The 814871-nt window shown below is 51.3% G+C and overlaps 266 protein-coding genes across 266 annotated transcripts; 138 read left to right on the forward strand and 128 right to left on the reverse strand.

Annotated features, from left to right (window-relative positions):
• Positions 1-623: 623 nt before the first annotated feature.
• Positions 624-1175, reverse strand: GT037_003135 (uncharacterized protein; the record flags this gene model as incomplete). The annotated part of the gene is made up of 1 exon (XM_038928182.1): positions 624-1175. One exon carries the CDS (start codon positions 1173-1175, stop codon positions 624-626), a length of 552 nt encoding a protein of 183 aa, XP_038789460.1.
• A 255-nt stretch (positions 1176-1430) lies between these two features.
• GT037_003136 (d123-domain-containing protein) lies at positions 1431-4325 on the forward strand (the record flags this gene model as incomplete). The annotated part of the gene is made up of 3 exons (XM_038928183.1): positions 1431-1561; positions 1608-2678; positions 3071-4325. 3 exons carry the CDS (start codon positions 1431-1433, stop codon positions 4323-4325), a joined length of 2457 nt encoding a protein of 818 aa, XP_038789461.1.
• A 542-nt stretch (positions 4326-4867) lies between these two features.
• On the reverse strand, positions 4868-9028 carry GT037_003137 (histidine permease; the record flags this gene model as incomplete). The annotated part of the gene is made up of 2 exons (XM_038928184.1): positions 4868-6473; positions 7593-9028. 2 exons carry the CDS (start codon positions 9026-9028, stop codon positions 4868-4870), a joined length of 3042 nt encoding a protein of 1013 aa, XP_038789462.1.
• A 785-nt stretch (positions 9029-9813) lies between these two features.
• On the reverse strand, positions 9814-10839 carry GT037_003138 (uncharacterized protein; the record flags this gene model as incomplete). Its single annotated transcript, XM_038928185.1, has 3 exons — positions 9814-10167; positions 10221-10644; positions 10697-10839. The coding sequence occupies 3 exons, from the start codon at positions 10837-10839 to the stop codon at positions 9814-9816; spliced, it is 921 nt and encodes a 306-aa protein (XP_038789463.1).
• Positions 10840-12415: 1576 nt separating this feature from the next.
• GT037_003139 (zinc finger transcription factor 1) lies at positions 12416-15649 on the reverse strand (the record flags this gene model as incomplete). The annotated part of the gene is made up of 1 exon (XM_038928186.1): positions 12416-15649. The coding sequence occupies one exon, from the start codon at positions 15647-15649 to the stop codon at positions 12416-12418; it is 3234 nt and encodes a 1077-aa protein (XP_038789464.1).
• Positions 15650-17751: 2102 nt separating this feature from the next.
• Positions 17752-18599, reverse strand: GT037_003140 (uncharacterized protein; the record flags this gene model as incomplete). Its single annotated transcript, XM_038928187.1, has 3 exons — positions 17752-17870; positions 17956-18354; positions 18410-18599. The coding sequence occupies 3 exons, from the start codon at positions 18597-18599 to the stop codon at positions 17752-17754; spliced, it is 708 nt and encodes a 235-aa protein (XP_038789465.1).
• A 1032-nt stretch (positions 18600-19631) lies between these two features.
• Positions 19632-20699, forward strand: GT037_003141 (uncharacterized protein; the record flags this gene model as incomplete). The annotated part of the gene is made up of 4 exons (XM_038928188.1): positions 19632-19920; positions 19968-20230; positions 20279-20424; positions 20486-20699. 4 exons carry the CDS (start codon positions 19632-19634, stop codon positions 20697-20699), a joined length of 912 nt encoding a protein of 303 aa, XP_038789466.1.
• Positions 20700-20778: 79 nt separating this feature from the next.
• Positions 20779-21378, reverse strand: GT037_003142 (trna-splicing endonuclease subunit sen-15 protein; the record flags this gene model as incomplete). The annotated part of the gene is made up of 1 exon (XM_038928189.1): positions 20779-21378. One exon carries the CDS (start codon positions 21376-21378, stop codon positions 20779-20781), a length of 600 nt encoding a protein of 199 aa, XP_038789467.1.
• A 291-nt stretch (positions 21379-21669) lies between these two features.
• On the forward strand, positions 21670-24440 carry GT037_003143 (alpha-l-rhamnosidase c; the record flags this gene model as incomplete). Its single annotated transcript, XM_038928190.1, has 5 exons — positions 21670-21868; positions 21922-22282; positions 22338-22402; positions 22883-23562; positions 23613-24440. 5 exons carry the CDS (start codon positions 21670-21672, stop codon positions 24438-24440), a joined length of 2133 nt encoding a protein of 710 aa, XP_038789468.1.
• Positions 24441-25041: 601 nt separating this feature from the next.
• GT037_003144 (uncharacterized protein) lies at positions 25042-25953 on the forward strand (the record flags this gene model as incomplete). Its single annotated transcript, XM_038928191.1, has 1 exon — positions 25042-25953. The coding sequence occupies one exon, from the start codon at positions 25042-25044 to the stop codon at positions 25951-25953; it is 912 nt and encodes a 303-aa protein (XP_038789469.1).
• Positions 25954-26523: 570 nt separating this feature from the next.
• GT037_003145 (erg4 erg24 ergosterol biosynthesis protein) lies at positions 26524-28119 on the reverse strand (the record flags this gene model as incomplete). Its single annotated transcript, XM_038928192.1, has 3 exons — positions 26524-27638; positions 27689-27987; positions 28046-28119. 3 exons carry the CDS (start codon positions 28117-28119, stop codon positions 26524-26526), a joined length of 1488 nt encoding a protein of 495 aa, XP_038789470.1.
• A 451-nt stretch (positions 28120-28570) lies between these two features.
• GT037_003146 (mannose 6-phosphate receptor domain-containing protein) lies at positions 28571-29810 on the forward strand (the record flags this gene model as incomplete). Its single annotated transcript, XM_038928193.1, has 3 exons — positions 28571-28926; positions 29042-29552; positions 29652-29810. 3 exons carry the CDS (start codon positions 28571-28573, stop codon positions 29808-29810), a joined length of 1026 nt encoding a protein of 341 aa, XP_038789471.1.
• Positions 29811-30361: 551 nt separating this feature from the next.
• Positions 30362-34720, reverse strand: GT037_003147 (uncharacterized protein; the record flags this gene model as incomplete). The annotated part of the gene is made up of 3 exons (XM_038928194.1): positions 30362-33073; positions 33139-34452; positions 34568-34720. The coding sequence occupies 3 exons, from the start codon at positions 34718-34720 to the stop codon at positions 30362-30364; spliced, it is 4179 nt and encodes a 1392-aa protein (XP_038789472.1).
• A 997-nt stretch (positions 34721-35717) lies between these two features.
• Positions 35718-37118, forward strand: GT037_003148 (uncharacterized protein; the record flags this gene model as incomplete). The annotated part of the gene is made up of 2 exons (XM_038928195.1): positions 35718-36276; positions 36367-37118. The coding sequence occupies 2 exons, from the start codon at positions 35718-35720 to the stop codon at positions 37116-37118; spliced, it is 1311 nt and encodes a 436-aa protein (XP_038789473.1).
• Positions 37119-38916: 1798 nt separating this feature from the next.
• Positions 38917-41232, forward strand: GT037_003149 (uncharacterized protein; the record flags this gene model as incomplete). The annotated part of the gene is made up of 3 exons (XM_038928196.1): positions 38917-39373; positions 39433-39648; positions 39767-41232. 3 exons carry the CDS (start codon positions 38917-38919, stop codon positions 41230-41232), a joined length of 2139 nt encoding a protein of 712 aa, XP_038789474.1.
• A 156-nt stretch (positions 41233-41388) lies between these two features.
• On the reverse strand, positions 41389-41693 carry GT037_003150 (uncharacterized protein; the record flags this gene model as incomplete). Its single annotated transcript, XM_038928197.1, has 2 exons — positions 41389-41546; positions 41603-41693. The coding sequence occupies 2 exons, from the start codon at positions 41691-41693 to the stop codon at positions 41389-41391; spliced, it is 249 nt and encodes an 82-aa protein (XP_038789475.1).
• A 1559-nt stretch (positions 41694-43252) lies between these two features.
• On the forward strand, positions 43253-44665 carry GT037_003151 (uncharacterized protein; the record flags this gene model as incomplete). Its single annotated transcript, XM_038928198.1, has 1 exon — positions 43253-44665. The coding sequence occupies one exon, from the start codon at positions 43253-43255 to the stop codon at positions 44663-44665; it is 1413 nt and encodes a 470-aa protein (XP_038789476.1).
• A 535-nt stretch (positions 44666-45200) lies between these two features.
• GT037_003152 (uncharacterized protein) lies at positions 45201-47093 on the forward strand (the record flags this gene model as incomplete). Its single annotated transcript, XM_038928199.1, has 3 exons — positions 45201-45355; positions 45411-45649; positions 45709-47093. 3 exons carry the CDS (start codon positions 45201-45203, stop codon positions 47091-47093), a joined length of 1779 nt encoding a protein of 592 aa, XP_038789477.1.
• A 139-nt stretch (positions 47094-47232) lies between these two features.
• GT037_003153 (uncharacterized protein) lies at positions 47233-48386 on the reverse strand (the record flags this gene model as incomplete). The annotated part of the gene is made up of 4 exons (XM_038928200.1): positions 47233-47271; positions 47317-47409; positions 47461-47675; positions 47729-48386. 4 exons carry the CDS (start codon positions 48384-48386, stop codon positions 47233-47235), a joined length of 1005 nt encoding a protein of 334 aa, XP_038789478.1.
• Positions 48387-48901: 515 nt separating this feature from the next.
• Positions 48902-50806, forward strand: GT037_003154 (uncharacterized protein; the record flags this gene model as incomplete). Its single annotated transcript, XM_038928201.1, has 6 exons — positions 48902-48928; positions 48983-49037; positions 49174-49571; positions 49618-49691; positions 49753-50585; positions 50670-50806. Coding segments are annotated over 6 exons (1524 nt in total), but the record flags the coding sequence as incomplete, so codon positions are not given.
• A 135-nt stretch (positions 50807-50941) lies between these two features.
• GT037_003155 (uncharacterized protein) lies at positions 50942-52006 on the reverse strand (the record flags this gene model as incomplete). Its single annotated transcript, XM_038928202.1, has 1 exon — positions 50942-52006. The coding sequence occupies one exon, from the start codon at positions 52004-52006 to the stop codon at positions 50942-50944; it is 1065 nt and encodes a 354-aa protein (XP_038789480.1).
• A 621-nt stretch (positions 52007-52627) lies between these two features.
• Positions 52628-53512, forward strand: GT037_003156 (uncharacterized protein; the record flags this gene model as incomplete). The annotated part of the gene is made up of 2 exons (XM_038928203.1): positions 52628-52996; positions 53048-53512. 2 exons carry the CDS (start codon positions 52628-52630, stop codon positions 53510-53512), a joined length of 834 nt encoding a protein of 277 aa, XP_038789481.1.
• A 2150-nt stretch (positions 53513-55662) lies between these two features.
• On the reverse strand, positions 55663-56481 carry GT037_003157 (uncharacterized protein; the record flags this gene model as incomplete). The annotated part of the gene is made up of 1 exon (XM_038928204.1): positions 55663-56481. One exon carries the CDS (start codon positions 56479-56481, stop codon positions 55663-55665), a length of 819 nt encoding a protein of 272 aa, XP_038789482.1.
• A 2944-nt stretch (positions 56482-59425) lies between these two features.
• GT037_003158 (uncharacterized protein) lies at positions 59426-60358 on the reverse strand (the record flags this gene model as incomplete). The annotated part of the gene is made up of 1 exon (XM_038928205.1): positions 59426-60358. One exon carries the CDS (start codon positions 60356-60358, stop codon positions 59426-59428), a length of 933 nt encoding a protein of 310 aa, XP_038789483.1.
• Positions 60359-62628: 2270 nt separating this feature from the next.
• Positions 62629-62856, reverse strand: GT037_003159 (uncharacterized protein; the record flags this gene model as incomplete). The annotated part of the gene is made up of 1 exon (XM_038928206.1): positions 62629-62856. One exon carries the CDS (start codon positions 62854-62856, stop codon positions 62629-62631), a length of 228 nt encoding a protein of 75 aa, XP_038789484.1.
• A 3097-nt stretch (positions 62857-65953) lies between these two features.
• On the forward strand, positions 65954-72945 carry GT037_003160 (plasma membrane atpase; the record flags this gene model as incomplete). The annotated part of the gene is made up of 9 exons (XM_038928207.1): positions 65954-66293; positions 66341-67744; positions 67795-68265; positions 68316-68855; positions 69652-69984; positions 70035-70194; positions 70246-70791; positions 71032-71254; positions 71314-72945. Coding segments are annotated over 9 exons (5649 nt in total), but the record flags the coding sequence as incomplete, so codon positions are not given.
• A 370-nt stretch (positions 72946-73315) lies between these two features.
• Positions 73316-79938, forward strand: GT037_003161 (beta and beta-prime subunits of dna dependent rna-polymerase; the record flags this gene model as incomplete). Its single annotated transcript, XM_038928208.1, has 6 exons — positions 73316-73527; positions 73929-74432; positions 74484-75564; positions 76267-77389; positions 77756-79723; positions 79775-79938. Coding segments are annotated over 6 exons (5052 nt in total), but the record flags the coding sequence as incomplete, so codon positions are not given.
• A 252-nt stretch (positions 79939-80190) lies between these two features.
• On the reverse strand, positions 80191-81546 carry GT037_003162 (uncharacterized protein; the record flags this gene model as incomplete). Its single annotated transcript, XM_038928209.1, has 4 exons — positions 80191-80676; positions 80811-80884; positions 80932-81184; positions 81256-81546. 4 exons carry the CDS (start codon positions 81544-81546, stop codon positions 80191-80193), a joined length of 1104 nt encoding a protein of 367 aa, XP_038789487.1.
• A 352-nt stretch (positions 81547-81898) lies between these two features.
• On the forward strand, positions 81899-83566 carry GT037_003163 (tubulin alpha chain; the record flags this gene model as incomplete). The annotated part of the gene is made up of 5 exons (XM_038928210.1): positions 81899-81923; positions 82012-82052; positions 82177-82279; positions 82331-82861; positions 82914-83566. 5 exons carry the CDS (start codon positions 81899-81901, stop codon positions 83564-83566), a joined length of 1353 nt encoding a protein of 450 aa, XP_038789488.1.
• A 386-nt stretch (positions 83567-83952) lies between these two features.
• Positions 83953-86769, reverse strand: GT037_003164 (dna polymerase alpha accessory factor mcl1; the record flags this gene model as incomplete). Its single annotated transcript, XM_038928211.1, has 4 exons — positions 83953-86269; positions 86317-86468; positions 86522-86679; positions 86733-86769. 4 exons carry the CDS (start codon positions 86767-86769, stop codon positions 83953-83955), a joined length of 2664 nt encoding a protein of 887 aa, XP_038789489.1.
• A 21-nt stretch (positions 86770-86790) lies between these two features.
• GT037_003165 (uncharacterized protein) lies at positions 86791-91460 on the reverse strand (the record flags this gene model as incomplete). The annotated part of the gene is made up of 7 exons (XM_038928212.1): positions 86791-86888; positions 87453-87782; positions 87831-88615; positions 89146-89158; positions 89451-89891; positions 89963-91142; positions 91212-91460. 7 exons carry the CDS (start codon positions 91458-91460, stop codon positions 86791-86793), a joined length of 3096 nt encoding a protein of 1031 aa, XP_038789490.1.
• A 729-nt stretch (positions 91461-92189) lies between these two features.
• Positions 92190-93016, reverse strand: GT037_003166 (uncharacterized protein; the record flags this gene model as incomplete). Its single annotated transcript, XM_038928213.1, has 3 exons — positions 92190-92374; positions 92427-92519; positions 92575-93016. 3 exons carry the CDS (start codon positions 93014-93016, stop codon positions 92190-92192), a joined length of 720 nt encoding a protein of 239 aa, XP_038789491.1.
• Positions 93017-93698: 682 nt separating this feature from the next.
• On the forward strand, positions 93699-95394 carry GT037_003167 (exopolygalacturonase; the record flags this gene model as incomplete). The annotated part of the gene is made up of 7 exons (XM_038928214.1): positions 93699-94217; positions 94290-94370; positions 94420-94482; positions 94532-94628; positions 94677-95026; positions 95086-95187; positions 95245-95394. 7 exons carry the CDS (start codon positions 93699-93701, stop codon positions 95392-95394), a joined length of 1362 nt encoding a protein of 453 aa, XP_038789492.1.
• A 309-nt stretch (positions 95395-95703) lies between these two features.
• On the reverse strand, positions 95704-96376 carry GT037_003168 (uncharacterized protein; the record flags this gene model as incomplete). The annotated part of the gene is made up of 2 exons (XM_038928215.1): positions 95704-96202; positions 96252-96376. The coding sequence occupies 2 exons, from the start codon at positions 96374-96376 to the stop codon at positions 95704-95706; spliced, it is 624 nt and encodes a 207-aa protein (XP_038789493.1).
• A 350-nt stretch (positions 96377-96726) lies between these two features.
• Positions 96727-97359, reverse strand: GT037_003169 (uncharacterized protein; the record flags this gene model as incomplete). Its single annotated transcript, XM_038928216.1, has 2 exons — positions 96727-97137; positions 97183-97359. 2 exons carry the CDS (start codon positions 97357-97359, stop codon positions 96727-96729), a joined length of 588 nt encoding a protein of 195 aa, XP_038789494.1.
• Positions 97360-97745: 386 nt separating this feature from the next.
• On the reverse strand, positions 97746-99701 carry GT037_003170 (na(+) h(+) antiporter 2; the record flags this gene model as incomplete). The annotated part of the gene is made up of 4 exons (XM_038928217.1): positions 97746-98225; positions 98278-98769; positions 98824-99497; positions 99584-99701. 4 exons carry the CDS (start codon positions 99699-99701, stop codon positions 97746-97748), a joined length of 1764 nt encoding a protein of 587 aa, XP_038789495.1.
• A 647-nt stretch (positions 99702-100348) lies between these two features.
• On the reverse strand, positions 100349-102811 carry GT037_003171 (nadh-quinone oxidoreductase; the record flags this gene model as incomplete). Its single annotated transcript, XM_038928218.1, has 5 exons — positions 100349-100478; positions 100536-102124; positions 102175-102557; positions 102618-102641; positions 102694-102811. 5 exons carry the CDS (start codon positions 102809-102811, stop codon positions 100349-100351), a joined length of 2244 nt encoding a protein of 747 aa, XP_038789496.1.
• Positions 102812-103780: 969 nt separating this feature from the next.
• GT037_003172 (delta fatty acid desaturase) lies at positions 103781-105247 on the reverse strand (the record flags this gene model as incomplete). Its single annotated transcript, XM_038928219.1, has 1 exon — positions 103781-105247. One exon carries the CDS (start codon positions 105245-105247, stop codon positions 103781-103783), a length of 1467 nt encoding a protein of 488 aa, XP_038789497.1.
• A 1967-nt stretch (positions 105248-107214) lies between these two features.
• GT037_003173 (uncharacterized protein) lies at positions 107215-108584 on the reverse strand (the record flags this gene model as incomplete). The annotated part of the gene is made up of 3 exons (XM_038928220.1): positions 107215-107800; positions 107878-108356; positions 108408-108584. The coding sequence occupies 3 exons, from the start codon at positions 108582-108584 to the stop codon at positions 107215-107217; spliced, it is 1242 nt and encodes a 413-aa protein (XP_038789498.1).
• Positions 108585-109095: 511 nt separating this feature from the next.
• Positions 109096-110988, forward strand: GT037_003174 (carboxylesteras-like protein; the record flags this gene model as incomplete). The annotated part of the gene is made up of 3 exons (XM_038928221.1): positions 109096-109398; positions 109703-109823; positions 109877-110988. Coding segments are annotated over 3 exons (1536 nt in total), but the record flags the coding sequence as incomplete, so codon positions are not given.
• Positions 110989-111317: 329 nt separating this feature from the next.
• Positions 111318-112783, reverse strand: GT037_003175 (nudix family hydrolase; the record flags this gene model as incomplete). Its single annotated transcript, XM_038928222.1, has 2 exons — positions 111318-112185; positions 112272-112783. The coding sequence occupies 2 exons, from the start codon at positions 112781-112783 to the stop codon at positions 111318-111320; spliced, it is 1380 nt and encodes a 459-aa protein (XP_038789500.1).
• A 608-nt stretch (positions 112784-113391) lies between these two features.
• Positions 113392-115283, forward strand: GT037_003176 (bifunctional purine biosynthesis protein ade16; the record flags this gene model as incomplete). Its single annotated transcript, XM_038928223.1, has 3 exons — positions 113392-113410; positions 113463-114800; positions 114850-115283. 3 exons carry the CDS (start codon positions 113392-113394, stop codon positions 115281-115283), a joined length of 1791 nt encoding a protein of 596 aa, XP_038789501.1.
• Positions 115284-115790: 507 nt separating this feature from the next.
• Positions 115791-116238, forward strand: GT037_003177 (uncharacterized protein; the record flags this gene model as incomplete). Its single annotated transcript, XM_038928224.1, has 3 exons — positions 115791-115937; positions 116001-116010; positions 116066-116238. The coding sequence occupies 3 exons, from the start codon at positions 115791-115793 to the stop codon at positions 116236-116238; spliced, it is 330 nt and encodes a 109-aa protein (XP_038789502.1).
• A 2820-nt stretch (positions 116239-119058) lies between these two features.
• GT037_003178 (glutamate synthase) lies at positions 119059-133258 on the forward strand (the record flags this gene model as incomplete). The annotated part of the gene is made up of 17 exons (XM_038928225.1): positions 119059-119207; positions 119676-119993; positions 120048-120088; positions 120143-123492; positions 123549-125055; positions 125109-125164; positions 125216-126484; positions 127116-127183; positions 127245-128150; positions 128197-129748; positions 130158-130395; positions 130454-130506; positions 130580-130734; positions 130804-131248; positions 132088-132537; positions 132595-132700; positions 133032-133258. Coding segments are annotated over 17 exons (10890 nt in total), but the record flags the coding sequence as incomplete, so codon positions are not given.
• On the reverse strand, positions 133039-134550 carry GT037_003179 (uncharacterized protein; the record flags this gene model as incomplete). The annotated part of the gene is made up of 2 exons (XM_038928226.1): positions 133039-134265; positions 134323-134550. 2 exons carry the CDS (start codon positions 134548-134550, stop codon positions 133039-133041), a joined length of 1455 nt encoding a protein of 484 aa, XP_038789504.1.
• A 1793-nt stretch (positions 134551-136343) lies between these two features.
• On the forward strand, positions 136344-137325 carry GT037_003180 (uncharacterized protein; the record flags this gene model as incomplete). The annotated part of the gene is made up of 3 exons (XM_038928227.1): positions 136344-136426; positions 136666-137009; positions 137066-137325. Coding segments are annotated over 3 exons (687 nt in total), but the record flags the coding sequence as incomplete, so codon positions are not given.
• An 860-nt stretch (positions 137326-138185) lies between these two features.
• Positions 138186-139145, forward strand: GT037_003181 (uncharacterized protein; the record flags this gene model as incomplete). The annotated part of the gene is made up of 1 exon (XM_038928228.1): positions 138186-139145. One exon carries the CDS (start codon positions 138186-138188, stop codon positions 139143-139145), a length of 960 nt encoding a protein of 319 aa, XP_038789506.1.
• Positions 139146-139603: 458 nt separating this feature from the next.
• On the forward strand, positions 139604-140446 carry GT037_003182 (ribosomal protein s7e; the record flags this gene model as incomplete). Its single annotated transcript, XM_038928229.1, has 4 exons — positions 139604-139699; positions 139743-139820; positions 139948-140030; positions 140080-140446. 4 exons carry the CDS (start codon positions 139604-139606, stop codon positions 140444-140446), a joined length of 624 nt encoding a protein of 207 aa, XP_038789507.1.
• Positions 140447-140654: 208 nt separating this feature from the next.
• Positions 140655-141502, reverse strand: GT037_003183 (glutathione s-transferase; the record flags this gene model as incomplete). The annotated part of the gene is made up of 2 exons (XM_038928230.1): positions 140655-141301; positions 141358-141502. The coding sequence occupies 2 exons, from the start codon at positions 141500-141502 to the stop codon at positions 140655-140657; spliced, it is 792 nt and encodes a 263-aa protein (XP_038789508.1).
• A 1005-nt stretch (positions 141503-142507) lies between these two features.
• On the forward strand, positions 142508-144536 carry GT037_003184 (uncharacterized protein; the record flags this gene model as incomplete). The annotated part of the gene is made up of 6 exons (XM_038928231.1): positions 142508-142594; positions 142651-142794; positions 142852-142899; positions 143049-143835; positions 143899-144405; positions 144454-144536. The coding sequence occupies 6 exons, from the start codon at positions 142508-142510 to the stop codon at positions 144534-144536; spliced, it is 1656 nt and encodes a 551-aa protein (XP_038789509.1).
• A 594-nt stretch (positions 144537-145130) lies between these two features.
• Positions 145131-146477, forward strand: GT037_003185 (fad nad-binding domain-containing protein; the record flags this gene model as incomplete). The annotated part of the gene is made up of 1 exon (XM_038928232.1): positions 145131-146477. One exon carries the CDS (start codon positions 145131-145133, stop codon positions 146475-146477), a length of 1347 nt encoding a protein of 448 aa, XP_038789510.1.
• Positions 146478-146857: 380 nt separating this feature from the next.
• GT037_003186 (glycerate kinase) lies at positions 146858-148338 on the reverse strand (the record flags this gene model as incomplete). The annotated part of the gene is made up of 3 exons (XM_038928233.1): positions 146858-147103; positions 147155-147516; positions 147564-148338. 3 exons carry the CDS (start codon positions 148336-148338, stop codon positions 146858-146860), a joined length of 1383 nt encoding a protein of 460 aa, XP_038789511.1.
• A 1124-nt stretch (positions 148339-149462) lies between these two features.
• On the forward strand, positions 149463-151264 carry GT037_003187 (mfs multidrug transporter-like protein; the record flags this gene model as incomplete). Its single annotated transcript, XM_038928234.1, has 4 exons — positions 149463-149682; positions 149794-150116; positions 150189-150752; positions 150812-151264. The coding sequence occupies 4 exons, from the start codon at positions 149463-149465 to the stop codon at positions 151262-151264; spliced, it is 1560 nt and encodes a 519-aa protein (XP_038789512.1).
• Positions 151265-151421: 157 nt separating this feature from the next.
• On the reverse strand, positions 151422-152021 carry GT037_003188 (uncharacterized protein; the record flags this gene model as incomplete). Its single annotated transcript, XM_038928235.1, has 1 exon — positions 151422-152021. One exon carries the CDS (start codon positions 152019-152021, stop codon positions 151422-151424), a length of 600 nt encoding a protein of 199 aa, XP_038789513.1.
• A 906-nt stretch (positions 152022-152927) lies between these two features.
• On the reverse strand, positions 152928-156011 carry GT037_003189 (uncharacterized protein; the record flags this gene model as incomplete). Its single annotated transcript, XM_038928236.1, has 1 exon — positions 152928-156011. One exon carries the CDS (start codon positions 156009-156011, stop codon positions 152928-152930), a length of 3084 nt encoding a protein of 1027 aa, XP_038789514.1.
• A 1676-nt stretch (positions 156012-157687) lies between these two features.
• Positions 157688-158489, forward strand: GT037_003190 (uncharacterized protein; the record flags this gene model as incomplete). The annotated part of the gene is made up of 2 exons (XM_038928237.1): positions 157688-157797; positions 157862-158489. 2 exons carry the CDS (start codon positions 157688-157690, stop codon positions 158487-158489), a joined length of 738 nt encoding a protein of 245 aa, XP_038789515.1.
• Positions 158490-161037: 2548 nt separating this feature from the next.
• GT037_003191 (uncharacterized protein) lies at positions 161038-161853 on the reverse strand (the record flags this gene model as incomplete). Its single annotated transcript, XM_038928238.1, has 1 exon — positions 161038-161853. The coding sequence occupies one exon, from the start codon at positions 161851-161853 to the stop codon at positions 161038-161040; it is 816 nt and encodes a 271-aa protein (XP_038789516.1).
• Positions 161854-165705: 3852 nt separating this feature from the next.
• GT037_003192 (uncharacterized protein) lies at positions 165706-166287 on the forward strand (the record flags this gene model as incomplete). Its single annotated transcript, XM_038928239.1, has 1 exon — positions 165706-166287. The coding sequence occupies one exon, from the start codon at positions 165706-165708 to the stop codon at positions 166285-166287; it is 582 nt and encodes a 193-aa protein (XP_038789517.1).
• Positions 166288-167401: 1114 nt separating this feature from the next.
• On the forward strand, positions 167402-169350 carry GT037_003193 (fad nad-binding domain-containing protein; the record flags this gene model as incomplete). The annotated part of the gene is made up of 2 exons (XM_038928240.1): positions 167402-167808; positions 167859-169350. The coding sequence occupies 2 exons, from the start codon at positions 167402-167404 to the stop codon at positions 169348-169350; spliced, it is 1899 nt and encodes a 632-aa protein (XP_038789518.1).
• Positions 169351-171237: 1887 nt separating this feature from the next.
• GT037_003194 (uncharacterized protein) lies at positions 171238-177584 on the reverse strand (the record flags this gene model as incomplete). The annotated part of the gene is made up of 3 exons (XM_038928241.1): positions 171238-175475; positions 175948-176780; positions 176842-177584. Coding segments are annotated over 3 exons (5814 nt in total), but the record flags the coding sequence as incomplete, so codon positions are not given.
• Positions 177585-178627: 1043 nt separating this feature from the next.
• Positions 178628-184138, reverse strand: GT037_003195 (copii coat assembly protein sec16; the record flags this gene model as incomplete). Its single annotated transcript, XM_038928242.1, has 1 exon — positions 178628-184138. One exon carries the CDS (start codon positions 184136-184138, stop codon positions 178628-178630), a length of 5511 nt encoding a protein of 1836 aa, XP_038789520.1.
• An 857-nt stretch (positions 184139-184995) lies between these two features.
• On the forward strand, positions 184996-188962 carry GT037_003196 (phospholipid-translocating p-type atpase; the record flags this gene model as incomplete). The annotated part of the gene is made up of 2 exons (XM_038928243.1): positions 184996-186904; positions 186951-188962. 2 exons carry the CDS (start codon positions 184996-184998, stop codon positions 188960-188962), a joined length of 3921 nt encoding a protein of 1306 aa, XP_038789521.1.
• A 393-nt stretch (positions 188963-189355) lies between these two features.
• Positions 189356-193214, reverse strand: GT037_003197 (lectin c-type domain-containing protein; the record flags this gene model as incomplete). The annotated part of the gene is made up of 4 exons (XM_038928244.1): positions 189356-189983; positions 190031-190409; positions 191288-193001; positions 193134-193214. 4 exons carry the CDS (start codon positions 193212-193214, stop codon positions 189356-189358), a joined length of 2802 nt encoding a protein of 933 aa, XP_038789522.1.
• A 1955-nt stretch (positions 193215-195169) lies between these two features.
• On the reverse strand, positions 195170-195532 carry GT037_003198 (uncharacterized protein; the record flags this gene model as incomplete). Its single annotated transcript, XM_038928245.1, has 1 exon — positions 195170-195532. One exon carries the CDS (start codon positions 195530-195532, stop codon positions 195170-195172), a length of 363 nt encoding a protein of 120 aa, XP_038789523.1.
• Positions 195533-197101: 1569 nt separating this feature from the next.
• Positions 197102-198304, reverse strand: GT037_003199 (trichome differentiation protein gl1; the record flags this gene model as incomplete). The annotated part of the gene is made up of 1 exon (XM_038928246.1): positions 197102-198304. One exon carries the CDS (start codon positions 198302-198304, stop codon positions 197102-197104), a length of 1203 nt encoding a protein of 400 aa, XP_038789524.1.
• A 996-nt stretch (positions 198305-199300) lies between these two features.
• Positions 199301-199570, reverse strand: GT037_003200 (uncharacterized protein; the record flags this gene model as incomplete). The annotated part of the gene is made up of 1 exon (XM_038928247.1): positions 199301-199570. One exon carries the CDS (start codon positions 199568-199570, stop codon positions 199301-199303), a length of 270 nt encoding a protein of 89 aa, XP_038789525.1.
• A 381-nt stretch (positions 199571-199951) lies between these two features.
• GT037_003201 (uncharacterized protein) lies at positions 199952-200260 on the reverse strand (the record flags this gene model as incomplete). Its single annotated transcript, XM_038928248.1, has 1 exon — positions 199952-200260. A coding segment is annotated over one exon (309 nt), but the record flags the coding sequence as incomplete, so codon positions are not given.
• Positions 200261-200432: 172 nt separating this feature from the next.
• On the forward strand, positions 200433-200825 carry GT037_003202 (uncharacterized protein; the record flags this gene model as incomplete). Its single annotated transcript, XM_038928249.1, has 1 exon — positions 200433-200825. The coding sequence occupies one exon, from the start codon at positions 200433-200435 to the stop codon at positions 200823-200825; it is 393 nt and encodes a 130-aa protein (XP_038789527.1).
• A 4532-nt stretch (positions 200826-205357) lies between these two features.
• GT037_003203 (uncharacterized protein) lies at positions 205358-206103 on the forward strand (the record flags this gene model as incomplete). The annotated part of the gene is made up of 2 exons (XM_038928250.1): positions 205358-205648; positions 205705-206103. The coding sequence occupies 2 exons, from the start codon at positions 205358-205360 to the stop codon at positions 206101-206103; spliced, it is 690 nt and encodes a 229-aa protein (XP_038789528.1).
• A 2755-nt stretch (positions 206104-208858) lies between these two features.
• On the reverse strand, positions 208859-211167 carry GT037_003204 (uncharacterized protein; the record flags this gene model as incomplete). The annotated part of the gene is made up of 5 exons (XM_038928251.1): positions 208859-208951; positions 209000-209995; positions 210048-210448; positions 210504-210632; positions 210687-211167. The coding sequence occupies 5 exons, from the start codon at positions 211165-211167 to the stop codon at positions 208859-208861; spliced, it is 2100 nt and encodes a 699-aa protein (XP_038789529.1).
• Positions 211168-211758: 591 nt separating this feature from the next.
• GT037_003205 (carbohydrate-binding module family 20 protein) lies at positions 211759-222945 on the reverse strand (the record flags this gene model as incomplete). The annotated part of the gene is made up of 14 exons (XM_038928252.1): positions 211759-211824; positions 211878-212108; positions 212168-212467; positions 213840-214145; positions 214437-214761; positions 215485-216881; positions 216934-217038; positions 217104-217391; positions 218679-219198; positions 220293-220864; positions 220919-221087; positions 221145-221210; positions 222219-222874; positions 222934-222945. 14 exons carry the CDS (start codon positions 222943-222945, stop codon positions 211759-211761), a joined length of 5013 nt encoding a protein of 1670 aa, XP_038789530.1.
• A 559-nt stretch (positions 222946-223504) lies between these two features.
• GT037_003206 (uncharacterized protein) lies at positions 223505-225010 on the reverse strand (the record flags this gene model as incomplete). Its single annotated transcript, XM_038928253.1, has 4 exons — positions 223505-224052; positions 224100-224139; positions 224205-224343; positions 224667-225010. The coding sequence occupies 4 exons, from the start codon at positions 225008-225010 to the stop codon at positions 223505-223507; spliced, it is 1071 nt and encodes a 356-aa protein (XP_038789531.1).
• A 440-nt stretch (positions 225011-225450) lies between these two features.
• GT037_003207 (membrane protein tms1) lies at positions 225451-227066 on the reverse strand (the record flags this gene model as incomplete). Its single annotated transcript, XM_038928254.1, has 4 exons — positions 225451-226194; positions 226242-226830; positions 226886-226968; positions 227016-227066. The coding sequence occupies 4 exons, from the start codon at positions 227064-227066 to the stop codon at positions 225451-225453; spliced, it is 1467 nt and encodes a 488-aa protein (XP_038789532.1).
• A 418-nt stretch (positions 227067-227484) lies between these two features.
• GT037_003208 (mfs general substrate transporter) lies at positions 227485-229349 on the forward strand (the record flags this gene model as incomplete). The annotated part of the gene is made up of 6 exons (XM_038928255.1): positions 227485-227577; positions 227624-227695; positions 227747-227879; positions 227929-228033; positions 228080-228680; positions 228728-229349. The coding sequence occupies 6 exons, from the start codon at positions 227485-227487 to the stop codon at positions 229347-229349; spliced, it is 1626 nt and encodes a 541-aa protein (XP_038789533.1).
• A 564-nt stretch (positions 229350-229913) lies between these two features.
• On the reverse strand, positions 229914-231176 carry GT037_003209 (uncharacterized protein; the record flags this gene model as incomplete). Its single annotated transcript, XM_038928256.1, has 1 exon — positions 229914-231176. One exon carries the CDS (start codon positions 231174-231176, stop codon positions 229914-229916), a length of 1263 nt encoding a protein of 420 aa, XP_038789534.1.
• Positions 231177-231490: 314 nt separating this feature from the next.
• Positions 231491-232015, forward strand: GT037_003210 (uncharacterized protein; the record flags this gene model as incomplete). Its single annotated transcript, XM_038928257.1, has 2 exons — positions 231491-231532; positions 231581-232015. The coding sequence occupies 2 exons, from the start codon at positions 231491-231493 to the stop codon at positions 232013-232015; spliced, it is 477 nt and encodes a 158-aa protein (XP_038789535.1).
• A 787-nt stretch (positions 232016-232802) lies between these two features.
• Positions 232803-235882, reverse strand: GT037_003211 (uncharacterized protein; the record flags this gene model as incomplete). Its single annotated transcript, XM_038928258.1, has 5 exons — positions 232803-233405; positions 233635-233648; positions 233744-234039; positions 234556-235738; positions 235861-235882. The coding sequence occupies 5 exons, from the start codon at positions 235880-235882 to the stop codon at positions 232803-232805; spliced, it is 2118 nt and encodes a 705-aa protein (XP_038789536.1).
• Positions 235883-236798: 916 nt separating this feature from the next.
• On the reverse strand, positions 236799-238133 carry GT037_003212 (uncharacterized protein; the record flags this gene model as incomplete). The annotated part of the gene is made up of 3 exons (XM_038928259.1): positions 236799-237565; positions 237616-237905; positions 237958-238133. The coding sequence occupies 3 exons, from the start codon at positions 238131-238133 to the stop codon at positions 236799-236801; spliced, it is 1233 nt and encodes a 410-aa protein (XP_038789537.1).
• A 457-nt stretch (positions 238134-238590) lies between these two features.
• GT037_003213 (exocyst complex component sec5) lies at positions 238591-242745 on the forward strand (the record flags this gene model as incomplete). Its single annotated transcript, XM_038928260.1, has 5 exons — positions 238591-238728; positions 238777-239121; positions 239456-239816; positions 239870-241968; positions 242017-242745. 5 exons carry the CDS (start codon positions 238591-238593, stop codon positions 242743-242745), a joined length of 3672 nt encoding a protein of 1223 aa, XP_038789538.1.
• Positions 242746-242925: 180 nt separating this feature from the next.
• Positions 242926-244254, reverse strand: GT037_003214 (mitochondrial carrier protein; the record flags this gene model as incomplete). The annotated part of the gene is made up of 3 exons (XM_038928261.1): positions 242926-243671; positions 243723-244020; positions 244072-244254. The coding sequence occupies 3 exons, from the start codon at positions 244252-244254 to the stop codon at positions 242926-242928; spliced, it is 1227 nt and encodes a 408-aa protein (XP_038789539.1).
• A 550-nt stretch (positions 244255-244804) lies between these two features.
• Positions 244805-246060, forward strand: GT037_003215 (uncharacterized protein; the record flags this gene model as incomplete). Its single annotated transcript, XM_038928262.1, has 3 exons — positions 244805-244878; positions 244934-245137; positions 245193-246060. 3 exons carry the CDS (start codon positions 244805-244807, stop codon positions 246058-246060), a joined length of 1146 nt encoding a protein of 381 aa, XP_038789540.1.
• A 474-nt stretch (positions 246061-246534) lies between these two features.
• GT037_003216 (uncharacterized protein) lies at positions 246535-249161 on the forward strand (the record flags this gene model as incomplete). The annotated part of the gene is made up of 4 exons (XM_038928263.1): positions 246535-246587; positions 246646-247306; positions 248024-248173; positions 248238-249161. The coding sequence occupies 4 exons, from the start codon at positions 246535-246537 to the stop codon at positions 249159-249161; spliced, it is 1788 nt and encodes a 595-aa protein (XP_038789541.1).
• A 2119-nt stretch (positions 249162-251280) lies between these two features.
• On the reverse strand, positions 251281-252688 carry GT037_003217 (uncharacterized protein; the record flags this gene model as incomplete). The annotated part of the gene is made up of 6 exons (XM_038928264.1): positions 251281-251701; positions 251748-251778; positions 251828-251895; positions 251945-252300; positions 252351-252455; positions 252506-252688. 6 exons carry the CDS (start codon positions 252686-252688, stop codon positions 251281-251283), a joined length of 1164 nt encoding a protein of 387 aa, XP_038789542.1.
• Positions 252689-253779: 1091 nt separating this feature from the next.
• On the forward strand, positions 253780-255566 carry GT037_003218 (amino acid transporter; the record flags this gene model as incomplete). Its single annotated transcript, XM_038928265.1, has 6 exons — positions 253780-253908; positions 253959-254143; positions 254190-254269; positions 254318-254722; positions 254773-255092; positions 255141-255566. The coding sequence occupies 6 exons, from the start codon at positions 253780-253782 to the stop codon at positions 255564-255566; spliced, it is 1545 nt and encodes a 514-aa protein (XP_038789543.1).
• A 601-nt stretch (positions 255567-256167) lies between these two features.
• Positions 256168-256855, forward strand: GT037_003219 (uncharacterized protein; the record flags this gene model as incomplete). The annotated part of the gene is made up of 2 exons (XM_038928266.1): positions 256168-256522; positions 256593-256855. The coding sequence occupies 2 exons, from the start codon at positions 256168-256170 to the stop codon at positions 256853-256855; spliced, it is 618 nt and encodes a 205-aa protein (XP_038789544.1).
• A 75-nt stretch (positions 256856-256930) lies between these two features.
• GT037_003220 (cytidine and deoxycytidylate deaminase zinc-binding region) lies at positions 256931-258698 on the reverse strand (the record flags this gene model as incomplete). The annotated part of the gene is made up of 4 exons (XM_038928267.1): positions 256931-258000; positions 258057-258128; positions 258180-258531; positions 258579-258698. 4 exons carry the CDS (start codon positions 258696-258698, stop codon positions 256931-256933), a joined length of 1614 nt encoding a protein of 537 aa, XP_038789545.1.
• A 5714-nt stretch (positions 258699-264412) lies between these two features.
• GT037_003221 (elongation factor 3) lies at positions 264413-267913 on the reverse strand (the record flags this gene model as incomplete). The annotated part of the gene is made up of 5 exons (XM_038928268.1): positions 264413-264514; positions 264574-264594; positions 264730-264741; positions 264798-267669; positions 267729-267913. The coding sequence occupies 5 exons, from the start codon at positions 267911-267913 to the stop codon at positions 264413-264415; spliced, it is 3192 nt and encodes a 1063-aa protein (XP_038789546.1).
• A 3009-nt stretch (positions 267914-270922) lies between these two features.
• GT037_003222 (uncharacterized protein) lies at positions 270923-271826 on the forward strand (the record flags this gene model as incomplete). Its single annotated transcript, XM_038928269.1, has 2 exons — positions 270923-271590; positions 271646-271826. 2 exons carry the CDS (start codon positions 270923-270925, stop codon positions 271824-271826), a joined length of 849 nt encoding a protein of 282 aa, XP_038789547.1.
• A 469-nt stretch (positions 271827-272295) lies between these two features.
• On the forward strand, positions 272296-276434 carry GT037_003223 (tpr-like protein; the record flags this gene model as incomplete). The annotated part of the gene is made up of 4 exons (XM_038928270.1): positions 272296-275005; positions 275183-275272; positions 275327-276060; positions 276147-276434. 4 exons carry the CDS (start codon positions 272296-272298, stop codon positions 276432-276434), a joined length of 3822 nt encoding a protein of 1273 aa, XP_038789548.1.
• Positions 276435-277127: 693 nt separating this feature from the next.
• Positions 277128-278114, forward strand: GT037_003224 (nad-binding protein; the record flags this gene model as incomplete). The annotated part of the gene is made up of 1 exon (XM_038928271.1): positions 277128-278114. The coding sequence occupies one exon, from the start codon at positions 277128-277130 to the stop codon at positions 278112-278114; it is 987 nt and encodes a 328-aa protein (XP_038789549.1).
• A 1988-nt stretch (positions 278115-280102) lies between these two features.
• Positions 280103-280571, forward strand: GT037_003225 (uncharacterized protein; the record flags this gene model as incomplete). The annotated part of the gene is made up of 2 exons (XM_038928272.1): positions 280103-280320; positions 280442-280571. The coding sequence occupies 2 exons, from the start codon at positions 280103-280105 to the stop codon at positions 280569-280571; spliced, it is 348 nt and encodes a 115-aa protein (XP_038789550.1).
• Positions 280572-283184: 2613 nt separating this feature from the next.
• On the forward strand, positions 283185-285668 carry GT037_003226 (uncharacterized protein; the record flags this gene model as incomplete). Its single annotated transcript, XM_038928273.1, has 4 exons — positions 283185-283213; positions 283296-283459; positions 283582-285122; positions 285171-285668. 4 exons carry the CDS (start codon positions 283185-283187, stop codon positions 285666-285668), a joined length of 2232 nt encoding a protein of 743 aa, XP_038789551.1.
• A 2161-nt stretch (positions 285669-287829) lies between these two features.
• GT037_003227 (uncharacterized protein) lies at positions 287830-288729 on the reverse strand (the record flags this gene model as incomplete). Its single annotated transcript, XM_038928274.1, has 2 exons — positions 287830-288563; positions 288648-288729. 2 exons carry the CDS (start codon positions 288727-288729, stop codon positions 287830-287832), a joined length of 816 nt encoding a protein of 271 aa, XP_038789552.1.
• Positions 288730-292442: 3713 nt separating this feature from the next.
• Positions 292443-296668, reverse strand: GT037_003228 (uncharacterized protein; the record flags this gene model as incomplete). The annotated part of the gene is made up of 3 exons (XM_038928275.1): positions 292443-295804; positions 295951-296372; positions 296637-296668. The coding sequence occupies 3 exons, from the start codon at positions 296666-296668 to the stop codon at positions 292443-292445; spliced, it is 3816 nt and encodes a 1271-aa protein (XP_038789553.1).
• A 2181-nt stretch (positions 296669-298849) lies between these two features.
• GT037_003229 (zinc finger protein 364) lies at positions 298850-300401 on the reverse strand (the record flags this gene model as incomplete). The annotated part of the gene is made up of 3 exons (XM_038928276.1): positions 298850-299591; positions 299640-300166; positions 300252-300401. The coding sequence occupies 3 exons, from the start codon at positions 300399-300401 to the stop codon at positions 298850-298852; spliced, it is 1419 nt and encodes a 472-aa protein (XP_038789554.1).
• An 849-nt stretch (positions 300402-301250) lies between these two features.
• GT037_003230 (mitochondria fission 1 protein) lies at positions 301251-301841 on the reverse strand (the record flags this gene model as incomplete). The annotated part of the gene is made up of 2 exons (XM_038928277.1): positions 301251-301583; positions 301662-301841. The coding sequence occupies 2 exons, from the start codon at positions 301839-301841 to the stop codon at positions 301251-301253; spliced, it is 513 nt and encodes a 170-aa protein (XP_038789555.1).
• Positions 301842-302246: 405 nt separating this feature from the next.
• Positions 302247-302942, forward strand: GT037_003231 (spc24-domain-containing protein; the record flags this gene model as incomplete). Its single annotated transcript, XM_038928278.1, has 3 exons — positions 302247-302273; positions 302326-302714; positions 302768-302942. 3 exons carry the CDS (start codon positions 302247-302249, stop codon positions 302940-302942), a joined length of 591 nt encoding a protein of 196 aa, XP_038789556.1.
• A 551-nt stretch (positions 302943-303493) lies between these two features.
• On the forward strand, positions 303494-305620 carry GT037_003232 (uncharacterized protein; the record flags this gene model as incomplete). The annotated part of the gene is made up of 2 exons (XM_038928279.1): positions 303494-304333; positions 304388-305620. The coding sequence occupies 2 exons, from the start codon at positions 303494-303496 to the stop codon at positions 305618-305620; spliced, it is 2073 nt and encodes a 690-aa protein (XP_038789557.1).
• Positions 305621-306466: 846 nt separating this feature from the next.
• GT037_003233 (uncharacterized protein) lies at positions 306467-306948 on the forward strand (the record flags this gene model as incomplete). Its single annotated transcript, XM_038928280.1, has 3 exons — positions 306467-306526; positions 306586-306770; positions 306819-306948. 3 exons carry the CDS (start codon positions 306467-306469, stop codon positions 306946-306948), a joined length of 375 nt encoding a protein of 124 aa, XP_038789558.1.
• Positions 306949-308806: 1858 nt separating this feature from the next.
• On the forward strand, positions 308807-309407 carry GT037_003234 (uncharacterized protein; the record flags this gene model as incomplete). Its single annotated transcript, XM_038928281.1, has 2 exons — positions 308807-308961; positions 309011-309407. The coding sequence occupies 2 exons, from the start codon at positions 308807-308809 to the stop codon at positions 309405-309407; spliced, it is 552 nt and encodes a 183-aa protein (XP_038789559.1).
• Positions 309408-309768: 361 nt separating this feature from the next.
• GT037_003235 (uncharacterized protein) lies at positions 309769-311041 on the forward strand (the record flags this gene model as incomplete). The annotated part of the gene is made up of 2 exons (XM_038928282.1): positions 309769-310650; positions 310706-311041. 2 exons carry the CDS (start codon positions 309769-309771, stop codon positions 311039-311041), a joined length of 1218 nt encoding a protein of 405 aa, XP_038789560.1.
• Positions 311042-311137: 96 nt separating this feature from the next.
• On the reverse strand, positions 311138-311968 carry GT037_003236 (peroxisomal-enoyl-isomeras-like protein; the record flags this gene model as incomplete). The annotated part of the gene is made up of 1 exon (XM_038928283.1): positions 311138-311968. One exon carries the CDS (start codon positions 311966-311968, stop codon positions 311138-311140), a length of 831 nt encoding a protein of 276 aa, XP_038789561.1.
• A 509-nt stretch (positions 311969-312477) lies between these two features.
• GT037_003237 (mitochondrial cytochrome c oxidase assembly factor) lies at positions 312478-312881 on the forward strand (the record flags this gene model as incomplete). The annotated part of the gene is made up of 2 exons (XM_038928284.1): positions 312478-312507; positions 312645-312881. 2 exons carry the CDS (start codon positions 312478-312480, stop codon positions 312879-312881), a joined length of 267 nt encoding a protein of 88 aa, XP_038789562.1.
• A 219-nt stretch (positions 312882-313100) lies between these two features.
• On the reverse strand, positions 313101-314070 carry GT037_003238 (uncharacterized protein; the record flags this gene model as incomplete). Its single annotated transcript, XM_038928285.1, has 2 exons — positions 313101-313869; positions 313916-314070. 2 exons carry the CDS (start codon positions 314068-314070, stop codon positions 313101-313103), a joined length of 924 nt encoding a protein of 307 aa, XP_038789563.1.
• A 208-nt stretch (positions 314071-314278) lies between these two features.
• Positions 314279-320483, forward strand: GT037_003239 (uncharacterized protein; the record flags this gene model as incomplete). Its single annotated transcript, XM_038928286.1, has 3 exons — positions 314279-317086; positions 317137-318945; positions 318993-320483. The coding sequence occupies 3 exons, from the start codon at positions 314279-314281 to the stop codon at positions 320481-320483; spliced, it is 6108 nt and encodes a 2035-aa protein (XP_038789564.1).
• A 946-nt stretch (positions 320484-321429) lies between these two features.
• Positions 321430-323196, forward strand: GT037_003240 (mfs general substrate transporter; the record flags this gene model as incomplete). Its single annotated transcript, XM_038928287.1, has 1 exon — positions 321430-323196. The coding sequence occupies one exon, from the start codon at positions 321430-321432 to the stop codon at positions 323194-323196; it is 1767 nt and encodes a 588-aa protein (XP_038789565.1).
• A 476-nt stretch (positions 323197-323672) lies between these two features.
• On the reverse strand, positions 323673-328143 carry GT037_003241 (aldehyde dehydrogenase-like protein; the record flags this gene model as incomplete). The annotated part of the gene is made up of 11 exons (XM_038928288.1): positions 323673-323832; positions 323884-324602; positions 324653-324907; positions 324957-325819; positions 326442-326492; positions 326557-326660; positions 326721-327397; positions 327443-327621; positions 327671-327925; positions 327976-328045; positions 328096-328143. The coding sequence occupies 11 exons, from the start codon at positions 328141-328143 to the stop codon at positions 323673-323675; spliced, it is 3381 nt and encodes a 1126-aa protein (XP_038789566.1).
• A 441-nt stretch (positions 328144-328584) lies between these two features.
• Positions 328585-329480, forward strand: GT037_003242 (uncharacterized protein; the record flags this gene model as incomplete). The annotated part of the gene is made up of 3 exons (XM_038928289.1): positions 328585-328654; positions 328712-328779; positions 328827-329480. The coding sequence occupies 3 exons, from the start codon at positions 328585-328587 to the stop codon at positions 329478-329480; spliced, it is 792 nt and encodes a 263-aa protein (XP_038789567.1).
• A 589-nt stretch (positions 329481-330069) lies between these two features.
• Positions 330070-331917, forward strand: GT037_003243 (lignostilbene--dioxygenase isozyme iii; the record flags this gene model as incomplete). The annotated part of the gene is made up of 3 exons (XM_038928290.1): positions 330070-330231; positions 330284-331034; positions 331088-331917. The coding sequence occupies 3 exons, from the start codon at positions 330070-330072 to the stop codon at positions 331915-331917; spliced, it is 1743 nt and encodes a 580-aa protein (XP_038789568.1).
• Positions 331918-332579: 662 nt separating this feature from the next.
• Positions 332580-334568, forward strand: GT037_003244 (uncharacterized protein; the record flags this gene model as incomplete). Its single annotated transcript, XM_038928291.1, has 1 exon — positions 332580-334568. The coding sequence occupies one exon, from the start codon at positions 332580-332582 to the stop codon at positions 334566-334568; it is 1989 nt and encodes a 662-aa protein (XP_038789569.1).
• A 2939-nt stretch (positions 334569-337507) lies between these two features.
• GT037_003245 (uncharacterized protein) lies at positions 337508-338439 on the forward strand (the record flags this gene model as incomplete). Its single annotated transcript, XM_038928292.1, has 2 exons — positions 337508-338039; positions 338090-338439. 2 exons carry the CDS (start codon positions 337508-337510, stop codon positions 338437-338439), a joined length of 882 nt encoding a protein of 293 aa, XP_038789570.1.
• A 717-nt stretch (positions 338440-339156) lies between these two features.
• Positions 339157-342737, forward strand: GT037_003246 (n1221-domain-containing protein; the record flags this gene model as incomplete). The annotated part of the gene is made up of 2 exons (XM_038928293.1): positions 339157-342244; positions 342346-342737. The coding sequence occupies 2 exons, from the start codon at positions 339157-339159 to the stop codon at positions 342735-342737; spliced, it is 3480 nt and encodes a 1159-aa protein (XP_038789571.1).
• A 588-nt stretch (positions 342738-343325) lies between these two features.
• Positions 343326-344966, forward strand: GT037_003247 (l-lactate dehydrogenase; the record flags this gene model as incomplete). Its single annotated transcript, XM_038928294.1, has 3 exons — positions 343326-343353; positions 343411-344754; positions 344815-344966. The coding sequence occupies 3 exons, from the start codon at positions 343326-343328 to the stop codon at positions 344964-344966; spliced, it is 1524 nt and encodes a 507-aa protein (XP_038789572.1).
• A 1626-nt stretch (positions 344967-346592) lies between these two features.
• On the forward strand, positions 346593-346850 carry GT037_003248 (uncharacterized protein; the record flags this gene model as incomplete). The annotated part of the gene is made up of 1 exon (XM_038928295.1): positions 346593-346850. The coding sequence occupies one exon, from the start codon at positions 346593-346595 to the stop codon at positions 346848-346850; it is 258 nt and encodes an 85-aa protein (XP_038789573.1).
• Positions 346851-349879: 3029 nt separating this feature from the next.
• Positions 349880-350861, reverse strand: GT037_003249 (uncharacterized protein; the record flags this gene model as incomplete). Its single annotated transcript, XM_038928296.1, has 3 exons — positions 349880-350572; positions 350625-350693; positions 350760-350861. The coding sequence occupies 3 exons, from the start codon at positions 350859-350861 to the stop codon at positions 349880-349882; spliced, it is 864 nt and encodes a 287-aa protein (XP_038789574.1).
• Positions 350862-353640: 2779 nt separating this feature from the next.
• Positions 353641-354648, forward strand: GT037_003250 (uncharacterized protein; the record flags this gene model as incomplete). Its single annotated transcript, XM_038928297.1, has 1 exon — positions 353641-354648. One exon carries the CDS (start codon positions 353641-353643, stop codon positions 354646-354648), a length of 1008 nt encoding a protein of 335 aa, XP_038789575.1.
• Positions 354649-356006: 1358 nt separating this feature from the next.
• GT037_003251 (domain-containing histone demethylation protein 3d) lies at positions 356007-360321 on the reverse strand (the record flags this gene model as incomplete). Its single annotated transcript, XM_038928298.1, has 4 exons — positions 356007-357741; positions 357790-359832; positions 359887-359984; positions 360103-360321. 4 exons carry the CDS (start codon positions 360319-360321, stop codon positions 356007-356009), a joined length of 4095 nt encoding a protein of 1364 aa, XP_038789576.1.
• A 1752-nt stretch (positions 360322-362073) lies between these two features.
• Positions 362074-363653, reverse strand: GT037_003252 (uncharacterized protein; the record flags this gene model as incomplete). Its single annotated transcript, XM_038928299.1, has 4 exons — positions 362074-362708; positions 362759-363272; positions 363334-363361; positions 363445-363653. 4 exons carry the CDS (start codon positions 363651-363653, stop codon positions 362074-362076), a joined length of 1386 nt encoding a protein of 461 aa, XP_038789577.1.
• Positions 363654-364665: 1012 nt separating this feature from the next.
• Positions 364666-368163, reverse strand: GT037_003253 (tfiih basal transcription factor complex p44 subunit; the record flags this gene model as incomplete). The annotated part of the gene is made up of 5 exons (XM_038928300.1): positions 364666-364873; positions 365169-365239; positions 365304-365852; positions 365923-366175; positions 366821-368163. 5 exons carry the CDS (start codon positions 368161-368163, stop codon positions 364666-364668), a joined length of 2424 nt encoding a protein of 807 aa, XP_038789578.1.
• Positions 368164-368767: 604 nt separating this feature from the next.
• Positions 368768-369995, reverse strand: GT037_003254 (uncharacterized protein; the record flags this gene model as incomplete). Its single annotated transcript, XM_038928301.1, has 7 exons — positions 368768-368988; positions 369037-369370; positions 369421-369514; positions 369564-369651; positions 369699-369798; positions 369870-369877; positions 369929-369995. The coding sequence occupies 7 exons, from the start codon at positions 369993-369995 to the stop codon at positions 368768-368770; spliced, it is 912 nt and encodes a 303-aa protein (XP_038789579.1).
• Positions 369996-370731: 736 nt separating this feature from the next.
• Positions 370732-371067, reverse strand: GT037_003255 (uncharacterized protein; the record flags this gene model as incomplete). The annotated part of the gene is made up of 2 exons (XM_038928302.1): positions 370732-370910; positions 370995-371067. 2 exons carry the CDS (start codon positions 371065-371067, stop codon positions 370732-370734), a joined length of 252 nt encoding a protein of 83 aa, XP_038789580.1.
• A 468-nt stretch (positions 371068-371535) lies between these two features.
• On the forward strand, positions 371536-374314 carry GT037_003256 (high affinity glucose transporter; the record flags this gene model as incomplete). Its single annotated transcript, XM_038928303.1, has 6 exons — positions 371536-371628; positions 371992-372464; positions 372518-372595; positions 372647-373129; positions 373175-373887; positions 373938-374314. The coding sequence occupies 6 exons, from the start codon at positions 371536-371538 to the stop codon at positions 374312-374314; spliced, it is 2217 nt and encodes a 738-aa protein (XP_038789581.1).
• Positions 374315-375087: 773 nt separating this feature from the next.
• On the forward strand, positions 375088-377534 carry GT037_003257 (glycosyltransferase family 39 protein; the record flags this gene model as incomplete). Its single annotated transcript, XM_038928304.1, has 5 exons — positions 375088-375222; positions 375302-375432; positions 375483-376035; positions 376081-377029; positions 377080-377534. 5 exons carry the CDS (start codon positions 375088-375090, stop codon positions 377532-377534), a joined length of 2223 nt encoding a protein of 740 aa, XP_038789582.1.
• A 502-nt stretch (positions 377535-378036) lies between these two features.
• Positions 378037-381321, reverse strand: GT037_003258 (uncharacterized protein; the record flags this gene model as incomplete). The annotated part of the gene is made up of 7 exons (XM_038928305.1): positions 378037-378153; positions 378202-378324; positions 378380-378409; positions 378462-378542; positions 378600-378860; positions 378928-379321; positions 379376-381321. 7 exons carry the CDS (start codon positions 381319-381321, stop codon positions 378037-378039), a joined length of 2952 nt encoding a protein of 983 aa, XP_038789583.1.
• Positions 381322-382292: 971 nt separating this feature from the next.
• Positions 382293-385018, reverse strand: GT037_003259 (carnitine acetyl transferas-like protein; the record flags this gene model as incomplete). Its single annotated transcript, XM_038928306.1, has 2 exons — positions 382293-384493; positions 384610-385018. The coding sequence occupies 2 exons, from the start codon at positions 385016-385018 to the stop codon at positions 382293-382295; spliced, it is 2610 nt and encodes an 869-aa protein (XP_038789584.1).
• Positions 385019-386237: 1219 nt separating this feature from the next.
• Positions 386238-387649, forward strand: GT037_003260 (dna repair protein rad57; the record flags this gene model as incomplete). The annotated part of the gene is made up of 2 exons (XM_038928307.1): positions 386238-386605; positions 386659-387649. The coding sequence occupies 2 exons, from the start codon at positions 386238-386240 to the stop codon at positions 387647-387649; spliced, it is 1359 nt and encodes a 452-aa protein (XP_038789585.1).
• Positions 387650-387993: 344 nt separating this feature from the next.
• Positions 387994-391070, reverse strand: GT037_003261 (uncharacterized protein; the record flags this gene model as incomplete). Its single annotated transcript, XM_038928308.1, has 6 exons — positions 387994-388140; positions 388193-388369; positions 388466-388549; positions 388944-389281; positions 389326-390964; positions 391026-391070. The coding sequence occupies 6 exons, from the start codon at positions 391068-391070 to the stop codon at positions 387994-387996; spliced, it is 2430 nt and encodes an 809-aa protein (XP_038789586.1).
• Positions 391071-391698: 628 nt separating this feature from the next.
• GT037_003262 (uncharacterized protein) lies at positions 391699-392068 on the reverse strand (the record flags this gene model as incomplete). Its single annotated transcript, XM_038928309.1, has 2 exons — positions 391699-391853; positions 391918-392068. 2 exons carry the CDS (start codon positions 392066-392068, stop codon positions 391699-391701), a joined length of 306 nt encoding a protein of 101 aa, XP_038789587.1.
• A 976-nt stretch (positions 392069-393044) lies between these two features.
• On the reverse strand, positions 393045-396794 carry GT037_003263 (arm repeat-containing protein; the record flags this gene model as incomplete). The annotated part of the gene is made up of 5 exons (XM_038928310.1): positions 393045-394052; positions 394104-395517; positions 395567-395985; positions 396337-396357; positions 396573-396794. The coding sequence occupies 5 exons, from the start codon at positions 396792-396794 to the stop codon at positions 393045-393047; spliced, it is 3084 nt and encodes a 1027-aa protein (XP_038789588.1).
• A 2159-nt stretch (positions 396795-398953) lies between these two features.
• GT037_003264 (ribonuclease hi large subunit) lies at positions 398954-401622 on the forward strand (the record flags this gene model as incomplete). The annotated part of the gene is made up of 5 exons (XM_038928311.1): positions 398954-399380; positions 399439-399780; positions 399830-400023; positions 400427-400763; positions 400811-401622. The coding sequence occupies 5 exons, from the start codon at positions 398954-398956 to the stop codon at positions 401620-401622; spliced, it is 2112 nt and encodes a 703-aa protein (XP_038789589.1).
• Positions 401623-402353: 731 nt separating this feature from the next.
• GT037_003265 (uncharacterized protein) lies at positions 402354-403124 on the forward strand (the record flags this gene model as incomplete). Its single annotated transcript, XM_038928312.1, has 2 exons — positions 402354-402942; positions 402988-403124. The coding sequence occupies 2 exons, from the start codon at positions 402354-402356 to the stop codon at positions 403122-403124; spliced, it is 726 nt and encodes a 241-aa protein (XP_038789590.1).
• Positions 403125-403809: 685 nt separating this feature from the next.
• GT037_003266 (uncharacterized protein) lies at positions 403810-405153 on the forward strand (the record flags this gene model as incomplete). The annotated part of the gene is made up of 2 exons (XM_038928313.1): positions 403810-404119; positions 404762-405153. Coding segments are annotated over 2 exons (702 nt in total), but the record flags the coding sequence as incomplete, so codon positions are not given.
• A 216-nt stretch (positions 405154-405369) lies between these two features.
• Positions 405370-406599, reverse strand: GT037_003267 (leucyl aminopeptidase; the record flags this gene model as incomplete). The annotated part of the gene is made up of 3 exons (XM_038928314.1): positions 405370-405609; positions 405659-406399; positions 406450-406599. The coding sequence occupies 3 exons, from the start codon at positions 406597-406599 to the stop codon at positions 405370-405372; spliced, it is 1131 nt and encodes a 376-aa protein (XP_038789592.1).
• A 4938-nt stretch (positions 406600-411537) lies between these two features.
• GT037_003268 (uncharacterized protein) lies at positions 411538-413407 on the forward strand (the record flags this gene model as incomplete). Its single annotated transcript, XM_038928315.1, has 4 exons — positions 411538-411735; positions 411789-412044; positions 412094-412237; positions 412290-413407. The coding sequence occupies 4 exons, from the start codon at positions 411538-411540 to the stop codon at positions 413405-413407; spliced, it is 1716 nt and encodes a 571-aa protein (XP_038789593.1).
• Positions 413408-413713: 306 nt separating this feature from the next.
• On the reverse strand, positions 413714-415055 carry GT037_003269 (uncharacterized protein; the record flags this gene model as incomplete). Its single annotated transcript, XM_038928316.1, has 6 exons — positions 413714-413945; positions 414010-414086; positions 414154-414255; positions 414321-414360; positions 414417-414760; positions 414816-415055. 6 exons carry the CDS (start codon positions 415053-415055, stop codon positions 413714-413716), a joined length of 1035 nt encoding a protein of 344 aa, XP_038789594.1.
• A 1175-nt stretch (positions 415056-416230) lies between these two features.
• Positions 416231-420854, forward strand: GT037_003270 (cell cycle checkpoint protein; the record flags this gene model as incomplete). Its single annotated transcript, XM_038928317.1, has 8 exons — positions 416231-416353; positions 416403-416888; positions 416936-416966; positions 417403-417508; positions 417558-417570; positions 417621-418416; positions 418465-418541; positions 418878-420854. The coding sequence occupies 8 exons, from the start codon at positions 416231-416233 to the stop codon at positions 420852-420854; spliced, it is 3609 nt and encodes a 1202-aa protein (XP_038789595.1).
• Positions 420855-421549: 695 nt separating this feature from the next.
• On the forward strand, positions 421550-422134 carry GT037_003271 (uncharacterized protein; the record flags this gene model as incomplete). The annotated part of the gene is made up of 1 exon (XM_038928318.1): positions 421550-422134. The coding sequence occupies one exon, from the start codon at positions 421550-421552 to the stop codon at positions 422132-422134; it is 585 nt and encodes a 194-aa protein (XP_038789596.1).
• Positions 422135-422272: 138 nt separating this feature from the next.
• GT037_003272 (fmn-linked oxidoreductase) lies at positions 422273-423622 on the reverse strand (the record flags this gene model as incomplete). Its single annotated transcript, XM_038928319.1, has 1 exon — positions 422273-423622. One exon carries the CDS (start codon positions 423620-423622, stop codon positions 422273-422275), a length of 1350 nt encoding a protein of 449 aa, XP_038789597.1.
• A 1174-nt stretch (positions 423623-424796) lies between these two features.
• On the reverse strand, positions 424797-425226 carry GT037_003273 (uncharacterized protein; the record flags this gene model as incomplete). The annotated part of the gene is made up of 3 exons (XM_038928320.1): positions 424797-424855; positions 424916-425075; positions 425152-425226. 3 exons carry the CDS (start codon positions 425224-425226, stop codon positions 424797-424799), a joined length of 294 nt encoding a protein of 97 aa, XP_038789598.1.
• A 3154-nt stretch (positions 425227-428380) lies between these two features.
• Positions 428381-429775, forward strand: GT037_003274 (uncharacterized protein; the record flags this gene model as incomplete). The annotated part of the gene is made up of 1 exon (XM_038928321.1): positions 428381-429775. The coding sequence occupies one exon, from the start codon at positions 428381-428383 to the stop codon at positions 429773-429775; it is 1395 nt and encodes a 464-aa protein (XP_038789599.1).
• A 5252-nt stretch (positions 429776-435027) lies between these two features.
• Positions 435028-436823, reverse strand: GT037_003275 (trna modification gtpase mss1 mitochondrial precursor; the record flags this gene model as incomplete). Its single annotated transcript, XM_038928322.1, has 2 exons — positions 435028-436521; positions 436602-436823. The coding sequence occupies 2 exons, from the start codon at positions 436821-436823 to the stop codon at positions 435028-435030; spliced, it is 1716 nt and encodes a 571-aa protein (XP_038789600.1).
• A 211-nt stretch (positions 436824-437034) lies between these two features.
• GT037_003276 (mak16 protein) lies at positions 437035-439427 on the forward strand (the record flags this gene model as incomplete). Its single annotated transcript, XM_038928323.1, has 4 exons — positions 437035-437161; positions 437217-437715; positions 437891-438310; positions 438620-439427. Coding segments are annotated over 4 exons (1854 nt in total), but the record flags the coding sequence as incomplete, so codon positions are not given.
• Positions 439428-440678: 1251 nt separating this feature from the next.
• Positions 440679-442425, forward strand: GT037_003277 (general substrate transporter; the record flags this gene model as incomplete). Its single annotated transcript, XM_038928324.1, has 3 exons — positions 440679-440766; positions 440816-441588; positions 441643-442425. The coding sequence occupies 3 exons, from the start codon at positions 440679-440681 to the stop codon at positions 442423-442425; spliced, it is 1644 nt and encodes a 547-aa protein (XP_038789602.1).
• A 270-nt stretch (positions 442426-442695) lies between these two features.
• Positions 442696-444831, reverse strand: GT037_003278 (uncharacterized protein; the record flags this gene model as incomplete). Its single annotated transcript, XM_038928325.1, has 1 exon — positions 442696-444831. One exon carries the CDS (start codon positions 444829-444831, stop codon positions 442696-442698), a length of 2136 nt encoding a protein of 711 aa, XP_038789603.1.
• Positions 444832-445620: 789 nt separating this feature from the next.
• Positions 445621-445893, reverse strand: GT037_003279 (uncharacterized protein; the record flags this gene model as incomplete). Its single annotated transcript, XM_038928326.1, has 1 exon — positions 445621-445893. The coding sequence occupies one exon, from the start codon at positions 445891-445893 to the stop codon at positions 445621-445623; it is 273 nt and encodes a 90-aa protein (XP_038789604.1).
• A 438-nt stretch (positions 445894-446331) lies between these two features.
• On the reverse strand, positions 446332-448963 carry GT037_003280 (uncharacterized protein; the record flags this gene model as incomplete). Its single annotated transcript, XM_038928327.1, has 5 exons — positions 446332-447505; positions 447867-448025; positions 448076-448506; positions 448555-448732; positions 448794-448963. 5 exons carry the CDS (start codon positions 448961-448963, stop codon positions 446332-446334), a joined length of 2112 nt encoding a protein of 703 aa, XP_038789605.1.
• A 1331-nt stretch (positions 448964-450294) lies between these two features.
• Positions 450295-451850, reverse strand: GT037_003281 (tip49-domain-containing protein; the record flags this gene model as incomplete). The annotated part of the gene is made up of 4 exons (XM_038928328.1): positions 450295-450387; positions 450437-451297; positions 451348-451794; positions 451842-451850. The coding sequence occupies 4 exons, from the start codon at positions 451848-451850 to the stop codon at positions 450295-450297; spliced, it is 1410 nt and encodes a 469-aa protein (XP_038789606.1).
• A 417-nt stretch (positions 451851-452267) lies between these two features.
• Positions 452268-456243, forward strand: GT037_003282 (uncharacterized protein; the record flags this gene model as incomplete). Its single annotated transcript, XM_038928329.1, has 3 exons — positions 452268-452350; positions 452741-452894; positions 452944-456243. The coding sequence occupies 3 exons, from the start codon at positions 452268-452270 to the stop codon at positions 456241-456243; spliced, it is 3537 nt and encodes a 1178-aa protein (XP_038789607.1).
• Positions 456244-457413: 1170 nt separating this feature from the next.
• Positions 457414-458031, forward strand: GT037_003283 (uncharacterized protein; the record flags this gene model as incomplete). Its single annotated transcript, XM_038928330.1, has 1 exon — positions 457414-458031. The coding sequence occupies one exon, from the start codon at positions 457414-457416 to the stop codon at positions 458029-458031; it is 618 nt and encodes a 205-aa protein (XP_038789608.1).
• A 590-nt stretch (positions 458032-458621) lies between these two features.
• GT037_003284 (uncharacterized protein) lies at positions 458622-463040 on the reverse strand (the record flags this gene model as incomplete). Its single annotated transcript, XM_038928331.1, has 7 exons — positions 458622-458836; positions 458892-459234; positions 459288-459596; positions 459659-459858; positions 459930-459946; positions 460760-462468; positions 462519-463040. 7 exons carry the CDS (start codon positions 463038-463040, stop codon positions 458622-458624), a joined length of 3315 nt encoding a protein of 1104 aa, XP_038789609.1.
• Positions 463041-464348: 1308 nt separating this feature from the next.
• GT037_003285 (uncharacterized protein) lies at positions 464349-466082 on the forward strand (the record flags this gene model as incomplete). The annotated part of the gene is made up of 1 exon (XM_038928332.1): positions 464349-466082. One exon carries the CDS (start codon positions 464349-464351, stop codon positions 466080-466082), a length of 1734 nt encoding a protein of 577 aa, XP_038789610.1.
• A 3401-nt stretch (positions 466083-469483) lies between these two features.
• Positions 469484-470583, reverse strand: GT037_003286 (uncharacterized protein; the record flags this gene model as incomplete). Its single annotated transcript, XM_038928333.1, has 3 exons — positions 469484-470259; positions 470353-470467; positions 470536-470583. 3 exons carry the CDS (start codon positions 470581-470583, stop codon positions 469484-469486), a joined length of 939 nt encoding a protein of 312 aa, XP_038789611.1.
• Positions 470584-473681: 3098 nt separating this feature from the next.
• On the forward strand, positions 473682-478200 carry GT037_003287 (histone-lysine n-methyltransferase; the record flags this gene model as incomplete). Its single annotated transcript, XM_038928334.1, has 3 exons — positions 473682-475796; positions 475842-476372; positions 477628-478200. 3 exons carry the CDS (start codon positions 473682-473684, stop codon positions 478198-478200), a joined length of 3219 nt encoding a protein of 1072 aa, XP_038789612.1.
• A 545-nt stretch (positions 478201-478745) lies between these two features.
• GT037_003288 (uncharacterized protein) lies at positions 478746-479532 on the forward strand (the record flags this gene model as incomplete). The annotated part of the gene is made up of 3 exons (XM_038928335.1): positions 478746-478934; positions 478988-479464; positions 479518-479532. The coding sequence occupies 3 exons, from the start codon at positions 478746-478748 to the stop codon at positions 479530-479532; spliced, it is 681 nt and encodes a 226-aa protein (XP_038789613.1).
• Positions 479533-480153: 621 nt separating this feature from the next.
• Positions 480154-481533, reverse strand: GT037_003289 (uncharacterized protein; the record flags this gene model as incomplete). Its single annotated transcript, XM_038928336.1, has 1 exon — positions 480154-481533. One exon carries the CDS (start codon positions 481531-481533, stop codon positions 480154-480156), a length of 1380 nt encoding a protein of 459 aa, XP_038789614.1.
• A 776-nt stretch (positions 481534-482309) lies between these two features.
• On the forward strand, positions 482310-483974 carry GT037_003290 (uncharacterized protein; the record flags this gene model as incomplete). The annotated part of the gene is made up of 1 exon (XM_038928337.1): positions 482310-483974. The coding sequence occupies one exon, from the start codon at positions 482310-482312 to the stop codon at positions 483972-483974; it is 1665 nt and encodes a 554-aa protein (XP_038789615.1).
• A 2534-nt stretch (positions 483975-486508) lies between these two features.
• On the forward strand, positions 486509-486871 carry GT037_003291 (uncharacterized protein; the record flags this gene model as incomplete). Its single annotated transcript, XM_038928338.1, has 1 exon — positions 486509-486871. The coding sequence occupies one exon, from the start codon at positions 486509-486511 to the stop codon at positions 486869-486871; it is 363 nt and encodes a 120-aa protein (XP_038789616.1).
• Positions 486872-488530: 1659 nt separating this feature from the next.
• On the reverse strand, positions 488531-489799 carry GT037_003292 (wd domain containing protein; the record flags this gene model as incomplete). The annotated part of the gene is made up of 3 exons (XM_038928339.1): positions 488531-489460; positions 489542-489707; positions 489759-489799. 3 exons carry the CDS (start codon positions 489797-489799, stop codon positions 488531-488533), a joined length of 1137 nt encoding a protein of 378 aa, XP_038789617.1.
• Positions 489800-490881: 1082 nt separating this feature from the next.
• Positions 490882-493574, reverse strand: GT037_003293 (uncharacterized protein; the record flags this gene model as incomplete). Its single annotated transcript, XM_038928340.1, has 2 exons — positions 490882-491624; positions 491672-493574. 2 exons carry the CDS (start codon positions 493572-493574, stop codon positions 490882-490884), a joined length of 2646 nt encoding a protein of 881 aa, XP_038789618.1.
• Positions 493575-494312: 738 nt separating this feature from the next.
• On the forward strand, positions 494313-495558 carry GT037_003294 (uncharacterized protein; the record flags this gene model as incomplete). Its single annotated transcript, XM_038928341.1, has 4 exons — positions 494313-494451; positions 494503-494702; positions 494750-495056; positions 495107-495558. The coding sequence occupies 4 exons, from the start codon at positions 494313-494315 to the stop codon at positions 495556-495558; spliced, it is 1098 nt and encodes a 365-aa protein (XP_038789619.1).
• A 1167-nt stretch (positions 495559-496725) lies between these two features.
• Positions 496726-499209, forward strand: GT037_003295 (uncharacterized protein; the record flags this gene model as incomplete). Its single annotated transcript, XM_038928342.1, has 3 exons — positions 496726-497282; positions 497329-498546; positions 498600-499209. 3 exons carry the CDS (start codon positions 496726-496728, stop codon positions 499207-499209), a joined length of 2385 nt encoding a protein of 794 aa, XP_038789620.1.
• Positions 499210-499806: 597 nt separating this feature from the next.
• Positions 499807-502365, reverse strand: GT037_003296 (4-aminobutyrate aminotransferase; the record flags this gene model as incomplete). Its single annotated transcript, XM_038928343.1, has 3 exons — positions 499807-501049; positions 501098-501529; positions 501974-502365. The coding sequence occupies 3 exons, from the start codon at positions 502363-502365 to the stop codon at positions 499807-499809; spliced, it is 2067 nt and encodes a 688-aa protein (XP_038789621.1).
• A 463-nt stretch (positions 502366-502828) lies between these two features.
• GT037_003297 (uncharacterized protein) lies at positions 502829-503919 on the reverse strand (the record flags this gene model as incomplete). The annotated part of the gene is made up of 3 exons (XM_038928344.1): positions 502829-503444; positions 503497-503623; positions 503673-503919. The coding sequence occupies 3 exons, from the start codon at positions 503917-503919 to the stop codon at positions 502829-502831; spliced, it is 990 nt and encodes a 329-aa protein (XP_038789622.1).
• A 680-nt stretch (positions 503920-504599) lies between these two features.
• GT037_003298 (uncharacterized protein) lies at positions 504600-505363 on the forward strand (the record flags this gene model as incomplete). Its single annotated transcript, XM_038928345.1, has 4 exons — positions 504600-504650; positions 504704-504802; positions 504851-504939; positions 504991-505363. The coding sequence occupies 4 exons, from the start codon at positions 504600-504602 to the stop codon at positions 505361-505363; spliced, it is 612 nt and encodes a 203-aa protein (XP_038789623.1).
• A 195-nt stretch (positions 505364-505558) lies between these two features.
• On the reverse strand, positions 505559-509498 carry GT037_003299 (uncharacterized protein; the record flags this gene model as incomplete). The annotated part of the gene is made up of 3 exons (XM_038928346.1): positions 505559-506697; positions 506783-509243; positions 509289-509498. 3 exons carry the CDS (start codon positions 509496-509498, stop codon positions 505559-505561), a joined length of 3810 nt encoding a protein of 1269 aa, XP_038789624.1.
• A 1097-nt stretch (positions 509499-510595) lies between these two features.
• On the forward strand, positions 510596-513239 carry GT037_003300 (uncharacterized protein; the record flags this gene model as incomplete). Its single annotated transcript, XM_038928347.1, has 4 exons — positions 510596-510755; positions 510810-511150; positions 511229-511998; positions 512033-513239. The coding sequence occupies 4 exons, from the start codon at positions 510596-510598 to the stop codon at positions 513237-513239; spliced, it is 2478 nt and encodes an 825-aa protein (XP_038789625.1).
• Positions 513240-514804: 1565 nt separating this feature from the next.
• On the forward strand, positions 514805-515345 carry GT037_003301 (uncharacterized protein; the record flags this gene model as incomplete). Its single annotated transcript, XM_038928348.1, has 3 exons — positions 514805-514855; positions 514918-515259; positions 515310-515345. 3 exons carry the CDS (start codon positions 514805-514807, stop codon positions 515343-515345), a joined length of 429 nt encoding a protein of 142 aa, XP_038789626.1.
• Positions 515346-515638: 293 nt separating this feature from the next.
• On the reverse strand, positions 515639-520664 carry GT037_003302 (uncharacterized protein; the record flags this gene model as incomplete). Its single annotated transcript, XM_038928349.1, has 8 exons — positions 515639-516697; positions 516748-518044; positions 518095-518524; positions 518574-519216; positions 519263-519553; positions 519601-519936; positions 519984-520387; positions 520439-520664. 8 exons carry the CDS (start codon positions 520662-520664, stop codon positions 515639-515641), a joined length of 4686 nt encoding a protein of 1561 aa, XP_038789627.1.
• Positions 520665-522875: 2211 nt separating this feature from the next.
• GT037_003303 (aminotriazole resistance protein) lies at positions 522876-524633 on the forward strand (the record flags this gene model as incomplete). Its single annotated transcript, XM_038928350.1, has 4 exons — positions 522876-522949; positions 522999-523172; positions 523221-524082; positions 524133-524633. The coding sequence occupies 4 exons, from the start codon at positions 522876-522878 to the stop codon at positions 524631-524633; spliced, it is 1611 nt and encodes a 536-aa protein (XP_038789628.1).
• A 1706-nt stretch (positions 524634-526339) lies between these two features.
• GT037_003304 (glycoside hydrolase family 31 protein) lies at positions 526340-529583 on the reverse strand (the record flags this gene model as incomplete). The annotated part of the gene is made up of 6 exons (XM_038928351.1): positions 526340-526591; positions 526642-528038; positions 528094-528436; positions 528486-528652; positions 528702-528897; positions 528951-529583. 6 exons carry the CDS (start codon positions 529581-529583, stop codon positions 526340-526342), a joined length of 2988 nt encoding a protein of 995 aa, XP_038789629.1.
• A 2535-nt stretch (positions 529584-532118) lies between these two features.
• Positions 532119-532738, reverse strand: GT037_003305 (uncharacterized protein; the record flags this gene model as incomplete). Its single annotated transcript, XM_038928352.1, has 2 exons — positions 532119-532515; positions 532575-532738. 2 exons carry the CDS (start codon positions 532736-532738, stop codon positions 532119-532121), a joined length of 561 nt encoding a protein of 186 aa, XP_038789630.1.
• Positions 532739-533756: 1018 nt separating this feature from the next.
• On the reverse strand, positions 533757-534482 carry GT037_003306 (uncharacterized protein; the record flags this gene model as incomplete). Its single annotated transcript, XM_038928353.1, has 2 exons — positions 533757-534107; positions 534303-534482. 2 exons carry the CDS (start codon positions 534480-534482, stop codon positions 533757-533759), a joined length of 531 nt encoding a protein of 176 aa, XP_038789631.1.
• Positions 534483-535192: 710 nt separating this feature from the next.
• On the reverse strand, positions 535193-543042 carry GT037_003307 (polyketide synthase; the record flags this gene model as incomplete). The annotated part of the gene is made up of 2 exons (XM_038928354.1): positions 535193-542800; positions 542857-543042. 2 exons carry the CDS (start codon positions 543040-543042, stop codon positions 535193-535195), a joined length of 7794 nt encoding a protein of 2597 aa, XP_038789632.1.
• Positions 543043-544168: 1126 nt separating this feature from the next.
• On the forward strand, positions 544169-548194 carry GT037_003308 (cytochrome p450; the record flags this gene model as incomplete). The annotated part of the gene is made up of 3 exons (XM_038928355.1): positions 544169-544577; positions 544629-545731; positions 546755-548194. The coding sequence occupies 3 exons, from the start codon at positions 544169-544171 to the stop codon at positions 548192-548194; spliced, it is 2952 nt and encodes a 983-aa protein (XP_038789633.1).
• A 165-nt stretch (positions 548195-548359) lies between these two features.
• On the reverse strand, positions 548360-549438 carry GT037_003309 (uncharacterized protein; the record flags this gene model as incomplete). Its single annotated transcript, XM_038928356.1, has 2 exons — positions 548360-548477; positions 548534-549438. 2 exons carry the CDS (start codon positions 549436-549438, stop codon positions 548360-548362), a joined length of 1023 nt encoding a protein of 340 aa, XP_038789634.1.
• Positions 549439-549887: 449 nt separating this feature from the next.
• Positions 549888-550979, forward strand: GT037_003310 (uncharacterized protein; the record flags this gene model as incomplete). Its single annotated transcript, XM_038928357.1, has 1 exon — positions 549888-550979. The coding sequence occupies one exon, from the start codon at positions 549888-549890 to the stop codon at positions 550977-550979; it is 1092 nt and encodes a 363-aa protein (XP_038789635.1).
• Positions 550980-551202: 223 nt separating this feature from the next.
• On the forward strand, positions 551203-552333 carry GT037_003311 (equisetin n-methyltransferase; the record flags this gene model as incomplete). Its single annotated transcript, XM_038928358.1, has 2 exons — positions 551203-551968; positions 552029-552333. The coding sequence occupies 2 exons, from the start codon at positions 551203-551205 to the stop codon at positions 552331-552333; spliced, it is 1071 nt and encodes a 356-aa protein (XP_038789636.1).
• Positions 552334-552677: 344 nt separating this feature from the next.
• GT037_003312 (uncharacterized protein) lies at positions 552678-554003 on the forward strand (the record flags this gene model as incomplete). Its single annotated transcript, XM_038928359.1, has 2 exons — positions 552678-552731; positions 552786-554003. 2 exons carry the CDS (start codon positions 552678-552680, stop codon positions 554001-554003), a joined length of 1272 nt encoding a protein of 423 aa, XP_038789637.1.
• A 327-nt stretch (positions 554004-554330) lies between these two features.
• Positions 554331-555414, forward strand: GT037_003313 (uncharacterized protein; the record flags this gene model as incomplete). The annotated part of the gene is made up of 2 exons (XM_038928360.1): positions 554331-554806; positions 555051-555414. 2 exons carry the CDS (start codon positions 554331-554333, stop codon positions 555412-555414), a joined length of 840 nt encoding a protein of 279 aa, XP_038789638.1.
• Positions 555415-555939: 525 nt separating this feature from the next.
• On the forward strand, positions 555940-556437 carry GT037_003314 (uncharacterized protein; the record flags this gene model as incomplete). Its single annotated transcript, XM_038928361.1, has 1 exon — positions 555940-556437. One exon carries the CDS (start codon positions 555940-555942, stop codon positions 556435-556437), a length of 498 nt encoding a protein of 165 aa, XP_038789639.1.
• A 1044-nt stretch (positions 556438-557481) lies between these two features.
• Positions 557482-559509, reverse strand: GT037_003315 (glucose-methanol-choline oxidoreductase-like protein; the record flags this gene model as incomplete). The annotated part of the gene is made up of 3 exons (XM_038928362.1): positions 557482-559232; positions 559337-559397; positions 559456-559509. 3 exons carry the CDS (start codon positions 559507-559509, stop codon positions 557482-557484), a joined length of 1866 nt encoding a protein of 621 aa, XP_038789640.1.
• A 2218-nt stretch (positions 559510-561727) lies between these two features.
• On the forward strand, positions 561728-563031 carry GT037_003316 (uncharacterized protein; the record flags this gene model as incomplete). The annotated part of the gene is made up of 3 exons (XM_038928363.1): positions 561728-561874; positions 561925-562054; positions 562112-563031. The coding sequence occupies 3 exons, from the start codon at positions 561728-561730 to the stop codon at positions 563029-563031; spliced, it is 1197 nt and encodes a 398-aa protein (XP_038789641.1).
• Positions 563032-564819: 1788 nt separating this feature from the next.
• On the reverse strand, positions 564820-566588 carry GT037_003317 (uncharacterized protein; the record flags this gene model as incomplete). Its single annotated transcript, XM_038928364.1, has 2 exons — positions 564820-566129; positions 566177-566588. 2 exons carry the CDS (start codon positions 566586-566588, stop codon positions 564820-564822), a joined length of 1722 nt encoding a protein of 573 aa, XP_038789642.1.
• A 3328-nt stretch (positions 566589-569916) lies between these two features.
• On the forward strand, positions 569917-571029 carry GT037_003318 (glycoside hydrolase family 10 protein; the record flags this gene model as incomplete). Its single annotated transcript, XM_038928365.1, has 2 exons — positions 569917-569975; positions 570027-571029. 2 exons carry the CDS (start codon positions 569917-569919, stop codon positions 571027-571029), a joined length of 1062 nt encoding a protein of 353 aa, XP_038789643.1.
• Positions 571030-572077: 1048 nt separating this feature from the next.
• On the reverse strand, positions 572078-574716 carry GT037_003319 (uncharacterized protein; the record flags this gene model as incomplete). Its single annotated transcript, XM_038928366.1, has 4 exons — positions 572078-572715; positions 572764-573234; positions 573691-574410; positions 574464-574716. The coding sequence occupies 4 exons, from the start codon at positions 574714-574716 to the stop codon at positions 572078-572080; spliced, it is 2082 nt and encodes a 693-aa protein (XP_038789644.1).
• Positions 574717-576078: 1362 nt separating this feature from the next.
• GT037_003320 (uncharacterized protein) lies at positions 576079-576702 on the forward strand (the record flags this gene model as incomplete). The annotated part of the gene is made up of 2 exons (XM_038928367.1): positions 576079-576552; positions 576604-576702. 2 exons carry the CDS (start codon positions 576079-576081, stop codon positions 576700-576702), a joined length of 573 nt encoding a protein of 190 aa, XP_038789645.1.
• A 936-nt stretch (positions 576703-577638) lies between these two features.
• GT037_003321 (uncharacterized protein) lies at positions 577639-578247 on the forward strand (the record flags this gene model as incomplete). The annotated part of the gene is made up of 3 exons (XM_038928368.1): positions 577639-577841; positions 577976-578116; positions 578181-578247. Coding segments are annotated over 3 exons (411 nt in total), but the record flags the coding sequence as incomplete, so codon positions are not given.
• A 393-nt stretch (positions 578248-578640) lies between these two features.
• Positions 578641-581443, reverse strand: GT037_003322 (uncharacterized protein; the record flags this gene model as incomplete). The annotated part of the gene is made up of 2 exons (XM_038928369.1): positions 578641-580077; positions 580136-581443. Coding segments are annotated over 2 exons (2745 nt in total), but the record flags the coding sequence as incomplete, so codon positions are not given.
• Positions 581444-584238: 2795 nt separating this feature from the next.
• On the forward strand, positions 584239-587916 carry GT037_003323 (uncharacterized protein; the record flags this gene model as incomplete). Its single annotated transcript, XM_038928370.1, has 1 exon — positions 584239-587916. One exon carries the CDS (start codon positions 584239-584241, stop codon positions 587914-587916), a length of 3678 nt encoding a protein of 1225 aa, XP_038789648.1.
• Positions 587917-588709: 793 nt separating this feature from the next.
• GT037_003324 (uncharacterized protein) lies at positions 588710-589630 on the forward strand (the record flags this gene model as incomplete). The annotated part of the gene is made up of 2 exons (XM_038928371.1): positions 588710-589059; positions 589123-589630. The coding sequence occupies 2 exons, from the start codon at positions 588710-588712 to the stop codon at positions 589628-589630; spliced, it is 858 nt and encodes a 285-aa protein (XP_038789649.1).
• Positions 589631-590301: 671 nt separating this feature from the next.
• GT037_003325 (uncharacterized protein) lies at positions 590302-591531 on the forward strand (the record flags this gene model as incomplete). The annotated part of the gene is made up of 1 exon (XM_038928372.1): positions 590302-591531. The coding sequence occupies one exon, from the start codon at positions 590302-590304 to the stop codon at positions 591529-591531; it is 1230 nt and encodes a 409-aa protein (XP_038789650.1).
• A 1789-nt stretch (positions 591532-593320) lies between these two features.
• Positions 593321-594397, forward strand: GT037_003326 (uncharacterized protein; the record flags this gene model as incomplete). The annotated part of the gene is made up of 1 exon (XM_038928373.1): positions 593321-594397. The coding sequence occupies one exon, from the start codon at positions 593321-593323 to the stop codon at positions 594395-594397; it is 1077 nt and encodes a 358-aa protein (XP_038789651.1).
• Positions 594398-594900: 503 nt separating this feature from the next.
• On the forward strand, positions 594901-596487 carry GT037_003327 (uncharacterized protein; the record flags this gene model as incomplete). Its single annotated transcript, XM_038928374.1, has 1 exon — positions 594901-596487. One exon carries the CDS (start codon positions 594901-594903, stop codon positions 596485-596487), a length of 1587 nt encoding a protein of 528 aa, XP_038789652.1.
• A 612-nt stretch (positions 596488-597099) lies between these two features.
• On the reverse strand, positions 597100-598542 carry GT037_003328 (pectin lyase-like protein; the record flags this gene model as incomplete). Its single annotated transcript, XM_038928375.1, has 1 exon — positions 597100-598542. One exon carries the CDS (start codon positions 598540-598542, stop codon positions 597100-597102), a length of 1443 nt encoding a protein of 480 aa, XP_038789653.1.
• A 1305-nt stretch (positions 598543-599847) lies between these two features.
• Positions 599848-600477, forward strand: GT037_003329 (uncharacterized protein; the record flags this gene model as incomplete). The annotated part of the gene is made up of 1 exon (XM_038928376.1): positions 599848-600477. One exon carries the CDS (start codon positions 599848-599850, stop codon positions 600475-600477), a length of 630 nt encoding a protein of 209 aa, XP_038789654.1.
• Positions 600478-600890: 413 nt separating this feature from the next.
• Positions 600891-602504, forward strand: GT037_003330 (uncharacterized protein; the record flags this gene model as incomplete). Its single annotated transcript, XM_038928377.1, has 1 exon — positions 600891-602504. One exon carries the CDS (start codon positions 600891-600893, stop codon positions 602502-602504), a length of 1614 nt encoding a protein of 537 aa, XP_038789655.1.
• Positions 602505-603170: 666 nt separating this feature from the next.
• Positions 603171-604561, forward strand: GT037_003331 (acyl-dehydrogenase nm domain-like protein; the record flags this gene model as incomplete). The annotated part of the gene is made up of 2 exons (XM_038928378.1): positions 603171-603904; positions 603955-604561. The coding sequence occupies 2 exons, from the start codon at positions 603171-603173 to the stop codon at positions 604559-604561; spliced, it is 1341 nt and encodes a 446-aa protein (XP_038789656.1).
• Positions 604562-605697: 1136 nt separating this feature from the next.
• Positions 605698-606432, reverse strand: GT037_003332 (uncharacterized protein; the record flags this gene model as incomplete). The annotated part of the gene is made up of 1 exon (XM_038928379.1): positions 605698-606432. The coding sequence occupies one exon, from the start codon at positions 606430-606432 to the stop codon at positions 605698-605700; it is 735 nt and encodes a 244-aa protein (XP_038789657.1).
• Positions 606433-606900: 468 nt separating this feature from the next.
• GT037_003333 (uncharacterized protein) lies at positions 606901-607458 on the forward strand (the record flags this gene model as incomplete). The annotated part of the gene is made up of 1 exon (XM_038928380.1): positions 606901-607458. The coding sequence occupies one exon, from the start codon at positions 606901-606903 to the stop codon at positions 607456-607458; it is 558 nt and encodes a 185-aa protein (XP_038789658.1).
• A 2018-nt stretch (positions 607459-609476) lies between these two features.
• GT037_003334 (uncharacterized protein) lies at positions 609477-609782 on the reverse strand (the record flags this gene model as incomplete). The annotated part of the gene is made up of 2 exons (XM_038928381.1): positions 609477-609611; positions 609672-609782. The coding sequence occupies 2 exons, from the start codon at positions 609780-609782 to the stop codon at positions 609477-609479; spliced, it is 246 nt and encodes an 81-aa protein (XP_038789659.1).
• Positions 609783-611334: 1552 nt separating this feature from the next.
• On the forward strand, positions 611335-611667 carry GT037_003335 (uncharacterized protein; the record flags this gene model as incomplete). Its single annotated transcript, XM_038928382.1, has 2 exons — positions 611335-611448; positions 611512-611667. The coding sequence occupies 2 exons, from the start codon at positions 611335-611337 to the stop codon at positions 611665-611667; spliced, it is 270 nt and encodes an 89-aa protein (XP_038789660.1).
• Positions 611668-612808: 1141 nt separating this feature from the next.
• On the reverse strand, positions 612809-615862 carry GT037_003336 (bifunctional p-450 nadph-p450 reductase; the record flags this gene model as incomplete). The annotated part of the gene is made up of 7 exons (XM_038928383.1): positions 612809-614235; positions 614292-614559; positions 614610-614799; positions 614855-615139; positions 615304-615401; positions 615456-615515; positions 615572-615862. The coding sequence occupies 7 exons, from the start codon at positions 615860-615862 to the stop codon at positions 612809-612811; spliced, it is 2619 nt and encodes an 872-aa protein (XP_038789661.1).
• Positions 615863-618231: 2369 nt separating this feature from the next.
• Positions 618232-619167, forward strand: GT037_003337 (catalytic domain-containingprotein; the record flags this gene model as incomplete). The annotated part of the gene is made up of 1 exon (XM_038928384.1): positions 618232-619167. The coding sequence occupies one exon, from the start codon at positions 618232-618234 to the stop codon at positions 619165-619167; it is 936 nt and encodes a 311-aa protein (XP_038789662.1).
• Positions 619168-620501: 1334 nt separating this feature from the next.
• GT037_003338 (uncharacterized protein) lies at positions 620502-621564 on the forward strand (the record flags this gene model as incomplete). Its single annotated transcript, XM_038928385.1, has 2 exons — positions 620502-620759; positions 620815-621564. The coding sequence occupies 2 exons, from the start codon at positions 620502-620504 to the stop codon at positions 621562-621564; spliced, it is 1008 nt and encodes a 335-aa protein (XP_038789663.1).
• Positions 621565-622021: 457 nt separating this feature from the next.
• On the forward strand, positions 622022-622652 carry GT037_003339 (uncharacterized protein; the record flags this gene model as incomplete). Its single annotated transcript, XM_038928386.1, has 2 exons — positions 622022-622325; positions 622375-622652. 2 exons carry the CDS (start codon positions 622022-622024, stop codon positions 622650-622652), a joined length of 582 nt encoding a protein of 193 aa, XP_038789664.1.
• Positions 622653-623817: 1165 nt separating this feature from the next.
• On the forward strand, positions 623818-625083 carry GT037_003340 (uncharacterized protein; the record flags this gene model as incomplete). Its single annotated transcript, XM_038928387.1, has 2 exons — positions 623818-624191; positions 624240-625083. 2 exons carry the CDS (start codon positions 623818-623820, stop codon positions 625081-625083), a joined length of 1218 nt encoding a protein of 405 aa, XP_038789665.1.
• Positions 625084-626500: 1417 nt separating this feature from the next.
• GT037_003341 (uncharacterized protein) lies at positions 626501-628435 on the forward strand (the record flags this gene model as incomplete). The annotated part of the gene is made up of 1 exon (XM_038928388.1): positions 626501-628435. The coding sequence occupies one exon, from the start codon at positions 626501-626503 to the stop codon at positions 628433-628435; it is 1935 nt and encodes a 644-aa protein (XP_038789666.1).
• A 1066-nt stretch (positions 628436-629501) lies between these two features.
• On the reverse strand, positions 629502-631631 carry GT037_003342 (uncharacterized protein; the record flags this gene model as incomplete). Its single annotated transcript, XM_038928389.1, has 1 exon — positions 629502-631631. The coding sequence occupies one exon, from the start codon at positions 631629-631631 to the stop codon at positions 629502-629504; it is 2130 nt and encodes a 709-aa protein (XP_038789667.1).
• A 21-nt stretch (positions 631632-631652) lies between these two features.
• On the reverse strand, positions 631653-635226 carry GT037_003343 (uncharacterized protein; the record flags this gene model as incomplete). The annotated part of the gene is made up of 6 exons (XM_038928390.1): positions 631653-631743; positions 631859-632256; positions 632323-632564; positions 632614-633206; positions 633840-635148; positions 635193-635226. The coding sequence occupies 6 exons, from the start codon at positions 635224-635226 to the stop codon at positions 631653-631655; spliced, it is 2667 nt and encodes an 888-aa protein (XP_038789668.1).
• A 979-nt stretch (positions 635227-636205) lies between these two features.
• GT037_003344 (uncharacterized protein) lies at positions 636206-638065 on the forward strand (the record flags this gene model as incomplete). The annotated part of the gene is made up of 3 exons (XM_038928391.1): positions 636206-636749; positions 636776-636916; positions 636972-638065. The coding sequence occupies 3 exons, from the start codon at positions 636206-636208 to the stop codon at positions 638063-638065; spliced, it is 1779 nt and encodes a 592-aa protein (XP_038789669.1).
• A 1272-nt stretch (positions 638066-639337) lies between these two features.
• On the forward strand, positions 639338-641134 carry GT037_003345 (uncharacterized protein; the record flags this gene model as incomplete). The annotated part of the gene is made up of 5 exons (XM_038928392.1): positions 639338-639454; positions 639504-639639; positions 639693-639982; positions 640040-640422; positions 640477-641134. 5 exons carry the CDS (start codon positions 639338-639340, stop codon positions 641132-641134), a joined length of 1584 nt encoding a protein of 527 aa, XP_038789670.1.
• A 1358-nt stretch (positions 641135-642492) lies between these two features.
• On the reverse strand, positions 642493-646793 carry GT037_003346 (3-(3-hydroxy-phenyl)propionate hydroxylase; the record flags this gene model as incomplete). The annotated part of the gene is made up of 6 exons (XM_038928393.1): positions 642493-643738; positions 644295-645645; positions 645761-645907; positions 645966-646034; positions 646699-646720; positions 646770-646793. The coding sequence occupies 6 exons, from the start codon at positions 646791-646793 to the stop codon at positions 642493-642495; spliced, it is 2859 nt and encodes a 952-aa protein (XP_038789671.1).
• Positions 646794-646818: 25 nt separating this feature from the next.
• Positions 646819-648294, reverse strand: GT037_003347 (D-hydantoinase; the record flags this gene model as incomplete). The annotated part of the gene is made up of 1 exon (XM_038928394.1): positions 646819-648294. One exon carries the CDS (start codon positions 648292-648294, stop codon positions 646819-646821), a length of 1476 nt encoding a protein of 491 aa, XP_038789672.1.
• Positions 648295-648693: 399 nt separating this feature from the next.
• Positions 648694-650039, forward strand: GT037_003348 (amidase; the record flags this gene model as incomplete). Its single annotated transcript, XM_038928395.1, has 2 exons — positions 648694-648983; positions 649037-650039. The coding sequence occupies 2 exons, from the start codon at positions 648694-648696 to the stop codon at positions 650037-650039; spliced, it is 1293 nt and encodes a 430-aa protein (XP_038789673.1).
• A 543-nt stretch (positions 650040-650582) lies between these two features.
• Positions 650583-652123, reverse strand: GT037_003349 (uncharacterized protein; the record flags this gene model as incomplete). Its single annotated transcript, XM_038928396.1, has 2 exons — positions 650583-651880; positions 651931-652123. The coding sequence occupies 2 exons, from the start codon at positions 652121-652123 to the stop codon at positions 650583-650585; spliced, it is 1491 nt and encodes a 496-aa protein (XP_038789674.1).
• Positions 652124-653708: 1585 nt separating this feature from the next.
• Positions 653709-654361, reverse strand: GT037_003350 (uncharacterized protein; the record flags this gene model as incomplete). The annotated part of the gene is made up of 3 exons (XM_038928397.1): positions 653709-653879; positions 653965-654221; positions 654283-654361. The coding sequence occupies 3 exons, from the start codon at positions 654359-654361 to the stop codon at positions 653709-653711; spliced, it is 507 nt and encodes a 168-aa protein (XP_038789675.1).
• Positions 654362-655947: 1586 nt separating this feature from the next.
• Positions 655948-660285, reverse strand: GT037_003351 (uncharacterized protein; the record flags this gene model as incomplete). The annotated part of the gene is made up of 2 exons (XM_038928398.1): positions 655948-656130; positions 656191-660285. 2 exons carry the CDS (start codon positions 660283-660285, stop codon positions 655948-655950), a joined length of 4278 nt encoding a protein of 1425 aa, XP_038789676.1.
• A 707-nt stretch (positions 660286-660992) lies between these two features.
• GT037_003352 (carbohydrate esterase family 4 protein) lies at positions 660993-663198 on the reverse strand (the record flags this gene model as incomplete). The annotated part of the gene is made up of 5 exons (XM_038928399.1): positions 660993-661612; positions 661678-661797; positions 661853-662381; positions 662436-662860; positions 662913-663198. 5 exons carry the CDS (start codon positions 663196-663198, stop codon positions 660993-660995), a joined length of 1980 nt encoding a protein of 659 aa, XP_038789677.1.
• Positions 663199-666853: 3655 nt separating this feature from the next.
• On the forward strand, positions 666854-667542 carry GT037_003353 (zinc knuckle domain-containing protein; the record flags this gene model as incomplete). Its single annotated transcript, XM_038928400.1, has 3 exons — positions 666854-666908; positions 666961-667383; positions 667433-667542. 3 exons carry the CDS (start codon positions 666854-666856, stop codon positions 667540-667542), a joined length of 588 nt encoding a protein of 195 aa, XP_038789678.1.
• Positions 667543-668435: 893 nt separating this feature from the next.
• On the forward strand, positions 668436-671392 carry GT037_003354 (cupin domain containing protein; the record flags this gene model as incomplete). The annotated part of the gene is made up of 4 exons (XM_038928401.1): positions 668436-668500; positions 668564-670266; positions 670347-670598; positions 671301-671392. 4 exons carry the CDS (start codon positions 668436-668438, stop codon positions 671390-671392), a joined length of 2112 nt encoding a protein of 703 aa, XP_038789679.1.
• A 4964-nt stretch (positions 671393-676356) lies between these two features.
• On the forward strand, positions 676357-676863 carry GT037_003355 (uncharacterized protein; the record flags this gene model as incomplete). Its single annotated transcript, XM_038928402.1, has 1 exon — positions 676357-676863. The coding sequence occupies one exon, from the start codon at positions 676357-676359 to the stop codon at positions 676861-676863; it is 507 nt and encodes a 168-aa protein (XP_038789680.1).
• A 1296-nt stretch (positions 676864-678159) lies between these two features.
• Positions 678160-681381, reverse strand: GT037_003356 (myb dna-binding domain containing protein; the record flags this gene model as incomplete). Its single annotated transcript, XM_038928403.1, has 3 exons — positions 678160-678940; positions 679116-679796; positions 681332-681381. 3 exons carry the CDS (start codon positions 681379-681381, stop codon positions 678160-678162), a joined length of 1512 nt encoding a protein of 503 aa, XP_038789681.1.
• A 669-nt stretch (positions 681382-682050) lies between these two features.
• On the forward strand, positions 682051-682209 carry GT037_003357 (uncharacterized protein; the record flags this gene model as incomplete). The annotated part of the gene is made up of 1 exon (XM_038928404.1): positions 682051-682209. One exon carries the CDS (start codon positions 682051-682053, stop codon positions 682207-682209), a length of 159 nt encoding a protein of 52 aa, XP_038789682.1.
• Positions 682210-682814: 605 nt separating this feature from the next.
• On the forward strand, positions 682815-685608 carry GT037_003358 (uncharacterized protein; the record flags this gene model as incomplete). The annotated part of the gene is made up of 3 exons (XM_038928405.1): positions 682815-683066; positions 683661-683871; positions 685328-685608. The coding sequence occupies 3 exons, from the start codon at positions 682815-682817 to the stop codon at positions 685606-685608; spliced, it is 744 nt and encodes a 247-aa protein (XP_038789683.1).
• Positions 685609-686534: 926 nt separating this feature from the next.
• On the reverse strand, positions 686535-689354 carry GT037_003359 (aminopeptidase 2; the record flags this gene model as incomplete). The annotated part of the gene is made up of 4 exons (XM_038928406.1): positions 686535-687336; positions 687402-688138; positions 688195-689275; positions 689323-689354. The coding sequence occupies 4 exons, from the start codon at positions 689352-689354 to the stop codon at positions 686535-686537; spliced, it is 2652 nt and encodes an 883-aa protein (XP_038789684.1).
• A 705-nt stretch (positions 689355-690059) lies between these two features.
• GT037_003360 (er lumen protein retaining receptor) lies at positions 690060-692016 on the reverse strand (the record flags this gene model as incomplete). The annotated part of the gene is made up of 6 exons (XM_038928407.1): positions 690060-690447; positions 690510-690597; positions 691149-691237; positions 691286-691821; positions 691876-691934; positions 691992-692016. 6 exons carry the CDS (start codon positions 692014-692016, stop codon positions 690060-690062), a joined length of 1185 nt encoding a protein of 394 aa, XP_038789685.1.
• Positions 692017-692255: 239 nt separating this feature from the next.
• On the forward strand, positions 692256-696205 carry GT037_003361 (glycoside hydrolase family 85 protein; the record flags this gene model as incomplete). Its single annotated transcript, XM_038928408.1, has 5 exons — positions 692256-692977; positions 693027-694228; positions 694299-694490; positions 694792-694981; positions 695032-696205. 5 exons carry the CDS (start codon positions 692256-692258, stop codon positions 696203-696205), a joined length of 3480 nt encoding a protein of 1159 aa, XP_038789686.1.
• A 1195-nt stretch (positions 696206-697400) lies between these two features.
• Positions 697401-698207, forward strand: GT037_003362 (glycoside hydrolase family 61 protein; the record flags this gene model as incomplete). The annotated part of the gene is made up of 2 exons (XM_038928409.1): positions 697401-697605; positions 697723-698207. The coding sequence occupies 2 exons, from the start codon at positions 697401-697403 to the stop codon at positions 698205-698207; spliced, it is 690 nt and encodes a 229-aa protein (XP_038789687.1).
• A 473-nt stretch (positions 698208-698680) lies between these two features.
• GT037_003363 (sae2-domain-containing protein) lies at positions 698681-701285 on the reverse strand (the record flags this gene model as incomplete). The annotated part of the gene is made up of 3 exons (XM_038928410.1): positions 698681-701058; positions 701106-701138; positions 701186-701285. 3 exons carry the CDS (start codon positions 701283-701285, stop codon positions 698681-698683), a joined length of 2511 nt encoding a protein of 836 aa, XP_038789688.1.
• A 223-nt stretch (positions 701286-701508) lies between these two features.
• Positions 701509-703216, forward strand: GT037_003364 (uncharacterized protein; the record flags this gene model as incomplete). Its single annotated transcript, XM_038928411.1, has 2 exons — positions 701509-701660; positions 701710-703216. 2 exons carry the CDS (start codon positions 701509-701511, stop codon positions 703214-703216), a joined length of 1659 nt encoding a protein of 552 aa, XP_038789689.1.
• A 598-nt stretch (positions 703217-703814) lies between these two features.
• On the reverse strand, positions 703815-705466 carry GT037_003365 (uncharacterized protein; the record flags this gene model as incomplete). Its single annotated transcript, XM_038928412.1, has 3 exons — positions 703815-703890; positions 703940-703974; positions 704021-705466. The coding sequence occupies 3 exons, from the start codon at positions 705464-705466 to the stop codon at positions 703815-703817; spliced, it is 1557 nt and encodes a 518-aa protein (XP_038789690.1).
• Positions 705467-706771: 1305 nt separating this feature from the next.
• On the reverse strand, positions 706772-709728 carry GT037_003366 (mfs general substrate transporter; the record flags this gene model as incomplete). Its single annotated transcript, XM_038928413.1, has 6 exons — positions 706772-706934; positions 706990-707132; positions 707187-707723; positions 708038-709097; positions 709149-709542; positions 709593-709728. 6 exons carry the CDS (start codon positions 709726-709728, stop codon positions 706772-706774), a joined length of 2433 nt encoding a protein of 810 aa, XP_038789691.1.
• A 1424-nt stretch (positions 709729-711152) lies between these two features.
• Positions 711153-713384, reverse strand: GT037_003367 (acyl-oxidase type 1; the record flags this gene model as incomplete). The annotated part of the gene is made up of 1 exon (XM_038928414.1): positions 711153-713384. One exon carries the CDS (start codon positions 713382-713384, stop codon positions 711153-711155), a length of 2232 nt encoding a protein of 743 aa, XP_038789692.1.
• A 552-nt stretch (positions 713385-713936) lies between these two features.
• GT037_003368 (uncharacterized protein) lies at positions 713937-715069 on the forward strand (the record flags this gene model as incomplete). The annotated part of the gene is made up of 3 exons (XM_038928415.1): positions 713937-714116; positions 714170-714786; positions 714835-715069. The coding sequence occupies 3 exons, from the start codon at positions 713937-713939 to the stop codon at positions 715067-715069; spliced, it is 1032 nt and encodes a 343-aa protein (XP_038789693.1).
• An 850-nt stretch (positions 715070-715919) lies between these two features.
• On the forward strand, positions 715920-717582 carry GT037_003369 (glycoside hydrolase family 43 protein; the record flags this gene model as incomplete). Its single annotated transcript, XM_038928416.1, has 2 exons — positions 715920-716970; positions 717020-717582. 2 exons carry the CDS (start codon positions 715920-715922, stop codon positions 717580-717582), a joined length of 1614 nt encoding a protein of 537 aa, XP_038789694.1.
• Positions 717583-718564: 982 nt separating this feature from the next.
• GT037_003370 (uncharacterized protein) lies at positions 718565-719036 on the forward strand (the record flags this gene model as incomplete). Its single annotated transcript, XM_038928417.1, has 2 exons — positions 718565-718847; positions 718942-719036. Coding segments are annotated over 2 exons (378 nt in total), but the record flags the coding sequence as incomplete, so codon positions are not given.
• Positions 719037-719724: 688 nt separating this feature from the next.
• Positions 719725-720530, reverse strand: GT037_003371 (uncharacterized protein; the record flags this gene model as incomplete). The annotated part of the gene is made up of 3 exons (XM_038928418.1): positions 719725-720171; positions 720220-720342; positions 720393-720530. 3 exons carry the CDS (start codon positions 720528-720530, stop codon positions 719725-719727), a joined length of 708 nt encoding a protein of 235 aa, XP_038789696.1.
• A 3070-nt stretch (positions 720531-723600) lies between these two features.
• Positions 723601-724886, reverse strand: GT037_003372 (uncharacterized protein; the record flags this gene model as incomplete). Its single annotated transcript, XM_038928419.1, has 3 exons — positions 723601-724497; positions 724544-724614; positions 724664-724886. The coding sequence occupies 3 exons, from the start codon at positions 724884-724886 to the stop codon at positions 723601-723603; spliced, it is 1191 nt and encodes a 396-aa protein (XP_038789697.1).
• Positions 724887-731807: 6921 nt separating this feature from the next.
• On the reverse strand, positions 731808-734505 carry GT037_003373 (amino-acid n-acetyltransferas-like protein subunit mak10; the record flags this gene model as incomplete). Its single annotated transcript, XM_038928420.1, has 4 exons — positions 731808-733916; positions 733996-734063; positions 734215-734361; positions 734433-734505. 4 exons carry the CDS (start codon positions 734503-734505, stop codon positions 731808-731810), a joined length of 2397 nt encoding a protein of 798 aa, XP_038789698.1.
• A 337-nt stretch (positions 734506-734842) lies between these two features.
• GT037_003374 (mitochondrial atp synthase epsilon chain domain-containing protein) lies at positions 734843-735308 on the reverse strand (the record flags this gene model as incomplete). Its single annotated transcript, XM_038928421.1, has 3 exons — positions 734843-734920; positions 735077-735191; positions 735277-735308. 3 exons carry the CDS (start codon positions 735306-735308, stop codon positions 734843-734845), a joined length of 225 nt encoding a protein of 74 aa, XP_038789699.1.
• Positions 735309-735621: 313 nt separating this feature from the next.
• Positions 735622-736437, reverse strand: GT037_003375 (proteasome subunit alpha type-1; the record flags this gene model as incomplete). The annotated part of the gene is made up of 2 exons (XM_038928422.1): positions 735622-736236; positions 736288-736437. The coding sequence occupies 2 exons, from the start codon at positions 736435-736437 to the stop codon at positions 735622-735624; spliced, it is 765 nt and encodes a 254-aa protein (XP_038789700.1).
• A 372-nt stretch (positions 736438-736809) lies between these two features.
• Positions 736810-737314, forward strand: GT037_003376 (vacuolar protein sorting 55; the record flags this gene model as incomplete). The annotated part of the gene is made up of 3 exons (XM_038928423.1): positions 736810-736845; positions 736915-737128; positions 737181-737314. 3 exons carry the CDS (start codon positions 736810-736812, stop codon positions 737312-737314), a joined length of 384 nt encoding a protein of 127 aa, XP_038789701.1.
• A 385-nt stretch (positions 737315-737699) lies between these two features.
• Positions 737700-738352, reverse strand: GT037_003377 (upf0220-domain-containing protein; the record flags this gene model as incomplete). The annotated part of the gene is made up of 3 exons (XM_038928424.1): positions 737700-737763; positions 737828-738192; positions 738257-738352. The coding sequence occupies 3 exons, from the start codon at positions 738350-738352 to the stop codon at positions 737700-737702; spliced, it is 525 nt and encodes a 174-aa protein (XP_038789702.1).
• Positions 738353-738642: 290 nt separating this feature from the next.
• GT037_003378 (uncharacterized protein) lies at positions 738643-739333 on the forward strand (the record flags this gene model as incomplete). Its single annotated transcript, XM_038928425.1, has 2 exons — positions 738643-738981; positions 739046-739333. The coding sequence occupies 2 exons, from the start codon at positions 738643-738645 to the stop codon at positions 739331-739333; spliced, it is 627 nt and encodes a 208-aa protein (XP_038789703.1).
• Positions 739334-739645: 312 nt separating this feature from the next.
• Positions 739646-740971, reverse strand: GT037_003379 (uncharacterized protein; the record flags this gene model as incomplete). Its single annotated transcript, XM_038928426.1, has 1 exon — positions 739646-740971. The coding sequence occupies one exon, from the start codon at positions 740969-740971 to the stop codon at positions 739646-739648; it is 1326 nt and encodes a 441-aa protein (XP_038789704.1).
• Positions 740972-741489: 518 nt separating this feature from the next.
• On the forward strand, positions 741490-744498 carry GT037_003380 (cohesin loading factor; the record flags this gene model as incomplete). Its single annotated transcript, XM_038928427.1, has 1 exon — positions 741490-744498. The coding sequence occupies one exon, from the start codon at positions 741490-741492 to the stop codon at positions 744496-744498; it is 3009 nt and encodes a 1002-aa protein (XP_038789705.1).
• Positions 744499-745474: 976 nt separating this feature from the next.
• GT037_003381 (uncharacterized protein) lies at positions 745475-746641 on the forward strand (the record flags this gene model as incomplete). Its single annotated transcript, XM_038928428.1, has 1 exon — positions 745475-746641. One exon carries the CDS (start codon positions 745475-745477, stop codon positions 746639-746641), a length of 1167 nt encoding a protein of 388 aa, XP_038789706.1.
• Positions 746642-746711: 70 nt separating this feature from the next.
• GT037_003382 (uncharacterized protein) lies at positions 746712-748070 on the reverse strand (the record flags this gene model as incomplete). Its single annotated transcript, XM_038928429.1, has 1 exon — positions 746712-748070. One exon carries the CDS (start codon positions 748068-748070, stop codon positions 746712-746714), a length of 1359 nt encoding a protein of 452 aa, XP_038789707.1.
• A 738-nt stretch (positions 748071-748808) lies between these two features.
• Positions 748809-751448, reverse strand: GT037_003383 (beta-glucosidase precursor; the record flags this gene model as incomplete). The annotated part of the gene is made up of 3 exons (XM_038928430.1): positions 748809-750624; positions 750680-751286; positions 751331-751448. The coding sequence occupies 3 exons, from the start codon at positions 751446-751448 to the stop codon at positions 748809-748811; spliced, it is 2541 nt and encodes an 846-aa protein (XP_038789708.1).
• A 548-nt stretch (positions 751449-751996) lies between these two features.
• GT037_003384 (sugar transporter) lies at positions 751997-753715 on the forward strand (the record flags this gene model as incomplete). Its single annotated transcript, XM_038928431.1, has 4 exons — positions 751997-752126; positions 752178-752734; positions 752783-753291; positions 753346-753715. 4 exons carry the CDS (start codon positions 751997-751999, stop codon positions 753713-753715), a joined length of 1566 nt encoding a protein of 521 aa, XP_038789709.1.
• Positions 753716-755978: 2263 nt separating this feature from the next.
• GT037_003385 (uncharacterized protein) lies at positions 755979-756426 on the reverse strand (the record flags this gene model as incomplete). The annotated part of the gene is made up of 2 exons (XM_038928432.1): positions 755979-756330; positions 756383-756426. 2 exons carry the CDS (start codon positions 756424-756426, stop codon positions 755979-755981), a joined length of 396 nt encoding a protein of 131 aa, XP_038789710.1.
• Positions 756427-758659: 2233 nt separating this feature from the next.
• GT037_003386 (amine oxidase) lies at positions 758660-764430 on the forward strand (the record flags this gene model as incomplete). Its single annotated transcript, XM_038928433.1, has 5 exons — positions 758660-759085; positions 759137-760200; positions 762869-763413; positions 763472-763877; positions 763923-764430. 5 exons carry the CDS (start codon positions 758660-758662, stop codon positions 764428-764430), a joined length of 2949 nt encoding a protein of 982 aa, XP_038789711.1.
• A 272-nt stretch (positions 764431-764702) lies between these two features.
• Positions 764703-767926, reverse strand: GT037_003387 (uncharacterized protein; the record flags this gene model as incomplete). Its single annotated transcript, XM_038928434.1, has 3 exons — positions 764703-765065; positions 765553-767261; positions 767308-767926. 3 exons carry the CDS (start codon positions 767924-767926, stop codon positions 764703-764705), a joined length of 2691 nt encoding a protein of 896 aa, XP_038789712.1.
• A 1619-nt stretch (positions 767927-769545) lies between these two features.
• Positions 769546-770082, forward strand: GT037_003388 (uncharacterized protein; the record flags this gene model as incomplete). The annotated part of the gene is made up of 1 exon (XM_038928435.1): positions 769546-770082. The coding sequence occupies one exon, from the start codon at positions 769546-769548 to the stop codon at positions 770080-770082; it is 537 nt and encodes a 178-aa protein (XP_038789713.1).
• A 1403-nt stretch (positions 770083-771485) lies between these two features.
• On the forward strand, positions 771486-775284 carry GT037_003389 (uncharacterized protein; the record flags this gene model as incomplete). Its single annotated transcript, XM_038928436.1, has 5 exons — positions 771486-772538; positions 772596-772680; positions 772854-772965; positions 773228-774543; positions 774596-775284. 5 exons carry the CDS (start codon positions 771486-771488, stop codon positions 775282-775284), a joined length of 3255 nt encoding a protein of 1084 aa, XP_038789714.1.
• A 118-nt stretch (positions 775285-775402) lies between these two features.
• GT037_003390 (uncharacterized protein) lies at positions 775403-775819 on the reverse strand (the record flags this gene model as incomplete). Its single annotated transcript, XM_038928437.1, has 1 exon — positions 775403-775819. One exon carries the CDS (start codon positions 775817-775819, stop codon positions 775403-775405), a length of 417 nt encoding a protein of 138 aa, XP_038789715.1.
• A 776-nt stretch (positions 775820-776595) lies between these two features.
• GT037_003391 (uncharacterized protein) lies at positions 776596-778207 on the forward strand (the record flags this gene model as incomplete). Its single annotated transcript, XM_038928438.1, has 2 exons — positions 776596-776617; positions 776682-778207. 2 exons carry the CDS (start codon positions 776596-776598, stop codon positions 778205-778207), a joined length of 1548 nt encoding a protein of 515 aa, XP_038789716.1.
• A 612-nt stretch (positions 778208-778819) lies between these two features.
• GT037_003392 (uncharacterized protein) lies at positions 778820-780127 on the forward strand (the record flags this gene model as incomplete). The annotated part of the gene is made up of 1 exon (XM_038928439.1): positions 778820-780127. The coding sequence occupies one exon, from the start codon at positions 778820-778822 to the stop codon at positions 780125-780127; it is 1308 nt and encodes a 435-aa protein (XP_038789717.1).
• A 666-nt stretch (positions 780128-780793) lies between these two features.
• Positions 780794-783029, reverse strand: GT037_003393 (uncharacterized protein; the record flags this gene model as incomplete). The annotated part of the gene is made up of 3 exons (XM_038928440.1): positions 780794-782755; positions 782883-782939; positions 783003-783029. The coding sequence occupies 3 exons, from the start codon at positions 783027-783029 to the stop codon at positions 780794-780796; spliced, it is 2046 nt and encodes a 681-aa protein (XP_038789718.1).
• A 292-nt stretch (positions 783030-783321) lies between these two features.
• GT037_003394 (cytochrome b-c1 complex subunit mitochondrial precursor) lies at positions 783322-785739 on the forward strand (the record flags this gene model as incomplete). Its single annotated transcript, XM_038928441.1, has 7 exons — positions 783322-783579; positions 783639-783813; positions 783862-784709; positions 784763-784854; positions 785189-785315; positions 785392-785423; positions 785631-785739. The coding sequence occupies 7 exons, from the start codon at positions 783322-783324 to the stop codon at positions 785737-785739; spliced, it is 1641 nt and encodes a 546-aa protein (XP_038789719.1).
• A 292-nt stretch (positions 785740-786031) lies between these two features.
• On the reverse strand, positions 786032-792051 carry GT037_003395 (uncharacterized protein; the record flags this gene model as incomplete). Its single annotated transcript, XM_038928442.1, has 6 exons — positions 786032-787093; positions 787162-787410; positions 787547-787834; positions 787994-788087; positions 790392-790644; positions 790695-792051. Coding segments are annotated over 6 exons (3303 nt in total), but the record flags the coding sequence as incomplete, so codon positions are not given.
• Positions 792052-793241: 1190 nt separating this feature from the next.
• Positions 793242-797765, forward strand: GT037_003396 (alpha beta-hydrolase; the record flags this gene model as incomplete). The annotated part of the gene is made up of 4 exons (XM_038928443.1): positions 793242-793460; positions 793521-794959; positions 795349-795558; positions 795848-797765. The coding sequence occupies 4 exons, from the start codon at positions 793242-793244 to the stop codon at positions 797763-797765; spliced, it is 3786 nt and encodes a 1261-aa protein (XP_038789721.1).
• Positions 797766-799111: 1346 nt separating this feature from the next.
• Positions 799112-799465, forward strand: GT037_003397 (uncharacterized protein; the record flags this gene model as incomplete). Its single annotated transcript, XM_038928444.1, has 1 exon — positions 799112-799465. The coding sequence occupies one exon, from the start codon at positions 799112-799114 to the stop codon at positions 799463-799465; it is 354 nt and encodes a 117-aa protein (XP_038789722.1).
• A 4682-nt stretch (positions 799466-804147) lies between these two features.
• GT037_003398 (uncharacterized protein) lies at positions 804148-805724 on the forward strand (the record flags this gene model as incomplete). Its single annotated transcript, XM_038928445.1, has 3 exons — positions 804148-804483; positions 804533-804569; positions 804619-805724. The coding sequence occupies 3 exons, from the start codon at positions 804148-804150 to the stop codon at positions 805722-805724; spliced, it is 1479 nt and encodes a 492-aa protein (XP_038789723.1).
• A 1182-nt stretch (positions 805725-806906) lies between these two features.
• GT037_003399 (uncharacterized protein) lies at positions 806907-808193 on the forward strand (the record flags this gene model as incomplete). Its single annotated transcript, XM_038928446.1, has 1 exon — positions 806907-808193. The coding sequence occupies one exon, from the start codon at positions 806907-806909 to the stop codon at positions 808191-808193; it is 1287 nt and encodes a 428-aa protein (XP_038789724.1).
• Positions 808194-809058: 865 nt separating this feature from the next.
• GT037_003400 (uncharacterized protein) lies at positions 809059-809745 on the reverse strand (the record flags this gene model as incomplete). Its single annotated transcript, XM_038928447.1, has 1 exon — positions 809059-809745. One exon carries the CDS (start codon positions 809743-809745, stop codon positions 809059-809061), a length of 687 nt encoding a protein of 228 aa, XP_038789725.1.
• Positions 809746-814871: the final 5126 nt, after the last annotated feature.

The raw sequence follows: 814871 nt of genomic DNA on the forward strand, positions 1-814871 counted from the left end.
CAACCTGACCAGTGCGTTGCAGATGGCAAAGCCCCTCACTCAGCTGTAGTGACTGGCGATATGCATGCATTGTATGAGATGTCGCTATACCATCATAAAACGAGCGAGGTATGATGAAGACGAAACCATAATGAGGCGCCTTGCGCATGGTGCATCACGTTTTCTTTCCCTTGACGGTCCGCCAGGTACCGGCAACTGCATCGAAGTGGAGATCTGTAGCCCGCCATTGCAGAACTAGCTCTTAGGCCGCTCATCATCCTGGGTGCGCATCAGTGGAGTAAGATGGTCACGAAGATAGTCAAGTCAAGTCAGTTGGCATGATGTAAAGGGTTCCTGCATTAGAACCAAAAGTCAGGAGGCTCGTTTAAAGAATGGTCTGTCCAAGTCAGTCTAGGGACAGACTAAGCGCTAGAAGACAAAGCTGACCTGCCTGTGCCTGAAGCTTCCGCATCAGTGATGGGCATTTTTTGTCTTTGGTACTCGAGCCTTGTCGTAGATACGCAAGAGACGAGTGTATGAGTGTTGGCCGTTACGGGCATCATCTTACGTTTCTAGAGGCGACGCACAGTGGCAGTTGTGGGTATCAGAATGTTCATCACGCCAGATAGCCAACCCGCAGGACCTCAGTCGGAGTCGCCCTCGTCGTAGCGCCTAGCTTCCTTGGCTTTGGCAGTCCTCTCCTCGTCATCGGCCTCCCTCTTGGCTAGACTATCGCGCATCCTCTCCTCTTGCTTCCTCCAGTGACTTCCTTCTTCATAGTCTGCACTAATGCCCAGTGCCTTCCGCAGCCTCTCGCTCTCCTCCGCTTTCGCTTTGGCAAGGTCGTGAACTTGGTGCGACTTCAAGCGCCTCGCGTTTGGACCAAGATCTCTGCCGTCTTTGCGCTCTTGATCTAGCTTGCGACGCAGGCCTTCGCATTGGTCATCGATTTCGTCTTCGTCGACGCCTTCATCCTCAAGCTTGTCGCGCAGCTCGAGGACCTTGACTTCAATGTCGCGCTTTGCCTCGTGTTCGAGGATCTCGGCGTCTGGTTGTCGGGGGCGGTGTTTGGCCGATTCCCAGTCCTTGGGATACGGCTGAGCTTTGTCGCGTGGCCGAAGGAGGGATCGGTTCTTCTGGACGTAACCCGAGGTACCGCTACCTCTGGGTGTAGTGAGACCTACGTTGTCGGCCATGATGCGTGGTGGGTGGAGGGTGAAGGTGAGTGTTGAGTTGGGGCGAGTGTTGCTGGCGCGAGAGTGATGATGGATCAGGGCTGGTTTGCGGAGAGTTCGGAGGTGAGGTCCAAGCGCAACCATCGAATCGCTTGCCCCACCAAAACTTTCCCTTGGTACCGCGAAGACTCACCTAGAGATGGAGTCATTATTTCTGGATATCTATCCTTGGGGCGCAAGATTTCATCTTTTCTCCTCACACAAGCCCCAACCACCATGAGCACACAAGACACGACAAGCGACGACGCCACCTCTGCACCAGTAGAGGTGGGGTATCGAGAGCTGCCCTTCCCACCAGTCACTAAGGACCACATCTTGAACTGCTCCTACCACAAATGGCATCCGAAGTTGGCATCCCCCTCTCAAGAGTTTGCACGTTTCTGACATCAACAGATACCGTGCCATAACACCAAAAGCGCGTCTGATTCCTCTCCCGTCTGCCTTCCTCGACTACCTTCGCTCAGATGGCATCATCCTACCCCCCGAGGAAACCGACGACCCTTCATGGTCGGACAACGACAGCGGCATCTTCTCAGGCGCTGACAACAACGATGCTGATGAAGACGAGAGTCCAGACCCAAGCGCGCACTGGCGCGATACACACGAGGCCATCGAGCGTACTATTGAGGAGCTGGGCGGCAAAGTTGCGCCAAAGTTGAACTGGAGTGCGCCCAAAGATGCGACCTGGATAGCCGCGACAAACAGCATGGAATGCCGTACACCCAACGATATCTATCTACTGCTGAAGAGCAGCGACTTCGTCACCCACGATTTGGCGCACGCCTTTGACGACACAGCCGACCAGTCTACGACGCCAGACCCAGAGATTCCTTACCACCTCGTCTTAAGAAAGTGGATCACACTCAACCCCAGTGTCGAGTTTCGATGTTTTGTGCGGAACCGACGGCTGATCGCCCTTTGCCAGCGGGATCTGAACCACTTTGACTTCTTGTTCAACATGCAGGACAAGCTACGCGATACCATTCAAGACTTGTTCGATGCGAAACTGCGAGACACCTTTCCCGACCCAAACTTTACCTTTGACGTTTACGTGCCGCCACCGCACGACAAGGTCTGGGTGGTCGACTTCAACCCGTGGGCTGTGCGGACTGACCCTCTCATCTTCTCGTGGATGGAACTCCTTACTATGGAGGTACCCGATGCACCTTCGTCCCAAGAGACGACTGTGCGTCTGAAGATGGCTCAACCAGGAGATGAGAGCGTGCCGATCAAGGCAAGTGATGATAACACAGAGGAAGACCAAGATACCGACGATGATGATGACGACATTGAGGAACTATGGCAGCCAGAGTTCCGGCTCATAAGGAAAGACGATCCGGAGGCTTACGGCTTCTCGACGCCACAGTACAGTGCGCACAAGCTCCCCAAGGACGTCGTGGATGCAAGCAGTGGCGGAGAAGGTCAACTGCGAGAGTTTGCGATGCAGTGGGAACAAGCGCAGAAGTTGGCTGAGCAACAAAGAGCCGAGGACAGTGAGGACGATTGAGCTAAAGGGACTACCGTAGCGTAATCGAAGAGTCATAACTGCATACATCTTGGCGTAAACAAACAGCCGTTTGCAAAAACATGATTGGGCATTCGTGACATATGGCCCTGAGCAGTGGCCAGCCTCGTCGCGTGAGGCTCTTGGCCCGCCACCGTGACTCGCTCATGCAGGGCATCTGTGTGTTTCACCGCTCTACACCCCACATCCATGATTCGTCCATATCCCATCTTCGATCTTTCTCACCCAACCTTACAACAACACGTAGCTCGAAGTATTTTGTTTATGCTCTTGGTATGCTTCTGATGCAATAAATTCTGCTGAACGACTATACTTTTGAACAACCTTGAAGATCGCAAATTTCCTGCAACCACAACATGAGTGTTTCAGACAGCAGTTATAGCGGTTTCTTATCGTTACCTACCGAGATACGATGCCAGATCTACGAGTACCTCCTCACCGAAGAACACGCGATCACAGTCAGTGCTGGCTACACTACGTGCTTTGGCAATAGAGTCCAGGATCGCGCACGCAAAACCGAAATCCCCGGTCTACCACTTGATCTCGCGCCGCTGGCACGACGCTATTACGATCCGTCTATCCTCTCGGTCGCGAAACCCCCAACGGTTCCTGTTGACAATGGGCATATGGACAATATTGAAGGCGAGAGACTGGGCTTCTCCGCTCCGGTGGCGCTGTTGTTGACTTCTCGATTGATCAATGACGAATTGACCGATTGCACGCGAAGACGAAGCCATATCGCGCAGGCGCGTTCCACAATTGATGCCGATGGTGTGATACAAGACGATGGAGAAAATCAAGAAGGATTATCACTCTACGTGTCTTATCCATACGGTGTCTTGGTGTTGAAGAAACAGTACCCATACCTCTTGAAACAAGCGCGAAGAGTCTACATCTCTGGTTATTACACCCCTCGCCCGGAAAACGGGCTTGATCCTCCAAATCCAGACATGAGCGATGATGAACGCTTGACGCCATCTACTAGTTTCGCCGTATCATCCTTCAACGCCCCGGCGTCAGGACCATCCACAAGCTTCACCCGGTCTGCTAGTAACCCTTCGACACGATCAGCTCGCCACGGCGTCTCAATCAATCCCACACGTCCGCGCCTCCGCCTTGACCCTCCACTCGCCCGCGAGTCCCGACACTCAGACAACGTGCCTCGGATATTCCCGTCCTTCTCCACGTCCACGTCGAACGAAGCTCCAGCGGCCCTCGCTCACCTCATCGCCACACTCTTCCCTAAACATACGACGCCCCTTGCAAAACTCACAACACACATTCTGTTTCCTGGGGAAAACTCCTACGGCTCCGTCTGGGGTGATGACAACAGCCCTGTCTCGCACATCCTACGTAGTATACGCGGCGGCAAGATTGCTATGAAGGTCATGCGGGGCAGTTTGGCGACAGGACTCGAGTTGACGGCTAGGCCAAAGCCCGAGACCAGAATAGTTAGCACGAGTTGGGTGAATTGGAAGAAGGGCGATATCGCTGGGAGAGGCGGAGCGATGAACATGAGGAGGGCAGGTGGCAGGCTGAGTGTAAGTGATTTGGATGCGTTCCTGATGGGCAAGGAGGAGTCGTAGGGTCATAGTTTGGTTGAGACTCAAAGGGAAGGGAAGATTCTGCTAGGCTGACACGGTTGCTGCGTGCTGGCCATTGCTTATACGATTCTATGTACAGTATATTACGCTCAAATTTGCATGTACGTCTAATCGAGCGCTTCGCCAGACTATGTAGATAGTCTGTTGGGGCTTGGCACGCTTCATCATTTCTGGGAACACTTCTTCTACCCTCTCGTGGCTACAAACAACTTTTCCGATTGTTGGCTCTCCAGCAGTGTATAGTTCATTGAAGTTGTCCCTGAAATTCTCTACTTTACATGTAACAGTAGAGCGATATCTTAGTCAGTACTCGGAGGAGCTTCAACAACGGGAGAACGTGCCGTCTGTGTGTCGCCAGTTGAGGTACCTGCTGTGGTTTCTAAGGCGAGACAAGCGTGTTCGTCGAGGTGCTGTGTTCACAGTGAAAACAAGCCCGGATATCTCGATTATATTGACGAGATGAGTTGATATGGATTCGAAGAAGGCACCATCGGTCTTGGTTTAGGCCCCAAATAGCCGTTCAACTACCAGCTCATCCACCGGACAGATCCCGGAATACCGATGGCAAGGTCTCGCGCATCCGAAAACTCGACTTTGACAGTACGGTCACTATTTTCCGGATGAGTTAGGTAGAATGCAATGATGCGTAGATGCTCCGGCACTTCTAGATCTTGATTCAGGTCGTGCTCGGGTAAACCTAGCTCAGATCGCGTTCGTTCTTGCTCCAGCCGCAAAGCCTCTTCTGCGATCTGGCCTGCAAGCATACCATCCCAAAACCCCTCTCTTCTCGGATGGCTTAGCATGAGCCGTACAGCGCGTTTCCGCAACACCTGACAAGACGAAGGTGCGCGAACTGCTATGAGCCAGAGCGCAGACGTTGGTCCCACTGGGGCTTGGAATATTGGTGTCAGAGCACCTGATAGTGGCAGAAGCTTGGCAGCGAGTTCGAAGATGCGTACAAACTGTGCGGCGACATCGAAGGGCTGTTTAAATGGCCCATGAGCTTGCTTAAAGTTACCCAAACAGGGGAATTTGACTACCAGGTCAGACCTAGGAACACGCAAGAGGTACTCCATCTGAGCTTGCGTGAGCTCCAGAGCGGTGAGAGGTTGGAGAAAGTCGTCGCCGAAAGCAGGTGTTTGTTTCCAGAGATGTTCCATAACGGCCGCGCCTCGATGGAAACGCATGATGAGTTCGGTCTGTTCGTTATATACCTCGTCGATTTCATCCTCTGGGCGCAGCTTAGTCCTCTGGTTAAATGCGTGGATGCTGTTCATCAAGCTCTGCGTATGTCCTAGCATCGCATGAAGTGAAGACATGTTCAAAGTATGAGTTGGTGAGGCGCTCAAGGTTTTTGTCTTGGGCTTTGCAACCCATGTGCGCGAAAGGTGCGTGGGCATTATCGCCCTGATTTGCGTGTCGAATCCCACAAAGATAGTGCGCAAGGACTCCAGTTCTATCGGGTGACCAAACTTCTCGTTTTCGTCTTCGTCTGCCTCGTTCAACATCCGTATGCCACTACGTACGTGCTCAATTGCGTCTCTTTGGTAGCCTTGGAGGCAGCACATGCTAGTGAACAGGATAGCACACGTCATAAGGGTGACCTTATCCGTTCGAGCTACCTTCTCGTTTGATTTCTGTTTTCTCAATAGATCCTGGATCGCTTGATTTGATTGCCGCAGAGCAAATTGCAAGTACCTGTCCAGCATGGCAGATTCCTTGAGGTGCGAGTCGCTGCCTTCGGAGAAGCGTCGATACATGGCACCCAGAGCAATGATGCAGTGCTGAATTGCAGGTTCATGGTGAGCAGCCTGAAGCAATTCTCGCTGCCAAAAAGGCGAGTCAAGAAATCCGCGCAGGTTCGATACAGCGTAGGAAGTGAAGAACTCGAAGCTCTCCCGTTCCTCTTTGCTGTTAAGCCGCATGGCTGGCGCAATGAATACTGGCGATCCAGCTCGTGTAACGCTCCAGCTTGACCCAGAGTGAGGCGAGCCTCGTGATGAGTCCGGTGGAGAGGGTGTTGATGATTGCGCAGGCCTGAAATTTGGGTCGTAGCCATCGCACGTACGGCCTGTTGAAGTGCATCGCCTGCAGTGCGGCTTCTCTTCATCACACTTGACTTTGCGTATTCTGTACAGATCAGCAAACGGCCATCGAATACGCAGCATTGCAGAAGGAACAAATGATATTGCTCCACGTGCAGAGTTCGATGACACCTACTGGTGGCACCGTTCATACTTCCATGATAAGTTGTCGCGTCGATGTTCAACTTTCGATCTGGTTGTTGCGGGATCTTGGGCTGAAAAACCGCGAGAAACGGACCCAACTCCTGATGTAGAGCCAGTCGTACCGTATTTATGAGAACTTGCGCGCCCCTTGGCGCAATCACTTACTTGCACGTCTTGCAACCTGAGCGGGCTTTAGGTTTCCAAGCCCTTTGGCGTGGTTTACCGGACACGGTTGCCGCAGTAGTCATAGCGATTGGGGCAAGTGATCTGACCAATGAAAGAAGACCCAACGAAACCGAGTGTACGAGCGAGCAAGTAGCAAGTGTCGGGTCGAAGGATCTTACGATCGCGCAAATGACATCGACGGTTTACAAGCTGTTTTTGAGGCTGCATGAAATTATGCGGCATTGCGGCGCGGTCGTCTAAATGGTTAGGCCACAGTGACATTGACTGCGGGCCTTAAGCCAACGGCTATTATTATCGAACATACCCAATCAGCATACAGTCCGACAAGGGTTATGATCCTTCCGGGCGTAACAGGACGAGAAAATTCGACGGAAAAGCATCCATCTGGACGTTAGTGAACCGTTATTATTAGATCGAAACGTTGTCTACAGTGATCGATGTGGGATCTGTCCCTCGTTCGGGTATGCTGTACAGGCCGAAGAAGTGGGAGCGACCGAATCCCAGAGTTTCGGGGTTTTGTATCGCCCGTCAAAAAAGATCTTTAACACGCATTGACATTGGCTGCCGCTATCTATATGTCGAACGAAGCCTTTTCACTGGCATGATAGTCATCAATCAGTATGTCGTCGCATGGACGACTGAGCATTCTAATAACGCTACTTAGAAATTCCGCCAAAATTTCTGTACAAAACCTTGCTTCCCCTGCAGCCCAGTATCTGAATCTCCCTGCAGGTATTCGTCCCTCATGTCCAAGTCCTTTCTCATGCCTGTGTCAAGATCTACCTCTTGACTTCTTCTAAATCTCGTCTTGAACAGAATTTTGTACCCCACAAACATAATTACGAACACTGGTAGCATAATGTAGGCGTCGACGAATGTACCCGCATCAAACGGACTCAGTGTGGTCCAGCCCTGCACAAGCGCAAGGAAGACATTAGCGCATACTCCAAAGTAGGCGTTGGCTGGATAGGCGAACGACTTGAACGGTAACATGTCGGGAGTTCGGCCTTGTGCTTTCCAAGCTTTCCGGAAACGGATGTGTGTGAAAGAGATAGAGCCCCAAACAAGGAAGGTAGAGACACCGGACAGATTGACGATATAGGAGTACGCTTGACCTCCTCCGGTGCTAACGTTCATCATGGATATCGCGCCGAACAAGTTCGTGAAGACAATCGCATAAACCGGCACTCCACGGCTATTCGTCTTCCCCAAGAACTTGGGCGCCATCTTTTCTTGTGCCATGAAGAGTATTGTTCGAGACCCAATATAGATTGAGGAGTTGGCAGCGCTCAGGACTGTAATGAAGATGAAAGCATTGATAAGATGCACACCTCCTTCCCACCCAGCGTTTTGCAGCGCTATAGTCATGGGACTCTTGAGTGCACGGCTGGCTCCGTTTGCTAGCCCGTCCGCGTTTGATGGGCAAGTGAGACCAAAGAAGAAAGCAACTCCAATGTACACGAAAAGGATTCGCCAAATTACTTGTCGGATTGCCAGCGGTACGGCTACCGAAGGGTTCCTGGTCTCTGTAGCAGCCACAGCAACTGCCTCAACACCGGCATAAAAAGTTGAAGCAAATACGAACACCGTAGCTACTCCGCGGAAACCATCGACCCACGGACCAGGATCATGCCAATACCGGAACCCGAGTGCTTCGTTCTGCCCAATGAGGCCACCAGAAGCGTAGATGATGGCAAAGATGAAGTAGGCGCAAAGACCTGCAAGCTTGACGAGGGCAAGCCAGAACTCTGCCTCGCCAAAAGATTCCACGCCCAACATCTGAAAGCCTAGGAATGCGAACCAGAAGATCAGAAAATAGCCCCAGAGAGGTACTTGTGGACCCCAGAAGACCAGAATCGAGGAGACGACATTGTACTCGTTGGCTAGCACGCACGCCCAGACCAGCCAGTACTGCCACCCCACTGCTACTCCGAAGGCCTTGTCGACGAACCGATCGGAAAGTGTAACGAAAGCACCGCCTGTTGGGTACAATGTTGTCATTTCTCCCAGGGATTGCGTGATGCTGAACGCTATGAATCCGATGACACAGAAAGCTATGAGCAGAGACGCTGGACCTCCTTCTCCTAATGCTCCACCAGTGCCGACAAGTATACCGGGTCCAATAATTCCAGCGAGCGCCATCATAGATAGATGTCGAGTTTTGAGACCTCGCTTGACTCCGCTAGGATCGATCCGGTTGAAATCATTGTCATTGAAACTTGCCGTGGGTGACGGGTGCTCAGCGTGAGCTTTCGAGTCGAAGATGGCCATGTCGAACCGGAAGATGGTGGTCAGGAAGATAGACGCTCAAAACTAGGCATGTCATCATTATAAGCGAATTCCTAGTCTTGAACTTGGCGTGGGAACGGTTGATCTCTGACGAATAGTGATAGACTACGGCTTGGTGCATGTTGCGATTTTCATAGTGGATTGCGCGATAAGATGGTCTAAGTGTCTCTACGGCGGAATCGCGAAATTCGCATCTGAAAGTATCATCTTCGAGACTCTCAATCACCGTGTCTCACCTCCGAATAACCTAGAAACTGTTGCTGTGTTTGGTGCTTGTACTGGAGCAGGATCGCAATCGGGTGGCGGGGGCGTACGGTAGAATAGCAGTTAAGATAAGCTTGGTCCACCTTGGGCTTAGCTTACTGGATTTTCGATCCTTCACGTAGGCGGCACTTCTCTCGGCAAAATACCTATCCCAAATCCACTAATCGTGACCAACGACAACGGTTACCACGAAATGGGATTTCCTTAGTCGCATAATCCTGCAATGGAAAGAATCGGTAATCCCTAGTGCGTCTCATTGCAGCATCATCAAGCAATCTATCTGTCACGACTTGCAGCAAAATGAGCTGAACAAGGCTCAGTCACGATTGTGGATTTGTTTGTCAAGGAAGCCGTTGTTACCATTCGTAATCCTCTACAGAACCCATTACCCATATGTACCCAGATTTCTTTATCTATCATCCATCGTTGACACTGAACCAGTCAGGCCTTTATTAACATTGAGGTAAAGTAGTACTCCCACCCAGCTCGTTGGAACAACCAGCTTAGTTCCTGCCACCAATCTCCATGCGCTTCTTGAGCCTGTAGGCGATGGCCCTCTTCCTGGCAGCGGCACCCTGTGTGAAAGCAACAGATCCACCAAAGGGTCCGGCAGCAGCACCGTTGCGAACGCGCATGACACAAACATTGTTGACACCAGCGACAGTCGCGTCGCATGTCATGCCTGCCGGCATCTGCACCTTCATCGCGAACTCGGTGTTGGTGGCGAGAGAGATACCTTGAACACCGAGGCCAGGAACGTCCTGAGTGACGGTAGCAGGCTGCATAGCGGCCTCGTCAGTACCTCCTGAGGTACCGTCGACATCGGCAGTGAATGGCCCAGCACCATCCTGGTTGATCTAAAACGACTTCGTTAGACAAAGCTGTACAAGAGTAGGACTCAAAAGCTTACCTGTCTAAGGGTCATCGTGACGGTGCCGTCATCAGCACATGTGGGTAGACCGCTCGATGCCCCCTGTCCTACTGCGGCCGCTACGCGTGCCTCTGGTGGGCCGTTGACCTTGTCACCACCCCCGCCAAGCAGTCCAGCGATACCAGTGGCACCAGCACCGCCACCAGCACCGCCAGCGCCTCCACCAAGAAGACCACCGAGGAACTGACGCTTCTGGCCGGGCTGTTGAATGTTGTCCTCGACACCAACACTTCCAGAGGCACCGTTGTTCGCAGGGGGTGCAGCACCCTGTCCCATGAAAGCACCAACCATAACGGCAGCATCGACTATGCCGTTACCCTGTGTACGACCAAGAGGACCTGCCTTGCCGCTCGCAATTTCTCTGTCCCTGATGATGGCAGTATCGGCTTGAGATCCGCAGCCGCTGGAAGTTTGGTTAGTTGTTTCTACTAAACATCATTGGTGTTCAAACCTACTTGCTAGAGCAGTCACGAGGGGTGCCGTCTTGGATGGTCAAGCCTGGCATAGTGACACCATTGGCGCCCTTAACCTCGGTGACCACACCATGAGCAGAAACAGCAGCCGCAAGGGCGAGCATGAGTGCTGGTGAGAAATGCATTTTGTATGTGTGTATGTGAAGTTGAGATCAACTCGGTGGATTAGAAGGTTTTGCTTGGAAAGAGAAGACGAAGAGCGAGAAGCACCAGGCTAATCAAGAAGGAAGTATTAATAGGGAAGTTGAGAAATGGAAGCTGATGATGATTGTAGACTCGACTTCCATAGGTCGTCTTATACATTTGGTTCCTCGTCCTTTGTTGACGATCTACTTCGCATCGTATTCTCCATTGGGATATTAGCCGCCCACCCCACCCCGCTCGTCATTGGCATCCCAAGGTCAGTATGGAGACATGCCAGCTCTTGTATCAAGACGCGTTTTCGAAGGTCTTCCGGCAAGGCCAACTGTGCTTGGCTGCGGTGAGGCGTTTCTCTCAGATGCTTGGCCATGGCGGAATGCCGAATTCCCAGGCGTCGAGAGGTGTCAACGTTCCAACCGCCAGTTTCGTCTGCGCCTGGGGATGAAGGCTAAAGGCGCCAAGGCGAAAACCCTCAATGCAAGAAGGGTGATTCGCGAAACGCTGTACTCGGAGCTGCGGCATTCTACTAAACAAGCAAACACACCTGCGTTTCACACAATAATACATTAGATTATTAACCTATGGGAATTCTTGCGTCACGTAAATTTGTCAACTCCCGCTGAAGGCCATGATGAGTAGTATTACATCTTTAGTGCATGAGAGCTTCACTACAGCGGCAATCGTACTTTGGTATCGTTCTTGGAACTTGTACAGAGAAGGGTTTCTCCACACGGTATGCATGACATGTCAGACCAAAAACGATTGAACCCGAACATACAAAACAACCAACTCAAATCATAAGTTTCCAATTACTCGATTCTATCCTGTTCAGCATCAGCTTAGGCGAATTTTAGTGTCCGCGATCCACCCGTGGGTGCATGATGTTGCAGGGCTTGTCGCCACTAGTGTTTCACCAAACAATACAGTAGATCTTCAAACATGTACTGCCTGTTCCTAAAACCCAAGACCTAGCAACATATGCGACGGATGCTGCAATCCGAGGCTGTGATGGTTGGTAAGTGGACGAGTCGAGGTGTCGATGGGAATGTGGAGCAACCAGAATGTGGCAGGTGGGGCGAATGTTGATCTCATAGGCTCACCTAGAGTAATAGCGGTCCATGCGAAAATCGTGAAGCTGCGGAATATGCTAACTGCGCCAAACAACTGGGCACTTTCAGTACATGCCGAACAATGGGCTCAAAGGTCGCATAAGTTTAAAAGAGCAAACCAATACCTTGATCCAAATTCGCCATCACATTTGAAGCTGGCTTACGGCTCTCTCAAAGTACTCAAAATATACAGAAGAAACCGAGGGCCAATTGAAGACCAACTTGTTCTTTAGTCAAATGTAGGCATCTAAGTGCAGTAAAAGTGAAGCAACGCATCTCGAATGCGAGTATTCGCTGCTTGGAGACATTCCAATTGTTATCGACACCGACGCCATATACACAGCCTTGTATTGACGAGAACTCCGTTCAATGGTATATACCCAATAATCATCACCACATTAGTTTTTCCGTCCCGAACGTTCCAACCCAGTCAAACAAAATAGGTACCTTTTTACTCCAAACCCGTCCCCCTTCTACCTAAAGTGGGTCGTCCTCCGCTAACGCTCCCCCTATGCATCCTTGACGCTCCACCACCATGCATCATATCCAAATCCACTGGCGTCCCAGCACCAAGCGCAAAACCATACGCCTCTGCACCCTGCCCTGCGAAAACCCCATCGTCACCTAGACCGTGTTGAGGCGGCGGTTCCACGTTGAATGGCACGAAGTAACTGCTCATCGGATCAAAGAAATTGTTATTGTTAGCGCTGGCACCCAGACCCATGGCATCGAGATTCCAGAAAGCATTATTGAAGTCGGTGGCTAGGTCGGGGAAGGGGGAGAGATTTGTAGGATCCATCTGGTGTGCGTGCGAAGGGTGTATCATTGTTGGTGAGGTATTGATGAGTGGAAGAGAAGGATGGTGAGCATGTTGTTGATGCGCGTGGTGGGAACCAGCGAAATCAGCGAGAAACTGCTGGGGAGAGGTATGTTGCTGTTGTTGGGCAAAGAGAGCAGCAGGGTCGTAGCCAGCGGCGATGGCAGCGTCTATTGCGTCTTGCGAGGCCATGTTCATTTGGTTCATTTGCTGTTGTGCTTGCAAGCGAGCAGTATGACTCTGTTGAGCTTGACTATTCTGCCGTTGTAGTCGTGGCATATCTTGGTTGTTCGACGAAGCAAGATCGGGTTTCGAGATTGATTTTGATTTGTTTTTGCGCGCCTGCTTGCGCTGTTGATCAGATTTTGATGGTGGAGATAAAGATGCGAAGAACTCTTCCACACTCTGTAGATCGCTTTTATGTCCCAGGACGGCATCAGTACCTGGCTCATTTGGGTTTGACTCAGCCGCATCTTCATAGTCGGTTTTCGAGACACCGTGTGGGTATCTATCGAACCAATCACCATACTGAAAGATGCTACCTTTCTTCTTGTCGCCGGTCGCGTTCGGCCCCTTCAGCTGCGCATCGGCATGTTGACGATACAGCTCCTTGAGGTTTTCTGCAATGTAATGGAACATGCCCCAGTACTTCTTCATCTTTGTCAGGTACTTGACATTGTATGCCAAATACTTCTTCGATTGCGCTTCCAGCTTTGGGTTCTTCGAGAACACGCCGTGAACATGGACGGTCGAAGAGAAGAAGGCCGAGTAGCCTGCAAATGGTGCGACGACGTTGTGATCCATGGCTTCGTTGATGAGCATCGAGATCTGGTTCGCAGCGTCGAGCGCAGAGCGAGCAGACTCTGTGAGGAAGTCATGTGGCATATCCTTCGGTGGTCTGCTACCTGCCGTCGAAGGCAACGCGAATCTATGCATGAACAGCATGATCTGTTGCCATAAGATATGAAGATACAAAAACGAGTTCGCTGTCTTGCCAATAGCATGACTTTTGAGGTTCTCAGGGTTGTAAACAAGCATCTCAGGTAATGCCGCCTTGAAATCCTTCGCCTCCTTCTTGATAGCATGGAAGGTCGAACCGGAAGACCACATAGGTTCTGCTTCGCGTTCTTTCCCCCCCAAGTTCATGTACTTAATAAGCTTACCCCAGATGCATACCAAACGTATGGTGTACGCTGAGACGCCCATATTGTCGCGCGGATTCGCCAATTGACCGCTGTCAGGTGGAACGGGATTCGGCACAGCGCCTTCCAGATTTTCTGTTGGTGCGTGTATTTCGTGTACGTACAGATGCTCTTTGACTGGTAGCTGTACTTCGATGTACTGCTCGTGTACAAAGAGTGGTCTATCGGTACCGGAGGAGTTGAATCGGTCCATCAGGAAGCAAGACCACATGGTCCGCCGCCGTATTTCTCGATCCGTAGCGCTCAAGGGTTTCCTGTCGGACTCGTTGACGAGCGGGTCGTATTCGTTCTCCTTGTGCAGTTGCAGTGCATATGCCATTCTTTGCGCCATACCACCAAACATCCAACTCCGTCCACCTTGACAAGTGCCAAACTCATGAAGTCCAAGTAATAAGTAGACTATCAAGATGGTAATGTTGGGTGCATCGTATCGCTTCAGCGCAATCTCGCGTGCCCGCTCAGCCCAGCTGTCGCCCCGTAAGAAACATGGCTCTGTGCGTAGCTGTGGGTGGTTTGAAAATCGTGCTGAGATGGCGCACATTGCTAGTATTAGTACTGGAGGAACCTTTGCAGTTGCGAGCCTTCGCATGAAGCTTGGCTTATGGAGGAGGGGGTAGCTTTGTCCATACACATAATCGAAATATACCTCAGCCAAATGTTCCTGTATCTCTTTTGACGGCAAGCTTTCCGCTCCTTCTGTTAAGAGTTTGCTCTCATCTGACTCCTTGCCACGAGACGTCGAACCAGCCGTATCTGGGTCTGCGACTTTTGCTTTTGACCATTCGTCCAACTCGTTACCGAAAGCTTCTTCCGCGGCACGCTTCTTCGTGGTGGGTGTCTTGGGTGGTGCGCTGGGGATAGCTGGCTTAACGACAGACCTGCCCACATTCGCAACAGAAGGTAAGCTTTCTTTCGGTATCAGCTTGATGACACGATCTTCCATGCGCTTCAGTCTCTTGTCCAACATGGCCATGTAATCGGTTCTCGGGGCTGCCTTCCTGGTAGTGACCTTGTAAACACATGGTATCCGACTCCTCAGACAGTGTTTGCAGGCTGGCTTCTCGCCTGAGCAGCGGATTTTCTTCCTGCGACATGCGATGCAAGCAAGTGGAAGCCGTTTCCTCTCCTTGCCAGCCTTTGTTTTCATCTCGCTCCAAAGCGGTGGATCTTGCGTGTCATCCTTACTCCTGCGCGATGTCGTCGAATGGTCTGTGCCGTCGTTGCCACTGAGCTTCATGGCCAAGGCCGAAGCTTCGTTCATGGGATCAATGGCGAGCATGCCCATGGCAGGCGCGCTCTCCGGACTGGTATTGTTTCCGTCGCGGCCGGGGCTCCCTCCAATGCTCATCCGATTTGGATGCGCACTCCCGCCGCCACTCATACCTTCTTCACTCATATTGCCAACACTGCCTCTGTGATCCGCATATCCAGCCTCAATTTTTGGTTGTATCCCATCGAAATTGGAACCGAATCCTTGGCCTTGCGCAAATGTCATGTCGAAGTCGGAGAATGAGCCCATGACGTTGGTAGGGCTGATTGCGGTCGCGTTTGGGGAAGCTCGAAGCTCAGGCAGGCCGTATTCGGCCAAAATCAGTGAATCGTCGTTGTCGAAGCGCGCGTGCGAGGGAGTGGCTAAAGAGGTTGCGGTCGCGCCGGAGTCGGCCATGTTCTCGACGACTGCCTGCCGTCTTTTGTGCTGTTGGGTAGCGCCGAGGCAGTCAGTCTTACATCAGGTCCCAAACTTCAAGATCAGAACAAATGGTTCACATGCGCCTGCATCTCAACCCCCCAAACAACATTTCAGGCGTATCCAGGCGTCGAGACGTCCAAACGTCGTGTGCTTGGATCGGAACGCCGGCCGAAGAAAGGGAAATGGTAAGCTCCGACTTCTCCACAGGATAGTCACGGCCCTTGCTTGGAGACCAGTGGGGGCGCTAGTCTCTATATCAAAGCGCAGGCTGTCTATGTGGGGAGGAGGACAGCACGCGAGAAGGGAGCGAAAAAGCAGCGAGCAACAGGCGGGCACAACTCGGGGCTGAAAGAGACAAGAAACGAGGTATGATGACGGTGGGTGATGTATCAACGCCTTGCACAAGGTGGCTGCTGCGGCCTATCCCTCCGCCGGTACTATGGCTGCATTCCCCATGTCGCCTGCACAAGGGACGGCACCAGAGCCATGTAATGGCGCCTTCACGATTCGCACGCTTGCAGCTTGCCTCCCGTCGAGGTCCGATTAATCCACGATCAAGCTTGTCGGCCCACTCAAGTCACTGGCCGCAGGTTGGCCGATGCAAGCCACATAATCCTGCCCCTTCCCCACATGGCAATCCTTGCAGTTCGAGACCTGTTGCTGATTATTCAGACATCACAAAGCAGTTTGCGATGCCTTCCAAGCCGCGAGCGGACAATGATCGTCGCCTGGGCTTCTGCGCTGCCTATCTTCATACAACCTTATGAGGCGTTTCATAAGCACATATATCTTGTATAACTCGATGCGGGCTTTTGCATATCATGCGGATGTCTCCGTGGAGACGGGCGCTCTGTGGCTGGCAACTTTGACGGCGGGACCCGTCGTGTGCCAGGTGGTCGCTATTTTGCGGGGCGCCCGCCCTGTTCAACGTTACGACACGTTAGACGCACGCGAGGTATATGAGTTCTTCATTGCGCCTCTATATGATCCATATGTCCTATTTTCCGATTCGATCACTTGTATCCAATCTCCGACGCCGCCTTCTCGCGCAAAACGGTGCGCCAGTCGCTTAGGCCTGATGCCACGATGCTGCCTGGACCTGTACGGTGGGTGCATCACGAGGGTTGTGCACAATGATTACTACGTAACTTGGGCGAGTGGACCGTTTGCAAAGTAGGCGACGCGACCACCACCACCACCGGAAGAATGCGTTTCAGTAATAGATGCGCTTACATATATGCTGGCGGTTGGGATCAGAGATGGGCGCCTGTCGACTTTTGGAGTAGGTGCGTCATCGATTTGGAGACACCAACCCCCTGCACCCAGTTTTGATGTTACGGACTGAACCATGACAGGCCTTCTAGCTGGCTTCGGGGAGCACAGTCCTGGAATCGCTCGATGATTTGAGATAACCGTCTTTCCTGGTTCGTAATTCCATTTGTCCTGGCTGGCCGCTCTTCTCCACTTAATCCTTGCATGCCATTCTTACAATATGAGTGGCTGATTTATCCATATTCCTTCAACATCTCGTGCTGTATACTTGACCACTCGTATATCACAGCGAACACATCAGATATAGACGCAAGGTCGTCCCCTCAATTCACGACTGATCCGCTCGCCCGCTGCCTTTCGTCCCAAGTACGAGATATGATATGCATGCAAAGCCGTGAGAGTCGCATACAACATTACCCGAGGCTATGCACACTTCAGTAGCGAAAGAATGGGGCAACCATTTGTACAATCATACGCGACGACCGATCAACTAAATCAGGTCTATGAATCTTAAAGATGGCAAGTATAGCGGTATCGTGGTACTGGGTGTTCTTCGAGTAACCACAAGTGCTAGCCTAACCACTTGTCACAACAATAACTACCCGCTCACAACCTCTCGCACAATCCTGAAACAGGAACAAAGAGTGACATGTTTTATTTCTTCCGTTGAAAAGCACCCAGAACTCTAGCACAAAGGAAGGAGCGACAGCGACTATGCAAAAGCAAGTACTGCGAATGTGCATCTTTTCCCTCTTCCTCCTCAACCACCTGTTACCTTCAATAGCCGGTTTTGCGTAAGTGTCAGTCTAGTTCGTCTTGGCGATTTCAGTCTCAGCAACGCCGTGATAGGCACCATAAGCTGAATAAGGGCTGTACGTAAGGCATGTCAGATTGTGTGCTCGCGAGCAATGGATGATGGCTGAAGCTTGACGGAGAGTGCGCATGGAAAGACGTGAGAGTGGGGAGAGAGAAGCAGCAAGCTTACTTGTACGACTTGTACCAGGAATCACCAGCAGCCTGCACTTCCTTGGGCATGTCGCGTTTTACACTGCTGCTCGCAATAATATCCATCACCTCTTTGGGCATGCTCAGCATATGGCGCTTAGCCATGTTTGCATCCATCTTCTTGGCCTCGGTTTCCACCGCAGCAGAGTAGGGAGTGTATGTTTCGTAGCAAGAATATCCACGCTTGGTCATGGACGCCTTTTCGGCTTCAGCTTCGACAGCGGCAGAGTAAGGAGTGTATGTCTCGTAGCAGGAATAACCTCGCCTTTCCATGTCATCTTTCGCTGCCACAGCCTCCACTTCTGATGGATAGGGGTCGTAGGTAGTGTAGTAGACGCCATATTGTGCGTAGCTTTCCACTACGGGTTGTGTGTCGTCTCGCTTCATGTTTGCAGCCTCTGATCCTTTTAGGTGGTTAGAAATGTCCTGATGTATAATGGGAATGAGTATGGGATGCACCTTGCTGCATCTTGGCAGCTTCTGCTTCGATTGCAGAGGAGTACGGCCCGTAAGAGTAGTATGGGTGGTATCCGGCATATTTGGTGTAGTCTTTATCCTGAGCCTGGTGCATCTCGCTATCGCTGATCTTTTCGAGTGGCGCAGCTACCGTCAGGGTGACGAGGCCCACGAGGACGATGACGAGATGCATGACGGAAGATGATCGGATGGATAAGTACTGAGTGTGTCAATGGATCTCTGAAAGCGGATCTCAAGGGAAGGTCAAAGATGACTGCCTGTCCTCAACACTGGAGTCACCCTTTTGTACATGTCATTTGCGGTTGACATTGAGCACAACCTCAATGCATGTGTCGACTGTAGCGCACATGGCGTAAGGTTCCATCTGTATGCACGTAATATTGTGTTTGTTCACATCTATCGTAAGCATAGAGAAGTCGCACACACGGAGTAGCTTGCGCAGATGCAATGAAGGTGTTGCGTCGGGTTGCGCAGAGGTGAGTTTGGCACAGAGATGTTAGCCCCGAGTTCCGTGAAGCCAGGGTTGAAATGCTCTCTGTAGTGCTAGCTGAATCGATGTCCTGCAAACGAGACAAGTGTTACCGGTGATGATAGCTATTGATTGGATAGTAGAATCCGGGAAATGAGGGTAGTTGTGTATCGTTGCTATGAAGTCAGCGTTATATGCCTAGACTCAGTCGCAGCAGCTAGTTCAGAGTACAGGCTTGCTCATTGCAAACTCAACTTATGTCTAGCGCCGAACTTCTCTGGACCATGAGAGGGTGAAGTAAGTCATTCAGTCAAAGTTTGCTAGTGTTGAGATACCTTTACGCAGATTCTTCAATAGTGCCGTACCATGGTAACGAGTGAGGTAACAGATGCTCCAATGAAATAGACTGAGTTTTGTTAACGTCAATTATGAACATATAATAGGATCAGGTACTGCGAGAAAAGTGACGAATCGCTTTTCGCATCACACGACTAACGTGTTTGACATGTCTGACGGCCATCACAGTGTTACTACTTGTCATACACGGCTAAAATTGCTGTACTAACGTCTAATTTGCACCGACTGTAGTACTTGAGAGATTATAGGGGGGACGAAATTGAAGAGCCTTGCACTCCTCGCTGCAAGTACATATCTGTCTCGTTCTTGTCTTCCAGTCTTATCGTTCTTGATCGATGCCCGGAACTAGGACGTGTGCATCTACTGTACAGTCCCGTCATGTTCGACATCCTTCGTAACCGTCCTCGGCACGAGCGTCTGTTGCAGCGCGACTCGGAGAGCCACGATGACGACACTCTTTTGCCCGGCTCATCCTCGTCAACATCATTGACTCTGAAGTCCCAAGCAAACGAACGATCGAGTCGCGATGTACAAGTCGCAGTCAGAACTCTTATAGCGTGTACTATCGTGTATGTTGGCGCAGCGATGTGGATAGCCTTCACAGTGAATGGATCAAATTTGATAACCGACCCGGATGACTTTTGCATTCACCATGTTTCACGATACTGTATGTAACAGACGAACGAAGACGAAAAAGGACACTAACAGAGACAGCTCCGGTTGTCAGAGATGTGCAACCGAATTGGCATACGCAACTGTTCAACGGGAGCTTCCTTCACCAGAACGCATTTCGGCAGCCGGCAGGCCCGGAGGTCGACGCTGCATGGGATGCGTTGGGCGTGAATTATCGAAGCGTGGTGATAGCCGAAGACGAAGCTAAACGGACGGGGCTGCGCCACGATCAAGTCAAAGTCAGCCAAGAGTATGGTGGTGGCTTCCCAGCTAACGTCGAAGGCCTTCATCACCTACACTGCCTGGTAAGCAGCAGAAGCGGTCCACTGATAACATGTCACTGAAATTTGAAGAACCTCCTCCGCAAGACACTGCATTGGAATTTTGACTACTACAAGTCTCAAAAGAAGGGCCCTTTCATCAACAGCGAGTACATTGTGCGCTTACACACGACACACTGCCTGGATATCCTGAGGCAGGTTCTGCAGTGCAATCCAGAGTAAGTATCCCTATGCGAACTACATGTGAGACATGTACTGACTTGGTACACCCACGTTCAGTGTCGGGGTGCTTGGTCAAGTGTGGTGGCAGGCTGACACTGAGCCAAACCCAACGCCGTTTGTGGACTTCAACACGAAGCATCGATGCCGAGATTTTGCGGCGGTTCGAGAGTGGGCGGAAGCGCACCAGCTTCCGCCAGAGACAGAGGTGAACATGAGCCGGTTCTACGAGATGCCGAAGCCGGGAGACTTCATCTTTCCTGAGATCCCATGAGGGAGCGCAGACGCTGGGTGTGTCAGTGGACTGGGCGAGCAGTGCTTTGTCGTCTATAATAGTATGCTCCATGTCTTGCTCAGTTCTGGCGAGGCTTGACGACGCCATCGTGCACGATGTAGTAGACAACTGTACTGTCCGTATCTACCGATGCCAATAATACGCGCTTGGTTGTCCTCCATGGATTGCTCGGGCGTTCCCCTACTGTGGTTGACGAGTCTGGAGTAGGCGGTACCATAGTGAGGGCATCGAAGGTTTGGGCCAATCCACGCAGCGTCCATTTCTCATTCAGCCTTGTGGGTAGTATCCATTCGCGCTCAGGCTCTGCCTTGACCTCCAAACCACCTGCCTCCCCCTCGGCGCGCGCCTTCCTTTCGCGGTCGGCCTTCTTCAGTAGCTCAACCTGCTCATCGGGGTGGACGTAGAGGCGCTGCGGGGGAAGCCCAGAGACCAGCGGGCGGGGAAGAGGCTCGTGGGTAGTCGGTGAGTGCGTGTGTACGTGGAGGTCGGACCAATAGTGCTGGTACTGGAGGTTGTGCAGTATCTGGCGGGCGAGCGATATCTCATTCGGAAGGTGGCTTGACCCTGCGGCTGACTCGGCACCCGTTGATACGAAAGTCTGCAGCGGGGATGGCGCGATGGCATGTTTCATATCTGGTCTTACGGAAAACGTCGTCATGATGGAGGCTGGGCGCGGAGTCGTGCTGGGGGTTTATTGGTGGTGCAAGGTTGCGCACGGCGTTGGGGGGGGAGAGGAAGCTACTCGGTTGCGGAAGGAGCGAAGATCTTGAAAGACACCCCACCAGTCATATGAGGGCAGCCGAGCAACTATGGGAAGCGGCGACGCGGCCTAGGCAACAGACAACACACATTCTTATACCTTGCCCACGGTGACTGCTTTCATGTCAAGACTCCTTCGAACTTGTTGAGGAACGTTCAACCCCGGTATCATCTTCAAGAAGCCGTCATCATGCTCGCAGCATTCTCCATCCCCACACTACTACTTCTGGCTAGCGTTGCCGTAGCTCAAGAAGAGACGCCCTCTGTCGCGACCTCGCCATTCGTCAGTCCCACGCCCGAGTCGGAGGCAATCTTTACCATTCAGACCTCTGCTGATCCGGACCCATGGTCTTGCTATATGGACTGCGTGCAGCCTCCGTGCCCGCCATGTAAGCAGATACCTTCTCTTCAACGCAGTCTGGCACAAGCCTAATCTTGGTAGGTACCGGCAGCATGATGAGCATCCCTCCCGTTACAGAAACAGAGTCTGTCGGCTCAATCAGCCCTGTCCCTATGCCTAGCGTAACAGACGTATCGATTCCACCCGTTACAGAGTCTGTCGTTACAACTCCCGTTCCTATGCCCAGTGCAACGGACGTGTCAATCCCCCCTCAAGAGTCTAGTGGTGTCATGTCGATTCCGGCGGGCGAGACACCTGAGCCTAGCCCTTCTTCGAGCGGCAGCTCGGACGCGAGTGCAACTAGCTCTGGTTTACCAGAGCAGACGACGAATGCTGCCGCGCCCTTGGCCATGGGTCACGAATTCCCAATCGCGGTCGCTATCGCTGGCGCTCTGGCTTTCCTGTAAGTATGGAGCTTGGGTTAAGGGGTAGTCTGAAGGGTATTGGAGCTTGTCCAGACTAGCATTCTGTGCCATGATCGCGTTGGGTCGCGTCGGAGCCACTCCGGTCGGCAAAACTCAGCGTATGCGAACAAATGGGTTGCTGTGGGGGTAGCATTCGAGCAAAAAGCTACTAAATACAAAATATAAACGAACAAACAGCATTGCACAAATTTCATGAGTTATCTCGCAAGTCTAACCTTGACGCGTTCACAGAGATGGCATGATGTGTGGCGAAGCACCTCTACGCGTATTCGTATACTAGAGAGCGATCTAGCGGGTGGCTTGACGCTGCACGTCAGTGGGTCTGGGGTTGGCAGGAGCCGCTTCGGCGACAATCTAGGCCACTTCCTTCCCATCACGCTGGTGTCAACAACTATAAGGAATCCCACATTCGCAACCATGTCGTTGATGATACAACTCCTGTTATTCTTCGAAGCAGGTTTCGTACCAATACGCATATACCATCCCAAGTGATATTAGACGAAAAGCAAGGATCCCGCCAAGGCACTGTATCATTGCCAACCATACCAGCGATCAACCACCTTGGCTGACACGTTGAGCCGCACACAATCTTGAACTGGGCAACTCCCCTACAAAACAGGCGCAAACACGCGACCTGCGTCTAGCAACCATGGCTTCTCAGAATAGTAGCATACCAACGCCGGTGCCGTTCCCTCAGCCCGAAGGCCTTCGCAGCCCCAACGCATCGAGCCCTACTGTAGAGTCACCCTCTACAACGACGCGCGAACGCACCTCGACCAATGCCTCGACCGTCTCGAATAGAATTCGTACTGCGACTGGAAAACTTATGGACGTGAACCCTCCGCCTGGTATGTGGGCAGCCACGGGAACTACAGCCGCTAAAGCCCCCTCGCTATCAGACATCCGAAAGGGCTCTTTTGGTTCTGATGGATGGAATGAGGATACACAACGCAAGAGAGCAAGCTCACGAGCAAGTCAGGCCGAACAGCGGTCGCGTACTTCCACCAATGTCGCGTCCCCTACCGAGCAATCTGAGCGCCCGTACTTCGGTGGTCAGCGCAAGGTCTCTTCGAGCAATGCGTTGACCACAGAGCCGTTTCCTGCCTTAACTGAAGAGGATACACGGCAAGCAGCGGGGTACGATGGACATGACGAGCATGTTGCGGCCGGCGTGCAATCGAAGCATAGTTCCGAAACTGGGACAGAACACCTCGACGATGACAGACCGCATCAGCCAAAAAGAACCTCTTCAGGCCATGTACGTCTTCTCCTGCTCTCTCATACATGTTCGTGCTAACAGTCGGACAGTACGCCAACGGCTACATACCACCTCCTAAGCTGCCATGGACCCAGTCGTTTATGATCGGTCTCAAAAGCTTCTGGAAGTGGTTCCTGACTCCCGCCGGATTTCTCATTACACTTTACAGCCTAAACGTTGTCGCTTGGGGCGGCATGCTCTTCCTCCTTCTTTGCAACGCCGCACCTGCCATGTGTACACCTACCTGTGACGACATCAACTCTCCGCGCAGGAAGTGGGTCGAGTACGACTCACAGATCTTGAACGCACTCTTCTGCGTTACAGGATTTGGTCTAGCACCTTGGCGTTTCCGTGATCTATACTATTGGGCATGTTGGAGGATTGGTGGATCGAAGCGCAAAGAGATGGGCATTCGACGCCTTGCTGGGATACATCGGGGATGGTTTCGACTTCCGGGCTCAGATCGGTTGCCTGACGGAGCAGATGCGACCGTTGTCGATCCCGAAGATCCAGCTGTACCAATACCCGTCAAGGCGATCCCAGACCCACCCCCCACGGCGATTCGCGCGCCGCCCACTAAGAGTTGGAAGATGGATTTCGTCATTTGGAATAATGTATGGAACACTTTTTTCCAGATCGTTCTGTGCTTCTACATGTGGCACTACAACCGCATTGAGAGGCCGTCATGGGCTACTGGCCTCTTCGTTGCGCTAGGCTGCATAGTGGCAGGTATTGCAGGCATCATGATGTGGCACGAAGGCAAGAACGTTAAGAAGGTCGAAGGCGTGCCTATGCGCAGGGATTATGGGCTTCAGCAAGACGATGCTGAAGCGCAGAACATCCCGCTTGTGACTACGGGCGTGGCGACGAAGTCCTGAGAAATTTGCCCAGCTGCTTGCATTGTATAGGCAGAGTCTCGTTGAAAACGCTCATTGGAGCGGGAGTTTGCTCTTTCTTGCTTGGCGTTTGGTTAGTGTGGCGTTGCGTCAAGCACAATCTGGTAAACACATTTTCATCATGATCAAGATACCCAGCCCACGGGCACTATATCTACCAATACCTTAGCGTAACCACAAATTCCTTCCGAGTCAAAGCTTTCGAATTGTTTTTGTATCACGTCAGCTGTCTATTGCGCAACCGAAACTCATGGACGTTTCTCTCCGGATTTTGCCATAGGTCTGCCTTCTGTGAGCCTCGCGCCGACAAGCTAGCCGAGCTCCCCGGACAGGCCGAGCTGCATGCTAAGCAACCCAAAGTAGATCCGTTGATCAAATGACGTATGAACAGCGTATCTTGTATGGACTGGTGACAGATGCACGCGCTCTTGGTATTTATCTAGCCAAGGCCTTGTGATCTTATCATCTCTTACGGTTTGCAACATCTCCTAAGACATACATCTAATACCATCTGTCATACCATTATTTTCGCCTCCCGACAGTGACAAACCTCTTTGGAAGAAATCTCCAAACACCACAAGAGATGGCGGCTCAAGAATATTACCTTGGAACGCAGGCTGCGCAAGAACTGCCAGGCAGTCACCCACCACACCCATATTCATCTCAGCCACAGAAGCCGCCACAATATCAACAACCACCTGCGCAACATTACCCGCAACCAAATGTTCATAATCCTTCGTATGCGAATACGCCCCCTCCGTCCTATTCAGCATACTCTCAGCAACCGCAGCAACAACCACATGGTTATCCACCTCAACAACAATACCAGCCTTACCCTGAGAAGAACGCTCAAGCCATGACAGCGCCATACCCACAAACACCACCGGCAGGCTACTTCCCTCATCAGCAGCCGATGCCACAACCACAGCAAGCACCCCCTCAAAACAACGGTTACTTGGGCGCTCCCCTCCAACACCACAGAAGCCACTCGCAACCTGCACGTGTGCGCTTCGCAGACCAAGACTCAGATCGCAGCACAAGTCTAGGCTCCATATCCGATTCCGACGAGTATTCTCCGCCCCGCCACAGCAGCAGCAGACACCATGGTCGACACCGCAGTCACTCAACCCGCGACTACGATTCCGACCGCGACCGTAGCGACCGCAGCGACCGCGATCGCGACCACCGTAGACACAAGCCTAGGAAAACCCACTCATATGACAAAGCACATGAAGAGAAGCATAAAAACAGAGATACCTTCCTCGGCGCAGGTGCAGGCACCATCATCGGAGACGCGATTTTCCCTGGGTTGGGCACTGCAGCGGGGCTAGTGCTAGGTGGATATGGTGGTCGGAAGTACGCTGACACGAGGAGCAAGAGTGATTATGACGGAAGAAGTAAGGAAAGGAGGAGCCATGGAGGTAGTAGGAGGTTGGGGGATGACGGATGGGATGAAAAGACCAGGACGTATCGCAAGGGTGCTGCAGTGCGATGATGATGACGATGACGATTATGATCCAACGTTTTTACTACGAGATTATGCCTTGCTTTCTTTTTATTTAGTTTACAGATGATAGTGTAAGGCGTTTTGTTTGGTTTGCTGGCTGCTGGTCAGCGACATCTTGACGACTAGGATAGTAATTTTCAACCTCTCTCTACACTTTGGACTATTCCTTGTGAGACGTATAATAAACATTATATAATTGGCATGTTCGTCTTCGATCGCTCGAGAGCGATAGCGCTACATGCTCCTCTACGTATCTTCAAGATTCCGGCGCACGTCTTCAATCGTCCTTGCGATAGCGTTGCAACCCTTTCTCTCCTACCCTTAAGCCTATGCGGATGTATGTCTTTGACCGACTGCGCGGTAGCATTCCATCCTCCTACCCAATACTTTACTCTTGCGTGAATGTATGTCTTCAACCGATCTCGCGGTAGCATTCCATCCCAAGTTTTCTTTTACAAATACATAACAAAAATGTAACGGATGCACGTCTTCAACCGCAGCATACGGTAGCGTCACATCCACCCTTTCCATCCCCTTAAAAGTCCGAACAAGGACCTTCTAATAGATACCGGGAACGATCCTCCACGGAACAAGCTCGACATAGCGGTCCCAGTCTTTGCCGTACTTTCTGCGGCACTTCTCCTCGTCGCGACGCTCGCGGTGAATGAGCAGGATGGCAAAGTACACCATGAAGAAATAGGTGAAGATCATACCCCAGCCCTTAGCCTCGCCAGGCACGGCGTACTTGCCGTAGCTGTCTTTGAAAAAGTACGCATCGGTTTGAGTGGCAGTGATGGGAGACTGTGCAGCGTTCTTGATGAGGTAACCAGACATCGCGGTAGGAAGGACGTAACTCCAGCTCATGAACCAATCACCGAGGTAGTTGATGTGACGCGCCATACCCCACCAGCCACTGACAAGAAGTCTCGAACCTGCAGCAGTCTCAATGTACTTGAGGTGCTTGACACGCGGGTCCTCGGGGTTGGTCCTGAAACGGTTCTTCTCGTTGTTGACCGAGCGGAAAATGTAGTAGCCAATACCCTGGACGGCCAGCACGCCAACAACTCCCATGGGGCCAAGATCAACTGGGTAGATGGATAGGTAGCGAGTCTGAATAGAGTACGTGAAAGGGACCCAAACAAGATCGCCAAAGGAAAGCATCATACCGAAGCCATCAGCGATGAGGTCGATGGTGGTAAGGATAGCGGGTTCCATGTACAGCGCATCGAAGGTGTAAACAGTGTGGGCGACGGTGACGATAATGATGCTGTCAGTGACGCGGCCAAAATTGCGGTATTGCTGCATGATGAAAGCGAGGTCGAGGATGATCCAACCAAGCATACCCGGGCGAAGCTCGCACCAAGCCTTGATATCTACCTCGCCAAAGATGGGCAGGTTGATACGGGGGTTCAGCTCACGTCCGATGAACCAGTCGTAGAGCATGTTACCGGTACGGCCACCAGCAGCAAGTTCGCGCATGTTGGGATCCTTGGGATGCTTGACACTAAAAGAAGCGACGTAGCAGTAAGTGGCCAAGAAGTAGGAGATGAGGATGTTGCTTGTCAGGATGCCGACGTAGTTGTCAGTGATGAAGGTCCAGACGGGAAACTCCGCACCGTGGGAGATGGTGCCAGCGGCAAGGAGAGTCATGATGAAGATGGCAGAGTTCCAGGCTGTGTCTTATTAGCTTTGAGGAAAGAAAATTCCTATGGGATGCACATACCGTTGAACCTGTACATGAGCCTACCACCACTCCTGAGCTCCGTTCCCTCGACTTCCTGGCCTGGAAGGAATCGATAAAGAGCCAGACTCAAGAAGTAGTAACCTAAGGTACCAAGAAAAGCTTGCGTGTTAAGCAGACCAGCGAAGCCAGGCCATCCTACCTCCTTCTTCAGCTGTTCAAGGCTGAAGCTGTGCGGGTGCAGTAGAACAGGGGCTGGGCATCCAGAGATGTCATTGCACAGGAATGTGAAGACATAGACCAAAACCGGAAGACCGAAGGAGATGATGAAAGCTCCAGGGCTGGAATGTGGTTAGCGCTGTGGTCGTCAAGGCTCGCAGCATGCGTGGACAAACTTACGGTCCTAGAAACTCGTAGCCATGAGGTTCCTCGGCGATGGACTTGGTCGCCTTGTCAGTCTTTGCTTTCGACATGTTTTTGGTTAGGCCTTGTCGCGTTCTTTGCGCGGTTAAAGTCGCAAAGCAAGCAAGGAAGGTCGACGAATAGGGGTCCGGTCGCGTCTTCACAACAAGGGTGCCTTCTCTCAATTCTTGTCTTCACCGATGGTGATTGTCGCGCCGCCTGAAGCAAAGACGACTACGGATGCAGTGTTCTATATAGCGATGAGTGAGGCTGAGCACATCAGACGATGGGAAAGATGTCGGAATGCATTGCAGCCGTAATGACGCGCACACGCTGTCTTGGCCAGCCTAACCCCTTTGGGCCTTACCGCCCGAGGTTCCTGCCGCTGCAAGGCACCCAGACATGGGGGCGCGGCGCCGGAAGCCAACGTGTTGCGAACATGAACAATCGTATCATCTCCACCTCCACCGTCACCACGCCTCGACCCTCGCATTGCGTAGTGCGCCAATCATCAACTACGCGATGATATCCCTAATCTACTCTCTCCTGCTTCTGGCAGCGTCGGGCTCATTCGCAGCGGCCGCCTCGGACAAACAGCTCAAGCCATGTACCGTCATCTCGCCCACATCCGAGCGCTTCTTCGACCTAAACCCCATGCGGCGCCTTCCACCATCGGAATCAGATGGCAAGAAGAACAGCAAGAAGGAGGGCGACGAGGGCAGCTGGCATGCCAAGGGCTACGATTACAATGCCAACTTCACAATCAACTTCTGTGGACCGGTAGTTGAGGAGTTGGACAAGGTGGAGGATCTAGACAAGGGACTGTGGAAGAACGTCAGTGCATTTTACGAGAGAGGAGACAAGCAATGGGCGATAGGGTGAGTCTGCATTCTATACGGCGGGGAAAGATGGAGGGGTCTCAGTCGAGATGCTTGATCGCGACCAGGCAGGAACATTTACTGAGGCGCAATGCTAACGACTTACAACCTTCAGTCTCGAGAACTCAGAGCCCATCTTCCGCGGTCGTAAACTTATTCTCAATTACACCGGTGGCTCGCTCTGCCCCTCTCTGTCCTCCAAGTCCAAGCGCACGCTCGAACCCACCTCTCTCGACACCCGCGAGATCATCGACGGCGACGACGACGACGACGATAAAGATGGCGGCGAAAAGAAGAAATCCAAGAAAGATGCCGAGCGTCGCAAGACCACCATCATCTCTCTGCTGTGTGACAATGACCCGCTTGCGAAAACTAGTGTATCCTTCGTCGCTGCAGTAGACGACTGCTCATACTTCTTCGAGGGCCGCTCACCCTTCGCGTGCGGTGGTGTACATCAGGACACCCAAGCTCTAGGCCCTGGTGGTGTCTTTGGTGTCATTGTATTGATCGCCGTGCTCGTATACTTTGCTGGTGGTTGCGTCTACCAGCGCACAGTCATGCACCAGCGCGGATGGAGACAGCTGCCCAACTACGCCATGTGGGCAGGTATCTGGCGCTTCTTCTCTGTAAGTCTACTCCGATGTTGTCGTAGAAGGAGTAGTAGTAGCGCCCGGTGGTGATGACACATTTACAAATGTCTTGTTGGTGTTGCTGACGTCGTGAAGGACATGTTCATCATTCTTACTTCCTCGTGTGCCCGCTTTATGCCTTCCCGCCGGGGCTACAGCCGCGTCTCGCTTGGCCAGGACAGTGGGCGAAGAGGACGCAGGAACGAAGACGAGGATAGGTTGATAGACAACCTGGATGAGGAGTGGGACGATTAGACGGGGCAGTATGTTGGTAAACGGCATAACGACGCGGCGTTTTGGGGTTTGGTAATGGACAATTAGTCGCTCAGGAGCGCATAAACGATAGACTAGTAGCATACTTGGTCTAAAAGTACAGCATGCAGCATTCACTGCTTGGGATCACATTCACAAGTGCACAAGCCGTCAAAAAGATTAGTCAAGAGATGCATCGGTAACATACTACTACAGGATGGGCATCTCTCTGGCCGGCCAACGAACGAAAGCTCGTCAGTGGCCAAAGCTGACATTGAACATACCAGAGAAGCACCGATTGAAATGGCAGGGAAGATTTCTAGTCTGCTCCCTGAACACTCATCGAAAGAGCATACTTTCCAGCACTCCTCGCATGAGACCGCAACTCGTAAAATTGAAACCCATCGGATCAACTCGCCGATATGTGAACTGATATCCATTTTGGACGCCCGCTCAAGAAATCGACACACGCCAGGGGTATGATGCAGCGGACTGAAAGCAGTAAGGTCACTGATAGCTAACATGCCGCTATGTTGCCATAGCTGCGAGACCATCTACGTCTCATCATCAATGTCCTCAACTGTGGCACGTAGATTAGCATGCTTCGTGCCCGTGTCGTCCTTCTGCTTCTTAGCAGATGGCTGGGTGTTCGTTGAATCTGCTCCATCGACAGCATCCTCAACAGATTCATCAGTAAAATCGAAGATACTCCGGGTTTCTTGCGCATTGAAGTTGCTGCGCTCTTCTCGTTGACTGCACGCGTCATTCGTCTTCATAGCCTCATCTCGTGAAGTGTCCGCATTGGCGATGGGCTCGAACTGCGCACTGACGCCCTCCAAGATCTCTCTGACCTTTGATCTGAGCTCACTATCTTCCTTCGACTGCAAATAAATGGGCTGGCTACCATTCACATCACCCAACACCCGAGTGTAGTCCCTGTTCATAAGAACAAGGATCTCATCGGCTTTGGCCTCCATGGACTCTTGCAGCGCTTTGCACAAGTCGTCGAGATGCTTGACCACAGTTTCGAGCACTTCACGAAACATCTTGTGTCGCTCTTGATCAACGTAGTTTGCCATATGCTCTTTCATGCGCTTGTATTGTCCTGAACCAGACTCATCGGCGCACGCGCTGTAGGCGGAATGCATAACTTTTGCGATACAGGGTGTGAAATCGCGGTTTGCTTCACGCTGGAGCTCCGTCATTTGGATAAGAAGGGCACCTCCAAGATCTTTGAAGAGCTGTCCAAAGTTGCTGATTTGTGTCTCTAAGATTGGGAGGTTGGCCAAAGTGACACCCTTGGTTTTCATGTACTCTTTGATAGCTTCGTGGAACCCATATAGAAGCGTGCTTGAGTTTTTGATGTACGTGTCAACGACTTTCGGGAGACGCGCCTGGAAGGCTCGTTCCCAGCCTGTTGCCAATTTTATCTTGATAGGACTCACAAGATCAGCGTTGAAATCACGATGACCGGCGGCTGCAGACTGGAAAACACCGTCGCGTCGAACAACAGCCTTGTATGATGAATACATCAGACCACCTTGGTCCTTGTGACCCCAAGCATATGCTGTTGCTGGCGCAGTATGTATAGCTTCATGGATGAGCTCTGGAAGCTTGTCAAAGATTTGAGACTGCAACTCTGATCGCATCTCTCTGACGCAAGTACGAATTGCTGCCTCCAATCCGTTTGTCAACTCGTTGAGCCTCTGTTGTAAGTGAATGACCTGCTTTTGGGTCTCTTCTCTTGTCATCTGTAGGCCTGATCCGTCATCCGAAGTCCAGAGGCTGAATGTGTTCAGCATCTGGCATACGGTCGTCAAAAACGCGCGACTAGTCTGAATGCGCCCACCTTCAGTAAGCTTTCTACAGTGAGCTTGGAGCTGCGGAACTTCCGTGTCTTGCGGATCGACGAACCCTGGCACTCCGTCATCTTTCTGCATGCGACCGCACATCTTCTGGTACGCTCTGCTACTGACACAGAAGACTGGAAGCGACCTAGCAACCTCGTCGTAATCGCGCATTTCTACTTCAGGGTCAAAATTGTCCTCGTCTTCCTCGGCTGCGTTTTCTTGGTCGATTTCCTTGATGCCTGTGGCGAAGTCTCGCTGAATAGCGGACCTGGAGTAATGGTTTCTGCCCGCAATACAGATACGAGTAATGCTTGCTTTGATCTCAGCCTTTTTTGCTTCCAGTTCACGAATTCGAGGCTCTAACTCGTCGATAGAGCGCTTGATCTGCCTCTCTTCATGTCTAGCGTTCTTCTGCGTTTCCCTTAACTCTTTGAGCTTTTCCTTGATGTCAGCCTTGGATAGACGTGTTCTCTCGGCCTGGAACATCACTTCATCGTCACTCTCAGACTCATTGTGATCGGTGTCTTGAATACCGTCGTCTGTATGGTCATCTGTATGGTCATCTGTATGGTCATCTATATCGTCATCGAGAACCCGTTTCTTCTTGCGTGGTTGCTTGCTTGAGTCAGCCCTATTGCGTTTGTGGGTCTTCGGCAGCGGTGTGAACACTGGGTTCCCCTCCTCCAATTCTTCTAGTAGTGTTTCCCAGAGCTCAATGTCCTCGCTTGCACTTGTAATTGCAAGCTTATAGACCTCTCGCGATTCAATGTAATCTGCAGTCTTGCTCTGGATCTGCTTAATCTGCTCGTTGTATTGGTCTTGTTGTTCCTCAAACTCTGTGGCTTGTTCCCCGAGTCCGAGACTGTCAATTGCCTCAGTAATAGAAATGTCGTCAGTTTTGGAACATATGAATGTAATGCTCGAAATGCCGCCATCATATTTAAGCTGTCGTTTGAATGAGTCTCCGAGAAGGGTCTTGGCAGCCTTGTCGTCGACGGCCCGATTGATAGGGGCAACAATCCATAGGCCAGTGCATTGCTTCATATATCTCTGAGCAACAGCAGCTCTTGCAGCGTTGCTGTCATGGACACCTGGTAGATCCACAATTACGGCGCCTGTTGATAGGGCACCGCTCTTCGTATAGATCTTCACGACCTTGATCAACGGCCAATACTCCATCTGAATAGCTGACTTGGATGCCTTTTCCTTGCTCTTGTCTTTCTTGGAAATCTTCTCTTTGCTGTCAACATAACCCTGGAGTTTCTGGTAGAAGTTTTGCGATCCGGCTGCGTGGATCTTCTTCGTCGTCCCGAGTACCTCGACAATAGCTCGCTCGGACATCAGCGAAGGGACATCGCACGCGCCCAAAGCATCCTTGGAAATCGAGGGATAGACAGAATGAAACTTCGCCCATGCCTAGAAGGTACGTGTACGGAGTCAGTGTATGTCTCACATGCAGTTCTCACAAGGATGTTCCTTACTATGCCAGCATCGGAATTGGGATCTTGCGCTTCACGCGAAAGTGTACCCTTCTCGGATAGAAACTCGCGCAAGAGAACCGTAAGTTCCTTCTCCCATTCCGCCCGGCTGATGAACTCGATCTCGGCTCGGTACTTGAATGATGGGTCGTTGCTGTTGTTCCACGACATTTCAGTTACCACTGCAGTGCAAGCGCGCATACAATTCGTCGGGACAAGACGCTCTTCGTCAAGCATAGCGTTGATGACACTGCTTTTTCCAGCTCCTGTATTACCTACCACACCGACCACAGTGCGCTTTCGCTCCGACTGAGGAAGAACATTCTCAATAGCTTGTACCCACGAAGTAGCCTCTGCGCTAGAGGTTGAGTATCGAGAGAAGTTCTCATTTAGTTGCGCCAGGATCTTGAGGGATATGGAGACACCAGCCTCCAGGGCGTCAGGATTCTGGAGTTCGATGACTGAGCGAAGGGAACGATCGATAGAACCTAATTCTTCTCTACTACTCGATCCTGGGGAGACCTCCCTTTTGAATAGTTTGCTAGGTTCAAAGCTATTCTCTGGCTCAACACTTCCATTTTGAAGAACTAATGTATTCCGAAAAGAAGCAGAAGATTGTCTTTCTTTCTGAATGTGAGCGTTGTCACTCATTGCCGTTGAATGCTCAATCTTGACAGTAGGTGTTCCGCTGTCCATGCCTGCAGCAATAGTTTCCAGCGAGTTTGTCTCGCGGAATGCATTTGCTGAAAGCTGCGGTGTGTTTGATATGCCGTTAAACCGCTGTGATAGCAAAGGCAGCTCTTCCTGGACAGGTTGCGGAGCAGAAATTCGTGATTGGTACCATGACGGGTGCCTGGCCAGGTCTTCCACAGGCGGGACGCTACTCAATGCACTGGCATGATTTGGTGTCAACGATGGAGAAAGGACTGATCTAGGAGGCGATGTCGAAAGACCTAATGCGCCTTGGGACGGGCTGAGGGAAGTCGTGGCAGTCTCAGGTAGTAGGTCTCTTCCCGTTGTTCCGAGACCGGCATGACCGTTTGTTGTTTCTGTGATGTGACCACTAGTCGCAGTGTCGTGTATTGCGACACCGGGTTCCGTTGGCTGTTCCTCGAGCAACGTCGGTTCGCAATTCTGATGCTGCATCGTTGCGTTCATCGGATCTATAGCAACGAAGACTACCAGGTCGTCACCCGGCAGCAAGAGAGACTTGATAGTGTCGTTTTGATCGACTGCGCGACCTTTGAAACTGAGTTGAACGTCTGCAAATCCGTGTTTCTCTTCGTATGTTTCCCGTATCTTTTGCATCGAAATTTTCTAAGATCATGTAAGTGGGTTGGTGGACACACGCGCGGGAAATGGACCTCGCCGCCTTCCAATTTTGTTTTGCGTGCATCACTACATAGAGCATACGCGCAGATCTGAAACTTACACTGTGGCCGATCATCCATATGAAATCAGCTTCCTCAAAGCTGTCGTTGTTGGACTTGCGATGATCGAGTACAGCAATCCAGCATCGGCGTGCTTTGAGCTCCTGTTCGGGAACCACTTGCCTAACCCGGCGCTGGAATTTGTCCCAGTCCATGTCTAGAAAGCGACCATGAGCGAAGTGCTGCGGATGTGTTTTGACGTACGGTAGAAGCGAAATTGACGCTTCAAGCAGTAGCTCCCTGTAGGTACATGGAGCTTGTAGAGCAGTGGTGTCGGGGCTATTGAGAGAGCAATCACAAAAATAAAAGTATGGATTACAATCAGGGAGATACAGTGTAAACAAATGGTGGCACTGGAGGACAGAGCGGGGCAATCGCGTCGAAAACACGGTAGTCGCGCTAGCACATGACGCGTCCGCCTTTCTGTCTGACTTCTCACTTTCACTATCATGTGACGTCAGAAAGTTGGCTGCTGCACGAAGCAGCTCGCAATCTATCGGCACAACCCCTCCTCTGTGACCTGTTGTATCAGTTACTGTACGGGTTTGATGCGATCTCTATCAAACCAACACGAAGTGATCTTAAGCTACTCGCAGCATCATGGCTACCTAAAATGTCATCTAGATTGGTTGCTAAGGTATCTTCATCTCTCCTGTAGTCTCTCGAAACTAGGACGGACAAGTCTACTAAGCAACTTGTCAGTTCCTTCGCACATTCTAACATCGTATATGCTAAACAGGATAGCGACTAGTTCGGCTGCTCACCTCTCAGCGTGCGTGCGGAACAATTTCCGTTCCATTCATCATCCTAGCCTTGTGACTATGCTGCGTGTTGGGGCTCTGATTGAGAAGCGCCAATCAATATCGAGACTCTGTATCTCAACATCCAAGGACTCACAACGATCAGGTTCCTTTGATGATCAGCCACTGAAGCTCTTCATGCCTCTTCTCGAACCTTTTGGCACAATGTGCTGTTTCGGCATTGTTCTAGTCTGCATCCCTCCTAGTCACTAGTTGTCTCGTTTATGTGTATCGAGGCTTTGTGACATTGTGTTTTAGTTGACTCTCCCAGGTAGGTCTGACTCTGAGACGTATACGACGCTGAACCTCCTCGGATACAGGTAGCCAGACGCTGATCCTATATTCGCAAACCATGACGGAACACGCTCCACTACAGCAGAAACGATTCGCCCCAGAGACCAGTGCCGGAATAAATGGACTCATTGCAGCATGTAACAGAAACGATCGCTTCAAGCTTCTGGATGACGATAGTGTTTTGCCTGGAAACTTAGATAATTCTGTTCATCCTGCGTTCCATTGGTTTGATGGTGAAGGGCCTATGCGGCAAATGCTGCAGCTAGCCTCGCATTTCATCAGCCACGATACTCTCCTTACGTTTTTCATACCGCTGTTGTACGGACGCGAACTAACAGTCGCTGTCGGCCACGCACACAAGAACTATCTTTCAGATCCCTTGGCGAAAGCATCCAAAGCGAAACGCGGTCAATACCTGGCCGGAGTGCGTGAAGCATTGCATTGCATCGGACACAGCGTTTCGTTCCAATTTCAACCGCCTGCGAAGCGAGTATATGCCCGCACGATGCGTGATACTGCAAAACCGAGCCATGCCACCTCATGTTGTCCGGCGTTCCAGCGGCAATATTCTTGCAGGATCGAATTGGCGGAGTGCTTTCGTGAATACTATTCCACTGGTGAGTACCAAACGGCATCGCGGTGTGCGCAATTTCGGCACGATTTTCTCTTCGCCACGACACTTGTGCACGAAATAGTCCATGCTATAGGTGTATTGCGACGAGGCAATTTGAACGAGCCGCATATCCAAATCGATTGTCCGGAGACAGAATGGGGCTATGGCTGGGAACATTTCATGTTTGGTAGCATTATGAATCCTCAGGACAAGACAAAACCAGGCACACACCTCCTAATGCGCAAAATCTGGGCAGAACAAACCTTGGCCGACAATTCTGGAGGTAAGGAGTATTGCGATGTCCCCATGTCTTACATAGCGCAATGGTTTCGCAGAAAGACTTGGAGCGTTGTTGCGGAGCAAGGGCCAACTGCCGTCGCAGTCCCACCAATACACTTTAAGATCCAATCGTCAAACCAATATGGAGCCTGGATAGTGGCAAGTTACCACCCAGAAATTAAGAAAGATCTGGAGACCCTGCACTCGCAGTGGAAGCGGCACGCTAGAAGGTTAAACTCACATTCCGTATCGGCACCACCACAGGCCGCTCGTTTGCGATGTCCGAAGATTCTTTGGAGGCCTGTAAACAAGACACAACTGCAGGTAGATAACGTGCCAGTTCCACGACGTCAACCGTCAAAATTACAGCCTAGCTCGACTTGTGTGCAGAGCCTCACTCAGACCGTGCCAGTGTGCTCCAAACCAACAAAGACACTGCTGGAAACCAAATCAGAATCGCTTAAAGCATGCCATTTAACTCTCCCTAGCAGTTTCTGTATGTCTCGAAAGCGACTCATAGATCTACGGCAGGAGTGCGGTCGTGTTAAAAAGGCCAGCAAGCGATAAGTAACGATATAATTCTAAGGACCAGGGACATGTTCCAACAGGCATGGTAAATTTTTGATATTCAGAGTGTATACCACATGTTTTGTAGGATTGTAAATGTTTCTCACACTCCGTGGGCATTCCTGCAACATTTTGACATAAGATCCTTCGCCCTGCTCCGTGCTGTATATCCCACCTAGCAACGTCCCTATCTAGAACTGGGATCGTAGACAAGTCAAATGCCCGCAAATCAACTACGTCCCCCTCGCGAGTTATGCATAAAGAAGTTGGTACGCGTCACGATATGCTCAGCAGCGTGTCATTGTCCTATATGCCTAGGAGACTATAGAGGAAGGTACCATGCGCCAGTACCACTCTGTCCCTGCGATCATTTCTTCGGCAAGCCACGTATCTCAGAGCGGTTCGAAGGAGACAAAGATATTTGTCCGTTTGATATGCGTACACTCTTCACATTAGCAACAGACTTGTACAAGGTTGAGAGATGGTCCCTCGGTCCGATCAGCGATCTATCAAATCGAACAGGTGAAGTTTTGGGCGAAAGCGGTGGACCAGGCGAGACAACGCAGCGAATACATCAGATTTTAGACCGCTTGATGTCCTTGGGTAGCGAGATTGTCAGTGCCATCGCCCGATTAAACCAGGAGAGTTGTTTCAGATCACCTGCGGTTTATGGCATCATAAGAAGCGCCTTTACCTCCAACTTTATGATTATGCTGGTGAGCTCGACGCGCTTTCAGTCAGTGATGAAACGCTTGAAAGTCCTATACATGGTGGATACCTTGTGGCAGTAACTAGAGGACAAGGCTTGGCCGCTGCTCTCCAGTGTACTAAAAACTATGCTCCTCTTGAAGCAATTCACCCAGGAACAAGGCTAGGAGGCAAAGATTTCAGAGAACCACATAGGACACAGGAGGGAAGAGCTTGGGAATACATAGATTGGTGTTCGTAACGGATATTGAATATGAATATACATATTCAGATGCTAGACGTCACGGTCATCGCAGTCTGGCAGAGTGTTTGGTACGCTTGAAAGTGAGATGCAAAGTGAGCTGCTCGGGTGTTCTTCATCTTACTTAACCTGCAGCATCGTATGAGGATATTTACTGTCACGTTACCGATCGTTCGCGTCGCAAGCTCTCAATGCTGTGTTCCAAGGTTTGACAGTGGCGGAAAATGTTCCGAGCAATCGTCAGCACCTTCTGCACACCCATCGATCTCCGGGCTTGAACACCAATGGGTTGCATTTAAGATAAACTAGAAGTAAAGAAAACGTGAACAACATTTAACATTAATTGAAGTTTCGCCGCATGGTGTGCTATTAGTGGCGAGTCTTTTATCACATGATGGGGCTGGTGGCATGCTGAAGTTTCCATCGAAGCTACGGAATTTCTGGAACACCAGCATCGGGCACGGGCTCCTTACCTTTGCCGTCACCATCTTACTCCCTACTTCTTGCATGAAACCTACCCAGCTGCCCAACTCTCCAAGAAGTCTGCTGCGAGGTACTATACAGTAGGCATTCTTGATTCATTCAAAATCTTTCACTCGTGTTGCTTGCGCTGCGCAGGCGCCACAAGTGCTATCCGACTCCGGCCACAGCCCGGTCAAAATCCTCACCGCTGGTGTTGTTTGGTTGCGCGACAATAACAAAATTTGGATGATTACACCAACTTTTTGAACAGCACCAATTCCACGTTCACTTCGGCTGTCAACGTCCGCAAAATTCTGGGCAGTGTTACGCCTTACAGTCAACGCTCTTCTGAGTATCGTCAACTCATCTCACGACAGCTTTACAACTATGGCACCCAACCCCAATATCCTGTACGATCCCTCCGATCATGGCGAGGCAAACTCATTGCTTCCTGAGGAAGTAATCGGTCATATCGATCTAGGAACATTAGCGGATATTCACCGGTACCTTTGCGAAAGCGAGTTGCAGGAAGACATTGAGCTCGCTGCATGGATGTGGGAAAACTACCTCAATGGCCCCCAGAATGGTTCCTCAACAGCAGAGATCCGTACAGCCCAAGCATTCGGCAAATTGGACAGGGCTTATCGCAGGGTTCGATCTCTTACCAACAAAGCCCAGGACAAGTGGCCATTCTTCGACAGAAATTTCAAGGAGATGTCATCAGCTACGGTTCGAAACAATGCGCGCGGCGAAGCCGCTCCTGGTATTATGTATCCAATTGACGGACTGCAGAGGAAATCACACCTGACTGGACTGTCGTCCCGCGGGTCTACCGAGTCTAATGGTGAGTTGAAGTGAAATTCGTGGATATCTGTTTACATGTGTTAATGTCCAGCACTCCAGTGTCCTCGAGACCAGAGCTACAAGCTCCTTTCGACTTTACCACGCCTGCCCACTACCAGTCACAGTTCCAGGATCATCTCCACTCGACTTCTGTTCCTATTCCATCAAATCTTTCTGCAAGGTCTTCTGATCCACCGAACTCAGAAACGCAACATGTAGCGCTGGAGCATCCTTCATCTTCAGTAGCTTCTTTCCAGAATACTCAAGAGTGCAGAGGTACGTTTACTGTTTCATTAGCGCCAGGCTTGCCGGACTTTACTTGACTACCTTGACTTACCCATCACCTCTTTGTCTCGCTTCCGCTTTCTTCCATTGTGCTTTACTGACAACAAAGCGCAAGGTTCTTTCCCCGCCTCAGACGGCCAGGCAAAGCTCCGGTCAGAATCGCTCCGGCCTGACGTACCTCAAACTGAAGAAGCGTTTGATCAGGATATGCCACAAGACGAACTTGGCGCTTCTTTTTCAGCACCTGTTGGGGGCGCCATGTTACGCCACTCCGATTCTAAGCCCACCGGAGACCTTGAACCAGAAGCACCAGTACGAGATGCGGGCGCTGGCAAGGTCCGCGGCCCAAACGGACGCTACATGCCCAGAGACGATGTTTCCCCCGGATCAAAGAAGACAAAGAAGCCAAAAAAGGGAGGGAAAATTCAACCGAGCATAAGCAATCTGAAGAAAAGGGAATCTTCGGTGCCCAAGGTTATCTCCCAAGAACCCGAAGCTGCACCAGCCGAAGGTGAAGAAACATTTGCAGATACCCAAGCATCGTCACCTGCAGTGATTAGCCAGGAAGTTGAGGGGCAGCATGAAGTTCAGGAAGAGGCCAGCGTGTCTCTAGCTAGCCATGCTCTAGTACCTCCCACAGCTGTCGATGAGCCAGAAGCCAAGGAAGAGAAAGCGGCCCCGCATCACGGACCGATCTCTGCGTATCTACTTGCTGCTGAAGCTGAAGCCGTCCCTTCAAATCTAGATAGGCTACCTCCGAATTCGAGGAGGCCCAACAAGAGAAAGAGCGAGCCAACTGTCCAATCGGGAGACCGTAAGCGGGGGAAACACGGTGGCATAGTCGGCCGCCCAAGGAAGTCTGAGCAGCGCAAAGGTCAGGAATCACAACATGATACAGCTTCACCACGGGAAGAGACCGCTATCGACGTTGGAGACCTACCTCAAATGACTACACGTCGAGCCACTCGACAAACGGCTGCCGCAAATCTGGGTACCTTGACATCCAGCAAGCAGACAGAAAAAATCCAACCCGACGTAGCAGTTGAACGGTTCACTCATTCCTCGAAAAAGTCGCAAAAGCTACCACAGAATCAAGAGAAGCTATCCATAAGTGATGGCGATACAGAGATGGGTGAAGTTCAAGAGAATGCGCCTGCTACCCAGAGAAAGATGTCAGAGATGCCTTCATTGCCTCCGAGAACCTCAGATAACCATCTAGTGAGTTTCGGCATGGGCAGGATTATCTCTTCTGTACTTCCTCAGCCGTCCTCACGCCCACAAGCATACCAGTCGCCCTATCAGCCTATACCATCGCCGCCGCCATCTGCATCGGTCGCTGATGAGACGATGAACAAGAGAGCAAAATCCGTAAACCTGCCTAGTCAAGTAGAGTATTTCGCCCGTATAACTACAGGTAACGGCGATACCATGGACTTACCTATTGAAGAAGACCGACTGGAGAGCGATGAGGTGAAGATGATTAAGAGATACGCCAAATATAACGCTGGACCTGGTGTGGGGCAAGTCTCGTACACACAGTTCCGACAGATATATGCTTTCGCGAAACAGGACTGAGTGAAAACGAGAGCACGGGAAGGTTCTCCAGGGTGGGTTGGTAGTAGTGATTGTATGGATAGACTAAACAACAAACTCTGTCCAGGAGACCAACACTGATAAATCCTCACCATTTCATCATACGTTATCCTTGTGATGTTTATATCAGCCATGTCTTCATTCCCACCATCCTCGTCTCAACCTTCGGGGTCCCCTCCTGTCGTACGGCTCAAATCTCCCATATCTTCCATTGTCAGTATAACTCCAGTTTCTCGAACTGGTCCCGAAGACATGATTATAGCGACTATCGCCTCTCAATGCGCCAGGAGTGTGCGCTGTGAGTAGAGTAGGTCAGCTTATGTCCCATTGTCTTATGCAACTCGTAACCTACAGTACATGCGATCAGGGTAAAACCCGCCGCCATTGTCAGGGTCCTGGAGGGAGTTTTGATACGGGTAGCGTGAGCGTCCACCAGGAAACATGTTGTTCTGGGAATGTTGGTAGAGTCTTTTCTTGCTTGATGCTCTGGAAAGTTCGGGCTAGGAATGCTTGCTTGATTTGGTGATCGGAAGTCAACAGATAGTGCTGGTTCTCTTTTCGAATTCGAAGCTTTGTATACAAGTATGTAGGAGAAAGCAAGCGTAGAACGTAAAGGTTTATATACGACGATTTTATATTGACGAATTCGCTATCACGATGACCACGCGTGGCCTCGGCGTGTGCTTAAGTTTGGAGATTCGGTGATTACCTAGAGAATGTAGACCTTCTTACCTAACTGTCATGTGAGGTGGCATAATAACCATGGACAGCTTTTCTAATCTTGCACGATATGTGCCAGCAGGGTGGAAAGTGCAGGCCACAATCGCTGCCCTGGTGACATTGAATTTGGCAGTGCTCGTAGTGCCACCTCTTACATGGCGCGTGGCTCATCAATAGTGCATTGTTGCGATGCAAAATCACAGTGCCGCGTTCCTCTCTCAAAAAAACTCCCACTACATCTTATTCACAATGTGTTCTTTGAAGCGGTCTATCTTTAGAGCCGCAATTGGTGAAGTTAGCATGTTTCCAAGCTTGCTACTGTGAAAAAGCTCTTTTCCCCCAGTTCCCATCCTGCTAACCACGGAATACTACAAGAGTATAAACCATTACCTTTGTACAAAAGTTGGGATGTAAAGATGTGCGTATACCTTTGGGGTAAGTTTTAATGATTAGGAAAAGAGATAAAAGAACAAGAGTTTCTTCGTAGAGACCGCCATATTTATTCAGCAATAGGTGTTGATGTGCTAAATATGACGCTGAACAGAGCGAGAGTTCATAGTTGTATAGCCATTTGATACAGAGTCATCAAGTTCCATAGTCCGACACCCGCGCAACGCCCATAGTTACTTAAGTATCTACCTAGGTAGGTGTCAAATCCATCGTCCCAATGTCGTTTCAGTCCAGACAACAGCAAGTTGATGCATGTTTTGCGTGTCTCCTTGAGGATAACTCTTATTATAGACGCAGAATTATCCAACATTCCGAATGCCCTCTCAAGCGGTTAGCAACTGTGATGCTAAATTGTCAGCTACGTCATGACTGAGAGGACTAGTCGCGTTCAACTCGACATCCCGGAGACAACCAGCCACCGCTTTTTTTTTTTCAAAACATACCAAGCACCGGGCAAAATACCACGTTGTATTCGTGCATCCCATACTTCAGATCTTTGATTGCGCCATTGAGAACACCATTGCGCTCAAGTGAGCATGCCTGGTTACTTAGGTAGGTTGCAGATGCATGGCGTTACTAGCTAATAACTATGATTTTTGATGTTCTGATCACCCGCGAGGCTAACCGAATTTAGACAAAATCTTTTGGAAAAAACCCATATTCCCTGTTAGCATTTCTTTGTGACTCTATTCGTAGGCAGCTTGCATTGCAGGACATTCTGATGGTATACCTCTCTTTCATTCCTTATTAGCACAGGCGGCAGCCTTGGAAGATTGGAGTATCTTTGTCTGTACGTTCTTGGCCACGATATATCCTCTATCACAACCTATCGATGCTAGCCCAGCAAGCAACAGCGCAGCCTCACCTGCAAGATGGATATGGACCTCAGAATGTTGAAAAGTGCATTAAACTACACAATTCCATCGTCTCGCATGCTAGTTCCAAGCTTCCACCCCACCAACAGCCAAAAGTAGAACGTAGCTGGTTCGCCGCCCACTCTTTGGATCCGGGCTCGCCGGGCCTCGACATTGAACTCGACGAAGACCTTGTAGCTTTTCTATCCGGGATTGATATCGTCATTCGAGAAAAACACCAGCACCTAGCTTTTACCCCGTTTCTCATCGGAATTTCGGCTCCCAATGAACTGCGCCCGGACGCGTGGGAAGGTATCGATGAGTATGAGGACTTTATCCTCCTGTACAAGGGTATAGGGCATGATCCCGGTGGTCTTGTTTACAGTCGAACTACCCATCAAGTCTGCTTTGTGCGCGATCCGTTTGATGAGCCCCGCGAACGCATGTGGGGTGATCTTCATGCGGTTTTGGAGCTTTATCTACGGTCGATCGAGTCGGGGAAGTTCGTTGTTGATGCAGAGCACCCTGGGTTCGGCAATAGGGATGGGCTTGTTACGCAGGGCTGGAGAGTCGCGGAGTGGACGGAAAAAGAGTTGCGGCAGGTACTTGATATTTGGGAGAGTTTGGTGGATGCGGTTACTGCGCGGTTACCGGAGTCTGTTGGAGTGTCTGGTGCTAAAGAAGATCATGGCGATGAGGAACCGCCACCAAAGAAGAAGAGGAAAATGGAAGACTTTGGGTTAATTCCTGCTGAAGTCTCGAACAAGTATCCTGCCATACCGCCGTTTGCGCGCGTCTTCCTGTCTCGGGCAAAGAAACCGCGGTTTACTTCCATTGCACCGCAGTTGGATGTACCAAATGAAGCTTTCATCCACCGTGTAGGCGCTGAACTACAGGCAAGGTATCCCGATGCTTCTCTTGATACTCACCAGCATGAACTTGCTGACTGCACACCATTTCTACTGTTCCCATGGCGCGCACCAGGTGTGCAGTTTTCCTCACAAGATGAACGGGACCGATGGCAATCTCTGCGAAAACAAAGTATACTAGACGATCGTGTCGGCCTCTATCTCGTACCTGATGTTCTCCATGCTCACGCCAGCACTCTGCTTCTACCTTTCCAACTCGGTGAGAAACGTCATGTAGTGATGGGGGATGGGTCAACGGTAGATAGACCGGCGCAGGACGCGTTGTATCGACATGGTGTGTGCAATCCTTTCATGCCTGATCACGGGACACCGCTTGCTGCGATACTGGTGAATTGGTGGGAACAGGTTGAGAATGACTCTTGGAGCGTCAACGTAAGTGGTGTGGATGGTGGGGAGGAGCTATGGAAGAAGGCAGACACAGAGGAAGACGCCGAAGATTTTCAGACTGATTGGTCGTGCTAGAAGGGGTTTGTTTTCAGAGTGTATGCGCGAAAAATTGCGCGAGGTAAATCCCATGCCGCGCTGGCTCTAGGCGGACCCTAAACGTGCCTGACGCGATAAACAAATGGCATGAAAGTACAGGAAATCGGTAACCCGTTCGGACATGAGAATCGAGTCTAAAGTGACTGCTTCGCCGCTCAGTAGCTAGTTAATCGCACCCTGGCTAGTTAGGGGGCTTTTGCAGCGGGCGGGAAACGGCAAACACACCGAAACGGAGGATGTCCGTACGAGCACACCAATCAACTCCGTCTGGCACTCACGGAGCCATGCTCAAACAGAGCTTCTTCGCTTTTCGTCAGGCTACGCGATATGCTCACAGTAAGTGCGCGTTTCTAGCGTTGGCCAACCGTTGGCTGCCTGGCACACTCTCGGGTCAGCATTTTGAGCATTCTAAGGTTAGGTACCTACCTATACATGCAACACAAGCTGCAGCAACTTCCCTGGCTTCCCAATCTCGTCCGCATCCTTCCTCAAAGCACTTGTGAAAACAGACGGAATGCGTGTCAAAGGAGTCGGATTGGTGATTGCGCTTGCCGTGGGGTCTAGCGCCGAGCCGATACAGCGGGCTGTGAAAGCCCCGAAGATCGATCTAGGCTACGCTGTCTACGAGGGGACTCACGATGCTAACACCAGCATCAATATCTTCAAAGGGTAGGTCGCTTGTCACAGAATTCTCGAGACTCCAAAAACTAATCGTTTTTTATAGGATTCGGTATGCCGCTCCTCCACTAGGCAAGCTCAGGTTTGCTGCTCCTCAGGCCCCAACGCCCAATCGAACGACAACATTAGCTCTCAGCGACCCCCCATTTTGCCCACAGACCGGTGCTTCCTCAGAAACGCCAGCTGAATATGGCTTCACTTCTGCAATTGGAGATGAAGATTGCCTGTTTCTGAACGTATATGCGCCAGCTAACGCAAAGAACCTGCCTGTGTTCCTATGGATTCGTAAGTGAACATGTTTGCGACGCGCAAACCACCATCAACACACCACTAACAGTATCAAGATGGTGGAGGCTACGGACTGTTTAGCGCCTCTGGATTAGACCCGAGCGATTTTATGACCACGAACCATAATGGCTTCATAAGCGTTATAATCCAATACCGTCTAGGCGCTTTTGGCTTCCTTTCAAGCTCCGAGGTGAAGGACAACGGTGCGCTCAACGCTGGACTCCTCGACATGAATTTCGCACTGGGCTGGGTACAAGCAAACATACGAAAGTTTGGGGGCGATCCTCGTAAGGTTACGATGGCAGGTGAGAGTGCAGGAGCAGGCGCTGTTTTGTACCAAGCCCAAGCCTACGGTGGAAAGCAGAAAGAGAGCCTCTTCCGTAACGTCATCACAGCAAGCCCATGGGTACCGTATCAGCACGATTACAATGATGAAGTACCGAGAACAGCATATACAAAGTTCGTCGAAGCTTCCGGGTGCTCGTTGGAAAAGAATACCATCGAGTGCCTTCGCACAACCGATACTATCATTCTCCAGAATGCCAGCGCGAAGGTTTCCGAGGCTGGAGCTTTCGGTACATTTGCCTTCCTGCCCGTAACGGATGGCACATTTGTTCAAGATCGCCTTTCTAAATCCCTGCTTTCCAAATCGCTAAAGGGAAAACGTGTCTTATCTGGTAACATGGCGAATGAAGGCGTGCCACTCGCGCCACCAACGACACGTACACTACAAGATTTTCGTGACTATGTGGATAAGACATTTCCCGGTTTTTCTATTTCCGAAAAGAGTCGTTTGGAGGAAACATACTCGTTCCCTGGTGATACTAGTGACGTGCAACGCAACACTACGCGCTTCGCCACTTCTGGTACGGGCGTGCCTACGGCGCTCAACATGAGTGAGTTTGGAACAGGAAATCAGCAACGCGTTTTCAACGTCTTCGCAGAGTACGCTTTTGTCTGTCCAAGTTACTGGGCTGCTGCCGCCTTTCCGGAAGGTTGGAAGTATCAGTTTAGCGCGCCCCCGAGTTACCATGGGTATGATCTGCAAGCGCTATGGAGTGGAAACCCGACGCCCGGCCAGAGTTTCAAGCACGCTTTTCGTAGGATATGGGGGAATTTTATCACTAAGAACTCGCCGGTCATAAGTGTAGAAGATGCGAAGGGTGGCGTCGCAAACTCCACAATCGCGCCCGCAGTTGGATATAGTGAGAAAGACGTTCCGTGGCCAAGGTGGAACGAGAAGGAGCCGAAATTGCTGAACCTGAATGCTACAGGCGGTGTTCCATTCTTTGTGCAAGCAACAGAAGATTTGTACTATTACACATATAGTGATCCAGGCGCCAGCAACCAGATCAGTCTGGCCGATGCGACTGCTTGGGAGGGCGGGAGAGGTAAGCGATGTGAATACTGGAAAGCCATGGCAGCCAAGGTGCCGTACTGATGGCAAAGACGTGCATGGAAGCTTTGAGATGTGCCTGCATCGTGGACGCTATAGACTACACTCATTTGCGACGCTATCTATATACGAGTCGTTTGCCTAGCTCGATCAAGCTCATGATGGATACACATGACTAACAGGTCTACACACCATCATTGAACTCATAGTCCTTATCCCACCGCTATGCTAGTCAGCACAATAAGTATGATGAGTACATTCTGCTTACCGTGTCCCAAGGCTTGCTGCCGTCGACGAACCTCAGGTCAGTACCGACTCGGATCACGTTGTCCGGGTCATAATTCAACGTGGATGCATGTATCTTGATGCTATCAGCTATTGTTCAAGTATGGTCATCCCTTGGTGAGCTTACTGTGTATGGAGTGTGCAGTACCACATCCCCCGCTTCGTAGTTTGTCACCAACCATCGCCTATCAAAGCTATCAGAATACTCCCGTGGTCCATCGGCGAGCAATCCCGTTGACAGCATATTCTGATTGAATGCGTTTTTTGTTTCCTCCTCACTCAAACCACTTTCTTCTGCCTTACGGTTGAAGTCTGCTTCCACTTCGCGACCTAATGTATGGCCTACAACAATCATCAACATTGCCTGGACTGTGATTGGAAAGTAAATGGCCTACCATTCTCCAGGTAGATGAGACCGCCTCCAGTCAAGCTCACATCTCCCATTGGCACCCAGGCAGTGACACTGGTAGGCTCACCGTGACGGAGGAATATCTGATCGTAATGTACGCCGATAGCTTTGTTTCCTGGTGTGTTGTTGCGCAGCAAACTCCTGCGAACACCTAGAGTATTATCGCCCCACCCCGTCATGCGGGCGATGAAGTCCTTCAGCACAGGATGCTTGCAGAATGTCTCTTTGTACCAATCTGCATAGTGCGCCTCGAGCGCGAGGCCGACGAATTTCTCTGCGGTTGCTTCTCCAGGCTTCCCGTTTCCTGGCGCCGCACCAGCTCCAATGCCAGGGAAGTCTGAAGCATCTTTTTCGCAATCAAAAACGCCTTGTACTGGCTGGGTACCGGGCTTTAAGACGCCACTTGGCGCGAGCATCTTGAAGTACTCTTCGCGGGCTTTCACGACATCGTCCCTTGGCAGTAGGCCCTTTAGGTACACATACCCGTCTTCATTGTAGCGACGGCGCAGCTCTTGCATGGGCAGATCTGGAGATGACTCTTTCAGCTTTCCCACTTGACTCGGTCGGAGCAAACCATCGTTCACAAAGAGCTTCTTGCCGTCGAAACTCGGCACGTCTTGCTCTAGGGTCAATGCATGAGGCATGATGGAGGGTTGTACAAGATAGCAGCACCTGAGCAACCTTTCAAGTGTCTTTAAGTATGTAGAGCGAGCGACAATAGATCCACAAGGTCTGTCGAACAACGCGTGTATTATGTAGACTCGTACTATTGCCTACTCCCGTGGGCTGTTTGGACATGACAGGTGGACAAGGAGAAACTTGCCCCTTTCGGCGCAGCTAAACTGTGGGGTAAGGAGCGGGGCCAGGCGGCGCTGAGACGCGTTTTCCGGATTTTCTGCTGCTGCGCGGAAGCGATCATCAACGTCCGCCCTTAGTAACAGCCCAGACGTGGTTGGACACCGCATTGCGCATCTCGGCGGGCATTTCTTGTCCTGGACTCTATCGTGCAGCATTATCGTGCGCGTCCCAGCTTCGTAAATCAGCCCGCACGGGAATCCCCCGCTACCCCATAACCACGTTGAGGTCTATCGCAAATGCCATGGTACGAGATTTCGCGTCCTTTGCGCGCCAGAACGACATCGCTTAACCATTTATAGCAACCGATGCCGCACGCGTCATTATCGATGTAAGCCTCAATGAGTCTACTATGGAGACTGTCGCACTGACGATCGCGCAACAGGTGATGGCAAGCAGCCGGCGTGCGGAAGATGTGAGCATGCTAAGAAAGAATGCGTGTATGAGAGCGGAAGACGATTCCGGCGTTCGTCGATCTCAGATTCCTTCAGTGTTGAACAACCTTGGGTTTCATTCCCTCCACGAAGTAGGGATATGCTGATGTTTGCTGCGGCTCTCGCTGACACCACTTGGCAGTTCAATTCTTGGACGAATCAAGCGAAATTCGCTCTCAATATGTTCAAGATGGCTACTCTCCATTTGGCAGCCCTTCGGTACACATGCCGTCTCCTAGCGGTACTCCCGGAAGTGCGCAGGGCACCGCTTTGACGCCAAGCTCAACTCTATTCACTCCAACGGAAAACCTTACAGTCCTGTCGTTACTGAATTCAGAATCTCCGGTGCAACAACAAACAACAGCGCCCCCAGTCTTGCATGATCACCGAGCAAACACGAGTGCGTATCATCCACACCATGATGAAGGTGTTAGTACTTTTGTTTATCAGCAACCTCCTGGCGAGCCTGTGCTGTGGCCGCTGGAACATGAACAGGAAGCAATGCTTCTCCAGCATTACATTGAGAATGTCGCCTTATTCGTAAGTTTTCATATCAGATTGGAAAAATTCTACTGACCATTGCCAGTTTGACATGGTCGATACCAGAGATCATTTTGGGGTTCACATCGTCCAGATGGCCAAACAAAACAGTACGCTAATGTATGTAATATACGTACCACATAAATACATTGATCTTCGGCTGACCAATGCTGTAATTCAGGAATGCCATCCTAGCGTTGTCTGCTCGTCAGCTTAGTCGAACCACCGACTTCGATCCTTATATTGCAGATGCGTACTATCAACGATGCTTCGACACACTCATCCCAGCGCTCAACGACAACGTCACTATCAAAGAAGAGCCACTCCTTGCCGCGACTGTCATACTACGGCTTCTGGAGGAGATGAACATCTCGATTATCGGATCCGATCCTCAGGGCCATCTTTTCGGTACCCAAGCTATCATCCGCGCTGCCGAACAGTCATACGCTGCAACCTCCGGGCCTGATCGACGACAGGCCATCTACTGGGCTGCCTTCCGTCAAGAGCTTTGGATATCGTTGATGACGCAACGAGCGTTTAAGCTGCATATCTTCCCCGCTGATCGTTCGCTCGAGCCGGCCAACGATTCTATCTGGGCTACACGAACCATCGCTCACCTCGGTGATGTGAGCAACTTCGTGTTTGGAGAAGGTAGAAATAGCATTGCTCGCTACAATCAACTAATGGACGAAAATAGATCTTGGACACAGTGTAGGCCTGACAGCTTTGATCCGTACTATTTTCGGCAGGATCGGGATGGCAGCGGAAGGAACTTCCCAGATATCCGGTTCCATCAAAAAACCCATGTCATGGGTACTCAGTACAACCTCTTGGCTCACATGCTCCTCATCGTGCATGATCCGACGATCCCTCAACTTGGCCCAGCACACAAGGCATCACGCGCTGTTGTCGACAGAACGGTACAAGATAACGTCCGGACACTATGCGGTGTGGCGCAATCGAATTCCAAGTGGTTTCCTTGCAAATTTGTTGCTTGTTTCGCAATTGCACTTGGTAAGTTCAGTTCGATTCACACCATAACTTGGGCTTTTACTATCAAGTATACCATTTGCTCAGCAGTACATCTAACAAGTTTAGTTGGTGATCGTTTTACGCTTCGCGAAGACCAAGAGCAGCTTCGCGATTTGTGGTACGCCTGCGAACGGTCGCATGGCTTTCCTCCGACAGCTACCATTGCCCAACTTGAAGAATCCTGGGGCTGGCATAACTCCTGACGCCTATCACGTTCTCAACCTGGATTTTTGTAGTGGTTTTAATGCTTGTCTGTGCTCCGAGAGACCCCTAGCGACGTCGAGAACGCACGCATTTGAAGTACCAAGCATTTCCGGATCAGTTCATCCTCCTCTCCCTTACCACCCGTTGCCATCGCCATGATATCCTGCTCCATAGAAGGGCATCATACCACCGGGTACACGCAACTGTGGTCCGGAATAGTTGCCTCTATACGCGGGGTTCACAGCGCCTTCCAATCCTGTGTAATGGTGTCTCGGCCGGCGATGTTCCGGTGGTGACACCGCCTTGTCGTGATCCTCAGACCTATCGAAAACCATCGCCGGCCATTTATCGACAGGGAGCTTATTCTTGATCGTTTGGTAGCAACTATTGATGGAAACCCACAATGGATATGCTTGCACACGCCGTGCATAGTTTTCCTCCAGGCACATTTTGATCACGCCACTTAGTTCAACAGAGTAACTGGCGCCTGCCGGTCGTCCTTTATTCCACATTTGACCATTAGGATTCTCTTTGCTTCGTGGTGTTTTTATACCGGTACATGCGCAGATCATACTGAGTCCTAGTTGCCAGATATCGGAAGCACCGCTGAAGAATGGAAACTCCGGAGCGAAGAATCCAGGTGTTCCTCCTGGTTGCACTATTGCTTCTTCTCGGTTAGGGCAGGCTGCTAAGCTATCTTCAGTGACTGCGTAGCCAAAGTCGGCAAGTTTTGCTACTACCTGGCCGTTCGCGATTGTTAGCAGGATATTGCCAGGCTTGATGTCTCTATGGTAGATTCTGCTCCAACCAGATTGGAAGATCTGTTCGTCATTCATATCCGGGTGTGGGCCACGGTGGCAATAAGTAAGCGCGCTAGCTAGTTCGTCGAACCAATGCCAAATCTTGCGTTCGTTAACATAAGCCCCTTTGGCAACCCCTTGTGCCACATCTGCCATGCTTCCCACGTCGCAATACTCCATGTATACAGCCCCCTCTAGAATAGATTTATCGCGGAAATGGTCTACCATCTTCGTAATATAGTCATGGTCCTGAATCTGATGAAGAATCTGGATTTCTTTAGAAGGTATACCATATTCGAATAATCTTTTGCCGAATCGCTTTTCAATGAAAACCATGCCTTTGGCGCATGGATTGTCGCATCGGACTTTGCTTATGCCGCCATTAAGACCTCCGTCCATAGTTCCGAGGCGCTGTATGACTGTCCACCTTTCCCTTGCTTGTCGACGATACTGTACGGAAAGCTTCTTGCAGATTTTTGTCATCGTATTTACAGCTACCTTCGTTAGAAAAAGTTACTAGCAGTCTTAGTGGGTGCTAGCTTCGAGAAAAACTAGAGGGTTGTGTTGCATTTAACAGCTATATAGGTCTCGAAGAAGTCGCTAGATTTGATCTATGTATTTGATAACTGGGGGGTTTTCATGATCAAGGGACAGTGAACTAACGCTGTTGCATTATATATAACGCCAACAGTGATAACAACGTTCTAGTTGTCGTTTCGGTTTCACCTCCAAGGCATAGAATGTGCGACGCAAATCATATATGATGCCATTCATGCAAAACGTTTGAATTCCCCTGGACATGCCTGTATTGTTTCAACGACATGATCTTGAGAATCTGATCAGTGAATAATTTATGTCTCTTAGCCCACGTGCGTCTACCGAGAGTCTTCATGTGACGCAGAACTGTCTAGCATAGCAAACCTTTTAGATTCAAATAGTGTAGGGGTTCACGACCTTCCAGTCGCTGAAACCACAAAGAACCCCCTACTCAGCAATCAGTTCACTATAACAAGTTATTGAATGGCGCCAGAGCTGGAATCTCGAAAGAGCGAGGATGGAAAGGAGACTATCAGTGAAGATTCAATGTTTATCGATCCATCTCCAACTGACATGGAGATGCAGGATGCGTCACGAGAGGCTGCCTCACCTCTCATTCAAGTGGCTGTACCATTGGCTGGTTTCCAGAAACATTCTCCGTCTTCCGATACGCTCAGCCATCCATCTTCGCATACCTTAAGTCATGGATCACCACCTGCTCAGATACGCATTTCACGTAGACTATCTGTACCAAGTCGCTCTTCCTCTTCCTCGTCCTCGGCAGTGGACACTACAAAGCGTCCGTCAGACTATAGCTCCGACGATGAACATGTTAGCTCACCGCCCGGCTACGTTCGTCATCCAGGTCCTACTCGACGTCAGTCCGATACTAATGATTGGCAGCATGGAGTGCTCAGTGGTGGCGTACTGATTCGTTTTTTGGAGGACTTGTCGCGTAGCTCTCGACGCGACCACTGGCAGATCTGTACCTGGCTGGAAAACTTTGCTGCGCGCTTCGGTCGCTTCAACAACCTCGATGGCCTCGTCGTGACGAACACACAGGACATGCACATGCACATGCTTATGCTAGCACACAAGTTGTGGCTCGAAACAAAAAGCATACCAGCCGATGGAGACATCTTCTGGGTGCCGGGATTAGAGCCAGCAGGAGATGTCGATCCGGACTGGGAAGCCAAGGCAAAGAATAATCTTCCCGAACTATCTAGCTCACACAGCCAAAGGCATTGGATGGCAGGAGAAGCACAATATCTGCATGGTGCCTCAACAGAGCGGCCTAGAAAGGGAAATATGGTTTGTGAGAGATGGATTGACGGCATGGGGTGGGAGAGGGAGATTTGGCAAGCATGAAGAACGTCAGATTTCGCTCTATGTTTAGGTCCTGCTCTCACACGACTGGTTCAGTGATCTGCATGCTGAGAGCCATAGCATATCAAGCGTGTTTGCAATGAGCAAGACATGTTGTCAGAATGAACGAGGTTTCGGTGCAAACGAAAAGTGATGTCGAGGAATAGTGGGCAGCATGCTAGGGAGGTGCGATAATATGACGTCATCACCACGAGCTATCAGCCATTTTTAGAAGGGTGCGAGCACAGGAGTAGACTGCATGAACAAAGACCAAGGCCATTGCGAAAGCACTACATAATGCAGACGATCTATCGGCCATCTTTGCGAAGTCAAGACTGCTGCTGATGGCTAGGTAGTATGCGACCTTGACCCAGCTGCACATGTACGCTCATTGTTCTCTAGACCCATGACCTTCCCATTCATCTTTGTTCTACAACGCATTGTAATCTTCACTGCAGATTTCATGATACTCTTCACTATCTGTTCCTTTCTTTCCTTCAATATGCACCATCTTCTATTTTCAAACTTACGACGATCGTTCCGGCCCGCATGTGCATCTCACTTGCGTTTTGCACAGCCTCACTACCGGGTTGGCGGATATGATCATCCTCCGTGAATCTTGATAACGGTAGGAGCAACCGTCCCTTTGCCCCACATACCGTTGCGCCCAGGCTGGCGCATCCTGATCACCTGAAGTCACCGCTGGGCGAAGGAGCAGGTGTGTTACCTAGGAAGGTTATTGTAGGTGAATCGTGGTGGTTCTCGCGTCAAGCCTTACATGCAGCTAGGTCTGGTGTATAGCATTGCCACTTGGGCTCTTCACATACCACACCGCATGTTTGAGAAAGTAAACTTTCATGTGATACACGTTGGGAAACCAGGTGTTCTGTTGCAATCAATACATCCGATGCATTCGAAACCCTGAAATGGTGTAGTGGACAGCCCGTTGTAGCACAACGTCCGCGAAATAAGCTTTTCCGCCCCCAAACTCCCAGCATCCAGTGTGTTCTTCGTTCGGGCCTTACGTGGATTCTAGTGCGTCTTTGGGTACTTCAATACTACCACTAGTATAGGTAGATAAAGAATGGGCTCGTCAGTTGGCAGTATGAAAAGTGGCAGTATGAAAAGTGGCAGTGGGCCGTAGGATGACAGTCACGCCGTCCTCTCTGATCTGCTCAGGTGATGAAGCAGATGTTACTGAGGTAAAGCAGACAATGGAGTATCAGAAGCTTGCCTCCAGATTCTAATCTACATGCCAGAGCTCATAGATGTGTATTGCCGATCGTGATCACTTCAAACCCTTGTCGCATGGATTAACCACTGGCCGGGTACTTAGGTACGTTGCGTCGTTTCAAATCTCCGCTCTGTACAAGGCTTTCCACAAGGCATACTTGCATCGTTTAATCTACTCACGTGGAGATGAAAACTTCTCTGGCTGACAACTTCTCCTTCGCTAGCAGCAGATTGATCAAGTGATACAAAGCTAGTCATGAGAGTTCATCTGGTGTGTGAACATCCGCTGGATGTTGGGGCGGAAAGGCTGTTCTGGGCTATTGAATGCATTACAATATCTGCTTCGGAAACAATACTTATCTACACTGAATAGGTTACTGGCTCCATCTCCTACAATGGCAACTGCAGCTGCATTGGGAAATGCATAAATGTAAACAGCCGTTTGGCACATATCATCGTATTCTATGCAGGGGCCACTTCCTCCTTTCCGGCTGTCATTCATCTTGCATGACTCGCTTGGGTATAACATCAAAGCGGCCGGTTCATACACACCTTGTCTCGGTAGCTGAATTGTGGGGGCGGTGCCGCAATGAGTCAATGCGCTTGTACTACTACAGGGCATACGCAGTACGTACCCGCTTCGCATCACTACATACATGCATGCAGACACTTGGTCCTTTATCATGATTGTGGCATTAACAGGTGGTTGGAACGGTGAGTTGGGGCCAAAAGGCCGAAGTATTGCTTCATAAACCGGTATGCTTTGGACTATCCCAATACCGTACGGGTTACAGATACGAACCCTGACCTCCAAGAGCGCAATCCGCATGCTCTGGTTTAGGCTAGTGGGAATTGTCCAGAATGGAATACAATCCTGCTTTCGTGTTTTTTCAGATGGCTCTCAATACCTGGAACCATGATCATCTGTGTGTACCTCGCCATCTTGCCTCTAGTTCCCGAGCTCTTGCTGACGCTTCTTGTCTCTTCTTCGCCGCCATCTCCGCTTGGCTCTGTTGGTAGTCTGGAAGTTCATCGTCCGAACCCTGAGGATCTTCTAGCCCCAGTAGCTCTAATTCCGCTGTGATGGCACCCATATGTGATGGTGGTTGCCATTGTTCATATGCGTGGAGAGGCGGATTTTGAACAGGCATAGGATGATTCTGTGTGGACCCTGCATGTAACGAGATATGCGGTGGTGGCTCAAAATTTTGCCAATCATCTCTCTGCTCTCTATGAGGCCGTCGTGCCGGTTGTGTTCTCGACAAATATTGAGGGTTTTGTAGAGGTATTGGAATAGTGTCATTGGCACTTCTTCGAGCGAAAAGTGAGCCCTGAAGCTGCGGTGGACCGGTTGGTGAAAAAGGCTCGGCATCGTTTGGCAGTCCGGTCATCGCTTCAGCAAATAGATGGAATTGAGAAACATCTGTAAATGGCTCTGTGTGTGATACCCATGTTGTGTGTGGCCGTGGCCGTGGCCGACTGTAAAAATTGTCGCGTGTCGTAACCCCGAGTGTAGCTTCGGGAAAGGTACGTGATCGTGGAGGCGATGTGGTCTCAAAGTAGGGGTTCATTGACACCGCGCGCTGCTGTTGAGGACGAGTGTATTGGTGTTGTGGTAGCGGTGAGTACGGCTGATACTGCACCACGTCTGAGTAGTCCGACGCAGAGGAATGTGCTCGAGGAAGGGTTGCTGGATCCTGGTGAGAAGACTGGCTGAACTCGTAGGGAGAATTTGGCATGCTTCGTGAGTAGTTGTGTCTATGATGACCATTCGTATCCACATTTAGGTTAGTGGAGTATCGGGTTTGATGGGATGATCCGGGTCGGAGATGGGTTGACTCTGTCTGATTTGAAGATTCGCGTCGGAGAAACCCGCGCAAGGAAGGTGATTTGCGGGATCGTTTGTCTTGGCCGGACGGTGATGGTGGAAGTGGTTTGTTAAGGTCCGAACTGGTTGTGATAGCAGGTATCATCGACGGGTTGATTCCACTGCTGGAGCATACACTAATACGCTGCGAGGTTGTTTGATACGCCGATCGTTCTGGCCGACAGTCGTGCTCTTGTTGTCGCCTTGTGGAAGCTGGCATGTTTAGCCACAGCTCGTTCTCGGTCTGTACTAGACTGGAACGGTGACTTTGGTGTGCCATATATTCTGTATCTCCCACGTATGTTGAGCTAGCGTTGATGTGTAGGAAGGATGGACTAGAAGCTGCGACTAGCTTGTTGGTTGACGGTAAATCCGCAAGCTTATAGTTGAAAGGTGTTGGTGGGATCGTCAGCAGCTGGGCGTCGGGTAGCATGCTAAAGAGAGCTGCTTCGTATGCAAATGTATCCAAGGCTGAAAGCAGGGGTGTGCAGGCCAGGCCTAAGAGCTTGGTGTTGAATGTGGAGGTTAAGTGCGGCTTGATGGCGTTGCGCTACTGCACGACTGTAGTATTCGAGCGAGTTTAAACGATGCTGATAGCCGATTCGCAGATCTGACAGCTCCAATTATTCTATGCTTCCGACATCCCGGGCGGGTGGTATCACCAGTAGAACAAGAGCGATGTATATGGTCGGAAAGGTTAATGCGGCGTGGTAAAGGGTGGCGGTGGTTAACGGGCGCAGGGGTAAGGCGCCCGTTGCTAGATTACCGTGTGTAGATGTCGGAAGGGAGTGTCCTTACAGAAGGATTTGCAGACTGCTTGAAGTGTGCATATTCCAATCGTCTCAACGGGGCGAAGATACAAGAGTATTCCAATTCAAGGTCAGGTCTCGACGGAAATGGATGTGAATTTGACAGTCCATATCTGGGATCATCTGAAAGGATTTTCAGACGATTGCTGGCCTAATTCTTCAGGCCAAACGCCAAAGCTTCGGAGATGCTCGTCATGCTCAGTACGGGTACGGCACATCAGGACCCCTTTCAGCGCTGTGAGCATGGGTAACATAATGTTACCGAATTGCAAGCGGTGAGGCTCAAGACGGTACGTGATCACTTGACCTCTGTACAGCCAGCCGCTCGCCTCAGCGTTCAGCGCATGGGATTTCATAGTGCCGAGGGAACGCGCCCAGCGGCAATAATCCTACTCTGGGTATGCAATGAGTTGGATGTGTGGCAATGGGAGAAGCGATCATCAAGGACCAAGTGAAGGACGGAACGCGTGCACTGCCTCCCCTAATTTTAGATGTAGGAAACGCTAAACTGTAACGTGGCAAGCAACCGAGGCTTCCACACAACCCTGTCTTCGCCCACCGTTGTCTATCCCCAACCATCAGGATCGCCTTCGACAACATTGCACCTTGTCAATGGTCATGGTGAGCATCCTCCGATTTTGAATTCTTTTCTCTAGTAGGTGTGTTCCTAGAATTAGCTTTTCGCTAGGGTCGGTGAATACTGAGCCACAGAAACGCACAGGTGCTGATGCGCATCGATTAAAACGGCCCATGACATCAGCCCGTCATTCCATCGTTTCGTGCTGTTTTCAGCTGCAGTGACAACAATGCAGCATCGATACCCCCTTTGTTGTCACTATTAAATTGTCATATGCCAGAAGCGTCAAAAGAGCCTGTCGTTGTCGATTGAGAAATGACTCTTTGGCCATGGTTCTTAGTGACATTCAGCGGTAAGGCAGACTTCTCTTATCGCTTTCTACTTTGGAACCATGGCCCTGAGATTGTCGTATGCAACGTAAAACATCTGGAAACGCCCTTCAGGGCGTCACGGTGCTCGCCTGATCGCTTCCTTCGCTTCCGTGGCGGGCCTGCATCCGCAAACACCGAGATTACGATCAATCTGACACAGGCACTGCACACTTCTACCACTCTTTATAGCATATCTCTGCCCGATCATGTATCACCGTTTCGGTTGACCACAAGAGCTGTTTATTTGAAAACATATTCACCCCATCGTGTGTGCAATCAGTATGGAGGTAGTAGCGAACACATCTTCCGTACATACCTGAGTACGTACAGTAGATCAGATGTAGGCGGTCACAGGTCGCAGCATCAAGGCGTAGTGGCTCACCACGTAGTTCAGCGACTGCGAGTCTAGCGCAACGATATCATGAATAATGTCTGAACAACAAAGCCACGGTGAGTACACACGGTCTTAGGACTGCCTTCAGCACTGTCTCGGCGATGTGCATGCGAGTAGCCGCAATGGCCGCAGGCTCAGTCGCATGCGACACATTGTCGTATTGATCGCTGTCTCACTCTCTTCCGTCAGATCAGGATTCAAGGTTGAAGAGCATAATGTGGACCGCCTAGGGGTATGTCACTCTCCATCAGCCCCTCATCATTGGGCCTTAGGCCGCCTGCTTCCACATTGGATTCCCTGTCACTCTATATCTTCTGTTTGACCTTTCATAGCTGCAGCATTGCTTTCTACGAACCAGTATTTGAAGACCTCCCTCCACATGGCATATCCTTCTAATTAGTGGAGCTACAATGCGCTACGCCAGTCGGAACATACACATCGGTACAGTCTTGAGCCGGGTGATGTTACCAATTAATTGCAAGACAGTCATTGGATGCGCCAAGCAAAGGTGTGCAATGGAACAGAAAGTAAGCTTGTGACGGCCTGGTGACATCGCATCAATGCGAATTTATTTTGGGCCGAGGACACACTATTACGCGAAACGCTATCACAAATTGACGAAACATGTTGTAAGTGTACTTGAACTCTAGTTCAACTCCCTTTTCTTAGACTTCCGAAACAATTGCCTCTGGCTTCTTTTGCACACGCATAGGCGTCGGCTTGACCACCCCGACCTTCGCCGACCAAGTATCGGACCGATCATCGAGCTGGATTCCTTTCTCACCGTACTCAATATTATCTTGATCTTGTAGTCTCTGTGCGAGCATATTCCTCGCAACCATCGCGTATCTTGCTAGCAAAAACAGTGCAATCATTCCACCGGCATATCCCAAGACATGAAGAATAATGCTAACGTTGCCGTGAGCTGGATTCATCCATTCGTACACATAGAACCCTTGCGTATATCGAGTGAGGTATGCAAGGCCGAGGTATACCGACAGAACCCCAAGGACAACGGATAGATGGTGCCACGGCAATGGTTCGGTAGCCGATAGCACGATCTCAGTCGCAGCAAAGACGCTGTTGAGGCCATGGACAGATATGTTGATCCACTGTTCAAATCGTCCAGCCGGCCATCCAGAGTTCATGGTGCCCCAGAAGACAATCGTGACCAGAAATGGAAACGAAGTCATGGTGGAGTAGTACATGCTATGCAATAGCTGCAGGTATTTAGGCCAATCGTGTAGCCATGTCCTCTGCCGGAATGCGTACATGAAGGTGTGCACGCTCGATACGAGGAAGTAAAAGCCGAGTGACCAGAAAGTAAGGTATGTGAAGAAACTGAATGATTGTCCGATGGCTGCGTCGCCTTGCTGGATGGTGTACGATCCAATATTGACATCTTTGAGCTTAATTGTGGCTGTCTCGTGCGCCAGCCAGGAATAGCATGTTATGATTGTCGTGAAGCAGTATAAGCTTAGTAGGGCGCGGATACATGCGAGAGTGATTGGCGAAATGAAGTGAGATCGAACGAATGAGTGTGATGTGTCGAAGCCGGCCCTGGGTACACCCCAGGCTTCGTAGGTGATCAGTTTCATGGTAGTGAAAGTTGGGCAGGGAGTTATCGAAAAGAGAGAGTGGAGTGCCGATGGCCTGCTATGAACGTTTGCTTCCAACTCCGTGTTAGGAGAAGGGTTTCGAGAAAAGAAATGGGTGCATGATATACCTGGGGATCAAGTGTCCCGAACGTTGCCAGCGGCACCTCTACCGCACCGATATTTTGCAGAATTGGTACAGCAAGCCACAGCAAGGCTCTCAGGTCAACAATTGCATCTTCCAGCGACGCCACAAGAGTCTTGTTGTGGACCAACATCAACGTCACGGCGCTACCATCATGCAAAGGTCAGCAGCTACCAACCAAATCGTCTTTGAACTAACATTGATTGAACCCTCACGCCAGCCCTACGCTCCACACCATGTGTGCCAGACGTTGTGATTCATCAGCCTTCTTTGGTGACGGCACGTTGTTAATCGTCCGGTGCCTGCGGGGCTTCCGATGGCGTTCACAGCAACAGACCTGTCTCCGACGCATTATTCGTTGTAATGCCGGAATTGGTTGTTGCTCAGGTGGGCTAATGGTGTTGGCGAAGGGGTAGCGCGCTTGAAAGAGTGTGGTGTGGCTGGTTTGGTGCTAGCTCGAGCCAAGCACGCAGCCTTGCTTCTCAGCCGCATACTACATGCGCCCAGATCTGTCGGGATGCGCGCAGGGCGTAATGGGATCGAACGATGTTATGCATAGAGGAATTTGTTGTTCGCTTTCAAAGAAACACTCGAAAATGCAGGTTGTGAGAATACCTAGGTATTGACGAAACCTTAAGAATACGTAGGTATCTAGGTAGTCATGCTAGCGACAGTCTCCCGAAAAAGCTCTCTGGGCCCGGTTTTGGGCCACATGCCGCAGTAACCGCCGGAATGCTACCTTCGCTCGAAGTATATTACGAATACATCTCCACGTTCACTATTGTGCGATAGTCACCGAACATCTTGCATCAACAGTGAAGAAGAGAACACGTTAATGAACAGTGATGAGATGGTGTGCTATGCGTTATCTGTGTCTTCAAACCTCCCAGCTCAACCGAGTGTCGACTTTTTTGCTCTGCACGTTGTGAAAACCCTAAAACAAAACATCAAGTTCCTAGATTCATGCCATTCCAACAAGCTTAATTTTCCCCTGAACACCAGATCAATGGCAGTTCCCGCTGTCTGTTCTCTAAGAAGTGTTGCGCGTCAAAAAAGATGTTGTTGCTCTTCATGCTGTCTGCCATTGTGTCCAGATCGCCAGGACTAAAGAACGCAGCATTCCCTGCATACCCCTTGGTTTTTGCTTTTGTATGGCCACTTGCAATGACGAGCCATGACGTCGGCGTCCGTAACTTTGTTCGTTAATGGAATTCTTGACTGGGTTTTACTTCTTCAAAGGAGACGGTTTGCCAACCTTGAAACATTGTCACAAAACACACCCAATCCATTGTATGTGACAAGTGAAAAACATGGCACTGAATAGCTTCAAGTCCATGAGATGCTGCTACATTACTACTACCTACCACAAGAATGCCCATCCCTGGCGATCTCGGTCGCGACAGTGGACATGGAGTCGCATCAACAGATAGAATTACCCAAGAATTTGCCTGATTGTCTTCAAGATTTACATCCCTCGCTTACCCAAGATACTCGTACCCTTAGTTCTCAATTCCGTGGAAAGATTGTGGCGAAGGCGACACGGCGTTCTCTCATGCCTACAGGGCAACTCTGCTAAGGGGCTTGAATCTCACCAGTTACAAGACAACTTCCTTGTAGGCCACCAACTTTAGTTCTCTTTAACATGGACGTCGCTACCCCATTCTTCATGGAAAAACTTTTTCGGCTGACCCAAATTGATATTCGGCTGACCCCAAAAAGATCAGATGAGATGAAAGGAAATCAGATAAGATAGAAGGTTACAGAGGCAGTTAAAATAACCTAAGCTATCGACGCCTTTAAATATTATTACCTGATTAGGCAAGTTCTTAGTGAAGGATAGCTTCTATCTAATCTTAGTGAAGGAAGGATAGCTTCTATCTGATCTTTTTTTTAGGGGACGTGAAGATTCTTATAGGTGGCGGTTTGCTTTTATCTTATAATCTAGGGGTGATATTCTTGGGTACCTGGTTGCTTTCATCTGATCTTTTTGGGGTCAGCCGAATATCACTTTGGGTCAGCCGAAAAAGTTTTTCCTTCTTCATTGCTCTTGACAAGTTCACTCATTTCCGAGCGAAGGCGATAGATCTTCCTCTTAGGTGGGTGGTAAGTCAATTGTAGAGTACCCATCTTAGGCCATCGTAGAAGTAAAACCATGGAGTTTCAGTGTCTTGGGAGACTTCCAGAAGTGTTCCAGCAACGCTTCGTGATCCTCGCGGTCCTGTCCGATGCCTTGAATCTTGAAAGGAAGCACAAAGCACTGCTTGGCCTCCAAGTACACAAAGTATTGGAACTCGCCCAGGTTCCTGAGGAATATGTCATCTTTTTCAGTGAAGCTTGTAAAACTAGGGAAGATCATGCGCTTCAAAGAAGCCCTTTGTTAGAGCAGTGCAGTCCGGATAGTGGGTGATCGATGAATATTGAATCTTAAGAGAAGCGCGTTGTTGACCAAGTATTCGAAAGCCCCTGAAGCGTTGCAATGGCCAAAAGAGTATAAAAAAGCCTTTGTAGAAACGTAATAGCCAACCAAGCGGATGGTTCCGACGCAGACTTGATTGGAAGGGTGAAAGTTACGGAACGTTACATTCAAAAAGGGACAGGAAGAAATCTACTGGCATCAAGATATACTATTCTTAGTATCACGACTTCTTCAGCGGAGAACAGAGTGAACGAGGCATCCTACACAGATCCATGAAGAGTGACTGGCAACTGCAGAGTAGGTCAGTGAATAATCGTGGCAGGTTTCATAACCCAGAGAAGTGTTCGGAGACTCCGCAAGCAGCATAATAGCTGGATTTGGGATGCGAGCCAGAGGATTAAAGTTGGAGGTTTCTTGGGTCGTCAGATTGGTGAGGTTTCCAATGGAAAGAAGAAACGTCGGCGCGTGGTCGCGAAGCTGTCACGCTGTCTTCGGCCCGCGCACGAGCACCGCCCCACCAGACTTCGAACATCTCTTTTGTTCTTGACAAACTTATTAAGTGCGTTCGGTCTCTTGGCTGTAAAGCTATTCGTTTCTCCAAGTGAGCACACGTACTCGGCAATCTCGTGAGGCGCGCATTGTGCATCATATATTCCCAGTACTAAGTCTCCAAGCTGTCCATCCGCGACCTCCGCTGAGTTCACTCGGACGGCCCCTTTTCTCTTTCTGTCCTCCAGCCTGCATCTGCGGCAAACAATAAGAGGCCAAGACTAATGCAGGAATCCCAATGTATCACTGCTTATCGTTCGTTTGGACGTCCTGTCCAAAGACAAGCCGAAAACCTTTGAAGTCGCCGGAATTGAACCTCAACTTGAGCAGTCGAGCTGGCGTCAAGTCACGCGGGAGCCATGTAAAGCACCTCGAGGGGTCGCAGTGTTCATGCCCTTGCATCTCGGTAACAACATCGATCCGCGAACGTTAGTTCGTGATGGAGGAGACGCGACAAAGCGCCCGGCCGTGAGCTAAGGAGCTGTTGAAGAAGCTAACGTAAGCATTGCGGCTCTTTTTGAGATATTCGTAAGTGATCTGATAGATCGGCTACGATGCGTGCGGTGAAAAACGTTATGCTCGGCAGTCTGGAGTCGCTCTGATCAAGTCGGTTCTTGTGGAGAGGCGCCTTGGCTCGCGATGACGAAGGCAGGAACTGTAAATCGACTGGCGGATCATCCAGCCACATCGGGCTTTCTTAGCGATCTTGCGCGTCGTCTGTAGACAGGAACCCTAGGTCGCTAACAGGTAAGATCAAACAATAGTGTGCTGCATACAGCGCATTGGTCATGTAGCCTTCTCTAGCGACAAGAGAGCATCACGGGCCTCTTCATTCTGTCTAGAAGGCTCAGGTAGGCTACAGTGTTGAAGGCGGATTGGGGCAACCGATTCCAGAGACCGTGCACCAGCAATTCTGGTTCGGTCCCAAGCAATAGAATCATGACAGAATCTGGGCTGACGATGAATTGACCGGTACCTGGCCATCACTTTTGAGGATTGCTACAAAAGCATGACGCTTGGTTCAGAGTCCAGGATTGACAACTCTGTTCGATACTCCCTTGGAACATTTTTCGGACTACTTGGAGCCACATAAAAGTTAATTGGAGTCCTTGGTCAAGAAAGTCTTTTGTATATTCGCAGAAGCCCATTAGAGAAGTCTCTACCCGGAGGAAGGATGATTACAGCAGAAGTCAAGGACTAGTTTCGCCTGACACGCATGCATCGCAGCGGGTAACATGTCTCCACGGCATCGGCGGAGCTGTCCCTGGGATATGACTTGGGCTACGCGTTCTCGAATGACTATATTCTCGAGACATGAACGGAACTTGACATGCATTAAGATAGCACGAAGGCTATATTGACTTTGCCTCCAAACAAACCACAGCATTCTTCAACCAGAGTCTGTTTAAACGGGACAGCAACTGGCCGAGAAGCCAATCTCCATTGCGCTGCGTCGAGAGAAGAGGGTGCTGACGCATCACTCAGCATGGTCATCGCGCGCATTGAGCTGCGCCCTTGGGTGGGGACTGTTCAAACACCCGGAGATATTAAAATCAATGATCAAGGTTTTGCAAGTTATCTGTGGGTGCGTAGTGATTTCCGCAAACGTGACGTAAAGAAGTTCATCCCCGGGAATGGTCAATTTGGTGACGCGAAGTGACCAGGCTAGCCATGAGTGAAAAACAACCGCGGGAAACCTCTCGCGAAGGATCGGAACCACTACCAAGATAGAACATCACAGATGCCGCCTACACGGTGAGGGCAGTACAGACTGAGGTTCCCAGGTGATGCAATTTTGGCCTGATGTGAAAGTTGTCTAAGCAAACGTAATGTGGATACGTGCAGATGGCAGATTGCGAAGCCAAATGCGCTAACCCAAGGGGTTGGGCTAATCTTACGGATGCTCACCTGGGCAGCTCGCCCGGCCGCAGCTCCCATCCCACAAACTTGGCCACTTTATCTTGGCAACTGGTTCTCGACGTGACCATGACCCTTAACTTCTAAATAGGCTAGACTGATCATGCGCGTCCTTGTGGCCTCATCACGACCGTGGGGTTCGCACAACACTCTGGAGTCGTCCCAACCCATATCGGCGGTTTTCACAGGCACTCTCGGCGGCAACAGTTACGTTGCGCCATCGCGACTGTGCTTCCCAGCGCGATAACGTGTCGTAGCCAGGTCCAGAGTCGTTTCTGCGCGCTTTGAAGCCCTCGCCGGCGCAACGATGCCTCGGAGTTCCTTCTACAGATGAACGCGCATTGGCCATTTACACCACTATTCAACAGTATCGTCAGATGCACTTGCAGTATAGGTTCATGCATCTTGTGCCAGGCCGGGACCTCTTGTTAGCATTTTTTGTACCACTTCATTTTAGCAAACCGCGCACAACGTATAGCATTGCTAGCGACTAGCTCGACATCCAATATGTCCGAAGTAAGTTGGCTGCCAGCCTGATGACTAGCTTGCCACGCCGCACATCCACATCAGAACTGACCAAGGACAGTCACCGACCGGTACATCTCCGGATCGCGACGGCATCTATCCATCAAATGGCCGGACGTACGACAAGTATCATTTTCAAGAAAAGAATATCCACATGCAAGGCATCGAGTTGGATGATGAAGAAGAAGACGAGGACATAGATCAACTTATCGAAGACCTAGAGTCACAAGATGGTGAAAATGCCGACTTCGAAGAGGAGGAGGCGCAACAACCAGGCGGTGCGCGTTTGATTCCGGAGGAACTCTTACAGACCGACACACGCACTGGCTTGACATCGGCTGAAGTACTGATACGGCGTAAGAAGTTCGGCGAGAACAAGATGAAAGGTACCAACTATCTTATCCCTTGATTCGCGTTTGCTCACTATGTGCAGAGGAGTCAACAAATAACTGGGTAAAGTTTCTGATGTTCTTCGTTGGTCCAATTCAATTCGTCATGGAAGCTGCTGCAATCCTTGCTGCAGGGCTCCAAGACTGGGTTGACTTTGGCGTCATCTGTGGTTTGCTCCTCCTGAACGCAAGTGTTGGCTTCATTCAAGAGTATCAAGCTGGCTCCATCGTCGAGGAGTTGAAGAAAACACTAGCTTTGAAGGCTACCGTATTGCGCGACGGTACTTTGGTTGAGATCGAAGCACCAGACGTGGTGCCCGGCGATATCCTGCAAGTGGAGGAGGGTGTAATTGTTCCAGCTGATGGTCGCATCGTTACGGAAAATGCCTTTGTGCAGGTCGACCAGTCCTCCATCACTGGAGAATCACTGGCTGTCGACAAACATCGTGGAGATACCTGTTACGCGTCTTCTGCGGTGAAACGCGGCGAGGCTTTTGTCGTGATCACAGCCACAGGCGACTCGACGTTTGTTGGGCGTGCGGCATCACTTGTTGCCAGCGCCTCCAGCGGACCCGGCCACTTCACACAAGTATTGCACGGCATTGGGACAATCCTTCTGGTTCTGGTCATCGTATCATTGCTGGTCGTTTGGATTAGCTCTTTCTATCGATCCAACGATATCGTCACTATCCTCCGGTTCACACTCGCGATCACAATAGTCGGAGTCCCGGTCGGCCTTCCTGCTGTTGTCACTACAACTATGGCAGTGGGAGCGGCGTATCTAGCGAAGAAACAAGCCATTGTGCAGAAGCTCTCCGCCATCGAATCGCTTGCGGGTGTCGAGATCCTGTGCTCTGACAAAACTGGAACATTGACTAAGAACAAGCTCTCACTGGCTGAGCCATATACCGTTCAAGGTGTCGATCCAGAGGACCTTATGCTTACTGCCTGCTTAGCAGCGTCAAGAAAGAAGAAGGGCATCGATGCTATCGACAAAGCTTTTCTCAAGTCTCTACGCCACTATCCGCGTGCCAAGTATGTGCTGAGCAAGTACAAATGCATCCGTTTCCATCCGTTCGATCCAGTGTCCAAGAAAGTTCAGGCTGTCGTTGAGTCGCCTCAAGGCGAACGCATAACATGCGTCAAAGGCGCTCCTCTTTTTGTGCTTCGGACTGTCGAAGAAGATGGTTCCGTCCCACACGAGGTCGAATTGGCCTACAAGAACAAGGTCGCAGAATTCGCTACGCGCGGCTTTCGATCACTCGGTGTTGCTCGCAAACGGGAAGATGAACGTTGGGAAATCTTGGGCATCATGCCATGCTCAGATCCTCCACGCCATGACACGTATCGTACGATTAACGAGGCGAAGTCTTTGGGCCTTTCAATCAAGATGTTGACCGGGGACGCCGTGGGTATTGCGCGAGAAACTTCACGCCAGCTTGGTCTAGGTAAGAACAAACACTCGTTAAGCGTAGCCCATTACTAACTTTGGATGCAGGTACCAACATATTCGATGCTGAAAAACTCGGATTGAGTGGAGGTGGCGAGATGCCTGGCTCGGAGTTCTACGACTTCGTCGAAGGTGCAGATGGTTTTGCAGAAGTGTTCCCACAGCACAAGTACAACGTTGTAGAAATTCTACAGCAGAGAGGATACCTTGTCGCGATGACCGGTGATGGTGTGAACGACGCGCCGTCGTTGAAAAAAGCAGATACTGGTATCGCTGTACAAGGTGCTTCCGACGCTGCTTGCTCCGCTGCCGACATCGTTTTTCTTGCCCCTGGCCTCTCTGCTATCATTGACGCCCTCAAAACGTCACGCCAGATTTTCCATCGCATGTACGCTTACGTTGTCTACCGCATCGCTCTGTCACTACACCTCGAGATATTCTTAGGTCTTTGGATCGCTATCCTCAACGAGAGTCTGAACCTACAGTTGGTGGTGTTCATTGCTATCTTCGCTGATATCGGTAAGACTTGCTTCCTGGATTCTGATATACATGTACTGACTGAATTGCAGCGACCTTGGCTATCGCTTACGATAATGCACCGTACAGCAGAACTCCGGTCAAGTGGAACCTGCCTAAACTTTGGGGAATGTCAATCCTCCTTGGCGTCATTCTGGCTGTAGGCACTTGGATCACAATGACAACCATGCTGCCTTACCTTACTGGCGAGCAGCAGCGTGTCGAAGGTGGCATTGTTCAGAACCATGGCCAGCGTGACCCAATCCTGTTCCTCGAGATTACATTGACTGAGAACTGGCTGATTTTCATCACCCGCGCCAATGGCCCGTTCTGGTCATCGATTCCTTCATGGCAACTTGCCGGGGCGATCCTGGTTGTTGACATCCTTGCTACGTGTTTTACTATTTTCGGATGGTTTGTGGGCGGAAGAACAAACATTGTTGCCGTGGTCCGTGTCTGGGCCTTTTCCTTCGGCATCTTCTGTATTATGGCAGGAGTGTATTACATTTTGCAAGGCAGTCAAGGCTTCGACAACCTCATGCACGGAAAGCTTCTCAAGAGAAAGCAAAAGCAGAGGAACCTTGAAGACTTTGGTAAGCATGATGGTTCTCTGTATCCGGGATAGGACAGTCGCTAATCACATCTAGTTGTTTCACTGCAACGGGTGTCAACACAGCACGAGAAGATCCAGCATGAGAAGATGACATAGCATCTTCACCATACTGGGCCTTCACTACCACATTAGCGATCCAACATTACGCCATCGTGAGGGTGGTTTAGTCCTTCTCTGTAACACTGTGGGGGTCAGTAGAGGGCGTTTGGCGGCACTCCTGATTCCTAGTCACTGTTCATGGTTGGTTTTTTGAAGTATATTTGTATTCACACCTGTTTAGGATAGATGCGAACATCAGGGGATTGTAGAACATCTAGGAAGTCCACCTGTATGCCAGGGGCGACGTGTTGATTATGACAAGCAACTTTATTTCAATTCAACACATCCAACACGACGTGGGCATTGCACGGTCAAGTACAACACTGATAGAGTTGCACTGCATTCCGTTTCCCTCTGAAGCATGTAGAAAACTTTCCTTAGGTTTGTTGCTGCTCTGTTGTGGCTAGTGCGATGTGGCTTGAACGCGTCTGACATGCATAAGTATCACCTAGGAAGCGATTAGGTACAAGGTTACGGAAACACTCGGCTATACGCAGTTGAACATCGTTTTACAACAACGATGCAAGTCCCGAGTTCAGAGGTGGGCTAACAACATGCACAACAAACATCGGGGTCCGGGGCACAGCGAACGCGGTGACGTCGCTTGCCAGCATCGTAACCCCACCTTCGGCATCGAAACACGCGCAGCTATCAAGGATCACGTAACACAACTTAAGTTGATCAACATCGCACTATAGTCTACTTGATGCTCAAATACTCACGAAGCATCAACTCTTACCTTCGACGTCAGCTCAGCCTCAACCACGCTTCGTTACACTGCCCCAAACTACCCCTCCTACCATTGACACAGGCATTCGCAACAATGGCCAACCTCAACATCACCATTCCTAAGTTGAAACTAAACGACGGAACCTCAATGCCAATGCTCGGCTATGGTACCGGCACCGCCTGGTTCAAGACTGGAGAAGAAAGCAAGATAGATCAGGCTATCATCGATTCAGTCAAGATCGCAACCAAGTTGGGTTACACTCATCTTGACGGCGCAGAGGGTAACTACAGCGTCGTTCTTAGATCTGAGGGCTTTACTGATGCTAGAAAGTCTACAAAACTGAGACCGAACTTGGCACAGCCATCAAAGAAAGCGGTGTCCCGCGTGAGAAGTTGTACGTCACTACCAAGGTGAACAATGACAACATCAACAACATTGCTGGAGCTATCAAGACCAGCTTGGAGAAGTTGCAACTCGACTATGTCGATCTGTAAGTTATGCAAAACCAATGGATAGGTAGACTCGATGCTGACAAGCATAGCTACCTCATTCATCAGCCCTGGTTCGCAGGATCAGACGAAGATCTTCAGAGAGCATGGGCAGACATGGAAGCCGTGCAAGCGGCTGGTCTCGCGAAATCCATCGGCGTCTCCAACTACCTTCCCAGCCATCTTGCTGCCACTCTCAAGACTGCCAAAGTCAAACCTGTGTGCAACCAGATCGAGCTCCACCCTTATTTGCAACGTCCGGAGCTTCTGGAATTCCACAAGCAGAACGGCATCGCCACGACCGCCTACGCGCCTCTAACTCCTGCTACCAAGGCCAAGCCTGGCCCACTGGACGATTACGTGGAGAAGCTGACGAAGAAATATGCTGTAAGCGAGAATGAAATCTACCTCAGGTGGTGCATGGATCAGGACATTGTGCCGATCACGACAAGTGGGAAGGAGCAGAGACTGAGTGATTATCTGAGGGCAACTACGTTCAAGTTGACGCCAAGGGAGGTCAAGGACATCAACGAGATCGGACAGAACAAGCACTTCCGTGGATTCTGGAACCATGTCTTCAAGGGTGACGATCGGTCGTAGTAGAGTCTCTATCGAGCAGCACGTAGATTTGGCCGACGCAAAGCTCTGAGCCTATATTAGTATACAAAGCAGTGGCTAATCAGAGTATCTCATATTGCTGTACATGTGCGTGTGAGCAGCATGTGATGTTATAAGCACAGGTCTTGGTGTGCGTGATTCGAGACTGCTGCCCGTTGGCTCGGTCGGGGTGAACACTTGGGGCGCCAAGACAGTCGCTCAATCTTTCCGCGCGAGCTCAGCAACTTCAACCTCCACCTCCACTCGTCGCGCATCCACTCTCGACGCCCACCGACATCGCGCGATTGGCATCTACGCATAAGACCGCGCATACCGTCACATCTAACACAAGTCCAAGCGTCGCGCTGCGCAACCACCGCCGCCATGTCAGGCGCAACCGCAAAGGGCAAGAAGCAGGTGAACAAGAACGCCTATCGCCGGGCAAAGAAGAAGCAACAGCGCTCTGTAAGTAGCACACATGCACCGCTTCGCGTCTCCCAAGCCATCGTACTGATCAGCCACAGGAGACCCCATCGGAAGCCGGTGACTCTGCGCGTGAGAGCGAATCTCCCGCACCACAAAGCGACAGCAATAACGAAGCACAGGCGGTCAAGCCCGCGAACCTTCTCACCGTTGACGACATCGCAAACCAATACGACCTTGACGACCCCGTGTTTGAGGAATACAAGAGCGTCTTCGAAAAGTTCAGGGAGCCGACAGAGGAGGAGGCGGCGACCAAGGACGAGGAGAAGCCAGAAATCTATCTCTCCGACGACGACATCCCTGACGAGGACGAGGACGATGGCAAGCCCAAGCTTTCCAAGAAGCAGAGGAAGCAGATGAACAAGTTGTCGGTCGCGCAGCTCAAGTCGTTGGTTCCCAGGCCTGAGTTGGTCGAGTGGACAGATGTGTCATCCTCCAATCCCCAGTTGCTAATCTCGATCAAGGGAGCGAAGAATGTCATACCAGTTCCGACCCACTGGTCGCTTAAACGCGAATATCTCTCGTCGAAACGGGGTATCGAGAAGCCTCCGTTCGCCCTGCCCAAGTTTATCCAGGAGACAGGCATTGCAGAGATGCGAGATGCGGTTTTGGAGAAGCAAGCAGACATGACGATGAGGCAAAAGCAGCGAGAACGCGTGCAAGGAAAGCTCGGCAAGCTCGATATCGACTACGCGAAATTATACGATGCCTTCTTCAGGCGACAAACGAAGCCAGAGTTGACGCGATATGGCGAGGTCTACTACGAGGGCAAGGAGTTCGAGACCAATCTGGTGAATCTCAAGCCCGGTGAGCTGAGTGAGGAGCTCCGAGAGGCACTCGGAATGGCCCCAGGCCATCCGCCACCTTGGCTCATCAACATGCAGCGATTCGGCCCTCCACCATCCTACCCCAACATGCGCGTCCCTGGCGTAAACGCACCTATCCCACCTGGCTCTTCTTGGGGGTTCCAGCCTGGCCAGTGGGGCAAGCCTCCCATCGACGATGCTGGTAAGCCACAGTTTGGAGGCGATCTTTACGGGACAGCCATATTGGAAGAGCAGCAGCAACCAACACACGTCGGTGAGCCTGTAGAGCGCGGTATCTGGGGAGCACTACGAGCCGAGGGCGAGAGCGAAGACGAGGAAAGTGACGAAGAAGAGGAGGATGAGGACGAGGACGAGGAGGAAGGTGACGAAGACGCGTCTGGTATTCAGACATCGATGACAACAGCATCCGCCATGCCATCAGAGATTGGAGGTGCAGAGAGTATCGGTGGAGAATTCCAGCTCCGAAAGCAGCGGAAAGGAATCGAGACGGAAGAGCCAGGCGTCCCACGCAGCGCAGGTACAGTGCTTCCCGAAAAGAATATTTCGGTGACTGGGTTCTTCGGCGGCGAGCACGCTTATGATCTTGACGCAGCTAGGCGCGATGCGCTCGGCAACGCACAGAGGAAGCGCAAGGCTGGGGACATTGACGTCTCTGTCGACGTCGACCAGTTGGCAGATAGCGATAAGCTTGACAAGGACGCGCTAAAGAAAGAGTATGAGTCAAGGCAAAGAGCCGAAGCACAAGGGCAATGGCAGAGTATCGATCAAGATGACTTGGCGGACATGATCAATCAGGAGAGTAGGAAGCGTGCGAAGAGGGAGGATGAGCGAAAGACCAAGCGCTAGGTCTGTCGATTAAGAGTCCGTAGAGGACATGTGTTTTGTACAAAAGATTACGGGTTGCATTCTCAAGAGCTCTATGAGCGAGCGGGCGTCACGGATGTCAAGGGTCAGTAGGGCTTCGGCATATTCAGCATTGGGATACGGCGTTACATGCGGCAGCCAAGGTTGACCGCAGTTGAACATAATCAAGATGAAGAGTTTTTCAATTTCAAGGACAAGACTGATGGGAGAATTGCATACTGACTGCGAAGGCGGTAGTACGCCTCGCTGTAACAAAAGCCTCGAAGGATGCGACACACAAAGCAAGGGATGTGAAAGACACGAGCTGAAAGCGTGAGTTGGGAATAGCATACCCTCAGGTTTGAAAGATAGACACGGAAAGACTACGTTCGTATTGAGGAGCTGGATATGGGCTTCCATGTCAATACCTAGGCGGCCATGGAAAAACGATGAGGCGATGGTGGAATACGCAAGGGAAAGAAGACATCAAATGTTCTTTGAAGTGCCACTCACACAACGCTGGATTTACCGCACACCCGCACTCGCTTCCCTCGTCTTCGATCTTATGTCCGGCGAGCAACTAGGGTATGCCACACTCTCGCTGTTTGCATACTGTGAATGAGCAGCGGCTGAAACGTGGACGCTTTCCGGCACGTGACAAAGGAACGCGTCCAGTCGCTGGGCTTGGCTCCGAACTTCACTTTTTGCGACCTAACACACGAGCAGCCACCACCACGCAGCAACCGCAGCTATTAGCTGTTCACCCCGACTAATCTCTACCATCGCATCTCTTGGTATTACTTAGCTGCGATCGGCCAGACATATCCCCTCGATTGCAGAGATGGACAGGGATCGTGAGCGAGACAGAGACCGAGGAGACCGAAGGTTTGTCGACTCCAAACCGGTTGTCGCCTAGGCTGCGACGAGCAAATACCCTACCAGACACGCGGGATCTGATACGAGCGCATCTACTGACACCCACATAGAGACGATAGGTACTCCAACACATACCGTCCTCGTTCCCCTGGCCCACGCCCACGCTCTCCACGCGGCGACAGCTATCGAGCACGCTCACCTCCTCCCCGTCGCAGTTCGCCTCCTCGCCGCGTCTCACCCATTCGCCGCGGTATAGCATCGGCTGATACATATGTTCCTGGTGGCCGCTCGTCGCGTCCTCGCAGTCGGTCGCCAGCTTTCCGAAGAAGATCTCGAAGCCCACGTCGCGATGACAACTGGAGGGCACGTCCTCGATCACCACCTCGCCGAGCATTCTCGCCGCGACGGGACGAACCTAGACGGGATGACTATAGGGCAAGGTCACCGCCACCGCGGCGAGATCGCGATCAGTACGACTCGTACACTCGCTCTCCACGCCCACGAGAGAGGTCCCCACCGCCCAGAGAGCGCGATGTTTCTCCGGCCAGGAGCCGTGGCGTGCGTTCGCCTGTCCGTTCGAGCCGGTACGAAGAGCCGCGCTCTCGAGTAAACAGGTTTGTCCTGAGCCCAGCGCAATGCCATGTCACTTGCTAATCTGTTTGAAGCCCCCCTCCTCGCCGCTATTCCCCTCTGCGTGACACTCGGGACACACGCGACTACCGACGCCGCTCGCCCTCTCCAAGACGCGACCGTCCCGACCCTTACACTGCAGACACCTGGAGAAGTCGTAGGTCCCCTTCGCCTGCGCGACCGACGTACGCTTCAAATGATGCATCAGGTCGGGATTCTGCGGCAACGTCTCGTCGCTCTTCCCCGCCACCTATCCATCCTAGCCGGGCTGCACTGGTAGAAGACCGACCAGTTCGGGATCCCGTCTCAGCACCGCGATCGCCGTTCCGTGAGCGCCTCCCCGACAGAGGACGAGACTATAGTCGCGAGCGAGAGCGTTCGCCTCCACGCCGTCGGGAAAGCCCTCCTACAGGACCGCGCGGAGATAGAGACTTTGCGCCGCCTACTGGACCATCTTCCTCTTCATACCGTAATGGTGACAGTAACTTTGCCAGAGCTCCACCGACAGGGCCTTCCAGCCGGAGCTATCCTTCCCCGGCGATTTCGCCTCCCGCTGGCCCGTCAAGCCTGGCATCACAACCTCCTGCCTTTCCTCGGGGCAATAACCCTGTGCTAGCAGCGCCAACACGACCGCGGGGTGGTGGTCGTGGTGGGTTTGGAGGATACGAAGGACGAGGAGACTTTTCTGGTTCATCCTCACGACGAGGGTCTTGGGGTGCAGGTCCGCGAGGAGGAGGCTACTACGGCGGTGCGCCATCTGGTCCACGCGGTTCCAGCAGCGGCCCTGGTGGAGCGGTACCTTTTGCTCCTTCGTTCCGCGGGTCTAACAACTCCACTGCTACGACCTACCCTCGTACAATGCGGTTCCGAGACCATCTTTCCGACCTCCCCAAAGAGATTCCCGGGGGTCAGAGAGCCCCTGAACTGTACGACAAGAGCAAGATCTTGAAGCTCGAGGCTGAGGCTCAAAAATTGAGGGAGATGATTGACAAGAAAGAGGACGCGAAGAGACAGAGACTGAGGGAATGGGACAGTCTTGAACGTGAGGCAGAGACGGCCCAGCTGAGGGTTGACCTTGCTGAGGGTTCATTGCGAAACATAAATGGAGAGGCGGATGTTAGTGATGCCTTCTAGGAGGGGCTGTGCCTACTAATTCATGACCTTGAGGAATATACATGGTAGTTTCGAAGCTGACTAACAGCTCAGGGCGTTTTTGATCTTGGAAAGTACGAATGGTAGTTTTCGGCTTGGAAGTAAGGTCCTGATAGCGGTTGTTGAGTGGAACACGTTGGTAGCAATCAGGTGCCGATCAATTGAACGTCTTACTGTTATTCGCAGCTTGTAATATGTTGTCCTATCATTGTGTTTGCTGAGTCGGCTTTATCTGTATTAGTGCAGTGTTGGTGAGTATCATGGAATGGTTGATAGGATACGACTCGGAGGAACGAACTTTCACACGGGAGAGGCTTGTTGTTATCTAGGGTTGGCGGTCTACCTAAATCGCACGTTTAAGGTGTGCATGGTGCATCTCGTGTTGAAATGTGTAGAGAAGGTACTAGAGTATGTCTTTGAGGCGTTTGATGGTCACTCACCCGGCGCAGAGGGCTGGATGTACTGCGGATTACCGATTGGCTAGTATTGATTCTCCACCCACCTGCAGTTCTGACTCGCCGAACGCCAAATTGTTGCAGCAGCTGTTCTAACTAACGCATCCGTCGCCTCAACTTCCGCAGACTGCCTTGCTGTTCCAGAAAAATGGTAGGCAAGAAGGTATGGAGCTCTATGCTTAACGGCGACCAAGGATTAACGTGAGTTCAGGAAGTCGCGAAGCCCAAGGCTGCCCCGCGCGGGGCCGTGAAGGCGAATGTTGCGACTGCTGCGCCTGCGGTAAAGAAAGTTGACGGCGATATGGATGTGGATACTGGGGGTGCCAACCTTCAGCCAACAGCGGGCGATGATGCGACCGACCTCAATCCCGATGCTTCAACATCGGCCGGAGCGACACGAAAGCGACGGGCGCCGCTTACTCATGCCAAAGACGAGTTCGCCGCCCTCCTCGAGCCGTTCTACTACGGAAAGAGCCTGACCGACCCGATCAATACTGCGCGCGACAAATGGAATCTACTGCCGGCGTTTTTGAAGACCAAGGGTCTCGTCAAGCAGCACGTCGATTCGTACAACCACTTTGTCGATGTGGAACTCAAGAAAATCATCAAGGCCAACCGCTTTGTCCGCAGCGATTTCGACCCCAAGTTCCTCCTCGAGTACACAGACATTCGCGTCCTTTCTCCGAACCGACAGGAAGAAGATGACCTCGAACATCACCGCAGTACCATTACACCCAACGAATGTCGATTGCGCGACATGACATATGCTGCGCCGATAGTGGTGGACATTATATACACCCGCGGAAATGCCAAGGTCAAGCGGACGGGCATCAAAATTGGGCGAATGCCCATCATGTTGAAGAGCAACAAATGTGTGCTCGCTGGAAAGAACGATCGCGAGATGGCAGTTATGGAGGAGTGCCCGCTAGACCCGGGAGGCTACTTCATTACTCGAGGGCAAGAGAAGGTCATCTTGGTTCAAGAGCAGCTGAACAAGAATCGAGTCATTGTTGAGAGCGCAAAGGGTATCATGCAAGCCAGCGTAACGAGTTCTACGCACGAGAGGCGAACCAAGACATACGTGATTCAGAAGAAGGGCCTCATGTACCTCCGACACAACACGCTCTCCGAAGAGATTCCGATCGTATTCGTAATGAAGGCACTTGGTGTACACTCTGACAAAGAAATCCTGCTGATGATAGCCGGTGAGGACAGCGCGTATCAGGACAACTTTGCTATCAACTTCGAGGCATGCGCAAGGGAACAGATCCACACCCAAGAACGAGCGCTTGAGTACATCGGCCATCGCGTACGACTAGTGAAGAAGCCGCTTGGTACGTCGCGCAGTCGGAACTATCACTTGGAGGCTATCGAGTGTTTGTCCAATGTCGTACTTCCCCACGTCCCAGTCGAAGGCACAAATTACCGACCAAAAGCCCTCTACGTCGCCCTCATGGCGCGTAGAGTTCTGATGGCCATGCAAGATCCAAAGCTAGTGGACGACCGTGATTATGTCGGAAACAAGCGTCTTGAGTTGTCTGGTCAGATGTTGTCGCTTCTCTTCGAGGACCACTTCAAGCGTTTCAACCACGACTTCAAGCTGAGTATCGACAAGGTCCTGAAGAAGCCGGTCCGAGCGCAGGAGTTTGACGCCTTTTCCCACTTCAGTGTACACAAGAATCACATCACGATGGGTGTAGAACGTGCCATTGCGACTGGAAACTGGAGTTTGAAACGTTTCAAGATGGAGAGAGCTGGTGTTACACACGTCTTGAGCAGACTGAGTTATATCGCTGCGCTAGGTATGATGACGAGAATCAGTTCACAATTCGAAAAGACGCGTAAGGTTTCCGGTCCTCGTGCGCTGCAGCCATCGCAATTTGGTATGCTTTGCACATCAGATACCCCAGAAGGAGAAGCCTGCGGTCTTGTCAAGAACTTGGCGTTGATGACACATATCACAACCGAAGATGATGACGATCCAGTGCGCAAGATTGTGTTCATGCTAGGCGCTGAAGATATCTGTTCGCAAACAGGAGAAGAGATCCATTCGGAGGGTGTGTACAGTGTGTGTCTCAACGGTACACCCATCGCTGTCACCGATACACCAAAGCGATTCCTCAACAGCTTCCGGAAACTCAGGCGGATGGGTCGCATCTCTGAGTTCACCAGCATTCACATTGACCACGACCACTGCGAAGTCCACATCGCTACGGACGAAGGGCGAATTTGCCGTCCAATGATTATTGTTGAGAATCAACGCTCTAAAGTTACGTCGAGGTACCTGAAAGCCCTTCGCAAGGGAACAATGGAGTTCGAGGATTTCTTGCACAGAGGTCTAGTGGAGTATCTCGATACAAATGAAGAGAACGACACGAATATTGCTTTGAAGGAGACCGAGATCAACCAGCATACCACACATCTCGAGATTGAACCCTTCACCATCCTGGGCGCTGTCGCTGGTCTTATCCCATACCCTCACCACAATCAATCCCCTCGTAACACTTACCAATGCGCTATGGGTAAGCAAGCTATTGGCGCCATCGCCTACAACCAGTTCAACAGAATAGATACACTGCTCTATCTCATGGTCTACCCCCAACAGCCTATGGTCAAAACACGGACTATCGAGCTCACCAAGTACGACAAACTGCCTGCTGGTCAAAACGCAACTGTCGCAGTCATGTCCTACTCTGGATACGATATTGAGGATGCGCTCATTCTGAACAAAGCCTCCTGCGACCGCGGCTTCGGTCGCTGTCAGGTGTTCAAGAAGCACGTCACGCCTCTGAAGACGTATGCCAACGGTACCTCTGATCGCATCAATGCTGGCGCTCTAGACGTAGACAACTCCAGCCACCAAGCCATCGGTCAAGACGGTATCGCTCAAGTCGGTGCCCGCATTGAAGCTGGCGATGCTTATCTCCTAAAGTCCATTCCTCAGGACACCGCAGGACCCGCAACGAACGTTTACAAAGACAAGCCCGACAAGTACAAGTTGCCCGACTGCAGCTACATCGACAAAGCATGCATCACCGAAAATGAAGCAGGAACCACACTAATCAAGCTCCTCATGCGACAAACCCGCCGCCCAGAACTCGGCGACAAGTTTTCTTCGCGCCACGGCCAAAAAGGTACGACAGGTCTCATCGTCCAACAAGAAGACATGCCCTTCAACGACCAAGGCATCTGCCCCGACATTATCATGAACCCCCACGGTTTCCCCTCGCGTATGACAGTCGGCAAGATGATGGAACTGCTCTCCGGAAAAGCTGGTGTTCTCAACGGCACCCTCGAATACGGAACTGCGTTTGGTGGATCCACCGTTGAAGACATGTCACAAATTCTTGTGGAGAAGGGCTTCTCATACACTGGTAAAGACTACCTAACGAGTGGTATCACGGGAGAAGCACATCAGTTCTACACCTTCTTTGGCCCGATCTACTACCAGAAGCTCAAGCATATGGTGCAGGATAAGATGCACTCGCGTGCTCGAGGTCCGCGGGCTATCTTGACGAGACAGCCTACCGAAGGTCGTGCGAGGGATGGTGGACTGCGTCTGGGCGAGATGGAACGTGATTGTTTGATTGCATACGGTGCTTCTCAGCTGCTGCTTGAGCGATTGATGATCAGTTCGGATGCGCATAATGTTGATGTTTGCGAGAAGTGTAAGTCTTGTCCATGTTTCAATGCTCAGTATTTTACTAACAATGCAACAGGCGGCCAAATGGGCTACAGCGGCTACTGTAAACTCTGCGAAAGCGAAAAGGCAGTTCGCAAGATCACTATGCCGTATGCTGCTAAGCTTCTGATTCAGGAACTGGGTAGCATGAATGTCAAGGTGACGATTGGATTGGAGGATGAATTCCCTCGGGATGCGTAGACGGAGAAGAGGTCGATGCATGTTTGGCGCTGGACTGGACTGGGCTTGGGTGCATAGCGTGGCGTTTGTCATGATCATCTTTATTCCAATATACATAATTATGGAAACTTGTCGTATCACAGGTATGCTGTTCGTCAGGCTATACTGTCCCGTTCCAAAGCTAGACCACCCAAGGCCATGTAGCTGGCAAAAGCGACATGTGTACCGCGGAGTCCATGTCACCATACACTATCATGTCCTAGTCAATCATAATCACGATGCATCCTTTCTCTTTGACCTACGGCACCATGATCTCATGCGCGTTGCCGTCTCTGGGGTCATCGACTCTCGCGGATATCTGCCGAGAGCCACCATCATTGATAGAATAGCGATTGGTTCTAGATCCCGAGCTACAACGAGCCAAATCTCCATGGGTATCCTATCCAAAGGTGGTGGTAGGACTAGGGATCGTCTGGTCGCCGTCGCACCCTGTGCCCCGCGTACTATGCTAAGGTACGTGCTGGCTGTAAGCTGCGGTACAATTCTGTGCTGCTCCAGGGTAGGGTAGATGGCCAGAGCGAGGTTCATGAGATTACCACTACCCACATACTCGTAGATTATAAGCAACAGTTCGGCGGGGAGAAGATCGAACAGATTGTCGCAGAGGTTGCCGTTGAAGGATGGCTTGCGCGGCGGAGGTGGAGGCGGTGGAGGCGGTCCGGCAGCCGAAGACATGTTTGCGTGCAGAAGTGTAGATGACTAAGGTGGAAATAGCCGTTGTGGTTTCAAGGGCGAACACGGTTTGCTCAATCGGTGTGCGGTTTGCTAGGCGCGTCGGCAGCGACTGACAATAGCCAACGGTAGATGTAACTAGAGAGAAACCAGGCTCCTACAGCGACTGCGGTAATGTATATGGCGACGGGAGCGAGTGACTGGGGGAAGACGTTCAGTACAAAGGGATCGAGTACTGCGACTGTTAGGTTTTATGCGACTTGTACATGCGAGGAGACGTACTGAGATCCGCATCGACTGGAGGCGGGTAGTCCATCAATGTGCGGTTGGTCGAGTAGTAAGATGCTGCAGCCTGGAGGCGCAGAAGTAACATCGACTTTGGGGCTGCAGACGATGTTTCCTTGGTGGCGATATCGTCGTCGTCGGCTAGGCAGCGTCGAAACTCCGAGTTAAATTGTAACAGCGAAGAGGTCAATTCAGGCGTGTCGAGTAGTTGGGTAACAGAATAAGTGTCGAGCCAGAAGTCGGTGGGTTGCTGGGCATGTCAGTACAAGCAAACGCGTATGTATGCACACGACATGCAACGGGAAAGCGCATTGAACTCACAGTTGCCGGCCAGCAGATGCGCAATTCGTACCTCCGCCCGTCTTCCAGGTCGCGAAGCAGATACCAGGACTCAAGACCGCGGGGCACCGACTCGGTAGGAAACCGTACGGGCACACGGATCGGGAGGATGGTAGAGTCAGGCGACAAGTAGTTCAGACCGAAGTCATGCGGGCTGGAGCGGACATTGGGGAGAGTCACAGGCTTGGGACCGAGGAATATCGTCTTCTCGACGTTGGCATTCACCGTCCAGAGCTGTGAGACGATGCAGAGCAGCGCGGCGGAGAGGCGCATCTTTGGCGGATAGCACGTGAGGATGGGGAGGAGCTGGGTGGAAGGCAGTTCATGGTCTCTCAGGTGGGCCAGAGCAGTAGCATTGGAACAGCAATGCTAGCCGTCCAGATGGCAGAGTCGTCTGGAGTCGTGTATGTCTACGCAGTGGCCAGGCAGCGGCATTGGACGTGTTGCTTAGCGCCCTTGTCCGCGCTAGGCCGCGCCTGCACAGCCTAAAAGTTCGATTCCACAGACAACACCAGCACCTCTCCCCCACTGCTCCACTCCCACCGACAGCAGCTCCTCAACCTCGCCCAGCCATCCCCGAGACCGCATTCCGATAGCCAAATTACTACTCTGCTTCTAATCCAACATGAGAGAAGTCATCAGTCTGAACGGTATGTCGTCTTATACGCTGATACGCGCCTTGACCGCCTGGGCGGGACATCCCTGACTATTTGTTGATACTGACTTTCACGCGTCTAGTCGGCCAGGCCGGTTGCCAGATTGCAAACTCTTGCTGGGAGGTGAGTACAAGACGAGGACACGCCCGGCTTCCCCTTGTTCTGTACTGCATTGCACTGCACGGCAAATCAAGGGGCTGCGGCTACCTCACCGCCGGTGCGCGATTATACTGACTTGCCCTCGCAGCTTTACTGCCTCGAGCACGGTATCCAGCCCGATGGTTTCCTCACCGAGGAGCGCAAGGCCCTGAACGACGACCACGGCTTCAGCACCTTCTTCTCCGAGACTGGTACGCACATTGCCTCCCGAGGCGCCGTTTCCCAAGACTAACTCTGCGCAGGTCAGGGCAAGTATGTCCCCCGTACCATCTACGCCGATCTTGAGCCCAACGTCGTCGACGAGGTCCGCACCGGCCCTTACCGCTCCCTCTTCCACCCCGAGCAGATGATCACAGGCAAGGAGGATGCCTCAAACAACTACGCCCGTGGTCACTACACCGTCGGAAAGGAGCTCATCGACCAGGTCCTCGACAAGGTCCGCCGCGTTGCAGACAACTGCTCCGGTCTGCAAGGTTTCCTCGTCTTCCACTCCTTCGGTGGAGGAACTGGTTCCGGTTTCGGTGCCCTGTTGATGGAGCGTCTGTCCGTCGACTACGGCAAGAAGTGCAAGCTCGAGTTCTGTGTCTACCCAGCTCCTCAGGTTGCCACATCCGTTGTTGAGCCATACAACTCCATCCTCACCACCCACACCACCCTTGAGCACTCCGACTGCTCCTTCATGGTCGACAACGAGGCCATCTACGACATCTGCCGCAGGAACCTCGGAATTGAGCGCCCCAACTACGAGAACCTCAACCGTCTCATTGCTCAGGGTAAGCTCTCAGAACTTTTTGCTTAGAAATGCAGCCTGCTAACATGACTCAGTCGTCTCATCCATCACCGCCTCGCTCCGATTCGACGGTTCCCTCAACGTCGATCTGAACGAGTTCCAGACCAACTTGGTCCCTTACCCCCGTATCCACTTCCCTCTCGTCGCCTATGCTCCCGTCATCTCCGCTGCCAAGGCCGCCCACGAGGCCAACTCGGTCATGGAGATCACCAACGCCTGCTTCGAGCCCAACAACCAGATGGTCAAGTGCGACCCTCGCAACGGAAAGTACATGGCTACCTGCCTGTTGTACCGTGGCGACGTTGTCCCCAAGGACACCCACGCTGCCATCGCCCAGGTCAAGACCAAGCGCACCGTTCAGTTCGTCGACTGGTGCCCGACTGGTTTCAAGGTTGGTATCTGCTACCAGCCTCCTCAGATGGTCCCCAACGGCGACCTCGCCGCCGTCAACCGCGCCGTCTGCATGTTGTCCAACACCACGGCCATCAGCGAGGCCTGGTCTGCTCTCTCGCACAAGTTCGACCTCATGTACAGCAAGCGCGCTTTCGTCCACTGGTACGTTGGTGAGGGTATGGAGGAGGGTGAATTCTCCGAAGCCCGTGAAGATCTCGCAGCCCTTGAGAGGGACTACGAAGAAGTGGCCGCTGACAGCCTCGGCGACGACGAGGGTGTTGAGGCAGAGTACTAAACGGCTTATTACTGTACTCTGTAGCGTTGTGAGGAGCAGTATGGCTCTGCATTGTTGATTGGAATGTCTCTTGTTCGAAGCCTCGCTTTTGAAAAGAGACAAACACCAGGTTGACAATAGCGAGCTACGGCGTTTACAAGGAGAGCTGCTAGCGTACCTTCTTCTCCATACATGAAGCGATTTGGGATCAATTGTCCTCTTTCTATGTTACTACTACCTTTAGTAATGCCAATAAATTGTCGAATGGCACCTTCACATGATTGTTTGATAGGACTTGGATATGTGTATGACTGACGTGAACTATGTGAATGGGCAATCGGCAGATAAGCCTTCGCTATGCTACTTAAAAGACATCGTCAACAAGGTGGTTCTACTATGGCACTAGCCTAAAATTCTTCTTCATCGTCTTCTCTAGCCAAGGCCTTCTTCTCAGCCAACTCCCTAATCTTCTCCCCAAGCATTTCACGCCCATACCTGCTCGCCACTTTACCCGCGAGGTCGAGCATCTTGCCGTTTGCATCCCTCATTAGACTAACAATCTCCAAGGCCTTCATGCCATGGTCCTCACCCGCCAGACATTCCAAGCCGAGCAACTGGAGCAACGCACGGTCAATCGCCACTTCCAGCGTGCTCAGCGCGGATTTCTGCGATGCTGTGGGACGGGTGTGCAGTAGTGTTGAAGAAAGTTGTGAATGCAACGTCGAGGCGAGGATAAAGGCTTGTTCATGATCTTGCTGCTTTTCCTCGTTACTCTGCGGCTCTTCGTCGTCGTCGTCGTCTTCATCTTCCATGTCACTCTCCTCGCCTCTCTTATTCTTCTTGCTCTTGGCCTTGTCGACTACACTTGTGAGTGGGATTTCGAAGCCAAATTCGGAGAGATGCGGAACGGGAGCTGAAGGGTATTGTTCTCGGCCTTTGATGATCATGCAGTGGAATTTTGCACCTGTACCATTAGAGGATGTGGGGGATGAGGCAACACCGACGGGCCAGTATGATTCTTCTTTTCCACCGCCGGCACGTCGCGAGAGGAGCTTTGTGTCGAGCATGGGTACCCATCGGGCTTGACCAGTATTTCTCCAGCCAAGGAGGGTCAGCAAGACGCCGTCAGAGTCATAGATGTACGGGTCGCCTTCCACAGAGAAGAAGACTGAGGTTAGCGTTGTGCCAGGAGGTAGAGCGAGGATGTCAGAGTCCTGGTACACGATGTCGTGCTTGATGTTCTCGATGGTGTAGAGGAGTTGTGTGCTAAGGTCGTTCTGAATGGGTCCGTTTCCAATGGTCAGGATGTAATCGCGCCACGCCGCACAGGTAACTGCTGGCGAGCTCTTTTGCCTGTAGACGCGTACCGGCAGGCCGAAGAGAGAATATATGCGCACGTAGTTCGCCGACGTAGTTACGCAGACATATGAGTCCGACAATGCAATGGCGGTGACAGACTCCCCAGTCGGAAGATTCGTCCGCCACTCGGTCCTTGTCGTCCAAGTCTCATGCGGCCGGTAGTATATGATCGCAGGGTTACCGTCCCCAGTGCTGTTGGGCTGGCAGGCAAACAGCGTACCATTCTCGTTGAGGCAGGATTTGTCATATAGGAAGATGTCGGTGAAGTGGAAGTTGCGGAACGTGTGCTCATCGTAGAACTTGACACTCACTGTATGGTGTTTCCCTTCCTGTTCCACAGTCTCGACGTAGCCAGTCAAAGAACAGCAGAGTAACCGACGATTGCCACGCCATGGTGTACTGCCTGGTTGAAAGGGCTCGTGAACTTGAGGACGGAATAGGGCAGAGCTGTATGCGCGGCGTTTGGAGGCTGGTTCTGCGCCGCTGGTAAGGTGTCCATTCGGACGTTTCTTCGCTGCCGTGACTGCGGGGGCATATCCAGCACCATCATCGTCGATAACAAAATCCTCCATCTCTTCGTCCCCATCCACTTGGGCTTCGTCATCTTGAAATTCAGGGCCCAATATATCCTCTAGAGAATCTGGTGTCCCGCTTCTTTGCCTTGGCCGTCCAGGAAGAGTCTGTACATTGCCATTTGTGAGCTTCGCTGGTTGTGGAACACCAGCTCGGCCTTCTGACGGGTCGTGGAAGAAAGGTGCGGAAACGGTAGGTTTCTGTAGTAGAGGAAGATGTTCGTCGGGCACAAGGTCAGTATGGATGAAGAGTTCGCCTTCATTGTTGGTGTATGAGAGAATATTCTCTGTTGGATGCCATGCCATAGCCAGGATAGTAGCTTTGACATCGTCAAGCTTCTTGAGTTGCTTCTGTGTCTTGGTATCCCAGAGGCATAGGCTCAGGTCGCTCGAGGTAGTCGCCAGCAAGGCTCCGTTAGGCGACCATGCCGCTGCCGTGATATCGGCTGTATGACCCGTCTTGAACACTCGCTGTCTCTCCCAATCGGCCGTTGACATGACCTGTATTTGACGCATTGCCGTGGGTGTAGCGAACGCTCGGCCATCTGGATGCCAGAGGACTTTGGAACTGGTCTCTGCATCTGCCTCCAAGCTTTTGATCATTCCCTCTATCTTGTTGACCATTTCAGGCTCATCGCCATCCAGCTTGTACATGTAGAGGTGACCGTCGGTGCAGGAAACGGCGAGTTGTGTTCCGGTCTTGTCAAAAGAAACATGCTTTACGGCTCGTGGCTGTTCACGCAGTGTTTTCATGCTCTTATCTTTGGTGTTTACGAGGTTAACGACGAGTTCACTGTTACTGTTAGTGACAGAGGCGCATAGCTGAAGCCATATACATACTCGCTCGCAACCGCGATCCAGTTCCCGTCCGGACTAAGAGCAACGTCTCGTACCGGCAGCGTAGTCCTGACCAGTATCTCTTCGAACTTTCCATTCTCTAGCGAGAACCTGCTTACTGTGCCGTCTTCTGAGCCTGTTATAAAGTAACCATTCTACGTGGAGAATCAGTGTATTGCCTCAACCCCGACCGTGCGATACTACGTACACCAGCAACCACGGCGGTGTTGTTCTCCTGACATTCATCCACAGTGATCGGTTCATCGTCAGATCCGGTGGTGAAGACGCGGCAGTAGTTGTCAACTCCGGCTGTGACGAGTTTCTTTCCGTTCGGTGTGTATGCGAGGTAGGTTGCGCCGGGGGCATCTGAGAACTTCCATCAGCGTGACGTATCTAGACTATGGACCTAGTTTGCTTACGAGCCTGTCGAGCACGTAAGCGCTGTGTTGTGGCCATTGTGGTATCGAGTGATGGTTGCTACTCGGGAAGTTCACCGCGTTTGGGTCGACGCGACCGCGTAAAGTGGGTGAGGCTAGCGCGCTTTCGAGGCGCATCCCCGCCGTGCTCCATCATCTCTACCATCACGATGCACTACCCGCGACAGGACTATTTCACGCTAGGCCAGTAACTGTGGCGTTTCGCAGCTGGAAGTCTCCAATCATCAATAGCACCGTGTGTAAGTCAGATGGTTGATCAATGCGTGTGTGTGGATATGGACGGCTCAGCACTTGATGTCGCATGTACAGCTCGAATCACCTTGAAAGCTCATTACCAAGGGTGTATATACGTCACTCATGCCGCGTTCTTGGCTGTCTCAGGTGTGCACCTTCCGATTCTTAAAAAACATAAAACTACAATACTGCTAATTTTTATAACTTTTCTTATTAGGAGACAATATAAACTGTAAGTTGGAGCTTGTTATCTTTGTATCTGTCTGTTTTTCCCTCGTATGCAATACCTGCTTATTGTTCCTCAAGAGTCTTTCGTAAACTCTGAATGTTGTCGCCACTTCTCTCCAAATTTGAAGATCGACATTGGAATGATTGCCAAAGACAGGCTCAACGCGCCCAGAATGCTGAAACCCAATCCATATCCGAGAGCATCAGACAGTGGGCCAGTGGTCAGTGGCAGGAACGTACCCATGAGACATCTGGTGACAATGACGCCAGTCATAGCCGAAGCAGAGTACATGCCACAAGCGTCAACGACGTAGGCGGATAACGGTATGACTGTAAGCAGGAGCGAGAATCCCATGAGGGCGACAGAGGCAAGAAGCAAGAGTACAGGGAGACGGTGCTCCGCAATCCAGCCATACGCTGTTACGGAGAAAGGTAGCAGGATCGCACCGATGATGGAGAGAGGAAGGCGATATTCTGGCTTTCCTTTTGCACCATCTGGACCACGAAGCTTGACATATATCCTATCGAGTGTGAAGTTGCAGACTAGGACACTGCAGAAAGATCCAACGCCTGGACGTTCATTAGCTACTGCGATGAAAAACATCCGGGTCCACTTACTGAATGAGATGAATGTAGTACCAATCATGGCAAGTTTGAAATCATACTTCTCGATCAGAATAATTGGTAGTGAGACACTGACGACATAGAAGAAGCTAAAGGCTACGGAAGCGAACAAAGAGAGAAGCATGAGTACGGTGGACCCGAACAATACCGCGAAAGGCCGGGTCATCGAGTGCCATAGCTTCGCTAGATGCTCATGCGTAGTCCTGGATTCGGAGATTTCTCCGGTTTCCTGCATCGTCTTTGCTGCTCTCCTCCTCAAGATGGTCATCTTGTAGGTCTCTCTGAAGTAGACAAGGAACAGGACCTCGCACGCAATGGCCAGCGCCGCGGCAATGGTCAACATGCGACGCCATCCTAGCGTCTGCGCGATTGCGCCCGAGATGGCAGGGCCGATGGCCCCTCCAATTAATGGTGCAAGCATAACCAGAGACATTGCGGAACCACGTTCTTCGCTCTCAAAAATGTCTCCAATGATCGCTGGGTTGAGAACATTTGAGGCGACGCACAGGCCCGTGAGCATCCTGGCAGCAATGAAAACGCCGCTGTTCTGGCTTAATACTGCTAGAATAGTTGCAGCGATGAATCCGATGTTACAAGCGTTGAAGACAGGATATCTTCCAAAGATTTCTGACATTGGTGCGATGAGCAGAGGTCCGGCAGCTTCTCCGAGTTCCCAGATAGTAACGAGTAAGGCGCTGTTCGCAGAGCTTGAATGCTTCCCATCGAGATCCTCAACAATCGTGCTAGCCACCGGCACAACGCCGATGCAAGTAAACGTGCTGCGAACATAGTCAGTCTCCATGCTTTCGTAACGACCATAGTCCTGATCGGACGTGCATACACTGTAAATGCCATCAGGGCAAGCAGAAAGACGTTTCCCCATTTAAACGTTTTCGACCAATTCCTAGGGTTTTCAGGGTCCAAAGGTTCAAAATCAAGCGCGTCATTCCCAGCTTCTTCACCATCGCGCTCCTGCTGAATACTTTCGTATTCGTGTGATATGATTCTGAGCAAAGGCTGCTCTTCGTCCGCAAATACCATTGCGTTTGCTTTCCAGAAAAGTTCAAGATGAGATTGTTGCGAGGTTTACCAGGCCCAGGAACTTTTTTACAGGACGAGGCGGCGTATTGTGACTAATGAACGCCCTAAGGCGTGTTTAGGTATGGGGTGCATTTTTAGTGTCGGTCGACTGTGACAGCGGAGAAGCTCGCATGTGTTGAGCCGTCCAAGTCCGTGCATCATGTACCTAGGTATGTATCTGGGCTCGTATGGCGTGATTGGTCGGTACATAATTATCCCGTCACCTTACAATATCATTGGACCTGTCTCATATTGAGCTACAGTCAAGACGATTGCACACGACTCTTTGATTTACCATGACCGTAACTGTATCGAGAACCTCATATTTCTTTCTTTCATGTCTCAAATAATCCCTGGCTCTACTCAACTACGATTATGACTCCATCACTCAAACCACGCCAACAACTCCCTTTTCTCCAACCTCCCTCCTTGCAATATCCTCTACATCCACAACCGTCCCCTCTCGAGCACTCTTCTCCAACTCCTCCCTTTTAATCGCACACTTCGCACTATATGTCGCCTGGTCTCTCTTACACTCCTTTTCCCAGAGGAAGTTCTCGCCCCAGCAGGACACGCCGACCAACTCCAACACCAGCACAGACACAACCAAGCCCGTAGTCGTTGCTATCAACTGCAGACTATTGAGGTGCGCAAGAGGCAGCGTTATTATGACTATAGACACACAAACGCGGTAGGCGAGACGAACAGGTTTGCGGAGGCGTTGATTGGGGATCGTGCGGTGAACATGTGTTGCAGAGATGATAGCAAGACAGAGGAGAGATATGCCCAGACCGCCGCAGTAAAACCATGCTAAGCCCTCTGAGATGTGGTTTTCGGAACGGGAGACGAAAGTTTCGGATAAGGATTCGAGAGGTGCTGAAGATATGTCGTGAGCACGAACTAGGACGCCGAGGGCCGATGCGGATAGGACGAAAGACATAACGAAGGGAAGGTGGACGGAGAACCATGTCAATGCTTGTGAGAATTAGCGGCGTCGCCAGAAAAAGTTAGGTTGGGTTGTGGGGCAAGATCAACATCTCACTTACCAGAGTATACATGCCTCCGAATCGCATGCGTGTGCAGATTGAAAGAGTCCATCTCAAAGTAGATCCAGTTAAACACAAATGCCTGTATAAGTCCCAAGACAGCTTTGCCGAAGAAAGCGTTAATACCCATCTCAACATTGCTCTGGTACAACAGACCCAACACGCAAGATCCAAAGACTAGCGTGACGAACGCGTTCGTACGCTCAATCCGATGCTCGATGTTCGTCGCTGGGAAGAATTCCAGACTCCTCTTAATCCAACCGGGAACGAACTTGAACACTGGCGATCCAGGCCGCTGAAGCAGCACCATGCCAAACTGGCCAAACAGGTCAAACACGATAGCCGTCCAGATGGCTCCCTGTCTTGCTGGCTCTTCAACATGTATACTGCCGATCCAAAGTGCCGCGGGAATGAGCATGATAATCCCATTGCCGAGCATGGTTCCTCTGACCATGGGAATGATCCACGCGTACCAAAAGAAGCTCGTTGCTACAAACAACCTGGCTGCCAGATAGAACGCTACGAGCGGCGCGTACGTCCTCTCCCATGCTTCAGCCATATTTGTCGTGAACCCCAATAGGCAAGTGAGCAGAAAAAGCACCGAGAGCCGCCTCACAACGTCGTCGCTATCGAACCACGAAACCAGGACACCGATATCTGTCCAGAACTTCCAGCCCATGATGAAGGTGATGGAAAACCGGAGCAGAGACTGGCCTGTTGGATGTTCGGCCGCAGAATCACCGATGATGGCAATAATCCCCACGTAGAAGAGGTCGATGAATAGTTCATAGGAGGCGACTTCTTGGGCTTCTTTTGCGCGCCATAGAAGACCTTTGTGGAAGTACTGGCGTACTATAGGCTTTTGGTAGAGACGAATGCTGGCGCCGTGGTGGCGGTCTGCATGCCATGTTTCTTTGTCAAATGAGAAGGAAGAGGCAGATGAGTCCGTAGAATCTGCTGTGTTGAAGTCTTCTTTGGTACGAAGATGGGCCGAGTAACCGTATTTGGAAAAGTTGGCGTCCAATTGCACGGCGTGTGAGGTTAGCATGTGGAGTTCGGTAGATAGGGCGTCAAGATCGCGTATCACACGCTCAAATTCTTGGGCTAGGTCGCCGTGATCCTGATGGAGTCGGCGGCGGTGCGCTGTGTGGTGGGCGTGTGTATGGCGGAGTGCTTCAATCTGTGACATGTGATCAGGCATCTATTGCTGTCGAAAAATGGTTTCCAGTCTCTATCCACTAAGACTTACATGTTCGGGAGATCCATGGACGACGAGATCGAAATCTTCCTTCTCCTCCGCAGCGCTGAGTTTCCTCCTCATGTGGTTTGCTTCATCGGGCGAACTCGCAATGTGTACTTTTCTTCCATCGGGTCTGAGGAAATGTCTCAATCTCTTGCCTGTGTGGTGACTGTGATGTGAATGATGCTGCTGGTGAGATTGGTACTCTGCTGTCGTGCCTGCTGGCGTGTCGGTGCCGGTATGTGGAGTATCCGCCATCTTATGAAGGGAATTCGTATCTCCTAGGTTATCCTCCCAAAATGACATCTAGTTACATGCAACCTCAAAGGCACTTCTGGTACCTTGCGCTAGATATGTATTGAGATAGTAGTAGTGTATACCTCTGTAGGGTACAACTTGATAAAACGAGCCTCTTCGCGCTTATCACGAGACGGAAGGAACCCTAGGGCAGTCAAACCAAACGACAAGAGAAAATCAACCAAGCGGGACTATATAGACACCGCGCCGAAAGTTTAATGATGCTGCCTCATTGGCACGGATGACTGATGCTTGCCTGTATCGGTACTAACAACTACCCGATTGGCTAGGATGTGTACCAAGAGCGTGAATAAGCAGTCACCACGCTTGGGTAAGCTGCGGGGCGGGAGCCAACTAAGAGTGTTCTGCTGTTTCGTAAAGCAGCTTGGACATCTAGCAAGAAGCCTCTGTAAGACAAAATGCTTTGGGTTTTGCGTAGGCTGTCCAGCTTACTAGTATAGCTCCAGGAAGATTAGTCAACGCTCATGCATTAAGGTGGCTGTTGGCTAGACAAAGGAGTAGACTTGATGTGAAACATGGTTTCCCCTATATTGTAGATTTGTCCCGTAGGCCAAGAAAACAGACCTGAGGTGATGATAGTGTGTATTGCTCGCTAGAAATGTACGAGCGTACTCCGCCTCGGGCGACCTAAGCACTTTGCTACTTTCCGAAGCCATGCGTATCCGCCATCTATCGTTTCTTGGCTTGCCCGGCAGGGCTCTGTGTACGCGCGCTCGTGCTGCCCGAATCCGTCTTGCCCGCCATCCACGAAGCAAGGTCGAAGTTCTGTAGCTGCTGTGCGGTATTGGTGGAGCCGGAGCCGAGGACGCCTTGCTTTTGCATCTCTTCGAATTCTTCCTTCATCTCGGGATCCACTACATGGTTGTCAGTAGGTGTCTGCATATAATGAACATTCCAGAGACTTACTGTTCTCCATCAACTTGGGCATGCCGAAGATAAGGCCCATGGAGACGACGGCCATAAGAATCATGGGGTTCTTCAAGAATGACAAGGGCGAGACTGGAGTATGTTAGCAAGGTCGGCGAGCAGCACGTGGTCACAAATGCCGACTTACAGCCCTGTCTCTCCTGGTAGAAGTACTTGGTTCCCACCGGGCGGGCCTCGACCACCAAGCCGTTTCCACCCTCACCGCGACTCTCTCCCTTGTTGTCCCATTCATTGCCCAAGAAGGTTTGCCATGCCCTGATCGTCTCCTTCTTCTCCCCGCTGCCCTCCACCGACTCCTCCACGGTGACATCAATCCTCAGTGGCTCGAAGGCATAGTCGCGGCAATGCACAGTAGCCAGGAAGCTGCCCGCGCTCACGTTGTTGAAGTTGAATGTGTTGGAGCGCGTGAGGTAGGCGTCGATGGGCGGGCCAGAAGACTGGAGCGTTGCATGCGTCGTCGAGGGGAGGGTGGACGGGTTGACCAGGACCGTGTTTGGAATTTGAAGGAGCAACCGTGCAGCGCTTGTGAGGGTCGCAAACGAGGTCAGTGAGGCGAGTGAAGTCTTCATCGTCGCGTGGGTTGAGCGAGTCGTTGAATTGGCCATGTTGTCCTGCTGGTGGGCGTCCACTCAATGCGCGAGAACCTCCGCGCACGGACCCTACGTACGTATGCGAAGTACTATTCTCTAGAGGGCCTGATTTGGTCACCTAGGTCCCGCGTTTAGTATGCCCGTGTAGTAATAATGCTCGTCTTCTCGACAGTAGTGCAACATTCATCGTGGTTATGGTTAACATCCTTCTTCCCACCTGACCATCCTTTCATCGAATTGATCACCATCTATGGTCATCAAGGGACAGAAAGTAATCGAGTCACCGCGTAGTTCACTGCTCCGGATTATCGGCAGGGAACAACTCTGCCAAGCTTCCCCCGCACCCACATTAAGCTTGAGAAGCATCGTTGCTGTCTTGTATGCCAACATCTAGCTCATCTCCGCGCTGATCCCATCGATATTGTATTGGAAACTGCTGATGTCGTTGTCTTATATACCGAGCGGCCGAACGGCTCCATACCATTCCACGTATGCAAGACATGCATTCACGCAGGGTCTCAGATCCTCCTAGTACACCGGATTGGAGTTGAGAGCTCGAATCCGCGGGATCGTCATACCTGCATCAAATTCATATATAGGTGTGAACGGAGCCTAAGGACAGAACTCGTGTTCCCTCTGTTCAACTCCAGTAATTGTCAACATGCAATCCAAGCTGTACCTCTTTTCAGTGTTTGCCGCATTCGCTGCGGCATCAACGACTAACAGCCACCATCTCCCCAAGCGACCAAACATTATACCTGCCCCATATGACTCTGGAAAACCAATGCCATGTTCACCGGCACGAGAACCCAAACGCTTCTGTTTTGTTCAGCCGGGAACAGCCCCAGACCGCGACGACGCAGCGCACATCCTTGACTCCTTCCATAAGTGTAATGATGGCGGTACAGTCGTGCTCGATCAATCTTACCTTATAGGTTCACCTCTTGATCTGACCTTTCTCAAACACATTGACGTTGTCATCACCGGCGAAATACACTTCGACGCCAGTGACGTATACTATTGGGCCGAGAATAGTTTCAAGTACGACTTCCAGAATCAGTCTGTATACTGGAAATGGGGTGGTGAGGATGTGAATATTTACGGCGACCTGAGCAGGCAGAAGAGCGTTATCGATGGACATGGTCAACCTTATTGGGAGGAGATTCAGACCAACAAAAGTGTGAGTAAAAACTTTTTTACAGCGGTAGAGGCATTATCTTAAGGACATGTATCTGACATTTGTTTATTGCAGTTGCGACGACCTATGTTGTTTGCCTTTGATGGGATGGAGGGAGCCACCATGTCAAATCTGCGCATGCGAAACTCACCACATGTAAGGCCAAAATCTCACCTTACATCTCCTCCTTATTGACATATCATAGTGGTTCAACATCATCGCAAATAGTAGCGACATCCTCATAAGTAACATGGACCTACGAGCAGAGGTAAAGTATCCATTAAGGCTGCTCAGCCACTGAACTCACAGCTATGCAGAGTTTGAACGATGTCGAGATCGCAAACTCCGATGGCTGGGATACTTACCGCTCAGATCGCGTCGTCATTCAAGACTCATACATCATCAACACTGATGGTAAGGATCTTTGATTTCCTCCGACACACCCATAATGACCATCACTAGACTGCGTTTCGTTCAAACCCAACAGCACCAACGTTGTCATCCAAGGCCTAGACTGCACGGGTTCCCACGGGATGAGTGTAGGCTCTCTGGGACAATACGCCAACGAGACCGATATTGTCGAGAACCTTTACATCTACAACGTCTCTCTCACAAATGCTAGCGACAGCGCCCGTATCAAAGTGTGGCCCGGTATTCAAACAAGCTTCCAGACGCTGCTGAATGGCGGTGGCGGTCTTGGACGCGTAAGGAATGTTACATACGACACGTTTCGTGTTGATAACAACGATCGCGCGATTACCATCACGCAGTGCTATGGGCAAAAGAACCAAACGCTGTGTTCAGAACATCCGGTAAGCAGGGCAACAACCAAGCTGGAGATATCCTATCGAAGCTGATAAATTCCCCACAGGCAAATTTGACCATCTCCGATATTACTATCAAGAACATGTATGGGACTACATCCGATAAAGAAGATCCCGAAGCAGGTACCTTGGTTTGCAGCGCGCCGGATGTGAGTGCAGTCGTATTCAGATCAATCGTGAAGCAGTGCTGACGTATTTCATCGTAGCGATGCAGTAACATACGTGCCGAGAACATTACCGTCCAAGTACCTAGCCAAGAGCCGCCGGTTTACGAATGCAGAAACGTCGATTTGAACCTGCTGGATATCAGTTGCATGGCGACCAACGAGACGGAAAGGGACACCACGCAGGGCTGAGACGAAACTGGTTTTGTAAGAAACGTGACAATGCCACATTGGATGGTGTCACGAAGGCCTGTTACTAATAGTAGCTTCACTTTACGCAAATGATCATCGCTTTAACGAGAGAGTCATAGTTCGGTAGAATTGATTGTGTCGTTCCAGGAATGTGAGGAAAGAAAACGAATGATAATAAGGAAAGAAAAACGCACCAGGACTGCGTAACCACTGCTAGTAAAGCACCATGAGCAGCAACCCTACTTCTCCAACCAAGATGTATGCCGTTCACGTCTGAGAAGTGTGACGTGGTCCTCGACTCCCACTTCCTCAAGCCCAAACACTCTGAACACTAACCTTTGAACAGTTCGAATCCAATGGCTCAATAGTCAGACCCATGTTCCACATCAGATATTTGGTACATATATACCAATTCGAGACCTTGGTTGCCGGTACGGAGAAGGCAGGTGTACTACCAGTGCCATTGAGACTGACGATAATGTACATCGTGCTGTAGCTGCTGTTTCTTTGTTCAAAGTACACGTTCTGATGACTCGCCTTCCCAGGTGCAAAGATCATACTCATCAGGTAGGGTGTGGCGGAATACCGGAAGGCCATGGCAGAAGACGCAATGCCCTCACCGTTATTGAATCTCAGGGGCCAATTGAGGACACCTGCCGTATCGTTTGCGTTTTTGAGGTTGTCGTGGTTGTGAGAGGTTGTGTTGTGGTAGAAGGTAGTGGCATAACGAGGTGGATCGATAATCGTGTCGTTTGTCAGACACAGGCTTTCCTCAGCTGCGCCTACATGACAAGGACCGAGTGCGTGGCTAGTATTCATTAGTTTGAACTGTATTCAAGAGAGCTGAATCTTCTTACTCGTTATAGGCGGAGTTGTTGGTTGGTGATTTCAAGACGAGACGGAAGCCGTCGGACTGGACGTTGTAGGCTTGGGCAACTGCCTGAGCCGACAAGGTCGCGAACGCTAGGATAGTGAATTTCATGATGAATATAGATCTTGACGCTGGAATACGTGCTCGTGGCTGGATAAAAACTTGCAGATGTTGATAGTGATGGTACAGAAGAAGAGTCGAGCAAGGAGGAATGCGACATTCTAGAAAGGGCAGGCAACATGTAATCTCATAGAAGCTGCTGCGCACACAAATTCTCAACAGAAAAACGCGATTCGGGAAACGACATATATGGATATGGTATGCGTGGTAGGTGCAGCCTGGAGACCCTCAAGAAATTTACAGCCTCTGGAAGATTTGTGAAAGCTAGGCCAGGAGACCCTTGGGGTTTCTGCCAGAGGTAACATCGGACTGATATCTAGGGCTGAAAGATACCAACGCATTCACTCATGGGACAACATATTGGTGCCAAAGCATTCCAGATTGAATTTGCTCTCGATGACCCTCCGGCATGTTGGGCATGACATCTGTTCCGCAGTTGGACAAGTATCCCGTGCGATATGCCTTTCGAGATTTGCCATTTGGGCAAACCCCCTCTGGCAACCACCACATGTCAACCTAGCCTTTCTAGCCGCATCTCGCTTTGGTTTGCATGCAATTTCTGAATCTTTGTGCCTCCTTGATTCCTTCTTGTTGGCAAAGTTCAGACCACAGTCGTTGCAAGGGAACTGTGCGATTTCCTTGGCTGTCTTCGCTCTTTTCCGTTGATACTCGTTAACGTGCTCTTTATTTTCTTCATTCCATTGTCGCTTCACTTCTTTCATATGCTCATTATCTTCCTCGTCCCAAATTTTCTGTGTCGCTCTGATTTCTTTCTTGTGAGTTGCTCTGTAGATGTCGTGCTTTGCTTTATTTCTTTTCGCTCGCTCTTCAAGTAGTTGAGCAATTTCTTCTGGCTTTATTTCTTCTAAGCTTCGACTCTCGTACATGCAGCTGTATGAGTTGGCGCCATCGTATTCTTGATCTTCTTTCTTCCACAATGCGAGTCCTTTGCAGTTCTTCCAGGTTCCAATCATAGTCCAGAGTCGGAAGGTGGGAGTGTGTTCAACTGCAAGCAGGAGTGTCTGAGCAAACCCTAGAAGTGACGAACATTTCAACTCTTCTCAGCGGCAGCACTAAGTGCACTCTTTCCTACCACAAAAGAACATATTAAGAGCAATATAGACATAGATAGAAGACCTAGAAGACTACAATGCTCTTGATCTTTACGAATTCTCTTATTAGGAGGTAGTGTAGGCTGTAAAGTATATCATCATCCCTGTATCTGTGCGGTTTTTCCCTTGTATGCATTCTCTCGATCTCACCATTAAGACGCCAGATATATGCTTCATGCAGCTCGACATACAAAAGCATATATGATTATATATCAGTAAAATCAAAAACCACATCTATCCGCTTGCTACTAGTCTTCCGCAATCTTGGCCTTCTGTTGCTCATCATGGAAACGAATCGTACGTCCAGGGATGACACCCTCATCTGCACCCGGCACATTACTATTGGCTCCACCATCTACTCGCGAATCATTGCCATCCCTTGCCGTGTTATTGATATTGCCCATAGGCAGCGGCATCTGGTTAGGTGTGCGCGCCGAACTAGGTGCTCTTGATGTATTCGCCGAGGTAGTCCCCGAACTGATCAAAGTCCTGCCAATGCGTACAACCCGGTTGGGCAGAGAATCACCGCCGTTGCGTGACCAGCCAGGACGGCGGCGTAAACGCACTTCAGCATCAGTTGTAGGGCCATCGGCACCTTCGACGTGGAAAGCTGGTTCGGGTTCGTCGGCAGAGGTAGATCCAGTACGAGCAAAGGAGAGCGCTGTACTGAGGGTGCGGGGAATGAAAAAGCCGAGTTTGCCTAATGGAATGGAGAGACCGTGAACAATCTAGTCGATATTAGAATGAATACTGAAGCATTGAAGAGAAAAGTGCACTTACGACTGAGCAGATTACCAGGAACCAAATAACCACGTTCATGACTTCCATAAGAAATGCTGCATCTTCTCTGACTTCACCGTCGACTTTGATCTCAGCCAGAAACTCGAGGCTGATGTATAAGTAGAAGATGGCGCTCACACCAATCGGACCGAAGAAGCCTACGAAGAGCGCTTGGCGCCTTTGCTCGATCTGGTGAATCTGTTTATGCATAGTGAAGATGATGGGTGGCCGGCGGAGGAGCAATACCAGGATGCCCAATGGGATGAGTCGGTAGATGGGGATGACTGGAGAATGCGCAAAGAGGCGCCAAGGGCAAACAGCGCCGAACCAGATGAATATAGAGACATTGAGCAGCATATCGATGGTTGGTTGGAAAGAGTCATCCATCGTCTCGAGGCGGAACCAGTCATCCCAAGTGAACGTATTGCCGGCGATGAAGCAGGCGAGCACGTCGTCGCTACCGATCATGCCGCATGTACCCACAATGAAGAGCTGCATGCAATGTTAGTGAAATTCAAGCATAACAGACCAGATCTAGGGACCTACAGCCAGAGTGATGGCAAAAACCAAGAAACTTTCGCGGTCGACGTATTTCCGCTCTTCGGCCCAATGAAGCAATTCTTTTGCGATCCATCCCACTGCAGCTCCATAGATGACACTTAGTATGATGGTATATCCCCACGTCTCGCCAAACCACAGTCCGACAGCAACTCTGGTACTGTTGTCGGAACCTTGCCCACCGTGACCAATATGCTTGATAAGGTAAAGTGGCAGAAAGAGGAACGGGTAACCAAGTCCATCATTCGCCCCGGATTCAGCTACGATGATCTTCTGTAACTCTTTCGGGATGTTCTTATCTGCAAACTTTCCTTTGACGATGGAGTTAGACAAGACAGGGTCCGTGGGTGTGACACAAGCGCCTACAGCCAGCGCATGTAGAAAGCTGATGTGTGGGACCAAAGCGAAGACGAGTAGACTGGTCACGAGCCACATAACCGTCATGCCCGGACCGAGTAGCAAAGACAGGCTCTTCCATTCTGTCTTTAGGTATTTTGACGGTAGTTGGACACCCGCAAGTACAAGTTGGACGCCCAGCACCAGACGCGTAAAGTAAAGAGTGATGGTATCAAGAGTTTCAGCATCATTCAACGCATATTCCTCTGGTTTGATCCAATTCGTGGCATGTGGTGAGAAAACGACTCCAGCGATGAGTGATATTACTGTAACAAGTTGGTTAGTACACGCTATGATTGTGAAATAGCCTACCCAATATGTCCCGACGCAGGACCGGAGGACATCGACTTACAAGCTTCACTCAGGTAATACTTTTCTTTCAGCAAATAACTAACCAGCCCGAAGAGCGTAATGAACCCTCCCAAAGATGCACAGACAATGTTGAAGTTGTTAACTGCCAAGGTAGGCATGACTGGCCACCGTCCTTGGATCGGGTCCTCAAACCCGACTAACGGCTATGTCGGCTTCCTCGCTGGCTCTGCTGAATTCTCGGCGAGGCTTGACGGCAAAGCTTAACAGATATCTCTTCTGCTTCACGAAGCTCTTGGAGCTGGCGAGAGCGACTGCAACCTTTTCTTTTTCGTTTAAGATGATAACCGTCGTTTGTGTAAAGATGATCCGCTGATCTGTGGGGTAATTCGGCGCAATGGTGTTGTGGCGGTCTGCGATACCTTCACCGCAAGACAAACGACAGCGAAAGCTTATTGATAAAGACAAGAAGCTTGAATCTCGCAAGAGGTAGATAGACAGTCATATAAGTGGGAATATGGGGAGCGTTGACATCTTGGAGACTTCACGAGGAAGGCGAACGTGGGTCGCACGCGCGTAGCGCCTTGGCTGACGGCTTGTCCAAGACCATGTTAAGGCTTGGTATTCTGAGTTTAAATGCCTCAGCGTTCATTGATTGCAACGGGATAGAAATTTGAACAATTTGGCGCGGGTAGCGCTCTGATTCTCTACGTTCCACAGGTCACGTGCCAAATTCGAGAAAAACGTTTCACAATGCTTATTTACAATCCCAATAAAGCCCAAAATTCTACCGTGACCGAATGCACATTTATACGTTCGCTGCCGCTGCTACCTGAGGTCCGTATCCGACTTGTGGGTATGGCTCGCCAGGTGCCATGAAGTTTGTCTTTGGGTTGTTCTGGGCCTTCGCCGCCGAGCAACGGGCCATGGTTGGTGAGCTGTGAAGTTATTAGCATGATGTAACAAGACGGATGAGAAATGTTGATATAACTCACTTTCTGGAGATGGCATCTGTGAAGAAGAAGTTCTCGATGGGGCTCTTCAGCGCTTGACCAGTCGCTTGTGCACCCTGGTTCTGGTCTACTAGCTGAACCTTGCTCAGGCTAGGTAGCGACGCGGGCTCAACAAGGTCGTATCTTCTGAGAGCAGGCGAGATCTCCTCCATGCGGTCTCGCAGTTGCTCAACGTCATCGTAGGGTAGCTCAGCACCGAGATATTCTGATGCTGCACGTACGATCTTCCAGTCTTCTCTTGAAGCACCAGGGAGGCCGACAGCGGCACGGGTCATCTGCACGCGGCCCTCAGTGTTGACGTATGTGACCGACTTCTCGGTGTATGCGGCACCAGGTAGGACAACGTCAGCAAACTGTGCGCCACGGTCACCGTGGTGACCTTGGTAGACAACGAAAGCATCCTTGGGGATGTCGGCCTCGTTGATCTCATCCGCACCCATAAGCCAGACGAACTTGGCCTTGGTCTGGGCAACCTCGGAAGAGGGAACAGTGAAGCCAACCTCGTAAGCACCAGTTCGGGAAGCAGTTCGCTGCAGGATGTTGTAGCCGTTCCACTCCTCAGTAAGGAACTTGTCCTTGTTCTTCTCGACGAAAGATCCGACCTGCTCGTAGATCGACTTAGCATCAGCGTGTTCTGTGACACCGCTGCCAACGATGATCATAGGCTTCTTGGCGTTGGCCAACTTCTTTCCGAACTCTCCGGAGAGAGCGCTCTTGAGGTCGTTAGCATTGTTTCCAAGCTTCTCGTACTCAAAGGTGCTCTGGAAGTCCTCGCCAACGTAGCCGATTTCAAGGTCTGTTCTCAACCATTGCTTCCTGATACGGGCATTGAGGACAGCGGCCTCCCATCGGGGGTTGGAGCCAATGAGGAGGATGTAGTCGGCATCTTCAACGCCGTAAATCCTGGAGTTGAAAGCGTAGTTCGACCTGACATCGATACCGTGCGCAATGGGTTCGCTGCCACCGGGCTGGTCAAGAGCCAGGTTGTCTGAGCCGAGCTTGTTGGCAAGATCCTTCATGGCGACCAGCGCTTCGGTCTCGACAAGGTGGCCAGCCACAACCTTGAACTCGTTACCCTTGGGCGCGATCTTCTTGTATGCGTTGCCAATCTCGACGAGCGCTTGCTCCCAGGTCGCGGGCTGGAACTGTTCGTCAACACGGACGAGTGGGTTGACCAGGCGCTGTGTGCTGAGAGCATCGCAGGCGAAACGGGTCTTGTCGTTGATCCATTCCTCGTTGATGTCGTCGTTGAGACGGGGGAGAACTCGCATAACCTGGATACCACGAGAATCGACGCGGATGTTTGAACCTAAGCCGTCGAGAACGTCAATGGACTCGGTCTTGTACAACTCCCATGGGCGGGCCTTGAAGGCGTAGGGCTTGGAGGTGAGAGCACCGACGGGGCAGAGATCGATGACGTTTCCAGACAGTTCGGTGTCGAGGGCGGTTTCGAGGTATGTGCCGATTTCTAGGTTGTTGCCACGGCCGAAAGATCCAAACTCGGGTGCACCAGCGATATCGTTGGAAAAACGGACGCAACGTGTGCAGTGAATGCACCTGTTCATGGAAGTCTACTTTTGTGAGCATGCTTCTTGCGATGAGAGAGATTGTAAAAGGCTACCTTGACCAATGGTCCAACGTTCTTGTCCTCAACCGCACGCTTTCCCTCGAGCTCGTGGAAGCGTCCGCGGTCGGCACCGTATCTCATCGACTGATCTTGGAGATCGCACTCGCCTCCCTGGTCGCAAATGGGGCAGTCCAGAGGGTGGTTGGCAAGCAGAAACTCCATGACACCCTCACGCGCCTTGTGGACGAGAGGCGAGTCGGTCTTGACAACCATGCCGGGCTGTACGGGCCATGCGCAAGAGGCGACGGGCTTGGGCGCCCGCTCCACTTCGACCAAGCACATACGACATGATCCAGCAATCATCAACTTCTCGTGGTAGCAGTATCGGGGGACGGTAACTCCGGCCTGGTCGCAGGCTTGGATGAGAGACGAGCCGGCTGTAAGAGCGCGTTAGAACTGTTTCTGCCGTGACAAGGGGATTGGATCCGGCCTCGTACCTTCGACTGACACCTTCTTTCCATCTGCAAAGACCGTTAGCATACCTCGCCGCCCGCAATGGGGAGTGGCACAAACCGATAGTGAGCTCGATGTCTGCTGGTCGGCGGGCCGAGGCACTCAAGGCCCGGCTGCCATTGAGGGCTGCGCGGAAGGCAGGCCTCTTGAGCGACCGGATCATCTGTTGCCGCAGCATTGTGAGGCTCTGAACGATGGCGATGGACTTGTGGCTACGGAGCTTCAACTGACGTTCACGATGGGAGCGCTATGGCTTGGCGTTTGAATAATCCACCCGTGATTGGCCAAAGCGCCGCCCGCGCCTTCCACAAAATTCTCGCCGGCCGCTCTCCGACTTTCTCTTCTTCACTCATTATGGGCACAATTTATTGTAGGAAAGTTTGGCACTCTACCTAGCTATCCTCTATTACGTGCCCTATAGCACGACTCACCGTGCGAGGTAGCTGGAGCAGACGAGGTTTTCTGATGATATCTTGTTCCTTACCAACGTCGCTACATTTTGATTGAAGAAGCTTGCTTGTGTCTGGAGCTTGGGGTACCTGGGTAGCGCATGACAAGCTGTCATGCTGCTATGCGATAGAGCTCTTGCTGAAGAAAACAGCATGCGCATTCTTTGGCCGTGTGATACCTCTTATGCTGTCGAATTCTCCATGCTGCGTCTAGGCGGTGTGTGCGTGCAGCAGAGCTTTCCAACGTTACTAAGCTTGCAATCTGGCAGTGATACACGAGCCATCATCCACAGCAACCTAGAGCGACGTCACTGGGACTAAAATGTGCAAACTCGCTCTGCGTGCGTCGACAGGCTGCTCAGGTCCGTTCATAGATGCGGCTCTGCCATTGTCACGATTACGCCGGGTCACCACGGACACCATGTGCGGGGAAACCCAAGCTATCCATCTCCCTCCTCGACATTCACAAACATTCACAAACAGCATGTTGATTTCTGGTTGATGATGAACTTTTGAACTTGTTCGAACCCTCAAGGGTCTGCTACAACAAATCTACAAACTACACCAGGCCCATGTTTGACTGGCCCGTCTAGTCCATGCGCCACACCGAGAAGCAAAGTGCCTAGCCTCGTCGGGCGGCTCCCGAACGCCATGGCAGAATAATCCGCTCTAATACATAAAACAGTCGTAATCGTCGCTTACTCGTTGTCGCTCTCAGGGCCGACCTCCATCTTGGAAGCCTTCTTGGCTCCTGGAGCATCGAGCTTCTGGGGTGGCGTACCGAGACCGTTGTGGTTACGGAAGAATAGAACACCCTTACCCTCACCCTCGGCACCAACGCTGGGCTCGACCCACTGGCACCAACGTGCACTCTTCCACAAAGCCTTGAGGAAACCGACGGTACCATCCTTGGTGTCAGAACGGTAGTGACGGCCCATGACGGGCTTGATGGCCTCGGTGGCCTCATCGGCGTGGTAGAAGGGGATGGTGGAGATGTAGTGGTGGAGAACGTGGGTCTCGACGATACCGTGGAGGAGATGACGTCCGATGAAGCCAAACTCACGGTCGATGGTAGCAGCGGCACCACGAGTGTAGGTCCAGGTGTCGGCGTCGTAGTGGGGGAGGGTGGGGTCGGTGTGTTGCAAGAAGGTGATCATCACAAGCCAGTGGTTGACCCAGAGGTAAGGGAGGATGTACCAGACGAGCAGGTTGTTGAAGCCGTAGGTCTTGCCGATGACAGTGAGAGCAGCAACAGTAAGACCGATACCGAGATCAGAGAGCAGGATGAGGTGCTCGTCGCGCTTCTCGTACAGCGGGCTGGAGGGGTTGAAGTGGTTGACACCGCCGAAGACGCCATTCTTCTTGCCCTTGCCCTTACCCTCGATTTGGCGGTCGTGGTTGTTGTGGCCGGTGACGTTCGCGACGAGGTACATGGGCCATCCACCGAGCTGCTGGACGATGGAGTGGAGCAGGGTGTAGATGGGGGTCTCTTCAGCCAGCTCGGAGATCTCGTGGACCGCCTTGCCGACACGGGTAGCGTACACCTCGCGTGTCTTGGGGACGAAGACCATGTCGCGCTCCATGTGGCCGGTGGCCTTGTGGTGCTTGCCGTGGGAGATCTTCCACGAGAAGTATGGGACGAGGAGGGCGGAGTGGCAGAACCAGCCGACAGTGTCATTGATCACCTTGGAGGGTGAGAATGCTTGGTGGCCGCACTCGTGGGCCATGACCCACAGACCAGTGCCGAAGAAACCCTGCAGGACAGTGTATGCAGCCCAGAGCATGGTGCGGAGGGGCATAGAGGGGACCGTCTCGGGGGTCACGTAGTTGTGGAACAGGTAGAAGGTAGTGGCGAGCGAGGCGATGTCGCGGGCAACGTAGCCCAGACCACGAAGGGCGGAGCGTTCGAAGCAGTGTTTGGGAATGGCATCGCGCAGCTCCTTGATGGTGTAATCGGGAATCTCGAATTCGTTGCCGTATGTGTCGAGAAGCTTTCCGTTAGCCTTCTTGGTCTGTGGCTGCTCGTCCAGCGAGGAAAGCGAGGTGTTGGAGGCTGAGCCGGCTGGGGAGTCAAACGGCGAGGCCGAGACTGAATTGACAGCCGAGTCGGCTGTCTGGTTCCTCCTCAGCACAGGCTGCTGGGCACGGGCGGTTGAGGTTGCCATGGTGGTGAGGAATTGAGGTGTGGTGGAGGGGGAAAAGAGGGTTTGGGGTGGGGAGCAAGCCTGAGCAGTTGCAGCACCAAAGGGCTATCAACTGTTGAGATGCAGGGCAGGCTGCAGATGTTGAGAGTGCCGGGGAGGGCAAGTGAGTGGGTGAGAGTCTCAGAGACGAGTGAGAGAGTAACCAGGTGAAGGAGGGCGAATTTTGTGCGGGATGGGTGGGAATTTAAGCCAGGGACTCCAAGGCGGTGTCAATTGGACTTTTGGGTATGCGGCCAAAGTAGGAATGGGCAGTCTACGACCAGGGGCGTTCGAGAAGCCGTTTCGCTTCGATAATCAGACAGCTCCAGCTCAGCCCACTAGCACGCTTTCTCTCTACACTTGTACATCGCACTCCACCTCGGGAAAAATTACTCTGCCTATTGCAATCGCTTGCCACCGCACTGGACACAGCCAGCACTGTCCTTGCGACGTGGAACACGCTTCCATATCCACCAGCACGCCTGTCCACAATTGCATCGATGCCGTCCAGGATCCTAATTTTCAGTAGATCCCTCTCACCCGCTGGCTTGGCGCTTCGCTAGGCACAAGTACGGCAACCAGACCGCTTGTTTGTGCCCATCATCACCCGCATTCCAGCACCTCGCCTAGAGCTGGAACCCGCAGGTACCATGTAGCCACCTGCCGGGCTTGAACGAGGGGCGATAGCGTGACATGGTGCCGAATCAAACCCGACATGGCATTTTGTACAGCGAGCACTCTCCCCCGCCACCAGCAAAAGAAACGCGCACTTCACAGAGACCCGCAATGGCTCGAAAACGTTGTGGGTGCAGCGTCGCAAAAAGTCGGAATGTCTCTCAAGGGTGGTGCACCCCTCTGCTGCAGGGTCTGGCTTAGCGTGCCAGGCACCATTCAACCAGATTGATTCGCCGAAGACGACGCCGAGGTTCCTCCCTCATCTCGTGAACCCTCTCCACACGTGAGGGGTCCTTTGGGCCACGCCACGAGCTTCGCATCCCCATTGCTATCGCTACCAAACGCCTGTCTGTGGCATGTGAAACCATGGCAGCCGTTACACGCTCGTCTGCAGCATCTGTCCAACCGTCGGCTTACATACCTTGTCCATCGCTGTCTCAACAAACTTTCCACCGTCATCGCACGTCTGGCTACTGCCATCGATAGATCGCTTGGCGCTTTTGGTAACGCTAGTCTATCTTATCGCTGCTACCACACACTCGCAAGCCATACCACAACGGTTCCAAGTGGCCGTTGGCCTGGCGGCTAGAGTGTAACTTCGACTACACTCAATCTTTACATTTGGAACCCATGGTACTGTGCATGTTTCAATGGCATTTGCTGACCTCTTTTGACTCTTACTTCTTTTCGGCCCGTGACATGAAGACGTCTCACTTCTCGAGAACCGAGAACAATTAGCATTCCAGTCTCCTCTCAAACGTTTCTGTTCTCTGGTACTTCAATTGATCGGAAGAATCTGTTGTTTTCTGTTCATTTTCTTCCGAAAAACGTGGTTACGCTACACCGACACGACCTGTGTAGTCGGTGACTTTCACATGTCAACCCCACTCCACCATTCACACACCGGGAAGTGGATCACGGAAGATAAAGAGCGGAGGATCGCCCCTAAAGCCCGTTCGTACGCAGTATCGGGCCCTTCTGATCGATCTTGGAACTCGCAACCTTAATCTTAGCGCAAACTAGCATGCCACAGGGCAGATTTGGACAATTTCTGCCTGTGGCCAAATTGCCGTTGTGGGCGGTCGTCATATCCGGTGCACTCGAGAAGATCCCGTACTGGAAACCGGTCTTCAAAACTTCGGGATTTTAAAAAAGGCTGTCACATGTAGCCGAGGTATTTGTTTCATCATGGGCATTACACCATTGGGGTGGAGCAATGCCCTCTTCACTGCCAAGAGGAAACACAGCATCACCCTCACCGAGCCCTTTACACCTCAACGCTCAGGATCAGTAGACGATAAGTAATGGGAGTCGACACGAACGTCCATCTTCTTTGTTATGCCTTGATGTAACGGCCAATTGGAAGGCCCGTCCGCGCTGGCTGCACTGCTCTGGCTGGGGCCCCTCTCTACGCCCTTCGTGGAGATGATGCGCTTCTCATCACTCTTTCGTCCATCTTCTGATGCACCCCGATATGCCAGGGAAGTCATCTTGTATGACTTTATATCCGGCCACGTATAGATATCGTTCATCTCGCGCCCACACGTGTGCTCGTCGTCCACCGCATCGTCGAGCCTAAAGTGTTTCTGTGTCTCTCGCTTAGACATTCTAATGGCAGGTCCTACAGTACCGCTGGTTCCAGGCCCATAGCCGTATTTGACTTTCGGAATCGTTCCCAACACGGACAGGAAACAGCGCTTCACCACTTGTTTTAACACGAGTAGACATGCGCAGATAATGCCCAAGTTCGCTTCGATCATGGTCCAGATGCCTCGCTCGATGAAATTCCATGTCAGATCTTGTTGATTGCGTACGCTATTGGCCACAGCCGTGACGCGTAGGATAGATGTTATTGTGACACTAACGAGGCTGTTAGCAGACGCACAGCATATGCTGTTAACGCAATCGACATATATGGCAATACGGGAAAGACTTACAAACTGCCTAATAAGAACACACTGTGCAGCATAATCTTTTCTTGAAGTTTCAGCTGGAGCTTGGAGACCTCGCGGATAGGCAGTGCCAATACGATCACATCTGTGAAGATATTCAGCACCGCATTGGCCAGCCAGAATTTCGAGCTGTCGATGCAAGTTCCCTCGACATTTTTATCCCAAGACCGCTGTAGTGGCATACACTGGAAAATTGTCGCGAAAACCGTCGCGATCCCTGAGCCAACAACAATCGCGAGCGCGCCACAGCACAGCCATCGAAAGTGAGGCGAGATGAAGATACGCATGTACAATAATATAGCGGATACTTTATTCAAACAAACCACGATCTTGTAAGGCGTCTGCGCAACCCAGAAGAACTTGAGGCATGTATGCAGTTCTTCGGTCGAAAGGTCAACCTTATGCTGTCCATAGCCATGGACTACGGACAACTGAATGGTGATGGACAATAAAATGGAGAACATCTGAGGCATGTCAACCGAAATCTCTTTTGTGAATTTGTGCGCTCGACTCACCAAGGACGCTATGATGGTATAATCGTCAGATTGTAACTTCACACCGATCCGGAGTCGTACCACGATCCTGGCAATAACGATAAGTCCAGCGGCAATGATCATGACCAGAGATGTCAAGTAAAGCTTCCATCCTTGATTGTCTTCATCTTTCGACGGAAACCCCATGGTGGAAAACATCGTTCAGAAGTCTGGTGTCGCTCAAGTTGAGTATGCTGTTCAAGAAGCATTGCTATGTCAATGTCCCCAGTGGAGAAACATCATCCGAGCGCCTACTTTCCATGCTTCCGTTTGCCACCATGCTTCTTGTCTTGCAGAGCCCAGATAACTTGTTTCATGTCGTTATTTCCGCGGTTACAATTTCACTGGCTGTTGCAGCATAGCATGCGGCTCATACATGGGGCGTTCGTGGTGGTCTTCGGGACATGCTAACCAAATGGTGTTGGTGTACCCCCATGGATACATGTAAGCGACAATCCTTCACACATTGGCCTTCCATTCGCGGAAAAGCGCCAAGGGAGCTGCCGTGCGGTATGTTATACGACCCGTTCTCAAAGACGGGTCGGAACATTGCCCCATCAAAGGAATATCTAGATAATTCCCGCATGGCTCTAATTTACAGTGAGATTGCAGCGAGCATTCCCGTCGTCTCTTAGATTGTCATAGTGTATGGACTGGGCGAATATCAGCCTCCATTCATACATTTCGGTCAAGTCTCATTCTTTCTGCACCACAGCGCCATTTCAAGATGCATAGTCTCGCGGCGCTACCGTTATGGCTCTGCGCGGCCGGATTATCCCTGGCCGTACCGAACACATCTTCCTTCGAGAACGTCGAGACAGAGAACGGACGTATCACAGGCCATCGCTCGCTTGAGGCAAACGAGGTCTGGGAATACTTGGGTATCCCGTATGCACAACCGCCGCTCGGAGCATTGCGATTCGCTGCACCCCAGAAGTACAAGGGCAATGGAACCTACATTGCAGCCAATTTCGTAAGTACCTAGCAGGAATTACCATTGTATCGAGCAAGGGCGGCTGACAATTGACACAGGGATAGTAGGTGCTTCATGTAGTAATCTTGTTTATCATTGAGCTGACGATACGCGCACAGCGACTGCCCGCAAATAGCTGCCACCCAGCCTGCATTTCCTGGTTTCACTGATCAAGCCTTGACTATACTCAGTGCCGGTACGGAACAGTATGCTCTGAACTACAGACTGAGCTAACATTCTGCAGTATGTGACCATACATCCCACGAATCTACGATAAAATACTTACTCTGTACCGCATTTTTAGTTTACCGCTGGTGCAGGGACACTTCGAAGTGAGGACTGTCTCACTTTGAACATATGGTCAAAGCCAACATTAAAATCGGTCAAGGCGAAGAAGCCTGTTTTCGTTCTATTCCATGGAGGACGTAAGTCATCTACCACCCGCTAGTATGCTCACGTTCACTTGCTCATTCTACAGGTTTTGCTGGCGGTAACACCAACACACCATTCGCTAATGGCCAATACCTCGCTAACAACGAAGATATCATTGTTGTCTCCGTCAACTATCGACTGAACGTTTTCGGTTTCCCTGGAGCACCAAACGCAGATACTAACCTTGGACTGCGTGACCAACGTCTGGCGGTGGAATGGCTCCAAAAGAACGTTGCAGCATTTGGCGGAGATGCAAAGAAGATTGTTATCGCTGGCCAATCTTCTGGCGGTGCAGCTGTCGACTGGTGGTCTTATGCTTATCAAGAGGATCCTATCGTCCATGGTCTCATGTCCACATCGGGCAACACGTTCAGCTTCCCTATGAACTCGCCAGAGCGACAAAGGTCTAATTGGGACAACATCACTTCTCTAGTAGGCTGCGGTTCCTCAAATGACACAATGGCCTGCATGCGCAGCCAACCCTGGGAGACGCTGTCAAAAGCCGTAACCAAGATTGCTCCCAGTCCAGGTGGCAGTCCAGTCCGCTCGACGCCACCGTTCTACCCTCTGGTTGACAACGAGACGGTTTTCGCTGACTACATTTCTCGCTCGGCATCTGGCGACTTCGCCAAGTTACCTTATTTCCATGGCCATAATGATCACGAGCAGGGCTACTACGTCATACCGGCTTTTGCTCAAGGTCGAAATGTTACGGAGCAGCAAGCCAGTCAATTTCTCCTAGAGTCTTTCGTTTGTCCCGTCTCCTACGAAGCTAGAGCACGTGTCGATGCTGGTGTTCCCACGTGGGTTTACCGGTACTATGGTGACTGGAACAACACACGTCTATACCCTACATCCGGTGCATACCACGGAACAGAGCTACACATGATCCTAGGGGGCTCTGCAGATGCCAGTGGTCTTCCTGAAACGCAGGTTCAGAAAGATACTGTCAGACTTGTGCAGCGCGCTGTTGCAGCGTTCACTGAGGATCCGAAGGAAGGGCTGACGAAATTGGGTTGGCCGGTTTTTGACCCAGAAAAGAAGAGCTGGGGCGAGATTGCCGTGGATAATAAAGCTAAGGTGACATTTGCGAAGCCCGAGAAGTACGACGCGCATTGTGGTAACATCACTCTTGGGGCTTTGCAAGGTATGTCGTAGACAGTAGAAAGGGCTGGTTAGTGGGTTCGACCAGGCCGAGTGGTTGCTGTATGTAATTTCTCCCAATATGTATATATCAACAATTAGCGAGCTGCTACGACATCCGAAGCCTGCTCAGGTGCCTTTCATGATGAGTGAAAGGGGGCACCCAAAGTGGCAGCATCGGTCGTGGGGGGGGGGGGGGCATGGTATTTCTTCCTTCTTCACCTAGTGACGCCTCTGTTGTATTACATATTCAGTCATGATCCCAGTGGCACAATCAGGCCTGCATGGACGGAATGACTAGATTGATGACCAGGAAATATAATATAGCATCCCACGCTCCGAGGCTACCTAGTATGCAACTTCTTCCAGGTCAGATATGCCGCCAAAGCCACAACACTTATCCGACCAACTAGTGCCGTAGCCACAGCTCTCCTGACTAACGGATAATACCCTTCTAGCATTGAATTGACCGCAGCTCCTCGAGCCATCATCTTCGCTCTCCCACTCTGTCCCCAACCTCTGCCAACGCCCAAGCCAGCTATACCGACCTCGCCTGGCTTCTCTTCTTCAAGAGAACCGACCGCCTCACTGCCAATCCCAGGGAAGTCTTGCGTAGGCAACTCGGTAGTGTCTTGAGACGTCGTTGTTATACTAGACACAGCCGTGCTCATCTCCAGAGACTTCTGCTTGCGGAAACGATAAGACATTGCCCACATCACGAATCTCACATCCCAGTTGGTGAAAGTAGGGTACGTCCATAGTTCCAGGGCATTATGCGGTGGCATGTGCTCGAGGAAGTCGCTCACAACACCTAGTGTCAATCCCCATAGCAGCAAAGGTGGCCTACGATCCTTTGATCTCCCTTCAGCGCCCGCCAATGCCTCTCTAATAGTATTAACCACACCGTGTGGCGCTGCTTCCACGGGTATAAAGTCTGGGATGGTTGCGCAGTGCGTCGAGTTTGCTGGCACGAGTTGTATGGCAGCAAACATCATCTTGCTCAACATGGCTTGTAAGAACCAGCGCTTGATGCCCAATTCAGACTTTGCCAAACGCGCCGAGACATCGGCATATTCGTGTGTACGGAGGGCTGGGCTAAGAAGCGCGCGAATGGGTACCCAGTGTGAGGAGGCTACTTCGGTAGGCTGCAGACGTTGCTGTGGATAGGCTGGGGAGGTGAGGAGGTAGATGTAGGGGCATAATACCATGAGTCTGCTTGTGGTCAGCCTGAGTCCTTGCAATGGTACTTTTCATGTCCCAGGACATGGATCTCGTATCCGTTGAATGTGAAGACGTACGGTACTTTACCCCAGCTCGTCGTGACAATCCGCTGGGGTAGATTGCCGACTGCAATAGCATTTTCGGGGCTCAAATCAATCCCGACTTCTTCTAAGGCTTCTCTCGCAGCTGCAGCCTGATCGTCCTCGTCCTCTGGGTCTCTTTTTCCACCTGGTAGCGCGACATGTCCGTTCCATTTGTCGCCCACTCGTGTAGCTCGTTTGATGAACAATAGCTCTGGGTCCCCATGCTTCACCCATTCTTGTGAAAAGAAGTTGCTTAATGAGGCCTCGAAGTCGAACTCGGCATTGGGTTGTGCGACAGAGGAGCGTCTGCGTCGAGCTGGTAAGGGACTGTCGTCACTGTCGGGCCAATGCGAATAACTTGGCTGAATGCGCAGTATGAGCGCCACCGAAGCGCGTTTCGGTAGGTTTGGCGGACACGCGACATCTGGATAGGGGTTCGCGTTGAGCTCGAGGAGAACGGATTGCAGATGACTAGCGAGGTCTTCGGTATTGGTGTGTGCCGTCATGGTTTATACAGAGGCTCAGTGCGCTGACTATGCGATGCGATGCGATGTCGGTGATGACGGACGAGAGGCCCACGGCACGTTGTGAGAGGTGAGTTGTCGCGGGTGCTGTGTTGCATACAAATGACACAAAAAAGAAACGCGTGTGTTTGCGACGACGTCTGAGCACTAGACGATGTGATTATTCAGAGGCACATGGTCAGTAATATCGCTGTCGCAACGGAGGACCGAGGCGCGAGAAGTGTCATGACTATAGCGATTGGCTACATGGCTAACCGCCACGTTGGGGAGCTGAGAATTGGTGAGACCATTTCAGAGTCGGAACAGAACACGAGTTCGAGGAGACAAGCAACCCATATCGGAAGTAACGTGTATACCAGGCGGACAATAAGTGAAGCCGCTTCCTCGCCGTCGCAATCACATAGCGGAGACAAGCTTGGGCCAATCGGGTGTTCGCCATGGAGGGGCAGGCAAATGAGGTCACCCGTGAGCCCCGCGATGCCAAAAAAATCTCCACATGTGTCGTGCGCCATTGCTTTATACCCCAGGTCACTGTCTTGATTGACTGTTTCTTCTCAATTGACTTCTGAAATTCAAAAACATTAGTCAAAATGGCAGGCCAAAAGACAGGTAAGCAAATATTTGAAGAGACTTGCAGTCTACTCCTAATCGTTTGCGACAGCGATTCTGTCAGTCTACGACAAGACCGGTCTTCTTGATCTGGCCAAGGGACTCCATGAATGTGGTGTCCGACTACTCGCCTCAGGCGGTACGGCCAAGATGATCCGCCAGGCCAACTTCCCTGTTGAAGATGTCTCTGCCATTACCAAGGCGCCTGAGATGCTCGGTGGACGCGTCAAGACTCTTCACCCCGCCGTTCACGGAGGCATTCTCGCGCGCAACCTCGACTCAGACGACTCAGACCTCTCCGCCAACAGCATCGACAAGATCGATTTCGTCGTATGCAACCTGTACCCCTTCTCCGAGACCGTCGCGCGTATCAACGTTACAATTCCCGAGGCCGTTGAGGAGATCGATATCGGAGGTGTGACTCTGCTCAGGGCCGCCGCGAAGAACCACGCGCGCGTCACCATCATTAGCGACCCAAATGACTACCATGACCTTCTCACCGAGCTCAAGAAAGATGGCGAGGTCTCTGAGAACAGCAGGCAACGTTACGCGCTGAAGGCTTTCGAGCAGACTTCATCATACGACACTGCCATCTCCGAGTTCTTCAGGAAGAAGTACGCAGGTGACGGCGATCAGTTCCTCACCCTCCGATACGGCGCCAACCCCCACCAAAAACCAGCGACAGTATCCATGCCAGAGAAATCTCTGCCCTTCAAGGTGCTCTGCGGTTCACCAGGATACATCAATCTGCTTGATGCACTCAACGCATGGCCCCTGGTTCAGGAACTGACCAAGGCGCTCAACTACCCAGCTGCGGCCAGCTTCAAGCACGTCTCGCCTGCTGGTGCGGCTATCGGTGTCCCTCTCAGCGAGGTGGAGCGCAAGGTATACATGGTCGACGACATTGAGGGCATTGAGAAGTCCGGTTTGGCACAAGCATACGCCAGGGCGCGTGGTGCCGACAGGATGTCAAGTTTCGGTGACATGATTGCTCTGTCAGCCGAGGTTGATGTCCAGACCGCAAAGATTATCAGCCGTGAAGTCTCCGACGGTGTCATCGCACCTGGCTACAGTGCTGAAGCTTTGGAGATCCTTAGCAAGAAGAAGGGCGGAAAGTACCTGGTTCTCCAGATGGACCCTGAATACGTTCCAGGCCCTGAGGAGACCAGGACTGTCTTCGGCATCACGCTCAAGCAGCACCGTAACGACGCCAAGATCGTTCCTTCCGATACCTTCAACACTGTCATTGTGCCCAAGAATTCTGGAGCTCTGCCCGAGTCGGCTCAGCGAGACTTGACTGTTGCCACCATTGCGCTCAAGTACACCCAGTCTAACAGTGTCTGCTACGCGCTCAACGGCCAGGTCATTGGCCTTGGAGCTGGTCAGCAATGTAAGTACGACCAATCTTGCTTGATGCATAATTACTGATATCTGTACAGCACGCATCCACTGCACTCGCCTGGCTGGTGACAAGGCTGACAACTGGTGGATGCGTTTCCACTCGAAGACGCTGAACCTCAAGTTCAAGAAGGGCACCAAGCGCCCCTCGAAATCCAACGCCATCGATCTCCTGTGTTCTGGCCTTGTCCCTGAGGCGGGCATCGAGCGCGATGACTTCGAGGCCAATTTCGAAGAGGTACCCCAGCCATTCACCGCGGATGAGCGCAAGGAGTGGCTCTCGAAGATGGAGAGCGTCGCTGTCAGCTCGGATGCGTTCTTCCCATTCATCGACAACGTCTTCAGGGCGCACAGGAGCGGTGTCAAGTACATTGCTGCGCCCACTGGAAGTCAGAACGACGGCGCAGTATTCGAGACAGCCGAGAAGTTGGGCATGACCTTTGTTGAGCAGCACATCCGGTTGTTCCACCACTAAGAGACTGATGACGAGGAAGTTTGGGAAATGATACCTGGCGATGACATTGACGTGCAATGAACTGGCTACATGAAAAGTCTTGATGAGACGAGACGAGATTACGATACCTTCAAAATGTGGATACTTCAACATTCCAACTTGGCGATTTTCCAGTCTTGTGCTGCAATGTCAAATGCATATCCTTCGTTTGTGTTCAGATGCCATCAACAACAGTAAAACATGACAGCGAATGGGTGTTCAAAGAGCGCAGATGTTGATGGTCGAGACCACGCGCGCTAATGTTTGCTATTTGCTGTAAGAAGCAGGGGTTGGCCAGGGGATCGCCAGACTAAACCCCTTGCAGCAAGCCGCAACGGAAGGAATAGATGGACAGCGCTTCACCTCGACTTGTTGCTCTACACCGCTGCCACAAACAACAACTTACCAATCTCTCAATCGCACCCGAACCTACTACCCCTCGCTACCGCGACTCACAAGACTCTTACACAAACAACCACCATCTCGAACATGTCAGCTCAACCAGAGAACCAACAGATGGAGGGCGTCCAGGACCCCGCTACCGACGTCAAGGGCAAAGGCAAGGCTCAAGAGGGCGAGACTGTCGAGGAGTCCATGGACGACGACTCCAGCGACGAGTCTGGTGCTGAGGATCTGGTATGTTCATCGCGCCTCACCGCTACAACTCTATGCGCAAGTAGCTAACACAATCGCATCTAGGCCGGCGAACGTAAGCTATTCCGCGAAAACCTTGCGATTGAGCTTTCGGACTGACAGTAGAATAGCCGAGGAGCCTGATGAGGATAACATGGAGGAGATTGACACGTCCAATGTCCTGCAAAGCCGCACGCGCGGTAAGAACATCGACTTTGCCAAGGCCAACCAGGAGCTCGGCGACGAGGACGAAGAGGATGATGACGAGGACTTTGTCGACCCCGATGACCAAATGAAGGACTAGAGTGGAGTTGCATCGTCAACTTCCGTCTTTCGGTACGTTTGCAGCCAAGCCAAGAAGAGCCCTTTGTCTTCGATGAACCCCGCTAAGCGAATCGCTTTGTTACAGGACTACTTCGGCGCGTTCGACCAAATCTTTGCGAGCTCCGTATTCTGGCTAGGGTTATGATATACGCACAAAAGGCATTTGGGTAGCGGGGAAAAGACTCTTACCGACGTTGGAGTCGCGGCGCGACTTTTCGCGATTGAGGTACCTGGACATGGAGCTATGTGCACGTTGATGTGTAACATGGACTGTGGACTGAATACTTCGCGCATACACAGCACTGGCATGCGTTATGAATGAAAACAAGAATACCCATACTTTTGACCTGACGTGCATGCATCTACGACGTGAACATGGCATATGTTATGCAGAAGGACAAAGAATTCCCCAGCAGACATCATGCTAATCGTATTGTTGGCCTGCATAGCTTCGTCCGCCGAAACGTAAAATCGCAAAAGAAGAATAAAAGCACCCAGACATCTCAGCACACACCTACCCCGCCTTTCCCTGAAGATCTCGTATTCCTTCCACGAGCATGCAGGGTGACCGATGCGATGACACGAAAACAACACGTCGGTACGAAGGTATCCCACCCACTTGTATCATGAATTTAGGGTCCAATCAACTAGCCAATTGCAGTGTGCATGCAATACAAGATCTGTGATACTCTCTTGCGGACATCGGAGCCTGGAAACTGTAGAACAAGAAGAGAGTATTGAGTTGATTGTTCTATGTACGAAGGAGAAATCCCTTGTTTATATAGGGACGAGAGAGTACGCTAGTGAGTGAATGTGAGTGAATCACGTGAGAGGATGCAAACCAACAGAAACTACCGAAGATTGCTAGATTGAAAGTGGTGTAGGTGACGTGCGAGGCAGATCCTCGGGAAATTTACGTGATACTGGACGGACGTGATTGTAGTGGTGCTTGCCGTTACTAAAAACAATAAGCAACGTGGTAAGATGGGTAGTGATACATAGGAACCGATCAGATATCCAGAATAGTGCCTCAATTGAGGACGAGAGGAAATGGAAAGAGAAGCGAGAGTTCAGGGATTGTAATTGATCAAGTTAGGATGTGGTGGATGTAACGTCTACAACGTCCTGCACCGAAACCATCCTATCGGCGCCGACATCCAGCGAGATGACCCCATCTCAGACGGGCAAAAATGCTGTTTCTCTAGATTGTTCGGTGGGGCGTGTCAAGCAGAAAGGCCGAGTTACAATCACGGGCGAGGTAAATGGTGAGTACGATCCCCTAGAAGAGCCAGACTACCTACAGATAGATGTAAGGTCGCTGGAACAACGTCTGGTTGCGTCACGAGACCAGCGATCTCAGGATGATCTTCCTTGTTACGGACATGCCTTGTCGCAAGGTTCCATTGCCCAGATCCCCATGGCACCGCATCGAGACCCTAAAAATTGATCCACGTAACACTTTGTATATCTTACTATAGTAATTCCGGGAAATGCTCGTTGCCTCCCACTCTTGCCATTGATGACCCAACGCGGAATGTATTAGGTACACGAATCCTACGGAAATTTTTGTTGCATGCATACCGGATTGGATCGCTAGCTCAGGGTCTTGAAGCGCACTGCCTGGAGTATCCGCCGCGGACTTTGCACAGCCAGCGAACAGCAAAAGAGGCGACATCGGCCTGACCAGTAATCCTTAGAAACGGGCTCGGCTGGACTGGCTACGCGACACGGATTTGCGTGGATTTGCCTGTTCTCGTGACTCGTCTCCCGCTACGTACTGCCGTCAGCTAAGCAGGAGCGTTCCGGTCTTCTCCGAAGCATGATGAGGACATTGATGTATTGTCGCCTGCCGTGGCGTGGCGGGTCGCTAGAATCGCCCAATGCTCGAGGGTGAGCTGTGCGGGAGGCAGATGAATTGGTTTTTGAGTTTGCGGCTAAGCAGAGGATAATCACTGCAAGTCCGGGTCCGCGATGATGTCGACGAGTGCGCACCTGGGAAGCCTCAGCGACGCTCCGCTGCGAAATGGCGGGGTTATATGATCTCCCGTCCAGTGAGCGTCAACACGTAGTATTCCGTAGCGCGACAGTCCGCCCTGGGCCGCGCTTGGAGAGAGATAAGGCCTGAGATGACCCTCTCAAATTACGACAAAGAAGTCGTGTGTTGCCGAGGCGAGGCCGCCGGGCCAATTGCAGACGTCGCTATTCAGATGATGCGGCGTGGGCTGCAGCGGCAATCTAGCCGGTGGAGCTATGGTAGAGCGGAAACACATGCAAGACCTGGTCATCAGATGTCAAACCGACCTTCGGAGCCCAGGATAGGGTGCACGGCCGGACTGCTGCAGGGCGGTCACGGCCAAACAGCCAATAATGCCCCGGCCTTTGGTCATGGAGTGGCAGAAAAACCGTGGGGTAGGCCAATTTTCCATGCGCAACACGCCGCAGAGGCAGTGATGCTTCGCATACGCATACGAGCATTGGTAGCAACACATGTAGAAAAACATCACAAGAGCAATTCAATGTAGAGCGAGCGCGGCTGTACATCGACGGACTCTCAATCGTCATGTTTCGTCCGGAGAGACGGCGCGTCAGGTGCCACTCCAACATGCCCAACTTGATATACGTGGAAATAAAGTACCAAGACCACCTCCAAGACCGGGCAGTTCCCAGTTCGCAGCGGTAGACAAGCGGAGATGGCCTAACTGACAGCACGAACGCCTCCGTCGACGCGCTTCCAGACCGGTAATTGGACAGAGGTGAAGTCAAGTTGTTAGCGTATAGGGAAAATAATCCACCCCACCAGGAGCCATCCGCTCTCTTATTCATAAGCACGCCCGCGAAACCTCCCGCGACCCTCTGTTTCTTCTTGCACTCTCGACACAATCGCTACAAGCTGCTTGCAGGAACATCGCGAGCCCAACACAAGGCCTGTTCCACCAGCCCTTCTAGCAAGTAAGTAGCCCTGCCTCCCACATGTACACCCGCTGCACCCATCCACCGCCCGTGGCCAAACATTGTGCTTCTCCACCACCCGTCCTGCGTGAGAGGCATCAGCCACTTTCCTACTGGTCTGCGCCTGCAACCCCGCGTTGTCCTATTCGTTGCTTGCCTTATCTGCCGATTTTGTGCTTCGAGTAGCTATCAGTCGCCGCTGGAGATGGGGGGAGAACGTCATAGCCATCAATCGCCTATATCCGGCCGGGTGAAGCTGGTGACGAATCCAGCCCATCTTTCTGTTGGCTTTGGGCGTGATTGACACCGGCGAATCCATCCTCCCACCAACTGCTCCCCACCCACATTCTTTGCTTTTGAGCTAGAGCCCTAGGCGCATCCGTACCAAATTATCATCGACACTCGACCCATGGCCCGCATTCAGCGACAAACTCTTTACCAGACCTGAAAACTAATATCTGCCTCCAGACTTGATCCGAATACCAGAGCAACAGCTCCCAAGTTCACGCCTCGAGCGACCCCGCCACTCCCCCATATCGATACCGCAACCCCACCACCACCACCAACGAACCCAGAACTTCGGCCTTTCGCCGATATAATGGGTCGGGTCTCGTTCGCCGAAGATACAAAGTTGCCCCAGGAACCCCAGATCGAAGAGGAGCAAAGCTCGGTATTTGCTTATCAAGATGGCCCCGAGAACAAGTCTTGGGCAGGCGCACTGCCCTTGAAGCAGGGTCTGTATGACCCGGAGCTCGAGAAGGATGCTTGCGGTGTCGGTTTCGCTGCGTGAGTCATGGCAATTGGTTTGTGTGGGAGATGCGAGGGCTGACAATGGCGTAGTCACATCAAGGGCAAGGCCAGCCACAAGATCGTCTCCGATGGTAAGAGCGAACAACTCAAGGAATGAGTAGACGAGAATGCTAACGGACATGCAGCCCGTTCGTTGCTATGCAACATGACACATCGAGGAGCCGTTGGCTCTGACGCACGCGATGGTGACGGTGCCGGTGTAATGACCTCCATCCCCCATCGCTTTTTCCTCAAGGAGTTCGAGCGCGAGCAAGGCTACAAGCTACCATCGCTTGGCCAGTATGCCACTGGTAACCTTTTCTTCAAGCCGGACGCCAACATCTTGGATGAGACCAAGACCATGTTTGAGGACGTTGCAGACCAGCTTGACTTGAGGGTGCTCGGATGGCGAACAGTGCCCCGCGATTCCACACTTCTTGGACCCGCGGCACTTTCACGAGAGCCCATCATTCTCCAGCCGTTTGTCGTTTTGAAGTCCGCCTACGGCGACGCCCGTGAGCCCAAGGCTGACTTCCAAGAGAAGTATGACAACGCATACTTTGAGCGACAACTGTATGTCATGCGAAAGCGGGCTACACACGTCATTGGCCTCCACAACTGGTTCTACATTTGCAGCTTGTCAAACAAGAACATTGTCTACAAGGGTCAACTTTCTCCTGTTCAGGTCTACGAGTACTACCACGACCTGCTCAACGTTGACTACGAGGGTCACTTTGCTCTGGTGCACTCTCGATTCTCTACCAACACATTCCCCAGCTGGGACCGTGCTCAGCCTCTGCGATGGGCTGCTCACAATGGTGAGATCAACACCCTGCGAGGAAACAAGAACTGGATGAGGGCCCGCGAGGGTGTTATGAAGTCCAGCCTTTTCGGCGAGGAGCTTGATCTCCTTTACCCCATCGTCGAGGACGGTGGTTCCGACTCTGCAGCTTTCGACAATGTCCTTGAGCTGCTCACCATCAACGGTGTTCTGTCACTCCCAGAAGCAGTCATGCTTATGGTTCCAGAGGCATGGCAGGGCAACCACACTATGGACCCCGCTAAGCAAGCCTTCTACGAGTGGGCTGCCTGCATGATGGAGCCTTGGGATGGCCCTGCTCTCTTTACTTTCTCTGACGGACGATACTGTGGTGCTAACCTCGACCGAAACGGTCTTCGTCCTTGCCGTTACTACGTTACTGATGACGACCGCATCATCTGCGCGTCTGAAGTTGGTACCATCTCTATCGAGCCAGAGCGCGTTGTACAGAAGGGTCGTCTCCAGCCCGGTAGGATGTTGCTCGTCGACACTGTCGCTGGCCGAATTGTCGATGATGCCGAACTGAAGCAGACCGTCTCAGAGCGTGTTGACTTCCGCTCCTGGATTCAGAAGAACCTGCTCACTCTTCCCAAGATTGTTGAGCAGATCAGCGCAAAGGGCGTTGATCTTTCACACTCGCTCACCGAAACCAAGCTACATGAGGACCCTCGTCTGCGAGCATTTGGCTACTCTCTTGAGCAGGTCAGTCTCCTTCTTGGTCCTATGGCTGCCGACTCAAAGGAAGCTCTTGGATCTATGGGCAACGATGCTCCTCTGGCTTGCCTGGCTACCCAGCCTCGTCTGCTGTACGAGTACTTCCGTCAGCTTTTCGCCCAGGTTACCAACCCTCCCATCGATCCTATACGTGAGGCGATTGTCATGTCTTTGGAGACATACGTTGGTCCCCAGGGTAACCTTCTAGAGATGGACGAGTCACAGTGTGGCCGTCTGCTTCTTCCATCGCCCATCCTGACCCTCGAAGAGTTCAAGGCCCTAACCAACACGCATACTCTGCACTCTGACTGGACCGTCAAGTCCATTGACATCACATTCCCCAAGAGCGAGGGACTCGATGGCTACATGAACGCTCTGGACCGAATCTGCGAGGCTGCCACCGAGGGTATCAAGGCCGGCGACAACATCCTTGTCTTGACTGACCGCGCTGCTTCTGTTGACCGTGTTGCCGTATCCGCTTGCTTGGCTACTGGTATGGTTCACCACCATCTCGTCCGCAACAAGTGGCGATCCAACGCTGCTCTTGTTGTCGAGACTGGTGAGGCCCGTGAGGTCCACCACATGTGTGTCTTGGTTGGATACGGTGCTGATGCCGTATGCCCATACCTTGCTATTGAGTGTATCCTGAAGATGCACCGCGAGGGTGTCATTCGCAAGAAGATCAGCCCCGAACAGCTCATCGACAACTACAAGCACTCTTGCGATGGTGGTATCTTGAAGGTCATGAGTAAGATGGGTATCTCTACCCTCTCATCCTACAAGGGTGCTCAGATTTTCGAGGTTCTTGGTCTCGATGACTCTGTCGTTGACCGATGCTTCACTGGAACTGCTTCCCGTATCAAGGGTATGACATTCGAGTTGATCGCTTCCGATGCTTTCGCTCTCCACGAGCGGGGTTACCCATCGCGCGCCATCGTTGAGGTTCCTGGTCTTGCTGAGACTGGTGAGTACCATTGGCGTGACGGAGGTGAGCCTCACGTCAACGACCCCACTGCCATGGCCAACATCCAGGATGCCGTCCGCACCAAGAACGACAAGTCGTACGAGGCATACTCTATTGCTGAGTATGAGCGCATCAAGGACTGCACCCTCCGTGGTCTCCTTGACTTCAACTTCGATGACCGTGCTCCCATCCCCATCGACCAGGTCGAGCCTTGGACCGACATTGTGCGCCGCTTCGTTACTGGTGCCATGTCCTACGGATCCATCTCCATGGAGTCCCACTCTACCCTTGCTGTTGCTATGAACCGCCTTGGCGGTAAGTCCAACACTGGTGAGGGTGGTGAGGACCCGGAGCGCAGCTTGCGTATGGAGAACGGTGACACCATGCGCTCTGCGATCAAGCAGATCGCTTCCGGACGTTTCGGTGTTACCTCCAACTACCTTGCCGATGCCGACGAGCTCCAGATCAAGATGGCTCAGGGTGCTAAGCCTGGTGAGGGTGGTGAGCTTCCTGGCCACAAGGTCTCTGGCTCCATTGCTAAGACCCGTCACTCCACGCCTGGTGTCGGTCTCATCAGTCCTCCTCCCCACCACGACATCTACTCCATTGAGGATCTCAAGCAATTGATCTACGATCTCAAGTGCTCCAACCCACGCGCTCGTGTATCCGTGAAGCTCGTCTCCGAGACTGGTGTTGGTATCGTCGCTTCTGGTGTGGCCAAAGCCAAGGCCGACCATATCCTCATCTCTGGTCACGACGGTGGTACTGGTGCCTCTCGATGGACTGGTATCAAGTACGCCGGTCTTCCCTGGGAGCTGGGTCTTGCCGAGACTCATCAGACTCTTGTTCTCAACGACCTCCGTGGTCGTGTCATCGTCCAGACTGACGGTCAATTGAGGACTGGACGTGATGTCGCCATCGCCTGTCTGCTTGGAGCTGAAGAGTGGGGCTTTGCTACCACGCCTCTCATCGCCATGGGTTGCATCATGATGCGCAAGGTAAATATCTTCCTCGTGATATATCTTGAAAGAAACTATTTACTAACCACCACTAGTGCCATCTTAACACTTGCCCTGTCGGTATTGCCACCCAGGACCCTGAGCTCAGGAAGAAGTTCGCTGGTACACCTGAGCACGTCATCAACTTCTTCTACTACATCGCCAATGAGCTCCGTGCAATCATGGCCAAGCTTGGTTTCCGGACCATCAACGACATGGTTGGTCACTGTGAGGTGCTACGCATCCGCGACGATCTCCGCACTGCGAAGACTGAGAACATTGACTTGTCTCTCATCCTGACTCCCGCGCACACCCTTCGCCCAGGTGTTGCCACGTTCAACGTGCGCAAGCAGGACCACCGTCTTCATGTCCGCCTCGACAACAAGCTCATTGCTGAGTCCGAACTTGCTCTGGAGAAGGGTCTTCCTGCCCGCATTGAGTGCGATGTCGTCAACACTGACCGTGCTCTTGGTGCTACTCTCTCGTACCACATCAGCAAGCGCTACGGCGAGGCTGGTCTGCCCCAAGACACCATCCACGTCAACATCCGTGGTTCTGCTGGCCAGTCTTTCGGTGCTTACTTGGCACCTGGTGTCACTCTTGAACTTGAGGGTGATGCTAATGACTACGTTGGTAAGGGTCTGTCTGGTGGACGTTTGATCATCTACCCTCCCCGCAACGCCGTATACCGTGCCGAGGAGAACGTTCTTATTGGTAACGTCTGCTTGTACGGTGCCACTCGCGGTACTTGCTTCTTCCGTGGTATCGCTGCTGAGCGGTTCTGTGTCCGTAACTCTGGTGCTACGGCTGTTGTTGAAGGTGTTGGTGACCACGGTTGCGAGTACATGACTGGCGGTCGTGTCCTTGTTCTTGGTTCCACTGGACGTAACTTTGCTGCCGGTATGTCTGGTGGTATTGCCTACGTCCTTGACATCCACAAGGACTTCGAACAGAAGGTTAACCAGGAGATGGTTGAGCTTTCCGGCATCGAGGAGCCAGAGGAGATTGCCTTTGTTCGCGGCCTCATTGAGGACCACCACCATTACACCGGCTCCGAGCTTGCCGCTCGCATCCTCCTCGACTTCACCCGCGCACTGCCCCGCTTTGTCAAGGTCATGCCTGTTGACTACAAGCGCGTGCTCCTGGAGGAGAAGGCAAAGGCTGCCGAGAAGAAGAAGTCTGAATACCCTCTTCCTCTGCTCGCTGGCAATGCTGTCCGCAACGCCCACGAGGAGTCTCGCAACAAGGAAGCTGAGACGGAGGCTAAGGAGAAGAAGAAGAGCGATCTCCTCGACATTGAAGAGAGTGTTACCGACGCAAAGGCTGAGAAGAAGAAGGCGCTCGTCCTTGACAAGACTCGCGGTTTCATGAAGTACCAGCGTCGCTCTGAGAAGTACCGCAACCCCAAGACCCGTACTCGCGATTGGGCAGAGCTCAACCAGCGTCTCAACGAGGACGAACTCAAGTACCAGACTGCTCGCTGCATGGACTGTGGTGTACCCTTCTGCCAGTCTGACACTGGTTGCCCGATCTCCAACATCATCCCGAAGTGGAACGAACTGGGTAAGCGCTCGGTGTCTTCTTTTGGAGCATACATCATGCTAATCTTTTGATAGTCTTCCAGGGTCAGTGGCGCGATGCCCTCAACCGCCTCCTCATGACCAATAACTTCGTAAGTGTTCCTGTACCAGCTACCTACGCGATGTGTACTAACCCCACATAGCCTGAGTTTACCGGTCGTGTTTGCCCGGCTCCTTGCGAGGGCGCCTGTGTTCTTGGCATTAACGAGGATCCTGTCGGCATTAAGTCGATTGAGTGCGCCATCATTGACCGCGGTTTTGAGAAGGGCTGGATGATTCCTTCGCCACCCCAGACCCGTTCTGGCAAGACTGTTGCCATCATTGGTTCCGGCCCTGCTGGTCTTGCTTGTGCTGACCAACTCAACAAGGCTGGTCACACTGTCACCGTCTATGAGCGTGCCGACCGTGTCGGTGGTCTCCTCATGTACGGTATCCCCAACATGAAGCTTGACAAGAAGGTCGTTCAGCGCCGTGTCGACTTCATGGCTGCTGAGGGCGTCAACTTCAAGACTGGTGTCACCGTTGGTGAGGAGGGTCAGACCAACCTCGAAGCTCTCCGCAAGGAGTACGACGCAGTTGTCTTCGCGACTGGAGCTACTGTCGCTCGTGACCTGCCCATACCCAACCGCAACCTGGACGGCATTCACTACGCCATGCAGTTCTTGCACAAGAACACCAAGTCTCTCTTGGACTCCGAACTGGCTGACGATGCTTACATTTCGGCCAAGGACAAGCACGTTGTTGTCATCGGAGGTGGTGATACTGGTAACGACTGCATTGGTACTTCCGTTCGCCACGGTGCCAAGTCTGTCGTCAACTTCGAGCTGCTGCCCCAGCCCCCAGCTGAGCGTGCTCGTGACAACCCATGGCCTCAGTGGCCCCGTATCTTCCGAACTGACTATGGTCACAACGAAGTCAAGACCCACATGGGCAAGGACCCCCGTGAGTACTGTGTCATGTCCAAGGACTTCGTCGACGACGGTAGCGGCAAGGTCAAGGGTATCAACACTGTCCGTGTTGAGTGGACTAAGTCTGCCTCCGGTGGCTGGGACATGAAGCACGTCGAGGGTAGCGAGCAATTCTTCCCTGCTGACCTTGTCTTGCTTTCCATGGGTTTCTTGGGCCCCGAGCAGCGTGTCATGAGCGACGTTATCGAGCTTGACGGCCGCAAGAACATCAAGACCCCTCCCGGCCACTACAACACCAACCTGGCAGGTGTCTTCGCTGCTGGTGACTGCCGTCGCGGTCAGTCCCTGATCGTCTGGGGTATCAACGAAGGCCGCCAGTGCGCTCGCGACGTCGACTCCTTCCTTACCGGCTACGGTACTTCTCTGCCCGTCACTGGTGGTATCGTAAAGCGCCCACCCTACGAGGCTATGCACAAGCACCGCGCTGCTCCTAACGAGAAGCTGGTGACTGTCGCCGCTTAGATGAGTCTATGATTATGATTGTTACTGTATGAAGTAAAGGTGCATGGAAAAGATGGTCACGGCAAAAGATGGGTTTCGGGTATATCATGATTCTTTGGCGTTTTGATTTATGTACGCGCATTTTCCCTCGTTTACCTGCACGATACCTTTTCAGTATGCGGAGTCAGCTGGGCGGCACCTGCAGTGTACAATGTCTTTTAGCTCTATTCATTTCGCACCCAATTTGTATATATAGGCGAATGTTATGTTCAAATTGACGTTTTGCAACTTGCTGTGTAATGCTCATAACGCTTTCGCCTCTTCATCGCTGTAATGGATCATCCAGCCTTATTCGCAAGATTGGAAATCGCATGATGGAGACTACAATCACTGCGATAGCATCGAGAACACGGATCCTCTTTTTTTTTCGCATGTGCTCTGGACACCGCGATTGGTGGCATTGATTACTTCGCTTCGCCAGGCGGCAGATGCACAAAGCCAAGATTCAAGATTAGTGACGTCACACACCTCCAATCTCCAGATTCGCTAGTCTTGAACGGTACTCCAGGCAGCGAACATCATTCGACTGACCTTCGTTGTATTCTGTATATCGCCATGCCCCGGTGACAATTAGGTCGTGAATATGTTACCCCGTACCGGCTGGCATCAGACGTGTCGTCGCCCTCTGCAAGGGCCGACAAGGTGCGTCTACGAAGCTGGATCCTTGTTGGCGATCATCGCAAATATACTAACAGGCCATCAGGATCGTACATCCGACACTTAGAGCGACATGTAAACCAAGCAGTCTAGGTTGTCGAAGACCGTGGACTGTCCCTGCTCGCTATGTAACTGGACTACAGGCTGGTGAAGACAAAACCGGTCACATCAGCGCAGGACCTAACGAGGGCATCCTCTTCTTCAACAATGTATTTCCTATTCAGATTCGCAAGGTACTAGGTCTCCCGTTGCCCGGGATACTAGATCGCCTCATCAGTCCGACCATATCTGGCACCGACCCTAAAGCCGTCATTGAAAGAGCGAGTGCGAAACGAAACTTGCAGATTACTGGCACGGAGGTACTTCCACGGATGCGAGAAGGAGGAGCGTTTGTCAAGTTCACTCACGACGGAAATGCTTCTGCTTCTGAGATTGAAAAAGTGCTTCAAGAGTACCTAAGAGACGAACCAGTCAAACCATGGTGGAGTCCATGGAAGAGGATGCGCGCGAAGATGGTCAAGGGAAAACCATGGGTTGAGGATCTCATGCGTCTCCCAGCTTCACGTCTGCGAGTTGAGTTTGTCTCTGCTGAGGCAGGTGTGCCAGCATCCGACGCTATAGAAATGAGCCAAGAACAGCTCTTCCAGTTCTTCAGGCCATACGGCAAGCTATCAGACATCGTTATGCAGCCTCCCGACTCGAAAGTACTCCCAAAGTTCGCATATCTGGACTATTCTAGCATTGGAAGGGCTATCATGGCCAGGAACTGTATGCATGGCTATCTTGTGTCAGAAGCTGAAGGAGGTGGCAAGAAGGGCACAATCTTAAGGCTGAAGTACGAGCAGAAGATCAAGCCTCGATATATCAGAGACTGGATCTTTGGCCATCCCCGCATCATTATCCCGATTGTAGCTGCTCTTATCGCTGGTACCGTTGCCATCATCTTTGACCCGTAGGTCCATCCTCTACGTAGATAGCCTAAGCTGACAAGAACGCAGTATCCGAACGTTCTTTGTGAAAGCCCACATCACGCGCAACTTCCACATTGAAGACAACAAGTGGTACCAGTGGATCAAGGGATATGCCACAGATATCATTCACGGTGGCAATAAGCGTGATGACGATGACAGCATGGATGCTATCTGGGATGATAGGAAAGATGACATTGAACAAATCAGAACTTGGTTGATGGAGACTGCTGACACTTTCATCATTGTCCAGGGTCCTCGAGGCTCTGGTAAGCGCGAACTTGTCGTTGACGAGGCCTTGGAGGATAAGAAGCTCAAGCTTGTGATCGACTGCAAACCTATCCAGGAGGCCCGAGGCGAGAGCGCCACCATCAATGCTGCAGCGTTATCTGTTGGCTATAGACCTGTGTTCAGTTGGATGAACAGTATATCCGGGATGATCGACATGGCTGCCCAGGGTGCTACAGGTGTCAAGACTGGCTTCTCCGAGACTCTTGACTCTCAACTCAGCAAAATCTGGAACACTACGACCTCGGCGCTACGACAAATCGCTTTAGACACGCGTCATAAGAACGACAAGGATGCGCACTTGGGAGACGACGAGTGGCTCGAAGCACACCCAGAGCGCAGGCCTATCGTTGTAGTTGACAACTTCCTGCATAAGAGCCAGGAAGGCGGTATCGTCTATGACAAGATTGCAGAATGGGCCGCCCGTCTCACAACGACAAATGTGGCCCATGTTATCTTCTTGACCAACGATGTCGCCTTCAGCAAATCGCTCTCCAAGGCCATGCCGGACCGTATGTTCCGTCAAATTTCTTTGTCCGACTGCAGCCCTGAGGTAGCGAAGCGGTTCGTTATCACGCATCTTGACGCCGATGTTGAGGATGACCCAGCGCCAAAGGACGGCTCACCCAAGAAGCTGCCTTCTGAGCACCGCAACGACCTTGATGAGCTCGACACTTGTATTGATTTGCTGGGCGGCCGCCTTACCGATCTTGAGTTCTTGTCCCGACGCATCAAGACTGGTGAGACACCCACCAAGGCTGTGCACGAGATCATCGATCAGTCAGCTTCTGAGATTCTCAAGATGTACATCTTTGGCGCAGAGGATGAAGGCGGAAACCGACACTGGAACGCTGAGCAAGCCTGGTTCCTCATCAAGGAGCTCGCCCGGAAAGAAAGTCTAAGATACAATGAAGTTCTCATCGACGACATTCTGAAGACTGGTGGCGAATCCGTCCTCCGCGCCCTCGAACAGGCTGAGCTCATTACCATTGTCTCTGGTGCGAATGGGCGTCCATCTATCATCAAGCCAGGAAAGCCTGTCTACCACCCCGCTTTCAAGCGCTTGACTGAGGACAAGGTGCTGAAGAGCCGCTTGGACCTTGCCATCCTGACGCATTTGACAAAGATTGAGAACGCGACGATTGACAAGTGCGAGAACGAGTTGTTGTTGCTGAGCAAGCTAAAGAACCAGCCTGCACAGACATCTGGGCGTATCAACTATCTGTTGACAAAGTTGATGACTAGTCAAAACAAGGTGGAGAAGTACGAGACGGAGATCAAAGGACTGAAGAAGGTGCTTGGAAATGAGTACTAGGATTTTGGAAGGCTTTGACGAGAGCAACATATACAATGATACCATGCCCCTTGAATGCATTGTGACCCCACCCGTTCACTACTAGGTAGGATGCATTGGCCCTTGCAGTGCCATGTCCCGACTCGTACGAAGCATAGCAGTGTCGGCAGGTAATAACAGCAGTGAATATTCCGAGAATATTCCGCTAATGGTGCGGCTAGCCTCGTGTGCGCAGGAACGTTTTGCTCTGACATCACCCTGCTAAGGCTAACGTGACCGAGGATCGGGCAGGAGGAAGCATTTTCCCGCGAAGCAGCCGAACGCAGAAGCAAGCTAGCGAACGACCGTGAGCTCCACCTCGTCCACAACGCGACCTGCCATTGCGCACCTGTCCCTTCTCCACTCCCAGCGGCCCGCGCATCTTCTTGTCCTTCTCATCGCCCTTTGCAATTCCCCCCAAATCTTTTCCTCACATTTCGGCGCAATGGCACCAATAGCAGATACCGTGGTCGATGACCTCAAGAGCACCGTCAACAGGCTCGAGAAGCGCATCGCTGAGCTGGAGAACAAGCTGTCTGGCCAGAGTGGGGGTGCATCAACGTCGGCGGAGAGCGTCAGGATGATCTTGATGGGACCACCCGGTGCTGGTGCGTAGTTCCGCTCCAAGAGGGTCGAAATGTGGCATTTTGCTTACACGGGGTCTAGGCAAGGGCACACAAGCGCCGCGAATTAAGGAGAAGTTCTGCGCATGCCATCTTGTACGTTTTACCCCTATCCACGACACCAAGCTGCGGCATGGGAAGCCGGGAATACGAGGCTGACAGCTTGTAGGCTACCGGAGACATGCTACGCGCTCAAGTCGCGGCCAAGACAGCCCTCGGTCGGGAAGCGAAGAAGATCATGGATGCCGGCGGTCTGGTTAGTGACGAGATCATGATCAACATGATCAAGACTGAGCTCGAGGGCAACACCGAGTGCGCCCAGGGGTGCGTACTCTGACCATTGGTCTCTCCTTGGATAGATGGGAAAGGCATGCTAACGCCGAGTCTCCCTAGATTCATCCTCGATGGCTTCCCACGAACAGTAACCCAGGCCGAGAAGCTCGACGGCATGCTTGCTGCGACCAAGAAGCCCCTTCAACACGCCATTGAACTGCAAATTGACGACGGCCTCCTCGTCTCGCGTATCACTGGCCGCCTCGTTCACCCCGCATCCGGCCGCTCCTACCACAAGATCTTCAACCCACCCAAGGCCCCCATGACCGACGACGTAACCGGTGAGCCGCTCATCCAGCGCTCCGACGACAACGAGGACACGCTCAAGAAGCGTCTCTCGACCTACCACGCTCAGACCGCGCCCGTGGTTGCATACTACCAAAAGACGGGTATCTGGAAGCCCATTGACGCAAGTCAAGAGCCAGGCCAGGTATGGAAGAGCCTGCTCAAGATCTTCGATGACAAGGCCATGGTTGCTGGACGAACAGGCAGCTTGCTCAACAAGGTCGGTCTTAAGAACTAGATTGGGCCTTTTGTGTGAGCAGGGGCGTGATCCCAGGCTGCAAAACATTGCTCAACGATACTACGAGTCACGCCTACGTGTTCATACCGCCAGGCACACGCAGAATCTCACAATGTCCAAGGGTCGCTGGTCACGTTCGGAGCCACGTATGAGAAAAGTCCACTTTCACGCTTTGGAATGAAGAATGCACATATGGTTTGGATGGGTTCCTTGTACTTGTACAGATGCATACGGTGGTGTGGGTAGTCTGTGGGGACACCTGTGTGTTTCAAATGACTCTTGCGAGCTGATTTTTGGTAGTCTACCAAGATCGGAAATGCTAGAAATGTTCATCAAGATACCCATGGTTACAAATGTGGCCTGTACTCTGACCGCGATTCTGTGACATGTTTTAACGACGTACTCATAACTACAAGTTACTCGCATACCTCGTATTGATCTTGTGAATACACATGTGCGCTCTCATACTAGGAGCTTTCTTTGCGCCACCAACACGTGCTCCTACCCGCCGCCGTTCCAACAACGTGTTCCTAGTCGCGCACTCGGCGTTAGCACTGCCCAACATCTTCTAACCTCCGGGCAACTTCTCCTTCCCGAAAAAGTGCCCGACAACCCTCCACATATTATCCACCCCCGGAGCACAAACTAGGCTCCCGTACCAGCGCATTACCCCAGATTCGCAATTCGACCACGTATCGCCAGACTGCACGCGCCGCCCTAAGCCTCAACCACGAAACGAGACACCGAATATCAAAACCCCTCGACCCTCGACCCCGAACCCAGCAAGAGGTCACTAAGAAGGGCGACAGCCAGCAACATAGCATACCACACCACGCGTGTTCGCACACATCGCAACCATGTCAAGTAGATTCAGCAGCCGCGCCGACGCGCGCGACGACCTCTTCTCCTCCTACAACCGCAGCGCCTCACCCTCGAAATCAAAAAACAAAGCTCGCGCAAGCCCTTACAATGCTGCTGGCGGCTACGGCTACACACCACCTTCCTCCGCCGACGGGCCAGGCTTTGGCGCATATCCTGGTGCTGGTGGGAGCAAGGCGAATGGAAGCTTATATCCTGGGAGCGGAGGGGGCAGTTATGGAGGTTATGGTGTAGGGGGCGGAAGGGGGAGTGATGATGGAAGGGATGGCATATATCGGGCTGCGACACCCAACTCGAGGGGACAGTACTCTGCGGCTGTGTTGGATGAGTTGGAGAGCCAGAACGATGAGCATGTTGGTGTGCTGACTAGCAAGGTCAAGATGTTGAAGGACGTATGTTGCTTTCTTGTAACCGCACTACTTGGAGAGTATTGTGCTAACATTTACTAGTTGACCCATCTCATCGGCGATGAAATCCGCGATTCCACCACTCTCGCCGAGAAAATGAACGATCAGTTTGAGAATTCAAGACATAAGATCAAGGGTACCATGAATCGTATGTTGAGGATGGCGCAAAAGACTGGCGTAGGCTGGAAGGCCTGGGTTGCGTTCTTTGCCGCGGTTATATTACTGTTTTGGTGGGTGTGGTTAGGTTGATGGGGGATGCCAGAACAAGAGGAAAGATAGACTGGCGTATACTTGACGTTGATGATCTATTGACTATAGAAAGAAACGTTTGGGAAAGAGGGTTTTGCATTGCATCGAGTCGCATCTGGCATGGTGTAAGGCGTTTGATTGGCAAAGTATCGTTTGAATGCTTCAATTACATTGCTACCACGGTTCTCTACATGCGCTTCAACTTGCCATATACCACGTCTCCGGCTGAGGTGCGTATCAGATAACTTTCACTACAGCGTTGCGCTCAACTGCATACTCTGGTGACGCTTCCTCAAAGGGCTTGCGATCAACTCGGTCCTGTGGAATGATTTCCGTGAAGAGACCTATCCTCTCGAATTCGCCGTCATACCTGTGGCCATTGAACTTCCAAGGTCGTAGGTTTCTCTTTACCAATACCATATACCATATCATTTCTTTAGACTCAACTTCCCCCTGAGCTATTTCTAGACAAAACACAGCTTCGCCACTTTTTACCACATGACCTGACTGTGTCAGATTGAAGTCGGTGCCAAAGCGATATGAATCTTCACGTTCTCTACCTAACGGCGTGAGGAGAGCTTGGTGCCAGGCCCTGTCGTCGACTCCTACATGACCAATGATTGCCTGTATCAAGGTTCCTGATAAGACAATGTATCCACCCTTCAACTGACCCGTAGGATCCTTGCCTATAGGCGAGACTTTGACTTCCATGACAGATGCTGAAACTATCGGGGTTTGCAGACCAACGTGATATATCCCCCGACCCACTCCAAGCTCGTTAAAAGTGATAGACGCCCATGAGAACGACGGTGCTCTCCAATGAAAAGGCCGATGGCCTTTCTTGAATGTGCGCCACAACAGTCCAAGTGGCATCGTTTCTCTCCATATTCCCGCGACATATGTCCAGCCAGTAGCCTCCTCAAAGCTTTTTGCGATACCTGAGATTGCTGGGAAGATGTCGTTTGGTTTTGAAAGCTGTAGACTCGCGAACTCGAAGGCGGCAATTGTCCATGGATTATCTGCTCCTGATAGTTTACCCCTGAGCAAGCGCCATTCAGCTGAATGGTAATAATTTTTGGGTGCTAGGAACAGCTCCCATACCGCTGGCTGGCATTGATGACGCCAGTCAAGAAACCCACATTCGCAGCGCTGATGTTGCATACATTCCCATATCAGCTCAGTCTCAGCGAAGTGAAGTATTCGAGGACTTAGGACGCGTTCCTGAAAGACCCAACCTCGCTTAAGGAGCGGCGATTCACTTATTCTGTGATCAACTGGCTTTCTAGCATAAATGTGACAAGAGCTGGAGAGTGATTGGCTTATGTGCGCCTCAGGAGTATCACGAAAGAGACCCTCCTCTGAGTTTGAAGCTTCTGTAGCTGCGATAGTTATAGTGGAGTTGGAGTAGATGGCGGCCATCTTTGCAGATTGGGTCTGCCAGTCCTTTTCATCGTCTTGGATAATCTATAGGCAGTTTCAGCAAGGAGACGTACAGCGATGATCGATCCGAAAACAACCTACACATAACGAATCTATCCAAATGTACTGAATCCCAATCGCCAAGATGACTGTGATCGCATCCCGGAATGTCTTCGGCAGATCTTCTTCTCGAATGTTCTCCTGATGAACCGAGAGGGTGTCTGGCTTTAGAGTCGTCCGTAAAGGCTGCTTGTCGCCCCAACAGTGGCTCAGACACGCATATCGCCCTTCCCTGTTCTTCGTATTGACGAGGCGGATCCGACGTGGCATGTTGGGGCTTATCTCAATTGCTCGATCAGGCAACGTAGCGCACCCGCTTTCGCTACGCGACGCCAAGCACAAACCTCGATGTGATTGTATGCATGTGTCAAGCCAGCCATTGATGGTATTGAAGCTTTGTCTTGAGCCAGTATTGCCTGGTATGTGTCTTGCTGTGGGAATAATGGGATCGTCTTGGACTGTGTTGTTGTTGTTAGAACGACTCCACCCTATGTAGGCTCTCAGACTTACTATCCAAAACGAAGAATTCTCTCAGCAGCACGAGTTTACTTCCATGATGTTCCCAGACATATGATGCCTTTAAAGCTGTATCGAGCAGTTCCACAGCCACTTCATCTAGATTGGCATGTTCTGGCCTGGCCTCGCATAGAACACGACAGTAGTAGCACCCGCATTTGGCCGACTCATATAGAGAAGCTTTACTGGTGGACAGGTAGGAGTATTTTTTCCGCTGAAGCCTTTGTATCGCAAGACACGCAGCCATCTTACAGTTGAGAATTCGAGAGTTTGGAAAAGAACGCATCGACCTTGCGACTTCCGTTTGAATACCCCAGCGTAATGTAATCTCCTTAAGCGCTTATAGCGCGAGGCTGAGTCTCAGATTTGTGAGCGACAATACCCAATGGCGGTCCGGCACACCTTTGTGGTCGGTCATCATCACGACACATCATGAGTTCAAGCATCAATCACTCTCATGAGTAACTTGTTTACGCGAGTTGCTACGGAGGCATCACAGGATGCAGTGCTTGACAGTGCGTATGGCGATCGAGCCCCGAGAGGTCACCGGAGCCATCGCCGGATCGGACCTAGACGTACAATTCTGAACACGATCAAAGCCCTGACAGCTAGTGGATTTCACGGTTTCACGATCGCGGTTGGTGAAAGAGCGTGGTGATGAAGACGTTGAAGAAGAAGACCACGCGTCGAAGAGCTGTCGCGTGCTCGCTTCGAGGAGGGACTGCGCGTCATCAACTAACCTTGACCCTTCTAAGGGTCACGGTACCTTTTCGGGCTCCGTTCTACAACAAATCGACATGCCTACTGATCTTAGACGGCCCAAGAACCTTTACCCAGATTTCTTTGCCTTTGCGATCGTCTTACTATAAACATGCTGACAGTCGGTCTACTGTATGTTGCAGGCTCGACAGAGAGATACTAACAGCTGTCTGCTGGTAAGTACTGGTCGCTCATTACTTTTTTGCACCCCGTACACGCGATGAGAGAACTTGGTCACTCCTCTCCAAATCGAGGCAGGTACCAGGTTTAAGACCCTAGAGTTCACTTCGGCCTTATCATGCGTAATGCAGTGGCTTGGCCCCAGCGCAGCCCTACGCAGCGCACGACTAGATGGAGCACAACGACTTTGGAAATCAGGGATCCCCTAGAGGTTCGCGACAACTGTCTTCCTTGATTCCTGCGAGTCAGAAAGTAATTGGCTCTGTCCTGTGCCTGTTCCTAAGATACCGGGTTATTACGTGGTCGCTACATGGAAGATGGAGCGTCGTCTTTGGGCTCTAAAGTTTCTTGAAGATGTACGAAAACAGAAAGTAACGGCCACAGCAAGACACCCCAGGAAACGCATGGGTACGTGGCATGTGGTTGCTTTTCATCTGGGCCGATCCTATGCTCATTTGCAATAACTTGCTGTCGCTTCAACACTTCCCAGGCCAGAGTCCAAATTATCATCGTCATCGGTCCAGGCCATCAACAGTCAAGAAAACACCAAAACTATGCGGTTATCGGCAATCACGATGCAAGGTTCTTGCACTTGATATCCCACAGCGTCAACAAATGGCAGCGCCACACTCGCATGCGCCACGCGTCCTGGCAGGGATAACCAAGACACGATGATCTCATACCAAAGCGAGTGCGCTAAAAGCCAGCAATCTGCACGGCTATGCGGCTCCACTGCACTAGCCACACTATTCAGAGACAGAAAACATGCGTGGCTGACGAGGCCGAGAAACCGCAAACCCTACAGTTGTGTGACTGTCGGCCGTTCTTGGCATCCAAGAATGCTACGCAATGGTCGTGGCTGACGTTCGTTGGTGGTTCCTCTGACGAAGCAAGGCACAGTCGTGGATGCCAGGTGTATATATACTGCAGGCCAACACATACTGTTACCACAAAGCGTCAGTTCAACCACCGAGTCTTGCCAGCATCGCAATATCAGTTCACCAAATACACCGACTATCCGTTCCGATCTACTGTTCTGATAAGGATGCTCTTCACACGTCTTCTCTCGATCATCCTGCGCACGGCGCAATGGGTCTTCGCTGCTATCGTCTTGGGTCTATCAGCATACTTTGTTTACCAACGATCGCGATACCATGTCGGGCCTCTAGGTCGTTTGATCTTCGCCATAGTTTGGTCTTCGCTTTCCATTCTCTTTGCCGTCATCTGGGCTATCCCCACCAGCTCCAGTATCACCGGCTATACATCCGACTTTAGTGAGTGCTTCGATCCTCCACGATGGTTGGAACAACTACTAACAACTATCGCGCAGTATTTACAGCCGGTTGGGCCGCTGTCTTCGGACTCCTTGTTAGCTGGTTCAACGACCGCGGCTGTGGTAGTGCGTGGGCTTGGAGCGGTGTATCCTTTAGCCGCAACAACTCATGCGGTCAATGGCGCGCTGCTCAAGCTTTCTCCTTCTTGTCCATGATCCTTTGGTTGGCGACTGCTATCCTTGGGATATTGACAGTACATCGCCTTAGGGGCCGTGCTGCTGGGCAAGTCTTTCGTCGTTATCTTGTGAAGCTCTAGCTAACAACACTGCAGTCGTGGCTCGCGAGTCTAAGCGTCTCTTCATCACCCACCACAACCAATCAATCGATATCATACCCCATTGTACGAGAAAAGCTATACACAAGGGTTTTCAGAGATACCAGCCATTCTTTTGCTATGCTTGAGGTGTGCTATCGGAAACCATGCTGGAGGACTTGTTAGCAAGTTTGATCGCATCCTTGTCCAATTATGAATTGTCATGTATATCCCAATCAGCGAGGGGTTATCCAAGGGTTTCTTTTGTCTCTTACTCGATGGTTGACATACCTCTTTCTGGAATCGTAATACAATCATCATAATATTCAAGATTGTGTACTCGACTCATTTCTAGGCTGTGTCAGTCAGCATGCTCAAACAGATTTGCCAATACACTGGGCCAGTAATTCAGCGATTGTCGTCACCTAGCTAAGTGATTGGCAGCAGAACCATGCGAGGCATTGTGAACGTAGCACCTAGAGTACAACCACGAGTCGCAAGATGCGATACTTGTGCAGTAGCACTGAGTCTACATAGTCCAATGCCACGCGGCTCTCCTATGAGTTGTAGCGAACGCTTTGCAAAGCTTGGCCACATCGTCGCAAACTGATTTGTCGTAACAGCAGAGGTCAATTCACCTACCAAACAGGAGCTTGAGATGCAGCGGACACGAACAAAAGTGAAAGTACACTGTAGCCTTTCTCCCAAGTGCACGTTCAAGCTCTTCCATAAAATAAAACCGACAATCTTTCCTCCACATTTCCCGAGCAATTCCTATTCCTTACTATCAACTCTGAATCGGATCGATCATCAAAATCTACTTGTACAGTCAATCAAGCCCTGTGTACTCCTATTTAGTCACCATGTCTCAAGACAAAACCAAGACCAGTAAGACAGACGGAGTCTTCAAGAACATCCACCGTCGCATGTCCAACTTTGGAAAACCCTCGAGGACTCTCGAATCACCTTACGAGACAATGTCCTCAGTCGCGGACCAGCTTCCTTCCTCCCATAGCTCATCGCCACTGAGCTCGGTGAAAAGCAATACTAAGCGTCGAAACGACGAACGTGATACGCGGCTCATATCTCTTGACAAACTGATGGACGGTGCTGCGATAGCTGACAAGGATAGGCGCTGGTTCGAGAAGATCAACATCGCCGTCCGCGCGAAGATGAACTCCTCAGCTTACGACCCTTCACATGACTTTGAGCACGTCCAACGCGTAGTCATGAATGCGCATCGCCTCTGGCATGCGGAGAAGGATCGTGAAGTGTTCCGGAACGTCGATCCCCTGGTTGTCTACGTTGCGGCTATGGTGCACGATATTGGAGATGGAAAATATCTCTCGGATGAGCTAGTCAAGATGGAAACCGACGAAGCTGATCAGGAGCAACAGCGAGATTGTATCGAGTCGTTCATTAGAAAGTCCGCACCCGAGTGCCCGCCGTACATTTGGGGTCCTGCTTCGCACGTTGCGGCCCTGGTATCTTTCACGCGCGAGATTCGAAATCCGGTTATGGTTGCCCAACAATGTGCCGCTTATCCTGCCCTTCAACTTGTTCAAGACGCCGATCGTCTCGATGGCTTGGGTGCAGTGGGCATCGTACGCGGGGCAGTGTACGGAGGTGTGACTGAGCCACGTGGTACTGGTACGGTCCGACGGGTTGTACACATAGCAGACGAACGTCATGCTCGATATCCGGAGATGATGAAGACCCGCGCCGGCAAGAAGGAGGCAGCGAAACGCTGGGAAGCCATGAAGGAGATCAGGAATCAGATTGTGCAGCAAGCGAATTGCGAGGACGTGCTGGAGGAGTACTGAGTCCTACCTAGGTATACCTAGTCTGCAGAAGCGATTGAGAAGGCATGAAAGAATCCTTACGCGTTCTTCTGCGAACATATAGCCTAGCGAAATGAACAACACCCCTTGGATTGGACATAGACAGTGGTTACAGCAATATCAAAATCAAGTACTGCACTGGTTCATCCTGTATGTAAGCCTGAAGGGAGAGAAAGATTACTGATCAAGCGACAGCAAAGTGATGGTGATGGTTGTCAATGGCAAAGCAAAGCAGGTGGGGCTCATTTCGGAATGTCGGTGATGAATTATTGTGTTCGTGTTCAACTGCGTCCATGGCGCCTTGCTGAATCTGGAGCTTACGCTAAGCGCCCAAACAAGGCTAGCGCCTCGCTTGACGCCCACCTGGTGTGGGTGATTTCGTCTCTCGCAGTCGACCTCGAACTTTCAGACTCCGACCAGTTCGACATCAAGCCGCCAAAATGTCCGCCAACTCTCTGAACAAGATCGCGCCCAACAGCCCGTCGAGGCAGAACCCCTCTGAGATCGAGACCAGCATCGCCAGCGCAAGTTTGCCCGTCAATTGCACATGGGCGACGCCAGCACTAACACGCACGACAGGCGTTGACTGACCTCGAGAACAATGTCCCCGACCTGAAGGCTTCTCTGCGCCCTCTCCAGTTCGTCTCTGCTCGCGAGGTATGAAAACCCGAACACCACAATGCGCTATCGAGCGTCGCCTACACACCTACCTACACCCATACCCATACATTGAAGAGGCGGTGGGCACTGGGCAGCAACATCAAGCTGACACCAGGATTCTTAGATCGAGGTTGGCCACGGACGCAAGGCTATTGTCATCTTCGTCCCTGTTCCCCTTCTGTCCGGATGGCACAAGGCCCAGCAGCGGTATGTCCTGTTTATAAAGTGACAGAATTCCCATACTAACATCCTCCAGTCTCACCCGTGAGCTCGAGAAGAAGTTCTCTGACCGCCACGTCCTGATCGTTGCTTCCCGCCGCATTCTCCCCCGCCCCAAGCGCTCCAACCGCTCGCGCACCAACCAGACCCAGAAGCGTCCCCAGTCCCGGACTCTCACCGCTGTTCACGACGCCATCCTGACCGACCTCGTCTTCCCCGTCGAGATTGTCGGCAAGCGTCTCCGTACCCGTGAGGACGGCAGCAAGATCCTCAAGGTTGTCCTTGACGAGAAGGAGCGTGGTGGTGTTGACTACAGGCTCGACACCTACAGCGAGGTCTACAAGCGCCTCACAGGCAAAGGCGTCAACTTCGAGTTCCCCCAGAGCCAGCAGACCGACTACTAGATGTAGGCGGGTTCGTTGGGTTTGATCGATCTCGTTATATCTACATGGGTCAGGAGTACGGCAGGGCTTCGGTTATGCGTCATGTACCGGCATCAAAAAGGAATGAGAATGAGATGATATGAGCCTGTATTAGGCACCCCTTCAAGATACCACTTGCAATTGATTTCTTTTACTGTGATGGTGCTTGTGCCCTGGCATGCTCATCTGTCTACTGTCGGTCCAGCTCAGGGTAATGCCTGAAGATACCCATGCTGAACTCCTTACGTCTCTCGCTAGCTAGGTACTCTTTGATTCCCTTGGTCTCCTTGACACTGTCATAGAAGGTTCCAAACAAGAGTGGGTAGTCCTTCTTCCTTGCCTCCATTTCTTTGGGAAAGGCAAACTCCAATCCGCTCAGCACATGCCAGACTGTAGGGTCGGCATAGCTGAGACTATCCCCAACCAGGAACTTGCCCTGTCCCTGCGCCTCATTGCCCTTGAGCACGCGCTCAAAGTACTTCAGGAACTTGGGAATGCGATTCTCGCGGAAGTCGGTAGCCTTCTTGAGCGATTCCTCCTTCTGGTCCTCGTAGTATAAGCCCACCGAAACGGGGTGGTGCGTGTCGTGGGCTTCGTTGTTGAGGTCCAGCGCCGTCAGAGTATGTGACAGGATCCACGACTTCTCTGCTTCGTCTGCCCCACTGAGACCAAGCTTGTCGCCAAGGTAAGAGAGGATCGATGGCGTCTGGTAGAGGACCAGCGCAGCACCGTTCTTGCCTTCGCCGGGAACGCGCAGAGCAGGTGGTGCAAAGACGGGAGGGTTGCCATCGGAGCCTGTGGAGGACTGGTCGGTGAGGGTGCCGATGATTTTCATGCCTACCAAGTTGTTAGCTAGGGCAGTACAGAGTGGGATGTGGCTTTATGCTGCATACCGTCCTCAGACTCATTGCAAACGTCTTTGTAGGAGACGCCTGCTGCTTCGAACGCTAGGCGAATGAACTCTCCACGTCCTGGAATGCCAGGCCAGTACAACAGCTCGTAAGGAGGCTGGGTGCGTGCTTTCTTGTTCGCAGACATGGTGGTGGTATGATATCGAATCGCAATTGAGCCTTGGCTGTAGTGTTTAGGTAGCTTGTGGAAGCTGTAGAGGGTGCGGAGAAGTCTAGAGGAAATGCGAACCATGCAGCTACAATTGCTGCCCTAGGGAACGGTTATAAGTAGGGCGAGAGTACCCCATGTCAGCTTTACGTGCCATTGCAGCTGGAGGCACTCGTGCAGATTGTTTGGCGTCATTGTGGGGTTAAGGTTGGTTCAAAGGTACCGTTCATGCTGACATCAGACGCGGATCAGACGCGGAATTGCACCGAGACGAGCGATGAGTCCGAGCAATGCGAAGATACGCGTCGGTTTACCTTCAGCTACGCGTTATCCACGCCCTCCAGCCCTTTGGTTCTACTTCCAATATAACACTATCAGTAAACACAATTCATACTGTGTATGCAACAAACACTCTTAAAGCTTTGGTCATTTGCTGTCAAAACCCATCGTCATCTCCGCTATTCGCTGATCCAGCGTTACCTAATCCTCTGAGGCACACCCGCAGTCACTCTGTAAGCTCTAGAACATTCTTCCCTCTACGTGCCATCGGGCTGTGTGCTGTCAATAATGTTTTGTGTCACACAAAAGGGCAGACGGCGATACGCTCGCCTGTGCCTCCCATGGCCCACCGTTGCAGCTCATGCATGAAAAGAGCTGCGCCCTGTTGAGAGAAACAACACATTTACTACAAATCCACCAACGGCATGTCTATTAAAACTGCTCAAGAATCTCGACGCTTTACGACATCCTTTCTCATGCAAGTACCAACCTGATTTCCTTGCAACAAAGCACAGTGAACCTGGGTGTTTGATTCTACACAAGGTGGATGTGATCGCCCCGCTCTGCACTCTTTCAGTCTAGGCTTCCCGCTCGGACCCTCTTCCACTCTGTACGCATTATCTCGAGTGCTGCCTTCAGCTCACCTTACCCGCACTGAACCACGGCCGAACACTTTTTATTGACGATACCAGGCTCTCCGTCATCATGTCTAATTCCAACGACTACGAGCGGTTCGTCCATCAGATGCAAACCTTCCGCGCATCTGATGAGGCCAGAGAGCATTTCGTTAGCGTACGTGTCGCGAAGTCGCGTGTTCGACCGTGCGATAAATGTTGACAGAGGAATAGGAAATTCTAGCAAAGTATCAAGCCTTGTCCGAAGAACACGGCAATTTGAAGAATGATTATTTGAGTGAAAGAGATATCAGGCGAAACTACCAGAGAACCGTTGAAGAGAAACAGGGCTTGGTGGGGGATTACGAACGTCAGCTTGTGTGTTACTCGCTGGAAACTCAGCCTTGCAGGTTTGTGTGCTGATTGAGGCTGCAGGAAGCGAGTTCGTTCGTATTGGCACTTATTGATGGTGATGGAGCTATCGTAAGTATTTCCAGGCTTCTGAGTCTAATCTTCCGTCTATCCTGGCAACAGTTTGTCGATGTGGGCCCGTGCATGGTCGATAACGTTCACATGATATCGCGGCACAGTCAACCCACCCATGATTCTAGTTGTTGACTATTCATCTGCAGTTTCAAGATGCGTTACTTCAAGCCGCTGGTGGCGACGGTGGGTCGGAAGCTGCATCACGATTGTACCATGCAATGCGCGACCATGTTGCTTCGCTCTACAACAATTCCGGTAACTGGCCGATTATGGTCCAAGTCTATCTAAGTCTCGATAAGCTCTCACAAAAGTTGGCATCGGTTGGCCTTCTTCGAAGTCCACAGGAATTGCGAGCCTTTGCACAGCGCTTCAGCGTCAATCAACCCTTATTTAGTGTTATCGACGTCGGTCACGGAAAGGAGAGGGCCGACCACAAGATTAAGGGTACTACATTTCTCCCGATTATAGTGACTAGCGTTGACATGTTGTCTGCAGAAATGCTTCGCACCTTTAGCGACAATCCTACCTGCCGTCACATCATCTTTGGTGGCTGCCATGACGCAGGATATCTCCTAAACCTCGAACACTTCAAACACAATGCCGCCAAAGCCGGCCGGATCACACTCCTGGAGACTACACCAGCTTACCGTGGATTCACGGATTTAGTCAACTTCAAACGCACTCGTTTCGACGACGTCTTCAGGAATGAGCCCCTGCCCGATTATACGCCTCCTACCAACGGCTTCGGTCAGTTGGCCGTGCAGTCGCCGGTGCAGCCTGTAGTACAGCCGCAGCCCCTCTCTCGTTCCGTCACGAACGACAACAATACGTCGCCCACGTTAATCTCGAGGGCCCCAGTGGTGTCTCCCTCGCCTAGCGTCACTCCGGTGTCAGCCGCCACACCTAGTGAATCTAACGGCGACTCTTCGTGGGGTAAGTAACATAGCACAATCATATCAAATACGAGACGACGCACGGCTGACTCAAATACTCTAGCCACTGTGGGCAAATCTGGTGCTCCTGAAAACGGCAACATTTCCGTCGTACCGACTACAACTGCTACTAAGAAAAATACTAAGAAGAAGTATGCTTATTACAACAAAGGTGGACAACGGCTTGACGAACCACTGCCACCAAAAGATCCTTCCGCTGTAGCTTCGCTTGAAGCACGCATGAAAAAAGTAGGCAAGAAGATGTGTAATCACTGGCACCTTGGCGGTCACTGCGAAAATGGAAAGTTCTGTCACTTCCAGCATGAGCCGAAGCTTACAACGGCTGAACTGAACGCTTTGCGCTACAAAACACGCAGTTTGGCTTGTAAGAACCGCTACTGTGAAAACATTGAATGCTGTAAGTACATAGTGATCAAGAGGATTTCAGAGCCCATCATCATTACGGCCACCTTGGTATACATTCACAATGCCGCTAACATTTCGACTTCAGATCTCGGCCATCAATGCGCCCTCGAGCGCGATCAAGGCTATTGCTCATTTCCTGACAACTGTAAGCATCATCGTCGTGACAAGCATCTAAGCTTTACTAATTCCCTAGGCCACCTTCGGGCTACGCATGGTATGGACAGGATTAAGTATGTCAGATACGATAAAGATGGTAATGAGGATTATGCTCCTTAGTCAGAGTCGTCTGGCTGTGGATAAGGGATGTGATGTTGGATCATTTTAAGGTTATGCTCACATGGAGAAGACGGTTTTGTTGTTTAGGATACTAAATTGTCAATTATATGTCTCTACGACGCTACAATTGTTAAGCTTTGGGCTTTTCTTCAATTGTGTTTCGGTTAGAGTTCAATATACTTTGTTCGATGTCGAAGTTTGAGATGTATTCTTTTAGTGCACTGGAGTGTTGCAAGGCTCTCGTGGGCGATCGACCGACCAACCGATTTCGGCCGTGGCATGGGCGACTAGTTTACTAGACCCTCTATCTTCCCCACACTCCACACGAAGAGTGCCCGAAATACATGCGAATCCCGGTGATGAGGCTAATATTGTTGCGGGACGAGAGGAAATACTGGGTATTGCTCTGCTGCGGCTACATTCGAGCCGCGGCAGCTAAAATCGGCAGTATGTTCAAGAGCACTTTTAACGTAATTTCTCCACAAACACGCGGGAGTAGGACCGACTAGGTATTGAGTATTGTGCATCTTGCCTCTGACTGCGAGATTCTCTCTTCTTTGACTATATATCGACTCTGCATAAGTGTTTCCCAACATGCCGTTCTTGGACACGCAGCCAAAAATCCTCATCGCAGGAGCCGGTATCGGTGGATTGACCACTGCGCTAGCGCTCCATGCCGCCGGCTTCAGCGAAATTCAAATCTTCGAGACAGCGTCGACGCTCACAACGCTCGGTGTTGGCATCAATGTGCAACCGTCCGCAGTTTTGATTCTGCGGAACCTAGGTTTGCTGGAAGCACTGGAGAAGACGGGCATCAAGACAAAAGAGCTAAACTTCTACAATCGTCATGGCGATTCCATTCTCAGCGAGCCTAGAGGCATGGATGCAGGATACGAAGTGCCTCAATTCTCGATCCATCGCGGAGAGTTTCAGATGTTGCTTCTGAGCGCCGTAAAGGAGCGCCTTGGCAATGACGTTCTACACCTAAACCACGCCTTGGCTGGATTCGATCAGAACGATGAGAGCATCACAGCACGGTTCTCGCACAGGAGGGACGGTGCGCCAGTGGATGAGTCAAGCATAACAGGTGATATCCTTATCGCTGCTGATGGAATCAACTCCACGGCCAGGAGACTTCTCTACCCGGGCGAAGGACCGCCACGCTTCTCAGGACGCATGCTTTGGCGCGGATGCATTGAGCGCGAACAGTACTTGACAGGCGCAAGCATGGTATGGGCAGGCCACGCCGACCAGAAATTTATCGCATACCCCATCAGCCAAAGATCAGCTGACAAAGGCAAAAGCCTCGTAAACTGGATCGCAGAGTTGCGCATACGTGACAAAGATGACGTGGACCTGACACCGCCAAAGACAGACTGGACTAAGGCTGTCAAGAAAGACGTTTTCGCAGGTCCGTTTGAGACATGGAGATGCGGAGGTTTGGAGATGAAGGACTTGATCAACAGCACAGAGAAGGTCTTCGAGTTTCCCATGTCTGATCGCGACCCTGTAGAAGCCTGGTCGTTCGGTCGTCTTACGCTCATGGGCGATGCAGCGCACGCTATGTACCCCATCGGTTCCAACGGCGCATCTCAAGCCATCATCGACGCTGAGACACTTGCCAAGCACCTCTCCAACAACTCCTCAGATATTGCCGGTGCGCTGAAAGCATACGAGTTGGAGAGGTTGCCGCCTACCGCAAAGATCGTCATGGCAAATCGAGCGAACGGTCCTGATCACGTCTTGCAACTTGCGGAGGAAAGGGCGCCGGATGGCTTCAAGAATGTGTACGATGTCATTCCAAAGGACGAGTTGGAGGAGATTGGAAGGGTGTACAAGAAGGTTGCTGGATTCGAGATGGAGAGCGTTAATGAAAAGGCGAGGGAGACGAAAGGAATGGAAAAGGAAAAGAACCTGAAGAGCCCAGCCGATTGGATATAGCAATGTCTTAACAGCCGTTTGTGTGAATAGCAGTAGTGATGTTTTATTTTTTGACCTCAGTAAAGTGTCTACGTTGTGCTCATATGACCAGGAATTGCTCTTGATGGAATTGTGTTAGTTGGGTCAGCAACGACGCTATCGCTAAGTTAGTGTGGAAAGCAGTCGCGGCTGAACAAACTCGTGGACACGCGACGTGACGCGTTCATACCAACCTCCTCCCTTTGCGGACTCCAACAACAGTGCTCATCATTACTTCATTATCATTGCTTGCTAAATCTAGAATTCTATTGAGAGAAAATTTCCTGTTAGGGGACCGCGCCATCGCGGCACTACCAAGGCACCAAGAACTCTTGTTCCAGGCAGTGCATGCGACACCGCTCTCAGTGATGCCGTCGTCCAAGAGCCAACCCTACCATAATCATGCGCATCACCTTCTCGGCGCCATCCTTGACCAATGCCTCTGTCTGGCCGATCGCTTGCTCCAGGGTCACTGGCTCTCGGAGGATACTTGTGAAGGCTTTGATGCCAGCACCATAGCAGCCATCTGCGCCTTCTCCGATGGTGCCGGCTAGTGCAACGACTTGCGCACCGTTCTTCTTTGCGCGCCGAGCAATTTCAGTCGTCATCTGTCGTCGTCAGCAAAGTGCAAAGGGAGCGACAATAAAGGATTGACTGACCTTTCCGTTCGGTGACTGAAAATCTAGAGAGCCCTCTGCGGTAATGACAAAATCCCATTGGTTTTCGAAAACCTGATCGAATTCAAAGTACTCGTTGATGGCTTCAGCGCGGGCGCGCAGTGTGGTGCCGAACAACATCAAACCGGTTCCAAGACCACCGCTGGCACCGCTGCCTGGGATCTGAGAGATGTCCTCTCCAAGTGTCGACTGAGCAACTTGGGCCAGCCGCTCAAGGGATGCTGCAAGCATATCGACCTGCTCAGCCGTGGCCCCCTTTTGCGGGCCGTACACTCGCGCGACGCCTTTGGGGCCACATAGTACGTTCTTGACGTTGCATACGGCCTCTATCTGGACTTTCTCAACTGGTATGGGGTCAAAACAGGTATGTAAATTGGGCTAGGCGACTTACCAGCACTCTCTCGCAACCGGGGGTGTACACCGTCCCAGCAGATGCTGGCTAAGCGTACCAACGACCGACCACCAGCAGCCTTGGGCAGCTCCTCGCCATCTGCATCAAGTAATCGGACACCAAGAGCCTGGAGCATCCCCGCCCCTCCATCTGAGGTCCCAGAATCTCCACAACCGATGACGATCTTTGTGGACCCTGCGTCAAGCGCCTCCCTAATCAACTCTCCGACCCCGTAAGTCGTGGTTGTTGTTGGGTCGCGCTCGTCTTTTGGCACTAAACGAAGGCCTGCAGCTGCTGCCATGTCCAACACAGCCGTCTTCTTGTCCTTGCCAATAAAACCAAGGTGCGATTGGACCAACGATCCGGTAGGGCCCGTGACTGGCACCTCGATAATCGATCCGCCATGAGCCGCTACTAGAGCTCGAGCGAAGCCCTCTCCGCCATCGTGCAGAGGAAGCTTGCGCAGAACAACGGAATTGCCGTCCAGTACCTTCCGGATTCCTGCTTCGATCGCATCGGCCACGTGCTCTGGGCCTAGACTCTCCTTGAACCCTGATGGTGCGACCAGAATCCTGAGTGGGTGCCCGCCCAGAATCTCTGACGCTGGTGTCGACAGCACAGCCGATGCCGGGTTCACGAGGTCGTCTACTTGCTGTTGCGGTAGGTTGAGAGTTTTCAGCGAAAGTAATCGCGGGAGTTGAGGCGTAAGTGTTGGCGACGCTTTCGGTGCACCGTGTACACCGAGCTCCATGCTTGTTGGTACGCTGGCGAGCATGCTTGCTGGTCGGAGAAAATAAAGGTGGGCAGTATGCTCACGGCTGTCGCTAATAGAGTAGGGACGTCGGTCGATTGATAATGAATTCGAAAAGCGAAAGTGAAAATGTGGTAAGGTAGAGCGAATGTCAACCGGGTATGCGTGATTGGATACCGTTTTTCTCTGGACATACGACATACTTATATCTTCGACCCAGACTCTGCTCGTCTGGAGTTGCACACTTTCACGATGAACAGCACACGACATAGCCCGTAGAGCTATTTCCGGTGCACCACTTGGAAGTGCCACCTAAGGTGTCGCTTCCAGCCTCAGGACCATGGCAACAACGTCATTCAAGATGCAAGTATCTACACCTTTACGAAACATCAAGTCCGCATTTCTAAGCTCCTAGTCTCGCAGCATAGCCGGGTATTACGACTACAACAGCACAGCCCTACTAGTATGCGTACTACCATGTGTATAGCTCTAGTTTGTGGTTGGCTTTTCTTGAAGACTCAATCAGCGATAGTTCCGCAGAGCCAAAGTTCTTGACTTTCCTTGAGGGCCTCGGTTCGGGCCAATCGCGGCGATTGCGCGTGTCTTCACCAAGCGGTTTAGCGAAAAACCAAGTTGTACCTTCTTGGCAGAAAATCCCGAGCTCAGCCAACTAGCTGACGTCTACAAAGAAGGCTGTTATCGATGATCAATCTCCACCACAAGAAAGCTTGCGATCTGGTGGCAGTACCCGCTACATTGCTATTGGTCACGATAGATCTAAGACGCAGTGGCTACCATGTGCTCACGCGACATTTTTCTATTCTTGAACACAACGTCGGCATATGTCTCACCGCAGCCTTGTTGACCTGTGACTCGGCATCTCAAGTCTATGTTTCTTGGAGCGTGGCATTCGCGCTACACGTTTGATACTGTACCTTGAGGTCATTAGGTCGTATAGTGCTTTTCGCATCCCGAACAGCCTCCGCTTGGTGAGCGCCTCTTTGGCACTGCCTCGATTTGTGGTAGTTGGCAAAGAGGTTTTGAAATTATATGCAGGCGATCTGCGCCTGTAACACGAAAAGGTATCATCAAGCTCCGTTCGCTATTATCACGTTTCATTCGTTCTGTTTCGGCACTCGTTACTCACCATGAATTTTAAAGACAGATTGCTTGGCAGACCCTCGGTAGACGACAGGAGCGCACGGGAGTCCTTGGAACTCCCAAAGTTCTCGTTCGAGGGTGATAATCATCCGCTCGTTAGCACCGAACGTCTGTTTCGACAGTGGCAGCAAGAAGAAAACTCGGGCTACGAAGCTGGCCAAGAAATCATGGAGGAGGGCCTTCCGAAAGGCGACGAGATCATTGTAGGTGTTTCAGATCTCTTATGGTACTGCCACTAACATGACGTGTGGATTACCTGGGACGGCCCGAACGACCCTCGCAACCCACTCAACTGGAGCAACAAACGCAAATGGATAGCTACAATACTCGTATCGCTCTTTACATTCATCTCACCTTTCTCGTCGACTATGGTAACACCTGCGTTACCGGATATAGGAGATGACTTTGATATACCGGAAGGATTCATGCGCCAGCTGGTCATGACCATCTTCCTCCTTGGCTACGCTCAAGGACCTTTCGTCTTGGCACCCCTAAGCGAGATTTTAGGACGCGTTACCGTATTGCAGTATGCCAATCTTGTGTATCTGCTTTTCAACACATGTTGTGGGTTTGCGCGGACTAAGGAGCAGATGCTTGCTTTTCGGTTCTTGAGTGGTCTCGGCGGAGCGGCGCCGCAAGCTGTATGTCTAATCCCTGTTCACTTTCCAAGAATTCGTTCGGAGACAAACAGGGCAAGACTGATATTACTGTAGTTGTGCAACGGTGTTCTCGCTGATACCTGGTCGAAAGAAGAACGCGGAAAAGGCCAAGCCATCTATGGTATCCTGACATGGCTGGCACCCTGCGTAGCTCCCATATGCGGTGCCTACATATCTGAGGGTGTAAGCTGGCGCTGGATCTTCTGGGCCACCTCTATCTTCACTGTCTTTGTTCAGGTCACCGCGTTCTTCTTCCTCTCCGAGACCTTCGCCCCGGCCATCCTCGCTAAGAAAGCGAAAGCGATTAGAAAGGCGATGAAAGGCATAAGGAACGATGTAGTCGTGCGGACAGAGTTTGAGACAGGTGATCGCATGAGCAAGATTTTGAGAAAGAGGCTCATCCTGCCCTTCATCATGATGTTCACACATCCTGCCACCCAGGCACCCTCGATCTATCGCGCATTCTTGTACGGCGTCATGTACCTGATGCTTTCGACCTTTCCGATGGTCTTTGAGGACGTTTATGGTATGGACACTGGGCATGCATCGCTCAACTACCTGTCGCTTTGCTTAGGCTTCATGATTGGGTTGCAGATTTCGCATCCGCTCATGGATGGGGTACGTTTCTCTTCTCCAACTTCACTGATGATGAAGATGCGACGCTAACATCGAAGTAGCTGTACGCACGTATGAAGACGTACTACAACCTTACGGAAGGCCTACCCGAGTTCCGCGTGCCACCTATGCTTATAGCGGGCGTTGTTTGTCCTATCGGTCTCTTTATCTACGGCTGGAGTGCCCAGCACGAAGTTCATTTCATCGTTCCCAACCTCGGCTCCGTCATCCTCGCCATCGGCCTGATCATCGGCTTTCAATGTTCGCAAGCTTATACCACTGACGCATACGAGGCACATTATGCAGCATCGGCAGCGAGTGTTGGAGCCTTCATGAGGACAATGTGTGGCTTTAGCTTTCCGCTTTTTGCGCCACAGATGTACGAGACATTGGGTTTGGGATGGGGAAACAGTCTATTAGCATTCTTGACGATGACATTGGGGATAGTGATGCCCATAGGGCTTTGGTTCTATGGAGCTAGACTCAGGAAGATGAGTTGGAGAGGTTTGCAGTAGACGTTGTCAACAATCATGCATTGTAAACAAAGTATGAGTACGCTAGAAGGCATTCGCGTAGCCTTGACCCAAGAACTCCAACCCAACAAGTATACCAGAAAGCCCTCGCGCCGCACCTAACCATGAAAACGATTTCCCAAACTACCCCAGGAGATACTCAGTTACTCCAGAGCTTCGAAGATGCTACGCACTGGATTTTGTCTGCTTGAGCATACTTGTCGGTCCGCTGCATATCGAGGAGCTCCTCAAGCTCAGCTGCATACGCCTCGTGTGATGCCTCGCGCCTCTTGTAGCTTTCAGCCGACTCTTTGAAGTACACTTCGACCTCGGAGCGTATGTCGTCGATTGCCAAACTCTGCTCGGCGATAGTCTTGATGAGCGACTTGTTCTCCTTCTTAGCCCTCAGAGCTTCGAGAGCGGCTTCGTTGTACTTCTTCTGCCATTTTGTCTTCTCCTCGATCGCTTCCTTCTTGAGCATTTCGAGGACGCGGATCTTTAAGAGTGCCTGCTCCAAGGCGGCAGCGTTGGCGACCATCTCAGGGAACTCGGCGGTGGCCTTGAGGTTGCTCTGGCTGTCTTGTAGTTTGGTGACGTCCTTGTTGAGCTTGGTGGTGGAGGCATCGATCTTGGGGATTTTCTTCTCGACCTTGGTGATAGAGGTGGATGCGGCCTTGAGAGAAGTGTTGGATAACGCGAGGAGGGTGGCAGACCTGACCTTGAGGACCTCAAGGTCGGTGACAGTCATAGTGGTAGACATTTCTGATGTATGTGTGTTTTGAGGCTGATGTGTGCGAGGCGTTGTGGTATTCAACAAGGACAAGCGAAACGTATGCTCAAAACGGTGTGCGTTGGTGAGTACCGAAGTTTTCTAGCGCGCGTGTGGTAATGTGTGAGACGTTTGTGGTATTTGATAAGTACTGAAGTGGTTTGAAGTACTGGAAAGTCTTGTTGCTGCGCAGTGTGTGTGTTAGAAAGTTCTGGTAGAAGTTCTTCAAGACTTTGAATTGTGAGAGAAGAGTAATGAAGATATTGGAAGGAAAGGAGGATGGGGACAGTATTTATCGTAAAACTGGACTGCTGAGGCTAGCAGTTCCCACGGTACAATAGGAAGATCCTGCTGTTGTCGAGGTGAGAGTGAACGCTGGAGATGTGGAACTGGCTGGCCACTCAGGTGAGCCGTAAATGCGGAACCAGAGTCTTCACCTACAAACAATAAGCGATAGTGGCTCCATGAATAGCTATGGGTGGACGTACCGCAATAGATTATTCTCATTCTGTAGATGTATCCTTGGATCGAGCGAAGGCGGTCCTGCCCGCTGACCAACGCGAAGGTTTGTGTAGTGAGGATTTCGCTGACTTTCCGGTCTGCGCGGAGCGATGATGTAGTGAGACGGTTTTCGACAGCACGAGGTCACGAGGCCACTACAAATGACATCGGATGCGAATCAGAGTTTTTGGTTTGGTTCGCATCTGCCTGATACTCGTTCCATGTTCCATGGAGTTTATTGTGGGGCAAACCTCTACCAGCGTTATGTCAGCCAAGTATAGCAATCGAGTTACACAGAAATAAGCAAGATATGTGTCACATGATATGAAAGCTGCAAAATTTCTCTGGCGCTGATTCAATTGCCCCCACTCGAGATAACCCTACCCGCTGCTACCTTTACTCTATTGTCTCATCCGTATTCATCTCCTCCTCCACCACCTTTTCATCGTACTTCCGCAACCTCTCCACTTCTTCCTTCAGTCTTCCTACCTCAGCTTCCAAGTCCTCGGTGAACTTTACGCATTTCTCCATCGCGGTCGAGATGTGGCTATCATTTCCCATGAAAAGGCCAGCTCTTGCCTCGGCATAGCTCACCTCGCCTTCTTTGTATGCCTTGTTCCCTTGAAGGCCCTCGAATCTTCTGTGAAAGATGTTATACAGTCTGTGCCAATGCCGGATGCGGCTATTGGCGGAACTGATTTCTGATTCTTTCTTTTGAATCTCTTGATTCTTCCTTAGGAGAAGATTCTTCCAACCCTCTTTTCCATTTTCCAAGAGATCAGTGTTCTCCATCTGATAGAATTCAACTCTCTCTTGCAGCTTCTTGATTGTTGATGATTCTTGAGAATTCTTCAGATCATCAATCTCCTGTTGTCTTTCACGTCGCACCTCATCGATTGCCTTTGCCTCCCTCTCCCTCGACAATCTAACGTCGTCCTTTCGCCCGTGTTTTTCTTTCTCAGTCTCGCGTTGCGCATGATCAACATCATTCTTGAGATCGTTTACATCAATAAGATACTTATCCTTCTCCGCCTGAAGCTCATTTTTCAATGCTCGGATAACCTCACTTTGGTTATTGTTCTCTGCCTTCAGTACCAATAGCCGCTGCTCGAGGTCGTGAATGGTTTGATTACCGGTGGCTGCGTCAGTTCGAAGCTTCTGGATCTGCCGGTCACGACTGTTGATCTCGTGGATTCCTTGTTGGCGGAGTTGACCACATTGCTCCTGGAGATCAATATTGCTCTTCTTCAGCTTGCCCATATCCTGGTTTCTCTGCGCAGTTTCGTTATTGTTTCTCGCTGCCTTGAGCTCTTGTAGCTCACCCCAAACAGCCTCGCCCTTGGACATGGCTTCCTCAAGTTGCTTCTTGACACCCGTGGTCTCTTCGACGGCGGCATCGCGCTGCTGGGTGAGAGTTGCGACCTGGCTAAACAAAACTTGCTCTTGTGCACACTTGGCTTGCAACTGTTCTCTTGACTTCGAAATCTGAATTGAGAGCTCATCTTCCCTTACTTCCTTGGTCTGTATGTCCTTGCTCAATGAAGCAATTTGGGTGCGCAAGTCCGTCTCGACGAAGACCATAGCTTCGTTAGCTTCCTGCAGATCCACTATCTGTTTCTCGAGCTGCGTCTTTGAAATTTCATGGGCTTTTGAACTGCTCTCTGGAATAGTGGATTCATGTTGGAGCTCGTCCGTAGTAGGACCAGTAACAGTTGATGATTGAGAACCGTGCATCTCTGCTACCTCGAGGGCTCTCTCAAGTTCAACAATTTGTCGACGCAGTAGGTTCTTTTCATTCTCGCAATGCTCCTTTTCGTTTGCGATTTGATTCTCTAATTTCTCCAGTTCCTCCACTTTCTCCTTGTACTGCTTTGCAAGTATCATGAAGTTCCGCTGCAGATCCCTGCACTCTTGATCTTTCTCGTCCAGGCTTCGTCGAAGGTAATCCTCGTTTTCCGTGAACGTGTTCTGCTTGGAGTTCGCACCATTGAAACGCTGTCTAGGTGCTTCGATAATCGGGCGGGCAGGCGGCTGTGACTGATGGGTTTTGTGAGATGAAGTTAGCGAACGCTTCGCTTTGTGCAACTGAGCGTTTAGGTCAGCGATCTTATTTTTCTGGATGTTGATCTCTTCGGCCCTCTCCTTCAAGCGGAACTCTAGAGCGGTGACTTTGCTGGCATGTTTGTCTTTCAAAACAGACATTTCTGCACTCCGTCCTATGAGCAGACTAGTTCGTTCTTTGTTCCAGCGACGTTGATCTGCAACACCTTTGTCCCTTGTCTCTTCTTCGACTCGTGTAATCTCTTTTTTGGCTTCGGCCAGAGCCTGTCTTAGATTCTCGACTTCTCCACGCAAAGGTCGTAGCTCATTGAGCTCGGCATCTTTCTCCTGGTGGAGTACGTGATTTGCCTTGATATCCTCGCCAAAGTTGCCTCCGCGAATCTCTTTACGCAAATTGTCGATCTCCCGTTGCTTATCGAAGAGCAACGAATCAAAGCTCCGACTGACGCATGGCACATAGTCGTTGCTCAACCGGGTTGTGATAGTTTCTTTGAGTTGATTGATCTCCACAATCTGATCACTGTTTTCCGTTTCTAGGCGACCCAGCCGCTGTTTCTCGGTGGCCAACACATTCATTCTGGCTTGCACTAGGTTAACAAGCATGTCTCTATCGAGCTCTCCGTCATCGGCTTCGTCACTCGGTATAGGGACGCCAAGTTTTTGGAGCATAATATCTCTTGCCTGGACCATCACAGCAGCCCTCTCCGCTTTCTCGCATCTTTTGATAAGATTGGCCTGATCGGTCTGATACTTGTCTTTTAGGTCCTCACGACTTCTTCTCACACTTTCAAGAGTCTCTTGCGACGCCTGCACATCTCCCAAAAGCTTGATCACCCTTGGATCCCAAATCCACATAATCATATTTGCGGTCAACGAGATGAGAAGTGGAAGGTACGGGATAAGTGCGAAGAGTCCCCAAGGAACCCACGAGGAAATTTTGGGCGTTGTCGTCGGCAGGGTTACGACGTTTCGAGGGGGCACCCGACTCTGTGTCGTAACTTCGGGAGTATAAAGCATAGTTGTGCAAGGCATCGCTCGGTCGACCGAGAGATGTGTCCATTTCGTGATATAGTATCGGTCGTAGTACGTTGAGACTGACGTTATCTGTGCTGTGACCGTATCGTAGATCGTCTTCGGAACTGTGGCTGTAGTGGTGGCTGTGTGTGTTGCAGTCCGCGTCTGCACGATAGTCTGGTAGACTTTGTCGGTCAATGTGGTAGGCTTCGGAAATATAGTGGCAGTCCGAGTGACTGTCGTAGCAATTGCAGCGCCCGAAGGAAGTTGATACTGTTCTGGAGCTGAATTAGGATGTAGGACAGGCAGCCAGTACGGGCTGATAACAGGAAGCGCAGCGAAAAGAGTGGCGCCTAATGCAACGAACAGCTCGTTTTGCAACAAAAACTGGCCGACATCCGCCATTGTGCGATATTCCGTGTCGCCGGACCAGATACGTCAATGTCGATGGTGAGTTCGTACGCGCTGAAGCGTGAAGTCACTATAATGAGGTTGAAGGTAGCACCGTTGATCGTTGCGTGATTGTCAGGACAGTGTCATGAGAGCTGGACGGGTGTATAGCGTTTGCAGACGCCGTCGAACAAAGGTGGTGTTCTTCGCTCGTCCCACAAAGCGCATTCACCAACACAAGTGAATGCAGAAATACCGAGATTACAACAGTAGACACACACACCGAAACAACGCGCAACAGGACGATTAATGAATAATGCCTGAAAGAGAAAAGGCTTACTGAACGTAGTGACTGTGAAACTGACTCAACAATGTCTTTGATCTTCACTGGCAACCTCATGGCTCCAAGAGACAGAGACGCAGCTTACAAACGCTGTAGTTGAAACCTGTACTGGATCAGTCGTCAGACTACGACGCAAGATTAGCAGAACCAGGTCAGAGTAACACATGGCTTTTCCGAGTTGGCAAGAACTTGTATAAAACCATTGACATCTTCCTCTTCTCGCGAAAAACATTCTCCCCTGTCACTGCGGATAAGACGTAGAACGAAAGATGCAGTACCGCGCCGGGGGCATCATATTGGAAAAAAGCCTGCGAAGGCATGCTCCTCAAAGAGTCCGCCGTGTACTTGGGTAGTAAACAGCGCGCATCAAGACTTGAGGATACGGAGAGCACAAGTATCGCGCCCTCTTCTAATGCTTCGCTTTAGTGCGTTGGAGTGGGGGTGAAAGTGGAAACGAGGAAGCTGCGATCGAACGCGTCAAGCAGCCGTCGGCGAGAAGTCCATCTCTCGGCGTCCCGCTTGGCCCTCATGGGTTAGCACGCATCTGCCACGCGACCGCAAGACTACCCTTGAGTATGCAACATCATCACCAAGGTCTTTTGTAACAACAACAGCACGCGACATGTCTTGCCTTGCCGCACGACCAGCAATGGACTTACCGCTGGTTTACGAGCCGTGGCAACATTTACGTAATTTGCGGCTCCACATGGAGTCTGATCATCAAACTTCCACCCAACCTCGACACCGCCTTAATAGCACTCTTTTGTGCCTCAACTTCCTGGCAGTGTAGCTCAATCGTTTCTCGAGATGCTTCTTCCACTGCAGGGTCCCGATCACCATACCTGACGCCATTTGTGCTGTCATCAGGCTTTGCTATCCAGTTCCCAGCCCAGGTCGCATATTGGTTTCCTAATCTGGGCATCTTAACCCGCCCACAAAAGATGCTCCACCACGGCACATGTGTCCGCTCCGAACAAAATTGTCAAGTCTCAGATATCACACCGGATGCACGGATCTCGGGGACCCTTAATCTGGGGTAGACGAGACCTTGTCGCCGTTTTACTCCACTTCCGTCTGGTGTATCCGCGCACACGCGACAGAATGGAATCAAGGAGACGTTGGTATCTTTGCGGCTGACAGCTTATCTTAAAGGTGACTTGTCCCCATCTCTGAAAGACCGCCTGCCTAAAGGAACGTCGGATCCGCTGTAGTGTATCCGCATACCCGAGCATTGGGATCTGCTAAGACATAGGCACAAGACTACGGCTAATTCCGCCGCCTGTATTACTACCTGTCATTGTACTCTTTCTCTTTGCTTTCCATGTTACTAGAAAACACATATTTTAATATGACGCCAACAGCATCAGCCACCGCCGCCGTGCCCACCCTGACACAAAGTGGAGCACGAGTTGCTCTACAAGCCGCGGAGCAGCATGCACTTGAGAACGGTGTACCCATGTAAGTTCCCCTCCAAATTTACGGATGTGGCTCCATCGAACCGATCGTGCTAACAACAAAATAGGAGCATTGCTGTAGTCGACGCACACACGCATCTCTTAGCCTTCACACGCATGGACTCGGCGAAGATAACGTCCATCAACACCGCCATGGATATGGCCTTCACTGCCGCCGGCAATCGTATACCCACCTCCGCATACCAAGAGACACCCTGGCCAGGCAGCGCAACCTCTGGCATCGGCAGCATGATCATGGGACGCTTCACCACGCTCGGGGGTGGTGTACCTATTCTGTCAGCAGCGGGCGACATACTAGGCGCCATAGGTTGCTCAACAGGCACCAGCATGCAGGACGAGGCAGCGGCGAAGGCTGGCAGGGACGCTGTCTTGGACGTTATCAAGAAAGAGAAAGAGGCCGAGGAGACGAGACTACACGAAGAGAGGCAAGCAGTGCTGACATTGTGGAAAGAGAAAGAAGAGGAAGTGGGAAACTTGAGAGAAGAGCTCGAAGGAATGGATAGAAGTAGCAAGAGAATGAGGCTCGATGGTGGAAGGAGTGGGAGTGTTAGTGTTTCCGGCAGTCTAATAGGACGGAGGGCGAGTACGCAAGCAGGACTAGCACCGGATACACCGCCGGAAGAAGGCGAACTACTTCCGAGCTTTGTTGGGGAGGTGTCTGTGGGACGTTATTGAGCGATTGATCTTTCTCTTCTGCATTAGCGTTCTGGTTATCAACCTCATGAACCAAGCATGGCGTTCATTGGTAGGGCTTTCGGCGAACAAAAGGCGTTTTTATGATGGAGGCTATCTGTGTTTGTAACGATGAACGAATATTATCCAGTCTGCTCAATGGTGATCACGTCTAAAAGGTGTATAGACCCTTGGGGATATATGAAGTGGAATGTGTGCGCTTTATGACGCAAGCTCCGCGCCTGTCGCCCTTGGGAGAGGGTCACCTAGGGTGGACCCATCGCTTCCAAGAGCCCAGGGAGTGAGGAAACCAACACGCGGTCAGCATTATCAGTGCTAAGGTGGGGCGAATATCACACAAAGGTGGCTACTTGCTCTCATCCTTGGGAAACGTATAAGAGACTGTTGCGTAGGGGTAGGGGCTTCCAACGTTTGTCGTGTAGATGCAGGGCTTACCTAGGTAGCTTTGATAATTACTCATATTCATATGTTCCTTCATCTTTCACGCCCAGCACATTCAATACTAGCACTTGTATTCGGTATCAATAAAGATAATCGATGCCAATACCTTCTTGTATCGCTGTCAGTTGGAAGATTGAAAAACAAGCATAGCAATCAATGTCGCAGTATCAACAAATACCTAAGTAATATCATGCACCATCGGACAGGGAAACGTGCCATCCACAAAGACTACGAGGCTACAGTGAGCCATATCCATCGTTTCCGAGCACCTTCGAGGATTTGTAACGAGCGGACAGTGAGGGAGTGACAGAATGTTACAGAGCATCCAACAAAGACTGTTGCTCGAAACCACGACGATGACTCAGCAGCATGCGTCACCCTTGATATCCAGTCACAACATGCCAAAGCATGCGATAGGGAAGACTCTTTTAAAAAGTCTATGGTAGGAGGATCATCGTCACCTCCGATGAGCAATGGCTAGGAGGCGAGATACCTACGCGCTGTTTGTAGAAAGGACTACATGCGTCTTGAGGAACTCAAACAAAGGTGCAATGCGATGCACACGTAATATTGAGTCGCATGTCACGGGTATCTTACACACGACTTATTGTATACATGTTTCGGTTCAGTCTTGGCACTAAGCTGAAGAGCCTGCAAGTTCCGCGCCACGGAGCATGCACAGCGACGACCAGCTGGCGGTAACAGTGGAAAGTCATGTGTCGTCTTTGATGTCATCGTTCGCGCTACAGTCAACCTTGGAGACTGACCGCATGCAACCCGTGTTGTCGCGTAAAATGCTGTTCAGGTAGATGCCCTTGCTTTGATGATCCCCAGCTGCAAGATCCCCCAAGGAACTCGATGGATGCGGCGGCCGATGTCTGCCGAATTACGAAATCTCTACACGAAATAAAGAAAACGGCAGAGATAGTCATTACAACCCATCTTCCATTTCGCCCTCGTCACCACACATTACGTACCCCATGTACCGCCGCCGGGAATCACTTTGATGTCTTTGGGAACAACGCCGCAGCCAGACACCCCATGAAATGAACCACCGGGAAGCCTCAAAAGTCCAGCCACCTCTAGAACTACCGGATCGCCAGCGCAAATCACCGAACACATCACCGAACCCAACAGACATGCCTTTCAAATCATAAAATGACGATGTGCAAGTGAAGACAAATTCGACCCCTGTCTGCAGTTTAACAACGCAGCGGGCCAGCGTCTAGCCTGAGAGAAGCCAAGCTGGGGGGAAGCCGACACCCGACCTGCCGTGGCGTGGCCCATGTCGCAAGTCTGACTGCTCGTGCGACACATCGAGCTGAACATGTTTGTTTCTTCGTCTCTCGATACGACATGATTTTCGGTACGCCAACCTACTTTCTTAGGAGCGAAGGAAACTCTATCGTGATGAATCGCGATAACCTTCTCACCGCCACAAGTCAATGGCGCTGGCGCGCAACACTCAATACGTAGCTGAAAGTGATTTGTTGGAAGGGGGCTATTGGAATTTAGGGCGGCTGCTCCGTGGTTGAGTGATGGAAGCGGCGCGGCAAGCCCAGGAACGCGCCCCCCTTGGCAGGTACAGAACACGAAGTGTGCCTGGTGCTTACGCTGTACGGGGTCATCTCCGCAGCCGCTCGGGTTCCTGCTTGCTCACGTCCGTGACCTTCCAACTTTGGACCCTGTGCCATCATTCAGCTCGTGTAAAGATACGAGAATTGCAAACATGGTGAAGATCGCTGGTAGCATTTTATTGTTAGTAGACGTGTTAAGGGTGATCGTCGCATGGGGCAAAAGTGATAGGGAATGGGTCGTCACACAAGACAAGCGAAGAAGCAAGGGATTCGGGGTCATGAATTCGTGGATCTGTAATTCGGCAACAGAGTAGAAAAAGTCGCTGATGCATCCCTAAAAATGAACAGGGGATAAAAAAAGAGGTTTAGTACCGTAAGATACAAATGAAGTGAATATGTTTCGAACCAGCGCGGAAGCAACGCGTCGCGAGTTTGATCTCCAAGCCGCCCTGTCATCTACAGTAGAAGAATTGAAACCCCTCAACACTCTCATAACATGTGCTGTAATTTGCTTATGCAAGATCGCAGCACCAGATACCCTCGTAGTTCTTGCATCCGATCTTGGAGTAGTTGTCGGAAGTGAGGATCTCAGCGTGGCCGGTCTGGCCCTCGTAGCTCCAGCCCTTGGACATGGTGCTGCAGACGCCGTCAAGACCGGGGAGAGTGGGGATCTCGCAGAGCCAGCCACCGACGAAGACGGAGAGGAAGGACTCCATGTCGGGCTTGCCGGGGGCGAGGACCTGGCCGTAGGTTCCAGGGTTGAGCTTGTGCTTCATGACACCGTTGCCCTCAACGACAACGTTCATGGCGTTGGACTCGAGCTTGGAGTCACACTCGAGAGGCTTCATGCCCATCTTGGCGCGCCACTCAGAGACAATGTCCATGTAGCCACCGGTGGTAGCAGTGGCAGAGGGAGCAGGGGCAGCCTCAGTGGTGGTTGGCTTGGGGGCCTCGCTGGAAGGAGCAGGAGGAGCAGCCTCGTAGCTAGTGGGCTTAGGGGCAGGGGTGTAGGCAGCCTCAGTGGTGGTGGGCTTGGGGGCCTCGCTGGTGGGCGCTGGGGGAGGAGGAGCTACGTAGACAGCAGAGCTGCTGGGCTTAGCTGGCGCGTAGACCATGGTGTTCTTGGCTGGGGCCTCGTAGACAGCGCTGACGGAGGTAGGCTTGGGGACTTCGTAGCCCTCGGTGACGTAGACAGTCTTGACGACAGTTGCGACGACATCGACAACGTGCTTGACGTGCTTGTGCTCGTGGCCGTATCCACCGTAGGATGGGGCGGCGAGCGCAGAGCCCGCGAGGGCGGCGACGGAGAGAGCGATGGTGGTGCGCATTTTGATAGATATTGGTTTGGATTTGGTGATTGAAGAGACTGGACTTGAGTTGACTGGTAAGGTTCGACTGTCGAATTGTTTTTTGTTTAGGGATGCGAAGTGAGCGTGTTAGTGCCGAAGGGCGGTAGAGAACGTGGTGTCAAAGATTGACGGTGTAGAGAGTGAATGACTGGATGTCGATACCTGGAAGTCGCAGACCTGGGGTAGAAGAGGAAGGCAGAGGGGATAAACTACATTTATACGAAGTAACGCTAAGTAGGAAACGGGCGTTGTGCAGCTGACATGGGCCAGGAAATTAAACGCGAGCGCCATTACACGTCCGCCCACGGCGCCCCGTCCTCCGCAGATTTACCTGTGCCTGGAGCTAGAGCCTCTGAAGCCAATTCTCGTCCCGACCAAGCCCTTGGTAGACCGCTCGGATCCTTTCATTTCGTTCCTTGCACATCGACCGTCACCGTAGGCCAGGGTTTTGGAGTCCGAGAGGCCTACACATATGCATTGGCTGGGGGGTGGGGAATGCGATGTCTACGTCTGCCGCTATCCTCCGTTCAAACTCTTTGTGCTTCAATCTCATCTCGCGCGGCAAACAATGTTCCTTTGTGCCTGGTTTGTTTGTCGACGTCGAGCACTCTGGCGCTTCGATGCGGATTTGGTTGGTACGGTCCAGACGTGACAAGTGTCAGGGGTAACCACAGACGATCATTGGGCTTGCGCAGGGGACAGGTCATCAAACGCCCACTTCGGAAAATTAAGCGGAGGGCTAACTTGAGAGCGGCAAAACATAGAGATATCTCAAAGTGCGCGCTTGTCCTATTGGCTGTTATCGTCGTTCGGACAGGGCACCGTTTCAGATGTTTTTCTTAGTCTGTGGGACATTTTGGGCAGACCCGGCCCTGGAGCAAACCTTTTGTGAACGTAGCTGCACAAACTTCAGCCCGCCGTAGTTTCAGCCCAGGTGCCGCACAGCACCTGCTTGATCCGTTCCTTCGTACCGCAGACGGCGATTTCGTCTTCGTGTCCGTGCGGTAATCATCGCTGTATGATTCAAGAGTCGAGACTCTGTAAGGCGGTTCGTACAAGTGGAGCCTTGGAAGGATTTCTCAACGGGAGAGCCTCATCGTGAAACGGCGAATCGAGGGATATTTGGAGATCCCGTTTGTGTCGCGCCAGCGCGATGAGTGAGGCAGAGGGGAAGCCTGCATTCTTCCCGCCATCGCGACATCCTTCCGCTGCTGCAGTCGATCGTGTAACGGTCAGAGTCAGCGCCTCGTGACACTCTCGCTCCACTTCACCTCTGGCGTCACCATCGATCTTCCGCGTGGATGCCGTGGATGCTCGCCACGTGTTAGCGCACTTGACAACGAGTGACCGAGATCTGTCGACGTGGATCCGACACCGCAAGGTACAGCGAGTCCGAAGACGGTGCCTGAGCCGCGCACCAGGTAATCACCAATGTGCCGAAATGTGATGAGATGGAAATTCAACGTCATCTCTCGACCTCAGGCATGCGACACCGCTGGGATGTCGTAAGATTAATCGTGGTAGTAATGAGGGGTCGTGGCAGGGAGTCCCAGTGCTGTTTAATCTTCGTCCCGCTGTGGCACCAGATCGTTTCTTTGAACCTCATCTCACTCAAGATGAAGCACCGAGTGCCTGCCGTGCCTCAGGCTTCCAGAAGAAGTGAAACGTGAGGGTTTGGTCTGGATGCGCTCGAGGTTTGTCATGTCGTGTCGAAATGTGCCCGGCGGCAAGTACATGTCTTGCGTGGCCACATAGCAATCTCGCGGAGTCGGCTCACTTCCTGTTTGCTGATTGCTACCGCAGACCCACACCATCTGCAGCGTCTGTTATACCCGACCCGCCCGCCATCAAGTTTTCATGACCAACGGCTGAAGTGCGGTAGGTCGTTTCTTTTCGGCTCTCAACCGCATGCTAGTTTGCGGAACTCTTCAACCACACCTCAAACTACCTCAGTAGTCTGCCGCGACGCCCTTCAACAACACTGCTGATAGGCTGAGATCTAGCGAGGTGTTCTCTCGCGCGTATGCACGATGCTGACGCATGCGTCGGTGATCATCGAACTCCTTCTTCGTACCTGAAACGTGGAGATAATGTTCCTATCGATTAGATAGCTGGCCGCGTGGCGCGAGCTTGTCGATTCGACTGAGCGGAAGCAGAGTCCGCGGCCGCAGTCTATCGGAACTTCCTCGTGGCTTCTGTCAACTGGGGCCGGCCGTTGGAGCAGGATTCTTTAGTTCGGTGCCGTTGTAACCGTCAGGTACCATCGCGCCGACTCTCACATGCAGCCCGTAGCCCCGATGGCAGACTGCATCAACCATGAAAAACCTGCAGTAGCTTAGAACAGGCACGTGAAAACTTCTTCCCACCATCTGTCTGGGCTGTCTTAGTGTTTGACAGCCACTGGTCGGCGGTTCGGTAGTTTGCAGGACAGTCACGACGTCATCTGACAGCTCCTTCACCTTGCTCATGCTTCTCTGCCAAGTGGGAAGTTGGCAAGAGGACCATATGACTGGTGAGGCAGAAGTATACGGCACAGATAACGAAGAAGAAAAGGCGATGAGTCTCCTTTGGATGAGTGATGATTTGGCACTGCAAGTCAGCCCTCGCCTCAGAAGCGTAGGCGATGCCCAATCCAGTTGGCGGCTCGGCAAGAACCATAAAGAATGTTCACTGCGTCCTTCACAGCCTGCCCGAGTGACGAATGACACTGAACCTGATGCGCCGTAGCATCGAGCTCGAAACACTGGGTGTTTATGTCGAAAATCGCAGGCGGCTTCACACGAACACCTCCGGATGGCCTCTACTTCCAAGGTTGGGTGTATCGCTTTCTGCTTCTTCCATGCAGGTAGTAACTCGATGACCGATCACTCAACCGTCATCGACCTACTTCACAATCCTACACTAACACCTAGGCACACTCTAGTCTATGTCACTACTAGCGGTCGGCTTCGAGGCCTTGCTGTCTAGTAATTAGCCGATGACCGATTGGTGCGCATATGTTGTACCTTGCAGTCACATCGACTATTCTAAGCTCTACCAAATCCGTCCATATGACTGCATGTTGGCGTAGATGCGAGATAACAGCAAAAGCCATTGATAGCAATTATGCGTGTAAGCAAAGCCACGATGCATTCTGACGGGCATTTGCGAAGGGTGAACCTTGGAGTAGGGCAGCCTTTCGCGACACCAAAAGCCTTGGAGCTTACACCAAGCACCTATCTCAAAGGAACCGCTAAGGAAAAAGCAAAGACCGAAACTGTGTTCTATTCGAGCCTAGACATCTCCTTACATCATTTCTAGGGCGCTGAGCTATGCGCCGCCCAATTAGGCAATCCGACCAACCAGAACCCATACCCCCGTCTCCACAGACAGCGTTGAAAACACACAGCAAAGCGAAAAATCTGCAGTTACCGCCGGAAGACTCGGGAGGGCTTTCGTTCTGCCCTGAATGTCTCAGTGTATGATTGGTGTACCTGTGTAGGCCTGTTGCGCTTGGGAGGCCATCCTTTGTTCGGTAACCTACGTTGCAGTCAGACTGAGCTGGACTACGCTGTGGGGCCCACTCCGTAACCCTACGCTCATAAAGTCAACGTCCACGCTCTTTTTTGTGATTCTTGAACTACACACTCTCTTTGTCACATCACAGCGAGGCTTCGACAGCTTCATCACATTCCTTCCAAAACTTCCCTCTCTTGTTCAATTGACGGTCTGGACCTACACTCTTTCTTCCTCAATCAACACACGGTCTCTTTAAAAGCAGCTTCGCCACGCTCCTGTGTCGTCATCATACATTATCACAAATCTTTGTTACAGACCCTCTCAACGAACACTATGCTTTCCAAGCTTACCTTTGCCATCGTGGCACTTCAAGCCAGCCTTGCCCTAGCTGGCAAAGCCGTCATCGCCAACCGCTGCGACTACGACATCTGGGTCTGGTCAATCTCTACTGGCCATGCCTCCTCATCCTTCATGGTCCCTGCAGGAAGCACCCACAGCGAGGCCTACACTGGAACTAGCACTTCCCTCAAAGTCAGCAAGTCCGACGCTTTGGTTGCTGGCAAGCACACACAGTTTGAGTACTCCATCGCGGCTGGCCAGCTCTGGTACGACATCTCCTTTGTCGATTGTGCCAATGGCGAGTCTGCGTCCAACTGCCCTGGACATGACGAAGGCCTGGCCATGAACGCCAACAACGACAGCTGCGGCCAGATCGACTGCCCCGCTGGAGACTACTGCCCTACGCAGGCCTACTACGTCGACACGCCTCTGCAAAAGCTGGGTATCGCCGAGCCAGTTTTCATGTGCCCCCTGTCTCTGGGCACCAGCGTTGATCTGTCCATGACAGTCTGCTCTGGAAACCCCAAGATCAAGAGGAGCATCGCTGGCCGTATCCAGATTGATGGCGAGGCTTAGAGAGTCTCGGTGCGCATTTGCGATTACTTCTCCAGCTCTCTTACCATTACTTCTTTCGTTCTTTATACATACACTAGGGTGGATTACGGTTGGGATATACCTGGGTTACGATTTGGTTACGATTTTGGATGATTCAATGAAACGTTATGCTTTTCCAACTCTTGAATTCGTGCGCTGTTACCGATTGTGACTACGTAGGCACCCTGTCGGTCCTCTGACCAAAGCCTGTCGCCATACTACTCGGCGTGATGGAAGGAATTCGGCGTTGCTGAGACGCTGTCGCAATCGTGGCAGGCTTACGTCGCACGACACGAGGTGCGGTTTTGGCCGGATTCTGCCAGGTGGTGCGTTGCCTCTAGGCCATCGCCATTTGGGTAAGCGCATCCCAAAGTCTGTTAGCGCGGAGCACACGTCATCCTGACCACGTCCTCCTGTGCAGTCACACCGATACTCCAAGCATGCGAAGGATAAAAATGCACAGAGCAGCTATACTGACGAGTGTAGCGAGGTATGAAGTTAGGGGAGAACGGAATGTCTGTCCCGCCGTGGATCTGCAGTACGCGCCGCCCGGCGACGGACCCGCATGTTTGGGTGTGGAGGAAGACTGGTACCCATGCGCTTCGCCAAACATCCCTAGACTCGGTCTGCCACTCAACTCCAGAAGATGATCTTGCAGTACAGTACCTGATACACCCGCGCAGCCCTGTGCGACTCGTCTGCGCTTAGTCGACGATCCATTCCGAGCTACCCCACACCTGTCCCGAGCGGGTAGATCTATCCGAATTCGTCTTCATCATACAATTGCTTACTATTCAGACGACAAAGGAGGCTGTACAAAATCAACGGGTGAATTCTTCCGGCACCCACCTGACATCTAGAGTCAACAGCAGGTATTGCGGGGTGTACTCTACTCAGCTGGGATCGAGTAATCATGTCGTGAATCTACTCAAGTGACTGTGGGGTGGGGAAGCCTTGTGTGAGGGGTTGCCGCGGCTAGATCAACATGGTTGTTCTTCAAGTCCTACTATACGACTGTCCATTCCTCGAATCTCCTGGGTAATCCAGAAGCTTGGTTTAGAACCACAACATCTCACTTTGACCGAATATAAGCATAATGACAACTCAAGGACCCATCGCTGCAGCTCCGATAGCTGAGGTACCTCTCCCAGACCAAGATGTTGCCAAGTCAACTGTCGACATCAAGACTGGAGAGTTAGCTCACGAGAACGACTTGACCTTTGATCCGGCAGCACTCCAAGCGAAGTATCTCCAGGAGCGTGACCGACGTTTAGCACGAAATGAAGGCGTAGAGCAATACACACTCCTTGATGGTAGCTTGGCACACTATCTAGAAGACCCATGGGTCGAGCCAGGATTCAAACGTGACCCCATCGAAGAAGAGACCGAGGTGGTGATCATCGGCGGCGGGTATGGTGCTCAGGTCTGTGCTATAAGACTAATTGAGGCTGGTATAAACGACTTCAAGATTATCGAGAAAGCAGGTGACTTTGGAGGAACATGGTGAGTCTCGCTGTTTCACATACAGGACTTGTATACTGACATCCACGCAGGTATTGGAACAGGTATCCTGGAGCGCAGTGCGATATCGAATCCTACATCTACATGCCCCTGCTCGAGGAAGTCGGATACATGCCGACAGAGAAATACGCGCGTGCCAAAGAGTTGCTTAAACATTCACGCATGATTGGCGAGAAATACGATCTCTACTCGCGTGCCTTGTTCCAGACCGAAAGCAAAGAGATGCGATGGAACGAAGAAGAGGGGAAATGGACAACTCACACGGCGCGAGGGGATAAGATAAAATCGAGATTTGTGATCCCTGCTGCTGGCCCTCTTCATCGGCCAAAATTCCCTGGCTTGAAAGGTATCGAAGATTTCAGGGGCCATTCTTTTCACTCTTCACGATGGGACTATGATTATACGGGTGGCGATTCCTCGGGTAACTTACACAAGCTAAAAGACAAGCGCGTAGCTATCATCGGTACGGGTGCGACAGCCGTTCAGATAGTGCCTCATTTGGGAGAGTGGGCAAAGAAACTTTACGTCTTCCAGCGCACCCCTTCGTCGATTGACGTTCGTGGCAATCGCCCGACTGACGAGGCATGGGTACAGTCGCTCCAGAAGGGATGGCAGAAGAAGCGCATGGACAATTTCGACAACATCGTCAATGGTGGTTACGAAGAAGTAGATATGGTATCCGATCGTTGGACAGATATCATTCGGTCCCTGTTAACCGCTGGTATCGACCCAAACAACCCGGTGGAAGCTGCAGCCAAACGCCAGATCGCTGATTTCAAGAAAATGAACGCTATCCGCGCTCGAACGGATGAGATTGTGAAGAACAAGGAGACGGCCGATGCGTTAAAGCCATGGTACAACCAATTCTGCAAGCGTCCCTGCTTCCATGACGAATACCTACCCACCTTCAATCGCCCCAACGTCGAACTCGTCGACACCAAAGGCCAAGGCGTTGGCCGCATTACTCCCAACGGCATCGTGGCAAACGGGCAAGAATACGAAATCGATTGTCTAGTGTACGCCACTGGCTTCGAACTCGCAAACGAATGGTCGCACAAGACCGGCATCGAGATCTACGGCCGCGACAACATAACCATCACTGAGAAGTGGGCCGAAGGCGCCCAAACACTTCATGCTTGGGGAACACGGAACTTCCCAAACTGCTTGTTCGTTCAGATCGTCCAAGGAGCCCTGACACCGAACTTCATGCACGTCACCAACGAACAAGCGATCCACTATGCGTACATCATATCTGAATGTAAGAAACGTGGGTTCAGGACCATAGAGCCGACAAAGGAAGCGGAGGAGGGGTGGACACAGACGATCGTTGATGGAACTGCTATTCGGGGCGATTTTCTGAAGGAGTGCACGCCAGGTTACTACAACAATGAGGGCAAGGCGAGCGAGAGTGCTAAGAGGAATGCAACCTATGGGTATGGAAGCCCGGCCTTCATCAAGATCTTGACTGAGTGGAGAGAGGAGGGAGGGATGAAGGGCGTGGATGTTACGTACGCCAAGGAGTAGGCGGTACTTGCACTCATCAGGATTTGTATACAAATCGTCCTTCTGGTTATATTCTAATACTCATCAATTCTACGCATTTATACTCAAAAATAGAAGGATCATCTCCATGAGACCACGACCATCAATATGACGACCATGATCTAGCTCTCAGAATCTGTCGCCCATTAATCGAAAGGCGAGATCACACGAGGCATGATCAGCCTGCTGGCGACGCAGGACAATTTCTGAAGTTTATCAACCTTCAAAATACAACTGATTCTCCTCATTCGACATCAAAATAGCCGTCATCCACCCCGATGGCCTGAGAGAGCGTGTGAAAAGTCAAACGGATATCGTCGTGCCGCAAGAGATACATCAAACTCTCGACGGCATGCTATTACGACTTCTTCTAAAAATCACCTCAACGGACTTGTAGTTTCGAGAGTGAGTGAGATCATTACGCATTATGGTCGCTACGCCGACCAGTATAAAGACAACCGCGATCGGTTTGGTTAAACTCTTTCATCCCCACATTCCCCAATAGTTATTCACAATAGTTCGCTCAAACAGTGCGTATGGAAGTACCCTGCTCGATACAAACTCTACCCTCGATGGAAACACCGATGTATAAGCTAGCCAGAAATGGTGTTCGGCATGCGGATGTTCTGTTACGCTTAGCTTGACTTTTTATCAACTCCCAAAATCGCTGGAGACGGACGGATTCGAGATAGCCAACCATCCAGTCCATGTGTGCCTGTTTCTCTTCTTTGGAAACGACGATGAGAACTTGCCATGTCCCGACCGCATCTTTCCCGACTTCAATCATCTTCTCCAGAAATGATAAGCAGGAAACTGACGGTGTTTTCTTCCGCACCTCTCGCCGACATAAAAGCTACCCTCCTGAGCGCTCTCATTCCTCACTTCCTCACAAACGTACTCACACTTTGCTTCAAAATCAAAACTTGGCGTACATCTTACCAAAATGGATATGGAAATGGATTATGACTGTCGCGCTCTTTTGAATCGTTGATTTGAACTGGAAGGCATCCTCTAAAATCGACGTAAAGCCCATGCTATAAGTTTTGTTTTCGAACGGTCTGGTATTGGAACCCGATGGTCGTGTATGAGCAAGTATTTCCACCAAAAAAAAAAACGATAATATCCGGCGCATGTCATTGTCTCCTCGCCCTGTCCTACTAAAAAGAGTCGACACCCTCTCTACGTCCGCCTCGGGAAAGCGGCGCGAACGGCGATGCATAAAAGAACGTCGGTTGGCTTATCAATCTTCGTCACTCTTCACACCTTTGATCGTTATATTTTCCAAAAAACATTGTCTCTATGCTCATGTGGAGAAGAATCTGCTCTCTTTCAAAAATGCAAATACTCCTGGAAGTGTCACAAGCTCTCAATCAAAATGAGCGTTTTGCAAAGAATTTTTTTGTAGTCTGAAAATACATCCACATTACCGTTTTATCTACGAAACCCGCATGGAAAGCCCAACATGAGGTGTCAATCTGTTCTACGAATAACTAGACTGTTGGCTTGATTCCCTGTGCCTCGATCAAAACTACCAACCCAGGCTTCTATGGCGATCTGTCGTTCGAGAGTGGATTAATGCGACTTGGACTGGCCACTAGCAAGATTTCTGTAGGATAATGAAAACGACGACATGCTTCATGACCGCACCATCATGACGGTGTATTAGCAAGCAACAAACGGAAAAGCTTTCGATTTGACAAGATAACATGGGGTATCATTCGTCACCAGCATCGCTTAGTACATGTGCCCGCTTCTTCCCACCATTCTCCATTTCCACAATGTAATATACACATGTCAACATCCGTCTTTTCAGAATGCTCCAACAACGGCCAACGCTCTTTTGTTTTGACACTTTTTTTTTGCCAAATTCTACAACGGTGGGCTCTCCGGTCGATCAATAGCCAGCGAAAGATAGTAGTCTGTAAGCGCATTCATCTCGTCACCGTGTGTTGTATCGAAATCGTCCTCCCTGTCCGCATGGGTTTCTTCGCCCCACGTCTCCAAAACTGGAACATCTGGCTCCATGTGATTGTTGCGCAGATGCGGCTGCGGCTGCTGAACGCACTCGTATCCGAGGACGCCAATGTCCCAGACGCCCGCACAAGCTTCGCAAACGAGGATCGTCGTAGCAGGGGCAATGGGGTTCACGGAACTGCAACGGAAGCAGGCGAAAGAGCAGCGCTCGCATAGAACGGAGTCGCTGGTATCGACGGGTGGGCGGGCTGGACGACCGCAATATACGCACTTTGACTTGCCTGGTACGATGCTTTTCGTATCGATGGCCATCCATTGTCGACGTAGCTCATCAGGAATACGGTCTGCACTTCGCCCGGAATCACCAACATCCTCGCTGGTGACTTTGTTAAGATTCTCCTTGCAGGCAGGAATATTGCACTGAGGCCCTAGCGGTGTTGTGAGACTGAGTTGGAACTGCAATGCTTGCTCACGAAGGAATGACGCGTCTACGCTTTCATCGAAGGGACCGGCGTAGTTCTGGCCCTGAACAACTTGGCGAATTGGTAAGCTTCCTACAGGTGCGGTCTGCAATTGCTGGGTTCCGAGCAAAAAATTGCCTTCCACGATACCAGATTCCGGTGCTAGGGGATTGATGTTGCCAGTCTTGTGGTCCTGGATCTCATCTTGCTCATCATCCTCGTATGGCATGTAGCATAACCTGTCTGCGTCTTTGATCGTAGTATCATCCCTGCCGATCTCGAGAATGTCGACGGAACCGTTGACTTCGCCGACTACCAGCTTGCTGTAGTCCGCACTGAATGCAGCTGACATGATACCAGAATCACACGTGATTAAGTCTTTGATAAATGTGTTCTCTTCAGCGCGTGTAACATCCCAGACCTTGACCACCCCATCCGATGAACCGGAGTAAAGCCTTGTCGCGTTGTCACCCCAAGACAAGAAACGAACGCCGGTATCTGTGATTTCATGCTTGACACCCTCCTGTAGAGGCATCAGAGACCGGCTGTGAGAGAGGATTCGGAGCGGATCATGGGGCCAACGCGCATCCCAGACGTAGGCACGTCCATCTGTACAACCAACTGCGATGAGGTCTTCGTCATGTGGGCACCAGATAAGGTCGTTCATATCTAGAGCTGCGCACTCGAATTCCAAAGGACAAGTGAACTTGTCAACTCTTACATCGTAGAGACGGACTGTCGAACGTGTGCCGCGGTTGACATTGGATCCCACTGCGACACATCCCGCTGCGAACATCGGTTTGCCAGAACGGATTGGGTTGAAGGTGACATCAAAAACATTCCTGTTAGACCCATGGATATAATAAGGAGCCTCAGTCTCGACGTCCCACAAGCATAGATCGCCGGTCATGTCAAAGCCCGTCTCCTTCATATTGGCGCCAAAACCTGCAAGCAGTTGCTCACCACATAACGGTTCGAACTGCAAAGCGGTAGGAAGAATCTTGAGATCCATGCGATCGACAGCCTTGCTTGAATGGAAACTCGATTTCTCAAACTGGCAAGGCTCTTCCTCGTTGATCCTGAGCACTCTGATTGCCTTCTGACTGGATGCCTTCGCCGCTGTTGCTATCATACCAGGCTGCGTCTGATTGACTGATAAGATATCGATCTTGTCTTTGATGTTAAGCTTAGCAGCTAGAAGAGGCTGAACAGAGTCGGCGTTGACGTCTGTTTTCCAAATACCAATATGTCCGTCGTAGCCTGACGAATACATGACGTGGCTGCTGTTCGAGAAGGCTACCGAGGTGACTGTTGTGTATAACTTCGGATCCTGTGATGCGAACATGGCGTGACTTGAGTTGGCACCGCTCTCAGTCTTCTTGCGTATCTTATAGTGCTCTGCTAGCTCGTGTATTGTACCATGCATAAGGCTTCCATAGAGTAGGTTGTTGGGTCGGTTATACTGCATAGAGTCCGGATCGTCAACAGCGACAGCACCGGCCGCAAAGTGTTCACCATCCGGTGCCCAGACTACAGTATGGATATCACTCGAGGCGCCCGTCCAACATGCTGCTGGACCCAATGTGTCCATATACTTGTTCGTCACTTGGTATGTAATAGGCTTAGACGCCGTGTGCCAGCCTCTTCTCGACTGACAACCGAGCTCTCGTTGACGTATGATAGATGTAGTCGACGATTTCTGAATCGATTGCATCTCCGTGTTCGGCCGTGCGGCTGCAAATCGTTGTACTCGCGGTATCTCTGCGATGTTGCCGGCCATGGCATCTTGCAAGAATGCTTCAATACTGCTTCGGTCTCGGCAAGGCAGGCGTGAACGAAGACTCTCAACGAGCCGGAAAATCTGTGTATCCGTGCAGTCTTTTAAGATTTCGCGAAGTCGCCTTGTTTTCGTGCTGTGCCGCGACCTTGTGTTCTTAATCAATGTCACAGTTTTCTCTACTAGCTTTATCTCAACCGGGCTGAAGTCGACATGGAGGAGGCTACCTTGCCAGTCCCGACTTGATAGCTGATCCCAATCTGAGCCGGTAGATGGGCCCTGCATCGCTAAGCGTTGCCCTGAACTCAAATATGGCACATGCGTAGCGGGAGTGCCATTCCGGCACGATTTTGTATATAGGCTCAATCCAAGTGCTGCATCATCTGTATTGAATTGTACCTCCACCGGCTTGTTGTCGACCGCGACAGCCTCATTGGGTAAAGGCGCTTCATGGTCTTGCGGTGTCTCTGAACGAGTAGGAGCAGAACCGTCCGCCATAGATCCAAGGACATCGTCGGTGTAGTCATCTACTTCATCTACGGCAACACCCCGCTGTTTCGGCCATGTGTAATTGACTCTTTGTGCACGACGCGATCGCTCTCGACGAGGCGCAGAGTCGCCTCCTGAGGAGTAATCTCGTTCTATCGTCTGTTGAACGGGTAGATGTCGGGAAGGTTTCACAGCAGGTTGACGGGGAGCAGTGAGCTGGTTGTTTCTTGGTCCTCTTGAAACACTAGTACCATGGATTTGATTCCAATCAACAGCCGCTTCTGCAGCCCACCGAGGGGGCAAGATCAAGGTAGATGGATCTTTTGACCTGTCTCTCTTGTTCAAGAAGGTGGAATAACGGGATTGCAGCGCAGAGTACTGACGTGTGGGCATATCTACGTTGTACTCGGCCGTGATTTGGGCCCACGAAAACTGCTTTACCTCCTTTAGAAAGATGAGATATTGGTCCTGTTCAGCATCGAATGGGTTGACCTGCCTCTTTCGACCAGTGGATTGTGGAGGTGTAGGTACCTCCGAACCCCTCGGAAGAGCGGATGAATGGAATGGGGCTACTGCTGGCCCAAGTCCAGGAGGGGCATTTGCAGTCTTTGCTTTCGTATCCGATGTGTGTTGCAATGCAGGTTCTTCAGGCGACGAAACATCGGACATGACACTATCTTTGTCCTCGTCAGAAGGCTGCTCGGCAGGTCCCACGGAGTAGTTCGGTCTCGCAGCTGGCGAAGGGCGATTGCGCGATGGTCCTGCAACTCTATCTGATATCACTGCACTTGTCTGCCGTGTTTCTTTGTGAGTAGCTGGGTGGCGGGGCTGTTCTCGTTGACTTGGTACATTCATGACTGGGCTCGCACTGTTACCTGCCGACTGGCGACCGATATGCAGCGTGCGTGGGGTGCTCATCCGAACGTTTTGCAGTATGGTCGCAGGCTCGGTGTTCTTCAAGGCTCGGTTGATGTCTTGTACCGACGGAGGCTTGTTGGCTGCACTGTATTCTGACATCTTGATCCTCTTGGCTGGCCTTTGGTGGTGAGTTCCGTTATGCGCATGCGCATGCCCAGGCACCGACATATAGCTATTTGGTGTCGCACCATTGCGTCGCATATTTGCTAAATTTGTCGCCGTCGACGCACTTTCGGTAGATGGCGAGTGTGGATGTGCGTATGTGAGTGGCGTTGTGGGAATAGGTGGCTGTGACGATGGAGGAGGTACGGGCAGATGTGGTGTCATGGAAGGGTCGTGCGTTCCCAAAGGCAGCGACGACAACGGGCCCTCGTCGCTTTCTTGCGTATCGTCATGGTAGGTGAGGTCGACTATGGAGGGTCGCCAGTCGCTGCCGTTGCGCTTGTTAGACATGTTACTCATGGTACGTTGTGGGAGGACATGGTAGGCTAGAAAATACGAGGGGGTCGATACCGAGAGAAGTACTCACTTCATTGCCGTCGGTCTGAGAGGCAAGCAACACGTCCATGGGATTCACCGTGATTGTCGCGTTGGGTGGTTGCGAACAACCGCGTAACCGTGGACCGCGTACCCCTGCTAGCCGTGGCTTTAGCGTCATGTGGCACCACCCCTTCACAAGAGAGCGGAAAGCTACCGTCTTTGTGACAGCAACCTCAAATAGCATAGTATGCACATCAGACAATGCAAGCTGCGATAGAATCTCTCGATTACATAGGTCATGTAACGACCCATCCTACAACATGTCGTATGTCCAGGAAATATCACACTCCCTCGCATCCACGCCCTAATAGACCTTGCTACTATCTGTACTGCCATCCACAACCTTATCTTTGTCGCCCCTGCCCTCAATATCCTGCCTGCTATCTTGCACCGCCAGCCCCGCAACAACAGTTTCCTCACCAGGCTCCGCGTCTGTCGGCACGGGCGGTCCGGAAAACTCCTTCCTGCCGCGGATGAAATACCACCCCACGCTGATTGCCGCGAAACCTGCAAACACTACACTCGCGTAGTTCATAGTAGCCGCCTCAACTGGCAGACTGACCGGCATACAGAAGAGCACAACTGCGAGGCAGATCCAGGCGATCATGGCGATGTTGATGGCGTAACCGAAACGGCCGAGCGAGTAGGACGAATGGCGTACAGCCTTACGACCGCGTAGCACGGAGATGAGAATGGGCATGCCGTAGGATGTGGAAAGACATATTGTTGCGACACCAGTGAAGGAGTTGAAAGCAGCTGAAGAGCCAAAGTAGATGAGGCCGAGGAGACAGTCGACGACTGTGGAAAGGACGAGTGCCATGAGAGGGATATCAAAGCGCTTGTCTACCTTGGCCCACAGTCGCGAACCGGGGATTGCGCCATCGCGAGCGAAGGCGTAGGTACAGCGCGAGGCTGCGGTCAATGCGCCGGTGCCAGCGAAGAAGAGAATACCGAGGATGAGGAAGAGGAGTCCGAAGCCACCGCCTGCACTGCCAGTGACAGTCTTGAAGAGCAGGCCAATAGGTTGTCCATTAGCGACATCGAGAAGCAGTTGTACGTCGGGGAGAACGAAGAGAATAGGGATCAGGTAGATGACACCCGTGACACCGGCCGCAGCGACAGAGAGAACAATGGCCTTGGGAACTTCGCGGGATGGGTTGGAAACCTCTTCACACATGGCGGCGACCATGCCGTAACCAGTCAACGTGTAAGCAGCCTGTAGGAGACCGACGAAGAAAGCCCATCCTGATGGCCTAAAACTAAAGTCAGTATAACTGGTCCAAGATTCGGTTCGAGATAGAAGGGGCAACGTACCATCCACTCTGGCTGGCATCGTAATGCGCAAACACAAACTCGGCATCCCTCTTGTTATCCGCCATACTCAACAGCACAACCATAATAACCACTACGCTGGTTGCCGTCCAGTAGATACAAATCTTGTTGATCAGATCCAGATATTTGGCTCCAAAAATGTTAACACTCATGCAAATAAGCATAACAGCCCAGAACGCAAGCACAGTCTGCCATTCATTCGGTACAAAATCCTCGTCCCAAAGCGTAATGGCGGACAGAATGAGTTGGCCACCCGAGAAATTGATCGAAAGCGTAACAGTCCAGTTTCCAACCAGAGTCAACCAACCGGTGACCCACGAGGCGATGGGCGCCCATTCGCGCGTCGAAAGCATGGCCGACCAGTAGTAAACGCCGCCAGCTGTAGGATATACTGCACAGATTTCCGCGAGCGAAGCAGCGATAGCCAGGGAGATGAGAGAAACGAGGATCCAGCCATACAGCACGGTAACGGATTGACCGTCGGTGAGCGTGATGTAAAGTGTTGTGGAAAGACCGAAAGGAACAGCCATGATGGCGAACGACATGCCGAGAATGCTCAACATGGATAGATTTCGAGGAAGCTCAGATTGGTAACCCATCTTCGCGAGGGCAGCGTCGGCGCCAGGGTCGTTGACTGATGCTCGTCTTCGAACGCCATCGTCTCCTCCTCCTTCGCTGATGGAAACACTCTTCGCCATGGTTGTCTCGCTTTCCGAACGATCAATACTGTAGTGCCAAACCCGACTCTTACTGCGCGACGAATTGCGCGGCGATAAAATGGCGAAAACAACTCCAAAGCCCGGGTGTGGCAACCGACCAGTCCAGTCCGACGTTTATAGAGGCGCAACGACCGTTGATAACAGAAGCGACGACGAACGTGTGCTATTAGGGATAAGAACACGAGAAACCCAAGATAAAAGACGACAACACGCGAGTGACCCGACAAATTCCCCGCAGCTGGCAACCGCCGGCGTCAAGCCCGTCAAAGTCTAGACTAGGGTCTTGGGAGCTGGGAAACGCGCGAAATGCGACGCTGCAATCGTTCGCTCCACACCATGAGTCGGAGCGCGCCAGAAAGATAGGCGTTTGATTCGATATAGAAATCACCAACAACATCAGACATCAAGTAAGCGCGATAAGCAACCCTTGGTGTCTGCCCACCCATCATCATTGTCCCCCATCGAACGCCTGCAGGAGTCGTGATAGCAGATTGGCGTGTACAATCGACCCTGCCAGGCGCGCATGTCACCGATCGAAGCCGCATGCGTCATCTCCGTTGTCGGGTGTGTTTGCCGGACTGGGACGGAATCGGTCGCGTGCGTTCATGTGGGGTCAAGCCTGACCAGTGCCCGACTGTCGGCAGCGCCCAGCCAGCAACAGCCCCGAGCAAAAGGCCGTTCTTCGTATCTTTTGTGGAGGGTCGAGTGGAAAGCTGGGGCCGCCCCCAGGTGGACACGTTTATCGCATCACAGTAAGTTATCACGTTTTCGAAAGATACTACGATAATGCGGCAACATGGGATAGGGTCAAGGAGAAATCTGAAATGATAATATTATAGTACAAATGTGTCCCGGAAATTGGGCTCGACTAATTGCTTAATGCTCCATCTAATGCAGGAACCAAAGTATGCCACGTCTACCTTCGTACCGAATCCTATCATGACACTATTCCAATACATGTCGTGATCTGATCCAGCTGATAACGGCAGTCATCCATCTACCTCTGCGTAACTTCCGTTCCCATGTCTTCATCATTCCTCATAACGTATCTACTTCGCCATGACATCGACATAGCGACCAGCCTTCTTCTTCTTATTTGCTGGACCCTTTCTGGCTTGAGGTGCACCCAGCAAATCATCAATACTACTGGCATTGCTCATACCAGTGCCCGGTCGTGATGGCGGTCCTGATGCAGCACCAAAGCTCGGTCTGGCTAGCACAGGTGGTTTAGGTCCAGCAGCGGAGCCTTCTTCATCAGACTCTGGGATACCGGGTGTAGAGGCACGGGAGGCAGCACCGCCCATTGGTGGTGGCATAGATGAGGAGCGAGGGTTGGATGTAGGTGGACGCAGGCCGCTGGGAGGACCCATAGGCGGGGTGGGCGCGCCGCCTGAGGCACTCCGAGCTGCGCCGCCGGGAGGGCCAGCGCGTGGAGGCGGTGGTGTTGCAGCGGGTTTACCCGTGTCTGCCGCACCGCCCTTCTTGTTTACCCACTTGCCAAGATCCGTATCGTAGTAGAAACTGCTCTCTTCTCCCAATTTAGCCTTGATAGGACCGGGAGCGGCGTTGGGATCTTTCTTAAACCACCCGGACAGCCATCCTCCCTTCTTCGCTGCCGCAGCTTCCTTGTCACGCTGAGCATCTGCTTCGGCCGCTTTGCGGAATGCCTCTTCTGCCTTCTTGTCTGCTTCTGACTTGGAGCTGCCGCCTCCGCTGATCTTCAGAGCTGAGGCGCGGGCAGCAAGATCGTCATCGTCGTCGAGATCCATGAAAGATTTCTTCTTGGTTACTTGCTTCTCTTCCTCCTTCTTGTTATCATCCTCATCATCCTCATCGGGGTTGTAAGGCTGGTATGCGGGAGGTTCGAAGGTAGTTGAGGAAGGTCCATATCGATCGTATGTTAACTCATTGTCTGTAGGCTGACTCGGCTCATCGTAGCTCGTTTGCGGCTGGTAACCACCAAACGCAGGGGCCGAGGAAGAATCTTGGACCGGGGGAGTGGGCATATAAGGACTGCCCAAGGATGGCTGGGCCGGACTGTACTCAGGACGAAGTGGAGAGTAGGATTGTGCTTTGGCTTGTGTGCGTGCACTTGGTGGACTCAGTTGGGTCTGCGTAGGGCTGTAGATATTGGATGTCGGCGTCATAGGCGTATAACTGTCGGATGCTGCTCGCATGCCATAGCTATCGTTTGACTCCATTGACGGTCGACCACCGGGCTCGTAACGAGACCGCTGCTGTTCCGAGGATGACCTTGGTGCGTATGCGTTCGGTGGTGCATACCTTGAGTTGCCTGATGCTGGCGGCTGTGCGGGCACACCATAACCAGACATTGCGCCATAAAGATCCGCATTTGAATGTGAAGGCGTAAGGGAAGGGCTATCACCGGCAATCTTAGCGAAAGGTCCAACCTCGGACCCTCCAGATTTGTTGGCCATGTTATCCTCGTCATCCCCTGCAATGAAGCTGTTGAACTTTGACAGAAGTGAGCTTCCAACCTTGTCCATACTAGGCTTTGAAATCCACGATGAAGAACCGTCCTTGGGAGACTGCGACAATCGCTTGCCCAAGTCGTCGAGACTGGCAATGAAAGCAGCGTTGTAGTAGAGAGAAGGTACTGTTGTAGCCTTCATAGCCGCTGCAATAGCGTCGCAGTATGCCTGCGCATCGGTTCTGTACCCGTTCTCGGCTAGCTGATACGCATGTGCAAGTTTATAGTTTTGCAAATGCGGCATGACGAACGAGCCGGTCGGCGATGCCAACGACATTGCGAATTCGTACACTTCAGTCAGCATTATCGGCTCCAGCTCGACACCCATCTCCAAAGGATTCAGGCGGTGATCAGCGCCGATTAGTACGAGATCAGCCTGAGGATCGTCGACTCCGCTGACCTTCAAGACCGAACGGGCAAAGATGAAGCAGACATGCGCAGCTTCAACACGACCGTATTGGACCAAAAGCCTTCCAAGCGAGAGCAGAGCTGATGCATCACCTTCACTGCGATTGTTCAGGATCAGCGCAACCGTCTCACGCCACTTGTCAAGGCCTTGCAGTGCATTCTGTGTTGCGCCAGCACCATCAGCGCTCACCATCTGGAAGCCGGCGCGAGCTGAAGCTGGGACCAGTTCGTCGATGCAGTCCTCATGGTTGCCCGCAAAGACTTCATAAAGTACAGCCAATGCTTGGTTGCTGCGTCCGGCCTTCTTGACCTCCTTTCGAACGAACTCTTGGACAACCTGCTTCCATATGTCTTTACTGAGAGTAGAGGACAACAACATGGCGTGGCCCCATAGTCGCTGGTCGACAGCGTGCCAGACAGCCTTCTCACGGTCGCCCTTGACGAGCATACTCTGCAAGTCCTCGACGGCACGGGGGTCAATAGGTTCTGCCTGGAGGTTGGAGGTGTTGGATCTTGACCGCCCGACAATATCGGCTGCTGTAGAGTATGAACCCGCTTCGTCTGATGACTCGTCACCAGCTGGTGAAAGTAGCTTCTTGACGGCAGATTCTGCTGCAGGAATACCCTCCAGTTTCCCATCATTGTCAATGAGGACCTGCATGAGTTTCCAGAGAAGGGTGCGATCTTCCACACGCTTGAGCTCGTCTTCACTCATAGTGTGTTCGAGTCCTGGCTCTTTCAACTGACTGTCTAGTGCTTCGATCTTGCGGCCTAGCCATGCTGATACGTCCTTCTTTTTGCCCTTGGCCTTAAGTGGGCCTGGGAACTTGGCGATATCTTCCGGTAGAGGGAATACCTCTTTGATGCTCTGAATACGGACCTCACCAGGGTTGCTCTTCATCATCGGCGCGGACCCGCCACCTCCATACCTAGGAATTTGCTTAGGGAAGCTCGTCACAACATTACCCCCTAGACCCCAGGTGAACACAGGATGACCCTTCCACCGTTCGAGTGGATCTGCCGAACGCTCGTCGTCAGGAACGATGAAATCGTAGGTTGTGGATGCTTGCCGGCGATGAGGAATCTTGTTGACAGCACTGGAAGCGGTAGACTGGTTACCATAGATCGCAGATGGCGTCATGCCATAAGGAGTTCCTGTGGATTCCAAGCTACCATAGCCGCGTACGGGCTGTTTCATGGTCTGTGTTGGAGATTGGGAGTGGGAGCGTTGCGGAACTGATGGCTGGGCTGGCTGATATCTCGGTGCATAGCTGTCAGTCTTACGTGGTGAGCCGACTACTGATGAAGGTGTACTTCTTAGAGGCGGAGTCTCCGATCTTCCAGATGTAGGTGGCCTTGAACTAAGCATTGGCTCTGGCTCTTGCTCTTCAATCTCACTGACCTCTCCTAGCGGGCTTCTGATAGGTGCGCGGGGCATGCCATCAGCCGATTGCGAAAGTTGATGGTTTGGAGCATATTGCGCATGATTGTCTGTAACCTGCTCCTGCTGAGGCACGCTGTGGAAGGCTAGCGGACTAGAAGTACGGGGCGCAAAAGACTGCGAGGGAGTTCGCGTTAAGTTGTTATGTGGCTCGGATTGGTAACGAGCATGCGGTGCTTGCGATGGAGCAGGCGAGTATCGCTGATTTGCCGCTGGTGCGCTGGGGGGTGCGGGAGAATATCGTGAGTTAGCGGTGGGTCCCGATGGAGGCGGCGCTGGAGAATATCTACTCGTCGAAGGGGGCGCCGGTGCCGGCTGAGGAACGGGAAGACTGTTTGTTCGTGTAGGTACCGATGGCTGACTGGGGAACATGGGTAGCTGCTCTGGTTGTCTGAACGGAGGAGGTATAGCGACTTTAGCAGCATCTGGAATGAACTCGTTCCTCAGGGACGACGTGGAAGCCGTACGCTCCTTTGATGGCAGCTGCGGGGGTGGATGGCTGATTGGAGGTGAAGGTTGGACAGGGACATTCGGCTGCGGGGTGTAGCGTCCAGACGGGCGTGGCTTGGATGTGACAGGAAGCTCAGCGAAGAAGTCACTCGAAGGTGACTTTGCTACGACGGCAGGCTTTGGTGGTGCAGCCGGTGGTGGCATGCCAGTCATCTGAGAACGCATAGAGTGGCCCGAGGATGGTGGAGACAGACTAGACACTGACATGCTCGATGCTATGGGCGGCCGTGGAGGCCCAGGAGGCGCAGTGTTGGAAGACACACTGCTGGTCCGTGGTGGTGGTGGAGTTGGCTGTACAGCTGAGACTGTCGTTCGCGGAGCAGGTCGCTTTCGGGTAGTCACAATGTCTTCTGGCAAATCATAAGGGGAAGCGTAGCCTCCTTTGGACTTGTCTACGAAACTTTGTGCTGAGCTTGCCATTGGCGGTCGAGGCGGCTGTTGCTGCTGTTGCTGTTGATATGCCATGTTTCGTCCGAAGCCATCGTAAGCTGGTGCGGCCGATGCTTGAGGAGCGTATGGGTTCGCTGCCGGGGCAAGCGCTGGTGCCACTGCCGGAGTTTGAGGAGCATATCGGCTCGCCGTTCCTGAGGAAGTGACTTGCGTTGGTTGCGCTGCGGGTGCCGGTACTTCGTCTTCGAGGAACCCCTCGTCGTCACTCAACTCGATGACAGGTGCATCCTCGGGATCAGGCAGGAAATCGTCGTCCAGATCCAGATCCAGATCCCACTCGCTTTTCTCAGGAGCCTTTGATTCGGCCTGTACCACATGGGCACCAGGTGTCTGATCTACGGCCTGCGCAGGTTCGATCTGTTGCTGTTGGCTCGCGACCACACCGAAAAAGTCCTCCGCCTCCTCTGAATTTCCCCAGTCATCATCGGCTCCCGTGTTGCCACCTACGGTGGTATTCCCAATATTGTCATCTCCGACTGTCGTCCCAACGGCTTCGGCCATTGGTGTCTCTAGGGGTGTTTCCTGTGATTTCCCACCAAGATCAAAGGCGTCGTCACCGGAACCGCCCCATTCGTCTGCTTCGGTGTCTTCTACCAGGGGCACTTTTACACTCTCGGCCATGGCATCCTCCAAAGCTGTAGTCTCGCCCTGATGCTCGTAGTTCTCCTCTGCATGTTGCTCGGGTTCCGCCTCTTCGTCCGAACTTTCCTCTTCGCTCTCCTCTTCTCCAGAATCCTCCTCGTCGCTGGACTCGGCCTTAGCTGGTGTCGCTTGTGGTTCGCCAAGATCGAGTGCCTGCGTTTCATTTACCACATCGTCCTCGGGCGCAGCATCGTTTCCAAATTCTAGAGGTTCTTTTGTCTGGGGTGGTTGCGCTCTTGGCGGCGATTGTATGGTGTCATTGCGCTCAGGAGATTCGTCGCTTGAGCTTTCTTCTTCAACCTCGGGCTTGTTCGCAGGTTCTGCTATGACTGGCGCAGCTACTGCGGGTTTGGGGGGAGCCTCGTCCTCTTCCTCGCTCTCATCTTCTGATTCTTCGTCATCGTCGTCAGCCTCTTCGTCTTGGTCGTCCTCTTCTTCTGATGAGTCTAGTTTGTGTTGCTCAGGTTGTGTTGCGGGTTTCGCGCTGGCTGGTACGCCCGCTCCATTTTCGCTGCGCAATGCCGGGTTCCAAGATGTATTTGAGGGAGTCGAGGGAGTCGAGGGGTTCGAGGGCGCGCCACCGTAGGCATAGGAAAAGTTTGGGCCGTCTTCGTCCATTATGGAATAATTAGGTAAGTCAAAGGGTATCTACAAGTACTAAAAATCCAGTCAGTGCTGAAATTAGTGTTTGGCTGCTCGGATGTTGGGCCTGGGTTTCGGCACCGGAAGCAGGTTGACATGGCACGGTAGACGCCTCGTGGGACAAAATGGCAGCCACGGCAAAATATGCAGGAGAGAGTAAAATGTGACAGTTGAACTAGAGAGAATGCAGAGTGAAAGGCATTCGCGGCGGAGAGTCGAACGCAGAGGACGAATGAGAGTGCTCGTCATCCCTTTCTACGTCAGTGATCGCGAAGACAGTTACGTACCTCTATAGAAGCAGAAGAGCATGGGCTCTGTATGTCGCGCAACAGCGAAAGACGCAGTCTCCGTCGAGCAAGGCAACAAGAATCAAACAGCAGAGGCGAGCCCCAGTCGCATTGCAATGTAGTCTGGTAGGATGAGTGAGAAAGCGATCTGGCCAGCTGTTCCTGCGCCTTGGACATTGAAACGGCCCGCCGCGGCAGCCCCCAACGCCACACTTGCCGCCTGCGCCACACCCCAGCCTGGAGAGTGACGCGACTTCAAGACACATGGGCTCTACGATTCACACAGCACCACCTGCACCCTTCACTCCCGAGCCCGCCGCCCATTTCGAGGCATACTTGCTACGTGGACATTCCCCGGATCCTCGTCGGCACTAGAAACTAAGCGTCCAGTCGCCCAGACATTGCATCCAGACACCCCCGAAACGCCGCGGACCCCCGAAGGCAGCCAATATCCCTATAACCACACCCAAGCCCGTCGCACATGAGGTGGAACTAGCCAACCACTCCTTCCTGCACCGCAGTACCATCTTCGCTCGCCCATGAGCCATGGCTGCACCCCACCAGTACCACCAGCCAAATGCGCCAGATGAGGACTCGGACCTGGAACTCGACCTAGAGGAGCTGGACCCTCTGGCCACCCACTCGCAGTCCGCCTCTACACCACCGCGCCGGCAGTCCAGGGAGCAAACAAGGCCGTACCATGAACTAGGCGCGAGGATACCGCTGAGGAATCTCAGGGTAGGCCGGTTGCGCGCGAGCAAGAAGAAGAAGGAAGAGCCGGAAGAGGATGACCTGAGAGGGCTGTTGGACGACGATGAAGGGTCCAAGAGAGACTCTGCTGGCAGTTATGGCCAGTCTGGGGACGACGACTCGCCCCTGCTGTCTGCACAACACGCAGTACGGAGAAGACGGCAACCACCGCCGAGCAAACTATCCCGCCTAGGCTCAGCCATGCGCCTGCCCAGCTTCCTCTCACGACAGAACAATGCGCCTATACAGCTGGGCGATGATGATGGAGAGTCAGATGCCGAAGAAGAACATGATCCGACCACTCAGCGCACCATCTCTGTCGGCCAGCTCCAAACCTCGAGATTCCCTGCAAACGCCGTATCCAACGCCAAATATACCCCGTGGAGTTTCCTACCCCGCACTCTGTACAATGAGTTCTCCTTCTTCATCAACATGTACTTTCTGCTCGTCGCTCTATCACAAATCATACCTGTCCTGCGAATCGGCTACCTCTCGACCTACATCTTTCCCTTGGCGTTTGTCATATCCATCACGCTAGGGAAAGAAGCTATGGACGATATTGCGCGAAGGCGGCGAGACGCAGAAGCGAATTCCGAAGGTTACACAGTTTTGAAGTTCGAAGAGAACAGCCTCGGCAACGGCGTCGCGCCGGGCAAGAACTCGCAGAAGAAGAACCGTTTGAGGAAGCAGCCCAAGGACCGAGGTCGGTCAGCCGACATTGATGAAGAGGAGCAGCGACTTTCAGGCAAGGGTCTGGCCACGTGCACCTACTGGGAAGTTGTAAAACCCTCTCGGAGCCTCAAAGTTGGAGATGTCGTAAAGCTTGGTAAGGACCAGCGAGTGCCTGCCGACATGGTGCTTCTCAAGAGCTACTCCAGCGAAAATGCACCACCCGCAGAGGACGAGTCCAAAGTGCAGAGTTCGTCGGCAGCGCTTATTGACGATCTGGATTCTGAAGACACAGCCAAGGTCGATAATGCCACAGCTACCGGGTCTTCAGGCGAAGCCTTTATCCGAACTGATCAGTTGGACGGTGAAACCGATTGGAAGCTACGCCTGACTTCACCGCTCACCCAGAACTTGGATGTTGGCGAGTACACACGGCTCCGCGTCGTCGCTGGCAAACCGGACAAGAAGGTCAACGAATTCTACGGAACCGTTGAACTGCCTCCCAAGACACGGCGCCAGTATGACCCTCATGAGAATGAAGAAGTGGCCTCTCCTGAAGAGGTACATTCAGCATCCTTGAGCATCGACAACACCATTTGGGCAAACACCGTTGTTGCCTCAAGCTGCAGTCTGTTAGCTGTCGTTGTATACACTGGTCCCCAAACCCGTCAAGCGCTCTCTACATCGCCTTCCCGGTCCAAGACTGGTTTGTTAGAGCTGGAGATCAACTCCCTGACAAAATGGCTCTGTGTCTTTACACTGTCGCTCTCATTCATACTAGTCGCCCTTGCGCGCTTCCAAGTCATCGAAGGCAGGCAGTGGTGGCAATCTATGCTTCGTTTCCTCATTCTGTTCTCTACCATCGTACCAGTAGGTCTGCGTGTAAACCTCGACATGGGCAAGTCAGTCTATGCGTGGTTCATCCAGCATGATGAGAGCATCAAAAACACCATTGTTCGGACTAGCACGATCCCAGAGGACCTGGGCCGTATTGAGTACCTGTTGAGCGACAAGACGGGTACTCTGACACAGAATGGTATGTCAAACAACAAAGGGACTCTGACATGACTAACAACATTCAGAGATGATCATGAAAAAGATACACGTCGGTACGGTCTCGTATGCAAACGAAGCAATGGACGAAGTATCGTCATATGTTCACCAATGCTTTACACCACCCACTGGAGAAGCTCCGTCACTCGTCACGCCATCTTCTGCAAATGCCGCCCCTCTGACCTCAGCTACTCGTACACGCCGAGAGATTGGATCTCGAGTTCGCGATGTTGTGCTGGCTCTAGCACTTTGCCACAATGTAACACCGACTACTGAGGAAGAAGATGGGGAAACGGTAACCACGTACCAAGCCTCTTCCCCGGATGAGATTGCCATCGTGAGATGGACCGAGGCTGTTGGCTTGAAGCTACTGTCCCGCGATCGCGAGTCTATGACCCTACTATCGTGCGACAGCGGCAATACAGTGGTCAAGGTGCGCATTTTGAACGTCTTTCCGTTTACTTCTGAAGGCAAGCGCATGGGTATTGTTGTAAAGTTCTATCATGGTCCGGCATCATCACCCACCGATGATGGTGGCGAGATCTGGTTCTACCAAAAAGGTGCCGACACGGTCATGACCTCCATTGTTGCCGCCAACGATTGGCTCGACGAGGAGACAGCAAACATGGCACGCGAAGGTCTCCGAACACTAGTCGTCGGTCGCAAGAAACTCTCCGCGCAAATCTACCAAGACTTTTCCACCAAGCATGCCCAGGCATCCCTTGCCCTCAACAACCGCGATGCCGCCGTCGCCAGTGTAGTAAAGGAATTCCTGGAGAACGACCTGGAACTTCTCGGCGTTACGGGTGTTGAAGACAAGCTTCAAAAAGACGTCAAGCCCTCTCTCGAACTCCTCCGTAACGCAGGCATCAAGATCTGGATGTTGACTGGTGACAAAGTAGAAACCGCTCGTTGCGTAGCTGTCTCATCAAAGCTCGTAGCCCGCGGCCAATACGTCCACACAATTGCCAAACTAAAACGCAAAGACCTCGCCTCCTCCTCGCTCGACTTCCTCCGCGGAAAACTAGATGCATGCCTCCTCATTGATGGAGAGTCTCTCGCACTGTTCCTCCAACACTTCCGCCAGGAATTTATCTCCGTAGCCGTCCAGCTGCCCACTGTCGTAGCCTGCCGCTGCTCTCCAACGCAGAAGGCAGACGTTGCCCGCCTGATTCGCGAATTCACCAAGAAACGCGTATGCTGCATCGGCGACGGTGGCAATGACGTCTCCATGATTCAAGCCGCAGACGTCGGCGTGGGGATCGTCGGAAAGGAAGGTCGTCAAGCCTCCCTTGCAGCCGACTTCTCCATTGAGCAATTCTGCTACCTCGTGAAACTACTGGTCTGGCACGGTCGCAACAGCTACAAGCGCTCTGCTAAGCTGAGTCAATTCGTCATCCACCGCGGTCTCATCATCAGTATTTGCCAAACCGTCTTCTCTATCTCAAGCAACTTTGAGCCCAATGCTCTGTACAAGGACTTTTTGCTCGTCGGCTATAGTACTATCTACACCATGTGGCCTGTCTTCTCGCTTGTGTTGGATCGAGACGTTGATGAGAGCGTTGCGAATCTCTATCCGGAACTCTACGCTGAGCTCAAAACGGGAAGGTCGCTATCCTACAAATCCTTCTTCATCTGGGTCGCCGTATCCATCTACCAGGGCTCAATTATCCAGGGACTATCACAACTTCTCATTGGTGTTGGTCTTTCAACTACACCCCCGGCGGAACCCGACCCCACTTTCCTCAAAATGGTCAGCGTCAGTTTCTCGGTGCTGATTGTTAATGAACTTATCATGGTGGCTATGGAGGTCACGACTTGGCATTGGATCATGATTGCTAGTATCGTGGGCACAGCCGTCATTTACTTTGGCTCCATACCATTCTTGACAGGCTACTTTGACCTTGCGTTTGTGGGTAGCGTGGCGTTTTGGTGGAAGTTTGCGGTTATCGCGGCGATCAGTCTTGTGCCGCCTTATGCGGTCAAGTTGTTGGGGAGGACGCTGAAGCCGCCGAGTTATCGTAAAGTGCAAGGTGTATAGGAAATGGATTTGCATAGCGGGAGTTCTTTTGAGTTTGGAAGCAATGAGATTTTATTTCTACTCTTCATCAGTTCCTCTGGTTTTCCAATGTGTGCGACCTTTTCGAGCAGGCCCTTTTGCTTAGCTGAGCAATTGATCTTTCATCATAGTCCTGTTCCTCGATACCATTGCTCGTTTGAACATCTCCGCGACGAAGGCAGTTCATGTCTTAGTAAAGGAAAGAGAGTGAGAGGCTTGCTGAAGATTTTGCACAGAACAATATCACGTGTATAGAACATTTGAAACAATCGATTCAACAGACACTACAATTACGATGATCTTGTACAAGTATGAGAAAGCGCGAGTGGCATATGAAGGTCGTATCTCCATATGCTTACTTTGACTAGCTTAACCCTAGAGCTTCTTCTCAAAGCGTTTGTACATCAGAACGACAGCTTGCATATCAGTACCCCCATAAACTTGGGGGTTCGCCCTCAGTTCTACTAAACTTCGCTGAAGGACAGAATGATCGTTGATGTAGAAGACATTCTGAGGGCCACGTACGCTCGCAACCCAGTGACCTGCATTGTGTGTACCGCCGTGAGCAAGTACACTGCTTAATCGATACATGAGAGGCGGTGGGTCGTCACCAACAGCTTGATATTCAGACAGATTCAGAACTTCGGGAAGATTCACGGGATTCAAGTTCGGTGTACCGTTGCTGTTGACGATACTGAGTTTGATGCGGAGATATTCTGGTGATCCTTCAATACGTGTAGACTGCCTTCTTTGCTGCGTGCTGTTACAGCTGGTACAGTGGAAGGTATTGAGTGGAACTGGTTCGAACTCTCGTCTCATAGCTTCTTCAAGGCTGTCTGGTGTGCCGTTAGAGAGGATCGCGATGTTGTTGAAACCGATACTGTCGGGGGCGGGATTGTTTAGGGGAACCTGCTGAGAACCGCATGGACAATTCCAGAAGCACTCTTGTTGCAGTATGAACAGGGCTTCGTAGCGAGCTTTCCAGGCCGTATTTTCATTGAGACTGTTTGGGTTAGCGTACGGTTATCTAATGTCGCCGAGAAGACTTACTGGTAATTAACAGACTCGAGACATGCCGTTAATAGTCGCGTTTGCATCTCCTCCGGGTCCTCTTGTGCGTTCCCTGCCCCAGTGTCTGCTCCTGGTGTAAATTGTCGCAGCATGTTGTCGACTTGATGAACTCTGTTTAGCTCTGCATTGTTGAAGGGTAGACTGATAGGTTCACCAGCATTGAGATTTTGGATACCCCAGTAGAACTGGGCTAAAGCCTTCACCGCGCAAGCGGGACAGTCTGTTAACGTACTTCCTGGGTTCTTCTTCTCTTTTTTCTCGAGTTTCTTCTTGAGCTGAGTCAACTCCTTCTCAGGCAATTCGTCTTTACTAGGAATTTTCTTGTTCGACGATATAGTAGCACCGGACATATTCAAATCTAATTGTGCGTGGATCACATGAGCGGGACGGCATGGGAAGATCCGGTTTCCATTGTGCATGCTATTATGAGAGATGATCCACTGAAGAAATCTTGGCAAGTGTAATAGTGCTTGTAGACCGCTGAGTCGGAAACAAGTGTTGCCATTTCGCCTAAGACCTCTGCTTTTTTTACTCCGGTTTCTTGGGATAGGCCAGGTATTTGGAATTTGTTTAGCAGCAATATTCTTAGCTACTTGCCTCGCATGTGGCGCAGCTATTGGGTAGAGGCTCGTGCCACGCATATTGGGACGTTGCCGCGGCGCATTGTGCGCTGTACGGTGTGCCCAAGGATTTGCGGACATGTTCTATTGTGACTGATAGGAGTAATATCGGTGATGGTATAGTCTTATTCCTTATAGATGGTGATGTATCTTTTTTGGCTAACCAGCCGTACGAATGGTTGAGAGGTAGTCATGTTATACGACTTTATTCACAAAGCGAACAATGGTCGAGATGAATGGCTTTGTCAAACTCTGCCCCTGCATTCGACAACAAAGACATTATATACCAGAGCGACTGATGAGAACAGAATCCATCGCGATACCACTGCCGCCTTCATTCTTTGTCTGAGCAACGTAGTGAGGTGTTGACGATTGATACCAAATATAGGTTTCTGGTCAATACACCTGCATTTAAATACCGTAGTCCAACATGACGTTGGGTCGCGAATTTCCGATTAACTAGGAACGCCTTCATACTCCCAGCCATCAACCAGTCTTCTCTTCCGTCCTCTCTTGTTCTCCCTCCGATTTGCAGCGCACTTGACAAAGAAGGTTAACGCAGCCAAAAGGAAGATAATCACAGCCGCTACAGTTGGCACTACAACGATGCGCGTACGATTTGTGTCTGTCGTAGGAAGGTACGGACACGTCCCATTGAGTCCAATGACCCAGCAGTCTGGCACACTTAAAGCGTTCAAGTTGATGTAAAGCGCGTCATCATTAGGAGCGGCGGCCTGGAATGCAGAAAACAAGTGCGAGTTTTCCAGCGCAGTGTGTGGGACATTAAATCGATATGGGTCTTTGCAATAGTATTCGGCGTTGCGATAGTAAGTTGAATCGTCAGAGATACGCCAGTCATAAGGTTGTCGGGGATCGTGACAGGCCACACGATGGTGTTGGTTGCAGTCTTCTACGCGCCAGCGCCCTGCGTAGGGTGGCTTCATCATCATGACGACGCAGCGGTTGTCATTAGTGTCGTCCCCCTCTTCAGAGGAATTGAGGGGCTGACCAGGCGCGAACGACCATAATGTAGACTGTACATATGCGGCATAAGGCAAGGGATTCTTGTCCGCAGTCGTGTCTCCGAGGGTTTGATTGAGGAAGGGGGTTATACCACAAGCGGTAAAGTTAGTGACCGAGGGTATAGTCGAGGAGAGGTCTGGATTTGCGTTGATATCGAGTGATGGAACTTCGGCAAGGGCCCAAGATGAGTTCGTTGTCGAAGTAACGATGTTGTCGGAAGAAGAAAACAAGCAACCGGAAGTCACACGTCCATCCGTGCCAACTGATGGTGTCTTTTCATCGGCAATGGTTCCAGGAGGGAAGACGTAGTCGAGATCTGGTCCTGTGTTATAATTCGACATCTGCGGGGCAACGGTGCCATAACTAGTGACAAGTCGATATAGCTGCTTGAATTCCATGTAAGCTTCGTTTGGCCACCCACTTTCCGTGAACAAGTGTCCGTCAGCATTCTTGGAGTTCTCGTAGTAACCCATGAGTGGACGATTATTCCAATCGACGTTATACCACGAGCTATTCAAGTTCGCACGTTGGTCGGCCAAAGTAGACGGAGTGAATGTGTCATCAGAAAGATTACCTTGCAACACATCGCTGAGCAATTGCCCAGATTGAGGAAGTTGATTCGGAGACAGGTTCGGAGCTGGAGCGTCTGGATCGGTGATAGATGAAGCAGCATGTACGTTGAAAGTGAACATAGTTGTCGCTGCACTAGTTGTAGTAGCTGTTATTTCGAGGAACTTCTCTAGTATGCCGGTAAGTAAGTCTAGCGTCATCAGAGACGTGCAATTGTAACTCCCGATTTGCAAAAGCGGCGGTCCATTGGGGTTTGGGAAATCGACTATGGTTGGTGTTGCTGCACTCGTCGAAGCTGAGGAAGTTGAGGATGCGACCGAAGACGCGACAGCTATCGAACTCGACGATAGATCTGCAGACACCGAAACCGATGTGGATGTCTGTTGACGCTTTCTTGCATTGCGTGGAGGATCGAATGTAGACAGCGGAATCTCCGCACTCATACTATCACTTGATGGCGCTATTGTCGGCCCAGTCGCCACAGGCAGATTTCCTTCAGCCGATGTATCTTCATTCGACTGAGGCAGCTCAACTGGGCACAAACTCCATACTGAACGCAGCGGATCCCAATACGTATCGACTGTGAATTTCCGGACGCCGACAGCCAACAAGTTTGAAAAGCATTTTTGGAAAGCATTATGTTCGTACTGGTTTTGCGCAAAACACGCCTGTGCCAGCGATACGGCTGAAACAGTCTGAAAGTTGATCGGTACACGAAGTCCGACATCTCGTTGTGCCTACCACCGGTCAGCAAGGCATTCTCTAACATCTGCGTACTTCCAGAATAATAGCGTATTGACCCTGTGAAACCCAACACCTAGGACACTGCTCGCCGGACACTCTACACAACACGTACAGCTGACACTTACTCTAAACGCTTCGCTCCATGGCTCTATCCAACGCGTGTTCACAGCACTTTGATCCGGGTTATACAACCCGTTAGCCGACATTCCCGCTGTTGGACCCAAACATCAGCAACCGCGAAAACGTGGCACACACCTCGCGTGCAACAGACGGGCAAAGACGGCACCAGGAAGCAGGGGAATACGATAAGATATGTTTAGAAACAATATGCAACGGGGTATATTCGTATATGCAGATGCAGGTGTTGATGGTGGATAGGATGATGTCGTTGACGATCTACAGGGCTGCAAGGCGCGACGGAGGTGCGACGTCACGTGGTACGGTGCTAGTTTTCCCACCACTCCCGTTGCGGTTAAAGCATGGCTGGCCAATGATGACGATTTGCATCACCAAACTCACCGTTCAAAACACCATGTCTGCAATTTGGAAAGCGACGATTCCAGCAAAACGTCCGATGGCTTGCATCCTGGTTAGGCAGCGGAATGCGTGTGGAACGCATGGAACGTGTGTGGTGTCATCATTTACACATGATATAATCTAGGAAGTCGCACATATTGATCCCAAGGATTCGAAGGAACGTTGTGCGTACAAGCCTCGCACATACACTTAACACAGCCGTTATTACTGGGCTTGCGCAATACCGAGCCCGCGTTGCTGGCAACTCGCTACCTACACTCCGTAAGCGAGAGCTCGTGTCTCACTGTTTCGTGCGACCTTGATCGACGTCCGAAAACTTTTCTCAGGGAGTTTGCTGGCCGGGTGAGATGCAGGTCAGCAGCGGGCGGGCGGGCTGCTGGGAAATGCATTGAGGGCGCATTGAAGTTTGCGAAAAGCTTGCGTGCGGTCTTTAGGGACGATGCAGGTATGCGGCGCACGCATGGACTTGCTGACTGCCGCTTACTGTGTACAGTGCGGATTGCCACGACTACAGTCGACGGAGAAAAATGACCGCTGCAGGAGTACTGCTTCTACGACCCGTTTTTTTTCGCGGGATGTCTCCTGGCTACGGACGCAACGTTGCTATTGAGGTAAAAGGTCCGCTAGCTACAAGCGGTCGAGTCAACGTCGCCCACGGTAGAGCCGAGAAAGCCGGAGCTGTAACCCCGACAATTTTGCATAGCTCAAAGCGAATGCGATGAAGAAAGGGCCTAGATCTGGGTAGCGATGAGAGCAGTCAAATGGAGGTTGCTGGTACTGCAGATGCACTCATCCGGAAGAGAAGGGTAACCTAATCGATCACAGGGCTACAGCGAACACGCTTATGAACTTTCTACTCAATATAGCAAAGAACCCCTTGCAGCACAGAAATGAGTCTATTTGAAGAGGTGTGCACACCACACTCAAGGCGGCAGTAACTCCGCACTGTTGATACTTTCGTCGACAGTCGCCGACGCCGTGACACGCCTCAATATCGGCAGAAGCAGAAATAACGGCTGCAGACGTTGGAGTACGTATGTCCGGCCGTCCGGGGAGATATCCACTGTTGTTTGACATGTAACGTCTTCATTGCGTACGCACAAACGAGCGAAGTTTCGCATGAAGGCACTGTCCCCACACGACTGTTGACGCAACCGCCCCATGCGCGTTTCACCGAGGGCACCAGCACGTTACCGAGCGTGCCGAGCTTCTCAAAGTCTGGGTGCGAGGGTCTTGGTCTGACACCCGTCTGACAGTCCTGCATACCCCTACATCTGTAGTGCAGTTGTGAAGACGACGTGTTTCGCGCATAACTACTACCTCGGATTTGGACATGCAATCCCAGACATGAGGAAAAAGGTTTCACCATCGAAGCTGCATGCACATGTCATGAGTTCGACCGAGTGCATGGCCTCGCCACGAGCCACAGGTTGCGGAGAAGGTCCGGCGAGATCTGCGCTAGAAGAAGACGTTGTGATGCCTGTGCCGATCGAAAGGAGCACGACATTGGCACATGGTGACGAAGGACTCGATGTGATCCTCGTTTGGCGATAATCGTGCCATATTGGAAAAAGAGACCACAGCCACAAGACCGAGATGCGCCGGATCAACGGACCCGCAACCTTCAACGTTCAACGGCAAATGGCGATGTGCACTCGTCTACTCGCCCTCCAGTTGCAAATCCGATGTTCCACAATACCGCCGTCCATGGTACCATTGAAAGTCGTATTGTGACGGGCTGAAGACTTGAAAGAGTCGCGACCCGAGAGACTGGGAACTGAAATACCTTATGCTCAGGACGGCGACCTTCGATCAACGCCTCTGCGACGGCGTTTTGCTTAGCAGCAGAGGGAAGGGCGGTAGACCATGGGAATGAACGGCGACATCCTCTTGACGGCGTGGGCCCAGTACCAAAGTCCTCGTGGGCGCTATGGTTTAGTGCGTGAATGTCCGCATTAGGGTACCAGACTTTGTTACTATGCCACATGCACAAAATGCGCGTGTCTTCCCAACGCTTCCAGCACGATTGTGGACATGGAGATATACGCTAGTCGCAAATCTCGCGAGCCGTCGCGCGCTAAGGCGTAGATCAAAGTCTAATTCCCGTAAGCGGTAAAGCCACCAGTAGCCGCATGATCGAGCCCTGGAGGACCCAGTGTCTTGTTTTCTTACTAGCAATGGCAGGTAGGAATGATGGTGGCCTTCTAGTCGCCGGCCCTTGCTGTAGTGAATTAGGCCGAGTGGGACGTTGACGTGGACGATTCGAACGATCACACGGGAGGGGTGGACGTTGAATCGTAAATTACAATGAAGCGATTTGCTCGGATGCGCGGTTGACGAAAACGAGGGCGGATGTGCCGCACCGGACGACGGTACAGAGAGCAATGATTCGTGAAGCTCGTTGGAATGAGGGGATCCTAGTGCGTGTACCTGTGCGTACAAACAGGAGGTGCGTGGATAGTTCGCAATTTCCACAGTCGCTATTCCAGTGCGGTGTAGGGGAGGTCTTGCGATACTATTGACTTCGTGACGACTTGCTCTCTGATCTTTCCAGGGACTCCCTGGAGATGGTCTATCAGAAGAAGTGCCGAAGCATACCTCGATGTCGCAGGACTCACGGTGACAGAATCTTGCTGAGCAGTCCAGAGCCCCACCTCGGCCACTATTGGTGGCAGTGTACGGAAAAGGAGTAACCAATCAATCATTTTAGAGGAAAAGTATTGTCCGTCAGCCGGGCGCGTTCAGTCCAATGAAAAAGTAGTATAGACGACACTGCAGGTGTTGCGACGGGTACGACTGCGTGGGCTGATCGGTGATTGTGGCGAGATCGCCCCATGCGTACGTTGAGGTGTGGATGGAGAAATCGTGGTAGTGGGTACCTCAGACGTTTGTGAGTATCTGTCATGCGGTGGGTTCCACAGCCGGTTGAGGTGCCATTGGAGCGGTGAGCTCACGCCGCCCTGGAGCGTTTAGAAGCCTGGAACTTAGTGTTTGTCGATCAATATTCGCGGTGGGAACTCCTTGTTCTGTTCGTCAGTCACTTGAACATGTGAACTTGGTACTCGGTATCACTAGTTGGTCTTGTGAGGAATGGAAACTGCTGTAAGGGGTGCATATGTTGTAGTATTGATTGTATTTGATTGGCATCGCTAGAGGACGCTTGCAAGTGCTGTTGCACTGCTGGGTATTATTACTGGCAACGAAATTGTCGCAGTGTATAGCAAGGCCTACTTGAGGGCCGAATAGAAAAACGCCGTGATGTGTCGAATTTCGACGTGCTTGATGCTACATGGCTAAGACGAGCCTAAATAGAACCAGACTGATGTGCCTCCCAAACCGTTGCACGTGAATAGAGATGCGACATGGGGTATCCTGAAAGTCGTATACGATGTGTCCCTTTTTAGTTCCATGCAAAACAAACGACAAGGTTGAAGAACTCTGTAACAAACAAAGTGTCGATCATTGAATATCGGCCATTAATAGAAGTAGGTGATTTGAAACGTGCGACGTATAGACAAGAAGGGGTATGTTGGACAAAGTGAAACATGATAGACAATTACATGATGTTTCGTAGGGACATCCTGTCTTTGGGTGAGACGGGTGCACTCCGGACCTCTGACGGTACCGAAGGGAGCACGTAGGGTGACGGGAGTTGTCGCGCAGCTGGGCTAGTTGTTGCACTCGAAGACTGCGGCACCGGGAGCGTTGGCTCGGCGAGAGAGTGGAAAGGGGGAAGTGCCCGTTGAGGAACACTTGTTGGCGCAGACTGAGGCATAGAGTGGTGATGTGTGAGCTGAGGAGTGGGTTGAGTGAGGAGTCTTGGTGGTTGTGGTCGCTCGTAGTTTGGCTCGCGGAAGGCAGGCGAAGGCTTGGGTGCTGAAGCATCACTGCGGTGTAGAGGAGGGAGTTGTAGTGAGCCTCGTCGCCTGTAGACATCGTAGGAAGAGTCGTCTTCGGGCGCAAAGCCAGTTGTGGGTAGATATCGTGTAGAAGAGCTCTTGCGTTCCTCCCGGCTGCCGACTAATGGAGCGAGTGTGATGTCGAGTGGTGAAGCTGCACCACGTGGTGAGCGAGACTCTGAGCCAGTGTCTGTGATGAGAGAAGGTGCGCCATCGGCTGACACGATGGAGTAGCCAGAAGGAGAAGGCATGGGTGTCTCGAATCCCCGTGCTCGGACGGTAGCGTGCGATCCATAGGCTGAGATGTCAAGAGGCTGAGGTCGTGATCCGGAGAAGGGTTCGAAACGCTGGGGCTGAGGCAGCTTCATGGCGTGGGGAGAGTTCATTGAGGTGTTGAGTGATGGTCGGTGTGATTCGTGGTATGAGGCCACGCGATGCTCTTCGTGGTGGGGCTGGCCATGGGGAGCTGGGTAGTGGTAACCAGTCTGCGGGTGGTGCATGTGCTCTCGGGGTCTCTGATCAGGGCGCTCAGGGTTGCGCTTGCGGCGGTTCTGGCCGCCATTCCACCAGTTCTTTACAGCGTTGTCGCTGCGTCCTTTTAATCTGCGTGCAATCTCTGCCCACCTCTTGCCCATCTCAGCAACCATCTTCTCAATCAGCTCCCCCTCTTCTCCAGTAATTGGATCATGGTTCAAGGATGGCTTAAGATTTTGGTGGTAACGCTCTCTGCATTGTTTTGGTGACCGGGAGCCGATCTCTTGTGAGATGCGTACCCAGTTGTGAGGTCCATTGCGAGCGACGAGGTTGACGAGCCACTGATCCTCGTGCTGCGACCATGGGCCGCGTCTGTGGGCAACCATGATGGAATCTTCACGTGGAATTGGTAATCTGTCACAGTCCGTAAAACTATCAAGACGTTCAGAAGAGTCTCTGCTTGAGTCGAGCTTGTGTGAAATGTGTTGATGTTCTGCATGGAGAGTCAGTCCTGAATGGGTCCAAACACTGTAGGAAGTAGGCAGATTGGACGGATGTGAAACCACAACCATATCGAATGTGTCGAAGTTGAGAATGTGTGAATGGTAAGAAGTGGATCAGGGAGATGGTGTATGCCAACACGCCGCGATGTTGGTAGACAAAATGCAGGAGGGGCAGTTGGTGATCAACGACGACGACAGGGGAGGAGAATTAAGCATACCGTATTGTTAGGGTTAGAAGCACAGAGTCAAGTGTCAGTGTCGATTGCAGTATGGTAGAGGCGAAGTCGAACGGTGGTTGACGTTGGTAGACGAACCAACGGTAACGTGGTAGAGGCGAGCACCGGTATATATCACGACGGGCGCGGGGAGGAGTAGTCAGGACACTTGGACGCCAAGGTGGTCGAGGAGCTATTGACTCCTTCGGGACGGGCAGATGTGTGCGAGGATTCTGCTTTTCAGACGATGCGGCTAAGGCACTGGTGAGATGGTGGACGGAGAGCGCTGGGGCGTCATGCGGCGCTCAGAGCGACTAGCTGGGCCCTGAGCAGCAAAGGGCTAAAGTAATCGTTGTCGACGACGCACACAAGCAGCGATGGACCTGGTTAGGTGCCAGATCGTCGGATTCGACAAGTACCCTGTATCACATCGTGGCATGGCGTATGGCGCTCGCCCGGCGCCGACTTGGGACGGCAGAAAAAGCAAGCGCAGCGCCTTGCTCGCATTACCACCCTGAAAACAAGCGTAGTGAATTGCTCCCCCTGCAACGCTTCCTGGCCGCCGACAGCGCGCTCGTCCCCGCCGGCGGCCCACCGCTCGCGCAGAATGGATGCACTCGCTAGGGCCCCTGGCCGTTTCGTTGTCGATTCATGATGGTGCACGCTAGCAGCAAGGCCGGTGGGATTTGGAAGACACCATGGAGACAGTCAATGATACCCCCACTCGGCGCGATACTTGCACTCCCCTGCCCACAGTAAAACCAAACATGTAGATGGCCGTAAAGTTGAGTAGCAGCCTCAGCCAGCCAGCCTCAGCGGCATCCAGGATGTTCCAGTGGACTCGGCCTCGTCCCCATCGTGACCGTGACAAGCTCTGTGTTCCGTCATCCTGGTCCAGGAAGACCAGGCATGCGTCTTGGGCTCTACGGCGCATTTATGGCCTTGCCCTGTGAAGTGATTGATATGGCCCTGTTGTAGTCTATTCTTACAGTGTCGAGAGGACGTCTTGCCCACTTGTCTCCCCTATGGCAGGCGTGTCTGAACTGGTGTTTCCAGTAGTAATGCAATCCACCCAGAGACAGCCCTCTCCAGCGCCGCACGATGCACGTTGCAGTCAGCACTTGGGCGTCGATCAAACGGGTGCTGGTGCTGATTGCGGACCGGGCGCGAGTAGTGCGATCGTCATGGCCCTCACATTGGAGGACACGAGGTCGGCGAGGTGAGCTTGGCGTCCTTCACCTCTCCTTTTCGGGCCTGTCGTTCTCCCGAGGCTAGCGCAGTGCACTCACATCGAACTGACGGTGTTTCTGCTGTTCTATTTTCTGGCGAGTGCGACACACGACCTGTTTTCTGAGGCGCGCTGTCTCGCTGTGTGTGCTGGGGAGGTGACTGTGAAGGTGTCGAGCTGGCGGCCGTTGGTGGGCTGGAGACTGATCTGCCGGCGGGCCAGTAGCGAAAAGTAGCGAGACCGCTCAACTGGAAAGTGCGCACCAGTGAGCGCCTGCCATGGCATTTGGAATATCGCTAGTGCACCAGTCGCGCCTGCCTTCCAGCCCTTTTCGGCAGGCTCGGAGAGCAGTCGCGCACCTTTTGGGAAAGACAAAACCGTTGATTGCCAAAACACATCGTCACTCACGTCTGCACGCTTTCCTCGCCGAAGTCACTCGTTAGGGCGATCGTATGCTGAAGCGGGTATCTTGGTTACCGTGACGCTATCATCTCGATCGTCCTGCATACCTGCAACGGGAGCCTCTACATGACCAAGTGAGGCTGTCTTCGCCCAACTTTCTCCATTTATGCCCCCCAGCCCGACGTCGACCTATTACGCCATTGGTGGGGACGCTGTACGTCTGTCTACTCAATCTGATACTGCCAGAGAGGCCTATATCACGAGTGACCCATGTCGGCGGTGCGCAAATATAGACGGCCTCGTCCAGACTGCTGCATACCCCACGCGACATGGTTCCAGCTCTGTTCGCTCGAGCAGAACATGGGCTTCACCCATTTGCATTCGGATTGCCCGAGGTATCGCCATTCCCTGTTGCGCAAGCTTGCGGCGCAGGCTGTGGCTGATGCATCAGATCCGGGGCTATTGGGGCTATCCCCCTCTGCTCCTAGTGCGTCCCAGTCGTCGGGCTAGCGTTACGGGACGCACAGCATCCGGCCGAGTGGGTGCTTTGTTTCGCTGAGCCTCAGCCGCTTTCTGCTGCACACGCACTCAAATGCAGCGACCTCGCCGTCCTTCCGACGTCTTCATCTGCGCGGCCTGGCCTGGTCATCCGTACCTTCGCTAGAAATCGCTTGCAGAGCTCAACGGTCGCCGTCGCCGATCCCTTCCGAGCCCGCAATCTCGACGAACGAATGACAATTCCAAGGGTTGCAAATCTGCTACATGCGCACCCAAACTCGTGGCTCGTCGTGATTCAGTACCCTGGTAATGGTCAGGGTCAAGTTGCGATCGCGGAAACAAACTCTCGGCAAACATGCACGCCTGAACGTCGCGTTCGGATTCGCGCAACGGCTGTTCGTCTGTCGGCGTGCTGGTGGAGACTTGCCTGTGCCCTTGAGTCGTCAAGTCGCCAAACCATGTACCACCGAATGTCATCCAAGACCTTCAAGCCCCTTCTGTTCCTCGGAGCACCGCGCGGGGTCTTCCGCTTGGTCGACGATTTTTGAAATCCTTGTCTGCCCTCTATCACGATTGGCTGCTTCGTACGTCAGCCGCAGCTACACTCTCGACCATCCCAAACCATGCCGCGCACACTATCCCGCCCTGTGGGACCAACGGTGGTTCCAACAATCAGGTGTGGCTCATGCTGTGCCAATTACAATGGTCGACCCAGACAATTTGCAAAGGGTGCATCGTGTTACAGCTACCACGCTCTCGTGCTACGTCTTTCATATGCCTCTGTCCGAACATGTTCGGGCCTTGACCTAAACCCATGTCGAGACTGCACTTCTTCCCGACGCCAGATTACACTCTATGTAACAACGGCATGCTTCCGCACTACATTACCCGCACCTTGCGAGTCGCGGAATATTGGCTTTCGTCGGCGAAAACTCCCCAGCAAGGTCTGCCCTCTCTCTTGGCCTACACAAAGAGAGGATATGCGCGGGGGGAAGGGGATGGGCGATCCACGGATTGGCAAAAATCTCACAGCATGTTCCCTGTAAGTGTTCCCCACGCCTCACAGCATACGCTCTCGTCATGCACATGATATGCACATCACGGCAACCATGACCGATGTTGAACAAGTTACTCTTCTGACGTCTTGCCGATAATGGTTCTGGAGTCACGCTTGTAGCCTTCTGTATCTGACTGCCCCACTGCCAATATTGTATCTATACCTACAAATCGTCATCGACGGCACGTTTCTACCAGGGTCTGCGGATACGCATACTGCCGTGAACAACTCTTCGGCGAGGAAGGGGTATGAGATGGAGGCCTGTCTGGATTTGCATTTCCTCAAATAACTCCCCATACGTAAAGACAGGGATACCCAGCCACGATCTTCTAGATCAGAGATTGACGAGTGATCTACGCTCGACCAATAGCATCGCCAGCCGCTGCCTCAATCTTTCTGAAACCCATTCTCCATCTTTGAAAGCTTTTTTTGTTATTCCTACGTGTCCTCCTCCTATGAACTAGGTTCGCTATTGGTGGTGGCGCCTCCCAATCCAATCTGCGGTTGACGAAACGTTTACCTATCGAGGTTTGGAGCTTACAGTTTTTTGACAGCGGCACACCAGCGGCCAAACTCATTCGACCTGTCCACGCAGTGGCCCGCACCAGCCTCATTATTCCAGGCATCCACGCACGCGTGGCAGCACTGTTCAGCAACTGGTCCGGATGCGATCTTCAACTCCATACCTCAACTGCACTCATGCTTCAGACATGTCCGGGGTGATACCACAGTGCAGTACACTGCATTCCTTCGCGCAGAACTTCACTTAGCAAAGCGTCGTTGCTGACTCGTCATCGACTCCATCTGCGTACGTTAGCGCGCTGCTGCGGCGCATCCTCCTCACTGGTCCAAAGCAAGATGCGGCACCAGCGAGGGAAGGCCGTTTAGCTCAGATCTGAGCGCCCGCCGAATCGGATCGACATGCCCCACTAAAACCCCTTTCCCCCCTCGCTCAGAGGGCTGCAAAAGTAACAAAAGTTATAATGCGGTCAGCAAATGCTATCCGGAATCAGCAGCCAAGATTGTTGGCATCCCATACTACTCGTTGCTCGGCCCATGCCGACCTAGCCCATGTTGTTCTTGGTCAACATTTCGATGATTCGCCGGGATTATGCGTTACCTGCATCACCCGCCCATACGGAAAATAGCACCCAACGGATGATCTTCTGTTTCGGAATTTCACCGTCCTTCGAAACGTTAATGGCGTTGATCACGATGACACTTCGCCAAGCCCTATCGTGATAGTCAATAGATCAAGTTCGGGTGACCTCGCCGAAACACTAGCAATTGGTTTTGACCGCGGAATCAGGTTCCAACATCTTGTGCGTGCTATGGAGGATAGGCCGACCATGACGCTTGATTCAATGGTTACTGAACTCATAAGTCCCCGATGCCGTGTGCGGTTACGGCCGTCGGACATCCGCATCAAGACCATCTCCCGCACTACACGTAGCGTGCCAACAATTCATCACGAAAGTCCATGCAACATGTCCCCCTTCTGCAAGCCCGGTTATCGAGGCAGTCATCGTGTCATACTCGTTTCCTTTGCTCAATGTCCATCTGTGCGTACCATGATCAACCACACCGATGATCGACCGGTTGGCCACACCCGGATGGAGATCCACGACTCATGAGCATTCTTGCGTGCTCAGGGCGATCAGGGTGCAGTCGTTGCTTCTTCGTAGCCATCAGGACTCAGATTCAAGGCATGCACTGCACCGCCTCGCCTCACGTACCCATCCATCCCTTTTCACGTCACGCCGAAGTGCCCGATTCATCCCCCTTCCAGCACAAGCTTCCCGTATCACCCTATGCCCTTTTCCCCCACACGAGCTTCATCAAACAGCATGCTCCACTCAGAAAGTTCAGGAACGTTTGCCCTGGACACGGGCCCTGTCAGAAGCATAAAACAGCATCAGGAGGGCTCTTCGAACAGGGATGATCGCTTCACTATGTTGGCAAGAGCTGGTTGAGCGTTCACCGTTTCCGGACAGACAGTAGCACGCCCACGCGTCGTTGGGGATGACAGCGCATCGTACGAGCAATAAGTACCCACTCTGAGTAGACTCATTACAGCAGTAGAGCCATTCAGCGACGCTTGTGGACCACTATCTACTCGGCTTCGCTTCCGCGCCCAAGTTTACATGCAATCATCATGAACTCAGCTGTTCAAGACTGAAAGGAAGCCCGGAAGACACCGTCGATCCACATGCACCGTAACGTTGCCAACTAGCCTACAGTTACCGCTTTCAGCACTTCTGCTTATCGTTTTGTTCTCTCAATAGCCCCGAGCACCAATCACCATCCCGAGTCGAGCACCATCTGAGGCACAGCAGAATCCTGTTTTGCAGACCTGCCATTCTTTTCGACCATTGCTGACTCGTCGCAATATGGAACGATAGTGACTGTCACAGTATTGGGCTCCAAACCTTCAGCACTGAATCGGCGCGCTTGTGGGTTCGAGAAAACCCGGTGGTTAAGCTGAGCATCAGAATGAGCTGATATCACTGCCACGTTAGCTATGACGATCGCTTTTACATGAGAGATTGTCAGAGCATTTCACTGACCTGCTGAGCGTCAGAGAGCACCTGCATGTTCCACTCGAGGCTATCACTTCCACTCGAGAATCTCATTCCAACTGCGTGACCACATGTATGCTTCTAATTCCACCATGAGCAGATCAGTAAGCCTCTGCATTTGATGCTGGTGCAACCTCTCATGAACTGCATTGTGTGTTTGTCTTTCTTTGCCTCACTTCTCGAATTCTCTTCAGTCCACTGTATTCTTTGCATCCAAATGTCGCTTCCGTCCCCGGGCAATAGGACGCCATCAGGTGGTATGACTTTCATCCCAGAGCCACTTCAGGCATTATCACCTCGGCTTCCTTGGTTCAAAGCAGTGGCACAATTCAGGCACTGTCATTAAAAGTATTGCTGAATGAAACCTCAATCTATGGCGCCTGGCCTAGACATGAGTCCACCAGTCACCTACCCCGACTCAAAATAGTTCCAGCTTCAGCTGGACAGGCTCGTTACACCGATCGAAACATAGCAGCACCTCGCTTCCATGCCCAACAACGCTGTGGACGCTGATATTTCACCCATCACATTCAGTGCATGAATGGTACCCCACGTTGTGCCCTCTACGACACGCGATGTCCGTTCCGGAAACCCGTTGAGGTACCTGAACAGCGCCGAACACGAAGACCCAAGGCCACGGTAAGAGCACGAGGCTTGTCTACATATGGTTTGTACAATTAGCCCTTGCGTCTGTGAGTGGCGGAAGAATTGGTACAGATATAGTAGGTTGATGATACACGGCAGTTTGGGGTTGGACGTGGGGTAACGCCATGAGAAGGATACGACATGCTGATTTAATTGCACAGGCAGGCGACCCATGGGCAGTACCCATCACTTATTGCGACCACCGGGTCAAAGGATACAAACAGGAATATGCAACAAAAGCGCCATGGAAAGGCGCTCAGCGAAAGGATCGTTATATACGCTCTACTATGACGCTTCATACACTGCCGAAACATGGCTGTCGCTCTCTGCGCAAGAATCGCAGATTCGCTCGCTAAGCGATTTACCACCCTGCTCTCAGCTTCCACAAGCAGCATCTGCATGCGTTTAGAGTACATGAGCACGGCAATCCCGGTTGGCGAAGACCATGGCTCAGCCAACGAGCCTCCAGACCCCTCGTGTCTCCCTCTGGTACCACTTATGGGAAGCCCGTCAAAAGCTGAACACGAACCCGAGGCCTCGCACCCGGGTCCAACGCCCGCAAGCGCCGCTTTCTGTAGGATGCTTCTAGGTAGTTCCCAAAGGGTAGCACGGCGCACACGCGAAATTCCTCACTGCATTGTCGGCTCGCCGCTGTGTAGGTCATGCCTGTTCCTTCAAACGTCGCGTTCGCTTTTGCTGAGGCGGGGTCAGGAATCTTTCAGGCATACGAAACCTCCCACCTTGCACTGTCCCTCGCAAACATTTTAATCATCTTTCTCACGTCCGACCAGGATGGTCAAGACAGGCAGAAGGATCACTTCCTCCCTGTCGCATTTCGCACAATACTCCCCAATCTGTCAGTTACGCGGGCCGTAGCCGTCCGGAACCAATCTCCATCGTCATCCACCCGCGGCTTGTCTTGTCTGACACACGACAAGGGACCTTGGACCCCATGCATCCAACCAAACGCCAGCGGGGTGCACACCGAAGGAACAAGGGAAGTCAAATATCACGTATTCAGGCATGCAAGCGAGAGAGGGGACCAATTGCCCGCCTAAACCCACGAGGCAGGAAAAGCCGTTGTGCCACGCTAAACTGATTTTATTTATAGCGCTGAGCAGGCGTGTATTCCCTCCGTTCCATCCTATCTACGCCCCGGGAGTCGGAGACGGCATGCAGCTACGTTGATGAGACGGTGTGCGTCTATATCCGCCGGCATTTGAACGCCGAAGCGCGATATGGCGTTGCAGCGTGTATTCTTCACAACATGCTTCTGCCTGCGTTTATGAGTTGCGGGTATCGCGGTGTTCGCGATAGTGGAGCCCTGGATTAGGCCCGATGCCACCCGTCATCGCGGCCATCTACGACTTTGCAGTCCATCGCCCGTTTGTAGTAGAAGGCGCGAAATTCTTTGCAACACACATGTGGATACAGGCCGGTCGGCCGATCAGATAGCGCATGTCATCTTGAACATGGCCCCTTGCTCCGTTGCTGGCGGAGCGGAATGAGAGTGCTCGGGGCTGGTAGAAATATTTCACCGCGAAATCGGCCGAGTTTCTTCATTCTCGGAGGCTCACAGTCTAGAACACTGTCTTCTTGTTGAGCGCGCCGGGTATGTGTCGCCCTTAGAAGATACCAGGATACCAGGTCGACACAAACTTCCACGAAGTATGGAAACAACGTAATTGTACAGAAGAACCCCGCGTCGTCATCCTGCACTACTACCAGCCCGTGCACAAGCCTTCTCTACATCACGATCCTGCATCTGCATCCTGCAGCCCGGTAAATCACCCGTGGGCCTACGTATCCATTTCATGACAGCCTGACTCTTATTTCTCTTAGTCAACTTATCGGCCATGGGCGTTTTTACGAGCTCGAAACCTTGAGAAAGGTACCCTGCGTCTGACCCCTCGCAATATCACATCGGTCAGATATTTCATGTGTCGATCAGACGATTGTTGGTGTTTGGGGTAAGTTTGAGTGTGAGTGAGGCGAATGAGCAAGGGTAAGTGCAAGAGGTTTCGTGTAAGACCGAGGTAGGATATTATTGGGAGAATAGACGAGAGGGAGAATCTACGGTGATGTATGCTATTGGATGTGAGTCTGATAATGCAGCGTGCCCTGTTCATTCAGCGACGGCGGTCCCAGCAATCTGGTAACGCTAGTTCAACGGGCGCGTAAAGGTGGTAGGCTGGGATTCATTATGTCGCCTTACAGAATAGTACAGTTAGTTTTGGGCTGCCGTTTGTTGCATGACGGGCTTTCATGTACTGCACGTTTTTCTTCTCGGTGATGCAGGACCTAGGCCTTTTGCGTGTCGTGCGTCCGCTTCTAGAACAACCAGTTTAAGCGAAAATGACATGTTTCTGGCATTAGCCTCGTGCTTTCGGACTCAGGTCGTACGTTTTGGGCTGTCTGATGTGTGGCGAGCAGGCAGGTCAGGAATGGCGCAAGTCTCTTGCCTGCAACGCGTGGCACTCCATATCCGTGTGTCGTCACCACACCACACTACACTCCAATGCAACTAGGCGCAAAAATCCTTCAGCCTCTTTCTGTACGTTCGCTTCCTCCGAGTCAGTCAAGTTCAGTCCCGTCCGTTCGTCCATATCCATTAGCCACCTCATGATCTTCCAGCCTTTGCGCCACAAAATCCTTCCACATTGCAAAGCGGTAAAAATTAAACATTTTTACCTGTTTTGAGCCGGATCGCCTGACTTCCGGAATCCTTTCACAAACCTACGACATCCTGAACTGCTGCTTTGGGGAGTAGCGTATTGCCTGATTTGGGATGTATGCGATGAAGGGTTAGTAATACTGATCTGTGGAGAGCTGGACTTTGTATGCATCGGTCGCACCGTATGGAACGATTCTCCTCTGATGGGACTGACTGCAGATGGCGCAAGTGAACTGTTCATGATGGATTTTGGCATGATTGGTGTTGAAGCAGCGCCGAGATGGGTGGTTCAGCTCTCTCGGTCCACACCTTCTCTCTCCATGGGGTCTTAGCATGACAACGACTCGTTCGGCAGTTGCTCGCGACGAATGACCTTGACGCTGCCCGCGTTGTTCTGGCCTTGTCGATATCGGATTCCGTCACAACGTTATCCTAAACGGTACCGCGGACTGGGCCGCCCCATTCCCATCGTGGCGACTTGATCGTCCTTACCCGTCCGAAGCAAAACCAGGAAAACCCACGGCGCAGAGCCGAGATAACGGCTATAGTCACAGTTTGATTGGGGTATATTGTTGCCGAGAAGAAACGTCGCCGAGGTAGTTTCGCTTCAGGCAGTCATTGAGGCTGGGCTATAATGGGTATGGACATGGATAAGCGATGATGATCGTTTTCCTTGAGCGTATCGCAGAGCGGAAGGCTGCGGGGGTAAGAGTCTTGGGCGGCAACGTTGAGGCTATCAGCTGTTGATTTTTGGTCACATGCGACTCGAGAATTGCGAGTAGTGGATAAAGGTCTAGTTGACATGCTACTTCTATGAAGACTATATGTGATACCACAATGTAAGGTCCGTGACACCGTCGTCTTGTTGGACAAGAAGACCTGGCAGCTCGCGATAGTTCTAGATGATTGTCTCGCAAGTACATTGCAACGAAGAAATCATGGGTGATGGAGTGAATTGTTGCTATTGTATTGTCACCAGTGCTGACGAGCCAGCAATTGATAAATATCACAATAGCAGTCCTATGGACCTCACCTCTTCCCACGACTGGAGATAAGACTAATCAGCCAAGCCAAGTATCTGATCCGAGTCGACATTTGACTCCGTGCCAGAGTCTGAAATATCTTCTTCCTGTTCATCTTCATGCCGGCTTGTCTGTGTCTTCTTCCTCTTCCTCTCCTCTGCCTTTGCCTTGTGTTTCTGCGACAAACGTCTCGCGCCTCGCGTCTTCCAACTACGAGCTGTTAGTTTGATGGCATCCAAAGCGAGAAGAGGCACTTACAATTTTTGTCAGCTTTGCAACATCCCAACTCGCAACTTCGTCCATTCTGTCCAACATGGCATCGCTCGGATCAAGGATCCCGTTGGCCTTCTTCACCTTTTGCCTCTTGGTCTTGAACAACTTCCGCTCGATACTATCGTGAGCGTACATGTGGTACTCGTACACTTGAGCTTTCTGTCCGATGCGATTTGCTCGAGCTGTAGCCTGGAATTCCTGGTGCGGATTCCAGCTAGGCGTCAAGTGCACTACACCGTTGGCCCGGGTTAGGGTGATACCAAACGCTCCGCACTTAGTTGTAATCAGTATGAATGCGTACCTGCCGCCTTGGAAGTCGTCCACTATTCGGGTTCTTTCTTGTGGATGTACGGTTCCGTCAAACCTTGCGATCCTTTGGTCCTCTCCAAAGTTCGCTCGGAGAGCATTCTCCGCAACGTCCAGTGCTGACAGGAAATCTGAAAATATGATCATAGGTCCTCCATACTTGTCTCGGTGGTCTTTGCAGCACTTGACTAGTTCTCTCATCCTAGACGACTCATTCCATCTTGTCTTGGTTGCTTCGCGGAGAGATTTGCGGTTGTCGACGGCATCCTGGGATGTGTTGGCTACATCGTCCTCGTCTTCCGATGTTCCGTATCTGTATGTGAGACAGAGATGATGGATAATTGCAAGACGGGCCTTCATTATCTCTTTGTATGATTGGGTACCCTCCAAGGAACCATCTGGCACCCCTGCCTTGAGGTTCTCCTGATGTTGCTTTCTCGCCACCTCGTCCCATATTGTGCGCGTAGTCTGTTGGTTGGACGCTTCGCCGAATTTGAGTGTGTGGTTCACCGTAATCGCTATCGCCTCCTTGAAGTCGGCGATCAGTTTTCCGTCGAACTCATCGGTGGTTTTGAGGCGAATCGTGTGTGCCTTGATGGAGAGTGCCAGAATGGCGTTGACGTGGCCAGGTAAGGTCTGAGCTGCCGTGGTGCTCTTGTTGGTGAAGAGAAAGAACTGCTAGAAGTCAGTCTTGTCATTTCTCGTGGTCGCACGGTGCGCATCTTACTCTGTTGAAGTTGGACACCTTGTCCCACGGGGGAATCTGCAGGAACCTGTATAGGGACTGGAAGTCTGAGTACTCGTTTTGGAACGGAGTACCCGTCAACGCTAAGCGGTATTGGCCTCGCAATCCGCACGCCGCGGCAGTTGTCTTGCTCTCCCCATTGACTATCCTGTGTCCCTCCTCGAGGACAATGACGTGCCATTTTACAACACTCAACGTGCTGTTACATCGGATCGGATCGTTCCAGTACGTGGTGCTGCCATGTCGGGCAACAAATTCGTCTCTGGTCTCGCGATATGCCTTCGCGTCAAGTTGCAACTTTTCATACGTTACCAAGACGATATCGTACTGAACCAGTTGGTTTGGTGTGTACGTGGCCGTGCGACCGCGCTTTTTATCCTCCTCTGCAACTTCTGTGAGCTTTTGAATACCATCTGGATGAGCCGCTGGCAGACTTACGGTATACACAATACTTGGGGACTGGTCCCAATCGGTCCTCGATCTCCTTGACCCACATTTCCAGCAGGCTCGCTGGAACCACAACGAGATGTGGTGTCCCTGGCTTTTGCTGGATCGAAAATAAAAAGGCTGCATTGGTCAGAGACAATCATCAGACTTGCGTTTCAGGATTCTGTTGCCTACCCAAGGTGATGATGGTCTTTCCCGTGCCCATCTCAAGACCTAAGATCATGCCCTTTCCATTGTCTTCATAATCCTTGCGCAACGTCGCGTAGGTGTGGATTTGGTACTCCTTGAGCACAAGTGGCTTCTTGCTGTTCTTCAGCCTTGCGGGTGTCTCCACCTTGAGACCTGGTTGGCTGTTCGTACTGGATGCCCTGTTGGCTCCTTTTTGGACCAAGTCGTGTGCGGCTCGATAAGTCTCCTCGTCGGTTGCGACTTTCTGTTCCTCTGCCTCGGCTTCAGTCTGTGGCGCTATCGTTGGGTCCATCCACCCGGTTGGATGGATTACGTCTCGCCATCCCAATAGGAGGCTATTCTTTTCGGCCAGCTCGCGTATGCGTCGTCGTTCGTCTTGCCGATCTGCAGAAGACAGCCACTCAATCAACGGTGCCCCCGAGAACCTTGTGGGTCGACTTGCTTTGTTATAATCATACGGGTTCATCGTGTCGTTGTTTTGGGGGTGGGGGTGTAGGTCGAGTCTGTAGGTGTGATGAAGGGTTCTGTGTGTTTATATTCCTCACAAATGGGATAGCCAGGGTCTGTGCGTCCAGTGAAGGCGGCGACCAGAAGAATAAGATCATAGCACTTTGAGCAAACAGTCGGTGAGGGGTATTCAGAAATGTGTGGGTCGGACGCACGTGGCCTATCACTGTTACCAGGCGATCCTGCGCCACAGTGAAGGTGGAAAGATTCATGTACGTGCACCCTGTGGATACCTATGTCTAGATATAATAACTAGCACTGACCATTGATCTTTCCTTAACCTCATCCATTACGAAGATAACTGAATACATACCTATATGCCTTGTGCAAAATAATCAGAAGCAATGAACTAGCTGAACATTCGAAACGAGCACATTGGGTGTTGCAATCTATCGTCCAGAACAGCAAGAATGTATTGAAATTAGGTACAGTGAGTCGCAACTTGCGAAATACAGTATAACAGAGATAGGAGCGATGTGAAGTTCACTTGTCGTCTCAGTAACCCTCAATATTACTTAGAAAGATGGCTCCAGGTTTCAGATAACCATCTCTACTGGCAGTAAAGGTCGGAGGTTTTGCTGTCGAAGGGGCATGAATCAGGGGCCATGACAGCAAGCTAGTTCGAGTTAGCGGATTGCTATGATCAGGAAGCTCGTAACAGTGACTCACGTTGATGTAACCACCGTCACCCTCAGAGTTGAAGTGGTTGTCAGGACCCCACATGAAGAAGCAGTCATAGTCGGTGTTGAGGACACCAGACTTCAAGCGGACAGAGGTGAGCTCGCGCATCTGGTTAGGCTTGGAGACCTTGTAGCCCATGTTGTAGCAGACAGCGGCCTCGTTGGGCTTAGCGCGCCTGGACATCTCGGCGGTGGTAGCCTTGGTGAAAGCCTCACGAGCCTGGGAAGCGACAATGTTAGCTGGGAATCTGGCTATGGTGGATAGGGAGCGCAGCTTACAGCAGTCCAATCGGCAACGTTCTTGATGGTGTTGAGAGCCTCAGTTGCGGAAACACCGACAATGGCAGAGGCAGCACCACCGATGATGGCGATGGTAAGAGGGTCAAGACGCTTGTTCAGGGACCTTTCCTCAACTGTGCCGTTGTGAGGGTGGATAGGGGCAGTAGGGACAGCAACCGCGGCGCCGGCGAGGAGAGCGGTGACGAGAGTGAACTTCATTTTGAATGAATGATGTAGCGAGTGAACCGGGTAGTAAATGAGGGAATGTTGCGGTAGTGGAAAGGACTGAAGGCTTGAATGCTGTGATGATGAATATTGGGAAGTACTTCCCCGTGTCTTATATACCCATCGTCTTGTGCCGATCGCGAACACATGTAGCAAAGATGAGTTCTTCGGTCAAACTCTCGTTGTGATGTTGGTAAAGCCTTCAACTCTGACTCCGCCATGTGGGCTGTTTCCATGAGGCTCTTGGCTCTAAGCTTAGAGTCGTGGGGCTGATCGGCTTGACCAGGGAGATTACCGATATGTCTTGCAGATGTCGCAAACATCTGGTATCCGGTAAGACGTCAGGCTTCTTAAAGTTCAGTATAATCTTTTGCTTCCAGCACTTCTCACCAGCAAATGTCAACCATATACTGCAACGCACATTCACTGTGATCAGATGCTTGCGGTAGGCGTTTGCTGCGATTTGGATCGCATCTGGTTTCAAAGTTCATCGCATAGAAACGCGACGTCATGACATCTTGGGTACCCCAGAATCCAAGATAGTGGTTATGCGGTTAACCTACTCGAGTAGGCCGTGTGTCGTGGTCTACCCTTGGCGTCAGCATACTGTACCCGGGGATGCGCCGAATACCCGCTACTAACCACAATGAGGTGTGATCGACACCGAGAATTAAGCCGTATGGCCATTTCGGTGATTCTCATATAAAAAACGTATTCTTTCTGGCGCAATCTGCTGACATACGCTAGGGTCTGTACCGATTCAAACCGATCGAACAGCCTCAAAACAGTTGCAATGGTTGCTTGGCACAGTACGCAGGTACGTACGACGTGCGTACGTACGGTTATCACAATCATAGCAAGCACACTGGCTACCCCTAATGACTACTGTGATCGTCCGTTCTACTGCTGGCTAATCATGTAAGTGCTGTCACCTCGAGACAGTTCTGTGATTCTATATTCTCAAAGACCAATGTGGTTAGCAATGTCAACGTGTATCGCCTCCATCTCGATGTTTAGTATGAGATTCTCCACCATGCCCCTGAACCTATGGTGCGTTGATATCGCTCAATCTTGGGAACGATTCGTTGTAACTCGAGTAGAGGGAAACGCATCTGAGGAAGTTTTGTCGCATTGACGCTTATAGCACCCGTGGACCGCTGTTAGAGCCTGCTCTTCGCGGAATGTTCTTTTTTTGAGGACCGCAAGGCTTTGAATAGTGTTGCATGTAGAAGCCGTATATTAGAGGGGACGTATCTACCATGAATACGGGTTGGTGGGGTGAAGCGGGCCGGGGAGAAACAACGAGCGATCGTCATGAAGTGTGGATCAGTCGATAGCTAGGAAGTTAGACCCAGAACTGAAAAACATGAAAGGTTAGTAGAGACATCACCACTACTCTCGCCCACCCCTAACAGCACTCTCTCCGCATACTCTCGAACATCTTTACCAATTTCTGTGCTTCCACTTCCTCACAAATCTCGCCTGCTTCGAGCTTCCGCGAGAACTCCATGTGCTGTGCCACTTCAACGTTAGTAGCAAGGATATCGGTACCTTCAGCGAAGTCTTGCCACTGCTTTGAAGTAACACCCCAAACATTTCTTCGACTCTGTGCAAGAAGAAGCTCCACTCGGTCGAACTGCGCAATGAAATGCTTCCCATCATTGATTGGAGCGTTATTCTTCGCTGGTTCGAATTCGTACTCGGCGTCTTCATGCCACTTTTTGAAGAGCTCAACGAGAAAGTGATCGTCATACTGTGGCTTGAGTGGTAGATTCAAAGGTGTTTCTCGTATGGATGTCAAGCGTGAAGTGTGCCGGTTCGTTGATTGTCATGGGAGTACTGCAAGCCCTGGTGTCAGTATTGTCTCCGCCGACTCTTCATCTCATTTTCTGCCATGCTCAGCAAGAGCGACGAAGTCTAGATACGGCACTCCTTCAATCCATTCTCCGCGTGGGAACCGGTTCTCGTAGAAAGCGTCTTGTGCGGGAAATCTAGCTGTCCCACGCTCTTGAGCCATTTAGCTCGCAGCCAGTGCCTTTCGTACCGCTTCGCTCGTGCATTTAGCCCCATAAACGGGATGTATTTCGGCCACTTTGCCCGTGGTCCAAGCTCTTCTTGATGATCCTTGAGCGCCGTGGAGTTCCAAGTACGGAACGGACGGCAGCCAGCGCGCTCTTGGCCAGCTTTTCTCTTGGTAGACTGCCAGAGCTGTTATGTTCAAGTAAGGCAATTCTGTTAGCCAGCTTTCCATGGTATAAGCCTTGTGGTAGATATGTCCCAGCTTTCCAGGATAGCCTTCGAAAGCCGATCCAATCTGCTGGTGTGACTGAACTCGAGTTGGCGATGTATCGGCCCATGAGAGCACAAGGCTATTTCTTGAGTCAAACAATGCCAATTATCAAAGCGCACACTTTGCGCCGCGTCCTAAGAGCCTTGAAGTCGTGTATGCGCCGTGCCTTGCGCTTTGCCATTATGATCTTCATGTAGTGAACGCGCTTCCTGTACTGTTGTAGTTTAGTAGGTCAGCGCGAGACAACGCTATTGAGCCGGTATTGAAGGCGTAGATGCTCGAAGCTGACGCGATTCCATTACGTATAGTGCTCGAACCCGCAGCCTTAGTAAAGTCAGTGTCATCGGAATTAAACAGAAGCGCCATTACCGACCATGTTTGGATGCTTGGCTATACAGATAGCGAGCCGAGATAGCCGACTAGGTGGCCGAAGATGGAACAGAGCTGAAGTGTCAGTGAAGTGACCATATTACCTTCAGGCTGCCACGCCTTTGACATTGGTATTATCTGTGTCATAATCATCGCGAACCCCTTGAACATGTCTACTTTGCTGTAAGTAGCACAGTACTGTTTCCATCTGCAATCGTCGTAGCAAAGAAGCTTCTGTATCATGTCTCATGTTAAGATCCAGGCCGGGTTCCAAAACGACATGATATGTCAAGCGTATGAGGGACACCATATGAGAAAAGAAAAGAGATAATGCTGATCGCGTGAACAAATTCAATTACCTAGTGTACTCATGTTACTAGGCTTATCAATGCTTGAGTGCTATACGGAGTAGCCATATAGGTGATGGCACAACTACTGCCATGAGCTGCTCAGACTGGCACTCGCCTGGCACTTGGGCACGGTGTAGCTCCTGTTAGGATCACTCTCCCATGTGATCGTTCCACTGCTGCTAATCTTCACAAATTTGTATTGGATCGCTGAACCTGCTGCCAATGGCACGGTGATCGTCCAGACCGGGTTGCTAGCGGTGTAGCTGCTTGCGGACAGAGTAAGACCGTTGGCTGGTGTCCAGTTACCCAACTGCGCAGTGTTACCGGTGATCTTGATGGTGTCGCCAGGAACAGTGGTGATGCGGTGGGTGAAAGAAACCGAAACAGCTGTTGGGCAAGCAGTTGATGTGCCAGTAGCAGTAGCAGTCTTGGTGGTAAGAGTGGTTCCCGTGGTGGGCGTAGCAGTGCCAGCAACAAGAACGATGGGTTCGCCATTGCTGACGGTGACACAGATCTGACCGTTACCGTCGGCAGTAACAGCAGCGCCGTTTCCGTACACGTTGTTCCATTTTCCGTTGGCCTTCTGGGTATTGAAGCAATGCTGCTGGTTGGAACTGCTTCCAGCATTCGTGGTGAGAACGATAAGGTTGCCACCTGCACGGCTCCAGGCGTAGGCGTTGTTCGCTACGTACAAGTGGGTGTGATCGTTACCGGCAAGGCCTCCTGCAGACTTCCTTGCAGCAGTCAGCTTCTTGATGGCCTGATAGAGATTCGCGTTAGTGTTGAAGCCGCTTCGCCAGAGGTCTTCTCGGTTGGCTGGGTCGTCACCACCGGCATAGCCTTGTTCGGTACCATAGTAGAGGATGGGAATACCTCGCGCAAGGATGACGTAAGCAAGGGCGTTCTTGAGCAGAGTCTGGTCGTTCTTTACGTTCAACCAACGCTTGTTGTCGTGATTGTCGAGGAAGGTACCGAGAGCGGATGGGTCGGGGAAAGTGTTGCTGACGGTGTTCATCATGTCTACAAGCGCCTGAGCTGAACCGGTCTGTTGGTAGAAGTTGTTCATAGGGTAGTAGGTTGCGTAGTTCAAAAGACCGGGCATGAGCTTGGCGTACTCAGCAAGGTAAGTCGGGTTGCCATCGAACACTTCGCCGATGTTGTACACGCCAGTTGCAGCAGAGAAGCCAGGCCAGAAGTCTTTCTCAACGTGCTTGACGGTGTCGATTCGAACGCCATCGAAGCTGTACTCCTTGACAAGCCAAGAAACCCAAGTGTTCAACAGGTTGCGGATCTCCGTGGACTGGGTGTTGATGTCCGGGAGACCGGCAATTTGGCACTGCTCGATACTGCCCTGGTTGCTGTAGTTGATATCGCAGGCGGAGTGGTATGAGGATTGCTGGTTTAGTGGCGAAGGCTTGTTGTTGGTGATCGCACCTGGGCCCATGTGGTTGGCGACAACATCGACCATGACATAGATGCCCTGTAATGGATGAGTATACTTGTAGTCTGGGTGTCATCTGGGTTTGCCATACCTTAGCATGAGCAGTGCTGACCAAGCTCTTCAAGTCGGCAGCAGAACCGTAGTTTGAGTTGATCGAGTAGAGATCCTCAGCCCAGTAGCCATGGTATCCAGCAGCCTTGTCTGGGGCGTTTGTTAGTACGGACTCTCTGTAGATGTTGACGGGGAAAACGTGCTTGCAACGACCGGAGTGATCCAGATGGCATCAAATCCTAGCCCTTTGATGTAGTCGAGTTTGGACTCAAGACCTTTGAAGGTTCCGCCGCAGTAGTTGCCAAGATTGCTGCATGCTCCGCCGCCAGTATCGCTACTGCTGCGAGCGATGCGGTCGGTGAGAACGAAGTAGATGCTGCGAGACTTCCAGGCGCTCGTGTCGGCAGCTGCGACAAGAGAGGTGAAGTAGAAGAGGGCAGTGGTGATGAGTTTGAAGAACAACATCTTGGCCGACTCGATGCTTTTGAAAGCGGAGTGCTGAAGTCGTCAGGCTGTGATGTTTTCGTTCTGGATGAGGCCGGCCACTGGATTTATAGACGTGCCACGAGTGGGTATCACAAGGCCATACGCAGTCCCTCCGCTTACCCCACAATGTTTTGTGGATTCTGAATCGCGCTTGCCGGACGTTGCGGGTGACTTCAGCGCCTGTTCGCGATGGTCGACGATACTAAGAAATCGAAGCGTAGACGAAGAACGATGGTGTCGCGTCGGTCCGTCATGAACCCACTGAAAAAGTGTAACTAGGATGATCATCTTACAGTTGGCGATCTCTCGGGCCGAGTTGGAGGCGTCAAGTGTACCTCGTGGACGTCTGAAACATATCGGTGGATACAAGAGAACGGTCAGAGACCCGGATCAGGAAGCTGCGGAGTGTTTAGCCATTGAGTTTGCCGTCTAGGCTGTAGTAGTGGCGGAAAGCACGCGTCGCGCTGTTTTCGCGTTTTGGTCTTAGGGCGAACTAGAGGCTAGGAAGCTTCAGGGGAAATGAAGGAGGTCGCAGGGTCGAAATGATGATGCCAACGTAAGCGAGGTGATGTGCCTCGGGCCCCGGGCGTTAGCGTCATCATCACGATGGCGGAGCCCCGCATTCCGGTACTTAGCAACGTGCAAGTCAATTTAAGGTGCGGGCCGGATGCGTTTTGAGGTCTGATGACCGTCCTCTATACCCGCCAGCACGACCTGAATTTGCTGACACGCATTCATGCCGACAGCGACCCAATGAACGCTGAAGATTTTTTTCGACCACGACCAAGTTGGCAAGTCGCCGAAGAACGCTAGATGCTTCCATTAGAGCATGCACAGAAGGCGGATAGTGTCCGGTATCTAGCTCATATACCTAGTCGACGAGGCCTGGGTTTGAGGATTTCCACGAATCCACGTGTTGACGGAGATTTCAAAAAACCTGGAGCCGGACTTAGCAACGGATGACAGGGCGAAAAAAACCTGGAGTGCAGGTCTTGGAGGGCGGTAGCCATGTCAAGAACACAACACGGCCCTTCCAAGGCACCGCTTGATCAACGTGCCGACACTGATCCAATCGAAGCTAAACGTGTTACACAGGCACACGGAAAATTCAAGATCGCAGGCAAAGAACAAAACTCTCTTCTTGTGTTAGTATTTCCAGCGTTGCTCTTAGGTCATTCGCATCTTCAGATCTATTGTTGTCTCAAGGTAGTCAGCACTGTACTACCGAAAAGGCTAGATCCGTTTAAACCACCATATTCACAATTTCTTTACCTTCTCCAACAATCTCTCCAACCTTACATCCAACTCCTTGACTACATCCCATGGCCTTAGTCCTCGCCCTACACCCACGCCCATGACCTGCGAATATACACTCGCCCAAGCCGGGTACTTCTCTCTCGGGTTCCTCGGCATGCATTCGTCCCTCCATTTCCGTTCTTCTCTCACCAATAGATCAATCCGCGCTAGCAACAGATGAATTTCTCGTAATGTGGGAACGCTAGCTGCGCGGCCGATAGTATGATGTTCTGAAGGGGGCAGCATGCCTTCAGCAGCTTTCCATCGCGCTTCAGCTGCGAGGGCTAACTGGTCGAGATCTGAAGCGCGTACAGTGAGTGAGTGGAGAAGGTCATCGTGTTCGGCCCAAGCGATATCGTCGTGAGGGGTAGCTGGTGGAAGGCTGAGCGGGTGATTGGTCGAGCCTTGGGGCGCGGAGGTTGAGGACCGTGGTGTTTGTGTTGTAGGGTCTCGCGATTGTGCTGATGAACGATGCGTGAAGACTGTGGAGTAGGGCGCAAAGTCGGAGGTATGAGGTGATGCGCTAGCGGTAGAGTAGGGTGACTGGTCAGAGATTCGTGTGGCTTGTGCAGATGATCGTGAATCGTAGAATAATGGTTTTGGTGTGAGGGTTGACGCGTGAGAGGTTCGGTGTGAAGAATGAGAAGTTTGAACTGGAGAGGATGATGCTTCCTGCGAAGAGCGGGAACCCTGACTATGTGAGCCAGCTGAGGGATGAGCAGATACCCTGGATGAAAATTTACGAAGCATTTCGCAAAGTCGTGTTATGTATGTGTTGAGGTGACTGTTACATCCTGGTAATTTAGTAAGAATACTGGGAGTAATGAGGTGGTGGAAGCGCGAAACACACTGTGCTCTATCACTAATCTTAGCTGTTTACATACAGAGTGGACTTGCGAAGTGAGTGAAGCGGAACTATATTGAATGTTGCCAGGAGTATCTCAGCAACAAGGGCGAAAGAGCTCGTATTATCATCCTCTACCGTAAAGGTATTCGCAATGTTTCACTCACGTAGTTTGATATGAGGTAGGATAACGTATACACCTACCTAAGATATTGAACACAAGTTTTCGATATGAAGCTTGCTTGTAGCAGCCTAACGCAGACTACCAGTCAAGATCAATGGGAAGTCAAGGTCACCTTCACTCTCTACACGTGGAAGTATATGTCACATCTGTGTGTAGGCAGCAACACTCATCGTGTTCTTATTGAATGTTCAGCTGGTATTCAAGTAGTATACGCAACACGACAGTAGCGGAGCTAAGGTAATTTGGCCTTCCCGCTGAGCTTTAGGAACACATATCACTGCCCACGCGCCTCATGTCGTCGTCAAGCCTCATCCTACATACCAGCTCCCGATTCAACGCAGCAGGACCATCGAAGCCGGCGCCACGGTGGATGCGACACGCCACGATTACGCAAGTTGAGAGAAACTAGGTGTATTGCTATCTACGCAGAGGTGTGGGATCCACTTCCACATGTACACGATAAGGTAACTTCGAGTTTTGAATTTCAGCTGCCTAGATAGTCTGTGCCACAAGCGCTGTCAAGTCGTCGATGACAGTGTTTAGATCACCCTCGTGATTCGACAGGTCGTTGAACGATGGTAACAGTGACAACAATCTGATTCGTTGCATATCATCCGTGTACGTGTCGACATGGAGGTATGCTCTATCAGTATCCATAGCTGTCGCAAAAAGATCTCTCAGTATCTCTTCCTTGTCTTCAGTGGTGCCGTGATTGTAGGCCTCTAGTGTCTCCGCTGGTACAAGTTCGTCCAACTCTTTTCGGAAATCGCAATCGCGTTCTCGTACACCTGCCCTTGTTGGAATCAATACAGTCGTGAGCTCTTGTTGAATCATGTCGCGGAGTCGTTGAATGTCTCCATAAACTGCCCCATACCGTGCCTCGGTTTCCGGCCGGATCACGTTCTCGTTGCTGTCCCCGGTGTCATTATTCTCTTTCCTTGGTGTGGGCTCCCATCTCGATAGCGGCGCTTCGGCTTGTTTGGCAAGTCTAGTCCTGCTGTGATTTATATTCACCCTTGTGTTGACGATTGGCTGCACGAAGCGGTAAATCGATTCGTAGGTACAGAGCGCCACAGCATCCTTGTGCTCCATCCATTGTAGGGCTGCAACCGTGTCGCGGAACGACTTTGGTTCTAGGAAGTCTTCGAATCGATATATTTCCTGCGTTATCATTAGTTTTATGCGTGTCTTTGGGACCGTGTAGTGTCAGATCACCTCCTTGGAGTTTTCCCTCAACCGGAACACGCCGGCGTCGGTTAGATCCTCCAGGTAGCGAGCATAATCTTTGAGATGAAGAAGCGCTTTTCTCAGGTTGGAGCACATTTCTTTGTAGAGCACCGTCAGCTCATCAGCAAGCGCGTCGAGCTTGTCTTCGTTAAGGGAACTGATACAATGCTGTTAGCAAGACGGACAGTAGCCTGATGTTTTGACGCGCACTTACTCATCAACTGGGTTCCAGTCTTCTGTTCCGTTGCCCTCGTCCATAATGCGCTTTATCTTGGTAGTTCTGGGCGTGAACAGACGAAATTAGGTGTAATAATCAAGCCTGAGAAGCCCCGAAAGGTTGTGATCTGTATAGCAGGCTAGATTAGGCAACTTCCCAGCAAAGTGGGTCTGAACGGGTGTTTGCACCTGAAAACGTGACACACCGAAGAAAAGGCCTTATTTGGAGTGCGGGGATCACTCAATGCCAGAAAGAGCGTGTTTAGGTGAGTCTAGGTCACTGTCACTGTTTGCGGTTTCTACGTGACCTGTATAGTGCTGGTGTATAGTAGGGTATTGTAGTCCCACGTACTTATATTCTGCAATGTTTTGTGTGGAGTAACAGCTTGTGCACTTAGAAAGGTCGCCTTTACTCTGTACACATGGATGTAGATATCCTATCTATGTGCAGGCGGTGTTGGCCTCGATGGGAACCATCATGTTGACGATGGCCAATTCGTGTGCGCCGCGAAATAGAGCCAGCGTTTTCATTGCGATACCTCGCAACGAGCTGTCGAATTCTTCCATGTCTGAGAAGATAGATCCGCCGAGAGAGGAGAGACCTGTTGTTCTCATATGCACGTAACATGACCCGAGCACTCGCCAAGTAGATAACAGAGTACAGCGGCAATTGTGTCTACTAGCCAGGAACTGACTGCACGTGGAGCGTATCTGGAGCAGATCGCGTCACTCCACACCTAATATATGTAGGATGAACATTCACTGACGACTTTGCCTTCGTGTTTCTCTTTGAGCGACGTAGGGATACTCACGACATAATAGTAAGTACTGAAGGTTATCCGCGGGAATTCCTGGGTGTGGCATCTGTAGGGTGCTTTCTGTCTAGCATTTACTCTGTACACGTGGAAGTAGATTTGCATTGTGCATATGCTATGCTTAGCCAAGTTACATCAGATTGAAGTCAAGACCCCATATATAGAATAGGACTATGCCGGTGCTAGTCACGCGACAATGCTGGCGCTACTTTCAGGATCTGTTTTGTTAAACCTTCCAGAAACCACCTTGTCTCAACCTCTCGCGGCCGGCCAACACCTCAGCGGCCATCTTCTGAAGCTCTGGAGTAAACAAGAGAAGAGGACGTATCTTGTGGTGTTTCGCACCTGTGAGCTTGCGTCGCTTCGACGCCTGTTCCTCCTCCTGTTCCTCCTCCTCCTTTTGCTCCTCGCATGGAATCCGTGACTCTTCCGTCAGTTGCTTGGTCTTGTAAAGAAAGTCGATGAATATAGAATCACGCTCGATGGGAAGGTTCACTTTTCTGGCTCTCTCACGCATGGTGAAGAAGAGCGCATCTGGGACGGGTATTCTAAGGCCTTGAACCTTGGAAAAGTAAGTCGCGATCTGCCTGTTCTCTTCTGCTGAGATGTCGCGACCAAAATCGTAGAACATCTCTTCTAATTCTTTGTTGGTGGGGACGGCTGCGTTGGGAGGTGGCGCGAGCGTACTTGAGTTGCTCCCGCCCGGTTGCGTTGATGTCTCAGCTTTCTTTGGACTCGGCTTCGGCTTGGCCTCAAGCTCATCCTTGCACTCCTCTTCTTTTTGCTCCAGCTCTGTCTGCAGCTCGTCGCTGTACTTGATCTTGTATATCTTGACAGGGAAGTCTTCATGCTGTTTCCCTTCCTTGTCGTGGACGGTCAACGCAATATGCATCCTTCGGTCATCGAAAGGTTCCTGGTCAAATTAGTGTTGGCTTCAGGCAGGCTGGTGGGACCAAGCGGGTTGCATCTTACCTTGTTTGCCATCTTGGTTTCTGTGATGGATCGCGTGACGTCGCGGCTGCGGAAGCGTATGACAGTACTGTTACTTGATCTGGGTATATGAGGGAATACGTGCTCAGGTATGTGATGTAAGAAGAATGGAGTGAAGGGCAGGAAGAGACGCGGTTTTATATCATCTTTCCAGGGTCCAGGGTGAGAGAGACGAAGTGTATCGCTATTCATACAGAGTTGCGGGACCCACTTCCATGTGTACAAGTGAAGGTGACTTTGAGTTTTAGGTTTTCCTAACAGCTGCCTAGACAGTCTGCACAGCATGAAAACTCAGCCACATATCTTGCACATCTCGGACCTTCTTATTGATAGTCGCTGAGCTTGCTCGTAGATGCGCGGTTTACCATCTTGCATTCAGTGAGATTCGCAAGGTCAGCGTCGTAGTCTCACGTACTCATGGTCTGCAATGTTCCATATGAAGTAAGAGCTTGTGCACTTAGAAGTATTTGATGGCATAGTAACTATCCTCCGGCTGGCCCCGTTGGGTATTGTCCTTGAGTATGCAATATTTCCAACTTGTTCCGTCCCGCTCCTACTTCTTGTGCACCAAACACAACAGCGACGCAAAGGGATCAACACCGTTACTTTCAGTATTGGCCTTCTTCGAATCTTTCTTCTTGGAGATGGTTGTAGTCAATGTTGGAGGGAGCTTCACAACAATCTTTTCCCTCGTCATCTCCATCTGCAGCATATGCTTTTGAGTGCTTTTGTCCACGGACTTCTTGATCTCTTCCTCTGCTTGCCCCAGGCCCTGGGCAAGATCCTCAGCATAACCGACTTTCTTCCCAATCCCAATGCTGTGCTGCGTTCCGACTTCTTTGCCTTGCACCAGGCCCATATTCAGTCCTTCTGCCTGCCCCTGTTCAAACCCGACTGCTAAGCCTTCCGTTATGCCGGTGCTCCTGCCCTCCTTGATGCCTTGAACGTATCCATAGTCTTTTCCAGCATGAAACCCACGATCGTAGGCTTCTTTGCGAGCCTTGGGCAGTAAATCCCAAAGGGATATTGTTGCTGCGTCGGTCTGTACCGCGCATGAAGCTGTCAAGGCGGAAGTTTGGGTAGCCTGTGAGACCGAAGTGGCTGCGCCAGGATTAATGAGGGTTTGTAAAAGAGGTTGGTGTGCATACTGGCATCGAAAACGCGCAGGAGCGTCTCGTAGATTGCAAGCTATCCAATTAGTCAAGGCAGACGACAAGCCAAGACAAACTCGCCTGGGTCTGCTTCAGCTGCACCTCATCGAGGCTTTTGTCTTCTTCGTGAAGGCCCGCGAGGAAAGTCTCAAGCGAGACACGATTGGGCTCGATCTTGTTGGCCTCGCGGGCGCTATCGAGCAGAACTTGCAAGCGGTCTGATGTGGGCATCATTGGCATGCTGTAAGTGTAGTGAGGTTGTTGACAAGGCAAGAGATCGGGTTAGGTACAAGGAGCTGTCAACAGAGCTAGGGCTTGGCGAATATCAAATGGGTAGACGGCATAGAGACGGCTTCACCCCTCATCGGGTATCATTATACCATAATCCATCCTGAATCACTCGTGGCTCGATTTACAGTTTGTTTGACTTCCACAACATCTGTCAAGGCATCCATGCTCCGATATGATTTGCGCCTATCGTGGAACATCATGATCCACGACTTCTACATTGTTCCTACACTGGTCAGATGGATACAGTAACGATGGACTGGCGACGACATTTACCCAACAGGATCCATTACAAAGGCAGCATAGTACTTGGCATGGTACTGGTGCCTCCATCCCGGCTTCCCATTATCTTTCCCACCTGCTTTCACCGCTTCTTCATGGAATTTTTCCACCGTCTTTCTATCTGTACACCGAAACGCGACATGAGTAGCAGCTGCTTCTGTATCCTCCTTGGCGGTAATAAAGAAAACGATGTTTGACCTGTCCGGACCTAGACCGACACTGCGGTTATGGAATTCCTTGTGTTTGCTGTAACCAAGCGGCGCAAGCGCGGTCAAGTACCAGGCTGTGACTTCTTCGAAACGTGATGTCGGAACGGTAATGCCAATGTGGTCAAGCATCGTAGAACATACGAAAGGAACAAAGGGGTATCTGGTGTATGAAGTACTACCAGAGGCCTACATATTTAACAGAACGATGGACGTCAAGACTGCTTACTTACCAACCGCAATTGATACGGCTTGGAAATCCGGATAGAGGCTGAGTGCGGGGCTGACTAGTCCATTTGCTCAGTAAGCACACGCGAAACCAGCTGCTTCTCAGATGTCAGACTCGCGTATGACCATAGGGCGCAACTTTCTCTCAAGACAAAAGAAAATGTGAAATCTGAATTGACATTCAATCCAAAGCGACGTAGACGGACATGCGTATGGGGAACCATACAGAAAACTAACTAATAATACAAACATAGCACATGCTATACAGTTCCACACGATTCGGCTCCGCGAGCTACTCGTCTGCGGTACAGTTCCTTCATAATCTCCATTTGGCTGCACCGCGACTAATAGTCAAACCGATCTGGCAGCACGAGAGGAGCGACCAACGTCCATGTGTAGATGCCGTAGCAGACCCATGCGCTAATGATCTTTGCCCAGCTGGCCCAGTATGTTCGTCCAACGGGGACGAAACTACCAGACACATCCTTCTCGTCGAAGTTGGTGGTGAGGAGAGTAGCGACCCATGTTGTGCTGAGGAAGAAGATGATGTGGAAGAGAGTGTAGTTGTATTGCGTCGCGTTGCGCTCGTCATCGCGCGGGTTCTTCTTGCTAGAAGGCTCATCATCCTCGTCCTCGCTGTCTGAGTCGTCGAGAGCAGAAGCAGGAAGCGAGCCGGACTCTACAGCAGCACGCAGGGCGGCCTGGCGCATGTCGCGGCGGGACTCAGGTTGCTGTGTGACGAGACCATGCTCGTAGTCTTCAGTGCCGACTTGAGCGTAGCCGTTTCCGTGAGGGTTGCCCTGGGCGCCAAGAGCGAGGCCGTACGTTGCTGCGCGGGTAGTGGTGTAGGCAACAGTGACAAAAGTGACAATGGCGCCGATGATGATAGTCGCCTTACGAGTTCCACGGGCGCGGATCAAGGGGTTGCATTGATGGTCGTCAGGTTCCATGCCCACAGCAGACAAGGTGAGATAAGTGCAGTAGACGGCTACGATGGCGGACTGTGCGAGACCTGCTCGGGGGTTGACGTCCTGTACTGCGGGGTGAATCGATGCGACGGATGAAATCAGGAGCAGGATCAAGTTGATCTGTTGAGGTCAGCCAGCTTCGGAAAACATAAGAGAGCTGTACTTACCGTGATAGCTGCCTGGTTCATGCCACATCCGCTCTTCGCAAAGAAAATGTACATGATTATGGTCATGGCGATCGAGGCGAGGTACATGGACATGGCACTACCAACAAGCATGCCTGTCCAGACGCGCGACTCGGTAGTCTCAATCTTCTCCTGGCAGTATTCGGCCCAGTTATGCGCCAGATCGACAAGCAAAATGAGTCCAATGAGAAGGAACAGACACGCGCCAATCATGGCAAAATAGTTGCCCCAGACGATGAAGAACGAGTTAGGGATGAAAAAGGTCAGAACGATCATGCCAATCCAGCCCATGATCTTGGGAAGCCAGAAACCGTTCTGTATGGTCGCGCGACCGTCCTTGGAAGACCGAACTCCGATGAGCATGAGCGCCATGATGACGTGGAAGAAACCGAGCGCGAAGTTGATGCGCTGTACTGCGACATATCCGTAACATTGTTCGCCGTGGCATTTGATGTCGACGTAGTCCAGGGTGAGGTGAGCCAGCTTCTTCATAGCCCAGTCGGTGAGCATGATCCATGAAACAATCGAGTTGACCAGAAGGATGAGCGCGTATGCGATACGGGTGGCGATGCTACGCGATAGTCAGTACACGTTCGCACATATCGCCCAACGCTCGCAAGCCGTACCTGTTACCGCATTTCCCTCCGCAAGAGCCCATGACGGCGCTGCATGTCGCGGCGCCACAGCAGGAGGCGGCAACGCTCCAAACCTGGCCATGTTAGCGGCGCGCAATCGCGGTGGAGCGTGTCAACGTACCGTGCCCATGGCGGGCATGGCCAGAAAGGGTACAGATAGTAAGGCGCCCATGATTGAGATGCGCTGAGTCGCCTATGTGGTGTTGTGGAGAAGCTGGGGGAGGCACGAGGATGAGGCCGGTGACGTTCGCGCGCTTGCATTGCGGCTCCTTCCGCCAAGTCCAGCGCCTTGGCCGCCTTATCTCCGATCAGCTGGAACGGCCATGCTTCACTTGCACTCTCCCATCCACTCTTCAGACATCGGAGTGGTGTCCCGGGGCCCGCCTGACTTTTTGTTCGTTTAGTACTATAGACTTCCTTCACGTCCCTCTTTTCCGTGCGCCTTATCTTGCATATCTTTACCTGCGGCATCTGCTTCTCGGCTTAGCAAGTGCCGATATCAGCTCCAGTCCGCTGCGATTGCGCAACTCGACGTCTCCCGCATTCGATGATCAGCACATTGCAATAACACCTCATTCACACTGACCAAGATGGTCGCCGAAGAACAGCCCTCCACACACAAGAAGACGCGCATTATTTCTGTTGTCGCCGCGACCGCAATCGCGCTTGCCTGTGGCACAAATGTACGTCTCCGTCATACACCTGAAGCGGGATGCTAATGAGCCTCAGTATGCCTACTCAGCATGGGCACCACAATTCGCCGATAAGCTTCAACTCTCCGCGACCCAGAGTAATGTCGTCGTATGTCACCCCATATGCCGCCCAAATACGAACTTCTTCTTATAATCCTAGGGCACGGCTGCCAACTTGGGCATGTATGCGTCTGGCATACCCATGGGCATCATAACGGACAGGAAGAGCCCCAGACTTGCCGCGATTATTGGCACGTTTGCGCTCTTTGCAGGCTATTATCCCATCAAGCTTGGTAGGATATCCCATACCCCGTTGTTGGATCAACGTTTGACTGTTGGCAGCGTACGATGGAGGCCCAGGCTACATGAGCGTTGCTCTGATATCCTTTTGTTCCTTCTTGAGTGGTGTGGGCAGCTGTGCTGCATTCCAGGCCGCTTTAAAGACAGGTAAAAACCTCGACAGCCTTTGGGGGACAACCGCTGACCTTGGTAGCGACGCTCAACTGGCCAACCCATCGCGGATCGGCCACCGCTTGCCCATTGGCAGCTTTTGGCTTGAGCGCCTTTTTCTACACTCTCATCGCCGGCATAGCATTCCCAGGCGATACCTCCGGACTGCTCATGATGCTTTCTCTTGCGACCTCACTAGTCGTTCTAGTATCGATACCCTTCCTAATCGTCGTCGACCACAAAGCTGGCACTGGCTATGCTGTCCTACCCACCAGCGAACGTGTGCGACGCAACTCCAACGTCCTCCATAAGACAAAGTCCAACGGGACCAGGTACAAGTCATCTGCTCTCCCACAGCAGGAAATCAGTAAGCGATCCTTTCCTTTCCCACCTCCGTTTCCCCCCGTCACCTGCCAACCGCTTCTAGCAGCCGAAGAAGAACAGGATCGACCATCAACCGAAACCTCGTCTCTCTTATCTTCTGGTCCTGGCGACATCATCGACGATGACGACGACGCAGCAAGCAAGAAGTCGACTAAGTCATGTATAGATATTACTGGGCTGGCACTCTTGAGCAAATCGGAATTCTGGCAACTGTGGGTGCTCATGGGTCTCCTGACAGGTGTTGGTTTAATGACTATCAAGTACGTATCCTCTGAATCGTAAGTGTCATCACCGCTGATCAGTACAGCAATATCGGCCACGATGTCCAGGCTCTCTGGAAACACTGGGATGACTCGATCAAGAACGATTTCGTCGCTCATCGACAACTTTGGCACGTCTCGATGATCTCGCTCTGTTCATTCCTAGGACGTCTATCTTCCGGAATCGGTTCCGATTTCATCGTCAAGAGACTGCATCACTCGCGATTTTGGTGTGCTGCCATTTCAGCCACCATTTTTGCCCTGGCTCAGGTCGCTGCCATCCGTGTTGAAGACCCGCATCATCTGTGGGCTGTATCCGGACTCTCCGGTCTCGCATATGGTGTTTTGTTTGGCGTTTTCCCGGCGCTTGTCGTCGATGCTTTCGGCCCCGATGGCTTCGCTGTCAACTGGGGTTTCATGACTTTGGCACCCGTCGTGAGCGGCAACATCTACAATCTCTTCTATGGCGCTGTATATGACTCTAACTCAGTGGTGGAACCGGATGGTCAACGCGGATGTGAGCTGGGGCTCAAGTGTTACCGAACGGCGTACTATGTTACTCTCACATCGAGCATATTGGGCATCTTCGCTTGTTTCTGGGGTATTTACGGCGAGCATGTAAGGAAGAGGCGTGAGCTGGAAGAGCATGATGGACATAGAGATGCTTGATCTTGTCTCATTATTTCAGGTCAAACTAGTATGGAAGCGATGACAGAACGTATCCTTGAGCCTGCCTACGCCTATTGGTACGCTATGGCGTATGGCCATTCGTGTCTCCTGTCACGCCGGGGTTGTTACCAGCAATTCGAGCCATGACATTCGTTTGACCATCTTCTCGTAGTGTAATTGTTGCCACTATACACAACCCCGTAATCCTTCCAACATCCACCATCGTTCTTGACAACCGGGTTGAGGTAGCTGGGTCGCGCCAGCCTCTACTCTTCCTGTAGCGAACCTAAGCCGAACATCTCATTGGACGAATACAACGAGCACTGCCCGCCTTCATGTATAGTGTTCTCGTGTCCATGAAAAGTTTCGCCTCCTTCTTCATTTACCTTGTGATTGGTGTGACAACGGCTGCTTGGCTACATGTAGGTTCGGCAGCCGTAGATGTGGCTTCCATACATGCGCTGTGCATGTAAGACACAAAAGATGATGATAATGGCTCCGCAAGTTGGTACAGTCAGTAGTTGAATACATCATATTCTCAGAGAGAAACAGAAATGTGGTTTCTCATCCGGTATCAGCAGGTGCTTTGGGCTTGGCCTTTGATCCGGTAGGTCTCCCCACTCTCGCACAGCGTACGATCGGTGGACGTAATCTGGGACGACCGACAGGGCGCTTCGAGACAGTGGGTACGAGCTCTGGCGGTGGAGGCTTAGACTTGGTCTCTTGACGCTTGGATTTGTTCCTCGATCCTGGGGGCCTTCCTGTAATGTGGCCATTGGTTGGCACCTTGATATTCTCTGGAATCCGGCCACCGCGTGGAATAGGCTCCCTTTGCGACCATGTCTTCAAGGGTCGACCTACAGGTCTAGGCTTCTTGACAACTTTCTCAGCCATTGCTTCCTTTGTAGAACCCTTTGGACGGCCTCGGGGTTTCTTCTCTACTTCGACAACAGGAAGGTCTTCGTCTTCACTGGGTGTAATCTGGCGGATAAGTTTGACGGTTTCCTGGTCAAGAGTGACTCTGTCTGGGAAGATAGGCGAGCCCATCCAGGTCAGCTGGATATCTTTCATAGTTCCTGCATTCTTGAACTTGGCCCGGATCTTCATTGATACCTTTTCGTCCTCGTCTACTTCCTCCCCAGGCTCGACCAGTAGAGCCCGCGGAGTATGCCTCAATGTGACACCCACTCCTTCTAGTCCTTTTTCGGATGCCATCCGGTTCCAAACAAATTGCTCGATCAATCCTTCCCGAGAAACGAGTACAAATCCCATAGGCCACCGACTCTGTCCTAGAGCCCTCAAGACACCCGTCGTCGCCTTCTTTGTCGTGACCAACAAGCCCATAACATCCTTGTTTCGCCAGGCTGGTGGTATCCCTTGGAAAGATCCTTCGAGTTCGCGAACGTGGCCCGGGTTGCAGCTGATTTTGCGTGACTTGCACTGTACGATGATAGGCATGGGTTCTCTTAGAGGCGTCAGCACCCAATGGCCTATCAAATCTATGCCCTCATCTCCCCCACGGCCCACGCGTATGAGGGAGAAGCCTAGACGCATGAGCGCCAGTGCAGACATGTATTCATACAGCGTACCGACAGAGACAGCCGACGCCAATGATTTGCCGGTACGTTCCGCCCATTCGAGGAAAGAAGGAAGCGAGTTGTGATGTTTCGAGCCAGGCGAAACTACCAAGCTGGGGAGATCAACGGGTGCGGCATGGCGGGCAGAAGTGGTCGCGATTCGGTGCGAGACGCGGTGCGGAGTAGTCCTGGGGAGCCATGCGAGGATGGGACTTCGTTTGGGCCATGATGGGCGGAGGAAAGGTCGCATCACGGTATCCTAAAAGAGCGCCCGGGGTGTGACATATTTGAAGCGACTTGACGCGGCCGAGGGTCAAAGCCGGTGTCTGGCGTTGGTGAGGGTGGAGTAGAGGGAAGGAGGATTCGCGTATATTTTGAGGGTTCAGTGACGCGCTAGGCTAGCTCCACCGCCATCCCTGCCTGTCGCATCCCACCACTCGTACTCTCTTTCAACAAACATACTCAGTCCAAAGTCGCCAGATCTTCCCCTCTGCCAACCTTCTCGGTATCCAATTGAAAGCGACCGTATCACTCCTCCTACAAGACCCGTACAAACCTGCTACCATGGGCGACATCCTCACCCAAATCCAAGATGAACTGGACATGGTACTGCCCATACAAATACCAGAACGTGTCTCGTGCTGATAAAGACAGCTCCTGAACCAGATGTCAGCTGCTCTACGTGAAATTCGCGAGAATGCTCCACCAAGCGTTCCCCCAGGCCAGCCCCGCCTCGACACCTTCGCGGAACTGGAAGCTCGCACCGCTGCCGAAAACGCCCAGCAGAACCCCACGACAGATGCCTCACAGCAGGCAACTGCGCCTCCCGCCAGATCTTCCCCGGAACAGTTTCAAAAGGATCTCAAGGAGCTCGCACAGGACATAACGTTGAAGGAACAGCAGATTGAGAGATTGATCGCACACCTGCCGGGTTTGAATTGGAGCGAGAAGGAGCAAGTAGAGAGGATGAAAGAACTCGAGCGACAACTGGAAGATTTAGAGGGGGAGAGGATAAAGGCAGTCAAGGATAAGGACACCTTGTTGAAGATTGTAGAAGACAAGATAGCAGGCGTGGGCAGGGTTCGATGAGCTATTGATTTGCCAAAGCACGCATCCTTGGCGACGACAACGGTTTACATTGACCCCATACGACTTGCTCCAGTTTGGGTGTCATGGATCTGGGGGATTGAGGCTTGAACCCACCGTCAACGGAGCCGCGATGATCATGCTTCAGGAATGCCAGGAACCGTCTTCTCGCCAAAACACATTACTCGTTGCCCTCGACCAACTTGACTGAAACTACAACTTCTCTTTGAAGTACGACACAGATACGGACTTGGTATCGCTACGAGGGTGTTCAGGATGTTAACGACTAAGCACGAACAACTCTACGACGTCCCTTGAGCGGTCGCGGATACGGGGAGCTTCGACAGGTTTATCGGATCTCAGAGACCAGTGAGCTAGTACATGCGTGAGCTGCCAGCTACACAAGCGGGCTCGGCCTACTTTCTTGCCAACTCCGTGTATACCGTGGCAAATTTCCAGGGCTTAAAGGACAATGAGTGGAAAAGGACGTATAGTCATTTGAGTGGCCTAGTAAGCGACAACAGCATGCTTGAATTGCTAGCTGTTGCTCGGGATGTTGCGGAGAATTTGCCAGAATAAGCGCGGGATCATTGCAATCAGGAGCCATAGACGCAGAAGAGATAAGCATGAGAGGATTGTTTGTTAACACGGAAGATGCGACGCGCCTCGATCCATCAGACCCGTTCTAGCACCGACTTGTGCCTACCACTTGTACACAGATATCATAACGTTATGTTGTAGTCCCCGCACCGACGCTCACTACAACATGTTGCTTGTTCAAGCCTCGCACTTAGTCGCTCTTCTCGACATCAGTCTTGGACACGATATGATAACCACCAACGTCGTCGCTCTTAACCTTGACCATACCACACTCGCTTAACCACAGGCTATTCACCGATGTATCGACGTCCTCAGCATGGTAAACCTTCTTTGGTGTCACTGATCTCCTTACGATCACGTATTGAGGCTTTCCATTACTCTTCTTCACCTGTCTATCCTCATCATCACTGTACACTGACTGCGCAGGCTCGTGGACACTCTCAGAACTCTTGACCCCGAAAAGCTTGCCAAACAACGATGTTATTCTCGATTTTGACTCTTTTCCCGCGGCTGCTCGTTTCGCCGCCTTCTCGTCTTTACGGTCTAGACGTCTATCGCGGCGTTTTTGCCGTCGGATCTGACCTTCAAGTCGCTGAATCTCGTGAGCTTCTTCGCGTGAAGTGGCTTGCGCGAGCTCATCTGGGTCATCGAAGAGGCCATAGGTGCCGGTGTGTGCTTGGCCGCGGGCATCTGTCGGCATCGTAAGCGTGAAAGGCGACTGATATGGTGGGATGAAGCCCTGTGTTTTGGAGAAGGCTGGTACTGGGATCGCGTGAGCTGTACGTGGGGTATGCTGGTATGAAAGTTGAGCGCTGGCCTCGCTGATGACTCTCCGCGATGACGATAATAGTACAGGTGGCGTGGGGATAGTAGGCGCATGAGACAACCAATTGTCATGGTATGTGACATGATTGCCACACCATTACTGTTCGCCAGGCAAACACAGCGTTGTAAACTATTGAATCACAGAACAGCACATCACACAAGTCGTTGTCACGCTCCTCTGACTCACATCAGCTTACCATTCTTGGACACCCTGGAGCATGGTCAGCGTCATTTTGGTAGCAAACTAGCCTCATCTATGTTCCAAAGCAAACCATACAAATGCCTCCTATTACTACACTTTCCTACCACCCACTAAAGCCTCCTGAGCCTCCCTGACCAACCCCTCCAGCGCATCCACCTCCCACTCCATTTGCCTTCCATACTCCGCTTCTGAGCGAACTCCACCACGATACACTCTTGCAATTTGTTTGAAACGCTCTGTAGCCATTAATAATTGTGGCCTATATTCTTCAATCTTGGCTAGCATCTGCATATTGAAGAGCTCAGGTACGATGCAGTAATAGGCTTCTTGCATGACGGCCAGGAGCTCGTTGGCTAGGCATGTGACTCTTTCGTAGTGGATGAAGAAGGTTTGCAGGTCACTTTGAGGACAGCGTTGGCGCGGTGGCGTGTATAGGATAGGGGGTTAAACGGAGTGTTACGGGGGATATTCGACCGTTCGGTAGGTCTGGAGTTAGTTTTGTGGATGTTGTTGTGGCGTTGGGACTTGGACTTTCGTTGGAGAGCCATGCAGGTGTGTTTGATGCTGGAAGGTTAGTAGCTACGGAGAGGGTTCAGGAACTGTTTGTAAACATCGAGTGAACGAGCTGTAGGGTATCTGACGAGGGCTTGAGTCAAAGTTCTTCTGATGTGAAGGTATATGACGTGTTCCATTGAAGTCAAGCGCTGCATTCTTGCATTTGGCATCATTTCTGTAGCAGTTTTGGTCGTTCTTGTAAGAAACTTGATAGTAATAATTGTTGTCTGGTTGTCCCTAGTCCTGTTTCCACCCAATGAACGCCGAGATGTGCCAACCCATCTTTACCCATAACACCGCGCAATTCCCCTATACTTATCATTTTGAAGCAAGTGAAAATCTCATCTTACAGCACGTCTACTGATGTATCTGGCTGACGTGGCCTGCCTGACCAGCACCACCCCACTCACTGTCATCATCACTGCCAACATCTGTCCAGGAAGTGGGTGTCATGATGCCCTGTCTGTCGTTGTCGAACTCGCTGAAGCCGCCCTCTGAAAAAGCATCTGTGAAGCCGCCTTCGGAACGCGCGTCGTGGTCCGTGTCGTTCTGTTCGCTGTTCGGCATGCTAAGGATGGCGACATCGTTGGCTTGACTGTCAGTGATTGAGGCAGCACTCATGGTCATTGAGCGCTCGGAGCGGGGCGTCAGGGTACCGGTGGAGACGTGCTCAGCGTCGTCATCGAAGAAGGGGTGAGATGGAGCAGGTTCGCCTGCTTCCGAGGTGGAGGATGTGAAGGAGTAGAATGATTGCGCGGCTTGGTCAACGTCATCCTGTGCGGGCTGTGCGGGCGAAGAGGTCTCAGGAATGGAAGTCTCAGGGTCGGGTGTGAGGTCGACGAGTGTACCAGTGGCGGGTGTTGAGACGACCTCGGGCTGAATGGTAGCAGAGCTTTCGCGAGTGGCAGGTTCTTCGTAAATGAACTCCTTGGGTGCGGGTGCGTCTTCGTCGTAGTCATGGTCGAATAGTACTTGGTCGTCAGAGAAGGGGTTGGCCATGGCAGCAGCGGCAGCCGAGCCGGCGGCAAAGCCAGCAGCACCGCGCTTCTTGAGATTGCCATTCGAGTTGTCCGTACCAGTTGCCGTTGCGTTGTCCCTGAGCATGCCATCGCTGCCAACCATGTCATCGAAGCTCCTCGTCCGATCAGCCCTCGACCTCTTTGCAGCCACCTCGGCCGTCTCAGCACCGATCCTAGCCAGTTCATCCAAGTCGACAGCAACGCCCTCTTCCCTTGCCCGCCTGATCAGTTCATTCCTGTTTCTCCTGACCAACTCTTCTCTTCTGCGCTTCCTCGCTTCAAAATCATCGGACGATTCGCTTGGGCGGCGAGGCTGGATGTCATCGCCAAGGTTGTGCAGCGCGACGGCGATCTTGCGACGGGTCTGGTCGGCCCATTGTCGGACTTGAGGCGATTCGTAGATGGCGATTCCGGCGGCGACGATAACGGACGCGGCGATTATGAGGCCTGATGTGAAGGGGTGGTTAGGACGATGCGGCGGGGTTTGAGTGATGCCTGGCGAAGACGCCAAGTGCGAGCCGGTGCCTGCAAGCAGGTTGGCATAGGAAAACAGAGATATGAACAGACTTGGGATAGGAAGGGAAGAATAGGGAAATCGCTGGGGCAGCACTACAGCGACGTGCATAAGTGGAGTTATTCGTACTCACCTTTGGCCAGTGGCGCAGGCATGACTGCGGACTTTTGTAGCAGCGGGTGCAGTCTGCTATTCGAAGAAGCCCTTAGAAAGTGTAGTGGAAAGGAGGAAAGGGACAAACCCAGAAGCTTTTGTCCTTGAGCGAGCGTGTAAGGAGAGAAGGCTCGAGAGCTGGGGAGAGCAGTCGGTGGTTAGGTCATCGCCACTTGCACAGCCGCACCATGCAGGGCCCGTGGAGCTCCGGGCGGCTTTTGGTGGGGTCGCGTGCCGCTATCTTGCTGCATGCGAAGCCTATCGCCCCGCGTCCCTTAGTCTAACTTCATAACCGTTCCCCTATCATGAGCATAACTTGGACTCAGTTGCGCACATTTCCACATGTGCACAACACATCTAACAAGCACTCTACGATTGTGAACAAGGGCGCAGTAGAACGATCTATCACATGTCATGAAACTCCAGAATTATACACGCTGAATGATATTGGACTTTTAGAGAGCTAAAACTTGACACTAAACTGTAAATAAACCCAAAAGAAAAGCATGCCGATATCTGTAAGCCAAGCTGTAGTCATGAAAGTTAGCCTGACCTTTCAGATGCCGTGGCAATCTGTTCGAGTAGCCTCCCTATTTAGCTTGGCATGGAGATGTACATCCATGATTGAGCTATCCTGACGAACGCTTGCAAGAACTTTTCTTCTGGAAGATACTAAAAATGCCGATGATTGCAAAAGACTCAATGAAGACAGAATGGATTGCAGTGGAGAAGAAAATATGAAGCCAAAGGGGAAACGGGGAAGGTGGGAACGGAGGGCAAGCAAACAAAGTGTATGAAAAATCGGAAATCGGAAGACATGGATCTCTACCTGTATCATGTTGGGTCGGCAAAGATAGAAACTTCAGACTGAAAGAGGGTGTCGATCGTTGTGTGCCTCCATTGACTTGGCTGTCCAACTCAAGCCATCGTGTCATGTACAAGAGGTTGGGGTAGAGTCTGAGTAGACATGATGGCACTGATCGACAACAGTGGGCGTTTCTTTGTGCATCCGCAAGTCTTGCAGCACTTGCGCTTGCGCTTGTCATGTTTGTCCTGGTCGTGTTGATCCTGATCGTTTTTGCGCTTGTTGCTGTTGTCTTGAGCTTCGTCCGAAGCAAGAGGCTTCCGCACCCAATCTGGGACCCACATCTTCTTGGTCTTTTCCCAAACCCAAGGCTGCCCACTGTTCTCAAAACTTCGGATAGGTCGGTGGGAACCATACATGTACAACCGCGTGCCATCCCAAGGCCAGACATCCACGGTTCTAGAGTCGGAGATTGGTCCACAGAATAACCATTCGTAGTCATGACCTTTCGCGCAGATCGAATCTCGTCTAACACTACCGAATGGCCCCTCTTCCTTTAGGTTGCAGTTGCGTATCTCCGTGATAGAAATGCACATGTCAGCACCGGATTCCTCCAACTGCTCTGGAGTAATGGTACCGCCGTACTGTTCTCTTGCTTTGCGATGGATCCAAACAGGTATATCGACGTCTCGCCAGATCATCTTCGACTTCTCAAGCTCCTTGGAGCCCGGTTCCTTTGTCAAAATGCAGATCTTGGATTCGCATTTGGCGTGCACAGTTGCCGGAATCAGTCCGGTTGTGTTGATGCAGGCGATGCTGACACGTTGGCCAATACGCTGACTCTCGTCATAATGAAAGCCTGCTCGTCTCTTTGCATGTGCTCAACAGATGTTAGTAAACAAGAGCAACCATCTGTAGGACAAGACTCACAAAGTTCGTTGAAGACAGAAACGTACCCAGAAGGGTCTTTCTTCTGGTTCCAGACAAGATGTCGCTCGATGCCTTCCCTGTGCAAGTAGTCATGAACTGTGAACCTAGCCACAGGTTGGAAAGCCATTCCATCTTGGATCACCAACGTCTTTCTCTTGCGATGCTTGACGTGCGTGTCAATGGATACGTATTTGCTCAATGTAGCCGAGGTCTCATAGAAGGTTCGGTAGAAACGCTCCGGCAACGTGTTGGCTTGGCCACGAAGAAGCTCGTCTTGTTCGCGAAACGTGCTGTGTTTTGTAAGTATGAAGTTCATATAGGGACGACGAGGGTTGCACTTACATCCGGACGGGATCCAACAGCTTCGATATGATCACTCTGCGTTGGTTCTTGGCAAGCTCGCCATGGAAGTCCGGATCCTCTTCTGTTGCCTCGGGGTCGATCTCTTGGCTGGCGTCCATAGCTTCGTTAAGTACAGAAGCAAGCGGAGAAGACGCGGTAGGCATAGAAGGTGCCATGGCTGTTTGATTAATGCGGCAAGTGGTATCTCATGGGTTGGAGGAGAGTTGGTAAAATAGTATGAGCTAGAGAGATGGTAGAATGGAATTATAAGGTGTCAGAAGGTAAAATATATGTACGAAGGGACGATGGGATAGATCAATTGGTCTCTCACATGGGAACGTGAGAGGTAAAGGTACGACTTAGCCGTCTTGCAAGTAGTGAGAGAGAATGGTGGCTGTTTCTAGCCATTTTGCTGTAAGACGGTGAGAGACATGTGCACTTGAATCGTGGTGAGAGCACTCCGCAGACTCAGCCGTAACCGCCAGATATAGTGCTGGAAAAGACTTGGTCCCCATCCAGTTGATGTACGCATTATAACAACCCATTTCCCAACTAGTGGCCTTCAAAACCATCGACAGTCCAGGAAAGAGACCGCTTGATAGTATGCCAGGTACCAGTACGTCAGCAAGGCCAATGAAGAATCTCCGGGTTGTCAAGGTCGACGATGTATTCGATGTGTTTCCGAACGCAGAGGATCTTTCCCCCAAGATCTTAAAAAGGATGGCGAAAGACCTGGGCTCATCATATGAACTGAAGCAGACGCCTTCGATTGTAAGTCTATGTCAATGGAAAGCTGGCAATGGTTGTTGATGTTTCCAGGATCTACGCAGAGAAATGCAGCGTTACAGACGCGTTGTGGAACCAGCAGTGACCTCGTTTAATTTTTACAAGTTGAACGCATTCGTCTATGACAACTCAAGCGATGAGCGGGTCGAGTGGATGTATGCGGAGTTACAGGCCCAAGGGATGAAGTTGAAAAAGAAAGAAGAGGCCGTTGCGGAAGTTCGGGTGGAGCCAGAAAAGAAGAGGAGTTTCTTGAGTTTGTGCTTGGACCAGAGGGGAGACGCAAAAGTACGAGCGGCATGCAACGAGTCACAGATGTCATCGCGGCGATGGAGTACCTGTTTCATGATCGAGGAAGCACTGCTTGACGAGAGACGGGGAGTACCAGAAGCGACATTTCTAGTCTCTGCATATCTCAAACTGAGCAGGGAAGGAAGCTCAGGAGATAGCCTGCTTGTCCGCGGCTAGGTTCCACCTAGGAGTCAAAGGATACATACACACAAAGCTGAACCCTCGGTGATCAATGTCGTTTTATCGTGTGGCGATCAAAACATCATGAATTGTGAGACGAAGTCGAACTTGCTCACACTAGCCCACCCTCCGCCAAGAGCTGCGCGTGTCTGATTGGCGGTCGCAACCGCGTCTCAGCGAGCTGCCACTTGCGACACGCAGCACTCGGACGTTCCACCACCACATTCCTGATTATCACAATCAGACGTCTCTCGCTGTAGCTACAATGAGCTCGTCTATAGAGACTGAGATTTTGAACAAGTACAATCTCACGACACTGTACCCCGCAACCTGGCCAGAGGAGAAGGACGAGGCCGACGAAGAGGATACGTTCGACGAGCCGGTGCCCAAAGCTACCCCACAAGCGATACGCCGGTCCAAGTCGCGATACTCGGTATTAGAGCCTAGCTCAAGATACTCACGGCAAGTGCCCGGTGCAGAACGATCCAAGGATGGCGTGGAGACATTGGTGCAGAAGGACGAGCAGGACCCGTTGGGCATGTACCCGAGTGTAGTGCAAGTGCTGCGGGCAAAGAACATTCAGGTCGAGGATGATATCAAGCTGCGTATGTTTCAGCCATATAGCAATACACACACGGCCTGTCTAACAGGCATACAGGCAACCGCTTCCTCTTGAGCTCCACTACCTTCTCGCCCTCTCTTTTCCTCTCGCAAGTCCACAATGAAGCCTCCACCGATTCCCTTCTCGCCGGCCTTGACTTTCTTTCCCGCTCAATCGAAAAGAAGTCAGCTTCGCTAAAAGTCCTCGTCGAATCCAACTTCGACCGCTTCGTAGGCGCCAAAGCTACCATCGACCGTGTATATAATGAGATGCGGGACCAAGGGAAGGAGCAGCCAGAGGCACCCAAGGCCTTACAGCCAGGCAGGGAGAGGAGCCGCTCGAGCTTCTCAGGCCGAAAGACCAGCGCATCTCTGCCACCCGCTATGCTGGATTCTGTGCCGACAGAGAAACGTAAGAATGCGCTTGTGAAGGAGAGCGAATACGGCGTGCATGGCATTAAGGTTCCTCTGACCGAAGTCGCCGTCAAAGCGGAAGAGGTCTGGGGCCCTGCACTGAACGGACGTGAAAGGGAAGAGACATTGAAGTCGATTATGGAGTCAGTGGAGCACCACCGCGGGCTATTCGAGGTTGGGTCAGCTATGCAAGACGCCATACGCCGGAAAGATCACGAGACAATCACCGAGGAATACAAGCGCGCACGAAAGTACGCAGAGGAAGCTCGGTATATCGTCGAACAGGCAACGTCTAACAAGACACAACTTACCGATGCCGAGATACACCAGGTCATCGTGACCGCTAGGATGTGGTCAGATGTCGAGCGACAGGTTGAGCGTTTCAAGCGCGACTCGTGGAAGCGCCTGACCACAGCTCATTTCACACACCTGCAGACCGGGACCGAAGAGACCAAGTCGGACGAATATCTGAGCATCATCTCTATCATGCTCGAGCTCGGTGTAGAAGATAACCCGATATGGGTATGGTTACTCTCACGCTACGAACACCTCAAGTTCCAGCTTACCTCCAAATGCCAACATGCGCTGGTTGAGATTGAGATTCTTCGTCGTCATCTGGCAAACGGCGAAAAGACGAGCCTGCGTATGCTACAAAAGCATCTCCGTTCGGTGCCCACTAGCAGCAACGTCAGCGCCGAACCTTCGAAGCTAGACACCCTAAAGGTGACCGAGTTCTGGGAACACGTGTATGCGTCGATGAGCACCTTGCTCTCAAATAAAAGTGGACTACTGGCTGAACTCGTTGAATACTGGGAGATTGTCCAGTCGTTCCTCTCTGGTCGCGCGCAACGGAACTTGCCCACAGGTCACCATGGCCAATCTTCTGTCCATCACCGTCTCAGCAGTGAGAATAAAGCTGAGCTTGAGAGAGGCACAACCGAACTCATCACTATTCTTCGGGACCACCTGGTCTCGTTTTTCTCGGACCCTCCTATAGAGGATGTTTCCTTGCTCATGTCGCCACTGCCTACGAGTCCGACACCAACAACACCGGGAACACCATTGAGTGCAGCGTTGAGTCCCAAGTCCGCAACTAGGTTCAGATTTGACCCTGCGAAAGCACCACCACCCTCTCCCAGTCGCGGAGAATCTTGGGAGAAGTATGCCTTCTGGCCTCCCAATGCGAATGCGCTTTCGGGATCTCACTATCTATCCAAGATGCTCGTGTTGATTAGCACTGCAGCCAACGAACTTGCTTCGTTGCAGGTTCCTGAGCCTGGAGGCAGCGGTCGCATTGATGAAGCCCTGCGAGCACTACTTGGCGGTGTACGAGAACGTTGCATCCAAGCTGTATGTGCAGCTTGGAACACTGATGCTGAGAAGTTGAAGGTGCTTGAAGACTGGACTCGTCACGTTGATCGCAAAGATACTACAAACCTGCCCCAGCGTTTCCTAGCAGTACAGAGCTTCCTGCTCAACAATCTGCAGAAGATCTTGTACGTTGAGGCATCGAGCAAAACGCGAGTGGACGTAGTTGTACCACCGAGCAACAAGTTGCTGCAGATGGTCAGAAGCCAGTTCGTCACCAGCTTATACAGGACGCTGAGTGGAATGGTCGAATGCGCTGAGAAAGGCAGGCAAGCTCTGGGTCCCGAATTCGAGATCAAGGGCGACGACCTTACTATCGACGAGCAAGATGACCAAAATGGTAACGACTTGGGTAGGGTCGACGCCAACAAGAAGGTAAGTCATCCCCGAGTCGACTATGTATCTTTTACTAACAAATCTCAGTCCATCCGCCTGCTTCTGACTCTCGCCAACATGGCTGCTTTCCAAACAGAGATAACCCCCCAGCTCCTCACCCTATTCGAGACACTCTTCAGCGTTCAACTCACAGACGAAACTAACCGCATTCGAGACGTTCTCTCTCAACTGGATGCGCAGCTCTTCCGTTCCTACACCAAACCCCACGCCACGAAGATTCACAACACAATCGAATCAGGCATCTTCAGTCCAAACTGGGCGCCGGCCCCCGACGCGCGAAAGAGTGTTGCAGATCGCGACCCCAGTCCATACGTCTTCACCGTCCTTCTCGACCTCGTGATTGTGCACACGGAATCTTCGACAACGTCCGCACCGTTGACCCCCCGCATCCTGCGTGCACTGTTCGAGTCTACAACCAGCTCCCTTATCACTACTTTCCAGTCTCCTAATCTATCTTCAATTTCGCTCCTGCAACTTATGCAAGCCACGCTCGACGTGGAATTTATGGCGCAAACGCTCGCTTCGTATACCACGGAGAAGGCATCACAGATCCAGACCGATATCTACCAAGTCCTGGACCAGAAGACAGACAACGCGGCCAGAGTGCGGCTGCAGGATGAACTGGGTAGTCTGAGAGTCAGTCTCAAGAGGCTGAGAGAGGGGACAAAGGTGCAGTTTGCCTGCTTCAGGAGGGTCAAGAGGGGTACGCTCGCTGGTGGTGCACCAGGCCAGGAAGGTGAGCAGAGGGGGAGGTAGAATCGCTTCTTGAAGGGTAGTCTAAGTATCTTGAGTGTAAATGTCTTGTTGTTCGCAAATCTATCGATTCAGAATGCGCATAAAGCGGCCATGTTTGTACAAAGAACGCCGCTGATGCATCTATGTCCTATTCTCGTTCCATACTCCGTTCCCTTTATTGTTACAAGTCGTACAATATTGTTATACATCCTCAGACCCCGCGAAGGGATGTTGCTCGAAATACCGCAACAGCGTTTGGTAAAGTACCAACATGGTTCCCGACTGTACACTTGTCCAGACCGCACGCGGTCCGACGCCTCTGAACCACCCAGCAATTCCTTCCGTTCTGTATATGATCTTCAAGCCTGTCATGACAGACGAGGTATCGAGGGTGGCGGCGCCGTGGGCTTTTAGTGTTGTGGAAGGGGAGGATGTGGAGATGGGTCGACTTTGAGTCGATGGTGGCTTGGCTGTTTGCGATGAGGTGGAGTGTTTCGAGGCCGCGGCGGGCGACAGCGAGGCTTTGGGCGCGATTGGAGACGCAGGAGGTGGGCCGTTGTGTTGCGTCTGAATGCGCGTCTTGACTACATCTAGGGGAGTTGTGATGACGCCTGCCATGCCACCCGCGGTCCCTGCGGTTATAATCTCGAGCGGCAGGCCGATGTTATTTGAGCCCATGTACCTCTTTGCCCAATCCCGCTCTTCCTCGTAAAAGGCAAATTGTAATGCTGAGAAAGGCAGATCACGCCAGAGCGTTGCCTTGTAGCCATGGAAAAGGGCGCTGTAACCTTCAGTCCTAGCTATTGTTCGGGCAGCGTCAACGGTGCCGCGGTAGTTGTAGCCTGAGTTGAAGTAGGGGTTGTTGTAGCGGCCCTGTAATTGCAGACGTGTCTTGAGGACTTCGGATGGAACGTATGCGGGTGCAGCAGCGAGGTCGGCGAGGAGACCTGGGAAATGTCAGTATGGAGATAAATCCGAGTAATTTGGGGAAGGTGTACCGGCTGAGAAGTATGCGACCGAAGGCGCAACCCCATAGTCAATCATGGTTCGCTTTGTCCACTCATAAGCCCCAAAGAAGCACACTGTGCCTGCAAAAGACCCGAGGAACGCTGGCTGAACCCCGCCATATAAGCCCTTCCGAAAGCCTTCTTGCCGCCATATGGTGTAATATGTGTTGCCCATGGATGTGTACTTTGGAGGCATGTGCGGGTCGCCCTGCTGTCGCGTCTTGACAGTGTCCAGTGAATGCATCAACATGTCACCCGTCGTTCCTCCTATTCCTCCTGCCAGCATTGCCTGTTTGTGATCAATTGGCATCCCTCATCTCTGCAGACTAGGCATCCTCACATGTAGGTATGGCGGCCGCGCTGCTTCCTCATCTATCTCGTCGTCCATTGCTCCCCGCTTGGTATCCTCCATGGGAAGTTCCACTGCGTGTGCTGTGCTTGCGACATTTCTCCGGCTACCGTCGGTCAGGTTGGTGGTAGAGTCTCCGTTTGTGAGGAAGTTGGCCACGCGGGCAAGTACCATGAGCGCTTCGATGGTAGTGGTGAATACAGAGGAATTGCAGTGTGTGGTAGTCAAAGAGGACCGAGTATGGAGAAGGATTCAATGTGCAAGGGTATACTTCAAAGAGTGACGTTGCTGCCTCTGCGGCCGTGCGATGATGTTCAATCTGGAAAATTTCGGCCAAGACCGGGACCGCGCAGCCCACATCCCTGCAAGCCCTGGCTATCTGCTATCAAAAGCACGGGGACCAGACGACGGCTTGATGCAGTTAAGACTACCTCAACTATCTCTACGCGAATGCTCCCAAGACACCGACAACACATCTGTCTTGCCCCAGAGACAACATGGTGTTGTTGTAGATCAATATATAATCTAGGCTAAGCCCTGCGACATTTAGCGCCTACTGATGACCCACGTGAGCCCCAGCCATCGTGTTTACATCTCAAGTCTCTCTGCATCCGATCAACACCACACCGCCCCCCACCTTTTTTCGCCCACGACGCATTTTCTGCTTGAATTTTTGCTCCATTCTGATCGCACGCGTTACGCGACTTGATCTATATCACTCACAATGTCCCATTCGTGGCTTCAGAGGAAGCGCAAAGCTGATTTGATTGACCTTGCGCAGAAGGCTAGACTTCCCGAGTAGGCTAGGAAATAATCTTGCGCATGCATCGGAGCACTGACGAGTGGTTTGCAGTGCCGACGGCTATCTGAAAGACGATCTCGTGCAGATTCTTGAAAACCATCTCAACTCCAACGAGGGCATTTTTGCCAAACTTCCCGAGTTTCGCGACTACTATGGCCGAAATGGATCGCCGATAAAGCGCGAACAGTCTTCGCCGGCAGAGCCGTTGACAGCTACCAAAACGACGCGTCGTCGAACTCTTAACAAGGAAGTCTCGTATGTCGAACCTGAATACGCGTCGCGTCACGCGTCGAGGCTAATATGCGCGCAGCCCAGAGTCTACTCCCATCACCACGTCTACCCCCGCCATTACGCCTGAGATTCGCAGCGTTGTGGCGCGTACGCCAAAGCCGAGAGCTGTCTCTCGTCGTGTTTCTGAGATTGTTTCTGAAGTCGAACCCCAAGCCAAAGTCGTTTCGCGCCGCGTTTCCGGAGTGCTCTCTGAAGCCACACCGAAAGCCGTCTCTCGTCGCGTTTCTGAAGTGTTCAATCAAGTCGACATTCCAGCATCACCTGCCCAATTGGCTGAGGTCGCAGACCAGTCTTTCCAAGAAATCCAGACCAAGGCTGGTGAGCTATGGGACAGGACTCGGATCGATGAGCTTAAGGAATTTATTCGCGAAAACGCAAGCTCGGTGGCTACAATCCAGACAATCATCCTGCTTGTGGAAGCTGTAGGACTGCAGTGGAACACACTCGACACAACCCCATTATTCGCCACACCCCCTGCCCTCAGCTCATACTCCAACAGCCAAGACGTCCGAGGACCAAACCTCTATGCGCTCCTCTCGGCTGAGTGGTGGTCACCAGCCACTCTCTGGTCGCTCACTAGCTGGGTGCTACCGCTCATGTTCTCATACTTCTTCAACCTGACTCTTCGCACAAACACCTCGCGCAAGTCTTCGGACCGTCAATATCCTGCTGATCCCCTCATCTTTAACATTGCGCGAGCAATCTTGTCATACAGCGCCTACCGAGAGACTGTCAACATGGCATTCGCACCTAGTGCCTGGGGTCCCTTCTCCGAGTATGCTGTTGCGCGTGTGGGGAACAATGTGCCAGGAGGATACTACGGGCTGCAAATTGGCTCGCTAGTTGGCATACTTGTCAGTCTATACGACGCTGCACTGAAGAAGTAGGCGCTGGCTGGTCTAGACAATGAATATCAACTACCTACGTGCGCAATAGTCTGGTGATACTTGTGTGCTCAACGGCGTTTGGATACACTATACCTTGGATCTTGGGGATGCAACCGCCCTGTATCTGGATGCAGAGGCCAGGACAGGCGTTGAGGGCCGGGAACGAAGAGCTCGCTGGGCATCCTGGGATAACTCGTTGCCTAATTTATTCTTTATTCAATGAACCAATACCGACTTGAATTGACCTCTGGAAAGCAGCGACCACGAGCCACTTGGACACCTCGGCTGTCGCGAGATCCAAGACCCTGAAACTTGTGTGGGGACGGTCGCGCCTGCTATCGATAGCTCCAAGCGCGAAAAGACCACGCCATCACCCCTCTTCCGCTTCTGACATTGAGCAACTCAATACTGCCTAACCTGATTGTTCCACATACACTTGCTTTGTCCACATATCCCAATCGAACTACTTACGAGATGTCGGCCAAATTCATGCAGATGTTGCAGAATATGCAGCAGCGATCGAACCGGTATCTAGCACAAGGCACCATTTGAACGCGCATTGAATTACTAACGCATAGATTTAAGGACTGTGGAAGACATGCGAAACTCTGATGACAAGCTCGCGGGTATGGACGGTATGGAGCTTCGTGGATGGACCCAACAGAATCCTACAGTGCCGAGCCGCGACCTCACAGATCCAGTCGGGCAGACCATTCTTGCTGTATTCAACAAAGAATTTGATGCGCTTCAGAATTACTGCGAAATGATGATCAAGCAACTCGGAGGAACCGAGGAAGCTCGCGAGACTGTCAGACAAGATGTATATTCGAAAAAATGGGGTCCCACCAAAACGCCCATCTACTCAGTCCTATTGCCAGCGCTACATATGCTCCCCAACAACAAGCAAGATCTTTTAGGCGTTGTCAGATATCTAGTCAACGATCTCAAAGTACCAGTCGACGGAAGAGATGTCGTGGGCAGCACAGCACTCTTCTGGGCAATCTCAACCAAACCCTACGTACAACCAGAATTCGCCCAAATTCTCTTCGATGCCGGGGGTTCTGTCAACACTAAGAACCGTTTTGATGCCACGCCGGGTGCCGAAATTGCGCAAGCCGACATCCACGGCGACACGACCAAGAACGTGCAGATGATGAAGTGGTACATTGAGCATGGCGGAGACGTCGTTGCTAAAGACACAGATGGAATGAACATCAAGACCATAGTCGAAATGATGGGTCAAAAGGTGCCGGCTATGACCGAGGTTCTGAAGAACGGACATGGCCCAAGGAAAGAGGGAGATTGCACTAATTGTGGGAGGAGCCCGAAGGAGGGCAAGCCCTTTCCGGCATGTGCAAGCTGTAAAAACGCGAGGTATTGCTCGCAGGAATGTCAAAAGGTGGATTGGAGGATGCACAAGAAGACATGCAAGGCTTCGTAGAGTGTATGGAACGACAGCAGAGGCGAGAACAGACAACGCTCGAGCATTCCGCTCCTTTGCGCGCGTGAGGCAGAGGCAATAGCTATGCGTACGAAGGAGCTTGTATATTTTGAGTTATATCTCTAGAGCAGATACTCAACAAAAATAGAGATAATTTCCTCCGTTAAAAGCTCATTAAGATAGTGGCGATATATATGCTTAGGGTACAAATCAACAACAACGAGCTTCTTCATTGCGAAGCGTTAGATCTCGACGTCTATGGCTACGGAGAAGAGGTACCCTCTCGAAGACGGTCGCGGAAAGCAGTTCAGAATGACAGTAATTCTGCCAAATACAGGCGGTTAAAGCCACAACAAGACAAGTTGTGTGGTACCAGGCTTGCAGCTTCTATCAAGCACTGCATGTAGTCGGAAAGTGGGGCATTGGGAGGCGCTAGCATGCATGCAGTATGATGACTACGTCACGCGTAATGATCTGACCGCCATCCTTAAACTCATGTATCCTTGTCCAAACATTCTTTAGCTGGTGATCACTGTTTTCTCGAAAGGTTTCTGGGTTGTAACAGAATTACTCAAGATGCGATTGAATCCGAATGGCGACGCGTCGACCTTCCCCAAACGTTCAGCCTTGCCACACATTGCTGGCACACCAAAGGACAATGCTTGGTTTTGGGTGAGACTTCTCTTTCACAAACTTCGCATAGAAGATGTGCTAACCTTATCTACCAATATCTCAGGGCGGCCACGACGAACTTGGTCGATTAAACCTCCTCACTCCACAGCGAATAGCAAAAACGACACAAGAAAGTGTTAAAACGGGAGAATCAGTATCACTGGATTTGCCATTGAACATTCCGGGCCCAGCCTTCTTTGGACGAAAAGGATTAAAACATAGCATCAAGAACATAGCCCCTGGCGCTTTCGATGATGAACTAGCATTCAACACGCAGAGCAGTAGCCAGTGGGATGGCTTCCGCCATTTCGCGCATCCAATATATAACTGCCATTACAACGGCGTTATCTCTGACGAAATCATGGCCGATTTGGACAACGATGGAGAAGACGGCGAAGCAGCACCTGAGCGCTCAAGAAAACTCGGTATCGATGCCTGGGCTAAGAAAGGCATCATAGGCCGTGGTATCCTCCTGGATGTATACTCTTGGGTCCAGAAGTCAGGCAAGGCATATGATCCTTTCACCAAACACTCCATAACAGCCGATGATCTTCGTGCATGCGCGGAGTCTCAGGGCACGTCGTTTCAAACAGGTGACATACTCCTAATACGCACAGGATGGCTCTCAACATATAATGCTCTCTCTACTGCCCAGAAATCCGATCGCAGCACCATGCCACTAGATCAACACTTTTACGCCGGTCTTGATGCCACAGATTCCATGAAGGACTTCTTATATGACAACTACTTTGCGGCTGCTGCGACGGATAACGCGAATTTTGAGGTTTGGCCACCAGAGAGCTGGGAGGGGAGTCTACATGCAAGTATGCTTAGCATGTGGGGCATGCCGATTGGAGAGCTTTGGAATCTCGAGACGCTGGCAGAAATGTGTCGGGAGAAGGGGAGGTGGGAGTTTTTGGTTGTCAGTAAGCCGGTTGACGTACCTGGGGGTGTTGGGAGCTTACCGAATGCGGTTGCGATATTCTGAGGAGGGGGGTACAGGTTACAGGAGGGATATTGATGACATGTTGTATAGATATCCCAATAGGAGATTAATGACTTTCTAATGCGTCAGTAGTGTTGGTGTGGTAGTCACAATGGTAGTGCTTCGAACGTCGTTGGATCTGTGCGGTATTCTCAACCTTGTTGGTGACACAGCTTACAATGACGGCTGAAGGCCCTCACACAATACCTTGTTGAATGACACAATGATAAACGCCTTTCGTAGACGGCACGCATGCATTAGCGATAGCCTGCCGCCCGGGATTTCATGTGCCAGAGTTTACTCCAATAACACCGGTACGCGGTTAGCGTCGTAATTGGTAGCTGCGTAGCAGTGGGCCACTCGGGCCAACAGTTCCCGCTCTTGGGGTAAACTCAAGACAGTGGCTGTTTTCTTTTACCAGACCTAAGCTTTTCCGGTCGTGATGATGGTACCGGGTGCGAGCATGTAAAGCTGAATCTTACCTGGATTTTTTTCGAGACTAGAAACTAATTCGATCACATCAGTAAGTTTGGTATACAAGTGAAGAGCACTATTTGGCATGTCCTACAAGTTTTCCATAGCCAAAAATTGACTTTGGAGCTGTATGAGCCATAGAACCATTGGCATCACCTTGGCAGTCATGATTATGTGGATACCCATTGACGATCATAGCAGGAGACTCGATGGTCAGGTAAAGGATGATCATGGAATTGAGTAAAAACCTACATGGTAAGAGGCATACTCTGAGTATGAGTGGGTAGTGAAACAGAGCGAGACAGCTTCTATATAGATTTATCCCATACTGTTGCCCTGTATGTACTCACTGGTGGGCTAGCAGCCTGTAATGCTATATGCTATGTCTGTGGGTCATACTAAACGTGTTGCTTAGCTCAAGTAACGACCATGTCTCCCGTAGCGTCACCCCACAAATTGTCATCGCTGAGGAGTTGTGTTGTGTGAATGACAGTATGGGGTTTCAATATACGGTGACTCCAAGACCAGTACAAAAGAAGCCCGTTGTCTGCTTTGAGGATGCAAAACAAGGTTAGCTGTCTACTGTCTACGAAGAGTACCTACCCCAAATTCAAAAAAACACAACGAAGCCCTGAAAAGATCAGTTCTTGCTATCAATCAAAGACCCAGCAAGTTTTCCATTGATTCATCTGAGACTCTCCGACCATGTCAGGCTCGGATAGAACCCTCCCACCTCTCCCAAATCATCCACGTACTCAGTATACGACGACCACCTATCCACTCGATAGACCAGTCAAAGAATGGAAATGCTACAACCCTGGCAAGGTCTATGCCGAGAATTGTTACATTACAGGCAAGAAAGTTCATGGGGGTGTACACATCAACACGGGCTATCGGACACATTGCCATGTGTGTGGTCATCCACGCTGCGAGAAGAAAGCAGGAGGTTGTGAGATCGTCGACGCCGTTTATCGAGATGTCTGATGTGGAATAAGGACAAGTGAAAGGCAAATGGGTGCTTCTTATAGTCGGTATTGGCGTAAATAGATGTTTGAAAATCCTGACCAGAGTCATTCTTTACTGAACGCTATCGGGTTTGAAGGTTTGTGCAGATTATGTGGACTGCCCGTGTTACACTTCCTGTACCTATATTTGAGCACAGGGTTTTGCGGGAGAAAAGTGCAATCTTGATAGGTTTACAGGACGAACGCTTGATCCGGTAACACCGCCATTAAGTCACGGATTGAGGTGATTGGACTTAGCCGAAGTGGGAATGGTGAGCATGTCGACCTGAAAGTCACTGTACAAAAGCGAAAAGTGTTAGCGAGCAGAGTCCCGGAAGAACTGCAAAGGCATATATCCAGAAGACCGATAGGTTTAGGCGATGGTGTATGGAATTGGAAACTAGCAAGAACTGGCGCTACTGAGTAGGCTAGCTGTGGGGAAATGGCCTTCGAACACGCGAACCGAACGCGACCTCGAAACCTTCTAGAGAGCACCACCGACGCGACGGCGCCCGAAAAGGCACTCTGCGTCAACCCCTTTTCACTCATGGTCACTTTCTTCGACGCGTTATCATTTCCCTCATTGCATTCTGAGTCAAAGGCTCTTGTGCGTGTCGCTGCCCCCTTCGTTCTACAGCACTACGTCATCGACTGTCGCGTTTGAACACTGAGTTCCGAGCCTTTCTATCCTCCACAGACACAATAACATCCTGCCGCATCATCACACCTTCTTGCTCATCCGGAACAAATAGGCTCGACGTGCTGGCATGTTCGTCGGTAGTTGCCCCCATTGTGAGCGACTGCCAATCGGGATGCAAATGCCTGCACGGTGTTTTCCTTCTTTTCTCTGTCCCTTTCGATGACACGGTCACTGTAAAGTCTCCCAGGTCAGAAGGCACCAGTTTCGGATTCGTACTACGCGAATCTTGCCAGGTTGAAGATTTGCGAGAGACCGAGAGTTCAGTGCCTTGGATCTCCGGATATACCAGACCGCTGCCACCAACGCCAATGATGCGCTTGATTCGTGGAACGCTTGCGAGTATTAGGGAGAGACTGGACACAGATCTGGGTACCCGTAAGCTTTGGAAACAGTCGCATGGATTAAACTTACTGAGTCAGGACGATAAGCTCGACTGCATCGCCTGCGTCTCGTCAGATTCCCAGCGCTCGGTGCCTGTCAAGATTACTTACGCGTGGGATTTTGACTAGAAGCTAACCTCAAAGTGGCCCATATTTCACCTCCAGCAACGAATGCTACACTGCAGAGTCAAAACCGCGACGTATTGGAGAGCAGCTGATCGGACGTACATTGCTCGAACACCGAAGAGCATCGCCGCTGCGAAGCTTTTCTCTTTGTCCAACGACAACTTCCAGAGGACCGGAATCATCCAAAAAGCCAGGAAAAGGTCTGTAGTCATGTTGAGTCCTATGACTGCGATCGAAAGGCCACCATTACTACATCGTAGCGAATGTGCAGTCCAACTCGGGATTCCGCATTGAAAAGAGATGGCAAAAATCGAGAATATCGCAAAGATCGTAATCATGCCGAATAGTATAATCTTGGCTCTTCGGGTTTGTGGGACGACGCGTTCGATGAGCAAAGCAGACGACAGCTTTGCGAATACCATCGCAAAGATTACGAGTATCCCGGCAATGTAGGATGCCTATAATCGCTGATTAGTATTGAAGAGCAATTGGCGACGGAGCGGTCAACCTTGAAGAACAAAGAGATGTTCTCGTCACTGAGATCTTTCACGTCCTTTCCTAAGCCACCGCGAATGGTGTATTGCCAACCAACAGTCGCGCCTAGATACACAATCTATGGCGAGGTCAGTATTGTTCGTTCTCTGGAGAATTGGACTGTCCTACAGTCGCCGCAATGATTGCTACGTCGTCAAGACCGGCTTCGACCTTTTGGCTACGACTCTGCCAGAACCGCGCGACCAGCACGCCTGCTGTTACGATCGCCCATGCATAGGTGGAGACGAGGATGAAGCCACCCCTTGTCGTTGTAGCGATGCCACGACCTTCATCCGAACCTGTGGGTACCATCGTGTAAAACTGACAAAATAGTAACGAACATGGAGCCGTGTGGGAACCGACTACGGGGAAACAGTATAGATTATGCTAATCGTTGAAGTATACGTGGAAATCGGATCCGAGGAATGCGCAGCCTATGCTGACCGTTGTAGTATACATCCCGCACGGCTCCGTCTCACTTTCATCGCACCGACTCTCAGCCACGCACTCGGACAGATTTTGGGTACGTATTTGAGACTATTAACCCAAAAGTATAACCCATGGTTGGGCTTCCAACACGAGCCGTTTGAAGGAGGAATATCATTGGTGTGTTTCCATGTTCTTTGAATCCGCCGCATGCTTACTGTCTGTGCATATGCATAGCGGCTAACCCGTTTTCTGCAATCCTCATGTCTATCCGTTGCGCATACCCAGGCCGTACCTCGCTAAAGCGCCTGCTGACGACTCCAACATCACAATCTGCGCGAGGCGTGTCCCAAAGCAGTGTATCCCTTCTCGTTGAGAGATTATAGCCTCACTGTTGGAAGACGAGATCTTGTCCCAGATGGCGTGGGTCCTTCGCCTAGGTAAGCTTGATGGCAATTAGTGAAGCGGAACAGTTCGCTCAACCCTATCTCGATTACTTGTAGATCAGCCCGAGTCGGTGGTATCGCGTACGGACCCCGCAGCACGTTACGTGCAAAAGGAGCCAAATTGCCGTTATTCGCTCCGGACACCATGCGGGCGGCCCCGGGCCCACGCGAGCCTATTTGCTGGAGCAAATATAAATCCCGCGCCCATGCGACGAACGACACGAACATGCCCTTATGAGACGCGTGCCGCGTCGGATTTAGCCTTTTGAGTGTAGCGATGCCGGAAGACTGACCCATAACAGGAACGGGTCATTAATTGAGCTTGATAACATACCCTGCATATATTATCAGGCCCATTCATAGCTGCTCTGGCTAGACAACCCAGTGGATGGGTTACCAATCATTATGACCTGTTGTGTAACGTAGCTCAGCGTCCCTGGTGGACACTTTGCAACGTCTTCTCTTTTCTCCGCAGTTCCGCACGTTGCACACTGACCACTGACCACCGATTTGGGCCCTTTGTGTGCCAGCATGGAGCTCAGCACCTACAAGCCGGATGCTGACCTCGATGTCGCAGAGCGAGGATCCGATCAGAGTGAGAAACTTGGAGTAACTCCCCCAAATGCGCCTGTAGGAGGACGGACGGCAAACCAGCTCGAAGTAAGTATCATATGATCTGCTTGGCCAAGGAGCGTCATTGACGAAAATAGAGGTACATAAATCTTTCTGCTGTGATTAATTTCGCCGTTATCATTCTCGCTTCATGGGAGTCATTTGCAGTGACCTTTCAATTCGCCCTGACCAACGGTGGCCCAGCCTCTATCTTTTACGGCAGTATCTTGGCTGGTATCGGCGCTTGTGCTGTCGGTTTCTCGCTGGCAGAGCTAGCTTCGATGTATGTCTCTACCAACAGATCCAGACTCCATTTAATTTCTCAACAGAGATCCAACCGTCGGTGCTCAGTACCGCTGGTCAGCAAATCTCGCTCCTGCTGCCCCTCGCTTTTGGGGATTATTACAAGGTAGGTCGACATACCCAACCACACCTTCCAGAACTCACACTACAATAGGATGGATCACTGTCGGCGCCTGGTGTTTCGCTTGTGCCGGACCGCCTTCCATTCTTGCGAATATGATCACCTCGTTGGCGATATTTAACAACGAGAATTATATTCCTGAGAGATGGCATACCAGTCTTATCATGATTGCGATCATGATTATTCCCTTCACATTCAATCTTTGGTTTCGAAAACTTCTTGACGCATTTGAAATCACGGGTGGCATACTCCACATATGCCTCTTCGTTGTGGTAATTGTCGTCTTTGTTGTATTTGGACCGCGCAGCGACCCTGAATTTGTCTTCAAGACACTGACATGGCAAGAGTCTGGTTGGAACAATAAGGGTGTGTCTTGGGGTCTCGGCCTTCTGAGTATGACATTTTCCGTCACTGGAGCCGACAGTGTTCTGCACATGTGTACGTCTATGTATCCTGACATATCGCTACTTGGCTGACTAGGTGTGTAGGCGACGAAGTGAAGAAAGTGCGCACGCGCGTGCCGCGCAGTATCATCATTACATGTGTCGCGAACTCAGTCATGCTGGTCATCTTTGCTACGATCCTCCTGTTCTACATGGGTCCACTCGATGATGTCGTCGCTACGCCACTTCCACTGCTATGGGTCATCTACAACATCACTGGCTCGTCAGTGGCAGCCAATGTTCTCACCGCGCTCATAGCGGTAATTTTCTTCTTCGCGCTCTTCAATATCTTTGCTTCAGTCTCGAGACTAGTATGGGTGTTTGCCCGCGATAATGGCCTGCCTTTTTCCAACTTCTTCTCATACGTATGTAGCCTGCTCGGCTTCGCGTGTTGCGCTGACTGACAATATTAGGTCCATCCTACGCTCAAACTTCCGGTAAATGCTCTTCTCCTCGTCGGAACTATCGTAACCTGTCTGTCCCTGATCTATATCGCCAGCGCAACCGCCTTCAACGCGCTCATCTCCCTCCAAGCATTCGCCCTGCATATATCTTACTTCTTTCCGATCCTGTTCATGCTGCTGCGTAAGATTCGAGGGCCATCTCCGCCATACGGACCATTTAAGATGGGTGTTATCGGTGTACCTGTCAATATGTTTGCGCTATGTTACCTAGTTTTCGTCGTCCTTTGGATGCCGTTTCCACAGGTTTTGCCGGTCACAGGAGATAACATGAACTATGCAGGGCCCATATTCGGTGCTGTAGTGCTCGGGGCCCTCGCACATTGGTTCATTAGTGGGCATAGGACGTTTAAGATGCCCGTCATCCGGTATGAGTAGGAATAGAGTTGCATCAAATCTGGTTATACTGGATATGTTGTTCGGTATGATGCAGATTTCGGAGTAAGATCAATCGACAACTGAGTGTCGTGTAGATAGAAGAAATGAAGAGCAAGGGGTGTCTCTTATACGGCGTTAGCTTTTCTCCTATTGGTTAGAGTGCCCCACGAGTAGCCGTCCGGCGCAGGGCGGGATCCTCAGCTCCACACACCCTTCGTCACACCAACTGGCTAGCATGCCCCGCCACACACCTGCATACGGCCGCACTGTAACGTGATCGGAGGAGTGGATACAAAGAAGCAGCAATGAAGGACGTCTTGGCGGTTTGCCTGTCTGTTATGTGAAATACCCGAAACCCGCATGATTGGCCTTCTGTACAGCGATCTTCGCCTTTGCGAAGGTTGTTTACTCGCGTTACACAGGGCTGACGGGACGACGTCAGATGCTGACGGCTTCAATGTATAAGGAGAGTGGGCAGAAGGAGTGTGAGCACAGTGTGTATAGAACAGACCCTGATATTTCATATTCAGTGCTTTACCAGACCCATTACCATTTGCCCAATCTTCGTACGCCTGTATTGCTATATCGATTTTGGCCTACAATGGCTCCGATCCTTCCTCCTGTGCCGTTACCCGGCCTCTTTATAGTCCCTGGTTGGACGGCTCAGCACCAAGAGACCTTTCTCATGAAGAACGAAGACACCCCTAGAGGCAAGTGTCAAAGTTTGGTCAGCTATCTCACACCCGACGGCAAAGCTGGAGCTCCATTTCTTCAAATCAAAGAAGAAGAATCGGATGTCATCCTATTCAAGACGATGGAAGGACAAGAGGCGATGCGGATCAATGTTGAGAGGCACAACATAAAGCTCAAGACTGAGTATAGGGCATTGCGGAGTGCGGATGCGAAGGCGATATGGGATGTCCATCTGAAGATCTCATGGAGAGTGCCTAAATGGGGTATGCCGTTTCCTCGATCATCTTTGCTCCTCCTGAGTCCTTTCTCCCGACTAACGTGTGTTCTTATTAGACCTCACAGTCCATGACAAGTACCTCGAAAACCAGAATATCGGGTTCGAGAAAGACGTCGCCGGTGAAGAGAAGGGTCTCGTCGCCAATGGTAATCCAGTTATGACTGTCTCTCGACATGCTAAGTGGGCACATCGGCATGCCGAATGGGAGGTTCAAGTAGCGCCGGGTATGGATCTCTTGTTAGCGCTAGGCATGGCGTGGATCCGGTCAGACCAGCAGAAGACAGCCGATGCCGCATCGGGCACGGTCATCATGTTTTAGAATGACCAGCTTGAGAAGTTATGCCTTGAAAGTGGCAGGACCTTTTTCATGTATCAGAAACATCGTGTCTCTTACTCATCCATAATTGTCGCGAGTCCACATTCTAGCCATTCCCTTGGAGCTGTTCGCGCGCTCGTGTGAGTATGATCGCTCGGGTAGGCATCCGATCGTTGGTAATGCTGTGACTTCATCCCCTAAGACGCTTTGTCTATCGTGAGACCTGGCCATAGCGTCCGGAACTTCGCGTAGTTCTACGGCATTCTTTTGTTGACCATATGGAGGTCGGGAGAGTACAACACCCGCATCACTGTAATTACTCATCGCAGAGTTCAGACGGCGGGAGCCAGTTCGCGCGTGTGAGAAGTGTGAAGTGAGGGGTGATGTTGCAACCCAAGGCCAGCGACCGCTCATGATACTCTTCCTGGGCCCGAGCTGAGGCTCACTCTGGTCGGCACCCAGCGAGATCCAACTCCAGCCCGAAGGTTTGCGCCATTCCTTCTGGGACGGTCGTGCTACCGGAAGTCCCTGCTTTGGATCCGAGTTGCTCTGCTTCGATTGCTTCGAAGGATGGGTGACATAGGAAAGAAATTCTTTGACGCTTCCAGGCAACAGTTTAACCACTAATACCCGGATGGATGGTAGCGATACGCAAACGAAGCCTGCCGCAAGCTCGAGCTCCGTCCAGATGGTGACAGGAACGTAATCCCAAGTGGGATCCATAGAGATCTTGAACTTCGTCAAGGTGTGAAGACGAATGATAGTTGCGATGCACCCGAAAGTGCCAATGGCAAACATGAAGCTTACCGCAGCCTTGCGATAACGTTTCATCTGCAGCTTTCGGATGAAGAACAATGGTAGGACCAGTAGAATAATGTCTTGCGCAATGGCACTTGCGGAGTTTGCGTATGCGATGGCCTGGAGGTCCAAGCACTTTCCTTTTATATCTCGATTCCAGAAGGACTCGACCGGGTCGCATATGAAGACCGTCAAGAAAAAGATTATAATCGAGTTGATGATGATTGCGGTCAAAACAACATAAGCCGTGATTCGAAAACTTGTCGTATGGAAGATTTCGAGGTAGAAGAGGACGAGGGAAACCTTGATGAGGCCAAGAACGATCACATAGGTCGACCAGCATATAAAGACTGGCTTCTATTAGCATACTGATGCTTCCGAAGATAGCAGGCATTATGGAACGTACAGAACCGGAGAATAGGTAGCAACGCTCCATCTTCGAGATTCCACAAATGCTCACCAAAGCCTCGTTCGGTCACTGTATTGTGTTAGCTGTGGTCTATGCTAGGTGGCGGTTGTGTCAACTTACTGGCGAGGGCACATCCTACAGGCAGTGCGCAAAATACGATGGCACAGACAACAATATAGTCGTCGAGCGCCAGCCTTTTATTTACCAGCTTTCCTGCAATTCGAAGGCATACAAAGACGACAGCTATGGAATATATGATGCCAGTCCACATGAAGATGTCGAACCGCTGCGACTCTTTGGAGAGATTGCAAAGATCAGCCTGGACCCTAGCAGTCTCCAAACTGTCCTGCATGGTGCAGTTCGCAAGCATGCATGTCGAAACTTTTGCTGCAATCTCGGTATTGCTGCAGATACATGCGGTATCATCTAGGGCACAGCCGCTTGTGGGAACGGTGGATATCATGCAGAGAAGCTACATATCGTTAGCAATAATACCAGACAACGTAGTCAACCACGTACTCCGCATGCGGGGATATCGGCAATGCCCAATTCCCTTGTATCCATGTGAGTGCCCAACGCATGTACATGGCTGAAGGTCAGAACCAAACAGATGACTGAAATCAGCGCATAAAGATGCATGTTGCGAATGGTGGCCGCACGAGATGGTAAAGCAGACAAAACATGAAGTCTGGTTAGCAGCACCAGCGAGTTTTCATCAAGACAGATGGCGAATTGGTCTAGGAGATGCGGCGCATTCCAGTGCTGTCAAACTATGTCTTCAAATCTCCTATCGGAGATGGCTTGGGAAGCGTGTTTGGGCTCAGTGTAGTGCTCCGATATTGGAGCCAATCATGTAGGATGGCCATTCTACCATAGCGCGACCGAGATGTTGTACTTCGAGTAGTCTTGCGCCGTCGAAACGGCTTGACTCAGGATTAACCACGGCACATTGTCATGCGAACCAACGCCGTCGGCAGTCGTTGAGACCATTGCGCATTAACCACAGCCACCTGGTTCTCTGCTGCAGGGACAAAGCTTGCGTGGCCAGTCTAACGGCGCTTCTCGGCTGTCCGCATCTTTGCCACGCGATATCCGCATGGCTTTACTGGTTAGTGTTATGACTGATGGCGTTCCGGAGACAAAGAAGGTTTGCGCTACATGAAGCTGTGGACGGAGTTTGCCATGCACAGTATCTTCACGCGACGAAAGGCGTACGGCTGGTTAGGGGCATAGCAGATCGAGTGCGACGCGACACGTCTATCAACATTGCGAAGACGGGTAAGTAAATCGAATTGATAATGTTGCAATGGCGGCGCAGTGGCTTTACTTCAGGACGCGCAAGGGAGGTGAACTTTGTGCGGGAAGGTTGAAACACGAGGGGTTGGGGAAAGGAGGAGGGTTTCATGTGCTTACATCATCGCCAAGGCGAATCCGGGGAAATGCTGCGTCCCCAGTTCACATGCATGCAGCTCGGCACATTGCCGTGCAGTTTCATCGAAGTTTGCGCAAAACTTAACTGACAGCCGCTAATTGTGGGCTGATCGCCACATGCATGAGTTTATGGATCTCCAGCTGTCAAAACCTTGATAGGTTAGAGACCCCGGAGCAGATGACCTCCCACTGTCCGTGCTGTGCTTGCGCCGAATCTTCATAGGTATTGGAACCGCTCGCGACACTCAATGCAATTGTGCTGATCGTCTTGCATCGAACCGAAAGTTTTGCGCCAGCTCTCAAGTTTGGTACGTTTCTCCAAGATAGCTTCACATGTGTACAATAGCGTTCGAGGGAACTGCACCATCGTCACTCTATTCGGCTCATCACCAGCCTCCTGCATGCGTCCACCAACTGTCACGTATCAACATCAGCCAACGAACAGTCCTCAAAGCATCATTCACACCGCTCAAGTGCGACGCGCACATGTGTCTTGGTTTAGGTGATACCCGGATAAAGCAACGATGCAAGACAAAGACAACAGTGCGGGGCAATGCGCTCGACGCGTTGAATAGCAGACGGTGCCGTTAACTGGAACAACCGCTACGCCCTAGCCACATCGAGGATTGCTGCTATCCTATTCCGATTCAGACATGCGGGATAGCTCACAAAAGGTTAGAGACCGTCAGCTCCTAGGGCTTTCGCGCTTTGCGAACCACAAGGCTGGACTCCTTGACACACATAGTCAATCTTCAGCTTCCAGAGACGGCCCGCAACTTTCACCATGATCGCAGCTTTGTTGCAGAAGTGCTCTGAAATCCGCCTTGGCAGAGACTCTAGATATACATCGGTGCTGGCTATTCATGCCCAAAAAGCTTCAGGAGCATGAAGAACTGGTTTGGTGCTATGCTCTCGGCACCCAGTCACAGATTCGGACATCTTATGCATTTCTTATAGCAATCTACGGCTTACAACAAACCAACGCCAGCGCCGAAGGGTGTGGGCGTGTAGATACGCTTGTTTTTACTCAGCCTTATCCTACTTACTAAGCTCGATCTTAAAGTATACGCCAGTATTTTCACAAGAGATATTCAACATGGAATGCTACGTATACCTTCAGGGTGTGGTATAGTTAGGGTACAAACTAGAAGAAACGGGCTTCTTGTGCGTAGTGTTTATAATCTCGACAACTCTATCCTCTACCCATCCTCAGATAGACTCCCTAACGAGAGACGATGGGCGCCTTGTTGCTGCCGGGAGCACGGGTGTAGAGTTTCTTGGACATAGGTAGAAAAGAATACAGTGCGAATGTGCGGTCAACCCTAAACTCAGGCCCAAGCGGAAGGTCATGATAAGGGCTTAACTCTTCATCGGAGAGGGATAGTCGAAAGTTGCGAACGATTCTTTGCTGCGAAATGTATACCTAGAGATATAGTGCAAGTCAGAGATCTTGTCTAAACGTAGAGCCTGACAGGCGTCAGCTTAGTTTCTGTCAACCCATAAATCAATATTAGGACAGGTATTAAGGGAGTCTATAAAGATTGCTTAGTCTAGGACAGTACGAGAGTCAAAGTAATAAGATAAGTTCTAATATGCGAGATTATAAGACATGAAAAGCAGGTGTTATCAAGTGCTGAAAGAATGTATCTCTTATCTTGTATGGAGTTAGTAATATTACATGCGGTGATGAGATCAGAGGGCCTGGGGAGACTCGGGGTTTGCGGTCTTTCAACGACCTCGGCACGCTATCTCTGCTAGCGTCAAAACCTACCTTGGATTCTGAGCCGAGCAAGGAGGTGGGACTGTAGCGCAAACACTCTTCTGTTTTCATCATCGCCAGACACTGCGACGCCCTTCGTCAACTGCGACCTCTTCAACGCAAAAGCCTACGTTTCCCTCAAGACTGCGATGGAGACCACCCACGTTTCCCGCTTTCGCCGTCATGCCTAGACTGGTCGAATATCGAAGCTATAGTCGAGCAGAATATCACGGTTCCCATTGGCGTCGAGGTTCCCATCGGCGTCTATATCCTAGCCGACAAATACGAGATTACTCCTCTTATCCACTCTGTGACGCCCAAGATCATATTGGCGTCTATAACCTAGCCGAAAAACACGAGATTACTCTTGTCTCATCCGTGGTTCTCAGCCTTGCTTCGCCAGTCTTTGCCACCATGTTCGACGGTCGCTTCTCCGAGGGTCAGAGTCTTTCTCCGGCTTCGCCACGTACAGTACCGCTTTCGGACGACGATCCTGAGTGTATCACCATGATCTGCAAGATCGGACAACGAGCCTGAGTGTATCACCATGATCTGCAAGATCGGACAACGAGCCTGAGTGTATTACTATGATCTGCAAGATCGGATAATAATCCTAAGTGTATTACTATAATCTGCAAGATCGGATAATAATCCTAAGTGTATTACTATAATCTGCAAGATTGGACAACAATCCTGGGTGTATCACCATGATCCGCAAGATCGGACGACGAGCCTGGGTGTATCACCATGATCCGCAAGATCGGACGACGAGCCTGAGTGTATTACTATGATCCGCAAGATCGGACAACGATCCTGAGTGTATCACCATGATCTGTAAGATCGGACACATGCAGACGTCGCAACTTCCGGCCACGCTCACCTCTCCATTCCTCTCCTCTCCTCCACCGTGCCTCCAACCTCGAGGTTGCCATACGCACTCATGGTGGGTCTCTGCACGCAAATCTCATGGCTGATCGGTCTACTTAGATGGGTCTTGCGAGTGTGTCGGTTTTTCACTTTAGCTCTGACCGACCATGCGAGGCGTCTCCAGCAGCTTCGCTTCGTACAGTTGATAGAGAGAATTTGCCCATGGAAGATGTTATGGCAGATACGATCGAAGGTCGGTGCCTCGCTCTACAAGCGGCTGGAGTAAGATGACACTCTCTTTATCTGGAAGGGGCACTTCGAGCACATATCAAGCCTCTAGTGCTGTCACGACAGCTGAAATAAGAATCTAGCGATGGTCACAGTAGTATATGCCTGGGGAGTACAAGCTGACACATGTTCTCTCTTTGCGGTCATTTGTATCTATCCAGGTGCCGTATCGTCTTCCAGAACATACTCCAAAGCAATGAAGTTGCTGCCGGCATGCATGACAGGTACCAGCTTCAAGCTTGTGAACTGTGTTGTCACAAGATGGTTCGTGGGTAATCTTGTGTATTAGGTCTGTATACGCTGGGTATGCACGTTGCTGGGTAGTTGTGCGACGCAATGTCGAAGTTAGCCTTCGGTAGGCTCCCGAGGTAGGTGTTGATTGTATTAAGCAAACCCGGCCGGGGGGGTGGTCGCTCGGAGCTACTATCCGGGAGGTCTATCGAATAGTCTCGGTACCGGTAGTAGGGGGGTGAGACGGACGATTATGAACGAGCATCAGCTACCATTCTGTCACATGTGTGATTGACTCCTACCAACGCCATTCAACCTTAGTCGTGCTGAAGGTGATGCTGAGGTTGGCGTTGATGGGCTAGATGCATACTTTGCTGATTGTTCTGATGGCCGTGACGATGAAAACAGGTTTGACGACTACATCTCTAGTGCTGATGTTACGTGAGAAGAAATTGTCACGTGAAAACCTTTAGGGTGCACTATTCGATCTGTAATGTTTGATAGACCAACACCCAGGCCTTGCTGACATACGAATACCTAGTATACTATCAAGCGGTCTCTTTCCTTGACTGTCAAAGGTTTTGAAGGCCACTAGCCATTCCGATTTGATCTACCCAGCTTCCCCAAGAATTATATTGGCGGCCAAGAATGTTGTAGAGTGTAGCCAGGGAAGAAAGAGGGGGTAGAGGGTTTGGTATAGGCGGAATCTTAAGCAGACCTAGGGGTGGCTAGGAAGCTAGAACATCATCAGGACATCCTGATTTTACCGGATTGGGGGTAGCTGTCTGTACCTGTCTTTCCACTAGACATCCTGACATCCTGCTGGAACCTGGACTTCGATGTTTGGCTTGGATCTCTACTTGGCGGAATGTTCGGGGTCAGATCTGCAAGCTTGTTCAGATCAGGCGCGACTCCCCCATATCCTCTTCAAATGTGTTCTCCTGCGCCAGCTGCGAGTGTGAGATTTGTGCAATCCAAGGACACATGCATTACACGCTGCTTCGTCCGCGACAGGTATGTAAGGTTTCAATCGGTCGGAACTTGCGAAGGATGGCGTGACGTGCGACGATACAAAGCATCAGCGTGGTGGATTTCGACGGCAAAGGCGGGCAACACGGGTGCTGTCCACCTCAGTCCAAAGAAACTTAAGCTCGTGCGTTGAAAAGGTCACAGTTGATGAAGGGCGTCGCAAGGTCTGACGACAACGGAAACTCCACCGCGATCGCCTGGTACGAGTCGTCGAGTATGATGTCGCGCTACTTGCAAGTTTCGTGGGTTAGAGTCAGATAACAGCAGCCGTATGTTCTATCATTACTGCGCTCTTTGTTAAATCTTGCAATGAACCGTATTGTAACCACTGTTTTATCCTTGGTAGTTCTGACGCGAATGCGGCGTAGGCGCAAGTATACAATCGGCTTCGACATATTAAGAGTACTGTGCAACGATGAAAATTGAGTTTGGGAATAAAGGACGTGTAAGTGATATGGGGCATAAGATTGGGCTGGACAGTACAAGAGTTGAAGTAGTAAGATGGATGTTGATATACAAAGTCACAAGGCATAAGAGGCAAATGTTCTGAAGTGTTGGGGGAATCTATTCTCTATCTTGTACGAGATGGAATCAGATGAAGGGAAACCATGCAAGTTTTGTACCGTGACGCCGACCATGAACACATTACTCGTAGGCTCATATCGAATAAGCCTGTCATGCAACCCATGAACTCTCTTGCCATAAACCAAAACCGGAAGGAAACTTTTCGAAAAGGGCGGCGATACGTTTAGTCGTCCTCATCGGAGAAGACCTCCTCGCCACGCTTGCGGCGGGCCATGCGGTCCTTCTTCTTCTTGCGCATCTCAGAGGAAGTGAGCTTGGCCTTCTTCTTTTGACTGTTAAAAAGTTAGTTGAACTTGTATCATGACTCTGGAGACGGAAAAAAACTTGCCTGGCTATTTTGTTACCCTGTTTATGAAAGTTAGCATAAGTTCAAGTAGGATAAGAGGGGAGGGAGAGAGGGGGGGGGGGAGGGGGGTGCGGATCGCCGGGGGGCGGAAAGCCGGGAGGACGGGGAGGGAATAGGTAGGAAAGTGCACGGACCATTGCATCGAACTGAAACGTTAAATTAGCATATATTAGACAGTATATTGAGTGGGTGGATGACTTACCTTCTCCTCTTCTTCACCATCGTCCTTGGCAAGACGGGGACCGGCACCCTGACCTTGCACCCAGTTGTGACCGGAAGGTGTCATGCGACCGTCCATGACGGCCCAGACTTCCTCAGTGAGGTTGGCAGTGAACTCAGCAGAGTGAGTAATGATGATAACACCACCCTCGAAGGTCTTAATGGCCTTGGAAAGGGCACCAAGGGAGTCACGGTCCAGGTAGTTAGTGGGCTCGTCAAGAACGATCAAGTGAGGACGCTGCCATGAGCAAGCAGACAGGACGACCTTGACACGCTGACCACCAGAGAGACCGCGCATACGGGAGTGAGAGACAAGCTCAGCGTCAAGACCAAAGTTGGCGCAGTGAGCCTCAATCTCCTTACGGACCAGAGGACGGAACTGACCGCTGGCAAGAGCCTCCTTCTGGTCAACCTCGGCGACCATCTTGGCGTGGGAAGCCATGATCTCGGAACGGGGAATCCAGGCGTTGTCAGCAGACATCATGGGTGTCCAGCGCTCGTTCTTCATGCCGACGTTCTCTCCGAGAGCGAACGAACACTCGTACTCGTAAGAGTTCTTGAACTTCCTGCGGGAGTTGATGCCGATGACGCGACGCTCGGTACCCTCGATCTTGTAGATCTTGTCCATGGCCTTCTCGTCCTCCTCGGTGACGATCTTGTTGGCACGGTCCATGGTCTCACGGTCCTCACCAGTCTGGAAACGCCATTGGATGTACTCGGAAGGAGTCTTGTCGAGGTGGTGGTCGATGTGGGCGAAAGCGTGCTGCTTAATGTAGGCGATACGGATGTTCTCGTGGTGGTAGATCTCACCCTTGGTGGGGACAAGCTCACCAGTCAAGACGTTGACAAGGGTGGACTTTCCGGCACCGTTGGGACCGATGACGGCAATACGGGATCCGAGCGAACATTGGAAGGTAATGTCCTCAATCTGGGGCTTGGAGGTACCCTCGTACTGGAAGCTCATGTTGGTGGCACGGAGAATGGCCTTGGCCTTGGTCTTGACACCCTCAAGGAAACCGGGCTCGGGGAACTTGAACTCCATGTCGGAGGCAGCCAACTCGTGGTAAGACTTGGCAGCAGGCACACGCTTGACGAAGTCGTCAAGGTTACCACGGTAGCGCTTAAGCTTGAAGCGCTCGTAGTGGATGACGTGCTGAATGACGTTGTTCAAGAACTTGCTGTCGTGGGAGATGACAATGGATGTGCAAGGAGAGCTGGTGAGGTAGTCCTCGAGCCACTTGACGTTCTTGACGTCCAAGTGGTTGGTGGGCTCGTCGAGCAACAGAATGTCGGGCTTCTCGAAGACGGCACGAGCGAGAGCAAGCTTCATCTTCCATCCACCAGAAAGGGCACCAATGGTACCGTTGTACATGGCGTCGGTGAAACCGAACTCGTTGAGGGTAGACTTGACCTCAGACTCGGGGGTCTCGACACCGACGGCCTTGAGCTTGTTCATGGTCCACTCAATAACGGTCATCTCAGTGTCAGCAGAGTCCAAGTCGTGCTCGACGTACACGGTCTTGACCTCGTTTTGCTTGGGGAAACCCTCGACCTGCTCGTTGTTGATAGCGCGCATGAGGGTGGTCTTTCCGGAACCGTTGGGTCCAAGGAGACCGTAACGCTGACCACGCTTGAGACGGAGATGGGTCTGGTTGAGCAGAATCTTAGCACCGTAGGCCAAGTTGAATGTGCAGTTGCAGAGGTCCTCGCCCTCCTCCTCATCGGGCTCAACGGCGCGCTCAGCAGCGGCACCGGGGAGAGATCGCTTGCGGGTGTCCTCAGTGACCTCCTTGGCCTTCTCGTCGCCGACAAGGACGGCAACGAAAGGACCGGCGTTAGCCTGCCAGTTCAGAGGCTCGTAGTCCTTCTCGTCGATCAGCTGACCACCAATGGCACCAACGTAGTTGACGACAGGGGTGAAACGGTCGTCGATCTTGATGCTGGAGGGGATGGCAGCCTTGAGGTGGTTGGCGATGGTGGAGATGTCACCAGACTTCTCGATCTCGGGAGCCTTGCCGTTCTCGACGTGACCAACACGGATGAGGGTGTCGAGACCCTGGCGGGTCTTCTCACGAGCCTCGGGGTCAGCCAAGTTGTCGTAGTTCTTCTCAAGCGCGGGCATGAGACGGGGCAAGAAAGCGGCGACAATCTGGGGGTCCTCGACAAGCTTGCACATGTTGTCGATAATGACGGCAGACTTACGCTTGATGGCAGTCTCGCGCTCGACGAGACCACGCTCAAGCAGGGGAACCATGATGGCGAGGGTGGGCTCGTGGACGTCAGTGACGAAAGTGGTGGCACCGAGCAAGTGAACGGTCTCGGGGACGTTCTCAGGCTTAGCGATACACTTGATGAGCTCGGGAATGAAGCGCTCGATATCCTTGTTGGAGATCAAGGAGCAAAGAACCTCCATGGTGGCGTAGGCAGCCTTCTTGACCTCAGGCTTGGTGTCCCACATGGCACCCGAGATGACGGGAATCAGGTCGGGGACACGGAAAGCCATCTGTGCGGGGGCGCTCTTGGTGAGGACCTCGATGCACTTGAGGTCGGTCATCTTCTCGGGCCACTTTTGTGCGTTCTCCAGCGAGTGGATGATGTGGGGGATGATGGCCTTGACGGCGTTGGGGTTGGCGGCGCTGACGATGGACTCGGCGGCGGTCTGAGCAGCGACCTTGACGCCGCTCATCTTGTCACCGACCGCGGCCAGCACGTCCGGCAGGAGAGAAACGAGGTAGGGCTCGACAGAGGCGGAGACGTGCGAGTGCTGGGCGATAGCACGGATGGCATCGAGAGCGCGCTCACGGGCGACGGCATCCTTCTTGCTGGCAAGTTGCTTCTTAAGCACCTGGACAGCCCTGGGCGAGTTGTTAGAGACTGCAACGTGGCAAGCGAGAGGCAGAAGGGGGGAACATACTTGGTGGGAGCGTCAGCCTCCTCAATGTCGCCGTTGATGAAGGTGGCGATGGCCTGAGCAGAGGCGTTGATCTCGTCCTGGGCCTTGGACACGGTCAACTTCTGCATCATCTCCTCAAGCGCCTTGAGCGACTTGGAGTTCTCGGACTTGATGTCCTTGGCATCGTGCGAAGCAGCAGGCGCCATTTTGTCGGTGATGTGTGGAGGGGGAGAGGTGTGTAGAAAGAAGGTGGGTGGAGGGGCGGTGGTCCTTATATGGACTTAGGCGGCGGGGCCTAAAAAACTTTTGGCGTGAAAAGATAGAGTGAATCTATCCGGGGGTATCAAACAACAGGCGCGAGAAACGTGACTCGCAACCTTTCTAATACCTGACGCAACGACACAAAGAAGGGAAAGTACTTTGGGTCAGCCCAGAGGGAGAGTGAGTGTGGAGAGGTGGCAGTAAAGGTTATGGAGGGGCTTTTTATGCCTTGGTGGGCTGTCTCGCTCGCTTTGAGAAATTTCTCCAGGCCAGGGCGCCGATAAGATTAGCGTGCACTCCAGGACTGGCCCGTGCGGCGAGGAACCGGACACCTCGCCTTCTCGCAATTGCCCATGATTTCATTCGAGCCCGAGCGAACGCCAGAGATTTCGCTGTTGCCGCACTTCCCCAGTTTTTCGTTACCACCTGTCAATTGTCCTCTCTATTTACTGGTGGCAGAGGGGCAGCAGCATTGCCGCCGCCGTGAGCCATGTCGCAGCCCACGTTGCAAAAGCCCTTCTATTTGTGGCGAGTTTGAGCCAGGCGCGCTGACCGCCTTCTCGAAACACCGTGACCAACGACATGCATCCAACCGTTGGGAGCCGCGGGAAATGCAGCGCTGAAGATCAGGGACTGCACTAATCCAACCCGACCGCCATTGTCAGCATTCACATAGTACTCATATCAAGCACGGCACCCGTACGTCTCATGTCTGCAAAATCTTCCATCTCGGTCGTTGAGCGCCGTAGAACTCAACTTTCTTCTAGCTCAGTCTACATACGGGTGTTCCCATACTATGCGGTAGCCTTGCCGGTTACTGTTCGTACAGCCTTGCCAAGTCGTCGCGCTACGGCCATTTTAGCGGAGGCTCCAGACTTATCCCAAACCACCTCCCCGATTCTGCCGAAGTCGAGGCGGCAAGCATTTCTGGACCCTTGCCACCTTGTCCAGACGTCCACCGAGCCATCACCGGGCAACACTCTGCCCAAAACATCAGAGAAGGCAATGCCTTCCGAGGCCGCGTCCACGCACAACACATTACGTATCAAACTTGGCCCTTCCGCTGTTGCAGTACATCGGTACAGCTTTCCCTAGCCACGGAATTAGTCATGGTATCTCTGCCCAGAGGCGATGCTGGTTATATACGCGGGAAATTCAACCAACGATGTGATTCTAGCAACACAACATTCTTCCTCTGCGTCAACCTTCCGGACGTCGTGAATTGTCGCTTCAGCCATGCTGCGCTCCGGGCAACCCCCACTTCTTATCGATACCCCGGATTTTGACATGTCAGAGTTGCTCACAGTACGCTTGTACCGATCCGTCACATCGCTAGTAGGCGTGTCTGCAGTAGATGTCGCGTCGACGCCAGGTTGTGTGAAAGATGTCGTGGACTGCGAGCTACCGCCCTATATGTGAATATAGTGATTACCTATGGTTGTGCAGATGTGTTGCAGATAAATTCCTATCTTCTCCAAGGCCGACTAGAGACATACGTCCTACTGAGTATCAGTCTTCAAACTGGAAGAAGCAACCAATACGCTAAAGTCGGAGATGCTCAGCCACGTTCATGTATGCTCTTTCGACGAACTGTCCTCGCTTGAGATCTTCGCTTTCGCTCTCAAGCCTTTCTAGTCCGCTCGATGTGGATATCTTATCGACAAAAATCGACTTGGCTGTCGTCTGCATATCTGCAGGATTGGACGACCACCACCAAGTTTGGTCTCGTGAGTTTTGGTGTTTCAAACTGGCAGTAAGCCACTGGCTCTGGTGTTTCGCGGTCCGGCGGTAAGTAAGAAAAGAGGAAGACCATCGGTATTTTGTTCGGCTGCGTACAGAGGCGTTTTTCAAATCAATTCGCTTTGAGTTATTTGATAGATCTGCATTCTTGACTGTTCAGACTGGTCGCGGACGGTTCTAGCAAACAGTTTCTTCAGAAAAAGAGCTAAAATATATAAGACATGGAGCATTAATGACGTGATTCTGGTCTGCCCAAACAGCGCTGAACATCATCGGATGCACTATTGTATTTGTTTTTTGATGAGGAAAGACTGCTAGTGGGAAGGACAGTGGATGAGAAAGCAACAAATGTAGGACTTTGTAGGGTGTTTCTAGCAGGCAAAGCATGTATGTGACGGATACTACCAGCTTTGGGGACGTTCAAATGACTATTGTTTCAAAATTAGCATACTCCTGGTTATATAACCATGAATCTGCCTGACACAGTCGCAAGCATCCAATATATGCTGTCTGTTGAGTCTTTTGGGGTCATGTTGGAATTGTTATCCCACGGATATTCGGTATCAAGGCTTCAAAGTCGAACATTTCATCGATGGTGTCCCATCTTCTGAGAAAGCTTCAGTGATAGAACGATTTAATAGTGGGGTATACCGAGCGTTTCAACGATAACCTTCTGAATACCTAGATGGAAGAGATGGAAGGAGTAACGCGAGGGAGCTGTCGTCCAAAGAAACCCCCTAAGCATTAGACAACAAGATTGCAGTAGATCCGGCTGAAGTTAATCCCGCAACATTAGCAAGTCTTATACCTATTCGAGATGCTTCCAACCGCGTTTGTTGCGGTGAAAGTAATCTCAGCTGCGCGAGTGGAGCGAAGGATGGCCAGTGGTCAGTGCTGCGCCCCTCAGCCAAATCTCCGGTCATGTCCGAAGTCCACATCACCAAATCGCTCACAGCTCAGCCGCGATGAGACCCATGTCGAACCCATTAGGCATGACGGACGTTCGTAAACATGTGGCGCGCGCAGTCAGCGCCATGCGAGGACATGTCACACTTAAAGCGCGCGTGTGATGCCGCGATCGCACTGGCCCGACCATCTGCCATCCTGCCCCTCCCCCGCTGTAGACCCGACCGGCTATCTGCCACACTGCTTCTACCTAGACTTTGTTTACCCTGTTATTATTGAGACTTCTGGAAAGAACTTTCAAGAGCAACATGTCGGGTCAGGATTACTACGGTCAGGGCCAAGGCCACGGTCAAGGCTACGGCTACAGCCACGACAACGCATACCAGCAGCAGCAACAGCATGGCTATGGACAGCAGAATCAGGGCTACCCTCTGCAGGGCCAGGCGTATGGACAACAACCGCACGACCAGTACGGTCAAGGACATCACAGCCCTTACCCCCAAGGCCAGGTCAGCACTCTTGCGCTCTATCGGCGCATTCCATCTACCATGCTACAAGTGCTAATGTCCTCGAAGAGCCAGTACCCTCCACCATCGCACGATCCCTACGCGCAGCCTCCCCAACACGGCTATGGTGCTCCTCAGCACGAGCAGTACCAGCAAGGCTACGACCCAAACCGCAGCACTTCTCCCTACCCACCGCAGCCACACCCGCAGCAAGGCTATCATGATCCCAACCAACAGTATGGAGCGCATCAGCAACAGGGCTACCACGACCCACAACAGGGCTATGGTGCGCCAGCATATGGCCAACCCGGTGCGCCCGGCGGTCCAGCTGAAGGCGACCGTGGACTTGGTTCGTCCCTCTTGGGCGGCGCGGGCGGCGCATTTGTTGGCAACAAACTTGGAGGCGGAGCGCTGGGCACCATAGGAGGTGCGCTGTTGGGAGCAGTTGGCGCCAGCCTCATACCTGACAAGTAAGCTGAATACAAACTCCCGCACTACAGCGGACACGATCTGACATGATTCTAGGAAGGACAAGAAGCACAAGAAGCACAAGAAGCATGGTAGCTCTGAGCATGGCTCCCACCATGGGTCTTCGCATCATTCGCACCATAGCTCGCATGGCCATGGTCACAAGCACAGGAGCCATAGCAGGAGCCGTAGCAGGGGCGGCAAGAGCAGCTCTAGCTCTAGCAGCGACTCAGACTAGACGGGGCGCACGTATACTGCGTTGCCGGCCTAAAGATGCCGCGCGCATGCAGGTGATGGTAAGGTTGTAGTAATACCTCTGGACAATCGTATTCCTATTCATCAAGCCAAGCATCCACTCTTCCACCTCAAAGCTACATTTGATCGTATCCAGATTTCGCATTTTCAGATTAGCTGCTGCATGATGACAGCGGCCTTGATAGTCGGATTTGCATCGGCAAAGAGAGAACTAATGTCTTGCATGCAGATGTGGACCAGACCCTGTTCGCCCAAAATAGTTAGGCGTGCCACCAGACAGCCCTTTTTCTCCACTGACTTACTCATCGCCGCAAATTCCAAAAGCAGCCCCGCAACCACGCTATGAGTATCAAAATTATTGGAATCTGTGAATGACTTATTGTGCAAGCCTCTATAGCCTTGCGCCCGATACTGTCCCACCCCCAATCTTACATTAATCGATATCACCAAACATGGCTGACGTCTTTTTGAGTTTCTTCCGCAGTTCGTTGCCGGACGAACTTGCGGCAGTGCTTGAAACCACTATCAAGGCAACCGAATCCGGGGATTTTTTGGAGGTGCTCCAACTACCGGAAGCGCAACTCCTTCTAGGCCGTGAGGACAATGAAGCCACCAAGGACGTCAGAAGAGGCGATTTCGCTGTCTGGAACGACTATATCTTTCGCCGCCTTGGACTACTCCTGTCAAAACAGAATGAAGTGGATTCGGGTTCAATACAAGAAACAGCAGCATACAAACAACATACATACCTCCTGATTGCGGTCGCTGCGTTATATGCATTTCTGCAGTCGAATGTTACTGGACCGCCACTACCTTTCAAGTCTGCCGAAACACTTTTATCGGAAGACATCACAGGCGATGTAAAAGCCCTCAGCAAAGCAAGGGCAGATCTCGTTGCATCGCTGAGCACAGATGGTGTTGCAGCATACAGACTTACACCAAACATCGAGCTACTGTGCCTCGCACAAACTATCCTCATCAGCCCGGCTATTCGAAAGAACATTCCGGCCGCGGCGTGGGCGCGCCTCAGGGCCAATTTCGTCCATCAGAGACTGCTCAGCGAGTCGGCACCCAGTCTACAAGATGCCATCTATGACGACTTGAAGGTCGTAGAAGATTTGATTCACAACTCAGATAAGAGCAGGGAGATCAAGGACTTGCATCCTAGCTTCCTACTGGAACGAGCAGCGGTCCATACGCATCATGGTCTGGATAAAAAAGCTAAGGCGGATCTTGATCAGGCAACCTCAGAACGCAAGTTCGAATTTGCATTGACTGGACTCATGGGAAAGAGAACGAAGTTCCAGCAGAAAGATACTAGCCAGCTCATCGTACTCGCCCGAAGTGCAGGGTCGGAAACCAATGACGCAGCAGACGCAAGCTCAAAACCAAAAGCCTTGGACCTGAACGACGATACCTTGCTTGAGTCTATTTCCTTCACCAACGATACTGCGTCCATGGAGATCAAGGATGAGTCTTCTCTACCATCATCTCTTACATCCATGGACCCATCAAACCAACCTCTACTCGATCCACTGGATTCTGTCATCATGCTCTCGCTGGCTGAGAGCATCAAGAACACGAACCCTGCCGATGGTCTTACAAGAGAACAAACCGAGCCGTACGCTACCAGGGTACTAGAGGGCGGCAGCTCGAACTGGCAAGTTTACACCCAAGCTCTCCTTGTACGCAGTCGCATCGAAGGCTACAAGTCGCGGACCATGGAGCGAGGATTGCTTCAACTGCAAGCACTTGTGGATCAAGTTATCGCGGAGACTTCTGGCGACGCGACCACTGATGCTGAGACGGGCGAGAAGATCACTTCTTTCCTTCCACAGGCGAAGGACAGCGAGGCGGCATCTGTTGAAGAGCGCCTTCGCTACATCTTCCCTCTCTGTTCACCATCACGTTGGGAGCTAGAGTCTGAGCTTGCTGCTCGATGGGTCGCTCTAGGTGGTTTGCGATCTGCGCTCGAGATCTACGAGAGATTGGAGATGTGGGCCGAAGCAGCCCTGTGCTATGCAGCCACCGAGAAGGAAGAGAGGGCGCGTAAGATGATCCGAAGACAACTATTCCATGCTACCAATGGCGATGATGAGAACGTGGATCTCGACGAGGAGAAGTGGGAGGGTGCTGAACGGGACCCACCGCCAGCCGAAGCACCACGTTATTACTGTATCCTGGGTGACATTGACAACGATCTCTCCATGTATGAGAAGGCTTGGGATGTCTCGGGCAAACGTTACGCGCGCGCTCAACGATCTCTTGGTCAACGCTACATCGCAGCACGCAACTACGAGAAAGCCGTAGAAGCCTACGAGCTTTCACTCAAGATCAACTCGCTCTACCATCCCGCATGGTTCGCCCTCGGATGCGCATACCTCGAAACCCTCCAATTCAAGAACGCCGTTGAGGCGTTTTCCCGCTGCGTCCAACTCGACGACCAGGACGCCGAAGCATGGAGCAACCTCGCCGCCTCTCTTCTGCACCTCAAGCCCAGGATTCAGGAAACCGAGGATGGCGAGCTGCAAGAGACAAGAGTGACAAACCATCCTCGTACCGACGCTCTCAAGGCTTTCAAACGCGCCGCCACCATCAAGCACGACAACTACCGTATTTGGAATAATGTCCTCGCCGTCAGCGCCTCCACCAACCCACCCTCTTGGTCCGACGTCGTAACTGCACAACGCCGTATCTGTGAGCTCCGCGGCTCCACCGAAGGCGAAAAGTGCGTTGATGCAGAAGTCATCGACATGCTAGTCAAGCACGTCGTTTCCAGCGAAGAAGAGTTTGATATTTCACGTCCTGGTCTCCCCCGCCTCGTAAACGACCTCATCGAGAAACACATCAAGCCTCTCATCACCGTATCGCCCAAACTATGGATCATTCTAGCAACACTGTACACGCACACCAAGCGACCGAGTTCGGCACTAGAATGTCACGAGAAGGCGTGGCGAGCAGTGACGAGTCAGCCGAAATGGGAATCTGGTACCGAAGTAGAGTGGAATGCCGTTGTTGAGATGACGATGGATCTACTGGATGCCTATGAGACTTTGGGACCGCGTGAGCGCACCGAGGGTCTGGCGGCTGGAAGTGGGGAGCTGGTGGCCAAGGACTGGAAGTTCAAGTCAAGGAGTGCGGTGAGGAGTGTCATGGGTAAGGGTAAGGACAACTGGGAAGATAGTGCTGGGTGGGAGAAGTTGGTTGAAAGGTTGGAGGAGTTGAAGGGGAGGGAATAGATAGGTCGGGATTTGAGACGAGTATGAGTTTTGTTCATAACTAGGTATCCAAGAGAAAAGCATGTCTTTCTATCGGAGTTTCTTGCTTATACAATACTAGCGGATCACTCACGGAGCGATATGAACGCTAGAGATCTCAACGGGTGTGAGCTTCAAGGTGGCACGGTTGTAGCCGGCGCTACCTATGTACGTAGGTGGCTGCGGCGCAGAGGAAAACCCAACGAACGCACTGACTACACACAAGTCATCTTCGTAGGATATCATAAACCCACGATCATGTTGTTTCTATCGAAAGTCCTTCTCTTTGCGCCATACCTATTACCCATCTTGGCGAGTGCTCATCACTCTCAACGGCAAGGGCCCTTCGCCCTGACGTTAAACCCAACGTCTATCATAGCTTCACGAGTCAACTCTTCAGGTCGTGTCGAACTACGGACATACCAGGCCACCTCCGAGTATCTCTCGTACTTTGACAACACCATAAGCCAATTCGATCCGCAAGATAGATTCAACGAGCCATGGGAATGTAGCAAGGCTGCAATATCCACGTTTCGCACTGCTATCGCTGGCATTACGAGGGACTTGACCGAATCTCTCGGACATAGACCCAAATATTCTACACTAGTTTGCCCTGCGATCTTCAGCCATTCATCTTGGTGCGCCGCCTACCGAGCAATCCGCACCTCACCCGATGATGACGACAGACCATTCAATCAACTAAAAATAGACGATCGACCGTTCAGCGAAAGATTTGGGGGAGCGGCCGCTTGCGAGGCTTATGACTTGTTTCATCGATGCGATCGGTTGGGTCGAGCGCCTGAAGACTGTGACGAGGATGGCCCTGTGAACTTGATCATTGGGGTTGAATACGAACAAAGCTATATGCATGTCAGGCTTTTCGAAATGGTATATGACCACCATGGTTATGCAAACGTTGCTGAAAAGATGTGCCTCAAGTGCGGGCTTCGTTTCAATGAGGTATGTAAACCACCATCGTAGTGATTCTAGAGTAATCGTGGGAATTGATCTAACCGTAACACACTGAAGATGCAACAAGTTATGAGGATCGTATCCGCAGCTTCCTGCATAGCTCCATCCGAGAAGTAGTAGCGAGCGATAAGTGGTATGAGATGGACGACCTTCGGGCAGTGGTTGTCGTCGGTGAAGTTCCGCGAGCAGCAATCGCAAAGCTGGAAAACTTAGTCCAGGAGACCCTGAAGTTGGACCATATCACGATGCTGAACGACAGTGATGCAGCTCTTGTCAAATCCTATGGTGCAGCTTCGTATGCTTTGCATACTGAAGTTCATCCTGAGTCTATCAAGTATTCGTATCGCCGCCGCTGGAGGTAGAGCACAATGAGTTATAAGCCAAAAACGATTGCACTGTACTTCGTCTGAGCCAGCAACTTTACCCTAGGTAGATTGTTGTGCATGATATTACATACATGGAGCTGGGACGTCAAGCAAAACACCAAGTTGGCAGCCAACATTAACGTCCGTACGAGGTATCGAAAGCGTCTCGGGGTCAAATCATGGTGGTCATTCAAAGGATTCATTTGAATCTGGAAGGATGCGGCGCACATTTCAGTCGCGCCATACTTCGACGACATGGGGGCTTTGCGTGCATTCAATCGCCGTCTTGACAAGGCCTTAGCGAACGGGAAACCTTGATCTCACTTGTTCTACCTCCACAAAGACCGTTATGTGGGGTTCCCCAGGCTAGCGAGGGGGGCTCCGGAGGCTAGCGTATTTGATTTGTGGGTCGTTGCAAGCAATTCTGCCTCGAGACGAACGTGACTCGCATCGATCCTCGAAATGCTCCACGTTACGATTGTAATCCTCTTGCACATGGAGTACCGTCATGTATATCTGTTTAGTTGCCCGCATTCTCATCGCGCACATCTTTCTCGTGCAAACAACCTTGGCCTCCCCTCCTTCCCCACATTAGCTTGCTCTCTCAACCCAAGATCGCGAGCTTCAGAGAGTTGGAATCTCAATCACCACAGACCTGATTCAAGATATTGAAGCGCAGACCACCAAGAAATGCCGAACAACATCCTCATCACCGGCGGCGCAGGCTTCCTGGGCCCCATGCTTGCCGCCAAGTTGGCACAAGATTCCTCTAACAACATCGTCCTGACCGATCTCCAAACACCCCAGAGGCCAGTCGGGATCTCATCTTCGGCATCCAACCTGGAGCTCACAGCTGCGGATCTCACCTCACAAGCAGACATCACCAAACTCCTTTCTATGCGCCCACAATGGTCGGCCATCTTCCTATTTCACGGGATAATGTCGGTCGGCTGCGAAGAGAACCCTGCACTCTCTACCAAAGTCAACCTAGGCGCCACGCTCTCTGTTCTCACGTCCATCTCACAACTCCAACAAGCCTCCAAGCCCCGCATTGTCTATGCTTCGACCCAGGCTGTTTACGGACCACCTTATACGGCATCGGGTCCGATTACAGACGATACTCCCGCAACACCAATAGGAGTCTATGGCACCCACAAAGCCATTATGGAGTGCCACATTAATGATCTTAACCGCCGTGGACTAATCGATGCCTTCGCCGTGCGTCTACCAACCGTGGTTGTGCGCCCGGGTGCGCCTTCGCGATCAGCTGCAGCATTTTTGAGCGGTATGATTCGAGAGCCCATGGCCGGGCTTGAATGTATTGTACCCATCAGCGACCGTTCGGCGCGCCAGATGATATGTTCGCCTCGCGTCATGATTGAGAATTTTGTGCGCGTAATGAAGGCTCCCGCGGATGCTATGCCGGCGCATATACGCGCAGTGTACATGCCGGGGATAAGTGTCACGCTTGGAGAGATGTACGCAGCGTTCGAGGCAGTATGCGGGAAGGATAGACTTGGGCTGTTGAGGGAGGAAATGGATGAAGAAGCAAAGAGGTTGCTGGACAGTTGGCCGCAGACGGCGAAGTTCGGAAATGCAACAAGGATGGGACTGTTGTTTGACGAAAGTTGCGAGCAAATCTATAGAGAGTATGCCGACAGCTTAAAGGCAAATTAGGCTTTATGTTGAACAGACCTTGCGACCTTCAAGGTACAGGCTGAAGAATCAATCATTCCACGAAGCACAATGTTATAATGTGAATAGTGATTGGTTCCGTTCAAAACTTGTGGATTCTCAGACAAACATTGCTGCTTGATTGACTGCTAGGAACTGTAAACAAGACCATGGTCGGGGGCACGCTTTGGTCGCATGCCGCAGAACGCGCCCGGTCTAGCCTCTAATCTTTCAAACTACGATGGCTTCAGTACGAATTCAAGAAATTCGTGCAGTGACGTGATGGCAACCAACCAGTCATATCACCAATGATCTATTGCTGTAGCAGATCAACCATTCATAAAAACGAAGCACGTCACTCGCGTTCCCCATGTAAAGGCAAAAAGATCTCATCCATCATCGATGAGATGCAAAAAACATACAACAGCGGGGATTCGCTAGTGGTCACCCACCTAACTACTAATCCGCCGGTACACTGCTTGTATATGGCTGAGCGGACGGGAAGCCTAATTTTCAGTGTCCTATGGTCGTATGTGGAAGAACTGGAAAAATATTATAATATATGCCAATGTTAAAAAGGGCCTGACCAGAGGTTTGCACCCCGGTTGTCTGTAACGTCAGCATCAAGCGGGGACAATCGGCGTGCGTGACGATCTTTTGCTGTAAGATCCCACTGGTAGCTTTCCCCAGACGCCAGAGAGATCATGCACCTCAGTCCATGGCTGGATTTCAAAACAAAGCGACGGGAGGTCTAAGACAAAGCCGTTGAAAGATATGGCACACCAGCCACTGGGGTAAAGAGATGTCTCACAATCGGGGATGCAATCATAACGCCTGTAGTGTCCGCGGCACGCTCGGCCGAAGTTGCAGGGAGACAATGCGCCCTCAAAGTGCGTCACACTTTGCGTTGTTGTCGGTGGTCTTGCGGTGACTAAACTATCGATGGTGCGATGCGAGCTACTCGTGGAGGTGCATAATCAGAGCTGAGCTTTCCCCGCATCTGGTTTTTCGATGTAGTGACCTGGTACTCGGGTCTCTGCCGCTCGGCATGGCGATACGTGTTAAGCCAGTGCAATGGATAGTAAGAAGTATCCGACAGTCAGGATGAGGACGGAGCTTGTGCTGCGAATGGATTGCGTCACGGCTATCGGGTCTCTGTCCGCGCCTGCGCACACAAAGCATACTATCGTGGGTCACTGCAGCCATGCTCATCTTGGACAGCTGCATACGTTCCATGTTGGCTCGGTACCGACCATCCGGGTATAGGTAACGATGACTGACCATTGGTTATCGGCAGGTGGGTGGAGAGACCCCTTATCCATTTGCTCGGCGAGTAGATGTGTGACAAACGGTGAGAGCATGGCAGTAAAAGTGCCTACGATATAGAAGGATTAATACGCTTGCGCAGGAGGCCGACCCAAGAGTCCACGGGGTTAGACGCACAGGGGTTGGTTAAAGCGGGTGGCATCTGTTATGGTGTAGTGTATGTAACAACGGAGGGTACTCGTGCTCGGGTCGTGGAACCAAGCCCATTGTTAACAGCCCGAGATGTGCTCGCGTACGAAGACCGTTGTAGGGTTGCACACGCTGACCTTCGTTGCGACCAAAGACCGGCAAGGCTCTACCTCGAGGACATGCGCAACCCATGCGCATGCAAGAACCAGCATGGTGTCTTGGGATTTCGCAGCGGTCTCTGTATGATTGGGTCCACTAACACGAAGCGGCTGACCGCATACCCTTATTGATGTACCACGAAGATGCGGAAGCGCGTTTCAGGTGGCCAAGGCAAAGACCCGACTCCATGGCAAATATCCTTGTGGGAAGACAGTGTTTTAGCCGTAACAGCGTGTTCAAGCCACGATACGTTTCTCACCTCCTGGAATGGTTAGAAAGATGATTCCAAATTGCCCGTACACAGCTCTAGTTGACAAATGGCGCAAAGCATGGCGTCGTAGGTTGGGAATACCAGATAGATTGGTATCCAAGCCATGATGAAGGCAAACGCGTCGCGTCGCAGTGTGCACATTGATCCATTTCGGGAGATCACGACCGTGATCGGGCAAACCACAGGAGAGCAGAATTTGAGAACTCAGCGTCCAAGGCGCGACACCCGATCCAGGGTTATTTGCGGCCGTCTTACATTCTCCTCTGATGTGCTAGTCGGCTCGCCCGAGCGAGGCCGGCAGCTCTGTATCGCTGAGCTGACATTGTAAGCAGTAGTTGTGGTGGAAGCGAAGAAATGAGCGCTTAAAGCTGTGGACCTGGGGGATTATAGAGATGAGAAACTTTCAGTAGGTGAGGATATCGTAAGACGACTAATGCGGACCAAGGCCAGAAAGGTCTCGGTACTTTGGAGGCAACGGCAGCACGAAGCAGGGTCCTGGTACCCTACGACGCGTGGTGCGAGGAGTGCGGCCCCCTGCAGAGAACACCTGGCCTTCGCATTGCGGTTCTGGATAAACGACGTGAACAAAGGATGATGTTAGAGACGGCACACCTGCTTGATGAGGGGGTATTTTGGCGGAAGCGCTGATGCTAATGCTCCCCTTCTGGCTGCTTACACACAGCCACCAGAGTTCCGCTAGGCACTCTTCCGAGGCAAGCGCGGCTGGTCACACGGCATCAGCTTTCTAAGAATACTACGAGGCCACACTGACCATGTTCTGCTAACATGGCATTGTTTGAACGAGCAAGGAAGGCTGTTGGAACTGGTCGCGTTCGTTTGTCGCGTTGGCGATGAGGGACGTGTCTGTAGCGACGATGCTCACGGCACCAGAGTGCCTGGCTGCAAGACGATCGGCTACTTTGGATCGGGATATTCTGACAATCGGGGAGGCCGTGGCATTGGAAGACGTCAGAAGCATGGGACTAGCCATGGTAAAGTCAGCCTCATCTCGCGGAAGGAGCGACGGGCGGGAGTCGTTGCTTCTCTCCCGATGCGGCGGGAAGCAAACAGAGCGAGGCAGCTGCGACGCGCCGACCGAGGCAAGAGCGATGGCGCATGAGAAGGTCAACCAGACAACGCTGCCACGGCATTGTCGACAACAACAACAACGAGCGCAGCAAAGCGCCCGCGTAGGACGAGAGCGATTCCCTTTGCCGGCGCATCGCCGTCGGGCAAGCAGCAGTTGCATCGCAATGTGAGGCATGTGCGTGGGCAGCGTTGCGGTGCGGTGCGGTGCCTGGCGGCGGCGGTTCAGAGTGGCTGCCCGGCGAGGCACAAGATGGACAGGGATGCTGGCGATTTAAGGTTCTGCAAGCCACACCAGGAATAGATGCATCTTCGCTTGACCGCTGGCAGCGAAGCGCATTGCTCACCACACTCCAACAAATGCCCTCCCTTCCTGCCACTATGCCATCACCACAAAGCTCATATGGGTCCATGCTGAGCCTTGCCATGCATTGGCCGCCATGGACAGCCATCTGCCGTCATTGCGGCCACTCGTTGTCCACTGAGCCCTACAGCCAATCTCCCGGACTTGTGAGGCTCATAGCTCGCCCTGACAGCTGTCCGCATTAAGGGCTGTAGACTTGCTGCTGATGCTCACTGGAGTGCTGGGCTGCATGTATATCATCGTTAATGTCACCGCCGCGCTGGGCACCCGCGAATCATGCTGCTACGCCCGGCTCATACGTCAACCTCACCATATTCAGCACCCCGATCTCCCTCCCATATCTCCTTTTCACTGCTCGCCTTTGCATCCCTTGTTCGAGCTTCTAGATAATCACAATTCCTCCACATTTCGACGCCTCACGGGTAGTGTTTGAGGGCTTTGACCCTGGTTCTCCGCATCCGCGCCTCCTGCTATTGCAGAGGTCTTAGAACCCCACTCCACATCTCAGGTACTGGCCAAGACCATCCATCTCTCTAGCATTCGAACATCTTCCATTTTGGGATTACATTCTGGTGCGGTGTCGGTCGACCCACTGCGCGCGACCATCACAGTCCAGAGCATATCACTCGCAGTGGAGCTCAGCTTACTGCGACTTCGCAGTGCTGCGCCATCTGAGGCCACCCGCAAGAGCCTCAGTGCACAGGCTTCAGCCGCCTGCTCTCCACTACCGCCTGAATCCCTGTATGCGAACATAGGGACTGTCAAGCTTTGCGCGACGTGGTGCTCAACGGTCATAGTGCTAGCCTCTGAGGGCGTGCCTCACCATCGACAGGCCCGTTAGTCTACCAGTTTGACGGGATCGGTCATCATCAAGAGCCGTCCCAGCCCCCAGGAGCTCGCTGTACTCACTCGCTATTCCTTGCAGCTGCGTCTATGCTCCGCCATTGACGTTGGACCAATCCCGTACCTTTTCCACAACATTGGGTTGATTCGTCGCTCGATCCGTACATCAGCTCTACTTGGTATTAACTGTTGCCTATCTCCACAGTCATAGCTCCGTGGTCCCGCAACCCTATATACTGTCCGTACGGCAAGGCTGCCGAGCCTCATGCATATTGGTCAGCCCTTGGTACATGTCTCTCTGCTCCTTTGTCCTAAATGTAAGTCAACTCGCCAGTCACATCAAAAATGCAGGTCGATTTATGCGGCTTTCCGTATCACTTCACTCACACTCATCTCAGCACCTGCCATCTGCTCCGAATCAGTCTCCAATTGCGAGAGCAACAAGTCCCATTCCCTGTTTCCCCGGTAGCGAGCTTTGATTGTCTGAGTTGCAGCGGGCGAAGACCTGAGTCTTCCGGTATTGACACAGACTCAAAACCGCCGTGCTTCCCGTATGAATCGGACTCTTGAACATCCCGATCGTTTGTCTCTAAGCAGGCTACTTTTGTTGGCTTCGCTGGTCACAAGGCCTTTCAGGACTGTTTCCAAGTCTATCTCACATTACATCTGCAGCAATTTGTCGGACCTACTTGTCGCAACATCTGCCTGCAACAAGAACCTATTGTCTCTGTATTACTGGGAAGGACGCGGACCGTTGCCCCACAGTTTCGGTTACATCTCATCATCGTTTGGCTGTCAACGAGCCCGGACAGCCATCTCGCTGACATTACCTGAACAAGCTCATCACTATCCAACTGACCTGTTCTATCTTATCAGAATAGCAGGTGCGTAGACCATGCCCTATGTGACAGTTCCTCGAGGCGTGTCAGTACACCCAGTCCTGAAACCCTCCATTGCTGCCTGCCCTCTAACCCCCACGCGAGGCTGCCTGCTAACGTCTACATAGTGTCCTCCTAGATCAACCACGCGCCTTTCGCTATCTGCGCCAGGACCCGTTTTCAGCGTTGCGCAGTTCAAGCCTTGGCAGTGGACTTCAAGCCGTCCCAGCTGCAAGAGCCATAGCAATATTGTCAATGTCTAAATACGGCAAGAACCATGAATATGTATACGGTAAGTGGTTCGCGGCTCATCTGACGAGTTTGGAAGCGCACCTGCCAAAGCTGGGTCGGCTGAACCCGGCACTGGCCCACGTGAGATCGATTAGCATGTTTGACTGACCACCTACGTCCCAGATGCCGGAGCCACCAGATCAAATCAGGTTGCGAGCTACCCAGGCATTGCGCAGCCCGCATTCGCCTCGCATTACACGGATGCGCCCGCGCTACTAGGCCATGAGTCCACGAGTGCAGAGGTGCCCTACATCCCTAGCTCGACATACGAGTCACGCGGCATAGGAGACGTTCAATCCAACCCAGCATTTATCGACGCAATAGCTCGTCATCCCGCCTCACTTGCAGATACTGAAACGGAAATCACCGAACCGATTACACCTGCGCAAGGTACAGCTGGATCTCTGGTAACGTTGCAACTCCGAACGAATTACGACCTTGATGCGAACCAGCATACCTTCATACTCATGTTTGGCCAAAAGAAGTGCGTTGGTGCACTTCAAAAAGTCGACTACGAAGACGACGAATCGTGGTACAACTACGTTCTGAACGTCGAAGTGCCCCCTTTCCCACTGACCAACACATTCGATCCAACCATGATGTTGAAACTGCAGATGGAAGATAAGATGGGTAACCTACGATCGCAAACGAACGCGGGGAAGTTCACCTATACCGACATGTCGCCAAACCTCGCATATCAATCATCGCCGGATTTCTCCAGAAAACGAAAGTACTCACCCGAGTTTGGCAATGATCGAGAATTTTCCGACGGTAATGCTGCAAAGCGAACGTTTGCGAAGCCACGCGCTATGTCTGGAGCGTATTCTGCTGCACACATGTCACCGCTGGCGACCCAGTCTGCGCTGGCCAGTTCGTACGCACAGAGTAGCAGGTACAATCTAGCAAAGCCAGCAAACTACGGTTCGCAACTGCCGCAGAAAGGCCTTTACGCAGTACCCTCAGGCATGGGCATGAGCCATGGTGAATACGAGCTTCCACAGATGTCGCCAATGCTGCATTCATATGCCCCCTATAATCCCCTCGCCAGTACTGGTCGAAACCCCACCGCCCCCGTCTTGCCTTCACCGTCCACTATTTCTACACCAGTCCTCGTCCGAGCCACACATCTTGCGCAGGCGAGTGGGAGCACGTCTTCAGTCCGGCCTTTCAACCCGTATGCTATGAGTCAGAGCAAGGCGATGCTAAAGATAGACGGAGATCTTGACAAGATGGCAGACGATTGGTCGCAGGAAGAGTTGGAGGCCAAAAGACGGCTTGTTGGGTTCGAACGATCGCAAAATGGCAGCACCATAACGACTTCCTTCGAGCCTACTCCAGGGGAAGGTCGGGATGCACGTCGTATCTGCGTCAGCTGTATCTGGTGGGAAGAAAAGGACGAGTGCTTCATCACAAGTGTAGACACGATATATCTTCTGGAGCAACTCGTGAACGTACGCTTTACCGTCGAGGAGAAAAATCGCATACGTCGCAACCTCGAGGGTTTTCGCCCCCTCACCGTATCGAAGGCAAGACCAGATAGCGAAGGATTCTTCAAGGTTATCATGGGCTTTCCCCATCCCAAACCTCGCAATATCGAGAAAGACGTCAAAGTATTTCCCTGGAAGATACTCGCGCATGCACTAAAGAAGATTATCAGCAAATATGTACGTTCTTTTGCGACTTTCTGTGCAACAAAAAGCTAACAAGACCAGTCTGCTAGCTATGCTTCAACGGCCGGTGCTGGGCATCTCCCACTTTCCACAACCTCCTCGTACGCTCCAAGCGCCACCCCGCAGGCAACGTTGGGCGCCCATCGAAACGCGTCACCACAATCAGTGCCCACGTCCACTGCTTCAACGGCCTACACACGTAACTTGGCCTCTTCTAGCCTATCGCCCCACCAGAAGGTGGCAGCAGGGCTCGAAGGATCAGCAGGACAGGGCATACCGGTTTCTCAGAGGACACCTCCAGGACAGAGCATGACTCCGTGGAGCAATTCCACTCATCAGATGTCACAATACCCCTCAACGATGTCTCATGAGGGGCGAGGGTCCTGGGACTATGGGTATCTAAGTGCTTCGGCTGCAACGGAAGTGCCGCCAATCCCCCATTCGCTGCAAATGCCACGACAGAACGCGACGCCCAACCTCAGCCACATATCCGCAACCCATACCTACCATCAATACGGCGAAGACACGACGAGGGTGTAGGAGAAGAAGGATTCGGAGAGAATGTCCACAGGGCCACAGATACGACTACGCGTTATGGGCGTTGATCAGCGTCGGGTGATCAGCCAATGTCCGCATGATCCATGACCGCCTAACCCGATCGGGTGTTGCACCAATCTTCCTCCACACCACTTATCGCTAGATCCGCCTCGCGCATCTCGCACATCTTCTCAAGTTTACAATTTTGTTCCCAATTTTCTTAATATCATATGGTATCTGATTTGGCGTTGAATACGGCGGTTTCGGCATTTGGACACAGGACGCATAATACCCCGGGGAGGCGGCGTTCACCATATTTTCGGATTCATCGTCAACAAGCATGTACAGGATAATGGCGAGCAGTCGGGCGATGCCTCACGCAAACAACTTGATCGCGAACCCTTGTCAAATTCAGCATGGTCAGCTCTGCATTACACTGGCGTTTCCTCATGTTCCTCTATACCCAATAGTCTGTTCGCTATCCACCTTTAATCGCTCGCTATCTTTCAAAGCTCCAAGACCATGTCTCTTTCGAGAAAAGGCCGCATCACTTCAGCTTCGTACGGCTACTCAACCACAGGCACTTTTACTTTCCACACCTTCAAGGTTCGGTGTCTGCCTTGTTATTTTCTCCATCTATTGTGGACTCCAAAGATTCCCCATTTTCCTTACTCTATCAACCACACTATATGTAACGCAATGCATCTGTAACACACTAAATCTCGCCTCCACATACGCGAATCCTTCTAAACATCTCTTTCCGGCTTGTTTCGTTCTAAATATGTCAAGTTATGCGAGCTCCGCCACATTACAGGGCGCAGCCACCTTTGGCCCCAGCCTTTACAACTGCCTAATTCTTGCCAAGGAGCTACACCGTCCGCGGTCGCCGATGCGATATAGGCATCAGCTAAGCTTATCTACTATGGACTATGATCTCAGCAAGTCGCGCGCATCAGTCGGAACGATGCGGAATGAGCGGTGGGTATCCTGGGGCCCTGACAGATGACCAGCAGTTGTCCCGACACTCAGGACCCGCGTCACACCAGATGTTCAGGCGATCGGTCCTGGCCACGAAGTCACATGCTCCCACAAAGACTACCCGAAGCCAACTCCATGCACCTGGAAGTGTCCTTTGAAGGCTTGCCAACAACTGTCATCGAGACGTTGCGACTGCGCCGCATATGTGCCTTGCCAACGTTTCATATGTCCGCACCACGAGAACGTGCATGTTACTTATATGTTCGGTGTTTAACAGGAATAGGCTGCGTTTACTAGGACTTAGAATTCAGGATAAAAAAGAATTCGGAGGAAGGCGATGCGCCAGGCTAGGTAGGATGTGAATCACGCCCGACTGCACGGGTTCTGCCTACATATCATCCGTTCATCAGATAACCCAGAGCTGATCGGCGCAACCGGTGGGTCTTCTCAGCAGGATGCCAAACTCAACTCAACATCCATGTTTATGAAGACGGGTCAGCCGTTCGACGCATCTGATCATTCCGACCTGACGTAGACGAACGCTTAGATCACGGGCGTAGCCAGGTTTCAGGTCGGCTGGGGTCCGGGTGCTGACCTCACGTTAGACCACGTGGGATAACGCAATGCTCACTGCAGGGTCGAAAGCAGACGCGCGCAAAGACTTTTGGCTCTGGTTCGGTGGCCATGTAGAAGTTGAAGAATTGTTTTCTTGTAGCATACGCGTGGTTTGCCTTACCATGTCGCGTTGTGGCCGAACGTCAAAATTGGAGTACCAATTGCATCAGCTGAGAGAGAAGATTCATGTGTTCAATGCTACAGCGTCACTTCTGACTGCCATGTTGGTCTGTGCAGACCGCAATGCTAACAGAGTTATTCTTCACCTAGAAAGACTTGTGTTCAATATAATGCAGCACTCGTTTGGGAATGGTGAAAGGAACAAGATCTTGTAGAGTATGCCTAAAAGCATGTGAATGAGTGCCATTTTCGATAAGTAATACTAAACTAAAAGTACAGGGACACGCGAACTGAACAGCCAGAGCGAGTGGTAAAAGTCGCTCTCATGAGCTATAGACAAACGGAAAGGTGCCGTATTGGCTGGGACTAGATACAGGCAGACAAACGCAACTGCTGTATTCGGTCTCGCATGATGCTCGCATCACACACCGGCGTAGCTGACCAGATTGATCTAGTCCTTGCGGAAGATGTCCAGGTCCAAGTCAAGGGAGTCGTACGTGTCCTCAACGGGGGCAGCCTCGTAGGTGTCCTTGATAGGAGTGGGAAGAGCGCCGTAGGTAGGTTCCTTGGTGGGGGTAGGGACGTAGACATTGCTGGGCTTGACGGGAGCGACGTTGTAGACATCGCTGGGAGTGGGAGCGGCCTCGTATACGTCGGTAGGGGTTGGGAGGGCACCGTAGGCGGCCTCGGCAGGTGTAGGCATGGCCTCGTAAGCGGCGCTGGTAACTTCAGGCACAGCCTCGTAGGCAGCGCTGGTGACCTCAGGCACGGTCTCGTAAGAGTCCTCATAAGAGTCCTCGAATTCAGGGAGAGTCTTGTCAAGGCTTAGGTCGTCGAAAATACCCTTCTTGGCCAGACTGTCAGAGAGTTCAGGGAGAACCTCTCCGTAGGAGTCGTCAGTCGCCTCGGGGACCATGTCGTATGTCTCCTGATACACGTCTGGGCCGGCATCGGCAACGTCGTCAGCAGAAGGAGTGACGGTGTCACGCTCGCTTGGGCGAGCAGGGATGGGCTCTCCCTTCTCAGGCATGTCAGACATGTCGATGCCGGAAAGAGCGTCCTCGATCTCGTCGCGCCTATTGGGGCTGCGAACTGGGGCTTTCTCAAGTGACTTGGTAGAGCCGTCAATCTGCTCAGTGACAGGATCAAGGACTTGACTAGGGACATCCTGTGCCATACAGGCAACTGTAAACGTAAGCTTTTGTCTGTGATGCGGAAAACAGACCCATATACTGAGCATAAAAGACTGGAAGAATGAGTGCTACGTACCATCAGTCGAAGCGCAGGCCTCCTTGGCTACAGGCAGCGCGGTAGCGAGCTGAGCGGCGATGACAAGAGCGAGAAACTTCATGTTGGCGTTTGATTAAGTTCGATATGAATGATCGTAAGAATATTAAAGTAAAGTAAAGTACTGTAGTAGTGACTGAGTTGTTGTTGTTGAGCTGATGAGCAAGAAGACGGCATGGAGGCTTATTCTTATATACTCAAACGTTTCGAATGTCGGTGTCTGTTCAGATGCTTCTTTCAGCGCACGGTACTGACATTGCTTTTCACCAGAGCAGTGACTGCAAGCATGAAGATCAGATCTGTGCTAATTAAATCTACCAGGTATCAGACTGCATTAACTAGCTCAAACGGCCAGTCTTCGGTGGATTTCCAGATTTCTAGAATGAAATTCATCTCATGGCCAGCACCCAGCCTTTGCCTCAGTCAGATCGGAAGGTCGCATCATGTTGAACAGTGCGCACCACATATCTAGATGCCATGCACCATATGGTTGGTATCAATTTTGGTGTTGAACAATGCGCACAGTCGGCGTGAACCGTTGATTCAGAGCCTTCGTCAGATGAAACGAGAACCAGCAGATCCTACGATGCCCAAGATAGTCTGCTCTCATTCTTTCTGGAGAATGCCATGCCGGATAGGATGGCAAGGATCTACACTTCTTGAAGTGCTAGCTTGCGGGCATCGTTAGAGACTGATGCTGTGTTCCTCAGAACAAAGCTTCGGGAAGACGTCGTAACCAGACTGGAAGCTATGCGCGCAAGAAGGCGAAGAGGCTCTTCAAAACTTCAAGGAAGACGGCATGAAGTCCAAGCAATTGATCCGTGACCAAGCATACTTCCGTGAAGGCAAAGGAAATGTTAGCTTGACGACACAATAGCATATGCGAACTCATCGCAGCAACGAAATCGAGAAGGCGAGGCTGAGAAAGGGAGACGAGAAAGAGCAAACATCGTTGGGTCCTCGGTGTCTACTTAGCGCCCGCTCGGTCCGGCCAAAGTGGGGCAGGGCGATCACATCATGCATGTCGGCGGATTTAGGACCACGATGCACTTCAACGACTTCGTCAATCGCATTGTAAAATCTACCATATATGCTATGCGCTAGATGACCATTGCACTGCATTGCATGGAGATTCCCGCATGTATCCCGGAGTATCCTCCGAGACCCTCGTGGCGACAGCACCAGAAGTCCATTTCCGTCAATCCTCCAACTCAATAGAGCATTCTTCTCCAAGCGCCCCCAGATCACCGCACAAGAACGAGCCCAGAAGGCCAAGACACGATTTTCTTCAAAGAAGGTCGCGAAGAGAATCGCCACAGTAAACTTGAGTGAACTCGGAGAGATCAGCTAAGCAGTCTCCTGGCTAATGCTAGCCGGACGCACGTGCAGTCCGGTTGATGTTGCTTTTCACGATGTCGGTTGAGCGAAAAAGGGACCCTAAACGCACCACCGAGCGCTAGACACATCACTTGTCCAGACTGGTGGAGAAGTAGTGAGGCGACCTATGTCTCGAGTGTCAAGAGAGGGAGGATGATCGTCATGGTGCGTCAAAAGGGAGATGAGCTATGTTCATTCAAAACAAAATGAGTTGGAATGGTCCTTTGTCTTTGACGACCCGCGTACTGAGACATGAAGACCAAATCTGAGATGATCTTGCCCAAGTAAGAGATTCAAGTGCCTTTGCATCCGGTCAAAAACATCCATGCCAAGGGCCCAATTCGAGAAGTCGCCACGCGCACTGTTTACGATTGTTATAAAAGCAGGCTACAAATTGTCTACCGATATCAATAGAAAGCTTAAGTAAACACAGACGTAGTTCTCTCTAGATCTCGATGTACGACGAGGACGCCATGGCTTTCACGGCATTACTCTCGGTGTGCCAGGGTCGACGATGGAAAAAGCACTTATCGACAAATTCTGCAGAGACAATTAGCATTCCTTAACACCCAATGCAAGGCTAGATTTCTCAGCTACATTCCATCAATACATATCTTGTAGGCAACTATCGAAATGGAACCAAAGGTGAACAATGTTACCAACTCTATTCACAACTCCTATTTGTGTTAGTCATTACAGCGCGGATCTGCACTGGGAGCGAGCAAAGAAAGTAGAGTGAACGGGTCGAAACAGATGAGCAACTACATCATCTTCACGCATTGTCATTGCTCACCGCTGGGGCACACGAATCTAGCCAGCCACGCACGCACAAGTCGGCGACAGGCCATAGCCGTACGACAAGTAAGCTGTCAACGTCCGGCTAATGGTCTCTCACCGTAAAATCGCCTGCGCTTGTTCCTATCCTAGCACTACCAATACGTCATCAGCATTGATATCCTCCAAATTGGACGTTGTCACAGATCTCGGGAACCCGCAAACCTTGTTGCTCAGGACTAGTCTCTATGGCATCTTTGTGCTCCCAAGATCGGTGACTTCGACCGTTGATGCTAACCAACGAAACTTGGCTGTTTTCACATTACTGCCAAAATGTCTTTCCATGGCTACGGCACCTCCTTGTAAACCTTGTAGTCTTCTGGGTGTTCGTATGGTCCAGACCACGTCTCCTGGATGCACTTCAACAACAGCTATCCTCGGGCTACTTGCCAGGATTTAGCATATAAAGCTTCGTGTAAAATTGAGCATGACCTGATAAGAAGGATGATGAGTGGATCAAGGAGGAACATATACCGACTACAAAATGCGAGATGAAGGAATGCCAGAGAATCAATCGACGGCTACTTTACAAACCTCGACAGTGCGTTGTCCGTCACCAGGGACATTTAATGATGTTGTCGCAGTTGTCAATGGTAAAAGTAGGAAGAACGGGGACTTCAATATCATAATTCGATGTAGTGATGTATATGACAAGATCTCAGACACACTGGGATGAAAGTAAATACCAAAGACTTCTAAGCGAAGGTAGGTTTTTTTGCACCTAGACGCACAACAATAGCATTAAAGTATGAAGAAACTTATAAAAGTAGTATTCTATAGAGATTCCATAGGCAGGCACTGTTGGATGAATTCTTTGTTTTGTTGTTGCATTGTGTGGCACTTTCGGACTTCTCTTGTTCCTGGGTGTGTTGGATCTTTCCCTTCATCCTGGTTGACAGTAGATGAAATGAACCTAAAAGATACGAGACAGCTAACCGCTGTTATACATGTACCCAGGAGCAGCCCCCAATTGCCCATGCGTCCAACTAGTAGATTGTGCCCTTGTGTCACAGGTCTTCGTTCTACAGCTTTCAACGTCCAGAGATCTCGAAACAGATCATGCCATGACGTTGACCCATGAACGACAAACCCTCTTACCAATACCGCGAAACAAATGACACCACCACTAATATCATAAACTGCAGATTGTGATCACAAAGCTAAGGCGAAGCCAATCAAGTGTGTGTAAACGCAAAGGTAGTTCTTTCATTATCTACATGACTCATGTTCCATTCATCCATCTCATACTCATGTGCCCAAACTTCATCAAGCTAAGCGTGAACGGTCATTAACGAGGAGGAGAGAGATAGGGAGAGATCGAAACCAGGAATCGATCAAACCAACAAGGAAACAACCAGAAAAAAAAGGGTACGACAAAACAGTCTAAAGTCCTCCCACAGCCACCAACCAAGTAAGTGGTGCCAGTGCAGCAAGGGTATAATGCAACTTCCCAACTCAATCTCCTTCTTTTCTTCATCTGTCATCCACAACAGTAACCTCCCAAATCAACTCATAGTCGACGTGGCGATGCTCGTAGGAAAAGTGGTTAAACAAGCGTTAGAGCGTTTATTTCTTGCCCTTCTTCTTGTTCTTCTTCTTGTTCTTTCCGGAACTAGGTGTCGACTCGCCGTTCGCCTCACCCTCCTCTTCCTCGGCATTATTACCAGGCGTGGTGGGTGTAGTAGGTGTCTCTGGCTCCTCGGTCTCGGCAGCGCCATCAGTAGCAGGGGCGGGGGTGTCCTCTGCTTCCTTGGCCTCAGGAACTTCCTTGGCTTCAGCGACGGGCTCAGCAGCAGGTTCAGCAACAGGTTCAGCCGCAGGCTTCTCAGCCTCCTTTGAATCAGCCTTTGCGAGGGCCTCAGCGTTGACCTTCTTAAGTTCCTCTTGCTCAGCCTGGGCCTTCTCGAGTTGCTCCTTGGCGCTGGCGAGCTCGGTCTTGATCTCGTCGCGCTCCTTGTTTGCAGTCTCGATGTCGGTTGTCAGGGCACTGGTCTTCTCCTCGTGCTCCTTGATGGTGGCCTGGAGAGACTCGAGGGACTTCTTAGCATCGGCAGCTTCGGTCTTGGAGGTCTCGAGGTCCTTGGTAGCAGTCTCAGATGCGGCGGTAGCCTCGTCCAGCTTGGTCTGGAGTGCGGTGAGTTCGGACTCCTTCGCCTTAGCGGCCTCGACGGTAGACTCGAGCTCGGCGATCTTAGCATCGTTAGCCTTGATCTTCTCCTCGAGCTCGCTCTTCTCAGTAGTCGACTTCTCAGCCGATGCCTTGAGTTCAGCGAGTTCGGATTCGACTGAGGACGCCTTAGAAGCACTCTCCTTCGCCTCAGCTTCAGCCTGTTTGGATGCCTTGAGTTCCTCCTCAACAGTGTCCTTGGCCTTCTTGGTCTCATCAAGCTCCTTCTCCAAAGCAGCGACCTTCTCATCTCCAGATGATTGGGCAGCCTTGATGGAGTCGGCGTGCTCAGCTTCCTTGGCAGCAAGCTTGCTCTCGACGTCCTTGAGAGATGCCTCGAGCTCGGCAGCCTTGCTAGCTTCAGCCTTAGCATCAGCGAGCTCCTTCTCTAAAGCAGCAACCTTGTCTTCGCTTGATGATTGAGCGGCCTTGAGCGATTCGGAGTGCTCGGCCTCCTTGGCCTCCAGCTTGCTCGTGGTCTCCTTAAGAGATGCCTCAAGCTCAGCAATCTTGGCAGCAGACTCATCGGCACCACCCTTGGCGGAAGCCTCGAGCTCGCTGATCTTCTGCTTCGACGACTCTGAGTCTTTGGTAGCGGCCTCAAGTTCTGACTTGGCAGATGCGAGTTCCTTCTCAAGCTCAGAAACCTTGCCGGCGTCGGCAGACTTGGCCTCGAGTTCAGATTCCTTTGCAGCGAGGCTCTCTTGAGCCGACTTGAGGGATGCCTCCAACTCCGAGATCTTGGAGGTAGAAGACTCAGTAGACTTGCTGGCGTCCGCCTTGGCGGCTTCCAACTCAGACTCCTTGGATGCAAGGCTGTCCTTAGCCTCTTTGAGAGAAGCCTCGAGTTCAGCAGCCTTGGAACCTTCGCTCTTCGCTGTCTCGAGCTCGGCCTTGTGGGCGGTGAGGTCGTCCTGTGCTTGTTTCAGGCTAGCCTCCAATTCCGAGATCTTCGAGCTGGAAGACTCAGTAGCCTTGGTGGTTTCGCCCTTGGCAGCCTCAAGTTCAGATTCCTTGGTTGACAGGCTCTCCTTGGCTTCCTTGAGCGATGCCTCGAGGTCAGTGATCTGTTTTTGAAGACCCTCAGCATCGCCCTTGGAAGACTCGACGGCCTTGCTAGCCTCCTCCTTCGCGGCGGCAACCTCTGACTCCTTAGCGGCCAGGCTGTCGTGGGCCTCCTTGAGTGAGGTCTCGAGTTCGGTGACCCTGGAGGTGGAAGCCTCTGAGGCCTTGCTGGACTCGTCCTTAGCAGCCTTCAACTCAGCCTCAAGCTTCTCAACAGTCTCGCGGAGCTCAGCAGCCTCCTTCTTGGCAGCGGTGGTTTGTTCGTCGGATGAGCCCTTGGCGGACTCGATCTCGGCTTCAAGCTTGCTGACAGTGCTTTGGAGACCAGCGACCTCGTCCTTTGCGGAGCCAATGGCCTTGGATGCATCACCTTTGGCGGTCTCGAGCTCAGCGTCCTTGGCGGAAAGGTTGTCTTGCGACTCCTTGAGGGATGCTTCGAGTTCGGAGATCTTGGAGGTGAGGCTGTCAACCTGGCCCTTGGCCTCTTCGGCAGCCTTGACGGCGGCGTCCTTCTCGGAAGCGAGGGAGGATGAAGCAGCCTCGAGCTCGGATGTCTTTGCTGAGAGGCTTTCTTGTGCCTCCTTCAGTGACTGCTCAAGAGAAGAAACCTTTTGAGCAAGCTCATCGGAATCACCCTTGGACAGATCGGCGGTCTTAAGCTTCTCCTGGAGTTCGCTGATCTCGGTCTTGAGGCCATCGACCTCGCCCTTGGACGATTCGGTAAGCGAAGTGACTTGTTCAGTGGCCTCAGCGTGTTCCTTGGTCTTGGCGTCGAGCTCAGAAGCCTTCTGGTCAAGAGTGTCCTTTGCTTCCTTGAGAGAAGCCTGGAGCTCCGCAATGGTGTTGCGAAGACCCTCAGCCTCCTCTTTCGATGCCTTGTCAGCATCAGCATCCTGGGTGCCGCGGGCAGCGAGCTCGTCGGAGAGCTTGCTGTGAGAAGCCTCGAGCTCAGTGTGCTTTGCCTTGAGCTCCTCCAGGTCGGAAAGCTGGGTCTTAAGAACGGCAACCTCAGCGGCGAGCTCCTCGACCTTGGTCTTGTGCGCGTCACGGTCAGCTGCGAGAGTGTCGAGCTCATCCTTGGCGACAGTCTGAGCCTTGAGCTCGTCAATCGTGGCAAGAGCCTCGGCGAGGTCCTTCTCAGTCTTGCTCTTCTCAGCAGTGAGCTCCTCCAATTGCGACTTGGCGCTGGCGAGATCAGCCTCCTTGGCCTCGACTTCCGACCTGTCAACCGACTCGGCGCCGGCAGACTGGTGGCTGTCGAGCATGCCCTTGAGCTTCTCAACCTCGTCCTTGTAGGAGGCGACCTGCTTCTCGAGGTCGGCGACCTTTGCGCGGAGCTCCTCAGCCTCCTTGTTGACGTCGGCCATCTTCTCGTTGAACTCGGCCTCGCACTCGTCGCGCACAGTATTCCTCTCCTTGGCCTTGGCCTCGCGTACCTGCTGGACAACGACGCTGACCATGTGCTCCTCGAGGTCCTTCTTGTCCTGCTGCAGCGACGCCTCACGGGCCTCGAACTCCTTCTTGCGCTCTTCGTGGTCGCCCTCGAGACTGCGCACGTGCTCGTCTTGTGTGGCAGCGATGCGTTGTGCTTCGTCAAGCTCGTTCTCGGCGTGCTTGAGCTTCTTCTTCAGCTTCTCGATTTGCGTCTCGAAGCTGTCTGAGGCTGTTGGCGAGGGAGGTGAGGGCGAGTCTGCTGCTGAGGAAGGATGGGTCAGTATGTTGTGAGCGGGTAGGTGGTGCAGCGGGGACGCCCGCGAATGAAGGGAGAGCGGATAGTGAGGAGGGGCTGTCGATATTGTTATCGGGCAGGTGGGGGGTGAGTTCACGGTGAGCATCACGTACCTGCTTCATCTTCACTTAACCGTGTAGGCGCCTCGCGTGGTGTCTCTGGTGGGGTGTCCACGCCATTGTCCGTCTTACTCGACTCGACCACGCTCGGAGGTGTGGCGTCTGTTGTTACCGCTGGTGTAGCTGGTGAAGCTGTTGCGGGCACCGGCGCGGGTCCGCCGAAGAAGTAGTTGTACGCCCTCTTCATGCTGCTGGTTCGCTTGGGGAGTCCTGGTCGCAGGGAACTCGTCGATTTTCGACCTCGACGTTCTTCTGGCTGGCTTTGCTCGCCAGTCGTCGGTACGGGTGCAAAGGGTTCTACGACTCCGCCTCTCTTATTATTGCTTATCGTTCGTGGTGGTAGCAGGCGTCTGCTAAACTTCTGAGATCCCGACTGGATATCAGCGAGGATCTGCTTCTGCTCTCTCGAAGAGGCTCTAGGTAAGACGTTAGTTGTCGTCTTTATAGGTAGTAGACAATGGCAACAAAGCATTTGATGTTTCGCATCTAGGCATATACGAGGAAGAAAAAAAATATTTAGGACATGCCGCACCACAACGTGGTATCGTGGCAGAGAGAGCTTCTTACCAAAAGCAACAACAAGAAAAGAGTTCGTGTATCGTAACGTCCTCAGACAGATGGAGCAGTGATGAGGGGTGGATGGAGGGGAGGCAGAGGGGAGGATGACGGGTAGCACTCACTCATAGCTTTCTTTCCTGCCCCAGCTCGGCATGATTCACGCTCTACTGCTATCAGTTCCCTCTGTTGAAAGCGCCACTGTTTCCCGCGCGAGCCAGTCCAATCAATGGGGAAGAAAATTTTGTTGCCCTTTCTGAATTTGGGCGGGCCGTCCAAGTCTCCTCACCGCACGGTAACGAAATGGAGCTTTACTTATGTACAAGCACAACAACACGTTGGATCCTGCATGCAAGCCTGGTGGATTGTCAGGCGCTAGACGTCCGCTACGGGGTATATACATTCTCGAGGGGAGGCACGAGCCAGTCATGTACTCTACTACTCACGTAGCACATTAGCATGGGCGAGGCTGGACAGGCATTAATGCAAGCACAACGCAGATGGATGTCGAGGCCGAGGGCACCAGGGCCCTCGTCCGAGCTCCCAAGCGGCTCCACCTTGCTTCTTACCGCCTCGACTAGGGTCTGCCAGGGCTTCCTCGACGCCTCCCAGCGTGCTGACTACCCAGCCCTGGGGGATGCTGATGATGAGGATGCCGTTGCTTTTGACAGGCAGTCATGACTTTGATGAGGTATCGCGACCTTTGTACTCGCCAACGTCCTCAACACACGTCGTCTCCACCTCATCAGCTGGCGAGACCCTGTACCAATCACAGCCATGCACGTCAGTACCACCACGTAGGTCGCGTCAAGAAACATGCCATGAGCTCCGGGGAACGGCATTTGAAGCTGTCATCGCGCGGCAAACTTCGATTCTAGGAAGTTGGGCGAGCAATCGATAAGCTGGCAGCCAGCACATCTTCGCTGATCGTAGCCGACGTCGTAGGGCTCGCGCACGGTCACGGTCATGGCGCGTCGACGTGTGACTGTGACTCGGCATGATGTTATGCGAACCCCAATGGCTTGCAGGTACACGGTCTTTCTTTTGCAAGACTCGTTTCGTCTCGTCAAACTCGAGGCAACCACTGAGGCACGACACCTTGCCCAACTCTGAGACAAGGACACTCTTGACGCGCGCTCGCGCGCGCAAACGTCATGCAGGGCTTTTCCTAATGGGCGGTCGAAGCGTTGATGCGTTGTTCGATCGGATCCGCTGAATTAATTCTTGCCCAGTCAATTCGACTCGCCAACCCTTCTCTCGGACCGTCAACTTTCCATCGTCAACCTCCGTCACCTCGCCGAAGCCGCCTTGAAATCCCGAAAGTGGCTGTGATCGTTGCTTTCCCCAACCTCTCCTCTTAGCCCCAACACAATCGCATCGCCTTGTCTCGCGCAGTCTCTTCACCGCAAAACCACTGCACCCCAGAACCTAGTCACTCACGGACTGGCCCTGCATAACCGCACCCCACCCGTTGACAAGGCGCCGCGCTAGCCAGGTCAGCACTCGCGTTCTTTGCTCCACCGCCTCTTCGCATCAACGTCGTATCGTGGCGCGTGAGTAGAGAAATCACGGCAGAAAAAGTCTTTCGGCTGCGTTGTCGAGGTGACACCGCCAGTGAGGGGTTGTTCGGGCTGGCATGTGATTGTCAAGTGGCGACGGCATTGGAGGCATGGCTGATCTTGGACAGGAACGATGCTAGAATGTTCCCGGATCCTTTAGGCTGTGCAAGCAACTCGTGATATAATGATATTGGTGCTCTTTAACTATGGAAACTCCCATCCGTGGATGTATACTCCGGGCCTCTAACGCCGTGACTATGCTGAGATTCTGATGTCTAAGGAATGATAAGGAAGACTTTGTACAGCACCCACTGAGCAAACACGCGGGGAAGGAAAGACAACGACACCCACCGCTAAACCGATGTACCGACGCCAACGCAATTCAAGCGGACCGTTGTCGCCTGATTACCGAACGACCAGATCGCCGCGAGTGTCTTCGCGTGGAAGGCCCGCCTGCATGCGCAGTGCCCTCTGCAGACGTGGTCTGTGGAGAAGACTCGCTTGGACTCTCAAGACCAGAGGCAGACCGACGAGTGTCCGTTCCTGTTCGTAGAGGCCGTGGGCTAAGAAAGGAGGATACACGACGTGCCCCTTCGGTATTGGCTCTGCCGCTGAGGAAAATCTCTGGTGATTGAGTCTCGGCCGATTCTGATCGAGAAGCAAGTTCACGACTAACACGTCTCGCCTCTCGTAATACCTCTCTGCTTCTCCTGAATCGATCACGCCCTAGCCATGTATATGAAGATTAGCTTGATATAACCGACATAAGGGTATCATCCCTATTGCGGAGACCCAAACAGACCCCTGCGTATTCGATCACTGATACCACCATTACCCGGGCCTGCATTTGCGTTATCAGACGAGCTGCCCTGATCGTTGGACGGTGGGGGTGGAGATCCTGCAGGAACGACGTAGGGATCATTGAACGTTCCCGAGCCGGAAGGAGTGAAGGAGCCGGGCATCTGGGACGTACGATCCGTCTGTGAGTCTGCAGACGCAGGGTTGTTCGTCTGGCCCTCGCCACCCTTGGTGATACCCTTTCGACAATGAGGACAGGTGTCGTGCTCGAGCAGCCACGCGGATACACATGGGTGGTGGAACCAATGCTTGCATGGCAGTAGCGTGACCTGTTCGCCGATGTTGACCTCATCCATGCATATACTGCATTCAGCCTTGTGTTCTTCGCCTAGCATCTCTTCGGTCACATTAGTACGAGGAAGGGCATCGATATCGGCTTGCGTTGCAGGTCCAGGCGCGTTGCTGGTTGAAGTTTGTTCCATCAGTTGAGAAACAATGCGGTCTAGGCCCTCTTGAGAGTAGACAAAATCTCCCATGTTACTAGCAGGGCCCATCATGCCCATTGAGGAGAATAGTTGTAGGATAGGGTGTCCCGCGAACTGTTCGCCAGCACCATGAGTGTGTTCGCCACGGAAAGTACCCTCGGCGCCGCCCAAGGGATGGTTGTGAGCTTGAACGCGAGGAGGTGGTGCACCAAAGGTAGCCAGGAGACCAGTCAGGACACTGTATACTGTCAGCGGCTACAGACCAGGGTGGTTCGCTCTTACTTACTTGGTGATCTCGTCCACAGGCTCAGCCCGTCCGGGGTTGTTTCCTCCTCCAGGGAACAGACGAGCACCACCGTGATATGTAAAGGTCCCTCCGCGGATTTGAGGTCCACCACCTGGACCCTGGTTTTGAGCTTCCTGGAAAGCAGACTGGTTCGGGTTGGACCCTGGTGCGGCGCCAGAGAACAGACCCTCGCCCTGACCCTGTGCTTGACCCTGTGGTGGGCGTAATCCCGCTCCGGTGAGCCCGTTCAGCATGGCCATAAATCCGCCTATAGACCCTGGGACCGGCATGCCGCCCTGTGGTGATACAGAGCGCGTGACAGTAGCCTGCAAGTTGTACCTTCCCGGTCCCGTCTCTGTCCATCTAACATTGCTAATATCCCCCTCCTCTGGGTCATCGGTCTGCCATGGGTTGTGATGCGGATTCATATGGGGTGGGACGTTCTCGAGGTCAGGCAGAGAGTCGGATTCGTCGCCGTCGTGACCAAACATTCCGGTGCCGGCCCTTGGGTCATTGTTATCTTCAATCTGATCAGTGTTAGCGGAAATCGGTGCATATTCGCTTCATCTCGTGTCGAGCGAGCTGGAAGCTGATTTCCGCAGCTGAACTCACAATCTCCGTGAAATCTGAGCCGCATTCTGGACACGAAAGACCGTGTTCGTCCCGATACCATTCGTCGGCGCACTCGTGGCAAAACATCATGTCGCGATGCCCGGGTCGTTGGTTCTGTGACGGCGCATTCTGATTGCTGGACTGGTCCATAGTCGCGGGCCTGAGAGGGATATGATGGGACGTAGGGTAGTAGGATAAGATGGAATGAGGCTGAGAGGGATAAGTCAGCCGGAAGTGACGTTCGAGTAACGGGTACAAACTCACGGCCTTGTGTCGGAAGTAGGCGCGGAAGAGGACCAACTCAATCACTTATCATGCGCTATTGCCAGTCCAAGCAGTGACGTGGTGGCGAGCTGCAACAGCAGACAGGTACTGGGTCAAGTAGCGGAATGCGGAGACACCTGAAGGGGGGGTAGTTTGGCGTAGCAGAAGCTCTAAAGCAAGGCCTGCGGTAAAGTAATCGACGTTTGGCGCGAAAGTTGTCAGGCCGGAATGACGTTATTCGATGAGCAGGGGTAGTGGGGTCCAGCAATTCGTCCCGCAGTATCTTAAGATGGAGGGAGCTAATTCAGCACCTTGCCTTTTGGGGTCAATAATTTATGGGAATAGAAGTGGTAGAGAGACGGAGGCAAAGTCCTCTGTGTGTCTTATTGAACGTGGTAGCAGTTGATTGTCTTGCTCTGACTCTACGTTTGTTCGACTTGTTGTCTCTTCCCGCTTCTTCCATGTTCCATCTAGTTCTGAAGCCTTCTATCAGCCAAAGATCACCCAACACAGAGTATACAGCATGCGGTGCGAGTCTGGCGCGATCGCTTGCATGGTAGGAGAGTTTTGTATATACAGATATCAATAATTGCCATAAATTATAGCATCCCAGGCAAAGGTATAGAAAACCGCCAAACGCCTATGCATGTACTCATCAACACGATTGCGGACCTGGCCTGACCAATGGTCCAAACGACATTGCGCGTGTCATAGACTTGCGAGGACGATGCCCGTTCAGTTCCTTCGGGGGCCGCCCCTCAGCAAAAGGCTTCCCACAACCCCCGCAGCGACCACGATTCCTCCCACAATGGCGGCGCCCACTAGCCCCTCCTTTGCGACCTTCTCGTCAATAAGTCCCTTCAAACTTCCGGCCTGGAGGTTTGCGGGCTCCAACTCTAGCAGCAGCTCGTTGTACCGTCGGGCTTCAGCATAGTTGCCGAGCTTGTAGTTGCCTAGGGCGAGGTAGTAGAGGCATTCGCGCCGGCGCTCGCGCGAGTTGCGGAAGATCTCAGAGAGGAGGCGCACTCCCTCCTGTTGGTCGGGACGTGAGGAGGATTTGATCAGACCCTAGAATGCTATGAGCTTGTTTGTTGCGGGAGGTGCCGTGCGCATGTGAAGATATCACCAGACGCGGGGAAGCCGTACCCATGCGTAGTTGAACTTTGTCTGGAGCCCAACATATTCGCCCTCTTTCTCGTACTGCGCGCGCAGAACCTGTAGTTCCTCTGGCTTCAGCGGCGACTCAACATCGGCGGCATCTAGAGGGTATAAGCGTTCGTCGGCCCAAAAGTCGTTGTCCCACTCACATGGTAATGACGGCGGCATAGCGGCTGTTTATGTTGCGCAAGAAAATTAAGGAGCTGTGTCTACTAAGGAGGCGATGACTGCGTGCTGGTATCGTGGGGATGGCTTTTAGTGCAAGTGGTAAGCGTCAAACTACCGGCTGTCTCGTGAAAGCTCCTGCTGCAGGCCGAGCAGGCGATCTTTTACCGTGACGTACGCCTCGTGGCTACCGGCGCTTACGCCACGCTACGCCTGCGCCTTCCGCCACTTGGTCGCGGTTGCCATGCACGCGACCCAGCACGGGCCATACAAACAAGAACATCAACACCATGGGGCAGTCGCGATAGACGTCTCCATGTACTAGACCAGACGAATTCGCGCAAACATCCGATAACACTACAAACAATCACACTACATTTACACACATTCTGCGACACAAAATCCAATATGCTTCTCGACGAAGATCCCGCTGCCGTATGCACCTTTTCCACGCTCCTATAAACCAAACTCTCCTGACACTATCCAGCTCATCGCACAATGCACGTCGCACTTCAAAATCGCCAATGACAAAACGTCGCTTCATCGCATAAATGAATCCCTCAGCACACTCAGCGAATTTCGCACCCAACACCTTCGTTCCATCCAATCCTCCCTTAGCGCGCTGAACAGAACACACCAAACACTCTCCGCGAACCATAACCACACGCTCAGCCAACACAACCCAACAAACCATGCTGCAGAAATCTTGAGGTTAGATACCGAAAAGTTCAAGATCGCGAAGCAGGCGAGTGACCTGGAGATTGAGGGCGAGAGGCTGCAGAGCGATCTGGCAAGATTAGGGGGTGTAGCTGGCGAATTGGAAGAGGAGGGCGTAGAAGGCGGCGTTGAACCTAGAGCAGGTGAGGATGCGACAGTGTAAGTTGAATCTTCCATGTGTAAGGAGGCTCAAATACTGACAAGAATTTTAGATTGAAGCTCAAGCTCTACCGCACCCTCGGCATCGACGTCGAGGCCGACCCTACGACCGGCGAGTACAACAAGGCTGTCATTCGCAATGCCATCAAGGGCGACGTACATGTCGTAAACATCGATCCCAAGTTCTCGCGGCACTTCTACACAAACTACTTCTGGCGAACAATGTAAACCGAGAGCAGGATTTATCCCTAGACTGGATGTAGGCATAGACGCCAGCATGCAAATCAGGGGAAATGAGGGAAGGAAGAAGTTACTGTTCGGCTTCAGGCATGGGCGTTTGGTTATGATTTGCTTTCTGAGATACCTCTGGGATTTTGGCGTTCTTGGGTGTATATTACATACGAAAGTCACGTCACATACTCTTGAACGATCAAGATGAATGATAGCAGAAACTAGCTGATCGAGTCATCTTCACAGCTGCAGTCGAAAAGACCCCCTTGTCATCTGGATCTATGGATTCGAGCCGCGATGCCTAAGAGAATGCAATTCGTTTAGAGCTGTGCAGTACGCATGCGCCTCGTCGCGTTAGCGCAAATGCTGCCCTGCACCTTCTTTGTCAGCATACTGGCAGCCTGATTGGCAGACCAGGCTGTGCAAAGTGTTTTAGACTCTTCTGCCAACTACCTGATTATACAATTCGACTGTCTCGTCTAATCTGCGCCTACTGTCGGATACAGCTGAGGGAAGATCTCGCGATCTCGAGGAGCGGACACATCATCATGGAACAACCTCAAGATCATACATATTCCCATGTAGAATCCGGATCTCCTGGTGGGAACTCGGAGGCTTCTGTTAAAACAACCAAGAGGAGGGCCAGACAGGCAAGACTTCGACGTACATACAATGATTATAAGAAACTTCATCCCCAGGGTAACCTGTGTCAACGTTGTGCTGGCATAAGCTGGACAGACCTTCTCTCTGGAGAGGCTTATGATGAGGACGACAAATGGGATGAATTGAAGTTATTCAGCGTCCCTGAGACAAGTCAGGAGCTCTCTGCGTCGTCCTGTCCGCTGTGTCGACTGATGAGCTCCGATCAAATGTTCGGAAAGGACCCCAGTCGAACCCTTAGCGTTTACAACGTCTACCGCACTGTGGAATATGACACGAGTCATGATAGGAACGGTTGGAAGCAGTATACCCCAGGCCTCACATTGTTTGTTAGCCCTGCTTCTCAAGCGGAATTTCGGTTTGCTGATCGAGAGTACGTCCTACAAGACGCGTGTCCAGATACCCAAGGCTATGTACTCCGCAAGCTTGACCCTGAAAATATCGACTACGAGGTTCTTCGTCGTTGGTTGAGGTACTGCAAGGGTCATCACATAGCATGTGATCACACCTACGTTTCATTCATTCCTGGCCTCAAAGTCATCGACTGCACCACCGGAAAAGTCATTGATGCACCTGAGGATAGCGCTTTCCGTTATTTAGCGTTGTCTTACGTCTGGGGTAGTATCCAAAGTTCTGGAATAGATCAAGATGAATTTCCTGCGACAATATGCGACGCCATCACCGTCACGGTGCAACTAGGATACAGATACCTATGGGTTGATCAATATGTATGTAGTCCTGCCTTACTTGAAGCATCTAGACCTAATTAACCACAAGTACAGTGTATCAACCAGTTGGCTGGGGGACACAAACAAGCTCAGATACAACTCATGGGCCGCATTTACGCCGAGTCAGAGCTTGTCATCATCGCTGCAGCCGGCAGCTCATCCGAATATGGACTACCTGGTGTTAGCGTCAAAGCTAGAGAAGCCCAGAGAAGAATCCGACTGGAAAAAGATGTTGAGTTGATCGCAATGAACGTACCGGATCATATACTACCCAAGAGTACCTGGGCGCAAAGAGGCTGGACTTACCAGGAGGGTTATCTGGCAACGCGTAGACTCGTCTTCACAGACAAGGAGGTTTTATACGTATGCAACCAAGGAGCATGGCAAGAGTCTGTGCAGCGACCTGCCATGGAAAACGACGGCCAATACTTGACGATGGCGAACGAATGTTTTCCTAGAATGGGTCTATCCCCACACAACAGTCGGAAGGCGGTCTATCGTTTTCTCGACAACTATTCGCGCAGAAAGCTATCCTACGATAGCGATATTCTGAACGCCTGCACTGGAGTGTTGAATAGACTTGTGAGCCACCACTTCTGGGGCACGGTAGCTCCACGCGTGGATGTTCGCCGATGTAACTCGCTCTGTCTAGAGTGGCGCAGCTGGAATCCAGGCCAAAGAAGACAAGGTTTTCCGTCTTGGTCCTGGGTGGCGACCGCCGGTCCAAAAATGATCCCTTCATGCGCTTGGGGAGATCACAATGAAGGCTACGTTGCGTACTTACGCACAACTGATGGACGCTGGCTGTTCCCAGAGGAGCAGCATGAAAACCGAAGTGACCCTTTACCCATGAACTTTGGCCCTACTCTACGTCTTAGAGCTACACTCTACACAGCTTCTTTGAGCACTGACACAAAGCATATATACACGGAGGGACATCACAAACCAATGGTCGTTTTCCAGTCTACTGATCGGAATCGCGGTGAAGTCGAAGTTTTCTTCAAGCTGTGGCTTGACGCTGAACTCACAGAATCGGACTTGGTGAACGCTATTATAGCAATACTTGTCTCTGGCAGCACTGAACACTTAACACCTTTCAACATGGGTCCCGCTTTCATGATCCTTCAGGCAGTAGGACATCATTACAAGAGGATCGGCATCACAGACTATGAGGATCGTTGCTGGGTTCAAGAAAAGAAAACAGGGATGATATGGATGAAAGATCCTGATGTCATGTTGTCATACGATGTCTGTAGAGGTAGTGAGGAGTTCATCTATATTGAGTAAGACCCTGTCACACTTGGAAATTTGTATCAACGTGGAAAACTGGATGGCTGAAGCATAATAACACAACATTGTCTATCACTCGATGCATTACTTCATCATGAATAGTCGTTTGCCGTCTCAACGTCGTCGGTAAGCAACTCAAGTGCAGGCTGTACCATGCGACCCCACTCCGACCTTGCTTATAGTATCGCCCCCGAGTATAGCTCACATTTAGATCCAATGGTGGATGAGAAAGAGTAGTTCCCTAAGCCAAGCCTTACATGTGTAGCAGCATCAAAACTCCAGCAGCTTAGACCGGCCAATCTTCACACACGTTATCGCGCAGTTCTGCCTGTGTTGGGCTCATCCGCGCCGCATATAGTGTTAGTTGGGTGAAGGATCTCACGACTTCCTAATCCGGACATTCAACCGAGTATTATGAAGTGCTGTGCCTCAATATAATCACTTAGCTGCAGAACTCACTACCAGAATCCCGTTAGCTTTCATAAAGAAGGCATAGACCACTTCAACTTCCATGCAATGTTTGCTCAATAGGGAAGCCTGAGGCACGGTCGCCGCTTAAATCACTCGTGATACCTAGTGTTTGCCTAGCGTGATATGTATGGTTGCCTCGATTGAACGATTGTTAACAATTTGCGCCGCCGGATACCCCTTGGACTTCTCATTTCATTACGGCCGTACAAGCGCGCTTCAAATCGAACTACGTCTTACGCCCGCTCAATGCTCACATTCTCAATATATTAACATCCGTATTACCCCCGAAGTATTACCACGCTCTTAACTACCTTCCTAAGTCTCAACCCCTTCTCTAATAACGCGCATTATCAGCCAAGAAGCACCTGCAACATGCAATTCTTCCTCCCGGTCCTCGGTCTTCTGAGCACCCTTGCCAGCGCTGCACCAGTCGTATGTGAATTCCTCTTCCTATCAATTCTCCCTTCAAGAACTTTTCTAACGTGTCGCAGGTCGAATTGCAAACTAGACAAAGCGGCGCTGGTGGTATCATCTTCAAAGATCAAAACTTCAAGGGCGAATCTACTTTCATCCCCGGTAACTCGTATTGTACCGACGTAAACAACATCTTCGGCAACTTCGATGGCAAAGTGCGCAGTATCAAGTCGCTGCCGGGTTACCAGTGCCAGTGGTACATGTAAGTCTCTCTCCTGGAATTAGTTTGTTCCAAACTAACATCCAGTAGCGGCTACGGCTGCCCTGCCAACGGTGTCAAGCTCGACTGTGGCAGCAAGGATGCGTACGTGAGCAAGGGAGACCTGAGCCCAACCTTCGACAGGAAGATTCACAGCGTGTTTTGCACACCTAAGAAATAGTTCTCGTACGGTGTTCAAAAATGTGCTGTTGAGTACTCCGACGACCGTAAAAAGGGCGTGGCGGCGTCAGGTCTTTGACATGGATTGCGACCCTGGCCTATCGACTCGCACCAGCCTCTGGTCAGTTGTGTCAGTTCTCTTACCCGATATAAGAGTATGAAATTTTAATAGTAATTTTATAATTACCAATCTAAACCTTTTGAAGTAGTGAGAGATCTTCCGATTCTGCAGTCGTGCAGCATAGATAGGCGTCTAGACCTGGTGATCAACTATCGCCTCAGACCGGACATGAAGAGTTGGGCGTAATGGCATGAACGCCCGTTGGGGTTGCATAGCTGTTGGTGTGAGAAGGGATGAGCATGCAGGGAAATGGAGACAAGACGGGTGGACGGGCGGGTGAGACCGCCGCTGTTGTTGGCACTAACCCTGAATGAAGCGACCCACCCACCCCACTGCAATCCACACAGTCGTTCGCTCTCCGTCCAAGTGCCATCCTCATTCATTACCACGCCGCACTGCAATTCCGAACACGTCTTTGCTCGAGAAGACACGCTGCCTGCACTGTCGAGATGCCCGGAAACCGAGGCCCCGCTTCTTCACTGTACTACCACTGCACCTCGGGTACCATTTGGCAGACTCAATCCACGTCAGCACGTCTAGTGTTTGAGAGCTTGTATAAAAGAAAGCTATCCTGTGGGAGAATATGCGAGGCGATGTTTCTCATGAATTGAACTCAGATTGGTAGCTTACTGTGTGATGCACCATACTTTCGTCGTCATTTGGGGCCCCACACCTTTCATCGGCGTTTGTGGCTGCGTACTCATCCAACAACGCCAGCTCATGTTTACTCAGCATTGCGCTGATCAAGCTTCCTCACTAATTGGAGTCAGAAGTCTGGCTCGCATACAGTTACCGAAACGCATTGTTGAGCTGCTCGACGACATGATTATACCGGATGCTACACGCAACTTTGGCAGGCGGTTGGAATCAAAATCAAGAACCACGAAGATGCATTGCCCCTTTTCTATCGAATCATGTCTTTTCAAATCGATTCTCTTTCACTCTCGCTTGGTGACAGTCCGTGAATGATCTGGTAGGTGCTCGTTCGGAATAGATCCACATGCTTCAACTTGGACTCATCATAGAACGCCATTGTAACAGAATCATGGCTTTTTGCACGTACGCAGACCGTTTACGCCCGATTAATCCTCTTCCCAAATAATGCGCGCAAGTTTCAGAAGGTAAGAGCCGGTCTCAGAAATGATTGTTCTTCTGAAATATCACGAACCACTCTTCGACAAATCCAGAACACCAAGTCCAAGAACGAAGAACTAGGGGATCTGCGGGCTGTCACTCGAAATCAAGCACCAGAGGAGACCAGAAGTGTCTAAGATCGATGTAATTGAGCGTATGAAGTGCGGCACAGCAAGGTGTACATCTAGTCGTGTTTCAAATCCTTCGGGCCTCATTATCGACCTCGCTGACCGCGACCGCCAGATTCATCCGTCTTATCTGGCCCTTATCCTATCACATCTCTTGATTTGTTTTGGAGTGCTATCTGGCCTATCATCACAGGTAACAATGGCGGAGGAATGGTTCATCGACCAGCAACCACAAGACAGCGCCCCAAGCCTGCATACAGATCCTATGATGTAGTCATTTCTCGTCGCGCAGTACGGCAGGAGCCATACGGGACGGGACGGGCGCCTGATCGCTTGTTGTGGAGACCATAAAGAGACTGTCCACGTCCCCGGGCCTACTATGTCAGCTTGGTCCTCTCCAAACGTACCAACAGATTTTATAGTCCCGATTTAGCTTGTGTGCTCTGTATCACAGGCCATATCACAGACATTCCACCATGAAGTCCTTCACAGCGCATTCTTGGCTTGAGTTCTGGTTTTACGGGCTTTATCCTGCACTTATGGTCGCACTGACATGCATCGGTGTCTTGGCCACGTTAGCTTTATGGCCCTTCCATATGAAGTCCACAACACAGCTTTGTGAAAGATGCAAGTCAGTAGATGATAGTCCTTGACTGTGTTGTATGCTAAGCAAGTCATAGGCAAAGAGAGAAGAGCGATGATTCGGAACGAGTGTCTACAAGCGCGACTTTTACCACCTCAGATGCTCGACTTCATCCACATCAGAAGGTCTTCGAACCAGAACCGAGTAGGTCTCAACACCCTGCTTTTCGATACTCGTTCATACCGCCTTCGCCTTTTGGAGCCGGAACCCCAATTCGAGTGCCCTCATTCCGCACATCGTCGCCATGCCAGCCCGATGGAACGCCTGTACGCGTTCGCTCGCTACGACATTTCCTACTTCCACCACCTCTCAGCCGCCATCGTGCAGATGGAGAGCAGGGTTCTGATGGCGCCCGGACACCTGATAAAACACCCAGTGTTAGTAGACGGCTAAGTGCTGTTGCGGAGGATATGGTAGATGCTATTATGGTTTAATTTGATCGGCAAAGGTGAAGCAACTATTGGGCGCTAAAGCACATACAAAGTTACGTCATAGCCGATTCGGTATCAATCTAGAAGCATTACAATCCACACTACGATGAGATGAACAATGTCAGAAGGCCTTGCATGTTTAAGACGAAGTCATGTAACTACTCGGAATCAAACATGGTGCATTGACACGCGACTGACGAGCCACTTTTCCGATGGTGAGCTATGGAGGTTTCCGACTTCGGCATGAATGTCCACTTCAGGATGGCAGATCCCCCGCCAAGGCCTACCGATGCTACCCGAAATCTCGCATCTGAGGAATCCATTTCTTGAAGCTTGAACTTCGTCATTCCGACAACACGACCACATGGCTGCCCCAAGATTGCCATTCCTATGGCCTATGCTGTTCCAGCCGGCGAAATCGCCACGCGTGCGCGCTTCGATAGCAAAGGAGAATGCGTCACGCACGCGACGAGCACGTCGTCATCTCACGACTTCATCCCGCCGGCCGGAGCAGTCGATCCCGCAGCGATACGGAAAGGCATATGAACATACAGCTCCAGCATTAGAACAAGAGCCGCCGAAGGAACCTCAGCAAAAAGACCTAGCGACCACGGAGAAACCCCCACAAGACCCCGTTCACGAGCAAGAAGAAGTAGAGGAAGATGCGCCAACAGCAACTACCAGTCCATCCACGCCCAGCAAGACCAGCGCGACTGAGGAGATTGAGCCGCTCAAGACTCCAGCGCCTGATCCTCCAAAGACGGGCGATCCAAAACCCCTCGATAGCGTCCTCCACATACCCACCGCTGCGGAAGAAGAGTCTCACAAGGCACCGCACTTGAAGACGCCACCATATGTCCACCATTTTGACACCTATGGTCTCGTCCGCAAACTCTCGCAATCTTCATACACCCCCGAACAATCCATTACCATCATGAAAGCTGTGCGACAAACGCTATTGGATAACATGGCTTTGGCGCGCGAAGGCCTTGTTAGTAAGAGTAACGTGGAGAATGACACGTATCTTTTCCGCGCGGCATGTAGTGAATTGAAGACTGAGATTGGAAATGCGAGGAAAGGAGAGATGGAGAGGATGCGCACGGAGAGGGGGCAATTGCAACACGAAGTCGATATCCTGGGGCAGAGGCTGGGACAGGAGACAGGTGGGCTGAGAGACGAGCTTAAGGGGCTTTTTGACGACAGGAAAATGGCCGTTCGACAGGAACAGAGACACATGGAAACAAAGGTATGGCATTTCTTGCCCTGGCTTGCGCAGCACACGTGTACTGACATTCTGCTAGATCCAAGAACTCAACTACAAGATCACAGTTGCCCTCAACTCTGATGCGCGCTCTGAGGTCGAGGGTCTCCGATGGGTGCTTACTCGCCGCGCGGCCATTACAGTCGGTGTCAGTGCGTTTATGCTCTTCGTTGCGCTACGCTATACAAGTTATGTGCAACACCAGCTGCAGGAGGAGAAGAGGAGGAATCCACCGCCTCATCGGCCCAGTCCGTTGGAGGATTTGGCGGACCACACGTCCACAGCGAGCAGACCGGTTGTGGATATTGCGAGCCCGACTCAACAGGATGCCCTTGGTGGTGAGCTTTTGGCTACCGAGGGCGTGTCATTGGGTTGAGCACCAGCAAATAACAAGACATTTGGGTGCAAATGAACATGAGGCAGATGAGCCTGCATATATTCCATCTCTCAGCGAACCTGCGTGAACAAACCCCTACAGCTTGTGCTTCTTCTCTCCACTCGCGAGTCTCGCAAACTCCTTCTGTGGCACGCCCTTCAAAAATCTCTGCAACCCACCCATAACCTCTTCCACACCCTGGCGATCCAACGCCTCCCTCATTGGTTTCTGAATCAACTCCTTTATCAACACCAAACTCTCGCTGTTGAGATGATCGCCCAGTCTCTCCTCAACCTCCTTCCTGACCTCGCCCAGAAACTTCCCACTGTATTGTTCGCTCTTGACATCAACTCCAGCTTCAATGACTTTGTTCACGAATCCCGTAGCCACTAGTTCGTCACACGTAATGCGTTTTGACATGATGAGCGCCTCGTTCGCCTTTGAAATGCCGAGGCGTCGGACGAAGCCTATGCTGGCATTTCCTTCTGCTACGAGACCGAGGGAGGAGAAGGGTGTGAGGAGGAAGGTGTGTGGCGCAGCGTAGATGAAATCCGAGAACGCGATCAACGCAGCGCTGAGCCCGACAGCTGGGCCGTTTAGGGCTGTGATGAGGATCTTGGGATGCGTGTAGAATGCATGTGTTATGTGTAGGTTGTTGGACACAAAGGACTTTAGGTACTGGTGTCTTTCGTCGATGGCACTGTGGTCGGTTTTGGAGCCAAAGGTTACGTCTGCGCCGGCGCTGAAGAAACGTCCCTTGCCTGTTAGGATGGTGATGTAGATGTCATCTCTGGCTGCGACTTCATTCATGGCGCGTGCGAGCTGGTAGTATTCATCGGCACCCAGAGCGTTAAGTTTCTTTGGTACATTGAGAGTTATTATGGCGGTTTTGCCGTGGTAGGTCGTTAGGATGGGTTGGTCAGACATGTTGGGTGAGTGTTTGCTGTACAAGTGGTTGGAGTGTTGAGGTCTGGAATGGATGAGACGGAGTAGAGCTCAAGATATTGTGCACGTCTGTAGGAGTCTTGGGGAGATTCTTAGGTGAGATGTCATTGAGCCGAGGCTAGAATGCGGAGACGGAATGAGCATTGTGAGCGCAACCGAACGCGACAGAGTGAGGTAGGTAGATGAGGAGAACATGCGCATTATCATGATACCTTTGGAAGTTTTGAGTCTATTGCTGTGAAGAGTAGGAAATATCGCGCAACGATTACACGCTTGGAGCGGAGAACGCATGTGAAGGACGCGGCTTCCCCAGCTTCGACGTGGGGAAACTGACGCGCTGGCTGAGGCTGGAGATTAGATCCATGTGAACTAATCGCCGAACCATCACCGACCAGATCTGTGCATCTTCGACTCCATCATCACTCCACTTGTGCGCCAAAGTTTCGAGCCGCGCCGCAAGTCGCAAACTACCCCAACCACAAACCGCAAAGATGGGCGGCCCTAATCTAGAAGTATTCAAGGTACGTACAACCGCCAGAAAACTCTTTGCGACATAATGGAAAGCGCCCACCACAGAAGAGTCCTATTCGACTCATCAAATTCCGACCAGAACCGAACCTGGACCCCTCTCGTGCGCGTAACTAACCAGACCTTTCAGTTCGGAATGTACATTCTCTTCCCAATCAGCATCATGTACTACTTCGGCACGAATCTCGACGGCAAATTCACGGTCCCCGATTTCTGGCCCAAGCCAGGCCAGACGCACAAGATACCGTACGATAGGGATGAGATTGCAAAGGAGTTGGAGAGGTTGAAGCAGAGGAATTTGGAGAACAAGAGGAGGAGGGAGGAGCAGGAGAGGCTGAGAGATCTGGGTACTGGGAGGGAGGAGTAGAGATGGGGATTGGGCCGATAAAAGGCACCGAATGACGAATAAACAAGACGAGAAGCGACTATGAGACAGACATGAAGTTACAGCACAAGACGTCATGAAGTCATTTGCATACAAGGTGCTGAGCATGGGGATACATCTTGTCCGCACCGATATCAGCGGTATTGTACAACACTGTATATTACAAAAATGTACAACAGCCTGGAGGGCCCGAGTCAGAGATCATGCGTTGACCTTGCCTCTCAACTCCTCCCAGACGTCATCTCCTATACTACCTTTTGTCCAGTTCATATACACTCCTTGTACACCCTGCACTTCCTGCAGGTCGTCCAGGAAGCTGTTCAATTCTTTGGCCGCTCCCTCGTCCTCCAAAGGTACCTTTGTATCCTCATTGGGATCGTAGATGATCTCACTCTCCTCGATCTCAAGATCTAGCTCTTTGGCCAGTTTCTCCGCCGTCTTGTTTGTCGATGCAGGTTCTGTGTATAGCACGACTCTCCCTTCAGCATCCTCGTCGACATCCAGTACGCCAGCGTCTAAAGCCGGCTCTAGTACTTCGTCGACCCCAACACCATCTTTTTTCCGTAATATTATCCGACCTTTTTTCTCAAACATGAAGGCTACCGTTGATACACTGCCACCTGCCTCTTTTACAAGAAGGCGCAGATCGGCTAGGGTGCGCAGCTTGTTGTCTGTTTGGCATTCGACTATCGTGGCGATGGAGGGCGGTAAAATGGCTTCGAGTAGGACGTTCTCGAGAGCGGCACCTGATGCGGAGAGACCTTGTCCACGGGCTATTGCGGCTTCGATAGAGGCTTTTGGCACGGCGGACTTCTTTGCGGTGGAAATTGCAAGGGCAAGGCGGGGGTTCATGTCGGGATTTGGGCCGGCGAGCTTGACGGCGTTGGTGATGTCGCGGGTCATGAGAGACCGCTGCTTGGATTTGCCAGCATCGTTTTTGGCTTTGTCATGTTTGATAGTCGCCCACTTGCTATGTTGTGTCAGAGACGTGCCGTTGGAATGCGAGGACGACGTACGAGTGGCCTGATTGTAGATTTGGGGTGGTGCTCAAACATCGCACTTGTTCTTGTATGCGCCAATTCCTCGAGCACGGGACATGCCGACAGGAGCAGGCTATCGCGCTGTCTTTGGAGATAGCAGATAGCACTGCACGGCGAACTGGGATAGACATGGGGATCGATATGGATTGCTATCTTCACGTGTAACAAAAGTTGGAGATGCACATGGTGCCTGCCAAGACGGGGGTCCGCAATCCCACCTGCACCCACCGGCATCTCCACACTCGACATCTGTCAAGACCAGGCCGCCCCACGATATGAGCAGCCGAATGCGATAGATTGCGACAACACGACCCAAGTCGCGCCATCTCCCCATCAGACATGGCCGCAGACGAGCCAGCCGCAGACAAGGGCCCCTCCAACCCTGAACTCGATATCAAGAAGCTCCACGCGCTCCCTTCGGAGCAGCAAGACCTGTACTTGCTGACCTTCAGTTCCGACCTCGCCCGCCATGTAGCTGCCCTAGATGGCGACGGTGCCTCGGCGCATCAGATCTACATCAAGAAGGAGATATTCCAGATCATCAACCTCGCATCCCCCGCCCCCACACGCGTAATCCGAAACAACCTGGGACGAGCCATCGCTGGAATATTCGAGAAGGGAGACCGGAAGCTGCTCTTTGAGTCGATCAACGACGCGGTCGGCATAATCAATGCGGCAGGAAAGAGCGACAAGGACGTCAGGACGAAGCACGCGGCTGTGCATTGCTTGGGCGCCATCTTCGAGGCGGCAGGAGACAGCGCTATAGGCCTATCACCACTAGCAGTCAAGTCGCTGCTGGGTCTCGTCAAGTTTTCGCAAAACTACACTGGACTGCGAGCGGCCGTGTTCAAGGCTGTAGGGAAGGTCTTCAAAGGGGTTAGCTCACACGCCGATGAGCTCATCGCAAGAGATGCTTGGAAGCAGGCACGCAATGCTGGTAGCGACAAGTCCCATCTCGTACAGACAGCTGTTTGCTACTGTCTTGAACAGCTACTCCGACACACACCTTTCTTCGACAACTCCAACGACTTCGACAAACTGCAAAACGTGGCTTGGAAGGTCATTGACAGTTCTTCATCGTCTGTGAGACATGCTGTTGCTTCGTGCATCAGCGCGGCCTTGGTAAAGAACTATTCCGAGAACGCGCCAGTCGACCTTCCCATCCTTGGTATCACCCGTTCATCGACTGCGCAGAAGAAGAAAAAGAAGAAACCCGGCGACGATGATGGCGATGACATGGTTATGGAGCGCTCTGAATCTCCGGCGCCCAGAAAGTCGGCTACACAGCTCTCATTCACAATAGCAAGTCTACTCAAACTGCTTTCAACACAATACTGCCGACCCCAGGCTGGTACCCGCGCAAGAGCTGGAATTGCTGTGTGCTATATCAAGACCATCAAGGGCCTAGGCGAGCAGATCATCGAGACCAAATACCCAGAGATTGCGCGAAGTTTATTCACGGATCTTCTCAGCAACAACATCATCGTCCAGAACCGCTACCGCACACTCAGTACGAGGAAGTTTGTCGCCGTCATCTTGGAATCAGTCATCGGCCGCGAGATGCTCGGAGAATCTGGTCAGCTCAATGCTGCAAGGTTCTTGGTCAACGAGATTCTGAAGGACTACCCCCAAGCGCTCAAAGAACGTCCAGAGCCGACGAAACAGACCCTCATTGGGGCTCTGAGTACCCTATCCTCGCTGTTCAACAGTTTAGGATCGGCCACCAACGTTATTGCCGACTCCTGCCGCGATGCACTCCTTCAGGTTTTGCAGCATCCCAGTTATACAGTTCAGGTAACAGCCTCAGCCTGTCTTCGCTCGTTCGTACTTGCATGTCCTCTTCAGTTACTTCCAGCGGTCACCATATGCATGAACAGCGTCAATCGAGAGCTTGGCCTCCTTGCTGGACCAAGACAATCACCTAGGAAGTGTGTCGGTTTGGCCAACGGCCTTTCTGCCGTACTCAGCACATCTACGTCTCAACCACTCCATGGATCCGTAGATGTCAACTCAAGAGTACTGTCACAGGCCACTTCTCTGCTCAAGTCTGCAAGCAATTCAGATCTGAGAATTGGATCTACCCAAATACAAGTTGCTTGGATCTTGATTGGAGGTTTGATGACTCTCGGTCCCAACTTTGTCAAGATACATCTGTCACAGCTACTTCTCTTGTGGAAAAACGCACTCCCCAAACCGCTGAACAGAGACAACATGGTGCAAAGGAACTACCTAGAATTGTGTTTCCTGGCACATGTTCGAGAGTGCGCACTAGGTTCCATCTTGACATTTCTGGAGTTTAACAGCCGTATATTGACACTGGATGTTACCAAGAGATTAGCCGCGATGTTACAGAACACAACCATGTTCTTGAACACTTTGCCGGCTAAGAAGACAACCGACGATATGTCTCAACGTCTTTCCCCCGCGCTTCAGCTCCACGACTTCGACCTGATGGTACGGAGGAGGGTACTTCAATGTTACACCAGACTTGTTGAACTAAGTCCGGCCAGCACCCACGAGGTTTTACTCCAGACAAATCTGCTACCTTTCGCTATTGCGTCCTTTGCAGAGCCCGACAACTACACCACGAGCTCTTTCAGTACTGCGATTGCCAGTGCAGCAGGAACTTTTGAGAGCATTTGGGAGGTGGCGGATAACCATGGCTTTGGAGTCACTGGATTGGTGCGGGGATTCGACATCAAGCCTCTTCGTGGAGAGCAAGAAACTGGTACCTATCATCACTGGCTCACGAGGCATGGATCCGAGGCCATTATCGATCGCACACTTCTTTCGCCCATCTGCGGGGCTCGCGAACACGACTCGATATCCTTGTACATCAGGGCATCGGACGAGAACCACGAGCTCCCTGACCCACCAGCCACGGAAGTTGTCAACGCAGCACTTCAGCTATTCGCCATATGTCTCCCATTACAAACAGCTAGGATTCAGGAAAGTATCCTAGAGCAGATGACATCCTTCTTATCGGCTAGTAGCCTGCAGCGTGATATTAACAGAAAGACGGCTATGATGGTCAACATTGCATACGCTGTGTTATCTGCTTTGAAAGTTGCAGTCAAGGAAACTCGCTCGGCTCCTGGCAGCCTCAAGGGACCAGCGGTCGAAAAGGTGATGCAAGATTTGTTGCACGTAAGTCGCATATAAAGTTGTTTCTGTCTTCCTTGTACTGACTTCATTAGCTCTTTGTTATCCTTCCTGACCCGTTCATACGGAACCTTGCTGGTGAAGCATTGGGACGCTTGTGCAATAGCTCTGGAAATGCTCTTACGACCACAGAAGTCAACTACCTGGTCGATCAGATTGTTGCTAACCGTGAACCTAATGCTCGATCCGGTTATGCCGTCGCTCTTGGGTGTATCCATTCTCAGCTCGGTGGCATGGCTGCTGGCTTCCACCTCAAGAACATTCTCGGAATACTGATGTCACTGGGCAACGATCCACATCCGGTTGTGCACTTCTGGGCCATCGACAGTCTATCAAGGGTAGCTGACTCCGCTGGACTCTCTTTCTCCAGTTATGTCACCAGTACACTTGGTATGCTGGCACAACTATATGCAGCAGATACACACAACGACGAGTCGGCGTCTCTCGCATCTTCGAATATAGAGATCGATATACCCTCTCCCGCCGTCATTGCGCGGTGCGTTGATAGCACTATCAACGTACTCGGACCAGACCTGCAGGATGTTGCAAAAGCACGAGACCTTATTATGACCCTCGTAAACTTGTTCCAGGGCGATGCAGATGAATTGGTTGTGATTGAGAGTTTGCGTTGCCAGGAACACATCTCGCTGTATGCGCCAGGTCACATGGAGTTTTCAGCTTACGTCAAACAACTGCAGCGATCCGTCGAGAGCAGTTCTGCACAGATCAGAGACATGGCTATCGATGGATTGCACAACCTCATGCGACGCAACACGGAAGAAGTCATTCGGGCTGCTGATCCTGGCCTCGAAGACCAGCTGTGGCACGTGCTCGATCGTGATTCGGAGCACGAGGTCGTGCGCAACATCATCCGCAACTGGCTGCACCAAACAGGGTTATCAGACACTGCGACTTGGGTACAACGCTGTCACTCAGTGCTTACCAAAACGAAAAAGGTCGAGACGCAAGACAAGATCGAAGTAAAGCCAAAAGCAGGAGCGACGGATCTGCAGGACGAGGAAGTCGCCGGCTTCGCATCGGCATCTAATGCCCCTGGAGCTGAAGCTGGAGATGGTGCACAAGTCAGTCAGGAACTACTAAAATGGCAAGTCCGCACTTTCGGTATGGATTGCTTGAGCGAGCTTGTGGCAATGGTGAGCAAAGAAGCTACATTCCGGGAGGAATCGCCTTGCGTTATGGCATTGCAGCAGAGGATCGCTGATGTCGTGCGTATCGCTTTCTCTGCATCTACAGCCGGTGTGGTGCAGCTGAGGATCCGTGGTCTGAAGATCATCGATCAAGTGCTCAAGCTGTTTGGCAAAACACCTGACCCCGATTTCGCTGAAGTCACTCTGCTTGAGCAGTACCAGGCTCAGATTGGTTCAGCTCTCACGCCAGCCTTCGCAGCAGACTCATCGCCCGAACTCGCAGCTGAAGCTGTTAACGTTTGCGCTACGTTCATCGCCACCGGTATCGTGACCGATGTAGATCGAATGGGTCGTATCCTCAAGCTGCTCGTCTCAGCGCTCGAGAACTTCTCTAGCGAATCAGAAACTGCAGCCATCGGCGATCTCAAGGGACTCAGCTCCAATGCACAAGTCATGGTTAAGATGGCGGTCTTCTCTGCCTGGGCTGAGCTACAGATTGCGAGCGCTGAGCAGAGCTATTTGGTGGATGTATTGAAGCCACATATTGCGAAACTAACTCCTCTCTGGCTGGCATCGCTGCGAGAGTATGCCCGTCTGAGGTTCGAGCCTGACATTTCCTCTTCCATGGGCTCGGCCTCTCTGTCTGGAAGTCTCGACACGATCTATGCAGCGCTTAATCGCGAGACACTATTGAAGGTACACTTAGCCGTTCACGATGTCCAACACATGCTAATATACTGCAGTTTTACCAAGATACCTGGCTAAACCTGGTAGACGCCATCGCCAGTCTTATCGACGAAGACAGCGAGTTTGTCTTCGACGCCTTAGATGGCAAAACCGAACTGTCCGAAACTGCGCCTAATGGAAAGTCTGGTCACATAAATTATCGCGACGAGCCTGTCGCCTTCTTTTTTGTGCTCTTTGGGCTCGCGTTCGAAGCATTAGCGGGTCGTCCAGGTGACCTGCAGGCTTCCAAGGAGCAAATATTGGAGATTCTCCAGGCACTGAAGAAGATCCTACGACCGTCAGTATCTGGTCATGCAATCTACCGGGAAGTTGTCTTCTCGGAAACTATGGATATGCTCGATCGCTTGGTGCTCACCGAGGGCTTGACAGTTCAAACGGTCATTGTTGAGATCACACGGAATCTGTGCCTTGGCCATCCATCTGCGCGGAGAGACCAGGGAGCTGCCGCTGCTGATGAGCATCTTTCTGAAGATATCGATCAGCTGTTCGAACTGACCAAGATTATGGTACTGGTACTGTCCGGGCTAGTACCTGGGTTAGAAGACAGCAAAGCAAAGGCGCGCCACGAGATGAATGAGGAGGCAGTCGCTCTGCTGACAACTGCCCTATCCGCGCTCGTGGACGCCGCGCAAGTTTTCCCGTCGATCATCAAAGCTGACCTCCACGCTTGCATCCTTCACATCTTTGCAACTATACTAAGCACCGGAGCATGTCAAACGACAGTCATTCCACAAGCACTCCCGATCTTCAAGCGCTTCATTACCAGCCTTGCGCCACATGCCGAAGGTACGGACGATACTAGCAAGCAACTTCGTGCAACGTTAGCGCGCTTCCTTGCAATTTTGAGATACGCGCAACAACGCGAGTTTGATGCCGCCCTTGCATGCGAGAAGAATACGGTTCTTGCGACTACGATCTTACTGAGCTCTGTAGCCTCTGCGTTTTCGCCCGACGACCCACTCGTCAAGCGTTTCATTGATGACCTATTCGACTGTCTCGGCACCGTAACAACAAGCAAGGTAGCAGCAGGTTGCTGTCGCTCACTCCTCCTCCTACCCAAGAAGGGTGCTCTCGAGACAAACATCGCAAAGCTTATACTTCCACCAACCCTTTCGTTCCTCGCATCAGCCTCTGATGTTGAGGGCCTCGACGATTCACGTACAACTCTCGCACAGACTCTTGTCACATTCATCTCCACATTGCCCCAACCACCACAGCGACAGACTGCAACTAAGATAATAATACCCGTCTTGCTAGCACGAGCGCGGAAGGAGCCCAAGGCTAGCCAGGAAACTGCGGCGCGGTTGCTGGAAATCGCTAGTGCGGATCAACAAGCATTCAGGGGTGTGGTGACTGGATTAGATACCGAGCAGAGGAGTTTCATGGAAAGTGTATTGAAGAGTGGGCAAGGGCCGAGAAGGCAGGAGGCGAGTAGGGAGGATGATGGCATGCCGAAGATTGCGCTCAAGATGGACTTTGGCTCGTAATGATGGGCTGACCTTGTACGACAACAACTTTACGGATGAACCGCATTTTTACAGGGTATTCTTTCTTCGATGACTGCTCAACTGTTCTGGTCTGGAAGCTCAGCTTACCATATGTCAGCAAGGGATGTGCGCGGGACGCATGCATGCAGGGACTTGAACGAAGGACACGGGCCCACCATTGGCGCAGCCTGTATTGTATGTAACTAACTATTGGCTGTTGCTGACGGCTATCGACTTTTGTGTGCAGCTGCATTCATAGGGCTGGACACAAAGTCGAGGTTGAGCACATTAGAGCTAATTCCTGGTACCCGGGCGTTCTCGCTAGACGCAATTGAGCAAGTTGCAGACCAGGCAGCATACGAGCCACACGGCGACGGTATACCTCAACCTTGCGAAAGTCGTCGGTGTTGGATCTTCCCTGGCGTGTTCCCGCCGATGGGTGCTTTAGGGGTAGGAGAAAGCAGGTGCCATTGGCAGAACGTACCGACCCGATGGGAGACGCTTACCACACGTACGCGTGGGGAGCTACAAGAATAAAAAAACGTGCTTTCTTCATCCCTCTGCCAAGCCGGTGACCCATTTTTCATGTGATTTGCATGTTACGACGTAGCCCGTGGAGAAGGTATGAGCAAGAAAACGCCACGCCTGCGATGCACGTCTGATCCTGCTAGTCGGTGCCATTGCCTCTTCGAGTCTTACTCGCCACGAAATGGGACGAAAGGCTTGGAGGTCTCTTGAAATCCTTATCGGCTTACATTGGTCTCGATCTTGTCAAGAACGCTCTCAATTCTTTATCTTTTGGTGCAGTCGCGGCTTTGAAGCTCTGCATTTTGCTTCCGTTGCAGGTCTTTTCGCTCTTTCCCAGTCCGAACCCTCTTTACCTTCACTCTCCAGTGAGACGACATCCGCAAATTGTAGACCTATCGCTCAGGTTACGCGACGAGCCATGCTAAACGAACCTGAAGTCGAGCACAAGGCTGCTCTTAGCCAAGTGCACGATGGCTTTCACGGAAGCCTTCAAGACTCAGAGAAAGACGCAGACCATCTCGGCACCGAAGATGGAGACAACACCGTCGACGCCAATCACCAGGCTGGTGTACAAGCCATCGAAGCCGTGACTCTCTCCTGGACAACCGCATCCTTGATCACGGCCTACATTCTCATCTGGCTTGTCTATTTTATGCAAGGCCTCGTAGGAGGAATCAGCGGCGCCTTAATACCCTACGTCACCTCCGCCTTCGCCTTACACTCTCTCACGCCTACGACCAGTGTTCTAAGCTCTGTCATCGGAGGCGTGACCAATCTCAGTATAGCCAAAATACTGGATGTTTTTGGTCGTCCGCAAGGTTTCCTTCTTTGCGCCGTGCTCGCCACTGCTGGACTGATCATGTCAGCTGCCTGTAACAACGTGGAAGCATACGCTGCGTCGCAGGTCTTCTACACCGTCGGTATCAATGGAGTTGGATACAGTCTGAGCGTGTTCATCGCGGATACGACTTCATTGCGCCACCGGGGTCTCATTCAGTCGCTGTGCTGCTCATCTTACCTCATCACCGCATGGCTCGGCGGACCGATTTCGACGGCCTTCCTCAACGGAGCTGGTTGGCGCTGGGCGTTTGGAATGGAAGCTATCCTTATCCCGGCAGTTACGCTTCCTTTATTTGGACTGTTCATGTACCATTACTTCAAGGCGAAGAAGGCTGGTCTTGTTCCGAAACATTCAAGTGGACGTACCTTCTTGGAATCGCTCAGATACTACGTACGCGAGTTCGACGGTGTTGGTCTACTTACCCTCTCTGTCGGTATGGCTTTCTTCCTCCTGCCATTCAATCTATATACGCTGCAGGCAAAAGGATGGGACTCTCCTATGATCATCTGCTTCCTGGTTTTCGGCATCGTTCTCCTGATTGTCTTTGGAATCTGGGAGCGTTTCTTCGCAAAGATCTGCTTCATTCCCTGGAAACTCCTTCTAGATCGCACCGTCGCTGGAGCCTGTATCCTATCTTTTGCACTATTCTTCAGCTATATGTGCTGGAGTATGTACTTCACGTCTATCCTTCAGGTCGTCTTCAACATGAGTGTTACGCATGCTAGCTACATCATGTCGACATATACAGTTGGCGGTTACGTCTTCGCCGCCCTGATTGGCGCCTTCATGTCCTGGACCGGTCGCTTCAAGCCTGTCACCCTTTTCTGTTCAATTCCGCTAGTGGTCCTCGGGACTGCACTACTCATCCACTTCCGCCAGCCTACCGACAGTATCGGATACATTGTCATGTGCCAAATCTTTGTCACATTCGGTGGCGGAGTAATGACAATTACGACCGAGATCGCCATTTTGGCCGCTGTGAAAGAACAGCAATACTTCGCTGTGGCCATCGCTCTGGTATCCATGTGCGGAAGCGTCGGTTCGGCCGTTGGGCTGACTGTCTCCTCAGCGATTTGGCAGGACGTGGTTCCCAAAAGGCTTATGTTGTACCTCCCTGCTGAAGATCTCCCGAACTTCTTGATGATCTACGCGGACATAGTGACACAGTTGTCTTACCCTGTTGGATCACCCACTCGCTTGGCTGTTCAGAGGGCATACGGAGATGCGCAGAGGTATCTATTCATTGCGGGAACTGCAGCCTGGGTTATTGGCACGGCTGGAGTGCTCATGTGGCGAAACATTGACATTATCGCTATGAAGCAGACAAAGGGTCGTGTCTTCTAGATTGCAGTGGCTTTGATCAGGATCGCTATTAGCACGGCGCTCTTGTCTCAGCACTGTATAGATCGTCCGGCTTCTTCGACCCAAACCATTCTGGGTCGAGCCTCTCAGTACCCAATTGACCTGCGCTTCCTCTACTCCATCAACGAGCTTGCAAGACTCTCGCAACTTCCTGGCTACGGACTTGACAGCGGGGTGAATGTAAAGGCTGTTCTGTTACACTGGAGTTGCTTGAATAGATGTCTACCCAGTCTTCTGATAATTCCTTAAATTGGCGAGGCGCCTGTATACTTGATATTATCGTGATCTCTTTCCGCCGTTCATTCACTGTGTCATGCTCGCTAAAGAAACTGCTAGACTGATGATATACAAACTCCCAAAATTCCTGTTGCGTCCACTCATATGTACATGACGCAAGCCTCCCAAACTCCTTCTTAGCATGCTGTCGATGAGCATGCCTCATAGACGTGATGTCGCAGTCAACGCATGCCATAATGTGAGTATGCATGCGATGGGTCAATGACGATCGAGTCGTCCAGATTTGTGAAAGCCAATAATTCAGAGTTGATATCGTAAGCGCCGGAGTCATCAAATCTGAGGTCGAGACTTTGCTGTGTTTGTAGCGGCGTCATAAAATTACTACATGTGCGTCAGTGGCACAAACCGTGGAGTGGATCTTTGAGTACTTACGGATCCCAGTTACCCCATAATTGTGCAATCATTTCATCGTCGAGATGTACTGGCCCCGAATCTCCGTTGCCGTTGTTATTGTTCTGTTGGGCTTGTCCTGTAATACCAAGCTCGGCAAGACGTAGTGGTGTTTCCTCTGTCACCATCTTGGTGAAGCCAATCTGTTCCATGCCACGTGAAAGCTCGACAAGCTTCTCGATATGCAGACTGTACCGTGGGGTTCTCGTATGCGCGTATGCGAGGATAAAGATCATGATGAGCCGTAGGATGCACGTGCTATCAAAGGCCGTCAGACTCGATAACGTACCATCACTCGCCATTTGCTCTAGTATCGCAGTGCTCTTCTGTGCTGCGTCGATGCACATCTTGCCCATGCGCTCGAACCAGATTTTCTTGCTCGAAGCTAGTGTCCCGTGCTTTATAACAAGGTATAGAAGAAATGGCCGTGTAAGCAATATCGTGGTACTCCAGTAATATAGGTGTAAAACTGCTACCGCGCGTCTGTGCGTTGGAGGTGAAGGTACGTCGTGCTTGAGATGCGGCGGCATCTGGCGATACCACTTTTGCAGCAGTAAAAGGGAGTTGGACACGGTTGAGAAGGAGATAGAGTTTGCCGAGCGTTCCATGTACACTGATTGTATGATCTCGCGCTTCAATCGACAGAGGGATACTGACGTTGCCATCCAGGATAGTGGCGTATGTAGTCCGGGATACAAGATCTTGTGATCGTCAGCATGCGCGCTCTGGTGCAAGTCGACTGCAAACCTACCTGCTCAGAAGGCATTGGCGTGGTGACCTTTGTGAAACGTTCATCAACGACCGTAGGACTACCACCTCGCGATGAGATATCCTGATCAAGCTGAAATAATGTCCACCAAATCCTGCGGTTTTGTTCTCGCTCCATTGCGCTCCCAGACTCAGCCAACTGGTCACGATGTAAACCCAAGGAGAACGCCATCTGAACGCTAGCACCCATGTAGAGGTAGGAACTGACTCTGGAACAAAGGTTCTCCATAGCGATACTCTGGATGGTGATTAGCGAAAGTGCTTCTAAAGCTATTGACAAGACTCACCATCATGGCCATCGCACGTATGCTATCAATATCTGCCTCGTCATAGACTGTGGGGATAAGTTGCTTTGCAAGTGTAATATAGTCCTCTGAAGTTTTCAGGTCCAACGCAGCTGGCCAATCTGGTGGAGGAGAGTTGCCGTTGCTGCCTACGTAGTTGGCTGCACCAATGGCGAACATGGTGTAAAGACAACACATCCAGGAGCTGGACGAGTGTGGTGCTGACTCTGAGTATGTGCTATCTACCCGTCGCAGCAGACTTTCGACCGGATACAGCCAATACGTGCAATGGACATCCTCTAAAAATCGAGAAATATAGATATCACACAACTCCCGACCAGGTAGGTAGTAGCTTTCCTCTGCGCCGGAGTCTGTAGAAGGCGAGGCAACTGGTAGGTTCGGCGGATATGACCCTATTTTGGGTCCGGGAATAATAGAAGGATCTTTCCTTTGCATACCCAAGGTAGCGACAGCCGCGTTGAAGGGAATTTCACTATGAGCGCCAACGTAACGGAATTTCCCTCTTGAATCTTTCAGCATGCAGCCTAATGGCTCATGCAATTCGTTCACGTCTTGTTCTTCGCCATCGTCAACGCTTTCTGCATCTTCGGGTGATGCCTGATCACTGCTAAATAGGCCTTCGGTATGCTGGACGGGCTCTGCATTAAAGGTACCGTCCTTGATCGCTTTAGCAATAGTTCTGAGGGACTGCAGGTTAAGCTCATGACCAGGGAAGAAGTGTTCGAGAATGCGCATCGAGCATTGGTATTCTTCTTCGGTAACATGGTAATAAGGTCTTTTCCTTCTTGGGGTAGCAATAGTACACACAGCGCCTGTGCGCGCACAGTAACGACATGGTCCCGGGACTTAAGATTGTCAGCCTGTGTCATTGCCGGCACGAATCTACTACCGGTGGGAAAAGAGCCCTACCAGGATCAATACACTAGACGGGATGGTTAGATTCTTGGCACTGATAGAGGTGGAACTGTCTTAGCTACCTTTGTCTTCCTACTGCGACACCGATCGCAACTGCTGTGGACTCGATGGGCGTTCGGTGCTCTGCTGGATGGGGGCGCCGAAGCTCGTGGCGGCGGGGCGGCGGCGGAGTACTCGGCCATATTCATCCGACACCCACGATAGCCCGGCCGGGTAGGATGACACTAGCGGCGATGCGAAAGTCTCATTCGGCAAGCTTGCAGCAGTTCGTGGAGAAGTCATAAGAGCATCGTGCCTGTTGCAGTTGGAGACAAAGGAAAAGGGTTCCCATTTCTAGCGGGGGATCTGCTGGGGCGTCGTTGCGAACGCAAGGCCACCCTGCAGAACCTGCCGGTCGGCTAATCAAAATCTATAGCGAACACAGAATAGCGTTGGAGAGACGGCAAATCATGTCGCAGCCGCTCGACTCATGTCGCAATATTTAAGAGATCTTAATCAAGACACTCTTTGTCTCCAGAAAGTTGTCCAGAGAATATAAAGGGTCGCCCTCACGTCCTGATCCTGATGACTTGTATCCACCGAAAGGCATGTCGACGCCAGTGACTATGTATTGAAGCAACGTCAGTGAATGCGTCATGCATAATTGAGCTAAATGGGTATTGCCTACCTGGCGAAGTACAGTTGACGCCAACGGTACCAGCTTCTAAGCCTTTAGCGAAGCGCATTGCACGATCAATGTCTTTAGTGTACACCGATGCATACAGCCCATACCTGAACAGAATTAGTCAGCGTTTGTTTCAGCTAGGCCACGCTAAGGAGGGTGAGACAAACTCTGTCGCGTTAGCTTTGGTAAGTACTTCATCTTCGGATTTGAAGACGTTGATGTTGACGACTGGACCAAAGACCTCTTCTTTCATGATCTTTGCGTCTTCTGGTGTGTTCTTGAAGATAGTAGGCTCGATGTAGTAGCCCTCGCGACCCGATGGGGCGCCGCCACCAGTGATGAGTTCACCGCCAGATTGCTTTCCCGATTCCAGATATGCCAATACGGTCTTATGTTGCGCCTCGTCAGCTTGCGGGCCGTGGTTGACGCCTTTCTCCAGGGTGTCACCCATCTTGATCTCCTTTTCGAAGTTCTGCTTGAAGAGGTCAATATACTTATCGGCAACTGTATCCTGGACGTATATGCGCGAATTGGCCATGCAAACCTGACCGCTGTTCCACTGAATGCTATGTGCTGTTTCTTTCACGGCTTTTTCTAGGTCGGCATCTTCAAAGATGACCGCAGGTGACTTGCCTCCGAGCTCAAGGAATACTTGCTTGAGATTGGACTTTGCGGCAGCAGCTTGAATCAGACGTCCTGTACGGCTCGATCCTGTAAATGACAAAGCTCGCACATCCATATGATGACTCAGAATCGAACCGCTGACATTCCCGAAGCCAGTAATGATGTTTATCACACCTGGAGGGAAGCCAGCTTGTTGTACCAGAGTAGCAATTTTAGCAGACTGCTATTGTTAGTCTCCTATATGGACATGTAAAGGGCCACCTACAGTCAGTGGAGCCTTTTCGGAACTTTTTAGGACAACAGTGTTTCCGACAATAAGAGCTGGGGCTAATTTGTTTGCCAAAAACAATAATGGCACGTTCCACGGGATGATACCAGCTACAACACCATAAGGTTGGCGGAATGTCATGTTGACGAATCCCGGGGTCTGAATGCTCGTAGTGCCTGCTCTAAATTAGCAATCTGTTTCTTCATCCGACTCTAAGCATCTTACCTTGTACACTGTATCCCGCTTCTGCGTAGCGGTCCCATTTTGCAGCAGAGGCATAAGCATCGATAAACTCACCCACCGGGCGGCCCATCGAGCTTGCTTCTAAAGCAGCCAATTCATCGTTGTTCTCTCGAATTAGACTTGCTAATTTCTTGAAATACGAGCCTCTCTTCTCCGGAGTCAATTCAGACCAAGCAGGAAAGGCAGCCTTTGCTGCTGCTACGGCATTGTCGGTGTCTTGCTCAGATGCCTCGTGTACTATAACCGTCAGGAATTAACTACTCTGAGTTGAGGCGCCCCACACCCACCTTTTGCTACAGGCTTCAGGGTGGCTGGATTGATAATGTCAAAAGTTTTTCCGTTTGATGATTCGACAAACTACGCTGAGGTTAGCTCGGGCTTTTTTCAATCGACAGAAGAGAGCTGACTTCTCCATTAATGAAGAGACGCGTTTCGATCTTCTCTGGTAGACCCATTTTGGCGATACGAAAATCTTGAGCGATTAAATTCAACTGATACTCGGAAAGTGAGTTGGGGGATATTCTAGTGGTGTAGGCTATCTTAAAATGGAAAATAGCGCAGTAAGTTTGGAGAAGAAGCGAGGCTGTGCTACGGTGTTGCTTCGATGACTTCGACGACCCCACCTCGGTGCCGGTCTTGCTCCACACGTTCGCTCAGAGCGTCCCGCCGGCAATATCATCCCGCGACTTTATGCATATCGCACCTATGTCACCGCCGTGTCAGGCGAGCCCATTCGCGGAGCTCTGGCAAGAGGGGAAGTCTGGTTGCGAATCCCACGAGATACATTCATGTGCCGTGAGAAGCTTCGTGTTGGACTGCGAGTCTTAAGAAGGAATGAATAGCCGCAGCGTCCAGGTTGTGACCATTCTCCATTATTTGTGCAAGACCGCGAAATCATGGGCAGCGAAATCGAGCAGTTGAAGGCTATAGTGGAGAAGCTACAGGCGGAAGTGACGCGTTTGAGTGGTACGTGATTAGTCAGCCATCGATTAGCCTCTGCGTGGCTAGCTAACGGAACGTTAGATCAGGAGGACATCCGCAAGCTCCAGTACACGTACGGTTACTATCTCGACAAGTGTCTATACAAAGAGGTGAGTAGACTGACATCGTTTCTCTGAACAAAAGCTAAATGTATCAGGTCGCCAATCTATACGCTGACCATCCAGACACATGCGTTGAGTTCCTTGGGGGCCGATACAATGGCAAAGAGGGCGTACAAAGACTGTACATCGGTCGATTCGCCAATTCCTTCGTAGCTGGGCGTAATGGCCCTGTTTATGGCTTTCTCCTTGATCATCCACAGATGCAAGGCATAGTCGACGTCAATCCCGAAGGCACACGTGCAAAAGGCCGCTTCCGCAGTATGATGTCGGCTGGTACCCACGATAGCATCAAGGACACACACCCTCGCGGCCTGGTACAATGGTGGGAGGGCGGAGTATATGAGAACGAGTACATAAAAGAGAACGGCGTATGGAAGATCTTCAGGCTGAAGTACTTCCCCTTTTGGCACGCGACATTCGAAAAAGGTTGGGCACACACCAAGCCCAACTACGTGCCGTTCCTCTCGAAAACGTATCCAGAAGATCCAAATGGGCCAGATGTGCTGTGCGATCATCCGATGCTCTGGCCAGACACGCGCGTTGTGCCCTTCCACTACAAGCACCCTGTCACTGGTGAGCAAGTGGCCGACGACGATCTTAGAGCTCCACACTTTGGAAAAGACCCTTCAACGAGCACTCCTCCGCTCGTGCTGAGCAAACCAAAATCGGAGATGAATGGTACGGCTTAGGTATAGTACTGCACACATCACTAACGGATATGTTTTATGGCAAGCAAATAATAACTCGATATCATCGCAGCCTTTGCTAGCCGCGGATTACGTCTTTTTGCAGCTCTAATTTGCAGCTCTAATGAATAAGAGGTACCATAAAGAGTCGTGTTGCACCCGTCTTTTCACTCGTCTCTTTCTCATCGATTGGTAAAGTGGTGACTTCCCACCACGCTTACGCGTCTCCAACGTTGTTGTGTGTAGTATCCGTTTAGGCATTTCAGTCTCGTGTGCTAACCATATTTTGCCACCAGTGCATGACATTACACGTGCCCGAACACGTACGACCAACATATGTTAAACCTAAGCTCTCTTCTTCGGACCAAACGTGCCGCTGTCGGTCCTGTGCGGTCTGATCAGTCCGGGCTTAAGAACCCCTGTAGCCACCACCATCTACCCCGCAAGCTCACTTCCCCACATGCTTACTCGTGACTTCCGAGCACGGCAGTACATCTCGTACCAAACACTTGCATACCCTGCTCCAGAGGTCTAATCATAACAATGGGGTCGAGCTGCGATGCCAAACTTCGCCATCAGTTGACAGCACACCATGGCGCACATATTCTCCCTCGCTACACCTGCATCCCCAGCCTATAATAAAGGAAGCCGATCCGGTGATCAGGTCAAGTTCCCAGAGAGTGGCTTTTTCCAAGGCTTCAATAAGCCGTCACGACTTGAAGCCGACATCTTCGAGCTCGAGACGACTGGTACAGTAGGTGTAGTATTTTGCTCGATATATAGAGCCTGAAGCTCAGTGCTTCCAGATTCCTAGAGACATAAACGGCACCTTCTTTCGCATACAACCTGACCACCGCTTTCCACCTCTGTTTGAAGAAGACATACACTTCAATGGTGATGGCTCAGTATCTGCATTCAGGTTTGAGAATGGCCACGTCGACTTCAGACAGCGATATGTACATACCGATCGCTTCAAAGCGGAAACAAAAGCGCGCAAATCACTACTGGGACGGTACAGAAATCCTTACACAGATAACGAGATGGTGAAAGGCATCATCAGAACAGCGTCGAATACTAACATCATCTTCTGGCGCGGAGTGTTGCTAGCGACGAAGGAAGACGGGCCACCTTTTGCCATGGACCCGGTCACGCTCGAGACAATTGGCCGGTATGATTTCGACGGCCAAGTACAATCCCCGACGTTCACTGCGCATCCGAAGTTCGACCCGGATACTGAGGAGATGGTTTGCTATGGCTATGAAGCCGGAGGTAACGGGTACGATGCTAGTTGCGACATTGTGGTGTACACGATTGATAAAGACGGGAAAAAGACTGAAGAATGCTGGTACAAGGCACCATTTTGCGGAATGATACATGACTGCGCCATCACGAAGAATTATCTGATCCTACCACTCACTCCAATCAAAGTCAACGCGGAGAGGCTCAAGAAAGGTGGCAATCACTTTGCTTGGGATCCCGATGAAGATCAGTGGTATGGCATCGTGCCTCGCCGTAATGGGAAGCCAGAGGATATCGCCTGGCTACGTGCTGACAATGGTATGAGACCCACACAAAGTGATATCGCATGGGATATATGCTAATGCTACCAGGCTTTCATGGCCACGTTGCCGGCTCCTACGAAGACTCTTCGGGAAATATCGTCGTTGACCTTACTATAGCCTCTGACAATGTCTTCTACTTCTTCCCACCAGACAGCCAAGCAGATACGCCCATGACGCTACTTCAGCGTAACAAGCTCGTCTCCGATACTTACCGCTGGGTCTTTGATCCCAAGACTCCTACCAACACGCGAGTGCAGCCACACAAACTCTTCGGTACCAACGGCGAGTTTTCGCGCATCGACGATCGAGTGTTGACGAAGAAGTACAACCACTTCTGGCAATGCAACATAGACCCAAGTAAGCCGTACGACTTCCAGAAGTGTGGCCCCCCAGCTGGTGGGCTTTTCAATGTGTTGGGTCATTATGAGTGGGAGAGCGGGAAGAAAGACACTTTCTGGGCAGGCCCGACATGCACGTTCCAAGAACCCGTATTCGTACCCAAAGCTTCATCTTCTCCAGCGGATCTCGTTGAAGGCGAGGGATATATCATGGCGTTGCTCAACCATCTTGATGTTTTGCGCAACGATATCCTTATTTTTGATGCGCAGAACCTCTCACAAGGTCCGCTGGCGGTTATACATCTGCCGGTGAAATTGCGCTTGGGCTTACATGGTAACTTCATCGAGCAGAAAGACATTGACGAATGGGCTGAGAAGAGGAGGGAGGGTGGCGAGATTGGACCAGCGGTACCGGCGAAGGAGATGTTGCCATGGCAGAAGAAGATGGCGGAGGAGGAAGGCCTTGGAAGCGCAGTGCCAGTACCTGGGAAGGGGGTTGGGAACGGATTTAATGGTACGATTGGAATCAACGGTCACTGAGTTCGCATCGAAGACGAGCCATCGAGTAATTGTCACCAGTACAAATTTGCTTTGTTGATCTCAGCTCTCTGTCAACCACGGTCTGAATGTTTTGATTGCCGAAGCGCAATTGGTCGTACATGTCATAACATTACTACAGTGAACAGAAAGTCTGATCCGCTTGCTACTTGTGAGCTTTCTCGGTTTTTGGTAATCAATTTACGATCGATTGAGCGCTTTCGTGCAGTTTCGCTCCGCTCGGCAAGAAATTCTTATGACGAAGAGAGGGTTGGCCCTAAGCTTCCACAGCAGTATTGCGACCAATGGAAGCGCCTCTGGAGTGAAAGGACGCACAGGTGTGATACTCTCATCATTGCTCTCCCATTTGTGGGTCTAATCGAGTGACTTGGAGCGCCATGAATGCACCCACCTCCTTGCATGGACCAGTCCAACCCCTAGAACCACAGTCTTGTGAGCTCCACTTTCGCTTCTCAACCCGAGACTCGTCACAACTTCCAATCAAGAGATTCACCTGACCCCGATTTAGGATCGAGTACCAGCTCCTGTTACGCTATAACTCGGTACCATCAACTGGTAATTTGGTCGCCCAGAGAGGAAGAGCCACTCGAGAATTCCGCATTCCATACCAAACCCAAACAAACTGGTGCTCTCGGTTGAGAAACATGGCAAGTACAAAAAGCCTTATCACTTTTCAGTCAAAGCCTGCCGGTCAACCATCACCCACAGGCACTCTCAATACTGTTCTGCTATCGTCCTCCAGTATGAATCGTAAGGCATGGCGAAAAGCTCGCAAGTCCGCTAGGAAGACAATAGGAGACGTCGTAGTTTCTGATGCCGAAGATCAGAAAAAAGCTCACAACGAAGGACTATCCACCGAGCCACGATTAGCCGAAGACACGATCGAATACGAGTGCTGCATCTGCGGAGACGACTTCCCATTCTCAGCTGGTGTTGCTCATTGCGAAGAGCACTTCACATGCAACAGCTGCGTTGTCGATGCGTACAACGCTGCAATCGCCGACATCGAGGCTTTTCCAGCTCAGTGCTGCAGTCCCTTTCCTCGCCCCTTCGTCGAGCATCTTTTGAGTCCCAAGGTACGCGTGGCATATTCACTTAAAGCAGAAGAATACTACACGTCGCGTGCTATTCGCGTCTACTGTGTTAATGAGCAGTGTCGCTTATATATTCCGAAAAGCTGCGTGGAAGATGATCATCCTCTGTTTACGGTGGCACGCTGCAGCTGTGGAACCAACACCTGTGTCGGTTGTAAAAATGAGTGGGAAGATGAGGAGCACCGGTGTACCGATTCCGTGGACGATACGGCGAGACCAGAATGGCTACCGGAGTACTCAGCTAGCTGCCGCGCAAAGTCGTGTCCGAATTGCCGTATGTGGATGGAGCACAAGGAAGCTTGCAACCACATGACCTGTCACTACTGTCATCATGAGTTCTGCTTCGTTTGTCTTCAGCCTTGGACTAGCGAGGGCTTCCATCAGGACGCCGGTTGCCCTTCGTACGGAGACCCAGATGAAGGGTACGACAACGAGGGATACGAGCTGGGTGGTCGAGGCCTACACCGAGACACTGGTTATAACCGCATGGGGCTCAACCGATTTGGTCAGCGACAACTGAGCCACGCTGTTGTGGAAGAAAGTGCAGCCAGCGAACACGATCAGCATTCGGACAACGAGGACCTGGATTACGATGAGTACGAGATAGCCTATGCTGATGAAGAACAATGGGTAGACGACGCACAATTTGGAGATAACGAGCGAGCAGACGGAATTGCGCCTCAGATCGAGATTGAGTGGGGAGAACCAGTACAGGGTGGTAGGCCATGGGACGAAGAACTGGATGCAGAACAAGACGTGCAAATCCTCAACTTCGACAACTCCTGGCGATTGGAGCTTGTTCCTTTCACAGATGAAGCAAACCCAGTCGAAGCTACAATTGTGGCTTCGCGGGATCTGGCACCAGCATCTCGGCGACACTCACAGACATCGCCACCACCCGATTCTGTCCGTCAACAAATTCGTCTCGCCCGACGCGTCCCGATTCTTGCTCCGAATCCGCATCCCGAAAACAGCGTCTTCAGTGAAGGTACCCCAAGTTTTCAGCAGCTGGAGTGTAGTCATTCGTGGCACCGGCACTTGCGATTATCACAGACAGAATATTTGTACGCGCACTGTCTGGGTTGTCACTATATCACGGGCAACTGGACAAATTACTGCTCCGCTTGCGGCGTGGTCGCCTGCGACTGGTGCACGTACGACTTTCGGGGGCGTTTTGTGAGTATGTGGGAGCATGCAACGGGGTTGCTTGATGTATTGATTTGGGCTGAGAAGGGTGTGGTGCCGTTCAAGACTGAGCGTCGTAATGCATTGAAACAACTGGAGGATGAGCTGTGGGCCGATTGCGATGAGGACATATTGGGTCTGGCTACAATGTTGGAGGTTTACGAGACTCAACTATTTGAGCTGCAGCCGTATCTGTACTGGGACTTTGGAATTCGGCTTATGTTCGAAGAGCTGGAGCTGCGAATGTGGAAGGAATACTGCGCTGTTACTGAGGAGGATGTGGGAATACCAGGGCTTACGCTGACGTTTGATCTTGCAACGAACCCTTTTGCACCCTTACACTGGGACAGTTAATCTAGATTTGAGCTTCATGTAGAAATGATCAGGAATACGACTTCGAACTCGATCCGGCTCCCTTGCTAGCATTTGAGGACAATGTATGATACTCGAGGCAAGCAGACGCACGCGGGCTGGTTGCCATAATGTGAAAAGCACTGTGGCTTATTCTGGTAGCTAACCAAGAAGATGGAGGAGTATATAGCTGAATAGTACCTTCGTCTTGTAGGGGTTGATGATGTCATAGCGTGATATTTTCGCGTGTCAGGATACCCGTCTTCCCGACTTCGTTCCATCCGTCATCAACGATAGACGTCAATATTACAGCCCGTGTTTCTCGGCCATACGACCTAGCCTGTTTCTCTCGCTTTCTGTTATCCTTTTCCTGTTTCCTTCTCATTTGTTCATGTACGTTCAGTCTTTATCTCCTCTTCGCACTGCATATAGCAAATTGCATGATTTCTGGGGAAATTTTACTTCCCATCGCCCCTTCCTAGGGTGAGCGGACGGCCATAGATTAGCGCCTGTGTGATGGCTGCTTCCCAGGTCAGATGGGAGAACCCGCATTTGTGGGGAGTCTGAAGGTTGCACGCGACCACCAACCTTAAATCGACGCCCTGAATGCGGCCGTTTTGGCGCTCGAGAAGGACGTTCGTGTCGTGGGACGCTTCATGTTTGTGTGGTACGTGTGTGCATGTAGGGCAACGTTGCCGTTCGCCACTGTGAGGTATACCTTTCCAGGCGCGAAATTGTGCAAATCTATCTTCTGGGGGACAATTTTACAGTTTGCTAGGGGCAATGTAAGATCCTAGGGATGCAGCGCACGTGGTGGAGATGACTGAAACACATTGGAAGTTGAGAAAGAACTGGAGGGTTGAGTGGCGACTTTGGAAACTATGATTACACGAGGCTGGTAGAGTCTGCAGCATGTGATGAATATACAGGGGCCTTTCTTTGGTTGGCTTATGTGAAAGTGGACTAAACTTACCACTATCACCACTGGGTTCGCTGTTTCAGACCTACACTCATCAAACTCATTTGCCTTCCAATGAACAACTCGGTAAGCAAGACCTAATGGATTGAACAAGACAGTATGACGATAGCCTACTTAGCCACAACTTATAAGAAAACGTGCAGAATTGAAGTGAGAAATGCCTTCTTATCCAAGCAGTGTGTTTTACATGTTGCTACCATGCGACGCAAAATATCGGATTGGGACGCTCTGTATCGAGCATGCAGGATTATCTACAATATTACTGGAGAGATATTGAGTGGATCTATGCATGAGTCCTGATGGATGATGCACCTTCTTCTCGACGCGAGGGCAGAGTCCTTGGTTACCTCCGCGGATTCGAATTAAATTTGTAGCAAACTACTTACATGGACATGGAGAAGAGCTTGTAGAAGCCTCTGTCAGGCTTGGTGGAGGTCGAATCATGCAGAGAAAATGCGTAAGAGTCGATCTTGTAAAGGGCTGTGTATTGCATGATGGAACCAGCCACGAAAAGGGTAAAGCGTAGTTGGCGATTAGCTCGAGAATGTGGGGGCAGCGTGTCACATGCCACACCTTTGTCTCTGTTTGAGCCATGTGAATGCGTGTTGGAGGTGTCGGCTGAGCCTAGGTGGTCTAGAGGGTTGTCATCCGTACGATGCTCTCGCAGTGAGGCTGGCGGGCGAGCGTGGCGGTGGTGAGAAGAAGCATGCGCGGATAGGCTTGGAAGCTGTTCGCAGAGAGTCATTACTGCATGCAGAGAGAGTGGCAGAGAAAAGTGCAGGAGGGAGTAGAGAGGGCAAAGGCCTAGGGCTGGTGCATAGTCAAAGTCATGATAACGCTGGTGGTTGCTGGATGGGCGGGCTGGGAGTGGGGAAGGTGGCATGGCGCTTCGCGAAGCGGTGATTGGCGTGGACCCATGTCTGGCCACGCCAAGTTTCCGTTCGGCTCTAACCTGGCTTCCCTGTTCCCTTCTCCATCATAAGATAGCGCCGCCGCCCATGTGACCATCTCTCGTCCACGGTGCACTCATCGCCTCGTGATTCAAGTCGGTCGTTCAACTGTGCTGATAATCCTGCCTGAAGCAATTCCCAAGTCTGCGATTTTCAAGGTAAGAAGCTTTCTGTTCTTTTTCTCGTTCCCGAAAGTGTGCATCCGCCCGGTCGACCACCGCTTGTCGAGGGTCGTCACGCCTTCGCCCGTCACCTGATATCGCGGACCCATTGGAACTTCGCAGTCGAGCCTTGTACCATCGGTGAGTTCGCATCATGGTCGTTTTCGCGGAATGGTCGGAACGCTGCGCATAGGCCTGCGCATTCCCTCAGCGCCTCTCCACGCCATCGAGCCCGTCGAGACAATGGCATCGGGCGTCGTGGTTGCCTCGAGCCCGCACCTCGCTGGCTGTGGTGGTGTTGCTCGGCATCCCGCACTTGGTGGACGCGCGCATCCACCACGAAACGACGCACGACGCCATTGTGCACTCCGGACGACCCACCCGCTCGCACGATACGATGGCCCTCTTTTGAGTAGTGACAGCTCCGTCTTACAACAACGGGCAGCTCGACGCGCCCCAATCGCCTGCCTGCTATGCCTCTTGTCGCACCGCTTTGACCTACTCAGCTGCTCGCGCCCGTGCTAATGTTTGTCGAACCTAGGCCTCTGTATGCGTCCCCCAAGCGCATGATTGCTACATCAAGTCCTCATCCGGATTGCGCGTGAACTGGTGGGCAAAGCGCCACTTGTTGCTCCCCCTCCCCGCCGCGGTGTTTGCGCCTACGACTCACGCTTCGAGCGCGTCCCGTCTGCCTCTTTCACCAACCTCCAATACGTCACCCGCCCGATTCGCTACCATTGGCCCTGTCCATCTCAGACTTCACCCTCTGAGTAACCGCGCGCAGAAGCCTTGCATCGGCCCCAGCGTACCTACAGGCCATACTCTACACTTTCAGATACCCCGCCAGATACCATGGCCGATACTGCCGGCTACCCTACAGACGGCAAGCTGGATGCCCACAACGTGCACACCAACAACAAACGGAAGCGCGACACGCGCGATCAGGGCCTGAACCGACCCGCTCCCCACACCGCCAACAACGACCTGACCGACCAAGCGACTGCCTCGTTCCTTGCCGCGCACAACGCTGCCGACGACGACATGCAGCAGCAGTTTGACGTGCACCACAACGGTGGGACCAACACGGCAAGTGTTGGCGATACTGCTGCAGCCGCGCTTGCCTACCATCAGATGACGGTACCCCAAGCAACCGAGCTCCAGTTCCAAACGCAAAACTCGGGGGATGGCTCTTTCAGTATGGGAGACCAAAACCAACAACAAACGGGCATGCAGGACTTTAGCCTCGAAGCCTTGAAGGCTGCCACACAGACGGGCCGTCCCGGTCAAACAGCACCCAGCGACTCGCCACCGCAAAGCGCCACCCACAAGCCTCAAGTCGGCACAGAAGAGTGGCACAAGGTACGGAGGGATAATCACAAAGAAGGTAGGCGTCTGTACACACATTTGAAGCTGCAATCACTTACAGACACGCAGTCGAACGCCGCCGCCGCGAGACCATCAACGAAGGCATCAACGAACTCGCCAAGATCGTTCCCGGCTGCGAAAAAAACAAGGGATCTATTCTGCAACGAGCAGTGCAGTTCATTACCCAACTCAAAGAGAACGAGCAACAAAATATCGAGAAATGGACACTCGAGAAGCTACTCACCGAGCAAGCCATCACCGAGCTCAGCGCGAGTTGCGACAAGTTCAAAGCCGAATGCCAACGGGCATGGGACGAGTGCCAGATCTACAAGCGCGCATGTGAAAACAACGGCATCCTGCCTGACGAGATCAAAGAGCGTCAGGAGAACGGCGAACAGACGGGAGCGAATCCCATGTAGAGCACGGAAGAAACGTCATCTGATTAGTGGTTGGATTGGGTCCGACCCGGCCCGTCTAGCCCAGCTCTCCATCGACCATGTCCTGTCGACACGATGTTGATGATACCTTGTTAGCTATGATCGGGGACTATACATGTGTACTTCATTTCTTGACCTGTCGGTCTACTGTTCATCCCGCGCACTTTTAGTGTGGCTGATTATCTTATTTATTTGGCGTACAGTGGGGGGGTATCACTCGCTCTTTTGGTACGGGCTTTTTGGTGTTGTCTGCATATGGTGGTGCAACTGGGATAAGGTAGGCCTCCTTCGTACAAACAACGGAGGCTTCTCTTACGTATTCAGCGGCACGTTTTACAGCAAGGAGGAGTTCTTCAATGACATAGTATTCTCGGTGACCTTTTTCCAAATCATGGTGTGATATGTGCTGGCCATTTGTATTGTCGACTTGGTAGTTGCACGACGTTTCTTCTGGTGTGTTTCCACATGAATCGCGCTATCGGAACCCTGCTTATCCGTTAGCGGACGGCGCATCCCACCTGCCTCGCATGCACATAGCGATTCATTCTCTTGAACCGCGAAGACACGTCTCCTACCACATCCACGATATTTCCGAGGCAGCAGTCATGATCAGCACGTGAACGGGCTCCCGGACATGGTGGGCGTAACACGTTTCCACCCGACCCTGACCCCACATCCAGATAATACGCGCGACCGACCATGGCCAACAACGAGGTGCCCGAGGAGCCGCTTGTGCCTCCTGTTCTGGACGCAGCTGAGCTGATTGGCAATTCGGGCGCTGATTTTCCCGTCATCGAGGCCGAGCCAGAGGAAGAGCTCAACCTGGCGCTCGATACTGCCGAACAGCAGCGCATATTGCTTCAACAAGACGAAGACCAACCCCAAGCCGGGCCTCCCCTTACGCTGCCAGCACGCCCCGGCCTGCAACGCGGCAATTCAGTCCCTACACCTGCGCCGAATCTCCCTCCTCCCGCACCGCCTGTACCGCCACCAGACACCCCACAGAATGACTCGCTTTCGCTGGCGCAATTGCAGAACCTCGTGAGGGGCCTACCAAAGGTCGAGCCTGCGCCATACGCCTTTACCTACGATGACGCCTCGTTCTTCGAAGAGGAGCTGGAGGAGTGGTTCTCGTACGCAGTCGAGGAGCAGGCTATGCTGCTGAAAACCCAGGCATCCTATTCGTTGGAATGGAGCGCATTCCATGGGTTGAACGACGTGTCCAATGGCGAAGATGGCTTGGACTGGGCTAAGGCGACGACAACACAACACAACGACTTTGTGAAACATTCATTAGGAGGACTGAAGGACGCAGATCCCGTCATGAGGCTAAAGAAGCTGGAAGCATTGGTCTACGTCCTCCTTGGGTGCTGGCATGAGACTGCAGGACTACCAGAACCAGCGGCGGACGAGGCAAAAGCGTCAGGCACAACGTCAGCACGCAGCGCCGCATACGTCAAATCGGGAAAGCAAGCCTCGCTCATCAAGCGCAACGTACACCTGCTCGCCGATAATAATGGTGTGCAGGCCATCGTCGATGCACTCAGCTCTTCGCTTCTGAGAGCATGTGGGGTGGAAGTCACACCCGAAGCTCAGCGTGATTCCAAGGAGGCCGAACGACGCGAGATCTGGTGTGGGATGACTGCCGTCTACGTCTTACTGGAAGTTGCGCGCGACGAGGAAAAGACAAAGAACAGCCTCAAACTCAGAAGCGCCATTCTTGACCTTGAGAAGCCAGGCCTTCTTATGCTTTTCGTTGATCTCATCGCAAAATTACGGTGGGACGAGTCAATTAACCTGCCTCTTAGTAAGATTTCACTGCTGCTCTGGAAGACGATGCTGGTGACTTTCGGTGGTCTCGCCGAAGTTAGCAAGGTCAAAAAGACTTTCAACGACAACAAGCTCGAGTCGGAGGATTCCAAGGGTCAGCCACTCATCACTGCCTCGCCTCTTGATTACCACCTCTTCAGGCAGGAGATAAGCTCCAAGTACCCTGCGTACAATCCTCCTCTTCCCATATTTCCTCTTGAGCCAGAAAACAACTCCATCTTGCCACCGCTAAAGAATCATCCAAACAAGGTAGCTGGCAATCATGTCTTCGGCTCAGGACTTGGAGACACAAATGGCAATAGTACGTCCATTCTGCACCAGCCGGTACATATTGCGACCCCGGCGCCCTCGCCTCCTCCCTCGCCTGCAGGCCCTGGCGGCAAGGGCGGGAAGAAGCAGAACTACCAGACAAACCAAATGTTCCCATTCTTATATCCGCCACTCGACGAATCTAGTAACAAACTGGGTGGAAAGGGCTCAACCGACCTGCAGGACCTTCTTGTAGGACGCAAATGGGAAGGCTCGGACATACCTGCATCCATCTTGGAGGCCGCAGAGCTCTTCGCTCAACGCATGAAGGCCACGCGTGCGATGAAGCAGCTATGGGAGGAGCGTGTCGCATTTATGAAGTACGAGCGCGGTTGGACCGGTCCTGACGACAATCCTGATATTGAGGAACTGTCGCTTGAGCCCAAAGACGAAGCGCCACCAAAGAAATTTGAACCTGGTAGTTGTGAGGAGCGACTGCATTTGGTCGAGGAGTTGTATCGGATCGCACTTCCCAACTTGCAGTCACTAATCATCGTGTTGATCAAAGCTATCCTTGCGCATGTCACGGCGCTCGTCACGCAATCCAGCGGCGCGAATGGACTACAGAGCGGCTTCCAATTCCAGGACAATCAGAACGGTACGACAGCCGGTCGACCCGACATGAGTGGCATGAACGGTCATGGTAATCCGTTAGCCACCAATGAGGAGCTTGACGCAATGCGCACACAAGAGGTTCTCGACAAAGCAGTTACAGGCACCTTGATATTGATCCTGAAATGGTTCAAAGTCTCTCACATCCTGAAATTCGAGTACATCACGCAGCTACTGGTCGATTCCAGCTACGTCCCGTTGATCTTGAAGCTACTACAACTGCAAGAGGTTGAAAAAATCGTAAACTTCAAGAGTGAGCAGGAAGAGCTCAACTTCTTCAGCTTTTGTCGAACACATTCCAGGAATGTATCTGAAGAAGACCATATTGAGGGCCGTCAAGGAGAAGCGTACAACGGCGAATCAGACGAGGATGATGCCGTCCCACCTCCAATCCGCCTATCTAGAGAAGATTCAAATGAATCAGGACTCGAGCCAGCCCTACCGCTTGCTCAACTTCAACCTCCAGAGGTTGACGAGCTTGGCTTCCCTACCAACGAATTGCCGAAAGAACCCATCACCAACTTCTCATGGCGCGCGTTCTTTACATCCATCAACTACCTTCGCATTATGCAAAAGATCTGCAAGAACAAGGCACATCGTAATCTCATGCTAGTGTCTTACAAGTCTTCACAGTTCCTTCGCAAGAGTTTGAAGGTACCACAACCGGAGCTGCGTCTGTATACGCTCAAGCTTTTCAAAAACCAAGTTCCTTACTGTGGCCGCAAGTGGCGACAATCCAACATGCGCGTCATCACTGCGGTGTATCTACACTGCAGACCTGAACTCCGAGACGACTGGCTAGCCGGGAGTGATGTGGATGCCGAGGTCGACGAGAGCGTCCCGCTTGAGCAAGCTTTGCGATCACTCACTCACTGGCACAACCTCAAGCGTTATCCAGAGAGCTTAGGCGCCAAACCCGGTGTCCTAGAGGAGGAACAAGACTTCTTCCGCAACGAGCTTGAGAAGATGGACTGGGGTGATGAGGCTGCGAATGAAGGAGAGCTTGAGCATGGCTGGGGGGATCTTCAGGTTGAGGGTTGGTGAACATCTTGCACCCCTCGCCCCTGAACATGCCAATGCCTTGCACATTCCTCAATCTGATATCCAGCCTGGATATCGCGTTAACATCTTGAGTAGATGATTCGCAACGCGCGCAATTTCTGGAGCGCCCCAAATACCAGGTACATCGGCGCAGACAAGCAGTACGAGGTGGAAGACTGACCAGACCGTCTCTTGCGCGGTCCATCTCGGAGCCGGCTGCCAAGACATGGCCAGGTGCAATCAAACCAAAGCGGGTTTCCCGGTGGGATATTCATAGCGAGCTGGAGGAACTCGTCAAGGCGTCGACGCGCGAGGATAGCGATGGGGATGGTGACGAAAATGCAAAGGGCGGATACCCTGATTCGACAGGAACTGATGGGCAAAACTTTCAAGTTAATGACGGCTGGCAGAGAAAAGGGACCAGGGAACTGCAACGCGAGAGGAGAGCGAAAAGCGAGGCTACTGCTTCTGGTCCTGAGACTGTATAATATTTAGCCATTGTATGGGGATGGTGCGACACGCGACTCTGCATCTTTTAGTTGCAGGCTATTGTTCTAGCCAAGGATACCCGTTGAGTTCGATAACATTCAGAAATTACTCGCAACAGATGTCGTATTATTCGAATGAATGTAGAAAACTTGGGTGTGATGTAAAGATGGGGTTGGTGGATATTCAATTGCCGCGGCGTTTGAAGCTATTCTCGTCGTCATCCAACCTTACACGTTTAGAGTGAACAACAGTTCACCGCATCTGAGCTAGCACAGCGTGTGGCTAGGTAGTCCGAGAATGGGACTCCGCCAATTAGCCATCTGTGTATCCGGCTTACCTACTGAAGGTCCGCAAAAGAAGAAATGCGGCCCGCCTTGCCTGACTCGGGTTGGCACTACCCCGAGCTCTCGATCCCCACAGGTTGGGGTTGGCTAAAAGACGTCGGCGTCTGCTCTTTTGCCGGAGTTAATCTTGCTCATACTCTTCGCAATCCTCGTTGCCATCTTTGTAGTGCTTCATCTTGCATTCGCAGCTTTTGATTTCGTGTTTTCTTCCCGCATTGTACAAGTAATTAAACGCACGGCATCATGGCGAAGGTTTTCGATTATGCCGAGGGTTAGCCTCCAGTGCCCGCGATCCAACTCCAACTACCATAGCTAACTCGGATTCCAGTCGCACAGCACAACACAGCAGAGAGCTGCTGGGTGGTTCTCTACGGCAATGTTTACGATGTCACGCGCTTCATTCCTGAGCACCCCGGCGGCTCAAAAGTCATACTCCAACTTGCTGGCACCGACGCAACCGAAGAATACGACCCCATCCACCCACCCGGCATTCTCGAAGAAAATCTCGAAGCCTCGGATAAGCTCGGCACCATAAACCCAGACACGCTCCCAAAAGAGGAGAAGACACCAGAGGAGACTGGCGAGGCGCAAGACGAAGGACCCGTAGATCTGGACAGCTTACTGAATCTCGATGAAATAGAAGAGGTGGCAACGAAGCAAATACCTTACAAAGCATGGGCGTACTACTTCTCCGCAAGCGACGACCTCCAGAGCAAGTCCTTCAACAACAGCGTATATCGCAGTATACTCCTACGACCCCGCGTCTTTGTCGACTGCACCCGCTGCGACACATCCACGTCCTTCATCGGCAACTCGGTCAAGCTCCCCATCTATGTCTCTCCAGCAGCCATGGCGCGTCTCGCGCACCCAGACGGCGAATGGGGCATCGCACAAGCCTGCAGCCAATTTGGCGCCATGCAGATAATTAGCCAAAACGCGTCCATGACGCCTGAACAGATCGTCGCCGACGCCACACCAGGCCAGGTCTTTGGCTGGCAACTCTACGTGCAGAACGAGCGCGCCAAGAGCGAAGCCATCCTCGATCGTGTGAACAAACTTGACGCGGTCAAATTCATCTGCCTCACCCTCGATGCGCCAGTCCCCGGTAAGCGCGAACACGACGAACGCAGCAAAAACGTCGGCTCAAACCTCCCCGTGCGCGCCTCGGTCCAAGAATCACAATCGCTCTCCAAGACCAGCACGAGTGCGAAGACACCCACACAAGCCAGCGAGAACGAGAAGCCAAAGCCCAAATCAATGGGCATGGGCCAGTCCCTCTTCTGGGGCACAGCTGCAGATCTAACTTGGCGTTCTACCCTCCCCTGGCTCGCAAAACACACCACCAAACCCATCGTTCTGAAAGGAATCCAAACACACGAAGATGCTTATCTAGCCTCGCTCCACGCTCCAGCCGTCAAAGCCATCATCTTATCGAACCATGGTGGTAGGGCGCTGGATACAGCTCCACCTGCTGTACACACATTACTTGAGATTCGAAAATATTGTCCCGAGGTGTTTGATCGCATTGAAGTGTGGGTTGATGGAGGAATCAAGCGGGGAACGGACGTTGTCAAGGCCTTGTGTTTGGGGGCGAGGGGTGTGGGTGTGGGTAGGGCGGCGTTGTTTGGACTGGGAGCCGGAGGGAAGGAAGGAGTTGCGCGAGTGCTTGAGAGTGAGTCTTTCTCCTTTTTCAAAATTCAGAATGTGACATGCATGCTAACAGTCAAAACAGTTCTCAAAGCGGAGACTGAAACGTGTATGCGTCTACTTGGTGTGGAAAAGGTCGAGCAGTTGGGTATGCATTGCATCAACACACGTGCGGTTGAGCGCGACATCTGGGATGGACCGGGTCTGGAAAGGGCTGTCGTCAAGGCGAAGTTGTAAGAACGCATTTGGAGATAGCCTGGGAAAGGGAAAGAGAAAGAGAAAGCGAGACCGAGACCGAGAGAAGAGGATCCAAAACACAGGTCCTCACATTGGAGTTGATAAGACCTATTTTCTTGTGGTATCACGGCTGTATCAATGGATTTTTTTTCACTTCATTCCATATCATAGCGAGCCTCAGGCCGCGTGTTCCAAGTCGGTGATGACGAGTCTTTCCGTTCAGCTCTAGACCGTTGCGAGACCACGGCCAGCCGTGGGCCGCGTGTCCGTTATGGACTGACTCTTAGACACCAATGTCTCTGATGTAAGGCATGCCGATTGATGAATTGGCTGTAGAATCAGGCCGCACAAATTCCAACTCGGTTCCAGACCCGATGTGAGGCCATGGTAAGTTCTGGGCCGCGTGTCCACCATGGTCTCGGTAGGCTGATGCCAAGGTCGCTGATGTACTAATCGGACGGACTTGTCGTAAGGCCAGGCGGAACTGCATATTAGCCAACCTTTGGTGCTAGGCTGTTTCATTCACCAACGGTTTTTCGTCAGCCTTTCTTTTTTCTCATTGTTGGGCTGTTGAAGCTGAGGGTGAGAGCTTGCAATACTTAAGCTTTTGCAAATCAGGCCATTTCGTGAAGATGGCACTAGACTAGCAACATGTTCTGTGTCAACCTCACGAGCCGTCTCCTAGTCAAACGTCCGGCTTCGGTCCGCAGCCACAGTAACATGATCTGTGGACGAGGCGTTCGTTTCGACAACGCCACCCAAGCAGGGCAGCGCCAAGAGGCAGGATCTAATCTCGAACGACGCGGTGCTCTGTATCGGAGAATTCCTTAAAGTTCCTTGTTAGACAGATATGTTGGCATTACAACTCTGCACTTTGTGAATGGTCCAGGTAGTTGGTAACAGGGCTGTAGAAGATACCTTGGTCTCAAGTAAAGGTAAGATTGGAGTCAGGATACTGGCATCTTCCACCAAAGAGACCCGTTTTTCTTGTCTTGAAAGATAGTTTGAGACATGTACACACTACGGCTCATTTGCCCATGGGCGCATAGCCATAGGACAAAATCATCGTGATTACCTTGGTGGTGCTTACTTTTGCTTGCTAGCAAACGGGGACTTCCTAGTGTAGGCTTTTCCCAACCTCCCACGTCTAGAGGCATCCAGCATTGTGCCTGGAAAGTGGGGTTACGTGGTTACATGGAGCTGAATATTGTCACCCCCTGTACCTTGCTGATGTATCAATCGGCTCCACCAACCAAAATTCAGCCTTACCCACCACGTCGGTTCGTCCTACCGCTCCTGCAGCCTGCCACGTGTGTGCCTTCTGCATCAGGCATCTCCCATTCAGTCCATCATCAAGACTTGCCCCTCACCAATGGTTCAACAACGTGCTCGCACAGCTTTTCCAACTCCGTGCCTAACGTAGCCTCTTCTTTCGACTTGTCACCGCGCCCTGTAACTGCAAAGGCTATCGGGGCGTTTAATGACGTTGCTGGTCCGCAGTGACACCTGGCGATGCGCGCAATCTTGAGAGGAACGCGCTAGAAGCATAGCCGCTGTTTGATTGATCCAGAGTGCTGGGATACTGCAGTCTGACGTCCTCTCCCACGTCGCAAATCCAATCAGGATATGCATGGAGCTCTCTTACTGCTGGCTCGGCTGCGGCACAAGCCTAATGCCGCATTCACCACGGAGATATTGGCCGGTTGTGGCGGCAGTAGGTACAATCAGATCATGGTCTATACGCAGACGATAGGAGAGTGTAGCGAAGCCAAGAGGACCTATGCGGCAGGAGTTGTTTGGAAGGGGAGGTGCATTCCGTGCATGAGAAAAAGGCAGGGGCTTTGTCAAAAGGTATTCCATAGCCTTCCAAAAGATGCACCTTGACATCATTTTTTTCTTAGATGCATGGCAAGATAGTGCTAGTGGACCTTTGGTAGTACCTCACAAGCGACGTTCTCGTGTTCTCGTGATGCTACTCCTACTACTAAACCCGGAAAACCTATCGTGAAGAAGCTCGGACTGTCTGCTGGATGCAGACGGGGGCTGAGCTTGCGAGCTTGCTTCACTATTCGCGGCCGCGGTGAGATTGCGATGATGAGCCAGCTGGGTTACGGGTATGCGCGGGGCCCAAAATGGGGAAATTATATAAAGAGACCCTGACGCTCATCAGGCCCGTGGACTATTGTGTGTTTCGAAACTTCAACTGTGTTGCTCATCTTCATAACCGTGGTACTGCCTTGCTAAATCAAGATCAACGGACTATTTCACCGCGACTGCCCCTTCCATCCATTGCGATCACCTCAGAAGCGTCTTCGATTCGACATATATCTTGCTCTTCTCCAGACCAAACTCCGCTCCATATCCACCTTCGTACTACCTTCTGTTCATTCTGCTTCTGTCTGCTGCGCCGCATCTGCTCCGGCTATTCACTTCCGCCCGCTCGATCCGGTCAACTACGTAAACGCAAACATGAAGGACTGCCCAACGTGCAAAGGCAACGGAACTACAAAGTGCGACGCTTGCAATGGCAAGGGCTGTCCAGCATGCAAACGATCCGGCAGCAACAAGTGCAGTGTGTGTGAGGGCACAGGCGCGATACATGCGGAGCATTGAAACTGGCCTTGTTTCCTGAACGAGCTGGAACTCAGAGGTGCGTACTTGCTCACACAGGCTCGCACGGAGCGTCAGCACAGCCACAGGCCCCCTCCCTTACAGAACGCATCACTCATCCTCATGTCTGAGCGCTAGCCGATTGCTTCCGAGGCACGACCGAGACATCGACTGACATATCGCAGATCATCCTCGTCTCATCCATTCATTCATTTCCCTTCATTCCATTAGCGTTTTACACACACAGTCTTTATCGTCGCGCGGGCGCAAAAGAGACGATCGAGTTGGTCAGAGTGTGGGGGGTGCGGTTCGTAGAGCGAGGTGATACGCAAAAGGGCGAGCGGCAGGATTGCGGCACTGAGAAACGCACGTCAAGCCAACACGTGCATGAGATTATACCCAAGGAGGCAATTTCCGATTGTTCCGGAGTTTCAAAGTTTGAGGCGTTGGCGGTTGGGCCCTCGGCCCTCGTTTTTTTCATTGGTTAAACTTAATTGTGATTGCGCAAAGAGCTGGAATACGCGGGATTTGTGGTATCGCGAGGTCGGGGGTTGGTTGCGGTTGGTGACGTTCTGCGGTTCCAACTTCCAACTTGACTTTGGCCGAGGGGGCTAGTATAGCGGCTGGCCGTTTTTTGCCAGCGCGATTGACACTCGTTGCTCAGGTACCAATCATCAACATCATTTCCACCCGTAACGCGGCACTTTTGTCATGCACCGGCAAAATCTCGTTTTCGTTTACGAGACTTTCACATGCAGACACGCTGGCTGGTCTTGCCCAATGGCCGAATACCAGCTTCATTCTCGATGATTATCGCTAGGTGCCTAACCAAAACGAAAGGAACAATGCTTTGCACTGTTGATTCAGCCCGAGGAGGTGCAGATACCATACCTTTGCTACCACCCATCGGCACGATACGGTGCATAGCAACGACGAGCCGCTCACAATTCACATAATTTCAACGCATCCGAACGATGCCCTTGGATAAGAACTATTTCAAGAACAGCTTGCACATACCATAGTTATGTTGAAAGCTCGGGAAGCGGCATGGTTCTCAACGACTGGGACCAGGCAAACAACTAGAGCGATAAGGACAAGATTGTGTGATCCTTTTTTCAGTTCCATGTGATTGCGGATTGGCGGAGTTGTGCGACCAGCCTGTCGTCAGTAGATCATCGCAGCGCCACTAGATGCAGTGGGTGACAACCGTAGTATAAGCACGTCTCCAGCGTAACGAAAGAAGGTCTGTGAAGTCGACTTCATGATTCAAAGAGCTGCTTTTCGAGATCTCGGATCTCTGGTAGCGACACCTCACACCCAAGGTAAAATTGCCGCGTCTTTTCTCTCACTTATTTCATCAACTTGACTCACCTCCGCTTTTTCTTCCTCGGTCTGAATACAATCTCGACTTACACGACAAATTGGCGATGGGACGAATCCTCAAAAGGCTTGTGAAAGCTTGCCTCCCCACTCGACACGTCTATCGATCTTTGGAACAACGCCCAGCACGCAACCCGTTTCAACGACAAACTACAGTCAGAAAAGATGACATCCCCTTCAACACTACAGAGCAGTTTATCACAACCCATCTCGAAGATCTCACTCAATGCTGCATCTGTTTCGAAGCCTTCGATCACGATAAACATACACCAACCCGTTTCATTGGACCGAACGCTTGTGCCCACGTCTTCGGAGGCTCGTGCTTGCGCAGGTGGCTGAGGTCAGCCATCGCTGGCACAGACGTCTGTCCAGTATGTCGGAGACAGTTGTATTATCGGCTTGATGGGCCTCCCGTGATTAGTACTCCCGTGTCGGACAACAGTGGAGTTGCACTTGGAGTAGTCGAGCACGATCGTCAAGGCGAGAGGTTGCTTGAGCAGATTGAACCAAGCCTGCTACATACGCACAGGGAGATCTTTGTTCAGACATATATCACGGACTGACTAGCGGAAAGTCATGTTTACAGCGAGGTGGCCGGGCTTAGTATCAATCCGGAATCTTGCACAAGACTGGGTACCTTCTTTCAATGATATTACCGAAGCTACGGTGGAAGGTCAACGGTGCACCTTGTGCAATTAGAGACAGCAACAATTCATGTCGCACGACATTACTTCACGTAGAGAATGCTACTGGGTGACGGAATATATGAGGTGTTGTCGCTCCGAAGCTGTAAATCTTCACACTATCCCTACTTCGTTGTCTATTCACACAATTTCATCAACAAACTCACCCGCCCAATAGTTTCCGTTCGACGAGAGATTGCGTATCACGCGTACATATTGGTCAACAACACAGTGTAGCTATCATCGAACCCTCTTTACCAAGAATCTCAACAACGCAAAGTCCTCCCCAAGATATGCCACATCCTCCGTGCGGGTAGCCAGCTCATCCCAAGGCACAATCTTCGCTTCCGTACTCCATTCCATCTCCATCTCCTCGCCCACAATCCTCCACATGTCCATGAACGTCTTCGGGTCATGCAGCGTGAATTCTTTTTGCCCGTTCTCTACGTTCCATTTTGTTCGCTTCGTGATATCGTTCGTTCCACCCTGGTATCCGATGATTACACTACCCGTCTTAGTAAACTTGGCCACTTCCTTGCATGCTAGAATTTGCGTGTTCCAGTCCCACTGATGTAGGACATGTATGATGGAGACGACATCTATTTGGCCAAATAGTCGCTCCATTGCTCCATTGGGATGCAAGAGGTCGGATTCAATGTATTGCGCATGGAAGCGATCTTTGTCATTGAAGAACTCGAATCCAAGTTTCCAATGATCGACTATATCGGTGCCGATCAAGTTTTGCTCAGGAACGCCATCGAGAGCTAATCTGCGGAGGTCTTGGCCTATGTAGCATCCGATGTCCAGAAACTTGCCGCTAGCTTTGAGGCGCGGGAGCAGTGCTTTATAAGCGGGATGACAGGAGACGGCAGGCGATAGGAACATGCCTATCCCAGTACATGGATATGGGCCAATGGACCATGCCTTTTCGCGCTATAGGATGTGAGGTTGTAGTTGCGCAGTCAACGGGAGACTTTCGGCTTACTATAGTATAAATATGTTTGTAAACATCTCCGGATTGGATGCCACTGTATGTTTCTAGGTGTTGCCGCACCTGCAGTGAGACATTAGTGAATTGTGTATACAAACTATAGATCTCTTGCATCGTCCTACGACTGACCTCGGGCGTTATTTTGTGATCGATGTTCTCTACCCACCACGGATAGTCCTTACTCGGCTTTTTGGCCGCCACTGGATCTGAAATAGCCTCTACCATAGCCATCACATCAGATGAAGCCTTGTGCTAAGGTAGAAGAACAAGCAAAGATTGTGTATAGATGAAAAATCGCGCATGGCGCTGATGACAAGAGGGTTGCGCATGTGATGGGTACCGTGCCGTATAGTCCAGACTGGTCTTGGTCTGGCGCATCTGCTAGTTGCATACAAAAGCAGTCATCTTACGCCCCGTTGTCCGGCAAGTCACATAGTTGGTCACGAGTATTCACAACAAGATATAGTGTGTTGTACAATAGTTGCATTATGAAGCTTGCTCATAATCTGCTATGCTACCCACACATGCAGGCTTTACTGCGTGCAAAGCTCCTGATGCATGTCGGGGGTATAGGCTTCTCATAGTGGTACCATAGAAAGGCGACGTACAGAACTCAACCCAGCGAGACGAGAGCGTGTACTTAGCAAAATGGATTGTATGGTTCTACTGCGCGTGCTATGGCGATGTAATTTTTGACTACTCACATAAGCTTACCATCACTTTCAGCCGGCGAAGTGATTTGTGGTAGAGAAGCTATGGGCATGAATATCGGCTTAGGTGCAACAGCCACTCAGCATGTTATATACTTCCACAACGCTATCGAAATCCAGGACCATCACCAGTTGTACACTTGAAGTGCGGACACAGGATTGTCGGCCCAGTGCAATGGATCCATGTTTCATGCAGATTCCGTGGTAGAACTTCATATCGTAATGCTAAGAACGGTATTGAGCGTAGCCCTAGAGTGGAGCTATGAGCTGCGAGTCGGAAACTGCGCCGGTCTGTGAAGGAGGTTCCGGAGCGTCATCGTGGTCTTGTAGAACTCAAGAATGCTTAAGCACTCCGCGGCCTCGTATGGTAAATAGATATGCTGGAGCAGATATCAAGCCTTCTGTAGTCGTTCCGCGCTAGGTAGGCGTTCTGGCAAGTCATGCCTATGAAGGTGCCGATGCAGTAGGTGCTATTGGACGTGACTGTGCTCGAATGGCCGCATACCAAGGGACTTGTACTCTGTGCTCCTAATGCGAGCATCGGTCGTTAAATCTGGAGCCATGTTGGCCTACACGTTAGGGGAGGTGTCGCTCTTATATTCAGGAAATGACCTGTTCTCGTCGCCGTGGCTCCACAATGTTACCCACTAGCAGTCCAACAGCCGGTGGCAGCTACCTTGCCGGTTTCTGCCAACCGAGCATTGCTGCAGAACCTGTCGAGTGGGATACGTTCCGGATTTCGCAACGAGTGCGGCCGGTGATGGAGTTGCAATCGCTCTTGATATTTTGGGGCATCTTGCTGGCGTTGTCGCTGCAGTGATATCTACGAGAAGTCGGAAATCCAGAAGCAAATACTATGAAGATATCATCTCAACGTCGATTCGCCATAAGACGTCGGAGGAAGGAAAAAGTGTATGAACCAGGTATACTCCTCACAACCTACCAGATGAACAACGGGTCGACGGTAGGAAGCGAGTCTTGGCCAATTTAGCCGTTGCTTGTTTCTTCTGTTGCCGCCTGCTAAAGTCTCTTGGCTCGGAAATGAAGGTCCGTGTGACATGGAAGCGACATTGGAACGCATAGAGAAAAGAGACCCACTTGGACAACACAAAACATCGGTGGATTCTCCTGGGCGGCATTGACCTCGCGCGAAGGAAGGTACTGGAAGTCATCCATTGATCGTGCCCTTACTCGTCCTGAGAGTTGTTGTGTTTGGATGCGTGTGAGAGTGCCCAGGTGTGACAAAATGTTCCGTGGATTTGTCGAACCCTACGATCTGGCTCTCAACATGAAAGCAAACATACTGTACACCGTAATCCGTACGGATTGACGTCGTTACCAAGCGCTTGGAAGTGTCATGCCCGCGGTGGAGACGCGCGCTGTCGTTGACCCACAAAACAGGAGGCGTGAAACGATGAGAGTCGGAAGCGAACCACACGGAGATAAAGCGTGGAGGCTACCATCGGTGCTACGGAGGTGTTTGATACAATTTAATGTATGTGAGGAGCAGAGGTGAGCGCCTTGCCGTTTTTCCGTGTTTGCATTCATGCTGCTTAACTACAGGAGATTTGGTGACGCGTAGACGTCGTTCGTCGCGCGCTGAGTCTAAGCGAGTCGAGACGATTCTGGTGCTGCGGGCGGGACGAGTCGCACCTCAGCAGCTTGTCTCATCTCACTCCACCGAACATCTCAACTCTCAATTACTGGACGAATATCCATCGTAATTATACAGTGCACACATTGGAGATCTGAATTGGAGACTGTACTGCCGAATATCACGGCTATGACGTTGTGTTTGCATACAGCGCCTACTCAATCTTCAGCTCCTTCATGTTTCAACTCTGAAAGATGCCTGCGTCGATCAGGAACACCACGCCGAGAACTGTTTACCGCCAGGATCAAACGCCATTCCATGAAACAAGCAATGCCATGACAAGTGACAAGTCCACATTTTGAACATCGAGTACCCCAGCTCCACAGCTCTGAAGCAATGTACACTGTGTAGGGACGGCAATAGTGCCCTTTCTGTCAGCTCCACTCCTTTCATCTGACACATGTACACAGCAATGCGCCATTTCCGACATGGTAGCATTTGAGTATAAGTATGCCTTGCGCCCAACCATCTACGGTTCCTCACCACCACAATCATTCAGTCAGTCGACATTCGCTCACTACACATTCATTCTTTTTCAAGCGCTTGAAGCGTCTCACATTCTTTACTATCTTCGTTGATCGATCTCGAGGTATCTTTTGAACACCAACCTTTTCGTCAAAACCAGACTTTCCAACACACCAACAAAATGATTTCCAAGATCCAAGCCGCTGCCATCCTTGGCTCCCTTGCTGCCTCTGTCAGCGCCCACGGTCACTTGTCTGCTATCAAGGTTGACGGCAAGGACTTCACCGCCTACGACCCTTCTTTCCAGTACCAGAGCCCTTCTCCCGAGGTCATTGAGTGGTCTTGCCCCGAGTGCTTGGACAACGGTTTCGTCGACCCGTCCATGTACGACGATGCCACCAAGATTGCTTGCCACAAGGACGCAACTGCTGGTGCTAAGGTCGCTGAGGTCGCTGCCGGTGGCAAGCTCGACATCTCCTGGACCACCTGGCCCGAGTCCCACGTCGGTCCCGTCATCGATTACCTCGCCAAGGTCGACGATGCCACCGCCGCCAAGTCTACCGACCTTGAGTTCTTCAAGATTGACGCTGCTGGTTTTTCGGACGGCAAGTGGGCTTCTGACAAGCTCATCGCCAACAACAACACCTGGTCCGTGACCATCCCAGACAGCATCGCCCCCGGTGACTACGTTCTGCGTCACGAGATCATCGCTCTCCACTCCGCTGATCAGGAGAATGGTGCCCAGAACTACCCCAAGTGCATCAACTTGAAGGTCACCGGATCCGGTACCGCTACCCCCGCTGGTACTCCTGCCAACAAGCTCTACACTGCCACCGACCCCGGTATCAAGGTCAACGTCTACGGTGGTGACATGTCCAGCTATGAGATGCCCGGCCCCGCTCTGTTCGACGGTGCCAGCTCCGGCTCTGGCAACACTTCCGCCCCTGCTGCTAAGCCCTCTGCCACTACTCCTGCCGCTTCATCTGCGCCCGCTTCTACCAGCGCCGCCCCTGCTAAGGTTGTCGCCACTCCTGCTGCTTCCTCCGCTGCTGCCCCTGCCTCCACTGGCAGCGCCAGCATCGCCGACAAGGAGTTCACACTCGACACCTTCATTGCCTGGCTCGAGGAGAAGGCTGGCTCTTCGTCCAGCCAGAAGGTCCGCCGCCACCCCCGCGCTTTCCGCGTTTAAGTTCTTGACGCGACGGATCTTTCTCGAGCAGACCGGTTATTGAGACATGATCAATAGAAGATGTGACGGGAGAGACCCGGAGGACGGTTGATGATGGAAAAGCTCTAACACTTGGTGTTCTTCACTTCTTGTATCTATTTGCTTTGGGTCGCTTTGGCCCATTGCTCCTTTGACTGAATGATATGTGTTGCACACATGAAACTTATTTCCTCTACTTGTGAGTGATGTGGCTGACTCGAGATTATGCGCATTAGAACAACAGCGGTGCTTCTATTTGAAACTGTCGGCGAATCATGCTGCTCAACAGCTTTGACTCAGTGACATTGTCACCTTCTGCAAGAGAAAAACCGAACAGGTAGAGATAGTAAGCTTTACTTTACAGCTAATATTAGCTCCTAACAAGAGAGATTATAGGAATTAATAATATCGTAGGCTTCTAGATTCTATATATGTCTATATACCTCTATTGCGCTTTATTGTAGCAAGAACAAAGACTCTACTTAAATAAGATATTTAGTTTCTCTCTTTGACGTGGTGCTGTAATAGTCATGAACAAGTGTTTGTTGAACCGAGCAAGCGATACCATGTGCGGTAGCCCCACTTATCACCGAGTCCGCTCGGATCCACATCAACAATGCACTCATCATCGCCCAACACATAGATACTGACAATATATTTTCCTGCATTTGTCTATCTTTCATCAATCGGATCATCCGAATTAGTCCATCGGCTAGGATATCTCGCTTTCACCGAGAAGAGCCGGGTTCGATTCCCGGATTCGGAAGTCATCTTTTTGCTATTTTTTGCTCCATCGCACCTCCCATACTGGGAGCGACAAACAGAAGCAGCAACGGATTTTTTTTTGGCCGCAATGCGCAACGAACCCAAAGGAACTAGATGCCAGATTTCATCTAACGCTGCAAGTCCAAGAGTCAAGAATAGTGTCTAAACCTACTCGATTCTTGGTCTGCTTACACCACTTTATTGTTATTGTTTTTTGCATTTCAACTAATTGGTCGGTTGCATGCAAACACCTACTACAGCACATTTAGCATGACGAGATACGAGATGGACGACTTCACATATCATCCATCTCTATATGACTTGTTCACCCGGATTACAAGGCAAGCAAACGCATAGCATTCTTCAGACTGCACAAAGCTGAACATTCATGAATGAAACTTCAGCGAGAAACATTACAATATTCCGTCCGGATCGTGTTGTGCTAAAGAGAAACCGTGGCAAACCATGCCGTTTCCCCATCAAGAACGCCTTGGCTACCCTGGCGATAATCATACATGGTCATAACAATACATTTAGTTTCACCAAAACGCCCCCATATATGCGCATCGCATCCCCTAAGAGGAGTACCTCCACGTCTCCGCCCCATGCACGTTCGACGCCGATGCAGGCTGCAGAGGAGGCAGAACAGGTTTCTCTTCTCTCGGTACAGCTACAAGACCACTTTTGCCATCATCGCTGATGGGGCTAGGTGTCGGTCGCTGTGGCTCACGTGGTGGCGGTAGAGGCGAAGCTTGAGCCGGCGACACCTGCATACTCCTGGGTAAGTCGTTCGACATGCTAGACCGGGAGCCCGTGGGCGGGTAGCGTGGTTGCGGTGCCTGTGGCGAGCGCGCAGTCATAGAAGGGGTGGTTGTGGGACCTGTTGACGTAGCGAGCTGCTTAAGCATCTGCTCCCACTTTGGTGCTTCGGGGGTTGAAGTCGTCCTGTTCATCTCGCGCTGGAAAGCGTCCGGAGACTGAAACTGTGCTGATGGCCTTGGTGCAGGGAGGCCCGTTGGCGGCGGTCCACCGTATACGGAAGAAGGCGCAGCTCCATGGGATGCAATAGGCCTTGGTGCAATGGAAGTAGGTGTACCGCCACCCCTCGACATATGTGGCTTTGGCATCCATTCGGGTGTGATCCCACCGTCCAGACTATAGGGTGATATGTAAGTTTTTGTCCTTCGCAGATAACAGTTTCGGAGGTAGGGGAAGTTAATGACGTAATTCAAGTACTCAGTGGGGGATTGGGCAGCGTAAATAATGTTAGAGGAGGGTGTGACGGCGTACATTGGAGGTTTGGGAGTCCCAGTAGGGTTGCTCGGCATGCTGGAGATCGAGGAGCGACCATGCGGCGACGCCTGGGTCTGACCGCTTGGCTGGCCATACAACTGAGTAGCATTCTGTCCCACGACCGGCGAGTATGGCGAGGGCGGTAGCTGGCCACGAGGGCTGTTAGAGTACGGGTATGGTGGCAGGGCGTTGCTTTGCGATGCTGGCTGCGCGTACTTGTCGATGCCGTTGAGCAAGGGCCCAGATGTCGTCGGCTGCGCTTTCCATGAGGGAGTAGAGCCGTTTGGTGGCGGTATATATGGTTGATACTGAGCTTGCTGCTGCGAAGATTGCGGCGGTCGATGGGAGTGGTAGCCTTGGTATGACTGTGGTCCGTACTGACCTTGTGGCATGCGGTGATCGTAGCTAACGTTGGGCTGATGTGCTACCGGCGAATTAGGATTCTTGCGAGTGTCAGGGTTGTATACCGGCGATCTCCAGGCCCCCGACGCTGACTCTTTCGGCTTGTAGGTGTACGGTCGGCCATCTTGCGTTGTATATTGCATCGGCGTACGAGGAGGCACCGCGATTGGAGCAGGCTTAATCGGGTATGAGGCAGGGTACGAAGTCCGGTGGAAGGCTGGTACTGGGGGTGGGGGTGGCTTCACGGTATCGAGGAAGTTGCTCTTAGGGTTGTTCCTTGGCTTCGCAGGATTCTCAGTATACTGTGGTCTAGCCTCAGTAGAAGGCTTCCCGAGGTAGTACCAAAGGCGGTCCTCCTTGCTCAGGTCGACCTTTGCCAGCTTCCGAGTAACTTCAGGAGCAGTGTGCCATTCGGCCCACTTGTGTTCAGAGTTAGGGTCGTGGAAAGGGTCGCCCATCTCAGGTACACCATCAGTGCGGTTTGCGATGTCAAGAGATGCATCACTCTCCTTGAGATGTTCAGGAAGCGGCTTGGCGTTTGCAGATGGTTTCGGCCGCTGCGATTCGTCGGGGTGAAGCTTGAGTATGTACTTCCATTCAACTTCGACGCGATCACTGTACACTGTTAGCAAGCTAAAACGATCAGCGATGTGTATGACATACCCGTCAGGTAATACATCCACCAGTACAGCTTGTTCGCCGGGTCTGTTCTCCACAACCTGTGCACCGTAAATTTGGTACATCTCACCGCCCACATACTGGAACTGGATGACATCCTTGGGTTTCAGCGTTTTTCCATAGGCCAAGACAAACTTGTCCTTCTCCAGTGCATCCACATCGACGGTCTTGTTGTTCCGCTTTTTCGGTCGGTGGAAGCGGCATCGGAAGTCGTAGCCATCGTAAAAGTATTCCGTACCCTCTTCATCAAAAGTGGGCATGGGACCAAGGTCGACCTGGACACCAGCTGCTACTGCACAAGTAGCATGGAAAGCCCTGGTACATTTCTTTTGCGAACATTGGAAGACAGCGCCGCGCTTGGACCGGCAGTAGTTGCACTTCAGTTCCAAGCGATCCTTGCCAATATTGGCCACATTGCACACAGTTTCCACATCGCCTTTGTTGACAATGTAGGTTTCAGGCGTGTAGTCCGCGCAGATTCGGTGAGCCTGCATGCCTGTGTCTGTCGGCAGCAGGTCATCGAACTCGACATCGTTAGGACAGAGAATGCAAGGCATACCCCGACCTGGAATCCTGATGCGGATGCGAATGCGCTTGAGCTTCTTGGGTCTCGATGTCTCCTTGGGGTCCTCCTTACCACGCTTTCTTTTGCTGCCGGCTGACTTGCGTCCTGGCTTTGCTTTGGTCTTGCCAGCAACACTGGCTGGAGGGCTGGGTAAACGATCCGCACCGTCGTCGTCGTCTTCTTCGTCGTCAGTCTCTTCGTAGTACTCTGGTGTTGGCTCGCCTCTGAGTTTGCGTTCGATTTCGTTTACGTCAACCCATACGCTGTCAGATTCGCACATGCACTTCTTCGCGATTCGTCCATAGCTCAGCCATGACTCGTTCGCGAAGTTGACCGACTCTGCGCAGTTGTAGCCGATGTTGTAACCCGAATGGTAACCGTAAGGATACGTAATGACGAATTCACCCTCGTAATGTACCAGACGGTTGACCTTGATATTGAAGTCCCTCTCCAAGCGCTGGGGAGAGATCAGGTAGGTCTTGTGACGAAGGAATTGCGAGCAATGTTTCGCGTCATTCGGCCAGATGGTCTTCATGGCGGCTTCGAAGCGTCGAGCATCCTCTTGGGATATGCTATACCACTGCTTAGGAGCACCAAAGTGTATGTAGTTGATACTGTAGAGATCCACATCTTCCAGATGCCAGGCGAAAGTGGCTTTCCACATACCTAGATAAAGGTAGGCTGTGTTAACACCGGGCACTTTGGTTCCAAGGACGTCCAAAAGGTTGGGCAGCTTTGCAACGTTCCAAGAGGTGGTCGAGTCGTTAAACAACGAGCCAGGCATATCAGCTCCGTACATGGGCGAACCATAGTTGATCGTCTTCCAGTAATTGTCCTCTAGTTCTTTGCATCGTTCGACAGTGTACTCCTCCAGGCCAGGCAGGTGGTAATCAAAGTCCTCAAAGGCAGCCTCGTCGATGTAGTCGGCCACTGCGCCACGGTTGTTCAGGCGTCGAGAAGACACAGACTTCTTCTCGTCAGCTGTCTTAGCTTGCCGACCGCGCGCCCTAGCAGGTGGTGTATCGCGCGCTTCCTTCTTGATCCTCCTCGCAGGCATTTTCTTCTCTTCCTTTCCGGGCGACGTGGGTGTGGGAGGAACTTCAAACTCCTCTTCGTCCTCGTCCTCATCCTCGACTGGCTCCTTCTTCACCTGGCGTTTGCGCGATGGTCGACCGGGTCCGCGCTTAGGAGCAGGCGAGGCATCACGATTTGCGGGCGCCGCGCGAGACGAACGGGTACGAGATGGGGCTTCCGCAGCAGCTTTCCGACGTTCACCTCTCTTGGCCGGAGGCTGGTGATGTGGCTCATCCGTTACCGCTCTCCATTCCGGCAGATTGTACGACCGTTGTTTCTCAATGTTGGCTTGCGTGTATATGCCGTGCTGTCCAGCGAACTCTTGCGTAATCGGGTTCTTGACTTTAATACTCTTGACGGCTTCGGTGAGATCGGGAAGGGATTCGCGCCTGTTATCGGATAAGCTGGAAAGGCTGTGCAACCGGAATTTCGACGATACTTACCATTCTGCTGGTGGAATAACTTTAACGATACCGGACTTCATTCCATGTTTGTCAATTTTATCGATGAAGCGCTTGAAGTTGCGGAACTGGTCCATGGTCTATTCACGCAGCAATTAGTATTCTGTATATTATTGCCGGCGCGTCATATTCATAACAACATTTGCGCGCATGCTTCTCGTCACAGAATAAGCACTCGCATGCCTCTTGGGGACTTACCGGCTTGAACACTGGTATTTTCCCCCCTTCAAAGTAATGATCGGGTTCGATATCTTCCCCGTCATCGCTGTCAAGTTCGGAGAGTTCGGACGACATCCTCTCAAATCGCTTGTCGTTGTCTTCGCTCGTGGGCGGCGTTAAAGCCGGTTTGGTAGTGGAGTCATCCGGCATGACGAGCGGTGCCTCAACAGAAGGCACGACATCTGGGGGTGCCTCCATAGTGAACGTAGTTGTTGCTCGAGTCGTAGTGGTCTCAGAGGGGCTGTGGAGCTGTTGCCATGCGTCGCTTCTCCGCCAGGGCGGGCGCGCGTTGATCTATTAGTATCGCAACAATTTTCCCGACAGCGCAGGAGGTCCACAAGGCTTGTAGTGTTGTCGATAGGAGCTATTGCCGGCGTTGGGGGTAGTAGTCGCTAGATGATGCTGGGGGAGGTGCGAAGGCGAGGGTGAGGAGGTTGCAGGTCGTGGGTCTGCGCTAGTCGTTAAGCGCAACCACCCCTGTCACTCATCGGCTGATAATGGGCAGTTGCGACAACACCTGGACAGCATCTGCTAAAACGTCTCCAGCTGTAATAGGCTGCGCATGCTCTGAGCCCACAATAGTCATACCCTATGAGCCGTGCGCCTGCAGCTCAGGGTGCATTCATTCTGCGTTTGCTGCTACGCGCAAGACGCGCTAGGTGTTGTGCGCCATAACTGGCATGCACGTCATCCAAGGCCACATCTACAGATCTCATCTTATCAGATCCTCCCCTTGCTGTCTACCTGTCCACCATGCGATCGCCGACACAACAAGTCGAGATGGATATAGTCACAAAACTCACTAAGCATACTACTAGCTTTTCGTATTTCTGTCTAATTTCAAAAAAAAAAAAAATGGACAGTCTATCCCTTCGGCATGCAGTTCTGCAACACAGCCACAGGGGAAGAAAAGTCCAAAGTAGATCGTATGTGAAACATAGTTCCTGAATCTGTGGGGCTAAGCTTTTTTGACTGGCGCTGTTCAAACGGCTGCAGAGACCCGCTAGTTCGTGCATCACGCCGCCATGTGGATGAATAGGGCCGCGCCTCACTAACAACGTGGGAAGTCGAGACAACTGGTATCGAGCGGGAGAAGGATTCGTATGATCATACGGTTTCCAGACTCATACGAATCCACTGTTGCAGTGCCGGACGTCACTGTCGATTGATGGTGGCGTGAATTGCAACGTGTGGACAGCTCAGTGCGATAGTGAAGTCCGGGTATCTTCACAACCTCGATGCGACTCACCTCACAAGTCAAGGTGCTCATATTAATACTAAGGCTGCTTTCGTAGAGCAGGACAACCTGCTAGATGCAGATGTCAAGTTTGAAAGTCTTGTCAGTACGGGTCATGGAAGCAAAGCAATAGCTCAGACAACCCGGGGAGAACCTAGCCATAGATGCTACGGAAAGAGAAGTGCATATGCTGAGGCATGACAATCCGTGTCTTTCTTGGTATGGTCATGATACTGGGAAAGCGTGAGCGTTGCACCTCCACACCGACACTTCGTACTCCACTCGCCAATCGGAAAACATGACGAGCCAGCGCATCCCCCCATGAAAATTCCCCGGATCGACACGCGGCTACTGCCAGGGGCAGGCGCTCAGTCATCGTCATCCCTTGTCTTGTCTGAGCTCTAGCACAACGTCCATCTCTCCGCGACAGTGACGCAACACAGACCACGAAGACAATCACTCAAAGTGAGAAGAATTTGATGTTGTACAAGCCATTCATTAAGCGCCAGATCATACCCAGAATATAGTACAGCGTCCCATACCCGAGAAAATGTTGATCCTATGCACCGATGCTATGCTACTAAACACAATTGGCTTGCCAGCTCTTTCATTATTTCATCTGCTCAGATGCTCCAGATAGAGTGTCAAAGATTGCTTACACAATCAGTGTTCCCCAAAAGTGCTGGTCGTTTTGCAGGAAGTGTTGATCGACTCTATGACGATTCTCCTCCACGGGGAGCGCCGCGGAAACCGCCGCGCCCACCCCTGAAGTCTCCACGTCCACCGCGACCGCGACCACCGCGGAAATCGCCCCGAGGACCGCCTCGACCCCTGCCACGGTATCCACCTCGCTCACCACCTGGGTGTCCACCTCGTCCCCGGCCGCCGCGGTTGTGCTGAACTTGAGAGAAGCCATCGTCAGCGGGAGTAGGAGCGGCAGGTGCCGCACTTGGCTCGGGGGTATCGTCGGCCCAGCTCTGGGTGCTGGTTACGGCAGCACCGGCGTGTGGTGTTTCAGTCTCAGCGGGGTCTCGTGGTACCATCTCGAAGGATTCGGTGAGCGGGTCATCACCGCCAGTGGGTTGCTTGTCCCATTGAGCCTCTGCAGCAGCGTTGGCAGACTCCATTCCAATACCGGAAGCTGCCGGTGCAGCTGAGGCGTCATTTGTGGTTTCGTTGAGAGGCTTCGCGCCGGCTTCCATCTCAGTGAGAGTAGCGTTGGCGATAGTTGGGTCGGACACAGCTTCAGTCTCTGGGGCAGCTGCTTGGGACTGCGCAACGTCGTCGACCCAAGCTTCTTCAGCGGCGAATGGAGCCTCGTCGAGTGCTGCTTGCTTGACCTGGGAGTCTAGAGAAAGTCAGTCTAGAGCGACGCACTCAATGTGCTTTGGAACTCACAGGTAACGGTCAGTACCACACCCTCAGTAGATGGTACTCCCTCTTCCGCGCCCTCGATCAGCTTCTCTGCGGCCATGACAGCGCCGGCATCTCCTCCGTAGACCTGGAGGAGAGCGCCCTCGAAAGCCTTGGTGAGGTCAGAGTCATCGTCCTCAAGTTGTCGACGAGCAGCCGCAGCCCTCAAGAAGCGGGACAGTGTCAGCAACTTGTCCTTGACAATCTTCTGCTGCTCGAGTTGTGCCTCGGCCTTGATGGTACCCCTCAATGTCTCCAGCTCCGACGAGTGTGACTTGGACAGGACCTCCTTCTCGCGCGCGAACTTGGCCTCGAGCTCATCACCGTACTTCTTGTAGTTGGTGTATTGTTCTTCGTACTGCGAGAGCTGAGCCTGCAGACCGGGTTTCCTTTCGGCTTGGGCTTTTTGGTCGGCGTTGATCTTCTTGGAGGCGAGGAGGTCGTCGAGAGAAACGCCGGGGTTCGCTGCGATTATCGAGTCGACCTTCTGGGTTGCGCTCTGCAGACACGGTGTAAGCAAGGGTAGGTGGGGTAAAGGCTGGACGGGACTGTCATCTTACCAGCTTCTTGTTGATGTTACGGATGTTCCTACGCGAACGCGTCTTAGTAATTGAGTCCTTGATATGTTGTAGCAATCATGGTGTCTGAACCACAATGCGGCTGCGACTTACTTCTGGACCTCGCGGAGGTACGAGTTGTCGCTGTCGGATCCATTGGCCTTGCCGGCGGGGTTGGAGCCGCCTGCGCCAGCCTCGGAGTTGGTCTGCTCAGGCGCTGCTGGTACTGCCGTAGCCCCTTCTTGCTTGCCCTTCTTCTTGCGAGCGCTCTTCGACTCCCCTGTGACCAGGTTCTGCAGCTTGTTGACTACTTCCGAGGCCATTGTTGTGATTTGTTTTGATTGCGTTGGTGATTCGCGTGACTTCTACACGTAGGTCGCGTGTCTGAAAAGGGAGATGGATATGGGTTCTTTCGTTGTGCTGTTTCAAAGTTGATGGTTTGGGCACTTGGTCGCCTGCCATCAACGTAACTGCGAAATTAGCGTGGGCACTAGCGTCTCGTGGGCATGACGCACGCCCTCTGCGTCTCAGCACCAACTACAAACATCAGTCAGTGTGGTTAGGGAGAAAGACACACATTGGGCACGTCTACTGCGAGCCACGGTAATACTTTCTTCTTTTCTACAGACCGTTAGGCTTTCAGGTTTAGACAACGCTCCATTCAAGGATTCCGCATCTGTCCACTTTGGCTGTCTCACTACTTACACAAACTCATTTATGACTTACTAGGACAACAGCATCCATGCCCAAACAATATACTACAGCAAACTCAAGATCTGGTTAAAACTTCCACTACCCACCCTGTTGTGAATTCAACCTGAAGCTCGTCCACCGACACAGTCTACTACCATAACCATGTCATCACCAACACCACTTCCTACCAGAGTCAAGTTCCTCGCCGATATCGACACCACCTATACCGATGTGACCGAGACTTGCGATATCTGTCACGAGGCCTTTGATAGAGGAACACACATAGCAGCACGCACAAAATGCCAACACATCTTCGGCCTATCCTGTCTCACTCGATGGACCTACACTAATTCAGAGCAGTTAAACACCTGCCCCAAGTGTCGTAGAGCTCTCTTCGTAAAACCTCCAAATTTCCCCGTCTTCGCGCCGGGATATCGTTCAGACCGCTCGTATTATTACTCACTAGACAGGTGTACGAGCCCAGTCTTACGGCGAGCCATCGTCATCCACATCTGGCATAAGATGCGTCAGGTAAATCTCAGATCTATAATCTATGATGGCGATATCGAGGCTCAAATCCGCAGAGCCGGACAATGTTTTGTAGATAGCTCCGGACTCCTTTTCCGCATCGATCCTACTCATCTAGTCAATCTGAGAGAAGTCGCCAAAGACATGATTAGAGAGCAGGCTGAAACACGAGATATTCTCAAAAATGCGCCCGATAGGGGCGCGCCAGTTAGGTGTGTTAGAAACCTTGAGAGTGTATGGCTGCCGCGCGTGGCTGGGGTATTTGGCTGGCAGCTGGAGGAGGCTGAGATACACCGAGAGTATATAGTACCGCTTGCTGATTCTAGATGGGGTTTTCAGTGCAGTATAGGCTCTTATATTTTCCTTGAATGAGTTTAGCCCTTGACTGATTCTTACTTTAGTGGAAGATTACAAAAATGGTGGCAATATTGGTCTGTCAGGTCCGTGAGGATTGTAGCCACACCAAAGCGATAGAAGTATGAATTTTCTTTATGAGTACAATGCGCAGCAGAAGTCGTATGCTTTACAGCAAGTTTACACTTGCTGACATGACTTGCCACTTCTCTATTTATTCAAACTTCATCTTGTTAATGATACTTCCGATTCCCTCGACGTACACCTCCACCTCATCTCCATCTTTCAAAAAACCCTTCGGTTCCATGAACAGTCCCACTCCACTCGGTGTGCCCTGTAGAAGTGAAAACACAAAGTCAGTATATGTCTCACTTGCAATTCATACAGTTTCAACTTACCGTCAGAATGACAGTTCCAGCCCTCAACGTAGTCCCCCGACTCAAATGCTCCAACACCTCACCCACCTTGAAGATCATATCATCAGTGCCAGTTTCCTGCCTCTTCTCCCCATTGACTTTCGTCCAGTACTTCAGTTTCTGCGGATCGGGAATCAACTTTGGCGAAACGATACACGGTCCAACCGGCGCAAACTTATCAAAAGACTTTGCATATCCAAACTGGCCGCCGGATATAGAAGCGGGTAACTGATAGTTCCGCGCAGAGACATCGTTGGAGATTGTGTAGCCGAGGAGATAGTCGGCATAGTCTTTTGCTGCGATGTTTTTGCAGTCCTTGGAGACGACGAGGGTTAGTTCGCCTTCGTAGTCGAGTTGGGATTGGCAGGAGGGGTGGATGGGGATGTCTTCCAGGGGACCAGCGAGGGCGTCAGATGGTTTAGTGAAGATGGCTGGGTTGGAAGGGATCTGGAGATTGCATTCTTCGGCGTGGCGGCGATAGTTGAGGCCGACGCAGAGGATGATGTTTGTTGTTGGGAGAGGACATAGTAGCTACGTTGTTTTCCTGTCAGATTTTCCCAAGAGCTCTAATTTTCTCCTCAATGGACATGCGAATACATACCTTTCCGACAGTGGTCTTCTGACCTGTCTTCTTAAACCCACTCTTGACATCTCCTTCCAGAACTTCTACACTGCTCCCCTCAATCTCCTTTGTCGGAACTTCCTTTTCCAAATTTCCATATACTGTCTTCCCATCTTTATCCTCGAAGCGAATCAATCGCTCAAATGCCGACATCGCTCTTGTCGTTGTACTGAGATAGTTCACTCGAAATGGCAATAATAACGACTGTGACCTTGGAACGAGAGAAGTCAATCTAGATGATGTAGCAGTAGTACGTGTGCAGCGTACAAGAGAGCTAGCGAACATAGAGTCAGGGATAAGGAAAAAGCTTATGAAGCAGTCAAGAGTGTTGATGCAAGCAGCGCGTTGTGGAGTTCGGGCGATTTGCCCCACGTTCGCGTCGCGGGGTCGACGTTCGGCATTGGGATGTGGAGATGTCCGTTTCCCGAAGTGCAATCGGACGGGATCTTTTTGTGGGAAGATTGTCGAAACGAGAGCATGAACGCGTTGTACCCGACAATGGATTGTTACGAAATTGATGACATGTCCAACATCTCGTATCTGCAATACAAAAGATTCAAGGAAAGAACAATCTTGACGGCGTAGTCTTTTCTGTACAATATGCGCTTTGTTCGTAGCGCACCGGGTATCCGCTCTACGTTCTATCTTTCATTACTAGACATCTAGACATCTATACCTTCTGTGCCAGACCCTTATTCCCCAAAGAAGACGGAGTATCTCTCATCCTGTCATTTCGACATCCGCATTTGCGTTACTCGCCTGCGCAACAGCCCCCGGATCCAACCTCCCCAAACACCCAGGACAATTATGCAGGACCATATGCGCAAACATATCGCAATCGATACAAAAGTGACTTTCACAAGCCCTGCATTCATACCTCCCGCTCTCAGACGCCTTCTGCTCTTCGCTATCCTCTTCGTCCCTCTTCACTTTGTTGACCTCGCCGTCTTGTTCCGCCTCACTTCTTTCATTATTGCTGCTTGGCGGATCACCAAAGGAAGCTAGACAGCCCACACACTGCTTACTTCCCTTTTCGCGGGCGCGCGACCAGGATACTGTGGACCAGTTGCGGAGGGGGAAGAGATGGTGGTAAGATCGCGCGAGATGGGTGGAGAGGAGCAAGGTGAGTTGGCAGGAGGGGCAGGTGATCGGTAAGGAGCAGACTTTTGCGCTGCAGCGAGAACAGGTGTAACCTCCCATTGTGAGGTTGCCGTGGCATGCGCACATGGTTAGTTGGTCTTCTACTACACGGGATGGGAAACCCATCATCATGAGTGCTGCGGCCGAGGAAGGATCTGGGGCTTGCGGAGCGGCTGGTGCTGCGACTGACGGTGCTGTTGCACGGATTACAGGGGGTGTTGTAGTGGCGAGGAGGAGCTCCTTGAGCATTTCCTGATCGGTTGCGATTGTGTATTCGGATTCATCACCGGCGTTTGTCCGAGTGACAATTTCTGTGCAGATCTTGAGGCGCGCGCCCATACCAATTACGCTGACACGTATTCGGTCTCGTACGCAGGCTTTGACTGTTTGGTGTATATCACCCGGATCCAAACTCAACAAGCTCCCGAAGACAACAATGACCTCTCGCGTGCCGTGGCTTGGTGTGTGGTATAATGTTGCTCTTGCCAGTTCCAATGCGTTCTGTAAACTGGGCGCGCCCTTGGGCTCTTTGCCGTCATCTTTGCTTCTCAGGCCTTGTATCGCTGCAACGTGTTCTGCTGGGTTGCCCGAGAGCTCCGAGACTCGTATGCAGACACCATCGTGCATACCCAGTACGCTCATTTGCGATATAGGGTTTTGTTCGAAAAACTCGCGGATGTAGTCTTGTGTGTAGTTGATCATCGTGATGTATCGGTTGGGCCGCATGTCTTTTTCCATCATGGCCTCTGACAGATCAAGCACCAGGACGACGTGACGTATGATACCTCGCTGGAAAGGCTTTGTATCTTTCCGTAACCTTTTGCGCTTCCTCTCTTCTTCCCGTTCCTGTACGCTCTGTCCTAGTGTGCCATCGTCTGCCGGTTCTATCGTCTTCTGGACCGTCCGCGAGTATTCTGTTTCCCATGCCTGCCGCTTTGGCGGTTCCTTCACAGGCGCCTCTACTTTCCGCCTCTTGCCAGGCACCGAAGATTGTGCGCGTGTGCTTGAAGTACCGCTTTTCGCACCAACGTACTCGTCGGCTGAACTCTCGTCATCGAAATCGTAATCTGAATCGGCCATTGTATGCGCGTGGGTCTGCAGGTCCGGCGGTCGTGGAATGGCGAGCGATCGCAGCTGTGACCGTCGTGCTGGGATGTGAGGCTGTACGTGTGGACTTCAAATGGGCGATGCGCACAATTCGGTCTCGGGCGTGTCCGTCAAAGCAGGGTCGTGTGCCGCAAGAAAGACCGATGTTATGATGTAATAAGCTTCATATGTGATGTTGGATGGTGGCAGATACAACGGAAGATGTCAGTCCAAGCTTCCTCATCGTCAGCTACAGTTTCACTAAATTGTGGCAGGCACCGAGTGTTTGGATGGTGGTGAGTTCACTTGACGATCTTGGATCCACATGGGCGGAAGTGTGTCTCACACGTGATAGGCTCGACGCGCTCTCACGTTTTCATGTTAATGTTTTGCATGTGAAGACAGGTCTTGAATATCAGATAGATTCCATTCAGCAAACATTATATATATCGTAGCACAAGTCAGCATGACGCATCAAATGCGTCCAAGGAGCCCCAAAATGGTATACGCTATGTCGGGCAAAAGCCATCATAAGAACATTACGCCGCCGCTGCCTGTACAGCCCCGAGATTACCAGTCAACCCCTGATGGTCGACTCTTAATTATACGCGCCTGAGCCAGCGACGGTTGGCATAGGCCAGTCGTCTTCGGTGATGCTCGACCAGAACACCCAAATCATTACTACTGATAGGAGGGTGAAGAGGGTTGAGAAGAGACCTCCGTTGATCTTGCCGTCGGTGCCGTTGCAGATGTGGACGCTGATGACATATTGGAAGATTTGGCTGATGGCGAAGAGGAGAGCAGCAGCAAGCAGATATACTGGGATGAGTTAGTATGAGCTGTATTCAAGATTTGATAATTCCTTACGCATTGGCTTGCGCTCACCGAGAATGCGCAGCACCAGGAAGGCCTCCAGACAGAAGAAGATGACGATGAAGACTAGTGGTACGAGTTGGTAGAGGGTGTATAGCGCGTAGGCTTGGTTTGGCACAAAGCGGGTGTCCTCCCAGTAACCCGTCCAGTTGAGTCCAGTATCGAGGGCGATATAACCGGTTCCGATGAAGATGATAAGCGACGAGATTAAGAGGAGACCGATGGATACTGCCGTGCCGTCGTCAAGTAGTTGGTAGCCAACGGCGCCGTTGAGCATGAGGATCCAGGACGTGGCGGTGATGGCAGCGATGTGGATAGCGACAAAGACCTGTAGCGAGATTAGACTCTGCATTCCGACATGCAGGACTGAGTACATACAATGCGCACAGTGCTGTTGAGGGGGAATCCGCCAATAGTAAAGATTTCGCAGATGGATATGACGATGTAGCCGAGGAGGAAGAGCTGCATTTCTCTGCGAGTTGTTAGCCGTGCAATCTCAATGCGCATGGATGAGTGCGCACCTTCGTCCTACAGCAGCCTTCTTTCTTTGCGATCTCCATAGCAGGAACAGGGTGGTGAGGATTGCAATACCGCAGATGATTATGGATCCTAGTGGTGTGAGCAAAACATCATCACAATGCGCATATGCTTCGTACCCAAATTGTGCAGCCGGTCACCTCCACCCACAGGGAAGCCTTGCAGGGTACAGCCATCTTGCCATCCGTTGTTGTCTATTGTCGAAGCTGGGTTGAAGAGCTGTGGAGCATGGGTTAGCGTCGCGTCGACGAACAATGGGCGGGCAAAGGGGTGCAGCGATCGCAACATACATAACAAACTGTAGCGCGTTAGTATAGACAACAAGATAGGTATCGTGAGTTTGTTTTACCCGGCAGAGTTGACCAGCTGTTTCCAGAGTCCCGACAAAAGTCATCGAACTTGCCGTATCTTGACATGTCTTTTTCGTTTCGGGCAGCGGAGCCTCAGCCTTGCCTTTAGGTGCCCTTTGTTGTGGGGAGCAATCGTTATCAGGCTGTGAGCGCTGCGATAGATAGCGAGGGAGATTGGCGCAACCACGATAGGAAGTGGAGGTGAAAGCGGATCGAGAGGTGATTGCGGCGGAGAGAGATGATGCGCTGCAGCGTATGTGGTTGTGGCTGGGGGAGCTTCCTTGAAACAATGCACGAAGCCAAGCCTTCCAGCTTTCGATGTCTGGTTACCAGGGCGTGCGGGCGGGTGATTTTGTGGCTGCACAATCTCACTGGTCCCAAATCGTCTCTCTCCGCTAAGCCAACCCCCTGCGAAGGATGGCCTGAATTGGGTTTTGCGACAGCGATTATAGTGAGGGATGCCCGGCGACAGTTCTAGAAACACACAAAGCGAATCTCCTCCGGCCCTCGTCAGAAGCAAGAAATGAGGAACCACGATGCCGAACAAACACGTTAATCTCAGACGTGCCCAATCAGAGGTAGCGCATAGACGGCGCTAGTACGTTTGAGAAAGGGGGCCCGTAGATCAATGTGCATCCAGCGGCAGAGCGCCATGGGCCTTGATGTGTCAAATCCAGCATGACGCACAACGACTCTACCGGTGGTACAATGGAGTCATTCGCTGTATTGACTTGCCCTTGCTGCGTCGTTGCGCTCCTCGACTCCCGACCCTCCCTGCGATACACAACTCTAATACACAACTCTATTCCAGCCACTGCTGACCTCCATCATTGACCGCCGTGTTTGTATCCAGGTTTGCCTGGGGGCCGCGAGAGCTGCGTGTTTCGTCCTCGAAGCGAAGCTGCAGCTTGTAAACGTCAGGAGGGTCTCCGGCGCCTACTGTGTCGATTGGATGGGCCTTGACAGTTTTCTGTTTCAACGCTAGTAACTATAGTAACTCGACGATAGGTTTGGGGGAGATTGGAAACGCGTGAACGCGTTGGGTATATTAAATACTTTGAGCACGAGCACCTGCGATCAAAAACAAGTCTAATCCATAATCATTATCATCATCATCAAAAGCAGCCGCGTTATACATAGTATACACTGAAGAAAAGCACCTATTTTGGCAGTCTCCACGAGCCCACGTTTTACGCGCGAAGCGAAGCATGCGAGAACGTGTCGGTGCCCTGCTATTTGATCATCACGAGAACTGCACCATGTGGCCCTGCGTCTCGGCCTACACGTCGTCCCATAGCCTCGTGCTTCTTGTTGCGGCTTAGTCAAGACTGCATCCTTCTCACTACACGAATATCCACACACCGCATGCGTTGTGCGAAGTTGATCGCGGCTATCTTTCCGCTTTGCAGTCAGTCTCCACGCGGGGCTCCAATCGTCGAGACCAAGACCCCAACGTGACCCGCCTCCACTCCAGGAAGGCCCCGTACATGGCGGAAGGTTGGTGGTGCACTTTTAGTCGGCCCCTTCAAGGCGTAGTGTGAGCCTCGTGAGCTACTGTGCCGGAGTCTTGTGCTGCACCGCGGGATCTAAGGGTAGCTGTCAAGCCATGTTGTCAACGGCAGGCGATTGTGATGGCGAGAACATGGCGATGCGTGCATGTCCATCAGGCTTAGGCAAGATAACAAACAAAGGCCGTCCTGTGCGTGTACATCATCGTGCATGACACGCCGCGCACTCGACAGCAGCTCCAATCGCAGCATGTTCGGACCGAGCAGGAAGAAGCACCATTTCCCGCCAAGTGCCCCCGGCAGCGCAGCCCGGACAGGGACCTACATTCGTTCGCATGCACTGCAGCTCCAGCATCTCTGATCACGAAGCGCTATCGTGCCCACTGTCTTTTTCCACTGTAGCCCAATGTGACCGAGTTTCTCACCGCTCTTGCGCTAGCTTTACCACATCCCTCGTCTCGGCTGCTTGACCCTGTGACGTGCCCCCAGCGAGCCGCCTTTTCGTTCCTTCTCCCATCCACCCACCACCTTGGAGTCGGGCTGCTCCCTAACAGCCGGCCACCTTCACCATTCCTTCCTACTCGAACAGCAACAGGAGGCCTGCCAACATCCCGCTCCACAACCTTTCGTCCTCTGCCCGTCCGCGAGACCACGATTCCGCTTATCTGCTCGACGACCACGATAAGGACAGCGCGCGGTCCTCGTTTGACACGCCGTCCTCCGACTCCGACCTTTCCGTCTGGAGCGACACTGGTGACCTCGTCGACCAGCTAGCTGACCGGGAAGATCCGCTCCGCATCAACCTCGAAGCCGGCAACTCATCGAGGCCAGGCAAAAAGCAAAAGCGAGCTCGCTTTGCCTCCCAGGACCTGCACGAGAAGAGCTCCCACGGCCTTCGTCTGGAAGACATTGAGATACCTGACCCGGGACCACGAACAATCTCAAAGGCAGAGAAGATACTAGCCCAAATCATGGCACCCAACGATGGGCCCTCCCGTATCCACGGGTTACACGGCAAGAAGCTGATGTATGCAGCACAGATTCCAACTCTGGGTGCTCAAGCTAACAGCAATGCAACAGCTACTTCACAAGTGTCTTTGTATCATTAGGCGTCTTCCTGTTTGGTTATGACCAGGGAGTCATGTCCGGTATCATCACGTACGCCGTCGCGAACCCCTCCGCCCTTGACTGTATCTAACAACCTGACAGCGGTATCTACTTCAAGGACTACTTCAACCAGCCTTCCGCCGTCGAACTCGGTTCAATGGTAGCTATCCTCGAAGTCGGTGCCTTCATCTCATCGCTAGTCGTGGGCCGCATTGGTGATGTGATTGGAAGACGGAAGACCATCTTGTACGGCTCCCTCATCTTCGTCATAGGCGGTGCTCTTCAGACGTGCGCGACGGGCATTCCCATGATGCTTCTTGGACGAGTCATTGCTGGTCTTGGTGTCGGATCGCTCTCCACCATCGTTCCTGTTTACCAGTCCGAGATCTCGCCTCCCCACAACCGAGGAAAGATGGGCTGCATTGAATTCACTGGCAACATCACAGGCTACGCAGTCAGTGTGTGGGTTGACTACTTCTGCACTTATATCAAAAGCGACTGGTCATGGAGAGTCCCGCTCTTTATGCAGTGCGTCATGGGTCTTCTTTTGGCCGCAGGAAGCTTGCTCATTTGCGAGTCTCCAAGGTTTGTACCATGATCTCAGCCCCTGGAATCTGCTGACACATACAGATGGCTCTTGGACAACGATCACGACGAGGAGGGCATTGTAGTTATTGCCAATTTGTACGGAAAGGGCGATATTCACAACCCCAAAGCACGAGATGAATACCGAGAGATCAAGATGAACGTGCTGCTCCAGCGTCAAGAAGGTGAACGATCATACCCCGACATGTTCAAGCGATACTCCAAACGCGTCTTCATTGCTATGTCCGCCCAAGCCCTCGCGCAACTCAACGGCATCAATGTCATCTCGTACTACGCACCGCTTGTCTTCGAAGAGGCTGGTTGGTACGGTCGCCAAGCTATTCTGATGACAGGTATCAACGCCATCACGTACCTGCTATCCACCATTCCGCCATGGTACATTGTGGACACTCTAGGCCGCAGGAAGATTCTGTTGTCTGGAGCGCTTATGATGATGATTTCGCTCTCTGCCATTTCGTACTTCCAATTCCTGCAAGCTTCCTGGACACCCAACATGGTCGTCATATTTGTCATGATCTACAACGCCGCATTCGGATACTCTTGGGGTCCTATTCCGTGGTTGTACCCACCAGAGATCTTGCCTCTCAGCATTCGTGCCAAGGGTGCCAGTCTGAGTACCGCGACTAACTGGGCTTTCAACTGGCTGGTTGGAGAAATGACACCGATTCTGCAGGAGCACATCCAGTGGCGATTGTACCTTATTCACGCATTCTTCTGCGCAGCCAGTTTTGTCATTGGTAAGTTTGATCGAAAATGTGGGCTAAGGCGACTTACTGACTGTATCTAGTGTACTTCATCTACCCCGAAACTGCGAACGTTCGTTTGGAAGACATGAACTCTCTATTCGGAGACGCTACTTCAGTCATGCCCACTCCGGAAACTCTTGCGCAAGCCGAATCTCTCTTCAGCGGAGAAGGTCGCGGCTCTCCTGTGCCCTCGCTTGATATCCGAGGCGGACGCCGTGCGCAAGACGACGCGATCCCTGGACTCAGCATCGACCCCCCTGACATCGAGAGCGGCAATAAGAACATGGCCAAGGCGGATACCGAGAACGGGGACGGTCTTGGTGGCTGGATCAGCAACATGGTCAAGAGGACAAAGGGCAATGGCGAAGGCGATAGCTCGAGCGGAAAGTACAAGCAGGTCGGACAAGACGAGGACTAGAGCACACACGGTGTGTACGTTGACAATTCTGCATTTCCTACGTATATCTGCATCATCTAGACAGGCGATGCGCATGTTCCAATATCACGGGCCAATGGCTCATCGAGCGAAGTTTTTTGGGTTGGTAGAGTATGCGAAGCATATTTTGGGCGTTTGTTGTTTGTGTGTTGAGCAGGTTAGAGCAAGGCGTCTTCCACAAGACGAAATTACCATGTTTTTTCTCAGCATAGCATGATATAGGGAATAGGCTTTGGTGACGTGCATAATGATGGTCCTCCCCGGCTTAGCCACCTACTACTCTAGGCAGATTACCATTGCAACGGCACCTCGGAAGCGCGACTGGGTCCAGATGAATGGAATAGTGGGCTTCACGTGACGGATGTGAACAGGTGTCGCTTCTCCCGTGCCCTGATGCGGCGGCCGGGCTCTAGCTTCCTTTGCTCGTACTGTAGTCTAATTCGGGAACAGCCCACCTCCTCGATCTCGCAGCGCAGGAGATTCTTCCATTGCTCCCACCCCGTGAGCTTCCCTTTTATGCCTTCACTTGCTTTGGGCTTCTCTTCTACGGCCCACGGCCACTTTTAATTGATTCCCTTCTCTCGAGTCGTGTTGCGACCAACCGACCGACTGCATCGCGTAGTCGCTCAAGCTCCGTGGTACCGACCAACCGTTCACTACCAAATCCAGCCTCAAGCCACGAATCCCTTCCACCTTCTTCACGACGTCGCAATAATATCGGGAGACAACCAGGGACACAGCCACCGCCCATCACCATGGCATCGACTGCGCACACGACGGGCGCCGATGCACAAGCAGAGGAGCTGCGGAGGAGAAATGTAGCCGCGCCATCACAGGCCGCAGCGCCAATCGCTGCACTGGCACAAGAGAGGGAGAAGTCAAAGGACAAGGTACGCCGTCTTGTACAAGCCGCATCAGAGCTGTCAATATTCTGGTGGCTGCAGGGACTCGTTGCTAACCAAACCGCAGCCTTTCAGCGTCATCTCATTCCTGGACGACTACGAATTCATCTGGGCACCTCTTATATTCACCTTCTTCGCCTTCTTCACACGCATGTACAAGATTGGCCTCTCGCCAATCGTCACTTGGGACGAAGCCCAGTAAGTCCATCAACTCCGACGCATACATGACTAGTTCTGACTTGGTGCAGCTTTGGCAAGTTCGGTTCACACTACCTCAAGCGCGAGTTCTACTTCGATGTCCACCCACCGCTCGGAAAGATGCTCGTCGGTTTGTCCGGATACCTCGCAGGATACAATGGCTCGTTCGAGTTCAAGTCCGGAGAAACGTACCCCCCGGAGCTGAACTACACCTTCATGCGCCTCTTCAACTCGGCTTTTGGTGCTGTTTGCGTTCCCCTGGCCTACTTTACCGCCAAAGAATTGAACTTCCGCCGTCCGACCGTATGGTTCGTCACCCTGGCCGTTCTCTGTGAGAACTCGTACACCACTATCAGCCGTTTTATCCTCCTTGACTCTATGCTACTATGCTTCACCTTCACTACCGTCTTCTGCTGGTCCAAGTTCCACCGCCAGCAACATGATCCATTCTCTCCTGAGTGGGGTCTGTGGCTGATGCTTACCGGAGTTTCGATTGGTTGTGTATGCAGTGTCAAGTGGGTTGGATTCTTCGTCACAGCTCTCGTCGGATTGTACACCATTGAGGACCTCTGGCGCAAATTCGGTGACCTGAAGATGCCCAAGGTACGTGAGATTACCCATCGCCTGCTATCAAACTAACGTGTACAGATCGAGCTAGCCACGCATCTCGCTTTCCGCGTTTTCAGCCTGATCCTCATCCCCCTCGCCGTCTACATGTTCTCCTTCTACCTCCACTTCATCATTCTCGAAAACAGCGGTCCTGGTGATGCGCAAATGAGCTCTCTCTTCCAAGCCAACCTGCGAGGAACTGAGGTTGGCAAGAACAGCCCTCTCGAAATCGCATACGGTTCCCGCACCACGTTGAAGAACATGGGATACGGAGGCGGACTGCTCCACTCTCACGTCCAGACATACCCCGAGGGCTCTACCCAGCAGCAGATCACTTGCTACCACCACAAGGATGCCAACAACGACTGGTTCTTCTACCCCAACCGCCACGAGGTCGAGTACAAGCCTGAGGAGGAGCTCCGCTACCCTGGCAACGGTGACGTTATTCGTCTGATCCACGCCCAGACTGGCCGTAACCTCCACTCGCACCAAGTCGCTGCCCCTGTTACAAAGAGTGATTGGGAAGTTTCTTGCTATGGTAACACAACTGTTGGTGACACCAAGGACCATTGGGTTGTTGAGGTCGTACGCGACGCTGCTTCGAGGGACTACTCCAAGCTCCGGACGCTTACTACCGCTTTCCGTCTGAAGCACAAGGATCTGGGCTGCTACCTCCGCGCTGGCAATGTCAACCTACCTCAGTGGGGTTTTAAGCAGATTGAGACAACCTGTGTCAAGAAGAACAACCCTCGCGATGTTTACACCCATTGGAACATTGAAAGCCACACCAACGAGAAACTGCCGCCAGGCAACCCTGGTGACTACAAGTCTCCCTTCCTCCAGGACTTTATCCATCTTAATGTTGCTATGATGACATCTAACAACGCACTTGTGCCTGACCCCGACAAGCAAGACGACCTCGCCTCCAGTTTCTGGCAATGGCCCATCCTCCATGTCGGTCTCCGCATGTGCGGCTGGAACGATGACAGTAAGCATGCACCTCACTTTGCCCTAGTTCCGTTATTAACATAACCACAGTCGTCAAGTATTTCCTCCTAGGTAACCCCTTGGTCTACTGGGGAAGCACTGCCTCGCTAGGCATTTTCGGTCTTCTTCTCCTCTTTTATGTCGTCCGCTGGCAACGTGGATACAATGACTTGAAGCAATCGGACATTGACTTGTTCCACTACGCCGGTATCTATCCCATCATTGGCTGGGCTCTACACTACGCACCGTTCGTCGCCATGGGCCGTGTCACATATGTGCACCACTACTATCCCGCTTTGTGGTTTGCCATCATCGTCATGGGCTTCTGCTTGGACTTCACCACAAGGAAGTTGAACAAGCAGGTACAGTGGGGCATCTTTGCTGTACTGTACCTTGCTACCATCTTCCTGTACTGGCTGTTCAGGGCCATCTCCTTCGGTATGGTTGGACCTAGCAGCCAATGGAAACACCTCAAGTGGTTCGAGAGCTGGAGGATCACCGATTAAACTCTCTCTGCTCTATTTTGAGAGCAAAAAGGACGTTTGCTCTTTTTTGTAACAACATCTTCTTTTGCATCGGGCTTCTTTTGGTGAAACAGAGGTATCTAGGGTTATGGATATCAGGCTGGTGAAGGCATGCATCAAAGATTTTTTCAAGGCAAGGGCTAGCGAAGGTGTTCCTAGGGTGGAGTCTCTCTTTGGTGGATGATATAACTCTAGACATTTTAAAAGATCAATGTGATGATGCATTCTACTTCCCTCTGCTCGGCGGCTGTTGTCTACATGTGTGTTCTTGTTGAAAATGGATTGCCACGTTTGGTCGATATAGACGTCTCGAATAAAACTGCTTTGTAGTATTGATTTTTCTAGATCACAAGCACAGTGTAGAGTGCTTAAGACAGCTAAAATTACGGGACGATAACAGAATGGCCGCATGCTTGCGAAAGTGAAAGCCTTCAGACGCTGGGGAAAAAGAATGAAAACGTGTTGAAAACGTCTCTCGATCTACTTAGGAAGGTAGTTTCTGCGGCTCCTTTAGTCCTTTTCGTTCAGCAGCAACTTGTACGGAAACCTTCGCAACGCGTCGTATCTTCTGTCCCACCTCTCTCTCGATCCATGATTCAATCTATCAGGTCTATCAGCGTTATCGGACGACGCCGGACAACTAACTCACCGGACAGTACTTGAAAATGAGCCAAGCACATATGGTGGAGACCAGACAAATGCTTCCGGCGAGGAAGAACCAGCGCCAGTCGGGGTTGTCTTTCAAGATATCGACGTTCATGCCAAACAGGCTCTGAAAACAGCATCATCAATCTACATCAAGTTCGCGCAGGTCCGCATTGACTCACCGATGTAAACATTGCAGGGAGAAAGATGAACTGTAAGTGTAAGTAGCCTCGTCTAGTTGCTACAACAGCGAGGACCTCATACCGTTATCCAGCTCAGGCGCTTCGTGCTTGTAGCAATACTGATCGACCTATGAACATCGTTTATCGATACCCAGGCGAATTCCTTTGTAAAATGAGCTAACGGGGAAAGCCATTTGAAAATCTGGTCGAGGGAACATACCAGCTGCAGCAGATCTCTTACGGTCTGATCGAGCGCGTCGAGTCGCCCACCTATTGTAGTCGTGAAATCAGATAGCAGCATATCCACCTCATCGGAGCCTTGGTTTCCATTGTAGCGAGAAGAGTAGTTCGAAGCAAAGTTTTGAGCAGTCTTCGTTTGTTCCTTCAATATTTTACGAAGATCAGCCCATGTTCGCGCGTTTTGTGCGAGCCGAAATATAAGGTCACGGTCATTGCCTTCTTCCTTGAGTTGACTGATGCGCTGTAGATACAATTAGCCATACTAGAAATAGAATGACGTGACAGAGTCGTTGTAGTTGCCCACTCACACATTCAGTCAAATGCTGCTCAGCTAGGTCACAGGTTTGCAACCACACCTCTCGCAGGTGGGATAGAAATTGTGCAAAGAAATCGAGCCCATCCTTAGGAATGCTGCCGCTAGAAAGCATGCTGAAGTAATCCGTTGATCTACGCCCTGCTCTATCATTTGCATTTGAGGTTGATGATGTGCTCCATGTGATTCTACAAGTGCCTCGATCAGGCACCTTGAAGTGATTTTTGTTCGTCTTGTCGAAGCCAGCAGGGAACCAAATTGCGACCGAGAAACGAACCTTACCACTTCTGGAAGGACTTGAGACGGATGTCTCTAGCATGTTTGGCCGTATTGGCATGATGCAGGGATGTAGTTGGCCATTTGTCCAAGGCAATTCGTTGGCCAGCAGTCTTGCATGATTCTGTAAGCTCATTACTTCATTTAAAATCAGCCGTATGACTTACATGAGACGAGTCTCTGTCTTTGGTGCGTTATGCATCTGCCTGATCGTATCTGGAATCACCGCTGCTTCAATGAAACTCATAGTCTTCTTTCCACTCGGCTCTTGCTCCAGATGTACAGCGTCTGGTATTTTTCTGTCATACGAATCAAGCCACTCATCTGTCGTGACCCCAGTCGTGTCTGCAGAACTCTCAAGGAGCATGTCGATTATGTTGCAGCGTTTTCGTTTTATTGCTAGGCGTAATGCTGTATTACCTCGCTCATCTTTACAATCGACACTCGCACCAAACGATACCAAGTTCTTCGCTATGTCGAAGTGTCCAAGTATTGTTGCGGTGTGTAGGGCCGAGCGACCGAGATGGTCTCTGGTATCGACATTGTAGCCAGCCTCTAATAAGACCCCCACTAAAATTGCTTCCCCTTTCTGAACTAGTAGACGCAAGGTCACCACATCCTTTGCAATGAGCAATTCCATCACACCGTTGTCTCGCCGTTTTGCAGCTGACCACAGCCACGTTTGTTCGTTTTCGTCCAGGGCATTGATGTTCGCGGCGACAACATTGGGTTCAAGACGTTCCAACAACAGCTTTAACATCGGGATGTTGCCTGTTTGAGTGGCACAAGATAGCAGACCTCTGGGTATGTCTTTTGGGGTCTTGCCGAAGCCGGAACCGTTTAGAAGTTGCCTTACAATGCTTTCGTTGCGCATGTCCAGGGCTATGTGCAGCGGTGTAAATTGATCCTGGTCTGGCTCATGTACGAGAATTCCAGGCTTTTTGAGCAGGCATTCCACCACCTTATGATGTTCTTCTTGTACGGCTATAGATAGAGGAGTGCAGAGGTCTTGGTCTTGAACATTCACATCTGCACAATCCATAAGCGCAATGACACACTCGTCATGTCCACGAATCGCTGCTCTATGCAGTGGCGTTTGACCGTCCTTATCTCGAAGATTCACAATGGCCTCTATATTAGGAGTAGTCAGAAGTTCGTCTACCACACCTTTGTGCCCTCTTTCCGCAGCCAGATGCAGTGGAGTTGCATCATCCTCGTCCCGTGAACCTGGATCAGTGTCGTTATGCGCAAGTAACAGCTTCACCGCACTTCTGTGACCATGCTCTGCAGCTGCATGTAGTGGTGAGCCACGGTGACTGCCCTGACCATGACCTAACATGGTCTCCGATCCTGGTGTATGTAGTAAAACGTCTACCAAATCTTCATGCCCGTTTCTCGCGGCTAGGTAAAGTGGAGTTGAACGAGGCGACTTGCGTGGGGCTAAATCGATGTCGGCTCGTGCAAGCAATAGCTTGACTATCTCGATATGACCCCGCCTCACAGCTACATGTAGTGGAGTTTCATTACTACGATCTTGAGAGTTTACGTCGATGCCAAGACGTGCAAGCAATAGCACTAGTATCTTCGTAGAACCCTTGTCCGCAGCTACATGTAGTGGAGTTCCACCGCTATCATCTCGAGCATTCACATCAACGCCAGGATGTGCAAGCAGTAGTTTCACCATCTCTTCCAGGCCTTGAGTCGTGGCCAAATGTAGCGGTGTCGCTCCCCGTCGACTCTTTCTACGGACGTTCACATCCAGCCCATCTTGGTCAAGCAGGAGTCGAGTTATAGCGATGTTCTTGGACAGTACAGCCTCATGCAACAGTTTAAAATGACCACTAGGTCTATCGCTTATGTTGAATTTCCGCTTCGCAAGCAGCAATTCAACTAACCTTGCTTTTCCGATCGATACGGCCCACCACAGCGCTGTCCTGCCATCTGGGTCTATCATGGTTTTGTCCCATCCATCCATACTAAGCTGTAACTCCACTTCATCTTCCCTCCCATTTTTTGTGGCTAACCACAGCGGTGGGTGCTGATTGCTCCGGTAGGAGTCGACAGTACTACTTGTCACACTCTGTTCGCTTTCTGGTAAAGCTTTGGGGCTCATTCTGACGGGTGCCCTAAGTTGGTATATTGAGTTACAATATGAAGGTCTCCAGAGAGGTAAATGTACAGGTAGAAGGGCTGGAGCATAATAGTTCGCGATGCCCTGTGGCACGAAAAAAATGTCAGTCAGGCAACTGATGAGTCGCGAGATGTGCAACTAAGGCAGAGAGTCTCTTATATAGAGAAATTGAGGCAGTGTTAACATCGTTGTTGACCGGTGAAGAATGACGTAGGAGGGTTGCACAGCTGCGCCACGCTTTTAGGCGCCGACAATCTGACGTGACAGCCTTGTCCTCGCAAATCGGTACCGAGAGGGCTTAAGAGTGAAGCAGAGGATGCTGAGCTGTACGAAGGTATCGTTGATGTTGGGAACAATGACCCGACAGGCTTATTGTTGCTGTAGCCACGAGCAGGACTGCGATCGCGGTGGCATATTGAGTATACCTCAAGGTTCGACATGAATGAATGTGACATTGCGCTGGACTTTATAATCCTACATGTAATTTCACATCCATTACATACATATCCACTTCACTTCCAAACCTCCGCTGTGTCGCGTCCTCCTGTCTAGGACCTTGGTCCCGACATGACCAGCCCAGCCGCCGTCTCTCGGCTTTCCTCTTTCCACTCTTCTCATGAAGCCAAAATTACTCAGCCCTCAGTACCTCAGTACTCAGCTAGTCTCAACCTCCGCCCAATATTCCTGCGTATCACGTCGCGCTCGACGGGTTCGTTCTGCGCTCGATTGGCGTTGAGTGCCTGACGAAGCATTCCCGCATCGAAGAAGCCATCTATAATTGCGGAAGAAAACCAAGAATCAGCCAAAATGAAACAGATGGAAGGGAGGTTTGTGGGTAGAACGAAGTGGTGATGGGGAATGAAGTCTCTTGCAATGCTGCCCATGCTCTCGACAATGACTCGTGTTGAGAAAATGATAAGACGATAAAATGAGGTAAAGAGAAAAACAAAACATTAAGACGAATAAAAGATTGGTTTCCGCGCCGACTGCGGCACCTTCCTCGCCTTGACTGTCTTGACAACTGGAATAGGCTTATGCGGCGAACTCATCAAAACAGGCGTCATGGGTTTAAAAGGAGGAGAGTGAGGAGGCGTAGGCGGTAAACCGCCTATTCTTGGGAAAGGAGGTGTAGAAGGAGAAGAGGAACAAGAAGCATGGCTCGAGACTTCATCAAGGGAAAGAAGGGAAGGAGGGGAAGGGGGAGTCCTACATCCACCAAGACCGTCGTCGTCGTCATCGTCTACTATACTCTCTGCGGGCGTCTGTTGCTTGCCGCCGTCTCCTAGAATAATTCTGCCTCTGCTCTTGAGACGGCTGGCCAGGGGTCTGTCTTCTGCTTCGCGGGCACGGGTTGCGGTTTTATCGGCTGAGGTACCGCGGCGTTTGATTTGACGGAGGAGTTTGCGAATCTCCAAGAAGTAAGATTCGAGCGCGTCAATGTAGCGCGAAGTTTGGCGGTGCTTGGATGAGGCGCAAATGGAGATGCTGCCGTCTTTGATGATATAACCGATGCCAAATCCGTCGGCGGATGTTGGGCCGAAACCGAATTGACGGAGTGAAGGGTTGCCGCAATTTGAGGTAGAGAGAATGGTTTGGTTGATCTTGTCCCAGCCACTGTCGGCGAAGAGGGCGGGCATTGAGTGTTGCATTGGCGCTGGTGGTGGTGAGCTGGAGATGGAGTCGTTCTCCGATAGTACTGAGTTGCGGTTGGGTGATCCTACACCCGATGCATCAGCGCTAGATGGTCGCGTAGAGTCCCAGCCATCACTGCTAGCTGTGTCGTTTGACTCGTCGATGGCACGCTGCCAAATGCAGTATAGGGCGTAAAGATGTCGGTCAGGACCTTGGGCTTTGGAACAGATCTTTGTGTTCTCAGTGTGCTTCTGGCAAGCCTTTCGGAGTGCCTCGATCTTTTGCGTTGCGGGGTTCTCGCCCCAGAATGTTGTCAAAAAGTCGACTGACTCTTCCGTCACGGACCGAATGGCTTCCGTACGTCCATGGTAGTAGATCTTGGTCATGGCGGGCTCATATACGCACTCTATCCGTCCATATAAACCATAGTACGCTGCCTGGAAGGCCATCTGAACAAAAGCATCAGGAGAGAAACCCATCGAAGTCATGAAGTTCTTTCCATAGTGAGGAAACTCTAGGGTCGCAAACTCGTTCTGTTGGATAAGATCTGCCAGGCGCGTCTCGGCAAAACGAAGTGCTGTGCTAAGTTCCGGCAACATGTCCCACTCAAGCTTATGGGGTGTTGTTTGTACGTCGCCGAAGCTATCTGGGTCGCGCTTCGCGGGATCAGGGCTCGAAGAAGCCCACAGACTTGGTGCACTACCGTTGATAGTCCTGGCAAATCGGAGGATAGTATCTGTGTATACGTCGGATGCAAATCTCAGCACTGTATGACCGTCCACACCGGTGTGTTCAAAGTTGATTCCAGCACTTCCGTTTTTGCAAACAATAATTTGCAGCTTGTCATACCAGCGATTGGTGCATGTCCCCACCTGAACACCGCGCTCAATCTTGCTCGTACCGCAAAGCATATTCATACAGAGATCGGCACCTGTTTGTGGCTCGGTGTAATCCAAACATAAGACGAAAAGTGCCGAGTCGACGATGTTGAGACAGTCAGAGTTGTTTGAACCTTCCTCCCTGTGCAACACATCGCGGAGACCTGCCCAGACCTTTCGGTTCTCCGTACTGAGCACACCTAGTGCTCCTTTGGCAGCATCCTGAATCGGTATCTCCTGTGCGTCTTCTACAATAACTTGGAGGTTGAGCGCAATATCCTTTTCTGTCATGATCAGGTCGTTGTTATCATCCAGAACATCGAACCAATAGAACTGGCCATAGCACATGACGACGATATGCTTGGACGTGGGGTCTTGACCGATCTGGCATCCATGCTCGGTGGGTATCCTAGCAGTACCAAACAGTCTTGAGTATTGGTACATGCACAACGGTTGGCCGCGGATGGTGTCAGGCGGTAGTTCTTCTAGACGAACAGCTCTGACAAACGACAGTGCCGAGACCACTAATGAGGCTGCGCGAGTGACCTGGTTGTTGCGAGCTGGGGTGGGATCATCCTCCAGTAAGAAAAATGGGTTTAGATTAAGTACCACCGGGTTGTCAAAATTCAGATATGAATCATACCCTAGCGATAGGTCAGCGTATGATGCATGGATATGAATGACACTTTCAACTATCAATCACGAAACCACCTCTGATACTGCTCACTCCTGTCGTCTGAAATACAAGGCATGTACTTACAGAACTGCTCGATGTAGTTGTTCTTTCCACTAGCGTATTTCTTCAACTTTTCCTGAAGCACTGGTCCATCTGTCTTGAGGAAGTCCTCTACGGAATGAACCGTGTCGCTGTGTTCCTTTGGTGATTGCAAGGGTTTGAGAGCAGCGATGTATTTCTTACACGAACTGTCTAGCTCTGGGATGGGAAGTTTCGGAAGACTATCTTCGTGTGCGAAGGTAATGCCTGGTCTCGAGTTTGGGTTGGTATGGCTTGCTAACGGTGCCTGTGCCTCTGCAGAGTGAGACTGTGTGCTGTTCTTTGCGTTCTCCAACGAGCGAGTGGCATCGTTGCCTTCTGAGCCAGACATCTTGGATGCTTTGACTAGTGTGTCCTCAAGGGACGACGGTTGGGTAAAAGTGCGGACTGCCATGACGAGTGTGTCAGTTACGCGTAGAGAGGAGAGATGGAGGTGGCAATATTGAGATGCCGCAAGGCACTGCGATAGAAATAGTGACAGTCCTGAAGACAGTAGGCCGGCATGGGTACTCAAAGTTCGCGAAGAGGCATCAAGGTACTTGGGAAGGGAAGCTTCTTATAAGACTCGAGACGAATGGGGAAAGTATGTCTGGGGCGGGTCCACACGACAACTGGGCATGTGAAACGCGCGATAGGCTTTGTAATAAACAGACAAGGTGATGCAAGTATGCCGCTCAGGTAGCCGACCGCTGACCCGGAACGTGACGCGGACCATGGCAGACCAGAGAGGTGAATGACCCGATGGGGTGAACCAACGAAAGGCCCATGCAAGGAGAATGCAACTTACACAGTAGCGTCAAGCCCTAAATGAGGTGCGAATAGTTTGACGTCTTGTCCAGTTCTGAAAGCTAAATGAAGCTGCTGTCGCTGCTGTAGTCAATGTACACTCTTGCGCAACAACTTACTGTACTCCAATGGGCGTTATTGTGCTCTCCAAGATGCAGCGGGACAAGGATGTAGGACCGGAAAAGATGAGCCGTGGTGGAAGCACAGCAAATGTCAGAGAGACTCGGTCGTGAGGATACGGTAGGCGCGCAAGGCTGCTCCCGAGGTGTACTAGTGGGCCTGTTAGAAAGCAGCTATCTATGTTACGGACGAGTGGAAGCGTCGGCGGTAGCGCGAACTTATAAAGGACACCCACCGTCGCATAGGTGGTCCGGTTAATCGGAGAAATATGCTTGGGCAGTTCTACGACAACGGTTACAAGGCACTCGCGTTGGATGGGACTATTGTGTAGCTACTTGGAGGATACTGCGCGCCTATGCGGTCATTGCTCACGAGCTCTACGTAGAGTAACCTGAGGCGTCGATGTCTGGGCCTAGTGCTGGGCGGGCTGGGATTGGGGGAGTTGGCTGATGTATGCCAACGTGTGGAGAAGCGGGGAGCAGGGTGTGACGTAGGACACGGACCATAGGAGAAACGGAAGACCCCCACTATAGCATTAGCGGCCAAGAGCTTCTCGAACATACGCGAACACATTTCATCACGCGTCAAGCACCCCACGGTCCACGTCTGTCCAACCTCTCCGTCCGTGACATTTGACCGAAAAGGCGAGTCCGGAACCGATTCGCGCGTGCCATCCGCAGAGCCGCGCAAATGCGACACTTTGGCCCATGACGGATCTGCTGCAGGTGCTGCCTGACTTCGACGCGAAACCCTACACCCATTTGCTGCCTTCGCTCGACAAGGCCCTGATCACCTCTAATGACCTGCTCACCCTTGACGCGGCCGACGTTGCCAAACGCGCCCAGCTGCCGGCCGCAGAGGTGAGGAAACTCGCAGATGCCGTGATAGCTGCTCTACACCACCAGCTGGGTTTCGGCGGAGAGGAAGCAGTCGGCAATTCTTTCCTTTCCGCATCGGGTAACCCGGACACGACCGAACAGGGCTGGACTTGTATAAGCACCTTGGATCAAGAGCTCGACGCTGCCTTGGGCGGAGGCATACCGCGCGGGTACCTGGTAGAGGTTACCGGTGAGAGGTACGTCAGTATGGGGTATTGTTTAACAAGACTATACTGACTGACTGCATTAGTGGTGCCGGTAAAACGCAACTACTCCTTACCTTGCTGCTAGCCTCACAATTACCGCCTCCCCAAGGTCTTGCCAAATCGGCAGTCTACATATCTACCGAGGCAATACTATCCACCACCCGTCTCGCCCAGCTGCTATCCTCCCACCCGGCCCTCGCTCCATTGCCCGCCGACCAGAAGCCCTCACTATCGCGCGTGCTGAGCATACAGACCCCAGATCTCGAATCACAGGAGCACATACTGCGCTACCAGCTACCCGTAGCCATCGAGAAGCATGACATCGGCCTTGTCATCCTGGATTCTGTGGCCGCCAACTACCGCGCTGAGTTCGAGAAGCAGGGTGCAGGGAATGGAGCTGCGGCTATGGCTAGACGAGGCACACAGCTTGTACAGCTAGGTGAACTACTAAGAGAACTCGCGCGCACAAAAGGCATAACTATCGTCGTAGCCAACCAGGTTGCCGACCGATTCACAAAGGCGCCGTCTGCTGTATCCTCTAATACTGCTTCACGAACAGCATCCACCAACAGCCAAGGCACTGTCCGTGCAACATCAAATAACAGCCAAGGAGACAATTCAGACAACACGACTCACGCAATCGAGCCAGCCTCTCAAACCGCTGAAACCCTCGTCCTCTCCCCCGACCCCCTCGCTCTCGACCACCAACAACGCTGGTTCACCGGCTGGGGCGACTCGCAATACGAACAAGCTCACGTGCAAAAAACACCTTCCCTCGGCCTCGTTTGGACAAACCAACTCGCCTGTCGCATCGTCCTTAAAAAGACGCCCGTCTTCGCCAGCAGAGGACCTCTGATCCATACCGTCAACGGCCAGGATCAGTGGAACGACGCAGAGGAAAACCATATATCCAAGTGGCGACGCTGGTTCAAGGTTGTGTTTGCGCCTTGGGCTCCGCCGTCGGAAGGGAGAGGCGTCGAGTTTGAGATTCTAAAGAGTGGAATCAGACATGTCGATAAAAAAGAAAAGACATAATAAACAATATATACATATACAACACAACCAGCCTTGTCGCACAAAGTCCAGACCTTACTTTTCCACAGATTCACGTCCCTCGTTACACATGTCGATCCCAGTAATGGAGGAAAAAAAAAAGAACAATACTTCAGACCTCTCATGTATCTTTGTCTTTCATTTTTTTTTGTTCTCGCTAGAAGCTACTACTACCACATATAAATAAAAGGGGGTATAAGTGACAAAAGACAATACGTCTATACATCCTCACGCAATACAAATGCCACCAAACCTGCGCTATGCTGAACCAAACCCGATTCTCCGAGCCTACAAAATGCGTAATGAAGAGAAAAGAGACGAGCACGCTATCCGAGGAGCCAGTCATTGTCGTCATCGTCGTTGGGGGACGCGGCACTCCTACCGTTGCGACTCCGCTCGGCGACGGCGAGTACCGTGTCCCTGTTCCTGCTGCTGCTGCTGCTGCTGCTACCTCCTGCCCTGTGACTCATTAGCTAGATGAAGGGTACACGAGCCCGTGCAAAGGAACAAGGGGAGCTAACGTACTAAGACGCTTCCGCCACCAACAACAGCTCTTTGCTTTCCGAGCCAGCCCTTGGGTGCTTCGCTGCGTCTTTGCAGGATAACGGTATTGCTAAGGAGGCGTTGATTCATGTCATACCACATGCTCTTTACGAGGGCGTTTTCGCGTCGCAGGTTTTCGACTTCTTGTTGTAGTTCGACCTGTGTTTGTTGGCATTTGTTGTAATAAAAAACACAAAACTACCATATCCATGGTTGCCAGGCTGCTGAACGCGAGATAGAGGGGACGCGACATACCGAGCCCTTCTCAGAGGTCTCCTTCCGCGCGACTTCGAGCTGCTCGCGGAGGCTGCTAGAGGTGGTGAGTTGGTCTTGGAGGTCCTGGGTCCTTATTAGCAAAAGCGTGATTGCATTAAATTAGAGTACATGAGAGAAAAGGGGTTTAAAAGTCAATGTGAAAAGTATGCGTATACTCAGGCAGCCAGGCCGAGGACAAACTTGCCACACAGTCATTCGACGATTGAATCGTCGACTTGGTCCTCCGCTTTGGCGAGACTAGCTGCGCCATGCGGCCCCACGTGGTTTGCCCCGTCCCAGCTGTTGAAGTAGACATTTCCGACATAGATTTATCCTTGCTTAGATGATTCTTGTACGGCGAAGTCGGCGAGACGAGAGTAGCTGCATTGGACGATGGCCCGAGCTGTCTCTTCATTGTCGAAACCGCTGCATCGAATGCTGAAGAAGACTTGCTATGAGATGCCTGTCTGGCACTTACCTTCTTTGCCTTTTCTAGGGCTGCTTCGGCGGACAATACCGTCTCCGCAATCTCCGTACTCGTGGTATCTAGCGTTTGTGGTTGTACTTCTGGTGGTGCTTTAATGACGGACTCTATTCGTTCACGCATCTGCCGTATAGTCTCGACCCTCTTAAGCTCGAGAAGCTCTGGCGGGAGGTTTTGGCGGTCGAGCAGCGCTGCTCGAAGAAGACCTGACTTTTCTGCATTCGCAAGCTCGAGCTCTCGTAGTCTGTCGTTGGTCCTTTCTTGCAGTACTAGCAGGCGCTCTTGTTCCTTTTGAATAGCAGTTGACCGTGTATCGTCGTCGATGTCGGATTCTGGCAAAGTTAGCACAATCTCATAGATTTATTGCGACACGTACTCCTGTTAAGCTCATTGCGAAGTTCCGCCATTTGTAGGTCTTGCTCGCGCAACCGGCGACGGAGCTCCTCGAGCTCGATTTGAGCCGACGTTAGCTTTTCGTTCTGTTCCAGGAAGGGTTTCTGGCTGTTCTCGTCCTTTTCCGCCATCATGTCAGACCGTAAACCGAGGTTCTCTTGCATCTGCTTAAGAGTTTCGCTTTCTAGCGACTTGAGACGAGCATTGAGGATATCCACTCTCTGTTGCAGAGCAATAGCGTCTGCGCTCACCCGTCCATCAGACACTGGCTTCACCTCAGTATCTTGCTCGTCTTGTGTGAGCTCGTCCTCCAGGCTATCACCACGGTCTGCGTGATTCGATGACTCTAGTTCACGTATGCGTTCTTCGAGCTCCTGTTTGGCGTCTTCTGCCTTGTACTGTAGTTCGCGGGTCTGTTCCAATTGCTTCATGAGAAGCAAGTTCTCATGCTCGACTCGTGTACGCTTGCCCTTTTCTTCAAAGATGGCCTGCTCGCCATTGGCAAGCGTCTGGCCGTTCTCCTTGATGATGTTCTGCAGGATGTCGTTACGCTCCTCGACTTGTTCAAGCTGGGCTAATCGTTCGCGAGCCTGTTGGTAGTCTTCCCGGAGCGTCTCGAGCTGCTTGGTTTCCTTGGTGAGAGACTCGATCTTCTTTTTCAGGTTCTCGTTAGCTTTGGCCTTCTGGCTCAGCTCATCACGCTCCGCCTTGACGAGTTGTAGCTGATCACGCAGGTCCTGCTTGGACCCTTCCTCGCCCTCCAACCGATCAAGACGTCGCTTCTGGCTTTCCATAATTTCTCTCGTGTGCACAAGGTCTTGTTCGAGCTGATCAATGTATTGCCGGTCGCGCAGCAGGTCGTTCCGTAAGTTTTCGACATCGTCTGATTGAGCTCGTTGTGCCTGGCCGGCTCGGACGTCGAGATAGGCAGTTGCCTCGGCGACTTCCTCCTCGAGCTTTGCTATCCGTTCTCTTGAGACCTTGAGCTCGTCAAGTAGCTTTCCAACCTGGGCCTTCAGCGCTTGTCTATCCTTGTTTGCCTCGAATAGCTGTGCCTCCTGCTCCAATTCGTTCCCTGCGGGCGGCGGTTGCCCAGACATGGCTCGTGTGGGCGTTCTATACCCTGTGGGAACTGGATCTGAAGTCAACTCTGCATCGACGCCTAATTCTGACATGCGCTGATCCAAGGCCTGCATCTCTTGTATGGCTTCAGCAATGGTCTCGGCCGTCTTTTGGCCTAGCTTTGGCATGACTTGTAGCATCCGCTGATTGCTCCGTGGCGAGAAGCATGCGGCCAGCAGCACGGCCATGGTGAGCTTTGCAACAAGCATTGTGGATCCATCCCGCGCGCCGGCCTTTAGGTCTGGTATCATGCGTTTGGTGAGAACGGGCAGCTGCTCGCATTCTTCGCGTATGTACGTCGAGGTTGTGCGTTCGATGTATTTGAGGTTCTGCCATCGCGGTATCCAATTGTCTGATTGGCGGCGGTGGTTTTCTTCGAAATTGGGCAGAGACTCGTTAAAGTAGTCGGCGTCAATGTCGGCGAGGATCTGCCAGAGTATCTGGCCGTCCTCGAGCTGGGTGAGTGATGTGATTCTGTGGGGGAGGTCGAAGGTGTTGACCTGGACGCGAAGTGTCAGCTATACCACTCGAGCCTATAGTGGGATGCATATGGAGACGCACCCAGTCGAGGAGAGCCTTCAGTAGCTCGGGCTTGAAGTCGTCCATGGTGGTGTATCGCGGGGCTTGGTACCCGCGTGTAGGTTTGTGTATGCTAGTATCCGGTCGGAATAAAGTGAGTCGCAGTCATGCATCTCGAGTTCGCGTTTTTGCGTTGCGGTGAAGAGTACGTGCTCCACCAAGCACAGGCTGTTCCTTGCTCGAGGACGTGTCGCGCGTCGGTGAGGTTGGGGGTGATCCGACCGCTAAGCCGAAATACAGCACACTCCCGCGGCGACGTCGTCAGTCGTCGTCTACCGGGCCCTAACGTCGTGAATGGGTCGTACAGTGAGGGGCATCAACGTGACATTCACTAATGGCCTCGAGACAGACGGGACATGACGCGCATAAAGCCGCCGTTGTGCTGAGACGAATGCACGTCCGTAGGGGCTGCTATCCGCGGGGAAAGAGCCGCTGCAGGGTTCCACCATCTGATCACGATCTCAAAAGACATGCATCAAATCAATACAAACTCTACTGTACATGGCAACCGCAAAAGCAAAAGCACCAATACACTTTACAACCAACATTCTTGCAAACTCCATTCATACATCGTGAGGGCGAATGATCAAAGAAAAACGGCTTTGTCAATTTGAATCCCCTTTGCTCTCTGTCCTTCCCTCTCTCCGTCATGACCTCAGATCCCCACCTTGTCGTTCTGTGTAGTAACAATGCCATCCTCCTCAATCTCGCACTTGTACACATCGCTCAACGTCGACACCATTTCGAGAGCGGAAGCAGGGGCCTGGGCAGCGAAGCCCTTGATGATGTTGTATTCGTGGGTAATGACACCTAAAGCACTGTTGTTAGTACGGGCCTCCTGCAATCGTGCACGCGTGTACAAAGCCCATCTTACCCTTGGCCTGTCTAATGGCCTCCTTGCTCTGCTCCACAACCTCGTCGGGTGTGTCCTTTGGCCAGCTGATGATGACGGAGCGGTGAGGTGCGGCGGCCATGACCAAGGTAGCGAGGAGTGCAACAAGCAAGGAGAAGATGGCGAAGCGCATTGTGTCTGGTTTTGCCAAGTAGCGCAGTCTTGTGCTGTGGAGTTTGTGGAGTCGCGGTTCGTGGCTCGTAGTCGGCTGACGGTTGCGAAGAGCCGGGAGAGCGTGGATTGTAGCGTCGCAGACGTCGGGTAGTCGTCTTATCGCAATATAGTACTGTCGGGTACCGTAAAAGGTTTGTTGGTCGTACCGGGGCGTGGTTTGTAGGTGCCTAGGAGCAACGAGGAAGGTGGTTGTTTCATGTGGTCGATCCGGATGCGGAAGGCGGAAGGAGCGCGTCATAGTCTCACATGTTCAACCAAACTGGCAGCCGCTCAGAGCCCCTCGTCACATCGATGCAATCTCCGCCACGATTCATTGGCAGTAAGGTTAAACTACAACTGGATAGCAACGAACCTCTTCGTGTAGTGTTTGTCTCGTTTCACGCACGCCATATTATGCAACTTCTGGAATAATGATCGTTCAATTGTCTACTTAGACTTGCCACCTAGCTCCAGGCTCACGACAAGTGCCATTACAAAGGTGCAAAGGAGGAAGTTGGCCGCCAATACAGCGACAGTGCTAGTGTACTCGTGCTCGTTCGTTTTCGTGCTCATGCTGAAACGTTCCTTTTAGTGCACCAAGGTGCCGTATCGTGAAGACAAGTCATGGAATGGGAAGCAATCGATGGGGCAAAATGAAGGGGTTAGAATACAATCAGTGAAAGAGGAAGAGACGCCGTGTAGCCCATCATGTCCGTACGCCGTGTGAATGCCGAATGCTGCCGGGGCTTCGCGATGATGCTCGTGTAGTCGTACTATACAAGATCGATCCATCCGCCCAATGCGACAGACAGAACGATAGATAGAAGAAAGATCGACCCATCAACATCACAAACGCCACCACCAGTGTAATGTACTGGTAACAATGTTGGGTAGTGATGTGTTTTTAGACAGACCGTGGCTCGTCAAGTCATAACCTCGTCGACCGCTTGGCTCAACTAAAACCAACTGCCGTTACCGCCGTTGGTCTGAGCCACACCGTACTGATGCTGGTTCTGGTAACCCTGGTAATTCTGGCGGTTGTCCTGCATAGGGTTGTGCATGTGGTGGGGGTTGCTCAGGCGGTGAGGCTGACGATGAGGCTGGGGTGAAATGATGCTTGGGCCGTAGTTTGCGTTGGCCGTGTACATTGGTGTCTGGAAGCTAGAGGAACCGCTGGCGCCTTGGTAGCTAGCTGCGACGCTGTTTTGCTGATACTGTGGCAGGGCCTGACTGAATACTGCACCTTGCTCAGAGCCCTGAGCAGCACCGGGAGAGGCTTGACCGGAAGAGGTACGCCCACCCGTGTACGCAGCCAGACGAGTCTCGCGCTCTCCAACCTTGCTCATGATGCGACGACCATAAGGAGTCTGGCGGATCGAAGGCAGAATTGGACGCATAGCCTCAATGAGGTGCACGCAAAGCTCAGCAGGGGCAAACTCGAGTGCAGTCTGAATAACATAATTGCCGTATGAGTCGCGCATGAGCTGCTCAAGCTGCTCGACATCAAGCAACTCCTCGATCATCATACCCTTGACGTGTGGCTCAGCGCAGCGGATGCACTTCTCGATAACGTTGGAACTGAACTTCTGCTTGGACAATTCGCAAATCTTGCCCTGGAAGCCTTGACACATGGGTGTTGTGAAGGCAGCATCGTTGAGATCCAGGATGTACTGAACCACGTAGTTGCCGAAAGGATCCTGTACAAGATGGAAACTATGAGCCGTAATCTTGCGAATGAGGTCGACCTTCTGGAAGCCAACAGCGTGGTCAATGCAGCGCTGAAGAACACAGCAACCATGGCGATGGGTGCCGACGGTGATGCAGTTCTCGCCTACAGCATCAAAGATGAACTGAGCCTCCACAGACTTGAGGTGGTTCAAACATTTTTGGATGACGTGGTTGCCGTTCAGATCCTGGATGAGGTCCACAACTTGTCCTGACAATGCTCGGATGATCATCTGGGTCTGAGAAAGGGTTAGCTCAAGAGTTGGGGAACTTGGACCATCATCACAAACCTGCTCGTCGGTGGAGATGAACTCGATCATCTTCTGCAAGGCGCGAGTGCCGTGCTGGTTGAATGCAATTTGAACCATGGCAGGAGAAGCGTTGCGAACAAGAGTGTTGCGCTGCTCATCGTTGCAGTACTCCAGCAACTTCTGGCAAAGGTAGTTACCGAACGGGTCAGTCATGAGTTCAACAACGTGAGGGGCAGTCTCGTCAAAGATGATCTGAATGTTCTCCGCATTGCGCTCCTCAAGCTTCTTCTGCAAGAACCGACAACCGTGCTGGTCCTTGCACAGACTGTAGATCTCGTGGCGGGGCATGGTCTTCAGATCGTAGTTCATGTACTTGTTTGCATCGTTCTGCAGACGACGGCTCTGGATGACGCGAGCCTGACTGTCCTGCACACGACCACCTGGTCCGTAAGTGGCGTATGGGTTGTACTGTGGCTGTCCACCACCGTACATGCCGTTAGGGCCATAAGCAGGAGGTCCACCGTACTGAGGTCCGGGGCCAGCTCCAGCTCCAAGATTGAGACCGTTCATAGCACTGTTGAGCATGTTCATACCATATCCATAGTATCCTGGGTTGGCAGCTTGAACACTAGAGTACTGCGACATGGTTGGTGAACCGACAGTTGACGGAAGCCCACTGTTGCCGTTGGTAGCACCTGAAGTGATTGCTGGACCGAAGGGAGCAGCACTCGCGTGCAGGCCTGACTGTGGAGAACGATACTCAGGCTCGCGGTTGCCAAGTGAGAGATCTCGGCTGCTACGGTTGGACAGGACATTTGACGGGATACGACCCAGACTAGCGTTGTGGTTGTGGAATTGCTGTGAGTGCGTGAAACCAATACTGTTGGCACCGTTGACTCCGTTCTTGAGGGTCGGAACATCGTTGGTTGAGTAAGACTGGGTCAACTTCGGCATACCGTTGGTTGGACCAGTGTAACTAGAGCGCTTAGACTCGTTGTTCTTGGGGCTGAAGTTGAACTCAACCGAGCGACGGTTGTTCTTAGGCGTGTTCTCGGCATTGCCGTTGGGACGGCCGGACTCATATTCGTCCATCTGGGAAGCTTTACGGAATGTGTTAGCAGGAAGGGACTGTTGAGCCTGACGGTGACGGTAGCCGTTCCAACCAGTAGACTGAGCATCTGGGCCAGGGGATTGTGAGAGGGCCAAATCAAGTGCAGCGGAAGACGCAGAGAGTTTCGTACCATTGCCAGTACCATCGCGGCGGACCAGGACGGGAAAATCGTCCTTTGTGTTGCCCATCTGAAGGAACGCCTTGTGGTCTTGAGAGGCAGCAGCGTCATCACCAAACAAGAAACCCGCAGTGTCGATGTGACCTAGAAGAGAGGTCACATCTGGGAGACCGCCGCGGTTACCATAGTCCATTCTAGTAACGGGCATCGACATGCGGTTGTTCCTAATTCAGTCAGCTCTGCATAAGGTGAAGTCGTGGCAGGTGAACTTACTTGCGGGCAGCTGGACTTAGAGGGGTGAAGTCGTCGTTCTCAAAGTCATCGTGCTCTTCCTCAGAGTTACGACGAGATCCCGGCATCGAGTGCGAAGGCAGATTACCATTGCCCTGGAAGTTGGCAGGAGGGGAAGTGACTTGGGAGTTGGCGCGGCTGCTGCGTGTAGTGATGGCCGGATTGATGCTGGACATGCTGAAACGGTTCGGACGCGATAGTGCAGACGGGAAGCCGTTGACCTCGCTGTACTCAGGCGGTGTAGTGGGCTGGCTATGAGCAGGTCCGCCGTAGTGATCGTTTGAGAATCGGTTGATGTCAGTCTCGCCGTGCTGGGCTTGCAGGTTGAGGAGCTCCATCTCAGCGTCGAAGCGCCGTTTCGCCTCTTTGAGATATTCGTGTTCGATCCGTTTCCTCTCAAGCTAGCAAGCTGTTAGCTGATCACGCGGACCGGCAAGAGGGTTTGTCGTGAGGCAACAGTGTCGCTCTTGACGTAAATTGAGCGCAAATGGGAAAAGATGAAAATGTAGATAAGGACTGAGAGTCTCGAATCGAGACCGTGGGATGTACAGGCGTGGTAGTAGCAATGAGGCTTTTTGCAGAGACAGCGAACTTTTGTTGTGGTGTAGGAGGAACAAAGGCGAGAGACAGTTGTTGGCCTATTTGCGCGTCGTCGCCTGGTCAGGCGACCTTGGCCATTGCAATCTTACTTGCAGTGGAGAATGAGGGGCACCGAGTGAGAGGCGATAGAAGACGTAGTGAAGTAGACTTACAACTTGCAGCTTGTGGTACGTCTGTTGGCATTGGTCGTTAGCCCAAACTCTTGTTCACCGCGAATACACATATATGCAGCTGACAGAAAGCAACTTCAGCAAGCAGCAGAGCTGAATGATTCCGGTTCACGTCTCTCCGACATGGTTGCGACAGCTGCTGAGTACCGATGTGCAAAGCGCCGCGGAGCGCCAACACTTGACGTCCGCCTCTTACTTGTACGAGAGTGCCCACATACCGCTGTAGTAAATTCGGTCGGCTCTGCCGCCTGTCTGCGTTGTTGCCCGATTGGCGACAGTGGTGTACTCATGGTGGGAATGTTGTTGGTCGTGAAGCGTCGCTGCAGGGTCGCGCGGCCGTCGCCGTTCTGGTTCTGAGCGGCGCGATTCAGGGAAAGGAACGACGACTCTTCGCGAGGAGATCTGAGGCCGTTGCCTCCTCCTATGCCTTGGTAGGCCATACTGACTAGAATACTAGAAATACACTGCCAGTTCGGTCAGCGCGACTCGGCAGGAAGCTGGTGTGGGGGATTGGCGGGCGGTGTGGTTTCACCTGAGAGCGGCAGCCACTTGTCGCAGCACACGCAAAGCGCAGTTACATACAGATAATTCGTACACAGGGCAAAGGCCCTTACTACCCTCGCTGCTCGCTGGTCTTGGTTTTACAGGGTTGGGACGGAATCGTTGTTGGAGGCTCGGTACGTAGGCAGGAACGGAAGTCGCTATGAAGCGGGTCGCAGCAACGCGCACTTGACGGCCTATGCACAGCACGAGTCGTGGGTAAGGACAGTCTGAGAAAGCCTGGATGTGCTGGCCAACGGTTCAAACTTCAGGCACCGAAAGAGCAAGTCTATAGATGGAGCGGGAGTGGAGCGTTGAACTCAAGACCTCAGGGTCCATCACTGATCAGGGGACGATGTGGCGCTCAACTAGTGCTGGGTGGGATTCCGCACATATTGCGCATCTGCTTGTCGCGTACTGTGCCCAATTGAGGTTTTGGACCCTCCTGTTCTCCCGCAAGTCGTCTACTGTACATGCACACCTACTCTAGAAAAGCACCTAGCACCAAAGGCGGACCTCATCTTGAGGATTGGGAATGCCTTGTAGTCATTGCCTCGGAACCAACAGCTAATCGTACATTACATCCCGCCTTCTGCGCGTCGTCCCAGCCTTTCACACACCTCCGCGCAGCTGTCACAGTCTTCCGTTATTTAATCCGACCCACTCTAGCTCGATATGCGCGGCAAACGTGGTTCTGAATGCTTCTCTACAGCGTGTTCCAGGCCCCTGGAGTGGGATGGAGATGCCGGCGGGCGGTGCACAATACCCTCACGTCATCCGGCAGCTTTTCGCCCAGAAAGTCGCTGAACCAGTCAAGGTTGCAGCACCGAGTAGTACCGCAATACAGTACAAGGAGGGGCAGTGTAGCTTCCACGGCCGAAGGACCGGCGGGGCATAGATCATCTCAAACACCGACGCATGCCGCTACGCATGCCGCGCCAGCATGGTAGACATGTCGTGCAGAAGCATGAATTGAATCTTACCATAACAAAGCTGTTATCTGTCGCCTGGAGATACTAATGTGCTTGGAGGTCAGGCGGTACTAGCCAGTGCTTGCTCAGCCGTTTGATCCATCATGGTCGCCATGTATGATTCTCTTTACGACAATGACGATCCTCTCGAATGAGGCGCCTCGTTTTCCAACGCAGCCAATGCGGTTAGGTAGGTCCTGACCGCTCTCGTTTCAGAATTGAGAACCAGGCATTTCCCCGCACGCGCCTTGCATCTGCCAATCAGTAAGGGATGCAGGGTGGACTCCGTGGGACCGGCTAAAGCGGTGCGCCTGTATGCAACCATCGGCGGAAACAAAGTAACACATGCGAAGATATCGATCGCGAGTGATGCCGGATGGCAAGCCTTCGTTGCGATGTCTGGATAGAGTTGCTCGTGGCAGGAAGCCGCAACACGTGCACTGCTTGGCTTGAATAACAACCAATCAGATCTTAGGTCAGGCAATGCGGACCTCTGCACCCGAGAAGCAATGCACCCGACAGCTGCGCCTTCTATTCTCATTTGCCACGCTCCAATGTATTTTTGCTGAACAGCTTCACAAAAATGACGCAGGGTGCCAGTAACAGCACAATGGCCATGTGCATTGCCACCAAGGTGGTTGCATCCTTCGAGAAGTCCTCAAAATTCTGGGTAATGAGCAGGACGTTATCGCGTGGCACGTCACGGTCTCCATCGATTAGCGTGTAATCCGGGGTTGACTTCGATATATCGGGGCATATACCAATGCTCTGAGATGCATGCCCGCCTTGAAGTATACAGTCTTCGCTGCCCGATTTGAAACTGATGAAGACTCCGCTTTCGACGCACTAGAAAGTGATGCTCGTATAATAAACGTGGGCATTCGATACTGAGAAGCCGAGGCTTCGACATCGTCGGCGCGAGTCCCCTCAATTAGACTCTATTGGCGTCGCTCAGTCCCCTCTTTTGATGCAAACGGACCCGCAACGCCCTATATACACTAAGGAAAGTTACACAAGAGACGTTCTTCTTGAAATGCTCAGAGTCCGCACTCTGGTTTCACTTGCGCACCTCAGATGTGAACTTAGATATGTCGAAAATATTGCAAAATCTTCTCAGTCTCATTACGACTTCTGCCGGTCATATTGCACTCAACCCTTTAGTGACAGCAACCCTACTATGGGCGTTGACAAAAGGGCCTACACGACTTCGTAGCCAACTCACAACTCGAATCCCTGCTCTTCGAGACCCCCACAGATATGCACGGATTCTGAAGGCCTTGAAGTGGTGTCTGATAGCTGGGACGGCATCAGTTGTTAACAAGCAGCTCAATCACATTGCATTAAATGCAGGCAGGTTGCGAAGTGAGAAGGCAAAGTGGAACTGGAGCCGGGAGGTGGCAGTTGTAACAGGAGGATGTAGCGGAATCGGGGAGCTTGTGGTCAAGAGATTGGTCAGTAAAGGGATAAGGGTAGCAGTGCTGGATATTCAGCAATTGCCTCCAGGGTTGCAGGGTTGTAAGACTGACCATCACTCACTGTGGTAGCTATCGCCTGGTACTGACGCGCCTGATAGATGCCGGTCTGAAGTTCTTCAAATGCGATGTTACCGACCCATCCGAAGTCTACTCCATCGCCGAAAAGATCAAGGAAACGATGGGTTCACCGACTATTCTCATCAACAATGCCGGCATCCTAGCTTCTCACACCATTCTCACCACATCCGACGTGTATCTCCGGAAGATCTTCGATGTAAATGTGCTCAGCAACTGGTATACCACTAAAGCGTTCCTGCCAGATATGCTTCGTCACAACAAGGGCCATGTCGTGACAGTCGCAAGTACTGCGAGCTTCGTTGGTGTCGCTGGTCTGGCGGATTACTGTGCGACGAAGGCGGCCATTCTCAGCTTCCATGAAGGTACGATGTTTGCTTTTACTCTTTGGTGCAGCATGCTGATTCATGATAGCGCTCAACCAGGAACTCAAGCTCCACTACAACAGCCCGAACGTACTGACAACATCCATACACCCCAATTGGGCTCGCACGCCTCTTCTCGCACCCGTAGAACAGGAGCTCAAGAAGCAGAGATCTGCAATTATTGAGCCAACTGCCGTCGCGGATGCGATTGTTGGAAGGATCATGGGCTGCAGCGGCGGACAGGTGTTCCTGCCTAGCAGTATAAACAAAATCAGTTTGTTGAGAGGATTGCCAAATTGGGTACAAGAGAATGTTCGAAGTGGTCCGAGCAAGGCGATCTACAACACTGTCAAATAGGCGCGATTGATCTCGTATGTAGCAGTTCCGTAGCCGTGTTGTAATGTGGTACCACCCATCTCGCAATCCATGCAACCACCCCGGGGGAAAAGTGACTGGCTTCGGCGAGACTCATGCAGCGAGTCACTTTGTGTGGTAGCACGACCATGACTTGCCGGCACCAACTTACCCATTGCAGTAGGTTTCGGGGAAAAGTGTTGAAAACGGCATGCAACGTGCCGTGTACGCATGAGGTGTGTGTGGGCTCTGCCGTTCTTCTGCCGTGCTTCGGTACCATTCACGTCGCTAGCGCCTCGGTCGCGTCGAAGCCGCCGAAGAACGCGTCGCGTCTCCCCCCTCCAATTGCTCTGCAACGACATACAACACATTACGTCTACGATCAAACCACCAAATCTATACTACAAGAAGGATGTCAGAACCACAGGAAGACGTTCAGATGGACATCCAAGAGATTGAGCTGGAAACACCGCCCTCAGATGTCTTCATGGCACCTTCAATATCCAAGCCAGGCATTCTCGGCGGAAAGTCGTATTCGCACTTCTCGCCAATACCGAAGCGAATAGCAGACGACGTGTCCGGAGAAGTCGTGCTAGGTGTTGATGAAGCTGGACGAGGTCCTGTCTTGGGTACTTGACTGCCTTGTGAGAGTCCTTCTAGTCACTAACATGTTCAGGACCCATGGTGTACGGACTCTTCTATCTACCCATCGAACTGCACCACTCTCTCCTTGCAGAAACGCACCACTTCGATGACTCCAAGGTCCTGACTCCCGAAGTCCGCACAGAGTTAATGCGCAAGCTCTGCACCAAGGGCTCAGATCTCTACGAGGCCGGCGGATGGGCAACACGCGTCATGTCAGCTCAAGACATCTCAGCGCACATGTTATCCCCCAACGTGTACAATCTTAACGCCCAAGCAATGGATGCCACCATAGACCTGATCAAGGAGGTGCTGGCTCAAGGAGTGAATGTCAAGGAGATCTACATCGACACCATTGGCAAACCAGAAATTTACCAGAAGAAGCTAGAGAGGATATGGCCTACAATACGGATTACAGTCGCGAAGAAGGCCGACAGTCTATATCCTGTTGTCAGTGCGGCATCAGTGTGTGCCAAGGTTACTCGGGACGCCGCCCTGGACGTCTGCTACGAACCCTACCAGAATCGCGCCACCGAGGCGAACGAAGATGCTGAAGTCAAGGTGGCTTGGGGTTCCGGATACCCGTCAGACCCAAGGACGCAGACCTGGCTGAAGCTGAACATGGACCCTCTTTTTGGCTGGGGTAGCGAGACTCGCTTTTCGTGGGGAACCGCCAAAGAGCTTCTAGAAGGGAAGAAACCCGACGTCGCTATCGAATGGCCTACGGAAGACGATGGCAACGATATGCGCATGACAGACTTCTTTAGTGGTAAGAATGAGGGTGGTGGAGACGAATTGGTTGACTGGTTCGGAAAGCGTGTTACCCAGGAGATGGATGTGTTCTGATCGCGTGCGGATACCGTACGAGATTGAGAGCACCAGCTCAACCACGATCCGCACGTTGGATACTCTGAACGCAATCAGTAACAAAATCGGCACCGCGCAAACTGCCTATAATTTGATTCGGAAATCAAACTATGCAGGGCAGAGTATTCGGGCGCACCGATCGGTCCGTCCTGCACCGGGCGCCAGCATTAGACGCAGGGTCTGCTAACTGCCCGATCACAAACAAGCAAAATCACGCGCAGACTATAGGTTTGGCACGGATGTCGTAATCGCACGCAGGGAGAATCCATCGAGGCAGTTCAAGCGAGCATAGAAACATTGGTATTTGGTCGACAGAGCAAGAAGCGGTGAAAGGATATCCAAGCCATCTCAGCTGTCATGTTACCTTTCGCATCTACTGGTCTTTGTTCTTTGGGCTCCGAGCTTGCAGTGTGCGCATGTTGACGTCTACTGTGCCAACGGTCGTCCATGCAGGGCACCAACCATCTTCGATAATGCCCGCGCTTCACAACAACCGTGCGACCAGCCACGTTGACATATACAATAAATTAGATCAATGTATCTGAGTCATCCTCTCTTGACCTTACAAGTAGCTGTCAATCCAATATACATGCTTGACTTCCGTTGTAAGAAGATCATAAGATCATCTACCTCCACCACTCAACGCTTTGTGTACTCAAACTTCCCAGACCCAGCCTGGTTACGCGATAACAAAACTTGAATTTGCCAAAATGTGCGCTGATGCCCCCGTTTGTCGAAACTCACCCAGAGATTACAGCAACCCCAGGCCGTTTGCACGAAGAGGTGGAATAGCCAAGCGCGGAGAAGGCAGTCTATCCACAACACCTGGCTATTATGAGAAAGAACTCAGAGCCTTTTACTACCGAACCAAAGCATCGCATGCAGCCAACATAGAAACCGACACCGACACATACCCTCCATCACCGCCACTATCGCCGAAGACCACAGTAACGCCGCTCAAGGTGCGAAGAACACAACGTGTTGAACGCAAACGCGACCATCCTTATCAACAACCTCCATCGAACCGCAGGCCAAGCTGGCGCCCGAATCTCAAACAAGAGCTTTTACGCCGTAGCTCGATCGACTCTATCGTAGACCCTTTCAACGACGTAGGATGGTTTGAGACAGACTGTCAAGTGTCGGCAACACAAAAGAGATGCGGCACTGTTTCATTATCAAATCATGGCGATGTCGAAATGCCGAAGTCGCGACGGCATTCAACGCTACTACATCCGTCATCGCCGGATACTGAGCCCGCCGGCAGTGTTAATTCTTTCGATGCTCCTTCGACCTCCAACTGTATGCACGAACAGGACCAGTCAACCAATCTTTCGACCCACCAATCAGTTATGGCTTCGAGGAAAGGCTCGTCATTGTTGCATCCATCCAGTCCTGCCAGCGACATTCCTTTGGGTGTTGAGCTAAAAACTGTCATGTGTTTACCCCAAAAGTCCCTATGGGGAGAAGGCCGAGCACATTGAGGTTCACGCTCACCAAAAAATCTTGCTTTTGGAGCCGGGCATTACTGTTCTTCTTGTTGTCTCGATTCTCTCATTCAAGTGTTACTCAAGGTGACGGTGGTTGTAGAAAGCATTCATGGCTGCTAGTCTGACGTTCTTTTGGCTTTGTGTCCGCTTTCAACATCTGAGTGGGCGGCGGATCCGTGTGGGTCTTGCTTTTGCACCCACCGAGACATAAAGGCGTAAACACAACCGCTGGACTTCACCAATGCGGAGAGCCGGCGGAAGCCACCAGGACTTTCGGATTGCCCGGACATTCGCGACATTGAATGCATGTAGGGGAGCATCCTCCGACTATGAAAATACGGTGTACATTATAGGCGGCTTTTTCTCATCATTATAGCATGTTTGGTAGCAACTTGTTTCCGGGTCGCAGCTGGTCAAGTCAACGTTGAGTTCCAACAACATTGTCCCATTTCCCAACGATACCTAGGTAGCAGGATCCCCAACAACCACATAAATGGCAGCACCAAGCGCAGATCTTTTTTCGCGCAGCGACTTTCTCAGCGGAGACTTTGTTCTTGCCAACTGCGGCATTTGTGTGAAACCGTTCGATGTAGATCATCAACCGTTCGACAGAAACTGTCATCATATATACATGAGGCCCGCAAACTGTCATCACAAATTTGGTACTGATTGCTTTTAGAGACTGGCCGGGGATTGCGATCTAGAATATGGACTACCCAAATACCCCCTTGGCAAACAGTGGCCCTTCTCCAAACTTGACAGACCTGAATTCTTCGAGAGCGCGCGACAGATACCCCTCGCCAACGAGGACGTTCAGTTGGCTCAGCATCCTGACGCTCGAATCGAGGCGGAAACCTTTATCAAGCTCATTCGAAAGGCATTGTACGGTCTCTACAAACGAGAACAGACTATCTACGATTCTGATATCGAACAAGGCGTTAACTTTGGCTTGATTCAATGGCCCAGTATCACACTTTGGTCCCCCATGTGTTTAGCGAATACTGCCTGGTGTTAGAAAGCTGGTACGGGAGATGCTGGAGGACACACGTACAGTTTGAGGGAAGTGTTGGTGTGAAAGTTGAGATATTGCGAAGAAAACGAGGCACTTCCACCGCATTGGGTAGAATTCAAATTCACTCGAAGTCAACATGGTACTTCCACCGCTGATAACACCACTTTAACAAGAACTACCTTCTTATCTAGGCACGTTATCACGAGGTTAGTCCACTCACCAACCTAGTTCTTCACTCTTCTACCTGTATATAAATCTGAGCACTCTCTCAAAAAACTACAACCAACTCTTTTCTCTATTCTATATTTCCGAAGGCGAGTCACCTTTGTCTTTCGAATCCCTCCTTACATCAAAGACAAGAAACATGGATGTGCCATTGAAGGACCGCAAATCTTTCCTCGATGAATGCATCGAGAGTAATGCAGATTGCGATCTCTGTGGAGGTTTTCTCCCACGTAAGAGCCAACAAATCCTTCTTCACGCCTCTTGATTACTGACATACTTGTCTTAGCACTATCTCTCCGCATTAGAAGCGAATCGCATCCCTGTCACGGAGTATATTGTGGTAGTTGTCTCACCAATCACCTCAAACATCACAACACCTGTCCGGTTCATCCAGACGTAGTCCTCTTTTCCTTCGGTCGTGAGCCGGAGTTTATGTCTGGTCAACGCGAGACCGCCAACACGCTCGATCGGATCACATCTGACATCGAGGCTTCTGAGTTCGTCATACAACTATGGTGTGCAACTAGGCAGCTGTACGGCTACGAGCACATCTTCGACTCCGACATTCAAGAGAAGATTAAAGATACGCTAAACGTGATCTGCGAGGTCTTTGATCACGAATCTCCTTTGCTCATAAAGGACGAGCATATGCCTGGTGTCGTGTCCATCGCGAGAGAAATGGTCGAATTGAACTTCAAGTGTCAAAATAACCCCAATGAGGAATGTGTACTAGGACACTGGCTACCGAAGATGGACCAGGCTGTAGGATGGGCACGGCGGACCTGATTTGGCTCGGAGTAGTCTGCTGGTTACACAGTTGAGGTATTGTTCGTATCTCATCATGTCGATGTAGGAGGCAGAATAGACGATGAAGCTACGAAGGCGGACTCTCAGGCCTAGACAGGAAACAGGCACCTCAACTGCTACTATCGTCTAGCGTTCATAATAGCCATCTTTTGATTAAATTTCGATGAAAGTGTATTAATTCATCGCTGATACTACCTACAAGTCATGCTTACTGAATCCAAGCTCATATATGTATCCCAAGACGAGCTGGCCATGTTGCATCACGTGGTCGGGATCCATATGTTCCATAGTGTCATTGGCAGTGTGGATGTAAGGGTTTCGGTACTCAAAAGCAGATTCGAAGACGAACGACGCGGGGAAGCCACTCCTCATCGCAGAGCCATGATCGGAACACGCGTATCCGCATGTGCTGTTGACATATGTGATGTCGGTGTACTATCGAAGTTAGATCTGCTGGCTTATGTCTTGATTTGCATGCACTCACCTCCTTGATGACGCGAGTGATGTACTCGTTAAGCGCCGGATCCGTGAAATCAGTGATAAGACCAAAGCTCTCTGGCTTTCCAGCATCAAGAGTAGCCTTTGTGTATCCAACCATATCCTGCTGTAACATGGCCCAGATATCCCTGCCGGCAACCGCATATTGCGTGAAGATGTCTTGACTACCACGCAATCCCCCTTCCTCCGCCGCGTACCAATGGAACTCGATGGAGTTTTGCAGCTTGCTTGGGCCGAAGTCTTTGTCGCTTAGCAATACGCGGAGAGCTTCTAGGATAAGAAACGAGCCGCTACCGTCATCATCGACACCTGGCGCACGCCCATTCATTCGGTCTGCTGAATTGATAGAGTCGAGATGAGCACCCACAACTACAGTCCTGTTGCTTCGTCCTTGGACACGCGCAACGACAGAGTTTTGCGGCCATCGTGCGTGTGGGAAGGCTTCGGCAGTAACGCCCTTCTTTCCAGACTTCAATACGACATCTTGAACCTGACCAAGAAGCCACTGCGCAGCCTCGGCGCCGGTTTCGGTTTCGGAAAAACGCGTGTGAAAGGTAGAGTAGTACTCTAAGTTCTTTTTGACGTTATCCCAGCTGAGTTTCGGGAAAAGTCGCTTGACATTTTCTTGGTATTTGAACTTTTTGGGGTAGGGTGGTCCTGCTCTGACTGCGAGAGGTGCGACATGAGAGTCACTGATGTCGAAGAAATGGCTTCCGCAGCCGCCGCTCTAGGAGAAAGTCAGATTAGGTGAATCCTAGCGAGGTGTGTGTTACTGACAGCGGAAAGTTCCCATCTCTCTTCTTCTGTGATCTGACTAGTCTCTCCAGGAGCGACTTCAATAGTGAATAGCGCCCTAGGCGCGACCTGCTCTGGCTTCGCAAACACAGCGGTCGCACATACTGCGGCAAGGAGAGCTGCAGACTTCATCTTGGTAATACTGGGGATATCGGATTGCTTAAGTAGTTGAAGCCAGTGTGGTACTCAAATCGTGCTCATGATGCCAAATATATAGGTGTCTTGCGTCAGCTTCGGGGTGCGTTCTTCCATCATGTTCCGCTTGGTGCCTTGTCTAACCACGGGCGATATGTTTGTGTGTATTCAAAGGATGTACCAAGAGTAGAGCGAGCCAATATCGTAACCCACAAGCCAATCGGACCGTACAAAAGATCCGGGGTAGATGCTAAGCGCGTCTTGTCGCTGTAATGAGTCTTGTCTCTTTCCTATCCTGGGGTAGTGCATCGTGTCTTGTCGCGAAGAGTATATTTGCATTCAGGTAGAAAGTAATTTGCTTGCTGGTCCGAACTGTCGGATCATTTAGCCAGACTTTGATGAAATCTGGACAATGAGGGGGTTACGAGAAGGAAGCGAGGGTAGGACGTTGCACCTGCATGCACGAGAAGATGTTGCGCTTGAACCACGCTAATGTGGCTGGTTCATGCTCCACTACTGTATGGATCACGACCCTGGTCGTGATTCAACTTCCCAATGGGCACTCCTCACCCATTATGGATATCGTGGTCTGCTTGCTGGAGATGTATCTCTAGCAATTCGTTAGAATTTCTATCTGTGGCTCGCCTCGGCTCGCTACGAAGCCGACCAATCGTATAAAGCCTTTCGTAACAGCAAGCAAGCGAGGGCCTACTTTTTTCTTCGCTTCTCGTTCGTAGACAGCAGCGCAGCTGCCTAATCGTGATTGTCTCATACTAAATGCTTCTACTTCGCCCTTATCTTTTCGACCTCTATCACAATAGCACAATAGCTATCAAGATCTCAAAAGGCTCCATGGAATATCCTTGAACTGATAAACATCTGCTTGGAACAGCTCGACGTGTTGAGAGATGGATAAAACAGCACGGCATCGCAACGAATTACAGACGGTCTGAATCTTAATGTTAATTGTCATCAATACGTTACAAGCCTACACTGACGTCTTTATTGACTGTCCTTAATGTGTTCGTAAAGCCCACCCATTTCGTAGCACCTTCAAGATTTCACGACGTAAGTATAGAGCGATCGAGCACAATCAGTTTTTAGAAAGTGCCCCGTAGAGATAGCTGGTGTTATATACTTACAGGTCAACGAAGCGTGTAAAGATGTAAAGTACAGCGCTTTAACCAGCAAAGATGGAAACCAAAGCTAGAGCACGTCACAGCATGCACACTAATCTTCTGGCGATAGGCCTGTAGCATTCGGAAAACAGAACGGAAATCATACCAACGAAAACACAGTCAGGCATACTTCGCGTTGTATCCCTATAATTCAGACTCGCGGTCGAGTCCGGCATCGCGGTCCTGCATTGCTGCACACGGTGTGGAATCAAGTAGTCCAAGCGATGGATGTAAAGGGCAAAGAACGCACGCTCTGAAGCAGCGAGCGTCTGTAGGTGCTTGCAAGCGAAGCTGTTTGCCAGCAGGCTATCGTAATGGACATGAAGTTCCCGGTTGGACTGGTCGATATGCATGCCCCACCACGGCAAATCTCACTAAGAAAAAGTTTGCCGCAACACTGCCCCACCATGCAGCGTTTTCAATGTGATCTCAACCGTCTGAACTGACAGAATCATGGATAATTCGACATACAATGTTTCTATCTTTTGATCTTGTCATCATTACTAAGCAACAACTGGCCTAATGGCCCAATGGCAAGGCGCTTGACTACGACTCAGTTCGATATCAAGAGATTCCAGGTTGTAAGTAGCACTCAGTTGCCACCTGTTCGAATACAGCTTCTAACATGCTCTCAGCGACCCCTGGTTAGGTCATCAGTTCTATCATGCTTAGCATCTTTCGCATCGGTGGTTTAGTGGTAAAATTAGCCGTTGCCATCCTTCGCAGGACAGTTTCGGCTAGCCCCGGGTTCGATTCCCGGCCGATGCATCACTTGCTCTAGCTATCTTTTTTGCGGTTGTAATGATCTGGGGATAATATCGTTGTGGCAGAGATGGTGGATGGTGCGGCAGAGGAGACAGAACCTCTTTTTTGAAATTTGACTAAAGACAAACATCGAACACTACTTACTTTGAACGTCGCATCTGCGAGAGCTAAGATTAGTTCTTAGAAGCTAATGCATTCTCAAAGATTGCTGCGAAAAGTGAGTTGATATGTGTGTGTGTGTGTGGCCTTTTTCATTCTTCTGGCTAGATCTTGTTTCAATTTGCATCTACATCTGACGAAGACTGGTATATGTTTCTCGACTTGCAGGACAAACGTAGTTTTCTTGCAGTTCTTTAGATGCACGCACTCACTCGAATGTTGCGTTATCTGCCTTTGATGAACTATCGCAAAAAAAGGTCGCTTCTGTCAGTGCAATGGCGTCAATGCTTAAGCTCGGGAATTGGCACAAACAGTTCTCAAGGTGTCCTGAGTGACGAATGCACAGACCTATTGAGCGGTAGCCCTTCCGACTGTACCTATTGGAGGTGATGGGAAAGAACTTGAGTGCGGTCTGGATGTGTAATTGCTTACCCTCCTTCCGCAAACAATACTCCTCGCATGAACCTTTGGAGCTCGGCTTTTCATTTTCTCGAATCGCACGTGCGGCGAGCGCTCACCATCGGGAGGTCTGCTCCAGAGCTCCATCGCACAATATCCATGGGTTTTAGTAGAGGAGCAACTTATAACCTGGATCCAGATGCCAGCAGCGTCTTATTGTATGGCCTGTTCGTACAAAGAGTTGTATCAATCTTGCTTGCAGCGTCTTCAGCGACAACGGCTCGAATATAGAAGTCGTACGCATTGCGCCTAAAACTTGGGCAAGTCGTTTCATTGAAGATTGCCGGCACACGTACGTCTCGGCTAGATACTGGAGATATGGCGATGGTAGCCGCAACTGCCGTAGTTGCCGTAGTATTGAAAGCAGGTCAGATGGTACGTGTTATACCCGGTTGGTAACGAGCAACGGCGAAGGTCACCGCTCTTTCCAATTTCTCAACATCTCAGACCGACATGTACTCTTTGGTATCAATCCCAAATAGTGATGATGGGCAGCGGCAAAGAATACCGCTCTCTTCAATATCTCAACACGGCTCACCGACACGTTTTCCTTTGACCTCAGCCTTCACGACTTTGACCGGAAAAAGCGCGTGTTGCACCGGCCCCGTACACATCGCGTCTATTCTCGCAGGATTTGCGCGACCAGAGTGTTTCTCCACGGTCGCACCACAGAATTCGTACCACATACAAAGGTACCCTTTCCAGTGTATTCTGATGCGATGGTCGAGCGCCTGTGCGGTAGGGGGAGACTTGGTGCGTATCCTACATGGCCCCAACGACACCCCGGTTATATTTAGTCGTGGCAATCATCAGGCTTCCTCTGACGGTGTAGTTGATCAAACCTGATTCTGTAGTTCGCGGGACCGAAAGGAAATATTTAGGATGGATTCTGGCAGGCGCTGTGCTGTGCGTATACACCAGTGTAAGATGGTACGGCTCTTGAGCACTAAATGCTAGTTGTTGAGCCGAGCTAGCGTGCCAAGACCGGCACAGCACGACTTCCGCGCCGCTAACGTCCTGATCATCTCCATGAATAGCCAAAGCACGAGCCACAATTTCTCCACGCCACTGAAAGCGGAATCCTCGCTACCAACCTAAGCACATCCAAGATCTGCTCGACTCCACAGATCCGTTGCACTACGCCATACGCATGCTTTTTGAGAAACACGTTTCATCCCGTTTACGACCATCCGCCAGCTGTTGCGTGGGATGCATAGTCGAGACCTGGGTAATCACTGAGCCACGAGCCTGTCCTAACGACATCTGTGTCGTGATACGCCTCCTTGGGCGCCCTGGCACAGCCTCCGCATCTCAGCTCGTATCAGATGTTCCATCGATGGATTTGCGTTCCAACAGATCTCCTGCATCTCGCATATCGTTGTGGCGCTGGAATTTGCAAAATCCGTTCGTCAATCTGAAGATCACGAGCAAAAGCAACGGTGCGCTCGACCAGTTGTATGCAGGCGGGGATGCGCCATTCCCCACCCATCCACACGAACCCATAACACAAATCCATCCCTGAAGGACATTAGACTTTGAGACTTCCTTTTCTCTGTTTGTTCTTTCTCAGCTGTACAGCAGTCCTGAATTACTACTGCTTGAAACTCAAGCCACAATCTCTACTAGGACAGTTTTGGCTGCATGATGGGGAGAGGAAGCAAATCATCTGCCTTGTCCGGATAGCTGCATCGTCTCATCATGACGACATCGTATATACAGACCATCTCTCCGTTATCAGATACACATGGTACGGATAAGGGAGTAGGTATACCGCCGCGCTGGAAAGACCCTCACCGTCTTGACCCTGAGAGACCTTCATGAGCCCTGAAATGTCCCTGATACAGAAGATCAGCCTTGAGAAAAGCAGTCGCGCACCGAAGGACTCCGGAAGGGTACCTGAGAATCAGTCCCAGGTGCTGATAGCTTCACTAGAGCAGCCGTGCTGTACCATGGAAGACACTGGACCCCTGCAAAGAAAGGACTAGTTCAACGGCAAAACAAAATCATCCCCGCTCGTGTACCTTGCAGGCTATGACAACTCGACGATTGGCTCCCCACTACGCCTATGCAGCTTTGCTATCTCTATAGCGACGTCGGCGAGGAGCCGTGAACCATGCGCCTGTGTCTGCGGTGCTACCCCGGGCTGAAACGCCATGCTCAATTCGCCGTACAAGACGCTCTCCTCTAAACATCCTGGTCTCCTCCATCTCCTCTCGACCACGCTCTTTTATTCTTGCCCATACGTTCGTTTCACCCGTGTACTTCTCATCGGACATTCACCCGTTTCAACCAACTCCCCTCGGCCTGGTCGACAACTCTGCATGAATTCGCGGAGGACACAGGACACCGGACACCATTATCGTCGCCTCATACAATGGATGTCAATGCCAGCGCGGTCTCACCCTCCGGAACTCCTCTGCCCTGGCAAGTCCCCGACAGGGGACCGCTCCATCTTGCCATCGTCGTCACGCTGGCCTTGACCGGGCTGTTGATTTATTCGCTAAGAGCCTTCACTCGTGGAAGGCTCGTTCGTTCGTTCGCCATCGATGATGGGCTCATGGTACTGGCCGCTGTACGTTCGAAACTTGGAGTGAACAGGTTCTGTATTAGCTAACACTCAAACAGCTATGCACAATAGGAATCTTCATCACATTCACTGGAGTCGTAGAGCTTGGTATCGGGCAGCAGGAGGATGGCTATGTCTTACCGGTCAGCAAGACCGTTCAGATGGGCCCATGGATGTGGGCGTTGAATTCACTCGTCATCTTAGGGCTGGGTGCTGTTAAGCTATCGGCTACTTTTACCCTTCTACCTCTGGCTGACGCCGGGAGTCGTTCGTGCTTGCTGATGGCACGCACTATTCTTCTCATCGGACTCATGTGTAGGTCTACAGCCACGATATTATCTAACGCAGAAGCTGATGAACACAGTACTAGTATTCTGGCACACGGTTGAGTGGTTCATATCACTCCTCGCTCAATGTGTCCCTCTAGTAGCAGCCTGGGACCTTTCAGATGCTAGGGCATTGTGCATGTCGCAGAGCGAGTCGAAGCACTGGGCTCTGGCGAACTACCGTAAGTATCGCCGTCCATAAATACTAGAAATGGTACTGACTGGGTGGTCCAGCCATCAATGCTGCATCAAGTCTGCTATTGACCTTGTTCACGATCCCTATTGCCGTGAGCTCTTCGTTGAAGCTCGGTTCTACCCTACATCTTCTTGCGGTGGTATCTTTGGGACTCTTTGCATGCGCGGCAGCTATCATCAGAACCTGGATGGTCGTCACGTCATGGGCTGAGGTCGGCTATCGCAACAACTTCGACTTAAACTTCACCACGTGGGGAATTTGCGAGTTCCTGACCGCGATGATAGCTGTTAACCTTAGCACCTTATTGCCTCTCGGTAGAGCAATCCGCAGTCCCGCCAATGCTGCCCGTGACGCTCCACGTTCCGTTGGCATCTCCGGTCCCGTAGCCGGTAGCACCGTCCACCTACTCCATGGCGATGTCGACGAGGTAGTTCCTAGCTACTCCGAGACTTACCCAGAGGAAACAAACCATTCTTACAACTCCCGCTATTCAGGTCAGACAGTCATCTACAGGCCCGACACAGCTTATTTCCCCTCCCACTTTCAACAAGGCAACCACAGCTTATCGCGTTTCCACGACGACGAATCAAATCTCGACTTTGACATTGAGGCTCCGTCGACACGGTCCAGCCCTCCTCGTAAGACAACGAAACTAGGGCCGTCGTCACGCTTCTCCGCGTCAACAGTCAGCACACACACACGTAGAGTGAGTGACTGGTCACAGCTCAGTGGAGACTCACACAAAGACTCTGAAGCCGATTTCGAGAAAGAAAAGGGTGGAAGAGTCAGAGTGAGCGCAGTGGAACTTGAGGAGATTGTGAAGAGCCTAGGCCTCAAGAGACATGGTAGTCATAGGACCTGGGACAAGGAGCTAGGCTCATCCGAGGATAAGAGCGAAGATGGAGGAAGCAGTGTTGCACCAACAATATACCTCGAAGACGACGACGTAGAGTTAGATGGAGCTGGAGACATATGCACATGCCCAGCGCCAAGGGCAAGGGATGACGCGAGTATGCGGGCTGAAGCAGACTCGAGCGAGGTCACTGTGATACGCATACGTGGCAGCGCGAAATGCAGCCTCCATAGACAGGAGGCTGGCGCTCGACCGGCTCATTCGCGACTCAACTCTGGAGAGTGGATCGCGCGCGCATCGTGAGATGTATTACCATTTTGGATTTTCCTTTGTCATCGACAGCGACTTTTTCCTTGAAGACCATTTTTCGTCTCGAACCGCGGCGGTGCCGTTTTCGGCTGGAGTCATATACCATCATCATCACCATCTCTTTCCTACATACATCGTTTTATGTTTTGCAAGGCAAGAAAAGACGCCAAGAACGCGCGCCTTGCACATATCGTTTTCTACAAACTCAGATAGCTCCTACAGTCATAGTCAATAGTTATAATTTCCCAACTCCCATCTAAGATGTCTTAGTGCTGTCTACTTCATGAATGAGTGTCGAATTTACTCAGCCCACCGCTTCTTGACATATTGCGCCTGGTGGCCACCGGGTAGTTCATTAACCCAAGCATCAATCTCTTCTTTCACGACACGCGGAACCGTGCACTTGTTCATCGCAGCAGCATTCTGCGTCTTAAGCGTAGGACAGTTCTGATAGCAAGGCGAGTCAAGAGCACGTTGGAGCGCGTCGCCTTGCCAGCCGAACAGGTAATCGCCGTGGTTCGCGTAACCCGTTCTAATCGACAATCATCGAACATTAGTAGCCGCATTTCCTTGCGCGAATCGTAACGAGGACTTACCCATCGCCGAAACTCCAGACGAATGGTTGACTACCATCCTCAGGCCAATCAGCCTTGTTGTTAAACTTGCTTGTGTCCTACAATGATACGTGTACGAAGTCAGTATATGCCCTCAGATACAGTTCGTCTAGGGATATCTTGTACCCAGATGACTTCGTAGAAGAGCTGACCCATGCGTACGGGATGACTAGCGGGACAGGGACCGCCAGATTCAAAGGAGCCGAACTCGGGGTAACTCATGTGTGCCTGAGATGTGGGTATACAAAGTCAGTATATGTCTCATATTCAGTTCGTGAAGGGACATCTCTCACCATATGATCTGGGGAATCAAGGTTGACTCCGTCCCAGCAGCTGAGTTGGGTATTAGTAGGACCACAAAGACGGATAGATGGATGAGCATGACGTACGTGGGGAAGCGAACTGCAGTCATGATGCCCGTCTTGCATGGTTGGGTAGGGAAATCAAGAGTCTGCGGATCACGCGTGTTGATATTGTCTAGACAAGTGAATGTCAATTGGCGGAAGCGCTCGGCTTCTTCCTTGGTACGGGCATTCACGTCACCAATGAACATGCGGAAGCCGGGCTTGAAGGCCTGGACTTTGGAGGTTTGCTGGAAGTTATAAAGCCCATCTTGCATGTAATACACTGTCATGCCTCCGTTGACGCCGTTGAAGCCTGAGTTGGGGATTTGAGGGACGCGCTTGTATGTGCCGTTTCGGGCTTTGAAGTATAGCACGGCTGTCCAGTAGTTCTATAGGCTCGTCAGATTGGCCCAGACGTGTCGAGGTGTGAGTGGTATTGCTTACGGAAAAGTCCTCGCTGAACTGACAAGATGTACATGTCGACTCCCCTGGCATGTCCTTTTCCGGGTCCATGGTAACATTGAAAGAGTTACCCCCCAGAATTTGATGTAAGTGAGGAGATGGAGCCTGGCCAGGTGTGACCAGCGGATCCAACCTGTCGATGACTAGCTGAGCGCATGGGAAGCGCAGTAGTGCAGTCGCGGGTGCGACAAGCGCCAGAGCGGTAGCAGTGAATGCCTTCATGTTGGAGAGAGTGGTGAGCTGTAAGGGAAGATAGCAAACTGAAAGTACAACTGTGCGCAGAATATAGCACGTCTTATACAGCCGCGTGAGATATGCATACGATGTCACCAGGATCAGGGGTGGTAACACCGAACGGGTATGCTGTGTCGCAAAGGCATAATCCGGTCTTAGTGGAAATCAAAATGAGCATCATCTCGTGTTGGGATGGAGCTAGGGCAATTATGGATCCTTAAGTTGGACGCGGATACATGCTGGCATTGCAAGGATGGGTTCGATGCACATCAACGTCTCTTAGTTGTCATTCCCGGTTGCTCATTATCCATTCATGTTTATCCCTCCTATCGTATCAGGCAGCCATGCCAGTCATGGTGCTTCTGGTGGCATCGAGTGCACTTCGTGATCGGCTGGGGCAATTCGCACAGTCTCATTACGATGGTGAACGTGACGCATTAAGTCGGCAACAACGTTGCTGCGATTGGAAACGGCCCCTCCTTGAGCCCGGATAGCTCCAGCGATGTTGATCTCCAAGATTTGTCGAATATCGCAAGTCTTGACATCCCGTCGGCAGTTGCATCGATGGATAGCGGAACAAGTAACGCCCCACTTGTACAATGACACCTCACATGACAGGGAAGCGATGACTGGTTGTTTGGTATTTTGGCTGGATGATGTTCGTGGACGTCGAGACAAGGTTCCACGAGCCTCAATCTATCTCATTTGCCGCCGCGCCAAGTTGTGGGGTACCAGTATCCCCAATTCTTTTAATTGTTCAGGCCCCGTACCTCATCAATGCATGCCACTCGTACGGGATTCTTGGCACGTTATAGATGATTTGCGCATGATCATTGGACCATTACAGGGCGCCCAGCTGAGGAAAGTGAATGACGACAAAGGAGGGTAGTTGCATGGCTTGGGCGAACGGCAGGTCAAAAGAACAGGCTGTTTGAGTAGAATGGATCTGATCGCAAGGTGGGAGACTGGATCAACCTGGTACGCTTCCTTGAAAGTAATATAGTCCATGTGGTGCTGTCAGCTAGAGCCTCTGAAGTCTCAGATATCCTTCTGGAATACCGAATTCTTCTGCTGCTCGACTTTAGAAGCTTTCCCATCTCTTTTTCATTGGACAGCTTGTTACACGACATTTTTTCTCCTTACTGGACAGCTCTGAGTTAGCCATGAGAACCGCTGCTCTCTGGGCGTGCTGCGTGTCGGCCGCATCTGCCGCGTTTGACTTGAATCGGGGTGGTGCTGTTCTCAAAGCACCAGCAGGCGACTCGTTTGCCACCGTCACAGGGACTGTGAGTTGCTTCCATGCTGTACGTGATTGTGTACCAACTACATGTACAGTTTACAGTGCCGAACCTGTCGGGCACCAATCGACTCTCGATCTGGGTGGGCATTGGTGACACACTTGAGCAGGATAACGTCCTTGGTGGTGGTATTGTTTATAACAGTACCCTTAACAGCTTCTCTGCGTACTTTCCTGGTCCGGTGACGGACACCACTTCGACTGTTCCTGTTGCAAACGGTAATTCGATCACTGTAACTGTCAACTTGGCTGCCGCTGGGGGTACCGTGACCATCGAGAATAAGACACAGAATAAGAGAACGACACAGACACTCGCTGCCCCTCCCGGCGTGGACCCATTCGCTTTAACTGCTCTTGCGGCAGACTGGTTCGTCCAGGCATATCAAGTAATTCCAGGCCAGCTGGTGGCCACGCCAAACTTCGGGACGGTATCATTCACTGCGGTGACTGCGACGACCAAGAGCGGCGTGAACGTTCCGATCTCAGGCGCAGGAAGATATGAGATACAAGGAACCAGTGGACAGGTTAGTCGTGCGTGTTACTTGGTGTACCTCAGCTAATGTTTGGGCAGATGTATTCGAAGACGACAATATCAAGCACTGGTATTTCTGTGCAGAGACAGACGGTTTAGAGGAGACCATGGCCGAGAGATGAACTAGACGTTGCTGTATCGGTGTATCGCCGTACATAATGGCGAATAGACGGGTTGAGAATATGCCATGTATATATTATGTTTCTAGGCCTCGAAAAATGCATGCCATATCAAAATACTGATCCGCGATGACCATGACAGAAGAAGACGTGATGGTGATGATAATGATGATGATGATGAAGGCGATGATGGCGTTGGTGAAGCGGCAGCGATGACGTTCGCTTGGGCGGCTTTCCCCTCCACATTTGTCGACGCGTCGCGACATCCCGCCTGCATTGTGCGACGACAAGGCAAAGATGCGCTTCAAGGCGTCGATACAGAACATTACAACCTTTACGAGCAGGTACACGTGCTTGATACGTGAGATGGCAGCTGACACCGTCTAGAGCTTACAGCGTCGCTCAATTCGCTCGGCCCGCTCGCGTGGGTGAAGCTCAGCGAGGAGCAGGTATGCTTCACCATCATACCAGAGCAGGGCACACAAGTATGGGCGTGAGTAAACGCTTCGTATCTTGGTGTCGCTCCTTCTAACCAAGTGTAGTGTGCTCTCGATTGTAAGCATGTTGTCTCGTCTTGGCCGTGTGGAGGTTAATGCGCCGCGCAGGACTCCATCTTTGAGAGCATCAGCGTGCAGTCGGCTGCAGATAATGTCATCAACCTCGAAGTTCCGCTCGCGTCGCTGAATCGCGCCCTCAAATCGGCCTTCAATGCCACGTCGGCCCAGATACGCCTCACCAAGAAGGACAACCTGCCCGTGCTCGCTCTTACCGTCACCACTACCCCGTCCTCGAACACGTATAGCGCCTTCCCTACTACTTTGACCAATGAGGACGACGACGACGATGAGTACGGCGACGACGATGACGACGGCTTCGATGCCGCCTTCGACAACGAATTCGGTGGAGGCAACCGCGAGACCATCATCACGCAAGAGATACCTATACGTGTGCTTGCTCCGGATACGGTAGCCCATCTGCATGAGCCTGTCTGCAGGGAGCCGGACGTGCACATCATCCTGCCGCCCTTGATACAACTGAAAAGCATCAGCGACAGGTTCACCAAACTAGCGCTGGCAGACACCACCAAGGCAAGCAGTGCGACGACGGCAGCGAGAACCCGCCTAGATGTCTCGGCCAATATGCACGGATGCCTCAAGATAAGCATCAGGTCTGACGCCATGAACATATCTTCCATCTGGACCGATCTCAGCAACCCGGAACTAGACCCTGGCCACGTCGCTGGCGGCGAGGACGGCGTTGCTGAACATCCGAGCACGCGTATGAAGCAGCTAGGGTCGGCCGATGGGCGTAGCGAACAAGGTTGGGCCACAGTGAGGATTGACGGCCGGGACTGGGGCAAGGTCATGAGTGTGGGCAGACTGGGCGGACGGGTCATTGCCTGTAAGTCTCACGAAGCCCACTTCTACCAGCATGCTAATACTCCAAAAGGCTTCTGTCACGAGCATGCACTCATTCTCTACGTGTACTTGCCCAACGATAACGGCGAGGACGAGTCAGTCTTGACAGTACGTTGCACTTCTCATGCTCTCATCCACAACGCTGACATTCACTCAGTACTTCATCAGCTCCTACAGCGCATAGCAAATTGACCTCGGTGCCCGCACCACGCTTACGAGTCACGAACTAGATACCATTTCTCGCGAGAGCTCAACTTTCAACACATTTTCACGTCGTTGTCCACCGTAGAAGTACTTCCATGGTCTTGTGGTGACTTGCTTCAACAACTTGCTAGTCCTGCATTCATAAGGGTCGCATTACTCGTGTGCAAGCTACAAAATGCGGCTGGAAGCGCTGGCGGAAATTAGCATGCCATTAGCCGAAGGCAACAGAAGGGCGCCTAGAACTTCAAGCTGCGGGCACCACTTCCAGACTACGCCTCGTGCTTCGTGTTACCTTTTCACGATAGTATAAAGTATGTCTATGCTCGTGTTTTCGAGCGAGATAGGCTTATTCGCGTATATCTTTCATACTGCAACATGGACGAAGCTCCTTTCACCGCCTCACTGCCTTCACATACATCCAACCTGAGCGACGTGCACACAGTCAATACCGACGATACATGTTTTCTCACCAATCTTGCGACTGAACTCGTTCATCGTATAATCGATTTTATACCCCCCGCATCCCATATCGACTTCGCATGTTCCTGCAAACATTTATACGCATGTTCCGCGGACGTGTTCAAGCGCCATCGCGATGCCCAGCTGAAATACGGTGTTGCGTCTGATGTTGACCCCGCTACGATTCCCACTCTCCTTCGAAGCGCATTTGGATACGGTGACCCTATTCTGGCATGGCACGTTCGATCCTTAGAAGTCTGGTATGACCGCAGAGGATGGGACCTGTGGAAAATGCTCGATTTTGAAACACCCGTCGATCAGAGTATGCAGTCACCGATAGCGTGGGAGTTCATACCTGGCGAAATCGACGATTATTTAGAGCGACTGGAGCAGGGACAGGGTCGTCTTCTACCCCGGCGTATCGATGAAGCACGTACGCAGATCCTGGACGGGCATGATACTTACCTAAAAGCCCTTCTTATTGTTCATTGTCCGAGACTTCGAGATGTCAAGTTTGTCTTACCAGCGCGTCACGAGGTCGAAACATATTCTTGTCTTGGATGGCTCGACACCTTCATAAATGATTCTCATAACAAGAAGACTTCTTGGGGCCCGGGACTGCAAAACCTACAATCAGCCGCGGTCGGCCTACCTTCCGGGACCTGGGTGGACGATGCCTTCCATCCTAACACAGAGCCTCTAAATAGCATAGGGATGCTGGTGCAATTCCTGCGTCTACCCCACCTGGAAAGGTTATATTTCAAAGACCTCGAGGACACCAGTGATGATGAGGTATCTTGGGACGTGTTAGTACCAGCCGGAACTTCCAGCATCAAACATCTTTTCCTGGACAATTGCGGCGAGCTACACAGCGAGCCTCTCAATGCTATTGTGGCCGCCCCGTCAGCCCTCCAAACAGCCTGTTTTCGCGCCGGCGATGCATTACTTGAACACGCCGACAATTGGGTCAGCAGCCTAGGCACCTGTCAAGGACAGTCGCTCGAAAGCCTCATGTTCTACGGCTATGACTCTAATGGTAGTATTCATGGCTATCGTTGCGGCGCCTTCCGCCCGGAAGAGCTCAACGATCACAGAGCTTTGAAGCATGTTTGCATGGACATTTCGGATTTTGAACTCGAAGCCTTGTACAATATAAAAGACGATAGAGAAGAGTGGGAAAGTGATGGAGCGCTTGCCGAACGCACTTTTTTCGAATGTGTGAAGCAGTACGAGGTAATAGTTCTTTGGGGGTCGCTTGGTAACTTTTACGTTCAATGGGAGCCGACTGAGGAACAAGGCTTTGAAGACGCGGTGTTAGCTGTCCTCAGCGGATCCGAGTCTTGCACACTAGCCATGTACTTGGAAAACGTCGAGAAGCACAGTAGAAACTTGAGTGGAATAGAGAGCCCATCTCAACCCATCGAAAAGGACAAGATCTGGTTCCGCCGCGCGATCGAAACAGCAAGGAAGCGTGGCGTCGATCTCCATACACTCACAAATCGGAACAAGCCAATTCACCAGATCGAGTTTCCTGAAGCGCCTGATAAGTACGACCTCAAGACTGGACCATGGGGTGAGAGACCAGAGGATTGGGTCTTCAATGTGTACACCGGTCGCAGGGAACCGCAAGGCTGCGGGAAATGCGGGGACTGTGATGTTTGCTTTGGGTACTACAGTAAAGAGATGTGGGATGGACTGAAGAAAGAGCCAAGGAAGATCAGGTATGACGGCAAGAACGAGGATGGGATCGAAGACTAGTAGGAATGGATCGATACTCGAGTACGAAAAGTCGTACTGCGGTTTTCCTTGAGATTATACATGCAAACATATCGACCATGTTGATATCGCAATGTCTTCGGGGATGAACCTAGTCATGGCATGTGTTATCGAGAATAACTGCCACGGTCTGACTGTGGAGACGAATGATTCAATTCAACGATTGAGCATGACGTCATCTTATGTATTCTCAACCATGTTCCATCTTCTTCTCCCTGCTCTTTCGTTTCGTCACACCCTCAACAATTATGCTGTCGGGTCACGAACATGCCCATATGTCCCAACAAAATACATGGACAGCCGCAATTGGGACACTAATGAGGACGTTGCCTAGTGGCTGACAGTCAGCTGGTCAAGTGATCGACGCACTCCCCTGATCTTGTCCCTGGCTGCCTGAAAAGTTTATTCAATACTCCAATAGGTCGTTTTCTTGGCTTGTTTGTAACCTTGTGATAGGGCAATGTTCTATGCGTTTTGTATGTCTCGTGCTAAACGCCACAGGACGGCAAATACGATCTGTTAAGCAAATGACCACCGAAAAGTACCAAGTTCGCTCAACAAATCTTCAGCTATCATTATGCTTCAAACATAAAACTCACGATGCTCCAAATGTCTTCACTTTCTCTCAGTTCGTCACCAACCATTGTTCTCATCACCATCTTCTACTGCCATCCAAAATGACAACCCCATCACAACCGCCCTTCTCTCCACACCACTTCCACCGCATAACAAACACTTCGAACCCCTCCAATCCCACCCTCGACGTCATAAATGATGCCGGCAGACAAAACAGCACCGGTCTCCTCAAAGTAACTCGCGAAGGGTACTACTCTGGCCAATACTGGTCATTCACCCCTTCAGGTACACCTCATTGCCCTCCCCAAGCCAGCGAGCCATCAAGGGATACGACCTCCACCTCCAACACCTACCGCATCCGCACATGGTGGCTGGGGCCAAACCGGCAACTCGATGTCTACGCAGATGACACGTCGAAAGCGGTGTTGAGGCGGGCGGATGCTACTGATACAGCAAATGCGCTGGACTGGAGTATCGGACAGTGGGAAGATGGTACGTGGTGGATTGGGAATGAAGCGAGTGGTGTGTTGAAAGTTTTGGATGTTGGTGAGAGGGAGGATAGGAGGGAGGTTGTGTTGAGTGAGAAAGACGAGGGGAAGAAGACGCAGAGATGGACAGTTGAGGTTATTAGGGAGATTGATGAGCAGGAGTATCATGAAACACCTATTACTCCGACTCCTGAATAGGCGACGTAATCTTGAATGGATTTCTAGTAATGGACTTGGGTTTTTGGCTTGCAATGGACATAGCAACTTATTGATCTTGGTCGTTCAGTTCGTTTCTATTTCATCTATTTATTTACACGTTATTGATGCAACCTACGTTTATGAGGCAGGTGCAGCGGAGGCGTAGGGAGTGGGCTGAACACTCTCGATGTCGACGTATCCGTACTTGCTTCCGGTCTTGTCGTCTGAGAAGCCTTGGGCCCAAGTACCCATGTCCTTCTGGAACGCCTCAAAGTTCTTCTCGTCACTCAGGTCAATAGGCTGGTGGTCCTTGCCCAATTGCCTGATTTGTGTGCCAGCCGCGACGTTGGTAATACCGAAGTCGTTGTCGTCGGTCAATTGGTCGATCGCGGCATGAACCTCGCCGTTGATGATCTGGCGAGGCAGTTCAGGCTCCAAGCACACTGGGCGGGCAAGTCCGACACCGTCAACAGTTTTCAATGCGTCCACCATGGCGGCAGCACTCTTCAAGCCACCAGTAACGTAGGTCTTGGTCTTGGAGAGCGAGGGTGTAATCTTCTCTGCGAATTCGAGGAAGAAAGCTTCTCGCTTCTTAGTTGACTCGCGCTGGTGACCGAAAGCAAGCTTCTCATATGTACCACCAGACAGCTCGACGAAGTCGAAGCTGTTGTCCTCAAGCAGCTTGCACAGAGTCGCAGCCTCCTCTGTGCCGAAACCCTTGTCTTGGAACTCAACAGAGTTCAGCTTGATGCCAAGCACGAAGTTAGATGATGTGCGCTTGCGTACTTCCTGGCCGATCTCGGTGACGATGCGGGCACGGTTCTCGAGGGATCCGCCGTACTTATCGGTGCGCTTGTTGGTTGTTGGGGAAAGGAACTGCGCAAGTAGGTAGCCGTGAGCGCCGTGGAGTTGAATACCGTCGTATCCGGCCTTCTCTAGGTACTCGGCTGCGTGAGCGAAGCCTTCGATGACGTTCTTAATGTCCTCGTCGGTTGCGGCGCGGGGCTTAGCAAAGGTCATGCCCATGACGTTGCCTTCCAACTGTACATCGGATGCGGAGATGGGATTCTTCTGGATGTTGTCGGCTACCTGACGACCAGGGTGGCTGACTTGTCCAACAATCAAAGAACCGTGCTTCTTCGACTGAGTTGCAAGTTCCTTGAACATCTCGAACCGCTCACCCTCGTACTTTGAGCCACGGGGAATGATGGGGTTGCCGGCAGCTTCTAGGTGGTCGTACTCGATCATGATGTTACCGGTCAGGATGACACCGAATTCACCCTCACCCCATCGTCGGTAAACGTTGACTAGGTTCTTGGACGGGACACCACGAGCTTCGAGGTTTTGGGGATCCCATGATGATAGGCGCTCGGTCATAGCACCCTTGAGAAATCGGTTCTGAGCAGTCTTCTTGGAGAAAGCAAAGTCGAGAGGCTTGCCCAATGGCGCGGGGTCTACCTTCTCTGCTTCGTATCGTCGTGGTGCCATGTTTGCTGAAATTTGAATGGGTATCTAACAAAAAAGAGATGTCGTGAGTAAATGAAATCAAGGTTTGCAAGGTGCGTGTTAGAGAATATGCTGAGATTGAATGCGCGATCAACAAAGCTCTATAAGTAATGTGTTAGTGCTTCAACTTTTTCGCATTTCTAAGCGGCTATATGGAATGGTTGCTAAACAATGACGACCACGGGGTCGTCCGAGAACGATCCATAATAACGTCATCGAGGTACGCTACAAGCTAGGCTCGGCAGCGATACCTCGGCAGATGTAGGCGAAACACAGGTCTAGATCGGCCTCTTATTGGGGTGCCTGGAGATCGAGTTAGGCTATTCGATGAATGAGCTGTTTGTGGGGTCAGGAAATGGCCCTGGGCAGCGCCGTGTTTTAACGTCAAGTGTTATTCCCGTGTCACAGATCCTTCAGGAACCTACTGTATCGGCCCGATAATGATGCGATTGTCACGTGCCTGCCAGCTACAACGATTTTCATCAAGATGCCGTTCCAGCTAATCCTTATTCGCAATTCAGACATTAAAGACACCTAGGCATATGTACTGGCCTCTGTGATCGCCCCGAATGAACGCCAACCGATGTCGAGACTGCTACCATGCACTCGCAAAACAACACTCCAGCCCAAGACCGCGAGCTCTCAGCACCGAATGACTAGCTATTGCGATGGCGTGTTGTATTGAATGGCGGTATCCATTGATCAGGCGGTCTAGGCAGTCGCGTAACGACCGCGCCGTGCAGCTCTGGCCTGAGTGCGCCACTTGCGTTGCATGGCTTGTGGAGTCTCTGATCAGTAAAGCGCAGCCTCAAGAATGTTCCAGCACTTTTGCTCAACGAGCGGTGGAGAGATGGAATAACTGTTAGCTGCAAACGAGGGTGTAAGTTTCTTTCGCAGTTTGCTCGTCGTAAGTCAACACATCGAAGCCAGGCTGTGGACACCAAAATAGAAGCAAAGAAACGTCTGTCGAAAGGAATCACTGGAAAGGCTAGGGCGAATGTGTAAATGAATGAATGACCATTCTATAGCAGTCCAGATAGCTAAGATACACGGCGGATGACTAGGCTATGTTGGATAGCGTCAACTCCGAGTCTCTTCCCTATCTGGAAACATGATACTCCCCTTCGTTCTCGCTAGTAGAGACGCTTCTCCAGATCTAGAAGACCTCGACGGACAGTCCGTTGAAGCCAACGTCGACACAAGTGTTCTGCTGAGCTACATAGGAGTTTCAGAATCAGTATATGTTTTGTATCGCTTTGACAAATATAGACTTACAGATCTCCTTGATAGCATCACCCTGGCAGTCGGTCGATCCAAAGACCCTTAGGGTGTAACCCTTGTTGCTGTCGTATGCAACCCTGTTGCCAGTAGTGAAGCCCTTGCAGCCACTGTTTCCGTTTGCGCCGTAGTTCTTGTATTGTCCGGTCTCACAGTTCTAGATGAGGATATCAAGTTAGCCAAGGTTATGCGCAAAGAAGAGGAGCTATCAAAATTCTGGAAAAGACGCTTACGGTAACGGAGAAAGCGCTGACTGCCGGAGCGAGAGCGGCAGCAATGACCATGACGGAGGCAAGAGTGAACTGCATTTTGAAGTTCTGAAACATCGGGTCAGCTATAAGCAAGAGCCAGAGGGGCTGGAGAGACACACTGAAAAAGTGTCTGGAATGGAAGTGGAAGTGGAAGTGGAAGTGGAGTGATGATGTGTTGGATGTTTGTAGATTGTGTTGGATGGTGAGCACTCGAAGAGAGAAAGGGCTGATACTTATACATTTTGCAGGCTTGCTGTGCCATGCTGTATTCGTGTAATTTCGGGGATCAAGAGCGCAGATGCTTCCACAACGCGAAGACTTGCGATCAGCCCCCCGACGTCTTCAGGCAAGCAGCAGCGGAGTCTCTTACTCAGAGTTGTTGCACTACGTTGAAGGGGCACCCAATACTCGGTGGCCTAAGGCGTCTTCCGTGCGGAAGGTCGCTGCCAGTATCGTAAGGCACCCAGTGGTGGAGTTGAAGTGACAGTGGACCACGCGGATCAACAAGTTATTGCCAGAAAGGAGACAAAGAAAGTCATTCTGATGGAGTTATCTTGACCATCAACTACTGTGGAGTCTTTCTTCACCTTCAACGTTTGCTGATCGCGTCCATGATAGTGATCGCCTGATGGTAGACTCCATATCGGAGCGTCACAGACAGAACGCCTAATCTTGGAAGTCGCAGCAAGATGACGATAGTGGTAGCATCATATCCTTGCGTGCGACATTGGGGCTGTGACTGCTCATCAGCGGCAATGTACTTGGATCTCCTGCGCAACACTATAATCACTGAAGATGATTCTGTGAACGAATGCTATGGACATATATTGAATTCAGTAGTCACTCCACCGCGTACGGATATCAGGTGTTTTCGTTACAGACCAAGCAATGGCAAAGTTGATGCTGCGGACTGAATCGCAACAAGTAATGAAGGAATGGTGAGCTGTCAATGATTCCCGAGATTGTACCGCACGGGTGGCGGCACTAGCGGCGGATAGTCGATCCTTAGCCCCAGCCTCGCGGCGGACTCTATACCGACGATGTTCCACTCACTTACGGAGACTCTTGTACATATGATTGCGATCGCCGATAGCAAAGCCTCCTGGAACCAAAAAAAAAAGCTGCCTCTCGTTGATGAAGTTGACGGGGCTGCAGGGCTGCACCGCATACTGTCTCCGTGGAGCAAGATCGGATGAAAAGAATGGTAGGGAAAGATTGGTAGCTTTCGGATGAGATCTGATCACCGGACGGCAATGAAGAGTATGCATTCGCCCCTGTGCGTCAGAAACTGAAGAAGTACCACGCGCTGAAGCCAGCGATATGATTGGAGCTGAGAGTCACTGGACCCTCTCAGGCCACCGACGAAGGCATCGCTGGCGCAACCTATGCTCCCTCACAACCACGATCTTATCTTTATGTGGCCCCAGCAGCCCCACGAGGCGGTATCCGAGCATATTCAGATCTGACAACGATGGTTGTTGCTTTAACAATTCCTTCTTCGAATGCCCAACGCATGTCGCGATTCTGTACGTTCTGTTTTTCGAGATCAGCGCTTCTGACATCGCAACAATGACGGAACATGTCGGTCACTATTGAACACCCCGTATCCCAGTAAATCATCGAGAAGACACAGAATCGTCATTCATTGATTCTAAGGTTTCATAACTACGTAGGATTTAATCCTTCAACGGACCGTTGGCCTGAACCTGACTCCGGGGATAGACCCACACGGCCCGCCTGACCCACATGGAAGTTATGCTGATGGGCGCGTGTCTATCCACATACGCGCGTACCCCAAGACACTTGTTGTACACATCGAATTGGAAGCATCGTGTACCTTGCGACGGATGATGCCCTATCGAACAGTGCATCCTTGGCTCGGTGGTAGTTCGGTCCTAGCGCAAACACAAGGTCGCCGAAGTTACTACACAAGGTCGCCGAAGTTACTGAACACCGTTCTGATCGTCGAAGAAGTGGAATTAGGCGAGCAAGACCAGATTTGGGAGGGAGTGATGGGGTGTACAAGGTTCAAAGCCTGAGGCGGTGAGAGCTAGAACTTGGTTATGCAAGATAAGATGCAATCATTCGTCGGGTACTTGCTGTCGAGAACCATCCCTGAGATGTTAAGCACCTGAGCTGTCTCTTCGAAATAATCACTTCAATGGTGCTCTTCTGCACCTTCTCCAGGCCTTGACAGACGGCATGTCAACTCACGTCATCTCATCCAGTGCATGTCCACCACGAGCCAACTTCGTTGCTCATATCCATCCACGTACCTGTCGATGAGGTGGCCTAGCTCACGCAAATAGTGCAAGGAGCTTGAAGTATCGAATTTCGCCGGCTGTATCGCCTCTTCGTCGAAAGTAGAGGGACTCACGGTGTTCTGTATCACACAGCACATAAGCGACCTGGTCTGGTATACGCCGGTGGCTTCTGTAGTATACTAATCATCTGGTGGTTCGCACTTTTTATCGTCACTGTTCCCAATTGCCGCATTGCGCAGCCGAAATCGCACATTCTGGCGATCGGATAGCTGAAGACATCCCCGAACTGAATCATAATCTTTGGCGTCCGGCTAATCAATACCAGCTTCGTCCCAGAATATATCAAACTTGCTTGTATGATCACAACTCTCTGGGCTTTTCGTGATCGTTTCAGTGCGGGTCTAAGGTTGTCCTGGCCAGAAATTGTTAGGTGAAACATGCCGTCTTCGACTTCTGCTGTGATCCCATCCAACGGTTTAGTTGCAACATCCTTACAAATATTCCTTGTTCTGGTAGTGATTACCTTTGATGTCATATTGAAGAATACAGACGATATGCTGCGCTAATGCAAAAGGTGTATGACAAACGTTCTTCTTGATGATGAATGAAGAGAAATAGAACAAGAGATCATGAGTGGTTAGACATCCTCCCAGCACGTAGTGTTATCACAGACCACTTTGACGACATGTGCCAAAAGTCTACGGTGATCGAGCACAGGCAAGAATCGAACGCTAGAACGCTCACCACAACGACATTCAGCACTGTGTTACTGTCAATCATCTAGATGAAAGAACAAAACACATCAGAGTATATACACGGTGTCCAGAAGCATTTTGTATAAGAGCTGGCAGTAGCACCGCGAAGATTTCATCTGCCTCGAACAAGCCCGTGTACCACGTAGTCATCTGCCTAGATACCTTCGCTTTCTGATAAGACGCCTTAAAAGAATGTCTGTAGATGGAAACGCGACAGTTTGCGATGGCATCCATGAAGGCGACCGAAAAGACATCGGCGTGGCGGTTCACGAAGACGAATCTTCAGCATTCTGCGAAACCATGCTAGGCCTTGCCGAATTCCACATCAAAGAAGACCCCTCGCTCGACCAACCCAATCAACTTACTCTTCGTCACTTTCGGAAGATCTATAAGTTTCCAACTAATGATAATGATGATGAAGTCGCTACATTCTTTGATCATGTAGACCTCATAGTTTCGGAGGGTGATCCTGCAGATGTTCCCGGTCTCGCGAATTTCATACGACTGGTCTTCAACAACAAACCACCAAAAACATGGGATGATCGTGAAAATGCTAAAAGGTGGCTACTGCAGTATCAGAACAAGAAATGTACTGGCGACAAGTTCGCTGTTGGACAAACCGTTGGTGGTCGGTGGGTTATCACGTCTCAACTTACAGAAGTCAAGGGTTCGTGCAACCAGGGCATTCTCTTCGTCCTCGATAAAATGAATGGCGAAAGATGTATTATGAAGCTCCTGACCTCAGAAGCCATAGATCCCGGTCGTTCGAGTCGAGAGATTGGCATTCTACGCCGCCTGTCCCATACTAGTATAATCTCTTTCTTCGACGGGCATCTACCATGCACAGTTACGGAGCGCCACGCTACACCCTACCTAGTAACGGAATACTGTGACAAGAAAACTCTATTAGATGTCATCACGCGCTGCAACCAAAACGAAGAGCTCATACCCGAAGATTTTGTATGGCAAGTCTTCGAATCCCTCGTTTCCGCAGTGGCATACCTCCACCATGGACCTGACAACGCTCTACCTGGTACGTGGGATGCCGTTTCCCACCGTGACATAATTGCATCCAACATACTTTGTACTCTCGCCATACCAACCTCACCATACAAGTTCGATGATTGTTCCAAGCAATCACCATATGACTACCCAGTACGCATCAAACTCGCAGATTTCGGCTGTGCCATCACCGACAGCGAAATGGCAGCGCAACCCAAACCCTGGTGGAGTCTGCCGGCTATATCTGGTGATTATGAGCCTCCAGAAGGCGCTCTACCAACAGAAGCGGCTGACATGTACCAGCTTGGATTAGTCATTTCGCTTATGTATTGTATGACGAACCGTCCCTATAAAGATATCTTCACTGCGGGCTTCTTGTATCAAACTCGTCATCCAGGATTTGCTGAATACACATCCGAGTTGCGTACATATCTTGAGATGTGTCTCGATTCTGATGCTAGCCAGCGGCCTAAATCAAAGTCTTTTCTTTCGAGAATCCAGAGTGCAAGAAGGCTGCTGAGCAAGACCGGCAAGTTCGATAAGAAGGTAGAGCGTCGTTTTCCGGCAAACGGGACAGGAAAGTAGAACGTTTCCCGACAGCTCGAAATGGGTAAAGACGGGTTGACGAATCATGACTAGATCAGTTTCTCTTTCATCTCTGTTCATCCACATGAATGTTATACGAATTGCGTTCTTCTGTGTATACTGTAGCTTTATTTCCGATTCGTGGGAATGATACCGCTACGAACGCGACGAACGCGACTTGTTCTCGGTCTCTCCGAGAAGCATCAAAGAGATTACGTATCTTGACATTCGTGCATTACCAACGTCGTCGTCGTGAAACTAAAGCTGCTGCCCGCATATCCCACGTTATTGATGTGTGGTCAGCCTCGTTCTGTATTCAGTAGAAGAGTTGTAGATCGAATGCCGATCGGTCAGCCTTACCCGAGAGCACGAGGCTGCACGTCAAGTGCGGGTCGGTCGCTCCGAGCCAACATCACGATTGCTAATACCGACATATTAGAAATCGATACAAACCTTGGCAAAGTGTCTAACTCGCGGTCTGAATACGGACCATGAGTGGGAACTGCATCAATGACTCCTGATGCCTTGTCGTGCGTATCGGACGACTGATATCGGTCAGGCAGTGCATGAAACTTAGAGCAGTAAGCCAGGTAGCATGCTACACAAGGTACCTGACAAGGTCATAGATGTTGTACTACGTTCTAAGGAACTATATTTCTCGTCCCTACACCTGCGGCACGCGTGCTGTGGCATTGCAGATCCCATAGGCGTCATCGTGCAACTACTCGGAAGGCGGAAGCGTACTCATCTCAGTCTCGGATACGACAAACATGATCGGCGACGAGCCTCGTAGCCTAGAATCTGAGTAATGTGGCGGAGGTATTGTAGGTGAGGCTGTGGTGTGGCTAGTGATGTGCGTCGGGCTATTGTATCTAGCCGTCGGGGATGTAGTTTTCTGAAGATGATTGCTATGTCGGATCCAGGTAGACAGACGCGGTCATAAATTTATGTCCGAGGGCGTTAGTGGGTCCTATACCCAGGCTGATGGACTGATCTATTGTCCCAAACACCGAGTACACATGGCTTCCTAATCCACATGTGACTACCCAGTTGGGCAATGTTCAGACCCCAAAATAACCCCAATCCGCTCTTCATATGACTTGAATCTTGCCAAATAAGTCCTAGTCAGGCGAATATCTTGTAGCTGACATATCTCCCAAAATACATTTGTACTACTGCAAGTCTGACCAATGAGCGAGCTCAGCTGAACAGCAACGCGGAGATGCCAAATCGGGTGAATGCGCTGACGTTATGGCTCAGTCAGCCCTACAAGCGCTTGTCGCGCTTGTTTGAAGGATAGCAGATCGGTATGGGTTGGGGTCCTATTTTTGGGGCTGTGTATAAGGAAAGCGAAGCTACAGATATTCTTACAGTCGTTTGTCGATCCAAGTTGATATGCTGCGAGGTGGGCGCGTAGAGCTTTCGGGTCGGTGATGTGTGTGTGTCTTCATGTGAAAGACGAACCTCGGCGATGTGTGCAATGCCGGTGGTGTGGATGCGTCGTATTGTATTGTGAAAGCTACTGCCGGCGTCGTCCTTCAGCGTCGCATTCTCCGTTTTCGAGAAACGCACCAATCACCTGGCTCCACAGTCGACAGCGATACTGCACCTACGCTGTACGATCGAATATGCCTGCTGGTTAGCCTTGTGTTCCTGTATCGCGTAATTTCCTGGTTCGACCAAGTGTTCATCGCCTGTTTCCATTGCGCTGGGTACCGATCGTAATCGGAGTCCATAGATAGCCTCAGGGGTTTTCGCTGTTGTGTTGCTGCAAATCCTTCTATCCAGTTTGTCGGGATGCCGTGATGCTGGCTCGCTCGTGGGCATCCTTCCGTCACAAAGAACGTGGCGCTTCTCCCGATGCCGAATTGACCGGGAAGCCGAACAAACGTGAGCGTCTATGCAAGTCGTATTGGCCAAGTCTTACTTCTTTTGCTCTGAACGGTATGGGAATGTGACGATTGGGCGTACCGGTATCTGGACAGTGCGCATTGAGGCGTTGTCAAGCTTCGAGGCGTATGTCGCCATCCGAGTTTCGACATGGTTGCGATGCCCATTATCCCGTGTGTGCAAATAGTGAAGGTCGACATATTCGGAACAGCCAGTCACGATAAAGAGCAGGCGAGTGTGTTCCGCAGGTGCGGACTAGTAATGTGACCTCACAGTCCTAGTGCGTACGACCCTCGTCTTCAGCCCACATACAGCAGCAAGTTAATTCTGTTCCTGCATCTTCATGTACCTTCTGGGATAGGCTTTTGGCCAAGCTGGAGTATGACAACGGTAGCTAAGCCTATTCAAGGCATAGCGACTGCGCATTCTCGCAACCAGTGGGTCTTGGGGTGCATCACAGCTGGATATTGTGCGCTAGATGTACCGGATTCCCGTCCCGATCGGACTGCACGTCTCGCGACTGGTGCATGTGTGAAAGTTCCTAAACCAGGATCATTCCCAATATCCGGGCACCAACGGTCGGGCATGGGCAGCAGAGTCCATCAGTTTGAAGCAGTAGGCATATGGGCGGGTAAGGCTCAAACGCTCCGCCATGCACTGTATCCCCCGGCGGTCTCGAAACAGCTCTCTCGGCCACTTAGGCAACCCTATTCGCTGCTCCAGACGACCCAAGGCCATGGGGGCGGCCTCCCAAATCTGGAACGGCACGTTGTAACGTCGCCCAGAAGTAGTTCGCTCTTTTGCACATGGCTTGCAAGTACTCGTGTCGCACGCCCAGCATTGCCCTCGGCCGAGTATCCACGGAAAACGGCCCCGACGAAGCGAGACGCAGCACAGCAATCATCGATAGATGGTGACGCGATGGATGAGTAACTATCGGACGACGCGATAATTGACTCGAAACTGCAAGTCGCCCAAAAGCACGAGCTACGGGAAAGGATGAATTGCCTCGCAAAGGTTAATGCGATTTCTCGGTGTCTGGACACTGCGCAGGTACGCTATCTGGTGTAGGGAAACATGCTTGTCGCGATGATGTTGTATGACTGTATCGTGCGTTGCGAATAACCAACCAATGGCAAATCGTCCCGCGTTTGTCGAGAAAGTACGCTGGGGAGGGCTCCCCACGTTCCGATCGTAAGAGCGTGGGGTGTTGTTAGTGGTGAAGAGAAGACGTGTGGTCATGACGCATGGGGATACGCAGTGGTAGGCAGAAATACTGCGTCGTCAACACCTCGTTCGTCCGGTCACTGTCCAGATGTCCACGAGGGACGGCATTTCTCTCTGCTTTGCAATCGGTATACCCATAGACTCACCAATGGGGGATGCTGTTGCACGATTCCGCACGATTCCATGTAATCAGCAACAAGGATGTCTATCAGCCGCGCACGCCCATCTTATCCACCCTAGCTCGTGCATTGCATTGCGGCTCCAGTTCCCACCCGTGGGCACAGGTCCACCCCCCTCACTGCCACGCATTCCCACGCACCCTAGCACCGACGCACCCACCCACAGACCCTGAAACTTATTCCTGTCTACCCAAGCAAAACGCTTCGCATGCTGCGCAGTCGTCCGGCGAGTAACAGGAAAATGATGACTAGATGCCTTGTTCGTGGCGTGCACCAGGGTGCGTCCGCCACCAGTTCCCGCCATTGTGGTTGGTGGTGTAGAGGAGAACAGGTAGGTGAACTGTGCGATATAAAGACGGTTTGGATGCCTGGACCATTGGAAAGCAGGCAAGAACAGTCGGATCAACTCAGTCCCAATACCCGAACGCCCTTTTCTTCTTACCTTTCCTGGTCTGCTTTCTTGCATTTTCTGGCGTCTTTGTCGGCCTCTTGTTTCATATAAGTCGAGTCGCTTCTTCCCTTTGAGTCAAAGTTTCAGTCATCCAGCATCCATTCTCACCTGCTTCTTCCGTCTTCTACCATTATCCCATTGTTTCATCATCGACTTCCTTGTATATCCTCTACGCACATTGTCTTGGTCGTCATCAGTATTGTTTCATTCTGAGACTACACACCCTCAGCTACACAACATTCAAGAAACCACCTCAATGGGTCGCGGTGGATACAACTAAGATCTGAGCATTTGTACCAACGTCGAAGACCAAGCACGGCTTTGAAAGACCCCACAAGTCAATAAACAACAAAGCCGAACAAACAGACTACACAAGAACAATGTCACCACCCACTCCTCAGGAAGCATCTGCCAACATGGGTCGCGGAGGCTACAACTAAGCTCAGCGGCTGCTCCCGCAATCCGAAACATCTATCAGCATCATGGCGGCGTGGTGGTTCAATATGACTACGCCTCACGCCATCCCGCCTCGCTACTACCCACAACCCGCCGCACAAACACTTCGCAAGCGACGTCTTGAATGGTGGAGGTCATTGTCTATTTCCTAGGGTTCGGTCATATCTTTTTTCTCTTGTCTCCAAACTTCCTTCATCACTGTGCCATCACTTTTCCTTTCCTGTCTTGTACCACCATCTTTTCTTTCATTCTCCTTTTCTTTGCCAGCCTCTTCTTCTTCTTCTTCTTCTTTGTCTTCCCATCTTCACTCGGCATCAGCAAGCGACGGAGTTTTTTGACATATGGATACGAATTACGGGATCATGGGAATATGTATGTCATACGGCATTCTGAGGCGTTGGATAGGTTGAAATAAGCTCTTCATTGAGCGACTGGGTAACGGAATCGGTAACGCAACAGGGTATCGAATCTAGAGACGGAGTCATTTGGCGTTTAGGCGTATTAGATTTCACGTTTTTTTGCTTTTCTTTTCAACCAAGGTCATCATCTCTCGACTCTAGATCAGGTGTTTTGTGGAGTTTGGGTGTCTTTGAGAGACTAGCTGGTCTGGTTGTAGAATGAATGACTGCTACTCTTTTTACGATAAAGTTTTGACGTCCTGGCGATTTCCCTTGCCACGCAATACAATAGATCATCGAAATGGCAGTAGTTTTACAGATGGCCACTGATATCGGAGAACGTGTTCCCTACTTGCCGACACAGAATCTACAGGAAGTTTGATGTTAGCCAGATATTCGTCACGTGTTCTTTGCAACCGCAGCTGCACGTAAGCCGGCAGGCATCATGGGGAAAGTTATGCCCCGTGCAACAATCGATACTGCACAGACGCGCCCGTACTATAAGCGTTGTGGCTTTCCCCAGCAAAGCCCGCTTAGCCCCCGTTCGGAGGCTGCCGTCTGACCTGGATGGGGCCAAAGTACAGAACGCCTTACGAGGGCTTCCAGAACATGACACAACACGAAGATACGCGAGAAATTGGATTGGGTAACTTACTTTTCAAAAACGACCCCCAATACTTCTTCAACGTCACCGCTATCACCCCGGCCAGTGATGCGGGCCAAAGCGTCGGCGGCAGAGCGGAGGCACTCTGCTGCGACTACAATGTCGACCTCGTCGGCCTCGCCTGGTTCGTCTTCACCGGATCTGGTTGAATCTGCCGAGGGGTCGGCAACGGTCGTGATGAAGGCGGAGAGGTGGCTGAGACATTCGGAGAGAAGAAGACGTTGGCGCTCAGTCGCGCCTAATGACTCTTGCCAGATGCTTGGGTCGGGATCCGAGTCGGGAACCAACGCGGCTGTCATAAATTTGAAGGTGTCCTGCAAAGTGGTAAGGAATGTTGAAATGTTGTCGCTCTTCCATGTGTCTGAAGATGTCATGGGTGACCTGCAGGAAATGAAGCATAGACGGTTGTTGGGCAGACGCAGTGTAGAACGGATCTTGTCCTCCCATGCCGTCCGCGAGAGTTGGAATGTGTGGAGTTGATCGCATTTGTTGAGAGCAACAATGACTTGGATCCCCATGTCAACACACTGCTTTGCCGTCTCCATAACCTCGGGATCCATCTCGGCTGTGGCGTCTTGGACGACGATCAGAACGTCTGACTCCAGCGCTCGTTGCTTCGCGCGCCTGATGCCTTCTTGTTCCACAGGCCCAACGATATCCGCGCCTGCGACACCAGGCCGACGTAAGCCGGCCATGTCTCCAATCTTGACAAGCCATCCGCCAAGATCTAGCCCTATCTCAACCACATCCCGTGTTGTTCCGGCTTCTTGGGAAACGATAGCGGCATCTCTTCCAACAATGCGGTTCAACAAGCTACTTTTGCCTGCGTTGGGCGCCCCAAGGAGCGCAACACTGATGCCATTGCGCAACAATTCTCCACGAACAGCGTTCGCAATGTGCAGCTCCATCTGCGCCTGCAGGACGTGGACTTGGGCTGCGACATTGGCGCATAGGACAGCGGGTGATTCGTCAAAGTGCTGATCTTCCGAGAAGTCAATCAAGGCCTCCAGCTCGCCTCGTGCCTGCAGCAGCAACATGCGCCAATACTCATATCGTAGGGCTAGCGAAGAGTTGGTACCCCTTACAGAGATAGTGCGCTGCTGTTCCGTCGATGCTGACAGTGTTTCTCCCAGCGACTCAATCTGGGGAAGGTCCATCCGGTTGTTGGCGAAGGCGCGTCTAGTGAACTCTCCAGGCTCTGCGTACCGAATCTGCTTGCGCACCGACCCGAGACCTTCTGATGCCTTTGCGCATTCTGGTATGGCTGCCAAGACTGCGCGTACAATGGCTGGACCTCCATGCACGTGCAGTTCAAGGACATCTTCTCCAGTCACTGTGTTGGGTGCGGGGAAGTAGAGTACCAGAGCACCGGAGTCTAGTATCGTTGTGGGCGAAGGAGGTAAGCCAGGCGCATACAACTTGCGCAAGGTCGCGTATCGAGGCTTTGGGAAGGACGTGGAGGGACATAGTCCTTTATATATCTAAAAGACGTTAACATTGCGATCGTGTGCGGAGACGCGAGTCGAACTTGTCTGCATGCTGACCCTGAAACGCGAATTACAGCTATGGCTGCGCGTCCATTGGCACTAGACAGGGCATAGATGGTTGGTTCCTCATGACTGGTATGGTATAGGCGCTCCTTGGGAGCTTTCAAGATGCGCTGAACAGCATGGTGGGGTCCACATTGCGGCCATGTGGTTCGCGTAAGACAGGAGACCGATAGCTTAGGTGCTCTCAATTGACCAAGAGCATTGCGACGAAGGGATGAGACAATGGCTCTCATTCCGCAAGCTGAGGTTCTACATCATGGTTGTGTTGGAATCAAGGATGCCGTGATAGCTCCGCTGCACCTCCGCGGTGGCCCGTGCACACGCTAAGATAATAATTTCTTGAGATCGTCGCCTGTCTACCTTCTCACGACAACACCTGTTCCTTTGGCGCAACAGCGAAAACCTCACACCCCTCAAAAGTCCTTTTGCTGTTTTCGCCCCTAGTCACAGGACTACCGCCGCCAAGCATCTCACTTGTTTTGCAGCGAGACTGAAAGAATTCTTACGCCGCCATGGCTTCAGATGACCTTGTATGGTCCGTCATTGGAACTGACTTTTGCAGCTTCAGTCAGTATTCCCACATACCAGCATATATACATCAATCAACGCTAACTTTTTGCACTCAGAACTCAAGACCACAAAGGACCAGACGTTCTGCAGGAATGAACACAACGTATCGGGTTACTGTTCCAAGCAGTCGTGCCCTCTCGCCAACTCACGGTATGCCACGATTCGCTCAGATCCTGCGACCGGAGACCTATACCTGTATATCAAAGCGATCGAACGCGCCCATCTTCCGTCGCAATGGTGGGAAAAGATAAAGCTACCCAAGAACTACGGTCAAGCCCTCGAGCTTGTCGACCAACATCTTGCATACTTCCCCAAGTTCCTCAAGCACAAGAACAAGCAGCGCTTGACACGTCTGACCCAGGTCAACATAAGGATAAGGAAGTTGGCCAAGGAAGAAGAGCGCCTAGGAGAACGCCTGGTTCCTAGACTGGCGCCCAAGGTTCGCCGACGAGAGGAGGGCCGAGAGCGAAAGGCTCTTGCAGCTGCCAAGGTTGAGCGCGCCATTGAGCGTGTCCTCATTGACCGTCTGCGCAGTGGCGCATATGGTGATCGACCGTAAGTTTACACCCCGTCTTTCCCCACAGCTGCCATGATTATTTTTGCTTTTTAACCCTGAGTCCTACGATGAGGACTAAAAACAACAACAACACTCTAATTTTTTAATGAGCACCGCCACAACACCAAGACTTGACTCGCTTGCCATATGAGATCGAGGCTAACTCGAACCCAGGATCAACGTGGAGCCAAATGTCTGGAAGCGTGTTATGAACGGCCTACAAAAAGAAGGCCAGCTCAAGGGCGACGAGGACCTGGATGAGGGCATCGAAGACGAAGAGGAAGAGAATGAATACGAGATGGAGAACGGTGTCGGTGAAGTCGAATATGTGAGCGACATAGAAGGCGAATCCGACGACGACTTGGAGGACTTCGAAGACTGGATAGGTGGCCAGAGTCCAGACGAAGGCTCAGGTGACGAAGACGATGAAAGTGGTAGCGAAGAAGACGAAGACGAAGAGGCATCTGAAGACGAAGACACAGAGGCCCTCAAGAAGACGCTGGCGAACCTCAAGCGTAAGCGTCCTGCTGGCCCACCTCCAAAGCCCAAGAAGAAGCCATCAAAGGACTCAAAGGGCCCGAGACGCGAGATTGAGTACGAGATGGAGAGAGAACCTGCTGCGAGAGAGGCTATGCGCGTATAATACCTTTAGCATGGTTACACTATTGGCGTTCATCGATGGGATGTGGAGTTCACGTTCCAATGCCTCAGGAAAAGCGTTTCGTCTTCGCGCCAGAGGCGCACGTTCTAGCGATTCTCGGTCTGATACCATTTCTTCATACAATGCTTCGATGCTTCGTGTAGAATCACTTCGGAGGCTCGTGAGACCACGGCGCAACAAACACAATGTTGCCTGTTTTAACGATGACCCACTAAGTGAAATTGAATACTACGATATTCAAGAAGAACTTCTTTCTCTGTCTCTGAACGTGTGGGTCTCCGGCCAACTGACATATCAACCGACATGAACATTACGATACCGACTCAATCCGATCTTTTGGCGAGTGATGTGCTAGACGTGGACGCGGCCAGTGAAGCTGAATCTGTACAGCAGGCTTGGGGTAATGATCATGCATCTTCTACTTCACAGTCCAATCCTTCTATTGAGCTAGAGGCATCTGTAAATCCGTTGGACGAACCTTCTACTACATTAGACGCCAATCAGACCGAGACTGCAAAGCCGGACGATGAAGAATATGGTGAGTTTGTACAAGCGTCCACTGACCCTCTCAAGCGACCCATCTATGATACAACGGAGCAAGATGACGAAACCCTGGGACTTTTAGACAACTGGTCTAGGCCTATGTGGGAGGTCGAGTGTTACGTCGGTATCGGCATGGTCGAGCCAGTGACCGCTAGTATTGGCATGGCCACTAGAAGGGTCAAACAGATGGCTCGTTGGAAGCGAAATGATAATAGGGCAAACATAATTGTAGCTGAATGGAAGAGAAAGCGAACACAAACGATTGGACGTGGAACGATCTCTACTGTGGCCGCTGCTGCTGCTGCCGCTGCTGCTCCATCTTCTGCAGGAGAGGATTCGGCGCAGCTTGCCACTATTCCTGTCAGAGCTGTATCCAACCAGTATCTACAGACGCCCAGGGCAACGCCTTCAATCTCCGACCTGAACGGGGTGATCAGACCGGTTCGTTTTGCAGGGTCGGCAATTGACGAGATGGTGGAGACCGAGCGTACGGCCTGGGGACCTTAGGTGTCAAGGCGTTGCCCTGGCAGTTTTCCTGGTGGAATTGCCAGTCACAACATGAAGACAATTGGTTTGGCATAACTCTGCGTCGCTGTATCGTCGCTATATATTGAACAGGTTTTGAGCGTGTATTGTGAAGTAGAGAACTGCTTGCATCATCGCCCCAGTCTGGTGCATGTGAAAGAGACACCGACGATAACGTTAGCGGCATTCGATAGAAAATATCGCGGCATTTGAGACAGAATCGCGATGTCACATGGTTGCTTGCGGTTAGTGTTACTCCATGTGCGTGTTAGGAAGGTATTGGAAGGATCTCATATGCAATCCAGCGCAGCTTCAATCACGCGTTCTCCACAAAGAAGCCTCCCTCCAAGCCATCGGCTCCACAGTCTTGTTCCGATCCGAGAAAAATTGGTCTTGTCGCGTGGCTGGCGCGCCCTGTCCCTGATGATCAATAATCCCGCAGGCTGTTTCGACCTGTGAGCGGCAAACCTACCTCAACACCACCAGGTACCTGGGTATAAGGGCTTCCCGCTGCTTCGACACGAGGTTCTTTAGGCAGTTGTCACTACGAGGGCTAACAGGCGGAACTACGCTTTTTGGCAAGCCGCCCAAGCAATTTCTTACGTGCGCCGAAGCATCGGACTAACCCGGGGCTTCGCGATGCTTGACCCCAGAGCTAGCAAGGACAATGCCGCGGCGCGAAACACCGCCTCGCGAACTTTTCCTCCCATTGCCGACATCATAATGCGCCGGGACAGCCTAATCTAGTAATCCCGGTGGGCAATTCGTGTCAAACGAGTCAACTGGGGTGACTTGAGTGCGCTGCTGGGGGGCGGACAGTGCTGATGCGGAGTGAAGGCAACCAATGACATAACCGCACCCTGGTATCCCCGTGCGATCGTGTAGTGTGTCTTTCTCCGCACGCCAAACTCCACGGGGTTGGGATCATCAGCGGCTCCAGACCAAACGTCATCGTCGAAGCAAATTGTGGGGATGACGCCGGTAGGGCAGCGCGGTTCGGCGTTATTTGCTAGGATGGGGGACTGAGGTCGGACTCTACTGTTACATTGGTGGCAGTAAAGACGCGACATTTCATAAAGAGAGCGTCGTCGCGCCTGTTATCAAACCTCATCGTATCGCACACCTCGCCACGAGTTTGGGAAGCGAGCTGGCCTCTGTCGTTGTTTGTTTGCGACGTCCCTTTGATCTGTCACAACGCAACACGCGTACTGGTTACTGGTATTACTATACAACATGGGCAAGTTCTACGGCCTTAGGGGCACTAAGCTCAACATTGCCATTGCTATTATTGCCGGCACAGATTTTGCACTCTTCGGTTATGGTAAGCGCCTACGCCATTACGAACAATACACGGCCTAACATTTGAATAGATCAAGGTGTAATGGGTGGTTTGCTCACCCTGGGCTCATTCATCAAATACTTTCCCGAAATCGACAGCGTCAACCCACCACCAGGCAGTTCAACAAGCCATGCTGCAACCATCCAGGCCATCACGGTCGGTGCCTACACACTCGGCTGCTTCTTCGGCGCCGTAGCAACCATCTGGCTCGGCAACATGCTCGGACGCAAGAAGACAATCTTCATCGGCAGCGCCATCATGATCGTAGGAGCCATCCTCCAAACATCATCTTACGGTCTTGCACAACTTATTGTCGGACGATGGATTACCGGCTTCGGAAACGGCATGAACACGAGTACAGTTCCCACGTGGCAGTCTGAAACATCGAAACCGCATCGCAGAGGTCAAATGGTCATGATTGAAGGATCGATGATTGTCTTCGGTGTCATGCTCAGCTACTGGCTCGATCTGGGGTTCTCTTTCCTCGAACCGAGCAGCATCGCCTGGCGCTTCCCGATTGCTTTCCAGATTATCCTGGCCCTGTTCATTCTCGTCATGATTCCCGGTCTTCCTGAGAGTCCACGTTGGCTGGTGCTCAAGGGCCGAGAGGCTGAGGCTTTGGAGGTATTGGCTGCATTGAGCGATCTGCCTCAGGATGATAAGAGAATCCAAGAGGAGTTCCAGGCTGTCAAGGACGTCACTCTGGAAATGTCGCGAGGTGGTTTCCGAGACTGTTTCAAGATGAACAAGAACCGCAACTTCCACCGCACAGTGTTGGCGTATGTCAACCAGATGTTCCAACAAGTAAGTTTTGTCAGCTCAGAAGCGATATGCAGCGGTAACTGACCAAAACCATAGATCTCGGGTATCAACCTAGTCACCTACTACGCCGCAACCATTTTCGAAAACTCCATCGGTCTCTCGCCCTTCCTTAGTCGCCTCTTGTCCGCATGCAATGGCACCGAATACTGGATGGCGAGTTGGATTGCCATTTTCACAATCGAGAAGTTTGGACGTCGCTCTTTGATGATGTTCGGTGCGGCCGGCATGTCAATGTCCATGGCTGTCCTAGCAGGCGCAACCAGCAACATTGGCAACACGAGCTTGGGTCTCCTCGCCACCGTCTTCCTCTTCGTCTTCAACTCCTTCTTCGCCATTGGCTGGCTAGGCATGACATGGCTGTATCCTGCAGAGATTACACCCCTGTCCATTCGTGCGCCCGCAAACGCCATTTCCACCACCGCCAACTGGATATTCAACTTCCTCGTCGTCATGATCACTCCTCCTGCATTTGCAAACATCGGCTACCAGACCTACATCATCTTCGCCGTTATTAACGCCGCAATGGTGCCCTCTGTATACTTCTTCTTTCCGGAAACCGCGTACCGCTCCCTCGAGGAGATGGACGAGATCTTCCACAAGGCAACGGGTCCGTTCAACGTCGTTGGCATTGCGCACGACTTGCCACATCGGTACGGAAAGAAGGGCGAGCTGCTCATTGATTATGCGGATACGGAGCAGGCGCACGATGCAGAGAGGAGGAGGAGCTCTGTTGTGGCCGTGCAGCCGACTAATGGGGGTGTGTTGGCCAGAGACGAAGAGAAGGAGATTAGGGAGCATTTGGAGAACGGTGGGAAGTAGATGTCCAAATTCGGATTGGAATAATGAATACATCGTATTTTACAAAGTTGTATGCATGCACATCCCCGCCGTGAAGCCCATCAGTGTGACGTGAGCGAATCTACCTACATTACAAAAGACGCTAAGATCATTTCGCCATGCTAGAGGAATACAACGCAAAAAGGTATTGCAATGGCAACGCCCAAAAGACAAACTAAAGTATACCAATGCGTCTGAGCTCTTGGTACACACTTCAACCCGTGCCCAGTAGTCCTCGCGAACACCCAGCATTTACTTTCCTTCCGCCTGAGCCCGCGCTGCAACCCTCGCGCTCTTCCGTGTTCCAGGCGTCTGCGCAGTCTTCGACCTGGCAGGCGCCCTCGTTACGTTCTTAGGACGACCCGCCCTCGGAGTCTTAAACTCCACATGCGTCTGCGGTGCTTCGAGTGGCTGGGTCGCTTTCGAAGAGCTACCTCTAGGGATTTCTGGTGGGCTTGGAGCCGCGCTTCTAATCACCCTTTTGGGTGACGAGCCGGCAGCAAGTACTGGGAAGTCGCGTGATGACGACGAATCCGGTGTAGAAGACTTAGCTACAGGCGTTGAATAGGCTTGGCGGACTGCTGGCGAAGCAGCTGTCGTGGGTAAGGGAGAGGGACTAGACGGCAGTTCCACGTCTTCATGGAATGGTGATGAGTTTGCGGGTCCGGGTGGAGATGATGCAATCATACCCTCACCATTCTCGTCGCTGCCTGAGTGAATTGATATAAAATCGGGCAGAGTGTCATGTACATCCACTTTCTCTTCCTCGGATTCTTGGACATACTCTTGCTCAAAACTCTTCGTCAAGCCCTCCGCATTGGCGTGCAAGTCAAGAGCTTGCAGGAGAGTCTCATCAACTCCGCCTCGGGCTGGTTGCTCGAGCTTCTCTTCCTTTCGTACCGTGTTCGAGATTTTCTCTTCATCAGACTCCTGCACTGGCACATCTGTTAGAATCCATTTCTTGAAGCGGCGGCGGCCTTCTCTTTCTCCTTCAAGATTCTTGTGAAGTTTGCGACTCTCTGCAACACGATACTGTGTGGTGTCCACCGCGGGGCTCACATGTGGTGATAGACCTTCTCGTATGGGGAAAAGCCAAGTTCCGTCAACCGCGCCTTCCGTCTTCACGGCTAACGTGCTAGGTGGCCGATGGAGTGAAGTTGTGCTTCGTGGCTTCACGGCTGTCTTAGGGCGGCTTTGTGCGCGTGGCTTCTCATAACGATCAGGAATTCCCTTTGTGGCGGTATATGTCGAAGGCGCTTCATCAATAGGTGGGTTTTCCTTTTGGAAACCAGGAGGAGAGTAGATGTTGTGATTGCCTTTGCCAGGACCATCGTTGACCTTCCGAGCGGTCTTCGGTCGCGGCGTGTCTGTGTGTTCGAAGGAGGACACTTGGTCGCGTCGAGGTGTGGAGTTGGATAGTTGGAGAGTTGACTCTGAGTCTTCCTCGTAGGAGATGACGTTGCCACGAGGACAGGCCAGCCTTGATAGTTGTGGAGCAGGCGTATCATGGATGTTATACGCATCACCATGACTACGGCGAGGGGTTGGGTTTGGAGGCCGTGCAGTTAATACAGGTGAAGACTCCGAGTCGTTATCGGAGCCAGGTGATGTGGGTAGCGACCGCTCATTTACTGGCTTTTTGTACGAAAACGACACTTGGGCTTGATCGAGACTGGCATAATCAGGCATGCTCATATCCAGATCCAGGTCTCCCTCGTGGGATAACTCCAGCTCCTGAGATGGCTTTCCACTGCGCTCAATTGCAGAGGACGGCGACCGAACGACGACCTCCGGTATGTCGCCAGCAACATGCGCCTCGGCAGCCTGTAGATTGTCCTCCTCAGGACGATCGAACAGTGCGTCGTCTTCGTCTTCGACTGCTGCACTGCCCATCCTCCGCTTCTTCATAACCTCCTCTTTCTGCAGACGTGCATTGAAATCCGTCTCAACCTTGCGCTTGACCTGCGATATAGTGGCAGCGCCCTCCGATTGAGTTAGATGAATGCCGATCATATAGTTGACCTCTTCGCTAATCATAGCAAGAAGCTTCCCTGGCGTCTGCATGCGCTCTTCGAGGTTGGGAAGGTTTTGTAGAACACGCACGACATGGAAGACGGCCAGTTGAATCTTTTTGCGGTCATCTTTGTTACGTTGTAAGAAGCTGTACAGAGCTGTCGCTGCAGCTGCACCCCCTGTGAAACCCAGCAGTAGATGTCCATATGGCTGGAGGTAGGAAGGGAGTGTACTTTCGCCGAAGAAGTATTGGGTCAGGGTCTTCGCAATGGAAGATAGAGGAGGCGCGGCTTGCGTCGGCTGAGTTTGTTTGGATAACAACATCGTGGTAGTGGTTTGTGTGAGCAAGGCGAATTTAGCCGTCTCTGACGCCATTTTTGAGGTAGCAGTCAGACTGATGAGCGAAGTAGCGTTGGTGCTGGGATGGCTGAGCATATTGTAGTCGATCTCTAGGAGTTCGCGTGGCAATGAAGAGCAGGCAACGATAAGTTGTAAGTGTTGCAGGGCTTTCGCGACTCAATCTGAGCTGTGTAACCCTTTAGGTGGATGCAGTGTCTTGATCAGCGGTAGTGGTGCTCGATTTGGTGTCTGATGTCTGTTTACGTCGCAATTGCAGGAGACTGGAATTGCACAGTGGTGTAAAGCACCAATCTACCGACTTCGATGGGTGGAAAGGTTGTATATAGAAAGCAGCAGCAATCAAGCAGGATGTGACTTTAGAGCTGTTGATATGCGCAACGCAAGTCTGATTCCGGCAGTGTTCAGGCTAGAAGAGCAATAGACAAAGGATGTGGTGATCGAAGGAACGTGCAGGCTCCACGCGAGTGTTGTGATATCTTCCAGGCAGAAACTCGAATGCCTTAGTTGGCTGGAGAACCAAGAAAATGACGTGACATTGGTGTTATTGTTGAAAGTGAATGCGTGATCGGCCATGTGCAAACGCACAAACCCACACCCCCAAAGTGAATGCGAAACATGGCAACCAATCGATCGGAGATGGAGCGACAACCGCGACTATCTCTCTAAGTAATCCAGTCACGGTAACACAGGAGCCAGAACTGTAGGTTGATCATCTGTAGCGTGTCAGCCATCCGAAACACAACATGAGCATAGACACCATACCTATCGCCTATGCTCGCATAGCACCTTCTCTTCCGTCTCCAATCAAACACCCTTAACCCTTCCTACCCCTGTCAGAGGAATACCGACCCCCCTCTCCCTGCCTTCTTGCCCTCTCCCCTCACTCGCCGCTCCTTGTCCAAAACTATTTTCCACTCTCCCATACCCCACACCACCACCATACAACTCCCTGCTGCTGAAAGTTCTTCCTTTAAACGGCCGCGCGTGACCAGATTGCTTGAGCCATTTTGCAAGGAGGATGCCGACAGTGCACCAAACGGCTGCTATAAGGAGGGCCAGGGGGACGAAGAAACCCATGAGGATGACGGATGCTGAGCGACCAAGTATGCTATAGTATAGATGACTATATAAGTATCAGTGCTTGAGAAAGAGAACAGAAGTATTGCAAACAAGAAAGATGCTTTGAGTGAGGTTGTGACGGAGACGCGGAGACCGTCGGGTGTGGATTGGCTGGTGGCACGCTAAGGGCTGGGGAAGATGGGGTAAAAGCTTATATGGCTTCCTCCTGTCCGAACCTGCGGATCGACATCTTGAGCCGACCAGCTGTGCTATTGGCCGAGAAAAGAAGGAATCGCAAGAAATGAACAGTTGATACGCGACGGGCGACCACGAGGCGATTTGAATGTTGAGAGCAAGATACGATGTAAGAAGCGAAGTAGTAGCACCTACATCTACCCAACCATGCGCACTCGACGGGGTATACGCGCATGCACAACTCTAGACAAAACCACAACCTCAAGACTGACTGCTCCCACTGGCCTCATCCTCCGCTTTCTTCGTCTTCTTGAACCTCTCCTCCGCAGCTCTAGCAAGCACCTCCCTCCTACTCAACGCACCAGCACTCACACTTCCACTCCCGGCACTACTAACCACGGTCTCTTTCCCACTACTCCCCAGAGTAAACTCGCCACCCGTCCACCCCCCATGATCATGCACCTGCTCCCCATCATCATCAGGATTGTAAAACTCCTCATCACCCACGCTCCTCCCTCCACTCTTCCAATCATCTCTCGCAACCTCCCGTTCAATCTGCTTACACAGCTCCCAGAAATTCCTATCATGCGGCCCCCAAACATTATGCGCAAGCTCATGACACAGTGTATTGCGTATAGTCTTGTAATCCCTATATCCGTCGTACGCATCCGTTCTGAGTCGTAGCTCGATAACCTCGCCTTGGTTCCTGTTTAGCCCCAGTGTACGGGACTCCATTGTGGTGTGCATGGCGGGATCCATTTCTGTGAGGAGGGGAACGCTGAACTTGTGGGTTCGCATGGCAGCTTTTATGCCGGCATCGTCGCGGAGGCGTTGGAGGAAGCGGAGGGAGCGATCCGGGTTCGGCAGATACGGCAACGGCCGCAACGTGTGGAATGTGTATTGTGCCTCCTCCTGTATCTTTTTGTAGTCGCGATTTCGGGCTGGGGTCGCGGCTTTTATGGGGCCGGGGCGGCGGGGAGCGGAGGCGGCGGTTATGGTGTTGTTGAGGGACGACACGACCTCTGATGTGCTTCCCATAAGAGTTATCTTCTTCGAGACGAGCTCTGTAAGCGGGAGAGATGGATTCTTGAAGGGGGGTTTTTGAAGGCCGATTTTGCCGCCTACGAGGAACTTTTGGTTCGAGGGTGGTATTGAGAGGTCTGTCGCGACGCGCTCTGAAAGGTCTGAAATGGTGGCATCTTGTGCAAAAGGTAATGCGATTGCTTTGCCGTGGTGCGAGAGGGTTATTTCAATGTCGTCGCCGGATGTTGTTGGCGCAGAGGATGCGTCGGCTTCTGTCATGGCAGTCTTGTTGTAGTAAACGGGCGAGAGGGGCGTTGAGGCGATACGAGGTTCCTGAGTATAATCTACTATACGGTGTAAGTGGTGGGTTAGTGGTAGATCAAGATATAAAGCTTCGCAGCATGTGGCTGAGCTTTAGCCATCGTTGTTTCGGTGACGTTCTCCAAGGCTTCCACGAGATGACGCCCGGGTCGCCATCGGAATTTGTCATCACTAAACTCCGATGCCCAGGCGCTGTTCACTATTCATCACCGCCATCATCGGCCCGTCCAAGGTCTTCCATGCTCACGCATCTCTGGTGTCAAAACGCAAACGAAACGACTCGCTTAATATCATGATGAGCAATTGCTTGTTTGCACTACTCAACCGCCACCGGCAACGGGTATCAATAAATCTTGTACTAGAAACATACGCTGGCGATGCTCAAGCTATATCGTAATCCAACATGAGACGATCAAGCACCACCACCCCAGCCTTACGGCCAGCTGGAATACTACTCCAGCTTGGACTCTTCCACGCTCTTCACATCTAGTTTGGATTCTTCCTCAACCTTCTTCTTCTCTTCATCTTCTTTCTTCTTCCGTTCTTGTTCTTCCTTTGCCAGTGTCTCTGGTGACTTTACCCATTCCTTGATGTTGGCATCCCATCGGTGTCTATGCATCTTTAGTCACGGCCTCCCTTGCAGACAAGAAGGTCGACTTACCCATTAAAATCCGTTTCCAGCAAAGCCTTCTCCTTGTACTCATCCACGAGTATCTTGTCATAATTGTAAGGTACCTTCGCCGGAACGCCCTCGAACATTGTTTCCCGCATGGGATACAGTTCTGATGTGTCGTACCTGTGGTAATTCTTACAACTCCACTGTCCTGGGTTTTCGTCTGGGTGTGTTTCGCTCAGTCCGGTAATGTCGATGAACAGCCCATTGCGCACATCGATCCATCGCGCATCGATAATGTTCATACCATCTCCACGCTCGCGCTCCCAGATCCACGGGTTGACATCGAGAAGGTATTCGCGCTGAACGGTGCCGTCGTAAGAGGTATAATGGTATTTCGTCTGGTTGTGTTCTGCGCCTAACTGCATGAGCGTGGAATGGGACACTTGTGTATCGAGGTCAAAATCCCATGGCAGACGCTATACATGCGTTAGTGGTTATCGCAAGTTGCCGGAGGCGGAACACACCTGTCCATTCCACCACCATCCAAGCAATGTTCCGTGCGCTATCCAGGTATCGAGTTCGTTCTCACGGAAGTAGTTCAGATAAGCGCGGACCATGTGCGATTGTGTATCCGTCCGCTCTTCATCTGAGACGATGCCATTGAAGTAGCGCTTGTCATAGTGGCCGAGAGTAAGACTGCCTCTGGAAGCTTGTTAACTTTTGTGGTGGCAATGACGAGTTGCAAGGCTGGGAGATTGCTTACCCAGGCTCGTGGAAGTATTTGGTATCAGGCTTCTTTGCATTCTTCCTCTCTTCAATACGATCCGCCCATGCTTTTTGTCTCTGCAGTTTGTGACTTGGTGTGGGTGTGGCCAGTGTCGAAACAAAGAGTGCTGCGGATGCAAGCGCAGCTGCGCAAGTCGACAAGCGCATGGCTGAGTTTGGACTCCTGCACTGGGCTCTCTAGATAGGTATGTCGTCTCAAACACAATACGACGAAACGGTGTTGACTGGAAGTATCACTTGTCGTACGAAACTATTATGATCGATCAAAAACACCAAGGCAATACGGAGTGAAAGTAACCAGCGCTTCGGGAAGGTGATCGCGTGCTTTCAAAGTCGAACGATCGACAGGCGTGGGGCGAAGGAAGGCGGGAATAACGTCAATGAACCTCTAGCAATGGCAGGCGACGCTTCACACATAAGGTGAGAAAGGAAGAACAACTAAGCCACCCATGGGGTCAGAGCGTGCGGGAGGGGAGTCAAAGTACTTCATGACGCGCACGCGACAGGCTGCCAGTCTGTGCCTGGTGCCGCCCACATCATCCACTTCCTCAGCCTTGTCCTACGTATAGCCATTCACTATCCCCTTGTCGGTTACAGGTGTGCCGGTTTCCCGGGGTATCGTGGATCTGATGGAGGCTTGAGAGGAGGCGCTGCCCAGTGACACGCGGCGTTGCGTGGTTAAGCTTTCCAAGATTTGTATGCTGAGCGGTTTCGGAAGTCGGGTGCCGGGTGCCGGCCGTTGCGCGCCGTTTTGGTGTGGCACAGAAGAGAGCAGCTGTGGCTGGTGGGTCATTCTTTGAAGATCTTAATACAACCCAACATGAATATCTTCGTCTTCATCTTGCTTCAACTGTTGATATCTGCTTCGAGGGCTTGAGTCGTGGCGTTGGGCCTACGTACTCCAGTAGTGAAGTCGCATGCGCATTTGCGCCAATCGGGAATGGACGTCTCACTAGGGAGTATCTATAACCAAGGCCTCGTCAGCAGTCTATCGTTTTTCGGCCTTAAATCCGACCCTTATCGAATGACAACTACGCACCTGGATCTGAGTCCATCCATTTGTATCTGCGCAATTTCACGCCTGCGCGTCCATGTTTGACGTTGCACAGCCATCAGCGTACACGCTTGTCGAATACGAGGATAGCTGGTCCGTAAGAGCGGTTCGCCAATCTATCTTCCCTAGATATGTACGACACGTGCGATGTAGATTAACATAGCACAGACCATCGTACAACCACATAGAAAGGCTGTCTCCTTTTTATCGCGCCTTATTAGTGTGATTACACCTGCACCTTCATGCTCGCAGTCACGGACTAGTAAAACGGCCGCTGGTACCATGAAAAATAACGCTGTTTGTATTTGGTATTACACTTCCAGAGTTTTTGCTACGCCGTGGCACTGGTTACCCTCTATGCAAACACACTGAACCAGACATCAGACCAAATCCTTGTACGCCGTCGAGATTAAGTCAAGGTTGTCTATGAGACGTCCATCGCTTCGGCGCCGTTGGGAATCGAAAAGGAGACGGCGCCCGCATCGCCGATTAAACGCTGTTCGGAATCGGAGACGAACTGTTTGTCGCGTTAGTGATATCCAACAGGTTAGTGCGTGGAGACTTACCTTGACACTTCTTGTGGGGTCATAGAAGAGCGCAAAGCTTCGCTGCACATCATCGATGGTGACCTCCGGCCCGTTCCTCTTCTTGCGTATCAGGTCGGAAGTCGTGATTAGGTTGCTTGCGTATCGCAGTCCGGTCTCCTGGCCAATCTTGGTAAGCAGTGCCAAAGCATCCGGAGAGACATCAACCTCCTCCTCTTGCGCTCTTATCGAGATGATTTGCTGCATCTCCTCCGAGGAGTATGCGTGGGTGCTGACAATGACTACACGGTCAAGGAAGTCGAGTGGCAATCCGTGTGGTGACCTGTAGTCTGTTCCCCGTATCTGTGTGTTTCCCCTGTTGCTAGCCATGATGACGATGGGTGCGAGCTCGTCCTCGAGCGCGCGATTGACAAAGGAAAAGCATTCAATGTCCAGCATGTGGACCTCGTCGATGAACAGTACACCTGGCACAATGGTTGCCTTGCCCTCTTCCTTCCACTCTGCGACCTTGGTATTGATCTGGTCTCGTACTTCACTGCGGATCTCGCCTGTGTCACCAGAGAAGAGCGCTAGGAAGCCCTGGGTCCTCGAGTTTATCACGTCGATCTCGTGCAGGCTGACTGTGTGCACTACCTCGCGCCGTTGTTGCAGCTCGCCTTCTGGGCATTGGACGAATTTGGTGTCGATGCCCATCGCATCGTAGTCTCTGGAGCGCGTGTACGAGCGGCCGAGCTTGGTGATCTTGCCTGAAGCCTTGTCGATAGAGATAATGTCGCCAGCCATGACTTTCTCCTTGGTCATTGCGTCAATCATCTTGGTGCCCATGTCGTAGACAGTCTCCATGTCAGTCGTCTTGATGGTAAGCTTTCCTTGTTTGTTGCTCTGCACTGGAGTCAGTATCGTTAACTTGCCACAAATACCCTGGTACTCACGCCTGTGACGCTGCGGTCAATCTGTATCTCAACAACCTCGCCCTCGATGACCTCGCTCTCCTCTGTTATCCGTACGCCAATCGACTTCCGGAAGGCCTGTGTCAGCGCCTCGGTCTTTGACATCTCCAGCGAGAAGATTTCGGACGACGCAAGCATTGTGAAGGGGACATCGGGGCCCAGCGACTGCGCCATGCCCATTGCGATGGCCGTCTTTCCTGTACTGGGAGGGCCAGCAATCAGGACTGCGCGACCAGCAATCTTTCCATCTCGTGCCATCTTGAGTATCACGGCAGCTGCCTTCCGTGCCTTCTCCTGCCCGACTAGGCCCTGCGAAGATACCTTGGGCTCGAGCGTGTCATCGTCGACACCGAGACCGCGAATGTGAGAATGCGCCGCGATGAGGTTGAGGCCGCGGAGCTCCTTGCTCTCGGCGATGGTGGTGATGGGCTACACTTTGTCAGTCAGGTGACGCAAGAACGACATCTCTCACCTACCATGGCCATGATGATGTGTTGTCGTGGGGAATTTCCGCGGCGTTATGCGACAGCGATAAATCGCGAACGCGAAGATGGAAGCTCCAGTAACGACGCACGGGCCCGCTATCTGCCGTTTGCTAAGTAGTGGCATTGGGCATTGGGCGCGTCGACGCGACGGTCCCCAGACCGCATCCCCAACCTAGCCTCTTCCCTACTGGCCTGCAACACAAGCAGCTACAAAAGTCTATTGCCACCACAAAGTCTGTTGACATTGTTCCTTAGGACCATTTGAGCCCTTGGGACCTCCATCTCTTACCCTTCCCGCTTTGTCTTCATCAATCTTGCTGCTTCCGCCATCCAATCCGTGCATTGGTTGTGCGCAGGAGCGGCTTCAGCGCTCGTCCCTCTGACCGTCACCTTACATGCCGACCATACAACAACGACATGGCTAGCCGCCCTCAACTCCCTACCATCTCGACAAGCACTTCCCAGGACAATGTCAATGGCGTCTGTATGCAGACAGACAGGTATGCCATGCCCTCACTTGCTCTCCCACTTGCTCTCCCACTTGCTCTCCCACTTGCTCTCCCACTTGCTCTCCCACTTGCTCTCCCACTTGCTCTCCCACTTGCTCTCTCACTTGCTCTCATTTCCTCTCATTTCCTCTCACATTCCATCACAATCCATCACATCATTGTCACTTGCTTTTTCTCTACTACGTGCCTTCGCTAGTGTAGCAGACTTAAAGTACGCACCTGAATTGGTATCACTTAAACACCGTCCTCAAGCCAACAGACTGCTCTGCATTAGTTACGAGCGTTTTGCATCTGAAACACACTAGGCCAGGATCGTGCAACAACGACATTACCACCTAACACCCAAGTTGTACGTAACATATCTACTAACGTATCACATAGTCCGCATGCTCGAACACCAATCATGTATTCGCCTGCTCTCAACGACCCAGTGGGCTCGCGCATCGGCAAAAGGCCCTTAGATTCTCAGTCTCACGGCGAGAGTCCAGATAAAAGGAGTCGCCCGCCCGATTGGCGGTCGGTGTTGCAAGAAAGGGTCAGCTAAGTCCTCACTCCTTCAATCACCAGTGCTGACACTAGATTAGTATGCCAAAACCACAGGCTTCAGAATACCGAGCCCTCCACCATCAAGGAAAAGCTCTTATGCTGGACTTGCAAATGTACCTACCGGTCCGAGGCTAGCTTCTGACCTGTATAGGCCGGAAGGCCCTCAAGGGCGTCAGAGTACTCAGGTTCAGTCTCCGAGCAGCATAGGGAGTGGGGCATCGACACCTACTCATCATGCCCCTACTGCTCCTTATATGCTACCAGCGACAGAATTGAGCACTCTGCGACGACCTGCAGAGGTAAAAAGTCCTGTCATGGATAGCACTCCAGTCACTATGCAGTCCTTACGAAAACTGAAAGAGAGAAGAAAAGCGATTGCACATCAAATAACCGCCGGCGTCAGCAAGACCCTTGAGGCTAAGCTCGCCACCCAAGCAATGGACATTGCGTACCTTAAGAAGGAACGTGACCAAATCATTAGTAACCGTGAGAAGGAGCTCAACGAACTCAAGAAGCAGATGGAGGAGAAACATGATCAGACGAAACGCAGACTGGACGATGTAGAGGCCGTGTCTGCCCGCGTTCCTAGCCTGATGGACAGGACAGAGACTCTCAAGCTTGTAAACGCAGCTGCCAAGCCTATAACAGAACGCTTAGAAGTACTAGAAGAGTCAGCTACCGGGCTCCCTAATCTGAAAAAGGGGCTGCAAGACCTCGCAGCTGTGCCAGAAAAATTAGCTGCACTGGAGTCGCGACAAGCTGCAAAGCCTGAACCGGACCACTTCAATGTATTTGTCAAATCAGAGCTTACATCTATAAGAGGCAGGCTTGACAGCACACTCGCAAAGACTCATGCGTTAGAGAACGACGTCACCACGTTAAAGAATGCGAAGGAACTGCGAGAGATCGACATCACCACGTTGAAGAATGCGAAGAAACTACAGGAGAACGACATTGGCGCACTGAAGACATGGAAGGACGCGCAACCTAAAGTGGTATCTGAGGTAACAATTAATAACCTCATCGCAGCCCAAGTTGAAGAAAAAGCTTCTGTCATCTTAAAAATCTTGAGCGAAAAAACAGACGAGGCCAATCACAGGCTTGCTGAGCGTTTCAATAACACTGAAGCCGAAATTCGCCGTCATCAGCTTGAATTACAAGAGTTCAAGAGTTCTAAGGAGAGTTACAAGCAGGAACTTGCTAACCAGCTTTCGGTATTGCACGAAAGAATACAGACCGTCGAGGGAAACGATGCAAAGACATACGCCAAAGCCGATAAGCTACAGAGACAACTGCAGAAGTTGGAAGATGACTTGCAGAAACTGGAAGATGACGTGAATGACCTTTCTCCAAGTGGAAGTGGCATGGACAAGATACACGACAAGCTGGAGGAAATGCGACGCACAGACGACAAATTACTTAACAAGGTGCAGGAAATTCGCGAAGAGATGAAGAGCATGAACAGAGACCTTTCATCGTTCGAGAAGGACTTCTCTAATTACCAAGACGACATTATTAAGTACATTGGACGAATTAAAAGCGACTACAAGGATACCGGAAAATCCTTATCAGAAAGGGTTGCCGCCCTGCGAACAACGCTTACCGAAGCTGATTTGTCTAGACTCCCTGTTCGCCTTAATGAGCTGGAGAAGTCTGCACGTAATGTAGACAGGCTGACTGTCCGTGTCGATGAGCTGGACAAGCTGCCTCCTCGTATTGATGAGCTAGAGAGGGCTCCTAAGGGTCCCAACTCTAAGAAAGTCGGGACGCCTGTTTTCCCTTCGTCTACTGTTGCAAAAATCCCAGAGACGAGTGACTTAGACTCGAAAGTCGACTCGCTGGACAAGTCGTTGCAACGACTTCGCAAAACCGTGGAAGGCAAAAATAGCCTAACTTCCCGGATGGATCACCAAGAGGAGCGGATTGATAGGATAGAGGCATCTTCTGCTAGTGCTAGGCCGCTCGAGACGGTGGAACAGACGGTTCAGACTGAAGACAGGGCTTTAGACAAGACGCTGGTAACTGAGGAAAAGGCTGCAAAGAATCTGGAGGAGCTCGAAACCCGCCTCATGGAAGAGATCCGAGCATTACGCAACGACACTGCTGCAGCCCCGTCATCGCAATTCGATATGAGTGCTCTCAGCGTTACCCAGCAAGGCATTGAGGCACTTCACGAGAAATTCGAAGATCACGATGCGATTATCTCGAGTATACAAGAGATGGTTCCTAATCTCTTTAGCGAACACTTCGCACCACTTAAGGCAAGTGTTGAACAACAAGCGCAAATCACTAGCAATACGTTAGAGCAGCACAGCCACGACCTCTCTAATCTAAGTCGACAAGTTGCGAACTTGCCAACACAACGGACTACTGCGGAACAGCAGCAACAAGATCAGCTTGATGCGATGATAGCGGAAGCAGTTTCGCTTAGGACAGCTTTTGCAGCTCTGCAAACATCGTTGTCAAGAAAGGCCGATGCTGAAAGAATGCATCAACAACTACGAGGAATCACTTTCGCGCTGAACAACTTACAAAGCCGATACGAGAACATAAGTACCGACGACATCTTCAAGCACATGGTCGAGTGGTTCACAAGGCAGTATCCGAATGTAACACAAATCATGAAGGAGATCCAAGAACTCAGGGCTACAATGATAGCGGACCATCACGGAAGCTTTATCGCTCGCTTGAGTCGTGACGCAGAAAACTTGCACGATCTTCTACGTATTGCTCCGCAATTGCGAGGACTTGTGGACATTAAGCAGGCGGTCACCTCTGAAGGGCAGACTGTTACTGCCAGTACTACAGAGATCCAGCTCCGACTTATAGAAGAAGCTAATACGCTTAAAAATCTACAAAATCAACTGAAAGAAGACAAGATTGAACGCACGACAGAGTTAGAACTACTGCGCTTTCAAGTAAGCGACGGGCGTCGTTCGCGCGCAGATGCGGAGGCTGATATAAGGAAAGACATCAGCAATATCGTTGCTACAGCAAGGCAGATCAAGAGCGATTATGAAGCGGCTGTGCCTAAGATCCGGGATCAACTCAGTGACGTCCAGAAGGCGGATGCTGAATTGCGAAAAGAGTTCGATGCCACAGTCAAAGCATACATCGAGCCAAACCGCGACTTGTTCGGCATGATGGAACAAGTGATCACGGTGGTTGCGCAAGTTCAACAAATCCTTGAAAGCGTAAACCAAAACCTTCCGAAAGGGCCGTTGAAGCTAGATTGGGTCTGCTACCTTCCAAAGCACGGTCAGCTTGAAAACAACGGCGAGCTTGAGTACAACGGCGAGCCCAGCAATTCGAAGGGCAAAGGCAAGAGCAAGCAGTAAGCAATCACAGCCACGGAGCTCGACATTCTTTTCTCTTGACTTTACACTTATACCCTACCTGTATCGTGTTTTTATACACGTCAGAAAGGTCACTTCACCGGCGTTCCTGGCGGATAGCAAGCCCTTTGCAGCAGCATATGATACCCCTAGCCTCATACGGCTTTCTCTTTGCGTCTTGCGATTATGGATTTTGGATGTTAGCTCTGCTTTCGAGCTTTGAGTTCCCTTCTCACTATCCTATTGTGTTCAGCCCCATTCAATTGGGCATTTTTCGTGTACAAGTCCCATAAACTTGGGCAATTATCGTGTAAAAGTCCCATTATCGGGCATACCCTTATGGGTACTGGGTGTAACAGTCAAGTTTTAGCCCTCATCTGGCAGCTACCAAGTGTGAGTTTGGTCGAAGCGGCAGAGGCGAAGAGTAGGCATGTATAGATACACTCGGCTGTAACCCTTTTGTACTTACGTCCTAATCCAAAAACAATAGTTTTGGTGCTCGGGAAACCTTTCACCCAACTCCCGTTTTCCACTTGGCCAGATACCCGTCTTTCTAATACTCACTAACATCCGGCCATTCATGTTTACGATAGATCGCTTGCAGCAAGTCTGCAAAGACTTTCAGGACGGGTTTTGATAGCCTGTCGATTCGGTCTGCACATAAAAAATTCATTCTCAGGTTTGCCAAAAAAAAAAATGGTGTGTTGCGCTATGCAACGCTTCATTGCGCAACGCGTTCGATGGGTCAACAGAGTCCGCTCCACAAAAACAATGCCTTCCGCCAGAATTGAACTGACGACCTCGTCATTACTAGTGACGCGCTCTACCACTGAGCTAGGAAGGCTGATGTTGTTTCGATGATGACTAATCGATGATCGCCGAGCGACAAATTATCTTATCAACCCCTTGTTTTGACAAGTCTCTCATCGTGACGAAGATTAGATAGGAAACCCTGAACTTGAACCATGTGAAGTTAATAAGCAACTGGCTTGAGACTCCTTAGTCAACATTGGGGCACAATATTGACTAGGTATCTCATGCAGCCGGTTGCATTCCTCCGGAGGTAAGAAAACGCGCTAATTAACCCCGCCAAAACTTTCGCGCCAGATGCCTCGGAGCTCTAACATCTACCCACTTGTGTCTCTGTTGCGCGCACGCTCACGAACCCTCACCATGGCACCAAAACCTACCGAAACCTCCTCGGCAATCTCCGCGATTGCGAACCTAGACACCAAATCTTCCGCGCCCGCGCCCAAAGACGTAGACACGTCCGAGCTCGACGCAACCACACCAACGTCCTCCAACACCAAGAAGCGCAAACGCAAAGACAACGCCCAAGAAAAACAAGTCCATATCCTCCACCAGTCTACGTTCCGGAAAACAGCATGGTCCTACTTCCACCTCATCCTCCTCACACCCGGAACCGCTTCCACACCACCAGCCACAGCTTCCACAGACTCGACAACGACAACAACATCCCTCTCACCCCTCCTAGCCTCCTCCCTCCTCACACATTCGCTGCGGTCCTACCTCGGTATCACAGGCACAGCGATACCCATCGACATGCTCAAGATCTCTGGACGGAGTGTCTGGGTGAGAATACCACGGCAGGACGCACGCGCGTTCAGAGCTAGCCTGAGTGGGTGGGTGGGCACGTGTGATGAGGAAGACATACCGGGTGTTGAAGGGGGAATGGGTGTCAAGGTCGGGGTGGCCTGGAGGGTTGTGGGAGAAGGTGGTGTGCTTGGAGGAATAACGACGGGTGGTGATGGAATGGATCTCTTTGGGTAAAGATGAAGGATGGAGTATCTAGGCAAACGACGAACTTGGGATTCCGGAGAGGAAATTCTGGTACACCAAGACAGTGAGATGCTGCTCTGAAGCGCATGGCATTGCACTGCGCTCGCTGAGGTTGAAGTCGTACAGATCAAGGTTATACGCGTCAGTTATCGTGCGCTGCGTAGAAGCGACTAGACGAAACGCCATATCCTCGATAAGCAACACGCGACAGAAATGCGCGATTCTCGCGTTATGCGCTCAGGGTGGGACGAACTCAAAGTCAAGAGGACACAGGGAGGGCTAGTGTGGCATCTGCTACGAGCCCACGTGGCACTACGGTCGAGAACCATGCAGCCACGGGTGACCCTATATCAGATCACCGCAGCATTGGTCTCTCAGACACCGTCAGCGAGAACACAGGAAGAGAACAAAGTCATTGAATCTACACAGTTCAGAAAGGTATCGCTAGCAACCTCCGGAAACCTCAGCCACCAAGCATCGCCTGTCGTTCGCATCGCGGCCTCACTCTGTCGCAACCGTAAGTTTTATGTATCCTTCGTCCGTGTATCGCGCACGACTCAGCAAACCAGGATACGACGAGTTTACTGCCAACCAGGCTGTGGTGCATGGTGACCACCTGGAGGGCCACCGTAGCCAGCCTGGTGCTGACCAGGAGGAGGATACTGCTGGCCTCCACCACCATATTGGTTAGCATGCGTAGGAGCACCACCATACTGGTTGTGCTGATGTTGATCATAGTTGCCAGGGCCGCCATAAGGACCGCTTTGTGCACCATAAGCAGGGCCTCCGTAGCCAGCTACACTAGATATCAGTTTTGCGCAGCCTTTCCCTCACGCATGTTTGGTCCATACCTTGTTGTCCATAGCCACCTGGTGGACCCCCATGTGGTGGTCCTTGCCCGTAACCTGGTGCTGGCCCACCATATCCTGATTGACCGCCGAAACCAGCTTGCGAGCCATAGCCATGTTGCTGGCCACCGTGCTGTGGCTGGGGAGTGTGTTGTTGTGAGCCGCCGTAGCCGCCGTGGGCTTGACCCTGGCCATATTGTTGTCCGTGACTTGGAGGACCGCTGCCGTACTGGCCACCTTGAGCGTTGTGGTTGTAGGAAGTTGGCGGTGCGGTGCCGGTGTAGGTTCCGCCTGAAGAGGCACCAGAGTAGCCGTAGTCGCCAGCGCCGTTGTTTGGCTTGTTGTGCTAGATGTTGTCAGCGCATTTCCTCAAGTCGTATGACGTGGAAGGCATTGTACCGATCCACCACCACCGAGTACGCTCCCAAGCATGCCTCCAAGCCCGCCTCCGGAAGAACTGCCACCATGTTGACCTCCAGACGAACTTCCGTGCTGCTTCCCACCACCTAGCAGACCACTAGCAAGCTGTCCAACAAGGTTGCCGGCACCGCCACCGCCACCAGAGTGCCCGCCAGAAGAACCGCCATGTTGTTTCCCACCGCCCAAGAAACTCCCCGCGAGTTGGCCAACGAGGTTTCCCGAGCCGCCGCCGCCATGGCCTCCACTACCACTCTGCTTGTTTCCCATAAGCGCGTTCATCGCAAAGCCCTGTGTGCCCTTTGTCAGCCTGCATGCCCGATTGATGCCCAAGTATGTCGAGTGTCTCATACACCCAGTCCGCCTGCCCTGTCTCCAGTCGGGCCGTCGCCCATGCCTCTTGTTCCATCACCCGCGCCGTCTGGACCTGATGTGCCGGGCACGTTGTATGGATTCGTTGATTGCGCCGGAGTGCTGTGGTTGGAGGAGCCGCCTACGGGGGCTTCGCTGGTGGGCAGTTCCCATTGCGAGACGCCGGTGCTGATTTGGACATCTGTCGCGGAGGGTTAGAATGTGCGATGTTGTTGTAGATATGGCGCGACCATGCCAACTAGGGCTACGTACAATAATACTTTCGTGACCTGGCGTGTATGTTAGTTTCGTGTCGCGGGGCAACGAGTGCAAGGGCGGCCAAAGCATCATATGGTAGGCTTCAACATACGAGTTATCCCACTGCGCTATCCATCCAGCAGGAAGCTTGGGAAGGGTAGGGTCGGTAGGGCCCGAGTCCGGCGATACAGGCGGGATGGGAGGTGTGGGTACCGCCATGTTGTTTTGTGGAGAGGCGATGGCGGGGTAAGGAAGAGAGAGGATGCGATAGAAGAGGGGAAAGAGGTATAAGAAAGTTGGTTAGTAGGGGAGGAGAGGCGGCCGGGGATATCAATACATCGCAGCCAGCGGTTATATGACAGGAGTGCGAACAGCCATGGGCGAGTGGTCCTTGTTAGCGTTATGGTGGGGATTGGCCAGGATGCTGGGACGCTCTGCGAGGCTGTGCACTTTGCGCAGTCAGGAAAGTGACGCACATGTCCGGCAGGCGAATGTGTTTCTTTCAGCTGGCTTGCGTCTTACTGCGACCACATTGCTACTACAAACAGCTAATCACAGTTCAACGGCACGTTCGGACATGGGACTAAAACATCCTTATTCTACATGTGGCTGAGACAGCTACTGGCGACCAAGAAAAGCCAGAGCCCAACCTCTCTGCCGCGCCCGATTCAGGCCCAATACTAACACACGGATATCTGAATAAGTAACCAAATCAACGCCTGCCTAATGCATAGTTCCTGTCTTGATCCGAGCAAACATGCCAAATTGACTCCTGTTTGCGTACGACGTCATCCGCGTCTGGAACCCGAAACACCAAAAAATCACTCATTAGTTACCACGCATACCCGCCTCCGTTGTCGTTGTCGTCATCCTCATTACCGTTCCACTCTTCGTCGCCGCTGGGTTCCGCGTCAAGAAAGTCAGCTTCATTGAAGATCTCTTCGCGAGGACGGAAGTTGTCGATGCGGAAGATTACTGTGTGACACCGGCCTTGCACGAATGGCTCCTCTTCATCTGACACATCTTCTTCGGAGGCGGAGTCTTCGTTTGACTCCTCATCGTAGCTGGTCGCTGCTTTTGAGCGAGAGCGGAGACGCTTCGAACCCCATCGCTCATCTTGCTTCTGAGCGCGCGATGGTAGTAGTGGAGCATCGTCGTCACTACTACTGCAGTCGTCTACGACAACTGCTTCGGGTTTTGACGTTTCTTCTGAGATGCCCTCAATGAACGAGTCTACCCTCTCTTCCTCACCGCCACGATCCTTCCATTCCCTAAAGGCCCTCAGAGACGCGAGGTTAGGATCAGGTGCTTCCCACCTTCTTGCATAGACCTTCTTGAACTTGGCACTCCACTTCTGCCGGAACTCTGCTCTCTGGCGCCAGTCGGTGTCCACCATGGCGATAATGGTGATCTCCTGCAGCCAGGGCATTTCTTCGGCGGAGTTGATGAGCGAATTGAAGAAGTTGTCGGCAGACTTCGAATTCCACTTGCGTAGATACTGGAAATCTATGGTTCGAAGTGTTGTTGGCCAGGTAGGCATTTCGCTCTCACCAAGAAGTGTCTCGTAGAGAGGTTCGTTGTCAGCAGACATGACTAGAGAGCTGTAGTAGGTTGTGTCCATCCTTAGAACCTCAAGCTTGGGACAAGAGCGTTTCAAGTCAACTAGGAATGACATGTCCAGGGCCTGGTTGTGATTGAGGGTCAGTTCTTCAAGCTGAGAGCCATGGGTAGTCAGGAAATCCGAGAATGAATCGGAGAGTAGCTCGCCACAGTTCACGATGCTGAGGCTGGTGAGGTTCGTGGGCAGCAAAGGAAGCAGGCGCCCACTAACTATGCCGCAAGTCTCAAAGGATAGAGACTTAAGATTAGGAAGCACAGCCAGCGCAGATGCTAACAGCTCCTCTATTGTTGGCTCGCCCTGATGTTCTTCAGGATCCCCACGAGTGGCTTCAGGATGGAATTTAGTCAATGTTAGATCGCGAAGGCTCTGGAAAGCATGGTCGGTGTGAATCGTCTTGATCCATAGAGGTCCTTGGCTACAGAACGTGCTGTTCCACCGCCAGCTTCTCAAACGCAGACTAGTTTGTCGAAGAGCGTCGAAGAGTTCAGCAGGATATACCCAGCGCCGAAGTCGTCTAAGTCGTGGGCGAAAGGGAGGCCGATCCATAGGATCAAAGATGTCAATCTCACGCAGTGTGGTCAGTGACTGTACCAGAGCCGCAAGATCGGTCACGCTGTTGGCATGATCCGTCAGAGCAGTCATCTGCGTCGCATCTAGCTCTAATCGCTTGACCATGACGCGATAATCATCGTGTGCCCCAGATGGAGGAGCGGTGAGGTGATGAACGAGGTCTTTGCGTGTCTGCCTAGTTGCGAATATGGGCGGGTTTCGATATAGAGCCGTCAGAGCCGGCTTTGTAAAGGCTGAACACGTCTTGGCCATCTGCACAAGCCATGATATCGCGGGGGTGGGCTTCATGTTCTCGTCGTGCAGCGGGTGGGAAGCGTAAACAAAGATTTGGAGGAGTACGTGATATGGCAGAGAAGCCCAGGCCTAAACATGAGGATTAGAGCTAGAATGTATATGTGATGAAGCAGACATACCGGCTTGTGCCCATCGGAGGGAATCGTCGTCTTGCGCTCGACCTGACCCTCGTTGTTCGGCTTCAATGGTGCGCCTATGGTCGCCTTACGTCGCGATCTACTCCCCTTTATACCTACAGTCTTTCCAGATCGCGATAATGGTGCCGCGACAGGTCGTGGCCGTGTCCTCACCGTCATGACCTGCTCTTCTTCCAGCTCGAAGTCGCCATCGGGATCCTCGTCGTCTTCATCGTCTGTGCTGACATCTTTGTATGAAATCTTTGGCGCTCCTCGTCTCCGTGAGGTTCGTGACTCCCGTTGAAGCTTGACAGAAGCGGGCTGTGGCGGTGGCGGTGGTGGTGGAGAGTGCTCGCTTTCGCTGGCGGCTTCGTCGTCGGCTGCCGGGCGGCGAGTGGATCGGCGGGTAGGGACGGTGCGCTTTCTGGTGGTTTGCTCATAACCGGAGCTTTCAGAGAGGTCATCGTCACTGCTTGGCTCCTTGTACGATACAGCGCCGCGTTTGCGCTTCAGTGTTACAGCCATGTCGTACAATGTAGGGTCCAATGACTGTCGACGGCCAGCTTGAATTTGAGGGGCTGATTAGTATTAGGTCTGACCTATAAGGGGCACTTAAGCCCTGCAAGGCAGTCGCGAAGGTGCATGGAGCAGGTCGAAATGTGAGGCAAAAGAGTGGTAGTTGGAGGCGAGTGTTGCGACAGTGAATTGTCGATGCATGTGGACCACGGAGGTAAGAGGCCATCAATGAGATCATCCAGGATCACCAAGCCAATGCAGCTTAGCGGCACCACCCGTGCGCACGTGACCCTTGTCAACACAACTCCCGCACACGGCCGTCAAGCATGTGGAGCGTCCGAGGCGTTCGCGTTGGCATACAGTGAATGTTGCGGATACAGGCCATTCGCCTTTTCGCCAGCTGAGCGCTATCCGCTTGTGCGCCATCGCGTCGTCCTTGGTTGCCATCGTGCGCCACAAACCTCTCCGACACAACAAACAGCGACAGCGAGAACACAACTGACGCCACCCTTTGTCAGCAGTTCCAAAGCTGAATGAACGACGGCGCATGATTGTTGCGCGTTGACTTATATCGTGGGATTGTCGCGCGCGGCCCAGGGGCGTCAGACCGCTAGAAACAACAACAACCCTGCTTTCCGCCATCTTCACTTTCTCATCCGTCTTTCCATCTGCAAAGCCATACTGCCGGCACCCAGGACAGCGGCGAGGAACCGCAAAACTCTGCATTGTCTCACTTGGCCCCACTAATGTGCGCCCTCACCACGCCATCTCGGTTGCTATAGGATGCAACTGAGCAACCGAGGAATTCTGTAAGTAGATCTAAGTCCAAGCAGAACGTTCCCTAACATGCGTGTGCGCCGGCAGAGCATGCTAGGACGGCGAGACAGATTTTATGGAAATATACTTTTTTACGATTATCTTTACAAGACGAAAAGGCTCCCGTTCTTAGAGCGGAACAGGAGACAGGTGCACTCTTCCCGCAACGAGGATTACAACAAAGAGAAGGGATTCGATTTTCGTGCCACTTGGCGGCCCCCATCTTGGGATTTACTGAACGATATGATCTCAGTAGAAAGGGCAGCAGGGGCCTTCGTTCTTCAGGCGCACAGTATTCGTTTACAGAACGGCCAGCAAGCTCCTCGTGGTGGTCGTGGAAATGACCTGGCAAAGAAAACGCGGACTTTGTTGCGATTGACTGCGTCGATCAAGACGTCGGTTGTTTCATCATCTCCTGATCCGCCATGTAACAATCCGCCTGAACAGGAGGCAATCCTACGAGCCACTGATAGGCGATTGAATCGGGAGGCATCAATCGAGATGGAGCCTATCATCATTTATCGTGAAGACTGGTACACCGATCCCAGTAATATCGACGAAAATGACATACACAGAATAATGCTCAGTCTGAATTTCGACAATGACAACAATCTCAAGGACTTGTGCGAGTTTATGGGCCTCAAGATCTCGGATTCATCAGCCCGTCTGTCTACTTCTTATGGAAACATCTTCGACGTGCCAGAAGGAAGGGTCATCTTACCATTAAAAGCATCTGGAAACCAGCTCGGCATGGGTCTAGAAGTCAGCATGCGTTGGAATCCGCTCAAACGAGACTCTGTCTTGATAAGCCACAATCGGCATCTTCGAAATACGATAGAATCTACCAGTCCATATCCGACGCCACCTCTCGATCAGGAACCCCGGTGTAGGCTCACTTTTGTCTATGGCAACGGCACTCTTGAACGGTCTGAACTCATGTGCCCGCATTGCTCGAGAAAGAAGATAGCAGATATCGAAGACCTCAAAATGCACCTCATAAGCTGGCACGAGTACTTTGACTACCATGTCACCCTGGAACAAGTCGACGAACATGGGATTGAGCACTGGCGCTTCGATAGCGAAGTAGCCAACTATAGAGCGGGTCAACGTGCAAGTGATACTGCCGATGAGCCTGCCGACGTGCGTGTACTCGCACCAGCTCAGCCCTTCAACAGACGAAAATTCTTAGCAGGCGACGACGAGTTCGAAAGAACTGCCAGGATAGAAAAGCCCACCAAACACGCGAAAACGAAGCCAGCAACGAATGGCTTGAAAGTTGCGCCAGGACCGAGACCACGAAAGCCTCCAGATCAAGTGCAATCCAGACCGCAAAGGGACAAGAAGAGATTCGTCGTGCCAAAGGCGCCGGATGGTATCACCTTCTTCCGGTCGGTCAGCAAGAGGCCTCTACAACCCGGCGAGGTCATCAGTGAAAGCGACGATGAACTGGACGAAGGGTGGATGTACTTCCGGAAACACGTGGAGATCGACAAAACAAGATTATCAGAGGCTTCTAAGCGTTTCTTGAAGATCTATGATGACTTCATGCACGAAGAGAATCTGCAATCAGAGATGCACGTGGAAGAATCCATTGTCCGATTTGCGCGACAGTGCGACCCGCAATTGCTGCACGACAACGATGTCTATTGCGAGTTCAAGAAGAAGATGGACGAGCTGTTAGAGGAGGACATTATATCGAAAGAGGTGCACGAAGCATTGGCGAACAAAGAAGCCAACAAGCTTTCTCAGCGTCTAGCATTTCTCAATCTCCAATATCAAAAGACCCCTCTTGCCCCTACTGACAATAGGGCGGATCAGGGTCTTGTGCCGACGCAGGATCAGAATATCGAAGGCAATGCTATGGTCTCGAATTCTGCCTCCGATCCAGACCACGAAAACGAGCCAATCTTTGATTGGGTCGCCTCTTGTGTTGACGCGACCTCTAAAGGGAACAAGAGTCATCAACCTAGGAAAGACAAGGGCAAAGGTAAAGCCGTAACGACTGAAGCTGGCTACCTTACTCCTGCTAATGGAGATCATGATGGAGATGTCGACATGAGCGATGGAACATCACCAAATATACCATTGGAGCCAGCAAAAACACCTCAGGACGAGGACGCTGACCCGCCGTACGATCTGTGTTATTGCGACGAAGATGCATCGGCAAAACCAGGCAAAACTGGCCTGGTTGCATGTAACAACATCGTAAGCTCAGCAAACCTACAATACATGTGAAATTGCGAACTAATATTGTTACAGGACTGCATACGTCGAATCTTCCACCTCGCATGCATACAACAACACAGCAAAACATCAACGCCAATACTTACCCCGAAAACACGAGACTGGACCTGCGATGACTGCAAAGCCGAATCTAACGCGGCGAGATAGCTTCTCGCTGCCGAAGACTGTGTGGCGCTGTAGCAAGGTATCCATCTCCATTGCTTCTGTTTTGACTGACTACGTTTGGCGTTGGTAGAGAAAAAATGGCAGTAGCTTCGGCATTGACATGTGTTTTCTGTTCTGTTCGGGCGGACTATTACTACTTTCTCCAGTACCTCTTCTCGATACCACTAGCATTTTGAAGGTTGTTTTCTTCTCAGGCGTTTGACTTTGTACTTGAGCTTGTTTTGTTGGGTTGCATGGAACGCGAGTGACGCAATGTTTGATAGCCGATATATCACACTGATACCATCGTTTGGGATTGCCAGTTCTTCTTGTCGTTTGCATAGGGGCTAATCCGCCGCCTTCGCCTCGGAACATCTTTGTCATCATCCAGATGTAGCGTGGCACAAATACTGTACCACTGTTACTTTGTGGCAATATCGAGTTTTGGAGAAAGAAGACATGTGTCTGGAAAGTTCACTCGTCATCCAGCATACCAGCCATGCTGCATGCCCAACTTCAGCCGTGAAATATTCGTCCTAAGCGACTACCTACCTACTGGCCTCACGATCGAGGTGAAAATCAAGCACGTAAGCCATTGGAACCAATTCCCCTTTAGATATCCTATACAGTTTCTACTATATTTACCTCCATTATCTCATCTCCTTCCTCGCCTAAAGTGTCCCAATCTGGACACGAAAGCAAATTACCACCACCATAATCACATTAGCGCAGCCGGGCAACAATCTCAGCCAAGGATGCCATACTCCGCTTCTAGATGATATTAATCCGCAGCAGCAAACAAAAAATTTGCCCTTGTCAATGACATGCAGGCTATAGCTTCGCCTTCTTTTCTTCCCTTCTCCTCCACATCTGCCAGACCCCTAGCTCCCATCTTGGATACATATGCATCAAACCCGCTGAACGCCACATCTCCCCATGCATGCGCATACTCCCAATACACCCATCTTGCCCAACAGAGTAATGGAGTAGATGATTCCAATGCAGGAATCCATCATCAATATGCAGGTACGAAGCATCGTTCATCTAAACAATCTGCGCCTTGTCTGTTCTGCATTTCGGATCCTGCAACCGAGGTGCAAAGACTAAGCGTATGACATGCGGTAGTCTAGAAAGAAGGAGCACGCGACGGACGTTGTCAGATTGAGATATCTCTCCTCGGCTTAGCCTTGCAACATCGGTTATAGCATCCGGAAGGAGAAGGTGGAAAGGTGGACCGGGATGGAGGGTATAACAAGATTCACATTATGACGATCAGATGTAATATACGAGCGCGTTTATGATAGCAGGGTACCATGGTGTATGTTTCAAGTGATAAGCGAGAAGCGACGATGGAGGCGCTTCGACATTAGGATCAATGAAGTTTGTTCAAGGTGAAGTAGACGGTTTGCGCTCAATTTGCATGTCATGGACAGTGACATGACCCACGCCTTGGAACGGATATCGCACGCGCGACAGACCAGCCTTTCCAACTTCATTCAGTCTGCCCCAAGCTAACGAACATGTCACTTAGCCCACTATCGACCACTCACGACTCTCGGATCTCCGGAGAAGACGAGACCATGAACGCTTGGTCCATGCGTGATATCTTATTCACCTACCGTCCTCCTCTAACACGCCAAAGACGGCTGAGAGAATAACATGTATTGGCAATATCGAATAGCAAAACGCTGGCGTTGGCCTAGCTGCCTGTATTTAGTTTCGCGCGCCATGTCAGAAAACGTCTGTATAACAGCCAGGCCGTTTTAGGTCGTTTGCACCGTTTCGTTTTGACAAAGTAAAGTTTCCAAAGTCTAGAACGGCGGTAAACGTTTTCGTTTTCATTCTTGCTAGGCCGGTGAATAAACGCCGCTGTGGTTTGTACAGGTAGGCGCGATGTGGGGTTAGCCTGGTAAGATCTGATACGGCGATTTATTGTCATTAGGTTCCGTCATCACATGTCCTGATCCGAGCGTCATGGGTATGAACGACATGTTTTGCAACACCACCATCGCAGAAATTCACTGTTAAGAATTACATACCGTTTAGCCGCAATGTTTACCACAGGCTAAGTTGGTTGGGCAGGCAATGTCTGCTTTGAATTTCGGTGTTGGGACTTGGTCGATGCGTGCATGCATTGGCGTCATGTCGACTCCCCTTTCGTACTGCAGCAGTAGCATGTCTGCAGAGAACGCAAGTGCGTAGCCGCAAATGCTGCAACTCGAGTCATTTCCTCATAAGTCTCTCAACCAATACTCATGCCGAAGTTTTGCCAACCTCCTTTTCGGCCAGATTTGCGGACTTTTGATGGATGCGATTGATTGTCAAGTGCGGAGGATGTTTTGGAGGGCGCTTACATGCAGATTGCCGAACATTCTTGCACGGAACAGCGAAATGTACCCCCTGCGTCGCGGACTTTGTGTGTGAAATACGAGAACGGGCGATAGTAGTACCGAGAGCTGGTAGGGTATTCATAGGTGAAACGGGACCCGTTGCTTGTGTCGCGCGCCGCGGTTCGCGTTGCCCTACGCTGCCCGGTTCGGCCATCCCAACCACTTCTATGCTACCTTCTTGGTCAGCCTGCAGGACCTTGACATCGTAAAATGCTAGTACTCGCTAGATGAATGGACACCAGGATACGTACATTGACATGCAGGAGAGAGGTGCGACGTGGTACGAGAGATACTCGCTCAAAGCGTTGAAAGACTGCGTACTGATTGGCCATGGCCAAGTCTACTATTGATGCTGTTGCTAATAGGTGCTTTTTTGTACAGAGGCCGTGATGCGGAACTGATCGGAAATCCATCTATCGTACACGTTGCGAAAAAAACAAGATGGCTGGCATAAGCGCCTGACTGCCGAAAGAGATATGAAACTCTTTAGTCGTGAAGATAGCGATAGTAAGACATTAGGTAAGGGCTCATCATATCTCGACTTTCGTAAAGTGTCGACACGCAGTCAATGAAGAAATGAATGAACAGGTTGTGACAAGGAAATTGAGCTTGACGGAAAAAGATAGTGTGTCTGGGGGCACAAACAGCCCCAGAACAGCAATAATGACATGAACATGATAAGTGATGCGCGCGCATGATTGGTGCTCATCAAATGTGGTAGCAAGCGTAAACGGCAGAGCGTACCTCCATGGTATCATGGCTATAGTTCATCGTGAGTGCGTAAGTAAAGTCGTTGACAGAACGCTTTCAAAACAGGATTACCGCCGTATGTTGCTTTTGTTGACGAAAGAAACGTTGTCATATACCGACCGTGTCTTTAAACGAGTGAGGTGTCGTGGTTCGTGGTTGAGTCTCTTCGACCCCTTCCATACGCACATCTCTGTCCCTGGATTCTGTGGAAGATGGCAAGGGCGCAGAAATGGGTGTGTATGTTGAGTATTGTTGGCTGCGGCTAGGATCTCCTGATCCATATGCGAGCGGAGACTCCATTTCGCTGGTTGCGCGATGTTTTTCTAGTTCCAATGGTTGTGGCCTTGTCCGTCTTCTCTTGCCTGATGAGGACTCTGACCCGTGTTCTACTCCGATTTGGTGTTGCGGTGTCATTGCGGGAGCCTGCTGCGAAGGCGCTGTTGGTGGTGGTGTTCGATCGTGTGGCCGAGGGTCCGAACTGGGTGGTGAGGGTCCAGGTGGTACTGTGATAGATTGCCTGCCCCTCCTAGGTGGTGGATATACCTCTCCTCTCGCGGCAGCCTCTTGCGCTCTTTGTTGTGCCTCCGCTTTTGTTGGTCTTCCACGTTTCTTTTTGTTCGCTGGCTCGCCAGATGGGTTTATCGTGGACGTGTAGGCAGGGCCTGCAGGCATGAAATCTCCCGGGAACGAATGCGGAGGACGAGGTTGTAGCAAGCGGCCGACAGGCGTGGAAGCTTCTGGCTGAAGTGGTCGCTTTCTCGTAATGTCCGGTCCTGGAAACAACATCGGTGCAGGTAGCTGGGGACGTCTATACTCTTGCCCAGGCGCGGAGTAGGTCGCTGCGAGGCTGTCGAATGCAATCTGACTAGAACGAACAGACCGGCCTGCAGCGCGTTAGTTTCCTCTACTGCAAATGTTACGTGTAATGTTGAGTGATGAGCGTATGCTATGAGAGCATACAAGTAGACAGCACATACCTGGAGGCAAAGCCATATCGTTCCATCGTGGCTGGATGTTGGCGTCGCGTATGATTCCGAAGAGAACATGAGATGGTATTGGAGCTGCTTTTAGTATTTCAGCAAGCAAATAGACCTAAGTTGGTTACATTAGTTTCCCGTATGTGATGAATGTGCGTGTTACCGTATTTGAGAGGTACGTACTTTTTCATGCTCTGCCCATGGTGGCTCGCGCGAGCTCGAGGGCTCCATGTCGTGATCCTCGACAGGCTCAAAATACGCGAGGGCAGAGACCAAGAAGTAGTAGTGGCAAAAGCTTGCTGTATGCAACCAGACTAATTGAGCATCGATCACAAGGCCGTAAAGTAAGTGGACCGGCGCGAAGAGCAACGCGCCCTCGCGCGCGGTTGTATAGCTGCGTCTACCAACAGAACAAACGAGAGTGCTGAAACGAAAGAGTAACGAGCGGTAGAAGAAGAGCACCAAAAATCAAAGAAACCTGCGGCGGGCTCTGGTTGTCGTATTCATGCCAGCAGGCAAGAAGGTTGTGTCAAAAGGGACCACATGAGGCTGGGTCAAAATAATTAGGGAGACAGCTTCCCGTGAGAGATTACTGGGGAGAGCCACCCGGTATGTTATACATTAGCGGATTTCTTCAAAGACGAATGGGAAGCGACTAGTCCCCACACCAAGAATGCAGCATCCAAGGCTTCCCGCACGGTATCTGTCTAAATCAGTACTTGTCGCAAATCGATAACGAAGCCTACGTATGTAACATAGATCTGGCGGCGCTTTACCCCATCTCGAAAGCCTCAGCGGATGTTCGAAAACGATTGCGCAAACCGATGAGCCAATCGCATAGAGAGTAGGCCAAGCCGTGTCTCACCAGCCGTGGAGGGTTTAGCCTGAGACCAACGGCCCTTCCCTTGCAAACCAGTCCCTGCCTTCCTTTTTTTCTCATGTACGCTTGCCGCCTCTGTTTCGGGGTTTTGACAGTGCCATATTCGTCGCCATGACGGCAAGCGCAATCGTGGGGAGGCTGAAATGTCGCTGCGCGTACCAGCGTTGGTGTCCTGCGCGCAATCTGGCAAGAACGGTTCAGCGCTGATCGTCGTGGAAGCGCGTCGCGCCTGATGGGGCAGCGGAAGACGGCGTCGTCATCCCTGTCTACAACGGTGCCATGAGTGTAGTCTGTTCCAGGACTGCTGGTGGGGAGGTGTGTATCGAGAGGCACAAACGTCGCAGCTGCGACGCTTGATACTGGCTTTCTTATACCTGGCCAACGACCAAAGTGCGCACATGCATCGACACGTAGCACTCTCCTGCGCAGTCTTTTCACATTTCACACCGTATGGCTACGCGGAGCCAGTTGAAACCAGTCCAAGATCGGGAGCGGCCCGCGAATCGGCATAGCCCCCAATGAAATCTATCGCCATTCGCTAGGTCGAAGTATCTTTTCTCAGCAGGCAGTTGGTCCCGCTGGCGTTCACCAAGTGACACTCTGGGCCGTATAGGCGAAATCTTGCCGGTGCGTCCAAGTCAGCTGTCGTGCCGGCGTCATGGGTTCTGCTGTGAAGAGTAGGTAGCCGTTCAGTCAGAGTTCTGCACTAGTAAACTTGTGGACTGTGCTCGCTCGAGTACGCCAATGGGAAGGCTTGGCCAAGATCCAAAACACACCATGGGCGGCCTTGGTTCAATCTGCCACCATTTAGTCTTTCGGAAAGTTGGAACTCAAGAGCAAGCACATGCACCGGTGCTGTAGCTGACACTCCGAATGCCAGCCATCTTGACGAGTTAGTCTATGATGCTAGCGCTAGGGCTCGGACATTTCAAGCCGCTGAACACCCTGCTGCAGAGGTCACAACACATGATCAATCTGGCGCCGGACATGGTACATCGCATTTCGAGTTCGCATCGCGAAGAAACTCGTTCGTTTTTCGGGCAATTGAGTTCGCGCTAATCTCGCCCGATCTGGATCTGTGAAAAAGAAACGAGCCAGCCGCACTCTGACAACCAGCCATCCTGTCTTTCTCGATGACTGAACGGCTCCAGCTTGCGTAAGCGGTCAACTCACACGCTGCCCTGAGTCGTGTTCGATCCGTGTTGCTCATACTGCTTGTTCAACATGTCTCGTCCCCTGGATCTTTGCTCGGCCCGCGAACACCGCACGTCTCGGTGACTCGCGGATAATGCGCTGATCACAAAGGTATTCTGATACATTGTCCACTACTCGTTCACCATCAGCCGCGGCTGCAGTGACAGGCACAGGGTGTTTTACGGCATTTATTATTGCAGTTGCACATGAGGATATATTAGTTTCCCCATCCGGTAAAGATCCGTGCAACACGCTGGGCTTTCCCAGTGCGTACACGGTCCTGACGGCTCAGCAACTTGATGTGAGATACGTTCAATGGACTTGCTCGTGTAAGTGAGAACCCTGCTTTAGAAACTCAGACTAGATTCTCGTCCTATGTCGCCCATAATAACCAACCTACTTTTCCGTTCTGACAACTTCTTAGACCGTCCACGAGTCGCCAAGAGTTCACTTTACGGACAGTAGCTCTGTGACCCAACACCGGAACTCACACATCTCTATCCAATTTTTTCTTCTTCTAACAATATTATCATCATTGCTTCTATCTTGTATTCACTTGACATGTTTGTGTGCGCCAATGGTAGATATGGCCAGAGGGGCCCTGCGTCCATGGATTGCGGAGGCCGAGGCTGGGCCAATGGACTAACGCTAGTTTTCGCTCGCATGTCCAAAGTATCATCCCAAAGTCAGCGCATCGCGTCGCGCGCAGCACCACCACTCGAAGACACTGCCGGTTGACCGCTCCTGCCTGTTCAGGCTCGCACACGTACAAATTGTGGATTAAAAAGAATCGCCTTCCCTGTCGTCATCGGAACAAGCGAGCTCGATTCCGCGGAAGGCTTGGTTGCATCTACGGCTCCATCCCGCGCACCTACATGGCGACGGCGACAACGCCAGGCGCATATATACACCCATAGAGTCCTTGTCGCTCGGTGCACCAATTACGGTGTAGGCGCAAAGCAAGCCTGTCTCGTCCGACACGGCTTTGTGTCCAGGGAAGCAAAAAGCTTTGCTCAGTCATCACCCAGGGCGACCAAGTCTCTTGCCTCCGTCTGTCGCCTTTCACTCCGAACTACAAGGAGTGGCCCTGGAGCTGTCGAGTGTATGCGCGTCGCATGGACTATGAGGTAGATAGGCTCCTGGTTCTGCATGTGTGATATTGGACATTGAGCGTTAGCGTCCCTCTCTTTGAGATTCTCGCGATCCTCCACCCTCTGCTTCAGCACCTTCCACCAACCCCACGACCCTCCACAACATGTCGGGCAGCGAGTCAGACCAAAATACGGCTCGATTGGAGCCCGAGCTGCGCGAGATGAAGTTGGAAGCTGCGACCTCGGCCAGTGCAGGTGAGAGCAAGGACACCAGTCAGGTAAAGGTCGAGGTAGATGATCGCGCGCCCACGCCTCTGGCCATCCCTCCCCGGCTCAAGACGCGATCCAGGACCCAGTCGCCCATGACAAAACACGAAGTCGATACTCCGTCGCCCGGCAGCGCCCGTGAAGAGATCGTAGGTGGTGATATCACGCTGAAGATGGAGCCCGGCAAGGCACCCAAGCTCTCGCGCACCGCGTCCCAAAAAGTCGTCTCACGACCGCCTCCGCTATTTCTCGACCTCCCTGACTCTACTGCCGCCGCCAAAGAGACTTTCGTAGTCCTCCCAGAATGCACGTACGCGAACAAGACCATCGGCACCACCGACCCTGCGCTCGAATGCGACTGTCAAGAAGAATACGACGCCACGACCAAGACAAATCATGCCTGTGGCGAAGACTCCGACTGCATCAATCGCGCGACAAAGATGGAGTGTCTAGGTGACTGCGGCTGCGGTCGGAAATGCCAGAACATGCGCTTTCAGCGGAAACAGTATGCCGATGTCACGGTTATAAAGACGGAGAAGAAGGGTTTCGGTCTTCGCGCCAACAAGGACATGGCTCCAGGCGACTTCGTCTTCGAATACATCGGCGAAGTCATCGACGAGCGCACCTTCCGCCGCCGCATGGGTCAATACGACGACGAGGGAATTAAGCACTTCTACTTCATGTCCCTTACCAAAGGCGAGTTTGTAGATGCCACAAAAAAGGGAAACCTGGGTCGTTTCTGCAATCACTCGTGCAATCCCAATTGTTTCGTCGACAAGTGGGTTGTTGGGGATAAACTGCGCATGGGCATATTCGTCGAGCGTAGCGTCAAAGCAGGTGAGGAGCTTGTCTTCAACTACAACGTCGATCGATACGGCGCAGATCCACAACCTTGCTACTGTGGTGAGCCCAACTGTAGCGGCTTCATCGGCGGAAAGACACAGTCCGACAATGCGACAAACCTTAGCAATGAAACGATCGCGGCTCTCGGAATCGACGATATTGATGGTTGGGGTACGGCAGTCGCCAAGAAGCCCCGCAAGAAGAAGGCAAGCGAAGACGATGAAGAATACGTTAGCAATTTGCAGACCCGCGAGCTGGAAGAGGATGCAGTAAACAAGGTCGTGTCAGCTTTGCGCAACTGCGAAGAAAAGTGGATCGCTGTCAAGCTTCTCAGCCGTATGCAGACCGACAACGAAAAGGTTCGCGCACGTATCGTCCAATTCCACGGCTACAGAAACCTCAAAACCACTTTGTCTAGGTGGAAGGATGACTACAATGTTGTTCTCCAAGTGCTGGACGTACTGCACAGACTGCCACGCATTACTCGAAACAAGATTCAAGATTCTGGTATTGAAGAGGAGGTAAGCAAGCTGACAGACTGCGGAGACGAACGAGTCGAGGAGGCCGCCAAAGAGCTATTGGCTGCATGGAGTAAGCTGGAAATCGGCTACAGGATACCACGGCTGAAGAGGGATCCAAACGCAAGCACACCAGCTCGGACCGAGAATCATTATGAACGACGCGAGAGAGCTCGTGAACGGTCCCGGTCCCGGTCAAAATCGCCTTCCACGATTGCGCCCAAAGGCCCATCTGCAGCAAACATCCCGTCCGGTCCTCGTGTATTAAATGCACCTCGCGGCCCAGCTGGCTTCTTCGCCACTCCACGACCAATTATGCGACCAAGACCATTCAACGCTCTTCCACAAGGCTGGTACCAGGCCACAGCCGAGAACGGTTCGACGTATTTTTACAACCAGACTGGTATCACACAGTGGCAACGACCAACCCAGCCTGCAGACGCCCCACCGCCTCCTCCGAATAAGGCTAGGAATGAGACGCAGTTGTTACAAGACATCATAGCGAGCATAACATCGAACAACACACCTACCGGGCCCTCCGCATCTACTACTCCGCAGCCAGTCTCCAATGAGGACACAGAACCGGCTTTTGGTCGTGAAAAGTGGCGTACCTTATCATTAGAAAAGCAGGAAAAGGTGTATGAAGCGACAGTGAGTATTATTTATCGTTCTGCAAAGCATATCTGACCCTCACAGCTTGCACCGCACGTCACGGCAGTAACGAAACAGTATTACAAGAAATTCGAAAAGCAGGAGATTAAAAGACTGAGTAAAGAGGTGGCACAGAAGCTTGTGAGAGGCGACTACAAGTCCGGTCGTGTCAAGGACCCGACGGCTAAAATAAGTTCCAACCACGAGAAGACGGTCAGAGATGAGGTCAAGCGTTTCATGGACAAGGCTGTCAAGAAGAAGCAAGAGCGACAGAAGATGAAGGCCGCACAGAGTGGTGTGAAGCCAGACCTCACCAGCGAGTCTCCTAGCACTCCTTCAGGGCCAGCCGGTGATGCTGATGAGGCATCTCCATCCGACTCAACATCCGACCTGAAGCGGAAGAGAGACGGAGAGGCACAATCTGGCTCACCAAAGCGAACCCGAACGACTTCTGAAAACCAGCAATCAGCGCCTCCACCTCCGCCTCCACCTCCAGCAACCACCGACGTCGAAGAAACTAGCCTCACGCCCATGGACGATACGTCCGCCATGTCGTTTCCCGACTCCACAGAGAGAGTAAGCACGGGCAGCAAAATGGCATTTCAACTAGACGGTTACGGAAGCCCTATGCAGCTTGCAACGCCTCCTACAAACGGCTCCAACGGCTCCGGTGATCAACAGCAGACGCACCATTCAGTCAACGGTGACCGTACCCACTGATAGCATGCCGAGAGTTAGTTGCTAGTCATTCAATTTCTGTTACAAGGTTCTTCACTATTTTATTCTTTGTAATTCTTCGATTGAAGGCGATACGTTCGACTGTATATATGGTTCGAATGCGCAAGGCATAACATGGCGTTGGTGGGAAAGGTCAGAAGTGAGCGGCTCTACCAACAGCCAGCATGTGAAGCGGTGACGGGGCATATGTATGTATGTATTATGTTAAGTGTTTGGAAGTAGGCAAAATGTTCAGCTGTGTTCTACGCATTCAGCGTGCAGCATGCAGCGTGCAGTCTCAAGTTTTGGTCTAACCAGTTCTACGTACTTTGTGCATCGGTGATTGGGCCGCGGTATCTCTGCGAAACTGGAAGTAGGAACCTGCGCTGGTATTTGTCCAACGTCCAAGTTTCCTATTCGTTCGGGTTTCCAAATAGTCCTACTGCTAATCGGACCGAGAATCTGTTTAGGGCTACCGTAGGAGCGGAATCATCAACTCAGCCCGCGAGCGTGGGTTTTCCGCCCCCAAACACCCAGGTCAGCTTTCGCCCGGTCGCTTACTGGTCCAGTAAACGCTCGCGTTGCACAACAACAAGCCTCAAGAGATGAGATTAACGCATTAACGCCCCGCCGCATGGATCCTTCAGCTTTATAAGTATAGATGAACTTGGCAGTGATAAACCCATGTTATATGTATCCCCCTTCGCGCATCCTGCGTTTGCTTCTCAGCCCTACAGCGTCGTCTGATCTCGAAGACGACACATGATGTTGCCCCAAACCGTTCTATGGCTCGCCTTCACCACACTGGCAACTGCAGATAACTGTTACTGGCGTAACGGGGGCCTGCAGACCGTTGCCAAATATCAACCGTGCTCCAACGACACTTCCGATCCGCTCAGCCATATCTGCTGCAAAATTGGCGAAGGCGAGGATACCTGTCTCCCGAATGGCATCTGTCAGGCCTTTGCGCCAACTGAAGAATACCTCGGCCTTTATTTTAGAGAGAGTTGCACACTACAAAACTGGGAAGCTGGAGGCTGCCAGGACCTATGTTCAAGTGGAGTATGAAAGGCCGGTACAAGGTGCGCGATCAAAGGCTGACATGGACTTGTAGGACGAGCAAAGCAAAAACGACGTGACTGTAACTCCTTGCGACGGAACCCCTACGTCCGAGTTCTGGTGCTGCGGCAACACAACCGATTGCTGTTCGGATCCCAATCTTGAGAAGTTCAAAGTCGAACCCACCTTCAGCGGCGTAATCACGAGTTCGCTACTCCCAACGTCCACAAGTGCCTCTATATCACCGAGCCCATCCAGCCCGTCCACCTCCTCGAATGCGAATGCAACGAATACTCCAACCCCTTCGCCTACTTCAACACCACAGAATAACGAAAGTGCCGGTTTGTCGACAGGCGCAAAGGCCGGGATAGGTGTGGGTGCTGCTGCTGGTGTTATTGCGCTGATTGCGATTGGTGTTCTCATCGGAAGAAGGTCGCACAAGAAGAAGAAGGAAGTCACAGAGGCGACAAGCTACTACGAGCCAGCCAAAGGGGAATTACCGCCCCAGTATAGGCACGAAGCTCCCATGGACGAAGTTTCCAGGTATGAAGCTCCGGCTACGCAAGCACCTGTAGAATTGGCTGGGGATCAAGTACGAGCACACGAGGCACCGGATCATGGTCGATAGCCAGCGTGGGTGACTTCGTGATAACGTGTTGGTATGCTGTAATTTTTCTGGTTGAAAGCAGAAACTCCTTTCTGCTGAGCGCGGATGCAATACATCGACGAAAGGGTCATTGACCTGAGGCACATACTACGAGTATATATTCTATTGAATATTCCGTACCATTTCTCAGACACGTGCTTGAGTGATGGTGGTCGTAGTTTAGGGTTAGCATGTGGCCGAGGTTCCTCGCGTCGCGTGCCTGCCTTGTGCGTGTCATATTAACGTCATCTCGTGAATCATACGACAACGACATCCAACGTGCCTGCACATCCGCGTCACTAACCAAAAGGAGCTCTTCAATGTCGGTCACGATGATTTGGCTGGACAATTAGAAGAGCGGATCGCTTCCGAAAACGATATGCATGATGCGCGATTGCTCGTAATGCACGAGTTTCTCCGGCGTATGCGGCTGCCAATTTGTATAATACTCGGGTGAAGTAATCATATCAGAACTGCACGAATTTTGACAAATCTTCGTTTTCAAAAGACAAACTCTCACTTTCAGTATGTCGAACACACAAGCAACAAAACAAGCTCTCTCTGAGCACAAAGTCATCCCAGATGTCCTTCCAGACAACATCAACCTATCCTACAACCTAACACTAGAATGGCCAAACGCAAAGCTCGACACGCCAGGAAAAGAGCTGGAAAATTCAGACACGAAACCTGAGCCCAAAGTCTTCATTAATCCTGCAGTAAGCACCAGCAAACTATCACACCTAGCACCTCCCACTAACCCAACATCCAGCCTTCAGAGCCGCTAGACAACCTCGTCCTGATGATGGTCGACCCAGACCTTTTAATGAACAACGACACCTACTGCGGCCAAGTCCGCCACTGGCTCGTCACAAACCTCTCCAGCAACCCTGACGGCACGCTATCCCACCATGCTGCCGCTGAGCGTTCACCCTACGTGCGTCCAGCCCCTCTGCCTAATTACCTCTACCCGCGTCCGCACCGCTACGTCTTCATCCTCGCTCGCGCGTCTGGTAAGGTGGAAGTCCGGCCTGAGGATCTGCGCGAGATGCAGAAGGAGTGGGTGGCGGCTGCGCAGGGGAAGCAGGGTGAAATGCAGGATTTGAAGGATCGGTGGGGTTTTAAAGCGCAGAGGTTGATTGAGGAGAAGGGGTTGGAGGTGTTGGCGGTGAATTTTATGAGGGTGGGTGGGACAGTGGAGAGTAGTCTTGCGAATGCGGCGATGATGGGGCAGGCGGTTGTTGATAAGGTATGTTGGTATGCTATTTTGTATGAATCAGGGTTGACTAATGCGATGTTTAGGTTCTTGGAAAGTAGGCTGTCCGCTTCGAATTGGTGTATGGGATCATGCCGTGCCGCTAGAATTACAGTCGTATCTTATCTCCGAATACGCATTATTGATAATCCATGACTGTAGAAATAATAGTGACAATTGACTATCCACTGAACTATCGCTGCGCAGTATCTAGAGCCGAGACAATACTTTCTTGTCCGTTACCCAGGTTTTGACGTTGTGCAGCTTGTTAAGTTTCTACGATCAACCGTGATGGTCCTCATCGATATTTCGAGCGTAGATGTGTTTGGCCTGTGTACACATTGTCAGTACCTAGTGCACTTACCAGTGTAATGCTGACCTACCGCTGATTAGTATGTTACTAGACTCCACTACTACAATAGCTTAGTAGTGGTTCGTCTACCGTCTACCCAGGACAGTATACCTTTCGTTATATGACTCTTGCACATATATTATCTCTACTGATAGTATTGTCTGACACACATGTCATTCTCGAACATCACGATGAACGCCTCGGTAGCTGTTTCTGCTGAGAATCCATGACAAAGTCATGATTATAAACTCAATATGATTCGGATCATGCATAAGACTCAAGCACAGTTGACGGCGAACTTCCTCTACCTATTGCTTGCTCGAGATCTCCCTTAATCGATTCCATTCCATTCCATGAAGGCCCAAATTTTCGAAATTTCCGAACCAGATAGAGACCGGCAACAAAAGTGATGCCTCTCACCATTACACTCATACCACCAACGATGCTGCTCATGTGCTTGACCTGCTTCTTCTAATCCAATATCTGTCACCGTGTCATTCTTGTGAACAGTGAAACGATTCAACGTCAGTCGCAGAATACCTAGTAATATATAATCGTCTAAGCCCATCAACACTCCCAACTCAAGGTAGTATGATGGTTCCTCTGAATTCATGATACTTGGCAATCCTGTGTTGATGCTGATTTTCAGAAAGTCCAGATATACTTCCAGGACGCTCTTTTCGTAGTCTACCACTACCCTATCTTCTTTGCGTACCATACCCATCAGGCCATATATTTTGTCCCGTGGGTTCTCACATATTCCCGCATGCAAGCCTGCGATGCAATCCATGAGCGGCAAGTACAGCTCTAGAGCCCCCAATGCCTGCCGTCTTATCCTTTGTAGCATAAGATAAGCGGGCATGAATGTGCTTGAATCCACTTGTCGATTTGACACACATATATCTTGAAGCCTGTCCCACGGGACGCAACGGTGCCCGTTGATACGAATGTTGATACTGCTGGCAAGGAATACTTCTTGAAAAATCCACAGCCTTGTGAAATACGTGTTCTTGAGCAAAACCCTTGCCGATGCAACATCGAGGTCCGAATCATTATAACAATCGTGTTCTCCGGGTGCTGCCAAGGGAATGTCGCCCTTCCAGATGATAACGGACATGCTGTTGCTATAAATTCGTGACATCATCCCGACCTGATGATTTCGCTCTAGGCTATCCTCCTGAGCAACGCAGATCTGATCGATCCATAGCCATGCCTCCAAATCTTCTCGCAGTTCCAGTAAGCATGAATTGAGGATATCCCGGATTTCAAGTTTCCTGCCCTCAATGTAGAGATCGTGTAAGGGCGAAGGCGGGCCCCATCGATAGGATAACGCAATATACTCTGGAGCACGCTCAAGCGGAAAGACCTTGACTTCGCAGTGTACAGGTCCTTTTGTCTCTCGGGAAAGTTTCAGGAGGCGTATCTCATCCGTGGAAGTATCTAGACGTTGATGCTTGTAGACCTCGGGTTCTTCTGGCGACTCGTAACGTTTACGAGATACCGTTCGACGTTTCAGTACTCGTTGAGACGACTTCGGCACAGCTATTTTTTTCCGTTCATTGCGTCGCGTCGTGCGGATTTTGTGCTCTGTGGCTGGTACACGATCTTCCAAAGCGACCGTCCGACGCTTCGATATTCGCTCAGATGACCTTGTTATAAATGTTTCTGTCAACCCAACGCGTGATGTGACGCGTTTCTTGTCGCTCCGCATGTTATAGTGGGGATGAGGTCGAGTTCAACGTTTCCTGGATGGTGTAACAGAGTTGCTGAAGAAGTGATGAAAGAAGTTCCGATGGTTCTGTGGATGATCTAGGCAGACACATGATCGTTATGGTACAAGGCTATGTGAGGCTGTGCGGAGCGGTGTAGACATTTTGCGCCGTGGCGGTTTCAGCCTTGCGAACTGACTGCCTATGCCCCGCCACTCCGACGTAAGTTGGGATACTGGATAAAGAATCAGAACACATGATATGAGACCGTCGTTGTGTTGTCTTTGAAGCAAGGTTAAAAATCTTTCCACGGAGAATCAGCCCTCGGTATGGAAGGTGGCAACAACCTTTTGATCAATAAGTGCCGTCTTTAGACATGCGACGCTTCAAACTCCCACCATACCTCTCTTGTCATATGAAGAAGTGAGAACACCCTCATATCCCATCGAAGAAGCCAGTATCCGACCAATTGCCTAGTCGATACATCGAGCTGATCCTTACCCACCAGCCCTGCAGCTTCCAACCACAGTTCCTGATTGGTACACGTTTCTGCTTATATGCGTCATGCACGAAGCTGGGTGTGCCACCTGCAAGTGGCTTTACGCGCAAAGTCTCATAGCTGCACATGTGCGCAACTTTGCGCGTTCCACAAAAGCGACTGCAGGCTTCAATACATATTATCTATGGAGAACGCGCTGATCGTATAGGAACATGGCCTCCTCGTCAACTATCGGGACTGTACAATCTGACACGATTGCGAATACACGAACCCACTACTATGGAATCTTCTTTTGATACGTTCGACTTCACACGAGTGTCCGACGACACGATACCAACTGGAGCTTCTCAAGGCTCGAAGAATCAGTACTCGAACCACAGCATCTTTCAACCCGGAGGTGCACACTGGCGATGCGACCATTGTGCAGAGAGTGTGGTTTATTCGCGGGTTAATGGATATGGTCAATATGTGCGCATGTGGACATGTTGCCAATGCGGGTTCTCAGAGAATCGTGTCTCGCTCTGGGCTGCATGTTCGATGTGCGATTACAGTAATGTCTGGAAAATATACGCCTTCCAAAATCCTTCGATATTCCAACATGGAGCCCAAAACGCCATAGAACACGAAGAGAATTTTGAGACTTCGCGTGTTGTTTGCGATGGAGTGCCAGCAGCGGAGAGTTCCGGGACAGCCTTTGCGACAGATGATTTGGTCTCTACAGTTCAAACAAATCTGGCTCTCTCTCAACCCTTTCTTCAGGACGAACTGTTGGATAATGTAGTGGTGCGTAGCGAGCTCGACGGTATCAATGGGCTCATGTCTATATATTCTATTGGATATGATAGCTTGGTTGGTGGTATAGCGGATTCCAACGCCCAACGTCAGCCAGGAGTTCCAGAATCATACGATATCGACGGGCCGTTCGCTGCACGTCATTGTAGCGATACCGAAGTCATGACGAGTCTCCCAAGCGAGGAGTCGACATCAACAGAATCTGTCACAGCAGATAGTCTGGCAACGTCTACTTTCAGCGAGAAGATATTGCGGAATTTCGACAGCGGTTACGGCGCTTCATGTAACACATCCAGAGCAGACACCACATCGCGCAAACGCTCAAACGAATTTGACCATCGAACAGCACCTACCGTAGCCACCAGCCGTGACCATTCAAAACCACCACCTTGTAAGAAAACCCGACGTCGTCGTCTAGATACCCTCAACCTCCGTCTCGCATGCCCTTTTTACGTACGCAACCCCTACCTTTGCACGCACGACTCCTGCGCAAGAGGATCTCTCAGCATCCACCGACTAAAAGAACACCTCGAGCGTGTGCACCTCTATCACACCTGCTCACGATGTGGTGATACATTCCCCGGAAAGAAAGCAGGAAAAGAGAGTCTAGCTGCCCATCAGCGGACCACTCAGCCTTGCCAGCTTCTCACCAACCCGAAACCTGATATCTGGGGTATATCCTACTCGACCTTCGAGACGATGCGTTCCAAGAAAGGTATAACAGGGAAGCCGGACGATGAACGATGGCGAGGAATTTATCGGATTATCTTCCCAGACGCCGAGAAGGAAGAGATGACAACGCCATACGTCGACACAGAGCGCACAGGTCTCCCTCATCAACTCGAAATTGCTTTGTTAACGCAAAACCAGGCTGTCGACAAATTCTCGAGGGAACTTCTTCGTATCCTACCTGCCAGACTGGATGTAGCTGTTAAAAGTCATTGCGATGATAGTAGATTAGCGGCGATGTGGAGCGAGTTTGTGAATACCCACTTACATAATGTGCTGAGGGACACCTTCACTGATGTCACATCTGCGGAGGATAAACAGCCATTTGTAGCATTGCAAACTTCTAAGGAAGGGATGTGTGGGGAAGTAGATGATGCCTTCTCTTCGAGTTTGCAGGACTTTATAGATATGGATGGAGGGTGACGCATAATGATAGTCCGTATCTTCACATTGGTGTTAATGTCTTCATCACAAGGAGGCGTTTTTGCTCCCGTAGCGGAGCGTCATCCATTTCTTTTGTTACTCTCGTTTATTGTTGTTCCATTACAAATTACATTATTTGAGCCGCCTTCCTCCGAGCCACCCTAGTCAACCTCCATCTCATCCGACAAATCGACCACATCGAACGCGCTCAGGTGGTATCTCAACGCCAACCCCACTCAGGCGAGGTTACTCTCTTCAAACAAAGGAAATATAAGCCATCCAAATAAGTGCCATTATTTGGGGCTTCGACGATGAGTCTGGTGAGGAGGATATCTGCAAATATCAAAAAAAAAACAGCATTTTATCCTCAGGTGCTCATGGTGCCCACCACTATTCGCTACCTGAACCAAAAATGCTGGACCACGACCTTGTAGTCGTGATCCAACTTCCCAATGGGCGACCAATGCCTATTGGAGATATCGTGGATTGCAGCTGGAGTGTAATTCTCCAGCAATTCGTTGTTTAAAATCATTCGTGTTTCGCCTCGGCTCGCTACAGAGCCAGCCAATCGTTTCAAGCCATTCGTGATAGCAGGCAAGGCAGGGCCTGCTGTGCCTCATGGTTTTATTCGTGTGTGCAGCTCGCGCTGCAAGACTTCATCCTCATTGCCGTACATCTCGTCCAGAGGAGCAAGAGGGAACGGAGGCGGAGGACAGCCAAACAAGGCTGCACCGTTCCAATAGCTCTCACTGAGAAACCAACAAGGTCAGCAAACAGCAACACCACCAACAACAACATGTCAAGAATGAGAAGTCACCTGGGGGATTTTGACAACCAAGTCCAGTGTAAAAGGAATAGCAAGAAGACCTCTCAACAGCGTCAATTCTGCCACCAGGTGCATTCACGACCTCGTCAACCGCTACTAGCTACCTGAACCACCCCAATGGGTCAAGCCATTGAACCCCCATTGGAGATTTCGTGACAAAAAACCGCTGGAAAACATCTCTAGCTATTCCGTCGAGAACACAAATCGTAGCTCGTTCCAGCGCGCTGATGTCGAGCAACCAACTCATCGTGGTATGGAGTAAACGATTCACGCTATTGGCAGGGTAGTCTGCAGAATAACCGTGTTCGTTACCAGTCATCACATGGTCGTCTCAGCAGCACCGCCACCACACGAGTGAGGTTTCTGCCCCAACAGAAACCTCAATCGATCGTGACTCGTTTTGCGTCCCAAGCATCTAGTTCATCTCCCATGTCTTCCCATGCACTGCCATGCACTCAGAGGAAAGACATGGTCGACTATCCAGGCGGCACCAACGAGGAGGCGCAAGGGTCCGACTTCTACCGCCCATCCACCTCTTGCGATCGCCTGCCAATATCTTGTCAATGTGCGATCCACTGTTCTCCAGACAGACATTTCTGCAACCTTGACTGTAGTGCGTAGTCGAGTATGCTTAGCAGCCTGCCCCGCTAAAGATGCGGCGAATAAGCCAGTCTCAGAGTCGACCGACGAAAACACCACACCGCAGACGTTTCGCGCTTCCTCCCTGGTCAACGAGGAGTTGACGAGGTCCACGCTAGCAGTCTTGCATCCGCTACAACGCGGTTACTAAAAGCGAACAAATGGATGACGCTCCGCCAAAGGATCGGAAAACGCCTTCGTCCGCAGAAGTAACCACGGAAAAAGCTAATGACGTCCATCTCTAGACCGAGCCTGTGTCGGAGGAGATGAGGTCAAAAGCCAGATGCCGTACTTCGGTCCTGACATGAGAGGTCGGTTGAACGAGTGATGGCGGTAAACACGATAGGTTGCCCGTGAGGGCGGCGATACGATAAGGTATCCACGATGTGCCACAAGGGTAAAACACGATAAGGGTTGCCCATGAGGGCGGTCCACGAAAAGGTGCCACAGGGGAAGTCCACGGATGGAACAAACCACAGGGCAGTCCACGAAAAGGAACGATCCACGAATGGATCATTCCAAGGGGCATCCATGAGCGGAGGATGTGATCAAGATCCTGTTGTCCGCTCATGGACTCTCGCGTCTCTAGGCCATGCCATAGCAGAGGACCCACGCGGATGGAGCCGGGTGCTTGTATGCAAGTTGAGCCAGGGGCCGTAGCGGCCTGTCAGAGAAATGCTCGAGAGAAAACTCAATATCTGTTGGCTTCTTCCGCTCTCGTCAACCTCCGAAAGGAGTGACAGTGGCGACGGGGTTACGTACACGTTCCCTGCAGTACAAGTCCGCATGTCAATAATCTCAAAGGCAACGGGGCCGGTCTCAACGACGGGAGGGACATGGGACGAACGAGCGGGCTGTATCCGAAAGACGCAACGTAAACTCGATCAAGACGGGCGTATACCCGGAGAATAGCAGGGCGTACCTGAAAGGTTGCGGGTCGTACCCGAAAGTTAAGATGCCAATACCGAGGCTCGTAGACGGGGGCGGGGGCGAGGTAAAAGGGTCTGCACATTGGCCAAGACATCGGGGGGACGTGCGATCGAGGGTGCCTGTAGCGCAAATGATTGCCATGGACCATAACGGTCTATCAGAGAATTTTTTTCCGAAGAAAAGAGAGCTCCATATCGCAGGCTTCTTCCACACGCATCTCCCTAAACAGGGTGACACTGGTGGCGGGGTTTGCGGCGAACCACGTTCCCTGGCTAGACAGGTTCCTGACGCGAACCATCATTGGGGTGAGAAAGAAGATACTCTACCTGATACCAGTAAGGCGAGCGAATCGGGAAAAGCCAAAGGCAAGCCAGAATGGGATGGCAAGGAGCAAACCAGTCCCAAAACCCAAAAACACGAAATAGTTGCTCAGACGGACTTGGAGGCGAACCAAGACTCCGGAGAGACTTTGACACAAAAGGCGACTTCTGGAAATCGATAAAGAGACCAGACGTAATCGTGGCGGTGTGCCCTCTTCTAGCTCGGTCTGGGTGTCCCACAGACTCTGCTAACCGCAAGGGTGTCAACGCGAGAAGTGACTGTAGCCAAAGAACGCCATGGACCTTGCGGTCTGTTGGATTTTTCCGAAGAAGTCTCCATATCGCAGGCATCTACCACATTCGTTCTCTGAAAAGACAACACTAGTGGTGGGGAATACTCCCTTTGACCGACAGGCTCCTCGCTCTGTAATGCGCAAATTGCGCGAACATCGACATCGAGGCTACATGATCGCAGTCGAATCGGAATAAAATGGGGCAAAAGCTTGAAGCCTCCGCTACACAAGAGCTTACCAACCAGTGTCTCAACACTCTCAGTAAAGTGACCCATGCCCAGTCACGAACGAGGAAACTCATCATCCATTGTCGCAACATTCAAGGCCAGCCGTCTTGCACGCCAAACACGTCGCCACGGACCATAGGTCTGTCAGAGCCACGATACCGGAGTAAAGTGAAGCTCCATATCTGTTGGCATCTGCTACTGTTCGCCTGAAAAGGGTACTAAGTAATGGGGTAAAATCCCTGACGTGACAAGCGCTAACCGATGGATAAAGATCAACTATGACGAGACCTCTCGTCGGTAACGCGCACAAGAAACAGTAAGAGAAGCCTTGACTTCCTACATGTGGTTTGACTGCCTCGAGAGGGACGCATCTTCTCGCGTCAATGAACCAAGGACCTTGAGGTCTGTCAAAGCACAAGGCTGATATCTGGTGGTATCTTCCACACGCGACAACCTGAGAAGGCGACACTGGTGGCGGGGCTGCAGCGAGTGCTCCCTGGCGTGAGTTCTGCGTCCCCCTCATGGCTATCTGTCCGCTGCACCAAATGGTGCTAGCTGGAACCGAACGAGGGAGGAGAGCTGGGAGGAGCTTATCGCAGGCATCGATCGGAACATCGGCTGACGTGTGCGGTCGATGGTTCGGCGACGTGGTTTAAGGCGGTGCATAAGCTATTGCGATAAGAAGTGTTGGAAGAAGAGGAAGTGCCGCTCGACGCAAAAGCAATACATGGAAGCAAACAAGTGTAAGAATCCGTCGGAGTGTGGTCAGGTAAGAATGCTCATGTGATGAAGTGTGATGAATGAAGCCAGGAATCTGTTGAAGGGAGAGGATCGTCTGTTATCGAGAATCACAAGTCGAGGTGCGTCGTTGACGGGCCCTGGCACGAATGCTAGACACCAGTAAACAGCACCACGTATCAATCATAGAAGGAGAATGGGGAATACCAGAATACTCTGTGCAGAGAATGTGAAGCCAACCATGGTGTGTACCGATCCACATCCGGCGTAAGACGACCTGTACAGTGTTGGACTGCGCTATGATCAGACGAACAATGGTGCTAGAACTGAGCTGTAAGCATGGCCAGTCTCCGTAATGCCTCTCGTGTGATGAGGGGCTTGGACGGGAAGCTGGTTGGCTGAGGCCATGTCGTCGCAAAGCTAGGCGTGTTCGTCCTTGGGAGCCGTGGCCGGATAGTGGGGTACATCATGACTGTCTTGGCTTACTGTCTCGTTTCGTATTTACCTAGGCGGGCTGACCGGACAAGCTCATCGGATTCCAGAAAACACGGTCGCAAATGTCCGGTGGTCCGCTCGTCGGGAACTAATCGCTATCTTCTAGAAGCTCAGCAAGCTCCGCTTCTTCTTCCGCAGTCATCATGCCCTCTTTCTTCTCGGGTTCCTTGTCCTTTTCCTTACCGAGGCGCTCGTCTTCGGCCTCTTGGATAGCCTTAGTCAGCTCTTGTGGCTTCAGGCTCCAACATCGGACTGTAGTGTCAATGCCCACGGTGATCACGCGTTGTCCTAGTAGAACGAGGCTGGTGACCTCTTCAAAATGCCCACTGAATGTATGATGCAGCTTTCCGCTGCTTTTGTCCCAAACGCGAACCTCTTCGTCTCTGCATACGGACACCAACCAACCGCCCTCTTCGTCAATGGCAACATCGCGAACGAAATCAGGGTGCTCGAACTGGGAGTCTTCTTCCCACTCACGGCCCCTGGATAGGCACTTGGCTGTCTTGTCTGCTGAAGCTGTCCAAAGATCGCCATCCGAATCGAAATGCAAGGCGTCGATGCTTGTTTCGTGGGAAATGATTGGCGACGGTTGTACCTCAGAAGCTGAGGTCAACCCGATGGACCATCGCCTGATTTCTCGGTCACTTCCAGCACTGAAGACTGTGGCAGTCTCCTTGCCGGGCTCGTAGTCGACTGGGTCCAACGCAAGCGCGAGGATCCCGCGTGTGTGTCCTTTCAAAGTGTGTAGCTTCGATCCCGCGGCAACGTCCCAAACAATGATGCTAGCATCCTGTGAAGCTGACACTAGGATCTCTTTGCCGTTCAACGTGAATGTTATGACGGCCTTGACGAAGTCACTGTGGCCTTGGAAACGCTTGGCCGTCTTGCGCGTGGACAGTGTCCATGACCAAATAGACTTGTCCCAACACCCCGCAAACAACGTGTCCGATTTGGGGGAAACGGCGACAGAGGTGAGAGGAGCAGTAGGCCCTGAAAATGTGGCGGCAACTTTACCCGTCTATAGGAGAATATGTTAGTGACTGATGCCTAGAGCTATGTGAAGCCACGAGCTGGGCAGCGAAACGGAGGTCTGACCGACTTCAATGTTGATGCGCTTCACGTTGCCTGCTGCTTCGGCAACGTAGATGCAGTTGTCATCTTGCGGGTCGGCGATGGCAGCGAGGATCTTGGAGGGGAGCTTGATAGGGGTGCCCTTGGTGTTCTTGGATTTTGCAGCCTTTCGAGCTGTCTCCTCGAGGGAGGAGCTACATGGTATCAGCTAGAGAGTTGAAAGATGTATAGATGATAGCCCATACGTCGTCTGAAAGTAGTGACCCGGGTCGTTGGAGCGCGACATGATATAGGGTGGGAGAAGCGGTGACGCCCGGCGGGATATGGTGACTGGCAGTGGGTCTACTTGGGCATGTGAGCAGCAACCCCGCTATTATGACTCCGCCAACCACCCAATGAGGAAGCAGCTGCAGCCAGCCACATCACCATTGACAACTCCTGCTAGTAGCTTTCCAGACTCTCTTTGTGAGCTAGCACGATGATGATAACAGAACCATGAATGATTGCTTCTCTGTAGACGGATCCCCACGGCATATTTGGTGGCGTCAGTTGCTTGGTCCTCTCAACTGCGCGAGAACGAGCCGCATCACCGCGGTGCGATCTTCGGAGCACGGATTCAGGGGGGAAATGCATGGGTCTGCCTCTAGTGATCGAAAGACTTGCCGATACATATAGTGAAACCAGGGCGTTTGAAATATCCCCTTGCATTACGATCGTCATGGATCCGTTATCCGACAGGACCCGTACCTGCATTCTAGCATTGTACATTGATAGTAATCACCATGAAGAAGGTGCAAATGATGATAACGTAAAGATTCATTCGTTCGATAGTAGCAAGAATATGGTATTAGATGCTTTCACATGTACAGAAGTCTCAAACCCAAACGCCATAGATCACAAAAACAAAAGAAATCATATCGTGCAGCTCTCGCCTGCTCGATCCTGGCGGAATCTTGTAGTGAGAGACTGTGAGTTGGGTTGCTGTGGAAAAAGGAAATCGTATCGTGTAGTCATGTCCGAGCAGTGAAGCTCCATCTGTAAGGTATTTCGCGTTCGTTTGTATGTGTGCAATAGCAAAGCTTTTTGTGTATACAAGCAGCTGCTTTTCGTAAGAGTCGTAAAATGCGTATTCGTAACGTAAGAGTGAGGCGGTAGTTATCCAAAACTACGCCCATCGTAACACTCTGGGGTATGGGGGATATCTCAAAAAGAAGACATTCCAGGGCAGCGTCATCATTAACTTTTGTGTATGTGGAACATAGTCCAACAACAAAGTTGCGCCCAAGGACCAAATCTGATCTGCGATGCATGCAATCATTAAGTCGTGAGTTTGTGTGAGTGCACATAATAGTACAAGTGTCGTGGTCGTTAAAATGCCGGGGGTCCAGCGTGAGCACTGGCAGCGGCGAAGTCGCGAATCGCCCATCTCCAACCGCCGTGTTGGATGCCATCGTCGCGGAGGCCGCCGACCCAGCCTTCGACTCGTCGTCGCCAGATGGCTTCTTCGTCGCGCTGTCGGCGGATGAAGCCAGGTCCGACATCAAACTCCTCGCCTACAAAGGTTGGGTCTTCGGGGTTTGGTGTGCCGGTGCCACCCATGCCGTTGCCGCCAGCAACGCTCTCGTTATCCTTGAGGTCGTCGAGGCCGGCGAACGGGTCCTCTTCTTCGTCCACTTCTGAAGGTGATCCGATCTCGTTTGCCGGCCGAGGCGCCTTGAGCCAAGTCATCTTGACAGGGTCAAACACCATGCGGCCTTCGTACTGGACATTACGTGGTACGGAAATCTGAGAGATCAAGGCAGGTCGTGGCGGAGAAGGCACTGGGGCAGGTGCTGGCGGCTGGGCCAACTTGGCCGCTCGCGACGAGAAGCTTCTATGTCCTTGGTGGTGGGTCTGATTGGCATGGATGGACGACAGTGCGATGTGCGAGATGGACTGGGAACGGTCATGGCCGCGGCTCATCTGGTTTCCCGGCGGGGCAAAGGTAGGCGTGCTCGCCGTGGTTAGGGCGAGGGTTGTAGTGGAAGTATTAGGGTGTGAGAAGGAAACAAGAGCTTCCTCATTTCCTTCCCAACGTTGTAAAGTTGGGTTATAAATCATACCTTTCTCATCTATGCAATGGTCAGTAGGAGCTGGAAGTAGTGGTTGGGTGTTGTACTTTGTGTATAAGGCTGCGTCATCTGCCTGATCAACTGCGGCTTCTGTCCTGAGCCTTTCTTCCTGTGAGCGGATGGACTGGTATGCGGACTACGAGCTGCCACTTGAGCGGCCCAACTGACGGGCCTAGTGGAAACGGGGCCTTCTGCTCGCGACCTTGTGCCTGCCAGACGCTGTTCACGTGCATTCCTACTTGCTGCCGTGTCACGAGCAAAGCGAGGAGTATGGTCCATCTTGGGAGGGCTTCGCGGCGTCTGAGGCATAGGCGTTTGCATTCGATCAGGCATCGGCAGACGTGAATTGCTGGGCTGAGTGCGTAGCGACTTGTTACTCGCGACGTTGCGCGGCACCTTTTCAAACTGCTTCTCTTTGGAAGCCGAGGTAGGTAAGTCGTCGAACAGGTCGAGCTCATGACCGTCACCAAAGTTGCGCTTGCGCTGAGGCTGTGTCAGCTTCTTCGGGGCTGGATGACGTGCAAGGGCAGACGGGGCCATGTCACGCCTCACCGAAGCACGACTCGGTGTCTCATTGTTGCCGCCGCCAGACAAGCGTGAGTAGGTTCGCATCGAGGGAGACTGTGGTCGGCGAGGGTCCGAGTCGCGACGGAGGTGGGCCTGCGAAGAGCTCTTTGACATGACGTGGTGGGATTGAGACGACGTTCCGCCGGCAGGAAGAAATGGCATTCGTGGTTGCTGACTCTGGTTGAGATTGCGGAGGACAGGAGCAGATCGCTTTGCGCGGAGCAGCTGGGCACTGGTAGTCGTGGGCATGGTACGAGTGGAATTGTTCGACGTGGACGCTCCACTTTCGTAGACAGGGGTAAGTCTGGTACGGCTGGCGATGGACGGCAGGGGCCTGGGTATCCGTGAGGTAGTGGGCCTGTCGGTGAAGGTGATGGTAGTTGCGGGACGAGCAGCGTGTGGGGCGGTCGTCTTGGTAGCCGGCTTCTTTACGACAATGTTTTTGTTCAGGGTTAGCTTCTGTCGGTCTAGGATGTCGCCATTGCCAAAGTCGAAAGCGTCCTCAAAGTCTTCCTCTTCGACTGCGGGCTTCTTGGGTGATGGTGCTTTTGGGCTATGGGCCTTGGGGCTGCTGAAGGGCGAAGGGGACAATGGTGCAGCGATGGGTGATTGGGGCGGCTCCTGCATGGGGGCCGAGGTGGGTGACATGGGCGCAGTGGGCTGTTCGCGCAATGGCAGAGGCGGAAGGAGCGAGGCTTCATGTGCTGGTGGTTGCTCGGCCTTCTTGAGCTTTTCCAGACGCGCACCAAAGTCCATGGCCTCTGTGGGAAGCACGAGGCCGCCCAGGTCGTCTTCTTCGCTCTCCATGGTCATGATGCTGCCTAGGCTGGGACTCATGGCGGATATGGAAGAGCTGCGTGCACCGCGAGTTCCCTGTCGCGTACCTGCGAAGCGGATGCCCAGCGAGCCCTCGCCCCAGTCGAAATCGTCGTCCTGCTCTTCTACTGGCGTACGTGGCTTGGGCGTCTTGAGCTTCAAGCCCTCGGACGCGTTGCTGGGAAGCTCCAAATCATTCCCCCAGTCGTCGTCCACCTCGATCTTCTTGGTCGACTTCTTCTTGCCCAGCCTCTTGATGGAGCCTCCTAGGAGTGCCGACGATGGCACGCTCGTGGGTATCGGAATGCCGGCCTGTTTCGCGGCTGTCTTGATGGCGGAAGTGTTGGTTGCCTGGTCGTCTGGGGTGATGAGGAACTGCCAGTCGTCCTGGGATTCTGTTTCGGAGCGCACGCTCATGCGTGAGGATAGCGAGTGTACTGTTGAGTTCTTGAAGAGGAGGCCGTCGGAGCGGTCGTCGAAGTCGCCGTCATCCCATGTTTCCATCTGTGTGGTCTGCGAGGTGATGGAGGCGATGCGCGCCGCAAAGGAGCGGTTGTTGGCCGCCATGCTCTGTGGAGCGCGATTATGACAGGCACGCGGTGTGAGGTGGGTGTGTGCAGGATCTTCGCGAGAGGTACTGAGGTGGTTGGGCTGTGGGCCGGCGAGGGTCGCTCTTGCACCGCTTGCAGGTTCCTGCAGGGCTACGCGAGCTGGAAGGCGGTAAGTCGACAAAGGAAGGCCCGCAAAGTGGCCCGCACGCTACGACACGCGTGTCGATAAGAACAACAGACTCCACACCCCTGCAGCACGGGAGACAATGACGGCGGTGATGTGTCCTACGTGACGGGAGGGTATATGCAGGAACAGATTGTGCAATTCTGCCCCCGCATTATACAGGCGGTCGTTGCCTATATAGTTCCAGACATGGTGCTGCCCATGTTTGTTTCTGCGCCGAATATGTGGCTATTCTGAGGGACTGGCGCTGATCGGCTGCGAATCGCGTCCCAGGCGGATGCCTGAACAACAAACACTAAACCTTCATTCTGGCGGGTGCTGCCTGCGCCTACCGAGCCTCTACGCGTCCGCCAGCAGGCCTCCACCACGCGACTCTGCAAATATAACCCTCGCGTCCTGTCTCAGGTAGAGGTGGTTCAAGTTACGGTTTCAATAGTTCCCCCTACCACTTGAAACGCCCGGTACCCTTTCCTAGACCAACACCACTACCCTTCCTAGTCCAACACCACCAAACCTTCCAACTCGGCACACTTCCGCAGTCCGCGTCGACTAGTGCAGGTACATCCATCAATGTCCGCCCGCAACATCGTGCCAGTCGAGCCTGCCAACGGCGGAGACACTGTCGTCATCGAAGTCCTGCAGGAGGGCAGTCACCCTCTCGATGTGAGATTGGTGGGATGCGAGGGCGAAACCCCATATGTCACCTCGAGTAAGACAGTATCCACAGCACGACTGTGGTTCGCCATCTGACCCGGCTCAGTCAAGCACCGTAATCTCGGAGCACTTAAACACAAATTCAAGGGTAGCGACCATGAGTGGGCCACCATCGTGTCTCATTTTCTGCTCCAGCAACAGCCAGAACTCGGCGAAGCCGCCCTTTTGGACGGCATTCGCATGGTCTACACCCTGAAAAACAAGAGCCTTGAGCTTTCTTTTCGCAAGGACGTTCAGAACATCAAGGTGGACAGCTTATCCAAATCCCTTGGGAATTCGGCTCATGTATGCAGGTCACCCTGGGTGAAATCATTCTACCAGAAGACGATGAGTTTGAGTTCAACCCTTTTGAATGGGCGCAGGCGTCAGCCGTGGCGCACGCCCAAACGTTGAAGCAGATGTTCGACTTGGAGGCGCAAGTCAAGAGCAAGCAGCAGACCATTGCCAAACTTAATGCGCAGCTGGAAGACTTCATCAAGACCAAACATGAGACCGAGACTGCCATGCTCCAGCAGTTCATGCAGCTCCTTAACGAGAAGAAGCGGAAGATTCGGGATCAAAGCCGTCTTCTAGCAGGCGCAAAGGTTGACAAGCCAACAAGTGAGATATCTATGACCGAGTGTGACGTACACTATATTGACACTGTCTAGCGGCCGCTGTACAGTCTTCGAGAGCGAACACCAAAACCGCAGACACCAAAACCCGCAGAGCAGGCGCGTCACGAACATCCAAGCGCAAAGCTCCTGCACAGTCAGCAGAGCCAGATGTAGTACCAGAGTCAGACAGTGACCAGATGGAGATTGACCAAGCCAAGGCCGAAGAGCAGTCCAACGATGAAATGCCCGAGCCCATGACTCCAGAGCAGTCCGACAACGAAACAGATGTGGAGGACGAGCCTGCGTCCACTGCAACAGCGAGATTGTCCCAAACGCTCAGATCAACTTCAGTCGCACAGAGTTCAAATAGCGAAGCCACCGAGAGCAAGGGTGTGCCACCACCTCGAGCGCTTCCATTTGTGAAGAGAATGGGAATGCCAACACGAAGTAGGGGTGTAACAGCAGCCGACGACGACGATGACGAGACGGACGACGAAGAGTTGTAGGTTGGAGGGTGACCATGTTTCACTGTGTTGCGCACAAGTTTGGTTGAAACCATGTCTACCAAACTTGACCACTACGCCGTCTGGTTCGCTGTGTTTTCTTTTCACAGGATCTTGGGATGTACCCGCGTCCAGAAACTTTAAATAAATAGAATTATCGTTACGAAGCGTTTGGTTCAGAAATTCAGACTTTCGCTTTATGATTTATCGCCGAAGCGGTGCTTGCTTCTGCCGCAGTGGTAACCTTGGAATGGTGCGAAACAACCCCTTGATCCAAACAACAGTAATACAAACCACCAACAAGATGCGCGGCCTGAAACCTGTCATGGAAACTGAAACTACTATCTGGACCCTTTACGGGTTTGTACATGTCCAGGTGGTAACCCGGTTTGCTCATATACGTGGTGCGCTGCACACGCGTGGATGTCGGTTGGCGTTGATGTCATCCATGTCGATCGCTCGGTACAGCAGGGAGGTCCCGAGCAAGCGACGGTAGACAAGAACAGACGCTTGGAATGAACAAGACTCTTGTTCGCGAGTGTCGATTCTCCATCATGCAAAGAAGAAAGTTGCCCACGTTGAACATGTCCAAAACAAAGCGATCTGCAAGTGATGTGGTGCGGGTCGGGGCAAAGTACAGCCAATCGTCGATGGCAGAGGCTCCGGCCAGGGCTGAAGCGCGCGGGAGAAGCCTCCCGCCAAGCCATGTCCACCTCGACATGTCGTTCTCCACCACGCTGTTGTCGCAAACACTAGATTGTCGTTATTTGGGATCACACACGTCGTCGTCGCATTATCACGGGGTTCGTGTGCGAGCCATGTCCGATTCCAGCCGATCCGACCAACGGTAGCATCGCGTACTTTCGGTGAGTGAGTGAGAGTGAGAGAGAGGGATAGCGCCCGACATCCGCGTGCGCGACCATGTGGATCTATTGTACTGAGGAGATGCGAACAGAAAGCGATTGTCGGCCTCGTATTGTCCACGCGCACTCGACTAGACCCCGACCACCCACCGCGTCCACGGCGTCGTCACAACAGATCCCCGCTCGAGCGCCTCTTCTAATGCTCCTCCATCTCCACACGTCGTTCCACTGCACCTACCGTCGTCGGCCCGCGACACCACAAAGACACGCGACCGACGCAACACCCACTACCTGGAGGTAACACGCAATGTCAGGTCCCGGCCATGCTGAGCCTCTCGTGGAAACGACGCGATCTCTCAAGCGCAAGAACCTCTCCGATGACGACCAAGGCGAGCTCGACGCTCTCGACGCTATTTTCAAGCGCATAAAGACGGCGGTTCCGCGAACGCCCTACATTCTCTCGACGCCTTCGGTGAACCCGTACCGGTATTACTCACAACAACAAGCCAATGCTTGGAAGATAGGAAGATTATGGAAGTCGGACGAGGAGCATCTACAGTACAGAACCTACCTCTACCGCGAGCCATGCCAGGACTGCTTCGAGCTGCAGGCGGGCGAGGACGACGAGCCCGAGCCCGAGCCCGAGCCCGCGCGCTCTCAGACCGCAAACGGCCAGCCAGGGAAGAAGAAACCGAACCTCTCAGCCTTCAAGGTCAAGCCAGCGAACGGCCCCAATACTCCCAGTGTCAAGATCAGCTCGCCCAGCCTTGCGACAGATAAGGCATCAAAACAGGCGAATGGGGTTAGCAAGTCTGAGAAGCTGTCTGTGCCCTCCCAAAAGGCCGAGTCCAAGTCGCCAAGATTGTGTGTACACCGCTCCACATGTCATCATGTTACTGACAACCAACAGGACTTCTGGCACCTCACACGACGAGCACCCTGTCAGCAAAGCCAACGGTGATGCCCCTTCCTCGACTCGGCCGCGCGCCCCCTCCACACAGAAGAGCGAGACTACCAGCTCCAAGGGTAAGGTCGAGAAATCGGATCCGTCCAGCTCAACACCACATGGCCTGCCCCCGCTCCTGTCACCAGTACACGAACCAATGGGTAATCCCTACGGCCTCCCCAACATTCTGTCCCCCACACTCCCCTCCAACATACAGGCCGAGCTGGATAGGATAGAGGTGCAACGGAAGCGCGCAGACTCCGACGCATCTGTATCATCGTCAGATCGCAAGAGTCAGACGCTGGCCGTGCCGCCTAGTGGATCTCAACAGTCCAATGGCACGCCAAAGTCTGAGAACCGAGTGCGCTCAGCCTCTATCAACGGCAAATCGCCCAACCCCGAACCAGTCAGTCAAGCCGAATCAACAGACCCTAGTATGCTCGTGAAACTGAAATTCTCAAAGACCAAGGCTCCAGTCGTTGGCCAAATCCTCCGCCTGCCATCCAAACGAGCTAATGCCGAGAAGAAGGAGCGCCACGATGCGCCCAAGGCTACTGCGATAGATACACAGCCCAAAGTCACAGACCGGCCTGTCATTAAGACGAAGCCAGTTCCAAAAGTCGCTGCGCGTCGCGGAGAGACTACCACGCCGGCGGTGCCCCCGCCGAATGCAGGTGCAAAACCAACTCCTGCGAGTACAAAGGTTGCTGAGAAGCGGCCACGGCCGGATGAGGATGCGACTTTGACGGTACCACCCACTAAGCGTCCCAGGGCAGGCTCAGGGCCCATTACCCCTCTCCAAAATATCTCCTCTCCAGCCTTATCCGCCAAGTCGAGTGCACAGAAGAGTCAGAATCAGTACGCCACCCCTAGGAAGGATATCAAATCAGTCAACATGTTACGAAGTCAGTCATCAGAAAGCAACACTAATGACGCAACGCCCGGCCGATCTGGCGCAACTCCAGCGGGCGCAAAGACGGAGCACAAGGCTGGTCCTACATCTGCCCCTCTCAACAACAAGAAGCAGGTGGATATCTCACTCCTGGGACAGACGTCTGCGAGGCTGAATCAGATGGGAAGAGCCCTCAAGCATGAAGCAACTAAGATCCTCACGACAGGTGGTAGCAAGATCTCCAAGCAAGACGAGAAGAGAGCTGCGGTGACCAATCTCGAATGTATTCTGTACGTCCATGATCCTCATTTGTTTTGTCGACAAACTATGCTAATTAGACAAGTGCATACATGGCTGCCTACGCCGCCCAAGACCTCTCTCTCAACCTCCGCGGTCGCGCGGGAGAAGTGGAGCAAACCTGGAAAACGCTCCTTCCTCTCTGTCTCTCCTACAGCCGCTGCACAAAAGACCACCAACACCTCGACGGCTTACGTTCATACCTCAGTTCCATCATCGCCTCGGCAATCTGCACACACGTCTCGCAACGCTGCCAGAACCCAAAGTCAGCCGTATCCCACGACTCCCCCCAGGACGCCGCCAACAACGCAGACGTCACACGCCAGCACAACTCGCTCGCTGAGAACTTTGCGCTCCTAGCCGACCACACGATCAAGATGAACCGGCACTACCAGGACGCGAGGATTGCCCTGCCGATTGAAGACTTGCAATCCCTGTATAAGAAGACATATGCAGCGAGAGAAGCCAACGCGCGCCTCGCACGCGAACCAGAGAAGATTAGTGGCGCGCGCATGTCTGGTCCGTACTTTTTGCCGCTCGCTACAGATACAACGCCTATTCAGGCTGTGCGCTTTGGGCTCAAGTTCCTGAGTGAGTATTGTGAGAAGGAAGGGTTGGAATATCGATTGAGGATTAATCTGGACAGGCCGGAGTAAGTTTGGTGTGTTTGTATGCCCGCTTCATTATCATGTCCCACTACACACAGACACACACACACACACACACACACATTCCCCATGTCGGGTTCTTGTTGACAGGCGTTTTGTTGATTCATTGAACTGTCTACTTAGCGGGTGGTTTTTCTCTCTCCCTTGTTTGGAACAACTCTGATACCCCACGAGGTTTGGCCTGGCTGGACTTGCTCTTCTTTTTTTCCATCTGTCTTCCTGAGCCGGTCACCTATTCCAAATTCATTCTTGGTTCTTTCTTTGTTGGACTATGTCATAGATAATTGGGTTGGAGTGAAGTGGAGTTGGAGTTGGAGGAAGCGGAAAGGGCCCGAAAATGCATGGAATAAACGAGCAAAACGAGAGACAAGAATTTTAAAAAAGTAATTTCAGAACAAGTTTTGTAAACGGCATCATATTTGACATGTCAATTCATTTTCAAGTCCCATGGCTTGTGTTGATGGGAAAAACCTCATGCACTCTTTAATCTCCCAAAAGAATTGTCGCCTTGTAAGAAAAAGTGTACCAACGCCATCTAAAGAGAGAGAAAAAAAACCCTATACTTGTAAACGCAGTCTGACCAGATTATGACAAGAATACCCTCTCCAACCTCTCAAGCAACAAATCAGCATGCTGTTTCTGGAAAATCAACATGGGCCTCAACCGGACCGCCCTCTCCCCACTGCCACCAATATTGACACCCTCGCCCTTGGCCTTCTTCAGCACCTCATCCCGGCGCACATTATCAAACGCAATAAACGTGCCCTGACCCTTTCCTCTCAGATTCTGAATCTCCTGGGGGAACCTCTCACTCAGCCTCTGGAGACCGTCAAAGAGGTAGTCACCAACGGCAGCCGTGCTATTAACAAGATCCATGCGCTTGATCTCCTGAATGATGGAACGGAAGAGGATCGCGCGCGCAGGATCGCCCATCCAAGTATTGAATTGACGGTACGGCTTGTTGGGTCGGAGATCGTTGTTGCCAAAGTAATAACCAGCTGTCTGCGCCTTCTTGGAAAAGGTAACCATGTCCGGTGGCGTGCTTAGCCCCCAGTGTTCGTGGGCCCAGAACTTTCCCGTTGCACCGACGCCGGTTTGCACTTCATCGACAATGAGGAGGACGTTGTGTTTCTTGGTGATTTCGCGGAGGCCGCGGAAGAAGTTTGGTGTGGCGTGGTTGTCGCCGCCTTCGGACTGGATGGGTTCGATTACTACGGCGGCGGGTGGGTTGTGGAAGGTGGTGATGATGTGTTCTGTTGCGTCCAGACATCTCTGCTCTTCTGCTGCGTTTTCTGCCTCGTGTTCGTGGAGGGGGTACTTGAGGACTGGGAAGGGGGCTTGTGGCCAGTCGAAGGCGGGGATGTCGAGCTTGTGGATGGGCTTGGAGCGTGTGGTTGACAGACTGCCGAACAGACGGCCGTGGAAGCCTGTCTTGAAGGATAGAATGGACATGTCGGGGGCGCCTGGGGCTTTGTTGTTCATGGACGAGTCGATGTCTTCTTGGGAGAAATCAGCCGAGGCGCCACCGCGTTGTTGTTGACGCCTCCACATGAAGGCGGCTTTGTAGGCGAGTTCGTTTGCGTCGGAGCCGGCTTGGGCGGTGAAGACTTGGTTGAGACCCTTGGGAGCTACGGAGAGGATACCGCTCTCGAGAATGTCGGCCCAGTCGTGCTGGGGGAAGTTTCCAAGCGCGGGGCGATTGATGATGGCAGAGGCCATTTCGGGGGATGTGGCTGCCAGGAGGAGAGAGGGGTTGTTGTAGCCTACGGGGATGGAGGCAATCTGGGCGTATACATCGAGAAGGACGTTGCCGTCGAGGTCTGCGATGCTGATACTTGTCAGTCTCGGTTCACTCCTGGTAGCATGTCAAACATACTAGTTGCCATAGCTTTGGGAGTAGTCGGCCATCATGTTCAAGCTCCTGGTGTCGAAAACCTTGCTCAGTCTCTCAATGGCCTTTTTGCTCTCTGGGCCAGGGATTTCCGTCTTGACAATTGGCTGTCGGGGCTCATCTGGGAAGAAGGAATGCTCTCCGCTGTCTGCAACGGCCGCTGCTGCTGCCGAAGCATATCGTCTCTGTGGCGCAATTGGTGCCTTGTGGGCTACACGAGCATTTGCACCAAGAAATGGGGCTCGAAGACGTCCAGCATTGCGGATGAGCGACGCCATGGTGGTCGTTACCGGTATTGTTGTTGTTGTTGTTGTTGTTGTTGTTGTTGTTATTGGACGAGGAAAGATGGCACAGAGTGTGATGATGCTGCGGGGAGCTCGAAGCTCGAATGCGGGGAGACGCGACGCGTAACAGTAGCTGCTCTGCCACAACAAACAGTCAGACGGCCCAAGTCGGAGAGTACAATTGAGAAGTAGACTACCGGAAAATGGAGGAAGCGTTATGAATAAGAGCGGTATCGCATCTTATACTATTCCAGAGCCTTTTATCTCCTACCCTTGATACTGCTGATAGAGCTCCATGACCAACCGGCCCTAACCCGTTGCTATCCCCGCAAAAGCTCGTCCAAGCGAGCTCCCCAACGCTTGACCCACATTGGACCCTTGTCTAAACCAACTCCAGACGATAGAAATTGGCAATGTGATCCGCTACACGCCGCATACGCCATGCACGCCAGCGACATCCCCAACATCCAGACATCAAACAGGCGCCTTGTTTCCAGAACCGTTGCCTTGCTCCTGTCGTTGTCGCTCCTTGAATGCATCCGTCGAAGCAGGTTTGTGGAGATCACGAAAGTCATACTCTGGAAGCGCTTCGACCTCGCAGCCGAGCAGGGCTCTGCTCATGATGGTCGCGTCCCTCTTGCCCTGCTCCTCCGAGATATGAATTTCTCCTAGCTTCTGCGCCCAGGTGATGCCTTTGATCTTTCCTCCGGTATTGCCCTCACCCTCATTCGCCTCCAAATGAAGTATCCACACTTTCTGGCCTGTCCAGCTTCGAGCAAAGTGGACGAGCATGTCCCCGCCATGGCTCTCCTCTTCGCTCCATACGTTCCATTTGTCGTCCATACTTTGAGATTCGAAACCGGCTATGAGCTTCGCAAAGTCGGCCTCGCTGATGCTCACGTCCCAGGATGCTGTACCAGGCTCGGTCATGGTGGAGCGATCTTTCCATGCCTGATAACGCTGCGCCATATCGCTTGGTCGTATCTTGGAGCCGTTATGTATCGCTAGAGGTTGTAGAAAGGTATATTTCTGCTTAAAAGATGAGATTGGCGATGGAATACGTTTCCAGTGCGTGCTTTTGTTATTCGCAGCAAGGCAGCCAACATTAGGCAACAATCAGCTAGGCATGTATGCGCATGTCGGAAATGGATGCCTGTCGATCCTTGACCAAAATGTAGTCGGCAGCCCTACATGTCAGCTGCAGATCGCTGTGCCCACCAAAGGCGAGCGAGGCGCAGCTGTCTTGATTTTGTGCTTCAGGGCGTCGTAATCGGTCTCGGTCCTTCTCAGCAGGATTCAGATCTGCTGAAATGTACAGTATTCTATTCCTTCCTCCTGGATGCAAGTATATCTAGAAATCCACCCAAAGCCTCATCAAATGTTGGCTGTCTAGAGGCAGAACGGCTAACGACTTCGTAGCATAAGCATACTTCTAGTACGACACGCTTGGCAGCTCATGTCGAGTGTCTGTTCTGGCTGGATTCGATTGCATCTCATGATATTGTGGAGCTCCCTGATACTCATGTCCGTACTTAGCAGCACCATGTCCAGGAAGTTCATATGCTTGGGCTGGTGGTGTGTCCTCGTAGCCTACGTTATATCCTGGGCTTTGTGCGGTGGCCTCATTAGCTATTCGATATCTTCGTTTTCTTTTCATGATAAAAATCCCAATCGCTAGCAATGCGATAACAGCCACTGGTATGCCAACGCCCAACCCGACCTTCGCACCTGTCGACAGGCCACCTGGCGATGGTGCATGAGTCTCGTTTGACGAAACAGTGTCCGTCGAAGATGTGGTTGGCGATGTTCGTGTTGTGTCCTCAACTGTTTGACCTGACGTCGTGATAGTAGCGCGCTCAAGTACAGCAGAATCTGTTGCTTGCCACATGATAGGCACGCCGTCGCCTATCACATACGAATATGAGACTTGCGTACTTATGCTCAAAGTGCTGGAGCTAAATTGATCATCATATACTGCTAGTGTCAACACCTGGTCAGCTGTGATCCAGGATCTGCAGAGATGACCCTGCAGATATAATGAGAACCCACTAAAAACTGATCAGAATCTTTGCATGGCGGGCTTGGATTGTGGATTCTTACGACGGACAGCAGATAGCTGCTGTAGTAGCGGATCCAAGGGCGAATGCCGATGGCGACGGGTAAATTGGGACAATGTCTGAGAAAGTAGTAGCAGTAGTCCAATCGGCAGGACATAACGCCGGGCTATCTTCCTAGCATTAGCTGGATGCATCTCGACTGAAGCAACTTTTGCGCACAATAATAGGCTTCCCATCCACGAGATGGTGCCGGTGTTGCAGATGGATTGGAAGCGATAGGATAACACGCTTGGTCAAAGTTGAGTCCCCAATGTCCGAGGAACAAGGCGCTCGAGGCGAAAGTAATAGTTTCAGTGCATGACGGTGGAGCTTCGAATACGGAAGTAATAGAGCCGCGGTTGTAGCCGCTGATGATGTCTTGGTCGCTTATAATCGTCGTTGCTTCTGGTGATGATGTTGAAGTCATGGCTGTATTTTATGTACAGGAATTCCCAAAACACGCCTGAAGTATATGTAGACGGTGCCCATTAAGTAGCAACCTAGTAATTGTGCGATGATACGCTCTTATCATTTCCATGTGGGTCAAATGGCATCCGGAACCAGTCTTCAACACTTAACGAAAGCCACAATATTGGTGGCTACAGCGCTAGTACAGCCAACACAGGAGGATCTTCCTTAAACTGCTTCGACCTATTCATAGAGATTCTGCTTCTATGGTTGCGTTCTCAGATGACAATTTCTCATCAAGATACAAGTGTGAGATTAAAACATTGGCAGTTCTTTTAATGAAGACTTCGAGTGCGTCTGTGAACTTGGTTTCGAATGCCACCTACCAGGCGCTAAGGTGACCTGTATGCGAATCGTCGCGAGGCTGAAAACGCCACGACGCACCTGCATGCATGCGCAGCCCGCCTTATCCTCGACGACGATCAAAACACCCCCGCCTTTTTTCCACGGGCTCTAGTGGAGCTAGTGTCGTGTATACCTGTACAATGTTGCTGTTGCGCTATACGATTGCTAAGTCTACAGTCGCACGATCTTTACGAAATCCCGCCCTCGACACCTTACACGTGTTTGTTAGGCTCTGTTCCACGACAAGTGAATAGTGTTGCAGACCCCCAAAACCCTTGATATGTAAGTGTCATCATGAAGCAGTCATGGGACATGCGCCCTGTCCTCAGCAGTACCGCCACTATAGTTCGTCTCCAATGGATCAAAAGATACCGGCAGGTTTTGTTGACGCACTGAAGAATTCTTGTGTCTGGGAGCAAGATTGGGGGTTCGTCGTATATCGAGCAGCTTTTTCAGACGGCGACGCTTGGGAGAGGTTCAAAGAGACGTTCTCGAATGTGAACTACCAGAGCTTCGACCGCTTGGCAGCTATCTATTCGAATTAGGATGATGTCCGGGTGGCTCAGAAGTTTTGGCGTTGCAGATTTATTGACGAACCGGGATTGAAGGGCAAGGACCCTGCAGCCATCAAAGAGTAAGTCGCATAGAAGATACATGTGCTTGTCAGCCTGACTGATCTCGATAGACACCACTCTTCGTTATGGGGAGATTTGCCATCGGGCCTACAACATCCCCTTTGCCTCGTTGCGACGAAAGACGTCTATGAATCATTTGAGCGGTACACGGCTTCATACCTTGACACTACTGGTGCGGCAATCGCTCAAGCAGACCCATTCATCAAAGTTCTTTACCAGTCGCATTTGGTGGACGACGATATGGACGACGGCGACGACCCACCTGTTAAGATGTTCAACGCAGGAATGCGAGCGTTGATCGACGAGCTGTTTCCTATATCGATACGAACAGAGATGAGTTTCGATAAGGTCGACCCTGGTAACGATGACAAGGTTTGGTTGGGTGTTGCATGGGAGGAGGATATTATTCGGGGCGACAGCTGATCACGAATACATGTAGCAACAAGCAAGGGGTGTTGACGGTGGAAATTTGCAGATGCGATGACGGAAGAGAGGTTCTTCTGGAGAAGTATTGTTCAGATGGAATGATATCTGGTCTTGACAGAATGGGAGTTCTTTGACATCAATTTACAACTAATGTTGGTAGATGTGGAAATGAGCTTTACACAAACAAACCTTTCACTCTAACCAAATATTGTCCAGGTTCTGGTCGTTTGTCAAGGATTTGAAGGCTTGCTCGTCTATATCGCGAAACTGTAACGCTCCGATCCGCCGATATACGCTTGCAATGTTCCCCTTCATATTCATAATCCTTTCTGACTGCTGGGACATGAGTTTCGCGAAGGCATCTAGGCGCCATTCTTGTTCTCGAGATGGCTTCAAGCCTGATAGCGCGCTTTTGTATTCATGGTGCAGTTTTTCCTGGTTGGAGAACCAGGCAGAGTGCGTGACGAGGAGAAGACCTATCCCGGAGTACGTCTGACATGCTTCGGAAGAAGAAGGTAGGCCTAATTGGAGGCCACTGATGTTTTTTGAAGTGACCGATGCGGCAAGGATCATGAATGCGCATTGTTGCGGGTCGATTGCTGTAGTTGAAAGTGGAGCATCGGGAAAGGCGTCCATTTCGATGGGGCCGCTGGAGGCTTCGCCCAAGACTTGGAGACGATAAACGTCCTCTTCCACACTTGTTAGCCGACCAAAGCTGATGCGAGTCCTCAGTTCCAACGCTTTCCTCTCTAATTTAGGCTCCTTATCACCTTCCCTAGTTTCCTCGTCGACTGTGAATTTGACCATAGCCCCGTCGTGATCCGTGACTGTATATGATCGCAGGTCCAGCCGGTATTGAGGCACAATAGAGCCTTTTACACTTGCCCATGACCAGCTAGGAATACTGGCATCGAGCTCTGGCATGTTCTCACATTTTTGAGTTTCTCGTACTCTCCAGGCCATTTGCTCCTCGAGCGCTTTAGACCACATGCCCACGGCGTATTGCTCTCTCATTACGTCGCGCAGCAACTTCGCGATACTCCAGATTGCGATGGTTTTGTCACCCTGACTAGTCAGATTGCATTCCGTGTAGTTCTGTACCGCGGACATCCAGAAAGTGTAAGAGCTTTCATTATCGTTAACACCAGTCAAAGCGTTGGATGGGACAGTACTTCCGACTAGCCGTCCTCTCCAATGTCGATCTATGCTTGCTTTGTGATCGAGAGGGAAGGGAAGGCCATTTGGGAACACCTCACAGGCAGAGAGCGTACCGCAGTCCCAAAAGATTTGATGTTTTGTGAAGTGAAGGATGCGAGGAGAGAGAATACGTTCTGTTGATTATACGAAGTCAGCTCCTAGTACATCACGATAGTCCGGCGATGGCAAGCATATCAAGAAGCGTTGAGCTTTACTTACCTTGAAACACCCACGCACGATAATATATGATGGAGTTAAGAAGTTCCTTTTCCCAAAGGTCCGCTGGGACAATCGTCCAAGTTTTCGTCCCCAAATCATGAGATGCATTAGTACCATGATATTTGACCGGAAGGATCTCATGAGGTGTACGGTCCCTGAAGAGGCCGCCGTATGCATCCTCTGAGTCCGCTGCGACAATGTTACAATGCGAGTACCGGTAAACCTTGTGCATGAGATTGGCTTCTCTGGCAAAATCACCAAAAGGTTCTTGCACGATAGCGAGACTATCGATCCAGATATACCGCACCTTCAAGAAACGAGTCACTCGTATTGCGTGCTGGAAGTTAAGTGGAAGCTCGGCTAGGAAAATACCTGTGATCAAATGCTTTGCCATATTCCACACAGTAGTAGTAAGAAACGGCTTCTCTCGTGGTCCCCACGCGTGACTCAACGTGCAGTAAGGTCCCTTGGCCTTGGTTATCTGGGTATCTACTAAGCGGATAACATTGTCATCTCCAGTGTCGACATCCAGAAGTCGTGTTGGAAGAAAGAAAGGTTTGGATCGCTGGGCGTGCCAGGCTTTACTGCAGCCTTGATGATCGCGCATGCAAGTTTCCATCCATTTGTTAACTTGAGTACCGCCACTAAGGTCTAGATCTGTTGTTCCTGGTAAATGCTCGGACCCAGGCACATCCAGATCGTTTCCCGGCAGGAATCGGAAAGACTTGGTTGTGATTGTCGGATGAGAAGACCAAAAACGTAACATCATCGATCCTCTTAACTCTCTGCCGCGTGGCAGTGCTCGAAGGGTCCAATGATACAATGGCCAGTTTACAGTGTTGGGCAGAGGATTTCTCATAATACCGTAGAGCGAGGTACAAAACGTGCATTGGTTCATGACAGAACTCAGATCATCCATTGAAAGACGATGCTGACCGGAGGACGCACCGGACTCTAATACATTCCTGACACAAAACTCGCACACTTGTATCTGGGGCTGGGTTGATACCGTGTCCGGTTGCGTGACTTTTCTTTCAGGCTTGTGGACCGGAATGATACCCTGAGCCATGCTAGGTACATACTCGGTGCTGTCGAGCCTAGGTGGCGATTGGACCGGTTTTTCGTCCTTACTGAGGAATATCGCCCGATCGAATGTACCATCGAGTTCACGGATGCGGAGACCATCTTCGAAGCTCATCAATGGAGTTGGAGGAGGCCTTTCGCTTGCTAACGTGTCGAATGTGCTTCCTAAAAGACCAGGTGTTTCGACCGGTGAGGATATCTCTTCGAACTGCTGTGGTGTAACAGCACCACGTCTTCCCTTTGCGCTAGAATGGACTTGACGTCTTGCCCATTCTAATGAATTATTGTACTTCTCTTTCACATACAGAGGAAACGCGGGTTTGCAACAAATATCCAGCCGTTGGTCATCAGTGAGCGGGTCAATTAGGCATCCGTTTCCTGCAATAAAGACATCTTGAACAGATCTGGGGTAGTCTAGATTCGAACAAGTGTTCTGCGCGAGGCGTATACAGTGTTCTAGTTCTTTGAATGGAATTCCATCCTGATGGTCTACAGCAGCAGCGATCGCAAGTAATGGTGGCAAGCGCTGAGGTTTCGGTTTACGTTCGATAAACTTCATTTCGGTGTCGAAATAAGCGATGATATCCCTGGGTAGCCTGTCGCCGACTCGATCCACGCTGAAAGTGGAGATCTTGTCCTGGGTAAAGATATCTTCCAAATACAATAATGCGAATGTTATGTTGCCAGCGGCTTTCGACTCGATATAGTCGACAATCCGATCCGCATCCTCTGGTTGGATATTGGGATAGTGCATACTCAGTTTCTTTCCAAGCAGACGCTCGATGTTAAAATAACCTAACTTGATGCTGAAATGCTGGTAGGTTTCCCTGAGACTATCCACCGGGCAGATGTGGGTTCTGCCTAGGTGTCCGTTCTTCTCACAGCCATAACACAGATCGACCATTTTGCAGGTCGTACATGAGAACCAAACATCAAGGGGGTCCTGCCCGCATCCGTCGCATCGTCGATGGGGAGATGCAAAGAAGACTGGAACTCGCCGAGTCATGATTACGTTGAATCCGCTGGATTCTAAAGCAGAGAATTGTGTATCAACAGACGCCTGTAATGCTTCGTTGATGCGATCGTATCCATCAAGGATGAGAAACTTGCAAGCCCCAGCGGCGACGTCACTCAAAGCTCCAATCAGCTTTTGAATCCGCTCAATTACCGGGTCACCGGAGTAGCACGCATCCTGGTATGCTTCATAGTCTGCACTGGGCCCAGTGCCAAACTCAGTGTATATGAGCTGGAACAGGTCCTCAACGAAATTCAATGAGGTCGACCACACATGTTGAGTGATAGAAATCGATGCGACGGCTGTTTTGGCTCCTTTTATGCTAGACGGTAGATGATTGGCGGCGAGAGCGGCCATAGTCGTCTGTTATGGTGAGCGATATCTTCTGTCATGTCCCCAGGAACTCACTGTGCCGCATCCAGGCTCTCCATAGCAATGTAATTGCCAGGATCTACTGCCTGAAGACCATGCGCGGAAGGCTGGGGATGCGAAGAAGTTGTCAAACAAAGTGTGATCGTAGTCGCTGCCATGTAGTGTGTTTCGGCTTAAGGCTGAGTGTAGTACGTGACTTTGTGGCGCGAAAGGATCTGGAACGACTCCAGCTGCGGCGTCCGACATGTTTACAGGCGCCACAAAACCGCGGAAGTTTCCAAAAAGAACATGTCACCCATTCGTTACTGTTCTTTGAAAGTTACAGACATTGCTTTTGGGAGCCAGACGGACAAGGTGTTTCAGTGGGTCGGCCTCGTTCCCTTGACGTCCGTGCATGTGGCTCATGTCAGGCAGCCGGTCAATTGACCCGGCGCGTAATCGTCAAATAGACACCTCTCAACAGCTTGTGTGCCACCGGGAAGCTTAGGTAATGTAACGCTGCAAAGGCCAGCTATATACAGCATTTTCCTTTTTGATCCGACATCATATCGAAAAGATCTGCCTGGTCCTGAATTCGATCCCTCTTCCCATCTGCCCTCTTTTGCCTTCTTTTGTCTACTCAAATCTTGAACGTTTCCATCTGTGACTAGACGAATACTCCATCCCACGAGATGCACTCCTCAGCTGTGTACACTGTTGGTTTAACAGGTGCTAATCTGGGCCGCGTTCATGTATTGGCCTACATGACGGGTTCCTGTTACCCAGCTTCCATCTACGGTTGGAATAATCAGCTAGTCATGGGGCTATGCAGCTCCTGGCCAGCTTCACAAGGGACTTAAATACATTTAATCAGGAAGCTGTGCTTCTAGGCGACCTACCTAGTCGATTTCCCGAGGTGGAGGGGGCCAAAAGGTCCTATGGGGGTCAAGTGCAGCTGACGGGCAAGATGACTCCGCCAGGCCTTGTGCTTCACGCAAGCACCCACACATCAATAATAACATTCTAGCGCAATCTCGGTACAGACCTAGAGCATCTCGCGATCTTCTTTATCCATGCAGCTCTCTTTTCCCTGCGCATGTGGCAATTGGTGGGTTCTTAACTTGGCAGGAGCAAGTGTTCCTCGATTCGCTACTAAATGTTGGCAGCCTACCGTTCATGCAGATTTTTGATTTCCGCAAGCATCGCGGGTGCTAAGCAGATGCACGCCACTGATTTAAATCGCCATCGGTAAGCTTTGTGGAGTGTCACACGGGATGCAATACATCAGGTTTAAGAGTTTAGAAAACCCAATCCGTTTACGAGCAACATAGCCCTTTTCGGTTGACACTTTCTAGTCGCTCGCCATGTCGTTCATAACGCTTCTGGGTATATTGTACCTATCGGTATATGGGTCGGCGAAACCTTTGAAGGGTGCCTTCGCCCCTCGGCAAGTTGAGTCTCCTACAGGTTCCCTAGACGCTGTCTCTACCGCTTGCGGAGACATCATTGTCGCTGTAAACAATGGTGAATATCATGTTACAAGACTTGAGGAAATGCCTTAACTGATAAGTGGATAAGACTATACGCTACTCCGTGCATCACTGGTGTACGAGTGCTTGCAGAGTATTCCCTTCAACCCAGCTGTCGCAATACGCTTTCTCGACTATTACAACATGACGTTGCAATCTCAATCTACACTGGGATATCTCAAAGCGTCGCCCGTGGGCTACCAACAACCACCATTCGACGTAAACCAAGCCCTAGAAGAAATCAAGCAGAACGTGGCTGGGGCTGTTTACAAGAATCAATACGAGTTTGAAACACAACTTCAGCTCCTGGTCCATCAACTACGTGACACACATGTCATTCTCAATGCGGGTGCTCTCTCGGCGTTCTCTTTTGTTGGCTCGTTTGGGCTTGTCAGTGCATCCGTTGATGGCAAACAAGCCCCGGAAATTTACCTTGACGAAGACTTGTACGAAGCTTGGGCATTATAGGAGTATAAAGCGTCACCTGTGACCCATATCAACGGCATTGACGTGATCGAATATCTGGAAAGCTTTGCCGAACAGAACTCTCAAGGCTTCTTAGAACCAAATGCCGACTGGAACGGAATAATGGACAGCCCTGCAATGGATATTCAGGGGTTCTCGAGTATATTCCAATCACCGAAGCTTTACCCTGGGAACGAAGCCTTTTCTGATGCGCTCAATTTCACCCTCAAAAACGGTACCGTCGTCGAATCCGTCTGGTGGGCACTCTGCGTCGGTTGCAGAGAGACAAGACCTATTACCACTGGCGGCGATTTCTATCATTACTTTGTCCTAGGATTCTTGCCAGACAGCTACCGTGAAGGCGAGCAGTGGTGGCCAACCATGGAAGACGAAGTTGTCCCTCCAACCAACAACAGCGACGATGGTTTCAACTTTACAGCGATACTGGAAAGTTATTGCACAGATGGAGCTACATCAATCCAAAACTGGTGCATGGACAGTTTTGGTGCATACCCGAATACCCCCATGACCACCCAAGCTGATCTCTCGGTCGTAGGAGGGGGCATCGTATCTAGCTATATGCTAGATTACAAATCCACTGCAGTCCTCAGCATACCCTCCTTCTTTCAGGACGGTGACGATTCATCCGATTTTCGGCAAGCGATCCACGACTTCATCGGTAATGCGTCACAAAGCCATGCTTCTCGTGTCATCATTGATCTACAACAAAATTACGGGGGCACTGTCTTCCTTGCCTACGATACCTTCAGACAGTTTTTTTCCGAATCTAGAACCTAACGGTGCAAGTCGTCAACGCAGTCACGAGCTGAGAAATATCCTTGGTGAAGCTTATACAGAGTGGTGGGATCAGTCAGGGCACAATCAACCTGACAACTACTACTGGGCGTCGAACGAGTGGATCGTTACCAATCGGATCAACGCCGCTATTGGAAAAGACTTTGCGTCTCGGAGCGAGTTCTACGGCCCGGAAACCAGCAATGGTGATAACTTCTCAGACAGTCAACAATACGATTTGTCCGATACGGATTTTGATTATGCCGCATTCGGAGACTATCCATTTGGATACAACCCCGACGATCCCATCACCAACACTTCACCACCTTGGGCTCCTCAAGAAATTGTCATTCTTACTGACGGCCTCTGCTCCTCAGCATGTGCTGTCTTTGTTGAGTTCATGACCTACCATGCCGGAGTCAAAACCATTGTCGTTGGTGGTCAGCCTAAGTCCAGTCCTATGCAAGCAGTCGGAAGCACTCGTGGCGCCGCCTCGTACTCTTCTGACGATCTCGACTACGATTTCGATGCAGGGCTGCAGTATCTACCAGTTGACAAGCCTGAGGTAGCTTCGCAACTGCCTAACCGAACGGATACAGGGATGTGGATCAATTACGCTGGTTTCACAATCCGGAATCAAGTGCGCGGCACAGAATTAACGCCGCTGCAGTTCCAATATCAGGCTGCCGATTGTCGTATCTATTACACGCTTGAGACGGTCTATAACATGACACAACCTTGGAGCTACACCGCTCGTGCAGCGTGGGACGACCCAACTCTTTGTGTCCAAGATTCAACAGGATATCCAACGGCCCGTAACGAGACGTCTGCCAAACCACCTCCATCAGCTACGCCAGCCGCACCCGCAGTTTACGATTTCTCGCCATCGCCATCTGCCGACAACGCAACATTTGAACTTCTCGACGGTCCTAGCAATAGAAGATCTGCTGGTGAGATCACGCTCTGCAACAGCAATTGCCAGTGTCGTGACATGGAGGTGACATGCTCCGGCCGAACGAAGATTGTCTCTGCTTGTCTCCCATCATGCATAACTGTTTCGAACGATCCAGTCGGTGATTGTAGAGGAAAGGGCTACTTTTGCTCTACGATTGGGGTTCTGCAATCGAAATATAACGACAAGGCTACCTCTAGGGGTACTAATGTGGTGACATACTACGGTGTCTATAAGACAAAGGATCAAAAATTCTGCCTGGGTTAATGGGGGCAGAGTGAGTAGGGTCGTGTATAGACCTGGACGATGACCAAAGGAGTTGCCAAGTAATGAGGACTCCATACACACGGTTTGAGAACTGTACAACTACAGTCACATTGTACTCTTAATCATTCCAATCAAATGCTGAATATATTCATATGACTGGCGTAGCTACCATATTTGCGTATCTTGCCGATGTGGAGACACTGACAATAGCTTGGTCATAAAGGTTGCGCCCTGCCGGCAGGATTTCGGCGCAGGATTCATACTATCTCGATCTGGGACGTCATCCGAACCGACACATGACGCTCGCGAAATCTGAGAAGGCTTTTGCCTATGTGGGATGTGAGGCACCCCGCTTCGGTACGGTAAATCCCGCATAAGGGCTGAATCGTCAGCAACTACCGTGGGGCGTAACAAGGCGGAAAAAACCGTTTCTTCTTATGTGGACTACAGCTAGTGCTCTCCGCATTGTAGAAGACATGGATCAGTCAATACTGATGTTTGAAGTTGGAATATAATACTAAAGAAGTGTAGCTCAGTGACAAGGCTGTTAGGCTGGCGATGATCGGCATCGACATTCATGATTGCGAACAATAGCCTGAAGATTGATAAAATGCCTGGAAGTATTCCTGCAGCCTCGTATCGTTCTAGAGACTGTTGTGGTCGGTTCGCTTGCAGAAACTAGTGCGAGCGCTACACGGATTCGGGATTATTTGATCGGCAAGTGTCTTGTTGTTCATATTCGAGTACCATTGGTCAAGATTTTTACTACGCTGCTTATTGGAAAAACTATTCTGAACTGGGAAGGCCCTCGAGTGGCTCTAGGATGTGTCTTGAAGCATTGACAAAACATCTCGTAGCGAGCTGCTGTCCGCTTTCGATAAGTCACAGTACCCGCATGGTTCCGGTTTCTCCGACTACTTCAGCTGCTCACTACTACCTAAGTCAGTTCGGATATGATCATCGGTACGCTTGTCAAGATGAGTGAAAACAGGCCTTAAAATTCGATCTTGTTGAAATGATAATGACGAGGGTATGTCCTTGGAAAAAAAGAGAAACTAGACAAGTAGTTTGAAAAGAAGCTAGTAGTTCAGTTATGTTTCAGTTTGATCAGTGAGTGTACGATGCTTCAAGACAGGGGTTCTCATTCAAATATGACTACCTCGATGCGCTAAGGACTAGTTGGGGTACCACCTCGATTCTCATTTATCGCTGTGAGTCGAGCACATGTCATGTTACAGATCTTGGAAAATTGATAGGACTACGTAAAATAATACTCGAGGTTCAGTGCAAAACGAACGGATATCGACTGACTTGCTAAGATTCTATAAGCGATCGCCCTCTTGTGTAGCCGGATATCACCATAAGCAACCGCCTTCCTATAGTCACAGTGGAGTAATGCCAGGATACATTGCCACTAAGAGTGTGCTCAGTGTCAGGCTCTTAAGCAATCGACGATTGAGGTCTGATTCAAAAGGTATAAGTATCAGCTTCGAACCTCACATCAAACTTCACTTACATCTTCAACAGTATTCACAACAGCTATCCGACTAGCAAGAGACATCGAAATGCCTTCCATTCAGTCCATCAGTATGGCCCTCTTCGCGCTCCTCGCGACGGTACACACTCCCTCTTCTCTCACTCTTGCGTTAAGCTGATCAAGAGCTAATTTCACCATTAGACCAATGCCGGTGTGATCATTAGCGACGGCGGCGCAGCTGGTGGATGCCCCGGTGGTTGCTGCATCCCCGTCTGCAACGTCATCGTCTCAGACGATTCTTTGGGCGGATACGGATCAGCGGGTTTCGCTGACACATGCAAGCAAGGATTCGACAGGGATAACGGACCAGCTACTATAGATATCAATGACGACCATCAGGTAACTTGGCTCCACGCAGAGGATGGCCAAGTCGTCGTCGACATATACCGCAAAAGTGACAAGAAGTACAATCGCTGGGCAATTTCGAACTGTCAATTGGCCTCTACGGGTGGATCGCAGTGCGCACCTAGTGGCGGAGGCTGTGTAAGTTATGAGCTCTGAGCCGGGATAAGTATGCTGACAAGTTTGTGAAGGACGCTACGCAAATTCTCGTTGAGGCTCAGGGCTAGAGGGTTGACGAGATTTACGACAGCATGTGGACATACTTGCTTTCGAGATAGCAACAGCGTCGATATCAGTCGGCGTCTTGCCGAGAACTTCTACTTCCCGGATACACTCATTTGGCTCTACATTCGTTTTCCCATTCATCATCAATAAAATATCACATGCCCAACGTACCTTTGGAACGTGACTGATGTCTGCTTGTCTTCTACTCGCCACATAATCACCGCTGTACTTACAGGATGTGTTTGAGTGGTTGCTGAAGCATGATACTCCATTTGTCACAAACAAGCAAGCAACTTCAAGCGCTCCTCAACCGTTTCTGAACGCCATGTGCCTCCGCAGCGCAAAGCACTGTATGTGCGTTTGTCCCCCCATATCCCAAGCTCGTCACACCCACCCTGTCATCCTGCGCCAACTTAAGCTGACCAACTAGTGGACGCAACCTGCCATCGAAATTGCACATCGGATTCAGTGCATTCAACTTGGGCATCGGCGGAATGAAGCCATTCGAGACAGCTAGCGCCATCTTGATCAAACTCAACATACCACTTGCTGCCTCTGTGTTGCCAAAAGCACCCTTGTTGCTGCCCACATGGACGACGCACCCATTCATCTCACGAGGTTGTTGCACCTGATCAAGCGCTTGTTCCAGTCCGCTCACCTCCAGCGCGTCTCCCATGCTCGTCCCACTTCCATGCAACTCAACGTATCTGAACGCCTCGGGGGCTACGCCTGCGCTCCTAATGGCCTTGGCTACTGTTCGAGCCTGGCCTGTGCTCGATGGCACGGTGAAGCCAACCTTGTCGACCGAGCCGTCAGACCCCGTCGCGCAACCCTCAATCACCGCATACACGGCGTCATTGTCACGGCGTGCTGCGCTCAGCGTTTTCACAACTACCGCAGCTACCGCATCAGCTGGTACTGATCCATCGGCAGCGGCGTCGAGCGGGCGGCAATGACCCGTCGGACTGAACACTTGGCCTGGCGCTGTCACGTACCCACCCAACTGTGGAAAGGCGACGGTCACTCCACCAACGAGGGCAGCGGGACATTCGCCGGCACGTAGAGCGGAGAGGGCGTGCTGTAGCGCGACTAACGCACTTGAGCAGGCTGTGTTAAGTGTCGCGTTAGGACCCGTCAGGTTGAGCTTGTAGGCTGTGAAAGTAGAGATTGGCGGGTCGAGAAGCGTGCGGTGACGAGCTTGAAAGCTGTCGGCGGGCAGTGGTGTGCTAGGCGCATCTTTATGTGTGTTGTGCGCTGAACCGATGAAGACGCCAGCGGGGTTGGGTACCCCCTTGGTGACGGGGATTCTGGCATCTGCGAGCGCTTGGGACGCAATGGAGAGGAAGAGCAGTTTCTATAATTTTTCTCTCAGCAAGGTTCTTCAGAGTAAAATCAGCACCATACCTGCGGATCTGTGAGGTCAGCCTCCTCCGCAGTCATGTTCCATGCGCCAGCTGTGACTGGTGGAAGATCGGGCATAGAACCGTATCGAGGGACGAAGATCTCATCTTCCGCCATATCAGAGGGTGCGACAGCTTCATCATGACTTGTGACAGCTGTTTTACCGTTGATGATCATCTGCCAGAAGCTATCCACATCAACAGCACCGGGGAAGTATCCAGCCAGACCTACAATGGCGAACTTGTTGTCGTCAAGGTCCAGAGAGTTGCTGAGAGATGTAGCAGCTGTAGGAGCTTCTGAATCGCTGCCACTATCAGAACCAGAACCATAATTACTTTCGGAGAAATGAAATCCTTGTTCGGATACTTCCATCTTTCCAGCGAGACACGCAGCTTGTTTTTCGATGGTGGGTGCTTGGAAGATGTCCAGTAAGCTTATCTCACAGCCAGGAAAATGGCTTATGAGACGCTTGTGAAGCTCTATCAAGGTGATGCTGTGTCCGCCAGCTTCGAAAAAGGATATATCGGAGCTAGGTGGACTTTTCAAACGAAGAGTCTGCGTCCAAAGATCCCTCAGAACTTTTGACACGCTCTTTCTACGGCTTGAAGATGCGCCTGCCCCGATCGACTTCGAGTTCGTGCTTGATACCTTTTTTTGTGCAGGACTTGTCTTTGGAGATGACGCAAGTAGACTTTCTAATTGTTCAGAAACCTGCGCATGGTCTATCTTCCCATTACTATTCAATGGCAGAGATCGCACTGCAAAGAATCGAGCAGGGAGAGAGTAAGACGGCACCTCCAACGCCAATCTTCCACGAATGACATCGCATGGGGCCGTTTCTGGTACAACAAATGCTACCAACGAATCTGCATGCACCTGCACGGAGGCGACTTGCACCTCGGGACTATTGTCCAAAATGCTCTTCTCAATCTCGTACAAGTCCATGCGGTAGCCTCGTAGTTTGATCTCGCGGTTCTTCATGCGTCCGCCGATATATAATTTGCCATCTGCATCCAGAAATCCCCTATCGCCTGTCCGGTACATTCTCGTATTGTGACCGTCCAGCTGGATGGTGTGGAAGTGTTTCTGCGTAAGCTCGGTTTGGCCTATGTAGCCACGAGAGACTTGAGGGCCAGCGATGCAGATTTCTCCGTGCTCGCCAGTTGGGAGTTCGTCGTTGTTATCATCGGCGCAGATGAGGATTCGCGAGTTGGGAAACGGCTTTCCAATCTTGGATGGCGATGGGAGCGGAGCGTCGCTGCGCTGGTCTTCGCCAATGACTTCAATTGTCACGATAACACTACATTTGTTAGCTTGTCTTCCTAAGCGATGTAAAAGGCCACAACATACGTTGTTTCCGTCGGGCCAAAAGCGTGCAGGAGCTGGCTTCGCTGCCTCCACTTTGCAAGCAGTCCCGCAGAGGACGGCTCACCCCCAACGGATATCATCCTCAGCGAAGCCAAGTACCTGTCCGTCGGGATTGTGGCAAGCACTGAGGGTGTGGTGTGGAAGAAATTGACCTCGTTCTTGTCGATGACAGTCGCGAGATAGTCTCCTACAAGCAGCTCCGGATGATCGACGAAGCACAGAGTTGCGCCATACGATAGCGTAACTGCCCACTCCAAAACAGATGCGTCGAACGCGAATGTCGCAAACTGGAGCACTCGGCTGCCTGGACCAATCTTCACGACACTGCTAGTGGCACTCACGTAGTGGCTCAGGTTTGACTGCTCGACCATAACGCCCTTTGGTCGCCCGGTTGAGCCGGACGTGAAGACGACTACAAATCATCAGTATAGCCGTGTGAGTTTGCGGAAGACTAGACTTACTGTAAGCAAGATCATTGTCTTTCGTGGTACTATCTAGGGTCGTCACCGGCTGCGTCTGTAGTTCTCGATCGACAACATCGAGGCTTACCACCGTGATGACCAGGTCAGATAGAACTTGCTGGATTTTGAAGTCGTCAGTCACCAGAAATCTCGCTTCAGAGGTGGCGGCAATGGCGGCTTTCCGTTTGTCAGGTAACTTCCTGTCCAACACGACGTAATAAGCACCCGCTTCGAGAATTCCAAGGAGCCATACGACTGTGTTGAACCCTCGAGCAATGTGCAGCAGCACGCCTTCACCTGAAGATACACCACTCGCCACGAGGTAATGTGCGACCTGACTGCTACGCTCCGCCAGCTCGCGGTATGTCACTGTCTCGTTACGCTCGGCCGAAGACAACGCGATGGTGTTGGGTTGCTCAGTGGCACGCTGCTTGATCCAAAGATGTACTCGCGAACTGCTTATACTCTCGGCATCCTCCACTGCCGAGCCGTTGGTGATGCTGGCGACTCCACGGTTCCGAAAGAACGAGAGGTCGCGAAGTCTGAACGAGTTGTCTTGTTGCGATAACTTCGCCGTGGTGATGAAGTCCGCTTGTAGTTTCGCCATGGCTTCATCACCAAAAATATCGGGATTCGCAATGACCTTGAGACGTTAGTCACTGTTGAAGAACACCTCGAGGAGAACTTACGCCAAGTGAAACCCCGTCATCATGCTCGAGGAAGCAGAAGAACAGATCCCAAACGCCTTCCACGGGGTATATGGAACACGCCTTGCTAGCCAGCTTGGGCGAGAACGTCACTGCTACCTTGAAGTTGAGTTGCCGCTCTTCCATCTTCTTTCGCGCTTCCTCGATCAAGCTGAGGAATGGGTACATCTCGTGTTTCTTCGCGGTGGAGAGGTTCTTTCCAAACGCCTTGACAGCTTCCAAGAATGTGGTGTTGTCCTGTAGTAAGCGTGCAAGCGGGACTTTGACTGGCATCTGTCTGGGTCAGCTTACGCATTCATTATTGCCCCTTCAGTACACACTGTATTCGCCATGTGCGAGACGCAATTCTGGAACTCTTTGGGGCGAGCGCCGAACGCCACGAACAATGCCCGATCGTGATGCGGGGCGGGTTCTGCATTTCCATCTGTGACTAAACTGATGACAGTAGATGCAACACGGAACCACGATGTCTTGTACAGTTCACTCCACTTCTGGAGCTGCTCGTTGGGAAAGAATGCCCATGTGTGCATGCGCCGGTAGTCAGTGGTGGTCTTGACTGGAGGTGCGACACGCCATGAGAAAGGCGAGGTGTGCATGACCTGTGACAGCCAGAACTCTTTGGCTGTTCGTCCGTTTACGCTGCGTAAGTATGCGTCCTGGATTGTGTCAGTGGGCTGAATATCAAGCAGATGATACGATTTACCTGTCTTTGCACGTATTCTCCGTACGAAAGGCCTGACTGCTCAGCAACAGGCTGTTTCGTCTGAATGTCCAGAAGTTGCAGTATCTCTTTGGATAGGATACTCAGACTGAAGCCATCCACGGCGATGTGGTGGCCGATAGCGAATAGTTTGCACTTGGTCTGTAGGTTTCCTCCTTCGAACGTAACGCTATGGTGTATAACCCAGCGTACTGGGAACTCCGCCGAAAGGTTGAAGCCGCGACGAAGAGAGGAGGAGAGCCTTGCCTCGTCGTTGATGATCTCGAATCGCTGGACTGATGTATTCTGTGAGTGAACAGCCATGAATGGCCTGTTTACCTGGCTATCGCCATCAAGATGGAATGTTGTTCTTAGCATTTGATGGTTGTTTCCTAATGTCTGGATGACTACAACATTGTTGTCAGCAACCCACGCTGTTTGAACATAGATATACTCACCCTGAAGGATTTTCTCCAAGCTCGGATTCAGGTAGGATACGTCGATTTCAAGCCTCAGATGGTAGTGAGACACATGAGGTCTGACCAGGTAATCCAGCCAAAGTGCCTGTTGCACTTTCGACAACGGTATCATAGAAACAATATCGCTAGGTGAATCACAATACTCATGAGGCCCTGCATTGCTCGCAACGGGGCCGCTCAAGAAGGGCATGGGCTCGAGAGACATGGCGGAGATGTTCTTGCAAAAGACTTGCTTGATGGATATTCAAGCTGGCGACATACTATTTATATACGCCATCTCAGCTTGCCTTTCCGGATGCATCACCGGTAAGTGGAATATTCCTTCGCCTACTTCTTTTGCATGATCCATGATGGAAAAGTCTTGATTACTTCATGGTTGTATGCAACCCTTATTCCTGTGCCGCTCACTAAGCGTGGGCGGGAAGTAGCTTACGTGCAGGAAAACCTCACATGGGGGAAAATCCTGTATCAAGGGTTTAGCGAGTGCTTGGTGGCTCTAGAGGCGTCTCGTATTTGCGGCGGATTTTTAATTCGGATGAGAACGCTACTCCACTAGAATACAGTAACGATGGACCGAGGTTTGAGTTTCACGACTCGTAATGATGCTGGATTCCATTCTTACTGGGTCAAGATGTCGCTGATCGAGTATAGTTCGATTTTTGATCACCAGAAAGACTATCCAGGGTAAGCGTGATGCGACTCTCTATATCCAATGAACGCCGTTGAGTAGCTTGAGCTGGCGTGTCAGCTCCTCATGCTGTCTTGAAAATCCTCTCGATTTTGACTGATTCAACGCACAATAAAATTCACCGGACCAGGTGTTGTGAGGGTTTGTTGAGGTCTACCAACACGCATGGAATTGCGCCGACAGGACACAAGACTTGATGCAAGCGGCCGGCGGATATGGTGACTTAGTGGGCCGGGGGCCTGAGCTGTAGCGCCACGATGGTGTCGGAGATGAGATAGTCGCCCTGCAAGCTGTACATTGCAGTATACGGAAGCAAATACCCTGTCTCTTGAGCTCGCCAGAGCAGTTGGGCTCTGACAGATACAGTCAGTGGCAGTGTTCTTCGGACAGAATTGCTTACCTGCCTTGAGATGAAGCACGTCAGAACGATGTTGCAACTTTCCCTTCTCAGAACAGAACATGAAGACTTGAAGGTACCTATTAGAATCGAGGACAGTGGCGCGTGCAGCAAATATGGCTCCCCATGCTGCAATCTACGTGTCTTACTTGCAGCTGCTATACATATCGGCCTGTCAGCAGCGTGAGCTACAATGGCATGCAGTTGCCGCCAGGGTTCGTACAGCAAACTCGGCGGTTTGTCACATGTTGAGACGCTGGTGATCGTCACCGCGGAGCTAAGCACACATCATACCTTGATGGATCATTCAATGCGGGTCCTCAAATCTGCTACACGCTTGCGTCAGCAGAGCACCTGCGTTGAAGGACGAAGAAAGCAATACGAACTCATATCTCTTTCTTCTATCCTGGCGTTTGCGATGTCTTCCGTGGTGGTTTCGCTCTTAAAGCATCTCATGCATCAACGATCGACTCTCATGGACAAAATCAAGAACAGGACAAAGGGCCGCCAAGCAAGTCGGTTGTCACCCCTGTGTCCCGGTCCATCAGACGGGCCGTTCCATGTCTTGGCAGAGTCAAGCTTTTGCTAGCAGGAATCCTCACCATAAGTATGTATAGAACAGCTTGCTGTCCTGTAGTGCACGAGTTGTAGATTGGTTTTTTCGATGAGAAGTTTCGCAGCCTCTAATAGACACCATGTTTTTGCCTCCAGTGGAAGGGCTGTATATAGGAAAGGGCGCTCTCTGGACATCATTTACGCCCTTACGGCCTTTCGACAATCAGGCGTGCCGTCCCAGCTCTTGAACCACTCAAGCTTTATTCCCGCAGCTTAACTTCGTTTAGCGGGTTCCTAGCCTCATGTGTATAGATGTACGTAATAATGGGCCGTTTACGCGCTCGGAAAACACTTCACTTGAAGCTTGGACGAGCTTGTCCTATGTGGTGGCAGCCTGCATAAGCCAACCGGAAGTGGCGCCGGCCACACAACTTGGCAGTTCCGCTTTCAATCAACATTCATTTTGAACACGGTGTTCGTTGGCGAGCAGAGGCGGTACGAGGGCGCGCCCGTCTGGGCCGTGGTCTTTCGGTGCGTAGCCAGGGATGGGATCGAGGCGAACGGCCCGCGGCAAGCTACCTCCGTATGGCCCTGTGTTTTTTACTCCCTGCGCTACGCCACATCAGGGCTAGCGTGGATGAGTCGACGTTACCACCTTGGAATATACCTTTGCCGCTTCGCTCGATCCATCTGACGACATTGGAAATATCTTCTAGTGTTCTTGAGCTGTCTATCTTCCACGATTTGCCACAGACAGCAGCTCAAGACTACGCATGATGGTTTTCCGACGAGTTCAGGCTGTCCCTGACCGCATGGCAGGGAGCAGTCCCTACCTCATCCTGGCTGTTGTGTTAGTATCGATCGCATTCACTTTGGACCTGACTAACACAAAGCTCCAGCTGCTCTGCGATGTTTCTCGATCTTGCAAACTTGAGTGCCATCACAATTGCGCTTCCTACCATCCAAACAGACTTTGGAATAAATGTTGGAGATCTACAATGGATCATTTCCGCTTACGCTCTTACGTTTGGTGGCTTCCTCTTGCTAGGTGGCCGTGGAGGAGACATCTTTGGGTTGGTTTCCACGATCATGCGTTGTCGGCATGACTAACATCAGTCTAGTCATCGCCGCGTATTACTCTTTGGCATGATCTTCTTCGCTCTATTCAGTCTGGTCTGCGCTCTTTCTCCTACCTTCATAGGACTGGTGGTTGCTAGAGCATTCCAGGGTATAGGCGCTGCTTTCACCATCCCTCCAGCGCAAGCGCACATCGCTCTGCACTTCACCGATCCAACGCAGAAGGCAAAAGCGCTTGGAATCTGGGGCGCCGCAGGCTCCTTGGGCTTCATCATCGGACTCATACTTGGTGGCGTCCTCACAGCGTTCTTGGGATGGCGTTGGATCTTTTGGATCTCTTTGATCATCTCGGGAATCGTCATTCCGGCGGCATATGCTGTCCTTCCTCGCGTCCCTTCTCCTCGTGCTATTACTCCACCTCCCGCAGACGGAGGCAGTACAAATGAGAGCGCTCAGGTGCCAAAGAAGAAGCTTTTTCAATCAGTCAAGGAGCGCCTGATCCGATTTGACGCTCTTGGTATCACCCTCGGCATCCCTGGTATCCTCCTCCTTACATATGCGCTCACCTCCGCTAATACCGAAGGCTGGGACGATGCTAAGATCATCGCCACGCTTGCGGTATCGGTCGTCTTACTTGTCGTCTTCGTCTTACATGAACGCTCAGCTTCTCAGGCGATCCTGGCTCCCCATCTCTTCCGCAACCTGTCCTTCAACCTCACACTGATTCTTGCTGTCAACACGTACGCTGTTCGGCAAGCATGTACATACTTCCTTACCGTCCAGCTCCAGTCCTACGGCGCAAGCGCCATTCACACCTCAGTACTCTTCATCCCACTCGGCGTGAGCGCTCTCATCTTCAACACTCTCTCGGGTCGCCTCGTGCCCATACTCGGCGCAAGGGCTATGGTATGGTCTTGTCCCCTAATTCCAAGTGAATTTGCTAACTGTATGGCCAGTTTATCATCGGCTGGGCCCTTTCGATTCCCGGTGTGCTCCTCTTCAGCTTCATCACCGAAGATACCTCGTACTGGCGCTACACGTTCCCTGGAATGATCTTATACATCGCTGGCATTGGTGCTGTGTACATCACTGCCAACTTCGTCGTCGTCTCTTCCGCTTCCAGGTCGGACCAAGGTGCTGCTGCCGGCGTCTTCAACGTCGCGCTGCAGGTCGGCGGTAGCGTGCTTGGTTTGGCTGTGCTTACTGCAGTTGCAGAGGGTATCGAGAAGACGTATGGAGACGCGAATCTTCCTCAGGGTGAGCTTAGTACCATTGGATATAGAAGTGTGTACTACAGCTGCGTCATATTGAGTGGCATTGGGCTCTTCCTCAGCGTTTTCGCCATCACGGTACCAGAAAGTATGCGCGGGTCAGTTTGGGAGAAGGCAGAACCAAGTGCTCCGACTGAGACGTCCTCTTCCCATGAGCTGCAACCCACCCAGTCACGACATAGTTAGGTTGAGCACTTTACATTGCAAGTGATGTTGTACATTCATTCCAACGAAACATCTGGGTAGTAATGTATAGTATAGAAAAGAGAGTAAAATTTACTCACACCAGATGTGTTGTGGAGCATTTTTTGACTTCGGAATTTGGTCACGCTCTTTTTTCTACATAAGCCCCGGTGAAGTCGTTGTCCCCTTGAAGAATCCCAATGTCAGCGCTGGAGATCAAGCTCCATGCGCCCCCCGTGCCTTGATCTCCTCGCCTTTTTCGAACCTTCGCCAGCGTGTTCACTTTCTCGAGTATGTTGATTGGGGACTTCCCCGGGCTTTTATACACTGGGATGCCGATGGTGTCTGAAATCGGAATATAAGCACTGCACAGGCTGCCTATTAGTCTGGTCATGCTCATCCCATCATCGCTCCCATTTTTTCCTCTTTCGCTTCAAAAGACTATCAATGAAAGAGTGCAGTCTTTCCAACCTATACGCCATCATTCACCTGCATCCAGTTTTCTCAATGTGGATGTCATTGAGGCCCTAGGATAGACTGCTCCCGCCGTTCTTTTCGTCGCGATCTTGTGACTCTATCTTACTTTCTGCAGCTCTCGGCACACTATACTAACGCTTACGGGTAAGGTAAACTCGTTTAGAATCGAGCCTCTGACCTTCTAAGTACGCATGTGGCCTGTCTTGAAGAAACTATCGAAGGCATTACCTGTGAAGGTCTCGAAGCATGCTGGGTCGTTCATCATTGTACTCGCCAGTGACCAAAAGTGGGCATTCAATCATGCGAACAGTTACTGACCGTTGATTTCGCGTCGTCACACCAGTGGAAGTCTGTAGTAACCAGTCTTCTGCGGTCAGAATTAGTGCACTTGAGGATGAATCTTATAGATTTGCGTCTGGACCATATATACTGATTCAGTGCACGTTGGGACGCACAAGGCAGGGCTGGACAGCTCCATCATGTGAACAATGCCTCGGCTTGGGCTGCAGACGCAAACGTCTGCCTACGAGCAAACCTCGATGATGACGAGAAAGATCATTCTAGTCTGGGTATGTCATGTTTATTTTGCAGTAGATCGCAGACCTTCATGCCCAAGAAGCTGCAGAAGCCCACCGAAACGCCACACTTCGATTAGTTCTTGTGCAGGTTGAGCTGTTAAGAGACGGTTTAGTCTTTTCCTAGACGTGTATCGATTCTGAAAGAATTTTACAGTGCTTCACGTGACAAAACGAGATGGTTGTTACCTTCACTCTATGTGGAGGGATTGTTCAAGTACGTACGCCAGATATTGTCGTATGTCACGGACATGGCTCCACTTTTCTAGCTTCCTTGCCGCCACTTCTTCACCATACCGGCAGCCGGCTATGACGAACCTCTGATATTTTTCCAGGGAAATGGTTATTGCCGCCTCATGAAGTACACCAGCACTTCTACGAGTGGATACCCACCTCGTGTCAGAGTCCCAACCTCGTCGACCTTGACTGCGAACAGGAGCGCCAGAAAGTAAAACTGCGGAGTTGATCTGACACACGAGGTTGTTCCTGTGACAGCGCCGGCAAATATTCGTGTCTCAACGCTAATCATTCGCTAACATCATAAGTCAAATCATGTTCCGATCTTCTCTTCCCCTATACCATATGAAGTAGTACAAATAAGCTCTGCATTTTCCCTAGCCACGAGGGATACCTAGCGTGACGTCACGCATTTGACGCTCAACTGAAGTTAAGCTCGAAGTCCTGTTCAAAAGCACCGCTGGCAGTGTACTTGTCAAGACCGGAAATCTTGAGCACACCACTCTCAAATGAAGTGGTCAGCTCAGAAGAGTCGCAGTTCTTCCCTCCAGCCCTGAGCGAAGCCTGCTGCGGCTGCTCGTGGAGTCCAGCAATGGTGATATTACCAAGTACGGGAGTACTGTGAAACGAGCCATCAGACGTGAAAGAAAGGCAATTATTACTGTACGAGAACTGTGTGATAATTTAGTAACGTTGATCTGCTTTTGTGTGGGACAACTGACCTGCACTAGACGTGTTGCATTGGGCTGCAGACTCTCGCCATCATCGAGATACAAATCACCACTGGCGGCACTGTTGCTGTCGAGCGCGACCAAGAGGCTATAAGGCGTCTTTCTCGTCTCAGCTGTCGTTAGTTTGGGCTCCTGCAGCACAAGGACGGCCCCACCTCGCACGTGCACATTGATGTGCTCGAGCGGTGCCTGCAAAGTCACGTTCTCGCCTGGCTTAGCATTAACTTCAGTAAGAGTGTACCAATCGTACCAACGCTCGCCTGAGCCAACCCCGGGGAACACGCCCTGCACGGTCTCGACGTTCGGTACTAGTACAGGGGTGACAAGAATGGAAGAACCGAGCATAAACTGGTTGTACGTCTCGCGCAGAGACTCATCGTTCGGGAACTCCCAAGCAAGCGCGCGCATAACAGTCTCGCCCTTGGTGTGAGCATGGTAGAAGAGTGTGTACATGTATCCAAGAAGGCTGTATCTCACAGCCATAGCGCGGCGTGCAGATTCTGCGACCGAAGACCAGCGGTATGCTTCTTGGCCAATAGTGGCCTTGACGTTGTGGTTACGGTAGAAGGGGAAGAACGCACTGAGCTCCATCCATCGAGAGCAGAGCTGGAAGTCAGTGTTGCGAGCAAAACCGCAAGTGTCGGCTCCGAACATGGGGATACCGGACATCATCATGGTGAAAGCTTGCGAGATCGACAAGAACATACTGCCCCAAGTACTTGTGTTGTCGCCTCCCCAATGACTGGTGGTTTTACCACTGCCGGCAAAGACACTGCGTCCGACAGTGAAAGGCCTACGTCCAGGGAAAAGTTCAAGCAGCGAATGGTAAGTTGCGTTCGAGATCTGCAGACCAAACAGGTTGTGCATCTCATACTCGGTCGTGTTATATTGGTCGTTGTGCGTTGCGTTAGGTGCGATCGAGCTCTTACCGAGCGCATGACCCGCTTGCACGTTGTTAATGACGTAAGGTGGGTAGTTGAGGTTGCGTACACCAGGGGTTGGCTCAGTCCTGCCTTGAGTGGTGGTGGTGGCAGGCGGAAGGACAGGAGAGACGGAGGCCGCTGAAGACTGCGATGCCGAGGCAGCAGCAGCAGAAGCAGCTTCAGTTGCGTTGGTGATGTTGAATCCTTCGGGATAGTTGAAGTCAAAGGTGAGTGGGTCGCCGGGCAGGAGGAAAGGTGGGTGCACAGGGTTCTCGTTGAGACGATCGTTACCACATGAACCTGCACAGAAAGATGCAGCCTCACTCAAATCAATCCAGATGCCATCGAAGGGAGTACCCTTATGCCACTGGACGATTTCATTGGTCCACCATCTCTGAGAAGACGGGAGAAGCCAGTCCGCCCAAACGCTAAAGCCTGGCCAGTTGTCTCCGTAGTAATAAGATCCTGAAACAGAGAGTTAAAGAAGGTATTAAATGCCAAGTTCGGAGGACGAACTTACCAGTAGTAGGGTCTCGGATGTAGGTTTCTAGATTTGCACCATTCTCGAAGGGCGCGTACGTGTCACTAGCATTGTTGGGGTTTGAGACATAAATGTTGCTGTCGATAATAGGGACGTAATACTGGCCGTTAGCGTGCAACCGCTCGATGAAGTTAGTGAATGCTGGCAGAGGATATGTGACCTCGTTATTGGTGAAGTCGCGATATAGGTCGTAGATATCGAGATCGTTCCACAAGCACTCCAGAGGGATATTGGCCTCCCGGTAACCGTCAACGACGCCTTGAACTACGGAGATGTTCTCGTAGCCCCAACGGGCTTGATGATAGCCAAAAGTCCAGTACATCTTGCAGTAGTTAGCCGATTCAGACGTGTCAGGCTTGAGGTTCACTAACCTGCATAGCTGGAAGGCCGATGCATCCAGCCTGGAATTGGGCGATGGTTGTCAGAGCACTCGAACTTTTATCTTCCTTTTGACCACTGAGGAAGTAGAGATCGAAGCTGCCACCCAAAGTGCGGTAAGCGATGGTGTTCTCACGAAGCAACCATTCCTGGCCGTGAGCTGGAGCGAGTCAATATCCGGTCATTGCATTTGTCCCAGTTCAACATACCATTGCGGGCATACATGCCGTGAGCAGTGGTCGCGGAACCGTTTTGCCCGTAGCGGGTTTCTTGATAGAAGGGAATCACCCCATATACATTGCGGTCGACAGTATTACCAGCGTCCACAGCGTAGAACGTTTGGGTGTGGTTAGTGCCCAGACGGAAGTCATGAACATTCTCTGCAAGACCGTAGACGTTGTAATCCTGGCATGAAGCTATTAATCACAAGTTGTCTCTAACCGTCTTCGATTACTTACATCGACCATGTTTGTCACAATCTCAATGAATTGATCCTCATAAACAATAACATGTCCGTATGTCGAGAAAAGTTCCTCTCCAGTATGGACACGTGAGATCCTGAACTGGAAGGTAGGATCATTACTCCACTCGAGGCTAAGATCACTGCTGTTCAATGTAGTCTTGCCATCCCACTCAGGCTGATCAACCAGAGAAGCTGGAAGAATGTATTGCGTGCTGTTCGCTGGTGCGATGTGCTTGGGGTAGATGCGAACATTAAGGCGCTCCTTGGCTTGGTAAGACACTTCGAGGGTCAAATCGGCGATGTCGTTGCCAAATGCCTGACAATTGGCCCCAGCAATAGTCAAGTCAGCAGTGAAACCGTGGCTAGTGTCAGCCAGATTGGACGCTTTATAACCTGGACATGCTTGAGAGTCTGGCGCGCTATCGTCGTAGATTGTTGGCGTCAGGCTGGGAAGAGCATTGATCTGAGGAGTAAGAGTTGGTATAACTCGCGTTGTCCCTGACGCCGCAATGCTTTGACCTTGTTGCTTCAATGTCAGAAGTGCAGCTGGATGAATGGCGGAAGCAGACTCACCAAATGCAAGGCCAGCGAGCGCAGCTGCTGAAACAGCAACATTGACGAATCTCATAATGACTTCGAGAGCGAAGGCTTAGCTATCAAACTCCGGATGCTTGGCAAGTCTTTTACCAAACCACAAGCTCCTATTTATGCTCCCATATTTGAGCCACCGTACCACGACAACTTGCGGGGTAACACAAAAACTTCAAGCTTGAGCATCTCCATAGCATCATAAGTCGCTCTTGCAGCTGTAGCGGAGTCCAATCCGGGGAGGACAGCAGGGAGCTTTTCAGATTGACAGGTACCGTTCACGATGCGATCCAGACGCCATGTGAGCCGGCGTGGCCATTTGCGGGGCCAGCTGGGATGTGGATACGGCTTTGACATCACCATTGAAGGTCCGAAAATCCTACCGATGCTAGATGAGCAAACCACGTAGGACTTAGCCTCAAACTTGAGTCCGAAGATGCCATTAGATGGTAGACGGGCCGTCATTACGTCAATCAGACTTCAACCCCGGTTGTGGAATAAAGATTGTTGAGGCTAGTTGCAGGTGCGGGCGCTCCAGAAAGACGGGAGGAGCTGCGTTCGAAGTGCACTTGTGCATGAAAACCATGTTTTGAGCACGCAGCAAACATGAGCGGATCAAGCTCGAGAAGCATCGTGTTGTTGTGACGGACAGAGTCGCGTGCTATGGGTCGTTCGCGAAATACCGTGCCACTCCTCGCGACTTAGCGCGATTGTGACGCTAGATCTAGTTTGTCACCAAATCGTAGTACAAACAGTATCTCATCACATTCCGCATCCACAGAAAAGCTCTGAAGAAGCTGGGATAGCTTATTTTGGCGTCTCGGAAAAACGAACCCCAGCAAGTCCAGTACCGTGTTTTGGCAGTCCGTGCGCGCCATTCCTAAATGCGCCGAGACGCGTAATGTGGCGATTATTCTTAATACAACAGCTTCACAGCACAACAGGATTAAGAGGAACTATTGCAGATTGTGGTATTTTGGCAACTAAAGATCAAATCTCATAGGTTAAGAATAGCAGAAAAGCATAGAGCTGTGCGCTCGACTTTGACACGCAAATACCGAGGCCAGACGCGTTCGCAAGAAGAATCTGGTTTACCACGCCGCAACTTACGACTACAGGAGAAGGATGAGCTTATAAAGTACATACTGTAGCTTACAGAGGCTCACCTACAACAAAGAAGAGAGATGATTCAAATTTACCCCTCCGATATTGCAAAAAAAAAAAAAAGGAATATCCTAAACAAAAACGCGTTTCTATTAGCTGGGTTGACCATTTTGTCCAGAGGCATGCCAACGAGCCCACGCCTCGATGGTCAACGTCTATGGACTGTCAACATCGCGCCGCCGATTCTAGTGCAAAGTGTACGCGATACTTCGAGCTACTGAAGGAGAAAATAGAGTATTACAAGGTTGAGCCGCCGCACACATACAATATGGATGAGAAGGGCTTTATACTTGTAGTTGTTGGCTGCTCAAAAAGGAGCTTCAGTAGAGCTTCATATGAGGATCAGAAGGTTAGGAGTACTATGAAAGACGGCTCTCGCGAGTGGATTTCGCTTACAGCCTGCGTCTGCGCGGATGGATCTCATCTTGATCCTGATGTCCATCAGGCTCATATATCCTAATCCGCTTCTGGCTGGCCGAACAAAAAGATTGGCCTAGCGTGGCTCAAACAGGTGTTTGGTCGCAGTACAAAGGCGAAGGCACGATCAAGCTATCGATTACTGATTCCAGATGGGCATATATCCCACTTCACAATGAACTTTATTGACTACCGTGATCAGAATAGAATCCTGTTTGCCGTATATCCCCGTCATTCAACCCATACGTTGCAGCCGCTCGACCTCAACACAGCACTGCGAGTTTTGACGGATCACGCGGGTGGACTATTTTTCAGTGTCCTATAGTCGTATGCAGAAGTAAGCGGTGCGCCGATCGCCTTATGAAGCCAGAGCATGGAAAAGCTGCCACTTGATAATGATAACATACTTATGTGGCGGCAACGACCTAGGGCGACCATGACACGGAGTGAATGACGACTAGATCGCTTTTAGCAGACTCAATCGGCCATAAGATTGTAGCTCATTGATGTGCGGCGTCGATTCCCGATCTTTCTCAACCACGAGCTGCCCGATATGTCCCCCATCAGGCCAGGATTTACAAGCACGGCAAGAACACATACTCCCTCGATACCAGTGAAGTAGCTTTGTATAGGCACATCTCATATACTGCTCATAACGATAGATTTTCTCTCTACGATCATTTGAAGCGAGTACCTCAACCTGGAACTCCAGGTGTTCGAAATTCGCCGTGCCAGCCAATTGTCGGCCATCCTTCAGGTAGAGTAGCAAACGGAGGCAGTGCGTATCGACCTTCGCAGGCCCCATTCGAGTTGCACTGCAGATTGCACATACCAAGCATTTTGCAATAGCATTCGCTTGCATCGGGACGATGAACAGGTTCTTGCCCAAATATCACTGTACACGTCAGCGGGTTCTTAACTCCAGGGTTTGATTCTTTACTATGCCACGAATACTCTACGATCCTGCCGCTAATTGAGTCATCCAAGGGCGTCTTCAACAACCAATTTCGGATCCCCTCATAGTACTCAACCGGTTGTTCCAGTATCTTTTCTTTCGTAGCAGCAAATTGCGCACAACAGGACACACCAACCGCTTCTGGAACTGCGCGACTGGGAAGAGCTCTTCAAAAGCTTGCTTGTAAAAGTGCCCTGCATGAGCCTGAGTTTGAACTAGATCTCCCGCATCTTTGAGCGGGCGAATCTCAGTCGGACAGCCCAAAACCCATACGCATCGTAAGTTGAGATACCCTTTCTCTCGCAGGTAGGGAATGCGGAATTGTCGCAATATCGATAGGCCGTCATAGTCAGGATCGTCATTGTGCCATTGGTATCTCTGTGCATGCAGGAAGAGAATGTTTGCCGGCAACTTGCGGTAATTGTCGATGATGAATCTACGCTCAAAGTCAAGCCTGCACTACAAAAACATCGTCTCTTTGGGTTGTCTTCTTACGAAAGGTATACCATTGATTCTCGACCTTTGTTGCGCGTGACAGTGAGATCAGCTGTCGGTTCGTCTACTACATAGACATATTTGCGCCATTCCGAGAGCTCATCATAAAACCAAGATGTGTTCTCATGCTTCGTAGAAGCGATGACTAGAGCTTTTTCGGGCATATCGTTATGAAGAGCGATCCCATCATGAGGCTTGTTCGGAGCATTTAGGCTCAGCCCCCAAAAGGTTAGAACGAACAGAAACACGAGACATACAGCAACGAGAGGAGTCCGCAATGGACGGCGCAAGACAGACATGACGTTGACGTATGGCCTGGCGAGGAATCGTAGTGTGTTTAGATAATTCTTGGAGACGTACTCACAGTTTTCGTCAGGACTTGTCAGCGACAGCTGGTAAGGTTCAGTGTTAGGCCAAGGGAATGCAGCTGAATCCCACTAGTGGCTGAATTTGGCCCCATTGTTAGATTAGCATGCATTAGCGTGATCGAAAGACTGACCTCAACGACTACGATACGCTGCCTTACAACTCCGCCACAAAAACGCGGTGATGTGACTGCCAGGGTGCTACAATATTGCATTCCATCAATGCTCACACCAACTCACGAATGAAGCTTGATTGCCGGGTTTGACGTTCATAGAACCTGATTTGCAAGACTGAGCGACGTGTCTTGTGGTGTGTCCAGGCAGGTTCGAGATGCGGCAGATCTACGCCATAAGCCGCCCATTGACCAGATCAACACCACTTTGTCGTTTCAGCTGCAGCCCCGACAGTTATCAGCCGAATACTGGAGGACTTGTCGCAAGTGTGTGCCAGCTTGTCTTGCGACAATGATATACCCACAAGATGGATCGCCCTTCTCGGCCAAGCGCAACGATGATGGTAAGAGCTACTAGGAAAGAGCTTCATTTGAGAGTCTGCTGTGTTCATCGTATGTATATCGTATAAATCCTGACGAAAATTGGGGCAGAGATGTCCATGAAGCGGAATGCCAAGCTGCTCGATGATCTCATGCCAACCCTCGAGCCGCTCAGCCCATCCTCAGCTGTGAGAAAGCTACTTCATTTGGTGTGAAGATTGGCCGCCGCTCCCAATGCCGGTGCACGGCTATCAATCACAGGATTCTTATAACATCAAATCTTAGCCTTACCCGCTTGGTTGTTGCATCCTCCCAAGTCGTGATCAAGTCGTGATCAGGACGTGTACCTCAGCCTTGTTACCTCTGGTACTGTTCATCATATCCGCTTCATCGATGGCTAGGTCTTTGATCACGCTCTCGCGATGGCTCTTACTTCTCTTCTGCTTTACTCCGGTCATTCTTGCATTCGATGAGCTCCCGACACGAGCAATCAGCCATCTACCAGGCACGTCCCCTACACCGGCGGAGGTTGCGCTCAACGTGAAGCGTGCTCTGGAGCAAGCATTCCGTGTTTTCAGACGCGACGTTTGCGATGATACGTTTCCGGGTGAAGACGCTGTGACGAACAACTGCAACCCGAGTAATACGCTTTGCTGTGGCAGAAGGGGACAAAGCTACCCACAGTGTCAGAACTTCCTGAACCAAGGATGGTGTTGCATCGCAAACCCCGGCCGCGAGAACACATGTTATGTCGACCAGGCATCAGTGTGTAATGAAGCGGACTCGGTGTCATGCTCTGCGCTTGCAGAGGGCGTGAACGAAGCATGCTGCCCAAGGCTGACGACGTGCGTGTCGGGCTACAATTTCACCGAGAAATTTGTACGGTGCCAGATTGCATCCAGTGCGCTTGTGTCACTCGCCAGCGCTCCAACGGAGAGTTCAAGTCTGGCATCGAACTCCGAAACATGACCAATCTCCCTGAATTCTGCTACAGCGTCGACAGCGCCACCTAAGAATTCATCTTCCTTAGGGCTATCATCCGGCGCCATCGCGGGCATCGCGATTGGGCCAACACTAGTGCTGGTGGTCGGAGTAGGCCTGTGGTTTCTTTATAAGCGTCGCCAGAAGAAGAAGGCATTATCGCAGCGTTTGACACCAGCGCTATACCAAGATGCGTATCCTAAGCCAGAGCTGGCGTCCGTACCGATGGATCACGGGCCCTACAAATATCAGCATACTGCCAGCGCGCCGCCGCAAGAACTCCCTGTCAAGCATACCTACGAGCTCGAAGGTGGGGCTCATGGTAGATTGTAGAGGAGACGCAATGCTACCATGAAGTCGTCGTGGTTTTGTACTTGGCTCAAAGCCGTGGCGTCACTCAAGGTTGTAAATCGTTCCAAGATGGGGTTTGTTAGGGCTATGATTCATCACTTTCGTTCTTATCTGAGGATATGTGAGCTCTATGCTGTCGTGCTTCAATATCTAGTGTTTTCTTAAGCCAATTGACTGCAACTTCAACTCTATAACTCAGTCCTGCAACCACTAGACAGCACCACGACGTACCAATGCAGTTTCTCAAGCACGAGGGTAACCAAGAATAGATGTTAGTAAATTAACCTTAACACAGAACCGCGAGTTCTAGCAGATTGCGAGAGAGAACTAATTCTTAGTGTCCTATGGTTGTATATAAAAGTAGGAAGTGCGCAATAAAGCTATTGAGGCAGAGTATAGAGAAGCTCACATTTAGCAATGGTAACACTTATCTGGCCACAATCACCTGTTCCGCCACGTGCCGGCACAAGTCGAGGGTCGGCTGCTTCTTCAAAATCACGAATACGGGAACTTCGACTCCGAACTGCTTGAGGAACCAGTATCGCAGCTCAACCGCAATGAGCGAGTCAACACCAAGCACGTACGCCGGCTTGCCGACGTCGAGACTCTCGGCCGGCACTGACAGCGACTTGCCTAACTTTCCGAGCAACGCCATGGTGACAATGTGCGTAGCCTCTTCAGCATCAGCCGCCGCTCTGATGAGGGCAAGGTAGTCGACCGCTGTCGCATCGCCTCCGCTGCCACCCCCAGTGCTGTTGACCAGCTCGACTTGTCCCAGACGAAGGAGGTTCTTGAACAACGGCTTGCCTACCCAATGCAGCACGCCATCCTGGAACATACGATACAGCTTCGCAGGCTTATCATGGATGTTCACCACCTGTGCTGCTGCGCCCGCACAGTCATACGATGGATCGCACAAGACGTCCAGAATCGCCATTAGCTGCTTCTGCGTCAATCCGCCCAGTCCAGCACGCAAGCTCTTTGTCACGTCCTCGAAGTTGTCGCTCGCCCATCCGGCCTCCAGAACCAGGCCGAGATCGAACGAGACGCCCTTGAGCCCGCTCGCGGCGCGGTGACGTGCAAGCGAGTCTTCAAATGTGTTACCTGCAGCGTAGTTGGCTTGTGCGGGATTGCCGATAATACCGCTCATGGAAGAGAGGAAGACCATAAAGTCCATATCCTTTGGCAGGAGCTTGTGAAGGTTCCAAGAGCCTTGGTACTTGGGCGCCAGGGCACGGTGGAATTGCTCAGCAGTCATGTTTGAGAGCATGTTGTCTGACAACACCATGGCTGCCTGGATGCATCCTTTGATCGGGGGTAGTGTTTTGCTAGCCTCCTCTAGCGTCGCCTGCAGGACAGCGCGATTAGAGATATCTGATGCCGGAGCGTGGATCTCGACTCCCTGAGCTTCCATCTCTTTGATGAAGGCGATGACATCGGTGCGCCCGGCTACACCTCGGGATGAGGTGACCAAGAAATGCCGCGCGCCGCGAGAGGCCATCCAGCGCATGATCTCGCGACCTAATCCGCCCAACCCACCACTGATAACATAAGTGGCCTGCGCTTCAAATATATACGAAGGCGTTCGCGCAGGTTGATATACCACGACATCACCAGGTGTCTCAAAATCGATGACCGCTTTTCCAGCAATTTTACCACCCTGCAATGCGCGCATCGCCTCCTCAATCTTGCTCGGAGCAAATGCATGCAGCGGTTTGGGATTATGCAGCTCGGGATGCGCCGTGAACAGGCTAAACACATCGTCGAGCACGAGTTGCATCAGCGGTTTGTTCTCGGCGTACATTCCCGCAACATCCACGGCTGCAAAGGTGACGTTGCGCAAGAAGTGGCCCATCTCAAGTGTATTATTGGCAAGAATATCGGCTTTGCCAATGTCGATGAAGCGGCCAAAGGGCGCAGTGCAGCGCCATGAATGTTGAAGGAGTTCTCCGCCGAGAGAGTTGAGGACGACATCGACACCGCGGTCGTTTGTGGCGTGGAAAACATCATCGACAAAGCTGGCCTCTCTGCTGTGGAAGATGTGGTCATCAGCGAGCCCGTAAAGCTCCTTCACCAGCTCGCGCTTCCATTTGCTTCCTACCGTGACAAAGACGTTCGCCCCGCGAAGTTGCGCCAGTTGGATAGCAGCTTGGCCTACAGCACCAGCACCAGCGTGGATCAAGACGCTCTCGCCCTTGCGCAGCCGGCCTACGTAATCGAATGCATATACCACCGTAGCCCATACAGCAGGAATAGCAGCCGCGTCCAAGAATGAAATATCGTCGCGGGGGATCTTGCGCGTCGACGCCTCGTCGCAGCGGACATAAGTCCCACAGCAACCACCGGTAGAGAAGATGAAGTACATGACGCGGTCGCCAGGTTGCAAAGTACAATGTGGCCCGACACGTTTCACGGTACCAGATCCTTCAAGACCGAGGCCATCACCAGGAACTTGGCCTAAGGAAATCATTACATCGCGGAAGTTGAGGGAGGCGGCCGCTACTTCAATCTCGATCTCGCCGGATTGCAGCTCGTTGCTAGGGGCTGGAACTTCAGTGTAGTAGAGAGTGTCGAGGAGACCAGGCTGCTGGATGGTCAACTTTATGCGCGGTTTGAGATCAGCTTGCCCGAGCGTGAATGCGAGTTTGTCGGGCAGTTTCGCGCGCTCGGCGAGAGTGTGATTAACGCTCTTTTGTGGGACGACACGCGGAATATGTATAAGGCCGTTCTTCACTGCGTACTCGGATTCGGCGTCTGCGCTCTTCCCTCCTCCTATCTTGTGCAAGTGCTCGATGAGACGGAGTACATGGCTCGTCCCCTCAGTCGAGTCGTCTGTCTCTAAGCTTAAGGTTACGAAAGCCTGATCGCCGCGCTCAGAGCAGATACTTCTCGAGAAGCCGACTGCCATCTCGGCGGCAGGGTTGCTGGCACCGGGGCTGCCACCGCGTGTGACCCAGAGGACGGTCTTGGCATCCAAGCTAATCTTCTTGAGAGCCTCAAACTGCCGCCCTGCGATAGTGCCCAGGAGAGACGTGTCTAGCTCGAGCAAGCTAATGACATTCGTCCTGCTTAGCTCCACCCCGGCAGCAATTAGACCGTCGAGTGTGTATGTCTCAGTGTCTCCGATCCACGATACAGCGGCCAGCCCTGATCTCAGCACATCGGCGTATGCAGACTGCGTGGGATCTGCGACGATAACCCAGCTCTCGCGTGCGGCTTCAACCTTAACCTCCTCTGGTCTTGTCGTGACGAGCGTTGAGACGCGGTGACGAGGTTTGTACTCATTGTCTCTGAATACCATGTCCACACCCGAGAAGCCTGCGGTCTTGAGCGCAGCGTCCCATCCATCTTCAGTAAGAATAGGTCCCAGCGCCTCATCTTCTCCAGGTACAGCGTCGACATCCTCACCCTCCCACCAATGGCCCTCGCGCATCCACCATCCGGGTAGCAAGCCGAAGATGATGCCGTCACGGATGTTGTCAACAGTAGTCTCCATCATGATCAGTTTGCCGCCTGGGCGCAAGAGTGCAAGGAGATCGCGGAGGCACTTCATAAGATCCGATGTAGTGTGGATGACGTTGCAAGCCATGATCACATCGTAGCTGCCGAGCTCAAAACCTTGTAGAGAGGGATCAATCTCCAGGTCAAGCTTGGCGAAGCGCATGTGCTTTTCGGCAAAGTCGAATTTCTCGCGCGCCTTCTCGAAGAAACCGACTGAGACGTCTGTGTAAGCATACTCACCGAAACGCACAAGCTGATCACCTTGGAGACCTTCAGTATCGACCAAGAACGGTAGGACCTTGGACGTGGCACTGCCTGTCCCTGAACCAACCTCGCAGATTCTGAGCTGAGGATTTGCGTGTGCCAGCATGCTCATGTATGCGCCAGCTTTGCGGTAATGGCGTGAGTAAAAGTCGCAGTGATAGAAGTCATTGGCAAGATTTCCCTCGAAGATGATCTGTAACGCGTTATCTGTCCCGACCAGAATACCGTAGAGATGTTCACCCGCTTTCTTCACCAGCTTCTGTGTTGGCTCGTCATCTGCCTCGCGCAAGACATCTTCGATACTCAAATGACCTAGCCCCCGTGACTCCAACGTATATTTCTCCCTGTTCGCGCGGACCTTGCGCAGAAAGTCTACGTATTTGGTCAAGTGGTTGTCAAACTCCACTGGTTCGCCGTTCTCAATCTTTTCTAGTGCTTGCTCGATGAAATACAGCGCGATAGCGTCTGCGCGGTCGACAGCCTCGGCGTCCTTAGGGTCTGGTGAGAATTGTGGGTCGCGCGCGTAGAGCGCCTTGAGATAGTCCTCCGTCTCCGTTTTTCCAAGCAGCGAGAGGTCAGGCTTGAATTCAATGCCGTATGAAAAGCGACTGGCGCCGTCGTCGTCATCGCGAGTGCTGCTACCTGCGCCAGCAATCACAGTTCCACGCTCGCCTCTTGCCACAATGACCGGCTCGCCAGTCTCAGCAAGGAGAGTGCTAGCATCCCACTCAAACTCTCTGAATGTGCGAGCGACCTCCTTTGTTGCAACGTGCAGTAGTGGGTTGCCAGGCACTGTGAATAACTTGTGCGAGACCCAAAGCTCCTTGAGGTTGCTGAACATGAGTGTTGGAATGGCCTCCCACCCGCCCATGCTCAACGAGACAAAGCCAACGTGGAATACCGAATCAAACGTTGTAGGATGAATTACACATGGATCTTCCTGGGCGTATGGCATATTCTTCGCATAATCCCGCAGCGCAAGAGTGCCCGACGCACACCCGTTGCGGGAGTACTTGATATCCCGCAAGCCCTGAAAATATGGCCCGTAGTCGAAGCCAGACTTCTTGCTCAGGTTTTCGTACAGCTGCCCGCTCTGTACACTCAACGTGCACTGCTTCGCTGTGGTTGCGTGTTCTTTACTTATTGCGCTTGTCCACCTAGCTTTGCGTGCGACTGTTTCGGGCGAGGCCTCCGCATCCTCAAGTTCAACACGAATGCTGCCAAACGCACACTCAATCCACTCGTCGCCTCCGAGCGTAAACACCCGCCAGTCGTACACGCCTTGAGCAGCGTCTTTGGCTGTATGTCGGCGCGGCTGGAGATAGATTTTCGCCTCAGTGCCCTTTTCTGTCTCGTTCACAGGAATAGAGCGCATGAACCGCACGTTTTCGAGCTTGTACCCACTGATTGCCGTGTTGGGTGGGAGAAGTTGCCGTGCGGCCTCAATGGCCATTACGAGCATGCCTGTGCCAGGGTAGAGCGGCGAGCCTTCGAGCGCGTGGTCAACAATCCAAGGAGCTTCGGCGAGACGGATCTTGTGGTGCCATGTTGGTTGCTGGGGATTGAAGTCGTTCTCGCGTAGACCCAGGAGGGCGTGCCTCCGGAAGGGTCGTTGCGAGTAGAGGGCACTGATGCGGGGTTCATCCCAGTAAAGCTTGGCCCGGGAGAATGGGTAGGCTGGGAGGTCTGTTACTCGCTTCGGCTGGTTCATGGGCTTCAGAGTGGCTTGATTGGGCATGTTGAGATTGATGGGTAGACCGGCGCTCCAAAGGGCGCCGATGGTTTCGAGGAGAGACTGGATGTCGGGTTGACGAGGGTTAAGCACAGCTGCATATGTCCACTTATCTTGGCCTTCCCTAAGGTGCGTAAGGATGTCTTTGACCGGCCGTCGAAGAGCAGATTGGGGGCCGATCTCAACAAGGAACTTGGTAGCTTGCTTCCGCTCGCTCATCAGCGCTGTTACAGCGTCGGTGAAGAGAACTGGAGACAGAAGGTTCTTCACCCAGTATCTTGGTCTTGCAAGACCCTCCAACGTGATGAAACTCCCTTCGGTGGACGAGAAGAATGTGACAGTGCTTGGCGCTTTGCTATCTTTTGCTGGAGCGCATATACCGGCCAGCAAGCCCTCATATTCTCCTGCACCATCCCGCAGCGCCTCAGAGTGATACCCGATTGTCACAGGCAGCTTCCGTACGAAAACTTCCTCGGCCTCTAGTATCTCACACAAGCGTGCAATTGCCACGACGGGACCCGACAATGTGACGTTGACAGGGCTGTTCTCACACGCGACCGTCACCGATGGCTCAGCCTTTAGATACGGCTCAACAGCCTCTTTGCCCAAGCCCACCGACATCATCGTGGTCTTCTCCCTCGCTTGGTCAGAAGCCAGCTTGTCGGCCACAACACCACGAAAGTAAGCCACCCGCCATGCACTCTCACGATCTAGTCCGCCTGCACAGTATGCAGCCGCGACCTCACCAGACGAATGCCCAGCTACGCAGCGAGGAACAATGCCCCACGTGCGCAGCAGATCTACAAGAGCGATCTGTATGGCGGTACAGAGGGGCTGCGATAGTGCCGGCTTGCTGACTTTGCTTACGTCCTTGTCCTTTTCAAGTTCTTCTAGCACAGACCATATACTTCCCAGTGTTTTGAGATAGGCGTCGCAGTCAGTGAGACTTTGGCGGAAGATGGAATAATGCAAAAGGCCGATAGCCATGCGTGCATATTGCGCGCCTTGCCCTGTGAAGACGAATGAGAGATCGGGGGCGGAAGAGGTGCTGCTGAATATGCTCGGCGAGACGAGGGCTGTGAGATCATCGGTAAGGGAGGAGATCACGGCGAAGGAACGGTAGCTGAGTAAAGATCGATGCGAGGAGAGGGTGTAGGTTAGGTCTGAGAAGTAATCTGGCGCGTGGGGGGTATCGCATGACAAGAGGAAGTCGTGGAGGGTCGCTGCTTGGCGTGTCGTGCCGTCGCTGTCTGCTGCTGAGAAAGGGATGATGGCGTAAGGGGTCGCGGATGGGAGGGTGCCGTTGCTGCTGGTATGTCCGTTTGTGTATCCGTTTGTGTATCCGTTTGTGTGTCCATTGGTAGCTGTGAGCTCGCCAACTGATTGATGCAGGCCTTTCAAGCCGTGACTGCGCAGGTAGTTGCATGCGTCGTCGAGAATCACATGGGCGTTGCTCCCTCCATATCCGAAGGAGCTTACGGATGCCCTACGAATCTCTGTTTGCGGCCATGGTACTGGTTCCTTGGGAAAGGCAAGCTGCAAATACTCTGTATCGATAGCAGGATTCGTCTTTTCGAACATGGCGATGGGCGGAATCACAGCCTTCTCCAGCGCAAGAACGGCTTTGATCACACCAGCCATACCCGAAGCGCCCTCCAAGTGACCAATATTGGATTTTACTGAACCAACATACAGCGGTCTACCAGACTTACGACCATCGCGGAAAGCCTCTCCTATAGCGGCCGCTTCGATGGGGTCGCCAACCGGTGTCCCGGTGCCGTGAGCCTCAACATAGTCCGTATCAGCAACATCAAGGCCTGCAACACGATATGTGTCTCGCAACAGATCAAGCTGCGCCTGCTGACTCGGCTGTGTGATACTGGGTGTTCGACCATCTTGATTCGCACCCGTGGCCCGGATCACTGCCCTGATAACGTCTTTATCTCTTATGGCAGCTTCCAGAGGTTTAAGCAAGACGAAACCAAATCCTTCGCCTCTTGCATAACCATTCGCCTTCCCATCGAAGCTATAACTCTTTCCGTCAACGCTTAAAAATCCACCATTGCTGAGGGCAAGTGCTTGGCTCTCGGGTGTAATGAATGTATTCGCGCCGCAGACAAGCGACATGGCACTCTCACCTGTGAGAATACTCTGCACCCCGAGATGCAAAGCATATAATCCTGATGAGCAGGCTGTATCAACTGTAAGAGATGGCCCCGCTAGGTCGAAGAAATGGCTGACACGGTTGCTCAGCATGGATGAGCCATTAGCAGTGGCGTGGTAACGCGATTGTGCTGCAAAGTCGCGTCCAGTTATGGTTTCGCCATCTCGAGAGAAAGATGCACAATAGACTGATGTGGGAGAGCGAGACAGTGTTTCCATGGGTATACCCGCGTTTTCGAATGTGCGGTAGGCGCCCTCGAGAAGACCGCGCTGTTGCGGATCTAGAACTGATGCCTCTGCGTATGACATGTTGAAGAAGGGTGCGTCGAAACTGCGGGGGTCTTCTTCCATGAAATGTGCATGGCGGATGCGTAACTTCCGGAGTCAGCTTGGTTGATCTTCAGATGCTCGATATCGTCGTTTGAACTCACACTGTCTAACCGATTCGGGTCCGGATGATAGAAAGCATCTATGTTGAATCGATCGGATGGTATCTCTTTTGATACGTTTCTCGCGCTCATCAGTAGCTCCCAGAAGGCTTGTGCAGATACTGCATCGCCTGGGAACTTCATGTTCATGCCAATGATGGCTATGGGAGTCATCCTCTTCGTATTCATGGTTGCGATATGCAGTATGTATAACTCGCTAAATCCAATTGCTTCCAGGTATTATGTTAGAGTTTTGGATCGCTGTTCGAGACAGTAGCCGACACAAGAAGATCTGGAGATTCAATAAAGTTGCTCTGTTACACGAACATCGACGAATCTATACTAAATACCTAGGTACACTCGACGACTGGCCGAAAACCATATGCCAACCTCGCATCAACACCCGGTTGAGTAGACACACCGAGCTGATTCCTGAATAGTGTCATGGCCAAAGCGTTTCTACCTCATCCAGAAAGTTGAGTAAGCCCGAGCTGTTAGCTTACGGTGATACTGTGAGAATCGCATCTGCAAACACGACACTGCAGGCACCCCATGTTACAAGTCGAACGGGTTCTTCCATGAGTGAACGATCAAGCAGGCCCGAGTCATTAGCCTACGGTGGTACTTGGAGGGCCACGTGTAGGTAAAGGATGCAGGCAACCCATGTTGATGCCTGGCTTCGGGTCTTTTTGGCTCGGGATGTTTGAGACGACAAAAGACGACAGGACTAGTCGACGAAAGTTGCCTTGCTGTTAGTTGCAGCGGTGATTAGATAACCGTGCGGCTGATGACAAGCTTTACCGTATAGGTTAGCGCGTGGCTCGGGCTCGTGCCGAGCCACGTAAGAACTTCAGAGGATCCGAGAGACGCTCCGATACGCCAGCTACACCTTCTTGTCTTCATGCTCGTGCCGTGATGACCCGATCACGACTGCTCTAGGCTGACTGATTATGCGGCCGCGCTGGTTTACCGGCAGCGTCGGAAGTGGTGATCCGGGGGCGTTCGCGGTGGTAAGTGCCATGACTGCGAACACGCGCCAACTCGAAATTCGGCTTCTTCAATCTCCCCGGACTCACTTCGGACTGTTATCGTAGATGGACTCGGCAAGTCTAGGGCCAGAGCCAGGCTATGCGATACGTGCTTATGCCGTCTTTTTGTAGTCTAGAGTTTTTGACTTCCTACGGGAGAACAAGCAGTAGTCGTCCAGATCTAGAAACTTACTCACGCCCAATGCTCGCCGTTTCTCATCAAACTCAACTTACCGCTTTCTTCTCGTGGATGGAAAATTCTAGCTAAAAAGCAGACAACTTCGAAGATGGGCATTCTAACATCCTTGGACATTGACTCCTCAAAACTTGTTCTTTATGGCATCGTCACGATCATATTCCTCTCGATTCTGACGTCCGGATTGCAAGATGGTAAGAGGTCGAAGTCGTCGATTCCGCATGCTCCGCGCATTCCATACAAACTTCCTTTCGGACTGGACATGGCTTGGAAACTCGTAACACGTCTACATTCGAACACATTCGTAGAATACGTATGTGACGAAATCCTCAATACTCCTGGTCGCACGATCGAGATGAATCTACTAGGCGGTGACATTTTCATCACCGATAGAGCAGAGAACATCAAGGCTATCCAAGCAGATCAGTTCGCGGACTTTGCTAAGGGACAGACGCCCCATGATGTGTTCAGTAGTATACTGGGAGACTCCGTCTTTACAAGTGAGTGTAATCTCGTATAATGCATAATGCAGCTGCTGACGTCAGTTCCAGCGGATGGACCTTTGTGGAAGACGAGCAGGGAGCAACTGGAGCCGCATGTCTCTCGTGTTCGTCCAGACGATATACCTGTAGCTGAGGAACATATACAGAAGCTTCTCAAACTGATCAAAAGTTCACCTGAGAGGGTCGATGTGTACGATGTGGTCGACAGGTTTCAACTCGATCTAGTGAGCCAGGTTTTTCTTGGGGAGTCTACAGACTCACTGTCCGCGAACCAACAGCCTTTCCGCAAGGCTATGGAAGATCTGCTAACATATAACACCAATCGTCTACTTTTTGGCCGCCTCGCAAACTTGTTTCCTGACTGGCTATTTGCGCCGAAGGCATATCGCGAATTAACGCGTTACATTAACGACCTCATCGAAAAGACTCTGGCTCTGCCGATCAACAACCAAACTGATATCAAGACGGAGAAAGAGTTCAATCTTGTAGAGGATTTGGTCGCCACGCATCCGAACGATCGATACTTTATTAGGGGTCAGCTCATAGCAGTACTGATGGCTTCCAAGGATCCGGGTGCTATCCTTACCACGTGGACAATATACCACCTGGCCCGTGATCCAGCACTGTGGAAAAAACTCCAGCAGGAAATTGGACAGCACATTGGCATGGATGCAATTCCTACAATAGCTCAACTAAGAAAATTGGACCTTCTAGCCAACACAGTCAAAGAGTCCATGAGAATGTACCACCCGCTCGGCCTTAACATTCGGGAGGCCAGAAGTGATGCGATTCTACCCGTCGGTGGCGGTCCAGATGGGAGAGATCCCATATCGGTATCAAAAGGCCAGATCATTGTTTACTCAGTCGCTGGCCTCCAGCGCAACAAAGCTAAGGTCGGCGCAGATGCCGATGTGTGGAATCCTTCACGATGGGACAATTGGTCGCCAAGGTACGGCGACTACCTACCCTTTAGTATTGGGCCACGCCAATGTCCCGGCAGAGTCTTTGGCCGATTCCAGATCCAGTATATCATGGTGCGACTTCTTCAAGAGTTTGAGAGGGTTGAGTTGTGTGGACTTGGTGGTGATGGAGACAAAGGCATGGAAGAGATGAAGATCAAGGTCGAGCTCAACCTCAAGCCAGCCGAAGCCGTACTTTGCAACTTTGTGCCGCGTTGCAAAGGTACCGCTTAGCGCTGAGATCGGAACATCTGCAAATGTTTTGGGTGTTCAGAGATCGCGATGAATATATCCGGCCAGCATGCAAGAAATGATATGCTCATGCTCCTCATACTATGCTGTATTCAGATCTCTACTGGCGCACGACCGCTCCAACATCTGGAACCTAAGCTATGTCATTGTTGTCACTGTTTACAGGTCATCTAGGCGTACATCTCCCCAGACATTCCGGTTCCGATCGGAACTTCCGGTTCAGGGTCCGCACTAACTCAGGTACCCACAGCCTGACTCGCAAGCCACCGTCAGCATGAGTACTAGGATATCCAGCGGTGTAATGAAGAAATCTACCGAATGTCCGACATAGTGCCACAGACCACTGCTGACTACCACCGAAACTAAGCTCTTAGTCTGACGGGTATTCTTGGTCGTCAACAAGTCGAAAAGACAACATCCATTATCTAACAACCTGGGTACCCAGGCTGTATCGTGCATAGGCGGTGGAGCGATGCATGTGGCCTACGACCTGAAAGTAGGCCGGTCGTGGAAAAAGCCGAACAGGCATGCGACATCGTACTCGGTTGAATCGTCGTTCAATCATACATCTTCGCGGAATAATCCTTAGTCCACGTTGGTAACGGGTACCGACGACTTCCGCATATCGTACTTCGTATACGTAAGACGTTGCTCACGGATGAGCATTACCGCGCCGCGAATACGAGTAGCCGATTACTGGACACCTACTAAGCAGATATACCCACCAATCTCATGCTTGGATGGGTATCAACATACACTTTCTTTACACATATCGAACAACTATTCGCACCATTCGTGCTTCCGTATACGCGTGATGGACACCGCAACACCATGGTTCATTCGAGGGCTCGCCAGATATGACGAGCTATCTTCGATATGGTTGATTATGGGAACGACTATATGCGTGGTAATGGACCCAAGTGAACACCATACAAGACACAAGTCCACTGACATGCGTTTAAGGCCTTGGTGTATACTCTCTGGACTATCGTCTACAACCTTTACGTCAATCCACTTAAACAAGTGCCTGGCCCTTTTTTGTGGTCTATCTCGTCTACACCGCTTTTCCTGGCATCCATTTCTGATACGCCACATAAGCGGATTCTCGAGTTGCATCAGAAGTACGGCGGGGTTGTCCGCACAAGTCCAAATTCCGTGTCATGTCTCCACGCAACAGCATGGAAAGAGGTCTACGGACACCGTAAGTCCGGCCAGCTGGAAAACCTCAAGCACCCAGGCTTCGTAGCCGAAGTCGCATCGGGCATCATCGGGGCTGACACAGAGACTCATACATACCAACGTCAACTGATAGCCCCGGGATTTTCGGCGCAAGGGATGCAGCGCCAGGAGCACATTATTCGGCACCATGTCAACAACCTCTTCAGTCGCTTTGAAGAACACTGTGCCAAGAGAAGACCTCTCGATCTGGCCAAGTGGTTCAACTATTTCTCGTTTGACATCATTGGTGATCTCAGCTTCGGCGAGTCCTTTGGGAACCTGGAGCGGGGGGACTTTCACCCGTGGATTGCGACGATCTTGGAGTTCTTCGTTGCGCAGCATGATATGGCGCATTTTCGGCGGGCATATCCGTTGTTGGAGGCGATGGTGGGCCCTCTTGTTAAGGTCCTTGCTGCGAAGATCATCCTCAAGCATAACACGTTCATGCATACCCAGGTCGCGAAACGTTTGGCTTTGGAGCCTACTCGGCCAGACTTCATTGATGGTATGAAGCCTGATCATGCTAAGGGAAAAGAAGGCCTTTCCTTTGAGGCAATCTGTCATAACGCGAGCATCTTCGTTGTGGCTGGATCCGAAACGACTGCACTCGCACTTACCGGGGCGACTTACCTACTCTGTACCCATCTAGAGGTGCTCACCAAGCTCAAAGAAGAGATTGACTCATCTTTTGATAGTGAACCACAGATCACTCTTCTTAGCGCGCAGCGACTCAAGTATCTTACAGCTGTTATAGATGAGACCCTGCGTATCTACCCAGCCGCTGTAGGCTCCGTGCCGCGACTGATCCAACGCCATGGCGAGGTCGTCGGTGGATACTTCCTTCCCGGAGGAACATGCGTGGATATATGGCATTGGGCAATGTATCATAACCCAGCTAACTTCACCGAGCCAGAGGTTTTTGCTCCCCAACGATGGCTTGGAGACCCTCGCTTTGAAGGCGATAAGAAAGTGGCATTTCAGCCTTTTTCAACGGGAAAACGCAGCTGCATTGGTCAGAATCTTGCGCATTCTGAAATAAAGCAGATCATGGCCCGGCTGCTGTGGAAGTATGATGTTGAGCTCGTAGATCGCGAGTGGTACGACAAGCCATGGCATGATCAACCCGTGCGCGCTTCTTACGTACACCCGCCGTTGAATGTCAGATTGAGTCTTAGGACGAAATAGTTGAAATAGATTCGTACAGCCAGTTAGATCAAGATTACAATGCTATCGCAGTGTGGATGAAGGACGTAGCTCCGCTCAAAGATACTCGAGTGTGGATGCCGCGTACCGGAACGTTCCGATGCCGTTCGGAAGCTCCGATGAACACCAAAGTTTTCGATCTTCTAACTAGAACTCATGCATTAAGTCCTGTGAGACGTCGAGGGATGACAAGAGTTTCCTGGTTTCGCTCAAAACCTTCTTCTGCAAATCCTCGCCGCGCTTTGAATACATCAAAGCAGGGTATCTGGCATGATGTCAGCAAAGACTGGTCGAAACGCAGTGGAGTGGACATTCACTTACGGGCGTACTCCCCACTCGCTCAAAAAACCTCCATGGCTTTCTCGCCCTGCGACTGCCACGGCATGAACGTATGTACTGGCACCCTCTTTCAAGCTCCTACCAAACAGAGCAAAGTAAATTGAGAACATATATCTCAAAACAACACTTGTGTTGATGGTGCGCCAAATCTCCGTATCTCCTACCAACCCCGGGCAAACCGTGTTGATAGTCACCTCATCCGGGTTGACCAGCGTTGCCAGCCTTTTCACAACAGTCATTTGCAGCAACTTTTCGCGGGCATACCACTTCGTAGGATCGTACTTCTCGTCAAACTGCGGCAAGATTGGTTTCTCGTGATTGAAATCCGCAAAATATGCGGTGGTAGATGTCACAATCGTAAGTCTAGCTGGCTTCCCACCCAGACCTCCTTTAGACCTTAGAGTCGGCAAGAGAAGCGCAGCTAGCATGATTGTTGAGAGGTAGTTGACTTGGAAAGTCTGCTCTTTTCCTGTCTTGGTGGAGACAATACAGTCCTTATTTTGCACACCAGCATTGAGGATGACGATGTCAATCCTACCCAAAGTCTGACATTTCATGGCAAATGCAGACACAGAGTCCAAATCTTCCATGTCTAAAATCCAGACCTCGACTTCCGCGATTGGAAACTCATTGCGGAGAGTTTCTGCCGCGACGTCGCCTTTGACTTGAGACCGGACGGCTAGTATCAGCCGAGAGAGATCTAGCTGGAGAAGCTGCCGTGCTGCTTCGAACCCTAGACCGGTATTTGATCCGGTGACTATAGCTGTCTGGCCGTCAAGTTTGACATCGGCTGCGATTGGAGGAGGGTGCATGAACAGTTGGCGATATATGAAGCCTATGCCACTTTGGAAAATGAGGCGGCTGCGGATTGGGTCCCATGAAGACATGTTGGCTGTCGTATCGATACTCGGAAGTGCTGTTCATGGTCCACTGTCGGAGAACCTTACAATATCAGTGACTTTGGTTGCAGCAATAAGCCCTAAACAATGAGGTGTCTCTATTTGTGGGTCGAAAAGGCCCTGCATCGTATTCGCAAGCCCTGCAGCAGTCGACTACCCCTGCGTTATCCTCCTCATCCGAATCTCAGAAAGGTAGAATCGTGGCCTGGCCTGGAGACCTCTAGATCTTGTCGGTGAGCGCAAGAGCCACCGAATTTCCGCCTAGCCGAAAGACACCAAGTCGCATCCGGAAGTTCCCCAAAACCACCGGATTACCCCCTAGCCAATCAAGTGGATACCTTCCATGCTAGCGTGCGACTCGCATAGTGACATTCAAGGCATCGAAAGACAAGGCCGTTGATAGTTGTTTATCTTTCTTTACCAGTTTGCTTGAAATCATGCCTGCAATCGTGGAGCTCCCTTTCAAAGGGCTAACCCTCATCGCCAAATGTACTCTCCAGCCGATCATCACCGGGCCAATTCTCGGATTATTGCTGTACACCCCAGAACAGACATGGGGAGACGCATTGGAAGCAGCGTCTTTCTCCGGAACCATCAACCCATCCAATCTGATTCAAACACTCGGTTTTCTGGTCACCGTGGGTGTGATCAGAAATATCAACGCAGCGCTAAACGCGTGGGCTACAAATAACTGGCAGATACGCGCTGGACACGGTTGGAATTGGTCTTCTGAGATAGCAGTCGTTACCGGAGGATGCAGTGGGATCGGTAGAGCCATTGCGGAGACTCTCACGTCGCGCGGGATCCGCGTAGCAGTGCTCGATGTGCAGGATGCACCCAATGCATTCAAATCAAACAGCCTGCTAACATGCTTCCGGTGCGACATCTCCAGCCCTACAGCAATAGCAGAGGTAGCCGATACAATTCGAAACGAACTGGGACGTCCCTCAATCCTCGTTAACAACGCCGGCATAACGGGTTCTCACACGATCTTGAAGACCCCAAGCGAGTTTCTCAGCCGTATCTTCGATGTAAATATTCTCTCGCATTGGCGATTAGTCCAACAGTTCGTCCCGGACATGGTGGCGAAGAACAAAGGCCATGTTGTGACGGTAGCGAGTGTGAACTCTTTCCTGACAAACTCGGCGAACGCTGACTATGTGGCGACCAAAACCGCTGCATTGTCGTTCCACGAAGGTCTTACCAGTGAATTGAAGATCTGGTATAAAGCGTCGGGTGTCAAGACTACTATTGCACACCCAGCTTTCGTGCGCACTCCTTTGATCGAGGACATGATCTTGAAGAGTGGCCAGGATCCGAAGATTCTTGAGACTATGATGATGCCGGAGGAGGTCGCGGAGGTTATTGTCAGGCAGATTATTAAGAGACGCGGTGCGCAGCTTTTCATTCCTAGCTGGGGAGCGCCGATATCGTGGTTGAAAGGCTGGCCTAATTGGGCACAGGAGCTTGTACGGGATGCGTTCGGGAAAACCAGTGCTGTTACAGGCGGTTCGATGATCGCGTACTGAATCTTGAGTCCAGTAAGCTTGTGTATTAGAGAACGAACACCGAATTAGTGCCGTGTAAGCTTCCTATCCGGAGCTGGTAAGGAGGTTAGCCTTGATTGCCATGCATGAATTCTTGGCTGTATAGACGTACGATATATATAACGTCTTCGTGCAGTCTCGCATGCCTCAAACCATCTTCACATTCTGTGCCCCTTCCATTTACCTAGATAACCAGTAACCAACCATGGCCTCCGAATTTTCTCTGGCGGAGACGCCCATCGGCAGATACTTTGCGTCCATGGCTGAGATGGGAGTAATGCGCGTCTTCGTCGAGCACGGCATCTTCGGTGCCATTCCAGACGAGGGTATCTCTCTTGAAGACCTTACAACCAAGCTGAAAGTGGATTACAAACTCATCGAACGATTCGCGGCTTTCCTACTTTCCATCGGCGTGCTGACATCCCCAGCACCCGGACACGTGGCCCATTCACCCTCGTCAAAGGCCTTCACAGACCCGCGTGTCGCGCAATTCTACTCGTATCTCTTCGACTTCTTCATGGGGCCGACGACGCGTTGGACAGCCTATTTCGCAGAGAATGGGCTCGCCGAGCCGCCGAGATCGAATCGGTCGCCGGGTGGCTTCGCGCTGGGTATGCCTGACAAGACGGCGTACGAGATCATGGCGGCTATTCCAGGTTTAGCGACGAGGATGAATGGCGCGATGGCGATTGATGGCGATATCCCTGTCACAGGGGTATACGATTTCAGCTGGGTCGCTACGTATGCTGCAGGTGATGAGAAGAGGGTGCTTATTGTTGACGTTGCCGGTGGTAAAGGACAGGCGTTGAAAGACATTCTAGAGGAGACGCCAGCGATTCCCGCGGCCAGATGTGTTCTGCAAGATCAGCCGCATGTTATTGACGAGGCGGTCGCAGAGCACAAGGATTCCGCTGTTTTGGGACCAGTAAGAATGGTTGGGTCCAGCATTTTCGGGGAACAACCTACCAAAGGTATAAAAATCGAGACTTCTCGCCATACATAATTCGGGATGAACTGACCGAATGCTATAGGTGCCCTCGTGTACTATATACGTCGCGTTCTGAACGACTGGTCCGACCACGAAGCCCTTCAGATCCTGAAGAACGTGCGTGCGGCTTGCGCGGAAGATTCGCGCGTGCTGATCGCGGAGTATTTGCGTCCCGAACAGCCCAGCGTGTATACCAGCACCGTCGACATGTTCATCCTGAATATTGGCGGCAAGGTGCGCAGTGAGAAGACATTTGGGGAGCTTGCGGCGAAGGCTGGGCTGGAGATCGTGTCGGTGGCGAGGCATGACAAAACAGAATCGGCGGTGGTTGAGCTGGCACCAATTTAGTAGCTTCGGTACGTCACGTCGCCTGACGGATCATCTTTAGAATCACCAAAGCAGTCATTGAAGTACGGACACGATCAGTTCTTGAGTGGAATACCAAGCGGATTAGGCGTAGATAGTTGATCTTACCAGGTCACGTGTCTTCGCGTTTTAGCGTCAAACCTTAGCCCAGCTTGTCAGCTTCCCCGCGCTGTACACCTTAACCACCTTACATACCTCGATACCAAGTATCACCTTTTCCACACCATCTCAAGCAAAAGTGTGACATATCACAGATATCTGGATAAGCCGTGGCTCCATCGTCATCAGACATCATCAGGCACAACCTCAGGCCTTCCTACACAACAATGGCTACTGCGGCGTCTTCGAGTTCATTTCGCTTCCGTGACCTTCCTGGCGAGGTAAGCCACCTGAGTTTCCATTTATGTATCGTTCACTGACTTCGGAAATGACAGATTCGTAATAAGGTCTATCGTATCGTACTATGCAGTTTCGGTCCCCCACCAACTACGATAGAGCCCTCGTCTTTCTTCACCCCCGAACTTGCCAAACATGATATCGAGACTAGTATACTGCGTACATCGAAGGAAACATATCGCGAGGCTTACGATGTCATGGTTAAGAGCAACCGCTTCGTCAAGATCACATCGTCTCGAGGTCATTCCCTGCGGGGTCCCTTGAAAGGGCGGGCGATTCGGATGGTCGCGATTGACGAAGAAATTGTCGACAAATTCAAAGGCTACGTGCTTAGTATACACATTGGTTTTAAAAGCCCGGGCAAAATCTCTATCACCCATGATCCCGGACATGACCCCCATAGTCTATTTGAACCCGTCACGGCTATGATCCTTCACAGTGACATGGAGAGTTTCTGTGAAGCATTGAACGATGTACAACTACACGATTCGGGTTTCATTAATAAAGTCAGGATTTCCATCACTATGGCTCCAATTCTAGACTTCGTTCAAGGCAACAATACATCGCCTACCTTCGCCAATTTCTTCAACAAAAAGACGCAGGAAACGCTGTTGAAGCCTCTCATGGCCAAACTGTATGGGTATAAAACAGTCGAAGTTGACGGTCACGTGGACAATAACTTGGCAATTGCTGTTCGTCAAAGCCTCGCTGAAGACCGATATTCCAACCCTGCAACTGTTCTAGCAGATTTCGCTGCAGAGAAAGACAGGTATACACGAACATCCAAAGAAAACGACATACAAGAGGCCTGCATGGGTTGGCAAGACGCTGTGTACGAGCTGGATAAGTTGCATCAGTCTGATTCTTGGCCAAATTTGGTTCGACGTGGAGGTGATGAGTTTGTCTCACAAATAGCCCCACTGTACTTTCTGATGCAACTCAACATTGCTCACGTCCAGATTGGCAACATGAAGACGTCTGAATTTGGTTCTGAAATGTTGGCTGAAGGTGCGATCATGTCCGCCGTTCGGTCGATGAAAGAAGGCTTCTGGAAATCCGGCTACAAATTCAAACCATCCGTTCAGCATCTCGCCAAATTGCGATACCGGAACGCGCTTTTCATGAGGTTAGAAGGAAATCCTGAAAATGCAGATCGTGCGTTAAGATACATCGATGCCGCACTTCGTCTGCAACCGGGGGATGCTGCACTCATGAGAGAACGCGAGACCATACTCGCATGGATACAACAGCTCTAGAATCGATTTCAGCAATCTCTACTCATGCTTAGGTCTTTTTGTTGCTACTGAAGGACGGTGATTTCCCTTTGTGTTCCAGTCCTTGGTTTCACGGCAGAGCTTGGCGGTTGCGAATTGAATATGAAACAGGAACTAACTACATACACCAATCTTCAGGACTTGCCTCGAGAGCTTCGCGACCAGATCTACGCTCTTTTACTATGCTCCTTCGGTCCTCTTAAACAAACCCTCGACCGCCCGCGATCTCCTCTTGACGTAGCTGTTCATCGCAACCATACAACTATCCTCCTCCTCAACCATCGAGTACACCGGGAAGCATACGACACCATGGTGAAGACCAACCGCTTCATTGTCATTTGTACAAACACAGCTCTATCTCTCATAAAGTTGATCAAGGCAAGCACTATCACAGTGGTCACCACAAATGCGCAGCACATTTCTCAATTCGACGGCTATTTGCTGGAGGTCACATTGTTGGAGTCAAAATTCTCCCCCAAATCATCAGATGAGCCACGAATGAGCATTATGATTCTCTTGAGAGACCTTCCGTCCTTCTACGAAACGCTCAATCGACCTATCGCCGATGCAGCTGTCACAATTGACGTGAAGGTCGCGCCTCTACTTAACAAACCGATTCCCATCTACAAAGATACTCTCCACCCCTTCATTTCCCAGGAAATACAGCGCAGCTTGCTAGCACCTTTCTCAGCCTACATTCGAGTTGTCCCGGATGTTCGGGTGCATGGCCACGTATCACACCAACTCGCGATCACAACTGTGAAAGACATGCGCAAGGACGAATGGTCAGATCACCGCGGAATACTTCAGAAAATCGTAATTGAGAGACTTAAAAAGACAAGAGAAGTTCGTAAACGGCTCCTAGAATGCTGCATCTTTCATATGGGGTCGTTGTGTGACACAAGTTGGTCGTGTCCGCAGATCATCATCATGGAGCAACCTCCTCTTGTTAGCAGGAGATGCATTCGTCGACGCAATCGTCTAAGAACTATTCTATCGCTGTTTGCTTAATCTCTGCTACATTTTCAGGACCTACCTTCGAGCGGTAGACGACGGTGAGGTTACAGTGATGGAGGAAAGCCTTCGTGTGATGATAGAAGAAACTGTTTTTACAGCGGAAGAATGCAGGAGGACAGGCTACTGGCACGAGGGCTGCAGATGGACGCCTTCAGCTCTTCTATTCGCTACCTTTCTTCAATGGCGGACGTTGCTCGTCATGTTTATTGACGGCAATATCGATGCTACTCGGGCGCTCCGTCTTTTCGATACGGCAATCGTTTTTAGCCCCGACGAAAACGATATGGAGAAGGGACGTGCCGCCATCGTCAAGTGGCGTGATTCCGGAAAGAACTACGATGCTAACTCAGCTGCACCACATGCGATGGAAATCTAGTTCTCCTTCTGATGCTTGGCTTGGGACTCTATCTTAGTTACATGGGGTTAGAGAGTCGGCTGCGACGGAAGCGCGCTGGTGGAGACGGCCCTGGACTTTGTGAGTTCTCTCGCTGAGACTATCTACATATGATGGAACCTTAGATATGACTGCTCCTATCGTTGACTTGGGTAGATGAGGTGTTCCCACGTGACAGTGTGTTTCGTCGCTAACTTTGTATTGTCAAGATCTACTTGTGTCTCTGACCTCAACCTGAAATACAATGGTTCGCATGGTGCGTCATCCTTCATCCATGTTCTTAGACTAATGCAATGATAGGTGAATTTGCTCGCTTAGCTTCGTTTGCTCCGACCCTGTACTGCTCGGTGAACACCCGCTGCGTCACCATCGCCAAGTGAGAGTCAAGTCCACCTCACGCACTTAGAGACCAAAGCAAAACCTTACGCCGTTACCCTCTGTCTTGCAAAACCTCTATAACACCTGCACCCAGCTATCACAGAGACGGCTGTCGTAACCCAAGCCGAGATGGCTGACGCCGACATTATCCCTACTGGGATGGCTAGCATGGCTAATACTGACCCCATCGCACCCTTCCGCTTCATGGACCTTCCTGGAGAGCTGCGTAACAAGGTGTACGCTTTATCTTTTTGCTCCTTCAGACCTTACCCTGGCCACGCCAGGGAGTTCAGCGACGGCTTTCTCAGCAACAGTTTTCTCAGCAACGGTTCTGACACATTGCGTGTTGTCAGCCTTCCGCACACGAACGACCTGACTATCCTTCTTGCTAATAGCCAGATTCATCGCGAAGCCTACAATGTCATGGTTAAGACCAACCGTTTCATTCGCATTTGCTCTACACAAGGTCTACCCCTTCGAAGAATCTTCTGCCGTTTGGGTGTTGCGGTAGTCGCGACTGGGCACCGTGCAGCGCAATTCACTGGGCACGTCGAGATCTCCTGGCTCAAACTTCAAACTATTGCACGAATTTCACCCACTAATAGACCAAACGTAGATATTTGGTAGACATCTTTATGTCGACTTACCCACTCGGCAATTACCAGAGCCGATCATGCGCATCCCAATCGAATAATATGATCATTCGTGCCATCGATCTTGAGCTGTTCTGCCGTAACTTCAAGAGGATAGAGGCCATATCGCCAGTGCTAGCTGACATGGTAACAATGGTCATCAATGTAGCCCCGATGCTCGATCATGAACGCCCATAGTATAGGGACGACCCTGCCACTTTCTTCTCCGAGACCACCCAAAAGGCGACATTGAGGCCGTTACTCTTGCTGAGAGAATCTTGCAGCATCGAATTTCGGGGCCCTGTCATCCCGAATATCGCATCCGAGCTTGAAAGCAGCATGGCATCCGACGAGCATGAAGATCTCGACCACAGCTTCCATCTTATAACATAGATCAAGGAACTTGGAGTCAAGTCGTATCATGAGGACAATATGAAAATTGCGACCTCGATTTGGGGAGACGCACTGATGAGGTTGCTGTGCATGCGTGAGAGTAGAGCCTGGACAGAGCTTATGAAGATGAATGGAGAAACTTCGATTGACAGGTTTGCGGCCCTGCAATGCTCGCTCGGTCTCAAGATTACACAAGCCGAAATAGTCTGGTGGAGCGATGGCACCCGAAGCGCTACGATGGCACCTAGAGGCTGGCTTGGACGTGGTCCGCATGTGCTGCCAACAAGGATACTCGAAAGATAGCTACACATGGAGCTTTCCCAATGTTCTGACTGCCAAGTACGTTTACCGGACAGCTTTTTGCATTAGACTCTGGGAAAGAATCTCGGACGCTCTTCTCACTTTGCAGCCAATCAACCAAGCTCGAATGCTTGCACCTGACGATGCCGTCATACTGAAGGAGCAACATAACCATCAAGAGGTGGGCCGGCATGGTTTGATAACGTCATGGCATATATATATATATCTTTGGAGAGGCTTGATTCACGCTGTAGGTCCCTCCAAACATTCAGGCAGTTGCTCACATACTCGATAGCCGTAAGAATATCAAAGAAATACTTTGATGTACATTCATATACTTGCATTTTCAGTAAGACATCTCATCACCCCAATCTTCCCTGACCATCTCGCTACCCTTCTCTGCCACCATGTAAATACTCGCCAAGATGTTAGCATCCGGAAGTACCGGTACAATGCTACAATCAACGACTCTCAATCCATCAACGCCATACACTCTTAGCCTACTATCTACGACACCTCCATTCTCCAACGGCAGCATTTGGTTCGTACCAGTAGCATGCCAGTTTGGAATCGTGTTCGCTTTGATGTACTCCAAGATAGCTTCATCATCATCATCAGCAACCGCGGGGCCAGGGCTGACTTCACCAGCGTTCGGCCCGATCGTGAAGCGGGACAAGGCCGGGTGGCGAAGAATGGAGCGGAGATATTTGAACGAGGCAATACCGACAGCGCTATCGGTGGGGTCGGCATAGTAATTGCTATTAATGAGGGGGCTATCAGACATGGAGGCACTGCGGAGAGTCACGGTACCGCGGGACAGCTGGACCATGCTAGAAGCGGTGACGGAAATGTAGGAGTCGTTCGGTAGTGGTGCCCAGTATGGTGTGGGAATCCACGGGTACCAGACACTCTCAAATAGGTATTCAATGTGTGTTTGGTTCGCTAGACCGGCGTCGATGACAGCTTGCGCACCGATGTCGCGGAGTTGCTGCTCGGTGAGCTTCTGGAAACCGTTCGTCACGCCGGATGGAGCAGTGTATTGACCGGTGAGGTTCTGGTAGTATGCCTCTTGAGCGGCGCGCAAATTTTGGGGTGTGCGAGACATGTCAGTTGTGGAAGCATTATCCTGCGCACGCGCCATAATACTGAACACTGAGTGATCGTTGAGATTGCGGCCGACGTTTTCATTAATCACGACCGGCTGTACGCCGACCTTCTCCAATTCAGCAGCTGGGCCAATGCCGGAGATCATGAGGAGCTGAGGCGAGTGAAAAGCGCCCATGCTTACGATGACTTCGTTTCGTGCTCTTGCTTGACTTGAAAAGCCAGTCAACTGGTTGATATAGCTGACACCAATGGCACACGGTCTGCTGCTAGTGGAGTTTGTCACATTGCCAGATGGGCTGCTGAAAACGATTCCAGTGACAGGCGCGTCATGCAAAACCCGTAGATTTGTTCGGTTGCGAGCTTGCTCATAGAAGCTGTCGTAACTAGAGCTTCTTCGGAGCATACTGTTAAGGGTAGCCGTTCCGTGTTTCACACCTACACCGTCACCAAGATTAAGATCCTCGACGATAGGTATGTTCGCAGCTTCGCTGCAAGCGACAATGAAACCATCTGTAGATGGTGGGACATATCCTTGGAAGCCTAGCTCCAGTGGCCCTCCACCATACGCATCAGCGTCGAACGTCTTGTAATCTTGGCTGAACACTGAAAGCTCTGGTGTTGCAGTGGGCGCATTCATCTTTGTACTCTTCCTAAACAGGCGATACACATCGTTCCAGCCCCATCCTGGATTGCCCAACTCGGCCCAATGATCGTACACGCTGGCTGAGCCTCGTGCATAATAAAGACCATTTGTCGTGCTAGACCCACCAAGGGTTCGTCCACGAAGGTACTGCAGAGTGCGATTGTTCAAGTGTTCTTGTGGTGTGGTCAAAAGACCCCAGTCGATAACACTCCCTTTGATGAACTGATTGCCGCCAGGTGATTCGTGTGATAAGACCTGCTCAGGACTAGGACCGGCTTCGAGGACCAGCACAGAAAAACGACCAGACTCCGTGAGACGGTTCGCCAGAACGAGACCGGCTGTTCCCCCTGCATGCTGTTAAAGGAACCATCGAGGTATGCTGGCAAGCGAATGCAAATGGAATGTGTTCTGGAGTAGTCTATGAGGGGACAGGGGTATGTATACTACGTACCACCTGCAACGATGAAGTCGTACTCTTCGTTGAAGACGGGCTCTTCATCTTGACCTCCTTGCTGCGGAAGGTCAGCTGGCCCCTGACGTTTCCCCAACTGTGAATTATGTAGATTGTACGTCGGCCACGCGGAGGCTATGCTGGTCAAAGAAGAGATCGATAGCAATAGACATGTCGATGCCTGAGCCGCGGTGCAGTACCGCATCTTGAAAGTGTGCTTGCTCTTTCTCTTCCGCCTGGGTAAATGATCAGAAGAGCGCAAAACAGAATAGCTTCACTTTTCTTCGAGACTATGGTACTGAGATGATCTACACGAATACGGCGGAGCGGATATGTCCTTTTATAATCAGTTGTCATCTCTGTCACAACGGGCGGAATCAAGGACAAGATAGCCAAGGCCTTGGGCGTGGGCTTCCTGCGCCTTGGTACACTCAATTGCATGCTGAAAAAAAAAGCTCAAGATTTGCTGTCAGCCACGCCGAGAGTGCCGGACAGCTCCGCCATAGCCGGTGATGTTCCAATTCCAAGTCTTGAAAACAACCCGTGTCAGGATGAGCCCAGTTGGGACGAGTCTTGGCTTTTTGTAATGGGGGCATGGTACACGATCCGGTGAGGGCGGTTGTCTCAAAGGTGCCTTGCTTACACCGGCAACGATGACTACAGGAAGGGGCAACACGTGTAATAGAACGGCGTGCTGTGTAACATTGCTGCAAACACTTGGAAGTCGCCAGAAAGGGCCAATCGTGGCACCGCGTGATAGCGCATGTGCGACCTCGCACGATGGTTCCTATGTAGAATACCCCAGGCCAAGGCAGAATCGTCATTGCCGAGCCTGGGGTTACGCGAGATCGCGGCTCAATGTCGATCTACGTGCCTCTATGTAAGCCCGCCCAGCAGGTAGGGCCGGAGTTTGCAGTCGCAGAAACGTTGATGGTGCTAGTGACAGGTGCCAATGCGACGGCTCAAGGAGCGTTCTCCGGAAGTGCGGGGAAGCTAAGCCACCGCCAATGGATAGCGACGCGCACCTTTCGGTACATCCAAAAGCATCTAGGTATGCAAAACGAGATGCGCGTATGGAACGGCTACTCCGTACGGTCGTACGCGATGCTCGTGGCCATGTACCTGTTCTAACGTTCGTGTAAGCCTCAGGCTTGAGCCGGTGTTCCGAGCCAAAATATTCGCTTCTTATCGACATGGCGCGTCATCTAGCGATGAAGAAATCAACCGGCATACCATCGCTTGATGGGTATGTGGTTAACATCAGCAGCAGACTCGATCCATTCCATTGTTCGAGATGACATTGCTTGCGCATCGCTCTACATCCGTATGTGAATAGGCTGACAGGGAGTTCCAACTGAACGAGAGTTTCCTTTTGTAGGGGATTCGTGGATTACCTTGCTGCATTCCTTCGTATTTGTTTGATTTGGGAGACATGCGATGAAAGGCCGGGGTAGGATTTGATGAGAAGTTGGCGGGCGTCGATGCGCAAAGTCTCGGGAAAGACGATGATGATACAGCCCGGCCTGGAAAGTATGAATGAAGAGGCGGCGTTCCATTACCTCAACAAGCCTCGCGATTACTCATCGGGCTGCCCCTTTGCATATGCAAACACTGATTCCGACTCCGCCTCAAGCACTATCTTCTTGGTATATCCACACATTCGGCGCATTCAAACACTCGGTGCATTCATTTGTTCAACTTCCAAGAAATTCGGTATATTTACAGACTCACAAGACCTATCAGCTATTAGAGAGCGGCGAGATTTGCCTCATGCAGTTGGAGCGGGCAGAATTGCACCCTCAACCTTACAAGAGAGTCTTTTCTTCTGTGTATCAAGCTCCAGACCAGAAGCAGTGTAGCCCTGTTACCGGAAGCGACCGAGCTGCTTTGCATGTAGATACGCACATTGGACCTCTACGGATGGAATGTAGCATAAAGCAATGAACTGAGCACTACAACAAGTATTTACCACCAAGCTGTCCTGGAAGATGATTGCCTCAGTCTTACGAGCTTTCAAGGTCTTGATCATACCTGGTCTCCCTGCGGATCATGGTGAACTCGGCGCGTTCACAATATCGGTATCATCACGCACCGACACACGGTATTCTCACACACCCGATACATTACGGGATCGGCATATGCACGAGATATACACATGATGTATCGCGGTAGTCTGATCAGGCTGATTATATGTCGCATCGTTGACATGGGATGGACATGGCTGGGTATCTCCGGTATGATGGTCATCTCATCAGGGGAGCTGAGTCTCCACTATCGATATCATTGTGACCGTAAGCCGAGCGCGAATGTATAAGTACTGCTTCAGAGAACCAGAGAGCAGGTCAACTTTCCCATCTTGGTTCCCAAACAAGTCAAACAAGCCATCGCAACATGACGCTCGCCCAAGATATCCTTGACCTTGCCAACAAGGGACCAGCAGGTCTTGAGGAGAATGATCGCCTCGCCCTACTGCAGGCCTCAGAGAAGCTCACATTTGCGCTGGAGAATCCCTTAGAAAAGTTTCTGCGCCACTTCTTCGTGCGTCTTTTCGATTGCAATACGACGTGCCACAAGGCTAATGATACCAGTCCCTTTACGACCCGATCGTCGTCATCATCGCCGTCGATCTCAAACTCCTCGACTTCGCGGTAGCACATGATGGGCCCATCACTGCTGCTGAACTAGCAAAGAAGAGCAAAGCAGACATCAGACTGATCGGTAAAGCCTTCCTTCTAATCGACCTAACACAAAGAATCACGAGTTGACAACCTTCAGAACGTATCCTCCGACTGCTGGTTCCAGAAGTTTTCAATCCCACCACCACAACCACGGCAGACTCCACACCAAGATATACTCCCTCTGCTTTTGGTCGCGCCCTGGCAACTGGCTCACCCCTCCGCAGCGCCGTGATCCACTTCTCGTACCACTTTCGCTCAGCTGTGAAGTTACCCGATTACTTCGCCGCAAACGGGTACAAACACCCTGTCGATGCGCACGACAGCCCGTTCGTCAACGCCTATGGCTGCAAAGGCGAGACTTACTTCGATTACATGAACAAGCCCGAGAACACGCGCATGTTCGATGCATTCAATGAGACGATGACACTTCGGAAACCAGGCGAGCATGACACGTTCGTTGCAGCGTACCCCGTCAAAGAGCGCCTTGCCATCAGCGAACCTTCACGCATCCTGTTCGTCGATATTGGCGGCGGTATAGGCCATCAAGTTCGCAAATTCTCCGAGCGTGCGCAGGGAATGAAGGGCGTATGTGTGCTGTTGGATCTTCCCAGTGTGATAGCGCAGGCTAAGGAGCTGCCAGACGGAGCCGTGACTGTCGGACAAAGTTTCTTTGACCCTATGCCACAGTCTTTGAAGGGTGCGAAAGCCTTCTATCTGCGTATGCTTCTGCATGATTGGCCGGATATGCAGGCTGTTACTATCTTGAAGAATGTTGTCGATGCGATGGCCCAGGACAGTGTGGTATTGATTCATGAGGTCATTCTAGCGGAGACAGAATTCGATCATTTCGATGCCAAGATGGATTGGCAGATGATGAATTTGGCCTCTGGAGAACGCACTATGAGCCAGTGGAAGGAATTGGTAGGGAAGGTAGGATTGAAGATGAGAGATATTTGGTGGGAGGAGGAGGGTACGCAGGGTAAGAAGGCCTTGATCGAGTGCGGGCTGGCGGAATGAAGGACAGTATCTCTAGCGTCGAGGCAAGAGCGAGCAGGCAAACGAAGTGTCTAAGCCAACACCGATCGTGTCTCTCAACCATCCATGCGACACCTAATAGAGTGGCGAATTTACAAGCACGAAGCTAACTCCGTGCACCCGTCAATGCTGCGCCAGATTGCCCCCATCATAGTGGTAATTCTCACTAGATAAGCCCAAGCATATTATGCCCTATAGAGGATCACCGCCCACCCCGCGAGAATCCAAGATGAAGTTTACTCCGCCCTTGAATAGCATTGGTGGTGACATGCGGCCGTTATGTGGGGACATCTTATCATTGAGTTGGCCCAGAACCCGACGGATGTTGACGTTCCATGGCGCGGTTGAGGACACAAATGTAGGTGGGTAGTCGATGGCGGTCGGTTCGCTCTGGCTAGTCGCTTTCTCTGCAGTTTATCTAGCTTCGCAGAGGTTCGGTAGTCTTCAGCCGAGGAGAACGTGCCATGGTGGTCTAATCACGTCGGTATCAACACTACTTGATCCCCCCAGAAGCATATGAGAGTCTTGCCGAGTATTTGCCTTGAAGACCGCCTTTACAGATCGCACAGCTACTGTTCCGCGCCTTCACGCTGCTTCTGAGGTTGTCGACTTCTGATGAACATCGATTCCAGCGCCGATCATGAGGCGATGTAAATGGCTTGTTAGCTTGCATCAGTACGCACCGACAGCGAGAACATTGATGCTAGAAGCGATACACTTCTACTAAGCGGTAGGGCTGGTGGGAGAGTGTTGGGGCGAAACTGAATTCCGATGAGGTCGATGGCCATGGAAGCCTCCGTATGCACCATTCTGAATTTGTACTGCCGAAGTGAAACCGGTGGTGCATGCCATTGCACGGCCAGCTTTTGTGTCTTGCGCATCGCTGCCATAGTAGCCCAGCGGCACATATCTTCGCACGTAGTAGAAGCTACGTGAATAATTATAATGAGTCAAGTACGGATTGGCGGTACATTGTGTCCTGCTGGAGAGTGTTGCCGAGGTTGACAAGATCTGCAAATTCGTTGTTGATTTGACCATGCGATGCCATGAGGCAGACAACCTCTCAAGGGCGGATCGCACAAAACTCATCTGAGATCGGACTTCCGTGCTGATGGAGTTGAGGGTAAATATGTTCAGACGATGTTGCGTTATCCAGGAAGGCTGGGAGAAGACGGCGGCCCCTCCAGGATTGGTGGGGCAGCGCTAAACCTTTTTTGTATAATGTATGTCTCATGGTGTTAGGCGCTGTATGAAAATTGTGGTGTGCCTCTGCGGTGGCATCACCACGCGCACGCCTTTGGAAAATGAACTGACATCTCTGTCATATGAGACATCAACAAGATCGTACGATGTAATTCATGCCTTAGATCTTACTCTCTAGAAAATGTCAAATGATTTGGTAAGCATTGTTGCGTGACTAGAAGTATGTAGAGAAAGAGTTCACGAGGAACGGCGTCCAATTCTCTCCTGAAGAGCGTATCACAGCTTTTCGAAGAATTGATTGTGATAGGATCACATCTCAGCGAACATTCACAGCACACCATTCGCGTGCGTGGGCCGTCCAGCGCTCATGAATATTGCAAGACGCATTGTTGTTATTATAGCTAGAAGCCAGCTTCAGGCGAAGATACAGTACATTCAGAGTGCTCGCGCACATGTTATTCCTGTTCATTCTTCCGCAGTTGGGTATTACAGGATCGTAAGGACAGAAAGGAAATCCGGCAAGTTTCCACGCTATGCGCAACGACTACAAAACGGACAACAATGCTATCATTCGACCGTATGCTCCGCGGCCATCCTAGGTAGTGTCCCACGCGAATGAATCGTCTCGCTCAATCCCATAGGCCTTTCATCCAGAAGTCTCCCGTCGTTTTCTTCATCAACCTTCTTGAAATTATCATGGACCAAGCCTCTCCGAGGATCCTCGTGTTTGCCGCTGCGAGTACTCTTTGAACGACCGGATATTGGGGATGGAAACGTAGTGCCGTCGCTGAGCACCATGGCGGAAGGTGGTGGAGCTTGACGCGGCAATTCGAGAGAGCTACTATCCAAGGACACGTGGTCAGGCATGCGTCGAACTATGGGGTTCTGGGATGTGGCAGTTGGCGCATCGCTTTCGCCCCGAGAATGTCGTTGGTTGGTTGCATTGTTCCTACGCTTGCGTAGCCACAGGACTAGACCGACGATGAGAAGTGTACCGATTATGGCACCGACAACCCCTCCAGCTATAGCGGCGACCTGGGATTTTTGCTTCGCGCCGGGCAAGACGCGACACACTTGCTTTACCTTCGCATCCGCTCCTTTAGGATCGGCCGGCGCAACGACTGCAGGCGCGAGCTGGAAGTTTTGTGCGTCAGGATCGACGATGAGGTAGTTCTGCGTGAAGAAAGGAAGTCCTAGAGTGCCGATAGTCACTGAACCGGCCGGGCCAGTTTGGTTTGTTACCGCCAGATTAAATACTGTCGCATTATCCACTTCGTACACTCCGGCAGCATTATACGCCCGTGGTCGGTTGTAAAGCTCAGTTGCCGGTATGACGGACTTGTAGGTGGCAACCGAAGGCTTCGATGCGTCACCACCGGGAGTACCCATGTCGGATAGCGTAACTGTGATGGTACCTGCCGGAGCTGGATCCGTAGGAAGCTCAAAATGCCGCGAAGTTTCATTCCAGACGGCAGTCTTTTCTGCAGCAGCGAGAGCATCCAGCATCGCAGCTGGAAGTCTTATGTCCGAAGAAAAAGGATCCAGGTGCACAACGAGGGTGTCCGTCTTGGATGCGAAGAGCGTAGTGCTCGTGCCACCAGCATCGTAGGTGATGGCTGTCAGAATAGCGCATGTTGGACAGTCAGAGAACATAGGAAATGTAGTTGCAGCACTCTTGAGGCGGCTTTCATCGTAGCCGCCAACTACGATCAGACCGTCTTGAGGTGTTTCTTCGGATTCTGATCCAGCCCACAATCCGAATGTCCGAGAAGAAGCTTGACCTGCGTCAACGAGGAAGTTGAGAAAACTGGAGTCTGACCCCAAAGGTAGAGTCGCGCGGAAATCAGGTTCATTCCTCATGAAAGGATCCGCGTTCGCTAAGATGTATCAGTGCTGTATGGATCAATCAATCTTTCGAACTTACTATCGGTCGACCCATTAGTATACATGGGAAATGTGGTGAACTTGTTTGCATCGGGTTTGAGACCGAACGCTGCGGCATCGTCGAAAAAGATGTAAGAGCTCGCAGATGCTAGATCCACAGACTCCCTACTGCCTCTCCATACCGCGTAGTTGACCTCTGCGAATGTAGTCGAGGCTGCACTGTCGTAGATACCACCAAGCTGACCAATGCAGCTCGTGTTCGTGGCCGCCGTACATTCTGCTGCATTGTTGATGAAGAGGTTGTCGGAAAGGGTTGATGGCGTCAAGGAGAACGGTTGCGGAGGTGTACCGATGGAGAATGAAATGCCCCTGGAGAGTACGGTGCCATCTGCAGAGACCGAGTTGTTCGTCCAAGGCAAGAGCAACGGCGTGGAACCGTTTGCGCAAGCCATCGCGACAACGAATGGCCTCCAAGGAAGCAAAGTATGGTGTTGTGTTTGTGTAACAGCGTCAGCCTCGCACAGGCATTCTTGGGGTCAGTCATGACTGTCCTTGATATGGATTTACAGGGTTGCATGAACCAGGGGATGATCTGCTAATATTGGAGCCATGGGGCCTTGGGCATGGTTACCTGGGCTCTGAGATCGGGCGTTGATAGCGACTGAAAAATCGGGTAAGGGAAAGATCCCCATTGGATTGTTCCACTCGAGGTTCTCCGGTACCTAGAGTCTCAGACTAGTACCTGGATGATAACAACAACCCCATCTCCATACACAACGTGGTTCTCATTCTCATTCTCTCCAAAGTTCGCATCCAAAGCATCCGGGATTCCGTCATCGCGCCTAGCGGCCTGTGCGCGTCCTCGATGCTCTCCAATAGGTAATGACGTCACAGCGTAGATGTAGGCGTGGCCTTGATTTGCTGAAACCCGCGACTCGAACTGCGAGATTCCCTGAATCGAAATGAGAGCATGTTGCAACACTCCTGACAGGACGGGCCTTTTGCGGGGGTGCAAAAATGTCAAATTCGGTCCGTCAACGTCGGAACGTTGTTCAGCCACGCGGTGTGCCGTACATCGAGCCAATCAACGCGTGATGATTGACTAGCGTCATTCGGGGAAAAGTCTCGCGTCTGCAACCCTTTCGCTGATCTCGCTCGCTTCTTCGATAACTCTGTCGATCGTTGTATGCCCAACCTCATAACCGGAGGACATGCCCAAGTTCGCCTCTCCTGGTCTTTTCGTTCCAGCCGCGATAGATCTCCTCGCTGATACCGAAGGTGGGTACCCTGGTCGCGTATCATTCAGGAACTATATCTTGCTATTGGATGGCTGGGGTGTCCGACGCGTGAAGAAACAGTCGCGTCGCATTACACTGCACTACAAATTTTGTCACTTACGTTGACCGTCTGTTAGCGTTCTGTGAACTTTTCTCACACCTGGCGGCCTGACAACTGACTAAGTCACTCAATGGCAAGAGTGCAAGCCGAGGTAACTACAGTTGGCTGAAGGCATTGACTCTGCTTCGTTGAGTCTTAGTACCCAGATATGTTACAATCCAGCAATATCAACTTGCTCTCACTGTACAAGTTTACCTCTTCGCGTACTTTGACTTGACCTAGCTCTCAATCTTCTTATCCCCAGTATGTATAAGAGCTTCGCCTGGGACCCTTGCCTCTCGGGATTGCTATAGCACAGTCGGCGATATTCGGCAATGCGCAAGTGTTACAGATTCTCCTTACATCACGTATTGGGCTTGACATGCTGCAAGCCATGGTCTTGTCACAGGTAATCAGGCCTCCTTAATGGATCGTCCGAATGAGCGGGATCCTCGGGTGGCAAGGAATCGCAACGCAATATTAGGTCTGCAGTGCTGCAGAATATAGACACTTCGTATCGTTCGGACCATTGCGTGTCTTTTCAGTGGGGTACATAGCGACCGAATCTAGATGCCGAAAGCATGGTGCCCTATACGGATGTGAGAGGCAATGTCGTTGATTCACAACGTAGTACGGGGTCTTGAGACGCAGTTATCAGGGTACGTGAGACGGACGATTATGACATGTGTTGTACGATGCATCTTGTTGGGAGAGACACGCAACATTATTGCCACAAGAGCGCCGTCACACCCTCCACATTCGATAGTTTCAGGGCTTCAATGGAATAATTGGGAAGAGCATCCTGAACTTTGGAGATGAGAGACCATGCAGTATATTGCAGCCTGCGTCATGTTCGGTTTAAACCTTCGGTCATAAGTAATCGTCGACGAGTAGAGTTCCGTGGGTTCGTTCATCGCTGACCAAAGTTTCGACTGTCTCCAGTTGAGCACGCGGATATATGCGTAAATCCATAAACACTTATTGTGTTCGAGCGGCAGATTCTGTAGAACAGTACACACATTCGGAACGCGGTGACAAGAGTTGTAATTTTGTGGTTCTGAAACTGGCTATCCCTCCTGTAATAGAGATCTGGAATGACGATGGCGATTTGGACTTGGAACAGTGGGTGAAAGCAAACGTTCTGGCTTCTCTTGTTAGCAACCGCTTGACACCAAGGACTGTCTTCATACGCTCTTTGCGCTATTGACTGGGCATCGCAATGTCATCGTTCCAGCGGAATTGCTGGGCAGCTAGTCACTGGCGGGATGAATAAGCCGTGTCGCAATTTTAGCCATGCGCCAGTCGTCGGCCCCATAGCTCCGGTCGCCACCTCCATGAGCACCTCGGCGCCTGGCTCTCGCGCAGATTACTTCTGCTGTGGCAAGTTCAAGTCCGTCAGTATCGTGTCGTGGATTCGAAAAACGCCAGTATCGCAAAGGGAGGAAATTGATGCGGCGCCGGTTAAATGGCTAAAGTCCAACCTTTTGTCATTGGGGCGGGACGCCCACACGTTATCCTTTACGCTAAAATAGGAAACGATAAATCGTGGCTTTACGGGTGGGCTAAATCGCCAAGGCTTCTCTCGTCGTCATTCATCGAAGGTTGCGAGATCTGCCGGTGAATGGAGGCTGGGGATAGAGTCTACGATATGCTTCGAGCAGCTGGCGGAGACTATCGCAACAAAAGGGCTGTTGGCTTGACATAGAGGGGATGCGCGTTATGTTGTTGTGCATGCTGATCGCTGTTCACAGTGTTGTGGGTCGCGTCAATCAACCACGGGCGTGGACCCTGAACGGCCCGGTAACCAGGCACTTCCCCTCACTTTTCGCCGTCACCCCTTCAATCAACATCAACACCATCATCAACACCATCGAGTCCTCGGATGGATGGAGTAAACGCTTGAGGCTGAGCGCAATCTCATATTACCCGGCTAGCTTCCATCGACGCAGCTATACCTGCATCCACGTTCACGACATGAGTGGGACCTGCATCTCACGTGCTTGCTCACCCCGGATGTGCATTTCGCTTAGGCTATGGACAGCGGCGCCCAGAACGTCTACCCCAGAAGCAGGAGTTGACCCCGATGATCCCGAGGTCCAAGCCGGTTGATTTGTGGATTAGTCTGGAGAAACTCCGCAACCTGCAAGCAGGTGGCGCCATGCAGCCAGGTCAAAGGACTCATACCAACGAAAGGCAGGTCTGTACATGAGCCACGAGCCCGGTTAAACAAAAAGACCGGGGTGAAGACGAACCGCGAGAGCGGATAGATTGATTGAGCATGCATACGCTAGAGTTCTAGAATAACCGCAGAAGAATATATAGCATACCAGGTCAGTCCATTGTTCAAAGGTATCCGTGGCAGACAACTTCGAATCGGTCAACACTCTCGAAGCCTCAATCAACATGCGTTTCTCCAGTATCGTCGCCAGCCTGGCGCTTGCCGGCTCTGCCGTTGCTAGCCCGTGAGCAGCTCGTGTTCCAGTCATAGCGACGACTCGCTAACATCCAGATAGTACCTACGGCCATGGCAAGGACAACGACAGTCTTTACAAGTCTATGAAGAAGGCAGGACGAAGCTTCATCGGTACCGCCCTAACTCTCCGCAACGAGACTCGTGAGGGCGAAATCATCAAGGCCGACTTCAACTCCTTCACTCCCGAGAACTCGATGAAGTGGGAATCTGTTGAACCGTCCCGCAACAACTTCACTTTCGAGGACGCCGATCGATATGCGGCATACGCCAAGAAAAACAACCTTCAAATCCATTGCCACACTCTGGTATGGCACTCTCAGCTACCTCCCTGGGTATCTGAGGGAGGATTCGACAACAAGACCCTCATCGGCATCATGGAGAACCACATCAAGACCGTTATGACCCGCTACAAGAGCGTCTGCACACGCTGGGATGTAGTTAACGAGGCTCTGAACGAGAATGGTACCTACCGCTCTAGTGTCTGGTATGACACCATCGGCGAGGCCTTCCTTCCCATTGCTTTCCGCTTCGCCAACAAGTACCGCGGCAAGGCTGAGCTTTTCTACAACGACTACAACCTCGAGTACAACGCGGAGAAAACTCAGGGTGCCCAACGCATCGTCAAGCTCATCAAGTCTTACGGCGTCCGCATCGACGGTGTTGGCTACCAGGCTCATCTTGCCAGCGAGGCCACTCCCACTGCTCCCGGAGCCGCTCCCGACCAAGCGACTCTCGAGGCTGCTCTTCGCGCGACTGCTGATCTTGGCGTCGACGTTGTCTACACCGAGATCGATCTCCGCATGAACACTCCTGCTACTGCCGAGAAGCTCAAGGTCCAGGCTGATGCTTACGAGCGCGTTGCCAAGTCTTGCTTGGCTGTGAAGCGATGCATTGGTATGACTGTCTGGGGTATCTCCGACAAGTACTCTTGGATTCCTGGTGTCTTCCCGGGCGAGGGTGCTGCCCTTCTCTGGGATGACAACTACGAGAAGAAGCCTGCGTACAAGGGTTTCCTCAAGGGTATCCAGAGCAAGAAGCATTAGAAGTGTGTCAAGAACGATGGAATTATTATGTAGATATTGAGTAATTTGTACATTGTATCAAGACTCGGCTTTACTATATCTGGTGACTAACAAGTTCTCGAATTATTCTTTCCATCTGCGTCAAATGCTCATGTCCACGCAGAATCATGTTGTTTGTAAACCTTCTCCTACATTACATCACCACCGCGCCGACTTCGATTACTAAAAAGCGTTCGCATCTACTGAGTACATCTAGTCGTCGCTTTAGTATGCTTTGCCATCTGAACAAGAGATAAACTAGCTGTCGTTAGAGTAGGTACCACCATCAGTTGATTGTACGATCACCTCATCGCCGACTGAGCGAATCCCGTTGTCATCGATGGTAACCACGTTCGCTGCCCAAGCTTCCACTGTTCCAATGTTCAATTCACTCGAGGTTTAAGTTCGGCGCTGCGTCAGCTTCCGGATGTCTCTACAACTCTTCTTGGCTACAATCTTATCTGTCGTCTCGACATCCGGCTCTTGACTCTTGCGCAGCAAGCCATGACCATTTAGCTTTCGATTTAAATGGTATGTGCGCGTACTTTACTCGAATAATTGGTGAGTTTATAGGTAGTGCTACCCAGTATGACATCGAGTAGGTGTCGGGTGTAAAGAGGCTTTCCAAATAGTTTGCTTGGTCGGCGTGGGGGTGATTCCGGGAACACACTACATCTCCGGCCTCTTCTGATAGCTGGTAGTTGTGTCAAGAATCTCACTCATTGGCTAATATATTGAGTTCGTGGTTCATAAGACGGTGAAGAGGACCAAGCTACCAAAGATGACACGCGTAGGTATGTAAAGACAGGCCAGGTGAGTAGTTGTATGAGAAACCCGCAGTGATTTATAACTACGTAAGTAGACCATGGATTTGGTGCTGCCTCCAGGACCAACGTATACAAAGCTACATTCGCTGGACCACTCCGCTGTGCTCATGAGCTCTGCTTCAATATCAATCCAGTCTTGTGATAGCTAATCCATGATCTGATAGCGATTCGATTATGCGATATTCGCCCGTAGAGGTCGTGCTTTAATCCGTGCCGAAGCTGGCCATGGTAGCGAGACAGTCGCTGAAGACTTCCGCGACACGCTGTTCACTAACCCCAGGATTATTCCGCTCGTAAGCCATCGCGGCTTTGTATTCTGCTTGAAAGTCGTTGGCGTGAACGAAAGTGCGGACCACGTCGTCCATGAATCTCAGAAGTTCCAACTTGCGTTTGGCAAAGTTCTCCTCGTCTAATACAACCATTTGGGACAAGGTTACGCCAGATACAATCTGCCAGTCTTTGTTCACCTCACTAGCAAGACAGTCTGCTACCTTTCCCGCAACACGGAAGACCAAAGTTGGTTCTCCCTGGATCGCACCCATCCTTCTGAGCGCGGATTTAAGGAAACCAAATGGAAAGACCCGGTGCACATCCCCCATGAAACAGTATTGATATTCTTCCCATGTCCACAATGCTTGATAGATACCGTATTGTGCGCCACTGATATCGACGGCCCAAACCTTTCTCGTCTTAGTCGATGTGACGCGAAGGACCCCATGTTGGTAATTTGGGAAGTATCCTGGATAGAGTTTGGTTTCATCATCGTTGATCTGACGGACTTTCACCGTGTGGGGACGCGGGGTAAGGAATATGTCAACTTCCTCAATCTTGACGTCTAAACCTATAGCGAGTTAGTGGTATACTGTGCGGTGAGTTGAGTATATCTTACCTTCCGTAAGACCACCAATGATGCTGTACATCCAAGCCGAGTACTCGTTATGAGCCATCGCACAGAGTATAGCATTCTCGGTTCGCTTGTCTGAGACTGGAAGCTGAGGAAATTTGACGAAATATCCTGTGCGGCTACCATCAAGTGGTCCAATGACGGTAAGTCTCAACTCATCGCTCCCATGACGCTCCATCCTGACGACAGGCATGTGCCACGTATTCTTTTTGAAGTCGTAATAGCCTTGTTGAACGATCTCGACCATGCGAGTAAGTTTCTTCTCAAGGTTCGTGTTCTGGATATCCTTGCAAGCTTTCTTGTGAGTCGGCCAATCCTTCACTTGACAGACCTTGCCGCAGTAGCGACGCGGTGAGGTATCCATGTTGCAAGCACTACATCTGTTGTGAGCAGGCTCGCCACAGACGACGCACGCTGCTTGTACTTCGGGCTCCATGTTTGAGTTGGGAATTTCGTCTTTGAGACCGAGATTTGTGGAGACTTATTAGTCGCGATGTAGGCAATTTTGCGCAATTTGATTATGACGAGTGGCTCTGGTGAAGGGAGGCGATATCTGTTCTGATCGTACGCGACAACGAGGTGGAGATGAGTCGGGATGCGCGAAGAATCAAGATGGAAGCTCAAGCCGTTAGTGTATACGATGTTGAAAGTTCTGTTATGAACTATGAGGGACTATTGTGGATTGTCGAAAATTGAGGCATGAGTACAGATAGTGATGAGTAGCGTGTTGGAATAGAAGTATGATGAACTGATGCTACGGAGTACCTGGCAGGTAATACGCTAGTGGTGCGGAAGGCACTAAAAACAATACATGAGATGGCACCTTCTCATCACAGCGTAGACAGAATGGAAGGTGTTACAACTTATGTCAGGCCTTTCCCAATCAGACCATGCGATCTACACACACCTTACCTACCCCAGGTTCGTCGGCCTTATTGCCGCCAGCACAAGATCCAGTTCCGAGCCGCTGAATTGATTCATCAGCTGCATCAGTCTCAGGAGCTGAATTATCTGCACGCTCCGCCGCCATTCTTACGTCAACGAAGATGTGGCGGTGAGCCACTTCTTGTATCATGCCCTCACAAACAATTCGATCAGTTTCGCGATGCACGGCATGTAGATACTGGCTTGGATCGTAACGTGCGACGTATCCACGTGTAGTCTCAGTCAACACATTCGTCAAGGATTGTTTCCAAGCAGAAGAAACTGTGCCGGGTCTCCGAACGATACTTGCCAGAGCGTTGCCGGGCTGCCATAGAAAATTGGAGAGTACTTTTCGCATGAGCCACGCAATGGTCAAGTCAATTTGTGTCAAAAACGAATCGGATCTCTGGATTTTGGCGCAAGCCTCCTCGAATTCTCTGCATTTTCCAACGTTGAAAACTCGGCAAAGCCTCTTGACGTGAACCGATTCGAATTCTGCAGCCGAGAAGATGTTTTGCGTAAGTCCGAAATCGGCGCCAGACGGATTCATGTACCAACGCTTACCACTCCGCCTGGGAGTGATTCGTAAAAGCATAAGTCTGTGAAAAGGCCAGTTCGATTTTCTTGTGCCGTTTGCATGCACAAAAGTAACGGTTGGTAGTGGGTCTTTCAGCTCGACCTCAACTTCATGGAGATGAGATTCGCTTTCTAGGACAGTATTAGAACAATGATGAATTGCAAGGGGTTGTGAATAGACTCACGCTTGATAAGCTGTGTAATCAAGGATTCTGTCAACACCAAGGGCATAAAAGGATACCGAAAGCACATGAGCGCATGTTTACCGACCTGATCTGGGAACCAGATATCTGAGAGATCTGAAAACAAGGTTTTGGTAGCGGTACCGCCCTCGTAGGCTCTGACCTTCTGGTCCTCTAGCTTAACCTTTGTGATTGGAATTGGCCAAGTATATTTCTTCAATGTGAGCCACGCTTGTTGGACGACTTCAGCGGCCATCATAAGAGAATTTCGAGTTGAACACTTTCGCAATACTCCTTATGGTTGTCCAAATCCGCCCGTCGGTGGTCTCCGTTGCAGTAGACATGCGTTTTACATCCAGAACAGATCGTAGTGGCTGGTTTCTGGCAATGGGAGCATTTTTTCGCGTCCATGATGAGGGTATATCGAGTGCTATGACGGTTGGAACGGAGAACAGGAATAGAATGCGACAGATGTTTGGGCGCTGGAGAAGAGGGATGAACAAGGGAGCCTGTCTTTGTGATTTATACTATTACCGTAGCAATCATTAGTGCAAGCCGGCCAGCAGCTGACAGGACTATGGTCATTGTGAAGCTGCAGCAAACAGTGTCAAACAAGGTGCCTTTCTGTGATACCGGATACACAATATTCAGCTGTATAGGGTATATAGCTCTATCAGACTAGAGACGAGTCGGGATCAAGCCACAATAGTGCTTGAAGCCCTTTTGTGCCCATGATGGAGTCGGCCCGAGCCAGAACGGGCTAGGACTTGAGTACATGTCAACTTCGTGGTGGCTAACGAGGTCATAAGATGACTATGTCAAATTTCTTCCAACAAAATCCGATATGGTCTAGTGGCTAGGATTTGCCGCTCTCACTAGCAGAGTCAGTTCACTGTACAGTGCCGGCAAGGCCCGGGTTCGATTCCCGGTGTCGGAAAATGTTCTTTTTGTTCTTTTTGCTCTTTCTGCATTAGTCCAGATGTGTAGGTGTTTGGACGGTATACGCCTGCAGTGAATTTTTGTTAGCGCGGTGCAGCGGTTCCCGAAGTACCCCGACAAACCCACACGTCCCCGATTGGGGAACCCCAGTCGCTGGCTTCAAAGTCATGCCACGGCTAGCACACTGCGAGGGCATGGTTTCGCGTATAGGCAGGCGCAAGATTATGTAGCCGTCGATTACAAGTCTGCAGGCTTCCGCGTTCGCACCCGCAAACTTGAGGAGCGTGGCCACGAGTGGCTGTAGGTGGTCAGCGGGAGCTGGTGCACCGCCAGAAGTGTATGTCGACCACCATTTCTCGCCGATGCAGAACATCGTCATGCGGACGTGACAAAAACAAATAAGAGCACGGAATGTTCGAAAACTTGACATGTCTAATGATGATGTACCTGGTTAGTGGACCGAGGCGGGCTGTGAGCTTCACATGACGATCAGGCACGGGGCAAGGATTTTGGCGCACTTCGCTAGCTCCTACGTCATCGTTCTCCGCAACCCAGCAACATAACACGACCTCTCCTCCGACCTCACACCACCATCACAGCAATTGAAAGCTCAATTTCACAAGTCCTTACTACCTTTACACCCGCTCCACATACCCCAATCACTTCGAATCATATCACAATGGGTTGGTTCAGCTCCGACGAGAAGTCCGCTGCGGCTACGCACCCCGTCAACCTCGACGTCACCACAAAACACGGTTCCGCAGCCGAGCAAGATCGTTACGGCCAGCACTTCGGCGCCTCAACCGATGCCATCCGCCGCGGTGTCGACAAGGGCCTCGACAAGCTGCAACAAGCTGCCCTGGCCAGGGGCGAGGGTGCCGAGCAAGACCGCTACAGCGAACATCTGAGCATCGGTGACCGTGGCTACAACGCCATGAAGGACGCTGCCAAGTACAAGGGCGACGGCGCCGAGCAGGACCGGTACAACGCACACTTCAGCCCGGCCCTGCACAGCATCGATGCTGCCAAGGCGGTACAGGCTGCGGGAAGCGTGGCTGCAAACGGAGAGAAGAACGCCAAGTACTTTGGTCTTGGCTACGATGGTCAGCAAAGGGCGAAGCTGTTGGCTGGTGGCGGAATGGGTGCAGAGCAGGTAAGCTGGTGAATCCGTGCTGTCATGAAGGCGATACTAATACCATTGCAGGACCGCCTTGGCTCGCATTTCCACCTGACCAAGGACGCCGTCGCCGATGCAGCCCAAAGACTGAAGGATGGTGCAAAGGATGTTCTCCCCAGGCGATAGACGAATGGCTGCTCGATGCAAACATGACCGCAACGACGACTTTGGCGAAGACTGCAACGGCCGTATGTGTGTACAACACATTGTATGTTCACGATGTATAAGTAAAAATGAATAATTTATCATATGTCAAACTTGTTCATCTTGTCCCTCTACAAGTCGTGTGCGATGTGCTCGTGCAACGGTCGGCGTCCATGACGTGACGATGGAAGATGGACTGCCCATGGTTAATGCTAATAATGAAAGCAGTCTATCGCTGACACACCCAGGGATGGTCTCGCTACACACTGTCGCACTGCCCAATGCACTATGGCTCACGATCCGTCGTGCTTGGTAGCAATGGCTGTGCAGTGCCTAGCATTCAACGGAAACTATGACATCATACGCCTAATTGATGTATGCACGACCCTCACAACCACGGAAAGCTCGATCATAAAACATCGCAATAATCGTCTCCAAGCATGGTATCTATAATACGTCTTTGCGGCTCGTCCGTCACGCCTTACGTACCCCACATCTCCCGATCTGACATCAGCCCGACGTGTCCGACGCCAGAATAGCGCTAATAATCGACAAGCCATGGTCTGCGTTTCATGTCTACCCATACTTAGACGATTGCCAGCAAAATTGCTGTCAGCCTTATAATGGTTCGTGGTACCGAGCCATCTAGCATGTTTCAACAACAAACATTTCCTATAACAAGACAATATTGCGCCTCGTGTACTTGGACGTGCATGGCATACTGGAAACTCGGGAGATCAGAATAGGAAGGGTAATAGGAATCTGATGAGAGACAGGCACTGTCAAGCAAGAGGATCACTCTGAGGAAAGGGTTCCACAAGAGTACTATTTGTATCCAGACTGCAAGGAGGAGTGTATAAAGCCAACATACCATGATCACTTGTCCTTTCGTAACATCTTCACTACAATCCTCCACAGTCTCAGCACCACGATCCTCAGCACCACCAAACGACTACCACAATGCAGCTCACCACTCTCCTCACCCCCTTCCTCGCGGCCTTGGCCATCGCCGCTCCTACCGCCTCCGTCAACATCGACACCCGCCAAACCGGCAGTCTCCGCGTCCAATTCTCCAACGACGCCGTCGACACAGCCGTCCAGCGCGTCATCTCCGCTAACGGGTAAGTCCCAGCCATCTATGCCTTCTACAACAATCTCTTCCTTATCTCTTTTGTTTTACTGTCTTCACAATCTCCAGCTCACCACCGAAACGAGTTGAGCTAGTTTTCTGTTTTAACTAACCATTACATGTTAGCTCCCGCGTTTCTATCCGTGCAAACTTTGCTGGCTTGGGCCGTCCTGTGTTTGCTAACCGTGCACTGATTGTTGGTGCTGGGAACGGGCGGTGCAACATCTTTAGTGATGCGGCGGGCACGAGGAGGGTGGCTACGATTGTGTAAGTTCTGTCGTCGTCAAACTTTGCGTTGGAGTGGAGGTAGCTGGGATTAACATGATGTTAGGGCTGGTGGTGACAATGTCGATTTTGGGCAGACTAATCTAGATAATGGGGTTATTGTCTGTCAGTAAAAGTGACATGAGATATGTCGTGGCGTGATTTATAAGGCGGGCGAGGGGTAATTTGTGGGGTTGAAGAGTCTGGGGTGGAAGAATGCTACATGAGGACTTTCGTTTTACCTGTGTTTTTGTTTTTTGTCTTTTGTCATAAGGTTTTTTTTCTGCTCGAGCACTGTTGGTATAGACTAAACGCTTGTCATTCTACCGTGACCTTCTAGTTGCCCGGTATGTATGCCTTACGTGCGACGCTTACGGGTTCCATTGAATCATTTTTGCCAAAACGATGAGAAGGCCATCCCTACCTCGTTAGCCTTACGATGACCCATCGAAATCCATAGCTCGTCTTCCACTTCAACTTCTTCAGACTTTTTGTCCTTCTTGTTGAACTTGCTGAGAAGCTTACTGAATGAGCTGCGCCGCATGGCCTCTCTGTCTTGGTTTCCTGAGGCCGAAGCGTGGGACAAGATCTGCATACAGCCTAGCTCTGGAAGATTCAGAGCCATCAACTAAGACCTGGAAGTATTTATCCTCTAAGTCTCGGTTTTCCATGACGAATTCAGCGAGAGTTACTTCCCTTTTCTGCGATAAAGACAATAACTGCACACACGATATGAGCATTGTGCAATAGCCAACGGATATCGCAACAATTCCATGCAGCCATTTTCTACCACTACAATCCCAAGATGAATAGGCCTGATGAACAAGACCCTCATCTGTAAGGACTTTATCGAGCTTGAAGAAAAGCGCCTTGGTCCCAATGGATAAGGTATAGGTCGAAAGGTCGAGTATCTCCTTCTGGACGTTTGCATCGTAGATCTTGAGATGCTTCTGAATACACATTTCGATGGGTTCCATCCATTGCGAATTTGTAGTAAAATCTTGCGTTTCTGTGTCCAGGCCTAATATAACAAATAGTTGTGCGGGAACGTAAGCCTTCAGGATAGGATAGGGATGTTCCGGTGGCTTCTGGCAGTGCGACTCAGCTTTTTCTGAAGGTAGGTTCTCATCTGAGCATATTGATGTCTTCCACTGCTGTAACATATTCCGTGCAATATCGCCCATCGAGAATCGGCGATAGTGTGACGGCAATAGTCCGGTTGTGGAAGGGAAAAGTCTGAGCGCCACCGCGCGACTTTTCAACTCTTTTGTCCGCGAGGCCTTACCAGTAGTACTGGTAGGGAAGAGGCTACGATAGATATGTAGAATACGGTCCGCAAGAGAGGATTGGAGGTGATCTTTCACGGAGCTGCTTGTCATGAGGTTCTTGTCCATGGCCGATATCTCCTCATACCATACGTTTAGCAACAGAGCAACTATTACATAGTCTCCGAGGTATTCCATACGGTCAAGCAAACCGAGAGAAATTGGGCGCAGCATATGGATATGGTACTCCTTATGGAAGTAAAGATCATCCTTCAGACTCGGCCAAAGAAAGCCGATTACCTTCTGCCACTTGATTATGCTCAAAGAGTAACTCCATAATACCGGTAGAACGGATGACCGTGAAAAAAATTGTCTGACGTGTAGTGGCTCCATGAAGTCGAGGAAGCTGCGGAGACGCTCCACAAGTTCGCAGATCATGCTGTCCATAGCTTCCTGAGATCTCTTGGTGCTGTCGACATTTCTTGGCAAAGTGGATCCAAATCCTTTTATCGCAAAGTCAGATTCAAGTAAGAGTCGTATATAACCAGATGCATCCGGTACATCGGTAAAGCACGAATATGCAAAGTCAACGAACTTCGTCTTGACATTACATGTAAACTTTTGAACTGGTGTGCGATAGGCATTCTTGTTCAATATGTCCTTGCATCGAAGGCAAAGACCGTCGATTGAAGTTTCGCACTGTGGTTCAAATTAGCGGTCCAGTCAAGAAGAGCTTGTTAAACATCGATTTACGCACCTTCCTTTTGTTAAAGCGACATCCGAAGCAGGACCAAGAGGCCTTCGTCGTAACCCTTCGACGCTTTGGCTGCTGTTTTTTACGTTCACGATCAGCTTCAGGGCTTGTGTGAAAGTAGATATTGTCGAGTGCACGACTGGACATTGTTTTGTCGTTGCCAGCGTTATTGGAATCGCAGCTTTTCCTTTTGGCGATTGGTAGTTGGTCGCCACCGGTTCCAGAGACGACTGTCATGGTTTGAGAATGGAGCAGGGGAACCGCAATTTCTACTGCATCGACATAGCTTGTAGCAGATTGCTCGATCGTCGAATAAGGCGACAACCCAGGCGACACTGCAACAAAGGGATGGCCTTGACGTGAAACGATATTGCCGTTCCACGGTGGAACAGTAAGAGGACTCGTTATATTGTAGGCCGCCTCATCCATCTGATGTGTTTCCAGAATATCTGTATCAACAGCGACGGATCCACCTCCTTGCGGCGTAAGAACTGATTCCGTGTTGCGACAATGATTAGTAGCTTCCAGAAAAGATACGTTGTTTCCGTGGTCGCCTGCATCCAAGATGGAAATCATCCTGTTGTAAGGTGGTGTTCTGGGTAGCAATGAGATCTCCGTGAATGGCTCACGATACATCGCCTGATAGGGAGCACTAGGATCGTCGACGTAAATATTAGGAAGGGTAATGCTCATCTGATCTGGATCATGGACACCACTCTGGGGGGGATTCAGATCAAACGTGGTATCTGAAATCTGCTGTGTGGGCCAGACACCGAGGTCGAAGCCACGCATGCTGCCGCTATCATTCGGCATAGGGTCGTCGTTGAAAAGCTCATGTGAATGCATGAGCGCGGTGGAAGGACCAGATTCCCCACGATAGTCGGTGATTGTGCTACCTATGATGAGATCCATATAGGGAGCATCTACAATCCGAGAGTGTGAGCTTGGGGAGAAGGCTTTTGCCTTCTCTAGAATCTCATAGCGTGCTACGGTATGCCGCAACTCCGCTTCGGCGAGCTCCTGTTGCACCTCTTCTGGCAGGCCTGATTCTTGTCCGTGGTCACATCCAACAAATCCTGCTTGTTGCTGATAAGGCTGGAAGGTCTCCCACGAAGTTGAATGAGAAATATCTCGTGGGTTTGCACACGTTGGAAAGCTACTTAGTGTGTCGCGACCGTCTGTAAGTAGCATAGCTTGTGGTGTGTTTGTTTGAGTGACTGCTATGGGCATCGTGTTGAGCTCTCGATGAGCCCATTCAGTTGCATATTCATCTCGCTGTTCGGGTTCTGCGGCGGCGTGTTGGCGATCCATGGCGGTGGCACACAAGGCTGATTTCTGGCTGCTAAGAAGATTCCCAGATCCTTGCGCACGCGATGTAAGGTGGAATAAAGTAGGTTGGAGGAAAGGTCCCAGAAGGCTCTGAGATATTGAAGTTTGACATGATATTCTGAAATGGAAAACGTCGAGTCTTTAAGGGCAGTCGATGGAGGCTGAGCGCATGTGTTGATGAGTAGACAGCAAGTGACGAGGCTGAGGGACAACTTGTCAGCACAGCGTTCCGCACCCCAAAGCAGATTAGACTTCCCCACCTCTACCGCTCGAGCCTTCCTTCCGCAGCTAGAAACGGACTCGCGTTATCTTGGCACCACGTCTTCTCCGTTCCGCAGCCGTATCGAGATGCGCGAAGGCTTATGCCATTAGAGCTTCATTTCCACTGCGCGTAAGTTGCAGGATCTGGATGCAAAGCATCATGCGTATAAATAAGACGAGAGGAGCCTGTAATGCAATGTTCGGTAGATTAAAGCACAAAGACTCAGTTGAAGCCTATCATTTTCGCTTGACAGCTCCTGACTACGCCACTCGGAAAAAGCAAGCAACACACCAATCATGTGGACTCGATCGGACATACTCGCGCTTCTTCAACTTCTCGCCATGATTGTCTTTGCAACAGTCCATGCTGCATGGTGTCTGGCCATCCATCGAGGTGCGTATTCTTTATTTGCGCAAGACCATGTACTGATGTTCCTCAAGCTACTATTCGGCGTAGGGCGCATGCAATCAGACCTAACATGTTGACCGAAACAAAGGCTACACCAAGCCACCGCCGTAACTATCCCTCCAGGATTATCGCGTACCAACAGGTTCACTAGCGACGTGATGCCTCCACTGATCTTGGTCTGAGGTGGGGACCTGACAGTCTCGATTCAAAGCATCAGCCTTGGAGAGAATCGAACGGCGCATGGTGGTATAAGTAAGCCTAGGCGCGTCTTCTGTGCTAGCAGACAGTTTGACGGACTCAGCCTTAGTGAATGAAGTGAAGTTTGTATATAGACCCTCCGCCGCGATCGCTTCGGGCGTAAAGAGAGTGCCTACGTTGTGATGACGAGGTTCGACGGCTGGATCAAGGTCAGGATGTGTGTCGGTGCGTTTGATGGTGGAAGTCTCCCACGAAATATCAAGTGCCGCTAGATCCATGGCGGAGAGCGGCCAGGGGAGGGGAGCGCAAGCCATGCGAAGACTAGAGATTGGTTTTCCAAGAGGCAGAAAGGTCACAAGCGTCCAGTATGCCAATGCGCCTTTTGCAGCTGTGACTGTATGTCGGAATGCAACCATTCATTCGATACATCTCATCCGGTCTTCCTTGTTTAGCACTTCTAGCAGGTGGTCTTGCATTTAGCACAGACGCACGACAACCTCCCGAGCTCAAGCGTAATGCTCTGGATAGGATCTTAGTGTAGCAAGCCACAAATTGACTGATTTCCAATAGGACACATAAGCTCTCGACGCATCTTCTGCTTGCTAAAGCGAGGCGGTCGCGTAACGCTTATTAGAAACTAATGTATTGTACTGTAAGCTAAAATAATTTTTAACAGACGTTAGAAGAGTATGTGTTTTATAGATTAAGGCTATTGTTCTGAGAATATCTATTCTTCTTGACTTGTTGTTGAATGTGTTGTGTTGGGGGGTATCTGTGGCGTCTCGTCACACAGGGTGTCCTGCCCTGGGCGTGGCATTGGAAGTCAGATATAGGCTAATAGTAGGAAGCCTTCTCACACAACAACAACAACAAGACCTCTAATAGATATCTTGAAGAGACAGTCTTGCTCGCAGTATCTTATTGTATATCTGTCTTTTTATTAGAATCTACCAGCTGCGTTATAATTAGAAGAAGAGGCCTTGTTGTAGCAGGCCTTGCTTCGGGCTTTTAATGCGACGCTAGAGCCTGCTACCCAGGGATAGACGTTAGTTTGCAGTGCTGCAGATGCACTCGCTTGTGCATTGCAAGGCTGAGATGCGGGCTTATGCGATGCATGAACTGGAGCACGGTTAGAGCCACGACCGGTTCGCTGCCGAAGATCAAAACAAATATGGTCGTGCAACGTTCGGGCAATCTGTGGCCGCTCACCCAACATGAAGTTACGCCTCAATCCGTACGTGATGGATAGCTTTACTATGGTAGACCGCTGGTTCGGGCCGGTAAAAAACCTCACTAACGCATGCAGAAATTACATGATAAGACGCGCCGAATTACAACCTTGCTAGCGCAAAGCTGAGCGCCATCCGTCGTTGCCGTAGAGGAACCTTGCGCGAACACGAACACTAGTGGCAGATTAGAAACGTCACTTCTGTCGCCACGTACCACATTCTCGCCCAGCACCATACTCTGGACTACCATCGTATCGAGAAAACCTGCGGAGTACACGCACACTTTGGTCCTGTCGGTACCGTCATGGACAACATACCGGCTGCACGTGCTTGCCTCAAGCCAGGTCGCACGTGGGAGTCTCGGAAAGCTGTTCGTGGGGAGAACAGGCGGGAGCAGCAATTTTACCGGTAGGCATCCAATTATCCTTTGGGTCGAATGTCCGTTTAACAATCCTTCGTCGACGGTGCTAATAGTTTTATCAAGATACTATGGCCCATTCCAGGAGATGTCTGATTATGGTCCTCAATTCTGCGACGTCCGCAATCCTGACGCCAGAGGCAAACACAAAGCTGTCTCATGTCCCGATAAAATTCTTACAGCCTTCTGCCAGCTAGGTGCTCTAAGGCTGAGGGCTCGCCGTTGTTTGATTTTCTTTTTTGATGTCAATCACGCCTACATCATGGCTGAGGCGACGCAAACGCTATCGCTCGAAGACGATGCGATACACGAACCCGGAGATGAGGTCTGGATGGGCCACTCTGTTATTCCTCGTGATGTTGCCTGTTGCGAGACTACTGTCAATCTTCCATCATTTCCTATCTCCGCTGCTGCAGGTAGCGACATCAAGAAAAGCGCGTTCGTAGTAAACGACCTGACCAAGCACCCGGACCTATCTACGAGGCCATACGTCACTGGCTTTCCCAATGGTCGTTTCTACGCCGGTGTGCCCATAACTACGCCATCTGGCATCAACATTGGCGCATACTGCATTCTTGACGACAAAGTCCGAGATGGGGTTTCGGACAAGGATCTCATCTTTCTGCGCGACATGTCGAAAACGGTCATGACCCATCTCGAGGCTGTGCGTGCTCTTGCCGAGCGGGAGCAAACCAATCGTATGGTGGCTGGACTTGGAGACTTTGTGCGTGGAGGGGCTTCAGATGCGGGTCGTACAACGCCGTCAGCAACCCATACACCTCCGAAAAGGGTTGACGTAGAAGCCCAAAACACCCACGCTGTTGAGTATCGCCTGCCCGATGCATTGGTTGATGTTACGGAAACGTCCTCCACGCCATCTTCGCGGTCGTTAACGGATCACTTTGTTGTTCAGCATCAACCAAGCCCACTAGCAACCCATGCCGAAGTATTTGAAAAGGATGCTGTTTCTCTACGACAATCAAGCGAATACAGCAAAATCTCTTCTGCAAATCATCAGAAACATGGTTCACCCGATCGATTGGTGCGGACAGATGCTGGAAGTGTACCAAACTCTAGTGCGTCTCCGATGGGAAACTCAATGGTTCGTCCACTGCCTCGTCCGCGAGAGATTGCCGACGATCCAAAGAGTACGTATCAGCGTGCTGCTGAAATCCTTTGCCAATCGCTCAACATCAATGGAGTTGTCTTTCTCGACGCGTCCGTCCGAGTGTTTGGCGGGTTGAGCAATGACCAGGATGCTGAGTCTGTCGAAGGCAGTACTGCTGAGAGCGGCGATTCTACAGGCACCTTTTCACATTCAGAATCTGCAGCTGAGCCACGAGTCAAGCGCGCAAGAGTCTGTCAGGTGTTGGGTTGTGCACAAACTGTGCGTAATGATATGTCGGGGATGAATCATCCCAGAAGTCTGCCTCCCAAAAAGTTGACGGAAGTGTTCCTACGTAGGCTTATGAATCGTAATCCGCACGGAAAAGTCTGGACTTTTGATGAACACCTCAAAACGCATTCGGAAGATGGCTTCTCTTCGGACGAATCTGGCGCTGGTATCGACGCTGCTGCAGCGCTATCATCGAGTGTTCAGCAACGTAAAGCCACCCGTAGAGATCGAAAGAGTGACGGAGAAATTTTGCAAGCGGCATTTCCCGGTGCGCGATGCATAGCACTCAGTGGTATCTGGGATTATACGAGAAAACGGTGGGCTGTTGCGGGTCTGTACTGGACTCTTGATCCGTTCAGGACTTTTGCCAAAGAAACAGAGATGAAGTTCGTTGCTGCCTTTTGTGACATCATCGTTGCTGAAACCAAACGTCTTGAAGTGGTTGGGACCGACAAAGCCAAGTCAGACTTCATTTCAAGCATATCTCACGAGCTCCGCTCCCCGCTGCATGGTATTCTTGGATCATGCGAGTTACTGTCGGACCGCGGGCTAGACGACACAGCAATGACGTTTCTTGAACAAATAGATTCATGCGGACGCACGTTGCTTGAAATCATCGAGCACTTGCTTGATTTCGCAAATATTAAGAGTCGGCGGTTGAGAAAGGGTTCGGCCAAGGGCTCAAAAATCAGTCGGACGTTTTTACCACCTACCGGAAGTTCTTCTGCCGATGATCTAGAAGCACTACAAAAGAGCGTTGCATTAGATGCTCTGACCGAAGACACCATCATATCCTCTATATACTCATTTTACTACGGCCAAAGACTCCACAAGGACACTCACCCATCGGTCATTCTTGACATTGACCGTTCTGACTGCAAGGCCTGGACATGCAGCTTAGCGACAGGCGGCTGGAAGCGGATTTGCATAAACCTCCTCACCAACGCACTCAAGTACACACCTTCCGGTTTCATCAGGGTCTCTCTAAAGCAAGAGCCCAAGCCTGGATCACGTCGGCGCTTCAATGCTTTGCTTACTGTCTCCGACACTGGTATAGGCATGTCGAAGAAGTTTCAGAACGATCGTCTTTTTCATGACTTTGCTCAAGAAGATACGATGTCCGATGGTTTAGGTCTTGGTCTGCACATGGTCTCACGAATTGTACATGCAATGGGTGGCAGGATCGAAGTCGTAAGCAATGGAAAGGGCACAGGCACTTGTGTCACTGTACTTGTGCCGTTAGAGCATAGCCAGAACAGTTCGCATCGCAGTGACTCTTGGGACAAGGGAATCGTAACTTCCCCAAATGTCTTTGGAGTCCTAAAGGTCGGTCTTGTCACAGGGACAGAAGTCCCAACAGATTTTGAGAATTCTTCGACAACAGCACTATCTTCATTAGCGATCGCTTCTGTCGAAAACAATCTCAAGTTCATGGGCGTACATTTCGAGCGATGCAAGTGGCAAAGCGTCAGTTCATACGACCTGATAGTCGTTATGGAAGCTGAACTAGCTGGATGCCTTGCAACACTACGAAACAGCAGTGCTACGGATGATCTCCATGCAAAGAATGCCGACGGTCTTGCACCTGTGCTTGTTATATGCAACCATAATCCAAGTGCACGGATACTACGAGACTCGTGGGCAACGGACGATCTCCGGTTTTATGTAGCCATGGAACATGTTGCTCTCCCATGTGGCATCAAACAGATCACTCAAGCAATCTCATCCGCTTTACGTCAGCACGAGAAGCTTAAGATGGCAGGTTTGGACATAGTAGAAGCTTATCAAGAGTCTAGAAGGGAGAACTCAGCGGACGATGTGGCACTACGTGACATCAGAACTGAGAGTCAACCCCAACTGCGATCGTTTGGCCCAGTAAGGGCGACGACTGATATTACTTTTGTAGAGCAGGCCTGGGCTCATCCAACGCGGTCGACTCATAAGTCAGCACATGTGCTTCCAGTACATTCGTTGCCAACAGAAGCTCGGCTGTTCCCCTCATCGAGACATCGCATATCGGCCCCCCAGGCTGGTCTGGACTCACAGGCTGCACGGAATTTGGGACTGGGTACCCCGTCAACCGAAGTCACATCTGCACTCGGACTTCCCACCCAAATTCCAATCTTACTACTTGTCGATGACAACGACATCAATCTCAAGCTTCTCTCTACCTTCGCTAAAAAGTACAAGTACTCGCATATCCTCGCGCAGAACGGCCAGCTTGCTCTTGACGCTTTCGAGAACGCTCACAGAAATCTTAGCTCGTGTAACAGCAACGGAGCGGAAAACGTCCGCATAGTAAGAACCGGTATGCCAAATACAATCATTATGGACATCAACATGCCTGTCATGGACGGTTATGAAGCCGTTCAGCGGATCCGCTCCTACGAGAAAAAGCATCGTTTAACGCCATCCAAGATAATTGCTGTAACTGCTTTACAGTCGGAGGCTGCACGAGTCGAGGCGATTGGTAGTGGCTTTAATATGTTCTTAAGCAAGCCGGTTAAACTGAAGGATCTAGCGAAGCTTATCCAAGTGGGTTGATTTTGTATGCCAGCAATCCTCCTGATTGTTACAAGGTAACAAGGAAGTGTTCCTCCTTGACGCAGGTCGCATGGCAAGAGACTATCGGTTGTCCCCGTCAGAAGGAAAGGATCAGTGCAGGACGCTGATCATTTGATTTGACATTCCGCCAAGGCTTGCCATCTGAGATGCCAGCCCTAGATGGGATGGCGACACCGTAATGTTCTTTTTGATGTTAGCGGTATAACTGTATTATTTATAGATTTTTTATATCTTTCATCCTTTACCAAATTTACTACTATAATAAGATCAGCAATTCATTACTATTCCTTTAGTTCTAGCTAGTAGAAGATCAGTCTGTGCCTAGCCTTGCGGTAAGATTCTCGCATTGCGTAGGCCGTGCTCACTAGCACTACAGTCCTTATCGTCGTTATCGTTAGGTTTCTTTACTATCACCTTAGTACTAGGAGATATTAATGGCTTTTACTATAAGCATAGTAATTGTTAGCTAGTTTCTGCGTAGTATAGGAAACCCGCGACCGAGTTGTATTTATAAGACTGAGATCTCACTTCAGGATCTAGACAGGGATGTTGGGCTAGGTGGGGCTGTGACTATGGTACGTCTTATACGACCTGCCTGCGCCACACTAAAGAGACCGCGTCTTAACAAGACTTCCCGCCTTCGACTTCTTCTCTTCAGCGCATTACTACTCTGCCAGCTTGATCCCATCTGCCAAGCCCACAATACTTGATCCCTAATTGCAAGGGCAAAAATTATTCGCATTCGAAATTCATCCTTTACACCACTCAAGCAATGACTGATAACAACGAAAAAAACTTCAACACGCAAATGCTTGCCGCTGTCGAGTCTAACGACCTCGCTACCCTACAAAATATGCTGTCGACACGCGACGCCGAAGGTCCTAATGCTTCGCACCGGGGTCAGGGATTGACCGAGGCCCTCAGCACAGCATTGGAGCTAGCCCAGTTCGATATAGCCGAGGAGCTTTTCAAGCGTGGTGCTAGGTGGGGTGATAGCACCATCATGTACGTCTCAGAAGGGGCACGTGAGGAAAACGGGTGGAATACGAAAGCCATCGATGTCGCGATAGCGCACGGTTGGGATGTCAATGAGCACTTTGACCATCTTGGCAGCGCTCTTGTGTAAGCCTTTCGCTACCCTTCTCGAAACCAATTGACGCGCAGAAAAAGCTGAAAGGTAAACAGACTCCTTGTCAGTGCGACGGAAACAGGCCAAGAATATCCCGATGGCGATACAGCTGCCCTGAAAATTGCTGCGCATCTATTATCAAAAGGCGCCGAGGTAGACGAGGGTACCCAGACGTGCAACAACCCACTAGAGTTGGCCTGTATGCATGGTGATAGGCATATGGCAGCGCTATTATTGGCACATGACGCATCGCTGGAAAAGGCGCCCAAGGCACTCCTCAATGCTGCCGAAAACGGCAACATTGACATAATGCAGCAGTTGCTAGATCACGGCGCTGATGTCAATGCACACCCGTATGGAAAATTGGAGACAATTCCTGCGCACCGACAGGACAAAGGCTGGGGCTCTGCGCTACATTGTGCTGTTAAGAACCACCGTACTGAGGCAGTCTCATTTCTCTTAGAGAAAGGTGCGGATAAGAAGTACAGAAACAAGGTGGGATTGACGGCTTTGGATCTTGCTCGCGAATTAGGACGGGAGGACATTGTGCGGTTGTTAGAGTAGAGTGATGACCACTTATGCTATAATCTATCCTCAACGGCACTGTTCACCATTTCTAGTGCCCGAAGAAAGATATCTGCAGGCTACTGAGAATGAGTCAGCGCCTAGGCTTGTATTAGTCTCCAGACGAGACGATTAATCAAGAGTCTGATGCTTGGAATGGGTATCGAACTTAAATTGTAGCAATTAAGCCTATGATGGGTCGCTGACGCCAGGGTATCGAGTACGATACGTTTACAATGAAGAACGTCTAACGAAAATTTTATAAGTATTAATTACAGTAGAATCTATAACGCAAAGCGGCTTAGAGAGGGGAGCGCGAGTTGTGCGAAGACTATAAAATAACGTTTTCACTTATTGTCTAAGAAACAAAAACATACAAGCAACTAGATTACTGACACGCCTTTTGCAGCTGTAACTGTATGTCAGAATAAAACCATTCACTCTAATCACTTCTTCCGGTTGTGACCATAAGGTAGTATTCTTTGGTGAAAGTGCCAACGCTGCAGGCGCATACTCGGTAGCTTTCAAATAGCGACCGGTCTGTTCTCAGCCGCAATGGATTCTTCCTCACCAAACAACTAACAGCCGAAAAGTAATTTCAACCAGTTCAAGCTCCAAGAGTACGTCGCTCCGCCTTTGATACACACATGCCTCTCCACGACCAATCCATCATGCAAGCTCACGAAGAAGCCCTAGCCTTACTTACGAGCGCGCCTCAAAAGACATCCAGTGTATCAATGGAGACTCTCTCGAGTATCTATGGCGCACCGGAGGGATGTAGTCTATTACGTGAGTCTGTTGATACTATCCAGCGCAAAACAATTCTGGAGGAGCTCTCCGAGATCTTGCATCTGCGTGGTCGTTTGCAGCAGATGGGCGCTACGTTCTCCGACAAGGGAGAGATGCTGACCTATGGGAACCCATTTTCACCCAAAGAGTTTGAAGCCATGATACGTCTCGGTCCATTATACGATGATCAGTGGAAGTCTTTCTTCATTGAGACCTACGAACCGTCTGACAGTGGAGGTAAGAATGCGCAACTGTGGGCCGGTTTACGTACTTTGAAAAGACTTCTTCAGAATGAGGGCGTAGTGTTCGGCCGACAGCACCAGCGGTATTCTTTTGGCGATTCAAGCACGAGACTACGAAGGTTGTGTTGCGCGTATGATGAGTTACGGAATGCATGGCTATTAATGCTACGAACAAGCCCTCCAGCACGAAATGACGTACAGCTATCGACCCTTCTTGGAGAGGAGTCGTCGAGCGAGAGCGACTCAGGATTCAGCAACGATGATGGCCAAAGGTTGACCGGAACAGTAATTCTTGATACGGAAGCACCCCGAGATATCACCAGTCGACCTGTGATTCGGCATCACCGCAGCAGTAGCGTCCCACACAACATTGGTTGGCGTTTCAGTGACGATTCCATACCGAGATCTCGTAAGGATGCCGCCTGGACATTTAGTGACGACTTGAGCTTGGTACCAGAATGGAGCGATGTTGAACAGGCCAACGCTCAGGGCCTGCAAGATGCGTCGTCTGTGCCGATATCCAGGAACTGTAGTCCCAAGCGAATCAACGCCTTACATGGAGATGCCAGACCAGGTACAGCTCCATCATTCTTTCCCACCAATTCGTTACTACAAGGCGCATCGCCATTACAAGTAAGCCACACAGCTTCTCATCTTACCCAATCGCGCGCGATACCGCCGCCGAAAAACATGAACGCACAGAGCTGGTCAATTCCTGGCGATATCGTGTCGAGCTCAGTGCGAGAGGAGGTGATGTCTGGAGATGTAGCGAAGGCAATTCCAGTACAAGAGGCCGCCAAAGAGGACAGAAAGCATAAGACATGGAGTAGAGTACGCCGCTGGTTTCGAAATCCTTTCAGCCGAAAGTAATGTAGTGTGTCAATATGATCCTGGATTGGCGTGGCAAAGCGCTTGTAAAACACAATGACGCCCAAGGATACTTAGGTGGCTACGAGCGACCGGTAGTCGTACAGTTCCCCGTGTCTAGCGTCGCCCTATAATAGTAGATTCGCAGAAGGATGTCGTTGAGTCGCACATCGATAATCAATCGCTACATCTGTTCTTGTTCCGCCTTTTTCTTTTGCCGTGGTGATTCATACTGCCTAAGACGAGCAGCGGAATGTTCTGCAATTCTCTGACTTTCAGCGTCGAAGTGACAAGCTGTGTCATGAAGCTTCTTGAAGATGAGTTTCTTCACATAGGTCGCCTAATGCTTTGGTTCTCCTGCATTAGAATGTCGTTCAGGCTGCGTGGTTGTTATGCCTTGCAATAGCAGGCGACTTGAACACGTGGGGCTCCGAAGCCCGTACGTCGTTGACCGATGATTGCGCCGTTGGCAAGTCGGCAGCAGATGATCATCATATCATTTGGAATGCAGCACTCAGGTTCCTAGTCAAAGATGCATAGAGGTACGATCTGATAGACGGGGAATCGTGGACGCGAAGGAGAGGAACGTGTAACGTCATCATGTAATTAGCGCATAGTTAGCGCTATGCCGTGCTTTCTTCCGGCCGCATCACCACTGGAACTGACAAACACCTCACATCTTCGCTTCAAGCGAAAACGACAAGCCCCGCCATACCACAGAGGCCAAGATCTTATGCACCAGCAGTTCTTACAAAGCCAGACCAAAGGAGCCAGCGCTTTTGTCGTAGTCATCGTAACAGCGTCTGAGCCTGTTGTCGCCTCCCTGCTTATCCGATTTTTCATGTCGAACATGTATCGCGCATTTACCTTTAGCAATGGATTTGGAAAAGAGGAAGAGATAGGTGTCAAGAGTGTCTCAGGAATAAGTCTAATGTCGTTCTTTGGTCATGCAGGCCAAATATGGCTTCGCTGCCGCTATCGATAGTCACGAGGTACCTTGCACATCAGTGTCGCCCTTCGTTCCCGAACGACGAGTGCGATGTGGCTCCCATTTGGACGCTAAAGCGGTCGCCAAATCATCTACTGCGATATCCTTTTTGGTATCGACCTTCATGGCATTAAGTCGATCGCTCACATCCTCAACGCTGACTTTGTGGATTTTGCGGTCACTCAAAACTGTTGACGGGGTAGCTTGATCCGAAGACGGGTTGTTCGAGGACATTCGTCACACCAGTTGGATGAATCCACATGCAATGCCTTCGCTGGCCTGTAATGTATGTTTCTATAGGCGAATTAGATCGTCAGGATTTGTCATGACGCCCTTAGCCTCTCTCTCACGACATGCGATGAGGCCGTGATCTGCGTCAAAGACTTACTGCTGTAGCTTGCTCAACTTCACCACAGATGCCTCGAAGATCTGGAGCTCATCAGTCGTGGCAATGAAAGGGAAAGTTGGAGGGAAAGATTACGGCGCACCCACACTACTGATTCGCGCAATGTATGGTACGTGCGGAAGGAGCTGAGGGAAATTTTCTGAGCAGGCATATGGGATCTTGTCACGAATGTATGTATTCTGATCCTTCTCCTTGACGTTCGACAAACGCCCAAACAACCAACGCCGCTTACCGCCAGCCCGTCAGCCCGTGTTCAAAGCAAACGCGTACAGTCTGCCCCCATCCAGTCACTTGTAGGCATTTGGGTCGTTGAGTCTCCCTTGCTTGCTCTGCATCAAGCTTGACTCCCACAGACATTATCGTCTCCGTCAATGACAGTGAATACATCATCCCGACAAATGGCGACCTTCTACACCGGTTCAGACTCATCGTCACTATATAGCGAAGACGGCGACAGACCTGACAGCAATCCGTTAGGCACACAATTCCACCATCGGTCGTCCTTCGAGCCTGACATAGGAGGTTTGCCTTGTGACGATGCACGAGACTTTGATAGGACTTCTGCGTCAAATACAAGGGGGCTCACAAGTTCAGGTCTAAATGATGGTCAAGGGTTGAATCTGGATGCTTCCGGCAATTACACGCCTGTTTGCCGCTTGGAGACTCAACAAGAGGCTAGAGCACGTCGTTCCCAAAGCGTGACCGAAGAAACATCTCTGCAACACCATATCTGGCGGGATACTGCCCTAGATGAGTCTAGAACATATTTGCAGCGAATTCTGGCAGAGCGCGATGCTACTAATGAGGGCTCAAGCTCAGACGAGTCTCGGATGCAACACCAGGTCAACGGGGAACCTAGTGCTCGATATGTAGCGCTCGCTAGTCGCAACATGTGTTCGATCAATTCGAACGCCGGCTCTTTACGACACAGACGCGGAACCCTCTTGTCAACGACGTCGCTTATTTCAACTGACTCTGGAGAGCACACTGAGGTTTCCTACCAAATTGATGGATACCGCAACATGCCCCAGGACGATACGCATACTTTAGAAACTACCGAGGATATCTTCCAACCGGTAACGCCGAGGCCTCGAGCGTTGACACTTTCAGACACTCCCTCTGAACTGCATCTCCATAGCTCCAGTTCACTTGCGTCAGACGGGTCAGCACACCAATCTACCGCACTATCAGGGCTCGATGGAGCTGACGTGGAGTCTGGCAAGCTTTTGTCTACCGGAGCGCCCGATCAACGGATCCAAGGATCAACTCGCTACTCGTCGCTCGCGGCACGACGTCAAGGACGGATTGACTGGAGGCATTGCGCCTTGTTGTCATCATCTGGGCGAATGTACGGCCTTGGAGATCTTGAAGAAGGATACGTGGCCGGTCGCTATGTGACAGTGACCAAGGAAGATGCGCAACCAAAAAAAGAGAAGCGGAAAAGAGACGCATGGATGCGCGTATCATGCTTCTAAAGACTGACATTGGTGATTGGGCGCGTGATGTTTCCTGACACTGAGCCTAAAGAAGGTGGTATCAGACGACTGACTGCTTGTAGGCTCGCAAAGTAGCGGAGTTCTGGAAGGAACAACGAAACCTTATCATTCTACTCGTATATGATAATTATGTTGGCAGACGCTTGGCATTCATCGCCCGTCTATCGTATTGACGTCATGGACACAGCGAAACATGACTCATATGTGATGCCTGTTTCGCTGGCTGCAGGTGAGCATATAAAGCCGTCTTTGAGACTATGCAGTACACGTGATGACCTCTTGGCGCGGCGTTTCACCTTAGTTCCGGCAGTTGCAGCCGAATTTGGTATGCGCACGGGCCCAGCACCAACTTCTGGCAGTAGCGACTGTCCCTCACTCTTTCACACCACCTCTTCTCTGACAACGACAACATTCTACGGCGTGCTAGTCGCGTTGTGGATCATCGATGATATTTTCACAGCGGCGATCGCTTTCATGCTACAATGAACCCACTCGCTATTGAATATATAGCGCTAAGTGCGAGACAGCGATTTACTTTTCCCATCAACTACAGTCACAATCTGGGCAGCTCATTCCGATCCGTGGCAAACTCGAATCCTGATTCTACCACTAGTCGCAGAACCTCATTCGATTCCCGTGGTTCAACCTTGTGCTTCGAAAGTCAGCCAACGCATACGTCGTGGGATCTTGAAAGCGAGAAGTCTCCAGAAATGACGACATATTACCATTATGACTCTGACGGCAATGTCACGGCCTCCACCTCTAACCCTGCTGCTGGAATTTGCACAGGTAGCCCTTTGGCATCGGACGCCTACGAACGGCAAGGCGACGTTGTAGGAGCCTTCCTTGCACGTCGCAGCATGATTTACCCCGCATCAGGCGCCCCAGAAGCACACGAGGTATATAGGTCTTCTTTCTACCCAGCCGTAGCAGCCTCCAAAAGCGGCGTACATGGCGAGTCTGTCGACCAAAGCCATCAATTGAGTGAGGGAGACGAGGGTTCCACCTACACAGCTGGCTCATCAGCTAAGGCTTCCCATACGCTTGGCTGGGCAGGCTGGGCATCCCAATCAGGTGTGCCGCGACCGTATACAAATCCTGAGTACATTCGCCACCTGCACACCCTACAGAGTTTGCTCCCTTATCTTCAACCTGAGCGGAAGCTCAATGCGCTGAACGGTCCGGTGGTAGACATCATTGAGCAAGACACTGGGTTTTCTCTCGCTTATCAGGTTCCAAAGAAGATGCTGGTCCTCTTCCTTGGTCGTAAAGTGGTCAACAAGTTCATCCGTACCATACACCGTGAGGACGACGAGAACTGGAAAGGTGCACCAACCTCTCAAGAGATGAATTTACCCAAAGGAGTGGCTAGCCAGGCTTCTATGAAGATCCTTGTAGCTTGGATGTTTCGGGCCTGCCAATACCAAACCATGGGTACGATGAAGCAGATCCGTATCCCAAGGAACACTTTTGCGGCCTGCTCCTTGGCGAGGACTATGGAGCTTTTCGAACTTCACAAAGATGCCTTGCGGGTTGATCATTACATCGCTGCAACCCACTTTGCTCGGCCAATCTTTGCTAGTGAATTGGAGACGCTTTGGAATTGCCTTGGGAAAGGGAGCAGGTACGTTTATGCGGCGATCAATGTAGTTGGTCGTAGACTTCGTGCATTCGATGCCGGCAGCACTGGAGAAGACTCACTGGGAATTGATGCCAATATGTTGGCCATGCTCAAAGAACACCGTGACCTTGAAGCGCGGGTGCGTGATCCCAAGTTGAACGAGCAGTACCGACCCTATTTCAGCACCCAGTGGATCAAAAGATTGAACGACAAGCAGCACGACAATCGAGACCGAAAGTTCGACAAGACGTATAATCATCCTAGTGAGCCATCATCGAAGGATTTTCGGGATGAAACACCAGCGGAGGGTTTCAAAGAGGAGCCACAGCCACTGGGGCTAAGGACTACAGCGCGCAAATTCGCCGTTCTGCGAATCGTCCCTGAAACCATAGATTTGGCGAAGACCGACGTCCAAAGGTGCTCAGAATCAAATGAGGATGCCAGATAGCATCAATAGTAGAGGTCTAGGCAATTGTGCCACAGTTGCCTTTGGCTCACAGCGGCATCGCTGCGTGCGCGGTATCGCGACGCAATACCACGGAACATCCTATCGGACACCTGGTACTGCAATGGCCCATAAACGACGAGCCACGCATACTTACCGCGCTACCGTCGCCACCATAATTGAGATTATCATACACAAATGGACCGAAACACCACCACAATTCTTTCACGATCGCGACAGTTTCTTTGGCGATCCCAGCGGCATCCAAGTATTCCAGATTTGAGGTAGATGGCATTGCTATGCACAATGAGTTCCCCACCTTCCCGCTGAGCAGGGTAGAAGATCTGAAGGCTTTCAAGAGTGCAAATGATTCCGAAGAATATTCTTGCATAGTATGGCGTGGGTGAGCTTTCGAAACATTCTGCTTGAGAGTCGGTGGAGACTGTCTTTCATGAGTATGAGGCGTCTGGTATAGCACAAAGCTTGTTTGACAAGTGTATTGACAATATTTAAATGGAATTATTTACAAGAACAGGCGTCCTCAGAACCTAGCACCATCCATTGCACATCACCTTCTTCCTCGTAGAACTTTTGCATCATTCACACATCTTGAGCTTAGAAGTAGCGGCCAAGAGCGCGGCGGAACTTGGAAGAGCTGTTGATGCACTGAGAGTACCATTCGTTGCTCTTCACGCAAGTCGCAGGAGCCTCGCACTCGGTGGGACCGGTGAAACCCTGGCCACCGCACTGCGCGTAGAGTCTGGCAGCACCGGCGGATGAACCAGAGCCAGTGGGAGCGGTAGGAGCAGGCTTGGCAGCGCCAGCGGTAGTAGTAGCAGCAGGTTTGCTCGATGCCGCAGAAGTGGGACTGGAAGGCTCGACAACCTTTTCAGCAACAGGAGCAGACGCAGATGCGGTACCGAGGTTTGCGGGACCAGCATTGGCCTTGACGTGGGCGGCGACCTTGCTAGCCTCCAGAACTTCAGGAACGTCAATCTTTCCAAGCTGAGCAATGAAGCCAGAAGAGGAACCAGGGGCCAGCTCGCCGCTGGCAGAGTCGACGACGTTCTCAAGACAAGCACGGCCAAAGGGAGCAGAGCAGGCGTCTCCACCCTTGCTGACGAAAGACGCGACACCAGCAGCGTGTTCGGTGTTGGGCTGGTCAACGGCGACGAATGCGTTACCCTCGACGAGTGCACTGACACCATCGTAGGCATCGAAAGCATGACCCTTCATGTTCTCAAAGAGGTTGTTGATAGCGTGGAAAGTGCTGCTGACACCGTCTTGGCCGAGCTTAGGCGCACGACCAGATACATCGTGGAAGTAGTTCTTGTCGAGGGTGAACTTCTCAGTCTTTCCAATCATCATCATCGTCCAGTAGTGGTTGTCGTTGCAGGTAGCGGACGTGGTGGTGACACCGTCGAACTCGTTGTTAGAGAGGGTGGCCTCGGAGCCATCATAGTGGCTGACGACGAACATACGTCCGACGAGTGAGAACTTGCAGTGGTCAACCCAGATCTTGGTGTTTCCTCCCTGCATATCAACAGCGTCACCTCCCCATACGACGCCGGGGTTGATGTTGGTGAACTCGACGCCCTGGATGATGACGTTGCTAGCGTCTTTGGCGATGGAGACACCCTTGCCCTTGATCACACCCTTTCCGCCAACGCCGAGGATGGACTTGTTGGATCCAATCTTGAGCGCGGTCTCACCGGCTGCGTCGTAGGTGATGGAACTGACGGGTGTCATCTCCGACCCACCGCAGGAGAGGTCGCCCAGGTAGTACTGTCCACCGCCGCTCTTGGCTGAGCAGGTGGACTTGTCGCAACCAGCACCAGTCGCGGTCTTGCCGGTAAAATCGAACTCCTTGTTGAGTACAATAACGCGTTCGGTGTCATCGGAAAGGTACTTCTCGAGCTCCTCGTTCGTGGTTGGGGTGACAGCGGCAGCGTCTCCTCCACCAGTTGCACCGGCACCGTAGCCATAGGCTGTACCAACAACCGACTGGGCAGATGAGGTGGCAGCCGCGGCCAGAAGTGCAATGATCTCGAAACGCATGCTGTAAATTTGGTACGCGAGGTTCAAAAAGGACGGGATTCTGTGATATTTTCGAGAAAGTAAAGAACGTTCACTCAGACCAGCCGAATATTCCGCTCAAGGTGTTCAACGAGAGAAAATGAGAGAATAGTCAAGAGGTAGTTGGTGAGAGAATGTGTAAAAGAATGTAGCGAATGACAAAAACCGATATCGCGAGCAGATCAGATACTATTATACCTATTGATGGATATGCGCCAGCTTTGCATCCCGCAAGATTGAAGGTACGTCGATGCATCCTTCCCGCAACGGCCATATTTCCAAAGTCGTTATGGCATGAACCAATATCGTGGATGTTTCAATGCTAGTGCCTGTCTGGTAGCGGATGATGTTTCAAGCGCACCGCCACGCATGCGCCAAGCCGGTCATTTGGCATCGGTGCGCTTGTCAATACCAGATCTGGCGTTCTTCATACAGTGTCGTACGGCGCGAGGATGCATTGGGTTGCATCCGATGTCTTGGACGTGGGGAGGAGCGGAAACGCAAGGAGGATGAAACATCTGACAAAGCTGGCATCGGTAGCGAACGCCACACTTGTTTTTAGCGTCTCCAGCCACGCGAACACGTTTTTTCATGGATGATGGCTAAATTCCCCCACGCATCAGAGCAACACAGAAAAGACGAATTTTGTGGGGGAATTTAACCGTCTTGTCACCAAGAGATGCGCAACACCAGGAAACTAGAAATACCATGATGATGCGGTCGGTGTCATGCTGAAGTTTGCCCAGTCTTGACATACGCCGCACCCTGGAAACGCCCATTTCTCCTGCAATTTACACGTCTCCACATATCCACGCATCAAGAACGATCACCATCAGGGGATCAAGTTCGCTCCGGAGCATTTCTTGTATGCATGCCTAGCGCTTTCTTCCTACATAGCATTTTGCTTTGGACGTCTTTCACCTGCATCCACTCTCTTTCCTAGGTCGTCTCGTTGGCGCATTGTTCCCCATGAGGTGTTGTTTCAGGTAAACAATCACATTCTTGCAAGCTCACAGCAATGCGTGGCGATAGAGATGTGGAGTCTTGACACAACCACATTTCGCGACAACTGCACGTCACTGGTAATGCTCACGTATGATGCGGCCTACTAAGATACTGCATGATCCGTCTAGCTGCGCTGGCCACCTCGTGTTGTGCCAAATCATTGGTGTGTGACAACCTTCAACTATATCGTGCTTTACCTATATGAACAACCCTATCTTCAACCACATCGACCTCTGACTTCTATCCTCTTCTAGGAACACTATAGCTTCACTGTCCCTGAGCATGTGGTTCTCCTCCGAGGGTTTGCGCGATGAATACATTCGTGACTTCCAAAGGCAGCCGGCTCACCTTGCGACAACGGTGCAATTCGAGCAATCCTCACAGCCAGGTATTCATATGCCCTGTACAAGAGCAGCACCGGGAAGAATGATGGAAGATCTGATGAACGAGCATGCTTCCCGCTCGCAGAGGTACCATGGTAATCAACAGTTGCGACCAGACGTGCCAGTGTCTCCGCAGCCCACTGCTGAAGACATAGCACGCCGATCACGGAGGTTTGAACTCCGACATGATAAATCTGTAAGAAGGGAACCCGGGTCAAGCCGACCCGGAGTTACATATTTGGAAGACATTACGCCTGACTTGAAACACCCGTCACCGTGGCGAGGTGACGCAGTTAGCCACACACAGTGTTCTTATGATGACACTGATAGCTCTGGCCATGCTCATATCAATGAACAACATGGTGAAGGAAATATGGATATCCGTTTGACGCGCGATGGAAGCAATGACAGGGAGCAGAGCTTAAGGGAGGAGTTCGAGATGATGAAGTATGAAGATGATCTGACCGCAGACTTTGAAGAGGTCGACCGAGACATACCGACGGCCTTCAATGGAGAACCAGCAAGATAAGAGTCGCAGCCATGGCATTGGTCGTTTTGTTTGAGGAAGGTGACGGAGAAGGCGATACGACATGGTTTATTCGCTGACTAGAGCTCGTAACAATAGAGTGACAGTTTTCAGGGTAAGTAAATGATACATGGACCTCGATGCGGTCACTCCTTGAAGTTTTGGTGACATGAAGTTCTTATCGTGATCGATGATCCAATCACCAGGACAACAGTACATAACGACCAGGGTCATTCACTCCCAATACCCATGTCCGTTGCAGCTGCCTACTTTCCCGCGAGTTCTTTTATCCCTTGCACATTGCATTCTATCAACTACCTTGTGTAGATCAAAGAACCAAGTTTCTTTCTCATCACAAAGTTACAGGTCCAACTCGCGTCCACTACTAACTCCACTGTACTAAGCATTATACCAAAATGGCAGATTCGGATCTAACTTGGCACTCTCCACAGATGGCAGAGTTCCGCCACCTACGAGAACGAGGACGCGCGCGAGCTGAAGTCCAAGTATCTCCTCCACGAACGCCTCGAGGCCACAAACCTGGTCATAATTTGGCGACTCAGGATCGACAGCGAAGCAGTGACCCCCTTCGCTATGAGACACAGAGCACCCCGTATTGGGACGATGCCAACGGTGTTATCCACAACATGCCCAGTGCCCTGTCTCAGAATGTAGCACCGCCCCATGCCCAGACCATGAGTGGAGAAACACGTGAGACAAGATATCGAGAGCCAAACACCCCAATTCGGCTCCCGCGTGGAGCTACCTTCAATAATCCTTATCTCGAGATCGTCGGTGATGGACCACATGGACGTAACCAAGCGATGTATACAGCAGCAGGTATGGCTGAGGCCGAATCTATAGGAAAGAGGTCCAGAAGGAGAGATTTCACTCCGTACTTTGATGCAGTAGACGCAAGGAATAGTATGGATCTATGCAGCTCGAAGAAAGACATGAATCAGAAACAGCGCCAGGATACAATAGGAACCATGAAAGCAGCTACTGCAAAGCGCGGTACGGGGCACACCGAGAGGACGAGCGAGCCGAGAGTTCCTCTTGGAGCTTCTAACAAGATACGGCATCCCACTGCGCCCGAGTTCAAATCGAAGTTTGCTATCCCAGCATCACCAAAGACACCAAGAGCGATAGCAGTCCCCGCAAGCAGACCGGCAAGCTACCAGTGGCCTGACACATTATCCCCGGTCCTTGAAGCACCCTCACCTTTGAAAATCTCCTCTAATAACGAGCCGGAAACTCTATCTAAACACAAACGCACATCCACACTGGACCGCATACTCAATCTACGTGCCGAAGAACAAGCAAAAGCCCTCGCACAGCTCCAAGGCGAGCGCTATAAGCCCAGCAAGACCAAGGTAACTAAGCAGCACGCGCCGGACGCACTTACCGATGGTAAAAGTGGTTCCGAAAGCCAGCGTATAGCTCATTTTAACCTGCATAAAAACAAACAGCAAGCCTTTGAGTTCATTGCCTCGCCAGTGTCTCCGGTGAGTCAGAGGCGGAAAGACATCAGCACGATTTCTGATGTAATTGCTCCAGATAAGACAGCTAGTGCGGGTAGTAGTGTGTACAGCGGCGACGATAACACTGAAGAAGACGAGATTGACAGACTATCAAAAGCCATAGCAGGGCTACAAACATTCCAATATCTGACACCCCCATCGCTGAAAAAGGCTGAGTTCCCGAGAAGAAGCGCAGCGCCTGAGGGTTTGGATATGAGTAAGATTGGAGCAGGCAAAGATGAATTAAACAATGGAAACGAAATGCAACAGGTGTCCCGGGAGAAGAGCCTGGAAGAAGCACAGATAGGGCTATTGGAGTACTTCAGTGTCCCCCTTGAGGCAACTGAGACAGGCAAAGCGGACGCGCAGACGCCAAAGACGTGCTCATCTCAAAAGTCCTTTACGACGGCGTCGACAGGAGATTACGAGCGGGTCGGATCGCAAGAGAAGCTTGGACAGGACCAAAATGGCGTGAAGAGGCGGTGGTATAGGGGCTTCCGGAAGGTTTGAGTGCAAGGTTACAAGTCAATAGAAACTCATATGGCGGAGAGATTAGGTCCTTTCCGAGTTGAAAAGTCAGCCTGGATTATATCAGCTTTGTTTAGGGTGAATTTCCTGGATAAGACACTCAGCCATGGCGTGTTGAATCAGTATGAAAACGACAATGCAGCTCTTGAGCTCATGAAAACCATACTCGCCATGTCAAGGAGTGCAAGGTATCATGTTTAGGCGCTTTTCTCTCCTTCTTTCATCTCTAATAGATACTAGTGGTGCGTGATGATGCCACGAGCCATGGCATATGATCTCAGGGCTGCAGTTGATATCTGATAGTTCTACTTGTTGAGTAAGGTCAGGCCAAAATCCACTGACAACCATAGTACCACTCTCTGTTCTCCATTGTCTATCATCATGGGGTTCAAGGTTGAGGCGCGCCGGCGAAGGCCGAGGTTCAGCTCCGCCTGGCCTGTGCTCCTTTCCCCGCAAAGCGACTCTCCAAGCAGAGCAACTCCACGACTGAGAGCAAGCGAGTCATCAAGATGCGCGTCCCGAAGCTGATGTTTATATCGCAAGCTTCTGGCTTTCTCTACGCTATCCAGAGACATCCAAATCGCTGACGCAGCAACGAGCCATCATCAGCAGCCTCCGCCAACCATACCTTTTGACGGAGACTCCGCAATGTCGCTGTCTCACACGATGAACTTCTCGATTCCTGATGACTTGAAGCAATATCTCGCCGATCTTGACAAGTTTATCGACGACAAGATTACTCCTCTTCAACACAAAGACGATAATAACCGCTTCTTCGATCACCGCCGCGAACACGCTCGAACCGATTGGGATAACGGCGGGCTCCCGCGCAAGGAGTGGGAGGAGTTATTGGCAGAGTCGAGAAGACTGGCTGATGAAGCTGGCTTCTACAGGCTGTCGCTGCCGAAGCAGTACGGCGGACAAAACAGTGCCGATGGGCGAGGAAGCAACCTCTGGATGGCCGTGATCCGGGAGCATCTCGCGGCAAAGGGACTGGGTCTGTTCAACGACTTGCAGACGGAACATTCGATGGTCGGAAACTTTCCCGATGTCATCATGCTCATGAACTTTGGCAATGAGCAGCAGAAAAGGGACTTCATACCACTGCGACTGGAGGGCAAGTTTAGGATGACGTTCGGTTTGACGGAGCCTGGTCATGGCTCAGACGCGACACACATGGCGACCAAGGGGCGACCGGAGACGAGAGACGGTGTGAAGGGATGGTTGCTGAACGGCTATAAACGATGGCAGACTGGGATGCACCACGCGACACATTGCTCCGTCTTTGCGCGGACATCAGGAAAGGATGGCGAGATAAAGGGCATCTCGTGCTTCGTGGTACCCATCGATACCCCGGGTTTGAAGGCAGAGTCGTACGAATGGTACGTCATCAGTCTTATAGCAACAGGACTCGCTTGCTAATGTTGCGCAGGACGCTCAACATGCCCACCGATCACGCGACCGTCTCCATCAAGGATGTCTGGGTACCCGAAACCGCCGCATTGGGTCCCATCCACAACGGCCTCGGCGTCGCGCAAGCCTTCGTCCACGAGAACCGCATTCGGCAAGCCGCCTCGTCGCTTGGTGCAGCCGTATACTGTGTCCAGCAGTCGGTCGAATACGCCAACGAACGCGCGCCCTTCGGTACCCCGCTCTCGCACAACCAGGGCATACAATTTCCGCTTGTAGAACTCGCGACCCAATGCGAGATGCTGCGACAGTTGATACGGAAGACTGCGCTAGAGATGGATTCTATGCCGCACAATAAGATTGAGAAGAAGATTGGCGATAAAGTTTCCATGTGTAACTACTACGCCAACAGGTTGTGTACGCAGGCCGCAGACCGCGCGATTCAGGTCCATGGCGGTAACGGGTACTCAAGGCACTACCCATTCGAGCACATTTGGAGACATCATCGCCGGTACAGAATCACTGAAGGTAGTGAAGAGATTCAAATGCGGAAGGTAGCCGCATATCTGTTCGGTTTCGGTGGGAGGAAGAGCCTGGTAGACGCTACAAAGGCCGAGTCGAAGCTGTAGACCTTTTGCCAGATATAGCTCTAGTCATAGGAAACTACGAAGCCACTTGTTGAAACCAGGCATGGCGTCTTTTTCTGTGATTACGGGTAATAGTACCACGATCAGTAAAAACCACACGAATAAAGCTGCCACCCACAAAAGAGTTGATCGAAGTGTAACACTTTTTGGCGGCAACGGCAACGGTTTTGACAGCGGCTCGCTCTTGGATGCAGCTGCCCTTTCGGATTGCGGAACTGGTGGAAGTGGTTTTGAGTGGTTTCGTAAATCCAATGGTCTAGGTGCGACGCGTCTGAGCGGTGCTTTCGAAATGTTCTCAGTCTTGAAGGTCTTCGGTGGTACGGGTGGCCCGTCATCTTGTGCATGCAATCTTCGATTGCGCAACCGTTGGTCGCTCAGTTCATTTCCAGACATGGCTAGCTTTAAGAGAGGCTAAAGAAATCCTGAGTGTTGAAGTTAATGATGTTGGGGAGGTCCTGGGAGCGGCAGAGGACAAACATTGGAAGGCGAAGAGGCCGGATATAGGCTATGCTCAATATAGCCTAGTGCATGGCCAACGAGATGCGAGCGGCATTGTACTTCACATCCCTCAAGCATCGACTCATCTCTCAATACACGAGCATCTCGCTCGATGGAGCGCCAAGTCATGGAGCACAAACTCATCACGATTAGAGGGCCCTCGAGATATCTTCTAACGCCAGTACCTAGAGCAACCTAGACACGATATCATTGTACGCGACGAAATCAAAGTTGATCTTGGAACATCAATACAACCAAGGTGATACTCCACCGTACAGCTAACATTCTGTTACTATCTTTTCCGGCGTGAGTATTGACAAGGAGTATCTGTTCCAGCTTCCGCGTCATCCAACGGTGGCGAGAGGCGACTCGCTGGACACTTGATATCGCGAGTTGTCGTTGGTGGTCAGTTCGTCAAGCCATATGCCTTCCTCTGGTTTCTCTCCACAACACTTTCCCGGTGAATGACTGTGGTCTTCTTGTCTACATCTCTTCCTCTGCGATTCATTTGTCAGTTTTGCCTTAAGGTCTGGTAATCGTCCTGGTCTTTCATCCACCTAGTTTCCTCCGCAAGAGCATGAAGCTTTGTTCTGCCCCGCTGTTAGCACCTTTCCATTCATTCAGTTCTGCACCGGAACCGGGTTTCTCTGCATGGCAATTTTCTCTATAGGAATCTCTGATTGGGTTCCGTCGATTTCCAGACTAGCGCGACCAGTACATGAACTATCGCATATGTTGCACTCTCCTTCGTGCTGTTCACCGCCATGACTACTGCGCAGCCCAAATTCAATGTCTTCTTCCGGCCCAGACACAACACCACGTTCTTCAATTAGGAGTTTTGTCTGATAACAAGGCTCACTGAGCGGAAGATGGCTCGTATGAACATAGCCCTCGAGCTGTTGTGTCTGAATGCTCTTGTTTTCGCCGTCATCTACAATCTCTAAAATGTAGGAATCCGTACTTTCGACTAGACCCGCAGACTCCGTTGATGCATCATTTCTGTTAACAAAGTAGTCGACTGCGTTCCCCGCAACCGCCGCAACAGAACAAAGTGGTAAGTAGCCATGCGCTTCATATGGTGTCGGGTTAGGAGAAAGCATCTGACTATGCTTTTGCATTGAGAAATAGTCGCCACTCGACGCAGTCTGACCATCATTCCGGCAGTCGCGAAGTTCCTCGACGGGTGTGAACGTGCGCATAGCTATGAACCCATGAAAGGTCTTGGGCGTGCAATCTGACCATCGCGAAGGACTGGATGTGCACTCGCGGTGCACTGTAGGCAGAGCTAATAGCGAGAGCGAAATATGTAGTGGTGATTTCTTTGGAGAAGACGATGGTGTCGATGCGGCTGACATATTCGCTTATAGATGTGTGGCTGTGAGGATCAGGAGAACCAAAAAAGAGGACGCAGGGTTTTGTACAGCCATTTATGCTGACAAACATATCGCTTCGACGTATTCATGTCATCATAGGCCTAGCATTCCAAAGTTGCATTGCGTCCTCACCAGCGTTATGATAAACGCTATGCTGTTTCAAGAAAGACGCGTTGTCCAACGTTGCACATCCACATCAACTGAATTTGTCAATCCGCGCATTGTTCGCTGCTCTTCGTTCTCGCATGTTACCCATATCGCACGTTTGGGTTCCCTGACTGCGCGCTTCACTCCTTAAACCTCTATTTCCCGCCTTGCTGACGTGTGTCGTCATTTCACTTCCACAACGCCCGCTGGTAAAATCGTTTCCTACGGTATCAAGCCCTACTTCCTCACAATGTTCCTGAATAAACATAGTACGATTACACGTGGTTGTCTTCTATTCCAACCATGACAGATTCCGACCAATCACTGCCAAACGTACCTCCAGGTATTGACCCCGAAGTCCAGGCAAGAATTGATACACTCCTCGCGCAGCATCCGACAGCGAACATTACTAGAACGATTGCTGGGGTGGTTGAGGATAATGATAGTATTGGTTCATATTTTGGCCCTACAACCGCACCGCCTCTTGCTCCTTCGATACCGCCATCCACTCTTTTCAAGCGAGCCATTTCCTACATAGGCAACTATTTCTCCGCCTCGCCCACGATCATCGAGTACTCCGACGCAGAGATCAAGAAGACAACTCAAGTCTGCGTCAAGGCGCAAAAATGTTTTGTGTCGAGTGTACCAACCCAGGGTCTGGTTGTCAAGGTTGCCGCTGTTCTCACTGAATCCAGCCCGACTGGTGTGAATGTAGGAGAGTATGGGCTTGAAGAGAAACCTGTAGAGATCCTGGCAAAGCAAAAGCGCGTCAGGGAGATTAAGAGAGGGTTAAGATGCTATGTTGTGGAGGACGCATATAGGAAGGAGATCAGAGTCGCTTTGGCGAGGCTGAGCAGATAGAGCATATGAGATTACTGTGTGAAAACCGTTCAATAGTACTACGAACTGCAAAATATCATGGCTAGACGCCGCTCAAAATTCTCGAATTTGATTCTTCTGCTTGACACAACGTCGATTCATGCGTAGTGGGACACCTTGTGTAGCGAGTTGTTTTTCTATCTGAACCCTCGGCATCAGCCTAATTAGGGTGATTGCACAAATCCAAACTATATGTGATTTTGTTCCGCAACTGTTATTCTTCGTGTATGATAACGTCTAAATGAAAAGATTCCGATGTTGGACGTGCTGTAATAGTATCTGCGTCTAACTACGGAACAGCTGGGCTCTAACTATTCCAGAACCCAGTTTCAATCTAGAAAAGAAGCAGAATAGAACACCAATTGTAGCACACTCCAAAGCCACACTTATAATAGGTTCAGGGGTTCGCCAAACTAACAATCAGTCACATAGCCACCCAGCGGCAGCAAAAAGAATCTTAAGCTGCGATCGGTTTGCGACCTGAGGGCGTTGTGCATTTCTTTAATTAACTACATTACAACACCCTGACTTCTTGCTTCTCTCCTTGAACACTACTAATATTCTCGTTCTACACCTCGCAAATGGAAGGTCGCCCTCCTTTTGCCACATCCGCACACAATACTCAACATCCAACATGGCAATCACCTCTTAACCTCTATCTTAGAATCTCCAGTCTAGCATGAAGGAACCGACGATCCTTCGGGAAACGTGTTGGCGCAGTGTCCGTTGAAGCATGAGGTCTGGCAACCAGCATTGCCACCACATCCGGTCCAGCAGCCGCAGTATGCAGAGTCACAACCGAGAGCTCGAGGCTACAATCGCGAGAACGACATAGTTAGTTTGGCTGTCATAGAAGGATAGAGGGGGTATCTGGGATAAGAGACTTACAACCAAGGTTTCGCCCTCTGGCCTAACGGGGGTAGCGATCGCTACAGCAGCGAGAGCAAAGGCGAGAATGGCCCAGCGCATTTTGATTGATTGAGCTGGAAACACGTAGTGTTGTGAGAATGTAGAAATTTATTGATTGGAATAAGATGGGAGGTTGTGTGTGTGTGTGTGTGTGTGTATTAAGTGACATCTACGTTGAAGGGGGCGTTTTGACAGCCCTTATGAAACAAAGGAGTGTATTCGGAACGATTCCCATCGTACATCATATGGGTACCACGTTTGTACGACAACCTTCCGAATCATGCTCCTGACTAGATACTTTTTGTCAATCGGGCCCTCTCTCATGTCCGTGAGGTTTCTTGAACTAGATTATGTGGGGTGGGGGCGCAAAGACACGAGAGGACCGAATGCGCAACGTTCGATTAATCGACGTAGATCGACCGTAAGTGGTGTAAGATCGGAGACAGCAAATCACCGACACCAAAGGCCGTTTTTAAAACCCAACGTCCGTCCTGACTCCTTCTTACCTGCGGTCCTTTCAGATGTCCATCTGCATTCCATTTATTACTGAATTAGCTGTGACAGATATCGTAATGTATATCGTGCAGTCCGGCCGAGAGCGGACCCAAAAGATTGTCGTTCTCGGCCTACAAGATTTTGCGTGACGCAGGGATAGACGTGAGCTCAGCTTATGTTAAGGTCATCGCACGGCGTTATTAGTAATGAGGTTGCCGACGTTGCTTAGCCTTCGACACTTCGTTTATGTATCTTACTGATTGTGTTGAGACGACACCAGCAATCAAGGACACTGCGCGGTGAGCATGTCAAATCAGCCTAGGACAAGACTATGTACGTGCTTCTGGATGCTTCTAGAAAATTAGCAGCACGTGCCACATCAATCTCTTGGTGCTGCAGAGTGGGCATAGCGCTGAGTTTATCACAATAGAATACAGCACGGGAAAAGGGTGCGAATGCAGACACATGCATGCTAAGAGTCGCTACTGTAATTGTGCGTTCGCTGATTATAGTCGCTAGTTGAGTACTTTAAACGAAGGATATTGCTGAGGTGCCAAGACTAAACCTAGTGGTTTTACGCAATTGCCTGTTCTCTTCTAGTCGGCGCAGCCGGTGCGCCACTGACCGTTCCAAGCACTCACATCGGAGTATTTTCCGCCAGCATTGCAACCTTTGGATTCAAAAACAGGCTTGGCATTTAAGCAGGTTGCAGTGCATCCACCGTTGTTGTCCTAAACATTCTAGTTAGAGTTTGGTAGACCAACTTGTTGTGAAGGCTTCGAGCGACTTACTGCAACGCAGCAGTGTGAACCATCCGAGTATAGACACTGGCAATACAAGCCAGCCTGAGCACCCATGGCCATGGTGACGAGAAGTCCGACAAGAGTAGAGATGCGCACCATATTTGCTGTGGTTCGATTGAGGATGGTAGAAGGTAGATGGAGATGACTTGAGTCGATAAGAGGTAGGTGGAGATGACTTGATTTGATAAGAAAGTCGCAGATACTCCTCCAAAAAGGAACTCTCTTAGACGCTTTATAGATATTGAACTATCTCACCGACTGGGACATATGTTACTTCGGTGACTTTTGGGATAGGAGACCAGTTGATGTCTGACGCAGTTAGCGTAACGGGCTGACCGCCCTTTGGTGGACCTCCTCGATAGAATGCCGGTGGACACTGGAACGGGCCGATCAAGAGATGCTTGCCAGTAGATCAGGTGAAGATGAATCAATCATCAAAGTTAATCTGAGATGCGATGGTTATTGGGATGTAGGCGGACCTGAGCTCCAGGCGAGTTCCTGATGGTATCTAATGCTTCAAATGAGCTTCAGCGCAATCCCGGGCAGGTTTAGATGACCACCCTAGTCCCGAGGCTCCTCATCTCAGGCTCCTGCCTGTTACAGAGGCTCAGATCACTACGGACCTACGTTATTTCTACAGGTAGATAAGCACCAGCTTATATAAACCGATAGCTCCTTATTAGATACAAACACAGTATACCTGGCCTTGCTGCCGGCGTGCTATTCCTAGAGTGCTCCTAGTGCCAGCCCTTTTCACTTAGATTCAGGATCGCGGTAGTCGCTATAGTTTTCATGCTACTGCTTAAAACGCCGAACGGAGAATTAGTGCTGCGGCGAACCAATAAAAGAGCGCTGTGGTTTGGGTCTACACTAGACGCGAGATTTGTCACGGAGGACATGCATCAGTAGAACAGATTATGCTAATAAAGGACTAGCTTTCTGTGAAGAATCAAGCCCGTGCGCGTCCACTCGTCATTTCGAGATATTATCCCTGGCGCAATACGATAGACTGCTAGAGTGTCCGAGTTTACTAAGCTGTATCCGAAGCTATGTTTTGCGCAGTGCTTTTGGTATAGCAAACCCTGAAATACTCGTGGAAATCGTTTCCTTCTTCTGATTGGGTAGACGCGCACGAATCTTGTTCTTCACGAAAAACAACCTTAGGATGCTTCATAGCGGGATCCACTATACTAATATAGTGTCTAGCCTAAAGCTCAGCTCTAGATGGGCTGTTATCTCAGCTAAGCTACTTAGTGTAAGCGAACCTCAAACTTGCTACTGAGACTACATCGAGGAGTTTACCGGTGAGTTCTTGATCTCTCACAATCGCCCGCGACGGCGCCAACGGACAGTATGCGAGAAGCTTGATTGGACAAGGCCTCCGAAATTGCTCCTCGAGCAAGTGCGGCGCAAACACCTAGGATCACCCAAGCACCGCATGATGAAATAGCTGTTGGCAGAATGAAACGCAAAGTTGGATGCAGTAGCACACCGCTTCGCATTAAAATGCAATCGATCGTATGAATATAAAACATCAGCGACATCCGGCATTGAAAGGGGGTATCAAGCCAACAATCCGCAACTCTCTCATATATCCCAAAGACTCCAATTCCTTTCAACCACATTCAGATTTCTTCAAAACGTCGTCAATATGGTCCGCATCCTCTCTGCTGTCGCAGTTGTCCTCGCCATCGCCTTTGGGGCGCAGGCTTCCTACACCTGCCAGTGCAACTTCTCAGACGGCTCGCACTGCTGCGCTGCTACCGTGAGTCCCTTAATGCACTAGAAAGGACGATAGTAAAAGCGAGCTAATTATCCGTTCTCGTAGAGCGCCCAAGGTGCTAACGTGCCTTGCGCTACGGTCTGCAAAGACGCCCATCGAAACAGTGACAACGTTGCCTGCAACGCTGGTGGCAAATGGTCTTCTGTTAGCGCGTGGAACGTTCAATTCCGTGCGCCTTGTGCCGTCCAGAATTTTCAGTAAGACCAGGAGAAGCAGTTCTGCACCAAGTAGGAGTAATATTGTGACGGTGCATAGAGTGATTAGTCAGTCTGGAGGAGTATATCTTCCATGCTGGCTACACACTTGCTGGTGGCATCGACCGATCAACCACTCAATCACCTCATCAACACCAACACACTCCATGCGATCTTTGCTTTTGAAACTTCATCTTGTATACTAGAAGCCTACACAGGCATTACCACAGTCTTTCAGCTTTCGAATACAGCTATACAACACCTGTACACCCTTCTCCCCTTCGCTGTGCTGAAGAGATGCTTCGACATGCTCGTGATAGTGTCTTCATACACTCCAACACCCGTACAATATCAGTGGAATAGCATGAATTTAGAAAAGAGATGGGTCGGTCTAGGCTTAAGAGATGGGATGTAGAGCCAGTGATTTGTTCGTATATTATACGCAGTTGAAAACAGACGAAGGATTTACTTGAGCTCAGCGACCTAGTCTTCGGTCGCCCTGTTACTCGGTCATCTAATCCAGATCGCGACAGAACCTCTGAAGCTGCACAAGTCAACGAAAATGCTATCCGTGATCTCAACTGGTCTTTTGGTAAGCTAGCGAGTGTTAAAAAGGCACAGATATAATGTGATTTCTTCCCGACAGACCAAGCTCTATCGCGAATCGATTGTATTACAAATGATAAGCAAAAATCTCCCCTTAACAAAAGATGCGATGTTAGCACTAACAAGAGCACATGCAAGAAGGGGATAGTTCGTACGAGGCGCACAAATCGCGTAGTAATGCCCCCAGGAGCCTATTACTAGAAAGAAAGCTACAGTAACTAGCTTAAAAGTGTTACAAGTAATGTGGTGGAGAAACCGGAGTAAATTTCCGTGCTTGCGACGCATCATATGAACATAAGGGAGGAAGAAAGGCGCGGAGACGAGTATGAGCAACTCAAGGACAGCATAGGTCTCGTTGAACTACGGCACAGTTGGACTCTAACTGTTAAAGAACCCAGTTTTCTATTTAGAAAAGAAGCAGAATTAGAACAACGTCGTAAACCTCTACCATCGAAATGTAACAAGGCTGGTCTATGGGTTCACCAGTATCCATAGCCTCTGGAGTGGGGAAGAACTAATTTTGGAATGCCACTATTCTATTATCACAATGCACAATTTTCTCGTTGCTCTGCTTCAACTCTTCGAAGCCACATCTGCGAATCTCGCTCGGTCTTCTGTTTATGACTACTGAGCCAAATCTTCTTGCACATATTTGCCGCGCTCTTGGTAAGCTTACTTGCATCCCCACACATTAGTATTCTCACACCCTGTGCATTGAACAGATGTGCTAATTCCTCTCGCTCAGCCCACATACGTTCTGGTACATACTTGTGACAGCCCTTAGGCCCGACCCTCGAGAAGCACGGTCGCACGCTCACCACGCCATCGTTTTCCCAATTTGTGAGCTCATCTTCATATATATAATCTTCTTGATAATGTTGGCAACCAAAGTACAAAATCACAGGACCGAGTGTGACCTTGAGTACTTTGCGAATAGTTGCGCGCTCTTGGATGAATCCGCGCATTGGCGCGAAACCAATGTCGGCACAGACCATGATGACGGGCGTCGTAGGATCAATTGGCATTTGGAATGCTGTATCGACGCTGCGAATGAAGAACCGCACCCGATCTCCAGCCTCCAAACGAGCTAAATATGTCGATGTCGCATCGAAGAAGAGACTATCAGTCTTCGACCAGACTTGCTCAGAGTGGGCATCGTATGTCAGGGATACCTTCAGCTGCGGAGCCGTACCGTGAGCAGTGGGTGTGATCTTGATGTTGGCAACAGGTGCTGACGAGATGTTGTACCGCTGGGCTTTTATTGGCTCAATCATGCCAACGTAGTCCGCGAATGAGAGTCTACACTCAGGGTGGTCCTCGAGTACATCTAGAATGCTGGGGCACCTTGACAGAACATATCTTTCATCAGCATCATCCGCTAGCAATTTCGCTAAATTGTTGCGTGATCTCACTGGTGTCGCGTTGATTAAAGTCACAATGTGCTCCTGTGAGATAAGTGTGTGCAAATCCATGTGTGTCGTCAGAAGATCCAGTACAGAAATGGAGCCACTATTTAAGAAGAAAGCCTTCGGAATGCTTGCAGTTGAAACAACATCGTCGGGGGATAAGCTGAACCGTTTCAGAACGCGTCGAATCTTCATCCGACTGTTGACACGCAACACCATCATATAATCCCCCGTGTGGTAGGATGAACCGAATGGAAGCTTTATCTCGATGTGCTTCCTCAAGATTCCCGCTTTCGGATTGCCGAGACTTCTATTCGCCTTGACGATGCCATAAACAACGGCGGAATCGCTGAATCGAGGCGCAGGTTGAGGCGCATCGATAACAGAGTGACGCAATGCATCAACAATTGTACTTGGAACGATGCTCCATTTCCAAAATTCTGACCACGCGTGATTGACGTAGTCTTTACATAAACCAGCGGAAATCGGCATGGATTGTCCCGATCTTCTGAACAATTTGAGTCTGAAAGTATTCGGATTTGCTCCAGGTGTGATGCTGGTGTCTGGGACACGTGAGTATGGGCAGTAAACACAGGCAAGTTGTCCTTACAAGATTTACTGGCTGAGCCTTCCAATTCAAATTGGAAGTTCCGAAGCATTAACGAAACCATTACGACCAACTCTTGCTCGGCAAATTGCTGGATGATGTGCGCTCTTGGCCCCTCTCCGAATGGCATCCAGGCATTTCTAGGCAGACTGTCGCAAGATCCATCGAGGAAGCGATCTGGTCTAAAGACATTGGCATCTTTGCCCCAGACCTCAGGATCCTGGTGCAGCCCGTGAACATTCAGCAGGATGTTTGAATCTGACTCAATGAAGTATCGCCCCTAGATCTCATCAACAGCCTATCATAGTAGGTAGCTCAAGAGTTACTCACAGCAAGCTTTGTCGGTTTGAGAGCATGCTTGACTACTGTCTTGACTGGGCCCAGGAATCGGAACGCCTCATATACGGAAGATCTCACGTAAGCTAATTGAGAAAGATGCTCTGGGATGAGAGGGTCAGTGCCCAACAGCATATCAACTTCATTTTGAGCCCTAGAGAATTTCTCGGGGCTTCTTAGTAGGCTGCGCAGAAACCGGAGTTAGTATACTCACATGAAAGTGTAGAAGCACCACTCACTAGTAGAACAAGAGACTCAGGATGTTGTTGGTTGCCTCATGCCCAGAAACCAAAAACATGATCATGTTGCTGCGAACGGACTCTTGCATCACCTTCATTTTGGCTCTCGGATCGACTCTGCTCAACATGAAATTGAGGAGGTCGTGAGTATCTGGTTGTGGATTTGCAATGCGAGCTTCAATAGCATCATCACACAACTCCTGCACTCTGGTCATGTCGCTGAAAAATCTGGGGGCAAGGAACCATTTCGATCTGTGCTTGACAGCGACTTCATGATCGATGAGTCTACAATCAAGCATAATATCAGCGGTGTCCCCGCAATAAGGGTAAGACACAGGGGTATAGAAGTTCCTGAAGCTGTAACTCAATGCGGACAAACTAAGCCTGTCAAATGCTGTCCTATTTCATGGATTTAGCAGAAGTTCCGTGACAACGCCCAGGCTACTTACCTCGTAACCTCATCCGCGCACACTATCTCCATGGATGGCCTTGAGTAAGCCCACTGGACGGGCGTCAGTCTTCCGAACCGCAATATGCTGCCAAATATCTGTAGTGTCTTTAGTAGGCTAACTGTACAGATGTTCCATACGCAGCTTCTTACCTTTTGAAAACCGGTTGGGCCAATGAAGGGTATCAATATGCGATACGCAGCCTCCCAGGCCTGTAAGACTCTGTGAGTATACATACGCGTTCTCTGGTTTACCACTGTTTACCAACCTTGTCATCTGGATTGGCAGTGAATAGTACGTCTCTGGTCAATACTCTTGCTTGCTCAAGCGCTCCACTGGATGTGTTATCGAAGCGGGCTGGATCACAAAGCTCATCTATCATACGGTAGGACGAACAAACGATAATCTTGTGACCTAATTGGTGGAATTGGAAGATTTCGCCGTAAACTTCGGATAAGTAATCGAGTAATCCGAGTTTGTCTGTCACGTTGACACGTCGGTCACTTGGATAGATGTGAAGTGTGGCTTGCGGGATTGGAAGAGCTTGGTCAGACGGCATACTGGAAATTCAGTGGTAGTTTCTAAGCGATATACGCACGATAAGAAGTACCATTCATAAGAAAATGTCCACAATCAGCACGATTGTTATCAATGGGAAATCCGGGCGCGTATCTCCAACCCTGCCATCTAATCGGCAGCCGTCTGTTAGATGTGACGTTTTATTGCATTACTTCTGTCGCAGCCCAACATGTGATACTGTGGACTGAGGCACTCAGCAAAGGATATTGTATCTGTTAAACTACCGGGTCCATGTCGTTAGCCCGCACGTAGCAGAGGTGTGAAGCGGGGGTGGCGTTGCCTAGTCCGGAACCAAGAGTTTCAGATAACCTTAGTAACAACCGATAAGCATGCAATGAGTGAGATTAGCGCCTCTGCACCTGGATCACGAATTAAAAACCTTCAATGGCTTCTCAGCGACCTACAGAAACCTGTGAAATAGCAGCGGGGCCTGCTCCCAACGACCAGTGAACGCCCTGATATGTTTTGCATTCCGGAAGTTGACGGAAAGCACCTTTGACTGTACATTTGTTGAACAAGGAGCAAACTTTAATGTTTAACTTTACGATGCAATTTCTTACATGCGTTCCCTGGGCAGTTGATTCTCATTTGTCTCCCCTCGTCATGATCCAGCGATACCTATGGATAGTTCGTACTGGCATCACGCTTATTCGCCTATCTGAAATGTTATGCTGAAGCTCTGATCATGAAGCTGACGAGCGGACTTCCACTATTTTGGATGAGCTGTGAAATTCCAGGCAGCTGCTTGTAGATAACGCAGGTAAGTATGGGGCTCCTATGTGACTATAGCGGAAGCCGGTTGGAATCTGGATCACGACCTTCTGGTTGTGATCTAAACCCTTAATGGGTGGTCAATGCCTATTAAAGATGTCGTAATCAGCTGCTAGAGGTATCCTCTTCAGCAATTCGTTGTTAAACATCTTTTTGTAGTTCGCTTCAGCTTGCTATAGAGCTAGCTAATCGTACAAAGCCTTTGTGCTAGCAGGGTCGCCAGGCCCCGCTTTTTTATTGTTGCTTTATTCGTGAACGGCAGCTCCGCTGCCTCGTCGTACCATACTCCACACAAGCCGGTTGGAACCAGAAGAAGCTTGGCTCAGCATGATCTGCACTTGACTTCAGCCTCAATTTTCCAGCTTCTCAGCATCCGTTCTGAATGCTTTTAGTTAATGAGAATTCGAAGTTTCTGGCCGCGGCAACCTTTAGGCGCTAAAACATATGTTTCGAAAATCTCTGCTCACACCACTCCGCTGCTATAGATTCTGCTTCCAGATGAGAGCCTCTCACGTGTGATTTAAATTTGTCAATCTTATTTCTGAGATCAAGCAGTTGGCAAAATTGATTAGATAAGATTCTCATCTTAACGTGATCTGCCACTGAGCTGGCCAAACTCTTGGGATGGCCGCGCTGTAACCCGTAGCACGTTTCAAAACAGGATATTTCTACCGTTACTAGAGTTATATGTTAAGAAGAATGAAGCCTAGGATTTAGGTTCTCGATCTTAGCCTCCTTAGGTATGAGAGGCCTTTTGCAAGTTTGGGTATAGCGGCGTGCCTGAGACATTTGAGGCACACCAATCAAGAATAAAAACTTGTGAGCTGTCCAGTAAGCTTTGTTGCGAGATGATAAATGCGATTCCTCAGCTATGTGTACGAGCTGGTGATTTATCCAACTCGCTTAACACATCTGCAGAAAGTCTCACGCCGCATCTGCAGAAAGTTCAGGAACAAAGGTTTGAAGTGTCGGACGAGTTGGCGACAGTGTGATAACCATCACGTGTCGGGTCTGTGAAACACAACTGCATATGAAGCTAAGACTACATAAGCATCGTACGATCGTAGAGCTTTCGGCTACGTCATTGCTTTCTGTGGCTATAGTGAGTGCGCGGAGGATGTTGACAAGTCCAACAAGGACGGTGGGCGCAAATCAGATCCGCACATATCAGTCACGAGCAGCTTCCATCATTCAGCTGAGAGGGGAGCCGTAGCATGTTGAGCAGTTCTAGACCCTATTGCTACCTTCCCCGCCTTCACACGTCTCAATCCTATCTCGTGAACGCGTAACTCCTCAGCTGGGGAGATATCAGCTGAGGTTCTTTCAACATCTTAGGATTCGTCGTGTTCTATCTTTAGTTCATTGCATCAAGACCTGGAGGCTATTGAGAGGCATTTGATTTGAGTATAAATACTGTGTCATCTGTTCTCTCTGGAAAATCTTCAAATTGATCAGACGAGCTCATACTTTATTACCTCCGCCTATAGTAGCGTTTATCTCCCTACATATACTAAGCTGGAGTGTGATCCAGGAGATTGGTGTGGAACAGATCCAAAGTCATCTGATTCATCGTCAACAATGTCTGACGAAAATCACTCGATGAAGAAGCTACTTAGCGTGCTGAAAAATGCAGTGAGTGAATCAGGCGATGACTGGGAGAATGTCATCCAAAAGTTAGGCGGAAGCGATGCAGGAAGCCCATTGCCCACAGATGGCGAAGACACCGGGTCGCAGGAAACAGCGAAGAAAAGGAGGATCAGAGGAATGAAGGATAAAATGGAAAAACGAAATCAAGACATATCAGTTCTCGACCCCGATTACGTAGAACAGACTTTTCAAAGACTGGCACCAACTCTTTCCACGTCTGACCTTGCCATTGGGGAGGGCAAATACCCCTGCGTCACTCAAGCGCAGAGCAGTGATACGCCCACAACTTCAGATCCGACATCGATCATCTTGGGACTCTACGGCACTATTCCCCGCTGGAGGAAGAATACAACGGTCAATTTTGCCGTGTACGCTGGAGGCTGGCCAAGCAACAACCATGCTATTTTTGCCGCCTACCGACTCAACCAGGCTGCAACTACGTGGAACTCTCTCAACCTCGGCGTTACGTTCAAGTGGGTCGGTGTTCTAGAAGACGCCTGCTTTGTCCTTGGGTACGGTGGCAATGGTGGTGACACGCTTGCGAGAGCATTCTTCCCGAATTCGAAGGATCTAAATAACATGTACGTCTATCTGAAGGCTTTCCAGTCGGGATATGTCAACTATCTGTACAACGTCTTCCTCCATGAACTCGGACATGTTCTGGGGCTAAGACACGAATTTGCACCAGAGAGAGAAGGCGCCGGTCCATTGGTGGTATGGGGAATACGGAACCCTCTGTCGGTCATGAGCTACACTTTTCCGCCCCAGTTGCAGCCAAGCGACAGGATTGACACAAAGTCGTTCTACGCATACACAGGAACTACGATCCGAAATGTTCGGATCCAAGATTTCTTACCCAACAACTGATTACGCGTGTAGGAGAGATAAATTGGTCAGCTTCTGTATCTTGTTGAGTAATGTACTGTTACACCGAAAATTGTATTAGTCGGGAGTATTCAATTCATATTGTATTTCGAGGATACTTTACATACGATGCGGTACAACATACCCATAGGATATGCAGCCCTCTTCGCCTTCGTGTGTGCTTGCGACAACGGCACTCTTTTAATAATGCTTACATCGCTTGCTAAATCCCAGACTTGCATTTCGGTATTCTGTATTATACTAGTTAGTCTGTATGTTGCTATGTCCGCTGTACAAGACTTGATTACCCAACTTCTTAAACGCCTCTTGAATTGTTGTACTCCCTTTGACGAGCTAAGGCAACATGCGGTTGCGGCTGCAGAAACTAGAGCACATACTCTAGGCGCAACCTTTTCGTATAGCATCTTAGCTTAGAGAATGTAGAGTTTATTAATGTATATTTGCTTAAAGACACTAAGTCCTAGCGTAGCCTAATAGAATTGTCTATCTTTTACTCTATCTACCATACAAGATAAAGCTTGTACAATAGATAAAATTACTAAACAAGATGTGCGACCTACTATATTATTAGATAATGCGCAATTTCGCATTATACTTAGCTAGTCAAGAATTGGCTGCTAATAGTCTCCGACTGAGGAAAATGAGGTGTTGGGCGTGCTGTTGGACTTTCCGTTGATATCTAGGTAGGGACTATCGCTCTTCTGCTTAGTGCCCCCTATTTACGTGCGGCAACGTATCCCCATTGGAATTCCAGTCATATGAGGGGGCTTCGGATCTCGGAGGTTATGTTTGTACGCTCTGCAGGTCGATTTAGGCTGCTGGGTGTGAGTTCCAGCAGGTTCCCCGCACACAGGACTAACCTGGCCGCTCGCCAAATCACGCCTGGTAGAACACCAAGCTTAAGCTGTACTTTACATACAGTAGCGTAAAAGCCTCGGCACTATGCCTATTGATTCGATGGACGTGCTGATCATAAGAGGTAGGCACAAAGCCGTTGAGTTACACTGTATCGTATCGAGGTAGAAGTGCATTCCCAGACACTTCCAAGGCTGGCTTCACTACATGCAGCCGTCGGCATCACGCCAATAGCAGAGATTGTTAAAAATAGTCATGTTGCATCCTGACGCATGCTCTCAGATACCTAGATACGCTTGCCCCGCCTTAGGCCTGCCATAAAGCCCAGCCCTCCAGTACTCATCTCAGCCTTTGCAACATTCCAGCCGCAGACACATACTCCAAACGAAAAATACTGTACACCTACGTTAGGCAACAATTTTAAAGCGTATACTCATCCTTATTTCATACTTTCCAACAAAATGGAAGCTTTGACCATCATTGGGGCTGTGGCATCCGTGATTCAACTCGTTTCTGCTACATCGCGGACGATCACATCTAAGGTTTCAGTCGCTGTTTTCTTCCTGAGATTTTACGGGATCGTAGGACCTATCTTGTGGCTATTTGGCGATCGCGACGTATGGCGAATCCAATTGCAAGCGTTGCAGAGCTCAAACGAACTGGACGCAATGGAATTCAAGAAGCTTGCTCAGGATGACAGCAGTATTATTGCTGTTGCTGTGAGTGACCGGACTCCATTGGAAACCGTACACAACACTGACTAGACTTGTACAGGGCACCATTGTAGCCCAGATCGCCATCACTGCGCTATCTCTGGCCGATCTTAGTAACACACATTGGGTCGCTCGAGCCTCCTTTACTTTTAGTCTCGTATCAGCAACCATGGCCGTGTACTATGCAACAAGGCAGTATCGTAAACTTGGGCGTTGTTTACACGCAGATGAGGTCAAAGCGTGGATTCATCCAACGAAGATGAGGCTACTTCCCGTCGAATCTTCACTTCAACTATTCATGCCTTCAGCTGCTTCCGTATTAACTGTCTCGGCCCCGAATATGCTCCTTTCAGCATCCTTGAACGCATTTCTCGTTGGCCTTGGAGTATACTTCGGTTACGTATGGAAACGCAATCTCGACGAAAATGCTGGGCCTAGTGCCAGCCGAGCTGTCTTTATCGTATACGTTATTGGTCTTGCGTTGTGCTATGGCATTTACGCACTGTCGAGCCTTGTTGCTGCAGACCAGAGTTATATCAGTGAATGGGATGTGCTGCGTGGTTTGCACTCTGAGACAGCTCGGGCTCAAGACCAGCCGTCAAGGCGCGCATCGAATGTGGATCCAGAAGCCGTTACAGAAAATGGTAGACCTTCGAGCAAGACCGAGGAACAGCCACGACGAACTGAGAACCCTGAATATGATTCGTCACGTCAACAGCTTGTAAAAGCACTCAGAGAAGCTACAGATTTGCGCAAAAAGAGTGCTGTTGCGGATGAGAGGGTTGCTAAATTGTTGGAAAGTCTGGAATGATTGCCGGTGCTCGCGATGCGTCATGTGTATACGGCGTCGGCAATGCGAAAATCTCTTATAACGAGCAAATCAGTTTTCACTGTGAGTATTGACTGATGTGAAGCAGTCCGTTCATGTAGGACAAGGATGTGGGCTGTCACATTACATGGACGCGTTGGCTCCATGTCCAAGGTTCAAAGCTCTTCAATGCAAGGTCGCAACTTGGCCGTACACAGGTGCCATGTGAGTTTATTCCTTTCTAGTGGTGATAGCAATGGTGCGTGTATCTCGTTTGTCGTAAGGCATACTTTGCAATAAAGCCGTTTGATGCTGTCAGGAGATCAAACGACCATCACTTTATCTTGAACTCGCGCCGTCAAAGAGCTTTGCCAAATGATAGTTCTATCTTTCTCCCCAGGCGAATGCGCGGTCCTCACAACTGTACTTAGTTATTACTTGAAGCGTGACTCGAATCGCCATGAGTTTCCACGGTTACATGGCGGAGCGATTTCTTAGCGATATTGATGCTTTTACACCTGAACAGCAATATCGCGTACTGTACGATCTGCCAGATGGTCGCTATGTCGCACCAGAAGTCAAGTACAGGATGTTCTGCAAAGGTGAAAAGGCATCGGAAGCTTTGAAACACGTGCGCCGGCTCTTACCCATGCCCTTCAGTCCGAATACACTATCACAAAAACTGTATAAGGCGCCAAGCTTGATCGACCATGAGCGATGGGACGAGGCTAGAAGGAAGGCTCGAGCGGAGCTCCAAAGCCGAGGTGTGTGGACTTGGTTCGGAAGAAAGCCTAACGCTGACGGAGGTCTTAGGGGCGTATCTACCTTGCGACTACATGTTTGGTGAGCGACCCGAGATGGTGATGGCGGGGGCTTTCGGTGGCGGCGAAACGATCCGGCCGGCTGCTATCAACGAGTGCAGGTCCTTGGAAGTGGTTGGGTGTGCAAGAGAAGACAAGCCTCTATTCATAGCTGAACAGGGTCAGACCGGTATCTCCAAACAGAGCTACGGGGCCGAAATATGGCAATTGCTGTTTGACTTTGGCAAGGCTGTGGGAAGACTATTAGCGAAATCGTCGACGTGCAGATGAGCTTATCCATCAGAAACTGGCGATATTCAAGGCATCTTCTGTTGGTCAACAAGATCATGCAATCTTGGAGAGGAGCCGAAAGTCCCACAAATGGTGTCCTCCGAAGAACTGCATCCCGAGACGCATCCTGATGCAGATGGTACCGGTGATGCGGGGCGACAAACCCGTAGATGGATGCACTGTGGCGGTCCAGCCCTGGAAGCGATTTCAACCGGTAAGCATCCAAATCGGTCGCCATGCTGTATCCTCAATCTTGGCTGATAGATGCGAAGAGTTAAAAAGATGTGAAGAGCCTGAAGGTGCTCTTTCTACATCACAGAGGACATTCGACCCCACTTTTCCTCTTGGCACGCTGGTGCACCAAGATAACATCTGCATCCATGACTTCACTCTCGACGTCCACCAGCGAGGCTGCAGCTGCGCTACCTTGCATTGGTATTGCATCCCTTGTCAGTACAAAATCCCCGTCACAAAGCAAAATTCTGCCGAATGCGCTCGGCATGAAAGCAAAAGTGACGCGTCGCCGGGGTAAGCGCGATGGACCTTTTACGCTTCATTTCGTTACAGCGACGGATCCCTCACAATTCAAAGATGGAGATGCTAGGCGTAGCGTCCGCTCCCAGGCGATGAGGTATCATAGAAACAAGCCAAACAATAGAAAGACGACCACTGCGAAACGGCCCGAAAGGGTACTGGCGCCGACGATCGCTGGACAGGCTAGGCCTGCGAACACCAGAGCACACTCATTTACCCCAACTCCAGTGCCCAGTGCGTTTGGGACGCTTGTTCATTACACAAACAAGCAGTCAGTCGATACCCTTGCATCAACAAGGACAAGGTCGCTCAAAGACGCAAGCGAGATTTCCGCATCTGATGGCGATCAATTACCTCGACCCAGCGGCGACATAAGCTTTCGGAAATCTCAATCCAGGGTATGCAGGAGGATAGTAGAGTACGAATACACCGAGAGCCAGGAAGGAAACAAGATACGCCTACTAGCGACCACTTTCTGCCAGATCGGGGATGGGGTTGATCCTTTCAGGGTACTGCCTCAATTCGAGAACCCTAGGTTGGATAGCGTGTACCTTCTGCGCAACTGTCAGTGTGCACCGTCTCTTTGATGCTCCCTTCACTCATTCCAGTACGGAACTTAATGTGTCTAGGTATGCGGGCATTTGGCACAGAAGCCTATGTCGAGAAATGGGTGCCTGCTATGATGTCCCATCCTCACGTCCTCTTGAGTGCAGTATTCCTAGTTTGCAACTGGCTTGACATGCTCGAGGGACTTCCAGGCGAGAGCACAAGGACTGGACTTGTTCGTGCCGAGATCATGCACATGCTAAGAGAGCGAGTTCAGAATTCCCACATGTATGACACCGCGTCGACCATTATCATCATAGTGCACCTGTTGGCCGGAGAGATATGGAGGTGCGACGAAAGCATACTGCGGATTCACGTATCCGGCATCGCAAAGCTGATCACCCTTTGTGGTGGCATGGTCAATTTCGAGAAGGCGTACGTCGCAGAACTCTCCGCATCGTAGGTTTTCCATCACTCGACGAGGTTACAATCTAATGCCACTCTCAGGTGTTGTTTTCAATGCGATCTTGTCTGCGAAGCCAAGCCACTATCAACACTGATATCATGGCAACCACTGGATTACGCTGCAGACGACGATATCTCAATACCAGAATCGCCATTATTTTGTCCTAGAGTCGACTTCATGACTGTGCCCAACGACGAGCGTTGCTCACCTTCCATATGTAATCTATTACGAGATATGCGCGACTTGACTGATCTTTTCATATCGAAAAACGCCGCGAATGAGGTTGAAAGCGATCTTGCGGATGTATCGGCTGCTTACCTGAGCTCTACTGGTCCCGACTACAGCACGAAGGTGGCTGGAATACGCGAACGATTGGCACTCCTCCCTTCAGCCGATCTTCCGGGTCATCAAGGCACTGGCGATTGGGTCTATGAGGCATGTCGCCTCACCGCGATGATCTACACTGCGTCCATCGTCTGCAGATTGCCCTTGTCCATCGCTGCTCATCCCAGCCAAAACCTATTGTGGGCGGCAGCTGAATCTCTCAGAGAGCCACATGACAGGCAGATCTTGCTCACAACCCATCTCAGCGAATTGCTGCTGCAGGCACTGGAGCGCACAGATCTCGCTAATGTGTGGAATGGCATGGCTGGTGTTTTATATTGGATAACAACTGTTGGTGCGGCTGCAGCCCGCACAACCGTCATTCCTACCATGTTGCAGCGGCCTCTGTACAGCAAACCGTGTAAACCTCGGGTACGGCAGTGTCTGGCCATGTATTCTATGCGTACGTTCGTCTTGTTAGGCTTCAAACATCAGATGCCTATCTTACTGTCGCAGAAGAGGCTCTTCAGAGTACAAGAACTCATCGGGACATACGGCTAATACCAGGAAACGGCGAGTCGAGTGGAGTTCAAAAACAGCCACATCTATAGCTACTGGTATTGAGACAAAGTCCCGGGACAGCACCGATGATTCACGATGATCGTCCAAAGCCACAAGCTGACCGCTGACAAAACGACGTTTGCTGATGCACACTTGATCAGTCGTACAAACCAAAGAAGCAATCTTGTCAATCTTGTCGCATGCGGCTAGCCAATTTCCAACCGATCATGTCACGGCGTATGACAGCCTTCCACGCAGCGTCCGGGGTGTTTTCGTTGCGGGATGTGCGACTGACCGCATCTTGTGGCTTTCCCACTCCGTGTCCATCATGCAAGACCGACTTGAAGCCGCCGGGCCTTTCGGGTTGCGAACATCCGCAAGATCCGCTCACGATGCTTTTTTGCAGTTCGAGAACAGGCGCTTCAGATTGCGGACAAAAACTCAATCCTTTGTGCAAAATTTCATTGGTAGTGTTGGAAAATCTTCGTTGCTTACCGCTGCGGGTGTGGGTCGCGAGAGAGCTACCCTGTGCCTGCATCCAGTGGGGAGGTAGCTCAACTGCTAAGCTTCGAAGGTTCTCATCTTATCTCAACACCCTATGACGTCGCCGGGCTCGCCTGGAATGCCTGCCAAGCACGGTCGTTCATTTTGCATTGAAACATGAGAAAGGGTAATTCGCTGTGGCCGTTCCGGCGCTTTATTCCAGCCCGTTCTCGCGCGTAAATGCATCATTGAAGGGTCCGTGCGCCAAGACCCTCTTCGTCTCGCCGTTGTCCGACGCTCCGCTGGCCACGATGCTCGTCCTGCAGGGCAGAAAGAGTCTCAAGGCGAGTGGAGCCAAAGTTTGAATCGACGTGTGGGGTCGCGAGGATGTCAAGATCTGCACAATGGAAATCACGTTCAGATCTGACTGGCGACATTGGACTGCCAGGATGTTTGAGACAGCATTCGACAGCGCACTTCTGTCTAGGAAACCAAGCATCCAGACGCTTCGATTGTACATTCTCTGCAACCCTGCAGAAACACCGAGACACGTGCACGTTTGTTTGTCACTTTGCGGTCAGCCTGTTGTCTTTGGGAGATGATGACTGCCTCGTTCGCTCCACATCTCTGACAAATGGTGCGAACCACAGGGAAGCCTGATTCGCGCTGATGGATGACTCCTGACCGTCAGGGATCGTCTTGACGAAGGAAGCGGCAGCCAGGTCGCCCGAAAGCGCATTCCTGGGATTAGTTGCAACTTCCCTGCAATCCGATTGGGCGACAAGACTACCCTCCTGTCAGAATGGCCAGGGTCTAACGGCCTACTAACAACAAGCGACATTTTGTATAAAGTACAACGCCCGCCAAATCCAGAATGCAGACCAAGGATATTATCGCAGTTTGTGTTGTACTTGGACTTGTTTTCGTCGCAGCCATGGCACTCGTTACACGATTCTTCCTGCAGCACAAGCAGGCTAAAACCACTACAACAACTGACATGTTTACCACAGACGGCAAGACAGAGGGGCAGCTTCAGCTCACACATATATCGAGCTCGTGGAAAAGATTGTTGCTCCCAAAGCAAGATTCAAGCAAACGCTACTGGGTGCCAAACCTGTCGGGCATCATAAAAGCCGGGGATGAGGGTTTGTTTTTCTCCGCGTTATTTGCCAACCTCCAAGGTCATCCTGGACAACTACCCCTCGAAAACCTGTACGATGCATTCGCAACCGAATTGCGATCCCGACCGATCTCGGAGCGATCGTCATACACCGGAGACATGACGAAATTCCTTGGGCGAGCAAAGAAGCCTGCAGGGGGCCTTGGGCGGTCGAAATCGATGTCCAACGTCAAGCGAGGAGAGTCTAGCCCCAAGACTGCGAGGAAGAGCTTGGATCTGTCGGTGGTTGAGATGGGTTTGGCTAGAAGCCTATCTGTGAAGAGGCCGGCAACTGCATTAGTACCAATGCGAAGTGGGCTGCGCGATGACGATGCCCAGAAAGCTACACAAAGGTCTTGGATGAAGGAGGGCCAGACAGCAAAGTATGAGGATGGAAGGATGAGTGTGAAGATTACCTCTGGGGAGCTTGCATCGCTATCCATAATACTCGGAAGTCAACTGAGTACTGGATCCGACACGGACGCCTTGCTTGAACCCAGTGCATACGGCATCTCGATAGCTATTACGCCAATGACAGACGCCAAACACCAAGTCACACTCACACAACAGAGACGCAGCAGGTCGCAACGGCACGCCTCAGGCTCAAGCGTTTCAACGCTCTTTGCAAAGCACCTCGCAGCCGGCTCCCTCCCATACTCGCAAGATGAGATTGGCGTGAACAGCATCCTCATCACCGACGAAGCTTTCGAGGCGCTACAGGCAGGCGCTTCTCTCTACACTCATCCATATGTCGCACGAACAGCACAATCGAAATTCCTCGCATCTCTCCCCAGTTCGCGCGAACCCAGATTTCACATCCTCGCCACGTCAACCGAAGTCCACACCTCAAACACACTATTAGACGCCATAGCAGCACTCCCATTCTCTGGTGGCCTGGCGCCCCTCGCATCAGCGCCACTGATCAGAACAGTCCAGTTCATCGCATCCGCGGGCCTCCCCCACGCCCGCCTACTGCAGCGCTTAGAGCAACTCATTGACAAAGTGCACCGCCACGCTCCGCACCTGAACATCTTCGGCCCCCTCTACGAGCCCCAAAACGCCGGGCTCCTGTTCCGCGAGCGCGAGCGTCTTGGCAGATTGGCCAGCGATGCAGCGACGCCCGACTCCCTCGCCGACAAGACAGCGCGTGTGTCGCGGTACACCACGCTGCTCGAACGTCTCATGGCCTTGGTCCCGGATCTTAAATCGCAGGATGTCCTGGCAGCAGTGCAAGAAGCGGCCAAAGCCGAAATACGATCTGCATACCAAGCTGCTGTTGCTAGTCACTCTTCGTCTGCTGCGCGCAGGAAGAGCAGCGTCGAGACTATCACTTCTCCTGTATCGGTGGTATCTGATACTCCCGATATACCTGCCAAGTCAGCAAAACGCCAATCTACCTCTTCCTCGCGGCGTAGTCCTAGGAGGCAGTCGAATCGCTCGAGCACCTTCTCTGAGGTTATGGAGACAAGTGTGCTGTCGCCGCTTCCAGTAGAGGAGAGCGGCGGCGGCGGCAAAGAAAGGAGTCTGGCGAAACAGGTTGAGCAGGTGCTGAAGGCTGAGCTACCGTTGAGTGTGGAGATGGTGGCTTTTGTGGCGAGGATGGTGGTTGTGGCGTGGTGTGTTAGTGTGGAGACTGTGGCTTGGAGCGATGGAGAAGCTGGGTTCAGGATACCGGATGTGGAAGCAATGGGCAAGTTTGTCATGGCATGATTTCATGGTACGTACCGATGGATTGAGCATGTTGCATGTATAAACATTGGAGATGAGAGAGTGAGAGATGGGCTAGAGGCGTTTCTCTCCTGGCGATTTGGCTTTGGCGTTTGGGACATGTTAACGAGATACCATTCACATTGTCTTTTTTTTAGTCTAGTAGAGATACCAATATTTGTTGGACAGCAACCTTAATCATCGATCTGTATACATATCTCCATGTTATCGATGAACAGCGATTGTAACATGCGACAAAGCACAAGTTAACCATTCCAAGACCCTCAGCAGATCCGAGTCGTTCCGCCATATCGTCTCTCTCAATCCGCCCGCCGCGTGCATCTTGAACACGAGATCGCGAACCTGCCACGATCACGAGATACATGTCTTGTCACCGTCATCATAATCATCAGTCCCCATTCAAGGAATGATGTTCCAAGACATGACAAGGGCTATTTGCGAGATGGGTCGCCCGGAAACGGCAACGGCTAACATCCGGACATCCGAGGTGTGGTGGGCTAGAAATGGATCTGCATACTGCAAGGAAGCCGACCGAGAGAAGTCTTTCTCCGAATCGAACGCGCGGACCCGCGCGGGACCCGAATTGAGCGAAGCAAAAGGGGAAACGGGAAGAAGAATGTCGCGCCGGCTTTCTACTAACGATGTAGGCCCCTGACTCCCTGTTGTGTGCATCGCATGGGCCTTTTTTTTTCCAATGTGGGTTCTTGCCGAACTTGACTTACTTACCTACCTTTCTCTAGAACCATGCTTCAAAATTTGGGTTAGATAGGAAGATGAAGAGCAAAAGTCTGGATATTAATCATATCTCTATCTGAGAAAGTTGGAAAGAAAGGAACAAGTGATAACAATCCATCTATCCCGTCCCCAAGTTCATCTTCAGTGTCTACATATATATGCCAAGTTCCGTGCGTTAAAACCCTCATGCAATGCATAACAAAAAGTCCGCAAGGAACCAAAGGAAGAAGAAGAAGAAGAAGAAGAAGAAGAAGAAGAAGAAGAAGGAAGAGAAAAGAGTCTACAATAGAAACCATAACCACAAACCCTACTTTCACTCCCGCGGCCCCATAATCTCCAACCCCCGACAAACGCCCACCCACCCCTCCCTCATCCCTTCCCACACCCTCTCCATACTCTCCTCCTCCAACCCATCTCTCCTCCGCTCTTTCCTCTCCGTCTTATCCCCCGTCCCATCCGCCATCATGGCACTCACTCTATCCCTCTTCCTATCCTTACTATTGTCCAACAACGTAGAATTAGTCTTCAGCCCTTTCCCATCCAACTCGCCTTTGACCTCCCACCCTTTCCGCACAGGCCCATGAATCGTCGCAGGGGAGATGAGGGTAGAATCCAGCAGGGCGTTCCATCTCGAGAGATACATACCGGGACCATGTGTCGTCCCTGCACTTGGTTTACTTTGGGAAGACGACGACGACGAAGGCCGCATGATACTTTCCAGCCTCGTCTGACTAGTAGATTTCAGCGTCTGGAGATGCTCTTCATGCTGATCCAAAAGCGCTTTCAATTTTTCCTGTTTCTCTTTACCCAGCGTCTCAAACAACGAGTGTAGCGGCGCCGTCATATTCCCTGCGCCGCCCTCGCCCTTTTCCTCTTGCTTCGCAGCAGCGTCATCAACGCGGAATTCAGAAAAGATGCGTTTGGCATAAACGAGGTAATCCTGCGCGAGTTGGGGGGCATTCTTGGTGACGTGGTGCAAGAATTTGTGCATCGAGGGTGCATGTTTCTTTAGTAATTGGACAAAGTCCTCGACAGTAGGGGCATCGCTCGCTTCTTGATCCAAGATACTCGCCGGGTCTGGAGAACTCGGTCTCGACTTGCTCGTCTCGCGGCTCTTGGTACCCTTCTTTTTCGGCTTGGCCGTCTTGATGAGATCGGTGATGAAGGCTTCGGCGTCGGTGACGGTACCGCTGAGGTCGACGGCGTTGTGGATGTCGCGGATGACGGGGTCCATGGCTGCGACGGCGTCTCGGATGGTCGAGGTGAGGACGTCAGGGTTGGATTTGCACAGGACTTTTGTGAGTTCTTCGCGGTCGCGGATGGAGAGGTAGGTGCTGAGATACTCCATGGCGACGCTGTGTTGGTGTTCGTTGAGCGTGTCGGCGTCGACCTTGTAAGGCGGATCCGAGGTTTCGAGGATGACGGCTGCGATGGATTTTTGCTCAGAGACGGACTGGCTGCGGGCTGCTTCGTGCTTGTCGCGCGAGGCGTAGACGTACGTCTTGATTGCCTTGAAGACCTTCTTGTCGGGGGCGTTGCGTGAGGATTCGAGCTTGGTTGCTCGCTTCTGGAACTCGGTCGTGTCCCATGCCAGGATGGTGGATATGATTTGCTGCAAGAGGTTCATGCCGTCGTTGGTGTTGTTGGTCAGGCCGATCCAGTTGGTCATGGCTGTGACGGAGAGCTTGGCCAGGACGAGTCTGACCATGCCGTTGATCATGGTGGCTGCGTTGCCTACGCGCAATGTCTGTCTGATGACGGTGTATGGGATGAGGCGGTGCAGGTTCTCGACGAGGCGGACGAGGTATTGGCCGTCGGGCGACATGACGAAGACGTGGTGGAGGAAGGATGCGGCGTTCAACAGCATATACTCGTGGGCTGCCTGCAGACTGCTGGAATGGTCCTCGAGCCGCGGGGTTGCCTTGACCTTTTCGTACAGGTCGTCGAGAGCATTTCCGTATATGGCGTCCTTGACCAGCTCCTCGAAGCCTTGTATGACGTCTTCGGGCTTGCTCGTGTCGTATTCCTTCTTGCTCTCCTTCTTCTTGGCCGCTGGATACCCGCCCAGCATGCCTCTGGCGACATACTCGGCAATGCTACTCGCCGCCGTCGCCAGCGCTTTGCGGCTCCCAATGGCGCCCTTGTCGTAACTCTCGCTCAGTTCGGCCTCAGCCATCCTCGCAACCAGCGTCTGGATCTTGTCGGACCACCAGCTCTCGCCAAAGTTGCGTATGGCGGGGTTGCAGAGGGCGAACTTGTTGAGCATGTTCTGGAGCAGCGGGCTCGTCGACTGCACGCCGTCGGCCTTGCGGAAGGGGTAGCCATAGTGGTCGATGGTCGAGGGGTACTTGAAGGCTTCGATTTCAGCGTAGACTTGGTGGTGGATCAGTATGTCAAAGAGAGCGTGTGTCTGCGCGGGAGTAAGCGGTTTCGTCGTCGACATGGTTAGCGAGGGCGAAGATAATCAAGTCAAGTCTCGAGTCCATGGTTGGCCGTGGTGGATGGTGGACGCGGCGGATGCGCCTGCGACGCGGGGTACGTCATCGCGCCCAAGCCTTGGCAGATTAGCGACTTGATCGCCCCCACATGGCACCGCTGCATTCGGATCACGGCATGCATCGTGCAGAAATCACTCTTGGTCCAAAGTGTCACTTGAATACTCCTACTCACTTCCCCTTTGGCACATCGCTGCCCCAAGGATAAGCCTCGGGCATAGCCTTCCAGTTCTTCAAGTCGTCATAGTTCCTCGTCGTGCTCTTGCCCTGCAACACCTGTTGTACGAAAGGCAGAATGTCTGCGTACCCGCTCATATCACAATGTCCACCAGACGGTATACTCATGCCCAGCTGCTTACCCACACCCAGCCAGTTGTACACAACCTTGGCCGCAGGAAACGTGACTTGAGCAGTGCCTTTGGAATCGGTGAACTGATCATTGGCGTTCTGCGACAGGATGACTGCGCGCGGGGCGATGGCTGCAACAATAGTATGCGCATCATAGGGTAGCTGGGTGGATTTGCCGACGAACTGGGAGATGCCGGAGGAGGTCCACCATCCAGCTCCAGATTTCTTCAAAACTTGTCAGTACGCCAGTTCCTTGATAGTCGCTGCGAGTTTATGGACGCGAGTACTCACTGCGTTTTCCAAATTTTCTCCTTGTCCGCTCAAGCTGTAGCGGTAGGGTCCCGCGCCTTGAACGCCAGAGCACATGGGCATAGTGACAGCGATACGCCTATCAAACAGGCCAGCTGCCAAAGCAGCCTTGCCCAGACGGGAACAGCCCGTGACCCCAGACTTGGTCGCGTCAATCTCTGGAACCTCGAGTTCGATGCCGTCCAGGACGCGGTGGAACCCCCATGCCCACGCAGTCAGGACTCCTATAACAACCGTAAGTATGCAGTAGAAGAGAGCAAACACTTCACACACCAATATCCCTGCCGTTGTACAACGTCCAGAACGAACCACTCTTACTGTTGCTGTCTGCTGCAACCTTGGTATAATCAAATGTGACTACTGCTATACCCGCATTCGTATAACTCTTCGTATCCATGCCTCCAATCGATATGACCACAGGATATGGTCCGCTTCCGCTTGGCAAGTTCAACGACGCGGCGATGCTAGCTGTCTTTCCTCCTGCAGCGATGCTGACAGTCAAGGTATTGCCGCTGCGCGTTGCTGAGAGCGTCTCTTGCGAATGGTCTGGATAGTAGCCGTATTGGTATTCCTGGAGGAGCTTGAGGATCTCAGGTTGGCGGCATCGCAGCCACTCGTCTTTGTTTTGGACGCGAGTTTTACCATCGAGGTAGAGGAAGGGATCTGGCATGGTCTTGACGGAGGAGAAGGCGGCTGCTTTGGGCATGGGATTTGGCGTAGTTGGACATGTTGTGTTTGTCTGCCGAGCAAGGATGTCTACGAGGTTCTCGAAGTTGTTTCCCAGAGGTGTACCGCCAACTGTGGTTGACAAAGTCAAGATCGTAAAGAAAGTGGTGCGCATTTCGGTGCCTATGCTCGTGATGAGACTGCAAGATATCGGTGACGAAATGATGGGACGACGCTTATGACGGGCTTAAGAGGGACTAAAGGCTGAGTCTCTCGGATCAAAGGCCATGAGTTGAGTCAATACGAATTGAAGTGATCTCGTGATCTAAACCACCCGCAGATAATGTAGGTAAGAATCCTTTGGATATGAAGGCTGGCGTTCTAATCATCTAACCTTTCGCTAAGAACCACTGCCGCACTGCAACGGCACTCTGTACTGGTCAAGTTATACCAATTCGTCCGATCATCTCCTTTCTTGATGTCAAACGACCATACAACTCCACGTTGTTTGTGGGGCTCTCATATAGCCATGCCCTCGGATGAAGGGATCGTTAATATGGTGCTGTACGCGCGAGATGCACCGAAAGAACGCATGCTCGGCACAACTCCTTGCGGATAAATGCAAGCATCTTAGCGAGCAGTCGGTGAAATCTGACCATCCACAATCTCCTGTCCGTTTTGTATGCGTCGACTGATGAACGATGTGAGAGAGTTCGAGGAAGAGTACTTGTCTTTGATGATTGCATGACAACCTTTAGGATGCACCCTTGTCATCTTCTCGATCATACACGAAAACTCCGCAGTACCGAGATTGACCATTGTCATCAACATACGGTTGCACTTTGAAGCTGCGCAAACTTTCGAGTGACGGCCGGGGTGGGTTTTCTGGAATCGGAAGGCTCAAACCAGGAGCATCTATGTACAGATCACTGCCAGAAGACATGCGCAGTACAGGCTCGTTGTGAGTTTCCATGAAAGTAGAGTCTGCACCACTACCTCTTGTGCAGAGAGTACCGTAGTTACTCGAGTATGCGATCTGGACAAGTACTAAAGAGGGAAAGGTGACGTCCCATGTTTGTGCGTCTCGGTCGTAGCTAACCGAGCAGCCACGTACACTCTGCCCTAGTTCTTCGTCACCTGAGCTTTTCGACCTCCTGAGAACGATATCGCAATTGTAGTGATGCATAGTAACTCTATCGTCTGTTTCTCGAGCGCCGTAGCAAGCCTTCGGGTATATGTTTAAGTAGACGTAAGCCGAATATGACTGACAAATCGTGGGCATAGACACATAGACTGCCAAAGGATAACCGCCTCCGATGGCTCTGCCAAGGGAATCCAGTATTATTGTTTCACCAGAGTACGGAGAATCGGATATGGACAAGGAGAGGGTTCCGAATGACTGCTGCTCCAACACGACTGCATTCGACTCTCCCAAACCTAGCACCCGGTCGAGCATGTTGATCGCGCAAAGGCAGAAGGAGTTGCTGCATACTTGCAAGACTCGCATGATCAGATCGGTACGCGAGATTCCGTAGTCGACCTCAAGGTCTGAACCCTCGCCGCACAAGCCCAGTAAAGAAAAGATGCGATCACGACGATCATGGCATTCTTTGTAGAAAAAGAGTTCAACTAGGTAGACAAGACTCTTACCCCTCCATCTGTGCGAATAATTTTCAGAGTACACCGGGTTAGGATTGCGAGGTACCATAGCGTCGTCTCCTTTCTCTTCTGGCGGCTGCCATCGGTCGACTTCCTCGTTGCATGCCATGAAGGTGATCGAGCGCGCCAGACCGACTTCTTGGGTTATCCACGCGCGATCCCAATAATCACTCTTGAAAAAATGCGACATACCCGGGCGGTTGTGCTGAGGATACACCATATCCAAGCTGAGGGGTGAGGAGCTTTCGCGGAGAAATTGTGCAATTCGTTCGTCGTCACCAAGCCAGGAGATTACTTTGATCGCATGACTGAATATCTGCCCCATCTGTTGCACTTGGTGTGACCGCTCAGAGTTGTTCGACTGGTCGATACACAATGCATCAATCCATAGCCACTCGCTGCAAATATGCGGCTTCTTACTTGCTGATGCCAAAAAGGCATGCAAGTTTTGACGGACCTGGAAGAGTCGTCCGCGTCGTCCGCCTAATCTGATCCAGCGAAGGGTTTGTTCTTCTCCCCATACATACGAGAGACAGATATAGGTGCTATGAGTCGAGGCATGGCGAATTTCCAATTGAGTGTGTCCGTCCGAAGACGGGTCTGGGTGGATACGCACTAGTCGGATGGAAGGCGTCTTAAGATTTAGAGGCGAATGTTTGAAAAGTGACTGAGTAGTCCGTCGCGGGGACTTCCTTCGCGCAAGATTGTTTTCAGAATCTTCTGGCTCACGAAGATGTTTCATGATGCTCGGCAGGTTGCAGCCTGAAGCTTGGTGATTGGGTTCGTTCGGGTTGCTGTGCTTCCAGGCCTACGGGAGATTTGTTCGGCCACTATATCCGTCTTGCAATCTCGGTTGAGTCGTTCTGGGACTATCAGTACGATGGACGAATGCTCTGCGACATTGAGCATTGTGTCAAGAAGGAAGTGAAGAGATAACGGCGCTCGAGGTTACGAAGCTATGCTGCTGAGCTGAATGTGCGGGGCAGTGCAAGGCTGACACAAAGGCCACCCGAAGCCTCGTCGCCCCGCGCAAATGCATTAAATTTCGCATTCAACGCATGCATCATGGTTGGGATATCGCTGGGTCCATGTTGGAGGCTATTGCTGGGAGTAGTCCAAGGATGGTTCTGTTGCACCACTACAGGCGGTAGAAAAGCTCAATTACACACAAACCATTTCAAAATGGTTGAAGTTTAGGTTGCTATGCGCGATGTGATCACAGGAAGGATGAGTTTGGGGCAAGTCTCGTCCGCGTGTTGAATTGGTGTCCATACCGGCAGCGCGTCGACGCGTACGTTGCTTGCAACATCGATGTGAGTCTAGAATACAAAGAGCGTCCACGGATCAGAAGGGCGGTGACAATGCGAAGGTTGCGACAGACGCAGGTATCGTGCTAGAGTGTAAGAAGTTAGGAGGATGCACGACAATGATGTCAACCCGGCCCAAGCTCTTATGCGCGCGGGGAGTGCGTCGCGAAGCTAGGCATCCACATATAGGTGTAGGCTTCACCATGTAGAATCTACAAGCTTCAAACACCAACATGATGCTGCTGGCTTCTCTTTTATTTGTTGCTTTGGCAGGTGCCAAATGCTTCGAACCTGATATTGCGCATCCGCCGCCTGAGTACAATGTACGCGATCCTCTGCTTCAAGAAGCATTCGAATCCATTAACACAGCACTTACGGCTGCTGTGGCAGCGCCAATACATGCTCGAAGCTCGTTCTCTGTCGAGATAACTTCATCGGAGGAAACCCTATGGTCGTATCATAACACGGCGCGCGAACGCAACGCCTCTCGTCCAGATATCCCCGAAGTCAACGGCGACGCGTTGTATCGTATCGCCAGCATAACAAAGACCTTCACCGTCCTCGGCATATTGTACCAGCACGCAGCCGGTAATTTGAGTTTAGATGCGACAGTGAATACATATCTCAAAGAACTAGGACAGAAATCGGATGGGGGCATACCATGGAAGGACATCACCTTGCGTAGTTTGGCCAGCCAGCTGAGCGGCCTTCCGCGGGAATGTAAGCTGCCAATTGACAAGGAGCACAATCTGTTTGATGGGTGCCAGACAGAAGAAGGTACGCATGCTGATTCCCTCCGTTAGGGGCTCAAGGCGACTTGATCAATCAAAACTACGAAAAGCTGAATCCGAGTTACTTGGGCCTACCGCCTGATGTCTCACGGAAAGGGTTGCCACATTGTGATGAGTACTCGCCAAATTTTGAGACGCCTTGCACGGCCAGAGGTTCGCGTCTCGTCGTCCGATCGTCGAGACCGAATGCTGACTGCAGAATGCCTAGATTTGTTTAAGCAGGTCAACAAGCTCGCGCCGCTTTTCGCGCCCAACCAGAAATCTTCCTACTCTAATCTCGCGTTCGAGCTACTCGGTCTCGTTCTCTCGCGGGTATCGAATCGTACCTACGAAGCTTACATCGATGAAGCCATATTCAAGCCTCTGAACATGTCGACCAGCACCCTTTCGAAACCCGCCGACTCTGCTGGCGTCATTCCGGCGGGCCCACAGTTCTGGGACGTGCAAGAGGGTGTTCAGAATCCCACGGGCGGCATCTATAGTTCCTCGAGTGACTTGTCCAAGTACCTTCGCTATGTCTTGACTCATTTCAATGCCATTACCCACGCGATCAATTGGCTACACCCGGTCTCCCATTCCCACGGATCCAATAGTTTCTACGGTATGCCATGGGAGATCTTCACCACAGACCGCATACTCCCAGACTCCAATCGCACAGTACGCGTCGTATCCAAGAGCGGAGGATTGCCAGGCTACACTTCCATCATTATGTCAGTTCCAGAGTACGACCTAGGGATTACCATTCTGATTGCCGGCCCCAACAAGATCTTTGCCAAAATCCAAAGTATTGTTTTGACGACCATGATACAAGTAGCCGAGAAGATTGCCATCCGGCAGTTGAGTGATCGCTACGCCGGCACGTATAGCGCTGCAGATCCAAAACTGAATTCTACGGTGAGACTGACAGCCGACCACCGCGGTCTTGTTGTCACAACCTGGATATCGAATGGAACGGATGTCTTCGAATCACCCATTGTCAAAGATGGCGCGCCGGAGCACTACTACGCACAACTCAGTCCCACACTCCTCTATCGCGACGAGGAGACACAGCGAGGCGAGGAGTGGCGTGCGATGTTTGTTGAGGAGCGTGGAGGTGGGCCGCCGGATGATTTCTGCATCGATGATTGGGACATGTCCTCTTATGCAGGTATACCCTTGAACGCAGTCGCGTTCTGGGATGAGCAAGAAGATGGTCACTTCAGAAAGCTGGAATTGTCGGCCTTCAGGGTGAATCTCACGAGAGTGGACGAGAAGGGAGGAAAGAATAGGGAGTATGATCAACAAGAAGCGATGGAGCTCTAATGCCTCACACTACAGACTTGCATGGCGGCCTGATTGTAATCGCGTGTAATGCGCGACTCATGACTGAACGGCCCTATGTAAGTCACTGCAGCTAGAACCAGATGACTAGATTATATAGAGTTCAAACTTCCCCTAGAGCACTGTGCAAAGACAGGTTCGCGAAGACTCGCCTATCCTTCTATCAACGGCGCTTGCATTTGCCGCGCCCAAAAAGAGTCGGTTCTATCGCAGCGACTGTGGTCGGCAGACTGCACTAGTGTTTCTGGACGTGATTAAAGTCTGTACTAAGGCAGATCTACATGCGGGGCTAAACTCTAATTTTAGTATGCAGGGAAAGACCCACGTTTTGCGCAAACACGATTGCCATCATCAAGCCACAAGATACCGTTCTTCACCGGGTTCATATACCTCCGGTCGTGTTCGGTCTTGCTGCAGGTCGAGGATTCCTCCGCTAGCCAAGCCACTGGGTTGGAGCCGTCATGTGTAGTGAACGCGAGTCCCGTGGCGACATGAGAAATGCCAGAGGGATCGTCACGTCTAAGCAACGGATCAGGTTCGCATTGAATTTCATCCCTCGTGATACCTAATAGGGCGACAGCCATGACTATTGTGAATATGTGTGAATTCACACATACCGGTCCCGAGAATCCTACTTCGTGCACGTCATCTCCAAACGCCCTTTTCCACATTCGACTGTACCAACTACCTTATGTTCAGAGTAGGTCGATCTACACGACACATCCAACGTATCAAGCCATGGCAAGAGGCAAAATTCGGAGGGTTAGTCCCTCGTTGGGCGCAAGCTCCACGTGGATTCTGCCGTAGCTGCGGCACACGACTGCGAACTAAAGTCAGGGCACAGTCTAGCTCGTAGACTGCCGATTGCGCCCGAATAATGGCAACAGTGCGTGGTACGCCTCATGGAGTCTGCTCCGTGACCAAGTCGGCAGCTCCACTACTACGAGCTTGTAACATGCTAACGGCGCCTTGATTTGCGCGCGGAGACTAGGAGTTTTGACAGTGCTGTGCTACTGATTGCCGCGCATAGTAGCATTCAGCCCCCCTGTTTATAACATATCCTGGTTCATATGGGATTATGAAGAGCCCATGTTCACATGCGAACTGCTTTCGCTTATCGTGTTTCCTTGCTCCTCCTTCCTCTTTCGCATCCGAGGTAGACTGTACTGCCTCTTCTTGGAAAGCGCCTTGTCTTCATACGGTCGACTGGAAAACGGCACGCGGAGTACGGCGCCTTCTCATGCGGTTTTCGATATGAAGTTCTTCTCGGCATTGTTGTTCCTCGTCTTTGCGCCACTGCTGTCGTTTGCGCAAAGTCAGAATGGAACTGACGTCCTCGCCCTTGCAGTCAAGAACCTGCCTCCATGCGCGGTACGCCAACCGAGTCAATACATTGTGATTCAAAACTGACAAGATGTAGTTAAAATGCACATTGACAATCGTCACGGCGTCACCATGCGAGCTCACAGACTTTGCTTGTATCAAAGCCAACGAGACGCTTCTAGATGACCTCACCAAATGCGTATTAGCTGGCTGTAAGCCAAAAGAAGCACTGAGTAAGTTCTTCATCATTCTGTTGTTTCCAGATATTCGCTAATCGAATAACTAGCGGCAAAGAGGTTTCTCGCAGACATGATGAACACGCCAATTCGTAACAAGACGATACAAGGAACGATTACCACGTTGGTCTTTGGAATATCAGCCTTGGTGGCCTACGTCCTACGCGTTGTTGCACGTCTTCCCTGGTTTGGAGGAAATTGGGGGTTGGACGATTGGGTGATGACTGTCGCTATCATACTCGTCGTCCCACTTTCCATATGCGCATACATTCTGAACCAAATCGGCTTGGGACAAGATATGTGGTATGTGTCTTTTGAAAACATTACAAAGATCCTTGAGGTATGTTGTTGAAGTATCCGAATACTGAGATCTGGAGCTGACGAAAGTGCGATTTAGATCTTTTACTACACTGAACTGTTATACCTGGTTTCGGTGGCATTGACGAAGATAGCTATCCTCCTTTTCTACCTCCGCATATTTCCTGATCAGGGCCTTCGACGCTGGATCTATGTCACAATAGTCATTTGTATCATGTACATCATCGCTTTCGGCACAGCGACCACGCTGCAATGCATTCCAATCCGCATCGCCTGGGAACGCTGGGACGGCGAGCACCACGGAAAATGCATCAACCTCAACGCCGACGCCTGGGCATCGGCCGCAGTCAACATCATCCTCGATCTGATCGTCATTACTATACCCATGCGGGAACTCAGCCAGCTCAAAATGAGCCGCCGTCGTAAGTTCGGCATCATGCTCATGTTCCTCGGTGGAGGCTTGTATGTTCAATTCCATCCGTACTTCACCTTGGGCGTGTGCTAACAAATATTTAGTGTAACCATTGTCAGCATCGTCCGACTAAAATTCATGATTCAGTTTGCCCAAACGACCAATGTTACCTGGGACTACCTACCAATCGGATACTGGTCTACTGTTGAAGCTCAAGTTGGTGCCATCGTCGCTTGCCTGCCCGCTATCCGCCAACTGGAACGCTCGATCCGCGAACGCATCTGGCCGAAGCAGAAGACGAACAACTACTACTACGAAGAGAACTCTGGAATCAGTAGTAAAAAGTCTAAGCAAAGCAATGGCAGCAAAGACATCAAATCCCGCATCTGGCTACCGAAAACCGATCGCTCTCAACTGAGCACCCTAAGGCTGAGTCGAGCCGACAAGGAAGACTTTGTCCGGCTAGACGAGTATGAGATGGGCGTCACCAAGGGAGCGAAGGAAGGTATTGTAGAGACTGGGAATGGTACTCCAACACGAAGTTCGTCGGACGGATCGCTGGATCGGTCGTTCAAGTCGAATGAGGATATTCAACCGCTGGCGGCTGGGCCGTCGCCCGTTGTAGGGTCGCCGTTGGGGGGTATCATGGTGCAGAGCGAGTATAGTGTTGACAGGGGGAGTCCGCATCCGTCGGAGATACAAGCCTTGCCGCCGTATCACCCCAAAGAGGGGACACCGATGGATACGCGGAGGTGGCTTTGATTAGAATGCGAGTTTTCATGATCTACGAAATACGGAATACCCAATATTACTTTACTTTTAATGGACGGAATGGCACCTTCGTTCTTGGGATAGGTCGTTGCACTTGCGACACGCTCTTACTTCTTGTGCTTGCAATACTTCTCGTTTGAGAGCTTCTCTTCGGCACAAATATCGTGAAGATGCTGGAAGTAATAGGTAGCTCATCAATTGCATGTTATCGGATTACTAGGGTATTGCTTCGCGATTGCGCGCACACAGCAACTGTACGCGATGCTCCCACCATCTGCGCATCCTACAAAACACTTCTTGGCAAGCGACCACTCTCGATACGAGACGCAACACTCAGTAACTCCTCGCGAAATGTAGATCAAAACTGCTCCGCGGTGTAGAAGCCAAGGGGCCAAGAAAGTGGCGACAGCAAGCCATCCGACACCCGCGCACCGGCGTGTTCTCGCCCACTTGCCGCACTACTATCCGGAAATGTTGGCCGCGGTAGATAATGAATCGCAGTACTACACCAGTGTAGAGAGTTGAGGTGAAGTGGGTCGACCCACTTCGGCTCGGTAGATCATACTCCACAGTGTGTGCCTGGTGGCCTGTTTGGGGAATTTCCGCGGTGTACTATTGCCCTTCCGCATAAAACATATTTTGTTAATTGTACGTGCTAGTGCGAATATGGTAAGGCATTGGCCGTTGTTATTTGTTTCATGTCCTTCTACTGCATGGGCAAGGATCATAAAAATCTGAAGCTACCCAAGTGGGTTATGTTCTCTTGCAGTATCCTTGGGATTACTACCATTGCATGTCTTACACCTTGCTCTGCTATCCCCTCTCATCTGATACATATCATCGTTCCATCATCCATGCTCTCACAAACTACCCTGTATGAGCAGCGTGCCCTTTATAGCATATCAAGCTCATTCTCATGTTGCTTTAGTCGGACGGGGTTGGTAAGAACAGGTTACGAATGATTGCTTCGGGGACATAGTTCCATTCTTACAGGTATCATTCGTTCTAGCGGAAGCTCGGATAGTATTCTCTAAATCTTCTGTTGAGGAGCTGAACGCGCACTATATGTACAAAGTAGAAAGAGAACCCACATGTCGTAAAATGGTGTCCCTCCGAATGCTACAAGAGCTGTTGCGGCGGTGAAAAGCTCATGTAGTGACTGCGAGCGAGGTGTTGTGTGTTTCGGCTCATGACTGACCTGCGTGTTGAAGGGTCTGATAGTCTGACGAAGAGAAAGAAACAAAAGCTGCTTCCTAGAGAACGAAGAAACCTGATAGAGGAATATCTTGTGTTGCCCGAACGCGATGTAGGGTGCATGACCATGATACACTGGTTTCCCGGTGCTGTCTTCACGAACTGATCGTAGAGGTCCTCTCTCCATCCACCTTCTTCTCATCCTTCTTCCTCTCGTACTCGTCCCAAAAGTAGAACGTAAACAGAACAACGCCGCTAACTGGTACGGCGATTGCGAAGAAAAGCCAGACATTGTGACTTGCGTCGTCGAATGGAACGTTTCCTGCAATGCCATTAAAGAAATTCATGCCGAAGAATGAGGCCACAAACGTTGCGGGTAGGAACGCAATGGTAACCCAAGCTATGCCACGCATAGTACGGCTGTCGCGTTTCGTCTCTTTGGCAATCCTTATGCTCTCGTCGAGACGCTCTTGTTCCTTTATTGCTCGTATTTCTTCTCGTTCTTGCCGAGCGTCTTCCCGCTTCTGCCGTTCTTCTTCTCGTTTTTGACGCAGTTCGTCCCTAACATCATCGGTATGTATGCGCAGCTCCGAAATGCGTTCTTTCTGCTTGCTTGGCTGCCAAGCTTCCATCGAATCACTTATCTCCCGCAGCCGGTGACCCCATGTACTGCGGCCTGCGCGCTCCATAGCGGGAAATACCCATATGGCAGCTTTTCGACTGAAAAGCGCCTGATGCTCGAAGTTGGAGGCTCTGATCTCATGGCTGATAACATTTAGTTGGTGAAGTAGGTCGCTCAGACTGGCCATGTCTCTTGATTCCAAGGCCGCTTCTACGAGGCGAATTTTTGCGTCGATTCTCTTAGCTTTTCCAATGACGGATGTCATGTACGAAAGCAAAAGCTTGTAGACCAAAGTAAAAGACGGTTGGCTGTCATCCTCATCTAGCCAGTCCGTCGGATCATCCTCTGTTGCGTACACCAACACTACCGTCGATACTTCAGACCTTTCCTGTAACAATGAGAGATACACGTACGGCATGCAATGACTAGGCGTCTCCACCAACACGCTGACAGTACCGATTTGACCTCGCATAGCATGATTGTCATGGCCGCTTGTAATCTCTGGTGAGCCGAGTGGCAATAGATGTTCAAGTCTGTCTTTGAAAATCGACGATGTTGTCCCGTCCTTTACTGGCACTCTAAGAAAGTGGGTAACGTGATCTCTTCGATCATTCGACCTCAGAAACATTTCGACTCCCTGCCAATCCTCGAAATGGGAGCTTGTCTTCAAATCCTTCCAAGAACGGGAGTTGTATCTGTCTCCTTGAGCAGCTTTAAGAAACTCTCTCTCTGCTGCACTAGATTCAGACACCACTTGACTGGCAGGCTCAGCCATGACGCTGTTTGAAAAGGGAAACGCGGCGTAACAAAAGAAAGGAGAAGGAAAAGAAGACAATATGACTGGCGAGACAAGGCTGGGGTTGCCCAGATTGTAAAAATGTTGGCTCAGTTGCCAAGGACAATACATACGCAGCAGCCTCGAATGTTTGGACAACCGACATTGGCCTTCAAAATAGTGCCGCACAATACAAGCGATTGGATGAGCACAATTGCGGGAAACTTCGCGGATAAACAGCTTATGCATTGAGTGCTGGCTGTGCAGATGGCGCTCATCGACTCTGTGGGGGCCGGTTCCATAGGCTCGTAGTTGCGCGCAGAACGTGATCACCAACAGCTGCAGCATGCAGGCTACCCCGTCAGAAAGGACTTACTGCAACTCCGCAGCATCATTACAACTTCGCCTCAACCTTATGGCTACCCGCAGCAGCAACCAAAAACTGCCCAAAATACCTCAACAATTTCTCCCCCGCACTCTCACCTAGTTCCACAGTCGTACCCACCCACCCATCGGGTCGCAACACCACCACAGCCCCCTTCTCAGCTGCAACACCATACCTCAAATGCGCACTACAATCTTCATCGTAAAACACGCGACCGAACGGCATACCGCCCAATGTCTCATACGCTGACGACCCACCCGGCCCTGCGATAATGGAAAGGCATGATACCGGAGCGTCTGAATCACTCAGCCAAGAGAGCTTCTCGATCGCTGCCATAAACGACGCCACAGCGATTTTCGTGCGCGCCACCTCTCCAGCGAAAAGCACAACATAAAATCTTGCCGTATTCGGTGTCTCGGTTTGCAGTCGCGTAGATTCAAACGTCGCAGGTTTCTGCAGCCTGACATCTGGTGCGCGCTGACCAGGCTGCACCGACGATATACCCGAACTCTGCGTAAGGTTCAAGTAAGAATCCGGTTCATAGTAGATACCCAAACCACTACTAAACGTGGCCGCTTCCGCCATCACTACACCCAGTATCTCATTCGGATCCGCATTTGGATCACCCGTCCAACCCTCTGGCAACTGCATCGTCATGAGGCGCGAGATATCCTTGTCATAATTGATCAACCGCTGTACGTTAGGCAGCCGTTCCGCTTCGTACGAATGCAAGAGGTCCGGTTTAGCGAGACCCCGGAGGACGAGGGAGAGTTTCCAGCCTAGATTCACAGCGTCGTGCATACCGGTGTTCATGCCTTGCGCTGCGCCAGAACTGTGCGTATGGCATGCGTCACCGGCGAGGAAGATAGAGTCGTTTACGAAGAAGGAACGGGCGATGCGCTGCCCGACGACGTAGATAGTCCACCAATCTACTTGTTTAAATGAAAGGTTGAATGGCTTAACGGATGCAATGGCTTCTTTCACGGCGGCAGCTTCGTCGAAGACTTTATACACTTTCTGTCGCTCGGCTGTGAATGCGAAGCCGATGCGCGTTGCGCCTCGGTCTAGCGCTGCCCAGAGGACATTTCCGTGAGTAGGTGATTCAATGGCGCAGTAGGTTCTGGGCTTTGGGATGTCGGTTTCGATGACGCCGTCAACGCGAACCCATTTGTCTTCGCTCGAGGAGCCGTCAAAGGGGATGTTCATAGCTCGTCGTACAAATGATCGACCGCCGTCTGCACCGACTAGATATCGACACTTGACCACGCTCTTAGCCTTGGTCGAGCCATGTTCGATGGTAGCCAGCACCCTGTGGCCACCCATCTCAACCCCTTGTATCACCTCAATACCCACTAGTGTATACGGCGCATCGAGTTGGACGCCCTCCTTCGCCAACGCTTTCCTAAACACCTCTTCCTGGTATTTTTGCCGTAGCACCAGTGCAAAGTCCCATCTTGTGTCCTTCATGTTCTGCATGAACGCCCAGCCTCTTCCTTCGACCTCGTTGCCATGTTTGTCGTAGTTGACTGTCTCGCGGCACGCAAAACACTGTTGCGCAAGAGAATCAGCAAGACCAAGCTGGTCGAGCATCTACAGATGTGGAGATATGAAGTCAGTGTATGTCTCATATGCATCTCGCACAGTCATAACTTGCCTCGGAGCTGCGGGGAAAGAGGGTGATGGCACGACCATAGTTGTCTTGGGAGGATTTTGGGTATTGCTCGATGATTTTGATGCGGTGGGTAGGTTGGGGGAGGTTACGTGCGAGTTGGTAGGCGGTTATGAGGCCTGTGAGTACTTATTAGTACGACGGTGTGTACACGATGGGTGCTGGAGCTACACGTACCCACCGGTCCTCCACCTACCACGAGTACATCTACATACTCTACTGGTGGCTCAGGAGTCGCCATATCCTCTATACGACGGCGGAGCCTAGTTCTGGCGTATGACAAGCTTCCTCAAGCTCAGGCATGGCCCTGTTGACGCGCAATAAGCTTTATGGGGTTTCCGTCCATATAGGAGACGGCAAAGGACAGCCGCTCCATTGATAAGAGTACAATCATATACTATTAGTCATGCATGACCTCATTTGACTCAATGGAGATGGCCGCATCGGAGGTGCTGTCGCGAAGGAAGCAAGAATGGGGTGGGACGCGACCCTCGCGGGTGAACTGATAAGATAAGGATTGAGCCGCGGCACCTGCGCGTCAAGCCTAACCAGCGCCTTTTGGCTACAACACCAGCCTCTACCAAGAGACGTTTCTTGTCCGCCGTGTCCAGCGTCCGACTCTTGACGCGGAGTAGTCATATCGTCCGACTTTCGGTTGGCACTCGTCTCAGCATGGCTCAAGGTATGTAGCAGACACGCCAGCCTGTCCACGGTACAGTAAACCGGTACAATTAAAGCTATCATAAAGTATGTACAGGTTAAATACTAGTGTTGTACGTACAGCAGCACTGAAAAAAAACTCCAAGCACAAACTACAACTGTAATACAGCCGCTTAGACTATGTACAGACTACATTTACTTAATATAGACTAACAGGAGCTTTCCTACGTACAGCTTAGGTATGACGTACCGCTGTACTGTGCCTCTCCGTACTACGACAGATTAAACACGCTGAATCACGCCACAAGCGTCAAGTAATACCCAAACGAGGAATGTCCCCTCCATGGTGTGCGCAATATCTTAAGCACACCTACAGCGGCAACACCCACTCGCCCTCCTTTGTAGGTTTGGCAAGACTGCTCGCATCCCTCTTCGTGAACCTCCCATACCCCTTCTGGCCCAACAACCCCCCATTATCCCTATCCCAAACCACCTTTCCCCTCAAGATCGTCCACCTGGGCCACTGCCTCAGCCTCCTCCCCTCAAAAGGCGTATAATCAACATCATGGTGCAACATGCTATTCGTCAGCTCAAACTCCTCCATCTTACCCTCTGGATACCAGATATTAACATCGGCATCGGACTGTCCCTCCACCAACGCGCCTTTCTTCGGGTACAAGCCGTACAGCTTGGCAGGATTGGCAGAAGTGACCTCGACGAATTTGGTAAGTTTGAGGCGGTTCGCGCTGAGGGCAAGGGAGAGTCTTGTTTCGATGCCTGGACAGCCGTTGGGTATGTACTTGAAGTGGCCGAGCGGGTGTTCAGCGCTGATGCTGGATTTCTTGCCCGTTTGAGCATCATCGTAGCGGAAGGGACAGTGGTCCGAAGAAAGGATCGTAAAGGTGCCGTTTGCAAGTCCTTCCCAGATTACATCGCAGTCTGCCTCGCTCTCTCGTGGTGGCGGCGAGCAGACGCACTTTGCGCCTTCGAAACCGGGTTGGTCGAGGTCTTGCTTCGTGAGGAAGAGGTATTGTGGGCAGGTTTCCGCGTAGATGGGCAGGCCGCGGTCTTGTGCTGCTTTGATGTGGGCGGCTGCTGCGGGCGTGGAGACGTGGACGATGAGGATGGGTGTGTCCATGAATTCTGACAAGCTGATGGCACGGTAGGTGGCTTCTGTTTCCGCCATAGGAGGGTGGGAGGATCCGTGGTATTTCGGTGCGAATAGCTTCTTCTTCTCCAGTTGGGCAGTCATCCAGTCGATTACTTGACCGTTTTCGGCGTGGATCATTGTTGTAATTCCTTGTTTTCGCGCCTCGAGTAGGATGTCTAGGATCTGACCATCGTGCAGCTGCAGCGCCTCGTAGGTCATGTAGATCTTGAGTGAAGAAATGCCTTCTTCACGAAGAGTCTTGAACTCCGACAGTGCCCTTTCTGAGGGGTTTCCCACGATGATATGGAAGGAATAATCAATGTAGCAGTTATTCTTTGCTCGTTCATGGGTAGCCGCCAGGGTATCAAGAAGAGTATCCTCAGTCTTCTTTTGTGGCGCAAACGTTACCATTGTGGTGGTACCACCGCATACTGCTGATCGACTACCCGTCTCGTAGTTGTCTGCCGTTGAGCCATTGCCAAACAACGGAGGTTCCTGTAGATGAACATGAGCGTCTACACCTCCTGGCATAACAAAGCCGCCTTCAGCATCTATCGTCCTCGTCGCTTTTGCATCTTTCAGGCCTCCCCTTGGAACCACTTTCGATATCTTTTCATCTTTGATAGCAATATCCCACTCTTGAACTTCGATTTCGGAAACCACAATTCCATTGACGATGATGAGGTCGTACTCCATGACCACCTCTTTGTAGCCTTATTTCAGATGGTCTAATCTCGGGAAACAGATTCTCAAGTCACTTACTGATACTAGAGGATACATTTCAGCGGTTATCGTGCTTGTAGAAGGAAGGCTAGTCCAAATTTGTGAGGTGCGTATCTCGACCCCTCTTTCGCGCTGCCCCACCTTTCTCCCATTGTCTTCACCCGTCCCTTATCAACTCTGACGCCTATTCGCGGTACAAATGCGCTTGAGAAGGGTACGGTATTCTGTAAAGTAATACTCGTTAGTCATACGTGATGGAGACGCGTGTGTAGAAGCCGACGCGTCGGAACAACCGTACCTGATGACTTCACGCCGCTACGGGCAACCCGCAACACCAGCCTACAACATACCATAACTTTTAAACATACCAATATGGCTGTCAGACGCCCAAAAATCAACGGCGACAGGCTGAACAGCACGTTGCAAGAAACATGCACGGCATATGGCGCCCTCGCAGCTCCATCAACAGGCATGTGCCGCCTGACTTTAACCCCGTCGGACAAAGCTGCGCGAGACTGGTTGGTCAGTGAATGCAAGAGTTTGGGATGCGAGGTCAAAATCGACCAAATGGGAAACATCTTCGCCATACGCCCAGGTACCGCTAAAGACAAAGCGCCAATCGGCATGGGTAGTCACATGGATACCCAACCTGCAGGTGGACGGTAAATTCACCCTTTCTCCTTTTCCAATCCAGATTGGACTGATTTCAAGGTAGATACGATGGCATACTAGGCGTTCATTCCGCCCTAGAAGTCCTCCGCACACTCGACGAGAACAACATCCAAACCCATTGTCCCTTTGCGCTGATAAACTGGACAAACGAAGAAGGCGCACGTTTCCCTGGTGCGATGATGGCTTCAGGTGTCTGGAGCACACATAGCAGCACGGATCTAGAAGCCTGCCATGCCCTCCACGATACTAGCGGTATATCCATGGAAACAGCTTTACGCGACACGGGATACTTGGGCCCCATTCCTTGCGATTACCGCGAGAATAGACTGTCCGCTCATTTCGAACTCCACATCGAGCAGGGCCCTATTTTAGAAAAGGAAGGGAAGAGTGTAGGTGTCGTGACGAGCGTACAGGGTATGAAATGGTATGCCATTAGAGTGACAGGGCGAGAAGGCCACTCGGGTACGACGCCCATGCCAGGGAGGGCAGATGCCTTGGTCACAGCTTCACGGCTCATAACAGCTGTACGTGACACTGCACTCAACAGCCGACTGGGCGTTGCTACCGTGGGTGTTATCAGCAGTGATACGAGTTCTCAAGCCACTATACCTGCTGGGGTGGGGTTCGTGATAGATGTTAGATGCGATACTGATGCACTCGTTACCCAACTCTCCGACAAAATCTTACGGGCTTTTGATCAGGTCGTTGCGGAAGAAGATAATGGGACCAAGTACCTTGTGGAACGCACGTGGGGCTTACCAGAGTCAAAGTTTCATTCTAACTGTATCGAGGCGGTGAGGAAGGCAGCAGTGGGGCAAGTTGGTGAAGACCAGGTCATGGAGATGAAGAGCAGGGCGGGACATGACAGCGCATGGACGAGTAGGGTCTGTCCAACGAGTATGATCTTCGTACCAAGTCGAGGGGGGATAAGTCATAACCCAGAAGAATATACGAGTCCAGAGCATTGTGCACTGGGGGCGCAGGTCTTGCTGGATGCGGCGCTGGAGTATGACAGCATGATCAAGAGTGGGGACATTGGAGTTTAGATCACTCAGATAAGTAGGAGAATTATGCGGACATGCTCGGCAATCGAAATATCAAGGAACTGCCGAGGACGCTCCTGGTGGCGTTCGTGATGAGAGAGAGGGCCCGGATTGGTTTTTCCGCTACTAGGTATCGACCGGTAAGGCAGACCTGGGTCTTTTTAAGGGCATAATTCGTCATACTACTCTAAAGACCAATACATGAAACAGGGCTAAGAAGGAGTCAACGTACAGATTATCGCCAAAGATTGTTATTGTTATGAACACTTGTCACGCTGGGTCGAGGTTATAGAAGACTCAAAGATTGGTAAATCGCGTTTTCCGCTGTCATGGTTGTGATATACAAAAGGGGTTCATACAAGGGTTAACTCCATCCAGCCTATCCTGTAAGCCTGATACATGCGGGTATATATATGAGATTCCAAAAAAGAAAACCCCTCCAACACCAAACGCGCTCTTTCTTCCCCAAATGGAAGAACAATCGAAGCAGAGGTAAACATTGTACAGAAGATTCATCAAAAGGCATAAGCCAAGCTTTCCCTCCATCTATCCCCTCAGGCTACCTTTCCTGTACTTATCGTCCTTCAAAGGCACCGGAGGTCGTTCGTCGGCGTAGTCTTGAGACGGCATGGCGGAGTCCTTTCGCGCATGCCTTGGGTCGTAGACCGCGCTCGAAAGTATCGGCTCTGGCTTGTAGGTCGCGCTAGTCAGGATGGCCTCTGGTTTGTAGGTAGCGCTGGATAGCGTCGTTTCTGGGGTATATGTTGCGCTAGATAGTATCGGCTCAGGGGTTGGTTCGGGCGAGTATGTGGTTGCGGGCAGCGTCTTATATGTAGCCGCAGGTAATGTATACATGAATTCGTCAATTGCGTCGTCGATGTCGTTGAGAAGGTTTTGTTGGTCCGATTGCGACGTCTCCGATCTCGATTTGCGATCAAAAGGGTGCTTCGGGTCAAAGGGGAAAGTGAATGAGATAGGTCGCTCTTCGGGTGTATACGAGATCCTCGGTGCGTGCTCTGGAGCGTTCCAATCTTGTGGTGGTGCCGGAGTTGTCGGACTAAGCGGTAATAGAGATATCATTCGCTCGGAGTTCATGCGCTCGAAGTGTTCGTCCGACGAACTGCCAGGATACAATGATGCTGATCGCTCACGGCGTTGTGAGAACCCGCCGTCGTATGTTGTCGCTGGCAGCAGAAAAGAGGTTGCCTCGGGAGCGGATGACGAGACCTCCTTCTCTTCACGTACAAACGTAAATGATGTTGGCCGATCTTTCTTGTTGAAGGGGCTTTCATTGGGATCGTTGAGTGTCGAGGAAGAAGAGAAGCCAGGAGACAGCACTGGGTCGCTTTGACTTCTTGTGTGGGATACGAAGCGAGGCGAAGGAACCTGGAGATATGTTGGAGAAGGCTGGTAATCGTAGTCTGGTGGTGGTGCGATGAAGATGTCTCCATGACCCATTCGCTCACCGGGAGCAACATTCCGGAGTGCTTGTAGTCTCTCATTCGCAAAGTTTGACTCCAGGATATGCGCCTTCTCCACTAGCTTATCAACAAGCTTTCCGTGTGAGTCCTTGAAAGTCCTCTTGACAAAGCTCATTAGAAGTGCTGAGCAGGTCATCCTGACGTCTTCCCGAATGTACAGTCCGTGTCTTGGTGTCTTGAGTCCAGGTTCAGCTGGAGGCTTTGGCTCGCCAGGCAATCTTCCTCCTACAGTCCACTTCCCTTGGATATCTAGACCCAGTGGCGCGTACACGTGTGTGTTAAGACCCTCGGCTGTGTCGGTGAAACAAGCGTGGTATGATACAGAACCTGTAGCTAGGCCGCCCGGTAAATATGATACCTTGTCTAGACGATGTTAGCATTGCACTCAGGGGTTGTGAATGAACAATACTCACCCTTGATGGTATACCACGTAGCCCAGTACTCGTCTGTTGGCGCATAGCTTGGTGGTCTGCATTTGAACCGTTCCACGACCAGTGGGTTCAGGTCGATCATGGCAAGATGATCGCGGTACATATCAAGCACACTCTTCCGTGTGATACCAGCCGGCAACGGCGTAATGGTGGTGAAGACAGCAGTCTTCGGCATGATCGTAACCTCTGGTAAAGTGGCTCGTGTAGGTAGAGCTTCTCTGGATTGATGTTTCAAGGAATCGCCTGTGGATGCGATCGATGTTTAACGCGCGCGTGAAGCTGGAGAAGTGGGAAGAAAGAATGTTTGGATGGCAAAGCAGCGAGAGAAGATGTACTTGTTTCGCAGGCCATAAGAGGGAGATCCAGCCATGAGTGCTGACACGCATCGCACACGTATCAGGCGTGCGCTCGAGCGTAGCTTCAAAAGGCCCCTGCATCCAGATTTGCGGAAGGTTTGGGAACGACAGCACCCCGCCAAGCACCCCGCCAACAAGTCGAGAACGGCAACATTGCCGTTCTGGTCATGCCATTGAAATTGCCTTCCTTGCCATGGTTGCTATAATCAGTCGGATAGCGTCTGGCCGATTTGTTTCTATGCGGGTCTCCGGGAGACAGAGTACGCTCATACTGGCATCGTCGTAGAAAACGCGTTGCCGAGAACCGAGAAACGCGAGTAGAACGCTGTCAGATGGTGTCAGCCGAGATGGAAATGCACATGTTCTGTGACGAGCATTAGTGGCGTGGTGTTGCAGGTGTCAAGACCCTGGAGCAGATCCGCCGCAAGTATGTTAGACGCTAGCGTCCGCGCTAGGACGGATGTAGCAGTGTCAACGAACTATTGGACCCAAAAATGCATCATTCTTCACGGGCACAAGCCTGGATTAACATGAAAGAATTCTTGACGAGAGAAAATTTGTACTGTTGACTTCTCTCTTGCTCAATCGATACGAAATGTATTGGCGCAATCACATCGAACATCGCGGCCGAAGTCTGCCGTTCCAGGCATCTCACGTCTCTGTTGTGTTTCAGAACAGCTTCATCAGGCATACAACGCATCTTATAAGGCACCTCCAAAATCTCTTCCTCGGCAGCACTGCAACGTAGCCAAGCGTTTCGAAACAGGCCTAGAATTTGCAATTGACCATGCGAGATCGGCTGTCGACATCCTTATAATCAAGGCATGACATACGGGTTTTGACAAATGGACGGCTAATGACATTTGCCTGAGCCCTGGAAAGGCAACCAGAGGCTATTTCACAGCTGCCGAGACACAACATCTTGAGTGCCGGTGTTCTGTCTGTCGTTATTGGTAAGATGTCTGTTCTTGGTTGTCTCTGGACGAGCAGGGGAGATCGGGAAACCAGCAAGACATAGGCTTGACTGTACCATGTACTAGTAAAAGCTAGTTCGATCATATAGCTGGACCTGCTGTAGTTGAAACGAGTATCTGCAGAAACAATCGCCAACAGCACATCCCAAATCTTTCTTATTCTCGGTAGCTCTTATCCCAGAGTATCCAGGTTGCCTTTCCAAACGACTGGTCGCGGCATATCACGAAGCCTACTAGCTGCTGTACATATCTTGGCGTTCAAAAGAAGAAGTTGCATTATGACTAAACCATTGCTCAAACCAAAGCAGGATATCTAACACCACACACCGCAATCATACCTGATGATCGCTATTCATATACTGTCGTACTAAGCCCTCAATCGATATATACCATCATGAAAAACGCCTCCGACATGCCCACCCCCCTCTGTCTATACACCCTGGTGCATATCTACCTCTTTATTGTTTGACGCCTTGTTTCCAAAGCTCATACTACCATTCCTCCCCTTGACAACACTGATAGCGCCAAGGACGAAAGTAACAGCCCATGCCAGCCACGAAAGTGCACTAATGGCTGTACTTGCACGGGCTACGTCACATACCTGAGTATCTCGCGTCAGTGGATGGTCCATGCATTCGGTACCGAAAAGAAAGAAAACAAAATGTGTATAAGAATGACAAACTTACCATGCCAAAGCATATCCTCCCACTCAAAAACACAGCCAACGCGACGAACCCACTGAACCAAAACAACATTGTCAAACCTTCCAGTCCAAGCAGCGCCCACTTCACACTTGCTTTGTCCCTTAAACTCTCGAACTTTGGTACGAGTTGGAGGAGGAGTAAAGGGACGAGGGAGAGGAGCGACCATGAGGGCGTGAAGATGAGGTAATTTATTTCACTGGGGGAGGATTGGCGCCAGTGTGTTGACCACCATGATGATACTGAGAAGGCAAGTCAGATGGATGTAAGGTGGAGGGAAGAGCAAAAGGGGAAAGGACGTACCATATGCCATCAATCCGAGGACGACGACGGATAGGACGAATTGCACAGCGCGCACGGGGAGGACCCAGTTGATTGCCATTTTTGCTGTGTTGCACGGTTCTTGTCTTCCCCAGTATACTCTTTCTGCTTATCTGACTCTTTTTTCCCCGGCGTCCGATGATGGGAGCGAGGTGTGCGATATGGAGCAAGTGTGGTCCAATGTTGTCTAGCAATCACAGTCGCGCTCTGTATATCCCTTCGTCCTCGTAGCGTTTGGTCTCGAAAGGGGAAAAAGAATTGCGACAACCAGGTCTCTTTGGCGTATATTCGTGAAATAATGATCAAAAAAAATGAGCGTCAAGAAATGGAACCCAGGAGCCAAGGAAGAAGAAAAGAAAAGGAAGGAACTGAGGACACGAAAGGGTAAAGTTCAAGGTAGGAAAACAAAAGGGGAAGAAACACAATCAAACTCGAAGTAAAGAAGGCACAACACTCATCAAACCATGCCAGGCATCCATCTATTTTCAATCACAACGCCTCAGTACAACGTAAGTAGTAATGCCACCATCTGTTCGCCCAAAATAAAAGCCATGCAAAGAAATCCTCTCTTTGACACTTTGCTCGCCGCACAATGCGCAATGAACGGAACCACCAGCTCCCAGCCGCGACATGACTGTTAGAATGGCCCTAAACTTTATGCGGAACAGCAACTCGAGATGCTGAGTGGTTGTCAGACCACGTTTCGGATTGGCAAAGTGGACGCGGGTGCAAATCTGCGACGTTTTATGCGACGACCCTGGTTCCCGCGATCGCGGGGATGTCTCATCGCCATCATTGCCATCATGTCACGGGGCTGACAAGAAAAAATCGACACCTACAATAGGCTAGGTGTATTGCGGGTGTCGGTTTCTTCTTGTTGACCCAGTAATATCGCCTTGCAATCCTGTAATTACCTTCACCTTGGCTGGGAGCGCATAGTCGCTCGTGTACAGAGAACTACAAAGGTGCATCGGCATTTGAGATAACTCCATCGTTTATACACTGAGTAATAACATGGGCAATCGCGGGGTATTACTGCTTGGATACCAAGAACAGGCAGGGGACGGCGCAGTAAAAAAGTTCAGCACTAAGTATATCACTCCGTTACTCCATTAATTCTTCAACTATATCCTCCATCGCAATAGTATCGTACACACTGTCGCTTTACTCCTTAGAGTTGGAAATAGGTCATGAGAAAATGACGTCTCTCGCATGCTCATTCATCCCAACCACCTCGCCCGCAAACCCAGCGCTTCATCGTACGAACTTTTGACGAACAATCAGAATGAGCATTCCAGCATCACTAGACCGTTCTGACAAAACTTCTCAGAGTTCTTCGCCGAGAGGTAAAGAGTGGGTATCAGGAAGGGAAAGAATCTATGTGTACATCGAAATAAAAAAAAGCAGTAAAACAAAAGGCAAACGAAGGGAAAGTATAAGGAAATTTTGCAAGGACACAAGCCTTGTGACCGAAGGTAGTGTCTCCATCTCATAGCCTGTGACCATGACGCTCCAAGTAAGTGCAATTAAGACCTGTCCATCAGTCGTCAAAGCAACTAGGTCAGAATCAAGGCATTCTCAGCTCATGACCAACCATCGTCACTATCCGGAGAAGGTATGGCCAGCTGGCCAAGTCATCTCAGTCTTTCAACCACGGGGACTGAAAGGAGCAGCAGCCCTCGTCATCTCGTTGCACCTGTTGACGAGCTGAGAGATAGCCCTCAAAAGCGGACTACCTGGCGTACTCTCATTGAGCTGAATATAAGCAGCAGTAAGACGCTGAATGACAACATCCATGATCTTGGGAATGATATCACGGATCTCGGCGTCCTGTACAAGTTCATCAGTATCTGAAGCAACAACATGGCGATTGGGAGGCAGTAGACTTACATTAGGATTAACACTCTGGAAGACAGCATTAAGCCAGACAAGGCGCTCGGTAAGGTTACGGTTCAGCGACTCAGACACCACTGCACCAGTAGACAAGGCTAGCAGCGGAGAAACCTGGCGGAGGTAGGCGGGGTCGCAGCGGACGAAGACCGTGTCGAAAAGTGCGGCGCTGCGGGGGGATTGCAGCCACTGCATGGTACCTTGTTCGTAGTTGCCTTCGGATATGAGACGCGTAATGGACTCAATCTCAAGCTCCTCTTCCGTTTTCTGACGGGGTGGGGAGCGCGTGGCAGCGGCGGATGAGGCTTCTCCTCCACGTTGAGGCGCAGGGACTTGGCGTGCTTCGAGGAGCTTAGCAACCTGGGACTGGAGTTCGGTCTGGGTGGCGGCCATGGTCTGGATGGTCTCTAGGCATGTGTGCACGGTTTCAGTCAGCGCGGCGATCTTGGCGGCGTCTTCACGGCGCTGAGCATGAGCTTGTCGGAGCTCCGCGCCAATTTGTCGCTCGATGATGTTTGTCAAGTTCGATATGGCCGGGTTGACAACCGTGGCAACGGAAGCAGCGATCATAGGCTCGAAGTTGCCGCTGATCTTCTTCGCGACCTGGTCAGAGAGTGACTGGAACACCTGGGGTTGCTTGAAAGCACGAGCGACTGCATCAGGAACTTCCTTGGACAACTGCTGCGCCAAAACGGATTTAAGGTTGGTGCTCAGACCCTGTTCAAGAGTGGCAGTAGTCTTTGCTAGTACCTGAGGGAGTACGACGTTGCTGATGTTATCTTCAACCATCTTCCCAATCACGCCTTCAACATTCTCGTTGAGCGTGCTAGACACCATGCGTAGAACAGCCTGCTGGTTGGCGGCGTTTGTTGCGTTCAAGACGCGCTTGTCTTCGTCAAAGCGCTTGTACATGACGTCTAGTTCACGAGAGAAGCCCTTGGAGATCTCAGCCTGTACAATTTCCTCAAGCTTCTTGGCATCAAACTCTGCAGAAGCTGCAGAGGTGGATGCAGCGTTTGGCTGCTGAAAGTGCTTGTTGATGAGCTGCTTGGCCCACTCGGGCGCTTCGGTGGTGTCGATAGGCTTAGACTTGGCGACCTCCTGCACGACAGGCGCCTCGGGTGGTGCCGGGGACTTGGATTGCGGGGTTGCCTGAGCAGCTTGCGCATATGACGGGGGCATGGCCGGGGGCGCACGGGTAGAAGCAGCAGTAGAAGCCACGGCGGATGGTGCTGCTGAGACTTGAGAAGCTGTCTCAGTGGCGGCAGAGCGCTTCTTCTTCTTCTTTTCAGACTTCTCACCACCATTGATGATAGCTGCACGAGCTGCATCCTGCTTACTCTCGACCTTTGCAAGGGTAGATGCACGCATAGCAGCTTCGGGATTGACGGATGGCTTCGAGACGTTGCTGTTCTCCCTCTTCAGAGGCTCTCGAGCAGCAGATCGATCAGACACCGACTTGGGTGCAGTATTGTCGCCAGCAGTAGAGGATTCGTCTGTGACAGGCTGCGGTGGCTTGAGCTGCGAGATGGTAATCACGCCCTCCTCCTCAGCCTCCTTGGGGTGCATGGGCTCACCCTCCTTCTTCCAGCCAAGGTCGCTTCGGCGGATGCGCAAAATACAGACACCCTTGGAATGCATGACGTACAATTCGAAGAGAGCAGCATTATCAGGGTCATCGACATCAGAAGGTCCAGCGGGCTCGTTGAGCATGTGCAGGCTCCTGATCTGCCCCTTGGAAGCGAAAGAATACTCCGTGATGCTAGTCATGATAGCAGTAGCATTGACTGGAGGCAAAGGGTTCTGGCCCCTGTCGCCCTTGTTGGCCAAACGGGAGATGTAGGCAGCCTGGCTCAGAGCAGGGAGGTTGTACCTTGGGCAAGAGACATGGACGAAGAAAATCGAGTTTCTGGTGGGATGGGCGACAGCCATGATACCAGTCCGGGGGTGGAACGATACGCTGCAGATGGCGTCCGATTCGTTCTCGTGGGGTAGGTGAATCTCTTGTACAGCCTTGTTGAGACCAAGATCCCAGAGCTGGAATGCATGGTTCTGCTTCATACCGACCATGACATATCGCAGCGCAATACCCTTAGTATACGGCTTGTCTTTGTCAAAGAAGAACACCGAAGTGGGCCATGACTTGGCATTGGGTGTAGTAGTGTGGAACTCCAGCAGGGTCTCGGAGACCTCGACCTGGCGGGGTGGACTACGAGGGTTGCCCAGGTCAGGCTCGGTGAGAGCGCGGATGTCCCAAAAGCGCATGCGGCCAGCTTTGTCGAGTGACACGATGATTGTATCGTCTTCGCTGAAAGTGAAGTCTTTGCCAGCCTTGCCAGTAAGGATCTTGAGAGAGCGCTCCTTGAGGTACTTCTCGGTGTGGCAGATGCGGCTCTTACTACGAGCATATTCGGCGGCAACCTTGGGGAAGACAATGTGAATGGACTTGCCCCTGCCGACAGCAAAGAACTCTGGATGGCGCGAAGATGGCTTCGCGCGAGTCTTTAGCTGGCCTCCAGATGTGTTATCATCTTGAGATGGCGATGGGGGAAGCATCAAACCCTGAGAGTCGAGGTTCTCGCCAAATTGGTCTTCACGAGCAGCGTCGAGAGAAGTCCAGAAGACGGTGCCATTGACGCCGATTCCAAGGATGCTTTCGAGGGGTTCTTGGGAATCGCCTGCCGAAGTGCAAAGGGCGATGTTGAAGATGCGTTCTTGGTGGTTCTCGAAGACCTGGCGGTAATGACCATTCTCCTGGCGGATAATACGGAAACCGCCCTTCTTGACGAGCGCGTAGACAATGAAATTTCTACTGGCAGAAACAAGGGAGCGGTCAATCTGGTCGAAGTCCTTCTTCAGACGAGCAATATCCATGAAGAGCTCGTTGGCGAAGTAGAGACGGCGGGGCGGCATTTGGTTGACCTGAATCGAGGCAAAGGCGCGCATAGGAAACCTGTAGACTATTACCGTCTGGTCCTCTCCCTTGGCGAGACTCTCCTCAGCTTCAGCAGTCTCCCAGTCATCGGCAACATTATCTTGTGCAATCTCAGTGGCGACCTCCTTCAAAGCAGCTGCAATGGGCTTGGGCATGCTAGCCTCAATCTCCTTGGCTGTGCTTGGGTCAGCAAACTCGTCCTTGATCTCGGTTGCAATCTCAGTCATAGTCTCCTGGACTTGTGCAACTTCCTCGGGCTTGGGGAGAGCAGCTTCAGCTTCAGCTTCGGCTAACGCATCCTCAATCTGCTGGCCAACGTGCTCGCCCAACTCGCTCACAGCCTCAGCCACAGTTTCATGTGTTTGGGCGGGAGCGTCGTCGTGGGGAGCAGGCGAAGAAGGCTCGAGTGCGTTCTTCTTGAGGATCTCCATCTTCGGGGGAGGAGGCTTGGAGCCTTGCTGGGTGGGGGTACGGTTGCGGGGACTGGCAGCTTCAAGCGTGTCGAAGGGATTGACGTAGGTGAATTTGGGAGCGAGTGGAGCTGCATCGGCAAGCCCCGGGGTATGTACAGCGGGGCCGGAAGATACACGCTCCTGTTCAGCGTCTGCGAGGTCCTGCGCGAGGTCGTCCACAACCGTCTCAGGCTTGTGGGATGCGACTGGCGGAGAACGCACGGCGGAGGCAGCCCGAGATGAGCGCACGCTGCCGCTAGACTGGGCTGGCTTGGGGTGGTTCAGCAGGCGCAGAAGAAGATCTTGCGGGTTCTGCTGAGGCGACGACTGCGCTGGGGCGGGAGCGCCTTGGGAAGGCGTCCTGGTACCCATGACACTTGCCAGGTTCAGGTCAGGCGCCTGCGACTGTTGCGAGACGCGTCTGGACTGCCCGGAACCGCCCTGCGAATTGAAGCGGAGAAGATTGAGAAGGTTTGTGGACTGCTGTTGCGGCGTCTGCTGCGACACGTGCTCGGGCGCGGGCGTGTTGGCCATGGATGAGTTGGGCGACATGATGGCAGACTGGTGGTGCGGCTGCGGGCCACCTGGCTGGGGGGAGAAGAGAGGCGAGGAGACAGAGGGCTGTTGATAACCCTGTTGCTGCTGCTGCTGGTTGTTGCCGGACGCGCCACCGTTGAGGCGGGCAAACAGCTCCTGCAGGTCCGCCATGACGAGGGAGGCTAGGGCAGATCTGCGTCGGTGTTAGTGAGGTGAGAGACGCGATTTCACCGCTGCCGTCGATGGCACGGTGACGCCATGGGCGACGTACTTTACTCAGACCCAAAATTCAAGTGCGTGGCCGAAGCCCAGGTGGTGAAAGCGCGAAGCTGTAGTGGGCGAACAGAAATTATCACAAAGAGAAGAGCTGACGAGCAGACTGGAAATGAGGGCGACGGGCTGCGGTGATGCGCAGATGTCAATTGGCGATGCAAGAGGAAGGGCGACAGCTCGACATGATATCAGTTGGCGTCGGGAACAAGCTAGGCTAGCGCGGTTGGCAGTGGAGAAGCGCTGACGTCCACACATCATGACTTGACCCATGGCCATGTCGCCACGTCTATCACCTCAACAAGACAATATGAGCTGTTCAGATGCCATGACTTGCGTGCAATCTGTCTTTCCGCACTGCTCGTGTCCCCGTCAGATTGGACTGATTCCTCACCATTTGCGCCGGAAGAAGGTGTACCGAAGACACACGCCCAAAGACACAAAATTGAAACTTCGTTCATTAAACGATATTCATGTTACACAGATATACCATTCCATGCTTGACGTAACCTTGGAAATCAACACTCATCTCTTAAGAGAGATAAAAAAAAAATAGTAATAAAAAAGCTATTATACAAACGGAAGAAGCCTTGTCGAAGTCAACTCATCTACCTCGGGCAATCACCAAAACCCGACTGGCATCCCAATGCCTTCATACAGTACAACAAACTCGACCCACAGGTTCCGGATCGACTGCAGCAGTTACCAAACGCCGAACCTTTGCACGTCGACTTGCTGCTCGCACCACACCTACGATCTGTGCTAACCTTCAGCTTGGCTGCCGATGACGTAGCCGCTGGGGCGGAGGAAGTGCGTGTGCTGCTTGTTCCCGCGCGAGTGCTTGTCGAGATAGAAGTAGTGACAGGACGGGTGGATGTGCTGAGGCTAGTGGGGCGTGCTGTTGAGCTCGTCGCCGCAGTAGAGGGAGCGGTGGAGGAAAGTGCAGGTGCCGCACTCGACGCCGCGGGAGCAGAAGACGAACCAGAGCCGGGGCATTTGCCAAACAGAGGGTTGCATCCCGTTCCACAGTGGTCAGCACTGGTGCCGCACCATCCATACTGCGAACAACACTCTCCCTCCGCGAATCCAGCGCAGGTGAAGCCCTTGGCCGCGCCACAGGATCCGTCACTTGAGACTACGAGGCCGCTGGGCGCAGAAGTCGGAGCTGATGCAGATGAAGATGTGCGAGTACCCGTAGATGCAGCGGCAGATCCAGAGGATGGGGTACCTAAGCGGTGGATGTACGGAGTCAGATTATCATCTCACATGCAGTTTCCAAGAGACAGTACTAACCTGAAGAAGCAGAGGCAGAGTTGCCGCACTTGCCGAACCCAGCCTGGCAGCCAGTTCCACAGTGGCCGTCCGTGTTACCGCAGTATCCGTACTGAGAGCAGCATTCGCCTTGGGCGAAACCTTTGTTGTTGGTGTCAGTCGAGGCATTCCTGTCACCATCATTTGCGGTTCTTACCAAGACAGGTGAAGCCAGATGTACCTCCGCAAGTGCTATCTGTGGAGACAGCCGTGGGAGTGGCAGCAGGTCCACTGGATGTAGCACTGCCGGTACCAGATGATGTTGCTGTCGATCCAGGTGCTGAAGACGAGGACGCTACACGGCCGGTCGCAGCACTTCGGTACCAGTTTGCTTCTGGTTCACCGAGACATTCACCTAGAGTGACTAGCTTGTAGCCCTTTGCCTGCATCGTTTGAATCATATAGCCAGTCAGGTTCTGGGCTGTCTGCTGGTGAATGTCATGGGCAATGGCTTGGAAAGCGTCGACTTGGGGGTTGCTGGGGTTGATAGCGTTGAACACCCTGTCTTTGGCGTTTTGGATCTTGTCTGGGGTGACGTTGTTGTAGTCATCGGTGTCCAAGTCGAAGTACGAGACAACGTATCCTAGATCCGCGAGATCTTGCTGACAGCCTGATGCGGCCGTGCAAGAGGAGTAGGGTGGGCGCATGTACGTGGGGAATTTGCCCATGATGTTTGCAAATGCCATCTAAGATCTCGACTTAGTATCATGCTTTGGAATGCTTCGGCTAGGCTGTCATACCTCGTTCTTAACCATTTGATCGTACCGTTGTTCCTTGGTGATCGCGCTAAGATCTTGATGCGACCACGTATGACTTGCCACTTGATGTCCTTCGGCAATCATACGCTGGATGGTAGCAGACCATGGCAGACTCGCATCGTCAATCGGGCCCTTGCCAATATTGATTCCAGTGATGAAGAAAGTCGCCTTTGCATTAGCAGCCTTGAACTGATCCAATACACCGTCAGTGTAGACAAAAGGACCATCGTCATACGTAATAGCAATCGTGTTCGGCTCAGTGCAGTCGTAGATACCCTCTCCCCCATAGGGTTGGTTGCCAAGCTTAGGACGAGCGATGTTACGAGTGCTACCTCCAGCTGGAACCCGATTGGCATCGCAGGCTGGGCCATATTGGAACTGGCAGTCAGGCGCTTGGCAATAGTCATCTGGACAAAATCAGCATCCTTCTCCCGAGGCAGTTGTACGCGAACGGCTTACTTCCTTGACCACAGTAACCTGCTACAGAGCAGCAATATCCCTCAGCACAGCTAGCACCGCCATTTTCCGGTCCGCATCGACCATCAGCACCTCCTTGACGAGCTTTCAAACGATGCTCGGGTCCTGCGACGTGCGCATGTGCCGCATGTCCACCAAGAATGTTCCTGGCCCTGAGTTTTCCAGCATCCCTCGGTCCCAAGCCAACGATCTTCGGGACGGGGAAATCGCCGTGAGCAGCCACAAGAGGTGCGATCAGGCCCGCAGCATAAAGTCCGGAGAAACGCATTATGATAATTCAGTATGAATGAGTGTGTGAAACGAGTGTATGATCAAAAAAGGTTGATCGACCAAAATTAAGTCTGATATCGGTAAAGACGACGACTGCAAACGAGTGAACAGACCGCCCTTTTCACCGCACAGAATGGAAAAAGATAGACTAAGAAGAAGGAACGAAAGGCATGGGTGCTAAGGCATATAAGAGGCGACGACTAATCGCATGCCCAGACATTGGAAAATGATGAGAGAGACGCCCATTGTGCTTGGCTATGGCCGGGTCCGCCGCCGCGCGTGTCAGAGTTGGTCGAGGCTGACACTGAGACTGAGATACAGGAGGCAGCCGGCTAGCGTAGAGTTAGCAATGTATGGCATCCTTGGGAATTGCGGTGTGAGCGCTTGAGTAGTTCATCGCAGCGAGGTTCTCAACAGAGTCCCCAATGACGCTTGCACGCATTCAGACATCTTCATGTTCTTTTGTTGTCGGAATCCGAACAGAACCTCCGCTCGCGACTCACGTCATGACGAAGAAGCATCTTAAGCTCGGTGGCTTTGTGGCGGTCATCAGCCAAGACACGCCCCTGGATCGTTTCCAAATCGGGTGTGTAGATCTGCGTTAGCGCCCGAGATTCGCGTAGAAAGATCCGTGGTCCTAAGTTTGGGGTCCGGTCCAGATTCCGACCCTTTTTACTCCAGACTCTTTAAATAGCCCAGCGAGCTGGCAGAACGCACTCAGGTATGCGGCTCCGCACTCGAAGCTATATCCTTTGTTGAATAACACGATACATGGGATATCGCGGCCGACTTTATCACCGCTTCGACCATTGGCGCTGTCATAGATGCGGCGATAAAGCTGACGGGTGCGGTGTAATATGTTCTTGGCATGTTGCGGCCGGTAAAGACTTCGGCGCCGCTGTCTCGAGACCCGAACGTTGGGCTCAAGTGTACTGATGTATAGGAACCTACGGTTTACTACGTAGAGCATGCCATCCGAATTGCTTTTCACGGGATCCGCGGAAGCACGAAACATGGCGGCATCAGGCGACGGAATCCATGGTTCGTTAGGTCGAAGCCTGTCGTGTTGCACAAACGGTCATCAAGGTCGGGACAGATGTTGCGCAAGGTGCGTCACTTCCGCAGTCGTAATGCGATTGCGCAATCACAGACGCAGTGGCCGAGTATGCCGCGAGGTAGTCGCATCTTGGGGAAATGAAACCATATCTTTCTTTCGCTTTGGATTATCGATAAATATCATTCCTCTCACTACGCTTCAAGACTTCCGTTGCAGCAGATCAGATGGCACGAACAAGGACACCAGAGGACCTCGCGTGCTCACATTTGCGAGGACTCCAGTCCACGAAATGCACGTTAGCAGCGATTACCTAAGTAACTCTGTATACGAAGATCTTGAGCCTGCATGTACTTCTTCATGTTCAATCGTCGTTTGTACCAAGAACCCAACGATCTTGTCTACTAGGATACGGTTACCAAGCCTTCCTGTCAACTGCAGGGACGCGGAAAGAAGGGTGGCGCTGTGTCCTCTCGACAATCTTCCGGCTTTCTCTTTAGGTCAAGGTCCGGCGGCTCATAGTATTGTTGAGGTAGATAACCTATCTATCAATCATTAGCGTTATGCTACTACTGCCCTCGTTGACTTGGAGGCAGTTGGTAGTTTCAAGGTCACCTTGCAAACGAATTTCGCATTAACTGCTTGCTGTTCGCTTGACTTGTACACTGCTTGTTGGAGTACATCTGTATTAGTCGAAGATGCAGTTCATCAAAGACATAGTATCTTCGCAGCCGAGTTACTGCAGCGACTGTTATTGCGATTGATACTCTAGGCTGTTGTAAAATGGTGCTGGGCTAGACAGCAAAAAATATAGAAGGAGATGAGGCAGGTGGATTGCGCTGTCTAATTCTGGTGATGGGACGAAGACGTAGCATACCTAAGGTGGTTGATCCTGACGACTTATGAAGGTACAGTAGGCAGACTACCAGGTAGAACATTATCTTGTATTCTATGGAGACTTGAACTAGTATAACTGTGGATAGCCTGTCATACACGCCGTGTATCTGGAGGATGTCAGTATTGATGGACGAGCGATTGGAGCTACTTTTGTAGGCCGAGAATTGGAACAGCTTGTGAAACAAGAAACACACTTGGGCAGTTCGTTGCTTGTGGCTTAGCAGCGCGACAATAGTTATGGTGCTACATCAAGAGGTTGTACACTGATACTCGCTCGCTACCCTTTGGAGATAGCAGCGTTCCGTGTGGTAGATGTTTCTAGCGGCACTATTATCCAGAAACACACTTTTGCTCAAAGGATATCTTTTCGGTTCATGTAAAATTTCCCGGCTGGTTTCGAGGAAGAGTACTCGGGAGTCTGCATGGTATACATCTGAAGCATTCGGTTGAAGTCAATGTTCTCTGCCTCTAATGAGCTCTCTAGTATCAGTCGACATTGTGGGTGGTGTGTGGGCTACAAAAACGAAGTGATCGGAGCTGCAAAAAGTTCGTAACTGAACCACATCGCAGAGCAGCACAATACAACGATAACCCCAGCGTCGACGCCGGCAAAAAGATGGACTTGCAGGGAATCGAACCCTGGACCACTCCCAAGCTGATGCTGTGCGTTGTAACGCTCAGAAGCTGATGCTAAGGGAGTATTATACCACTAAACCACAAGCCCGATTTTTGATGGAATTTTGACGATCTAGTTATAATATGTCTTCTAGATCATTGTGGGATCTCGACAATTTTCACTGCAAATAGCGTTCTTATGTCTCCATAGGCTGGACTAAACTGACTTTTAGTGTGGAGAATTGCATTGTTCCAGACCATCAACTACCTGTCCGAGGTTTCAGGGTCTCCTGCACGATCAATAACATACCTATCTAAGCTCTTTCTGAGAGCAATGCTTCATGCATATGTCTATCTAACTTATGAGAATGCTTGGTATACTGACGTACAAGAACCGCTTCTGTGACGCCATCTCCTCTGGACCTTGAGTTGGCATCGCCCACAGTACCAGATCTCTCGATCTAACTCATGCCACCTGTTCATGCCCAGACATCGAAAATTACATGCAGCCACGTGTGCGATCGTTCGGTTGCGCACTCCTTCCACGCCAGGCTAGCTGCAGATGTTAGTCGGAGATCAGGGCTGCATTAAGGCCTGTCAAGCGACACTTCCGCTTCCAATGACGTCTCTGCATACCATTCAAAGTACTCCCAATCACACATGGATCCAAAGCTCACCACACCGTAACCATGGCGTGAGGGGCAGAGTGTTCCGGACCGTCAGTGTACATACACCCCATAGCAAACTCGTCCCTTACAGTCCTACAGAGCGACCCACACTTTGGAAGGAATCAACGGTGAAGCTAGACCGTATTTCGCTTAGACTAGCGCAAGCACAACCCCGAACTGAAAATATCAGTTTGTGCCCCTCGCTCTCTCTCCAACGATTTCAAACCCCTCAGCTTCCGATATATCAATCAATTGGTGGTGTGCGACCTCGAGCGACTCTTTGCATACCTTTTCAGAAGACAACAATCTTCTAACGTCACTCCCTTGGACATTTGATACTTCGGTAAGAGCGAGCCCGTGATGTTTGCGCTTATATCATGTCTAACATAGCCAGGTCTCTTCCTCAAAACTCTACCAAAATGGACTCTTACCAAGCACCTGCTGCTGGCGCCGGTGGCCGTGGCTGCTACAACTGTGAGTTGATACCATGCCTATCATGCCGCGACATTTGACTAACAAGACTTAGGCGGAGACTCGTCTCACCGCGCTGCCGAGTGCCCCACCAAGGGTACCCCAACTTGCTACAACTGTGGTGAGAAGGGCCACGTTAGCCGTGAATGCACTTCTCCCCAGGCTGAGAAGACGTGCTACCGCTGCGGTGGCACCGGCCACATCTCGCGCGAGTGCACCAAGGACGGCGGTGCCCAGATGGGTGGCCGTGGCGGCGGCAGCCAAGAGTGCTACAAGTGTGGTCAGGTCGGTCACATTGCCCGCAACTGCTCTCAGGGTGGCGGCTACGGCGGTGCTGCTGGTGGATACGGCGGCGGCCGTGGAGGCTACGGTGGCGGTGCCGGTGGCTACGGAGGTGCTCGCCAGACCACCTGCTACTCGTGCGGTGGTTTCGGTCACATGAGCCGTGACTGCACACAGGGCCAGAAGTGCTACAACTGTGAGTATATATTCCACACACCTAGTAGGATGACGACTAACCCTTTCAGGCGGTGAGGTCGGCCATCTGTCGCGCGACTGCCCCCAGGAGACTTCATCCGAGCGTGTGTGCTACCGCTGCAAGCAGCCCGGCCACGTCCAGAGCGCCTGCCCCAACTAGGGTGTTCCAGATGCCGTCGATGTTTTGATCTGGAACGAGTTTCGATGCACCGAAGCGCTTCGTTGTAAAGCGATGTCGGTCCTTGCGCCCACGATGTGACGAACCATCGACATGATTACGATTTCTTTTCTTGTATATTTTCATTCAGCGGCTCGCTGCCGTTTTTCGACGCTTCACGAAAAGCACATCGTCGCCCGGGCATGATTGGACGGCCTTTTCCATTTTTTGGCTAGTGTGTTTACTGTCAAAGAGAGTTGGTTATCGGAAAAGTCTTGATCCAGGAAGAGCGTTTGGTGGGAGATACAATGTGGGTGGATGGGAGAGCGGATGCTTGATGCGAGCAATGAATGAAGCAGTTGCGTGGTCTGGACGGAGGACTGTGACTGCAGGAGAGCGAGGTGTTCTCAATTGGCGGATGACTGGCCTTGGGGTTTGCAAGTAGCAACTCGGGGCTGGCTGAGGTTGAATGAAGAAACCGGAAAAGTCCCCACGATTGGGTGGGCTCCTCAACTTTATACTGCGCCGTTTTCATGCACCGTGATGGACGTGCGCTAAACTAGTTTGTGTAGGCATGTGGGATGGTCCCATCATGTGCCATGCGGTACTTATGAGGTGATGACGGTGCTGCCAGGTTAAGCTCTGGATGAGTGAAGAGGAATGAATTTGAACCGAGTGCTACGTCTCTAATACAAGTTTATGTGTGGTGGCTCGAGGGGAATTCGAGGGGAAGCGCCAAGACGCTGTGCCTGCTTCCCGCGCGTTCGTTTACCGTTTACATCCCGCCTGTACCCAAACAACTTATCGACAACGCCCTTGCGATTCGACTGCGACAAAACCGACGCGTCACCCACAACAACGCGCGCATTCACTCGCTGCGAACGACAAGTGCAGATATGGCGCCGACGAAGAAACGCGAAGCGCGCGAAAACAATTACTACAACGTTGGTGTGCAGGGAAGGTAGGCTGGATTCGTCCTGTTCAAAGTCGAGGCGTCGCGTAAACAGTAGTTAACATTGCGCAGGAAGACTGGCATCACACTCGAAGACAAAGGCATATACGACGAACATGGCCTCGAACCAGTCTCCGGCATCTTCTCGTCACCAGAGCGGTCCCCACCCAAGCGCGGAGAAGATGCGACAGGATCAGGGTCAATGGAGATACAAAACAGTTCCATGCCCGACCTCATGACGTCCCACCAAATCCTGCGGAACAGCCGAACAAACCTCCCTCCGCCCCGATCGCGATCGCCCAAGAAGACAAACCTCGGCTCCTCGCCGCGTAGACAATCGTCCATGGCGTTTCGCAGCTCACTTCCCCCATCTAGCCCTGTGCGCGACTCTTCCCAACCGATTGCGCGACGTCTCGACTTTGAACAGGACGAATCCAGCCTACAGGAAACACCAGCGCTGAGCGGGTCTGGCGCGAGGCGTGGAGCGAAGCGATCCGACGTGTACGATATACCCGAAGACGAATCGCCGGCGCCAGACCCGAGTGCGGTTTTTGAGGAAAGCATACAGGAAGAGATTGCGAGTCAGTCGGCCGCACTGCCCGAGGAGAGTTTTGTCGGACAAATAGGAGACGACAGCATGACCGACGACGAGCCAGTTGAGGAACAGGAGATGAACGAGGTTCAACAAGACTCTGAGGTTGTGTCAGAACCTCCGAAAGACAAGGCCAAGAGAGGCAGGAAACGGAAGAGCGATGTTGCGCAAGATTCAGAAGGGGAGCAGGAAGCAGCAGAGCAGCCACGCAAACGGGGTCGCCCTACGAAAGAAGCCTCGGAATCACAGAAGAGCAAGAAGATTGCGCCTACACCAGCGACCGAGCGCCGGCGGTCGCACCGTGTGTCTGATATCAGCGAAATGGAGGCACCCATCGACGATTCTGTAGACCAATCTGAGCAGGTTGAGGAGCAAATTCAGGAGCCACTTATTGCACCGAAACGACGGGGGCGGCCACCCAAAGTACAACCAGATACTGAACAAGAAGAAAGCATCGTCGAAGCGCCAGTTGAAGACCCAGTGGATCAATCCGAACAGATTGACGAAGTGCCTGCACCGAAAAAGCGAGGACGACCAGCCAAAGTACAACCAAATGGCGACAGAGCGTCAGTATCAGCATCGGCCAAACCAGCTAAGAGCGGCGCCCTAGCAGAGAAGTCTGATTCAGAATTTGCAAGACCTGAGAAACCCCGGGGTAAACCACCAAAAGCCAGTGCAGACTCCAGCAAATCAGCCCCAAAACCAAAGGAAAAATCCAAAGAGAAGACTCCACAGGCGGAGAGCGAACAAGCCGGCAAGCTAGTAGACGTCTACGGCAACCCTCTCAGTAAAAAAGACATTGATCAAATGTCCGCAACATCAGGCGGTTCGCGCTTCGGCCGTGGTCGTCACCTCTCCGTCTTTCGCGAAATGGATCCAGATAACGTTGCGAGAGTGGGTCGGACGGGTCGACACCGCGTCGCGCCCATTGATTTCTGGAAGAACGATCATATCAGTTATGAGCCGGACGGGAGTATGAGTAGTATCGTAAAAAGCCAGGCTGTTGAGGAGGAGAGGAGGGTGGGGAGGAAGGCGTACAAGACCAAAGGCAAGAAGAAGGTGGCGGTACAAGAAGAAGAGGAGATTGAACTCGATCCCTGGGAGGAAGAAGGCACGCTCGTTGGCAACTTTAGAGGATTCGATCCTGTTGGTGAGGTTGCGAGTGGTGAGATTGTTGAGGATGGTATGTTTACTTGTCTTTTTCCTTTCCTATCTACAGCCTTTACATCCTCCTCCTAATTTACTAACTACATGTGCTTATAGCAATCGCGTGGACACAAAACGGTGTCCAACCCCGCGACGTAGGCGACGGCGGCTTCAAATACGCAAAAATCGGGTCCGTCGGCAACTTCTTCAACTGGGGGCTCATTGAACTGGGACCCGATCAGATGAAGCGGACCAAGAACTCAAGGTACATGCATATGATTTTCAATGTGCAGAGCGGGACGGTGGAGGTGAGGATGCATGAGAATGAGTTTGTGGTGCATAAGATGGGGGTTTGGCAGGTGCCTAGAGGTATGTTTTGCGCTTTCTTTGTCTTTGCCCGTCTTCTTTCAAGTGTTTGGATGGCGATGAGATGGATGTCTCATTGCCAGTCTTCTACGCGCACTCACTGCACTCCCTTTGCTTACATTCCCCTTTCTTCTCACTCTCTTTGTCCCCTTCACTCTTTGTACGACAGCCGTTGCATTATGCTCGACGCCGGACGGTTACCTGTCGGGTGTTTGCATACTTGTATCCCTATCCCACTTCTCCTGCATCACAACTTCCGCGTTGCGCTGTGTACTCGTGCGCTGTAACGTCGCACAACCTGAGGGCCAGGGCGAGGAACCAGGGCAAGCGAGTCTCACAGGCAACATCTGGAAGCGAAGCCGATTCGCGTCACCCGCATATGACTTGCAGCATGTTGTGTAACACTTGACGCCCTGCGGCTTATGTTATGTTGCTGCTCAACAGATGGTGTACAATATTGCCGTTCGCTTCTGTTCTGGCGGTTATGGGCGCACACCCTCTTGTTTGCCCTTTCCGCTTCCCCAGTATTTTCTTTTCCGGCTTTTTATCCCCCCTTCTCTCTATTTATCCTCAGCCAACCATGCATTACCGTTTATCGCGTGGCGCGTTTCCCTTGGCCTTAACTGGCTTTACACGTTCTCATTGGTGCTTTTCGTCTTTAGCGAAGGGAATAGAGCACACGAAGCTAACACGCTATCACGACAGGCAATACATACTCCATCAAGAATATCGGCAGCGGGACGGCTCGCATCTTCTTCTCGCAGGCTAGGGAACTACACGTTGAGGAAGCAGAATAAGATACAAAGTTTAGCCTTTGCCACCACAAGCCATTGTCGGAAATACAAACACCATTGCATACAAAGTCTGAGTAGTGGCGGTGTGGAATAAGCATCTAGCGGTCAACGTCAACATGCATGTGTTCTTACGGGCTTGATGCGAAGGAAGGCCTTGATGGTCACTCTTTCTGCTTCTTTTTTCCGGCATGTTCGCGCCTGCCCCGTCTAGACGATGGTGGCAGGTGGTGTTGGTTGACGTGTTCGCGCTGGCGCCACGGTGGAGATGGTGTGTGTGGGGCGCAGCAACTGGTGTGCATTCTTTGGAGGCGCCTCCAAGGCGATCGTTTGTGTTTTTAGCCCCAAGGTGGGAACATGTACATACCGGCCTTACTTTCCTTGTTCGGCAGTGAGAGTCGTCGTGTTCTTAGGGCCCCGTTCATGTTCCGCGTGGCGCGCGTAACAGTATTTGAAGCGGGTACGCTTAGAATTGGGTATCAAACGATGCGAGGGAAGCGGGTGAAGCGCGTTTGGCCCCGTTCCTGCTCGTGCAATACATGCAGATCATACGATAGCATAGCATGCAGGGTAAGTGGGGACAATCCGGCATGGTTTAGACGACATGATTATGGATTTGGATATGACATACGTACATGTGTCTTTTCGATCTGCTGTAACGATGTAAATGCATGTGTATCCCGATTGGGATTGGGCTGCTTTTTTTGCGCGGCAAGAATCATCAACTATCTTTGCATCATGTCTGCGTCTTGGTACTGCAGCTTTCCATACCTGAGTCGACCACTGTGTTTCTTTCTTTCTTCTGTTCGGAGAGGCGACCGAACGCAGGTTCACCGCCTATCTGCCGGGTTTTCCTCATCTCTTGCAGGTGTTCTTGTTGTGATACGCTGTGTGTTGCCGGGCGGGTATGCATCGATCGTTCCCCGAGTCTGCAAGACCGTTGCAGTACGGATTGCATTAGTGAATACATGGTAGTTAATTGTGTTGGTGATATCTTGGACATGGACAATTCAAGAGAGAAGTCGGCATGCAGATGCAGTGATGATTTGGAGAGCAACTAGAAGCACATCTAAAACCAGAACTTGAGTGATCGGGAAGGCGAGTGCATGCTTGGTAGATATCTCTGTATCTCCTGATTTCACCTAATTCAACCTGATTTTTGGTTGTGAGACATAGAATTCGCCATATAGTTCATCTTTCACAGTGTATTTGAGTAGGTTATAAGAATATCCCCACCTCTGAAACCCATCCAACGTACCTCTCTCGATGTTCAAGTCCAGCCTCATTTGAGGATACGGACTCAAACACCATGGTACCACCATAGCACTACTCGCTTTCTCTTGTGCTATTCAGCTCGCAACCACATCTACTGAAACCGCAGGATCCAATCTGCGTGCTATTACACAACATGATCGGCTATCTATGCCTCCTGTCTCACATATGCCCACACATACGAATCTGATCTTGGGGCCTTGTGCAACGTTCCTGCAATACGTAGCGGCCAATCGGTAAACCTCGCTTCTGCGTCTCACGTACCGACCAGAACACAGTATAGTTTGGTGAAGAACGGTGAAGGCTAAAGCAATGAAGTAGTCATTGTGCTTTTCTGCCTCGCCGCAACTCCAACGGATATGCATGTACATTACATAAACCTTCTAGATCTGTAGCGTTTGGCGTCTGGATCCAAAGCCACAGCTGAGCTGATGGATACAACGTAGTGAGCGGTGTGCCAACACTGCGTTTTGTCCCCCATCACCCAGCTCCTTGTCTAGCAGATCTATATCAAACTTACTTTAACAGACTTGGAAGACACGTTGTGTGTTGGTGGCGAGAATATCCATGGGTGGTCTAGATACATGATGTCCCCTATACCGAGTACGGCTACTACAACAAAAGTACCGAGACGGGCATACAGCACCACTACCGAGACGGACATGTACATACATTGCCCATCAAGCGGTGTGAAGCGGTGTAGAGAACCTTCTCGCATCTCCACCACCGTTGTGGCGTTACACACACACACCATGCTTCGGCACCAAGTTCATCCCGGAAACCTACACGACCTACCCACTGACGCTTCTCTAGCTAACAATGGTTCTCGCCCTACACGCCCGCGAAAAGAAGACGGTTTGTTTTGTAGCGGTGTGAAGCGGTGTAGACAGTCAGACCCTGCCCAGCCACTTGGAACTAGTGGTGTTGAACGTTCTTGACGTCCGGTGAGGATGGGTACGACACTACACATCCCACGATAACTATGTACCTTGCACTACATCTGCACGCTTCGCTCGCTAACAGTAGAGAGACTTTGTGATACAATCATGTTGTCTCGGCCGGTATCGTATCGTACCCTAGCGACGAAGTTTCTAACTTCTAGATGCAAGGAACATGTCCGTAGTAACGGGTGTGTGACAAGTTGGCCGTTACCTCGCCTCGATGTTGAGGGGAGAGATTGAAGTGGTAAGGTGGTTGGTGATACGGCTTCTTCCTGTTCAGCTATCAAACGCCCAGCACAGATGTGAGAGAGGCTCGAGGCTCAAACGTTTCTCTGTTGGTGCGCAACTGTCGCGTCGTCCTGCCATCTCGTTTTCTCGCTCTTCCACCCCACTTTCCCAAGTAGGCACTCTGCGAAAGTCTGAACGCGGATGCGAAACAAGACATGTCGAAACATTCAGCCTGAAGAAGAACCAGCGATCCCGCAATCAACTTCATACGTTCAAACGTCATTGGTGCACAGAGTTCAGCCTCATGTGTGGAGTCTTTTCTAGGTTATACAGAGCTGTCATCGTCGCAGCCTTAATTCCAAGGACGGAACTAAGGGCGGGGTACGTAAAACCACAGTTTTAAGGCATCCCGTTCCTTGCAATATCAGGCCCATGGTTGGCAACGTTGATGTTGATGTGCTGATGCTGGTGTCTCATCATGTCTCCTCGTTGCGAGGGAGTCCCTTCCAGGCAGGCACTCAAGGATAATCACTTATTCGTACGGTGTGTGCCGTGTTCGGCCAGATAACGAAAATCATCGGCGTGCTATGCCGAGCCCAGTGACATCTCTAACGTGTACTTTATGTAAGCAAGTTAGAGACATATTATTGTGCACGACTCGTGTAGTGTAGCCCGTCCTTGTCGCGTGCCAGCGAAAAAAAAAAGAGATTTCGGCTGTGATTAGTCGTCTTGTGGTTTAGCGGTATTTCCTCGGTCTGGGCTGGTGCGAACAGGGCGTGAACTATTCGATCGGCAGCACTAATCTCGTTGCCTTCTTCCTTCCCTTCCACGCTTCCTTCCTTTGCGGAGTGGCCTGCGACGCTATGTCTCAGTCCGATCGTCCGATTGCGGTATGCATCATTTTAGGTAATTTGGATATGCGGGCAAAGCACGGTACGGTACGACACTAGACATGAGAAAGCCGTTGGGCATGTGTGTCGGATGCGGATTTCTTGGTTCGGGTGCTGAACTGGAAACTATTGTACATTGGCCTATGCATTCTTTGCTTGTTGAATGGATGGGCGAGTGTTTGCGCATCATTGGCATCGGCATTGGTGTGCTTCTTTTGACGCAGGAGGTGTGGTGGCTTGAGTATGAGCTGATACCTTTTTTTTACTTTTCATAAGCCCGCGCGACTTGCGCGAACAGACGATACATGGCTTGACGCATTGTCTCAACATGGTACAACTCAGCTGCTCTTCGGATGATGACATTGAGGCTCCATCTGTGCTTTGGCCGGCAGATTGGGTGTTCGTGACGATGACCAAAAGGACGGTATGACCACATCGCAACACAATAGCCAGGCATCTCGAACGACGGGGAAAACTCCGATCGGCCAAATCTTCATCTGTCCGAAATTAGATGAGTGGCACGTGGGGAGGGGTGTGTGCGAAAGAACATTCTTGAGACGTTCTTTTCTCCCCTTCCAGCCCGCACGGTTAGCTTGCTTCAAGGTGCAGCCCCCATGTTGCATGACATAGATCGAACAGAGCCAGGTGCCGCCAAACGCGTGGGCAGCAAGAAGGAACGCCATGGTGCCATTCTCGCATCTCTTTCCATGGAACAGCCCTGATGCAGAGTGGAGTGTGCCTGGTCCACACACATGTCACGGAACGGTTTTTTCCCTCGCTCTGCAGCTTGCGGTTGCGATGCTCGCCCTTGTCACCTGTTTCGGCCCAAGGCAGCGATCCCGGGCGATCAGAAAACAGCACGTATGGTGATTACACTCATGCGATAACAAAGGCAGAAGCAAGATGTCATAATAATCGTGTTATGACAATCTGTCAGGAAGGTTCACGCGGGTAGGGTTGACGGGAGGCAGGTCCTAGTCTGCGCTGAACGTAAAAAAGGAGGGGTGGCTGGGTGGTGGTGGTGAAAGGCCCTGGGGTCGATCTGTGTGTCAAGTGAAGGGGTGTCGTCATGTGCAATATGCATCCGTCCCAACGTGTGCCCATGATTCGCGTTTGGCGAACAGGTGGGAGATTTGGCATTGGGATTTTCCCTTGTCCGCTTCGGGAAGGCTTCTCGAAGGGAGGGGATCGCCGGCCATACAGGCGAAAATAACCACACGGTTCATGCATAACCTCTTGTTCTTTTCTTGCATTTCGTTTATGCGCGCATACACAACTTGCGCCGAGGGGCGGCTCGGCCGTTTGATGATAGTTCACACATCCGTTCCGATCATGCGAACACCTATTGCGTTACACGGCCGACCCCCGGAAAAAGTAACGTAAGGGCGGTCACATAGTCGCCGTCTTTTGGTTCGTTCCCACTTTACAATTGCCGTTCCGTTCGTGTCATGTTGCATGCTCAGTTCGTCTCCGTATGCCAGGTTGCTCTGCATTGATTGAGTTCGGCATTTGCGCGGCGCGGTCTTCATGCCGATAAGGGCCATGCAGATAGATGAATCAATCTGCCTAAACGCGATGTCATGAATATCCTGGTGTGGTTGCGCGAACGAACGGCGGGTGGGTATACCGCAAGGGGAATATGTCATGGGCACAGAGTTTGGTTAGTCTAAATCCACCTTCTAGAAGGATTATGGAAGGTTACTGCGAGGCCGCACTGGGCAGATTGGATGAAGGAAAAGGCCGGGCGCCCTACCTTGGGCGGGTTGAACTAGGCTGTTTCAAAGCGGTTCGTGAGGGCTGCGGGACGTGCACAAGGCATGGTGCATCTCAGCCTTGTGCTCCGAGGGGGACGGGAGCGGAGAGCGCGCGCACACTCACACACAGACACCTACAGCACAGTTTGAGCGTAACGCCAGAAAAAAAAAGACCGATTAAGTTTAAGAAATGCAGAGTAAGCGCGCGAAGATGGTTGGCAAGGGCGGCAACATGGCATTTGACTGTGCTACTAATCGATAAGCCCTACGACATCCTTTGCATCGAAGCTGTCCAATCATGGCCATCTGTTGCTTTTTGCGGGGCTGAACACCCTCATCTCTGCACGACAGAACCGATGACACGACACCCAGCAGCCCTAGCCCTAAAATAGTTTGCAGGTTACTTAGGCACACCACATGCAAGGACAACGAACCGTTCTAAGAACAAGTTCATGCAAGCAGCACACTCTTCTCGCCCGTCACACCCAATCGCATGGCACACAAGTGAGGCTACGAGGCTGTGCTAGTGGAGTTCAACTATGAGTCTGAACAACGCAGACCCTACACACCCTCTTTCGCACGCAACCTTGACGCGAAGGCGAAAAATTTCCGATTGGGAGCTAAGCTTCGCGAACACACCCTGAAGCGGTGACAGCGCAGCGCTCCGGGCACCATGAGTCGGCCACGTATGTACCTGTTTGACCGACCTTTTGATGAAACATGACAAAGTGTGCTCGTGGGTGCTACGTCATCATACGATGATCCGGGGTAGACGAACGTTGTTTTCCGGGCGGTGGGAATACAGCTGTTCACCGCCACGCCACACACCACTGTTTACAGGGTGATGCTGGAGCATCTGGCATGTTGAGAAAGGGTAGTTGTAAGTTTGAGTGCGAAAGCAACGTAATAAGAGGCGAATTTGCTTTCTCGGAGATGAACGGAACGGTTTGGTCGATGTGTATTATTTACTAAGTGTACTACTGGGACATGTGTTGGCCATGGTCATGCTGGCTTGCAGGGCACAGGTGGCGCAAGTTTGCAGCGATGCGAAGAAAAGAAGTCTTTCTGAACTGATGGTTGGGTTCATCATACTCGAGACCATGAACTAAGTGGTCCGACACGTAAGATCTAATAAGAGAGGAAAAACATGGGTGTAAAGGTATCCTCGCCACGCTATGCCGCCGAGTGCTTGTATTGAGATGGGTAGATGAGAAAATGACAAACGCTATGTGTAAAATGCACAATCATGAACCACCACACCAAAACAGTGCTGTGACAGAACGGTTGAAAGAACAAACAATGACAATGCGAGTCTAGACAGAAACCAAACAAACGCTATGATGTTCCGCGATGCGAGAGGAAGAGGAAAAAAAAAACCACAATGCCAAAGAGATGATATCGATGCGAGAAATGTAACAACCAACCCACGCTAAATGCCACAGTCGTGCGGATGCCCCTTCGTTGTTAACGTTCATCCATGCTCTGAGCGCGGTTTCCCCAGTCTAAGCGTTCGTGGTATACCCATACTCCTAAACTCTCCCTCTTGTGCGCCGAAACCCAGGGTATACCCACGCTCATTACGGTTCCTGCCCGAATGTTGTATGCATTGCATCCCAAATATGTCTATATCCCATCTACTACAAAAAAAATGAAAATCGTTGCGTTGAATAATGCGACGGCGAAATCTTCTATGCAACTGCTGATGCCGGTCGCTCGTAAGGCGTGGACGGTTGAGGCGGGGAGGGTACTGTGGCTGTTCGCTCGGTTTCCTCTGGCTCGCGCTTCATGCTCTTGATGCTTCCGGTCGCGCTCCGTTGGGACATCCTGTCAGGACTCCTCACACCCTGGCTCCGTGCCTCGTGTTCCGATCGTGATGGGCCTGCTGCAGCCTCTTCTTCCCGCCTCCTCTGGTGGTAAGCCTCCATATAGCTAGGTCCCTCCAACTCTCGCTTGATGATCGACTGCATCCCTGGTACCGGTGCTGTCCGGGCACCGCTGATCAAGTCCTCTTCCGACTGTGGTTGAATCTGGGGAAGAGGTTGACCTAACTGAGGGGGAACACTCGACCGGGATCGAGGGTCTGCGCGTCTGCGACTGAACGAGCTATTCCTCCTCCTTCGTCCACCTGCACTCGAGCCACTGTCGGTCCGCTGGTGACCGTAGTGCATTGGTGGTCCTTGAGGCATTGGTGGGGGCACCTGGTGCAGCTGCGGCGGCATCGGCGGTGGTTGCGGCATCAACTGAGGGGCGTTGGCGGGTGTGAAGCCATGCGGGGCAGAGGCAGGTACAACGGGCACTTGCGATGGCGAGCTCATGCCTGTACCGGTTGCAGATGGGTGAAGCTGAAACACCGGCGCATTTGCACGCGCGCTCATCTCCTGCTCTCCCAGCTGCCAGTGCATCGATTCGGCGGACCGCCAGGGAATGCCCATCTCTGTAGCAACCTTCTGCCACATTTGGTCCTTGAATCTAACACAAAAGTCAGTATTGATTTTTTTTTGGGTGTATCGCGCAGAAACGCGTCGCGTGCTAGTGCGAGAATGTGCTGGGGTACATCTGAAACCAAAGATGTGGGCTCAAAACGAAGGAACGGATGACCAAAATGAAGCAGTCTGGGCATTCCGAGTTGTCGAGTGGTACATACCGTGCGTAGAGTCTTGCGAGTTTGTTTTTCTTCTCTTCGTCCCAAATGGCTCGCTTCTCGAGGTAGTTCTGATACCGTAATCGGCAGGAAATGGAGCTTCGTCCTGGTAGTCGTTTCGCAATGTCGTCCCACTTCATTCCTTGACCCCGCAGCTCAATGGTCAGGTTGTCCTCCTCTGGTGTCCATTTGGACTGCTTCTTGGCTGGACTTTCGTCGGGTAGAGGGGTTTGAGAAGCTTGTCGTTTTAGCGTTGAAGGGGGAGAATGGTTAGTATTTTGCGCGTGTCGAGGCGGTGAAGGTCCATGCGGGCCGGAGTAGAGAGGGCGAAAATGCGGGAGCGGGGCAGGTTCAGCATGTCGATGAAGTTCTGAGATTGCGGGTAGAACAGGTCCTCCTAGCATTGGCCCGGGTACTTGGGGTGCTGATGTCGGTGCCTGGGTGTAAGCGGACGTTGGTGCATAGTGCGGGGGTCCTGGGTATACGGGTGCTCCAGAAGCGTAGGCAGGCGATGCTCTTTGTGAGGGGGACTGTGTGTATGCTGAAGGCGCGGTTGTGTATCCTCTGGTCGCTCCTGTCGAGTGGGATGCATTTGATATGGAGCTCTTCTTGCTCGCAGGAGACTCTGAGCCCCGAGCGCGAGGCTCGAGGAGGAGGTTGATATCCAGGATGAAGGTGAGGGGACTAGCCTATTGCCAGCCCATGTATCGATGATAGTTCCCGAATAACCTGAGTCCTCCGAAAGCTGAACTTGTTGAGATTGTGTAAGATCAGTCAGTAGTTGCGACGTGGGAATAGGCGGCTGTAAAGTAAGAAGTGGAGCAGATAGATGGCTATCTGTAGGTTGAACGTCTACCGGTCAGGTTGGGCGTTATGTCGTAAGGTTGATGTCCAAGGTAGCCTTGGAGATGATGACAGGTACCAAAGTAAACGGTACGATGATCAGCCCAGGCGTGGCGTTGGGCAGAGGCAAGGCAGAAAGTGGTGATGCGTCGAGGTACAGTGACTGTTGATGTGCAGATGAAGTTGGTAAACAACAACAAGGAGGCGATACGTGATATGGGTAGTTGTGCAGGAGGGTGGAACAGGAGAGGACAGTGGTAGGATGATGAGGTTCGGATAGACTAAATGTGCCGACGATGACCCAAGCAGCCAGTTGGGAGGTACTTTGGATGATTCACGCTCTAAGTGGTCGATCGACTCGAGCTATTTGGGCTATGGGCCGGGGCTTTCTGAGCAGGGGGTGAAACAGGCCAACCACTCGGTCTGATGAATGACGGGCGTGCTTAGCCACTGACTTTTCAGGTCGAGAAGGTAGGAAGCGTAGCGTAGGGGAGCAGTGGATACGGGCTGGTAAGAGCAAAGTAGGGTCTGAGAGGGACTTGGAACATGGATGCGTGAATAGAGAGGCTTAGCGTGCGACTGTAATACTAATAGCAGGCATCCCTTGAGGCCCTGGCTGGCGCCGCCTCATGGTCCGCGGTAGGGATCCGGGGGCTTGGGATCAGGATGTACCCTTTGCGTTTCTGACTTGACACCACTACTTTTGCGCTTAACGCTTTCTCGACTCGTGCTGGCGGCGCGCCACATTAACGACCCACAGACCACAGCATTACCACAGCTTATCCGATCTAAGGAAGCATGTCTGCCGGAGATTTTAGCGAGACCAAAAAGAAATGGACAGGCCAAATTGCAAGCGTTAGCTTGACACAAAAAGCACGACACCCGTTCTTGCGTGGTGAGGTACAGCGATGACGTGTCTTGCACTCGAGTAGTAGTGGGAGTAATAACAATAATGGTATTAGCCAACCTGCTCACCCTCGTAGACGTGGGAGACGGCTCCGATGCATTGCGTTGATATTGGCTTTGCCGGCGTGGTGTGCTGGGCCTCATTTGCTGCCCTCCTTTCCGTCAGGCCTCAATGCGCCGCCCAAAGACGGGGCTGCGGCTTTTGCAGCAGGGCCGCTGCGTTCACGATCGTCGACGAAGCGGCTGAAGCGTGTTTCTGTCACTCGAGGCAGCGAATCAAGGATAGTATTAAGCGGTGAACAGTCTCAGGGATTCGCTGAGGGTTCGGAAGAGCACAAGCGCGATGACATGGAAGATCTGCAGCATGCTCGCCCTGCTCCGGCTATTTGACGCCAGAAGCGTCGCTACCGAAGCCTTGCGAACGGCTGACATCAATCAGGCGGTGCAGGTGGTGATGTGTTCACGCCAACGTCTTGACAACGTCGAAGACATGCTCCACAGGTGCAATTCCTGCGTTCATGGCTCCGGTCAAGTACCCCACTGTGGACGGCGATCTAGCAGTATCGACGCATGCCTAAGAGGAGCGGTGAACTGCGGTGAACTGCGGTGAACTGCCGGCGGCCGTGGGCGTGACGTCTAGCTTTGCCGCCTAACTGTTCATAGTGTTCAAGGCGCGCCATAACACGATGCTGGCTCGCTGGTGTTTATGCGACTGATGGGGACGCCGAATGGTAGCGTCGGCCTCATCCGCAACGAGACGTGTTTTTGTGCGCCCCTCGCCCACGTGAGACGCGGCGCTGTATCGCGCTGCGGCGGTGCTGATGCTGCTGTGTTGTCTCGTGTTGGAGAGCCACGTTGTTGAAGCTACGAGAAGGCGCCGCTATGCCATGTCACGTTGCTGCCGACGTTGCGTTGTGCGCCATGGGCGGCAGCGCTCGCGGGTGCCGGATTGCATCACGGGACTGGGATTCGCGATGATGCGCATTAGGCGGTGAGAAGAGGCCGAACTGGACGGATGTTTTGGATGAGGTTGAATATAGTAGGTAGGCCCTTGGGCCAGTGGGAGCCGAGATGCAGGTGCATTAGCCATGAACCATCCCCGTGCGTTGTCCAGCGCTAGGGCACGAGGCCCTTCGTCGGCGCCGCACGGCGTGGTTGAGTGATTGAAGGATTAAAGGACTCCCCACAGATGTCTTTGCAATCTGCCTACGGCCGACGGCATGCGAACTGGACTTTCCACAATCCTGGTAATTGTCCTGCCGTACTGGATGACGCCTGCTTGCAGGTGCCACAGCCTCCGACCTTTGCGTGTACGCAAATCTGCAAAGGCGCAGCACTCTATATTTAAAGACGACTTGCATTGCATACAAAGAGCGGTGAAGTCTGTTCACTGTTGGAGGGAAGTTCCGACTGAACAATGTCCATATCCTGTTGACGCTGGTGTGCAAGCGCTGGCTCGGAGGCGCCCGCGCGAACAGTGCCGGAACATGTCATTAAATCACCCTGTCTTGGCTGAAGATCGGACGGTTTCGCATCCTTCGTATGAGGCAGCTCGACCCGGATGTCACTGGCAGGCCTCACCTCGACGAAGATCATCATAAATAAACCGCCCACGCGTGAACGATGCCAGCGCACACAGCGTGGGGTTGTATCTCGACTTCCCACGCACTTGTGTGGTGTAAGTGAGCGCGTGGGGTAGGCGTGGGTGGTGGGCGTTCATGATGGGTTCTGAGACATTCACTGTGGTTGAAAACCATGGCCTTGGCATCGCTTAGCATACTCGATACAGCCATGCTCCAATGCTTTTCCTCGGCCCTACACCACTCGTAACCTATCCCGCATACAGAACGGGTCACCTGTCAACGGTACACCAGCAACACCAGCAACAACTCATACCACATTCATCCTCCTACATTACCCCTCTAGTCTCGACAGATACCTCGGCTTGTCGACATGTCACTCCAGAGCGCGGCAGACGTGCCGCTCCTCATTAGCTCCCCAAATTCGTCCTCGGAGCGCCGTATTTCTCCGTCTTGGAGCATTGCTCAACTCAAGGCACGCCTCGAGCCCATCACCGGTGTCCCCGCAAGCAGTCAACAGTTGTCGCTGCGCGTTGGCTCTCAGGATGCCGTCGCTCTCATCGCTCCGGATGAGGAACAGACGCGTCTTGCTGCCTTCCCGCTGCAACCGTATGCGGAGATAACCGTAAGTGCTCCTCCTGCTTTCTCATTGAACAGTCGCCGCAGCCCTGTCCTTGACCAGTCTACCATGCGGTCCTCTCGCGAGCTGCCACATCTCTCCAACCCCGGCTCGCCTCTCTGCTTCCTTGTATCTTCTACTCTACACCCAAGCTTAGCAGTTTCATGCGTCCTGCCTCCCATCTTTCCCATTCGTTGTCAAGGCCGACATTGAGGCTGTGGACTTTAATCAGGTCATGCCTGCATATTTGCATGCCCCGCAGTGCCCCTCCTCGACTCTACAACCCAGTTATGTCAGCCTTGGTGGAGCGATCCGCGCGGAAGCCATGCTTTATTTCACCTGCAATTACCACATCGTCTGGAAGCGCTGGGCTCCCTTTGCTACTCGGCATCGAGTACCGGTCATTTAAACTTTCAACCTGCTGAACAACCTTTCTCTGTTGTTTGCCATTTCTTTCTCGGCGGTTCGGCCTTATTCGACGCCTCTCTTGGCCTCATGATTCATCCCATGTACCGGCTCCTAGCTAGAGCAATCTCAACTGGCGTCTCCGAGCAAATGAATCCTCTCAGACATGCTCCCGTGCTGACAAGGCAAATTTAGGTCGTTGACACACGTCCTCCCGCTGCACGAACTGACTTTACCGATCTGTCGTCCGTTGAGAAGTACGAAATGCCTGCTGCAGAGTACGAGCATCGGACCGATAGTGTTCTTGCATGGAAGAAGGCGCAGAAACTGGGTCGTTTCGACCCAGATGCTCCCAGTATTGAGCAGCAGAAGATCCGCGCTTCAGAGCGGGAAGTAGAAGAAAGAGGTAAGCCGCATGATTTCCCGCATATCCCACCTCACCGTTGAGCCATACGCTGTGGCAATGGAGATGCCGGAACCCGCAGAACAGCCTTGTAAAGATCCATGCTGTTCATGTGTACAAACCGGAGATGCTTCAAACACTTCCCAAAACGGACGGCTGCATACCATCCAACGCCACTCAACACTCGCCTCACCATAGCAGGATCCATCGTGTCTCAGCCTGTCATGATCATGGTCCAACGAGGAAATGTGCGCGACAGGCAGCCAATCCCCCAGACCAATTGTCGTCTTACCAAGCCCATCATACATGATTACCTCTTCAAGCACGCCCTGCGTCCAATCCTTGGCCCAGACCTTTGTAGCGGAATGCCATGGCGTTTGAAGATTCATCCATTAAGCACATGTACAAGATGAGATTTACCACTTGGGAATTGCTTACTACTACTACCGTCGGTCGTATCCAACGCTGTTATCGCCCCCGCTAGTTACCCGTTCTGGCAGGGACCAGGCTGCGGGAAAAGGAAGTCGCCGAAACTCAAAACCCCCAAAGTGATCGTCGGTCCCTTTGCCACCAGCCTCATTCTCCAGCTTCATTCGTCCGTAATCAGCGACGAATTCATCTCACCTCCAAATACACTTTCCAACTACGACGGCCAACATCTTGTTTCCCCATGTTGCAAATCTTGGTCTCGCCTTTGTTAGGCCCCGAGATCGACAATGCTGTTTTAGAAGCGGGCCGCACCATCCGAAATGCGATGGCTCTAAACCATAGTCATCACTCCGCATGCTATCACTCGCCGCTTCGCATGTCATCATACTCATGGTTTACATGTACGAAATTTGGTTGACGCGACGCGACGATCCAACGCCGCACCACAGACACATACGCTCCATTATTCTCGCCTCAAGGAACGCCTAAGGACCATATTGGGCATATCTGCATCCATTTTCAAGCATCAGGCCGCTTCCCCGCTTGAGCCTCTGCTGCGCTGCCGTCACATCTCAGAGAGCGGGCGCTTGGGGGGAGGTTGGGTCAGATGTGATCGGTGTGCGCAACTGTGTCGTCCCGGCATACGCGATCCTAGTTACCAACCTGCCGCTGCCGCCGGGAGTCGGGACGTTTTGTCGACTCGCCTTTCAGTGCCGCTTCGGACGTTGTTTTCTCTTGCTTTTTCCTCGTGTCGCCCTGGTGAACCCGATGGATTGACAGCCAGTCAGCCAGCCAGTCAGCCGACAAGCCATGGGATCAACAGCGATTATTGTTGGGCTCCACCAAACGACCACGTTCTGCGGACCCTCGTACGATGGTCTAACCTTATCCAAACATAATCTTTCCCTCCTTCCAAACTCAAACTTGATCCTCCCTGACCACTCATCAACTGCGGAATTCACTTGTATACTTTTCTTTTTCTATTCAAAAGCAGATCTGAGCGAACTCTACTAACTCAGTTCCAACTTAGGTCTTTCTCTAAACTGCCGCGTCCGCCTCCTGCCCGAATCAGATGCTCGTCGCGGGACGTTATCCTATATTGGACTTGTGCCTGAGATTCCCGGGATTGGCGTATGGATCGGCGTTAGGCTTGACGAGCCGACTGGTAAGAACGATGGGAGTGTCAAGGGTAAGCGATACTTTGAGTGCGGTGCCAATTGTGGTGTCTTTGTTAGGCCGGAGCGGTGTGAGGCTGGGGATTTCCCTGCGCTCAATGAGTTTGGGGATGATGAGGATTTGGAGGAACTTTGAAGAAAGGGGAAGAGTGAGAGAGAGAGATACGATGGAAGGTAAGGTGGATACTGTCTTGCTAGTCAGGTAGGTAGGTAGATAAGTAGTCTATCTGTCTAGGTCAGCCTGAGCAGGCGTGCCATAGGGGGGATTCGCAAGGTGCACATCAAGATACAACGAATAAGACTCGATGATGAAAAAGAACCCCCCATTGGGTTTATAATTGTCGTAATGTTACTACTACAGTTTTATCTGGGTTACTTGCTTGCATCAGAAACTATACAATAACAATAGTAACATGATGAAAAAAAAGAAGACGAATCGCACAAAGAATCAATGGGAAGACATTCTAACCTGACAATGCTTATCTACTACATACCTACCTAGATGATCATCTATCACAAGAAAGGGATTTGTTTATTCATTCATCACTACAAATTTGCTCACTCATAACAGTGCATGCATCGTTATAACCTAAAAAAAAAGAATCTTCCTCTACGTCTCACAGCCGTCTCTATGCCCCATACGCCTTTTTCTTCTTCTTCTTCTTCTTTACACTCACACTGCCTTCCTTCACTGACATATTACCTTGATCTACCTACATTACATCTTGTATCTAGAACCTCTTGATGGATTCTCTCTCTCTCTCTCTCTCTCTCTCTCTTCACGAACCAAACTTATCCTCTGATTACAACCCGCGTTTCGAAACAACAAACACCAGTCCTTACTCAGGTTGAACATTGAAACAGAGCAAGCACCATTGACATCTGGAGAAGAAGAAAAAAAGAACTTTACATTTCTTTCCAATCATTCCATAATCATCATACACCATGTCATTCATATACAAACACACAGAGAAAACCCACTTCCCCCACTCCATATCCACAACTTCCCACCCACCAACAAGTCACTACTACTACTACTACTACTACTACTACTTACTGCTTTCAATACCCATTCGCCCCCAACCACTCCCTAACCACCCCACCATCCCTCTCCGCATAACTAGCATAACTCCTAATCGTATCATCCACAACATCCAACCCCTTATTATACCCCCTAGTATCCTTATCCTTGAAAAATGCTTGGATATCATCCGCCGTCTTCACATCTGTAAACTTGTTCAATCCAAACCTCAAAAACCTCTCCAGCACAACAGGGTTACCCGCAAGTGCAGGATGAACTTTAGTGTCCCAGTTTGTTTTAACATAGTTCCACACCTCTGGTCGGACTTTGGAGTTGTTGGCAAGAGCAATCGTCGAAGAGTGCTTGTCTTGCATGGCCACCTTATCCGAGAAGACAAAGTCCATGACCTGCTTTGCAAGGTCGGGCGTCTGTACGCGGCCGAGCGAGCCAAGGCAGATTTCCTTGCCGTCGATTGATGTGGTGTTGAGGTATTCATTCATGACAGCCTTCAGCGCCGACTCACCGCGGTTTTTAATCGCTGTGGCGAAGACGGCCCGGCGAAGCGAGGGATGAATAGCCTTCTTGTCACCCTTGTCCATGTAAGCGTCAAATCGCTTCAACGCTTCCTCGACGGTGGCCTTGTGGCCGACGATGCCAGCTGACAAAAGCAAACTGGCGCGCAGTTGACCAACAAGGTAGCTCTCTCCATCCTTGAACTCCCAGCCAACCTTCTCGACGGCCGGCGTGATGAGCTTGAGGTGGTACTTCCTCAGTCCCTCGCTGATATCTTCGCTGCCAGAGAACACGCTGCGGACGTTGCCAATGTTGGTGAGGATCTGAGACCTAAGCGTGAGAGTACAGAGTCAGCATATGCCTCATATATAGTTCGTATAGGGGTAGCAACTGACCAAACCAAATAATCAGATTCGTCTTGGAAGCGCTCCGCCAGCGCGAGCAAGCCAGCCGTAGATCCATAGCCCGCGACCGCGTTTGCATACGCATCACCAACGAGGCCGATCTTGTCTTGTACAGTGAGCTGATCGCGGTCCTCGCCGAGTTTCTTGAGGCGGTCGGCGGGGTAGTTGGTGCGGTAGAAGCCAGTGAGGTCCTTGTTAAGGAGGTAGAAACCATCCTTGACATCACGAATTGTATCCTCCTTCTGTGTCATAGCAGCAGTCTTGTGAACCTCTGTGGTAGACGCAGAATCGCCCGTGTGAAGACCCAGCGGAATCCACCACGTTGTTTCATCCTCCTCGGGTTTGACATTACCAGCAAGCAAGAAGCGTTGCTGGCGCAGGCCAATCTGACCAGGTTCTTCAGCAACGGTGACGACTGGGAAGCCGATTCTCCGAACCCAGAGGTCCATGAAGGTGTTTACGTTCTGACCAGACGCCTTGCTCAAGGCAGACCACAGGTCATTGGTCGTGGCATTGGAGTACTGGTGAGCCTTGAGGTAGTCGGCTACACCTTGGAGGAAAACCTTCTCACCGAGATGAGCGCTCAGCATGCGGATGACCGAGGAGCCCTTGAGGTAGGAGATGTGGTCAAAGATCTGGTCGACCTCGAGACCGTCGTATACGGGTACTTCGATGGGATGCGAGGTTCGGAGTGCGTCGAGGGCGAAGGCTTGTTGTACGGAATCAGTCTAGAAGACGTGGTCAGCGGGCTGTTAGAGCAGATACCTCGAGATTTATGACGCACAACAAACTGTCCCCACACGTTCCATTCTGGGTAGAGATGGTCAATCGCAAGCCATCCAACCCATGTCGCGAAACCCTCATTGAGCCAAAGCTCACTCCACCAATCCATGGTAACGAGGTTACCGAACCATTGATGGGCAAGTTCGTGAGCTACAACGTAGGCAACCCTGTTGCGGTAGCTATCGGCAGAGGTCGCAGGGTCGAAGAGCACTGCAGTAGTTCTGTAGGTAATGAGACCCCAGTTCTCCATGGCTCCATGCGAAAACTCATGGACAGCCAGCAAATCAACCTTGGGCAGCGGGTAATCGATCTGGAAGACCTCGGAGAAGTAATCCACAATCTTGTGGCAGTTGTCCAAAGCAAAGCGTCCCTGCTCCTTCAGACCACGGGTAGTGTAAACCCTAACAGGAATGTTCTTGCCATTGTACTTGCGCTCGGTGTGCGCCTCGACGTATTCAAAGTCACCAATAGCCCACGCCAGGAGGTAGGTAGACATGATGGGTGATCGCTCGAAGACAACTGTGTGGAAACCATCCCTCTTGCTAGGCTTAATCTCCTTCTCCGGCATGTTGCTGAGCGCGACCTGGTCCTTTGGCACTTCGAGTTCGACGTCAAAGGTAGCTTTCAGATTCGGTTCGTCGAAGCAAGGGAAAGCACGGCGAGCGTCGCAGGCTTCGAATTGGGTGCTGAACATGTAGTGGAACTCGTCGTCCTTTGCAACGGAAGCCGGGACGTCGCCCTTGGGCTTGTACTTGGAGCGGTAGAAGCCGGCCATGATGTTGTTGACGAAGCCGGAGAAGTTGATGGAGAGTTGGGCCTCGCCGGTGTAGGTGATGTTCTCACCAAAGTCGAGCGTGACTTGTTGTCTCTTCTCATCGTAGGATATGTCCTTTGCTGAGAATGTCTTGTCACCGGCCTTTAGCTCAGCGCTTTGGAGCTTGAGCTGATGTGCGTTGAGGACTAGGGTGTTGAAGCCGTCGTCCTTTGTGATGTTGGTCGTGATGTCGACAGTGCCCTTGTAGCCAAAGTTGCCGCCGAATTCGAGATCATGGAGGGAGAGGGCATAGTGGGAGGGTTTGGCCCTAGAAGATATCAGCTACCGGCCTGCAATAGAGTTGACACAACTGACCACGCCGGGAGAACATCGCGATCTGAAGCCATGTTGACGAAGCTGCTAGTGACTTCGCTTTGACAAAACCTCTTCTGTATGCCAAAGGTGTTTGTGGTAGCTACCGCAAACCTCGGTCTGAGGCGTAATTGTGTACGTGGGGCAGAGCCAGCCTCTCTAGCTGCAGAAGAGAAGCTTCTAGAGCGGATGGAGTGGGTCGAGGTGGTGTTTAAGAGACGCGTTGGCGTACTTGTCTTCACTCTGCTACGAGTCAATTGTCGAGAGCAGAGTCTCGCGGAAGCGGATAGAGCAGCCAGGGTGAAGGCGCAAGGAGAGCGGGGCTAGAGCACAGCAGCAAAAGGAGGGGAAGCGTGCAATCAATTGGTACTGGGTGAGATGATGCGTCTGCATGTGTGTAGGCTTAGAGGGGAAGGTGCGCGTGCGGCAAGCCGAACTGCCCCACCTAGGTAGCCATCCCTGCTTCTAGGGTTTAGCGCGGGGTCTTTTACATGTCTCTATGCTGGATTGACATATCATGATTGAGATATCATAGTTGAAACACCATGGCCTGAAGAGCAGTCATCTCGGAAAGGCAGTCATCTCGAAAGCCGTGTGCCATTGACGCCATGCAAATGCTCCAATTCACGCCCTCGATGCAGACACTTCCAATTCCAACCCATCACAAGACCAGAGAATGGTATTCGCAAGTCTCTCAGCCATCTGTCATACATGCTCTCCCCCTTCCCAGCCCTGTCCGCCTAAATCCGGATCAAGACATCCAAACACTGCACCCGCCACTCCTTCTTCCCCAACAACCCCTTGACCCACTCATAACTCTGTCCTTCGCTCCCACTCGCCTGTCCTAAGCCAACCCTCCCCTTGACCCCCTCCACTGCCGCGTCCACCCCAGCCTTGACCGTCGCATTCACCGCCTGCGCCAACATGCCCGCGCTTTCCGCCACAGTCCCATTCAGCGCCAGCTCCGCACTATCCGACAACGGCGCATCGAACCACGGTGTGTGAAAGTCGAAGAGCGCGACGACGAGGATGAAGAGGAGGAGGCTGCAGTACACGCACGGTCGGTTTAACAAGTATGTGGCCGAGATGAAGAGGACGAGGTAGACGGGGGAGGCGTGCGTTCGTAGTCTATGCATACTCTTGTTAGAATGTCATGCCATACGATGCGCCGGACATTGGCGAGGGCTCACAAGAAGAAGAGAACTGGAATCCAGCTCCGCAGGCAGAACATGGTCGTGTGTCGTTCCCTAATCGTGCGCCCGGTCGTGTGAGCGCGCACTTTGCGGCGATAACAACAAGTCGAGGCTGATTCTGGGGGACAGCTTCAAAGTGCTGACGAATGCGACAATTCTTTAAGGAAAAAAAAAGTAGGTTGGTGAATAGGAAGCAGCGAACGGATGGAGAATGAACAAATGCGTTTGTATGGTTTTGGGATAAGGAAAAGGTTGAGGGTTGCTGACTGCCGACAGCGAAGGTAGTCCGGAGTTACTGGCGGCCGCCGATATTAGCGTCTTTTGATTGGCCGCTCCCTTCACCTGCGCACAAGGCTGAGCGTCAAGCACCCCGAGGCTGCAGCCGGTGGCGCATCCATGCATGCAGACTGCTTCTCACGTGTCTCAGCCTTATCAGGCGCTTCACTCAATGTAGCACGTATTCATTTCTTACAAGGTATCTTCCTACATGCGCACCGCCAATTGCGTTACGACGGCTAGCTTGCACAGCTAGTCGGCTCTCATATCCCAACCAACCCTTCCTCCCTAGAATGCTTCCAGATGCCAAAACGCCCACTTAACACAGATATGCCGATATACGAAGCAATGAGGCCGAACTCGGCCACCAGTAGCAGAAAGAGAGCAGCGTCCTTGCGCGCGGGGGTCTATACGGGCAGGTTGAACTTCTTGCCTTGGATGACCCTAAACTACGTTAGCATGGCGACCAAAGCCTCAGTGTATCCTCCAAGACTTACTTTGTGTAGTAAATGTAGAAGAAGTCAGAGTACAAAATAGTCTGGATGATACCCGCAATCACTGCAATGGGATCGTAGAACTTGGGCACCTCGAAAATGTAACGGTAGATCCAGTTGGGGATGTACAGAGCCCTGTAAGCACCCAGCGCAAAGAGGTAGTGCGTCGTAATTGTCTCCGCCTCGCCCGTCCTCTGCAGCATGAACAGCTGCGGCAAGATGGCAACCGATTCCAGCCAGATGGAGAAAGCCCAGAGTATCTCTGTGAAGGTGTATTTGTAGGGAAACAGTATCGCCAGCACTGCACTGGCGCCCAGCAGGTATTGCACCTTGAACGTGTCTAGATTTGGATCGTGTGTCGGCTTGTAGTCGTTGAGCATGAGGTAGACGGTGTAGGCCGAAGTGCTGATGAAGATGATCTTGAAGATGGTGTTGTAGAGCGACTTGGGTTCGTAGAAGGTCCAGAGGAGGTCGACGTAGCGCGTGAGGTAGACGACCAGGTAGAGGAATTGCGATTTGAACGAGATACCAGATGCGCTCTGCAGCGTGTCAGTTGATACGGCGCATTACTTGTGCACGGGGAATCAACATACACTCGACACCTTCATCTTGTGCAGCAGAATCAGGATGGATAGCAGGTGGGATAAATCCCCTAGACCGTGTTAGCATTTCCATCCATACGCACGAGCATGGTTGTCGCCAAGCTTACCCAGCAGTCGGAAGAGGTTCATCATCGCGGGCAATGGGTCGCGACTCGAGGCGTGGTGGAGGGTTGTGGGTTGGTGTGCCTGGCATAAAAAGACACGTTCCGACTGCTGCATCACGTAGGGATGGAGCTGCGCATCCTTGCATGCCAAGGCCCGCCCCTGTCGCTTCACGTCATCCCGATCGCCGCTACCCCCCGTAGCACATCCGCAGTCGTTCGCGTTGCCCACCCACTCGACGTTCCGTATACACTTGGGAACACTCTACCATGGCCCATCTGCTTGGTTGGAAAGATATCCTTAGGCCAATCCGCGACGGATACCGCCATCTCTTTCCTACCCCCGACACTGGGCCAACGCCTGAAGAGCGACGCAGACAGCGCCAAGTAGATCGCCTGAAGGGCTTCGCCTACTTCGATACATTCGACCAGTTGGAGTCGTGGAAGGAAGACGATTCTGATCCGCTGCAACGAGCCAACACGCCGCTGCTACGCGGGACCGACGGCATTGAGAGGGGCGGCGTCGTCAAAGCCCCCGTTCTATTGATCCATGACTACTCTGGCAATTACCATGACTACGAAAGCGTCAACGCTGTTGACGTGGACAGAGAGTTTTATTCGTGTGAATACCTCCAGTTTGTTGATACCTTCATTTACTTCTCGCATAAGTTGGCTTGCGTTCCGCCGCCTACATGGATCAATTTGCTTCATAGAAATGGCGTCGAGGTGCTGGGAACGCTGTTGATTGAGCCGCAGACTGAGGGTTCGGAACGTTTGTTACATCATACGTTTGACCAAGCCGGAGAGATGCACTTCCCCATGGCGAAGAAACTAGCTAGCATCGCGACGCACTTTGGCTTCGATGGCTGGCTAGTCAACATCGAGAAGCCGTTTCCAAGCGAATCGTGGAGTGCAAAGCTTCTCGAAGCCTTCCTGCTCCAGTTGAAAGCCAACCTAGGAGTCGGCCTCGACGCTGGCAGGCGGCTCATATGGTAATATCCTCATTCACTACCACCCTGACTAAAGCGTGACTTGACTTAGGTACGACGCCCTCACCACCTCCAACAAAATCTCTTACCAGAATCAAGTCAACAACTCCAACATGGACTTTGCCTGTGCATGCAGCAACATACTCACAAACTATTGCTGGAAAGATCTCGACGTCTCCGAATCAATAAAGTGGTGCTTGTACAGCAAATTCCTACCCAAGGGAAACATCTACTTCGGTGTGGATGTCTGGGCACAAAACAAGTCTGATTTCAGGCATCCGCGCGTTACATGGCCAGAGGTTGGAGGTGGCGGCACCAATACCGGGATGGCTGTGGCGAAAATGGCCGACTATGGCTTGCCAGTAGGTATCTTTGCGCCCGCGTGGTCGTTTGAGCATTTCCCAGATCATGGACGCCATCTTGAACGTGCTGTCTGGGAAGGTGAGTCGCTGCCAGAGAACATCCAGTGTAGCTGCGGAGATTGCGAATTTCGGCATCCGCTGAACAGAGAGTGGCCTATTTTGCGTACGGCGAAGGAGCGCGTGGCGGGCTCAGAGCATTTGCTCTACACGGATTTTAGTCGTGCTTTCGGAACATATCGAGAAAAGGCAAACGACAAGCTCGATGGCTACAACATACACGCACAGCTAGGCCAGCAATCCGTACTGCCTCGTCCAGCCATCCTCGCACCTGGTTCGGGAGCCGTCACACTCTCATACCGCATCGAGAATGAACAAAACAACCACATCCTAGTAATCACCGCAACACAGAACCGCCCAACCGATTCGGAAACGATAGAAGAACACCTTCCCCTCTATAAACTTGACATGCCCGCAGATGGCTCCCTCCATCTTTCCGCCGTACCAAGCCCGGCATCCCCATCCTACATAACCCCACAAACAAGAGATGCGGTCATAAGCATCTATTTCAAAACCACGCAAGGGACGCACTACCTCCCGTCACCTTTGTCCAGCGATCCGCAACGATTAATTGACCAAGTACCCAACGCCCGTATCCGTGAACTAGGCGTCCACCTAAAGGGGCATTGGGGCGCCCCAGTCGGCGAAACTGTACGAGTACTGGGCATTAGAGATATATGCATTACGCCCCGCTTCACGCTGCATCATACACCCGTCTTTGAAATTGCGGACCTCAAGCTGGTACAGTGCGGGCAAGAGCAAGGCGAGGAAGACCATATAGTTCGATTAACGTGGAAGACTGAAGGAGCGCTTGGGAGCGAGTGGGTTGATAAAGGTAAGTTTATGACTTATCGACGCATATTTGTTGTGAGATATGGACTGACATTGTATCTAATTCGATACAGGGATGGTGCTTAGTCATGTGACCGGGCCCATGGCGTGGTTTGTTGTTCGAGTGGGCGGGGTGGTGGTGGGTAGGATGTATGCGTTAGAGTGTATTTTGGACAAGAAGGTCGTGGAAGCACACGCTGGGCAGGAAGTCGAGGTTGAAGTCACAGGGTTTGGTTTCGATGGGTACAAGCTTGCGGAGAAGAAGAGTATGCTGCAGTTGTGATCGTTGTAGAGCAACACGATCAATGCGCGTCGCGTCAGTTTGGTGGTTGGGGCGAGAATGTGACTAGCGTGTCGACGACGTCATCGATACTTGTACCTGTCCTTACAACCTTTCGGTCTGCTTTACACTGCAGCAATATTGCGCGCGTATAATGAGAGGTCTTGTTTATCGATTGGCGCAATTGGCAAACGTCACATCACGAAGTTTGTATTCGTCACGACCATCACCACGGATTGGGACATTTTTGCTTGCTCGGCAGCTTCACGCAACAATTACCATGTCAGGTCCGGCGAAACGCAAAGCCGAGAAGGACATATCGCCGCTGAAAGCGAAGAAGACAAGTATAGAGACAAAAACAAAGACGATAGTTCCTGCGTATCATCTCACCCCATCAAGACAGGATGAGTCTGGAGAGATTGTATGGCCCGCGAGAAAAGAGCAGATTAAACGCGCCCGGGAAATCATCAGAAACTGGTAAATTCATCTACATCCTACCACTAGACACCTGTGCTAAACCATCAAAGCGCCTCAGCCCAGAAGCCAACCGTCATCCTCCCCGACAAGGATGCAGACGGACTCTCATCTGGCGCCATACTTCACCATACCCTCACAGCTCTAGGTCTACCACCTGATCTCATATCCGTGTATTTCCCACCAAAAGGCTCAAACGTACATGATGAAAGTACAAAGGAAGCTTTGACAAAACTATCTCCATCATACATCTTCATACTAGACCAAGGCAGCAGGGAAACGCCACCAGTCGTCGACTTGCCGCATACATGCCTCGTCGTAGACCACCACTTTGCCGACGAAGGAGGATTTCCAAAAGGCAGCGATTACGTGACAGCTCACGACTGTCCGCCTGTCGCGACTAGTGCGCTGTTGACGTACACAATCTGCTTACCACTCCATCCGGATCTCAACGACAAAGTGTCTTGGTTGTGTGCACTAGGAACCCACGGCGACCTGGGTAGTAGCATAAAATGGGAACCCCCTTTCCCCAACCTAACCGCAACTTTCAAATCCCATTCCAAGAAATCCATCAACGACGCTGTAGCCCTAGTCAACGCACCACGGCGGTCGGCAGCCTACAACGTGCAGGATGCCTGGGATGCCGTCCTATCTGCCACCAGCCCCTTGGACATTGCAAAGAATGAAAAACTTCACACCGCTTCCCTAGAAGTACGCCGTGAGACGGAGCGATGCACACATACGCCCCCTAAATTCTCAGCCGACGCTACAATCGCCGTTCTCACGATATCTTCTGCCGCGCAGATTCATCCTGTCATTGCTACAAGATGGTCTGGTACGCTCAAGTCGAATAAGTTGGAGGTTGTCATGTGCGCGAATGAAGGCTATCTTCCTGATAAAGTCAACTTTTCCTGTCGTGTTGCCAAGTGTGCGCGGGCGAGGGGAGGAGAGGACAAAGTCAACATCATCAGCAAGCTAGAGAGCATAGTTGCTGACGATTCTGAACTGAGAAGTAGGTTGGGTGAAAGCTTCGCAAGAGGGCACAAAGAAGCTAGTGGGGGTATCGTGGGGAAGGGAGAGTGGGAGGAGTTTAAGAAGCTGATGGGTATTGGAGAAGCGGCGAAGAAGAAGGCGGATGCTAAGAAAGAGAAGGAGAAGCCTGCACAGAAGAATACCTTGGCGAATTATTTCGCGAAGAAAGAGAAGGTAAAGGTAGAGGGTGCGTGAGCATTGGGTCACATTGTGGTGCCAGACGATTCCCTCATCTCTCCAGCAGAACCAGCGTGTCGACGACTCTCTTGGCTTTCGTTCTTGAGCCAAATGAGCTTCGTCACGGAAACTACGGCTGGGCGTATTGATAGTCTGGAATAGTTGGTTACGAGAAAGCCTGCCAAGCCGCGTCAGGAGGGACCGTTCCCAGCGGAAGAGGCGTTACGGAAACCCGGTAGACTTTGCGTCGCATGTTTACCGCCAAGACGACGAACTAAATGGTATCCAATCTACCATGGTCGAGACTGGGTGTTGCGGAAATGAAATGGCCAAGTCAATGACGATCAGGCGCATATCCGCCTCTTCCACCCGTTTCCCGTTGTAGCATCCGAGGCGAACAGAAGAAAAGATTACAATCGGGGCTTTGGGAGCCTTTGAGCCAACGATGGGTGTTTCTAGTGTCTCGATCACGTTTCGAATTAGAAGGGGTTACATTATTAGGCGGCTGTGCGCCCGAAATGCCGGTTGATCTGCATCGCCAAACAGGAACAACAAAAAGATAATCACCACAAGACAACAACTCTCAAGTACAGCAGGTCACAACCAAGGATAATTTTGTCAAGACTAAGTGTAACTCACTAGCTTTCGCAGGCACAAAAAAGGAATTCTCACAGTGCCATCGCTAATAACCTCACGATGCAAACACTGGAGAAAAAAACAAAATGCCGCTCCAGGGTCGCCTTACCAATGTCCATTTCGTTACAGTCATGATTCTCCCACTTTCATCACTTATATAAATTGCACCCAGGAAACCAAGCTTTCTTGGCAACTGCCGAGTAGCGCGTGCTCGTCAGCATTCAATCTGCACGCAACTCGCCCATTCGCCAAGGAGTTTACATTGCATGGCTCCAGGTTGTTCCTCATTGGGCACGGCACTGATATCTGGGGGCCGGCTGTCACATGGCTTAGTTGCTTGGAGCGTCGGGGATGTATGCAGTGGTGCCCTGTCTATATGAAGCGAATAGATTGTTTTCGTGATCATTAGGATGGATACTAAGTTGGAGGGCTGGGATACATAGAAGGTGTGTATGTGTATATATATATGTATACCCTGGTGCTGGAGTTGGACAAAGAAGAAGATTCGATACAAACTCAGCTCTAGCTCCTAACCCCCATTCACCTTGTTCGCATCCATCTCATCAGCCTCTTCAAGATGAAGTACGCAACTGTTCTCCTCGCCGCCGCGGCGACCGTTTCTGCCCACTCGACCTGGCAGGAACTCTGGGTCGGCACCGAAGACAAAGCTGGAACCTGTGTGCGAACTGTCAAGGACAACAGTCCCATCACCAGTCTGACATCGCCTGATATGTTCTGCGGTCGTGGTCCCGCTGCTTCGTCTGGAGTCTGTGAAGTCGCTGGTACGGCTGGCCCCCTCTTCCCCAACTTTCATTTCCCAGTCTCACTCCCTCCACCCCCCCCTTTATTTCCAACAATGAAAGTTGTCCATGATACTAACTTGTTATTGTGACTCACAGCCGGCGGTTCCCTGACTGTAGAAATGCACGCACAACCCAACTCGCGCTCCTGCTCACAACCCGCCATCGGCGGCAACCACTACGGCCCCGTCCTGATCTACATGGCCAAAGTGGCCGACGCAAAGACCGCCACGTCGGGATCCTTCTTCAAGGTTGCCGAGGACGGTTACACGGGTACCACGGCCTCGTGGGGCACCGAGATCCTCAATGCAAACTGCGGAAAGCGCGCCTTCACCGTGCCCAAGAACATTGCGAGTGGAGACTATCTGGTCAGGGCTGAGGCTATTGCTCTGCATGCTGGTGCCAATAACCCGCAGCCATATGTCAGCTGCTTCCAGGTCAAGGTCACGGGGGGTGGCAGTGCGACGCCCGCGGGTGTTAGCTTTCCGGGCGGGTACAAGACGAGTGATCCCATCTTTACAAAGGCCATTTACGACTCGAGCTTCAAGTATGTCAGCCCTGGGCCGGCTGTCTACTCTGGTTAAGAGTGCGCATGGTGAGGGCGAGGATTGGTGATGACGGCTGGGTATCATGGGGGGACTTCATTGTAAATAGTTGTTATCAAGTTTTGAATATTAGTATGAACAATCTAACCGATATGTCGGCACCCAAGCAAACCTCGGAAGATACAGCACGGTGTCCACCACAAATCACACTCGTCCCTGTCTAGTATACGCTAATAGAGCCCTTGTGATGATCCATCATGTTTTCCAATAACAATCCCAGCACCCGGGCTCTCCACTCGTCACGCAAACCGCAGATGTCTTTTCCTCGGGAGGGAAGATGTGTAGAGAAGAGATTTTGTTGTGTAAGCAGATTGGACAAGGAAAGACATCGCTGGCCGCACGACAGGAAACAAATTTAGATAACACTATGGTACATGGTAGTGCCTATGGTTGTTATCGAACGTAAAGCAACGTATCTCGTGACGCATGAAGAGGCACCTCAGGCCCCCAACCTATTCATCTCTAAAGATCCACTTCCCACCCCTTCTATGCGCTTCCAACCAGCGCTCTTGCACGATTGCCTTGTCCTGCTCCTTGGCACGCTCCCTATCCTCGTGCTGTTCCTGCGTAGTCGGGAAGTCGACTCTCCAGAAGCCCGGCGGTGTTCTTCGTCGCTCATACGCCTCACGATGCTTGCCCGACTCCTTGGCCAACTTCTTTGTCCGGGCTTGCAGGACAAGTTCTTGTCGTTCTTCAGACGACATCTGCGTAAGCTGCATGTTGCTGTATGCATCGCCAAGATAATCCTCGAGCAGTTCCTCCTCTTGCGACGAGCTAAGAGGTGCTTGGACTTGGGCAAAAGTTCGGAAAGTGGAGCCACAGCATTGCGGGTTGGTGCAGCCAGGGAGGCACATGCGATCTCCTCGCTTGCGTACAGTCTCTGAGAATGCGTAGCTGTAGCCTTGGTTGTATTCCGGATTTGGCTTGAAGTCCTTGACGCTAAGCGCACTCACTGGTTTATCGCGGAGACATTGCTCTTTCTCTTTTGGTGGCGGTACGCGGTTCCTTCGTGCACTGGTACGCGTCTCAGGAGCTCTCATAGTCCATACAGGACCTTCTGGCGTCAGATCTTCGCGAGGCGTCGTGCGCGTTTTCGACTTTGAGTTACGTGATCCTCTACTGCTGGAGGGTTTATAGGTGGGCCGTGACGAGCTTGCGGGCGGGGTTGCCATTTGCTCAGTCTTGATTTTCACCGATCCTGACTTGGGTGTCTTCGGTGAAGTCTTGTCTGGAGTCTGGAGGTTCTTCAATGCTTGTAGTCTCTGATTCATCTGCGCTCGAGCTGTGCTAGGCGGCAATCTCGGCGAATCATCGTTCATCGGAGGCGGTGCTTCGCCCGACTCTGCCAAAAAGTTATGTTTGGCTTGATACGCTTTGGCTTGTCTTGAGCGCTTGTTTGGAGGTTCCTCCGAAGCACTGCTCACTACGTTAGGATCGAGAGACCTCAACGCGGCATCCTCTACTTGAGTTGGCTCAACCGGTTCGCTGATAGCCCTTGCTTGGATGCCTCCAACAGCTTGAGGATCACCCGTCTCACCGTAGAGACCAAGCAGATCAGTGTTATCCAGGTTCTCATTCTTGATGGCTTGCGTTAGCGGTGCGCTGTCGGGCCTATGCTGACGAGGTATTTTTGCAGCATCATCGTCATACAAGAGTCGCGTTCGAGGTTGGCGCGGTGTCTTGAGTCCATGGGGCGCAGGATCGTCGAGATCCACCGTCTCAGTCCGAGCCATCATCAAGATGGAAACTGGTGGACTGCTCTGCGGCTCTTCCTTCACTCGATGAGGCTTTACCGGCGTGCCATCTGAGGAGTGATCTGCGTATATCTCGAACCTTGATTTTGACGGCTGCTCTCGTTTTCGTTTTAGCGATCGCTCAGAAACAAACTGGGGAACGTCGTCATCATCTGCGTCCACGGCCGGTTCGAATATGCCTCTTGACTGTTCGGGTTCATCTACGGTTGTCTGACTAGAGCTTGGAATCGCTGAACGGTGGCCTTCGTGGTCAGATATCATCCGCTGAATGTGTGATAAGACACCGAGGCCGGTGCCATCGTCATGTTGATGCTCATGTTGCTGGGCATCCTCTAGCCGAATGCTAGCCTTTGGAGTGATGGCCGTGGTCGGACTCTGGGCATCTTCTCCACCAGCCGTCGTCGAGGAGGCCAATCGATTTGTCGTTCCCACGACTGAACGCGGCAACAAAGTCGAAGCAGCAGGAGAAGAGCGATCCGGGTTGACGAGTGATCCAGGCGTGCGGATAGTGGCTGTAGAGCCTGGACTGGAGGGCATGTGAGGTCGGTCCTCAGGAAGAAGGTGAACAGCAGCCACGTCAGACTTGCCATCCTCTCTAGCCTCACTCTTTGCCTTTCGCTTTCCAAATTGTCTATCCGCGTACTCTTGCCATGCGCGCACGTTTTCTTTCATATCCTTGTTCTTCTGCATGACAGTAGCGTTCTTCCTCTCTAGGTACTTGATTTTATGAGACATATCACGGTACTTTTTGGTCAATTCGCTAAATCGCTCGGCAAGGTCATTATGTTCCTCTTCGGAGGCGTTCGTTCTTAATTCCTTGGAAGTCTCATGGTTTGGCGACGGAGGAGCTGTGTCTTCAAGCGCCTTGAGTTGTTGCTTCAACTGTTCATTCTCGGCGACGAGGTGGCGATACTCTTCCTCGGACGCACCTGAGGCGCCAATCCTAGAAGCATCCTGGTAGCTCTGACCGGAAGATTCGAGCTGTTCCTTGAGTTGCGCATTCTCCTTGGCAAGATGGGCAGTTTTCAAAATCTCATCGTTTAGATGTTCGAATAGTATCTGCTGGTTCTCTTCCTCTACACCTGGTCAGTATGCGTCAACAGAGTTGGACTAAAACGCGTACTCTGCTCTAACTCCTTGTTATGCTTGTCTTCCCCTGATATGCAGTGAGCGATTGCCAAGGCGTCGACTGGACGTACGAACTCTTCTTCCACTCTTTCTCCAGATCAGGTTGAATGACCTCATCGTACACGCGTGTCCAGAGCCCTTTGTTCTGCTCTATCCAGGCTGAAAAGTCTGCCATGTCTGATCAGGCCGACGATGCATCAAATGAGAGATGCGGCAAGGAGCGATTTGATGTTGGGATGGGTCGTGGCAGTGATTGTAGCGTTAGGCGGCAATTGCGAAAGTCACGCGCTAGTGGAACGCGAAGTCACGGGCTGACGCTCGGACATTGAGCGATAACGATAAGACATGATGTCCCGAGGCGCATTCGCCGCCGAGACGGCAGCCCTTCGCTAGGTACTATGAAGCGCGCGCGTGATGGGGAAGATGATGGCGAACATACAGCCAAAGTACAGCGGCTCCTGAATCCCGATCGACTTTCAAAGCTCAGCGAAGAACTTCTCGTGCGCGTATTGTCATTCGTGCCAGTACCCTCGCTATTAGTATGCCAAAGGTTGGTACAGCCCTCTTCCCCGAGCCGCGACATGTGTTGACTGTAATAGGGTATCAAAGAAGTTCAGCCGCCTTTCTGTCGACTCGGAACTATGGAAAGCCGCCTACTACCGCACATTCGTCCTGCCGAGAGCGTCGCGCATCCCGGGCATCAAGGGCCCTGCGAACCCTAATCGGCTACACTACTCCTCCCGCCTGTCCAAATGGTTAGACGACGGCTATCTGGTCAAGGATGGTACGCAAACCAACTGGAAGCAACAATATCGGTTACGGCATAATTGGACTCAGGGACAATGCGCCGTCAGCGAGATCGTGGTCGCCGAAAGGCCTCCAGATCCGCCGCTGCTAGTCATGATGTCCAACAGCATCATCTACGCTGCTGATTCCATGTCAGGCCTCCGAGCGTGGGATTCGAAGAATGACAGGGAATTGCTGGCGTCTTCCGAACTGTCTGGTGATACGGATACAGCTCGATTGCCAACCTCCATGGCTACAGACGCTAACAACACGGGCGACGATAAAGAACGAGTCGTTGTAGGCTTCGAGGATGGCTCCTTCTCCATATACGCTCTCAGAATAGACCAAAGGACGAGCCGAAAGACATTCACGAATGTCTTTACCCATCCGCCATCGACCAACGGAATGCTATCGGCTCTCGCATACTCCTCGCCTTACCTTGTCACCATGACTGAAGACCACCTACTCTCACTATACGCCTTTGAGAGTATACCAGGCATCACTGGCCTTTTAGACGCACCCAAACTCCTATATTCCCTACGCTCCAACACAGCATGGCCACCCGTATCGCTCTCGCTACGAACAACAGCAACGAGCATGACCGCCGCCATCGCATACTCCTTGCCCACTTATCTATCTGGCTGGACGGTTGGCGTGCAAGAACTGATACTGTCACACAAGGGCGATTTGATTGAGTCACGATTAGCTACTGCGGCAGACGAGCACTCCTTCACACTTTCTGCATATCGCTCGACCTCGTCTGACAGGTTGCCGCCATCGCCTTCATCCAACAGCGCAAGAGAAGCGTCTGTACCGAGCGGGCCGAGTCGATCGAAACCCACCTCCATGTCGTATTCCCACCCGTATCTGCTCGTCGCACATCCCGACAACACATTATCCCTCTACCTCGTCCGGTCCACATCGCAGGCACTTTCGATAAGCTCCGGCAACCGTCTCTGGGGTCATACATCCTCAATATCTGGTGCTCATGTTGGCATGCGCGGCAAGGCCGTGTCGGTGAGTAGAAGAGGAGACGAGCTCCGGGTATGGGACTTGGAGGGTGGCATGACTTCTTCGGCAAACCGTAGGCGCTCAAGAAACGGACATTTGAGTGTTCGTGTGCAGCCATCCAGAGCCAGTGAAGAACATACACAGGACGATGAATCAAGGCAGCAAGTAGGCTTGCGATTCGCCCTAGACCAGGGGTTCGACGACTCTACCGTTAGTCGCGGTTGGGTTGGTTTCGACGAGCAGAATGTGATTGTGCTGCGAGAGAAGAGCGAAGGTAGTCAAGCTTTGGTGGTATATGACTTTACGTGACAAACTGTATAAGAAGCGTGGCGTTGTACGATATATACCCTTGTAGTGTGCTGATTACCCACTTGAAAATCTTTCTTTGCAACACAACTCGAACAATACTTTCTTAGAGTCGCCAAAGCCCGTGACTTATACAGACACTGCAACAACGACATCTACAAGCGAGCGCCCGCCATTCGCTTCATCGCCAGGGCACTAGCTGTCACATTCCCAGCATCAAAGATGTGGAAAGTCTATTGAAAATCAGCGCCTATCAGTCAGCCGTTCTTCAAAAGGTTACGACTCCAGTGCCGATGTACATCCCCTTATTGCACACCGACCCTTCGACCTCATCTCGGCCTTTCAGAAGACAACGGACATTGATAGTGAGGTCTATGTGACTGGCGTGGACTTGGCGAGGCTGCTGTGACCACAGTACACATCCTGCCGAGACCGAAGTTGGTACGGGTTCTCACTCCGACTTCGACTCACAAAGATAATCGATAGTCCTATGATGAGAAATCTCGCCCAGGCAATGTCACAATGAGAATAGAAATTTGGCCTTCAGGGCTATCGGGGCCTGAGACGTATATACCCTGGGGCGTTGGAATATCGTGATATCCTAATCCATAGATTCATCTGATTTCCGTAACAGGCCAACCTCAGACAATCTTTTAACAAACATGCCTACCGTACGACTGTTTGCAGGTCAGAATGTTTTGTGCAAGCTAGGGTAGGGACTCATACTACCGCTTAAATGTGTACAGCGTATACGCCGGTCGCTGTGAAACTTAGTGTGGTCTTGTTGTGTCAAGCGTGCGTTCTTACCTCGGCGCCATAGAGCATGTTCGATACAAACTCCTTGACGATAGACAGGAGATTATCATACAGGCTCTTCATTGTTTGTTCGAGGTCAAAAAATTCAATGATGAGGTCGATTCCAAATGGATTTGGTGAAGCGCGAGCTCCATGCTCCATATTGCAGACAAACTCGAAGTCCTCAGAGGACATACGTTCGCAGTGCCATGCCACTTTCTGCCACATCGCTCGGATCGCTTCCAAAGCCAATACCATCTCCTTCGCATCAGGTCGTTCAGAGCAAGACATGCCCATGTTGTCTCCTAGAGTCATCAAAACGTTCACAAGATGGAGGTGTAGATCGTACTCAGTTTTTTGCATCAGGATAACAGTAGCATCGCTGAACAAGGCCTCCTTCGCTCCGCTGTAGTCTAAATGGTCGAGACTCCTGTTGAACGGGGCTCGAGGCATCGACATTGCACTGCGAACGATTTCTCTGGCGGTTTCAGCAAAGATTTGAGACGCTGGCTTTCCGTAGTCGACTTCAGCCCGTTCAGCGTCCGGTATTAGGCCCTGTAGTCCAAATACCCTATCTTGAGGGTTTTCACACTGGCTCGAACTGAACGTCGCAAGCAATTGTGCATAGCTGTAGTGTCTGGCTGACAAGGCATGATCTGTAAGCCACTTGACTTGTAACGGCACAACGTCATCCAAGGAGACGTTTTCATCCACGTAGACATTTGATAGCGTTGACGGCGAGCAAAAGCGTTTCAGTTCATCCCATGAAAGCAGTGTCTCGCCACATATGACGCGAATGTATCTTGCTAGCATGATCTCCTGAACAATCCATAACCTCAGCCAATATGGATTGTCGAAGAAGTGCCTTAGCGCGGGTGTTGAAAACACATACTCGGCTTGCATCGAAGTCCCGTCCCCACTCGTTTTGCTGGACGTCTTTGATCTTTTGGTCAACGGTTCAGGACCATGATAGCGTCTGTAGCTAGATTTTAACGCTTTCATGACTGCTTCCGTATTATCATCTGACTTGCCCAACCAGACGTAGACATAGGTCGCTCTTCGATAAATGTCGGACATCATCTTGACCTGATGATTGCGCTCTCCAATCAACGCCTGGTTGATACATATCTGGTCTATCCACAACCACTGAACCTCGTCTTCATAGCCGTTACCCCCTCGAAACTTGTATAGACGTTCTCTAAAGGCGTAGATAAAGTCGTAAAGATTCTGCCGTACGAGAAAGCGGTGACCGTTGACTTGGATCTCCTGAACTGGCGATGGAGGACCCCAAACATAAGACAAAGCGCGGTATTCGGGAGTAGGGTTAGACTGGAGGTTCACATGCGTGAGGTTGCACCTGATCGGTCCTGTTGTTTCGGGAATGATGGATATCAGCCTGATTTCCTGGATAGCCTGATTGATCGGCTCATGAACGAAAGCGGCGCTGGAACCTGCCATGTTCGTCGTGCACTTCGCAAAAGGATTATGGGTGTGAGCTCCGAAACAGCTTCGTTAAGAAAGTGGTTGTGTGGAGAGAAAGGAGATGTCATGATGAGACAGGTAAGGCAGGAGCCAAGAGAGTGGGGTTTGTGGCGCAGTCGTGGCAGTGGAACTCGAGCCGTCTTGCCTGAATGAGACCCATGAAAGTGCCTGGGCTTAGACTTCACTTTAGTTCGATATTAGCATTGGAATCAGGGTAGTATGTCGCCATTTTGTCAGGTCTCTGCCTGGCTGCTGTTTTGTATAGACAAATTTGTCGCCTGGGTCTGAACTATGAATCTCTGTAAGCGCATCTTGCAAGCCTGGCATATCTATTGAGGTATGACGCGTTGGAATATTGTCTGAATATTGCGCGTCGGGCATTGGGTGTACCTTCATGCTAGTAGACGGGTGATGAACGCTATCAGCAGAACGGCTGACAGGACGTCCAACATCACATTCTCTCTGGTTGGAGGCCACTATATCGGGGACACTACAGCTGTAGCACTACATCGCATCGAGCCTGAGCTTATATAGATCTTGTGGCCTGATCCCAAAGGTTCGGACAAAATGTGTCTTGTCATCTAGCGCGTAGATCATTAGCTCTGTAAATACTATTGGTGACCATATCTAGGATCACGTAGCCACGTTGGGCTATCACGACTTTACTTAAAGGAGCACCGTCTGAAGCTGACAGATAGTGGTATTACATCCACCAATAGTAAAAGCTCAGAACAATCGGCGATAGCGTCGCCAGTGGCATGAACTGGAGTACTCTGTTCTGCTATTCAGTCAAAGTGAAGAGGTCCTCATACCTTGTATGCGTAGCTGTTAAACCGTCTTGAATTGCATTTCTTTGACACCAGGGCTTTTCCATGAATATAAAGCAGCTGGATCACCGGAAAAATATGCCTCGAGTAGTCCGCGTTTGGAAAAAGAAACGCCTCATGAGCTTTTCAGTAAGGAATGTAGGAGCTTGACACGTAGAGAACTAATTCTAACGAAAAGCCTTAGGACATAGAGCTTTCTGTGCGTCAGTATATCGGGGAGGAGCTCGGAAAGCAAAACGATCGCCCTAAACAGCCACTATCTGACTCGGAGATAAGTTCGCGATGGTTTGAAGCAGTGCAAGGCGAAAGATTCAGAATCTTGAGATATCCACACATTTGATACCACAGAAATCGCACTCGGCGAATAAATTGTGGTGCCTTAGCCACGGTATAATGTCATGAAGCCGGTCTCAACTTACTGATGCAGCTACTGTATTACTGTAGAAACCTCATACTATATAGTGGACCACGCATTATCAATTGGTATCATTGCCCCATTAATCATCGTCGACTCTTCTGAAGCCAGGAAAGCAATGCCACGCGCTACGTTATCCACTCCAATGTAGGGCACCGGCGTGCCCTCGCTGTCTTTCGATACGTGCATTTGCACAATAGGACTGTTTGTATAAGTAAGCGCAAAGAAGGACACATATGATTTAGCTCAAGACTTACAAGAAAGCATTGAAGCCAGCAGAATCAAAGTGCTCCATCTGCACTGATGATGCGATGTTGGTTGCAACGCCGCCAGGCAGAACGCCATTGCATCGGATGCCTTCCTTGTGAAATCGCCAGGCAACGTTTTTTGTAGCACCCACCTATCGCACTGTCAGCACTATTGTAAGGTGTTGTAGCCGGGGGGTTGTACGTACCAGACCATGTTTGCTTGCAGTGTACGCAATACCAGCACTCGCCCCCGAAGTTCCCGCTTTACTTCCAACGTTGACAATAGAACCACCCTTTTGTTCCTTCATCGCTGGCAATACAGCCTTCATCATGCGAATAGGCACTGTCAAGTTGATAGACATGACCCTTTCCCACTCTTCTTCGTGAATCGTGTCGGCGCTGCTCCAACCATCGCTCACGCCCGCGCAATTGACCAGGACATCGATGCGGTTGTGTTTGCCGACGCACTTCGCTACAGCATGCTCAGCAGCTTGTGACTCGGTAAGATCAGTCCTATAGAAGGTGAATGTTGAGTAGTCTTCAGCGAGCTTCTGCGGCTGTTCGCCGATGTCTATTCCGAACACTGAAGCGCCTCGTTCGAGGAACAAACGTGTAGTTGCTAGGCCGATACCGGAGCTGCAACCGGTGATTATCGCGACTTTGTCTTGGAGGCTAGAAATGGACATGTTTAGATGCGAGTAATATTGATTGACGTATGGATGCGGATTGATCGATGATTCAGACTAATTGGCAATGCCCGCTGGTGGAAAACCTAGAATGACGTCAACGGTTAGCGTAAATTCTGGGATCCACTTATGACAGTACCGTCTAGAATTTATCCACTTGGACGATGCTTCATCTTCACCATCGAGCTCTTTGACCACGAAGACTAGAGTGTATGCACTAGAGAGGGAAGAGTTCTAGGATAAGAAAACTGGGTATATTATGCTATCCTAAGACAGCGATCGCACAACACCATCCTTGGCACGAACAAAAAGAGCTACTGAGCCGATCCCGACGAGTCAACGCGTCCATCACCACTCACAATCTAGATTACTTCTTCCATGCGATGGACATCGCTATCCTTCGTCCATTGCCTGATTCTCTTGCCTAGCCCGAAGTACAGTGGGAAGACGAACAGCGCAGGCCCCATTGCACAAGCGAAAATGACCATGGCGGGGGTGATCCACCCATTCTTGCTCTCGTGGGCAAGATCAAAAACCCAGTAACTATAAGAAAAACCGATGAAGTTTTTGCAGACTGTCGCGACAACCATAATCTCACCGGAGATAGGCTTGTAGCAGTCGATCGCGTATGCGATGGCGATGGTGGGTACGGTCGTGACACTAAGGCCGGCGAACCCATAGCCCCAAACGACGATATGACCCCATGCCCATTGTTGCTGGTATGCGACGCCGCCGAGAATTATAGAGAGCATGGTAATGATCATGTAGATGAACAGAGCGGGCAGTCGCATCTCCGCTTCGCGTACACCTCCGTTCTTACGCGCTGCGCGAGCAGATACCCAGTCGGAGTATGGACCTGCCGTCGCCAGACCAAACAGTGCACCTGCTGCGAATGCGAAATTTGTGTAGCCGACCTGGTCTGGTTTGAAAAGGTAAGGCGGGGCAGCGAGCACTGGCGATTCTGTGAGGTTGAAGAAGAGGAGGATATCAGCTGGACCAGCAAGCATCAGTCCTGCCCATAGAATGATTGGGTTGAAGAAGACTTTGATCGGCGTCCAAGTGTCGCGCACAACAAACATCTTCCACCGAGCATCTGGCTTCATGAACGGCATGAACTGCGCACGTGAGGGGCGCCCTTGCACGGCAGTGGGTGTCTCTAGCGAATTTCGTTCGGAGTCTTGAATCCCAGCCTGCGTCGCCTGCTTCTCAAGATTGCTCTGGCCGTCGCTGCTGACGTTGTCGCTACCAGTCTGAATGATGAACGTCGCATTACCGCGATGGTATTTTGTCTCAGGAAAGGTGAGTGCGATGAGGATAATGGAAACACCAGACAATGCCGTCTCTAGCCAGAAGAATGACTGCCACCCATAGTGGGCTGCCATTGATCCCGCCATGATTGGGCCAAGGAAAGCTCCCATGAAGTAGCCGGTGCTATATCACATGTTAAATGCTGTACAGCGGCGTGGAGCAGGTATTACTTACAAATAAACTCCTGTCCAGAGGCCTCTCTCATGCTGGTAGAAGACATCCGCAATCATCTGCACAGGGATACTTTCGCTCGTCGCACAGACCAGACCGTTTACAGCACGCGCCGCCAACAGACTGCTATGGCTGGTTGCCAATGCCTGCCACACACATGACAACAGAATCAGTATCGAGAATACCAGGCTGACAGCGCGTCTACCAAAAATGTTGGAGAGCGGCACGATGATGAAATTGGCGAAACCGAGTGTGATGACGGTGATACCAGTCAGCATAGCCAACTGGCTGTTGTTGAGATGGAACTGCGCACCCAGGAGAGGGAACATGGGCGCAATGGACAGAGCACCGGTGACGGAGATCCAAGTGAAGAGCCATTGCGAGGCCATTACCATGACTGAGAAAGCTGTAAGCGGAGTCTAAACCCTGTGGTGAGGAATAACGTACGCTTCCATCTCCGGGTCCAGTTCAAAGGGTCGCGGGGATCAGAAGAGGGCGTGGGTATCAATGTCTTCTGTGCTGAGCTGTCCTGGACGATCTCCGTGCCAGGTATGAGCTCAACGTTGCTGTGGTCAGTCGCCATCTTGAAGCTGCTTTACTTGTCGCAAATTGTTTACTTTAGATGTTGAGCAGTCCAGCATGAACCTGCGGCGAGGATGCCATCTTATAGTCCTGTAAGCACTCGGTGTATCTGCGGTCTATGGTTCATCAATGCCTGGTAGACCGCGGAGGAGACACCGCTCGGCATTGATCCCAATGCGGTGAGATATCACTTCGTGCGCGATCAGCAGTCAAGATTGATTCTCCCCACGCACCAGATGTGTCAGCTACTGCAAAACCTAGCTAGATCAGCGAATGATAATGTAGTGAAATCAACGATTATGGGAAAGTCGAGGCGACTGGGTCTGTTCGCACTTCCGTAGTGTACTCTTGAATCCTTGCTCAACGGGCATTGGCAAAGCTTCGGCTGGTCAATGGTTGGCCGGCAGATGCTATCAACGCTATCAAACGCATGCATGGAGTCTGGAGGACTTTAGGAAAGGTCCCCTGTATAGTTTCTCAACCCGCCGATCGCACAACCTGCATGATGTGAGGTACAAGGCTGATGCCCTAGAGCCTATCAATAAGCTCGTGCATAGTGCATAATGACCCTAGCTGCAGCCGGACCATGGGCGACTGTTCTGACAAGTGTTGAGCTTTCCTCTCTGTTTTACACTCGTCTTTACAGATCCTGGGGCGTTGCTCTTTTCCCTTCAACCCAGAACTTGCACTCAAACATCACGATAAGGCGTGGCGCATCGCATACCTCCTCTCCCTACCTCTTACTAAATCTATCGTCGAAACTGTGGCAGATGTGAAGCTTTACTGTTTCCGGCATTGAAAGTGGAGACCCATTGTCGTGGTGGCGGGCACCATTCGGGAGGTCGCATCGGAGAATGCGGGGAGGCGCGCTGACGGACTCCCGTAGCCTCACTTGGCGAAGCGACTTGTCATTCTTTATTCAACCTTGAACTTCTCGACTATAACTGTTTTTCATCAAGTCTGAAATTCGCGCGACACTATCGACTGAGATTGATTCGTTTTCTGGAAAACGGAACTTTCCGTTCAAGGTGTCATGAAGCGTTCCTCGCAGAACGACGATACACACCAGCCAGATACATGCTACATTTAGCGAGGATGTATAGGCTTCTTTGGCTATGTCTAGATATCTCCAGGGGCTATAAGACAGGGCAGGTGTCCCCAGGATGACTGCGTGATTAGATGGGAAGCCATGATAATTGAAAACACCCCGAACGAACCACGAGGGCAAGTTTTGCCGCGACATCCGGCACATTGCTAATCCAGAACGAAGTAGCAACTTCAAATAGTTACACAAAGCAAGTATCGGCCAAGGTTACCTCGCAATCACTTCGAAGCCCTATTTGATTTTGACAGGGTACTACGGATAGACGGACGTCGTAAGGCCATTTTCCATGTCTTTCCACTTCCTCCGAAATTGCGCTTGACTTAGAGTTTTGCTGACACTCTCAAGTCGACGTCCGGCGTTCCAAGAAAGATACGCTTGTCCATGCATGACAGACTCTTCCAATCCTGAGAGCGTGCGTGTTTTTGCGGAGAGTGTGCATTCATACGAATCCATCGTACTGCAGTCTCTCGTGCAACAGCATCTGGGTTGGCTTGCGCATCGTACATCAACACGGCAGCACTAACGATTACCATGAGGTGTTCGAGAATTTCTCGTCCGTGGTATAGGAGCTCTTCTTTCTGCGCGTTATGGACAAGTTTGTTGAGAGCCTGAAGTAGATCCTCGACGATTGAAACCTGATCATGAAAGGTAGACGAACATTGGTCGAGCAAGTCTTTGATCCATGGCGCGAACACGTTGTTCAAGATATCACCATCGCCCAACCGCTTGTCAGTAAGGACTCGAACGACGTCCTCAGCCATAACGCTGACGGTACCTTCCCATATCGGATTGACGAGATTATCGCGGTAAATCTTCGCAATGTTCATCAAGCCGCCGTCTTCGTTGTTCTCGCAGTATCCGACACCGCCGAGGCATTCCATACACTGCCGTAACCCATGAACGGATGCCACACTGACTTGGGCTTTCATCGCAGGCAGCAGCAATCTCAACAAAGCCGCTACCGTAGTCTTATTATTCGGTATCAACTTCGCTGCTTTCGTGTATGCAACCATTTCGTCCCAATCTTGTTCCAGAGCGCCTTGCAGGGCAACACCGAGGTACGTGAAGTGCGTATTAGCCCAGTATCTAACCGTCTCTCCAGCCATCCACGCCAGATGTGCAGGGTTCGCTTGGAGTAATCCACCACGAACTTTGCGTACCTTGCTATAGGCACGGCAAATAGCCAAACCACGTCCCCAGTTCGCAACGCTGCCCCCTGCAGTGTGTAATCGCGTGATATTGAGGATAGCGGATATTTCCTTGACGCCTTGACCTTCAGTGCCGATGAGCCATCCGCGCGCACCATTCAGTTCGAGCTCGGCAGTTGGCAGTGACTTAGTTCCTAGCTTATCCTTCAGACGCTGGATGCGAACACCATTGAGCTCAGTCTGAGGCTGCGCTTCTTCATTCATACAATCGGAACCCGGCGATTGAGTACCCGCCCTTCGACGCATGGGTATGTAGAACGCCGACAAGCCACCTTTGTTTGTACGTGCAAGAAGTACAGCCATCTCAGAGTCTGTTGCACTGCTGAACCACTTGAAGCCATGTATCCTCCAAGGGCCTAACTGCATACCGACTGCATCACGGTCTCTTCCCATCTTTCTATCTTCAGCCAGTTCCTGCGATGTCATACGTGCAGCAAATGTTTCTGTGCCGGATACATCACTGCCACCGGATCGCTCCGTCATCCATTGCCCACTTGTCCAAGCCACATCCGGGTCGCGACTGCAAAGTCGATCGTACGCTTCTCTTAGTACTTCGCCTCGTCCTGATTGATCCCCGTCAGAATCATTCTTGTGCTTGTCTAACAGTGTCGCAGCGCCATCAGTCATGCTTTGAGGACACCCAGTCATGGTACCAGTCGAGCTCCATACATGATTTCCGACAAATTGTTGCACACGCCTGTTGAAGGTGGTATGGGCTTTGTCGTAAGCCACCGAGACCACCCCCTCTTGGTATCCAATCTCTTTCAGCTTCTGCCACCCAGACGTCGTCCACAAAGGATCAATCTTGTTCTCTGCACCGAATGTAGAGAGTGGTCGTAGTACTGGATGTTTCGTCTCCGCATCCGTGGCATACTTCAAGATAGATGGCTTCAACGCTAAACGTGCTAGATGGTGTACATGCTTGGTTGCTTCCGTTGCATTCTGTGGTAAGTAGAGATCCAATATTCGCACGACGACCTTATCGTCCGAGGCCTGCAGAGAGTCCGGATATCGAGACTGGAGAGCTTTTGGAAGGGAAGATAGATTGGTGTATTGTGGTGGTAGTACCGGAAGAGCTTGGAAAAAGCCAGCGGTTGAGGAGGAAGCAGGAAATGACTGTTGCGTCATGCTGGCATATGCGACATCAATGCTTTTGGAAAACTGAATGATGTCTATACGCGTGACTGTGATATATCCCAGATTCTCGGATATCCAGGCTGATGAGGAGATCCTCGGTTCACCCCGCAAAATGCCCGATCCGGCAGCCATAGCCGGATTAGCAGCAACATCGGCCGAGGGCACCATACGACCAAGCTCATTGTAGTTTTTGAGACTTTGTATCATGAAAATGTGCAGGCTGATGGCCGCCGTAGAGCAAGAAGATCACTCTTGCTGCCTGTTTAGGTGCCGTCTGCTCTGTGAATTCCCAAATCATCTCCCGGTACACCTCGGCTTGGAACTTATCCTCCGATATTCTATACATGCCGATGGTTGCAGCAATCAATACCACGCTGATACAATGATCGGTTGGTACCAAAACAAGCCTGTCGGTAATTTAAGAAGCGAAAAGCTTGTCGTGATTTGCCTTCGGTACTATCGTTGCAACTGCCGACACTCGATGTTAATTAACGCCTTCATCCAGATAATCAAGTCTGGAGATCGCCACAGGCTCGTTGCTGAATGGACGTCACAAGATGTGCATCTACAGACTTGTCAGCGTTCTTATTGGCATGAGCAAGAGAAGAGACATTGTCTCTGTCACACTCCAATATATTGGATGATAACAGCCACCAGTATACACTTGCAATTTTATCTGCTGCTTGGCTTAAAAAGCCATCGAAGCATCGACATGGTGTTTCTCGCAACTCTCCAGTAATTCGAGATATTATTGATGCCATGATTTGGTCCACCATCGCCGCCGGCGCTCTGTTGACGCAAAGCGCCGCTGCACAGAATATGCTCCGTTTTGCATGTTCGCAACTCACCGTTGAGAGAGCTGATCCGCTGGTGAGCCCTGGTCAACGGCCCTCACCACACACGCATCAGATCATCGGAGGAAATTCCTTCAACCTTACTGTATGAGCCGATCCGCCTGTTTCGTCAGCCAGACACTCACTAACGTGTTGCAGATGGAGCCCGGCGTCTTTGATCCTCCAACTCGCTCAACCTGTACATCCTGCACGTATAGCGAGGACTTCAGCAACTACTGGACTGCTTCGCTGTACTTCAAATCCCCCGAGAATGGTACTTTCCAGCGTGTACCCCAATTCGCAAACGTAGGGCTCCAACAGGATGGCGGTATGACGGTATACTACATGCCGTACTCTGCCAAGAACAATAAGATGACAGCCTTCAAGCCAGGGTTTCGCATGATTGCAGGCGATCCCATGGCCAAGAAGCCCAACAGGGCAAGCATCTGCCACAGATGCTTGCAAAATGGTGAGGGCTTCGCGCCATGTGATGCAAAGGACACTGCGGAGCTGCCCAACAAGTATTGTCCTGGTGGAATTAGGGCAACTATCATCTTCCCTTCTTGCTGGGACGGCAAGAACCTCGACTCCCCAGATCACAAGAGCCACGTCGCGTACTCGAACAGCGGTGGTCTGGGTACTCCAAACTGCCCTAGTACGCACCCCGTGGCTATCCCACAAGTAATGTACGAGATCATGTGGGACACCGGACGGTACAAGAACAACGCCTGGTACGGTACTGGAAAGCAGCCGTTCGTGTACAGCTTCGGTGACGGGTGAGTGCTCTCCCTCATGCTTTTACAACGGTGATTAACTCGCAACAGTACAGGTTACGGCCAACACGGCGACTACCTCTTTGGCTGGAAGGACGACTCGCTACAGAAGGCCATGGATGCTTTGCCCAGCGGCAAATGTGCCAATGCTAATTGTCAAGTGCTGAAGATCCAGTCTGCACAAGACTCAATGAAGTGCAAGAAGCCACAGCAGGCGGTTGAGGATGTTGGTATGAGTGGCGACTGGCTGACGGAACTTCCTGGGGGTATGGCAGTCACTTACTGATGTTATTCTGTTCGCTTCACAGCTAGCACGACTGTCGGTAAAGACCACAATATTCATCGTAGTCTGATGTAACCAAGTTGCTGCCGAATGATTATGATTCGCAATACATGACATAGTACCAACGAGAACTTCAGTGCCAGTGATGTTGAGACAAGCTCGAGCGATATGCGGCCAGCCCCACGCCAGATCCGGTTATGTGGCGCTTGCGTTGTTGAGATGCAGCTTGTGCGAGTGCCGAACGCACGCTGGGAGCTTTGATGCGACACGTGACATACTTGTTTCGTCTCTGGCATGGGCAATTGAATGTGGTGTTGTCTTGACGCGTCGCGAGCACGACGGTAGGCTTCCAGCACTGCACAACGCGTCCTTAACACGCCTTTTTTCCGTGAAAAGAAAGAAATCCTCACTCTGAAGCTTGTGCGAGATAGTGCGAGTGTATCTTTGATTCTCGCCTGAGTCGCGGGATAGATGTGTGTTTCTGTTGGGTTGCCCGAGGTTTGCCGACGTTCGCCCGTGAAGGAATGCCTCTAGCCCGCCAAGCTTACCCCTCATTAATCCATCTACCCCGAGCCTTTCTCACGATCCACAGCTACCCCGAGGATCCGGAACATCATGAGATACATCCGAAAATTTTGTGATTCGAGGAAAAACTCGTCATCGTACTCGCATGCGATTTGAGCCGCAACTGCACAGCCGTCAACATGCTGCAGCCGTGGCAACAGCAGCCTGGGCCCAACAGGTTGCGCGGCATACGGCGCGTAACGGAAGACTGGAGCCGCATCGAGATCAGCCTGAGTACTCAATATCTCGAGCCTCATCCCACGTTGAAACTCTCGAGACCAAAAAAGAAATGGCCAGTTCCACCATGAGCACTTTCGCCAACCCGGTCCTCACAGGCTTCAACCCAGACCCATCTGTCATCCGCGTTGGCGGCGACTACTTCTGCGTTACCTCATCTTTTGAATACTTCCCTGGAGCGCCCATATACCACAGCAAAGATCTTATCAAATGGAAACTGATCGGCCACGCACTCACGCGCAAGTCCCAACTCGATATCAGAACTCCGGAGCCGGGAGGTGGTGTCTGGGCGACAACCATTCGGTACCACAAGGGCACCTTCTACATCATTACCAACTCTTTCGATCGATACAGACCGCAGAACGACGATCGTGTATGGCCACGTGGCTTTTATGTCAAAACCACCAATATCTGGAACGAGAGCTCGTGGTCTGACCCGGTGTATTTTGATCAGGTTGGTTTCGATTTTGACCTCTTCTGGGACGACGATGGTCAGGTGTATCTCTCTTCGACCTACCGGAAGGTTGATCGCTCCTCGGATTCGAAACTGAAAGACTTTGCCATACACGTGTCTACCATTGACCTTGCTTCGGGCACCTTGAAATCCACGCCGAAGATGATCCGGGAGTCTAAATCAGGTATCGCAGAAGGCTCGCATCTTTTCAAACTGAACGGCTATTACTATCTCTTCACGGCGGAAGGAGGTACTGAATCAGGGCACTGCGAATACGTGAGCCGGAGTCGCGAGAGCCCTTTAGGACCTTGGGAACAAGCACCACACAACCCACTTTGGCGCAACACAACAGACGATGAAATCCAGAACACTGGTCATTGTGATATTGTTGAGGATACCCAAGGCCAATGGTGGGCCATGTGCTTAGGCGTACGGCCGAAGAAGGAAGGTGCTCAATGGCGAACGTCAGTTTTCGGACGCGAGTCCATGCTACTTCCGATTCGCTGGGAGAATGACTGGCCGATGTTCAACGAGGGAAAGCCAGTCACCTTGCAGATGAGCGGACCAAACAAGTACATGCTTGATGAGGACAAGGCTTGGAAAGACGATTTCAGTGGTGTTAGACTTGGTCTTGGGTGGTATCGGAAGAGTGAGCATCTCAGAAGCTGCTCTGAGAAACACTTCTAACGCATACGTAGATACACCTGTGAGGAAAGACTACTCAATGACGGCGCGACACGATTACCTTACTTTAAATGGCAGTCCCTACACGCTATCGATGCCCACATGTCCAACGCTGTTCTTGCGAAAGCAAAGGCATTGGCCGGTGGTGTGGGAGACCCAGATAGATTTCCAGCCCGATGTGCCGCGTGTTGAGGCAGGAACAGTGTTATGGTGGAATCATACTTGCTACGCCAGCATCGGTATCGCGCTCACAGATCGCGACGGTCGACAGCAACGCGTGGTAAAGCTTACGCGGCCGGACATGAAAATTGTAGAGCATGTCATCTCAGAGAAGGGCGAGGTGAAGCTTGTGATCGATAGCACTGCCACAAGCTACCGATTCGGATACCGGCAAGCCGACGATGGTCCGCAGCAGAAGACTGAGTGGACATGGCTAGGCGACATTGATACTCAGGTCATGACACGTAATCCGCCCGTTGGTCAGCCTTTCACTGGCATGATGATGGGACTATACGCATGTGGCGAACTACAGCCTGTTCTGGCCCCAGCGCACTTTAAATATGCTCAGTTTCGATAACTCCAAGAGTTCATCGCCATCTTAATATAGTCTACTACATAGCTAGTGCCGACAAGATACTGACTTCAATTCCTACGAGATCCTGTGATAACTTCTCTGAGCTCAATTGTGCAAATAGCTCACTCGGATGGACTGACTTTCTTACCTGTCCTCGCCGTTATACCTCTAGCAAATGATTCAACGATCAGCACCGTTGCCGGAGTAGCCATGGAGATAGCAGAGCTGCTTGCTCGTCGTAACATCGACAACCACATGATATTTCTTAGCAGGTTTGGGGCCTGCGAAACACTCAAGCGTCTACACCGTCAAGTCGTGGTGAATGTGGAACTGCAACAAGTACCGAAATCCAGTTACTACGACGTGTACCTGAACGTCTTGAACTCGGAGCTGTTCATCACATCGCAAGGTTGATACTCTGGAGTTCACCGTAGGAGGTGTATACCTCCCATAGGTTCTATGCAGTAGATAACTCTTGATCTACACTCTCAAGGAAACCGCCAGTTAGCCAATTGGGGTGACATCTGCCCCCGCGACCCATGAAGCTTGATAATTGTTAGGTGATAATACATATCTGAGCTACGGGCTGTCTGAAAAGACTCAACTCAGTTCTTTTGATGAGTGATTACAACATGCACCGCCCTAAGGTGGTACAATAAGTCTAGAATTTGGTGATTACATCGCCAAGAAGTTTCGATGATTGCTATCTGGTATTTTGTGATCCTGATTCAAACTTGATACTCATCATATTGTAATCATCCCGACTATTTCTGGTGCCAAGTACAACGACATGATGTGATGAACCCATAGCATGCTTCTGTCCACTCGGATGAGTTCTTACCCTATTCCTGGACGAGTACAAGAAGGGCGGTACATCGCGTAGACGTCATTAAATCAATAACAACGAAAGGTTCAAGCGACTGACAATAGTCCTCCATCGTGGAGAGAAACACACATTGATACTTCGCCATAATGCTCCGTCAAGGCCTTCCCACATGGGCCACCCTACTACTTATTTCAACCACTGCTGCCCTCAAACTACCTACCTACCGAGACCTACGGATCGACCAGTCCAGACGAGGCATTCTACAGATCGCTTTTCAATAATCCTAACTCAGAAATCAACGTCTGGGGTGAGGATGTCTTGAAAGGACTGACGGACATCGTACAGGGGTTGCAAAACGACACCGAGAAGAAAACCATCTTGTTCACGAGCGATGTGCCAAAATACTTCTTAGCTCATCTCGATGTGCTGAGCCAGCTGCTCGGTAAGTGCCCCTCGTAAGCAGTGCCTCCGTTTAGCTATATTCCCCATCTTCCGCTACAAGTTCTCCATCTCTTGGACGATGCTAACAAACATAGACCCGACCATCTCCCAAAGATCCGTCGAGCTCTTCTACAGGCTGACCAGTCTCCCGCAAGTAACAATTGGTGCCATCAACGGTGTAGCCCGCTGAGCCGGAAACGAATTCCTTCTCTCCCTCGATATGCGATTTGCCATAAAATCGCACTCACGTTTTGGACAGCCCGATATCGCCACGGGCTACCTCCCTGGTGGCGGAGCGCCCCAGTAGCCTCCGCGGCTGATCGGTCGTGGAAAAGCAATGGAATACATTCTCACTGGCAAGAACATTCTGGCAGAGGATGCTGAGCGCATGGGCTGGATCAACAAGGCTTTGCACAGCGAGCGCGAGATGGATGCATATATTGACGATATGCTAGAGGTTTTGACACTTTATTCTACTAGGGCCATTGGGCTGAATAAGAACGCTATCAATGTGGCAAGTAGACCGCCGATCGCGAACACTCTAGCCGACTCCAATGCGTTCTCGGAGACTGCGTGACGACCAGAAACACAGCAACTCTTAGGAGGTTTCCTGGAAGTAACGCAAAATCTCTCGGCTACTGATGTTGAGCTGTACTTGGGTGAGAGCGTACCTTTGCTATATAAGGTAAGTGCGTCCTGAGAAGCTCGACAGGCGGAGGATTAGCATTACATGTGGAAGGATATAGTGGTAGGCCGTCGTTCACTTCCGGATGTGTGTTGTTCTTCATGCAGTGGGTCGATAAGTCATGTATTGTAGCAGCGCACGGAAGCTAACCAATGTAGCTCGTCAAGTGCGCACCAAATCCTTGTCGTGCTTATCAGGCTCTAATAGCGTCCGCCAACGGCTGAAACCAAGTGTCGGCCAGCTTCTTGTTGCCTGCATCATTTGGGTGAACACCATCGCCAGTCATTGTGTTAGTGTTGAATCCAGTCCATGCATCCACAACTGTTATAGGGCTGTTCGTAGTCGTCATACTTGCTGCCCACGTCTGGATCACGTTGTTCAGAGCTACGACGCGTGGCCCACATTCGGCGCAGTTGGACGGATTCATTGGGATGATCTTCGCGGCGAGGATTTTCATGGTAGGTTTCGAAGCGCGCATTTGGTCTACGAGCTTGCTGAATGCGGTGGTGATTTCTTGGGGCGAGCGGTTGCTCCAAACGTCGTTCGTACCGAGATGCATCATGACGATGTCGGGCTTAGTAGATGAAAGCCAACCCGGTAGTTGGTTCTGGTTCGCAATGTTTACCGCTAGAAAACCACCCTGTAACTGTAAGCCAATCGTCGCACAAAGAAGGAATTAGAATCTTACATGTCCCTCGTTCTCGCCATCGTATTGGAAGCCACAGCCCTGGCCAGCCAACGTGCCTACAAAGTCGGTGTTCTTGATGCCGGCTTGTTGAAGCTTCTGCCAAAGATAAGCCCGCCAACAGCCCTAGACTACTGTCAATAACGAGCTGATATGGTCGAAAACCGAATACATACTGGGCTACCGGTGATGGAGTCACCAAGAGCCATGATTCGCACCGTAGATTGGCGACTTGCAAGTTCCGTTGGAGCTGCCACCACTATGGCTGTCACGGAGAGCACAGCCAGGACGGTTGAGGTGAAAGTGATGTGCATGGCTGCTGAATTGTAGGCTAAGTAATTTCCTTCGAGTGAAGAATAGTGCGTATCCTGAATTACAATGTCGCACATCGCATAGTGCGACTTATGTAGGTTCCATGGTGTATATTCTGTGTGTACGGGAGGATGTAGTTTAATCTATTACAAGACTGAGTTGTTCCGTCCAGATGAGGGGGCTCACAAAAGCGCTTGGAAATGGCCAGTGCCCTCTGCGACGATGCTCAAGTTATCTTGTCACGGGGTCTGGTCGTTATTGTGGACAGAGCCCCAAGAGCAGCGATTCATCTATACATGACGCGCCCCGCAATGCGACAATCTACACTTTCCTTGTGAATCCAACGGTTAGCTTTCTTGTGCTTAAGTAGTTGCCCATTAGACTCAGTATAGGTCGCTGTTTCGTTGCATCTTTCTGCATGCGTTCGGTGGCTAGACACACGAGGGCAAGTGTCATTTGTAAAGCAATAAATGCGGCTCTCCCAAGTCCGTGCCCATAGTGGTTAGCTACTTTACTTTCTGGTTGCAGGATAGCCAGTGCGGACAGGCTCACTATAGGTCGTACAAAGCTCTCTCTTTCCTCGCATTAGAAGCCTGAGTTTGCTGTTCGAGGTCGGCGCACGAAATCCACATTGGAAGTGACGCGAAGGCAGGCAAAGGTGCTAGTGTGGCCAACTACTCCAAGCCCGTCTGGGTCAACACCTGCAAGACTATATGTTAGAGCGAATGATGAAGATCGATGCGCTTCTGATTGCGCGGCTTTTGGTTCTGATGAAGTCGAGGTTCGAGAAGTGCGGGACGAGGAAAAGGGAGATGGGATGCGGCAGCTCGGGGAGATTCGAGACCCGAGAACGGGGGCCCGCAACTCCCCGCCCGCTGCACGGAATCGATTACTAGGGAACCCAACGAACCCATGTCAACAACCCACAGGTTGCCGCGCGTTCTGATCGCAATATGACAAACTTTGGTATACCTGATGTTTGTTGTCAAGACGTGATACCCCTAGAATTGCAACCGCACACAGCTCTACCAGACCTTCATTGGATAGCAGCTTGTTTGCACTTTCATCGCAGTAATGCGATAGAAGGTTCTCAGCCACACGGAGTAACTCATACACATTGCAGACTCTTGATCAGGGCGCATTGATTCCCAAACACATCCAGTCGTAGGATTGTGCTGGCAACTTCTCTGCACCACATTCGAAGGCATCACGAAAGCTATCGGGCTTGGACGAAAACTGTATTATCAGAATTTTTGGACAGATAGAGCGAATGTAGGGCATTAGCATGACTGCAAAGTTCAGCACTTGCGCATATGAATCACACAGAATCGCTTTGTACCCGACGTGTGTGTCTGGTAATACCACGTCGCTACACACATCTAGTTACGGTGTACTCAGCCCCTCAACCAGCTATGCGTCGACGTCTGTGCCTTCCAGATACATTCCAGTGATGCAGATCGCAATGTTAGAACATGTTGGACGATACGCGATACGCGCAGAATAGAGTTTAGCTAACGAGGCGAAGGTTTGACATAGGCGACGCGGATAGAAGCTTCGACAATATTCGCAGAACGCTTAACGCTTCGACCTAAATTGTCGTACGACAGCACGGAAGATCTGCAATCTAATCGTGTTTGAACCTGAACCTTGCGGAGGCTTATGCAAGCAGCTCGAAGGATCATCTGTAGTGAGTAATGATGGCCTTCTAAAGCAGTCTTCGACTTGATTGGAACTGTAGGTCTATTGATACATCGATAGGTGATCTCAGCATCCCGCTACGGAACTGCATGCGAATCTTGAAAGAGTCCCGTGGTCTGGAAGTTGGATAAATCGTTTCCTTGACAGTCGGTCGGCAAGGCTGTATCTGAACTGAGGTAATAGGTTTGTAAGCCAAGTTCGTCCCGCTACGACAGTCACTGGCAAGACTAAGCCGGAAGATACTGACACATGAGCATATTCACTCAGTCTATGCCGAGATAGTGTCGTGCGGCCATTTGGAGCCTATCTTGCTGCACCAATCGCGTCACCAATATCGTTATTTCCATGTGAGTTAAGTTGTCTCAGCATTGAGGCACGACATACCCAGTGCTGTGGTTCCCCAGATTCTCCGGTCCTTCTCTACCTAGGTATGCAGATCCCCGATCTTAGCGCAAAGAGGCTCTGATGCACCTTGACGTAGAATGCTGAATTCATCAGGCGTTTTGTGTACTAGAAAGTAAGGCGCGGCTGGTGCGGAGTAAAGTCCGCTGAGATGCGAGTGAACCGGCGACCCGTTCCGCGGCAGTATCGGACCTTCTCTTGACATGACTTGCGTGTCCGCAGATCCGAGGACCCAAAATTCAGTGACAGCGAGTCGTGAAAACCGCAATGTGAGCCGATTGACAGTCGGGCCGCAGCTGGAGAACAAGCTCGAAAGAGGCGAGCGAGCGATAGACGTCGGGATGTTGGGGTGTGATCTACGATCTCATCGTCCTTTAGCACCACTAATAATGTTGCATAGATGATGGCCTCATGGAACGCCGTAACAGGTGCCTTGACCTCAAATGGCGGCGGCTGGTCATGTTTGACGAGCGTTATTGTTGAGGGTTAATGCTTTACCACTTCGGGTAGGTTTCGTCTGATTGGCCAGCGTGAAGATACGTACCTCGGTACACATTTGCACAGCCAGAGACGGGTCGTTCTTAGGCTGATATTGTGGGTATTTTCAGGATGTCTCCTTTGCAAGCCTTCCGCCGGGTGGCGTTCCTTTCGCCTACGCGATGACGGTTAATAGTGTGTGGCGTTCAGGTCTGCCATACAGGAGACACCGGACTTCGAAAACATGAACGAGTGGTGGAAACACGAAGAGAGCTATCTCATGCACCGGTATGACCCTGTGTCAGAGTCCTGGGAAGCCAAGACGGAAGTCCTTGCATAGCAGCACGACGCAACCCCACCGTGCGGTTTACGGTAGAATGCGTGGGTCAGGGATTCAGGACAAACGGCCAAAGTGTACGCGCAGCTGGAGGTATTGAAGAAACATGGTAGATTTTACGTAGAGATCCTCATTGAAACCAAAAAGAAAGATACTCTTCAAGACTGACTGTTGCCGGACGACCACTGCGAATCTTTGCGTTCTGAGACCAAATCTTTCTGGCTCTCGCTGTCACTGATCCGCGAGCTCTGCTCAAAATGCTGTTCGAACTGTCGCGAGACATAAATGTTTTTCCCAAACATGCCCCCTCCATCGGCACCTATCTCGTAAGGTGTCGTGCTACCTGGCCGGCCCAGTGCCAGTTCAAAGTCTTCGTCAGTGTGTCTTGCAGTGCTCCTGATACCATGGACGCTCCGATGTTTGGTGGCACTGCTGCCAATGGTGCCAGTTCCGTATCCATTTCCGTATGATCGGCCGGATTGGACGGTGGAAGAAAAGCCGGGGATGATCCTGACAACCAGTGGCTTGAGCGCGGGAAGCGATGCGCATACGATAGCTAGGTTCATTTCGATTGCGGACCAGTAGGCTGTCGGTGCGCTGTAATATGTGTTGTCCTCTGGGTGGTCGACAAGCACAATGAGAGCGTGTAGGCGTAAAATCGACACGACGCAGACGAACCAACCGATGGTAAGGATGGCCATAAGCGCGACCCTTTGGCGCAATGCGATCTGGAGAGTCCAGATGACACGAACGGGAAGGAAGGCCACGATGAGGTCGGTGAAGATGTTGATGCTGGCATTCACATACCAAATCGTCTTGTTGTCGATACATTTCGCTCCGGGCTGCTCCAATATCTTCCAGTAGGCATGGACAGGGACACATGTGAAGATGGAAGTGAAGAGCGTAGTAACACCCCAAGCTACGCAGACGGCCATGACGATGTGGAGTGGTATGCGCATTTCTCGCAGAGTAAAGATCCGGCCGTACTGTAGAAGGATGGATATCTTCGTGAACATAAGGCTGGTGTTGTAGAAGATGATACTCCAGAACAGGTACTACTTGACGTTAGATCTGAAGCGCATATGGATAGTAGATGCTCACGATCAGAATCTTCTCAACTCCACCTGGAAACTCGATGAAGACTGCATGCTTGCCGTTGCCAGCGTCCGCCTCTGGACTGTGTTAACATTCGATTCGTCGCGAGCGCAGCGTGCGTCTTACGCATGACTTGGAGCACGCCAGTAGCAATAGCCAGAGCCATAGAGACGACAATGGTGTAGTCCTCCCATCCTAATGATCTTCCCAAGAATCGGAGCCGAGTGATGATACGCAGGGCGACACAAATTCCCGCTATACATGTAAAAGCAACAACGATAGATTTGGTGAGCGGACCCCGATCTTCCTTGGCCAAGGCAGCCAACTGTTCCGGTGGAATTGGATCCATGGTAGTTATGAAGACAAGGCAAAGACGATGGAACGCACGTAACTTGTCAATGTGTGAGACAGGTGCGATGGGTTCACCATGGACCCTCCTTTAGATATGTATCCGCAGGCACCCGTCTGTGGAGGAGTACATATGCCAGGCCTTGCGCCCAAAGGTACCTGACCTACGAGTGCCGCACGGGCTAGTGCGCCAGTTTACACAAGACTGGGATGCCAGGTTGTTTAGGGAGGTATCCGAAACTCAAAATCCGACGATGGATCAGACCCTGGGGAGCGAGCGCAGGGGAGATCTGGGGAGACGGCATACCTAACGGAAAAGCTAGACCTAGAGGACGGCAAGGACTCGAATCTAAGCCAATGAGACTATGCACTCCTGCCCAGACGCGTCAATGCTTCAAATTCGAGGGGTACATCTCCCAAGCGAACGGCTGCAGTGGCAGGCATAGTCCTGTACACTCGGCCTACCGAGAGTGATCAGACGGCATGCAACATACGGAATTCACTTGCATAATGCACAGCGTGTGTTTCCCATGGTCTGTGGCGATCCTTGTTGTCGACATGGTGAACGTTGTCGAAACCAGGGATCAGTCCGTCGGTTTACCGGGCGAAGATCATGCAGATGCTCGACGAATGAGCTTCCACGTGGCGCATCCTATATTGCGCAACTGCAAGAAGATATCCTGGGTGAACACATTGCGCTCACTACTGAAGGAACGGTGGGTATCACAGCGATCGATTGACTCCTTGGCGTGCAGCCGTTCGTAAGCATATACCCGTGAAGTCGTTCTGCTACATTGTGAATTTGGAGCCTCAGGAAGCTGTGGCTGAAATGCATCTTTGGCTGAGCTTTTCGCATTCAGTACCGTCGATCGACGATGTGCATTGAATTTGCGTGTCTATGGCCGACATGGCCGTCACATGCTGAGAATTGCAGTATGAAAATCGAGTAGGGTACCGCTTGAACTTGATCGCGGCATGTAGTGGTGCCACCAAATACCGGCTAATTCGTGTAGTATAATCTGTCCGCAGTTTTAGTGCAGCGCTAGAGGAAATAATGGCGAGTTATTGATGCCCAGAAGCATCCCTGCCAATCGGACGGCAAACTCTATTGTATTTGGCTGCCTTATAGCTTACCAACCTCCAGCTTGCGCTCTGGTCCGCCGTTCAAGAGAGGCCTTGCAAATTGTTGAACGGATGTATACCTACATATGTGGCATGACGCTGCCGATCCGGGTCGCCTCCGTCCATCGTCTGCCAAGGCTCCCAAGATCTCACTGAACCTCCCCGTGAGGTAGAAGTCCGAGTAAACGACAAAGCCGCCACACTACGGGTTGGCATACCCGAGGTCGTCTCAACAAGCACGGAGGACTTTGCGGCTTAGGCTGCAGTATTGTGTGTCGCAAGCACCGCACGAAACCGTAAAAGGGACGTGGCTGAGGTTGCTGCGCTTTCCCTCTAACATGCGGTCAAACATCGAACACTGCGGAAGAATGAGGAAGTCTGAGATCCCAAACCACGCGACGTTCGCGTTGAGGAAGTCTTCCCGGAGGATTATATGTGAGGTAAGGTCCGTTTCAAATTCGACTGATGCCCCAGGAACCATGGCCAATGCAGAAGCTGTGCTGCTGCGAGCATAATGCGGGACGAAATGAGAATCCTGCTGCTGCACGCCTTTGACAGGGTCGGTTAGAAAGTTTGCGCTAAGTCAGTGATGCATTCCATCCAACTCTGTGAATACCAGCTCCTGGTGTAGGTTGCGAGCTCTATTTGGCAAGCATTGAACTTCGTAGTGATGCGTCATGATCTTGTTGCATAGAGTACATTGAATCGAGTCGGTGCCTGGAAGGGAGACAATCCGGGAACTTCGGGAACATCTTGTGAAACGCGATCTTGCCCCAGCCGGAACGGAGCGTTCGTGCACGGTGTTCATCTTGGCACACTAGACCCGTCCCATACCGTAAAGCTCGTATACTCGTTTCGTACGAGCTGAGCTGTCCGCGAACATGATGAGTTGGCGCATTAAACTACATCTCTCTGCTCGCCCCGTAGAGCTCTGAACTATCGCATAGATGCAGGACTGCTGCGAGTGTCTCCTGTTGTCACGTCGGCTAAAACGCCGTCGAGAGATCCCTCGCCTTCACCCCGCTGGAGCACACACACCCGGCATCGTTAGGTCACAAGCATCATAAAGTATGCATCATCAGGACTGTCATGAATCTAACACGAAGACGCGCACGCCGTTGGTCCGACATCTGGCAGCTTTGCGGCCGGGAATTCCCAGGTAAGCGAAAATGGCGTCAGAAACCCTGCAGGAAGCTGATCTGACCGAAGCATAGTCCTCACACAAGCTAGTGAGTCTTCTCGGCGGATCTGCGAAGTGTCTCTTATTGCGACGTGTGAATGCGCAAACATTTGACACCAGGTACGCGGCGCGTGGCCCTGGATGACCTCTCGAAGCTTCAGGGCTATACCCCGCGGGCCGCGGGAAATCGGGAACGATCAACGGCCCCTGATCTACAATCACTACCTCAAAAGCTTCGAACCGACATATCACATCGCATCAGCACACCATCTCAAGAGTTTGTAGGTGTTGTTGCAGTGCGCAGGAAGGTTGAGTCGCTGGTGCTGCCCATTGGCGCTCACGTCTTCACTCTTTCAGTGGCGATGCGTCCCAGTCACAATCCAATATTCAACGACGACATCGCTCGCATTGTAACACAGAGCGGATACTTGGAAGTCGAGATTCTTGTAGTAGGTGTTTGGCAATCCTTACTTGCGCATGCCAAGGCCTTCGCTGAGCATCTGGAGATAGTTCATCCTTCCTACGCCTCTGAGACCCCTATGACCGCAAGGCCAATGGCTTCAGCCTCTCAACCAGCCTCCAAACTCTAGAAGCCGGTTACCCGGCTATCGGTACGCTGCATAGATTCGGGCCTCCCTGCTGATCTGTCATGGAAACTAGAACGAAAAAGCAATCCATGCATAGCGCTTGTCGGACAAAACTCCGTGGCTATGGACGGAGATGATTAATCATTTGGCGACACTACTTCTTCGTATCGAGTGCATACTTGGTGATTGAAGGCGAAGTTCAAACTCTCTGTTAACGATCAGCGTAAAGGTATACGATTAGTATACAGATGATGTGGTGGTGTAAAGGTTGCCACCAAAGATCGTCCAGTGGCACCGCGATAACACAGACAATAAGCTAGCGACCATACAATGATGTCAAATCTTCGCATATGGATGATGCAAGTCAGGTCGCGGAGATGCAGTCACCGCGAATAGCATATGATCCGCAGGACCTACTATTCAGCTGACTAACGACATTCCACATCTAAACATCGAGTTACTTCAAGCCGAGGTTGCTTTGAACAGCTTGACATGTGTTCGCGTCTTTGCGGGGAGGTAGCGGTGCTAGTCACTTCTCAAGATTCAAGGGCAAAGCGTTGACATGAACGCGCAACTCTAAAGTCTCTCTCGTGAGACACAGACGTACCTCTTCGCACTTTGAGGTAAGATATTTTTCATCGAGAGAAAAAATCAATTCATGGTACGGAAAGCAGATGTTCTCCATGGTCTGAAGACTTAAAGGCAGAATACTACCTAGGTACAAAACAAAAAAGTCAAACCGACCCAGGAGAGCAGCCAGAATATGAAGGTCGATGACTAGTAGACTATTCGCGTTGGTTGACCAAGGATATCATCTTTTTCTCCAATTTCGTCAACAGAGCTATCACACTGATACTACATCAGGGCATGAATGCGATAACTGTTGCGATGCATCACCTTGGTAACATGCAGACCCGAAGCGACATGTTGCTGTCCTTGATGTGTCTACATTATAGAAACTCTGGCAAGGGCAGAGGGCAGACTCAGATATACTAACCAGTATTGATTACCCCGATACGTTGTACACGTCGTTCGTACTTGGGCATTGAATTTGCTTATACTGGTAGATTGAATGGCTTACTGCCCTGATTTGGCGACGACATAGTTGTCAAACTCACTCAGGTACTCGCGTGTTTGCGAATAACGGTCGTTCTTGATCAACAAAGCTTCGGAAATGCCACTATGCTCTGCACCTCCTGAGATACAATAAGCTACTGTCTCTGCATAGGTCCTTCCCATCCTAAACCGTAGGTGCACAATGTAATCGCTGAGTAGCATCTTTCTAAAAGACACTAAATCAATGTCGACTCTATCCTCTCTCTTGACAAGTCTCGCAGCTGGACACCATAACCCCAGCTCCAGCAAAATGATGCCAAGACTGTACACATCGTACTCACGTCAATAACGTGCAGTTGTATCAGCAACTGGATGGGTAGATTTTTGCATCCTGTCAAGGTCAGGGTGCGTGTAGACACGCCGCTCATAAGTCAAGTGGCTTGCAAGGGTGCGGCTAGGAAGTGTCTCGGTCAACTCCGTCGGACTCTCAACTCGTGAGAAGTTAAATGAGTAAAGATAAGGCTTCCCAAGAACGTGTTCATCATCCCCGCCGATGGCGTTGAAGAAGGGGATGTTCTCGGCGCAGATGTTCTTGTGAAGACAGCGCACTGAGAGAAGGGAGTACAGGGTCTTGGCAAGCAACCGAGCGGTGGTGTAACGATCGATCCTCGAGATCACGCCTTATCTTCGATTTCATATCAAATTTCAAGATCTCCAGGAGAGAATTCGGAGCTTGGATAACACCTTTCGGAAAGGCAAGCACCATGCCAAATCTTTTCGTCGTTTCGTCGTGGAAGTAGCCTAGGCACTGCAAGAGCTGGAAGTGCGCTAATGTTGACGATTGTTGCAGCCGTATCGCAAGCGCGTGGACTCTCGATCTGAGATATTGGTACCTATCTGTGTCGATGCTCCGTGAATAGTACCTCCATTCAATTCGAACAGGATCGCCCTTGTACTTCCCATAAACTGCACGAAAATCTCCGGATTCACCTCCTTGTGGAATTTCGAGGTCTGAGATAGTCAAGCGAAGAAGGTTCCAGGCCCACTGTTTTGGTATTTTCGCTCCATCCTCGTCAAGGTTACGTTCTGCCAATTGCGCCAAAGAGTAGACGTTGTTCATCGCTGCTGGTGGCGAGTTCAGCCCAGCTTGTGGTCATGACGATGGCAGTGAGTTGTCGTTCGAATCTATTAGGGTCAATCTCCTGTACTATGTTTTGGAGATTATCATTAATCTGCCGAAACATCGTAACGAGCTCATCGAACTTCTCTTTGTCACGTCCAGCCCACCGCAATCTCCTGATCCATTCCAAGTCAGAAGCGTCCTTAACTCTCCGTTCTCCCAACATTGCCAGACTTTCCAGCTCATGCGAGGCCCACGATCGGTCTGGTGTAAGTGTAGCTCGCAATTGATGGAGATAGTCAGGTTCCTGGGGATTGGTGTATCTCCGAACAAGAGGTTGTGATGCCACAAACTTTTCGTGCAAGCTTTGGATAAATCGATGGTAGTATTTAGTATAAAGTAGCTAGATAGTAAGTAAGTTAGTACTATTGATAGTATATTTCTTTTTCTTGTAGACTTTATTACAAAGCTAGACTTTAGTATTACTCAAAGCTATTTTTCACTTTTATTATAGTAAAGCTATATTTTAGAGTAACTAAGCCATTATTAAATTATAAAGTTATAATCAATACTAAATATATAATAGCTATAGAGGATAAAATATATATTTTAGTAGTAAACTAAAAACAAACTACTACTAAGTTATAATAGTATACTATAGGAGCATTATGGTTTGGAGCCAAATTGACCATCGACAACTGTGCAAACAAGGACCGGCTATGGTATATCACCTTCATACTCGAGAAGATGGGTGGTGGAGCTATAGCTGCCTTTATATTCCTCCTACGGTGGATGAGCGATTGGGTGCCTCCATTGGGTATCGATTGGGGAATATATCTGGTCCTGCTCCTCCCGACAGTAACCTGGGTTCTTTTACTCATCTACATAACAGTGGGCTGTGCAGAAGGTGCCTAGGTCTCACTGGACGGGCTGCTCATCTCAGATACGATGGTCTTTGTTATCTTTATTATCCTTGCGGTTATCGTTCTGCTCAATCAGGCGTTCTTTCTGAGGTTTATAACGTGGGGAGTTTCGTTTCTTGCAAGGTACTTTCATGGGGGCTGCGGGTGGCGAACGGTCATACGGTTATTGAGATGGGGCTGCGTTAGCTCGATCAAAGAATGGAACTGGACTGAGAGAATAGAGCGCTTCATCGAGAACATGAGACAGATTTGGAGTCGACCTTGTGATGATCAGATCGTTCTTTAGGAACGGAGACCTTCTCATCGGTATGTAAAGTCATCGTAATAGAGACCGCAGGCTTACCAGATAGATCCCAATGGTCCAGTTGGCGCATTCTGGGACCTTTCCGGGACAGACAGATCCAACTAAATGATACAGTCGACGAGCCCTACCCAACAGATCCTGAAGAAGGCTCTTCTCCAGAGGAGCACACAGACTACGCTTCACACAGACGTCGAGGACGAAGATGGGGTCTCAAAACGACCGAATTCATCAAATGTCAGATCTGGCCAGCTGTAATGTTTCCCATCACCATGGCTGCGGAAGCTATTATTGACGTGGCGAATTGGAGCCGGCGCCGCGAGTTGCAACGTATGCAAGGACGGATTGCGCTATCTTAGGATAAGCACCAGATCATGATATCTCGATTGATATTAAGCCAGTCCATATCAGAAGAACGTCGGTCACTACTGTGAATATATGCATCGGTCCACAACGTATGAGGTCTCAGCTAAGATGATAGCCAAAGTTTCCATGTGGCGAGTCCGGTTAGAATAGTCATGGCAGGCGCCGTTGTAGAACGACATAAGAAGATACTCACGACGACGTATCCGAGCTGTTCACATCGTGCTGCCTACTGCAGATCTTCAATACCCACCACCTCCCGACAGCCGCTTACACCCTACTAACCTTCCCAACGATCCATCCCTCAGCATACCTCTTCCCAGCTCCCGCCTCCGGAATCTCAATCGTGATGCTCTTTCCCACATCACCCCCCTCATCCTCAGCCATGACAGCATCTTTGATCCCCTTGACCGCCAAGCCAAGACTAACGCAGCTCGCCAACAGACTCTTGACCTCTTCGTTCCAACTAGCCTCCACGCCCTTCGCTTTTGCCGCCTCAGCCCCCAGTTTTTTATATTCTGTGAACGCCGCCTTCGCCGCTTTGAGATGTGTGTCTACCTCCTGCCAAAGAATCGAGCCCTCGTCCCTCACATCTCTGACAAAGCCCTCAGGCGGTGGATCCGCCAATGACGGCGGCGGGCCATACGGCTGGCTGTGTGCTTGGAAATCTTCAAAAGGCGGTGCTTCGGGTGGTGAGAGAGCGAGAAAAGGTTTCATGCGGACTTCGTAACGGAGTTTGTCCGTGGAAAAAGGGGAAGAGCGGCGCGGCATGGGCAACTTGCCCAGATAGAAAGCGATGATGTAGAAACGTGCCATGGCAAGTGCAAGCTCTGCGGTTCCCTCGGCGCCAGCGAGGAGAGAAGCGAGGAAAGGTTGCGCGTCTTCGACGTCTTGTACTTCTCTGAACTGTCTCTCCTTGAGCAAGGATGACGATAGGACGATGTAGTGTGCTTCGACTCTCCTCAACAACTCCTTCCTTCTTGTCGCAATGAGGCCAAGGAAGAGATACATGCCGGCGTACTCGTCGGGGAGGTATATATCCTGTTCGAAACCGAGCAGGATGACTTTTTCCACCATCCAAAGCTTCTTGTGGTACACCCACGTGCTCAGCCCAAACTCCATGACCTGGCTCCCCACATCAGCACCGACTTGTGCGGCCGCGGTGGAAATGTCCACGTCGATGGAACTAGCATCTGCTTGCAGTAGATCCCACCCCGTGATGACATGTGTCAACATGCGTCTTACCCGACATCTATTCTGGCTTAAGGCAACCCACAGATCAAGATACGCTTGTCCCGTCCTCTCCACAAATTCGTCAATGAGCATTGCAAACATCAGTTTGGGTGGCTTGGGCAGTAGCGCATTCCGCGGCGGAGACAAAGTCCAGTTCATCGGATCCAGGACTGGACTCGCTGCCAGCACAAAACTCTTCACATCCGCTAGTGGCAGGGAGACGGACGTTTCCAGCACCTCTGGATGGAACAGCAGCGTGGCCAGATACGATCTAGAGTATGCCAGAGGTGGCGGCGAGCGGGAGGAGTAGTGCCAGAGGAACGCTTGGTATTCCAGCGGGTCCTGGGGTAACAAGGGAAAGCGCGTGCTTTCGTGGCAATCGGTGGCAAGTTGCTTCAGCTTGTCCGCAGCGTCTGAAAAGGACAAGTCTACAATCGGTCGTGGAGGTACCGTGGAAGCGAGTCGACGTTGCATCTTTGGACTAAACGCTCCAGGCACCATTTTCCCCAGCTGATGCGTACTCTTCAGTCGATCAATGCCTTCAAGCACCGGGGGCCAGGAATAACATGTCTGATCCAGGGGCAGATCCAGGTCGAGGGCGCGTAGAAGATATTTGCGCAATTCGAGGCGCGAGATGATGGCTTGGCGGAGAGCGTCGTTGATGTCGACAAGGTCGGCGTCTGCGACTGTGTCGATAGCCGCATCGAGTTCGCGGAGGAAGACATTCATCGGCATGTTCACAAACAGTACCCGGTTGTATGTATGCGTGCAAAAGTCCTCCTCCTCAAAGTAGTCCCTTGCCGTTATCTTCGAAATCACGAAATCACATCCTTTGATCACCGCTAGACAATACGCTCGAAGTATCTCTAACAACGGGCCAGGCCGTCTCTCCTCGGGCATGTCTCCACGGAAAAACTGCGCTTGAGAGAGGATCTTGGTCTCGGGCCAGAGTAGCTTGTCAATGTAGACGGATGTGAAGAGGGTTTGGGAGAGAGGGTAGCCCGTGTGCCAGGCCATTTCGTAGCAGAGTAGTTGGTCCATGATGCCTATTAATTCCTCGGGAAGGAGAGGGGTAAGTGTATCATAGTCATCTTCTAGAGTCTCGCCTGGGGCGAGGAAGCCCGAATCCATTTTAGGGTCCATGATCTATTGGGCACATGTGAGTATAATATTCCAGGAAAGAAGAGGAATGGTGGGTGCAAGGGCGGCGTTTGCAAGAACGTACTTCGATAGCCCCAATGGATTCAAAAAGCGTAAAATATTCATCTTTGACGAGTTGACCGACCTCGAGAGCTGTGAGAGTTTTTCTAAGTTAGCCACGTTCAACTTTTCATCTCGAGATGATGATGATGGTGGGTAGGAAACGACATGACGATGCTCGTAAGGTAGCCCCGCCATGCCCCTCCTCCACCCATCACCATCAACCTTTTGGTCGTACGCATACCATTACAAGCCCTCGTGAACTTTTCCGTCACGTCGTGAATCTTTGGCGGCGCCCCTCCCACATGCTGTCTTGATTGTCTCAAGGGTAAGTTAGCAGAAGTAGCCGGCTGGATAGTAGGCGCAGACTCTTGCGCAGTATGTGAGGGACCTGACTAATCATCAACATCCATGATATTCTTTATCATTTATCAAGGATAAGGGGATAAAAGGGAGGATTACCAGCACCATCTACTTCGTAACCCGCGTCTGGAGCGGGGGCTGTGCTGTTGTGGCTGCTAGGTGCATCTGCCATGGTTGTGGTGGAGTTCGCGGGCTGCCGATGCGGGCAAAGATTTGTGACAGGCCAGTAGTACATGCGCGTTCCATGTCAGGCTCACGCAACGGACGATACTCCAAGTCACGACAAGCGATATCACACGTATATTACAAAGCGCATGAGATTTTTGAGAGAAAGAAAGTGAATGTCAGCTCAATTGGTGTTGTACATTGGCTTTAATTCCCCTTTCGAGCCTTGGTGGCACATGGCATGCATCCATCAGCTCTCGTCAACTTGTCCATTCCATGGCCTGCCCCGATGCCATCATCTCCATAGCCAGCTGCAACTACATGTCCTCTGTCCGTCGCATCGTTTACGAGGTCTTGGCAGCATCAGCCTGGGCCTGGAGAGCCGCAGCGTTGAGGTCCTTCATCTCGCCCTGCTTGCCGTTCTGTCCATGTCATTAGCCCAACGTCCATGATTTGTACGCCCCTGGCCCTAGGAAACAATCTCCCAACTCCCCAATTGCCCTCCCCCCATCTTCTCATCCGCCCGATCTCCATGCTCCCCCGCCGCTTGTGCCGTGTCGTATGCAGTGTAGACTCACCTCCCACTTGGCGAATCGGAGTTCGCTCTCGCCCCTGCGCTCAGCAGCAATGCGCTTGTCCTCCTTGAGCGAGCGGCGCACGACGCGTGATGCGACGGCAATGTAGCGGTTGTAGCTATTTGGGTTGTCAGTCGTTTGGTCCTCGCTATCCAATTGCTCCAGCAGGGTCTGTGGGCGATTGTGGAGGGGCGGATGCGTACGTGAGACCGGCGGCTTTCCACGCGAATGCCATTGTGATGGTAGGTTCGTTGGGGTTTCGTGGGTGGGTGTGGGCGGGTGAGGTGCGGTGGTGAGGTGCAAGTGCTGAGCTCCGGCGAGATTTCGCGCATGCCGGGCGGAGCTCGAGGTCACGTGCAGAACGGGCTTGGAGGTAAACTGGACGCTGGGGCGCCATCTCTCTAGCATGTCAAAACAGTTGTGTAGAAAGCTGCTCTTGGACGTCATCTGAAGTCATGTTCATTATTTTCATAGCCAGACGGCTACATCGTGATCTACAGTGGTCATCTGTGTAGCTACAGTAAAGTCGAGCCTGCTGCCACACTGCACTACTCCTCCATAGCTTCTCCACCCTCGGCCTCGTCCCCGCCCTCCCTATTCTCAAACGTAGCATCCAACCACTCGGCAATATCCTGGCCTTCATGGTGTACAAAGTCCTCGCCGACGCCACTGATGCCGACGCTGGTGTTGTCGACAGTCAACTCCTTGTCCTGCGATAGCGACTCCTTCAGTGCTCTCAGTGCATGCTTGATCAGCTCCTCCCGGCTAGCGTTCTCAAAGTCGTCCAGATGCCTCTCGAGGTATGTCCTCGCCATTTGACTCCTAGCGCCGATACCACATGCGACCATCTCCTGTGTGACACCGCTGGGCTGGAACTCGAACAGATGCGGGCCCTTTGCGTCGACGCCGGCAATGAGCAGGCCCACGCCGTAGGGTCTCCGGCCGTACTGCTGCGTGTTGGTCTGGGCACGGTCTGCGATGCGGGAGGTGATCTCGGAGAGGGGGATGGCGCGGTCGTAGGTGAGGCGGGATGCGAGGGATTGTTGCTTCATGAAGTTGGAGAGAACACGGGCGTCGGAGGCGAGTCCGGCGAGGGCGACACCAAAGTGGGAATCTATCGCGATGATCTTCTTCTGGTATGAAGAGAGTTCCTCGGCATTTCGCTGTAGCATCGTTAGATGGTGTTTGTATGGCACGGCGGCTGGCCTAGTTACCTTGATTGCTGCGAGAACTGCGTGTGTCTTGCTGACAATGCCGACGACGACTGAACCCTGCTTGACCGCCTCTTGTGCGTATTCGACCTGGAAGATGCGGCCTTGTGGCGAGAAGGTGACCGAGTCGTTGTCGTAGTTGTTCCTAAACATGATGAAGGCGGGATTGTGGGGTCTGTGGTTGTGTAGTCTACAATGGTGGGATACCCTTTGAGGCTTTATTCAATCCCGCTGGATGTTATTTGCGAAAAAGAGGCTGTGTGGTCGCAGAGGCGAGGGGTGAATAATGTCGATGCGGTGTTGCAGCTGGAGGCACCGACCTGTTGACGACGATGAGCTCCAGAAGCTCCAATCTTGGCAAGGGCCTTAGCGCGTGCGACGCAACCTCACCTTCAGGCGTCTAAGAGCAAGACGCACCATCACAGCAACCTCGCATCTTCGCCGGACCGAGGATCCAACCAGGGACACGTCGGCGCAACCCCCGTGCACTATACAAACGCGACCTTTCTGCCTTACAACTCCACCATGGCCGGCATCAAGACCATCATAGGCCTGTCCTTTGTACGTCAGCCTGTCGCATACACGCGCCTCATCTTCACACTGGGATTGCGCTAACGGCCATGCTACTAGGTCCTGGCCATCGGCTTCCTCCTTGTCATTCTCTCCGCCGCGCTCTTCAAGAACTACCTCACGCTTCTCGTTGTCGCAACCTACGTGATCGCGCCCCTACCCAACTGGCTCTGTGGACGAGCAGCGAACCGCGATGACTTTATGGAGAGCACCGGCAACGGCGTCGTCGACTTTGGAAGGTTCCTGACGGGCTTCTTTGTCGTCATGGGTATTGGTGAGTACACTCAATCGGCACAGCGTGGAAACGCCATCTAACATGTCCGCAGCCCTTCCAACACTGCTGTGGCATTCGGCAGAAATCGCGGGCGGCGCGGCGGCCATGTCCATCTTTGGTGGTCTGTTGATATACGCAACCATCATCAGCTTTACGCTCTTCTTCCAGGAGCAAGAAGACTTCTGACTAGCCGGCGGAACCCAGCAATGAGGGGCCGCTTACAACTCTGTAAAGTGCGTGAGATGGAGGGATTCGATAGCAAAAGCTGGAAACCGGAAGGAACAGATTGGTGCTGCTTCATGTTTACCCTGTATCCATAGTCTGCTGAGCGTTTTTGTACAAGTAGATCAAACATAATGCATAGGACGCTTTAAGCTGTCCGTATGAGAACATCAACTCGAAATCGCTGAACAGCTGGATATAACACAACAAACTGCCCGTAGCGAACATCTTCCGTCTCCCGAATACTCGTACATGATTATGGCCATCTCATCCGTGCCTCCGGATATGCAATCGTGATGCGCATTCCTCTTCCCGTCGAATTTCCCTAGCCTGTTACTCCGCCAGCAATCTACAACGCCAGGTTGTAAGTATACTCGTCCTCCATGTTCTGCGCAACCCAAAGCACAGCAGAGCTACAACACGTTAGCCGTTATCCCGCGACCATCCAAGCACACCCCAGCATCATCGTGTACTCACCTCAGCATAATCAAGCCATTAGCAGCTACATTACCAGCCCCCAACCAAAGCGTCGGCCAGGTATGCCCCACAACAACAAACTTCATAACCATGACCACAACACTCCCCGCCAGTCCGCCGGCCAACAAGGCAAAGCCCAGGAACAAGACGAGCCTGGCCTTCCACGCCACCCCGTTGCCAGAGTACGAGAAGCTGTCGGCCGACAAGCGCGACTTGTCGATGCTGTTGATGACGAGCATGCCGAGAGCGCTGCAGATACCGGGGATCCAGTCGATGAAGGTGATGTGGACGGGGGGGTCGGAGCCGTTCATGGCGGACTTGGACCACGTGGATATGTCGATGAGGGTGTAGAAACCCATGGCGAACTGTGCAACATTGCAACGTCAGCTTCTTTCAGTCACAGACATGTTTGGGGGTGAGGCTGCGCACCAGGGCTCCTGCCATGTAGACGCCGGCTGTTCGCGTGTTTGCGCTGTTCATCCACGCGGGCTTTGGGAAGCGGAAGAGGCGATTCGAGTCCTCCATGTCGAACTCGGGGGCACGTATGCGACGGGTGTGTTGGGTGTTGATGAGTGTGAGCTATGCGAAGCTGGTGTTGGGGTTGCGCCTAAAGGTTCCACAAGGCTGCGCCTCGAGGTCCACACAAGGTCGCGCCAACTCTTTGGCGCTTGACGTTCCGCGTCCGTTCGGTCGGCATTAGCAGCTCCCCAAAACGCCGACATAATTTCTCAAAACGATTCCTCTTTGCTTGCGACACACCAACCTTTGCAACTTTTCGCCAATCTCACCACCCATCTTTTCGCATTCTCGCCAAAATGGCTGCCTCGAAACCCTCGATCAAGGGCAAAGGCTCAAAAGGGAAATCCGGCCCAGCCAAGTCCGGCGCCAACAAACCGAAATCGAAATCTTCAAAGCCTACCGGCAGCGCGCCCGAAGGAATCTCGAAGCGCAAGCAGAAATCCATGTCGCTGGCTAAGCCTGGTGGCGCGCAAAAGACCAAGAGCTTAGTGTCCAAAGACGGCAAGAAGAAAAAGAGGGTCTATTCAGAGAAGGAATTGGATATCCCGGCCTTGAATGGAATAATACCCGCGGGCATTGCGAAACCAAAGGGTGTCAAGAAGGGGAAAAAGTTTGTGGATGATCCGGCTAGCATGGTATGTACAAAGGAAAATTCACTTCCAAGCTTATGGGGATACTAATTACGACATGTTTGCGCAGATGGCCATCATGTCCGTCGTCAACGCCGAGAAAGAAGGGCACCTCGAGTCCAAGATTGCAAAAGCCCGCCAGCTAGAGGAAATACGCGAGGCCAAGCGGAAAGAGGCTGAGAGTAGGAAATCAGACAAAGACCAGGCGTTTGAGGAGAGGAAACAAGACCTCAAGAAGAAGAGGAAGAGGCATAGTGAGCCTGGCGCTGGCGCTGGCAGGGGTGACGAGAGAGAAGGAGATAAGATCAAGGAGAAGGACAGGAAGTTCAAGGTTAGGAAGAGGGTTAGCTTTGGCTGAGAGGAGGTAGCCTGCGCGTGTGTGGACGAAGCTGTCACAGGGTAGGTACAGATACGGACGCGGCACGTCCAGGCAGAGGCAGGAGCACGATGTGTGCGAACACGATGGGGTCGACGTCGAGGGATGAACAGCGCAAGAGCACATGTCGAAGCATAACAGCAAACTGTGCTCTTGGCGCAAGAACAAAAAAAGAGTGAGGTCTAAAGTGCTGTACAGGATCTACGCATATCTAAAAGTCTATGATACCCCCAAAACAAGTTTTCACAATCCAATGCAAAACTCTCCAAGGCTGCCTAATCTATCAATTTACGTCTAAGCATCAGGCAATATCAGCCTCCTGTGATTAGGATCAAAGATAGGATACTTCTTTCCCTCCAACCCTCCCATATTCACATCCTTTCCCCCATCAACACCCTTCGTAGCTTCAAAATCCACCTCGGCATGCATCTTCTGCAAGAAAGAAGCAGCAGCAGTCGCGAACCAGCGCCCGCCACCCAACTGGAAGGAGCCCAGGTGACCGCCCCAATCCGTCGTAACAAGCAGTGTGTTCGGGTTCTGCAACACCTCCTGGTACGGCAAGCCCGCTTTATTACTAATCGGATCATCTTCCGCGTTGATGCCCAGGAAAGGGATGCGAATAGCCAGTACCGCATCAACGGATTGCGAGTCCCGGTAATACGCGCCTTCGGTCGGGTAACCCCAAGTAGGACACTGGACATGTCGATCGAATTCGTGGAGGTATTTGGATGCTAGGAGAGCGGTCTCGTCGATTCCCGGGTTCTGCAGTATCTGGTCGCGGTGCCTCTTGAAGAGGCCCATGAGGTTCTTGCCCATGGTGCGCGAGTAGATGTGCAGGCCCAGGTACGTGGATTGCAGCGTCGTGTTGCAGACTTCTAGGTTCCAGGGATTCGAACACGAGACTGCTGCTTTGAGGGTGCAACTTGCGCCTTGCTCGCCGCAGTAGTTGGTTAGGATGTTGGCGCCTAGACTGAAGCCGATGGCGTATAGAGGCCGGTTGGGAAATAGATCGTGCAGCGTCGTGACGACCTGGCGTAGATCCCAGGTTGCGCGCGAGTTGAAGAGCTGCGGCGTGGTGATTTTGGATAGCGCGCAGCCGCGCCCGTTGACGACGCAGGCGGCCCAGGGTTGCGTCGAAGAGGCTAGCAGCGGGTAGAGGGTTTCGCGGAGGTAGACTTCGTGGGATCCGCCTGTCAGACCGTGGAGCGCTATTAGCATTGGCTTGTCGTCGTCACTGCTGATTCCTTGCCACTCTTTAGCGGTAAAGTTTGTCGTTCGTTCGGGCAGCTCGGTATCATCCTTGTCTTCTTTCATCCGTGAAGCAGATGCCTCACCCTCCTCCTTGCTGACGACAAAATCCACGGCAAAAGTTCCGGGATAGACAGAGTGGTTAGAGTCGAAGATTTGGCGCTTGTAGTAGATGGGTGGTCCTGGGTCTTTGACGGCTGTGTACATGGTCTGCAAGTGGCCGTTGAAGAGGAAAGGGTTGAGACGGCATGGTGGGATTGAGGATTTTGCGATTTCAGGCAAGGTGGTTTTTGAGCCGGATTTGGTTTCGAGGGGCGTTGGGGAGGAGTGGGATGTGTAGGTTGTTTTGCTGTAGCCTAGAAGCCACGACATTGTCAGGGCGAGGGGGTGGATACAGCCTGGTGAGGACCTGGTGTGCGGTTTGCAAGGTGGATGTCTGCGTTATAGGTCTGGAGGTACGGCCGTATGGAGAGTACAACTTGGCACCTAAGATATGTCTTTCGTCTTGTTCCTAGCTCTTTCACCGTTTCTGTCACTCAGTGATATCAATTGCCGATTGGCATCTGATACTGGGCGATCCAATTGCCTAAAGATGCTTCCGTTCAAACCGATTCCGAAGGAAAGGCAAAACTATTTCTCAGCGATAAACACATGCAAGACATGTGGTAGGAAAAGAACGGGGCCTCGGTCTGTCTACCCACTAGCCTGCATGTGGTAGTGTGCAAGCGCGCGTCTATCGGCCAATGGCGCTGAAGTGACCTGGCGCGCGTTCGCGACTACCCAAGTTCGCGACTGCCCATTACACGTCGTCGCAGTTACACCCCGCTTCGCCCACAATGCAACGCCCATATCTCGATTCCCGGTGACAGTCTGGCTGAGTCTTCCGCACCATGGACCCGCGATACAACTGGCAGCCCCAGGGCTATCCGAGCGGCCATCCAAACAACCAGTATCCTCCGTATGCGCCGCCTCCGCAACAACAACAGCAGCCGCCGCCGCCGCCGCCGAATGGCTATCAACACCATGGCTATCCCCAATACCCTCCCATGCAGATGCAGACGCCTCAGGGATACCCTCAGTCACAGCCAGCCCCATACCATCTACCACCACAACCCAGCATGCCTCGACCGATGAGCCAGCAATATGCGCAAATGCCTCCTCAAATGCAACCCCAGCAACCCCAGCAACCGCCGCCACCGCAGTATCAACGGCAGCCTCAAGTCATTGTCCCCGCGAGGAACCCCCAATACGCTTCTCCCATCCAGATGCCGCAAATGCAGCCCCCACGGATACGACATGTACAAGTACCCGTACAGCGAACAAGCAGCGCAGGCATCGCGCAATCAGACGGCTCTGGGGACCAGCAACGGCGATATAGCGCACAGCAGCCACCCAACCCGCCTGTATCTAAGCCGGTACAACGATCGCCCTCGCATCAAGAGAATGGCCCAAGACCGCAGCAGCGGCCCGTTGTTACGCCGTCGAATGGTCAGGCTCCATATCGAGCGCCGCTACAGCCGCAGACGACGCCTCAGCAGCAGCGTGTACCGCCGCAGTCGCAGTCACAGCCGCAGTTGATGCCTCAGCCGCAGCGCATGCCATCGCTGTCGACGCCTCAGCAGCAACCTCCACCGTCGACGCCCCAACAACCGCGACCTCCACCGTCGACAACCCAACAACCGCGACCTTCACAGTCGACACCCCAGCAACCGCGGCCCCAATCGACCCCCCAACAACAGCGCATTCTTCCGCCGTCTCGAACTCCATCGAGCCAGTATGGCAGCCCATTTCCTCAACCACCCTCTTCGAAACCGCGGATGCACCCCCAGGTTGTCATTCCCAAAACCTCTTCGTCGCACCAGCTCACACCCACGAAGCGTGCTCATCTTCCTCAGAAAGCGCTTCCTGCCGAGCTCTCGGAACTTTTACTCACGGCTGCGGACGAATATATCGCAGTTGCGCGAGGCATGGGGTCGCTATTCATACGGGAAAGAAAGGAGGCAGACGTGAGCCAGTACTACAAACTGATGTCCACCGCCATGGGATGCATGGATACTGTATTGAAGGACTTCAACATGCCGCCTAGGGACGAAGCGAAACTACGGTTGAGATATGCTAGCTTGCTCATTGAAGAGACAGACATTGAGGCTGCCGACGTCTCCAGTCGAATCGAAGAGATTTTGTCAAAGCAAATATCCCTCTGCGGACGCCATCGCTTGCAGGATCTGAAGTTTGCGGCTTTCCATCTTCAAGCGCGGTATCAGTTCAAGACCAATCACCGCGCTGGCCTCAAGTCACTTGATAAGCCGATACAGGAAGCGGAAACCTTTCAACACATCGCTTGGGTGTATGCGCTGCGCTTTCTCAAGGTCACGCTGGCGTTACAAATACCGGGTCGTGTAGAGGTGACACTGGCTCTCCAGCAACTCCATGCTATACAGGACCACGCAGGTCGACGAGGCGACCGCGCCATATATGTCGCTTGTCACGTGCTTGAAGCCATGATTCATCTGCGGTCAGGTGCAGCAGATCGGATAGACAATGTCCAGCGCGCCATTGCAGCAGCGCGTAGTCTGCAACTCGAGGTATCAGCCAAGCAACTAGGATCATTTGGCACTCTCATTGATATAATCGACATTGCCAGCGGTATCCAAAAAGGGTGTCCAAACCCGCAAAAGTCCACTGCCCTTCTCGAGTCTATACTACGCGACAACAACGATCAGAGAAGCTCACACAGCAGCGTCTTTACTGTTCTGATTGAGCGAAGCTTTGGGGGTAACCTCACATTTGACACTGCTGGGGTCTTCCGAAAGAATGCAGAGCAAAAAGACGAATTGGTCTTTGTATGGCTCCCAAAAGAAGACTTGCAAGCGTTGTGTTTTCACATCTGCGCTCTGGATCAACACGTCCACGAAAAGGGGCTGAATTTCATGAAAGAAGCACACCAGCGGTTCCGCGAAACGTCAAAGCGACGCGCCTTCAACGGCATACCCATCTCCATCGCTTTTGCACGCATAGAGTGGAACATGATACTAGACTGGTACACCATGTTCGCCATTGGCCTCATGGCTCACAATCGCAACGAACCCCAAACCGCCTCCGACGCCCTCTCTTTCCTCAAGAAGAAGATTAGTGCAACTCCTTACAACAACCAAGAAGCCTTCGTCCGCACACTCACCTACTTCTCCGCCATAACCGACCAACTTAATGGCCCCCTCCATGCCTCTCTCTCGTCTTACTCCTCTCCAATCCTTGGCATACCCGAGAAGGCGCACGCAACGCCCGCGAAGATAGATTTGGCGGTGACTGCAGCGCTCAACCGACTCCTTATCCTCCGCGACCCATCTCACCCCCAGCACACTCAAGCGCAATCTCTGCTAGCCCAAGTCAAACCCTACGCCGAAGATCACCCCAATCAATACCTCCGCATCGCCTTTCGCCTCATTGCCGCCTTTCATGCCGAATCCACAACTTCCATCCTCCAGCAAAAGAAGACGGTGCAAGCAGCCGTCGGCCTAGCCCAGGAAATCAGCAAGAGGACACTGAACTTTGAGTTTGTGGCCATGATGATGTGTTACTTCGTCGCGCGCTTCTTTGCTGATACCGTTGGGGAGAAGAGTATTCAGGCGATTAGGGCTGCGAGGAGTCAGGCGGGGAAAGTAAGGAGGGGAGTTTGGATGGGTGTTGCGAGTGGGATTGCGATGGGCGTTTATGCGAGGAATGGGATGGGAGGAGAGGCTGAGAGGGCGGCGAGGGAGTGGGAGGGGGTTAGGGGGTCGTTGCCGGCACCGCTTCGTGGGGGAGAGGAGGAAGATGCGGAAGGTGATGAGGATGATGCTGAAGGTGAAGAAGAGGATGGAGAGTTGGATGCAGATGGCGATATTGATGTTGTGGGGTAAAAGTGCTTGTTGCTTTTTTTTCCTTCCCTTTCTGAGCATGTCTCTCTCTATGCATTCGGCTTTTGGCGTATCATGGATGGCTGTATCATTTGTTGTAGCGCGAGAGATACCATGGCGGTTTGTGCATGGCGCTTTATTGGGCGTTGAACTACGGAACGTATCACAGTAGGGTACGCGAATAAGGACTTTGAGGAAAAGTGAGGCAAAAGAGGATATCTTATCAAGACATTTAATAGTAACACTTACCACTAAAATTGATCCTTCCAGTTCCTTTTTGCAACTATTTCTACTACTGTGGTATCAAGCATAAGTTTTGTATCCGGGACGCTAGTCCGCGGGTTCCTAGGTAAGATGCACGTCGAGTAAGATTGCTTGTTGAAGCAGCTTTGCCAAATCGCACGTGATCCATGTGCCACTCAAGGTTACCCCCCTTGCGAGTTAACCACATACCAAACTTATGCCTAATACTACAGTACATGCTGGAGCCAAACTTGTCATTGCATTAGCAGTAACAAGCCTAGGCATAGTACTATTATGTCAGCCTGCAACTTGCTGACAGGTTAACTCCGCAAGACGCTAGGTAAGTCGACTAGGTTAGGCTTTCCGGATCAATAGTCCTAGTCACGTTGTGCCCCACCCCAGCATAAACTACTAGTCTTGGACTTGTGCTAATTCGCATCACAATGGTACAAGCACTACCTGCGGTCATGGACAACCTCAACTGATGTTTGTTAGCAGGTGAACCTCGGAGTTGTTAGCGGAGCTCGACGTCATATTTACAAGTCTGAAGGCCATGTCAGCACCTTTATCCTTGCCAATACCCACACGCAATGAGATACTATAAGTTCTTTCTGCATGCGCGAATACTGACTGTTTCCTTTAACTCCGATCGAGTACGTATATCTAGGTGAGGACGTTTATACAACCATCTCGCTTTCTGTTCATCCTACCCATCCTCATCTGCAAGCACTTTACCATGTCTCCAGAATTCAACAGGGACTCGCTCCTGTTCCGTCACCGGCAGCTCGCGCCTACAGCCTCTGTTCGCGTGTCACCCCTATGTCTCGGTACAATGACCTTCGGCACGGCGCATAACGAGCGCTACGGGGAATGTAGCAAAGATTCCGCCTTTGCTATCCTCGACCATTTCTACGCCCAAGGCGGCAACTTTATCGACACAGCAAACGTGTACCGAGATGGAGAATCCGAAGCCTGGCTCGGAGAGTGGATGGCCAGCCGGCGCAACCGTGACGACATGGTAGTAGCAACAAAATACACAAACCCGTGCATGTTCGACCCGTCCGAGCATATCACGTCCAACTACTCTGGCACTGGATCTAAGAGCCTGAAGCTATCGATTGAAACATCGTTGAAGCGATTGCAGACTACATACATTGATCTTTTCTACGTCCACTTCTGGGACTTTTCCACCACCATTCCCGAGCTCATGCACAGCCTCAACGACCTCGTCGTCGCGGGTAAAGTGCTCTACCTAGGCATCTCCGATACGCCAGCCTGGATCGTAACGCTCGCCAACGAGTATGCGCGGAACAATGGGCTGCGGCCGTTTGTTGTGTACCAGGGTATGTGGAATGCGGGCATGCGCGACTTTGAACGCGACATCATTCCAATGTGTCGGCAACAGGGCATGGCACTGTGTCCATATGGCGTCTTGGGCCAAGGCCGCTTCCAGACAGAAGAGGTGTACAAGGAGCGCGAGAAGAGCAAGGAAGGACGTAACTTTGTACCGTTGTCTGCGCGGGACAAGCAGGTTTCCGCCGTTTTGGAAGGTGTGGCGAAGGACAACAAGAGCGCGGCCGACGTGACGCTATTAAACGTGGCGCTTGCCTACGTCATGCAAAAGGTTCCATATGTTTTTCCCATCGTTGGGCAGCGCAAGGTGGAGCATCTGAAGGGCAGTATCGATGCGCTGCGTGTTGCCTTGACCGAGGAAGAAGTGGCGCGGGTCGAGGAGGCGTATGAGTTTGATCATGGATTCCCACATACGTTTCTCAGTGGCGCGCTCTTTGGGAATGGGCCGCCGAGACAGGTGGAAGGGCCGGGGGATGTATGGCTGACGAAAAACAATGGACCGTTCGATTGGGTGGATGAGAATGCTAAGCCTATTCGGCCGCCGCAGTAGAGTCGAAGAGACTCGTCTCGTTGTGCCTAGGATACTTCTAATTCGAGAGTGGTGTTTCATCCATTGTTGCTCAAACACTCTGACGTCCTGTATCAATCCAACTTTGAAGATTAGCCGTATTGATCGTCTCGCTTGCATCTAGGCGAGCCATGATGTCAGTAAATGCCTTAACATACTCCTGGGCTCGTTTTGCCGAAGGATCAGGTGGTTCGTAGGGGCACGCGAGTAGTCCGACTGCCACATCGCGCACCTTGTAGACAAGGTGGAGACCATTTGGCTCAATGTCTGCTTGCGGGGTATTGTGAAGTACGTGGAGGAGCTGAGTGGATATATCCTCGCGCTCGTGCCAGTGCTGCTCAGGCGAAGTCAGTAGATCCAACTGGTCCAGTAACATGCTTTGAAGCCAGAGGTGTGTAACATGAATATTAGCGCGCAGCGTGCCCAGCTGAGAGGCTGAAAGGCTATGTGAAGCGGAGTCGAAATCGGACAATGCGTATTGTCGAAAGGGCCTAGGAGCATCGTCCAGGGCATATTTCAGATCTTGCAAGCGCCGTTCAAGATGTGCCACTTGCGCTGCAGGTGAGTGGTCGCGACAGCACAAACATTCACCCCTTTCATTGCCGCATGGGTTCTCGATAGCTTGCCAAAACAGGCGAGAGTGGATGATGAAGCCCGTAGTCATGCTCACGTCCGACGTAGACGAAGAGATGGTCTCATGCTTGGAGATATACTCATCTTCGACTTCGACAGGCATGAGCGCCTTGAGGTTCGTCGTCGCCATGGTAGCATGATCCAAGAAAGAGAGTTTCTCTTTACGAAAATTCTGTACCTCTGAATGTACGTAACCGTAGAATAGAAGCCAAAAGCCCTTTCTCCGCAGCTGTTTCTCGATACAGTCCAGTTCCTCATATCTATCAACGCGGTGAAGTTCAAGCAGTCGTCCGAGCTGCATGCTCTCCACCTCGATCATACGAGCATGATTAGGCTTCCCGACCTGGAAAAAGGCGATAGCCATCAGATACGATGCTGCCCATTTGCTAAAGCCGATTTTCTCGAAAAAGTCGGGCGTACGCAAAGCGATGAGGAAGCTGTGACAGCGATCGAGTACCACGGCACGTGAGAGAGCCATGGATAAGTCGAGCCTACGATAGCTCTCATATTTACTCGGCAGCAACGCAACTACGATTGCGCATATAGCGATGAGAAGGCCTAAGAAGTCGTCGTCATAGTTATCACGATCCTCGTTCAGAGCGAAGCAGAACGATGGTCGGTGAACCACGGGGATTAATGGGTAGATATACAGAAGATAGTCGTCCACCATAGCTCGTAAAAGCGCTCGCGAACAAACGGTGTCAGTGCGAAATGCGCCTTGCTGGACAGCGACGGACGAAGTAGGACTCGGAACAGGCGCGACAGAATGCTCGCTCATGGCAATTTCAATTTGCATCCGCTTTCTATAATGTGACTGTTAGCAGTGATGTAAGCTTCTCAGTCCACCTTGCTCAAATCTCTGGAGGCCTCCAAAAGGCAATGGACGGTCGTGCCTGACAAAACCTTGGCAACCGTGCAAGAGTGTCTCAAAACCAAGATGACTCCACCGCAGAGCAGTCATTTTTGAAAAATTGATTGAATAACAACCTACCGTTTTGGACCCCTCCTACCGACCGCCAGTTCGAAAGTGCATTGCAGCTGAAGACGCTGGCAGCGCACGCATACTGCATCTGGTACGTTCACGTCTACACCCAGGTCACAACGCGTTTTCCTGGTCCGACATGTATCGCACGCGCGCGGTGGTCGTGTGCTTTGCGGATTAACCGTACTGTTGAGCGGCGAAGACATGAGAACCATGTGCGTTTGATGATGCGGGTCGCGCTGGGCTGGGACGCGCTCGCCAAGGCCCTAAACAAGCGCCAGACGTGCCCTCGGCACTTCGGTCCTCGTTCATGCCTAGAGTGCTTCATTTCGCATTTACGTCATGTCGTTAACAACATCAGCCGACAGAAGATCACAGAGAGACCTCATAGAGGAAAGTTTTGCTCGTTCATGCATGTCAGTGATCGCTCTCAGTTGCGCCGATACCTGAGTTACTTTCAATCACGTTGGAGAACGGAACAGCACCGACGAGAGCAGCAATGACATTATTTGCAAGATGATCTTTTACTTTGATTTACGACAGCCAGTACCTAGCTTTGGGCGATACGATCGAGCCCGATAGATGACAGCCAGCGCTACTCGTCCCAACAAGGACGTTGTACATTCCAGCATGACTACACCACCTTCCTTCCTTCTCCTCCCAGAAGCTTGTATCCCGAAGAACGTCGATCTCGACAATCACTTCGGCGCTCTGGCCTGCTTCAATGTGGCGCTTCGCGAAGCCCTTCAATTCCTTCAACGGCCGACGAATAGGTGGTGAGATCGGCTCAATGTAAACCTGCACGACTTCAGCGCCAGCTCTGGAGCCCGTATTGCTCACAGTGCAGCGCACGCTTAGCCGGTCGGTATCTGTGTCCATATCAAGCTTGAGATTGGACAGAGCGAAGTTCGTGTAGGACAGGCCGTGGCCGAATGGGAACAATGGTGCCACTTCGGTCTGCTCGTAGAAACGGTAGCCCACGTAAACATCCTCGCCATACAGCACACGGCCACCCTCGGAGCGATAGTTTAGATACGTCGGATTATCCTTCAATCGGCGGGGGAAAGTCAGGGGAAGCTTTCCCGAGGGGTTCACAGCACCGAAGAGGACGTCCGCAATACCGTTGCCGCCTTCATTCCCACCATACCACGCATGTAAAATTGCCTTTGCTTTGTCACTCCAGGGCATTGCAACAGGTGTACCGGACTGAACCACGATAGCCGCATTCGGGTTAGCTTCGAGGACTCGTTCCACGAGCGTATCTGTATTCGGCGGAAGATCCATTGATACGCGATCATCGCCCTCAGATTCCCATTCAGGACCCAGACCAACACAAATGACCACTTGATCAACCTCGCACGCAAGACGTACTGCGGTATCAATCAACTCCTGTGGGTCCTGGCGTATACAACCACCGAAACGCAAACCACCATGACCAAAGTCCACCGTGCCAGGTGTCTTCCTTGTGCTTGTCTTTGCGCACCCCCATTGCACGGTAATTCGATACGATCTTCCTGCAATGAGAGTCTTCGATCCAGTCTCTTCGAGAGTTCCAGAACCTAAAAAGCTAGGTCCAGGCCTCTGGTGCTCAACGTTGCTGACGAGAAGCTCGTCATCGATATACAATCTTCCTGTCCCATGCACGCACAGACCGAAGTCATAGGTGCCGGATTGAGTTGGAGCGAAGACACCTTCAGTCTCAGCGTACCAAATTTCTTTGAGATCTGGATGATCATAATCGAGGAAGAAGATGTTGGAGTCGTGCAATATCCGTTCTTCAAGTGGAGTCCTCTCCACGTTTGTCGGCGGATCATTGAAGAAGCGCAGCTTGAAACCGGGTTTCCCGTCCACGGTGAGCTCTTTGCCAAGTTCAGGCAACATCTGGAAAGCATATGCGCCTTGTGCAAAACCTACACCGCCCTTCGCAAGCGATCGAATACCGTCTAATGGTGTGGTTGTGGAGTATGCATTCAGTGATGCGCTACCGCCGCCGCAGTAGGTAGCAATCTTGGCGTTGGGGCCGATGACCGCAATCTTGCGATCGCTAGAGAATGGAAGGATATTATCCTGATTCTTAAGGAGCACGATTGAGTCTGCGGCTACTTTCCGGAGAAGACGTCGATCAGCTGGTCGATTCAACTGAGTCTCTGGTGCATTCTCTGGGATACCCGACTGTGCAGACTTTTTGACAAGCTTGAGGACCGCACGCACTCGCTCGTCGAGCTCAGGGGGAAGAACCTTATTGGCTGAGACCGCGTGGACGAGCGCCGGTCCTCGCCATCGTGATGGGCCGGGCATCTCTAGGTCAAGACCGGCGTTTACTGCTTCGCTTGTGCTGTATGTGCCAAACCTGAAAGCTGTCAGAACTGCGCAACAAGTGTATGGAAGAGACAAGGCAGTCTTACCAGTCGCTCACGAAGAGTCCGTCCCACCGCCATTCGTTCCTGAGTATGTCTTTCAGAATGCTTCGGTCTTCCGCGACGTGTACGCCGTTGACTCTGTTGTAGGCAGTCATGATCGCTGCTGGGTTGCTGAGCCGCGTCGCGAGCATGAACGGCAGGAGATAGATCTCCCTCAGCGCACGTTGAGTGATGATGGTATTGACTGCCATGCGTTCATGTTCCTGATCGTTACAAACAAGATGCTTGACCGCAGCGCCTATGTGTTTATCCTTGAGCCCATTAATGTAGCTTGCTGCAAGCTTGCCAGATAGGTAAGGATCCTCCGAGTAAGACTCGAATCCTCTACCACCCAACGGTCCTCGTTGGATGTTTATCGTTGGACCGAGAACGACGTGCGCTCCTTTTGCTCGAGCCTCATCGCCGAGTAGATGGCCAATCTCGACGACCAGATCGGAGTCGAACGTAGCGCCGATGGCCGTGCCACACGGAAGGCATGCAGAAGGTACGCTGCCAAAGAATTTGGTACCTCGAATGCCGTTTGGACCATCTGATAGTCGTATGGAAGGAATCAAAAGCCTAGGTATGTCGCGCGTGTGCCAGAAATCCTTGCCTATTGTTATGAGCGACGCATTTCAAGTTTCACAGACGTCCTACCTGAGAGAAGCGACACCTTCTCATCAATGGTCAGCTGCAGAAGCACTTCTTCGATGTCAAATGGTGCGAACGGAGCCGCATGCTCTTGACTTGTGTTCTCGTCATCGGAAGGCGTCATGGCGCTGGAGGTTCGAGAGTTGAAAGGAGTGGACTGGCTGACACCCGCAACCACGACAAGGCCTCGGTATATAGATGCCGTTCAACAACCACGACATTGTCCGACCAAACAAATAGCTTTCGGCGCATACCTGACGCAGTTCATGGGTACTACCTTGATGTGTGCGTTAGCAGCAGCGGGTCGGTCGGAGGTCGCGCTTGGCGCGCGGAGGCTATCGGGGAAATGACGACTCCTATTTCTCCGTGTAAGTCCAGTCGGAAAGCACGCGCTATTAGAAACTTTATTTTTCACCGATGCGCTACTCCGCAAAAATCGAGCACCTCCACAAACTAGCGCGTTTCCAATTTTTGGGGACTCCACGTGCGCAGCCACACTTCCGGCAATAGTTTAGGGGTCACGGTAGCTAACCGACACGCTGTATCGTGATAGTCTTGACCTGGCCTTGTTCATCTGAGATTTATTATAAAAGGTTAAGCTGTGTGGACAATCGACCGACCAGCATCACGTTCTCTAGCCCTCAGAGCATCAATAGCCCCTTTTACGCTGTCATGGCTACCTCCAAGTCGCAGAATGGACTCGATGATGGCTTGTTGGCTGTCTTGCCTGACAGCAAGCCATGGTACACAAAATCACATCTCATCAAGTTGCACTTCTGCATCTTGTCCCTCACGATGTTCTGTAAGTAGCTCTAATGCCCCCTATCATTTAGTGTCACTAACACATGTCCAGCCTCTGCCAACGGCTATGACGGAAGTCTCATGAACGGACTACAGGCACTGCCTCAATGGGAATCGTTCATGAACACGCCAACAGGTGCTTGGTTGGGCTTCTTGAATGCCGTCTACTGGCTTGGGCTGGGTCTGTCCTACCCCTTGACTGCGTTGGTTGCCAACAAGTACGGGCGTAAGCTCGGTGTATACATTGGCTATATCTTTCTGTGCGTAGGCTCCCTGGTCGTGTTGAGCGATGCAGAGACTGCATTCGTGCTATCTCGATTCTTTGTTGGTTGCTCTTCAGCATGGTTTGGAAACGCTGCTCCTCTCCTCATCAACGAGATCTCTCATCCGATCTACAGAGGCATCCTGAGCGCTCTCTTCATGTGCGGGTACTATGTGGGCGGCACTATTGCAGCTTTTGTTACCTTTGGCACCCGTGGTATCGAAAATGACTGGGCGTGGCGGATTCCATCTATCTTGCAGTTGCTGCTGCCCCTGGTCGCACTGCCTGGACTACTGATGACACCTGAGAGCCCTCGCTGGCTTGTGTCTGTTGATAGAAGTGAACAGGTAAGTCACTAGACGGCATGATTAGACTGCCCTAATAACCGATTGCAGGCTCGTACAATTTTGACAACATACCATGCTGGCGGCAACCCCACATCGGCTTTAGTCGAGTATGAGATGGTCGAAATCACCACTGCTATCCGTCTCGAGTCAACACTGGACAATGCAAGCTACACAGAGCTGTTCAAGACAGCAGGCAATCGGCGCCGCCTGTTCATATCGGTGTCTCTCGGAATCTTCTCTCAGTGGTGCGGCAACGGTGTTGTTTCGTACTACCTGGCGATTGTTTTGAGAACTGTAGGCATAACGAGTGTCACCCACCAGACATTGATTGCTGGTCTGCTGCAAGTGTGGAATCTTCTCTTCTCAGTAGGAGCTGCACTTAGTGTCGACCGACTTGGACGTCGCCCACTCTTCCTAGCCTCAGCTGGCGTGATGCTTGTCGCGTACATACTTGTGACGGCTCTCAGCGGTGCATTCGCAGAATCTGGAAGCGCCCCTACTGGTATTGCTGTCATACCGTTCCTATTCATCTTCTTTGCTGGCTATGATATTGCTCTGTAAGTCTCACTTCAATGCCTCAATAAACCACCATACTGACTGGCGTGACATAGGACGCCGTTTCTGACGGCCTATCCTTGCGAGATCTGGCCATATAGGCTCCGATCTCACGGCCTGACTGTCACCTGGATCGCGGTAGTAATCGCTCAATTCTTCAACACCTTTGTAAACCCTATCGCCCTCGGAGCGATTGCCTGGAAGTACTACTTTGTGTTCATCGTCGTACTTGTCGCAATGGGATTCACCGTGTATTTCTTCTACCCAGAAACCCGTGGGTACACTCTGGAGCACATGGCAGTCATATTCGATGGCGATGATGCAGCATCTTCATCTGAGGAAATGACTGCAGGGGCATCAAGCGTGGCTTCAATCTCGGAGAAGAAGAACAACAACATCATGACTGCGCATGAGGAGAGTGTTTGAATACCGAGTGTTATCCGAAGGCTTTCTGTTCTCTAGAGAAGCTTGATCAGGATCGCAGTGCTTGGTGAGGGGTTTTGGGTAGATCGGCGTGTATGACTCTTGATGTCCTTGTCCAGACCGTATGTTTTAGATTCTAAATTTCGTCATCATATCCGTGAAATGATAATTTGTGTCTAGACAAAAGGTGCTTACATGCAGCATAGCATCCATAGAAAACTACGCTGATGCCGTTTGAAGTTCGTACTCGGGTTGTAGCCGCTAGCTGTGCAATGCCACCAGTCATTATTATTGCTTATAACATCCTTCTCTCAGTCATCGTGCCAGTACCGAGACTTCTGTGGAAAGGGCTCTAGAGTGGTTACATCTTCAATGCAAGATATTGCTCACGTATGCTAAGTGTAGCAGAGGACATTAGCTCTTGACGGATTGAAGTAAAGGAGGGCCTAGAATCAATTGTAATCATCAAGTACGGTTGTTGTTGGGGGCCTAATTGCTAACAACAGGCAGATGTTGTCAGCTGCATATAAGAGTCCGAGTGTTAACTAGTAGGCATCTTCATAGAGATTACAAGCACGCCACAGGCCAGGGATTCCGCCTTCGCTTCTAGATTTCTAGTGTTAGTTTTCTGCATAAATTCGCATTTGCCAGATTCGTTACGTGTAATCGTTCGCGCTCTAGTGTATGCGTCATAGTGTATAAAGCCTCAAGTATCTAGCGCCCAATCTCGAATTGATTCACTTCATTTCAGTCATATAAATCATCCTTAGATCTGTCTTAACCTATCTTAAAGATCTTTTCTGTTGCAACAAGGTATCAGCATCCAACATTAACATTACTCACTCAACACGCCAAGTAAAGGTTCCTAGGTGAAAGATCCATCATCTACCAGACAATTTGTCAATCCAATACTCACTATGCCTACTAGAGGCAATTATCGAAGGAGGTTTCAAAGCTAAGTATGCGGCAAAGAAGTTAGATAATATGGAGACATAGTAGGGCGAGGTTAGTCATACCAGACTGCTTATAAAGCCTCAAAGGACAGGCAAGTTGAATTCTAGTAGTCAGTAAAATTACGGGCTCTTCGTGAGATCCTCAACATCTAAACGCCGCAGCGTTCTCTGCAGGGAGACTGTTCGGGAACGAGGTGTTCGACCTTGTATTCTGTGGCGCGACAGGCGCAACGACTCGACGTGCGTGTGCTAGTGCCGATAGAGCTCTAATATTCAAGACAAGCACGGGGCAGAACAAGCGAGCGTAAGGAGGGGTAGACGGAGCGCAGAGCGCAGACGTAAGTTGATGTGCGACAGCGAGGCCAAGAAATAAGTGACTAGGTTGCGATAAGCCAGCGGAAGTTTGAGAGGCTCTCCTGAGCTCCGCGCAGGAAAAATCACACAAACGATAGCTTGGCAAATAGCACCGAGCAGGACCTAGATCGGCTGCGGTAAACCTAGAACCACACCACGCCACCACGTTCTCCACTAATCGACGCACCCAACACCCTGAACGCAAGGCACATCCGTGTACAGAATGAGGTGCATGCGGCTTTCATAATGCATCCTCCACAAGCAATCGCTGACGCGTCCACATAGTCTCTTGAATCTGCCTGGTATGCGCCCGCTTGAGCCTGACTACTCTTATCCATCGTACCGACTAGGTGACCGGATGTCTTTCAGCTGATCACTGCTGGAAGATCCACTACTAGTAAACAACGGCACAGCCACAGTTCACTAGTCCCCTACATAGAAAATTCATCCCATGGTCCAGGAAGGGACAAATATCAAGCCATCCCTGCCCAGGAAGAGTGTGCTCAATTCAGCTTCGAACAACTCAGGTTAGGTATGAAACCTGACGAGCGGTTGCGAGTGCTCCTAACAGTTGAGCATTCCAACCTTGCCCACAACATGATCGTTGATGACGTTGAGAAGTGAAGCTCAAGCTGGTTCTTTCCGCGCGGATAGGCTTGATGTTCCTTCAATCCATCTTGATGGCTCCATGTTCGTCGATAAATGCTTGAGCAGGATGGATGGTATTCCCTTCACGCCCCGAGTATTTCAAGGCAAAAGAAATGTCGTTAGCCGATGCAGCTTCGCAGATCCTTCTCATCTCTTCAAATTTTCTGCTCATCGAACTCTTGATGTAGCTCTGCACTATTTCAATGTCACATCCTCTCGCCCTAGAGACCGACCCGCGTCAGCACCTCCCGACCCTTGTAACACGTTGGAACAGCTAGGCTATAGACGTTTATCTCTGAATTTCGATCTGTCTATTCTAGCATACGTATTTGGCTTTCCGCATCCGACGTCCTCTTAGAGTACTCTGCCTCTTCTTGCTTAAGTGCTGAAATACGTGCAGACTTATAGCTATGCGTATAGTCGTCTAGCTGGTGCGACTGAGCCGAACCACCCATATTACTTGGTCGTCCGGCTTGTGATGAACAACTGCTGAACAGTGACTTGCGAAACAGGGGTTTCAAAGTGGCGATAGAGCTGCCTACTATGCCAATGCCTAATTCCACAAACGTCCACATGCCCAGAGTGGCAGCGTTATTTAGGTAGTCCTTGGTGCTAGTGTTGGAAGCGAAGTATACAAGGCGGATGATCGTTGCAAAACTAGCACTATACATACGTCAGTTTAGCTAAACATACAACTTACAAATTGTGTACTTACAGAAAACCCAAGGCAAATAGGCAAAGGACGCCGATTTTTGCCATCAGTTGGAGCTGCACATCCCATAAGACGAATACAGGCAGAATTGCGCAGGCTAAGTCCGACACGATGGACGTGGCTGATAAAAAAAAAGTAATAGCCCTAAGGACGTCGGGGCTGCTACAGGTTCCGGCCGTAGGATCCCAATTAGCTGCGACTGTAGTACACCGTGAAAGCAATGCCACAGTTACGGTGATCGTCGCTGCGATACTTAGGGCCATTACCGTGTAGAGTATCGCCTTGTAGGCCCTGCTTTTCGCGAAGCGGAGCAGGCTAGCACAGATACTGCACTTGATAGCCAGTCCTGCCGGCGCGTAAAAGAGTCCAAAAATCCAATACCACTGTATTCAGTCAGCTCGAAAAGTAAAGAGCCATGTTATTTTGAGACGTGCCTTGGCACCCACGATCAGGGAATTGTAATCTATTTTCTTGTCCGGCCTGCCGATGCCATGGGAGATGGATACGATAGAGCAAGATACAGAAAGTGAGAATAAAATCTAGGTACTGTCAGATGTGGATCATCGGACGGAAAGTGACATTTTTCATTACCAAGCCCACGACCATCAGCAAATCATCTGCACCCAGGCTTCTGATAAATCTACGAACAAATAGTCGAAGGATAGCGGTAGCCCAGGAAAGCGCAAGCATTACCGAGGTCACAGTGACCACAGTGGTTGCAGGGATGATGTCAAGCGCCATACCGTCTTCGGCGACACGGACGAAGGATGGTAAGGATTGTACGTACGGTACAGACAAAGCGCGTTCTTACTGACCATATATAGGCCATCAATCGCGCCCTATTAGAATACCTACTGTCGTAGCCTCGTTTTAAACTTCCACTTAATAGTGTGGTAGGTATAGCCACCAGGGTAGCAGCTACGGAAGGAGTCCCGCAGCCTAGTGATACGATCCTAGGATAGTTAGCGCGTAGATCTAGCGGCGATCACAGCTCCCCGTTTCCCCGTACAGATCCGACATATGCTCTACTCGAGCGGAGGGAAGTCTGATTTGAGGCGCTCCGCATTGCGTGGAGCTGAGTTATTGGGCGCAAGGATGGTATGCTCGGTGTTTTGGCTTCGCACTGGAGTGCGCTGCCAGTTTCGCTGTTTCTGGCTATAATATGTGAAGGAGCGCGCTACCTTGTCGGAGCATGCTCCGGTATAAATCCATCAAGGAGGAAAGAAAATGGTTCTAGGGTTGTCTCTTAGTGTCAGTAAGATAGCCTTGTTGGCGAAAACGACCAGCACCGGGACATGTCAGCATGCCAAGGCAAGTGAACAAATCCCAATTGAGGTGACTTTGCGCGCTCGTGTGCTGCGTTCCATCAGATATGCCAAAAGAGGTCGTCAGGCTCCGCTGTGTCTGGGTGTGTTGGAGCGCGACCATGAAATCTTCGAAATTTGGGCGGCGAGCAGCCGCTTCCGAGTCAGCACTCAAAGCAACAACAACAACCTCAGACCGCCTTAGAGATAGCAGCTCATATGTCGCATTCATACACGGAGCAAGTCTTGGTTTTGAACTTCGCCATGCGCCCTTGCGGCACTCATCAATCAGAGAGTCGCGGAATCTGATCCACCGCCCCCGAAGCTCGGCATACCTCAAAGTTCAGGCTCACCCACCAATCCCCCAACCATTTCTTCCAACGGCCCTAGGGCTGTTACAGCTCACTGGTTTCCTTTTCGCATTCCTGATCAGCGAGTGGTAGATTTTTTTTTCAATGTATCGTGCACGGCCGTCATCATGTAAAGGGAGACATTGCCAAGAAGAAGCGCTGACACGCTCAGTCCCGATTAGGTTGTTAATCGGAGAAACTGCTAGACCCAGGACAGGTTAGCTTGGTATGGCTACCCCACCGCATACTGAATGTATTCGCCAGCGATGAGCCGACCAGTAGTACGACACTACAAGATCGAGGGAACACCCTGCTCAGCGACGCTGAGGCTGAGTGATCGTCCCACAAATGATCATCATTATAGCATAGGCTCACATGTTTTTCACAATAGCCCGAGCATGGACCTTTTCTGTTGCATACGATAGCGCGGCAACTATCGCCTTCTCACTTTAACGCCTCAAAATGGAAGCTTCACTCCGCCTGATAATGGTTCCCAGAGATAGTCATCATCAACACGATTTGACACACTTGGCAATGTGAAGAAATGCTATTTAAGCGCGATAGTCCCCAAAGACCCTACACCGCTTGCTAGCACGTCGTCTCATTGATTTACTTCTCGTTGAAATATGAATTCTCGCGATGGTTACACATGGACGCCAACAGACGGCCTCAAAGCTGGCGTGCCGTCCCTCGGCGTCATAACACCTTCCACGAACCTTTCGGACTCGGAAGAGTTTCACGATGTTATCGTTGTTGGCGCCGGCTACTGCGGGCTCACAGCCGCGCGCAACGCCGCAGTCGAAGGGTTGAAAGTGCTGCTGCTGGAGGGCCGGGATCGTATTGGCGGCCGATCCTGGTCATCAAACATCGAAGGTTACCCTTTTGAGATGGGAGGTACATGGGTGCACTGGGGACAATCGAACACTTGGAGAGAGATCGTAAGATATCAGATGATGAACGACGTGGAGAAGTCGTTTGACTTCTCACACGGTGTCAATCATTATGAATTGAATATTGGGCTTGAAGGCTCTACCATGAGTCATGACGAGGAGGTCTGTTCCAAGAAATTGTTATAGAAAGAGCCACGTACTGATGAAATCAAGGATGCACTGCTCATTGCAGCGCTGAATAAGTTCACGAACATAGACGGAGCTTATGGGAGAAACGTGATTCCTCTACCTTATGACATTTTCCACGTGGCCAATGCGACGCACCTTGACGATTTCTCCGCTCAAGATCGCATCGATGAGATTGCATTATCACTATCGCCACAGGAGCGTGCCGCTGTCGAATCCTTCGTCCTGTTATGTAGCGGGGCCACTCTCGCGACAACAAGCTTTCTCGAATTCATGCATTGGTGGGCCATCTGTGGCTACACCTACGCAGGCTGCATAGACATGCTTATCACCTGGAAGTTCAAGGGTGGACAATCGAGCTTCGCAATCAAATTTTTCCAGGAAGCACTTGCAACGAAGCGTCTCGCATACGCTTTCAACAGCCCGGTGAGCAACATTCAGGATACGGGTCGAAAGGTGCAAGTCACGACACGGGATGGCCGCCGGTACCACGCAGCGCGACTGATCTCAGCAATACCTCTGAACGTCTTGGGCGAGGTGACTTTCGATCCGCCGCTTTGTGCTGGAAAAACAGAGGCTATTGCAACAGGTCATGTCAATCAATGCGTCAAAGTTCACGCAGAGGTTTCAAACAAGAATCTCCGCTCTTGGACAGGCGTTGCATATCCGCACAACGAGCTCATGTATGCCATTGGCGACGGAACAACACCCGCAGGCAATACACACATTGTCTGCTTTGGCGGTAGCAACAAACATATCGACCCTGAGGAGGACATTGACGCAACTAAGCGTGCAGTTACGAACATGTTTGTGCAGCAGAAAGACCAGCCTAACATTGAGAGATTAGTATTTCACAACTGGTCGAAAGACGAGTTTGCAAAGGGTGCGTGGTTTTTCTCATCTCCTGGCTTCCTCGCGAAACATCTGGACCATGTGCGGGAGAGGCACGGAAATGTGCTGTTTGCCAACTCAGATTGGGCACTTGGCTGGAGGAGTTTCATCGACGGTGCAATTGAAGAAGGCACGAGGGTTGCTTTCGAAGTGCGAAGAGAATTGATGGAGTCACTGGACCATGGTGGAAAGAGCAGTTTGTAAGAAGGGATGATGTATAGTTTCTGTAGAATACGAAAGCGTCCTTCCCAGTCATCAACAAACCTTCTTCTGCGCTCAGAATGTACTCACTTTTCTTTGCATGCACACACAAGGTAGCCGGGTAGACCATGTGCACATTGAGGATGTAGCTCAATTGACCATCTCAGAAGTCAAGTAGTGCGGTATTTCAGTGGACGCATTTGAATATGTCGTACTCATACCGATTCAGAATACTCACATTAAGCCATGCGCCATATGCTAATAGAAGAGGACATCTGGAGGCTAGCCAGATATGGAAAAGGCCGCTACAGTGCCCGTGCGTCAGTTGAGCACCAACGCCAGTTGAGCACCCCCACCAGCTCAACAACAAAACTTCAACGCGTCATAACTTAACTAATATAGATCTGATTCAAGAAGCGATTGCAGAAATTAAATCGCGAGAACTAGGAGATAATTTCTCGTACTAAGCAATCGCGAAAAAGTATAGTATAGCACAGATGACGTTGATGAGACGACACCGCGGCGAAACTAAGGCCTATAGCGTACGCCACCTCTCCCTCCATCCACAACACGAAAAAGAGCTTCTACAATACGTTAATACGCTTACTGAACGACGTTTGCCACCTTTAAGAGAGATAATACAACGCTTTGCTACAGACTTAGCTAGAAAAGAGGTTTCAGAAACCTAGGTTACCTAGTTTCTCTAGCGTCATCCTAACTTTCTTATCTTAGCGTACAGCAAGGGGTTAAGTAAACTTTGTTACAACGCTGATTCAGGAGCTAAGTATAGCTTGTACTTTAAGCTTTTAATTAAAAAGATAGAGGAGTACGACGTCTAGCTGTCCTATATATTTAATATAGACGAAAAGGGGTTTTAACTTAGAAGGATTAGCAGAATAAAGCGTATCTTCTCTAAGGCACGTTATATAAAAAAGGGGGTACGCTAACCGCTTAAGGATGGCTTAAGTGAGTAGATTACTGTTATGGCTTATATTTATTCGGATAGGAGCGTTTTGAGTCCTTCTCTCATCTTTAAGGCAGCTAACGGAGCTATACAAACCAGCTAGGTTAATACTGTACAAGCAGGAAACTACTCAGTCTTTACTACGTCGTCGCCCTCCAGCTAGAGCAACAACAATATCGGATTACATTGGCTTAAGGAGGTGTTCGAAAGAGAAACCTAGCAGTATGCTTCAACTAGGTATTAATTACTACTTCTTGACGGCCATAGATCTCATGTTACAATAGACTTTATTAATTATTGTTACGATTACAAGATCCTGTTAGCTGTATACCTGCCTCACGCTACCTATACACTTTAACTACTTAATGTAGTGATGTTTAAACCTTTAGCAAACGCTTACTCAAAAGAGCTAACCTAATACCTTTAAAACTGCTAAGAATTACTCAATATAACCAAAAGAGACTTCTTCCCGCTCTTCTAGAGGTCCTAGGTCAAGGTTTTCAAACCTCTCCTTATTAAGAGGTCCTTTAAAGCAACTAGTATACACCCACCCAACCCAGCAGTTGTACTTAACAAGTTTGCTAAGAAGAGGTCAGATTTAGAAGCCAGTTTAAGCTCTATACTCTCCGCTAAGAATTAGCTTAAGCTGAAGTTAATTATACATCAGGAGGTGAGGGATTAAAGCAGTAAAGAGGTTAAGAAGCTTTAACAAAGTTTACACCACCTTACAGCTTAAAATATACTCCTCTACGGCGAACTCTAAGGCCTCAGGCAGTCCCTAGCTATTAAGAAGAGGCGGGAAACCAAATCCTATACCCTACAGCTTGAGGATCATCCTGAGTATCATAGTGGAGCTGTTTGGTGGTCACCAACAAGCGTTAAACGAGTTCAGGATAATAAGATACAATAATAATAATAAGCCGAGCTTGAAAAGCTTTAAAAAGCTAAGCAAGCTGAGGCAAGTAAAGCGGCTCGCGATTGTGAGGCAAAGCTTAAAGCTGCGAGGCGTGTAGAGCGGGAGAAGGGTTGGGAGGAGACTAGAAAGCGGAAGGCCGCAGAGAAAGCCGAAAGGGAGCATTGTAGAAGCCTCCGCGACGCTGCCAAAGCTATACAATTACCTAAATTAGGTAAGCGTAAAGCTTCAAAAGCTTATAAGCTAGCTATAAAGCGTTAAAAGCGTGGTGGTGTTGCTACAACTATGGTAGGAGCCGCACGGGTTGCACTAGCTGCTCCGCCGCGTAGTCGACGAGACCGCCCTATAACGCTATCTAAAAAAATATCTAAATAAGCTAAAAGTTTCGTAGGCCTGTATATAGTATAAATCTACTTTTGCGCAATTTTATTACGATTTGTGGTGGCTCTACAACCTCATTTTGTTGACTATATTGAGTTGTTGGGGGTGCTCAACTGGCGTTGGTGCTCAACTGACGCACGGGCACTGTAGCGCTGTAGCAAAATCAGCAAGCGCCGACCTCGGCTTACGCTTTCGCGCAGCCATACAAGTATCTTTTTCCACTCCTGCTAAACGCGCCTTCGCCAAGCCGCACACGTTGCAGACATGCCAGCACTACAAGCACAGTACAATCTCGATGAATGTTAGTGCATAAGGCTCAGAGCAGGTGAGATGCTGCGATAGCCGTGAGCCTACGTCGTGGCCAATCTACGAAGTTATCTACCCTATCGATCTGAGACGTAGGTAAAAGGATGCCCGAAGCAGCAAATAGAAAAGAAGGGCGAGGCTGTTTCCAGTGCTCACGCCGTAGGGTCGTCTGCGACAGGACCGAGCCATCCTGCCTCAAATGTGCGAAGAAGGGTATCGAGTGTTCTGGACTTAGCAGGATTCGATTTGCTGAAGGAGTGGCTAGAAGGGGCCGGCTCAAGAACTGCAGGATTCCCACGACCAAAGGAGATGGTGACTGTCAGAAGTTGCCAGATAATACCAGGTTCCAAGCAGCACTAGTCTGGCCGGGTGAAGACAGAGCTAGAAAGAGGAAACGCAATGCGAACGGAAGCATTGGGACGAAAGACCCGAGAAACCCAACGCCAGATGCACGACAAGAACCACCAGACGACAGTAATTCAAGAGAAAACTCTCTAGAGCCTACCAGAACCGATCAACAAGGTAACACCCGAGCGGACGACATCTGCAGAAGTGAAGATTCGCTTGTGACTGCGTATTCCCGTCACTGCCATGTCGCTCCTTGGATCGCACCGGTAGCCCCAACATTACGGATGCTCTTCTCATATTGTATGTTGATGGTTATCCTAAATCAAGTCTCAGGCGTCGCCCACTGACCTCAACACAGTCTCCAATGTCGTCGCTCCGGTCATGGTCGTGCTTGATGACGACACGAATGGCTATAGATCTCTAGTGCTTCCAATGGCAATCGAGGATGAAGTTTTGCGTCGGGCAGTGAGTGTTGTCGCTACGCAACATCTCAGTCGTCAGCGACCCGAACTCCAGAAAGCTGCTGAAGCTGAACGTGCCGCTGTCATTTCACGACTGCGCAGTGACTCTTTGCAGCAGTCTGCGGAAAAAGTGTTCAATAAGTTCACGTGGGCGACTCTGATTGTGCTGCTAGTAGGCGAGACAGTAACGGGGAGTGCGGATTATGGCTTCCTCATCCAGATGCTGCTCAGCTTGTCCTTGAGCAATCCTGGCCGAGACGCCAATTCTGTTTTACTGAAATTTTTGCAAGCGCAGACTCAACTGTATGTAACCTAGAGGATTACGATACTGCTTCTAACACGTGATAGGTTTGAGCTGCTTGGGGTACCACTGCTTGGCGAAGAAGTGGGACTACTGACGACGATGAAAGCCACAGAATCTCTGATGAGCTGGCTGGCATATCCGCATCTCGCAGAGAACAGTGATGATCGACGCCTTGCGGATCTGATACGGCAATGTTTCGTTTCCGCATGCGACATATACATGCGATCCGCGGCCAACGCCGATACAAACTCAACTTTACATGAATCGATCCAGTCACATTCTATTCAGCAGCTCATTGGTATGGTATCGCAGATTTTGCCTGACACTCGTGGTGCTCACGCACTAGTCTGGGTATACTTTGTCGCCGGAGCAGCTTCGACCGATCAAGGTCAACGGGATTTCTTTGTGCACCGCATGGAACTGGTTCACTTCCGTACGCAGTTTCAAAATGTTTCTACTGCGATACAGAGCCTCAAAAACATATGGGCGCGCGGGCATAGAGGACGCTGGACCGCCTGTCTTCCTCAATTATCTAACGTGCTAGTCATGTAGGTCATATGCATAAGCATTTCACTTCTGGCACAACAAATCTATCGCCTTCAAAGATATTCAGTGCACCTCAGTCTCGATGATGTTCAATCTACTTTGGTGCCGTCTTGGTTCATACGCATACGCTGTGGTAGCGAGGTCACAGAGCTTTGGATCTAGCACTACACAAGAGCTGAAGTTTCCATTTTTATCGATGGCTCATGTATCTGCTAATCAAGCTGCAAGGCTCTTCCAAGCTTCTCTGCGACAAGCTCCTCACTCAACTCCCATAATCTCTATGTCTTTTCTTTGCTATCTGCATACGGCGGCACATCAGTGACTTGACAGTCACTCAAGTATACGCCTTTTTCCGGCGTTAACTCTCGATCTAGCGCAGCTACTAACGCGATCGCAGCACCTTGGTTAATGGTCTTCTCGAATGGATCTGGGAATTCTGCCTTTCGCTCTTTGGCCATCATGCCCGACACCTCGTCCGCTGCTCGAGTCTCCACGCCTCCAGGGTGCAGCGCGAAAGCAAAGATACCCTCGTGTGAGAAGAGTGTGTTCCAGTGAACAGCGAATAGTATGTTAGCTGTTTTGCTTTGTCCGTATGCAATCCATGCAGAGTAACCTTCGTGCTCCTCAGAGCCGAATATCTCCTAGATGTGAACGAGATTGGGTACGCTGCGGAGTGATTTGAGTCCATCTAATTTACCCTCACTGAGACCATCGTTGAGGGATGGATATCATTCTACGACCCTGTCTTGAGATTGGTAGCCGTGAGGATTCGACCTCGGTCTCCTAGGTATGGAGGTTGATGAATCGTTATTCCTGTCGATGTTGCGGAAACGGGAATCGAGACTTTCGCCAACTTTTCGCCAACTATCAGCTACCAAGTGGCCGATGACATGTATCGATATGCGCCTTTTCTCCTAGTCTTCAGGGACTTGAAAGAACGCAATCAAGAAGCGTAGAGTACCAAGATAGTGTTTTGGCACCCCAGATGACAATCCGATATCAGTATGGCATTGAACCTTGGCACGTAATTGGAGAATGAGTGCCGATAGACTGCATGCAGTCTGGAGATAGCATACGCAACGATATTGAACCGGCTTACTTGCCGCCATTTACACGATTGAGGCTTACATTACCTAGCTCTAAGTGTATATGATACTCAACAAACTGGTTTTCCAGACTAATCTCGCTGCCATCGTTCCTGCCCTGCGACTTTCTGCTCCAACCTTGACCCTGAAGTGCAGTGGGACTAATGATGTCCACCGAATTAGCCAGCTCGCCATGTTTGCGTACGACTATTGGGCTCGGTAGTCCGCAAATTCGAATCAGCTGATCACTCACTTGTGTTTCTGCCGAGCAAACGAGGAGGCAGAAGTTTCCTGGTTCGTTGGAGATGCTGACAAAGCAGATCTTTCTCTTCAATTCCGCCAACAAGGTACACATATATATCTGAGTTGACATGAATCTGAAAAACCATCTCGGCACTTTTACTCCGTCCATCCAGCGAGTAAGATATATGTTCAATCTGTCCCTCCTTCGCTGAGCAAGTAGTTTTCCCCATTGTGTTCGTTCTCTCTTGGTTGGCCTTGGAGCCCCAGCGCTAAGGGGCGTAACCTCGAGGGCTAGTTCCTGATCTTGGGGCGGGAAAAAGAAACCCGAAACCTTGCATCCGATGTTCTCGGCCCAACTTGCCCACTGAAGCATCACTCGCATATTCTCCAAATGGGAGTTTCTTTCAAAGGCCTCGAAAGTTCTGCTCGTTGATTGAAAGGATACGCAGCCGCAAATGGCTCCAGTATCTTCGGCAAGCACCGTCAGAATACGCTTAGTAGGGTCTATAGATACCCGTTGATGAGCACGTTCCTTCTTCACCATCTCTTTCGTTTCAGACGAAATACGTGGATGTCCCCGGAGAAGATCAGTACCAGGAAATCCTGGCAAGTCTCGCCACGTGTTGCTCTTGAAGGTAGACCAATCCGGGACCCATGACGGAGTGTTTTGCAGTCTTCGCGTAGCAGCTATAAACAGTATCCGCAAGTTCTCAGTCACTTGCAGCAGACTCACGGTCAGCTGCCAGTAGACCAAAGGTATTTGCGTCCCATCATCGGCATCGTACGCGGGTTCTGGAAGAACAGTTGCGCCAAGCTTGGGCAGAATGGCCCATATACCGTATGCCATATCCCTTGGGTTTGTAGCTGCTCTCTGATATAGAGCGCCCACCAGGACATCTGACCCAGTGTCATCGAGGTCGCGTCGAAAGGGATTATACAAGTCGCGCACCTCTATCACTGCGTATAAGACTGTTCCAGGAATTGCACCAATAGTCAACAACATGTACACCAGTTCGGTAATGGGTCCAAAACGAAAACTGATTCTCAGTTTGGGATCTTGCGTAGAACAGATACCGACAATACCGACCAGAAGGGCTGCTGTTAGACATGCCAGCACAAAACAGACCCAGGCAATCTTGAGAGTCCGTCGTGCTGCGAGGACTTTCTTTACAACCCCCTCGTGCTCTTGTAGAGAATGTAGTACGTTAGGCTCGGCAGGTCGAACAACGGAACTTATCTTGCCCCTATCGAAGGCGATATTCTCCCATGTGATGATGACCTTTGGGAAGTTTGACCCAGAAGTACTCCGCAATAAGAGGAGCGCCCGTTCAAGATCCGACCACTCAACATGTTCAGATCCACATACCATTACGGGGTGTGAAGCTAGTAGGATTTCTTGATAAGTCCAAACTCGACCTCTCCACGGCCGGTCGAGAACGTAGATAATATCATACCAGTTGACATATTGCACCCGGCGTGAAACGTAAGCTAGCACAGGCTTCTTGTTTTCTTTGACAATCAGCTTGATACAGTCAAGAGATAGGGGGCTGCCTACGCCGCAACGGCAGTGGGTGATATCCGAAACTCAACCCAGCAAAAGAAGAACGCAAAGCTGCAACATAAGGTCGGTATCGTGGCGTTTCGTCCGGCGCTGTTCGAACAAATGTACGGAGTCCGCCTCTCGACATGTATCTCATGACTCGGTCAGACCTATCATCCCCACGACCCAACCATATGTACACCTGCCGGGCCTTGGTGTATATGTCTCCCATGAGAGGAATTTGCCACTCTTTTTCCTGGCTGTTATTTCCTTGATTGATACATATTGCGTCCACCCAGATTACCAGTCCCTGGAGCTTCTTACTCAGGTGCCATAAAGCTGAGTAGCAGTTCTCGGTAACCGAAAACAGAACACCATCACATACGATGCTGCGGTTATGTTCCGGGTCGCCCCACACGTACGACAATGCCGTGAAGTCGGGTTCGCGATCGAGATGGATAACGCGCAAAGTACAATTGACAGGTGTGCCTTCGATAGCGTCTTTGGGAATAGGTTGTACGTCGAGTACTCGTATGGTGTTTGTATTCGGAGGGAGCGCATGTCTCTCGTACACGTTCTGTTCATCTTGTGAGGTCTGCTCGAGTTGCAGTGTATGCGAGGTTATATCGGCCATGATTGTCGGTAAAGTGGGCGTGTAAGGCTGACGCAGGCTGAGGACTGGTATTATGCAACCTCAAGATGGCATTGACGCAGAAAGGTAGCACTGCCACTAGATAGCTTCTGAAGATCAGGATGATCAGACAATAGGAGTTTTAATGTGAGGTCATAGGGAGTGAGAAAGATAAAAAGCGAGGATGCTGCGTTATCGAGCGAGGAAGGCTGAGAAATAGCCCCCGCTATAGCATGTCCGGTGCGCCACTATTTCGAGGTTGTGTCAACGCAAAAATTACTCGACCGGTATACAATTCCTATTGTCACGTTCATACCCGATGATCGCAATCCTTGAAATGATTCGTCAAAGCGAAGCGCAAGGCTTCGGCGTGTATGTTCCCTCTCGATGGAGGCAGCGGTACCCAGGCTCATTATCTCTGAGCTTCTACCAGGACTCCATGTGCAGGCAGCCTGTATGAGCTTCAAGGTGTACTAAGGAGATGGTGCAGGCGCGCACGGGCGTAGGCACCCTCCCGAGGTCGTCACCCCGCACTTGGTTTACCTGCCCGTCCCACGAGCGATCTAAGTGCGACTCGAGGTTCAATTGCGCACGCTTTTGGAACGAGCTTGTGTACTGTTTAGAAGTTTTTAGACGACCGTAACGTGGTCAGGTGGGTGAGCCCGTCAACAGACGCCGCTCGTTGACAATGCCAGACGTCTGAAAGACATCAGTTACCCTTCCTGACCAGATGCGTTACTTGTCTACCGTTTCGAATACCGAAAACGTATGACCGCACATATGCTGTTAATACTATGTAATACCCCAAGAAGCGATGAAATGGTCGTAGAACTGGAAACCTGAATCCAAACATATAGCTGGGCACGCAGCATGGCGATCATCCATTGTCAAATCCAGTCTACAAAGATGTGGATGTTCCACCGACGTCATGAACTTACACCAAGCTCGCTAAAGAGACAGCCAATCGTACGAAGCCTTCGTGCTAGCAGGGTAGAGAGGCCCCGCTTTTTTATCGTTGCTTTATTCGTGGACGGCAGCTCTGCTGCCTCGTAGTGCTGTGATACACACATGAACTTGCACCAGAAAACATATCGCACACCGTGTTCAAACTGCACAATCGCTTAGCCACTAGGTATCTGCTTCATATCATTGAGATTCCGGCGAAACGACATTGAACAACTGCGACCACCCGAGTCTGGATGTCTGGATACAACCTCGCTTTCTCAAGTACGGAAGGATTACCTCGGAAGTTCCATCATGAAGCTCGCGGGTTGACCGAGGTTCCGGCAGCATCGCAGTCATTCTTTATCACTCATTAACTCTGCTAAGCTAGAGGATGTCTCCCAGTGTTGCGTCGGCACAGACGGTGTGATGAGTAATTGCTAACCTCAGTGAAGGGCTTCTGTGTCTGTACGAAGATCGAAAAGATGCGGGGAAGCTTAATGAGATGCTCAATAACGGCCCCGATCTCCAACGCGTAGGACAGAACAACTAAACCTACAGTGTTTGCCAATCGCGTCCTATAAGAAGGGATGCACCTACTATAACAAACATACAAGGCCAGCAACACATTTTTCTACACTCAGCATCCATACCACACATTCACGATCTCGATCGGCATTATGTCTACCCAATCCCTGCCCCCAATAGTTCCCTACACATCTATGAACGTTTCGGGCGATGAGCGAAGCTCCGCCATCGATTCTGTCAATCGACTCAACTTTCTCTTTGAAGAATGGGATACACCAAAAATCCTACAAGCCTTTGTTCCAGATGCGAAAGTTTTGCATGTCCACGGTACACTCTACGGACATGAGGCTATCATCGAATTTTTCAGAAAGGTATTCCCTCCTTCCATACCTGGTGTTCATCAGCACGCTTCCAATCATATCGTAGACCGAGACAAGGAAACCGGTGGCGTCTTGGTGCGCTACCATAACTACCTCTACCGCTACGCATGGCCAGACGACACCGAGGGGGTCAAGGGCACTGTGTTACAGTGTAAGGAGGACACGGAAGGTTTACCAGCACTCTGGAACGGAGTCACGACGATGAACCGATTGGTTCTTTCAGCAGATGGGTGGAAGCTCAAGGAACGAGTGTTTGGCGGATCGGTAGCTAACAAGGAGCTGATGCCTGATGCTAAATTGACAAAATGAGACATGATATTAGGAACAACTCCAGACAGAATATATGTTCCTGGACCCTTTCAGATTGAGTACAGCACATATTCTACCCCTTTATGGCAATCAAAGATCTGTAATTTGACAGGTATGTTGCGAGACATGTGCATAAACTTGGGAAAATGGCACTCCAGATGCATAGAGGTCAAAGAGACTACCAGGGAATGAAGAAGCTAGAGGGGCGCGTAATGTCATGCTCTGAGTGTGACTGTTTCCATCTGCAAGAGTCATGCGCGACGTGACACTGGCGACAGTGATGGGCGGTGGTGCGAAAGTGAGCGACAGATTATCGGTGCACATTGCTGCAAGGGTCATTTGCGTTGGAAACCCGCATATTTGTGCCGATTTCGACTGGATATACGACCGTGCCGAAAACTGCAGACGCGCATCAAGCAGCCGATTGAGCAACAACTTGCTCGTCCCAGGGCCACAGATCTCCAGGCCATAGATGATGCGGCGAATGATGCGACGTCATGAGACTTCTTGGTCGGCAGCGCAAGCAATATACATGCCGCAACGCAATAGATTAAACCGCCCGAGGTGAACCGGGAAACTCAACCTCGTAAACCAGCGTTGAGCCCGGTTTTCATCTACTGAACCGGGTTGTAGGTATTCGCTCTGTGGGGGCGCCACATACATCGCGACGTCGAAAAACATTGGAATGAAGATGTCGCAGCGCAAAGGAGCTTGTATGGCTCGGAAGGATGCTGAGGTGGAGGCACATGCGAAGGCTTGTGTTGGAGCGCGCTAAGGGCCAAAGCGACCGAGCTCCGCCTTCTCTAGACTCTACCCAACCACGTCCCACGAACCACCCGCCCACCGAACCCTCATCTGCGCTAAGTACCATTGCAGCTGCACCGACCGACCGCCATGGACGCGACAATGTTCATATATGAAGTCGAGGCGATCTAGTACCCCTCCGTCTCTAGTCAGCCTCAATCTTGCGTTCGCTTCTAACGACGTCAAGACATTCCAAGCTTGTACTGCACCAAGAGCCACCGGCACAGACCCAGGACCCTGCTCGGCAACCGGAGTACACTGCCTAGTACCCGTTGGTAGCACATCACCTCTAATACACCATCATCAAATGTGGAGGCGGGCCGAGTCAGGAGGCAGCACGTTCTGTGCATGCTTCGAGAAGATCCGGGGGCGCAGGTACCATGTCGACATGGTCAACTGACCGAAAGTATGTCTGGGGAAGTTTTGAAACGCATCAACGGCGGCATCACGGACATTGACACCGGCTGAAGTAATTTGGGTATTGATGAAGGCTAAGTTGATCGCCAGTACTAGGGTTGAGCCAGAACATACAAATATGTCTTCCTGACGACGGTATTGTTCTTCACGCACTCCATCTCACAGTCTCTTCTTCGGTCAAGATGCTATCCAACATCCTTCTTACTGCTGCGCTCGCAGCAGGCGTGGCTCAGGCCTTGCCTCAAGCGACCAGTGTCACGAAGACTACCTCTACGGCTCGCGCCACGACCACCGCTGCAGCAACTGGTAACCCTTTTGCTGGCAAGGACTTCTACGCCAATCCATACTACTCGTCTGAAGTCTACACTCTGGCCATGCCTTCGCTTGCTGCATCTTTGAAACCCGCTGCATCCGCCGTCGCCAAAGTCGGTTCATTCGTATGGATGGACACAATGGCCAAGGTGCCCACCATGGACACCTACCTCGCCGACATCAAGGCCAAGAACGCTGCAGGAGCAAAGCTTATGGGAACCTTTGTCGTCTACGACCTGCCCGACCGCGACTGCGCAGCCCTTGCTTCCAACGGCGAGCTCAAGATCGCCGAAGGCGGTGCAGACAAGTATAAGACGCAGTACATTGACAAGATCGCCGCCATTATCAAGAAGTACCCGGACGTCAAGATCAACCTTGCCATTGAGCCCGATTCTCTGGCTAACATGATCACAAACATGGGCGTACAAAAGTGCGCAAACGCCGCGTCAACCTACAAAGACCTCACTGTCTACGCCCTCAAGACACTCAACTTCCCCAACGTGGACATGTACCTCGATGGCGGTCACGCCGGCTGGCTAGGCTGGGACGCCAACATCGGGCCAGCTGCAAAGCTGTACGCCGAGGTATACAAGGCGGCTGGCTCGCCCCGTGGCGTCCGTGGTATCGTCACCAACGTCAGCAACTACAACGCGTTCCGCATCGCTACCTGCCCTGCCATTACCCAAGGAAGCAAGAACTGCGACGAGGAGCGCTTCATCAATGCTTTCGCTCCTTTGCTGAAAGCTGAAGGTTTCCCAGCTCACTTCATTGTCGACACTGGACGCAGCGGTAAGCAGCCCACTGGCCAGCAGGCTTGGGGTGACTGGTGCAATGTTTCGGGCGCTGGCTTTGGCATCCGTCCTACTACTAACACTGACAATGCGCTTGTCGATGCTTTCGTTTGGGTCAAGCCCGGTGGCGAGGTACGTAATGATCCTTTGAAAGGTTGTCTGATGAAATGCATGCTAACGGTAGTGTAGTCTGATGGTACTTCTGACCAGTCCGCTGCGAGATACGATGGCTTCTGCGGCAAGGCTTCTGCTTTCAAGCCTGCGCCTGAGGCGGGTACTTGGTTCCAGGCTTACTTTGAGATGTTGTTGAAGAACGCCAACCCTGCTCTCGCATAGAGTGGAAACACTGGGGCTGAATAGAAGATTGGGACTAGACCTGTGTAAGTATAGAAGGGAGAGTCAGAGGATGCACTGTACATAGCCACGATAGCATCTTACTCTTCAAAGTCAAGATTGAACGAACTTGTGAATCGAGAATTGGTATGATTGGTCTCTTCGCGTTTGTCAAGCTCTCCTCTGTGTCGACTTCAGTGTATGCAGCTGTTCATGTTCAGCCCAGGTGCGTACCCACGTGGGGGTCTGGCAGCGGGAAGCCACATGTCTTGGCGGAGCTAACAACGGTCGATCTTCACTTTCGCGCGACCCTACGCCACACTTGACCTGACAGGCCGCCCCCCCACTACTCCTTCACCACTACCCTTTGACGTACTAAGCCGAATCACCATTTGCGCGCATCGCTTCTCCCTACACGTGCGATTGCTCCACGCTCGTTCACCTCGCAGCGCACCCATTGCGCCCACCAGACACTCATGCGGCTCCAGTTCTATCGATAAGGCAGCGGAGAGGGCAATGCAACGCCCCCAGCTTTCACCTCTGCGGTCGAGACTGCTTCCATACCTCGCCGCTACAGGCGCCTGTATCGCGCTATGGAGCTCCCCGATACCTGGCGCCCACGCTGCTGAAGTCCCTGCGGCCCCCGACCACGACGTCCTTGACAGCCCCGTACTTTACGCCCTTCCCAACGGCGAAGTGTCGCAGATTGGGCATGGAGGATACGATCGCATAGAGAGTGACGGCTATGAGCCGGACTTTGCCTACCTCGATCGCAGTCTGATTGGGCGGCAGGCCGACGTGCTTGACACGTTGGTCAACAACGAGGGGATGCCAAAGGACATCAACCCGGAGGAGACAATGCACTTTGTGTTCAAGAAGGGCGAATTGCGCATGAGAAGCGCTCTTGACGTTCCCACGGAAGCTCTGGAAGCACGGGGAACGGAGAATGTTTCGGACGGAGTTGGATCGGCGGATGTTGTTGCGCCTGGCACAGGCAATGCGAGTGACGAGGATGAGGCTGGACTGGACAAGCGCCAGTCTGGTCGCAGTCGCGTCTGGCTAACTGCCAACACTTGTCGTCAGCCTATGCCGAACGGAAATGCGACGGACGCCATGAAGAACCATCCTCAGCTCGTCATGTACGTCTCCACATCAGCGCAGAACCAACGGCCAGGCCCAGATGCAACGCAAGACACTCTAACCAACATAACGGGCGTGCTGTTCGATGGTGGCTACGCCAGTTTTGAGCTCAATGCTACGTCAGATGTGTACATTGGCATTGGAGCGCCCAAGCTAGAAGAAGACTGGTTCGGCAGCTGGCATTTTGAACTCGCTGCCAGCACCGACGGGCCCTACCACAGCTACAACGCCACTGAACCGTTCCTGTACATGGTGGATACTGACAGCGAGTCTGCGTTATTCATTACGTACGACCTGGGCGATTCGAACAAGACGGAGGATGTCGATAAATGGAAGGCGCAGAACCCTTTCCACATGTACGCTTTTCCAGATGACGAGTGGACTCCGGTTACGGGGCTGGAACGGTCATATTGCGCGCTCAAGGAACAGTTCAATGTGAACACCACGAGGAACTTCACCATTGACACGAGTATCACGACGAAGTTTAGCGGCGACAGCTTCATGCCCAAGAGCCAGTTCCATGTCAGGAACTTGCAAGCCGCGAAGACATACAATGGTTTCGTAGTAGTTGAGGGCAGCCAAGAGCCACTATACATCGACCGCGTAGGCACAACGCGAGGCGGAGGCCGGGTCTTCCAGGCCTTCAACTGGACCACAAAAGCCGGTTCGTAACACACTCTCCCCCACTCAATCGCTCTACTAACGACCATACCCAGACGACTCCTGCCAAGTCCTCTTCGACCTCGACTTCTGTGACACGGTCGCCTACGCCGTACCATCCAACACCCGCTTCAAATACAACGACACGGCCCTCGCAACAATCTACGACGACCAGGCCCGTGAATACTACGACAACTTCACAAAGTCGCTGGCACAAGTTGCTTGCGACACCGTCTCTGAATCGCAATACTCGCTCGCCCGCACCTGCGACGACTGTGCAAAAGACTACAAATCCTGGCTCTGCATGGTTCTCATGCCGCGCTGCGAAGACTGGACCGCAAACGACTCGTCGCTCGTCCCGCGGAATGTCAAGACACCTTTTGCCAACGGCTCCCTTCCTGACATGATTCCTGGCTTCAACGACAGCGCGGCGTTTGCTCGCAGTAGGAATCCGCTCATTGACGAGGTCATCCAGCCTGGCCCGTACAAGGAGATGTTGCCCTGTGACGACATGTGCTTTGATATTGTGAGGAGTTGTCCTGCGCAGATGGGGTTTAGTTGTCCGAATGGGGCGCAGAGGGAGAGCATGTATGGGCGGAGGGATCCGGATAATGATCGGTTGACGTGTAATTTTCCGGGAGCGGTCGTCAAGTTGAATGCGAATAGTAGTGGCGAGGCGTTGGGGGTGCAGATGCAGGGTGTGATGGCTGTTGTTGGTATAGTCGCTGCTATGTTGTTGGTTTGAGATGGAAAGAAGATCGTTGTGTTCCCCTGGCATTCAGGTAGAGAAGCGCATGGGGGGGCTAGCATTGTCCTGGCGTTGCAACGAATATCATATATGACCTTTGCTTCACCAAGGTATCTCACACACTAAACTCCAACCTGTTCCCCGCAAAGTCTCGTGCAAAGAACCTCGTTGGATACTCAACGCCTTCCGCCCCACTATTCTTCGCACCAGGCTTATCAGCCATCAATGGCGCGCTCTCCCCTTTTCTCTCAAAGTGCTCCCATACCCTGATTTGCAGCTCGTTCAGCGCTTCTACGCTGCCGACCCGGAAACAAGGGTGGCGTGAGGAAGGATGAGCAAAGTCCTCGGGCTTGCCGATTGCGACGTGGACTTGCTGGCCTGATGTGCCGATGTCGAACCAGGCGAGTGTTTCGCGCTGGAGATGGGGTACGGGGCGTGGTGTGAGGCCGAGGGTTTGGGAGTAGAATTCGTTGGCGAGGTGGAGGGTTGATGCGGGTACCACGAGGTTGATGTGGTGGATGCCTGTTATCATGTTGGGCGAAGGGGTGAGGTGACTTAGTTAGTGGATATGGTGGTCGATGGTTGGGGGATGTGAGGACTTGGCGCTGCATGTTGGGGTGAATGCTAAATGCGGGGTCAAGACGTGGAGGCGCGCGCGAGCCCCTGGTAGTCTAGTGGCGGCTCGGAGACGACGTTTAGCCTGCGCCGCACGCGACATTTCTCAGCTGAAGGACACTCAGCCTTTCATGTTGTCTACAAGGTGATCGCTTGAATGCAGCATATACTCAGCCTCTGACGTCTTCCAAGGCCAAAAACGTAACGCTGTGGTATCATTGGTCTGACATGAGCACCCCGCACAAGAGGTCGCGAGTGCTGCCTACGTCCTTTGATTTTAAAGAGTCGCCAGACGTTTCTTCCATTCAGTTGACGCCTGCCGCTACGAGATTCTAAATAGCACCTAAAATGTCTTCTACCACATTGCCCAACGTACGCGACCCTTCTCCGTGGAGTGCGGACCACCTCTGTGATGACTGCAGCAACATGGGACACGAGATTAGGCAGCTTTGTGAGGTGAAGGGTTCCAAAATATCGAAGTCCCGAGCTCTGGTGGAGAAGAATAGATCGACTTGCGCATTCTGTGGGGTGATTGCTTCTCGTTTTGAACTCGAATCTGGAGAAAGCGAAGGAGAAATCGATATCTACCTCGGCAAACGTCAGTCAAGATCGTCAAGATCGGGTTTCCATTACGTCACCGAGGGTATTGACCAATTGGGGGTCTTTTGTCGTAAGGAAACAGCAGCAATTTCGATGGATGTTCTTACCACCGAAAGTGAGAACTTGTTCCTGCTTTTGAGTTTTAGGGAGAGATGTCTGTGGGCTGACCGTTGATACAGGTAGTGCTCCCGCCATCGCCAAACATATTTCAGGCAGATGTATCACGCCCGCTTCAAATCTTGAACGAGCAAAGGATTGGTTGAACGACTGCATTCGCAATCATAATCACGATCAGGTTAGAACTGCGACCCGTCCGTCTAGATTGGTGGCAGTAGGTACTGCAGATGGGTCTGCGTCTATAAAGATCGTGGACGGCTCGGATCCAGACAAAGGGTACTTAGCAGTCAGCTATCGCTGGGGAGGCGAGACTTTGCTTACTACATCCGAAACTTTTGAGCTATTTCACATCTCAATACCTTGGAAACAGCTCCCTCAAACATTTCAAGATGCTATACATATCGCACGCGGGCTTGGCATACGCTATATGTGGATCGACTCCTTGTGTATCATTCAAGACAACTTGGCTGATTGGGAGACCGAGTCCGCTAAGATGGCAGACATCTACAAGGGCGCTTTTTTGACTATTATGGCTGCCTCTGCATCAGATAGTCAGGGAGGCTTCTTTCGAGATCGTGCCACAGTCAAAGAAATAGCAGCTTTACCATACACAAATGCCAATGGGGCATCGGAGTTTAGTGTTTTTGTCCATGAAACACTTCCAAGCTTTCACAGCTCTACGTTCGCCTCACGGCTGTTCCAGCGTGGCTGGGTATTTCAAGAGCGACTCATGTCGAAAAGGAACTTAATATTCGGTGAAGACCAAAAATACTGGGAGTGTAATGGTATCGTCCAGTCTGAGTCGAATATCCAAAGTCCAAACGACTGGTACTTGAGGCTATACGCTAATTTTCGAGTCTTCTGTGATCCATTACACAAGACGGATGGCATAGATGGTCAGGTTTCACCGGCGATCTTGTGGAGAAACGTAGTGGGGCAGTTTTCTGCATGCGTCTTGACATACGAAGCAGACAGACTTCCTGCTCTGAGTGGAATTGCGCGAACATTTTCACAGCGATTCGACAGTTCCTATGCCGCCGGACTGTGGCAAGATCAAATGCCCAAAGGCCTTGAGTGGTGTGTCCACTTCCAAGCATCGAAAGAGACCCATCAAGGGGTATACTGCGCCCCATCGTGGTCCTGGGCATCAACAATTGGTGCGGTCACTTTCGTTGATGGCATCAATTTCGAACTGGAAATTATAAGCATCAATATAAAACTCGCTGGTCAGGACCCATATGGCAGAGTATGTCCAGGTAGTAGCATGTGCGCTCGAGGCAGATTGTGCAGTGGCACCGTGGTCAGAGGAAAACCACATGATCCAGCAGTGTGTCTGGAAACTGAACACGGACGCTTCAGAAGTTCACTGTTCCTAGACCGAGACGATCAGGACCTGCCTCTCGAAGTCGTCTGCTTAGAGGTGTCATCTGGTGAACTTGGGAAACGAAATGCGGGTTGTCTCTTGCTATGCAAAACGGGAGAAGACAAACATTTTCGAAGGGTGGGTATAGCTTTCCTTAAGCACGTTCCTCGAGACGAAGATTACCTATTTCACGGCATCGAGAAGCAGGTCGTCATACTAGTGTAACTCAAGGATGCCTTTCGATCTCTGATCATACTAGTGCTGCGTACGCACAAGCGTTCATAGAAACTCACATTCTTAGAAATGACTCTTTTAATACCGAAGTCTAGACCAGCTGTTAGAATAGTTATACACTTTAGCTCTAGATAGCTTATTAATTTACTATTATATGATATAGGAAGTAGTCTAGAGTCTGAGTAATATGTAGCCAGCTCTAAAAGTAACGATTACATTTGATGTTGTGGTGGAATCCTACTGTAAAGCGTGGGGTTGCGATCTTTCAGGGGACAAATCTTGTTAGCCGCCTTAGCTATGCTGTTGGGTATCACGTCGGGGCGCTCCAAAGACCGGTCTAGAAGCGTGGGATGAGTACATGTTTATGCTAGGCTGTAGGCTGTAGTCGCGGTCGAGATGTCGCAGTGCATGCCAAGGAGCCAATCATCTATCTTCTGTCTCAGCTATGATATATGTGGCTGACAACGGAACCAGCAACATGTGTGCCATGTCGAAGCGAAAGCTGAAAAACAAATGACAAGAAACTGTATAAGAGCAGGGTGATCTCCGACTGCATGCTTATAATTGATCCACATTCGGCAGTAACATCTCTGCTCGTATAAAATGACCTTCGTGCATTTTACTTCCGACCACCCAGGGCTCGACTTAGGCAAGCTTCTAAGTCTCTGGACACTCGCCCTTGCTCCTCTCATTGTCCACGTAATAGCAGGCGCCCCGGAGCCAATATACCTCTGCGCCAAGCCACCAAGATGGATCGACTATGCTGTATTCTGGAACCCTACATCAATCATCTGGCGTTACTTCATTATATTCGATCGCAGGATTCGTGCCAGAAACTGGAATCGCGAAATTCTGGCCTCGTCCAATGCGCTTTTTTGGACGACGAATGGCTGGAATGGAAGTGAAGATATGATAAGAGAGGGGGGGAAGTATTGTATAAGGTTACCGCCTAAAAGTCACGCAGAGCTGTTGTCGAAGTCGTTCATGAATACTGTAATCGTGACATTGCAGGGCGTGCAGGCTTTGTACGAGTTGCTCTTAATGGAGGAATTCAACAACGACATGAATTTGGCTACCGTGTTCCTGCCACTTGCGCTGCTGGGTCTCATACGGCTTCCCTCAGCTCTCTGGATCACGGATGGTTTCGCGTACAATCACTACGACATAGATCTAAGCAACAAGAGGGCCAGTCAAGTCACCACAACGACAAAAGCAGGATACCACGAGTTGAGCACCGTACCATTGTCAGACGACGACACGCCTCAGTGGCCACCTCAGACAAGGGACGATACCAGCTACGAAGAATTCCGCCCTCGGACAAGCATTCATGGCTACATCGCGAGAATCATCTTCTTAACTCCACTACTAGGCATGGCGAGCCTAAGCGGCTTGTGGACCTATCGGCTTTTGAAAAATACCATTTACTATTCCACTTACATTACCGGCACGGGACTCTTTTCACTCATGCTCTGGTGCACCTTCAGCTTCGGAAGTGCCGTCATCTTCATCCTCAATATCGCAAGAGCACAGGACAGAACTACCGTCGTTCCTGGAGTGTCGACGTTGTGGTACCGCTTATACTCCGCTATCCTTTTCCTTCTCATGCTCGCATTGTTCATCACGGCGAGTATCGAGACTAAACAAACATGGTGCGGAAAAACCACCATCTTGTACGATTACGACGTCTGCCCTTGGATCTCGTACCTACCGCAAGACACATACATGTACTTCAATGCGACTGCTAAAGATGGCTCGCGCAGTTGGACAGGCTCCATTAACGCGACGAAGGCGTATTTGGCCGGTGATTACTTTTTGAGAGCTGTGAATGCCTCCCTTGATGCTACCCCTGAGACCGCGCACGCGTTTCTAAATCAGAGTTTAGAAGAGTTTTTGAGAAACGTCGATAGTTAGGAGGATTGTATTAAGCAAAGTACCAAGTAAGATATTGCGTACAGGTCAGACAAATCAGTGCGCAAGGCTTTAGAGTTCCTCGCTTTTTAGCTCAAGAAGCACAGCTGACGATTCCTGAATGTATTGAAGCAGGGACCGGTAAGCATGCCCTGCGTTTGTGGGTGTGGACTACGGACCCATGGTGTCGAAAACTCTGTTGAGATTAGATGGTCATGGAGACAAGAGAGTCAAGATTCTCATTTGGGATGTACGCGAGATTATCTGTTGTCATAGCATCGTGCAAGCATACTCACGATGTGAAACCCATCTCACACAGCACTCCCAGCTAACGGATTCCTGGTGGTAGCCCTCATGTCACATGCAGAAAAGGTTTTCGAACTCGTCCAAGTATATACTACATAGCGCGATCTACAGCAAAGATCAAACTCGTACGCGTTTTTCCTCCCAGAAATGCTACAAGTCAATTACAATAAAAACGCCGCCCATATGCTCAAAGGGTATCGCTCGTACCGAATGCTTTTTGGTGGCTGGATCGGGGGAAGCGAGCCGAACCAGATGTATGTCCCAAACCATGAAACGCCATGTCAGTTCTTCCATTGCCATCACATCAGCTCTTGTTGCACACTCCTCCGCTCCCCATTCTCGCACCATCTCCATATCTGTCGATCAAGCAGACACCAAGGGACCATGAAAGTCCCTCAACGCAGCAACAAGATCATCCTCGCGCATCAACTGCAGCAGCAGCTTCTCCTGCACCTCCTTCCACTTTCTTAAATCATCCAACTCGCGCGTGCTCAGCCATTTTTCTTCGTTTCCAACGACATCAGAACGCTCGGCTTTGGTAAGGGTGAACTCAATCTTCTCCCTTTCGTACCTGATCCTCTGCAAGATTCTCACCATACCCTTGTATGTATCATGCAGCAACTTCTCCCTCGCGCGCTGTCGATCGTACCACACAAGATGGAGCGAGTGTTTTGCTTCGCGGCGATCTACCTTGGGTATCTCTTGTGTTTGAACGAAACCTTGAATAGTGAGATCATTTACAATGCCCCGGACGTCTGCAGCCGACATCATCATCACGTTGCACATGGCTCTCTCATCCAGTCTACCCTTTTTGCGCAGGGCGCGTACGAGCTTAACTCCCAACGAACCTTTGCGTGCCGAGATGGTGTTTTCGAGTTCCGTTTGTATCATCTGGCGGGCGATTTCGTCAAACTCAATATGCCATTGTGAGAAGCCAGCACGAGAATGCCAGGTAACGAAGTGGAAGGGATCTTCAGCCAACATCTGGATGTGTTTATCCACCACCTTGGTCCTCTCTTCCATGTTCAGTTTTGTGGGATCGGTCGGTTGCGTCCAGATGTTTGTGCGGTTGACATGCCCTTTACGGGTGATTTGCACAGCGGCGTTGGGGTCGATGCCCTCGAAGATATCGAGATCACCACGCTCGCGGCTGAGCTTCGTCGCAACGTCGCGCGCGGTCACAAGGAAGCGAGGGTCAATCGAGGCGTCGCCAGATTCACCGCCGGGGAGAGGTGGATCGGGCCATTCTTCCCAGCACCGGGGTGTCTTGGATTCGAGCATGCGCAACATGGTTTGGTACACACGCGCGGTGACGGATCCCAGACGTTGCTCTACGAGGTGTACAAGCTGCTCCGACCGCATGGCGACTGCAATCTTCTCCGGGTTGACGCGTATGACAAGATCGTCGTCGGATGAGGGAGTTGCGTAGCCATTTGCGCCGTTCATCTTCATGCGCTTGTTGGCGCCGTTGGGTTGTCCGCCTTTTGCGAACTTGGGAACCGTGAGCCATTCGTCACGCATTGCCCGTTTACGTTCCAGGGTGCCTCTGTTAACGACGTCTTTGTCTTTGGTACCGGTAGGTGTGATGCCTGCGTTGTCTTGCTCAATGGACTCTTGGTAGAGCATGTCGTGCATGTCACCTGGGGACAGGTATTGCGTTTCGGTAACTGTCCTGACCCACCCACGCTCTATCAATAGCTGTATGAGCTCGTATAGCTCGTCGACAGAGGTGATATCGCTGTCATCCTGCTCTTGCCCAGGCTCTTCTGGCGCGCCGTTGTGGGTTACGCTGTCGACCTTTGACGCCTTATCGGCCTTGTGTACGCCGTTAGTTTTTCCATGGCCGTTTGTGAGGTCTGGCTTTGCGTCGTCCAACTCGGACGGCATGCCGTTCGCGACGCCATTTGTCTTCACTATTCCGTTGACGTGGTTGCCGTTGGTCCGTTTCCGCTTGGAGCCTGCGCCGTTGGCAGTGCCGTTGTCTGAGTCATCGTCGCTTTCGGTTTCGGGCGGGAAGTAAGCTTCCTTCAAATCGGCGATGCGCGTGTGGCCGAGGGCAAGCAGGTTGGACATGACATTTGCGGCTTTCTTGCCGAAGCGGTCTTCGACCAGTTTGACAACCTTGCCGAAGCGGACGATTGCGTAGGAATTTTGCCAGTCGATCTCATAGTAGGTCAAGGGCGCATCGCTGCCGGAGTGGAAGATGAGGTGTTGCTGGAGGAGGATGACGAGGCCATACTTGATCTGTCGCCCGTTCAAGTAGGAAGCGCGTGCGATGGATGCGAGACTCTGGCGCCCATGGCGCGCGAGGATTGAATAGACGCGCTACGAGTAGTTAGAACAGTGTGGTTGAATGCGCCCGTCGCATGCCTGAAGTAGGAAGATTTCTGCGCCTGAGCGCGACAATGCGCGGCAGATAGTTGGATCAGGAAGATTGCTCGGTCAGACATACAGCCGCAAGTTCACCGTAGACATCCTCGACAAGGAAGGTGCAGAGTTCAGCAAGGACCTGAAGGATGGTTGGTTATGATTCATTCGTCTGGCGCATAGGCGCGGCGGCGGCGCATCTTACCGGAGTCTCTCGCTGGTTGTAAGACATGTTTGGGCCTAGATATTTGCCAGATATCTAGGATGGAGTAATGCTACCGTGGAGACATTGGTGGGCGCGTCTTGAATGCTGTGGAGGAAAAGTGATGGTCTGGAAAATGATGGCGGGTGGGGTCGTTTCTTCCCAAGCTCCGGCCAATTAGGGTAGGAGCGTTCGCACTTACGAGTCTTGGCGTTTTACGAACTTTGGTATCATTGTCGTAGTCTTGCCTCACCACCAGACGTCTCCATCCATTGCCGTCCCCCACACCCGAATCAGCCCTCCGCCCGGCGCCTTCCACACGATGCTCTCCCGAACGACCGCCTGCCGGGGCGCGCAGCGTGCCGCCCGCGTGCCGCCCGTCTCCCAGTGCCAGCGCCGCGGACTCGCTGCCCCAGCTTCAGGCTCCTTTCAGTACCAGTCCGGCGAGGCCAAGGGCGTCAAGTACGCCAGCAGAGACTTTGCCGGCCCTACGACGACGCTGGCCCTGGTTGCAAAGGCCGGCACGCGCTTCCAGCCGCTGCCTGGCCTGACCGAGGGTCTTGCCAACTTCGCTTTCCGGGTACGAACATCTTGTCCAGCAACAAGGCATCCAAGAGCCAACTGACGCTCTGGAACTAGGGAACCGAGAGACGGTCGACGCTGCGCATTGTACGCGAGTCGGAGCTTCTGGGCGCCAGCCTCAACGCCCACCACTCGCGCGAGAACCTCGTGCTCGAGGCCAAGTTCCTCCGCGATGACCTGCCCTACTTTGTCGAGCTGCTCGGCGAGGTCGCCAGCTCCACCAAGTACCAGCGTATGAACCTTGAAATGACTCAATGGAGATGGAATTGACACAGCACAGCCCACGTCTACGCCGAGGAGGTCCTCCCCATGATCAACTTCGCCCACAAGAAATTCCTCGCCAGCGTCACCGACATGGCCACCCAGTCTGCCCACAGCCTTGCCTTCCACCGCGGCCTCGGTGTCCCCACTGCCTCGGCCGCGCCCACGCCCTACACCAAGTACCTCGACGCCGAGACCATTGAGTGGTACTCCAAGATTGCTTACGCGAAGCCCAACTTTGCTGTTGTAGCCAACGGTGCCGACCACGGCGAGTTCTCCAAGTGGGTCGGTGAGTTCTTCGAGAACGTGCCCAGCGCCCCTCTCCAGGAGTCCAGCATTGGTGCCGACCAATCCAAGTACTTTGGTGGTGAGGAGCGTATCGCGCACGACAGTGGTAACGCCATGGTCATTGCCTTCCCCGGCTCGAGCTCCTTCACCGGCAAGTTCTACAAGCCTGAAATCGCTGTCCTCAGCTCGCTGCTTGGTGGAGAGTCGGCCGTCAAATGGTCGCAGGGTTTCACCAAGCTCGGCCAGGCGGCTGCTCAGGGCGCCAAGGTCAAGACCACCAGCGCCATCTACTCCGACGCCGGCCTCCTCTACACCACCATCACCGGATCTGCCAAGGCTGTTGCCCAAACCGCCCAGGCCTCTGTTGATGCTATCAAGAAGATTGCCGCTGGTGAAATCTCAAGCGAAGAGGTGTCCAAGGCAAAGGCCGCTGCCAAGTTCAAGGAGCTCGAGCACGGCCAGGACATCCGCGCTGGTCTGGAGCTCACCGGCAACGGTTTGATCCACAACACTCAGCCGTACCAGATCGACGAGGTTGCTAAGAAGATCGATGGCGTAACAGAAGAGGCTGTCAAGAAGGTGAGTTTCTGCGACATCATTTCCAATGTGCTACGTGCTAACAAGACGTTCAGGCTGCCAAGGAACTCCTCGAGAACACCGCCTCCGTATCGTCCGTCGGTGATCTCTTCGTACTACCGTACGCTGCGGATCTCGGCCTCAAGGTGTAAATACAGTGATTATGTAGCGCAGTTAGATGGAGAATCTCGTTTGTGTAACATTATCTTGTGATAGTCCCTGATAGATGCGATCTCGTATGAGAGTTCTTTTGTTCGAAAACAGTCCAAGTTATGCTGTGCCTGCGTGAGACAACCAGTCACATTCCTTCTTGTATGATTGATGCTGCTCTCGCCTGCCACGTGCCAGCGCGTCAACGCACGGACCAAACCGCCCAACATCGACGTCAACCCAAACACGTCTCACTGCACATCTCACAACAAGGCACCCCCGCCCCCACCCCCACCGCCAACAGCCCATTGCACGTACCACCTGGCAGCCAGATACAAAGCTCTCTTGCAGTGTGCTTCAGAACCTACTATGGCGCCAACTCTGTACCCTCGCGGCACCGTCAAGAAGATCGTGAAGGCGCATTCGAACCGGCAGATGAGCAAGAATGTAGATATACTGGTACGTCTGATGGATACGGGTGAACCGAAGAGAAACGGAAAGCCATGCAAGAGCACAAGACTAACATGCAACACAGATCTACCTCAATTATGCGTTGTTCATGCAAGAGTACGTACCGACCACCTGACAATATTCCACTACGTGATGGCGACACGACGCCCATACCTTGCACTGCGATACGCAATGGGATCGACAGCGAGTTCTCTGAGAGATGCGGAAAAGTGGGAGGGAAAGCGGGGGGAATCGGGTTGTGTCGCCGTGGACGTTGGGGGGAAATTAGTGGAAAGGGAGACGTGGGCTGACGCGCAATCTCAGACTCATCAACGAAGCAAGTATCAAAAGCAAACAACGCGGCGAGAGGGCTTTGTCGGCGAGGAGCGTGAAGAGGGTTAGTGAGGATGTGTTGAGGAAGTACAAGGGCTAGGGTGGCGCAGGCTGGATTGAGCATGTGCTGGATCCTTAATGAGCGAACCAGTATCTGTTGGTGTATCTCGGCTGATGGATCGGACGAGGGTGTACTTGGCGTTTTAGGGAGAGATTGGTTGCGTTTTCAGGATACCCGGAGAATCACTGCTGGCGTTCTGGGAATAGTGGTTCATTGACTTGTCCACGCTGTCGCACCATCCACATTCGAAATGATTTTACACCACCGAACATACATTCCAGCTATCTGATCAGAGCTTTACACGATACTGAGCCGCTTCCCAAGGCGCATGTTAGTCCTTCAGGGCTTTTACCACTTCTTCTGCGCCACGCTTCCCAGCTGTGATAGCACCTTCTAGATAGCCCTTCCACTCGTATGCGGTCTCACCACCTGCGAAATGCAGGTTTCCAAATGGCTCGCGTAGCGCTCGGCCATGGGTCCTCAACATCCCCGGTCCCATAGCACTAGTAGGTGCACCATCAAGATACGGCTCCTTGGTCCATTCGACAGCATTCACCTCGAGGCCGTCTCGCGCTTTGTCAGCTAGTTCAGGTCCGACAAAGGAAACTAGGTGGTCGATGAGCGCCTCCTCACGACTCAGCTCGCTCAATTGGTGCCAAGCTGCGGCGGTATTACCAGCAACAAACAAAGCAAGCGAGTACTGCTTTGTCGCATCGTCGCTGATATCCCAAGAGAAGCAGATGGGGCCCTTCATGGACATAAACTTGCCCTGTAGCCCTGCGTCTTTCCACCACGACGACGTATACGTTACAATGATCTTCGCATAAATACCAGGCTTCGTACGCGTTACGAGGGCTCTCTTCGAATGGGGCAGCGGAGGGCTGAATCGAATATTTGTATATGTGTTGGTGGGAATGGCAAGGATGACCTTCTTTGCCTGATATCTGGTTCCGTTTGAAGTGGTTACTTCGCAGATATCCCCGTACTGCGTGATGCTGTCAACCGGAGCATTGATCTGTACAGATCCGGGCTCAATAGCACCTGCTAACGCAGTCGCAATAGCGGATGTTCCTTGTTTGATCTTTAATGCTTGCGCTCCCCCTGGACCATGGGTATTGATGCTCGCGAGGCCGCCGGCTGACTTGACGTAGTCCAGGATATAATGGATCCCACACTCGTGGGGTTCGCGACCAACCCATGCCGTGGTGAGGAACCTTGCAAGGCCCTGGAGTAAAGCATCGTTATACAGACCTTTCGTAGTCAACCAATCCGAAACACTGATGTCTTCCTCTTTGGGAAACGATTCAAGGTTGTGGATATTTGTCTCCTCTGCGGCCAGGGTTAAGGTTTTCACGAGCTTGCGAAGTCTCTCCGCCATCTCTGGGTTTCCAATCTATCTTAAAGGATTAACATTAGTCTAGTCTCCATGTGCTTCATTCAGATCCACGGGACTTATCTTACCTCTGGCAGGTTCGTACTGGCCCGTACAAAACTCCCGTCATGCAGCTCCCATATCACACCACCCTGAAGGTATTGGTCCTTGCAGTCGAGTCCAAAACGCCTCGTCAGCTCATAAACGGTTGGTTGTGTGACCTTCTTAATCCACATCGCACCCAGTTCCACAAGTCCAGGGCCACTTCTCAGCTTCTGCGTGCGACTCCGGCCGCCGATGCGATGCTTGGCTTCCAAGAGCATGACGCTGAGACCAACCTGATGGATATCGTATGCTACCATGCGACTGGAGAATCAACCACCAATGACGACGACATCGACCTCCTTAGCATGCGAAGGCTGATTAGTGCCGTCCTCCTCGACAGTCCAGATCTGTGCCAGGCCTCCAACACACCACTGCTTCGATCTCGAACTTGGCTTCCGAGAAAGCAAGTCTCGGGACTGGAATGAGAGCCGTGGTGGGTTGCAGGGGAGTCCCACCGTCGCTAATTGCAAGTAGCGAGAGAGCACCAAACAGTTCCTCATGCATGTTCTCGCTCCAGTCGACGATGTAGAACGTCAGCTTCATAATGTCCTTGGCTGAGGTGCCAGCTGCTCTGACCACGTCGAGGAGATTTTTGGCTGCTAGAAGTGCCTGTTCCCCGAAAGCACTGGGGAACGAGCCATCGCTATGCTGGCCCAGCTGAGATCACAATGTATCGAATCTGGATGTGATGATGAGCGCTTGAGTGATGACCATTAGTGATGCGTTGGTCCAGAGACTTTTATATGCGTTTTGTAAAGCTGACTGTTGGAGTCACCGTAGTCCGTCAAGCTCCGTTAACACTTTCTATTGGCCTACTGGTGTATCAATCGCAGGGAAGTCGCAGTCCTCGGTCTTATCCATCACGACGGTGATTAGTTCCAGACCTTGGCCTTCAGCTTCCTTGGACAGTCTTCATCGTCATTATGACGGGAAGTTTGCAAACAGTTCTGCGACTATGCCAATGCAGAGCGAAGATTGTCCAAATCGTGCCGAGGTATAGCTTTGAACAGCATACAGAAGCCATGAATCGAATTACAAGTGGTACAGGCTAAGGGAGGTTTTAATAGCCATATGCCATATTTTCGCTGCCCCGCGGAATCAGAGAAAAAGGGCCGACAGCATCTTATCTAGCCGCGTTCCAGTATCTAGCCGCCGTATCGATAAGCATGTAGCCGCTGAGTATTCTCCCAAGGTCCCATCTGAATGTCTGTACTTACTTGGACACCACACGCAGAACCCACTTGTCGAGGAATCGCGCCCCTATATCGTATGCCAATACTAAATGGAAACGCGCAGCGCCGTCCCTACAACCAATTCGTTTACGGAAGCATTACGCAGACCTAGCCGCAACTTTCCAAGGTCCACTTCTGGGTGTCTTACGTGTAGACAACGGAAGAAGAAATGTGACGAACAACATCCAACTTGTTCTGGCTGTTTGCGCAGCCATGTGGCATGTCGTTGGCCTGCTCCCTCTGCATCCACGCGATCGCCCACTCCACTGGCTACAGGGATGCGCCTCAAACAACAAGAACCCCGCCAAAGCTACATCAATACGGAAGCTATCGCTGTCTGGAACTTGTCACGTCTCACTTTCCTGAGCCCAGAGCGTCCATGTTTTCTGACCAAGATATCTGGAACTTTGCTAGAGCACTACGTCACCCGGACGGGTACTCACCTCGTACCTTTCCCACCCTCGTGCAATCCCTTTGTGCGATTGCTCTTGCACATGGCGATCTCCGATGACCTTGTCATGCATAGCCTCCTCGCTCTCAGTGGAATTCATTATTCAGGGTACGATAACATCGAAGAAGGGCTTGTGTCGCGTGCAACATGGAGTCACTATGCTGCTGTCGTTCGCAGCCTGCGGACAGAGCTTGCATCTTTCGGAACCGGCCTTGAAGATTCTATTAAGACTTTACGTCTTCTTGTTGTTCTCATCATACTATGTCACTATGAGGTATGTGCAAAGATGCTTCCATGCACGCTTCCCATCCTGCTGTAAACCTGCTAACACCAGGCTCGCTTTGCCTTTGAAGGTGATATCTGGTGATACCCAAGGAAAGATGTTTCAGCATCTTCGTGCAAGCAGACAACTCATCCTGTCATTACGGGTTCACTCACGGAGTCTACCCACTGACTCTTGCCGTCAACTGTTTGGCTTTATGTGTGAGCTATACGCATACCTCGTCCTTGCCAATACTTTGACCCCGCATGCTGCCATCCAAGAACGCACGCTAGTCTTTGATTCGTTCATCATTCACCTCGATGAGATTGGTGAGTCTGTCTATCGCGGCATTATGCTTGGAGGCTCACATGGCCTGTTGGAACTCATACCGTTGATCTCAGTATTTGCTGCCAGTCGGTTGAGAGAAGATGCTGTCGAAAGTGATAGCGTCGCACAAGATAGGGGTGGTGCGGCAAATTATCGACCTGTCTTGTTGGACACGTACAGGATACTTAAAGCTCGGATAGACGGTTGGTCTTTGCCTCCCTTATCGGAACAAGCAAGCGATTCAAGCATTGTCGCACCCACGACTTGCGCAACAGCTATCAGAAGTCGGTACAAAGAGCGCCGCATAGCTGGAGAAGTCTATCGCCACGCCCTTTACATTTACCTGTCTTCTTCGATGGCTGGCCAACTATGTACAGATCAAGACGTTCGTGCCTCGCTCCACACGCACGCATGCGCCATTCTGGATCTTGCCACGACCCTCTCAGAGCTATCATTTGATTACACGATGCTCTGGCCTGTCATTATCTGTGGCTCATGCTTGACATCCAAGTCACGCCAGGATTTTCTGCTCGCAGCTCTTGACTTTTCTAAATGCCACATGGGTCATATGAAGACAGCGTCGAACTTGCTGAAGTTGCTGTGGGACGATCCGGATCCGAGGGCTTTTGGTCCTTATGGATTGTATTTAGTTATAGAAAAGTATAAGATCAACTTTTGTGCGATATGATAGATAAAGCGTTTACTACCTGTGGGCAACGAATTAGACTTGACACTCTGTCCTAAGCATTGGCGCACGTCCTACCTTATACTCTTCATGGGCTGATGTTGGCAGGCTCAAGAGTATACCTCGTATTAGAGTTAGTCGCTGCGATGCGATAGGGACCGCATCCACTTGACCCGCACCCTCATGTGTTGCACTCTTATCTCTCAACAACAAACCCTTCCCAATCCGGCATTGCAGCCCTGCACGACCTGTCATACTCGACCAAGCCTTTCAGATAATTCAACATCTCTCTCTTCTTCCCAGGAATGTTTGCGCCCATGTACCAGCTGTCCGCATCCTCGAACACCAACATCTTGCTCGTTACTGCAATGTCATCTGCCCATGCTTGTGCCGCTTCAGGGGTGGCATCAAGGTACTTGATCTTTTCCTCCCGCACCTTTTTGATCATGTCCACAACGATGTCGACCTGAACCTCAACTATCGTCGGTCCGTTACCTAATGCAGTTGGCGCTTCATCGCTGTTAGCTGTATCATCTCGCTGTTTGAGCGATGCAGCTTACCTTGAGGCCCGTATACCATCCACATATTAGGATAACGAGGAGCCGCCAAACCCAGATGCGTTCGAACACCATCCTTCCACTGATCCATCAATGTTTTTCCATCAGTTCCTTCGATGCCCATGGTAGAGAATGCGCCTGTGTAATTGTCGAAGCCTGTCGCCAGTACGATGATATCAAGTGGTATCTCTTCCCCTCCAACTTGCAAGCCTGCCTTTGTAAAGGTCTCAATAGGCGTCGCTTTCAGATCCACAATTCTGACATGATCCTGATCGCACACCTCGTAGTAATCCTGCTCAAGACCATTCCTTTTCGCTATGATGGGATGTGGTGGCTCGAGAGGCGCGAGGATATCTCGCTTCACTGGGTCCTGGATTCGCGCACGCGTTTTCCGGGCCCAGTAGTCGTATACCATGCGGTTGTCTTTATGATCGACCAAAGCAGAGGAAAAGTTTCCACCTGCAAAGTTGAAGCCGCCGCGTTGATATAGCTCTTCGAGAAACTTTTCTCTTTCCTCTTCCGATAGCATCTGCGGTGATGGAACAGGTGGTGGATTGTATGGGAATCCGCTGAATGAATTTCGAGCAGCGGTCCTCAGCACGCTGTTCAAAATCCCCTTGAGCGAATCCTGCTCCTCCAAAGAGAGTTTCCGCTGTCTCATAGGAAGTGCCATGTTTGGCGTACGGATTAAGGCCACGAGCTGTTTAGCTTCTCTTGCCATCTCCGGCACGATCTGCAGAGCTGTTGAGCCACTTCCAACGACTGCAACTCGTTTGCCATGTATGTCCACGCCTTCCTTCGGCCACTTGCTAGAGTGTAATAGCGTTCCAGTGTATTGGTCGAGGCCCTCCCATGTTGGCATATGTTGCTTGTAAGTCGAGCCCGTACACAGCAAAAGGTGCTTGCAGGTAGCCACATGGCCTTGTTCAGTCTGTACTGTCCAGCGACCGAGCTCGGTATCGAAAGTGGCCTTGTTTACCCGTGCATTGAACGTGCAGTCTTTGCCAATGCTGAGAACTTTGTCAACATGGTCGAAGTATCCTTGCAATTCCTGCCACCCGGGAAACCGTTCGGACCAGGTCCATGTCTTGTATACTTCAGGGATTGAAAGCTGATAAAAGGGAAACTCCGAGTCGACTCGAGCTCCGGGATAGGTGTTGTTGCTCCATACACCGCCTAGCCGCGGAGTGCCTTCGAACAGATGGATTTTGAAACCTTCAGCCCGTAATCGCCATACTGCATACACACCACCGAATCCTCCGCCTACGATGAGGATGTCAGTATCAATCGCTTTGCTGGTCGCCATGGTGTCCTGTTCACTAAAGAATTGGATCTTGACAGAAATTGGTCGTGCATCAACCTGCAATATATGCTACAAGTGTGGCGATGGCCTGTACGCCCTGTCGCCCCACGGGCCCCTCGATATCCAGGCAAACATGTCAATCCAAAGTGCCGAGGTTATTACCAGAACTTTTAATCTACTAGTATCAAGTCGCTGGGCGTAAGGCATCCTGTTGCATCGAATCGTCTGACATTCACGCCCCGTAAGCACCACCAACGACTGTAAGGCCTGCTTCCTCGGAATTATCATCGCATGTATTGCCGAATCGCGCACGTCAAGGGGCTGAATGACACTTTGTGCCGTGTTTGCATGATCGATGCAGCGATAGCGTATAAGGCTCATGCAGGTGCTACATTTCCGGTGATGGGGTCAGCGCTAAGCTGCCAGATACCGGAACGGATCTCATCCCATGCCCAAGAAGTATTCCTTTCTGTTAGGTCTGAGGTACTTTGAAAGCGATGATGATTGGGTAGATACACTCAGCCGCTCGTTAGGGCGGATGCTAGGTGCGGGGTAAAGACGTAAAGACCCAGACTATGCATTGGAGGAAGTCGTCTTCAGAGTATGGAAGATACGAGATATAAGCTAGGTGTATCATTCAGCGACATAAAGTCGTCGTCGCAAGGCTTTCGGCCTTCGGAGTAATGACTTCGGTATCGGTTCATTGATATCAGATGAACGACACAGCCTCGCGCTGAGCTCGCGGAGGTTTTGGAAGTTCACAGCATCGCTACTGGTGGGAAAGCGCAGGGCTGTCCTTAGCTGTCTTGGCTGAAACGTCACCCGCTAGGTTAGGTGGGATCTGTGCGCAACATTTGATTAGATGCTAAACTCGAAGAAATCACCTTCGTTACAATGTTCAAATACTGATCATTACAAGTTAGCACAGAGGTTTGTCCGGATGGTATCCAGTCAGTTCACCCCGGTGAAGATACCCCGGCTTGGTCGCGCATCAGCACGAAGTTTCGCCATGACTGGTGTATAGGTGTGGTCGGTCCAGTCCGAGCAAAAACTGATCGAGGTATAAAGGGCATCTAGTCGCAGAGTATAGTTGTAACAACGAGTGCACAGTATCGGATATCCATAAGCTCTTTGATCATATGCAAAAGTAACCCGAGACAATGAAGAGATTCTTTCATGTTCTCCTCTCTGCTGCGGCGTGTGCAGTAGCATCCCAAGCAACAAAGCGGCAATCCTCACCTCGACCGATGGAAAACCTTGGGCGAGGTATCGTCGCTGTTCGTGCCCAGAACGACAGCGCTTTCATCAGCTGGCGACTACTTGGTCTTGATCCAGAAGACATCGCTTTCAATATCTATCGCTCAACTGATGGCGCCAACGCGACGAGGCTCAATCCAGAGCCTGTTACTGGCGGCACAAACTATCTCGACTCCGGACCTGATCTCAGCCAATCTAACGAATACTGGGTACGGTCAGTTATCGATGGGAATGAGCGATCATGTACCAATTCGAGCTACATACTCCAGGCTGATACGAAGCAAGAGCCGCTTATACGTGTTCCCATCAGATCAGGTGATCAGATCAAGTACGTGTGGGTTGGCGATCTTGATGGAAGCGGCGAGTACGGTTACCTTGTTGACAGACATGGCGTTCAGCAAAGTTTTGAAGCCTATCGCAGCAACGGTGAATTCCTGTGGGAGGCGGGTATGGGGCCAAATAGCAAGAACCAGAACAACATCGAGCCGGGATCAGCAGCCATTGACGTCGGTCATTGGGATGGCTTGACCGTGTACGATCTCGACAGCGATGGATTCGCCGAAGTCATCGTACGCATAGCGAATGGTGTTGTATTTGGCGACGGGGCCATATTTGACGAAGGCAGCAACGACGATGAGCAATTCATCGCTGTTCTAGACGGCCAAACAGGTGCTCTTCGCGCATCAATCTCTATTCCAAATGACTATATAGAGCACGGCCCTTTCGCCGCACGTTTGGGCATCGGTTACCTCGACGGCACCACACCGCACATTGTAGGCTTCATGAAGAACCGCCGTGACGACAAAGTCTTCAACCGTATCATGGCCGCATGGACCTTTGACGGCATCAGACTCAACCAAAAATGGATCTGGGACGACCAGAACGCTGGAGCAGGATCTGACGGACACAACACGCGCATTCTTGATGTCGACGGCGACGGCGTCGATGAGGTTGGCGAGATTATGTTCCTCCTTGAAGGAAACGGAACCATGCGCTACTCGCTCACAGACTCAGGTATCGGGCACGGCGACCGCTGGCAAGTCGCCAAGATCGATCCAGAAAGATCGGGTCTACAGGGTTATGGCGTCCAGCAAGATAACCCATCCAAGTTGTGGGAGTACTACTACGACGCACGTACAGGCGAGGTACTATGGAAGCACTACGGTGACGCTGTCGGAGATATTGGTCGAGGCATGATTGGCGATATCGATCCTAATCATCCCGGCATGGAGTCCTGGAGTGCAGGCGGAAACGGACTGTACAACGCGCCCAGCAACTCCAGCATCACCAATAGTAGCGAACTCGCTCCCTGGGCTCATCTGGGTCTCTGGTGGGACGGTGACGACACAATGGAGCTGTACAACGACGGCAAAGTGGAAAAATGGAACCCAGAGGCTCCTACTACATCTTCCTCGCTACCCCGCTTGTTCCGCATCAGCGATTACGGTGCAGTGAACCCTGGTGACCCCAATCCAGCTTTTCTAGGCGACATATTTGGTGATTGGAGGGAAGAGGTCGTCACAACGAATGAGGATATGAGTGAGCTGATTATCTTTACCACTGATCAGCCGACGAAAAGGAGACTGTACACACTGGCGCACAATCCAAATTACCGAAACGGTATGACGCTGAAGGGCTATCTGCAGAATGCCCATGTAGATTACTTCATTGGAAATGGCATGGAGACACCACCGCAGCCGAACATTCGGTACGTAGGCGTCTGACTTCGATGATGGAAACTTTCGACAAAGATGGTTCCTGCCTCGGAGGATAGGCGGAGTCTTATTGCAACTCTTGTCATTTCGAGTGCGGCTGATGAGCGCTGATATGAGATAGAAGGATACAAGTCCAGAGCGAGATTTTGGGAACCCAAGGTCACGTAACGGGTAGCAGTATGAATGAAGACCATATGATCTGTGAGATACTAGGTTATGAAGAAGAGAGAGCCATTGTTCGAGTTTGAAGTTCCCGCACGGATCGTCTCGCCTAGCCAGCACGTCCCACGATCTAAAACAAGTTGACGGTCTGATCCATGACATTGAGCTGTGAGAAGTGCTAAAAGAAGATTGAGGCTATTGTAGCAGGAAATCACTGCAGGTTTACCATCAAAACTGATCCTAGCTTGAGATCGCCAGCAACCTACTCAATACGCATCTACACGCGGTTCAGGCGCCCATCACGTGGCCGCGCGAGTTGCAGCCAGAATTGTGCCTCGCCTTCCAGTCCCAGGGATACGAGAATGACATGGTCTAGGACCAAATGCCTAGGTACAGGTACGGCGCTCATGGAGCGCAGCGAGCCGTGCCGGTATGCAACTGCGTGCGAAACCAAAACGGCCGAGTACACAGCGCCGAACGACAAATTTAGCTTGCTAAGGCGGGGCACGATTGAATTTCAGGAGTCTTCGCTAGCCACGGACCAAGTACACGAGCTACCTCGTAATCACAAATTGTGAGAGGACTGTCATGCGTTGCGCACCCAATATAAGTATGCAAAAAGTCGCTGTTGCTTCCACCTTACTCGTCTTTCGATTATCGGGTAAGGCCACAAGATAGTCGTTGGCGACACAGTCGTTTCACTCAACCACATTCTTTAGTCTGTATTCAGTCATGCAGATTTACATTCGTTACATGCATATTGCATTTTCTTTGTTGTTATCATCTGTACCCCAGACCTCTGCCGCGCAAGATGGCCTTCGTCCTGAGCGCGTGGCCTCGCCACAACTGAAGAACATACATGCCGAAGATTTCGAAAGCCTTGACAAACGCCAGAGCAACGGGACTGAGAATTCGCCTGTTTTCTTCAGAGACAACAATGTCTGGTACCGGGATTCGAATGGGCGAGAGGTGCAAATGTCGACAACAGGAACGGAAGATAGTCCCTTCAGCAACATAACGTACCCCTCACCGGGCAACGAATTTGTCGTCGTATTCCAATCTACGCCCGCCCAGGATCACATAGTGTACGAAGTCGAGTCGAGCCCTTACGACCAGCTGCAACCCCGCTTGCATCAATTCCAGTACCTTAAGCCTGGTGACAATGTGACCATTGATCGGCCTCGAATGTTCGATTTGACGAACAAACGCGAGGTTGCCACGGACAATACGTTATTCGAGAATCCATACCAGATCTACTCACTGGATGGTGGGTGGAACGTGGAAGGCACCGAATTTCGCTTCATTTACAATCAACGGGGACATCAGGTTGTGCGTATAGTTGGCATGAGTACTAACGGACGTGTGCGCGCCCTAGTAGAGGAGAAAAGCGATACCTTTGTTGATTATTCACAAAAGCTCTACTACAAGGAGCTCAAGAGTTCAAATTCAAGCGAGTTGATTTGGGCCAGTGAGCGCGACGGTTGGAATCATCTCTATCTGTACGACATGGAAAGCGGGAAAGTGAAAAACCAGATCACGGAAGGAGAATGGGTTGTGCGCTCCGTGGACTACGTCGACGAGATGAAACGACAAATCTGGATCAAGGTTCTTGGTGCTGTATCTGGCCAGGATCCCTACTACGCCCACCTAGCGCGAGTAAATTTCGATGGTTCAGATTTCAAGATCTTGACCGAAGGCGACGGCGACCATTCCTGGTCATTCAACGACGACAGATCGACCTTTACAGATACATGGTCTCGCATGGATATGGCCGAGAAGACCGTCACGCGTGACGCCGAGACTGGAAACAAGACCGCCGATGTTTACGAAGGCAATCTTGACTCTCTCCTCTGGCCCATACCCGAGCGCTTTGCAGCCCCAGGCAGGGACAACTCTACCCTGATCTACGGCCTTGTTTTCCGCCCTTACCAAATGGACAACAGCACGAAGTACCCCGTTATCGAGAAGATCTACGCTGGACCACATGACTTCTTTGTACCAAAAGCGTACATGAGCCACGACGAAGCCCATCGGATTGCAAACCAGGGTTTTGTTGTCGTCCTCATCGACGGCATGGGCACCAACTGGCGCTCCAAGGCTTTCCATAACGTATGCCACAAGAATCTCAAAGACGCAGGATTCCCCGATCGGATTGCATGGATGAAGGCGGCCGCTTCAACCCGCCCTTGGATGGATATCAGCCGCGTTGGAGTATATGGAGGTTCCGCTGGCGGTCAGAATGCTATGAGTGCTCTTCTCTTTCATAACGATTTCTACAGCGTCGCTGCAGCAGATTGCGGATGTCATGATAATCGCATGGACAAGTTGTGGTGGAACGAGGCATGGATGGGGTACCCCGTCGACCAGAGCTACGAAGATAGCTCCAATGTTGTGAATGCAGGAAAGCTAAAAGGCAGCCTGCTACTTACTGTTGGCGAGCTGGATACGAACGTCGATCCGGCAAGCACGATGCAGGTTGTCAACGCGCTCACCCAAGCAGACAAAGATTTCGACTTGGTGGTTATTCCGGGAGGCGAGCATGGAGTCGCAACCACGAATTCATATGCGTTGCGAAGGACCAAGGATTTCTTGTACCGGAAGTTGAAGGGCACAGAGCCACCGAAGTCTTGGTTCTAGAGCGAATTTGAGTTCTTGTATATAGACGTACCCCAATGCGATGCAAGATCCTGCGCACGCTGTGAAATGGCCACCAATGGACATCGCGAAGAGGGCGTATGTGGCTTCGCGCCGCTTCTTTATCCTATTTTCGATTTGTCTACGGTTCGCGTGAAGCCATGGCATGCATTGACCATTTTTGACGCGTTTAGGCAGATTACCACGGGTCTGGACTCCCGAATGGTCAATACGCGGTACAGGGGCTATGAAGACGTTGATTGCGCGTGAATGAAGACATGATCTAGCAGCGTGACAAGATTTGCAGTGCACCAACGAGTTTTCCAGCTTCTAGATCGGTAGGAGAACATAGGATTTGGAAAGGATTAATCGCTACCTATGCTCCTGTATGCTCCTGTATACTCCTAGATTGATGAAGTTGGTGATTGCGGCTACGCTTTGAGGAACGAAATTTGAGGCGGGACTTTGGTGAGAATATTACCCGACTGTTGTAGGATCTGCAGGTCCGTTGCGTGGAGATACATCCTATAGTGGAAAGACTCCGCTCGGTTGCAGACACCCTTGCTCTTCACCTTCATGTAGCGTCCATTCCTCCCCAATCAGGCAGGTCTCTCATATTTGCAGATGTCGAATGCGGAAGATACTCCACCAAGGCGTAATCCCATCCACAACTACACCTTGGCGTAATTAAGTATTCTACGCCCGATACCTCGCTTGGTGAGAACTTTCGGAAAGTGGATGTCGTTCTGATTCTGGAATCACATTGGAGTTCATAGATCCATTATGGTCTAAGGTCCTATCCAAAGACTTCCGTAGGGTGTTTGGACGGGCGCCGTCACGAGGACATAAGGACGACTCATTGTCTTGTGGCGTCTTGTCTCGGTCATCATCTGTAACTTCACAAGGCGGGTTGATCGTTCGAGTTGTTGTTTGCATTGACCATGTGAAAATGGCCTCCAAGTTCGGTGGTGGATAAATGTTGTTGTAACAATGCACGGGTGGCCTTGCATGAGTTTTCAAGGCATCCAACTCTACCATTCAGGCCCAGCTAGTAGCGCATTCCTTCACCAAAGTTGCTCGCACGCGGGTTGGCGGACAGTGCCTGTAATACCCAGTTTTCCTTGGAGGAACATCGCTAATCAGGATTCCAGTCTCTTTGATGCTATAGTCGACATGCGCCCAGCCTGAGCCGAAGATTGGAAGATGTAGCCCGGTCCACCAGTAGCCAACTATGTCGAGTATAAGAACAGTCGCGCGCCTCCCTATTGTTGTCCCTCACCACCATCAGATCTCGAGTCAACAGCACCAAGACATTCAATCTCAGCTCTTCTTGAACCAAAATCTTCACGATGAAGCTTTCTACCTCTCTCGTTCTTCTGGCCTCAGTCACCGGCACTATGGCCGGCTGCTACTCCGGCGGTCAAAGCTGGATTGACGATTGCAACAAGAATTCGTTCAAGGGTGCCATTAGAGACCTGTGCAATAACGGCCAGCTTGCAGGCTGGTTCCAGAATACTGGTACAACCAAGACCTGGTGTGCCAACAGTCGTTGCAACGGGATCAGGGTGGACCTCGCAGTGGGCTGGAGAGGAAACGGAGGATATACCTTGGCCGCCAAAGACTGCATATCAAGACTGGAGGATGAGATCAATGGCTGCTGGCAAGGAGGAGAGTCTACCAAGTACGACTGGTATGTCAAGTAAGTGTCTAACCCTAACCCTGATTGTGGAACGATAACGATAGCTAACGGCGTTCGTCTATAGGGCTGACCCTAACGACGGTTGGTGCCCATAGAACTCGCTTGGCAGATACGACAGCCAGCGTTACACGACTTGTAACCAGGATGGTCTGGATGATAGGCGGGGGAACGAATTCAGTCAGCGGATGCTAGAGTAAATGTTCAATGAATTGCCATAATGACTGACTTGACCGCATCTGCTATCAATTCTCTCTTCCACTGTTGAAGTACCTATGCTTGTAGCTCGCTGCCAACTTCGTGAGCCGGTCTTGTGAATGCGGATAAGCGTTTGTCAAGTCTGAATGTAAGTGTTGAAGGGGGGAGGTCAAGGAATGTAGATGACCAAACTATGCGAGCAGCTTGAGGTGATTGCTGACAACGCAAGAGAGCATCTTCGTAATCCTTATAAGTATCTTTCCAGACTCCAGATCGTGCTTTTGAGAAGCACGCCTCAAGACTCTCTAATGACTAATGTCTCTTTACGACTGTCTGTTCATATAGATTTCTAGTGTATACTTCAATGAGCTACGCTCTTTGAGGTGTCTAGGCTGAAGTTCGGATCATGAATGAGAACACTCAAGCGGGAAGAGACTAACAAAGGATATTATATGCTTTGAGATCATCAAACGTAATGACAAAGCCTCGCTTCGCAGCGCTCGATCGACCGCTATGGCCTCTTCTTCTACGGGCAAGACTAGGCGTTCGTTATGAGGCTTTGTGACTTACAACCATAATCTTCAAGGTCTCACAGCTTCTGAAAGGGTGAATGATGCGTTCTGCCTCTCTGTCGTTCCGGTATAGTCTGCGCAACTTACGATCATGCTGCGTGACCTTCCACTGAACTCACGTCTCGTGATGTACTCAAAGCTTTGCATCTCACACGATTGTTTGTCGTGGAGCTGACAACCTCTAAGATCCCTTTCGCCTATCCTTTGCGCTACGATTCATAACTCCAATCGTACCTTCAAGATAATCTGTTTACTTACATGCGTTCTTATCACCGGCGATGCTAGAATTTCAGAAGGCTTCTATAGCTCTTTGCGACATGCCCTGATATCAGCAAGACTATGGCAGGCGTATGATACGTGCGAGCACGTCATTACTATTAGGAGACGGACCCTCCATCCTGATCAAGGACCAACAATCACAACGAATGGATATCGCGCTCCTGTGCGCATCTACGCGTTCTCCTAGTGCCACGCCATAATATGCTCTTCGCGCACGCAAGAGAAGCTGCGACTGATATACAAGTTGAGGTGCTCGGTCCACGCACGATGACGGCATCACACTTCCGCAGCACCGATCAGGGTTCTTGCAGGTCCACCATCCCTGGCAGAGTCTGTCCGCCTCGTTCGCTCCTGGTCCACTCCGTGTCCACTATGCCGAGTCTCTGCAACCATCGCACTTGTCGTTATTTCCGATTTCAATTCTCCGCGAAAGAGCGCCACCACCTCCGAGACCTTACGTGATGCAAGTCAAGCGTATGCGCAACAACATGCGAGTCACTCCTTCACCCAGCGGATCTGGCTCGAGACACCCAAGGTGAGTACCCATTCTGTGTGCGCCACAGATACAATAGAGGAAGTGCGCGGTTACATGACCCTGGTGACCGATGGCTCAATGCTTGTGATCAGCTAAGCTTCTGCCACGAGCTTGATCGGCAACACGCGAGCCTCAATACCCCACACTCTATTGGTTGCCGTTGCTTTTCTGCATCTCGGCAACGCGCATGTTTCCACTAAGGAGACCACGACAAATCTCCAGCTCGAAAATGAAGGGCTTTCTATTTCTGTCACTAAGACGATTGGCGGTATCGACACGCTTGCGTTTGACGGACAAAACCTACGATACTTAGGGCAGATTTCAGTTCTTTCGCCACATCTGATTCTCGCATCGCACAACGTGCGACCATGGTAACGGATTACCAAGGAGTGCCGGAGAACATGGCTGGTTGGTGGTCCTTGCATTACTAGATACGTCGCAACACAGAGCTCACCTATACTTTTAGGTACAAGAGCAACGGGCAGCTAGCGACTATCAAATCCGTCTAAGAAGAGATGATAGACCACTCTAATCCGAAATGATTGCGCACCCAAGACTGCATTATCCTTCTACTGAACGCGTACAATCCTCTGCATCCTAGAACGTCCAAGAGCGGTCTTGTCAGCAGGCTCAGCCAGGAAACTGATAGAGCGATACGTCACTCAGCTAGGGAAGGACGCCACGGTTAAGGGACTTGCCTCTCCGCCCGTTGCCGACGCATGCGCCTCGCGCATATCGTATCATTGCGTTTTCCATGGGAAGAGCACATGCCATCATACACGGCGGGCTGTCGATCCAGAGATCAGCTATCGGTGGATCGCTCGTTACTTCATCGCGCAAGTCCGTGCGACTAATATCTCCGGAGCTTGAAGCAGAGTTGCAGGGTTCGCAAACGGCCGAAGTAGGGCTTGCCGCTTAAACCTAGGACCCTCATGGTCAGATCACGACATCATGTGGAACTACTCTAAACTCGAAGTGGAAGTATCGTTGCGGTAGTTAGCAGGATATGGAGATGACACACCTCGAGTAGTCATGAAGAAGTAGCAGATGCGCCGATGCCCAACGAACTCATGAGGGGGTGGCCACAAGGGAACTTGCCGTTAACAATTACGAGTGATCCAGCTGCCGAGACAACCACCGTCTGCCAAACTTTAAGAGCGGCACACGTGACGCAGTGTTGCAGGGGAGAAAAGCAATGGTCTAACTCTGCACCGTGAAACAAGTCTTCCTCGATGGGTCAGCTTTGTGCGGCTTGAAGCGATCACGCTTAACGCCCGTCATGCCACGCTACCCATGCCGCAATCCCGTAGACCGGCTATCATCTTCTGCAAAGATGGCGCTCCTACAAACTGCTCACCGTCTTTTTCGAGATCCGCCGCGTTTCATAATCACAATGAATGCTTCCATCCGGATCAAGTACTTCCAACTTTTACGCGGAAAAGGTCGAGGCCTTCTCGTTTTGCCCTGCAACCCATCGCTACTTCTATTTAGCCATGGACCGGCCCTATTTCCCGTCTCCCTCCGCTTTTCAGCCCGTTTAAAACGCTTGGAGAGACTAGCGAGTCATTGTTGAATTCATCGCTACAAATTCCCTATCACGTCCATAGCCAAGCACGACTGGAGACACAAAATGTATCGCAGCACTGTTGGCACAACACTTCTTCTGCTAACATATAGGCTAAGAAGGACCGCTGCGTATAAAATGATCTTGATCTTGATTCCCTTCGCGAGCTTCACGCACCGAGTCCAGTATAACAGAACGCGTTCCAGTATTGAAGCAACAGTCTTCTCTCATGACGGCTCAGACCCTCTGGATCACAGGTGTTGTGGAACATTCGTGGTTCATGCTCCGTATACCCAGTTTTCAAGGTTGTGAATAGCCGTTATCTCGGCACGCTCGGTGGTATTCGCAAGCGTTACGTGCTTCGCTAGCTTGCCCCCGCTGTTCACGTCGGACATCTCCACTTCTGAATCCCACATGTTCCGTCAGTGCGACCCTTCGAAAGATCAGGCGTCCGGTCCTTCCCGTTTCTGACGCACAAACAGGTTCTTGACCTGGATCATCGCGCGTTTGCCCTATCTTGTCGCAAGGTTTCTCGTCTAGGCTCATGCAGGTGACAGATTGAAACGGCGGTCCCAAACTTGGATTGCAGGACGTGTGACAGCGGCAGCAGCCGTGACGTACAGCATGGCAAAAGCGCCTTTCTCCACAACGTGATTCCGCGCTTAAGCTGTGCACACAGTAGATACACACGCAGTCACTTGTGCAGGTGATGGAATCGGCAGTAACAACATATGGCTCTCCAACATAGGGTGAACGCCTCGGCATCCAGTTGCATACGCTAAGGACTGCCGATCGCGTGGCTGCACAGACCTGCAGAAGGCACATGGCAACGGACGCTAGGATGATGCCAGCGAATGAACGCTGGCCAGAGCCAAAATTTTGCTCGGCGTTGCGTGGCCTCCCCGGTACCCGGTACCCCTTAAGCCTATCTTGAAAGTGACAGCTGCACGAGCTGCTTGCGCCATCGACCTAAAACCAGGGTCATTAGTAACGACTGACCCCATGAGCTTCACCTAGTGATGTCTGAACAGACGCTGAAAAGGAACATAGTGCTCGGACTAGCATTCAAACGAGGCAAGCGTGCCTTCACTGATAATCATGTTACACCGATGTTGGGTTGGTATGCATGTCCACATCCATCAGGGTCTATTCACACAATTATTGAAGCCTTCTCTCCCAGCTCCTCCACGATGTAAAGTCTCTGTCCGCTCTCGCAGAAAAGACAATGTGCTGTGACTGTCTCGAATACACAAGAGATTCCTATTCGCTGGAAACAAAAACATGCAGTGCATGAATGCACGCCAGCCACCTACTAGGCAAGCCTACCAAGGCCTACCGAGGTTCTCGGCGGGATCATCATCAAGGACTACGCGACGCCGTTAAATTAACGGCGTCCAAAGGATGTATGCATGCGAGGACACTACCAGCTACTCAGCTCTGTATCAGACCTTTGCCGAGGCCGACAATGCCGTTACCCACTGGCTCGAATCATGTCTCCAGTGGCGGCCTGATGCAGCTGTTGTCACCAGACTTAGATCAGAATGGACAAGATGAGCAGCCGAGAGATAGAACGCTTCGAAATATATATTCATGGCTCCAAAGCATGGCCTGACCTTCCGCTATATCAACGAAATAACGAGTCGCTTCCCGGTTTCATCTACGCTCACATGCCCGGCGGTCCACATCCTCCTCTATCGGTCGTTGCCTCATGGCCGGCTCCGAACTATGTTAATCCTGAAGGGAGGGGCAGGGTGACGACTATAATCGCAGGTGTCCTGTCACCAATCACCTTCTTTGTTATATTCGCAAGAATTTGGGTCCGATTCCGTCTACAGCGAAATCCCGGCATAGATGACTGGCTTATGATAGCTGCCCTTGTATGCTCCCTACTTCCAATTGAGATATACACGCACTCACCTTTAGTAGCCATTCATCATTGCCTTAGCCATCCTTGTACCATACAGTAAGATTGCATGATATGGGAATCACTGGTCACTGCTAACGTCTTACAGCGGCAGACGCATATCACAGCGGGGTACATATATGGGATGTCGATCTGACCTTATTCACAGTACAGAGGAAGCTCATATTAGCGATAGAGATGCTTGTCATCATTGTTGGAGGATTTGTCAAAGTCTCTATCCTACTCTTCTTTCGTCGCCTGGGTTCACGCGGTGTCTCAAAAGCCTTTCGGATTGTTACCTGGACTGCAATCGGGGTCCAAACCGCATCCACTGTCGCTTTCCTCACCTGTTTCTTTTTCATCTGTCGCCCTATGTCTGCTTACTGGGAGCAGTCAGATATCATGAAGATAGCAGAAGGTGTGAAGTTCAATTGCTACGACGAGGGCGCGGCCATAGTCTCTGCCGGCGTGATTTCCACGGTGCAGGACGTGATTACCGCTCTGTTGCCAAACTTCATATACTGGAACGCACAAATCCCGATTCGCCAAAAGGTGGCTCTGATGGGAATATTTGCTACTGCTTATGGGGCTGCCGCGTTTGGGGCACTACGAACGCACGCAACCTGGGTCCTATTCTATGAGACCTACGATGTCTCCTGGCAGCTCTGGGAAGTCTGGAATTGGACACTTCTTGAGGCTCACATCGGCATCATCTGTGCCAATGCACCAGCGCTCAAGGCTTTCGTGAAACAGTACCTCGAACCCATCAAGTCTATTGCATCGAAACCTCGAGGACGGTTTTCGCCAACCAAGTCCAAGTCCTCGCATGCACAATCGTCGCAGACTGGAAGCAAAGCGGAAAGCGATCCATCAAAGAAGTCCAAGAAGTCGTGGAATCCTTATGGACACTTTGGGTACTTCTCCCAGGCGACGGAAGTGACACAGCGGTCCGATGATGAAGAGCTCTTCGGATGCGAAGGGATACGAGGATTCTCATCAGACACCAAGCAAGGCACGACGCATAGTGATGGACAGTCTGCGAAAGATGACATTGAACTGGGATTAGCCCCTCCTATCACGACCTACTTGGCCCCGCCTCCGGAGCTTCACCGAGGGAGTCTGGGAAGTGTTGGCATGGTGTCAGTATATATGTACGATCAGAACGAAGGGGATGGATCGGGTGGAGACATGAGATATATGCGAGCTAGGTTATAGCTTTATACTAGTAATCTGTAATGATCTAAACAATATCCAACCGAGGTTGCTGATAGACGAGACGCCAATCTCACTTTCCAGCTTGGTGATGCCAAAACAGCTGCTGGCGACATGAATACATTCAACGTGACTTAATCTCAGAATGACATGTCGTTGGTGGTATCAGTGAATAGCCACAAATTGGAACAGTGGATCTTCCCGTAAGTGTAATTCTCTTCGGAGACGTGCGAGAAACACAAGCTCACCTCGTCGCAGGTACAATGAATCATCACCATGCGCCACTTGAAGTGGTATCACGTGCTGTAACTTAGGTCACAAGTTTGTCTTTCCCACGAAATACCTTAATGGCGATGATAGGAACGAGATAATCCTGAGCCTACCGTTCAATGCGACTGACTATGAGAGCGCTTTGCTACTAAGAAGCGTGGGTGTGTGTGTGCGTGTGTGTGTGCAATACGATGCGTTATGATCAGAGGTTCGGTAGATACATCTTAACTGGTGTATAATGTACTGCGGACTTGTCAGTGTGTTAAGCGATATGCGCATGGTGTGACCCGATCGCACGGGTCGCAGATGCAGAACAGGAGTAGGATCAACGCCCGGCTTCCCGGACCCCGCGGCCTTCGCCCAGACCTGCTGGCGCCCGAATGCCTCACCTATGTCCTCCGGCGCATAGTGACGCAGCAGCTAAGTATTTGTAACTTATGGTCTCGTCACAAGATACATTCAGATGAGAGTGTCAGAGAAGTGCTAGGTGTTCGTGATGTTGTAGGCCTCTTAGGCTATCCTTCCTCGCCAAAGACAAGGCTTCCGCCCGATATGACCACTAGCTCATGCACTGCTGATGTCAGTGTCAGACTCCACTTGCATAGTACGTTCGAATGCTCACAACGTCCCGATGTAGCTTATGCATCTTACACCTAATTCTGACCGGTAACAGTTTGTCTAAGGACAAGAATTGAAAGTGTTGCATAGTGTTAGGTCATGCCGCACAAGGTGGCGTTCAATCTGGGTACTTAAGCCATGCCTTCGCGCCTGGTAGATACGAATGCCCTAGACTTGAGATTACTATCGGATTGACAGAGGTACGTCTACATACCGTGATGAGGTCCACCATGGGCATTGTTCTAACAACGATTAGTCAATCGTATTGATAGCTGAAGATCGAGTGCGCTGAACACAATGCTATCTAAGAGAGCTCAGAGTTTAGTTGTTGGATCGGCTTTCAACGAGATGTGGGAGGTCATTAGGGAGAAATGGGACATGCACAAGAACCCCGACGGTTTTGTGAACCTAGGCGTAGCCGAGAACTACCTGATGCTTAGGGAATTGGAGGCCTACCTGACAGAACACGTTCAAATCGCTGGCAGCAACGCGACGTACGACGACGGACCAGTGGGCAGTCAACGGCTACGAACCGCCTTAGCTCATTTCTTAAGCGCGCAGCTGGAGACAGCGCAGCCACTAGAGGCAGACCAAATTGTGGTTACCAATGGAGTCTCGAGTGCGCTCGAGCATGTCGCCTGGGCGCTCGCTGATGAGGGCGATGTCTTCTTGCTAGGTCGGCCGTACTATGGAGAGGCTACCTTGGGCCTGCGACCCCACGTTCGAACTGTTGCTGTCACGTTTGGTACGACAGATCCGTTCAGCCTGGCAGCAATCGAGTGTTACGAAAAGGCGTTGATGCGCGCTCAGGCACGTGGAATTGTAGTTAGGGGCCTGCTATTGTGCTCGCCTCACAATCCACTAGGTCGCTGCTATCCGCGCGAAGTGCTATGCGCCCTGGTCGCACTTTGTGCAAAGCATAGCCTGCATCTCGTAAGCGACGAAATATACGCACTCTCAGTTTGGCGCGAACCTTGCTTCACTTCGGTCCTGTCGCTGCCGCTCGCCGGTGTCATAGATCCCGCTCTGGTTCACGTCGTCTGGGGCATCTCCAAGGACTTTTGCGCCAACGGATGGCGGCTGGGTTGTCTTTTATCTCCTGCCAACCCCGCGTTGCGCGCCGCTGTGGCTGCTGCTGCCATCTACTCCTACCCGTCTTCCATCGCGGACCATGTAGTCGCGCAGATGCTTGAGGACCGGGCCTTCACCATCAAGTACTTGCGCAAGAATCGTCAGCGGCTAAACGCTGCCTATACACTTGTTACCGGTCTTCTGGAGAAACAAAGCATTCCCTTCGCTACCAGTACCCACGCTGGCCTGTTCGTGTGGGTGGACCTTGGCCACGCATACCGCCGCCATCACAACCTGAAGCAAATCGACATAGACGACAAAGCTGTAGCGCACAGGATACGAGAAGCACTGTACACGCAAAAGGTATATTTGGCATGGGGAGGCAACTTCGATAGTGAGACGCCGGGTATGTTCCGTGTCAGCTTTGCGCACCCAAGCAAGTACATAGAAGAAGGGTTTCGACGCATTGAGCTAGCACTTCGAAGTAAGGCTCTGCTACTAAGCGTGCCGTAGAGATGCGTCCGACGTGCTACTCAATTGAGATTATCCTTGGCTCATCCTTGTGCAACCACTTTTGTATCAATGCATGTTCCTCCTCACTACTGCACTCAAAGTAGCCAACACGCTTAAAAGTCTCCTGTCCCTTTTCGACGAGGATCAAACCCGAAGTGATAGAAGAACAAACAACTTCGAAACACCAAACGTTTTTCCGATGTATGTCGCCAGCGATATCTCACGTTATAGTGACAGGCATCACCTCCCAAGATGCGACATGTGCGACAAGAACTAATCCTAACCAGTGTGCTTGTTGGAGCCGGCCTTGCAAAGAAAGGCGACCGCGTTCCACTTCGGCGTACGGGGATTGCTTGAATTTGTGCTCGATTTGACTGTCTATGTATTGGGCTTCTGTTTTTACAGTAAGATTGGATAACGTTAGGTAACGCTCGAAGAACCGAACTGGCTCATTGTGAGACGTCCATGACCAAGTTGGTCCGAGACATGTTGGCGAATCTGTGACCGGGACATCGGGTATTTTGAGCCGATACCACAGCAACTGCACTGTGAGATCAGGCTTCCACAAATCGGTAAGATAATCAGAGGAGTGGAATTCCAGTATCTCGCCAAACTTCCCAGCTAGAGCTGCAAAAGCCGGCAACCAATCGCTTACTTTTGGAACTTTTCGAAGCGTGTATCGTTCGATGTTTTGCTGCTAGCTTTCGTATACGTTGGACAATGTCACAATACCTTCCTCGAGCATTCTTGATCGTACTTCAGCGTTCCCACTAGGAACGTGAACATCAAAGGCCGGGTCTATGTTTTTCCTAACAGGGCGACCTCCACCGTTAATGTTAATATCTTTGGGATATGTCGGACATCCCTAAGTTGTTTGCTTTGATCCAAATCTTAGGCGGCATGTCTTTGTACATTGTCCAGCCTCATCTGCCGAGAGGCTCTCGATATTCGTCACTTGTTGGTAGCTCGGACAGAAATAGGTAACATTCTGTGGTGTGCTCGTCCTGCTTGCGATAGTACGATATGCGGAACGATTCGCTGTACACTCGTTCGAATGTACGGTCTTGAAGAAAGTCGTCCGTACTGTTAGCTGCGCTTGCAGTGCCGAAAGAAGCGCAGCGCCCCGGTAGATGCTTTGTATATCGGCAATCTCTGATACCTTTTCATCATCGTCGTCTTGAACAATGCAGAGAGCGTCGATCCATATATAGTGGGATCCGAGCGAGAAGCATACTTGGATAGCATCTCGTATCGTCTGCGCCAACCCAGACAGGTTGGTCACATCTTGTCGGGACTGCAAATTGGCTTTCGTGGTCTTGACTTGCTCTGGCTGCGTGTCTCCCCAGCAGTACCTCAGTGCTACATATCGAGGGTAGTCTCCTGGTGAGAGGCTATACATTCGCGCGTTTGCATGTTCTTGCACGTCCAAGATTCGCTCAGGTGCAATATAATGTCCCGCTTTCCTAGGAGCTTTTACACACTTTCGATGGCCCAAGCATTCTTTGAGATATTGTCGGCAGCGTTTCAGATCATCTGGCGTCCCTTTGAACATGTTAATAGGTCTTGTACTAATATGTCTAGCAGAAGGGTCATCTGTATCCGTTAGTCCAGTTTGAAGAATGTGAGTAAGCAAGACGTACCCTCATTATTGGACACATGCAGTGGAATGTCACCATCAAAGTCGTCTGTCGCCGAAAGCTGGCCTGACTCATTTTCCTAGCGAACATAGAGATTTGCAATGTCCTCTGAATCCGTGTTCACATACAACAACACTTTGTGAGTGATATACAGATCCAATCCCTCCCGCATCGCGCGAATCGCAGGCACCAACGGAAAAGCGCGCAAACTGTAGCGAATGCGCTAATATCACTGTAATCGAATCGGAAGTCCTGTCTAAGAAGCCGGCCGATCCCAGGCAGGCAATTCCTAGTACCGTCAAGCTTTATATCTTGACAGGGTAGGGTAGGGCGGTGAGCGAACCTCTGCATTACGCGTATCAGCACTGTAGTCCTCTGACATGCCGATGCTTACAGGGGGAACTGTTAGCGTCTAGCAAAACAGCCTTAGATAAATACTATAGGTAATATACAGTACACTAAACTAACTGCACTTTAATTGTATACTATCTTAAGTACCTACTACTTCTTACTTTTAAAACGCAATAATAGATAAGAGTATTATACTCGTAACTAGTAGAAATATAAGCCTTAGCTTCGCAGCTATAAAGGCCCTCTATACTTCTATTAAGCTCTATATTGTGCTTATAGGAAGTTACTTACTAAATAAAGCTAATATAGCTATAGAAAAGCTGCGTTTAGAAGTAGCTAAATTAAAATCTAAAGTTATACTAGTTTAGATAGATATTAAAGACAATACCTCTATCTAGAGCTTTAGGAAGGTAGTAGAATACTAATATAAAAGACTAGACGTTCTTATTAATAACGTAGGTTAATAACACCTAAACGCAGTTTTTAAGAAAATCTAATACTAAAAGCTATAATAAAAATCTCTTATAAAGGTTTTAGAGATAAGGGTCTTACACCTACTAGTATTTATAAGATTTTTAACTATATATTATTAGTAAATATTATATCTACCTACGCTATTACTTATATATTTACTTTATTCTTAAGTTATTAGAGCTCTATATTCTCTTTATTATATTTAGGCTAGTATTTCTTAATACCTATACTAAGGCTTATATTTATATAATTACTAAACTTACTCCTAAAAGCTAGTAAGTTTCGCCCTTAGATCTTATAGATATAATAACTATAATATTAACTAAAATTAAATTTTTAGGCCTAAACCTACCCTAGAAGATGTACTCGATCTTAGTAGGATCGAGCTGTTTTGTTAGTAGCGATAAGGATGCGATAAGAAACAAAGAGTAAGATTAAGGTAGTAGGATCAAGGCTAGCTATCTACGCTATATAGCTAGTAAAAAAGAATTAAAATAAGCTATTTTATGTAGAATTACGCAAGGATTTTAAATCTTTAATTAGTTTATTAATAACTACTCTTGTTGTTAAGATATCTGCGTTAAAAGATAAGAGTAAAATTTTAATGTTCCTTACGTAACTGCACGCTATATAGCTACTGCAAAGGATCTTAAGCTATATAATTTAATATAGAATTACGCTACAATTTTAAATCTATCTTTAGTTTATTAATAGCTACTCTACTTATAAAGATATTAACGTATAACGTTGTAAACTACTAGACTTTGCGCAAACTACTAGACCTTACACAAACTACTAGACTTTACGTAAACTACTAAACTTACCTACTTTATAATATTAATTAGTATACAGCTTATATAAGCTAGTCTATACTAGAAACTAGTATACTTAACGCAAACTACTAGACTTTATACTTTATAGAATTAGTTTATAGTTTATATAAAGCTGTATATATCTATATAGTTTCTTATATAAAAAACTACACCTCTAAGCTATTTTCTACTACTTTAACTCTATAATATAAAAATTAAGCTAAATAAGGTTCTTATACTATATAAGAGGGAACTTAAATATTAACTAATACTAATAAGTAGTTAAGACTAACGTATCTATACCTATTAAGATTATAGATTTTGCTGTTAAATCCTTAAAAAATTAGCCCGTGCGTTAGAAATCTAACAGCTAATTCCGACAGCTAATTCTAATATTTAACAGCTAATTCCAATATCTAATAGCAAAATCCGATAGCAGAATCCGATAGCAGAATCTGATAGCAAAATCTAACAGCTAATTCTAACATCTAATAGCAAAATCCGACAGCAGAATCTAACAGCAGAATCTAACAGCAAAATCTAACAGCTAATTCTAATATTTAACAGCTAATTCTAATATCTAATAGTAAAATCTAACAGCGAATTCTACTATTTAACAGCAAAATCCAACAGCTAATTCTAATATCTAACAGCTAATTCTAATATCTAATAGCAAAATCCGATAGCAGAATCTAACAGCAAAATCTAATAGCTAATTCTAATATCTAATAGTAAAATCTAACAGCAGAATCTAATAGCAGTCTATAGTAAGAATACTATTTACTTCTATATACAATCTAAAACCTAGTCTACCTTTTTTATATATAGCTAGTAACTCTACTATAACTATAATTATTCTACCTAGTAGTAGCCTAGTAAAAGCTAGGTTACGTGTAGGTAGGAAAAGAAAGAGTAGCGTATTAGTGTAGCTAGAAGTACTTAGTTACCTATATAGATTATCTATTCTATAAAGAGACTTTATATTAATAAGACTTGTCCTCTAAGTTAGGAATCCTATATTTATTTATAAGATTCTAGAAGGACCTATCTCTATCTTCTATAGGTTTAAGTAGTACTACAAACAACTAATTCTCTATATTTTCTTCGTTTACTACCTTAAGAAATAGCTACTCTAGAGGTGCTTCTTCTACTATACATCTTAGGAACAGAGGTTTAATAGCTTTATACGTTTCCTGTATATTCTTATTGCACGTTGCTACTATTTAGATCTAATCTTCTAGATAGTATATAGGTCTACGCTCTATAAAAGCGTATAGTATACTACTCTTTAGTATTAAAGCAAAGATACCTATCCTAAACTTTTATCGCAATATCTACTACTATTTACTGTAGTCTAGGTATTAGTTCTATAATTAGTAATGTATAGTATAGTTATCTCTTACGTAGTCTTTGTAATAAGCTTAAAGGAGCGCACAGAAAAGTTACTCCTATACTACTGTTGCTATCCTACGCCCTCTTGTGCTTATTACCTTTGCTCTCTTACTTAGGATATCTTCTAGACGTTTGTATTCTATATAAAGAGCAGATATAACCTAATAATACCTTATACTTCTAATAATATCTGCTATCTTATTTTATCTTACTAATACTAACAGATTCTAAAAGCCTTCTACTTCTTTCTTTATTAAGACTATATCTATATAACCTTGCTATTCTACTTATAATAGTGTAGCTAGCGTCTCCTAAGTTTTATACGCTGTGTCTTACGCACTACTTACGCTATAAAAGGAATTGCCTCTAGCTTAGAGGGCTACTACTATCGTCCCTATATAAGGAAATAAACGCTTACCTTTTCTATGTATCTCCCTCTACGCCTAAAGTATAGCCTTCTAGTCCTACAGATAGGAGGCTATAGCTACTACTTTTATATAGTTAATTATTTTAGCTACTTTACTAACTCTAACTTTCTGCAACTACTTTATAAAGTTCTAATACTTCTACTCTTCCTTAGAGAAGGTAATATCTATTCTCTTTATAGCAGCTACGTCCTGCGTACTAGCGACTATTTCTAGTAACGCGTAGTTAAGCTACTCTTTTAGCTGTTAATTTACCTGCTTTATAGTAGGCTCTCTCTGTGCGCGTTTTAATAAGTAATAGCTGTTCTTAGTATTGCTTACTTTAAAGGAAGAACGCCTGTTTTACAGCTGTAGGTTATTATAGATTTAGTAGATAATCTTTAAGAGGTGCACTTTGCTAACGTACTAGCAGATCTACTCTATAGCGTCGTTTAGGGTATAGGTAATAAATGCCTATATTAGTTCTATAGTATCTAGAAGTATGCGGAAAATAAGCGCCTAAGAGTTAACGCAGGCAAACGCCTATTTTACTAACGCAGTAAGCTTATTACTCTCTTTTAATAGCTTAGGAAGAACGCCTAGTAAATACGTAGGTATTAGACTCTAGTATTATCGCGGCCTACTAGAGCTGCAGTATACGCGTTAGGGGATTGTAGTTATATTCTTCTAGAGAAGATAAATATAATAAAACAGCTACTCTACTATCTATAAATAAGTAACTATAATAAGAAGTAGGGCTTTGCTACCCTACTATTATAAGAATAATTAGCTAGAGCTAAGGTTACTTCTTTCTTTATACAGCAGGCCTAACGTAAGACTGTATAGTAGGTTTTAGCCCGCATGTAGGTAAAAACGCGTCTTAGCTACAGGGTTTTCTCTACCCCCCTCTACTCCTTATTATATATAAGTTGTCTCCTCTACTACTTATAGTATCTAGGTTGTTTCTTCTACTATATACTGCATCTAGGTTGTTTCTTTTTCTATACTACTATACTTCTCTTACGCTATTTCTATCTTAATAGTAACTATAGTATCTTAGTCTGTCTTATTTATAAATACGCTATACTTCCCTCTTATATTAAGAATTATCTTAATAAATATTATCTCTATAATCTTACTACTAATAAGCGTATATAAATATAAGAAGAGGCTACGCACTTATAAAGCGCGTAAGGTCTTAAAAGTATATATACTAAGTTTTAGTTTACTAACTTAAATAGTAAACTCTTTCCTCCTATTACTAGCCTGCTGTTAGAGGAGGCAGTAATTTGTATAATATATCCTAACTAGGACCCCTATCTCTGCACTAGTAAGACTAAGAGGAAGACTATACTTAGCTACCTACGTAAGGAGTATTCTCTATTTAGAGACGCTAAGCCGCGCGGCGCGTCTACCTTCTATTACTATACATGTTCTGCCTACAGCTAGCAGTACTTTAGGGGGACTACGCAAGAGGCAATTAGCCTTTATCTACAACGCTACTTTGAGGTGCTACCCCTAGGGTTAGGGTTAGGGTTAGGGTTAGGGTTAGGGTTAGGGTTAGGGTTAGGGTTAGGGTTAGGGTTAGGGTTAGGGTTAGGGTTAGGG

The sequence above is a fragment of the Alternaria burnsii genome, assembly GCF_013036055.1.
Source record: "Alternaria burnsii strain CBS107.38 chromosome Unknown 746, whole genome shotgun sequence".
Classification (NCBI taxonomy): domain Eukaryota; kingdom Fungi; phylum Ascomycota; class Dothideomycetes; order Pleosporales; family Pleosporaceae; genus Alternaria; species Alternaria burnsii.